Source organism: Euleptes europaea, chromosome 4, assembly GCF_029931775.1.
Source record: "Euleptes europaea isolate rEulEur1 chromosome 4, rEulEur1.hap1, whole genome shotgun sequence".
NCBI classification, from domain to species: Eukaryota; Metazoa; Chordata; class Lepidosauria; order Squamata; family Sphaerodactylidae; genus Euleptes; species Euleptes europaea.
The window spans coordinates 43,328,187-44,481,619 of record NC_079315.1 but is presented as its reverse complement, the minus strand read 5'-3'; the positions used below and the strand labels follow the sequence as shown (position 1 = coordinate 44,481,619).

The 1,153,433-nt window shown below is 42.2% G+C and overlaps 1 protein-coding gene across 11 annotated transcripts; it reads right to left on the bottom strand.

The window, feature by feature from the left end:
* Positions 1–439,557: 439,557 nt before the first annotated feature.
* On the bottom strand, positions 439,558–1,058,725 carry LOC130477124 (receptor-type tyrosine-protein phosphatase delta). Of its 11 annotated transcripts, XM_056849115.1 has the most exons (36): positions 1,058,700–1,058,725; positions 927,644–927,809; positions 814,289–814,434; positions 805,158–805,299; positions 691,987–692,175; positions 690,033–690,050; positions 688,315–688,425; positions 684,411–684,680; positions 669,333–669,914; positions 662,612–662,745; positions 659,789–659,933; positions 657,798–658,103; positions 656,800–656,993; positions 652,451–652,477; positions 649,951–650,068; positions 645,740–646,327; positions 645,273–645,373; positions 638,304–638,563; positions 608,067–608,157; positions 594,587–594,796; positions 591,957–592,117; positions 590,386–590,400; positions 588,818–588,930; positions 580,686–580,805; positions 578,586–578,683; positions 551,008–551,131; positions 527,870–528,045; positions 498,943–499,062; positions 497,347–497,501; positions 477,530–477,815; positions 476,756–476,934; positions 475,543–475,669; positions 464,687–464,812; positions 451,343–451,497; positions 447,838–447,973; positions 439,558–440,342 (listed from the first exon to the last, which is right to left on the bottom strand). In XM_056849115.1, exons 2-36 carry the CDS (start codon positions 927,726–927,728, stop codon positions 440,274–440,276), a joined length of 5,877 nt encoding a protein of 1,958 aa, XP_056705093.1. In that variant the 5' UTR covers positions 927,729–927,809; positions 1,058,700–1,058,725; the 3' UTR covers positions 439,558–440,273. The 11 variants fall into 11 exon arrangements, with proteins under 11 accessions (XP_056705093.1, XP_056705094.1, XP_056705095.1 ...); XM_056849116.1 differs by lacking the exon at positions 580,686–580,805 and having other exon boundaries at positions 1,058,700–1,058,724; XM_056849117.1 differs by lacking the exon at positions 580,686–580,805 and having other exon boundaries at positions 645,273–645,370; positions 1,058,700–1,058,723.
* Between the last annotated feature and the right edge of the window lie 94,708 nt (positions 1,058,726–1,153,433).

The window sequence follows — 1,153,433 nt, the reverse complement described above, 5'->3', positions numbered from 1 at the left end:
GGGAAGATACTCCGCAAGGCCAGGCTCGTGGCTAAGGGTTATTCCCAAGTTGACGGGCAAGACTTTGATGAATTATTTGCTCCCACTGTGAAGGCTGATACTATAAGAGCTGCACTGTGTAAAGCTGTCAGAGATAACATGTTAGTGCACCATTTTGACTTCACCACTGCATATTTGAATGCGACAATAAGTGAAGAAATATATATGGAGCAGATCCCTGGGTTTGAATGCAAGGGTAAACAGGGAGTACTAAAATTGCACAAGGCTCTGTGTGGATTAAAGCAGAGTGCACTTGCATGGTCCCAATGCATTAGTGAAGCATTGGCAAATCTTGGGTTTAAGCAAGGTGTTGCTGATCCTTGTATGTTTACCAAATGTGTAAAGGGCTCTGACTGTGTTTTATTTTTGTATGTCGATGACCTATGTTTGTTGTGTCATACAAAGGAACAACTAAACTGGTTTAAGGAGGCTACTGGAAAACTGTTTAAGATGAAGCATCTTGGTGACATTCAAAATTATCTGGGGGTAGAAATTACCAGGAACCCAGAAGGATATTTTGAGTTGTGCCAGGAGAAAAAGATTGAGCAGCTCCTAGAAAAATTTAAAATGACAGAGGCCAAAAGCACTGAGACACCCATGACAACAGGGTATGTGAAAGAGGTGGATGACAAGGTATTCCATGACAAAAATCAATACCAATCGTTGGTGGGTTCATTGTTATATCTGTCATGTTGGACAAGACCAGACATTTGTATGGCAGTACATTTACTTTGCCAGAAATGTGCATGCCCATACATGAAAGACTGGAATGCAGCAAAAAGGGTGCTGCGTTACTTAAAAGAATCAGCTTCAGCCAGGTTGTGTTTAAAGGCTGATGCAGAGGAAACAATCACGGTATATAGTGACTCCAGTTGGGGAGAAAGAAAGTCTACCACTGGATATGTGCTATTTCTACATGGGGCACTGGTTATGTGGAAGTCTTTGAAACAGACTCATGTAGCTGGTAGCACATGTGAGGCAGAATATTCTGCATTAAGTGACAGTGAGATTCAGCTGGAATGGCTGAGTCAGCTGGCTAAAGACCTAAATCTTGGTTGTGAAATGCCTGTAAGTGTTTACTGTGATAATACTGCAGCACAGCAATTGGCTGGGTATCAAGGCATAAAAACAAGAAGTAAACACATCACAATAAGATACCAGAATGTCAGGGAAGCGGTCAACAATGGTTTGATGGTTCTGAAACATTGTGCTTCAAATGTAAATATTGCTGAGGTTTTTACCAAGTGTTTGCCTACAGAAAAGTTTGAACTGTTCAGAAGCAAATTGGGGCTTGCAATGTCAGTCTAGGAGGAGTGTTGGAACATAAGACTGCACATGGCAAGCAGATGTAAAAGATCTAAGTGACAGCCAGGTGATTGGTGGTGTCACATGACAGCTCAATGACTGAGCAGAAAAACTGGCTTGTACTGGACTGAGCTAGATAGTCCTGGAGACAAGGCAGCCAACAGTTGATTGGCTGGGAGACTATGCCAGATATGTATATAGGTGTGTTATATATGTATTGGGTTGTGGGTTGTGGAGAATTGGTGACCAAGCGGAGCATTCTGTCACTGTGAATAAAAGAGCACTTTTATACTACGTGCTGAGTCTTCTGTACTTACTCGTCTGTTGAGCTGCAACGCTTTCTAACATACGCCAACAAAATACAGAAAATACAAACTAAAAACCACAATACACCCAAAAGGATACAGAATAATAACATACAAGTATCAAATATTAATAACCTGAGTTTGCTACAGAATATACTTTTAACCTAAAATATTATAGTTAATTTCATGCATTCATTTACTCTAGACCCATGGTTCTCAACCTGGGGCCATATGGCTCCCCAGGCTCCCCCAGGATATTCCAAGGGGGCCACAGGTGAAAACTGCATAAATGGGGGGCCATGGTACAAGACTAGGGGGCCACAGAGGGCTGATTCCTAGGAAAGGAGTGACAAGCAAAAGTTTTATTGAAGCTGTGACCATGTGCTGACTCTGTATCTAAACACAGGTTTCGTTTTGGAATACAATTTGTCCCTTCAGTGGACTGAAAACCTAACACATGACTTTCTTCATTGCACTTCTATGCATCGTTTGCAACTGGATTTTTGTATGGCTGTAATCTTGTGCAACGGTGGTAGAGGCTTTGTTCTCCCTTGTATGTGAACATTGTTCTTTATTAGCATGTTGTATTCCCTTTATGTGGAGTATTTTTTGTACATTTCAGTTTCCCAATAAGAACTGCATGTGTGCATTTTGTGTGGCTGTTTATTCTTCTTTGTTTCTTGGCTATTTACAAACAAAACATTTAAATAGCTACCTTTCTACCAGTAGGATGGGGGAGGGGGGCACAGGAAGGAAACAAGGTCGGAAGGGGGCCACAGTCAGAAAAAGGTTGAGAACCACTGCTCTAGACTACCTTTGCATAATTTAACATCGCCCCCTGTATGTTTTAAGGTAGTGTGTGTGTGTATATATATATATATATATATATATATATATATATATATATATATATATTTAAATTATACCTTACATATTGTCTTTCTATGTTTAACTGTAATCCTTCATATTAATAAATTCTAAATATTTTAACTAATTTATGGAATCTTATTCTAAACATTCTATAAAACATATAGATTTAATTAGCCATAATATTATAACTGATTCAATTAATTTAATCATCTCTTAATTATACTGGTTAATGTTGTGTCCCAGAGGCAGGGAAGAGAGTGGTCCAAAGTCAAAGCCAGTTTATCTGTAGAGTTCTGTTCTAAGTAGTACAAACACAGTCCAAGAGAATAGTCAGTCCAGTCATAGGCAAACAGCGTTCCAAGGTAAAATCACAAAATGGTTCCACACATTGTTTCCACACCCATCTGGATGCAAGCCTCTGCTTAAATAAGCCTAGGAGGAACCAGCTGTTGCTAGTTCCTCTGACTCAGCACTCCTTGCCAGAGGAGGCTCATTATCCTCACTGTTGTCAGCTGGCAATGCTCTTAGTTGTGCTTGCAACCTAGCACTTCTCCTACACTCAAGTAGGACTGATCTACTTTTCCTGCGTCGCTGCTCCAGAGGCTGTGGAGGGCTGCTGTCAGACACAGGTGAGTCCCCTGCCCTGAATGGTTGTAGACATGGGGAACATTCATCTCTTTGTGCCTGCTCTGCCTGCTGTGGTTCTTCCCTTTCACTGTCTGCTGCTTCCAGGTCCTCTTCCTCAGAGGAAGCCTCAGCAGGCTGACTCATGACAGTTAACATCTAACATCTGCATACAATATAACATTATTCTTGATGAGGTTTATTCTTATTAACTGTTATTTTGACACAGAAAATCATGTACTCACAATATGCATGCACCCTCACACCATATTATAAGAAATATAATCTCCGTTGTTGTTTTTTAATTCTTTGCTTGGCCTTCTGTTCACATAGTTTGTCAGTTTTGCCATTATCACATATTCTGCTATTTTATCCTTCCAGTCCTTTATTCTTGGACATTCTTCAGATTTTCATTTAGCACCAATGTAATCCTTGCAGCTGTTATCATGTAACAGAACAGTTCTTCTGATGATCTTCCAACATTTGTAGGTATAGTTCCTAATAGCACATCCTTTGGATTAATTGTAAGTGTGTCTTTTAAAATTATTTGTATTTTTGCATGAACTTCTTTCCAGAATTTCTTGTCTATTTTACAAGACCACCGGATATGGAAAAAAAATTCCTTCATTCTCCTTATATTTCCAACACAGTCCTCTGTATTCTTTGTTCATTTTCTGAATGTCTTTCAGTGTGATACACCAACAAAAAAACATACAATTTTCTCTCAGTTTGGCTAGCCATGAATTTTATCACTTCAGACCATAACATCTCCCATTGTTGTATTGGTGTCTCTTCTCCTAGATTCTGCATCCATTTCACCTTGCATGGTTTAACTTGTTCAGATTCGGTGTTATATTTAAGTAACAATTGTTATTGCATGTTATTGCATGTCCTAGGAGCTGAACAATTGACAGGCTCTTCAGCCCACATCCAAACAGCTTGAAGATGTCAATAGAAATATTGCATCTGCATATGCACAGTAATCTTTTTTGTCCTACTCCGCATCCAACATAAATATCACATTTAATAACACCCATATACTTATTGCATCACACTAAAATCATCATATTTTTTAAATGTGCATGTTTACCTGTTTAGAATCCATCTCTGTGTGCTTTCCTGATCCCTGACAGCTTTTGCAGTAATGGCTACTGTCCGTATTCAGAGCACGTTTTGCATGTGGAGTCTCACACAGCCTCATGGGAGTTGTAGTTTGTTCCCTCCTTCATCCATCAGTGAAAAATAATAATTTATTACAACCAGTAAACTGGAAAGGGGTGCCTTGCTCACCGGCAACCTAGGACGAGATTTCCATACTATACAGAAGTGTTCCCAACACTGCCTTGGCAAATGCTGAGAGTTTTGGGGGGAGGTGCCTGGAAAGGATGTATTTTGGGGAGGATGTGATGTTTCTTCCAGGTGATGCTCATGGCTGCATCACCTTGTCTCTATGGTCTTTATCATAGAGGCTAGGGGGAATTTCTAGGTTGCCACTGTATGAAAGCCATTTTTCTTTCCTCTCCTCAGGGGTGGGAAATTGGGGCTGAGGGCTGATAATTCCCTAGGTGGGTAAATGAGAGGTCAAAGGTGCAGAAGCAGTGAAATGAAACTGTGCAATTTTGTCTTCTAGTCAGAAGGTGAACAGGAAAACCAATCTGAGGCTCTACTTGTGTATAGGACACAATCGTCAAACACTGAGCCGGGACAAACACTTGTCAGGGATGCTCTAGGTTGATCCTGCATTGAGCAGCATATTGGACTAGATGGCCTGTATGACCCATTCCAACTCTTTGATTCTACAATGTTTTCACCTGGTGATTGTGTTCACTGTAAAGTTCCCAGGATGACTATCATTGGCAAAGAGATACCTGCATTTTCGAAGGACACTTCCATGTTCTTAATGTAGTGCTACACTGATTGAACTGGGCTGTAGAGATGTGTAAGTAAAGATGTTTACATAGTGTTTCCAATGCATCATTTTATCAATTTCTATTTATTAGCAGGCTAGTCAGAAGCAGCTGGATTCCAGGCACCTGTTTTCAACTAAGTGGATTACTATTTGGTCAGCTGCTCCTATTTTATATTGTATACTTTCATTGTCTGTGTTCCCTTCTTTGTTTTGATATAGTCTTACGTATGGTTATTTCCAGATGTTATCTCTGCAGTCAGATGAGTTTAAAACAGACTATCCATCATTAAACAGCTGGAACAGATTAAACTTCAGTTTGTCTCCTTATCTGTAACACAAAGAAAGGCTTGTATACAGATAAGGCCACATGGCAGGATCCCTGTGAAAACCAGATTTTTTCTTTTGATCCAATTTTCAATTTATCCAAGAGAAAGGCAATGGCAAACCACCTCTGTTAAGTCTCTTGCCTTGAAAACTCTACTGGGCTGCCATAAGTCAGCTGTGGCTTGACTGCACTTTACATACACAATGTATGATAGGCCCCAGCAGCATAATGTGTTGAATCTAAGTGAAAGCTGTTTGCCTTCCCTCCCCTCAGGGGTGGCAAATTGGGACTGAGGGCTGGTAATTCCCTGGGTAAGTAAATGAGAGGTCACAGATGCAAAAAGATACCACTGCAATATCAGAGTTATAAGAACATAAGAAGAGCCAGTGGTTCATGTAGTCCAGCATCTCATTTCACACAGCAGCCAAACCAGTTGTCTTGGAGGGCCTAAGAAGCAGAGGGCCTAACAAGCCTGCCTCTATCGCTGCCTCCTAGCACTGGTATTCAGAGATCTAGTGCCTCTGTGTATGCCTTTACTCACCATGGCTAGTAGCCATGAATCTTCTCCATGAATCTAATTCTCTCTTCAAACCATCTATGCTTGTGGCCATCACTACTTCTGCTGGCAATGAATCCCACAACTTAATTATTCATTGAGTAAAGAAGTATTTCCTTTCATCTGTCCTGAACCTATTGCCCATCAACTTCATTTGGTGCTCCTGAATTCTAGTATTATGAGAGAGGGAGAAAAAGCTCTCTGTATTCACTTTCTCATGCATAATGTTAGAAAACATCTATCATGGGCCCCCTTAGCCACTTTTTTTCTAAACTGAAAAGTCCCAAACTCTTCAGTCTTTCCTCATAAGAAAGATGCTCCAACCTCGTAATCATTTTGGTTACCCCCTTCTGCACTTTTTCATGCTATGAAATATTCTTTTTGTGATATGGTACCCAGAACAGTACACAACATTTGAAATGAGGGTGTACCATAGCTTTTTACAAGGGCATTACAATATTGGTTGTTTATTTTCAATTGCTTTCCTGATAATGCCCAGCATGGAGATTGCCTTTTTCACTGCTGCTGTACACTGAGTCAGCATTGTCGCAAAAGTATCTGCTACAACCGCAAGATCTCTTTCCGTCACAGTCTGCCTGTTTAGATCCCTCAGTATACATGTAAAGTTATGATCTTTTGTTCCATTGTTCATCAACGTGCACACTGAACTTCATTTGGGGACCCTTATGCCTTGGTGGCATTTATGAGGGTGGAAAGGAAGAGTAAATTTTTTCATAAAAATAAATAAAGTTGCCATGTTGTTGCCCACTCATCCAATTTAGAGAGATCCTCCTGTACTTTTTCACAACCTGCCTTGATTTTCACCATACTGAATAATTTGGTATCACCCACAGATTTGGCCACTACACTGCTTACCCCCCAATTCCAATACATTAGATGAGCAAATTAAGTTGTGTCTGTACCAGTACCAATCCTTGTGAGACCCCACTTCTTACTTCTTTCCAGTATATATTGGACATCTCTAGAGACACTGGTTCCAGATGTCATTGTAACCGCGAAGTCCCCATGTAAAGGGGGGGGCACTGTGATTTTCTGAATATACATAAAAAGTTCACTCAAATCAGAGGAGAATGCCATTGATTCTGATAAGTTTGGTCTGAGTTACATCCATATGCAGAGGCTGATTTTATGTTTTTAAAAGTTTTAGACAAAGCAGCTTAAATTCTGGTATGTCTGTAGTGAAATTGTCAGGTGGATTCTCTGTAATGAGTATAACTCAAACTCAGTTCCATGGCACTCAATCTAACTGAATTAGTCTCATGACCATATCATTCAGATAACCTTTTTGCATGGAGAGTACTAAGTGAAGCCTAATTTAAAAGCATCCCAGTAGAATAAAAGTAGCCATCTGTTTGTCCACAGGGAGTGTGAGTCACTGCACAGTATCTCTGGAAAATATTCTGTTATAGAGCACACAAATGTCTTTGGGAAGATGGAACAATAAAATGTTACAAGTCACAAAGTTGTCCACTAGGACTTTCATGCAGGCTACAAAGCACTCTGTATTAACCTTGAGTTTTACTGATCTGAATTTGAACTCACTTCACAGCCCTTTAATACCATCCATTTCTTTCAAGTATACATGGTTATTGGCCAGACTTGAAATAAATAATTTCTATTTACTTAAAAATGTCCACAGAAGGCAATCAGAGACCTCTATAGTAACAAGTTTTATTTTACTGCAGACTTTGTGAAACTAATAAGGCCAAAATATATCTAAATTTAGAACAGGTGACTTCCTGTCTTAGTCTTTGTTATCATGAATAGACTTCGTTGCAAGCTTACATTGGACTTTCTTGTACATTACTCTTTACCCTTGGGAACTTGCTGGAAAAGTCACTCCTGTAAACTGATCCGCTGGGCTGCTGTACCAGAAAATGAGTTTTTGGGGGCCAGAGTGCAATGATTGCTTCAGCAGTCAGACATCTTGCCCTAGGGCACTGTGAGTTGATCCAGAACACTAAGAAATGTCTAACGACATAGTTAAGTGCTGCTACCCCACCACCACTTACCACTAAGTGGCCAAATGGCATTGTGCTAAGCCACCGTATGACAAAGGCTGGGGGCGGAAAGGACAGGACTGGAAATGATTCACCCAAGTTGCAGTCTTAGATGCATATTGCAGCTATCATGAGGCCCAGTATGATAAAATAGACAGAATGTGGACTGGGAAAATGTGAGTTCAATTTCTCCCTCAGCTATGAAGCTGACTGGGCAACTAATCATTATCTCTCTTCATTAATCTACTTCACAGAGCTTTAGGGGGGTTGGCTTTGGCCATTGCTTTAGTCCCAGTGGCTTGGCCATGACTTTAGGGGGCGGGTCCATGGTTTAGAGCATCTGCTTTGCATGCAGAAAGTCCCAGGTTAAATCTCTGGCATCTGCAGTTAAATTGATCAGGTAATAGGAGATGTGAAAGACCTCCTCCTTGAACTGTTGCCAGTCAGAGAAGACAATAGTGACCTTTATAGTAGTGGTATTAGAAGAAGAGGAGGAGGAGGAGGTGTTTATACCCCGATTTTCTCTACTTTTAAGGAGATTCAAACCAGCTTGCTATCAACTTCCCTTCCTCTTCCCACAAAAGAAACCTTGTGAGGTAGGTGGGGCTGAGAGAGTTCAGAGAGAACTATTACTAGTAGGGGTATGAAAAAAATTTGGTAAATTTTGGGTTTGGGTTTATTGGGCTCGATTTTTTCAGTAAACCCAAAATGAGCCAAACACCCATACCGGTAAAGGTGTATTCAGCTTTATTTCTGGGCTTCCTGAAAATATTTGGGTCCATTATAGTCTATGGAATTTATTTTCAAGGCTCCAGGGGCAGGCATTTTTTGAGGTAAAGTCAAGAGACTGCAAGGGACTCTCTTAGATCAGTGGTTCCCAACCTTTTTTTGACCAGGGACCACTAGGACTTTTTTGTTCGGTGCAGGGACCCCAAGGTTCAAAATAAAAATTCAGAGAATTTGAAAATAAACTTTAATCATAACTGTTAGTTAAACATTAAACTTAGAATAAAATTTGAATATATATATTTTATAATAGAGAACTTTTAATTGAAAATATTAATGTATTATGGGTTTATAACTTTGTTTCGTGGACCTTAATTTAGTTCTCGCGGACCCCTGGGGGTCCATGGACCCCTGGTTGGGAACCAGTGCCTTAGATAGACACCAAAGTTTGGAGAAGTTTTTTTTGGGGGGGGGGAATGGGGGTCCACTATAATGGGCCTGCAAAGGGGTCGCCCCCATCCTCCAAGCATTTGTGAGCCAACTGTCAATCAATTTTCAGATTGCCGAGGACTGGTGGAAAGAGCTGACTGACAGGCTGGTGCCTCAAAGTCTGGGGGCTCCATTCATATCTGGGGCACATAGCATGATCATGCAAATTAGCTTCCAAACTGAGGAAAATGGCTTAAATGCAACAACAACAAGGCACAGAAAATATTTATTTTGGTGGCAAATGACATCCTGTGGACAGTCCTTTATTATAGTCATCAAAAAAATGATTTTGAGCGATGGTCACAGTGTGGGGAAACAAAGCCACTACTTGGGGGACCTTCAGTTTGGGAGTAGGCTTTCATGGGGGAGGGCATGAAATATCAGAGCCAGATGAAGTCACAACCAAGGCGGCTTTTCCGAAGAAGACTGCTCATCCATGCGAGTGAGAAGTCTTCTTCAGAAGCTGGATCAGCAGCTGTTGAAGCTGGTGCTTTTAGTTGGAGGGTATATCCCTCTGGACGGGACTGGGTGAGCCTCATCTTTTAAATGCCCCTTCTGCTATCCAGATTAATTCACTGAATGGTGATGGATAGTTTGGTCTGACCAAGTTGGCTCTGATTACACAACCCCTACCTCAAAAGGGCCCCAACTATGGGATCCTAACAAAACTAGTAAAAGATATCAAAACGGGAGAAGGCAGCCTTCTGAGCAAAGGCAAATAGCCAAAACCTGAAAAGCTGAATATCTATTTGACATTTCGGAAATTGCCTATTCAGCTTTGGACAGATTTCCATGTTTTGGTATTCGGCTGAAACTAAACCCGAATATTGCTGAAACTGCTAATTTTGGGTTTATTTTTGGTTTGAGTTTATCAATATACACAGCCCTAGTGACCAGCCCAAGGTCTCTCAGCAGGTTTCATGTGTAGGAGTGAGGAAACCAACCCACTTTAACAGATTAGAGTCCACCTCTCTTAACTGCTACACCATGCTGGCTCTCTTGTACTCTGAATGAGCACAAGGCATCTTCAGGTACTCAAGTTCCATTTATGCTGTCTTGAACTTTCTAGAAGACTAAGCAGGACATAAATAATGCAGTGAAATAAACCATATATTCATAAGCTGTAAGCATTTTATTTATTGCTCCTCATAGGCAGTGTTGCAGCACAGACAACCACACCCACCCCATGCTAGTTATGGTGTGCTCATGCTGCACAAATTAAAACCATGGGTTCTACAATGGGGGACAAAGGATCTTGGACAAAATAATTCTGCCTATTTGTATTGGAGGGGCAAAAAGGGGGTCCTTTTAAGTTTTTTGAGGGACAGGCATGTGAAGCACATCAGTAAAATATGGTATTACAGAAAAAGGAATAGGATGCATGTGTGCTCAGCCACCTCCTGTCTGACGTACAGTGAGGCAAGTTATTCACCTATCCCCATGACAATTTTTGTCATCAGAATGACATGCAGAACACTATGACAGAAAATTATAAAATGGGATGCTACTTGTGATTTATGTGTTTTTCTGGACATCCCATTGTGTTTTTACAGTGAATTAACATTGCTACTGTCAAGAACCCATGATTTTCCATAACTCATAATGTTTTTTCCGGTACCATCTGCTCCTGTTTATTTACATCAGTGGATGTAATCCTGAAATGGGAAATATTTGGTGCTTAAATATAAACTAAGCCTCACTTTGACAAAGCTTCAGTACCATAACATTTGCAATAAGAACAACCAGTTTTTGGACGTAGCTTCCAAATAGTCTTGCATTGTGGTTTAGCCTCTCTTTTTAAAAATTTACCCCAAGTCATATTTTGTACAAAAATCCAATACTGGAATCATCTCTAGTTTTGCCACTTCCCTGTACACAGCAAAAACTGAATACCTGCTTGGGTTTATTTTAAATTTTGTTGCTTCAAGGTGGCTAACTAAATACCTTGAAACAGGAATTCGCTACACTTGACCATTTTCACATATGAAAAAGAACCAATCCCTAACTGCAGAACATGGGGGGAGGAGAGGGGCATTACCCAGGTTAAGGCCTCCAGCTCATAAATCTAACAACCTCAGGAAATGATTCATGGTTTCACTTTAGAAAACCTCTCAGGAAAGAACAGAAATCAAATGCATATTCTGTTTCTCAAACTAAAGTCATATATCATGTTTCACTACTAGTCTATCTCCCCCAAGGGCTCCAAAAAGCATGTAGGGTGACCACTGAGTTAAGAACAGTTTTGTTATATTGACAGAATATTTCATTTAAGAAAGAAAAGAGACACACAGTGCTGCTGAATATAGCAAATTCACACACTTTTAAAAATATGCCAGTGCTTTTATTCTCTTTTTATGTAGTTAACTTATCACATTTGTATCCCAACTTTCCTCCTAGGAACCTTTCCTCCAACCTGGCAGCTAGCAGGAGACCATATGTGTGTGTGTGAGAGAGAGAGAGACAGGGACATGGGAGGGCAGCCATCAGCAATGGTGTTATGTTATTTCTAGGTTTTCCCAGAAAATGACATCACTCCCCTCTAGAAATTTCCAGAAATTCTTTGGTAAAACCATAGAGGTTTTGGTGATTCCTATAGAGGACTTGTGCATACAAGTAGTAAAAGGGTACACTATGAATACTAATGAGGGGGCATGGCCACACTCATGAATATTAATGAGGCATGACCACGTCCTCTCCACATCACAGGAAGTGGCGTTAGATGGCCACACCCACCACCGGAAGTGGGCACACATTGAATACTAATGAACTACTTTGCATAAATCATGAATATTTATGAGGTCACCGGAAGTGATGTGAAATAGCCACTCCCACACTACCACGTCACCGGATGTGATGTCCACACATTCATATGCGGCCCCACCCCACACAGCAGCGGAAGTGAGGTTGCTAGGCAATACCCCCACCCACAACACCAGAAGTGAACTTACCAGGCCGCTCTCTTCAACGTAAATGGATGGTCTTTCTCTAGCACCACCCACCTCTGCAGCATGGAACTTCCTCCAGTGCTTCCCCGCCCCGGAAAGGGGCTATCCACCAGTGGGAAGGGTTGAAGGCCACCATGTGACCACATCTAGCAAAATGCCCCACCCCTTGACCAATAGTAAAGGGGCAGGGACCCACTCTGCCCCTGCTCCACCTCCACCCCCCCCACCCAGGGGTGGTTTTAAGGAAAGAAGCCATTTCTGTTAGCAGACACATGCTCACACTCTTGGGGAGAACATGGAAATGCCAGGCCAGCATCTGGAATTGTTCAGCCCTCAACCCATGGTGAGACCAAGTTTTAAAAGACCTTATCTCAGGGGGTCTGATGCAGAAGATTTTGTGCCTAAGAAACTCCAGTTTTCCTCGACGGAACTTGATGATGAGACGCGAACTAGTTTCACCAATGTGGCAGGAGAAGACGCCGTTCCACAGCCTGAAATGGAAGATTCTCAGATATTGGCTGCTGTAGAAGAATTGTGTCCAGATTCCCAGCCTTTGTTTCCATCATGGATTTCCCAAGCACAGGTAATTTAAGAGAGAGATGGAGGGTGTGGGGTGGTGGTGGCAGGAGGCAGAGATTTCAATCAAGAGAGCTTTTGAGTGAAAAATATGCTATTTATTTTGTAGGAACCCATAGTAATTAGTTCCAGTATTGAATCACTGCCTGAAATTGAAGATTTCCAATTGCCTGAAGTCCTACCAGAATTGTGCCCAGATGCCCAGCCTTTATTTTCATCACCAAGGCTCTCCCAAACACAGGTAATTTAAGAGAGAGAGAGAGAGAGAGAGAGAGAGAGATGGTAAGGGTGTGGGGTGGTGGCCCAGAGCTTTGGGGTAAAATATGCTATTTATTTTGTAGGAACCGAGTAATGCAGCAGCAGACATGGTTCCACTGCCTGAAATTGAAGATTATTTGATGCATCAAGCTCTAGCAGAAGTGTGCCCAGAGCCCCAGGACCTGATTTCAACAGAGAGCTGCCAGACACAGGTAATTTAAAAGAGAGAAAGAGAGACTGGCTTTCTCACTCTTTATCAAAACAATTGGTTGCAGAGTGGCACATAGCAATGATAGGTCTGTGGTGTGGCAAACAGGGATGACTATCAGCTATATGAGAATGTGCATACATGCACATTGCACTATACTGTACTATCTAAATTTGGAGAAAGTAACCCACTGAGGAGGGTCACAGAAAAATGAGTTCCCTGCTGACAGCCAGTGAACAGAACATCAGTCAAATTGGTGACTGCTTGAGCATCCTTCATACACAAGAAGGCCAGAGAGAGTACTATAACAGAAACCATTGTCAGATCCAGCAAGGTTCTCCTTACGTTCTTAACAATCTATAATTGAATACTTCTTAAATTTAATCTAGCTATTCACAGAAACTGCTTAGTACTTCTCGGGTTACTGTATAATATGTTACAGAACAAAGGTGTATTCCCATATGTTTTATTTTTCAGTTATTAATTTTGCTCAAGTAGGATTAATATCTAATCCTAAAAGAAGATATGTTTTTGATTTTCTGCATTAGTTTATTCTCCCCCCTCCCCAATCTTCCAGAAACGACTATACAGTTCAGTAATCTCATCATTGGTCCTGCCTGCGGAATTTCAGCAGAGAATAACTGGTCATGTAATTTCACCTTCATTTACATAGTACCTTCTGGCTGGAAGAACTCCAAAGCACTTTAGAGAGGTGGTGTACATCAATATAGGTTCCATTCTTCACTTTTATTTCCCTTGCATAATATTATCACATTTCTGCATCCAAACAAGAAAGCTGCCTTTCCTACAGGAGGCAAACTTTTTCCATTCTAAGCCTGGCAGGTCTTTTGCTTTACTGGAGGTTTGTACACTCTGTGATTCATTGCAAGAAAGGATTTGCTGACAGATGGCTCTTGGTAGGCTAGGAAGTGAAGACCTCTGGGAAGACTCTTGTAGTTTCAGCCAAACTGCCTAATCTGCAGTGTAATAGATTAGCCATCCCTAAAGATGTTGTAACAATAGCAAAGTTCTTAACAGACTTCTCTGGTATGCTATGTTGCTTTTGTGGTTTTTAGAAGACTTCAACAAAATATTCCCAAACAGTATGCCTCTAGTGCTAAAAATCCAAGTCTTTTTTTGTCTTTCATTTATATTTATAATGTTTATGTTCTTTGGAGAACTGGCATATTAGGATGTATACAGAAAATCAAGAAATAATATTGCAACCGTATTTAGTCTTTATTCAGATATAACACAAAACCATGGTTTATTTCTGCTATGGTTGGTTTCCGAAACCCAAATTCAGCTTTCAGATTATCATTTAAATCCAGTTTGCTGAAACATGTGCTGGTTTCATTACTCCCCCCCCCCCCGTTGCCAGGGATGATAGTGCCAGGGAACAAACCAGGATTAAACCAGGACACCATGCAAAACTATAGTTAAGATTAATTGTGGATAATAAAATGAACTTCAAACCATGGTTTCACATTCTGATTTGATAGACCCTAAGGCTGAAATCCTAAGAACACTTTACTTGAAATAAACTGCATTGAATAAAATAGGTCTTTCTTCTGAGCAGACATGTTTGGTATCGCTCCCAAATTAACCATAGTTAGTGGAGTGGCTTGCATTCAGATAATTACACTAAAATGTTACCACTGAAATGACTGTCAAGGGATACTCCAGTGATTCTTAGATGGAGAAAGGACATGTAAAAGGATACCTGTGAAACTGGGTAGGTTTATGGAAAGTACAAATGAAAAAGACAGTCTTCAAAATAAACCAGACCTTAACATCCATCCCCTAGCTATGTTGAGGCATAGATATACGAGGTATCCAAATTTTTCCAAAGGTATAATTTGGAAAAAAGTATATACCAGAAAAATACTTTGTAGTATAATACTACTTGGGGATCTGTCCACTCAGGCAAAGGCAATTTGAATTGAGTAATTGTCAAGGAATTGTGCTCCCTACAATTCCTTGCTGCTGTTTTCTTGGTTCAGACTTTCTGGCTTGCATATTTGTGATATCAAACTCTGGGCATTCTGGAATGTAAGCTCTCAGCTTACAACTGTGGGAACGGATTTACTTCTAAAGAGATAACACCCAGCTGTGGGGCATTTATGACCTTCTTCCTGAGTCCTCCTGAAATGGTCTCTGAAACAGTTACCTGAGGGCTATCTCTATAGGAGGTATGCTTGATTGACAAGTATGGGACGTTAGTAGAGAAGTCTCATAAGGTAGAGAAGCAACTTCTTGAAATAAAATTCTTTTTATTGCTATTTCAATTCGTACTGAAATCCATTTTATTACTTATGGCCCAGCTCTCCAGTCTACCAAGGTCATTCTGAACTCTGACCCTATCCTCCTGGGTATTAACTACCCCTCCCAACTTGGTGTCATCTGCAAATTTGATTAGCGTGCTCTCTATCCCATCATCCAAGTCATTTATAAAAAGATTAAATAGTACCGGTCCCAGGAAAGACCCCTGTGGCACCCCACTGGTCACTCCTCTCCAGGATGAAGTTGTGCCATTAATGGAGCACCCTTTGGGTTCGGTTGGTCAACCAATTACCAATCCACCTAACAGTAGCAGTGTCCAGCCCACATTTTACTAGCTTTGTTTCAAGAAGATCATGGGGGACTTTATCAAAGGCTTTACTGAAATCAAGGTACACTACAACTACAGCATTCCCTTCATCTACCATACTTGTCACTCTTTCAAAAAAAGATATGAGATTAGTTTGGCATGACCTGTTTTTGAGAAACCCATGTTGACTGTCAGTGAGCACGGCATTTCTTTCTAAGTGCTTGCAGACCGTCTGTTTAATTATCTGCTTTAGTATTTTACCTGGTATTGATGTCAGGCTGACTGGGCGATAATTGTTTGGGATTTATTTATTCCCCTTTTTAAAGATGGGGACCACATTTGCCCTCCTCCAGTCTGCTGGAACTTCTCCTGCTCTCCATGAATTCTCAAAGATTATTGCCAGTGGTTCTGAAATCACTTCAGCCAGTTCTTTTAACACCCTTGGATGCAGTTCGTCCAGCCCTGGAAACTTGAATTCATTAAGAGTAGCCAGGTATTCCTGTACTATCTCAGTGTCTATACTATGCTGTAATTCCCCTATTGCATCCTCTGCTCCATTATTCCCAGGTTGAGCACTATTCCCCTTTTGGGAGAAGACTGATACAAAGAAGGAGTTAAGTAATTCTGCCTTTTCTGCCTCCCCTGTTAATAACTCACCATCCTCTCTACGCAATGACCCGATCGTTTCCTTGATCTTCCTTTTGTTATGGACATAACCAAAAAACCCTTTTTTGTTGTTTTTAACTTCCCTAGCTAGCCGGAGCTCATTCTGTGCTTTAGCCTTCCTGACTTTCTCCCTACATGTGCTGGCTACTTGTTTGAATTCTTCTTTGTTGATTTCTCCCTTTTCCCATTTCTTGTACATGCCCTTCTTAACTCCTATCTCAACCAAAAGTTCTTTAGACATCCACCCTGGTTTCTTCCAACCTCTACCTTTTTTTTCTCCTTGTGGGAATTGATTGAAATTGCGCCTTCAATATCTCCCTTTTGAGAATTTCCCATCCTTCACGTATTCCCTTCTCATTCAATATTCTCACCCATGGGATCACACCCAGTAGTTCCCTAAATTTATTGAAATCAGCTTTCTTAAAGTCTAGAGTACATGTTTAACTATTTCTTGCTTCTCCTTTCTGCTGTATAACAAACTCCAGGAGAACATGGTCACTCCCACCTAAAGATCCCACTCCTTCTACCCCATAAACCAAGTCATCATATTTGGTTAAGATCAGATCCAAAATGGCTGTTCCCCTTGTCGCTTCTTCCACTTTTTGGACTATGAAGTTGTCTGCAAGGGAAGTGAGGAATTTGTCGGACCTAGTTGTTTTGGCAGAGTTAGCCTTCCAACAGATGTCAGGATAATTTAAATTTCCCATTACTACTACATCTTTCTTTTTTGAATGTTTGGACATCTGTTCCAGGAAAGCATCATCTAACTCTTCAGTTTGGCTTGGGGGTCTATAATATACCCCCACAATGACATCACTATTTTTCTCTCCCTTAATTTTTACCCAGATGGTTTCAAGCTGGGTTCCAGCGTTTAAGTCCTGGATCTCCTCGCAGGTGTAATCATCCCTAATGTATAATGCTACCCCTCCCCCCTTCCAATTTGGTCTATTTCTCCTTATTTGTCCTTAATAGATGGTCATAGTCCCAAATTAGGTTCCGTACATATTCCTCTATTACTCTATGCCGATGATGCGGCCCTTTTATCTTCTTATGTGGGACTGAAATACCCATTACAATGTTGTTGTGATTACTGTGAGACCAATCACCTAGAGTTAAATTATAAAAAATCCAAAATAATTGTCTTTTCTAAGACTTGGAAGGTTTTTGACTGGAAAATCAGGGGTCATTCTTTAGAACAGGTGAAAGGTTTCAAATACCTCTGGGTCCACCTCCAGTACAATGCTGCTTGGACTCACCAACGGAATAAAGTTATTAACACCGCTAAAGTAAATTTAACAGCAATTTCCAAATTTTATTTTTCTGGAAGAGGAAATCAATACATCCCAGAGGCCATAAAGGTCTTTAATGCTAAAGTAGGGTCCCAATTACTTTATGATGCACCTATCTGGATTCAGGCAGCTGACAAGTCCATAGAACAACCTCATTCAGCTTTTTTGAGGAAAATTCTTGGTAGTCCAACATGTGTACCCTATCTGCTCTATGTTTAGAGTGGTCAAAACTTGACGATAACTAAGATGTGGTTTACTACCATTAAATACTGGCTACGTCTTTTGTTTCATTCAGAGCCCTCTAGTTACCTTTTTCAATTTCTTTCAGACTCCAATGATTCAGATAGGGTCTCCTTTATAGAAGCAAACATTAAATCTTTAGATGCTACCTTAGATGCTCTTTTACTGGCATCTGAATCTGAGGCCTTTTTAAGATCTAAACTACTTCAATCTGAGAGGCACTTATTATATGAGGCTGCCAATAAGACATGTTCACCTCTGTTTCATGGAATCTTTCCTAAATCTGGTGAAATTGCCCTATATAAATATCAACTGATTACTCCAGCTCTACGCAGGGCTTTCTCCTTAGCTAGATTTAAAGTATTACCGTCAGCCCTATTAACCGGACGTTATCAGGGTGTTACCTTCTCTGACAGACTCCGTCCCTGTTCCAATGAAGAGGTTGAAACTATTCAACATGTTTTCTTCCGATGCCCCTTTTATCAATTGCTACGTTTAAATTTTAAAATCCTATTTTAACCCAGATTGTGAGATTCCCTAATAACCAAAAGGTTCTCACTCTTAATAATCAGGATTATAATATTACAGAAGCTGTGGCTAATTTTCTTGTTGGTATGACTGTAATTCGTTTGGCCTAAAATAGTTCTCCAATGTGTTACTGTATTAGCTAAAAACAATTTATGCCAACAAAGGTACTTACAAAATAAATAAAATAAGCTGTGAAATGTTTGAGGTAAAGCCAACTGATTATGTCTCCAGATCATAACATCTGGATGATATTATAGTATCCTAAGGAAGCTGTTTGTAAATTAGAAATATAAAACAAGATCTTACGTAGAATGAATGGAAATGTACAGAATGTTTCTCTTTTGCTTCCTAACTAAAGAAATCTGAAAGGTAAGCACTAATCTGGAAACGATGAAGAACTTTGAGAGGAATTATTAATATGATCATTTAAGTAGAACAACCTAATTTTGGAGAGACACTCGCTAATGTGCATGATTTAACAAAGTCAATTTGGAAAGGAAATATTGGTGCATCTTTTCATATGTACATCTATTTAAATCAACATGAAATAAATTGGCCAGAGTCAATTCCAGTTTATCTCCTTAATTAATTGGCTCTGAAAACTTCTCAAATCAACGGCTGGTTTGAAAAACGTACTACTTCAAATGGATCAGACTCTAGATTCACTTAGACGTCTGGGTCCAGGGAACTGCGAAATTCTTCTGCACAGGCCCCTTTAAGTGAAGGGGAATTGTGCAAGCATGGTATTCATAGGAATAAATTATTATGTACATCTATTTAGTAATCTGAGTAATGGGAATGGTAGGGATTTATGGTTAGGAAAGGGACTCAGAAGAGAGAGACAAAGTGAAGATAATAAATAATTACCTTGAATCTTTCTTTGAATTTTAACAGGAATAATCACAAACCCCTTAAGGAACATAATGTCAATTATTCAGAATATTTTAGCTTTATTATACCATTGTTCTTCTGCACAAAAAGGCTCATGCCTCTAATTCAATCTTATGGAAAGACAAAATATGGAAAGTCACAGCCCTGGAAAATATGACATTCTGGAAAGGTAGCTGTCAAGAAACTGAGTCCCTTAGTGCAGTTTCTTGTTCTCTTACAAATTGGTTCAGGCTTCAGGCCTACAATAGAAAAGTTTAAGTTGGAAAATAACTGTGCTGTTGATTGAGTTCCAGCAAGCTGTGACCTTTTGCAACTGAGATAAGAGTCCAGGTGCTGGAAGGAGGCAGTTTCCATCTTGACTCTCCTCTAGTTTCCATAGCTGAGAACAGTGGAGCCACCTGTGAGAACTAGGAGGGCTTAGCTACAGATAAGCCCCCACACACCATTACACTCTGAACCCCCTGGGTCACATGGCTAGTAACAGGGTTATGTAGCTAATTGACACCACCAGCCACAGATCTGATTGGTCAAATGAGATCAGGCCAACTCAGACTCTTGGCCAGAAAGTTTAGCATCTTTAGTCTCCTTGATCTAACCTAGGACCTTTTGATTTTGTACCTGCTTTATGGGTCAGACAGGCCGTCTGTACTTGCTGACTCTTGGAAAGAGTGGATGCTGGAGGATTTAAGTAGGAAAGGGTAACATCTGGTAAAACTGAACCAGTTATATCACTGTGTAGTTAGTCCTTTTGATTTAGCCTTTGTTATTTAATCATCCCTGCTCACTGCTCTTAATAATATTCTAGCACAATTTCGGCCGGCCCTGGAGCTTGCATGTTGGTGGCACCGCTTGCAGTCGTTATTCATTGGGGACAGCGCAGGCCTTCGATGTGCCTGGGAGGCCTTAAGGTACCCTTTACACCGAGTCCTAGATTACCATCACTGGGACAATTGGGGCTGCTTCTGTGTAGGAGACTATATGCCCCATCCGAGCTCTATTCCTTTGAGAAGGCTGAAACCATCATTTCGGCTTGGACTGTGGCCGATGGTCGTGTTGCAGAGCTCTTGCCTGGAGCTTGCAACTTGGCCCACTACCCCTGGGGCATCTGAGATCTTGCTGCTGATGGTGTTGGGGGGTGGTCTGAAGCACTTAACATCTAATTGCTGGAAACTCTCTCTACATTGGTTGGTGCTTCTTGTTTTCGGTTCAGGGCATTTGTTTATATATTGACAACAATTGAGATTAGGCTTTGGGTTAAGCTTTAGCTTAATTAGATATGTAATTAGCCTGTACTCTCTTAGGCTTATTTGGGGGGACTTAATTGGGGTATAGAGTGGGATTGTTTTTTATTATTCTTATATTGTTGTTACTTTTATACTGTAATTGTGGGGACCTGACTGATTACTGCTGTGAATGAGCTTTTTAAAAAGTCCTAGATATTTGAAACTCTTGACCTGTTCTAAGGTGGTGCTGCCGACTTTCCAATTATAATGTCTCCAGGTTTTGGCAAAGACCATAATCTTTGATTTTTCTGCATTGATGGTGAGCCCATTTTGTTGACAATAGGCAGTGAAGGTCAGGAGGTATCTTTTAAGGCCAATTGGGGTCCTGGCCAAGATTATGGCGGCGTCGGTGTACAGTAGCAGGGGAGTTAGATGATTGTTCAGTTTAGGCGGATGGCCATCTACCTTGTCAAGAGCTGTAGCTAGGTCATTGATGAACAAATTAAAAAGATGAATGGCCAAGACACATCCTTGCCTCACGCCTTTTTTGACTGGAATTTTTGTTGTTAGGTCACCATTAGTGTTGAATTTAACCTGACAGGTTGTCTTGGTGTACAGGCGGCATATAAGTGCAAGGAGTCGCTGGTCTATTTTTAGTTTTTCCAATTTCTGCCATAGGAGGTCTTTGGGAATTGTGTCAAAGGCTCCTTTTAGGTCAATAAAGGCTACAAAAAATGGGCACAGACATTGGGTCATGATATCTCTTTATATAAATGGGAAAGACTTTGGTCAAAAGATATGAAACATATACTTTCGCAGTCACTGAGAGAGAATATTTATAAAATGATTTATAGATGGTATTTGACACCCAAGAAATTAGCTAAAATGTTTGGATTAATGTCACCAAAATGTTGGAAATGTCAAGAAGAAATTGGTTCCTTTCATCATATTTGGTGGCTTTGTGAAAAGGCAAAAAATTTTTGGGATATGATTTACAATGAATTAAGGTTGATAATACAACAGAATATACCTAAAACACTGGAAATGATGTTGTTAAGTATAATACCAGACTCTATAGTGACTCAGAGGTCATTTTTGATACATGCCACCACTGCTGCAAGATTGGTTTATGCAACGAAATGGAAAACCTCTGAGATACCAGATAAGACCGTTTGGATAGACAAAATGATGGAACTGGCTGAAATGGCAAAATTAACTGCATTAATAAATCAAAAAGAAAATACTGAATTTCTGCGAGAATGGGAGGCATGGACAACATATTGTGCAACTGAACTGAAATTGGGAAATATTAAGGGATATGAATTAATCTTGAATTAATCTTGAACTTGAACTTGAAGTTGAAAAACCTTTAATGGCATAAGTAATATTACAATTGTTACAAAGGTACATAAAATATGCAGTCATTAAGATAAAAACATAGGCCAGTAAATTCCAAAAGTAGAAATCTAATCCAAAATGTTAGGAGTAACTATATCAAAGTTAAAAAATGTAACATAAGATTGACTGTTTTGGTTTATTATAATGAATTAGAATTGAATACAAAGAGAGAACCATGGATATTAAATGGACTGAGGAGGGGAGAGGGGAAGTTAAATATATATATTTGCTTAGAGATAAGATAGAAATCTTTTATATTATGTACTTTATGAATTGAAAAATAACTAAGATTGTAAATCAATTTCAAAATAAAAAATATATATTAAAAAAAATAAAGTCCACAAAAAGCTTCCCCCTTTCTGCTATCATATATATTTTTGGCTAGTGGCATCAGAATGAGACAATGGTCCAGAGTAGTTTTTCCAGGTCTGAAACCAATTTGCTTACAGCCCAGGATGTCTTGGGAAGTTATCCAATGATTCAGTTTCTTCTCAAGGTGTTTGCCATATAGCTTCCCAATAACTGAGAGTAAACTGATCGGGCGAAAAATGCATAATCAGATATCCATGCAACATAGTGTTACTGTATAAATAGTATGGTAAAGGCAGAGATGGTGTGAGTCTCCCACATGCTTTCCCATCTGGCATAACAACTGAACAAGAGGCTGTCCCTCTAGCAGTGAGGCCTGGATTGCATGATCACAAGGAGCCTCTTTAAATCTTTCTGAAAAGAACACATTGTGGTTCGGACATTCTCACCATTATCAAGTTAATGTTAACCTTATCAACACTGCGAGGCTGGCTATGCTAAAAAGTAAAAAAAATGCTTGGAGAAACTGGTAGGAAATTCTGCGGCAACCCTATAGAAACGCCGTGCGAAAGAGGAATCATAATCAGTTAAGCAAAACCTCCTGTAACTTCTCACCACGAAACTACAAAAGAGCAATGCAGCATCCAGTGCAGCACAACAGAGTAGGATAACCTCACACCCCACTGTAGAACTATCTAACATTTTGCTCTAGGGGATACCTGTGGCAGTACAGGATGGAGTAGATGGTGGTGGTGCATCTCTATTTGTGTTGTTGCCCTGACCATCCACAGATGAAAGGTTAAAAAGATAAGTGTCAAGGGAAAAGAATACATAAGGTTACCTGACCTAGTGGCATGTATGTAATAAGCATAAGCATCCATGACAAGCCGGAGAAATTGCAATCCTTTGCTGCTGTGACCTTAGAAGATCATGCTTCTAAGACTGATGAGCCAAAGGGAAGGAAGTCCAGCCCCATACACACAGATTTGTGAGAGTTCAGCAATATGTCCCCATGGCCCACAAAAGGGAAGCAGAACAATTCATACCAATCCTTCCAATCGCCCCACATTTAGGACCAAGAGATTCTCTGGTCATGGCTCAAACAGAATTTCAAGGGTAAATTGGTGGAGGAGCTTGCATTTCAATTTGTGCCCCCTCCTTCTGCTAATAAAAAGATCTCATCTAGGTGAAGGGATGTCTTACCAGGAGCAGAAACAGTAGGGTCAGGGATCAATGGCAGCATCATCTCATCATGGTCTGAAATTATTTGGGGAAGTCACAGCATTTGCAGGCCAAAAATCAGCACAGGGAAAAGCCTGTGTAAGTAGAGGGAAAAGGGCAAATTTCTTACCAATGGCAAAAATCTCTTCCAAAACAGGAGAATGAGCACAGGGGATTTTTGCCCAAAAAATAAGGAGCAAAGGAAAACTCACCTGCAGTCACCAGGGTTGAGGTCCAGATGTTTTCAGGGTTTATTGTTGGTAAGTCATGGGTGAACAACTCCTCAGAACCTGGGGCCACTTCCAGGTTTGGACTGTATAGTTCAGTTACAACCACAAGGTCCATGCTACGTGCCACCTGAATATGTCTGATGGTGGTGTCCGTTTGGAAGATCCTGTGCAGCTGACTATTGAATTAGCAGCTTTGGGGGAAATTACTAGATGTATTGTTGTGGGCTACCACTCTCTTATAGTCTTGCCTTAGCACCTTGGATTTTTTCCTGCACTCTAAGGCCTATCGCTTTTGTCTCTTTAATGTCATTTACTCAGCTATTTTTTTAAAAAACAACCATATTACAGTGAGTGGATGCCTGCTCACCTTTTCCTCTCCCCAGATGGCAAGAAGATCTAGCATCTCCCACTGTCGCCAGGAAACCCCACAGACTCCAGTAGCCCTGTTGTTCTCTGCCATTGTATCAGCAACTTACATGCTGGGGAATCAGTTGATCATGGTGTTGGCACAGAGCCCCGAAGTTAGCTCGAGAAGCACATTCTGAAAATGACGTCTCATCAAAGTTCCCTCATGCCAGGAATGATTCCCAACATCCCCTCAAAGTTCCAGCCCACAGCTGGATCCTTGGAATACGATCACTGATTTGCCACAGCTAGTAATGCGAGGATTATCTGCTCTGTGATAGGCCCAAGTGGCCAGGACTGCCATTTCCCAACATGGTCTTGTTATCCATGAAATGGAGGTGTAAGGAAAAACTGAAAATGGTGGCAATAACACTAGCCATTTCCCAACAACATGCATACCAAAACATTGATGATTAAAAAATACTGCAATAAATCCACAATAATATCACCAAAAACACAAAAGGAGCCAGCATGGTGTAGTGTTTAGGAGTGGCGGTGGACTCTGATCTGGAGAACCGGGTTTGATTTCTCACTCTTCCACTTGAGCAGTGGAGGCTAATCTGGTGGACTGGTTTCCCCACTCCTACACATGAAGCCAGCTGGGTGACCCTGGGCTGGTCACTGGATTTGTTTCCCCACTCCTACACATGAAGCCAGCTGAGTGACCTTGGGCTCTCCCAGCCCCACCTACCTCACAGAGTGCTGTGGAGAGGGAAAGGGAAGGTGATTGTAAGCTGGTTTGATTCTCCCTTAAGTGGTGGAGAAAGTTGGCATATAAAAACCAACTCTTCCTCCTCTTCCTCTTCTTCTATATCAGTATGTCGATATATCAACAAAGTGGGAAATACACACACAAAAAGGAAGTGCTTATTTTGTGGAACAATTATGTACAATTTGAATCAATAGTGTTCCCTGCTACAACTAACAATGTCCCCATAATACACTGAAACACACTTGTAAGCCTCTACCACCAATAGGTAACTATGGTGTTAATAGATCGGGGAGCAGGAAAAACCAGGAATGATGCACTGAAATGCACTGTAGGGGAGCTCATACACAACCTACCCTTCCTAATAAAATGCCTAATATCTGTTAGTAGGCAAGGGGCGAGGAACAAGAAAGGGACCATGTTTGGTGGCTGGAACATAATTTCCCAGTGCCATTATTATCATTATGGGAAAAGGGGGGCATGCATGGGTCAAACTTGAAATGACAACATGAATGGGGAGGTGGCTTTTGGGGGGTTGAAGGAAGGCTGGCTGAAAGAGGAGTGGGAGATGAAACAAGAGGGGGTGGTTGACAGATGTGAGCAGAGAATCCCGACAAAACGGTTATTCACGATTTTAGACAGATTTAGCTTTGCGATGGGCCTGGGGCAAACAAAAAGATTGTGATAAAAGTGGTTCCTGGAAATGCAGACAAGTGTGCGACCGCTGTGGGGTGACCCCTGAAGGATGGGGAAAGCATAAATAACTCAAAAAAAGAGCCAGGGCAGTTCTGTAGGGATCACATGGCTAATAACCAAGCATAAATGGAATTTAACTCCTAAGTAAGTGTGTTTAGGAAAGGATCATGATATTACAGAATAGCATGTTTGGAAGTATTATAAGCATTGCAGGTGAGATGGGTGAAATGTAAAAACACCCTTGGAAGTGTCCAGTGAACACTAAGGGAACACATGCATTTTATAGTTTATTTAAGCATTTACACCCCACTTTCTTCCTGTAGCGAAACACATTACAAAATAATCATCCAAAAGATAACATCTTAATAGGCAGTATGGTAAGCAGAAAACTACATACAAAATATGATTGGCTCCTTCCTCTGCTACAGATAACATTGTCTCAAATTTGTACTGAAATGTCAGGTTTTTGCATTATAAAAGACTGTACCTGGAAAAAGTCTTCCCTCGCCAGCAATGCAGTGTTTCATTCTAGCTACTGCTATCCATCAAAATTCCAGTTTTGTTTCTTGCCAACTTATTTTAACTTCTGTGCAAAAAGAAAAGGAAAGGCCAACAATGTTATTTTCCAGTTGCCATAAATCCAATACATTTTCTTAATATTAATAAGAGCAGATTCCATCTGCAAGTGCCAAGATCTCCTTGCATGGCAGTGTTTAGAAGGAGATGGCCAGACAGACACATTAAATCTGTGGTTGTGTCACTCAAAGCCATAATGTTACAGATTTGGTGTCAGCCACAAACTCCTCTATGAAAATGAACAGAGTAATTAGTCTATAACTGGAAGTTAATCAAGAATCTATAAAAGAGGTTTCAGAATACTGACATTTTTTAAAGTGACATTGTTAATTAATTGCAGGTTTCAAATTTGGTCACAGGAAATTCATTCTTAAAGCCCTTTTTAATTTCCTCTTGCAGGTATTAATCTCTTTCCTTTCTTCATCTCAAATGACTAAATATAAATCGGTTCTATGATTTACCAGATCAATAAGACAAAATTGTATCGCAACTTAGCTTTAATTTATGGCTGTAATGCTTTGTAAAGTGATTGTGCTAAAACAGCAATTTCTACCCAAATGGATCAACCTAACTCCTATACACAATTTTTGTATATTGGCTTTAATGATAAAAGTAAGTTTTCCTTTGTAGCAAATCAAAATATGTAGAGAAAATGGACTCATTCCCCCTTGTGCATTATGCACTATTCTCCAATCTCATTTATTTTCATTCAAAAAGCGACTCAAGACTGGATTGGTGGATTTTTCTGCACCTTAGAAATATGTTGTATTTATGTAGATATTTGGTCAATGATTTGAGCTACATGGCAACATTTTCTCCAATATGGACCCATTCCAGTGTGTTTGATCACTTTTTTGTTCTATTTTCAGCTATTTATCACAAACATTTATCACAAACATGTTGTATTATATTAGGTGGTTATTTTAGAGAGCCAGTGTGGCATAGTGGTTAAAAGCAGCAGACTCTAATCCAATGAACCAGGTTTGTTTCCCAATTCTTCCACATGAAGTCTGCTGGGTGACCTTGGGCTATTCACAGTTCTCTCAGAACTCTCTCAGCCTCACCTAGCTCACAAGGTGTCTGTTGTGGGGAGGGGAAGGGAAGGTGATTGTTAGCTTCATTGAGACTCCTTAAAAGTAGAGAAAAGTGGGGTATAAAAACCAACTTAAAAAAAGATTGTAGCTCAGCTGATCATAAATTAGTTCAAATCTTACCCCATGCTGGAACAGGGACATATTTCTGAGAGTCACAGATTGCAATTAGAAGATCAAGAATGCTATCTTTCATTATGAATAGTTAGGAAACAGTTGTTCAAACTCTGTGTCCCTGAGCTTTTATACAGAGAATGGGTTTGATCTTACCAGCTTTTCCAGCTGTGGAAGAGGGAGATGAGGGGAACTTGCCTGATTCCCCTTCTCACTACAGCCCCACTACCATATGGCTTTTTGTTCACATAAATCCCATTATTTCCAGGAAAGCATTTTCAAGGCTCAAAATAGTCCTCCTCCCCTTTTATATGAACCCAAAACTGGTATGATCCAAGCCAATTTTAGTACATATGGAGAACATTTTGAATGAGAATTGCCAAAAAATAAAGAGTCTTCCTGCCATAAGAAGTGTCAAAGATGAAACAGAGTCAGAACCCATGTTTTTGTTTTTGCTCCTTTGCATTGGTTGTACTTTTTGTCAGGTGGTGTGTTAGTCTGCAGTCTTCTATGGCTTCTAGTGGTTACTTTCTTGACTCAAAGAGGTATTCAAAAAGAGAACAAAGAAGAGATATTAGTTGCTCAGTGTCCTGAAGTTTATGACACAAAGAAATCTTCTTTGGGAATTACAGGAAGGCACTGTTCCTGTTTAAATGCTGGGGGGGGGGGCATTCCTATTCATGCTCAAGACACATGGAAGCACACGATGCAGGATATTTCAAAGGTCGTGATCAGCAAGACAAATGGGAAATTCCTGTGGAATCGTGCACAGCATTATATTCATTAACAGCAAGAGAATTTGTCATGGTTAATGTTCTTAAAGTGATTGACCACTCAGACCAAAGTGCTAAACAATAGGTAAAGTCCATGATATATTTGTTGAAGGTGTCTTACAGAAAGCTGGTGTCACATAGGAAATGGAAGCTAAAAATTCTTTATATTCCAACCACTGAAGCAGAGCAAATGGTACTTAAATTCTCAAGGCAACTCTGACAAGTTTATCATCCATCCAGCTATTTTACAGATGCCGAGCCATTGTCAAAGGCAAAGTACACCTGACCTTGAAAAACTGTATTAGCAATAATGTATGCAAAGCCATTTACATTATGATATCCTCTGTGTTCCTCTTAATACATGCTCATTGAAACTTAGATTTGGGGCCCTGAACCTGGAACCTCCTTCATGCAAAGTGTTGGCTCTACCACTAAGCCACAGCCTCATGAGCTTTCTTTCTGTATGCATGAGGGAGTAGAGTAAAGCTCTGAGAAGCAGTACTGATTACTGAACACTGTCATTAGAATCAGGCCGAGGCTCTGAGAAAATATCCAAAGCCTCTCCATTGACCTTCTAGTCTCCGACTCATTCTAAGCTTCTCACCTAGTTCTCAACACCATGCTATGTACTTTTATTTCCAGTACTCATTTGACAGGAAAGAAAAACCAGAAAGCCAACAGAGGACCCTCTCTGATCTCTCTCTCTCTCTCTCTCTCTCTCTCTCTCTCTCTCTCTCTCTCTTCCCCCCCCCCACCGCCACCGCCTGCACACCAGGTAAGCCTGCTGGGGGGGAGGGGTTATAAGCTGACCCTCGGCTTATATGCGGGTGCCTAATTTTCCCCCATTTTTGGGGAGAAATTAGGCACCTCGGCTTATACGCGGGCCGGCTTATACATGGGTATATACGGTAATAGAAAAGAGATTCCACCTCAACATTAGGAAGGACTTTCTGACGGTGAGGGCTGTTCGACGGTGGAATGCGCTGCCTCGGGGTGGGGGTGGAATCCCCGTCTATATGATAGCCTTTGAACACAATTTAATATTTTCCAATAACGTTTTATAGATTGGATTAACACCAAGAATAATCATCTTACATTTACAAGACAGGTTCATGATAGTAATATTTCCTTTCTTGATTTGATGGTCTATATCAAAGAAGATGGTTCTTTAGCTGTACGCCCCTTTAAAAAGAATACAGACTGAGGAGCCTGCTACATTATGAATCATTCCATCCAAGACATCTAAAGGATAGTCTACCCTATGGCTAGTTTCTTCACCTAAAAAGGAAATCCTCTTTGCAGGAGGACTTTGCTGAAGCTGCATCTGTTTTAAGCACTACATTAAAGGCAAGGGGCTACCCAAAGTCTACACATATGGGCTAGGCTCCTAATATGAACTCTAAAGCTACAAACAGAATGTGAAATTTTCCTTTTATACCTTGAGAAATCTGATTTGATAAATATGGAAAAGCACTCTAGGTGGGGCTGGAGCTCCTAGAATTACAAATCAGTTTCCATGGAGAAAAATGGCTGCTTTGGAAGGTGCAGTCTATGGCATCACATCTCCTCTCTCCCTCCCCTCCCCCACACTTCTCAGGCTCCAACCCCCAAATCTCCAGGAATTTCTCATCCCAGAGTTGGCAACCCTAGATGATAATGCAAGGAGAACCTCACTGAGACATAGACCTTGCATCCACAAAAACAGCAAAAGTCGTTTATGCATGGGTACTTTCACTCACGTTCACCCCCAGACTGTCTTGGTTGTTCCTTGGAGTTATGCATGAGTGTTCTGTCCATTAGAGATGATCTCGCTGGCTGCCCTCACAAATCCTGGGACTGCCCATCCCTCTTTTAACCCAGTTCTTCCCTCTTCCCTGAGCTCAGCCTGCGTGAAATCCCTATGCATAAGGCAAAGCGTGGGACACAGAAGCTTGGGGGAGGGACGTTTCTCTCGCAGAAAAAAACTACAGCCAATCACAAAGCATGTCAAGAGACGGGGATTCAAATGCTTCCTGCTTCTTGTGAGTTCTTTCTGAGCAGAAGAAAGGCATTTAGAAACAAGGTTGGAGTTTCTCTCCCCCCCTCCCATACCTTTTAGGGAGCTCTGTTTTGTTTTTGTTTTTTAAATGCTTTTTGTACCGGCACTTGGGTTTCCAGGGGGGAGGGAAACACCAACTTCTAAGCACTACAGCTAATTACAAATTGGCATTTCAAGGGGTGGGAACTCAAAAACTTCTTGCTTTGAGCTTGGAGACTGCTGGTGCATAGCTTCACGAGAAGAAAGTGTGGGTCAAGCAAGCAACGAACCTCAGGTAAAACTCCCATGCATAAGCAACCAAAGACACAAACATTACTGGTTGCCAAGCATATGGTGATGTTTCCTTGCTACTTCCGGATTACCCAAGGAGCAGAGCATCAATGATGCAAGGGAACTTGCTTTAGTCATGTATGCCACGTTGGGCCAGTATTACTCCTTTACTTCTGGCCTCTCTCAAATGTGTTTGCCTTCTGTGGAAGGTAGTTACTCTTACTGCCAGGTCCAAAATGATGCGCTACCTAAAAGTACACAAGCCTATAGGGGCAACAGGGCATGGTAGTCTACAGGAACAGTCGTTCCACTGGACTGAATGTTCACAGTAAGCTTCAAGTTAGCCTTTAAGAGAGGATAAGCTGAGGATGAAAGCTTTCCAATGCAACTAAGAAATGAAGATATGTGGGAGATATGAGGAGGAGGAGGAGAAGGGGAACAGAGCATATGATGTACTTTCATTTATTTACATAATGTCCCAGGTATGCCCTTACTTTGATTGCTAATGTATTCCTGCAACAATACAACTCAGCCTCTTTGTTCCCTTCCTCAGTGCAGCAGCATGTACTGCTGAAGGCTCGGGGGACTTTGCTACCATTGCAGCAGGAAGGAATAAGGAAGGAAGGAAGGAAGGAAGGAAGGAAGACTTCCTGATCAGTATGTTGAAGGTCCTCTCCAGTTGTAAAATATGTTTTTATTCATTACCCTCAGAAACATGGCACTGTTTAAAAACATCTTCTGCATCTGTGCCAGGAATAGCTTTAGGATTTGAAGGCTTTACTCTAAGGGGACAAGAGATTTCTAAGGCTGCCATGTGCCTGATGCCAAGAAACCACAGCTGGGAAAGGCTGCACAAAGGAAGGAGAAGAGGGACAAGTCACCTGTCACAGCAATAGAGGACTGATGTCCATAAGTCAAGCAACGATAGTACTCAGATCACACTCATATTGGTTGCATTCTGGGATGCATTTTGACTGCCGCTTTATCCAGTGGAATTCCTCCTGCTTTTGGATCTGATGTCTGCAGCTGCCTGCCTTTCTCCTTTTCTTTAGTCTCTACTTCATTTTTTTGTTGCTTTTAACCTACTTAGCTCATGACTGATCTGCAAGCTGCCATAAAACTACAACTACAAAACCTCTGCTACAACATGCCCCAGGGTGATGCGTTTAACCTCTACTTGTTTAATGGATGTGGGAATTTGGATACAATTGTGGTTATTTAACAGCAGTGTAGCTGACCATCACATCTGTTGTGGTGTATCACTTGCCTCAGTCAGCTTTATGGGCAGCCCTGATCCAGTGGCCCATTCTTGGTACCATAGCATGTTTTAGAAATGAAGGCCTAAGTACCTTAGAAAGTCAAGCAAAAAACAACAACAACATCTAACAAGGCCAAAAATATAATTAAAAGCTAAACCATTAAAAAATTGCCTAAGTACATATAAGTTTACAACATGTTAAAACCAAATAATGCTGATGACTCCTATATGGCCTTGTGTGAGGCCCCGCCTCAGAGCCCCCTGCTGGCGGTGGGTCCAGGTCGGTGCTGCCACTCCAGTCGAGGTCTCTTCGTCGCCTTTTCCCCCTCCCCAGGTGGCACAGCGAAGCCTCATATAGGGAGTTTTGGGACTGCTCGTCCTCTCTTCACTCCCCTTTGGCTCGGGGACGCCAAGCAACTTCTCCTCACACCTCGCCAACACTTCCTCCTTGGCTGCTGTCCTCTCTACCCTTTATCCTCTTCCTCCCAATACCTGTCCGACCCACCAATTCCCTGTGCCCGCCTCCTTGCTCCAGGAGCGGAGGAATCCCATTCCCTCCCTCCAACCTGCTCCCTGTAGGGCCCTTCCCTCCACCTTAGCAGCTGACATCTCTGCCACTAATTGGTGTGGTGCCTCTTGCCTGCGCCTCCGTGGCGTGCCACACTCCACGGCTTTGGCCTTCCCAACCTCCCATCCCTGGAAAGCCTCTCCCATCCATCTCCCCACGTCCGCTGCTGGGCTCTCTGGCCGTGCCGGCCCTGAGCCCTCCTCCCTCTCCCAGCTGACTTGCGGCCGTGCTGCGGGGTGGTCCCTCAGCTGCACCCCTGCACTGAGGCCTGGAGCTGCTGGGGCACCTGAACTTTGCACAGCCTCCTCCTCCGTTGCTCGTCCAAGCACTGGCCACGTCGAGCCCTCGGTGTGCTCGGCGGGCCCCACTGCAGCCCTCTCCTCGCTCCCCCCTGAGGCCAACAGCTGAAGTGGGGAGGGTGCTCTGGACCGCTGCCTCCCTTCTTGGCTCGACCCCGATGAGCCCGGTAAGTTGTTGTGGGGGGGGGTGCAGAGTTTGCGCTGGGCCGGGAGGCCTCCGGCATGGGACACCTTGCAAGGAGCCTTCCAAACACATATTTTAAAATAACACAATTGGCATAATATACAATTAGACGTACAATCATACACAAACCATAGACATACAATCACATAAAGACCACATGAGTTTCGATGTATTTGGTCTTTATGTGATTGTATGTCTATGGTTTGTGTATGATTGTACGTCTAATTGTATATTATGCCAATTGTGTTATTTAAATATATGCATTTGGCCATATAGGAGTCATCAGCATTATTTAGTTTTAACTTGTGGTAAACTTATATGCCTTAGACAACTTTTTAATGGTTTAGCTTTTAATTATATTTTTGGCCTTGCTAGCTATTGTTTTGGTTTTTTTGCTTGACTTTCTAAGGTACTTAATTCTGTTTTTAGGGTTAAGTTTTGTTTCCCCCTCCCTTTTTTGAAAAGGAAGGCTACCTGAAAGTTGTTTTTCTTCCCCTTGATTGGGGACAGCTTAACAAGAATGATTCACATTTTTTAAAACCCTTGAAAAGGCACTTCATGGTCAATATTCATGTCAATGTTTAGCACAACAAACAGGCTTCCTGGGTTATGTGTAAGGAAGTTTAAGTGGTTAACATTACCATGTGAACGTAAGCATAAACATTATTCTGCTTTCCCCTCCACATATGGATCACAACTTTGCACATATGTAGATGCACACATACCTACATTCATAGGTTCTGGGCATATGATTATTACAGCATACATTCAGTATAACAGGATACAGACTATTAGAGACTATGGTCATTTATGCACGGTCGCTTTAACCTCCTTTATTCCTCATTTCAACCAGGATCAAAGTAACCCGAGTTGGGGAAAACTGTATGCATTGACTAGAATGATCAGGGACGAAACTGTGTGCTAATGGAGGCATGAATACAGAAAAGCAGTCTCCCAAGTTCAAATCAAGTCCCACCCCTTTAAATGCTGCTCTGTAATTGGCTGACTTCGCAGTACTCACCCTGAGAGAAGCTTTCCTTCCCCCCAGACCCAACTGCCACATAAAAAAGCATTTTAAGAACAAAAAACGGAGCAATCTGAAAGAAGGGGGGGGAGAAATCCAAGCATTGTTTTAAAAAAACGTTTCTTTTGCTCAGAAAGAGCTCCAGGGTAGCAGAAAGCACTTGAGTTCCTGCCTCTTTACACACTGCTTCATGATTGGCTGTGAGAGAAGCCAATCTTTTGTGCTTCCCCTGTTTGGCTATCTGCATGCTGCCTTGAAGAGGGGTTTAGAAAAGGGTGGGGCGAAGCTCAATCTGAGAACAGAGTATGCATGCTCTGTGACTCCGGAATGAGCCAGGATGAATGGTTTAATTTGGGCCAGAAGAGGAATGGGAAAAGCTGGGTTTGTTTTGTGTTGAAACAGCGTTGAGCTTCCAAGGAATGAGGTAACGTGCATACTGAAAAATTTGATCCTGGCTGAAACAGGGAATAAAGAAGGATAACGCGACCAGGCATAAATGACCTATGTGTGCTAGGGGGCAGGTCAGTTCCTATGTGCTAATTAGAAGGAAGACCAGCAGGTGTGGTTCTGATCCTCCCACTATGCTTAGGTTTCTACCTAGTTTTAGAGTTTGAGCCATGCACAGGAGTCATTTCTTGGTATGTTCAACTTGGTATTGTAAATGGTCTGTATTCACCCATTCCATTCATAGGTTGTGTGGGATAGATTTTTGATCCCTTGGTTAAAAACGGAAGACTTGTTTTCTGTTATATTAGAAGGTAAGTAGGATATCTATTGTATGAGTATTTTGGGTGACTTGGATTGCTGCTGTGATGCTTTAAGAAAGGGCCTCAGTGTCAAATTGAATGAACTCTGGCAAATATTTCTTTGCCCTGGGGCTGTCACGTGAAGAAAAAGCTACTAACAATAATTGATCTGTGAAAGAGCAGATACTCTGGCTTTGTGTGCCAGGCTTTCTGGTTCTCCTTTTCCTTTGTCCTTTTAATCAAGTGAATATTCTAACATGTCAATAGACCTGTCCTAATGATCAAAACCCTTGTCAGATAGAAAGTTGATTCAGATACTTTAAATGCTTCAAAAGCAACAGCATCCGGTGGAATTACCTCTAGGCAAAAAGAATATAACTCCCAAGAAGGATCTTTGATTTAATGAAGTTCAATTTGGTGAAACTGTAGGTCATACAATAGGAATGTCAGAAGGGCTATGTGACAATTCTGTGACTGCCATTCTGTTATCAAAGGTTAGGGATAATTAAACAGCCGTGTCATCCTGAATGAAAATGAAAGCAGCGCCTTAAGTGATAATGTCAGATCTGAAATGGGTTTCCAGGCAATGTCAGAGCTGTGCCAAAAAAAAAAACCCACGATGCTGTGGCGGCACTGTGCAAATGCTTGCCAGGGGTCTCTGCGGTTGTGATGCAATAGCCTCCACATTTAGCTATTTCTAATGAATTGCTGTAATTGAGGGTGATTATAGCTAATCTATACAGTTTTGTCTGAAGCCACCTTAGAAATGTCCTGGATGTTACAATCATTTTCAGGATGCATGGCAAGAGGTTTGCTTGGTTTTAAGTAGGACAATTTTTAAGGAGCAAAATTTGCAGGTGGCTCGGTTGATCCACAGGGAGACAACCCTCCAAACAACAGCAGTTTAATCCTTTATTTTTATTTAGGCCCAACAAAAACAAAAAAGCTGCTTCGGGGCATAATGGAGTAGCCCCTAGTCTGCAGTGTGTAAAGTCTTGAAATAAAGTATACAATGTGTTGCAGACTTCATTTATTTACTTCAGTTATTTATTTAATTTCTTCATATATACCCAGTCTTTGGGGACCAAAGTGGTCTCCTCACCTCCATTTTAGGTTAGGCTGAGAATGTGTGATTAGCCCAAGGTCACCCAGCAAGATTCCTTGGCAGATTGGGAATTCAATCTTGGGTCTCCCAGATCCTAACCCAACACTGTAACCTCTGCACCATACTGGCTTTCTAGGATGGTTGCACTGAGACAGAGAAGCAAAAAAACAAAAAAAGCACTCTACACTTGAGAATGTAAAAGTCTGCAGTTAACCACATGTCTCTTCAGCACTGAAGGGACAGCAACCCCCATTTGAAGCACTGATTAATGGTCATCTCTTTCCCCCCACCCGACTTTCCCAAAACAGTTTATAGGTATGCTAATTAAGTCAGCAAAGGATTCATAGTATAGTTATATGCAACTTTCTCCCCCCCCCCATAGATGGGGTGCCAAAAATATGGATATATGGCTTCTTCTAGAACTTTTAAGCATGTCTGCTGACAATGATTACTACATATTTATTTTTGTACAAAATTTATACCCAACCTTTCTGCCCTCATAAGGGTCATCAAGGCAGTTCAAATGGAGACAGGAGGCATTAATCTGCCATTAACAGCTCAACTGTGCATGTGTGAAGTGCCGTCAAGTCACAGCCGACTACAGTTAAATTTAAAAATTAACTCTTCAATAAATATATTAGTCTGCTAAATAACCCATCTTTTCAAAGCCATGTAATTGTGACTACATACAGATATGTAGTACACACCTAGTGTGGAATACTATTAATACATGTATTCACTGTGACAACACTAGGTACCACTCTGTGATATCATGTAATTCCACTCCTGACATTATCAGACCCCTCCCGATGAGTGCACGGGTTTAGGATGATGAGGATCTGGCAACTCTATGCCTCCTCAGAGTACTCATGCTTATTCACCAAAACATTTCTGACTATGGGCCTGGCTGCAGATTATTTTTGTTCATCTTGAACAGAGGTATACTCTTTAAATCCCACCAAAGACTTAGAAGGGCATAACTCTGTTTAGAATTTCACTGTGAGTAACAGAGATGGATTGAAACGACAAGAACCTAAACACATTCACTTTGCTAAATTTGAACAACCACTGCAGCAGAGTAGTTTTGTTTTAATTTCAGTGCAAGTTCCACAAATTCATTTTGAATTAGGCCGCAAAGCTGATATTTAAAACCTAAAATTATAATTTGTATAGTATGCTATTGTTACGGCAATTAGAGGGGTCTCTGTTTATTTGGAGGGATTAGCTGTGGAGACAGTATGAGCTTTGTGAGAGGTTGGCGCTCGGGACCTTTGAACCTATTTTTATGAGGATGAGCACACCAGTGGAAATACTTCCAATAAAGAAGTATTGTATAAACTTGAAGGGTTTTATTTAAAAAACTCAAATTGCATACACGCCCACAGCAAAACACACAGAACGTGATAAATTCAAGAACTAGGAAATCAAAGAAAGGGGGGGACATAAGGATGTGAGGTTCCATGGGGAAATATATTTACCAATCAGATGTGTGACGTCCAAAGACGGCAGCTGCTTGAAGTGAGGAACGACCAGCATTTCTCGGGAGAAAGCAAGAAAAACCACTTTGACAGCATGGAGTATGCATTTTGGATTCAGAGAAATGGACATATGTGATGGATAAGGGGTTAACCAGCAGCAAGAGCTGACAGGCGAAGAGTGGGCGGACCCAGAGAGCTGACACTCTGAGCTCTGAGAGACAGAAAGCATTCCAAGCTTGGGACCCAGCCTGGGTAGGAGGCTGTGAAAGGAGTCCTAAGACTGGAACCAGCCAGAGAAGGCTGTGTTAGATTCAGAGCTGGGTGAAAAGATGAAGAAGAAGCCAGACTGTACTCTGAGAACCTGAGGGGTTCTGTGAAAGCCAAAGCTATTGACACACACAACCTGTGGGAGTGACAGGGGTGAGAACTGGGTTAGAGAGGGCCCATTCTCAGGTCACAAAGGGGAATTAGTCTCTGAGGTAGAGCTATTCCAGTAGCAGCGAGGTGTGGAGGATTACAGCCACTGAGGTGGGGTAGTCAGAGAGAGAGCTAGGCTGGGGACAGAGTGAGAGTCTGAAGCTGAACGACAGACTGAGAGTCTGAACGTCTGAATAATAGTTCTGTGGGGTTGAACTAAGTTTGAGAACTGAGAACTGAAAGTAACTTGAGTAAAGGGAACATCTAAGCTATTTCTCAGAAGCAATCTTGTGTATAGAAATCTAACTCTGAGTTTTCCCTCCAAAATATTCTGCCTTTTCCTGAAAACTAATCTCTGTGAGTTCCCCTTGATAAACTTCCCTGTTTTCTCTGTTTAAGTTGAAAAGCCTCTTGCCTCCTATTTCTCACTGAGGTAAATACGGGAGTGGGACTGGAGGAGAAGAAGGAAAATAATTCTCACAAATATACTCAGGCCAACGCCTTTTCCCCTCAGCATATACGGCCGGGCTGAGTGAGTGGGATATTGAAGTGGTTGGAAGGGGGGTGCGTCATAACATACATTGCCATTGTGAGAGGGGAGATACCTATATCCGAAATGTATCCTGGTATTGTGACCCCATCGGCAACCAAACATTGCCAGGAACAAAGGCTTAATTATTCCTTTAACAGTTTGAGGAGAAAATGGTCACTTTGGCAATTGGACACTATGGCATTGAAGTCCCTCCCGCCCTCCTCAGGCTCCACCCCAAAAGCCTCCCAGTGGTGGCGAAAAGGGACTTGGCAACCCTAAGCTAGAGGGTAATTTAGATATGCAGAACAGGCTAGTTCGTATTAGAAGAATAGGTTCTGTTTGCTGATATGATTAAGTTGCTGGCTATCAGAGTGCTAAGTGTCTGCTCCAGGGCACTTCATCACCTATGTGAGGAAGGCTGAGCTCTTCTCATTGTCTTTTTAATCTGTTTTACCTTGAAGATCAGGGGAAATGTAAATTGCCCTTTCTGTCTGTCAGCAGGCAGCCAAAGCCTGTGCACACAGGTCCCAAAATGGTTTCCCAGAGTCCTGAAAACTTTGGTTCATTTTGAGAAAGCACTGACTTGCTCTTTCCTGTTATCTTTGGTCCCATATGCCCTCAGTGATGGCGAACCTTTTTAGAGACCGAGTGCCCAAACTGCAACCCCAAACCCACTTATTTATCGCAAAGTGCCAACACAGCAATTTAACCTGAATACTGAGGTTTCTTCCCAGCTGGGCGGCGGGGAGTCCAGGGAAGGGGGGGGGGGCTTTGATTCTAGCATTTTTAGTGTTATTGTGGGGATCATAATAAATACAAACTCCCGATACAACCTGGAGTAATCCCCTGCTTTTATCAGGACATCTCAAATTATGAACTCTAGAAAGTGGCATCACTGTTTTAAAGAAAACTATACAAATAGAACTCGTGATAGAGAAGTCAAAATAAACGGCTTTCCAAATAGGCTTATTACTTGAATGTGTGTACAATAGCAAATAAAATAATTACTCCCTTGAATAATGAACTTCACCGTATCAAAAAGGCAGTGGAATGGGGGCAATCTGTCAACCAGTTACAGATCCACCTAACAGTAGTAGGATCTAAACCACATTTTCCCAATTTGTCGACATGAATACTATGTGGAACCTTATCAAAAGCCTTACTGAAATCTAGATAAACTATGTCTACAGCATTTCCCTGATCCAGCAAGGTAGTAACTTTGTCAAAAAAGAGATAAGATTAGTCTAACATTATTTGTTCTTGAGAAACCTGTGCTGGCTCTTAGTGATCAGATCCATCCTTTCTAAATGCTCAAGGACTGACAGTTTGATGATTTGTTCAAAAACTTTTCCCAGTATAGAAGTCAAGCTGATGGGTCAGTAGTTACCCGGATCCTCCTTTTTCCCCTTCTTGAAGATGGGGACAACATTTGCCCATCTCCAATTTTCTGGCACCTCACCTGTTTGCCAAGACTTTTCAAAAATAATGGACAGAGGCTCAGAAATTACATCTGCAAGTTCTTTGATTATCCTTGGATGCAATTCATCTGGCCCTTAGGACTTTGTTTCCTTTAAAGAACCTAGGTGTTTGTGCACTACCCCAATGCCAATTCTAGGCTGCAAATCCCTTCCCTCATCACTTGTTCTGTTTAAGCCATGCTGAGCACCACTTCCTTCGCAAGAAGAGACTGAGGAAAAGTAGGATTTGAGGAGTTCTTCCCTCTCTTCATCTCCTGCTACAATTTCACTTTCCAGTCCCCACAATGGGCTTATCTTGTCCGTGTTCTTACTCTGTACATAGGAAAAGAACCCTTTTTTGTGTGTGTTTAGAATCTCTTGCTAGTCAAAGCTCATATTGAGCTTTAGCTTTCCTAACAATCTCCCTACAAGCACTAGTTATTTGTTTATATTTCTCTTTGATTATAAGGCCCTCTTTCCACTTCCTAAATGAGTCTTTTTAATTTCTCAAATCTTTAAAAAGCAGTTTATGGAGCCACCCTGGCTTCTTTAGGCTCCTCCCATTTTTCCTTCTCATAGGAATGTTTGTGATTGCTCCTTCAGTATTTCATTTTTTTCTTAATTTTTTTATTGTATTTCATATATAGGGGTACAGAAAGAAAAAAGGGAAGGGAAACAGTAAATATATATATATATATATATATATCTCGTTCTGATTCCTTTTTACTCCCTCTATCAGTTATGAAGTGTTAATTTTTTTATCTTAAGTAAGCTTGTGCTATTCCTAAAATAAAATATTTATTTACTTATATCTAAATCTATGTATATTTAATACTCTAACACCATATTCCAAGTTTTTCTATTTGTTTTGTATTTGTAACTATATTTATGTAACACAATCTGTCTTGTTATTTATCTTCTGTTAATAAACTTGTAGAAGGATTTCCATTTCTCTTGGTGGTATTCTAATGTTTTATCCTTCAGATATTCTGTTAGTTGGGCCATTGTTATATATTCCAAGGATTTTCCAATCCATATTTGGATATCTGGGATGTTTTTTGTTCTCCACATAGCTGCCAATGTCACCCTTGCTGCCGTTATCAGATACTTTATCATGTCTTGTTGATCTTTATTTACATTGTCCAGGACTTTATTTAGAAGAAATAGTTTAGGATCATAATCTATATGTTGCTCCAAGATTTGTTCGATGTTTTTATGGATTTTTTTCCAAAATGTTTGAACTTTTTCACATGACTACCAACAGTGGTAAAAGGTGCCTCTGGATTGCTGACATTTCCAACATAATCCTGATGATGATTTATTCATGTTTTGGATGTCACTAGGCGTTATATACCATCTGTGGAGCATTTTAAACCAGTTTTTGTGAATATCTTGACAAAGGGCGAATTTAAGGCCTTTCTGAAAAAGATGGTCCCATTCTTCTATAGATAAATTTTCATTGAAATTCTCCATCCACTTAATTTGACATGACTTGACCTGTTCAAGTTCTGTGTCATATTTCACTAGCAGCTTGTAAATTTTTCCTAAGAGGTGTTCTCTTGGCTTGCTTATCAATTTTTCAAAATCTGTTTCTTCCTTTATTTTTCCTTGTATCATACAGTCCTCTTTTAATCTCGATGTTAGCTGAAGAAATGTGAGCCAAGACAACTTGGGATATATTTCCTGCATATCTTGTAAGGTTTTAGGTTTTCCGTGCTTGTTTATTAAATCACAATACCTCAATACCTTATTTTTCCAAATTTTGATTTTTCCGCCTTGGTTCCGTAAGCATTGAATGGGGCCATCATTAGTGATGGAGTAGGGCTTAATCTTGATTTACGTTTCTGCCACTTCTTAATCAGGTTTGCACCCACCGGGTGCAGATAGATCTGTTTTAGGTATCGTGAAGAGTTAGTATTTCATTTTTAAGAAACTCCCACCCTTCTTGAATTCCCTTCTTCTTAAGTATTTCTGACCATGAGATTTTACCCAGCATAAGTTCAAGTTTGTTAAAATTTGCTCTTCTAAAGTCCAACCTATATGTCTACGTACAGTTTTTCCTTTCCCCAATATTGTAAATTCCAAGATTACATGGTCACTACTACCCAGAGTGCCTACTACTTTAACCTCATCAACCAATTCTTCCCTGTTGGTGAGAATCAAGTCTAAGATAGCATATCCTCTTGTTTCCCTGTCCACTTGCTGGAATAGGAAGTTGTCGGCAAGATAAGTCAGGAATTTATTGGATCTTGTATTTTTAGCAGAGTTGGACTTCCAACAGATATCCTGGTAATTAAAGTCTCCCATGACCACCATGTCCCGTCTCTTTGAGAACTTTGTAATTTGGTCTAGGAGTGTCTCATCCAAGTCCTCTGCCTGGTTTGGTGGTCGATAGCAGACCCCCACCATAATATGACTATTTCTTACTCCTTTTATTTTTACCCATAGACTCTTGACTGAACTACCATGCTCAGATTCATGTACTTCTTCACAAGTGTACACATCTTTGACATACAATGCTACTCCTCCCACCTTCCTTATCTGTCTATCTCTTCTAAACAAGTTGTACCCCTCAATCTTAATATTCCAGTCATGAGAAGAGTTGGTTTTTATATGCCAGCTTTCCCTACCAGTTAAGCCAGAATCAAACCATCTTCCAATCACTTTCCCTTCCCCTCCCCACAACAGACACCCTGTGAGGTAGGTGGAGCTGAGAGAGCTCTAAAAGAGCTGTGACTAGCCCAAGGTCACCCAGCTAGCTTTATGTGTAGGAGTGGGGAAACAAATCCACCAGATTAACCTCTTCTAGATTAGCCTCATGTGGAGGAGTGAGGTATCAAACTCAGTTATCCAGATCAGAGTCCACCATTCCAAACCACCGCTCTTAACCACTACACCATGCTGGCTCTCAACTGGGTACTCAATCCTTTCCCCACAGATTTAAACCACTCTGCCATGCTCCAGGCAATGCTACTGTTAAAACTGTGTGCTGTTTTGCTGAGGCAGACCCAAATTGACTGCTCTGTCCCTGAGGCAGATCTGAACTAAAACTGCTGCTGTGTTTCCCTCCAACATTTCATCTGCCCTCTGAAAGGTGATTGGATGTTGGAGCAGCATTCCTATAGGCTCCAGGATGAAACAGTTTAGTGGCAGCTTTCCCCTTGACTGAGCCTCCTGTCTGTCACAGACACCAATGCCAGAAGAACACAGCTGTCCTTTCCAGTGGAACTTGCTTAGGAGTGTCATTTGGTACAGAGCACACTTGGTCATTGTCATCTCCATGGGAAAATTTGTCAGTGTACAAGATATATGCTTAGGTGATATGGATGTACTTGAAATTTTCTTGTCATTAAAAAAAATACCTGCTTTCTTTATGGTGTGTATCATCCTATTCCTTTTTCCCATACTTCTTAAAAAAATATTATACTTGTCCATTTAAAGCAACACAGAGTGCATATGACAGGATTGCAATACTTTTCTATCCTGGGAAAAGTAGAGAAAATAGGTCAAGATGGAAAGTTAAAGTAGCTTATAAGAGTGCAATTGCAATGTGCAATCTGCGTAAGTGGTGACAACAGCATATCTTGGCAATTCTTTTGCTATTTGTTTTTATGATTGCCACAGATAGGCACTGAAATATCTTACAGTAGTTACTGAAATGGGATATATTTATGCCTTGAATAAAATAGCATACAATTTACATAAGAAAATAAATGATTTGGGGAAAGTGAACAAGCGGTCCTATACACAATCCCTAATTCATATGTCCTTTTTGCTTTCACCTAAATCTCCTTATTTTTCAGACCATAGGGGAGCATTACCTTCACTCTGCATTTTCATGAGAGGCAGTAAGCTGATGAATGGGAAAACAGGACCTACTGCTGGGATAGTTCTCATGATCAGCATCAAACAAAGCAGGATGCTGTACAGGCTTATATGCCTGAAAATCAGTGGTCAAATTGGGAAAGATCCAGGTCTTTCAACTTTTATAAACTGTGCATGTGTAAAGTACGATTTGAACACTGAAGTTTCTAAGGTTATATTTGCATTTTGGAAGATTTACAGACACTCAATATTATGCATGAACACTTTGACACATCTCCTCCTCCTAGGCAGCATGGGTGAGTTTCAACACCTTTGAACTGATCACTTTTTCTAAATGGAGATAGTATTTTCATATTGAAGAGTCTTCCACTTCCATCATTCATCCTCTGGTATTGACATGATGCTACCCAGTCTCCTAAATATGGTTCAGATATACAAAACACCTAGAGCACATGGATACATCTTCCTACGCATTTTTAGGGTTAACCATGGCTAGCATTACATGTGGCCTAAGGCTAATGCTAGAGAGCCAGCATGCTGTAGTGGTTAAAGTGTTGGCCTAGGACCTGAGAAACCCAGGTTCAAATCCCCACTCATGCCATGAAAGCTTGCTGGGTGACCTTGGACCAGTCACACACACTCTGCCCTGACTCTGGCTAGCATTTGGATGGGAGACTTCCAAGGAATACCAGGATCATGATGCAATGGCAAATCATCTCCGAACGTCTCTTGTCTTGAAAACTCTACAGGGTTACCATAAGTCAACTTGCCAGCAAAAAAAAAAAAAAAAAAAAAAAAGGCCTAATGCTAAGAATACTTAGCTGCCAACCAGAGTTAGCAACTATGGTTAGAAATCTCTAATTTGATCCAAACATGGTTAGTATTAAAATTGATGCAAACATAATGGTAACCATTTTTAACTCTGTAAAGGAAAAGGATTACCTTACAAGATGTTCCTGACATCTTAACTCTAGTTAGAGATCAGGAAATGCATGTTTCTGTGATTTTAAACCACAACAGGAAATAATTGCAAATGAGCCCTTTTAGTTTTATGGTTCAGATCAAAACAGTTTCAATTCATACTGCCCAAAAGAAACTGAAATGAGATTAGCATCTAAATTGAAGTCAAGGAAGCTGCTGGAAAATACGTATGTTGAGACAGGGAAACTCTGAAATGCACATTAGATTGTCTGCTTTACTCTGCATTTCAGTTCCACTCTCCCTTGAAAAGGATCTGGGGGACTCTGCAGTAATAACAATGACACAATCATCCATTCTACAGGTACAGGAGGGATTATGGAGGCAAAAAGAAAATGTTATCCTTTCTGTCTGATCAGATTTGGGGGAGAAATAAAACTCATATATGTCTCAGGAAATGAGAAAAACATTCTGTGAGAAATAATGTCAGAATTGTAACAACAATATATTATGGTAGGTATTGGTGATTCTATGACTACAGGATTTTAAATAAACTAGAATTGGAATACTTGAAAACAATATGGTGGGAACATTAATTTAGTGAAATCAAATAAAATTGAACCAGTTTACTGCTTAACTGACACTGACCATGGATGTTAAATGATGACAACTAAAACTGATCATTGCAAATCTACCCATTTGCATTTACTAGTATGAGTTTCAACAAATCTGCTCTTTAGTCTTGGGCCACTACTACATATCTGTCACTCTATAAATGTAATATTGTCATGACCTGGATGGTTTAGGCTAGCCCAATTTCATTAGATCCTGGAAGCTAAGCACTGTCGGCCATGATTAGTACTAGGATGGGAGACCACCAAGGAAGTCAAAAGTTGCTATGCAGAGGCAGGCAATGGCACCTTTGTTCTTCTCTTGCCTTGAAAACCCTATGGAGTTGCAATAAACTGACTGACACTTGATGGCACTTTCTGGCACCAATTGTTATATTTCACATCATTTAGTTGCAGAGGGGCTGTAGCTTAGTGTTACAGCATGTGATTGGCATGCAGAAGGTCACAGGATCAACCTCTAGCATCTCTAGTTAAAAGGACCATGTAGTAGTTGATGTGAAAGATCTCTGCCTGCGACCCTGGAGAGCTGCTGCCAGTCTGAGTAGACAATTCTGACCTTTATGGACAAATGGTTTGATTCAATATAAACCAGTTTCAATGTGTTCATGTGTATATCAGTAATATTAATTAAATCATTTTAATGTTTTTACCCCCACTGAAGACAGACTTCCACTGGTGGAAGGAAGACTTGGTAAAAGTGAATCACAGGATCAACACGTAAGGGTATAATTTGGAAGCTTCATAGGGGTAAGGAATCTGTTTAGGGCAGGAATTGGGCACCACTAGTGCTTGCTAATCCTAAATTTTTATAATACTTGTTGAACCATGTAATCCTCAAATTCTGCTAATGCAGAGTTGGTAAACTTTAGCAAAATGAAGGGCAACACTAGCATGACCAGCTTCAGTCTAATACAGATAAGATCTAGTTATACATCAGGCCCTTTAACAGGACAGTATAATTTGGCCCATTTCACATGAAAAGAAAGGCAGACTAAACCCAATACAAGCTCATGCAGCTCAGTGCTCCAGAATGGAGAATCATGAACTTTCCTACATCCCCTTGCTAACTGGGGAAAGGTAGCTAGAAGGAGCAGCATCATTACATCTTATGCTATTTTCTGCACTGGAGCTGGCTGGAGGGAACATCTCTCCACCTCCTAATTTGGCCTGACACTAATGGAATGTCTCTACCTGTAAATTAATGTATTATTTAGGAATATTGTACACAGATGAAAAACAATCTGGTGTTGAGGATGGCACAAATGTTCCTCAGCCGCATCATCCATTTCAAAGAGGAACCTTCGTAAACTCACAAAGAAGCCGTTATCAGCTACCCTGGGATCAGCAAGATGTTGTACAAATCATGGTAAAAATGAGCAGCACTCATAGCAATGGAATGGGGAGAAAAAACCATCTCCCTTGGATGTAAGAACTGTGTGATAGACACTTCTGTGCTTGACTATAAATATGTAATAACTGAAAGAAAAAACTATCCAAGCAGAATATCTAAGAAGAACAGTCACCTATATATGTCCTGAACTGGGGTCTCACTCCTCCTAACTCTGGCAGTGTGATCCTAAACAGATGTATACCTTTTTCTAGAAGCCATTGGGATTAGTAGGATATAACTGTTTAGGAATACATCGTTACTCCCACCCACCCACCCCATTAACGTTAGGAAAATGTAGAACAGGCTGTGTCTCCTGAGTTATGGTGCTGCCAAGCTGCCTCAAACACACAACGGTAACAACCATTCCAGTGGCAATAAGTATTTTTAAGTTCAAACACCACTGACTGTATTCCAAGCCATAGACTCTGGTATGAAAGTAAACAATATTGATTCCAATGACACCCAGGGTGGTTGAGAGTAATGGCAGTATCATAAAATCATAAAGTTGAAAGGGACCACCCGGGTCATTTAGTCCAACCCCTGCACAATGCAGGAAATTCCAAACTACCTCCCCCCCACACCCCCAGTGACACACACTCCATGCCCAGAAGATGGCCAAGGTGCCCTCCCTCTCATGATCTGCTTAAGGTAATAGTATCAGCATTGCTGACAGATGGCCATCTAGCCTCTTCTTTAAAACCTCCAGGGAAGGTGCTCTTACCACCTCCTGAAGAAGTCTGTTCCACTGAGGAACCACTCTGTTAGAAAATTCTTCCTAATGTCTAGACGTAAACTCTTTTGATATAATTTCAACCCGTGGGTTCTGGTCCGACCTTCTGGAGCAACAGAAAACAACTGGGTCCATCCTCTATATGACAGCCCTTCAAGTACTTGAAGATGGTTATCATATCACCTCTCAGTCTTCTCCTCTTCAGGAGAAGTTCCTTCAGCCTTTCCTCATAGGACCTGGTCTCCAGACCCCTCACCATCTTTGTTGCCCTCCTCTGGACACGTTCCAGCTTCTCTACATCTTTCTTAAATTGGTGGTGCCCAAAATTGAACACAATACTCTAGGTGAGGTCTAACCAGAGCAAAGTGATACCATAACTTTGCATGATCTGGACACTATACTTTTGTTGATACAGGCCAAGATCGCATTTCCCTTTTTAGCTACAGCATCACACTGCTGACTCATGTTCAGTGTTTGGTCTACTAAGACCCCAAGATCCTTTTTGCACACACTACTGCTTAGACAAGTCTCCCCCATTCTATAATTAGACGTTTGATTTTTCCTACCTAAATGCAGAACTTTACATTTATCTTTGTTGAAGTACATTTTATTAGTTTTAGCCCAATTCTCCAGCCTGTCAAGATCATCCTGTATCCTGGCTCTATCTTTTACCATATTTGGTACCCCTCCCAATTTAGTATCATCTGCAAATTTAATAAGCACCCCCTCTATTCTTTCATCCAAATCATTTATAAAGATGATGAACAACACAGGGCCCAGGACAGATCCCTGAGGCATTCCACTAGTCGCTTCTCTCCAAGTGGATGAGGAACCATTAACAAGCGCTCTTTGGGTGCGATCTGTCAACCAGTTACAGATCCACCTAACAGTAATAGGATCTAAACCACATTTTCCCAATTTGTCAACAAGAATATTATGGGGAACCTTATCAAAAGCCTGACTGAAATCAAGATAAACTATGTCCATGACATTCCTCTTATCCAGCAAGGTAGTAACTTTTTCAAAAAAGGAGATAAGATTAGTTTGACATGACTTGTTCTTGAGAAACCCATGCTGGCCCCCTAGTAATCAGATCCATCCTTTCTAAATGCTTAAGGACTGACTGCTTGATGATTTGTTCCAAAACTTTTCCCAGTATAGAAGTCAAGCTGATGGGTCGGTAGTTACCCGGGTCCTCCTTTTTCCCCTTCTTGAAGATGGGGACAACATTTGCCCACCTCCAATGTTCTGGGACCTCGCCTGTTCTCCAAGACTTCTCAAAAATAATGCTCAGAAATTACATCTGCAAGTTCTTTGAGTACCATTGGATGCAATTCATCTGGCCCTTAGGACTTTGTTTCATTTAAAGAAACTAGGTGTTTGTGCACTACCCCAATGCCAATGCTTGGCTGCAAATCCCTTCCCTCATCATGTGTTCTGTTTAAGCCATGTTGAGCACCGTTTCCCTCACAAGAAAAGACTGAGGAAAAGTAGGAATTGAGGAGTTCTACCCTCTCTTCATCTCCAGTTACAATTTCACTTCCCATTCCCCTCAATGGGCTTATCTTGTCCTTATTCTTACTCTGTACATTGTCATGGGGCAGCCTGCTGAGGCTTCCTCAGATGAGGAGGATCTTGAAACAGCAGGTAGTGGAGAGGAGGAACAGCAGCAAACTGAGCAGTCTCAGACAGATGAGTTCCCTCCATACCTACAACCACCTAGAGCAGGGGACTCACCTGTGTCAGAGGGCCAGCCACAGGCAGGGTTACCAGAGAGCCCAAAGCCCATGTGCTTACATGTATGCTATGTTATGTGTTCGTGTGCATGCAAAGTGTGTTCCTCTTCTTCGTGCCACCACCCCAAGTTGAAAATCCAGCCTCCCACATTACCAGTGACTTGGAGGTCACTAGTAAAGGCTTTCTCTGAGTATGAGCAAAGGGTAGCATTTCCCAGTTATTTGAGCCCTTTTCCTGTGTGTGAGTGTTTTAAGTGTGAGCAAGTGATTAAGGCATGTGAGGAGGACTTTGGATCACAGTATGCTCTCTTAAACAGGAAAACTTTATTGCTATAAATTAAGCTTGAGTACAAGACAAACAAAATACTATCAAACCTATTGGTTACCGATCTAAGGAAAAGAATAGTAAAAACCTAACACCAAGTTAAGCTGAACAATACAGAAAAGTTATTTCCAACATCTCTTCCTGGATATTCAGGGAGCAAATGCAAATCCTGACCCCTACCTGCTCGACGCAGGGGAATGTTACTTCCAGCATTTAAACAAAGACCGATAGATGTTACCAATTTTTTTAACCCTTCGTGCCTTTTCTGGCAGAAAGTCTCTTACCCAATCCAGTTTCAGGGAACTCCCCCCCCCCCAACGTGGGATGGTGAACCTCAATCTCCCAATCAACCCAGGGCACACACACATCTCAATACCCAGATCATATTTTACAACAGCTATCCATCTTGCCTTTCCTGGCAGGAAGAGCAAGTTATTATCTCTCTGTGGAAATGCATCTCTGCTCTCCCTGACCTCTGGGTATATTTTATAGCTGTCTTCCCTGGGAAAACAAGCAGCTGTAGAGTCCCAGGAACTCCCTGGTGTGTTTCAAAGCACCTTACATCTCTAGGCATGACAAGCTTGACCTAAAGCCTGATCATGTGAATTGCTAGGGTGGCCTATCAGCTGAACATTGAGTGGCTGCTAACTAATCTGAATATCAATTATGTGTAATGCAATTTACCTGCTTTAAACCATAGGTCAACACAAAATTATCAAAGAAAAAAAATGTCAGTCGATGGTTATTCACTGGGAAGCTTTCCCACTCATTGAAATGATTGGAAGAAGTGCAAAAGTGCACAGCAGTGCTTTCATTAGTGCACAGGAAATTCCATATGGAATTTCTAGTTATATCTAGTCAGGAATATCTAGTCAGGAAAAATAAAATGTCATCAATGGCCAGGTGTCTTTGTGACTTGGAAATTTTCTATCTAATCTAAAGTGCTTGATATACTTGAAACTTTGAAAAGAAAGTTTTAATGGTTTCCTCTACAACATAATATCCCTGTACAGGGGAAAAAAACCTAATAGTAGAGGCTTTCTTTTCTAGCTGATAAAGGCATAATAAGTTACTGGAAGTTTAAGCCATAACATTTCATACAGGAAATGAAGCTTTGATTTTTTAACTGTGAGAATGATTATCAATTGGAACAGCCTAATAGAGGATGTAGTAAGTTTTCCATCATTTGGAGTCTTTATGAGAATCTATGGTATTCTGAAGGATATGCTCTGTTTCAACCACAAATTACTAGATTCTGTGCTGATATAAATGGTTTGGATTCTATACTCTGCTTTATTCAAAAGGCCAGAATAAAATAATCAGAATGGTCCCTCCTGGATTTAACATCCATGAATCTGGGACCATAAAATCCTAGAAACAGAAGCCACAATCCAGGCACTCTGAAGTTCATGGTTTCCCCATTCTTTACTCTGAAGAGCAAATATCTGGTAAGGAATCCCTGCATGCAGACTAGCTTTGGTTCCTGCCCTTATGTGGTACGTGTTGTTTGCCTGCCCCTTCTGGAAGACACCAGAGCTTGAGGGAGGATTGGGGCTGGGGTCATTTGGGTATCCTGGCCAACAGGAAAAAGTGGGGACGCATGCAATCAGAAGTACTTTGCCTCTTCAGACCAAGCAGTCACTGTAGGAACTTCAAGTCATTTCTGATTTGTGGAAAAGCAATGTGGGATTAGCTGGTCACTTTGGGGCCAATCAGGAATTCTGGGGGCCTTTCTCAGCTTGGCTGGGAGATTAACCTTGCCTTGCCTTCTTCACATTGCTGGTTAAGAGATAGATCAATCAGATACTCCTGGTTGTTTTGGTAATGCTCTAGGTGGGTTTATAACAGGAATAGTGCAGCTGATTTACTTAAGATAAAGATGTTTGGTGAACATGCTGAAAGAAGAAGAAGACAAAGAAGAAGAAGATGAAGGTGATGAAGAAGACAAAGAGAACAGCAAGGTGGCCAGGTTTGCAGATGACACCAAAGTATTTAGGGTGGTAAAAACAAAATCAGACTGTGAAGAGCTCCAAAAGGATCTCTTCAAACTTGAGGAATGGGTGTTAAAATGGCAAATGAGATTCAATGTGAGCAAGTGTAAAGTGCATATTGGGGCATAATGGGGCAAAAAAAATCCAATTACACATATACACTGATGGCATCTGTGCTGGTAGTGACAGACCACTACCACCCCAAGATCTCTTTCTTCACATTGGCCTTCATCAATGAAGATGTCAACGCAATGTATGGCTGCTGTGAAAAAGGCAAATTCCATGCTGGTCCTAATTAGACAAGGGATAGAGAATGAAACTGCTGCTATCATACTGCTCTTGTACAAATCTCTGGTGAGACCACACTTGGAATACTGTGTACAGTTCTGGTCACCACACCTAAAAAAGCTTTGGCTATACTGAACCCTTAGGTTCACAGAGTTGTTCACAACTTCCTGACACACAGGTTCACAAGCTTAGAATCATTCACAGTTTCTTCTCAGTCTAGTCTAATATGGATTGGGGTTTGAACTGGACAGTAGTCCACATTCACAGAATCTTCTTGGCCATATATAGTAACACACAGGGACAGATGCCTGCCATCTGAGAAGACTGTTGGCTGCTTTGCTGTAAAAAGAGGCTTTTTAGAGAGCCAGTGTGGTGTAGTGGTTAAGAGCAGTGGTTTGGAGCGGTGGAGTCTGATGTGGAGAACCGGGTTTGATTCTCCACTCCTCCACATGAGCGGCAGAGGCTATTCTGGTGAACTGGATTTGTTTCCCCACTCCTACACATGAAGCTAGCTGGGTGACCTTGGGCAAGTCATACTCTCACAGCCTCACTTACCTCGCAAGGTGTCTGTTATGGGGAGGGTAAGGGAAGGTGATTGTAAGCCGGTTTGATTCTGCCTTAAGTGGTAGAGAAAATCGGCCTATAAAAACCAACTTCTTCTTCTTCTCCTTCTCCTCCTCCACATTACAATTAATTCAGACTCTGGGTAGAATCAATGTGGGGCTGAGGCCATTGGCTCTAGCCCACTGACTGTATTCATTGATTGGTTCTTTATGCAAAAGATGCATAGTTAAGCTGTATCACTGACTGTTAAACTGTATCCCTGACTGTATAGTTAAGCTGTGTCACATCTTAATCATCAGTCACAAGAAGGGAGCCGATCATTGCTCATTCTAAACAAATTCAGATGAGTCCAAATTGCATAATTGCATTGCTTTCTCACACTATTTGACTGCTTTCTCACAGCACCCCACACATGTCTAATGTTTAAAAACACATAATAAAAGGGGAAAAATCAGTTTGTGATGTTTGAGTTGACACTTACTACTTAGATGTTTTGCTGTTCACCCATAATGCAAGGTAATTTTGCAATCAGTTGTTACAATCACTTCTCAAACAGATGCTGCTGACTGCGCAGGTGCGAAAAGCAGGCAATAGAATCTTTCCAATGCCCTCTTTTATAGGCTCAAAGAAGAGAAAAACTGCAAGTGGTTCCATACCATACAATACAAGTCACTCAGTTTAATGCCCAACCATGTTCCTGGGGGATACTGTCTACTCTAGTAAATTAGCTGATTTAGTTCTCAGACTGGGCAAAAGCACCCACACACTGCAACAACCAGACCCGGTAGCACAAGTGGCTACTGCACAGGTACTAAGCTGATTTGCATGGTAATCTATCAGCGGTATCAAGAATTTTCTTTCTAGATTTAGTAAAGAAATCCTGGGCCCAACCACTAGGAAATTCTTATGCAATGTGTAGTAAAATGAATTGGTTGTGCAAGAGATAGTGGCTAATGTATAATCAAACAAAGGAGAAGAATTTGAGGTTCCAAATTTTTAATTTTTTTAAATAGCCAAGGCAATAGCTAAAAAACAGATTAACAGCACTATCTTAAGCAGAGTTAGACCTTTCTAACCCCATTGATGTTAAAGGAATAAGAAAGGTGTAATTCTGCTTAGCATCACACTGTTAGGCAGCAACCTTAAGCAGGTCTATACAGAATCCTACTCAGATCTATTTAGTGGAGCTTACTCCCAGGATGTCTTCTTTAGATTGCACTGTTGGAATGTCTGTGGGCTTTACCTCTTCTAATAGCATAGGGCTGCCAAGCCCCTGGTGGATGTGGGGAATTTTCCATGCCCTCACTTTTGTTTCTTGCCACCATGAAGAGCAGTTGAGGGGGGAAATAAAAACAAGTTTCAGTCCAATGCTGTGATGTCTCTTCTTGAAATCCCCAGAACTTATGTAAGTCCTCTCTATGAATCATTAAAAACTCTATGGTTCTACCATCGAGATACCAGTCATTCCTAGAGAGAAGTGATGTCACTTCTGGGTTTTCCCTGGAAGTAACAGTCACAACACAACAGACAGACACTTCATGTCTCACCCATCTCCTGCTGGTTGCCAGGCCATGCTTCACAACTTATAATAGCATGATCCTATGAGGAGCTGCAGCCCACAGCCAGTCAGTAAAAAAGGCCACACGACTCTCCAGGTACATAAATGAGTGAGAAGGTTTGAGCCTGAAAGTTCATGTTAATGGCTGATCCGTATTGGTAGGTATCATTAAAAAAGTAGTAGTTGATTAGCATAGCCTATTCGTGTAGTCCGAAGGCGTAACTTAGGAAAGTGCTTGATCTTGTGAGCTAGGAAACAGAAACTACATTCCTAAGGTTAGAGGCCCCCTTCTGGATGCACACCTTAACGTGGTGAGGGGATTTGTGAGTGTCAGGGAAGCTGAGAGCAATACCGTAAGGGGTTTAGACTCTATCAAGAGACTAAACTCCTAGCAGAGTCACTCAAGACGGAATGGTCACAGCTGAGACACCAGACGAAGATGCATCCACCCCCTTAAGGGATCAATGGCCACATCCGCAGAAGAGAACAGGCAGTTCCAATGGGGATGGGGGTAGAGGAATCCCTGAAGGTTAGCTACTGGGCAGCAGCAGTAGTGGAAGGTGACACTGGCGGAAGATCTTTCGTAGACAACGGCAGTGCCACTACGGCTAACTCTGGTTAGTACTGCGCAGAAGAAGGCACTGGTAAACCACTTCTGACCAACCTTTACCTTGAAAACCCTATGATGAGACAAACCAAAATGAAAAAAGATATAGTGCTGGAAGATGGGACCCCCAGGTCGGATGGCACTCAATCTGCTACTGGGGTAGAGCAGAGGACAAGTACGAGTAGCGCTGTTCTTAATGATGCGATTGGACTAAAGCCGAAAGGACGTTCAGTGGTTGACATGAATAGATGCAAAAGGAAAGTCCGAAGCTGTTCGACGCATAAAATAGGAACATGGAATGTGAGAAGCATGAATCAGGGTAAGCTTGAAATTGTTAAACAAGAAATGGAACGTATGGACATTTCAGTCCTGGGAATAAGTGAATTAAAGTGGACTGGATTAGGACATTTTCAATCAGAAAATTACAAAGTGTTTTATTCAGGGAATGACAAAAAGAGAAGAAACGGAGTTGCTTTAATAGTGAGGCAAGATGTAGCAAAGGCAGTCAGGAGCTATAATGCAAAGTCTGACCGAATAATATCAATCAGACTTCAGGGAAAGCCTATCGACATAAGCATCCTTCAAGTTTATGCCCCAACTACAGATGCTGATGAGGAAGAAATTGAAAGTTTTTATGCCAGTGTTCAGGAAGAAATTGATCACACACCTAAACAAGATATGCTGATAATCATAGGTGATTGGAACGCAAAAGTAGGAAACAAAGCAGAATCAAATGTTGTTGGCAGATTTGGGCTAGGAGCACGGAATGAAGCAGGAGAACGCCTCGTAGAATTCTGTGAAGACAACAATCTGTTCATTGCAAACACATGTTTCAGGCAACCAAATAGACGATTGTATACATGGACATCACCAGACGGCCAGTATAGAAATCAAATAGATTATATAATTGGAAGCAGAAGATGGAGAAGCTCTATTCTCTCGGCCAAAACAAGACCAGGAGCCGACTGCGGTACAGATCATGAATTGCTAATATCAAAAATAAAGATAAAGCTTAAGAAAAACACCAAAACATTCATAGCACCAAAATACAATCTAAGCAATATTCCGGAAGAGTTTAAAGACCATGTAAGGAACAGATTTGCATTACTAAGTTCAAGTGAATGTAAACCTGAAGAACTATGGGTGGAAACTAGAGATATTATCAAGGAAGAATGTGCAAAGACTATTCCTGTAGCCAAAAGAAAAGAAAAACCTCGATGGATGTCTGAGGAAACTCTTAAAATTGCCAGAGATAGACGAGAAGCAAAAGTAGAAGGTGACAGAAATAGAATCAAAAGTCTAAGCGCAACGTTCCAGCGACTAGCACGTAGAGACAAAGAGACCTATTATAATAGCCAGTGTAAAGAAATAGAAGAGAACAACAAAAAAGGAAGAACAAGAGATCTGTTCCACAAGATCCAAGAAATCAAAGGGAAATTTAAAGCACGGTTAGGCATGCTGAAAGATCAGCATGGAAATACATTAACTGAACAGGACAAAATAAAGAAAAGGTGGGAACAATACACTGAAGAACTATACAGAAGAGATGAAAGGATAAAAGATTCTTTCCAAGAAGAATCTTTTGAAGAAGAACCTACAGTTTTAGAAAGTGAAGTGAAAGCTGCATTGAGAGCAATCGGGAGAAACAAATCACCAGGAGCAGATGGGATATCAATAGAGCTATTCCAAGCCACAGAAACGGAGTCCATCAAAATCTTGACAAGAATATGCCAACAGATATGGAAAACAAAACAATGGCCCACAGACTGGAAACAATCCATTTACATTCCAATTCCCAAGAAAGGAGACATCAAAGATTGCAACAACTATCGGACCATTGCATTAATTTCTCATGCAAGTAAAGTGATGCTCAAAATCTTACAGCAAAGGCTGCTACCATATATGGAACGAGAAATGCCTGATGTTCAAGCTGGTTTCAGAAAAGGAAGAGGCACTAGAGATCATATTGCAAATATACGCTGGTTACTGGAGCGTACGAGAGAATTTCAGAAGAAAATCAGCTTGTGTTTCATAGATTACAGCAAAGCTTTTGACTGTGTGGATCATGAAAAGCTATGGCTGGTTTTAAAGGAAATGGGTGTGCCACAACATCTGATCGTTTTGATGCGCAACCTGTACTCTGGACAAGAGGCCTCAGTTAGAACAGAATATGGAGAAACGGAATGGTTTCCAATTGGCAAAGGTGTCAGACAAGGATGTATTTTATCTCCCTATCTCTTCAATCTATATGCAGAACATATAATTAGGAAAGCTGGATTAGATTTAGATGAAGGTGGAGTGAAAATTGGAGGGAGGAACATTAATAATTTGAGATATGCTGATGACACTACATTATTGGCAGAAAATAGTGAAGATTTGAAACAACTATTGCTGAAAGTTAAAAGAGAAAGTGCCAAAGCAGGACTACAGCTGAACATCAAGAAAACAAAAGTAATGACTACAGGAGAATTACACAACTTTAAGGTTGACAATGAGGAGATTGAAATTGTTCAAGACTTTCTATTCCTTGGCTCCACCATCAACCAAAAGGGAGACTGCAGCCAAGAAATTAGAAGGAGATTGAGACTGGGAAGGGCAGCCATGAAGGAGCTAGAAAATATTTTGAAGTGTAAGGATGTGACTCTGGCCACCAAGACTAGATTAATTCATTCCATCATATTCCCTATTACTATGTATGGGTGTGAAAGCTGGATAGTGAAGAAAGCTGATAGGAAGAAAATAGATTCCTTTGAAATGTGGTGTTGGAGGAGAGTGTTACGGATTCCGTGGACTGCCAAAAAAACAAATCAGTGGGTTATAGATCAAATCAAGCCTGAACTGACCCTAGAAGCGAAAATGACTAAACTGAGGCTGTCGTATTTTGGTCACGTCATGAGACGACAAGAGTCACTGGAAAAGACCGTCATGTTAGGAAAAGTAGAGGGCAGCAGGAAAAGAGGAAGACCCAACAAGAGATGGATTGACTCAATAAAGGAAGCCACAGCCTTCAATTTGCAAGATCTGAGCAAGGCTGTCAAAGATAGGACATTTTGGAGGACTTTCATTCATAGGGTCGCCATGAGTCGGAAGCGACTTGACGGCACTTAACACACACAAGGTTAGAGGTAATTCAAAGATAGCTTTTTCTCTACTGGTGAGAGGCAGTACCAGGCAGAGTATGATTTGTTGGCTCAAAGCCTTTGGATGCCAACTTCCCTAAAGTTTCTATGTATATGCATATAAGTACATAGTGCTTTATACCAGCCCTTATATCTGGGCACTACAACAGCCTGATGTCAACAGCACAGTTTGAGAATACAAATGAAACAGTATTCTGGAATTTAAAAAAAAGAACTCTGGTGCATTAGTGTCCAATAACTGATTGCAATAGAAGTAAGTGTAGCATAAATAATTTTGTTTTAAGTGCTCAGTGTCAGTTTAATTGACCCTCTAGGTTGGCCCTAGTCCAAGCAATTATTCACTAAACAGGATTTATGTTGTGTATTGTTAAAAAGCAGCCAAGGTGAGATGTTCCTAAACTATTTTATATCGTGTGGGATAAGAATACTGTATTGTTCTCTTGTAAAAGGCAACATTAACCATTCCATAAAAGAAAAATACTGACATGATCGCAAGGGTTGACATCATACTTTTCCAAATGTTTTTGAGGAATTTCATTTGCAGCTTTGCTGCATAAAATATGTTTAAATTAATGTTATTAAAAGCAATCAAGTCATGCAAGCAACATCCATTTTACATTTTAGTTTGAATGATCTGGCTGTTTAAATAGAATTCCAGGAGACATTCAAATAAGGTTTTGTTTTTCTCCCTTTCCCCCCGCCCCAATGGCCAAGCCCATGCTCATCCAAAGAAGCACATGTTAATATCATAGCCTGAAATAATGTGGGTAAATGCCAAACGGTGCATCTGGGTACAATGAACCTTCCATTGACAACGCAGCCTTTCAGTAGTTCCCCACAATCACATTTTATGTTTCCACACTATGCCTGACATTTCATATCAGAACTCCAGTTGGAATATAGAATGCAACAGGAAAAAAGCAAATTCTAATCACAGAAGCTCAAGAGCTGCTTTGCCTTTTTGAGCTGTTCATCAATATGGCAGCACATCTGAGATTTTGCTGTCTGTTTCCAGCATCTGGAGAAAACAGCCAACTCTCAGCTCCTTAGCCTTGTCCACTCACACTCCTAACCAAACTGGGGCCTGATTTTCAAGGCTGTAAAACTCAAGGAGGCTACAATTTTTGGTCCAAGAAACACATTATGTTTATTTAAAACCTGTCATCTTCTGTCCTGGGTAGAATTTCAGAAGACGTTTTGGCAGAGTGGTAGATTTCTTCAAGGACAATAACATATGAGTCAAGTAATGATTGTGGTGGAGGAAAAAAATTATTTCCACTTTAGATTTTGCTGAAAGCCAGTTGGTGGTGATGTATGATATTATAATAGTTCTTGCAAATTCATAGTTGGCTTTGAACAACAGTGAAAGAATTTCAAGGGCGCTGATGGACATTTAGTGTGAGAACCTGGACATAACTGTTAAATGTCCCAGAAACTTCATAGTAAGAGATCTGTCGACCTCTTTATCACATAAAATAATTTTCTTCATCCAGAGACATTCTCCTATGAAGTTCCAATTTATTTATGAAGACGGAGCATAAGTAAGATGATGGCCCTGCTTACCTCTCTGTCTTGGTCATTTTCACAGCTGTGCAATAAGGCATGCAGTGCAGGGGAGGAAGGATTGCTGAGGGGAGGTTAAGTTGTTGAGAAGGACAAGCACTCTGTGCTTGCTCACATACATTCTCTGCTTTCCTTGTAACCTTTAACTCTCTGAACTCAAATTAATTCATGATTGGAAAGTTTTATACATCTCTCTCTGAGAGCCAAATAGGCCATAGTTCGGGTACAGAGTACTCCTTCAGTGGTCAGATTTGACAGCAATTAAAATCAATAATGAGAAGCAAACACATACAATACAGTGTATGTCCATTTTACTCTCAAAACAACTCAGCAAGCCCTAATTATGTTCCACTGAAATTCCATATGCTGGTATTGCATCTCTATCACTGAATCAATGCCACTGTTCTACAAACATCAAGTGAAGGTGATCAGGCAGTAATTTATCCTGTTCTGGTGAGCCAGACAAAGGAGAATAATCTTCCACAGAAGCATTCAAGGCTAGAACACTAGGAAATGCTATGAAAAATGTTAGTTAAAGTCTAGCCAGGGAGCTAATCTTCTCATTTCTCTTTATAGCATATTCCGGTGTATTCCAAGGGCCATCTATCAGATACTGCTGCCATCTCTGTACTTTATCATTCCTGTTCCAAGTGTTGATGTTCAGTTATCCAGCTCTGCACCTTTAAATATGGTTGCCAATCGCCAGGTAGGGCCTGGAGATCTCCCAGAATTACAACTCATCTCCAGACTACAGCAATCAGTTTTGCTGGAGATAATGGCAGCTTTGGTGGGCAGACTCTATGACATCACATCCCTGTGGAGTTCCCTCCATTTCCCAAACTCTGCCCTGCTGTGCTTGCTACTTTCATTGCATGCCTGCCATGCTCCCAGAACGCTCAAGAAGGTGTGGTGTATGGACAGATAGCTATATATTTCTTCATCAGCCATTATAGACTTCAGTGTCCCCATGATCCTCACACAAGTGATTCTTTGGGTGACCCTTTGACTTTTTGGCCATCCCTTCCTTGGCCATCATCCCTTGTCAGTCAATTGATCAGCCATCTTCCCATGCTTCTTCCTTTCATCTGTAATGACAGAGGGACTCAGCTATCCTTGGAAAGTGCCACCCTGCCCATAGCCATCATAATGGGGCAGAGCTTTTCGAAGATAGCCAAACCCTTCTTTAATAATGGCTAAGGATGCCATGCATTTGGCATTGAACATATTTTACACCTGAACTTTCCTTATTTAACTGTGATGATCAAACACAAGCCAATCACCATGTTGGTTCAGCAACAAATGACTCGAATGCCTAAATACTAAAATACTGATGATCCAAAAAGATTGGCAGCCATTAACAATGCTAAAGATTACTTAGAAGAACACTGAAGAGTAAGATTTTTTAAAAAATGTTTATTTATGACTGATTCATAAGATTTGAATCTGTCTATAGCTGCATACACCCAGGAACAATTCTCCATGTAGCTCTATGCAGTGGTATTCAAAGTGGGAATACCACATCCACATGGCAGTTTCCCCTGCAATTTCCTTGCCTCAGCCCCCCATACTGTCATTCCCCTCACCACTGGAGGGCTTTCAGGGGCTTATTAAAAATCAGCAATTGCTACTGCATTAATGTACAGTATGCTAGCATTCCAACTATTTATTGCCAAGAACTACCAGTTTCTCCAAATTTACAGCTTTCTGTTAAAAAATAGTCTCTAGCCCTTATCCTTGCAGAGATTGAAGAGATCACCTCTCTCCTTATATCTGTGCAAGAAAAGGGGACTTTCAAAAAATGAAAACTGAGAATTCAGTGAAGCTGGTAGATGGTGGAAATAGATCATTAGAATGGTTGGGTGCATTAGAATAATAGCAACTGCTGTTTTTAAAAGCTTGGGAAAAGCCCTCTGATGATATGGGTGGGGTGAGAAGCAACCTATTTAAACAATTGCCTACTAAGCAGAGAAGTGGAATAGCAAAGGTGACTTGGAAGTCAGTTGGTCAGTGCGGAAAACAAATTATCATGTATTGCTCTATTGGGAAGGACTATGGTGAAGCAATTTGCCAAACAGTCACAAACGGGGTGATGAACAGTTGAGAAGACTGTGGCTATTTACGCAGCAAAGAGTTTGCCGTGTGGTGGAAGTGGCCTTTAATAAGCCGGACCAGAAAACCCTTATACATGGGCACGGAGTTAGCAGGGAAAGCCCGCTGCCGAGATTATACATCAACAACAAATGTTTGCAGTATTCCCCTCGGCTTGGGTTGGGCTTCCGTCATTGTAACCCTCCCCCTGCCATGACGGGGAAAGTATGGGGACAGGGTAAAAGCCGGAACGGCCCGGAACAGGCATTAAACAAATCATTTAAGTGTCTAGCTACCTTTGTTGCAAATATGTTTTCCACTTATATCTCTGCAATGAAACGGGCTAGAGACTTACTTGTTAAAAATGAAAGCTGGAAATTCAGAGTATCAGCCAAATACATTGTTATAACATAAGATTGGTATAATGATGTCCATGTGCTGATAAAAGGAGTCATGGTGCCAGAGGGAGGGAAGTACTGCTTCCGGGGACAGGGGAAGGTAAGATGGCTGTTGTGTGGGTTGGCCTGGCAAAATTCTACTCACATTACAGCCATCCAGGGTTTGCTGAGATCTTTCTCACAAATTTGCGGCCAAGCAGATTTGGGAAAAATTAGAGACAAGCAGGGGAAATCTCAGGAGATGCACAAATGCACCTCTCTGGGCTCCTGCTGTCCCTTTTGTCAAATCCCTCTTCAAATACCAAAGCTTCATGCAGCTTTCTAACCAACCCAAAAGACAGCAGTTGCATTACTGTTTTTATTTACTTCCATCCACTGTACACAAGGCACATCCTCCCCTCCTTCCCTTTATTATTGCACTCACGTTCATTCTCACCCACTGCCTGAATTAAGATAGTATATTCTAGGTGGCCCTACAGAAGGGGCTACAATTCCTCGATTCAAGATACTACAGAAGGTTCAACCTTTGGCATGTCCAGTTCAAGAAGAATTGCTGCAAGCCGGATTAAAGAATATCTGTGTTAGAAAACTTGGGACAACTACTGCCAGTCTAAGTAGAGGAAGGGCCGTACTCAGTGATAGAGCATCTGCTTGGCATGCAGAAGGTCCCAAGTTCAATCCCCGGCATCACCAGTTAAAGGGACTGGGCAAGTAGGTGATGTGAAAGACCTCTGCCTGAGACCCTGGAGAGCCATTGCCGGTCTGAGTAGACAATACTGACTTTGATGGACCAAGTGTCTGATTCAGTATAAGGCAGCTTCATGTGTTCATGTATTCATGACTGACTGTGGAGAGCAATGCTTAAAGTAGTTTGTTGTTCAGTTGTTTATATATGTTAATATGACATCTCTTTTTTATTGTTAGCTGGTTAAATACTGCACTTGGTCTTGTGGAACTTTAACAAATTGATTGATGTGCAAGTAGGGGACCTGCAGAAACTCTTGGGGAGGGGAAATTCCCATTCGCCCCTTCCACAGAACCCCTGGCTCTGCACTGTGTAGCCACCAGACAGTTGACCCTCATGAGGTTGAGGCCATGCCTTAAGCCCCAAGCTACCACTGGACAATTGCAGGGGGGGTTGGCACTGAAAGCATGCCCAGAGGCACTTTCAGCCCTGACCTACCACAGAAGACCCTGTTGCCTGCCACTTCCACCCAATCCTGTATTGTTCTCCCCTCCTGTAATCTGCCCAACCGTCCTTTCAATAGCCCTCTCTTAGGTCATCCCTACCTTTGCAAGGGGATCTTCAGGTACTAGGCAACCCAACATTTCAGACCATTTTCATGTGATTTTTGAGCAAGTGGAAATGTTGATGGCTAATTTGGATGGATTGTAACCCCCATTTTGGGGAGGGAAGATGACATTGGATCTCATCAAATTTCAGAAGTTAAGGAGGGTCGGTACTTGGATGACAGACCACCAAGAAAGACTTTGCAGAGGAAGGCAATGGCAAACCAACTCTGCTTCTCACTTGCTTTGAGCTCCTAACTAGGATTCCCATAAATTGGCTGTGACTTGACAGCACTTTACATGCACAACCCCCATTTTAAATCCCACTTTTCAGATTTTTCTGCAAACGGGTATTCCTAAAAATTGTAAAAACATATCTGCTGGGGATGTAATTTAACTCCATGTCATTAAGCTTTTCATGCTTATTTCCTTTATTAAAGGGACAAGACATTTTTCTCCAGACCTGTTGGCAACCCTTGTTCCAGGTCACTTTATCAGCGAACTTTAAGTGAACTTCCAGACAGCAGAATCACATGCACAGCATGTTTAAAGAATAGTTACCTGAGTAATCCTTTGCCTTTCAAATACATTTGCATGCTACCAAAAAGTCCACATATGTGGCATATTAATAGAAAGAAGTATGAACATACAATTTAACACACAAACCGCGCATTCCTGAGCTTTGGAGCCGAAAGTGCTTCCACTGAGAGCCCATGGCCACTTATTCCCCACCGCAGCCCATCCCCGCGTGGTCATGCAACCTATTGGCATAAGGGGGGCAGCGGACTCCCCATGGGGAGCGGAGTGGCCGAGGGTTCATGGGTCAGTGTTTTGCATCACTGGGAGAAGCGGGATGTTGGCCCTGAGGTCATGGTGGCTGACAGCCCTTATCGAACCGCCATGCACCCCTGTGGCTTCTTCCACTGTCTTGGCATGCCCCTCACTGTGCGAGCATCCGGTCCCCCAATGGCCCTTGTCCTCCCAATCCACAAGCTTTGCTGTCTGACCGCGTCTTCTTGGTGGTGCCTTGTTGGAAGGGGAGTGGTGGGAGGGCTGGGGCCACCACAGCACTCTGTCCATGCGGAACCGCACTTTAATGCTGGCTGCAGCCATGAACGGGGGTCCTCTGGTGGTGTCTGCACATTGGACAGCACCTGCTAAGGGCTCTCCGGGAAGGCTGAGGTTCAGTGCCTGGGCAGCTCCAACAGTGGCTGGCGAGCCCTAGAGAAGCTGCAGAGGGCATGGGTTGGCACTGCAGTGCTGGCAGCTCCCAGCAATCCTTGTGGACATTTGTATGGAGGTGGAGGCGTCCTTTGGTGCAGGGACGCTCGCGGCCGCGACCTCCCAGTGCAAGCAGCGTCCATCGGGGTGGTGGTGGCCTGTACTTCTCCCCTGCTCCCTGCACCCCAAAAAACCCCAGCAGTCGGGCCACTGTGACAACTTGGCCAGACGTCTCCACACAGGTGGCTACCTCACTGCTCAATCAGCCTCCACAGGTCTTGCTGCCTTCTGAGCTTGGACGTCCCATGACACAGCCACAGGGATGGCTGGGGCCTGCACACTCACGGGAACAGCCATCTGTACAGATGTGCAGTTCCCGTATCTCACCCCATTGGCTAGAGAGTCTCGAAGGCAGACCCAAGTAAAAAATGGGAACTACCTGTCAGCCCCTGCTCCACCGAGCAGAAGTGCGTTTGCTTATGTGTGGCACCTCCAAGCTTGGACACCGGCAGACCTACCTCCCTCTTTAGGGGGACCACCTTTCCCTTGGTTCAAAGGCAAGGATAGGGTTAAGAAATGCACGTTCTCTCTCCACTTTGATTTCTAAAATATTATTCTGGAGCCCCTGCAAGGTATGCCACTGTTTTTTTTACTGTGGTATGATTTGTTTAGTACCTGTTCCGGGCCGTTCCGGGCCATTTTGGGCCGTTCCGGAGGAATTTTGGCCTAGAAAGGGTTAATAAATACATGCTCTCTCTGCATTTTGATTTCTAAAATATTGTTCTGGAGGCCCTGAAAGGCATGCCACTGTTTTGTGCTGTGGTATGATTTGTTTAATGCCCGTTCCGGGCCGTTCCGGCCCATTTTGGGCTGTTCCGGAGGCATTTTGGCCTGGAAAGGGTTAATAAATGTGCACGCTCTCCCCGTTTTGATTTCTAAAATATTGTTCTGGAGCCCCTGCAAGGCATGCCACTGTTTTGTGCTGTGGTATGATTTGTTTAATGCCTGTTCCGGGCTGTTCCGGACTCTTTTGGGCCATTCCGGAGGCATTTTGGCCTGGAACGGGTTAATAAATGTGCGCGCTCTCCCCGTTTTGATTTCTAAAATATTGTTCCGGAGCCTCTGTAAGGCATGCCACTGTTTTTTCCTGTGGTATGATTTGTTTAATGCCCGTTCTGGGCCATTCCGGCTTTTACCCTGTCCCGAAAGGATACGTCCCTTTTTGGCTGGGGAAAACATTCCCTCTTGGTGGACAAAGATCACCACTGTGTGAGAAAGCATGGCATGATATCTGCCCAATAATAACATTCCCCCGTGATGCGTATGCCCCTGTCATGCTAACCTTAATTTTTTTAAAAAAAAAATTATGTGCAAAAACATCATTATATTGCTATGCCCTGTCATAACCATAACACTTGGGTGGGATGTAGTGAAACGAATGACAGGCTACCCCATTAGAAACAATGGGAGAGGCTGCACAGCCCATTGAAGATAATGGAGCCTGGATTGCCCATTGACTTGCATGGGCTCCATTGCAATACATTACAGCACAAAAAGAGTTGCAAAGAAAATGTGGAATGGATTTTCAAGTAAGGTCTTTAAGCCCAGATATACAACTCTAGGACTGGAATGATAGCCCCCAAAGTAGAATGACAGCCCCTGGGACTAGAGCAAGTGTTCTGGGACTGGAATGACAGCCCCCAGATTGGAATGACAGCCCCTGGGATGAGCAGAAGTGTTCTGGGACTGGATTGGCAGCCCCAGGGGTGGAATGACAGCCCCTGGGATTACCACAAGTGTTCTGGGACTGGAATGACAGCCACCAGAGTGGAATGACAGCCCCTGGGACAAGCAGAAGTGTTCTGGGATTGGATTGACAGCTCCAGGGGTGGAATGACGGCCCCTGGGACAAGCAGAAGTGTTCTGGGATTGGATTGACAGCTCCAGGGGTGGAATGATGGCCCCTGGGACAAGCAGTCCTTGAAAATAGCAACCTAGGAGAGGTCTCCTCGGGAAGGAGAGGGAGGGGAGACAGCCCTGGGTGGGAGAGGAAGCAAGAGTGGGCGGGATCGGTAAATGCCGCGGCTGAGTTTCTGCATGATTTCCAGTCTGAATGCTTCTCGGTGGGGCTGGAGCAAAGAGGAAAAGTCATTCTAAAAGGGGTCCCTCCAAATCCACAGCAAGGGCGCCCCAGCTTCAAAGTGACTGTGGAGGTGCGGGGAAATCATGAAAAATGCTGGAAAAGTGGTGGGCTAACTCAGACTTGAATGCATGGCTAATTACCATGCAAAAAAGACCTGTCAGAAAATTGGCTTTGTTCATGACATGAGCTGAACTGGAGGGTGTTTGACCCTTCTTAATGATGGCCAGACAAGGGAGGACAAGAGTGTCTGTTGGGAGCAGACACACTCAGAGACAGAGGGATTTTGAAATGCAAAGCTTTAGGGGTCAGCTACACATTATCTTTCTTCACTTGTTTACACTCATGTTTCCCACAGCTGTGGGGAACTGCTTGTATTTTTTTCGAAAGGAAAGCCCAAAGGGGCTCGGAAAGGAAAGCCCAAAGGGGCTCGGAACAGTGTGGCAGGCAAAGGGAGGGCTCCTGCCTTCCCCCAATCAGCCCTTCCTGCTGCCCAGATCATTTTCACCCAGTTGGATGATCAGGACATCTGGGGACCCCAGCTGCTGTACTTTGCGCCACACAAGCGAAGTGAGCGCGTCCCACCGCATACAGCGGATCCCAAACCAGGAAATCTCCACCCACTCCTCCAGCCCCAGATGACGTCCCCAACTGGAACTTGCTGCGTAAACCCCAGCCCAGTGCACAATGCTGTGCCCACATATCCAGGCTCGCCTCTGTTGAGCTGCAACTTAAATTGAGAGTTACCGAGGGGAAGGACCCAGTGGCCGGACATATGTCTTATAAGCTGCAGAGCATCATCATCATCTGGTGGCTTTGATTTTGGGCTCAGGCAGGCCAAGCATTGCGGCCGTAGTGGCTAAAGTCATTTGGGGGAAGACCTTGCTTTGACAGCCCCATTCATAATACTCTTGTGAATTGGTACCTAGTAAGGGGGATCCATCTGAGTGCATAAAAAACAGACCACTTCCCTTAGGCCACACAGCCAGAAATGCAGCTGCCGCTCTCACAGGGCATGGTTCTGATGGTGGGGTGATTCCCAGCCTCAGGATACACCCCCTCCTGGCCTGATCTGTCTTAGACCTAAAGATGGTGATGCACACTTACTCCCCCTGCAAGACCACATCCTGTACCCTCAGGAGCCACCCTGGCTGATTGGCTTCTGACCTGACCACCAACTCCCCCACCCATAGTGCCCTGAAAGTGGCCAAAGTAAAGGCCACCTTAAAAAGTGTTGCCTCAAATGCACTCTGACATACCCTGCACAGTGCTTGTATCAAACATGACAGAATAGGAAGGGTGATGGGATTCCTAGAGACTGGAACCCGTGGGGCAAGTCGTTTCCAGCTCATCATGGCCCTATGCACCCTGAATGAGGCACAAGGGTGCTGATGCCCATGGGCTTTGCTAAAGAAGGAAATAGCTGCCACATGAATGCCCATGGTCCTCAGGGCAACGCCATGCACCTGTAGTGCTGCTAGGTACTGTAGTACTATCTCCTTGGGTACCACCCACCCACTAGGACCCCCATTTTGCAAGAAAAGGAAGTTGGAGGCTGCCGTAGAATAAGCTGTGCACATAGCACGTAGCAGGTGTGTCCATTATGGTGCGCTTCCAAGGAACCATAGTTCTGTCAGAAACGGGTCCAGGTGCAGGTTCACTCTGGGGTCCAGACTGTGGACTCTCTCCTCCTGGAGGCAAGATAATGCATCTGCTAGGTTGTTGTCGACCTGGGCTACATGTTTGGCTGAGAAAGTGGTGATGGCAGATAGGCAGGTCATGATGAACCTATGGACCAGCTGCATCACTTGGTTGGATCAAGATGATTGTTTACTAATCACCTTGACCACTGCCTCATTGCACCAGAACTTGGCCCTTTTATTTCTAAACCGTTCTCCCCAAATGGTTACCACCACTAATATGGGAAAGAATTCTAAGAAACTCAAATCCAGGGTGATGCCCTGCCCAGCCCAAAGCTCAGGCCACCTTTGTGCACACCAGTGACCCTCAACATAAACCCCAAAGCCAAACGCCCCAGCGGCATCAGACTGGACCTGTAATGCCCCCTGCAAATCACAAGACTCTCGCCACAAGAAAACCCCACTGAAGTTCACAAGGAAGGACTGCCAACTCTGAGGTCCTCTTTAATGCCCTGGTCAGCCGAATCTTATGATGTAGGCGGGAGGCCTGTGCCGTAGCTTTGGCCAGCCAAGAGCAGAATTCCCAGTTACACAGCCCTGCATGCAAAGTTAAGGTGGCTCACCAAGGACTGTAGCTCTTCTGCTGTAGAGCACATGAACACATGAAGCTGCCTTATATTGAATCAGACCCTTGGTCCATCAAAGTCAGTATTGTCTACTCAGACCGGCAGCGGCTCTCCAGGGTCTCAGGCAGAAGTCTTTCACATCACCTACTTGCTCCCTTTTACTGGAGATGCCGGGGATTGAACCTGGGACCTTGCCAAGCAGATCCTCTACCACTGAGCCACAGCCCCTCCCCTAGAGCCGCATCTTCTTTTACTTTCTGGCCCCAGACGCCAATGCTCCCCGCAATCTCCTTGGCCCCACAGCCTGGCCCCTGGTACAGGGAGGGGAAGCACCCCACCCCCCAGCCTTTTAAGGTGCCTGTCTGGCCTTATTGGGTGGCATGACAGGTTAGCCTGAATCAACCTTTAGCTAGACAGGCTCAAAATGGCCTCTGAAAAGCAAGAAAAAGGAGGGCTGAAAGCTAGCCCACCACACTTACAATGAGACTTGGTCAGCCACCAAGGAGTAATACTCCTGTGTTGCTGCCCAGACTCAGCCTCCTCCTGCCCCCCCCCCAGGCCTTCTCAGCACTCATAAAGTGCTGCTGCCCAGCCAAAGCCCCATCCAAGGATTGAGCCTTAGCAAGTGATTTCAGCATGGGAACTAAACTCCCAAGTGATTTCAGCGTGGGAGCTGTTTCTCAAGTGATTTCAGCAATTCAGCAGCAGAGCCGGTGCTCCAGCCCTCTGCCAACAAAAGCAGCAAGAGAACAGAAGGAGGAAGTGAGCAGACTGGCAATATATACCAGCCGCCAGACCCAAGTAAACACTTCGGGTCCTTTGGGAGCCGGTGAGGAAGCCACTCCCCCTCCAGGCCCTGATTGGCCCATTTGAACAAGGAGGGAGGGTGGCTGGGACGCGGCTGATTCGAGTGGTGTGGAGCTGCCATTTTGCACTTATGCGTCCCAGCTGACGGGCTGTCAGCAGAGCCGCACAAAAACTCCACCCCAGGAGCCATGGTGAACCAGCCTCTGGCTCCTTGTGCGGGAGCCAATGTCGCCCTGCTCGCCCAGACCATGGGGCTGCCAGCAACGCACACACACCCCACCCGCCAGTGGCTGCAAAACGGGCCCAGGTAAGTCCAGGCCCATGCTTCTCCAATTTTGCTGCTCCACATGGAGCAATAAAATGAGCAAAACAACTCCCTCCCTGTGGTCCTTCCTTCCCCATGGAACTGATCTGAGCTCATTTGGGCTCTTCTTTTTTCAGAAGGAGTTCCCTGCAGCTGCTTGTGGCTGTAGGGAGCACGGGGAAATGAGTGTAAACAAGTGAAAAAAAGTAATGTGTAGTTGACCCCAGAATTTCCTAGCCTAGGAGCCTTCTGCTGTCCTTTCCACTGCCACTTAGGTCCAGGGCCTCTGACATGGATAAAGGGGAGCCTCCTGTTGTCCTTGCTGCTTGGATCCTGAGCAGGCTTCAGAGCACTGTGGCCTGAGTGGCAGCAATACAGACAGGAGGAACCTCCCTCCATTCTTGTTTTCCTTGTGAGATCCAGGCCTCTGGAGTCTACCCTGGAGCCTAGAGGCAGCATCAAAGATAATAAGAAGCTCTTCCCTCATCCTTGCCACCAACTACCACTGCCCTGTATCTAGGGTTGCCAACCTCCAGGTACTAGTTAGAGATCTCCTGCTATTACAACTGATCTCCAGCCAATAGAGATCAGTTCCCCTGAGAAAATGGCCACTTTGGCAATTGGACTCTATGACATTGAAGTCCCTCCCCTCCCCAAACCCCACCCTCCTCAGGCTCCGCCCCAAAAACCTCCCATCGGTGATGAAGAAGGATCTGGCAATCCTACCTGTATCTCACCAGGGCAACACAGCCAGCAACCAGCTTCGGGCAGCCAAATGACTTGAGTCAGCCCTGAAGTCAGGCTGGATAGAGATTGAGCCCACATTGTTACAAAAGAAATTCAATGGCCAGTAGAATAACTAGTGTTTCAGACAAGAAGTTAGCTTTCCATTCCATAATGCCATTTCCACATGCACACATGATACTGCAGGTAGAAACACCCCCCCACCCAAAGATAATTGTCTATATTTCATGTGCAAATGATGTTTTGAGTGGGAAACAGGACAGCAATAAGTATCATCCCTCTTTCAATTTACTGCCTACCTTTCTGTTTGTGTTGCAGACACATGGGCACATGGGGTCAGAGTTTATGAAAGTGGAACAAAAGTTCTTTGAGGATGAAAAGGAGGATGTTCTAGTTGCCTGCTGTGATTCTTTCCAAAACAGCTAGACAAAGAAGAGGAACATAAGATCTTCTTGCAGTAAATTGACTGACCTTCTCCTCATTGAAAGAAATAGCTTATGACTAAAATAGAGATGCTTAGTGTTAGGAAATAAGTACCAATCCACACCATTTTTTGAAGCAGGAACAGTGGTTGTTCTTGCATTCAAAGGGAGTTGTATTTGGACTCAATCCAAGACTGTAAAATAATAAGCATAAGAAGAACAAGTACTGTAAATTGTCCCTCCTCCTTCTCACTTATGTATAAATTTAAACCAAATAATAACAAAGCACATGGGCAGCTGGTCTTGGAGGCTGCCAGCTCTGATTATGCCTCCGCAAAATCAAACTTTTATCCCTCTCTTCTCTTCCTCTTCCCTGCTTTCTTCTCCCCTTGTTTTGTTTTGCTTCCTCCTAGTTTCATTTTCAAGTAAGTGAACCATTTAAAAATAAAACACTGCAATGATGAACTGAGTGGAGCAGAAAACAGCAACAAGCCTACAGCAAGGCAGAGCATTTTTCATCCCCACCCCCCCAGCTCCCATCTTTTACGTCTGCCTGTGATGGATGAGGTGGCCCAAAGAATCCTGAAGAAATGAGGGGAGGAAAGCATTTCTGAATGTGTAAGGAGCTTAGATTTTTGCAGAGCTCTGTGTATACTGCACTTCGAAAATGTCTAAAGGCCCTCACTGAATTCAGGCCTTCTGTTTTCTTTAGGTTGTTACCATTTTTAAATGAAGCTGCGACCAAAAGAAGAGCTGTAGTTGCCCATTCTAAAATGTGTGGACATGATCAACTGGAGTGGAAGACTTCTGTTTCTCCAATGAATGATGTCCCAGCTTCTCATACCTTTAGTTCAGTGATGATGTGGAAAGCATATCTAGGGGTTACCTTTTTGGTATTTGTATTGTATATCCTACAGGTCACTACACCATTCTTGTGCCATGGCCACTGCCTTGCATGATAGACTGGTGGGGACAAATAGAGGGCCAATGCTGGATAAAGTCACGATTGCATGTGTGCTTAAAATTATATGTAACATCACAATCATCCTCTATGTTAAATCTTAAATATTCTTAATATGAGGATTGATATTTACCCATGTCATCTTCTTCACCTCATTATGTAAGACCAACATTGATTAGATAAAATATCAGAAGGGTGGAGGGAGATGAGAAGTCTATGGATGAAGTACATGCTTTGTCTACCAAATCAGGGTTGCTTCTTCAGAATTCCATAAATTTTTGAATTAGATCTTCATAAAATATGTACTTTTAAAACTGATGTTTCTCCTATATGGGAACCAATGAAAAGAGAAGAAAAAGAAAAAACTCAACCTGAACTAAACAAAGAACCTAAAAGTTGAGCTGAAAGTTATAACAAAATAATAATATTTATTATATGGTGTACACAGAAAATAAAAATACTGGGCCTTATATACAGGCTAATCAATTAAAAGAATATATATAAATAATTACTAACTTTCCAACATCGTTGATGATAAAACCAATATAAATGACCAATAAATAACCAGATGCGTTTCAGCCTGTACGGCCTTCTTCAGTGGTCATATATACAATTACAATTATTATAGAGACACATCCAGAAATACATGTAAAAGGTGTGCTATAAAGCAATAACCTTATATATTGTGGGGCCCGTTGTAACTTATTGTTGTATATAATGGATATTTTACCATTTGAATTGGCTCACACCGAAGTCTTGTAATGTATTTCTAATGTTTTATGGTTGTGTATACCATCAACCAGTGATAAAGCATATTGGCCAAATAAATATTATTTTGTTATAACTTTCAGATCAGTTTTCAGGTTCTTTGTTCTCCTCTATAGGAAACACTAAGTTCTACCTTCTGCTGGCAGATGCATATGGAGACAAAAATGCTGTTGCAAATACTCTTTATTGGTAGGATTGTCAACCTCCAGGTGGTGGCTAGAGATCTCCCACTATTACAAGTGATCGCCAGACAACAGAGATAAGTTCACCTGAAGAAAATGGCCACTTTGGAAGGTAGCATTATACCCCACTGAAGTCCTTCCTTTCCACAAAACCCACCCTCTTCAGGGTGTACCCTGGAGTTGGCAACCCTATTTATTGGCATGGTTAGAATGGGGAAAAGATAGCAGAGGGTACATTTGAGAGCAGACTTTGGCTCTGATTCCAAAAGATGATATCTTGGAGTTGAGAACATAGTGGAAATTTGAATGCATTCCTTCCTTTTAGATTATTCAAATATAGAGTCACCTCTTATAACAAGCCACAAAAGTGAGGATGTTGTGGGAGTATGGTATATAAAAAATCTTCAAAGAATGGTCTGAAAGTACATAATGTTGTTTCTTTTTTTCTTTTTTCAAAGATATTTTATTGGTATTTTAACAAACAAAACAAAAGGAAAACGAGAAAAAAATACATGCATTTACAATCACACAGATTATACTCCTTCGGGGAGTAGATTTCACCTTACATCTTATAGGTTATTTCAGAGTTATACAATTTGCTTAATAAATTCAAATACTACATAATCTAAACATTATTTAAGTTATCTCTTAAATAGAGATAACTTACATAATGTTGTTTCATTGTTAAAACTAAGTAAGTTTCAGCTTAGTTGTGGCAGCAGAAAGGGTTTTAGTGCCACTGCCCCCCCCCACACCCATGCCACTCACATGTTGCTCCTCTTCCTACCCAGAAGCCAGATAACCAAACATCTTTACTGCCTTGTTCTCTTTAAAAAATAGTATGGCCAGGCAAACCGCACATGCCTTATAGAGATTCCTGTACTGCCAACTGTAAGGTTACCTTCTCTTGCAAGAGTTCAGTCACAACAGGCAACCAAAAATGGGGTGCAGCCTGGAGTTCTTATGAGAAAAGGGAATATTGCAATTGTGTTTGCAACCTGGAATTACAATTGATCTCCAGACTATAGAGATTAGTTCCTCTGGAGAAAATGGCAGCTTCCAAGGGTGGACTCTGTGGCATTATAGCTTGTTGAGGTTCCTCTCCTCCCCAAACTCCACCTTTTGCAGGCTTTGTCCCCAAATCTCCAGGAATTTACCAAGTTGGAGTTGGCAACTCTAAAAATAATTTTAGCAATTAGGCTTGGGATGCAGAAATTAACACACATGGCTTACTGCACAGCTTTTAGAGAGGTCTGTAAAGAGGAAGTAAGGAAGATTTTCTCCTCCAGTAGAAGTAACACGTGATTGGAAGATGGGTGGTGAAACAGGAAGTTACTGCGTCCTAAAATGCGCCACCTAAGGCAATCAGTTCAGATCACCTCATTATGAAGCTGGCCCTAAGTAGGCCCATTCTAGAAGCTTTCCTAAAGGAAGAGAAAAGTTTCATGCCTGTCATTGTAGAACAGATTTATCAAAACAGATTTTTTTTAGCTAGTGAAAGAATATTAAATGGCAGTGTCACCTGACATGCCAATTTTTGATGATGAATAGTGTTGCCAACATACAGGTTGTTAGTCTATTCTGAAATATCTTGTTTCAGCTTTTGGACTGATTTGCTCATGTATATATAAGGGTTCATTGTTTGTATGTTGTTTGCTCACTTATATTCACCATATGTATGTAGGGTGACACTTTGACACATTTATGTTGTAACTTATTTAATAGCATTTTTGATATATTGATCGTTGGCTGTGTACTGGTTTTTTGTAGTAACCTACAGGTGCAGCCTAGAGTTCTCCTGTAATTACAATTGCTCTCCAGACTACAGAGATCAGTTCCTCTGGAGAAAATGGCACTTTCCAAGGGTAAACTCTATGGCATTATAGCCTATTGAGGTTCCTCCCCTCCCCAAACTCCACTTTCCCCAGGCTTCATCCCTAAATCTTCAGGAATTTTCCAAGTTGGAATTGGCAACCTAAAAATAATTCTAGCAATTAGGTTTGGGGTTCAATTGGCTTCTTTTAGGGCCCCGGTCACTAATTATTCTGTCTCTCCCCCCTCCCAACCAAATGAGATGCAAGAGATCAGTTAAGAGAAAAGAGCAGATCTCTCTATGTGAGAATATTAAGTAAGTATCTTAGTCAAATCAAATCTTTCAATGCCTTTACTTCTTAATTTCATTTGAAAACAGCTGTCTGAGGGAGTGTACTTTGGGGGGAAAGATGGGCAACCTTTTAAACTTCAGACCTAATAGAGTGATCCTTAGATATTTATATACTATTTTGCCTATTCACATGTAAAGTGAGATGGAGTGGGATAGGTCTATTTGTTGCAAAACTAGAAAATATGAAGGCAAGGGGAGCTACATTCTGTATCCTTTGGCACCTTATTGACCGTGCTCTGCTGATTGAAATGTTACTCCTAATGCAGTTCCAGTGCTGGAAGGCCGGAAGAAAAATACATACATCAACCAAGTGCAATAGATTAAGGGATGTGTGTGTGTGGAGGGGGATGCCTTTCCTTGCTTGTGCTTTCCATTTTGTAAAAAAATAAAACCAACTTTCTCCACCCTTCCACCTACTTGAAGATGCCAGGAAAGGATGAAAATTTCAAATGACAATGGTTCTTTGTGTCCTCTCAGTAAAGGGAGAATTTTAATTGCCTATAACACCTTTGGTTCTTTGTGTTATTTTATTTTTATCTCAGAGTTGGAAGGTATCACCAGGGTCATCTAGTCCAACCCTCTGCCAGTACAGGAACTACAAGTATAATATCCCCGATAAATAGGTATCCAATCAATAAAGAGTCCAACCAGCTTTGCTACTGGTAAAAAAGGGAGGACTGGATCTGCTTTTACCAACAAAGTGCTTTGCTGGGGATCATGGGAGTGGGAATGTAATTGGCTAAGACTGAGTGAAAAGTCTGGCTGAATCCAACCAACTAGCCTGGAACACACTCAGGAAGCAGCTAGTAAAGCAAATAGTCAAAATTATGGATAAATATTTGAAAAGAATACTTTCCCAAGTAGGAAACTCCCTTATGACAAATCATACTGGAGTGCATCCTAAGTTCCATCATGGTTCCAGATAGTTCACAGCAGCAGTGGCGGACCTACATTTTTGGGGCCCTGAAGCTTGAACTGTTATGAAGCTTGAACTTCGCAACCAGCAGCAATAGGGCAACAGCCAACAAGGTCCAAAGGACCTTGCTGCTCTTGCAAGGATCTTGAGGCCCAAATGGTGGAGAACAGGTTGGTGGGGTGGAGTCCTTGAAAATGGGCCATACAGTGATGAAATAAAACTATAGAACTATTAAGCCGTGCACCAACGAAGGTTTCGAGGATCCAGCTGCCAAAACGTAGGCTACAAAAAGATTCTGGTGAGCTCAGAGATCCCTTACAGCTGGGGGTTTGAAATTTGACCAATTACAGGGACATTTTGAGGCCATATTAAATGGGCATTAGAGCATATTCTAAGGTCAATATTAAGTACTTCAACCCATTGGCTTTTGATTCTATCACTAAAAAACTCCATCGATTTTGGTTCTTGTAGTTTATCCGGGCTGTGTAACCGTGGTCTTGGTATTTTCTTTCCTGATGTTTCGCCAGCAGCCGTGGCAGGCATCTTCAGAGGAGTAACACTGAAGGACAGTGTCTCTCAGTGTCAAGTGTGTAGGAAGAGTAATATATAGTCAGAAGGGGGTTGGGTTTGAGCTGAGTCATTGTCCTGCAAGTATTAAAGGTAATGTGCAAATCTTTGTCCTGTAAGAATCAAGGTAATGTGCTAATGAGTGTGTGGTATGTTAATGTGGAACCATTGTATCCTGAAGTGATCTGTTAACATGTGGAATCCAAGGCTAATCCGCATGGCTATTGTGGACTGCAGATTAGCCTTGGATTCCACATGTTAACAGATCACTTCAGGATACAATGGTTCCACATTAACATACCACACACTCATTAGCACATTATCTTGATTCTTACAGGACAATGATTTGCACATTAACTTTAATACTTGCAGGTCAATGACTCAGCCCAAACCCAACCCCCTTCTGACTATGTATTACTCTTCCTACACACTTGACACTGAGAGACACTGTCCTCCTCTGAAGATGCCTGCCACAGCTGCTGGCAAAACATCAGGAAAGAAAATACCAAGACCACGGTTACACAGCCCGGATAACCTACAAGAACTCTGACCGTGAAAGCCTTCGACAATATTTCCATTGATTTTGTTGAGAAATTCACTCATTAAAAAAAAGTTGCTTCAGGGGGCCCCTCTGGGATTAGGGGCCCTGAAGCTTAAGCTTCATTAGTTTCACAGTAGATCCGCCTCTGCACAGCAGGGCAGGAGGGAGGGATGTGTGCCTGCACAGAAGACCACTCGATGAACAACAGTTACAGGTAAGCACAACCCTGAATTCCCTTCAGAATGCTACCCTGTATTCCCTTCAGTATGCTAAAGTCCTCCAGTGCCTCATTTCTTTCACTGTCCTATTCTCCTTTGACATGTTTTATTATATTGAACTTTTAAAAATAAAATCTCTGGATTAGAAACAATATTGAACAGTGACACATAAAGACATAGCCCTGCTATATTTACGGTCACCAGGCATGCTCCATTATAACGAGATCTTTTCAGTTGCGTATAGCTTTCCTAACACTTGAACTGTTCCACCTGAACATATCTATGCCTGAAGTGTGCCTGAGGCTGAGTTATATTTGAAACATTTCCACGGAAACAGTCCAGTCTCTTCAAAGAACAACATTAAAAAAAAATAAGTTGTTTTTACTCATGTTAATAAATTGTTACAACTGTTTTGTGGAGGAGTGCCACTACACTTTGAAGAGAAGATGTCTTTGAGGGAGACGACATTTGTATGTAAGGTACAAGTCCACTAGTGGCTAACATTCTTAAAACTTCTGTTCATAAAATGCAATGGCCACAAGTTTGTTGTATGATACACATAATGTCTGAATTAACATCACAGACGCAACTTTAATTTTTTGGAAGTGCACCACTCTTTACACAGCCTTCATATATTAACCTGAGACAGGGTAAAAGCCAGAACAGCACAGAACGGGCATTAAACAAATAATAGTACTGCAAAAAACAGTGGCATGCCTTAAGGACACTCCAAAACAATATTTTAAAAATCAAAATGTGGAAAGAGCGCATGATTATTAACCCTTTCCAGGCCAAAATGCCTCCAGAACACCACATAACGGCCCAGAATGGGCATTAAACAAATAATAGTTCTGCAAAAAAACTGTGGTGTGTTTTAGAATATTTTAGACTATGTTATAAATATTTTAGAAATCAGAACATGTAAAAAGCACACATTTATTAACCCTTTCCAGGCCAAAATGCCTCCAGAACCCCACAGAACAGCCCAGAACGGGCATTGAACAAATAATAGTACTACAAAAAACAGTGGTGTGCTTTAAACTCCAGAACAATATTTTAGAAAACCAAACATGGAAAAAGCATGTATTGATTAACCCTTTCCAGGCCAAAATGCCTCCAGAACATTACGGAATGGCTCAGAACAGCCATTAAATAAATAACAGGACACCAAAAATTGTGTGATGTGTTAAAAGCACCCCAGAACCATATTTGGAAACCAAAAATAGTATGCATTGATTAACCCTTTCCAGGCCAAAATGCATCTTTCATTTTAGAAAAGCAGTTGAATATATCATTATAACATAACAGTGTGTCTCTGTGGTTCTCCAAATTCCCAGCTTTCCTCCTTTAAAAAAAATAGGTGTGTACCTACCTTTGTTGCAAATATATTTCCCCCTTATATCTCTGCAATGAAATGGGCTAGATATTTGTTAAAAATGAAAGCTGGGTGATAAGCCAGTTCTCTGGCTATGCTTGCTGACACAATAAAATACTCTTACTTCTAGGGTTGCCAACTTTCAGGTGGGAATTGGAGATCTGCTATTACAGCTGACAGACATCAGTTCACCTGGAGCCAATGGCCACTCTGGAAGGTGGACTCTATGGCATTATACCCCATTGAAGTCCCTCCCCTCCCCAAACTCTGCCCTCCTCAGGCTCCACTCCCAAAATCTCCAGGTATTTCCCAACCCAGAGCTGGCAACCCTACTTCTGAGAGAGACAGGCAGTCTCTTGTTTCTCAAAAACACAGAGAGGCCTGGTTGCTTCTTAAAATGGCTGTGCTGTGGACAATAGACAGGCCTGGCCAAAGCCTAAAAAATGGCTCAGAATTATCGGACCTGCATGTACACAAGGTGTGTGGAACAAAGGACGTAGTATAGATGGGAATTGGATGAGGCTGAGTGAAAATGCTGGCTGGATCCAACCTGATGCTGTTTTTCCATAGTGATTGTGCAGCTGCTCCTCCAGTAGGATCTAGATCTTGAAGGCATGTTGCTTCTGCAAGGAAATAACATGCTATTGTCAATACTATCTTCTTCTGGCAATGATGCTATGGCAGCTATGGGGGTGGGGGAGAAAGAGAGAACGAGGTCTCTGAGACAATGTCTCACTGGACTGAAGGATGTTCAGGCCCACACTTTGCCCACTCCTTTTCTTTTTGTTAAAACCCCAACCTCCCACAATCACTTAAAAGGGGGGACACAAGCTTAGATTAAAGGGATGGTAGTGACTAAATTGTTTTCTCCCTAAAATTCTTTTATTTGGGATCCTGCTAGAATAATTATTTGTGAGATAAGTGGAAATCCTTTTTTTTTGGTAGATATTTGACTGTACATGCAAGAATAACAAATGTTTATTTAACAGAAAACAACATATTTAATGGCGTAAAGGTTTTGTGTGGAATGCTTCAGTATGTAAAGTAAAACTGGCTCTCAACTTCACCCCCATAGGTTACAAACCTTCCCCAATGAGAATACAACTATGAGCCTCCAGTCTCATGAATAAACTCAGAGGGGATATTTGGTTCCCCTTTCTTCAGACAGGTACAGCTTATAAGGTTTCATTGGAATCTATTACTATAACTGCATTGCGGTATTGATTTGACGGAGCTAGCGCTTCTGTCTGGGAAAGGATCCAGATTACTTCTGTACTGCCAAGTAAAGCCATAACAGGCAGGAGCCTCTCCAGGTGGCTCTTTAAACACACAGAGCACTTGTCCACAAAACCTGTACATGTAAGTTAGGAATGTCAGACCTTAACAGGATGCTTATTTGTCTCACTAAAACAAGCTTTCTTCCCCATGCCAACCCCAAACCCTAACTAAAAGCCAAATAAAAATCTGGCTAAGATGACATCTTATCCAGAGCCGCAAATACTCTGCTTTTGTGTGTGTGTGTGTGTGTGTGTGAGGGGGGGGGAATTTCCTCCCTCTTCTTAAACTCAAGCTGATTTATTCCCCTCCCATCCAGAAGTGTTCAGTGGGCTCTGATTGGCGGACAATCACTTGGATTTGAGAATCACTTGGATTTGCATGAAGCCATAATCACAAGGATTGGTTCAGAGCCCTGGAGGAAAGGCAGGAGTTTTGGAGTGTTGATTGCCACTGATGCCCTGCCTTTTATTAAACATTTCCTGTTTACAAAGATTAGATCTTTCAGTCCTGTGCTCCAGTGCTATGGATTTTTTTTTAAACATCCTTTCTCAAACTCAGTATGAGAGAAGCAAGTCTGATTGTGTGTTTGTGTTAAGTGCTATCAAGTCATTTCAGACTCATGGTGACCCTATGAATCAATGTCCTCCAAAATGTCTTATCATTAATAGCTTTGCTTAGGTCTTGCAAACTGAGGTCCATGGCTTCCTTTATAGAGACTTCCATCTAACGCTGGGTCTTCTTCTTTTCCTGCTTCTTTCAAGTTCCCCTAGCATTATTGTCTTTTCCAGTGACTCTTGCTTCTCATAATGTCACCAAAGTACTTGAGCCTCAGTTTAGTCATTTAGCTTCTAGGGACGGTTCAGGCTTGATTAGGTCTATGGGGAAAAATGATTAACTAATGCAGTGAGTTAAAGTTCTGGGGCTTAGCAGCCAAACACAATTATCAGAGCAGGTACAGGTGAGACACTTTGATGGGCTGAACCATTCTAGACTGCCACTATTGATGACATGTTTGAATCCTTTCTGAATAATCTTTTACATTCAAAACGTATCTGTCAGGGATGTACCCTAGGCCAGCATGCCATTCTTATCACATACACACATATATCAGTGTGTGGTGAGAGAATTGTGGGAAGATGGTTGCCAGCTGTTTAAGAAGCAGGATGCCTGCCTCCTGTTGCAGGTCCTTACAGCTTGGGCATGTTCAGAGGCACAAGGCTTTGGGAAAGAGATAAAAGGCTCTTTGTCCACACTCTTGGATTTGGTGGACTGCCCCAGGGTATTGCAGATCAGGATTTTTTGGGTGCCTTTTCCCTGTACGTTTATATTGTATTTTATTTCTTTCAGTTGTTAAGTTAAATTGTATTGGTATTTCATATAAGCTACTTTGGGTCTTTATTGGGAGCAGAATAAGAGTTGCCACAAATAATATATACCAGGAGTTTAAAAACAAAACAAAACATGGGTGTAATCCCCCACTGGCAATTTGAAATGGTGCCGCTCAGCAAAAGGTGTGCTAGGTGACTTCTCTGGTAATGTGTTTCTCCTCTTGACATGCATGTGAAGTATACAGCTATCATGTCTGTGTGACAAAGCTAAAGCTGTTGCAAGACTGATTGTGTTCAATTCCCTTACCATAGATCCGTTGCAATGGATCGTTCTTTCATTTCTGTGTCCCAGGCTGCTATCTCCTATCAGGGGATGAGCAGACATGATTTTGAAAAAAGGCTATCTGCAATAATAGATATATGGTCATTTCACAGTCATGTGATTGCTGTAGTTTTATCATGCAGAAGTGCTGAGGCCAACATGTTGATTGATTTTATGTGAATTGATGCTGTGTTTAAACGGAGAAAGAGCCCTAAATAGCAGTAATTGAAGCTAAAGTCAGGTACAGTCAGCAAGCCTGATTCCCTTATGTTTCCTATTGATTCATTGACTTACAGGTATTAACTTGCTCTTGCCAAGATGACTTGTGGAATGCTAATGTTCTATCTCCTGCTGCTCTCTCCATCTGTTGACTGGCCTGTATTGCCCCCCTGTTTCCCAAGCTTACCTTATTAAAGATTACCATCCTGAATCCCTCTATGATTGAATTGTGCCAAACCTATTCTCTTCCTTTCTGCAGCCTTCAGCAATGCAATCGAGATTTGGCGAATGAGTTTTTCTCTTGTGGACATTAAAGGCCTTTGGGGAGATGTGGGAGGAAAGTGACTCAGTATCATGGCTATTGCTGTGTGCCTACACATTTAGTTGGAAGCACTGCATTGGAAAGAATCTTCCATATCTGCTGCCTCCAGACATCAGAATCGGGTCTCAGCTTGGGATAGATTGGGCCGACCCCTATTGATTAGGAATTATATGCAAACACATTGAAATTCAAACATCAAAGGGCTGTCTCTACTTAAAGGAGCCATATATTATCTTTTGTAAAACCTATTTTGAGAGCAACCGTGTTTGACCCCAGAGTCAAAGAGATTTTAACAAACCCACAGAGGCCTGCTTAAAATGTGCTTAAAATCCAGCAGTCTATTTTTTAAAAACATATACCTTCCTAAAATAGCTGAGTTGTTTTATTTATTTAATATGAAATTGAAAGCAAATGAAACAAATGAACATTTAATTTTTTTGGATTAAAATACCAAATTTAAAATGCATGCAACTGCACCTCCTCTTCTGTATTTCCACCACAATGTTCACATTTCAGCCTGAGTTTTATTTTGCTGTTCATCAAGTTTTTAGATAAGAAACCTGAGTTTCTCCAGAAGAAAATTTAGTTGAAAATGTGATGATAGGACACTTCATCTGAGTATCTGTGTAAGGATTTTCCCCTCTGCTTTGTGAATGTTGGGTTTATACTCTGTGAATGCTCAGAGGTTATGCTCAAACTGCCTTTACAGATAGTCTGATCAAAAGAAAGAGCTAGTCCCCCCCTTCTCAATTATTTCTGAATTACAAACTGCAGAGCTTGGGACAATTTTAAAAAATGGCAGTGAAGGCAACCCAAGAATAAGGAAGAGTGGCCTTTGTGCATGTATGCCAAGGGGACCTTGCAGCCTCAACACAACCAAATGGTTCCCGTCTCTTCTCTTTATGTTGAATTTACTGTGGGAGAGGTTTTGAGGGTTTCTGGATAGGAGGAGCCATTTGGGAGCAGTCAGAAGGTGATATCCTACTGATTTTGTGGGACTCTGAAGGAAAAGCATACATAGGAACATGACCTGAAGATGGAAGAAGAAGGTAAAATTGAGATGAACAGAGCCTCAATAACAAACCTGGAACCATTACAATACTTCTGCCAATCTCTTTGACATCTCAGCGGTATGTTTTGTGTGTGTAAAGTGCCGTCAAGTCACAGCCACAAGTATGGCGACCCTTTATGGGGTTTTCAAGACTAACAGAGGTGGTTTGCCATTGTCTTCCTCTGCATAGCGACCCCGGTATTCCTTTGTGGTCTCCCATCCAAATCTTAACTAGGGCTGACCCTTCTTAGCTTCTGAGATCTGCTGAGATCAGGCTAGCCTGGGCCATCCAGGTCAGGACCAGTATGTTTTAGAGTTAGGGAAAGAGGATTGTGTTTATACTTATTTCATTTTCTCTGTGCTCAGATGCTGTAGTCTTTTGCTATTCAGCTGTAAGATTTTCTTAATTGTATCCACTGATTGCTTATAAACCTAAACTTTTTTTTTCTGAAATTTGAGATATTTGATTTTTGTAACCGTGGAAAAAGCCTTAAATGTTGGCTCACATTTATGTATAAGAGAGAAGCAGAGAGAGCTAAGAATATCTCTAAATGGGGATATTTTGAAATTTCCCCCTACCTGTCAAACTGCAATTATAGTTGTGGCATGCTATAGCAATGGAGAGTAAAAAGAAATGAGTAGGTTAAAACTGGAAAGGTTTTACCCTTATGGTGGTATACCAGTTTGAGACCTGGGCCAGCTGAGTAAATCCTTCCTTCCCTGTGGTAAATCAAGGGCCCCAGGGGTCCTTTTTACCACAGAAAACACCCAATGACTATGAAAAAAGATAGTTGATGAAACTATCTGTTTGGATGCTTCATGTTCAAATGTAGCAAATTCAAATAAGAGAAATCAATTTCCAAATTGTGTGTACTCTTCTTCCAGTCCTAATCAGTATTTGGGCTATATAAAATCTGAAGCTTCCAATTGCTAGAATGTAAAATAATAAACACCTGTTCACTCCTCCTGGGATCAGGTGATGTAAGGTATTCTTGACAAATCATAGCTCCTTAGAAAATGTATGTTGATTTACAAGTCACTTAGAAGTCCTAATCATGATAAACAGAATGGGTGAACTCCCTCCTTGATTTGGAATTGAGCTCAGTAAACCAAACTACCCCCCCACCCCCGCCGAAGTATCATTACTGAAGTGAGCCTATCTGGGACTGCCTTTGAAGATTTCATGAAAATTGTCATAGGTTCAAAATGCAGCTGCAAGATTACAGACCACATTTTATACCACTACTTTAAAAACTTCACTGGCTGCCTGTTCATTCCTGGGCTCAATTCTGAACGTTAGTTCTTTTGAAGCTCTAAACATTCTAGAACTGGGCTATATATAGGACCACCTATAGAGGCTCCCTAAATTCTAATACCATATTCCAGAATTTTGGTTTCAGTTTCAAAAGTGAAGTGAGTGTCCACCATGAACAGGGTACCCCAACTGGTTAACCATGGTGTGAGACAGGATGCTAGACTAGATGGACCACTGGTCTGATCCAGCAGTAGCCAGATCTGCAGTGTTGTTGTCAAGGATGGTATTTCTAATGGCTTGTAGCCCGTCGTCATGGGGGATGTTGGTGTATAGAGTCTCCTTCAGACAGAGATACACACTTGAGAGACCTACAGCAAACATTTTTGCAACTACAATATCCTGCTGATATGGTGAGAAAGATGATTGAGAAGGCCAGAATGATACCCAGGCACAACTTACTACAAGATAAGCCCAGAGAGAATGACAACAGAACACCTCTGGTTGTCACTTATAGCTCCCAACTAAAACCAGTCCAACGTATTATTAAGGACCTACAACCAATGCTGGATTGTGACACTTCCCTTGCTGAAGCACTGGGGGGCGGGCATCCCTTTCTTGCTTACAGACAGCCGGCTAACCTAAAACAACTTCTCACCCATGATGATAAACTACTTAACAGGAACATGGACTCTGGCACCAAGGCCTGCAACAAACCAAGGTTCCAACTTTGCCCTCATGTAGATTCTAGGAACATCATCTCTGGACCCACCAATGTCAGCCATGCTATCTCAGGTTCATACTCCTGCTCATCTTCAAATGTGATTTATGCCATCACATGCCAGCAATGCCCTTCCACAATCTACATTGGACAAACAGGTCAGTCTCTTAGACAAAGATTAAATGGACATAAGTCTGACAAAGATTAAATGGACATAAGTCTGACATCAGAAACCACAATATTCAAAACCAGTGGGAGAACATTTCAACCTTCCAGGACATTCTGTTGCAGATTTAAGAGTACCAGTTCTCTTACAAAGGAATTTCAAAGGGAGATTGGAAAGAGAAACTGCTGAATTACAGTTGATATTCAGACTAAAGTCAGTGCATTTACCTGGGCTGAATAAAGACCTTGCATTCATGGCTCATTACCAATGCTGACCAAGTGACATTTATGTCATATCTGGCCCGCATAACATATGAATTTGACACCCCTGGCCTAAAGGAAACATTTAATCTGGGTATCTTCACCAAGCTCAGCCCAGGATAGAGCAAACCTCACCAACCAATGAAGATTCTTTTGCATCAATAGGCCACAGCAAGTCGAGTGATCTTGTCTGATATTCAGAGTCTTTGGGTGAAAATTGAAGTGTTATTTCCCCAGTGATTATGCATTCAAGGTTGTTGGGGTTTTTTTTAAGGGAAACAAATGTGTATATTTATGCAGTTGAAATCATATTTTTTTGTATAAGAGGGTAGAGGAAACCAGTAGGAACATAACTGGGTTTCAGGATCGCTCTGACTGCGTTTAGTGCCAGCAGGAAAAGCAGAAAAATGAACTGAGCACCTCACTCCATTATTGATGCACAATCTGTGGATTATAATGCGATAGGACCTATTTGCTGGTCAGCAGGGTGAGTTAACAACAGACTTTCATTATATGAATTCATCCAGGGAAAACCCATCTGGTATATAAGTTAGTTTAGTCACTTACTCATTGAATTACAAAATAGCTTCTGCTGCATGCCAGACCTAAGAATCTAACCAAAACCACTAGAGAAGTGTCTGAGTAAATAACATGTATGGGTTTTATGTATCTGCTCCCTCTTGTGGGTGAGTGTCAAATGAATGGAGTGTGGTGTCTTATATCTGGAATGACCCTCTGCTTTTGTAATTGAGATGATATCAGACCTTCCTTCCAAGTGCTTTGAAGTTCCTAACAGGGGAAAAAAATGAACTTAAAGGCAACAGGGACTAAATCATATTTGAATGCTAGCAGTTATTTTTAAGTATTAAAAAAGGTTTGCAGCAGTTTTGCGCTTTGCTCCATAAGGGCACGCAAGCTGATGGATAAAATAGATCAATTCTGTACTAAACTCTATTATGTGAAAACCTGGAGGGAACTCAGGGAAGCCAATTAGGTATCCAAGATTCAAAACATGCTGCTTTGTTTCTAATGCTCCAATATTATGAAGGAAGGCTCGACTTTGCTGAGCAAAATATGGAAATCATCGAGCATGGGGCAGGGCTCTGTTGAGGAAATAGGAGGAGCCCACACTTTAATAATTAGTCTTTGCCTTGTCCAGGTGGGTGGGGAGTAATTTGGGCTGGTGGAAGCAGAAGAAAAGGGGAGGTGGCAAGAAAGAGCAAAGGCCTCGGCTGCCATCTGTGTCAGTCTCACAACAAAGGAAGTGAGCTCCATTGAGAACCTTCCAAGTTGCTCTGCCAGGCAAACAGACAAGCCTAAGGGAGGTAGACCCTGTCACAACCACAATTGCTTCTCTCATCATATTGTTCCTTTTCCTTTGCTCTCCCCCCTTGCAGTTATCTTAAGATTTGCAATCCATCCAGCCACAGGAACACAAAAGGCCCTTGCTACATGTATCCTCTGTTGCAAGCAAGAGCCAATTCCCCAAGAACAGGAGTTTTAGTGAAATGAGTCCCAGACACCCTGCAACCAACTGAGTGCAGTGCAAACAGCTTGGGAAGCTCCTTCCCCTGGCGCTACTGTTATGTATGCAGCAGGAAGCTGGGTTTGTGTTGAGCTTGTGTTCTCGCTAGGCTCCTGACTTGCATGTCCCCGATTGGACCCCAGGCAACAACCTCCCAATCACGGGTGGCCGAGTGGGGCATTTAAGCAGGGGTCTGGGCACAGTCTTGCAGTTCTGTTCTTGTTCACTCAATAAAGCAGTTGTTGTTGAAACTCTGATCTCGTGTATCGCCCCCGTGGACTTAACAGCTACCTCTTGGGCACAAGGCTGAGGCATGCTTACAGACAAGTTTTGACACAAGCCTTGCATGCAGCTGCACCTCTCAGACGTCCCACACTGATTTTCATGTGCATTAGCAGGAAGCAGAATGCTTAACAGGATGCACAGAATTCAGCCTATGTGGGCTTTTTGTACACTATTGCTGGTACCGCTTTTGAGGTAGCTCAAATGGCATACAGGAACCTAGTCATGCTTTTTGGCTATATGTCACTGGTAGGACTCCTTCTAAAGTCATTTTACCATAAATGTCATCAGTTAAGCAGGTCCTGTAAAGATTTCCTAAATAACACTTACCTGCACATTAGGCTTGCTTATTGGAGCCCCATCCTGGACAGCAAATTACAACATAGGTAAGATATGTAGGAACTACAGTGAAAGGTAGTAACATTGGACTGTCTAGTACATAATCTGTCTTTGCTTCCCAAGTATTCTTGATCCATTACTGAATATTTCTCTCTTGTCAAAACTCCATCATTTCATATTAAAATGATCTCTAGGGGAGGACTTGCCTTTCTGTTGTTCCTGAATATGGAAGTACATCATACCTCTCCTAAGGAATCACTGTCAGTGGAGGATGAGAAAAAGAAGAGGAGTTGGTTTTTATACCCCGCTTTTTATCTACCTTTAAGAAGTCTCCAAGTGGCTTACAATTGCCTTCCCTTCCTCTCCCCACAACAGACACCTTGTGAGGTAGGTGGGGCTAAGAGAATTCTGAGAGAACTGTAACTAGCCCTAGGTCACCCAGCAGGCTTCATATGGAGGAGTGGGGAATTAAACTTACTTTTCTGCCACTCTTAACCACTACACCGCACTGGCTCTCCAGTTTCAAGAGCTGATGGCAGGTTTTGACCTCACTCAGATGCTTTTAAGGAGCCCCGTGGTGCAGAGTGGTAAGCTGCAGTACTGCAGTCCAAGCTCTGCTCACGACCGGAGTTCGATCCCAACGGAAGTTGGTTTCAGGTAGCCAGCTCAAGGTTGACTCAGCCTTCCACCTTCCGAGGTTGGTAAAATAAGTACCCAGCTTGCTGGGGGTAAAGGGAAGGTGACTGGGGAAGGCAGTGGCAAACCACCCCATAAACAATGTCTGCCTAGTAAACGCTGGGATGTGGCATCACCCCATGGGTCAGGAATGACCCAGTGCTCGCAAAGGGGACCTTTACCTTTTTTAACCAGATGCTTTTCCTGTGCTTTTTTTATTCCCTGGTCTTAGTTTTTTTCATTAAACCAAACTATTAACTTATATGGGAGAAAGAAGTGCACTTGGTGAAGTTTTTGCAGTGGAGGAAAAAATAGGCTTCTTCTCCTAGTAACCCCATGTTGATAATCAGGGTTGTCCCTTCATCGCCTTACTCCTGTCTTCGGTTCAGTTTCTTTGTCAGAAATTCTGGCAGTTTTCATCCTACTAAAATGTGGTGGAATTTTTGAAAGCTTTGACAAAATGCTGGAAATTAGCAGTCAGTAAATTGAACAGACAAGCCCAACTCTCATGTTGTGGTTTCCTTTGGCATATTTTAAGATTAATTCAAATAACAACAACATGGTCTTATCAGAAGCCCCTAGATCCCTCATGCTTTTAGTCATCTCCAGTATCTTGCTTCTTAAAAGTATGATGTTGACATATCTGTACTACTGGGAACAACAGGTCCTCATGGACTTAATTTCTTCTTCTGCATTAGATGCCAGTCAATCTTACTAGTGATCAACCCAGCAGGAAAGAGAAACCTCCGAGTAGTTGTCTAGCTGGGAATGCTTCTTTCTCCTTCTGAAAGGCTTTGCACCCAGGAAGGATGCGGTATCTTGGGAAACATTTGAAGCCTTGACAGCCCTGTTCATAATGGTCATGAGTTTTCATTTCCAGATGTGAAAACACCTTAGAATCTCTAATAATAGGACTGAAAATTCTTTCTTTGACAAATTCCCTTTCTATGGGTTTTATATAGTACACAGCATAGTCTTGATGCTAAACAAAGCACTACTTTGCTATTAATAACACTTTTGTAAAAATGAAACACAAAACAAGTTTTGCTTTCCTGTTACCATTGTCCAGATAAGATGCCAATAATCTTTTGAAAAGCATCAATACACTGCAGTCTGGTACCCATATCAACAAATTTCAGGGTTTTGCTTTATCTTTCACATTTTGAACTGACAGGAGCCTTTGAGAATAAACAATTGGAAAAGACATTCCCTAAAGGTAACTATCAAATGCAATATGGCTCAAGTAAACGGGCCCTGCTATCACAGTAAAATACAGCATCTCTACTTCGCTCTTGTGAAAAGAACAGAAAACAAAAGGTAATGCTGACCTGTTTCTGGAGGCAGCCTTCCAAGACAGTGTCAATATTAAGGGCAAATTAACAAATAAACTAGGTATGCTGCAGTGCTGAAAACCCAGATTCAGGGCTCTGCCCTCAAATGCACTCAGGCAGAGCAGCCATCATGGGTTGCCTAAGAGAAACTCTGAGGTGAATTTGGAGTTTCCTAATCAGAAGCAGCATCTAAGGAATTGTAAGAGAAGCAACACCAATTTTTTTTAAATCAAGTAGAAATTCTCAGTGGCATTTGCTCACCTTCAGGTGCCACTTAGGTTTTACTTGAATCATAATTTTAGAGTGAATTTGGAGATTTTTAGTTAAACATTGAACTATACATAAATTACCATAGGTTATCTAGAGAAAAGAAAAGACAATTGACAAAACAATCAAAAAGAATTCGGAGATTTTTGCTCAACTTGAACATTCAAGGACATGCAAGGAAAGAAAAAGAAGGGTGAAACAAGGGAAATAGTGCAACCACTCAATTCATACAGTGTAACAGAATATGAGGGATTCTATCTCCTCACCGTGGAGAAATATTGAGTTAGAATTAAAAAAATTTGGTGCTTATACTTAGGGATGCATGAACATGTTGTGTTCTTTAGTGGTCAAAGATCTGTGCTTTGTCCCTCCAGAAATTCTTTCTCCAAAATTTCTCAGTTCAGATTTTTAAAATTCTGTTATGACATTTGTTTTACACTGGGTTGTTTTTTTGTTTTGGTTTGTTTTTTAAGTTGGTTTATTTTTCTCTCTGCTAGACCTTGTAAAGACAATACTGTCTCTAAATATTGTCGAAGGCTTTCACGGTCAGAGTTCATTGGTTCTTGTAGGTTATCCGGGCTGTGTAACCGTGGTCTTGGAATTTTCTTTCCTGACGTTTCGCCAGCAACTGTGGCAGGCATCTTCAGAGTAGTAACACTGAAGGACAGTGTCTCTCAGTGTCAAGGGTGTAGGAAGAGTAATATATAGTCAGAAAGGGGTTGGGTTTGAGCTGAGTATTGTCCTGCAAAAGTATTGTCCTGTAAGTATCAAGATAATGTGCTAATGAGGGTATGGTATGTTAATATATATAATATATATATAATATATAATATATATAATAATATCCATCCAAACATTCAGTTTACCATGGAAAAGGAAATTGAGGGTAAACTCCCATTTCGTGATACCCTTGTCATCCGTAAATCAAACCTTCAGTTAGGTCACAAGGTCTACCGGAAACCAACTCACACAGATCGCTACTTACACAAAAACTCCAACCACCACCCCCGACAGAAAAGAGGAATAATCAAAACATTAATGGACCGTGCAAGACGGATCTGTGAACCACAGTTTCTCAAGGAAGAAACTAATCATCTAAATCACGCACTGCTAGCAAACGGCTACTCCAAGAATGAAATCAGAAGGGCCATTAAACCAAACAAAAATCAGAAAACTCAAGAAAAACAGTCTCCCATAGGAAAGGTATTCTTGCCATTTATTAAAGGAGTCACTGATAGGATGGAGAAACTTTTGAAAAAACATAACCTACAAACAGTGTTTAAACCCACCAAGAAAATACAACAAATGCTACGATCAGCAAAAGACAAAAGAGACCCCCTCACCTCTGCAGGAGTATATCGTATACCTTGCAGCTGTGGAGAAGTTTACATCGGGACCACAAAACGCAGCATACAAACAAGGATAAAAGAACATGAAAGATACTGCAGACTTGGCCAACCTGAGAAATCAGCAGTGGCTGAACATGGACTGACACAAACAGGACACAGGGTCTTATTCCAAGACACTGAAAAACTGGACAATTCTACCAACTATTTTGTCAGATTGCACATTGAAATTCATAAACATCAGCACAACTTTAACAGAAAAGAGGAGAGTTTAAGAATGAATAAGGCTTGGCTTCCTGCCCTGAAAAACCTCCAGACAAAGACAACATTCAACAATAGACATACAGATTAGCTTTGGATTACACACATTAACAGATCACTTCAGGATACAATGGTTCCATATTAACATACCATACCCTCATTAGCACATTATCTTGATACTTACAGGACAATACTTTTGCAGGACAATACTCAGCTCAAACCCAACCCCTTTCTGACTATATATTACTCTTCCTACACCCTTGACACTGAGAGACACTGTCCTTCAGTGTTACTACTCTGAAGATGCCTGCCACAGTTGCTGACGAAACGTCAGGAAAGAAAATTCCAAGACCACGGTTACACAGCCCGGATAACCTACAAGAACCAATACTGTCTCTGTTCCATCACATTAGCCTTACCATAAGGGCACCTATCTGTAGACCAGGTTCAAACTTCTGCTTCTTCTGACTATTGTACTTGTTTGAGCCCAAGAGAAGTCCTCTGCATGAATCATGTGTTAGGTGAATGGTTGGCTTGGCTCAGTACAAGACAGTTCCTTGATAGTCTCCCCAAAAGACAGTGTCTGAATAAGTTGTTAACTGCTTTCAGATCTTTTTATTTATTGGCTTGCTGTTTTAAAGCTGGTTTTAGTTGTTATTGGAGCTGTGTGGTGACTGTTATTTTTAGGTTTTATAATGATTTAAATTGGTTACATTTTGTTTTAAAGTTGTATGTGTCCTCGAATGCTCATGAAAAAAAGCAGAATGATAGGATAGAAATAAGAAGTGCATATAAGAAGACCCCCTGCTGGATTAGACCAATGGTCTATCTAATTGTACATTCTATTTTATACAGTGGCCAATCAGTTGCTCTGGAGGGTCACCATAAGGTCATGGAGGCTAATGTCTTCCCTGGTGTTGCCTCAGCACTGGTGTTCAGAAATAAATTCTAGATAAATGAATTATCTATTAGGTAGCACTTTGTGCCCTGACCTGGATGGCCCAGGCTAGCCTGATCTCGTCAGATCTCAGAAGCTAAGCAGGGTCAGCCCTGGTTAGTATTTGGATGGGAGACCGCCAAGGAATACCAGGGTTGCTGTGCAGAGGAAGGCACTGGCAAACCACTTCTGTTAGTCTCTTGCCATGAAAACCCCAAAAGGGGTCGCCATGGGTCAGCTGTGACTTGATGGCACTTTACACACACACAATCCTCCCTAGAAACATTTAAAAATCTTAAATTTTTCGCCCTGACCTGGATGGCCCAGGCTAGCCTAATCTCATCGGCTCTCAGAAGCTAACCAGGGTCGGCCCTGGTTAGTATTAGGATGGGAGACCACCAAGGAATACTAGGGTTGCTGTGCAGAGGAAGGCACTGGCAAACCACCTCTGTTAGTCTCTTGCCATGAAACCCCAAAAGGGGTCGCCATAGGTCAGCTGCGACTTGACGGCACTTTAAACACACACACAGCACTTTGTAGATCTTTTTGCTAGGTAAAGACTTGCATCTTCGCCAGACCACCAGTGAAGTTTCTGTTGTGTTGTTTGCTGGAAATAAGTGTACCAAATAAGCATTTTCAAAAGAACTCCAAGGTAGTGTGTGGGGACAGATACTCTGTATGAATGGTGACCTTGCTATCATTACAACATGGCCCATTTAAGTGAAAGGATGTGCTCTGGGGAAGCACTGTGGACTCACTGTCTATTGGTACCCACTATTTAAAAGGCATTGACAAGTTCTTCAGATGGTCTTTACTGTACTATGTACTTTGCAGGAAGCTTACTCTAATTTTGTCAAGTGAGCAATTGTTCTAATTTACACAAATGGAAACCAATCTTGTAGAAAATCTGAGCAGGTGCTCATGTGACCAATATTGCAGTTCTGGACCTGGTGAAAAAAAAATGGCTGTAGTTACTGCAGAAATCCCTGAATAACATAGCTTTTAAAAGTATGCCTTCTGCTGGGTTGCCTTTTCTAGCTCTAGCAGGGAATCACGTATTAGGAAACCTCCATCACAATGATTTCATATCCATTGAGACTACTGTATGTGAGAATCTTAGATTCATCATATTTTCTGCTCACCAGTAGATCAGCAGAACAGGAGGAGATGATGAGTCCCAGATGTTGCTACTGCTGTTTGCAAATGAATGAGAAATTAACCCAGAGGATATTTTGCTGGAGTAGAAGCTTCTTTTAAATGGCTTTCAGAGAAAGATAAAAGCTCAATGAGTTCTCTACATTTCAAAGGCCCTCCCAAAGCTGTGCATCCACATTCCAAGGTAAGGTCATTAATGGAGCAAGGCCCTTACCACAATGACTTCCCCATTCTTTGCAACTGAGAGGATGCATAGGATGCCTTTCCCAAAAGGGTGAGGTATGGCCAACTCCACAATGAGGGTAGGCGAGGTGATGGTCTCAGGTGGTGGATTTGGGGTGGTAGTCTTTGCCACCATCACTACTGCCCTGCCTTCCCTCCATCCCCTCGCCCATGCGACAAACTAATGCTCCTTCCCTCTTCATTCCTATAGCATCTTTAAATTAGCAAAGCAAGCCATGCATGTTCCAAACTCTTGCAAGATGTGAGGGTCTGAAAAGCCCCACCTGCCATAGGGCAGTTCCTGGGGAATGGGTCCTCCTCAGAGGAGGAACTCTACCAGGAGAATTCAGCCCCACTGGAGCTGCCTCTAACCTCGCAGCCTGAAGTGGGGCCTGACTCAGCACAGCCTTGCAAGGAAGTTGACATAGTGCCCCGCTGGAAGCCTATCGGTGTTTTCTGGAACAACGGCAGAACAGCGAGTCCTTGCAGGATGAGGACTGATGTGGAATCAGTATGCCAGAAAAGCAGCAGCTGAACAGCCCAGAGCTGAGGAAGCAACGTAGTGCATACCTGAGCAACCTGCTGGCTCCCACACCTGAACTACTCTCCATGACTTTAGACCTTGGACCAGCTATCTGGACCATGAACTGTAACTCTGATTTGGCAAGTACTGGACTCTGATTTCTGGCTTTGACCAACAGACCTGTTCTCTAGACGTTCTTTACACTCCCTAGCCCCGCTGTTACCAGCCACTTGTAGCAGTATTTCAGAGATGCTGTAAGCTGACACCCGAGCATTGGCAGCTAGCCAGCGCATAGTTGCTTCCTCCCACACATGCTCACATCTCCTCCCAACCACCATGGAGGAGATAGCAGCTGCAATATCTGATTTGGCCAGGGAAAATGCTAATCTACAACAACAAGTACAGCTCTTAGCTAATACTGTCTCTGTGTTGCAACAGCAGCTAGCTGTGTCTGGGTCTGCAGCTCCTGCAAAATGTCCAGTCAGTCCGCCTGAAGATTTTGGAGGTAAGCAGGAGGACTTTCCTATGTTCTTGGAACAGTGCAAGCCGTACATGAAAGTGAGGGGGAGAGACTTTCCTAATGACCAGACCAAGGTCAGTTTTATTCTGAGTCTGCTTAAGGATAAGGCAGCCCACTGGGCTACTCCTCTGCTGGTGGGTGACACACACATCCGGGTAATTATGCCACATTTGTGCAATACCTCCAGGCCGCTATCACTGACCCTTTGAAGCTGGAGTGAGCTAATCACCAAATACGACGGCTGTGGCAAGGCCAGACCTCTGTGGCAGATTACACCACAGAGTTTTGCCTGCTGGCACAGGAGCTCGACTGGAATGAGGGGGCCCTGAGGGACCAGTACCTAGAAGGCGTGAATGACGAGGTGCTAGATGAAGTGGCGAGGGTGGAGCAACCTATCTCACTGGAAGAGCTCATTTAACTCTGCCTCTGGATTGATGGGCAATTTGAAGACTGCAGGCATACCTGGCTGGGAAGATGCAGCCGGCCTGGGGGCCATAATCCCATTCCAGTCCTCAGCTCCAACCTTGCTTGTGAAAGCACAGGGGCTGAGATGGGGGAACCCATGCAGGTGGGAGCTGCACGACCCCGGCTGACCAAGGAAGAACCACCAGCGGGCTGCAAACCGCTGCTTCTATTGTGGAGGGTCTGGGCATTATGCCAGTACCTGTCCCGAGAAATGCAAGCCCTGGTTAAACACCAACCCCCAGGGCAGTATGGGCCTAGCTACCTGGGGAGAACCACAGATGACCCAGGCCCACTCAGCTCCGGTCCCTGACACTTGTACATCCCAGTTAAACTACAACTTCCTGAAGGGCAGTGGATTCTGGCTCATGCCTTGGTGGACACCGGAGTCTCCTACTCCTATATGGGCATGTCGTTTGCTAAGCAACAGCGTGTCCCACTGCAGGAGAAGAATGCGCCGATCCGAGTGGAAGCCATTGATGGGAGACTTCTTCAGTCTGGCCTAGTTACTCAAGAAACGGTGCCCCTGGCCTTACACGTTATAATTTGATCTGCATCCGACAGGGGGATGAGTGGAAGACGTCGTTCAGGATCCGATATGGCCAATACGAGTATCTAGTCATGCCCTTTGGGCTCTGTAATACATCAGCCATCTTCCAGTGATTCTTTAACGATGTCTTCCATGACCTGCTGGATCGCTTTGTGGTGACATTCTCATATATTCCCGAGACCCGGCCAAGCATCCAGAACATGTCCGGGCTGTCCTACAATGGCTGCAAGAGCACCACTTATATGCTAAGCTGGAGAAGTGTGCATTCCATCAGACCACCACTGAGTTTCTTGGGTACCGCCTGTCCCCACAGGGGATTCAAATGGATCCTGCCAAAGTCGTGGCTGTGGTCAGTTGGTGGGAGCCTCAGAATCGCAAGGATGTCCAACGATTTCTCAGTTTTTCCAACTATTACCGCCAACCCATCACCAATTTTACTGAGCGGGTGGTCCCCCTGACCCAACTCCTTCGACCCCAACAACCATTTCAACGGCCGATGGTGGTGCAGCAGGCTTTCCAGGACCTGAAGGCTCAGTTCATCACCCAACCCATCCTCCAGCAACCTGATCCAGGACTCCCCTTTATCACAGAAACCGATGCATCCAGTTCTGCAGTGGGAGCCATCCTGTTGCAGCAGATAACTCCCAATGACCCGTTGCACCCTTGCCCATACTACTCACACCAGTTCACTCCTGCAGAAAAGAACTACACTATCTGGGAAAGGGAGCTATTAGCGATCAAATCTGCGTTTGAAGTCTGGAGGCACCACTTAAAGGGTGCTCAGTATCCAGTCCAAGTTCGAACCAACCACCGGAATCTGGAATACCTGCAGACAGCACTCCTGTTCAACCAGTGGCAAATCCACTGGGCACTTTTCTTTGCCCAATTCAATTTTACAATCCAGTATATCCCTAGTGCCCAGAACAAGCAAGCTGATGCTGTATCCCAGAAACCGGCGTACTACACCTCCCCTGCAGCTGAGACCCCACTAACCACCATCCTGCTGCCCAGCGTCTTTGCAGCAATGTCTCTGCAGCCCACACTCTGAGACTGCATACAGGCTCAGCAGGAACAGGATCCCTGGGTCCTGGAAAAACTCCGACTAATGAGGGAAGGTCCGTCAGCCACCAACCCTGACTATGCTCAACACCAGTGACTCCTGACCTTTCAGGATAGGCGTTACATTCCCGCCGGACCCTTATGGGGAGAGATTCTGAGGTTGTCTCATGATATGCCGCCTGCTGGTCATTTAGGCCACCACAGTACCTTGCACCTCCTGACATGGGAGTTCTGGTGGCCGATGTATCTCGATACGTCAACACCTGTGACACTTGCCATTGAGCCAAAGACCAACCAGATAAACCGGCAGGATTGCTTCATCTGCTACCCATGCCTCCTTGCACTTGGCATACAGTTTCCATGGACTTCATCACTGATATCCCGAAGTCCGGGCCCTATACCAGCATCTTGGTAGTTGTGGACTCCTTCACCAAGATGAGTCACTTTGTTCCCTGTACTGGTCTCCCCACTACACTTGAAACAGCCCAGTTGTACCTGCAGCACGTTTTCCATCTACACGGCTTGCCAGAACACATCATCTCAGACCGAGGGGTTCATAAGAACATAAGAAAGGCCCTGCTGGTTCAGACCAAGGCCCATCAAATCCAGCAGTCTGTTCACACAGTGGCCAACCTGGTGCCTCTAGGAAGCTACTAACAAGACGAGTGCAGCAGCACCATCCTGCCTGTGTTCCACTGCACCCAAAACAATAGGCATGCTCCTCTGATACTAGAGAGAATAGGTATGAAGCATGACTAGTATCCATTCTAACTAACAGCCATGAATACCCCTCTCCTCCATGAATATGTCCACTCCCCCCTTAAAGCCCTCCAAGCTGGCAGCCATCACCACATCCTGGGGCAGGGAGTTCCACAATTTTACTATGCGTTGTGTGAAAAAAATACTTCCTTTTATCTGTTTTGAATCTCTCGCCCTCCAGCTTTAGCAGATGACCCCGTGTTCTAGTATTATGGGAGAGGGAGAAAAACTTCTTCCTGTCCACTCTCATCAAACCATGCATAATTTTATAGACCTCTATCATGTCTCTCCTCAGCCGCCTTCTTTCCAAGCTAAACAGCCCTAAGCGTCTTAACCGCTCCCCATAGGACAGTTGCTCTAGTCCCCTAATCATTTTGGTTGCTCTTTTCTGCACCTTCTCAAGCTCTGTAATATCCTTTTTTAGGTGTGGTGACCAGAATTGTACACAGTATTCCAAGTGTGGACTCACCATAGATTTGTACAAGGGCAGTATATCAGCAGTTTTATTCTCTATTCCTCATCTAATTATGGGCAGCATGGAATTTGCCTTTTTTACAGCAGCCGCACTCTGGGTTGACATCTTCATTGAGCTATCCACTATCACCCCAAGATCCCTTTCTTGGTCTGTTGCTGCCAGCACAGATCCCATCAGTGTATACGTGAAGTTGGGAATTTTTTGTCCCAATATGCATCACGTTACACTTATTCACATTGAATCTCATTTGCCATTTTAATGCCCATTCTTCCAGTATGCAGAGATCCTTCTGGAGCTCTTCACAGTCTGATTTTGTTTTAACCACCCTAAATAATTTAGTGTCATCTGCAAACTTGGCTACTTTAACCCCAACTCCAGGTCATTGATGAACATGTTGAAAAGCTCAATTGAAAAGTTCAATTCACCTCCTGCTTTTGGTGTACCCTGCACGCCCTCTTGGACACTAAGACCCATCTGTCATCTGCTCATCATCCTCAGTCTGATGGGTAGACAGCAAGTGAATGGCGTACCTCCACTGCTATATTAACCATCAGCAGGACAACTGGTCAACCTTCCTTCCATTGGCTGAATTCACTTATAACAATCCAGTCCATACATCCACTGGCCAATTTTGGGTACCACCCTCGGTTCCTGCCAACCACCCTGCCAACCTCCTCTGTTCTGGCTGCAGATGCCTTGCTTCAGGAGCTGAAGGCCCAACATATACTTTTGCAAGAGCACCTCAACCAAGCCAAGCAGGCCTACAAGAGCAAAGCTGATTGACACCGGCAACCAGGAGCCACAATCAAGGTGGGAGATCAAGTATGGCTCTCCACACGTTATCTTCAGAGTACCCGGCCATCACGGAAATTGGACTCCTGCTTCATTGGGCCCTTTCCTGTTGTGGAGCAGATCAACCCAGTTGCTTACCTCCTGCAGCTACCAGCAGACCTTTGCATTCATCCGGTCTTCCACCTGGTGTTGGTCCCTGGAGCACCCCCAGATCCTCTTCAACTTGGGCCCACAGCACCCCCGCCAGTGCTGATGGATGGCTATGAAGAATATGAGGTTGCCCAAATTCTGGACTCCCAGTGGTGGTGAGGCCGTCTTCAGTACCTCATCAATTGGAAGAGACCGATTGCCAGGACACAAAGATCGGTCCTGGGAACCTGTGGACCAGGTCCACGCCCCCACTTTGATTTGGGAATTCCACAGGTCCTACCCCCAGAAGCCAGGGAGGAACCCCTTGCAGGCGGAGATGGTGCCATGAGGCAGGGAGATGGTGCCCTGGGGAATGGGTCCTCCTCAGAGGAGGAACTCTACCAGGAGAATTAAGCCCCACTGGAGTTGCCTCTGACCTCACAGCCTGAAGTGGGGCCTGACTCAGCACAGCCTTACAAGGAGGTTGATAGTCCTGAAGCTGGTGGCTCTCCAGAGCATGCACAGTTGTGGCAGAACCACCCCCACCCTGCTCAGAGCCTAGACCCAGTGGCCCAGCTGTGAGCCCTCAAGCTACTGAGGCAGAGTCAAGGGCTAACAGGTGGAGGCAATGACATGCTTGGGCTTGCCTTCCAGAGCTACCCCAAAATGGGTACCAGCAAACTTCCATGTTGTTTGTGGCAGCATAGCAGAGCCCTGTTATAGTTTCTTCACTCTGGTCCTGCTCACCTCACCAAGGTGTGCCAGGGAGCCTAGGGCTGGTGGGTGACCCTAACAATAGGGTCACAAGGCTCACTCAGCAACCCAGAGCCTGGTAAACATGCACTTGAACACCCATGGAGCTGCCTTCTACTGAACCATAGGTTCATCAAGGTGAGTATTGTCTCCTCAGACTCTCAGCAGCTCTCCAGGATTTCAGGAGATGCCTTTCACATCACCTACTACCTGATATTCAACTGGAAATACCAAGGATTGAACCTGAGACCTTCTCAATGCCAAGAAGATGTTCTACCACTGAACCATCTTTCAACGAGTGCTGCCTAATGCATGCCCCCCCCCCAGCCATTACCCCTGGTTGTCACTACCTCCTGCTAGGGCTGTTGATTCAATTTGGCCTGAACTGAAAATCAGCCGAATTTCCCTTGATTCGGTGGTTTTTAGTTCGGAACGAACCGAACTCAAAAATGGCCGGGGGCCCCGAATTCAGCGAGTTCGGGAGTTCACGAATAAATCCGGCAAATTCGGCCGTCAGTAAGCATCATAACCTTCAGTAAGCAGCATTCTCCTCCCCCGGCCAATCAGTGGCCAAGCTGGGTCTTCTTCTAGCCAATCAGTCAGGATTGAGTACTGGAGGAATCAGCTGATGTGCGGCCCCGCCAGTGAGAGAGAGAGAGAGAGGGAAATCTTCGTGTGTGTGTGCGGGGGTGCTTGTGCACATTCGCTCCTTTCCGTGGCTGCAGGGGGCGCATTTTTTGGGGTACAAACCCCAAACTTTCAGGGGATATTCAGACAAGCCTTCTTAAGAGACCACCCAAGTTTTGTAAACATTGGGTCAGGGGGTCCCGAGATATGGGCTCCCCCCTTTTTCTTTCCATGGCTGCAGGGGGCGCATTTTTGGGTGTGCCGACCCCAAACTTTCAGCGGAGCATCAGACAAGGCTTCTTAAGAGACCCTCCAAGTTTTGTAAACATTGGGTCAGGGGGTCTCGAGATATGGGCTCCACCCCTTTTTCCTCTCCCCCTTTTCCATTTCCGTGGCTGCAGGGGGCGCTTTTTTGGGGGTGCAGCCCCCAAACTTTTATCATAGCTTCAGACATCCTTCTTAAGAGACCACCCAAGTTTTGTAAAGATGGGTTCAGTGGGGGCAGAAATATCGGCTCCCCCCCTTTTCTCTTTCCGTGGCTGCAGGGGGCGCATTTTTGGGTGTGCTGATCCCAAACTTTCAGCGGAGCTTCAGACAAGGCTTCATAAGAGACCACCCAAGTTTTGTAAACATTGGGTCAGGGGCCCCAGAGATATGGGCTTTCCCCTTTTCCCTGTTGGGATGAATGGATCACCCTCGAGAGATGCATACATATGGATCTCATATTGGATACAAATGGAATCATATTGGATTACCCAGCCTCCCAGCCGCTCCTGAGGGAACAGAAGACAGCCACAGTAAGACCCCTTTGGGGGCTTTAATCTGTAATTTTTCTTTTCTCTGTGTGTGTGTGTGGGGGGGGAAGCAGAGTCTGTGTGTGGGGGGAGGGAGCAGTTTCTGTGGATGGGTGGGGAAAGCCAAAGGGGGCTTTTGCCGGTTCTGCCTGGGGTGTGTGTTCCCCCTCCAGTCTCTCTCTCCCTGGTTTGAGGGGGGGCTTCATTTTTATGTCTTCAGGTTTTCCCTCATTCATAAGATCAGTTAGGTTATTTTGATGCTTGCTCAAAACTGGTTATCAAATGGCGACTTAAAGAATGCATCTGCCTGGTCCCAAGTACAATGCAAAAGGAGAAATTCCACCCCCTCCTGCTCATTATGCATAGCTAGCTGCCTCTGTCCCTTTCCATGGTTTGCAAACTTCCAGGTGTCAGGTGTTGCTTTGCACTGTTGCAAAGGTGTTGCATTGCGTGCTTGTATTGCTTTGCAGTTGTATTGTTTTGCAAAATTCTTCACACCTGCCCCGCCCTTTGCATGTTTGCAAAGGTGTTGCTTTGCAGTTGTATTGCTTTGCAAAGTTCTTAGCACCTGCCCCGCCCTTGCTCTCATCAGCTGTTTGTCGGGGCTGGGAGCTTTGTGTGTGGGCGGCAAGCTCTGCCCAGAGATGCACATTAAGGGTGGGGGGGACCCCTTTCGGGGCCCATATCTCAGCCCCCCCTGACCCAATCTTTACAAAACTTGGGGGGTCTGGCAAGAAGGGTCCTTTGAAGCTCCTCTGAAAGTTTGGGACCTCTACCCCCAAAAATGCCCCCCCAGAGCCACGGAAAGGCGCGGTTGTGTTTTTAATGGCTTTATTCGGCCAAATTTTTTTCCCGAACTTTGAATTCCCGCCGAATTGCACGGACCCGAAGCGGGGGAGTTCGGACTTCGGTATATCCCGAATCTAAACGGGCCGAATTCAGCCGAATCCGAACTATACTGAATTTTTTTTAATTCAACAGCCCTACCTCCTGCCACCCTTACCTTGCTCCACAATCCTCTCAGCTCCCTTCACCACCCAGGAGCTGGACCATCTAATGCTCCTTCCCTCCCCACCCAATGCATCTTGAGAGATATTGAGAGATCATGTGCTGGCTAGCTGCCAAAGCTCCAAAGAACAATGGAAGGATCCTGAGTTCATCAGCATTTGTTAAAGCCATTTTTCCCTGCAGTTGATAAGCCCAGAAAACTCCCTTATCATAGCCAGATATCCAGCTAACCTCTTCATAGCTGTAAATTAGGGACAGCCAAACTCATCTGAGTCACCTCGCAGCTTCCTGGGAAAGATCTCTCAAGCCATTTCCCTTTATCTACTTTTCTATAAGTAACACTTAAGGGTATTTAGGCTCAAGTACCCAGCCATTCCCCCAAAGCTCCGCTTCTTTCTTGTGTGTGTGTAAAGTGCCTTCAAGTCGCAGCCGACTTATGGCGACCCCTTCTTGGGGTTTTCATGGCAAGAGACTACCAGAGGTGGTTTGCCAGTGCCTTCCTCTGCACAGCAACCCTGGGATTCCTTGGTGGTCTCCCATCCAAATACTAACCAGGGCTGACCCTGCTTAGCTTCTGAGATCTGACGGGATCAGGCTAGCCTGGGCCATCCAGGTCAGGGTCCACTTCTTTCTTATCCAAGTATTAATCCAATCAAAAAGCAATCAAACCCTTGTCCACCAGGCAATGGCTGCCATTGCCAGTGATGAGTCATCCCAGTCCAGGGCAGAAATCTGGGTATAAATGGGAAGTTGTGTCTCATTTCTGGATCTGAAATGTTGCATCCTGTGCACTCAGTATGGCTTCTTCTGTGAGAACACTGGTCATCCTAGCTGCTCCAGCAGCAGCTGCCATCCTGTTTTTCCTCTGACTGATAAATATAATCTCCCTCTATCCCTTCCTTCTCTTAGATCTTGCATGTATCTTGTTTGTGCATTGTGTGTGTATGTTATTGAAACCCTTTTAATAAAGCCGTTACATTTATAAAATGCTTCTTTATTCAGATTATTTCCACGGGTGTGCTCATCCTTCGTATAAATAAGCTCAAAGATCCCCTATGCCTCCTCTCACAAAGCTATATTTGTTGATGAGCTAATTCCAATAAAAGGAGACCCTTCTAATCTGCGTAACACTATGTTGCTTCTGCTCCAATTGGATCTATTAATTATTGTTTTTAATTTGTTTTACTTCTTTTTTATTGTTTTTCTTTTCTTTTTTTCTTTTTTGGAAGCCACCTCAAGCTTTGGAGAGGCCAGGTTATGAAGGTTTAAAATAAATAGTCAAACAGTTGAGGACTTGATGGGGCTAAAACCCAGACTATCTACTGAACAAAACAATGCCACCCTGACTGACTGGGACTTGGCAAGCAAACTGTTTAAGTTTCAGATTTTGTCTGGCATCTGAGGTCAAGGGTAACATGCTGTAGCCAAACCTGAGCAACTCAAATGATCAATTGTTTGAGAGGAAATAAAAGGATTGAAGTTTTCTCAGGCTGATGAGTGATTCTTTATTGTCGCTTTTTGTTTTAGTTCATGTAGTTGAGATGCACAATGCAAGAACAAAGATCACAAGAGCAAAATCATTATAAAATAACCCTGTTGTCACTGTGTCCTCTTTGATCCTACATCAGAAATACATCTGAGACTTTGCATCGATCAGTTCTAGTACCATGCTTTTTTTACTCTGAACTTCTTCATATGTTATTCCCAAACTGTGCTTTTTATATCAACAATAAATGAAATAGCTGAAACTACAACAGATTTGCTCATGCTTTTAAAAAGTGCTCATGCTTTAAATATCCAAAGTACAGAAACATTATTTCAGTGTGGCTGAAAACCATGTTTTTTAAAAAAAAAAAAATCATGAGAAAGAGCAATTAAAATACTAATGCCTTCATTCCAAATTCAGATTACTATGGATTGTTTCATTTAATTAGCACTCATTGGAAATCTGTTGCATGAAATCAATATGGGGTTCTTTTCTAGATAAGCCTATAAACTTCTGCCAGATTTGCTCCATGAGTTAAAAGCTGAGATTTGACTAGGTATGCAATGAGCTCTGTTGAATGATCCAGCTTTCTTCTTTCTAATTTTCAATTAAGTTGTACCAGTATACTCTGACCCTGATTTTTTTTTTTTTATGGTTCCATTCCTTAAGGGAGATTGTGTTAGGAGGTACACTGTATTGTTGTTTGTTTGTAGAATAACATATCCAGCGATGTGGATACTCTTTATTATTATTGCCGCAAGCCTTATGTTAACTTCGACCTTGCATGATCACCTCTTATATGACACAACATTTATTATTATTATTATTATTATTATTATTATTATTATTATTATTATTATTATTATTAATAACAATAACAATAACAGAATAATAATAATAATAATAATAATAATAATAATAATAATAATAATAATTTCCTTTATCCCTTAGAAGCTCCTTGATCCATTGATCTTGAGCAGCATATATCTAATGTTTGAGGGATATAAAGACTGAAATAAATCTTGCCACTGACAATGTAGCCTTGGGATCTTTGTCCCTTAATAAAAAGGGCCTTATGTCAGACACAGAGGCATTAGATTTATATGTTAAAAGGGGAGAGAGATGTGATCGAAGTTCCTCATAAAAGCGGCATTCCAAGAGGGCACGAGCTTATGAATCAATAGAGCCAGAAGAGCAAGGACAGGTCCTGTCTGAGTATGGTACATTCAAAATTCTGCCCTGCATAACCATAGAGGGGTTAGCATTCAGTCTAGCTAAACAGAAGGCTCTGGAAAGACGAGGAGTTGTCAAATAATAAGTATAAGCGGGCAAACAGCGTGGTGGTGGTATTCCAAAAAACTGAGATGAACAAATGCAGCGAGCACGAAAAGCAGTGCTGTTATAATCAAGCTCTTTAATGCACTTTTTAATTTTGGTGAAAGTTTCAGTTTTCCCAAGATCTAATAACACATCCTGTGAGAAGCCCAACAATGACAATTTTTCATCTAAGATTTTTTGCCATGAGGATTTAAAAGGGTCATGCTTCAGAGAAGCTAGGAGCCCCTCAGTGCTAAAACGCAGCTTAAGTTGTAACTTAAGGGTGGCCAACCATGCCCTAGCTTCAAGCGACATCTGGCCAAACTTGGAGTGAAGGGTAATGCCAGCAACACATTGAGGGGCATTTAAGAGTTTTTGTAAAAAACGAAGCAATGGATGATCTATAGATTCATTGACAGCAATTATCCAAATGGCAACACCAAAAAGAATAATTTGAATAATTTTTAAGTTGAAAACCTGAATAGCCCCTGGGATATATTTGCTGCCTTTGGTATGGAAAAAATTGACAATAGCTCCATCCCCAAGTTTAATTTTGTTGGACACTGCTTTTTGATGGGCATTCCAATTTAGGTTATGGGAAAAAAGAATGCCAAGATAAACGAACTCCTTGACTTGGTCAACCTCAAAGCCATCTAATACCCAGCGAAAAGGAGGCATTTTTCTCCTCTTAGAGAAGATCATAATCTTAGATTTGTGATGGTTTTTTTTTAAAGATCTTCCCTAGAGCAGTACTCAGAAAAGGTTTGTAAGGATCTTTTCAAACCAATTCTTGTGCAGGACAGGAGAACTGCATTGTCGGCATAGAGTAGCATTGGGTGGGATAACTTGCAAGCTTTGGGGGATGACAAGACTCTGAGAAATTGGTTGCCATATTGTTCAGATATAGATTAAACAAGCGAGGAGGAATAAGGCAACCTTGTCTAACTCCCTTGGCCAAATAATAATAATAATAATAACTTCAATTTATATCCTGCCCTCCTTCACAGCTGAGGGCGGCTAACATCTTAAAAATGATTCAATGCAGTAAAATAAGATAAAAATATACAATAAATATATTATAAAATCTTAAAACCAGTTTCCTATTGTAATCAGTAATCAAATGGTGCTCATCTCTATAGCATAGTGGGCCTGGAGACAACAGTCAGGGTCCCAATTAAGTTCAATAACACAAAAAGTAGTGGTAGGGAGGCCTTCCTTTCAAGTCCATACTGCTTCTGAGCCATAAGGGTTTTGAGATGGCACACAAAATAAAAATTGCATGATAATCACTAAGAATAATCAAGGGCAATCTAATTGGCATTAGAGGTAGTGGTGGAAAGTTCCGTCATGTCTCAGACAATTTATGGCAACACTGTAGGGTTTTCAAGGCAATAGACATTGAGAGGTGGTTTGCTGTTGCCTATCTTTGCCCAGGACCCTGGACTTCTGTGGTGGAATCCCATCCAAATACTAAACAGGGCTGACCCTGTAGCTTTCAAGATCTGCTAAGGTCAAGCTAGCCTGGGTCATCCATGTCAGGGCAATCAGTATAAGCGGAAGAATTTATATCAGAGCAATAATTAAAAGAATGCAGTTCAACTGGGGGGGGGGGACTTCTAAAAATTCAACAAGACATAAAATAAATCTTGTGAGATATCTAAAGGGCACTGCTTACTATAAGCTTAAGTTGCCAGCTGATGAAAGCCCTAAGCTTGTGGCATATGTAGATGCAGACTGGGGAGGAGATATGAAAGAAAGGGAATCCACCAGTGGTCACATATTTTTATATGGAGGAAGAGCCATAAGCTGGTCAAGTAAGAAACAGGACATAGTAGCATTGTCCAGCACAGACGCTGAATACATATCAGCTGCACAAGGTTGTCAAGAAATACAATGGCTATGCCAGCTACTGACAGACCTAGGGATACATGTATCACAGCCCATAGAAGAACATGAGGACAATCAGAGCTGTATATCCCTAGCTAAACAAGAAGATGTGAATATGTGCACCAAGCACATTGACATAAAGTATCACTTGGTAAGAAAACTGCATAGAGAAGAAGTTATGAAGCTGATGGGAGTCCAATGGGAGAAATGATTGCAGATGTTCTTACCAAGCCACTCCCTAGAATTTGATTTGAGGATCTAAGGAAGAAGATGAACTTGACAGACTGAGTCAAGAGACATCGAGACAGGGGTTTGGAAGTGAAAAACTTTGCACTGTCTCTTAACCTCAGACTTTAGAGTGGGACTTGACTAGTGAGTCAGAGAGATAGAGGGGTCAAGATGCTGGGCATTCTTTCTATACTGCTCTGATGCTATACTTTGTTGCGTATATTGCTACTCTCAAGGAAAAGCTTCCTTCCTTCCTGTTTCTTCCTACCTCCACTCACATGCACATACTTCTCTACCTTGCCACCATACTCCATCTTGCCACCATGATGGAAGGGCACAAGTCCTGGATCTCCCTCCATCCTAGTTAGTTAGAATAGATTAAGGAACAATATTAACTCTATCCTATCCAGAGATGGAGAGCAATTTCGTTCCTGGCACACACAGAGATTTGGATGGGCTTCTCTGTGCATAGTAACCTTTGTACACTCTGCTAAATTAACAAGGATTTGGGCATAGCTAAACCCAATAAAATCCTGCACTCCCTTTTGAGATTAGGTGGGTGGCAACCCAGGAGAAGGCCTTCTCAGTCATGGCACTGAAACTCTTCAACTTTCTCCCTAGGGAGATTCATCTGTCCCCTTCTGTTGCCATCTTCCACCACTGGGTGAAGACTATTTTGCTTTGTTTGGCATTCCCTCAGTGATTTCCTCCTTCCTGACCAATGTTTTAGTGGTTGTTCTTGCGGTTTTTAATGTATTTTAGCTCTGGTTTTATTTATGTGTTTTTGTTGGTTTTAATGGTTTCTAAGTTGTGATTTTGTTAAGGGTGTTTTAATTTGTTAGCCACCTTGATTGCTTTAAATGTTGTAAAATAAAGAAAATAAATATCTCCCACATTTCAGAACTACATGGCTTTTTTAGCTATTCTGTTGTTCTGCTTATCCAATTCCTCCTACATACAAACTGTTGCAAATTCCCACCCCCTTCTCCTTATCAGCCTCTGTTCTTCAATCCACTCATTTGGCTTAATTATGGATTTTTTGCACACAAGGTTCTAGCAAGCAGACCTTCAGAGAGAATCCTGTTGTTGGCTACCCTCCAGAATGGACCAATGAATATGGTTCATGGGTGGAATCTCAAGGAAGAGGGTACCTGATCTTCAGTCTTTCCTTGGTATTATTCTTCAATGGTGCTATTTGTGCAGGAGGCTGGCAGTGCAGTCCTAAGCAGAGTCACATTCTTCTAAATCCATTGAAGTTAATGAGCTTAGAAAGATGTAGCTTTGCTTAGGAGCACACTCTGAACCTCCTTTCCTTTCTTATGTTTTGTAGTATCCATCACAAGTGCTGGACAGCAGCATGCCAGACCATTTTGCTCAGCATGGAGGGCTGGTTCCCTGCCCAAGGAACCAGGACAAGTCCCTGAGGTGCTAGCAGCACTGCTGGGGGAGCAGCATGAGAGTTGCCAAGCATCGTTTATCCTCATCACCATCTGGGCAGCCACCAACTAGAAACATGGTGAGCCCTGGAGGCGCTGGCAGTGCTGCTGGAGCTTGGGTTGCTTCTGGTGTGTCTGGCCAAATATAAACATAATTCCCTCCCATTTGTTTGCAGGGCTATCAACATCTTACAAGTAGATGTTGTGGTGGCTTTTGATTCTTTTCGAGAACTATATTTTGGAAGAAACTGGACCAGTTGATCCCTGACAAGAGATTAATTTTCCTTATAAAGAGTTTATATTCAGACACATCGTGTCAAGTTAGATGCTCTTCCTCTGGAAGACTTACTCCTACGATTTTAACTAACAAAGGGATTAAACAGGGTTGTGTATTGGCACAGCTTCTTTTTAACCTTTTTCTAAATGATTTGGCCCCTTATTTGTCCTCAATAGTTGGTCATAGTCCCAAATTAGGTTCCGTACATATTCCTCTATTACTCTATGCCAATGATGCAGCCCTTTTATTTTCTTCTCGTGTGGGACTGAAACACCTAATACAACGTTGTTGTGATTACTGTGAGACCAATCACCTAGAGTTAAATTACAAAAAATCCAAAATAATGGTCTTTTCTAAGACTTGGAAGGTTTTTGACTGGAAAATCGGGAGTCATTCTTTAGAACAGGTGTAAGTTTTCAAATACCTGGGGTCCACCTGCAGTACAATGCTGCTTGGACTCACCAACAGAATAAAGTTATTAACACCACTAAATATAACAGCAATTTCCAAATTTTATTTTTCTGGAAGAGGAAATCAATACATCCCGGTGGCCATAAAGGTCTTTAATGCTAAAGTAGGGTCCCAATTACTTTATGGTGCACCTATCTGGATTCAGGCAGCTGACAAGTCTGTAGAAAATCCTTGGTAGTCCAGCTGCTCTATGTTTAGAGTGTGGTCAAAACTTGATGATAACTAAGATGTGGCTTACTACCATTAAATACTGGCTACGTCTTTTGTTTCATTCAGAGCCCTCTAGTTACCTTTTTCAATTTCTTTCAGACTCCAATGATTCAGATTCTTTATAGAAACAAAAATTAAATCCTTATTGTTACTTTAGACTCTCTTTTACTGGCATCTGAATCCGAGGCCTTTTTAACTATAAGATCTAAACTACTTCAATCTGAGAGGTACTTATTATATGAGGCTGCCAATGAGACATGTTTACCTCTGTTTCATGGAATCTTTCTTAAATCTGGTGAAATTGCCCTATGTTTATATTAACTGGTTACTCCAGCTCTACGCAGGGCTTTCTCCTTAGCTAGATTTAACGTATTACCATCAGCTCTATTAACCGGACGTTATCAGGGTGTTCCCTTCTCTGACAGACTCTGTCCCTGTTCCAATGAAGAGGTTGAAACTATTCAACATGCTTTCTTCCAATGCCCCTTTTATCAATCACTATGTTTAAATTTTTAAATCCTATTTTAACCCAGATTGTGAGATTCCCTAATTACCAAATGGTTCTCTCTTCTTAATAATCAGGATTATAATATTACGGGGGGGGGGGGGAAAGGTAAAGGTCCCCTGTGCAAGCATCGGGTCATTCCTGACCCATGGGGTGATGTCACATCCCGACATTTTCCAGGCAGACTTTGTTTACGAGGTGGTTTGCCAGTGCCTTCCCCAGTCATCTTCCCTTTACCCCCAGCAAGCTGGGTACTCATTTGACCGACCTCGGAAGGATGGAAGGCTGAGTGAACCTTGAGCCGGCTACCTGAAACCGACTTCCGTTGGGATCAAACTCAGGTCGTGAGCAGAGCTTTTGACTGCAGTACTGCAGTTCACCACTCTGCGCCACGGGGCTCCCAATATTACAGAAGCTGTGGCTAATTTCCTTGTTGGTATGACTGCAATTCATTTGGCCTAAAATAGCTCTTCGATGTGTTACTGTATTAGCTAAATGTTTTCTCTTTTTTATGCCAATAAAGCTACTTGATTGAGATGTTGTGGTGGGTTGGGGGCACCTGGACCAAAATAGTTGCCTATGCCTGCTGTGTGCCATTCCTGTGCAGCCACTGGTGACTTCTGTCACTTGTAATGGTTCTGCTCAAATCACATAGTTAATTGCCTGGAGTAACCAAAGGGGGGGGGAACCAGACAGAATACAAAGAGACTTGATGCAACTATTCTTCCTAGTCATGTTTAGTCCCTTACTTCCTCCTCTGGCATCAGATGTGAAATGAAGATGGTGGATGAAGGAACATCAGACAGTGACATATCGTCTATCTGGCAGATACTGCAGATTGCTGACGACCTGAATTAGGGTTGGTACTTCGCCACATATCAAAATGACAGCTTGACTGAAAGTGACGTATGACTTACAGCCCAGGAACTGTGAACAAGATTGCCTTTAGTGCACTGTTATATATGCAAAGCAAATGAGAATCCAGGAATAATCTGCAACAAGAATCCTCTGACTGTCTAATATAAGTATGTTTTACATTGAGTAATTCTGTTGAATTTAACATGTCTGCTTAAAAATTCATATCTCATATCATAAAGATGTGAATTATTGGAAGAGGGAATTTTATGTCATTTTAAAGAAATAAAAACTGGCAATATAGTAGCAAAGGTATGCTTTTTCTGGAAGATTGGGGCCTTTGGTATCAAGCTGTTCTATCCCTCAACAGAAAAAATAATTTTAGTGTCACATGAATATGGAATAGCTTTTCTGTTCAAGGCAATAGCTTCAATTTCCCTACCAAAAATTATAGAACCTCTACAGCTTTTTCAGTGCTTTGAATGTACATGATGTAGTTTATTATTAATCATAAATTATGTTTCTAATGCCCCTGCAGTTCCTGCCAGGATCTTATCTCTACAGCTCAGGGTATCAATGGTACCAGGACTGTTAAGATTCTTGGGGTAACTGACTGAAATTGCTTTGACGCTAGATTCTTGCTGATACTTCAGGTGCTTTCTTCTGATTTACTGGGAAAAGGTAAGCAAGATTTTAACAGGCTGCACGAAACAGGGAGAACAGGGGAACAATATCCTCCGCTGTCACCTTTTGCAGAACTTTTTAAATGTAATGAGTAATGGCTAAACAATTCCTTATTTGGACCAACCTTAGTACAACCTTAGACTCTGTTGTCAACAGCAAGACAAACTCCTGGAAACTGTGAAGTAGTCATGCAGAAAGTACCTCTAAGCATGCTGTCCCTCGGGGTGGGGAGAATGATTAACCCCACCAACTGCAAACCTTTCAGGATCATTAAGAGCATAGTGATGGAGAAAATTACTCAACTGTAGCAGAAAGTTCTCTAGGCAGAGAGAAAATAAGAATATAAGAGGTGTCCTACTGGATCAGATCAGTAGTCCACCTAGTCCAGCATCCTGTTTCACACAGTGGCCAACTCTTTTCCTTGGAAGGCCAATAGACGGGGCAAAGAGGCATGATGTGGCTTCCTAGCACTGGTATTACGGCCTCTGGATATAGAGATTTCTTTTAGTAAATATGGGGAAGCATCTGACAGCATTGGGAAGAGGGAAGAGCTTCTAGCAGTTGGTGGTGAAACACTCCTGTGATTTTGGAATGTTGACCATACCAATGCCAAAGGGAGATATGAAAACAGGAGATGCCAGTAGAAAAAAGCAAGAGTCCAGTAGCACCTTAAAGAGTAACACAATTTCTTGCAGGGTGTGAGCTTTCATGAGCCACAGCTCACTTCTTCAGATACAGCTAGAATGTGAGTCCATCTATCCTTAAGTAGAGAAGAGTGAATTAGACACACAATGGCAATGTAAATGTCAACAGCAAGTAAATGACAGTAAATGGAGATGCCAATGACTGAACCTGGGACTTTCTACCGGCAAAGCTTGTGCTCAGCAGCTGAATCACAACCCTTCAATAGGGTGCCAACAGGAGTTGCGGTTGCCTGCCAATGACCGCATTGTTTGCTGCTCTTCACAAAACTCCACATTTGGAAGTGCTCCCAGAGGCCTCAGATCCATTCATATTGAAACAAAGGGAAAAAGAAAGTGCTCTCCTTTTCTGCTTCTGCGATCATCAGGGCAAGGTGTACTCTGCATTAACAGGAATCCAAATTGCACACAAAAGAAGCTTAATTTCTATGCTGAGAGAAAATTATGTAAATTACCCTCATTTTGCATATGAGATTTAATTTGCATCATTTGTTGTTATTGTTAGATGGGGTGTTCACCAATCTTGAATATTTTGACAAGGGCAGTGTTAATAATGGAGGAGGAGGTGAGGCATGGGTCAGAGAGATGTTGAAGCTGGAAAAATATTAACTCTAAACCTCCAGAAGGGACAGGCAGCAATGCATGACATGCAAGCCCCCCTAGTAATGCCCTTTGATTCCTAAGACTTTGGCAGAAACTGATGCATAATTACAAACTTTTCCCTGCACCTTGCTGCTGGGATATGTATTTGGTTTCTATTTAAATACTGAACACCATGATAGCACCCTGCATTTTGTTCAGAAACATGAAACAGCATTCTGCCTAGTGCCCCAAGCCATTGATTTTGCTAGAGGTTTAGCAGTTCTGAAGCAATTTAAACCATCAGATTCTTCATTCATTCCAGTGGCTGGGGAAGCTCCATGTATTCAGGGGTCTGATTAGGGGAAGGAGAGGATAATACATAATTACACTCTGAAACTTCACTCTCTACAGCGTGTCTGCATCTATGTGTGTATATGTGTGCATGAGTAATATTATGCAAAAACTGCATACTTTCCAGCCTTATTTCGACTATTTGTTGGAGGGTAGAGGGAATGGCAGCAAGTCAACCCTGCTGTCACTTATCTCCTAATGCCAGCTTTTCCTGCTCCGTCAAATAATGGAGCTGCTTTTGCTGTGGCTGCACTGATACATGGCTTTTGTCAACCTTCAGCTAGTTAAGATAATCGCTATTACCAGCACAGGGTTTTAGCTCCCCAGCACATGTCATCTCCAAAAGAGACAGGCTAGCTGATCCCCATTTCCTATCACTCGCATCATAAATCCTGTCACAGTGGAACTATCTCTCCCCAAAACCTTAAGACGTGTACACCCCGTTTTCCACATCAGCCTCCTGAAACCCCATATTGCTTCTCCGCAGTGGCATCCAGAACTGCCTCCCGAGCAACCCATAATGGTGGGGGGGGAAGAACATTTCGAGGTCTCCAAGGTCCTAGACTCCCGTATTCACCATGGAATTTTACAATACCTAGTTCGCTGGAAACACTTCCCCCCTGCCTATGACGAGTGGGTTCGCGCACGAGATGTCTCCGCCCCCAAGCTCGTCAACGCTTTTCACGTTGCTTACCCAGACAGACCAGCCCCCTTGCAGGATGGGAGGGGGCCTTAAGGGGAGCAGGATGTCAGGCTGTTATCTCGGTTTCTCTGTTGCCTCTGTTCCTTTGCTGAACCATCCAGACCTCAAGGACAGCTTCACATACCAAAGCCTGGGAACGCTACTCCTGGGAAAGTGTGCTCTGTTTATGCTTTGTGTGTTCTGTAATCACCCGCCTTTTTCAAGCCTTATATTGCCAACTAACGAGCAAGACCCTCATAGCTGTCATCTTATTCTATATGCACTGTAATACCTATTTGACCAGTAAAAGCCATCTGCTTGGATCCTGACTGTCTCTGTGGTGATTTCTGGTTCATTGGGTCAAGGGTTGACACTAGGGAGGAGGAGGAGGAGAAGAGTTGGTTTTTATATGCCGACTTTCTCTACCACTTAAGGAATAATCAAACCGGCTTAAAATCACCTTCCCTTTCCCTCCCCACAACAGACTATCATATATTGTAAGTTTGCAGAAACATCTCCCCCAACCCTGGGTTGGCCCCACTGTGCAGATGTTTTGATCCGCATGGCAAGGCCACCCATGGGTATTAGAGGTATGATTTGTTTGGCTGCTTTTTACCACATTAGCCGTCAAAGGTGGCTTCTCTCCTGCACGTCAGCGGATAATGCAAACCAACTTTGTAAGCTCCTTGGGGCAGCGTTTTGGCCCAAGTTACTCTGCAATGCACAAAGTATGCCGTACGAAGGCATAGTGTATTGTTGCTATCGTTGTTAGACAAATTAAAAGCAACTTCTCCCAGCAAAAGGCAGTCTGTGCCCTTTGAACCTTCTCCATTTGCAGAATTCCCACCTGCCTGAGCTTTACTACTAAAATGCTCAGGCTGCAACCATCTTCCAAAAAATTCTTTAATGGCTTTGGAAAATGGATGGCGATCAAGAGATAGAGCTGTTCCCCACCCCAAACTTATTTATTTATTTATTGCACTTATAGCCTGCCCTCATTCCCAGCAAGCTGGGCTCAGAGCAGGTCACAACATTAAAATTCAGTAAACATCAATTAAAACATACTCTAAAACAAGGGTGGGGAACCTCCGGCCCGCGGGCCATTTAAGGCCCACAACATCATTTGCTGTGGCCTGCACTCTCCCGCAGAAGCCGCCGCCATTGCCACCACTGGAGGCGGGAAGGTATCAGCCCAGTTGTGCGGGGCTGCGTGCGTGGCTGGGGGTGTGTGTGGGAGGCGTGAAGGTTTCAGCCTGGTCGTGCGGGGCCATGTGCGCGGCAGTGTGTGTGTGTGTGTCTCAGTTGCCCAGGCCTGCTGCTGGCTGCCCTCCCGCCTGGGAGGAGGGGGAGGACTGGGGGGAGCAGAGGCACTCTCCAAGCCTTCTCTGCATAGCCTCTCCTAGGGTTGCCAACCTCCAGGTGGTGGGTGGAGATCTCCTGCTATTACAACTGATCTCCAGCCAATAGAGATTAGTTCCCCTAGAGAAAATTGCCGCTGTGGCCACTGGCCTCTATGGCTATGCAGTCTTCCTCCCCAAACCCCGCCCTCCTCAGGCTCCACCCCAAAAACCTCCCATCGGTGGTGAAGAGGACCTGGCAACCCTAGCCTCTCCCCATTCCCACACCAGTAGATCTACGCCTGGTAAGGCCCCCGAAACATGTTATAAATATGCAAATGGCCCTTGGCAGAAAAAAGGTTCCCCACCCCTGCTCTAAAACATACTTTAAACTCCAACCGACACGATAAATGCCATAAAACAAGATGGCACTAATACAGATACAGTCACAGGCAGTGGAGAAACCTGGCCAGGCAGTGGACCCCCCCAAACCAAGTTGGGAGGAGGATGATAGTAACGGAGAAGAACTTGTGGCTGCCCTCAGTTGTAGGCCTAGCGGAACAGTTCCATTTTGCAGACCCTACGGAACTCATTTAGGTCCCGCAGGGCCCTGATGTTACTTGGGAGACTATTCCACCATGCCGGGGCCAGGGCAGCCACACACTCTGCGGTGACCACCAGTAAGTTGTTGTTCATTGAGCATAAAGCTCTCGGGGGGATGTACAAGGAGAGGCAGTCCTGTAGGTACGATGGTCCCAGACCATATGAGGCTTTAAAGGTCAAAACCAGCGCCTTGAACCTGATCTGATGCTCCAGCTGGAGCCAGTGCAGTTGTTTCAGCACTGGGGTTACGCATATGCATCATACAGAGCCTCTTTGTTTGCTCTTGCAGCAAAGAAAATAAGGTCTAACATGGTAACGGAATAAGCAGCTATTTCTCTTTTAAACTGAAATGTTTTTGTATATCTCATTATCTATTTAGTATTTTACTTGCTAATCTATTGTATTTGTATTTTATTTATTTGTTTTAGCAAATTTTGATGGCCAATGGCAATATACAATAAAATTTTCATTCATTCATTCACTGGGGTTATGTGCAACTTATGCCTTCCTAAAATAAGTAAAACATAACGGTCCCCTGTGCAAGCACAGGGTCATTCCTGACCCATGGGGTGACGTCACATCCCTATGTTTACTAGGCAGACTTTGTTTACGGGGTGGTTTGCCAGTGCCTTCCCCAGTCGTCTTCCCTTTACCCCCAGCAAGCCGGGTACTCATTTGACCGACCTCGGAAGGATGGAAGGCTGAGTCAACCTTGAGCTGGCTACCTGAAACCGACTCCGTCGAGATCAAACTAAGGTCATGAGCAGAGCTTGGGCTGCAGTACTGCAGCTTACCACTCTGCGCCACAGGGCTCCTATATGCCTTCCTAAGAGTGCTCAAAAGAAACGGACGGTCTGAGTAAACCCGAGGAATGCTTCCTTACCTGTGTAGGGCCCGGCCCCATGTCCGAATGGCCCAGGCTGGTTGCCAACAGTGCTGAATTTAAAGCTAGGACAGCTGAAGGGGTCGAAAGTGCTGGGAAAAGCAGAGGCTGCAGCGTTTCAGGGAGGCTGGCAAACGGCTCCAGCAGGGGCTCTGCGGTTGCTTCCCTCTCCCCCTCACACGGCGCCCCCGGCAACGCCAGCAGCGATGCCAAAAGTCCACTCGGCTTGTTGCCTCTGATTTTCTCATAATAATTTCCCAGCTATCAAACTTTCATCTTCAAGGCTTATTAACCATTACGACAAAACAAGTCATTATTGGACTTGTTTATAATGCATCCATATTTGACTTGAAAGCAATCACAAAAATATGTTTTTCTCTACATCTGCTATCAGCAACCTTGACAGTCTTCTTTTGGCTACATTCCCAGACTTCAGATGATCATCCAATGCTTGAGAACATTATCTGACCTTGCTCTATGGTTTTTCAAATGCCATCCCATCTCACAAACAACTTATTCTTTCCCATGCAGGCCCAGATTTGAAGCCTAAAATCATCACTTGGAGTTTAAATCAATGCTGCAGGTTGTCAATTATCTATACTTTTAACCATAAATGTATTGAAAACCATAACAATGGGGTGTTTCATAATTAGCATAATTCATATGAAAACAAAACAAATTCCCCAACTAAACAGCCTAGAATGGGGAAAAATAACCCAGGATTTTAAGTTTGTTCCAGTTTCTTTCATTATTGAAATCTCTGCTTTCACTTTATTTATTTAATTCATTAATATCCCACTTTTCTCCCCAATGGTGACACAGAATGGCTTATATCATTCTTCTTTCCTCCATTTTATCCTCACAACCCTGTGAGGTAGGTTAGGCTGAGACAGTGTGATTGGCCCAAGGTTATTCAGCGAGCTTACATGGCACAAGTGAAGATTTGAACACAGGTCTCCCATAACCTTAACCACCGCACCACACTAGGTCTCAAGGCAAACAACATTTCCTTAATAAGAGCATTAGGAGAGCACAGTGTTCCTCAGGGGAGGGGGAGAGTTACCAACTCTGGGCTGGAAAATTCCTGGAGATTTGGGGGTGGATCCTGGGGAAGACAGACTTTGGGAAGGGGAAGGATCTCAGTGGTGTATAATGCCATACAGTCTACCCTCCAAAGCAGCCATTTTCTCCAGGGGAACTAATTCTGTACTCTGGAGATCAGTAGTGATTCCAAGAGACCTCTAGGCCCCCATGTGGAAGTTGGCAACCCTAGGGAGAGGCAGGCTCCAGGATTTCTTTATATATATATTTGCTCAATTTATGCCTTCATTAAACGCAGATATTAAAATTGACTCCCCCCCCCCGGCTTATTCTTACCCATTTCTTAATCTGATCACTCCTTTATTTTAAAAATTGTCTATTCCTAACGTATTAATGAGTATTTACTTATAATTTTCTATTTATTTCTATCATCTATATTATATACCCATTTTAATGTATTATCCAATCACATATATAATCAGTTAAAATTAATAAGAAATATTAAAAAAAATCATTAAACTGCCATGAAAAGGGATAGACCCATACATTTTTACATTAATATGTAATTTTAAAAAACTAATTATTTCCCCCCCACATTTCCCCCTTCTCCCATCATTTCAGTATTCTCCAACTCTTTAACCCTTCTTTTTGAACAGCTTTTTCTGTCTAGAATTTCTGTTGGTTTGTTCTTGCTTTCTTGGTTTCGTCTCTTGGTGACCATGATGTCCGTCCCCTGCACCCTGCACGCTTAGGTTTTCATTTTGTCGCTTTTCTTCTTCTCTTTCTCCTTGAGTAACGTTTAGGTTTTCATTTTGTCACTTTTCTTCTTCTCTTTCTCCTTGAGTAGAATCTATCAGCTCTCTGTTTCTTGACAAAAATATTTCAACCTCTGCCAAAGAATTAACAGCACGTCTGACCTGTTTGTAAGTGAAAGTATGACCTTGTGGTATTAGCCAACCATATTTTATTCCATTTTTCCTTAGTGTCATAGTGAAATCTTTATAAATATTCCTCTTGGCAATCAGGTGGTGAGGTAAATCTTTCAACAGTGTTAATGGTGTTCCATCTACTGAAAAAGGGTTGTCAAAGTGATTTTGCATGATAATGTTCTTCATTCTAGGATCATAAAAAACAATCACAATCTCTCTAGGCTTTGGTTGTAACATTTTTGGAGATAAGGGGACCCTGTGTATCTCGTCAATTGAATAATTTAATTTTTGTTCATTCATATTTAAAATGCCAGCAAGTGATTTTATCATGGTCTCTCTGGTGTCCCCATATTTTTCAGAAAAATTGCATATACGTAAATTAAGCTCTCTTGATTTCATATCCAAAAGTGCTATCTGATCCTTCAAAGCCTCTTCTTGTAATTGTATTTGTTCAGTTTGTTTCACACAACCCTTAATTTCATTTTGCATTTCTTTTTGCTCATTCACTACTTTTTTTACATTGGCTTCCATCTCATTCATATCTGTTTTCAGTTCCTTCACTTGGTCTTTAGTTGTCTTGATTTCATTTAACACATTGTCAAACTTCTTATCAAAAAGTTGAATCAGTTGCTTTGTGAGTTGGTCTTGTTGGTTAGAAACCTGTTGAATTTGCTTGTTGATTGTTTCAGTTTGCTTTGTCAGCATTTCCTCCAATTGTTTATAATCCATAGTTCTCTGCTGAGGTTGATAAATGTCCAGTCAGTAGTTGTTATAGCGTCGAGTGATATTTGTGTGGCACAACCATAGAGATTCAAATTAGGCTTGGATGAACATCTGGTGTTTCCAGCGGAGTCTCTTTCTCAAAGTAAAACGTGGCTGGAAGACTCCTTAAAATGAAAGAGCTCCAGTTCGGAAGTGAAAGTTCATCCCTCCCCCTCATAAATCCCAGTCTTTTAATTGGTAGTTGCAGTGTCACTCTACGTATCTGTTGTTATGTCTGGCCGTGAGTGAAGTTTATAGTTCATCAATCAAGTTATTAAGTATTCCTTTTAACCGGGTTATCTCAGATTCTTGGTTGGGGGGGTGCGGGTTCTGTAGTCGTTTTAAAAAGTTCCACCATCTTTCGAAATTGGAATGTAAACAAAGGGAGTTCTTGGCACTTACTCAGGTATCAGATGCCGGAGTTTCTATCTTTAAAATGGTTAAATAGATGGTAATTGGTAGAGGAGATCCGAGCCTGGATCCTTAGAGACACTCATGGCGATGGTTTCTTCCTTGGCTGGCTGGACAAACATCCAAATCCCCTTGGGTTTCTTTCCGGGGGGAGTTCAGGAGTCAAACAGCACTCTAAGGGCTGCAGGAATTTCCTGCTCCACGTTCCACCTTTTAGAAACGTGCTCAGGTCACTGGAGGTGTCCCAGTTCAGAGTGTCTCTAGGGTCTCTCTAGAGCTCTTGAGAGACAATGTGCTCGGGTCAGCCATTCTACCGGAAGTTGGCTCCAGGCTTTCTTGATTGACTGCAATCTATAGCCACTAGGATTACACATCAGTGTGAGGTATTCAAGTCCTGAAGGCTATGGGATAGGCTCTTGTCTCCTCTCCTCTCAGGGCTTACCATGCTGTGCCAAATTTTCCATTGCAAATGTACTTCAAGGTCCTCCTGATGCTGGCTGCGCGCCCAGATGCCTTACCCTCCTTGTATCACCAAATTCCTCACTGTGTTAGTCTGCCTCTTTTTTGTGTTACTGGTCTTCAAACTAAGAGGCTGTACTGCCATTTATGGTATTGTTTGGAATCTTTCTTATCAATTCTCCCAGAGACCTTACTGTTAACCATGGGTGCCTTTCATTGCCTCCAATGGGGTGGGGGTGGCATTTTATCTTTCTGAAATTTGGTAGTGTGTTTTGTCCAGTTTGGATGGGAATCCATAAAGGTACAGACCTGAGAAAAAGAGGGGGTCTTTCATTGAAACTAATGGGAAATAATAATGAAAAATAATTTAAAAATAAAACAAAAATAACAAAAGAAACAATAACAAAAAAAAAACCCAATATGAAACAACCCAATAACAAAACAATCCTTTTTGGAATTAATAAAAAAATGAAAGAAACAAAACAAACTCTCATGCACAAGTCTACATTTTATTATGTTGTATGTATTTTATAAGGACCCATTATGAGTATGATGATATTTTTTTATGGATATGCTTTAACGTATTGTCATTTGGGACACTACCATTATTCTCTGTTTCCTGCTGACTCCATATATTAAATGATACTAACCATATTTAATAAAAGAAAAGCAACTCTGTTGACATCTTAAGTGCATCAGAGATCAATGCAGCCCAAAGCACCAGGCATGTTTAGATAAGTTAGGAACAGCTAAAATGTTATATAGATGAAATAGCAATAAAACATGATAAAACACTTCATGCACTAACATAAGAGAAATAAGATAAGCAGTATTGTAACTTCTACATCAGATGCTACAGTAGGCACTAATGTTATACACATTAAGAGGCAGATATACTTCATTCAACCTGAAGTTGGAAGCTATACAAAAATTGTGAAATATAACATGTAACCTGTAAAATATAACATATCCAAGATGATTTCCTTGTGTTTCTTTTAAAACATGCAAAAGCCTTCCCTTCCAAAACTTCAGCATTTGCTTTACTAATAAAAGACTGACCAGTAATCAAAAGCCACATTGGTGCTATGGGGAGTTTATACAAGTGAAATTTTCCCTTGGTTTTCGATGTCTCTGTGCTTATAAATGGGTTTACCTAGAAAGTTCCCACAGTTCACAAAATCACACAAGGTTGGAAGAGACCACAAGGGCCATCCAGTCCAACCCCCTTCCATGCAGGATCCCACAATCAAAGCGCTCCCTACAGATGGCCATCCAACCTCTGCTTAAAGACCTCCAAAGACAGGGACTCCACCACCCCTCAAGGCAGCGCATTCCACTGTCGAACCACCCTCACCATCAGAAAGTTCTTCCTAATGTTTAGGTGGAATCACTCTTCTATTAGCTGAAATCCATTACTCAGTGTCCTAGTCTCTGAAGCAACAGAGAACAAGCTAGTTCCCTCATTAACATGGCATCCCTTCAAATATTTAAACATGGCTATCATGTCACCCCTTAACCTTCTCTTCTCCAGACTAAACAAACCCAGCTCCTTAAGTCTCTCCTCATAGGGCATAGATTCCAGACCTTTGACCATTCTGGTCGCTCTTCTCTGGACACGCTCCAACTTGTCAACATCCTTCTTAAATTGTGGAGCCCAAAACTGGACACAGTATTCCAAGTGAGGTCTGACCAATGCAGAATACAGTGGTAGTATTACTTCCCTTGATCTAGACACAATACTCCTGTTGATGCAGCCCAGAATTGCATTGGCCTTCTTAGCCACCATATCACACTGTTGACTCATATTCAGTTTGTGGTCCACTAAGACTCCCAGATCTCTTTCACATGTACTGTTGTCAAGCCAACTTTCTCCCATCCTGTACCTGTGCCTTATGTTGTTTCTGCCTAGGTGAAGTACCTTACACTTCTCCGTATTGAAATCCATTTTATTGCTTATGGGCCAGCTCTCTAGTCCATCAAGGTCATTCTGAACTCTGACCCTGTCCTCTGGGGTATTAACTACCCCTCCCAACTTGGTGTCATCTGCAAATTTGATTATCGTGTCCTCTATTCCATCATCCAAGTCATTTATAAAAATATTAAATAGTACTGGTCCCAGGACCCCTGTGGCACCCCACTGGTCACTCCTCTCCAGGATGAAGTTGTGCCTTTAATGAGCACCCTTCAGTTGATCAACCAATTACCAATCCACCTAACAGTAGCAAAGTCCAGCCCACATTTTACTAGCTTTGTTTCAAGAAGATCATGAGGGACTTTATCAAAGGCTTTACTGAAATCAAGGTACACTACATTCCCTTCATCTACCATCCTTGTCACTCTATCAAAAAAAGATACGAGATTAGTTTAGCATGACCTGTTTTTAAGAAACCCATGCTGACTGTCAGTGATCATGGCATTTCTTTCTAAGTGCTTACAGACCGTCTGTTTAACTATCTGCTCTAGTATCTTACCCGGTATTGATGTCAAATTGACTGGGCGATAATTGTTTGGGATTTCTCCCCCTCCCCCTTTTAAAGATGGGGACCACATTTGCCCTCCTCCAGTCTGCTGGAACTTCTCCTGTTCTCCATGAATTCTCAAAGATTATTGCCAGTGGTTCTGAGATCACTTCGGCCAGTTCTTTTAACACCCCCAAATCTGGGGGTACTTAAATCCGGTGACTGGAGCTCTGAACAGGCACACAGATCTTTCTACAAACCTGAAAAAGGCCCCAGTGTTAACAGAAAAACATTATACACACATACACATTGCAGGGCTTAAAAAAAACTCAAAATGATAAAAGGAGCTCCTGTCATTTTTTTAAGCAATGGATTCCCTCAGTGGCTGTTGCTAAGCAACCATGGCATTCCAAGCTTGGTTCTGTCACTAAAAGGCAGAGGGAGGGGGCAGAACCCTTTCCAGGCCTATTATCGCCTTTGAGGAAGGGCACCTTGGGCCCAGGCCTGGATAAAGGTTGCCAACTCCAGGTTGGGAAATTTCTAGAGGTTTTGTGGTGGAGTCTGAGGAGGGCAGGGTTTGAGGAGGGAAGAGGTCTCAGCTGGATATAATGTACAAAGCAGCCATTTTCTTTGTCATCTGGAGTTCAGTTGTAATTCTGGGAGATCCCCATGTCCCACCTGGAGGCTGGCAACCCTAGGCCTGGAAGCAACTTCTGGGTGACTTGATATCACCCGGCTTTCATGAATCAACTAGGCATGGCTGCTTGCTACTGTTAAACAACAGCAATCCTGTGGAAACTAGTGTGGTGTAATGGTTAGAATTTCAGAGTAGGGTCTGGAAGACCCAGGTTTGAATCCCAATCTTGCTGTGGAAGCTCACTGGGTGATTATGGACCAGTCTACATTCATCTTAATCTACCTCACAGGGTGGTTGTGCAGAGAAAAAGGAGGAGGGAGACTAATGTAAGCTGCTTTGGCCCCCACTGTGGAGAAAGATGGGGTACAAATAAATAATAAACACAAAGTAAATAAATAATAAACACAGCTGAAGATGGGAGGTAAATAAAAGGTAGGTTGGTGAATGGCTAAGAAGGAGAGAATGAGGCAGGTAAAGGGGAGAGGATATGGGGGTTGCCAGGGGGAGGGAAAGATGAAATAGTGTGGGGAGAGAGGATTCAAGTGAACGTGAGGCACAGCCCCATGAGTCCTTGAGAATTCCCTACTATGCCACTGGGCCATAGTTTTCCTAGGTGGAAGCTGCTGGGGGTGGGGTTCCGAGCACCCCAGTATGTCATAATGTCATATGGGACCAGAGCAAACAGGTAATAGCAGGGCACTGCTCCTCCAAGGTGAACCAAACTTTCAGGGCTCTGAAAGCCATCCTGGGATCTGTGCAAAGGTTTTGGTTACTGGAAGGCAGATATGGGTGTTGTTTGCATTCCTCTAGCCTCCAGGAGAGATAGCTGCAAGACAATAGAAGGTATCCAGTCTCCCTCACATGAGTAATGAAGAACTCCAAGTAGGCACTTAGCACACTGATAACTAGTAACTTAATCTTGTCAGCAATCTGGACCTATTCTTCTAACCAGCCTGTTCTCCATATGTAAATCACCCTCTAGCTACATCATACTTACGAATTACCTAACTGTCCTCTCCTGTCCTTCCTGGGAGAATTCCTAAAATCCTTTTCTCACATCTAAAACTCTATATCTAGAAGCAATTAGACTTTTGTCCCTGCCAATGTTTGGTTGCCACTGAGGTCATAAATGCCTCAGGATACATTTCTGGGTATAAATATACCCCCAAATGTCATCCATTTTGTGTGTGTGTGTGTGTGCTGAACTCTGCAAACTCCCCCCATTTGCTTGTGGGTCCTTTTCTCTCTCTCTTCTACAGCTGCTATCATTAGAATGTCACCATTCTACAGGACAGATGAATATTGCCTGTCAATGAACTTTTATCCTGGTGTCCACTCCCTCCTCTCTTTTATTTCTTAGGCTCTTGAATAGTTCAGGTGTATGATTCAGGTTTTGTAAGTGTGTGTACTTAAAAATATTTTTTTAAAATAAAACTCCTTAAAAACTGTGTCTGTGTGTAAAGTGCAGTCAAGTCGCAGCCAACTTAGGGCGACCCCTTTTGGGGTTTTCATGGCAAGAGACTAACAGAGGTGGTTTGCCAGTGCCTTCCTCTGCACAGCAACCCTGGTATTCCTTGGTAGTCTCCCATCCAAATGCTAACCAGGGCTGACCCTGCTTAGCTTCTGAGATCTGACGAGATCAGGCTAGCCTGGGCCATCCAGGTCAGGACCCTTAAAAACTACAAATCACTTATTTAAAAGGGCATTTTTGCTAGTAAGCTCATCCACCGTAACAATAAGAACAAAGATCCCATACCCTTCTCCTCTTGCTCAAGTGTGGTCTCAATGTTAATTCCCCCATCTAAAATTGAGACTAGCTGTAAGGGGTAACAGGGGGAGAGGGAAAGCTTAACACTGAGGGCAGATAAAGTTAAGTTGGTTGTTGGGTGGGAAGGAGATGGGATTGCCAACTCCAGGTTAAAAAATTCCTGGAATTTGGGGAGTAGATCCTGGGGAGGGTGATGTTTGAGGAGGGAAACAACCTCAGAAGGGTATAATGCCATAGACTCCACTCTCCAAAGCAGCCATTTCCTCCAGGGGAATTCAGGTTTCCAACCTCCAGGTGGGAGCTGGAGATCACCCAGAATTACAACTACTCTCCAGATGACAGAGATCAGTTTCCTTGGAGAAAATGGCTGTTTTGGAGGATAGACTTTATGGCATTATATATTGCTGAGGTCACTTCCCTCCCCAAATCTCACTCTCCTTAGGCTCAACCCCCAAATCTCCAGGTATTTCCCAACTTGGAGCTGACAACCCTAAGGGGAACTGATCTCTGTAGTTGGGTGATCCATTGTGATACCAAGAGATCTCCAGGGTGGCAACCCAAGAAAGAGAGAAGGAAGCAGGAAAAGCAGAGAGGCTAAGGGGGCGTCCAGGAAAAGCAAAGAAGAAATAGTGGGGAAGGAAGAAATGAGGTGCCTTCCACAAGTACTTGTGGGTTCCCACTTGTGTGTGTGTGTGTGTGTGTGTGTAAGCATCAACTTTGGGGACTCTAGGTTGGGCAGAAAAGTGTCATTAAATGTTCAAAACAAAATAAATAAAACTACATAGTAGCTAGTTGGGTTGTGTATATTAATAAACACGAACCAAAAATAAACTCAAAATTAGCCATTTCGGCAATATTCAGGTTTTGGTTTTACCAAATGCCCAAACCTGGGGAACTTCCTGAAGCCGAATAAGTGATTCCTGAAAAAGCTGAATAAATATTTGGAGCCAGTGTGGTATAGTGGTTAAGAGTGGTGGTTTGGAGAGGTGGACTCTTATCTGGAGAACCGGATTTGATTCCCCACTCCTCAACATGAGTGGCGGAGGCTAATCTGGGGAACTAGATTTGTTTCCCCACTCTTACACATGAAGTCAGCTGGGTGACCTTGGACAAGTTACAGCTCTGTTACAAGTTACAGCTCTGTTCTCTCAGTCCCACCTACTTTAAGTGGTAGAGAAAGTCGGCATATAAAAACCAACCTTATTTTTTTCAGGTTCAGCTATTCACCTTTGCTCAGATGCACAGCTCTGTGCTTTCTCCCATTTTTCTATCTTTTTTTTCTGTTTTTTTGTTAGGGACCCATAGTTGGAGCTCTTTTGAGATTGGGATTGTGTAATCAGAGCCAACGTGATCTGACCAACTGACAGTGACCTGATCTGCACTTTAAAAGACGGGGCTCACCCAATCCCATCTGGAGGGAAATAACCTCCAACTAAAAAACGACCAGTTCTACACCTACTTATTGGGCTTTTGAAGAAAACTCCTCACCTGCATGGATGAGCAATCTCCTTCACAAGAGCTGCCTTGGTCATGACTTCAGCTGGCTCTGATATCATCCCACCCCCAGAAACCTGCTCTGAAACTAAAGGTCGCCCCAAGTAGAGGCTACATTTCCCTGCACTGTGACCATCTCTTGTAACCAAAGTTCTGATGACTATAATAAAGGATTGTTCACAGGATATCATTTGCCACCAAAAGAAATGTTTTCCGAGCCTTATTTTTGTTGAATTTAAGCCTTTTCCCTTAGTTTGGAAGCTAATTTGCATGAACATCATGCTATGCACCCCAGACATGAAGGGAGCCCTAGACTTTGAGGTGACAGCCTACCAATCGGCTCTTTCCACCAGTCCTCGGCAGTGCTGAACTTTTGAACCTGAAAACCAATGGACAGCTTGGCTCACAAATGCCTGGAGGATGGGGGCTTTACTGGTCCATAAAATTGGACCCCCTGTCCCAAAGTTCATCAAACTTCTGTGACCATCTAAAGAGAGTCCCTGGAGCCACACTACAAATTTGGTGATTCTACCTCCAAAAATGCCCCCACAGGAGCTTTGAAAAAATCACCATAGACTACAATAGACCTGAATTTTTTCAGTAAACCTGGAAATCACACCGAAATACCCCTTTACCGATATGGATATTTGGCTTATTCCGGGTTTACCCCAAAAAATCAGGCCGAATAAACCCGTACCTGAAATCTACCGTTGTTGTTTTTTGTTTGTTTGTTTTTGCGCAACCCTAGTAGCTAGCAGCAAAAAAGAAAATCTGAAAATTCTCGTTGCTTGGAATTTCTGTAGTTTGGTGAGAATGAAATTAAACTATAAAAATGTCAGACATAGCTGCGATAAATTTCCAAAAGGATCATTCACAATTTCAGGTTTACCAACCCAGATCATTACTGTGTCTGATAAGTTTAGGTCATTACAAAGATTGTGTTCTATCATGCATTTGATAAGGGGGGCACTTTATGGCTGCCATATAACTGAAATATTAACAGTGCAATCCTAAGCACGGTAATATCCTTTAAATCCATTGAAGTCAGAGGTGAGAGATAGTGGATAAGAAAATATCAAAGAGAAGGTTGTACTTTCTCTGAGTTTTGGTGGCCTCTATCATATGGAAGCAGCAAATCCTGACTATGGTCCCAAATCCCTCTGGGATTTTTTACTTTTTTCTTTGAACAACAGACTTTTTGGCCATAAAGCAAACTGCTTTAGAAAATCTTCCAAAGAGAAGCAAAAGAGAGATACTGTATGTGGAAAAGGGGGAGCTGCTGTGTGAGAAACACAATCTCAGTGACCCCTCAGGCACACAAAATCTAGCTGTGTGGTTTTCTGGATCCGGGCCCATCTCTTGTTTTTAATGGGTTCTTTTTTATCTGGTCCAGCAATTGCTTGAAAGTAATTAGCATATACTTTTGAGGAAGCATTGGATGATTGATTGACAGGTCTGTTCTTCACAGGAAGATGTCATTGAGACCTCCAGCCTTTGAATTCATTTATTTTCATAATTAAATTTTATAAGCTGTAATTCATTATAAAACAAATGTTTTAAAAAATATAATTTATTGCTAGCCCTAGGAAAAATCCAGTTAATTTCCCATACATAAATTCACATCAGCAAAAGAAGCACAATCCCAAGACACTGAAAACAACATCGGTGCCAGATGTTGGAACCTTTCTAATATTGACAGACTTCGCAGCAGAGCATTGATAGAGACACCTGACTAACTTTATCAATAAACAATTAACTGTAAGGAACAGTCTGTGAGGGTTCAAGAGAGTTTGCTCTGCTTTGCTAGCCAGCATCTTATAAAACAAAGTGAAAGAAGATATAAAATGTTGTTAATTAGAAAAACCAAGGAAACATATTGTGTGTTGGGGCAGGCATTTCTCCTCCCCTCCCCTTTTTTGGAGCCTTCATGGAGGAAGCATAAGATTTTTTTTTATTTTGGTTTTTGAACAGTGGCTGTAACAGATTGACATAAGTAAGCTGAGAAAGCACTTGGCTCAATTCCACTATGGTGATTTGAGGAGGGGTATTTCTAAGAGTATGAGGAATGGGAAGTTCACAGTTCAATTTAAGGATATATGGTGAAAGTGTCCAAAGGAAATGCTTTCAGCTGCCAAGAAGCAGGAGCAGTTTATTTTGCTATATGGCAAAGCTAGATAAGGCTCCTTTTTCAGTTATGTTGGTGAATGTTTGCAATACTTTACTCAGCTGGATTTACAATAGGGCGGGAGGTAAGGAGTCCTGGAAAAATGGTTTGGATAGCTCCTGCTCTACAGCCTTTTTTCACAATCTGGAATTTTCCCAGGCTGAAGTAATGTTAGCTGATGTTTCAATGGATTTGCACATACATTTTGCAATGTATATTGTATCATGATGGGTCATGCTGAGAAATGTTGAGAATATGAATGATTCAATAGGTGAACATTCACTGAAAGTGTCATTGTGTTCATTTCAGTCCTTACCCAAAATCAACCTGGATGTAAGGTGATGTTTCCTAGATTCTAGAAAGTGAACAGGGAGGTTAGAATTAGGATGGATGGAGTTTATGAACTCTGCTGTTTGATGCTAGCCCATGTGTGATATGTTGCTTGCCATCGCCTGGAACGTATTCCCATTTACTCAGGTTTAATGATACCTAGCAGCAGACACCATTAAAATGTCCAGTTGCCTCCCCTCTCAATGGTAGCAATTTTCTGTTTTACAATCTTCCTAAATTTTCACTTTCAGTTTTAAGTGGGTTCAGAATACTGTCTTAATACTGCTGAAAATGCAGCCACATCTGTTTGCTTAAGTGGCTTTCTTATTAATTGTCAAGTCAAAACAGCTTGCCATTGTCCAACAGATACCATGGACAGAATTTGTTCTGTTTCCTTATGTAGTTGTCCAGTACTGGACAACGATTGAACTGATAAGCCATGATTTCTTTTCTACCAAAGCTTGCACAAGAACAGGACTTGCCTTTTTAAGCTTTCTCTCTCTTCTTCCATCCCAGATTGGAGATACCCAATATGCTCCCCCCTTTATGATGACAGACACTTAAGAAAAAGAGGCCACACAGAGTATACATAAGCAAGTAGTAACTTTATTATAACCACAAAAGGAAGAAATATTGAACCAAAATAGTTGATAGCAACAGCCAAACTGAACTGGAAGTGGAAAGTGAAATTGCTCTTGCTTAGAGACTGAATTCCACCACTTCATTTCCAGTCTTCGGTGCAGCCCCACATTTGAGACTGCGCCTGCAGGCAGGCCTGCCACCAGAAACCTTTGCTAGCCTCAGGCCTATAGTGGGGATGCCCCTCCCCTTGGGCAGGCAGGTCGGCTTCCCACCAAAACCACCATGTGCTCCTGGGCGGGGCATCCCCTCTCTCCTCAGTTCCTTCTTTGCTGCCGCCAAGAGTGGAACTTATCCAACCTCAGTGCCGATTTCTTCAAACTCATCCATTGTTCTTACATGAGTTCTTCGGGCTGCGGTTCAAGGCTCCCTGACTAGCCCCATCTTACCCGCCCTGCGAGAGCAATAATTTGACAACCTGGTCTCCTCGGTCATGTGCTGAGGGCTGCTATGGCCTCCAAATCTCTCTTCAAATGCTGCCCCAAATGGTCCATTAAGATCCCGCACACAGATGAACATGAGCTGTGCCTGATCTGCTTGGGGGAGAGACACAACGTCTCCACATGCAAAATCTGCCAGAAATTCTCGACTCGAGCGCACAATGCGTGAGCTACCCGACTGAACGCAGAACTGTGGAGAAGAGCCTTATCACCCCATCTCCTTCCGTCAGTTCCGAGACGCCTCAGAGAGCCCATTCAAAGTAAAAAACCTTTAATGGCATAAAAAGAGCATAGAAAGAGCATGTTAAAATGGTACAATACTTATCAAGTTCAATATAATACAATAGTAGAGTTCCACTACAGGCAAGCAATTGGCAAAGCTATTACTTGTCAGTATTAAAAACAGTAGCTAAAAATTTTGCCAAATATTCGGCAACTGCTTCTGTAGAGTTGGGGGACTTATCTGCTAGTAATAGTTGGGTAGTCCTATTCGCTGGGCCAGGGAGATTCATGATGATTGGATCTATGAAACAATTTCTTAAACCGGTGAAAAAAGGGCAAATCAATAAGATGTGACTTTTGGAATCGGGTTTGAGGTGGCAAAATTTACATAATCTGTCTCTAAACGGGATATTGTGGAATCTCCCGGAGAGAACTGCTGAGGGAAAGATGTTAAATCTGGCGAGCATAAAAGCCTGCCGATGAAGGGGGTTAGTGAGGTTTTGTATGTAGGGGGCACCTCTGGGCATATAAGTTGTCAGTCCGTGGAAACAGGGGGAACATGTCATAGTGGGGCCTGCATTTATGATCTGTTTTTCCATGTCCCTAATTCTTTGCCGGATGATGAAGAAAATTTGAGACTCACCACAATTATTTAGTGAGTCTAAATTAATTCCTAAGGAATTAATTTTTTGCCGAATGAATTGGTACCATGAGGAAACGTAGGAATCCCTTAGCATGTCATGCAGTAATGTGGAAAGATCAAAATGGAAGTGAATATGGAGCCACAGCTTAACGGTGGCGGTCCAGGCTCTTGTAGACAGAAGGTGGAGGCCAAGCTCTTTACAAAGAGTGTAGAGATTAATCATGTTGGGCAACCCCAATGTTCGTCGTAGGAAAGAAGCCAAACTACGGTCGATATCCAAGGTAAGAGCCTGGATCCAAATGGGGATACCGTATAATAATTGATTAGAAATTTTTGATGAGTAGATCTGAATAGCTGCAGGGATAAACTGATGTCCTTCTTGGTAGTGGAATTGTGTCACCACTTGGGATTGGCTTCTTGCTGCAATAATAGCTGCTTTCCAGTGGTGCGACCAATTGAGATTGTGGTGAAAAAGAAGGACCAAGTATCTAAAGGACTTAACTTGTTCAAAAGCCCATTCTGTTCAGTCGGTTCCGACCACTCCAACACCTGGATCCAGCTCAGATCCTAAACGGCCAGTTCTGCAACACACCTCGGATCCAGGCCACTCCTCTAAGCACCACAGTCGAGAGTGAATGAGTTCGGAGGGTCCATCAACCAAGAAACACAAGAACAAATCTAAACATCGCGATAAATCAAGCGACCCAAGCCACTCAAAATCCACCCCGGCTCCATCTATGCAACCAGTGTCGGATCCGAGGCCATCGGATCTGGATCCTATCTTGGTTCCACCAAGGACCCAGTCACTGGGGTCAGAGTCCCCCCTCCACCCTCTCTCGGACATCGAGTTCAAATTACCAGTGGTTCACCATCCATCGAATCCAACCACCGAGACCCAATATCTCATCGGGCTTGGATCCACCTCAACCCAACATTCCTCCAGGCCTTTTACAGGAATGGATCAACTTCTGTAGGCTAAAACAGCTCACCCTGCAGGGTAAGACTATTGCACAGGGCCCTGTCCACCAACTGGCCTTCCCATCGACCTCCTAGTCCCAGTCCGCATCGATGTTGAACTCAGATCCAGAGGCATTTGAAGCCTTAGCTTCTGTAGCCAGCTCAGAGGGCATATCTGAACCATCCCCTGATGAACAGGTGGGAGATACAGAAGCCATCAGAGGACCTATGCCTTCGGAGTGAACAGATGCTCCGCATGGCAGAAGCCTTGGAAATAAACATCACCACTTCAGACAACAGGCCCAACGACAGAATCCTGAGCCGGCTGTATCCTGACGCTCCTGGCATCGTGGCCTTCCCTGTGCTGGAAGGCCTGACAGATATTAGCAAGACGGTGTGGAAGAAACCAGCCTCCACCCCAGCCTCCACCAAAAAAATTGAAAATCTCTACAGGGTTAAACCCGATTCGGCTAAATTCTTGATTATCCCCCCCTTCCTCCTCCTCCATTGTGATGCGGGAGATGCAAGCTCAACTGAGACAAGGCCAACACTCCACTCCTGCTGACAAGGAGAGCAGGGGGCTGGACAATTTGGGCAGAAAATAGTACACATCCTCAGCCCTTAGCTTCAGAATTGCCGATTATCAAACCATAAAGGGGGGTTACCAACTCTTTCTCTGGGAGAAAGCTATCCCTCATCTGGAGCTCTTACCTGAGGAGTCCAAATCTGCAATTGGACTGATACAAGCTGAAGCCCTTCGTCTGTCTTAACAGGAAATAAGCGCAGGCAAACATGCAGCAGAAATTGCAGCCTGCTCCATGGCTACAGCAGTCACTTTATGCTGCCATTCCTGGCTGCGCAACATCACCCTACCTTTAGACACCAAGTCTCAAATGGAGGATCTTCCATTCCAAGGTGACACTCTTTTTGCGTCAAACACTGCAGAGTTTCTCACCAATATCAAAAAAGATCGCCAGACAGCCAGAGCCTTGGGCGGGCTTTCCACTAACCCCCCTCAGAGGGAAAGATTTCAGCCCCACCAACAGGGATTCACCATGCCTTTCTACAGAGGGCAGAGGCAACAGAGATACCAGCCGTATCCTCAACAGAGGCAGTTCCATCAGCAGTACCATCAGCAGTACCACCAGAGTCATGCTGGAAAGCGTAGACCGAACAACAGACAGAGGCCCACCAATAGTCCTCAACCTAAAGACCAACAACAACAGCCCCCTCAGAGATTGTGACTATCACAGCAGGCCGTCCAAGAGAATTTACCATTTCTTGAGAGACTGGCCAAATTTGCTGATACATGGCGCTCTATTTGTTCTGATTCCTGGGTCTACAAGGTCATCTCCGAGGGCTATCGTTTAGAGTTTAAAGTTCCTCCTGTTTCCCCTCTAGTTTGGCGAGGGACAACCCCTTCCCAGAGATTGGCACACAGCTGCAGGAGCTCCTGCAAAAGGGCGCTGTTCAACTAGTTTCCCCCAATTGTTTTGGGTTTTTCTCCAGAATTTTTATGGTGAAGAAAAAGATGGAGGCCCTAGGCCCATAATAGACCTTAGAGACTTTAATAAATGTTTGAGAGTTTTGAAATTCCGTATGGTTTCCTTACCATCTGTGATGGAACTCTTCTCCCCTAACACTTTGTTTGTTGTCTTAGACCTAAAAGACGCATGCTTCCATGTGTCTATCCACCCATCACACAGAAAATACCTTATGTTCCGCTATGGTGAGGGAGTGTTCCACTACACCATCCTCCCCTTTGGCTTAGCTACAGCCCCACGAGTGTTTACAAAGTGTATGGCTGTGGTCATATCCCATCTCAGCAGTAAGGGGTGCAGCATCTTCCTGTACCTCGATGATTGGCTCATAACAGCCCACAATCCTGACACTTTGTCTTCCCATTTGGAGTTAGTCCTGTCCACTTGTACCAACCTGGGCCTTATGGTCAATTGGAAGAAATCCAAATTAAGACCTTCTCAGAGAGCCCAATTTGTGGGTGCCCTACTAGATTCCACCAGAGGAAGGGCCTTCCTCCCTCGAGAGAGGGTACTGGCCATTAAACGTCTGATCGAACACTTCCTGCACTATAGACACCAACCTGTAATATCCATCCAAAGACTGATGGGTCTCATGGCCTCCACAACCGCAGTAACCCCCTTTGCTAGGTTATGGATGTGGGTCCTACCAAATTGGTTCCTCAGGACCTTAGATCAATTTCGTCACTCCCAACTGCACAGACTGCCCATCCCCAGGGTGGTCCTGAGATCCTTGAGTTGGTGGTTATCTGAGTCTAACCTCCTCTCGGGTGTACCATTTGGTTACTGGAACCCCGACTTTACCCTAACTACTGATGCCTCCCTAGAGGGATGGGGGGTCATTGTGAGGGTTTCTGTATACAGGGCAGATGGGATGCTGCAGAGTCATCACTGCACATTAACATACTTGAGCTACGTGCCATTCGTTATTCACTTACCTCCTTCACAGAAGGAGGGTCCAGAATGCTGCTGCAGTCTGACAACACCTCCGCAGTGTATTATGTCCACAAGCAGGAGGGCATGGGCTCCATCCCATTGTGCAGAGAAGCGCAGAGGGTCTGGCAGGTGGCTCTATAAAACGACATCTACTTGAGAGCCATCCATATAGCCGGCACACACAACATGTGGGCAGACACTCTCAGCAGGGAGTTCCATACAAACCACTAGTGAGAACTCCAGGTTACATTCCTGACCCCAGATACTGTCATGAGTCAGCCTGAACTCTCCTCGGAAGAAGAGGAGGAAGAAGTGGCAGAGCAGGGTGATGCACCGGTGGTAGTCTTACCAGGGCGACCGGACCATAGATCTGAACCAGCAAAGACGACAGATGCAGAAGAAGGTGGTACTTATTGGGAAGGAGCAGAGGAACAGAGAAGGTAATCACCTCCAGACCCTCCCAGCCCAGTTAGCCATCGAAGATCAAAGGTTCGGCTCAGTTTGCAGGAGAGGCGTCGCAGCGCGAGATTGCAGGCAATTGGTCGTAGGTGTTTGCAGGAGTCAACACCAGCGAGTGATGCAGAACAGCTGGCCCGGGAAGGGAGTGAGGAGGAACAGCCATAAATCTTAGGCTGGCCAGTCAGTCAGTGTGGGAACAACTTTGTAATTACTGCAAGCTCTGCTGCTCGTGCTGAGATCTCTGCGCTCAGTATTATCTCGCTTAGGTGCCAGCTACCAGCTCCTGCCCTGCTGGTATCCCTGCAGGACCTGGGAGGACCGAGCCTAGACCTTGATGCAAAGGAGCTCGTTCTGGTGAGTAGACCTGCTCCTTGTTTAGAGTGCTGCCTTGGTTACACACTCAGGCCACCCGCACTACTAGGAAGAGTAAACCGCGACAGGCTCTGCTCCCCCCAGTACTCTCCATTGCTGGGAGTGGAGTCAGAGGCCAAGCACCTCTGCCTGGTCCCTGCCTGTTCGCAACAGATACATTCCGTACAAACCACGAGTGAGAACTCCAGGATACATTCCTGACCCCCATCTTTCAACTATGGGGATTCCCTCAGATCGATCTGTTTGCCTCCAGGGAGAACAGGAAAGCCAAAATGTTTTGCTCCATAGCAAGTCACGACTCAGAATCCCTAGGAGATGTGTTCCAGATACGCTGGTCAGGCTCACTCTTCTACACTTTTCTACACTCTTCTACTCCTATCCAGGGTCCTGGGAAAGAGCAAAGCGGATCATAGTACCTGCATCTTGATTGCCCCTCTATGGCCTCTCCAGATCTGGTATACAGAACTGTTGCAGTTAGCAGAGGGGAACTACAGAATATTCTCGAAAGCCCCGGACTTATTCAAGTGGGGTACTCTCATGCACCATGATATAGACAGACTTCACCTGACAGCGTGGAGGATAGTGCCCAAGGAGTAGGCCTTTCTACACCAGTTAGAGTGATCATTTTGCAAGCCAGAAAGCCCTCTACACATTACTCGTACGGCCGGAAGTGGGAAAGGTTTGAGCGTTGGGCTAATGGCAAGAGTTTGTCCTCCTTCAATTGCCTTTTACCTTATATCCTAGATTACCTGTTAGAACTGACTAGGACAAGTCTGTTTCCTCCATAAAGGTGCACTTAGCCACTATCTCAGCATTTCACAATAGGATAGAGGGTCACACCGTGTTCTCACACCCTCTATCTAAGTGCTTCATGAAGGGGCTCAACAACTTGTTCCCACCTACTCCCAGAATCACTCCACAGTGGTCCCTGTCTCTGGTGCTAGCAAAGCCTAGCCGCCATTTGAACCCTTGATCTCAACACAACTCTGCCTACTTACAGCCAAGGTGACTTCTTGGTAGCTGTCACTTCCACCAGAAGGATGGGGGAGCTAGCAGCCCTTAGGGTTGACAAGCCCTTCCTGAAGGTATTCAACGAGAAAGTGGTCTTACATCCCAGATTGCAGTTTAAACCCAAGGTGATTTCCAAGTTCCAAGATATGACTCAAGAACTGGTACTTCCAGTTTTCTTCCTGAACACTTCCTCTCCAGCCGAGGAAACCCTCCATACCCTAGACGTCAGGAGAGCTATCTATCTATTACATAGATAGAACAAGTCATTTTAGGAGGTCCAAGAGTCTCTTTATTTGTTACCAAGGCCCAAAGAAAGGGAAGCCTGTTTCAGCCCAGTCCATTGCGAAATGGGTGGTATCAGCAATTAGATCCACTTACAGGGAAGCGGACAAGCCACGTCCCTTAGACATTAGGGATCACTCCACCAGGGCCCAGGGTTCTTCCACTGCTCTTCACAGGAAGGTACCACTCCTCGACATCTGCAAGGTGGTGATGTGGTCAAGTGAGGACACTTTTAATTTATGTTTTGGATGGCATGCATACTTGTGGTATGAAAAAGATAAGGTAAATAAAGATTTTAATCTTCATATTATTAGATTTTGTTTATTTCAAACATGGAAAAAATATAAAAGGCTTTTGGAAAATAAAACACCGGGATGGATTAATCCAGTAGAAGCATTTATGAAGAGAGGGATACAATTAAATTTAGATATGGATACCTATAGAGAAATTACAGACTGTAAGGAAGTAGATTGGGTTTTAAGAAGTAGAGAAGAACTTAAAATTAAAGACTGGTTTATGTATTATAAATTAAAATATATATTTAATAAAGATAAGGTAGTTGGATTTAATAAAAATAAAAATAAATCTAAATTAGAAAATATATTAACTAGGGGAAACAAAGGACTGATATGTAGGATATATAGATTATTAATATATAGATTATTAATTGAAGTAAATTTAGAGCAAGAAATAAAACCAGTAATGGTGAAATGGATGAAAGAGTTAGGATATAATATTGATCTGGAAATATGGAAAACTTATGGAAGAAAGAATTTAAATTTACAATCACTAACAAAATTAGAGAGAACCTGTATAAAATGTTTTATAGATGGTATATAACTCCCGTGATGATAAGTAAAATGAAAAAAAGGAGATATGGATCTATGCTGGAAATGGGGTAAGGAAAGAGGAACTTTTATGCATGCATGGTGGATATGTAAAAAAATTAAAAGTTTTTGGAAAAAAATAATAAGAGAAACTAATAATTTGATTAATATTAGAGTAAAAAGGAATCCCGCATTTTTTGGTTCTTGTAGGTTATCCGGGCTGTGTAACCGTGGTCTTGGAATTTTCTTTCCTGACGTTTCGCCAGCAACTGTGGCAGGCATCTTCAGAGTAGTAACACTGAAGGACAGAGACCACGGTTACACAGCCCGGATAACCTACAAGAACCAATGAACTCTGACCGTGAAAGCCTTCGACAATAATCCCGCATTTTGTTTGCTGGGGATTCCACAAGATAAAATGGACAGAAATGATAGGGTCATATGTCAATACAGTTTTGCTGCTGCAAGAATTGTAATAGCTAAAGTTTGGAAGCAAGTAAATAAACCTTCAATTAGTGACTGGAGAGAGAAATTATGGATGTATATGAGGATGGCCAAACTAACAGAATTCCTACATGGAAAAGATATGGAAGAATTTAAAAAAAACATGGATGAAGGCCATCACATATTGGGATAAATTGGCGAAAATGGATTTTACTATTTTAGTTAATGAGTTATAGAAATAAGATTTATACTTTTATGTTATTGTCAATATCATAATTTCTAAACTGTTCAGACACTTCTCCGGAAGTCTGGTGATGGGTCACTTTTTATGGTGGGTGGTGGGTTGAAAGGGTATTTTTGAATTTGAAATGTATTAAGTAGTTTAAATAACTGATACTCTTGTATTTTTTGGTTTTTTTATTATTGTATGTATTGTATGTATTTGTCTTGTTTTATGTTTTATATTTTATGTTATAAAAACAATTATATATAAAAAAGAAAAGCCAAAGGGACTAATACAGCACCACAAAAAGGGCACCACTGTACTCAAATAAATGATCTGAAAGTTCCAAGATAATATTTAGAAAGTGCAGAGAAGGTGCAAGACACTTATGTTTCCAGATACCTCTCTTAGCCTAGATCCTCCTGTATCTAGATGAAACAGCAATAGCAAGTGACAGAAAAGCAGTATGATTTCTGTTTAATCACACTGTTACGAAGCTTCTGTAAAGTTTCCATAAAGCATACTGCTGGAAAATGAAATAAGAGACAACAGATACCATTGAAGGGTTTGGAGGGAGAGAGAACCAGATATCTCTGCCATGTTTGCCAACTACTGTGCTATGCATCCCTTGTGACATTATAAGACATTAATTGCACTGCTGCAGCCAAAGTCAACATATTCCTTTAGGGTGGCAAAAGAAAAGGAGGCAGGCCACTATTGACTTGGGGTTATATTTGTGCAATATGGGGATATGAGCTATCACATATTAAAACCTGTTCATTCAATGGGAAGAAATTTAAACATGTGCTGAAGATCCCTTTGGAATCAATAGGACTCTGGCTAATTTATATTTGGACTTCCTTGAGTGATACAGTTGCTTGAGGCTAACCATTACATTACTGATGCTGTATCTAGGAAACAATATTACTTTTTTTTTTTTAAGCCTTGTACACAGGAGAAATTATCCAGTCCTTTTGTATCAGGTTTTCAGTGGTTTTTAGTGGAATGTCTTTTGGCAATCCAAATGCCTTCTTTAACAATAAAAATAATTCTTAGTTCTAGACACTGGATAAACTGACCAAACAGGACAAATGAACAATTTAATTTGCATTTAAAAGGTAGTTATTGTAATTACAATCTAATTAAATATTGATTATCACAAGAGCACCATTGTGATTTAGGATGCATGAGCTATATAGGATACAGCCGATTACTTTGTAACCAAAATTACATCAGTAATAAATATGCAATTATATGTCATTGTTATTAAATATGATTTGTTTCTTCAGTCATTTCCAGGAAGTATTAAACAAATTAGACATAATTTTTGTATTTTAAATATTTGCAGTGTGTTTCTAGAGTCATCTGACTGTGAATGTTGAAAAAAATACCTTTTTAAAAATGTCCGTTGTTTTTTTTTTAGATTTTTCATTGACGAGCTGTGATTTGCATTTAAAAAACCCCTGACATTTTAACATTTCCAGAAATCGGGATAATTTCTTGTATATTCCTTTCCTAAATCAACCAGTCCATAACAATGATACTGCAAAAGTGCTAATACTGTGAAAAATACTCAATACCGTTATACTATCATATGATCTTGGGACAAGCCTCTATGGGCTGTTTATCATGTAGAGCAACTCCTTATCTATGGGGGGGGGGGGATGTAGGACACAATTCCATATTTCATGTCAGAACTTTTAGTTTAATGCTCAGCTTGTATTGTTCTTCTGTCCACACAGGTGACCAGAATGATGGCAAGACCTGTGTGGACTTTTCCGTCATTGGATACACTTCCAGCAGTCAGTGTAGGATGTGTGTGTGTGTGTGTTAAGTGCCGTCAATCGCTTCCGACTCATGGTGACCCTATGAATGGAAGCCCTCCAAACTGTGCTATCTTTGACAGCCTTGCTCAGATCTTGCAAATTGAAGGCTGTGGCTTAAGGGAAAAGCTCCACACAACTATTGTAAACCAACAGTACAGTCAGCTGCATATGGGAGGACATATGGGAGAGATTAAAGTTAAATTTCAGGAGCCTGATCTGAAGACCCTCAGTGTATCACCAAGCTAGAGCACAGTGTCACGCACGCAAACATTCTGAAAACCTGACCTCCATGTGGATTGAAACTCTACCTCTCAAACTCGTGATTTTGCTCCTGCACCTCAGAATGAATTAATGGGACTCAAATAATGGGCTCCACTAAGACTTTATTAAAGGCTGCTCTGTTACAACAGCTATCAATCACCACCCTCCCCCAAGATTTTAGTGTAGGTTACCCTAACAGGCAGCTTTTAGAGGCTACCAGCAAATTCATTCTGGCATAAACCTCAGTACAACAGTGGTAGCCTGATCTTGCCAGATGTCAGAAGCTAAGCAGAGTCACCCCTGCTTAGTAATTGGATGGGAGACCACCAAGGACTATCAGAATTGTTGTGCAAAGGAAGGCAATGGCAAACCACCTCTGTTAGATTCTTGCCTTAAAAACCCTATGTCTGTGTTGTCAAACCTATGGCCCGCGTGCCGAACTTGGCACGCCGAGCCCTCTCTGTGGCACGCGCGGGTAAGTTGAGCAGCTGTTGCGTCTGCCTTCCCTGGACTCCCTGCCGCCCAGCTGGGCGGTGGGGGCTTTGAACTGCTCAGCGCTGTGGAGCAGTTCAAAGCCCCCCCCCTTCCCTGGACTGCCCGCCACCCAGCGTAGGGGCTTTGAACAAACATTAATTGTTCAAAAGCATGCCAAATGCAAACTTTTACCTTTCAATAAAAAGTTGTTTGTATCATTGAAAGCTCTGTTATTGTGTTTTTCTTTTAAGGCAAAAGATGTTAATGTATGTGTTGTTTTTTGTAAACTAAAACCTCAGTAGTCAGGTTAAATTGCCATGTTGGCACTTTGCGATAAATAAGTGGGTTTTGGGTTGCAGTTTGGGCACTCGGACTCTAAAAGGTTCGCCATCACTGCCCTATGTGGTTGCCATAAGTTGACTGAGACTTGACAGCATTTTATACACACCCCACAGTGTTACTATTCCTCATTTCTCATGGTCTAAATACCAAAATATGTTTGGGAGGGACTTGTGTACTTCACCAACTTCCTAAGCTGGTCAGTAGTTCGGGTTCAGTAATCCTACCCAGCCCAAGGGAGTCTCCTCACCAATTTCTTCAAGCCTGTCAGCCATCGTGATGGGATGCTTCATGATGCTCACAAGTTCCTTATATTGTTGCTGCAAAACACACCCTAGTCCTGCAGATAAATCACTAATTGGAGACTAACCGGCCAATTACTTGATTTGACCAAGTCTAAATTTGACTGTTGTCTTCACAACAAAGTTGGAGACAGGGATGTGGAGGCAGAGGATGGCTAAACCAAACTACACATTGGTACCACAATACACAGGTCCTTTCCTTTTGTCATTTTAAGCACATAATTTCTATATGCATGAACAAACCCCTTGCTGTCTGTGTTCCAAATACAGTTTGCATCCACAAAGGTTGCTACAATCGGTTACTTGACGAATTGCAAACAACAGCCTATAATTTCTAAAGGCTGTTCTCAGACTGGTTCTCTCTATGGAGTTCTCAGTGTGTGCTCTTCTCCAAGGCAGCCTGTCCTCTCTGCTTTATTCCTGGTAGCCATTTGCTTTCAACTAAGGGTCAACGAGACACACCCACTACAACAAATTCCTTGCTAATTGAGTTTTCCAAGCAAACACTGCCAAACTGAGATGTTTTCTCTTCTTTCTTTCACTCCTTGTGAATGCTAGAGTAGTAGCCAATGAACATATTTGTATATTGTTGATACACAAGTGCTTTTCACATCTTCTAGCTGGCTGGCAGCCGTTACAGCACTTTCTTTCACCTTTGGAGTGTATAGACTGGAAATAATTTAAAAAGAAGAGAGTGAAATTCATATCGGATTTGCATTTGTCAACTGGTGTTTCTACCAGTACACAAGTGTGGGCAAGAAGGTACAGGTTATAATCTATTGTAATATGACCCTTTAGTGTCCCTAGTTCTAGGAAAAGTTGTGTATATATGTAAAGAGGAAAGGTTATAACTAGCTAGCTATTTAGAATGGCTTCTATATTTTAGACAGTACCCCTCCGGAATGTTTAATATATGGTATCTTGGCACTTAAAATACTCATTTTCAAAGTGTATTAACCTCTTTAAGCTTTCTCCATCTTAATATGCAGTATGGTTGGAAGTATTGTTTTCCCCCCACAGAGTCTCATTACTAAGAAGGGCACTTGCCCTTGTCTAATCACATCTGCAAATAAGCAAATATTGGCAAGAACTCATAAAACCTTATTATCCCCTCAGGCAAATTATGTCCAATTCAGTGACCACTGTTGCCATTTATAAATATGAATCACGTGTACACTGCTTCTGGACATCAATAATAAACTTTCTCTTAAAACATGTCAAATACTTTGCTTATGTTCTTGCACAGAGTTAGCATTCATATATGGACTTGGGGATTTTAAGAAGGCTTTCCCAGAAAAGATTAGGGAGAGAGTGAGAAAGATTCCCTTTGCCCACCAGTTTCTTCACAATAATCTACATTTTCATGAACTGTGGAACAAGAAGGGTGAGAGATGATTATCCAAGGTGCCATGCTGCATGGGAAATTTAATAAAGTCCCCTTTGCAGATAGGGTTTGTCCATGTGGGGAAGGTAAAACTGAATCAGTCTCCCACGTTTTATTCAATTGTCTCTGTATGCTATAGGTCATTTTCAATTACTAGACCCAATATTTGCGGACAGAGAATGGTTACCTGTAAGCATCAAGGCCTCCCTCCTTATGAACGCACACGATCCACTAATAATTGATGTGGTGGCAAGATTTTTACTGAGGGCAATTAAAGTGCATGAAAGCTTGTGTAATTCATGAGGCAATTTTAGGGCTGTGAAGCGAATAACTTCCACTGCAGTTAAAACTGTTTTAGTGTTAATTCTATGGAGGTGATTCTAAACTGTTTTTTATGTTTATGTTGATGCTATTGTTTGTATAATGTTTGTATTCATTTGATTATCCAAGGGTTTTAAGCCACTATGAAACGTTGGATGCTATGCTGCAAAGAAGACTCAAAAGCGACGGCAATGAGTCAAATTATTCCAAATTAGCTGGAGAAGTTGTGCCATTAGGAAGAAACTTGTCTTCTTAGCTCCCAATTACTATGTGAATACATAACAGGACATAAGGGATTTATGTTGTTTCGCCAAACAAAAGTGGTTGTGTGAATGTTTGTAAATAATGCATTTTTCCAGGATAAAAGGGACTGTCCTGCTGGTTGACAGCATTATGGGTAAAATTACACTGGTTGACAGCATTATGGGTAAAATGCAAATCTGATGCCAAATGCAGATGGTTGATATTTTTGTAAGGCATGGCTGTGACCCTATCCTCCCATATCAGGACTTTTCCTATTCATGCACACCTGGACTATGTAGAGCTGAGGGACTATGCAGGAAGCCTACACCACAGCCTGACCAAGAATGGAAGCTACCCAAACACTACCCCGGACCAAGCTGTATGGAGCCAGCAGGACTTTGCATACATGTGTGTGTGTTAAGTGCCGTCAAGTCGCTTCCGACCCTTGCATACATGGCAAGCAGCAATATGGATTCTGACAAGGAAGTGATCTAGAATCCATCTTGGATGTGGTTGCACAGCAAGAGGACAACACTGACCTCTGGACTTGCCTGCTACCCCACCCTGAGCTCACCCTCAGAAGAATTGCTCATCTAGACAATGGACAGCACATTGGGAAGTTTTGTGTAACCATCAATGTAGCTGTCCTATCAAGATCTACTTGACAACCCAAGCAAGAGTACAATGGTGCTCCTCTGTCACTCCCTGCATCCCTTGTCTGGGATCAAGCTAATCCCATCACCCAAATCCCCCTCATCCTCCCTCGCACCCTCCAGTTCCTGATAGCTGCTCAATATCACCCGATACTTGACAGCTATCAATAATCCCATCAACTCAGCACCCTGCCTTTCTCCCTGGAACTCCCCTCCATTTGAGGAGCAATTTAACCTTTGTGCCCCAAGACCACCTGCCTAGTGAGTCAGCCTGCCTCAGGGTAGATTTTTACTATAAGTATTGGCACCCCTGCGGCAGCCATTTACCTTTCGTTCACTCAGATCCAGACAATTGCCCCGTGTCTCTGCACGGCTTCCCGATCGCAAAGCACTGGTTCGCTGAGCGGTCTTTCTCTCTTCTGCTGAGGCCTCTCTCATTGGAAACCTTGCCAGAAGGTAGCTATAGATTCCCATTCTGCTATCCCTTTTAGGACTCTCTTGGTGTGCTTGATTTGTTTTATTGATTTTGTGTGTGCGTTTTGTACCCCCTTGATTTCCCCTAATAAATCCAACCTGTTTGTATGTTAATTGGCTTCCTGAATGTTTATTCCTTTGGCTTGCTCATCCTTGGTATACATCAGTAAAAGAACCCATTATCAAAGGCCTCTCGTTAGTGCTCAAAATTGTCTCTAGTAAGCTAATTTCCCCACTTAATTATTGGAGACCCCAGCATTCCCCGTAACATGGCATCCTCTGTGTGGATCTTAAAGTAAAATGGAATGATGGACCAAACAAGCCCAAATGGGGATCTCAAGAATCAGTAACATGCAGATGTTGCAGGCAAGGAGTGAGGGCTGGAAGCTGGAAGCGTAGTCTGGGAAGCAGTCCAAGGTCATTCACAGTTCAGATAGAGTCCAAGATATCACTACAGGCAAGGGCAGTTTAAGGCTTTAGTCAGGGTCAGTCCAAGAAGTCAGGATACCAGGAATCCAAAGTCTAGCAGGAAGACAAGGAGGTTGGTGACAAGTTGCTTGCACAACAGCCAAGCCTAACTGATGGCTTAAATCCCTTCTCCTGCTGCTGTAGCAGAGCCAGCTGTTGCCAATTAGGCTGATCTCACAGGTGGTGCTTCAGCCCTGCTGTTCCTCGTCACTGCTTCGAAGGAGGCCTCTACATTGGGCCTTTAATCTCACACTTTGCCATCGCTGCTGCATTGTCAGATGAACCCGTCTCCTTCTCTGATCCAGTGGCCTTTGCAAGGCCTCTGGAGACAGTGCATGTTGCGAGGTGTCAGGTCCAGCTGGAGTCCTTGAGCCAGCAGGCTGCAGGCATAGTGTGTCATCTGATTTTGGCTGTTCCTCTGTTCTGGCAGGCTGTAGTGTGTGTGTGTGTTAAGTTCCGTCAAGTCGCTTCTGACTCAGGGCGACCCTATGAATGAAAGTTCTCCAAAATGTCCTATCTTTGACATCCTTGCTCAGATCTTGCAAATTGAAGGCTGTGGCTTCCTTTATTGAGTCAATCCATCTCTTGTTGGGTCTTCCTCTTTTCCTGCTGCCCTCAACTTTTCCTAGCATGGCTGTATTTTCCAGTGACTCTTGTCGTCTCATGACGTGACCAAAATACGACAGCCTCAGTTTAGTCATTTTAGCTTCTAGGGTCAGTTCAGGCTTCATTTGATCTATAACCCACTGATTTGTTTTTGTTTTTTGGCAGTCCACGGAATCCGTAACACTCTCCTCCAACACCACATTCCAAAGGAATCTATTTTCTTCCTATCAGCTTTCTTCACTGTCCAGCTTTCACACCCATAAATTGTAATAGGGAATACGATGGCATAAATTAATCTAGTCTTGGTGGCCAGTGACACATCCTTACACTTAATATTTTCTGGCTCCTTCATGGCTGCCCTTCCCAGTCTCAATCTCCTTCTGATTTCTTGGCTGCAGTCTCCCCTTTGGTTGATGGTGGAGCCAAGGAATAGAAAGTCTTGAACAATTTCAATTTCCTCATTGTCAACCTTAAAGTTGTGTAATTCTCCTGTAGTCAATACTTTTGTTTTATTGATGTTCAGCTGTAGTCCTGCTTTGGCACTTTCTCTTTTAACTTTCAGCAGTAGTCATTTCAAATCTTCACTATTTTCTGCCAATAATGTAGTGTCATCAGCATATCTCAAATTGTTAATGTTCCTCCCTCCAATTTTCACTCCACCTTCATCTAAATCTAATCTAGCTTTCCTAATTATATGTTCTGCATATAGATTGAAGAGATAGGGAGATAAAATACATCCTTGTCTGACACCTTTTATAATTGGAAACCATTCCGTTTCTCCATAGTATGTTCTAACTGTGGCCTCTTGTCCAGAGTACAGGTTGAGCATCAAAACGATCAGATGTAGTGGCACACCCATTTCCTTTAAAACCAGCCATAGCTTTTCATGATCCACACAGTCAAAAGCTTTGCTGTAATCTATGAAACACATGCTGATTTTCTTCTGAAATTCTCTTGTATGCTCCAGTAACCAGCATATATTTGCAACATGATCTCTAGTGCCTCTTCCTTTTCTGAAACCAGCTTGAACATCAGGCATTTCTCGTTCCATATATGGTAACAGCCTTTGCTGTAAGATTTTGAGCATCACTTTACTTGCATGAGAAATTAATGCGATGGTCCTATAGTTGCTGCAATCTTTGATGTCTCCTTTCTTGGGAATTGGAATGTAAATGGATCGTTTCCAGTCTGTGGGCCATTGTTTTGTTTTCCATATCTATTGGCATATTCTTGTCAAGATCTTGATGGATTCCATTTCTGTGGCTTGGAATAGCTCTATTGATATCCCATCTGCTCTTGGTGATTTGTTACTCCCGATTGCTCTCAATGCAGCTTTCACTTCACTTTCTAAAACTGTAGGTTCTTCTTCAAGAGATTCTTCTTGGAAAGAATCTTTTATCCTTTCATCTCTTCTGTATAGTTCTTCAGCGTATTGTTCCCACCTTTTCTTTATTTTGTCCTGTTCAGTTAATGTATTTCCATGCTGATCTTTCAGCATGCCTAACCGTGCTTTAAATTTCCCTTTGATTTCATGGATCTTGTGGAACAGATCTTTTGTTCTGTAGACACTGCAGGCTGTAGACACTGTGGTTTTTCCTGTGTGACTTCTGCCTGCAGATGTCTCTCTGTTCTGGCTTCTGTTTCCTCTTCGTCAGAGGAGGTCTCCGCAGGCTGACTCATGGTAGATGTCTTCCCCAATACTCTGCTCACAAGAGGTCAGATTTGGATGTTAGCCCTGGAGCAAGCTGAGCCAAGTGGCCCCTGTAGCACCACAGGCTATGCTTGTTGCCATTGCTGCTGCAGCCCAGGTTCAAGTTGAGTGGCCCATGCAGCATTGCCAGCTCCTAGCCACTAGTGGACCTCCAAGGGAGTGGTCCGCCTGCAACCTTTCCTGGTAAGTTAAAGGACCAGTCCATCGCTGGTTTGCAGTCTAGCAGAGCACTCAGCAATGGAATGTGCTTTTGTTCAAGCTTCAGGGGTACAATCATGCCTTTGACTTGATAAAGTGCTTCTCTGGCTCATGATCATTATATCCAGCTATTTACATGAAATGCAGACTAATGGAGGCTGCTCTGTAGCTACTGCTTTTGCAGTCAGACATGCTGAAGGAGAGGAAGCCCAGCTCTGCACAGGTTTTGGAGGCTCTGTAAAGCAGACCTCTTTCAATAGCCCATGAGTGACAATTGTGGCTTGCTTCTTCTATCTGTACTTTCTGCCAGTGTGGTATTGGATTTGTTTTATGGAAGCTGGGTTCAGTCCCATTGTTCAGGAGAAAAGCAGGATATAAATATTTTACATAAATATGCAAATAAAGATAGAGACAAGGAGGCATTCTTATCGGGCAAAACACACTGTATTGATCCCTGCATCCAAAAGGTGATTTATATGACTCACAGCAGTCTCTACCTGCCTCTCTCTCAGTCTCTTCCCAACTTTCCCCACCTTTTTTGACATATACCTATATACCAGCCCAATCTCGTAAAATCACCTTTTCTAAGCTCTGGTGAGTACATAAGAGAGTCATCAGGGAACTATCTCTTAACCATTATTACCTGCTGAGGGAACATCAACCAGCCATTCTGAGCTATTAATCTAGGGGCTAAACTACACAATACTTTTGTTTACAAGTTGTCTCTGAGTTCACCACTTTGATCAGCTTCAAGAACAATGCTTTATAAGCCTCAGAGCTGATTTAGTTCATGATGGGTGGCATGGGTGGAGGAAGGGGCTCCTACTTCCTCCATCCATTTTCCTGAGCCTAAAGACCCCCCCCCCAATAAAAAGGTACATAACTTTGGCACTGAGATTCTGAAACAAACATATCAATTAGTTTAGCACTAACAAAAAAACAGTAAGCTAGTATCCACAACAGCATTTTTTCACTCACTCTTGAGAGTTTGTTTTGAAAATATCTTGTATAAGTTCAACCAGAACATTTGCAAACAGTAAGGGAGACTTCATTGGCTCCAAATCTCTGATTAACTATCAATCTATTCTTTACTATTTTCCTCAATGATTTTAAAGTTCTTTCCAAGGTTTCCTAGGCACCTCATCCCAATTTCTTCTGTTACTCCAGATTTCATCTCTAGAACCATTTTATCTTAGACTTCCTATTGACCAGACAAGCTGTCTCCTAGAAAACGTCCCTGGACGCTAGCAAGAGCACTACTTGCATTATATCCCCATTTCACTTCAATGAAGGGCATGAAATGCTGTGAACAGAATGTGACTCGATTTCCATGAATTCCATTTAAAACAGAGCAAACCAGTTTTCCAGTAATAAGCAGAAAGCATCCAGCAAGGAACTTTCTAGTTTTTTTGCTTATTACTTACAACCTGGCCAATTTTTCTTTTTGTCCAGTTTCAGTGTTGGCGAAGTAGGCTTTCTGATAACCTTAGTGCAATTCTGCAGTTGAAGAGTCTATAAGCTTCTCAAGAGTCAAGTAAGACAAGAAGAGACTGGAGTTAAAAGGCCTGTGTATCTTTCGATTTGAACTTACTCAAATACTTCATTACTAGATTGCAAAGTCAAGCCCAGCACTCAAAAAATCTGCAACCTTCAGACAAACTTTATTAGCAGCATAGTCACCAGTAGCTACAAATAAATGCTTGGGAAGAGAATTCAGACATCCCCATATACTGCTGACAGCAATTTTACAGAATGACCCATTACTCCCATGACAGTATCTTATTTCATTAATTCATTAATTTATTTAAAATATTTATATTGTGCCTTTGAAGAGTCCTCCAGGCAGCTTACAATCTTTTTTTTTAAATCAGAGGAAGATAAAAAAAACCACAACAATCAAATAAAATATTCCTACCCTGTGCATCGGCAACTTCTGAAGTCAAGTCAGTAGATACCACTCAGGGTGGATCCTTGACTTCATTATTTATATAGCAGCTATGTGCTATGTGCCTCTGTGCCCTTGATATCTGGATTGTGTTATTGAATGCTGCTGTATTTTTATCATAAAATCATACAGTTGGAAGGGGCCACACAGGCCATCTAGTCCAACCCCCTGCTCAATGCAGGATCAGACTAGAGCATCCCTGACAAATGTTTGTCCTGCCTCTGAAAAAAGACTGCCAGTGAGGGGGAGCTCACCATCCCCCTAGGTAGCTGTTACCATTGTTGAACAACTCTTACTGTAAATTTTTTTTCCTAATATCAAGCCAGTACCTTTCCGTCCACAATTTAAACCCATTATTGTGAGTCTTATCCTCTGCTGCCTACAGGAACAGCTCCTTGCCCTCCTCTAAGTGACAGCCCTTCAAATACTTAAAGAGAGTAATCATGTCCCCCCTCAACCTCCTTTTCTGCAGTCTAAACATTCCCAACTCCCTCAGCCTTTCTTCACAGGACTTGGTCTCCAGGACCCTGATCATCCTCGATGCTCTCCTCTGCACCCGCTGAATTCTGTCCACATCCTTTTTGAAGTGAGGCCTCCAGAAGTGCACACCATACTCCAGGTGCCGCCTGACCACCCAATGCAGTGTACAGTGGAACTATGACATCTTGCGATTTGGATGTTATGCCTCTATTGATGCACCCCAAGTTTGTATTAGCTTTTTTGTCACTGCATCACACTGGCTGCTCATATTTAACTTATGGTCCACCCGTACTCCAAGATCTTGTTCACACACACTGTTACCCAGTGCCTGCCTCCCATTTTTGATACCCAGATGGAGCACTTGGCACTTATCCTTGTTGAATTGTATCTTGTTCACATTCACCCACTTTTCCAGTGTGTTCAGATCTCGTTGAATTCTATCTCTGTCTTCTGGTATGTTCGCTGCTCCTCCTATTTTGGTGTCATCTACAAATTTATTGAGTACTCCCTCTACACCCTCATCCAGATCATTTATAAAAATATTGAAAAGTACTGAGCTCAGAACAGAACCCTGTGGCACCTCACTGGACACCTCTCTCCATTCAGATGAAATTCCATGACAACTACTCTTTGAGTCCGGTTCTCTAACTAGTTCCTATCCATATCCACAACAAACCATCCACACCATCCATCCACCTAACTAACCTAGGGTCCAGTCCACAGTCCTCTAGTTTACCCATCAGAACATCATGGGAAACCCTGAAAAAGCCTTACTGAAATCCAGGTAAACAACATAAACCACATTCCCTTGATCCAGTAAGCTCATCACTCAATCAAAGAAGGAAACGAGGTTGGTCTGGCAGGACCTGTTGGGGACAAATCCATGCTGACTTCCCAAATCACCAAGTTGTCCTTCAGATGCTCGCAGATTGATCTCTTTAATATCTGCTCCAGTATCTTCCCTGAGATAGAGGTCAAACTGACTGGCCTATAGTTTCCTGGGTCATCCTTCCTCCCTTTTTTGAAAATTGGGATAATGTTCGCCCTCCTCCAATCTTGTGGCACATCTCCCATCCTCTAAGAGGTCTAGAAGTTGATGGACAAAGGCTCTGCAAGCTCTCTAGAAAGTTCTTTGAGCACTCTTAGGTGCATACCATCTGGCCCAGGGGATTTGTACTCATCCAATGCAGCCAGGTGCTTCTCAACTCCCTATCTGTTCATGTCAACCAGCAGCCCGGATGCTGTGGCTTGCCTACTACCATCTCTAGATGAGCCCATTCTCTTTTTCAGGGGAAAAAAAGAGGCAAAATAGACATTAAGGCTTTCTGCTTTCTCTCTTGTCTTCTTTCAGAGTTTCTCTATTTTCACCCAACAGTGGGCCTATGGCCTATTTTCCCTTGCATTTGGTCCTCACATATCCGAAGAAGCTTTTTTTGTTGTAGCGAGCACCCCGGCCAGCATCAGCATACTGTGAGCTTTGGCCTCTCTGATGACTGACTTACAGTGCCTAGCAATCCACAGATACTCTACTTTCAAGGTATGTCCCTGCCTCCATTTCTTGAACATTTTTTTTCATGGAGTTCTTTGTTCATCCACATTGGTGTCTTGGATCCTCTACCATGTTTCCTTCTTGTTGGAATAGTGAAGGCTTGAGCTTGCAAGAGCTCTTGTTTTAGGAGAGCCCACCCTTCACTTGCACCTTTCCCTTCCAGCAGTCTTGTCCATGGAATTATTTTCATCATGCTTCTGAGTTTAATAAAATCTACCCTACCAAAATCTAACAGACACATGTGGCTATGAACTTCCTTGGTCCCCCACAGCAAAAGGAATTCTAGGAGGACATGGTCACTTCCCCCTAAGGTCCCCACCACCTTCACCTCATCTACCATCTCTTGCCTTTTGGTCAATATTAAGTCCAATATGGCTGAGCTCCGCGTAGCTACCTCCACCATTTGATGAAGGAAGTTGTCAGCCAGGCAGGTGAGGAACTTGCGTGATTGTGGTCACTTTGCAGACTTTGTCTCTCAGCACACATCAGGGAAGTTGAAATCACCCATAACTACCAGCTCTTGTTGTTTGGATACCCTGTGAAACTGCTCAAGGAGGGTAGCATCCACCTCCTCACCCTGGTCAGGAAGAGAAGAAGGGTTGGTTTTTTATATGCCGACTTTCTCTACCACTTATGGGAGAATCAAACCGGCTTACAATCTCCTTCCCTTCCCCTTCCCACAACAGACACCCTGTGAGGTAGGCTGAGAGAGCCCTAAAGAGCTGTGACTAGCCCAAGATCACCCATTTGGCTTCATGTGTAGGAGTGGGGAAACCAACCCAGTTCACCAGATTAGCCTCCGCCACTCATGGAAGGAGTGAGGAATCACGCCCGGTTCTCCAGACCAGAGTCCACCATTCCAAACCACTGCTCTTAACCACTAAGACTCCAACCACAGTATTGTTTGTCCTTCCTTCCCTTATCCTCACCCTGATAATTTCCACTGGGCTGTCACCCTCCTCCTCCAGTATTTTTTGAAAAGCAAACCCTCTGCTCACATATAGTGCCACTCTGCCATCTTTTCAATTTCTCTCCCCCATTACTACATTCCATTCATAAGAATCATCCCACCAAGTCTCTGTAATGCCTACTAAATCATATCCCTCTGACTGCATTAGAAGCTCAAGCTCTTCCTTCTTATTACCCAAGCTTTGGGCATTGGTACATAGACACCTGAAGCCCTGCACCTTCAGCTCCTTCAGACCTGGCCCAGGTGGGCCTCTGCTGGTTGATCTCCTTCATTTAAATCCCCTCATTGGTCATCTCCTTCCCCTTGTGGTACTAGTGTAAAGCCCTCCTGATGAACCTCCCCAGGTTTCTTCCAAAAACATTCTTCCCAGACCTTGAAAGGTGAATTTAATCATGTGCTGGTAGGTCATCATCCAGAAAACCTAGCCCGTGGTCCCAGAATCCAAATCGCTCCTGCCAGCACCATCAACACAGCCCGTGGTTGACCTCCATTACCTTATGTTTCTGTCGCATTCCCCTTCCTCTGACAAGAAGGATCAAAGAGAACACCACCCATGCCCTCATTCCCTTCAGCTTCCTCCCGAGAGCTTCATAGTCAGCCTTAATGTTTTTGATGTGTTCACTGTCGTGTCATTGGTTGCCACATGGACCATCACAAATGGGTAATGATCTTGAGGTCTGACCAGTTTTGGTATCTGGTATCTTTAATTTTTGCCCCTGGTAAGCAACACACCTCTTGGGCCATGGGGTCAGGCTTGGACACGTGACATTCCATACCCCTCAGCAGGGAGACACAACCAATATTTTCCTTTTCCTTCCAGTGCCATCTCATCATGTCCCCTGTCCTCCTCCCTCTGTCTTCTTTGTGTTTGTGTTTCTTCTGCTGGTAGTGTTTCTGGCTACCACCACCGTAAGGGCCTGGAATCAATCCCTGAGTTCTTTTTTTTTAAATAATAATTTTTATTATTTTTTTAAAATATATAGACAAACAGTTCAACAATTGATGAAAGTCATCAAAGAAAAATAAAAAACAATGAATTATTGTTGAAAACACATGTATTAAAATAAAATATAAAGACTTCCCCTTTGTCTCCCTCTATCTCATTATAAATTTATGTACTCTTTTGTAGAAAATTCTAATCCTGATGTTGTTGCATATATATAAATGTAATTCTTTATCAATAATCAAATAAAATATATATTCACATTTCAGATCATACATGATTATTACCTTTCTTCAAATCAACCTTGTTATAATGACTATATATTTTAATTGTAAAAGCATCCCTAATAATAGTAAAAAATGGATTAGATAAATGAATAATCCTTAAGTTCCCCCATTTGAAGTTCATTTTCACAGTAGATTCTCCATGCCTCCCATTCACCCATAAATTGCGCATTGTCTTTTTGGTTTACCAATGCCGTACGTTTTGCCATTTCCACCAGTTCCAACATTTTTTGTATCCAATCTCTTTTGTCTGGAATGTCCGATGATTTCTATTTAGCTGCATAAATCAGTCTTGCAGCAGTGGTGGCACAAATTAAAAATGATCTCTGAGTTAAAATAGAGTCTGGTGTCATACTAAGTAACATCATTTCAGGCGTTTTAGGTATATTGTTCTGTATGATCAATCTTATTTCATTGTAAATCATGTCCTAAATTTTTTTTGCTTTGTCACAAGTCCACCACACATGATAAAATGAGCCTATTTCTATATTGCACTTCCAACACTTTGGGGACAATGATTTGTAGATCTTTGCCAACTTTTTAGGTGTTAAATACCACCTATACATCATTTTACAAATATTTTCTCTTAATGATTGAGCAAGAATAAGTTTTATGTCTCGTGACCAAAGTCTTTCCCATTTCTCCAATAATATATCATGGCCCACCGTCTGTGCCCAGGTAATCATGATAGGTTTTATCCGTTCTTGCTCACAGTAAATTTCTAATAGTAGTTTATACATCTTGGATAATAGATGATCATCTGTATCCAGTAAAAAATTTTGAAAAAATTATTTATTTTTAGAGAACCCTGTTTTCAAATCCTGAGTATAAACAGAGTTTATCTGATGATATTGAAACCAGATCAGGAGATCTTTTACTTCATCATAGTCTTTCAGTGAGCATTTATTACCTTCCCACTTTAAAAGATCTTGGTACGTGATGAACTGTGCGGGCCTGAGTGGTCGTAATGCCAATAATCAATCCCTGAATTCTAATGGCACTGAGAGTCATCTCATTCGATGCCTTTGGGGATGTTCTGAGTTGTCTGAGGAGTCTCGTTAGGGCAGGCAACCACACTGTTGTCTCTTTGAATAGCCTCCCCTTCCCTACGCAGGGCCTTGAGGCTCCTGTTAATAAAATCCTCCCCTTCCTTGATGTCATGAAGAGTAGCAATCCTTTTCTCTAGGCTCCAAACCTTGTCCTCTAAGAGTCCTATCAACCTATGCTTGTGACAGGTGAAGTCCATCTTGAACACATGAATACATGAAGCTTCCTTATACTGAATCAGACCCTTGGCCCATCAAAGTCAGTATTGTCTACTCAGACCAGCAGTGGCTCTCCAGGGTCTCAGGCACGGGTCTTTTACATTACCTACCTGCCTAGTCCCTTTAACTGGACTTGCCGGGGATTGAACCTGGGACCTTCTGCATGCCAAGCAGATGCTCTACCACTGAACCACAGCCCCTCCCCTCCTCTTCAGGGAGGAAAACTAACATGGCACACTCCCTGGAAGTGATGGTTCAGGAGAATCCATCATCACCCTTGTAGTGAATTCTTTCACTCTAGAAATACCTTGGTGTGTTGATCTAACCTAAAACCCACAGACCTACACACTGTCTACTGAAGGCAAAAGGGATAACAAGAACACCAAAATAAAAGCTTCTTAACTACTTATATGGTCTCCAGGCCCAATCCCCAGGCTAAGAACCCCAGGGCAAAAACCCTTTAGCTCTCGTCTTTCGGCTCATGCCTCTAGTGAGAATAGCCTTGTAAATCAAAGACTCACAGCCCCACCTCTCAACAGCCAGCAGCAGAGAGCGGGCCAGCAATCAAACTCAGGCACACAAGCCCTCTTCACTAAGCAACAACTCTCTAGCAGCTCTGCCTCCTTCTCTGACTCTCAGCACAGCTGCCTCAGCTCTGACCCAACTCTGCCTCTGGCGAGAGGAGCCTTGTAAATCAAAAGCTCTCAGCCTCACCTCCCAACAGCCAACAGCAGAGGGTGGGGCCAGCAATCAACTCCAGGCACACAAGCCCTCTTCACTCAACAGCAACTAGTCAAAAGAACAATTGGAACCAATCAGAAACCCCTCTCCAGCAGGCTCTAAGCACCCACTCACTCTCACACAGCAACCTGAATGTTTGTTTTTAAAATGTTGCTAAATAGTTTTAATTTGATGTATTTATTCAATCTACTGTTGGCTTAAGTGGCTTTTAATATGGTTTGATACAGCTGGTAGATTTGTTAGTAGGTTTAGTGGTAATTTATTTTGAATGTTTATGGTATTGAATGGTGTTTCAGACATCTTTTTGGAGAGGCAGATAATAAATAACATAAATGAAATAATTAAATAAATGACTGGCTGGAGAGGAATGTAGGACTTACTATGACAATTACCTAGGCCATTTCCCATTCCAAACATAAAAGCTTATAAGACAACCATCCATGTGAACAGAAAAATCCTGCATACTTAGTAGGAAACCAGTTGTTTTCAATAATGGACCAATGAGGTTGTTGAAAACGTTCTCTAGACTAACCTCCAGATCATTCTTCCTTGGCTGGGCAAAGAGCACCATGTCCTGTGATATGTGTAAGCACTGATACAATTCAGACATGTCTGTGGTTGTCATAGAGGTGAGGAACTCCTGAGTTGCATCAGATAATGGGATGAGATGGGGATGTTGGTGTCTCTCAGGAAAACAGTACTTAGGGCCCCAACACACATATCCACCATGAGATCACCTACTTCTGCTTAAGCAGGGTAGAGAAGCTAGGTACACTAACTGAATCCTTTGTGTGTTTTAGAACTCCCACACAATGCATTTACTGGAAATTAGATAACCATATGACCACTATGATCCACCCTTCCACCTCACACATTAAGTCTAGGCTGCTGCTTGAGTGCAAACTCAGATGGACATAAGTTAAAATTACAGACACACACACACTTTATTCAGGAGCTAAATCCGTATGATTTGCCGTTCACCAACCTGGCAGTAATTAACATAAAATTTACTGAGTTTTTAGTAATGGATTTAGATGGATGGAATAGGTAGGTAAAGTAATAAGCAGACCTATGCCTAGTAGGGTATACTTCACTGGGGAAAGTTTACACACTCTATTTAAAATTAATAATATGAGAAATTCCCATGACTTATACCTCCGGCTTTTGCTTACACACATGGTAAAGCCAGGGCTTCATTGGTTTTGTACGTTCCAGGCCTAGTGTTAGCCAGGAATTCCCAGCCTTTAACCAGAAGCCTTCATGCCTAAATCCAGACATGTGTAAGCCTATTGTGTTTACTTGAAGGAAAACAACTCATGTTCGAAACCCTGCTTTTATTAACATTCCAGAGCTCAGTCAGGGCATTCTGGGACTTAAATTAAGCACTTATTAAATCTTTTAAATAAAATGTCCCATTTAAAATGAGATACTGTGTAGCACTGAGGCCCAGGTTTTAAAAATGATTAATTGGGGGGTGGGGGAAAGATGAATCTGGTAAATTTGAAATCAGCTAGATGGTACGCTAACTAAGACTGGGGGGAATGAAAGGCAGTTCAGATTAATTGAAATCACTTTGGCCTGCTCTCATTTTCTGAGCTGCATTGAATGTGATCCAGTGCCTGGGGCAAATATTTGATTTGTTGTTAAATCAGGCTATTTATGCATGGGAAGTTCTGCCATGGATTTACCTCTCTATAGATGCACATTTTCCCCATCTGAATTCTCAAATTAAAGAATAAGCCCCCATGCAGTGTTTTGAGAATTCGGATGGGGGGAATGTGCATCTAGAGAACAGCAACTCCAAGGCAAAACCTCCCATGCATAAATGGCCTCAGCCTTGTGCATTTAAGAAAAGTATGCCTTATTATTAAGCCCAAGGGAATCAGTATGTTTACTTGAGTGCTGGATTTAGCCTTTTAGCATGGCTGTTCCTGCACTGCCTTGATCAGAGAAAGTTTTGGATGTAAGACATGCTGACCACAAGACACTTCCTGGGCTATTGTGGATTTATACTTGACCCATAATATTATTTGAATGCATTTAATTAAATACAGTAACAGTATATGGAATCTTTGATATTATCATTTTTATACTAGAACACCCCTCCCAGAGCCAATGGTCATTATTTCCCTAGATCATGGCAATTCATTTCTGGACTCCAGGTTAATCTCATGGAAAATCCAATCAGTAAATTGATTATTAAATTACATTCTTTGTTAATGTTCTCTGTTCCTTCCTTTACAGTTCAAAGAAGCTATTAACTTCCTCTTCTCCCCCGCTGTCTTCAACTAAGCTAGATTTCTATTGATATTGGAGGATTTTTGAACTCATAAATATGGCAGAGAGAGGAAATGGCAGAATATATTTTTACACAGCCTTCTCTCTTTTAAATGAGATGCGGTGATTTGATAGCATATTGGATGTCTTTAAAATGTGCTGCGTCTAAAGCTAGCTCAGTTCCTTAACTGTGACCGATTTTTCAGTGAGAAAATTCTAAATGTGCTTGAGATACCAATTTCTTTTAAACAACTTGCAAAGAGCAACCAACTGCTGTAGATGGTTATTATGACATGTTTTTTAAAAAAGTTTTAATCTTTCCAAGCTCTTATAGTTAATGTAAAGTATTATGTGTAAGAGAGGATTTTAAGTACATGAGAGCATTGCCATGCTGAATGATGCTCCAGGCTGAATTTTCAGTGTGAATCTGTTCGATGCTAGGCTGGCTCATCCTTCAAGCAGGCCAGTACAAGTCATCCTCTACAAGTTTTTCATTAATGTTCTGGGGGGGTTGGTTTAGTGAGGATTTACTGATCACTGAAATGGGTTTGCAGAGGGCAGGCAAGGGCAACCTATATCCTATCATTAACAGCCTTTGCTTTCTTTCCTACATTCTCCCAAGTCAGGAATGCCTACAGGAGGCAGCACATCCCCCCTTTACAAATCTCATTGGTTTATTATCAGAGTGCTTGTGTCTCTAGCCAATTCACTAGTTTTACACAATGAGTGACTATAATTAGAAACAATTTAATTGATGTAAGTACAAAGCCCTTTTCCTAAAAGGGTGGTCAGGGAACTTTGCATGAACTTGAAATAATTATTATGTGGTATAAAAAGGAATGTCAGAAAATTCTGTTGAAATCTTTAACCCATAAATATTATCTTAACCTGTAAATATATCTAAGAGGCAGCCTTCAAACTTGTATCCCACCAAAACCTTTCCCCATACTACCACACTAAATCTAAATCTAGGATACTGCCCTGGTTGTAAGACCGCTGTATTGGTTTCGCTCCTAAACCTACATCAGTAGATATGGTGCAGTGCACCTGTTCCTCTTCCACCCTCACCCCCACCCCAATCGCCTATATTTGTCCAAATTCATGCAAGGAATAAAGCATCAGATCTAGATAAATGTTCTCATGGAACACTGGGACAGGCCTTTTTTACCAACTGAGGGGACCCATATAGCCTCTTATGATTTTGGGGAACCAGGTTTGTTTTAAGCTGTAAACTGGAAATGTGCATTCAGATATATCCAATCTGAATATATATCCAAAAAATACCTTATCAGTATTTTCTGGATATATTCAGGTCTCTGGATGGTATCCGGGATTTTCCAGGATACCAAAAAATCCTGGAAATATTCAGAATTAACCAGGAATATCGGGAGCCAAAGTTTTAAGGCTCCCAGGATTGTTTTTTCTTTATTTTTCTGGTGTGTCGTGTCTTTCCAGGGCTTGGTGTCGGCTTGCTGTGTTGATTTCATTTTGATTCTATCCTTTTTAATTGGTTGTATTGGTTTTGCAACATTGTATTCTTTGCACGAGTTGCTTTGTGTCATGTTTACTTTTTGCAGTGGATTCTTGGGTTTGGCATTACCTTCGATTCTCAGGTTGTTTATTAGAATTTGCATGTTTTAACTACTATGCCAATAAATAATGCTATGAATGAATATTAGAATTTGCAAGCTGGGAAAACAGGAAATACCAGTATTTTTTAGCTCCCTGTTATCCAGAACTGAAGAATATTGATTTTTTTTGAGCTGCACATCCCTACTGTAAACCCTCCCCTCAGTCACAAGATGTTCTTAGGGTAGCAAATGTAGAGGCTTTGGATTCTCTGCAATGTGGTAATTTTTGTGGCAAGCGAGTAGAACACAGAGATCACTGAGGCAGGAGTTTCATGCAAATAACAAAGAAGATGTATTTATTTGCAGATTGGTTTTAAAGAACAGATCAACAACCAGGTTTCCAGATAGTCAGAGGAGAAACCTGGCAGAGACACATAAGTTTAACCTAGTTATGCCTTATAAGTGTGGCTTGAATTCTCTTACAGGTACAAACAGGCTTTCATTAACTAGCCACCAGGTTGGATCCTTTCACACACATGGGATTCCACCCGCACCAGCCTGCCCTTTCCCAAGAGTCAGACTAAATGGTACAAGGTCTGCTCTACATCAGAGACAGACCTCACAATTGGGTACTTTGCCTCACAACCGAGAGAGATAGTGGTGGGAGAAGAATAGGCATTTGCATGCTGTTGCCCCTTCTGGTTCTTCTTCTGGCCAGGTTGATGTTGGTGACTATCTCAACATCCTGCTCGGCTTTAATATCTTGCTTTTAAATGCCAGGACAATTACAGGTACAGTGGCAGCCATCTACAGTTTAATTCTGAATTAAAGGGCTGACCTGGCATATATCACTGAGACCTGGTTGGGAGAGAGGGGAGGTGTTAATCTTTCTCAATTATGCCCCCCAGGGTACTCAGTGATACATCAGCATAGGCCTGGGGGGTATTGCTGTAGTTTATCAGGATTCTATCCCCCTGGCTTGATGCTGTGTCTGGGACTCTGAGAGTGTGTATCTAGTGGTTGGAGTGTGGGACAGCATTGGGATTCTGTTGGTTTACTGCCCACCCCACTGCCCAACTGTCTTCCTGCATGAGCTTGTGGAAGTGATCTGAGATGTAGTATTGAGGAATCCTAGGCTGATTGTCTTGGGGGACATCATGCTGAGGCTACCTAGTTGGGAGTGGCTCAGGATTTCATGGTCTCCATGACAACCATGGGCCTGTCTTAGGTAATAACAGGCCCCACACATTGTGCAGGTCACAATCTTGATCTGGTGTTTTGTTCTGGGCAGGAAGAAGGCAATTTGAAGTTGGGTGGATTGAAGATGGTCTCCTTGTCATAGACAGAGCACTACTTGCTGGGGTGTAGACTTACAGGGGTACCAAGCCTCCATGGGAGTGGGGGAATAGATTGAAATGATCTGCCCCATAGCCTGATGGATCGGATAGGTTTTCAGATGGCACTGGGGGATTTTCCTGCTGATATTGTCAGTGCTCCTGTAGATGCCCTGGTTGACCTCTGGAATGGGAAAATGACCAGGACAATTGACACGATTGCATCGAGGCACCCTTTTCAGGTCAAAGAGCTTGGACAGGCCTTGGTTTACTGAGTGGCTGTGGAGGATGAAAAACCAGGAGGGACAGCTAGAGCAATGGTGGAGAAAGATTTGGGATTAAGGTTGTGCAAAAAAAAAAAAAAAAGCTTAATATTGGGTTCAGGTTTATTGGGCCTGATTTTTTTTGTAAACCCAAATACCCATACTGGTAAATTTTGTTAATCGACTTATTTCTGGGTTTACCGAAAAATTCAGGCCCATTATAGTCTATGGGGATTTTTTGAAGCTCCTGGGGTTAATTTTTGGAGGTAGAGTCCCCATGTTTGCAGTGGGGATGCAAGGGACTCTCCTTGGATGGTCACCAAAGTTTGGTGAACGTTGGGACAGGGGGTGCAATTTTATGGGCCAGCAAAGGGGTTGCCCCCATCCTCAGAAATTTGCAAGCCAAGCTGTCCATCAGTTTTTAGGTTCAGAAATTCAGCGTTGCCGAGGACTGGTGGAAAAAGCTAATTGACAGGCTGGCACCTCAAAGTCTGGGGGCTCCCTTTGTATCTGGGGTTCATAGCATGATGCCCATGCAAATTACCTTCCTAACTGAGGAAATGGCTTAAATGCAAGAAAAATAAGGCACGGAAAGCATTTCTTTTGGTGGCAAATGACATCCTGTGAACATTCCTTTATTATGGTCACCAAAAATCTGATTTCAAGATATGGTCACAGTGCAAGGAAACGAAGCCTCTACTCGGGGTGACCTTCAGTTTCAGAGCAGGTTTTCAGGTGGGGGTGATATCAGAGCCAGCTGAAGTCTTGACCACTGGGCCTGTCTGAAGGAGACTGCTCATCCATGTGGGTGAGGGAGTCTCCTTCGGAAGCCTGGTGGTCAGCAGCTGTTGAAGCCAGTTCTTTTAAATTGGAGGGTATATCCCTCTGGACGGGATTTAGTGAGCCCCATCTTTTAAAAAACCCTTATGCTTGATCCAGATCAACCCACTGAAAGGTTGATCAGACCAAGTTGGCTCCCATTACACGATCCCAACCTCAAAAGGGCCCCATAGCAAAACCATCAAAGAAAGAAAGAAAAAGGGAATAGTCTATTTGGCTTTTTTGGGAATCGTCTATTCGGCTTTGGGCAGACCCCCAGGTTTTGGTGTTCGGTAAACCCAAACCCTGAAAATTATCGAAATGGCTAATTTGAGGTTTATTTTTGCACAACCCTATTTGTGATTAATCTGACAAGGCCCAGGTGAAAGCCTACTCCATGGCGGTGATGGTGGCAAAGAAGCAATACTGCGCCTGTACAGTGTAGACCTGCAGAATTCTTCTGGGTGGTTAGGATCCTATTGGGTTCTAGCAGGCAAGAGGAGGTGCACTGCTGTGCAGTCCACTGCAATCATTTTGCTAAGCACTTTGTGGATAAAATCTTTCACATTCATCAGCACCAACAGGAATGCATGGTCCCAGGGTGTCGATTTGTTAAATTGTGTGGGATACCTTTCAGCTTGTGCAGTCTGAAGACAGGATTCTGGGAAGTTTGAGACCTATCACCTGCTTGTTTGAACCCTTGGCCTTCCTGGCTGTTTAGATCTGTGGGGGGGGTGCTGCTGGAAGACTGGGTCCAGGAGATAGTAAATGCCTCCCTGAGAGAGGGGGTGGTCACCCATGCCTTGAAACAGTCAGCAGTACATCCAATCCTACAGAAACCTACTGCGTACCCAGGAGAGCAGAATGACTACTGTCCAGTCTCAATTCTTGAGCAAGGTGGTTAAGCAAGTGGTGGCTGGGCAACATCACAGATTTCTGGATAAAGTGGATTGTTTGGACCCATTCCAGTCTGGTTTCAGGCCTGCAAGGTTCCATCTTATCCCCCATGTTTTTAAACATCTATATAAAGCTTCCAGAGATTTGGACTGAAGTGCCACCAATATGTAGATGACACTCAGTTCTACTTCGTACTTCCAGCAGATTACAGGGAGGCTGTGGAAACCATGAATAGGTGTTTGGAGGCCATTCTGGATGGATGAGGGCCAACAAACAATACTAATACCAACAAAATGGAGGTGCTACAGGCGGAGGGGTGATGCAGAAATTGGAGTATCTCTTGTTCTGGATGGGGTTACACTCCCCCTAAATGAACAGTTTTTTAGCATGGGGGAGCTGCTGGACCCAGGCAGCAGCAGTGGTCAGGAAAGCCTTTCACCAGCTTTGGCTGATGATCCAACTGCAGCCCTTCCTGAACAGAAAAAAATCTCACAACTGTGGTACATGCCCTGCTAACATTTAGATTAGATTACATGGGGCTGCCCTTGAAGATTCTCTTGAAGCTACCATTGGTACAGAATGCTGCCGCCAGAGTGTTGACTGGAGTGGGTTATGACTCCAGGCTTGTTCCACCTACATTGACTACCAGATTGCTGGTATTGACCCTTAAAGCCCTGTACAGCCTGGGACCTCAATACTTTAAGGACTGTCTTTTCCCATACAAACTTACCCACTCACTACAGTCATCCTTGGAGGCCCTGCTTCGGTTGCCCCCACCATCTGAGGCTAAATGGGTGGTGACCCAGGAAAGGACCTTCTCCGTTGTGGCACCAAAACGTTGGAACTCCCTCCCCAGGAGATTCATCTGTCTCCCACTATCGGTGTCTTTTGCCAGCAGGTGAAGGTTTTTTTGTTGCCTCTGGAATACATCTGATAACAGTTTTTGGCCCTTTTTCTAGTGTTTATGTATTTTAATTGAATTTTATATTTTAACTGCATTTTAATTTTTTTAATTTTTTAAAGGTTTTAATTTTTTTGCCTTGTGGACCCTGATTAGGTGGAAAGGCAGTATAAACATGTTTTAAATAAATATTCTGTCCTCTACCAGAGGTAGAGCTTAACCTCTCTGGCAAGGTTTCAGGCAGAGCTACACTTCAAACTCTGGTCTCTTGTTAAGGCAGACCTGAATTATCACTGCTCTGTCCCTCAGGTGGACCAGAACTAACATCCCTGCTGTGCTTCACTCTAACATTCCATCCCCCCCCAAAGGTTGGGGGATGCTGAAGCAGCACTCCCATAGGCTCAGTTGACACAACTGAGTGGCTGTTTTTCCCTTCCTGTCTGTCACAAATTCCCATATGGATCTGAGATGAGAGGAAGTACTGGGGGCAGATAAAGGCAACCCTCTCATCTGCTTTGCAGTGCCTGTATGTCTACCAGCATATCTGCCACATGTTCCTGTCTGGCATAGCTGACTGGGGTTCATAGTAGGAGACAAACACAGGCATATGAATATCAACAGAGGCTGCTGTCCTGGTATTGAATTCAGACAAGGTACCTGAGATTGAGGGCTATCTCCAAAATCTTCTGAAAACAATAATCAAAATAATGAGAGGTAGTAAATATTTGTATTAGCTATGGTGCCAAAAGCAGGCACCATGGAATAGGTCCCTGTGAATGGGCATGTTCCGAAATCCCATGGAAATCATTGAGATCTACGGTCACATATTGTTTGGGTAGACTTGCATCCTCTTTAATTACTTCTTGGAAATGGGAGCAACTTCAGCAACATGCTTCAGCAACATTTATTTAGATGCCTACCTCTCAGCCCTAATATTGATCATTGTCACCAGAACGCATAAACAGAGTAAGTAAAGGAGAGAGTTAGCAGCGTATTGATTGGGTGCAACCTGGATGCCACTGATAACAGGCAAGCTGATAGTGTAGTTGTTTCCTCTAGGCTTCTCAGCTAATGCAGATTTGAAAATGTACTAAATAATTATTTCATGCAAAAAGCAACATAATGTCAGAAGAAAAAAACAACTCTCGGTATTCACTGATGATGAATAAATGATGATGATGGCCCCTGTGGGCTTCGGTCTAATGCTAGGATTAATGTTAGAGTGGACAACATGAATAATTCAAAATTAACAGCTGCTAATTCATGGCAGATTTTAATGTGACCTTGGTTGTCATAAATTGCATTATTCCATGACTCAACTTTTGTTTTGGATTATACAGAGCTACACAGAAAAACGGATTTCCATACTTCAAAAGAGATGTTGCTGTTTTTGTTGTAATACCCCTACCTCCTCTCTTTCTCTCTCTTGAAACACATATGTGGGGGGGGGGGAGGCACACTTTCCACTGCCATATTATTTGCAGTTTCTGAATGAAAGGCTTTGAAACAAAACCCATCGAGGACATTAGAATGTTTCTGTGCTGTATCTCCTAACAATGCCTTAGGTTCCACATTTAATATGCCTCTCAGCTATGCACAGAGTATTGTCACTGGGCAATTCATGATTGGGTATTGTAGTGGCAGCCTGAAATGGCCTACCAACCAAATGCAGATTTGCACATTGTGATTTTGTGCTTGTTTGTAATTCCATCCTGTCGGCTTCGCACCAAAAAAAGAAGAAAATCACCCATTCTCCTTCTTACTCAGTAACACAAATCCTGACATAATAAAGTGTTAATATACTGCAAAGCTGGTGCCTGGCTTCAGATCCAAACCATTGCCTTCACTGTTCTTGGAGGATGGATTTAAGTATAGCAGCCCCAAACTAGATTTATATTTTCTCATAATTCCTCAGGTTCATGCATTTCTCAGAGGCTTCCTGTCTGTCCTGACTGTTTGCAAAGATTTTTGAATCTTTACTGACATGCTGTCATAGCAGGATCTGTGTACCAAGTGGATTATTAAGGCTATCAGAGAAAGGAAATTTTAAATCCAGTCCCTTTTGCTCTGAATGGAGTAAAATTAATTTTTCTCAGAGAACTCTTGGCTGAATGGGACAATCAATTCTACCTTCATTTATCTCCCACATGGGATGATACATGTGTACCTATGTTTAACGTCCGTACCACCAGCCCTCACACTTGCGTTTGCCACAGCGAGCACATTTCTACCAAGTAGGCATCAAAATGCAAAATTAGTAATTAATACAACAAAGCCATCAAAAAAGCACTGTCAGTGACGGCAAGTGATGGGCATGATATATGAATATCATTAACTCTTCTTCAAAGAAAGAGGATGCTGTTCTATGGCTGCCACAAGGCAAGGCAGCGTTGCAGGCTTTTGCTAGTTATTGGAACGCTCTGAAGCAGATGGACTGTGTGACTGATGATTCAATAATTGCTCTCATTAAAAATGTTCACGCTTTTAATCCCCCCCCCCACATTCTGTGAAGAGCCAAGGAATGAAATGCTTCTGTCATTGTCAGCAGATAGATAATTGAGTTTGCTTTGATTTCCTGGAGTGCCCCATCTCCACCCCCATGCTGTGGGTTGACAACTACTGACATGCAGAGGAACATTTCAGTGGGCTCAGCTTCTCTGAGAGAGGAAGAATGTTGCACAATGATTCCTGTCGTTTTCATGTCCTCACTTGCCTGTACGCTCTGCCAGCTTTTTGCCTTGCCAGGAGACGGGAGACATTCACTTTTTCTGGGGAAGAGAGAACATGGGTTATTTTTTGCAACAGCTTCTGGTTACCTGGTTCTGTGGTTTATTGTTGCAACAGCATCTTTTGGAAGGGGAGAGTCTTGAATTGTATGGACCTTTCTAGGAAGGCTGCAGGAGTTTAAAAAAATGTCACAAATACAAAGGCAAATAATCAGTAAAGAATCCCAGCATTCAAAGAAAGCATATTGAGCATAGGGAACCCAAGGCTCTGGCAAAGGGATGCTGGTTCTGGCTTTTTTTTTTTTTTTTTGGAAACATCTGTGATTTGAACCCACAAGCACCAAGCTAAGTCGGCCTTGGTTTTGATGTAGGAAATATATTTTCACTAGGCTATGTGAATTAATTCTTACAGATGCAAATCCCTGTGTAACATTTTAAGCATAAATGATGTTTTTGATACTATTCATCCCATCTTCATGTCCCCAGAGAATAATTAGAATGAGCTTGCAAATCTAACCAGTCTCCATCATTGTAGTTAGCACCACATTCATTAGCTGCCCACTCAAGCCTGGCTTAAAATACCAACATGGCATAGAAGCACTTTCCTGAGCAGGTTTTCAGTGACTGCCACCACATTTAAAAGGTAATTATCACATGTGCTGGGCCATATTCAAGCAGCATTAGCATGCCAATGATATGTGGCCCAAGACGATGTGCCACTGGTGTCCTGACACAGCATGCCCAGTGTTTGTACTTTGTATTTGACTGGCTGCAGATAATGGTAGTGAGTTCAGCTCCCTGATAGGCTGCAAATTCACACTGAGCTGCATTTGTCCGTTGGCTGTATATTGTGCTGGCTGGTTTTATGAGAAAACAGAAATTACAACTCCCAGAGGCAAGGAATGGTGGGGAGCAGGGCAGGAAAAGGGCCTGCTGCATTTCAAATGTCGCCAAAAGATGATGAGGCAGAAGATAGTACAGGGCAGAGTTATAAATGGGTTGAATTAAGGAACAGATTGAGCCCCATAATTTTTTTTTAATGGTGGCTGTGGAGTCAGGAGAGCAGAGAGATGAGGTGGCAGGGAATGCAGACAAGAATATCAGTTAATAGCAAGGCACTGATAATATCCAGTAACCATAAATATACCCACAATGTACATAATTATTTGTCTTTCTATTTCCCTCTGATAAGCAGTTTGTCACGGTCTCTGACATAATTATGGTATTTTGTGAACATATGCAGAATTAATTCCATGTAAAGCTTGAACATATCATGCAAACTGAACTATAAAACTATAGAGGTTTGTGTAATGAAAAGCCTGTGAAAAGCAAATATCCTTAGAACAGGCTGATAGAATTCTCTCAAGGTCAGCTCTTTCAAGAGCTAACTAACTTTCACTATCTGCTAAATGTTAATTGTCAGCTGCCAGCTGAATCTTGAAGGCAAAACAGCTTTGCCCTCCTCAAAGTTTACTGAATGTACTAAGAGTGTATTAATAGCTTAAACTTTGCTTTTTATAACTAAAGGTATTAAAGATTCCAGCAGTCCTATCAAGGATATGAATAATATGCTTCCTTGTCTTCTGTAACCTTGCTCAAGGCTATGTGTTACTAACAGATGGTCACAAAGTGACAATGTAAGCAATAATTGTGTTTTATGAGTTATATAGTTAAATATTGTGCTACAGATTTCTGAGTAGTCTCATTTAATGCGTATTGTCCTAATGAAGATAATGGTATAAAAATTAAGTATATAATGTGATCATGAAACTCAGAAATGAGTGTGTATACTTTAAGCAAAATAGACTGAAAGGAAAGGAAGCCCATATATGGTCATAGGGAGCTGAGCAGCTGCTATTAAAACATTACTGCACTGCTCATGATATCTGATAGAGGGAATAAAAGGTATAACAAGTATTCCTCCTGTTGGATGAAAAAGCTGTCTTAAGGTGGGGGAAAAAGAACCTCTCTTTTCTCCCAATGAGTCTAGAAACAGTATAAATACATCTACAGTTAGCCCAAAGATTTAGAACCTTCCAAAAGGCTCTCAGAAAAGGCTGAATGGTATGTATGGCTTAAATACTTTACTCTAGACTTTGTGAATTAGATACTTTGAACTGAATCAGAATAATTTGTGATATTTTAGAAGTTGGATTTTGAAACTGAATATTATGTAAGACTTGCTTGCTTTTACTGCATACATTGTACATACATACATTGTATTTTTACAAGAGTTTTTATAGAAGTGTTAAAGACTTGATAATCTGCATTTATACATATTTTACTAGAAGTATTTCAATAAAAAGACTTGCTTTTTAAAAGTAAGTAAAGTTGTTGAGTCCTGCTTACTCGATGATTGGCTGAATAAGATCACTTCTCAGTAAGTGAAACATTCTAAGAGCCTGTCATCTGAACAGCACAACCCGCTTCAAGTTCAGTCTTATGCATGGTTAAGTAACTTCTACTGAGTTCAATGGAATGTACTTCCATGGGCATAAGGTAACAGTTTTTAGCCTGAGAGACATTCACAAACATCAGAGAAGTTAAAGTTTTATGAAAACCTTTCTGTGTAATGCCTTGGCATGTTGCTCATATATTATATTTCCATCTTGTCCTTTTTCCCAGGAGAGCAGGGCTGCATACTGTGGTTGCCCTCTTCCCCATTTTATGTTCCCAAGGATCCTGTGAAGTAAATATTGACTAACCCATGGCACTTCTAGTGAGCTTCACAGCTGCGTGGGATTTGAACCCTGCCTAAGGCCAACACTCTAGTTACTGTATTACTCCAGGCCTGTTCATACATTACAAAGAACACATGGTGGGTGCATGGACTGATGACAGATGTTGTCTGGGAATTCTGTGCTGGGAACTTAATTTCCACTCATGCACAGGCTCTACCACAAACTGAATATGTCAACAGTGTGATATGATGACTAAGAAGGCCAATGCAATTCTGGGCTGCATTAATAGGAGTATTGTGTCTAGATCAAGGGAAGTAATACTACCACTGTATTCTGCATTGGTCAGACCTCACTTGGAATACTGTGTCCAGTTTTGGGCTCCACAATTTAAGAAGGATGTTGACAAGTTGGAGCGTGTCCAGAGGAGAGCGACCAGAATGGTCAAAGGTCTGGAATCTATGCCCTATGAGGAGAGACTTAAGGAACTGGATTTGTTTAGTCTGGAGAAGAGAAGGTTAAGGGGTGTCATGATAGCCATGTTTAAATATTTGAAAGGATGCCATGTTAATGAGGGAACTAGCTTGTTCTCTGTTGCTTCAGAGACTAGGACACGGAGTAATGGATTCAAACTAAGAGAAAAGTGATTCCACCTAAACATTAGGAAGAGCTTTCTGACAGTGAGGGCGGTTCAACGGTGGAATGCTCTGCCTCGTGGGGGGGGGGGAATGGAGTCCCCGTCTTTGGAGGTCTTTAAGCAGAGGTTGGATGGCCATCTGTCGGGAGTGCTTTGATTGAGGGATCCTGCATGTTCTCCTGGGTTGAACTTTCCCACCATTTAAAGCCTGGCTTCTCCATTGAGATACATTGCAAATATCATACTAAAGAATATGAATACAGCCACTTTGCCAATTCTTTTCAATGGAGGAGGATGGGGTGACCCCTTCCAGACCCCAAAACTCTGAACCCCCTGGCCCAATCTTTACCACACTTGGGGGTTATTGCAAGAAGAGTCCCTTCTAGCTACCCTGAAAATTTGGGGCCTCTACCTTGAAAAATGCCCCCCAGGAGCCATGGAAAGATGTTCATGAAAAAGCCAGATTCTTATCAGGCTTTTTCAGGAATGGCAAATTTGACTTTGCCAACCTACTGGATTTTGCAGACTCAGTAAACCCAAACCTGCATTTTACTGAATTTGTATATTTTCAGTATTTTTTAGGTTCAGTTTTTACCAAATCCACAGCCCTACATAGTACACAGGGAAACGTACATGTTATGATGGCAACACCTAATTTTCCCCAGATGGACAAATTAAAACTTTCTGGCTCCATTTCAGCTTAGGACAACAGTAAAGACTTAGCCTCCCCCTCTCCCCACACAACACAGTCCTGATCTAAATCAGTCCCATATGTATGCCTGGGAATTATGTTTCCAGCATGCTGCTGCCAGCACATGTCTAGTCAACATTCCACGTGCACTTTGTAACATGCAAATCTTCCCCAATAAGGCTTAGTACCCAACATGAACTTCAGGTTTTAAAGAAGGGAAGGAGGGAGTCAAAGAATATTGGGTTGGCTTTTGCTGCAGTGGCATATGCATTGAACTGAGAGAAAGAAAAGGACTAAGTGCCAATGTTTGGAGGCCAGAGCAGAGACAACCTCTGTTTGTGCTATAGCAGCTAGATTCACAGGATCAGGCTGTCAGACCACTCAGGATAACTGGGGGATTAAAATAATGTCTTGGTGCCTGCAGCAGCCATCTCTGTGCCTCAGAGATGTTATGAAAACATGCTTTATTCTCTTCAGAGTGTCTCTTCCCTTTGTGATACAGCAAATGTCTCCCTGTATCCTTTTCTGCAGTGTTGATTGGTGGACTTTCAATGTTACCTGCTGTTTCTTTTGGATGGTTATTCAGTTGTGCTATAACCTTGCCTAAGGATATGTCAGTGCCTTAAAAAGAAAAAAGGGAGAGAAAGAGAAAGTTCTATATCTGCAGCTGACACTGAGAAGAAGACAGTTTCTTCAGGGCTTGTCGGTGATGCAGATAGGTTTTAAAAACCACTTTGACTGAATGGGAAATTTCTGTTGTAACTGATAACAAATACAGAATGCCTCATTTGCATATAGATGTTGCAGTGTGCAACTCCCCAGTCCCTTGAGATAATTCACATTGTTTATATGCATACATAGTCTGGTGCTGTGCTGCCCAGCTTGTAATAAAAACTAAATTGAAACTTTGGGGAAACTCCGCTTTGGAGGTAACAAGTGTCCTTAAAATATTAATTTGCATGTGGGAAAGAAGTGACATGACAGAAGCAAGCTCATCAACCTCATTTAATGGGTGCAAGGAAAGATAAAGGATCAAACACTGAGCTAAAGGTATATGTTCTTCCTTGTGTATACCAAGGAAGTGGAATGCTATTGAAATGGTGGGATGGATCCAAAACGGGGGGGGGGGGTAGTATGATTGGATATTACTGTGTAGATATGCTTCAAATATCACAAGGAAGACCATTTGAATTGGTTGATAGAAGATTATGGATGTCATAAAGGATACACTGAGGGAGAGTAGAGAGAACTAGAACTGGCATGAAGAAAAAAATAAAATTACAGGAAAAACTCAAGAAAAAGAAAACACGATAAACTAAATCCCATGGGGAAGCGAGACAACACCTTAAAGCCTAGTATGCTGACAATAACTACAGATGAGAACAATAAAGATTTGCAGGGAGTGACATGTATGCCAGGAAACATAACCTCATGGGTAAGTACAGAAACGAAAACCTCAGGGCACATAAATCACGGATTCTGATGGTTTTACACTAATGTGCAGAGTATGGGAAACAAGCAGAAGGAACTCGAAGCCCTAATACAGGAAGGGGATTTTGACCTAATAGGCATTACTGAAACTTGGTGGGATGTCACTCATGATTGGAATATTAAGATTGAGGGGTACAACTTTTTTAAAAGGGATAGACAGACAAGGAAGGGGGAGGAGTAGCATTATATGTCAAAGATGTGTACACTTGTGAAGAAATACATGAATCTGAAAACAAGTCCATTTTAAAAGCATATTGTGATAAACACGTCTAAATAAGTTGCTAAAGAGCAAATGTAGGAGGGACATGTTTTGTTATCAATGAAATTACAAAGGCCTACAATGTTTTTAGGGGTTATTAATTTCAATGAATTTATCTTTTATTTTGTGGGCCACCTCAAGTAGGTCTCTGAAGAGGCAACATGTAAATGTTTTCAATAAATAATATCAGTTGTGCCTTTGTTGAGCCATGGCACTCCATAAGCAGAAGAACTGAAACTTCTGATGGAGGTAAGAATAATAAAATCATAGAATCAGAGTTGGAAAGGACCACCAGGGTCATCTAGTCCAATCCCCTGCACAATGCAGGAAATTCACAACTACCTCCCCAACACACACCCAGTGATACCTGCTCCATGCCCAGATGATGGCGAAGATGCCCACCCTCTCATGATCTGCCTAAGGTCATAGAATCAGCATTGCTGACAGATGGCCATCTAGCCTCTGCTTAAAAACCTCCAGGGAAGGAGAGCTTACCACCTCCTGAGAAAGTCTGTTTCACCGAGGAACCATTCTAACAGTTAGAAAATTATTCCTAATGTCTAGACGGAAACTCTTTTGATTTAATTTCAACCCGTTGGTCCTGGTCTGACCTTCTGGGGCAACAGAAAACAACTCAGCACCATCGTCTATATGACAGCCTTTCAAGTACTTGAAGATGGTTATCATATCACCTCTCAGTCCTCTCCTCTTTAAATTTTGCTTTCATATTGTGGAGAATCCACGGTGAAGTGAGTGCCACCTCAGTTTCTCTTGACACAATATAGGGCATGTTAGCTTCTTCTTGGGCACTGGATGTTAACTCAACCAGCTTTGAAACAACCTTTCCTGAATCCATTTCCATTATTTGGGGTTTGTGAGTGTTTTAAATGGTGCTAGATAGAGGGAGGATAAAAAGGAAGGAAACCAAATAAAATTAAAATAAAATTGTGCGGAATAGGGATCCTTAAATACACATCAGCCACCAAACAGGGGACTTGAACTTATCAAGTGTTCACATGACTTCTGCATGTTTTTTTTTTTTACACATGGTAGAACTCACTATTTCAATTTGACTTAAGGTTCTTACCATTTTATCTGCTATTGCTCTTACCATGATTCACTCTTTCCTACTGAACAAACCTGAACTTTTGTATAATACAAATTATATCTTTATCAATGACATTTTATGCCCAGCATGTACACAATGCTCAAATGTCTGTTAAATTACCAATAACTCTAAACTGCCATTAATATTTTGGCAGTTTGGGCCTCGGGCGGGAGGGGGTTGGTGAAAAGTGGTCTTCTACTTAAATTCTTCTGTTGCTATTTCTATTAGTTTTAATGTGATATAAACCATTATGGTTAATCTTACCTCCAGCCAACCTATTACAAACACATAAACATACACACACACAGATTAAAACTTCATCCAAGGAGATCAGTGAATAGTTGCAAATAAGCCAATAAATGATCAATTACCACTCATTTATACAATCAATTCCACTTAGTAATGAACTGCTCTAAATTACATATATATCATGTAAGCCTCTTTCAGCACATTCCTGAGGTGCACCAGCTGCCAGGACCACCGGCACAAGGGCCCACAGTGCTAGTGTCTGAGCAGCGCACGCCGGTGTTTGTGGCCCCAGCGCCGGTGGAGCCTGACGCCGGCGTCCCAGGAGGCATTCCTGGGGTGCCCAAGCATCTTGGGAGGCATTCCCAGGGGCGGGGCTGTCGTTAGATGGCCTCCTGAGCCGTTATGGCTCGGGAACGCCCCCTTTTTTGGGCCGAGATACACCACCTTTTAGGTGGCATATCTCCCGTGCAACCCTATGAGGCTTGCATGGAATTTTTGCGCGGGCAGAAGAATTTTTGTGCCGTTGTGTTGCCTCCTAAGCCCGGCACAGGCATTCTGGTCAGGAATGCATGGTTAGTCTTTAACTTTACCAATCATCTGATTAATCAAGTCTCTGAGTTCTAACATTACAAACCATATCTAGTACTGCTACAACAGTAACCTTCTCATTTTATCAGTCATGTGCAGGATGAAAGAAATTAACATTTGTGATGAAAACTATAAAGGAGGATCAGCTTTCAGCTTACATGTGGGATTTGTAGGATAACAGAATTGCTTTACAAGTGTAGCAGTTTGTGACCCTGTTCACAAGTGACAGTGACTGCATGTACATCCTGCATGTACAGGCATACATTTATTTGTAAGAAATAGCCAAAACTCTTTCATTTTACAAATGAACCAGGGACTCATACCTTGATAAATGTGGGGTTTAAATCACACATTCAGCTGTACATGCTTTGAATGTAACATGAGAATTATCCAGCAAATGTAAGAAGATAAATCAAGTTTACCATGTATACAGATCATATGTGTATTCATTGTAACTAGTGAACAGAGCTTAGATCACTATATGGGAAAGGGACTGGTATTTCATGCACTCCTGTTCTTTCCTACTGAATTCACATGTGGCACATTATAGCAGACAGTCAGCATTGCTAGTCTATGCTCTGATTGCCTAGTAAATACAGTCCTGGCACCAGAGTACCATACAATGCTTGGATGCTTGTAAATGGCCTAGGGATTTTTATAAACATGATAAAGGGTTTGTTTTATTTTGTAAAATATTGATTTTTAAAACTTTATTATACAGAGAATCAAAGTTTTTTCCCCTTAAATATATCAACTGCAATTCTTTGCATCATTACATGCACTAAAATCCTATTGATTTTAGTGGGATTTAAGTCTTATAGAAGGTGACCCTGATAGTTTTTGAAAGCTGCCATTTTGGATTTTGCTAGCAAAACAAGTTATTTAAGCAATGAGGTTATTTTGTTCACCCTGGAAAGAAAACAAGAAGATATCTCTTAATAGTGAAGACATTTAACCAATGCTCAATGTACATTCTACTATAAACTACCAGAGATAACTATATGAGTGGGATTCCTCACTGATTTCAAGTCAAAGGAGTAGCAATAGGTGGATATGGCTTTTGAAGATGTAGAAATTCTTCATGCCAGATTAAGGCTTTGGCATAAACTGTGGTACTTGCATCTAGGCCTGGATGATAGAGTCTCCATATCATGGAGCAGTACCATACCTCTGAAGTGCCACTTAAGTTGGAAGAAGGTTCCTTCAGTTGGAGGAAGGCTTCAGACTTTGTTTAGTGGAGTGGTAGGTTACAAGATTGTGCTGCAGAAGCTATAACCTGAAGTGCTGCAAGCAGAAGATACTGTTTTGATGACCAAAGTATTTATACTCAGTCTCAGTGGCGGATCTACATTTTTGGGACCCTGAAGCTTGAACTGTTATGGGGGCCCCTTCGCAACCAGCAACAATAGGGCAACATCCAACATCCAGCCCTGGCCCCAGCCTGATGGAATGTTCTTCCAAGTAACATCAGGGCCCTATGGGACCTTCAGAAGTTCTGCAGGGCCTGTAAAACAGAGCTATTCCACCAGGCCTACAATTGAGGGCAACCACAGGTTGCCAGCGTTACTGGCCTCCCTCTCCTCTCCCTCGGGGCTTCTGATATGAGGATTTGGCTGCTTGACTAGGCCTCCAATGGCCCTGTAATTATATGAGTACCATCTTGTTAACTGTATTGAATAGTTTTATGAATTTTATTGATTACTTATTAATTTTAGATATATATGATTTTATTATGATTGTTGTTACCTGCTGTCAGGTAAGAGAGAGGAATGGGGATCTTCAGTAGCTGCCACCACTCTGGTGTTAGCCTAACTCAAGAGCACCCTGCCTGCCCCTGGCTGCTTCTTCTCCCAACAGGGTATACTTTCTAGGTGACCAAATGAGGCATGAGGACCCAGGGCATAGTAACAAACAGTTTATTAAAAAGGTCTAATAATAATGATAACTCAAGCCACAATAGGATGACAAAACCAGTAAAGGCAGGCACTCAAACAAATAAAAACCCTAACACATCTATCTTTACTGTCCCTAGCCATCTCCTGGCACTAGGCCTCAGGCTAACTCACCCCTTCCTGGAGAAGGGCTCACTCCATCTGCAGCAGCCTCTCTCCAGCTCTGCTCCCTAGGAGTGAACCCCCTCCATTTTCAGGCAAGGCCTTTTATTCCTTCTCCCCAGGCACCACTCTCTTACCCTTGATTGGCGCTAGCCTTCCCTCCAAATCCTCTTCCACCAGTCACAAGGCCCAGAGGGTACCTGGGAGATGTAAGCCTGGTAACTACTTTAATATAGGCCTCCCTAGGGCCTGTAGGCTGCACTTGAGGACTAGGATCATGACACCCACCCCGAGCCTGTCTCTGACCAGGAATGAGGGTGGGCTACAAATTTAACTAATAAATAATAATAATAATAATAATAATAATAGGGAGGGGTCATCAGAGGAATAAAGAGGTGAAAATCTAATCTTTTGGTGTTAAAATGTACAAGCGAGACGAATGCAGCCTGAATTGAGAATTCAGATGTCTTTTTATGGATCTGATTGGCTCTAGCCTATCAAGAAAATTTTGAAATTTGACCAATTACAGGGACATTTTGAGGCCATGTGAAATGGGTATTAGATAGGCTGACCATATTTCCTTGAGGCCAAAATGGGACATTGGGATGGCAAAAATGGGATAGGGGTTATGTAATATTCTGTAATCATGAAAAAGCAAGACGATAAAAAAAAAGTTTTATTACCCAAACATATTGAGCTTCTTCAGTGACAGAACCCATACAAAAATTTAGGTAGATGTAGAGGGGGACTGGCTAAAATCAAATTGAGAAATTTAAAAATAATACTGTTATTTTATACTACATACAACATTTCACTATATTTTAGTTGTTTTAGCTAATCACTATATTTCTCAAACCAAGAGCTTAAAAGAAAATATTGTTTATGCTCCTGGGGCCATGTTTTCTCAATATGTCCCAACTATACATCAATAGGAACACGAGTACATGGATGCCATATACAGAAAAATAATGTGCAATAGGAAAATATAGGAAATATCCACTCTAGTAAATAAAAGTATTTAATTTTAATAATTTTATATAATTTTACAGCAACATGATAAATATTAATGCACTGCTGATATCATACTGCCCTTGTACAAATCTATGGCGAGACTACACTTGGACTCCTGTGTACAGTTCTGGTCACCACACCTAAGAAAGGATATTGCAGAGCTTGAGAAAGTGCAGAAAAGACTGACCGAAATGATCACGTGACTAGAGCAACTGCCCTATGAGAAGCAGTTAAAACGCTTAGGGCTATTTGGCTTGGAAAGAAGGCAGTTAAGGGGGAGACAGGACAGAGGTCTGTAAAGGACATGAAGTACAGGGAGAGTGGATAGGGAGAAGCTTTTCTCCCTCTCTCATAATACTAGGACATGGGGTTATCTGCTGAAGCTGGAGGGTGAGAGATTCAAAACTGATAAAAGGAAGTATTTCTTCACACAATGCACAGTTAAATTGTGGAACTCCCTGCCCCAGGATGGGGTGATGGCTGCCAACTTGGAAGGCTTTAAGAGGGGAGTGGACGTGTTCATGGAGGAGAGGGGTATTCATGGCTATTAGTTAAAATGGATACTGGTCATGATGTATACCTATTCTATCCAGGACCAGATGAGCATGCCTATTATATTAGGTGCATTGGAACACAGGCAGGAGAATGCTGTTGCATCATCTTGTTTGTGGGTTTCCTAGAGGCACCCAGTTGGCCATTGTGTGAACAGACTGATGGACTGGCCTTGGTCTGATCCAGCATGACTTTTCTAATGTTCTTCTTATGTGCAAAAAGGAATTTGAAGCAGAACATGGAACATGATCAACTGTGTTCTGAATGTTCAAGTAACAGCAGAATTAGGCACCTCAACGTGGAAAAACACAACTAAAACTGCTGGTGTAGCCAAGGCATTTTGTGCCCCACATATTCCACCAGTCCCAGAACACTTCTGCTAGTCCCAGGGGCTGTCATTCCACTCGGGGGGGGGCTGTCATTCCAGTCCCAGAACACTTCTGTTTGTCCCAGGGGCTGTCATTCCACCCCTGGGGCTGTCAATCCAGTTCCAGAACACTTCTGCTCATCCCAGGGGCTGTCATTCCACTCTGGGGGCTGTCATTCTGGTCCCAGAACACTTGTGCTAGTCCCATGGGCTGTCATTCCAGTCCCAGAGTAGTGTATCTGGGTTTAAGGACCTTACTGGAAAATCCATTCCACATTTTCTTTGCAACTCTTTTTGTGCTGTAATGTATTTCAATGGGGCTCATGCAAGCCAATTGGCAATCCAGGCTCCCATTATCTTCAGTGGGCTGTGGAGCCTCTCCCATGGTTTCTAATCAGCTAGCCCGTCATTCATTTTACTGCATCCTGGCTTCACCTCCTTGCTTTCACCCACTCTCAGAAACTAGCGGTGATGATCCCGAGGTGGCCAGAGGGCAGGGGAAGGCAAGCCTTGTGCATTTTTTGGCCTGTGGCTTCAGAGGCTCGCAACAGCACAGCGGGTGGGAACGTGTTGATTGACGGGCCACGTTTTGCTTCCACCCATAACTGGAAAGCTGTGCCTTTTCCTTCCAAGTGTAAAATAAAGCTGCATGGTGAGGGCGAGGCAACAAAACTGGCTCGGTTTATTCAAAATTCGGTAGGGCCCGAATTAAAAAGGGCCGAATTTTGCCGAAGCCGAACTTTACCGAATTTTTTTTCAACAGCCCTAGTTGACCATGTGTTTGATTTTTTTATCTTGGGATAGAAAAGTGTGAGACATGAGAGGGACAAACCAATGACATCCTAGCCATGTGTTAATGGCCTTTGACCCTTTCATCACAAATAAAAAGAAGAAAGTAACTTTTATATTTTTTTGCTATTTCAAAAAATGACTTGAGTAAATTTTCCCCCAGTTTTATGCAAGAGATGGGAGAAGAAAATAAATGTGTTTTTTTCCCATTGTAAAAATTATGACCACGTCTTTCTAACAGAGCTGGAACAAACATGAGGCTTGAATATCAAGCCTGAAATTTGGCACAGATATACATAGGCCTGATGAAAAGGCTTTGTTAAATTTGGAGGGGAAATTATAAGCAATACATTATAAGCTATTGAGAAAACCCACTTTTGAGTATTTATTTAAATTAATTTAGATTCTATGCCAAAAAAAATCTATCCCACAAATGCAGATATACTTGGGCATCTGCTTAGAATTAAAAGGGTTTAATGATGCCCAGCCTCATCTCCACAACTGTGCTCATTCCCAGGCAAACCTCCTATTCAGAGGATAGGAACACTTTTTTATTCCCCTTGTGTGCCCTAGGCAAAGCCTACTGTTAGGACCACTTACAGAAAGGTTACAAACGTCTTGATGAAAGACAAGTTTTCAAAACACTAAAAAACTAAAACCTGCCATGACATTTTAAAATGGAATACTTTGCATTTGAAGAAACTTGCATCTCTTCCATCCCCTTTCCTCTTGCACCCAGCTGCATTCTGGAAAGTTCTGCAGTAAATTAATCATTGGTCTAACTCTTTTATATTATAGCTCTAGGTCCAAAAAAAGTCTGCAACCCCATTGGTGCATTCTACACTGACAAAAAGTTGCTTGCTTTAAAGAGGGAAATTGACCTTCACTGCATTTATTTTAATGAAGTGTGAATGTCCAAATCTAGCTGATACTATTTAAATACCAACATAAAAAGTCAGCAAAAAAAGTTCAGTTTCCCACAGCAACATTAACCTGACCAATTTGCATTGAACTACTACTTTCATTTTCTGTTTCTATGGTATGTTTCCAAAGTAGGGTTGCCAGCCTCCAGGTACTAGCTGGAGATCTGCTATTACAACTGATCTCCAGCTGATAGAGATCAGTTCACCTGGAGAAAATGGCTGCTTTGGCAATTGGACTCTATGGCATTGAAGTCCCTCCCCTCCCCAAACCCCACCCTCCTCAGGCTCCTCCCCAAAAATCTCCAGGTATTACCCAACCTGGAGCTGGCAACCCTACACCTACAGCCAGAGTCCATTAGATGCTGGCACTGCATTTTTTTAAAAAGGAAGATGCCAGTGATTGGAAGCCCTGATGCTATGATATGCTGCTGTTACCTGACTAATCAGAGAAAGGCAATGAAAAGCTTTAAATAGCCCTCCCACTCATCATAGCTAGCTTCTCAGTGGCTAATAAAGACAATGGTGTAGTCCTGCTGTTGAAGAAATGTGATACACTAATTTTGCTTTTAATTTTAAATAATTTCTTTATTACTGTATCGAGTAAAGACACTATATTTAGTTATACAAGACAATATTAGGATTAGAATTTTCAATACAAAAGAGCAAATAGGTTTATAACAAGATGGAGGAAGATGAAGGGGAAGTTTTCTATATCTATTTAATAACAAAGATATATTTTCAACAATAATGTCAATTTTTCTTTTTTCACTGATAAATTGTATACATTGTTGAAATATTTTGTTTAAAATGTTATGAAAAATAATAAAAACTGTTTATAAAAAATAATTTCTAAGGGCCCTGTTTGTGTGTGTTAAGTGCCGCCAAGTTGCTTCCGACTCATGGCGCCCCTATGAATCAATGTCCTCCAAAATGTCCTATCTTTGACAGCCTTGCTCAGATCTTGCAAATTGAGGGCTGTGGCTTCCTTTATAGAGTCAATCCATCTCTTGTTGGGTCTTCCTCTTTTCCTGCTGCCCTCAACTTTTCCTAGCATGATTGTCTTTTCCAGTGACTCTTGTCTTCTCATAATGTGACCAAAATACGATAGCCTCAGTTCAGTCATTTTAGCTTCTAGGGTCAGTTCAGGCTTGATTTGATCTATAACCCACTGATTTGATTTTTGGCAGTCCACGGTATCTGTAACACTCTCCTCCAACACCACATTTCAAAGGAAACTTTTTTCTTCCTATCAGCTTTCTTCAATGTCCAGATTTCACACCCATACATAGTAATAGGGAATACAATACTTAGTAATAGGGAATACGATGGCATGAATTAACTTTGGAAGTTCTGAAATTTTTATGGCACTAGTTCTACCTATTGTCAAATATGTCTTAGTCCATCTTTTAACATCTTTCTTTATTTGTCAACTCACAGGATAGAAGTTTACTTGTAATTTATTTAATTTTTTGTTATAATTACTCCCAGATATTTGAATGATTTGGGAGATATTGGAATACCTGTTTCATTTTGGATTCCATATTGTATTTCAGGTTTGACATGTATGTACATTACCCCAGATTTCTTATAATTAATCTGTAGTTCTGCTACTGCTCCATATTTATGAATTTATCTCATTAGTTCTGGTATAGCTTCCTTACAGGGTTACTGTAAGTATTGCTACGTCATCTGCAAACATATTGATTTTATGTGTTTGATTATTCACTTCTAATCCCTTAATTCTGTTAACTATAGGCCATTTTGGAGGTCATTAGTTCACATACACACAACAGCCCACTAAGCCTCTGTTAAAGGACAGGACATTTTTCTCCAGGCCAGTTGGCAATCCTATGTGTAGGGGATCTTAATAGGTTACATAGGTGTGGTTTGGCTTGATAAGGGCCTAGCCAAGGGATAAGCAAAATTAGTGCAGTTTAGAAACATTACTAGATCAAAGTGACCCTGAGTAATCCATGCATAGGGAAACTAATCAAACCAGACACTGTGGGCTGACCAGTCCATATGCCTGGGGAGGGAATTCTCTCAGGGCAAACTAGGCACAGTGGTATCCATGGGTCTGACCCATGGACACTGGCACCATTTTAAAGCTGCAAGGGCCTGAGCCCGGAAGGCTGTTTTAGCTTTTGAAAATGCACTGGGGGGAGTGCAGGGGATGATGACAAGATCACCTGGTCTTACTGTACTACACCATTGAGGCATTTTTAAACATCAGTGTTGAGCTCTAAAATGGTGTCTGCATTCATGAGTTGGACCTGCGGACAACAACAACAACAAAAGAGGGGGGGGGGAACCAAATTAAACTCAACCAAAATGCTGAATCTAAAATGAAGAGGTTGAGCTAGGACAAATTTGACCTAACACACTGTTTGATGTATACACATCCTTACAAGCCCGGCATGAAACACGAGGTGGGACATGGGAGCCATGTTCTAGTATAAAAGTAATAAATAATTTTGCAAGAAGCCTTTTATATATTTTCTATCTTGCATTATGATAATATTATATTGTTAGGATGTGTACTAGACTACAATTCTATTTCTGACCACTGAGGAAGGCCTTTTTGAGGACAAAACGCACTTGGGTCCTACTTTGGTCATTGTAAGATTTTACATCAAATGTGGATGAGTTTCATGTATTTATTGACTGTGAATGACTTGCCTATGTTATAGGCTTTATGTTTTTTACCTTTACTGTGCACCATAGATAAATGCCTACTATTTCTGCTACAGGAACTACACACCAACATCTATGCGAAAATTAGGGTAGGTACCTCAGGTTCTTTAACAGAGGAAATCCCAATCATCAGAGGAGTAAAGCAGAGGTGTGTCTTGGCCCCCCTGCTGTTTAATTTATATCTAAATGACATCATCCCAAAGCTATCTGGCTCTGAGTTCATTTCTCCCTCTTTAAAAAGGTAAAGACCCCCTGTGCAGGCACCAGGTCATTCCTGACCCATGGGGTGACGTCACATCCCGACATTTACTAGGCAGACTTTGTTTACGGGGTGGTTTGACAGCGCCTTCCCCAGTCATCTTCCCTTTACCCCAGCAAGCCCTCAGAAAATATCAGTCCTCTTATACGCTGATGATATGGTTCTGGTCTCCCTTACACATGTAGGCCTACGAAGGTTGTTGCACAAACTAGGTGACTACTGTAAAGAAGAGGCCTTAAGAATCAACCAAGCCAAGACCAAAGTGATGGTCTTTAGGAAAAAGCCTCGCAGGTTTAAGTGGTCAATAGACTGAACCCCTATAGAGCAATCCAGCACCTTCAAATATCTAGGGATAATATTCAATGAAACATTAACCTGGAGGGCTCATTTGGCAATTACCAGAGCCACAGTCTTAAGATCCATAGGGGCTATTCTGAAATTTTACTATACAAAAGGAGGATTCTTGATTAACCCAGCTCTGAAACTTTATCAAAGTAAGGCGATTCCCCAACTTTTGTATGGTGTAGAGGTTTGGGGTTGGAAGGATAGTCTGGTTACAAAGCTGGAAACTATCCAAAATCACTTCTTGAGGAGAATTCTAGCCTTACCCAGAGGCACCCCAGCAGCCCTGATGTGAGCAGAACTTGGTTTGCCATCAATCAGGGCCCTTGTTCACTTAGCCCTGTTAAGATCTTGGAGAAAGCAAAGCAGTGACACCACCAACTTACATCGCAGGCAGTGTTTTAAACTGATGATGATGAGAGAGAGAGAGAGAGAGAGAGAGAGAGAGAGAGAGAGAGAGAGCCTGGTGTAAGGGAATTAAAAGAAAGCGCGCGCTCCTTCTAGGAATCAAACAGTGCATTTCTCTCTCTCTCTCTCTCTCTCTCTCTCTCTCTCTCTCTCTCTCTCTCTCTCTCTCTCTCTCTCTCTCTCTCTCTCTCTCCCCCCCCCCACCCCCCCCCTGGCCCTCCTCGACTAAGTCAGGCTTTCCTCCCAAAAAAAAGATCTACCCCCTATTTCTTTCCGTTTGTCAAAACTAAACTACTTGTGCAAGAATTCCCATGCAAGAATATATGTACAAAACATACACTTTCTCATGTGATCGAGTTAAGACCCACGAGAATTGTTCTTTCCCACCAAAAAGGATCCCCTCCCTCCCTATTTCTTTCTGTTTGTCAAAATGAAACTAACCCTTTTACTATTTTTGTCTCTTACCTATACTTTTCAGAGCAAGGCTTTGAGCAAACCCTCCAATATAAGAAGCATGTGGCATTTCACAGGTATAATGATTGCTCTAACTTTTCTTTTAGTAATGCCATGCATCAAAAATTGTATGTCCTAGAAACTTCAAGTTTGTTTAGTGTAATTGGCTTCGGATAGTGCTGGTTCTTTAAATGTATTTTAAGGCCATTAAATTATTTTTAAAGTTATTCAGTATTGATTGTGAATTTAACATCATTCCATCTGTTCTGATGCAGCTTGTTGGGTGCAGAGCAGAATGTGTTAGAGTCATTTTTTCTAAATATTCAAAGCCCCTAACATACATTATCTCAGTAACCAAGATAATTATATAAGGTATGCCACTACTGTTATCCCTGTATTAGAGATTAGGAGGGATGTTGAGACCTATATGGAGGCTGAATAAGATTATTCAGCAATGCTCAATTGAGCCTTTAACCACAATGTCCATCTCATAATTCACAGTTCTTAATGGTTCCTGCAATGAAGGATAGGGGGAAATAACTCTTGTATTCTATTCCTGACTTTCATTATTCAGATCAAATGAAAGAATCCTGCTGCAAGGTTGGCAAGGGGGGGGGAGCTGGTTACGTCTTTTAAAAAAATACACCACAGCCAATTCCAAAGCAACATTTTCAGGGGGGGGACTCATGTGTGGTTCAGAAGCTCCACATTTTTTCTGGGGATGCATAATTGATCAGAAAGTACTCCTGGGCTTTCTTTGGGGCAAAAAGAAAGCCCAGGAGTACTTTGCAAATATTGTGCAGTTAGAGAGCAGCAGATCCAGAAGGAAACAAACCTTGCATAAAAGGCATCTGTCTTAGCCATTGCTGCAGTCAGTGAGTCTATTGCTAGGGTTTTGTTCAAAGGTCTCAGGGCCTTTGAGGAAAGAATGTTAATATACTTAAACAGCTGTTGATGTTTCTTCAGAAGGAGCTAATTGTCAGGCACTGGGCATCTGACAGATCCCTGTTCTTGACTAAGATATTTATCAGAGCAGGGGGATAAGGTGTCCTTTTTTTAGTTGAGGGGACAGATCGGGTGTGTGAGAAGAAACAGCTCTTTGCAGTTTGGAAGAGACAAAGAGGCAACATCCAAAAACATAAGCCCTTTGCTATCTTTCAGTAAGAACAACCAAAATGAAACAAAACTTAGCAAGCTTGTAAGTTCTCTAGAATTCTTTATCAGGGTTGGTTGTTTTTTTTTAAAGGCATTTCAGCCCATGACCTTAAGACCATTTGTAAGTACCCTATGTATCATGCCAAGCAGGTTTTCATAGACAAAATGGTACTTGGCATACCAGTGCCAGGTTACATCTTGAAAGGAAGGAGCCAAAATGCAAGCATCCAACTGAAACTAGTTTTGTTTTTTAAAAGCAGTTGTTCAAATGCCTCCCTAACTCCATACAGAATACACAGGTCCCTTAAAGGCCTGAGGGATACAACAATGGCAATAAATTTTAGTTGCTGAATGTAAATCAGATTGGGTAATATAATCTAGTCATAGTGGTGGCCTCAGAAGCAAAATTTCTTCCCAGGTTCTTTGTCCTCCACTTGTCACAAACAATGAGAGCTAACAGCAGGTTGAAGAACACTTAAGATCCAGGATCTCTCACTTTCTCTCTCTCTTACTCCCTAGAGATTTGATGTGGAACAGCTGAGTTACTTCCCTGTCAGAGTACCTTTTGGCTTTCACCTGTACACTATATATGTATGTATGTATGTATGTATGTATGTATGTATGTATATAGGTAGGTAGGTAGGTAGGTAGGTAGGTAGGTAGGTAGGGCTGTCAAAAAAAAATTCGGTACAGTTCGGATTCGGCCGAATTTGGCCCTTGTGGGTTCGGTACGTGCCGAAGTCCGAACTCCCCCACTTCGGATCCGTTCAATTCGGCGGGAATTCAAAGTTCGGAAAAAAAATTCGGCCGAATAAAGCCATTAAAAACACAATCACGCCTTTCTGCAGCTCTGGGGGGGCATTTTTGGGCTTAGAGGTCCCAAACTTTCAGCACAGCTTCAAAGACTCCCCAAGTTTTGAAAGACTCCCCAAGTTTTGTAAAGATTGGGTCAGGGGGGGCTGAGATATGGGCCCCGAAAGGGGTCCCCCCACCCTTAATGTGCATCTCTCAGCAGAGCTTGCCGCCCACGCACAAAGCTCCCAGCCCCGACAACAGTTTGCAAAGCAACTCAACTTGTAAAACAACACCTTTGCAACAGGGAAAAACCAGAAGACACACAACTGAAACCTCCCCCCTCAAACCAGGGAGCGAGAGACTCGAGGGGGAACACGACGAAAGCCCCCTTTGGCTTCCCCCCCACCCACAGAAACTGCTCCCTCCCCACACACACACAGACTCTGCTTTCCCCCACACACACACACATACACAGGAGAAAAATTATAGATTAAAGCCCCCAAAGGGGTCTTACTGTGGCTGTCTTCTGTTCCATCAAGAGGGGCTGAAGAGGACTTGTAATCCAAGATGATTCCAATTAGGCACGGAAGGTTTTCTCTGGAGAAGATGCACAGGATCGGCTGATCCATTCATCCCAAAAGGGGAAAGGGGAAAGGGGAAAGGGGAAAGCCCATATCTCGGGACCCCCTGACCCAATGTTCACAAAACTTGGGGGGTATCTTAACAACACTGGTCTGAAACTCCGCTCAAAGTTTGGGATCTGCACCCCCAAAAATGCGCCCCCTGCAGCCATGGAAAGAGAAAAGGGGGGAGGCGATATTTCTGCCCCCACTGAACCCATCTTTACAAAACTTGGGTAGTATCTTAAGAATAATTGACTGAAGCTATGCTAAAAGTTTGGGGGCTATATCCCCAAAAAAGCGCCCCCTGCAGCCACATAAATGGAAAAAGGGGGGAGGGAAAAGGGGGAGAGCCCATATCTCGAGACCCCCTGACCCAATGTTTACAAAACTTGGTGGGTATCTTAAGAACACTGGTCTGAAACTCCGCTCAAAGTTTGGGATCTGTACCCCCAAAAATGCGCCCCCTGCAGCCATGGAAAGAAAAAGGGGGGAGCCCATATCTCAGGACCCCCTGACCCAATGTTTACAAAACTTGGGGTATCTTAAGAAGCTTCATCTGAAGCTCCAGTGAAAGTTTTGTGTCTGTACCCAAAAAAATACGCCCCCTGCAGCCACAGAAAGGAGCGAATGTGCACAAGCACCCCCCCCACACACACGAGCATTTCGCTCTCTCTCTCTCTCTCTCTCCCTGGCCAGGCCGCACATCAGCTGATTCCTCCAGTACTCAATCCTGACTGATTGGCCAGAAGAAGACCCAGCTTGGCCACCGATTGGCCGGGGGAGGAGAATGCTGCTTACTGACGGTTATGCTGCTTACTGACGGCCGAATTTACCGAATTTATTCGCGAACTCCCGAACTCGCTGAATTCGGCCCCCCCGGTTGCCCGCCAGTTTTGAGTTCGGTTCCTCCCGAACTAAAAACCACCGAATCAGGGGAAATTCGGCTGATTTTCAGTTCGGGCCGAACCGAATTGACAGCCCTATAGGTAGGTATAGCTAGATATAGATACAGATATGGATTGGATTTCTCATCTGAAGGAAATAATTTTAATCCTGCAACTTCTCATGGCTTAGATAAATGCTGGGCACATAACATGCCCATCTCATGCTTAAAATAAAAGTGAAGCCTACCATCAGTATCATGGTACATTCCCAACACATAGGATGCTGAAACTTGGGCAAACACATAGCTCAAGACACTGTCATTGCTTGAAATGCCTGCCAAGGATATAAATGTGGTTAGTCCTCTAGCCCAAAGCAAACCAAGGCACACATAAGATAAAATCTTGACTGTAGGTAGGGAATGACCAAATCAGCCTTGTATTGGTCCTGAGGTTTGCAGTCAGAATGGAATCTGAAAAAAGCATAAGAGGTGTGGGATTTCCACTTCACATCCTTGGAACTGTGCTTGTGTTGTGGCAGAAAACATTTTAGTAATAGCCAGAAATGCATCTATGTTTGAAGAATGCATATATGTGCAAGAAAGTCCCCCCTCCCACTAATCTACAAAGAAGATAGTATAATTCCAATTAACATGAATGATACCTGGAAGGGTACCAGCTACAAGGACACAAAACTCTAGCAGTGGGTTGCTCGTTGTTCAAAACTCCTATTATCTGATATCCTTCTTTGCCCCTTGTTGATTTCTAATTCAAGCAGTATCAATGATCTAAATGGTTCATGCTTCTATTTCCATATGAAGTTATGCTATGATGTGTTTGTTTCCCTTCTGAGACAACTGACTTCAAAGTGCAAAAGTGAAAATCTCCTACCAATATTCAGAAGCTCCAGATAGCAAGAAAAAGTGTGCATGTACTGAGGGGAACCCCCTGGAAGTTATAATCAGGCACTGCCTTGCATTTTTCAGTACAGCATTCAGCTAATAATACTTCTGATATGATCAGATGATGTTACACAATCTACAAGTCCTAGTCTTTGGATAATTAGAGGAACATTTTGGAAATGCAGCCTGGATACTAGTGAGGGATTATGTAAGGATTTCTTTTAATCTTCAAAAGATCAGATAGGAAAAAAAAATAATCTTTAGGCTGCTTGCAGTTAACCTTACATAATATATTAAACTGACTTTTATTTCCCTGGTTTTAGCTAAAAATAGAAAAGGATCTTAATAAAGGAAGTGTTTCAAAACACACTGTGGCCCACAATCCTGCAACAATCAAAAGGAAGCTTGTAAAAGAAAATGTTCTGCTCCTGAGCTGAATCGGCAGCTTTCAAACAGTATGGTTAGATTCTTCTCTGCAGGAACAGTATCCAATACAGATTAAAATGTCATTGATTTCCCTGCAGGATCTCACAGAATCCACAACGATTCTTCCTACAGGGAATTTCACTCATTAGTGGTCACCATGCTGCATCAGAATGAAGCTCTCATTCTGTGCTCTTTAATTAAACTTAATTTTACAAGTTAAGAAACATACTTTAATGGTTCTTTTTTTTTTTAATCAGCCCTTCGCTGTACCTTTTAACCATTATTAGACTCACTTAATGGGGTGCTCGTAGAAGAGCAAAAGATAGCACTGAAATGTCAGCAAAAGGAAATGGAAAGTAAACAAATGTTATTATATACTGCAAATGAAATGATCAGGTCTGGGTGAAAGATTTTCAGAAGGTGCTGCTTAAGATACCACCCTCCCTTAAGTGTATGAAGATTAAACAAATGAAAACCTGCTGCAGCTCCCTCCATCCCATTCTGCTAGAACATTTTCTTATTTAACTGCACACTTGGAAGCCTGCCAAGAAAAGCTTGACACTCTCAGGGAGTGATGTAATCTTGGAAGCCACCACATAGACACACAGATATTATATTCTCATAGCAACATCTCTCTGCAGCCCTGATGCTTATTATTACACTTCCTATTTAGCTTTTCCAGCTAGAAACGAACAGAGAGATGAAGGGAGAGGAACTTCCACTGGAGATCTTGGCAACATTCTTGGCCAATGAAAACTTGAAACGTTGCTATAAACTCTCAACCTTTCCTTCCTTGGGCTGCCTGCGTCCCTCTTCTGCTCTCCCTTCAGAGGTAGGTAGGTGAGCCACTCTTGCCAGTGAAGGAAGCAAGCAAGAGGAATGAAATGCAAACTGTATGTATGTGTGAATGCAGGCTTAACCAGCACCAGCCATCTTCTTTTCCACATTGTCAGGAGACGCAGACCAAGTAGATTATCTGCACACATCCCTAATTAGTTTACCTGGGAGTCTTCTGCTTCCCCAGCATCCCTTCCCTTCCTTTGATCAGCACAGGATTCTCATTCATTCCTTTGCCAGTAAGATGTTATCTAATTTTAGCAGTGGCACTCCATGGACCCCCCCCCCCACAAACACACATAATACTCACAAGCATACCTAACTGTCCAATGAAAAATATCAGTGAAATCTTTGGCTGTAGTCTGCTAGATTATAATGGTTTGAATAAAATTAAGGCATTTTGTATATTTAAATTTCAGAAATTATACTGTTGTGAGCTCGCTGATTGCTGTGAATGGGTTTATCACTATGATTTTGCCTCAAAGTGATGTCTGAATAGAGTCCAGGATTTGACAAAAGAATGTTAATGGTTTTTAATGGCTGTGGATGCCCTGAATGGGCAATCTACCTGTAGGGCTGGGGTCTGAAATGAATGATTGGCAGATGGTTAGAAGCAGCCATTCCCTCCAGTTGGATTGGGCAGAAAGAGTGTGAAAGGTACCAAAAACCCTGAAAGTTTGTAGTTGAAGTTAGTGCCAACTGAGAATGCACAGAGGCTGCACAAATTGCTCTCTGGAGGATCATCTGCCTGTAATGAGAAAAGCCTATTTGACTCCACTTATGCACTGTACATCTAGCAGGTGGCATCAGAGGTGCCTTTTCATATAAAGAAAAGGAAACCTGGTAGTGCTGCCCCTGGAATTTCTCAGGTATCATGGAAATGGGGAGGATGTCGTAACACTAAGCAGCATGAGCTTGTGCTAACCAAGAGAGAAATTGTAAGCAAGTCTACTCAGAATCCTACTTGGATCCATTCAGTGGGGCTTACTCCTAGCAATATTTTGCTAGGACTTGCACTATAAATTATATATAATACAAATTAGGTTCTTAAAGTGGCAAAGTAAGTTTAGGTGTCAAAGAAATGAAACAATTGCAGATTTCATTTTTTTCCAATTTTTCATCACTTCCTACACATGCTTAGGAGAAAAGGCATATTTCCCTATGTCTTCCAAGTGTCCTGAAATTATACATCACTGGCGCAGAGTGTTAAGCTGCAGTACTGCAGTCAAAAGCTCTGCTCACGACCTGAGTTCGATCCCAACAGAGGTTGGTTTCAGGTAGCCGGCTCAAGGTTGACTCAGCCTTCCATCCTTCTGAGGTCGGTGAAATGAGTACCCAGCTTGCTGGGGGTAAAGGGAAGATGACTGGGGAAGGCACTGGCAAACCACCCTGCAAACAAAGTCTGCCTTGGAAACGTCAGGATGTGACGTCACCCCATGGGTCAGGAATGACCCAGTGCTTGCACACAGGGGACCTTTACCTTACCTATGTGATGTAAATGGAGCAATATGATACATACTTATTGGAGGTTCTCCATGATCCTTTAATACAAACACTGCTTTCCAAGGAGGATGGAATGAAGGGTTAGGGAGATCCATCTTGGAAATTAACATCTTCAGGAATGTCATTCTATGTGCAGTGAAAGCAGTGGTAGAAGGTGCAAATGAGCCTAATTTCCCTACACAGTGGAAATTAGGCCGCAAGAGGGCTGCGGCGGCCGAGTGAGGCGCAGCAATGGTGCAGCCAGGAGGCCTCCTGAGGAGCTTCGCTGCGGCGTGCACTGCCAAGAAAAAGGGAACAGTTTAAAAAGAAGTGAGAGGCCGAGGAGTGGCACGTTGGCACAGGACCGCCATGGTGCAGCCTGAACCCAGCCAGGGCCAGCAGAGTCAGCAGGGCAACTTCCGGGGGAGGGATCTCAGTGGGGGGAGGTGGGCCACAGAATGGGGATGGGAGGTGCAGGCCGTGAGAGGGGATGGCTCCCTCAGGGGCAGGAATGCAGGGGGGAAAGCAGGGGATACGAGGGAGAGCAGGGTGGGAGAAGGAGGATGGGAGATCTCCTGGAGTGGCTGGGAGAATGTCAAGGAAACGGCCGGGTGGACTCAGAGAAATGCAGCCAAGTGTCAGAAGTGTGCTCTTCACAAGTACCCGCCACCGTCCAAGTTGCACTCAAGCAGCACTCTCTAGCATGACATGAGCTCCAGGGTGGGCAGGGGGGAGGAAGTGACCCCCCCAAATGCAAGCAGGCATTGGAAGCCTCTTGGCAGCCATGACATCTGGGGGCTTAGCCCTGTCAGCGGTGGTGGGAGGAGGGGGGATCTGCAAGAAGGGGGCCACTGCAACTCGAACAGTGGCCATGTGCTCTGTCTTTACACCACATAAAAGATTGTCCCCCTGAAAAGGGGGGGAAGGCCAGGGGGTGGCTGGGGCTTGGGAGCCACGGGATAGAGAGTAGGGAAGTGGGAACGTACAGGGAGAGGGGGGCTGAAAGCTCTATCTTTGAACCAAGGGAAAGAAGGACCCCCTGAAGAAGGGCGAGGGTCTGCCACCATCTGAGCTTGGAGGTGCCACGCAAGAGCGAGTGCACCTCTGCTGGGTGGGGCCATTATTTTACGTGGGTCGGCATGTAAAAGTCTCCCGCCAATGGGGCGAGACACAGGCATGATGCATCTGTACAGATAGCTGTTACCATGGTCGTGCAAGGCCCCATGCAGCCCAAATTGCTTTGCCGTGGGACATCCAAGCTCGGAAGACAGCCAGACCTTAGGAGGCTGATTAATCAGTGAGGCCGCCACCTGTGTGGAGACAGCAGCCCGACAGGTTGGGGAATGTGGGAGTGCAGGGCGAGGGTGGTGGCACAATCCCTCCTTTGGATGCCACTTGCACTGGGAGGCAGTGGCTGCCAGCTGTGTCCCACCACAGGACAGCAGCGGCTCCATGCAAATTGCTGCAGGGATGACTGGGAGCTGCCAGCACCACGACGCCAGACCAGGTCCTCTCCACCTGTCCTCATGCAATGGGGCCACCGTCGGAGCTGGCCAGCAGCTGAAGCACACTCCTCCAAGCAATACGTCGCCAGGCACTGTCCAGCATCTTAACGGCGGCAAAATAGGGGATAGCACGGCCAGTTCCAGCATGGGCCCAGTAGTGAGTGGAGAGTGGGGCAGGGTGACCCCCACCCCGCCGCAGTTCCACTGCCACAAAGGAATGACGCATGGCATGCTGTCTGTCAGCAGAGCCCCTGTATGGGGAGGGAGCAGCCCCCTGGGGGAGTGGAGCCCATACAGGGAGGGGATAAGGAGGATGGGGGAACATCCAATTGGGCTCATGAGGGTCCGGCCACAGATGCCAGCCTCCACGTCCTCAGGGGCAGCAGCCTGCTCTGGCCGCCGACGGCTGACACCCACCCAGAGAGTCACTGGAGGTCTGTGCCTCATTGGGAGGCTGTCAGCTATGCCTTTCCTCACTGGTCCCTTGGCCTAGGTTGCAGATGGGGGAAATAGCAGCCAGTGCTTGTCTGTGGAAGGATGGGGAAGGCTGTGGGCAGAGCACATGACGACGGATAGGAGAAGTTGTTCATTGGCTCCCGTCTTGGCTCCCAGGTGGCTGGGTGACTGTGCTGGGGGCGACCACCCTGCCATTAGTGATGCCTCAGGGACCCCCACTCTGCCTCTCCCTCCATCCCCCACCATGCAGTCAGCCCAGTGACGGTCAGCGCTCTCAGTCTCCTAAGGGCAGGTGTGGAACATGAGGGAGGGGGCATGAATGATAGGTCACCCACATACCAGCAGACAGTAATGCCTTGGCCCTAGAGCATCTTCCCTGAGCATGGACAGGTGAGTATGCGCTGGCTGCGTGTGAAGAGCCTCAGTGGAAGTGGTCCTGATGGAGACAGGAGAAAGGCTGTGGAGAGTGTGGTGGCGTGGCCCCACCCCCTGTACAGGTGACAGGTGCCTGTCTGTTGTTTACCATGCAGGGGGTTCCCTCCCCATTAGGAGGGCTGATTGGAGGGGTGGGGGTGCGAGTGGGGGTGGGGGTGCAACGGTGGGTTGGTGACATCATGGGATTAATGATGAGTTTGCGAACATGGCTGTGGAGCATGGGCATGCCACGTCAGTTGACAGCAAATATTCGGTTTCCAGGGTTGGCTCTACGCCATAATTTTGCAATTAGTGGCTGGGGACAGGGCCTCCCCGCCAAGGTCAAACCTGACCTGAACAGATGCATAGTTCCACGGCTGTGCAATGGTCGAGTAGGCCGGCCGCAGATATAATGTGAGCGGCTGCAGCAAAAGAGATGCAGCTGACTGCCTTCTATTGGGTGGAGGTGTGAGGATGGCAAGCATGGGAGAGCCACCGAACATAGGGTGGGCCCAGGTGAGGGGGCGATAGGGGTGCTCAGGTGTGCATGAGGTCATTGACGGTAGCCTGGTGTTTGCTTAGCATGCCCCTGATGCGTGGGTGGGCGTGTATGGCCGGTCAGAGGCTGCTATTGTTGGACATGCAAATGAGGTGGCCACAAAGGCTCATGGCAGCTGCAATCTCTCAGCAGTAGTGACCCACGCCACCGAGGCTCATTGAAATGATGATCGGCCCTCCCACTTCCACCCATCACCCTCTTGACAGGGCTCCCACTCACCACATGTGCTCCCTCGCCTCCCCTCAGTTTATGGGGACAGCATTCCGAGAGTGAGGAGCCCATCCCCATGGTGATGCTGGATCCCTTCGCTGGGCCACATGTACCAGGGCAGCCAGTTTATCCCATCCCCTTCCCCAAGCACTATGCAGGTTGCCGTAGTAACAACCACAACTTTATTTTAAGACGAGTTGGAGAGTGGCAGGTGAGAGGGCAGGGGTAGAGTAGCAGCATCGGGCTTGGCTGCAGTTCCAGATGTTAGACTGTGTGTCGGGGGAGGCAGGGGATCGGAGATCCGCAATGGCGCTTGGCAGTGATGGCTGTGCTCCCTCGCCGAACTGCTTCTGTCCTTGTGACAGCGTATTTGTGGGAGGGTAAAGGTGGCCAGGTGGCTGTTGAAGAGACCTGCAACAAGAAACATGGGTCTGAGGGGAGACGAGGAGCCAACCTCTGGGCAGCATGGCGGCCGCCCAGGAGTCTAACTCCATCAGCATGGTGGTGGTCCTGGCCTGTGGCTATGGCACACATCAGCAGCATCGTCGGAAAACAGTCTGTGGAGGCCGAAGGATGGCTGAGGGTGAGGGCGGCGTGATTGGCAGGTGGCCAGGGTGCGGGCATCAGCGGTGAGGGACAGGCAGAACGGCATAGACTTGGTGCCGAGCCCCCAGGCTGGCCATAACTGTGGCAGCATCTAAAAAAAATACAGAGAGGGATGAGAGCCGACCTCATCCCTGCCTTCCACGAAGGCTCTCTCTTGAGTGAGGCCAAGTGTGAGCCTTGACAAAGGTAACGGTTAGAGTGGAGGGGGAAAGTATGGCCCTAGGTTTCAGAGGTGGTCCCCCCCCACCTGAACCCCCCCCCCCAGAGAGGGCAGCTGGAGGAGCCATAGCACCAAGCCCCCCCCCAGGGGAGTTGGAGCGAGAGAAATCAAAGTTCCCATGGAGAGGGGAGTTGGAGCGAGAGAAACACAATGTTCCGATCCCCCCTTCCCCGGCACAGACCAGCAACATGCCGGTACATGCAAGGCTTACCTATCAAGTGAGTGCAGGCTGTGAAGTGCTGCTTATGAGGGAGATTTCCTCCTGCGAGGCTCCTCCTCCGAGAGGCACTTCTACTTCCTGGCTTAGCCCAATTGCCCTGGCTCCTAGCCAGCTTCCAGAGGTGCCAGGCTGAGATGGGCGGTGCTCGGGTAAGGCAAAGAGACGAGGGTCCGGAGTGTTAATATGGCGGTCAATGGGCTGCGCCAGGTCAAGGCCCGGTGTAACTTTTCGGTGGCAAAAGTGGGCGTTCCTGGGATGAAAGGGCCTTAGGAGGCCTCCTAGCCAGTGGAACGCCCCTGGCAACACCCCCATAGTCGCCCGCAGCAGCTTCTGCGCCACTTGGGTGCTGGTGCGGCCCTTGCCCTGGCATGGCCATGCCGTCCCCCTCTGCCGCCTAGCGCAGCCGGAGTAACTCAGCTGACGGCAGTGCTCAGGCTGTTTGTGCCGGTGTAAGTGTCTTTTACGCCGGCGCAAGCCCCCTCGAGCCTCCTAAACACTTTTGCCACCGAAGCTCAGGAATGGGCTGTTAGGGAGCAAAAACGAATGAGCAAAACAAATGAGGAAAGGTGTTTTTTTTATAAGTTAAGTGTAAGAAATATCTCACAAAAGGATAGACTAAACTGATAAAAAAATATATACAAACTGGTAAAAAAGTTATACAAAATAATCATAAGAAAAGGGAAAACTGACAAAGAGTGGTTGAATTCCATCATATTGTTTTTGGGAATCTGCAGGTATAGAATTTGCAAGTCCCCCAAATCTGTCAGTAAAGACTGCTCATCAGCATCTGTGCCTCCAATTTGCATAAGTAATTGGCAAGTGATTAGGAACACACACTGACAAAAACAAGCCCAGCATGTAACAGAAGAGGGATAATTTTCATGGTTCAAATGATTTTGAAACTGAAAAAAAAATATGCAAGAAAACAAGAATACACATTTAAAGATAACAAAGAATCCTGTGGCTACTTAGAAACTAATGATTTATTTGTGGCAAAGTTTCGATGAGAACCCAGTTCATGAGAGTCATGATGCATTATTCTGAGCTGGCTCATAACTAAATATATGTATGCACAGACATACCTACTAACTTTACTCTTGTATGTATATTTGTTCTCTGCATAAGACCAGGTTTTGTCCTTGTAATTCCGATGTAATTGAGACAATTACCCATATTTTATTGTATTGTGAATTTTATCGGGATGTCAGAAATAGGCTGATTTTGCCCTAGTTGACTAGAGTTTTTAGACAGTCGGATGATTTTATTGTTAATTATTTTCTCAAGGATAAAGATGACATTATTTCCTACACAGTGGCAAAGTTTTGTTATATAGCCACTAGAGTGTGGACATCTCTGGTTGGTATAACAAAATTGTAAGCTTGGTTTTGTATAGATTAATTTTAGGGCTTGGTATCTGCTGGTCTAATGACTGTAAATAAATGAATCTGAATCTGATCTCTGCATACAAATGCAATATCTACCCCCTTTCAGTCTCATGGTTTACAAACATTCCCCTTTATTTATTTATTTTGATTTTTATCCCACCCTTAATCCCCAGCCAAAGGCCAGGCTCAGGGCAGCTAACAATATGTTATTGAGACAATAAAACACAATAAAATTATAATATAAGATAAGGCAATTAAATAATTAAACACCCCCATAAAATAATCAAACAACATAAAAACAAAGGCACTCATTATTAAAGCATGGAAACCAGTACAGGCCCTGAAGGGCAGTCACCCCCCCAAAAAAATTTAGATGGTAATAGTATACAACAGAACAAGGGGTGTGGGGGGAGTAGGGAGGCCAACACTGATGGAAAATCGTAGCTGCCCTCAACTATAGGCCTAGTGGAATAACTCCATTTTAAAGGCCCTGCGGAATTCTTTAAGATCCCTCAGGGACGAGGTTGATACCAGGCGATAGTTGGCAAGATCCCTTGGATCTAAAGATATTTTTTTTCAAGAGTGGGTGCACCACTGCTTTCAAACTCCCTGGGAAACTCCCCCATACTAAAGGACGGGTTGATAATCTCTCCCAGGGGAACCCACACTGCATCTTGTCTGGCTTTAACATACAAGAATGGGCATGGGTCCAAAAGACATGTGGTGGGCCTCACAGCCATCAGGATACTGTCCACATCAACTAAAGAGAGATGGCTTAAGTGGTCTAATATTGGACCTGAAGATGGGCAAGGGGCCTCCAGTTCATTTACTGTATCAAAGTCCTGGTGGGGTGACAAGACTTCATCTGCAAAAAAAAAAAAAAAAAAAAAAAACCTCGAAAAAGCCTCACAGCTATGGGTCAAATTCACGGTTAAATTTTACTGTCCCTCAGATAGGGACATGTGATCTAATTATTCTAAACAATTGAGCTGGGCGAGAGCTAGCTGTCGCAATGGAGGCTGCATAGTATGAATGAATGAATAAGTTTTATTTGCATGTAGTCATAGGCCATTACAAATGTGTCAGCAATTATCTATAATAGTTATAAATATACATAATAAAAAGGAAAGTATTCTAAAATAGTAAAATGCAAAACAATGTTAGCTAAAAACTGCAGCAATAACCCAGTAACCCAGTAAGACCTAAAATCAGCTCACAGGATTGGCTGTCTTGGAGCGGTGGACTCTGATCTGGAGAACTGGTTTGATTCCCCACTCCTCCACTTGAGTGGCAGAGGCTAATCTAGTGAACTGGATTTGTTTCCCCACTCCTCCACATGAAGCCAGCTGGGTGACATTGGGCTAGTCACACTCTCTCAGCTCCACCTGCCTCATAGGGTGTCTGTTGTGGGGAGGGGAAGGGAAGGTGATTGTAAGCCGGTTTGATTCTTCCTTAAGTGGTAGAGAAAGTTGGTCTATAAAAACCAACTCCTCCTCCTCCTCCTCCTCCTCCTCCTCTTCTTCTTCTTCTTCTTCTTCTTCTTCTTCTTCTTCTTCTTCTTCTTCTTCTTCGCTATGTTGGACCTTATTTTCTTTGCTGCCAAGGCAAACAGGGAGGTCTTATAGGAAACAAACCCATCAGAGTCTGTTAACAAAAACATTAATTTCTCAACATTAGAGCAAGTATTTAGACCAGAAACCAACCCGGCAAGAAATTTAGCTCTAGGTTCTGCATACCGAGGACAATCGAGTATATAGTTATGTAAATCCTCCAGAGCAAGTGATCCGCAAATGCAAAAGTGTTGATCTTTTGGTATTCGACAGTAGTGCCTGACCAATACAGCTGTTGGCATTGATTGAAAGTGTAGGGACGTAAAGGCTGCTCAAAGCTTTAAATATGAAATATTGACAAAGGAGCTCGAAGATGGTCAATTTAAAAAAAATTAGACCAGGGGGCAGTCACCAATTTCAATATCAGTGATCTATCCATCAGGGCATCAGATCTATAGACCCAGTCTTTAAGTTGGTAAATGTCTTCTGATGACCCTAAGTGATAATCTGGGGTTGAGTATTGGATAATATCTTATTGATGAAGTCAAGATAGTTCTTTCAGTAGCATAAAATTCAATGATTGACTGCTAAATGAATTTGTTCTAGCTATTCTGGTTTTCCCCCATAATTTTAATACAGCTAGATGTTCACACGCCCTGAGCGAGGGAAGGCCAGTTTAAGCGCTCATCAGGGTGGCTGAGGTTCCCTTAGGGAGAACTAAAATATACCTTAGAAAATAGTTTTGAATAGTTTCTAAACTAGATAGTCTTCTTTCCATCCCTACACTTCCACCCCAATAAACGAGTGTGGAACAACCTTACTTTTGTATAATTTTAAGACAAGGTTCATAAGGAAGCCTCCCTTTGTATAGAAAATACACAAAATGGACCCCACTATCCCTAGCGCAGAGGACCTAACTAACTATATACACATTCGACATTAGGGTCTCCTTGAATGTAACTCCAAGGTATTTAAACGAGCTGCACTGCTTGATTGGATTACCTAAAATACTCCAGGGAGATGTATTGGGCCTTTTCCTGAAGACCATTACTTTTATCTTCTCATAATTAATGTTTAAAGCCTCTTCCTTGCAACATGATCCCAGTTGTTGCAGCAACCTTCTCAAACCAACTTTGGTAAGGGAGATTATAGCCATGTCATCCGCACATAACAGGACGGGAATGAGGCTGCATAGTAATCCTTTTTTGCAGCCTTCACTGCCACCTCATAGGCTTTCGTAAGCATCCTGTAAGATGTTCTTACAGCTTTGTCACGTGATCAGATCAAAGCTATCTAGATGATACATAATTCAAACAATAATCATTCTCCACAATAGCTGTCTATCTTCTTGATGTGTTCAGAGTCAAGTGACAAGTGCTGTTCACTTGGTTTGAAAAAGCTACTTTTTTGTGTCATCTACGTAATCAAAATTAACAACACTTTAATATCTCTAACCTACTGCAAGTAATTATCAGTTACTAGAACTGTACAAGAGGAAGAGATTTCATTTAATCATTTCATATAAAGGAAGGAGATGAGTGAATTAACCCTTTATTTTGTGCTGATCTCATATACCAGGAAATTTGAATGAATGGATAGTGTGACTCAGAAATAATAAAGAATAACTTGTTTTTATTCCAAATATATACTGAATTTCTATTGAATATGAGATATAATTTGAACACAGAAGTTGCAATACCTTCCAGGAACTTGCTAGCAGCAGCTGAATAAGAACCAGGTGGAGTTTGTTTCTTTTGTGCTTAAAGGTGCAAAGCCTGAGTGGAACCAGAAGCACAAGGTTTTTGCACAAACCAAAGGGCAACACTCAAAGGGCTCTTTACCCTTGGCTCTTAACCTGTGGCTAATTTTAAGGAAATGTGTGATGGATACAGGTTAAACTCTGAGACTTAGGAACAGTCAGCCAATGCCAGCAAGCAGTGGGCGGAGTCTGGATTGTTGGCAGGGTTCTTTTTGGAGGGAGAGTTCTTGAGCTTTTAGCTTTTAGCTGCTGAACTGTGCAGGTGTGTGGAGAGACTCTGAGAACCTGTGTGTTTACATACCTCCTAGCGTGTTTAAGCCAAACCTGAGTGGTGACAAGGGGAAGATTGTGGTAGAGATATAATCCTTTGTTCAGTCACTAGGTGGGATATGGCTCCTGAAATAGGGAGACTCCTGTCTCAGTGTTTTGGGGGAGAAAGATTTGTTTCCACTGGAGGTGGGCAAATTTAAGGAGTGGGAAAGGTTGTGGATGAACCTCCACTCTCTGGTATTCTGTATGCTAGGGTAGTCTGAGTCCACACTGTGTATATTGAGTGCATTAATGTACTGAACAACATCTGAATTTATTAGTCACCTGAAGAAACTGAACTGCCTGTAACCATCTAATATTTTGAACTGTTTATAACCATCTAAGCTTTGTGCCTCTCTTGAAGAAAAACCAACAACCTAACTACTTTTCTGTAAATAATAAAGTTCAATTTAAATTTCTACTTTTAAAATCAACTTCAGCCTCTAAGCCTCTCTATTTCACCTGGGGGAAGGAAAGGGAAGATTTCTCCTCACACAAACAAGGGTGACAGACTGTGGGGTTTAAAGAATATTAAATCCTCCTCTCAGCTACTGGTAACAGGAAAATTTGTGAGGCTTTCAAAAAGGGGAACTAGAAGCACCCCACCTCACAACATGAAATAAGATGGGCGAGTGTCCAGGACCCACACAAGTTTTCTAATTAATTTGTTAGATTCCATTTGCTTCTTTAAATTGCACTTTGTGAGCTGGAGAACAATATGAATAAGAAGACTTCTAGGGCTGGTGTTTCCGAGAACGGCTGCACAGATGGAATGTGCACCGGCAAGGGGGACTGAAGTGGGGTATAAACAATGATTCCCCACTTCAAAACACCATTCCCGGTGAATGGGGTGAGTGGGACAAGGTGTAACGATGAATCTCGGAGTGAAGCGGAGGCGGCGTGTAAGCCGAGAAAAGCAAAGACATGGTTCAGCCGATGCCATTACAGGCATTCCCCCCTCTGAATGGATAGATTCTCAGAGAGTGACACCAACCAGATCCTGCAAGTACTTTTCCCCCCTAGCAACTAGTATAAAATTGAAAAATCTCTTGGAACTTTGAACCAAAACCCTATACATTACAAAGAAGGTTTACTCCCTAACATCTGCTCCCTAAGCAATGGGAAGAAGGGGAGGAACCAACCTTTGTAGATTATAGACTGTGAACAAAGAAAAAGACTTTTACGAGAATATACACATAGAAAAGGAGAGAGAAACTGTAAGGAGTGGGGAGGAAAGAGAAGGAAAAAAGAAAAAGAAAAGAAAGCAGAGCTTATGCTTATGCTAGAAAGCTAAAATTCTTACCTTCCCCCCTCCCAGAACCCAAGTAAATACAAAAGTAAACTGCATGCAAGTTGCTATACGGAAAGGAAGGAGAGAAAAGGCTTGGCAAATCAAAACTTAACAACTCAAACTGCAAGGAGGAGTTCTAGCCCTCAAATCTTACCCTTGGTCGCCATGGCTTCTTCACAGCAAATAAAAGGAAATAAAATATCCAAAAATAAATCAACTACAGATGAAATGCTTGAAAACATTTATCAAATGGTTGCTAAAAATCAAGAGCTGTTGGATCAAAACGTAGTTACTTTAGTACAACACTCAGAAATATTATCTCAGCATACAGAGCTTTTAAAGCAACACAATGAATTATTGCAACAACATACCAAAACAATAGACTCATTAGAAGAAAGCCAAAAAACTTTTAAAGAAAAACAAGAAAATTTTGAATGTAAACTAAAGAAAGAAACACAAGAGAGTAAAGACATAAAAAAGACTGGAGAAGGTTGAAAACAAATTAGAAAAAAGGACTCTGAGCTGCAAGATCAAATGGCTATGATGGAGTTAAAACTAAAACAGTCAACTTTAAGATTGAGAGGCCTTAAAGAGGGGGCAGAGGGAAAAGATTTGCGCAGCTACCTAACTAAATGAATTTCAGAATTCTTACAAGAAGAAGACACAATTCAGGGGGTGATGGTGACATCTTATAGAGTCAAATCCTTCTATGCAAGAAAGCATAATGTATCAAGAGACTGTATAATTCATCTATTGACTAAAGTATACAGAGATCTGATATCACAACAACACTATAGTAAACCACTTATTTTAGAAGGAGAGAAGATGAGGCTCATGAAGGAAATACCAGCAAGAATTCTAAAAAAAAGAAAAGACTTCAGATTTTTAATTGATAGGCTAAATTTTAACCAAATCCAGTTTCGATGGGAAACACCTCAAGGAATCTCCTTTATGTATAACAGCAAAAAAACATACAATCCTCGACACTCTCTTTTTTTTTCATAATTTTTTAATTATTTTTAAAATATTTTACTGTCTGGTACTTTTCAACAACACATTCATTTCATAAATCATACAATAAAAAACGTTAACAGCGTCATCGAAAAGCATATTCATCTATTAATGAAAAGATATTCAAATAAGAGACTTCCCCCTCACCTTCCTTCATCTTGCTATAAATTTATCTATTCTTTTGCAAAGAAATTCTAATCCAGAAAAATACATCAAGCTTGATTACTAAGTTAATTCTAAATTATTCATTTACAATTAGTACATGTTTATTATTGATTTCATATATAGTAACAGATTTTATTTCAAAACCGTTCTTAAGGTAAAAGGATTAGATCAGTAAATACAAAATTCCCTAGTCATCATTTAAATCCCTGTTTAGCCCTCTGTTTCTCTCTATCACCCATAAACTGCATGTTTCCTTTTAGTTTTGTTCTTGCTGTGAATTTTTGTTTTTCCAACACTTCTGTTATTTTTGATGTCCTGTCTTTTTTGTCCAGATGTCGAGGCCAACTCCTTTTTCTCCTCTTCTTGTTGATGTTGTGGCTCCTGGTTAAGGCCAGCTAGCTAGATCTTTTTCATAATTCTTCAAAAAGTTTTTTACCTCCTCCTGTGAAGAGATAGTAAATCTGACCTCTTTGTAGGTAAAAGTGAGTCCCTGTGGGAAGATCCAGGAGAATCTTATTCCATTCTTCTTCAATGTCCCAGTAAATTCTTTGTACATATTTCTCTTCATCATCAAATGTCGTGGGATATCCTTAAAAATAAGAGGATTTCCATTCACTGACAAAGGATTATCATAGAGGGTTTGCATAATATAATCTTTCATCCTTATATCATAAAAGGAAATCATAATATCTGTTTCCTTTGTCTTCTCCAAACTGGTGGGTAAAGGAATTCTATATACTTTGTTTATTGCATAATCCAGATCTTGTTCACTTATATGAATCAGGTCAGCCAATGATTTTATGATAGTTATTCTGGTACATCCCATTGCTTCTGGAAAATTGCGAAGACGTACATTCGATTGTCTTAATTTTAACTCCATAATAGCCAGTAGGTCCATAACATTTCTTGTTGGAAATGTATAGCTTGAATTTGATTACCTTGAAGTATCTGTTTATTTTTAATATCTTTCTGTTCTTCAATTGCCTTTTTAATTGAATTATCCATTTTTCCCATATCAGTTTTCATTGCAGATATTTGAGATTTCATATTTGTAATTTCACTTGCCAAAATGTCCAATTTCTGACTAGTCTGGTTGGTAGTTTGAGTTAGACTAGTCAATATGTTGGTTAACTGAGCCAGACGTTGAGATTGTTGCTCATATTGTTTAGTAAAGGAATCCATGTGTTTTGTTAACATTTCCTGTATTTTCTCGTCGGCCTTTCCCATGTTTATTTCTGAAAATAGTTCTGACAATTCACCAATACCAAGAAATGCTGTTTTAAATATGTTGAGGAGAAAATAGACACCACTGTACTAGTATCGAAGGATAAGAAATTCAGTACAGGAGCGAAGAATACTTATAAGTGCAAACAATTATTTATATGCTACAGTGTCTAAAACAATACACACTTCACAAATATACAAAAAGAACCATTCAAGCTTTAAACTATTGTGCAGTATGCCTTTAAGAAGGGTCGGCTTTGTGGCTAAGACGGCACAGATGTATATAGTTAACTTCGAAGCCTCTCGCAGCAGATAGGTATTTAGATAGTTAGTTTCATGTCGCATACATGGCTACACTTGTGAATGTTATCCTTCGTGGGAATTGAACTATATCCAGCACTTCGTAATTTATTATCAAGATGTGCAATATAAGAGGAAAATGCTTGTATTTTTGTATATATTTTATTATAGAACTTATTTTTGTATTGTAATAACATAGTATTATGATCAACTTGAATTTTAAATTATTATAAATTGTACTAGGAAGGACTGATGAAGAATTCAAATTGTCAAGAATTTGAAACGGCCGTATCCTCCATGAAGTTATTCCTCCTGAATTAATATTTATTACCTCTACTTACCTGCTTACCTGCATGGAATGAAGAAGACTGTTGAGCATATCTTGAGAGAAACTGCACCTTTTATTGAACTTTTTCCATTCACCACCATCCTAGAGATGATTTTGTGTATGTGTTTTAAATATGTTGGCAGGGTCCAAAACCTTGTAGTGGTTCTATTCATCAATTATACAGGTCCCGGGATTAAATGGCTGCAAATTCTTCTCTCCGCTGTAAAACAATTAGTGCTGTTGTAAAGGGCCATCAAGTTTTATTGACACTCTGCTCGATTGTAAAAGAAGGGGGTGGGCTCGACATTATTTAAATCGCGGACCTTCGGCCGTCTTGTTTTCCAGTAGTAGGAATATGTTGCATGTTGCACAATAAAGACGCACTTCAAGCCCTGCAATTTAGTTTCCTGTATGATCTTTCCCTTTCAATCTCGATGGTTTTCTATGATGAATCGGAAAGACGTCATCTCCAGAGGAATTTAGCCCATTCGCTCCCACCCCTTTTAACACCTCAGCTTCTAACTGGTAGCTAGAGTGTCTGTCAACCGTCCCGTTTGTTATGCCAAAGTGGAGATCGAGTAGATAAGGCTCCTGCCATTCAACTGTACTCTTTTTAAACAAACAAAGTCACATATTCTGGACAGAGAGATGCAGATTGCATTGATGATTATTACGATCTTCCAGAGCTTCAATTTCAAGGTAAAGACAAAAGAATTCTTGCAACTTACTCAGATGTTGGATGATAAGGTTACGGTGATGATAATTTTCTTAGATGGTGATTGAAGGGGGAGGACTGAACCTTGATTACCCATGAAATGTTCCGCGATGACTTTCCCTCTTGCCCTCGGGACCGGCATCAAAACTTCCGAGGGGCTTGAAAGCCTTCCTCAGAGAGTTCTGGAGGTCAAACCGCATAAGTGGCTGCAGGGAATTCCTGCTTCCCAAGTCCACTGTTTAGGACCGTGTTGAGGTGCTGTTTAGCACCCCAATTTGAACATTTCTTGGATTTTTCCCGGAGAGTCCAGGAAACATGGTGCTCAGCCCAGCTGCCCCAGCAGGAAGTCAGCCGACACTCTCAAAGCGGAAGAATTTCTGCGAAGATATGACAAAGATCTTCAAAGATATGACAAAGATCTTCAAAGAAGGAAGCCACGAGACTTTGACCATAAACAAGACCTTCAGGAGGGCCAGATGGAGGAAGGAGCAAATGGAGGAGAAATAGAGGAAGACGATACAGATTTTTAGAAAATGCAAACTTTATTTTTTGGGTTTTTTTCTCTTCTTTTCCTCTGGCTTTTTTTTTTTACCTTTTCATATTATTAAAGAAGAGAGGAGGGAGGGGTTAAGGGGGATTGTACTGATTGAATAAAGATTAGATGTCAATTAAGATGTTATCATAGAATGTTAATGGATGCAACTCACCTAACAAGAGAAAAAAGATTTTCCAATACATAAAAAAATAAAAAAATGATATTTTGTGTTTGCAAGAGATGCACATGTTAGAAAAAGATAGTAAGCTGCAACAGTATGAAAGATTGGGACAATTATTCACAGCATGTAATAGTAAAAAAAACAAATGGGATGGCCTTCTATGTTGCAAAATATTTGGAACCAAATTTAATTTATAAAGATGAGCAGGGAAGAATACTGATTATTACCATAAAAACACAGGGAAAATACATTTTATTAGTAGGAGTATATGCTCCAAATGAAAATAAAAAATTTTTTCCCTGGAATTAGAACGGATAATTGCAGAATATGGTTCTGATAAAATGATATGGTTGGGGGATTTCAATGGAGTGATAGACCCAAAACTAGATAGGAATACTAAAAAAAGAGGGACAAAAAGGAAGGGAAACTTCCAGGTATATTTTGCATCTTGGTATATCACTGGGATATGTTTGATACTTGGAGAGTGAAAAACTTAGAACAGAAGGGATATACCTTTTTTCTGCAAGACATCTCTCTTCATCAAGAATAGATATGATTTGGACCACCAAAGAATTAATAACTAAGTTAGAAGATGCAGATATATTACCCAAAGTTTTAACTGATCACAACCCTACTAAAATAAAGTTAAAAATCGGCCCTGCGAGAAAGAGAACTTGGAGGATTAATGAAAATCTATTAAAAAGGCAAGATAGCAGAGCAACTATACAAACAGCAATAAAAGATTATTTAATTAATAATATGAATAAGGAAACTTCTGATACTATGGTTTGGGAAGCAGGAAAGGCAGTTATTAGAGGGGTTTTGATTCAACAAAACACTTTTTGGTATAGAAAAAAAAGAAAAAGCTAAAAAAATAATATTAGAGGTGGTAAGACAGAAAGAATGCCGATTAAATAGAAGTAAAAATAAAAATGAAAAGCGATTTTACAGAAGGAATTAAAAACTGTACAGCAACAGTATGCTGTATTAGTAATCACAGAAATAGAAAATGCAATATTATTTAATAGACAGAGGTTTTTTGAAAAATGCAAATAAACCAGGAAAATTGTTAGCATGACAACTAAAAGGAAAAAGCAGAACAGTGCCAACCTGAAAAATAAAAAGAGGAGGAATAATAAAAACAAACCCAAAACAAATTAAAAAAACCTTTATGGAATTTTATTCCAACCCGTATATAAAAAAAGAAATTAATCAATTGAAAATAGAGAAATATTGAAGTGAAAATAAGATCAAGAGGATTAACCAGACCATAAGGAAAAATTTAGAAACAGAAATTACATTAGAAGAGGTAACTTGTGCAATAAATAAAAGTAAATTAAATAAAGCACCTGGACCAGCCAGTTTCACTGCATTGTATTATAAATGATTTAAAGATGATCTAGGTCCCTTATTATTGAAAGTAATGAACCCTTATTATTGAAAGTAATGAACACAATAATGGAAAAGGGCATAATTCCAGAAACATGGAAACAAGCTAATATTATATTAACACCAAAGCTGTTCAATGCATCTTAGCCTGTGTTACAATTTTCAGCATATCCTAAAAATGGACAATATGGTGCACCAGAACTATAGCTTCTACTGTTACTGGTTTATAGATCCAAGGAACCATTCTTTCAGTGGAATCATATGTTCACTTCTTTCTATAAATCCTTATAGTTAGGGATGACTTAAGTATATTCAGTAAGTTTGCAAAATGTAATGTAGGTTTTAGATTAAATGCAGAACAGCTATTGTATGTGTGAGAACAGTCATATTCAATGACTGGGAAAATACCAATTTACATCCCTTTTTACACTATCTGTAAGGGCATATAATGAATGACCATGGGAGGAGAGTGGGAACATGGCAACAGATTCCATCTATACTAACATATTCTACTGAAGATTGAAACAGAACCCATGTATGTTCTACTGTATGTGAATAGGACTCTGGTCAGTCAGGAGCTCTGAAAACCAGAGTTCACAGTGAGCTGGAGAAGGAATCCTAGGAGCACATATAATCATGCAATTTAGTTCTGACCTCCAAAAGTATGTGCAGAGGTCAAAGGTGAAGCATGCTACTGTGATCCTGCTCCTCATCCTGCTATGCACTCTCCATAAACAGGCTGTAAAGGTTCTCCAAAGAACTTGCATCTAAAGTTCTACAAAGAACTTGCATCTTTTCCCATTGGGATGGGGAGCCTACATCGGTGGTGTCAGTATGCCAGTATTTGATTGGTCCAACCAGTAAAGTCAACTTCTGTTCCGTAACAAGTACTAGGGTATGAAAAGCTAGTAAATTCAACAAGTCTCTGACCAAAATCCACATTAGTGTGCCCATGAGCCAACACGTTCCTCCAAGGTTTTCTGCTGAATCTATCCTTCCAACTCCACTTCTGAGTGTTATTTTCTGTACAGACTCTGTCATTTGTGCCTGATAAGGGTGGGTGGGAGGGAGGGATAATCTTTTTAAATAATTTAAAAAACATATGGTAATCATATGAATGTGATTAGACTGATATTTTTTGCAAAAGACATGAATGCATTGTTTGTCATGCCCACTCACTCTCCTTGCTCATCTCTCTCCTTTCTCCTTCTATGCAGAACACAAAGCTTCCAGGTTTGATAAGCCTCAGGAGTTTGCTTGCTCTACAGAAACTAGGATTTTAAACATGAGATTAAACCAAGGTTGAGAATCCTGGTTTGTGAGAGGCAAACAAACTCCAGTTCATACAGGTGCCTGTAGATGGATGTCACATGGAACTGGAGTTTGTTTCTAGGGCTCTCAAATCTAGAAGCCTCATGTTCTGAATGTGAGGAAGGAAAGGAAGGAAGGAGGACAGAATATGGATACATTAAATTGTGTTCTTCCTCTCAATTTAACAGCAGCTTGTTGTGATATCTGAATGTATCCTGTATCATATTGGGCTCCCTAAGAATTCACAAATCCAGGGTTAGATCAATGTTTTATTTACTTTATTTTATTAAATTTATGTCCTGCCCTCCCCAGCAAATGCTGGGCTCAGGGCAGCACCCAACATAGCTCAAACATTTTATAATTAAAAACATTCTTAAATATAAATTCTTATATTTGCCCCATAAAAACTCATTTTGGTGCACTTTGCGGTGCAGACTACAGCAGAATAATCAGCTAACACCTCCACAACAGTGATCTACAGAAGGAAAGGGGTGTGGGGGCAGGTTCAGGAGGCCAGCAATTGATGAAGAACCATAGCTGACCTCAACCATAGGCCTGGCAGAATATCTGAGTCTTGGAAGCACTGCAGAATACCCTAAGGTCCCGCAAGGCCCTGGTCTCATTAGAAAGGCCATTCCACCATGCAGGGGCCAGGGCTGAAAAGGTCCTGGACGAAGCCAGCCAGACACTCTTTGGGCCAGGGACCACCAGGAGATTGTTATTTGTAGAACGGAGCATTCTCTGGGGCACATACCAGGAGAGGCAGTCCCGCAGATTGCCATTCAGACCCATGAGTCACCACGGGCGAGCATAAATTAGCTCATAGCCCAAACAGGGTGGAAGTGGGAAATTGATCCGGGCCTTCTGGACAAGACGGTCTGACCATGGAACCTCCTCTTTAGGCATCAGATCCACCCCTACTCCTGACCCACAGATCAAATCCAGCATGTGTCCTGCTTGATGTGTGGGACCCGAAACAAATTGGGAGAGCCTCAATGTCACCATGGATGACACCAGGTCCAGAGCCTGCGATGAAGGGGTAGCATCAGCATGAAAGTTGAAAATCCCCCAGTACTATCAGTCTGGGGAACTCCAAGGCCCAGCCTGCCACCATTTCTAACAAGTTTGGCAGGGTATCTGCCGGTGTATAGTGCAGCTGGTACACCAACCAGATAGCCAAGCTCTTCAGGGGTATCTTTGGAGCAGATAGGGGTACACCAACCAGATAGCCAAGCTCTTCAGGGGTATCTTTGGAGCAGATAGGGGTATACCTCACCAGGGGTATCTTTGGAGCAGATAGGGCCCTGAAGGAGAAAGCCTGAAGGACCAATAATGCCACCCCCCGGCCCATTGTCTGAGACTAATGGAGGACCGAGAAGCCTAGGGGAGCAAGTTCTTTTAGGGGGACTGTCTCGCCCTTTCACATCCAGGTCTGAATCATGCATCCCAGGTCCACACCCTGTGCAGTAAAATAACTTTGCAGGGTGGTGGTATTATTGCTAATGGACCTGGCATTACACATCAGCAGTGTTGGAGAAGGGTAGTTCCTAGCCCTCCTACCGTTGTTTCTCAGGATGGGACACAGGTTGGAAGGAGTCCAATGTTCTCTTCAGGATGGCATTTTGACTGTAGACAGTGGTCAGCCTGATCTCATAGACAGGTTTGCCATCAGCATTAATCAGCTGTTCACTTTGAGAAAGGAGACATGGATATTTTCTTCAATTTACCTGTTTATCTAATAGCCTTGGACCCTCCCCAAATAAAACAGAAGGAACTAAGTTTGGGCAAGAAGCAGGAGTGGGGGAGAGGATAAGGGCAAGATGGTCAATGAGTGGAAGAAAAGAGAACAAGGGGGTGAAGCAAGCATCTAAGGGAAGAAAGACAGGCAGTTGGACAAGGAAAAAAATATCAGGCCTGAGGTTTGCCAGAGGAGGGTAAGGAAAGAGCAAGTGAATTGGTGAGTGTGGGAGGGTGGAGACATGGAGGGAGGGAAGGATGGCAGGCAAACAGAAACAGAGCAAGAGGCACAAGGCAGGGGCTTGCAAGCAGGATGGGGTTTACTCATCCCCATGAGTTGGATTTCCAGGCAGTGCTTGCCAACCCGCAGGAGGGTTGTGACCAAGACACTAGCTGCAGCACTACATCAAAAGCCCAGAAATGACATAGGATAGCTCTAGGAGGTAGCTACCATATGTCACTTTGGAGTTTTACCAGAAGTGATGTTCCATCATACACTTGGCAGCCCTACCCTAATCTTCCCTTTGCCAAATTCTAGAGAAGGGGTGGGGAACCTTTTTCCTGCCAAGGGCCATTCACACATTTATAACATCTTTCAGGGGCCATACCAGGTGTAGATCTCCTGTGGGGGGGGGGAGGCTAGGGTTGCCAGGTCTCCAGCCACCACCTGGAGGTTGGCAACCCCAGGGGAGGCCACCCAGAGAAGGACTGGAGGGCGCCCCCACTCCCCCCTCCCAGGTGGGAGGGCAGCCAGCGGTGGGCCCCAGAAAATGAGGCGCCAGGGGGGCGCAGCCCACAGTCGATTGGCAAGGGAGGAAGGGAGGAAGGAAAACAGAGAAAGAGGAAAAGGGAGGGAGGGAGAAAGAGAGAGAAAGGGAGAAAGAAATGGAGAGAGGGGGAGAAAGAAAGAAAAGGACGGAGGGAGACAAAGAAAGAGACAGAAAAAGAGGGAGGAAGAGAGGGAGAGAAAGGAGAAAGAGTGACAGAAAAAGAGGAAGAGAGAAAAGCCTCCCCCACACACACACACACACCCGCGCATGCCGGCCTGCGCAACCGGGCCCCAGCCACCCCACCTCCCCCGCCCACACACACACACCCGGCAGCGCATGGAGCACCAAGCAACCGGGCCCCAGTCTCCGTGCACTCCCCCACCGAGCTCCGTGGCAGGGTTCCAGTGGCAGGGTTCCCGGAGCTCCCGAGGGCCACAAAAAATGTCCTCGGGGGCCGCATACGGCCCCCGGGCCTGAGGTTCCCCACCCCTGTTCTAGAGCACCAGCCCCAAAGAACTGGGAATAGATTAGTACACTTCAATGGATGTGACAAACAGGTTAGGCTCTACCTCTCTCTGGGAGTGACCAATGGGAGCTGACAGAATGTTGGTGGGTGGACAGCTAGAAAACTGCATGTGGGTGTTGGAAGCTAGAGAGTTGAGAGGGAAAAGAAGATGTCTGACTGAGTGAAGCTGAGGCTAAAGCTAGCTGATTGAAAAGAGTCAATTTGTAACACAAGATCCTAGATGCTAGAATAGGGAAACAGTTCAAAAATTCAATTGGAAACTAAATGTAAAGTCTATGTAAATCATAGTTAAATTGTGGAACTCCCTGCCCCAGGCTGCCAACTTGGAAGGCTTTAAGAGGGGAGTGGACATGTTCATGGAGGAGAGGGGTATTCGTGGCTACTAGTTAAAATGGATACTAGTCATGATGCATACCTATTCTCTCCAGGATCAGAGGAGCATGCTGAATATATTAAGTGATGTGGAACACAGACAGAATGCTGCTGCAGTTGTCTTGTTTGCGGACTTCCTAGAGGCACCTGGTTGGGCACTGTGTGAACAGACTACTGGACTTGATGGGCCTTGGTCTGATCCAGCATGGCTTTTCTTATGTTCTTATGTTCTTACCTTACTTTCTTCAATGTTATGTTCATACTGTTGCACCCCAATTATCCGTAGAGTCCAATGGCAGACAATTGGGAGGAGGTTGAATGAAATTAACAGCTCTTTATTTGATCAAAGATAGAACCGGGTGTGCAACGCCACACCCAAATGGCAGGCAGGAGACGACACCCCCCCAAGAGGCAAGCAGTATGATTTATAACTTTTCAGGCAACTACGTTTACAATAAAGATACATTTTTGATCATGCGATGCTTCGTTGTGCGTTGTTCTCTACTTGTGATACATCAGTAATTCTCTAAGCGTAGGCGCGTCTTAGCTTGTCAGTTTCACTTAGCCGGGGAATACAGTGTACCTTATGTCAGATAAGAGAGTTCTGCGCGACCCAGAGTGGGAGGGGAGGAAGAGGGTCTTGTAGAGAGGGGTCTGAGCGGGCTATGTGTGTGTGTGTACTGCTTTCAGGCACTTCAAGTGAAAGGAAGGGGGGAAGGGGTTTTGCTTGGTGCTTGCATGTCTGCTCATTCCCGTGTCCATGTGAATGCTGGGAACTTATTCATACACACTTCATACCCCCCCTTTTCTTGTTGCTTTGGATGCTTCCAAAGCACGGGAGAGTGAGGGGGTTAGGGGTCCAGGAGGCGCACAAACTCCTTTGGGACAGTGCACAGGACCATGACTTTACCTGGGGGTCCATTAGAGGGGTTTCCGACGGGCATCACTATGAAATGGGAACTCTCTATAGCAAAACGAATAAGGCACATAAAACAAGGAACACTGGAAGGAAAGAGTATAACACCAGCTAATTCACATCCTGCGAAAAACATTTTCTTCCACCAATATCCTCCTAATAGGGTGTCCCACCAATCAGCATCCCATACACTTTTCCAGGTTTCAACTGGCACATGCGCAATCTTTCTGATATTAGAGGCTATGTTCAGAACAGCCTCTCCATTGTCATCAATCTTAAGGCAACAATTAGAAAAATTGAACTTTCCACAACCACCTCCTTCTTCAGCAAGCAAATAATTTAAGGCAAGTCTGTTTTGAGAAATGGCTGCACGCATTTGAGTCTGTTGCTTTGCAAGCATTTCAAGAGCAGAAGCAGTTTGATTAGTAATGATTTCTAAAACAGCCTGGTCTCATAATGCAGTTAAGCATGTAGATTGGGGTTTGGTAACCATAGCTGCCATCATGAGCCCATGTGGCAGGACCATAGTAATCAATGATATGTTGAGGTGGCCACTTGTACCCCCATTGAGAGCCCCCAATTTGAATAGATCTGTGGGTGCCCCACAGGTCATCATAAGGAGGAACTCCCAGAGAATCTCCAGAGGATATTGGCAATAAAAAGAAACCAGGTTGAATGGTGCCTAGGGCACAGGTACCTGACCAGTTATAGGGTAGCCTGGAAAGGGCGGAGCTACCATATAACCAAAAAATCCATCGGGGGCAATCCAGTCGAGAGAGGGGTTGGTAGGGTCTTTCCAGAGGAGTTGCAAAGATGGGAACCCCTGGAAAGGGTTGCCGCTTGAACAATTGAACACCAGAGAATCACTCGCAAGGGAACTTTTGCAACCAGGCTTTTCTGCTGGAGAGGAAAAGATCAGTTTCTGTGGCCACCAAGTGTAGTGTGAGTCATTGGCTATCAGGACAGAGGTGCATGGAGTATCTCCCACTGGTTGTGTAAACTTGGCAGATGGATGCTGGGAGATACAGAGTGCCAATGACAGGGGCTCTAAGTCCCCAGAGACAGGGTCTGGCTTCGAGGCTGAAAGTGAAAGTGTGATTCTATTCAGCTGTTAGAGCTGGAGGAGTTTCAAGAGCTTCCCAAGGCCACTGCTCACTCATAAGAGCATCTCCACAAACCCAGTAGTTAGATACATTGAGAGTGGAGGCAATTCTTTCTCCCAGATCCACAAAACGGTTTCAAGCTGGATCTGGGAGTTTGGCTGTGGCTTGGAGCTCTTGATAAAGGGAGGGGAGGACTGATGACCCTTTTTGGACAGGGGTAATCTCGGGTTTGAGGTGAAGCCTCACTATTTTGTCCCCAGCTACTGCAGCCTTAGCTTGGGGCTGCCTGTTTACTGCAGCTATACCCCTGTTTAGTGGAGCTGGGCGGAGGAAGCAAACCCAAGATCTGAGTCGGGGGCAGGAAACTCCATTGTGGCTCCCAGTGGGTGAGCCTAGATTTTGGGCCATAATAAAGTATTTTTCCTTTTCTGAACATGTTTGGAAAGTGGTTTGGAGGCAACCAGGATTCACCTGGGCAAAACAATAAAATGCAGGGGCTGTGTCTGCATGAAACCATTTAGAGTTAGGCGCACTCAGCATACGGTAATATCATCTGGCACTGACAGGATCATGGCAATGATGACACGGAACAGGTGCTGTCAGCAGGCTGCAAAGGACGAAAAGGAATGAAAGTCGCAGAACACCGAGGGCACTTGAGTCCTGCATGGTAGTCCTGTGAATACTGAGGGCACTGAAGTTTAGAATGGTGGGTACCACAAAAGAGTTCTCTTTTGAAGCAGCAAAGGGTGGCAAGAAGACAGCAACCAAGCAGGAATGTCATTAGTTCATAGATCCAGTTCATTTAAGGGGCTCCTTGGACTTTTAGTTGAACCTTTAAACGCAAAGGACTAAGCTGCTCGGTCTGCCAGCTGCTGACTGGTTCAGGAACAGACCTTATTTGGGAGCAATGGACCCAGGACTTGATGCCTTCAACTTTGACCATGGTAGGAGTGGACAGCAAGACTTGCTTCGGCAGGGACCAGTGAGGTTGCTCAGGATTTGGCATGAGCTCCTTGACTAGGACCCAGGAACCGACAGCAACGTATGGAGGGTGGTCTGGTTGTAGAGGGAGGGCATCAGAGACCTATTGATTAACAGAAGACAAGACCTGGGCCAGATTTTGCAAATACAAGGCAAGATTATTCCCCCACCATGTACTTTTCTTGACACACAGAAGGGACGAACAGTCGCCCATAGAGAATCTTGAATGGGGAGAGACCCAGCTGAGACCCCGGGGCATTTCTGATGCGAGTGAGGGCCAACAGAAGGAGTTTGGGCCATGGAAGGGAAGTCTCCTTGTGGAGACGGGAGATGTGAGTCTTGAGGGTTCAGTTCATCTGCTCTACCTTGCCCGAAGCCTGCAGGCGGTAGGCAGAATTGAGAGACCATTTTATGCCCAAGAAGCTATTGACAGCCTGCATGACCTCTGAAATGAAATGGCACCCGTTATCACTTTCCAGACCCTTGGGAATGGAAAATCTCAGTATAATAACCTCCACTAGGGCAGTGACAACTTCCTTTGCCTGTTGGGTTGAAGTTGCAATCGCCTCGGGCCATCCAGAGAACAAATCAACGAAAACCAAAATATGTTTCTTTCATCCACGGCGGGGGGGGGGGGAGGTATCTCTGCAAAGTCCACTTGCCAAGCCTCCCTGGGATATTTGGTCATGCGGAGCCTGGTTGGGGGTCCCTGTGGCAGTGGAGATCTGGGGTTCATTCATAGGCATTCAGGGCAAGAGGCAACCACTCGCTCGACTAGAGCTCAGAAGCCCTTGTTACAGTAGCAACTTTAAAGCCAAGCAGTAAGAGTTCTGACTCCCATGTGACTAACTTGGTGTGCTTTCTGGACGATTGTGAAAAGTCCTTCAGAGGGCAGTTGGATCTTGTTCCTGACCACCCACCATCCATTGATCAATTTCCCCCCCTTTTCTAGTGCATCCTGGTTGCTGTACAGGATCGGCAAATCATCAGAGGGTTTGACCAAGATCAGGGGGCAGAGCGAGTCTGGGGAAGGAGAGAAGAATGCTGCTTTGCATGCCCAGAAATCCGCAGAGCGATTGCCCTGGGAAACGTCTGAACTATCGAACTGGTGACCAGGGCAATGCACTATAGCGAGGGAAGAGGGCAACCAAATGACATCCATCAGTTTCTCAAGCAAGGGTTTCAAAGAGAAAACCTCTTTCACAACAGAGAGCTGCGTGGGAATGGGCTGCAAGGAAGGCATAGCGGCTGTCAAAATAAATGGTGGCTTTGTGTCCCTGTGCATATTGGCAGGCTCTGATGAGGGCGAGGAGCTCTGCAGCTTGGGCAGAACAGAGAGATCAAAGGGCTGAGAGGAGAACTGGGTGAAAAGAGTCATCCACCACCGCAAAGCCGGTATGGCGCTTCCCATCAGACATGAAGGAGGAACCATCAGTCCAGAGATTCAAGTAACTATCAAGAAGGGGATCGTAATGGAGATCCTGACGGCCACCCCATGTAGTTTGCAAAACCTCCATAAAGTTATGAGGGGGGGCAGCGGGTGGAGCTGGCAGACCCAAGGGCATTGGAAAGAGGGTGGCTGGGTTCAGGCAATCAGAGTGGGTGATGGAGATCCCTTCCTGATCTAATAAGAGGGCTACATATTTGGTGAGACAATTTGTGGTTGCCCAGACTGGAACCTTTTGTCCCAAAAGAGTGCGAACCGAGTGGGGGCACTGGACTTCAAGGGGCTCACCGAGGGTGATTTTCTGGGCTTCCTCAACCAGGAGAGGTCTCCTCCAGGCTGGCCATGTGAAAGGCTGAAGGGTTGCCTGGAAAGTTAGATGTGCCCTGAGAAGCGCAGGAACAGGGAGTGAGACCAGTTGCTGGTAGCGCTGCGGGGTAGGAAGGGGTTATTTTGTTGGGGTTGAAAGGCTGGAGAGAACTGCTGTCTGGTCTGGCAGGGCTCGAAGGCTGGGGGAAGTTGCTGCTGCCATCCTGTCACTGACTCATACTGAGACTGCTGCCAGTTCGACACGGGCTCAGCTCTGGGTTGCCAGCCTGTCTCCTGCTCATTCCGGGGGCAGTCCCTTCTCCAGTGCCCATGCTGGCCGCAGAGGGCACATTGGTGACGCTCCAGGCTCTGGTTTCTCCCCTTCCTCCCCGGCTTCTGCCTTTTCTCCGAGGTGAGGGCGGGAGATCCGCAAGGTCTCCCTGAAAAGCTGCTGCAAGAAGGGTGGCTTGGTGCTTCATTTTCTTTTCCTCCTTTCTCTCCCCGTTTGCCTCCCTTTGAGCGTAGGCTTCATAAGCTGTTTGCACTAAAATTTCAAAGGTCTTGGAGCTAGGGGCTTTCAAGCGCTGCAGCTTTTTGCGGATGTCAGGGGCACTTTGGCCAATGAAGACCGTCTTTAAGGTCGGTTCAGTGGCTGTGGAGTCAGGGTCCTGATTCGTGAAGCGACGAAAAGCATCTTTCAAGCGTGCAAGGAAGTCTGTGGGGGACTCTGTTGGCTCCTGGAAGGTCAGATAGACCTGATGGAAATTGATGGCTTTCGGCACACCGCTCTTTAAGCCATGCAAGAAGCACTCTTAGGCTGAGGCAAGGAGACCGGGGGGCTCATTGGTGTCAATCTCTCCCGGGGGGTTGGCAAAGGGATCTGGCCAGGTTGAGACATCCCGCCCCCCGCTGTCGTTTTCCGGGTACCCCATTCCTCAGCAGCCTGTTTTAAGACCTGTCGTTTTGACTCAGCATCTAGGAGAGCCGAAAAGAGAGTGTAAAGATTGGAGACATTTGGTCTATGGGTGGCAATGATCCTTTCGACAAGCTCCACATAGGCTTGGGGAGACTCTCTGAACGGAGGTAGAGAAGACTTCCAGTTGAACAGGTCACTGGTTGTGAATAGAGTGTGGACAAAAACCAGCTGATCCCTTAGAGGGAACTGTTGGAGGGGAGTCACAAAGCTGTATTCAGTCCCCCCCTCCTTGTGTGAGCTGGGCTCTCAGAAGTGGAGTCAAGTTGATTAAGCTTCCTTTGGAGCACTCAAGCCGTGGGGGAGAGAGAGCATGAGCGCTGGGGCTGCAGCTCCCCCGACTGCTCTGGGAGGGTCCTCTTCCTCACGGGAGGAGGAATCCAGTGCAAGTGATATCGGGGCTTCCTCCTGTGGAGGCTCGGAATCGGGGCTCGGGGGCAACAACCATGGATCGGATGTGGGGTGGTCATCTGTCGGTGCAGGAGGTGTGCTGGGTAGGTGGGCGTTGTAGGGCATCTTGGCCATCTTCTGGTCACTAGGTGTGGGGGGGAGGTAGTTGTGAATTTCCTGCATTGTGCAGGGGGTTGGACTTGATGATCCTGGTGGTCCCTTCCAACTCCATGATTCTATGATTCTATGTTTCTAGGGCAGCGGATATTAATCTTCTTCCAGGTCCGAAGACATCATCTTTGGGGACTGGCACAAAGTGACAGTGTGGTTTTTTCCGCTGTGCTTCCCTTTCTTAGTAATAGAATGGTTAATGATCAATAGGAGATGGTACTCCAGCGACTCCTCTGGGGGCCACCGGTTACCCTCGCCTAGTTCGTATTGAGGCCAGGCGATCTGACAGAAGAGAAGGAGCTGGTCCTTGGACAGTTTCTTGGTGCCCTCAAACCGCTTCCAGTTCTTCATGACACCTCCCACGGGACCCGGGAGCTTGCTCTGACTCCGGCCCATGTTTTCATCCCAGCTAAAGGGTTTGGTTGCTCATCAGCGTGAGTTGTCTTACGGATCCTGGGAGCTTCTCTCCCCTAGGAAACCTGCAATCCCCCCTTATCTTGGTTTGGAGCCCTGCTCATTCCCGTGTCCATGTGAATGCTGGGAACTTTTTCATAGACACTTCAATACCATATATAAAAGTTAATTTCTTTTGTTTAACCCTGTGGGCTGTGTCTCAGGAAAAGAAACACAAACACACACACACAAGTTCAGTTCTCTCTCTCTCTCTGTAGATAGATAGATAGATAGATAGATAGATAGATAGATAGATAGATAGATAGATAGATAGATAGATAGATAGATAGATGATAGATAGATGATAGATAGATAGATGATAGATAGATAGATAGATAGATAGATAGATAGATAGATAGATAGATAGATAGATAGATAGATAGATAGATAGATAGATAGATAGATAGATAGGAGAGAGAGAGAGAGAGAGAGAGAGAGAGAGAGAGATGTTTTAGAGGTTGGTAAGCACTCTGCCTGAGTGGAGAAGGGGTGTCACAATAACCTTAAAAGGGTTTAGTCCTTGCTTAGGATTGTAGTGTAAATGGTGTAATGAAACTTGGTACATAAAGGCCTGTTACTCATCATTTCTACCTTCTGTGGTTAGAATGAATTATTTCGTTAAGGACCAAAACTGTTCCCATGAAAACTATAAGGCACAGAGGGTGCCAGCACTTCTCTTAGGCACTAAAGAAAAAAAAATCTGGTCCTTTCCTTGTTTCTTCTGTGGCAAAAGAATTATATTCTGGCCACTGGTTGTGCTGCCTGAGATGAAAAAGCCCATCATGTTGGTGTTATGGCTTCCTGTCAAAGTAGCCCAAGCAGGCAGTTTGACAAGGACCATTGGGGTCCAATTTCTTGACCTCCTCAGTGTAACTGTACACCATTTTCCTGTGTTCAGCATACAACCATTCCCATATATTAGGTATTTGGAAAGAGAGAGAAGACATATAAGTCAGCTGGAAATGGCTTCAGTGAACATCTGCTGTAAACTGTCTGTAGAACACTAGATTAATGTGAACTCTTGAAATTAATCAACGAGGCCATGACCTTACTGAAACATTTATGGAAAAGCAGTTACAAACCATGGCAACATAACTTCTCTGACTTGCTCTGTCAGGCTGGCCTCGGCACCCACACTCTTCTCAGGCAGAAAAGGGGTAAGAAGCACAATGGTGACAATTAATAGCATGAACTCTGAGAAAGGTTAAATTCTGTGAAAGTATGGGGCTTTTTATCAATTATCTTCAAGAAGTGTTGTATTCTGCAGGCTTTTCTCACTGAAGAGGTATGGTACAACTGTACTTTCTCCCAGACTCCTTTTCATGCATGACTGTTCTCCTATGTACAGACAATCTCCAAGTAGAAGGAAGTATATATACTGTCATGTCTGATGACAGTCAGTGTGATGTAGTGGTTTGTATGCTGGACTAGAGCTAGGAAGATCCAGGTGCTAATCCGTATTCAGCTATAAATATCTGAGTCAAGCACTCTTGCAGTGTAATGTAACTCATGGGATTACTGTGAGAATAAAAAATTGGGGAGGGACAATATGGGCTGCTCTGAGCTCCTTGGAAGAAATCCAGGGGAAAATGTGACCAATAGATGGGTGAAGTGTGGTGCAAATGTTTTTTTATAGGTGCATTGGCTTCTCAACACAGATAGTCATGGCCAAAGGAAGTGCACCATGCCTCACATACTATGGCCCTTTAAGCTAAACACTGCTCATCAGAGATGTATGTTGACCTAGCTGGTGCTTAATGAACTTCCTGGAACTGCAAAAACGGGGATTGTCAAGGTCATGGAGTTGCCAGTTCAGAGCTGGGAAATTCCTGCAGATTTGGGAGCAGAGCCAGGGGAGGGGAGAGAGCTCAGGAGAGATATGATGCCACAGAGCCCACCTTCCAAATCTGCCATTTTCTCCTACTGATCTCTGTAGTATGGATATCAGGTGTAATCCCAGGAGAACTCCAGCCCCATCTGCAGTGGACAACCCTGGGACTAAAGTACTTGGTGGGACACAATACATGGATGGTGGCTCTGTTCAGTATGGTGCAGACAAGTTATGCAGGTGTGTCCTTCACTGAAGTTATTCTGCATCATTTCCTGAACTTTCAAAAGGTTTTTATGTGGTGGATCCAATCATCTTCCAAGCAGCCTTCCTCCAGTGTAAGAAGCCTTCCTCCAACTTTAGTAGCTCTTGCTCCAATGGAAGATAATTTCCAGAAAGGCTTCAAACTTGAGCCAAAAGGAAAGGTAGGGTACAAATGTTTAAACAAACAAACTTTGCTTAGTGTTGTGGTAGGATAGGGGCAGGATCAGCACTACTATGATTATCATTTAAATATATGATACCTTTCCATCTAGTTTTTTTTTTTAATGAAAAACAATGCTCCCTAGACCAACATCTCCCAATATCAGGAACCTTTGACTTGGTTTTTAAAAAAATGAAGTTATTTGACAGCTGTGAGTGTTCCCTTTCCAATATCATAGTCCTAAATGAGAATAGGATATAATGTAACTGATTGTGGAAGGAGGCTAGAATGACCATTGCACAAACAAAGAAAAAAATCCAGGATAACATTTGTCGGAATTAGGTGTTTGATACCTCAAATAATTTCCTGGTAAAAGCAAATGGTCTAGCTGAGGTAGAGGAATGTTGGTATGATTTTTAAACAGAAAGATTGTTAAGAATGTATAGTAAGAATGTTGTCCAGCCAGAATGATGTAGCTACAAGGTTTCAGCCTAACCTACCTTACAGGGTTGTTGCTGTAGTGATAAAACAAAACGGGGGAGAAGGATATTGTAAGTCACTTTGGCTCCCTGTTGGAGAGAAAATTACAGTATAAATATGTATACCACATTGAGCAGAAGGGCACCTATGTTGTTAGTGGCATTCAGCCTGGCTATTGCTAGTTTTGTATGGTACAGAGTCATAGGCAGTAAGTCATGCCCTGGTAAATAAGCTATGCTGGTAATTTATGTATTGCAGTTCATGCTAGCTTTTAGCCTGCATAGTTAACAGACCAAATTTTCTGTGTCATCAATGGCAGCACCTGTTTCCCAAAACAGATCATGTAGTTTGCCCCTCTTTGTGCTAGCACAGTCAAGATAACTCGTTTAAATGATCCACAGAGTACCTGCTGCTTTGGGAGTTGACAGGGAGGAGTGGGAAGCGGGAACTACAATTCCCATAAGGCTGTACTGAAAACATGCATGCATGACTTGTCCCATAGCTGGACTGTTCATCTGCTTTTTCCATTAATGAAGAGTGCATCTGGCAGCTTAAGAGACTAAGGGACACTTTACATCACTAACCATGAAACTGAAATATTTAATGTCCTGGAAGGTTGTGGTTAACAGCAGAGGAAGAAGCAGCAGTGGCAGACAGGGAGAGGGGGAAGCTATGGGAAAGAAGTAGAAGAAAGCCATGGGAAAGCAGTGGCACATGCACCACTGACATTTTTGCACATTCAAACATATGCTACAAATAAAAACAAAAAGCTTTCCCAGCATTTGACTGTATAAATCACAATTGACAACGAAATTATAAACTGAACCAGCAGGTTATCACGCATCATGAACTATGATAACTTGTCAACAGTACAAAACATACCTCAGCAACTGTGAAATGGCAGGCTCTGCTCTCTCTGTGTGTGTGCAGTGCCATCAAGTTGCAGCTTAGTTATGGTGATCCCATTGGGTTTTCAAGGCAACAGACTAACACAGATCACTTGCCACTGCTTTCCTCTGCCTTCCTCTGCATAGCTGCCCTGGAATTCCTTGGCGGTCTTCCATCCAAATACTAATCAGGGCTGGCCCTTCTTAGCTTCCTAGACCTGATGAGATCGGGCTAGCCTCAGTCATCCAGATCTAACATGCCTTAACATTCATCACTGATGCACATATGCACTTTAGAGAGAAGATGCACCTCCCACACCCAGAGATTTAAATTTTGGAGGTCTGGTGGGAGGAGAGACACTGAAGAATGACAACCCCAGCAAATCACCTTAACAGGACACTACCAAGGCATCCCCAAAAGACAAATATACAGACAAAAGGGAGACAATGTAATCACATCATTGTGATACTTGGCTCAGCCAAGTATTTGAGCATGCTATATCAAAAAGTCCTCTCATTTCGATAAAAGGCTTCTCATATGCTGGTGAGGATAAAAGAATAGAGGGAAATAAATTTGTTTCCCTCCTATGCTGCCCATTTTGTTTCTCCCAACTAGCATGAAACCAAGCAACTGGCTTGGGTTGTCTTCCACAGCTGTCTCAGCAGTGGCACTTTCACAGCTGTGCCTGGTTGCCACTTGGCTGTTTCAGCTGTTTCTTTCCTCAGTATGTTTATAAAGACACTTTTGAAACAGAACAAGAAGCTTGAAAAGACAACAGAGATGTTACAAGCTATGGTAAATATGTCAAGCTTTCCGCCTTCATTCCTGTAGTTTCCTCTTTGTCTCTTTTTACAAGCAAAACCCCCTGAATTCTATTTATAAATTTGTGTTGCTGCACTTCCCTAAATTAAAAAAAAATGGGTAAAATCCCTATCACACCTTTCTTTTTCAGATACCACTTCTTGTTGAATGGGAGCTTGGGAGCTGGAAGAATGTGGAACTCATACACAGGGTTGAGACAATTGTAGTTATTTTCTGAACAGGAACTTTCTGCAATGAATATTTTCTGTTTGAGATGTATCACTGGTCATGTGGTAGAAGTCCAGAAGGTAGCTAGTTCTGCCTCTTGGGCAATAGACCTTTTACTGCCTTTCAGGTCTATGATATGAATTGGGTAGAATGACAAACCATAGCTTTGAATTTGTTGACTCTCCTTATTCCTTGTCTACATGTAATGATAGTTTATCAATTATGAGAAGCACAGACTCTGGTCTGCCCTTTCCCCTCCAAACCAGGTTTCCAAGCAGTCTTAGATCATGAATTGCAATCCTGGTTTAGAGGGAGGAGTTTGCATTTGGACAAAGGCTGCATCTAATTCTGTTGACTTCACAGAGAACAGGTTCAGCAGGTAAAGATATCATGTTGACAGCCCAAATAATTTGTGATCTGAGTCTTGGATCCATTTGGCTTGTCATTGTCCAAGCCCAACATTTATCTAACAGCTTTGTAGTTGTCCAGCAGCTGTGGCAGTGTTTTGTTTCCTTGTGGTGGAGATCCATTTCTTAGGCCATTAATGCATGTCTCCGTTGTTCCTGTTTAATTGCACAATTTTTTGTTCCCGGAACCAAAAAAGTAAACACATGGAGGAGCGAAAAAGAGCCTGGTGGGAACTGCCGCAACTCTGCGCTCCTCCACCCCGCCTCCTGAGTGAAGGTAAGTGGGAGCCCAGTGGTGAGAGGAGGCTGCGGTGGCCAGTGAAAGGAGCCACTGCCACTCTGTGCTCTTCCACCCCACCCCCTGGTGAAGGGAGGGGAGGCTGGAAGGGAGTGGAGGTTGCAGCAGCTGGTGAAGGGAGCTGCTGCCACTCTGTGCTCCTCCTCCCCACCCCCCGAGTGAAGGCAAGGGGAGCCTGGCAGCAAGTGCAGGCTGCAGCAGCCAGTGAAAGGAGCAGCCACTCTGTGCTCCTCCACCCTGCCCCCTGGGTGAAGGTGAGGGAAGGCTGGCTGTGGGTGGAGGCTGTGGCGGCCGGCACTCTATGCTCCTCCACCCCACTGTCCCAGGATAGAGGTGAGAGGAGCCCAGCGATGGGAGAGGGTGCGGGGTCAGGGGGGAAAGTATTGTTGTTGCTGCTGCCGCTGAGGCTGGGCAGTCTCCTGGAAGGGAGTCGACCCGGGCACCAAAATGCACGTATGAACTCTTGGAACTGCTGTGAAACTGTTGTTTAAATCAGCACAATGCAGTAAACTCAAAACCCAGAAGAGTTGTGGAAGGAGGAGGGGTGATCATGCACTCGGGAGATGAGCATGCATGTCGACCCTACAGATTCGCAACATTCCCAGGAGAAGTGTTGGACAAAATGGCCATGTTTTCTGCCCTAGTTACATTGTGGAACTGCCTGCTCCGGGATGTGGTGATGTCTGCCAACTTGGAGAGCTTTGTGAAGGGAGTGGACATGTTCATGGAGGAGAGGGGTATGCATGGCCACTAGTCAAAATGAATATTAGCCATGATACCTACAGTATTCTCTCAAGTATCAGAGGAGCATGCCTATTATACTAGGTGCCGTGGAACACAGACAGGATGCTGCTCCAGTTGTCTTGTTTGTGGGATTCCTAGAGGCACCTGGTTGGCCACTGTGTGAACAGACTGCTGGACTTGATGGGCCTTGTTCTGATCGAGCATGGCTTTCCTTATGTTTGCCCTCAAGGGTGTTCTTGTATCTACACAGTAGGTAAAATTGATTCTCTCCCAGGGTCTTTAGTGGTTAGATCAGGCAATCAAATAGCATTGAAAGGGAGTTCCACCTTCTATAACTCTGTGTAAAAAAGTGCATGTATTAAATATCCTTGATAACTCATTGATGACGGGTCTGTGTGGGAAAGGGGAAACCAGAAAGCTTATCAGGCTGTGTGAGAAAATGCATGTGTGAAACACTGCAGATCATGCCCAGGCTGTCCTGTCCTGTTTGCAAGAAGTAACCTGACAAACAGCCTTGAACTCATCGGTTTTTGTAGGTTATCCGGGCTATGTGACCGTGGTCTTTGTATTTTCTTTCCTGACGTTTCGCCAGCAGCTGTGGCAGGCATCTTCAGAGGAGTAACACTGAAGGACAGCGTCTCTCAGTGTCAAGTGTGTAGGAAGAGTAATATATAGTCAGAAAGGGGGGGATTGAGCTGAATCATTGTCCTGCAAAAAGTATCAAAGGCAATGTGCTAATCATTGTCCTGTAAGTATCAAGATAATGTGCTAATGAGGGTGTGGTATATTAATGTGGAACCATTGTATCATGAAGTGATCCGTTAACATGTGGAATCCAAAGCTAATCTGAATGGCTATTGTGGACTGTAGTCTTTGTTAGTCTGGAGGATTTCAGGACAGGAAGCCAAGCCTTATTCATTCTTAAACTCTCTTCTTTTCTGTTAAAGTTGTGCTGATGTTTATGAATTTCAATGGCTTCTCTGTGCGATCTGACAAAATAGTTGGTAGAATTGTCCAGTATTTCCGTGTCCTGGAACAAGATCCTGTGTCCTGTTTGGGTCAGTCCATGTTCAGCCACTGCTGATTTCTCAGGTTGGCCAAGTCTGCAGTATCTTTAATGTTCTTTTATCCTTGTTTGTATGCTGCATTGTGTGGTCCCGATGTAAACCTGTCCACAACTGCAAGGTATACGATATACTCCTTCAGAGGTGAGGGGGTCTCTTTTGTCTTTTGCTGATTGTAGCATCTGTTGTATTTTCTTGGTGGGTTTAAACACTGTTTGTAGGTTATGTTTTTTCAAATGTTTCTCCATACTATCAGTGACTCCTTTAATAGGTCACACAGCCCGGATAACCTACAAGAACCGATGAACTCTGACCGTGAAAGCCTTCGACAATATTTTGAAAGCCTTGAACTGCTTGCAAATAGTCAACTGGTTGCCAAGCTGGCTGGTGTTCAAGCATTCAACAAAGCTGTGGTTTAGCATGAAAGTGTTTGATTTTTGACAAATCAAGGAGAGAACAAGGAACAAGGAAATGATGGAAGGAAAGGAAAGGAAGCATGCAAGCCTGAAAATTCTCTAGTCTCATGTAATAATGCACTATATCCATGATTCTGTTTATCTTGTTGCAAGAGAAAAGCAGATTCTTGAACTTGCCTGTAAAATTAAAAGTAGATTCATTTCTCTGTTGATGTTTAAAGGATAATACACTATCTCATTGTGACAGACTAAGGGTTAATGTCTGTCAGTGACTATATGTGAGAGGGACATACAAGGAGTGGGTGGAGCTTAAGAGAGAAGACTCTGATCTGCTTGAGAGGGTTTTATTTAACTCTGGGTTCTAGTGTGATGGGTTGTGCCTAGTGTGATTGGGGAAAAACCCAGTTTGATAAAAGAGAAGACGACTGAAGACTTCAAAAAAAAAAGGGAATGTTGTTTCAAATATGTTAAACAGAAAAGATAGATTGTTAGAGATAAAGATTAATCTATAAAACCTATTATATAGGATAGAAGGAAATTATTTTTTAAAACGTAGATTATAAGAACAATGTATAGGATATTTGAAATGAAGAGACAAACTCCCAGAAGGAGTACAAACTGTGTGAATGTGTGTATATGTAATTTGTGTGTCTTTTTTATTGAAAATGTTAATAAAATATCTTTAAAAAAAAGATTCCCTAGATATCAGAAGGGGGTGATGTTGAAGTGTTATTTTCCAACTCTGAGAGAACTTGTAGAGATGTTGGGGTTCCTGATGAGGACAAAATTAAGTATATGCACCCACAAAGTTGTGGCAGGCTCAATTAAGTATATGCTGAGGGATGGAGAAATCTCAGACTATTTTCTCTTCTGAGAAAGGGTGAGGTTTTGTCTCACTGTGGAACAGAGCAGAAAGGTGTTTCACGAAATAAAAAGGAAGCCTGGAGAAACTTACTCTCAACTTGGATGTAGATTAGACAGATGGGTGACCAGATGGGTGGAAGGGAGTAAAGTCAAAACTTTTGAGGAGTTAAAGAATCTAGTGGGATTGGAACAATTTCCCTCACAATGAAGATGGTACCTCAGAGACAAAAGGCTCAAGACAGTGGAGGAAGCAGTTACAGTGTTAGATGAAATAGAGGGGGACTTGGGAGGATCTCTTTTCAAACCTCTAGTAAACAAAACAAAAAAGGTTGGGGCACCTCAGAAAAATCAGAACCAGTGAAAAGCAACCCAGTAAGGCAGGACACACCTGACACAGAGCGTAAAAGGGGGATGGTGTGCTATAATTGCCAGGAAGAGGGTTGTATGAAATACCAGTGCCCAGAATTACAAAAAGCTGAACCACACACGCCAGCTAAAATAGTCCATCTCATTAAAAAGACTGAAGCAGATTCAAACCTTCCACAGAACCCTGTATCTGATGAAGTGCTACCAGAACACCCAACCAGGGTATTACAGGTTTGGAAAGCGCAAGAAGATCTAAACAGGGACTATATGGAAACTGTAGAGGTTAATGATGAAGAAGTGGTGGGCTGGAGAGACACAGGGGCAGATGTTAGCCTCATAAAGCCACACTTAGTACAGAAGAAGCAGTACCTACCAGCCAGGCAAGACATATACAATTAAGGGGATCAGTGGACCAGCATTTGAAGTACAGTTAGGCAAATCCCAGTTAAATATAAGGAATATCAAGGGAAATGGTTGGACAGTTTTGGACAGTTTAGACATTCCTATGATCTTAGGGAATGATTTAGCCTCTCAAGTAAAAGCTGTAAATGTGATCTCTAGAGGTATGACACAAAGTCAAGCATCAGAACAGCAAACTAGGCCTGAAGCTCCAGACATTGCTATGGATACCAATTGTAGCCATCTAGAGGAGCCTACTATGATTGACACAGGCAGCTTGTTTCAAGGAATCCGTATTACAGAATTCCTGAATGAGCAGAGGCGATGGGAAACTTTGCAAGAGTTATGGCAAAGGGCTGAAACTTCTCAGGAGGTAACAATTGAACAACTTTGTCTCTTCAAAGTACTGGAACAAAGACTCTATAGAATCTCCATGAGGCATAAATGTGCTGCTGTCAGGGAGAAGTGGAAACAGCGTTTGGTTCCTAGGAAATACAGAATGCAACTGTTACAGATGGCTCATGAAACCCCTATGGAAGGACATCTAGGCATAAACAAGACTCATGATAGATTGTGAGCCAGATTCTATTGGTCAAATATGGGGAAGGATATACGTGACATTTGCAAGACCTCCCCAGAGTGCCGGATAGTAGGCAAGCCGGGAGATAAAGTGAAGGGACCTTTGCAACCTGTTTCACTAGTGGCTGAAACATTTTCCAGAATCGGCAGTGACATTGTGGGTCCAGTTTTGAGAGCAACCAGGCAAAGAAACATGTACATCCTAACTATAGTGGATTTTGCCAAAAAGTTTCCTGAATCTTTATGGGATATAGAGGCCAAGTTGGTGGCAGAATCCTTGCTAAGCGTCTTTACAAGGCTAGGATTTCTACAGGAGATGATCACATACTTGGGCACAAGCTTCATGTCTCAAGTAATGAAAGAGTGTGGAGTAAAACATCTTACCACTACTGCATAGCAGAGGAGGGCAACAAAGATGGTGAGGGATCTGGAGTTTTTTTACTCTGGGTTCCGGTGTGATGGGTTGTGCCTGGTGTGACTGTGGGAAAACCCAGAAGGGTGACAAAAGAGAGAGGGTTTTTTGTGGGGGGGAGGTCCCTACTCTAGTCACAGGGGGGAGGAATAGCCTCTGAGGAAAGAGGTAATCCTGTCCCAAGTATTGTAAGAGAATTACTTTAAGTTATGTGAAGTAATTCCACAGAGAGAAAAAGGAAGGAAGAAGGAAGAATCTCCACACTTCCTAGTTTTAGGCAGCAGAGTATACCCATGAAAATCTGTGTGCAAGTTCTGGTACTAAGCTACCTTAAAGAGTTGGAAATCTGGGTTAAGTAAAATAACATCTGTTCTGTACTTCTTGAGTAACTCATTATTTATATAGAAAATGTGTACATTTCCTTAATATTATATTATATAGAAAATTTGTAATTTCCTTAATACTAGTTTTTCCTCCAATACCTTTCCCTGTCAAGTATAACAAAATTATGTTATTTTATTATTGAACTGAATAAAGCCTTTGGCGTCACAATTATCTGAGGTAAAACGAAATAGGAGACGAGGAAGAGATTTCCCCCCTCATCACACCCATGTAGTCTGCTAGTTCTGTATTCTTCCATTATGCAACATCTCTGAGGAAAAGCCATTTGGTCCTACTTTTCATTGTTTATGTTCAATGGACTCAGATTTTTGCTCATGAAACTCTGTGGTTCATATTTCCCACTTAATCACATATGTGCAGTATATATCTGTTTTCTTGAGGTCCTTTATAACATTTAAACTTTGTTTATAATACCACAACAGTTGAAGAGAGTTTATACACAGGATGTTGCAAAATACATAATTGAATAAGACACGGCTAGGCAAAAACAAAGAGCCCTGTGCGAAGAGTGGTAAGCTGCAGTACTGCAGTCCAAGCTCTGCTCACGACCTGAGTTCGATCCCGACGGAAGTCGGTTTCAGGGAGCCGGCTCAAGGTTGACTCACCCTTCCATTCTTCTGAGGTCGGTAAAATGAGGACCCAGCTTGCTGGGGGTAAAGGGAAGATGACTGGGGAAGGCACTGGCAAACCACCCCGCAAACAAAGTCTGCCTAGTAAAAGTCGGGATGTGACGTCACCCCATGGGTCAGGAATGACCCGGTGCTTGCACAGGGGACCTTTACCTTTAGGCAAAGACAAGCACTCTGCAAAGTACATGTTTGAAAACAATAAATGCAGCACCATCAACAAGGCAGAAGACAAACACACATTGCCTTCAGAAAATATGGAAACAGGTGAGAACACCCATAGATTCACCCCAGTGAAGAAACGCTCTTGAACTCACATTGGAACACATGATAATATTTTATTTAATGGTTTCTATCATGTGGCTTTCTCTAGCTTAGATGGACATGCTTTCTGTGATAACTCTCTTGCCGCAGGACTGATAACTCTGTGTCATTATAGCTTCCCAGATAATGGCAAAAAGGATTAAAGCGAGGAGAGCAAAGGTCATCAGAAGATAGGTTATATAAATCTTGGCTGTCACCTTTCCCCAAAATGTCTGAACAGCCATTCTAACAAAAGTAAGTAAATTTAGGGTACACCCAGATGGAATCTTGCTCTATTTTTTGTTTGTTCTTGAAAAATAAGAAATAAAGCAAGGGTGATTTGTTCAGAAAAAAACAGGTTATATCTCAGTACTTACTCAATTTGGGGGGGTTGCAGTAAAATTACAAGGTGGCTTACAATAAAAACAGAAAACAATGAAACTGAATACAGTGTAAGGACACGCAACAATAATAAAACAATGTAAAAATTTAAACAATTATTATAAGCAACATTAAAACCTCAAAGCCCATTAAAAATTCACATTAATTTATCCAAAAGTCTTCCCAGCCAGATATGTTTTCACACCTGATGGCCAGAAGTGACAGGGTCTGCTGGACCTCCCTAGGGATGGCAGGTCACATGATGGGTGTCACCACTAAAAAAGCCTTACTCCTTTTAGTTGTCAGTATTTCCCACAGGGACCCAGAAAATGACTGAAGCACATGGAGAGGCTCCTATGCAAGAAGACATTCTTTGATGAAACCGTTCTCGGACTATTTAGAGCTTTAAAATAAGAATCAGCATCTTGAATTGCTGGCAACTAGTAATATTATTTTAATACTGTGGTGATATGACCCTATATCTAGTTCCAGACAGAAGCTGGGCTGTCACATTTGAACCAATTGCAGCTTCCAAAAAGGTTTCTGGGGACACCTCTGCAAAGTACATTGCAATATGCAACAGTCCAGACATAAAGTTACCAGAGCATGTATAACAGCAGTCATATCACATGTCCCAGGAGAGGGTGTAGCTGGAACACCATCTGAATTAGAGATATTATTTAATTTTGTATACTTTCACAAAATTCTGCAATATCCCCACTGCAAACTGAACATGTGACTCATTCATTTTGCGCCATTTTCTCTTTGTGCATGCTAATTTTTTCCTGTAAAATATACATTTTTCAATGCTACTTCTGCTTCTGCATCACTAAAGCAGCATTATGCAATAAACATTTATATGATTTACATTATACACATCAATACCGTGGCTTGATTCCAAATCACCATGACTAAAGTTTGCAGAATGGGATTTTCCTGCCTTTTACTTCCTACCACTGAGGTGCCCCCTCCAATTCTGCTCCTAAGGGGGGGTCAAGGGACCTCAAGAACAGCACAAGGGAAAATATAGGAGTCCTGCTGTGGGAAAAGGGAATCAGTAAAAATTGTATTCCCTTTCACCAACGACACTGGTGTACCATTATGCTGGAGCAACAGCACCTTTGGATCCAATCCCATATTAATTTTATTGAAAGTAAGAACTGTGAACAAAAAACAAATGAATTATCACTGCTGGCAATGAAAATTAAACTATTCACAATGACAAGGTACAGATGACAAGGTACAGAATAAAGAAGGTGTTAGCCAAATTGCTCAGTTATGAATATTTATATAGGGGAATTAACAAATCAATAACCGGCACTGGGCATAACCGCAGGATCTAAACCTGTGTATACAGGAGTCCGTTCCGAGGTTCAAAGAATAAGGTGGAAGCAATGGAATTAAATTAAAAGAAGTTTACTTGATTGTATGTTCACACACAGAAAAAACAGATTCTTACAAAAACACACTCAGAGCCTAAGAAATAAAGGTATTACAGTAGAGACATTTGCCAATGTGGCAGTTTCCCTTTGAAGAGGGGTAATACTACACCTGATCCTGTAGAGGGTGTCCGGGGTTCCATATGGCTAGAAGGCAAGAAAAGCGGGGGCAAGGGTTTCTCAGGGCTTGGCCAGGAAGATGGAAGGGTATCGTGGCTGGGATGCGCAAAACCCACACCAACAGAGTGACAGCGAGTATGAGAAGGGAAAAGGAAGGTATTTTATGGCAGAGAGCGACCCCAGTTATACTCTTTTGGGGGGTATTTATCCCCTCGTGTTTCCCATGGTGAACAAAAGTTGAATGAGACCTTAATGGTCGGCTGCTAAGGTGTGACAGGGGGGCAATTGAGGCAGGCTAGCTAAAATCTATGGCTTGTGTAATTCCGGGAGGGTCAGGAGATGATCATTGATGGGTTTATTTGACAGGAGACAAAGGAGCAAATGGCCGCGTCCGGGGTGAGTCCTTTCGCAATGCCAGAGGGGCGATCTTTCGTTGTTGATATCAGGGAGGCTTCCAATGGTTCGTTAATCATGCAAACGACTGGGTGGGTGCTGGCTATGTGTCTGGTTGTTCCTTGAGAAATGGCTCCTACTGGACACTCGAACGGGGTCACAGGAAAATGGATTCCCTCTGGTTCACTTGGAGGGGCAGTCCTGCCCGTGGTTCCTTCATACCTGTTTCGCAGGGTAGTGTGTGATCCTTTGCTCTTGGGTGTTTGGTGCATGCCTGGAACGGTGGCGACACAGGTAAGGTGGGTGCCAGATAGCACAGTCCGGGAGATGGGAACCGTTTGGCTACAAAGAACATAGTAATCCCTGATCTTAAACTAATAAAAAGCAGCCTAAACCACAGATACCACCTGGGATCCAGATGTAATACTATGTAAAGATGAAATAACTGGCTTACAGGCTGTTGGTTCTAAAATGGCTACTACTCCCTGTGAAATAAAAGGAGGCGAGCAGCAGAGCAGTTGGGTTTGGGCTAAATCAGCCCACATATCTTGTTCCCCATTCAAGTCAGTCATAGGTTGTTTATGCACATCATTTTGCAGTTGTTTATGCATGGGAGTTTTACCTGAGGTTCGTTGCTTGCTGGACCCGCACTTTCCTGTTGGGAATCTATGCACTAGCAGTCTTCAAGCTCAAATCAAAAAGCATTTGAGTCCCTGCCCCTTGAAATGCTGTTTTGTAATTGGCTCTCTTACTGTAAGAAAAAAGTCCTCCCCCCAAAAAACCCATTTGATGCATTAAAAAGAATTTTAAAAAATGAAGGTCTCTAAAAGGAATGGGGCGGGGAAAAGAAACCCAAGCCTCATTTCTAAAATCCTTTCTTCTGCTCAGAAAGAAGTCCGAGAAAGCAGGAAGCAAGAAGCATTCTAATGCCCGCCCCTCAGCACACGTCTTTGTAATTGACTGTAGTGCTGTCTGTGAGAGAAACTCCCCCAAGCTTCCGTGTCCCTTGCTTTGCCTTATTCATGGGTATTTCACCCGGGCTGTGCTCAGAGGAGATGGAACAATTGAATTAATAGAGAAACAGGAAGTCCCAGGATTTATGAGGGCTGGCAGCGAGGTCATCTCTAATGGCCAGAAAAGTCATGCATAACTCCAAGGAACAACTAAGACAGACCGAGGGCTAGCTGAAACATACTTATGAGTCCTCTCTGTATGCATAGTGGAACAGCAAGAGTGTATGTGTATTTCCACTATGCAAACAGTGTAACGTGTGACATGTATGTTTGCATGTAACCGCTTTCACTGCCACCCTGCCATTCTTTGAAAGGAAATGTCCACACAGCATGTTGACATTGCTACAGCTTTATAGACAAAGTCACAACACGTGCTAGCCTGCCTACTGTTACATCTCAATGCTATCATTGTAGTATTTTTTTTTACATTTTCCTGCTTGGCCACTTGGAGACAATTCTATAGTTGCTACAGGTAATTGAGTAGCAACTTACAGCCCTGCATTACTATCACCATATGTTCTATTAAGTGGTAAGATTGTAAAAATAAGTTTATGCACTGATTATGGAATATATATTCCAGCGAGATAGCCATGTTATTCTGTTGCAGCAAGACCAACAAAAAAGTCCTTAAAGGCTAAAAAATTAATTGCAGCATAGGCTTTCCGGGGATCCCACAAAGCTTATGCTACAATAAATTTGTCAATCTTTAAGATATTACAGGACTCCACGCCCCCCATGCACAATAACCAGAGCCCCAAACCCCAGCCAAGGTCAACAAGGCCCTGGTCAGGATGGCTTCTTTGGAACAATAACAACTCTGAATGTTGGCAACAAATATTACAGCAAGCTTAAAACTCTACACATGTAAGAATGCATAATATAAAATAAAACAGCTGCATTTCCTAGATGTTATGATTTCACAAAACACAGCAATTATTATTACAAGAACAAAGTCTGTAAACAGAGCTACAACAAAAGAAATATTTTCATATTAAGAGAATTCCCACACGGCTTACTAAAATAGAGACAAAATATGCCATAAAAGAAACTGTATACGTGGCTGTATCACAGTCCTTTCCAGCATTCTCAATACATTTTCCCTTGCAGCCCTGAGACGCCTTGTGTCTTGTTGTACAAGAATGTCAGCTTTGCTTCGTTATAGGCTGCACTACTATCTACTGCGGTACAAGTGTGTGATTGCGCAAGAAGCTGTGACCCATGAGCTGCCAATCTATTTTCAAAATAGCTGTTTAATTATAATAAGCAGAAATTGTGTTTTTGAAGGATTGGGCTATCTGGTGCTAAACTGCCTGACTCCTAGATTTATCAATGTGCCTTCCCCTGCTATTCTAATGGGTGGTCCTGTTTTACTTGAATTTTTTCCAGTGTATCCTGGAAGGATGCAATCCTAAAAATGCTTTCTTGGGAATAAGTTCCATTGAATAAAAGGGGACTTACTCTCAAGTAGACTTGCTTAGACTCGTTCCCACAGTGGACTAGCCATTGAGACTCATAGTGCAATTCTGTGAATCTGGGGGCTCTACCTCCAAAAATGCCCCCCAGGAGAATTTTAAAATTACAACTTACATTTTGGACTTGTAAAAATAATGGCCAGCCATCTGCTTCCTTCTTCAATGACTGCACGTTACAGTCAATCATGGGAAATGAGTTTTCCCACAACTCTTAAGGGAGGAGGCAGGCGGCCATTAGAAACATGGGAAAACTCAATCTCCCATGGTTGACTGCAATTTGCTCCCCCCAGAAGCTCCAAAAAATCCCCATAGAATCTATGGGGCTGATTTTTTGGGGGGGGGACCCAAAAATAAGCCAAATTTCCATATTAACCAATTGGGTATTTGGCTTATTTCAGGCCCAATAAACCCAAACCTGAAATTTACTGAATTTTTTTTCTTTTGCACACCCCTAGTCTGAACCTCAGAGCTGTTTCTCAGTGGTGCTAATTAAGTCAGCAAACACATAGGGAGATGTTTTTGGGGGGCTCCTTTTGGAGTAACAGTGCTGCAGCAAGATTTATCTACTAAAGCAGTCATCCTGCATCCATGTGCATGTTGCGCGCTAGTCTGCACTGACTGTAGATGTGCCTCATCTGACATGCAGCACAGAAAATTCTAATCTCTAGATGTAATCAAAAAGTGACTGAAATTGATTGGGAAACATTGCTGCTATCCTGAAACCACATACGCAAAAACATTTTTAAAACCCTCAAAAACTGCAAGGGAATAACTTATTTAAATGTGTTGTTAATATTTCTCTGAAGCAGCACAGAGAGCTGATTATGAAGAATGGAAGTCAACCATCAACGGCAATCATGCTGTTTTCCTTGGAAAAGGGAGAGTCAGTGAATGGAGAATACAATGATTTTGCTGAGATATACAAAGCCGCCCCCCAATCAACAAATGCATCTTTCCTGTAGGCAAAACATGGTGAAATGAAAAATGAGCCACTCAGCAAAGAAAAAAATGTGCTTGTAGCAATGAATCTAAGCATGAAGTTGGGTTTTTGAGCCTGTAGCAAGAGGGAAGGAATGTCTGTTCACAAGGATCCCAATTATTTGTCTATGAGGTTGAACCCTTCTTTTCCCCCACAAACAATTCTTTATAGAGCGTATTAGTGTGCAGTGGGAAATGAGTTTTGTGAGATTCTTTTAATAAGGAAATAATTTCAACCATTATTTTTAACAATCCTTGCACTGTTCATCTTCAGTGTGCCTAACATTCTCAATTTGAAGACAAAACGTGGACTTTGAGAAAATAACTCAAGCTTATTGAGACTATGCCGTTCACACATGAATGTCCATTACTTGATTTCTCCTCAGCTGAGTGAATTTGTATATGTGAATGGACAGGAAAGCATTATGACTCCAAAAAAGTTCTGTCTTGGTCTTTGGTCTGTGATGATTCATTCAGGGAGTCACCAAGTGGAAACATATGTGAATAAACAAATCAATATTTAGGACCTACCCAATTACTACAATATCATGTTCCTAAAATAATGCTAAATACAATTTATGGAATGTGATCTACAGTCCTAAGATGATAATGGAAAGAGGGCTATGAGGTTCAACAGGCCTTGAATCAAACTTATAGAGAGTGATGCATGGTGAGATCCAATACCTCAAAATTAAAAAAAAAAATTCTTACAAACACTTTTTATTGTGGCAGAGAACATTGGTTATACTTGCAAAAAGTGAACTTGAATTATAGATCTCTTTTGAATTTTCCACCAGTGCCATAGATTCAGTGAGAGTCCTCAGGCAAGGTGATTTTTATCAACATTGGCTCCCCATTTGTAAAATAATTACTATGTCTAAAATAAGGTATGACACTAGAGATAAAAGCAGCAAAATATAAAAGCTACATAAATAATTAAAATAGATTATCTTCATTGAATTGCACATGAATACAAAGCTCTGTAAGTCATGGGGTGCCCTAGTACTTCGTATCCTGCAGAGGCATTGGAATATCTCAGCAGAAATCAAGCTCATCCTTATTTGCTAATGTTATGCACTTATATTTTTCTAGGCCAATTGCTAGATAAGTTTATCACATTTGACCATAGATTTCAGAATAATGATATGAATACTTACACATATGAAAACAACTATTAATGAACCACTATTTAACTCCAGAACTAAACTTTGCATGCAAGCACATGTAACAAAACAGCAATGTCCACTTCCATGATGGCAGGATTTGGAACCAAGAAGTGAGAGAAGTTGCTTAACTCTTTTCTATGTTGCCACTTTTAGGTAGCCCTTGTACTCCTCTACTGTTTTCTCCCTCTCCCTCATTTTCTTCCAAATGTGTGTTTATCCTCATAAACAAGTGTCAGAAACTCCATAAGAGAGAGCGAGAGAGAGCAGATGAGAAATGGGTAGAGGTGGAAGAAACTGCAGCAAAAAGAGGGAATGAGGAAAGGGTTAAACCTCTCTTCCTCTGCTGCTTCTCTGCCTCAGATTGCCGCCTCCTAAAGTTTATTTTATTTATTTATTATTTCCATTTGTTACCCCGCTCTTCCCGGCCAAAGCCAGACTCAGAGCAGCTTAAAGAATATAAAAGTCATATTAATCAATAAAAGCATTACAACATTTTAAACTAGCCCTATAAAATCATAATCATTATACTAATTTACCTAGGCACCTCTAACATACAAGTCACAATACAACAACCCAGCTAGGCGAGCAGATGGAAGGCACCAGATGGAATAAAAGGTGTTAACTGCAATGGGAAGGTTAGGGAGGCTAGTCTTTATATATAGGAACCGTAGCTGGCACATAAGCCTGGCGGAACAGCTCTGTTTTACAGGCCCTGTGGAACTCTTTGAGATCCCGCAGGGCCCTGGTCTTGCAAACATACTGGGTAGTTCACAGTGAATAGAATCCAAGTGTGATAACCGCAATGTCACCATGCTGGAAGTTGCTGGTGTTGCAAAGAGCTACAGAACTACATTGCTCTTGCTTTCCTCTCCTGTGTTGACTGAGCAAAGTGAAAACATTAATCTGTAAAGCTGCTGGATAACTAAACCACTTGCAGTGAGTTACACCTACAATCCCAGATCAATCAGCCTGCATCTTAGCTGAGGAAAAGGGCATCAACATTAGTTTAACTCTGACCTAGACCTAGAAGGAAAGAAAAGTGGATTGAGCAGTTGTGCCTGTTAGGAAGATAACCAGAGTGCCAGGATTAATCAGCAGCCTTCGACATGATCTTCTAGACCACCGTCTCGCCGACATTGGGATCCGTGGCTTAGCCCTTCAATGGCTGAGCTCTTTTCTCCATGGTCGGGGACAGAGAGTGACGCTAGGGGAAGAGGTGTCACAGCAGTGTCCTTTGGTGTGTGGGGTGCTGCAAGGTGCAATCCTCTCCCCATGTTATTTAACATCTACATGCGTCCTCTTGCCCAGCTTGTCTGGAGTTTTGGGTTGGGATGTCATCAGTACATTGATGACACCCAGCTTTATCTGTTGATTGATGGCCATCCAGACTCTGCCCCAGACACACTGGCCAGGTGCTTGGATGCCGTGACTGGGTGGTTGAGGCAAATCCGGCTGAAGTTAAATCCATTGAAGACAGAGGTCCTGTGGCTCAGCCAGGTCAGCCTTGCGGCAAGGTGCCGACTCCCGGCTCTTGACGGCATGCCGCTAACACCTGTGCCTGCTGTCAGGAGCCTGGGTGTGACCTTGGATGCCTCCTTATCTATGAAGGCCCAGGTCACAGCTGCAGCCCGGTCGTATTTTTTCCATCTCCGCCGGGCCCGGCAGTAGGCTAGACTACTGTAACTTGCTCTACGTAGGGCTGCCCTTGAGGCTGACTCGAAAACGCCAGCTGGTACAAAATGCCGCAGGGAGGCTGCTTACGGGGTCCTCGTCACGGGCTCATATCATGCCAGTGCTTAAACAGCTGCACTGGCTCCAGCTGGAATATCGGGTCAGATTCAAGGTGCTGGTTATTACCTTTAAAGCATTACACGGTCTGGGACCTTCATATCTGCGGGACCGCCTCTTTTGGTATGTTCCCCGGAGGACTCTTTGTTCAGCTAATAACAATCTTTTGGTGGTCCCCGGCCCTAGGAGTGTCCGGCTGGCCTCGACCAGGGCTAGGGCTTTCTCTGCCCTGGCCCCTGCCTGATGGAATAAACAGCTTTTGAAAGAGTTGAGAAATAAAAAAGACTCCTTTAGGAAGTGGAAGGAGGGCCTTATAACCAAAGAGGAATATAAACAAATAACTAGTGCTTGCAGGGAGAGTGTTAGGAAAGCTAAAGCTCAGTATGAGCTTAGGCTAGCGAGAGATGCTAAACACAACAAAAAAGAGTTCTTTTCCTATGTACAGAGTAAGAATAAGGACAAGATAAGCCCATTGTGGGGACCGGAAAGTGACATTGTGGGGACCGGAAAGTGAAATTGTAACAGGAGATGAAGAGAGAGCAGAACTCCTCAATTCCTACTTTTCCTCAGTCTTTTCTTGTGAGGGAAGTGGTGCTCAACATGGCATAAACAGAACCCATGATGAGGGAAGAGATTTGCAGCTAAGGATTGGCATTGGGGTAGTGCACAAACACCTAGTTTCTTTAAATGAAATGAAGTCCTCAGGGCCAGATGAATTGCATCCAAGGGCACTTGAAGAACTTGCAGATGTCATTTCTGAGCCTCTGTCCATTATTTTTGAGAATTCTTGGAGAACAGGTGAGGTGCCAGAAGACTGGAGGTGGGCAAATGTTGTCCCCATCTTCAAGAAGGGAAAAAAGGAGGATCCGGGTAACTACCGACCCATCAGCTTGACTTCTATACAGGGAAATGTTTTGGAACAAATCATCAGTCAGTCCTTGATCATTTAGAAAGGATGGATCTGATTACTAACAGCCAGCACAGGTTTCTCAAGAACAAGTCATGTCAGACTAATCTTATCTCCTTTTTTGAGAAAATTGCTACCTTGCTGGATCAGGGGAGTGCTGTAGACATAGTTCATCTAGATTTCAGTAAGGCTTTCGATAAGGTTCCCCACAATATTCTTGTTGAAAAATTGGGAAAATGTGATTTAGATCCTGTTACTTTAGTTGGATCTGTAATTGGTTAACAGATCGCACCCAAAGAGTTCTTGTTAATGGTTCCTCATCCACTTGGAGAGGAGTGACTGATGGAGTGCCTCAGGGATCTGTCCTGGGCTCTGTGTTGTTCAATATCTTTATAAATGATTGGGATAAAGGAATAGAGGGGATGCTTATTAAATGTGCAGATGATACTAAATTGGGAGGGGTAGCAAATACAGTAGAATACAGAGCCCAGATACAGGATGATCTTGACAGGCTGGAGAATTGGGCTAAAACCAATGAAATGCATTTCAATAGAGATAAATGTAAAAGTCTGCATTTAGGTAGGAAAAATCAAATGCATAATTATAGAATGGGGGAGACTTGTCTTAGCAGTAGTGTGTGCGAAAAGGATCTTGGGGTCTTAGTAGATCAAACACTGAACATGAAGCTAAAAAGGGAAATGCAATTTTGGGCTGCATTAACCCAAGTATAGTGTCCAGATCACGTGAAGTGATGGTATCACTTTACTTTGCTCTAGTTATACCTCAACTAGAGAATTGTGTTCAGTTTTGGGCACCACAATTTAAGAAAGATGTTGGTAAGCTGAAATGTGTCCAGAGGAGGGCAACAAAGATGGTGAGGGGTCTGGAGACCAAGTCCTATGAGGAAAGGTTGAAGGAGCTGGGTATGTTTAGCCTGAAAAGGAGAAGACTGAGAGGTGATATGATAACCATCTTCAAGTACTTGAAGGGCTGTCATATAGAGGATGGTGCCGAGTTGTTTTCTGTTGCCCCAGAAGGTTGGACCAGAACCAACGGGTTAAAATTAAATCAGAAGAATTTTCTAACAGTTACAGCCCATTCCTGAGACCGCAGGCAGGCCGCTGTAGTCGCCCAAGGTGCAGCAATGGCACTGCCGGTAGGCCTCCTAAGGGGCTTTGCGGCAGCATGTGTCACCAAGAAAAAGGAAAACGTTTCAAAAGAAGCGAGAGGCTGAGGAGCAGGGAGGCGAGGCAGGGAGGCCGCAGCGCAGCCTCAGGCCAGCCAGGGCCGGCCGAGTTCGCAGGGCCACTTCCGAGGGAGGGATCTCGCTGCGGGGAGGCAGGCTATGGAATGGGGGTGGGTGGGGTGGCTCACGGGAGAGGAGGGGCCACCTTAAGGAAGGCAGGGCAAAGGGCAGGGGCTGCGAGGGAGGCGGGCTGAGCGGAGAGGGAGCAGGATGACGAGAGACCTCCAGGAGCGGCCATGAGAAGGGCACAGCAGGCACTTGCTGACTTGGAAAGGACTGCCGTGCACTCGCCAACACCACCTTCATGGCCTCCCACACACAACCCGCGTGTGCCAGCATGAGTATACTGTTGGCCGGGACTGACACCCAGCCGAGTGGTGGGAGCCGGCAGCTGCTGCCCTCTGGGCGCCATAAGTCAGAGGTCTATGGGCGCCCTCAGTGTGCAGGGGCATGTGCCCTCGCACGGGTGTGGGTGGTGGGGGTGCTGGCCATGCGCAGGGCGGGGTGGCTCGGCCGGCCCGGGCAGCTGGCGGTAGGGGCATGGAGGCGCATTGAAGGGATTGAAGGAACCCAGCCTGCCGCTCAGACATGGAGCGAGTCAGCTCCAGCATCGTTGTCAGGAGGCCTCAGGTGGTGGTGACATTGCCAGCCAAGGTCTCCATCCAGAGATCAGCCCTTTTGCTAGTCTCTTGCCCATCCTGTCTGGTCTCCAGCCAATCCCTCTCAATGGCAGCCCACATGGAAGAAAAAGTAGGGGGATGGGATAGGATGGCCAGGGGCCGTGGGCACGTGGCCCAGGGCCAGAACGTCTGCCCCCTCATCCTCTGGGCAGATGGCAGCTCTCTCCCTGTGGGAGTCTGCAGGAGGGTCCTGGCGGGGTGGAGGGGGGTCCGCTGAATCCTCAGAATGCTCATCTGCAGAAGATGGTCCCAAGGCTTCAACTGCCACCTGGCGGCCTCTCCAGTAGCTAGACCTTGTCATGGCAACACCTCTTTGAGTGACGCAACCAGAGCAGCTGGGGGTGGCCAGATATGTCAATGGCCTCAGTGTCGGCAGGCGAAGTGTGTGCACCTGCAGAGAGAGGGGTGAACCCGTCACCTTCACACCATCCCACAAGGCTCCTCCACACCTCCATTCCCAGCCTTCGCCCCAGACCTTCACTCTCAGGAGCTGGCAGGAAGATGGCTGTTGGAAGGCTGACTTCTGGCAAACCTCCATGGGCTCCTCTGACCTAGCCTCCTGGATCTCCAGGGAGCTGCTGTCTGGGTCGAGACCCATCTCGACAGGGACATCGCGTGAACATCCCAGAACAGGGCCGGCTTTAGTAGCCACGTCAGCCTTGGTGCTGGGAGTCCCCCCGCCCAGCTGCCCTGCGAGTTGGAGCTGGGCTGGCTCCCAGGAGATGCTGGCATGCTGTCGCTCACCGTCTGAAAATCATGTCCTGCAAGGCAGAGGACCGCCATTCAGAGGCTGCCACCTTAATGCCCCCTTCCCTCCCAACACCCCCTGACACTCACCATGCAGCACCTCGACCCCTCTTCCCTCCACTGATGCGGCTGGTATGAGAGGCCGGAATATGGCCTCTGGCTCCTCCAGCCCCCTGCTCAGGTCATCTTCGATAGCCAATCCCTGCGCTACCAGCCGCCGCACCCGTTTCTTTGCCTGCCCAAAGGAGTCGTTCCAACGCTTCAGACAAGAGTAGCCCATCCTGCTCGCATGGCCCAGGGCTGACAGCATAGAATTTGCCTTTTTTACAACAGCAGCACACTGGGTTGACATCTTCATTGAGCTATCCACTACCACCCCAAGATCCCTTTCTTGGTCTGTCACTGCCAGCACAGATCCCATCAGTGTATATGTGAAGCTGGGTTTTTTTTGCCCCAATATGTATCACTTTACACTTACTCACATTGAATTTTATTTGCCATTTTAATGCCCATTCTTCCAGTATGTAGAGATCCTTTCGGAGCTCTTCACAGTCCGATTTTGTTTTAACCACCCTAAATAATTTGGTGTCATCTGCAAACTTGGCTACTACACTGTTTAACCCCAACTCCAGGTCATTGATGAACAGGTTGAAAAGCACTGGTCCCAACACAGATCCCTGAGGCACCCCACTGCTCACATCCCACCATTGGGAGAACTGACCATTGATTCCTACTCTCTGCTTCCTATTTTTCAGCCAGCTCTCAATCCATAAGAGGACTTGTCCTCTCATCCCATGACGATGAAGTTTGCTTAGCAGTCTTTGGTGGGTGACTTTGGTGGAGTTTGCCTGAACCGGATGCTTCTCAGCTCCTGTCGGCTTTTCCCCCAGGTTCAGTTTAAAGGCTGCTCTTCCACCTTTTTTTATATTACCCGCCAGCAGTCTGGTTCCATCCTGGTTCAAGTGGAGCCCATCCCTTTTGTATAGGCCCGGCTTGTCCCAAAATGTTGACCAGTTCCTTACAAATCTAAAGCCCTCTTCCCTGCACCACCGTCTCATCCATGCACTGAGACTCCCCAAATGTGCCTGCCTAGCTGGTCCTGCACATGGAACAGGTAGCATTTCTGAGAAAGCTACCTTGGAGGTCCTGGCTTTTAGTCTCCTGCCTAGCAACCTAAATTTGGATTCCAAGACCTCCGGACTACATTTCCCACATCGTTGGTGCCAACATGCACCACAACCACTGGCTCCTCCCCAGCACTATCTACCAGACTACATGTATGACGGGTAATGTCCACAACCTTCGCACCAGGCAGGCAAGTCACCATACGGTCCATGCACCCGCCAGAAATCCAGCTATCTACATTCCTAAGAATTGAATCCCCCACTACAAGAAGCCCCCTCCCCTCAGAGGCATATCCTCAGTACGAGAGGATATCTGTTCATCCACCAAGGAAGAGGCCCCTTCTAAGGTACCACATCCCTTAGTGAGATGTCCTCCTTCCCCAAGGGCTCCATCATCCGTGACTGGCAGGTTGCAGTCACCTTGGGACTGGGATGTGACTATTTCATCCCCAGAGTCCTTAGTCACCTCTCTCTCTGCCTGCCTCAGCTCATCTAGTTGAGCTACCTTGGCCTCAAGGAAGTGAACTCGCTTCCTGAGAGCCAAGAGCTCCCTGCACCGAGCACACACCCATGACTTCTGTCTAGCAGGCAGATAATCATACATGTGACACTCCATGCAGCACACTGGATAGCCCCCCGACCTCTGCTGGCTTTCTACCTTCATAACTGGTATTTTATTTATTTATTTATTTATTTATTTATTTATTATTCTTTGGTGTGGTAATCCTGCCCTTTACTCTCTTTCACTCTTCCTGTACCAAATAAGAACTGAGTGCCGAAGTTCCTTGCCCTGCAGCTATCTGCTGCTAATTCACATAGATATTCAAGTTGCTCGGTACTCCAACTGGATGGAGAGAATTACTCTGCCAAGATAACAAGATTTTATACTCACCCTACAGATCCCCAGTCACGATCCAAAGGCTCATGCCTCTGGCAAGCAGGAGCCTTGGAATTTAAATGCTCACAGCCCCCACCTCTCTCACACAAGCTCCAATCACAACAACGCCACTTAACAAGGTAACAATCAAGCTTTAAGGCAGCCATCAACCTTAATCACCCACTGGCACAACAATCACAACCCTCTCCCAGCAAGCCTCAATTAAATTATCAGTTTAGTTAGGCTTCCCAGTGTTTTAAGAAAGGCAAAATTTAAACTCACCCCTGCCTGTAGTCCCCAGCTCAGCTCAGCTGAATCAAAATGCACTATCTTGAAGATAAGATGCTTCTCAATGTCTGTCCAGTTGGGCTGGCGCGAGGGAGTGCGGGAATGCTCAGCACCCTCCACCATGTTTCCTGGGTGCCTGGGAAGATGGGAGGGGGGAGGGGGAGTCTTCAGCGACAAGGGCTGCTCTGCAGGCTGGATGACCTTGGCAGCGCGCAGATGTGGAGTGTGGGGGAGATGGGCCAGGGTGGCAGCCATTGTCTGGGAAGGCATTCCAACCCATCTAGTCTGCAGGCGGACAGGCGGCCGTGCCACTGCCAGACCCGAAAGCCTGCATGGCTGATGGGCAGGAGGCTCCAGGAGGTCACCACCTCACCCATCTGTGTCTCATTTACCAGGGGCCACTTCTGGGCCGCCTGTCAGTCCTCCACCTGATGCTGGCTCTGTACGTGTGGGTAGCTATATGGCGGTGGTGGCAGCGGCGCGCCCACAGGTTCAGAGAGAGCATCAGCACCCTGCTTCTATCTGACACAGAGTGCCTAGACAGATTCCGCCTAGACAGTGCCGTGATCAAGATTCTGTGTCAAGAGGTCGGGCCTGCCCTGCAGGGCACGTTGGCGGGTTCCCGGCACATTCCTGTCCTCCAGAAAGTGCTGCTGCCCCTGAGATTTCTGGCCAGCAACAGCTTCCAGGGGGTCATAGCCGACGTTCTCAAGGTCTCCCCCTACTCGGCATGCCGATGCCTACACGCCTTCCTGGACACCATACTCGCCAACATTGGCAATCAGGTCCACTTTCCCACCGAGGAGGCAGAGCTGGCCCTCATTCGAGCCGGCTTCCAGGCCATCGCGGGCTTCCTGAACATCACTGGTGCTGTGGACTGTACCCACCTCGCTCTGCTGGCCCCCCACCAAGACCAGCACCTCTACCATAACTGCCACCACTTCTACAACATCAACATTCAGGCCTCCTGTGACCACAGAGGCATCTTCACCAACCTGGTCGCCAAGTTCCCGGGGTCGGTGCACAACGCCCAGATTTTTGACGCTTCGGGTCTGCGTTTCCTTCTGGAGACCTAGCCGGAGGGGAAAGGCTGGCTGCTAGGTGAGTGGGTGGAGGGCGAGTCAATGATGAACAAGCTGGGTGGTGAGGGGAGGGCCATTCTCAGATGCTCATCTCCCCCCCTCCTACTGCAGGCGATTGTGGACACCCCCTGCAGCCCTATCTCTTGACACCCTACCCGGTGGACGACCCTGCAGATTGTGTGCTCTTCAACCGCTGTCACCGCAAGACTTGCATGATTATCGAGAGGGCCTTTGGCCAATTCGACATGCGTTTCCACTGTTTCCATCAACGGGAGGCCATCGGGCGATGCAGCTAGAGCGGGTGGCCAAGCTCTTTGGTGTGTGCGCCATGCTCCACAACATCGCCCTCCGCCAGGGCCTTCTCCTCCTCTCCCCAGCCCCCTCCGAGGGGCCCTGGGAGGGGATGGGCAAGGGCCTCGAGGAGAAGGTGGATGGTGGCAGCCATGACCTACCTGGCCACATCTCCAGAGAGCGGGTGCAAGCGGTTTTGTGGTGGAAGGAACAGGAGATGCGCCCTGTCCAGGGGCATGTCCCCACCAATGGGGGCCATGACTGAGAGGGGAGGGGTGGCCACGGAGTGGCAGGAAGGCGCCCTCTGTCCTAGGACAATGATGGGCTGTCAACCCTGGACAGCGGCAGCAGGGGCACTGGCTGGCTGATGGGGAGGAGAGTCATCAAGTATGCAGACAGGAAACCTAATAAAGGACGGCTTTGGTACCCACCGCCGTGGTACCTCTGTCATATCTCTGGGGCATGGAGCCCTCCTGCCTGCCGACACCTGCCACCACAGGGATGGGAGTCTGCTGAGAGGCGCTGTCAGGGGGGAGTAGGTGAAGCTGCCCCCCCAGGAGTTGAGCGAGGGGGCGGGAGGCATGACATCCCCTTCAGAGGCCCTGGTCAATTCACTAAGCACTCTCTGAGAACAGGAGGCCACAATGGCATGGGCCTCTCCTTGAGAGTGGCCAGAGTTCCAGGGCTGGGCAGACAGTGTATGGCATCGTGCATGAGACAGCCTCGGCCCACATGGACCCACGGCCTCTGGGAGGGGGATGAGGGGAAGCCACATGGGACCGGGTCCTGCTGAAACACTCCACACCCAGCGGTCGACCATGCCCCTGCAATTTTCCCACATCAAAGGACACCGACAGTGATGCGGATAGAGGGGGCCCCTGAGACCAGGGTGCACCACGCAGAAGGCTGCCCTTGAGAACCCTTCCTGGAGAGACCACCCCCACAGCCCATCCTTTCCACGGCCCCCATTCATTCGCCCATTCTGCTCCAACCTCCTCCCCAAAGAACCATTCTGCTCCAACCTCCTCTCCATCCCTCCTGCCCCAAGAACCACAATGACACCAGATTTTGGCCTTTCCTGGAGCATGCAGCTCCCTTTATTGGGCCCCTTTGAAGCAGAGCTCACAGAGGTGTCGCCAACACCAACGGGGACCCTCCCTCCCACACACTACTGGGAGCTCAGGACAGGGACCATCTCTCCAAGAGGGGTGGGGACCCAGGACCATGATCCTCACTCTGGCCAGAGTTTGTGGGAGAACTGAGAGGGGCCACACCTGAGGGGGACATGGCGGGGGGAGGCTCCTCTCCAGATGGGGCCAGCGGCAACTGGAGCTGGCAGGAAGGGGAGGCATGTGACAACGTTGCCAATAAGCAGCCACTGTTGCCACACCGCCCTCCCCTGAGAGGGCTGTTGGCCACAAACAGCAGCTGCCATGTGTTGGAGGGGGACTGAACTGCGATGATTGCCTCGCCAGGTCGCAGGGGTGAGGGGCTGCCAGTCCTGTAGACAAAAGAAAGACATGGCTAAGAAGCTTGCCCTGGGATGCCCATTCCACTCTGCTGCTTTCCCTGCTTCCTCTTCGCATGCCCTGCCCCCACCTTCCCTCACAGGACGCCTCTGTTTCCCAACTGATGTGGTGTTGTTGTCATCCTCTGGCCAATCGCCAGCGGAGCCTGGGTCAGTCAGGTCAACATCAGACAACACCGTGTAGGGCGAGCAGTCTGGCAACAGACACCACCAGCCTGACCTCTCCTGCCCCCCAGCATGTGCCTCCACACTGTCCCCTGCAGAGCTCGTGTCGGACGACCCACTGCCACAGCCTCCTCATCCTGTAATGGACAGTCAGTGGTCGTGATGCTCTGCCCGCCAAGATTCCCACCTCCCCAGGGGTGTGCTCCACACAGACCTTGCAGACCGCATGAGGTGTGGCTGAGAAATGGCTAGGAGACACACTCACCATGGTCGGCTGGATCTCAGCCACCACAGAGTCCTCTGAGACCCCCTCTGCAAGGGACCATGACAGGCCCTTATTCTGGGAGGGAGGGGGGCCATCCCCGCCATGAACCAGGGCCCATTTCCCCCACCGGCCATCCCCTCTTCTTCTTGAACCTCCTCCACCAGAGCTGCATGCTCATCCATCTGGCGCCTCATTGTGAGCCCCTGCTCGGCTCGACGTCCTGCGCTCCCAGTCTACAGGTGCATGTGAGGGAGAAATCTGTCTTTTGGGGACATGCCCAGGGTGTCGACATCCACACGAGCAGTTCATTAGCAGCCAGACGCTCTCACTCTTCCCATTCCCCTCTCAAAAAATTCCTGCATCCACACAGCCCGCTCACTAAGCCCCCCCCCAAAAAAGATGCAAGAGTGATGATTCTGAGGCAAACCACCACCTCAATGTGCCCTGCAGAGATAGCATGGCCAGACCCCTACCTTCCATCCTTCAATCCCCTCACGATCCCTTCCCCAAGCGGTCACAAGGAAGGGTGAGGTGCAAAAAATGCTTTTATTGAATCAGGGCATGTTAAGGGAGGGTGGGAGGGGCGGAATCAGCGGTGAGTGGCGATGGCAGACCAGGTTTCCAATGAGGTGTTGGTGGGGGCCAGGGGGATGCGGAGGTGGTAAGGTGGTGGGAGCCAACACCATCACTTCCTTGGGGGCCTCCTTCTCTCCTTGTGTCTGTGGGTGTGTGTTAGGGTGACGGCGGGTGGTAGGCTGCAGCGGAAACCTGCAATGAGAAAGAAGGGCCTGGAGGTTGACAGGCAGCCAACCCCTGGGAGCATGGCAGCCACCCAGGGGTCTCACTTTAATGGCATGGGGGTGGTCCTGGCCCATTGCTGTGGCACTTGTCACCACACTCATCTGAATGAGTCCCGGGGAGGACGGAGCTCAGCTGAGGGCGTCAGCAGCGCAAGTGGCGGCCAACCGGCCAGGTTGCTAACATCCGCGCTGAGGGAGAGGCAGAGTGGCATGGAGGCGGCGGCCTCTCATGAACAGTGCCAGCATTGTAAAAAAAACACAGAGAGGGGTGAGAGCCTCCCTCGGGCCAGCCCCCCCCTCACGAAGGCTCTCTCTTGAGTGAGGCCAGGTGTGCACCTCGACAAGAGCAACGCCTCGAGTGGAGGGGGAAAGGATGGCGGTAGACTTCAGAGGTGCTCCCCACCAGAACCCACCCCAGGGAGGGCAGCTGGAGGAGGCATAGTGCCAGCCCCCCCCCAGAGAGGGGAGTTTGAGCAAGAGCCATTCACGGACCCCGCAGAGAGCAGAGTTCGAGTGAGAGCCATGCATAGTCCCCCCAGAGAGGGGAGCGTGAAAACCGCAAAGTCCCGACCCCCCAGCCCAGACCGACAGCATGCTGACCCATGCGAGGCTTACCTGTCAAGTGAGCGCGGCCATAAAGTGCCGCTTTTGAGGGGAGTTCTCGGCTCTGAGACCCCTCCTCCAATGGGGTGCCGCCACTTCCTGTCCTGGCCCCATTGGCCGGCCTCTAATTGGTTTCCAGAGGCGCCAGTCAGAGAGGGGCGGGGCTTGGCCACGGCAGCGAGATGAGGGTCTGAAGCGTTTGCATGGCGGTCAATGGGCTGCGCCAGGTTGAGACCTGGCATAAATTTTCTGCGGCAAAAGGGGGCGTTTCCGGGCCAAATGGGCCTTAGGAGGCCTACTAGCCACTGGAATGCCCCCGGAAATGCCTCCGCAGCCGACGCCAGCCGCTTCTGCACCGCTCAGGTGCTGGGGCATGCCTTGCACAGGGGCAGCCACACCGCTCCCCTCCACTGACTACCGCCACTGCTGTAAATGGCCTTATGCCAGTGCCCAGGCTGTTTGCGCTGGCGTAAGTGCTGTTTACATCGGCGCGAGGCCCCTCGGGCCTCCTAAGCACTTTCGCCTCTCAATCTCAGGAATGGGCTGTTTGAGCGGTTGCTCAGTGGAACGGGCTTCCTCAGGAGGTGGTAAGCTCTCCTTCCCTGGAGGTTTTTAAGCAGAGGCTAGATGGCCATCTGTCAGCAATGCTGATTCTGTGAACTTAGTTCATGAGAGGGAGGACATTTTGGCCATCTTCTGGGCATGAAGTAGGGGTCACTGGGTATGTGTGGGGGAGGTATTTGTGAAATTTCGTACATTGTGCAGGGGGTTGGGCTAGAAGGCCTTGGTGGTCCCTTCCAACTCTATGATTCTATGATTCTATACAACACAGAGAAGATTGCATTTTTTAGCTATGAAATGTATGTTGCAATCAACATGACCTTTCCTCAATGGAAGGGTAAAATGCTGTCATAATATCAGAAAAGAGTCTTGTGGCACCTTAAAGGCCTATTAAAGCATAAGCTTTCATGGGCTAGAGTCCACTACATCAGATGCATGAAGCCAATGAATATACACATCTGCTGAAGTGGGCTTTAGCCCATGAAAGCTTATGCTTCGATCAACCTGTTAATTGTTAAGTTGCCACAACATTCCATTTTTAATTTTGCTGCAGTAGATAAACATGGTTACCACCGTGGAATTTGTTATTATAATATTGTTGATGTCAGAGTGACTGTTAGGTCAAGCTTAAGCAAAGAAGCTAGGAGTCAGCTGTGCTTTATATGTACTTTCCCCCTTCTGTTGCAGTTGGGAACCAAAATACATGTATTTAGGGTTGTGCCAAAAAAAATTTTTGGTAAATTTCAGGTTTGGGTTTATTGAGCCTGATTTTTTTTTTTTTTGTAAACCCTGAAATAAGCCGAATACCCATACCAGTAAATATGGGTATTTGGCTTTATTTCTGGGTTTCCTTTGGATCCATTATAGTCTACGGAATATTTTTGGAATCTCTTGGGGGAGCATTTTTGGAGGTGGAGTTTCTAAATATTCAGGGTAGCTTCAAGGGACTCTCCTTGCATGAACCCTGACATTTGGTGAATATTGGGTCAGGGGGTCCAATTTTATGGGGTCCCTAAGGGATCACCTCCCTCCATAGAGAAGCATTGTAAACTGCTTCTTTATGGTGGAGGGGGTTGACACCTTTGGGACCCCATACAATTGGACCCTCTGACCCAAACTTTACCAAGCTTTGGGGTTCATGCAAGGAGAGTCCCTTGCAGCTCTGCTGTGAATTTGGTGACTCTACCTCAAAAAATGCCTTCCAGGTAGAATTTTAAAATTACTTACTTTTCACAGTCTGAAATGGTCGCTTCCTCTCCAAAGAATCGTGAGAAAACTCAGTGTCCCATGAATGCTTGCAATGGGCCTGCACAAAATTTGGGAACTCTACCTCCAAAAATGCCTCCCCAAAGTTCATTTTAAAAATTCCCATAGGGCAAAGCCTGGGGAAAGCCAAAACCTGAAAAAAGCTGTTTGGCTGATTTAGCGATCAGCTATCTGGCTTCGGCTTTATTCCCAGTTTCAATATTTGGCTTTGATTAAACCCGAAAGAAGCCGAAAAGGCCTTTTCCAGGTTTATTTTTTGTTAGGGTTTATTGATATGCACAACCCTACATGTATTTATCACAGGATGGGTTGGCTTGAGGAGGGGTGCCGGTGGGGAGGCTGCTCTTGGTCCCACTCAAAGCAGTCAGGCTCCATTCTCCAAAACTAGAATTTGGCAAACTTCTCATAGGCAGTGTTTGCAATGACCATTTATAAGCTGGCATTCTTCTAAGCCTATGGTCTATGGATCTTTTTATAGTTGGAAGTGGAGTGAAGAAAAACAGTCATTCTGCAACATATAAATGAGGCTAGTGATTATGAACGTTTGTGGCATGATAACCTCATGGTAACCACAGTCAAACCCATCCCAATTGGGACCCAAGAAAAGAACTCCTGACCAAAAGGTATGATTTCCAGGAAGTCTCAAACACCAGCAATTAAGTTCTAGGTCTCAGAATAGAATGGGATTTTTCTCCCCTGCAGGCAAGTGAGGTAGGATGGAAAGGCAGGTATGGATTTGAAGAGGAGAAGCCATCCAGTACAGTTTTGGAGCATCTTGCTGTAAAAGTGAAATGTGCATGTGGTAGTTTAGGTAATTTGTGCCAACAAGGTTATTAAAGACTCCACACCTTGTTCTGTCTGAAGATCTGCAATCATTGTATGTAACTAAACAAAAGCATAAAGAGAAGTAGGTACTCATTAGGTGGCCTCCAAATACATGGAAAGAGGCATTTAAACCAGTCCTGCTGGGCTCTTTTCCTACATTAACTGGAAGATTTCCAAACCTGCTCAGTTCATCTTTAATTGAAATTAGCTATTTGGCTGTGGCAAAAAAACCTCTCTAACTCCAGTCTCCCTCATGAATTGGCACAACTGACCCTGCTCTACTCAGCAGCTTGCATGCTAACTGGGTTATCAATTTTAAAAAATGTGTCAGCCTGTGTTACTGTGAGAGTCCTATTGTTCTTCTTTCTTTAAGTAATTAGCAATCAAAATGGGAGTTGGTGTGTGTGTATGCGTTTTAAAGAACAACTTCCCAGCTCTCATTAATCATCAGAGATTGGCTGCAAAATCTCCAAGGATACCATCTTCCTACACAGATGTACTGTATCGGTTTTCTAATGACTATCTACTGGGAAATGGCTGGCTGTGCCAACAATGGGGCCTCTGCTGAAGCCACTTATTTGGCTTTAGTGCTCTGCAATTTCCTTCATAGAACAGACACAAACAAATCTGACTTTCATTTCTGGAATTTAAGATTTAAGGACCTGCTTAAAAACAGTGTTAGTATAAAAATAATTAGTACTTCCATAGCATTGTACGTGTTCACAGTGCAGCGTAAAGATTAACTAATTGATCTACACAGTGCCATGGTTAGATAGATGGTTTATTTATGGCCCTTGGCCAGATAAAACAAAATACATGGACTAAAATAGTCTTACAGACAAAGGTTTACAGTCCGAGTCTTAAATCACTTAAAAAAACAAAACATCCAAGTTACATCTGCCATTTGGACTAAGAGACTACTCTATGGCAACGAATTTTGTCTTCGGATGCCTTCCCTTGGCTCCATTCCTCATCGTTCATCAGGCCTGATGATGCCCAGCTCTTGGTTCTCATTCTCGCGACCGCAGCCAAAATTCGCCCCGCCCCTTACTTCTTCGAAGATGGGCTGGGGCGGTCTTCATTGCTGCCATACAAAATTTTGCTACCTGAGAGGTGATTGAAGGATTATTTCCTTGTAGGAGCTTTTTGATCTTTTCTCTTTCCCTGTCGGGTCCCATTCTCAATATGAGGGGCTCAATAAACTTAGGTATCACAGTGCCATGGAATGAGAGAGAGGAAATGAAGAATGGCACACATACACTATGTATAATGAACTAATTTGGGTATGCCTAAAGGTATCAATGTAAGTTTTATTCATTAAACCATTTTCCTAAATTAGTTTTTCTTTTCTTTTTTCAGTTTCAAGCATTTATTGTGGTTTTCTGTTAATATGTCAACATGGACAATCTCTTTGGTCATTGATTATTTCCCATATAAGGCTGACTTCAAAGTTTAATAACATCTTTAACTGTGTCATTCTTACATACCTCTCTAGAACTTAGCTGTTGTCACCATTACAGCATAAACACAGAACAGGTGATCAGATCAGATTTTTAATACTGCATACGCCAATAAAACAACAGTACATAGATTTAAAATAAAAGCAATGGACACTCAACTATATCAGAATTAAAACAGTTCCTATCTTAAAATCTTAAATTAAAACATTAAAATCTTAATTTAAAGTCTTAAAATAAAACATTAATTGTGACACTGTAAAATTTGGAATTCTTAATTGTATTCAGCCTTGCAAAGTGGACTTTGATCACTATGGAACAAAATTTGGCTACCTGCTTTAACCTCTGAGAGTTCACTTCCCATAAAATATTCTTAATTCTTCTTCAGATCTGCCTGCAGTTTTACTAAAGAGGGGGAAAATCAACTTAAGGTGATGTTCCTCATAAAAGCTACATCTAAACAAGACATGCCCTACAATCTCAGTTTCTCCTGATTTGCACGGGTACTCCCATTCTGTTCTTGGTAGCTTCTTATACCTTTCTTCCAAAATTGCTGAAGGCAAGGCGGAGCATCTCGCAAGTGTAAAAGCTTTCCTTTGCTTATTTATCTCTAAATATGACAGATATTCCTCCAGTGGTAAAATATATCTATTTTTGACGGGGGCCAGGTAGGCAGGGGAACTCATAAGCTTTAATTGTCATTCCATATCATAGATCCTTTGCCTAATTGTCTGCCTTGCCTGCTCTCTACTTAGCTCCCTCAAGGATTGAGGGGAAAAGCCAAGACTCCTAATTCTTTTTTCAGTCTGCATCCACCATCTAGATTTAAAATTATCATATTTAAGTAGTGGCAGGAGCCCTTCTGTTGCCCTGTGTACCTCTAGTCAAAGATAAATTGAGGTAAGGGTAATTCTGGCCTCTATCTTTAGCATACCTGTCTCTAATCATATCCAGGAATTTGACACGCAATGTGGCACTTGTAAAATTGCCCTAAGGAACTTGGATTGAACTCACTCTAATGGTACGTAACTAGATGGAGACGAACCCAGCATTGTCCCATACAGCATCTGACTAATTGACTTAGCCTGAAAAGGTTTTAGAGCTGCCAGAGTGTAAAAGTCTCCCTTTGTCTGAAAGAATTTTATAAGAATTTTATAAGGATGTTATAAGATGTTCTCTCTGCAAGAATTGCAACCTGTTTGTGGTGCTCCGCTCATAATCCATTCACCTGGAAGATCATTCCCAGATATCTAAATGTCTTGACCTGTTTGATTCTTTTCCCATCTAAAACCCAGGCTCCCCTTCTTCGATGGCTCCCAAATGCTACCACTTTGGTTTTCCTCTCATTTATTGTAAGTGACTCCTTGGTGCAATAGACAGCCAGGCTAGCCAGTGCTCTTTTCATACCAACAAGGGTTCTTGATAAAATCACTTCGTCATCTGCTGCATAAAGTAAAATTGGAATACTTTGTCTTGCTATTTTTGGAGGATGAAATTCCTCAGAGTTCAGGTGACTGGCTAGGTTATTGATGTAATAAGAAAACAGCAAGGGGGTAAGTAGACAGCCCTGTCTCACTCCCTTAGAGGTTTAAATTGGTTCCATGAGGCTCCCATTTCTATTATGCCTTACTCTAATTGCCGTCTGCAAATGTAATGCCCGTATTTTAAAAAAGAAGCCTCTTATCTATAGAAGATTCTTCTAGTTTTTCCTGTAACCAGGGCCTTGAAATTGAGTCAAAGGCGACCCTAAAGTCTACAAAAGTGGCGTAAAGAGAAGACAGTTTTTTAGAACTGTATTTTTCAGTTAGATGTTGAAGAATTATACATTGATCCATTGTTCCTCTGCCTTCCCTGAAACCTGCCTGGGATTGTACAATGATCTTCTCCTGATCAAGCCACATTGTGAACTTGTCCAAAAGATGTCTTGCATAAATCTTACCATAATGCTTAATAAACTAATTGGCCTATAATTGCTGGGATCGTCTCTCTTTCCTTTCTTAAAAAAAGGAACCACCACCGCTCTTCCCCAGTCTTTTGGAATATGTCCAGTAGCATCAATGTACATGAATAGAGCTGCCAAAAAAGGGACCCACCATTCTTCATGTTTTTTAAGAAATTTGGGGGGAATCCCATTCTCACCAGGTGCTTTTCCATTATTTAGCCGACTTATATGTGAGAGTATTTCTACTTGTGAAACAGGTGGCCACTCTGGCGTCCCATCAGGTATGACCATTGGAGACACCCTGGGATTGGTTTCATTAAACATAATCCAAAAATAGGAAACCCATTTACTAGCAAAAATAACTGAATCAAGTGGGGACCACCATACTCCGATTCGATGTCAAGTGCCAGAAAAGAGAGATGTTCTTATCTTTGGCTGCTCTGATCAATGTCCTCCATTGCTCCCTTACATAATCCTTCTTTTTCTGGACCACTATATTTTTAAACATCTTTTTATAGTGCTTCAAAGTACCTAACACTTCCTCTTTCAGGGGCACCGGGGCTGTCAAGAACTCCCTGTAAGCTTCTCCCAGTGATATTTTTGCTGAGAGACAGTCTCCATCAAACCACAGTTTGGAGATTGCAGTCATTTGTCTCTTACTTCCTAGTGGATTAAACAGAATGGGTCTTAGTTTGTGTACAAAATTTTCATATCAAGAAGTTGGTAATTGACTCTTTGAAGAATTAAGAAAGGCCATACATAAGGATTGGAGATCTTGGTTATCCAAGAAGTCCTTGAGACGAATGTGAAGCTGATTGGACCATCTTACTCTACATTCTACTTGATTGCCAGGTATTAAACTCATTAGATTTCCTTGGTTAAGATGAGTATGGTTTACTGGCAGGTACACCTGCAGAAATAGTGGGAGATGGTCTCCCTCTAAGTATGGAAGTGTTTTAAATTCCTTCACACACCCTAATAAGCAGAAACAGATTAAAATATAGATTGTCATACTGATTCTGGAGCCGGCCACAAATGTGAACTCTCCTGGATGATCTCCTATTGATGTACCATTAAGAATATAAAGACTACATTTTAGAGCCAATTTGGCAAATTGTCCTAAGTGGAAGTTCCCCCACTCCCACCCCAGTGTCGTCCTCTGCCAGTCATATGACTGGCTCTGAAACCTGAGCGCTTGTATAAACCTCCTCTCTATCATCTCCAGCTCCTCCAGCTATAGCTATTACAGCTGTTACATCTCCGTTGGCCAATGGCTGGTGAACTGATATAGAGGATACTTAAGGCCCCTCCCCTATAGGAATTGGTAACAAACCACCAGCGACATCCTCCTCTCCAATAGTAATACTATTGTCTTTTAAGCATTGACCGACAAAAGGCTCTTGATTCTCCTCCAGCAGTTCTTGTGCTCAAGATTTCAAAACTGGTGGCTCAAACAGATTTTTTTGTGTGTAGACGTTGAGAAGAATATTTGAATCCCGGTCACAGTCCTCACAAACGACAACCAGGGTGGGTGATGCAACCAGATTTCCTTCCGTAGTTCTCTCCTGAATGTTGACCATTGTTAAAGCTGTGCACACATCCTGGCCACTTCCCTTGTCCTCTTTACTTGCTCTGATCACTGTCAATGCTGCCATCCCGGAGATTTCATGCAACCACAACCCATGTGTAGACTCCAGGGCTGGCATAGGGTCATAAGAAGTACATTGACATTCCTGGGAATCCTTTACTAGATCCATCATGATTACTATGCTTTCACCATGCTTTTCCCTTTGCCCGTAATGGGTAGTCAGAATATGCTCCTAAATCACAAGGCCGTTCTTTTAACTCCTCCACAGAGGTGTGTGAGTCACAGGATAACCTCTGAGGATTTGAAGAGGATTTTACAAGGGATGTCAGTGTTAATTGCTTCAAATTTTCCTTTCCTTTTACTGTTTTTTTCCCCTTTTTGTGATGATTCCAAATGAGTTTCTCCCAAAACCTTCATGCAGACCGCAGTGGTGTTTAACTTTTTATATTAAGACTTTACGTTACATAAAGGAGGGCATGCACTATCTTCAAAGACTCTTGCAGGGAAGTTGTTACAGTATATCTCTAAATACTTCCTCCTATTCAGGAGCATTGATGAAACCCTGCACTGCCGAAAAGGTATGACTCATCTTTTGTAAAAGTTCTTATTTGGTAACCTAAACAAAGTTTCTACATCCACCTCAGAGTGCTTACATTGTAAGATTTGACTCAGGGAATTCACAACAGCTCTCTTGTTGTCCCATCTATAGTAATTAACTCTTAACTTTCCTATTAGCAGGGCCACCTTTTTTTTCTGCAGGGAACGAGTTTTTATTATCCAAGAACTGAGAGTTGTTTAATAGAAACCCATCCCTCTTGCCCCTTCTCTCCTCTTTAGTATCTGCAATTATTTTTTCCGTATTATTCCTGGGGTCGACTCCTCCAGCCACTGCCCTTATCCAGGCACTTGGTTGTTTCCCTGATAAAGATTCCTCTGCTGTCTTTAGATCACCCAGTTTAATGTTTATCTGGTCTAGCTTCACATATAAATTCATTACTGTTTCCCTGACAAGTAGAGTTTGTTTAGATAAAAGTTCCATTTCACTTGCCTTTCCTGCCAGCCTCTGAGTATCACGGAATGGGGAGGGGTCCCTCTCCACAGCGTCCCTCTCCACAGAAAATCTGTTGGATAATGGCATTGTATCGATAACAGACTCCAAGTCCGTGGCTTCCAGGAAACCATCTATCTTTAGCTGTTTCCCTGCTTTATTAGTATCCAACTCCTCCATTACTGACCTTCGACGTTTCTTTGTCCCCATGATAACAGTTGAACCCTCTGCAGTTTACCACATTATCAATTGGTAGACTAAGGAAAAATGCAAGCTTTGGCAGGAGAAAAGCGGGAGCTCTAGAGCGTAATTCCAACTATGATGCCATCTTCCCCACTCCCCCTGAACAGGTGATAATATGATAGTCTAAGCAGTCAACACTGTAGGAAGTGACCAGGTGGAAAGTTTTTACCTATTGATGCACTAATTCCCACCTTCTTATTCATTCTTCATTCTTCCCAATGTTTATGGAGAGAGCTTGGGAAGAGTTCTTTTTTCATGAGAATACACACCAGAGAGAAGTGTGCACATGAATACTGATGATGCTTTTCTCATGCACATTCTTGCTTAGCTCCTGAATAGTTTATTTGTTTTAGTACATCTTTGAGCATATATGGTATGGATACCATGGTCAGCCTATCATAAGGCAATGAAAGATGCTTGTACAGAAACAAGTGGAGATATGGACAAGAATGGGCAAGATTTTGCTGCAATATCTGGGGAAATGATATTTGGGCTAGATGAGGACTTTACCTCTGTTGGATCACTTCTTGCCCATTGTCATTTTCTTAAGGAGGCAAGAGAGCCATGGAGGGTATTGGCTCAATGGTCCAGCTGCTGGAGAAATGCATAGGTGAGTTTTCCCCCTGAACTCACACCAATCACCCATACTATATTTATAAATGGGTAAGATGAGGACAATTGTTTATATGCAGTTATGGGGCTACACAGATATTAGATCTTAGATTATAAAGATTATAATTAGATATTAGATTATAAAGATCTTTACTGGCCTTCTGGATGGCCTGCTGGTTGTACTTTTTTTTAAAAGCAGGGGAAGGAAACCAGAAAAAGACCTAACAATTCAGTTGTGAGGATACAATAAAACTTCAGGTGAATCAAAGGCCAGTAGGAAAATAGTGAGGATTGGGGTTGTGCACCGACTTTTTTGGGTATTTTTCGGGTACAAAGCTATGCCTGTAGAAATCATGGCGCAGCCCATAGAGCTGCCTAATAAGACTTTGAACCCCAACCCTGCATTTAGGCTTCAGAAGCTGACCAAGTTGCCGGCCACTGGACTGGGGCAGAAGGGAGCCAAGCCCCCACAATGGTGCCCAATAGTAGAGCCCCACCCTCTTCATAAGCACCAGTCCCCTCGCACACACCTTCCGGCAGGTATGGTGCACATGGCTCGGGATGCTGTTTGTCAGCTCCCAGCCATGAGGACTTAGAGTGAGCAGTGCAGCACTCATGGTGGTGGCAATAGCACAAGGAGAGCACTTTGCACAACAGGGCTGGCACTTTGTGCAAAGACCCACCCAGGAGAGCAAAGTCTGTGGCTGAGCTCTCCCACTCAAGCTCCATTTCAGATACAACAGCTGCGCAGCCAAGACCCTATGGGGCGTCCGTGCCATTACCGGTAGGCTGGGCAATACACTCCCAAACCACCTTTCTGCCCTCCCTTTCCCCCTAACGGGGTCAGCAGCCCTCACGGGCCAGGCAGCTCTTGTGCTCTCCAGTACCAGGCAGCGGCAACAGTTCTGGAGCCTACATGTTGCCATTGCCCCCTGTCCCCGCCAACAAGGGGGAGTGATGCCAGGGGCTAGGGCAGAAGGGAGGGATGATACATATGTGCAATTGTGCAATTGTTTCCCATCCTCTGCAGTAATAGGCCTTTCCCGATGGTCATGGAGCAAGGACTTTGGGGTGAACAACAGAGCCCCAACACTCACAGGTCTATGTCTCCAGAAAAACAACTTGCCCCTTTATATTTCATAGGAGCCCAACTCCCCCCTTGAGAGGATGGCACACAGGACCCACCAACAAGTATTGATGTTCGCAGCAGCATCAAGCAGGAGTTGGAGACCTAACATTGAAATGGACAAAGCCAGAAAAGGTGGGGCCAGTTTTGCTGATGCCACAGACCCCTCCCCCAAAGGCTCCCAACTGAACCGGTTGAACATCCTGAGCCCTCATGAGCCCACTAGGAAGCCTTTGGCATCCTTCTGCTGCCATGCATGCTGTTTTTTCTCAACAGACTGCTCCGGGAAGCCATCCAACATAGCTTTGCATGTGACTGGCAACATTTTGCTCCACCCACAGGCTTATCCACTAGACCAGCCACCTTTCATAATGGATCTGGCCCTGTCATATGACTTATCCTGTTGAAGAGCAGCCATCGTGGAGACCCGACGCAGGTGTGAATGGAATGTGAGCTCTCAGCAGACTCAGAGGTGGATACTGAGGCCAGACATTCTCATGTCAATTTCACCCCCCACCCCCCAATAAAGTTTTATTGGCTTTGACAACTATGTGTGTGCATCTCTGTTAGGCTGGATGGGTTGACAGGTGGGTGGAGTGGTAGGGAAGGGTACACTCAAAGGCCACCACCAACCTAAGGCATTGCAGGCTGTCTGCAGAGTTCCTCCCTGTCAAGCCTAAGCCCTCTCCATGGACCTCAGAGCTTGTTGTAACGGGACCGAGCATAGGCCAGAGAACTCAAAAGAAACCACAGCTTTAAGAAGCTGAAAAAGCTTTATTAAAAAGGTTCAAAATAAATGGTTAAAACACAGGTTACAGTTAAGACACACTGGCAAGAAAAAAAAGAATCTAACTTCATCAGAATATTTACTAGCTGGTACGTAGCAGGGTTCTTACTCACTGCTCTAAGCTGGTTCTGGACTCAGCCGTTCAGGCTGGGCAAAAGCCTTGCATTACGTGAGTTGCAGCATAACGGCATTCCAAGCAAAGTAAAGTGTATGGATAGCAAAAGAGAAGAGAAGTAACCACCATAATGCCTAATTGCAATTATGGAATTCTAACCCAGGGTCAGATGACCCCTCTTGCCCAATCAAGGCACTAGCCAGGGAGGACCTTCTAGTTGGATCTGACCGGTTCTGGCCGGCACTGTTCTCATGCACCGGAGAGTGATCTCATCCCCCCTCCCAATTTCTCACAGATGCACAGTACCATCCAATTAAGTTGGAATGGAAGCGTCTTTGAAGACTATCTCACTGGTCTTAACAAGCTACAGGTGCAGACTACTTGCTTTCTGTGAACGGAGCCTTGGAAAATAACTATAGCTAACACTGAGTATTTCAAAATGGAGAGTTAAACTTTGGTCAAGTCTGCAGAACAAACCTTTCTGTCTTGACAATCCCCCTCCCCCAATTGATGGTTCTGAGATAATACGGGCACTCCCTGGATCCCAAGCCCTCACCCTAGTGTTGCCAGCTCTGGGCCAGGAAATACCTGGAGATTCTGGGGGTGAAGCCTTAGGAGGATGGGTTATGGGGAGGGGAGGGACTTAAATGGAGAATCATACCATAGAGTACACCTTCTGATCCTGTTGCCTGGAGATCACTTGTAATAGTGGGAGAACTCCAGCCACCACCTGGGGCAACCCAGGCTCATCCGCCATACTGTGGGACACCATTCAGAGCACCATGAGGTGCCCGAAGCAACAGGACGGTGGAGTATTGCATCGGGGAAGCCCAAGTATTCAAAGATGGGGAGGGGCTGCACCGCTGGATGAGAAGTAGCCTCCAATCAAGGGGGGACAGACACCAAGAACCAAACAGGGGCACCAATTGTCACCCTAGGGGAATAGTTTCCCATGCTAGTGGGCTGCCCATTCCCAGCCACCTGTCTATCTCTTGGGTTCAGTGCCTTCTAAGGTAAGAGGCCCCATCTGGGGCCTGGAGAGCCACCGTGAGCGGCTCGAGTCACCCTCATGGGGCAATTGCTGGTTGGAGTCTCACTCGGCCACTGTGACAAAGGCATCTGGGCACATTGGGGCTTTGCTCAGAGTGGTGCGGGGTGTTGCCAAGGGGCAGATGTCTGCAGTGGAGATCTTGGGAAACCGCCAAATCAGGGGAAATTCAACTGTTTTTCGGTTCGGGCCGAACCGAATCGACAGCCCTACCCACTTTTTTGTAGTTTTCTTTAAATAATGCATCGTTTTGTCCTGTCAAAAATGCACTGTAAGTCTTCCTTGGGGGAAAATCTTTACTTTTTTTTTTTTAAGTTATCCTTGTTCCAAAAGAAGCAATTTTCTGGAACTGGGATGATGTTAGTTTATTTTGGGGGTAAGTGAAAGAGGAATTCTGAAATAAGAGGCAGGCATTCCCTACTAATGTTTTAGGACCCGTGTCATATTCAACAAAATATTTCTTTCACCAGTTGGAATACATAACACTTTCCATTTCTTGGATTTGCAGTGCTTCTCTTTTCTTTGTGGTATAGAGTCATCAACTCTTATTCGAACAAAATGAAATATTATGAGTAACCTTATAAGACTTCTATCATAAATACATAATTGAAAAACAGCATGGAGAAAACTGTGTTCGTTATTTTGTAAGCAGAAAAGTAGTTTTACTTTTTTAATGAGAAAGTTTAGCTTAAGGCTTTAGTTTTTTTTTAAAAAAAATTAAGCTTTGGGTATCAACCTGTTGTTTGAGGATTCCCAAAGGCATCCAAAACACACATAGAATGGTAGTTTCATCACAGGGTATAGCCTAGAGCTGTATACATTCAGGAAGGTTTAGAGGTGGTTCTGCACAGAAAACGAATGTAAAAATTTATAGCTTCCTTATCCACAGATTTGTTATGATTATGGAACCATCATAGCAAGCATTGTTCTCTCCAATTGCAAAAAGGACCCCCATCTGGGGACCCCATATGCACCTTTTCCCCCTCTAAAGGGCTAACCATGAGTTGTTAGAAGAAGAGCTGTCTGACATTTCCCACAGTTACCTCCAGCTACTCTTAGTAAGAAGTACACTGCCTCTGAACATGGCTAATAGCAATCATGACTAATAGCCATGGGTAGGGCTGCCCTCTAGCCAATTGTCTAATCCCCCCTTCAAGCCATCTAAACCCGAGGCCATCACATCTTAGAGTAGTAAATTCCACAAACTGATTATGAAGTAGTTCCTTTTGCCTATCCAGAACCTACTATCCATCAATGTCATTGGGGTACCCAAAGTTCTAGTACTTGAGACCAAGAAAAATTTCATTTCATTGTCTCCATATTATGCATTATTTTAAAGGCCTTCATAAAGGTATATGAGAAATTATTTCATCTGGTATAGCTTTCTTCACCTCTTATAAAGAATGTGTTATTGAGTAGCAACCAACTCATAGTGACTCGATCCACAGGGTATTCCAGGCATGAGATGAACAGAGGTGGTTTGCCATTGCCTTCCTCTGCATAGCACCCCCTGTTTTTCCTGATGGTCTCCCATCCAAGTACTGACCAGCGTCTATTCAGGCTAATAGCTTCATTTGTCCCAAGCTCATGAGAGCTTGAGAGCTAAGCAGGATCAGCTTCTATCAGTACTTGGATGAGAAGACCCTCAGGAAAGACTGGGGTTGCAACACAGAGGAAGGCAATGACAAACCACCTCTGATTATTAGTCGGGCATGATCATCTACCAAAAGTACATCTGCCCAAATGCCTTCCTTTTCTATCTGTCGCAGATTCATGAACCTCCACGTTTTTTTTTTAATTGCATGCAAGGATCCCACTACATTAATCTACCCTGTTTGCACCCTGTTTGTGCCTTTCAATATGTATCTCTAAAGTCATGTGCTTCGTTTTGTGATTTCACTGAGGATATACTACCTACATCTGATGAAGTGGGCTCTAGTCTATGAAAACATCAAGTAACATTCAATATGTCAATTATTAAAGGTACCACAAAATTACTTTCCAGTTGTGCTGAAACAGGTTAACAGTGTAATCCACACTTACCTGAAAGTAAACCTCAGTTAATATAGCATAACTTCCTTTCACATTACCCAGCATAGGATTCTGCTCTCTGGGATTTTTCTTTCAGCCCAATCCTGTGATGGGCAATAAGAAAGAAAGTAAGTAAATCCCATAAAATATAACATGGTTTTCCCTGCACTAAGCAATATGATTACTTTTCCTGTTAGCTGGGAGTTCACACCCTACATACTAATAAGGAATACTATGGCATGAATTAACTTGATCTTGGTTGCCAGTGACGCATCCTTACACTTAAGAATCTTTTCTAGATCCTCCATGGCTGCCTTTCCCACACTTAATCTCCTTCTGATTTCTTGGTTGCAGTCTCCCGTTTGGTTGATGATGGAGTCAAGGAATAGAAAGTCTTGAACAATTTCAGTTTCCTCCTTGCCCACCTTAAAGTTGAGTAATTCTCCAGTAATCATTACTTTTGTCTTCTTGATGTTTAGCTGTAGCTCTGCTCCTTTAACTTTCAGCATTTTCTACCAGTAATGTAGTACCATCAGCATATCTCACATTGTTAACGTTCCTCCACCCAATTTTCACTCTACCTGCATTTAAATCTAATCCAGCTTTCCTTATGATATGCTCTGCATATAAATTGAAGAGATAGGGAGATAAAATACATCCTTGTCTAACACCTTTGCCAATTGGAAACCATTCTGTCTCTCCATTCCTTCTAGGAACTTGTTAAGTTGTTACAAAGACAAACAGGACTGACTGAACTTGAGAACCTGACAACCTGACCAGCTTCATGATGCTACCTGGCAGCCCAGGGGAAGGGGGCTTGAACCCCATGCCTCCCTGTAGTTTACACCCCTGCCATCAAGTCAAAGCCAACCTATGGTGACTCCATAGGGTTTTCAAAGAAAGAGACTTTCAGAGGTGGTTTGCCGTTTGCCTGCTTCTGCGTAGAAACCCCAGACTTCCTTATTGGTCTCCCACCCAAGTACTAACTGGGACTGACCCTGCTTAGCTTTTGAGATCTGACAAAATTGGGCTAGCCTGGACTATCCAGATCAGGACAGTCACTGGTGCCTCTCCACAATTGTTAGAGGTAGCAATCATACTTGCTGAAGATATTGAATTCCCTTTCAATTGCAGGGAGAATGGGAACTGCCAAGCATCCTAGGGACAAAGGCTTGCTACTTTTAAAAGCCTTCATCCCCAGCCTACTGTGCTGTTCCCACCATCCTCAAGGAGTGATGAGAGACAGGGCAGGGGCATGAACAGTGCAGTAGACTCAGGAAAAAAAAGATCCTTCCTTCTCTTCCCCTGCCTCGCTGTGAGAAGGAACCCTCAGTAGTAGGAGCAAGGCAGCAGTTGCTGAAGAGATCAGAGTCATTTCTGATTAGGACCAAACAAGGAGGAAAGAAGTGCCACTCCATCAACACAGTACCCCAAGGGGCTGCTTGCTCTGTGCTAAGAATTGACCCTGCCAACACCATCCACTGTTCCTAACTGTGTGTATTAGGCAAAACTCTGAATTAGTGACCTCCAAAACATCCTGTTTTGTCAAACATGAGCCCGTGGTGCAGAGTGGTAAGCTGCAGTACTGCGGTTCCAGCTCTGCTCACCTGAGTTCGATCCCGACAGAAGTCAGTTTCAGGTAGCCGGCTCAAGGCTTACTCAGCCTTCCATCCTTCCGAGGTCAGTCAAATGAGTACCCAGCTTGCTGGGGGTAAAGGAAAGATGACTGGGGAAGGCACTGGCAAACCACCCCGTAAACAAAGTCTGGCTAGGAAACGTCGGGATGTGACGTCACCCCATGGGTCAGGAATGACCCGGTGCTTGCACAGGGGACCTTTACTTTTTATTTAAAACATCCTGTTGTTAACGTCTGTGCTTAGGTCTTGCAAACTAAAGTCTGTGGCTTCCTTTACTGAGTCAATCCACCTCATGTTGGTTCTTCCTCTTTTCCGAAATAAATACCAACTCCTTTTTAGAAATGGTATTTATCACCACTTTACACTGCTGCTTAGCTGGTGGGACATGACAAATACTGTGAACGCACATCTCAAAATAGTTGCTCACCCTTACGTATTTATAGCTGAATCAATTCATAAGCCAACCTATACTATGTGTGTAGTGCATGAATTAACAACATAGCATGGGAATCCAGTTCATCTTAGGGGTACTGACATGGAGCACATAACTTGCTGCATTAACTCTCTTCTGGGAGGCTTTAATTCCATCCCTTTCCTCTCCCTCCACTGCAAATGCTTTAACATTTTGATTTTTCCAGTTAACATCACAACACAAACAGATCCATTTTCAGCTTAGGAGAGAAACCACCCGGAATTGATGTTTTAGCTGTCTTTATAACAATGTTAAATGGTTGGAAATTGTCAAAGAGAAGATCTTTTACTGCATGTTGTTAGTGAATGGTGTAAACAGTATTGATCTTCTATGAAGTACAGAAACAGTCACCACATAATTTAAAGTGTAAATACCTATACTATTTCATTTGGGGCCTTTATCCAAACTCTCAAGAGGTGTGTGGTGGATGGGAGTGGAGGAGGATCCTGTTTCACAAGGATCCTTTTAAAATCCACATCATACCTTCACTTGTCATACAGGCAGAACCATTTCTGTTTCATCATTAAAGACTAGATTTCTCTGGAAGAATAAAAAGGGTAAGGATGGACCTCTTGTAAAAGCCAAAACAGAGAGGTGAGCAAGAAGCAGAAAAAGAGGCTTCAAAGTTACTGCCAAACGCTACTAGGAAAACCCAAAGACACCTGAAGGCAAAGCTTGATATCTTTAAAGCTTGTCACATTCTTGTCTTTGAAGTTCCTTTTAAAGGTATATGTTGAGATCACAAACCCAGCACAATGAGTGATGAGACAAAAACGTCCTGAGTCACTGAACAAACTACAAAAATGTTCACAGGGTTGTGGAAGGGGAAAAAAAATAACGTGTAAAGACCCAATAATGAGATATAAAGAAAATCCCTTCAGTCATGTTTTTTAAAACTCAGAACAGGCTGAGGATAATAAATGAATTGAGCCTTCTGCCTATTATCTAAGGATATATTTATCATTAAAATATCTATAGGTATGTCTAGGAAAGAACTGCTCTTAGCTATTGTGTTGACAACTTTGTGAGGAATGAAATCTTTGATTGTCTACATTTGGAACAAGTCCATTGCTCGACCAGGAAATTGATTCATTGGGGATAAAAGCAGTATTTTTGGAAATGGCAGCTTTTTGGAGTGCAAGGTTTAAAACATTTGAAAGTGCTACCAAACTATGAGGTGGGCAGCCCAATCCTGAGGGGGGGGTACTTGCCCCACAGCCATGGACAGTGCAGGAACAGTGCAGCTGAGCCGCCTCCTAAGAGGTTTGCCACACCACAGCCAGCTCTGCAAAGTCAACATTTTAAACAAAATAGCAGCGAGGCAGATGCTCCAGCCATCTCAGGAAAGGAAACCTAGAGACTGGAGGTCTGCTGACACGGCTGCCACCCTTCGCTCTGCTGCACCCAGCACTCGCAGGTGCTGGATGACTGGGTGCATCGGAGCAGAGGGGGTGGAGACGGGAATCGGGCTGCCGTGGAGACATGCAGCCACCAGGGGGCACAAGGAAGCTGAAGTAGGGAGGGGTGGGGAGGGGGTGAGAATAGGCAAAGCATCTTGCAGGGTTGGCATGCCCCCACACCCACCTGGGCCAGAGGGAGGGCACTGGCAACTGAGGGAGGGCGGAAGAGGGGCAGGACTAGGCACAGGAGGATAGAGGATGGCTCTGCCCCCACCTGGCCCCAAAGGAGTGCAGCAGAGGCTGGGAAAGGGGTGGGAGAGAGCTGGGGGCAGATGGGTTGTCCCGGCCATGCACCAGGGGACTGTGGCGGTGCAACACCAGGAGCCCCACATGCAGCAGCAGCCACTGGGGGGAAGGGCCTGTGACTGCACACCACTTGCTAGTCCTAATCCCCCATCCAGTGCTGAAATGTTTGTTGGCAAAGCAGGCTGGGTGGAGGCCGGTGGAAAAGAGGGAGGGCCGGAGCCACAGGAGTGCGGAAAGGAACAGCAGGATGTCAATGGTGACTTCAGTGGCTAGAGGGGTGGCCACCCAGGCAAGGGTGATTCCTCTGGATAGGTTGAGGTGGCAGCTGCAGTGGGGAGGCGGCCGCCGGTACAAGGGTTGCAGAGAGTGGAACAGGTCACCCAAGACCCACCCTTGCTCACATCAGCCTCTAGCAACACCTTGCGCCATTCTGAGCAAAGTCCCAAGGTGCCCAGAGGATGATGGTGGCTGGGAAAGGGACCAAGTTGCCCTCGCCCTATGAGATGGATCCAAGCCACTTATGGTGGCTCTCCAGGCCCCAACAACAGGGAGGTGGTTCCCCCTAGCTCAGAAGGTACTGAGTCCCAAAGAGAGAGATGGGTGGCTGGAAACAGGCAGCCCCCTGGCATGGGCAACCATTTCCCCATGGTGACACTTGATGCCCCCATTCTGGTCCAGGTGGCTGCCCCCCTTGATTGGAGGAAGCTTCCCATTCTGTGCTGCAGTCCCTCCCTGTCATTGAATGCTTGGCCTTACCGAATGCGAGACCCAACCCTCCTGGGACTGTGGGCACCTCAAGGCCTTTTGGGAGATATCCTGCAGCGCTGAGGATGAGGTCTGATAAGCAACCTCCAGGCAGTGGGTGGAGATCTCCTGGGATAACAACTGGTCTCCAGGAGACAGGGATCTGTTCTCCTAGAGACACTGGCCACCTCAGAAGGTCGACTCAATGGTGCAATGCCCCATTGAAGCCCCTCCCCTCCCCCACCCTCCTCAGGCTCTACCCCCACAATTTACAGGTATTCCCCAGCCTGGAGCTGGCCACTATCAGGGGAGGGCCGGGAAGCCAAGGGAATAGCCATGTCACCTCGGAACTTTCAGGGGGGGGAGCCTTGCAGACAGCCCACAGCACTTCATGTTGGCAGTGGCCTTTGAGAGTCCCATCCCCTTCCCAACACTCCCCTGCCCATTCACCCTGACAGAGATACGCACATGGTAGTCAAAGCCAATAAACCTTTATTGGAGGGAATGGACACGGGGGCGTTCAGCCACTGCATCCACCTCAGGGTCTGCTGAGAGCTCACATTCCACCCACACCTGTGCTGGCTTTCCATGTAGGTGGATCTCCATCAGGAGAAGCCGTCTGATGGGCCATATCCATTGTGAAGGGAAGCAGATTCTCTGGGTGCTTACTGTGGATGGAGCCAATGGTTGCCACTTACATACAAGGCTTCACTTGCTGGATGGCTTCCCGTAGCATTCTATAGAGGAAAAACCAGCATGCATGGCCACAGAAGGATGCCAAAGGCTTCCTGGTGGGCAGATGAGGGATCCCTTGGGATGCCCAACCGGTCCGGTTGGGGGCTTTTCAGGGTGGGGTCTGTGACATTAGCAGCACTGCCCCTGCCACCTCAGACCTCACCATTGTACTTGTAGACCCCTCAGGGTCAGCGTTGGCCAAGCAGCAGCCCTCCTAGACACTGCTGTGACCATGTTGTGGGTCGGGGCGTGGACAGGAGTGACAATAGCCTCCCTGAGCCTATGCCCCACAACAGGGGTGAGACCACAAGTCCCCTGTAGTCTTGAGGGCCATGGGGGATGCAGTGTGAGCCCTCATGGGGAGGACTTGGGAGGGGGGCAGGTGGGGCGATGTGGTGGATTAATAGCAGCCCTGCCAGATGGGGGGCATCCCCATGAATGTCTGCGCACCCTTGGAGGAGCCCCAGGAGGTGGAGGCCAGGGAGAAGTGGGTGTGGGCAACAGGGGACTCCACAGAGTCTGGAAGTAGTTATTGAATGACTCCTGGAGGTGCGCCTACCCCTCAGCAGGATCCCGTGTCAAGCCAAGCAGGATCTCCAGGTGGCCCAGGCCTGTGGTGACATTGGTGGACAGTGCTTCCATCCAGCACTCTCCCGCCACTCACAGTGGCTCTCCAGTCGCTCTCTCTCTATGGCAACCCACAAGGACAAGAGAGTTGGGCGATTGGCTGAGCAGGGCGGGCACCTTGTGCCTGTGGTCCTGGCATTGGGCCAGAAGCATCATCCACTGCAGGAGGGCCAGCCCGAGTGACATGGTGCTGGCTGTGGGGACCGTCCCAAGTGGGTCATTCCCAAGCCGCTGAGGCATGCTGGGCGACCTGCCTTTCTGGGGAAGTCGAGTTAGCTTGAGTTGAGTGTTCCCAGCTCCCAGCCATCTCAGGAGAGGAAACCTCGGGACTGGAGGACTGCTGACACAGCTGCTGCCCTCTGCTCTGCTGCTCCCAGCAATCGCAGGTGCTAGATGACTGGTGTCATGGCAATAAGAGCAGCACCTGAAAGACAGAAGGCTGACATCAGATGTCAGCCCCCTTCCAATCCCGTTGGAGGACCATATTCTCACCCTGTGGTCTACCAGCTTGGGATGCTGAGGCTGTGGAAGGGGCACTGTCTGGGATGACAACAAGCAAGACATCCATTGGAACCTCCTTGGACCCACTCCTGTGGTTCAGTTCCACAGCTGGGGTGGTGCTCTCATGAGAACAGCTGGGCTGTGCAGGTGATGAGGGCTCTCTCTGGCCACAGCTGCCACTTTTCAAGGCTTCCAAGAGACTTTGACCCAGCCATGCTCCCTAACATCACAGGGAGCATGGCTGGGTCAAAGTCCCTTGGACCTCCACCCAACATTACTATCAGCCAATTTAGGGAGAGAGGTTACTCATCTAAAATCCTAAAACAAGCCTTTCACAAAGCATCACATACTCCCAGATCCTCCTTGCTAAAGGCCAAAGCCAAGAGTAATAATAATGATAGAATGGTCATCACTGTAACCTACAACAGCATCTATAATAAAGAGCATTATACAAAAACATTGGCATATATTATCTAACATCCCTAGATGCAGCTCTTTCCCCCTCTTTTCATACAAAAGACCCAGAAACCTCCAGGGCATATTAGTGAGCAGCTCATTAAAAGATCAAACCAATAAGAAAAATACCATAGATGGGAAGGGGCTGCCACAAGGTAATTTTCCATGTGGACACTGTGCTGTATGCCCCTATTCTGTTAAAAGAAATACCTTTCACAATTCTAATGGAGACAGAACCTTTTACATCAAGGATTTTGTTAACTGTAATTCTAGTGGTATTATTTATGTTATACAATGTTCTTGTAAACTTATGTCTGTTGGCATGTCAACAAGACCAATCAAGATGCGCATATGCGAGCACAGGAGCTTCATCAGAACAAGGAAGTTGAAGCACAATTAGTGCAGCACTTTCTGACCTTCGCTCACACAGAAAAGGACCTCCGCTTCTGGATTGTTGAAAAAGTGCCAGCAATGTCTCATCTTCAGCAGATGCTTCTAAGGGAAAGAGAGACTTTCTGGATTTATACTTTGGGAACTCTGGCTCCAAAAGGCTTAAATGACGAAATTGACTGGCTTTGTCTTTAAGGGATTTTTTCAAACTTTACAACAATGGGATTTACCTGTAAAATCCCTTGGCTTGAGTGCACAGGATCAATTGTAACCATTCTTCTCATAGAGACACAGGGTGATTGCATCACCCAAGTATAGATGTGCCGAGTCATAGAACTTGCTGTAACTAGACTTCTCATAGAGATACAGGGTGATTGCATCACCTAATTACAGATATGCTGAGTCATAGAACTTGCATCACCCTCTCAACACTACTTAGAGTGGAATAGGATCACCAGTTTGACACTGCTTTACTAGGTTGATACCTGCACACATGGTATATGAGAGATATATACTAACCAGATATGTGTTTATACATGTATATTTAATATATATAGCAAAGTAATTATCCAAGTTAGATTAATAATGAACTGAGGATTCCAATCTGTATAATTATGTTTTACAGTATTACAACTAGAACCTATTATACCAGATGTTTGAGTAATTGGGAATAGATTTTGTAAGTAAACCTAAAAACAGAAGCTGGGTACCCAAGGTTGGATGAAAAGAAAATATATACACGTCTGTGTATAAATACTGAAAGTATAATTTATTGGAAGCACTATGTAAAAGTTAAAATTATTTAAAAGCATTAAAATAGCACAATGGCATTTCCTGAGGTTGATAACTAACCACATACCAAATGCATTTCGGCCTTTTCTTAGCCTGGCCGAAGGAGTCATTCCACTGCTTCAGGCAGGATGCACCCATTCGGGTGGCATGTCCCAGGGCAATGACCCTCTTGGCTGCCTCATCCCAGAACTCATGGTGCCAAGTCTGGGTTGGAATCAGCTGATGTAAGCCGAACAGCAGGACCTTCTCTGAGTGGGTCCAGCTCAGGAAGCAGGTGCTGACCTGGGACAGTTAGGATGGCATCACCATTGGATGCTGTCCCAGAGGAAAACAGGGGAAGGTCCAGTTGTCCGTGGGAAAATGCTCCAGGACACCCCCCAGCAGCCTTGGTACTATTCAGCTATGTAACAAAAAGAAGTGCTGCAAATATATGATAACTACAAATCAAACAACAACACGTAGGCTCTTATATACTTCAATATCTATTAACCAAAATATTATACAACTATATTCCTCTATGGATACACCTCTGGTGGCCCATTTTATTGAAACGGGACATACAGATAATGATCTCTTCTTTTTTGTGGTCTCCACGAGCTCATCAGGTACAGGACGGTAAAAAAAATGCTGCTTCAGCAGGAAATGAGATTCATCTTCTTGTTTAAAACTCTAGCCCCGAGTGGCCTCAACACAGATTTCAATCTCTCCTGTTTTCTTTAGAACTGCAGTCCAACATAGTGAGGTTGCTCTCCAGTTCCTATTACTTAAATGAGGTTTTTTTTTTTTGGGTACAGTTGGTCTTAGAGTAGTAGTAGTAGAGGCCAGGCAACATACTAGTAGGTGCTTATACTTTTAAAGGGTTCTTTTCGCCCTGTCAACTGGTAGCAACAGCTGCATTATTTCAGTAGGACTGATTAAACTTCAGCTTATCGCTCTCCCTATGTAAGAGTGATCTCGTGACAATTCGTCAAGTCTTCTCGGGAGGTAAGCATGGGTTTGGTTAATATAGTTTGGGTTAATAATATAATATAGTTTGGTTAATATTAATATTATGTTTTTTGGGGGGTTCACATCTTATGTGATTGAGTTGTTTGATTTATTTCATTGTATGTAAACATATTACATGGAAGAGGCTGTTGCCCTGAGCAATATTACTAGTGGATAAGCTCTCCCCGTGGATCACACCACGACTGGCTTACTGATGAAGCATCGAAATGCGTACCTACCCGGGGTCGCATCTAGTATTTGCCAGCGTTCTTGTTTGCTGTCCACCTTTACTTTTCTCTTTGACATTGGAATTTGATGCTCTGCCTTCACTGGAGTTCAATGCCCGCTTTCTGGTGCTCTGCACCAGGCGGAGACTTTCTGTTGGCTTTGAATGGTGTTAAGCCTGGGGAAAAGACTGTTCTATTTTCCACCTGGACTTTATATGGAATGTATATACTTGGGCATGCAAAAATGTTTTAAAAGGAGAGGATATTCATGGTTTTGTTTTTGTGATTGAATATAGTAATGTATAATAATATAGAGGAATATAGTTGTATAGTGTTTTGGTTAATAGATACTGAAGTATATAAGAGCCTACATGTTGTTGTTTGATTTGTAACGATCCAGCAATGGCCAGGGTCTTGCTCTTTCCCAAGGGCAGTGGCTGGGAGAACCTGGAGGCAGGGGAACATTGGGGACATTGGTGTAAGGGCTGGTGGGGCCAGTTGAGCTGGCCCCACATGGCGCCTTCCAGGGAGGGGCATGGTTTTCATGTGGCCAGGCCGCCATTCACCAAGCCCCCCCTCCTGCCACGGCCTCCCAGTGACCCCTGTTATCATCCCCCATGAGTGCAGCATTGCGCCTCTTGCACCTCCTGGCCCTATATGTCTGGGTGGCCATGCGGCAACCACCATCACATTTACAGCCTCATTGTCCAAGTGGAGTGAGACCATCATGGCATCTTCACCGACCTTGTGGCAAAGTTCCCAGGCAGCGTCCATGACACCCAGTTCTTTGCTGCCTCTGGACTCAGACAGCTGCTTGAGTGATAGGGGTGGCTCCTGGGTGAGTATGAGGGGTTGTGTGGGGGCCCAGACCCAAGGATTCAGTCTCACGCCAGTTCTTGTTCACCCTCAGGTGACCGTGGATACTCGCTCCAGCCATATCTTTACACCCCCTACTCCAGCGACAACCCAGAGGACCATGCCATGTACAACCAGGCCCATTGGAGGACCCATCTCATCATTGAGAGGGCTTTTGGGCAGCTGAAGATGAGGTTCCGCTGCCTCCACCACAAGGCATTGCACCGAGCAATGCAACCCAACCAGGTTAGCAAGCTGTTCACCATGTGTGCAATGCTTCACAACACAGGGGCATAGACTTTCCAATTTCCGGAGGAGGGGGGCTGGGGCTGCACCAGAGGCATTACTATGACATCATAGGAAGAAGCCAGTGACATCACAGGGAGGGGCCTCCATTGCCACTATCTATGGAGGCAGGGCCATGGGGGATTTAGGGAGGGGCTCCCTATCAATTTAGGGGGGCTTCAACAAATGATCTTCAGCCAGCTGGAACACAACTTTAACTTTTAATTAACAATGCAAACTGTTTATTTACAGTTTTAAAATTACAGTAAAATCAATTATTTCCCCATCCGAATTCTAAAAACTCAAAAATAAGCCCCTATGCAGAGTTTAGAGAATTCCGATGGGGAAAATGTGCATCTAGAGAGCAGCAAATCCTAGGCAAAACCTCCCATGCATAAATGGCCATCCTCTGCTGCCTTATATCCTGCCTATTCTTCCCAATTTCCCTTCACCTCCCCACCCCAATAATTGGCATGTGTAGGTATGATTAGTTGTAAACCTAAACAGATTGCTTCATCTAGTTAAAACCCACTTGTTAAGACATAACAATTCAAAATAAACTGTACTTAAACCTCTGTCTTTGGAGGTTTTTAAGAAGAGACTAGATGGCCATCTGTCAACAATGCTGTTTCTATGACCTTAGGGGAGGGCAGGAAGGTTTGTATCAATGTTTGGCTCTCATGGCCCTTTCTCGCATGCCCAGGGTAGTGCCAATTGCCATTTTGTGGTCAGGAAGCAAATTTCCTCCAGGCCAGATTGGCCACGGATACTGGAGGTTTTTTGTTGTTGTTGTTTTGCCATTTTCAGGGCGTGGAGTAGGGGTCACTGGGGGTTTTGGGGGGAGTATGTTGTGAATTTCCGGCATTGTGCAGGGGGTTGGACTCTTTTTTCTCATCTTGCATTACTTTAAAACTGATCCATGGTTTTTTACCTCCCCATACAAATTTATTGATTTGCCTTTGCCAGACTGCTATTGTTTTATCTTCTATGTAGATTGGTAGCATCTGGAATATGAAATTCATTCTTGGTAATACATTCATTTTAATAACAGCTATCCTCCCCAGCTATGACAGCCTTAGTTTGGACCAACTTATTACATTTTTCTGGATTGCTGACCACACCTTTTTATAATTATCGTTGAATAAGTTCTGATTTTGACCCATAATATTGATACCCAAATATCTTACACAATCTTCTGTTATCTTGTAGCCTGTTTTGGCCTGTATTTCTTTTCTTTCTGATTTGTCCATATTTTCTAGTATAATTTTGGTCTTAGTCTTGTTTATTTTATATCCAGAAAATTTCCCGTATTGGTCTATTTGTTCCAGCAAGTATTCAATAGAATCACTTGGATTTTTTCATAGTCAGGACCACGTCATCAGCATAATATTTGACTTTAAATTCTTACCCTTGAATTTTCAAGCCTGTGATTTTTTCATCACCTTTTATTCTGTTCACTAGAACTTCCAATGCAATATTGAACAATAATGGCAAAAGCAGACAGCCTTGTCTAGTGCCTTTGTTGATTGTGAACTTGTCCGTCAATTTCCCATTAATCAGGAGTCTTGCTGATTGTTTCAAATAGATGCTGTGAATCCATTTCTGAAATTTGTCCCCACAGTTCAGTCCTTGAATGGTTTTCAATAGAAAGTTCCAGAAAATATTGTCAAATGCTTTCTCTGCAGACTAATGAGGAGGCGTGTGAGCACTCATCTCTCCGAGCCTCTGGTGGATTGAATTATGCTGGTGCTCATCTTGCTTGCCACACTGTCATCAAGGTGGCAGACCGTTCTGACCCCTCCACCCCTAACCCAGGAAGTCGCCATGACCCCACTCCCCCCTTTCAGCAGCACAACCACCAGGGTGCAGCGTGGAGATCACTACCCCCTCCTCCTCGATTACTTTGACACACCTGGCCCCTAAGGACACAAGTGCTTGGCCTTTACAGAACGGAGCTGACTTCTGGGTGTGGCATCATCAAGCAGTCCATCCGTGACATGTGGGAGCAAAGTTGAGGTCGGGGGGCAGCCCAATGTGAAGGGGAGGGGGCTCGTGGGTGCGGCCGCCCCATACACACTCCCCTCCTTCTGACAAAAGGCCTCTGCCCAAAAGGGAGGCTCCTCCCTCACAAGCACCTCTACGAGTGGGAGCACAAGCTGTCGCGACGAACACAGGCCCACCATGAGTTGCCAGATGGGTGGAAGTGGAGCCCTGGTGGAGGAGGTCGGAGAGGAAGAGGAGGGCTTGACCAGTGGGGGAAACGGGCCCTGGCTGAGGAGGAGGGTGGCTCCTCATCCCTCCCCAGATAGGTGTCTGTCCCATCCCGTCAGGGAATGGCCCGCAGAGGACTCTGTGGCGGCTGAGGTCCAACCGCCCATGGTGAGTGCTTCTCCTTGCTATCTCAGCCACACCTCTTCTGCCCTGTGAGTTCTATGTAAGGCACACCGCTGGGGAGGGGGGGAACACATGCCACCCGGCCCCTCATGATGGCTGCTTCTCCATTGAAGGACGAGGAGGCTGCTGGCAGTGAGTCGGCCATGACAAGCCCAGCAGGGGACGCATGGTTGCGCATGCTGGGGGGAAGGAGAGGTCTGGCTGGCTGTGCCTCTCGCCAGACCACTCACCCTACATGGTGTCCTCAGATGGTGATCGGACCTCCCCTGGCTCCCCCAGTGCCTGGCCAGAGGACGACGATGCCACTGCCATCAGCGGGGATTTGGAGGAATCCCTCGAGGGAAGGTGTGGGCATGGCCTGAGGAGAGAGGGTTCAGAGCCCCCGTGCATGGTCTCACTGTCCCAGAGCCAGTCGTTCAGCTATGTGTTTCTTCTGTCTACAGGAGTGCCAGCCCCTCATCCCAGCGACCTGCCAAGGCTTACAGTGCAGACCGCTCCCCTCCCACTACAGGGCATCTTCCATCATTGGGTGACAGCCCTCTCAAGGGAGGGCAGCATGGCTACAGTGGCGGCTTGTTGGTGATGGGGCCGCAAGGGTCCCCTTCCTGCCAACTGAAGTCGCTGCTGGCTCTGTGTGGAGGCAACAACGCCCCCTCCCCTTGTCTCCCTCTGGCCTCGGACCCCTTCTCCCACCCATGCACCCTACCCAGAGAGGCCTGGCCCATGATGCTGGTGTCCCTCAGTCCCCACCACGGATGGATGGACTCTTCTGAGCTCCCTGTAGTCTATGGGTATCACGGTTCCCCTTTGCTGCACTCACTTCATCATTGAGCTCCTCCTCAACAGGACCCAATAAAGTGAGCAGCCCATTCCAGGAAAACCCCATATCTCGTGTCATGGTGTATTTTTGGAAAGAGGGATCGGGAGGAGTCATGGGTGGAGGGACAAGGATGGGGGAAGGAGGGGTTGGGGGTCACCTGGGGGCTGGGAACTCCGACAAGGGTTTGTGGTGACAGGTTCCTCCGAGGTCTGCCCTTGTGTCAATGCCCTCCCTCAACCCACATCACTATCTGTGTCGTGCACAGCGGGGAATAATCTGGGGGTTCTGGGCCCTCTGGGGTGGAGGAAGCCCATCCTTGCGAAGGAGGTGTCAGCTGGTGCCAGTCCCCTTTGCTCCTTACTCATCCACCTCCTGGTGAGCGCCTGCCGAAGCGCCCCGAGCCCTGGTCATAATCAAAGTGTTGCCGCATCTTGGTGACCCCTGGCCTCTCCCCACCCTAAAGGGGTGCCCCATGCCATTCTGGCCCACTCATCTCTGAGAGTGTCCTTTGAGCTGGTTAGGGGCACTTGAGGGGACGCCTTGGCCCCTTCACCTCCACTAACTGCCTCTCTGACTTCTCAGGGACAGGAGCACTTTCTGGAGGACAGGAATGGGCCAGAGCCCCGCCAACGTCCCCTGCAGGGCAGAACCAACCTCTTGGCACAGCCTCTCAATTGTGGCACTGTCGAGGCAGAATCTGTCTAAGCATTTGGTGTCTGAGAGATGCAGGGTGCTGATGCGCTCTCTGATGTGGCAACAGGAATGTTGCTGAGCATGGCATCCAGGAAGGCATGGAGGCAGTGGCATGCCGAGGGGGGCAAGACCTCAAGGATGTCAGCTATGACCCCCTGGAAGCTGCCGCTGGCCAGAAATCTCAGGGATAGCAGGCGAGAATGGGCCGGGGCCCCACCAACGTCCCCTGCAAAACGGGGCCGACCTCCTGGCACAGCATCTTGATAGTGACCCTGTCTGGGCGGAATCTGTCTAGGCAGTTGGTGTCCGAGAGATGCAGGGTGCTGATGTGCTCTCTGTACCTGCAGGCGCAGCACCGGCAGTACATAGCCACCCAGATGTACAGAACCAGCAGCAGGTGGAGGACTATCAGATGGCACAGAAGTGGCCCCTGCTATATGAGACACAGATGGGCGAGGTGGCGGCTGCCAGGAGCATTCTCTCTGCCTGCCATTGAGGCTCCCTGGGCCAACTGTGGGCCGGCTAACTGTCCGTCTGGAGACTAGAAGGCCTGGAATGCCTTCCCAGACAATGGCATCAGCCCTCGGCCATCTCCCCCACACTCCACAGCTACGAGCAACCAAGGTCATCTGGCCTGCCGAGCAGCCCTTATCTCCAAAGACTCCCCTCCCCCTCTCTTCTTCCAAGGCACCCAAGGAACATGGCAGAGGGTGCTGAGTGTTCCCGGACTCCCTCGTGCCAGCCCAACTGGGCAGACAATGAGAGGCGGCTTCTCTTCGAAATAGTGGCTGACAATCCGCCTGATAGACTCATGCAGGTGGCGCTGTCGACTACTCACCAATAGTCTCTGAGCTTTGGATGCGTGCTGTAGCCATTCTCCCGGCCCCTCCAGGAGCTCTCCCAACCTCCTGCTCCTGCCCTTCTCTCCCTGCCTCCCTTGCAGTCCCCGCCCTTCCCCCTGCACTCCTGCCCCTGAGGCAGCCCTCCCGTCTAGTGGCCTGCCCCTCCCATCCCCATTCCATGGCCTGCCACCCCCCAGCGAAATCCCTCCCCCGGAAGTTGCCCTGCGGACTAGGCTTGGCCTGGCTGGCCTCAGGCTGCACTGTGGAATTCCTGCGCTGCGGCATTCCTATGCTGCCGTTCCACACCTCAGCCTCTCACTTCTTTTTAAACTTTTGCCTTTTTCTTGGGGGTGCACGCCACTGCAAAGCCCCTTAGGAGGCTTCCCGGCTGCGCCATTGCTGTGCCGTGGCCAACTGCCGCAGCCCACCTGCAGCCTCAGGAATGGGCTGTAAGTCCACAACATGCACAGAACAATGAACATAAAGTGCTCTTGGCTCCTCAGCCTTTGCAAGAGCCTGTACTCCACTAAGATGTCCAGCAACATCGATGTTCCATCGTAGCATTAGCTACGACATCTGTCAAGAGAAAGATCAAAGCAACAGAGTGTGTGTGTGTGTTAAGTGCCGTCAAGTCGCTTCCGACTCATGGCGACCCTATGAATGAAAGTCCTCCGAAATGTCCTATCTTTGACAGCCTTGCTCAGATCTTGGAAATTGAAGGCTGTGGCTTCCTTTATTGAGTCATTCCATCTCTTGTTGGATCTTCCTCTTTTCCTGCTGCCCTCAACTTTTCCTAGCATGACTGTCTTTTCCAGTGACTCATGGCGTGACCAAAATACAATAGCCGCAGTTTAGTCATTTTAGCTTCCAGGGTCAGTTCAGGCTTGATTTGATCTATAACCCACTGATTTGTTTTTTTGGCAGTCCACATAATCCGTTACACTCTCCTCCAACACCACATTTCAAAGGAATCTATTTTCTTCCTATGAGCTTTCTTCACTGTCCAGCTTTCACACCCATACATAGTAATAGGGAATACGATGGCATGCATTAATCTAGTCTTGGTGGCCAGTGACACATCCTTACACTTCAAAATCTTTTCTAGCTCCTTCATGGCTTCCCTTCCCAGTTTCAATCTCCTTCTGATTTCTTGGCTGCAGTCTCCCTTTTGGTTGATGGTGGAGCCAAGGAATAGAAAGTCTTCAACAATTTTAATTTCCTCATTGTCAACCTTAAAGTTGTGTAATTCTCCTGTAGTCATTACTTTTGTTTTCTTGATGTTCAGCTGTAGTCCTGCTTTGGCACTTTCTCCTTTAACTTTTAGCAGTAGTCGTTTCAAATCTTCACTATTTTCTGCCAATAATGTAGTGTCATCAGCATATCTCAAATTGTTAATGTTCCTCCCTCCAATTTGCACTCCACCTTCATCTAAATCTAATCCTGCTTTCCTAATTATATGTTCTGCATATAGATGGAAGAGATAGGGAGATAAAATACATCCTTGTCTGACACCTTTGCCAATTGGAAACCATTCCGTTTCTCCATATTCTGTTTTAACTGTGGCCTCTTGTCCAGAGTACAGGTTGCACATTAAAACGATCAGATGTAGTGGCACACCCATTTCCTTTAAAACCAGTCATAGCTTTTCATGATCCACACAGTCAAAAGCTTTGCTATAATCTATGAAAAACAAGCTGATTTTCTTCTGAAATTCTCTTGTATGCTCCAGTAACCAGCGTATATGTGCAACATGATCTCTAGTGCCTCTTCCTTTTCTGAAACCAGCTTGAACATCAGGCATTTCTCATTCCATATATGGTAACAGCCTTTGCTGTAAGATTTTGAGCATCACTTTACTTGCGTGAGAAATTAATGTGATGGTCCAATAGTTGCTGCAATCTTTGATGTCTCCTTTCTTGGGAATTGGAATGTAAATGGTTTGTTTCCAGTCTGTGGGCCATTGTTTTGTTTTCCACATCTGTTGGCATATTCTTGTCAAGATTTTGATGGACTCCGTTTCTGTGGCTTGGAATAGCTCTATTGATATCCCATCTGCTCCTGGTGATTTGTTTCTCCCGATTGCTCTCAATGCAGCTTTCACTTCACTTTCTAAAACTGTAGGTTCTTCTTCAAGAGATTCTTCTTGGAAATAATCTTTTATCCTTTCATCTCTTCTGTATAGTTCTTCAGTGTATTGTTCCCACCTTTTCTTTATTTTGTCGTGTTCAGTTAATGTATTTCCATGTTGATCTTTCAGCATGCCTAACCGTGCTTTAAATTTCCCTTTGATTTCTTGGATCTTGTGGAACAGATCTCTTGTTCTTCCTTTTTTGTTGTTCTCTTCTATTTCTTTACACTGGTTATTATAATAGGTCTCTTTGTCTCTATGTGCGAGTCGCTGGAATGAGACTTTTGATTCTATTTCTGTCACCTTGTACTTTTGCTTCTTGTCTATCTCTGGCAATTTTTAAGAGTTTCCTCAGACATCCATCAAGTACATCTTTTGTCACGCCGCCCCTGGTCCGCTACTACCCCCGAGGTCTCTGTCCTGGAGGAGGGTGGGCCTGGAGGAGCCTTCTCGGCCTCAGACCAGTCCGAGGGAGAATCAGAACTTCCTTCCCCCTCGGACGCAGCCAGGATGTCGAGAGTCAGCTCGCCTCTCCCACCTCTTGCTGCAATCCTCTCCGGCCAAGGCATTTCTCTGGCCTTATATCTCCTCCAGGCCAGAGAGGCCCCGCCCCCGCCCGCCCCCTGTACCGCCCCCGGAAGTTTCAAATAGGGGCAGAGGGCCGCGCCCCATGGGAGAACGCCAAGCCGCCGGCCAGCGAGCCCTTCCCGGTCCCACCCGCGCCCTGCCGAAGCCCAGCTGATACGCTGGTCGGGGCTTGGCGGGGCGCATCACTCCGGCTGCGTCCGTCGCCAGGAATTGGCGGCCGCCCCCACTGCTCCTGGGCAGTCCTGTTTCCTCGCCATTCCGTCGGGGCCCTAGGGAGGGAGAACCAGGTGAGTCCCTGTTCTGGGGCTTTCCCTCAGGGAAGCTGGTACCCCTATCCCTGCTCACCCCCGCCCCCGTGAGGTTTGGAACCCCTGCCGGGGAACTTGGGGGGGCGGAGTTCGACCCGAACAGGCCTGGGAGCGGCCCGTTGCGGGACATCTTTTAAAATAGAAAAGAGAGTTTTAGCAGTGGTGGATTCAGTTTCATAAAATAAAAAAAAATCCTCCACAAGCATATCATCTGTAGCAATGTGGAAGCAAAATGAAACCTGTTCTTATGTGGTGATATCTGTTTTCTCATCAACAATTACATTGTAATAAACAGCTCCTTTAATTTCTGCCACTAAAGTACATAGAACATTGTGAACCATGATCTCAAGCATTTCATTCACAATGGTAGGTGAAATCTATTTGTCGTTTGTATGATTCAACCATGATTTCAGCTGTGGAACATCAACATCTGCAGCACGTAGCAGCAAGAGCTATTTCAGGTTTGACTCTTCCTCATCATGGCTGAATATTGCAATGCCCTGACAGGGAAAGTACCTGACTGATGCAAAAATTATCAGCAGTGCCTTTCTAGCATCTCGCATTTGCTTCTGCTGGCCTTCTGAGTACTTGCTTTGTACATTTACTCCTGCTTTAACAGAGGCTATAGCTTGGACAGCTGCACAGTGCAAGTTAGAATTCTGAAATCTAAACAGTGACTTCCAGTTTGAGAAACCATTTTGAACAAAAGTTTCATGTGCATCCTTGTCTCTTGATGTCACAATATGCTTTTTCCATTGCCACATCATAACAGAGCCATTCATAGGTTCTTTTCCAAGTATCTTGGTATTGTCGGCCTGGCTTTAGCTCCACATCAGAAGCTCTCTTCTCTGAAGAGGGAAGTGTCACAAATCATCATTGGTTGTAGGTCGTTAATAATATGTTGGACTGGTTTGAGTTGTGAGCTGTATGTGAAAACAAGAGGTATTCTATTGTCATTTTCTTTGGGTTTGTCTTGTAGCAAGGGTTGCCTGGGTATCATTCTGGCCTTTCCAATCATCTTTTTTACCCATATAAGCAGGATATTGTAGTTGCAAAAATGCTCACTGTAGCTCCTTCAAGTGGGTATCTCTGTCTGAGGGGTTGGAGCAGATGCTGCAACTATAGCTTAGGGCTTGGCTATAGACAATGGACTGTTTGATATGGTTGGGGTGGTACCTGGAGGCATGTAGTTATGTTTGCTGATCTGTTGGTTTCCAGTATAATATGATGCTTGTGGATCGTTCGTGTATTTGTACTGTGGTACAAGTTTATTTCTTGTTCAGAGAAATTCATAGTTTGATTGATGGTGGGGTGGAAGTTGTTGAAAGCCTGGGGAAATCTTTGAGGGTTTCTTTGTCATTAGTCCAGACAAAGAAAACATCATCAATGAATCTCAAGTAAGGAGAGGTGCCAATGGGTAGGAGTTCAGAAAACGCTGTTCTAGATCCGCCATGAAAATGTTGGCAAACTGTGGAGCCATGCAGGCGCCCATGGCTGTGTCTCGCCAAACCTGAAGTAGTTATGGGTAGGGCTGTCAAAAAAAAAAAAATTCGGTACAGTTCGGATTCGGCCGAATTTGGCCCTTGTGGGTTCGGTACGTGCCGAAGTCCGAACTCCCCCACTTCGGATCCGTTCAATTCGGCGGGAATTCAAAGTTCGGGAAAGAAATTCGGCCGAATAAAGCCATTAAAAACACAACCGCGCCTTTCCGCGGCTCTGGGGGGGGGCATTTTTGGGCTTAGAGGTCCCAAACGTTCAGCAGAGCTTCAAAGGACGTATATTGAAAGACTCCCCAAGTTTTGTAAAGATTGGGTCAGGGGGGGCTGAGATATGGGCCCTGAAAGGGGTCCCCCCCACCCTTAATGTGGATCTCTCCGCAGAGCTTGCCGCCCACGCACAAAGCTCCCGGCCCGACAAACAGCTGATGAGAGCAAGGGCGGGGCAGGTGCTAAGAACTTTGCAAAGCAACACAACTGCAGAGCAACCCCTTTGCAAATATGCAAAGGGCGGGGCAGGTGTGAAGAATTTTGCAAAACAATACAACTGCAAAGCAACACAAGCACGCAATGCAAAACCTTTGCAACAGTGCATAGCAACACCTGACACCTGGGAGTTTGCATACCATGGAAAGGGACAGAGGCAGCTAGCTATGCATAATGAGCAGGAGGGGGTGGAATGTCTCCTTTTGCATTGGACTTGGGACCAGGCAGATGCATTCTTTAAGTCACCATTTGAAAACCAGTTTTGAGCAAGCATCAATAACCTAACTGATCTTATGAATGAGGAAAAACCTGAAGAATAAAAATGAAGGGCCCCCCCCCCTCAAACCAGGGAGAGAGAGACTGGAGGGGGAACACACACCCCAGGCAGAACCGGCAAAAGCCCCCTTTGGCTTCCCCCCCCACCCACAGAAACTGCTCCCTCCCCACACACACACACAGACTCTGCTTTCCCCCACACACACACACAGAAAAGAAAAAATATAGATTAAAGCCCCCAAAGGGGTCTTACTGTGGCTGTCTTCTGTTCCAGCAGGAGGGGCTGGGAGGCTGGGTAATCCAATATGATTCCATTTGTATCCAATATAAGAGCCATATGTATGCATCTCTCGAGGGTGATCCATTCATCCCAATAGGGGAAAGGGGAAAGCCCATATCTCGGGGGGCCCTGACCCAATGTTTACAAAACTTGGGTGGTCTCTTAAAAAGCCTTGACTGAAGCTCCGCCGAAAGTCTGGGATCGGCACACCCAAAAATGCGCCCCCTGCAGCCATGGAAAGAGAAAAGGGGGGGAGCCAATATTTCAGCCCCCACTGAACCCATCTTTACAAAACTTGGGTGGTCTCTTAAGAGGGATTCTCTGAAGCTATGACAAAAGTTTGGGGGCTGAACCCCCCAAAAAGCGCCCCCTGCAGCCACGAAAATGGAAAAGGGGGGAGAGGAAAAAGGGGTGGAGCCCATATCTCGGGGGGCCCTGACCCAATGTTTACAAAACTTGGGGGGTATCTTAAGAAGCCTAGTCTGATGCTCCGCTGAAAGTTTGGGGTCAGCACACCCAAAAATGCGCCCTCTGCAGCCATGGAAAGAAAAAAGGGGGGGAGCCCATATCTCGGGACCCCCTGACCCAATGTTTACAAAACTTGGGTTGTCTCTTAAAAAAACCTGTCTGAATATCCCCTGAAAGTTTGGGGTCGGTACCCCAAAAAATGCGCCCCCTGCAGCCACGGAAAGGAGCGAATGTGCACAAGCACCCCCTCACACACACATGAGGATTTCCCTCTCTCTCTCTCTTTCCCCGGCCGGCCGCACATCAGCTGATTCCTCCAGCACTCAATCCTGACTGATTGGCCAGAAGAAGACCCAGCTTGGCCACCGATTGGCCGGGGGAGGAGAATGCTGCTTACTGACGGTTATGCTGCTTACTGACGGCCGAATTGGCCGAATTTATTCGCCGAACTCCCGAACTCACTGAATTCGGCCCCCCCGGTTGCCCGCCAGTTTTGAGTTCGGATCCGTCCGAACTAAAAACCGCCGAATCAAGGGAAATTCGGCTGATTTTCAGTTCGGGCCGAACCGAATTGACAGCCCTAGTTATGGGTAAGAACAAACCTGCAGAATTCAGTGACAAGATCCTTCGTCTGGGCCATAGGAACAGGTCTTTCAAGGCAGTGTGTAAATTCTTAATAAACACACAAATACATACCAGCTAACAGGAACAAAGCCCCAAAGAGTCATGGAAATTGTAATATGATACAACAGGAAGGTAGGGCAGGACTGTGCTTCAGCTACCATTGTAACTGAGACCCTCATGTGGGCACTGGTTGTCCGGGGAGGCTCGAACCCCTCAGCCCCCCTCCCATAGTTTACGCCTATGTCACAACATCGCAATCCACCAATGTCTGCCACCCCTTGTCCTGGACCCATGCAAGGGGCCATGGTGCAGGGGAACCCAGCAACACGATGTGAATGCCGGGGGGCGGGGGACAGGACCTGCTTGGCCACCTTGCCCGGGAGCAGTTGTGAGAGGCATTATGGCAACATTATCAGGAAGAGAGACTCCAACCAGGCACTTGGGCTGACCTCACAAGCCCTTGCTGAGGGGCCGGCCCACTGTCATGCATTTGCCCCTGTACCCATGGCCCCATCCTATAGCTTTACAGAGATCAGGTACCCTCCCCAAGGAGGGGAGGACTGTTCAGTAGTAGTTGAGCTGGAATGTGCCAGGTTCTCTCACGTGGGATGCGACAGATGGCTCACGTCCCCTTGGGAGTGCCAGGGAACATAGGCTACTCCCCAGGGGGTTGCTGGGATAGAAGCATGGCTTCATGGAGAAGGCAGGTTTGCCTTTGAAATGTGCCCACTTGATCACCTGGCTGGGTAGCCTCCTGGGTGTGTGTCTCCTCCTGGGGCCATGGACAGCATGGGAGCACATTCCACTGAGCCTCTTCTTCTCCAGAGCCCTGCTCTGGCTCCCCCCCCCACATCTCCTATTATTTCCTAGCTCGAAGCTGACCATCCTCAGGTGAGGGGTTGGAATCCAGGAGAGATCCAATGCTATCTTGGCACCATGCGGGGGTGGTGGACTCTGCATGCAGCCTGTAGCACCTGATGTTGGGGGTGGCCTTTGGCAATCCCATCCCAAACCACTCCTCCCACCCCAAAAGAGAAGTGTACACATGGTTATCAATGGTAGCTATGCTTTGAGGAAAGGGCATGGGAGCATTGGGACTCTTTCTCAAACTCTGGGTTGGCTGGGATTTCACATCCCACCCATTCCTGCAGTGGTTTTCTACCTCGGCTGGTCTCCAAGAGGAGACACTGGATGACAGGTATGGATTGTTTGTGACCAGAGGCAAGTTTAGTGGGTGAGCCTGCTGGTGCAATGAGAGGATGCCAGTTGCATGCAGAGTTTCACCTGTTGGATGTCTTCTCGCAGCAGTCTGTTGAGAAAAAACAAGATGCATGACCACGGAAGGAAGCCAAACCCTTCCTAGTGGATCCCCGGGATGTTAGGCCAGTCTGGTTGGGGGGCCTTTGGGGGTGGGGTCCATGTCATTGGCAGCACTGGCCCCACCCCCTCAGGTCTCACCGTTGCAACATTGAGTCCTCCACCACCTGCCTGGTGCTGCTGCAAATGCCTCCGCTTGTTGGTGGGTCCAACTTTCCATCCTCTCAAAGGAGGGGCGACTGGGCTCCACTGAAACATAAAGGGGAAAATTGTCTGTGGGGATACATAGTCCTGTGAGTGTTTGGGTGTTGTTGTTAACCCCCATAACCTCACCCCTTGACCATCGGGAGCTGCCCACTACTGCAGGGGACGGGGAACAGAATTTCGTCTATCTCTTCCCCCCTGCCCTCGCCCAGAACATTGCACCCCCTCATTGGTGGGGACAGGGGGCAAGGACAACAGGTGGGCCCCAGAGCTCTTTCCGCTGCTTGGCACTGATGAGCACAAGAGCTGTCTGGCCTGTGAGGGCTTCTGACCCCAGTAGAGGGAAAGAGGGGCTCGAAGATGGTTTTGGGGTGCCCTGCTTACCTGCAATGGCGTGGGTGCCCCATCAGATCCTGCCTGTGCATCTCTTGTATCTGAAATGGAACTTGAGTGGGAGAGCTCTGCCACAGAGTGTGTGGACTTTCCTTAGCTGCCTGGGTGCTGGGGGTGTGGCTGTGCCGAAGGGAGGGAACTGTCAAACTCCTATTATGGGGCTCTGTGGACTATGTGTCAGACTCTGAGTTCTGTCCCCAGTGTCCCTCAAGCAAAACTCGCTCAGGCAAGAGTCTGAAACAGGTTAGGCTTTATTTGAGAGCAAGATTGGACAGATTCAGAAGTCGACTGCCACTCCAGCAGAAGGAGGCTACTAATGGGGAATATGGTTAGAATACAGGGTTAAAATTCATTGCATAGAGTCAGGCAGGACAGTAGGATCTATGCTAAGCATTCTCAGGGTAGAAAGTCATAACAAAGCATAACAAGGCATAACAAGAGTGCAGCTGTGATAAATAGGATGGGCACACATACCACACCAGTAGGCAGAGAGAGATATACTGTACAAAGCATGAGAACCAAAAGGCACGTGACCGGGGCCTTGTCAGACAGGCCTGGAGCAAAGTCAGGCCAAGATGAAGAAATGGGCCTGACACTATGCCACAATTTTAGCTGGTGTAACTTTATGCTGGGAAAAGTGGGCATTCCCAGGCCGAAAGCCCTCAATAAGTTGACTAATGTCGACTGCGCCCTCAGGAACACCCCCTTTCATGCCGACGTGGGCCCCCGTGCTGGGAATACACTACAACAGGGGCTGGGCCAGCACTTGTGCTATGTGCAGCTCCATGGCTCCCGGACGCTCGCGTGTTTGCCCCCGCGCTGACATCAGTGCCGCTTTATTCTGTGATAGTGGCACCTACGCTGGAGCAGGGTCATGCCGGCTCCTAAGGAGATCCCCCCCCAGGATTGCACCCTTTTAAAAAGTAAAGGACACTGTTCATTTCTGAGAGAAAAGAGTGCCTTGATGCACCTTGTTCAGGGGACCAGTGCAAGATTCCAGTGTAAACTGACAACAAAAGAGATGAATTGAAATAACTGGCTGTTTAATTATGAAGATTAAATAGCCTTTTATTGCAGATGTTTGCCAATGCAAATGCTCCCCAACGGAAAACTCTAAGCAGTTAAGATAGATTTGATGAGGATTTTAATTGCTGTTATGCAACTGGTAATGGAAAATTCTTATTAAATATCATGCAGAAGCCAATCGATAGTTTGAACAAAGAAAGAGCTTTGTTGCCAAGACCTCAGGCAGTTTTGTAACAGGAAAAAAATTGTTTCTTCATCTCTCCCTTTTCATACTCCCCCCTCAATGTGGACTGCTTTATTTTTGTGAGGGCCAATTTTTTTTAACATGACCAAATAACTTTGTGCTTGGGTAAGGAGAAGAAGAGCAGTAAAGTCTCTCAAGATATCGAGAGAGCAGCATCCTGAGGAGGACTCATTCAATAAACTAACGGGGCCTTGCTTTCATCTCCGGGCTGAAAAATCCACCTGAATTTAAACAATATTATCACTGCATTTGTAAGAATTCCCCAACCAATTTGCCCCTTCAGGTGACTTAGTAGAGGTATTGTGACAACTCTGTGTGAGAAGATTAGCATACAGGAATCCTCCCAGTTATGATGGTTTCTTAAGAGAAGCCATGATCACTGGAAAGGTTTAGGAAGCACTATACTTGATGTTAAAGTATGACAATTATGGTAAGGCTTAGACCAATGAAACCATCTGGCTAGAATGGAATCAGGGAGCATATTGCTTTTCACCTGACATTTATATTCCTGGCCCCCTGAGGGCCGAGGAGGGAGGACTTTTAGAAAGGCTCCTTTCATGGCAAGAGCCCTTACTTCAGGCATTAATTATTTTTTCAGTCGTCCCGTCATTTGTCCAGTAATGGCTTCAATGATTTCTCCAAACCCTCTCATTTTTTCCTCACTTACTAGCTTTGCTTTACTGAGGTTTGAGCTACATTGTCTAGCTCTGATTCTCTGCTCAAACCATTCCTTCTGCCTCATAATGCACTTCTCAGTGCAAACTCTCAGGCAAGCCTGCTCCCTTGATGCACACCTATGACAAAGGCTAGCTTGGATTTTAGATGTTTTTCGATGTCACTGAACATGCCAACCTGCCTCCTGCCTTGAGGGAGGGAAAATTACAATTTTGAAAACAGGAAAACATGTGGGAATTGTAATAAACAACAGAGCGATGCTCCTTCGAAGGTGGACAGCTCCCTAGCAGGCAGTCCTAATTGTTGATTAGCTTTTAGGTGTACTAATGCACTCAAGTAAATTATGCATCACATTGCTTCTGAATGACAACAGCCATTTCTGACTCCATTAATATGGAAGATTTCAGCCAAATGCTTTTAAATGATAGCTTCTCTTTATTTGTAATTTCAGACTCTATTGATTTCCTTCTGTTCCCTTCATTATGATTTCAATTGATTACCTTGGCAACTGCAGTAACAATGATTGTACTTGACACTGTCTGAGACTCTTGAGATGGTATTTGAATAGAAATGGTATAATTTGGGGAGGGGAATGCCTACAAGAACCTGCCATTAAGGGTACACTTTACTTTTATTGACTACCTGCTCTTTTGAGGAAGCCCCTGTCAAGGACTCCACTGCTATGAGTGACTATTGCAGAAATTGGCTTAAATTTCTATGGTTCTTAAGGGAAAATGTTTCATAAAACCCAAAGGGGCAGGCATTTTAGTTTTCAATGGCTTCCCCCCTTCCTCCAAACACCTATGCCTATTATTGAAACAGATTTCTTATTGGAATAGTTTCCCTATTAGAAAGCACCCTCTACTACCTCCAAATTTGTGCTCCATCAAGCTGTTAATTTACTTCTATTTACTATATTTACAGTGCAATCTTAAGTAGAGTTACATCCTTCTAAGCTCACTGGCTTCAATAGACTGAAAAGGGCGTGATTCTGCTTAAGATTGTGCTGCAGTATTGTTGGGGGGGATTCCCATAAGTTTGCAAAAACTAAAAACAAGTGCTGTTACAGAGAATACAAATAGAATAAATTGGCAGCAATGATAAACAGATCAGAAAGCTTAATCAAGATACCATTCAATAAAAAAGCTTTAGCACAATTAGCGCCAGCTAACAACAGCAGATAACTGAATTTCAAATGCCCTCTGAAATAAAGTTTTGCTTACCAGTTGCATAAAGGCCTGATGGAAATGTGATGTGGAGAGGGGCAAGAAAAACTTACATGTGCAAGCTTGTGTGCACCCAGCATCTGATTTAAAACATGGGCAATCCCACTACAATTGCAACAATAGTGTGCAGGCATAATGTCCTCCCAACCAAGAATATCTGGCTTGTATGTAGTGGCTTAGGACCTTGTGTAAATGAGATGCTTGGGTGCATGCAATATCACATGGCTATGTTCTTCTGTCCTACTGGGCTATCACATTTAAATCAGGCCTATAGATAGAGGGGGTGAGACAGACCTCCTTGAGGTTGAATTCCACAATCTTAGTCCTAAATAAGGACCCCCCCCCAAAAAAAGTTAGATCACCCAAGATTTATGGGGGGACTTTTTTCTGCTGTTGCCCTTGAATAGTAAAATGCCTTTTATTAGAGCTCAAGCTGGCACTCTCCTGCCTTCTGAACTAGCCTAGAAATCTTTTTCTCCAGAGGACATTTAATTTGGATTGAAATGGAAGGCTCTGCTTCCTATTGATTTTAAGCTGCTTGGTTGCTGTCTCTGATTGTGGTTTTTATGGATTGTGGTTTTATGAATTTTAGATATAATGTTGTGGTTTATATGCCTTTTGAGGGGGGAAGGGTATAATTACCTGTATAATTATTTGAGCATCAGTTTGGTGGCAAAGCAGTTAACAAGCAAACTAAAAAAAACTAGGTTTGTGAAGTGGCCAAGGAGTTATAAGAACATGGATGCCGAGAAGAATGGTAGGAGCAAGTATAGGAACCAGCAAGTATAAACCTAAGGTAATGGGGAGGGGGGGTAGAAGGTATAGAAAATGAGTTCAGGATGAGATTGCCTAAGACATGAGAGAAATTAATATGACTGGCCCGTCCACTTATGAGAAAAAAAATTGTTACTGTAGTCCTTTATACTAAAGACAATGTAGCTTCAAATCTTTTTGCAACAGAAGAAAACAGGAATTCTCTCTGTGTGTTCTGTACTATACTGACAGCACAGTGATGCTGCCAACCTGCTACTAGATTCAGGTTATAAATTGTTCCTGTCCTGAATGCCCATTTGCTTTCTTTGGAAACTAGCTCTGCCAAGATTTCCCATTCATTGTCTGGACTGACCTTTGGTTCACTCTTTTCAGCTTTTTATAGGAATTTCTGTGTTCCTTTGGCTTTCTAAAAGGATTAAAATTGCTCTAAGTTCCCTCAAACCTGGCAAGAAAAAAAAGGTTGTTTTTTTTAAAAAATGTGTACTTTACAAATGTAATGTTCAACAGTACCAAGAGAAGCAGTACCATTCAGTGAACTCAGGTGGTTTCCAAGGATAACACACTGCAGGGGAACCATTTGGTGCAATATTGATGGATAAAAAGCCCATTGAGGCCAAAATGGATTGTGACCTGGGTCTTGCTGAGAGGCTAAGATGACTCCAGCAGATAAAAGAGGCCTCGTTGTTGAGTGACACTAAGAGAAATGATTCTATCTGTGGGAGATTTGGTTTACTTAAGTGGCATTTTCTAGGTTTTTTTTTTTTTAAGTGGTTTCGCATTATGATCTGAGTTTCTTCCTTTTTAGGTAATTCTTTACTAAAGAGAAACCCAGTTAAAATCTATATTTGGGAAACAGCTGTAGAGCACATAAGTCTTCTTGGAAAATAATGAGTTGCTGTTCATATCTTAAACTGATACAAACCTGAGCAAGAAGAAGCCTGTGTCTTTAAAAGTCTCATGGGATGAGAAGAGCCAACAAAAGAGTTAAAGAATAATCTTACAAAATTAATAAAGATGCTTAATAAAATGTCAATTGAAATTTAGTAGCAATTACTACATTGCAGTTTACACTGGAAAAATAATATTAATTATGGAGACACAATGTCTGCATAAGTAATATTATCAATTATAATTGGATTGTAATTTAACAATTGCAGCTCTAAAAACTCCATGGAATCTACAAATACAGACCACGGGTAAACATGAGCTCAATAGGTTGAAGTGCATAAAAAGCACAGTATTTTAAAATGATTAGAAAACTGTTTGGAAAAGATATACCGTCAATATGCATTCATGATGTGTCCATCATACCTTGGCTTCTTGCTATTCAAAGCTTTTCACCTCCTCTCAAAAGTACACGGCACTGAAAGAATATTGATGAAAAACCAAAAATGATTAGTAATGCAGAATGACTCCCATATAAGGAGTCATTTACAGTGCTACAGCTCTCCAGTTTGGGGAGCAATGAATCAGTAGGATGGCAGAACGGCCTGCAAGATCCTGAGTGATGGGGAATCACGATTTACTTTTTTTCTTACTCAGAAAACAGGGAAGGTCTCCAATGAGATGATTGATAGAGACAAATCTCGGTCCAAGAAACTCCATATTACTATCAGTCACAGTATGAAATTGTGCTGCTGCAGTCTCAATTCATTAGGTTATATTTTAACTGTTGTGTTTTTGTCCCAGAATTTTTTTGATATTTGGATCCCCTCCCTTGTGCATTTTCCAATCCCCAAACAAGCATACATGGATCAAACTAACAACTCATTTGTTTGATTGCAGACTCCAGGCCTTCCTCCCACGAGCTTCCTGGGACCTTGTTTTTTCTGCTGTTCTAAGTTTCCACCCACATTTTATGTCCTTCCTTGCCTCTTCCCTTCTGCCTTTCCTCCACAGTTCTCTGCATCCCACTGACCCGCATTAATACAAAGGTAGGCGGGGGAGGAGAAAGAGGGGGTTGGTGGATGGAGAGAGGAGTCTAGACAGGGAAGTGTGTCTGGAAAATATCAGCACCATAAATAGTACAACTTGAGGAAAACCAGCGGTCACCCCTTTGCCCTCCCATTCCAAAATGAAGTCACAATGGCTCATCTGCTTAAGCAATCAAGCATTTTCCTTTTTTTGCATGGATTGCCACTAATAAGCAATCTCTGCTAGTTGCCAGCATTTTGGACAATTCCATCCTGGCTCCATGCTGTTGGCATTGTTGATGTCGTTGTTTATTCAAGCTTACACAAAAAACTGTGTTGTGGGTTGCCAAGCCTTATGCCCTTCCCCCCGTATGTCAAAGAGCAGCTAAAGTATGGCTGATGCTGCCCTGTACCTCTTCAACTCCCCACACACACACCTGGCCACACAACTGGTGAATGGCTGGCTTTGGAACCCTTCTTCTCATCTTTAGATACCTCAGGGTGCTTGCCAATTATTAGCTCAATTTACTCACTAACAAGCCATACTATCCCTGCCATCACTAGCTAGGTCCAATCCAGTCCAGGCCTAATTCACTTAATACCTGACCCCACCAAAGAATACAGAGCTGTTGAAAAAGGCCTCCTTTCCAGTGAATCTGAAGGAAACCCCTCAAATTCCTGCTTGGCCCAAAAAGCATCTGGATAATCCCATGTTATTCTGTGCAGAATGGGCAGGTGAGTTGTACAGTCATAAACCCAGATGTACTGTCTCATAGCAGAATAGCCCCTTTTCCCAACAGAAACCCTGTGAGTAGGGTGTTGAAACTGGCTTCAATAGCTCCTGCCAACTTCCGTATGAATGGTTTTATTGCACAAACCTTTTGGGCCTAACCTCTTCCCAAAGGGTCTGCCATTAGCTGTCGAAAAGAGCAAGAGTTCAGTAGCACCTTAAAGACTAACCAAATTTCTAGCAGGGTATGAGCTTTTGTGAGCCACAGCTCACTTCTTTAGTTACAGCTAGAATGTGATTCCATCTATCCTTAAGTAGAGAAGGGTGAATTAGACACACAATGGCAATGTAAATTTCAAAAGCTGAATTACAACTAATAATGAAGCTCAAGACTATGCATTCTCCTGGACTTAATAGAGATCTGGGATTCCTGTCTCATTACCAATGCTAATTTCTCCATGCCTACTACCCCTCTGCATATCACAACTAATCCAATCACACCTGCTAATGTCATTTACTTGCGTTTGATGTTTACATTGCCATTTTGTGTAGAATTCACTCATCTCTACTTAAGGATAGATGGAATCACATTCTAGCTGTATCTGAAGAAGTGAGCTATAGCTCATGCCCTGCCAGAAATTTGGTTGGTCTTTAAGGTGCTACTGAACTCTTGCTCTCCACAAAGGAGTCTCATGCTCCATTCCCACGTAGGAACAAAGTCACAATATCCCTGCTTCTATGAGGGAGGGGACTAAATTGTGGTCTAGCCTTTTATCGGTCATCCAACAGTAGCCTGTGTGAGGGACACAACTGACCCATCACAGAAGCCATTATATAAGTACCCTTTAATCTTTCATGTAATAGGAAAATAAGTTTAAATTAAGTTTCTCTAGGGGGAAAAATCAGAGTACAATCTCTGTGATGTACTGGACAGTGTTGGAAGACCGATATAGAAAGCAGTACAAAGTAGTAGCAGCTTGTTGCTTGTTCAATAAACCTTGCATTCTGAGACATACTTAAGAAGCTAATGGAATTAGTTGAATTAGGGCTGATGGGGAGAGCAGAATGGAGTTGGCATGTTAAATACGCTTGTTCAATGAAGCAGGTTTCTTCTGTTTATCTCTCTGGTCAGTTGCTGACTAATCAGGTAACTATATGTGAGCTGTACACTGTGAGAAATGGAGGTCACAAATATTCTTACTGCATTTTTTCATTACAAATTAGTCTCAGCAGCTTGCCAAAGGGGGAAATCAAATATTTTAATCCTTGGATTAAAAATCAATTTAAAGGATCTTTTGAAAAGAAAAGTTTTTTCAAAAGGAAGTCATCCAGATAGGATCCAGACAACCTCAAAAATGTAATTTGGGAGTGAGAACAAACACATGCTTGGAAAGAAATGTAACACGCATGTACAATGATCACAGAACCTGAATTGGCTGCAACTTCCTATCAACTGTCCACTCAGGGCTGAACTATGCATTTTACAGAGACTACATTATTGGATTTCCCAGATTATTTTTTAATGTTAAACAACAGATGCAGGAAGGAGTGAAATCTGAATTGAACCCATGGCATGGGAGGAAGGGCGGGGTAGCCCTTCTGTTAGCATTAATAGAACTGAGGGACCTGACCTTTTGCTATTGAGGCTAAATGTAGCTTGCTTTTTTATGAGGAAAATGAAGAATGTGCTGAGGGGAGACTTAATGTCCTATTTCCTCTTGCTATGGCCCATCTTTACAGCTGTTTTTTACATTGAAAAGGTACATCAAAAGACCCAGCTACAGTTCTCTTTATATAATGTGTTGTGTAACCCTTTGTCATAAACTCTCAAAGCTGAAAGGCCCCATTTTGCAGCAAAGCTTGTAGACTAACTCCATTTGCTGGTCAGGACAATGCTACAACAAGCTCTTCAATGAGACATTTATTCTAAACTTTGAGACCCACTTTATTGAGGGTAGACCTTAATTTGCACAAGGCTGCTGAATGGTTGTATCTGTTACCACTACTCTCCTTTCAGCAGGATAAATGGGGTATTGTGATCAGCAATTTCTCTCCTTTGTAAAGTACCCAATTGGAGATCTTACAATGTTCAGTCCCAATGGAAATCCTCCATTCAGCTCTGCAGTAAGTCTGCTTTAAGCCAACAGCAATTTTTAGACTTTTAGCCACAGAAGTATCAGGCCCTCCACAACTGCCTAACGACAAACATTCAGAGGAGAAGGGACATCAAAGGTGTTATGTGGCGTGGGCGATACATGAAGAACGGAAACGGAGTTCCAACAGCAAATGCTATATTGAGAACCGGCAGAACAGAACTAACTACTGTGATAGGACCCCTGCTTATATCCCCGCTTGGCCACCCTTGGCCACTCCCCCCTCCAAGTCCGTGATAGGGGAGGGTAACCCTGGTAGCCAATAGGAACATACAGTTCAGGAGCCCGGGGAACTCCAAGCTCTACAAGTGCTTGTTTCCCCTTGATTCATATGCATACACTGGGTGCTTGTTTCCCCTTGCTCCATACGCATACACTGGGTGCTTGTTTCCCCTTGCTCCAACACTAGGTGCTTGTTTCCCCTTGATCCATATGCATACATACATACATACACACACAACAAAAGGCTCTTCTTTCCTGCAGCTATTTCCCACCCCCACCCCCAAGATAAAGCTAGAGTAATTTAAAAAATAATTAAAGGATTAAAAGCTGCCATATGAGTTGTGACAACAGATCAGCTTTTGTTTGCTCTACCTGCTTTTCATTTTTAGCAACATGACAGTTCACATGGCAGCTCCACTTATCTCACAAGGGCTTCGGCATTTTCAAATTGTGAGCTTTCTCTGAACAGAGAAATTGGCTGTGCTGTCAAGTTATAATCTGTGAGGGAGAATTTCACGAATGCATACAGCAGGTTGTCATTGGTGACCAGGAATGTCTTCCTGGTAATGGCATTTGTGGACAAGCAAAGTGTAAGAGACCTTCTCCCTGGCATACACTGGGAAAAAGAGGTTAACCTCTAAGCTGGGAGATACACATTAGATATGAGACTCCTTATATTGCTACTTCCAAGTGTCTCAAAATCACAACACCATGCCCATTTCAGATGTTATAATGTCATGTATCACAAACTTACCAACCATGGTACCTGTAATTCTCCTGATACATGCAGTTGCCATGTTGTGTGAACAGAGACAAAGTGTATTTATCATGCCAGTACAGCATGCTTGAACACATATCCTGACAAATCCAATGGTGAGTTTGCACATAATGAGGCATATATGCATGGCTGGTATGCTTTTGGCTCGAACAACTATAATATCTGACTGAAGTGAGTGCCTGAACCAACCTTACCTCAAGTTCAAGGCAAGGGTGAGGTTCTCATCTTACACTGGATTTTGATGGAGGTCAGAAGCACTGAGAATCCTTCTTGCTGCTTTTGACTGCCTCCAATACATAGTATGAAGTTAGAGTATGGCCTCTCTCCTAAACCCTCTGCTTAGCTGGAAGTAATAGATTAAGCAACAAGTAATAGTTGGCTATGAAAGCCAGCCAAAATTTGTTGACCTTTGGCACATGTTTGATGCCTTTGTCCTCTGAGATAAGTGACAACTCTGCTTCAATCAGCTTTCTAGACTTCAGGCACTTCTATTCTTTTTACCCCCACCAGAGCAATGCTATAGCACAGGAACAAATATTAAAACCATAGACTTGCTCCTGAAGTTTCTCATAAACATATGACTTTTGATTGACTGATTGTTACCTAAATCTCTGCATTAACTGGCCAAGACCAGTGAGTCATGGGAGCTAGGAAGGAAAAGGAAGGAATTGTTACCGAAATTAGATAGTCTCCCCTTTTGGTTGGGGAATTAGCTGTGGAGACTATATTTTGCAAGAGGCAGGGGTAACCAGAACCTTTTAACCCTTTGTATACAGAGGTCAAATCCCAGTGGAAAACTCTTAATAAAGAGGAGGTTTGTTTTAAGATTAATTGGCTTTTATTGTAAAAATAACTTTTAAACACACACAGCAAAACATACAAAACCCAATACAGTCAAGAACTAGGAAATAAAAGGTATGGGGTAGACACAAGGATAAGAGGTTCCCAGGGGAAGTATATTTGCCCATCAGAGGAGCAAGGTCCAAAATGGCAGCTGCAGGAAGAGCACAACAAGGGGCCCCACAAGCAAGCAAGCAGGAGTGCACACAGAGTTGAACATACACATTGCCATTGTGAGAGGGCAGATATTTATACCCAGGAGAGGAGCTGGAGGTATGGTCTCTCTACAGCTGGCAATGCCTAGTAATGGCTTGTCATTGCAAGTGGACAAGGATTGATTGCCCTTGATTGGATTAGGAGCAAGAAGGAGAATAGATAGGAGATGAGACATATCAGAAGCAATGTTTAGGTACTTTAGAGCTAAGTATCTGAGCCCTGGGCTATAGAACTGGAGATGAAGGCTAGCTCTGGAACCTGCCTGGGTGAGTCAGAGGGCTTGGCTAGCAATTTGATGAGATTATTTGTGTCCATCCTAATTCTCTGAAAGGATTTCTGTTCCTGAGGAGATTTAGCAAGGTGTGTCTTATCTGCTGCAGGAGAACTAAAGAAATGCTAAAGAGGTTGTGTCCCTTTGTCTGCAAGGAACAGATGTTCTCCCAAGGTGAAGCATGGAAACATGAAAAACAAGTCTGGACTTAGCCCAGTTTGCTTGTGCAGCATGGCACAACCAAGATGGATTCCAGGAGACCCATGTTTGTCTCTGGCTATACAGCAGTATTCCACCCTTGCACACTAGCTCCAGTCCTGAACACTTTGTAAAGTGTACCAGGGTAACCTAGGGCTATTAGCACACCACAACAACATGGCTCTCTCTCATTTGCAAGCATGTCTTCATGCATCACAATGGGAGGAGATATATGTGTATATGAATGTCAGCTGCTTCCACTGGAATGAACAGGGTAGGCTGTGAGCATGAAAGCTCTGGGTTGGCTCCTACAGTCTATTTTGGTAGGTGCAAGGGTGACTCTGCTGGTGTTAGAGGGGGTGAGTCAACATAGCCAAAATCATGTTGGAACATGCAGCTCAGTTTAGATAGATCCAGAGATACAGCTGTCTACATCTATCTTTATCTATATAGAGAGGGAAAGAAGATTTTGCACCATTATTTTGCAGGAGGAAAAAGAGCTTACATGAAAGATAAATGAAAAGGAAATGGTGTCCAACAAGATTTTTTTTTTAATCTTGTTTAAAAGAACATTTGACCTTGCCATGAGGGTGGTATGCTACAAAACTTGTCCTATAGGCATTATTGTATTAAAGCATAAGTAGTTCATTCTTGATTTAAGTAGCTTTTCTGTCCCAACTCAAGGGCCCCTGTCAATTAATGGCCTCTATTTAAGTCTTGCCTTCTGATGAATTTGTAACTAAATTCTTTTCATGCACCATAATACACACTTTAGAACAATAGTATTGTAGCCCCATTTTAGTGGGTCATTCTACCACACAACTAATGTTGGAGAGCTGTTCAAACTTAACTTTTAAAATGCTTTTGCACTTGCTGTTGCAAAGACATCGAAGGCTTTTTGTCCTATAGGTGCTACCACAGCAAAAAGCAACAAAGCTTGTTTCGATATTAGCTTACCAAGGCTATTAATAAATTCTACTTAGAGGAAGAAAACATTATGATGTGTTAATCATTTCTTGCATAATGAATGCATATCTCAGGTACAGTGAAACATTTATGGCTTTACTGGCACTATTATGATTAATAAAGCATAAGTGAAGTTGTACAGCAGCATATATTGGTATACAACATTTTACTGGATGATATATGGAACAGCACTTTTAATACATTCAAACATTTTGCTCTTCCAGATTGCCTTTGCAAGAGCCACAAAGAAACAGGCGGTTAGCACCTGGATATTGAGTGGAAAGAAATACAGCAGAGTGACTTCAGATGTTCTGGAAGGAAAAAAAAGTGCAGTGCAGCTTTCCTAGGATTACCACTTTGGAATGCAAGTAGGGTATTTTGTGATGGAATATTTCCCAGATTGATAATTCCTTGCATGAGAAAAGCTAGCATGTCAGGGAAGGGGTTTTATCCCAGCCATTCTTCCTAACATGCTTAAACACATGCATGGGAACACACATACAATTCCCCCTCCTGAAATGATATACTTCTTAGAACTGCAGTTTTTTCTGAACAGATAGTTCACTTTTCAAATAGGATTTTCATAATGTTCTTACATAATGTTTCTGTCCTTTTATTACCACAGCAACTGTCTGAGACGGTTACACTGACAATCAGTGTCTGACTCCTGCCCAAACCCAGCTTCTTGTGTGGTCAAGGAGTGTGAATGGGGTCTCCTATATTCACAACCAAAAGTATTCTAGAGTTAAACATGGTGAAAACTTCAACCTGAACACATTATCTAGGTGAACGTATTGTGGTTGTGCTCCCTCAGTTACACATTGACATGAGCTTCTGGTTAGATTGCCTTGATATACCCTCATGATTTTTTTCTTGAATATAATGCCATGCCACGTGGATTAGTACCTGCACAGTAGCTGCTTTGTGGTCATTGCAGCATCTGTCTGGTTTGTGCAGTCCAAGAAATAAATAATGCCATTTACTAGGAAATATGAAATATCCCTCTGGGTAACACTTGGATCCTTACACTGACCAACTTGTAAAGCATGGAGTTCCTTGCAGGTCATTCCATGTTTGTGCATTAGCAGTCTTATTCATTCTTTAAATTATTAACATTAGATAGATTACATTGCCCATTTTTAGCACCTATGCAATCAGTGGGCCTCTGAAAAGTAGTCACAGGAACTGTTTGCAAAATTAGGTGTGTTCATGGGCAGACACCAAAGACACACAGAAACACGTAAGTTCTGAGTCTCAACTCAAACACCTGAAAAAGGATCCTCCCCCCATTTTAGTATTGTGCCTTTTCAAAATTGGAATAGGTGGCAGCTGGAGTGGGGAGGGACAGTAGCTGCTGCAGGAAAGTCTAATTATGTAAGACAGAAGCATAGTTGTGCAAACTGCACACATCCAAGTCTGCCATCTTCAAACAAATCTGTAACAATATACTGTCACAGTACTTCAAGGGCAATTGATTTTGGCCATTTCAACAGCATTCGCTTACAGCATATTATCCTCATCTATGAGATCTATGAGAGTTAGGTGTGAATTCAGAATTTTGGTCCACGTTTCACCACTTTTTCCGTTTTTTGTTGTTTCCCTTCACTACTTTTGTGTGCTTCTTGTGTTTGTATGCCATTTGTAGAATCACTTTATTTGCCCGGCATGTAGAAAGACCCTAATCATGATGTCCATGCAGGCACATTCCCTCCTCCCCTATGCAAACAATCACAGAGCCACCGTCCTGTTGGGGTTATTGCAACATACCAACTTCCTTCACTAGTAAAAATTAAACTAATAAAAAAAAAATGAAGAGAACAGGGAATGGGAGGGAGAAGGGTATCCTGTCCATGTGATTGTGTGGTGTGGGAACCATTTCAGAGAATGCTGGGGGCGGGGGACAAAGCAAAGAAACAAAGCAAAGAAAATGATTGGCGGAAGGAGAGGGGAGAAGTTGCTGCCATGGGGAAAGTCTTCTTTATTTTGGCTGGAGAATTCAAACCATTTATGTTAATCAATGTTATCTTCAATCTTTCCATCTTGGCCAGTTGCCGCTGCTGTGTCTAACTTGAGTTCTTCGTCGTCTTGTGCTTGGGGACTCTCAATGGCCAGAAGCTGGACTTGTTGTATATCCTTTTCTTGCTTAATCTCCAACAGCGATTCCGGTGACAAAATAGTCTTAATTGCTCCAAGCAACTCATTTACTTGTTGCTGCTCTTGTCTAGGTGTCTGAGGTTCCAGTTGCGACAACTGTTGAATAGCTTCTTTCAATCCTTGTCTCCATCGGAGTCTTCTCAATCTAAGTTGTTCTGTGATCTGCTGCTCCTCTTCAGCTGAAGTCTGGTCATCTTTACTGCTGCTAGGAAATGAAGAGGGTTGATAAAGAAGTTCTTCTATTAACTGGCCAGCCTCGTCCTTATCTTTAACAATTCTTCTTCCTGAAGGCAGTGAAATATTTAGTGCATAAGGTGCAATCCAACGAAACCGAATATTTTTCTTGTGGAGTATGGTCCTTCAGTCATCAAATTGTTTTCTTTTTTGTATGACACTAGCCAGTAAAAGACTTGTATCTCCTTCCCATTATAGGTGAGTGGGTTGTCCCTTTGTGCCTGTAGAATTTCATCTCTCATTCTTTTTTTTTTTAATAAATATTTTTATTAATTTCTAGTATTGAATGGGAATACAGGAAAGGAAAAAGGGTAGGGGAAAACATAAACAAAAGAAACAGTCATATTTTTACCCCCTTAACAAGTTTAAAATTGTCATCAGTTTTTAACATGTTGTGTTACTTCATCAGCTTTAATTTCATTACAATTATCAAATTTATTGTTACTTTTTGGTTTTAATAAATTCATAGAAGGTGTGCCATTTGTCTGTTTTTGAGTTTTGAGTGTCTGTTTGTAATAGTTCTGTTAGGTGTGCCATTGATATGAATTCATATGCTTTATCAATCCAGAGTTCAATTTTAGGTATTTTTTCTGTTTTCCACAGTGAAGCTAGGACTATTCTTGCCGCTGTTATTAGATATTTTAGTATGATCTGTTGGTCTTTAGTACATGCGTCTGATATTTTACTCAGGAGAAAAAGTTTGGGGTCGTATGTGATGGGTTGACCGACTATAGTTCCTATGAATTTTCTTCCAGTATTTTTGGACAAGTGTACATGTCCACCAACAGTGATAGAAAGTGCCTCTGGCTTTACCACACTTCCAACACAAGCCAGATGTCGAACTGTTCATGTTCTGGATATCGCTTGGCGTAATGTACCACCTGTGCAACATTTTCAGCCAGTTTTCTTGAATTCCTTGACATAGAGTAAATTTGAGATTACCACGAAATAGCTGTTCCCATTCGTCCGTTGTTATGATTTCGTTGAGATTTTCCATCCATTTGATTTGGCATGATTTTATTTGTTCATCTTCCGTATCGTATATCAACAGCAGCTGATAAATTTTACCTAAAAGATGATCTGTTGGCTTGCTTATCAACTGTTCAAAATCTGTTCTACCTTTTAGAACTCCCCGAATCCAGCAGTCCTCTTTAAATCTTGAGATTAATTGATGATATATCAGCCACGACATCTGTGGATAGTCCGTTTGTAATTCTATTAGTGTCTTAATGGGACCATCTGTTTTTACCAGACTCTGATATTGTATTTTCCCATATGTTTTCCTATCAGCTACTAAGCCGTAGGCGTTAAAGGGCGCCATCAATAGTGATTTTTCAAAACTTAATCTGGGTTTCAATTTTCACCACACTGCCACCATATTTTCTACAATTGGGTGGCCTCCCATTGCTTCTAGGCTCTTCTTCCAGTTCTTTCCCCATAATAGATGATGTACTCCACCTTGCAAACTTGCCAACTCTAATTTGGTAGTCCTTTCGTTAGTTTGCATGATCCAATCTTTAATCCATACCAGGGTCGCCGCTTGATGGTACATTGTTAGATTTGGAAGAGACATGCCTCCTCTTTTCTTTTCGTCCGTCATAATTTTGAATTTTATTCGTGGACGTTTTTTGTCCCAGACAAATCTGTTAATTTTACGTTGCCAAAATTTTAAAACCTTGTCTTGAATTTTGATGGGGATCATTTGAAACAAAAAATTAAGTCTTGGAAGTATATTCATTTTAATTAAGGATATTCTGCCCAACCAGGAAACTTTTAGCTTAGACCAAATTTGGAGTTCACATTCGATTTTGTTCCAGACCGTTTGATAATTATGATTATATAAATCTTGGGATTTTTTTGGAAAAGTTATTCCCAGATATTTTATTGGTTTGGTTGATATTGTGAATCCTGAGATATTTGTTACTTCTAATTCCTCTTCTTTTGTTAGATGTTCTAGAAAGATTTTTGTTTTGGTTTTATTAAGTTTATAACCCGCCAGTTGTCCATAGACCTGAATGTCATTCATGAGTTCTTTAATACTAGACTTTGGTTGTGAAATTGTTAACAAAACATCATCGGCATATGCTCTGATTTTAAATTCTTCTCCTTGTACACTTAGGCCCGTTATTCTCTGGTTTGATCTAATTTTATTTGCCAATACTTCTAGAGTTAGGTTGAATAACAAAGGTGATAAAGGACAACCTTGTCTGGTTCCTTTTTCAATAATAATATCTTTAGTCAGGGTGCCATTTATTAAAAGTTTTGCTTGCTGATCCGTATATATACTAGATATCCAATGAAATAAATTACTGTCATTGCTTATACTGTAGACCACCTGTTTTATAAAATTCCATGAAATGTTGTCGAAGGCTTTTTCCGCATCCACAAAAATAAAGGCTATTTTTTCTTTTCTGTATTTTACAAGCTCTCGCGCATTGATCAGGAACCTAATATTGTCTGCCATTTGACGTTTGGGAATAAAGCCTGTCTGATCTGGATTAATCAGTGTTTCTACATGAGCTAACAATCTTTGTGCAATTATTGTTGTGAATATTTTATAATCTGTGTTGAGCAAGGATATTGGCCTATATGAGGAGGGTAGCGTTAGATCTGTTCCTTCTTTAGGAATAAGCGTTATATATGCTTCTTTCCAAGAATCTGGCACCTTCTTTTTCTTATATATTTCATTCATCACTTTAACTAACGTTGGGGCCACTTCTTCCATAAACGATTTATAATATATGGCTGTAAGACCATCTGGCCCTGGCGTCTTCCCACTCTTTAATTTCTTAATTGCTTGTTTTACTTCTTCAATAGTGATTTCTTGGTTTAAACAAGTTATATCTTCTTTGGAAAGATAGTTCAGATGATTCTGTTGAATATAGGTTTTTATCTCCTCCGTTGATTCATTTTGTTTTTTCTTTTTGTACAAATCATCGAAATATTCTAGGAAACACTGTGTTATTTCATCTTCTTTATATGTTATCTGTCCTTTTATTTTTGTTGCGAGTATTGTTCTTTTCTGTTTTTCTGTTTTGATCATCGATGCCAAATACTTGCCCGGCTTGTTTGCGTATGCAAAGTGTCTCTGTTTTATAAATTTTAGCTTTTTTGCCATTTCATCTGTATAGAATAGGTCGATTTCATGTCTAACCTTTTTGAGCTCTTTCAGGGCTTTTTTGCTATTTGTTCGTTGATGAGTTTTTTCTAACTGTGCCAGGTTGGTTTGAAGATCTGTCAAACGTTTTTCCCAATCTTTTTTGTTTTTTGAGTTTAGTGAAATAAAGATTCCTCTCATGTAGGCCTTCGAACAGTCCCAGATTGTTGCTTGACTCATTCCTTGTGTTTCATTTCTCAGTAAGAATTCCTTAAGTTCTTCACGGCCTGTGTTGAGATCTTTTTCCTTATTGAGTAACGCATCGTTTAGTCTCCATCTGAATATTTTCTTCTTCTGATTGTGCCATTTTATTATTAACGGATTGTGATCTGACAAAGTCCGAGGTAGTATTTTGATGTATTCTAGGTTTTTCACTAAGGTATTCGAGGTCCAACACATATCAATTCTTGAAAAGGTCCTAAGTCTATCCGAATAGAATGTATAATCTTTGGTATTAGGATTTTTGGTTCTCCAGATGTCCAACAGGTTGAGACGCTGCATGTCTAATTTTACCTTTTTTGGAAGTTTACCGCTTTTTTGATTTTTAGATCTGTCCAATTTGGCATCCAAAACTCCATTCATATCCCCGATGACGATGATCTCATATTCCAATTGTTCTTCAAGTGTTGTAAAGAGCTCTGTGAAGAATTTTTCCTTTGATGTCAGTGGTGCATATATAGATGTTAATATTTTTATTTCTCCTGTTGAAAGTTGTAACTTAAGCGTTAGTTTCCTGCCTTTGGCATCCTTTATACTTTCCAAAACTTTGATGGTAGGATCTCTAATATATATTGCTATGCCCCTCTTTTTTTCCAACGCTGAAGATGTGTATACTGTGCCAAGTCGTTTGTTATTTAGTAAATAATTGTATTTTCTTTTTATATGCGTTTCTTGTAGGCATATTATATTCGCTTTGTATTTGGAAAGCGCATGAAATATTTTATTTCTTTTTTGTGGTATATTCAAGCCATTTATATTGATAGATAATATTTCTAGGCCATCCGTCATGTTGTTTTTTACTTGAAGGCTGCCGCCTCATCCATTAGACCTTCTTTGTTTGTCGCCGAATTCTTATTTTTGTTTCGTGGTGAGCCTGATCCACCAGTTCTAGTGTCTTTTCCTTTGGTCTTTATTTTAATTTCTTCTTCTAAATCATAAGCTTCTTCTATTGTTCGTATTAAGATTCTGCCAGAGGAGAGTTGAACACTTAAGAAGTACGGTCCCACCCATCTATATCTTATCTCCCGCTCACGTAGTAACTTACGTAGGGAGTCAAATTCACGCCTTTTTTTTCCTTACTGAGAATGGTAGGTCCGGGAAGATCTGTATTTCTTTTCCTTTATATACTAGTGGGTCCTCTCTTTGTCTATTCAGTATGTCCTCTTTTATTCGTTTGTCCGCAAATTTTATTAAGATTTCTCTTGGGAGTTTTTTTGAAGTCGCGTATTTGGAGTTAACTCTATAAATTTCCCTGATATCAACAGCTTCTTCGTCAATATCAAGATAAGAAGCGAGCAGCTGTGTCATATTTTCTCCTAGGCTTTCTTGGGGCATATCTTCTGACACTTTTTGGAAACGCAAGTTATTCTCTCTTACTTGCATTTCTGTTGTGGCAAGTCTGTTTTCCGCTTCTTCTGTCCAAGCTTTGTGTTCAGATTGTATTCGCTCTGTCTTCATTTGTCTTGTTTTAAGTTTCTTAATATCTTCTCTATTATCCAATATGTCCTTAGCGTTTTCCTCTATTTTTTGTTTAATGTCCTGGAGTCCAGTCACCAATTCCTGTTTAACTGTCTTCACTTCCATCTGTACCGTTAGTACATCTGTTCTGACCGAGTTACATTCTTTGGTCAGCCTTTCTAGGTCTTTGTTTACCTTATCCATCTTACTGTTTATTTGATCTACTTTTGCTTCTAATCTTTGTTCTGTTCCTGTTAATTGGGTTGTTAGTGCCGTCAGTTGGGCAGCCAATTTCTCCAGTGCCTTCTCCATATTAGATTGTACTTTACTAGGTCTTTTTTGTTGAAATTGATGGCTTGTAGATTCTACTGCACTGTCTGCTTCTTCTTCTTCTTTCTCCTCTTCTTCCAGATTTTTATTTAAACTCAAAATACTAGCTTTATCTGTTTTTCTATTTTTTTTCATTAAATTATATCTATATATTTTCCTTCTTGTTTGTAACTCTGTATAAGTGCCAGACATGCACGGTTATAAAACGTAAGAGTAAGTAGTTTTTGTTTGTTTGTTTAAATATTGGTCAGTCTTAATTGGATATTTAAATCAGATCAGTCATATTAGGCACAACAATTAATTCAGTAAAGTCTTAATTAAATATTTAAATCAAATCCCTTATAGTAGATATAGTAATCAATTTAGTAGAGGCACATTAATTTCTTCACAAAAAAATAGCAGTTTTTTTAATTATTTAAATAAATTAAACTTACTTAAATTCAGTAAATTCAATAAATAATAAATTCAATACATATCCTTGTTGTCACAGGAGCACTTGATTATTTATCACACCCCCTCTATGACATTAATATATTTCCCACAAGTATCCTCAATTAATAATGGTTGAAGTTCTTCTTCCCCCCTGGCTTAGATTAGTTAGGGCTGATCGCAAAGTATCCTGGGACTTGTAGTCTTATGTAAAACAGGTTAACATCACCAGAACTGCCGGCAGCTAGTCCTGCCCGTCACTGCAAGGTGCTGCCTCCTCAGGAGTCGGCGCCGGCGCCTCTTACATTCCGCGGTCCTATACGCACTCCTCGCGAGTCAACGCCGTCCCGCTAGCACGCAGACAGCCCTCGGGACTCTTGTTCTTCTTCGGGGACCTGCTCCTACCCCACCAGTCTCGGGGGGGTTCTTTGTTAGTCGCTCCTCGCAGTTTGTTGGTCGCTCCTCGCGGTTCTGTGCCGGCCCGCCCGCCTTTCGCCGCCTGTCTTCGCTTATCGGTCAGTGTCGCCGCCGCCGCCACCGGTCTCGCCGCCGCTGCAGCTGGTCTCGCCGCCCAATTCTTGTGCCTCGCCCTCCCGGGGGCCCACGCCACCGCTCTTACTCGCACCGTCAGGGGGTAACCGGAAAAGAAAGAAAAGAAAAAAAAGTTAGTGAAGTTCTTATCGTTTTAATATCCTATTTATATTAATTTCTTATTACCTAAGGCAAAGGGGGTAATATTAGGAAAAGAAGGAGAGGAAGGGGGAGAGGTTGGGGGGGTAGTCGGTTGGAAGGTCGGAGCTTTATAGGACTTGCCTGAAATTCGCCTGCTGGTGCGTCCAGAACCCCTTTTTTTGGGTCGCGACATTCCTCCTCTCATTGAGAGTTGAGTTTTGGAAGAAATCTTCTCACTCAGGGCTAAAGAGTCCAGTTTTTAGCCACAGAACAGGCAATTTTCACTCCCGCTCCTGAAGGTGCGGTCACTCCGCCATCTTGCCCAACCGGAAGTCCATCTCTCATTCTTTGAAGTAAAAATTTAACCAAGATGTCTCTTGGGGTCTTATTTCTTCTTGCATATGCTGAATTAACTCTGTAGATCTTCTCTATTTGTAAAAAATCATCTAGAAACTCATACTTTTTTGTAACAATGACTGTAGATGTGCTTTGAGATCTGTTACACCGAATTTTCCTCCAGACCTCTAAATTTTAGATTGTTTTCCTGATTAATAATTTCTTGAAGATCAAAACCTTCATCCGCTTTGGGTTTACATTCATGGTACCTCAAAGTATCTTTCTGCTTGTTCAATTTATCCTCAAAAATCTTCTGTTTTTGTTGAAGTGCTTTTATGTCCTTTGTGTTCTCAGCGATCTTCTTCTCTATTCTTGATAAACTCTCTTGTATTCCCTTACAGTTGTCTTTTTTTTGTTCTGTCTTCAATCAGTTGTTTCATATACTCCTTCAATTGTTCCATTTGTGGCCCCAGATCCAAGCAGTGTTTTTTGGTAGTTGACTTTGACTTTGCTTTCTTAAAGGTTTTAGATTTTGTAGCCTGAGATGGAAGCGACTCTAATTCAGAGTCAGATAGTTCTGATTTTTTCCCCCAAAGTTGTTGATGGTTCTTCCGTTGGAGTTCCAGCTACTACTAAAATCCTGGGAGAATGACATCTTTTAGATAAATTTAAATACCTTTTCATGTTAACGATAACATCAGCAACCTCAATAAAATCAATTACATATGCTTCTTAACAATTATTTATACAAGAGCTGATTTTTAAAAATAATAATAAACCGATTAGATTTATTTAGTGCATTAATAATTTTAGTACTGTTAATAAATTGGTCTTGACAATTAATTTTGATTGTTAGTATTGTGTGTATAAATATTAATTGATTAAGCACTATGCAATGGGTCAGTTATAGATTTAGTATACAGAGAGTAAAGCAGGTCTTGAAGGTATTCATGCAATAGGAGGGAGATTTAGTTGCAAAAAGCTAATTGCAATCTATCTTTTGGCCGTTTGTCCATCAGGTGGCACTGTTGTACATCTGGCATTCAAAAGTCTCTTGTTTACTTTTGCATTGGGTGAAGCTTCCGTAGAGAAAAAGGAAGAAAGGGGGGTAGGAGTCTAATAGTCAAGGAGGGCAACAATGGAGGTATGGGGAGAGGGCCACTGGTTTAGAAGTTCCTGAAGCAACAGAACTAATCAAAGTCAAAGTTGAGCACGTGCGGGATCCCATGACACCTCAGACATTCAAAAATCAAATTCAACAAAAAGTGCGAGAGGCTCACCCCCCCCCCCCGGGTCATGCCTCTGCTCCTTTGAACATCCAAGCCACAGCTATATTGTGCTTGCCCGCTCTCCTCGAATCTCTCTAGACCATAGCTCCTGTACAGCTCTCCCTTCACCTGCATCCAAAGTCTCCGTCTCCCAGTCCTGATTGCATCCGACCTTCTTGCCGCTCCAACCCCACCGGTTACAAGGAATGCAGATACTTCCCTTCTTTGCTTACTAGTTTCATTCTTTGAAAAGATCTCAGTTCATAGCAGTCGGCAATTCCCTCACCCCCCAAAATAGTAATTTGATTGTAAATCCTCCACAGTCTTGCAACTTTCTACTTTCTCAACTTCGGGTGAAAGTAAAGTTCCTGAAAGGTTTTATTCAAAGCTCTCAAGATGTCTGGAAATAGTCCACCGAGTTTCTTGTGCAACATGCATGTCTCCAATTAAGTAGGAATAAATTAATTCTGAGACTCTGGGTCTTCACATGTAGCTGAAGACCCTCCAACTGAGGGAAGGCTGCGTGCAGCTAGTAAAAACTACATCACCTGTTGGCCAACTTCCCACCAGAAGTCTGAGAGGTCTCTTATCAAGGCACTGATCAGACCAAGACTTCTTAGTTTTAGCCATGATGTTACATCATGTACCAAACAGGTTCTGTTTATTTGTGTTTATAGTCAACATCTTCCCACTATTGGGAGTTTCTGCCATTTGGTTCAAGAGAGGCACCAGGGCTTAGAGGAGGATGGACCTTTAAGAGAATCCTATCAACTTGGAGTCTCAACAAGAAGCATTTTCTTGAATAGTTTAAACCCAGCTTGCTGAACAGTGAACTGGTTTGGACATATTCTGGTATGTCTACACACATTTGTTCCTTGATAAAAAGCAATTTATTTTTTGTTCTGGATGATATCTCTGGATAGTTGCTAGAACAAGAAAGTGTATTGACCACTGCCATGATGAGTGGAAGTATCCAGGGGAACTCATTTTAGGAGGTCCTACCATGAAAGCATGCATTCATAACATGTAGACTGTATTAGCCTCCGTACCCCAAAATAAAGACCACAGACATAACATATGGGTTATTAAAATTTCTGAATGGTGCCTAATAAACTCACCCCATTAATGCAGGATCCCTAAGAGGCTGCCTAAAAAGGTTTGCAACTGACCCTGGCAGTGTGGCCTACAGCCACACCTTGCATACTTTTCTTCCCCTTGAATGCACCAAAATTGTGTAGAGAGATGCCAAAGAGATGCCAAGAGGGGCTGGTTTGGGTGCCTCCCTCATCCTTATAGCAAAAAGCAACAACACACATTTAAACCTGCTGGCCTTCGTAAAGCCTATCCCCACACCCTACATGTCTGTCTTTAAAACATCTAAAGGGATGCTGACAAAGTCACTCTGCTCCTAATTAGGGCAGGAATCATGCTTTCATGTGCATCTAGTACATTTCATGCTTCCACTAGAACATTCACTTTTTCCTTTGTTTATCTTTGACAACTCAAGGAATCACTAAAAATCGAAGAGGCCCTTTCCTTAGAAAGAAGCTATTACAGGGCTGCCAGCCAATGAAACTTTGAAGGAAGAGGGGAATATCGACCACGGTAAGAACAGCAGCTAAGGACAGGTCCCTTTTTTTAGTTCAAAATGAACACAAGACACAAGAGGATATTTAGTTACCCATTTTGGAGTCTGGCTCAGGAACAATTCTGGGTTTGCCAATAGTAACAAGTATGAATGTAGTGTCAATATTGTAAAGTGAATGCTGACATGTTTACAGCACACCACCAGACTGTATTTGAAGGACTTGGGTTCTTTCCAGGAAAACAAACCACAAAAATGTACTCATGTGTTATATTAGTGGAGCTAAAATTGAGGAAAGGAATGGCAACATTACAAGGCACAATGAAAAAGATGCTAAAGTACACAAGAGGATTTTGAAAGATAGAAAACGTGCCAGAACTGATGTGTTGAGTAAACTCAATGTGAACTGCAGGAGGAAATAAATAAATAAATATATTTGTAGAACCTAGAGGCATGACCATCACTATCAGGCATGATGTTAGACAACATACTCCTTTTCCTGCTTCATTCTTATCTGAGCTCTATCCAATTTGCCCATCCCCATCACAGCCAGGCCTCTGTTAACCCAAACCAAGCACTGAACTCACTTTGTTCCAGCAATTTGCATGCTGGAGTTCAAGCTAGGTCCCGTGAGCATTGGTCAATGAAATGAAACAGCAGTGGACTCAGCAAGTCCTTCTTTCATCTCTAGTAAAGCAGCTTACAGTTTCCCCAAATAATATCATCAACTGAGGATGAAACAGTCTTCCACCCATGTACTGCAGGCACTTAGCTATCAATTCATAGTCCTTGGCAATATCTTCTTCCAGTAATTACCAAAGCTATAAATACTTTTGGACAAATGTACGCTGGAAGGCTCTCCTGTCCTTGGCATATATCATCATTGCCCCACTGCTGGCTTTTGGGCTCAGTATTCTTGTATTCTGTCTTTAATACTGGTTGCCATGTTAGTGTATGCAAAAAGATGTACAGTGAGGGAAAAAAGTATTTGATCCCCTGCTAAATTTGCTCGATTGCCCTCTGACGAAGAAATGACCAGTCCATAATTTTAATGGTAGGTTTATTGTAGCTGTGAGAGACAGAATAACAACAGGAAAAACCCCAGAAACCCAGAAGACAAGTCAGAGATTGATGTGCATTATAATGAGTGAAATAAGTATTTGATCCCCTATCAACCAGCCAGATTAGGGTTAGGGTTAGGGTTCTGCTGTCAACAGAAACAATCAATCCATCAGATTCCAAACTAGCAACCATGACCAAGATCAAAGAGCTGTCCAAGGATGTCAGGGACAAGATTGTAGACCTGCACAAGGCTGGACTGGGCTACAAGACTATTGCCAAGCAGCTTGGTGAGAAGGTGACAACCCTAACCCTAACTGTCAATCTCCCTTGGTCTGGGGCTCTGTGCAAGATCTCATCTCGTGGAGTTGCAATGATCATGAGAACGGTGATGAAGCAGCCCAGAACTACACGGGGGGAACTTGTCAATGATCTCAGGGCAGCTGGGACCATAGTCACCATGAAAACAGTTGGTAACACACTACGCCGTGAAGGACTGAGATCTTGCAGAGCCCGCAAGGTCCCCTTGCTCAAGACAGCACATGTAAAGGCCCGTCTGCAGTTTGCCAATGCACATCTGAATGACCCAGAGGACAACTGGGTGAAAGTGTTGTGGTCAGATGAGACCAAAATCGAGCTCTTTGGCATCAACTCAACTTGCCGTGTTTGGAGGAGGAGGAATGCTGCCTATGACCCCAAGAACACCATCCCCACCGTCAAACATGGAGGGGGACATATTATGCTTTGGGGGTGTTTTCCTGCTAAGGGGACAGGACACCTTCACTGCATCGAAGGGACGATGGACGGGACCATGTATTGTCAAATCTTGGGTGAGCACCTCCTTCCCTCAGCCAGGGCATTGAAAATGGGTCGAGGATGGGTATTCCAGCATGACAATGACCCAAAACACACAGCCAAGGCAACAAAGGAGTGGCTCAAGAAGAAGCACATTAAGGTCCTGGAGTGGCCTAGCCAGTCTCTGGACCTTAATCCCATCGAAAATCTGTGGAGGGAGCTGAAGGTTCGAGTAGCTACACATCAGCCTCGAAATCTTACTGACTTGGAGAGGATCTGCAAAAGAGGAGTGGGACAAAATACCTCCTGAGATGTGTGCAAACCTGGTGGCCACCTACAAGAAACATCTGACCTCTGTAATTGCCAACAAGGGTTTTGCCACCAAGTACTAAGTCATCTTTTGCAAAGGGATCAAATACTTATTTCACTCATTATAATGCACGTCAATCTCTGACTTTTGTCTTCTGGGTTTCTGGGGGTTTTCCTGTTGTTATTCTGTCTCTCACAGCTACAATAAACCTACCATTAAAATTATGGACTGGTCATTTCTTCGTCAGAGGGCAAACGGGCAAATTCAGCAGGGGATCAAATACTTTTTTCCCTCACTGTAAGCTTAAGGTCAGGGATGAAAAGGCAAACGTGATGGTGCTGACATGTCTGCTATCCTATTGGCCTGATTGCCAGAACTTCAATACATATCTGTGCAACTTTGACCCATTTACATAAATTGTTCCAGATGTAGGATTTGGGGGACCATAGTTCAATGGCATAGCACATGTACTGCACGCAAAAGATCCAAAGTTCCATCCCTAGAATGTACATTTACAAAAAAAAATATCGCTCTCTCCGATGACAGGGCTGGAAATGACTCCTGCTTGTGGCCATGGAATGCAACTCTCAGTCAGAATGAACAGTACTGGGCTTGATGGGCAATGCTCAGTATAAAACAATTGCAAATATTTGTAGGAATCGTGTGGTGCCAAATAAAAGGATGCTTCAGGGTGTAATTTCAGATCTATCAAAATGCTTAAAAGTTACAGGAAAATGGGTATCTGTCCACAGCTAAAACATGAGAGCATCCAACCCACTTTTAAGAGGATGATGGCTTGTCTTGATTATGTATCCAGGTAGTCCAGCAAAACTTTGTCTCTGTGGAAGCATACTATATATGCAAGCGAACAATAGTTTGCTGTACATCTGTGAAAAGAGTTGAGTGGAGAAACAAATTATAATTTGCTGAGGGCTATTTTTAAAAAAACCTCTGATAAGCAGAACTCTACTAAGAATTCCGAAGAGGAAGTTTATTATTAGCAATTCCAAAATACCAACTGGAAGTTGGACACAAGCCACTGTAGGATTTAAAAATTAGCAGATGGCTTTTCAAGTAGAAGATGTGGGGCATGGATGGGACTGGTGTTGTAATATGACCCATGGTGGTATATGTATCTTTCTGACCCCTTAACTTTCGCAGATCTTGCAGGAAAAAAGGAAGGGGAGATCTATTTCTGGGGACAAACTGTCTACTCTCTAAATTTGACTCTGCTTTGAGAACACTGAAAAAAGGAAACATGGCTACATACATTTTAAAACAAACTTTTTGTTAAAGTTAAAAATTCCCAGTACATAGATCTTCTCCCAAAAAAATATTTAATATTATTATTTTAACTAGTTTTCATTATTCTTAAAATTTTCTAAGCATGTTTATAAGGCATATTCCTGATTAAATACAATTCTTCTGAGTTGCAGCATTGACAGCACAAGAAACTCAATAGCTATTTCAAGTATATAGGAAAGCAGTTCTCTAAATTAGGTTTGGATGACTTTGACTGTTTTGCTTAATGTACCAAATAGTCATCAGGTGATACTTTTGAGTCTCTACCTGTCGTGCCTGGATTAAAAACAATATCCTGAATGTGAAAGCCATTGTATTCCATTTCCCATTGCCGGCTTGATTGTTTGTCATTAATAGCAAGAACCAATTTAACGCTTTGAGTTTATTTAGGCACTTTCCTTTGCGGTTGTCTCCTACATTTATTGAAAGCCCTTGAAGGCACTGAAGTACATGCAGAATTCCTTCTGCATTAGAACAGTCAGATGCGTGCTCCCTTGAGATCAAGTATTCTGGTGACTGAGCAGTTAAGACTCCTTTTTATGTGGCAGAGGGGCAGTGGAATATTTAGATTTTGATAGCAATCACCTGTGCAGATATGGAGACAACATATTGGTGCATGCATTACATTCACTATGCTATTCTCCATGCCCGAGTTGTTATTAGTGGGGCACAAGAGGCTGGTTGCGATCATTCCATCCAGAGTCCCCATGTGTTCAGCAGATGTTCCTGTCTGTCATACTCTTGACAACATGGCCACAATCTGTGTGGTAAAATGTTCTGAATGTTATAGCCTGAATGCAGAGTCCACTGGACAGCTGCTTTAGGCATCACCCACCACGCGACAGCAAAAGAGTTTTATTTATTACAGTTCAGTTTGCACAAGACATTGCTACTGTAAGATCAAGCACTGATTTTTCATTTCTGATCAGAGTTGCTGCATATGAAAATCTAAAGATAAAAGACAATTTGATGCAGTCATTATAGTCCAGTTTGGAGAGGTGATATGATTTGATCAAAGAAGATCATTATCAGAAGGGAAGTTGCTGAAATACATAGTACTGTATCTTAATCGAGGACACATTAGACAGGATACAGTCTAGTTAATTTAGTGCAAGGAATACTTGCAATGACTTTCTTGTCCAGCTCAGAACAGTTCTGGTCCAGCTCAGAACAGTTCTGCTCACTGGTTGCCAGCAGCGAGCTGTTCAGATTAGTTCAAATTAATGCAGATGTGTCTGTTTATTACAATTTTCATGCATGGTAAAGCAGTTTATTTCATCTTTTCAATCCCAACATATTCCATTATAAGCTTCATCAGGGAATCTTAAGCAGAAACTTCTCTGGCTCCCACCTTGGCTTGGACAAATGGATCAAAAAGGTCAAACAAACTGCTCTACCTTGCACCTTGCACGACCTGAGTTCGATCTCAACAAAAGTTGATTTCAGGTAGCCTTTTCTCCCTCCTGCCTACTAATGCCGCCTTATTTTCTTCCTGTTAAGAACATAAGAAAGGCCCTGCTGGATCAGACCAAGGCCCATCAAGTCCAGCAGTCTATTCACACAGTGACCAACCAGGTGCCTCTAGGAAGCCACTAACAAGACGAGTGCAGCAGCACCATCCTGCCTGTATTCCACCGCACCCAAATTAATAGGCATGCTCCTCTGATACTAGAGAGAATAGATATCCATTCTAACTAACAGCCATGAATACCCCTCTCCTCCATGAATATGTCCACTCCCCTCTTAAAGTTTTCATGCATAACATGACTTTTTTGACAGAGCCACTGCCCATTTACCACCCATCTGTTGCTGTCATTGATTTTTAGAAGCAAAGGCACGTAGTAAAATGGGAAAACATCAGTCTGATATGTTAGTTATTACTTAGTGACTCTGTGTGTCTGCAATATCTGCCCATGAATCTAAGCTAATCTTTCAATTAGCACTTGCATTGATTCTTTAATAAATACCACTGACTGCGTAGTATCAAAAAAGCAGGCAATGAGTTGTTTAAAAGATCCATCCAACAGCACATGATTTGTTCTTGAAGTGAGCAGAAGTGACTGGAAGCTGCAATGACCAAATGGCTACTGTACCAAGGTATTCACTCTGTACTTCCCATAGTTCCATTTCAGTTTAAAAAGGAACCGGTGGGAGAGCCAATCTCCCATGTAACACGGAAGTCTTTAAGCAGAGGTTGGATGGCCATCTGTCGGGAGGGCTTTGATTGTGGGATCCTGCATGGCGGGGGGTTGGACTGGATGGCCCTTGTGGTCTCTTCCAACCTTGTGTGATTTTGTGATTTGTGATATGTTGTTTGACCACAGAATCATAGTACATCAATGGCTGTAGAAACCAAGCACCCATAACCTGTCTCTTCCATAAAGTTGCTGAAGGCCAGTGGTTTCCAATTTGGGCCAGAAATGACTCAGGGATGCTGTCATTTAGTTCATAAAACAAATGAGCTTAGCAACCTGTTATTCAACATTTTTTATGACTAAAAACTTACATCTCAGGGTCCAGTTAACCACTTTTAACTTCCCATTGATTTCAACATGAGAGTTTCAAGCACACTCTTCACTTTGGCTGGATCATATAATGTATTCATCACAAAAGGACTGCTGCTCACATTTATACAAAGGTTCAATATGCAAATTGGAATATGCAAATTATTAGGATATATTTCCAATGTGCTAAAAAGGTTCCTAGCCATGCATTTAGAGAGTCCTTTCCCCCTTGTATTCCAAAGAAAGCAGAATTTTGCTAACCCTGTTGAAAGCTGTACACTCATTATATTCTCAGTTTCTTCCTTCAAGTGCCGAGAGCAAAGAATTTCAGAACAATAGCCAGAGCTTTATTTGGGACAGGAGAGGAGACTTCCTGAATCAGTTTTGATGGTTATTTAGTTCTAATATATACCTTCCCATCCAAGCTGATAAAGCAGTCTGCCGCCTGCTACTTACATCCTTTTTTTGTGGGCAAAATATCATGAGGAAAGAATAAAAGTGCTGAAATTACTATGAAGTAATTAGTGTTTTGAGTGTTTTAAAAAAAACAGCTGGCTGTTGTATCTTTTAAAAATCTTCCTGTCTTAAAAGGTTGAAAATGTCACGCTATAGACAGGGAGAGAGAGATCGCATCAATATGAATAAGCTTGGGGAAGTGGTACCAAGCTCAATTTTGACATGGCACAACCTGACTAATAAATCTAATTTAAAAAAAAAATAATTTACCCCCTGGAGTCATTTAAAGTGGATTTCCCTAATGACAACATAATGTGCATTTATCTTATTGTGTGGGTAAATCAAATAAGATTAAAAGAAGCCGTAGAAATGCACAGGCGGGTCCTCTCCAGTAAAAGAGGTGGTTTCCCCCATTTTCTCCGTCAGCTCTTATATCTCAGAGCAGTGGTCCCCAGCATAGTGCCTTTGGGCACCACAATGCCTGCCAACACCTATCCTAGTGCCCGTCAAGTGTTTTTAGAAAGTGGGTGGGGCCAGGTGGGGCTTTTGTGCACCAAGGCTTCTGATTGGCCAGTGGCGACTAAATTGGTTGTGCAGATTTTTTTTAAACATTGCTTTGCCAGCAGCTGCCACCCCAGCACAAAGACTGAAGGTCTTTGTGGTCCTCCATGGTTGTGCCAGAATTCCCAAGGTGCTCGCAGGCTTTAAAAAGTTGGGGACCCCTGTCCCAAAGTGTTTTTCCTACACACTGAAAATAGAAAGTCCATGATCTGAAGTCTGTTAAATCAAGATGTTTCCTACTGCTGTGCCTCTTCATTAAAAGTTAAAGAAACCTGCATCATCCATCGGTATTGCAAGAAATGACCCATTCACGCTGGGATGTTTCCTATTGTTGTGTGTCTCACATAGATGCATGACAGTATGACGTGATGTCTATAACATACAGTCACATCAGGGCACTTTACACTTTAAACTTTACAGAGCTTCAAAAGCAACTATGGGGAAAAAAGGAGGAAGATGCCTGCAGCAGAGAAATCTTACAATCCTTATCTGACAATAAGGCAGACAACATGGGCAGTGGAAAAGCTGTGAAGAAAAAAACAGGAAGATCAGAGCAGGCAAAGGGAAAACTCTGCCTATGGAGTACTGGAATGTACATGAGGCTTTCTTGGAGTTTTACATTTTTTTCATTCAAGAAGGAACAGGAAAGCAAAGTGTCTTCTGCAGCAATGACTGCATTTCTTTCCCACTAGAAATTAGCAGTGGTTCTGCTCTGAAGTGGAAGGGGATGGCCACATTTTTGTAAAGGTGTCCTTTTAAAATGTTCTGTGTAATCGGCAAGAACACAGAAAAAGACTGAGGTCAGTGGTCTGTGATTTTAGAGATGCTTTTTAAAAACTGGATGCAATGTGGTCATCCTCAAGAGTTGCCCACAGTTTACATTACTGCATTGTCTCTTTAAATCCCCAGCCACTACGCTACACTGGCTACCAGTTTAGCTCCTCTCTGTCTCTCAGAAAAAATCTTCCTTAAAACTCAAGAAAAACAAAATGATGGGGAAGCCTCTTGCCTAAACCCTGCCAAAGCTTCAGCAAGCCACAATAGTTCTGCTATTCTGATATCAACAGCAATGCTGTGAGAGATGATTTCCATAAGATAGAGTTCGCTGCTGTTCCTGGTCCAGATTTGACTGTGTTGTACATATAAGAACAAGGGTCAGACTCCTCTGCAAAAAGACATACAGGTGTCTGGACTGGGCACCACTGTATGTCTTCTTGCAGGGGACAGTCTCTGGATTATATGGATGTGTGATATAGGGTGGTCCAACGATTGTTTTGGGGTGCAGCTGGACCCAGTGTGTGTATGTACATTTGTCTTGGGGGCACCCCACTTTGGAGCAGCTGACACAAGAACTGGACTTTGGACCAGGAACCAGCATACATCCCCTTGGAGGGAAGAGTCCCCTGAATGTGGGGGTGTATGATATGTGCAGTCCAACTGTTACGCCAAACACAGGGGTCTCCTTTATTGGGAAATATTAGCTGGAGGCTAGATAGAGCTATGTGAGAGGCTGCTGTAGGGACATTTTAACCAATTCTGCCTCAGGTGAGCGAGCCAGATGGAGAGCAACTCAATAACAAGGAGGCTTTTATGAATTTTAAGGGGTTTATTAAAAGTAATCAAATAGGGTAAAACACACACACAAACAATTCCTAACGCACACAGAGCTAAGAAAGTAAAGGTTTGAGATTCCCAAGCGGGCTACAGTTACCTTCCTGCAGAATGAGGGTCCAGAATGGCAGATGCAAGAAGGGAAGGGGGGAAAGGACTGCATGCCAGGTTACATTTTGTGTAAATGACAACTGCTACTGTGGCAAATGAAGATTTTTTTTTACCCAAGGAAGGGAGGAGGAGGAGGTATGGTCTCCCTGCAGTTGGCAACGCCTGGGGATGGCTGAGAATGGCTGGGTGCTTGGGATAAAGTGTCAGAGCATTGAGTGATAGACTTGGAGATCAAGGTGGGATCCAGAAGGTGAGTCACTGAAGGGCTAGGCTGGAGACAGGATGGGATTAAGGGAACTTCTGAATGGATGGAGGGGATTTGGCTGGGTGTGAGCAGCCTTGCTTCAGGAAGGGTTTAGAGATGCAAACAGCTTATCTTGGTCTTTTTTGTCTTTGCTGAGTCTTTGCAAACATTTCTTTCCGGGGAGGGTATGGCTCACCTTTTGCTGTTCAGACCCTGTCATTTCACCCCAGCTTTGCATAACCAAGATGGATGCCAGGTGACCCATGTCATCTCTGGCTACACGGCACTGTGCCAGCCTTGCACACCAGCTGTGGCCCTGTACACCATGTGGGGGGTGTCCTGGGATTGCCAGGGTCTGGTCTGAGGCCATAACACAACCCTTATTTTGGGGTGCAGAGGCAGGGTTGCCAGGTTGCCAGGATTTACGAACTAGGAAATGCCCGCCAATCTTCTTGCAGTGAACAATCTCCAGAGTGTAGGGATGTGGGATGGTCCAAAGATTGTTTTGGGGTGCAGCTGTGTCCCAGTTTCTGTATGTGCAATTGTCTTGGGGGCACCCCACTTTGGAGCAGCTGGCACAAGAATTGGACTTTGGACCAGGAACCAGCCTATGTCCCTTTGGAGGGTAGAGTCCCCCGAATGTGTGGTGTATTATGTGTGTGGTGGTCCAAACCTTGTGGTGGGGTACAGAGCTTTTAAACTGTGCTCAGGATTTAGGAGCTAGGAAATGTAAATAAGGAACTGGGAACTGGGAACCAACTTCAGCCTCATCCTTTCAGGCCCTATGAGATTTTCACAGAATTATAAGTGGGCTGTGTTATGAATATGCTTCTTTTCTCATCCAGTTCTAATCCAGCTCCTTTTTTGGGGGGGGTACCCTATACTATACTTCCATGACTAATGGATACTGATTGTTTTGTAAGGTGTGTGCTCAATGGTTTGATTTCCCAAATGGAGTTTCATGTCTTCCCTCTACAAAGATTTTTGCCTTCCTCTTCCTATGCTAATATCTTCAGTGCTGCAGAACAAAAGTAAAGCATGTTCCACTGGGGTGTGTGTGTGTGTGACCAGCACTGCAGACCTGCGGCACAAACCGGATGTATTCTCCAACTTGTACACATGTATTAATGATGTCAAATACTCAAAAGGCAGAAGCAAGAAAATGTTTACATTTACACTGGTGTAGGAGCCTTCCTGGTTTAGCAATGGGTTTATCTAGTTCAAACACTTGTCTAGAGGTGGCTTGGCATGGGGTGCAGAGTCTGTAGAAGTGAACTATGCTTCTTAACATGCTTCTGAGGTGAAACGGGAAGTCGCGTGCTTCTTCCATAGAGAAATTTGTGAACTGTTTCTTCAAGAGAAGCACACACCTTTGGTCAACAGTGATGCATGAGAGGGGGCTTTTTAACCCCACCAAACCTTCAAAAAAGCCACAATAATTCTATGAAGATTCTCAAATGGACTAGGGGTATTTCCTCAGATGGTTGAGGAACAATCTGCCCCTCATCAATAACAGGAGCCTGGAGCATGTTCTCTTTGCTATCATCATCTGCTGTCATTTGGTCCACTGACTGCCATAATACTCCTGTATGGATGACTACCCCCAGTTCTTATTACAGTGAAGGTATGGTTGGTTAAAACAAGGTGGACCAGTTGAATTTGAACAACAGTGCATTGAAACGTGAGATGGGATGAAAGCAGGATTTGGGTCTCCACACCTATATACTCTGATTTTGTTTAAAAACAGAAACCATCCATTTGAGGGTCCCATGAAAGGAAACACATATACACACAATACCAATATTGCCATTTCTCCTTGTGCCTAGTCTGCAAAGCAAGGTTTTTCATTTCCTACAAAACAGGGACTCTTTCTCCGGTCTGGCTGATATTGGGCACAGAAGATTCTACAGATGTGAGAAAGTATCCCAGAGAACTGGACCTCAAATGGTTGTAAAACCAGAAAACAACAGTCAGAAAAGTGTTTCCTGATGAAACAAATGGAAATGAAAACCAAACATTACAGACTAAACGAATGCCTTTAATTCCAGTCATAAAGAAAACAAGTCAAGTTTTTGTAGAACCCAATATGAAAATGAAAATATACATTCCAACAGACATCTGTAACATATCATTCATACACAGTGCCAAAGTGTGGTTTTTCCACAGCATGAAAAAAGCAGTTGACTGTACTTTGCTTTAAAGGCAGAGAATCATACTGCAGTCACAAAGCACAACTTGCATGACAACTTATAGTATTTTAGCTATCTGTCTCTAGAGTCTAAGCTTTTCCAATTACTTTACATTTAAGCGTTCATGCTAAGGTTCAGAAAACAACACAGTACCATTTTAACTTTCTGTAAATTGCTCTTGATATGTTTAGTCCCACTACCCCGTCCACCCCAGTATACCTCAGTGGAAATTATCTCCACCAAATGTGCTTCATCCTGCATTTCTTCAAGCAGCAGGGGCTGAGGTTTGTGCATGCGGCACTCATAATTTTCATATGTTTCCAGGATTTCTGCTAGCCTGATCATTTTAGGAATTAATCACACATGATTGAGGAATGAGCTCAGACATGAAACTGACACCCCGATTGCTCAATTGAAATATTCATGAAATAAAAGGACTACACCTTTATAAATCACAGTGATGCTATTGATTTTTTTCTTACATTTTCAGAATGGACTCATAAATCTGTATGAATCAGACAGAAACAACATAAATGAAGGGACTGATTTGTTTTCTGTTTGCGTGGTTTTCAGATTTTGCTCCTGGCTTCAGTATATTCTTACCTGATGTGCTTTTAGGTTTCAGCATTGGAAGACTATTTGAAAGTAATATTTCAATATTGCTTGGATATTTCCTTCTCATAAACTTTAAAGATTTTGGATGTTTAAATGCTGTAAAAAAAACTATTGATTTGTCAGTTTTCTTCATTGTTAGAAGAAGAAAAAGAGATGGTTTTTATATGCCGACTTTCTCTACCACTTAAGGTAGACTCAAACCAGGGTCCTGATCTAATCCCCTACAAACTCTTTAAAGTGAATAGTAAATGGTGGGCCAACATTCTTGCCACTGACAATGTTGCCTTAGGATCCGTGTCACTTAGTAAAAAAAGCATTATGTCAGATGCAGAGGCATTAGATTTATATGTTAAAAGGGGAGAGATATAATGTGATTGAAGTTCCTCATAAAAGCGGCATTCCAAGAGGGCATGAGCTAATGAATCAATAGAGCCAGAAAAGCAAGGACAGGTCCTGTCTGGATATGGTATATTCAAAATTCTTCCCTGCATAACCATACAAGGGTTAGCATTCAGTCTAGCTAAAAAGAAGGCTCTAGAAAGACCAGAAGTTGTCAAATAATAAGTAGGCAAACCATGTGGTGGTGGTATTCCAAAGAACTGGCATAAACAAAAGCAGTGAACATGAAAAGTAGTGCTGTTATAGTCAAGCTCTTTAATGCACCTTTTAATTTTGGTGAAAGCTTCAGATTTCCCAAGACCTAATAACATATCCTGTGAGAAGCCCAACAATGACAATTTCTCATCTAGGATTTTTTGCCATGAGTATTTAAAAGGGTCATGCTTCAGAGAAGCTAGAAGCCCCTCAGTGCTAAAGCGCAGCTTAAGTTGTAGCTTAAAGGCAGCCAACCATGCCCTAGCTTCGAGCGACATTTGGCCAAACTCGGAGTGAAGGGTAACACCAGCAACACATCGAGGGGCATTTAAGAGTTTTCATAAAATTGAAGCAATGGACGATCTATAGATTCATTGACAACAGTTATCCAAATGGCAACACCAAAAAGAACAATTGGAATAATTTTTAGATTGAAAACCTGAATAGCCCCTGGAATATATTTGCCACCTTTGGTATGGAAAAAGTTGACAATAGCACCAACCCCAGGTTTAATTTTGTTGGACACTGCTTTTTGATGGGCATTCCAATTAGGTTATGGGGAAAAAGAATGCCAAGATAAACAAACTCCTTGACTTGGTCAGTCTCAAAGCCATCTAATACCCAGCGAAAAAGAGGCATTTTGTCTAACTCCCTTGGCCATTTCAAAGGGCTCAGTTAGTTCTCCTTGGTTGCTACAGTGAACCTGAGCTGTGAGGTCAGTATGAAATTGTTGAATGAGCCATAGTAACCTCCTATCCATACAAGAATTTATAGTTTCAACCGTAGCCTCTCCCTCGGGATGGCATCAAAGGCTCCCTTAAGATCCATAAAACCCACATAAAGGGTGCCATTTTGGGGGGAGGAATATTTCTCGGCTAAGTGAAAGAGCACTAAACAATGGTCCATAACAGATCAACCCCTTCTGAAGCCAATCTGTTCCCAGCCAAGGATGTCATTACTCTCAACCCAATCTAACAGCCTCCTTAATAAGTAGGAGGAATACAATTTGCCTAAGCAAGACAAAAGGCTAATTGGGCGATAACAGCTTGGGTCAGAGCGATGACCCTTTTTGAAGATTGGGACAATTATAGTATGTCTCCAAGATTTTGGAATGGCTCCTGATGCATTAATTTGTGTAAATACAGGAGCAACTCATATTCAAGAATAGATGTGTGTTGGATTTCAAAGACTCTGCTAAGTAATTTAGAAAGTGTCGAGATTTTACCAAGATTGCTGTCAGACCACAACCCAATAGAGCTGACTTGGACATACTTCAGATCAAGAATTAGAAGATGGAGACTTGATAATAACTTACTACTCAAGGAGGAAGTTATACTTCAATGTAAAAAAGAACTGAAATAATTTTTTGAATTAAATATCTCCTCAGAAGCTCCTATCTCAACAGTGTGGGATGTGAGCAAAGCTTTTAAGCGAGGAAGATTGATTGCAATCAACTCCAAATTTAAAAAACAGAAAAGAGAACAAATAGAGCAATTGTTGGAAGAAATTAAAAGATTGGAAGAACAACATATAAAAACAAGTTAAAAAAGCATTTTAAAAGAGATAAAAGGAAAAAATAGAAATTGACTTGATTGATACAGAAGGAATGCAAAAAAAATATTATTTGTGAAGCAAAAACTCTTTGAACATGTGAATAAACCAGGAAAATACCTAGCACAATGTCTTAGAAGACAAGCAGAGAAGAAGGTTATAACAGGTGTTAAGCTAATGGATAAAGTCAGCTTTAGAGAAAAAGACATACAGGAGCAATTTTTAAAATATTTCGAAAACTTATACCAGACAAAGACACAGAAGAACAAACAAGAGGAGATAGACAAATATTTTGCAGAATCCAACCTAAAAGTATTTGATGAAGATGATGATTGGTTGAACCAAAATATTACTATGCAAGAGCTTACCACGGCTATAGCATATCAGAAAGCAGACAAAACACCTGGTCCGGATGGTTTGACAGGAAGATACTACAAATGTTTTGAAGAGGAATTAGCCATACATTTACAAAAAATGCTGAATGATATTCCAGTAAGTGAGAAAAGTCCAGAATCTTGGCAAGAAGCATATATTGCATTGATCCATAAAGAAGGAAATTATCTTGAAATGCCTGCTTCATATAGACCAATATCTTTGTTAAATGTGGATTACAAAATTTTTGCCTTCAATCTTGGCGGAGAGACTGAAAAAGAAGATAGGACAAATCATTCATGTTGATCAAACTGGTTTTATCCCAAAAAGACTGATGCGGGACAATGTTCATTTCATCATTAATGCAATAGAGCATGTCAAGAAGAAAAAATGCAAAGCTGCCTTTATTTTCTTGGATGCAGAAAAAACATTTGACAACATTTATTGGGACTTTTTACTAAAGACTGTGCAAAGCTTAACTGTGGTGATAAATATATGAGATGGATAAAGAGTATATATCGGAAGCAATCAGCGAGACTGGTGATTAACGGAAAACTAACAGAGAAATTTACAATCAACAAAGGAGCGAGGCAAGGCTGTCCCTTATCGCCTCTGTTATTTAATGTAGCTTTAGAAGTATTGGTGAACAGAATAAGACATGATGAAAAAATCTTGGGACTGAAAATCTCTGGAGAGGAGTTCAAACTGAAATGCTATGCTGATGATGTGGTCCTGACCTTAGAAAATCCTACAAGCTCAATTGAGCATCTTATGGAGCAAATAGAACATTATGGACAACTTTCTGGATATAGAATAAATAAAAATAAGACTAAGATTATATTAGAAAATTGAGAAGACCCGGAAAAACAAGATATGTAGTCGAAAACAGGATGTAAGATAACAGAAGAGCCGGTAAGATATTTGGGGATTAGTGTTACCAGGAAGAATCAGACATTATTCAAGGACAATTACCACAAAACATGGTTGATGATACAGAAAGACTGGGAAAGATGGTCTAAACTGAAACTGTCATGGATGGGCTACCACCCCTCCCATCCACCAGTAACCAGAGGTAAATTGCCTCTGAACATGAAGGTTCCATTTACCCAGCATGGGTGATGGCCACTGATAGAGCAATCCTTTAATTCGACGTCGCAAAAAGCCATGGAAGATATGGATACTATTTTAATTATAATACACACCAAATAAATTGCCTGTTGCATTTCCATCATGATGTCCAAATGTTAAAGAAAGAAGAAAAAGGAACTTTCTCTTTGCAGTTTAAAAACCTTACTGCATCTTTAAAAGGGGGGGAGTTCAGCTTTTCCTACCTAGGGGGGAAGAAAAAGAAAGATGGGGCAGGGGAGTTCTAAGAAAGAAGGAGGAAGAGGAAAAAGAAACAAATTAAACAACTTGAATTTGTGTTTGACAAGGATTCTTTTAGGAGACTGGGTTTTGTTTAGGGTTTTTTTAAGACAGAAAATAATAATTTTTATCATGCAAAATGGATGTCTTAGGTAAAGCCAGGCCTGACTATACACTTTTAAAACAGCTATCAGAGGTGCTGCATATTTTAGGGTTTCGCCTCTTCTAATAAGTACTACTGTGATCTTTGGGATCAAAAGAAACCAATCACTTAAGTTTCTTTGGATCACCTTCAGACAGCAAAACTCCAGGAAAAAAAGCCAGCATGGTGTAGTGGTTAAGAGCGGTGGTTTGGAGTAATGGACTCTGATCTGGAGAACCGGGTTTGATTCCTCACTCCTCCACATGAGCAGCGGACACTAATATGGTGAAATGGATTTGTTTCCCCACTCCTAAACATGAAGCCAGCTGGGTGATATTGGTCTACTCACACTCTCTCAGCCTCACCTACCTCACAGGGTGTCTGTTGTGAGGAGGGGAAGGGGATTGTAAGCTGGTTTGATTCTTCCTTAAGTGGGAGAGAAAGTCAGCATATAAAAACCAATTCTTCTTCTCCTCCTCCTCCTCCTTCTTCTCCTTCTCCTCCTTCTTCTCCTCTTCCTCCGTGGCTACCCTATAGCTGGGGAATTGTCTTGGAGATGCCCAGTTCTTATGACTTTTTCATTTGATCTGACTTCTGGAAATCAAAGTAAACCTAAGATTTTAGCAACTATTATTTTTGCCTAATTTCATCTGGATATGTGATAATTTTAAGTTCTATCCCAAGTTCTGGAGATGTAGCAGGTGGATAGAAATGAAGGTACATAGAATTCTTTATTTAACTGGCTTCACATACTCCTTTTGTACTCACTGTAGGATTGTTATGTAAATGTGGTGGAAAGTGCCATCAAGTAACACATTCTTCAATAATCAGTCAAGTAAAGATTACTCAACAATATCCTCCACTCCATCATACCAAATATACACTGATGACCTTGTTTCAGACCTACTTTCTCATCTCACTTGGCTATTGCTCTCCATGACATTTAAATCACCCCATGCATATGGAATTTGTTCTTGTTTTTCCTTTCCGTTCATAAAACATGACAAATGACTTTCTCAAACACAAAAAGCTTCTTTTATCTGCTGCAACCTTTCCCCCCTAAATAAGTTATCAATATCCAAATAATATTGCTTAGGTTCCATTGGTCAAATAGAGGATTCTGAAGACATGAGGGGAGACAGCATTTGCTATCTCCAGGTTGCTTGAACCGAGGAGAAAAGACAAAGGCAGAATCAATAAAGCAGGTTCAAAGCTCAGAATCAGGTGAGCTGTCCAGAGGTTTAGAAGCAATGACACTATATCAGAAAAGCCCTTTTCTTTATCTGTGTCCACAACACAACAATAAAGACTCAATGCTGGCTCTCCAAAGAACTGAGAGATCAGACTCTTCCTCCCCTCCTATTTGTCAAGAAGAATCAATCATTTTTTTCTCCTGAGACTGATATTGGCAGGGCACTATATTGATTTAACTATCTTTGGTTTTCACTAAACATCTTTTTAGTGCAAGCTTTTAGAGATGAGTTCATTAGAGGTGTGCTCACCGCATTTTGAACATAGGCACTATCTTTTTATTTGGGTAAGCCTCAGAGGAAATAGCTTTGATTGGTTAGCCAGGGTGACAGTCATGAAGAAATTTCTCCCACTTCTTAGGGAATGTCTGTGCCTTTTGTCAATCATGAAATTACTCACCTCTCCGTTTTGCAGTACTTCTTAAATCAGGGGTGGGGAACCTCAGGCCCGGGGGCCGTATGCGGCCCCCAAGGACATTTTATGTGGCCCTCCGGAGCTCCGGGGCCCTGCTGCAGAGGTGGGGCACAGGGCGGCCCTCCCAGAGGGTGTTCCTGGCTTACAGCGGCGCTGCGGCGCCCTTTGGACCTCCTCTCGCCGACTGTTGGCTGTTGAGCAGCGAGAGGGAGGGGGAAAGAGGCTGGCGGCTCCCGGTGGCAGAGCATGCATGCAGGAGCCGATCGGGCTTCAGGGGGGGGGCCTTTTGTGGACCCTGGGGAGGAGAGGGCATGGAGACTGGGGCCCGGTCGCATGGGGCCAGCGTGCGTGGGTGTGGGTGTGTGCGGGGGGGAGGCTTTTCTCTCTTTTCTTCCTCTTTTTCTGTCACTCTTTCTCCTTTCTCTCCCTCTCCTTCTCCCTCTTTTTCTGTCTCTTTCTTTGTCTCCCTCCATCCTTTTCTTTGTCTCCCTCCATCCTTTTCTTTGTCTCCCTTCGTCCTTTTCTTTCTTTCTTTCTTTCTTTCTTTCTTTCTCCCTCTCTCTCCATTTTTTTCTCCCTTTCTCCCTCCCTCCCTTTTCCTCTTTCTCTGTTTTCCTTCCTCCCTTGCTGATCGACTGTGGGCTGCACCCCCCGGGCACCTCGTTTGCTCGGGCCCACTGCTGGCTGCCCTTCCGCCTGGGAGGGGGGAGTGGGGGCACCCTGCAGGCCTTCTCTGTGTGGCCTCCCCTGGGGTTGCCAACCTCCAGGTGGTGGCTGGAGGCCTGGCAACCCTAGCCTCTTCCCCCCCCCACCAGGAGATCTACACCTGGTATGGCCCCTGAATGATGTCATAAATGTGCAAACGGCCCTTGGCAGGAAAAAGGTTCCCTTTCTTAAATGATTAAAAATATTTTTAAATGAGAAATACAACACCTAACTGAAACAACCTCCCCCCCACCGAAGCTTGAAATAAATTTCTCAAGCTCCTGCACATGAGAGGACTCGATCTTCCACTCCCCAATTTAGGAAGAGGCCTATTCTGGTAATTGGGGATTCCCTACTGAGAGGGGTAGACTAGAGTCTAAAGTGTGCCGACCAGACTTGTCATCTCGAGAGGTCTGCTGCCTACCAGGTACACGCATTCAGGATGTGACAGAAAGGGTAGGAAGACTCATCAAGCACACATATTATTACCCTTTCTTGCTCATTCATGTGGGAGCAAATGATATTGCCCAACACAGCCCAGAACATATTTAAAAAGACTATGCGGCTCTGGGTAAGAAGGTGAAGGACCTTGGGGCGCAGGTTGTTTTTCTTCGCCAGTTCTTCCTGTCAAAGGTTGTGGCTCAGTAAGGGAAAGAAGAATACTAAAAATTAATGACTGGCAGCGTAGATGGTGTCATCAAGAAAGGTTTGGATTTTTGGACCTTGGTTTATGCTTTCAAAAAGAAGCTCTTCTATTGGCAGATGATTTGCACCTCACAAGGGTAGGAAAAATGTTTTTGGTGAGAGCCTTGCAAACCTGATAAAAAGGGCTTTAAACTAAATCTTATGGGGGAGTGAGACAAGAACTTAAAGCCTAACATGATGACAATACCAACATGAGAACAATAAAGATTTGTGGGGAGTGCCATGTATGCAAGGAAACAAACTTGTGGGTAAGTTCAGAAATGAAAACCTCGGGCACATAAACCATGGATTCTGATGTCTGTACACTAATGCGCAGAGTTTGGGAAACAAGCAGGAAGAACTTGAAGCCCTAATACAGGAAGGGGATTTTGACCTAATTGGCATTACTGAAACTTGGTGTGATATCACTCATGAGTGGAAAATTAATATTGTGGGGTACAACTTGTTTAGAAGGGATAGATAAGGGAGGAGGAGTAGCATTGTATGTCAAAGATGTGTACGCTTGTGAAGAAGTACATGAATCTGAGCATGGTAGTTCAGTCGACAGTCTAAGGGTAAAAATAAAAGGAGAAAGAAATAATCATGATATTATGGTGGGGGTCTGTTATCAACCACCAAACCAGGCAGAGGACTTGGATGACACACTCCTAGACCAGATTACAAAGTTCTCAAAGAAATGGGACAAGGTGGTCATGGGAGATTTTAATTACCCGGATATCTGTTGGAAGACCAACTTCTGCTAAAAGTGCAAGATCCAATAAATTCCTGACTTGTCCTGCTGACAACTTCCTATTCCAGAAAGTGGACAGGGAAACAAGGAGATCTGCTATCTTAGATTTGATTCTCACCAACAAGGAAGAACTGATTGATGAGGTTAAAGTAGTAGGCACTCTGGGTAGTAGTGACTATGAAATCTTGGAATTTACAGTATTGGGGAAAGGAAAAACTATAGGTAGTCAGACATATAGGTTGGACTTTAGGAGAGCAAATTTTTAACAAGCTTAAACTTATGTTGGGTAGAATCCCATGGTCAGGAATACTGAAGGAGAAGGCAGTTCAAGAAGGGTGGGAGTTTCTTAAAAATGAAATACTGAAGGCACAATAACAAACCATTCCTATGAGAAGGAAAAATGGGAGGAGCCTAAAGAGGCCAGGGTAGCTCCATAAACAGCTTTTTAAAGAGTTGAGAAATAAAAAAAAAAAGACTCCTTTAGGAAGTGGAAGGAGGGCCTTATAACCAGAGGATTATAAACAAATAACTAGTGCTTGTAGGGAGAGTGTTAGGAAAGCTAAAGCTCAGTATGAGCTTAGGCTGCGAGAGATGCTAAACACAACAAAAAAGAGTTCTTTTCCTATGTACAGAGTAAGAATAAGAACAAGGACAAGATAAGCCCAATGTGGGGACCTGAAAGTGAAATTGTATCAGATGAAGAGAGGGCAGAACTCCTCAATTCCTACTTTTCCTCAGTCTTTTCTTGTGAGGGAAGTGGTGCTCAACAGCATAAACAGAACACATGATAAGGGAAGGGATTTGCAGGCTAGGATTGGCATTGGGGTAATGCAAAAATGCCTAGTTTCTTTAAATGAAACAAAGTCCTCAGGGCCAGATGAATTGCATCCAAGGGTACTCAAAGAACTTGCAGATGTAATTTCTGAGCCTCTTACCATTATTTTTGAGGAGTCTTAGAGAACAGGTGAGGTGCCAGAAGATTGGAGGCGGGCAAATGTTGTCCCCATCTTCAAGAAGGGGGAAAAGGAGGATCCGGGTAACTTGACTTCTATACTGGGAAAAGTTTCTGAATAAATCATCAAACATCAGTCCTTGAGCATTTAGAAAGGATGGATCTGATCAGTAAGAGCCAGCATGTGTTTCTCAAGAACAAGTAATGTCAGACTAATCTTATCTCCTTTTTTGAGAAAGTTACTACCTTGCTGGATCAGGGGAACGCTGTAGACATAGTTTATCTAGATTTCAGTAAGGCTTTTGATGTTCCCCATAATATTCTTGTTGACAAATTAGGAATAGGTTATTTAGATCCTGTTACTGTTAGGTGGATCTGTAATTGGTTGACAGATTGCACCCAAAGAGTGCTTGTTAATGGTTCCTCATCCACTTGGAGAGGAGTGACTAGTGGAGTGCCTCAGGGATCTTTCCTGGGCCCTGTGTTGTTCAATATCTTTATAAATGATTTGGATGAAGGAATAGAGGGGATGCTTATTAAATGGGCAGATGATACTAAATTGGGAGGGATAGCAAATATGGTAGAAGACAGAGCCAGGATACAGGATGATCTTGATAGGCTGGAGAATTGGGCTAAAACTAATAAAATGCCCTTCAACAAAGATAAATGTAAAGTTCTGCATTTAGGTAGGAAAAATTAAATGCATAATTATAGGGTGGGGGAGACTTGACTTAGCAGTAATGTGTGCAAAAAGGATCTAGGGGTCTTAGTAGACCAAACACTGAATATGAGTCAGCAGTGTGATGCAGTAGCTAAAAAGGCAAATGCGATCTTGGGCTGTATCAACAGAAGTATAGTGTCCAGATCACACAAAGTGATGGTATCGCTTTACTCTGCTCTGGTTAGACCTCTCCTAGAGTACTGTGTTCAGTTTTGGGCACCGCAATTTAAGAAAGATGTAGACAAGCTGGAAGGTGTCCAGAGGAGGGCAACAAAGATAGTGAGTGGTCTGGAGACCAAGTAAGTTCTGTGAGGCAAGGTTGAAGGAGCTGGATATGTTTAGCCTGAAGAGGAGAAGACTTACAGGTGATATGACAACCATCTTCAAGTACTTGAAGGGCTGTCATATAGAGGAGGGTGCAGAGTTGTTTTCTGTTGCCCCAGAAGGTTGGACCAGAACCAACGGGTTGAAATTAAATCAAAAGAGTTTCCATCAAGACATTAGGAAGTATTTTTTAACAGTTAGAGCGGTTCCTCAGTGGAACAGGCTTCCTCGGGAGGTGGTGAGCTCTCCTTCCCTAGAGATTTTAAGAAGAGATTAGATGGCCATCTGTCAGCAATGCTGATTCTGTGACCTTAAGCAGATGATGAGAGGGAGGGAATTTTGGCCATCTTCTGGGCATGGAGTAGGGGTCACTGGGTGTGTGTGTGGGAGGTAGTTGTGAATTTCCTGCTTTGTGCAGGGGGTTGGACTAGATGACCCTGGTGGTCCATTCCAACTCTATGATTTTATGAACCATTCAGATCCTCACTTCCTGCACACCTAATAACAGTTTCAGATTTGACAGTGAACTCTTCAAAATTAACAGAGCACGGTACAATATTTCCCTGCTTTAACCACAGCATAACCTTACCTAAAAAGAATTTGCATAGAAGGCATACTGCACTCTGGATAATTTGTACTCCTATTTACTCTCAGATAAGGGTAGCCACAGATATAGAACCTGCTTGGGAGGGGGGTAGTTTATGCATAAAAATGGCCAGTAAGGGAAGAGTTAAATCCCTGTTGCTCAGAATTGACACCCGCTGAGGCTGCTTTTCATTTGTTGCAGACATTGCATGGGAGGTGTCATCTGCCCAGAGCACAGCATGTTCGTGCACTGTTGCCTGCCTGAGCCGTGAGCTATCTTCAATTTGTGGTTAGTGGCTGTCTACAGACCATGTCTAAAAGTTTGCTTTCATCTGCTCATAACCCTGCAGTGCCTTTATTTCCAGTCTCTCTCCAGTCTGAAACATATTTCCTAAGCAAGATAAATTCATCAAGACTGGCAGCCTGCTAAGCAAGCACACATGCCTAGATGTCATCCCACCATGTTTTTTTTAAGTCAAGGTGGAAAGACATTAGCTGCATCATCAACAGCTAATCTTTCCTGTCCACAATTTCAAATTTGAGAGTGTCATAGCTTTGCTGAAAGCCGACAATGGCTTGTCAGAGGCAAGGAAATTGCCATGCAACCCATAAATCTGCTTAGCAAAGCACTCAGCTTCTCTCTTTTTAAAATTCTGGCTATGGAAGCACCTTTGCTACTGATTTGCTTAAACGACCCAGGCAGGCAACTGCTGAAACCTCTTTAAAGGCAGTTGCTTTTAAAACCTTTTGGATTTTAGTATCTCTCACACATTTCAGGGAAACTTAAAAGTTCCTGATCTCTTCCAATCCGTAACAAAGTGTTTGCTGGCCAGTCTGCATTTACCTACATTTCTGCCAAGTTCTTTCAAATTATTTTTCTCCCCCTTCTCCAAAAAGTCACTCCACCCAAATTACACACACGCACTAAAGAAATTAGCTAGTGGTTAGAAAACAATTTTCTGATTAGGAAATGCATTTGAATGATATACCAATCAAAGAAGGTGACCTTTCCATGAGAAACAGTGTTGCCCCTGGCTAAAGGGAAGGGGCAGACCTGTGTGTGTAGAAATAACATTTTGCATACTAGAAGAAACAGCAAAAGCTGTGAATTGGCTGAAGATGCAACATACAGGACATCTGATGTGAAGCAATGGATTTTCTGCCTTGTAGGAGCATATTTTTACTGCCTCTTATACTCTATGTGTATGTTTGTAAAGAAAGCAAAAATCACAATGTAGAAGTCGGGGAGAATATTTCTGTCATGCCAAAACCACTATTTTTCATCCAAAAATTTAAAACAGGAAAATATTCGTTACAGTCATTATAAAGACACATTAAGCAATAGACAAAGCAATACTAAGAATCGGGGGGGGGGGGAGTCAGGAAAAAAACAAAAAAATGTCAGCCATTAAAAAGGCTTCTAGAATAAATACTGTCTTAACTAGCCTACTGAAGTACAAAAAAGGGGGGAGGCTTTCCTTGGAGTGATGTGTTTTGGAATGAGAACTGAGAAAACACAATATCTCACAGTTACAATTTGACATTGGATGGCTTTGACACATAGAAAGGGCTCTGTAAGATGTAAGTGCATGGGGTACAAGAAAAGGTATCCTGTGTCAGCTCATTTAAGGCTTCAAAGGTAAGGACCACTACCTAGAAGCTAATTTTTAACCAGAATTCTGGTATACACCAGCTGACGCTTCTTAATAACCTTCAGGGATGGCCCAGTGTAGATAAAATTACTGCGGTATAGACATGATGGGCACTTCCACACATCCTGAATAATGCACTTTCAATCCACTTTCAATGCATTTTAATGATCGTTTGCAAGTGCATTTTGCCGTTTCACACAGTAAAATCCATCTGCAAAGTGCATTGAAAGTGGATTGAAAGTCCATTATTCAGGATATGTGAAAGCGCCCAGTCTCTTTTTTCCAGGGAACAACTGGTAAAGCATCTCAAACTGGCAAAATGGTCTTGGCCACAGATGCCACCTGGGAATCCAGAAACATCTCTCAGTCAACTGTACTTCTTTAAAAAACTTTAGAAAACAAATATTACAAATATGAGACTTGGAGGAAAATATGGCAAGTTCTTTTCAAGAATGCCAGCTGCGGAACTCAATAAGACAATGGCTGAGAACCCAATTCCAAGTTTCTGCTATCTCTGCCAGGCTCCTGCCTTCAGAGTCTCAGTGGCTCCTTCTCCTATGTCTCCTGATGGGTTCCAGTCATCACACCGTAAGTGTTAAAGTACTTGAGCGTTCACATTTTGCCACCTTTAAAAGTCAAATAACTCTTTTGGGCAGGAATGCAGAAAGTCCAAGAAACTGGAGTTTTCCCAAGTTATTCTAGTTCTTCACAAGCCCTATCCTGCTCTTTATCCTAGTCCAACCATCACATTCCTTCATGGAAGGAAACAAAAAAAAATGAAGTACCAGCCCCCCTGGAAAACTCCAGATCATGTCAGTTTAAAAGAAACATAAAATGTACAAGGTTAAGGATGCAAGGTTAAGCATCAGACAATCTGGCTTGATTTGGAATAGCAATGTGTTTGCTTTTTTAAAATCTCAGAAAGGTACATATTTGAGAGAACGCCCTTGTATTCCTCTCCAGCTGTTTTGTTCCCATTGCATTCACAATAGTCAACATTTCAAAAGACTCATGCTGAGACCTATTCAACTTTTCATATTATGAAAGGAAGCTTTGGTTATAGTGCTGGATTTAACTGAGGGTATGATTTACCGAGCCCTGACCTGGATGGCCCAGGCTAGCCTGATCTCGTAAGAAGCTAAGCAGGGTCAGCCCTGGTTAGTATTGAGATGGGAGACCACCAAGGAATACCAGAGTTGCTGTGCAGAGAAAGGCACTGGCAAACCACCTCTGTTAGTCTCTTGCCATAAAAACCCCAGAAAGGGGTCGCCATAAGTCGGCTGCGACTTGATGGCACTTTACACACACACACACACACACACACATGATTTACTGAACTTGTTGAACTCTGAACAACCTTTTTGACTTAATAGTGGTCATGACAGGCTTTAAACAAATTTCAGAATAAGTGATAGTGCCTAAATAAAATTATTAGTTTGCTTTCTTTCCATTATTTTAAACTATCACATCCTATTGCACCAGGAATATGGGAAATGGTTGATCAATGAAGGTGCAGAAGAGAATATTTTGACAATAGAATTCCACTAAAAAAGGCACCAAAGGCATTGTGCTCTTCCCTGACCTGCTCCTAGAGGCATTAGTGTTTATTTCAACAGGACTTCCTTTCCTTTCTAGAATTGGGTGTTAGTTATACCATACATTTTTATGATGTTTTGAATAAAAACTGAAATAATTTATGAACTCATAATCCTTGCCAATGGGCAGAATGCGTTTTTTTTTTACATCAAATCACAGCTGACTTATGGCGATTCCACAGGGTTTTCAAAGCAAGAGATGTTTTGAGGTGCTTTGCTATTGCCTGCCTCCGTGTATTGACCCTGGTATTCCTTAGAGATCTCCCATACTAGCTAGTGTCTGGGCTGAGAATGTGTGACTGGCCCAAGGTTACCCAGCAAGCTTCCATGGTATGAGTGGGGATTTGAACCTGGGTTTCCCAGGTCCTAGTCCGACACCTTAACCACTACACCATGCTGGTTCTCTGGGCAGAATGCTAGTAGAGGGGAATTTTTTTCCTGTTGTATAAGTTATATTACAAGGTTCAAGCTTGTTTGCCTGCCCATTCTCTGAATAGGATGGCCCAGACCATAATCCCTTGTGGTTGCATATACCCTAAGTCACTTTATTCTTCTGTCTTTCCACAGTTGCAGAGAAAGGCAAGCTTTCTGAGATCAGTGATATATAAGGCTCAGATTTCAGACTGTGACCATGGTCTTTTCAAAACAGAATCTGGTATATAGGTTACGATGTAAGTGTAAGAGTGAAGTGGGACAGATCTGTAAAACCTTATCTATATTTTTGTGCATCTCAGTAGAAGAGGAACAAGAATGTTTGGGAAATACTGTATTGAATACTAGATTATCATATTTCTTTAGCAGGAGTTATCTACAAAGGAAATATATGAATGGTCTTCAGAGTCAGGAACTCAGCTCCAGCATTGAAAACCTGCCTGACCTGAAACCAAAAAGAGGGGAGAATGGGAAGACAATTTTATACTCAAAGTCACGAGCACTACTCCTTGAACGAATTTACCATTACTGGAAGGATATAGCAATCACCATGATTTCTACACAGGTTATCATCCACTGCCATCTGATTTTCCCTGAAAAAACAATATAGGCACTTGATAGCTTACCTTTTTCTGAACCTTACTATTCTATTGAAAGTGAATATATCTCTACTTTCGGTAGAGCTGCTGACCGAAGCACACGTCTCTCTGGGGAGCTCCCCGGAGAGAACCTAGAAACGTCCTTGATAGAGGTGCAAAACGCGCCTCTACCCGCTCCTAAAAAGTGGAACGGGAATTTCAGGAATTCTGCAGCCGAGAAGAGCGGTGTTGACTCCTGTGCTCTCCGAGAGTGCTTTTTTAAGACTCCCGGAGGCCCAGCTGTTGTCCTGCCGGCTTGAGGGGAATTAACTTCGCTGCGGACATCTCGTTGGAATTAGGCTTCGATCTCCTCTATCTACTACCATCTAATCAACTATATTATTGGAAGAAAACCCCACCCTCCGACATCTGAGTGAGTTTAAAGACCCCTTTTGTCTTACCGGGTAACGAGACAACTGAGAATCAAATAACAAAAATATACTAAATCCGTACCTCCCAGACAACTGCATGGTAGAACTAGAAGCTATAAAAACAATAAATTAAAACGGCAGAATACTTATCAAATTTTCCTGGAGATAGACAAAACAATAAGGACTTGAAATTGACATCCCAACCTCCAATTAATTGTTGAGATGAAAGAAGGGGACGATAGAAGTAGCAGAAGTCCCTCCTCTTACACCAGCGACTTCCAATGTAAAGGTCCTCCAGCTAAGTTGTTGGTCATAGCGGCAGATTGAAAACAACCGGAAGGTGGAGGGAAGGTGGAAAGAGAAGACCGGTAAGGGCAGAGAAGACTGGCATCAAGGCGACATCGTAAGACCGGAAGTGCGTTTCCCTGTGTAATGGGTAAATACGTCCTGCACCCTTTGACTACAGAGAGCAGATGGCAGAAGGTCTGCAATTACTTCCTACTTCCTGCCCAGTGCCGTGCTAGAGTGTCCTTCCACTCTATGATACTTCAATATTGAAAATCAGCTTTTTACATTAATTGGAGGGTGAAAAATACTTGCAACCATGGCGAATCAGTTGGGATGTTAAAGATAATGACATTGACTTAAGGAAAATATATTTTGAAGCTTTGTTTATAAGGGAGCAAATTGCTGGAATTTATGTCTGGACAACGTCAACGTTCTGGATCACTGCACAGTCCTGCATTAACTAAAGGTAAAGAATCTTCCATAGATACAGCAATGGAAAAGACAGAAAAGAAAATGCAAGAACTTTTAGCCAAACCAACAGAAGCCTTTACTAAGCAGATGGAACACATGTCTAAACAGCAAGAAAAGCAGATGATTCAGCTGACAGAGATGCTAACTGGATAATGTCAAAAAAGAAGTGAAGGAGGTAAAGGCACAAGTTACATCACTGCAATCAGATATGAAGACAATGGATGCATCTGTCAAGAAAATGACTGAAGAACAGAAGGAAGTGAAGAAAAAAGTAGAAAACCATGAAAAACAGCTAGAAACAATGCAAACACAAGAAGAAGCCACGAAAGACCAACTTGCTATGATGGATCTGAAAGTGAGGGAATCTAACTTACGCATACGAAATCTTCCTGAAGATTGTGGTGACATGAGAGAATCATTGGTGAAAGCACTAGCTTCCCTATTTCATATAGGGGAACAAGAGGTGGACCGAGCAATCAACAGAATTTACAGGATGCCTCTGCCCTCAATAATGAGAAGGGCAAAGGCAAGAGATGTTATGATTTCCTTTTATGATGTTAGAATGAAAGACACTATCATGCAATTGCATTATAAAGATCCAATAGTTTTGGAAGGTAACCCTATAATACTTCTCAAGGATATACCCAGACATCTGATGACAAAGAGAAGTATTTTTAAGGATTTTACAACGACACTGAGGAAGAATGGAATAAGATATAGATGGCTTTTACCTCAAGGACTTACATTCACTTATAAAGAAGTGAAATGTGTCATTACTACGAAGGAAGATGTTGGGAAGTTTCTGCGTAAATACAGGAAAGAACTGACTGACCTCTCATTAGACCAAGGAGAAGACCAACCTCAAGAAGAAGAAGAGGACTCGGCAAAAGGAGCAACAGGAGGAATATAAACTTATGTAAATTCAGTCAAAATGGTCAAAGTAATTTTGTGGAATGTAAATGGATTAAATGAAAAAGTGAAGAGAGGAAGGATTTTTAAATTTCTACAGAAACAAAAATATTCCTTAATATGTTTGCAAGAAACTCATATTTCAACGAGAGACAAGAAGTATTGAGAAAGAAATGCTTTGTGACATGCCTTTATTTCCTCATCTAAAACAAAGACCAAAGGAGTAGTTATCTATGTGCATGCCTCAATGGCTCCTGAACTTGTATATAAAGATGAGGAAGGCAGAATACTTATAATTAGAACTAAAATATTAGGTCAAAAGACATTGGTGGTAGGGATCTAGGCACCCAATGAAGGAAAAGCACAATTTTATAAACAACTTCATAATGTCCTATTACAACATGCTGAAGAACAGGTATTGTTAATGGGTGATTTCAATAGAGTTATAGACACTGTGATTGATAAAAAGACAACATCTAAAGATGACAAGGAAGGCAGCCTTCCTAAGACTTTTTTCAAATCACTGAGAAATTTAAAATTCAAGACATTTGGAGAACAATGAATATATTAGCAAGACATGAATCACACATGAATCACACTCCCGTATAGATATGGTATAGGCAAGTAAGTCTATCTCTACACAACTGCAAAAGGTACATATAACACCAAGAACTTTCTCAGATCATAATCCGGTCTCTTTTGAATGGAATGACAGACAAGCATTCAGATGGAGACTAAATGATAGACTTTTGAGAGATGTAAAAATAATTACGTACGTTAATTAAAGACTTCTTAGAGATAAACATGAATGTTGAAACTGATTTAAATATAATTTGGGATGCTTTTAAGGTGGTTTTAAGGGGCTTTATGATTCAGAAAAATACCACATGGAAGAAGAAACAACTACAGCAAACAAATGAGATACTCTGGGAGTTACAAAACTTGGAGCAACAACTGATTTTAGAAACCCGAGATTCCCAGAGGAAAGACATTTTGTTAAAGATTAAACTGGTTAAACACCAGCTTAATTTAGCGGTCACTGAGGAAATGAACAAGAACATGAAATATGTGAAGCAAAGATATTTTGAACATGCAAATCACCCAGGCAAACCTTTGGCTAGTCAATTAAGAGACTCTGTGCAGAGGAAGATCATTGGGAAAATACAGACAGCAAAAGGTCCGGTTTATACAACAACTGATATACAGAAAGAATTTATATCCCTTTATACAAAATTGTACCAAAGAGACAATATTTCAGAAAAAATTGATAAATATTTAAAATCAATAAATATTAATAAATTATCTTTTGACCAACAAAAAACTATGGATGCTCCAATAACAAAAGAAGAATTAGAAGGAGCAATAGCAAGACAAAAAACGGATAAGACACCTGGCCCAGATGGAATTACGGCTATGTTTTACAAGTTATTTAAAGATTTTTTAGTAAATCCTTTTCTGATGGTCTGCAATACTATACTAGATAAGGGATCCTCCCCAGAGACATGGACTTTTATATCGCTAATTCATAAAACAGGAAGAGACCCAGAAAAAGTAACCAATTACAGGCCCATTTCTCTATTGAATGTGGATTATAAAATTTATGCCTCTCTATTATCGAATAGACTTAAACAATTTATTAGAAATTTAATTCATGAAGACCAGGCGACTTTGTTCCTGGAAGACTGATAAAAGATAACCTTAGAGTTTTACTTGATGCAATGGAATATTACAAACATAATAATCAACATAAAGCTGGCTGCTTTTATTTTTTGAGATGCGGAGAAAGCTTTTGATATGGTTTCTTGGGAGTACATGAAAAAGTCTTGGAAAAAATGAACTTTGGAGATAGATTTTGAACTGGAATAAATGCTATATACATGACCCAGAAAGCCAAAATTTTAGTGAATGAGTCAATATCCAATAACTGTGAAATACGGAAAGGAACTAGACAAGGTTGCCCTCTTTCTCCTCTGCTCTTTATTTTAGTCCTAGAAACTTTATGTTGTAAAATACCGGACACAAATGCTATTCATGGTCTGAAGATAAACAAACATGAATTTAAAATTAGAGCATTTGCGGATGACTTATTGTTGATCTTAAACGACCCGAATCAATCTATCAGCTTCTTGTTAGATCTATTACAGCAATATGGTGATGTTTCGGGATTCAAGATCAATCAAGATAAAACCCAAGAATTGTTTAAAAACTTGTCAAGTAAGGAGCAAAAAAAAATTATATCTCTTTCAGGATGGGAGAAAACAACCAAAGTGAAATATTTGGGCACTTGGATTACAAATAAAAATAAAGACTTGATGATTAACAATTATGTTAAACTGTGGGAGGTGATAAAAAAGGAAATGATTACATGGTCTAATAAAAAAATTTCCTTTCTAGGACGTATATCGTTAACTCAAATGAATATATTGCCAAGATTGTTGTTCTTATTTCAAAATTTGCCAATAACAACACAACAGAAATATTTTGACATGTGGAGAAAGGATTTGATGAATTTTGTTTGGCAAGGGAAAAAATCTAGAATTGCCTATAAATATTTGGTGGACTCCAAAGAAAGAGGAGGTTTTGCTCTTCCTAATTTTCAATTGTATGCTGAAGCCTCGGCGTTTGTACGGCTAAAAGACTGGATTCAATTGAAAAATGTACGTCTATTGGATTTGGAAGGTTTTGATAATAGATTTGGGTGGCATGGTTATATGTGGTATGACAAACTGAAGATACATACAACATTTCAACACCATATTGTTAGATCATCTTTAATAAAAACTTGGTTGAATTATAAACATCTTTTAGAAAACAAAACACCTCTGTGGATTTCATCACAAGAAATGTTGACACTGAGACCACTGAGACCTTCCCAATTTCTTACATATCAAGACCTTTTAAAATGGGAATACAATACATGTACTTTAAAAGAATACGAAGAATTAAAAGAACATTTAACTTGGTTTCAATATCATCAAACTCAGTATACATCCAGGAATCAAAGACGGGTTTTACAAAAGATAAACCACTTTTACAACAACTTCTGTTAGACACTAATGATCATCTGATATCAAGGATGTATAAATTGTTGTTAACTATATATACTGAACAAGACCAAGTTAAACCTACAATGATTACATGGGCACAGACTCTGGGTCATGATATCCCACTGAATAGATGGGAAAGACTTTGGTCACGAGACATGAAGTCCATTCTTTCACAACAACTACGAGAAAATATTTATAAGATGATCTATAGATGGTACTTGACACCAAAAAAGCTGGCTACAATGTATAAAACAATGTCACCGAATTGCTGGAAATGTAAATATGAAATTGGTTCTTTCCACCATACCTGGGGCTATGTGAAAAGGCAAAAGACTTTTGGGATATGGTTTATAATGAATTGAGACTGATTTTGCAGCAAAATATCCCTAAAACACCAGAAATGATGTTGTTAGGTATGATACCGGAATCTATTTTAACTCAGAGATCTTTTTTGATATATGCCACCACAGCAGCATGATTGGTATACACAGCAAAATGGAAAATGGCAGAGGTTCCAGATAAAAATGACTGGATATTAAAAATGTTAGAACAGGCAGAAATGGCTAAACTTACCACGTTAATAAATCAAAAAGAGAATGAGGAGTTTGTGGGAGAATAGGAGGCATGGAAACTATATTGTGAAAATGAAATAAACAAGGGGGAATGTAAAGGATATACATTGATCTAATCCAGTGTACGAAGATAATAGTATTACCATGAATTTTTTATTTTTAAATCAGATGAATGTTTATTTGGATTACTATAACAATTAATATTGTACAAACAAAAGTAATGAAAGCAATGAAGGTCAATATATAGTAATCTAAAAATGTATGATGTTGGATTAGAAATTGAAATACAAAGGGGAGTAATGATATAATACTGGATGGAGGACGGTGGAGGGGGAGTCTAAAATGTTATTTACAAATTTAATAGAATGATGATTATTTTGTAACAAGTTGTAATTAGAAATATATATATATATATATATATATATATATATATATATATATATATATATATATATATATATATATATATATATATATATATATATATATTAAAAAAAGAAAGTGAATATATCTCACTGTCTCCATAGTGAACATTTTCATTTTCTGGCCTCACAATGCCAAAATCTTTATAACTAGCTTCCATTAATATATAGAGCATTGCATAGAGCCTTTCTGTGTAATCATTCTGAGTGTGTGGGAAATAAATGTCAGCAGATTCTCATCTATAATGCACTGTTCACAGGCATGGTGCTCAGGTTCCACTTCATATAGCATACACAAGATCAGTGAGACATCTTCTAAAATGCCTTCATAAATGTTCTTTGAATAGTAACACTACTCAAATATCATGGACACATTGGGCATAGCCTGTGAGAAACCCTGAAAGAAAATGATGCCGCTCTAATGCAACGGAGCACTTTGGATATTCAGAAGAGAGCTATTCAAATGCTAAGCAAAGCTCATTCCTTCCCTAACATTGTATTATCCATTCATCTTCTGCCAACAGGATAATCACATTGTGTGTTGGGCTTCCTTAGCTAGGGGTGACATTGGCTTACTTTGTGCTGTGTTCTACATCACCAGGCTATTTGCTGAAATATCACTTTTAGTAGTCAGGTCAGTAGGAAATTTCCTTTATTGATTAATTCTATAGATTCATTATGGCCTTTTAAATTTCCCCCCTTCTTTTCTGTCACAATAAAAGCCTTGTGGCACAGAGTGTTAAGCTGCTGAACTGCACTCCAAGCTCTGCTCACAACCTGAGTTCAGTCCCAATGGAAGTCAGTGTGAGGTAGCCAAGGTTGACTGAGCCTTCCATCCTTCTGAGGTGGTAAAGTGAGTACCGGGCTTGCTGAGGGTAAAGTGCAGATGACTGGGGAAGGCAATGGCAAACCACCCGTAAAAACAGTCTGCCTAGTAAACGTCATGATGTTAGTAATGACCTGGTGCTTGCACAGGGGACTATCTTTTCCTTTTTTTTCTTTCATAAAGGTAATTACTTCTACCATGGTTTCAAAATAGTGTTTTAATTGTCAGCATTCCTCTGAGGTATTTCCTTTAAAGTCATGCCATGCATGGTTCCTGGAAATAGACAATATAGAATCATAGAGTTGGAAGGGACCACCAGGGTCATTTAGTCCAGCCCCCTTCAGGAAATTCACAACTACCACACACACACAGTATCCCATACACACCCAGATGATGGCAAAAAAATCCTCCAGGATTTTTGGCCAATCTGGCCTGGAGGAAAATTGCTTCCTGACTCTAAAGTGGCAATCAGCGCTACCCTGGGCATGCAAGAAAGGGCATGAGAGCCAAACACTGATGCAAACCTCCCTGCCCTCCCTCTCATTATCTGCTTAAGGTCATAAAATCAGCATTGCTGACATATGGCCATCTAGCCTCTGCTTAAAAACCTCCAGGGAAGGAGAGCCCACCACCTCCCGAGGAAGCCTCTTCCACTGAGGAACTGCTCTAACTGTTAGAAAGTTCTTCCTAATGTTTAACAGGAAACTCTTTTGATTTAATTTCAACCTTTTGTTTCTGGTCCAACCTTCTGGGGCAATAGAAAACAACTCGGCACCATCCTCTATATGACAGCCCTTCAAATAATTGAAGATGGTCACCACCATAAATGGGGGTAGGGAATATGATATATATTTTAACATTATATTTAGATGGACGTAAGGTGCAAACTGAAGTGATGTTTTATGAAGGAACACAAGCTATAGTTTCTATTAAAGATGTCCCTTGGAGAAAAGACTCTAATGTTAATCTTACCACAAAATTGCCTATAGAAGAATTTCAAGCTAAGATAATTCAAGATTCTCAGCTATCTGAAAAAGGATGTTTGCAGTTAAAGAGACTTTTTCAAAAGTATGACAATGCATTTCAGAAATGGGAGAATCAAACAGGAAATGTAAAAGAGCTGCAATTTCATATTGCTAATGGCACAAAAATACCAAGGGCACAAAAACAATACCATGTGAATCACAGAGGGACATTCAAATAGTTATAAATGGCTTATTGACACATGGTGTGTTGATTCCAAGAAGCAGTCCAATGAATTCATCAATATATCCAGTTCCTAAGCCAGATGGCAGATGGAGAATGGTTGTGGACTATAGAGAAGTCAATAAAGTAACTCCAATTGTAGCAGCTCAAAACTGTCATTCTGCTGGAATATTGCATAACTTGGCGAGACACAAATTCAAGACCAAGCTGGACCTTTCGAATGGGTACTGGGCATGTCCTATCTCACCTGAAAGTTATTGGATAACAGCTTTTACCTGGGAAGGAAAGCAGTACCAATTCACAAGAATTCCACAGGGATTTGTCAATTCTGCAGCTCTATTTTCTGGTGATGTGATTAAAACCTTGCGTGGAATTCCTAATGTGTTTGTTTATGTGGATGACATGTATTTTTCAAACCCTACAGAAGAAGAACATCTGGAAACCTTGGAAGAAGTGATCAAAAGGCTCCACAAAAGCGGGTATGTTATTTCTTTGAAAAAATCTGAAACTGCTAAATCAACTGTTACTTTTCAAGGATTTGAAGTGACTGATACTGGCAGAGGTTTAACTCAAAGGTTTAAAGATAAAATTTTGTCATTGCAACCTCCAAAGACTTTGAAACAACTCCAGAGTATCCTGGGTCTATTAAATTTCACATGCAATTTTGTCCCAGATTTCGCTAAGTGCATGGCACCTTTATATGGGCTAATTTCCAACTTTGAGAAAAATTCAGTTCCATGGACTCAGGAGCATCAAAACATTCTTGATGCTCTGATAGTAAAAATCAATGATTCAAAATATCTTGAAGCCAGAGACTCTAGTAAAACTTTAGATGTGAAATTTCATATTTCTCGTACTGCTGGGTTCATGAGTTTTTATAATACAAGTTCAACTACTACAATATTGTTTGGAAACTTGGTTTTCTTACCTACAGAAAAGAAATTTTCTTCTACAGAAAAGCTTCTTAATACAATGCATAAGGCGCTTCTTCAAGCTCTAGATCTGGCACAAGGTCAACAAATACATAGAATCACAGAGCTGGAAGGGACCACCAGGATCATCTAGTTCAACCCCCTGCACAATGCAGGAAACTCACAACTACCTCCCACCCACCCCCAATGCCCAGAAGATGGCCAAGATGCCCTCCCTCCCATGAACTGCCCAAGTTCATAGAATCAGCATTGCTGACAGATGGCCATCTAACCTCTTCTTAAAAACCTTCATGGAAGGAGAGCTCACCACCTCCCGAGGAAGCCTGTTCCACTGAGGAACCGCTCTAACTGTTAGAAAATACTTCCTAATGTCTTGACGGAAACTCTTTTGATTTAATTTCAACCCGTTGGGTCTGGTCCGACCTTCTGGGGCAACAGAAAAAAGGAAGTAGAAAGGACCCGTCCAACTATAGGCCTATTAGTCTCCTAAGTGTTGTTAGCAAATAATACTCAAGACACCTGCTAGACAAATTTACCCTCTGGCTCACCCAAGAGGACATTTTGGCAATAGAACAGGCAGGCTTTAGGGAACAATAGAGCACTGCCTTGTCCTCCAACATCTAGCTGGGAAATACTCTAATAAGGGGGAATCCTCTTTATATGCAGCATTCATTGATTTCAGGGCAGCATTTGATTCGATCTCCAGACCTTTACTTTGGGACAAGCTTGAAGCCATAAACATTGACAAAAGGCTCCTGATGTTGCTGCAAGCCCTACACAAACATACAGCACTGAGAGTCAGGTGTAATAGAGGAGGACATCTTACTGCCCCCCTAAACACCTATAGAGGAGTTAGGCAGGGTTGCCTTCTCGCTCCCAAGCTTTTTGCCTACTATATAAACAATCTAGTTAGTTCGTTGAATGCACCGGATTTGCATCCCCCTAAACTGGAGGACAGGCATATTCATATACTGTTCTACGCCGATGACGTGGTAATTTTTTCAAGAACCCCAGTAGGTCTAAGGAGGGCGCTTATGAGAGTGGCAACGTTTTGCGAGAAGGAACGCTTGATGATTAACTACGATAAAACAAAAGTCATGGCCTTTGGTAGACGTTCTAAATATAGGAGGTGGAGCATTAATGGCCACATGCTGGAACAGGTAACCCAATATAAATATCTCGGAACGACAATCCAGGCATCTGGTTCCAAGTTGGCCCATAATACCCATGTAGGCAATGTGGGGGAAATGTGTTTTCAATGTGTTTTCCTTCCTAAACAAAAGATAAATTCCTTATCAATTCTTCAGTGGGGGGGGGCGCAATTTCCCAACAGAGCAGATGAGCACAGATAACTAAAAAGGGACAGTAGAAGATTAAGGAGACACATAGACTTATAAAATGGAGAAAGAACTGAAAAGCAGGGCTGAAAAACATAAAGGCCACATCTTCATATACTGGACATTGGGCAAGGCACCAGTTCCTGTGCCTCTCTGGCAACTCTACTAATCTGGTAATGCTGTTCAGTTTATTTACGATCATTTGATGAGCATTTAAATGTTGTTACAATCTGGTAATGCAACAAACAATATTGATAGGTTCATAATACAGAATTATAAAGTAATATTGCCTTTAATTGCACCTCTTATCTGGTGAACTTCCATCCATATATTAGTAGCAAAGTATATACTATATATAGTGTAAGAAACCCCTGCTGTTTTGATCAAAGGGAGACTAAATTTTATTGGAGCTTCTTCACTGCAATGCCCTATCCTTGTTGCTTCCCTCAAACTGGGCTTCATGTTTCCAGAGGTCAACAAGTATTTGGAATTTAGAAGGAAGAAAAAGCTGATCTGGCAGTGGGAAGCTGCAACTCCCATGCTAAAAATTCACCACTTCCAACATTGCTTTCAGCCAAAAAGTGAGCCACAAAACAGTAGCGTTTTATTACACAAACCTTTGTATAATATATAGTTTGTTCCTTAAACTTGCCTGAGTTCATTTATGCCTGATTGTTCACCCTCATTATCAAACTGGTTGATGGGGGGAAGGAAAGAGCAGCATAAACTCCAGAATGCTTAAGTACCTAGGATCACTCCATGGATGGTGTGTCATATAAATGGTTGAGGAATTATGTGACATTACATGACACTGATTAAAGCTGATTTTCCACGGAATTATTCTATTCCTATCAATAGCAAAGTAATGAGTCATGCCCGATGTCAGTCTTTCAATCTTTGGCAGTTTAAGTACACGTCCTTGGATGTGATCCAACTGTGCTAACATCTGGAATATAATGAACAATGCCACTCTAATTTGACAATGGAAGTGGAAGTAAAAGTAGGTTTAAAGAACCATATGGAACAAGCTATTATTCAGAATGCATTTTGGAACAGTGTATTGTTAAGCACTACTTTGAAGAACAAAATGAATACAGTAAAAGGACCAAAGACACAATAAAGAACATGATAGCAGAGAATGTAACATTACAAAAACTTTAAAAATAACCCAATTATAGACATTCATCACAACACGTATTTTAACCTGGAGCCCTCAGCTTGCTAGAATAAGGTGACAGTGCAATTAGTGTCATTTGCTGCACTAATAGAAAATATGGAACATACTTCACTGCCCACGGATGATGACTCGTAGCTCATTAATGTTTTGCCTCCTGCTCCAGATTCCTCTGCAAATATGACTTTAAATACAGACCTCTGTGTGCACTTTATAAGTAAGCATGAAGAAGGAGAGAACTATAATATGCATACACTCACCAGCAATAACACATGTGCAGGCAAATATACCAGTTCACACAATGAAACCTTTCTATGTATGTCTTAAGAGACAAAAAGAAAGTAAGAAACAATTGATGCTGTGTTATATGACCACGTATGCCCACTGAAACAGTTAGGGTTGGGAATTCCTGGACATCCAGGGATGGAGCTTGAGGAGACCAGCGTGACTTCATAGTCACGGGAGAAGAGGACAAGTCCTCTTATGGATTGAGAGCTGGCTGAAAAATAGGAAGCAGAGAGTAGGAAACAAATGGTCAGTTCTCACAATGGCGGGATGTGAGCAGTGGGGTGCCTCAGGGATCTGTGTTGGGACCGGAGCTTTTCAACTTGTTCATCAATGACCTGGAGTTGGGGTTAAACAGTGAAATAGCCAAGTTTGCAGATGACACCAAATTATTTAAGGTGGTTAAAACAAAATCGGACTGTGAAGAGCTCCAGAAGGATCTCTGCATACTGGAAGAATGGGCATTAAAATGGCAAATGAGATTCAATGTGAGTAAGTGTAAAGTGATGCATATTGGGACAAAAAATCCCAACTTCACATATACACTGATGGGGTCTGTGCTAGCAGCGACAGACCAAGAAAGGGATCTTGGGGTGGTAGTGGATAGCTCAATGAAGATGTCAACCCAGTGTGCGGCTGCTGTAAAAAAGGCAAATTCCATGCTGGCCATAATTAGACGAGGAATAGAGAATAAAACTGCTGATATCATACTGCCCTTGTACAAATCTATGGTGAGACCACACTTGGAATACTGTGTACAGTTCTGGTCACCACACCTAAAAAGGGATATTACAGAGCTTGAGAAGGTGCAGAAAAGAGCAACCAAAATGATTAGGGGACTAGAGCAACTGTCCTACAGGGAGCGGTTAAGACGCTTAGGGCTGTTTAGCTTGGAAAGAAGGTGGCTGAGGGGAAACATGATAGAGGTCTATAAAATTATGCATGGTTTGGAGAGAGTGGACAGGGAGAAGTTTTTCTCCCTCTCCCATAATACTAGAACACGGGGTCATCTGCTAAAGCTGGAGGGTGAGAGATTCAAAAAAGATCAAAGGAAGTATTTTTTCACACAACGCATAGTTAAATTGTGGAACTCCCTGCCCCAGGATGTGGTGATGGCTGCCAGCTTGGAGGGCTTTAAGAGGGGAGCGGACATATTCATGGAGGAGAGGGGTATTCATGGCTGTTAGTTAGAATGGATACTAGTCATGCTGCATACCTATTCTCTCTAGTATCAGGGGAGCATGCCTATTGTTTTGGGTGCGGTGGAACACAGGCAGGATGGTGCTGCTGCACTCGTCTTGTTAGTGGCTTCCTAGAGGCACCTGGTTGGCCACTGTGTGAACAGACTGCTGGACTTGATGGGCCTTGGTCTGATCCAGCAGGGCCTTTCTTATGTTCTTATGTTCTTATAATGTCTTAGAGCCCACTCTCCAAAACAGCTGTTTTCTTCAGGAGAACTGATCTCTGCAGTCTAGAGATAATCTGTAATTCCAGGATATCTCCAGGCACTACCTGGAGGTTGGCAACCATAGGGCAACTGAAATGGTAGCAAGGATGGGCCAGTGTTGTGTAGTTGTCAGACTAGAATCTAGGGAAACAGGTTCAAATGTCCATGATACCATGAAACGTGTTGAGTGACTTTGGGCCAGTCACTCGCTATGTTGCTATGGCATTGGGGAAATCTCATTTCCACAATGGAGGGATATTCAATAACCCAGCTCTCTTACACTCCTTTAGCACTGTTGGCATCAGCAGAGCTAAAAAGATCATGAAATTATTATGCTCTTTAGCTTTCCATGTCCTCCCCTTGTGAGATGATGTCACACAAGAATACACTAAAGCCTTCTTAGGCAAATAGGGTAGTATAATTTAATTCAAAACAAACCATATGTAACAAAGAAAAAAGAATGAGGCCTACCAGAGCCCTTCAAAGCATATCAATCTATACAGCTACTCCAGATTCTCATAAACTAGAATTATAATAAAATATGGAATAAACATCTGAATATTACACTCCCATCAAAAATAAATAAATAGGAGATTACCTCAAAGACCCTTGCAATGTCACAGAAGTCTGTGGAGCAATCTCCCATGTTGCAGTGGGACGGGTGCCTGACAGCAGTGCCACAACATGGCTCTCTCATGCTCTGTTTCCTCTAGCACTGACAGGTTTTTCCACCATTAGGAGATGAGCCAAATGTCAGCAGTGAAGCTTCTGCCAGGTTGTGGGCCTCAGCAGGTATCTGGCCCTGTCAATCCCTGATGCTAGCCTGAACTAAATTTTGAGTCTGCAAGTCCCATTAAAATTAATGGATTTAAACACAGGTAACTACATCATTGACTGAAGTCAAGCACCACGTGTATGTAGCAGCACAAATGTCTGCTTGTGCTACAACAGCTACAGCAGAATGCTATGTAAGTCAAGTGTTCCCCAGCACTCCAGCTCAGCACCCCTAGCTTCCAGAAACGATCTCTGACTCCCTTGATTTGTGCAGAGGCAAGGCAGAGACTTTGCCTATTAGGAGAAGATGCTAGGAGACATTTCTAGTCCAGGTCTCACCACCTCCTTCACAAATATCTACAAATAGTTTATTCTACAATGATCTGATGCTACAAAATGGCTTGTCTCCAGTGCAGATTCTGCCATGCCAATGATATCCCCACCAAGGTGCATACACAGAGGAACACAAGGTATTCCTTTATTCGGGAATTAAGTACTTTGACCGGACCTCTTTATCAAGGGTAAAATAATTTCTTGTATTCTGATGACTTCTCTTAATATTGTTCTTCTTTATTAGTATTCCTTTTTTATGCTACAAAATGGCCCTTCTGGCTTTTTACAGTGTGTACTTGTGTGCCCACCATGGTTTTTCTGCTAGATTTGATTTGACACATAAATGGATAGCAGTCGCCACAGGATTTAGATGGATTCTATATATGATATCATTTGCAAATTGACGTGTTGCCTCCTTGGTCATGGGAATATGGCACGCACCAAAAAAGCACGTATTGACTACTGTAGCTTTTTAAAAGTAAGCTTTGTAGAGCAAGCAGCAAATAGACAAGTATTTGAGATGCAAAATCTCATTTTATAAGGGAAGGACGACCAAAATAGTGATGCAAGATGAGAATTGCTGTACTAGGGTTGGAAGCCTCCAGATAGTAGCTGGCGATCTCCCACTATTACAACTGATCTCCAGCCAATAGAGATCAGTTCACCTGGAGAAAATGGCCACTTTGGCAATTGGACTATGGCATTGAAGTCCCTCCCCTCCCCAAACCCCACCCTCCTCAGGTTCCGCCCAAAAAACCTCCCGCCGGTGGTGAAGAGGAACCTGGCCGGTGGCGAAGAGTGAAAGTGATTCCTCCAGGAACTCTTTGATATGATGCTCTTTATAGATAATTATGCTTTCTAGGTGTATTTCCAAAAGAGCATTACAGATATATGAATACAATTATTACATCCATAGCAACATTAGGGTTTCGTTTTTTGCCACTAACTCTCTTGTTTGGACCAGTTCACAATTAATGAATTAAGAAAAGTCTGAAAGGAAATCAGTTTTTCCCGATTGCAGCAATGGATATCATGAAAACATTGCTGCAAAGTATGTAAGGAACCAGAATTTTATTTCCTATTAATGAAAGAAAGGAGAGAACAAATTTTAAAATGCACACATATATACAACAGATGTGCATCCATTGTAAGTAAAATTGCCAGCCTCCAGGTGGTGCCTTGAGCTCTCCTGGAATTACAACTGTTCTCTATAATAGAGAATAGTTCCCCAGCAGGAATTAAAGCTTCAGAGAGCCAACTTCCCCACTGAGCTCCCTCCCTTCACCAAAATGTGTCCTTTCCAAGCATCACCTCCAATTCTCCAGGTTTTTCCCCCAAGGTGGAGTTGGCAACCTAATTGTAATACATTGTGATCTCGATCTATTCTACCATGATTAACATGGTATCAACAATATCAACAATATATCAACAATATCTTAAAACATCTGTCCAATACCATGGGGCCCCTGCCCCAAAACCGGTATAATCAATTTACAAATGACACTAGTGAAAATCTGCGCAATGTGTTGCCCCAGTGATCTATTCTTCAACGAGTTTTGCACTCTGTTTTCTTTCACATTTTTAGCAATCACATCAGGCTTTCACCTTATTAATTCTGCAGCAGCATAACAAGTTAATCAGAGCTCAGTCTTGACCTGTGTGAGCATCCCATTTGAAGCAGCTTAAATTTATCTGAATTGAGGCCCACCTTCTTAGCAAACTCTATGTGATCAGTGATCATATTTCAAAGAGGCAAATACAAGTATTGCAAAAGCTAATCTCTTAATAACAGGAGGGAAATATCAGCTAGCCCACCAGTGAGAAACTCAAAGAACATTCCATGTTATCAGTAGATTTTTTGAGAACAGAATGGGGTTTTTAAAGCATTTGCATAAATTATACAAAACAGAGAGGCTTACAATGCCTCCCAGTGCTTCCCAACTGAAAGAAATGCACAAAAACACAGCCTGTCAGTTCAGTGTATTTGCATTTCAGATTAACAAGCTGGGTCTGTGCATTCCATTTTCAGTGGTCAAGTACTGACAGCTTAGGATATCAATGCACCATCAAGGGGTTTTTGTAGCTGTTATACCTGCGCTGCATCACACATTGATTTCTGTCCATCATCAGAGTTTATAGCTACAGGCACAAACGTGCAAACAATTGAGCTTCAAATTTACATCTGTGGGAAGTTTCTTTTCAAAATATCACAGTAACAGCCTTTGTTATAGTCAGCATCATAAAGGTATTTGTAAGAATGTTGTACCCAAAAGAAATGAAAAGCCTCGATGGATGACTGAAGAAACTCTTAAAATTACTAAAGGTAGATGTGAAGCAAAAGTAAAAGGTGGCAGAAATAGAATCAAAATCTAAATGCAGTGTTCCAGTGACTCACACATAGACAAAAACAGAAGTATTATAATAACCAGTGCAAAAAATAGAAGAGAACAACAACAAAAAAGGAAGAACAAGAGATCTGTTCCACAAGATCCACAAGATCCAAGAAGTCAAAGTGAAATTTAAAGCACGGTTTAAACATGGAAATACATTAACTGAACAAGACAAAATAAAGAAAAGGTGGGAGCAATACACTGAAGAACTATACATAAGAGATGAAAGTATGACATTCCTTCCAAGAAGAATCTTTTGAAGAAAAACCTATAGTTTTAGAAAGTGAAGTGAAAACTGCACTGAGAGCAATTGTGAGAAAGAAATCACCAAGAGTACATAGGATATCAACAGAGTACATAGGATATCCAAGCCCCTGAAACAGAGTCCATCAAAATCTTAACAAGAATATGCAAACAAATATGGAAAACAAAACAATGGCCCAAAGACTGGAAATGGTCAATTTACATTCCAGTTCCCAGAAAAGGTGATATCAAAGATTGCAGAACTATCGCACCATTACATTAATTTCTCGTGCAAATAAAGTGATGGTCAAAATATTGTCGAAGGCTTTCATGGTCAGAGTTCATTGGTTCTCATAGGTTATCCGGGCTATATAACCATGGTCTTGGTATTTCCTGATGTTTCGCCAGCAGCTGTGGCAGGCATCATCAGAGGAGTAACACTGAAGGACAGTGTCTCTCACAGTGTCTCTTACACACTTGACACTGAGAGACACTGTCCTTTAGTGTTACTGAGAGATTCAAAATAGACAAAAGGAAGTAATTCTTCACACAACACATAGTTAAATTGTGGAACTCCTTGCCCCAGGATGTAGTGATGGCTGCCAACTTGGAAGGCTTTAAGAGGGGAGTGGACATGTTCATGGAGGAGAGGGCAATTCATGTCTACTAGTAAAAATGGATACTAGTCATGATGCATACCTATTCTCTCCAGGATCAGATGAGCATGCCTATTATATTAGGTGCTTTGGAACACAGGCAGGACAATGCTGCTAAAGTTGTATTGTTTGTGGGCTTCCTAGAGGCACCTGGTTGGTCACTGTGTGAATAGCCTGCTGGACTTGATAGACCTTGGTCTGATCCAGCATGGCCTTTGTTATGTTCTTATGACTAGCTTCTGTAAAATCTCACAACAACATGCTCTGTGTCAGGCCTCAGTAATCCAATGCGTTCCTGGCAATAACTTTTCTCCAGATGGTACAGCAAGTTAAAAGTTTATTACAGAAAGTCAGTGGTTTCAGCAAGTAAAAGACTTAAGGCTAGAATACAGGCATGGGGGAATAGTGGTACATATATAGGGCAGATACAATAGGGAAGATTAGGTTTGAGAAACAAAGAAACAACACAGAATTTAACTACCGGCAAGTACTTAAGCAAACGCATACAGAAAATAAATGCTCGCGTTAACTGGCTGATCTTTCCTGGCTCCGTCATTGTTTTGCGGGACCCTGGTATCAGGTAGTCTGATGTGAAGCTTGACCAATGTGGAGTTATTGAAGTACCTGTGAGGGAATTTGCTACAGTCTACTTAATGTTGCTACCTGCCACAGTTAAGATGGTGTTAGAGTTCTTCTTCCCTCTAGTACTGCCTGGGTTATATTTTAGAAATCCTTTGCCCCCCAAGGATTTCACATGACACGTGAGGGAATCGGGAAAACACAGTAACATCCTGAGATAGAGAAGTAAGGATGTTCAGAAAAGAGGCTTGAAACAATTTGCAAGTGTAATGCACAGCTTTTGCTCAGCTCAATCATTTATAATGTTTCAGTCGACAAAGACTTGGTGGTGAGAGCAATTATCAGCCAAGCTTTTAAAACTCTTGTGAATCTTTGGCTTTCCCACAACTTCAGGAATCCCACAGTATAACTGTGAGCGCCACCTAGAAACTCTGGATCTTTAGCCAGTTTGCCCCCAAAACTAGGCTCTGAGACAGGTACGGTGTCCTCCTAAAGCATTCACTAAATTTGCCTGATTTCCCTAACACCCAGGTTATGAGACCTATACAGTCTCCTGAGAACAGATCCCCCTCCAGCCTAACCTTTGGGGGCACAAACCCTATCTCTTAAACTATTCACTATATTAAACTGCTTTCTACCAAAGCCAGGATCTGAAACATTGCAGTCACCTGAGTGGTGTATTTATTGTATACATTACAATGGAAAAGTCTATTCCCACCTCTGATATTCGTATGCGTAGGTTTGGCCACATGGGGTGGAGTCCCTGCTCTTTAGTTCTGTTTGTTAGTTAGACCTGTAGTCCGCACAAGCCCTCTTGTTCTGAAACCAGCTGCTCCCATCCCTGTATCTAATAAATGGATGTTGTTTTGAACACACCCATCTCTGCTATGTGAACCAAAGAGCAGGAACCTAAAAACCTTATTCCTGATTTGCGAGCAAAAGGGAACATCACACCCTGAGAAATTATTTCTTCAGTTTCACTCTCTGGAAGCTTAAACCCTACCTGTCTAGAACTGTTAGTTTAATTGATTTTTTCTCTCCCTCCCATCTCACTTCTCCAGCATTGTATTTGTCCTGATAGGCTCTTAGCTGCTCTGCACACACAACAAAGAGGCACAGAGAGTATTGGTGGTTGATAGGAAGAGGAAGGACATTTACCCATGCATCACAGTTCACCAGAGGTTCCCTGACCCTTGGGAGCCATAACCTCCTACCACCTTTCTGCAACATTCTAAAGGTAAATTCACATTGTTTTTACAGGACTTACAAATGTGAGGTTTTGGGATCCGATATAGTTTCCTGACTCAGCATTGATTAACACCAAATGGTCCAGATGTAGATGAATTTGTGCATGTGTTTTCTAGCAATGTCTCTTGAGAGTTGTAGTCTTCTACCTTGCAACTACCAAATTCTTTTTGTTACTAACAAGAGATCTTAGATGCATATAACTGAGCAGTTCGATCATAGTCAATTTGAAAGTATACATTTTGAAGTTCTCGGCATCCCTGGTAGAAGACAAAGCAAGAGCCCCTTATGTCTTGTGTAGCAAAGGCTCCCTTAAGTCAGAAATGTACCTGGCTGTTAAGCTGTCCTGAGACTGATATGTCAAAAATAGGAGACTGATTGGTAAGTATATTTAGTTCTTAGGCTTGATTTACAGTAGTCTTTTCTGCTGTTATTACTATGACAGCTAGTATTAATTGCTGTTTATATGGCGGAACAGCATGCTAGGCTTTCGTTGTCCATAAACAACTTTAAGCTACTTTGACTTCCTATTCAAATGATTCTTTCAAGGGATGGCTGTGTGGTCAATCTGTTTAGATCACATTTCGAGGCCACATGATAGTTTTGGCCAGCTAATAACCCTGTCTCTCTTTGCACCATGCACAGCGCCAGCATTTTTTATTTTTATTTTTGGCTCTGAAAGAAAATTTGTGAATTGTATTCTTTGTTTTCACAATAAAGCCAGCCCTGTCCATGCACCTTTATCCCTGCCTTTCTGATTTCCAATGCTGTGTGCCCAGGATCAAATTACTACCCAGACTTCAAGTGTCTAGAAGTCATCTTTTCCATACCGTGCAACTTACATGCTGGGGAATTTGGCTGTCTTTCTCCATTTTGGCATGTTTATTTCTTGTCTAATGCACCTTTCCTTTATAGGATAGGGGAAGGGGTGAAATTCTTGCAGGAGAATAGCCCTGGGAAAATTGCATTCAACATTCCCTTCTAGAAGTCCATGGTATATTCAGCCCCTGCAGCGAAATGAAAGAGCTTCTTTATTATGTAGGTAGTAACAGGTGTGGGGTGGAGGATCCTGTGAATGTATATTACAGGGGCCTTATTTTCAAAATACCAACGAAATAATTCATTGAGTTTGAATAAAGAAAATCACACAAGCCAAACTATATGACATCTTATTAAGGATTCCTGCTTGGGGATCTGGAATAATCAGACTCTTGAAAATCTTACAATTTTTCTTCCCATAGCTCTGCTTTAGCTTCAGAGGAGGGATGGTTTGCATCATTAAGGTTAAAGTAGCTTGTTGTCAGGCACATAATAGTCATCCAGCTTTGCCAACTTGCTTTTAAAACCTTTGAAAATCTCCTGGTGTCTATCAAGTGTCCCAGGATGTTTAACAACAATTAAAATACTTCATATGAAGAGACTGATGGCCATAACTTGTCTAGATCTGCATGAGGCTGGAGACAGGAAAACATTTTTAAGATAACTGATTTTGAGGGAGGGGTACACACCCTTGGCCACTTGGGTCCTCATACTTATCAAACCATTTCTCGCTGTTATACTCCATGCTCCTGCTAAACTCCTCAGACACCCTTCTCCTTCTGGTGACATATTTTAGGACCATCCATACAGTAACAGCTACGTCACAGGCTTTCTCTTTAGCAGAAATGGTCTACCAGAGTGGGTACAGAGAACACCTTCCCTGGCTACATCAAGGATGTAAGATATTTCAGAGAGAATTTGGAGGAGCGTGGACTGTCTCAGCACATTTAGCTCAGTGTTCTTAATTTGTGGATTCTTTTAATCTGTTAATGGACTTTTTATGTTTTGTGTCTGCAACTTTTAGTTGCAAGGTTAACCACCTTAAACCCAAGGGAATAAAGTGGGGTGTAAATATTTTAAATAAAATAAATATAAAATAATTTCAGAATTTACTGGCTTCCACGTAATCATGCCTCAGACAGTTTTTGTTGCCTTAGGTGGGGGGGGGGGTGGCATTGGTTTCCAGTTCTGTAATCCTAATCCTATTTCTACTGCATTGTTTGTTTGAGGTGTTTGCTGTCTGATTGAATTGTTTTTCATATTTTCTACTCTGTCTTGAGTTTCCATGGGAAAGGTGGGCTATATATGAAAATGATGATAGTTCTAATAATGTAAAACTGTGTTGCTTGCAGTACCACACTCTTGACTAACTTCTGATATTTTTCTTCTGATATTTTTCTTCTAACCCCATGAATTATCCAAGACTGATGTGCATTTCATCTTCTTAATTTAAATGCAATGTGTATTTAACCTTTAGGAATCACTTTACATGCCAATCATTTGGTTCAATAATATTAACCAACAAGATAGAACTACATATGGAGACAGTACCATTAGTGCAGTAGCAACCTTCTCCAGCTCTTTCTTAGCTTAAACCCAAGATCCTCTGGTTCCCCCAGCTATCCCCAGTAAATGCCTCCCTACTGGATGAAAGCTATTACAGTCCATGAAAGGCACATTCCAAAATAATAAAAAATAGTTATACCTGAATAGGGATTACACATTTCCACCAGACAACGAAAACTATCTATTTGCATGTACCCATCAGAGCAATAAAAGTTAACTGAAATGTAATGCATCAAAAGCACATCACTCAGCAACCCAGGAACTTAGCCACAAGCTATGATACTGCAGTGTGCCAGCTGCTTGTCAGTCTTTAGTAATTCTGATGATTTATTGACCAACAGATGGTTTTATTTCCACTGGGAAATATAGGCTATTTTCCTAGGGTGATGACAATTGAAGAGCTTTCTTAGAAGGTCTTCAATCAGCGTCTCAGTTGGTAAAAGTTGTTGACATCAGTGAAGCTAATGGGGAAAATTCAGACCTATTAGGTAAAGTGAAATAAGATTCTTGTCAAGTAGAGTCAATTGAATGATTTGAATGGTTATCTTTGCGTTCTGAGAGCCACTACATACCATAAAATAATTTGAAGATTACGTGCCCTGTGGGAGAAACCCTTCCCTATGATTATGTTGCCCCAAAGGGGCTTACATTGTTTGCTTCTCCTCCATTTTATCTTCACAACACTATGTAGTCTGAATGTGTGTCACTGGCCCAAGTTCACTCAGTAAGCTTCCATGGCATAGTGGGTTTATTCATACATACTGGGGACAACAACATTGCAGGGCATTTCTTTTAAGTAGGTAGACCAACAAATCTAAAATGGAAGGTCTGCCCATTGTAATGTTGGCAAAACTGGTCAGAACCAGTGCGGTATAGTGGCTAATGTCAGAGTCAGAAGAGAGAGCTGCATGTGGGGCAGCTGCCCTGAACCCTGTGCTGCCCTCCCATATACCTGGCAGCAGCAGTTTCACTCAGGCTGCCGCCAGTGGCAATCAGCTGCAATGTCAGTGATCAGCTGTAGGGGGGCCAACCACCCTAGCTGCCTAAGACTCATGTATAATTTTTGCGTTTCTTCTGTTTCTAACCTGTCCATTCGGTGCTTCAAATTGTAGATTTTTTGTCTCGTGATTTTTGGCGAATCTCTTCAAGCTGACACAGTTGATCATACAAGTTTCTAACAGCCCGTTCCTGAGGCCACAGGCATGGCGGCCACCCATTGAAATCCCTTAGCAGTAATTTGAACTGAGGTATTCTTAGAAGAGTGGTTCTATGCTATGGTTGTGAAATGTGTCAAAACATCCTGAAAAGATAACGTGAGAAGCTCATGGGCTCAAGATCATTCTCTAATTTAAAATCAGGAAAAATGTTAGGAAAAACTGTTCTTAAGAGTAAAATTCAAGGTGTCCATATCCAGTTTCTACAGAGCGCAGAGTATTGTTTAGCAATGCTGTTTTTCCTATTCACACAGCGTTAAAGCATCAGTAAAAGTTGGCTAGAAACCTAATGAGAATATATTCTATCATGGTGTCTCTGGCATTCTCTTCAAGGCCCCAGGTGGTGACCCGAGCAAGTGTAGCATTACTCTGTTGGTATTCTAATATCTCTGGTTCTTAATCCTGGCCAGAACCGGAAAATGATCACAACATTTTGAAGCCTTTGAAAAGTTCAATTTTATTTCATACTCAGTCACAATCAAGGGTCTGGAGGGAAAGGAACGGTATTTTTCTCAAATGAGAGTGGCCAGCTTGAATAGATCTTTAAAAAGAACAGTGGCTGGAGCTTCCAGATATTACACTGTGACTTTTGAATGCTCTGTTCACTCCTTTCAGTTTGTTAAGCATCACAGATTTCCTTTGTAACAGATACCACTGTCACCATCATGGCGGCAATCATTAAGTTAGCAAAGAGAAGGTTCTTCAGCCTTCTACATAAACCAGTCACTCACTTGGAAATAGCAACAACAGAGAAAGATGAAGTGAAGTTTCAAGGCTTCACACAGTGATAAGTTTTATTTTCAGAGGCTCTGTGATAGAAGCCTCATTGCTCGGGGACAGAGTAAATGCCAGAATGGCCTGGAACGGCCCGGAATGGCCTGGAATGGGCATTAAACAAATAATAGTTCCTCAAAAAAAGGTGGCATGCATTGCAGATACTCCAGAACAATATTTTAGAAATCAAAACGCGGAGAGAGAGAGAGAGAGAGAGAGAGAGAGAGAGAGAGAGAGAGAGAGAGAGAGAGAGAGAGAGAGAGAGAGAGAGAGAGAGAGAGAGCATTTATTAGCCCTTTCCAAGCCAAAATGCCTCCGGATTACCCCGGAACGGGCATTAAACAAATAATAGTTCTGCAAAAAACAGTAGCATACATTGCAGATACTCCAGAACAATATTTGAGAAATCACAACGTGGAGAGAGTGCACATTTATTAACCCTTTCCAGGCCAAAATGCCTCCGGAACTCCCTGGAATGGCCCGGAATGGGCATTAAATAAATAATAGTTCCACAAAAACAGTGGCATGCATTGCAGATACTCCAGAACAATATTTTAGAAATCAAATTGCAAAGAGAGTGAATGAAAACAGTAATGCAACTGCTGGCTTTGAGTTGGTTAGAAAGCTGCATGTACCTTTGGTATTTGAAGAGGGATTTGACAAAAGGGACAGCAGGTGAGAGGATCCAAGCATACATGAAGATAAGAAGAGTTGGTTTTTTATACCCACCTTTTCTCTTCCTGGAAGAGTCTCAAAGCAGCTGGCAATCACAATCCCTCCCCCTCCCCACAACAGACACCATGTGAGGTAGGTGGGCCTTAGAGAGTTCTGAGAGAACTGTGACTAGCCCAAGGTCACCCAGCAGGCTTCATGTGGAAGCGTGTGAAATTAAACCTGGCTCTCCAGATTACAGTCTGCCATTCTCAACCACTACACTATGCCGGATCAAGAACTTCAATGATGTTGCAGTACTTCAGTGATGCAGGAGGTCACGAGCCTGGGAACACATTCCTGGGAGTAAGCCTCATTGAATAAAATGGGACTTCTGAGTAGATCTGCTTAGAATTTCTTCCAGACATATTCACACACAGTATTTGGCCCATGCCTGGTGCTGTTGGGAAGTCTTTTATACCAATCTTTTGTTATAACAATGTATGTTGCAGATTCTCTGAATTTCCAGCTTTCACTTTTAACAAGTAAGTATCTAGCCCTTTTCATTGCAGAGATATAAGTGGAAAACATATTTGCAACAAAGGTAGCTAGACACTTTTTTAAAAGAAAGCTGGGAATTTGGAAAACCAGAGAGACACACTGTTAAGTCATAATGATATATTTAACTGCTATTTTAAAAATGAAAGAGGAACGTTCTGGGGGCATTTTGGGCCGGAAAGGGTTAATATATGTACACTATTTCTGCGTATTAGTTTCCAAATATTGCTCTGGAGGGCTTTTAACACATGAAGTAGAAGAAACACATCCTACAGTTGTTTGTGGCCCTGTTATTTGTTTAATGTCCATTTTGGGCCGTTCTGGAGGCATTTTGGCCTGGAAAGGGTTAATAAATGGGCACTCTCTCCGCATTTTGATTTCTAAAATATTGTTTTCGAGTACCTGCAATGCATGCTATCTTTTTTGTGAAGAACTATTATTTGTTTAATGCTCGTTCTGGGCTGTTCCGGCTTTTACCCTGTCGCCACTAATCGTCCTGTTACCTTAGGTGAATGGGAGACCATAGACTTTGTATAAACAACCATCTTCTTAAGCTTTGCCAGCAATTTGTAGTTCATAACAGTTAATACATTTTAAACATGATAAAAGGTATATATCGTCTATTGTGGTTAGACTATTTTTAGCTGAGGTGAGACAATGAATTATTTAAGAATTCTCATCCTAACACAGACTCCGGTTACCCTTTGATGAACATCTGATTTTGTGAAATCTAGTACAATATTTTAAACAATAAAACTCTAGCATGTGGTCCTTCCCACTACCAGGAAGGTAGCCTAAGCCTTCTTGCTACTCCTAAACCATTGAGGGCCAGTGCATCTCCTAGTTTTATGCAAAGAGTTCCAGTGGTGCTCTGTGATGGGCATTAATATGAAAGGTAGGGTAATTACTTCCAGAATTTGCTGAGAACCTAATGTGAGGTATAAAACAGGAAAAACATGAGTTGGTAGTGCCGTCACTCACGGCAGAGCAAAGGGTGGTCTCGGAATCCTGATTGCCACAGCATTAAAGGTTAAGGTCACAGAGCTTCCCCCTTTGACCACTTGGCTATGGCCGTGGTAATGGAATATGGACAAACTACTTGTCTGATTATAAATGTGTATTTGCCCCCATCAAAGACCAAAATTCAAATGGAAAAGAATTTGCTAGAATTAGAATCGTATATATGTCAGTTAATGTCAACTCACCCCTGGGCCTATGTCATTGTAGGTGGTGACTTTAACGCCAGGCTAGGATCAGATGATACTGGTTTGTTTGCCAACTACAAATTTTGCCCTGCAGACGATGGCAACATAGTCCTACCATATCCTAGACAATCAAAAGATTGTAAAGCCAATTATGCTGGGTTTCTTATGGCACAGATAGCCCGTCGTATTAACCTGGCTATACTAAATGGGTCTTACCCAAATAACCACCTGGCAGAATTCGCTTATTGGACAGGCCAGAAGATGAGTGTTATTGATTATATTATGTTTTCTGAAAATTCTGCCCAATATGTGGAGTCATTCAAGGTTTCATCTTATAATGATAGTGATCATCTACCTCTTAACGTGAATTTTGAGATTCCAACTTTTAATGCACGCATTGAAAAATGTTATAGAGAGGTATTGGAAATAGAGGCAAAAACCACTCGGGTCAGATGGAGCCCACGATTAGACAAGATCATGTCTGAATTTCTTGGTTCTGGTGCCCTAGATGAAATTATACAGAGCTTTTTATCAGCAGAAAACATAGATAGCTGCTTGGGGGAATATGAAGAAATGCTTAGGGCCATTCAATCAATTTTGAGGGGTATTCACACTAATCCTAAAAGAGCTACAACTGACCATTCCAAACATTGGTTTGACAATGAGTGCAGGAGTCTTAAAAGAGCCCTCAGTGAGACCTATGTTAGATACAGATGCAATTCTGAGGCAGTTTCGCTAGCAGATTTGAAAAAAATTAAAATCACAGTATAAGTTGCTCATTAAACACAAGAAGAGGGCAGCTACAGTTTTAGCCTGGGAGCAGATTAGGCAGGCGGCTAAGCTTAAAAATTCTACTTTATTCTGGTGCCTGGTCTCAGAAGGCCCAAGAAAGTCCACTCTGGCATCTGATTGCACTATCTTACCAGACACATGGGGAAATTATTTTAAGGCGCTATACAATAATAATGACCAGAATGACCATCACACCGAGGGTACCCAAAATCTGCCAAGCTGGCCAGCGGTAGAGACTACAGAGGTGAGAAAGCTCATTGAATCCCTAAAGCCGGAGAAGGCACCAGGTATTGACTAGATCCTTACAGATCTACTGGAAAAAAAATCTGGAATGGTGGGTCCCAGTACTGACAACCCTATTTACTGCAATCGATAGAACTGGCAGAATTCCAAATGATTGGGGGGTAGCAATTATCGTCCCCATTTATAAAAAGGGTAACAGGGACGATCCTTCTAATTTTACAGACCAATTAGCTTACTCAGTAGGATAAGTAAGCTTTATGCCAAACATCTTCAGTGGAAACTCAGAGACTGGCTGGAACAAGAGAACTATTTAGCACAAGAGCAGGTGGGTTTTAGAGAAGGCCGCTCTACTATAGATCATTGTATGTTGTTGGACCATCTTATTGCTAAGTATTTAGCTAAATCTGCTGTCTCACTGTATGCAGCCTTTATTGATTTAAAATTGGCATTTGACTCAATACCCAGATCCATTCTCCGGGAAAAATTAGACTCTTCTACGATAGATAGACGTCTTCTGTTCTTGATTCGAGCTTTACATGAAAAGGCCACAAAACGGATAAGATGTAACCCTCAAGGGCAACTTACCTATCCCATTGTGACACGAAAGGGGGCCAAACAGAGCTTTATATTGGCACCACTTTTGTTCAACTTTTATATCAACGACTTGGTATCATGTCTAAATAAGCAAGAGTTGCACCCCTTCAGATTGGTGGATAGACACAGCCCACTGTTATTATATGTGGATGATGCCGTTCTTCTTTCTAGAACACCTATTGGAATTAGGAGGGCCTTGTGCTTGCTTGCGAGTTATTGTGCTGACAACCAACTTGAGGTTAACTACTCAAAGACTAAGGTAATGGTTATTGCCAACAAGCCAAAACTTTATTCTTGGTGTCTGAATTGGGTTAAGATAGAGCAAGTGCATTGCTACAAATACCTAGGAGTGGTCTTTCCGGCATCAGGCTCAAAAATTACTCATATAGCCCATGCCACCGCAAATGCCCAAAAACCTACAGCTATAAAAAAAAATTCTGGACTAAGGGACGATGTTCAGTCATAGCTGCTGTCAAGCTATTTAAAGCTAAAACTCTTTCCCTAATTTTATATGGGGTGCCACTTATTACCACAGCAAATAAACTCCATGATGAAGAAGATTCAATCTAAATTTTTGAGAGCTGTCCTACAAGTCCCTCCCAATGTCTCCAACGCTGCAGTTCGAATGGAGACAGGGGAGGTTACGGTTGAAGCAAGGATATGGATTGCTTCGATCTCCTACTGGCTTAAAATAGCTTCACGCCCTAAAGGTCTTGTTAGCCTAATCTTGCATGATACTTTTGTTTCTCCCTGGCTGAGAAACTTGAAGTATAAACTAGGCTTCGACGGTCTCTCACAACAACTGCTCTTGTCTATGGATTACTTACAGGCCAGGGCCTTGATAAGGCAAAGAGTTTTAGATGTAGAAAGACAACATGAAATAAACAGCGTTAACAATGCGTGTTACAACCGAAGCACTCTTACCATCTTGGCCCCGATGTCATATCTTACCCACTTGGATAACCCTGACTACAGGAGGGCCTTTACTCTGATGCGCTGTAATGCTTTTCCTTCATCTATATCGGAAGGGAGATATAAAAACTTACCTTACAGTGAACGTCTGTGCCCTTGCTCTGATGGGAGTATAGAGACCCTTGATCATGTCATGTTTGACTGTAAAATCTGTAAAATAGCAAGATACGTGAAACCATCTCCTCTGTAATAGATGACTTCCCAGGGAGATCCAGAGCAATCCGCCTTTTTAACATGCTCTCAGATAAGAACATGGAGCTAACCTTTAAAGTGGGCAAATTTGGATGGCAAGCTATGAAGACTAGGCGAGCCTGGGTTGAATTTAAGGGATGAGTGACTTTTATTTATATTGACTGCAATTATGTATCATATTTTAAAATCATGTTCTTAATGGCTCCCCCATGAGTGAGTGACTATTTTTATCAAATATTTATTGGTGTATATAGTCATTATCCTGTTACTATGTATATATATTTTTATCTGCTGGTCTTGGACCGTATTAAAGTTATTGATTGAGTAGGTAGATTGAAGTAATTTCATTCGGTCATTGTTAATTAAGTAATTCTCCACAAAATAGTTACTGAGAAAAGACAGTAAGTAACAACTATGTATAGATGTTTATGAGAAAAATATTTGTGATATCTGGATGTATGACTATTAAAATCAATTGAAACCTGCTAGGCTGTGCCATCTGTGCACCAAATCTGCACTTCAAGGGTACACAGAGGGCAGTCTTGTGGCTGCTTCATACTTTCTTGAAGAGCTGTACAACTGTCTATATTGATTCAGCATTCAAAAAAAGGGTGGAGTAATTTATCATTTAATGAAGAAATACTTTCTTTAATTCTTGTCATTAACCCCTCCTGAGACTTGGGAAGCAGAATAGAAACTGACTCAAATAAATGATGGTAGAAGCACAGAAGACTGATTACTAAAACTGTATACCAGGTGAGATGTGATATAAAGTTTTAAATAGTTGGTTCTTGTAGGTTATCCGGGCTGTGTGACCGTGGTCTTGGTATTTTCTTTCCTGACGTTTCGCCAGCAGCTGTGGCGGGCATCTTCAGACGAGTAACACTGAAGGACAGTGTCTCTCAGTGTCAAGTGTGTAGGAAGAGTAATATATAGACTGCTGTTATCTCAGATGCTTCTGATGAGCCATTGAGTATGCAGATGGATGGGGGGGAAACTGTGTGCGTGTCTGGTCGTCTCTTGCGGAATGGCAGCTGCTGGAGACAAGATCTGGGCACAGGGAAAGAAAATGGATTCCCTCTGGTTCTTCCTTCTCACTAGTACGGGGGCCTCTGTCTATAACATCTGGGCTTGACTCCTGTCTAGAATGGCTGGAATTCACGTTTCTGCGGTTACCATGTAATACAGTCTGGGAGGTGGCAACTGCTGGCTTACATGGTCTCCAGGCCCCTGATCATCCTCATCGCTCTCCTCTGGACCCACTCCATTCTGTCCACATCCTTTTTGAAGTGAAGCCTCCAGAGCTACACACAATACTCCTGATGTGGCCTAAACAATGCTGTATACAGCAGAACTATGACATCTTGAGATTTGGATGTTATACCTCTGTTGATGCACCCCAAGATTACATTAGCTTTTTGTTGTTGCTGCATCACACTGGCTACTCATATTTAATTTACGGTCCACCCATACCCCAAGAACTTGTACACAAACACTGTTACCCAGAAGTGTATCCCCCATACATAGAATCATAGAGTTGGAAGGTACCACCTGGGTCATCTAGTCCAACCCCCTGCACAGTGCAGAAAATTAACAACTACCTCCCCCCTACACCCCCAGTGACCCCTACTCCATACTCAGAAGATGGCCAAAATGCTCTCCCTCTCATCATCTGCCTAAGGTAATGGAATCACCATTAGACACAGATGGACATCTAACCTCTTCTTAAGAACCTCCATGGAAGGAGAGCTTACCATCTCCCAAGGAAGCCTATTCCACTGAGGAACCACTCTAACTGTTATAAAATTCTTCCTAAGGTCTAGACAGAAACTCGTTTGATTTAATTTCAACCCATTGGTTCTGGTCTGATCTTCTGGGGCAACCAAAAGCAACTCAGCACCCTCCTCTATATGACAGCCCTTCAAGTACTTGAAGATGGTGATCATATCCCCTCTCAGTCTGCTCCTCTTCAGGCGAAACATACCCAGCTCCTTCAACCTTTCCTCATAGGACTTGGTCTCCAGACCCCTCACCATCTTTGTTGCCCTCCTCTGGACATGTTCTGGCTTGTCTACGTCTTTCTTAAATTGTGGTGCCCAAAACTGAACACAGTACTCTAGGTGAGGTCTAACAAGAGCAGAGTAAAGCGATACCATCACTTTGCGTGATCTGGACACTATACTTCTGTTGATGCAGCCCAAGACCGCATTTGCCTTTTTAGCTACCGCATCACACAGCTGACTCATATTCAGTGTTTGGTCTACTAAGACCCCTAGATCCTTTTTGCACACATTACTGCTAAGTCAAGTCTCCCCCATCCTATAATTATGCATTTGATTTTTCCTACCTAAATGCAGAACTTTACATTTATCTTTGTTGAAGGGCATTTTATTAGTTTTAGCCCAATTCTCCAGCCTGTCAAGATCATCCTGTATCCTGGCTCTGTCTTCTACCGTATTTGCTACCCCTCCCAATATAGTATCATCTGCAAATTTAATAAGCATCCACTCTATTCCTTCATCCAAATCATTTATAAAGGTGTTGAACAACACAGGGCCCAGGACAGATCCCTGAAGCACTCCACTAGTCACTTCTCTCCAAGTGGATGAGGAGCCATTAACAAGCACTCTTTGGGTGTGATCTGTCTACCAGTTACAGATCCACCTAACCTAACCATCCAGTATGCATGCCCCTCATTTCTATTACCCAGATGTAGAACTCGGCACTTATCCTTGTTTAATTGCATCTTATTCACATCTGCCCACTTTTCCAGTGTGTTCAGATCTCGTTGAATTAGATCTCTGTCTTCTGGTATGTTAGCTGCTCCTCCCAATTTGGTGTCATCTGCAAATTTAAAGAGTAGTCCCTCCACACTCTCATCCAGATCATTTATGAAACTACTGATAGTACCGGGCCCGGAATTGAACCCCGTGGCACCCCACTGGACACCTCCCTCCATTCAGATGAAATGCCAAGGCAATTCCCATGTTGCAGTGCAAAAACACACATAAGCAAATTGATACAGACCTGGAAAGATTGGCAACCATTGATTGAAACCAAATGGAGCTGCCTTAAGGTGCACAGAAATGCCTAAGCAGTAAGTGTCATCTCAAAATGAGAAACTCCCCCCCTTTTAACACTGCCTTTTAACAACAGGTGGTGGTAAGAGCAGATATATTTGCAGAAGGGAACAGGCAGCTGCAGCAAAGCAGTGTGTAATTATGCACAGAAAGATGTCTCTTTGCACAATCAAACATGTTTGAGTTGTTCAGATGCAGCCAAACAGTTTGTTGAACATTCAGGAATTATCAGTATCTGCAAGCAGACATGGACCAAACCTGTGTGGGTGCTGAAACTTCCCTCCTTCTGGGTAAACATGCATGAAATTGTGTTGTTGATGGGCTGAGCACACAAGTGATCAAACGATCCAGAATCAAAAACTCTTCTATGGAATTTCTTCCTATGCGAAAATAATAAAGCAAGGCATTAATTTTTAAAAGGTTTTCCTTCTTGAACTGTAGTAATGCTTTTCATATTCTTTGCGCTGATTTGTTTATTTTGTCCATTGCAAAAATATGACGTATTTCATTTGCTCCACAACCTTTGCAGCAAATAACATATAAGCTATATCTTTTATTTATGTGTTATTGTATTGCATTTTCCAAATTTTATTGCTGCCAATTCTAGTGTGGTATTGTTGGATTGTATTTTATTCAATTGAACAAATTGTAAATAAAGGAGGGAAATTAAAAAAAATTCAATTATTACTAAAGAAGCATTGGATGGGATTAAGAATACATATTGCTCACCTAGCAGATACATCGCCTGCTACCCATTCATTCCAATGGGCAGATGGGGGGAACTGCATATCTCGGGACCCCCTGACCCAATCTTTACAAAACTTAGGGGTTCTCGCAAGAAGGGTACGCTCAAGCTACACTGAACGTTTGGGACCTCTACCTCCAAAAATGCCCCCCCCGGAGCCATGGAAAGCACTGAATGGATTTTTAATGGCTTTATTCCAATGGGTGATTTTGGGGGGACCCCTTCTGGGGCCCATATCTAGGGACCCCCTGACCCAATCTTTACAAAACTTGGGAGTTCTTGCAAGAAGGGTCCCTTTAAGCTACACTGAAGGTTTGGGACCTCTACCTCCAAACATGCCCCCCTGGAGCCATGGAAAGGCACTAATGTTTTTAATGGCTTTAAATGGCCTAATTTATTCGCAAACTCCGAATTGCATGCCGAATTCCACGGATCCGAATCGGGGGAGTTCGGACTTTGGCATTTCCCAAATAAAAACAGGCCAAATTTTGCCAGATCCGAATTTTTCCCCCCAAAAAAATTTCAACAGCCCTAGTGGATATGAATTCTGAAGGCACATCTCAGTGGACATTCCCGTTCACATTCTGCTCCAACTGGTCTCTCGTAAGAGTGACTAGAGCTCAATAGGGCTGTTGAAAAAAAAAATTAGGTAAAATTCGGATTCGGCAAAATTTGGCCCATTTTTATTCAGGAAATGCCGAAGTCTGAACTCCCCTGCAATTTGGCATGAGATTCGGAGTTCGGGGGAAAATTCAGCCGAATAAACCCATTAAAAACATAATCGTGCCTTTCCGCGGCTCCAGGGGGCATTTTTGGGGGTAGAGGTCCCAAACTTTCAGCGTAGCTTGAGAGGACCCTTCTTGCAAGACCCCCCAAGTTTTGTGAAGATTGTGTCAGGGGGGCTGAGATATGGGCCCCGAAAGGGGTCCCCCCTCCTTAATGTGCATCTCTGACAATGGGGGTTTGCAATTAGCAGAGCTTGCCGCCCACTCCGGAAGCTCCCAGCCCCGACAAACAGCTGAGCTGGGGGGAGCAAGGGCAGGGCAGGTGCGAAGAAGTTTGCAAACCATGCAAAGCAACACGTTTGCAACCATGCAAACCATGGAAAGCAACACGTTTGCAAACATGCAAAGCAACACGTGACGCCTGGGAGTTTGCAAACCATGGAAAGGGACAGAGGCATGCTAGCTATGCATAAGGAGCAGGAGGGGGTGGAATTTCCCCTTTTGCATCGGACTCAGGACCAGGCAAATGCATTCTTTAAGTCACAATTTGAAAGCCAGTTTGGAGCAAGCATCAAAATAGACCTAACTGATCTTATGTATGAGGGAAAACCTGAGGACACACAACTAAAGCCCCCCCCCTCAAACCAGGGAGAGAGAGACTCGAGGGGGCACACACCCCCAGGCAGAACGGGCAAAAGCCCCCTTGGCTTCCCACCCACCCACAGAAACTGCTCCCCCCCACACACACACACAGACTCTGCTTCACACACACACACACACACACACACACACACACACACACACACACACACACAGGAGAAAAATTATAGAGAAAAGCCCCAAAATGGATCTTACTGTGGATGTCTTCTGTTCCATCTTCTTCGTATCTGCCCCGCCTTTGCTCCCCGCAGCACAGCTGTTTGTCGAGGCTGGGAACTTTTGGTGTGGGAGGCAAGCTCTGCTAATTTCAAACCCCCATTGTCAGAGATGCACATTAAGGGTGGGGGGACCCCTTCCCGGCCCCATATTTCGGGGAGCCCTTATCCAATCTTTACAAAACTTGGGGTTCTTGCAAGAAGGGTCCTCTGAAGCTATGCTGAAAGTTTGGTGGTTCTAGCCCCAAAAATGCACCCCCTGCAGCCACAGAATGGTGCGAATATGTGCTGTAAATGGAATAAAATGCATATTAAGGGGGGACCCCTTCCGGGGCCCATATTTCGGCCCCCCTGATCCAATCTTTACAAAACTTGGGGGTTCTTGCAAGAAGGGTCCTCTGAAGTTGTGCTGAAAGTTTGGGGATGCTACCCCCAAAAATGCGCCCCCTGCAGCCACGGAATGGCTCGAATGTGCACACGCACCCCCCCAAGGGGGATCTCTCTCACACACAAACAGATACTCTCTCTTTCTTTCCCCGGGCCGCCCAGCAGCTGGGCTCATGCACTCAATCGCGACTGATTGTCCAGAAGAAGACCCATCTTGGCCACCGATTGGCCGCAGGAGAATGCTGCTTACTAACTGACAATTATGCTGCTGCGCCGAACCCTGAATTTGCTGAATTTATTCGCCGAACACCCCGAACTCGCTGAATTCGGCTCCCCGTTTTCCCGCCTTTTTTGAGTTCGGTTCCATCCAAACTAAAAACTGCCGAATCAGGGGAAATTCGGCTGTTTTTCAGTTCAGGTTGAACCGAATTGACAGCCCTAGAGCTCAATATGGGCCAGGCAATGCCTGACAGGCAATATGGGTCTGTCAGGCAATGAGCAGCCAGCATGAGCTGAGCAGTGTGTGTGGGGGATAGGCACTCCAACCACCCAGAGAGGGTTCCCCACTACCCAATTCAATGCTGCTGCCACCTGTCGGTCAGGCAGTGGAAAACAGGTGGGAAATATATACTTTTAGTAAATGTGCATGTCCTTACACATTTGTGGGGTGGGTTCAAGAAAGTTTGGAGTGCAGGAGAGGTGCTTGCCCAGTTTCTCACAGCTCTCTATAGCTGGTCTATTCTATTGGGTCTCTTCCCAAGCAGTTGTGGTGGCCATGAGCTGGGCCGTGAAGAAAGCTTCCACAAGGCAGATCAGTGGGCAGGGTCTCACTTCTGATTCAAGACTTCTGATACACTAAAAACTGCAGAATGGATTTTATTCCAAGTTGCTACTTTGACTGTGGTCAAACTAGCATGGATGAAAATGGTGGTCTTTTCAGCAGTAGCATCCTCTGTTGAGAATTCCCTTTCCAGGGAAACCAACCAAGGTTACTCTTTTCTTTTTCTCTTGAAATTAGTGAAGATATTCTTAATTCAGCAGATATTCAGAAGATATTCTTAATTCCTACAGAGAGGCAAATTGCTATTTTAAGATTGTCCATTGCTATGTTTCTGCTATGTGGTGGCTACTACCTTCAATAGCATACTCATTGTTATGTAGCTTAGATAGCCGTCAATTTTCTTAATGCAGTTTTATTGGTTTGCAAGCTACCCTGAGGGACTTTTAAGAACATATGGCTAGATAAAAAGAAGAAATGGTTTTTTAAAGCTTCAGAATGATACTGAATTAATTATTCCCAAATGGCCAATGATAAAGAATGTACATGAAGGAAGACTCCAGATTTAAAGAGTTCGATAATTATTTACTTTACACTAGATTTTAAAAAGTTATTGTTTAATCCCTTGTAGCAGCAGCAATCAGATTTTCTTGGCAGAAAACTTAAGCAAATTGGGGGATCAATTCTGCCAATGTCAAAGTCATGCAAGTTGAAAATATGTTAATATTTTTCCAGTTGACAAACTACTCACCAGTGAAACACAGTACAATTGTGCCATGGACCCAATGCCAATATGTTGCTATTTGAGGAATATTCCCCCCATGTAGTACGAATGAATATCAGATGATTTTAAGGTCATGATCTAGTTTTGCAAATATATATAACCATTTTTGAATGAACTCCCAATATAGAAGAGGTCCAATCACAATTCCTTTACATGCCCAGTGTGCATGCTGCACTGCTAATTAGATCTGGGGATAACATACAGTTCCAATACCACACACAGCTTCTGATGAATGCTACTGATTGTTAGAAGCACAGTTGCCATTGTTGGACAAAGAAAGATTCTAACCCTGATTGGCCAATATATATGGTACATTTTATAAACTATAATTTCAGTTGTAAGAACTGTTATATCATTATGTTATACATATGGGAATTTGCTGGATTTGGTCTTCAAATGTTATTGCTTTACAAAGAAGAAATACTGTTTGTGGCAACAATAAATCAGCTGTCTTTTTTCTCCTTTTTCCCCACTGGAGTAAATCCAAAGAGACTTATGTATTGAATACAATAACCCTAAGTTTGATTGATTGTCCCTATTGATTGAGACTGAACTCACAGAGGTTTTCAGTAGAAGATATATCTGATCATAGTGAACTTATTGCCACTGCTGATATGAAGCCATGCATCCTTATAAGGACTGCAGTAATGATCAAGGAATTGTAAAGTCAAGTCCCCCCCTCAATTATACTTCATATTTCTCCCCAATGGAGACCCAAAGTGGCTTATGACATTGTTCTGCCTTCCTCCACCCTATCCTCTTTTTTTTTAATTTTTTTATTGAATTTTACAATACAAAAAAGAAAAAAAAAGAAAAAAGAAAAAAAAGAAAATATATATATATAGATATAAAAGGGTATTCACATAACATATTGAATACATTTCATTTTTTAATACATTCATCAAAAGAAAATACCCTTTCCCCCCACCCACCAAAAGTGACCCATCACCATGACTTCCATAGAAGTGTCCGGTAGCTTTATTTATTAATTATCTAAATTCTAATATTGCTTAAAAAATAATTTTCTATAGCTCACTAAATAACAAAGTAAAATCCATTTTTACCAACTTATCCCAATATGAGGTGGCCTTAAACCATGTTAACTTAAATTCTTCCAAATCATTTCCATGCAGAATTTCCGTTAATCTGGCCATCCTCATATATAACCACACTTTCTCTCTCCATTCTATAAGTGAGGGTTTACTTGTTTGTTTCCATACTCTAGCTATCACAATCCTTGCAGCAGCAAAACTATATTGGCAGATAATCCTATCCCGATCATGAATATCGTTTGTGGGTATTCCCAGTAAACAAAATAATGGTTTTCTTTTCACTTTACTATTAATCAGATTATTTGTTTCTTTTACTATTTTTCCCCAAAATTTTTTAATTTTTTTACAAGTCCACCAGACATGCATATAAGTTCCTCTTTCTTTTCCACATTTCCAACAGATTCCTTTATCTTGACTGTTCATTTTAGATATCATAATTGGCGTTATATGCCATCTATAAAACATTTTATAGAGATTTTCTCTATTTTCATTAGTTATTGTAAATTTAAACTCCCTCTTCCATAAATTTTCCCATTTATCCAGGTCTATATTGAATCCTAAATCCTGCATCCATTTGATCATGACTGGTTTAATTCTTTCTTGTTCTAAATTAATAGTCATCAATAATTTATACATCCTACCAATCAATCCTTTATTTCCTTTATCTAATATCTTTTCTAACTTGGATTTATTTTTACTGAATCCAAGTTGACTATCTTTATTAAAAATATCTTGTAGTTTATAATATAAAAACCAGTCTTTTATATTTAATTCTTCCCTGCTTTTTAAAACCCATTTACTCTCCTTCCATTCAATAATACCTCTATAAATCTCTATATCTAAATTTAACTGTTTTCCCCTCTTCATATAAGCTTCTATTGGGTTAATCCACCCCGGGGTTGTATTTTCTAAAATCTTCTTATATTTTGTCCAAATTTGAAATAACCCAGCTCTAATAATATGAATTTTAAAATCCCTATTTACCTTTTCCTTTTCATACCACAAATATGCATGCCAGCCATATCGAAGATTATACCCTTTAACTCTAATAATCGATAATTTTCTAATTTAATCCAGGTTTTTAACCAGAGAAAACAGGAAGCCTCATAATATTGTTGCAAGTCAGGTAAACCTAATCCTCCTGTTTCTCTTAATTGAATCAGATTTTTATACGCTATTCTGTTTTCCTTTTCCCCATAAAATTTTTTGAATATCCTTCTTCCAAATTTTAAAAACTTTGAACCCCTTAATAATCGGTAGATTTTGAAATAAAAAAAGCATCCTGGGTAATACCATCATTTTAATTACCGATACTCTACCCCACAACGATAAAGGTATTTTTTCCCAATTTGTCAGATCGGTATTTATTTGTTGCCATGTTTTTTTCATAATTATTTTTAAATAGGTTAAAATTATTAGAAGTTAACCATATTCCCAAATATTTTACTTTATGTTCTATACCAAAACCTGTTACTCTCGCTAATTCCTGCTGCTGCAAGAGTGTAACATTTTTGACCAATATTTTAGTTTTATTTTTGTTTATTTTAAAGCCTGCAAGTTTTCCGTAAACCTCAATCATTTTGCTCCATTCAACTATCTGAGTAATAGGATCAGTTAAAAAACACACTAAATCATCTGCATATGCCTTAACTTTATAATGATTTCTCCCTATTTTATAACCTACAATCTCTGCATTCAACCACCCTATCCTCTTAACAACAGCCTTGTGATGTAGGTTAAGCTGAGAGAGTGTGACGTGCCCAAGGTCACCTGGTGAGCTCCCATGACAGAGTAGAGATTCAAATCCAGCTCTTTCTGGTCCTATTCTGACCTTCTACCTTCTATGCCATGTCAATTTGCCACTATTCCACTGCTTAATCAGGATTCTTTGATCTGAACTCTCTTTTTACTGCCAGATATCACTGAGTATGACTGAGCCCATTTACTCCCAGCATAGCTTTCCAGAGATAGCAGCTGTTGAATAACATTATAAATGTTTTCTTTCTTGTCACTGCATTGAATACACCTGAGCTCTCCCAAGCAGTAAATACATCTTGCTCTCCAATGGACTTATGGAAATTATAATTTCCCAAGTCAAAAACAAGGATTCACAAAACTAAGCAATTTAGTTTTCTTAGCTATTTTATCAGTCATAACGGGCAGAAACAAAGGTCACAACAACTGTCTCTCCTTTCAGAGGAATTACCACCATCTGCTGAGGATGGGGATAATTTTCATCACTGTTAGTCATTACTTGCTAGATATAAGAGGTGGACCATTTTCTAAATAAAACCTCCCTTTTTCGTTGTCAGCCAAAGATGTCCTTCAAAAGCATTTTTCTGTTTGTTCAGATTCCTTTTGTACTAATTTTGTCTTCAACTCATCATTCAGTAATTGTAAATCACATCTGTTAAAACCTGCCCTGCAGGGTGAAACATTTACACACTTCACTTCTGTTTCCACAGGAAGTACAGGAAGATAAGCACCTATGAGAAACAAAGCACCCTGCTAAAAAATGGGAGCATATAGTAGACAAATGATAGTCAGTACTGAATAGTTCCAGAGGGCACAAAATAGATCAGGTACTCAAGTTGAAATACTTAGGAGTAGTCTTACAAGCCTCGGGTTCTAGAAAAGTTCACAGCGATTATGCAGCAGAGAAAGGGCAACCATCTGCTTTGAACATCATTAAATTTTCAAGAACTAAGGGAGGGCATTACTTTCAAGCCGCTCTTAAGTTTTACCAAGTGAAAACACTGGCACAACTGACATATGGGACTTTACTTGGGCCACCTTCATCTACTTTTGTCCCACTGGAGCGGGTTCAATCTAAATTCTTTTTTTAAAATTCTTTTTATTAATATTTAGAACAGAAAAAAGAATGGGGTAAACGTACACAATACATACAGTAGTTGATAACATAGGGGAAGGGAAGATCCAACCTGTCATTCAAATAGTCTTCGTATTTAAACAATGCAAATTCAAAATATTCAAGCCTAAATATGATGTTGTTTAATTCTATCCCTGATCTTTTGCTGGTTTGTAATTATTTTTATTTAGTCTTTTCCATAATTTCCTCTAATTCCAACAGTCTAAATTCTTGAGAGCCGTCCTCCATTTACCTTGTTGCATATCAAATGCTACTGCTAGACTGGAGGCAGGACTGGTGAGGGTGGAGGCAAGGGTTTGTACTGCTTCCATTGTTCTTTGGCTGAAATTAAATCTTGACCCTCAAGGACTGCTACCCCTGCTTCTACAGGATAAGTTCCAGTTAACATGGCTAAAGACGGTCCTTAATAAAATGGCCTGCCTGGGCCTTTCTCCACCTACCCTGTTAGCCATGGGCATAGACCGAGTGTCAAGTTTCCTGAAGCAAAGGGTGGAAGACATTGAATGCCAGTCAGACCTTAGAAAATCACCACTTTTCCTAGTACCTGATAGGTCTAGATACTTAGTCTCACCTGTGGCTTATTTTTCTCATCTTGAGCCTATTAATTATAGAAAGGCCTTTACCCTTGCTAGATACCAGGCCCTATCATCGGCGGTTTTAGAATGGAAATATAAGACGATCCCTTGATCAGAGAGGTTTTGTCCGTGTGGGACAGGGGACATTGAAACAATCGAACATGCACTGATATGTTGCCCATTCTACCACGAAGTTAGATCAAAGCTTATTTCCCCCCTGCTTGGTAATTTCCCTGAAGAGTCAGTTGAGCTTTTGGCAAAGAAGCTCCTATTAGGAGAAGATCCTCAGCTTATGCTGCAAACTGCCAAGTTCTGCACTGTTGCTATTAAAATATGCAGAACTTTATTAGAGAATGATCATTAGAATATTTTACAATTTTATCAGTTTTAACCAGGGGTTATTTTAATTGAACTTACACCTTTACTTGTATTGGCAGTCTGTGATTCTGCGGTGAAAAACTATTTAGTCTGGAAATTTTGATGTGTTGGAATGTGATTGGTAAGTTGACCATAGTAATAAATTTGATTTGATTTTATTTGAATAGTTCATGAGGGGTAGCCATGTTATTTTGTTATGGCAAAAACTAAAGAGGAGTCTTGTGAACCATTGAAGACAAAGATATTAAACCCTAATATAAGCTTTCGTGAGCTGATGTGTTCTAATTAGAGGTATGCAAAAAAAGGATTTCAGTAAAAATCGGGTTTGGGTTTATTGGGCCCGATTTTTTGTGTGAAGCCGAATTCCCATACCGGTAAATATGAGAATTTGGTTTATTTTTGGGTTTCCAAAAAAAGTGGCCCTGGGTGGCATTTTCTTTGAGGTAGAACCCCCAAACCTGCAGGGTAGCTTGTGGGGCTCTCCTTGAAAGAACCCCAAAGTTTGGTGAAGATTGGGTCAGGGGCTCCGGTGTTATGGGCTCTGGAGAGGTCGCCCCTCCCTCCTCCATAGATCAGCATTAGCCTATTAGCGAACAGAGAATCTCTTCCCTTCCAATGCTTGTGTATTGCAATGTGTTGCTTCCACAGCCTTCTACTGACTCAGCCCTCCTTAAATACTTGCAGCTGTCTGGGGGAGACAGCTCCTGTAATCACTTCAGTCGCTGTCTCCGATGTTGGCCAGGCTCCTTCTTTGTTGTTGCAGCCTTGCCAAACACCGGCATTGTTCCAGCAGGATCCGGCCCATTTTCCTCTGACGAGACACAGGAGACATCTGTTCCACACTGTCTCCCAGCTCCATTGGCACCTTTCTGGATATTCCATGGTCGGGCGGTGTCTGGTCTTCCTTAGGCTGCTGTTCAGCCGGTGCCTTTAAAGTCTGGCTTGGCAATGAATCACCATCAGCTGCTTTCTCTGTCAGTGCAGGTGGGGGAGGTGAAATCTGACACCGGCTCTGGTCTCTGAATCTGTTGCAGGGCAGTCCCTGACACTATTCCCCCCCCCATCAAGGGCCTCCTCCCCACCCGGGGTAGCCGGACCCAGCTTCCGGGGGTACTGGCGGTGGAACTGCCGTAGGAGGTCCGTGGCATGGACCTGGTCTGCTGGTTCCCAGGAATGGTCTTCTGCCCCGTATCCTTTCCAGTCTACCAGGTACTGCAAGGCTCCCCATTGGTGGCGGGAATCCAGAATCCATTCTACCTTAAACTCTTCCTGCCCTTCTACCAGTACAGGTGGCGGAGGTGGAGGTTGGGGCACTTGTTGCTAGTCTTGAGCGGGCACCAGGAGGGACCTATTGAAGACTGGGTGTACTCGGAATGCCCAGTGCAGGTCCAATTGATAGGCCACTGGGTTGATCTGACGGGCAATGCGATAGGGCCCAGCGTATCTATCATCCAGTTTGTGAGACGGCCGTAAGCTGGGAAGATGCTTGGTCAATAGCCAGACTCGAGCCAGACAGAGGAGCCCCAGGTTGCCAGTGGAGATCAGCTTGGGCTTTGTAGACGGCCTTGGCACCGTCAAGGTGCTCCTGTAGGAGAGCTTGCTGGGCCTGGAGCTCCTGGATGAACTCATCTGCCACGGGTATGGTTTTGGCCACTGGCGCCTCTTTCCAAAATCAGGGATGGTATCCATAGTTCATTAGGAATGGAGATTGTCCTCTCGACAAATGGTTGGTGTTGTTATACGCAAACTCGGCGAGTGGAAGGAGCTGCACCCAGTTGTTCTGCTGGTAGCTAGTGAAGCACCAGAGGTACTGCTCCAGGATGGCATTAACTCACTCCGTTTGCCCATCAGATTGTGGATGGTAGGCCGATTAAAAGTGTAGCAGGGTCCCCAAGTTTTTGTCCAGCGCTTTCCAGAAGTGGGAGGTGAACTGCACTCCCCTGTCAGAGACCAGGTGCTCAGGAACTCCATGCAAACGGAAGATGTGCTGGATGTACAAGGTTGCCGTCTCCCAGGCGGTGGGCAGGCCGATGCATGGAATGAAATGTCCCATCTTGATGAATGAGTCCACCACCACCAGGATGGTGGTGTATGCCTGATTTTCTGGGAGATCGATAATGAAGTCCAGGGAGATGGTATGCCATGGCCGGGGTTGTGTTGGGAGCAGTTGCAGCAACCCCGCCCTCTTTCCTGGAAGATACTTGGCTCGGTGGCACATGGAGCATTGTTGGAGGTACCAAAAGCCCTCATCCCGCAGCCGTGGCCAGTCGAGCACACGAGTAATCAGCTGGGTGGTCTTGAACCAGCCCAAGTATCCCGCCAGTGGAGTATCGGGGTGCAACTGAATGATTTCAGTCTGCAACGGGCCAGGGGGCACATACATTTGTCCCTGGAACTACAATTCCTTGCCATGGATGGTGTAGTCCATTACTCCGCGGGCCCTCCCTTCACGGATCTCCTGGAACCTAGCTCGGGTACCCCGACCCGTCCGTTGCTGCTCTCGAACCTGAGCGGCCAGTGTGTGTGCCTCAATGGCTGTGGTGAAGACCTCAGGGCTGTGGATGGGGGTTCCTTGGGGTTCCTGGGGTGCTAGGTCGGTGGCCTCAGGAATCCGGGAGAGGGCATCTGCTTGCTTGTTCTGGGACTTTGGGATATATTGGATTCAGAAGTCAAAGCGAGAGAAGAACAATGACCAACGAATCAGCCATTGGCTCAAACAGCGGGCTGTCTGTAGGTGCTCCAGGTTCTTGTGATGGCACCAGACTTCAAACGCCACCTTAATTGCCAGCAGCTCTTTCTCCCAGATGGTATAGTTCCTCTCGGTGGCCGAGAGTTGCCGGGAGTAAAAGGTGCAAGGTCTCAGGGCCTCGGTACCCGCTGCAGCTCAGTTAGAGGCATCTGTCTCCACCACGAAGGGGACCAAGGGGTCTGGGTGAGCCAAGATGGGTTCCTGCACAAAGGCTTGCTTCAGGGACTGGAAGGCTTAATCTACGGCAGGAGTCCACCGGTAAGGAGTCCTGGGTCAAAGCAACTGGGTGAGGGGTTGAGCCCAGTTGGTAAAGCAATGGATGAACTTTCTGTAGTAGTTCATGAATCCCAGGAATCGCTGCAGTTCTTTCCCATTTCTGGGGGCTTGCCATATTAGAATGGATCGAACTTTGTCAGAGTCCATCTGAACGCCCGCGGAAGAAAGCTGATGACCCAAGAAATCAACAGTGGAGACATAGAACATGCACTTCTCCAGTTTCACGTACAATTGATGCTCCCCCAGCTGATGGAGCACCTCCTGGACGTGTTGCCAATGTTGGTGAGGGTTCTGGGAATAGATTAAGAAGTCGTCGAGGTAAATGATCAGATACTGATCGAGCAAGTCCCTGAAGATCAAATGCATGAAACACTGGAACACGGTGGGGCGTTACAAAGCCCGAACGGCATGACCAGATATTCGTATTGGCCGTACCGCGTCCCAAACACAGTCTTCCATTCGTCTCCCTCTCGGATTTGGACCAGATTGTAGGCCCCACGCAAGTCCAGCTTGGTGAAGATGGTAGCTCCCTTGACCCATTCCAGTAGGTCGGAGAAGAGGGGAAATGGGTACCGGTCTCTGATGGTGATCTTATTTAAAGCCCGGTAGTCGTTGCAGAGCCGGAGTTCTCCACACTTCTTCTTGACGAAGAGGACTGGTGCAGACGTAGGTGAGGTGGATGATCGGATAAACCCCCAGCTCAGGTTCTTTGCCAGGAAGTCTTAGAGCGCCAGTCGTTCAGGTTCTGAGAGGGAATACAACCGGCCGACAGGGAGTGGTGCCTCTGGCTGCAAGGTGATCCCTCAATCAAAAGGGTGATGGGGTGGTAGCTGGTCTGCTCCCTTTTTCTGGAATGCCTGGTAGTCTGGAGGCAGGGACTTCCCCTGTGTTTGGGGTGCAGGAGCTCAACACACTGGGGTCTGCGGTAGGTGCCACCAAAGCAGGAAAAGGGATCTGCTGGCTACGCCAATCGATGGTAGGGTTAAGGACAAGGAAAACCTGCACAAAAGAACAATTGCAACACATCATGTGGAAGCTCCAAACAAAAAACCTCCAGTTTGGAAGCCAAGACAGAGAAAAACCTCCCTGTAGAAGAAGCCTTTGTTGCTCTTTCTAGTAAAAACCAACATGCTGTGTGACTTTGGGGATGACCTCATGTTTGCAAACAGTAATTCCACAGACTATACCTCAGTGGCCAGAAGTGCAGTTTAATCAACCCGATAGCACAGGGCAGAGTAACTGGCTGGGGCTTTGTACTGGAAGAGAGTATAGTAGCCTTAGTTGATGCAGTCTTGGCATGCTGTAAACTTCAACACAAACATGATCACCAGGCAAACACACCTTGTTCAGATTCCCTTAGTTACATGCAAAATGAGCTCCCGAATGTTTCACCTTGACATTCTCTAGCAAAGTACAGTGATTTGGACCTGTGCAGTAGCCCTTTGGTCTTTGCAGCTGCTTCCTCCCAGTGCAAGAATGAAATCATCTCAATTTATGGGATCTCCCAGGGCCATGGTTATTCCAAAAATTAAACTGACTGAATTGCAAAAAGGATGAAATCAGTTGTAGTTTGCCCCCTCTCCCAATTTATGCAGTTGGATGCATCATTTAAATTACTTAATTTAGCTAGATTCCATTGCCTGATTTTTTACCTGGGCAGTCACTGGTATTTGAGAGGTGATTGCAAGAAATTGATTATAAGATTAGCTAGATCCATAGGCAGACACTGAAGGCAAACAGAGATACTGGCTTGGACCCATTGGAAGATTTCCACAAATTGATGGGATTTCCATCCACAGCACATGGTTTTCTTATCCCCACTTTCTGTTTCAGTCCAAAATGCCCTCCCCAAAATACTGAGGAGAAGTTGTTCATCCATTGGGGGGATATGCAAAAATCACCCCCTTCCATCTGTGGAATTTCTCTGCTGAATCCAGAATATCCAGTATGCTCTCTACATAATAAATCTCAGCTCAAAAAAATCAAACTGATTTGTTTTCATTTTCATTGGACATATCCAAATTCATCTGGGTATATCCAAACACCCCACTGAATGAAAGGGGTCTCTGCTTGCAACTGGCAATTAGGACAATGAGCCAAAGCAGCAGGTTTGGAACATAACTAATGCAGTCCATGCAGTCCATTTGCCTTTAGAAAATGCTGAAAATCATTAAAGTTTTGTTTAGTTACCGTAAAGTTGATTAATTGATTGATTGATTGATTAAATGATGGTACCATTTCAGATTGTAGGTAGGGGATATTTTTCAATCCACCCCATAGGAAAAAGCATGCACAAAAGAAAGGATATTGTCTAGCTCACTCCCTGCTGCTCTTGTTTTATATTTGCCTGGAGTTTTTGTTTTGGCTGGCATTAAAAAATGGTATTCTTCTATACATGTAGACTGGACCCAAATTAGGTGAGAATGCATGAATGGCAAAGAGCATGACTAACCATGCAATCCTGTGGGGTGGTGGTTCCGTGGTGGTGGGAGGCGGAGAAGCTGCACCGTCTCCAGCCAGAAAAAGGTAAAAAATAGATATTTTGTAAAAAGCCCTGTGGAACTTTCCATAGAGAACCATGAGGCTGTGCCATGAATTTTGCAGGCCTGTCTTGACACCTGCAAAATGATGCATATTCAGTCCAAAAGGGGTTAGGAAGCTGCCTAAAAGCAGCTCCGCCCTGGGCACGCCCCCAGAATGCCCCCACGATGTTGGTGTGGGGAGATATGCCAAGGAAATGCCAGTGGGAGGTCATGCCAGCATTTAAGAACCATGCTGCCACGATGGTCCAGGGGGCCAGCATAAGTTGCCCTATGCTGGCATCCATGCCAGTTTGCAAGACACAAGTGGCATGGACACTGTCATAGAGGTCACGCTGGGTCCTATGAGCATTTGCCTCCCTTTAGGAATGGGCTGTAAACCTCTTTATAAATACACTTGCCTTGAGCTCTCTCTGTGATTCCCTGTTTCCTTTTACAGCAGTATACCAATTATAATCCGTTCCAGTGATGTAGGTATGGGTTTTGAAGGATGTAACTCTGTTGAGGATGGCCCTGTCAATAACCCTGAATAACTGGGGAACAATATTGTGTATTGTGTAAAAATGTCTCTTTACCAAGAAGCAGTTCATCACACAGTATTATTAGTTTGGTATTAATTGGCCAAATTAGATCTCAGCCAAATAGAATGCATATTTAAAATGGCCAGCTGAATATAATGATCATTTGTCAATGTCCTCTGCTGAATTGTTAGTCAGACGGGTCTGAACACATTATTTAAGACAGCAAATGAATAGTTCTAGTTGCTATGGATACAGCTCTGGTGTAGGGTAAATGTTCGCCTGCTACCATGCCTCTTGGCTCTCTACTCCACTTTTCTTTTTTCCTCTTTTTTGTGTGTGTTCAGTTTCAGAACATTGTAGTATGCTATGAGTAGACCTGAAATGAATCTTTGAAAAGTCATTTTGATACTTGACTGAAGGCATAAGTTTTCATCAAGAAATAGCTGACTTCAAGATATAGCAAGAAGATTTAAATTAGCCTGATGGGGCATGTTCTGCTTCCCTGTTTTTTTATGATGATGTCAGTTGGGATTAAACAAGCATTATGACTCAGCAGTACTGAGACTCTTAATACCTAAAGGCAACAAGGACCCCTGTGTAGAAACACAAAGAGAACCTCAAAGACCTTGTAAGAGAATCACAGTTGTTAACATAACAAATAATTATGTCATGTTTTCTTCTTCATTTGAATCCTTGGATGTGTTTTCAATATGATAAATGAAAAGCAGATATTAGGGTTGATCTCTTATACCAACAGTGCCAAAGTCCCTGAGAATAACCTTCAGTTTTCAAGTATTGCCCTGGATAAGGATACCACTTTATGACTGTTGTTTTTTCCCCTTTTAAAGGGGGTTTCTACTTTCTTCTGTAGCAGTAGAAAGGGAAGAAACCTCTTTTAAAAGGAAAAAAACCCGCTTTGGCACATTAAAGCCAAACTCAGTAGTACTTTAAAGTTTAAATCCCCCTCCCTTCTGCTCCATTATACCCTATAGAGAATGTTTCTGGGGCTCTGTAGGAGCTGTTTTTTAAGGTGGCGGTACCAATTTTTCAGCTTAGCAGCTAGTGATTCTCCTTACAAGATCCCCCTTGTTTGGTAAATATTGGGTCAGGGGGTCCAATTTTATGGGCCCCCAGTTTTCCTCTATTGTTTCCAATGGAGAATGGATGGAGCATCCTATTTGGAGGTCCATAAAATTGGACCCCCAACTCAATATTTACCAAACAAGGGGGATCTTGTAAGGAGAATCAGCAGCAACTATGCTGAAAATTTGGTGCATCAAACTTAAAAAAATACCCCCCCCCCCAGCCCTGGAAAGATTCTCCATAGGGTATAATAGAACTGCAATTTTTCTGATTCACAACCCCCCATTGCAAAGAATATCCCATATTGGTATGGAGATTTGGGAATATTTGGGAATCCAAACATTTGTGTGTGTGGGGGGGGGGTCCAATATACCCAAATCTGAATTTCCCCCCCCAAAAAATTGGACACCTCTAACCACTACACAACACTGGTTTTTATAGGATGGCGGCTGTTGAACAATAGCAAGCAGCCAGTCCTCGTAGAGTCATGCAAGTTAGGTGGTATCAAGTCAACCAGAGGTTTCTGCCTAGAGTTGCCAACCTTCAGGTGGGACCTGGAGATCCTCCAGAATCACAACTGAACTCCAGATGACAGAGATCTGTCCCTCTGGAGAAAATGCTGCTTTGGAGGGTGGATTCTATAGCATTATACCCTGCTGAGGCCTCTTCCCTCCCCAAACCCTGCCCTCTTTAGACTTCACCACAAAATCTCCAGGAATTTCCCATCCTGGAGCTGGCAACCCTAGGCCTGGCCCCAAAGTCCTCTCTCAAAGGCCAAAATAGGCCTGGAAAGAGCCCTGCCCCTCTTTACATACAGAAACTGAAGCTTGGAATGCCATGGCTGCTTAGCAGCAGCCACTGAGGAAATCTGTTGCTTAAAACTAAAGGTGCTCCTTTTATCATTTTCAGGTTTTTTAAACCTCCCAATGTATTTTTTTAGATTTCACATTTTTCTGCAAACTTGGGGCCCTTTTCAGGTTTTTAGAAAGGTTTGTATTGCCTGTTCACAGTTCCAGTCACTACATTTAAGTATCCAAAAATTTGGCCAACTTTGCTATTAGAATATATAGACATTTGGAATGGATTAGAGCAGAGTATAATTTTGGAGTTCATCATCCCCTCCCTCAAGCAACCTACCTACTAACAGAGAATCCAGGATAAGGAATAATGCCCCCCCTGCTTCTGCCAGTAGATATCCTCAGGTTGCCCTCATACAATGAATCCATACATGGCTGGATATTGTTCTATTATGTTGTAATACATTACAAGAACATCCAAGAGATAAATTATTACAACAGCACTGCATCATTTTGGTCCTCCCCCCAGCCTCTTTTTTATCAACCTCTCACTTCCAGTTATCCTATCTTGTCCCTTCCTTATTACTTTTTTATCAGGCTGTGTTATCTCATTTGACCTATTAGACTCCAAGCTTTCTGGGCAGGTTGACCACAAGACCAGACTCTAACCAACAGTCATTTTATCTCTTATAAGGGTCAGTACAAAGCACAATTAAGGAACAATCCACAATCTCCTGTTTTTCACTTCTATCTTCAGGCAAGATGTAGGTTTATGATGAGGCCATTTTAATTTAAAATACAGAACAGGATGTTTCCCTCCCCACCTGCCAGTACAATGGTTTTAATTTATTTCTTAGCAGGGATTATATCAGATATGAGATAAGATTAGACTCGACACATTTCTTCTTCTCACAGGTATAGCATGATATAACATGATTATATTTCATCCCCATCACTAGATCTTGAGATAAGTTCTCAGGGCAGGCATTTCTTTGTCCCTTATGACATGAATGGCTGAAGTGCTGTATCACTAGTAATTAACTCAGGCCCTTATCCCATCTGAGGATCTGTGACAGGCAGAAAATGAATCTTTGTCATACTGCATACACATAGTACTAAGACGAAGAATATAATGCGTTGTTCAGAGCCTCTCCTATATAATCATTTTAGACTTTTAAAAGAAGTTAATCTCCTGCATTGTAAGAACTGACATCAAGCATATGAGGCCTATAATTTTATGGTACAAGGATTTTTTTTAATACCGTGGTAGCCATTTTAATTGAATTAACATCCCATTCTTAAATACATCAAGATATTGGGCAATAGTCTACCATCTGTGTACAGAAGACACAGGGAGTTTTCCCACATTCCTGTCCATTGCTGTGGCTCCCTCCAACCTCAGGAAATATCATCTCTAAGGCTGTAGGATCCATGATGAGGAACAGCCATGAAGATGGTCTGGCTGAGATAAGGAGGGATGAAATTGTCCCTTCCCCTCAGCAGAGCTCCATGTGGTTGTTCCTACCTGTGGGTCCTGCAACCTTGGGACTGATCCCTCCAGGGGTCAGAAAGAGCTGCAGAAATGGAGATGAATGTTGGAGAGATACACCTGCTACACATGGAGTGGTAGGACACTGCCCGTTATTTGGAAGAAAATCCAGATGATTTCAGTGAAATTTAGGGGGAATTTAAAATTTTTAAAATGTACATCCCAAAAGGAGCATGCAGCAAAAAGTACATTTGCAGCAGCAACCAGTGGTGACTAGTGCCCAATGGGGCAGGTAGGGCAGAGGAAAGGGCAGCAAAAGGTGGGCAGAGCAAAAGCAAACTAACTCTGATTTTTGTACCCATCCTTGTCTCTTGCAACACTAAGAACACTCAAATATAGTAATCACATGCCACTAAATGAACTTTTAAAAAGTCTCTTACTTTTGTTCAGTAGGCTTGTGTGCTGTCATACTTTATTCTCTTAAAGAAAAGTGGTTTTGCCACCACCACCCCTTCCAACCTTCTTTATTCATATACATTCTGCGAAATGCTAGGTAACACCACCCAGTTTGGGCTTCTCTCCCAATTTTGTATTTAATTTCTTTTCTACACATGAAAGTAATAAGTTTTGTTAATAAAATATTGTTAATAAAATATTGCATGCTTACTTGACAACAAACCCTACTGGATTTAGTTTATTTCCAAGTAAAGCATATGATTGACTTGACAAGCCAAACTGAGGCTGGGGGAGGTCTGGCAGTGTAATCCTATATAGAGTCACTCCAGTATAAGCTCATTAAATTCAGTAGACTTATACTGCAACAACTCCACACAGGAATGCTCTGTGGGAATCCTACACCTTTTTCTGGAAGTGTCCCAACCAAAGAAATAAGCTTAATTTAAAAAACATATATAATTGCAGGTTGTGTATTTTTATGTATACTTTCCCCACTTTTATAGTTTAAAGACCTAGTCCTAGACAGAGGACAAACTATTATTACTACCACACCATAAATGCAAGTGGTGCTTTGCAGCATTAAAATAATGATAATAAAAATAAATCTAAATTTAGAAAGTGGGGGGACACAGAGCAGAGAAAGGGATAGAAAGAAAACGCTGTATTGAATAGAAATTGATGCCTGAAACAGTCCCAAAAATCTCAGCAACAGCATGAGCCTAAGATTATTTAGGATTTTAGATCAGGAATCCTGGGTTTGCTTGAAGCTTGGGCTCATTTACTGGGGCTGTTTGGACCGCAATGTTACTGTTGCCAAATATTATATTACAATAAAGGTCTTTGGACACATCTTCAGAAATTGGGGTCTTGAATTAAACAAAATGTGTGCATGGAAAAGAGTTTAGATTTCAGTGTAAGCATGAGAGAAATTCAAAATATTGAATTTTGAAAAACCATACAAAAACAAAACTCAAAGCCATACAATACCTTTTATTAACAGAAAGAAAAATAGGACTACACCAAGCAATGTGCCAGCAAACCAAAAAAAGGAAAGAAGGTGCCAGGTGCCAGGTGACAGCTTTATTGTTCTGGAAAACCCCTACACATTTTGCTGTATAAGCTTCATCGGGGGTTCAGAGTTCGTTTTTGCTGAACCTTTCCACGACAATTCCACAGTAGAACAATAGAACTCAATTGCTGTGCAAAGGAACTCTGCAAAAATGAACTCTGATCCCCCCCCATGAAGCTTATACAGTGAAATGAGTAGGGGCTTTCCATGACGATAATGCTGCCAGTCACAGATGATGGAGCCCTTGGGGAAGGAGGCCATCTCACTGAGGTAAGGGGATGTGGTACCTTAGAAGGGACCTCTTCCTTGGTGGATGAACAGATATTCTCTCGTACCGAGGATATGCCTCTGAGGGGAGGGGGGCTTCTTGTAGTGGGAGATTCAATCCTTAGGAATGTAGATAGCTGTGTTTCTGGTGCGTGTATGAACCGCATGGTGACTTGCCTGCCTGGTGCAAAGGTTGTGGACATTACCCGTCATATAGGTAGTCTGGTAGATAGTGCTGGGGAGGAGCCAGTGGTTGTAGTGCACATTGGCACCAACAATGTGGGGAAGTGTAGTCCGGAGATCTTGGAATCCAAATTTAGGTTGCTAGGCAGGAGACTAAAAGCCAGGACCTCCAAAGTAGCTTTCTCAGAAATGCTACCTGTTCCACATGCAGGACCAGCTAGGCAGGCACATTTTGGGAGTCTCAGTGCATGGATGAGGAGGGATTTAGATTTGTAAGGAACTGGGCAACATTTTGGGACAAGCCGGACCTATACAAAAGAGATGGGTTCCCCTTGACCCAGGATGGAACCAGACTGCTGGCGCATAATATAAAAAAGGTGGCAGAGCAGCTATTAAACTGAACCAGGGCGGAAAGCCAATAGGAGTTGAGAAGCATCTGGTTCAGGCAGACTTAATGCACACAGACAAAGGGGAAATGGCTTCAGACTGCCCACATGGGAATGGCATAGACATGAAAGGGGATGGTGAAAAAAAGTGGGATAGCCACTTTGAGGGGCATATTGCTAAACACATCAAAACAAACAATAAGAAATTTTTTAAGTACATTAAGAGTAGGAAACCAGCTAGGGAACTGGTTGGACCATTGTATGAAAATGGGAGTAAAGGAACACTAAGGGAGGATAAAGTGATTGCAGAAGCTTAAGCTAATGAAGTTTAAGCTTCAGGGCCCCTAATCCAGGAGGGGCCCTCTGAAGCAATTTTTTAAATGAGTGAATTGCTCAACAAAATTGATGGAGTTTTTTAGTGATCAAATGATAAGCCAGTGGATTGAAGTATTTAATATTGACTTTAGAATATGCTCTAATGCCCATTTCATGTGGCCTCAAAATGTCCCTGTAATTGGTCAAATTTCAAAATTTTCTCAGGGGCTTGCAGTGCACGAACCCCCAGCTATAAGGGCTCACTGAGCTTGCCAGAATCTATTCATAGCCTGCATGTTGGCAGCTGGATCCTCAAATCCTTTGTTGGTGCACGGCTTAATAGTTCTATAGCTCAGCCCTTACGCTTGTGCATTTTAACACCAAAAATCAAATTTTCACCTCTTTATCCTACGAGTCCCCTCTGATGACCTTCTACCTCCCTATTATTTATTTATTTATTTATTAGTTAAATTTGTAGCCTGCTCTCATTTCCTGTCAAAGCCGGGCTCAGGGCGGGTGTCATGATCCTAGGCCTCAAGTGCAGCCTACAGGCCCTAGGAAGGGCTATATTAAAAGTAGTTACCAGGCCCGTGAATGCACTAGCCACTTACCTCACAAGTTACACGCATCCAGTACGCAAGTATCCAAAACGCCTTTAAATTCCTGTTCCCACCGCTCCTCCTTTCTCCGCTGCATTTGATAATCCCCAGACCGGCACGCTCCCACGCATGCCCAGTCGGCACTCCAGGCAAGGACGGCGATTGGTCAGCGTTACTAAGGGAGGTGGGGGGAGTGCGGGGATTGGCTGGCAGCAGGAAGTGGGCTGGCAGCAGGAAGTGGATTTAATACTCATTGCATGTTCCCACTTTAAGGCTCCGGAAGTGGAAGACGTTTTATTTTTTTAATTCGACAAATAAGCGGATGCACTTAACGTGGAGGAATTGTGTTCTGGAGACATCCTCGGAATCCTTCAGGTGAGATGAAGTGGGAACATGCAAGGAAAGCCCGCAAAAATCGGAGCTGCAAATGGTAAGTGCGGACATGGCCCAGGTCTACATCTCCCAAGTACCCTCTGGGCCTTGTGGCTGGTGGAACCTCGGAAGGATGGCAGGCTGAGTCAACCTTGAGCTGGCGACCTGAAACCAACTTCCGCTGGGATCGAACTCAGGTCATGAGTACAGCATAAACTGCAATACTGCGCCACGGGGCTCCTATGTATATTATTACCATGTATATATATATTTTTACTGTATGTACAGTATGTTATTGTTTACTGCAATAGTAATTTTGGTAATGTCGTAGTTACGTTTGTAAAATCAAATGTGAGTTGTGTGCCAATATTGTACATTTTACTTTTGAAGGAAATACATTGTCCACATTCACACCAGTGATGGACAAGTGAGATAACTCAGTACACCAATTTTAATCAAAATCTGAGATGTAGTAGTTAATTCTTTTAAAAAACATAGTGGTGATCTGCCATAGAACAACCCCATTGAAGAAGATAACAGCGGTTACCCAGACCTCATTGCTGGTGGGAAGGAGCTCACCGTATGGCCCATTTTCAACGACTCCACCCCACCACCCTGTTCTCCACCATTTTGGCTTCAAGGTCCTTGCAAGGGCAGCAAGGTCCTTTGGACCTTGTTGGATGTTGCCCTATTGTTGCTGGTTGCAAAGGAGCCCCTATAACAGTTCAAGTTTCAGGGCCCCAAAAATGTAGGTCTGCCACTGAAGATGGATACTAGTCATGTTGCATACCTATCCTCTCCAGGATCAGAGGAGCATGCCAACTATATTGGGTGCTGTGGAACACAGACAGCATGGTGCTGCTGCAGTCGTCTTGTTTGTGGGCTTCCTAGAGGCACCTGGTTGGGCACTGTGTGAACAGACTGTTGGACTTGATGGGCCTTCTTTCTTATCCAGCATGGCTTTTCTTATGTTCTTATGTAGATCAGAGTCCACCACTCCAAACCACCACTCTTAACCAATACGCCATACAGTCTAATGGGGAGTATTGCATTGAAATGTATCTCCCTCCCCTCTTTTCCAATCACAGATGCATTTCCCTGATATGAAATGGTTCTGGGAAGCTATTATTTGCCCTGTTGGGGCAAATGTACCCATACTTGCACCAGTACCACATCAGAAATCTCCGCATTTTGTGTGGAATGTGTATGTACAGGTCCTATGCCTGAACATGTAAGTCTGCCACTAAAAATGCAGCTACAGGGTTTTTTTATGAGAGACCAGACTCTTTTGCGTAATCTTAAATCCATTAGGAAATGTAAATCCTGAGCTTACTCTTGAGAAAACTCATTATGCTTCCATCTAATTGCTATCTTGACCCACTTCTGATGGCCTCATCCATCACAAAAGCAAAGCTGAAACCCTGTGTCTCTGAACGTAACTCTTTCACACGTGACAACAATTCAGATCCAGTCATCTGTAGATGATGCATGAGCTTTACCCATTCATCTTCTTTCTATTCTGTACAGCATTAGTAGGCAAGTCACTTTTCAGTATTGTCAGACCCATGACAGCAGGTATGTGGTTGTCATTCATAACACCCGCCTCTATTATCCCATATTCCAGCAGCACAAGGAGGCCTGCATTATATATGTCACACTCAATATCACTATTCTTGAGCTTCCATACATCACAGTGTTTAAATTGGCTGGTTAGTTTGGCTCCCATTTATCACTCTACCTACAACTGAATGATTTTCCAAAGCTACCTCCTAGAAAACTAAACACTTGATGTCATTAAATCTTGTGGGGATGTTCTAATTCTCTTTATATTCCCGCACACAAACTTCCTTCTTTTTCTATGCTGAGAATGGCTTTCCTTTCTTTTTTCATCCATTCCCTGGTATCATGATCTGTGCGTACCAAGCAACAGAGAGACTGCTTTCCAAAATGTTTGATTGGAGTTTTAATTTTTCTCCTTAGTCCCTTTACTTATTTTACCTCAGTAGAAATGAGACACCAGAAGCTTTTTCAAGTTAACAACCAAGTAACAGAGATTTATTAAATACTGTACAAGGGATGGACTTGGAGGGAAAACGGTAGATAGTGAAGGCATAGAACCAGAGCTAGTTTATAAGTTTTACTAAAGAGAAGGCATAAATCTTAGATGGCTTCTTTAGTACAGAATTACAATTCTTAAATTAAGTTCCCAAATTCAGTTCACAGAACTTCCTATAGATGTTCCTATTCAGACCATCAGGCTATGATGATCAGAGACTGCCCCTGTCCTGTCCTGTCCTGTTCTGTTCTGTTCTGTTCTGTTCTGTTCTTTCTTTCTTTCTTTCTTTCTTTCTTTCTTTCTTTCTTTCTTTCTTTCTTTCTTTCTTTCTTTCTTTCTTTTTTCTTCCTTCCTTCCTTCCTTCCTTCCTTCTCCTTTTCCTTCTCCTTTTCCTTTTCCTTTTCCTTTTCCTTTTCCTTTCCTTTCCTTTCCTTTCCTTTCCTTTCCTTTCCTTGCTCAAAGTTCTGGAAGCCAAAAAACACATTCCATTTAACTTGCTTTTGGGTTTGTTTGTTTTTGCATACATCTGAAAAAAAAGTTTGCATTCTGTAGTTTTCAACTGTGTTGCACTCCTATCATAAATATAAAATGGAATTAATTTAGTAATTACATTTTCCAAATCAATGGCCCATAATATAGATTATTGCCCTTGGTTATTTGAAACAAATTTGGAAATTTATTTATTCCTAATAGATTGCAATTCCAGTAAGAGGAATGGGTGAGATTTAAACAAGGAAACCTGAAGTATCTTTGGGTGAGTCCAAGCTGACATGACTTTTTAGTTCTGAAGTAACTAGTTAATATCTAACCCAGGGGTGGGGAACGTCAGGCCCGGGGGCCGTATAAGGCCCGCAAAATTATTTGGTCTGGCCCTTCGTGGGTCCTGGCAGATCTCTAGCTCAGAAGAATCTAAGACTGGCAATCCGCCCCCTCCCGCGGACAGGAATAGCCTCTATTCAAGGTGGTTATGAGTTTGTTTTGCCGAAAAAAGGAACCTTCTTTCCCCCTTGCAGAAGAGTCATTAGCTATGGAGCTGCTAGGACCGCCCAAGAAACTGTGTTAACCCTTTCCCACCTGGGCTGTGGAGAAACATATTTCCTCTGTACTACAAGAGGGCTGGGGGTGGAAGTGGCAACAATAGAGGGGTTAAAGGGGGCAGGGCCAGAATGCACGTGGGGGGGAGTTCTTTCCTCATTTCATCCCTGCAGGCAGAGGTAGCAGGAGCCGGCTGTAGAATCCGGCCTCGACCATGGGAAGCAGGAGCAACTCCGGCATCTGGCTGGAAGGCTATGCCCGGCTGGTGCAACAGGCCAACCTGTGCCATCAGGTGGGCAAGTGCGCCACTGATTGGATGCCTGCCTGCTTGCCCGCGCGTGGAGGTCATCTGGGCAGCTGCCTGCTTGGGGCTTGGTCAGTACCTTCTCTCCCTTCTGGTTCTTTCCCCTTTAAGTCCTGCAAAAGACGTGTAGGGCAGGAAAGTGCCAGATCGGGGTGTTACTGGACCGGGCTTTTTCGCCTACAAGCCCCAAGCAGCTTGTTGTTCACTCCATCTTGTGTTTGCTGCCCTGCCTGAATCTACTGGGCCCAGCTGGGGATGGCAGAGCTCAAAAGCGAATCGCTCTATGTAGCAGACACTTGGAGCCGGCTCCAGTCGTGCCTCTTGGCAAAATGTTTGACCAAATATAACAGGCTAATTTTTAAGTTGATAATTTTGTACGGCCTGCGAATGATGTTATAAATATCCAAATCGTCCTTGGCAGAAAAAAGGTTCCCCACCCCTGATCTAACCAAACCCATTAGTTACTCAGAATGCTCAAAAGCTCTTTAGGCTGAGCCAGTAGGGTCTATGAACCTCACGGAACTGGGTTCAATTGTTGCCTTACCAGGTAGTTACTTTCCTATGTCAAAATATCTCAGCTCATAATGGGATCAATTTAGTCCATATCCAGATTTCATTAGTAGAGGTTAGCAAGTGTCATAGATCAGGGATCAAGAACGTAAGCAACAATGTGCCCTAGAATGGGTGGTGTGCTCTTATACAGGGCTGACAAAATTGTGCCTTACTTGAATGATCTTTATACATTATGATGATAGAAGTATAGCTCAGTCACGTTTGATGATCTGAATATACACAATATAACATGACAGAGAGAAAAATATTCCCATGCAGCTCAGGAGTTAATGGTAGTACCACAACTGATAACAGAGAAGTAAAAAATGCTACGTTTGCCATGATTGGGTTCTTTCATGCTTCCTGGTGAGGACTACAAGATGGAAGGAGAAATCAAAGGTGAATCTGTAAAAGTAGAAAGGAATTACAGAGGTCACTGGCTCTGCAGGACTTTTGCAAGATTGCAATAGTTTCACAATCACTGTAGCTGTCTGAAGAAACAATCTTATGGACTAGATTTTTTTTTTTAGGGTGAATCAGGAATCAAGACTGTAACCCCTCTGCTTCTTAGGATTGCTAATAAGACAGAACAGTGCTGTCTGTACTCTGTTCTTTCATCTGCCAAGAGCCTGCCCTTTCTCTGAGGTCCTGTTTTGACTGTCCATGTTTTCTGATAGCAGGTAATTATTGACTAGGGTTGCCAACTCCAGGTTGAGAAAATACTGAATATTTGAGGGTGGAACCTTGGGGGGCAGTGTTTGGGGAGCAGAAGGACCTCTGTGGGATTCAATGCCATAGTATCCGCCTTCCACAGCAAAAAAAAAAGAGAGAGAGAGAGACAATCGTAGCAGTGGGGAAATTAATTTTTATTCACTCTGAGCCCCCTACATGTTTTACATATGCTTCATCAGGGGGAACTGTAAAATATCATAGTCTGGACACTTCCCATAGCAACACTGTTTCAGCAGGATATTTAGACAGGGCCCAAACATCAATTTCTGAGCCCAGGACAAATGTGCAGCACAGGCACTCTTTCACATGCATTCTTCATGGGAATTCATGGGAGTTCTGGTGTCGTTTTGTTTGCCTCATTTTACTGGCATCAGCAATCTTATCAGGCAGCAAGGCATCCCAGAGCCTTGGCAAAGATGGAGGAATCTTTCTCCCACTATTTCTCAAGGATCAACCACTTGTCAAAAACAGGCCATCAGAGTCCCTACCTACACAGTATACACAAAATATAAATTTGTGAATTAAACAAAAGGAAAAATACAATCATTTAGAAATGGTCTGATGAGGACTGAGAGCGCTCCAGAAGAATAAGAATACTGGGAGCATTACAGAGTAAGTAAAAGCTCCAGCTGCCTGAGTCTTTCTCTGTGATCATGGATCTTGGTGCCTCATCCTGACATGCTGGAATCCAACCTGCTGCTTGGGTTGGATTCCTTCCTGCCTGCTGCCTGGAGGAGAAGACATCAAAGAGTTTGAGATAACATCGTTTTCCTTTTAAACAAGTTGTTGTATTTGGGGCTTATTTTCTATATTTTGCTAGAAGCCAGAAGGCCTTGGCCTGTTGGTTGTTGGTGGTGTGGGGGGGAGAGGTTGCTAGTTGGTGGTGATTTGATTATTTTGTGTGGGAGGCTCTGCTTCCAAATTTCCACTGCTTGCTGTTTCAAAGTTGCATTGTTTGAATTTTGGGGTTTTCTCTGCTTCAGAACTTGCTGGCTTTTACCTGAAAGGAGGGGGTGATTTGATTGTTTGGGGGGCACTGATTTGTTGTTGTCATAATTGTTCTCATTGTTGAATTTAGAGAAAGGTTTTTTTTGGCAATTTGGTGTCTTCTTGTGTGAACTTTGGAATGTTTTCCTATGGGCAATGGGGGCAACCCCTTCGGGATCCCATAAAATTGGACCCCCTGACCCAATCTTCTCCAAACTTCAGGGTTCATGCAAAGAGAGTTCTTTCAAGCTATCCTGAAAATTTGGGAACTCCCCTCCAAAACACCCCCACAGGAGCTTCAAATCCCCCCCCCAAATATAATGGGTCTGAATTTTTTGGGGAAACCTGGAAATAAGCAAATACCAATATTTACCGGCATGGGTATTCGGCTTATTTGGGGTTTACTCAAAAAAATCGGGCCCAATAAATCCAAACCCAAAATTTACCGATTTTCCCCCCCCACAACCCTACATAGGACAGGAATAAGATATAAGATCAACTTGTGTTATCCCAATTACTGTATCCACAAGTGAAAAACTGTAGTCCAAGGCATCCTATGCTGAATGTGATTACTAAAATAATCCAGTGGGCTCAAAAGGTAGAGAGTGGGTTCAGATGTTATAGGGAAGGCAAAGCAACAGCTGAGGAAACTGCTTGTTGGGTAAAACTCATTGTCTGTTATATTGGTGAGATATTCTGCAAAAGGAATTCCTCACCTTGTATTTAAGTGGGTAGAGGATTATGCTCAAACCTTTTTTATTGAATGACTGAAGTCCCACTTCATTCATCCATGATTTAAAAAATATGGTTAGGAACTGCTGTATTTTGTGTAATGCCTTTTTTGTACTCCTGGATCTGATAAAAGATCTGTGTAGATGAAATCCAGAAATTGCCCAGTACCCCTCTCCCCCATACTGGGCAGGTTTTTCTCTCTCTGCTTACATTGTTGGGGGTGGGATCTGTTAGTGTTTAAATAAATATGGGCAAATGAAGGGCAGGAGTTAATGGAAAGGCATTGGCTTAGCATGCCTTTTCTGAAAATCATTTCCAAGAAGCCATGTGCAACTGAGATAAGGAGTTTTTTAGGTTGCTGCTAGAACTAGGGAAATTAATAACAACAACAATACGACCTTTGTGTGGTTGGTTGGTTAATGAAATTAAAATTCTGAAGAGGACAAACTGCATTTAAAAGTTTTCATTGACTCCTACACACAGATTCCAGGTTTATTTCCCAACATATATTTTATAAGCAAGGATTTCTGTCGCACCATAATATATGAGAGCGATGAATGGCTGCTGTTGCTGATTACACACCAAAGCATTCAATCATTCACAAACGGCTGTTCATTTCCAATATACAATGAGGCAATGGAGAGAGCAGTTGTGTAGGCAATCCATCTTTGCTACCAGAATCTCTCTCTCTCTCTCTCTCTCTCTCTCTGTGTGTGTGTGTGTGTATGTTTGTGTGTGTGTGTTTATTATTTATGTATATATAACAAAGCATGGAGTCCAATTTGCTCTAATTGAAATAAAGGTGAGTTTTGACACAGTGATCTTCCAAATTCCCCAAAGTTATTAATGTAAGAATCATCAACATATAGGGATGCTCACACAAGGTCTTCTGGGACTAATGATCAAGCTAACATGTTTGATCATTTTAACATTGCATTATTATATTAATCATAACTAATGGAGCTCACATATGAATCCAGTTTGCATGCAGTGGAGTCAATAAGGCTAAGGACATTATTGTGGAATCTGAATTATTGATACAGGGGTGTGATCCACACCGCATATGGAATGTGCTTCTTGCCTCTCTGCAAAGCCTCTCATTATGTTTTCTGTAGGATTCAAGAGCTCAAAAATGAAAAAAGAATCCATATGCAACATATGTAGATATGGATCTATATGCAGGATATGGGCAGAATAAATAAAATCTAGCAAATCATATATTTCAATCAATCTTAGTGAAATAGCCAGTAATTGTATGGTGGAACAACTCTGTGCAATACTCTGAGGGACCATTGTAAAAAAAACTGAAACATTGATTTTTTAAATAACATTTTATTAGATTTTTGGGGGTACAGAAGAAAAAGTATGGGAAGGGGGGGAGAATATAAAAGGAAAAAATATACATTTTGCCATCCTCTAACGTGACCACAGCCCTCATCGCTTCTTTGGTTTTAGCCCTATTTTTTTCTTATATTAAACACTCACTCATTCCACTGAAACTACTACATTCATTCAGTTATTTCTCATTAACTGCTATTATGAATTATGGATACCATAATTAAACCTTTAGATTTCTGATTCTATTTCTACTACTTCAAAACATATTTTATACCATTTAGTTTTTAAGTAATCCTAGCTCTTTCATTATCTTTCACTATCTAGTTATTGCTATTACATATATTCAAAGAAAAAACATTAGTCACGAAAATCTGTCGTAGAAGGATTGCCATCTTTGTTTGTGCTCATCGATCATCTTGTATTGAAGTAAGGTTGAAAGTCTTGACATGGATGCATATTCATGCATTTTGTAATCCACATTGTTAGATCAGGTATCTCCCTGTCCTTCCATTTCATTGCAAACACCGTTCTTGCCGCAGTCATCACATATAAATATAGCTCCTTATCCTTCAATTGGATTTGAGTTGGGATTATTCCCAGTAGAAAGTACTTAGGTTCTCATTCAAAATTTGTTTGCACCAACTCTTGTATCACTTTGTGAATTAACTTCCAATACTTTTGGGTTTTCTTACACGACCACCATTGATGGAAGAAAATTCCTTCCATCTCTGAGCATTTCCAGCAATTGGCTTGATTGGATTTGTACATCTTCTGTAGGTCTTTCAGAGCATAATGCCATCTATAAAGCATTTTGTACTAGTTCGCCTTTACTGCTTGTGATCTCGTGAACTTGATTACTACCTTCCACATTCTTTCCCAAATCTGCATTGGAATCATCTCTCCGAAGTTCTGCATCCACTTCACCATACAGGTCTTCACTTGCTCCGGTGCAGTTTCTGAAGCCAACAACATTTTGTATATTTTTGATAAGAGATAGTCTTGTGTTTTAATAATCATGAGTTCAAATTCCGTGGACTTTCTCTGCTTCGATCTTTGTATATAGTCCGTTCTTAAAGCGTGTGTTATTTGATAAAACGTAAACTAGGTAATCTTAACATTCTCTTCCTGTAGTTCCTTTAATGATTTTATCTGCCCATCCTTCTTAATCAAATCATTGTAGGTGAGGTAATCATTTCTGTTTCTACTGGCATAATCTGTGTATGCCTCTGTTGGTGACATCAAACCAGGTGGTGAGGGACTAAGAAGTCTTTTCAGTGAATCCCAAACTTTCAACATCTGAATTGGTAAATTCTCAGTACATGTAATTTTTGTGATTTCAAAGTCTTCTTTGACCACAACAAATAATGGAATCCAAATTCTAAGCCTGCTTTTTCCAGTCTGATCTTCTGATCTTCTGGATGTAGAATCCAATCTGTCAGAGGCACCAGAGTTGCCGCTTGATGGTATAATTTGAGGTTTGGCAAACCAACTCCACCTCTACTTTTCTCATCTTGCAGAACTGCGAACCTTATTCTCTGTTTCTTGCCATTCCATATAAATTTGTTAATAATCCTTTGCCATTTGGTCATTGTCATTGCTGAAACATTAATTTTTGATGTTTCAGGTTTTCTTACAATGGTCCCTCGGCGTATTGCACAGAGTTGTTCCACCATAAAATTGCTGGCTATTTAATTAAGATTGACTGAAATATCTGATTTGCTAGATTCTATTTATTCTGCCCATATCCTGCATATAGATCCATATCTACATATGCTGCATATGAATCCTTTCTTCATTTTTGAGCTCTTGAATCCTACAGAAAACATAAGTATAGATCAGAGATGCTTATAATATATGACTAGCTACTCATTTTTCATCTTCTGCTTCACCCATCTCTATTCCCATATGATACTGAAACAATTCCTCACACACCCCAGCAAATAGTATCCCTCATGGTAAACATCTTGCTCACATATTCTGCCTATCTTGCTACTGTTAAGGGGAACAGAAACAAAAGAAGAGAGACAAGAGAGAAGTTTATGGAACAGATTCAGATAGGGACCAGCTCTGGAGCCTTCTTGAAGCTTCTCCACCCATCTGTCAAAAGACCATAAACAGCTTGCAATCATTCCCTTATGTATCCAGCAATAAATGTGATAATCGGTACTTGGTATCTGAAAGGGAAATACAAAAATAGAGCCTAAAAAGTTACCTGTAGGTTCTGGTCTTCACAGATGATAGGTATTTATTTAAAAAATATCTGTGCCACCTTTATTCCAATATAGTACCCTAAGCAGCTTATAACCATCAGTAAAATAAACTATTACAACAATGCATCCAAGTCACAAATATAGAATTGGAGACTCATGACCACAGTAGGCCCTCAAGGGTTACAAACAAGAAGGAAGAAAGAGGAGAAGAAAAGTCTGATGAAACAGTTGCTTTGTAACAGCCTGGAAGAGCAACATAAACTTTGCCTAGTATCCAAAAGACAATTGTGAAGGCACTTCAAAACACCTCCCTGGAAGGAAAGTCTATTAATGGCTGTCATTGCAGAAACACCTTCAGAAGTTGGGACATCTGGAGAGGGGGTACCAATAATTATGGGCATGTGGACAGCAGGTTCTTATGGGAGAATATAGTCCCTTATGCATCCTCATTGCAGAGTGTTTAAGATCAAATTGTACCCAGAAACAAAGTCAGAGCTAACAGAGATATTTTAAAAGCAGATGCCAAGTGCCCTACAGTGAACTCTGGCCAACCCACATATTCTGAACCAGCTGAAATTTGTCCTCTTCAACTGAAGTTTCATAAAGATGACCACTTTATGGTCATCTCATTTAGACATTTCTAAGGTTGGGCAACTGTGGAAAGATTAGTTAATTGCAAGTGTGGTGCCACCAATGGACCTGGAACAATGTGGGTCATGCCGGGGGTTATGAAGACTTGGCAGGAAATCTTTGATGGTGCTTACAAATGTTCTATTCCGTCTGGCAGTTTAAATGGGTGGTTTTTTACTGTGATCAGGGGCAGCGTAAGCCAATGAGAAACAGGGACAGCTGCCCTCGGTCCCACATTGTGAAGGGTATTAACCACTCATGACCCACCCCCCAAGTGAGGGAAAGAGAAGCTGTTTTAGTATTCTCAGATGCACAGTGTTGAAAAACAAGGCAGGTTACACTTATTAGATGGGAAAGTCAATTGGGGGGGAGTTCATAAGTTGAAAGTCAAGCTGGATAAATTTACAAGAGTTCCCAAAATGTGGCTAAAATGGATAAATTTACAAGAGTTCCCAAAATGTAGCTAAAATGGATAAATTTACAAGAGTTCCCAAAATGTGGCTAAAATGGATAAATGTGAATGGTAGACATGGATGTTGGGCATTAGTTCTGTTGCATGCAAAAGTTCACTTCCATTCATGGAAGCAGAACTCTCACAAGCAGAAGCATATTGTGAGAGGAAAGGCTGCTCTGGATCTAATCCTAGGGCTGGATCCAAACCTATATATTTAGAGAGTACTGGAATATGTTGCATTTCAACTCTCATGAGGGAGTAGGATTACCAATTCCAAGGTGGTGCCAGGAATTTTCCTAGAAAGACAACCAATCTCCAGACTAAGAAAGATCAGTTTCCCTGGAGTAAATGGCAGCTTCTTAGGGTGGGTTCTATGATATTACATCCCTGCAAAGCTCCCACTCCTCCCCAGCCTCTGCCTTCCCCAAGTACTGCCCCCAGATTTCCTGGAATTTCTCAAACCAAAGATGGCAACTCTATGAGGGAGGTACTCTTGAAAATTAACTCATCAAACTCATGCATGTTTTTAAATACAGTGAATGACCTGAATTCAACCAGTATTATTTCTGCCATTCATGAACAACTGAAAAATTTCTGATCTGACAGACTATGCAGTCTAGTTTAAGTTTCTGGGGCAGGTGGAAGGGCAGCAAGGAAAAAGATGGCTCAGAAAATATATGTGTGACAGGAAGGGTTACCAGGTCTGGGTTGGGAAATACCTGGAGATTTGGGGGTGGAGCCTGGGGAGGGCGGGGTTTGAGGAAGAGAGGGTCCTCAGTATGGTATTATGCCATAGAGTCCAAAGCCGCCAACCCTAGTGACAGGGACCCTAGTGACAGGGACCCTGACCAACCAGAATGTGCTTTTCTGTGCACATTATTTCCACTTTCTGCAATCATAGCTCCTGCTTTGGAGGAATAGGTTAGCCAATATATTCCTGCCCTGAAATAGATAGGAATGGTCTTGTGTCTTCAGGGGATAGAGGCAAATGTGTTTTATGCTTCTATAGTTTTGTGGAGTAGATTTTCTTGGGTGGGAGGAAGTACAATGCCTAAGATTCTCACAGGACCTTTATAATCAGTTTGAACAGCAGGTTGCTAATGCATTTTTTGTGTCAGTTCAGACACAACCGGTTTGGCTCCCAGCTGCTAACAGATTTTTTTTTACCTGTTTAGACAAAGCCACTTGTGTCCCATTCAAAGCTGAGCTGGTTTTTATGAAAACTGCTTTCAACTGTTTTCAGTTCTTCCTTACTCTTCTGAATCGCTCCAGTGTGCTGTTTGAACCACCTGGAGCTCTTCCGAAAAGTCTGAGATTGTTTTCCCACCTTTTTTGCCAGTGTGTTCTTCTCTCCACTTTACCACAGGAACTTAGACCTGTCCTCCCATTGCTTTGCATGGGACCATGGAAATCAATGATGAGAAAGTGGGCGTGGCATAGGGTTGCCAACCACCATGTAGTAGCTGGAGATCTCCTGCTATTACAACTGATCTCCAGCCAATAGAGAACAGTTCACCTGGAGAAAATGGCAGCTTTGGCAATTGGACTCTATGGCATTGAAGTCCCTCCCCTCCACAAACCATGCCCTCCTCAGGCTCTGCCCCAAAAACCTCCCGCCAGTTGGGAAGAGGGACCTGCCAACCCTAGCATGGCAATTCCAAGCACATGTGAAATAGAGCCACTGTAGTTTATGGAAAAATCTTTTCAAAGCTCCTGTGTGGGTGTTTTTGTTGGTAGAGTTCCCAAATTTTTAGGGTAGCTTGAAGGAACCCTGAGGTTTGGTGATGTTTGGATCAGGGGGTCCAATTTTATGGGGTCTGGAAGGGGTCGACCCCTCCTCCATAGAGAAGCATTGTAAACTTTACCATCTCAATACAGAGACCTGTGACTAGCAACCTGTGTGAGCCCAATCATTGTTGCGCCGATCTGCCACCACCCAATGAGTTGGTGCTGTTATAGAGCTATAACACAAACCTTAGAACATTAAAAAAAAGTTAGAAAAGAACGCACCAGCAAAAATGATGGGAAAACAATCTCGGTGCTGTTTGAACTGGCCAAAGCACTTTAGAGATGGCTCATAGACAGACTGGAATGAGCTGTATGATCTTCCTATCGCTTTATTCCAAAATGGGCCAACAACGGATGACATCCGGTTTAGAATGGTAATCTGAATAGGGCCACAGAATGGTTCTCATATGGGCAATTGAACTGGGTGGGTAGATGTGTGCTACATGGTTTTGAAGGTGTTATCCTTTTAGTGGTGTGGTTCTTGGGCTATGGTAATGCAAGAAGCTGTGTGAGGCCAAAATAAAGTGCACAAAATAAATAAAAATAGACTACATGACTGAAAAATGGCTAATCATTTCCCCCAGGGTAATAGGCTCCCCTTAGTGAACAAAATTGCAAATAACTATTAGTTCATATGGCAGAAAATTGCAAATTTTAAAGCAAAGAAATACAGTTGGCTGTTGCTGGAGTTTACAATTGACTATAAAGTAGGAGGGCAAAGTTCTAATTGGAGGCTATCAAAGTAAACATGCAAAGTAAATTATATAATCAATTAAACATTCTTGGTTGACAAAGAAATCTATTCACTTGGAGCCTCTATTTCTAAGCCTTCAATAACTTTTCATGCAAGCACTTAGAATTTTTCCTCTTGGAAAATAAATTAACGGCCATACATCTCTTTGCCTTACCATATTCTGTTCTCTTTCCTATGCCTTGTAAAAGAAAGGGGAAAATAGCTCAACAACAGGACAAGATTCATGTTGTACAAAATTTTTGTGCATCTCTCTGTTTTGACACAAAGGTCTTTTTATGAAAACTGGGGATAAAACATGCTTAGAATACTACCTATCTTGAGTGACCTGTTACATGTTCTCCCATCTTGTGCCTGCAGCTTCAATATTCTTCAGTGTTTGATCTCAGCCAATCATAGTAAACCTGATGCAATCACAATTTTACATAGCCAGTATGATTTAGTTGTGCAATGACTTTATTGTGAAAATGAAGCCTCTATTTACCTTAGTGACAACTTAATGCTTCCTGGTTTGCTATATTATGTCAGATATTTCATTACCTGCAAAGTATTCTCTCTGGATCTAGGTCAAGTTATGCATACACAGAACAGAATCAGATGCTGGATATGGACAATTACTTTCAATGGAATATATATTCAGATGGCTGTATTGGAAGTGTACAAACCCTTGGGCCAGATGGTATGCACCTGAGAGTGCTCGAAGAACTTTCTAGAGAGCTTGCAGAGCCTTTGTCCATCATCTTCAAGACCTCTTGGAGGACTGGAACTGTGCCACAAGACTGGAGGAACATGAATGTTATCCCAATCTATAAAAAAGGGAAACTACAGGCCAGTCAGTCTGACCTCAGTCTCAAGAAAGATATTGGAGCAGATTTTAAAATGGATCAATCGGCGAGCATCTGAAGGACAACTAGGTGATCCGTGGAAGCCAGCACAGATTTGTTTCTAACAGGTCCTGCCAGACCAACCTTGTTTCCTTCTTTGATTGAGTGACAAGCTTAACGGATCGTGGTAATGCTATTGAAGTTGTTCACCTTGATTTCAGTAAAGCTTTTGACAGGATCCCACATGATGTTCTGAGAGGCAAGCTGGAGCACTGCAGACTAGACTCTATGATAGTTAGGTGGATAGGGAACTGGTTGGAAAACCGCACCCAAAGGGTAGTTGTCAATGGCATTTCATCTGATTGGAGGGAGGTGTCCAGTGGGTTGTCCCAGGGCTCGGTTCTGGGCCCAGTATTTTTCAATATTTTTATGAACAATCTGGATGAGGGGGTGAAGGGACTACTCATTAAATTTGCAGATGACACCAAATTGGAGAAGTAGCGAACACCCCGGAGGATAAAAATAGAATTCAACAAGATCTGAATGCACTGGAAAAGTGGGCAGATGTGGACAAGATGCAATTCAACAAGCACAAGTGCAGAGTTCTACATCTGGGTAACAAAAATGAGAAGCACACATACTGGATGGGGTATACAGTTCTGGGTAACGCTGTGTGTGAACAAGATCTCAGGGTACAGGTGGACTATAAGCTGAATATGAGCAGTCAGTGTGATGCAGCAGCAAAAAAGTGTAATGTAGTCTTAGGGGTCAGAGGCATATCATCCAAATCGCAAGATGTCATATTCCTGCTGTACTCTGCATTGGTTAGGCCGCACTTGGAGTACTGTGTGTAGTTCTGGAGGCCTCACTTCAAAAAGGATGTAGACTGAATGGAGCGGGTGCAGAGGAGAGCAACAAGGATGTTCAGTAGGGTTGCCGACCTACAGGTGGTAGATGGAGATCTCCCGCTATTCCAACTGATCTCTAGGCAACAGAGATCAGTTCACCTAGAGAAAATGGCTGCCTTGGAAGGTGGACTCCATGGCATCATTAAAGCTGCCAAACTCCAGGTATTCGCTGGAGATCTCCTGCTATTACAACTGATCTCCAGCCGATTGAGATCAGTTCACCTGGAGAAAATGGTTGCTTTGGCAATTGAACTCTATGGCATTGAAGTCGCTCCCCTCCCCAAACCCCACCCTTTTCAGACTCCACCCCAAAATCCTCTCGCCGGTTGTGAAGAGGGAGCTGGCAACCCTAGGCATTATACCCTGATGGGGTTGTTTCCCTCCCCAAATCCTGTCCTCAGGCTCCACCCCCAAAATCTCCAAGTATTTCCCAATCTGGGGCTGGCAACCCTAATGATCAGGGGCCTGGAGACCAAACCTTATGAGGAAAGGCTGAAAGGTTTAGTCTGGAAAAGATGTTGAGGGGGGACATGATTGCTCTCTTTAAGTATTTGAAAGGCTGTCACTTAGAGGAGGGCAGGAGCTATTCCTGTTGGTAGTGTCGAGGTTCGGGCCGTTAAGTGCCTACACGCTTAGAAAGGACCCCTTCCTGAGAAGGAATATGTTATCTTATTCAGCGAGACACCACTAGACCGGAATCAACGGTTCCTAGAAACTTGTTACGGTTCCTAGGACATCTCTTGAACACGCCAATAAATTTATAATACTGGACAAGAGTATAAGAATAATAAAAACACATTTATTTACATTATATAATATATGCTCATGGTTGCAAAGTCTTAAAATATTATATAAGGCTAGACATCATTAGTCTTAAACATGTTAATGTAACAAGAAGTAGCAAGTAATCATTCACAATCTCTATGCCTCCATAAAGGAGTATCTAAGTCAGAATATACCGCATAAAGTATCAGTAGTGCAATACACCTTCATTCAGGATATAAAGTTACAGAAATCCTGTCAAAATATGGTTAATTCTTTGGATAAAGATTAGGTTAGAAACATCCTAACTTAAATCATTCAAAACATCATACAGAAGATAATATCTCTTGCTATGTCATCTGCAAACCTCTAAGTATCTAAGTTCTATAAGAACATATGAATTCATCCTAAAGTATCTGTATTTTCTAAGTCTTGAATCCCTAAAGACTTCTATCAGTATTCTTAGCCATAAAGAAGACCTCTGATCATCATTAAGATCAGGCATTGTCTATGTACATGCTATGCCTGTTCCTTTAGTATTAGACAGCAATGCTGAATATATAAATACTATGTGTTAGCTTAAAAGCTGTTTAAAGTCTCTCTGGCAGTGCCATTTGTAGAGAGTTTTGTATGTGAACATATGGTTCAAATCTGTGTATGTGCTGTATAATGTATCAGCATTGTGCATATCTCACAGAGTACAGAGAGTCTCCTTTTATGTCAGGAACATCTCTGGTCTCTACTCTGAGGAGGTTCAGAAGTCCCTCTGTTAAGTAGAGGACTTTCTGAAACTATCTCAGAGGTCTATCTATTAGTCCTGTTCAGGATGTTCTTTAGCATTGGTAAGCCAAATAGGTTTAATTTGTAAGAATCCATTAATCTAATGGACTCAGTGTTCCAATATATGGGAAGATCACTGCACTTATTCAAAGGATAAGAATTCTAAGGGTCTCCATCCTCTTCTAGGAATAGAGCAGTCTCACAAGAAGACAGTGAATATTATAAGATATGTTGAAATATCCAGATCTTGATACTCCAAGATACCTCAGAGAACGTCTGTTTACGCAAGGATCAGAGTCTCAGTGTTTTACATCTCAGGCCTCTGAGATGGAGAGATGCTGTGTCTGTGCAGCTGCAGTCTGCCCAGCAACAACACTCTGAGGTACTGGCTATCCTGCTCTGCCTTATATACACTTCAGATCTATGTTATCAACACATCTGCAGTATGTGTTTTTAAAAGTAGGTAAAGTCATTATCTACATCCGATAATCCGATTATTCTTCATGCATCAGCATTTCTAAGGTGTGCTGTGCACCCCTCACCCTCTGAGTCAGCATATTATTGGGGGAAATTGTATTCCACATTGAGGTGTGGTTGCCTCTTTATTAGAAAAGGTTTTCCAATACTACAATACTACTTTCCCCTTCTGGAGCAGGTGTTGTTTTATTTATTCCTCTGGCAATGTTCCCAGAGTACTGTGGAATACAATTCTATATTCTTCCAAGGCAAGTTTCTTCTCAACCTTCTAAGGCAGGTTTCTTCTCAACACATGTCATACTTAATCTTTTATAAGGTTTCTTATAGGGTTCTAAGGGTTTTTTATAGATTTTCAATGGCAAAACTATCAAAGGCCGTCACAGTAGCAGAAGATAGAACTCACAATAATGGGTATAAATTATGGGCAGAAAGGTACTGGCTAGACATTACAACATTTTTTTTTACAGTAAGAGTAGTTCAGCAGTGGAATCGGCTGCCTAGGGAGGTGGTGAACCCCCCATCTTTGGCAGTCTTCAAGCAGCAGTTGGACAAACACTTGTCAGGGATGCTGTTGGCCAAGGATGTTGAACTCATTTGTTACAAATGCCACTTGGTTGGGCTGGGCCATGCCTTGCCAACCAAGATCAGGTGTGGGGGAGGGGCTTCCTTCGCAGCGAGCCTGCAGTGAGCTTGACAGCCCAGATTGGGACTGGGAGGGAATGGTAGCAGTCTCACCAGCCTAGATCAAGAGTAGAGGGGTGGCTGCAGGCTCACCAGCCCAGATCAGGACTGTGGGAGGAGGTGGCTGCCTCAACTGGCTTGCAGGCCAGATAAGAGCTCTCAAGGGGCTGGATCTGGCCTGTGAGCTGTATGTTTGACACCCCTGCTCTAGGCTGATCCTGCATTGAGCAGGGGTTTGGACTAAATGACCTGTATGGCCCCTTCCAATCTATGATTCTATGCATCTATGATTCTATGTGCCTCCCTATCAACATTCTGCCAAAATTGTTAACTATGTACAACTGGACCAGAGGCAAGAGTTTGGTCTGGATCCCTCAGCATCAGGAAAGGGTTCCAGAATTCTCTTCCCAGGATCCCCTCTTGCAAACATCTGTGTGACTGATGTCCACAAAAAGTCACCAAAATAATGTGTGTGCTGTGGAGAGGAAATATTTGTGGAACCCTCCATAAATGTTTATGGGCCCTCCATGTCAATGTTGCAAAAATAACCTTCTGCATATAGAGAAGAAATGCTGCTGAATTGGTTGGGACACTAATAAAAAAGTTGCATCAGGAACGTGCAACTGGATGGAAACATGGATTTACTTGATTATGTGGGCCATCTTTTTGTTTCCCAAGGAGGCTAAAATGTGGATAAAACTATTATTTTAAAACATTTTTGCAAAATATAATAGTCACACTATGTTCCTATTTTTAAAACTAATCTGATAAATGAAATCTAAATGTAATAAAAGATGTTAAATAAAAGCCTTTAATTGCAGTACCTAAAAAAGGTAATCAAGCTTAAATAAGGGAATGGTTAAATGAGTATGGAATCCTAACTCTGTAATGTGTGTGTGTGTTAAGTGCCATCAAGTTGCTTCCGACTCATGGCGACCCTATGAATCAAAGTCCTCCAAAATGTCCTATCTTTGACAGCCTTGCTCAGATCTTGCAAATTGAAGGCTGTGGCTTCCTTTATTGAGTCAATCCATCTCTTGTTGGGTCTTCCTGTTTTCCTGCTGCCCTCAACTTTTCCTAGCATGACTGTCTTTTCCAGTGACTCTTGTTATCTCATGACGTGACCAAAATACGATAGCCTCATTTTAGTCATTTTAGCTTCTAGGGTCAGTTCAGGCTTGATTTGATCTATAACCCACTGATTTGTTTTTTTGGCAGTCCACGGAATCCGTAACACTCTCCTCCAACACCACATTTCAAAGGAATCTATTTTCTTCCTATCAGCTTTCTTCACTGTCCAGCTTTCACACCCATACATAGTAATAGGGAATATGATGGCATGCATTAATCTAGTCTTGGTGGCCAGTGACACATGCTTACACCTCAAAATATTTTCTAGCTCCTTCATGGCTGCCCTTCCCAGTCTCAATCTCCTTCTGGTTTCTTGGCTGCAGTCTCCCTTTTGTTTGATGGTGGAGCCAAGGAATAGAAAGTCTTGAACAATTTCAATTTCCTCATTGTCAACCTTAAAGTTGTGTAATTCTCCTGTAGTCATTACTTTTGTTTTCTTGATGTTCAGCTGTAGTGCTGCTTTGGCACTTTCTCTTTTTACTTTCAGCAGTAGTCATTTCAAATCTTCACTATTTTCTGCCAATAATGTAGTGTCATCAGCATATCTCAAATTATTAATGTTCCTCTCTCCAATTTTCACTCCACCTTCATCTAAATCTAATCCAGCTTTCCTAATTATATGTTCTGCGTATAGATTGAAGAGATAGGGAGATAAAATACATCCTTGTCTGACACCTTTGCCAATTGGAAACCATTCCGTTTCTCCATATTCTGTCTAACTGTGGCCTCTTGACCAGAGTACAGGTTGCGCATCAAAACGATCAGATGTATTGGCACACCCATTTCCTTTAAAACTCTGTACCTTTAAAACTCTGTACCATTTCCTAACTCTGTACCTAACCTTTTCCTTTACCTACATAATCCCCATTCCTAACTCTGATGGGATACCAAATCCTAACCCTCTCCCTAATTCTAAAAGTAATTTCAGTTTCCTCTTAAATCTGAGGAATGTTGGAAAGATTTGAAAACTGCTAAACAGAATGAATGCAGACATCATAAACATTAGCATCTGAAGCTCTAAACCAGGCTTGTCCAACCCGCAGTCCCCGGTCCACATGCGGCCCAGGACGGCTATGAATGCGGCCCAACACAAAATCGTAAACTTACTTAAAACATTATGAGATTTTTTTGCAAATTTTTTTGTAACTTGATTGTACGATTCTCAAGCACAAACTTTGTAGACGACAACAGAACAGAATGGAATAATCAGAGTATGTTATGTCCACAAATATCGAAGTAGTATCCGAAGTTTGCATTATAATTGCAAACAGTTCAGCCAGAAGAAATGAAAAATGTTTAAATTAACCAATAAAATAAAGAGCAAGAGGACTCTGTTGCAATGTCGTGTAAAATGAATTGTGAAAAAGAATTCAAGTGTGTATTCTGTACTAGGCATAGTGCCACCATACGCCATATGCTCTCGCTATTTGTACACATGCATGTCTTCAGTTTCACGGCGTTGTGCAGCTTCCAGTGTGTTATCTTCCAAGTGCAGACAGTTGAATTGACACCAGCTACGTGTGCTTGTGGTCAAAAGATTAGTTCATATGCTCTACGGAATGCACCTTGGCTCTACACCTTTTTGCTTTGCACCTCTTAGAGCTGCCCTTCAACTCTCGAGATGTGTGTCAAATTCCCTGATTTGATTGGAAACTGGTATGATGAGGGTAAACTCAAAGATCTGCTTATCCTCTCTCTCTGTATGGTTTAGGATGAATCTTTATCCTAGGGGTTTTTTGCCACTCCTTTAGGTCAACATGGATCATCGCTATAGTGACTCCTTTAGGTCAAGATGGATCATCACTATAGGGTATAATCTAAATAGTTTTGGACTTGCTCCATCTGCACTTTTGAAAATGGGTATGGACCAAGCTAGACTAACTATAAATGAAAGTCAATGATATTGAGCATCAAATTGATCTCTTGAGATCCCCTGCATTTATAGCACCTCAACATTCCAGGTATATTCTAGCACCAGCTGCATATTTATACTCCCTAGAAAGGAACACACATAGGAGGGCCTATACACTGGCCAGATGTGCAGCCCTACCATCTGCCATATTAGAAGGGAGATTTAAGAAGATCCTCAGGGTGGAGAGACTTTGCCCATGTAACACAGGGGAGCTGGAAACCATTGAGCATGTGTTTTTTAGATGCCTCCTCTATAAGTCAGCCCGCTTCAATATTATTGACCCTTTGATTAGGGAAATGGGCTCTGGTGATAATGGTGAATGGATCAAAAGGTTTTTGCTGGGAGATAGCTCACAATCACCACCCAGGTTGCAAAATACTGTGCAGTAGCAAGGAAGCTACGTTGCCTTAATGAACTTCCTTAATCTGTGGAAATGTAAAATTCAGTGATTCCTAATTTTGTTGGCCCTGATTGTAAACATCTACTCTGTATGGTCAGTTTGTTTTATCTGCCATACTAGCAGCAAATTAAAAAAAATGTGTGTGTGTGTGCTTGTGGTGACTTAGCAAGTAAAATGCATCGATTATCCATATTTCAACTTACCTTTGTAAACAATAGGCGTTTATTGTTATTTAGAAGACATGTAAGTATTCTTATTTGATTATTGAACCTTGCTTTCTATTTTCCTGATTAATAATTTTCATAATAAAAGTAAATATAGTTGCTTATCTATTTTTTTAAATTCCAGCATGGCTTCCACAGCATCTCAAAAGAAAACAGAACCCAAAAAAAGAAAAATTACGGATGAAGGATGATTGTTCAATGAAAAGTAGACAGATTACTACTTTTTTGTCAAGGCAAATAGTAAGGCACTCTGCTTAATTTGTAGGGTTAGGGTTGCCAAACAAAATCAGGGCGGACTTTAAAATTCAAGGAATAAAGTATGAAGATCAAGAATATAAAATTAGAAGTTGTTCAGATGATGTGGTATTAATGTGGTATTAATCTGCCAAAATCCAAAAACATCAGTGAAAGAGATTCTGCATCAAATTGACATTTCCCCCTACTATTCAGGATATAAGTTGAATAGGCAAAAAATGAATTTGTTAACTTTCAATATGCCAATAGAAGAGAAAACAGAAATCCAAAATATGTTGCAATGTTCAGCTTCCAAGAAAAGTATAAAATACTTAGGAATAAAAATTCCCACTGGACCCAGCACATTATTTGACCTTCACTATAAAGAATCATGGAATAAAATAGAAGAGGATATTGCAAGCTGGAATAGATTGCAATTATCTTGATTTGGCCAAATAGCACTGATCAAAATGAATGTGCTACCGAGACTTAACTTTCTATTCATAACGCTACCAATTAGAATTTCAACGACGACACTGGCCAAGTGGCAGCGTGCTGTTAACAAATTTGTATGGAATGGAAAGAAACCTAGAATAAGATTTGCTATACTACAAGATGAGAAAAAAAGAGAGGAGGACAAGCAGTACCAAACTTGAAGCTATATCACCAGGTGGCAGCGATAGTAGCAATAACAGAATGGATTTTAAAGCCGGAGGACCATAAGATTAGACTGGAGAAGGTTTGTTTGGGAAGAGGCTTTCACTGCTGGTTATGGCCTAATAAACCACAGGCGATTCCAAGAGAAAACAATCAGGAGAACTTAACATTTCAGCTGTTAAAAGTATGGAATGGACTTAAAGGAACTTTAAGCCCATCACCTTCTGTGCTGATGTCACTGACAGACGCATATCTGGACTGGGCCGGTAGATCTAAAAATGACTTCTTAATCTACTAAGGAGATCTACAAAGAAGGAGTCCTGTGGCGCAGAGTGATAAGCTGCAGTCCAGCAGTCCAAGCTCTGCTCACGACCTGAGTTCGATCCCAACAGAAGTCGGGTTCAGGTAGCCGGCTCAAGGTTGACTCAGCCTTCCATCGTTCTGAGGTGAGTAAAATGAGTACCCAGCTTGCTGGGGGTAAAGGGAAGATGACTGGGGAAGGCACTGGCAAACCACCCCGTAAACAAAGTCTGCCTAGTAAACATTGGGATGTGACATCACTCCATGGGTCAGGAATGACCCAGTGCTTGCACTGGAGACCTTTACCTTTTAATCCACAAAGACCTCATCAATAAGGATGGGAAAATAAAATAGCTGCAAGAGTTGATAGAAGCTAATACTAAGTTGTCGTGGTTCACATATCAACAGATTACACATGCTTTAAGAACTGATAACATACAAAAAGGAAAAGAAAAAAAACAGAGTTTGAACAAACAATTATTTTAACTCAAGATTATCTTCTGTCAAAGATTTACAAAATGTTACTGGCTACAGAAACAGCCCCTGAACAAGTGAAGACTTGTATGGTAAAGTGGATGCCGAATTTTGGTGAAATGATATCTATGCAAACATGGGGGAAAATGTGGCAAGAAGAAGTTACGTTTTCTAGTCCACAATCAATCAGAGAGAACTGGTATAAGATGTTCTATAGATGGCATTTTGTACCAAAGGACTTACAAAAAATGTACAAATCGAACCAAGCAAATTGTTGGAAGTGCTCCGAGACTGAAGGAACTTATTTTCATCAATGGTGGACTTGTAAGAAAGCACAGAGATAATGGAAGAAGATACAATCGGAACTACAGGCTGTAGTTCAAGTGAACTTTGATCTACAAGCTAAATATTTTTTATCAGGAATGGTCCCATCACAAATTAAATCTATAAACAAAGAACTATACCAATACGGGATGACAGCGGCGAGAATACTATACGCAAAATATTGGAAAGACAAAAAGACACCAACGCTAAACGAGTGGATTACAAAAATGTATGAATATGCAGATATGGCAAGACTAACTAACCTGTTGCAGAAGAAGATGTTAGAGGAACAAAGATGGCAACCATTTTATGATAGAAATGCTGTAAATTTATAGTATATATGTGACTAGAGAAGTAGTATATATGTGACTAGAGAAGTAATCTTCAAATCAGACAAAGTGAAAATGGTTTTAAAATGATAGAATAATTATCAAGATGGATTTTTGATAGAAAGGCAGAATCCGAGGGAAAACACAAAATCACATATATGTACACAAGATTCTTTCAGAGAGATAGCTTAGTTTTGGTGTTACTCAGGTTGTCTTTAGCTTAGATGTTTTTCAAGTTAGGTTTCTTCCATTCTTAGTTTTCAAGCTTAGTTCTGTTCTTCAGAACCCTCACAGATTAAGTTTCACAGATTCTGTTCCCAGCCTAGCTAACAGGAATGAAGAGACTTTGAATCTCTCACTCCTCAGAGAACTTCCAGAAGTATGGGGAAATATCCAAAATCCCTCTTCCAGTTCTCACTGACTCTGCCCCAGAGACTAATTCCCCTTTGTGACCCAAGAAAGGGCCCATTTCCACCCAATTCTCAATCCTGTCACTCCACAGGTTGTGTATTCTACTAACTTAGGCTATACAGAACCCTTAGGTTCACCGAGTTGTTCACTGCTGCCTGTCACACAGGTTCACCAGCTCAGAACCTTTCACCACAGACATGACTTTGAGGATGGAATAGAGCACATGATAATTAAATTTGTAGATGACACCAAGTTGGGAGGGGTAGTTAATACCCCAGAGGACAGGGTCAGATTTCAGAATGACCTTGATAGACTGGAGAGCTGGGCCATAAACAATAAAATGGATTTCAATACGGAGAAGTGTAAGGTACTTCGCCTAGGCAGAAACAACTTAAGGCACAGGTACAGGATGGGAGATAGTTGGCTTGACAACAGTACATGTGAAAGAGATCTGGAAGTCTTAGTGGATCACAAACTGAACATGAGTCAACAGTGTGATATGGTGACTAAGAAGGCCATTGCAATTCTGGGCTGTATCAAAAAAAGTATTGTGTCTAGATCAAGGGAAGTAATACTACCACTTTATTCTGCATTGGTCAGACCTCACTTGAAATACTGTGTCCAGTCTTGGGCTCCACAATTTAAGGATGTTGACAAATTGGAGCGGGTCCAGAGAAGAGCGACCAGAATGGTCAAAGGTCTGTAATCTATGCCCTATGAGGAGAGACTTAAAGAGTTGGGTTTGTTTAGTTTGGAGAAGAGAAGGTTAAGGGGTGACATGATAGCCATGTTTAAATATTTGAAAGGATGCCATGTTAATGAGGGAACTAGCTTGTTCTCTGTTGCTTCAGAGACTAGAACACAGAGTAATGGATTTAAACTAAGAGAAAAGCAATTCCACCTTTTTGACAGTGAGAGCGGTTTGATGGTGGAATGCCCTGCCTCGGGGGTGGGGGGTGGAGTCCCCTCTTTGGAGGTCTTTAAGCAAAGGTTGGATGGCCATCTGTTGGGAGCACTTTGATTGTGGGATCCTGCAAGGCAGGGGGTTGGACTGGATGGCCCTTGTGGTCTCTTCCAACCTTGTGTGATTTTGTGACCACTTCTTCTCAGTCTCGCTACCAAGCTCAGAATGCTCTCCCTCTCAGAGCTCAACTTTCTGGCTCTGCCCACTCTCGGTTTCTGTGAGCTATTTTTGCAGATTAACCCCTTGTCCGTCACACCCTCACTTCACAATCACTCCTTACTCATGTCATTGCTTTTTGGCAGCACCTAGATTTGTGAGCAACTATTTTCAAGGATGAAAAACAGGAAGAGTAAAATTAGAACCAAAATATCTGAGGAGCACTTGAGAACTCACTAAGAATTGCAACTACTTCCATCAAACCAGATGCTGATGCATTAGTTTTTCAAAAACAATGTCAAATATCCCACTAGTTTTATGTTGCCCTCTTTTCTTTTACTTTTATAATAAAATATTTTAAAAATTAATGAAGTTTTACCTCAATTCTTAGATATGTACATTTTCTATATCAGTGATTGCAAACTTGTGACCTGCTCAATGATTTTAAAAGACCCTCTGAAGGGTCTTAAAAGACAGGGCGGCGCATAATTAGGATTATTATACGAGGACTTTTTTTGCTTATCTGTGGTGGTGGATATCACAAAAAAACAACAACTATGCACGGACCTTTGTTTTGCTCATCAGCTATAGTTAGTGTTAGTGTATTTTATGTGCGGCCCAAGACAATTCTTCTTCTTCCAATGTGGCCCAGAGAAGCCAAAAGATTGGACACCCCTGCTTAAAACTAACTGTGGCCTAAGAATGCCACACCTACAAGATCTGCATATTACTTGATCTTTCTCTGGGAGCTTATTTGTCAGAAACATTCAGCAGTGAAACAGCACAGCGCAGATACTTTAATTAGCCAGTGTAAGCCTTCAGCTTGCATTAGGCTTGATTTTGGCCTCTGGACATGGCTTCATTTCCAGCAAATAGAAAAACCTATGGGACTTTAACAAAGCAACACACACTCACACCTCTAAGGAAATTGCAGTCAATTTTCCCTTTTAGCAATTCAGGCAGAAAGCCAGACCATGATCAAAGAGTTTCAGAGAAAGCTACAGATAAAATATCCATTTCCTTTCCATGCACCAAGAAGTAAAAAGATGTAAAGGAAAGAGAAGTAGGATTTATGAAATAGATGATACCTCTCCAGATTCTAAAAACAACTGGGCAATGGGTTTCCAGCCATTAACTGTTCTATTGACTAGAAATAGATTTCAGTATAACAAAATGAACAATTCTGACCAAATGAGAAGGTTGCAAATTAGAGAGACATCTTTGATCCTCCTTGTTATTTACTATTAAAATGCTCATAAATACACTGGTGAAAGACAAGAAGTGGAGAGGACTGTATGGACATTGATTTGTACTGAAAAGTAATCCAGATTACTCAAAATATTCTGTTTCTGGAATTTTGAAACACAGACACTTCACACATCACTGTGTATACACATTTGAGTCCCTTCCCCCACTGTGTGAAGTAATAGAGGTTAAAGTACATCAGGAGAGTAACCTGTCTGTGTCAAGTGACTGATCGTTTTGGTTCCAAACTGCAGCAGAGAATAGAAAACCACAAGTGTCCTTTTGAGCTAGGTGCCCACCCCTTCATTTTGTAGGAAAAGTTAACTTAAATAATTAGCACTGCTGTAAACACCACAAGTCAGAACAATGCAGTATATTTGCATTTCCAGGACATAGGTTCCCTTGCTTGAGAAAAAAGGTAGTAGTAGTTTCCTGTGAATTTTCTTCAACAGATATTCAGCATGAGATCCCTCAAAATGTAAACAGTATGTAATTCAGCGTGGGGGTCTTGGGTGTGCAGGCGCAGCCTTCCACAGGTAAAGAGGTGTGGGGATTTTTCAAGTCCAGCTTCTGGGGCTGCACACATATACCCCAGTGAAGAAACCAGCATTCTCACCAATCAGCAGGTGGGAATAGAATGCTGGATTGACTCCCCTTCCCACTGTGTGACCAGTGCAAAGGCTGGTTTCCCTACAGGTTTAAGTGCAAACAACTTTGGACTGAGGGCAATCTCTCCAACTGATGTTACCAACTCAGAAAGTTAAAGATGCAAAAGAAACTTATAAAAACATAGCAATTGGGCACCAACCCATTCATGTCAATCCCACTCCCTGGAGACCCTCCCCAGCTCCACCTTTCCTTCCCCAGACTTTCCCCATGATAGGAAGGGGTAGCAGCTGTAGAGTTCCACTCTCATTCTCTTCCTCTCCCTCCCACTCCCTCTATGTCTCAGACTCAAGAAGACCTGGGAACATTGCCCTTCAGAGCTTCTGAGTAGGTAATGCCTTAGGGCATTAGGTACTCAAAAATTAACCAACACAACCATTCACAATATCATTATAACCAATCCAAATTGAAAAATGAACAGTGATCCCATTCAGAAATATTCTGATTTGGCCACTATTCTGGTGCATTGCTCTCTAGCTTAGCATTCAGTGGAAGAAGGCGAGAATCAGCAAATGACTGGGTTGTTTAAAGAGGAACACATAGATGAGGGGTGTCGACTTCATTTGTTATGAGGGCCAGATATGACGTAAATGTTGCTTGGTCAGGCTGGGCTATTTGTACATAAAATTTAATGCCGGGTTCCGGAGATATAAACTTTATAGAAGACACAGGCAAAGCCAATTAATGATGTTATTGTTTACTTAAAATACAAACATGCTTAAAACAATAACACTGTTAACTGTGAGAGTGTTATGTCTTAAGCATGTTTGTATTTATGGCTGAGGCCAGCTACAGTTCCTATATATAAAGACTGGCCTCCCTAACCTTCCTATTGTGGTTGACACCTTTTATTCCATCTGGTGCCTTCCATCTGCTCGCCTAGCCAGGTTGTTGTATTGTGACTCATCTGTTAGAGGTGCCTAGGTAAATTAGTATAATGATTATGATTTTATACGGCTATTTTAAAATGTTTTAATGTTTTTATTGATTAATATGACTTTTATATTCTGTAAGCTGCTCTGAGCCTGGCTTTGGCCGGGAAGAGCGGGGTAACAAATGGAATGAATAAATAAATAAATAAATAAATAAATAAAATAAGCATGTTTGTATTTTAAGTAAAAAATAAAGTAAAAATTAATATCATTAATTGGCTTTGCTTGTATCTCTGGTCCCTGGGGTGGGGGTGGCTGCCTTGGCTGGCGAGCATGCAGTGGACTCACCAGGCCAGATCTGGACTAGGGGAGGGGTGGCTGCCTTTACTGGTGAGCCTGCAGCCCTCCCCCAGTCCAGAAAGACAGGGAGAAAGAGAGAGTGAGACAGAAAGAGTGAAACAAATAAGAGATAAAGAGGGACAAAGAGGGAGGGAAAGAGAGAGAGAAAGAGGGAGAGCGAGAAATAAAAAGAGGGAACAAAAGAAAGGGGGAGAAAGAGAAAGAGAGAGGAGAGAAAGAAAAAGAATGAAAGAGTGGGAGAGAGAGGCAGGGAGAGAAAGATGGGGGAGAGTTGCTGGCTGGGCGAGTGAGGATGGAGAGGCCTCGCTTAGCCCAGAAAGGGATGGGGGAGGCAGGGTAGGGTTGCCAGGTCTCTCTTCACCACTGGCTGGAGGTTTTTGGGGTGGAGCCTGAGGAGGGCGGGGTTTGGGGAGGGGAGGAACTTCAATGCTGTAGATTCCAATTGCCAAAGTGGCCATTTTCTCCAGGTGAACTGATCTCTATTGGCTGGAGATCACTTGTAATAGTGGAAGATCTCCAGCTACTACCTGGACATTGGCAACCCTAAGGCAGGGTGACTGGCTGGGCAAGCGATTGAGGCCACCATGGCCCTGGGAAGCCCAAAAAGGAATGGGGGAGGGTGGCTGGCTGGGCAAGTTAATGAGGCCACCGCGGCCCCGCTGTGCCCAGAACAGGGGAGGGGGCATGGGGGCTGGCTGCTTCAGCTCCGTGGGCCAGGGAAAAGGTCTCCATGGGCCACATGTTTGACACCCCTGACATAGACTTTACCGTCAAAGAGGTTGGCAGTGATAGTTGGTCTTTCCAGAGAATTCTTTACACTCATTGTGTTGCTGGTGGGGCTAATGGCTTTGATTTGATTTCTTAGGAGAGGTGGAGACTCCAGTTTCTTGCCGTGGTGCTGTTTTTGTGAGGCTCAGGAACAAACATTTTATTTACCATCACTGGCATACAGGCTGGCATGGCTACCAAGTTGTGTGGGGATGGATGTCGACGGCACAGTTGTCTCCCCTTGCGAATGCCAGGCAGTGTTCGCTGTGCCTGCATCATGTACAAGACAGGCAGACTAGGGCCAGACCAGAGTGGATGAGAGACATTAGTGATGAGATTGATCACAGATCTCTCCTGACACTAAAAGCATCCACAAAGAGTGGGACAATGTGGGGGTTGTTTGCGCTTTCCCATGTGCCTCTCACACAATATAAATTGCTCTCCCCAGCTGCTATTAGCTCCACTACAAAACAAGACAGACTGTCCCATATTCATGCATAAAGAAATAGTAAGATTGGAGATTGTGTGTAATTTAAATACAAGTGAAATAGATGGGGGGAGTGGTTAAACCCTCCCCTGACACTGTAACTCACTGCTCTTCATTTATTTCAGCAGTGTTTTTCCAGCTTTGTTCACAACAAGCAGCAAGATGTAGCTTCCCATGACCAGACAATCTACCTTTGTTCAAAAATAGATCCCCACCCAACTTTATAAAAAAGGGTTCCAGGGGGATTCAGGAAATTATCATATTTTTCAGTGTATAAAACGATGTTTTTTTCTTTAAAAATTTGCCCCCAAATTGGGGGTTGTCTTATACATGGAATGCCGACCGGTTTGAACACTGGACACAAGCCGGACAGGGCCACTGGCCTCTTTTGCTGCTCCCTCTCTTCCCCGCCCATCAGCTGACAGGCGGGGAAGAGAGCTAGCAGTGAAAGAGGCCCGTTGCCCTGGCCGTCCAGCAAAACCTGTAGCCGCCCACCCCACCTGACAGCTGACAGCTGACAGGAGTGGGCCGCAGCCGGTTGTAACGGTTGTAATGCCGGCAGGCCAGGGCGATGGGCCTTTTTTCCTGCTTGATGTTTTCCCGCTGGGAAGAGAGCAAGGGGGAAAAGAGGCCCGTTCACACCTCTTTCCCCACTTGCTCTCTTCCCACTGGGAAGAGAGCCAGTAGGGAAAGAGGCCTGTCGTCCTGGCAGCTGACGGGCGGGGCCTGCCAGCTGACAGGCAGGCCCTGCAGCAACCAGTTTTAATGCCAGACGCTGGCCAGCCAGGGTGACAGGACTCTTTGGCCTCTTGCTCTCTTCCCTGCCCATTCAGCCCTGCCCATCAGCTGTCGGGTGGGGTGGGCAGCCACAGGTTTGAACACCTGACTCCAACCGGAATACTGTGTATAGTTCTGGTTACCACACCTAAAAAAAGGATATTGCAGAGCTTGAGAAGGTGCCGAAAAGAGCAATCAAAATTATCAAGGGGCTAGAGCAACTTCCCTATGAGGAGTGTTAAGCTTAAAAGAAGGTGGTTAAGGGGAGACATGATAGAGGTCTATAAAATTATGCATGGTATGGAGAGAGTGGACAGGGAGAAGCTTTTCTCCCTCTCTCATAATACCAGAATGAGGGGTATCTGCTGAAGCTGAGGGGTGAGAGATTCAAAAGAGACAAAAGGAAGTATTTCTTCACACAATGCATAGTTAAATTGTGGAACTCCATGCCCCAGGATATGGTGACGGCTGCCAACTTGGAAGGCTTTAAGAGGGGAGTGGACATGTTCATGGAGGATAGGGCTGCACATGGCTACTAGTCAAAATGGCTACTAGTCATGATGCATACCTATTCTCTCCAGTATCAGAGGAGCATGCCTATTATATTAAGAGCTGTGGAACCCAGGCAAGATAATACTGCTGCAGTTGACTTGTTTGTTGCCTTCCTACAAGCATCTGGTCGGCCACTGTGTGACCAGACTGCTGGACTTGATGGGCCTTGGTCTGATCCAGCATGGCTTTTGTTATGATCTTATGTTAACATGTGGCCAGGTTCTCCCATAATGTTACATATAAATTGTGCCTACCTGTTTCTTGGGTTACCAAATGGCTCTGCAAGTGAGAATTTTAACAATGAAGAGTTGTTTCTCCCATCTGCACGCAATTTGGATGGGAGGACAATTCCTAATTAATTTTTTTTTGAGGGAGGGAGTAAAAGCCAGAAACATGTTCCCATTGAAATAATAGAAATGAATGAATATGATATAATCAGTATATGCAATAACAGAAAAGAATTAAAAGAGTATTTAGAAAGATGAAAAGAACCAAACCCAGGAGGGGAATATGTACATCCCTACACCAGAGGCTATTCCACTGGATTCACATTTTATATTGCTCCTTGTACCTGGGCTGCAGCTAATGCAGCATTTTTCTAACTACACCAGCAGAGACAGGCAGGCAGTTCATCATTTCTGATGCCCTACTGCCCAATTAGCTTAAAAGAATGGAAATGAAAGACAGCATGAAGAGTAGGGAAGGCTAGGGGGAGGTAAGTGAAAGCATATGTGAGCCAAGGTCCACATTTGAACCTGTCCTAGCTTTGCCTCCTACTGAAGTGAACAATTTCACATTGGGAGGCCTTACATTCTGAACCCCTCCCCCAATTAAAAATCACTGCCATCACAGGGAGGAGCCGGGCAGCGACTGACCCCAGCATTATAGGTGTATGATCAGTGTCACTGAACACTTATTAGCTAACACATTCAAATCCCATTTTATAACCCTGCACAAAAAGACATACTGTCTAGTATCAGAGGAGCATGCCTATTATTTTGGGTGCGGTGGAACACAGGCAGGATGGTGCTGCTGCACTCGTCTTGTTAGTGGCTTCCTAGAGGCACCTTGTTAGCCACTGTGTGAACAGACTCCTGGACTTGATCAGACTCCTTGGTCTGATCCAGCAGGGCCTTTCTTATGTTCTTATGAATAAGGAGGGATTTCCTCCCAGCACAACAGTGCACATTTGTGTGTAATCTACATCCCTTTAAGACTTTAAGCTACATCAGTGAATGTGAGTGTAGAACAACAGACCAAATCGCCAGCATCCACTACATAAATATTCCTAACAATCAGATAGCCATTCACAGTCTTAAGAGCTGCATGCTTTAGAAATCAAAAGCTAGTCATAGTTAATAGTCAGCAACTTTTTTTTGCTGTGAAAATATAAATACATATACAACATTTTCTACAGGACTAGTAATTGTAGCTTTTTGTACTGCATACTTTACACTCCTTAGAAAGCAGCCATTTCCCCATGTCAAGAAAATCTGGTGCATCCAAAATTCCTACCTGATGTTAGCATGGTGGAGGAAAGAAGGCAAGAGTAAAGAAGAAAATTATTTATGCGCCTCAGGAGGAATTGGGATGGGGTCTCCCACAATTACAACAGTATTATGAAGCATTTCATTTAAAAGCATTGATGGAGATTGAGGGAGCTGAAAATAAGAAATGGATAAGAGTAGAGAATGAATTAAGTCAAGGTATGGGGAAATATGGGATATTTACAGAAAATTTAAATAAAGCTTTACGATTAACCAAGGGCCCGAGACGGGCAGTAATGAGTGTTTGGAAGAAATGGAAAATGAAGTGGATGAACAAACAATCAAGATGGACCCCAATAGTCTGCGTGAAAGAAAGTGTCATAGATGGTAACTTAGGGTTAAAAATGAAAAATAAGGGTTATTATAGAGTGAAGGACATATTAGATCACCAAGGAAATTTGAAACCTTTTCAGAGAGTATTAGATGAAGTGGGCCAAAGACATTGGCTGGGACTGAGGGGACTATATGAAGCAGTAAAACAAGGAAGATGGGGAGAATGTATGAAAAAAGAGGACAATGAATTGGAAGAGTTAATAAAGAGTGAAGCATATATTAGAAAAGGATTAGCAGGGAAAATATACAGAATGATGATAAGAGATAAAGAATTTATTATTAGAATAATACAGGCAAAATGGGCAAAAGAAACCACAATATCAACACAAATGGTGAATAAAATGATGAAGGGTATTAAAATGTTGAAGATGGATAGATATAAAGAGTTGGAAAGGAAAATAATGCTGAAGTGGTACAGAACACCGGCCCAAATAGCACATATGATCAAAGGAATGAGACCGAATTGTTGGCATTGTAACACAAAAGAGGGGTGGTTCTCACATTTGTGGTGGGAGTGCCCAAGGGTAATTGAATTTTGGAACAAAATACTTAGTAAAATTAAAGAATTGTTTAAGATTAGACTTCAAGTAACTGTAGACCTGATGTTTATGGGAATAATGGGGTGTGAGAAGGTAGAAAAGAGTGAACAGGAGATGTTTAAAGCGATGATATTAGCGGCTCACGCAGTTATAGCTTTTGGATGGAAAGAAAAACAAAGTGGACTATGGACAGGTGGAATAATTATGTGTTCGAATATGTGCAAACAGATGTATTGGGATACTTAAAACAACAGACGATGGGAGAAACAGAAGAAATGGAACTGAAGACTAAGTGGAACCCATACATTAATTGGGTGAAAAGAGAAGCCAACGAAGAGACTTTAGTAAAACTAAAAAGGCTATGCTCATGGCTGAAAATATGAAAATATTATATTATGGATTGGTCCGTGGGGGGAGGGAAAGGGGGGGAAAGGGGGAAATTTGTATTGGAAGAAGGAAAGTGTAAAGTGTAATTATAAAGGTATGGAGATGTAAAATGACCTCCAATGCAATAAAAAATATATTAAAAAAAACAAACCTGATGTTAGCATAGCATTGACATGTTTTAAGCTACCACAAACAATTCAAGGCAAAGAATAACTTATCCATCCCAGACATGAATGTAGCAGGGCCAGTCTCTGTTGCCTTTGGGAAGAATTGTAGCAAGTTCAAGAACGTTTCAAAGCTCTTACTACACAATAAGCCAGCTTCATTTTTAAAAAGAAATAATTTCAAATAATTTATTACAATCAGTAGGTAACATCCACAGAAATATATAGCAGCTTAAATTTCAGTTCAGAACAGAAGGAGCCCTGCTGGATCAGATCAGTGGTCCATCTAATTCAGCATCCTGCCTCACACACTGGCCCACCAGCTCCTCTGGACATAGAGGTCGAGGCTTTCCCTTGATGTTGCCTCCTGGCGCTGGGATTCAGAGGCTAACTGCCTCTGAACATGTAAGTTCCCTTTAGTCACCATGGCTAGTAGCCACTGATTGTTCATGAATCTGTCTAATCCCCTTTTAAATATGTCAATGCCTTTGGCCATTATTACATCCTCTGACAGCAAATTCCATATTTCAATCTCTCTTTTTTAATTTTAATTTTTAATATATGGGTATATAAAAAAAGCAAAAAGACACATAAGGGAAAATAAAAATACAGGTTACAGTGCTCAAGCTCATCTGATTGGTCGAACCCCCATTAAAAACTACTTTTCTTGATCACTGATTTTATCACTGGCTATAAAAAGACTAAACTAATCTAAGCTGTTGTTTCTTATCCATGACAATAAATGTAGAGCATTAGTTACTATCGTAACTGAATGTTTAATGTGAGCCTTAATTCTCTACTATATTGGTGCATCATTAGCTGTAAATAATATCTCATAAAAACAATCGAATCTTATAAAAACAAGCAATTATCATTTTCCTAAAAACTTACAATTATTATTTGTTTTTGTCCTGTGGGTATCTATAGCATCTATCGTTCTACAATTTCAGCTGGGATGAAGTTACATATATTTATATTCGTCTATCGGCTTTCTACGAACTAGATTTGTTAGCCTTGACATTGTTGCAAAGTCAAATAGTTTAGCAATCCAATTGGCTAAAGCAGGAATTGTCTTTGCTTTCCAGTGGGATGCATACAAGATTCTCGCAGCCATGACTGCGTATTGAAACAGCTCTCTATGGGTGGAGTCTATCTGAGCAGCATATGTTTGGGATTCAAGTTGAAGTTTGTGTGTAGCATTTCTCGAACTTCTTTATGAATCATTTTCCAAAATTGTTGAGTCTTTTTGCATGTCCACCATTGAGGATAGAAGGTACCTTCTGATTGGGAACATTTCCAACAGTTTGCTTGACTGGCTTTATACATCGTTTGTAGGTCTTTCGGTGCCAGGTACCATCCGTAGAACATCTTGTACCAGTTTTCTCTAATAAATTGTGAAGAGGAAAATTTGATTTCAGTCATCCATAATCTTTCCCATAATTTTACCGTTAACATCGGTATCATCTCTCCAATGTTTTGCATCCATTTAATCATACATGTTTTAATTTGTTCCGGGGCAGTTTCATAAGTTAGTAGAAGTTGGTATATCTTGGTTAACAAGTGATCCCGTGATCTCGTAATGATCTGTTCAAACTCTGTTAGTTTCCTGTTGCCACCCTTCTCAAACTGTGAACGACCTGATAAGCAAACCAGATCTTAAAATTTTCCTCCTGGAGTTCTTGAAAATATTTTATTTTGCCATTCTTTTTATTAAGTCCCGGTAAGTTAAATAGTCATTTTTCTTCCTGTTCTCATAGTCCATATAGGCTTCCGTTGGTGACATTAAACTTGGTGGGGAGGAACTCAATATCATTTTTAAGGTGCCCCAAACCTTCAAAAGATGTCCTGCTAAGTTTTCTTCATGACCCCCTATCCCAGGTGGTTTGGATTTCTCTTTCCATAAATGATAATGAAAGCCTCATTTGAGTCCTGCTTCTTCAAGTCTTATCTTTCTGTTTTCTGGACACAATATCCAGTCTGTCAATGCCACTAGAGGCCGCTTGATGATAAAGTTTCCAATTCGGAAGTACCAGTCCGCCTCTCTTTTTTTCATCTTTTAAAACTGAATCTGACTCTGGGTTTTTTTCCCTTTCCAGACAAACTTGTTGATTTGTTGTTGCCATTTTTTCATAATTGGGGTACTTATGGAAATTGGCAGTGTCTGAAATAAAAAGTTCATTCTCGGTAAGACATTCATCTTTATGGTCGCATTCCGACCAAGCCATGATATTTGAAATCTATTCCATCTGTCCAAGTTTTTTTTCAATTTTAGACCACAGTGCATTATAGCTCAGGTCAAACAATGATTCACCTGCCGAAGAAATCTTTATTCCCAGATATTTTACACTCTTTTTAACTATAAAGCATTGCAGAATATTCTGTATTTCCTGTTTCTCTCCACTTGAAACATTGTATAAGATCATATTGGGGTTTTGTTTATTTAGTTTGTAACCAGAGAAATAAACGAACAAGTCTATCTGCTGTTTGATCTCTTGTATTGATGCCTTTGGATTTTAACAAATTAACACCACATCATCAGCCTAGCTCCTTATTTTATATTCTTGGTCTTCAAATTTCAAACCGTTAATATTAGGATTCATTCTTACCTTACTAGCCAACACTAAATTAAACAACAGGGGAGAAAGAGGATAACCTTGTCTGGTGCTTTTTTCAATTGGAAAATCATCAGTCAATGTTCCATTTACCAAAAGCCTCACTCTTTGTGTCATGTAAATTGCTTTTAATGCCTTCAAGAATTGCTTGCCACAGTCTATGTGCTGAAGAGTTTTAAACAAAAAATTCTAAGAGACATTATCAAATGCCTTGTAGTAATATTATTGCTGATTTAATCTTTTTGGACTTAATACGATAGTAGCCAGTACAACTCTGACATTGTCTTTCATTTGTCTCCTAGGAATAAACCCCGACTGATCAGAGTGAATTACTTTTGTAATACAACTCTTCAGCCTCTCTGTCAAAATCGATGCAAAGATCTTGTCGTCAACATTAAGTAGAGAAATGGGTCTGTAAGATTGCATCTTGCTCTTCTTTTGGAATTAACTATATGTGAGCTTCCTCCCATGATTCCGGGCATCAGCAATTGTTCGAACGCTTTATAATAACTGGCTGACAAACCATCCAGACCTGGGCTTTATCTATTTTTAATTTCTTAAAGGCATCATTCAATTCTTGCATGATAACTCTCTGAGATTCACTGTCTGTATATATTTATTAATATTGGTTTGATGGGAATTGTTTTTTTCGTAGAACTCAGCGTAAAAAGTTTTAAATACCTCTGGCATGTCCTTTTTGTTTGATAACTGTTTATCTTTGTAGGCCACCAGGATCCATCTCTTCACCGATTCTTTTTTAATGTATTTGCCAGCAGTCTTTCGGGTTTGTTGGCATGCTCAAAGAATTTGTTTGACAAATCTCATTCGTTTGTGCATCTCTTCCATTTCTATCGCTTCAATTTGATGTCTTATTTTGTAAATTTTCAATAAAACCTTCTTATCACCGGATTTCTGATGTTGTTCTTCTGTTTGGCGTAGGTCTTGATACAGGTTATTGAGCATGTTGTCTTTGTCCTTCGTGATCTTAGATGCAATGGCGATGAGTCTCCCTGTCATGTAGGCCTTACTAGTATCCCAAACAGTTCTAGCCGCCATTCCTGGTGTGCATTCTGTTCAAAGAAATTCTTAAGTTCACCTTGACATTGTTTAAGGATGTCTTGTTGAAGCAGCAGGTTGTTGTTCATGCACAACCTTCTTAATCCTTTTCTCCCACTGTGCAGTGTTACTTGGAGTGGATTATGACTGGCAAATGTTGCAGGTAAGATAATGACATCCTCCAGATTATTGGCCAGTGAGTTTAATATCCAGCCCAAATCAATTCTAGAGTAGGAATTGTGTCTATTTGAATAAAAAGTATAATCTTTTTGATTTGGGTGTTTAAATCTCCATGCATTGATTAGGCTTCAATCTTTCAGAAACGGAAAAACAATCACCGGGAGTTTGCCGCCTTTAGTCTTAACTGATTTGTCTTGTTTTATATCCATTACACCATTCATATCTCCAACTATAATTACTTCTCCTTGTTGAAAGTCCTGTAATTTTGTAAAGAAAACTGTTCTTTTGCGTGATTTGGTGACTACACATTGACAATCGTGCAGTTTTCCCTGTTGACCCCTTGGGTTAAGAGGATCAAATATCTCCCTTTCTTATCCTTCAGTGAGTCTATTACTCTCACTGAGTTTGATGCCTTTAATGTACGTTGACACCCCTCTCTTCTTTATTGTTGATGATGAGAAATATAGGGAGCCTAATTTGGTACATTGTAAAAATTTTCCATGACTGTCTTTAATGTGAGTTTCTTGAAGACAAACTATATCCGATGATAATTTCAGCAATTTATGGAAGATTTTTAATTTTAACTGGAGAATTTAGCCTATTAATGTTTATCAATGTAATCTTTAAATTATCCATCTTATTCTAAAGTTGTAGCCTCATCTAATTTGAAGTCCTTGTCTTCCTCTGGTAATAAGGTCTCTATGGCAGGCGTCTCAGTAGAAAGTGTCACTTGTGAAGATCTTTTATCCTGTTCAATTTCCAATATTGATTGCGGGGACAGAAAGGGTTTGAAAGCACCCACTAGTTCCTCCACTTGCTTGCTTTATCAGCTGGGCGTTTGAGGACCACCTGGGCTGGATGGTGTATTGCTTCCTTCAGCCCTTGTCTTTGAAGGCATCTTCTTAGTTGGAGTTCTTCAGCAGTCCTCTGTTCGTCTTTGCCGGCAGTTTGAGGCTCTCTTCTTCTCCTTAGGTAGTAGGGGTGCTGATATAGTCATTCTTCAATAAATTGGTCCGCCTCTTATTTTTGATGATCCTTCTGCCAGATGGTAAGGAGTGTAGGGGGCAGTCCACCAGAATTGGATATTTTTCTTGTGAAAAATTGTTCTCAAGTCATCAAATTGTCTTCTTTTTTGGATGACACTGTGCTGGCCCACTAGGGCGGGGTGCTCCTGTAGCAGCACGGTGCTCTGAAGAGGCCTGCAGCAGGCGGGGCAACAGGCTGGGGTTTCTGAAGCTGAGGCTTCTACAGCTGGCAGCTGTATTAATTGGGAATGGGAGTAATAATGCAGTCCAGTAACAGTCCAAGGTCAGTCAGGGTGAAAGGCAATCCGTCAGAGAGAAAGGCAGAGTCAAGGTCGGTCCGGTCCAAGGTCAGGCAGGGAGTCCAGAAGAATTCAGGGTCGAGAAAGCAGTCCGAGTCGATACAGTGTCAGCCAGAGTGGAGTGTCGCAGGTTCGCCACGCGTTGCTTCCACAGCTTCTGCTGGCTCAGCCTTCCTAAATACTTGCAGCTGTCTGGGGGAGGCAGCTTCTGTAAAGACTCACTCACTATCTTCATGGCTGTCTCGGTTCCTTCTTTGTTGTTCCAACCTGGCTGGATGCTGGCGTTGTTCTGCCAGGACCCGGCCCATTTTCCTTCGACGAGTCCCAGGAGACATCTGTTCCTCACGGTCTCCCGGCTCCCTGGGCAGTTTCCTTGATGTTCCTGGGTCGGCTGGCGTCTGGTCTTCTTTAGGCTGCTCTGTAGCCGGTGACTTTAAGGTATGTCTTGGCAATACATTGTCATCAGCTGTTTTCTCTGTCAGTGTGGGTGAGGAAGGAGGACTCTGTCCCTGGATCTGGTCTCCGTCAGAGTCTGAATCTGTGGTCAGGCAGCCTCTGACAGACACTAGCTGGTAAGCCAGAGAGCACTAGAACTTCCTTATCGTTGTATCTTAACGGTTTGTCTCTTTGGACACGCAGAATTTCATCTCTTGTTCTTCGATGGGAGAATTTAACCAAAATATCTCTGGGTGTCTTATTTTTCCTTGCAAAAGCAGAATTTACTCTTTAAAAAATTTCCTTTTGTAAAAATTCTCGGAACTTGTAGGTCTCTTGTACGAGTTGTTGGAGTTCGCTTTTAAGGTCCATCACCCCAAAACTTTCTTCCAGACCCGTAAATTTTAGGTTGTTCTCCCAATTAATGATCTATTGAAAATCAAAATGCTCCTCCATTTCTTTGTGTTTGGCATCGTGGTATTTCAGGGTTTCATTTTGTTGATCAAGTTTGTCTTCAAATCTCCTCTGTCTTTGTTGAAGTGCTTTGATGTCCTTGCCATTTTCGTCAATCTTCTTTTCTATTCTTGTTAGACTCTCCTGAAGATTCTCTTGCAGTTTCTTATTGCTATCTTCTTGGGGTTTTTTGCATTTTCCTCTGAAAGTTGTCTCATAAAGCTCTTGAGCTCATCCATTTGTAAACCCAAATCTTCAGAAGCCTTTTGTTTCCTTTTCTTAGAAGTTGTAAGTTTCACTACCTTTGCTATCAAAGATCCAAGTTCTGCTTCAGAAAGTTCAGAAATTCTCTCTAGGGTTGATACCGACTTTTCCGCTTGGAAAACTGATGATGCTTGTATTCTTGAGGAATGGTGCTTTTTAGACAAGCTCAAATATTTTTTCATATTAACCAACAGTACTTATCAAGACTAATACATTGTACCTCTAAACACCTATATGCAACCTCTCCTTTCCTTTTAAATATTTAATCAACAATTGACTAACATAACAATCACTTTGCACAATTCTTAAATCATATCACTTTCAAAAATTTAAGTCTTTTCAATTAACTTTTGGGTTAGTCTAGTATTTTTAGTATAGTTAACATATTTAGTAGTGTTTAATTATGTAAATCAAATTAAAATCAGTTAGTATAGAATTAATTAGGTGTAACGATCCAGACTCGCACAGGCCATGCAGACTCTACCTCGAAAAATGCCCCCCCCCGGAGAATTTTAAAATTACCTACAGTTGGTAATGACCACCTGCTTGAAAACTCAGTCTCCCATGAATCATTGCAATGGGCATGCACAATTGTGCAGGACCATTGCAATGATTCATGGGAGATTGAGTTTTCAAGCAGGCATCAATTACCAACTGTGAAAAGGTAAATAATTTTAAAATTCTCACAGGGGAGGGGCATTTTTCGAGGTAGAGTCACCAAATTTGCAGCGTAGCTGCAAGGGACTCTTCTTGCATGAACCCCAAAGTTTAGTAAAGTTTAGGGCAGGGGGGGGGGTCTGATTTTATGGGGTCCAGAAGGGGTAAACTCCATTCCCCATAGAAAAACATTGTAAACTTTACCATGCATGGAGGAGGGGGGTGACCCCTTTTGGACCCCATAACATCAGACCCCCTGACCCAATCTTCACCAAACTTCAGGATTCATCCTTGAAGCTACCCTGAAAATTTGGGAACTGCCTCCAAAAATGACCCCACTGGAGCTTTGGAAAAAATCCCCATAGACTATAATGGACCCAAATTTTTCTGTAAACCCAGAAAGAAACCCAGAAAACAAATTCACTGGTATGAGTATTTAGCTTATTCTGGGTTTACCAAAAAACATTGGGCCCAATAAAAGCAAACCTGAAATTTACCGATTTTTTTTTTATTTTTTTTTGCACAGCCCTAATTGGAGGACTGAGGACTGGACTCTAGGATAGTTAAATGGATAGGGAACTGGTTGGAGAATTGCACCCAAAGAGTAGTTGCCAGTGGCATTTCATCTGATTGAAGGGAGGTGTCACAGGTCTCGATTCTGGGCCCAGTACTTTTCAATATTTTTCTAAATGATCTGAATGAGAAGGTGTAGGGACAACTCATTAAATTTGCAGATGACATCAAATTGGGAGGAACAGTGAATACTCCGGATGACAGAGATAGAATTTAGTGAGATGAGAACAAACTCAAAATGTGGGTGGATGTGAACAAGATGCAATTCAACAAGGATAAGTGCAGATTTCTAAATCTGGGTAACAAAAATGAGAAGCGTGCATACTGGATGGAAGATACACTCCTGAGAAGCAGTGTGTGTGAACAAGATCTTGGGGTATGGGTGGACTGTAATCGAATTATGAGCAGTCAGAGTGTGCAGAGTCAAAAAAGGCTAATGTGGTCTTGGGGTGTATCAACAAAGGCATAACATCCAAATCACAAGATGTCATAGTCCTGATGCATGTTGCATTGGTCAGGCCAAACCTGTAGTACGGTGTGCAGTTCTTGAGGCCTCACTTTAAAAATGGTGTGAACAAAATGGAGTGGGTGCAGAAGAGAGCGATGAGAATGATCAAGAGCCTGGAGACCAAGCTCTATGAGAAAAGACTGAGGGACTTGGGAACATTCAGTCTGGAGAAAAGGAGGTTAATTGCTCTCCTTAAGCATTTGAAAGGCTGTCAGAGGGCAGGGAGCTGTTCCTGTTGGCAGCAGAGGATAGAAGCACAAAGCGGTCCACTACCAGGGACCATATTTAAAGGAATAGGTGCTGTTCTAGACAGCCAGTTTGAGATTGCTGACTGAGATATGCTGCTCCGTGACATTTAATACACGTTTCCATTCTAGCAGGCTTTCACTTTTGGAGTTATAATTCTGCAAACCACTGTAGAAATTATTGTGAATACTACATCAGGCCACAGATGTATTCTCTTGCAAACTGTCAAACATGTGTCATTTATTTTAAGGCTAAGGTGCAAAGATCTGTCTATATCTTAAACTACATAAATATGCCACATCATTTTCTTTGCCTATTTCCCAGAGCTGATAACCCCCTCCCTAGGTCTGCGTCTTTGGAGTGTTGCTGAATATACATCTTCTGCAAAATACTGAACTTCAACTTTATAAGATAACTTACTAGGGCATGTGATTTTTAGCTGCCAAATGCAGATTGCTTCAGTAGGCCAAGGGCTGGTTGATGCCAAGAGATATGGCAGAGTTCAGCATTCAGATGCTGCATCAATAAAAATACACATCATTCCTAAACAGCATTAACTCAGTAAATACAGTTGCAAATATTCTGGTTGCATGAGGTTGCATTCTGGTTGCACTGATCATACAGCTATGGCCCTAACCATTAAGGCTATTTTGATCAGTTCAACAAGTGATACGTAACAGCAGGAGCAGGAGGAGGATGGGATTGCCTGATTCAGTGGTAATTCTTATCTTTAGATGCATGAAATACTTTGAAAAACTAATGACCGGTGTACTGTGCCATTTTAGAGAAGCACCACACTGCGTCAGAAGATGCTTGGGCATGACTCTGAACTCACATATGTCTGTGTGCAATCTGAGAATATTGCTTTCACCAAACAACCAGTTGTGTTACCAGTGTAGCTGGTATCACCCTAGAACTAGAATCCTGAGCATTTTACAGAGACTTTTAAGCAAGCATGGCTTAAGAAAGAACAACCAGAGCTACATAACACTGACATTTTTATTAGAATTCATTTGTAACAAATGGAACTTGTGTCAGCAAAGAACTGATTTTCATACAGACTTTCTTTCGCCACCAATGTAACGAAGTAAGAAAATAAAAAGCACGCCTTTCATTCTGTAAAACATTTACGCGTACTACTAATTAGAGGTAATTGTATTTTTTAACAAGCCATTTTACAAGGTAATCTTTTTTTTTTTTCAGTCTAGGCATCCAAAATGAAAGCAGAGAACACAACTGGTATTATCTTTGTAAAGACACTCCAAGCTTGAATGGCAAAGCCACGTAACAGATGGATGGATGCAGCCTTCTGATATTCTGGTGGAGTATCAGGGCATTCAAAAGAAAGAGAATAAAACTGTAAAAGGGTGGGGGGAGAAGGGGAGGAAAACCTGCATTTTGTTGTTGCCCCTGAAAACTCCCCCCCACTTTAACATGTTTTGTGTTATTTACATACACACAACTGGATTTTCATAAGCAGTTTTCTTACAGATGGGTTCAAGTAATAATACTATTGGGTGTAGAATCAATAGGGCAGTGCATAGTAGAAAGGTATAGAAAGTGCAATTCTCCCTAGAGGACCCCTCCCCTTCCCCCAACCATCCTTGCCAATGTCTAACCATGCAAACCATTTTTTTAAAAAAAAGAGCTAAAATAAAAGTTCTGTACAAATAATTTTTATATATTTTGCGTATTTCTCCATTGTTAACTAATTACAAAATTATACATAACTACAAATACATAAGTAAATTATAGCACCATACTGGTTATGCTGATGAAACCAAATCACAAGCTTGGTAAATGGCAAATAATGAGACCTGTTAATTAAAAACATTGAGAAAGAAGAGAATCGCTACACAAAAAAGTTACAGAAAATGGAATGCACATCAATGATTCTGACAGTGTTTCCTTTAGAAGCAATTCCTGAATAGCAGTTTTGATGGGAACATGTGTGGATGTTATATTTCTTTTTTTCCTCCTATGAAGCACTCACTTTCAGTAGCAGTTTGCCTAATACTTTTCTTTTACAAACCAAAACACTGTTGCAGAAAGGAAGGCTCGATCTATGCACTCCTCTCATGAGCAACTGGCCTTCCTGGAGCATGTCCACACAGGGCTTTCTAGAGGGATCAGCCATGCATATATGATCTCCACAAGCCACATTGTTTCTGTGCACAGCCTGCACTGAACCCCTGATATCGCCTGCCCTACAGGTTTCCTCAGAGCAAAGCCTCACAAAAACCCTATGTGAAACAGCACCTCCCTCACAAAAACCCCATGTGAAACAGTGCCTCCCTTTGGGGGGTATTGCTTTTTGCACTTCCAGTTTTGCACTTAATTACCAAACTGAGAAGACAGAAAATTCCTGTGCAGGCATGCCTTTCATCTGTGCTTCTAAAGCGTAGCATTTTTTCAACCATGAGTGTCTGTTGGCTAAAAGCACAAGTTGCATTATCTGGCACTTCCTGTATTCTTTTGACAGAAATGAAAAGGAAACATATAGTGCACATTCTTCTCTGATTCTGATGTAAATTAGAGAATCTCATTCTGAGGTAGCCTTCTATAATACTTTATTATTATTATTATACATATATACTTATAATATTTTCCCATTTTTGCGCTTTTTACTTTTTTGTCTTTGTTTTTTTATAAAAGTTCTCAAATAGAATGATTTCTAGAGTTTGGTCGTTTAATATATCTATTTCTGGTAGTGACGAATAAAACATAGGGGGAAATCCTAAATCAAGATGAGGGTTCTTTCAATATTTGTATTTGACAAGGTAACAGGTTTAACCAAGACAACAGAAAAATTGTTTCCTTTAAAGTGTCTCAAATTATACCTTGTGTTGATCATCAGAAAAAGATATAATGTGATCTCTGTCCTGTGTCCATTTACCCAGCTTCACTGACCTAAGGAGGCCCCAAAGCTTAAGTAAGATGAGCATGCCTTGGCCTCAAATGAAAGACAGGTTTCAAATTAAGAACCATTTTAATGCCTGCTCCTCTTGGAAGTAGGAGAGCCATCCTCTTTCTCCACAACAGCAATGCTATATCCTAATCACCAACATAATGGTTACAAATGCCAGTATGGAAGGAGCCATGCACTGATAGTAGCTTGGCCCATTGCTGGGGGTTCTGGCTAGATAAAGGGCCTCTGACTATCCAACAGCTTTGTATGAATATTTAATCATGTTCATCCAAAACTGTTGGATATTTAACACTTCGGTAAACAGCAGGAATACATACTGTTAAAAGACCTCTTTAATATCTATGGAAAAAATAATGCTTTAATTGAAAGAGGAGGGGAGAGTGTAACGAGAAGTATGACTTAAGTAATGTAAATACAGACAGAACAAAACTTGAAGAAATGCTATCAAAATAGGCATCAAATATAAGGCACTCTAAATGCAAACAATTAAAATTAAAATAACTCAGCATTTCCAACAAATGCTGTATGCGACAAAACATTTCTGATTTAACAGAGCAACATGAGTTTGGCTTTGCCCCATTATACATCAACAATGCTAATTTCTTACTGTATACTATAGACAATTATACGAGTGAATACATTTTTAAAACATCTTGACAACTATTATATTACAACATTCTCCCCTCCTAAGGGGATATGCACTGACCTTTCCCCACATGCACACTTCCTATATTCAGTATGGTCTGTTATTGCACTAAGGTGTTACGAATACCAAACTTTACTGGAAGCTTTAACATTATAAATGTGTGTGTGTGTATGCAGGCACACACATTATTTCTGTCCTTTATTTTTGGGTAGGACTGAGATTCAAGTATCACTGATGTGCATTCCTCATTTTCCCTAGGAAAAGAAAAAAAGAAAATCTTGAAATACAAAAATGTTCAGAAATATTGTATGGACTCAGTGTAGCATTTTGGATTTTATCCCACAGCTCCAAAAAATCCAAGTCATGGAAGAACTGATATGTGTGTGTGTGTATATATACATACATTTATTTATAATTGTGTGCATTTCTGTCTATCTATCTACGTGTATTACTGTAAATAGATAGAGAGCCAATCATAGAGATATACATATATTTATAGATAGAAAGAGAAAGGTGTGTGGGTTTGTGAATTAGTAGCAGCTTTATACTTTGCGCTTCCCTGTTGATTCCAAAAGAAACTAAACAAAGCCTTCCATATGGGGATTAACTGATTTGATATTTCAGTTTAAAAAATCAAAATCAAAATGTAAAAATAATACCTACACAAGGATGTGGTCCTGGAGATAAATATAGGGCTGCACAAAAAATGTGCAAATGTTCAAATTATTTAACATTTTTATAGATAACAGTTCTACAGCATAAAAAAAACTACAATTCTGAAACAAAAAAATGAACAGCTTTGCAACTTTTTAAAATCACTTCATTGAATGATAAACTTTTGTTTAAAAAAAGAAAAAAGTTTACACAGTTAGAAATGAAGCACAGGTCAGCAGTATCTTTACAATACTAAAAAAACTAAATCAAGGACTTTCTTTTTCAACATTTTGCCCTTCTCCCTCCCACCCACCCCCAAGTGTTGTTTATGAGCAATATGGTGAGAAGGGGAGATGTTGAAGCAAAGGGTCCATTTTCTTTCTTCCAGAGGAGCCAGGTATTGGCTTTTTGATGAGCATCTTGCCCTGAATTGCAGTCCTTCCAAGGTTATCACTGTTAACAATCATGCAATCCTGAACAAGATCACGGTTCTTTGCAGGAATTTCCTCTTCCCTTTAATTTCAACCAAAGTGGAATCCTTGAGGTATCTGTAAAATGTAATCCTTCAGATGCCTCAACCAGTCATGATTCTTCTACTATTTTTCTGGTTAGGTTTATTGAACTGTGAATTGTTGGTCCACCTGGAATAGTTTTTTTCCTTTTAATATTTCCCACTAATTGGTTTTTAGTTAGGAGTAAAGAAGTACTTCTCAAGCACACTGTATGGCTCAGAAGAGGCTCTCTGGATCTTAAAGGGCCTGCAGTTAAAAATCCAGGATGGGTTAGGGTTTTTTGTTTGTTTGTTTACGTTGCATAGTGATCAAAGCTGCCCAGGTATTCTAGTGCGGCTCGATAGCAGAACTGGTATTGATCCTTGAAAAAAGAGAGAAAGAGAGGTTAAAATAAAACTGCCGTATATTCTGGCTATGGACTTTGTGCAGACGGAGCATAACCAGTCTTGTAACCCTGATTAAGAGAACAAGGAGTGGCCATGGGCTTCTGAGCTCTTTCATCATGCCCTCTGTCTTGAACTCCCTATTCTATTTCTTGTTGGGTTTACCCACAGACTACCATAACAACAGAATCTGATGTTCCCATCTTAACCAGGTTTTGCTATTGTATGTACCCAGAGTAGTGAGTTGTGACAAATCTTGTATTTTTACAGTAATATTTGCAAGTTTGGATGTATATGTATGAGTGAACTGTATACGTGACATGTTTACATGTACACATAAAACCAGTCTGTGAAGTAGCCCATTTTCTATTTGGAACTTATTTGTGTTTATAAGTAGGGTTGGAACCCGTGAAAGATTTCTGCAGTTTGCTGATTCCTCCTCCATTGCAGTCCTTTGACTCTCCACTGATGCTGTTACTGGTGGTTTCCTGTCTCCCAGGAGAAGCATTTTAGGAGGCTGTTGGGCTGTAACAGGAAGGGGGAGATGAGGAAGGTCTGTCCCACTGATGGAAATTTCTTCCGTCAGTAGAAATGTGCCTCAGGATCTAAGCCATAGTGAGAATATGTATGAGTGAAGATTAACAGGAAGTTATTCCAGCTGGGGTTGTTTCCAAAAGGTTCCAAAAAGTAAGAAGATTCATATAGACAAAGGTATAGATATACACACATACAAATAAATAAATATAATGCTAGATTTGTTTTTAGGAATTAATGGGACATAAAGCCATCCCCCCCACATTTTGCTTAGATGTACATCTCTACACAATGTGGATAATGAAAAATAAATTGAATTTACACTTCAGTTTTGCCACAATGAGTAATCAGGCTCTGTGGTAAGATACTTTTAATGATCTCTGTTTCATGGTGCTTATAGTAAAAAAAAAAAGTCCAAAGAATTAACATCTGTTAATTGAATTTTAGTGTGGAATCAGGACTTGCAGCCAAAGTTCTGACTGATAAGTTCTAATAATTTAAAAGTCTGTCTATTAAGGCTCCTCTGTGTGTTCCCTAAACCACAGCTCCCAACATTTGCTGTTTGCATCCACTCTGCACCTCTCCTCTTATCCCTTGTGCACACCAAGGGAAAGTGAGGGAGTCTTTTGTTCCCATTTCTCATTGGCTATGCTGTCTATTTTCCTCTTACCTTGTAGCTATATGCACCCCTAAGTTCCCCATTTCTCAGGAGCAAAGAAATTTTTCACAATGGAGCAAGGGTGGCCAAAATAAGGGAGCTCTTTATCAGTCATGGGGTAAACGGAAGATGATCCAGTGCAAGGAACTGGATGCTGTCCTGAGACCCAGACATGTATGTGGGAAGACTTGTCTGGCTGCTCCTACAGGCACAAATTTGCAGGGAAAGTCTGTGCCACACAGCATGCATGAAGATTATGGTTGGGCATACCGATATACCCAAACTGAACATGAACCCGAAATTAGCTGTTTACTGAAACTCCAGAAGCCAAATAGGCAATTCCTGAAAAAACCGAATAATTATTAATAATTTACTAAATAATAATATTATTAATTATTAATAATTATTCAGCTTTTTGGGGTTCGGCTATTCACCTTTGCTCAGATGCATGGCTCTGTGCTTTCTCCCATTTTTCTATCTTTTTTTGTACTGGTTTTGTTAGGGATAGGGGTCTGTAACGATACCCTTCTATACCCCCTGTAATATGGACACCCTTGGACTCTCATGTCTGTACATTGGGACTGTTGCTGAATGGCAGGGGAGGCATGGAGAGAGACAGCACCACACTCCAAGACACAGGAGCACCCCAGACACCCCACCGGACATCGCTGTATGGAGCCAGCAGGGACCTGCGAATGGCCCACAGCACCTAGACCCGGATAAGGGAAGGGGACATGAACTCCATCTTGGATCTGAACACAGAACAGAACAGAGAACTCCAAAATCTTTTCCTGAGCCTTTCTGCCAGAGACCCGCCCCTGGAACAGCTGCCTTCCTGGACAATCAAAGACACGGCCGGCATATCAAGATCTGCCTGACGACTTCAGACTCAGAACAATAGCGTTTTCCCCTTCCACACCTTACATTCCTTCTCAGGGCAGGCTAATCCCATCTTCTCCTTCCCCTCCCTGCTCCCAGTTCCTGCCAGCTGCCAATAACACAATCACTGAGGGATTGACAGTCATCAATAATCCCCTCATATTCCGATCACCCTGGCCCACACCTTTTCACCACTCAATCTTTCTCCAATTTTGAAGCAATCTTACCTTTGTGCCCCACTGCTCACATGCCCTGTGAGTCAGTCTGCCTCATGGGCAGAATTTTACTATAAAACAGAGAGACCTGGCACATGTCACTCTCCCCTTCTCATTTTTGGATCCAGAACACAAGATGTGAGTCCTACACCTGGTGTGTAGTCCTTTCTCCCCTTCCCTCGTGCAGCTGCTATTCTGGAACCTCGCTCTGCAGAAAAGGTGACTATGAACCACTTTACTGCTATCCCTTTTAGAACTAGTGTGTGTGTGTGTGTGAATATTGCGTGTAATTGCGCTTGTATGATTTGTGCCCCCTTTCCCCCTAAATAAAGTACATCCTGTTTTGACTGCATTCAGTCTCTTTAGCCATTTGTTCGTTATTGGTTTTGCTCACCTTGCATAGACACAGGAATAGACCCCGCTAAAGCCTCTCGTTTGTGCTCTAAATTTGTCTCTAAACTGACTAATTCCCCCATTAAAAGTTGGAGACCCCAGCATTCCCCGTAACACGTCATGTAATTGGAACCAACTTTGAGACAACTTGGTCTGATTAACCATTCAGTGGGTTAATCTGGCTAAAGCATAAAAGTTAAAAGACGGGGCTCATTAAGTCCAGTCCAGAGGGATATACCCTCCAACTAAAAAGAACCGGCTTCAACAGCTGCTCACACCACCAGGCATCCGAAGGAGACTCCCTAACCCGTGTAGAACAGTCTCCTTCACAACAGCCCCCGTGGTCGATACTTTGGCTGGCTCCAATATCACTTCCCCCCCCCCCGAAAACCTGCTCTGAAATGGAAGGTTGCCCCGAGTAGAGGCTTCATTTCCAAGCACCGTGACCATCTCTTGAAATCAGATTGTTGATGACTATAATAAAGGACTGTTCACAGGATGTCATTTGCTGCCAAAAAAACTGTTTTCCGTGCCTTATTTTGCTTACATTTAAGCTTTTTTCCTCAGTTTGGAAGCTAATTTGCATGGACATCATGCTGTGTACCCCAGATACGAAGGGAGCCCCAAGACTTTGAGGCACCAGCCTGCCAATCAGCTCTTTCCACCAGTTCTCAGCAATGCTGAACTTCTGAACCTGAAAACTGATGAACAGCTCAGCTTGCAAATGCCTGGAGGATGGGGGCAACCCCTTTGTTGGCCCATAAAATTGGACCCTCTGTCCCAAAGTTCACCAAACTCCAATGACCATCTAAAGAGAGTCCCTTGCAGCTCTGCTGTAAATTTGGTGACTCTTCCTCCACAAATGCCCTCACAGGAGCTCTGGAAAAAATCCCCATAGACTATAATGGACCCAATGTTTTTCAGTAAACCCGGAAATAAAGCCAAAATACCCTTTCTGGTAGAGTTATTCGACTTATTCTGGTTTACCAAAAAAATCGGGTTCAATAAAACCAAACCCAAAATTTGCTGATTTTTTGGCACAATTCTAATGAAAAAGGGCAAGAGTCCAGTAGCACCTTAAAGACTAACAAAAATATTTTCTGAAGAAGTGAGCTGTGACTCACGAAAGCTCATACCCTACCAGAAAATATTTTTGTTAGTCTTTAAGGTGCTACTGGACTCTTGCCCTTTTTGACTACTGCAAACAGACTAACACGGCTACCCACTGTGAATTCTAATGAAGATATATATGCATTCTCTGTGAGAATCTCCATGCAAGAAAAACGTGACATCCATTTTCTTATCATAAATGAAGGGGAACATAATCTGTTAAAGTTTGCATACAAATTAATAATGGTTGTATTAGTGTCACCCCCAAAAGACAAGTAATTCAAACTATTCAACATACATTAATGTTTTGTGTGTAAAAAAAAAATCTTGCTGAAAATGGTGTGCTGCAGAAAGTTCAAGCCTGTATCTAGGGCTGTCGATTCGGTTCGTCCCGAACCAAAAAACAGCCGAATTTCCCCTGATTCGGTGGTTTTTAGTTCGGATGGAACCGAACTCAAAAAAGGTGGGAAAACGGGGAGCTGAATTCAGCAAGTTCAGGGTGTTCAGTGAATAAATTTGGCAAATTCAGGGTTCGGCGCAGAAGCATAACCATCAGTTAGTAAGCAGCATTCTCCCCCTGCCAATCAGTGGCCAAGCTGGGTCTTCTTCTGGCCAATCAGTCACGATTGAGTGCATGAGCCCAGCTGCTGTGCGGCCCGGCCGGGGAGAGAAAGAGAGAATATCTGTTTGTGTGAGAGAGAAATCCCCGTGGGGGGGGGTGCTTGTGCACATTCGCTCCTTTCCGTGGCTGCAGGGGGCATATTTTTGGGGGTACAGCCCCCAAACTTTCAGCGTAGCTTCAGAGGAACCTTCTTGAAAGAATCCCCAAGTTTTGTAAAAATTGGATCAGCGGGGGCTGAGATATGGGCCGCCCTTTTCCCTATTGGGATGAATGGGATCAGCTGATCCTGTGTGCATCTCGGCAGCGGCAAATCCAAGGCAAAATCTCCCGTGCTTAAATGGAACCATATTGGATTACCCAGTCCTCCAAGTCCCTCCTGATGGAACAGAAGACATCCACAGTAAGACCCCTTGTGGGGCTTTAATCTATAATTTTTCTTCTGTGTGTGTGTGTGGGGGGAAGCAGAGTCTGTGTGTGTGGGGGGAGGGAGCAGTTTCTGTGGGTGGGGGGGAAGCCAAAGGGAGCTTTCACCCGTTCTGTCTGGGGGGGTGCTCCCTCGAGTCTCTCTCTCCCTGGTTTGAGAGGGGGGGCTTCAGTTGTGTGTCCTCAGGTTTTCTCTCATTCATAAGATCGGTTAGGTCTATTCTGATGCTTGCTTAAAAATTGTTTTCAAATTGTGACTTAAAGAATGCATTTGCCTGGTCCCGAGTCCAATGCAAAAGGGGAAATTCCACCCCCTCCTGCTCCTGATGCTTAGCTAGCATGCCTCTGTCCCTTTCCATGGTTTGCAAACTCCCAGGCGTCACGTGTTGCTTTGCATGGTTGCAAACGTGTTGCTTTGCATGTTTGTGTTGCTTTGCATGGTTTGCAAACTTCTTCTGTCCCTTTCCATGGTTTGCAAACTCCCAGGCGTCAGGTGTTGCTTTGCATGGTTGCAAACGTGATGGTTTGCATGGTTGTGTTGCTTTGCATGGTTTGCAAACTTCTTTGCACCTGCCTCGCCCTTGCTCCCCGCAGCTCAGCTGTTTGTCGGGGCTGGGAGCTTCGAGTGGGCAGCAAGCTCTGCTAATTGCAAATGTACATTAAGGAGGGGGGACCCCTTTCGGGGCCCATATCTCAGCCCCCGCTGATCCAATCTTTACAAAACTTGGGGGTTATTGCAAGAAGGGTCCTTTGAAGCTACGCTGAAAGTTTGGGACCTCTACCCCCCACAATGCCCCCCCGGAGCCGCGGAAAGGTGCGGTTGTGATTTTAATGGCTTTATTCAGCCGAATTTTTCCCTGAACTCCGGACCGCATGCCGAATTGCACGGACCCGAAGCAGAGGAGTTCGGAATTCGGCATTTCCTGAATAAAAACGGGCCGAATTTTGCCAAATCCGAATTTTACCAAAAAAAAAAAAAAATTCAACAGCCCTACCTGTATCCTGTTTTTTGATGCCTGGGTTGAAGTTTTAGAAAATTTGTACAATGTGCTTCTGAGCATATGTAGAAAACATTCATTCACCAAAAAACTGCTATTAATTATTCACTATTCCCCCATTATGGGTATTGTAAAATATGGCATGACTTCCATTATAGCATGAAAACCTCTTTTTATTGCCTCCACCTTTTTTGCCAGCATACTGCACTGTCAGGGAAAACGACCAAACTCTACAAAACTCTACTCCTCTTCCTAGCAATTCCTAGTAATTCTACTTACAATTACATTCTTTCTTCACAACTGCCCAACTCAAACCCACTGTCCTGGTAAGACCTTGTTCTTCTCAGAGCTACACTTACACCAGTGGTCAGTCAAGGATTGTTTCCAGTACCACAGGTGAACCCAGAGAACAAACAGTCTCATTTGTCAGTTCTTGTAGGTTATCTGGGCTGTGTGACCATGGTCTTGGTATTTTCTTTCCTGACGTTTCGCCAGCAGCTGTGGCAGGCATCTTCAAAGGAGTAACACTGAAGGACAGTGTCTCTCAGTGTCAAAGTGTGTTGGAAGAGTAATATATATAGTCAGAAGGGGGTTATGTTTGAGCTGAGCCATTGTCCTGCAAAAGAATCAAAGGTAATTGATTCATTGTAGGACAATGACTCAGCTCAAACCCAACCCCCTTCTGACTATATATATTACTCTTCCAATGCACTTTAACACTGAGAGACACTGTCAGTGTTACTCCTCTGAAGATGCCTGCCACAGCTGCTGGCGCAACGTCAGGAAAGAAAATACCAAGACCACGGTCACACAACCCGGATAACCTACAAGAACTGATGAACTCTGACCGTGAAAGCCTTCAACAATACTCTCATTTGTCTTCCACAAAAGAAACACAGCCTTTTATGAATGGTCTGTTTCAGCTGGATTCGCTGCTCTCTAACTGCATAGTATTTGCAGTCCAATTCTCAAAACGCTATGCACAGGGGCTTTTTGCCCCAAAGAAATTACAGGAGTACCTTATGATCAATTATGCATTCCCAGCAAAAATGCAAAGCTTCTGAACTATGTGTAGCCCCCCCACTGAAAATACTGCTTTGTAATTGGCTGTGGTGTCTTTTTTTAACATACATCGCCAACCTCCACCAGCCCTGCAGTGGGATTCTTTCATTTGCTTTGGCTGTAAAAATGGTCATTCAGTTCAGATCAGAGAAGGGTCTGGACACCCTCTCTGACCAATTTGTTTCTGCATAACTAAATCCTGGGATCATAAGAACATAAAAACACTTGCACAGTCATTGGTGACATTCATCGTTCCATCTGTAGTCTCGCACTAGCAAAAAAAAAAAAGGCTTTTATGCCTTTAAGAGGACATGTATAAGGGGAAGGTGGCAAATCAGCCTGGCTCTGTTCCATCCTGCTGAGAACCGAAACTGACCCACACTTGCAGAAACTGACCCACAATCATGGTATTCCAGCACTATTCTCTCACTAATGCACTAAATAATGGCTTCCAGGGGAGGGGTTGGATAAGGGGGCAGACACGTTTCCTTACAGTACAAAAGTACCAATTACAAAGAGGGACAGAAAATATAATTTTGATTATCTGTTGATATTCCATATTTTCTGTATTTTTCTCACCTCTGTCTGTACCATGGCTGGCCGTTGCGTCCTTAACATTTTGACAGTCTGGAAGATATCAACAACACCTTCATATCTCATTCTTTCCAACACAATGCTCAAGGTTATGAACACGCCAGTCCTTCCAACACCCGCACTGTTGCATTAAGGAAAAGGAAAAAGGAACATAAAGAATATGGCTATACACTGTGCTGTAGGCATACTGTGCTATACATGCCTTAGATGTTCTTTTTTTTTTTTAAATGAAAATGAAATGAAAAGGGATCATTATGTGGTAAACTCAGATGGATCTGAAAGTGAAATAAATCAGGAATTATTTGAAGGGAATACTATTTTTCACCAATTATAGAACAGTCAATATGTGATAATGAAACTGGGGCCCTCATGCCTGACTCAGAAGGTTTGTCCCTCATGCAGGGGTTGCTGTTTGAACTGATGATGCATACAGCTTACATAGCACACCATTTTTAAAAACTTAACTAATCTGATGAACATTTTTCTTTGTGTTGAGAAATGACTATTACAGGTTGCTGACCACAAATCGATCCACAGTTGTGAAAGAGCAGGAGTAGTCTGACCCACACTAGAAAATGCTAAGGCTGGCTAAGTTTGTTTGGGGCAACAACTTCCTGGAAAAAGCTGGAAACACTGTTCTTTCATGTTTTTTTAGCCCTCAGCACTTTTTTTGCTGCTAAGTATCTGGAGAAGAAGTAATGAAGAAACCAATAATGATACAGGGACTCTTCAAAGTGTCAGAGAGATAAAGACTGCAGAAAACTATAGATGTAACTATTTCACAGTAACTTGGAAAGCAAATTCAAGCAGTGTGCCATATTTTCAAATACAGAAGTTAATGCTTTCTAAGGAGATTTATTAAGTCTCAGACCAAAAGCTGAACTGAACTGTTTAATGATTGCACACTGTTTTGTACATTCTTATGTTAAACTGGTACAGAAGTTTTAAAAATAAATATTTTTATCAGACGGCTAACTCATTCCTGATGCAAACTGCTTGATACTCTAGATGAGGTCTACCCGCCCTGGCCTCATCCCTCCACAATATGTAAAATCACAGTCTATTCTTCCCCTTGCCCATAAGGGTGAGGGATGAGGACAATATTACATAATATACAATAAGTGAGTTAGCTCTTTCTGTTCACACACTCAACCAAACTGTTATTCTTGTATAAAACTGTGAAGGAGAGTAGTTTTGCATCAGGAGCATCAGGCAGTTGCTTTTTCGAAAGCCAAAGCCCTAGAAAGGTGTAACATATGGCTGATGGGTAAGCCATTGGCCTTGTGTTGACCATTGATTTTATATTTCTAAATGCTAAATAAGAAGCACCAAGTGTTGTGTAAAAGTTCATGCAGAGAGAACAGAACACAAACACATACATATATAAACACTAGGTGCCTAGACATGAACAGCTTTTACAGGATCAATGTTCAGCAATGACTGTTTACACAAACAGGTAAGATACAATGCCTTGGATCCTATTCAAGGCAAGTGGCATTGCATTTAATAAACAACTTTCCTGCTTCCCCCTTCTGCTTCAGTCTCCTATGCACTCTGAAATTTTGCCCCTGTGGGTCAGAACATCTTGGGGGTAGAAATGGGGGTCTGCAAGGTGGGAGGAATTTGTGAGAACTGATTTCCCCCTCTACCACATGCAGAGAAGGAAGTTAGTATCCAAACCAGTGACTATGACTGGTCCAAAGGCTGGACAAGCTGAAAGATGGGACTCTAGGATGAGTGCCACCCTTAGAATACTTGGGCTGTAACCTGCTATTGAAATAAATCCAAACTACTGCTTTACTTCTCAGATTTTAAAAACTGCAGACTCAATACAATGACTTTTTGGGGACTGTCACACCACCTAACACAGCAAAGGTAATAAATATAGTGACTTTAATGGTACAGTAACATCAGTGGTAGTTCACTGTGGCATCAGGAGCGTTGCAATACTTGATTAATGAACAGAATTTTAGGAGACCTACCCATTATCATCCTAACTGAGCCAAGGGTACTCTACATCATTTAAGATTTCTTTTAGCAAATTTATTTGTACAGTGGACAAAGCAGGAACACAGGAAGGAAGTTGCTGCTTATATTGTCACATCTACTCCCTGCCACAGAGGTCAGGCCCAGCTCTTGCAAACTTGCCCTAAAACTCTCACACCCATTCCCATCCTTGCAATTCTACACTGTTTCTGTTCTCCTGGATTTCCTCAATGCTGTAACCATGAAATTCTGGCTGTAATTTTTTAAAGGCACAGCCAGGGCAGATGAATGTGTGCCTTACCTTCTCTTATATATTGCTGAGTCCTGGTTTACCTACGGGTGGTAAAATGTAAAAATGTAAATGGTTTGGTTGCTAAAAGTGTTTCATTACTCCACTGAAATATCTGATCAGCTGTACAGCCATTCCTGGCTTGGTTTTTCATCTGGGCCTCCATGGCTTAGAACGCTCTTCTCCTTCCGCTTTGGTTTATGGATCTCCTCATAAGCCCTATTCTTAAAGACAAGGCCCTATTCTTAAAGACAAAAGGCCCTCACAGCTGCAAAACCTGGCAGAGGGTTTTCATTATGTGTTAAACTCACAATTTTAATCTATAACATAATTTAGAAAGCAATTTATTAAATAAGAGACCATAAAAATATTTTAGTTGACTGTGTAGAACTTTAATATGCTAAAACTGTACCATAAAAAATTCAATTAAAAATGAACAACACAGAAATATCTGCCTCTCTCACCCATATTTTAGCTCACAAACCTTAGAACAAGTTGATTCAGACACAAAACAAAACCACAGTTTTAACTCATGTGTCATTTATACAAAAGGTAAAAAATTATAGCAGTCCAACCAAAAACATTCCTAATTAAAATTTCCAAATAATTTATCATAGACTAAAATTGAAAAAAATATGATTTAAACTAATTGCAGTTGCCCAACACCAGCTAACCATTGCTAAACCTGGTTCGTGAAACCAGGAATTGCTCATAAATGATCACTGAATTCTGACTTCTTTCTCACACAGATCAGCATCTTAATTTATGTGCACAGTGTTTGTACACTAGAAAACTATGACCTGGAAGGAAACACATGATGTTGTGCAACACACATCATGAAGAGTGGCTGGAGCACAGGTTCAGAACTCTTTTAAAGAGACATTGGCCTGCATAAATACTCTTTAAATCGTCTATCAGTAATCTTACAATCATTATGAATACAGGTTAGTATTAGTATCATCCCTACATTGTTAATGGGAGGCTGAGATAATAATGTCTTGCCTAAGGCCACCACCCTCTGATGACTTTCTGGTTAAGAGCTACTCACACAGACTGTTATTTGCATTCTTCACTAACTTACCTTGTCAAACCATTCCATCTGTACCTCTACTTCATCATCCAGAAGTTATCACAAATGTCTGCTGTTGTTTCAAAAGGGGTTATAATAAGGATATGCAACACAACAACACCTGAATTTCTTTTGCTTTTACTTACCTACAGTGAACAGAGATTGGCCCATCTTGCCCAAATTGTTCTTTTGTTTTATGCACTTGGCCTATGAAGTCAATGAACCCTTCTCCTGACTTTGGTACTCCTTGTTCAGGCCAATCGGTGAACTGGAACTGCCTCACTGTTCGAGATTGGCCGTCCTTTAATGAAAGGCACACATAGAGGATATGAAAGTCAGTAGGGCAGAAAACAAGATTCAGGGTGGGGAGAGATAAACCAGCAAGTACTATAACCTGCAACAAGCAAAAATAGTAATGATAGCATTTGTTAAGACACTTCTAATTATAATGCTGGTGAGCCTATATTACCCTCCTTGTAAGAGTGCAATTTCATTAACCACAGTGATGTCTGATATTTAGATCTTGGCAAAACAGACTCTAAGGACAAGGAAATTGTGAGCCAGTTAAATGGTGGTGCGTTGTTGTTGTTTTGGCTCAAGGTTCATATTTGTGCAAGACATTGGCTTGGCAGCCAACACAATAAAAATCCTCTTTTAAAGCCACTAACACTTCCCACTTGGCCAGAGGTACTTTCAAGGTTCTTCATAATGCCCTTCAACTATGACCTGCTTCTTATTTGGCAAAGCTATCTCTAGGGGCATATCTTCTGTGAAGGGCACTGTCCATTATCTAGAATATGCTTTTTAGGGTTTCCAATCCCTTCGGGTAGTTGCTTCTCTGGCACATAGCAAATGTAGCACACTGATCGCTGGTGTGTGGCTGTGTGTGGGGAGAGAAACACAATCCCTGGGTTGTCACATCAATGAAGTGCTAGTGGAAGGCACTTACTGATTCCTATCTTTCCTTCTTCCCCCTTCCCAAGGAACCAAGTCCTCTGAAAAACTATGTGAAGGGGCAAACATGTGAGACTGTCTGCACCTTGCTCTTGTGCTAGAGGTGCCTCTTGTGCTAAAGGAGGCTTGGCTGGAAGGAAATAAAAGCCATTTGGCTTTTTATCCGCAGAGGTCCCATGACCTCTAGCATCCGCTTTTTATTGATCTTGGTGGGTTGCTGGCTGAAAGGGGAGAATAGGAAAGATCTGCATTTGGAAGCACCTTTGTACTTGGTGCTTCCAACACTCTGCTTTACTGCCCTGGAGGTGAAATTTACTTGCTGCAAGTAAGTAGGAGAGTGGCTCTTTACACATTTTTAATGAATGTGCTATTTCTGAAATGGACTCTGTAAGATTAAGAGTAACCTTGAGTTGTTAACTTTCTAATCATTCAAAGGATAGCAATCATGAGTAGTCACTATCAGATCAGTTCAATGATCCAGAGATAAAAGGTTTAGCTCCCATTATATATCAACATGAAGACATCGTTGGAAGATCTCTGCTCAATCAGACCAAAGTTCCATATTGTGAGGGTCTGCATGTCTCTGTCTGTCAGTCCCCTCCCTCCACAACTGTGCTTTGAACTCGTAAAAGCGGTTCACACCTTTTGGCATTTCCTGGGTTCAGGCGCCGTATCTGTCAGGCCCTGACTAGTATGCCTCCTCCCCAATAGATGCCTCCCCTGCTGTGCTTTGTATTCACTCCCTCTTGCCAGATTTGGCCTTGGAGACCAGATAGCCCTAACAAGCCCTCTGGGGCCGATTGATGTCTGTATTGTACCTATCTATCTTGTAGCTTCCCATAACATTGGTGTGAACTTTGATGCCCTGTAGGAGATATAACTCTGTAGCTTTGGAGTCTTGCTCACTTGCAACTTTAACTCGTGTTTGACCTACTGTCTGAAGCCTTCAATAAACTCCTTGTTTCTGTATCTAAGTCTGAGCAAGTGATTTTATGAAGTTTGCACAGTTCAGCTGGGAACTCTCACATTAAGTTGCAAGTCATTGCCTCTTCGTACTGCTCCTGTACCGTCTCGGGACAGCCATGCAAGACGATGGGGATACACCTGAACCACAAGAGGACCCGCAGGACAGCGGGGTACCTAAGCGGCCCGACCCCAAACCCTCGGAGGGTAAGTCGACGGGAAGGTGCCTAGCGGACCCGACTTGGGTCCGGGATTGGGTACGAAACCCAAAACCACCTTTAATTCCTGGCTGGACTCTCCCAGAGGGTGGTCACTCTCCCGGACCGAGTCGCGAGCGCGGAGGACAGCGGTTCCCAGTATGGGGTTCGAGGAGGACCCCGCTCGGAAGGAAGCCCTGTTACTTCACCAGATGGATGAGGAACGAAAGCGGTGGCAGGAGGAGCGCCAGGGGTTGATCGATCGGATGGACACTATGCAAACTATAATGCTTGAGATGGCCAGCGCACTGGACACACTGAAGGTACAAACCCCCGCCGGCGACCCTCCGGACGGAGCCCCGGCCGCACCACCCACCCGGCCCGCTGCACCGGCTCGTCGGGATTTGAAAATCACGTATGATGGGTCAGGGGACCAACTGACCTTTTTTATGGTACAAGTGGACATTTTTATGCGGGAGCAGGCCCGAACCTTCACCTCAGAAGAAGCCCAGGTTCAGTATGTGGCATCTCTTCTCCAGGGTGAAGCGGCCGCTTGGATGGTGTTACAGTATGAACTCCGCTCCCCAGTCCTGCGAAGCCTCGATGACTTTATGGTAGCACTCAGAAACCGTTTCGAGGACCCGAACTTAGGGGAGCGGGCCAAAGCCACCTTGATGCAGCTGCGCCAAGGGACTAAGTCGGTTGCGCAGTATGCGAGCGAATTTCAGTCGCTGTCAAGCAGGATTTTGGATTGGAGCGAAGCTATGCGAGTACAATGCTTCCGGGAGGGACTGAACCCGGAGTTGCAACACTGGGCCTTCATGCAAGGTAACCCCCCCGATGTCGAAGGTTGGGTCCGTCATGCTGCCGACATCGAGAATCGAAGGCAGCTATTGACCCTATCCAAACAACGCACCGGGCGTGATTCCAAACCCCGGGGAGACAGACCCGGCGGCATGAGGGACTCCCGTCCTCAAGGTGGAGGGGGCCCTTCTATGGCCAAACGCCGCAAACGCTTTGAGAGCGGGGTCTGTCTCGTTTGCGGGGGGAAGGGACACTTTGCCTCCCAATGCCCGTCCCGTTCAGGGCGTCCGGGACCGCCTCGCCCAGCCGTGGCCGAACCGGAGAAGACCCCAACCGAGGGACAACCTCGTCGCCGGAGCGGCGCAACCAGCCGTCGGAGCACACCTCCCGCCCTGCACGCACGCACCCAAGCCGGAACCTCGTCCTCAACTGGTCCATCGGGACCAAGGATTACAAATGAAGCCTTTGACTCATCGGAGTCACGGATTACAAATACCACATCTACTTCCTCCAGCGAAGAAGAGGATTGGGAAGTGTCGGCAAAAAACGCCGCCGGTCTGCTGTAAAGGGAGCTCCTCAGCAGACCGCTCCCAAAGTTGTGCAAGGAGCTCCATTGATGGTAAGCGCACAAGAGGACAATGTTTATATTAGGGTCCACCTTTCACTGCCCAAAGGGGGTCCCGTACTAGAATTCCCCGCTCTGGTTGACTCTGGCTGCGCTCGCACCTTGATTAGCGAAGAAGCGGCCAAGAAATTGCGCGTCAGACGTAAACGTCTCCCAGACCCCCTCCGCTTCTCTCAGATGGACGGTAGTGACTTTAAGAAGGGGCCCGTTACTCACCGCACAGCCGCGGTGGTCATGGCCGTGGGGGAACATTGAGAATGACTTTACTTTACCATTGCCCCCATAGTCGCACCCGTAGTACTTGGAATGAATTGGCTGCAGGGCCACAATCCCTCCATAGACTGGGTGAAGCGAATGCTCACCTTCCCCAGGGACCCCTGTGAATTGCACGATAAGGACCGAGTGCTCTGCACTCCGGCAGCCACCTTGGTGGGGTCCCCCGTATCCGCCACTCCACCACCCCAACTGCCCGACGAGTATTCCCAATTCGCCGATGTGTTTGATGTGCGGGAATGTGACGAACTACCCCCTCACCGAGAGACTGACTGTGCTATTGAAATTGTGGGGGATGGCAAACTGTCCAAAGGGAAAGTTTACCCCATGAGTCTAAATGAGAAGGCAATACTGCGGGAATATTTGGACACCAACCTGGCGAGGGGTTTTATCCGCCCGTCTAAGGCGCCATACTCGGCTGCCGCTTTCTTTGTCAAGAAAAAGACGGGAGACTTGAGACTGTGTATTGATTTTCGCAGACTGAATGCTGTCACTCAGTCTAACGCTTACCCCCTCCCTCTCATTCCAGACCTTCTAGCGCAGTTGAAGGAGGGCCGAATCTTCACCAAATTGGATTTGGTGGAGGCCTATCACCGCATCCGCATAAAAGAAGGGGACGAACCTAAGACTGCCTTCTCTTGTTGTTTTGGAATGTTTGAGTATTTAGTAATGCCGTTCGGACTTTCAGGGGCTCCAAGTGTGTTCATGCAATTGATCAATGAAGTGTTACATGACTTGTTATTTCGTGGGGGGGGTGGTCTTCCTGGACGATATCCTCATTTACTCGGAAACCATGGAAGAGCATGTAAAGCTAGTACGCGAAGTCCTCCAGCGGCTACGTGAGCATAAGTTGTTTGCTAAGGTTTCCAAATGTGATTTCCACCAACCCTCCATTACGTTCCTGGGCTATGTGATTTCCCATCAAGGCTTAGAAATGGACCCCAAGAAAGTGCGGGCGGTTATGGACTGGGAGCCCCCCACTACGCATAGGCAGTTACAACAATTTTTGGGCTTTGCCAATTTTTATCGAAATTTCATTCCCAACTTTGCGCAGGTGGCCCTTCCCCTAACCTCCCTTCTGCGCACCAAGGGGAAAGGGGCGGGCGCCACTCTACCCTCTGCCCGGTTGCAATGGTCTCCGGACTGCCAGCAAGCCTTTCAGACACTTAAGCTACTCTTCTCGTCCGAACCTGTGCTGGCTCACCCGGACTGTAATAAACCTTTTGTGGTTCAGGTTAATGCCTCAGACGTCGCCATGGGGGGGGCCCTCTTGCAGCGGGACGAAAACGGTGACTTAAAACCGTGCGCCTATTTCTCCAAAAAGTTTTCCCAGTCCGAGATTAACTGGGCCATTTGGGAGAAGGAAGCGGCTGCCGTTAAGCATGCCCTCACCATTTGGAGGCATTTTCTGGAAGGGGCGGAGACCCCTTTTGAAGTGTGTACCGACCACAAGAACCTTGAGGCTCTAAAGGGGGCTAGAAAGCTCAACGCAAAACAAATTCGTTGGGCCCAATTCTTTGCTAAGTTCCGGTTTGTCCTGAAACATGTGCCCGGGAAAGAGAATGCTTTGGCTGATGCCCTCTCCCGGCTCCCCCAGTACCGTAACGACTTCGACCGGCCAGTGGACTCCCTGTTCACCCCCGAGCAAAGAGGGGACGTTCCGGGACTCGCAGTAACCACCCGGTCCCAAGCCCACCGCCAGGAAGCCCTCCCACTCAGAGGTGTTTCAGAGGCTTTTCAGCAGCGGCTCAGGGACGCTTCTCTGAGGGAAGCAGAGCTACAGACTCTTCCCACGGGCATGGAACAACAAGACTCTTGGTGGGAGCAGGGGGGTAAACTTTACGTTCCTGAACTTCTTCACAAAGAAGGGTTGGGAATGGTTCACGGAGCCAAACTTGCGGGTCATTTTGGGTTTGTTAAGACTTTACATTTGGTGAGACGTCAGTTTTGGTGGCCCAGCATGAGAGCCGATATGGAACTGTACGTTCGCAGCTGTCCCATCTGCGCCACGGCCAAAAAGTGGATGGGAAAGCCCCCCGGACTGTTGAAGCCTCTGGAAACGCCAACCATGCCCTTGGAAGTGATCGCTATGGATTTTATCACTGACCTACCACCCAGTCGGGGCAAAACTGTACTATGGGTGATCACTGACCTATTTTCCAAACAGGTGCACTTTGTTCCTTGTGCAGGGCTACCTTCAGCCCAAAAGTTGGCTAAATTGTTTGTAAATCACGTCCTGAAACATCATTCGGTCCCCAGGAAGGTCCTCTCCGACAGAGGAGCCCAGTTTGTTGCCAAATTTTGGAGAGCCTTCTTGAAAATCATGGGGGTAGAAGAGCAAGGACTTTCTTCTGCCTATCACCCCCAAACCGATGGTCAAACGGAACGTGTCAATGCTGTAGTCGAATGTTATCTCCGATGTTATGTTAACTACCACCAGGACGACTGGGTGGACCTGTTACCTTTTGCTGAATATGCCTATAACAATGCCCCCCATTCCTCCACAGGTTTCAGCCCTTTCCATGTGGTGTATGGGAAGGACTTTGGACCTTTCGGTTCGGCCACCATCACCCCTGAGCTCGAGGGAGTTCAGGAGGTCCAGGATTGGGTGCAAGTGGTACGGTCCACTTGGCCCTGGTTACAGAAGAACCTTGAAAGGGCAAAGCGTAAATATAAAGATCAGGCAGATAAACATCGGTCCCCGGGATGGGAACTCAAGGAGGGGGGACTAGTTTACCTCTCCACTAAAAATCTGCATTTCCTTCGACCCTGTAAAAAGCTGAGCGACCGGTACGTGGGCCCTTTCCCCATATCCCGAGTGATCAACGATGTCACAGTGGAGTTAGAACTCCCCAAATCCCTCCGGGGGGTGCATTCTGTGTTTCACATCAGTCTGCTCAAACCCTTTGTGGCTGCACCTCATTTCCATCCCCCCCCCCAAGTCCGAGATTCCTACAGTTGTGGGGGGGGGAGACACATTTGGAAGTTTCCAAGGTATTGGACTCTAAGTTGAGAATGGGTAAAGTGTTCTATTTGGTTCGTTGGAAACATCTGGGTCCCGCTCATGATGAATGGGTGGCGGCTCCCCATGTGGCCGCTCCCCGCCTGGTTCGGGAGTTCCACTCCGCCTACCCCGATAAGCCTCGTCCGCCCGGGCTCGGGGGAGGGGGGCCTTAAGGGGGGCAGAATGTGAGGGTCTGCATGTCTCTGTCTGTCAGTCCCCTCCCTCCACAACTGTGCTTTGAACTCGTAAAAGCGGTTCACACCTTTTGGCATTTCCTGGGTTCAGGCGCCGTATCTGTCAGGCCCTGGCTAGTATGCCTCCTCCCCAATAGATGCCTCCCCTGCTGTGCTTTGTATTCACTCCCTCTTGCCAGATTCGGCCTTGGAGACCAGATAGCCCTAACAAGCCCTCTGGGGCCGATTGATGTCTGTATTGTACCTATCTATCTTGTAGCTTCCCATAACATTGGTGTGAACTTTGATGCCCTGTAGGAGATATAACTCTGTAGCTTTGGAGTCTTGCTCACTTGCAACTTTAACTCGTGTTTGACCTACTGTCTGAAGCCTTCAATAAACTCCTTGTTTCTGTATCTAAGTCTGAGCAAGTGATTTTATGAAGTTTGCACAGTTCAGCTGGGAACTCTCACACATATACTCCAGAATCACATTTTCCAGAATGGCCAACTATAAACAGAATTCCCCTGCTGTTGTTCTTCAGCAAGTAGTAATCAGATGAACATGGTGATTCCAGCCAGCCATCATAACTAAGAGCTCTTGATAGAACTTATCCTCTATGGATTTGTATACTTTCTTTTTAGAGCCACCTAAGCTAGTGTCCATCATTTTCTCTTTTGCTAGTAAACTCAGTCTCTTATGATTTGCAAAAGGGAGGTATTACAACTCCCCCCCCTCCAAAAAATACAAGCCTGTCTCGCACTGAACCACAAGTTCATTACCTAGCTTCCATCATATCTTGCTTTGCATGGACATTGTCAGCAGACACACACACACAAAACCAAACACAAACAAACAAACCAGGGATTTGAGCACAACTGCGGCACTTGCTCATTTTTCCACATTGTCAGTCTTTGTAAGCAGTGACATTTAATAGAAGTGACAGAAATTGAGCCATTGCTGTTAACCATCATGGCTTCTAGATACCTCACACTTCCTGAAGGCATCTAGTTTCCCGCCATGGTCGGAGAAACAGCAGATGCCACGTCACTGTGCCTGCAAGCAATAACTGAGGCATTGTTCAAGGAGAGGAGAAAAAAGCTATTGCCAGATGCCAATCTCTTAAAATGGCACTTTTTGCAGAATGAAACCAATGAATAACTGCAATGATTACGGGAATTCCGATAAAGCAGCTTGGAAGCTGGAGGCAAGAAAAAATAATTATTCCCCACCAAAGCAGTCAGTTGTGATTGCCTTGACATGGAGGTGAATATCGGTTGCTTAAAATAGCAAACACAAATGATAACTTGGTTCATGTAATTGCGCTAGCACATCTGCAGTATCTTTCACATTCCTCAGGTACATCATATAGCAATGGTAACTAGGGAGAAAGAAGGTTTCTATAATCTGTGCAATCAGTAAAGCCCAATGAAAAATTATAGGCTTGGTTTACTCCTATATAGGCTAATAACCTATCTTGCTCATTTTAAACGGCAATGACTTCTCTTTTGCCTAAATAAAGCCTTTGGTGGTTAAATGTTATGGTCATGCACGTAAGTGTGAAAACGCATATTCAGGAACCATTAAGCTATTGGTAATAGTGCTGAGATGATCTTGAACCAAGGAGCATTTTGTCTCATTAAAAGTGCCTTTTACTTAAAGAGGAAATTGCACTAATTTACTTGAGACTGACATGCCACGCAAATCATAAAACCTGATAACAAGTTATTGGCACTGTAATGACAAGCCGTGATTAGTGCCTACTGTCTTGTTGGGAAGTCCAGTAATACTCAGCACAGAAGACCGGAATGAGTCTACAAGGCACATTTCTGTTCTTCTTTAACAACTGTTCTCTAAGGCTGACAAAATAAAAGCTACGTGACAGCAGAAAGCTTGCACAAAATCTCTCTGGAAGTCAATCCTGTTCTCACATAGCTGAGTTTATGAACTGTCTGTCCTCTAATTTATTGAGATGCTAAGTTTTGTCAGTCGCCAAAGGAAAGCCAGGATTCTACTGACAAATTTGGATCAGATCCTCTCTTGCTGAAAGAGGTGTTAGCTCCACCTGACGTCTCTTGCTATAAAGCCATATCACCATTAGACAGCCCCTGCAAACATTATTTTACCAGGTACAGATATGCACACACACACCCCTTCTGCAGTTGTGCTTACTAAACAGTTAACTGATTCCAGTCTCTGTCTTGCCCTTTGAACTGGATAACCATCTGGATTGGTATCTTGCCTGTCACAGCAGATAAAATCAAAGGCCTCTGAAGAGATTACGCACACAACAGAAAGTGCTTCTCACAGACATCATTACTATGTAAGCCCTGTGTGCAACTGCCCCAGCTTGTTGACCCTGATAGTTTACAGGAGGATGTAAGTGTAAAGCAATAAGAAGCATGCCATTTTGTGGCACACCTGAACTCTGTGTTGCAATTCACCCTGCAACACAGGAATACTGTTGCACCTCCAAATTACATGGAACCACTGAATCCAATAAAGGTGCTTTATTATTCAGTTATTGTCCCTGGTAATAAAAAGCCCTGGCAACATAAGATTGCTTTTGCTGTTTTCAACAAACGTGAAGCAGCAAGAGGAAAAATAGCCACAACCAAATTATACTTTACTACTTTATATACACTGGAGGGTGAGAATCATGGTCACATTGATATGTACAAGGATTTGTGTGTTCCATGGCACACCACATATTCTGTAGAAAAAGCACCAACAGAAGCTAGCAATGCTCATCTTAATGAGTGAAGTGTGTATATAGCAAAGGATCCTGTGTGCTCTGTGTGTGTGTGTGTGGGGAGGGTAATACTTGCCTGTGCATTGAGCACATCCCTGTAGAATTCCTGTCACTGTGGTTTTGGCTACCTCATGCCAAGAGCAGAGAGCAGTTTTTTCTCATTGGTTTCTTTTTAATTATCTTTTATGAACACATCAGCACGATGGTATTAGGATTATTCTTCATGACCCTGCTTTTATCCTATGCTTGTTTAAAGCATTTCGTTTAGCATCAGACTAATGCTTCACACACCATCTGAACTTGTGCTGAAAGCCAGCAAAGGTGAATTTATGAACAGCTGAAGCCATTCTCAATGGTTGACTGATGCTTTGATGTCAATTATCACAGACAGTGTAGTAATAATAATTACTTTGCATTTGCCTTTAAAGCCTTCAAAATGCTTCACATGCATTCTCACAGTAATTGCAGACATCTGACGACTTGACAATGGAGTACAGAGGATGGCATTGCAACAACACAGTTCACTCTCCCTTAACAGCAGAGGTTATCAAAGTCCAACCAATTCTAACTGAATGGTGACAAACATCATTGTACTTGTCACTCTTAGACATTTAAACTCTCATTCCAAATGTATGCCCTTGGAGGCAAGTACCACTGGGTTCATTTAACCCAAACTGATTAGCACTGCAGGTTGAAAAACAAATATTTTATGAGACTCATGGTACTTTAAGTGGATTCTGGATCCAAACAATGGACATTTTCTTGTCCCAAATTAACTACTTCTAAGCTCCACTGGTTTCAGCAGAAATCTTAACCAGGTACTTAAACAGGACGGAAAATGCTTTATACTGTTAAGATCAACAACTATGTCTGCTATTAGATTTTGCAAAGGAAACATTGGTCTTAATTGGCTGTTTAGCCACTCCCCTGGATGACTGCCTTGTTCCTATGTTTTTTTTATTTGTAGCCAATTTTAGCAGCAGAACATTGAGGAGAGGACAGCCTAGAATCTTACAAAGCTGAGCTGAAGCGTTTAATGGGCATTCAATTTGTTCCATGTAAACACAACATTGTTAAGTTTCTCTAATCAATGTTATTGCCATAAGGCTTTCAAAAATGGAGCGGAGTTTATCCTGCCATTGAGTGCAAAGTGTTACAAATCACAGCTTGAAAATGGCTGTTAAAATGTTTATATACAGTTAATCTTATATCAGTGCTGAAACTCCAATTCAGCCATTCAGATAAGAAACACAAAATGAAAATTAGCCAGTCAGGGTCATGGCCATGTAGCTCTTCTCTGCAGACAGATTAAAATGCTGAGGAATATGCCATGCCAAGAAACAAATTATAATGCGTAAAACTTGTTAGGCTTCCCTTTAGAATGCTATTTGCTCTGCAGTTTTTGAATCATACCACATTAACCTTCAAGCTCACATGACCTAAAGGGCTGTTGTAGAACAACAATGTATTTACAGGCTTAAGTGATGAAAATTCCTGAAAAAGAACTCTGAGAAAGACACAGTGAGGGAACAAGCAAACAACATCACAGTCTTCTAATCAGTTAAGTCAGGGGTGGGGAACCTCCGGCCCGTGGGCTGGAAACGGCCCGTGACATCATTGGATGCGGCCCGCGGACTCTCCCACGTAAGCCGCCGCCATTGCTTCCGCAGGGCTGCCCGCCTGTGTGTGTGTGTGTCGGGGGAAGCTGGGAAGGCTTCACCCCGATCGCGCTTCTGAAGCCGGGTGTGTGCGTACCTGAGTACTTCCGTGGGGCGGGGGAGACTTTTCCCCAGATCGTGCCCAGCCGCCACAGTGGCCGGATGACAGCATGTGTGTGTATGGGGGTGGGGGAGAAGCCAGGGAGAAGCTGGAAGAGTTCTCCCCAGATTGCACCCGGCCGCCACAGCAGCCGGGTGCTTGCGTGTGCGTGCATGTGTGTGTGTGTGGGGGAAGAAGCCGGGGAGACTTCTCCCCGGATTGCACCAGGCCGCCCCAGCAGCCGGGTGCTTGCGTGTGTGTGTGTGGGGGGAGATGCTAGGGAGAAGCCGTGGAGACTTCTCCCCGGATCGTGTTCGGGTGCTTGTGTGTGTGTGTAGGGGGGGAGAAGCCAGGGAGACTTCTCCCTAGATTGCGCCCAGCCGCCCCAGCAGCCGGGTGCTTGCGTGTGTGTGTATGGGAGGGAGATGCCGGGGAGAAGCCGTGGAGACTTCTCCCTAGATCGTGCCCGGGGTGCTTGCGTGTGTGTGTATGGGGGGGGGGAGAAGCCGGGGAGACTTCTCCCCGGATTGCGCCCGGCCGCCCCAGCAGCCGGGTGCTTGCGTGTGCGTGCACGTGTGTGTGTGGGGGAGAAGCCGGGGAGATTTCTCCCTGGATCGTGCCCGGGGTGCTTGCGTGTGTGTGTATGGGGGGGGGGGAGAAGCTGGGGAGACTTCTCCCCGGATTGCGCCCGGCCGCCCCAGCAGCCGGGTGCTTGCGTATGTGTGTAGGGGGGGAGGAGCCATGGAGACTTCTCCCCGGATTGCGCCTGGCCGCCCCAGCAGCTGGGTGTTTGCATGTGTGTGTGTGTGGGGAGAAGCCATGGAGACTTCTCCCCAGATTGCGCCCGGCCGCCCCAGCAGCCAGGTGCTTGCGTGTGTGTTTATGGGAGGGAGATGCCGGGGAGAAGCCGGGGATTTTGTGATTTTGTGAAATTGTTGTATACCAAGAACTAAGCAGTTATTTTTGTAGTCCATGTCTGAATTGCACTTACCTTGTAGATAGGGATGTCACTACAGTCCTGGTGATCACAAAAGAAATAAGGGGGCCCATCTGGAATCATGAACAGGCCTCAAAAACAGACGCAGTTCAATTGCTTTCCTTGTTAAAAAGTCAGTTAAAAAGTATGCTAATAAAAAATTAGGGAAGATTATGAAATACATAAACCGGATTTTGAACTCAAAATGGGTCTGTTCCCTTGGCCTGCTCAAATCCCATTCCAAGGGACTTCTGATGAGCCATCTCACCAAGTCCAAGCAAAATACTTGATCGTAGTAGTTAAAGATGATTATGAATGTTCCTGCATTGCTTATCCAAGATCAAAAATGTACACTTCTGGCTTACAGAAGAAATTCAGACACTCACAGAATCATCAGTGAGTGCCAATATCAGGCCTCAGAGTCCATAGGATTTGAGCCTTGATAAAGGCACTTTGAGAACCAACTCTAAGTGATAGGTTTTAAAAAATTGGTTTCTAAGTTCTTGGATCAAGTTCTAAGCCCAGAAATATGCATTGGTGAAACACTGGAGGGAAAAATGGTTTAAAGGGAGGGAGGGGAAGCAAAGTTTGGGCTGTTCCTTATCCACTCCTGGTAGGATTGACAAACTCCAGGTACTAGCTGGAGATCTCCTGCTATTACAACTGATCTCCAGCCGACAGAGATCAGTTCACCTGGAGAAAATGGCCACTTTGGCAATTGGACTATATGGCTCTGAAGTCCCTTCCCCTCCACAAACCCCACCCTCCTCAGGTCCCACCCCAAAAACCTCCCACTGATGGCGAAGAGGGACCTGGCAACCCTAACTCCTGGGGTTCTATTCCACTAAAATATGTGAACTTTATCAGAAGAGCTTTAAACTGAATCCCCAGGAGTGGGGTGGGATCAAGCTCTAAATGTGATGAACTGTATGAAGCTTCTCATCCATAGTATAAAAGCAAAGTACCACCACTTTGAAACAAGGTGATTAGAACATGCTTTATTTGACTTACCCTGGCATCTGTGACCTTGAATTCTCTTAGGATGTACTGTGGCATGTTGTACTCTGCCATGGGATCCACCACAAAGTACTGATACCTTGCTGAGCGCTCTGCTGGCCAGTACTGGTGGCATTTTTCCTGGAGGGAGGAAAAATCCAATTTCTTATTTATTTTCATTCCATTCTATCTTCCATGGACTTGGGATCATAACAATATCATGCCAAAATATTTGAATGCTCGTCTGTTGCATTCACAAATAATACTTTACCAATTGCACCAATATTGGGAGCATGACACATGCCATTTCAATTAGACTGTATTATTAAATAACAGTGTAATGTGACACAATATTATATACTGTATTTGCAATTTTTAGCAGAGCATAAGTGTTCTCTGCAGTGATACAAGTATAGCTCAACCTTTGCTCCAGATCCACCCCTGCCTTATGTTGGGGGAAGCAGAAGCCTTTAGCTGTGAGAAAGCCCTTAAGCCCCACTGTGCCCACCCCAAAGGCCATCAGAGTATTCCTGTTCTCTGAAAGGTTAGGGAAATTTTAGTGGCAATGAAACCCAGTTGGGAAGCTCTGTCTTGCTTGTTAAGCAGCCTTTGTGGCAGCAATTTATAGTAGATGATATGATCAGACTGCCAGTTATAGTTACTAGAAGTGCCCCAAACTAGAGGGATGGTATATTTTTATATGTGTTGGAACAAACCTTTAAATAATGTGTATTTTCGAAGTCTTTCACAGTCAGAGTTCATTGGTTCCTGTAGGTTATCCAGGCTGTGTAACCATGGTCTTGGTATTTTCTTTCCTGACGTTTCGCCAGCAGCTGTGGCAGGCATCTTCAGAGGAGTAACACTGAAGGACAGTGTCTCTCAGTGTCAAGTGTGTAGGAAGAGTAATATATAGTCAGAAAGGGGTTGGGTTTGAGCTGAATCATTGTCCTGGTTAGCACATTACCTTTGTTACTTTTTGCAGGACAATGATTCAGCTCAAACCTTTCTGACTATATATTACTCCTCCTACACACTTGACACTGAGAGACACTGTCCTTCAGTGTTACTCCTCTGAAGATGCCTGCCACAGCTGCTGACGAAATGTCAGGAAAGAAAATACCAGGACCACGGTCACACAGCCCGGATAACCTACAAGAACCAATGTGTATTTTCCTTTCCCTAAGCTTTTTGATCCACCTCTTCATCCCCTCAGTAACTTAGAACTTCAAGGCTTACTGTATGTCAGCTTTACAAAAGGCACGAAACATTTTACTATCCCACAAAACAAACTCACTCACAGATAGCTGAATAAATGTGAACCATATTCAATGAAATATTTGTCCTTGTGTTTGACACCTCTGCCAGCTTTCTGATCCTTGCTACCTTCCCCCTTTCACTTTACCTCTTTCACATTACCTCCTTTCACTTTACCTTCAGTCTCTGGTCTGCCTCACATATTCCCAGTAACCTGAGGTGCACACAACACTTTTTCCCTCACACTCCTTTTCACATTGAATCTACCTGACTGTCCTTATGGACTTGTTAACACCCTCTACCTGTTGTCCCATTCATTTTCACCCCAAATACCTTTTTTCCCTTTTTCTTTTCCTTATCTCTTTTGACAGCTCCAGGATATTATTGACCTACTGTGTTGATCAACATCTCTCATCTGCTCCCCAAGCCTCTCTCTTGCTTTTGCAATATTTTGCACCTCGCACACTCTTTACATGTGAGATACCATAACTCAAAGAAGGAATATCCCTGACCGTCTCAAAGGCAGCACTGTAATTCTTATTACGGCAAGCCTTTTAGTACTTTTCAGTAATCTTGAGGGCTTAAAACTACACACTTTTGAAAATGCAGAGAAACACATGATTCCGACACACATCTCAGTGGCTTGGGTAAGACTATTAGTAGCTTTGGGACAAGGACATGGGGGTCCATTTTTTTTCAAACTAACCAAATAAAACCTTTATTAGTATATAATTCTGCTGTTATTGCAAACTGGTTCATTCCATTGTAAACAGTCTGAGAAAGGTTAATAAAGTTCAAGGCTATAAACACACTGCCAGAACTGCTATGTCTAGCAGAATGAGTACTGACTGATAAAATATGGAGAAATAAAAAATACATGACTTAAACTTTTAGCTGGTCTTGTGATAGTTTAAATTTTATTATCCACCTATGTTTAAAGCATAATACTGCATTGTCTTTATAGCTTTTCAAACAAACAAAATGTTATACCTAGTCAGGTGGCTTATAGCCCTATACTACGTATGTTCATTCAGACATAGCCCCCTCTGTAGTCAATGTGGTTTACTCTCAGGTGAGAGTCTACAGGATTGGATCCTTAACATGTTTATTTCATTCTTATGGTGAGTGAAAGCACCAAATTTTGTAGATGGCTAATAGTATGAAAAACTTACTAAGATCTGTTTTGGAAGCCTGTTTTTAATATACATTTTAAGTTCATCTAGGTATATAGCATTTTTTTTAATGTGAACATCGTACAGAATCCTTACATTTTCGCTACAAAAGTGGTTTGCATTCTACAATCGCTATCTTTGCAAAATTGTGTGATCAGCTTGCTACAAGTCTTAAAAGTGTGTAAAGTTGTCCCCCAAATTGTTACCCTTGATTCTGCTCCATCCAAAGTTCCCTGAAGGAGTTGGATACTATGCCATAATGCTTGTAACCTAAATTCCAGCTTGGTAGATAGCCTAGTAAGCAGGTGACAAACTGTCCAGAGCGTTGATTCTTCTGATAGAAGAGATCCGTTCTTGCCTCATTCACAGATCTAAGACATTTTGTCATACATGATTACAGTCTGTCTTTCTGGCTTTTGGAAGTGATGAAAATATTAAGTATAGGTGTTCAAAGTGGTGACAGATCAGCAGCACTCTGAAATATCTTTACTGGATTTCCTAGCCTGCCAGGTTGACTTTTGCCCTTGTTCATCAAGCAGGATCTTGTGAAGCAGACAGAAAATGTATAGCATATTTTCAAGGCTCATGATTCTCCCAGATTGGCACATATGCTTATGATGTTGTGAAAGCAGAAATTCCAAAAAGGCCACCCAGATGTCATTACAAAGGCCACCCAGGGTTGATCAGATAATGATGGTATTTGCTAAGAAGAATGACAACCATATCTGTGGCAATGTTGTGTGCCTGAATAGTTACTATCATGACCAAAAATGTGATGTACATATTCCCTAACCCTGATATCAGTTTCTCATGACTATTTTTAGACATTGGGACTGCAGAACTCATTCAGACATCTCTTCTTTGATGCATACCACTTTGCCTGAATCGTGACAGCGACTGCCTTGAACATTCTGCTTATTTAATTAGTCAAGAAGGAAATCCACCCACCTGATAGTTATTTTTATTTGATCTGGTTCATTTCTGCACATTTCTCTGCCCCTTTCCTTCTGAATGGTACAATTTCAATTTTTTCAAATATAAATATCCCACACAATATCCATTCTCTTGGCATACTGTAATTCATTGTCCATGGGTACAAAAACCTGATCTGCAGTTTAGTCATCAAGTATGCAGGTGTGGACAGTGAGAATAAACAAGAACAGCACCATCCAGCACTTCTGGAATAATTTTGTCTTTGACTGGGGCTCTAAGAGTTCTCTTTGATAGTAGTATGGATACTCTGTAAAAAATTTAAATGACATTTTCCTGGAAATCCTGGTACTGTTTTTTAAATTACATCCTTCTGATTTGCAAAGTGAATCAAATTATTCATCATCAGTGTTCTATCTGTCTTACATTACTAAGCCTAGCCAGGAATGGATTTCCCAGTATAGTATGAAATACGTTTTTGACTTGCTTCTTAACTATGCATTTGCACTAAATGAGTTAGAAAGTTGTGTGTGTGTGTGTGGGAGGTAGGTTCCACAGGTCATCATTAGGAAAACATTTTCCATCACACACTTTCAACTGGGTATTTCTGCACCACAGAACACCCAATGTGAGAAAATAATTGTTTGTTTGGTTTTTAATTAAACCAACTAGACCATCAAGCTTGATCTTTTGGGATTTGGAAGGTACTTGTGGTCTCCAGACTTAGTGATACTAATAATCAGACACCTTGCTGATTGCATAGGGTGATTTCATATGTGTGTTGACATCCATCTTGGCACATGATCCAAGGCAAAGAACAGAGACATCAGCTCCTTTAAGACTAACTTATAAACAGGAAGCCTTTGTGTGTGTGCACGCTCCAATGAACAACAGAAAGAGCATTTTATTGCATAGAGCAAGATCCCAAAACACTGAAGTGGGACTTGTTTGCTGCATATCATTCAGCCAGGATTCTAGGGTGGATTCATTCATTCATTCATTCATTCATTCATTCATTCATTCATTCATTCATTCATTCTTCATATTTTGCCTGTTTTTCCCCAAAAGAAATACTCAAGGCTGCAAACAAATACAAACAGCAAACAGAAATAGGCAAAAGCAGGCTATAGGAAGGAGTCTTGCTTTCTCTCTTTTCCTCTCCTGAAGAAGGGCTGGCCCCTGATGAAGTACATATGAAAGGTAAGGAAACGACTGGCAAGGCAGGTTGATATAAAGAGCCTTGTTCTTGCCTTCTGAAGGATGGCTGGATACTGATGGAGTCTGAGAAGGAGGGCCAGCTGATGTCCTGGAAATTATTCTGCTGGAGGTTGTGAAAGTTGAGAAGAATGCTTTGGTAGAAATGTCTAGACCTTGCATGATGAGCTGCCTTTGGGAACAAGCCTACAGTTTCAGAGATAGAATGCACTCAAAGCTGGAGACTCATCTATAGGAGTGTGATGATACAAATATTTTTGGTCTGAATATTTAAAGAGCTACTGGGTTGAAGATTTTCCATTAGCATCAGCTATATTGTATTTAAACAGCATGTTGGGGTGCTAGAAAAAAAATTAAGCCTCCCTAAGCCTAAATCAGAATATTAGAACATGAAAGGCCCACACTCAAACTATGGTGCTTTTATCTGTCTGGTAATGGAAATTATACTTTGGCAGCCAACCTGACATTATTTTAAACAACTTTTGTTAAACTGAAAACAGAATACAGAATTTAGCTTATGTCACAATAATAAATCCAATCTCTGGCTAGCTAATCTTTATCTATTATTATTAACAATAACAATAATTATTGTTCTGTCTCAGTGGTTTTTCAGATTTTCTACCTTTGAAAGCCCTTTCAATATACACACCTGCCATGGAAGCTCAGTGTGGTATACCAGAATCTGGGATGAATTTGAACTCACACACTCAAAGTCAAGCCAGGACTGAACAGGCCTGTTAAGATTTGAAGGCATAAACCTCATTAACAACAAATGAGTTGGTTATCCTGGGTCTTGAGTGTACTGCTTCAGGCTTCATAACCAAACATTCTTTCATACACAATTTTCCCTACGCACAGTAAACAGGGGAGAGAGGGTTAGTTGTATTTTGTATCTTTTAAAATAGAATTTCTAAACCACCTTCAGCTATGGAAAAAGGCAGCAGTATAAATAAAGATGATAGAAAACAGAATTCTAAGCCCAACCTTCTCCCTGACATGCTACTTTCCTAGGTCTTTTGTGGGGGAGTGTTCTGCTACATAGCTGGGAGGGAAAGCAGCATGGCATAGCCAGATCTCGACAGAACTCGGAAGCTAAGCAGGGTCAGCCCTGGTTAATATTTGGATAGGAGACCACCAAGGAATACCAGGTTGCAATCCAGAGGAAGGAAATGGCAAACCACCTCACTTTTCCTCTCTGGCCCCCTCCTTAGAGAGGATAGAGGACCTGCCCGTATGGCCCCCTGTCTCCTTAAGGGAGGCTGAATCCTTGATTGACCAACTCAGAGCAGAAAAAGGCCCAGGTGCTGATTTTATTCCACCCCAACTTCTGAAGAATAACAAAGACTGGAGGATTTTTTTCCTGGCCTCATTTTTCACCTATATAGATAGGACTGGACATATGCCAAAGGACTGGGACAGGGCGATTGTGGTGCCATTTTTTAAGGAAGGAAAGAGGGACAACCCGACTTCCGGTGGTGCTGCTGGGGAGAGCACTCCATTTCCCCAGGCTGTCCTGGGAGAAATCCAAGTTTGCGTTATTTCTGGGGTACATAGATACCCCAATCCGACCCTTGCAAGTGGGTTGGAAAGCAGGAACTCCCTGCAGCCCGCAAACGCGGTTTGACCTCCTAGGTACTCTGAGGGGGCTTTTTAAGCCCCTCGGAGTCCTGGACGCCGGTCCTGCGAGGGCACTAGGGAAGGACATCGCCAAAACGCAACTTAGGCATCAAGCTCCACCCTCCACCACCTTAATACCAACATAAGGACTACATAAAGAAAAGAACCTCACCTCTTGACACCCAAGTGAGTACAAAAGAACTCTTCGTCTACTTACTGGAAACTTGAACAGACGGGGGGCTGATAAGAATATTTCTGGGACCCCCATTCCTCCTTAATCCGAACTGAAAAAGTTTGATCTGAGTTAGCCATCGGGATTAGCGACAGGAGCCTTATCAATCCGATCAGCCTAAACCATAATAAAGAGTCGGAAGGATACCTTTTGATTGACAAGAACTATCACCAATGGGTCCAAGGGAAGGGGAGGGTGATTTTTCTTCCTGATTTTCCGGCGAAGAATATCCTGCCACGTTTGCAGTAAGGGAGCGCCTGGAACGGAAGACCCTCTATAACAACCTATCTATCATCGGAACTAAAATAACAGGAAGTAGTTGTAGGACCGATTACGCGTCGCACTCGAGTTACTTGGAAATCATTCCTGAAGGAACAACCATCGAGAAGAGGCGGTAGAAGGTCCACGGCACTAGCAACTTCCTGTATACTTCCTGATCAGCCCGACCTAGAGCGACCGAAAAAAACTCACTGGTATTTCAAAACTTTAAAACGCAATTCTAGAGCCAATTTCGACTCTTTTCAACCCGAAAAAATTATAAGGCTGATGTTTGAATTATTATCTTTTAATTAGAACTTTAAAGGCCCTGTCTGTGGACATGTATTTTACCAGCTTCTTTTGGCTTAATACATAGCCCTGCTCCTATGAAATCAAAGGGAATTTTACAGAATTCAAACATGGAAAAAAAAATACAGGACATGCTTGCTAAACATTCTGAGGCGACAATTAAACAATTAAAACAGATTTCAACACAGATGGCTCAACTGATTTCAATGATGACGACTCTTGACCAATCATCACAGGTAGGCAATCAGAAGTTGGATCTGGTTATAGAAGACATAAAAGTCTTGAAAATTCAAACGATGACCACAAATACAGACATACAAGCAATGGACTCTTCTGCCCAAAAAGTCATGGAAGAATACAAGGATACAAAGAAGAAGACAGAAGTTCAAGAAAGCAACCAGCCGGCGATAAAGAGATCAGACATACAAGAAATAGACTTTTCATTTAAAAAAGTCATGGAACGACGTGTGGATATAAGGAAGAAGAGAGCAGGGCAAGGAATACAGATTGAAGCCACGATGGAGATGAAGCCCAGAAAGAGTTATTTTTGGATACGTATCCTGTCTGAGGAAATGAGAGAGAACAAAGAAATCCTGTTCCCATACCTGACTGGCCTATTTCAGTTACAGAAGGAAGTATTAGACCATGGTTAAAGGATTGATTTAAACATGATTGCTGGATCCAAAGGCTTTGATAGTGTGGACGGGTGGCATGGCTATTAATGATGTAGTGGAATTAAGATTAAGACATCATTTTGGGAATAAAGGGCTAGAAATTCTTGAGAAAAAAGACTGGATTGTTAAAATGTTTGAAGTGGCAGAAATGGCAAAACTCACAGCTATTCTAAATGAAGAAAATGACGTTCGGTTTCTGGGGGAATGGGAGGCGTGGATGCATTATTGTGAATATGAGTTAAAATTGGGAAGAATGGAAGAATATTTTCTAATCTGATCCAGAGGATTATTTTTGGGTTTTTTTATAATTAATAAGCATAATTATATTTACTAACAGATTATGGTTTTTTTTATACAGGATATTGATAGTTTATTAAGATTAGATTAACTACGACGAGATGAACTTTTTATTAAGAGGAAGATAGAGGTGAAGGGGAAGTCAAAATTTTCCATTTCTTTTTTTTCCTTTTTTTTCTTTATTATATGTTATGGAACTATAACAACTTTAGGTTAGAATTGAAATTTTATATTGTCATAGATGTTGTTTAATGCAATGGAAAATTTTTAGTATAAAATCCAATAAAATCTATATAAAAAAAAAAAAAGAAAGAGGGACAACCCGGCCAACTATAGGCCTATTAGTCTCCTCAGCATTATTAGTAAATTGTATGCCAAGCACCTTCATGACAAATTTACCAACTGGCTAGATCAGGAGGACATAATTGTCGATGAACAAGCAGGCTTTAGGGAGGGCAGGTCTACTTTAGACCACTGCCTGATTTTACAATATTTAATTGAAAAATATTCTTCCAAGGTTCCAACAGCTTTGTATGCAGCCTTTATAGACCTTAAAGCAGCATTTGACTCTATTTCTAGAAACAGACTCTGGGAAAAGTTAGAACGTTCTTCTATAGATCAAAGGCTTCTATACTGGATCCGTACTCTGTATATGTTAACACCACCCTTCAGGTCAGATGCAGCATACAAAGGCATCTTTCAAGAGTAGTAAACACCTACAAAGGAGTGAAGCAGCGTTGCATTCTGGCTCTTAAGCTATTTAATTACTACATCAACAATTTAGTTAGCAACTTAAAAGATCCTGCTTTAAGCCCTCCAAAGCTAACCCATCGCGATATCTCTGTCTGACTCTATGGTGATGACACAGTCCTGCTTTCCAGGACCCCAGTGGGCCTTAAGAGCCATACAGAGGCTATCACAATATTGTTCTGTTGAACAACTAGACATTAATTTCTCAAAGACAAAAGTTATGGCCTTTGGCAAGCACACTAAAATACGAACATGGAGCACTGATGGCCACAAAATAGACCAGGTACTCAAGTTGAAATACTTAGGAGTAGTCTTACAAGCCTCTGGTTCTAGAAAAGCTCACAGCGATTACCCAGCAGAGAAAGGGCAAAAATCTGACTTAAACAACATTAAATTTTTAAGAACTAAGGGAGGGCATTACTTCCCAGCTGCTCTTAAGCTTTACCAAGCGAAAACACTGGCACAACTGACATAAGGGGCCTTACTTGGGCCACCTTCATCTACTTTTGTCCCACTGGAGCAGATTCAATCTAAATTCTTGAGAGCAGCCCTCCATTTACCTCGTTGCATATCAAATGCTACAGCTAGACTGGAGGCAGGACTGGTGAGGGTGGAGGCAAGGGTTTGTGCTGCTTCCATTATTCTTTGGCTTAAATTAAATCTTATCTCTCAAGGACTGCTACCCCTGCTTTTACAGGATAAGTTCCAGTCAACATGGCTAAAGACCATTAATAAAATGGCCTGGTAGGCCTTTCTCCACCTACCTTGTTAGCCATGGGCGTAGACCAAGCATCAAGTTTCTTGAAGCAAAGGGTGGAAGATATTGAACACCATTCACACCTTGGAAAATCACAATTTTTCCTAGTACCTGATAAATCTAGATACTTTGCCTCACCTGCGGCTTATTTTTATCATCTTGAGTCTATTAATTATAGGAAGGCCTTTACCCTTGCCAGATGCCAGGTTCTACCATTGGCTGTTTTAGAAGGGAAATATGAGAAGATCCCTAGATCAGAGAGGTTATATCCATGTGGAACAGGGGACATTGAAACCATCGAACATGCCCATTCTACCACAAAGTTAGATCAAAGCTTATTTCCCCGCTACTTGGTAAATTCCCTGAAGAGTCAGTTGTGCTTTCGGCAAAGAAGCTCCTATTAGGAGAAGACCCTCAGCTTACGCTCCAAACTGCCAAGTTCTGTGCTGTTGCTATTCAAATACGCAGAACTTTATTAGAAAATGATTGTTAGAATATTTTACAATTTTATCAATTTCAAGATGATAATTTCCCCAGGGGTTGCTTTTATTGATCTTACACCTTTATATGTATGGGCAGTCTGCAATTCTGCGGTGCAAAACTATTGTGTCTGGAAATTTTGATGTATTGGCACGTGGTTGGTCAATCGACCGTATTAATAAATTTGAATTTGAAACCACCTCTCTTAGTCTCTTGCCTTGAAAACCCCATAAGTGGTTGCCATAAGTTGGCTGTGACTTGATGGCACTTTACACACACACACATACGTCCTCACATATGATCTGAAGTGGCATATTCAAGATAACAGGTTTACCACCTCTTTTGCTGTTTGTGAGGATCAGTTTAGACTAAAGAACTCACTAAAGAATGCAACTAACACTCTCTTATAACTGTATATCACAGAAGAAAGCTTGGTTAAAAATGAAAAGCTCTCTTTCAATAAATGTAGCCAACATTATCAATATTCTTCTTGAGGAATATGTGACAAGTTTAAAAAAAGACCCTCGGGGTTCTTTAGAATACAGTCTGAAACCCACTGCCCTAAACCATTGTTTGGTCAGTTTACACATATCATGTCAGCCAATGTATTTTATCTATGTTAAAGAACCACAGGTAATTGCAGATCCCTGGAACATGCATCCACACATATATAAGACATATTAGTTTCATCTGTGCAATTTTTTGTGCACACGTGTAAGTAGCTGAGTATTAACTTCCTTTTTTACTCTGCCTGGTGAAGATTTAAATGTCAACTGAAAATCCAGATATTGCCTGTGACAACAGAAATGGGTCCAGTAAAAATCAACAGACTTACTTTTCTTTAAATTTTGTATTCAGCAGGACAACAACTTTCTATAGTTAATGCATTTTTGACATTTACTCTCTGAAATAGGCCTTGTACTTACTCTGCCCATTTCTCGTAGCTTGGTAAGCATGACTACGATGGTTGAATTGTGTTCCCAAAGCATCCTCCAGAAATCTTCTGTTGTTTCTGCCAAAGGTCCCTGTGTAGCTATATAGGCTTTTTGTTGTCTATATTTAAAGTAAGAGGACAGACATTTACCAATCAAAGAATGACTAAGGCTTTCTTCTTGCATGGGAACATACTGCTGTGACATCATTCTAAGAAATGTACAGCTGTAAATTATTTATTGTAAGCACATTAAAACATATTAAATATGGTTTAATCAAGCCATAGCATTGTTTTATTTTTAGAAATTTGTGGGGGAAATGCCCCATTAAAATGTAATTTATGGCTTTATCTTATTTAAATTTTAATGCAACTCTAATAGCTCAATTTCGTGTGTCGTAAAAAACACTTAGGAAACACTTAGGAGTGCAGCTCCATTTTGCATCCAAGGCTGACTGTCATACAGTCTATTGAGTTTATGACTTATAGCTCCAAAGTACTTCTTTATTAACTCTTTCAGTAGCATAATGATGTCAGAAAAAGTGAGGAGATATGTAGAGTCATAACTCAAAAGGTAGGAATGGGCTGGTTTGGTTCATTTTCTGAAATCTGCCAAAAAAATGGCCATACTTTTTCTTCTATAAGTAGTGATTGCCAAATCTATTCATTGTACATGAAGCCCATGTCACACATTCAATAGATGCATAGTAACTTAAATAAGCAGTCACTGTTGGTAATTGTGGTACATTCACGGGCAATCTGCTTTCTAATGCGCTGCCAGAACTCCAGAACTAAAGCAATTTGTGAGTTTTTAATAGGATAATCAAGCTGTTGTAACTTCCCATTTTCAGGAGGAGATGCAATGATAATAATAAAAAAAATTTTCCATATAAATGCAGCTTTAGGTAAAGGCCCCTTTTGACATGTTTTTATCAGCACAGACACTCCTCCAGCATCTGGTCCTCCCACATCTATCTGGTAATGTTTGATGATCCATGCTAGGATTTCTGAAAACTGCAGCAACACAGATACAGCAAGGAGCTATGGTTTGGACTCCTTCCTCCATGGCTCTCTAACACTACAATGGCAACCACAATGTTAAAATGAGGGTCCTAAGCACATGCCTGTAAGAAGAAATATAAAGCGCAATGTGTACATTGGTCCGTAAATGCTTAACATTAACTTGTAAAGCACAAGCAATTGGATACCTGTATCCATCGATAAAACTGGCATTGACATAATCAGAACCTTCAACCCCTCGGATAGGCTGCAAACATATCCTTGTGGATTCATATGGCATAATATTAACAAGGCGATTTTTAAATTTATTACATGGAAGATTGGCACTGATGAATCTTGACGTGTGAGCTTTAGAGCTGGCTAGCCGCTGCAAAAAACAAAGAAAAGGTATTTAGGGAAGTTTGAAAACATCGTTTCATGGGCTGATGTGACTACTTATAAAGATGACTACCTGCCATTTGTAACTGCTAGCTACATGCTAAAATATAAGATTAGAACCTGTCTCTTATTGCAATGTTAACTGTTCCAACTGTAAATTAAAAGGAAATTTTAAATACAACATACATCGTCTGTTAGAACAGCTATTATTTAGAACCTAGATTTGAGTCCATTAGCACCTTAGAGACCAATAAGATTTTGGGGGTATGAGCTTTCGAGAGTCAAGTTCCCTTCATCAGATACAAAAAGCTTTGACTCTTGAAAGCTCATACCCTGAAAATCTTGTTGGTCTCTAGGTGCTACTGGACTCAGATCTACCTGTTCTACTGCACACCAACACAGCTACTCTCTGAAACCATTTAGAACCTGTCAATGATCTTCCACAGGGAAATTTACAAAAGCACAGGCCATCCTAGTTCAGCTGCACAACTATTTAAAATCCACCCCACACTTTTTCCTACATAGGAATGAAACAATGAAGGATTTATAGCCACCAGACTGAGAGGAATCCCCATATGAAGTACCTTAAATTCCAGTTCCATTCCTGTGACATTCTCTCCCACTTCAATCTGTGTCAACTTCTGAATATATGCATACAGGTTTCGGGCTGGCACTTCGGTATTTCCACATGTCACTGCTTCAAGCAGTGCATCATGAATGAAGATGTATTGGTCCTCTGTTTGAACCATGTAATTCCTCTGGGCTCTCATTAGAGTTACGTGGCCATAAATATCTACAGTCTTTTCATGCTTTATTCTCTCTAGCATGGCATCTATTACAATGAAACAGCCGGTCCTGCCAACTCCAGCACTAAAACAATAAAAAAGACCAATACAAGTTGAGTATAAAGGATAGGAATGTTTTAGATCATCGAGTCATTGTTTTTACATACAGCCATGACATTTAATTTGAACAAATTTTACAGCAATTAATAGTTGTCCTGCTCTTTTAAACACTCTGGTCATATTTATGGGACTGTTTTGCACACAGGACTACAACTTATGGTCTCTTTCTCATATTTCATCTGATGGGTAGGAACTGTTTCCCTGAGGTGAGATGATTAGATGGGAAAGACCCATGCAACTGGGCTCACCCACAGTTCTGTTATTGTGGTGGTATAAGATCAGAGTATAGGAAAACAGCTTTAAGTTCACTGATCTCTGCTATTCTGATGTTCTACATGGGGTCACACACTGGCTACCTTATGCTCAGGTTTCCTATTAAAATATCACATGGATATATTTTATGTGAATGATGGAAATTTTTGCAACATGTAGAAAGATCTGGGAAGGTGGTGTCACTCATGATCTACTCAATGTGACAGAAAAGTTTCTACTTAAGAAACTGGTATAGAATTATGAGATGTGAGAAGGAACTTTGGAAGTCCTGGGTTCAAATGAACATAAGAACATAAGAAAAGCCATACTGGATCAGACCAAGACTCATCAAGTCCAGCAGTCTGTTCACACAGTGGCCAAACAGGTGCCTCTAGGAAGTCCACGAACAAAACAGCTGCAGCAGCACCATCCTGCCTGTGTTCCACCACACCCAAAATAATAGGCATGCTCCTCTAATACTAGAGAGAATAGGCATGCATCATGACTAGTATCCATTTTTACTAGTAGCCATGAATACCCCTCTCCTCCATGAACATGTCTACTCCCCTCTTCAAGCCTTCCAAGTTGGCAGCCATCACTACATCCTGCGGCAAGGAGTTCCACAATTTAACTATGAAAACTGAAGATCAGAAGATTTGAAATTATACTCCAAGTAACAGGCTTTTTTAATGGACATTTCACAGAATTAAGTTTTAAATGCTGACTTTTGAGATCCCAAGTTTTTTTAAAAAAATTATTAAAAATTACAAATATACAATATTAATAAACTTTGTTTATTCAAAGAGATCCCAAGTTCTTATTTACTATCCAGATTCACCAGATTTTGTGCTGTAATGCTTTAAGCAGTCTGCAGAGGCAGTGTACAATTTTTCTTTAAAAAAATAGTCAATAAATAATAAACCACCCTGGCAAGCTCTAAGGCCATATGTTGGCTTCTGATAGAGCTCTTGTATACAGCAATTTCAGACCAAGAGGCCTTGCTGTGAACTGGCTCTGAATCCCACAAATATATATTGGTCATATCCACAGTCCTGATGATAAACCAAAAGCAGAAGGAAAATAACTGTTAATATTGTTCCTCAACACTTGCACAAGACTTTATTCAAGAATTAGCAATGCTTTCATCAGTAGCTTCTACAATAGTTCTTGTCTTTTGCTTGCTCAAGCAGCTGTACAAGTGGAAGAACATCTTTGAATATAGTTTCATTTCTCTTGCGTTTTCAAGGGCAAGGTGTAAAACAGTCCCTCCTTAACATGCCTTCTTTATTATGTGGTCTCATCACAATCTGCCAAGAATGGCATCACTTATAGCTCCTGGATTATTTTAAAAAATTAAGTCTTAACAGAGCAATCCTAAGAGGGGGAAAGGAGTTTGGAGTTGGCATGACCCCTGCGCTGGCATAAGTATCACTTGTGCTGTCCACATGGGCACATCCCAGCACAGGGCCACTTATGCTGGCACTGGGAAGCAGTGTGGCTGCACCACGCATGGGCACTGGCATAGCCATGGCACCAGTGTTCCTCCAGTGAATGGGCTTGTGCTGGCACCAAAGGCAGCATTCCCAGGGGCGGGGCTGACTTTAGTCAACTCCCTAAGCCCTTTTGCCCCAGGAACACTTCTTTTTGCTGGCGCAGACTTATCCCAGCATAAATGGTGTCATAGCCCCATGGAACTGCATAGAGCAGTTTCACGGGGCTTGGGGGAATTTCCCTGATCGGCTTGCTTGCTGCACAGCAGCAAACTAAAGAGGCAGCATGGTGGTGCCAGAACTACCCCCCTTAGGATTGCTCTGCCTGTTCTTGCTCAATTGTTAGACCTACATTTTTACCAGAATCACTGAGTTCTCCTTAGCCACCTTTTCCTCATTGAGTTCATTATGGAATGAATGACTTAAGTGGAAGAGTCAGAATTCTTAAAAAAAATGCAAATCTCTTTCATCTGGCAGAACAGAACATGGGGCATGGTGATAACGAATGAACTGTATTATGCTTCCTCCCATCATTTTTACACTATCAGCCAAAACCATGGCACGAGCAACACAGCTGATAAGCTATCTCCCGATTATGCAAACTTTCACTTGTCCTGTCTGCCAAGCACTAAGGAGGAGTGTCTGATGTCTGTGAAAGAAACAAACTCAGACTAGTGCAGTTTATTGCCTTTATATTCTGAAAATTCAGGAGTAAAGAAAAAAGATGGTTGCAATCCTAAAATAGAAAAAGAAATGGCTGATCTGATCTTCAGTACCCATCAACATTGCATTATGTATATGTGCAGTCAGATGAACCTAAAGTAAATTACAATCATTTACTTAACAATTTGGATTTTTAATTCTTGCTCTATTTATGAAGGCATAAAACAACATTTAGAACAAGTAAGCACACACACAAAAATCTCTCATCTCTCCCTCTGTCTCAGATTTGCAGCCTGCAAACCATGAGTGCCTTGTAGTTCAAAGAGGAACTGGGTGAAATCAGCCTCCCTCCTATTTCACCAGCAGAGCTTTAGCTGGCACAAGAGGCTCTGTTATCAGAGGGAGTTGACTACCCTTCCTTCTGGCAGCCCCCCTCCATGCCAGTTAACTTTTCATGCATGGGGGGCTCTCCTACCCACAACAGTGCCTTTTTAGGCATACAGGGGGACCACAGTGGGAAGGGGAAGATTCATTTAGGTGAACATTTTGTGCTCATGATACATAGGATTTAACCCATAACATATTTAATGATAGACAACAGATAACTCCGATTAGACAACCAACAGCTTCTTGCTCATCTCTGACTACAAAGAAATATCTATAAAATACTATTCCAAAACAACAATAACAAACAATAATTTGTTTGGGGAGTAGGCCCATATTGACCTAAAGAGTAGGAAGTATGACAAAAAAATCTCCCCCACCCTCTCTCTCTCTCTCTCTCTCGATGAAATTGAATGTGGAGTCTTCACAGTTCCATAACACCTTTCATTCTGTCTGGTGAAAAGTTCTGTGCACCTCAGAAGCTTGCATGCCTCTATGCCACCACTTGTACATTTTATATCACTTTTGGAAGCTAATAAGGATTAGGAATTGTCAGCTTTATGAAGGGCCTTGTCAACTTTACGGAGGGAGGTAATATCAAATTGGAGACAATGTGTGATACATCCCCTTGCTGTTTGGAGAGAAGATCTTAGTTCTCAGGGCGAAGCTGAAAGGTCATGAAGACTGAGCCAAAAATGTAGCTTGCATTTTGTATCAATTTCCATTAGCTCACAATACGGAAGCAAAATTGCTACTGAACTTTATCAGCTGAGGAGAAAAAAAAAACCCTCTTATTTCAGTTAGCAATAAAGATGGCAATGTTTACAAGCCAAAAGACTATGCAAGCCATTACACAAGCATGCCTAGTAGGAAATTGTTATTGCCTCAATGTTATCATTCATCCAGCTGAAACATTTGTTTTCAATATAAAAAAACACAACTGAGTCAGTCCTGTGAGCTGAAATATGCTTAATGTCCCATGATGTGATACAGCTATAGTATGCAGAAAAGGCACATTAAGAGGCATTCGGGAGCCATTTCATACTAAAGTCATTGTGTGGATGAGCTTGAAGGTTGGCTTTTCTGATTAATTTGTCGCTGTAATAATGCCGACCCTTAACTGATACTTCACTGATCTGGCAAGGGAAGTCGTTTGTAATTACTAGATTTCACAGGTCATTTATTTGGAACAGCAAAAATAGTAAAATGTGGGTCAAAAATCGTTTAGGATATTTCTGACATATATCAGGGGATAATTTGATTGAATATTGCAATTTTGGATATATTGAGACTTGCATTTATGTGGTGTAAGTACACAAAGCAACTGTGATAAAAGAAAACCAAAAAGGAGAGCAGGATTTCACAAAAAGGTTTATATGGCTAATTAGGTTTCATGCCTAGTGGACCTCATAACAATTTTGATACAGATAATATTGGCTAAATCCCTACAATATAGTTGGGCTTAAACTGTTACCTATGAAAATTTGAGGGTGAATGTTTCCTAATCGTTCTTAATGCAGCTGCTACTTTTCCTGATCTGCACCAATTTTTGAGGACAAAAAGAACGTTCCAAGCAACCAGAGATCACGTATGCAATGAAATTATATCACAAATCTGGTTGCATGACATCTTTAAGTCAGAACAGCTGAAGTTAGGAACTATTGTGCTTAAGCTTTCCAATTATATCATGTCACCTAACAGATTTGGCTATGTGGGTTTGTAAGAAATCAAGATCACAGTGAGGGCAATTCTTCCTGCCCATACTCTATATGGGTGGACATTTTCTCCACATTTTGCAGTGCTTCTCCAACAATCAATGAAACATGAGTGAAGTTTTTTCCTCTTTTTTATTTAATTTTATGGTATAATAATAGTGTTGCTATAAAATTGAGGGGTGATCTTGAAAACAGCAATGATATAAGCTTATAGTACACTGTTTATGATCTCCCCAAAGAGCACTCAGCAGCCCTTCATTGTTTTCACTCTATTTCTATCAAGCAGGTCTATTAAGAAACTGTTATTGCCTCAATGTTATAATTCATACACTTCCAACATTTGTTTCCAATGTTGAAACACAACTGAATCAGTCCTGCAAGCTTAATGCTTAATGTCCCATGATGTAATACAGTACAATATGCAGAAAAGGCAAATTAAGAGGGGTTCATGGGCCAATGTTTACTGAAGTCATTGTGTGGATGAGCTTGAAGGTTGTCTTTTCTGATTAATGTATACAGCCAGCCAGTGTGGTATTAATGAATAGAACACCAGTCTGGGAGACCTGGAGTCAAACTTATGTTCAGCCACAAAGCAATTCCCAGTTCTCAGCCTACTATATTGAACAAGATTGTTATGAAGATAAATAGGACAGCCTCCTGAGCTCCTAGAAGAGCTAAAGTGATAAATAAATGCTAAAGTGATAAATAAATAGTGGTGTCATTTGGATTAGGAGTTGGAGCTGGAGGGTACACTGCCATATTACCACTGATGGCTATGTTGTGCATTGGTTGCTGGCCCTGGCGATGGTAGTTTTTCAGGCACCTTATTACCTGATGCTGTGAAATCTTTTATCAGCTCAGTGCATCATGTAGGTTGATGGTTAAGGAAAGTTACCCTGGTGCTGGCTCAGTGGATTTCTTTTTCATTCACATAAATAAAATCAATGAGCTTAAATGCTTTAGCTTTCTGTTAATCTGTGTCTGTTGTATAACAGCAATGATTCAGATCTGTACTACACTACTCAGAAAGATGCTTGAGCTTTACCGAACGGGCAGTATGACATGAAAGTAAAGTAGCTGCAGATAATAAAATGCATTATCGTTTGTTGTAATTGGCAGAAGTGGATTGGATTTGTATTGTGAAACCTCCCATCCACTACTTTTGCAATAAGTATATCTTCAATGGAAAGCCAGCATTAGGGGATACCTGAAGAAACAAAAATTTCCAAGCATATATATATATACACATTCAGATAATATGGAAAAATCTGATAATGTATTTTGGATTGGGTTAACTTGACTTCAAACCTCTCTCAATAAAAAGTAAATGATCACAACTCCCAGCTGTTCTTTAGAATATAAATGAAACAGCACAAACATTTTTAATGGGATATAGCCAATTCCTAAGGAATTGATCTTTTTAATTGTAGAATGTGAGCAAATCCAATTTTCTATACAATTATCCTTTCAATAATCTATGCAGAGCACAACAGCATGAGGACTGGGTCCTAACTATTTTTCCACTGGCAAAAGAAAAAGAACACCCTTTCTAGAGAGAGTCCTTTTTTTTTTACCACTGAAAAGGCTATGCTGGAGAGCAAAGCCATTCAGAACAGGGTAGGATGGAAATCAGTTGTGATCCACTGGAAAAGTTATTAGGATCCAACTAGGAATGCCAACTCTTGGGAAATTCCTGGAGATTTGAAGACAGTGCCTAGGGATACCAGAATTTGGGGAGGGGAGGGAGTTCAGTGGGGATGTGATACCATGCAGCCCAGCCTTCAAAGTTGCCACTTTTCCCATGGGAATTGATCTATGTAATCTGGAGTTCAGTTGTAACTCTGGCAGAACTCCAGGCCCCACCTGGAAGATGGCAACCCTAGATCCAACCGCTATTCTGTTCTTTATACCAATAAAAAAAATAAAGGAATCAGAGGACAGCAACCAGTCAACAGAGGACAAAAAATTCAAATCACATGAAAGTTTGAGGGATCTGGAAAAAATACCAAAAACGTTGAGTTGCTGCAGAGGTCACATGCTACTTTGGAGATGGCAATTAATAAAATTTACTATTGTCAATAAGAATGAATAAACGAAGGCTGGGTGACCTTGGGCTAGTCACAGCTCTTAGAGCTCTCTCAGCCCTATCTACCTCACAGGGTGTCTGTTGTGGGGAGAGGAAGGGGATATTGTAAGCCGGTTTGATTCTTCCTTAAGTGATAAAGAAATTTGGCATATAAAAACCAACTCTTCTTCTTCTTAGTGTAATATTTCAGTGGTATTTTAATCTGAGTCTGTCATTCAGATTTCAAATCCTTGCTCAACCACTGGCCTTGCAGAAATTACTAGTGTCATGATGCAGCTGAAGTCAAACACTTCTTTAAAAAGGAGAGATTTAATCAACTTACCATTTAATCAACTTCCCCCACCATTTTAATCAACTTCCCCCATCATTTATGGGATAGCTACAACTTTAGAGGATGGTGATGGGAAACATATCTAAACCAATAACAATAGAAGGAGTAAGTGAAAAGTAAAACACTCCCTCATTAGGAATTATTGTGGTTTTTCACTAAGAGATAATTAGATAGTTGAAAACCAAGGGATAAATTATTTTTTAGCTGTAAAACTTGGTGTCCTTCAACCTGTCTCCAATTTCAATCTAATATACTCAAGAGAGCTGTGGATAAAGGGGTACGGACTATGTATGCTGCCCTTAGCTCCTTGGGGGAAAGATAAAAATGTAATAAATGATTTTTTTTCTTACTTCTTGAGGATTACCACAACCTTTTTACTCCCAAAAGCAGTGGGACTTATATAAGAAACCAAGCCAAACCATTGGTCTATCTAACTCAACATGTATTTCTTCATTTTATATTCCAGTTTGCAAATATATAAACTGATGACTGGAGCAGATACACACTACTGTCTACTCTCTGAATTGCTCCTAGTGCTGCTATCTTGTGCGTTAGCATGTGGCTTTTATGTTTCATGAGGGACATGTCCTATATTGAGTCAGATCATTGGTCCATCTAGCTCAGTAATTATTGCACAGTACACATTTAAACCTATAAACTGGTTGACAGGCACCAGTCAGCAGAGGTCTTTTTCCTGTTTTGCTACTGACATCTTTTAATTTAAAAACCATAGAGTTTTTGCCTAAATACCAGAGTGTCTCCCATGTTGTCGGTGACATGATGATGCCACTTTAGGAAGTGACGTCAACACGCTGACGACATCAAGGCCTAGGCCTTGATCTGTGCCTGGTAAGATCTCTCAAACACCCCGCCCCCCGCCGGTTCCCAGGGGTAACTGGCAACCCTACTGAGAACTTATGCTGAACATATTGTTCTATTTCTGATATATGGTCTCCACCAACATGCAATTTTGTCCTTGCAGAAACATAAGACACCAGGTGCTAAAATGACCAAATTACATGTGAAAGATAGTTTCAGCAGCATTGGGAGTGCTGCTACAATGAATTACATCAGTTGCAGCTGTAATATAATCAGATTCTAAATGTCAAGAAATACCACAATTCAAGATTTGGTTGGAAAGAACAACTGGGGAGGAAAAAATCAAGTTAATGATTATTATTCTTTTTTAAAAAGGAGAAAATATTCCAGAAATTGAACACTGATTGGATAGCCTCCATACAAAGGAACAGGACTATTTTTATAACTAAATATTCATTTTGGAGGGCATGTAAAAAGGAAGGCTTTCATGGTGATTACTTTAGATCAAAATCCAGGCTGGTTCAAGTGCAGACAAAGAGGTTAAGCAGCCAAAATTGATGAAATGCATTCTGGTGCTCTCCGTGTCTCTGGCTATTTGAGAATTCACTCTAGGTACAGCTGGGAAATCTCATAGATACCCTTGTCCAGATCTCAGCTATTAGAATTATAAAAATATTTTCACATTCCCTGCAGATGGTTAGATTCTTTTCTTTGCTCATAATTTTAATTCAGAATTCATTACAGACAGCTGTTGGCTCTGATAGAGACTAATTGCTCTTTTACTAGATTCAGCTGTGAGCAGCCAGGCTTCCTTTCCCTTACAGAGTATATATAAACACTGGCAGGAAAAAATTAACTAAATACATGTGGATAAAATGAGTCATTGAGAATGCTGATCAAATAATATATCAAACTACAACGAAAGTCAAAGAAAATGATAGGACTTGCAGGGCATGATAAATATCTGAATATACAGATCAGTGCTAACTTACACTGATGGTAAGTTAAAGAGCAGTATTCCTATTTCATTAAAATACACACAGGACTGCATTGTAGTAAGTGGTCATTTCAGCCAAGTGAATGATTATCAATTCACCAGGAAAATATTCAGCAGAAAGTATATATAGCAAGGCAGGTTTCCATGTGAGAATGAAGAGAATCAGCAAAAATAATGTTGGCAAATCATTTAAACATTTTTTTCTGATTATTGCAGGATATTTCTCTAAGGAAAAGCAGTCTGTAAGAGTTTTCAAAATTTTGAGTGTGTGGGCAAAAATAATACAATTTGCAGAGATGTGGAAAGTGTCAGAGTAACAAGCTGCCCATAATAATCTGACAGTTTCTAAAAATTAGAATTAGAGCTATTTCTTTTAAAGAAGAGACAGATTAGAAGGAGAAAGTTGTTTATGGTGCTAGTAACCTATTCAGTGTTCATCCTTTCATTTGTATTTAAAGTCATGGCTTTCGTTCATTCAAATTGGTTCTTCTACATATTTGTTTAAAATTATGTTTTAAAGTATATGCCGAAGATATTTGATACATGTAAAAATACAACATGCTAAAGAAGCCAATGCATATCTCCAAGCCTTGCTGGCTGGTCTGTTTGCCTTTTATTTCCCTCCTTTTCTACCCTTGCCAGACCAGCTCCTTCTGTGTCCCTTTCTCTTGACCTGTTAGGGTCCTCCATCTCCTCCTCAGCCAGGCCCCCCCAGGGAGCCTCTAGACTGAGCTTGCCAGGTTTTAGTAAGTTAGCTTATGAAAAGCATTTGTAATACTATTAATGAGCAAGACAAATTACTTTTCTGAAATAGGTTTCATCTGCACAGATCTCACAATCAAGGAAACTTGAATGACCTTTGAGAATAGTAATTAGGCAAATTAAATCTTTGTTGAATAGCTTACAACTATTCGTATAACATATACTCAGCAATTCACACCGTCTAATGAGGAACAAATGGCTAGTGTTATGCTATGAACAGACTGAAACCCTCTGAATTGATATATCCAGTCCATCAGTAATGAATTATCCCAGAAGTATTGGTACGTAGCAAATTTCTTCACTTCGTACTTGTATTAGTTGTGGTAGTGAAGGTGACATTTTCAAACTGATTCTAAACAGGTTGATGTTAGAAGGGTGCCAGTGATTTTAATGGGACTTGTAAGTTAGTAAAGATGTTTAGAATCATATCCTGTCCTGTACACTGCGATTTAATGTTAGGACCTTTAAAGATAATTCCACATGTTCATATCAGCATCATGTCCAGCACTTGCTAATAGGTTACAGTATAATAAAATAAAAGGAAGACAAAAGCTCTGGAACTAAGGGAACCCTGGAAAGGAAGACAATGTGTAATAGAAGATGAATAGGTTATTTCACTTTTCCAGATTAAAACAAAAACAAAACACAAATTTTGAAACATTTGAAAGTGCCAAACTTGAATCTGACAATTATCTGCTCATTTATGCAACCCATCCAGTTAGGCAATTTCTAACACAAGCACACAGGGTGCTACCTAAAGGCTTAATGTCTAAAGGGCATTCCACATGTCAAGAGAAAGAATGGGAGAAATAGAGAGTAGAAAAGCATATCAAAACAAGCATATCAAAATGAAGTCTGCAATTCAAAAAGAAAAAAGTGTGAGGAAGGCTGCAAAAAAAGTCTTTAAAAATGCCACTTCAACAAAGATGTAGCAGAATTACTACTGGAAGAGAACTGTAACAATAAGGAATGATAAGAGAGAGAATGTGAGAGTGAGGTGTGGATTAACTGGGAGACACAAAGAAGGAGAAAACAGCCAAAAAAGAAAAAAAAAGATAAGGAGGAAATGAATGAAGCGATTTTATATGAGACGGAAATTTACATTTAATATTGAGGATGAGTAGAAACAAATGGAACACAGAAAACAAAACACTGAAATGGTCAAAGCAATCACAGCAAAAAAATATGATGCCTAGCAGTATTTATACAGAAACAACAGAGTGGAGATGAGATAAAGACAGGCCCTCAGAAAGACCATTATAGTAATCAAAACAACAAAAAAGATAAGAGAATGAACAAGTATTACAGGAGCCCCATGAGAAAGGAAGAAGCATATCTCAGAAACATTAAGATGAAAACAGCAAGTTTAGCATGAGTGGGGCTATGAGAAGAGAAGGATAACATCGAATTAGCTGATGAGGAGTCTGAGAATAACAGTGAACAAGAGCATCACTAATATTAAAAGAAAAGAAGGAAGAGACAGAAGGAAGGGGCCGGGGAAGAAGATTAAGAATTCAGTTTTACTGAGGCAATACTAGCAATCCAAAATCCAACAGCAGAGGTGAACAGAAGCAATAGGTTGCAGAAGCAAACAGATAAAGTACAAAATAGTTGGCATGAGTTAAGATCACATGGCAGGGGACAGTTTGGATCACTTACTGTAGCCACTCAAATCATTCCCTCCCAGATTTTATTAGCTATCATGCCAGTTCCTTCCCACCCTTTCTCTTAACTCGGTTGGTTCAAGATTCCGGGCTCCCAGGAGCATATTCAGTCCTAATCAGACATAATTTGAGTTCTCTTCTTTCTTTTATTTAATTTACATTTTCTATATACCTGGTGAGTCCCCCCCGCAAGTATGAAGAAGTCATTATCTTTTACTGTGGGTGAGCTTGTTGTGATGGTTTCACAATGATAAAAGAGCCAGACTCTTTGCTATTAAAAAGAACAAGATAGGGGGCTGAGAAGAATAATGGGAGGGGGAACAATTTAGAACTCCCATTGAAAATACCATTCTGTATTCTGTAAGATCTTAGGGGCTTCAGATAGCCTCCCTTTCCCCCCTTGGAATCTCAACTTCTCTCAGTATTCTATTTATTAAAACATTTGTACCCAGTCTTTTCTCCCTAAACATCACCTCAATGAAGCTTACAAAGTCAGCAACATTTCCATGACTCCCTCCTACAGCCAATCCTCATTAGGCCATTTTTGTTTTTATGTTTTTACTTTTCTTCTGAGTTAATTTACAAAGGTATACCCTATTTACTAGTTTTTTTTCCATGTGGGCTGTCCTAAATTCTCATACAAGCTACAGTTATGTGTGTAAAGGTATAACCTTTTAAAAGAACAATTGTTTTTCATTAAGGGTCACTCTTTTGAGTAAATATTGTGTTTTCTTTTTTGCATTCACATGGAGTCTCAAAAATGTTGAAACTTCTACTTTGTCTGTTGGTGACCTAGCTTCTCTGTTTCCATTATCATAACAGGGTCCAGCAACTATTGCAAATAGTTACATATCTGATGAGCATGTATATGTTGTTGAATAAGAGCATATAGAGGAAGACTGTAATGAGTGAAAGTAGAAACCTCCAATACAGAACCAGAGAAAGAGCTGGATTTGAATAGTCTGGAATCAAGCGAATACAGATTTTTGAAAGCAAAAGGCAGATTTCATGCCCAAAAAAAGAAAAAAGAAAGAAAGCTAGTTAAAAACAAAAAAAGAGAAAAAGATCCAAAAGTTGTGTTTATTTGTTTAAAACATTTTATGCCACCTTTCCATCAGATCAGGTCCCCAAGGTGGTGAACATAAAAACATTACCACATTTGAATAATTAAAAACAACTTTTCAAGTTATAAAATAATTCAGTAAAAACTAGGGTTGCCAACCTCCAAGTACTAGATGGAGATCTCCTGCTATTACAACTGATATCCAGCGGATAGAGATCAGTTCACATGAAGAAAATGGCCACTTTGGCAATTGGACTCTATGGCATTGAAATCCCTCCCCTCCCCAAACCACACCCTCCTCTGGCTCCACCCCAAAAACCTCCCACCGGTGGTGAAGAGGGACCTGGCAACCCTAGTAAAAACAGATGAACACCACCAGAACCAGGGAGGCAGGCCAAGAACCATTATTGGGGTATGCCAAACAAAACAAAAAAGCCTTCACCCTTATTTCCTTTCCTTTTATCCCTTAGAAGCTCCTTGATCAATTGATCTTGAGCAGCATATATCTAGTGTTGGAGGGATATAAGGACTGAAACAAATCTTGCCACTGACAATGTAGCCTTGGGGTCCCTATCACTTAGTAAAAAAGGCATTATGTCAGTCACAGAGGCATTGGATTTGTATATTAAAAGGGGGGAAATATAGTGCGATCGAAGTTCCTCGTAAAAGCGGCAATCCAAAAGGGCATGGGCTAATGAGTCAATAGAGCCAGAAGAGCAAGGACAGATCCTGTCTGAGTATGGTATATTCAGAATTCTGCCCTGCATTACCATAGAAGGGTTAGCATTCAATCTAACCAAGCAAAAAGCTCTACAGAGACGAGAAGTTGTTAGATAATATGTATAGGCAGGCAGACCACGTGGAGGGGGTATTCCGAAGAACTGGGATGAACAGATACGACGAGCACGAAACTCCTAAAAAGCCAACATCTTAACATTCACATTTTACAACTAAGTGGACTCACCTAGAGTGTACAGTTTACAAATTTTTGAGATGTGAGTAGTAAGCTTTAGTTCATGTCTGTCCTCCTCAATGTGCATAGACTCTAATATCGTCATGAGGCCAGATTTGTAGGCCCTGTTTATACTGGGGTTCTGTTACAAAGACAGATCATGTGTGTGTGCGTGTATGTGTGTATACATACACACAAACATGTATAAGCTCTACATCTAGGGTTGCCAGGTCCCTCTTCACCACTGGCGGGACGTTTTTATGGCAGAGCCTGAGGAAGGTGGGGTTTGGGGAGGGGAGGGTCTTCTATGCCATAGAGTCCAATTGCCAAAGCGGCCCTTTTCTCCAGGTAAACTGATCTCTATCCACTGGAGATCAGTTGTAATAGCAGGAGATCTTCAGCTAGTATCTGGAGGCTGGCAACCCTATCTACATCACAGCTATGCTTCTTGCTTACATTTCAAATATTGACTCCAAACAGCCTTTCTCTGGCTGCTTGGCCGACAGCATGAACAAACTACTTCTGTACTATGTAAAAGGGAAGCATGGAATTGAAGTTTAAGAAGATGCCTTCCTGGGGCGGGGAATTTTTAGTCAAATCAACTCTTCTTCAGTTGGAGCTGGCCTTACACTTATAGCTCCTTGACAGTAAGGAGAATGGACAAGTGATGCTGTTGTTAAGAGTTTCCAAATGAGGAAAGGAATATGCAGAATAAAAAACAGAGGGCCACTAAGACAGCAGATCTTGGAGGAGGTAAATCAGTTTTCAAATGCAATTACGGCATGCTACCAACACACTTGTCAGGAGTCTTCAGCTGAGACAAGATGGATGGAGATTTCCAGAGCAGAGCCAAGAAATGCCAGTTGTGTCTCATCTGAGCATGGGACATTTGGCCACTACCTTCTCATTCTCCTTTTCCATAGAAGCTCCACTGATAGGGAATAAACTCCCCCTGGAGATCCGTAGGGCTTATAAGTAGGGTTGCCAAACTCCAAGTGCGGCTTGCAGATCTCCCAATATTCCCAATGCTCTCCAGAATACAGAGATCAGTTCCCAAGGAGAAAATGGCTGCGTGGGAGGGTAGACTCTATGGCATTATATTCTCCTAAGGTCCCTCCCCTCCCCAGGCATCACCCCTCAAATCTCCAGGTTTTCCTACCCAGAGCTGACAACCTTACTCATAAGATCTTTCTGTTTCAGAAGGCATTTCTTGTGAAACGTTTATGTAGCTCTATGTGCTTGTGTCTTTGAGCTGATGCCTGTTTGTATCTGTTGATCTGACAGAGTTTACATAATGCTTTTTAAAGGATACATTAATTGCCTTGGGCTCTAAATGTTTTTAAACAAATACATATAAGAAATATACTTCAGTAAAATAGCAGAATATGTACTTTAATTCTGTTAATTGTGAAGTATATAATTACTGTTAAATGACAGATAGGAAAATGATATTGACATAAGATAAAATGATGCTTTGGGAAACAGGTATGTACAGAGCTAATCTGGATTCCACCTTCCCTCCCCAGTAAGCCTATGATTATGGGTTTATAATACACTTCAGCATGAGAATGAGGCATTCCAGCATATCGTGAGGGAGGTTCTTTAAATTTACAAAATGAATTTTTCAAAATTATCTACTTCTCTTCTTTTGTTGTTCCTCTGTTGAGTATTAGCAATGTATATGAAAACTTCATTAAGTTAAATTACTCCTAAAGGCTTACCCAATGGCACTCAGGTATGGAAAACATGGGATAAGGGACTACGTTTTCTCATTAAGATTCTGGGTAATATTACTGAAGCAACTGCTAAGAGTTCTGTGAAGCTTGGAAACAAAGCAAAAAAATGCTTGTTGATGCCTGCTGGTGCTATTTTGCTGTGATCTGATTAGCACCTGTTTGCCAGAACTAATCCTACTTCAAAGCAACCATGCACTTTCCCTACTATCATTAGACCACGTCATATGCTGTCTATTGCAGATCCCTCGAATTTAAGCCTGTGTTTGAAACAATCAGTACTCATTAAAAGGATATTTAATTTTGCAAATTAAACCACATCAGCATGGAAACAGAAGTTTGACAGTGATACTGCTAAACAGCTCTGTAATAGGCAGTGTATTATACAGAGGAAGAAATGTGCATCTACACTATTCATTTATGTTGTTTAACAGAACCAACTCTGTTGTTTGGCAAAACAGGTAATTGTCCATAGCACCATATCGGTAGGAGGTGTAAGAGATAGCCGCGATGTCTGATGTTATTTTCATTTTTATTTATAGCGTGCCCTCTATGAAGATAACACAAAGTACAAACAAAATAGATCTATGAGTCAAGAAGCTGACAGAGACTGTTTTAAATATTTAACTAGAGTTGCAATTCCCAGGACAATACCTCAGTGTGTATGTATTATCAACAGGGAATAGTGCTAGGTGTCATGGGTAAGGAAAATACTGCTTTAGAGGGTATTCATAGTCAGAATCAGAACATCTGAACAGCAAGAGGAGATCCATGGAGTAGGGGCTGTGACAGGCAGTGCAACTGAAGAGTGCAACTCTGAAGTCAAAGGCCAAAAACGCATGGTCCCTTAACCCACTTTATTCCTCGTTTCAGCCAGGATCAAGTTGCCCCGGGCTGGGGGGAAAATGTATGCATTGCCTTGAAATGCAAGGACGAAACTGTGTCAATCGATCCATGTAAACAGAAAGTGTGGGAGACATGAAGTTCCTGTTTAGTTTGGCACACACCCCACGCCCCCGGTGATTGGTCATTTCAAATTGACCTATGAGGGCCTTCCCTATCCTGGGAAATGACCAATCACAGGGGGTGGGGTTTTTGCAAGCTAAACAGGAACTGTGCACGTCTCCCACACTTTCTGTTTACATGGATGGATTTGCACACAGTTTCATTCCTGCTTTTCAAGGTAATGCTTACAGTTTCCCCCCAGCCCGGGTCAACTTGATCCTGGTTGAAACGGGGAATAAAGTGGGTTAAGGGACAATGCGTTTTTGGCCAATGTATGTCACTTTGCTTAGGACTGCATCAAGGAAGAATGATTAAGCTGTTAATAGGCAACTCTTTTAGGCCCTGCAAGGACCAATCATATATGCCCTAACTAGAAACTTAATTTGCTTAGATAGTCTGTGAATAAAACAATTCACCTACAGCTTTATTACTATTGCCTAACAGAACTGTTCATTTTAATTTTTTTAGCTGTACTGTGTTAAAAGCTTTTTTGGCACCCATGAAAATGACATTCACAGATTTTACGTCAATTCCTTCAGTCATGTCTTTCAAATTTATACATGAAAAGCTTATTTGAGAGATGGTTATGATTACTTTTTATAATCTAACATCAACACAGTTTGCTCTGTTCTGAAAAAAGGAAATATGGAGGAGGACTTCATAAAAAGAAATATATTCCAGTTACTAAAGACTTGGAATGAGGGAATGGGTTTTGGTAACAATGAGGCTTTGATGATCAAAGCATGACAACATATTGTCGAAGGCTTTCACCGTCAGAGTTCATCAGTTCTTGTAGGTTATCCGGGCTGTGTGACCGTGGTCTTGGCATTTTCTTTCCTGACATTTCGCTGTTACTCCTCTGAAGATGCCTGCCACAGCTGCTGGCGAAACGTCAGGAAAGAAAATACCAAGACCACGGTCACACAGCCCGGATAACCTACAAGAACTTATGACAACATAATTTTGAACATTTGTGGAGGAAAAGTAAGGGAAAAGGAAAAAGGAAAAAGGAAGAGAGAGAAAGAAAGCTAGATTTAAATCTAGAGCAAAGAGTGGCATAAAGTGAGAAGTTTCAGCTGCCTAGATGTCAAAGGGGATTGTGCACAGGGTTGCCAACTCTGGGTTGGGAAATTCCTGGAGATTTTGGAGGTAGGGCCTTAATAGGGGTATAATGCAACTGAGTCCACTCTCCCCAAAGAAACTGTTCTTTGTAATCTTGAGGGCTGTTGTAACTCTGGGAGGTCTCCAGGTTCTCCTAGAGGTTGGCAACCCTAACATACATTCAATAAAAGGTTGTTTCTGATACTTGTTAAGATGCCTCACTAAATAATCTCAAATTTCATATAACTAAAATTAGAATAAATGAAAATCACTTGAAGAGTAGAATATGTGAATGTGCAATTGGAAACAACTTGTATAAAGAAAACATGCATAAAACCAGCACTAGATCACACACAGACTATAGGTGAGATCCAACATACTGAACAGGTAATCTTCATGCACACACGGGAATACCTGAAATTCCCTGTGTGACGGATACAGGGTTAAACTGAGCGACTTGGTAACTGTCAGCCAATGCCAGCAAGCAGTGGATGGAGTCTGGAAAACTGACAGGCTTCTTTTTGGAGGGAGAAAAGATATCTTGAGTCTTTGGCTCTGAGCTCCTGAACTGTGTGGTGGTGTGGAGAGACTCTGAGAACACTTGTTCAAATACTACCTAGCTCAGGGGTGTCAAACATAAGGCCCGCAGGCTGGATGTGGCCCCTTGAGAGCTCTTATCTGGCCCGTGAACCAGCTGAGGCAGCCACCCCCCTACTCTCAATTTGGGCTGGTGATGCATGGCCCGGCCAGGCCTGACCAAGTGACATTTATGTCATATCCGGCCCTCGTAACAATTGATTTTGACACCCCTGACCTAGCTTGTTTAGAACCAAACCTGAGTAGTGACAAGGGGAACTTTGTGGCAGTGTGTGATAGCCCTTTCTTCAGTCACTTGGTGGGAGGTGGCTTCTGAAACAGGGAGACTCCTAACTCAGTGTTTTGGGGAAGAGTTGTTTGTTTCCACAGGAGGTGGGTGAATCTTAGGAGTGAGAAAGGTTGTGGATGAAACTCCACTCACTGATATTTTGTGTGTGCTAGGTTAGTTTGAGTCCACACTAAGTGTTTTGAGTATAAGAATATTTTGAACAACATCTAAGTATATTACTGAGTATTCTGAAGTAACTGAACTGAGAACTAAGAACTGTGCCTGAAACTATCTAAGATTTTGAACTGCCTGTAACCATTTAAGCTTTGTTCTTCTCTTGAAGAATAACCAATAATCTAAAAACCTTTCTGTAAATAATAAACATCTTTTTATTCATACTTTTACATTCAGCTTCAGCCTCTAAGCCTTTCTATTTCTACTGGGGGGAAGGAAAGGAAAACTCTCCTCACAAAAGCAAGGGTGACTGTCTGTGGGGTAGAAAGAGTATTAAATCCTCCTCTCAGCTACTGGTAACAGGGAGACGTTTCTGAGGGTCCATAAAGGTGGGGAAAGTAGAACAGAAACTCCTTCCGTGCTCCCTCACACCCTGAAACCCCAAAAGTTATTCCAGAAAGCTGTAAGACTGTGTATGCATACTACAAAAGAAGTGTAGAGAGAACCTGGGTACACACCTGGGTACTCCTCATGTGTGGATTCTGTACCTCATGGCCTCACGGTCAGGATCCAAGGAGCTACTTAAGCCTATACAAGGAGTTTGTACTATGACAGTAGAATTTTTTTTTTTAATGAACAGTTAACCACATCCTCCTTGTGACTTTATACAAATTGCTTTTGAAACTACTCTTGGTTTTAGAGGCAGGTCACCATAAAGCATTAAGGGGGGGGGGGGAACAATTCTAAAGTTCTCTTGTGCTCAATAACTACTTTCATAGTTGTCTGGATCTGGGTGCATGATTACAACCATTACATATTTTGATAACTAGAACTGTGAGACAACTAGATATAATGCCTTTCGGTGCAATTCTAAGGGGGGGGGGTAGTTAAGAAACACCTGGGGACGGCGCTGCCGTGCTGCCTCCTGAACAGCTTGCAGCAGTGCAGTAGGAATAATAAAATAATTCCCCCCCCTAAGCCCTGTAAAACTGCTCCACAGAGTTTCACAGGGCTGTACCATGATTTTTGCAGGTGTAAATTTGCACCTGCAAAAAGGGGTGTTCCCGGGGCGAAAGGGCTTAGGGAGCAGACTAAAGTCAGTCCTGTCCCTGGGAATTCCCCCTATGGTGCTACTGCGAGTCTTTGCAGCAGAGATATGTTGCCACCACAGCTGCTCGGGCGCTCAAGCATGGTGCTGCTGTGCTGCTTCCCGGCACTGGCATAAATAGCCCTGTGCCAGTGATAGTGCAAGTTTAGCTGGTGCAAGTGTCACTAACACCGGTGCAGAGGTCATTCGCCCACCCCCCTTTGTGAGGTGCACTGCCCATATTGTTATGCTGCAGTATTTGGAATCCTAATGCTGAACTGATTGAGTATAACATTTTCAAAATACTGATTATGGAGGGTTTCTTTTTTTTTTAAAGCAAAGCTTTCACTTACCTGCAGTGAACAACCATTGGTCCAGCATCAGGAGGATTACAGGTTTTGACTCGTCGTAAGAATGCTAGGAATGGTGTAGGGTGTTCTGGAACTCCATGGTCAGGCCAGGCAGTGAACTGGAACTGCCTTACTTCTCTTTTCTCACTTGACCCATTCTACAAGATAACAACCTTGGCTGAAATGACTGCTTAATGCCATGAGAGTGAAAAGACAACAGAAGGACACTTCATCATGAAACTTATGCAACATTCTATCTGACAGAAACAACACAAACAACTTTATGACAAGATGCTGCAATAAATTGTCTTGCCATGCAAGCCATATCTATCATTCATCTTGATTTTCTGTCCACTTTCAATAGATAGTTGTTTTTGATTAATTACAGCAATTACATTAGCAAAGATGGTGCTGGACAGCACACACTCAACACTGGCAGTTGGTATGCCTGCTAGCCACTACTGGGATCAGCAACTTGTGTATACCCAAAATGCTTTAAAAAAAAGTTGTAGTTTGCTTAGGCAAAGGAGAACAGAAGGAAAATGTTCAAATGTCTAAAAGGCTAATGTAAGAAAGAGGATTAGAATATTTTAGAAGAAAGAACATGAAACAATGTATAGAATATACAATAAGACTGATTTAGCTTACATGTCAGGAAATTAAAGATTGTTGAAAATAACAAAGATCCCTCTGAAAATTACTGCTGACAGAAGGAGTTCTGTCAGTGAACCCTGACTTCCTTGCTTCTCCCCTCCCACTGCAGCCCAAATACTCCTAGAAATGCTGCTCCTGACAGATGGGAGACCCCCTAAGAACAGCTTGAGGGGGAAGACGGAGGACTGAATCAGGAGGGGAGAATCAATGAAAAGTACCCCACCGCTTGCAGAAATGTTAGGCAGGATCCAACCCAAGGAATTTGGTGGAACTTTGAGAGGAAACAGGGTATCTGTCAAAAAATATTTAGTTTTAGGGAATGTTGCTATTGCCATCAGATAAACTATACGTCTGTAGAAAATCTTGTCAGTTGAATGCATCTATCAGTGCATTCCTGAGAGGAATGCCTGCACTGGACTTTGGAGGCAACTTGGCTATGCTGCCTCCTCCTGGCGTCAAAAATCCTAAAAGGTGGCGTAGCTTGCTAAAAATAAAAAGGGGTGTTCCCGGGCCAAAAGGGCTTTGGAGGCCGCCTAAAGGCGGGAATGCCATAACACCCCAGGAATGCCTTCCAGGATGCTGTCGCGGCCTTTGATGGCATTCAGAAGGCCCTGTCGGCATCCTGGGTCAGCGTCAGGGCCTTCCCGCTGGCATTCAGGCCACTAACATTGGCGTTAGTGGCCCGGACGCCAGTGCGGGGGCCCCAGACACCGTTGCGGTGCCTTCCTGACCTCCTAAGGGCTTTCACCCTTAGAACTCATAAATGTGCTATAAGTGATGGAACAATGAGAGCTCCTCCTTCCCTTTTAAACTGAGATAATATAATACATGTTTGTGATACAGCTAACATTTCATTCCAGAACTTCCTTAGAAATGTTGTGTTTCTATAAAACATCTCCCACAGTCTCATTAATCCCTCCCCCCTCAAATCCTGCAGGGGAGTACCTTATAAAGTGCAAATGTTCTAACGCAGTATGTTGCTAATTCCACGGTGTCCAGCAAAGTCACCTGGATCAGTCCATATGTTTCTGTTCCTCTGCTAGGCCAGTACTGATCACACTTGACCTGAAACAAACATCTGAAGTATTAATATGTTCACTTTAAAAGCCACAAGTCCCACAATTAAAAGTTGTGAATGAATGTAAACAGGCGGAAATGAATGCTACCAAGCTGAGATAGATATCACATCAGCATTCACTCTGGCTGCTATGAAAATGATCCAGGAAGCAGGGGATGGTATTCTAGGGAAACACCATATGTTCTCCTAAAAATGAACCTTGAGTTTATTTGGAGGTTCTAGCAGAGGAGCACAACTGTCATACGGACTTTGACTGAAATACAGTACATTCCTTCTATGTAGGATGGTTGTCCTCTTCCACTTAGTGCACAGATTAAGGGGGGGACACACATGGAATGGTGAGGAAGGAAGGGGACACTTGACTAGCCAGCCAGATCAGCTGGATTAACCCTAGCAATCAATGGGGTGACAGATGTCACAGCCAGATTGCAATACTTTTTACCAACCTATCTACGTACTTGTTAGGGAAACATGGTTTAAATAACTTCCTCAGTGCTCAGCATGCCTACTGAGACAATGAGCCAGGACACTGCAGGTTTTATTGGCTAAATCTTAAAGCACACCAAGACACTTAGTAAAGCTTTAGGATTATTCTTGGAATTCAGCAGACCAGATGGTATACATCAGCACACCTATGTGATATATGTAGCTAGAAAACAAGATTAATGAAACTATCTCTGCTTATAAAAGAGGCTTCTTCACTATCCTTCACTTTCCTTGCCTATGTATTGCAGTTTGGTATGTCCCAAATGAACACATTCAGGAATATTCAAGGGGCCAGAAAAAGAAGGTTTTCAAAGTAGGACAGAATTGATCTTCCACTTGTATTTAGTTCCAGATTTGAACAAAAGATGCATATGCCCCTCTTTTTTGCTGTTGAAAGGGAAAAGGAGCCAGCACAAAAGAGAGCAAGAGAAGAAAACAACCTCTAAAATAATAACCAAGATTGTTGTTAGGACAGCCAGTAGTGGTGGCTGTTGTCTCCTTGTAGGGTTGTAGACCAAGGAAGAGCCAGAAAACAGTGCTGCAAGAACTTGTGCTTGTAGTGGCTACCTGATCCAATTGCTTCTCTTTGTTCATAGAGGAATCAATTAATGCAATACCTCATTAATAATCTGCACTGGTTCTAAGAGTTGCAAAACACATTGGTCTGCTAGAACATTATAATGTTAGATTCAACTCTTGTGCTTTGCCCATTCACATTTATTCGGCAGTGCGGCAAAACATATTAGATTAAACTCTAATCCCCAAATCACTGGCTTCTGGGTTAAGCAATTTGAAAGCTACAGTTTTACTGCAAATAGAACAGGACTGCAAGGAGAGATTGGATTGCTTTGGCAGAGAATATTTTAAATGAACTATGTCACAACCTATGAAGAGTATTATAGAAAAATATAATTTTCTTCTTAGTACTCTGTTATGAAACATATGATGGTATTACATTAATGGGTCTTTAAAAAACATGACTTGATAGGAAGTGTTCATACATCAGATTTTAAAGGACATTTCATCTGGTGAAATTTCCATTTCAAAATATTACTTGCTTTAGCAAGCAAAATGAATCTGTACACAGACAGATAAATAATACAAGCATATGCTTATCATTTCCACAGCTAAAAAAAAATACATTTTGTTGAAAGTATCATCTAGTGTATAATGTGACAGGCTACACAATCCCTAAGAAGAGATAAAGTTTACAAACACCTTAAATCATTTTAATCTAAAACGGATGATATACTGAAATTTCTATGCTTCACAAAGAATTTACGTTCAAAGGGATCCAAAGATTACTTTACATACACCAAATGATGTCCTGTGGATTTTTGAACTCTCTGAATGGTAGCTACCCATGACGTGTTTGTTTACAAAAATTTATATCCTGCCTTTTTGCCCTGATCAGGATCACTAAGGCAGCTTTTAGATTAAATACATACATAATGAAACACATCTTAAAAGCCATTAAAACCAAACAAAAACACAGCATTAAAACACGTAAAACCAAGCTAAAATACACATGGTGGGAAAGTGCTGTCAAGTTGCAGCCGACCTGTGGTGACCCTATAAGGGTTTCAAAGCAAGATACATTTATCATTTCCTGACTCAAAGTAACAACCCTGGACTGGCTTAGTGGTCTCCAATCCAAAGTACGAACCAGTCCAACCCTGCTTAGCTTCTGAGATCTGATGAGATCAGTCTAGTCTGGGCTGTCCAGGTCAAGACAAAAAAATACACGTTTGTGTAAAGTGCCATCAAGTTGCAACTGACTTATGACAACCCAGTAGATGGGCATGTGGGTAGGTAGAGAGGCACAAGTGGCAGTCAGAGGAAAAGAGGGAGGCTCCTGGGCATTCCTTTACCAGGGTCGTCAAAACCTGGGACCATCCCTGCATTGAATGCAGGAAGTCCCAGGTTCAGTACTAGCATTTCCACAGTCTCAAGCAGCAGGTGTTGTTATCAGACATTTCTCTGCTTGCTAGAGCAGTCAATACTGAGCCAGAGAAACCAATGATCTTACATGGTATAAGGCAGCTTAATATGTTGAATACAAAGGCTAAAATACTATAGTACTATAGTACTCAAAGTAGATGTTTCAGTGATATAGCCCAAGGGTTGTCGGTTTTGTAGTAATAACAAGGAAACAACACTGTGAAATACACTGGAAGATACGAAGCCAGGGGTGGGTGGGTGAGGAAAGTATTTGTCAATCTTAGTAATCCAAACTTCTCAAGGTATCCAGGGAAGGGATAAGGCCATGGAGGACAGATGAAATTTCACTCATCCTCTGAGCACCCACTATAAATGTTGAATCAAGAGTAAAAAAAACCCCAAAAAACAACAACTCTCAGCACAGAAGGTAATGAAATGGTCAAGAATTGTATCAGGAGTGGTTAGAAAGGAAGACAGTGCACTAGGAGATCATCAGTTCAGAACGTATGGCACCTCTGATGAACTTGTAATAAGCACAAAATACAAAGAACCCAAGCAACACAAGGGGAAAGAAATGGGGATAGAAGACTTGACGCCAGCAAGAAAAACAAACATATACTAAAGTTACACCAGTCCACTGATAACTAGAAGTGTGAAGAACTCCACAAAAGTGACAACTTGACAGAAGGATGCTTGAAAGTGTGACTGTATTTTGTAATCATTAAAAAAATAGCTGATATAAGCAGTTATAGATTCAGTACCTCAGTATTTGAGAAATGACATGATTACCGCTATCTGAAAATTTTGGTACTAGTGATACTATTTCAGGAATCTGTTTCGGTTATTTTTTTTCAGATTACGGAATATTTGGGATCAGTGAATAGTAGATGTGGTGCTACCATCCCTTGAAAACAATAAAAGTTTAGAGGGTGTTTAAAGGGCTGTGGCAGCATTTATTTATTTATTTATTTATTAGACTTATAACCTGCCCTCCGCAGCAAGCCGGCTCAGGGCGGGTAACATCATTAAAACACATCAAAACACAATCCTCAATAAAATCAACAATAAAACTCTAAAATCCTAAACACAATGGCACACAAACTCTAAACAAACCGTAGGCACCATACGGTGGGAACTCTTCAAACTATGTTATTCCCACTCAAGGAAGGGAAGTGTGGGGAGGCCAGTAAAGATGGTGTAAGATGATATAAGCTGATATAGGTGGCTGTCCTCAGTTGTAGGCTTGGTGGGAAAGCTCTGTCTTACAGGCCCTGTGGAAAGTTTTCAGTTCCCGCAGGGCTCTGATGTTACTAGGCAGAGCATTCCACCAGGCCGGTGCCAGGACTGAAAAAGCCCTGGTTCTTGTCGAGGACAGCCGCATGCTCTTAGGGCCAGGGACCACCAGTAAATTCTCATCGGACGATCTTAATGTTCTTCAGGGGGTATACCAGGAGAGGCGGTCCCGAAGATATGAGGGTCCCAGACCATGTAAGGCTTTAAAGGTCAAAACCAGCACCTTGAACCTGATCCGATACTCCAGTTGGGGCCCATGCAGATGGTAAAGCACTGGCTTTATATGTTCCCTGGGCGAGGATCCCATCAGGAGTCTCGCCACCGCATTCTGAACCAGCTGGAGCTGTCGGGTCAGTCTCAAGGGCAGCCCTTTGTAGAGCGAGTTACAGTAACTTAGCCTAGAGGTGACCGCCGCATGGATCACCGTGGCTAGGTCAGGACGGGAGAAGTAAGGAACCAGCTGCTGGGCCCCGCGGAGATGGAAAAAAGCCGCATTGACCATAGCTGTGACCTGGGACTCCGTAGATAAGGAGGCATCCAGGATCACACCCTGACTCCTGACAGCAGGTGCAGATATTAGTTGCACACCGTCAAGAGCCGGAAGCCGGAACCCCAACCCCAAACCGCCCCGGCCGAGCCACAGGACCTCCGTCTTTGCTGGATTCAACTTCAGCTGACTTTGCTTCAACCATCCAGTCACGGCCTCCAAGCACCCAGCCAGTGTGTCTGGGGTGGAGTCCGGATGGCCGTCCATCAGTAGATAAATCTGGGTGTCATCAGCATACTGATGACACCCCAGCCCGAAACTCAAAACCAGCTGGGCAAGGGGACTCATGCAGATATTAAACAACATGGGGGAAAGAATCGCCCCTTGCAGAACCCCACACACCAAAGGGTGCCACTGCAAAACTTCCTCCCCAAGTGCCACCCTTTATCCCTGAACTTGTAGGAAGGAGCAGAACCATTGACAGATTATGTCCCGAATCTCAATGTCGGCGAGGTGGTGATCTAAAAGATCTGGACATTGAATTTCAAACCCTTGATAGCCTTGTCAAAAAAAATTGCTCCCCTTTGAATTTTGAAATCCCCCTAACTACCAGTCGACTGTCTCCTTATTTGTCTGCCCTACATACCCCACAAATGCGTAGAGCATTTGCACTTGCTAGGAGCAATGCTCTCCCTTCAGCTGTTACTTTTGGACAATATAACCAAACCAGTCATTTGGCGAGGCTATGTCCCTGCAACTCAAATTCAATTGAGTAGGTTTCCCATATCCTTCTTTATTGTCCTTAGTTTGATGTTATTCGTCACAATCTACTCGATCCTATTTTAACTAATATGTCAGGACACTCGGAGGCCCTGAAAGTTTATTGTCTTCTCAATGACTTGTCAATCGACATTACTGAACTTAAAAAAACAGCTACTTTTTCAGTTATCAAAAACAGACTGGATAAGGTTAATGATTGATGGTGTCCAATATTCCTTGTTTTCCTGTAGCTACTCATCATTTGTATGGATCACTTATTGTATGCCAATAAAGGTCTGAATTGAATTGAATTGATCTAAAAGATCATGATCGTCCGTGTCGAAGGCTGCTGATAAATCAAGAAGAATCAAGAGCCCCGACCCACCTTGAGCCAGCCTTCTACGGAGATTGTCTACAAGGGCGACCAGAGCCATCTCCGTCCCATGGCCAGGGCGGAAGCTGGACTGGAATGGGTCTAAGACTGATGCATCATCCAAGAACCGCTGTAGCTGCTTGGCAACTGCTCTCTCAACTACCTTACCCAGGTACGATAAATTAGACACTGGGCAGTAGTTGGTAAGTTCTTTCAGATCTAAATATTGTTTCTTTAAGAGCTGTCTTACTACTGCCTCCTTGAGTTCCCCTGGGAAGGTCCCTGAACTTAGGGTCCTATTGATGATTTCACCCAGGGATGCCTGTACCACATCAAGACTGGCCTTAACCAGCCACGATGGGCACAGGCCAAGGAGGCAAGTAGTAGGCCTTACAGCCAACAGGGTCCTGTCCACATCGGCTTCCGAAAGCAGGCTGAAGTGGTCCAAAAGACGGGCAAGGGGCCTCTAGTTCCCTTACTGAATCCAAATTGAAAGGAAGGTCATGGCTGAGCAAAAAGACTTTATCCACAAAGTAGCTCGCGAATGCCTCACAGCTATGGGCCGAATTTGTACCTACATTTGAATGTTCATCAAAAGGCGTTAAAGACCGAATCACTCTAAACAATTGTGCCGGGTGAGAGCTAGTGGACACGATTTCAGCTGCATAGAACTTTTTCTTAGCAGCCTTCGTCGCCATCTCATAGGCTTTCATAAATGTCCTATAAGATGCTCTTGCAGCTTCGTCGCGAATTCACCGCCATACTTGCTCTAGCCGTCTAAGCTCCCGCTTCATACTACTAAGCTCCTCTGTATACCAAGGGGCTCGGTTTCGGCGGGAGCGAAGAGGGCGTCGGGGTGCAATTTCATCGCTGGGGGTGGAAACCGGACATGCCAGTCCTCCATAAGTGCATCGAGGGAATCGCCAGAGGTGGTAGGATCATGCAGAGCCCTCTGGAATCCAATCGGATACATGAATCTCCGCGGATGAGCATAAATCTGCTCACCGCCCAAACAGGGTGGAAGCAGTAGGTCAATCTGAGCCTTCAGGACATAATGATCTGACCATGGAACCTCCTCACTGGGCATCAGATCCAAGCCTATCCCAGACCCGAAGATCAAGTCCAGTGTATGGCCTCCTTGATGTGTAGAACCCGAAACAAATTGGGAGAGCCCCAGTGCTGCCATGGATGAAACTAGGTCTGGGATATGCGAAAAAGAAAAGATGTGGCGTCAGCATGGATGTTGAAGTCACCCAGGACTAATAGCCTTGGGAACCTCAAGGCCCAGCCTGCCACTACCTCTAGCAAGCCCGACAGGGTATCCACTGATGTGTTGGGTAGCCGATACACCAGCCAGATAGCCAAGCTCTCCTCGGCCAACACATTCAATACTGGGAATTTCCGGATCGGGAAGGGTCCTGAAGGAGAAAGCCTCCAAGACCAACACAGCCACTCCTCCCCCCCGGCCCATCGTCCAAGACTGATGAAGGACCAAGAAACCTGGGCGACAACCACACCCTCCCGCACCCAGGTCTTGGTCACACAAGCCCAGGTTCATACCCTGCACAACAAAATAGTCACACAGGGTGGCTGTCTTATTATTAATGGACCTGGCATTGCACAACAACAGTGTCAGGGATGGGTATTTTCTACCACCTCTACCATTGTTTCTCGGGATGGGACACAGGTTGGAAGGAACCCGAGCATATCCATATCTCCGGTTCCTTCCCTTATAACAACTGCTCCCACCACCATACCTCCCAGCCCCCCCACTGCCGGATAACTGGGATCCCCAGCCCCAGCCTGGCCTCCCTAGATTGCATGCGATCCACCTGCATCAGGCACTGCCATTCAGTGGCCCGGCCTTGGAAAGCTTTCTCTTTCCCTCCTTCCTCACCACTCCTGCTGCCTCTACTGCTTGCAAGGGTGATCTGGAGCCTGCAGCTAAGCTAAGCTGTCTGTCACAGTGGGGCTCCTGCTGGTTCTCCTCCTTCCCCCGCCATCTGATAAGCTCCACAAAATTGAAACATTCCAAAAATTTTGGAAGATTTTTTTTTTTTTGCAATCTTGAATTTGGGTTATTTTGGGTATTTCTGAGCCAAAATGAAACAGCATATTTCAGGTGACACTTCAGGTTGGAAATATCCAAATGCACCTAAGGCTGCCTTGACAAAGAATATCCTCCTTCCACTCTTTGGCAATTTAGCAGCTTATAGGGTTGCTGAGATTTAGTGAAGCATTACTGTGCTAATTCACATCCGGTTCAATTTTAGTGGAGCCACCCCATTATTTGATGTGTTCTATAGTGGAGCACCACTAATTACGTTTGTTGGTTACCAGGTTCAGGAAGCACCTTATTGTTAGATACTGACTGGATGTTTTGGAGCATTACTGGACTAATTCAGGGGCTGTCTAGTTTTTCAGGAAGCACCATACTGTTTGCATGGTCCAGTTGCCAGCAAAACAACACAGCTGTTTTTAAAGTGTTTGTTTGTCAGTGCCAACCAGATTTAGTAAGGCATTGTAACTGCAGGATAGTGTCTGCATTTAGTGCTCAGCAAATATTCCTGAGGGAGGGGCATATTGCAACCCCTAAAGACGCCATCTGTAGAAACAGGACCATTTGAGAGTGGGGCCAGAACTTTTGTCTTCAAAGTCCTTCAACAGTTCTGCAGTTTCATAGCAGCTGCTTGGTTGTTGTTGTTGTTTTTGCTAATTGTAATTCTCTTTTAAAAGTTTGTATAGCTTCATAATATACCCTGGGTGTCAGTGTTGACAGAACAGTGATGTGTGTATGTACTTAAGTGGGAGAATGACTCCTAAACAGGAGTTTATCAGGAGAAAGTAAAGGGCCACCCTAGTCTAGTATCACTAGTATGCTTATGGTAGGAAGAGGTTGTAATTAATTATTTGGTTGGGAAGAATTTCAGTTTCTCACCTGCTTACTAGAAAGATAATAGCATGAATAATCCAGCAGCATGGCTTAGTAACAGCTTCAGAAGCTCAGCCATAAGCAATATTAATCAGTCTACTACTTTGGAATAAAAGTTTATCATGCTAACAAAAGAGCAGCAAGGTTGAGGTCCAAGATGATATTAGACAGTTTCCAAACACAAATGCAGGCAAGGCAGCTTCTCATAGCTCTTTTTGGAAAAGTCATAATTGAGGACTTCTGAGTGCTGATAAACACATAATAGACACTTCTTACACAGAGCCGCCAACAGTTTTTTGCACAGATATATGGTAGCCTACAATGAAAACTATAAGGATAGTGAACAATTAATGGATCCAGTTTCCAATAAGAATGCAGGCTGACACCATTTCAGACCTGAGGAGTTTAAAAATCTACATCTATTACTGAAGAATATTCATGAGCCTTCACACTCCAGCAACCCACAGATGCCAAAAGATGGCCCTGCCTTGCATCAATGGTGCTGAAGGAGGAAAGTTTCCATATGTAAAAATAAAAAAGAGATGAACACAATCCCTGACATTCAAGAGTAGAGAGACAATTTTCTGGTAGAAAGATCTAGTCTAAGTCTGGGAGGAAAAAACCCTCCAGGGGGAGGGCAAGTGAGACTTCTATTTGGCTTCTTTTCTTCAGCACCTTGGAGAAGGTCCTAGCAATACAGAGACTGAGCAATTCATCCCTCCCTTCAAGAATACCTTGAGACCATTTTGAATATCGGAACCGTTCTTACTAGGCTTGTGCATATCGGTAAACCTGAGCCGAAAATAAAGCTGAAAATCAGCGTTTTGGCTAATTTCGGCATTTGGGTTTACTGGCAAAACCCCCCCACAGGAAATAGCTGAGCTGAATAGGCGATTCTTGAATATATATTCAGCTTTTCGAGTTCGGTTATTACCCTCTCGATGCAAGGAGAGCTATCTCCTTGCTTCCTAGCTTGCTGGGACTGCCTACCTTTGTTTGAAAACAACCTAAACGGGGAGGGAAGAGGGCCATGAATTCCCAATGGGCAGTCAGTGGCCAGCTCTGGAAGAACAGTGTTCTTTGGCCAATCACAGAAGCTGGAATTCTTTGTGCTTAGAATTTTCTGTGCTTAGCCAAAGACTATAAAGGCAAATCTGGTTCCCAGACCAGGCCATTACTCACAGAGGTTTGAGAGAGTTTGGTGGCAAAGCTTGGCTTTAGCTCCTGCTGCCTGATTCTCCCTCTGCGTCCTGGTGCCTCATCCCGACCTGCTAGATTACAGCCTGCTGCTTGGATTGGATTGCTTCCTGCCTGCTGCCTGGAGGAGAAGACATTGAAGGGTTTGAGATTATATCATTGTTTTTATTTTCAACTAGTTGTTGTATTTGGAGCTTATTTTCTAAATTTGGCCACAAGCCAGCAGCAGGCCTTGCCCTGCTGGTTGGTGGTGTGGGTTTTTTTCCCCTAGTTTGAGGGGCTGGTTTTATTGTTTGGGTGGTGGGAAATCCATCCATTTAAACACTGTTTGCTTGCTGTGTCCCAGTTCAACCTTTGGGATTTGGGGCCTATTTTTCTGAATTTTGGTGGAGTTGTGTCCTTGCTGTGTCACAGTTCAACTGCTTGGATTCTGGGCCTTCTGTTCTGAATTTTGGTAGATGCCAGCAGGCCTTGGCCTGTTGGTTGGTGGGGGTTTCCTAGTTTGAAGGGCTGATTTGATGGTTTGGGGGGGGGCACCGCTTGGTTATTGTTGTCATTGGTCTCAGTTTGTTTAGAAAGAGGTTTTTTCAGGCAGTTTGGTGTCTTCTAGTGTTCTCTGGTCTGCGGATTATAGCACTGTCTTGGAGGTTTAGCTGTGTAACTTCACAAACACAACTAGCTTTAATAAAGACCTGTTAGGAACTTGTTGAGTTACATTTCCATCAAATGTAAACCATAGCTGTAGGTCTGTAGTTTCTTACCAGTTAGGTCTTTAAAAGAGCAAAGGCATTGATTTCCAAATAGTTAAATAGCTCAAAAATTTATTGATTGCCTATCCTGGCCTGCTTTGTGCCCTGCTGGCATTAAATTTACAGTTCCGTGGTTAGGTAAGCAGTTCCTTGCTGAGAAAACTCCTCCTGGTTCCTTGGGAATCTATTGGCAAAGCACAGATTTAGCTAGGGTTGAATATATCCGCACAGTGTAGGTACTTCCTCTTTTTTAAAAGGTTCCTAATTCCATCTCCAGGACAGTGTGAGAGGTTAAACTTAGACAGGTCACCAGGAACTCATCCCCAAGAGCTGCCCCACCCACACAGGTGACTACAGGTGCTGGCAATGGGCGGGAGTCTGCTGCTCAGGCTGCCCCTCCTCCTCCTGCTGTTGTCGAGCCTTCGCAGCAGAAGGAGGAGCAGCCTGAGGGGTCTTTGGGGCTGAGCTTCATGGACACGAGTCTTTCGGAACTCACCCCGAGGACCAGTAGGGTGGTGGAGGAGATTGCAGAGGTGCTGGGCCATCCTTCTCCTTTGCGTCCTTCACAACCCAGCAGTCTTTCCCAGGGGAGACAGGAGGAGAGGGTGGAGGAGAGCAAGAGAAAGATATGGAGGTGCACCCAGAGGTGTGGCCATCTCAACCCCTTTCCCCTCCACCATCTTCTCCTGCATCCCTTAGACACGGTATGTCTGCCCTGAGCTCCTTTAGGCAGGCTGCTCCGGTGGCGCCCACAGCGGCTCAGCTGCATGGGTGCCCCCTCACATTCTTGGTCTGGAAGTACTTCCTGATGGTGGAGGATCCACGTTTTGCAGAGTTCCAGCTGTGTAGGGCCCAGGTAAGTTGAGGGAGAGACCCTCATCATCTCTCGACCTCTGGACTCTGGAACCATCTGATGAAGCACCACCATGTGGTGCTTCTTCAGGGGGGGAGAGAGGCTGTTGCACCAGTGGCCAAGGAGCCAGGAGCCAGCCAAGGTGAGAGTCGATCACTCACCTCACCTTGTGCTCTCCCCGCTGCATGCAGTACAGCGACTCTGGTAGGGAAGGGACACCAAGCAACTATGTCTGAGATGCTTGGTGAGGGTGGCGCTAGTAGGGTGCCAAGAGTTGGGGTTAAGGCCGCAGTGAGAAGGCTCACTCGTCTAATCAGCGAGATGATCACCTTTGATGGGCTTCCCATCAGCATAACAGAGAAAGTTGGCTACCGAAGGGTGCTCCATGACCTGGCTCCCTGGTACACGGTCCCTACTTGCACCATGATGAGCAGGGCCGTGATACCCTCATTGTACAGGGCAGCCAGGGCATATGTGAAGGCAGATATTTCCTGCACCACAGGGAGAACCATGCACTTCACATCTGATCTCTGGAATAGCCTTCAGTCGCAGCATCGGTACCTCTCCCTAACTGCACACTGGTGGCAACCTGATGAGATTCTGGGTGGGGGTGTGGAGAGTGGCGCTAATCAGGGTGAGGGCAGGTGGGCTGCCAATCATCAGGCTATCCTCCACACCGAGGTTTTCGATGTGGTGCACATGTTGGCCAACATCGCTGACGCCATCAGGCACCAGTTAGCATTCTGGGTAGTGCATGCCTCTGGTTCAAGGAAAGCCCACAGCGACTATGCAGCAAAGCTAGGGCACAAATCCGCTTTTAATATAATTAAATTTTTAAGAACCAAGGGAGGGCATTTCTTTCCAGCTGCTCTCAAGCTATACCAAGCAAAAACGCTGGCCAAACTGTTGTATGGGACCATACTGGGACCACCATCATCCTGTTTTGGCCCACTTGAGCAGATCCAATCAAAATTTTTAACAGCTGCCCTCCCCTTACTCTGTTGCATATCCAGCGCAACTGTACTACTGGAGACCCTGGAGAGCCGTTGCCAGTCTGAGTAGACAATACTGACTTTGATGGACCAAAGGTCTGATTCAGTAGAAGGCAGCTTCATGTGTTCATGTGAGACAGGAACGGTGAAGGTGGAGGCAAAGGTTTGTCTTGCTTCCATTCCCCTGTGGCTCAAATTAAATCTTAACCCTTAAGGCTTGTCACCTTTGATCTTGCAGGACAACTTCCAGTCCTTATGGCTTAAGGCAGTTTACAACAAAATAGAAAGGCTGCTCTTCTCTCCACTTTCCTTGTTGGCGCAAGGTAAAGATCAGGCAATATGCCTTCTGAAGCAAAGGGTGAATGACATAGAACATCAGGCAGATCTCAGGAGATCACCGTTTTTCCTATCACTTGAAAAATTTAGGTACATAGTCTCCCCCGCAGCATATCTTTCCCAATTAGAACTTATCAATCATAGGAAAGCTTTCACCCTCGCTAGTTGCCAGGTCTTACCATTGGCAGTACTGGATGGAAGATATAAGAAGGTCCCTATAGCAGAAAGGCTTTGCCCTTGTGGGTCGGGGATATAGAAACTTCAGAACATGACTTGATCTACTGTTCATTCTATCAAGAAGTCCGCACTTTCTCCTATGTTTAACACTTTCCCTGACCAACCAGATGAGTTTCTGGCTAAGAAGCTCCTAACTGATGAAAAATCACAGTTTACACTCTTGACTGCTAAATTCTGCACTGCAGCTATTAAAATATGTCGTACCCTGACAGGATAAGAGTAACAGAAATATTAAGGGGATCACACCAAGTTATACAATGTTTATATACATTTTATTCATACATGTAATATGTAATTTTTAGGCTTAGATGATTTGTTGTGGTGGTTCTCTTATTATCTGCTGTGGCTGTTTTTTGTTTGTTTTTTGCTGGTCAGTGAACATATTAATAAATTATGTATGTAAACATATGTATGGACACAGTAAGATGGGGCAGCATTTTAAACATGGTAACACAGCAGAAACCAACAGAGTGGCTACCACAATAATGAAACTACTTTAAGTGTATCCCCTGTAACTTTCACCTTTGCAGGGGTGGGAGGTGGGAAGAGGAGAGCTGGTGATGATGAAAGGCAGCCGCAGCACCAGTTTTCACCTGGTGGACTGTGTGACAGTGTGCGAGAGTGCAGGTATAAGCTTTCAAGAGTCACAGCTCCCTTCATTAGAAGTTGTCATTTTGGATTTATTTTTTACTTATATTGTAACTTTACATCTAACCTACATTTGCCATCGCTTTGTACTAAATTCCCAGTAAGTGGATCTTTTGATCTCACAATCAGTAACTTTCTACAACAATGGGAAAACATGTGGGAAGCAAGAATTACATTTCCATTTACAAAAATAAAATGTTATGGTGAACGTATTGGGTTGGCTCCAAAGCTTTGATCTGCCAAATTTCATGACAGTTTATGTCCCCCTCAGAACATCATTTGGGGGAGTGCAGTGAACTGCAGCATGATGGTGAGGTGGGAAAGATCTGTTATGCAAGCAGAACATAATATGGAGACGGGGTTGACTTAGTGGTAGAACATCTGCTTGGCATGAAGAATGTCCCAGGTTCAATCTCTGGCATCCTCCATTTAAAAAAGAACATAAGAACATAAGAAAAGCCATGCTGGATCAGACCAAGGCTCATCAAGTCCAGCAGTCTGTTCACACAGTTGACAACCAGGTGCCTCTAGGAAAGCAACAAACAAGATGACTGGTGCAGCAGCATCCTGCCTGTGTTCCACAGCACCTAATATATCAGGCATGTTCCTCTGATCCTGGAGAGAATAGGTATGTATCATGACTAGATCAGGAAGGAAGGATCAGGAAGTAGGTGATGTAATAGACCTCTACTGGAAATCCTGGAGAGTTGTTGCCAGTACAACTAGACAACACTGACCTTGATGGACCAATGATCTGATTAACCATAAGGCAGTTTCGTGTGTTCATGCCAGCTCTGCTTGTGGGTCTTTGAATGAACCCCAGTGTGTAGACTCTTTGGATTATATTTAGTGTGTAAAATATTTATATCCTGCAATATTTATATCCTGCAATTGCTTGAGGTAGTTTCCAACAAATACTATAAATATGATAAAAACAAAGTTGTATGCATCATAAAAACAATCAGACAGCCAGTGAGGTATGAAAATCCAAAGATGACCTAGTTGCCCTTTAGTGCAATGATCTGCAATATGGTACTCAAGGGAAGATCTCCTGCTCTGTTTGCCACATCTAATTCCTGTCCAAGACCAAGAGGCCACAGGTACAGATGGATCGGGAGCTCCTGAACTCAAGGACCATTTCAGATCTTGGGTGCCTGTCTGAGACCCCATGCCTTCACCTCTGGCTGGCTAAGTACAGAATGGAGCATAAATGCTTCTAGTACTGTCTAGATGGATGTGGAATGGTATAGTATAGCTTGCTGGGCCCACAGAGGCTTCCTCCCCTCCCCATGGCTACAAGAGAGCCCAGTGCAGCTCCTGGCTTTTGTTGCAGTGCTGGAAATGAATGAGTGGGAGAAAAGAATCCTTCTTGCTCCCCCCGCCAGCACTGGTCCCCACAATCTGGTTGGTTAGAAGCTGGCAGGAAAGTTTTAAAAGGGTTGCTGAGCTGGCACATGTGGAGGCATGCAGGTGGGTGAAATGGCTCCTTCTCACCCCTACCTCTGTACCAGCTGGTTCACCTGCTTTTAAAACTTTCCTGCTGGCTTCTAATTATTCAGACTGCAGGGAGAAGAACTACTGGAGCAGTGTAGTGGGGAAGGAGGATTTTTCTCACATAACTGCATGTCTTCAGCACTGCTGTTCCCTGCCCTCTCCTCCTCCTCTGCAGTAACACTGCATTTGGATTTTTTTTTAACCCCCACACCTTTTTATTAGAGGTTTAAGATTCTTCTGCAAGCCCCCAAGTTTGAAGAAAAATCTCTCTTCTCTCCATGTGGACCCAATTTGTGGATATAAGTATCTGCAGATGAGCCCACATGTGAGTATTAGAATAATTTCTATAGCATAGCGTATCTACTTTAAAGAGATATAGATAGATATGTATATTTTAATAACACGGCTATGTTGCATTAACAAACACATTTCATTTTTTTTTAGGAAGATGGTCTTTAGTTCTTCGTGTATAAAGTGCCACTTAAAAAAGATTAGATACATAATATGGTGAATCTACAATCAATGTATCAATAATATTATACCAGTTATCCATATGTTTTAGTCCTAATACTGACTTTGATATATTGTATATTTAGATGGGAGGAGAGTTTTCAATCTGGTTGACAGAATTGCATTTTTCTGAAGACAGCTCCATCACTCAGTCATTTTTATCTTAGTTGTAACTCAGTGTATCAAGAACACTAAAGATGAAAGAAATAGTGATATCCCTTATTTGCCAATTTTTCCATTAATCATTCTAACATTCTCCCTTAAATGACAAAGAACTGTCATCTTAATTCACATAAAATAGAAGCTAATCCCAGCTGAAAAGGATAAAATTCTGCTTACAATGGCTTGGACTGAAATAAACCCTCATGTGGAACAGGAAACCATTTCCAGAAAACTGGGGGACATTCCAGAGGGATTTTTAAGTGAACCAATGTGGTATTGTGATGGACTACCCCTGGGGAGAGCTGAGCTCAATCCCCTATTCACCATTTAATCCGCTGGCTGACCCTGGACCAGTCATCCTCTCTCAGCCTAAGACACCATACAGGGTTGCTGTGAGGATAAAATGAAGGAAGGCAGAATAATAATGATGATGATGATGCTAATAAGAATAAGAATACCCCACCCTCCCCCAGTGAACGAGGCTTAGGGCGGTTAACAACATGTAAGTATACATAATATAAATAAAGGGCGAAAACGCACGGTCGCTTTAGTCTCCTTTATTCCTTTCAGTCAGGATTCACCCAGGATCGAACACAGTTCGGCAAAAACGCATGCGTTCGATCCTGGCTGAATCCTGGCTGAAACAGGGAATAAAGGAGGCTAAAGGGACCATGCGTTTTCGCCCACAAAGTTAAAACAATCTAAAACATAACTAACTGATAAATCCTGTGATGATGGCACCCAGACTACTCCACCTGAGGGAGAATGATATAGAAAGGTGCATCAGTGCACTCAGTCTAGGGAGGAAGAGGAAGGATGGAGTTGGGCAGACATGTGGGGAGGGAAAACACAACTAGGAAAAAGGGAAGAAGGGCCAAGGGGGGGGGATGAAGGAAAAGAGGGGGATAAGGGGATAAGGAGGCCAGGCTTGAGATGTAGTACCATTCGTTGTCCTCAACCATAAGCCTGGTGGGTCATCTCTGTTTTACAGGCTCTGTGGAATTGAGTTAGATTCCACAGGTCCTGGGTCTCATTGCATATCACCTTGGAGATCCTTGGAGGAGGGACAGGATAAAAATGTAATATATTTTCAGGGGCCACTGAGATTGCTGATAGGAGAAATCAGTGACCAAACCTACCACTGGAGAGTGCAGACCTACCTTTTGAGCAGGTTTTCAGAGGCCACATGATATTAAATTTGTGATTGGTATATAAATTGCACTTAAATTGTTTTGGGTCTCTACAGGAGCTTAAAACTAGTAACTGAAGCATGTGTTGCTATATTGACAACAAAGACTTTTGTGTAAAAGATTCTGGCCCCAGCCAAGTATGTGTCCAGCAGCCAGTGCTGCAATCCCATTGGTGAGTAAACACACACACACACACACACACACACACACACACACACACAAACCAGCAGCCTAGAATTCCATCAGTCAGTGAGGGGAGGACTGAATCCAGTCTTCTATTTCTTCTCCCTGACAGTTATCAGTGGGAATCTATTGCAGTCCTAAGGGTGAAAGCGGCTTCGCAAAGGAAATGGAAAGAATAAAATACAAATACAAGGAAATTGTGCCACAGCTTTATTGATTACAGTAGAATGGAGCGAGCATTGGCGAGGCATAGAGCACGAAGCCAGGCATCGGGTAACCACCCTGTTGGCTGATGAAACAATCTCCAATCCCAGTGTTGGGCGGCAAACTGGAGTGGCGAATCAGTGGTTCTATTTGGACATAAATCTCTAAGTGGTCCCTTCACCACCTGGGAGTGGAGCCACACAACAGCACCTGAGACGGGCATCCTTGATGGTACTCGTCCTGAAGACCCTTTATGGGGGTCCCCAAAAGGGGAAAGCAGGCACGCATGTGCATCTTCCCCAAACTAGATCTGACCCAATTCCAAAAACCGCCTAAGCTGTGACAAAAGCAGAACAAGAACAAACCATTAAACATAGGGAGAGCGGACGGGTCTGTTGTAGCCAGCAAACACGGCTGGGTGGCTGGGCGAGGATGCCTTAAATGGGCAAAGGAGGCAAGGCAACACAGCATGCCTGATTCATCCCCCCCATTCTCCAGCCCAATCTAAGCTCGCTCCCGCACCCCAGCAAAGGCTGTGTATGAGGGGCGGGCAGAAGAATGCCCTGCCATGCGGAAAACAGGGTGGAAGGGGACAAAGCAGCATGCCCAGCAGGAGCTCCATTTCTGGAGCAGAGCCGCTGCACACAGCCTGCAATGGGTGGAACCAGTGTGTGCCTTTGCCACGTGCTTTTTGGCTATTGGAGGGGCATAGAGAATTTTATGTATGATATCCTATCCAGCTGGAGATGCAAGCATAGAAGCTTACTTCTATGTGTGTACAGTGCATAGCTAGATCAGGGTGTCTGGCTTGGGACCTCTACCTGCAAAAATGCCCCTCCCAGGAGCCACAGAAAGCCACAAAATGGGTTTAAATGGCCGAATTTTTCAGGAATCCCAAATTTAAAGCCGAATTCCCACCTTTACTGGTATAGGGGAATTCGGCATTCGGGTTTTCCCGAGAAAAAAAAAAGGCCAATTAAACCCGAACCCAAATTTTCCCGATTTCCCCCCCGCCCAACAGCCTTACTCTAAGCACACTAATACTAAGGTAAGGAAAACATTGTTAATGGCGATGATACAGAATATCAATGAATCCTCCATATAAACTGTCCAATGTCCTAGTAAAGCTGTTGAAACACACTGTAGTGACTCACTACTGATGAATTAACAACATTTCTTCACCCAGTAATGTATTTTAGTGGATAGAAAGTAGGTAATAACAATATTATTTCTATATAGCATATTTTAGCTTTGTTCCAAACTCCCTCTACCCTCAGCTGTTTTCCCACAGCAATTTACATTGTTGATTGATTAAATAATGCTGCACAGAAACTACTTGGGACTGTAGTGGGTATACAAGTAGGAAGAAGAAAACAAATACATGAAATATTACAGGAAAGCACAGGTTCTGACTCATACACGAGCCTTGTTTGCTGGATTGCGCTGGGGAGAGGGCAGAGCCAGCAGGTTGTGTATGGACGGGGACTGAATGAAGGATTTTTGGCCCTCATTCCATCACCAGGGGGAGATCTGTGGAGTGTAGGGGGTACGCCAGGCCACGGGAGGGAATAATTTAAGTGGTTCTGCTTGAGTTGCAGCTCCTTGGAGGAAATGAGTTTGGATTTCCAGGCACAGTATTGTGCCCTGGAATGGGGAATGTGCAGCATTGGCCAGTTGACTGGACTTCTCATGTTTGTGTGTTCGTGGTGTGCACTGGGATGCCTTGGCACCTATGCTTTGGCATGGATCAAGGCTTCATGAACCCTCAGATGCTCTGGTCATACAGTGGTGAGAGAGCAATTTGGACCCAAGGGCCTAGGCAGAGGAGCTTTCTGACACGGGGGTCCAGTAGTATGGCCTACTGGTAAGGTGGCCATGGTCAGGATGGACTTTCAGCTTCATGACATCTGGCACAACCTGTGGTCGTGGTTACAGAGCTAGGTGTTGGTGGGAGTCGGTCAGGTCCCGGAGGGTCTCCAGCCATCTCTTGTGGCAGTTTGGCATGGGGGCTGGATCCAGTTTGGGGGAAATGCCGGCCTGCGTGTCCCCTTTTCCCCACCTGGAGGATCCCAATAAGGGATTTTGGGGGAGGCCTGGATTGGGACAAGCCCAGCTCAGGGGGCTGTCAAGGGACATGTCCAGCTCGAGGGGCTGTCAGGGGACATGCCCAGTTCAGGGGCTGGCAGAATGGCCTCCCGCCAAGTAGCAGGGGACCACTAAGCTGGCGTCCGTCTGTGTGGGTTCCACATACAGCCATCTCATAGGCTCCCAGCAAGTGGGCTGGGAGGAAAATGCATCAACCAGCAAGGTGGTTGGTCGATGACAAGGATCACACACCAATGCCATGCCAATGCCTGTCGCTGTAACCAATAAAGTTGTGGCCATTTCCATCCAATATCAGTCTTCAGTGTCTTCAGTTGCATGCCAGGGTCAGTAGTGTAATGGGCAGGGGGTTGGTGTTGAATGCCAGGGAAGGGCTGGAATCAGGGTCTGGTAGCCAGCTCTAGATATTCCGCAATTAAATGCTAAGCCAGCAAGAATCCTACCACAAGTCACAAATACAGGAATACTAATGCTTTAAATGGCTTTATGTATTCTTGCCTTAGAATTCTCAGGTTTCCATCCCTTAATATTTTCCTTTCATTTCATACAAACGAGACTCATGCATGTAATAAATATGTTATCAGCATTCTTCCATGCACCATGATGTGTATAATCCTTTCTGATATATAGTATGTGTGTGATAGCATGATAACGGGGCTGAATTTCTCTCTGAGGGTTGGTTAGGTCAGGTTAGACTCAGGAAATAAGATTTAAAGTGAGAACAATGCAGTGTGAAGGGTGATAAAAGAAAATGTTCCCCTTACCCTGCAGCTTCCCTATAGGCAAACAAATGAATAACTAATTCACTGTAACATCTTCATTCAATGTAGTCAGCTGTTGAATATGTAAGTTCTCAAAGCTGGGGTTAGTCAGACATCTAACACATGCTAATGAGGCGACTAAGTTTGTTTCTGCTGATGCTGTTCCCCTTCCAAAAAAATCCCTTTATCTATGCAGCACAGGTTAGAAATGCTGAAGCAAAGCTGCAGGACTGAGCACAGGAAGGCAAGTAAACAAAAATGTGATAGAAGATAGAAAGGAGATGAAGTCCCACAGCAGAATGCTCTTGACTTCAAGATAAAATAATTATCAAGGCTGCCTCGTCTCCCTTGCTCACTGTCCCCCAAGCATGATAAAATACAAACCAAAAGAATAACAACATTGCTAGAATACCAGTTACATTTTAATAGTTGTTTAGAGTTTGCTGATCTACTTTGAGCTATTTTGTTTGTTCATGATATCGAAAATTTTAAAAAAGCTATAAATTAGAACATCTTTCTGTTTTGAGGCTTAAACAAACTGCTACCTCTCACCAGTCATATACTGTTGTCATGTACTGTAAATAAATATTACTCCTATGACACCCAGCTCTGTATTTTCAATCTAAGATTCCAGAAGCTGATGAGATCAAATGTAGTTTACTCTTAACTGAGGGTACGTTAAATTCAGGTAAGACAGAAGTGATGCTGTGGAGAAAGATGATGTCCTGGTAGGGACTGACCTGCCAACTCTGGATTTGGTGAGTTTATCCCTGACAAATCATGTAAAAAGGCTAGAGGGTTATTTTGGACCAAACCTTGCTAATGGAAAAGAAGTTTGGTGCTGTTGCTAAGAACACCCTCTTTCAACTACACCTTACCCAAAATGTGGTCTCCTTATCTTGATTCATCTGACCTAGCTTCACTGATACATGCTACTGTAATATCTAGACTGGCATTTTGTTGAGTTTAAATGTGAAAAGATTGTGATCTTGTGGATTATGGTTCACACACACAAAGACTCTGAACATATACACCGTCATTCTTTCTTTCACTAAAGTAGGCCTCCAACGATATCTAGATGCTTTTAATAATTATTGCCATTTTAATTTACTTTCTATTAACTCCTCCAAATCAAAAGTAGTGGTATTTTCCAAAAGTCCTCATACAAATGGCACATTGGGAAGGATTCAATTGAACAAGTTAAAAGCTATAAGTATTTGGGAATTACTTATAACTATAATCTCAATTGGTCTATACATCGACAAAATACTATTAAAGCCACCAAGATTTCCTTAAATCAACTCAAGCAGTTTTTCTACGCGAAGGGGAATCAGTGTGTTCCTGCAGTGATAAAAATCCTGAATTTGAAAATATTTCCCCAACTTCTGTTTGGAGTTCCCTTATGGCTTGGAACTCTTAATCAAGAAGTGGAGAACATCCAAGCCATATTTCTTAGACAAATATTGGGGATACCTAAATGTGTCTCATATTTCACAATTTGTTATGAAACTGGGCAAAACTTGATTGCCACCAAAGCCTGGATTCAAACAATAAGATATTGGCTCAAATTATATTTTCAAACTGAGCCAGGTTCCCTTTTATATTTCTTGAAAAGTGAACTTCATTATTTCTCATGGGACATATTGATTAGATCTAGACTCTGTCAAATTGGAATTGATTTAGATAATCTTGCTCTGGCCAATGAATCTTACATCTTTAAAAGAATCAAGCAACGTCTCCTTGATGTAGAATTGCAGAATTTTAACCCAGCTCTTCCCCCCATCTGCTCTCCGGCGGCCCTAGGCCTTAATAATGGATCGGGTAAAATGGCTAGGTATCTAGATAACCTAGAGATACCTTCTCAACGCCGCGCTTTTCTATTAGCTAGGGTTAATGCATTCCCATCTAGGATGCTCTTAGGCCGATACCTCCAGATCCCTAGACATGAACGCCTATGCACATGCGGTTTAAACTTGTTAGATACAATTGACCACATCCTTTTAGATTGCCCTTTCTATGTGACTCAGCGGGATAAACTGCTATCTTCTTTGCTCCAATACAAGACATACAGGAGTAATGAAGTGAAATGCAAATTTCTTTTGAGTGACCATGATCCCAAAATTACTGCTACCATGGCTGAATTTCTTACAGGAGTTCTTAAAGAACAAGAAAAGTTTTATTAACCCGACTGTAACTTATATGTATTGCCCTTTGGAGGTATTTTGTTGTTGTTTTTTCTATCTCCGTCTTTGGTATGCCAATAAAGGTTAATTAAATGAAATGAAATGACTCTGAACATATAGCTTTCTTTTAACAAAACAAATGTTTACTATATTATAGGGAGGGTAAACCTGGGATACAAAATAACAACTGTCATGTCGCTCATAACTTGAGGAAGAAGTGTTCATACATAGCAAGTCTCTCTCTACTACAAAACGGCAGTTTAACTGCTGCTTCTTGGAATGCAACTGAACATCACATGACCAGTACCAGCTTAACTGACCAATCAACATTGGCTAAGTGGCCAGCACTGTTCCCTGTGACTATGCAAACAACTATAAACATATAACTATCTTTGTTGTCCCGGCATAGACAAAAACTCGCTGTCTAATTCCCAACACATAACCCTTAAAATGACCTGGAAGCTATCATTAGTGCAAAATGCAGCAGCCTGTCATTGGTCTGGGGGTGGCAGCTTTGAACATATAATACCTCTGAAACATCTCCACTGGAGAGCTAGTATGGGATAGTTGAGAGTGATGGACTAATATCTTAGAGAGCCGGGTTCACAGCTGCAAGGTATACGATATACTCCTGCAGTATATATACTCCCCTCACCTCCGCAGGAGTATATAGTATACCTTGCAGTTGTGGACAAGTTTACATCGGGACCACACAACGCAGCATACAAACAAGAATAAAAGAACACGAAAGAATCTGCAGACTTGGCCAACCTGAGAAATCAGCAGTGGCTGAACATGGACTGACCCAAACAGGACACAGAGTCTTATTCCAAGACACTGAAATACTGGACAATTCTACCAACTATTTTTCCAGATTGCACAGAGAAGCCACTGAAATTAATAAACATCAGCACAACTTTAACAGAAAAGAAGAGAGTTTAAGAATGAATAAGGCTTGGCTTCCTGTCCTGAAAAACTCCAGACTAGCAAAGACTACAGTCCACAATAGCCATGCAGATTAGCTTTGGATTCCACATGTTAACAGATCGCTTCAGGATACAATGGTTCCACATTAACATACCACACCCTAATTAGCACATTACCTTGATACTTACAGGACAATGATCAGCACATTACCTTTGATACTTTTGCAGGACAATGACTCAGCTCAAACCCAACCCCCTTCTGACTATATATATTACTCTTCCAACACACTTTGACACAGAGAGACACTGTCCTTCAGTGTTACTCCTCTGAAGATGCCTGCCACAGCTGCTGGCGAAACATCAGGAAAGAAAATACCAAGACCACGGTCACACAGCCCGGATAACCTACAAGAACTTATTTTGCTCTATTTGTGGAAGTGTTGAAAAGAAAGAGAAAAGGCCCACATTGCTCAACACCAGATCTTTCCCTTTTTCTGGAGGTGATAACTCTTTGGGAAGCTTGGCATCTGTTGGGATTTTCTCTCTCTTTTTTTTTTAATAAATTTTATTGGTTTTTTTAAACTATAAATTCTTCATAATATTAACAACAGTCTAAAAGTAATATCAATGTCATAAATACATAAGTTGCTGTCTTGATTAAAAATAAACATAAAAAATTGGCTCCCCCCACCTCCGTCTACCTCTTAATAAAATATAACAATCCATCGTTAATATATTCTGATCCTAATATTAATCTAATACCAAAATTTCATATCATATAAAATTTTACATTTTGGATCAGGACAAAAGGTAACCTTCCATTTCCCCCAAAAATTATATATTTACACAATAATTCTTCTAATCCTCCCACTATCCCAAGAGTTAATCTCCATCTCCTCCATAATTTTAATCCAATCCCTTTTTTGTTTTTTCTTTTCTGGAACATCCATCCCTTTCCATTTTCTGACATAAGTTTAATAATATCCTTTAAATCTAAATATCATTTAAAATCATATTCAATATATCATCTTATTCTAGAAATGTTTCTATATAATCCATTTTATTTTATAATGTCCAAGTCTCAATTTTTGTGCCATAAAAAGCCATGCCGCCCATTTATATTTGAGTCAATCTTTTAGCCATGGTCTAATATTGCCTTCTGCATTTGTAGTGGATCAGTCAGTTGCAAAAACCTCCCTTTATTTGGGATTTTCTCAATCTTTTTAGAGATCTCTGCAACTACACAAGGGTTCTCCGTAACTACACAAGGGTTGACCATTGGACACAAATCAATTAGCACCTTCTCCTCTCTACTCTCAGTAGAGGTTTCTGCTAGGAGTGTTTCTTTGGGTTTAGAATAACTAGTACTTTCATTAGCTGCTCCTTCATTCATATTAGCTGGTAACCTATTCGATGAAATCAGAGGTTTGACTTTCCCAGTTTTGAAATATCTAAAGAGAAAAATCCCAAAATTCTGAAGAAATTGATGTTTTTCCTGTATCAAAGAAGAAATCCATGAAGAATTAAAATGTAATAAAATACGGTCATGATGAATTGGGCCATGCATCCTTTCGACATAAGAGAGTCCTAGCAAGTAAGCAAACATAAGAGAGTCCTAGCAAGTAAGATAAGTGTCTCCTTGCCTTTGAGTATCAGTCTATCCTGAAATTTATAAATATCAAGGACTATGACTTTTGGAACTACAATCATTGAGATGGACAATTCAGGGGCACGTGATAATCTGGATTGGTCCTTTTTTAATAAATGAGGGGGCTGACTCCGTAAATTTTTTATAGAATGCAATTCTCCCTGTTCCCCCTGTTTTGATACAAAGTCTGAGGTACCAGGCTGTTTATAAAAAAAAAAAAATGGTGTAATGGGTCAAGCTTTTCATAAACTTTACTCACAGTCTGAGTGATTACAAGTGTTTGGAAAACCGAAAATTCAAAATCCTTGAAGCGAATCTTTAAATATTGCTCTTTGGTGAAATCTATTTCCGGTGGCTTAGGTGTTGAGACTAAAGTATCTCTTTCCTCATTAGTAAGACTCGTATCTGTTAACAGTGGAGCTTTATCATTGAGGAGCAAAGGTACATAATGATTTGAGCAGATAGTGGGAGAACCAATATCTAGGAAATCGTCCATTCTAGTTTGTTTCCTTTGGGGTGCTGAAAGTTCCTCGAAAGGGTGATTTCTTTTCCTCCTCACAATAATAACCAATTCTTTTCAATCACCTTAGTGCTTGAGTTAATAAAAGGTGACTGTCTATCAAATTCAGAGTTTAGTGCTCAATTTGTAACAAAAAATCATGTCTCCCTATGGAATTATAGAGCCACAAAAGGGAACACATCCAAACAAAGTAAAAACTCAGATACAGCCTTCACAGCCAAAAAGCTAGCTAAGCTCCACTTTCAAATAATAACAGTTAAACAAAATAAATGAATAAATAATTAGATAAAATACAATATACAGCCTGCAACTATAGTTCAGAGAGGAAGGCTGTTCCTTTCCCCAAACCCAAAGCTAATTAAAACATACTTGTAGTTTTACCAAACATCACAAAAAGGAGCTCAAGCCTGCCAAGGCAGCTATCCTAGTTCAGGACAAAACAGACCCAAATCAGCTAGTCAAAGTAAATAAATACAAGACAATGAAAATAAAAGAAGGTGCAGCTCTTTGGGGAGTGTAGCAAAAAGCCAAAGCCCAGATAACCAGAAAACCAGAGCTGAAATCAAAAGGAAACCAAACAAAAACAGAGCAGAGTGCTGAATAATGTCCTTCTGAGCCAGGCAGGGCAGCTAAGCTCCACTCAAAAGTAATAACTACTAAGTAAAATGAATGAATAAATAAATAAACAAACACAATATGCAGCTGTAGCTTCAGCCACTGACTTGAATTTAAAAAGTGCTGTGGAAAGTTTCCTCCCTACGAGGAGATAGAGTAGAGTCTAATTCACTGTAAGTTGCTGTTTTATGAACTCAGCTTGTTTGCGATTATGTGGGATTCATAGTTGCTGGTGTTATCGCTAAGCCTCTCGCCAAGGCCTCCTGTAATCAAGGGAAGATAACTTGATAGCTACATCCAGCTTCATCCAGTTGTCAGTGCCTGTGCACAGCAAAAAATTATATCTGCCATTGTCTTCTGAGCTGCTTTGATCGGTGGCCTCTCTCAGTATAAGACAGCCCAGTTGCTCAATAAAAATCAAGTTTACTCAGTAACCACAGACTGCCATTTATGACTGGTGAGTTGCATTTAGCTTTTTTATTTTTTGCTATCAAGTCACAGCTAACTTATGGCGACCCCATAGGATTTTCAAGGCAAAAAACATTCAGAGGTGCTTTGCCATTGCCTGTCAGGTATTCCTTGGAGATGTCCCATCCAAATACTAACCAAGGCCAATCCTGCTTAGCTTCTGAGATGTGATGAGATCAGGCTAGACTAGGGCTATCCAGGTCAGGGTCCATTCAGCTTAGCTGCTTATAAATTTACCAGGCTTACCCTATATAGGCTGAAGGGGAAGTGAGATAATAGGTATAACATTAGTTTTCATCACAAGAGACGGGTCCCAATGATAGCAATGACAATAAGTATATGGATTCTCATTGATCAGATAGCAAAAGAACATATACTTTCTATCTACCATAAACCCCTTTTAAACTGGTATATATGGAACAATCTTAAGCAAGTCTACTTGGAAGAAAATCCTATTTTATTCAGTGGGGCTTACTCCCAGGAAAGCATTCTTAGGGATGCAGTAACTGGCTCTAATATATAAAATATACAAGATAACTGACCTCACAACATGTGCTACCATTGAACAAATTAATACACTAAAAGCATTATGATTCTGACCAACACATTTGACAGAGCAGGCAGACAATAAAGTTAACTGGAAACTGAAAAAAGCAATTAGTAAGTAGAATGAGCAAAAATTCATTTGGATATACCAAAACATATTTCTGTGAATGGGCTAGCAGTGGACTGCAATGCCATGATAAACTCTGAACATTAAGTAATGAAGTCTTCTGCAAAGGAGTATTTGTTCCCATCACACTGAGCAATAGCACAGATACCATTTAGAAGTTGCCTTTATTATTAAAGCAGATAATGAGAAAGAGGCAAGGTTTCATTTGCTTAACTCAAACAACATTTCACATTAGGGCCACCCAAAGTCTGTTCTACCAAGATAAAATAGTATATACTAATGAAAATTAATCCTACAGTGATCATTACCAAGAGATATTAATAAAGCTTGAATATGCAGGCAAGCAAAAAGAAACTCAATTGGTTACAAAATACAGTCTCCTAAAAGTATCAAAAGCTGGAATAGTGTAATATTTCAGGATGTGTTTGCTTAATGTAAATGGTTTTGATAACAGCTTTTAGTGGTTTTTCAATTGGAAATGTCAAGTGATTGTTTTAAACCATCACCCCATATCCAGTGTCACAGATTGTCTTTTAAAATCACATCTCAGTCTGCCTCCCCTTGTTAAGTAATAAGCAATCATGATAAGACAGACTGATATGTACAGGACAAAACATGATAACACTGTTAAATAAGCAGTCTAGTTATCCATGTGGTTTATCACTAGGAAAACTGGGAAATGCTATCGCATAAGTGGGTTCTATTAACTAGCCTTAGGATTCTGAAGCAAAAACAGTGGGGTCAATATGTATTTCAAGATCAATGCAACTGTACTACTCAGTTTGATCATTATGTCAAAGACGGCATGAGTTTTTATAATATACTTAATTTGTTAATATAGGTGCAAAAATTTAAAAATTATGAGTAGGCTGGATTGTGCTGAAGGGTCTCTATCACGACCCTCCCCCCAGTGCATGCTGAGGGAGAGATTACTTGTTTTCCAGAATGTTTATTTGGAGCTTTAATTTTTCTCCTTAGTCCTCTTTACTTATTTTACCTCCGTAGAAATGAGACACCAGAGGCTTTTTCAAGTTAACAGCCAAGTAACAGAGATTTATTAAACACTGTACAAGGGATGGATTTGGAGGGAAAACAGTGGTTAGGAAAAGCATAGCACCGGAGCTATTTTATAAATTTCCCTTCAGATAAGGCATAGATCTCAGATGGCTTAGCTGGTACACAATTACAATTCTTAAACTTAAGTTCACAAATTCAGTTCAGTTCCCAGTTATAGATGTTTCTATTCAGACTCTGCTGCCTAGCTATCAGGGAAGTTAGAGATTAGACAATCTCTCTCCCCCAGAGAAACACCAATTTCTCCTCAAATCTTTACCCCACTCCTGTGGCAGTGATTCGTTAACAAAACCCTGTATCTGGAATATCTCTTTCTGAGAGCCTATTCCCTTTTAGTAACCTGAGAAAGGGTTCCCTTTCCTCCCGCTCTCTGCCTGTCACTCCATAGAATTTGTTTCACAATAGCTTAGGAAAAACTGAACCCTCAGGTTCCCAGAGTCAAACACAGCTACTGAACACGCAGGTTACCAAAATTGGAATCAATTCCTTCAGAACAGTGAGAGTGAGCTCCTTAGCTCTGCCCACTCCCTTTCTCCGAGCTTCTCTCAAAGACTAACTGTTTGTTCGTCACAGTCTCCCTATACCAAGTAGGAGAAGAGAACAAGAGAATTATGCATAAAAATAAATAATGAAAGTAGTTTTGGGGTTTTAAAGAAACTTTTTTTATAATAGCACAATGTAGCTTCAATGAAATTTGAAATACATGATGGCTTACTGTCTTCACATTTTAAAGTCAGCTTTATGGATAAACCATTTCCAAAGGGGCTACTAAATATAGAAATACGCAAGAATCTTACCCTGGATCTTTCTTCCAATTTGGTCATCATGACAACAGTTGCACCCCTTTGTTCCCACATCATTCTCCAGAAGTCTCCAAAGGTTTCAGGGAGGGCTCCTTGTGTTGCAACATAGGCATTCTGCTTTCTATAACCATCGATGTAGTTAGCATTGATATAATCACTGCCTGGTATGCCTAGAAAACAAAATAGGGCATACACCTGAAAGTTCACATAATATCACTTTAATTTTCTGCATAAATTCTTTTTCAATAGCTACTTAAAACAATTTATTCTTTGCACCTGGGTACTAAGATGTCTGGATATAATCTACACTTAAGACAAATAACAATGGTCACTCCACTCTTGAAATTTGTGGAGTTGTGAAATTTGCAAGTTGTTTGGTCCAGTTTACTGAATTAACACATGAGACTTGAACAATGAAATAGCTTTAAAAATCAAACAAGTAATCTAATAGTGTGGCTTCAATAACCTTTTCTACCAAAGTAAACTCTAATGTCACTAAATAAGTGTTTAATGATCATTTAGGAATATATTATACAACTCCCACCCCATAGCTCTGATCCCTGCTGCTTTCTTCCCTCCATCATGAAAATTGCCCATTTACTTTTCCTTTTATTGAATTAGTTACCAGATCATAAGAGAAGCTACCATCTTATCCCGTGACTAATAAGTTCTTTCAGGAACTTATGCTGAGGGACTGTCACAAGTTTTTGGATGTACAAGTATATAATGGCTAGGTTTAGACATAATGCAAAAACATGGTCGGTTTTAACTGGTTAGTTTGTGCAGCTCACTGACAGTCACTCAAATCCTAGTTGGCTCAGCAAAAACTGGCTTTACATTCTTCTCTCTGTGTCTGAGAGAGTGCTGACACAACACAAACATGATTAAGACTAGTTAGCAAACCAACTTCAAATCTTAGTTTATTAGTATAATAGCCTGTGTTAAGACAAGCACACATAGGTCATTTATGCATGGTTGCTTTAACCTCCTTTATTCTCTGCTTTAGCCAGGATCAAATTTTTCAGTATGCACGTTACCTCATTCCTTGGAAGCTCAACACTGTTTCAACACAAAACGAACCTGGCTTTTCTCATTCCTCTTCTGGCCCAAATGAAAGTTCATCCTGGCTCATTCCGGAGTCACAGAGCATGCATGCTCTGTTCTCGGGTTGAGCTTCGCCCCACCCTTTTCCAAACCCCTCTTCAAGGCAGCAGCAGATAGCCAAACAGGGGAAGCACAGAAGATTGGCTTCTCTCACAGCCAACCACAAAGCAATGTGTAAAGAGGCAGGGTTTCAAGTGCTTCCTGAGAGCTCTTTCTGAGCAGAAGGCTTTTTAAAACCGAGGCTTGGATTTCTTCCCGCCCCCTTCTTTCGGATTGCTCTGTTTTCTGTTCTTAAAATGCCTTTTTATGAGGCAGTTGGGTCTAGGGGGGAAGGAAATCTTCTCTCACAAGGTAAGCCAATCACAGAGCAGCATTTAAAGGGGTGGGACTCGATTTGAACTTGGGAGATTGTTTTTCTGTATTCATGCCTCTATTAGCACACAGTTTCGTCCGTGATCATTCAGGCCAATGCATAGTTTTCCCCAACCCGGGTTACTTTGATCCTGGCTGAAACGGGGAATAAAGGAGGTTAAAGCAACCATGCATAAATGACCTAAACATAATTAGTTCAATTAAATCATGGTTTTGTGTGCTGTCTGAACTGAGCCTATGGTCGGTTATGCATGGTCGGTTTAGCCTCCTTCATTCCCTGTTTCAGCAAGGATCAAGTTTTTGAAAATGCACATTACCTCATTCCTTTTTGGCTCAACCCCGTTTCAACCTTAAATGAACTCGGCTTTTCCCATTCCTCTTCTTGCCCAAGTCAAACGGTCTTTCCTAGCTCATACCAGATTCAGAGAGCGAGCATACACTTTCCTCACGTTGAGCTTCCTCCTCCCCTTTCCAAACCCCTCTTCTGCTCTGTTTGCTGATAGCCATATAGGGGAAGCAGCAAAGATTGGCTTCTCTCACAGCACAGTGTGTAAAGAGGCAGGGATTCAATTGCTTCCTGCTTCCTGGGAGCTCTTTCTGGGAGAAAGAAAGGCTTTTTAAAAACAAGGTTTGGATTTCACCCCCCCCTTTCTTTCAAATGGCTCCATTTTTTGTTTTTTGTTCTTAAAATGCTTTTTTATGTGGCAGTTGGGTCTGGGGGGAAGGAAATGTTTTTTCACGAGTTGAGCCAATCACAGACCGGCAATTAAAGGGGTGGGACTTGATTAGAACTTGGGAGACTGCACGGGTTTGTTATATATAATAATACTTATTATATAAGTATATATTATATAGGTATATGATAGTTTTAGTAGAATGTTGGAAATATATTCATTTTTATCGTGTTCTTTAGGAGATGAAGATGTTGGTAAAATTAAATATTATAGATGTATAACAAAGCTAAAAACTGACTGTTTAGTATATGACTGTGACCAGCAAATGACCCTGCTGGAAGAGGAACTCCTTATATGGTAGTAACCAGGGAGTATGCAGCTGAAGGAGCATGCAGCTGAAGTAGATGTGTAGTTGTGCGCATCTCAGAGAAACCAAGTCATATGTAGTTGATTTTAGACAGTATAAATATATGCAGGGAAAGGCTTGAAAGTTAGATCTCTCTCTTTGGAATAAGGGAATCTCAAAAGATATTGGCTTTGGTATGTATGAACTTACTTATATGCTATTCTAGATAGTGTGAATCAGACTCTTTTCATTAAATCAGACTTCTTTAACTGTTATATTTTAAGCATTGGATTTTAAAACTTAATAGTATGTAGAACTTGCTTGTATTCTTGTATACAAAGACTTACTTTTGTGAGTAAATTAAGTTGAGTCCTGCTTAGTAGGTGACTAACTGAATAGTATAACATACCACTTCTCAGGAAGGGGTCAATTCTAAGAGCATAGCCAACTGAAAGGCACTGACCGGCTTCACCAGAGTTCACAACCCTACCTCCTCATGCACCACAACATTCCAGGGTCCGTGTGTGTGTGTGTGTGTGTGTGTGTAGGTGTGACAGACAGGAGGCTGTCCTGCCCCTGAAGGGAGAAACAGCCACTCAGAGGAGGGCTGTTCCAACACCCAGTCACCTTTCAGGAGGGAGAGGGAATGTTGGAGGGAGGCACAGAAAGAGTGAGTTGGGTTCTGTCTCCGGTAGACAGCAGTGACAACTCAGGTCTGGCTCAGGAAAAAGAGCAGACAGTGTGAGGGGTAGCTTTTCCTGGCAGTGTGGCAGAGCTCCATCTCTGGGACAGAATAGAGTGCCCCATTTATTAGGTCTGTCTCTAGGAATCAGCAGACCTTGTACCATTGAGTCTGACTCTTGGTGAAGAGTGGGCTGGTGTGGGTGGAATCCTGAGTGTGTATGAGAGGATCCAACCTAGTGGCTAATCATTAATAGGCTGTTTGTGTCTGAAAGGTTAATGAAAATCCAAACTACTCTCTAAAGCTATTACTGATCTAATTTTAAGTGCCTCAGCCAGGTTGCTCCTTTGTCAGCCTGGAGACATGTGCTGCTGTTCTATTCCTTGAAACTATCTTGTAAATAAATAAATATTCGTTGTTGTTTCTGTTCTAATCCTGCCTCAATAATCTCTTTAAACTATTTGTGCAGTATATATACTTACCTCACAGCTGCAAACCCAAAGCCTATACACTCACTACCATTAGAACACCTGGTAACTGAGGGGACGGTATCTAGGTTAAAACAACCCTAGATTCCAAAGAAATCTTTGGAGGCTGTGTGCATACCCTCAGGGGAGAAAACTGGCTTGTCACAGTTGGGAAAGTACACTACCCTTACAATGAAGTTGAAGCAAAGCTACCTGATGAACAAAAACATGTAGTTGCAAGCACTTGGTAAACTATGCTACTTCAAACTACAGATCAGGATTTATATGCATAAGTGATATTATCATGATCAGCTGAACGCTGATGTTGGTAGCCAGTGTGATGTAGTGGTTAAGAGCGGTGGACTCAAATCTGAAGAACCAGATTTGATTCCCCACTCCTCCACAATATCAGGTATTTGAGGGGGGAGAAACTTCCTCTTATTACAACTATGCCCTCCAGTTTAGAGAAGAGTCCAAAGTGAAGGAATTATTTACTTACATAAGGAAAGTGGCAATACATGGCCTGGAATAGCCATGGCTGAGCAGCAAAGCACCTGCTTGCATGCAGAATGTCTTAGGTTCAATCCCTGGCACCTCCAGTTAAAAGGATCCAAGGGTAGGTAATAGGACAGACTTCTGCCTGAGACCCTGGAGAGCTGCTACTAGTCAGAGAAACTACTGATCTTGATATATCAGTTGTTTGATAGTAGGGTTACCAGGCAGTGCCTGGCAACCAGCAGGAGGGTTATGGGGGGCAGTGTCCTGAGAGAAAAATTAAAACAAAAAATAAGGCCTTGCCTACTTACAGGAAATTCTTACCATAGAGTTCATGGTGATTCCTAGAGCTACCCAGAAGTGACAAAGGGTAGCTCGAAGAATCACCTGAAACTCCATGGTAAAACCGGAAGTTTCTTTTAAATTTTTCTTCTGCTGCCACTTCCAGGCAATGGGATCCTGGCCCCACCAGGGCCTTGGCAGCCCTATATGACCGTATAAGGCAGATTTGTGTGATCATGTGAAGGAAGCCTAACTTGCCTCTGGTTTCCCCTGCCCATCAATATCTTTCTTCATTTACTTTAAGTTAAAATTTAGTGGGGGAAAATAAGCAGTCTGCAATTGGTGTCACTGATCTCCTTTGGATATAATTTCATTTCTTTTTTTGAGATTTCAAATGTTTGGATTTGCATTGTTTTTGTTGTTGCTTTTTGTTGCTTTTAGTTGATTTATATACAATTGTTGCAAAAATAATGTTGGAATATACATCCCAGTTAGTGACAAGAATTTGGTGTAAGGAAATAGAAATTAGTGTAAAAAACAAACCCTCATGGATTCATTTCTCAAAAGGAAGAAAACACATCCACATGGATATATTCCAGCTGAAGCAGACAGCATTCTTCCTGTCGTCCACTCCAGATACAGAGAATCCCAATGACAGAGGTATTATAATTTAGGAATAAACCAAAAGGGTGGTTTACTTGCTGGTCTGATGTGATCATGAATCACTAGAGAGATGCAAAGAGGTGGACAGTGTGGCTATTTCAGTCGTGTCAGCTGGCTCAATAAATGAGCCATTCAAAGTAAATTGAAAACCTGAAAGCATAATAGAATAATCTCATTAACAGAACTTTCCTTTTGCTAAAAAAATATTATTTTCCCATGTGCCTAATTTTTCATTCTACTGCTCAATTATCTTTGAAGGCAACTACCGACCTACTGTGACCCTATTTAAATTCCAATACAGTTTGGAAAGGATTTTTAAATTGTATGGATTATTTATGAAGTTTGCTTTGACCTGCAATATCATCCTTGGTGACCCTGAACAACCATGAAGACTTCTAAAATCTGTATAAGTAGCTCCAACTACATTTAGAATTTGGACAGCATTTAATGTGGTAGGGAAAGTAATTATTGTTTGTTCAAGAAAAGTGAATTCCGTCTAGTTTTCTAAAGTGACTTGTGCTTGAGTTCATGTCTGCCACATTCTTGTTGTGCATACCTGGTGTACAAAAATGTACAGGCTTAGATTCCCTGGAAGCCATGAGACTCTCTTTGATAGGCTGGATGCTGAGTACCAGTTCAGGGGGGAACCAAAACAATCATGATTTTGGTCTAACAATAGCCAGGCTCTGCTCCTAAACCTCCAGGAATTTCCCAAGCTGCAGTTGGCAACCCTAATTCCAAACAGGGTAAATGTTTGTAAGGAGTTTAGCTGAGGCCCACAGACCTGGGAAAAATTATTTTGGCTACAAACTGAAGATCTTATATGAAAGACATGGAAGGCCTTCTACCAAAGAGTAACCAGTCAGGGCTGCCAATAGCCACCATGGGCCCCCAGACAAATTCCCCCTGGGCTCCCATGTATGATCCAAACCATGTCTCTAATTTTGTAATTTTATATTTGTACACACATACATATGTGTCCCCCCTCTTGGACACATACCTTAATGTGGTGAGGGGGGATTGTGTCAGCGAAACTGAGAGCAATACCATAATTTAGACTCTGTCAAGAGGCTAAATTCCTAGCAGACTCACTCAAGGTGGAATGGTCACAGCTGACACACCAGACTACGATGCATCTTCCACCCTTTCAGAGATCAATGGCCACATCAGCAGAAGAGAAGGGACAGTTCCAGCGGTGATTGGGGTGGAAGAATCATTGAAGAGTAGCCACTGAGCAGCAGCAGTAGTGGAAGGTGACACTGGCAGAGGGTCTATCACAGATGATGGCAGTGGCACTTAAGCTAATCCTGGTTAGTACTGCGCAGAATAAGGAAACGGTAAACCACTTCTGATCATCTCTTACCTCAAAAATCCTATGATGAGACAATCCAAAATAAGGACATGGGATGGCCTAGGCTAGCACAATTGGCCCTGGTTAGTATTTGGATGGAAGACCACAAAGGAAGTCCAGACTTGATATACAGAGGCAAGCAATAGCAAACCACCTTTGAACATCTTTTGCCTTGAAACCCCTATAGAGTCTCCATAAATCAGCTGCGACTTGATGGCACTTTCCACCACCGAGTAAATCAGTAAGAAATCTATTTTAAGTTTACCCTTGTACGTTTACCTAGCACAAAAACAGGGGCAAATTGATTGTGTTGGGGTGCTGGCTGAGAAATACTGGGATCATTGGGACTGACATATTTTCTAAAAAGATTACGTCATTTGTCATATAACATGAAGCTTAATGTCTACAGTAGCAAAATAGCTTTTACAAAGGGCCATTACATACCCCACTAATACAACAACTGCCTGAACAATGTTTAAAATGTAGTTAAATCTAATTCACTGGGGAAGGGCGTAAGCACCCTTTTATTACTTTGATAGATCCTGGGGAAATATTATCTCCCCTGCCCTGCTTCTGATCATACTATTAACCAGCGATTTCCACTATATTACTATTAGGTATATTCTAAGTTGCCAACCAGGAATGAGAAGGAGTTGAAATCGAGACTGACAATTAAAGGAGGGAACAATTAGGGAGCGGAAGAGAAATGAAGGCATATGAAAAGAAAAGAGCAAAATGAAGGAGAAGAAAGGTGTGGAAAAGAGTAAGGCCATTAATGCTTGGTTACTTTCCCGTACATACTCCCCTGGACTGCCTCGGAGCTTCCTTGGAGTTATTCGTGTTTTTTCCAACCTTCAGAAATGAATTCGCTGCCACCGCACACTTGTCCTGCATTTTCAGGAACCTCTTATATCACAAATTTAAATTGTACTTCGATCCAAAAGCAAAACTAATTGAGGCAATTTCTATGCAAAGGTGTAGCTTCGGGTTTTTCTTCCCATGCCCCCATTCTCACTCCTTCCTCCCTCTCTCCTCCTCCTCTCTCCCACTGGTTTTTCCCAGCTGTCAACCAACCCCTTCCCTCCAGGTGAGACAAAGGAATTAGGCAGCCACGCCACCTCCAAGCGGATGGGTGAGCCACCCAGCGAGGACAAGTCCAGCTGCAAGCCTTATTCCAAAGAGGGACAGGGGGAAACAGCGACCTGCACAAATTAGTAAAGGGCCAAGCGTGCATCTCCTTCTCCCCTTTGTTTGCCTCTTCCCTTCCATTGCTGCATATTGACTTTTTTTCCTCACCCATCCAACCCCCCTTTGCTTTTGGAGGAGCAACAGCCTTGATCTATAAATGAAGACAAGAGCAGCCAAGGGAAAGATAAAGCAATGGAAATTAACCTACCAGTTTTCCTGTACTTATTCTCCCTGCATTGAGCTAGCCTAAAACAAACTGGTTGGGGGGGATATTTTTCTAGAACCATCTCTGCTTTGGCTGTAAAATGCATAAACAACCAAGGGAGATCTGAATGAGCAGAGGAAACTATGGAAATGGGTGGAAGGAAAGTAAAAGTTGCTGGGAACAGCCTTGTTAGGAAGCTGCAGTCTGGAAATAACTCTAATACCCATGAGCTGGGCTGGGTGTCATTGCCTTGCTCCAGTGTTGGCTTGGTTGATGGGTTTAGCAGGATACACAAATGTCTGTTTCCTTGTAGTAAATGTTGCAGAAAGGCCCGGCCAGCAGAGTCAGAGCATTTATTTACTATGCTCTGCCTTCCCTGATCCCCTAGTAGCTGCAGTGCAGAACTTCATTAGAAATAGCATAAATTAAGGTGCATTCTGAATGCAGCATGACTTGGACCCCAAGAATTTTGTCCCCACAGTTTCCCTCCTCTTGGCAGCCCTGAATCCAGTTTGCAAACACAGTGCTAAGAGTTTCTAAAGAACAGTTTATTATAAAGGAAACAACCTGGGGTTCACAAACTTTCTGGGTAAAAGGGTAGCTTTTTCTGAATTTCCTATATGTGGAAATAGGAGTTAGGGATTCATTTAAAAAAATCAGCCAGGCACAGTGCAACACATTCTCCCTTTATCAAAGGGATCTGAAAATAACACAAAGGGTAAAAAATGCAAAGAAAAATAATAATTTTTTTAATGTGTGTACACAATGTGGCAAACATTTTTTTTTTGGAAGACTGGCCTATAGCCATGAGAGCAGAAGTCCTAAGAAAATCAAAGAAAGGACACTTTGCCAATGGAATAACTAAAGTTGCTATGGTTGTTTATGCATGGGTACTTTCACTCACGTTTGCCCCAGTCTATCTCGGTTGTTCCTTGGAGTAATGCATGAGTTTTCCATCCATTAGAGATGACCTTGCTGCCAGCCCTCACAAATCCTGGGATTTCACGTTCCTCTGTTAACCCGATTCTTCCCTCTCCCCTGAGCTCAGCTGGGGTGAAATCCCTGTGCATAAAGCAAAGCGTGGGACACGGAACCTTGGTTTCTCTCACAGCCAATTACAAAGCAGCATGTAAAGAGGCAGGGATTCAAATGCTTCCTGCTTCCTCGGAGCTCTTTCTGAGCAGAAGAAAGGCTTTCTTAAACTGAGGCTTGGATTTCTCTCCCCCCCCCCTTCAGATTGCTTCATTTTTATTTTTATTTTTGGTTCTTAAAATGCTTTTTTATGCAGCAATTGGGTTTCAGGGGGATCTTCTCTCACAGTATACTCTACAAAGTAAGCCAATTATAAAGCAGCATTTAAAGGGGCGGGAACTTGATTTGAGCTTGGAGACTGCTGGTGCATAGATTCCCAACAGGAAAGCGTGGGTCCAGTGAGCAATGAACCTCAGGTAAAACTCCCATGCATAAATGACCTATGATGATCTTTTAATTCCTCCCCCCCATCCCTGGGCTATGCCTACTGGAATAAGAAACGTGTGTCTCCAGGGTGCTAATTTTTCTGTTTTAAATAGATCTGGAAAATGTGCAGGTTATAACCTTGCCTATAGTAATTCAAAGAAATCATTTGCTATAGTAATTCAAAAAACCCATAAAGAACAAACCGAAACTGAAACCTAAACACACTCTCACTGCAATGACAACAGATATTTTGTGCCAAACCCGATGACAAGGTCTCTAAGGGATTTAGCATCACATCATATCACATCTCAAACTAGCATCTTTGGGATTACACTTGAAATACTGGAAATGTGGATAGGCTTAATTGTGCTTCCAGATGGAGGTATTTGCAAGTCTTATCCAAAAGTAGGGTTGCCAGGTCCCTCTTTGCCACCAGAGGGAGGTTTTTGGGGTGGTGCCTCAGGAGGGCTGGGTTTGGGGAGGGGAGGGACTTCAATGCCATAGAGTTCAATTGCCAAAGCGGCCATTTTCTCCAGGGGAACTGATCTCTATCGGCTGGAGATCAGTTGTATTAGCAGGAGATCTCCAGTTAGTACCTGGAGGCTGGCAACCCTATCCAAAAGCTATGTATGGTTTGCTACTGATAAAGCCAGATTGCTGGAGTATTTAGGCTATCGGCCCAACCCAACAAGGCACTTATTATTATGCAGTCTACGCTGCTAGTCCAAGCTAACAGGATCACAGATGTGACATTAATGACTGGGTGTCCAGTAGGTTTGCCAACCTCCAGGAAGTGGCTGCAGATCTCTGGGAATTACAACCAATCTCTAGGCTGCATAAATCACTTATTTATTTAAGAACATAAGGAAGGCCATGCTGGATCAGACCAAGGTCCATCAAGTCCAACAGTCTGTTCACACAGTGGCCAACCAGGTGCCTCTAGGAAGCCTACAAACAAGACAACTGCAGCAGTATTATCGTGCCTGGGTTCCAATGCACCTAATATAATAGGCATGCTCCTCTGATCCTGGAGAGAATAGGTATGTGTCATGACTAGCATCCATTTTTACTCATAACCATGGATAGCCCTCTCCTCCATGAACATGTCCACTCCCCTTTTAAAGCCTTCCAAGTTTGTAGCCATCAACACATCCTGGGCAGGGAGTTCCACAATTTAACTATGAGTTGTGTGAAGATATACTTCCTTTTATCTGTTTTGAATCTCTCACCCTCCAACTTCAGCAGATGACCCCATGTTCTAGTATTATGAGAGAGGGAGAAACGCTTCTCCCTGTCCACTCTTTCCATACCATGCATAATTTTATAGACCTCTATCATGTCTCCCCTTAACTGCCTTCTTTCCAAGCTAAACAGCCCTCAGTGTTTTAACCGCTCCTCATAGGGCAGTTGCTCTAGCCCCCTGATCATTTTGGTTGCTCTTTTCTGCACCTTCTCAAACTCTGCAATATCCTTTTAGGTGTGGTGACCAGTACTGTACACAGTATCCCAAGTGTAGTCTCACCATAGATTTGTACAAGGGCAGTATGATAGCAGCAGTTTTATTCTTTATTCCTTGTCTAATTATGGACAGCATGGAATTTGCCTTTTTCACCTTAGCAGCACACCGGATTAATATCTTCATCAAGCTATCCACTACCACCCCAAGATCCCTTTCTTGGTCTGTCGCTGCCAGCATAGATCCGATCAGTGAAGTTGAGATTTTTTGCCCAGATATGCATTACTTTACACTTGCTCATCTTGAATCTCATTTGCCATTTTTATGCCCATTCCTACAGTTTGGAGAGATCCTTTAGGAGCTCTTCGCAGAGTTTCTTTCCCCACCTTATAGGGTCCCCAGTCTAAGAGCCACAGGGCAAGAGCCCTTGTGCCCTCGTCCTTCAGCTTGCCCCAACGGTTTGCGCCTCTGGCAAGGAGGAGCGTTTGCAATTTAAATGATTACAGTTCCCGCCTCTCGCACACAAGCTCCACTCAACACCAATCAAAAACCCCTCTTTAGAAGGCTACAATCAGGCTACAAGCACCCACTCTCCCTCAATCACAGCAATCACAGTTCTCTCCCAGCAACCTCAGCTAATTAATGCTCAGTGAATTAAGGCTCCCCAGCAGTTTTAGGAAAGGCAAAAACTCACCTCCCCTTGCCAGCACCTCTGTCTCCCAGCCCAGCTGATTTACTTAAAACATTTATTCAATCTTCTGGTTTCTCTTCAGATCGTACATTTATTCTCCTGGTGAAAATGGCTGTTTTGGAAGGTGGACTGCATGACATTATACCCTGCAGAGATCCCACCCCTCTCTAAACCCCACACTTCTAGGCTTCATCCTCAAATCGCCAGGTATTTCCAAACCCAAAGTTGGTAACCCTAGTATCCAGGCCACCATACTAATTCAAAGTACTGTTACTGGTTTATTCCATTTTTTGTCTCAACCTGCCCTCAAGGAGCTCTAGGTAGCATTCATAGTTCCATTTCTTCCTGTGAGGTAAGTTATATCTAACTGGAAGACAGTGATAGTGCAGGGCTGCCTAGTGGGCTTCAAGAGTCTTTTGTGCAAGTCTCTGCAGTCCAACTGCACACCAAACTGGCCTCCAAATGTGCTTATTTAATATTGAAGTGATTTGGCACAAGGTCTGCAGATAGGGAACAATCTCTGGGTCTTTAAGTGCTAGTCACTATTGCCATTCTCTCTCTCGCTTACTAAACTGGCTCTGAGAAGGTAGTTAGTGGGGAGTGCTGCTAATGGGCAAGTGTTTAAGAAAACTCCAGTAAATCACACAAATGTACTTCTGCCTTACTCCTAGAGATGCCCATGTTTATTATTCACCCTCTTGAGGAAGGGAAACCCCTTTTGTGTAGGTTATTTTAACTCCTTTTAACATAATTTGATGCTATATAAAACAATACAACTTCAGGAACCAGCCACTGATTGATTTTAAATACAGAAGTGATATCATTTTATAGGGTCACTTCTCTTACCTCTGCCCCCATGCTAAGCTGAGGGGGGTGGGAACCCTCTGGGCAACACTGTCACATCTCATAACACAAAAATAATCAGATGGTGCAGGCAGTTTGAGTAAATTCTGCAAACCTTTGTTAGCTCCCATATCTTGAAGGCATCTTTACCCACAAGTACAACAATTGCCATCATTACTTAAATTTGGGAATAACAGAGATGTCATTCTGGTATGTGTTTTTATTTGCAAAGATGTAGGTCAGGAGGGGACAATGAATGAAATTTCCTCTCAAGCTAACACTAATGAGTTTGACTGGTGGGATTCTACAGCACTGGTGAAACCAGCCATTGAATCTGGCTATCATCTACACACAGTGTATACACATGACCCAGATGGGACATGGCTGTGATCTACTTTAAAGAATAGACATCTAGTTACACAACAGTGATGTAGCTATTAACCATTCACACATCAACACTTTTCCTTCTTGATCATGGAAGGAAACCAAAACCTCCTCAGACATTCTGAACAGAGCCATTGAATGTGGAACTTTTTTTTAATGGAGCTAGGGACAGATGGGAATATTTCTCTACAAACCTGAATGAACCCCCAGGTTTGCAGAAATATCTGAAATCTTAAAAAAAAGGGGGGGGGGTTAAAACTTCACCAAATAACAGAAACTACAGTTGTAGCTTTAAGAAAAGAATGCCCAGTGAGACTCTCTGGGACATATTAGTGATTGCTAGGCAACTACAATAAAATTGCCCAGTCTTTCATGTCTTGATTTTCATAAAGTAAAGCTGTGGATGAGAGAGTAGGGGTGGACTTGGGGGCAAAACAACAGGAGAAAAGGTCCCATATTGCTCTCCTGTCATGTACACTGATGGAAAAAACCTTGCAAGGGACAGGCCTGGTGGCAACCATTGGTGACTTATCACCCACTTGACTTGGCTGGAGCCCACCAGCAGTGGCCACTGCACAACCTGGTCATACTTTCCTGGGGAGAGGCTGCCAGAAGGATGCAAGAAGGCTGTAGGATTGCCAGCTTCCATGTGGGATCTGGAGCTTTCTGGGAATTACAATAGATAACTAGGCCACATAGATCCATTCTGGAGGGTTGATACTATGGCCCACCAAGCTCCATGCTGTCCCCAAACCCCACCCTCCCTGGGTCTCCACCACCAAAATCTCCAGGAATTTCACAACCATTAGCTGGCAATAGTATATATCAGTACAACCGAACTGAAAATAAACCCAAAATTAGATGTTTTGCCAATATCCGGGTTTAGTTTTTGCCAAATACCAAAACTCAGGAATCTGCCTAAAGCAAAATAGGCGATTCCCAAAAGCCGAATAGATATTCCTCTTTTTCAGGTTTCAGCTATTTGCCTTTGCTCAGATGCATGGCTCTGTGCCTTCTTTCATTTTTCTATCTTTGACTGGTTTTGTTAGCAGCCCTTTTGAGGTAGGGGTTGTGTAATCAGAGCCAACTTGGTCAGACCAAACTATCCATCACCCTTCAGTGGATAAATCTGGATAGCAGAAGGGTCATTTAAAAGATGGGGCTCACCCAGTCCTGTCCAGAGGGATATACCCTCCAACTAAAAGCACCAGCTTCAATAGCTGCTGATCTGGCTTCTGAAGAAGACTCCTCACCCTTGCAGATGAACAATCTCCTTCAGAAGGGCCACCTTGGTTGTGACTTTGGTTGGCTCTGATATCACCCCCCCCTCCATGAAAACCTGCTCTCAAACTGAAGGTCGCCCCGAGTAGTGGCTTCATTTCCCCACACTGTGACCATCTCTTGAAATCAGATTTTTGATTAGTATAATAAAGGCCTGTTCACATTTGCCCCCAAAAGAAATGTTTTCCGTGCCTTGTTGTTCTTTCATTTAAGCTGTTTTCCTCAGTTTGGAAGTTAATTTGCATGGACATCACGCTATACGACCCAGATACGAAGAGAGCCCCCAGACTTTGAGGTGCCAGCCTGTCAGTCAGCTCTTTCCACCAGTTCTCAGCAACGCTGACCTTCTGAACCTGAAAACCAATTGACAGCTTGGCTCTAGACTCTCACAAATGCCTGGAGGATGGGGATGACCCCTTTGCATGCCCATAAAATGGGACCCCCTGTCCCAAACCTCACCAAACTTTGGTGACCATGTAAGAAGAGTCCCTTGCAGCTACACTGCAAATTTGGTGACACTGCCTCAAAAAAAGCCCCTCCAGAGCCTTGAAAAAAAATTCCATAGACTATAATGGACCCAATTTTTTGGCGAAACCCAGAAATAAAGCCATTTAATGGTATGGTATGACACCCCCCCTTTCAACCACTTCAATACCCCACTCTCTCAGCCCGGCCGTATATGCTGAGGGAAAAGCGTTAGCCTGAGTATATTTGTGAGGAGATTATTTTCCTTCTCCTCCAGTCCCACACCAGTATTTACCTCAGAGAGAAATATGACACGAGGCTTTTTAACTTAAAACAGACAAAACAGGGAAGTTTATTGAACAGAACTCACAAAGATTGATTTTCAACGAAAAGGCAGAATTGGAGGGAAAACTCAGAGTCAGATTTATATACACAAGATTACTTCAGAGAGATAGCTTAGATGTTTTCCTCAATCAAGTTCCTTCAGTTCTTAGTTTCAGGCTTAGTTCTGTCCCTCAGAACTGTTATTCAGATTCAGACTCTCAGACTCTGTCCCCAGCCTAGCTCACAGGAGCAAAGGAAGTCTGAGTTCCTTTCCCTCCTCAGAGAACTCACAGACGTTTGGGGAAATATCCAAAATCCCTCTCCCAGTTCTCTCTGATTACCCCACACCAGTGGCTGTAATCCTCCACTCCTCCCTGCTACCGGAATAGCTCTACCTCAGAGACTAATTCCCCTTGTGACCTGAGAATGGGCCAGCTCTAACCCAGTTCTCACTCCTGTCACTCCCACAGGTTGTGTGTTCTAATAGCTTTGGCTTTTACTATCAAATACTGGTTACGCTCTCATTTTTGATCCCCTCCAAGTAGTTTATTGGCAGCTTTACATACTGACTCAACTGTTTCTAGATGGTCTCGACTTATTTTAAATAGGATCGGATCACTCGGGATTGATCTTGATTCCTTGTCCAATTCCAGTGAATTATATATTTTTAGGACAATCCAAAAAAGGATATGGGATAGTGATTCCCAAATAATAAAAGCCGGTGCTGAAGGTATCTGCACCCCTCATTTTTTAGGCCTTTCTTATCAAATAAACTCTATGGCCCAGTATTTTTCTAACTTAACTATACCCTCTCACCGTAGAGCATTTTTGTTGGCCAGATTTAATATATTCCCTTCAGCTGTTGTTAGTGGTAGATACAAGGGAATACCACGCGAAGCAAGATGTTGTAGGTGTCAATGCAAAGAACCTGACACAATACAACATATTCTCTTGTACTGCCCACTTTTCACACAGCTTCGATGAGGCTTAATTAGCTCTCTTCCTCAGTTTACTACTGCAATGACTACTGGAAACAGAGGCCATTTATTGGATGACAAAAGCTTCGAAGTTGCCACTCAAGTAGCCGAGTTCCTGGCCAAGGTCCTAAAGGAGGGAGAAAGAAGGAGGGGAACCCTCATTTAATTGTCTATTATAAAATTTAACGATGAACTGTGTATTCATTCTTTTTTTAGATCCATATCTAGCTGCTTTACCTGTTTGTTTTGTGACTGTAAATGCCAATAAAGGTTTTGTATTCTGTAATAGCTTCGGCTTTCACAGAACCCCTCAGGTTCAGAGAGTCCAGTCTGGCTTCTTCTCCATCTCCTCACCCAGCTCTGAATGCCTTCTCTCTCTCAGAGCTCAGGGTGTCAGCTCTCTGGCTCTGCCCACTCTTGGTCTTTCAGCTCTTGCTGCAGATTAACCCCTTATTTGTCACATATGGCTATTTGGCTTATTCTGGGTTTACAAAAGAAAAAAATTCTCCCAATAAACCCAAACCCAAAATTTACCGATTTCATTGTTCCAGGGGTATCCCAACTACTTTTCCTGTAGGGACTTGCCGCATTTTATCTTCCAGCCTCTCTTACTCACATGTTCTCTTTTTTTAATAATATTTTTTTTATTTTTCTTCATTTAATATATCAACAAATACAATATAATAGTAATAGTAAAAAAAAGCAAGTAATATCTCTAATTTAACAATCAGATGACTTCCCCCTGTCCCTCTTCCATCTAAAAATAAATAGTATAAACTTTTGCTAACGGAACTAATCCCAATATTATTTTAATTAACCTGTTCTTGTCGTATCCAACATTATTAAATCATTATTACTCACATGTTCTCATGCACAACCTACACATACAAAATTCTTCATCACAATGTTGCTACAGCAAGAGACTGGGGCCCAGAAGAATCGCTGTTCTTGCGGCTGCTGATTCACTGCAAGGCTGCTTTAATGAGCTGTACTAAAAAGGCTCTACAAGCCAAACATTTTGTGTGTACAAAGGTAAATGAAACCAGAGTCACACAAAGAGGCTGGTAATGCAGACCTCAGCAGTCTTCTTTTGATTTACTGGGGGAAAGTTGTCATCTTAAATAGCTTTAATTAGATTTCACACTTTATTTGCAGACTGAAATCACATCACGAAATTGTTTCAAGTCTTGACAAAGGCTAAGTACTACACAATCTCCCTATTTAAGACAAATTAAACCATAAACCTTTGTTTCAGCAATGCTTTCCTAGGAAATGTGCAATTAAAATATATTTTAAAAGAGAGTTTGAAGTAATAGGATTAAACTCCATAGTGCTTGTAAACAATTACCTTCAGAAAATACGATGCACGGACAAAGAAAATGAAGATGTTATGCTAGTGGAAAACAATTTTTTTAACAACTAAGAGATGAAGAGTAATAATAAACAATGAGTCTGATGTACACAATTTTGTGGGAAATGTACAGTAGATAACCACAATTTAAAATTACTGAGTACACACAGAGAAAGGGAATAGAATTTCAATAAATATTTGCTAGGAAACCCAACTTCATTGTATGGAAAATACTAAGAGATGATTTGAATAAAACTCACAGGATTCCACACAATACATGGCTGCAAATACATATTATTTATATTTGTATCTCCCACCTCCTCCATGATGCTCAGGACAATGCCTATGAGGTTTACGGCCCCTTTTATCGCTGTAATAACCTCCTTGTAAGGTTAACCTCCTTGTAAGGTTAAGCTGGATGGCCCAGGCTAGCATGATCTTGTCAGATCTCAGAAGCTAAGCAGTGTCAGCCCTGGTTAGTATTTGGATGGGAGACCACCAAGGAAGTCCAGGGTTGCTATACAGAGGAAGGCACTGGCAAACCACCTCTGTTAGTCTCTTGCCTTGAAAACCCCATAAGGGGTTGCCATAAGTTGGCTGTGACTTGACGGCACTTTACACACACACAAGGTTACATCAGGCTGAGAGAGTGTGGCTTGCTCAAGCCCACCTAGTGAACTGTATGGCTGAGCACAGATTTGAACTCAGGCCTCTGTGAGTCTAGAACAGCATTCTATCTACTATACAACTATGGATTTTTGGCACTGTCATGTGAATGAAACTCCCATCCAGAACCAGTTCTGGCAGTTTGCTAAATCCCACCATGTTCTAATGACTTTAAAAAGCACCCAGATGCTAACCCTAAACCCATTTATTTCAGTGAAAAATCCCTAGGAGCACAAAATGAAAGTCCTGAAATACACATTCTGGGCTTGGCTAAACTTCTTATATATTTTTCTTTAACAACTTCAAAGACACATTTCCATTATAACCAAAAACAAATCCGTTGTGAAATGAAAGTAATGCTAGACAGTCTATATTTTTTCATATTTTGAATGTTTACTGTTTTTTCACAGGCTGACATTATAGTACAATAAAGTCTCCAAGCTTGGGGGGGGGGGGGTTCAGATTAAATCCAGCCATGTGTTTTAAAATTTAATATCTTAGAAATGTAAAGGGGAGTCTGACATATTTTGTACAAAATTCTTGAAAAAGCTCAAATCTAAATGGAACAGACATAAATGTCGCTGTTTTAAAGAGATTGCAATCCAGTGTGAAAAGCTTATTCGTGCTGGTATGACTAGATCAGTCCATGGCAGCCGAGCTCACTGTCAGCCCAGACAGAACGGAAAGCATGCCTGCCACAGGCTGATGTGGTTGCATCCATTAAGTGTCCCCAGTTATTCAGAACCTATTCAGTGCCTTGCAGGAAAATGAGTGAACTGCTTCCACCGAAAATGAATTGTTTTTCAGGTGATGTCATCTGATATGAAAACTTTCCTGGCAGTGTTTTGCTCTGAGATTATTTTTCATATAGGTATGACATCAGATAATATGCAATCACTGAGTGATGAACATGCATACATGTCCTCACTGTTGCTTGAAAAATTTTAATCTATTGGGGACAACATAAGCAACAATCTGAAGAATGTTGTGCTTTCCTATTAGAAGAAAAATAAAAAGTCAGCATTTCCTAACTTTGTAACTTACCTATCTGCATCCTGCCATCAAAACACTTAGGGTCATTTTATGTTGACATCAACCCTCTTACGTGGTTTAGGCTGAGAAATATGTGAGAGTTGTGGCTAAGCTGGGATCAGAATCTATGTCTACCTAGTCCCTACATTCATGAACAAACATCCCCAAATCCATATGCAAATGATACTTTGATGGAGACAGACATTTTTGTATCATGAGTCATCACTAGATTTTGTGAATGTTGCTTAATCAACATAAAAGCAGCCTACAGAACCAAGGAGAAAATACAGCTGCCTCCTCCTCTTCCTCCTCTTTAAAAATTCCCCTTTGCTTCCCCTTTCAGCACTAACTATGATTAGTATAGTATCTGCACCAAATTGAAATAGGAATCATAGTTAGCTTCAAACAAGTGTTTTGGGACACAGTTGGAAGAAAGTTTAAATGCTTGGTATTTGAACTGCTGGGTTTATGAAAGCTTTGGGTTCAATGAGTGATTTAGATCCTGTCAGCTACCCAGGTCCACTGCTTGTTTGCACTCTCTGGGGGAAACCCCCCCCCAAATAGTGGGGGCAATTGCATTGCAAAGAATTTTCTCTCAGACTTTCTGACCTATGGGAATACTTTCTTTCTTTTAACCTTGGCCATGAAATATTTTAATGTGGATAAACAGTGAACAATTCAAATAAATACTTTACCGTTGCAGCTGCTTTGTTATCGAGTTTGGTATATAAGGGCCAGCTCATCTAGTTATTACAATTATTGACTTTCCATATGAATAATTTTTTGGCTTGGGAACTGCTCTTATGAATGGCCAAACAAATCCATGACATGTGTCAAAATCTTGATTCATTACTTCCTGGCACATCATATTTGAAAGTTTTTCCAGGAGACAATCCACCGTACATCTCAGTGTGTGTCAAAATATTGACATAATTAGCTGCCACACACTGAAAGTCAAGAAATGATGGTATCACCAAATAACAATGGTTTAGCAGAAATCAGCATTGAGTTTGTAGTTTGTATTAAATACTCATGATGGACTGGGGCCATTTATGCAGGGGTATTTAGTTTACAGTCCCTGCTGGACTGCTTCAAGGTTTCCTTTGCATTATTCATGATTTTACCGACCTTCAGGCGTGACTTCGCTCTGGCCTCGTTCTTCCCCCGCAGTTCTAAAATCCTGTTTTAGAACAAATTTAAGTACTGCTTCGAGGCAAGAGCAACACAAATTCCCCCCCATTCCATGCATAGCTCTTAACTTTGAGTTTCTCTCCCCATACCTATTTTGGCTTCTCCCTCCCACGTGTCCGTCCTTCCCATCTAACCCCTTCTCTCAAAGCAAAGCACAAAAGAGGGTGTCAAACCTTCATGAAATGTACAGGAAGACACTGAAGAAGTCTGCAAAGGTTGGAAGGCAGCTCCCGGCAGGGAGCTGTTGAAGGAAGGTAGGGAGGAATACCCAGCAAAATCACATACAATCCCTTTAAGAGCTGACCCGTCTCCTCCAAGTAAAATACAACAAGGCTGCGTTTTCAGGGGGAGGGATTCAGAAGCTCCGTAATTCACTGGGAATGCCTAATTAATCACAAGGTATGTTTGGAATTTGGGGGGGGGGAACCCTCATGCATATGATGTATGAGAACTCGGAGCAGAAAACTGTGCAGTAAGCCAAACACAAATTTCCCCTGCATAAATGACCTAGGATTCTTTTTTTATAAGCAGCCTTATCTACTTGTATCATGAGTCCCCATATTCATTGAAAAACTACTCTTAATTCTGACATAAATAATTATCAATATAGCAGAAGTGCAATGAAATAAATCAGTGCAATTTCTTTGATAGATCGCTGATAACAAATGTATGAGTGCACTGAGGTTAACAGCAGCTTCTCCAGTGAAAGCTTGTTCACCCATACCATTGTTTATTGTTTGCTTTTAATGTAAAATATTCCTTCTAGTGATGTTACCTAATTTGTAATTTCTAGGTTCAGAGTATGAATTCTGGCGACTGTTTATACTTGCATCCAATCTGGCATGAACTTTAGGATCCAAGGGTTCTTCTCTGGCTGGGACTATAATTTGAGCCAATGAAGAAATCCTCCTCCTCATCATTCCTATCTTTTCCCCACCCACTCACTTACCTGGCTGCTACTGAAGAGGGGGCTACAAGGAGAGAGGTATGTGCAGCTTCTTTCATTCTCCCTTTAGAAATCTCTGTTAGGAAATCCTGGGAAATGGAGTTTCTGCAAAGATGGCTGATGTCTAGGAATGTCATGCACCTTGAGCACTACATTTCCAGGGCTCCTGATTCCTGCACACACACTCTCCTCTACTGTGTTGCCACCACTACAACAGCAGTTATAGTAGTGGCAGGAAGTGAGACAGTTTGGGGAAATTCACAGACTTGGAGATGGGTTTGGGACTCACAGTAGATTGGGGAACAGATTTGGAAACAACTTTACACTTACTGTGACATTGGGAGTATTACAGCATTTCCAAATTTCAGAACTGGACTTGAGGGGGAAAAAACCCTACATGTTTTCTGATTATGGGGGGAAATAACTTAGTTCAGCTGAACATAATGCTGAATTTAGCTGGGGAAAGTTTGGCCATGCTTAATTGCTTCTCCTTCAAGAATGTTTTTGGGTCACTCACATATACTGAATGAAGCTTTTTCAAACACACCTTTCTCTCTTACTCAGATCTTTCCCTGGGTAACTTGCAGGGGAAATTATTGTTTTCATCACATATTGCCTTTACAATGGAATACTTCCAAAATGATAAATAGTTTAGAAGACTAACATAAATCTATCAATATCCCTAATTTTTCCTAACAATTAATTTTCCTAACAATTCATTTTTTTTTGTGGATAACTGAAACACTAATGTGCACCTGGGCTAGCATTTGGGCTGGACAGTTTGATGCAAGGGAATATAAGTGACACTGCTAAAATACAATCAATATCGTTTCAATGAGCATTACAAGAGAACAAATGTAAGCAGAATATTACATGTAAATTTTTCAAGACGATCATTTACATTCTTTAATATTGAAAAATCTGTGTCTGTTATCAAAGCCTCTGATATGCAGCTGCAATAAATTAGAAAGAGGCTTAAGGCTTAACCAGTGGAGTAAGCATTTATTTAGCTCTGCTTAGTGCAAAGAACTGGTTATACCTATAAACAGTCAGTGTTGTAGCCCATGCCTGCTTGTTTTGGATAGTCCCAGATAAGGTGCTGTTTATATAACTGCAGATTAAATGCTGAACAATTTAACATGCAGTTTATGAGGGAGGGAGGAAGGAATGATGATCTTCTGCTAAAATAGCTAAGCCACTTCAAAGGATCTTCTTACACGGATCTATTCCAAAAGATCCCTCCTTATCTCAGTGAGCAGTTAATAGTCTGGTAGGTTTTCAAATAATTGTTTGACGGATAATTAAATGCTGCCCGGGGTTTTCTTTGGGAATGTTTTCTACATTGGAACCAATACTTCTCCATCTGGTAAATTTGGATAGGCGAATGATGAATGAGACAGAAATCACATCACATGTAACATACATTTTGAGCTTAATTTAGGTCCTGGTACAAAACTGTATGCTGTAATCTGTAATGATCTGACCAGTATATCTAGACCAGTGTTACCAACTATTTTTGAACCTATCCTCCTAAACTTGCACGCAGCGGCTTTCTATAGCTCTTTCCCACAAAATTTCTTAACTAGTGATCTTGGAAATTGGATCTCAAATTTCCTACTTGCAGGAATATAGACTAAGCTATGAACACCTCACAAAAGAAAGTCTCTGGATCCTTCATGGAAATTATGGAAGTCAAAGGTGCTTAACATGGAGGTGGATTAGTGCTCCAAATAATCAACCACAGATATTTGTTCTGATGCCTAGTCTTTCAGGGTCTCTCTCCCATCAGGTACCCATTAAATGGCAATGTACTGAATCCGTCTTCTAGCTCTTCATAATCAGGCAATTTTACAAAGCAAACAGACAGCAACTATCTCAAAATAATCTCATAATCTTTCATAACAAAAACAGCTACCAGTACCTTGCAAGGGACATTTACTCCATTTTTTTTGTAACATAATGCTTTTAGACAGATATAATATTTCCAACAAAGAGTGGAAAGGGAATCTAGTTTGCATATTATCAACAGTAAGAAAGTAGGATCTCAGTTTTGAATTGGCACTGCTAGATGAAAAACAAAACGAGACATGAACTTCCAGAGGCTCTTGTCTCTTTTGATCCTAGTTCAGTTAAAAAGTTACATGTATGCATCATGTAATTTTTTTATAACAACGAATTGGAAGACCAAATGACTTTTTGTTAACTTGTTTTAAATTTTGTCTGGTTTCATTGGCTTACCTTCTATAGCCGACAGGAGAACTCGAGAATGATCATAAGCAATAACATTCGCATATCTATTCTTTGGTTTATTTACTTCCAGGTTAGAGTGCTCCCATGTGAATTGTTGGCCTGGGTCAATTGACTTTAAAAAAAGAGAGGAAAAAATAGAAGGGAATAGTTGTTATTGGCTGCATTTTTGTTCTGGAGAGATTTATTTTTTGTAGAAAGTATATATGTAAACATTATTTATATGCCATAATACAGTTTAAAGCACTCAGCCATGGGACTTATTTCACTGCAGTTAGTCATGCTGACACTTATTGACTATCACATTTAGTCACCCACCTTGCTCAGATCTCTCTTTGTTCTAATATAATATGAGATAAAAATCAATGGAGGAGATACTTTATTTTTTCATGAAAGATAGGTGTATGTGCTTGTAGAAGGAAGGGAAATGCACAATAATATTGACAGATCCAAATGGATGGTCCAAGCTGATATATCCATGGGTGACCAGAATACCTTGGTTTGTAGCCCAAGTTTTATAGGTAGGTTAGGAAAATCAGAAGGATTGCAATAGCGAGCGAGCGAGAGAGAGAGAGAGATTTTGCAAAAGTTTAACACAAAGTATTTGTAAGAAAATTTGAGACATGTGAAAACAGATAAAATGAGTGAACTACCCTGTTTAAATGTTCAATCTGGTGAATTCTGGAACTGATTCAGGCCAAAATTGCAAAAATGTATAGCTATATAAGTACTGAAATATACAGAACTAAATATAGTTACTCAAAAGGAAAGTTACATTGATCGCAACAAATGTTAGTTCTATGTAAATGTGCATAATATTAATAATGTAGAATGCCTAAAGCCAAAGAATTATGATCATGGCATTACAGATTTCCACAAGAATTAGACGAAATGATGACTTTTTTGGTTGCACATTTTGGTTGAATTACAATGGTGCTGACAGAATTAGCAAACTATAGACTTAATGGCTGTTTATGCATGGTTCGTATACACCTGGTTCGCCCCTCTCTTGTCTCACACTTTTATATCTCGAGATCAGAAAACTTTATGCATGGTGTGGCTTGTTGTGAAGAAAGTCCTGGGAGTCTCAGGAGCACTTGCTAATCACAAGCAGAAATCAGGAAGTGTCTTAGTCTCCCCATTTGAAATGCTGCATTCTCATTGGCAGTAGTGCTTACTCTGACAAAAACATCATCCTGCCCCTCTCCCCCCAGTGGCCATTTCACAACCAGTCTCGCAAAACAGAGCACTGAATCGCATCCACAAAAGTAAAAGGGGGAGGGGTGATTTTTGGTTATTTGCACACACTTGCTGAAATGGACTAGAACAAATGGTATTTGGAGAGGGGGAAGTTCTCTGTTCATCCCTGAGTCTGTGAATCGCACAAAAGAAAAAGGGAGGGGAGATTCTTGGTTGCACACGCACACTTGCTGAAACTCACTTGAAAAGATGTTTCCTTCTCGGGGCTCCCTACGTGTTTTTAATTTTTTTTCCTGCTGCTCTGATGTAATATTGATATATTATCAAATCACCCAGAATACTATTGAAAATTGCAGAGAGAGCCAGAGAAGCCTAGGGTCATGCACTCGCTCCCCCCCCCCCCCCGTGGGTAACTCATCACCCAAATGCAGAGGGAGAGCAACCATACGATCCTATCCTCCGCTGCCTCTCTCTGCTATTTTGAATAGTATTCTGGGTGATTTGATGATATATTGATATTACATCTGAGCAGCAACTTTTTAAAGCAGAGGGAGCCCAGGGAAGGAGGCGACCATGGCTATCTCCAATATGGTTTCCTGAGGCATTGTGGAGGGGATAGCTGAAGGCTGGCTAAAGGAGGAGTTGGAGGAGGAGTTGAAGAATGAGGGTGTGTCAGGACGTGGGAAGATCAACTTGTGGCTGCACTATGCACCTATTCAGATCAAGATGGGCTTGGAACTAAAGTAAATGCTATGATTAAATAGGGATTGGGAAACCTGGGGAAATTGCAGAATGGAAGCGAGCTGAGCCCCGAGGGAGGGGAACATCATGCGTAACCCCTGCAGAGAACCGAGACAATCGCAGGAGAATTGTGGGATAAACCAACCAGGCATAAACGGCCATAAAAAAAACTTTAGTACCTTTCAAAGTAGGTATTCCAGTCCTAATTAAGCAATTTCTTTTTGGTTAAAATTCTACTAGAAATGTGTGCTAAGATGACAATATTAAACTAATCAGGCTACAGCTATCAGGTCAAGGGTCCTTTCATATTGCGGCAATCATCCTTAAATTCCCACCTCTCCTCCAGGGCTCTGAACTAATCATAATTTAGGCCTCATGCAAATCCAAGTGATTGTTAGCCAATCTGAGCCCATGGAACTCCACTGGCTAGCAGGGGGTCAACAAGCCTCATTTTAAGAAGGGGGAAGAAAAACTTCTTTCCTTCGGATAGGGTTTTTGTTGCTCTGGAAAAGAGCAACAGCTTAGCCAGGCTTTTGTTTGGCTTTTAGTTAAGGTTTGGGGGTCTGCTTATGGAAGAAACTTATTTTAGTGTGACTAATTCATCCTGCTAAGGGCCCATCATTCCCACTGGTGAGTGTAGCTTCTGTAGAAAGGTGCTCTGCGTGGGAAAAGAGAAGACTTGAACCTGCTGAGGTTCAAGAGAGGGGAAATTAAATTTCCTTCCAGGGTTTTAACTGCTTTACTTGAGAGCCAGTTTTACTATATGTATTGAAGGAACGGAGCAGCTGAAACTATAAAGACTTTGATTGTGACAAAACTAGATGTAGCTAAGCATTGTACAGAATTGGTCAGTTAATTTGGTGTCCCACCTCGTCATTCTTCATGGAATATGAATGGCCACTTAATTGAGCAGGTTAATAAATTTTGCTACCTGAGCATCCTTTTTTCCTATAATATGTCCTGGACAGGCCATATGACTGCTGCCATGAAGCTAGCATCTTTACACTCAGTAGCTCTCCTGAGATTTTTTCGAACCACAGGAGGCAATTATATACGAGCTGCTATTCAGTCATTTAAGGCTAAGGTAGCTCCGTTATTATTATGTTCTGTACCTTTGGCTATTGCCAAAGTTAATGAAAAATATGATTCCTGCTTAATTTCTTTTTTACGCTCCATGTCCAACTTGCCAACATGTATTTCTGGTCCAGCAATTTATTTGGAATTTGCTGAACCATCTTTGAAAGCCAAAGCTTGGATTGCAACATTTACCTTTACTTTAAAAATTCTTTAGTCCTCAGAGGGGTGCTATTTGCATTTACTGGCTTAAGATGGCTTTCAGAGTTCATGGCAAAAATTAGTTGAGGATAGATTGCAGAGTCAATTTGTCCCTTGAGGTTTTAAAGCAAATGGAATATCCCTCTGCATGTAAATTAGTTAGATCTAGAGCAGGGGTGTCAAACATAAGGCCCGAGGGCCGGATCTGGCCCCTTGAGAGCTTTTATCCGGCCTGCGAGCCATCCAAGGCAGCCACCTCCCCCAGTCCCAATCTGGGCTGGCGAGGCATGGTCTGGCCCAACCAAGTGACATTTATGTCATATCCGGCCCTCGTAACAATTGAGTTACGATCCGGCTCTGGCCCTCGTAACAATTGAGTTACGACACCCCTGATCTAGAGTGTTGCAACTTGACAAATGGAGCACTGGCTGCAGAGCGCGCAGGGTATGCTCCTTGTACCATCTGGGCTTCCCCATTCCAAAGATTCTACCTGCTTATTGTAAATTTTTAACTGTCCCCAAATACAGAATGCTTTTTTCCAAGGCTAGGTTAAATGCACTGCCATTGGGGGAGTTAGCGGGCAGATTTTTAGGGGTTCCCTTTTCTGAGCAACTTTGCAATTGTGGATCAGAGAGTTTGGACACTGTTTGGCATTTTTTTTGTAGATTGTAAAAAACATGATCTCACCAGAGACAAATGGATCACAATACACATTCAAAGGTGGGGACCTGCCCTAAAGCAAGAGATAGTTGCAAAGTTATTGGCTGATACTGATCCAAATGCAACCCTCGCTGTGGCAAAAATTTTATCTATGGTTTTTAATGATACCTCTTTTTAACTGTACTGTTTAGATATTATATTTTTGTATGTTTGGTTATGTATTATGGAATGTACTGAATTTGTTTTGCTTATAACCTATTGGTCTACAAGCCTAAAGAATGGAATAAAGGAAAGGAATTGGTCACAGTTGCTATTTCACCGTAGTTACTATGTTGCTGATTGATGGGAGGGAACTGATTAGTTTGAGCAGCTGCAAGAAGTGGGCAGCAGCAAGTGTCCCAGCAAAAGAATGAGATTAGGCAGCCTGGATGCAAAGCGCTATAGCATCTTAGTCACTGATACTTCCTCACTAGTCTCCCACTATGAACAGCAGTCCTATTATATGCACTCCTGAAAACCTAGTAAAGTTTATATTTATCCATAACTTGGTTTAAAAAAGGAAGAAAACAAATGATTTCCAAGTAATTAGTTTTTACTCTGATGCATGGAGACTTATTCACACATAGTTGAGTAAAAGATATCATAAAGGGAACATTTTTAACATCTTAGTCATGTGAGTATTATCGAAAGGTATCGTGCCATAATTTTCACTAAATTTGTGTTTTTTTTTAACTGAGTATTTGCCTCTTCTCTGTTGGAGCATGACAATATATTAAAGCAGAGCATGTTCACTGCAAACACAAAGGAAATAGGGTTTTCCCAAGAGGAGGAGTGTCATATATATTGTCGAAGGCTTTCACGGTCAGAGTTCATTGGTTCTTGTAGGTTATCCGGGCTGTGTAACCGTGGTCTTGGAATTTTCTTTCCTGACGTTTCGCCAGCAACTGTGGCAGGCATCTTCAGAGGAGTAACACTGAAGGACAGTGTCCTTCAGTGTTACTACTCTGAAGATGCCTGCCACAGTTGCTGGCGAAACGTCAGGAAAGAAAATTCCAAGACCACGGTTACACAGCCCGGATAACCTACAAGAACCAGTGTCATATATACTTCAAACTTGATTATGTGGACATCAAGGAGAAAACGAACAATAACAAATTGGGTTATTAGATGAGTGCTTTTTGAGGGAATGTTTACTGGCAGCACTGCCAGTGAGAATGAGGTGCTTCTGTGCAGAATAGGCCAGCACTGTTATCTGTTTTCTCAACTCAACCACTTATGTGAGACTGGTGTTATGAAGGGAAAGCTTAAAAGATTTATGTTTTCACCTGAGGTAAGATGAGGATGAGGCAAAAATACATTTCTTTTCTATTCTCTTAAGGTTTAGTAACTTACTCCGCCCTTAGATTTACAAGATTCTCTTTTTCCTGCAGAACAATGAATCTTATTTGTTGCTACATGAAGTTTTTATGAGCCACTTCTACAACTTATGATCTGCTGTCTTCAAGCCTGGTAATATAGAAATGACTTTATGTTCCATTTCCTGCATCCTAACATTTTTGAGTAACAAATTAAGCATTCCATTTCTTAGGACTGTTCTTGTGGAACACACTTGTTCTTTTTAATAAACATAGCAATTCCCAATACCCCACACACATACTGCAAATCTGGAATCGAGCACCCTTTCTTCACTTAGGAAAATGCATGCACCTTTTTTTAACCCCAGATATTCCAGGGTAAAACATCTGCCCACACTAGTTGCCATCTGTCTCCATGTTACACTGGAAAGAGGATGCATTTAAAACCTAGCAGATTTTACTTCTGATTAGCAGTAGGATAGCTTACAACTGCACCTTCATAACAGTTGCCTCTGGTCAAAGTACCTAAAATAAATAAAATAAAATAAACCACAACTGATGCAATTTAAAGTTTCTCAGGGCTGAATTGCGAAAGAAGAATTATCTTGAGGGCTTCCAACATAAATAAGTAGCTTCAGCTGTCACATACTACAAATAAGCTTGTGATATTTTTTTTTTTACTGTGCAAGGGAAAATCCTAGTTTCCTATAAGCTTTAATATCTACAATCCATGTATTTTGCAAGGTGAGAGATAGAGCAATTGCAAATCATCGGAAAATGACCTAGATGCTTACACGTGGTAGAGACAGAGGATACATCCACCCACCATTCTCCCTGGTACATCTTTCCTACCTTCAGACATCTGCATGGGCACTTAGACTGCAATTGTAAGAATGCTAACTAGGCAGTAAGTCCCAGTGAACTCAATGGGATTAACTTCTATGCATATTTAGGATAGTACTGTCCAACTCCAAACTAGGTGTGTATATGTACAGATCTTATGGGCTACTCTCAGCTTCTATAGTGTGCAGTTTCTATAGTATACATGCATAACTGATTTCAATATTACAGTTGCCATACAGGTGCACCTGATGGAAGTAATACTCAAGCACAGCCTCTCTACCCACCATTTAGCCATTTCAGTAATTTTTGAGCTTCAGGTTTACCGAATGCCAAAACCTGGGGGTCTCCCCAAAGCTGAATAGGTGATTCCCGAAAAAGCAGAATATTTGGCTTTTCGGGTTTGGCTATTCACCTTTGCTCAGAGGCTTTGCTCTGTGCTTTCCCCCCTTTTTCTATCTTTTTTTGACTGATTTTGAGATGGGGATCGTGTAATCAGAGCCAACCATTCAGTGGGTTGATCTGGATCAAGCATAAGCGTTTTTTAAAAGACGAGGCTCACCAAGTCCCATCTGGAGTGATACACCAACTAAAAAGAGCCAGCTTCAACAGCTACTGACCACCAGGCTTCCGAAGGAGATTTCTTCATCCACATGGATGAGCAATATCCTTCAGAAAGCCCCCATGGTCAAGACTTTGACTGGCTCCGATCTCACCCTCCCCTGAAAACCTGCTCTCAAACTGAAGGTCGCCCGAAGTAGAGGTTTCGTTTCCCCCCCCATGACCATCTTTTGAAATCAGATTTTTGATGACAACAATAAAGGGCCGTTCACAGGATGCCATTTGCCACCAAAAGAAATGTTTTCTGGGCATAATTTTTCTTACATTTAAGCTTTTTTCCTCAGTTTGGAAGCTGATTTGCATGGACATCATGCTATGTGCCCCATATAAATATGCAATATTTAATGTTGTATATGAATATTCTTACTGCAATTCTCTGCAATCTAGGAAACTATTTTTATAACTTTGAATTTACTAAAGACAGAAAAGACCTACATATAATGATCATAATAACTGTTTTCCCTTGTGTATTTTTTTCTCAGCCAACATTTCTATGTATCTATAAAACAGTTCCATTCCACTAAACTAGTCAAACGTTTCCTCTTCAGTTATATTCCTCATGTATTTAGAGCTACTGAGAGCTCTAAATAAACTTGCCCAAGTATTGTGAAATGGAACAGCTCACTATAAACTATCGAAAAACTAAGATCCTCTCCTTTGGGAAAAGGCCAAAGATTAGATGTTGGAAATTGCAGGGGAACAAGTTAGAACAAGTTTCTAATTTTAAAAACCTTGGGGTGGTGCTGCAGGCCTCAGGTGCAAAAACAGTGCACCATACCACAATGGCAGCCATTGGGGCAAGATCAGCAACTAGTATATTAAAGTTTTATAGAATCAAAGGGGTTTTTTTCATACCTGCAGCGCTCAAGCTATTCGAAGCCAAAACGTTATCCCAACTAGTCTATGGGTCATACTTAGGTTCGCCATCTTAATCTCTCAATCCCCTTGAGAGAGTCCAGGCAAAGTTTTTAAGGGCACACTTACAAGTCCCCAAATGTGTGCCCAATGCTTGGACCAGTCTGGAAACTGGAATGTTGAGGGTTGAAGCAAAAATACGCATTCTATCGATTTACAAGTGGCTGTCAGGTAACTTAAATCCCCAAGGTTTATTTCCCCCTAATTCTACAAGATAATTTTCAATCTATCTGGCAGAGGGCTGTCCTGAGCTCCCTACAAAAACTGGGCTTTACACCACAAACATTCCTGGCCCTAGGTCAGGAGCTGAAATTAAGCTGAAATTAAGCCGAGGGTGGTGAAATTAAGCCGAGGGTGGTTGATGTAGAGAGACAACTGGACATCACGGCTGCTCCCAGATTTATCTCTCCTGATAATGTCAGATATATAGCAACCTGGCGGCTTTTTTTTTTTTTTTTGGAATCTAATAAAGCTAGGAGGGTATTTATACTAGCTAGAAGTAATACCCTACCCTCTGCAGTATTGGAGGGAAGATTCAAGAAAATCCCTTTCGAACAGAGATTATGCGTCTGCCCACAAAAAAATTGAATCGATAGAGCACGTGTTTTTTGAATGCACCTTATATAACAAAGTTTGTTGCTAAACTATTGGACCATTGCTAGAAAGGTTTCCTGGAAGATCTAATAAAATTATGCTTGAATATCTTCTGTCAGATAAGAACCACCATACGACACGATTGGTTGCCCAGTTTTGCACCCTGGTCTGTAATCATAAAAAAAAGTGGGAAGGGCCTTCCTCACTGAAGAGTTGCAGTGATTTCAGTCACTGGAAATGACCTATTTTTTTTCTGTTTTATGTTTTTATGCCAATAAAGGAATGATAATGATGGCCTGATTTTTAGTATTTGCCCAGAAGAGTGTCCGTGCTAATTTGTTGTCAGACATGTGTAGTTTTAGCTGGTATCCATTAGGACTATCTTGTGTTGATTAATGAATTTTGTATATTACTTTTATTCCTTCTGTAATTAATGTTTTCTTTATTTATATACTGGTCGTAGACTGTAATAATAAAGAACATTTTGGCCATTGTGGCATATTCCATCATTTTATCTTTCCACGTCAGGTAAAGTTGATTGCTTCTATCTTCTTGCAAGAACAACTCTTACAGCCGTTGTAGCATACTTAAATAAATCTTTTAATTGTATAGACAGTTCAGGTGACATTATCCCAAGTAGCAGGGTTTTGGGAGTCAGTTCAAACTTTTGCTGAAACATTTTTTGTAACTCACTGTGAATCGTTTACCAATATTGTTGCATCTTCAAACAGGTCCACCATATGTGAAAATAAGAACCATCAGTTGCTTGGCACTTCCAACAGGCTCCCTGTTTTTCTTTAGTGTTACTCATTTTCTGTATCCTATTGGAAGTGAGATACCACCTACAGTGAGGGGGGAAAGTATTTGATCCCCTGCTGAATTTGCCCGTTTGCCCTCTGACGAAGAAATGACCAGTCCATAATTTTAATGGTAGGACTATTGTAGCTGTGAGAGACAGAATAACAACAGGAAAAGCCCCAGACACCCAGAAGACAAAAGTCAGAGATTGATGTGCATTATAATGAGTGAAATAAGTATTTGATCCCTTTGCAAAAGATGACTTAGTACTTGGTGGCAAAACCCTTGTTGGCAATTACAGAGGTCAGACGTTTCTTGTAGGTGGCCACAGGTTTGCACACATCTCAGGAGGTATTTTGTCCCACTCCTCTTTGCAGATCCTCTCCAAGTCAGTAAGATTTTGAGGCTGATGTGTAGCTACTCAAACCTTCGGCTCCCTCCACAGATTTTCGATGGGATTAAGGTCTGGAGACTGGCTAGGCCACTCCAGGACCTTAATGTGCTTCTTCTTGAGCCACTCCTTTGTTGCCTTGGCCGTGTGTTTTGGGTCATTGTCATGCTGGAATACCCATCCTCAACCCATTTTCAATGCCCTGGCTGAGGGAAGGAGGTGCTCCCCCAAGATTTGACGATACATGGTCCCGTCCATCGTCCCTTCGATGCGGTGAAGGTGTCCTGACCCCTTAGCTGAAAAACACCCCCAAAGCATAATATGTCCCCCTCCATGTTTGACGGTGGGGATGGTGTTCTTGGGGTCGTAGGCAGCATTCCTCCTCCTCCAAACACGGCAAGTTGAGTTGATGCCAAAGAGCTCGATTTTGGTTTCATTTGACCACAACACTTTCACCCAGTTCTCCTCTGGGTCATTCTGATGTGCATTGGCAAACTGCAGATGTGCATTGGCAAACTGTACATGGGCTGTCTTGAGCAAGGGGACCTTGCGGGCTCTGCAAGATCTCAGTCCTTCACGACGTAGTGTGTTACCGACTGTTTTCATGGTGACTATGGTCCCAGCTGCCCTGAGATCATTGACAAGTTCCCCCTGTGTAGTTCTGGGCTGCTTCATCACCGTTCTCATGATCATTGCTACTCCACGAGATGAGATCTTGCATGGAGCCCCAGACCAAGGGAGGTTGACAGTTAGGGTTAGGGTTGTCACCTTCTCACCAAGCTGCTTAGCAATAGTCTTGTAGCCCAGTCCAGCCTTGTGCAGGTCTACAATCTTGTCCCTGACATCCTTGGACAGCTCTTTGGTCTTGGTCATGGTGGCTAGTTTGGAATCTGATGGATTGATTGCTTCTGTCGACAGCAGAACCCTAACTCTAACCCTAACCCGGCTGGTTGATAGGGGATCAAATACTTATTTCACTCATTATAATGCACATCAATCTCTGACTTTTGTCTTCTGGGTTTCTGGGGTTTTTCCTGTTGTTATTCTGTCTCTCACAGCTACAATAAACCTACCATTAAAATTATGGACTGGTCATTTCTTCGTCAGAGGGCAAACGGGCAAATTTAGCAGGGGAGCAAATACTTTTTTCCCTCACTGTATAGAAAATCTTATACCAGTTTTCTCTGACTTCTTGACTGGCGGTGAACAAGTCCGTTGTGCATAGTTTCTCCCAAGTATCCATTGTGACAATTTCTCAAAAGTTCTGCATCCATTAAATCATGTTCATCTTTACCTGTTCCATTTCGGTATCGTATCTTAACAACAACTTGTAAATCTTTCCAAGCAAATGATCATCATTCTTAGTTATTATTGTCTCAAAGTCCATTAAGGTTCTCATCGTGCCAGTCTTCAAACAATCCTCTTTAAGTGTAGACTTTAATTGGAGATAAGTTAGTCTTTTCAAATCTTTGATTTCTTTTTTGAGCGTTTGCAGACTCTTGACTTTACCATCTTCATTAATCATATCCTGATATGTAATATAAGAACCACTCTTCCAGACAAGATCATAATATGCTTCAATTGGTGACATTATAGATGGCAGAGAGGGACTAATTCTCTTCTTGTAGCTATCCCATACTTTTAATAATGCTGGTTTAATATCACAGTCTTCCAGAATTTGTCTTGGAGTCTTCGGTGTTTTAGAATTTCATAAAACTTTGTGAAACCCAGACCAAAGATCAGCTCCTTCTGAAACAAGATTCCTATTTTTTGGAAATTTGATCCATTCTGAGATCCAACTCAAACAGGAAGCACGGTAATACAGCTTAAAGTTAGGCAGCCCTAAGCCACCTCTTTTCTTATTGTCTTGAAAGAGAAAACTAATCTACATTTCCTGGATCTGAATAGCCAATAACTGGAACAATGAACAGAAGGATATTGGCAGAAACATCGTGGAAGTGTGAAAGACCAATAACTCATGAATAACAAGTCTGTGCTACAGCTTTAATGAGTGCTCTAATGGTTTAATGGATGACATCTAAATCGGATTCCTAGTAGACTCATTCTGAAAGCTTGTATACAATAAAGCTGTCACTGGCAGAGAAACTGGATTTCTTTACTGTAAATTCATGAGCAGCACACTGAACCTATTGTAAACAATTTAAAATATATATATTTGCAATATATAGCAGTGTTTGCATGTTCTTACTAAGGTATTTGGGGTGCATTTTTAGACGCACAAAACAGTATCTGAAAGAAACAGGTATGGTTATAAAAACTGTAATAGGTGGTATTGCATTTGTATTACTGGCACCTCTGAATTGTAATGCACTTTAGCAAAGTTCCTGTCACATTTGTGCACTAAGCTAAGATTCTTTATTTTTCTATATAATAAATGGCTACAGACTATGTTAATCCAGGAGGGAATTAACCACAACAGACTGTAGAATACCAAATTTTTAAACTGCTTACTGAAGAAGATAAGCTCAGCTAGTTCAAGGAAATGAACCATGCTATGTATGCTTATTCAATACAAATCTATGGACAGAGGAAGAATTAAGAGCTATTAACCCTTGGAAACTGAATTCCAAACCATGCCATACAGATCCACAACAGATCCACAAAATTGAGCTACAGACAGAGGTGGGGATTTCTCCAAAAACTTGAAGGAGGTCCAAGGTTTGCCAAAAAATTTCAAACCTTAAAAAAAGGGGGGGGGGTAAAATTCCACAAAATAATAGAAACAATGCCTGTAGCTTTAAGAAAACAATGCCCACTGAGTTCTCAGTCACCATTTTGGAGTTTGCTAGGAAACTACAACAGCATTGCCAAGTCAAGCCTTCATTTCTCCAAAGCAAAGCCATCGAGGAGGGGGGAGCTGTGGGGGACTTGAATTAGGGTTGCCAGCTCTAGGTTGGGAAATATCTGGAGATTTTGAGGATGGTACTTGAGGAGGGCAGGGATTGGGAAGGATGGGGTAACTTCAATGGGGTATAATGCCATAGAGTCCACCTTTCAAATCAGCCATTTTTTCCATGTGAACTGATCTCTGTCACCTTCAAATCAGTTGTAAATAGTGGGAGATTTCCATCCACCACCTGGAGGTTGACAACCCTAACTTGAATGCCAAAACAGGCCTGGAAAGGGTTCTGTCCATCTTCCCTTATGGAGGACGACAGGGACAGGCCCAGTAGCAAATACCAAAACCTCACTAAATGCTACCATGCAACTCAGCACAACACAGCCACAGCTGTCAACATGAAACTGGGCCTGGTAAGATGGCCACTGAAGAACTGGGCCTGGCCCATCAGCGGCCACTCTGCAATTCAACCAGGTCCAGCATCAGTGGCCACCACAGAAGTTGGTCAGATTTTCCCTGGGGAAGAGTCTGCCAGGGAGAGGGAAGAAGAAAAAGCTGAGGAGAAGGTGTGTGGAGTTAAAGGTAGGTTGCCTGTGCAGTAGGAAGGAGAAAAGGAAGCAGGGAAAAGGGACAGGCTATGGGGCCTGCCAGGGAATCAAAAGAGGAAGTAGTGAGGAAAATGAGATGGCCCTTGAAAGTCCTTCTGGATTCCCTACTTGTAAACATTGTATTGTTTATGCATTCTCTTATGCCTTTTCCTTTCCACCAACGTACATAAGTTTCTTCTTCAGATTGTGTTATTTTTTTCAAATAATGTAATAAAATAATGTACTAATTGCATCAGAATGTATAAGAGAGGATTCAACTGGGCATAACTGGGCATCTGCTGCATCCCATGGTATAATACAAAAAATCACCTGTACTGTACAGGTGCCTAGTGGCTGTAGACAGAACAGAGCGTAAGGATGAGTGTTCTGTTGCCTCCTCTAGGAAAAGGTCCTTGGGATATTCCATAAACCTATGACAAACTCAATTTTGTGCTGTAAGACACACTGGAGAATACGGAGTCCTGACTCTTTTGTGCTACTTTTAAATCATCAGCACTGATAGGGCTTAAGAAGGCAAGCTCCTCTCCCTCCAGTATAAACCCAATAGGGGCGGGTGGGGGGAAGAAGAAGAACTGTGATGAAGGGGATAATGGGGAGGGCTCAGACAGATGGTACCCAAAGACCTATAAAGCTTGCACTTTGTATAAGGTCTACAGCAGAACCCTGCTATTGGAGGAATTCACTTTTTTCAAGCAGGGAATATTGTTCCCAGGAAAGCATTCCAAATTATAATTCTCTACCAGAATTCTCAAGTACCACTGCTAAGGAGTGTACCATGTAAGAACCCTAAAACACTACTATATAAGTATTTCAGTTCTCTCCCTGTAATAAGCAAGGGCAACATATATAAAAACTGCAGTATAGAAGGAACAATAGAACATTAACAAATTCATATGGAATGGGGAAAAGCCCAGAGTGAGACTTAAAGTTCTTCAAGATAATAAGAAAAGAGGAGGACTTGCACTACCTAATCTAAAGCTATATCACCACGCCTCTTGCTTGGTCTGGATAACAGATTGGATTAAATACCCCATCGATAGAAGATTGTTATTAGAAAAAGCAGACCTTTCAGTTGGATTTCATAGCTTACTCTGGCCCTCAAAAACACAATTTTTTTTATCAAGTCGAGCTCTCAAAAATGTGATCTGAAGCCTGCACTTTTAAAAATATGGAATAATTACCAAAAAAAGGATTAGTCCATCCCCATCTACCATGATGTCTTTGTTTGAAGCTTATTATGATCCAGCTATTTGGAAACATCATAAATACCTAACCTATCAAGATCTTACTGAGGAATCTGGAAAAATCAAACAATTACCAACTCTAAAAAAAGAGAGAATAAGGACCTGAATTGGTTAACATATCTACAATTAATATCAAGATTGAAAGAAGATTGTCTCAAAACAGGTGCTCTTAGAGCACCAACAGAATTCCAGATTATCATAATGAAACATCAAGATCATTTACTTGGGAGACTCTATAAGTTTCTTTTGAAATATGATACGGGATTGGAACAAGTTAAGATCAACATGATTAAGTGAATGCAGAATTTTGGAGAAATTATCCCAATGGAAAAATGGGAATCGTTATGCACCAAAGATTTAAGATTCACATCCAACCAGGACATGCGTGAAAATTGGTACAAGATGTTTTATAGATGGCACTTCACTCCAAAAATGTTACAAAAAATGCATAGTACGAACCAGGTGACATGTTGTAAGTGTAACGCATCAGATGGAACTTTCATGTTTGGTGGACATGCTCAAAGTTACAATTTTATTGGAAAATTATTCATCAGGAATTCCAAAAACTGTCCCAATAGAAATTCATCTTAGATCCAAAAAACATGTTGCTGGGTGTCATTCCATTAAAATTACCAGTGCGATCCAAAGATCTGTTTAAATATGCCACAACTGCTGCAAGAATTGTTTTAGCAAGGAAATGGAAGCAAGCTTTGCTTCCTGATATAGAAGAATGGAAAGAAAAGCTCTTTGAATATGAAGTCATGGCTAAGATAATCAATATGGCTAATAATAATCAAAATTATGAGTTATTTCATCAAAACTGGATATGTTAAGGTTTAAAAACAGTATTATGTAATAGAAAAGTAGATGGTAGTTGATTATATTGACCATAGCGTTATGAAAAAATTAATTAATTATATCTACAAGCCAGGAAGATTACTTTGATTTTATAACCATGCAAATTTGTATGACAATGCAATCAGTCTTTTCTATATACTTTTTAATTTACTTGTATCTGTATTGCTAATTTTTTTCTTTCTTTTTTCCCATTCCTTTCCTTTATACTTGTACCCTTTTTTCTCTTTTCCCTATAAATAATAAAAAAGAAAGAACAATAGCAGGACCTTGGTAGGTATCAAAACAAGTTGGTAGTATGGAAACTGAGTATAGTGAACTACCTATGAAAATGAACAATTTGACCATTTTCCATAAGTGTCAGCTTTTGCTATGAGAATTTCATTCTTCAGAGAAATCCATAATAATGATAATCCATAATAAGATGCTATTTTATTATGCAGGAAACTTGCCAAGAGAATGATATTTACATAGTGCATAAGCAAAACATGAATGCTAAATACATGAATGCTAATACATCATCATGGCATGTTGCCAGCAAATTATATTCTCCTACAGCATTAGGAACTTGAGTTCCAGAAAGTAAAAAATGCTTTATTTGTCAGAGGCTGACTCTTGTTTTTGTTTTTTTCCCTATGTTGTAAGTATGCTGCCCCGTGGAGCAGAGTGTTAAGCTGCAGTACTGCAGTCAAAAGCTCTGCTCACGACCTGAGTTCGATCCCGACAGAAGTCAGTTTCAGGTAGCCGGCTCAAGGTTGACTCAGCCTTCCATCCTTCTGAGGTCAGTGAAATGAGTACCCAGCTTGCTGGGGGTAAAGGGAAGATGACTGGGGAAGGCACTGTCAAACCACACCGCAAACAAAGTCTGCCTTGGAAACGTCGGGATGTGACGTCACTCCATGGGTGTGCTTGCACAGGGGACCTTTACCTTTAAGTTTTACAAAGGAAGTAATAAGGAAACAGTACCATTAGTTATTCATGTGTTCTTCAGTTGAAGGCCCATAAGGAGTTTTAAGGAATGTTCTCACCCCATCATACTTGATTGAAACTGGATATGCTTTAGTGAGAAGCATAATCCCCTCCCCCATTTCTGGCAGAGTCACAGAGAGGGAAGAAGGCTTGAAAGGAAAGGGAAACCAGCATTGGAGTCCATGGGGCAAATAGGGTCTTTGCCCAGCAAAGAAACCACACTATAATTTTTTGGAATAGAAAACTCACACTTATCTAAATTATTCCTGCATAAGCTTGAAGAGGTGTTATTTCCATACCTCCATATTGGTACCTCAAAAGGATATGAATGCAATACATTTCTACTTCGTAGCATACTAAAGAAAACACCCAAATAATGGCAGGCAGGCAGGAAGTTTTATCCTGCACTCTTGAGGTATAGGTATGTGGAAGGAGAATGACTCTTTCTGATTGGTCGAGAAACTGGGGTCCATAGGATTGTATTCTACCAATCAGCTCAGAAAAACATAATGCCTTTCTTCAGTCTTAGCTGACTTCTTCCTATGGAAGTAGCTCTTTGGAAGAAAAGGCTACTGAGCCTGGAGGAAGGTTCCAAGTTGAGCAGAATGGTAGAATGAATGCAAGCCATGACATTAGATGTGAGCTCTGCAGCAGTTTGCCCAGTAGAACTCTGTAAAAAATGTGAGAGGTGGAAGTGGAGGGTACCTGCACTAGGATCTCCAAATGTGCTAGATGATCAGTTCAGATTTCTGTTTCTGGTGATCTGAAGTGTATACTCCTTCCCACCTACCTGACATGCTATATTCCTCAAGGATCTGATGTCTAACCACTTCAAGATAAGACACATGCAAACAAATATAAACAGATATGGCATAACTATTCCAGTTAAAGAGACTTGGGCTTCATGAGTAGTGTAGACAAGACCTTTACTTATAGGTTGTCCACAATCTGCCCAATAATCTGTGAAATGAAAATGGATTTCCTGCTTCCAGCTTCGCAATTATTTCTTTCCATAAAAAACCACTGCTACTTTTATCGATACTGATGCATACTGACTATGGATGACCCTTGAACAAAGGTTATTGAGCTTCTGAGGAAAAAAATATGACTAACATTTCTGTTGGTACACAAGCATTTTAGGATCAATGACAGCTGCTTTCTTATCCTTATGCGTATAAGGTACACAGACCTTGGAAAACACAACTAGGGAATCAACGTTCCACATGACTCCAGTAACAACAAGTTTCCAACCTGACAGTATACATAAATAGTGCTAAGGGTTTTTTTTTTTTTTTTGGGGTAACTAACACTGAAACTAAAAGCTATTATTATCACTCTGTTTTTACAATGGGTCAGAAATTGCTTCCAGGCAGAAGGGACCCTACAAAACGTTCGTGTATTCCACAACATAATTAAAAAGGCAGACAGCGGCACACTGTTCACTGACTAAACTAATTGTTTCTTAATCACTGTAGCATATCCTCCAGTGCAGTATTATAGAATGAGAAGGCATTTTCTTTTTAGTCGAAGCGTTTTCTTTTTAAATTGTGCTGAATTTTGATATAAATATTGGTTTGGAGGCAAAGATTCCTGTGTGTGAATGGAAGGAACTGAGCCATTTGTGTTTTTTAAAAACATTACCTTGTTTTAGATCTATTACTGAAGGTGAGAATAGTCTTATCAATTACAAGCATACCTCGGAGATATTGTGGGTTTGGTTCCGGCGAATAGCGCAATAAAGCGAGTCACACAATTTTGTTTGTTTCCCAATGCATATACAAGTTATGTTTATACTATACTGTAGTCTATTAAGTGTGAAATAGCATTACTTCTAAAAAATGTACTGTAATAAAATGTACTGTACTCCTCACTTCTTGAGGAGAATTCTGGCCTTACCCAGAGGCACCCCTGCAGCCCTGATGCGAGCAGAACTCAGTTTGCCCTCAATCAGGGCCCGTGTTCACTTAGCCGTGTTAAGATCTTGGAGAAAGCAAAGCAGTGACACCACCAACTTACATCGCAGGCAGTGTTTTAAATAGATGATGCAAAAGGATGCTGACAAGCTAGCCTGCTATAACAACATCCTGCATTGCTACTGCATATCAGAGGACACCCAGGCTGTCCCCATAGTAGGTATCAACATTTGGGACTGGGTGTTCAAATGTGATGCTGCATCAGACAGGCAATCAATCTCCCAGTCCAAATTATCACCATGGTTTAAACAGTTTAAAAGGGATCATGTCAGAGCTTCATACCTGGTCAGTATCCCCTTCCATAACCTCAGAATAGCTTTTACCTCCCTCTGGTTTGAAACCATGCCAACGGCTTGGATAGCTGGACGTCACTCCCGAACACCAGGGGCCTCTTGCCTATGTATTTGTGGAGCCGCTCCACAGGACCTAACTAATTACACCTTATTTTGTCCTCTTTACACAGAGCCCAGACTTAAATTTCTCCGTTTCTAAAGGGCCTAAATCTTTCTCCAGATCCAGAGAAGTTGCTCTTTCTCCTGTCAAACACCAATCCTGTCAGACACCAAGGTCAGGGACAGAGGGTTGCTCTGTGGGAGATGGTGTCACTGTAGCATATCCTCCAGTGCAGTATTATAGAATGAGAAGGCATTTTCTTTTTAGTCTAAGTGTTTTCTTTTTAAATTGTGTTGAATTTTGATATAAATATTGGTTTGGAGGCAAAGATTCCTGTGTGTGAATGGAAGGAACTGAGCCATTTGTGTTTTTTTTTAAAACATTACCTTGTTTTAGATCTATCACTGCAGGTGAGAATAGTCTACCAATTACACACCCTTTGGTGTGTGGGGTGCCGCAAGGAGCGATCCTCTCCCCTATGTTGTTTACATGCGTCCCCTTGCCCAGCTAGTTTGGAGGTTCGGGCTGGGGTGTCATCAATATGCTGATGACACCCAGATTTACCTGCTCATGGACGGCCATTCGGACTCTGCCTCGGACACACTGACCGGGTGTTTGGACGCTGTGACTGGTTGGTTGAGAAAAGGCCAGCTGAAGTTGAATCCAGCAGATGGAGGTCCTGTGGCTAGGCCGGGATGGCTTGGGGTTGGGGTGCCGGCTCCCAGCTTTTGACGGTGTGAAACTGACATCTCCACCCGCCGTCAAGAGTCTGGGTGTGATTCTGGATGCCTCCTTGTCTATGGAGGCCAAGGTCACAGCTGTGGTCAAGGCGGCTTTCTTCCATCTACTCTGGGCCTGGAAGCTGGTGCCCTATCTCTCCTGCCCTGACCTAGCCACGGTGATCCATGCAATGGTCACCTCTAGGCTAGACTACTGTAACTCGCTCTACGTAGGGCTGCCCTCAAGACTCATCTGGCGGCTCCAGCTGGTACAGAATGTGGCTGCAAGACTCCTTACAGGGGTCTCGTCCAGAGAACATATAAAGCCAGTGCTCTGCCAACTACACTGGCTCCAGCTGGAGTATCGGATCAGGTTCACGGTGCTGGTTTTGACCTTTAAAGCCTTACATGGCCTGGGACCCTCGTATCTTCGGGACTGCCTCTCCTGGTATACCCCCCGAAGATCTTTACGGTCATCTGATAACAACTTACTGGTGGTCCCTGGCCCTAAGTGTGTGCGGCTGTCCTCCACGAGAGCCAGGGCCTTGGCGCCGGCCTGGTGGACTGCTCTGTCTGGTGACATCAGGGCCCTGCGGGACCTTAAAGCGTTCCGCAGGGCCTGCAAGACAGAGCTATTCCACCAGGCCTATGGCTGAAGATAGCTGCAAATATCATCTGCTGGCCTCCCTATTGCCCCACCTTCCTGTTATATTGTTGATGTCAATGGAGGGATAACCTGCTGCAAACACCCAGCAATGTGAGTGTGGTTAGGCGCCATTTAAAACTTTGTAATTTTGTGTTTTAATTGGGATTTTAATGTTTTAAATTTAGATTCTTATTGTTAGTGTAGTGATGTTTTTATATGATGTTACCTGCTCTGAGCCAGCTTCGGCTGGAGAGGGCAGGTTATAAAACAAAAAATAAATAAATAAATAAAATAAATCCTGATGTTTCCTTGAAAGTGTCACTCTTTGCTTTAGCAGCTAAGAAAATCCAACCTAAAGCTGTTTTTAATCAAGGAACTTAACATATTTAAATACTAGCTTCTTGGGGGTCAGACTGTTTTACAGTTATTTCAATGTTATTTTATGTTATTTTAATGTTATTGTAATGTTTTGTATGGTGGATTGTGATGGCCTTCGGCCGCAGACAATAAACTTTATCACTGTCACTAATAATGGAAAAGTTTGAAATATTGTGAGAATTACCAAAATGTGACACAAAGACATGAAGTGAGCACATGTTGTTTGAAAAATGGCACCGCTAGACTTCCTTGAAAACGCAATGTATGTGAGGCGCAATAAAGCAAAGCACAATAAAATGAGGTATGTTACCAGTATGATTTTTTAATTAACTTGCAAAACAATTTGATACTGTATGGATATGCTTTACAAAGATACTGCGCTTTAGCTTATGCGTCTTCTTTAGTTAACGCTTAAATAAAATTCTCAAGATTTAATTTACATTAGTAAATTATTTATGTCTTCCATCACAGATCTGCTTATTCGCTGACACTGGCAAAATCTATTAAAGTTACCAATGTTATAGTGGTTTGGCAAGGCACCAGAACATGACTTCACCTTCGCTAATATTAAATCTTAAAGCAAAAGACTGCTTTTAATGTACAATACAAAGCCTGATCTGAAGAACAATTAAAATTATGTACAGCTGGTTTGGCAGGCTAGGTTAATGTACATGTTCTTTCCTTATGTGTCTGCATTTGTCAGTTGTGTGAATTCACCTGGTCTACTCACGGCACAGGAATAGGCATTGGATGCCTTTGTGTGGGGAAAGGTTTGTGTGAATCAGCACTCATGCATATAGCTTTATATAGCTTTACATGTATCTGTCCCATGAAGGCCAGGTGAGCATACAAAACAAAATAATCCCCCCTTTCTGAACTGCATGCACACCTGCATCAAACTGCTTGGCTTGGAAGCAGGAGCACAGACACAGCCAAGACGCAAATATTGGGAGAAGAACAATCCAGGAAGATCCCCCAAGGGATCTGCCCTTTTACTACACGATGCCCTCATTTTCATAGCTAGTCATGCCAGCAAACTGACATTAAGTTGAACTGACATGGCAATGCTATTATTAGTATTTGTTATTAATGTGTGTTATGCAGCAGGTGCTCAACCTCAAAACAAAAACCTACACTTTCACAATATTTTCTGCCTGCATCAGATATCTTAAAGCATTGAGGCTGTTAACTGTCAAACAACTGATGATTAAAATTATGAGTCTAAAAGCCTCAGAGGAAAGTACTCAAGCAACAATTAAAAACCTAGCGGGTATTTGATATAATGCTGTGCTTTGCATGCTTCAAGGTGCTGGAAAAATCTGCTTCAGGTTATATTTGGCATTCTCCATTCACTGAACCGTGTGCACGGGCTCACTTCATATCATCATATCATTGCTTAATTCTAAAGAACACATTTCCAAATAAATAACCCTTAGAGTTTTAACCGCTGTCAAATCCATATATTTGCATTGTACACTGAACCTGTGAAAGAAATGCAGAACAGAAAAAGGAGAAAAATTCACCCTGGATGGTAACATTAGAAAATCAAAACAAGACTAATGCAAAGTATACCAGGGTCGTGTCATGGAGGCAGGCAATGGCAAACCACCTATGAATGTCTGTTGCCTTGAAAACCCCACCAGGGTTTGCCATAAGTCAAGTCAAGTCAAGTTTTATTTCGATACAATATCAGCTCTAGGTAAAAATCAAATGCCATAAGTCAGATGTGACTTGATGGCAAAAAAGGGGGGGGGGAGATGACAAAAAAGAGATTGTATATTTTTTGACAGTAATGAGATTATTTTTCAGATATGAGGCCTTCCACATCATTATATGATATGCTATTGCAATTCTGTACTGTAATGGTAAATGAGCACCTGCAGTTTAAGATATTTAAATATATTGGATATTTGTACTCTCCAGCCTTGACTATAACTTCTATGTACATAAAAGGTCATACAAATCTGACTTCTGAAATTAAAATTTATGACAGCTACTGACAACGTACTTTCCCTGCATATAAGTAATTCACTTTTCAGAGTAAAATGAAATGTGAAATGTATTAATTTACCTAAACTTGTCTAAATAATGTTACATTATAATGTAAAGCTCTTACCTGGAACTCTTAAACACTAAATAGAGTTACACCCTTATAAGAATGATGAACTCAATTGCACTGTCAATCTCTAGTTTCTCATATGTTACGATTATGTTAAAAATGTGAGAGTTTAGACTGGTATCTGAAAGGCTACCTGTATGTCATACTAAGTTAGTAATGCTGTGATTCCAGAATTCAGAGAATGTTGAATCACTAGGAAAGGTAATACGGCTTTAAACTGTCCAATGAGCTGAACTCACAACCAGACCTTCTACCTTATGGATGTTACACATTTTACACATTTTCTGACCACTAGTGCACTACTTTCAGTTGTCATGTTTCCTTAAGAGTGTCTTCACATAATATTCTCAAACAGCAGTCACTTTCTCCATTAATACAATACTTTACTTCTGTATATATGGTCAGCTCGATGGCCAAGAGGACAGTGCAGAAATGTTTTATTCCTTTAATTATTTACTGAAGTAACTACTGGTATTTGAGTATGATCTTGTAACATGGAATATGAAGCAGCAGACACTGGAAGCAATACAGAAAGATGTAGAAGAACAGGGCTGTATTGGCTTCTTCATAGTCATGGACTTCGACTATATCACTATACTGAACAAATATCGAAGCCATAGATATAACTGATCACTAATAGTGCACAATGTTATATAACTTGTTGAAGAGTCTTCAGTCACTGGCACAATAGCCACAATGACTGTGGTGGAATTTTTTTTTCTACCTATCATCTGCAGTGTTTTGCCTGTTTTGTTTGCATGATAAACCAGATTGGCCTTTTCAAGAAGCAGTAATAGTTTATGGTGTTTAAAATATGCGGTCCAAGTCACTTCATTCACAACCCATTGGCACTAGAGCCATTGTTGTCTACAGTGTCAATGTGTATCTGGAGAGTTATAATACATGGGCTATTAAAAGAGTTCCTGTTATGATACTATTATATTCCACAATGTATGAATTATTGACAGGATAGATAATAATGGATGGATGCTGCTGCTGCTGCAGTAGCTAACAAAAATCTCAAACAGAATCCTTAATCCATGAAAAATATACCCAATTGACCAACACATCTCCCAGAGCAGTACCAATATAAAGTAGTGGAAAGAGTATAGATTTCTGTTAGTCTCCAAACTGGACACCAAATTCAAGTTTCATAGAAGAGTAAATAAAATACTATATAAAAGTATATATTGTCTTTTAAATTTTTCTACCTAAAATTATTAATGGCATAGAATTAAATTGAGCTGAATTTACTACTGAGTCACAGAGTTAGTAACTGAGGACAGAAATATCAGTTTTTCTGATTTTATGTGGTTCTGTATTCTTATGCCTTATTGTGGTTGTTATTCAACTGTCCATATTTTAAAAAAGATCACAGACTCCATGGCAAAATATTTCTAAGTAACTCATGCTGTGTAACTATAAGTACAGTAAAAGCTTTATTATCGCCAGATATTGGGGAATAGGATTGCCAATCAAATGTGCTAGGTAATAGAGCTTAATACTGAAGACAGTCAAGGACCCAATGCTACAGTTGTGCATCAACTGGCTCTGGCCTTCTCCTCTTTCAAAGTGGAATTTCTAGGTTATTTTCAAGACTACACATTATCTTTTGTGTTCTTTGCTTGCTGATGGCATATTGAAAGTCATATTGTGTGAAGCTGCAGAGGGTGAAGAAGGAGAAGAAGAGTTGGTTTTTATATGCCTACTTTCTCTGCCACTTAAGGGAGAATCAAACCGGCTTACAATCACCTTCCCTTCCCCTCCCCACAACAGACACCTTGTGAGGTAGGTGAGGCTGAGAGAGAGTGACTTGCCCAAGGTCACCCAGCTGGCTTCGTGTGTAGGAGTGGAGAAACACATCCAATTCACCAGATTAGCCTCCGATGCTCATGTGGAGGAGTGGGGAATCAAGCCCGGTTCTCCAGATCAGATTCCACCGCTCCAAACCACCATTCTTAACTACTACACCACACTGGCTCTCCAGCACCCTAGGCCCTCCTCCTCTGTTTCCTCTTTAGACAGAAGACACCAGGGGAAGGCAGAGCTATCTTGCCCAGCATGCCACACTCGCAGCTTATCTCAGGCTAGGCTGCAGCCTCACTGGTCCCACTGTGCTGCATAGCATCCTAAATGGCGTCATGTTTGCAGGTGCTCTCATAGCAAGATATGGTGCTTGCAAAAGGCTCACTTCCTTTGCCAACTTTGCCAGGAGCTTCAGCACTGAAGGATCAGTAGCAGTGCCTGCAAAATGCACAGCTTCCTGCTTCCTCATCATGAGTTTCAGTGCTGAGCAAGAGAGTGAGCCAGAGAATAAGCAAGAGAAGGCAGTGGGTCTTCTTTCCTTCTTCCACAGCAACTGGTAAGTATGGTTATAGGACTTCTGTTCCCAGGCAAGTGAAGCCCCCCCCCAACAGGAACTCCTGTGGTTTAGACTCCAAAAAGAGCCTCTTACCTAGTTGCCACAAACCTGGATCAAATGCTACTGTATGATACCAAAACAGGCCTGGGAAGTTAATCTGGATGCTCTCACAAGGGAGTAGAATGCTCCAAAAAGCACATTGTTTAAAGGCCTATTGTCCTCAGCCTCCAGAAGCTCCCCCACAACCAAGACTGATTGACTCAAGTTTGCTTGTTAATAACCTAAGACTAAACTATTCTCCTCACCTAGCCTAACCTGGCAATTTAGTCTCAAACCTAGGGAAAGTTGCTACTCAGACTTTTATAACAGCTGGAGCTGTTCTGCAGTCCCACTATCTCACCCCACCCAAAAACTCTCCTACCACTCCGAGTTAAGTCCCCCTGCCTCTTGACCTAATCTCATTGTGGATCCCAATCACATCCTAGACCCTATAAAGCAATGGTTCCCAACCTTTTTTTGACCAGGGACCACTAGGACTTTTTTGTTCAGTGCAGGAACCCCAAGGTTCAAAATAAAAATTCAGAGAATTTGAAAATAAACTTTAAAAACTGTTAGTTAAACATTAAACTTAGAATAATATTTGAATATATTTTTTATAATAGAGAACTTTTAATTGTAAATCAATGTGATTTTTGAGCTTGCATCCTTTTTACAAGCTGGGCAATTCTGGGGCTAATACTGTTGCTCAGAGCTACACAAATATCATCACTTGGTTCCAATCGATTTCTGGTCTTGTTCTTAATTATAAGCAAAGCAGAAAACCCTTGTTCGCATAAATAAGTTGTGGAGAAGAGAATAAGATATCGCAAGGCGAATCCCCGAACTGTAGGATATGAAATTGCTTTTTTACACCAGAACTCTTCAAGAGAAACTGATTCAAACGCATCCTTACAGTGCCTACCATTTTGGAATTCAATGAGCTCTTCCTGGATTTCTTCTGGATTTCTTCTGCAACCTCTTCAACAGAAATACCAAAAGGATTGCGAATCAGCTTTTGGGTATCTTTTGATTCTGTCTGGTTATATTCCAGGAAGTAACGATGGAATTCGGTGGAATTCATCGACCAGCATTTGCAGATGACTTCTGATGTTGTCTTGTATATTTGCGGTGATCATGTCATCTTTACTATCATGTCATCTTTACTATCATCAACCAGTGCTTTTAATGTCACAAACGCAGAATGCCTACCCATAATTGAAGTTTGCAAATAAAGGCACACAGTTTATCTTCAAACATAATGTTTCCCACACCTGCTAAATTTATGTTTCCAGAACCTTGCAACTGTAAGTTTAGTTTATTCAAATGTGAGAAAATATCCACAAGGTAAGCCAAATGCATCTGACTTTTCGAATCAGAAAACAGCTCTAGTAAATCTTTAATTTTCTTCTTGGCTAGAAACAGCTCAACCTCTTTTCTTAGTTCAAATAACCTTCCCAGCATATTGCCTTTCGATAGCCAACAAACTTTGGTGTGGAAGAGTCTCATGATCGGAGTCCATTTCAGTGCACAGTTTTTTAAAAAGGCGTGTATTTAAGGCGCTGCTTTTAATAACATTGACCAATTTTATGGCCATTTCCATGGTATTAACAAGGCTTTTAGGAAGAGTCTTGGAAGCTAACGCCTGACGATGTGTGAGACAATGAGTTGTTATTGCTGAAGGATTCTTCTGTTTTATTAATGTTGCTAGACTGGAGCGTGATCCTAACATGGCTGGAGCGCCATCTGTACAGAAGCCGGCGAGCTTTTCCCACATAATGCTATGTTTCTCAAAATACTCCGCTATTATATTCATGACGTCGATACCTTTTGACGTTGTTTCCAGTTTCCGCGAAATCAATAATTCCTCTTTAATAGTGTTGTCGTTGTCTAAAAAGTGGACAAATATGAGCAACTGACTGCAATTAGAAATGTCTGTCGATTCATCACACAGCAAAGCGAAACATGGCGAATTTTTCATTTTCGAAACAAGCTGCTCCTCGATGTCATTTGACATAATTTCAATTCGAGCTTTTACCGTGTTGTTCGATTTCTTGTATTTTCTTGTATTTTCTTTTTGGCTTCCATCCCTAAAACCTCTTCGACAGCTATCATCAAACAAGGTTTGACGAGTGTTTCTCCTATTGTGTGTGGTTGTGTGAGGCTTGCTTGCACCCTCCCCCGGCCTCCCTGCCCCCACATGTTCCTTACTTGTCGCATGCCGCTCCGAGTCACCACCGCACGCCGCCGCGCTCAGCGCCCACGAGCTGCCACCATGCCGCCCGCGTAAATATTAATTTATTATGGGTTTATAACTTTGTTTTGCGGACCCCTGGTTTAGTTCTCGTGGACCCCTGGGGGTCCAAGGACCCCTGGTTGGGAACCAGTGATACTATAAAGGGAGCCCATTGACTCCTTTCAACTTTCTAGTTAGCTTTGCTCCCTGGACCTTCCTACACTGAAAATACTAGATTCCAGCCCCCTCTAACCCTGCAGCTGGTTTTGTACCCAAGCTTCCTTTCCCAACTTCATATTTGGTTTGCTTCTGGACTTTTGCCCTTCTGCTGAACCTCTGAACCTTTCTTATGATGTTTTTCTCAAAGTAGTTTTTTTTACTAAATCAATCTCAATGCCCTCACATCTCCAGAATTGGGCAGAGAAATTGTAATAAAGAAAAGAAACTCCATTTGTAGAGTTTCTATGCTTTTTACAGGAAACTTCCCCCCAAACAGCACTTATTCTCCCACTTACCCAAATGGTACTGATTCACAATTGTCCCTTGCTTTAATAAAACTTTGGCTCCTTAAGAGGTACATGTAAAAAGTATCTAAAATTCTGAATGTTCGGAATTCCACACAAACATGAATTCTTCAGTCCTAAACATGCTTGTATACTTGGAAGAAAGTTCTGTTGAACTCAGTGGGGCTTACTTTTCGGTAAAGTAGACTTGTTCATAAAACATTACTCTAAATAGTCAATGATTCAGCTTCTAAGTATTAGAAACTTGCACAAATTACCTCATATTCCTGGGAAAACTTCAAATTGTCATTAGCTTTCAGCCTTTCAATGTGATCTGCGAGTTCCAAAATAGGTATTGGTGGGTGGCTAGCCATACCTGTTAAAGAACAGAGAAACAAAAATAATTTAAAAATGATGACAGAGGAGACCTGAATCCCAGACTTAGAAAAGACAGCAGTTAGAATGGCTAGAAATGTGTAAATAGTAAAGATGTCATAAGGTGAAAGAAGCAGGCAGTTTAGTCACTCAAAGCAAGACATGCTCTGGAGAGATGAACTTTGAAGCCAAATTTCCAAAACATTAAAATTTAAAAAAAAAATCACCAAGCATATTCCCAAAGCTAACATTCCTATTGTAAAAGAAAAATTATTATGCCAAGACTTAATGAATTTAGCTAGGTGGGGAAAAATGAGACAGTTAGACCTGATGTTAACCTTTGCTTTGACTAATGATTCTTGTCATATCAAACCCCTTGTTCTGTGCTGTATGAAATGGAAACTGTGCTGGAATTAGGTGAACAAAAGGTGCTGGGGGAGAACCCATTTAAAGAAATCTAAAGAGTAAATAATAGTATTGACATAAAATAAAGTGACATGAGGGAAACTAACTTGAGGGATGAAGGTTACCAGAGATACTCGAACCTGTAAAAGGAAATGGTAAGCATGAATAAAAAAGGAAGAAAAGAAAAATAAACTATTATTTAAGCAAATTAAAACAAAAAATGAAACGTCCAGAAATAAGTGTGTTTTGAATGCTGGGGGGCTGGCTAATATGAGTTGTCTAAATAAGATGAGGGGGCAACCTAATGATTGTTTTAATATTTTACAAAGTTTAAGACATTCACATGCAATTATGGATTGCCAGAGTAACATGCACACTGCTTACAGATAACAGTCAATAAAGACAAGATTAGACATCAGACATTTTGAGCTTCAAAAATGTTTTCACTAGTAGCAGATTGTAGAGGCAGGGGTTGTACAGAGTCAGTTCATCTGAACAACAACATCTGGCTTATCCTAGTACGTCTGAAGAGATCTCAACCCCAGTCCCTTTATCAACCCCCAGAAATTACCTACAATCTACTTCAGGTGTAAACATCTTTGTCAACCAATGAAAAAATAGTGAATACAAACAAGGCTTAAAGAAGGGGTGGGAAAGAGATGGGGAAAGGATAGGGCAAGGGAGAAGGAGAGACAGAAGGAAAAAGAAAAGGAGAGTGAAGATGTGGGGTCAACCAGCATGACCTGCCAGCTGCAGGTTTTAGTAAGCCCACTCTTGATGGAGCTTTCTTGTAAACCAATCAATATGGATGGGTTTCTACCCACCAAAATGTTTTCCATTTATTATTTATGCTCATGCCTATAATATACACAGAAATGGCTAGAAATTTTTGAACTAGTGAACCCCATGATGTTTGAAATTCTAAAACAAAACCATGACTAAAAGGAAGGAGGGGAGCTCAAACTGGAAGCCACATTTTCCCACTGTGTAGTTTATTTTACCACCATGAATTTGAAGGGCATACTTTCAGAAAGCTAGCTTGCAATTTGCTGCAGCACAGCTTCATATGACCTGGAAATGACAATATGATTCATTCATCAAATGCTTTTGTTACATTTTTACCTAGCTTGAAAAACCCCATAAGGAAGGACCAGCAGGATATACTTAAAATCTTATTTATGGCACAAAAAATACTATTGTGTACTATCGTGTAGCCAAAGTATTTACATACACAATAGTCTTTTGATTGTGTGGTCTGCAAATTTATATTGTAAGATCCAGTGAACCAGAGAAAGCATAAAGGCATTGTAGAAACAATTTATTGCAAGGAAAAGTTATTCAAGCTAGTAATATTTGTTACGTGAAATAATTTTTGTCTCCCATTTGATCAAATGCAACATTTAAGTTGACAGAAGGTTTTTAAAAAAATTGTTAGTAGAAACCAAATTGATCTGATCCAGATCGAGCACCCCAGTGAAATCTATAAAGTAAATAAAGCACAAGAAAATGCTAGGCGTATTTAGACATGGAAGCTGAATGATGGAACATCTAAAACAGTGACTGAACAGAGAAAATAATAGAGACAAAGATGTTTAGACCTTTTCGAGCGAATCGTGGGAGAGAGTTATTATCATATAAGGACTGAGTGGTAGTTTGGCTAGAGAGGGAGGACACAGAGCCAATCAGGGAGGCGTAGGGGACTGAATTACTGCTCAAAGCTGTAAAAAGTAAAGCCAATTGGAAATGGGAAACAAATTAGTAAGCAATAGAAGACCATCATAATCAGTCAGTTATACAAAGACAAATGTATAATATTGCATGCACAATCTTTCTTTGCACTCAGTATGGGAAGAATAGGCTTAAATGAATCCCTCCCCCTCGTTTCATCTCTGGGGAGACATTTCATCCTAACAGACTAAAGTGACTCAAAGACTGTAGTTGAAATTTCCTTACTTCCATCAATTTGAAGCATTCTTGTGTGTTTAATATAGTTAGCGCAGTTAGTTTCAAATATGCTCAACATGTGAATGTTCCTTGCTTAGAATCCTCTCATAAATATATCAATGTCTACATTTTAGAACAAAATTAGTAAAAATAAAATTAAAAAGCCAGAGCATCAATTTTCATACAGAAGCTCATTAAGGTAAGCTTCACGCTAACACTCATGATCACTTAAAACAAGACACTTATCCTGTGGTTCTTATTTTTATGGCATAACTTAAGACAGCAATCAGTTTGAGCTAAAATGAGATACTAGTATTAGAAACTTATAACTCATTTCTGCCTGAAACTTGCAAAGAAACAGTATGAATAATGTGAACAAGATGGACACAGCAGATTATGTCCCCAAACATCATGTTCTTATGTGTGTGTGTTAAGTGCCGTCAAGTCGCTTCCGACTCATGGTGACCCTATGAATCAAAATGTCCTATCTTTGACAGCCTTGCTCAGATCTTGCAAATTGAAGGCTGTGGCTTCCTTTATTGAGTCAATCCATCTCTTGTTGGGTCTTCCTCTTTTCCTGCTGCCCTCAGCTTTTCCTAGCATGACTGTCTTTTCCAGTGACTCTTGTCATCTCATGACGTGACCAAAATACGATAGCCTCAGTTTAGTCATTTTAGCTTTTAGGGTCAGTTCAGGCTTGATTTGATCTATAACCCACTGATTTGTTTTTTTGGCAGTCCACGGTATCCGTAACTCTCCTCCAACACCACATTTCAAAGGAATCTATTTTCTTCCTATCAGCTTTCTTCACTGTCCAGCTTTCACACCCATACATAGTAATAGAGAATAGGATGGCCTGAATTAATCTAGTCTTGGTGGCCAGTGACCAAGGCCATGTTCTTATGCTACAGCAAAATTTGTAACTTCAGGAATATAGACTGATTAATTAAATTGTTGTGCACCTTGACCCTCTGTTAGAAGAGGAAGAGGCAACCAACCATTATGGTTTTCTGCTACTCTCTGCCTTTAGACTACATTCCCTTGCCAAACAGGGTATGTAAAAAAAAAAAAAAAAAAGGAAACTTAAGGTGTGCATTGGGGAACATAAACATAATATCTTACATAAAGAAATAGGTGCACTATTTGTACAACATTTTTTAGAACATAATCATCCCCCAACTGATTTCTTCTTTTGGGCTATATATAGATCTGATAGCTAGAATGATAAGATTCTTCTTAGAAGGGAAGCAGAGTGGATTCTTAAGTTTACAACCTTGGTACCACATAAATTAAATGAAAACATTTCCTGGCTGGCTTTAATTATATAAATGCAGAGTGAGAACATAACTTTTTTCTCAAAGTTCATTTAGTGGGAGCACTGCTGCTTTTATATTCCATAGGTCAGTATATATTTTTGGTTTAAAAAGGTTTATTTACTCTATTGTTTTTTCTTTGTCTCTTTGCTCCAATTGGTGCGGCCCTTCATTTTCCCCTCAGATAAAATTTGGCAAAAAAATTCTTTCTGGTATATGGATCCATCTAAGAAGTGTACATTGGTAGGAACGTACACATGGAAACAAAATCTGATTCTCAGCATCAAAACACATAATATTCAAGCTGCATCTTAAATTGGGTCTTTTGCAAATACTAGTAATTGTGCGGATAAGGTTGCACTTCCCTTTCATATTTCTTCACTTTCTTAGTGACAGACTGGTTGTATTTTTGTGGTATTTAAACTGAATTAATTTAGCTCTGGAATATTTTAGAGATTTTCTTATTTTATTTTGTTTGAAAACCCCAGTTTCTAACATGAGTTCCCATTATGGTATAAATAAATTTTAAAAAATTCCCATGGGATTTTCAGGCACTGTAGCTGAAAAAATTCTTTTTGAATGCTGCTGTTACCTATTTTTATTAGTGGTGTTTCTGATTATGTTGTTTGTTGCATCACTATTTAGACTCAACTGAGACAAAAGGAGTCAATTTTTATAGTAATATTCCTATCATGGTATTCATGTAAGTAACATCCTTACTGAAAAACAATGAAATGTCCAAGATGCATGACTCTATGGGCTTGTTCACATATGTGGAGTCTGCTCCCCTTCTCTAAGCAGCCTCTCCTATGCACAGAACAACACAAAGAAACCTTGGCATGATGTGGATTGTACACATTTACAATGATATTAAGTATATCTCTGACTGGGGAAATAGTTCTCTCAGCTGGTGCTATCACTGTTGGCTCTGCAAGTTGTACCTGTAAATAGCCTGGTCCACACTAGGGTTACTCCAAATGATCCCATTCACTGGAGAGGATCATGTAGAAAAAACAAAGCTGGATTATATGTGGTTGACAGTTCAGAAATAATCATATTTAATGTAGGTATGCTACTTTGGTATTAGTATAAAAGGGATTTTTCTTTTAAAAGAGCAGTAAATCTTGATTATGAATTTTCTCAGAGTTTTGTGTTTAGAACACCTTTGAGAACATTCTTTAATTATTAAGGCCTACACTTAACTGGAATTCTGCACATTTATTGCATTTGGTGTATAAAATGCTTCTTCTGAAGCACATGCAAGTTCCAGGGATGTTGTTGAACAGAAATTGAAATGCTTTATAATAGTACACTTAGAACATAAAAGTCTTTATTTATTGTGGTTACTAAGATTCAAGAACCAAATAAATTTTAAGTGTTTTTTTTAAACACTTATAGAATGAAAATATAACTGCAGTTATAGAATGAAAATATAACTGCAGAACTTGAAAACTAATCCTTTTTGGGATTGCGCAGATATTGCAATGTGTCCAGCTTTGTTCACAGCATTAAGAAAATCTTCATGAACACATTCGTCCAACTTGCTTGAGAAGCAATCTTACCTTTGTGCACCCTGGACCACCATTCTGGTTGAGTATCCTGCCTTAGGGCAGGATTTTAGTATAAATATAGCCTCAAGTGGCCACAGTAGAGGGCTGCCATTTACACAAAATGTAAGCTCTACACCTGGTGTGAAGTCCTTTCCCCCCTTCCCCTTTTGCAGCTGCCATTCCAGACCCTCATTCTGCAGGAAGGTAACTATAGCCCGCTTGGGAAACTCAAACCTTTACTTTCTTAGCTCTGTGTGTGTTGGGAATTGTTTTTGTCTGGGTGTTTTACCCTATTTTATGATTTTTAATAAAACCCTTAAAATTCATAAAAGCCTCGTTATTGGGTTGCTCTCCATCTGGCTCGCTAACCTGTGGTGGAAATGGTCAAAAGGTCTCCACGCCAGCCTCTTGCATAGCTCTATCTAATCTCCAGCTAATTTCCCCCAATAAAGGAGACCCCTGGATTGGCATTACAGTGGAAGCAGTCCAGCTAAGAGGGGGAGGGCCCCCACACGCACCATCGCCATTTCAGGCTTACCCCACAAGCACCAGCATTGCCATGGGGATGCTCTAGCACTCTTTCCAAAAAAAATTATCATTTCCATAGTTTTGGAGGAATGTGCTGGAGTGTCCCACATGATGCTGGTGCTTCTAGGATAAAACCGGAAGTGACATCATCATGCCATATGCGCGCAAGACCCCACCCCTCACCCTGCACCCACTAAGCTCCTGCTAAAGTTAAGGGGGGAAAGAAATATATTCCTCAATTCTTTAAATATACGCTGTGGTGGGAAATGGGCATTTTTGTCAGTATAAAGAACAAAGGATTGGTACTTATTCAAGGCGATTAATCTAGAAAATGGCAGTGTACTGCCTGTATACCGGGAAAAAAAAGGTTTGAGGGTTTTTTTGCAATCCATTTACTTTTTGGAATTCCTAGACACACCCCTCCAATATAATGGAGTCATTTCAAGTTTTTGCTCCAAATTATGCCAGCACTGCAGTCCCTGCCCCAAACTGCTCCCAGGCTGCAGCCTGGAAACCCTAGAACAAAGCTCGACCTGAAAACTTTGTACTCTGTTCCACCCCAGACTTGCTTCCATCATCATGCAACAATGGAAATCCAGCTCAAATCTGCAGGAACAGACAAGGTATGAATCACCTTTAACTCTCCCTCTTTTGGGGATACTTACCATGCCTTATCTACACGCACAAGGGAAGTTTAAAAAAAGTTCTATGTAGGGTTGCCAGGCAATGGAAGGGTTGTGGGGAAACACCACCAGAAAAATTAAAATGAAAAATAAAGCTTTGTGTACTTATGGAAAGGTTTTACCACAAAGTTCCCAGAGATTGGAAAGCTACTCAGAAGTGACAAAGCATAGCTCTAGGAATTGCTGGAAACTAGGTAAAACTGGAAATCCTTACCATGGAGTTTCTGATTATTTCTAAAGTTACCCTTTAGCTGTAGGAATTGCCCGGACCTCCATGGTAAGAACTTCCTGTAAGTAGACAAGGCCTTAGTCTTCTTTTTAATTTTTCATTCACTGCCACATCAAGCACCAGTGGACAACAGGATCTGGGCAGGGGAATCCCTGCCCCCACCAGGGGCTTGGCAGCCCTTTCTATGTAACTGCAAAGTATTATTATGGATTGGTCTTAAATGGATGATTTTGCTGCTGATAATAAGGTGTTTTATGCATGGTCGCTTTAACCTCCTTTATTCCACATTTCAGCCAGGATAAATTTTTCAGTATGCAAGATATCTCATTCCTTGGAAGTTCAACACTGTTTTGACCCAAAACGAACCTGGCTTTTCCCATTCCTCTTCTGGCCCAAATTAAACCGTTAATCCTGGCTCATTCCGGAGTCACAGAGCATACATACTCTGTTCTTGGGTTGAGCTTCCCCATGCCATCACGCCCCACCCTTTCCCAACCCCTCCTCAAAGTAGCATGCCTATGGTTAAACAGGGGAATTGGCAGCCAATTCACAGCCAATCACAAAGCACAGCCAATCACAGCCAATCAAGTGCTTCCTGCTACCTCGGAGCTCTTTCTGAGAAAAAGAAAGGCTTTTTAAAAACAAGGTTTGGATTTCTCCCCCCCCCTTCTTTTATGTAGCTCCATTTTTTGTTTTTTGTTCTTAAAATGCTTTTTTGTGTGGCAGTTGGGTTTGGGGGGAAGGAAATCTTCTCTCACGGGGAGCACTGCGAAGGAAGCCAATTACAGAGCAGCATTTAAAGGGGAGGGACTTGATTTGAGCTTGGGAGACTGTTTTTCTGTATTCATGGCTCGATTAGCACACAGTTTCATCCCTGATCATTCAAGCCAATGCATACAGTTTTCCCCAACCCGGGTTACTTTAATGTGCGATGAACCAAGTCAAAGCAGGGAGATCCAATCCATAAATAACAGACCTAAGTGCAATTATCATCTGAATCCGGTTGAATGCCTCCCTTACATTACCTATCCTCTGTAGTCAATAACAATTAAACTATTGATTTAGAATGGCCTCCCCTTCATTTCCCTCAATATCTCTTCCAAACACACAATTATATACACAGTCTTTAAAAATTCTGCAACCTGGGTCAGACTCTGCATGTTTTAAAGCCACACACACATATTCTCCCTTGTTTCCTGGGTAACACTAGTACATTTACAACAGATAGGGCTGTGAAAGTGAACATCTCTCTGTGGTTTCTTTAATGATGCTAGGTCAAAGGAGGGAAACTACTCATTATACAGAGATATGTGGAACTAAACTTACAAACAAATAACTTTTTCAGAAACAGCTGCTAAATCCTTAAATGGCTCAGTTGAAAGGTAACTTAAGGTTGCCACTTCCAAGTGGAGCCTGGAGATCTCTGGGCTTTACAACTGATTTCAAGATGACAGAGATCAGTTCCTCTGGAGAAAATGGCTGCTTTCGAGGGTGGGCCCTGAGGTCCTTCCTCTCCCCAAACCCCACCTCTCAAATCTGCAGGAACTTCCTAGCCCAGAGTTGCCATTATCACCATCACTTTTCTTACTTACTGTTCTTAGGGAGAATTCATAACATCTTATAAGTCTCAGGAGATCTTTTATTAATTAATTTATTTACATAATTGGTATCCTGTCTTTTCACCCAAACAGGGCCCTCCAGGGGGTGAACAAAAAGACATTAAAGTCCACTTTAAAAAAACAATACATAGATACACGCCTAGATACATATATAAAACAGCAATTAAAACAAACAGGAAGGAGGGTCGGTAAGGGAAAGCCAAGTGGCACAGCAAAATCTTCACCCACGGGTGGGAAGACAACGATAGAGGGTGACAGATGAATCTCCCTGGGTAGGGAATTCCACAGTTTTGGTGCTACCACTCAGAAGGCCTTTTCTTGGGTTGCCACCCTTCTAGCCTCAGATGATGGGGCACCCAAAAGACAGTGCCCCAAAACACCGAAATGTTCAGGTAAATTCATATGGGAGTAGATGGTCCTTAAAGTATGTGAAATAGGTGCTGTGACATAGGGGTTTCATCTGAAAAGCCAGTTTGTAAGATTTGATCTTTGATGTTTGTTTCATACATGTGAGTCATCATCAGGGCTCAAGCATGGCAAGATGGGAATTGGGTGTACATTACTATGATCTGGGTAATCCAGGGTTTTTTGCCCCAGGCTGTGTCTGTTACTGTGATATACTCTACTTACGTCTTTCAGAAATAAAACAGATTTTTTTTCTTTCATAGTTCATGAGACTATAGGAATGGAATGGGAGTCTCTGTGTGTGTGTCTGTGTGTGTGGTGGGGGCAAGCTGCTAATCTGAATTGCTTGGGCCTGGTCCACAATTGATGTTTCAACCATGAAATGATAAACACACACAAAAACATGTCATGTCTAAACACAAACAAGGGTTTCATCATAACCAGAGCTAAAGATGGAAGCCTGGTAAACATTAACCATGATTAACAGTGGTGCTGTTGCAGCCTTGACCCATGCTAAAGGCTGGTGCTGGAAGGCCAGGTTACACTTGACCAGGTTGGAGTTGGAAGGAGGAAGAGCATGATTACAAATTGTCCCAGTAATGGAACTATAATTAAAGGAAGTGATGCATTATCTCTGCATTTGTCTATATTAAATATTAGCATATATAAAATTAATTTGTTGCAGCTCCCTATAATGAACCCAGCTGGAATAATGTTAACCTTATAAGAGTTTTTTTCAGACTAAAGTCTCTCCAGTAAATCCAAATAAGAAACACATTAAGTTCAACTAAAGGTGGGGCTGTGACTCACTGGTAGAACATTTACTTTACATGCAGAAGGTCCCAGGTTTAATTACCACCATCTCCAGTTAAAAGGATCAGGTAACAGGTGATGTGCAAGACCTCTGCCTGAGATCCTAGATAGCTGCTGCCAGTCCAGGCCCAGCTAGACACGATGGCTTCCCCAAGTCCACCACAAGTCCACTGCTGTCATTTTAGGGATGAAATTCCCTGTGTGTACAAATGCTGCAGGGGCCCAATCCTGGTCAGGACCGTAGCATGGGGGGAAGAGGGGCTACTGTTTTCAAGAGCCCAACCCCCCAGCATTTGGGCTATTGAAAACAGCACACAAGCAGAAAGAACAGGAGCCCCTCCCCCCATACCATGGTGCCAACAAGGAACTTCATCCCCCAAAAGGTGTCATCCCTGTGGTGGACTCAAGAATGCCATCATGTCCAGCTGAGCCCTCAGAGTAGACAATACTGACCACGATAGACCTATGGTTTAAATCAGTATAAGGCAGCTTCGTGTGTTCTCGTGAATGAACTCAATTAAATTCAGCATTCTATGTTTGACTTCTGTCATAGCAAAACAGTTCTACTTAGGGCAGACACTGACAATATGCAGCTTACAGAACTATAAACAAGAATACTTGGCAACAAGGATATTTGGCATCTTACCTGGAGTCTGAAAATTAAGGCGCCGCAGTTCTACTGGGTCTGTGGGATGGTGGGAAGGAATTTCCTTGCTGTTGGGTATACTGCTCTTTCTAGAGTCTGTCTCTGCCCTTTTCCTACATGGACAAAACAAACATGCTCATTAAAAAGATTACGCAAGACGTTAATAATTAATGAATGGAGATATATTTAAGCACTTGTACTATTTTGCCATAAATTTCTACAGCTTTTTAAAATGTGAATGGAAGCCCCAAATTCTGTAAAATCCATGAAAAACAACAATGCAATTAAAAACAAACAGCATAATGTTTATATAGACATGTAGTGTTTGAAATTAATATAAAACAATACGAAAGAAGTTTATAATATCATTTATAATAATAGGCTTGTTTGAAAAAAAGCTGGCTCAGTTCAAAATAATTATGCATGGCTAAATCCTATTAAAATTAATTCAAGCCTACTGTTAAATGCTAAAGTTTTATTGTTTTCTATGGGATTTAGTCATGCCTAACGTTTTGGTGAATGAGGCCAGTGACTACAATTTCAAAGTATGTGAAACATCCTTACAGATCTGGAACTTTTCCGGGATTGTGGAGGGCAGACTCACAGCCCATTCTTGAGCCGAAAGGATGAAAGTCCTTAGGCCAGGAAGGGGCTGCGCTGGCGTCCAGGCCCCCTGCCCTGGCCCCCATGCCACTTACGCCACCCAGGGTGGCACAGACACCGTCAGGGGGACACACAAGCCATCCTCCCAGCGCTGCCGCAGCAGTGCTACCCAGGGACACAGGCACAGCCTCATGCCGGCGTCTGAACAGCGCACCTCTGTGAGCCATCCTCCCAGGGGCATTCCTGGGCTGGTCCAGGGGAGAAGCCGCGTTTAGGCCTCCCAAGCACTTTCGGTCCGGGAATGCCCCCCTTGCCCTTACTTGCACTTACGCCCCCTTTTGAAGTGGCAAAGCCCCATGGAACCCTATGGAGCGGTTCCATGGGGCTTGCAAGTAAGGGCAAGGTTTCAGCTACAGTGTGTGGGGTGGCCTCCAGCCACCAGTGCAGCCTTCCCCCTCAGGAATGGGCTGCAAAACACTTTTTCTTTAGCAGCATTTCTTAGTTGAATCTTGGATTCCAGGTGGTGAAAACCTAATGCATTAATCAATAATGGACCAATTCCTCATATGCTGCATTTTCTGATTTTAGCACCATTCCAAGTGAGATCCTGGTATTCTACTCTTGTAAATCAATTTTATGATCGCTTGGAAAATGTTACAGAAAACAAATCTGAAAGACTGAATATATTTTTCACCAGTAGCCCCGAAATAAAAACATTTTATATGGGTATCTGACTTCTAAAGATATAAATTTCATTGCTGTGTTAAGGCATTCTCATTGTCAGCTGGGTTCATCTGTAGTGCAATCATATGCTTATTTAATTAGAAATGCCACTGTGTTCAATAGGGATAATTCCCAGGTTAGTATGCATAGGATTGCAGGCTTAGACTGGTACATTTTTTGTACTCTATTTCCCATTTCCCCTTTCCTGAGAAAAGAAAGCATGACTGTTTTTCATTTCTCACCTGTCAGGTTTACTACTCCATTATTATGCAGCAAAGAAGGGGAGAAAGAGGTTAAATGTTAGTTGGCCAATGACAACAGAGTAACAATGACAGTAGGAAACAGTGTTTTAGAATCAAAAGGAATAAGATATTCACATTTGGAAGTAACAGACAATGAAAGCACCTGATATTTGATAATAATAGAAAAATGGAGAATGCCATTTATATCCAAAGAAAGTTATTTATGGCTGAAGATAGCATTTTGGCTGGAAGGGAAGTTATATTTAAAAAGTTTCTTTTTCTTTAGACTATCTTGTAAAAAAATAATGTCTAAATCTATGGCATATCCGAAATCTATGGCATATATATCTTTTATGGATTATATTGGCAGGAGAAAAGCTTTTTGTATATTTGGATATAATATTATCCAACAAACATACTCTTTTAAAAAGTTAACAGTAAAAGTGTGAGATGCAGCTATAAAACTCTTGCATTTTTCACTAAGTGAAGTGTATTTTTATTTCACCTTATCTCCAAGGAGCTTAAGGTAGAATACATGGTTCTCCTCTCATCCATTTTATCCTCATAATAATCTTGTGAGGTCAGTTAGAAGAAAGGGCCAAGGTCACCCAGTAATTTCCTTCACAAGGGTAGATATGAACTCTAGCTCAACATGCTAACCACTACACACCACTCCTCACTGGCTCTTCACTTTTGCATATTTAAGTAACAGAAAGCAAAAATCAATCACTTTTAGTTGCCACATTAAAAGAAACAGCTCAAATATGCTTGGACTATGAAGATGGGGTTCACTAAAGGGGAAAAAACTCCCCCTGCTCTTCACAGAAGAAGGTTGGGTAAATTGTTTCCACATTCTAAAAATACACCATGCATGATTTTTTTCTCTATTTTTCATGTTTATATAGAATGCTATAAGGATTTTACTGTTGTCAGGAATTACCATATTACTTAGGACCACAAACAAAAACTTTAGAGGTATTCATCATGTCTCATTTCCCTCTCCCCTTTTGTTTCTTAAAAAACCAACCCCGTTTCTCATTTTATCCCCTGCTAGGAATATGTAAGTTATTATAGTTCAAAACTGAAGTGCCAATTTCTAAAGGAGTTCTTTGTTCCTTCCTGGTGTTTCAGAGACATTTCTTTTCTGTTTTTGCCTAAATTTGGCAAAACAGGGGTGTTTGTCTGATTTCTCCAATTTATTTCCATGTGCTGTAGTCTGAATTAATTTTGATGCTATTACTTTCTTCATTATTAAATTATAGAGGGAAAAGTTGCTGTAAACTTTTAGGCATTCTAACCCCATAATATTCTGATCTGGATGGCTCAGGCTAGCCTGATCTCGCCAGACCTCAAAAGCTAAGAGGGGTCAGCCCTGCTTAATATTTGGATGGGATACCACCAAGGAATACCAGGGTTGCTATGCTGAGGAAGGCAATTGCAAACCACCTCTGTTAGTGTCTTGCCTTGAAAACCCTACTGGGTTGCCATAAGTCAGTTGCATATGTAATGGGATCATAACATTCAAAACGTCTAAAGGTTGCCTTTCTTTCAAAACTATTTTGTAAACTTACCTTTTATAAAGCAGTATAGCTATAACAATACAGATGATAAACACAACTGCTAGAACTGGTCCTACAACCCAAATCAAGCCCTCTTCTTCATCTGTAATTGGCTGGGGATTAAGATCCACTGACACAACAGTTTCCGAATATGGGCTAGTTGCATACATGGTCTACAGGGAAATAAGATTCTTATTTAATGATACAGTAGAAAAGATTTTTTTAAAATGCTTCAAAACAGCTTTCTTGTGAAAGTGTAGTTGGGGATATTGAACTTCTTTTTTGTCCATAGTTTTTATTCCTGTAATTATCTTTGCACCAATTTCAATATTTAAGTACAGAAGGAACAGCCCAGATGGTGATTGTAAAACACAGTGATAATTGTAAAAACAAGCTAAAGAAAGCTTCCCCTTTGCAATCAAACAGACAAAATTCTCACAAAAGAAGAGCCACCAAGCCTTTGACTTGGATTAACGAAACTCAACAGGCTTAGACCAGCACAAATATGTGGCAGGTTTAAGAGCCAATTAAGAATGTCTACTGCGCCTTTCCACAATTCTCATTCCATGACTGCTTAATTATTTCTTAAGCTGTATTACACGCAGTTAAAACAACTGAAACATAAAGGCTCATAAGAAAGTGATGAATTACATAAGAGGAAAAATATATACAACTCATTATTTAGATCACCTCAGGAATTCTACTTGTTACATTATTTTTAACTTTATTGCATTTCACTGATAAAATCAGTGACAAATTACTGTAGTTAAAGAAGCTAGCTAAGAATGTCCTTAATTAGTTCTCTTTTTCCAAAGATGTTTGGCAATGAGTACCACTGTCTGAGCAATATGTCTCTAGGCAAGAGAGGACCCTTCTAAAAAAAAGGCACAGTAAAAAGATATGACCATGAACTTCAGAACTCATTAATAGTGACCAGTGATTCATAGAATCATAGAGTTGGAAGGGACCACCTGGGTCATCAAGTCTAACCCCTTGCATAATGCAGGAAATTCACAACTGCCTCCCCCCCCCACACCCCCAGTGACCCCTACTCCATGCTCAGAAGATTCCAAGAAACAAAGTTTAGAACTTGAATGGGATACAAACAATGATGATTATGATGATGAAAACAATCTTAAAATGTACACATTCAGACATGAGGGTGAAGTCAATATGTAATGGGATCAGTAGGATGCCAGGCATGGCCTGGCAACCAGATAGAGATGGGGGGCATGGGGGAGCTGCTGTCAACAACATCATGATGTCACCTTCAGGGAAAACCCAGGAGTGATATCAGTCCTCTCTAGGAATCACCAGATTCCTAGTGAGGATTGACACCACTTCCGGGTACTTCTCAGAAATGACATCATGCCATTTGGCCAACACCCATTTTTTTGTTTAGGGTATATACACACTTAATACATAAGGTAAAGTATACACATATTCTGCAAATATACACTGCTTACTCTTCCAAAATTGGCAGAGAGAGCAATGATTATATATATCTGTGTACATATCACCTCTGAACCAGATAATAACACATGAAAGGAAAGTTGGAGTGTCCAGCCTGGGGGTAATCTCACTGTCCTATTGTAAATTAATTCAATAATGTATTGAAATGTATATTTTGGTATATTTATATTAACAATAAAAGAGCTATAAATAGTACCGGTAATTAAAAACTCCCTGAAATTCATGAGAGCGAATCCATTACCTGGGTGTACAAAATTATCTGCAAGTGATAGAACTCCTAAATTTAATCTGTTTTTTTGTTAGTGTAACGACCGTATATACTCACGTATAAGCCGAGTTTTTCAGCCCAAAAAAAAGGGCTGAAAAAAGCCAACTTGGCTTATACGGTAGGGGAGGGGGAGGGGGAGAGAGGGGGAACTTACCACCGCTGCCGGCCCGCGTGCCTTCCCTGCGGCCTGGGAGCGGCCAGCGGGGCCTTCCTGTGCACAGGCAGGCCCCACGGCTGCCGCCGGCCCGCGCGCCTTCCCTGCCGCCGCCTCCAGCTGATCAGTGGGTCTCGTCCTCCCAGTGAGTAAGGGGTTCAGGGGCTCTTCTCCCTCCCCCCTAGGGTGGTGCTGGGGTTGTGGTGGGTGTGGAGGGCCCGGGAGGCTGGGCGGGAGGGCGAACTGGGGCAGGGGCATTGTGTAAGCCGACCCTCGGCTTATACGCGGGTGCCTAATTTTGTCCCATTTTTGGGGTGAAATTAGGCACCTCGGCTTATACGCGGGTCGGCTTATACATGAGTATATATGGTATTTATCCCTGTGAATTCAGAGTCTGATTTTCATCCAGTTAAGTAACAATGAGTAAAAGTCACATGAGGAAAAAAGAGAGCAAAGGGGAAGAAAGAGGGAAGAAAAATATGGAAAGTGTTGTGTGTTGAATATACACATATTGGTATTTATCCTTATACAAGACTACTAAGGTATAAGAATTTACAAAAAGAACCTTTAACAAGAGAATTTGACCCCTAACCTGGTGAAGCCACTGAAAATAAGTACAGATTTTTGAAAAGAACCATTTTACACATTACATAACTCAACTTACAGAAGATAATAAAATACAACAGGAATGTCAAAGAAATACGTTCTAGGAACAAATCAACAACTTAAAACCTGCAGTCAACTTACAGATTCTGAATGTTCCATAACAGCTAAAATAAAGACAACATATTCTTGACCATTTTGGAGCTGCTTGTTCTCAAAGCCACCATACTGTTTCTTATCCCCCAGGGTGAACTCAGTAGGAAGTACTTCAAAGTGTGCTGCAATATATGGCTTTAAAACTGCTTCTCTCCCCAAACGAATGCTTCTGCGTTTCCGTGCTATCTCCTTAAGTAGCTTTAGGGCAGGTAGAAAAAAAGAGTAGAGAAAGAGAAAGGAACAACAGAAAGATTGCTGTAAACGACAAGACTTTAACTTATTGATGGGCTGATGGGAAAAAACAGTCGAAGAATGTACAAAAGTACAATTTATTTTAATTGTTTGACAAACCTACACTAAATCCTATCACTTGTTATGACAGTAAGCTACAATTAACACAATTCAGTGTTTAACTAATACTATCTTTATGCTAATTTTAAAAACTGCAACCAAATGTAGACCACCAATGTACAACTGGCTATGAAATTGCAGTCCCTATTTCTACACAAGAAGCTAAGTCATTATTTATTTGACGATAGCATTTGAGGCATCATATACCAATGACAGACAATGCAATTCTCTTTTTTTCATCAAATGAATGTTTTGTAGCCAGAAATGCTGGCAAAATAATTTTAAGTGTCAATATATGAAAAAATCTATGGATCTTAAATCATGTTAACTTGTCCAAGGACAGACAATTAACCCATAGTTAAAGCAAGACTGAAATCCAGTTCTCCCTGGTTGAAATATATCTCATTATATGTGTCTCACATATCAAATAACCAATGGAAATATTCATACTGCAGTTTTATGTTCTATAGTTCTTCCTTTCCCAGCTGAAATTATACCTTATATTTATTTGTGCTGGTCTACGACCGTAACAACAATAAACTGAACTAACTAACTTATATTTATCTTTTTATATTTTTCCTATGATCAATAAAATTCTCTGTACCATGAACACATGAACACATGAAACTGCCTTATACTGAATCAGACCCTTGGTCCATTAAAGTCAGTATTGTCTACTCAGACTGGCAGCGGCTCTTCAGGGTCTCAGGCAGAGGTCTTTCACTTCACCTACTTGCCTAGACCCTTTTTTAATTGAAGATGCTGGGGGTTGAACCTGGGACCTTCTGCATGCAAAGTAGATGCTCTACCACTGAGCCACGGCCCCTCCCCTGAGCCATGGCCCCTCCCCTACCAGAATATACTGATGACTGAAAAAGGGAAAATGACTGAAAAAAGAAAAATGTGTGATTTAATTTTATGGGTGATGGCAGTGAGGATATTATTCTTTCTATACCTGAACCATGATCAATAAATCAGGAACAACATGCAGGATTACATGTTCACAATTCCAGATTTCACTCCTACAATGGACTCCACCTTTCCTTCTAACTTGATGTAATACTTGCCCTGATATTAATCATGGTTAACCCTTAATCTCAAAACTGATTACCTATCCTGGTTTACAATTTAGCCTAGTTAGGGAGGAGAGAGATCGCCGTCCAGTCATAGCTGACTTATGGCGACTCCATAGGCTTTTCAAGGCGAGAAATGTTCAGAGGTGGTTTTCCATTGCCTGCCTCTGCATCATGACCCTGGTATTCCTTGGAGGTCTCCCATCCAAATACTAGCCAGGGCTGACCCTGCTTAGCTTCTGAGATCTGAGAGATCAGACCAGCTTGGGGCTATCCAGGTCAGGTAGGAATAGCCACTGTTAATGTCAGTCACATATCTAAGTCTAAACTTAGCCCCAGAGTGTGGATCAAAAATAGGCACAATGTGGCCAGGTATGGAAAGGGGAAGGAAAAATAGCCCAAATCTAAAGGGAAAGAAACACCCCAAGAGATTAACGGCTTTGAAATACCCATAGGTACATCACAACTTCAACAAAATGTTGACCAAGATCCAAGTGATTATTATAGGGTTTCCCAGTAATATCACACACAAGGCTTTCTAAATGTAGAAGTGGTGGAAGGAAGAGATAAAGGGGAGGCAGGGGAAACGGTGATTGGTAAAGGGAGAAGCAGCACTGAAAAGAAGGTGGGGAAGGGAGAAGTAGGCAGTGGGAGAAGGGAGATAGTGGAAGTGACAGGGTTGGCAGAAGAGGGAGAATGCAGCAGCAGAAATGGTAGGGATGAAGATAATGAGGGAGTTAGGGAGAAAGGGAGAAAACAGAGGTAGTGAGACAACTGGGGGGTTGAGCAAGAGGAAAAGAAGCAAGGACCAGCCAGGAGTGGGATACTATTTCGCTTCCCATGCATGTTCTTGTGTGTCCCTCTCTTGTACAAATGTAACAAGCAACCATAATGATGGGCAGTAGAAATTAGCAAAAAAGATGCAAAGACAGGAGAAGGGAAGAAAGAAATCCATCACTCCATATATGAACCCTTATTTATGGTTATAGTAATAGAAGCATGATGTCAGCAGAGTGACTTCTTGTGCTTAGTTCACTAGAACATATTCAGAATTGAACTGTTAATGCCAAGTAGCTTGGCATGACGCATCTTCTGCAGAATGTCATACTAGAAAGCATATTTAAGACGGTAAATTCTGATTCTGTTAACAAAGTGTTAAAATGCTAGGCCAACATTTCTGATTGAGTATGGTATATGGCCTTCCTCTGAAACTCATAGGACACAGAAAATATATATTCTAGAACATAAATAAATGTGAGTGCATGTGTGTAGACAAGTGTGTGAGAGACAGATGACAGAAATCTCGTCTACATCATGTAATCCGCATGAATGAATAGACCTTAAGTGCATCCCTTCCTTCATTCATATTTTAGATATAGATGATGCTGTTGTCATAGATAATCAACATCACGTTCACTCTTTGAGGTATTTTTCCCTGATCAAGGTTAGTTTGAATTAGCTTACCAAAGAAGCTATAAAAAAAATTGCTCACAAATACCACTTGAATTCAGATCATAATACAGTCTCCTTATTCATGCAGCTTTCATCATATTTAGAAACACATTTTATGTTACTCACAGCCAGATCTCAAATATTCTAAATGTTGTTAAGTCTCACCGAGTTCAATGGTATTTACTTTCCAGAAAATCTATTTAGAATATAACTTATTCTTTTTTTTGAATTTTAGTTTTTTATTATCCTATAATTTCTCTCACTTCATGAAATATTCTGTTTCCAAAATGGGAAGCAACATCACATAGGCACCACATTTGATAACGATAACCTAGATAATGACATACTGTCTAATATTTGACTGAAGAAATACTGTAACTGTGGCTGATTTTCAAAGTCATAATATGCCAGGCAATGAAAAACTTTCAGTGTTGCTTCCTACCGCTTTCTTCAATACACATATATACTTTTTTAAAAAAGAAAGAAGGAAGGAAGAAAAGAAAGAAGGAAGGAAGAAAAGAAAGAAAGAAGGAAGGAAAGAAAGAAAGAAGGAAGGAAAGAAAGAAAGAAGGAAAGAAAGAAGGAAGGAAGGAAGGAAAGAAGGAAGGAAGGAAAGAAAGGGAGGCTTCCCCTCCCCAACACACACACACCCCTCATGGGGATCTCTCTCTCTCCGCCCCCCCGGGCCACCCAGCAGCCCAGGATCATGCATACACACTCATGCACGTGACAGGGGGAAGCACCCCCTCCCCCGCACGGGGATCTCTCTCTCTCACACACACACACACACAAATGCAAGCATGCCGACCGGGAAGAACGGAGCACGGGGACGGCTGGGCGGGGACCCTCCGGATGTGGCACGACTAGTGCACAGGCCAGGGGGAATGTAGTACGGGGAAAGTTAGGTGGGGACCCTCTGGCGGCAGAGCGGCAAGTAGGAAGAACGGAGCACGGGGGGTTGGGTTGGGCGGGAACCTTCTGGCGGCAGCGCGGCAAGCACGGGGGGCGGGAAGAACAGAGCACGGGGAGGGCTCAGCGGGGACCTCCAGTGGTGGCACGACTAGCGTGCGGGCCAGCGGGAATGGAGCACGGGGAGGGTTGGGCGCGGCAAGCACACAGGGGGAGGGGAAAAGAATGGAGACGGGAGCTTTGGCCACCCGGGGAACTTTAAGCCGCGGCGTGGCAAGCTCACGGGGCGGGGGGGGGAGAAGGAGGCAGGAGCTTTGGCCGCCCCAGCAGCTTCAGGCCGTGGTATGGGGTTGCGGCTGGGGGAGCGCTCGGCCGCTCGGGTCACAAACAAACTAGGAGGGGTAGGAAGGTTCAACTCACCTGGAAAAAGCTGGCAGCTAAGGGGAGGGGTGCTGAGAGAGCCGGCCAGACGCACGTGTTCTCTTTCACGAGGAACCGAAAGCAAGGAAAAGGAAGCCGGGAGACTTGGGGGAAATGCCCCCACAATCATCCAATCCGCCTTCAGTTTTTTGTGCATGCGCTCCTGCTTCCCAGTGAAGCCTGAAATGCCGAGAGGAGGGCCTGGCTAGCGATAGCTAGCTCCGTGGAGCTCCTGGCCTTGGCAGGTGGGCTGTGGAGCTCCCAACCTCGGCAGGCGGGCCGGGGGCCGGACAAAATGATCTCGGGGGCCGGATCCGGCCTGCAGGCCGGAGGTTCCCCACCCCTGGTGTAGAGCATATATGCTTGCCAAGCTAAATGCACTACCCTCCACCTTGCTATATGGAAGATTTAATAAAATCCCATTTGTGGACAGAGTTTGCCCCTGCGGGAATGGTGAAATTGAATCCCTTGTGCATGTCCTTTTTAATTGTTGCTTTTATGCTTGTAGCCGATCTCAATTCATTGACCCACTGTTTGTAAACAGGGAATGGCTCTCTGGTGAAATAAGGACATCCTATTTTATGACCACACAAAACCTAAAAATAATTGAATTAGTGGCAAGGTTCCTACAGTTAGCAATCAGGTATCGTGAATGGTGTGTAGCGTTCCTTAATGGCTGATTTGGGATGGTTTTATCCAATTTTATTTATTTGTACTCGGTTTTATCCAAATATATGTTCTTCCTTTTTATATGCCAATAAAGGCTTGAGTTGTGGAAAAGAAAGAAAAAGGTATTTTCCTCTCAGAAACAAAATACAGCTGGGCGCGGCCAGTATCTCGACTCTCATCAATCTCAGACCCAACTATAAGGCCATTTAATACACATATATCTTGTCCTCCTTAACAAAACTCCAGAAATGGTTTTTAATCAGCAATGATTAGAATGATTTTTTTAAAAAATATCAAAATAACATGTCATCATAAAAATGATTCAAAGACAAGTAACAGCTGATTCCTCAAATGCGCTGGCAGCCGCGGCGAAAGGCCTTAGGAGGCCGACAAAGGCCTCCGCCGGTGCAGGGGCCCACACCACCAGTGCCCAGATGGCGCACGCCGGTGTGGGTGGCCCCAGCGCTGGCATGCAGGCCTGGACTCTGGTCCCTGGCTGCTGCTGCAGCAGCGCTGGGCCCAGTCGCCACTGCAGCCTCTCGGCGGCCTTTGGCCACCGGCACAGGCTGCAGCAGCGAACCAAGAGGCATTCCGGAGCCCCGGAAGGTGTTCCCAGGGCTTAACGGTACCCTGGGAGGCATTCCCGGGGAGTCATGGCGCCATGGGGGGTGTTCCCGGGGCGGTACGGTGCTGGCTGGGGGGAGGGGCCGACGTTAGTCGGCCTCCCAAGCCATTTCAGCTTGGGAACTCCCCTTTTTGTTTTTCATAAGATACGCCAGCTTTTTGCTTGCACCGTGTAGTTTTTGGCTCCGGGTAGAGGTTTCGGCAGTGCCTCCTAAGCCCAGTGCGGGCATTCCTTTCAGGAATGTGCTGTAAAAAGCCTTGAAACCAGCATAAAAACCAGGTGGATTTTTTTTTTAATAAACCAGGCTCATTTTCATCGTGAACAAAGTTTGCTTTGAATAAAACCTTAGTTTGCTATTGATAAACCCAAGAAAGTAGGAACCTTCTTCCTTTGCACTTTAATACTTCATATCAACTACTTCCTCAATTCGCTCATGGTTAGACAATGTAGCAGTTTAAATGTTTCACACTACATCACTGCACTATTTCAGGAGTGCCACTGTCCAACAAAAACAAACAGGACTTCTCCACAAACAGGACTTCTGCACATAGACTTTTGATTTCACAGTGAGTTCTGCACCCATTTATGCTCCTCTGTGAAATAGGTTTAATGTGCCTGTAGAAGGTCACAAAAGCTTTAAACCCATATGGTTTTGTTTTGCATGCAGAATTCCCATACAAAGAAAGCTTTCTAATGGTTTTAACATTTGAGTCATTTCCATGAATGGATCTCCACTACATACCTGGAACAGTTTCCAGGCATTCATAAGCAGACTATTAGAGTTTTTTGAAAGCGTCAATAAGCATGTGGACAGGAATGAGCCTGGGGATATTGTGTATTTGGATTTCCAAAAAGCTTTTGACAAAGTCCCCCACCAAAGACTGCTAAGCAAACTTCATAGTCATGGGATAAGAGGATAAGGCCTCTTATGGATTGAGAGCTGGCAGAAAAATAGGAAGCAGAGAGTAGGAATCAATGGTCAGTTATCCCAATGGTGGGATGTGAGCAGTGGGGTGCCTCAGGGATCTGTGTTGGGATCGGTGCTTTTCAACCTGTTCATCAATGACCTGAAGTTGGGGTTAAACAGTGAAGTAGCCAAGTTTGCAGATGACACCAAATTATTTAGGGTGGTTAAAACAAAATAGGACTGTGAAGAGCTCCAGAAGGATCTCTGCATACTGGAAGAATGGGCATTAAAATGGCAAATGAGATTCAATGTAAGTGTAAAGTGATGCATATTGGGACAAAAAACCCCAACTTCACATATACACTGATGGGATCTGTGCTGGCAGCAACAGACCAAGAAAGGGATCTTGGGGTGGTAGTGGATAGCTCAATGAAGATGTCAACCCAGTGTGTGGCTGCTGAAAAAAAGGCAAATTCCATGCTGGCCATAATTAGACGAGGAATAGAGAATAAAACTGCTGATATCATACTGCTCTTGTACAAATCTATGGTGAGACCACACTTGGAATACTGTGTACAGTTCTGGTCACCACACCTAAAAAAGGATATTGCAGAGCTTGAGACGGTGCAGAAAAGAACAACCAAAATGATTAGGGGACTGGAGCAACTGTCCTATGGGGAGCGGTTAAGACGCTTGGGGCTGTTTAGCTTGGAAAGAAGGCGGATGAGGGGAAACATGATAGAGGTCTATGAAATTATGCATGGTTTGGAGAGAGTGGACAGGGAGATGCTTTTCTCCCTCTCCCATAATACTAGAACACGGGGTCATCTGCTAAAGCTGGAGGGTGAGAGATTCAAAACAGATAAAAGGAAGTATATTTTCACACAACGCATAGTTAAATTGTGGAACTCCCTGCCCCAGGTTGTGGTGATCGCTGCCAGCTTGGAAGGCTTTTAGAGGGGAGTGGACATATTCATGGAGGAGAGGGGTATTCATGGCTGTTAGTTAGAATGGATACTAGTCATGCTGCTTACATATTCTCTCTAGTATCAGAGGAGCATGCCTATTATTTTGGGTGCAGTGGAACACAGGCAGGATGGTGCTTCTGCACTCGTCTTGTTAGTGGCTTCCTAGAGGCACCTGTTTGGCCACTGTGTGAACAGACTGCTGGACTTGATGGGCCTTGGTCTGATCCAGCAGGGCATTTCTTATGTTCTTATGACTCTTGTGCACATAGACACTCTGTGTGCAATGACTGCCTGCATATTTTTAAGTAGTCTTTGGCATGTAAATAAAAGAAACCTGGAGGTGTCAAAAATTACTGAGATGCTACATGAAGAGCAGCCTCAGCCCTCTTTTAATATTTTCCTGTCCTCTCTGTAGCTCAGTAGTTATTACTGAAGGAAATTGTGAAAGATATATCAAGGGCTTCAGCTCTCTATCAGAAACAATTTTCATTTTCCGGTCAATGGATATCTTATTTCTTCCACCATTAATTCTACAATGTAGTCTCAATTGTATCAGTAAAAGTGGGAAAGAGCCCATCCTGACCCAAACGTTTTTGAATTAATAAATGTTCTTTATCAAAGTATTATACAGATTAATGCACCACAACTTACACAATGATTATAATGACCCTTTGTTATGGGAACTAGCACCACAGACCCGAAGAATTTAATTGCAAGGAAGTTCAATGTCATCTAGCAGCGGCAAGACTGTAATCTATTAATGTTGCTGAATTTGACTGTGTAGTTCTACAGGTTAAAACCATTGGGGCATTCTCCGCTCTTCAACTGCTGTTTCTGTTGTTCAGCTGTATCAAATGTTAAAGCAAGACAGAAGTTAAGCATTGTTGTCTCTACATCTCCAAAACTTTTAAAAGGCAAAACTAAATTAAAGTAAATGGTAAAGGATTGATTAGAAAGGTAGAATTTGATCAGATGACCTGCTAAAGTCTTGGTTCATTGTTGCAACAGCAGAGGACCAAGAAGGATGATATGCCAACAGAGATGAATGGATTGTTTCCAAAATGCTCTAGTTGGTTTTCAGAATCTAGATGATGACTCTTCTTATGCCTTAGCAGGGCTTGAAATATAAGGGTTGTGGAGGCAACTGATAGTATCACTCTCTAACATCTTCTATGTTCTGAGAAAAGCCCAGATCCTTGGTTTAACAAGTTGCTGGAGAAAATGCTAGGGTTTCCAAGTGTCCAGTTTTGAATTGGACATTCCATTATTTTCCCTTTCTCCAGTAATCAAACTGAGAAAATACTGGACATATGTCCAGTATTTTCTAATTAAGTATTCCTGCAATGACCTTGGCCAAGCTCCATACATGTGTTCTTTCTTTCCCCTGCAACTTGATAAAGTGGCGACACCTCCATCTGTTTGCTCTCCATTGCAGCCAGCAAGGTTTGAAAAGAACCAAATCCACCACTCATTGGCCAGGCAGGACACTTCTGGAGAAATCCTATTGGCTGAACTGAGGAAAGCTGAAAAGCAAGGGACTTTTGCAGCTGATAAACTAGTTTTCCATGTTGGTTCCAACTGACCGTGGGAGTAGATGGTGGCATGATTTAATCTTCTAAAGAAAAGTGTAAAAGAGACCTTGGGGAGTCATGGCGGGGAAAGGCTGAAGAGTTCAGAGGCAGGCCCTTGGAGAGTGGAATGTAGATAAGGAGTCTGCTTTGCATTATCTTTTGCACAGCCCTTTTGACTGCCGGTACTTTATTGCTAAAAAGTACTTTAAGGGTGCAATATTCTCTGCACATTTTCTGCAGAAGGCTGCACAATACCTGCAAGTAAGCACCACTAAGTTAATTGAGAATTACTTTTGAGTAAATCTGGTTAGGATTCTGGGCTAATTATCTCAGTGATTTAAGTAGGGGAGTTAAGCATATGCTGTTTCCCTTAGCACTGGCGGATTTGTGATTGTAACAGATAAAGATGGATTGAAAATACATACCTTTGCACTATAAAATAGCACTATACAGAAAACGTTAACTAGTATTGGCTTTGTCTGTTGAATTTCTACCTACTGCACAACCATTTAAATCTCAGAAATCCCTGTATGTATTGGAATGTATTCAATGGATGGAAATTGTGGTATAGTAGTGATTAGGGTTGTGCATATCAATATACCCAAACCAAAAATAAACCCGAAATTAACTGTTTCCGCAATATCCGGGTTTCAGTTTTACCGAATGCCAAAACCTGGGGATCTGCCCGAAGCTGAATATGCAATTCCCCAAAAAGCCGAATAGATATTGGCTTTTTCAGGTTTGGGCTATTTGCCTTCTGTGGAGTCTCTGTCCCTTGTTGTGTTTAAAGGAGAGCTATCTCCTTCATAATCCTGCCCCTTGGCTGGTTTCCAGGGCAGCAGGAGAGACAGACCAGGCACCTTGGAGTGGTCAATAGGAAGGCTCATTGGAGCTTCCCATGTGGACAATGGCAACAATGCATTTTGCATTGCTGCAAAGCCAGCTGGTGCAGTCTACTTGGATTGCAACAGAGGACAACCTAGAGAGGTGGAGGGAGGGAGGCCCGGAATTCTCAGTGGCCAATAGGAACCCAGGTAAGGAAAAACAGTGTTCTTTTACCAATCACAGAAGGTGTTTTTTGGCTGGAATTATTTTCAAACTTTTCTGTGCTTGGCCAAAGACTATAAAAGCAGGTCTGGTTCCCAGACCAGGCCATTCCTCATAGAGGTTTGAGAAAGTTCGATGGCAAAGCTTGGCTTTAGCTCCTGCTGCCTGATTCTCCCTCTGCATTCCTGGATCCTGGTGCCTCATCCTGACCTGCTGGATTACAACTTGCTGCTTGAATTGGATTACTTTCTGCCTGCTGCCTGGAGGAGAAGACATTGAAGGGTTTGAGATATCATCGTTTTCCTTTTAAACGTTGTTGTGTTTGGGGCTTATTTTCTAGATTTTGCTAGAAGCCAGCAGGCCTTGGCCTGTTGGTTGGTTGAGGGGGGGTGTTGCTAGTTTGCGGGGGTTATTTCGTTATTTTTGGGGGAGGCCCTGCTTCCATTTCTCCACTGCTTGCTTGATGTTTCACAGTCCGACTGTTTGGAATTTGGGTTTTTTTCTGCCTCATTTCTGGCTTTTATCTGAAACAAGGGGGTGATTTGATTGATTATTTGGGGAGGGTACTTTGTTGTCATAATTCTCATTGTTGCCTTTAGAGAGGTTTTTTGTGGCAGTTTGGTTTTTTCTAGTGTTCTCTGCATAAAGCTTTGGTGGGGTTATTGAGTCTAGCATACCCTCTTGGAAGGTTTGTTGTTCACTGCCAGTTTAGAGACACTACTAGCTTTAATAAGGGCCTGTTAGGTACTTGTTAGGTTACATTTTCCTCAAATTTAAACCATAGCTGTAGAGCTACTGTTTCTTATCAATTAGGCTTCTGTTAGGCCTTAAAAATAGTAAAGGATATTGATTTCCAAATACTTAAATAAATAGCTTAAAAATGATTGGCAGGCTCTCCTGGGCTCTGCTGAGTCTAGCTGAGGTTAGAGTTACAGTTCCATGGTTAGGGAAGCAGTTCCTTCCTGAAGATTTGGGAACTCTACCTCCAAAAATGCCCCCACAGGAACTTTGAAAAAATCCCCATAGACTCTAATGGGCCTGAATTTTTTCGAAATTAATTCTTTTGAAATGTGTTGTTGGAGGAAACATTTACCATGAACCACCAAAAAGTCCAATAAATGGGTTCTACAAGAAGATAACATGACTTAACTGAGGCCATCATACTTTGGTCACATCATGAGAAGACAGGACTCTCTGGAAAAGACAATAATGCTAGGAAAAGTTGAAGGCAATAGGAAAACAAAACGATCCAACATGAAATGGACTGACTTAATAAAGGAAGCCAACGCTTTCAGTTTGTAAGATCTGTGAAAGGCAGTTAATGATAGGACATTTTGGAGGTCATTAATTCATAGGGTCGCCATAAGACCCCCCAGGTTTCCAAAAAAAACTGAAACTAAAAAAAGGAGGACTTTAAATACTGTTGTCTGCACTGGATCCATGAGTGATGGTGGTGGGGTGGCCGGGAGCTGCATTGGCCCGGTGAAGGCTACAGCAATGGGGAAAAACAGTGGGGGACCCAGCAGCAATCTATGAGGAAGGTCACAGCTGTGGCAGCCCTGGGGATAACAGCAGCAATGGGTGGGGGAGAAGCTGTGGTGGGCTCATCAGTAAGGCTGGGAGGCATCCTGGGCCTTTCGCCAGTGTCAGCAATAGTGGGGGGTTGCCAGGAGCTGCAGTGGCCACAGGGATGGCAGCGACAATGGGGGGAATAAGAAGTTGCAGTGGGCTCTGCGGCAGAGCCTGGCAGTTGTGTTGGACTCATAGGTGATGGTGGAGGGTGGCTAGGAGCTGTGTCAGCCCCAGCAGCAATGAGGGTGGTAAGTTAAGAGAGGGATAGGAATCCCCCTCTCGTGAGTATTGTGGGCCACCACTTGTATACTCAAACAGCCAAGTCAGCCAAATCTGAGGATACGTTAATCTGGTGACTGGGGCCATGAATGGACAACACATCAACATGAAAAATATTCCAGGTTTGCAGGAAAATCTGAAATCTTAAAAAATATATATTCGTGGGCTTAAAAAACTCCAAAACAATAAAAGGACTGTGTGCAGCTTTCGAAAATGGAAGCACCCAGTGGCTATTGCTAGGCAACTACAACATTCTAGGCTAACAGTCTAACAGTTAGTTAGAGGATATTGAAGACCCAGGTTCAAATCACCAGTCTGCCATGGAAGCTCACTAAGTGATACTGTGCCAGTCACATACTTTCAGCCTAACCTACCTCACGTGGTTGTTGGGAGGATAAAAGGGAGGAGAGGGGAATAATGTAACTTGCTTTCACCACGTTGGAGGAAGATGCAGTATAAAAGAAGTAAATAAATATAGCTGAAAATGGCAGATAAAAGGTAGGTTGGTGAATGGCTGAGAAGGAGATAATGAGGCACGGAGCGGAGAGAGGATATAGGAGTTGCCAGGAAGAGGGAAAAAGGAAATATTGCAGGGAGGGGAATATAGGGGAAAGTGATGTGCCCCCCATGAGTCCTTGAGGGTTCCCTACTGTGCCAGCGGCCAGCACCACACAACTGTGCCATATTTTTCCTAGGCAGAGGCTGTTGGGGGAGGGAAGCTGAAGATAGAAGGACAGATAATGGTGGGTTGGCTGTTGGATGGGAAGGAAAGAGGGACACAGAAAAAGGGGAGAAGCTACGCGTGCTTTCCAAGAAGGGAAAGAAAAAATAGTGGGGAGAATAAGATACCCCCCCACAAGTACTTGTGGGTTCCTGCTTGTCAAACTCTAAATGCCAAAATATTAAAATACGGAAACAATATAAAAGAAACAAAAAAATAAAATGACTGGCAGCACAATCCTAAACAGAGGTTCACCGTTCTATCTCCTTTGAAGTCAGTGGGCTTAGAATGGTGCTACTTTGCTTTGGATGGCACTGTAAATCATGGTAATTGCGCACTATCCCAGTATTTAGTGACTATGCAACGTTCCTCTTATCGAACTATTTTCAATTCTGGAATATAGAGAAAAAGAGCTTGAATGATAGAAGAAATATTTTCTAGTTAGAAATATTCCAGCACAGAAGAATGAAGTAAAGAGACTGTGAGGTAGGTCAAAAGTTAAACTGCAGAGCAAATTGCAATTTAGCATTTGATTCAGCTTTAGCAAATACCCCATTAATGAACCAGACCTTTATTGGAGTTCATATCAGTGATGATTATACTTTTGCTGACAACTCATTTCACCTTCTGCATAATGCCTTACAATTGGCAAGAAATAAAATATTAATGCCAACAAAGATCAGACACTTCGTGTGCCTCATTGCAACTTAATGCCTTTTAATTCAAGTAATTAGCTTCTGTTTCTGCCCCCAGAGTGTATCTTCAATAAGAAATAAGATACCAAAAAGCCAAACTTGCTGACATGGGTACATTAATTGGACAAAATCATTAAGACTACTTCCACCACCTAGGTTGTTGTTGTTTGTTTACAGGAAAAAAAAGAGCTTAAATAAGAATATGGTACCTCATCTAATTCCATTTCATCCGGGCTATCCCATGGGTTGATAAATTTCCCATGAGACTTCTTCAAAGGCACAATTACGATATAGTAACCTCTGCAAAACAAACAAAAGATAGCAGTGAGGTTCACATAAAGAGAATGGTGTGGTCCAGTTGCTTCAATGTAAAGGCTACTTGTATACAGGATAACGTCTAAGCAAAATTGTGCTATCCAGAAAAATCATCTCTGTGACAAGCTTGGGCATGAGAATTCTATTACTTGGTGTGTTAATTGTTAAGATTCTTAGATTCCTCACATCAAGTTAATTTACAGTTACAAACATTTCTATTATCCAAATGTTTGGATGCTCCCCATATCACAGCCACCCTCATCAATGTAGTAGCCCTATACAATAAATAAATAAATTACACAAATAAAGACACCCAGTTTGGATATTATGACTCTAGATTATATTGCCAAATGAATTACACATTTCTACGTACAGTGTAAATTTCTGCAATAGACTAGGCACTACTGACAATGGTCAAATATGAATTCACAAACCACATATTCATGAATATTAAAGTAATTTGATGTAAATATTTTTATAGTTAGGCAATTTTGTCATTTTCATGCAGCATATTAAAAACTGAAGACATCAATGTGTCCATTACACAGTTTCAGCAAATTATGAAATGTTTGTTGAGTCCCCTTCTAAAGCTTTCACTCAGTCCCTAAGGAAGATTTAATCACCGATAGTTTCCTTCAGGCAGTTAATAATCCCCTAAACCATTACACAAACATATCCCTGGATATGTTCTATTACACACACACCTGCTTTTTGAAAAGCTTTCAATGAGACATTCTAAGCATGTTACCTGAAATCAATGTTACATATGCATATGAACATATTATGAACATATTATTGAATATTACACACATCAAATGCACATATTACACACAGGTGAGTATAAATTTCTTCTGTTTTATTCTAAAAAAAAAGATAAGGCTACTATTTTGAACAGAGCACTTGCAGCACAGTCCTCCAAGGTTGTTATATTATGGCACTTACAACAGTCCTCATAAGCTTTTCTCCTTGTGCCAGAATAGGTCCTCTGAACTGTGAAGCCTCCTCCACTTCAGCTCTCCAAGGCATCTAGGCACCAGCATTTGTCCTGGGTCTCTGCCTGGTGACATGACACTCTCCCAGCTTGCCTGACTCATAGAAGAGTCCTATTGTGCTTTTCCTCTGGTACACTACCAGCTGGTCAGTTGTGGAATTACCTGCCAAGAAGGCTTCCCTTCCACATTGCTGATAAAAGGCTCTGCCTAAAGCCCGTGTCTCAGGCTACCCAGCAACTAGTTACCACAGGGACATATTACTGCACTTCCACACTACTGGGGAATTAGTGAGCAAACAACCAAATCCCTCCCTTTCCCTTGCACCCATTTTGAATAGTGTTCTAGAACAGTAAAGCTCTAAGTTGTATAGAACACAGCTACCAGCATTTAGAATAGTAAAGAATGTATTAAAAGGAAAAATACCACACCCATACTCTACACAGAAATGGACTGAACAAAAAGGTGCAAACATGCAATCCCCTGCCCCTTAACTCTGTACATGCCCTATATGCCGTTACTCAAAGACAAGGCTTTTTAAAGTTAGAAAGTACAGCAATCTCAAAGCTTCCCATTACCTTGGAATCTTTGTCTCGGCAGCAAGCACTTTGTCCACTGCATGTGGCGATGGTGGTCATCAAGATAAAGCCCAGTGTGAAAGCTCCTTCTTCTGGATGAAATCAGCCAAACTCCAGCCCTTTCCCTCTGTGCCAATGGATTTTATCTCTTCTGACCAGCTAACCATTCTGTGTGTCAAATCTCTCCTTCCTGGAACCACCAGGAAGATCCTATCTAGCCTCCTGAATTCCAAGTCTCTGTCAGCTTTTGGGTGTGAGATTCCAGACAAGGTGTGAGTTGGCACTATTTCATTCTCTCTGGCCAGGATGGCCATTTGTAAAGCTTTGGTGGCTTGGTACTTGCTAAAGCCAGTCAGTATGGGTGATACTTGGGAGCAATTGACTTTCCCCCTCCTGCCTGTCTACTGTTCACAGACAACAACTTTTAAAAACCAAGCCTGGGGTTTGGGCAGAGCTGAAGCCTCAAAACAAAATGCATTTCTCCACACTCCCACTGAAGAACACATACGGAGACTAGAAGCTTTTCTCCTGAGAGAGGAAAAGTAGCTGGGAGCAATATTGTACAGAAACTGACATTACATAGACCAAATCTAAACACTGATATCTCTGACTGTATTATGTACCACAGCTTTACAGAACACATTGCATAAAGAACAACATCAATGAAAGAACAAAGCACTTTTAACTAGTGTTCAACTATAGGAAGAAAGAGAGGAGCCCTTAATGAAATCCACAAGCCCCACAATTTTAGCTCTCACACTTGTTCTCATAAGCCACAACTTGAGTTCTGTCCCTAGAGGTGCTATACAAGTTATGCATATAATTCTGGTGTTCTAAGACAAGTTTATAAGCAAGACATTGGGATCTTATGCATTTTTCAATTCAGATGATTAACTTTACAAAAACGGACAGCATCCTACTTCTCAGTATTTTGGTTGCTGTTACCAACCCTCCCTAAACATGAAGGAATTACCTTCTTCCCCTTTGGTTGTGAGTCATGGGGTCCAGAAAGGGAAACACCTCCAGCGTCAGCTTACTCAACAGATAATTCCCCCAAGGAAAAGTTGTCAAGTAAGAGATATCACAGGATGGAAGCAATATACAGCAATGTTTCTTTCACTAATCAAACTGCCACTGACCAGCAAAATACCTGCACCGGTCTGACTATGCACTGTAACAAACAAACAAACAGCATATGTTATGAGTAGGAACTATATCGCTATCTCCTTCATTCCAGAAGGGAGTTTTCTGGAATTTTTTCTTTCCTTTTGATTCTGCCCTTATGGATCTTTACAAAGCACAGACAGAAAGAAGGCCAAAACATTTATTCTATCACAGAAGTTCTGCCCTTTCCTCAATAGGCTCTGTAGCCCAAACAGACAGAACCCAGTCTTTCTTTGGTGGTTGCGGAAAGTCATTTGAATCCCCTAATCCACTCAGCACTCCCTGCAGGAGTTCAAGAATGCTCATGACTCTCCTTGGGGCCAGGGTGCTTTTAGATTCTGACATTACCTACATGGAAGGAAGTTTTGAAGCCGTCAGTAAGCCATTTTCTATTTGGCTGGAAAGTTCCCTCACCTAAACTATATAGCAGCTGGAATATATCTTGGGAAAACTGAAGCTTTTGCCAAAATTAAAAAGCGCATTAAAGAGCTCGATTATAACAGCACTACTTTTCGTGCTCGTCGTGTCTGTTCATCCCAGTTCTTCGGAATACCCCCTCCACGTGGTCTGCCTGCCTATACATATTATCTAACAACTCCTCGTCTCTGTAGAGCTTTTTGCTTGGCTAGACTGAATGCTAACCCTTCTATGGTAATGCAGGGCAGAATTCTGAATATACCATACTCAGACAGGATCTGCCCTTGCTCTTCTGGCTCTATTGACTCATTAGCCCATGTCCTTTTGGAATGCCGCTTTTACGAGGAACTTAGATCGCACTATATTTCCCCCCTTTTAATATACAAATCCAATGCCTCTGTGACTGACATAATGCCTTTTTTACTAAGTGATAGGGACCCTAAGGCTACATTGTCAGTGGCAAGATTTGTTTCAGTCCTTATATCCCTCCAACACTAGACATATGCTGCTCAAGATCAATTGATCAAGGAGCTTCTAAGGGATAAAAGGAAAGGATATATGACAGCCTGCTGGCTAAAGAACAATCCTAAATGAGGTCATAGTTTGGGTGGATCCAGATTATGGTCATTTATGCATGGGAGTTTTACCTGAGGTTCATTGCTCGCTGGACCCACACCTCCTGTTGGGAGTCTATGCACCAGCAGTCTCCAAGCTAAAATCAAGTCCCACCCCTTTAAATGCTACTTTGTAACTGGCTTACTTGTAGTGCTTACTGTGAGAGAAAATCCCCCAAACCAAATTGCCACATAAAAAAGCATTTTAAGAACAACAACATAAAAAATGGAGCAATCTGAAAGGAAGGGGGGAGGGAGAAATCCAAGCCTCGGTTTTAAAAAGATTTTCTTCTGCTCAGAAAGTGCTCCAAGGAAGCAGGAAGCAGCTTTGTAATTGGCCTTGACTTTTGTGTAAACTATATCTTCAAAGCTACTTTGCAACATTTTTTTAGAACACCAGATTGATTCTTTCTACACTATCCATTACAGGAAACCTGTGGAAGTAAAGACTGCTCTGAAAAGGGAAACTTTAATTACAGAGAACTGACATCCCTCAAAATGTTGGACTACATTTTCTATCCTTGAACAATTTCCAGAACTCATCTGTATGGGAATCTTCAAAGGTTAGATCCACTGGGTATTAACTCATTTTGTCCAATATAAAAGAATATTGAGGTAGTCTGGTAGTGTTGGGGAGGAGCCAGTGATTGTGGTGCACATTGGCACCAACAATGTGAGGAAGTGTGGTCCAGAGGTCTTCGAATCCAAATTTAAGTTACTAGGCAGGAGACTAAAAAAGCCAGGACCTGCAAGGTAGCTTTCTCTTAAATGCTACCTGTTCCATGCACAGGACCAGCTAAGCAGGCACAGTTGGGGAGTCTCAATGCGTGAATGAGAGTGGTGTAGGGAGGAGGGCTTTAGATTTGTTAGGAACTGGGCAACATTTTGGGCCAAGCCGGGCCTATACAAAAGAGATGGGCTCCACTTGAACCAGGATGGAACCAGACTGCTGGCATGAAACATTAAAAAAATGGCAGAGCAGCTTTTAAATTGAGCCTGGGGTGGGGGAGGAAGCAGACAGGAGCTGAGAAGCATCCGGTTTGGGCAGACTCAATGCAAATGGACAAAGGGAAAATTGCTTCTGATAGCCCACACGGGAATGGGGTAGACATGAAAGGGGCTGGTACACTAAAGTGGGAAAGCAACTTAAAGATGCCCAAGGGCATATGCCAGGCAAGAAAGAGAAAGACAGTGTGAAGGTGTTTCTATGCTAATGCTGGAAGTCTCCAAGCAAAAAATGGCTAAGTTAGAGTGCATGGTTTTAAGGGAAAACATAAAGGCTTAACGCACTATCAATTTACCCCAAATTATTGGCGTGGTCGATCTGTGTGGTTTGGCTTCGCAGTCAACTTTCCCTTTCGCACCTAGGCTAAGTTCTTCACTGTATTTACAACTGCCTGTTTGCACTTTACCCCTGGGGAGAGTCACATAATTCATGACATCATGGATGTGCGACAAGCTCCCCCTCCCCCATTTTTAATTTTTTTTTAACTTCACGCCTGCAGCTGATCTTCTGGTGACTGCTCCTCTGCTCAGACCCCTGAGAAACAGAAACAAAGGAGACTTGGTGGAGAAAGGACAGGGATGTGCAGGACACGGATGGCCCTAAAATAGGGCCATGGACAGCGATGGCCACCACCTCACGGATCCTGTGGATAACTGCCCTGTGCAGGTGGAAGCAGTCCAGGCCCTCGCTGTGAAAGAGCCAGAGGGTGCTGACACGCTCACTGTAGCTGCTGCCCTGGCAATGGTTCTGCTGCCCGCGAGCCACCCACAAGTCCAGAGCTGCCAGCAGGTGGGCAACTTGCAAGTGGGCCAGGGTCGCCCCAGAGAAGAGGAGGCACAGGCAGGAGTGGAGGATTGCTCCTGGCACCTCCTTGGGAGGGACCTTGGCAGTAATGACAAGAGAAGGTGTGGTGCATGGGTGCGACTGGAGGTCGGGGCGATGACCAGCAAGGGGGGGGGGCAATTCTGCTTATACAGCGCCCCATCATTCTGCCGTAGTTGTCCTTCCTGGCGAAATAACTCCTGTTCCCCCCCACACATCTCCTGGCCTTCCTCTCCCGCCCTGGCCCACCGCCGCCGCCAAGCTGCACCTCTCCCTCTCCCTTCTATTTTCACTTTTATTTTCTGTGGCCATGCATGGTGCCACTAAGCCCCTTAGGAGGCCTCCTAGCTGTGGCATTGCTGTGCCTCTCTCCACCGCGGCGCAGTGCCTGTGGCCTTAGGAATGTGCTGTTAGGGAAGATAAAGGAATTTGTGAGAAGCTAAAGGAATTCTTCTCATCTGTCTTCACTGTTGAAGATTTAAGGCAGTTTTCTTCTCCTGAACAGAGGTTTTGGGGAGGGGAGAATGAGGAACTGGGGCAAATAGTGGTAACAAGGCAGGAAATCCTAGAATGTCTAGACAAACTGCAAACTAACAAGTCACAGGGACCAGATGGTATTCATCCTCGAGTTCTTGAAGAACTTAAATGGGAAATTGCTGGACTTTTAACAAAGATATGTAATATGTCCCTTTGATCAGCCTCTGTACCAGAGGACTGAAGAATGGCCAATGCAACACCCATTTATAAAAAAGGTTCCAGGGGGGTCTCAGGAAATTACAAGCCAGTTACAAGCCAGTTAGCTTAACATCTGTTCCAGGTAAATTGATGGAAAGCATTATTAACGATAGAATTGTCAAGCATATAGAAGGGCAAGCCCTGCTGAGCAAAACCCAACATAGCTTCTGTAAAGGTAGGTCCTGTCTCACTAACCTTTTGGAGTTTTTTGAAAGTGGCAATAAGCATGTGTACAGGCCTGTGTATTTGGATTTCCAAAAGGCTTTTGACAAGGTCCCCCACCAAAGACTGCTAAGCAAACTTCATAATCATGGGATAAAAGGGCAAGTCTTCTTATGGATTGAGAGCGAGGTAGCCAAGTTTGCAGATGACACCAAATTATTTAGTCTGGTTAAAACAAAATTGGACTGTGAAGAGCTTCGAAAGGATCTCTTCAAACTGGAGGAATGGGCATTAAAATGGCAAATGAGATTCAATGTCAGCAAGTGCAAAGTGATGCATATTGTGGCAAAAAATCCCAACTTCACCTATACACCAATGGGATCTGTGCTGGCAGCGACAGACCAAGAAAGGGATCTTGGGGTGGTAGTGGATCACTCGATGAAGATGTCAACCCAGTGTGTGGCTGCTGTAAAAAATTCCATGCTGGCCATAATTAGACAAGGAACAGAGAATAAAACTGCTGCTATCATACTGGCCTTGCGCAAATCTATGGTGCAACTACACTTGGAATACTGTGTACAGTTCTGGTCACCACACCTTAAAAAGGATATTGCAGAGCTTGAGAAGGTGCAGAAAAGAGCAACCAAAATGATCAGGGGGCTAGAGCAACTGCCCTATGAGGAGTGGTTAAAATGCTTAGGGCTGGAAAGAAGGTGGTTGGGGGAGACATGTTAGAGGTCTATAAAATTATGCATGGTATGGAGAGAGTGGACAGGGAGATGCTTTTATCCTTCTCTCATAATACTAGAACATGGGGTCATCTGCTGAAGCTGCAGGGTGAGAGATTCAAAACTGATTAAAGGAAGTATTTCTTCACACAACACGTAGTTCAACTGTGGAACTCCCTGCCCCAGGATGTGGTGATGGCTACCAACTTGGAAAGCTTTAAGAGGGGAGTGGACATGTTCATGGAGGAGAGGGCTATTCATCATTACTGGTCACAATGGATACTAGTCATGATTCATACCTAGTCTCTCCAGGATCAGATGAGCATGTCTTTTATAGTAGGTGCTTTGGAACACAGGCAGGATGGTGCTGCTGCAGTTGCCTTGTTTGTGGGCTTTCTAGAGGCACCTGGTTGGCCACTGTGTGAACAGACTGCTGGACTTGATGGATCTTGGTCTGATCCAGTATGGCCTTTCTTATGTTTTTAATACTAGTAGCGATATAACTAGTGACATTCTGTCAAAGCCACTCACTAGTACAGATGGTAATCAGGTTTTGACTTATACAGGCAACTATAAGCATTTATAATATAAGGAAGCACATACAAATGCATGTATGGGAGAAATTGGGGGGGACATGTCAGGGTAAAGTAACTTTTACTTCAGTGAAACATACACTGAAAAAGCAGTATCGAAGAGAAAAAAATCACTGTTGGAATGTACTGATGCACACTTTAATAGCTTTCCCCCTTTAAAATATATCTTATGCCCATTATCTCTCTCCTCCCCCTCCCCCCCCCCATAAAAGCAGTTAAAGATGGTGCATGAGAGGTTTCATTTCTTGGCAATGACTCCCCATAACCTGTTTTCAAACACACCAGCAATTCACCTAATGGAACCGAATCACTTGAAAAATCAATACGTACAGGTAGTCAGGTCAGATTACAAAATTATATCATTTCTCATCCTAGAAGCCATTAAGATTCCTCAAAACCTCTGCTCAAAGATTCCATACAGAGTAGGCACAGTTGTAAGTACTGGTTTAAATTGCACATAAAAAATCATGATGGCTTCTTAAAAGAAAGTACAGACATTTTGTGTGCATTCAGCTATTTACCTCTTTTACTCCAAACTCTGCTTCAATTAAAGTAGTTCTTTATGGATCAAGCACATATCTCCCATCCTAACATAGCCAATAAATTTTCTTAAGTGCTGTCATGATTGTTTAATGTTCTCAGTAATATTGTTTTTAATTAAATAAGAAAATAGAGTCTTGAAAATTAAAAAAGAAAAAAAAGTTGAAAATGAAGCTGTACATGCTGATTCAGCTCCAGCCAAAATACCAACAATGTAATAGGCCTGATAGTTACCATTGCTGTGCATCTCATATGAAAAACCAAAATTTAACTACAATCATTTCTTTAAAAGAAATAAATTTGGTAACTGCTCTTGAAATACAAGTAGTTACTTTTCAAGTAAGTATCTGTTTTTCAGTTTCCCATATACAAGAACAAAAAGATCATGTTTATGTTAGCCTACATTTGATATACAGTTCAAAAGCTGTTGTGCCCAAGAGTAAACAGTTGTCTAGATCCAGAAGACATAGTTTAAAATCTGACATCCATGGTTTCATAGGTCATTGGTTGCCAAGACATTAGTGCTCAACCTGTCAAAATAGAAGTATAATGTCTTGCCTAACAGTTTTACTACAACACAAATGAGAGAAAATTTGTAAACTATTTTATACCATTACAACAAAAAGACACTAATAGTGCCCTAGAGCATTATACAGGGAGTAAGCCCCATTCAATAGACCTGAATAGGATTCTCAGTAGACATGCTTAGGGCTGTTCCCTAAAAATCTATGTGTGATCTAGTTTAAAATCCAGAAGAGGATAACAGAATTAGAATTAAGGGCAAGAAGACATCAACATTAAAAGCTGTCTGGAATAGCACTCTTCTGTTGCCACTAATTGCCAGTTGCCGTTGTGGGAAACTAAGCAAATTTCCCTGAGGTAGCAAACATTTTTAGTGCCATTGCTGAAAAACACCCTGCCACCATGACAGTCTGTACTTAACTCTTCAGTAGGTCATAATAGAGAGGGTAGTTCCTGATATATCCTGCATGCAGACCATTTAGGTCTACAAAGATCTAAACCATTACTTTGAATTGGACACAGAACGCAACTGGAAGCCAGTGCAGATATTTCAACACTGATGCAATGTGATTTATATGGCCAACTTTTAGCAAGTACTAGCTTCAAATCCTCAGGAGACTGCTGTTTCTGATTCAGTTTTTTTCTAATATAAGAAATGTCTTTGGAAGATTCAGTCCCATACAAGATCAGTTTGATACTGTAATATCAGTATGTAGTGAATGAATCAAACAAATGTATGCACATTTGCTCTGTAACATGAGGTCTGCAATGTTAGACTTTTGAGATAGAGTCAGTGTTCACTCCCCCTTTGGAGTGATTTCCATGTTGGTCTTTTATCTTACAACTGAAAATAGCAGAATTTTATATGTTATAATTATTATGTTTTACTTACCATGCATTGCTGAGGTTGGGGGCCGATTCCTCTTAGGAGGCGGCGTGACCTCGCCGCCAGCGTAAGTATGTCTAATCATGGCACAAGACGCACTTACGCTGGCAGCAAGGGCAGTTCTGTCAGCAGTTGAGTGCCGCAAAGCTGCACAGCGCTCCTTCGCCAGTGCAGTCTCCTCATGGCGCAGACCACAGCGAAGACTTGTGGCGCAGGCTTGGGGGGGGGCGTTCTTGGGGTGGGGCGGGGGAGGAGCCACCAGTAGGCAGCTTCCTGTCCCCTTTTGCCCCATTACGCCAGCACCAAGAACAGCGTTGCTGCACCTGCTTTTTAGCAGGCGCAGCCTCACTGTTCTCTATGGGGTGAAAGGCCCCATTTAACAAAAAAAAAGCCACGAAAAGGCTTTTTTTTCCCAGCATACAGCGAACAGCTTTAGGAGGTGGCTCGCTTGAGCCTTCTCTCCGCCATTCCCGTACGCCGAATCTCGGGAATGCATGGTTATTGTCTATTTATTAAAATATAATTATTTTAGAATTTACTGAAATTACAATAATTTAGTTTTTGTATTTACACCACAACTTTTCTTGGTTTTTGAAAGTGTAGAAACTCACAATACGATCCAAGGTCTTTCCAGTTGAGATTTTTCGTACTACAAAAGGTTGACTTCACATTAAGGTTCTGAAGACATTTAATCATTTAGTGTTTTCCTGAAATTCTGCACTATTTGTGTTTTTGTCTTCCTGTATGTTGTTGAGGGCTTATGTTGGTATTTATTTATTTAATTTAGCAGATTTCCATATCATCTTTCATAATGAAACTGCTACATACCTATATCTGTACACCAGCCTTTCCACCTGCTGAATTTTCTACTCCTTTTAAATCCAGGAAGTTTTGCTAACATTCATGTTCAAACAACAACTCTGTAATTTGTGCAAAGCAAAGCAGAGGTTTAATTACAAACACCATTTACAATAAGACAGGAAATTAGACTGCTCCAACTAAAACGTATTCAGAAAGAATGCTTACACATTCAGACTGCTAATGAATGTGTCTGCAAACGTAAATGGTTATAAACATTACACTTAACGAAGATGAGCAAGAGATCTTTTAGAACAAGAAGGCAAAGCAGGGTGAAATACAAGTGACAGAAAAGGATGATCCATGTAGAAAAGAGAATCCGAATCAGATAACCTTTATTGGCATAATATTGATGGTCACAGGGTCAGAGATAAACAGATAATACATATCTATATTAAAATTAAGTTTGAATCTTAACCTTAACAACTTCTGCCAAAAACTCCGCCACCTTCACCATAACATCAGTTGTTATGTTGTTCAGCAAGAATTGGCAAGTGGATGTTCTATAAGGGGCCATCCATTTGCTGATTAAGGGTAATATAATTTTTTTATGGGGTTCTTCATGTAAACGACAATCTAAGATAATGTGATGTAGGGCGTCTGGCTGGCTCGTTCTGCATGGACATACCCTCTTGTTAAAGGGAGTCTTAGTAAATCTCCCATATAAAACCTTAGATGGAAAGGAATTGAGTCGAGCTAGCATAAATGCTCTCCATTGAAGAGGTTCCTCCAGTGTACTAAAGTATTGCTGCGTCTTTAAGGGTAATATTGACAAACCCATTTTAAGTGGGGATCATACTGGCGGAGTGAGAGGGCATATTTTCTGATATTTGTGATCTAAGAGTCGTTGTTTGAGTAAATAAAAAGCTGCTTTTTCCTCTAGCATTAATAACTCATCCAGGTTAATTCCAATTTGATTACGTTTGGCTAAAATTGCCGAGAACCAGCTGGCCCTGTATGGATCCTTCAGAAGACAGAACGTTAGATCTTTCAAGTTGGCTCTAAAGTGGATTTTAATCCAGTATTTAAAAGAAAACCCTACCTGAATAAACAGGTCGGGAATCGTGGACCTATCCGGGCGGCTCCGGGGAGAAGAGGGAGTGCCCTCAAGGCAGGGGGGGTGCCGCTTGTCCCGCGAGACCCCGCCGGCCCTGCAGTCTTCCTGGCCAGCGGGGGGCATGGGGGAGTGATGTCAGGCAGCTGCCTGACCTCGTGGGTCTCCCCGCACCTTTAAAAAGTGGTGCGCGGCCAGCTTCCGGCCTCTTTCCATGCAGGGGTGGCGGCGAGTGCAGGACGCCGCAGGAAGGATTGGAAGATTGAGTGGGGCCACAAAGCTTCGGGGCAACAGCAGTGTAGTTTCCCGGCTCCTGGCTCTTCTGCTTTACAGCAACTGGCTCTTTATGGGGTCGGGTTGCAGCGCGGGGCTGGTAACCCCGCACTTTTTTGTTGTGACTTCTCCGCGCTCTGGAAAAGTCACCAACTGTCCCTTGGGGGGCAGAGATCTTTCTTGCCTGCAGCTGCTTCTCTTTACAAGTATCTCCTCCGGCATGCAACTCCAATCCCACCCCTTCCACCTGGCCTGTCAGGTCCAGTGGAGGGATTTTACAATGCAACAGTAATTGTCCTTTGCCTCAGGCATTTCAAAATAATAATAATAATAAATACATAAAAAGGAAACCTTTAAGAAGGGGAGTAATTGTGAAACTCTTTCTGAGGGCTCTTTGCTTTTGCAAGTCTTGGGGAAACAGGAGCTTGAAACTCTTGGGTGGCGTTTTTAACCCACTTCCCTCCTCCCCGCTTTGTTTGATGGCGGGATTACTTTGGGATTGGTTCAGAATGCGTGGCCTTAGCCCAGATCTTACTGTCATCGCAGGGTACTTAGCTCCCTCTCCTTCCATTTTTTGCCTATATTAGTTTTGTTTGGCTCATTCTTTCTGGGGTTGGGGGGAGCTTAGCTTACCCAGGCAGGTTGTTAAAAACTGCCCCCCTTTTTTCCCTTGCCTTGCCTCTCATGTCCTGTAAGGGGCGGTTTCACGCAGTTGCGTTCCAAATACATAAGGATATGAGACATTAATTGATAAGATCGAGGACTTGCGGAGCTCTTTCAGGGCTCTTGGCTACTATCCTCTTACGAAGAGGGGGCTGGACATAAACACTCCCCCCTCCCCTCTATATTTGTATCTCAGTGCAGTGGGTTGGAGGTTTGCATCGGCAGTAGACTTCCATTGGACTTAACATTGCTACAGTGGGTTATCTCACTTGCCCTGAATTTTGGCTCAGATTTATACCAGAAGGGGCTGTGACTCAGTGGGAGAGCATCTGCTTGGCATGCAGAGGATCCCAGGTTCAATCCTCAGTCTTCTCCAGTAAGGATCAGGCAGTGAGTGACCTGCCTGCCCCCTCCCTGTTTAATTTATTAAGGTCACACATGCATCAAGTATTAATGTGGGCAACTCATCAGCTCTGCTAATACTGTGCAATTAATTGAGAGTTTACAATATAGATAATAAATAAAATAATATATATTTATTTGGGGCTCACATGCATCAAGTATTAATGTGGGCAACTCATCAGCTCTGCTAATACTGTGCAATTGATTGGGAGTTTAAAATATGAATGGATAAATAATGAAAAAGATAGATAGATAGATAGATAGATAGATAGATAGATAGATAGATAGATAGATAGATAGATAGATAGATAGATAGTTTATTTACGGCCCTTGGCCAGATAAAATAATGAAAATACTATATATATTTATTTGGGGCTCAGCCTGATGGCCAAGAGCGGCTGGTTTATGCCTTTGGATTCAGGAAATGATGCAGAGGCATGAGCCAGTTTTCTTTCTGGCTTATCCAGGAGGCCAGTCCTTAATTTGTTGCCCCAAATTTTGTATGGTGCCTGCACTTTCTTTGGTTACAGCTTGGCATGTCCTCTGGTACATTCAGCTTAATTTTGTTGGGCTGTCTTTCATACCTAAACAGCCCAATGTTTACGGAGCATTTATTGGCTCTGAGGTTTTGCCCACTAATGAGAACATATTAGGAGTCAATATCCAGACTCTCGTCTCTATCAAATTGTGGCCAATTTCCAGAGAGATGGTTGAATATGAGACACATTTTGGGATTCCTAGTATTTGTCTTATAAAATTCACCTGAAGGCTCTCCACATTGCTGTTAAAGGCCCTTATCCAAATTGGAATACCATAGAGTATTTGGCTATATGTTTTGAGGTCAAAAATTTTAATAGCCGCGGTAACGTTCTGATCGCCCTTTGAGAAAAAGAAGTGTTTTAATTGTGCTGTTGAATGTCTAGCCAAATTTATCACCCTTTTTATGTGCCCTGTCCAAGATAGATGATAATTGAATATGATGCCTAAATATTTGTAGTTTTTAACTTGTTCTATTGGGGTGCTATCAATACTCCATTTCACTGGATTCATGTAGAAAAGAGTACAACAAACTTTATCACCCTGAGCAACAAAGAGATTCTACTATCTTCCAACTATCACTCTGGAACAGTTTACTTTTTGAGCAGATTAGCAGTGCCATCCTAAATCCAGTTATACTCTTCTAAATCCATTAAAGTCAATGGGCTTGCTTAGGACTGAACTGTAAATTCAATGCACATATAGAAATTATTCAAGTGTGGCTGAGTTAGTTTTAATAGAAAACAATATTAAGAGAATACAGTTCTCCTTTTCATACTATTGTCTTATTCACAGAAGTACAGAAGTTTCCTTATTCACAGAAGTACAGAAGTTTCCTAAATAGGAACGTAGCCAGTGCCATCTTAACAAGGGCTTCAACCTGAGGCCAGTGCCCTGGCCACCCACCACCTGTGGTTTGTTGTTTGTTCCTCTCCCATGAGAAAGAGCAGCTAATGCTCTTCCCCCCTCTCTTCAGGACAGCAGCAAGTTGAACAATGCTAATGGAGGTTTCAAAATACCTCACATTGATGTGGTGGCTGCAGTCCTGTCAAGTCTGTCACCTGAGGCCATTGCCTCACTTCACCTCTTTGTAGACGCAGCCATGAAAACAACTTACACAGTGAAAGTCTATAATATAAACTGTTATCAAGTTTGGACATATGTCACTTGATCATATCCATTGATTTAATGTTTTGAGTGCTCTACTCTCTATCCTTCCCATTTCTGTACAAACAGTTTATTCATGTGAATTTGCACACAACGGACACTTCGATATGTATATGCATTTAATGTTTTATATGTGCTGCAATACATAGTATTTCAATAATGGTAATATGTATCTAAATGTGTATACAATACATGTACTTACCCCTAATCCAAGCCACAGTAACACAAAAGCATTCTAGTACTATCACATTTTCCATTATTCTAACATAGGTATTAGATAAAGGATGAATGGATACGTACAGCCATTCTCAGACATTACTCTTTGCTATCAAATTATTCACAGCCCTTATCTGTTCCACTATCCCAAGCTCACATTTTTCATATACTTACATGTGCTTAACCAGAAAAAAATTGTCCTATCATTCCCTATTCCTAATTGTACTAATTAATGTTTTTATTTTATTTATTATTTTCAATTTTAGAAATATAAACAATATGCAAAAAATCCAGATTCTTGAACAGAGCTACACTTACAGTAGAAACCTATGCAGTGTTACACCTTTCTAAGTCCATTGTTAGGTATCTTTCCTCTCCTTTCTCTTTGTTTGAAAGGGGAGACTTTATGATGACATCCCTATTACCCCCTTGAACCAATTTTCTCTTGGGCTGGGACAGCACAAATAACTGTGATATTCTCCTATTGCAGATTCTTGCCTTGAATAAATTACAGGCATAAAGACATGGCAGGAATTCTAATGGCACAAAAACCTGCTTTAAATCATGAAAACTTCAATCATGAAAAATGTAAGCATTATACCCTTCATGTCTGACTGAAAGAAAAATTGGCTTAGACATGAATTTTTATTTGAGTGATTATGCACAGTACATCTTTTACACTTACTAGACACTAGTAAGGTTAAAATAACCTACTTGGCATAGTGGGTAAAATGCTAGGCTTGAACCAAAAATGCCCGTAGTTTAAATGACTGTTCAGCCATGAAGCTCAATGGGTACGCTAACACTGATCTCTCCTTCAGTCTAATTCACTTCACAGGACTGAAGTGAAAATTAAAGGAGATACTACTACGAGCTCCTTGGAGGAAGGGCAAAAGAAGCAAACTCTGTCCTTTATAAATTGTTACATACAGTTTCATCCTATCCTATCTCCAAAAAGGTAAGTAAAGAGAACTTTGGTTTCTAATAATTTAGGAAACTGTATCCATCCATCCAGTGTATTTTTGATAAGCATCTTGACTGCTAGGAATCCCTGTAAATCAGAAGCTCCATCATCTCTCATTAACATTATATTTTTATAGTTTGAAGTTTTAGGTGATTATTTTTTCTTCTTCTAAAGACTGAAGTTACACTTGCCTCACAAATCAAAGCAATAGAAATGAAAACAAAGTATTGCAAAGATGGGTCACTTTTCCACATGAAATTCTCTTGTAATCTTGTATTTACAGACAAATAGCAAAGAAAAGTTTGCTGATGCTACAAAGTGAACAAAAGCTATATTGCAGCAGCTGTCCCAGAATCAGATGCCCTTAAGTGCTCTTCAGGACTGCATGTCTAATACTTAATATCTAAATAGAGAAGGACCATGGCAGAGAAGGACCAGCAGCTTGCTTGGAATCACACAAGACTACTGGCATGGTTTCCAGGGAATTTTGCTTCTTGATCCTGTGTTCAGGCAACCAGCCTATGGTGAGAGATCATAGAATCATAGAGTTGGAAGGGACCACCAGAGTCATCTAGTCCAACCCTTTGCACAATGCAGGAAATTCACAACTACCTCCCCCAACCCCCCCAGTGACCCCTACTCCACGCCCAGAAGATGGCAAAAAAAAAAAAAAAACCCCAAACCCTCCAGGATACCTAGCCAATCTGGCCTGCAGGAAAATTGCTTCCTGACCCCAAAGTGGTGATCGGCACTACCCTGGGCAGGTAAGAAAGGGCCACAAGAGCCAAGCACTGATGCAAACCTTCCTGCCCTCCCTCTCATGATCTGCCTAAGGTAATAGAATCGGCATTGCTGACAGATGGCCATCTAGCCTCTGCTTAAAAACTCCAGGGAAGGAGAGCCCACCACCTCTTAAGGAATCCTGTTCCACTGAGGAACCACTCTAACTGTTAGAAAGTTCTTCCTAATATTTAGACGGAAACTCTTTTAATTTAATTTCAACCCATTGGTTCTGGTCCGACCTTCTGGGGCAACAGAAAACAACTCCACACCATCCTCTATATGACACCCCTTCAAGTACTTGAAGATGGTTATCATATGAGACTAAACATATTCAGCTCCTTCAACCTTTCCTCATAGGACTTCGTCTCCAGATCCCTCACAATCTTCGTTACCTTCCTCTGGACACATTCCAGCTTGTCTACATCGTTCTTAAATTGTGGTGCCCAAAACTGAACACAAAACTCTAGGTGAGGTCTAACCAGAACAGAGTAAAGCAATACAATCACTTTGTGTGTGATCTGGACACTATACTTCTGTTGATGCAGCCCAAGATCACATTTGCCTTTTTAGCTACCACATCACACTGCTGACTCATGTTCAGTGTTTGGTCTACTAAGAACCCAAGATCCTTTTTACACACACTACTGGTAAGACAAGTCTCCCCCATCCTATAATTATGCATTTGATTTTTTCTACCTAAATGCAGAACTTTACATTTATCTCAGTTGAAATGCATTTTATTAGTTTTAGCCCAATTCTCCACCTTGTCAAGATCATCCTGTATCCTGGCTCTGCTTTCTGCCGTATTTGCCACCACTCCCAATTTAGTATTATCTGCAAATTGAATAAGCATCCCCTCTATTCCTTCATCATTCATAATGATATTGAACAACACAGGGCCCAAGACAGATCCCTGAGGCACTCCACTAGTCACTCCTCTCCAAGTGGATAAGGAACCATAAACAAGCACTCTTTGGGTGTGATCTGCCAACCAGTTACAGATCCACCTAACAGCAACAGAATCTGAATCACATTTTCCCAATTTGTCAACAAGAATATTATGCAGAACCTTATTGGTTCTTAGAAGCCTTACTGAAACCTAGATAAACTATGTCCATGCTGGCATACATCCTCTATAACGGCACACCATCAGGCAAACTTTATTAGGCTGTAAACACAGATTCTGAGCCGTGCTTTTGTTTGAGTACCTTGTGCACCTCATACTCTTGGCATTCGTGTCTGGGGGGGGGGGTCCAACAAGGAAAGCCCCCCATGCAATGTGACGAAAGTCTCAGCGGAGTCAAGTTCACCTGCTCCTTATTCATTAGGCTTAAGACCGCTGGGGCCAATTTCTCCAGGTGAATATTAATTTCTTTTAAAAGCTCAAAAATATACTGCACTGTTTGTGCTGTCAGCTCAGAAAGCTTATTCAGAACTGTACCAGCGTGTTCCTCACTGGCATCCTGATCAAAATTAATTAGCGTTTCTTCCTTATCTCCCGCCTCGCTAACGAAGTTGTTATCATCCAAGATGTTGTTACTATCCAAGATAGTAAAACGGTTGCTAACTGGAATGTTGAATATTGTGGGACTGCCAGAAGCAAAGTAATCAATTATTTTAGACTGCTTACTTGCAGGCGGCGGCGATACTTCCTCCACTTCACGTGGGTGTTTCCCAGCTCCCATGATGCAGCAGTCCCCTCAGTTGTTTTTTCTGTGCAATTAGCTCCTTGCATAGATGAAATTTTACAGAGTTTCTTAGCAGCAGAAAATATGGATAGTTGTTTGGGGCAATACAAACAAATGCTTAGAGCCATTCAATTAACTATGTGTGGTACTAACACCAATCCTAAGAGTTTCAACTGAATACTCCAAATCTTGGTTTGATAACGAGTGTAGGAGTCTTAAAAGAGCTCTCAGCACGACTTATGTTAGACATAGGTGTAACCCAGATGCAGTCTCGCCAGAAGATTTGAAAAACTTAAAATCACAGTATAAACTACTCATTTTAAATGAAAAGACCACAATTTGGGTAAGATGTAACCCCAAAGGGCATCACACTGATCCTATTGAAACAGGAAAGGGGGTCAAACAGGGTTGCATATTGGCACCACTCCTGGTTATTTTTTACATCAATGATCTGGTATCATGCTTAAATAAGTCAGAATTGCACCCCCCTAAAACTGGTGGGAAGACACATCCCACTGTTATTGTATGCGGATGATGCTGTTCTTCTTTCCAGAACACCTACTGGGCTTAGAAGGGCCTTGCGCTTGCTTGCACTTTATTGTGCTGGCAACCAACTTGAGGTTAAGTACTCCAAGACGAAAGTAATGGTTTTTGCAAACAAACCAAAACTCCATTCTTGGTGTTTAAACGGGGTCAAAATAGAGCAAGTGCACTGTTATAAATACCCGGGGGTGGTCATTCAGGCATCAGGTTCAAGAACTTCTCACATAGCCTATGCTTCCTAGAATGCCCAAAAAAGTGTGGCAGCTATACAAAAGATTTTCTGGACTAAGGGGGGATGCTCCGTTATGGCAGCTGTTAAATTATTTAAGGCTAAATCTCTTTCTCAAATGCTATATGGGGTACCACTTATGATCATGGCAAATTACTACAAGATGAAGAAGATTCAATCTAGTTTTTGAGAGCTGTTTTATAAGTCCCTTCCAGTGTCTCTAATGCTGCAGTTCGAATAGAGACTGGGGAGGTTACGATAGAAGCATGGATATGGATAGCTGCAATTTCCTATTGGCTTAAAATAGCACTTTGTCCTAAAGTGTTAATTTGATCTTGTATGATACTTTTGCCTTTCCATGGTTAAGGAGTTTGAAGAAAAAATTAGGCTTCTATGGTCTCTCCCAACAACTACTTTTATCTATGGATTATTTGCAGGCCAGGGACTTGATAAGGCAAAGAGCACTCGATGTGGAAGGACAGCATGATCTAAATAGACTTAAAAATGTGTGTTCCAATCGACACACCCTTACTAATGTGGCCCCGATGCCTTATCTCAGGGGTCGGCAAACTCATTAGTCAAAAGAGCCAAATATCAACAGTACAACGATTGAGATTTATTTTGAGAGCCAAATTTCTTAAACTTAAACTATATAGGTAGGTACACAGTTTATTAACTTAATAAACTTTAATTAAAGTTTTAAGTCTTAATTAAACTATAGGTACACTGAATAAAACTTGATATCATACTTAATAGTGATCTTATTTATTGATAAAAATTAAATTGTAAGTCCCTGCCATTTCCCTCTCCCCGTCCGGAGTCCTCGTCTGGAGGCGTGGTCTACCGCCATAAAAGCCTATTGGTAGACCTGGCCTCCGGCTGAGTCCCATTGGGAGGCCAGGTCTGCCCATTGGCTTTCTAGGCAGTAGACCTGGCCTCCAGAGGCCCATAGAAGCCAATTGGTAGATCTAGCCTCTGAAGGGGGACTTTTTCCCCTCCTCGGAGTCCAGGTCTACCACCAAGAAAGCCAGTGGGTTGACTTGGCCTCCCAATGGGACTCAGCCGGAGGCCAGGTCTACCAAAGGAAGCCCGCCCCGCCCAACAGCTGATAGGCGGGGGGGCAGGAACCGCCGAGCCCCCACCCAGCAATCGCGTGGCTAGAGGGGAGGCTTTAGCCTCCCAACCATTGAGGGCAAGGGAAAGGGGGACCCGGCCATTCTCCACGGGGGGCGGGGGGGAGAGACAGCGCGCCCACTTGCCTGCTCTCTCTCTTGCGCGCGCTCTCTCTCTCTCAGGTGCCCCGGCTCCGCAGCTGGCTGCCGGCGCGAGCGGGCACGAGAGCAAGGGCTCCGAACCAAGTTCGGAGAGCCGCACTCAACAGGCCAGAGCCGCATGCGGCTCAGGAGCCGCAGTTTGCAGACCCCTGCCTTATCTTATTCATTTGGATAACCCTGATTATAGGAGGGCCTTTACCTTCTTACGTTGTAATGCTCTCCCTTCAGCTATACTGGAAGGGAGATATAAAAAGATACCCTATGGTGAACGTTTATATCCTTTTTCTGATGGGAGCATAGAGACCCTTGAACATGTCATTTTTTACTGCAAAATTTATAATAAAATAAGAGAAGACATTTCCCTTGTAATAGCTGGCTACCCGGGGAGAACTAGAGTGACTCGTCTTTCTAACATGCTCTCAGATAAGGACACCGAGCTAACCTTTAAAATGGCCAAATTTGGATGGCGAGTTATGAAGACTAGGAGAGCATGGGTCAAACCTAATGGATGAGTGTTTTTATATATATATATGGACTGTAACTGTGTTTTATTTAAACTTAGTTTTTAATGGTTCTCTTATGAGTGTGTGATTATGTTTGACAAGTATTTATTGTTGTATATACTGTAGCTATAATTCTTTTATTATGTAAAAGTTTTTATTGTTGGTCTTGGACCGTATTAAACTGAATCTGAATCTGAATCAGATAAACTATGTCTACTGCATTCCCCTGATCCAGCAAGGTACTAACTTTCTCAGAAAACGAGATAAGATTAGTCTGACATGACTTGTTCTTGAGGAACCCATGCTGGCCCTTAGTAATCAGACCCATCCTTTCTAAATGCTCAAGGACTGCCTGATGATTTGTTTGAAAACTTTTCCCAGTATAGACATCAAGCTGATGGGATGGTAGTAACCTGGATCCATCTATTTCCCTTCTTGAAGATAGAGACAAAATTTGGTCACCTCCAATCTTCTGGCACCTCACCTGTTCTCCAAGAATTCTCAAAAACAATGGACAGAGGCTCAGAAATTACATCTGTAAGGTCTTTTAGTACCCTTGGATGCAATTCATCTGGCCCTGAGGACCTGGTTTCATTTAAAGAAACTAGGTGTTTATGTATTACCCCTATGCCAATCCTAGGCTGCAACTCCCTTCCCTCATGTGTTCTGTTTTTGCCATGTTGAGCACCATTTCCTTTGCAAGAGAAGACTGAGGAAAAGTAGGAATTGAGCAGTTCTGCCCTCTCTTCATCTTCTGTTACAATTTCACTTTCTGGTCCCTGCAATGGGCTTATCATGTCCTTGTTGTTATTCTTACTCTGTATATAGGAAAAGAGCCCTTTTTTGTTGTGTTTAGCATCTCGCTAGCCTAAATTCATACTGAGCTTTAGCTTTCCTAACACTCTCCCTACAAGCACTGGTTATTTTTTTATATTCACCCTTGGTTATAAGGCCCTCCTTTCACTTCCTAAATGAGTCTTTTTTATTTCTCAAATCTTTAAAAAGCTGCTTATGGAGCCACCCTGGCCTCTTTAGGCCCTTCCGGTTTTTCCTTTTCATAGGAATGGTTTGTGATTATGCGTTCAGTATTTAATTTTTAAGAAACTCCCACCCCTCTTGAATTCCCTTCTTTTTAAGTATTTCTGACCATGGAATTCTACCCAGCATAAGTTTAAGTTTGTTAAAATTTGCTTTCTTAAAGTCCAACCTATATGTCTGACTACATACAGTTTTTCCTTTCCCCAAGATTGTAAATTCCCAGATTACAAGGTCACTGCTACCCAGGGTGCCCACAACGTTAACCTCATCAACCAGTTCATCCCTGTTGGTGAGAATCAAGTCCAAGATAGCAGACCTCCTTGCTTCCTTCTCCACTTTCTGGAAAATGAAGTTTTCAGCACGACAAGTCAGGAATTTTTTGGATCTTGCATTTTTAGCAGAGTTGGACTTCCAACAGATATCCTGGTAATTGAAATCTCCTATGACCACTGTGTCCTGTCTCTTTGAGAATTTTGTAATCTGGTCTAGGAGTGTCTCATCCAAATCCTCTGCCTGGTTTGGTGGTTGGTAGCAGACCCCCACCATAATATCACTATTATTTCTTACGCCTTTTATTTTTACCGATAGACTCCCGACTGAACTTCCATGCTCAGATTCATATATTTCTTCACAAGTATACACATCTTTGACATACAATGCTACCTCTGCCCCCTTCCTTATCTGTCTATCCCTTTTAAACAAGTTGTACCCCTCAATCGTAGTATTCCAATTGTGAGTATCACCCCACCAAGTTTCAGTAATGCCTATTAGGTCAAAATCCCCTTCCTGTATTAGGACTTTGAGTTCCTCCTGATTGTTTCCCATACTCTGTGCATTTGTGTAGAGACATTAGAATCCATGGTTTATGTGCCCCGAGATTTTCGTTTCTGTACTTACCTGCAAGTTAATGTTTCCTCGCATATGTGCCACTAGCAGCAAATCTTTATTGTTCTCATCTCCAGTTATTGTCATCATACTATGCTTTAAGTTTTTGTCTTGCTCCCCCATAGGATTTAGTTTAAAGTCCTCCTTATCAGGTTTGCAAGGCTCCCACCAAACACATTTTTTCCTACCCTCATGAGGTGCAAACCATCTCCCAGTAGAAGAGCTTCATCTCAAAAGCATAAGCTTCATCTTGAAAGGTGGGAGATTCAATGTATTATTTCAGCCTGCTGTTTAGAAACTACATCTTAACTTAGTTTTATAACATCTATTTCATTTTTCATATTCTCATCTTGTTTGGTGCTCTTCAATAATTTTTTTAACGTCACTTCATTGTGAACTCTTTAATCAGCAATTGAAATGGGAGATTCTGTTTACAAAGCCTTTGATATAAAAACTCACCAGAGAAAAGTCAGGTTTCATCCCCAACAATATTTAACAACCTGCTCATTTTCCTCCCCATTTCCTTTGCCACACTCATGGGAGTCTTACAGGCAGCAAGAATCACTGCAACCAGAGTAATAATACTTATTGATTGTTCTGTGTTTCATGCTTTCCTGGCAACTCTTTATTGTCCATCGTTTTGAATCCCTACTGGTGCTTTGCTGTCAACTCTTTAGTACTATCTTTGTTGTTAATCTGCACAGAGCTATTTAAGAAGCCTTGTAAACCATGTTCCAGAACTGTGAGCTGAACACATAGCTGCCAAATCTATTTATTACTTTTTCAAGTTAAATCACAAGTTGCTGTTTTTTTAAAATAAAAATCTCTATTCCAGGCAATGTCTGTGATAAAGCCTTTGAAAGGTATGACATATTAAACTATTGTTCCTATATTAATTTGAAGATATGATGGTGGTGTATTGCGAAACATATTTGATCTTATTCCTACAGAGTTGGATATTTTATGTTGTTTTAGCCAAACATAGCTAGTAAGGCTTGTGACTTTAACAGGAGCTGCTTTGACTAGTACAAGAAACAGCATATAACAGGAACTGCAAAATGAGTCTCTCTACCACTTTTCACAATGTGCTGAACGAGGTAGTTGTACATCTCCTCTATCAATAGATGTGTGAGTTGCTCTCCTGCTGGAGAATACATCTACTCATGAGAGAAAGAACACAACTTCCCTTTGCATATCGCAGCAAAACTATGCAAAAGGTCAACATGAGGCACCTCTGCTTCATCTATGGGATTTTCTTTTTAACATCCCCCAAAGCTCTAAGTATCCAGGTTTTGCATTGTTCTTTTAACAGCTAGACAGTATAATTCTAAACCCAGCTGTGCTTTTCTAAGACCACCAACTTCAATGGATTTAGAAAGGTACAAGTGGGGGCCTAAGAGACTCACAGGGGGGTAGAATCCCATCCTCCACCCCACTTGCCCACTGAGCCCAGGCACAGCTCCCTACCCCAAACACCTGTGGCTGAACTGGGCCTGGCATGGCTCCCAGTCACCACTGCAGCCGCTTCTGGGCTGGTGTGGCTCCTGAAATACTTAACACTACACCACAGTGGCTTTTGTGGGTTGACTGCAGTTGAATAGCAAGCATCAAGCTGCGCAGTGGCTTCATTGCATATACTTCTCATAAGAAGAAGCTTGGAGAAATGAAAGAAGTAACTTTGAAAGACAGATTGAAATATTTCTGAGGCTAGTTTTGCTATAGCTCCCACACCAGATCTTTATCAGGGACTGCAAAAGGTTAAATATGAACTAAATAATATACTATCAGTGAAAGCAGAATATTGGGAAAGTTTTGAAAGAACAGGTAAAATTTTAGCATATTGTGAAGATAGCAAAAGAACAAGAACTATATTCCTTTGATTAAAGATGGGAATGTAATACATACTGACTCTAGTGAAATAAATGTACAGTTCTATAAGTATTATTCTGAATTATACAGTAAAGACAAAGAATTTACAGAAAAAAATATTTGTAAACATTTTTCTCTCATCATGAACTTCCATGTTTAGATATTATTCAGCAACAGATTCTTGTTGAATCTTTACACATGGATGAAATAAAGGCAGTGATAATGAATATAAATAGTGGCAAATCTCCAGGACCAGATCGGTTGCCTATTGAATGGTATAAAAAGTTTCTAGATTTCTTAATTGAGTCTGGCTCATTGCCATTGTTATTATATCACCGTGATCCCATAACCTGGGAATGTTTGACCTATTTCTTTGATGAATGTGAATGCTAAAATATTAACTGCTGTATTAACTGCTATTCTTGCTAACAGACTTCCAAAGGTTTTTACAACTTTGGTATGTGTAGACCATTTAGGATTTATATGAGGTAGGCAAGGCCCTGATAATCATAGGCTGGTCACTGATCTGATTGCTTTAAATCGTAGGGATCTGATCAAGTTGCCATTCTCTCACTTGATGCTGAAAAAGATTTTGACAAAATAGCCTGGAAATTTATTTTTGTAACATTGGGTAAATTAGGTTTTCCTTATGAATTTTGAAGTGGATTAGAATTTTTTTATTCATCTCCCAGATCCAGGGTACTGACTAATGACATATTTTCCATGCCATTCCATCTTGAGAGGGGTACTAAATGGGGTTGCCCTCTTTTTCCTCTTATTTTTTTATTTATGTCTGGAACCTCTGGCTTGTACTATTATACAAAATAATAATATTAATTTATACATAACCCCTTGGAATTTAAAATTATTCTTTATGCAGATGATCTTTTATTATTTATTTTGAAACCCCGATCTTCCATTCCTGCATTAATTAATATGATTAATACCTTTGAACACTTATCTGGATATTCTATTAATTAAGCAAAATCTGAGTTTATGTCGGAACTGGTCAATTGACCATAATAAAATACTGACTGACTGACTGAGTTTATGCCACTGGGAGGCAATATGTCACACAGTGTATTTGCCTATGGACATTTTTGGTGGTGCCCAGAAGTTACTACTTATCTTGCAATACTGATTCCTAGAGATATTATGCATAGGATTATGCTAAATTTTAACAAGCTAATTGCTGAATATCTTTAGATTTGGACAAATGGGCAGCTTTAAACTTGTCTCTGTGGGGCAAAGTAAATACACTCGCAGCACATTCCTGAGCTCTTGCAAAAGCCCTTAGGAGGCCAGGAAGGCGCGCTGGCGTCCGGGCCCCCGTGCTGGTGTCCGGGCCACTTATGCCAGCGTAAGTAGCCTGAACGACGGCATAAGTGGCCTGAACGCCGGCGGGAAGGACCGGACACCGGTTGCTGCAGTGGCAGTGCTGCCCTGGGACACCAATGGGGCCTTCCACCAGTGTCCCACCGCCGTCAAAGCCTGCACCGGCCTCCCAGGAGATGTTCCCGGGGTGTTCCGGCGCCAGGCTGGGGGAGGAGCTGCCTTTAGGCGGCCTCCAAAGCCCTTTTGGGTTGGGAACACCCCTTTTGGGTTGAGATACGCCACCTTTTAGGTGTATAATGCCTTTTAGGTGGTGTATCTCCCGTGCAACCCTATGAAGGTTTTTAGCAAGGAGGTTTTGGCAGGTTTTGATATATTGAAAGGAGGTTTTGATATATTGAAAAAGTGAAAATGTATTCGAAAATATTGCCTGTCCTGAACACATTCAAGAGCACCCGTGGCAATATTAATATTCAATGTTAATGTTTAGGAAGGTATCATTCTTCATGGGATGGGTGGATGTGACTCATCCAACCCCTGCCTGAGGTTAGCAAACCACCCAACCACTCTCTTGCGGGGTTACTCATGTCTCGGGAGCAGACTAAATTTTACTGAAAATGCTGCAGAGCTGAACCGAGCCACACAAGGATTCCTTTTCAAAGTCTTCATCTTGTTTCTACATTCCACAACAGTTCTGGTATGGCCCCTCTGCCTTATCTGCTCCACAATTTTTCCATACACATTGTAATTTCTATGCAAGGAACCCAAAGCCTCCTGCACTTTGGTTTCCCCCCAGAACGTTATCAAATCCAGGGTCTCTCTCTCTCTCCACAAGACACCACAAACACAAGTGGCACGTCTTGTCCCAGCCATTGTGCAAGATGGGGAATTGCCCAAAGGAAAGCTGGCCTACGAGACGAAGAAATGGCGCCCAGAACAGCCAAGGATAGTGGTGTGCTGAGAACATGAAATGGAGAGAGGAAGGAGATTTCTGGGCAGAGCTTAGATATTGCGATGCCCACCCTAACATACTGCCCACACCTCACTGGGATTAAAGTGTGACCATTGGACAAGCTGTGTCACGAGGAAATTACCTATTGTCTGCAACTCACGTAATGACCCAGTGCACCACATTGGTCAAGAGGTCAAATGGACAATGCAACAGGAAGAGAAGTGGAACGGCTCGTCCACCCCCCACCCGTCATTTTACAACAATGCGCGGAATGAGTGCCCAAGCCTCAAACCAGCAGTAGCCCACAAGTTGACATTCCGTATTTTGGCATAGTCTGGGAAAGTGTTACAATTGAAAAGAAAATTTAAAAAGAAGGAAATCAAAATAAGCATAAAGAAACAAGTTTATCATAAACGGAATCAATCGCTTCTTCAAATAATCAGTAACGCAAAAGTGCAAACAAAATAAGTAGAAAAGCAACAACACATAAGGAAGAAACTGAAAAGTGTACTATGTGCACAGCCCAAAGCAAAAGTTCCTAGTCATGTCAATACTTTCTAGTGGAGGAATTAGAGTGAATTGAAATGATGTGTTTTGCGGTTTCTGAATGTAATTTTTAGATATATCGGATTGTTGGAAATATTTTTTTTAAAACATTAAAAAGAAAAAAATGACGGCAAAGTCATGCCGACAACCCAGGGAGCCACTGATGGAGGAGGGGTTTGAGGATGAGTGGGGTGTGATGGCGCAGGGAAGGTCAACCCAAGAATAGAGTCTGCATGATCTGTGACTCTGGAATGAGCGAGGATAAATTTTTTGATTTGGGCTAAAAGAGGAACGGGAAAATCCAGGTTGGTCTTGTGTCGGAAAAGCACTGAGCTACCAAGGAATGGGATAGCGTGCATACCAAAAACGTTGATCCAGGCTGTTTGTGGGAATAAAGGGAGTTACAGTGACCATGCATATATGACCTACATCAGTGATTCATTTTCACATGCTAAACCAGATCTAAAAATTGTGAATAATCTTTTTTTATGAAAGACAGATAAGAGAATTTTTACATTGGGCCAATTGATAGACTATGATGATGAATTTTTGTAATTTCCTCAGCTGAGGTCTAGATATGATTTGTCAACTTCTGTTGAATAGCAATATTGACAGTTGCAACATCCACTGGCATCTAAATATGGCCCTGCAGCATTAAGTGTCTGAGTTCCCTTTGCTTCTGAAAATTCTAATTGAATTAAGGCAGAAAACGAAACCTACAATATTTGTTTATAAATGTGTGATGCTGATTAATAAATATGATATGCAGAATCTTGGGAATGAATAGAATAAGGAGCAATGGGAGATGGCCTTAAAATTGATACTTGCTCTCTCCATGGACCTTAAATTGCAACTTATTCAGCAAAAAAAAATGTGTTTAGGATATACTGGAGACAACAGTGACTCTTTAGCAAAGGATTGAGTAAAGTGTCTTAACTATTGGAGTTCTAACTCACAGGATGTTTCTCTTAAACATATGTTTTGGGAATGTCCAGTCATTAGGTTTTTCTGGGAAGAAAATATCAATTTTGTATTAGAATATTAATTGCTTTTTGATGATGCTTATGTACTTTTCAACAATCTATCCATCTTTTGGAGGCTAACTGTTGGTGTGTGCCCTTACTACAGCTAAAAGATTAATATTACAACATTGGAAAGAGAAAAGCCCATCTCCAGTAAATCAATGGATTGAGGGCCTTAGAACTATCAGTATTTGAACACATGGCATATAGATGGTAACTGCATATGGACGTATTTTTAGATTTTTGGAAACCCTTTATAGAAATGTATGTGTAGACTGCTACCACTGTTGTGATGGCCTTTTATGCAGCAACGTTTTCCCACGGTCACCCCTGCTGACTGCTTCAGGGCTTTCCTTTTCCGCCCATCAGAGGTTGCCTCACTCTCCCTGCAGGTTTTGCCCACATTTTCCAGATGCTGTTTTTGACAAAATCTGGAATAAACAGGCAAAACGCGAGGGAAGAGCAAGGCGACCTCTGACGGGAGGGAAAGGCACGCATAATCAAAAGGAAGCCCTGAAGCAGTCAGCGGGGATGACCACGGGGAAATGTCCCTGCATAAAAAACCGATATTTCTGTCTTTATTTATTTTTTCATTTTTTTTTAAATTAGTTACTGGATTTTAGGTTACCCCCCCCCCCCATGTTCTTTCCCCCATTTTTTTGAAAGAAAGAGAGAGAAAAGTTCTCCTGTGGTTGCTACCAGGCTGTCCCCAATGAGGTGAGGTAAATATCCTCACCTAATACATAACAGCCCATTAAACCTCTTTTAAAGGGATGGAATGTTTTTTTCTCAGGTACTTGACAAGTTTCTGCACAATCATAAGCTGTTTAGGTATAAACTCAAATTTTAAAGAAACAGTCAAACAGTGGGATATTCCTTTGCATTTAAAACTGCAATAAAAGTGTGCGGAAAAGAAAGAGATTAATGTTCTTTTGCCACACTCCTCTACCTTACAGATAAAGCTGCTGTGAATTTTCAGCAGAGGATTCCACTTCATGGGAAAGCCAAAGACCAAATAATAACATGGTTCCTTGAGTAAACCTTAACATATTTCTCTGTTATTTCCAATGGAGAATGCTGTGACTAATGATAAAGGGGCCTAGTATACATCATGGAAAATGAATATAGGTCATTGTCAGATGCCCATATTTGATTGACATAGCCCCCTGCTTTGAAACAACTTTTCATTGGCAAGAAGCCAGGACAAATGACGACCCCAAGACTGCAATATGTTGTCTAATTAAAACTAGAAAAAAATGTTACAAACTTGGTGAGTTGCAGCTAATCTGCTTAGCTTTACCATCACTCAGGTGATAACAGTCCTATCATAACTGCTGGTTCTGAGAATTAAGTATGTAATACATAAGACTATCCCTTACATGTGAGAAGCTGAAGGGCCTTAGCTGTAATCATTCTGATGACTGCCTTCAAATTGTTGTACATTAGTCACAGTTTGTGCATTTAATAAAGTTTACAAAAGCTAATGCCTTACACACAAAGCAGTTTGTCTCTAAGAATTTACAAGGCTCTGTTCTCAAAACACTGAAAGTATTCATGACTTACAACTTGCGACTCACTTTATAGTTTTATTAGCAGGTACGTCAGGCAGTTTCACTGTTACCATGCCATCAACATTGGTCTTGTCGATAAAGAGTGGTTGGGTTCGCAGTACATCTGGTGCTGTCTTTGCTGTCACTCTGTGTTGAAGACCTCCAGCGCTATTCCCTCTATTGGTTAGGACAAATGAATATGATGTCTCAGGCTTCAGATTGGTGATCAGTTTCTGAGTGGCTCGGCCATCCACTTCAACTGCCATTTTCCCATCATCATATAGCATCTAAGAAATGGATTTTAAAAATAAATTGTTAGTAAGAAAGAAAAAATAAAGAGAAAATAAAGAGAAAACTGTCCAATATCTAATCACTTGATGCATGTATGGATGCTATCCAGAGACAGTGTGGTATAGTGGTTAATAATGTTGGACTAGTGTTATGCTGGGTAGAATCCTATGGTCAGAAATATTTAAGAAGGGAGTTCAAGAGGGGTGGGAGTTTATTAAAAATGAAATACCGAAGGCACAATCACAAACCATTCCTATAAGAAGGAAAAATTGGAGGAGCCTAAAAAGGCTAGGGTGGCTCCATAAACAGCTTTTTAAAGGTTTGAGAAATAAAAAAAAATACTCATTTAGGAAGTGGAAGGAGGGCCTTTTAACCAAAGAGGAATATAAACAAATAACTATACTTGTAGGGAGAGTTTTAGGAAAGCTAAAGCTCAGTATGAGCTTAGGCTAGCGAGAGATGCTAAACACAACAAAAAAGGGTTCTTTTCCTGTGTACAGAGTAAGAATAAGGACAAGATAAGCCCATTGCAGGGACCAGAAAGTGAAATTGTAACAGGTGATGAAGAGAGGGCAGAACTCCTCAATTCCTACTTTTCCTCAGTCTTTTCTTGCGAGGGAACTCAAAGAACTTGCAGGTGTAATTTCTGAGCCTCTGTCCATTGTTTCTGAGAATTCTTGGAGAACAGGTGAGGTGCCAGAAGACTGGAGGCGACCAAATGTTGTCCCCATCTTCAAGAAGGGGAAAAAAGAGGACCCAGGTACTGGGAAAAGCTTTTGAATGAATCATCAGTCAGTCCTTGAGCTTTTAGAAAGGACGGATCTGATTACTAAGAGCCAGCACAGGTTTCTCAAGAACAAGTCACGTCAGACTAATCTTATCTCCTTTTTTGATAAAGTTAGTACCTTGCAGGATCAGGGGCATGCAGTAGACATAATTTATCTTGATTTCAGTAAGGCTTTTGATAAGGTTTCCCACAATATTCGTGTTGACAAATAGGGAAAATGTGATTTAGATCCTGTTACTGTTAGGTAGATCTGTAACTGGTTGACAGATCACACCCAAAGAGTGCTTGTTAATGGTTCCTTATCCACTTGGAGAGGAGTGACTAGTGGAGTGCCTCAGGGATCGGCCCTGGGCCCTGTGATGTTCAATATCTTTATAAATGATTTGGATGAAGGAATAGAGGGGATGCTTATTAAATTTGCAGATGATACTAAATTGGGAGGGGTAGCAAATTTGGTAGAAGACATAGCCAGGATACAGGATGAGCTTGACAGGGTGGAGAATTGGGCTAAAACCAATAAAATGCATTTCAACAGAGATAAATGTAAAGTTCTGCATTTAGGTAGGAAAAATCAAATGCATAATTATAGGATGGGGGAGACTTGTCTGAGCAGTAGTGTGCAAAAAGGATCTTGGGGTCTTAGTAGACCAAACACTGAACATGAGTCAGCAGTGTGATGTGGTAGCTAAAAAGGCAAATGGGATTCTGGGCTGTATCAACAGAAGTATAATGTCCAGACCACGCGAAGTAATGGTATCACTTTACTCTGCTCTGGTTAGACCTCACCTAGAGTATTGTGTTCAGTTTTGGGCACCACAATTTAAGAAAGGTGTAGACAAGCTGGAATGAATTCAGAGGAGGGCAACAAAGATGGTGAGGGGTCTGGAGACCAAGTCCTATGAGGAAAGGTTGAAGGAGCTGGGTATGTTTAGCTTGATATGATAACCATCTTCAAGTATTTGAGGGGTGTCATATAGAGGATGGTGCTGAGTTGTTTTTTGTTGCCCCAGGAGGTCGGACCAGAACCAACAGGTTGAAATTAAATCAAAAGTGTTTCCGCCTAGACATTAGGAAGAATTTTCTAACAAAGCGGTTCTTCAGTGGAACAGGCTTTCTCGGGAGGTGGTAAGCTCTCCTTCCCTGGAGGTTTTAAAGAAGAGGCTAGATGGCCATCTGTCAGCAATGCTGATTCTATGACCTTAGTCAGATGGTGACAGGGAGGGCATCTTGGCCATCTTTTGGGCATGGAATGGGTCACTGGGAGGGAGTAGTTATGAGTTTCTTGCATTGTGCAGGGGGTTGGGATAGATGACCCTGGTGACCCCTTCCAACTCTATGATTCTATACTCTGACATATCATAGTCTTCAAGGATAATAGTTTTTCTGACCAGTCAGGTTTTTTTTTTGGGTGGGGGGTGGGGTCATAGGTTGTTAAGAGCCTTGATGAGAACAAACATTAATTTTATTTTGAGACAGATAAGACTGTAGAAAAGGGATGGGGGGAGTAAACATTATGCAATATTTAAAAGTTAGCCACGAATCAGCCTGACAGAAGAAACAGCCACTGGAAAGTGGGGAAATTAACATCTTTCTTCTCTTCAAAGAGCCAATACTTTGAAAAGACAAGTCAGGCAGCCTAACCACAGCTTCATCTGAGTTAGGACTCAACTGCAGAATTCATTTGCAATGTCAGTCAAAGGTTAGTCCAGTCACATGAAACAGTAAGAACACTGTCTGTGAGAGGATGCAGAATTAGGGTCCTTCAGCGTAGAATAAATATAGCCTACTGTGATGGATGGGAGGTTATCCTGCTCCTGAGGGGGAAAACAGCTACTCAGTTGTTTCATCCCTGATCCTATATGAGTGCTGCTCCAGCATCCAGTCTCCATTCAGAGGGGGATGGAATGTTGGTGGGAAGAACAGAGGCAGTGTTACTTCCCATCTCTCTTGGATACCGTAGTCATAGGTTTGGATCTGGCTCAGCAAAAGAGCATGCAGGTTGAAGGGTAGCATTGCAGAGTGGTTTAGCTCTACCTCTGTGAGAGAACAGTGTGTGTGTGTGTGTGTAAGTGCCATCAAGTCGCTTCCGACTCATGGCGACCCTATGAATGAAAGTCCTCCAAAATGTCCTAACTTTGACAGCCTTGTTCAGATCTTGCAAATTGAAGGCTGTGGCTTCCTTTATTGAGTCAGAGTACCTCGTTGTTTTGGCCTGTCTCTGCTTATGAACAGACCTTGTACCATTTAGTCTGATTCTTGGGAAATAACAGGCTGGTGTGGGTAAAATCTGGGGTGTGTGAAAGGATCCAGCCTCATGGCTATCCAGTGAAAGTCTATTTGTACCTGAAAGCATTAAAGAGAATTCAGACCATATGCCATAACTAGCTTAATTTATTTGCCAAGTTTCCCCTGTGACTGTCTGGAGACCTGTGCTGCTGATTTGTTCTTCAAAACCAACTTGTAAATAAATAAATATTCTTTCTTATTTACGTATAACTCCTGCCTCATTGACCTCAGTGATTATGTTTCTCACCCCAAAAACTTACATCATGGCAGCGAACCCAAAACCTTTACACTTGTTACCCTAAGAACATCTTTTAACTGAAGGGAAGGTTTACAGTTTAAAACACACCTGGTTTCCTGTAAACATAACAGTCTGTATGAGTTCCCTCAATGGGAAGGAAAGGTGTCACATGCTTCCTAGACATGCTTCCTAGACATTCGGAGGATTGAAGCTTACAGATAGGAGAGAGTGATTCTTAAGCAAGTTTGTTATCCATCATATATGACCAGAGGAAAGCAAAACAGAGTCCTGTGGGTTTGGGCATGCAAACATGATGGAAAGGAAGGAGGAGCACAAGATGAGAGGTGAAGAAAAACGAGATAACTAGGCAGTAGCACAAAAAGCATGTGAGGAAAAATAGGGTGGAGTACCCAGGGAAGTGATGCTATCTGGAGGCTGGGGGACTATGTAGTGGGCAAGAAAAAGAAAGGTGAGTTGCTGAATGTAAAATAGGTAGGAACATAGAAGAAAGGGGCTAGACTAGTCAGAATTATGTTCTGCTGTACTCAAATTAAACCAGTTTATAGCATGCATAAGGTAACAATGAGATATAAAACCAGCTGGCAGGCTATTCTGGCGCAGACTTGCATTGAACAGTTATGTGTTGCAACATAAACACTGTCCTCATAATTTCCCCTTTAAAACAAATGAATTATACTGTGTTTTATATAATCAGGAAAATTAACATTAACTAGAAAACAAAGAATAACCACATATATACACACTAATGTTATTCACTTAAGTCTTATTCACAGTAGTAGAAGAAGAGTGGGTTTTTATACCCCACTTTTCTCTACCTTAAGGGGTCTCAAAATGGCTTATAATCACAATCCCTTCCCCTCCCCACAACAGGCACCTTGTGAGTTAGCCAAAGCTGAGTTCAGTTCCCCCACTCCTCCACATGAAGCCTGCTGGGTGTCCTTGGGCTAGTCACAGTTCTCTCAGAACTCTCTCAGCCCCACCTACCTCACAAGGTGTCTGTTGTGGGGAGGGGAAGGGAAGGTGATTGTAAGCTGCTTTGAGACTCCTCACTGCAGAGAAAAGTGGGGCATAAAAACCAACTTTTTTCTAGGTGGGGCTGAGAGAGGTCTGAGAGAACTGTGACTGGCCCAAGGTCACCCAGCAGGCTTCCTGTGAAGGAGTGGGGAAACAAACCTGTTTTTTTTTTTTCAAATTACTGCACCACGCTGATATGATTAATCTATGTCTCTATCCCTTGATATTGCAGTCACTTTTGCTTATTGATCTGTAGAGAAACCTGACAACTTTCTAGCATTATTTTGCTAATCTGTTTTTAATAATTCTTCTGAAATATGTTGAAGGTGTCTTCCATTATGTTTCAGAATATGTCTGTCATGCATTATCTGAATAATCATATAAAAGAATGACCTTTTATATGCTTGTGCCTTCCGATCACAGAAAGTATGTGCATTTTATTGTTAGGCTTCAGGGCTCCATGTCTTAAGACCCTCTGGAATAACAGAGCTGTTGCTTATTTGTGCCCTGTCTTTAATATGCATCCAAATCCTTCTCCTCTTTCTGAGATATATCCACCAACACAAGAAGCTGAGATCTCAGTCTCCTATGGAACATTATTTTAGCTGGTGACTTTTAGGTGGTGTATCTCCATCAAATTTGACTTAGATCCAGTGAATCCACTGCATGAACAGAAGGCACCTGCCTTTGTACATGGGCAGGTCACATACCTTGTGCCACAAACTATATTATTCACAGAGTCTAATGACCTATATTTCTATAAATATCACATTAACAAAATGCCAATATACAGTGACAGATCATTTGAATTTAGACACAGATATAGCAATCATCATTCTTCTCTAGTATCATTAACATATGTAATAATTCTATAGGTTTCTCGACCACATTTTTCTAAAGACTCTAAATAATTAAGTTTCTTTTTTAATTTAAAGTTAGTGGCATGAATGCTAAAAGATTGTTTTTATGCATATCTGGTAACATACACACATGTTGACACTTTCTGGGAATAAAGATAGTAATGGATATGGATTTTCTTTTCATCCAATGGTAATTATTTTTTGAGATTATTCAAAAATGCAGGGATGAAATTCATAAGAACTTCACCAAGGATTACTTACAGGTCATCCGCACCGACGTCCAGGGCAAAAGCCCAGCCACCGCCGCCCCGGGACTCCGACGGGGCCTTCCGGCGGCGTCCAAATGCCAGCAAAAGCTGCGCTGGCATTCCCGGGGAGTAATGGTGTCCCGGGAGGCGTTCCCGGGGTGTTCCGGCACGGCCTGGGGGCGGGGCCGCCTAAAGGATGGGAATGGCCCTTTTTATTTTTCCCAAGATACACCACCTTTTAAAAGGCTTTGGAGGCGCTGTGCTGATGCCTCGGCCATGTCATCCCCAGCTGCCGGAGGCTCAGGAATGGGCTGAAAGTCTAGCCTAATATCCAAACATGCAGGCAATCTTACATATTGTGACTCTATGAGAGCATTTCTGTCCAAATAATATACTTTCTTTTGTTTACTACATAATTAAATATACATGTGCTATGATAGCATAGGGTGCAGCGGTTTTTCTTATACCAAATGAAGGTGTTTATACTAAATTCCATAAAAATGCTGAATAGCACAATAATAAATGCTTACCAACCATGTTGTTCAATCAGGGAAATAAGTTTAGGTTTGATAGGAAACTAACAGCCCATTCCAGAGCTGGGAGGGCAAAAGTCCTCAGGAGGCGCACAAGGGCCTGCACTGGTGTCCGGGCCACTTGCGCTGTTGCCCGGGCTACTTGCACCACCAAGAGTGGCACGGATGCTGATGTTGGGGCACTCATGCCAGCCTCCCTGTGCACCATTGTCCTGGGGGGCATTCCTGGGGCATTCCAGTGGGTGGAGCTGCTGGTAAGCAACTTCCTGACTCCTTTCAGGCCGGGAATGCTCCCTCACACCTCAGCGGTGCTGCGCTAGATTTTTGCTGGCACAGCTTCGCCTTTTTCTAAGGGGCTCCCCCCCCCCATTTTCTATTTTATGTTTTTAAAAAAGGTTTTTTTAAGCCTTGCTGGTGGTCGTGGAACCTCTTTGGAGGCGCCACGACAGCGCTTCAGCTACGCCATCCCTGCCTGCCACAAGGCTCAGGAATGTGCTGCAAGTATTGCATATGTTTCTATTTTTCCTAACATTTGTTTTTTCCCAGAAAAAAAAACAACAGAAAAATGGGGAGGGGGAGAACTATCTTAACAGCGAGATTTGGCATTTCTAATAAGCTTTTAAAGGTACAGTTGGATTAAAAAAAAACTCTGTTCAGTAAACTATTTAACCATCATTATTTTTACTCTTTATGTCTTGTGAATTACAAAACAACTTACTTTGAAAGGCATGGCAGAGTTATAATTCTCTGGTATCTCCCAAGAGAGCAATACTGATGTCTTCATTACAGCCTTGACATGAAAATTTTTTGCAAACACTGCTGGAAAATGAAAAGCAATGTATTTAAAGTACATCTTGATCTTAGTATCCCTTCCCATTCCACTATCAACATACTCAACAATTCTCCTACCTGCCTTTAAAAACCGCATCCTATTATTGCAAATGACAATACAGAATATTATATTTTTCTTACCTGCAATTAGTGTGTAGATGTCAGCCAGACTTACCTGATATAGGATAACTGAATTCTACTGAATCTAAAACACATGGAGATTTATATACTTTACCTCTGATGTTAGTTGAAACTATTTTTATGGTGATTTGGTCAGTTTTAATTACAGCTTCAAAAAAATCGATATCCAAAGACCGAAATTCCTTAAAGAAAAACAAAGCAGACAAATCCTACCTTGATCCACAGGTAGTGTCCTGAACTGGACACTTGGACTATATGGACCAGGCCCTTTGCTTGTGTGTGCACGAATTTTTACATCATATGTGGTATCTGGTTTTAAGCCCGAAAGTGTCATAATAGTATCGGCAGGAACAACAAGGACCTCTGTTGGGTGAAGTGCCACATTGATGTCCCTGTACAGTAGGGTGTATTTAGTGATATTTCCATTTCTCTCTGATAAAATGGGTGGCTGCCAAGTTAGCAGGACCGATGATGAAGTGGCACTTTCCGAATGTAGGTTCTGAGGGAATCCACTTGGTAGGTCTTCCGGAATTGAAATTTCTTTAACCATTTCCTCCCCAAAGCCCACTTTATTTCTAGCTGCAAGCCTGAAGACGTAGGCAGTCCCTTTGTGGATATCTGTGGCTGTATAGTGGTCGTCCTTCTCAGTAAATTCACGCATCTTAAATGTATCAATGTCTTTTCGGCCAAACCTCAGGCGGTATCCCTGCAGGGGGCCATATGTGTCAGCAGGGGGATGCCACTGAATGAGAGCCGTACCCATTTGTGTATGGCTAATCACAAGGCGAGGTTTTCCTGGAACTACAATACAACGTTATTTTAGCAAGTAATGCATTAATCTTTTCTAACATTTTATTTTATTTCTGTATTTTAAAAATCTAGCAATATGAGATCCACTTTGGGTTGAATCCTGTAGATATGCAAGTGGAAGCTTGCACAAGATCTTCTTCTCTTTTCTTCTACCAGCAGTCCCCTCTGCATCTCCACAGAGTTCATGGAGAGCAGGGAAAAATAAAATTAGATCTTAGATCAAATTAGATTAGAAAAGTTTTCTGTTCAAGATTTTAAAATCCAATATTGGATAGTAAAACCCACCCAAATAGAATTTCATTATCATTCCAGTAGACCTTTACCTGGAGTAGATTACTTCATGCTGTGTGGAAGAATCAGATGCATTAAACCTTGCTATTTAACAAGCCCTGTTACATCTATACAATGAGTATATCTGTGTGAATGGTTCATCCTAGCCTTTTCCATCAAATGTTATTACTGCATGTGTGGTGAGATGGTGAGATGGTTTTTATTATTTATTTGCAATCACCCACCTGCACCCTGACCTGGATGGCCCAGGCTAGCCTGATCTCGTCAGATCTCAGAAGCTAAGCAGGGTCAGCCCTGGTTAGTATTGGGATGGGAGACCACCAAGGAATACCAGGGTTGCTGTGCAGAGGAAGGCACTGGCAAACCACCTCTGTTAGTCTCTTGCCATGAAAACCCCAAAAGGGGTCACCATGAGTCAGCTGCGACTTGACGGCACTTCACACACACACCTGCACGCAGTAGTAGTGCATTGCAGAAAAAGTTTTATCACTTGACTAAGCTAAGTGTATAAATAGCTGTGACTTAAAATAATGGTAAATCTTCTATCTGGGATGTAACACAAAATGGAAGTTTCAGTGACAGTTCTCATCAAACAGAAAACAGAGCTTTGAGAGTTTGAGCCCATTCCTAAAGAGGGGGTCGAAACTCCTCTGAAGCTGGCATGACCCTGCGCCAGTGTAGATGCCACCTTATCACAGAATAAGGTGGCACCTACGCCGGTGCAGGGGCAAACACTTTGGCATCTGGGCGCTGCTGGGTGCCACTGGTGCAATTGCGCCGGTCCCAGCTGCCGTGGAACTGCCCCCCTTCAGGATTGAGCTGCCCGTCATTAACAAATGCTTCTCAAAGCAAAAAAATGAGTGCTGCACTCTGATCGCACCAAGTCTTACATTAGAAGTCATCAGATCCATACAAAGATTATTTCTTTCACTGATGCATGATGGGTATATAATTACCAATGTAATCCCATGTAGATTTACTCCAATCTTCATCAATGGGCTTAGACTGGAGTAATTCTGTATAGCATTGCACTGCTAGATTTGCATGTTTGGCATCTTTTGGACAATATATTACTCATGCAGAGGGAACACAGAATAAGAACTAATAGAACAGGTTAAAGGAGTATGCATTCAGAACAATGGGTGTGAAAACAGAGAAATTAGAGATCAATAATGTACTTCAAATTACAAAGGTGATAAACAATATTGCAAACCTGAAGCCATTACCACCAAAAATATAAGAATTCTGGTGTCTAATAGCTATATCCCTCTTACTAGTCATTTTAGCAACTCATTATTGTGCAAATAGAACACTGTGAATGTTTCCATCATACTTTTCAATATATGAAAGTATATCTCATTGATTAATTCTGACTTTGCTCTCAGTGCTGCATAAGAAAAGCCAGCTGCAGAGCTGAGAAAAGACTACAGATGTTTATTTGAGGCCATATTTCTCATTGTATTATAACTATCACTGAAACCAATAGAGCATAACAAAGGCAGGAGAGTCCACAGAAATAGAATAATAACTCCTTCGGATTTCTAGAGGGGAGACTTCTGGAAGCTCTCGCTAAATTATTTATGCTATAAACTGCTTTTACTCCTGTGGTGGCCCTTATGTTTAAGGCTAGTTTTTAAAACTCTGATCAGTACTACCTATAAAAAGAGGTATTATTATTACTTTACTACTACTAATATTATTATTATTTCCCTATTGTAGAAGTAATCAATTGAAATCTTATACAAAGCCTAAAGTAAGAAGAGGTCAGGAGTTAAAACTATTTAGTCAAGTATTATGGCTGTGGTAATGTCTAGAATCCATCCACAGTTCACAACACACTGGGTAACTCTCCTGTGCAAGCTCCATTGAAATGAATGGGAGCTGTGTTTTAATTTCTGATTAAAGGCAATTTTGGAAAAGCAAAATAAAAAAAACATTAATTGAATAATTGCAGACAGTTGTAGCTAAAATCTCTTAATGACTGATTATGGATACAATCTGACTGGCTCAAGATGTAGTTGGTTTGCTTTATTTAGAATTATTTTTATTATATTTTAATTGTATTAATATCATTAAGCAGCTTTCGGCCTTTTGGTGAAAAAGATGCAAATAAATATACTAAGCAAGCAAGCAAGCCTAAAGCCACAAATAAATAACACTCTCTCTCACCTCATTCATTCAAATTGCTACATTCTCAGTCCTTTGTTGGTACCTATCTACAGCCAGACACATATGAGTTGAATTAATCAGACAAGTCTCAAGGTGATGGGTCAGTGAATGGGTATAGTAGGTGGATTTAATGTTGGTGTGAGCGACAGGTCATTTTACAGTACAATGCTATGCGGAGTTACCCCAATCTCAATCCATTCATTTCAGTAGGTGGGCAACCGATTCCTGAAGGGGGGCGAAGCTCCTTAGAAGCCGGCATGACCCCATGCCTGCGTAGTTGCCACCTCATCATGGAATAAGATGGCATCTACACCGGCATGGGGGCAAACACACCGGTGTCTTGGAGTCGCCGGCCCCCCTTCACCAGTGTAGCCAATCCAGCCGGGCTTTCTCAGAAGGGAAAGCCCGCACCAACATGGTGGAGAGGGGTGTTCTTGGGGCTTGGAGCTATCTCTGGACAGCTTTGTAACCCCATTCACCCCGGGAACACCCCTTAAACTGCAGCGGGGCTGTGCCACCTTTTTGGGTGGCGCGGCCTTGCTTTGCTTTGTGCTATGGAGCATTTTCCCCCTTTTAAAAAAATTTGAACTGCTTTTTTTGTCTCTGCCATGGCCAGGATGTTTCTGAGGAGGCGGTGCAGCTCCGCTGCTACCAGCCACCATGTATCCACCACCACCCCTTTAGGAATGGGCTCTTAGACTGGATTGCACTGTTAATCTGGTAGGCTTCTTGCCACTGTTATAGTTTCACCCATACTATCATTTGTCAAGGATTCAAAGATCTTCAGTATGACAGCCACAAATTCTGTATTGTCAAGCAGAGTTTGGGGCTTATTGTTCTTGAACCACAACCTGCTACTTGCCACATGGTGAAATGGTCTGTGAATTGAGGGGAATTTCAAAAGTAGTCTGTAATATGAAAGGGGGATTGCAGTTTTAAGAAAAGAGTAAAAAACCCACAGGACATGTCAAAGCTGTTAGGTACACATGACGTATCTCTGTAAATTCTGACCTACTTGGGTAACTCAGAAAATAATTTTGAAAATCAGCAGTACTTTGTTCTACTTTAATAAACCATAAAATAATTTTCAATTTCAATTCAGAAAAATTTCAAGCACAAACAGCGGGTTTAAACAAATAATATCAAAATATTACCTGCACCAGTGGTAGACACCAGTCTTGGCTTGCTGCGTGCACCGTCTCCTTTAGTTGTATAGGCTGTCACAGTTAGGGAATATGTTGTTTCAGGCTGTAGTCCAGATATAATCATTTCCTAAAATGAAATAATAAAAAAGAACATGTCTTAAAATACATGCACTACTTAATAATGAGAAAGTCATTTCACATTTAGTTGTGATGCATCCAGTGCAAATGTCTTTTGTGATACTAGCAGTGATAGCAAGCTTTTGGGAATACCCAAAGATGAGCCTTATGGGTGGGCTTTGCAATGTGTAGTACTGCACTTATTTAAGCAATATGCATAGCGACATCTCTGAGCATCATGCCCCTGATAGTATTATCAGACATAAAGCTAAAGGATGAGTGGTTAGGTATACTAATAATGTTTTTTAAAAAATCACTCTAAAATGTGTTTCCTGTTAAGACTTATTGCTATTGTGGACTGAGAAGAAATGGGGAAAAATTAGAAACACAGTTTCAACAGTTCATTATTGACAGAGCAACACTATCTACACTACTAAAAACTGTTTCGCATTCTAACTGCTAAAGCTGTTTCACATACAGAGCATTCCTAACCTTTAAGGGCAAAAGCCCTTAGGAGGTCAGGAAGGTGCTGCGCCTGCATTGGGGCCCTCCATGCCAGCGTCTAGGCTACTTACACCAGCGTTAGTGGCCCCAGCGCCGGCGTAGAGGTCCAGGTACTGGTCTCTGGACACTGCCTTGGCAGCACTGCCCCGGAACACCGGTGGGGCCTTCCGCTGGTGTCCCACTGGCGTAAAGGCCCACATTGACATTCCAGGGGCGTTCCGGTGTCCCAGGAGGCATTCCTGGGGAGTTCCGGGGGGGGGGTGGGTTACCTTTAGGCAACCTCCTGTCCCCTTTCAGCCCCGGACGCCGGCACAGCCGCGCTATTCTCTATGGGCCGAAAAACCCCATATAAAATTTAAAAAGCCACAAAAATGTTTTCAGTGTGTGGAGAACTGCTTAGGAGGCGCCGCAGCAGCGCCTCCTCCCCACCGTCCCCACACGCCGCCAGCTCAGAAATGTGCTGTAAGACTGCAGTCCTATGCATGCTTACTAGTTAAAAGTAAGACCCACTTTACTTAGCAGGTGCTTCAAAAGCTCCAAATAAGAAACCTCAAATATTTAATAATAATGAACACTAAAGGTAATCAACATTCTCTGCAGTTCTTTTTATTATTAACCATTTATTTAAACTAATTCTGATTTCTTCAAATAATTAGTCACTTTACAATCTGTTATTCAAAATCTAAAAGAATAATTCAATATGACTTAAAAAGTCAATATAAGACTAATGTCTGCTTGATAACACAATCTAATTAATAACAATTATTAATGAAAATAATAAGGTAAAATTAATAAAAGTGGGAAATAATTATATACAGAATTGATTATCCAGCAAAAGTGATTTCAATGAAGAATCAGGAATGCATTTGAAGTGTCCCTTTGAAATCAACTTTGGTGGGACTCTGTCCCAACTTTTAAACTTATACATCTCCTGAAAATTTGAATTTTAAGCTATCACAGCAGGATCTGCTCTCATTTGTGGAGCCAAATATATCTATACTAGTTTCAGCAAAATCAAAAATAAGAAGCTGCATTTGTTTTTACAGCTTTGTTCTATTCAAGCACAGCATCCACGAATGGAGAATTTCCATTTTCCCCTCTCCTATGTATGCTCATCTTTGTCAGCTCTATCAGCTGATAATAGGATTGGTAACAGCACACATGCCTCCCATATTCTTATTCAGCTACACATCTAACCAGTATAGGTACTGAAGCTTTGGAACATGTATAACTTGCATCAGGCAGAGAAGTACAGCTTGATGGTAACATGGAAGGCATGCACAAACCTCCCCAAACTCCCAGATGAAGGAGTACAACTTTAAATAATGATGGTGAATTTTAACTGATTATATTTTTATCCACAGAAACTCTTGTAAACACCATAGGCATTGTGCCAGTACCAATGTATATTTTCATAAATATACATTTAATATGTTACCTTGTTAATTGAAATGGAAATAATGTTAGCAATGACAAAAGATTCTCCCCCCCCCCCAGCAAATAATGAATGAATGTATTGGGGCCTGAAGGTTAGTTATGAGGCAAACTGGAATGAAAAATGTGTCTTCTTTTTAAAAAATAAAAAATACTTTTTGTTTGTATTGCATGATAAAGTTAGTGACAAGCACTGAACATACAAATATGCAGATATAACACATTTAAAAAATCAGAACTATGTCAATACAAGCCCCCAGAAGAAGTAGGAGGAGGAGGAGGAAGAGGAGGAGGGAGGGAGGGACGGAGGGGGGAAATCCAAATGCCAAAGACAATTAAATAAGATGATAAGCCATGCATATGTGCAAACAACCAAACATTTTTTGGGAAGGGGGAAGTTAAAGCAGAAAAAAAGCACAACACTTTGTTGTTTGGCCAGTCAACTGCTACTCACATGTTCAGTAGTATCATCATATTCCCACTGATTGAGAGTAAAGAATGTCGGAAAGAAAAAAAAGATAGGAAAAAAATGAGGAAATACTTGTAGCCTGGCTAATTCTTTTTATAATTAACAAAAAGGAAAAGGAAAAGGGGGGGGGGAAGAGTTGGATCTGAAGCTGCCTTTTTGGTCATAGAACAAAACGTTTTCCTTTCATGGAAAGGGTTTCACTGATCATGGCAAGAGCCCTTCCATAAATGGAAGACTTTCCTATGCATGGAAGATTCTGCTGTGTGCAGAAAGGAACTTTAGAATTCAACCCTGTGAAAACTAGTTATCAAAATCAGTATTGATTTGGAAAACCAGTTCCTGTAAACTGGATCATGAATTTCCAATGGCATACTTATTGCAAAAGTAGTTCATAAATAGCACATTGCAGAAAGCTATGAAAAAAACAGAGAATTCACTGCTGAGTGTTGTTATTGCTCAGCAATGTTTTTTGACTGCCTTAATATTTGCTGCTGAGATGTAATGAAAGGCTATATTTTGTTTAATCACATATTACCACACCATATTCATTTCTATTTTACCTTGTTTAAATTAATTCACTGCACTTGTTTAATTTAATACGGGTAGGCTGTGTTTACTTGAAAATTCATAGAAGTAATGACCAAATTCCATGTTCTCCACTGGGCAAAGCCACACAATATTTTCAAGACACTCTCCTCCAAATAAACCTTTAATGTAAAAAGGGGGCACATTAAATCTTGGGCAGGCAACAAGGGTTTGTTCTGATTGTGTGAGCATATGTCGGTAAGAGCATAGACATTAATCAAGAAAAGGGCCAGCCCAGTAGTAATTTTACACATAAAAAAAAGGCAAGGATTTAAACTTCTACAGAAAAAGCAGTTGGTATTCTTTACATCTTAACACTTTTTACATCTTTAAATTTTAACAATTGTATGTTTCTGTTCAGAACACCCTTATCTGATGGTTGTCTATTTTTCCATGCAGAATGAATGTTAAATGTAAGACTCCATGGGGTTCATGGCCCTCACAACATTATACAATATTAGTACAATGAACCCAGATTTCATAAAGCACAAATATATAATTAAACCCTCATTTGAAAATCTTTCCTTAAAATAAAGAAATATTTTCCCAGTACACAGATTCTCTATCATGTGTTACAATTTGTAAGAGTATAATTTCACACTGATAACACATTACATTAGGAGCATCCGTAATCTTTTAAAACCAGATATCACATTTTTGATCAGTTACTTATTAAACCATGGCTCCATATGTTTAAATTTCTCACTGACTTCTTAACATAATATAAAGCAGTAAACTAACTATGTATGTTAACCATGATTCATAGAATCCTAGAATAGAATCATAGAATAATAGAGTTGGAAGGGACCACCAGGGTCATCAAGTCGAACCCCCTGCACAATGCAGGAAATTCACAACTACCTCCCCACACACACCCCTAGTGACTAGAAGATTGCCAAGATGCCCTCCCTCTCATCATCTGCCTAAGGTCACAAAATCAGAATTGCTGACAGATGACCATCAAACCTCTTCTTAAAAACCTCCAGGGAAGGAGAGCTTGCCACCTCCCGAGGAAGCCTGTTCCACTGAGGAACCGCTCTAACTGTTAGAAAATTCTTCCTAATGTCTTAATTTCAACCCGTTGGTTCTGGTCCGACCTTCTTGGGCAACAGAAAACAACTTGGCACCCTCCTTTTTATGATAGCCCCTCAAGTACTTGAAGAGGGTTATCATATCAGGCTAAACATACCCAGCTCCTTCAACCTTTCCTCATAGGACTTGGTCTCCAGACCCCTCACCATCTTTGTTGCCCTCCTCTGGACACGTTCCAGCTTGTCTACATCTTTCTTAAATTGTGCCCAAAACTGAACACAGTACTCTAGTTGAGGTCTAACCAGAGAGACTAAAGCGATAACATCCCTTTGCGTGATCTGGACACTATACTTCTGTTGATGCAGCCCAAGACCGCATTTGCCTTTTTAGCTACTGCATCACACTGCTGACTCATGTTCAGTAAGACCCCAAGATCCTTTTCACACACACTACTGCTCAGACAAGTCTCTCCCATCCTATAATTATGCATTTGATTTTTCCTTCCTAAATGCAGAACTTTACATTTGTCTTTGTTGAAGTGCATTTTATTAGTTCTAGCCCACTTCTCCAAACAGATTTACCCAAACAGACAAATTTCAACGGACTTAATTTCAGCCAATATAGGGAAAAATCAGTGCAACAGTACCCAAAGGGTTCTAGAATCTGACAATTCCCATAAACAGAACTATCTTGTTAAAACTAGTAACATGGAACGCAAACTAATTATGTCATAGGAATATGTTGACATAGTTTACTTTCTTTCATATCTTATGAATGTACATCTTTCAAGCCATTGAAAACAGGTATAACGTAAGTTGTATATATATACTGGGTGTGTGGAGGGGAAGTAGTTGTGAATTTCCTGCATTGGACTAGATGACTCTGGTGGTTCCTTCCAACTGTATGATTCTATGATGTATAGCAGATATAATTGATCCAAGGCTAGCTCATTTTCACCTCCCCCACAGATTGTCTTCCAACCTTACCATCACCTCTTTCCTGGAACTCACAGGAAGGGCAGTTGACCCCAAAGGTGACAGCATGGATGGGAGGTGGTTCCCCTGTTCTTCTTGCCCCTGCAAGGGGAACCTGCTCCTTAATGGTGGCAGCACAGGCAGGAGGTTCCCTCCCCACAACCTTATCACTGCCTCCTCTTGGGTCCAGGGAAGGCTAGATACAAAGGCTTTACATTTTAAAAAAAACAAGCCTTCAGTTTATTAAGTATCAAGCATTAGTATTGTGCCGATTGATAGCCTGAAAAGTAGTGGAAACATGGATAAAAGATTTAGATAGATTATTGATTTAAAAAATGTCCAGTATGACATGAATGATTAATTCAAAATGAACTCCCTGAAAGATTGTTTACACTGTATGTATGTGAAAGATTGAGAATGCTATGTTTGTTCATTTTTTGTCAGTGCAGTTCAGCTCCTAACAATTAGTATAAGGCACAGTTTTCTGAAGATAGCAGAGTCCTTCTCCTGCTGGAGAGGAGAGGAGAACAGGATAAGAGGTATTGTGGGGAGCAGCCAGACTAAACAATGAAGAACTTTTTTAATCACAAAGATTTTGTCTCTTAGCCAAGAATCCAATCTTTGCATAGCAAGAGTATAGTAGATACAATTTATCCAGGGCTGGTTTCAGCAGTTACTCTTGCCCCCTCCTCATCCCCATCCCAGCTGTAATCAGAGAATCTGCAATCTTCTGAAACTGCCCCATCCTAATTGTTAGGGATGGGACAGCATTTTCTGACAATAGCAGAGTTGCTCTCTGATTACAGCCAGAACAGCCAGAAACAGAAGGGAAGGCTGAGAAGCCAAGAGGCCACAGAACAAAAGTGCTGCTTTCATCATCATGGTGACCCAAGTAGCATCTTATGCTGTTTGTACCATGAGGTGGCTCTGAACTGATTCATTTGTCATTGTTTAAACACAAACGATACAGTTCCTCATCCAGAAACTCTTGCACACAGGAGGCACTGCTGCCTTTGAGGATTTCACGTTCCACCCTCTGTCTGTTGCAACACTGAGTATCACCTAATGGGGAAGAACAGGAGAATCCCATCCAAAAGCTGATGGGGCCAGACAATGCAAACCATCAGTTCAGCAACATACATCCATTTTGGATGTAGGCTACTGAGTGCAAGATATGGGATTTTCACTCCACTGTTGCACCACTTAATTCAGGCAGATCCAGAAAAGTGATTTATTTATGAACAAGTTTGGTCTACAGAAAGAGGGTTTGGTCTGACAGCCAGGTACAGCAACACTGAGGGCATTCTATACACATGGTTTCTACCTGAATGGGGCCAACCAGGGGAACCTCTGAGGTTAGGAGAGACATTCTGATTTGTAGCTGGAAGTGACATCCTGATGCTCTATACATTTACTCATCTCTGGTTTTTTAAATTTATTATTGATGGAGATATGTGAATTCTTAGTGTTGTAATGTCATTTCTGGGTACATACTGGAAATGACATCACAACATCACATGTTGCTCCATGCTTCTTCTGCTGGATTGAAGAGGCCTAGGTGGTCTGGAGCCTGGGGGCAGGAGATTTCCCTCCACCCCCAGGAGGATGGCAATTCTATCTATTGGTGATAAACTATTGTAATAAGGAACATACTGCAGTTTTCTGTATAAACGAAAAGATAAAACAGGTGCTACAGTATACTATTTTCCTTGTTATTTATGTAGAGAGGATGTGGATAGTTACCTGTGCATCAGCCAACATGATATCCTTCAGCATGGGTTGGCCCCTAGGCTCTCCATTTTCCATCTTCACGTAATGCACCTGGTATCCTCGGATTTGACCATGCTGCTTATTGGGCACTGGGGAACGCCATGACACTTTAACAGATGTAGAGTTGACAGCCTCTACCTCGACTTTGCGAGGCGGACCACTAGGAACTGGAACACATCAGTGGATAAAAGAAGAATTACAGGCACTTGTTCCAACCAACCAGAGTCTTTTCTTTCTTTCTTTTCTTTTAAAGGGCAGACCCACTAAGCTTTCCTTGAAGAATACAAATGAAAACACTCAACAAATCTGCTCTACATTTCAGTGAAAAGATCAAAAACCATGACTGATGCAAAAATGGAAGAAAAAGAGTATTAGAGAAATAGAAAAACAAGTAAAAATGTACAAAAGCCAAGGAAGATGCTTTGAGACTCAAAGCATTAAAGAAGTATTTTAGTAATCAAAATAATAATAATTAAAAAAGACTCGTAAAATGCTGGTAGTTTTCTGACTTTTTTTAAGTGGAAAAAAAAGATGATAGGTTTTGGTCTGCCATCTTCTATGTTCAGACATGGAAGACATTCAACATCCAAAATACTTTTAAAACCAAGGAGCATCAGTTTTCCAAAAGAGAGAAACACAAATGATGAAGAAAGAGTTAAAATGGGAGAGTTTTTAAAAGTAAGAAAAAAAGGAGGGAAAAACTCCAAACATTTGTATTTTTTAAGAAGAAGAGAGGGAAAGGGCCATGCTTATGAGTAGCAGCACTTTTCAAATATTTTCCCCTCACAAAAAGATATTTTGATTTCAAAAGTAAAAAAAAAACAAAAAAAACACAAATGCAGACATATGCATTTGTGTTTAAAATATTTCAGAAAATTTGGGGTAAATTTTAAGGAACAGGGGAATTAGATCATACAAAGCAGATTGAGTGAGAGAGTCAGAGTCAAACGGATGGGTTGGAGGCAACATACCATCTTCATCTGTCCGAATCAATATAGATTCACTCTCTGGGCCAGGTCCGACATCAGTGTGGGCTGTCACAGAAATCCGATATTCAGTCCATTTTTCCAACTGTTCCAAAAGGTACTGTGTAGTGTCCGGAGCAATTCCCAAAATGTCATGGGCCTTGTCATCTTCCCCATCAATTCCAGTGAACTTGATGGAGTAGGAAGTGATAATTCCATTCTGTTTTTCCACTGGAGGAGGCTGCCAACTTACCAAAATGCTAGTGGAGCTGGGACTGTTGCAACTAATGTCTTGAGGAGGAGCTGATGGCTCTAATTTCAGTAGTGGGTTAAAGGAGGATTTAAGTGAAAGGACAGAAGTGGTTGAAGAAAAGAATGAACAGAAGGAAACAAATAAATAATAAAGGGCGACCCAAGAAAAAACAAAAATCACAAATTTAAAAGCAAAAACTTTAGATAATTTTATGAGCCTTGGCTTATTAAAGTGAACCAACTGAATATGAATTAACTAAAAGGTGAAAAGGGATGTGAGGGGAAATTCATGAAAATGAGCCTCAATATACTGTTACCTACCTGTTATTAACAATTCTTCTTGAAATAAAACCACAAATATTATACTGTGATGCATCTGTACACCTAAGCTCCTATCTTATGTGTTCACTAGTCTTTTTCCTTTTTTTAAAGACCCCCCCCAAACAAGCCACTATTTTAGCATGTCAGACACACTAGTGAGTGTGTACTGTTTCCTTCTCATTATAGAAAATATTACCTTACACAAACTGCTGGAAAAATTCATAGCTATTTTTAATGCCTACACGTTCAAAATCTCAGCCCACTTCCCCCAAAATAAATTCTTCAGCACACTTCTATCACTGCAGTCCTAAGCAGGTATACTCAGAATTAAGTCCCACTGAGGTCAATGGTACTTTCTCTCTAGTAAGAGTTCTTAGGATGGCAGCTTGTGTTTCTTTTTTTATAATGGAGCCTACCCAGATTATATGAAATATACTTAAGGTTTAGATCAAAAGATTTTATTTAAGCATTTAACATACTATAAGGCATGCAGAATCAATAAGGAGATGATGGTATTCTTAGGCAAAGATTTACCTACCATGAAAAAAGTGACAGGGCTGATGATTCTGACTGTAACTTGTACTTACCCTAAATCCAGTCTCTCTTTTATATTTTAGCTCGTCTTGGAGAACCTTGTCTAGCAAAGAATTAAAGTCTACCAGCGATTTTATAATGTCACATATAAACAGCTGCCCACCCCTCATACTACACAAAACAGCTATTTAAAAATAAAAGGATGCTTAGCAAAAAAAAGTAATGTGTTCTAACTAAATTTTATAATACACTTCACTTAACCATCCATTATTTACATCCAATGTTCACTTTGAAAAAAGAACTAAATTGCTTGCCCATTGTCATGTATGTCAACAGATAAGTACAAAATCTTAGAACATTTGGCTCTCTGGAGTTATAATCCATTAAGGTACAAACTTTAATACAACTTCAAATGGCCTTCAGTGAACTTACTTAAAGCTATTCATACATCTTGCATGCTTGGGAAATTGAATGTCCTAAAGCTACATACATTTATATGAAGCTTTATTGATTTTAGTGTAATGTTAGCCCTTTCTATCTTTTTCTTTAAGTGCCTACCTGGCGTGCATATATGTGCCCACAACCTATTTTCTTTTCTGTAAAACCTCTCTATGGGACCTTAAAACACACATTTGATTTTGATCCTTTGACCTCAGAGCAAAGGTTAAGAGATCCATTGCTGGAGGGGCCAAAATATTTTGTCTCATGACTGGGTATCATATAACTCTTCTAAGAAAATGTTAATATCACGCCTGCAGTCTTTTAAGTTTTCCTGTCTAAACATTTTATTCCGATTCTCAATGGATTGCAACTAGAAAACAAAAAGGCTTTCACTCGCTTGTCAACAAGTATAAGGAAGATAAATAAAGTAATCAAGGAGAGACACCTACTTGACTGCATTGTTCTGGCTGAAATTTCTGCAGTTGAAGCACCAAGGCCCTGTGGAGAGCGTGCAGAGAGACGGAAGTAATACAAACTATTTGGTTTCAGGCCTTGCAAATGGTAAGATGTTGCTGGTTCAATAGAAATTCTCTGCTAAATGGTAAAGAAGAAAAATGTAGGGGAGAAGTAATTAATAATCAGATATCAGGATGTTTTCTTGAAAAGAATACCTAAAACCAATCCTAAAACCTCTTCTCATAAAAAGTGCTAATTAAAACATAATAGTTGCCATATGGAGACAGTGGTCTCCACTGGAAACAGGTGGTAATAGCTCAATGCAACACCCATAGTGTATGAAAGCCACACACAATATGAATAAGGCTCACTGTGTGGAAACCTTGTGTTTGAAATGCTCATTCCTGGCATGGAGAATCACCAAAAAATTGTGGGGATGAGGGTTCATGCACTTTATAGCTACTTTGTGGAACTTCAACTTTATGTAAGGATTTCTAGAGGCCTCCACAAGGTAGTTATAATATTTGATTCAACCATCAACTTAAATGGAATTCAGATAGCTAAACGTGTTTCAATATTGCTTTGTTTAAAGTTCTGTAGATAGTTTCTTAGAGTTTTCTGAGTAGATCTAGAATGGTAAATAATTATTAGAAGCAAACAATATGTTTCGGAATTACCCAAACAATAAGCATATGATACTAACCACTATTAGTTTCAGGTAGGCAGTTTGACACTAGTCAGGAATACAACAACACTGGAATACAAACTTAGTTATCTGTATTGGTTACAGAAATCAAGATGACCACTGATAGTCATCTTGAATTCTGAAAGCAAACACATTGCAATCATGAGCCTTTCCATCTCTCAAGAAACTCAAATATACAACTTATACTGTGCATTCCTGACTTCTGAGGGCAAAAGACCTCAGGAGGCCAGGAAGTTGTCGTGCCGGCGTCCGAGCTACTTACGCCAGCAATAGTGGCCCCAACACCGGAGGGAAGGCCTGGTCGCTGGTCGCCGCCATGGCAGTGCTGCCCCAGGATGCAGATGGGGCCTTCTGCTGGCGTCCCACCAGCATAGAAGGCGGCACCGGCATCCCAGGTGTCCTGGGAGGCGTTCCCGGGGCGGGGCGGGGGAGGAGCAGCCATTAGGCAGCTTCCTCTCCCTGTTCGCCCCAGGTATGCCGGCGGCGAGAAGAGCACGGCTGTGGCTGCTTTTTAGTAGGCGCAGCCTCACTTTTCTCTATGGGGCAAAAAGGCCCCATTACACACACAAAAAAGCCTTGAAAAGGCTTTTTTTGGTGTGTTTCGGCGTGCTGGGAATGGCTACAGGAGGCGGCGGGGCAGCGCCTCCTCCCCACACACCGATTTTCAGGAATGCACTGATAATTGGTATGGGACTAACTTTATATTTACCAATTGTGATTTCCTTGTACAAACACTGACAGATTTAAACAAGTTCACACATGTTTAAGATGAAGAAAACAGCACATGTATTAGAAATAATGTCATTGAAAGCCATGTGCTGTGGGGAAAAATCCATCAAACCTAACCAAGTCTTCAAAAGGTAGAGGTGGAAGCACTGGATCATTACTCTCCCATGAAGTGAGGTTACATCACAACGTTTACTAGGCAGATTATGTTTACAGGGTGGTTTGCCATTGTCTTCCCAGTCATCTACACTTTACCCCCAACAAGCTGGGATCTACTTTTTCTGGCATTCAATAATCAATATCAATAATAAAACAATTTTGGCCGCTCCTTTAGAGTTGCTACTAAATGTCATTGTAATTAAAATTCCAAGTGGATTCAGGAGCACTGCTTGAACAAGTTATCTGAGGAACTGTGTGAGTGTGAGTGTGGAGATCTCACATCCTTCAGATAAAATATGACGCAGAGCACCTAAAGTGTAGCTAAGATTAATTTCATGAGCTACCTGTATAATATCTTAACTGGCAGCACAAAAAGAATATTACTTCACTGTTATCTTTAACATGAATTTGAAGCTTGGGCATAACTCAGATACAACATCAGGCCATGGTCTGGTACTACCTGAACAACCTCTGTGGTATATCTCTTCTCTTGCACATAGGGTTGCCAGGTCCCCCCTCTCCTCCTGCAGGAGGTTTTTAGGGCTGAGGTGAGGGGGAAATCGCATGCGCACAGCCACGCCAACGCAATCGCGTCACTTCTGATTTACACCCAGAAGTGCCGCATCGCAAGAGCCCTTTTGCCACTCAAACTGGGAGTTTGAGTGGTAAAAGGCCCGTTGCAATGCAGCACTTTCAGGTGTAAACAGGAATTGACGTGGCACGGCAGGCAAGCACGCATGCATGCGTTGCCCGCTGACCCTCAGCTGGTCGACAGGAAGCCAGGTGGATTGGCGGGAGTTTGCTCACCACCACCTGGCACTTGGCACACTACGTGCACAGTCAAAGTAATTTAATCACCTTTTATTTAGTGCAAATGGGCAAACTTGGGTTGTGCTTTCCTTTCATACCAAGAGTACAAACCAAAAATAAACTGCATTTTGTTGTCATGGTTTACAAGGCAAACACAAAACATAGTATGACCATTCACATAGCAGCAATTTGTGCTATATTGGTAGGCATCAACTCACTGACTATGCAAAAAGAGGGGGCATACACATACAGTATGGGAAAGGGAGCATACTAGTACAGCATTTATTTACATAGTGCAAAATTACGGTTCTGTGTAGTGTTTGAACCATTCACCAGTGTCAGAAATGCAAGTGCAATTTGGGAAATTTAACACAGATGCAACAGTGTGTTAAAGAAGAGAAAATAGTTGATTTACCTCTTCACCATGTTCTCCATCTTTGTAAACAAGATCATAATTGGAGATTGTGTCAGACCGTGGAGGGGTCCAAGAAAGTAATATGCTTGTTTCAGATTCGGGTTCTGCTTTGAAGTTCAATGGCTGTCCAGGTACTGAAGCATGGGGATACAGTATCAACAAATGTTTGTTCTTGCTATACATTTACTAAAAGCCACTTAAGAGTTATTTCTTATTATTATATACTCTATACCAGGAGTCCTCAACCTTTTTGAGCCTGTGGGCACCTTTGGAATTCTGACATTGTGTGGTTGGTGCAGCCACACAATGGCTGCCACAGGAGGTGGAGCAAGCCACCAAAATGCCTGCTGCAGCTTACCTTCTGCTGTGGTGGCACCTGCTGCCAAAGCAATATCTTTTTAAAAATCTGCAATGCTATCTCCAATGGCCAATCAGAAACCTTGTTGGGCAAACGCCCCACCCTGCTCTGCCCACTCGGCAGACACCAGGAAAGGTGTTGGCAGGCACCAAGGAGCCCATAGGTGTTGGCAGGCACCAAGGAACCACCAAGTTAGGGACTTCTGCTCTATATAGTCCATTGAGTTTTAAATTAAAGGTTTTCTTAAACACAAATGTACACCAAGATGGCCAAACAATACTACCTTCACATTTCTAATAATAAAAACAGACCACACATAATCAGAACATACTCATTAATGAGAACAATAACTAGTCCAAAATAATATAAGTGCAAGAGTATTGGCAATGACTCTCAGAAGTTGATATTTGTTAGATCACTGTTTAACAATCAACTTCATCAGACAGACAGAGAGGAACTCAAATACTGTTTGCAGTCATTCTTGTTTACTTGACCTTGACTCTCAGTTCTAGTGGCTAGCAAAAACAACAACAACAACAACCTCTTGTGGCCTCAAGAAATAAGTGTGCTTAGACAGGAGTAACTCTGCATAGGATTACACTATAAATACCGTATGGATTCTAGAACTGGATCTATATTGAAATGGAATCAAAAGTGAGTTGAATTCTCAACATCTCCAGGACAGGCCATCTAATTAAGCCCCCTCCCTTCCCCCAAAGAGTTGCTCTGCAGCCATACAATCTCATGTGAAAGAAATCGATTTTCCTTTGTCAACACATCCCAGCTCCTGTGTTATAAATTTTAGATATTTTCCAGGTTCTTAAATACCATTTGGTTTCCATTTCCAGTCAATAAAAGCTGATTGCAAAGAATAATCCTCTTTAAAATAAAAAGACCATTGCTTTTGAAGTATTTGACCATTTAAATGTATCTCCCTTTTTAAAAGCAAATTTCCTTTTGACTTCTTTTAATGTCTTAAGAGAGGTAACAGATAATTGAAAAAAATATTTCTTTTACCCTGTAATACAGCATTTAGCAAACTGGAGTTCAGGGATCAATGGGATTCTGCATGGGTACTGCAGAGAGCCTGTGAGTCCTTTGCAAGGATAGAGGGTGAGCCCCTCTCATGCCCAAATGGAGAACATGAAAAGAAAGCCCTCTCAGTTTTCTAGGAATGAAAGCAGATGGGGTAAGCATTGGCTTTGTTTACTTTTGAAGGGCAGGAGTTGCTACCCAGCGACTTAGCTTCCAGATCACCTCAAAGCAATAAAAAGAAAGCATGCTGCTTCATTGCAGGGGTCCAAATAGGAACACTGAGTGGCTATGTGACACTAAGAAGGCATATTCCTAATAAAGTTATCATAGTTACTTCAGGTATATAATTGAACTGGTTCATTCTATTTTCCAATTAAAGGATTTCGTCACAGAGAGAGATGCCATTCTGCATCCAATAATAATAATATATCCAATAATATAGATCCAATAATAGCCAATACTGAGTTCAATGGTATACCAGAAGTTCTGGCGATCCTCATTTGTTTCTATTTCTATGATCAGCTGCAAAAGGTTTTTCAAGCTCCTTCCCACACCTCTTCAGCTGGCCTTGGGTTAAAAGTTAACCAATAAGGAAATTTCTTGTTGGGTCTTTCAAAAAGTTCCTTCCAATAAAGAGGGAATCTTGATTAGATTAGAATTTGAGTCAGGCCTTTTGAACTTTGGATCTGTACAATCAGCTACCCTCTGAAACCTGACCTTGTAGGCCAGACAAATAACCATTTCACTAAAGTTTTGTTTAAAGTGCAAGAATGTGGTTTTTAGTCACTTAAGAACATAAGAAAGGCCCTGCTGGATCAGACCAAGGTCCATCTAGTCCAGCAGTCTGTTCACACAGTGGCCAACCAGGTGCAATTTAATACTTAAATTGTATTATTTAACAATTCTCATGAACACTAATGGGGAGTAAAAGACATAAAGAGAAAGGAGAAGAGGGGGAACAGGAAAAATAACCTATATCAAATTCCATAAAGATGCTTACAGCAATGCACTATTACACATCCACACAATATGCCATTCTACAGAGACCAACATCAAGTCACTGCACTATCTTAACAATATGCTTTTATACTAGGGTTGCCAGGTGCCCACTTGTGGCGGGCAACCCCCCGGCCATTTACCTCTCTGCCCGACAACCACCTGAGGGTTGGCGGGCAAGTACATGCGCGCACGCCAATGTGCATGCATCACTTCCGGTTTAGAACCGCAAGTTCCACCATGCGAGGGCCTTATACCTCTAAGTTTGAGTGGTAAAGGGCTGCTTTACCACTCAAACTAAGAGGTAAAGGCCCCTTGCGAAGCGGCACTTGCTGTTCTAAACCGGAAGTGATGTGCGTGCATTGGCGCACGCACTGACACTTTCAGAAAAAAGCCTCCCGCCTGAGGAGAGAAGGGACCTGGCAACCCTATTTTATACTTATGCCGGTAGTACACCATTACCCATATTCCAGTACACTAGTGCATACAACATATGTTCTCCAGAGAAGACTAAGATCGTCCAATGCTAATTTACTGGTGGTCCCCGGCCCAAGGAGTGTCTGGCTGACCTTACGGAATTCCACAGGGCCTGTAAAATGGAACTGTTCCACCAGGCATATGGTTGAGGCCAGCTATGGTTGTGCTATAAATGCTGGCCTCCCTATCCTTTCTGACACTGCGGAATAATAACTAGCTGCAGGTCATACTGTGGCTGTATACTGCAATTCTAAGCACCATTAAGAATTAGAATATGTGATTTTAATCCATTCAGGGCTGTTTTAATGTATTGTTTTATCTGATTGTATTATTGTGTTGAATATTTTATAGATTATGTGAATCACTCTGAGCCTGGCATGCTGGGGTAGAGCGGGTTATAAGTTTGACTAAATAAATAAAAACATAAGAGTTCGTAACTGCACATAACCCAATAATATATCATAGCTTTTCATAATCTACTATTAAACATATCCCAACAAAACATCTACATCCTACTCAGCACTTGAAAGCTCTGATTAAACCTCTCTATATCAAAAATAATTACCTAAAAGGGGAGCAATACTTCTCTCCTCTTATAACCCTCCTGTCATCTTCTTCTCTTGTCTGCTTTTCTTAATAATGATTGACTTCCGTCTTGTCAGTCTACCCATATATAAATGTAAGCCCTAATGCTTCATCATAAACTTGAAAACTTCTAGTTATGTGCTGCTGCAATCCTTCACTCAACTACAAGGACGGAAGGGGTGGTTTCAGCTGTGCTGGTCTGTAGGTGGCAAGCTTCTCCCTGTCCACTCTCTCCATATCATGCATAATTTTATAGACCTCTATCATATTTTCCCTTAACCACCTTTTTTTAAGCTAAATATCCCTAAGCATTTCAACCGCTCCTCATAGGGCAGTTGCTCTAGCCCCCTGATCATTTTGGTTCCTCTTTTCTGCACCTTCTCATGCTCTACAATATCCCTTTTTCCTTTTTTAGGTGTGGTGACCAGAATTTACACAGTATTCCAAGTGTATACAAGGACAGTATGAGAGCCTTGTCTAATTATGGCCAGCATGGAATTTGCCTTTTTCACAGCAGCCACACACAGGGTTGACATCTTCATCGAGCTATCCACTACCACAACATCCCTTTCTTGGTCTGTCGCTGCCAGCACAGATTCCATCAGTGTTTATGTGAAGCTGGGATTTTTTGCCCCCAATATGCATCACTTTACACTTGCTCACACAGAATCTCATTTGCCATGTTAATGCCCATTTAATGCCCAGTTTGAAGACATCCATTTGGAGCTCTTCACAATCTGATTTTGTGTTAACCACCCTAAACAATTTCATGTCATCTGCAAACTTGGCCACCTCACTGTTCATCCCCATCTCCAGGTGACTGATGAACGGGTTGAAAAGCACTGGTCCCAACACAGATCCCTGAGGGACTCCACTACACACATCCCTCCATTGTGAGAACTGACCATTGATTCCTACTCTCTGCTTCCTATTTTTCAGCCAGCCCTCAATAAGAGGACTTTTCCTCTGATCTCATGACTATGAAGTTTGCTTAGCAGTCTTTGGTGGAGGCTTTGTCAAATACACAATGTCCACAGGCTCATTCCTGTCCACATGCTTTCTGACACTTTCAAAAAACTTTAAAAGTTTAGTGAGACAGGACCTAACTTTACAGAAGCCATGTTGGGGTTTGCTCAGCAGGACTCGTCCTTCTATATGCTTGACAATTCTTTAATAATGCTTTCCATCAATTTAACTGGAACAGATGTTAAGCTAACTGGCCTGTAATTTCCTGGGTCCCCCCTGAAACCCCCTATTTTATAAATGGATGTTACATTGGCCAATCTCCAGGCATCTGGAGGCTGATCTAAGGGACATGTTACATATTATTGTTAGAAGTTCAGCAATTTCCCATTTGGTCCCTGTGACTTGTTAGTTTGCAGTTTGTCTAGATGTTCTAGGACTTCCTGCCTTGTTACCCCTTTTTGCCCCAGTTCCTCATTCTCCCCTTCCCCAAAACATCTGTTCAGGAGAAGGTATCTGCCCTATATCTTCAACAATGAAGATAGATGAGAAGAATTCGTTTAATTTCTCAGCAATTGCTCTATCTTCCTTTAGTGTTCCTTTATTCCCATTGTCATCCAATGGAGCAACCACTTCCCTAGCTGGTTTCCTGCTCCTAATGTACTTAAAGAATTTCTTATTGTTGGTCTTGATGTGTTTAGCAATATGTCCCTCAAAATATTTTTTTTGCATCTCTAATTGTTTGCCTGCATTTCCTTTGTGGAAGTTTGAGTTTGCTTTTGTTTGCCTCGTTTGGGCAATCCTGCCAGTTTCTGAAGGAAGCCTTTTTTCTGTAATAGCTTTCTTCACCTTACCTCTTAGCCATGGTGGTGATCTTTTGGACTTAATACCACCCTTCCTGACCTGCGTTATACAATTTAGCTGCGAATCTAGTATTGTGGACTTGAGTAACTCCAAGCCTTTTCCAGACATTTAACCCTCCTAACTGTTCTTTTCAACTTCCTTTTTACCAGGTTTCTCATTTTAGAGAAGTTCCCTCTTTTAAAAACAAAGGTAATTGTATGAGATTTCCCAGGCACTTTCCCACATACATATACATTAAATTTGATGCCACTGTGGTCACTATTGCCAATTGGCTCAATGACATTCACATCATGCACTAAGTCTTTGGCAGCACCACAAAGTATCAAGTCCAGGATGGCCTCCCATCTAGTTGGGTCCATGACCAACTGTTTGAGGGCACAGTCATTGAGGATGTCTAGAAATTTTGTCTCTTTGGCTTGACTCTATTGCTTTGTAACTCAGCTGTAAAAAGACAAGTGTTTTTTAAAGAATCTGTGCAATCTCTTTTCAGCCAGTTCAGTATATTACTATATCAACAATGCAAGAGTTTAACTGTGTTAATGTGAGTGTTTTTAATGGCTACACTGTAGGGCTTGGGACAGGAAAACATGACTGGGATGAAATCATGGGGAGGGGAGATCAGGATAGGTTACAAATCTCAGCTTGAACTGCCTTGCAGAATTGTTGAGAGGATAACATGGCCCCTCCTTGTAATAGCCCAAATGGGAATGTCATAAATAAAAGTATTGAAAATGTTTTTGCAGTACAGCAATGCACCAGTATAAAGTCAAAAGGCATTGTGCTAGTAGTTCTAATATATTACAGGGCTTAGTATATATTCAGAGTGTCAGGGCAGTTTACAAAACAAATTAAATACCTCACTAGTGTGTCATTTACTCATGCAAGGAAAGGGAAAAAGGAGCTTGTGAAGGTGATTCCAACAACACAGTACTACACATACAAGGCAGAAGATGAGCAAGAGGAAAATAATAAGAGCTTAAGGTCACTCTTCACATTTCATGTTCATGCACACCCATATTTGAAAATATGTGCGGATATTTTGTGAGCACAACAATACAGGAAACTTCTTCAGGGAACACTAGCAAACTGAAAGCACTTGATAGTAGTGTGATCTTTGTGAAAAGTAATTTTTGAGATTAAAATCTTCTTACAAACAAAAACCAGGAAAATAAATGCAAAAAGCTGATAAATGAAGATTTAGAAACAGTGTAAACCTGCTAAAGGTGTAAACAGGTAATATGCATTATTGAATAAACTGGACAAGTCAGAAAACAACAGAGCCCAACTCATCACACAGAAATTTCCAATATACTCTTTATTCTATTTTTCCCCATACATGGTCTGTCTATTCCACTGTCAGGTGAAGAGTTGGAGCTGGTCTGGGCAATTGGCTTCCCCCTGATAAATTGTCAGAACTATTACTCACCATGAATTCCATCTTACCTCCAGTCTGAGTGATGACTTGAATATCACTAGAAAGAGGTCCATCCCCAACTGAGGTAAAAGCAAGAACTTTTACAGAATAGGTTTTCTGTGGTATTAGATTCCCAATGGTTGTGATATGGCTGTCAGCCACATTGTGCTTCAACCAACTATTGACGTGTTGGGAAGGGTCCATGGTATAATAAACTCTATAACCTTGTATTTGACCATTTGGTTCTTCTGGTTCTTCCCATTGCACCAAAATGGTGGTTGAGCTCAACATACGAGCCTGTACATTACGTGGCGCACTAGATGGTGCCTGCTCCGAGGTCCGTGTTGACACAGGTTCGCTGGGTGGGCCGCGTCCAATGTTATTGACAGCAACTACTCTGAACTCATACTCAGAATATGGGCTTAAACCGGCAACGCTGTATCGTGTTGTGGCCACTCCATCAATTTCTTTATAAGGTTCCTCAGAGCTTTTAGGTTTATGCTGGATTATGTAGTAAGACACTGGCTCAGGGTTTCCAGAATCCCAAGTCAAAGTTATGCTTGTTGCTGTGCTTTCTGTCACAACAGGAGTTCCGGGAGGTTTAGGTAAGGCTAGAAAGAAAATCAATTTAATAGATGAAACATAAAGGCATGTACTCATAAGTAAGTAAACTAAGAAAAACAGTATGACAGAAAAAGCAAGTGAAAGGTCAAGTAGATTCAGTACTGAGGCAGATCTCTCTGAAAGACATCTGTCAGTAAAAATTCTAGATGAGGACCACTGCTTTATTCAATTTGCCAGAAAAGTACAAGAAAAAATGTTAATAAGCATTTTGATCACAAGTTACATTACATTTGACTAAAGTAAGAAAATTAATGAAAAAAGAGAGCATGATTAAGGCCTCACATACAGAAGTGTTTGGAATATATAATTTAAGTACCAAGAAAAGTGGGAGGCCATTCCAAAAATAAATGTTTAACTGATACTTGACCACTGGGATGCTTTATAAAATTTCTGTTCCTAGAGTGAACTAAGATGAAGAAAAAATAGAAAGTTATGCCAATGCAGCTATTTAAGGTGGACAACACAGGGCTTCAAACTGAATTAATTCCACCTGACTCATGTAATGTTAATTGTGATAATTCTTCCAGTTATTTTTTACAGACAATCTTGAAGTTTAACATATTTTCAAAACCAGATGCTCCTACATTTTGTCATCACAATTGCCAAGTTAACAAACAAATGTTTGGGGTTTCCCAGAGTGTAGTATGCAGAAAACAATATTTCTCAGTGCTTTGGAATAGGCATAGCAATGGGAAAGTGAAGAACGACTTTCTTTCAAGCTCCCTTAGAAAATTATTCCTGAAGCTAAAAAAATAAACAAATTGGCAAGCAATAGGCTTCTGTTCCACTTGTTTTCAGCAACCCTCAATTAACATAATAAGTAGGAAGTGACTCAGAAACTCATATAACAGTGATTAACCTACCTATTCATCCAATCAAGAGATTTAGGACCAATTATCAGCGCACTCATGGGAACATGTGACCGATGAATAGGGCTCCTCCTACCTGTGGAAGATCTGATGAGAATCAGCAGTGCACAAGGCCACTGCCTTGACTTTGTATATATGTAAAAAGGTAAAGGCAAAGGTCCCCTGTGCAAGCACCGGGTCATTCCTGACCCATGGGGTGACGTCATATCCTGACATTTCCAAGGCAGACTTTGTTTGCGGGGTGGTTTGCCAGTGCCTTCCCCAGTCACCTTCCCTTTACCCCCAGCAATCTGGGTACAAATTTCACTGACCTTGGAAGGATGGAAGGCTGAGTCAACCTTGAGCCGGCTACCTGAAACTGACTTCCGTTGGGATCGAACTCAGGTCGTGAGCAGAGCTTTTGACTGCAGTACTGCAGCTTAACACTCTGCACCACGGGCTCCTTGTATATATGTATGATTGGTCAAAGAATCAGCAAATATATATATACGAGCATATCTATGAGCTATATAAACAATTGCTGCTGGATGGAAGAGCCAGCCCTTAAAAATGGGTTTGGGAGGAGCTCACCATTCCCTTAAGTAATAAGAAGGTGGGAAGATAATGGATAGTTATAGTTTGCTTTATTCTTTTATTGTCTTTCATTGTCGATATTCTTAAATTAAAAAGATTAAAATTAAACTAAAAATATTAAAAAGATGAAAATAAAAAAGTTTGTTTAAGTAATTAATTTCAGTTTGTGGGATAACTCCACATATTTCGAAAGGACCTAGACAAATTACATTACACCCAACATCTCAGAAATACATTTGATTTAAAAGACATTCTTCACATATTAAGGTAAATGTAATTTCTGTTAGCATCGCAGAATATCAGCTTAGTGCAGATAACAGAAAAGAAATGCTTTCATATGGACTTCCTTGTGGCTTTGTAGTTCCCTTTGGCAAGCTGACTTCTATTATATCAAAATACTTAATTTTCTTAAGAGGTTCTATGATCCAAGGTTGCTTGAGGGTATCATTGGTTGATTCCAATGAAAAACTAGTGCCAAAAAAGATCACCCCCATATTTCTGGAAGCAAGAGGTTAAAGAAATCTAGTGTACGCTCATAGTTTCTCACTGAAGAAAAGTCTGGAATTACCTACAACATTTTTTTCAAACCTGTGTTCCCTCCAATGGAATCATTCCCAAAATATCCCTATGCAGGCAAAGATAGTCATAAATAAACAGCCTATAATATTACTGAATCATATGGTGAACAAACAGAAACCACAATAGAACAAATGTTACATTATATTTGTAGTTTCACGTACATGCATGTATATATTATTAGAAACTGCGATTCATTGAGGGAAGAAACAAATCTTGAATTAACACTAGCAGGTCAAAGAGTTTGTTAAAAAATTATATGAAATGATTAATTAGCGGATTGGATACTAATATTAAACAGAAAAATGAGAAAGGGATACATCCAAATGAAATCTGCAACATATACCCATATCAACAGTTACAAGATCTAGAGTTGTTTATACTTTGATCCAATAACATTTAAAAAATGCACATTAGGTCACAATAACTGCTAGAGGTGTAGTAGCGTGTATGTGTAAAATGCCATCAGGTCACAGCTAACTTATGGCGACCCATAGGGTTTTCAAGGCAAGAGACTTACAGAAGTGATTTGCCATAGCCCTCCTCTGTATAGCGACCCAGGAATTCCTTGGTGGTCTCCCATCCAAATACTTACCAGGGCTGACCCTATTTAGCTTCCGAGATCTGATGAGATCGGGCTAGCCTGGGCCAGGTGTAGTAGATCCAGTTCCAGTGCAAAAAGAGCACCTGAATGCAAACGAGCATTTAAGAGTAACTTGATTATAACTTTTGGCATACCTTCAAAGTGGCCATTCAATAATAAACTATGGATAGAGTAACAGCCTTATCTTTACCAGACAGCATATAGATTAAATAGTATTCGTGAGAGCATACAGGAAAGTGTGAAATCAATGGAGTAATAAAAGAGGATCTTATAGAAGAATATAAATCGCAACTGAATAAAAAATTGGTAAGTGTTTCTGTCTTTGGCTTTCCACATAAGCAGACTCTCTGTTCGATTGGGGTATTTAAGAATCTGAAAAAAACAACAAAAGGGGGGGATCCTGATGGAACTCAACCAAAATCCTGATTGCAAACCAAAGAGGTTGAGCTGAAAAATGCTAAAATTACAAATATATAAATTTTAATAAGGTGCACATGTAGATTAAAAGCATAAAACTCCTCGTAAAGGCAAAAACTTACACATTCAGTATATACAAACATAAACAACTGCGATGTACAATCTTTCTCTGACCAATATGAGATCCAAAAAGGACCAGACGCGTTTCGGCCTGGAAAGGCCTTCTTCAGTGGTCAGTATAAAATTATAAGTTATCACACATCCTAATATTATAATCATAATATAATGGGCAGTAAGAAATATCTAAAAGCCCTTCTAGTACATTGAAGCTCCCTGTGAATTTCTTTATTTCTTATACGCTAAAACCTGGCTTCACTGTCTCACCTGTTGTATGCCGGGCTCTTAAGGATGTGGATACATCAAGAATATGCCAAATAACTCATTGAGGGGTAAGAAGAAAAGTCATCAAAAGGTTGGAATGGCTAAGAATTTGAGATAATCTGGGAGCACTGGAAAAGATGGGGTGCTGTGTCCCGAGAAGGAAGGTGCACATTTTCTCTTGGCATCACCACAGAGTTTAAGATGGGGTAGTAGATCAAATGCTAATTTATTTCACGTTCATCTGGAGTACCCAGAGATCATAAAATACCAGCTTGTCAAATTTATGGCATATTGGAGGTGTTATATCAGGCCACTAGACCAGCTTTCTGCTTTTTTTTAATTTAAAGAATAGATTCTACTGAATTGGAAATGGCTGCCCATCAGACCTCCTCATAAATAGTAATGGGAAAACTATAATGGGTGATAATTAGAGTATGGTACATTGTTGTTGTGATCAAACACTGCATGGGTAACAGAAGGTAGACATGCATGTAATGTATGACCAGACACTTTGTTAAAGCAAACATGAATATGTGTTATGATTTGATGACTTTGATAAAAGTGCATCTGAAAAAAATATAGTGCATCATTATGTAGTAAGGACTGGGTCTGTGGAGCATGGCAGATGGCCTCAGCCAACATCAAAACAGAACTCTGTGCAAAGCAGCTATTTTACATATAGGTTTATACAATTTAATGCCAAAATATGCCAGGAGTAAGAATGCAAATATTCTGTACTTCTGTGCAAGGATACAGAATAGCCCTTATGATGAAAATAGAGCCTTGAAAATCTTTTGACTCAAGAAATTTTCTGTAGTCAAAGGACAACATTTCTGTTTCCCTCATAAATCCTTTCACTCCTGAATGAACTGGAAAATCAGAAGGGTAGCACAATCTACTGCACCAGATGGCTAGTGTATTAGCAAGACTGGTGTGGCACTGACATAACCAGCCATATCCTATACTCTCCGAGAGAGAGAGAGAGAGAGAGACACACACACACACAGAGAGAGAGAGAGACAGAGACAGAGAGAGAGAGATACGAAGGATCTCCAAGGATCTGAAAACATAGCAACGGCACTAGAGGTCACAGAAACCAGGTATCACAGGAGTCAATGATGTCCCCAGGTCAGCCATGTACAGAAGTAGCTCACCTACATATAGCCATTCTAGCATGCTATCCTGACCTTATCTGGCCTCTGCCCACATACTGAACAGAAAAAAAGACCTTCCTCAATAGGGAAAATCCTGGCATGCCCAGTAGGAGCAGTATAACAACTACATACTTGGGAACTCTGGAGAGGATGGTATCAATTCTATCCTGCAAAACAATCCCATTTGGGCAGGCAGAAACACAGAGGAAGACGAAAGGCCCTTCCAACCATATTTCTCAGACACCTCGACACCTCACATGACAAAAGCAATCCCCACAGAGACTGCTTTTTCCAGACAAGGGTTCCGAAGCAAAGAATGCCCAGGAGGCAGTCTTGTGCAAACTAAGGGGCACATACACAAGGATAGCAATAACATAACACACAGCACAACATTCACAGAAAACATTCCTGCCACTGCAGCAGTGTGGAAGCGCACTCATGTGAGAAACAGTAGAAGTCTTGATCAGCAGCAAGATCAGCTAGAACCCATACATCCTGTACTGCAGAGCATTCCTCTAACCACACATCCAAATGACCTCACAGGGGGAACACCCACACACATCACAGGGCATTTGGAATCCTTCATGGGCCCTTATGTTGAAACCAGATATATATACAAGGGCAGGAAAGACTGTAGAAAAAGGTATAACAAGGTGATTTACAGGAGGTCCCTGGTTCAAGCTCTGCATGTGGCAAACTGCAAGGCAGCTATGGAAAGTGTACAATGCACTGCTGTAATGTTGCACCATCAAACTCAGTCACTAGGAATGGACCACACAGACTAATAATTTGCCTTAGCGCCTTGCCATGAAGCCAAACTTTCCATGGCATTCATGGGGTTTAGTACTACTACCTGATGTTATCCATCAGAGCCACCCTTGTTTTCCATTTTCATTTCCCCTTCCTCGCCCCCCCTCCACATTGTGGGGATTCACTTGTTGGAAGCTTGTGTGGCTTATCACACACTAACAATGTTTAGGGAATTTGTGAAGCCAGATCAGCCTGCCCTTCCCTCTTTTAACTGTGTAAATTATCAAGAACCATCTAAGATGCATTCTTGCATTACTCCCATGCTGAAAACACCCGAGGTTACTTTAAAGCAAGGAATGTCAACAATCTCTTATCAACCAACACAGAAGTATAAAATTACAGATCATGTAACATGGACACAGGTATGGAACAATCCACATGTTTATTAAATAGAATCATGATTTTTCTGAATTAAAGTCATATGAATAAGTTCACTCTCTTGATCTAACAAGGCTTCTGTGACTTTGAAAGCTGCACTGACAAACCACAGAATCCCAGGTACACCTGTCCCTATCACTTCATGCTCATGATAGGCACAACTGTGCCCGTCAAACAACAGTTTGCAATGTTGCAGGAGCCAGGATGGAACAGGAGAGCTGTCAACAACACAGCAGAGCAGCTAGATGCACAATGGCCACTGTAGCTCTTGGTCATGTTGTGGGTTTAGCGGATAGTTCGCACTGCTCTGTAAACAGGATCCATGCTTGTCTCTACCTCTATTGGAAGGTTGCCTAGAAAGAGCCAACAGAGACACAAGGGTAGCAATGAATAATGTTCAGCAGTAGCAACAAATAACAAGTGGGCTCAATCACTCTGTACAGATCTGAGAGAATGGCACCACTTACATGCTCTTCCAGTACTATATTTCTCCCCCCTCCACACTGCAGGGAAGAAGAAGAGTTGTTTTTTATATGCCGACTTTCTCTACTGCTTAAGGAAGAATCAAACCGGCTTACAATCATCTTCCCTTCCCACAACAGACACCCTGTGAGGTAGGTGGGGCTTAGAGAGTGTGACTAGCACAAGGTCACCCAGCTGGCTTCATTTGGAGGAGTGGGGTAAAAAACCCAGTTCACCAGATTAGCATCCGCCGCTCCTGTGGAGGAGTGGGGAATCAAACCTGGTTCTCCAGATCAGAATCCATCGCTCCAAACAAGGGATTCACTTGTTGGGAGAAATAATGTAGTAACTGAGCCAATACTTAGCCATAGCTCACAGGACATTGCATTAAGCCCTGTCTGCAGTTTTGGCTGGGACTAGTCCATGGCAATTCTGCAAGTCAAAAGGCATCATGAGTATTTGGCCAGTGGAAGCAACAGTTGGACTGTGTATAGTCTCCAAGAAATGGGTCCATGTTTACTGTTTCCCACGTGTATATAGGGTCACACTCATGCGACATTGTGCCAGGATGACAGCAATGTTCTGCCAGCACAGCTCGAGGGGGGGGGAGTGCTTTCTTCATGTACATATTTTGCCTGACATGGTGATGGAGGAAGGACTGTTGAGCCAATACACAGCAGGTAAATGCTGCAAGTCAGGGGGATTTGCAGTAGTCAAAGTCTAAGACATGGGATTCCCTCCATTGCTTACCTGTGTGCGTGCACTATCGGTGTATCTTGAGTTATTGGAATTGAGGATCCAGTTCAGTGATTGTGTCCTAAGGTGGAGCGAGTACCTGTAAGAGTTCTGAGCGGAGCAGTGTTAGCAATGTTTGTTCTCCTCCTTGGCGGTTCACCCAAAGCAATCCCTTTTTGTGCAGTATCCTTGTTCTAGAGCAGGGGTGGGGAACCTTTTTCCTGCCAAGGGCCATTTTCACATTTATAACATCATTCGGGGGCCATACCAGGTGCAGATCTCCTGGCGCGGGGGTGGGGGAGGCTAGGGTTGCCAGGTCTCCAGCCACCACCTGGAGGTTGGCAACCCCAGGGGAGGCCACACAGAGAAGGCCTGCAGGGCGCCCCCACTCCCCCCTCCCAGGCGGGAGGGCAGCCAGCGGTGGGCCCGAGCAAAAGAGATGCCAGGGGGGTGCAGCCCGCAATCGATCGGCAAGGGAGGAAGGGAGGAAGGAAAACAGAGAAAGAGGAAAAGGGAGGGAGAAAGAGAGAGAAAGGGAGAAAGAAAGAAAAGGAAGGAGGGAGTCAAAGAAAGAGACAGAAAAAGAGGGAGAGAAAGGAGAGTGACGGAAAAAGAGGAAGAGAGAAAAGCCTTCCCCCCACACACACACCCGTGCACGCTGGCCCCGCACGACCGGGCCCCAGCCTCCCCGCCTCCCCCGCCCATGCACACCCGGTGGCGCACGGAGCCCCGCTCAACCAGGCCCTAGTCTCCATGCCCTCCCCTCCAGAGTCCACAAAAGCCCCCCCCCCAGAAGCCCAATCGGCACGCATGCTCTGCCGCTGGGAGCCTCCGGCCTCTCCCCCCTCCCGCTCACCGCTCAACAGCTGACAGGCAGCGAGAGGGGCTTACAATGTGCCACAGCGTTCCTGCATGCCGCTGCTGTAGGGGGCAGCCTTGGGGGAAGTGTCCCTCCCCCTCCCCTCTCGCCAACCAACAGCCAACAGTCGGCAAGAGGAGGTCCAAAGGGCGCTGCAGCGCCCCTGTAAGCTGCGGCTCTAGGAACACCCTCGGGGAGGGCCGCCTTGTGCCCCGCCTCCACGGCAGGGCCCCGGAGCTCCCGAGGGCCACAAAAAGTGTCCTCGGAGGCCGCATACGGCCCCCGGGCCGGAGGTTCCCCATCCCTGTTCTAGAGTTTCCATCACCAAAGTACCCTCATGTGTATTCTAAAAGTGCATGACATGACCAGATAAATGTAGCCCTTTGTCATGCAATCTGTCATCTATTATGAAGTGTATACTGTGCCAAGAAAGTTGTAATTGACAGTATTGGTATTTTAAGCAGCATTGTGATTAGGTGTGACAGGAGGCAGGCAGGGAAAATGTATACTTACATCACCATTTTCAACAGTGCTCAAGTGGGATGTGGTCTGATGAGACTTAGTATACTGACTAAGCCCTATTCCTCTCTCCAGCATGGAGATGCAAATTTCTGGACCCTATGTGGCACAATTTCAGTGCTAGGTTTACACCAGCTCAGCATTGGCAGAGTGCTATACTGGCATATCTCCACACTATGCTGACATGAGACTGAACCACAAACTGGCATTAAGACTGCAGACCTCAATCAAGTAAAATAAGTGAATACATGCTAATTATCTTACTCTACAAATTATGAGTTGAATCTAGTGGAACATCTTGTGAAAGGAGATGGGTCTTTCCCCCCATTTTCCACTTCCCTAAGCTGCCCACCGTTAGTCTTGAAAATCCTTTTTGAGAATCAGGAGAGCTTTGTGTAAATGCATCATACGGCATTACAGCAATGAAGAGGAATCACCTAAAACTGCCTTCTCTTCCCTGTTCCACTGATGCTAGCTGCCACCAGAATGTGGAAGAAGAGGCTATTTTACCTGGTCGCCCATCACTGCAGAATTCAGAACCATTTTCTTCATGAGACTTTTCAATCCTCAGAAAGGATTTTCAGAACAAATCGCAGGCTGCTTGGGGAAGGTGAAGGTGGGGAAAGATCTGCCTCACCTACTTCTTCCAGATGTTCTTTTGATGAATGCAAACTAAAATCTTTTAAAAATTAAAACAAGGTTGCACTTACCTGTAACCTTTCCTTTCCTTTATCCCTTAGAACAGGGGTGGGAAACCTTTTTTCCGCCAAGGGCCATTTGGATATTTATAAAATCATTCGTGGGCCATACAAAATTATCAATTTAAAAATCAGCCGACCAAGAATAGTATATAGCTCTCAGTCCCAGTGCACTGATGTGGATTTTTTTTTTTTTTACTTGGGGAGACCACAGCCCACAATATGTGCCCCAACCTTCTAGAGAAGCATCTGTGGTAACTGGGACATTATGATCTTCACTTTACTTTACTGATACAGCTCTATTGACCTGAAGAACATGAGCTAAATCACAATAAAATCCCCTGAGATAAAACTAATCATTCATATTCTATCCATCATTACCCTGTTTTTTTTTTTTTTTTGCAACTAATAAGGTTACACTAGGATCTGACCCAGCGAACAAAAATTTCAATTTGTCACCTATCTGTACATCAGTAACTCTTTGCAGACTGGGAGAAATAAATTTCTTCCTTATATGGGTGAACAGGCTACTTTCTTAAAGACAGTGCTCCAGTATATCTATCTGCCCTGAATTACAAAGGCACATCCTATCAGAATAAGACTTATTACTGAATTGACCTTCTAATAGCTGGGATGGAACTGCATTTAGCCAGGATAATATAAAAGCTCTTCTATAGCACGGGCCAGTTAAAAAGTATATATTGGCAGGAGGGCCTTTCAGGTATACAAGACCAGATATTATGATCTAAGGCCCCAAACTGACATCCTCTGAACAACTTCTGATCCTGAACCCTCCAAGAAAGGGAGCAGCATAGCAAAGACACACACACAAAAAAACAGCATCTGTGAATTAACTCATGAGCTGAACACCCTAAGGAACCAAACCTGAAAGGGATGTATGCATAAGTGTGCACATGGACTACATATGTAGTAGAGACCACTATGCCTAATAGTTGTTGTTGTTTTGGTATCTCCAGTGGAGTCTGAAAACAACAGCAACAAAATCAGATCACTAAGAGGCTGGGCCCATCCTCTGGGAGGTATGTCAAACCCAAGGTGGAATAAAGAATTGCCCCCCCAAATTATAACCACTGGGAGGCAGTAAAAACTAATTTCTTCCAATTAACTAATAAGCATAAAACTTGTAATGTATTTATCATTACTTCAAGCTCCTTGGAAAATTGATTGGCTGAGGGAGCTATAGTCAGCCAGTCATCTAAGTAAAGGGAAAATAGTTTTCTATGATGGGCCAGAACTACTACTATCACTTTAGAAAATACTGTTGGAGCCATAAACAGGCTGAATGGCCGTACCACATATTGAATTGGTCATTCCCATAGTGGAAACAAAGGAGTTACATATAAGCAGTGTGTATACAGATATGAGCCCTGACCTGGATGGCCCAGGCTAGCCTGATCTCATCAGATCTTAGAAGCCAAGTAGGGTTGACCCTGATTAGTACTTGGATGGGAGACCAACAAGGAATACCAGGGTCACCATGCAGAGGAAGGCAATGGCAAATCACCTCTGTTAGTCTTTTGCCTTGAAAATCCTTTTGGGTTGCCATAAGTCAGCTGCAATTTGCCAGCACTTTATACACATCTACAGATATGAAAGTAGGCATCTTGAAATTCAATGTCAGCCAACCAAACATTTATTTCTAACAACTGGATAACATTTAACAAGGTAACCATGTGAAATAGTTTAAAATTCTTGAATTTACTTAATGTCCTAAGATTCAGAATAGGCCTATGGCCTCTACCTTTCTTGTTGATCAAGAAACCTCTGGAATAAAAGCATGAAATGACCTGTTGAATAACTCCTTATGGAATAGGGTGTTCACCTCCCTCTATTACCATGGAAGGAGGAGATGGAAAAACCATACATGGAAGCCTGGGTTGAGCAGTGGAGATAAACTCCAAATAATAACCATTTGCAACAAAGCATAAGGCACAACCATTAGAGATAATAGTCTCCAGGCCTCATGGACACTAGATAACCTGTCAAGAAATTAGCCAGAAGTGTAGCAGAGGATTCTCGTCAGAATAATAATTCCTGACCCAATTGACTATCTCTAGGAGAGTGGAGGTTTTGCTTATTGTTTGATTTTGAACACCCCCTTTCACCCTATTGTTGATGTAGAGGGGCACACAAAGGTTTGAAAATTTTAATAAGTTGTTATGTAGCAGGATAAAGGTAAGGTTAGTAAGTGGTATATAGATAAGGAGAGTTGCTTGTATTTGTGAAGGACCTGACAAAATACTGCCCCCTAACAAGATTTCACTGTTAATTTGTTTTTAATTGATACCATCAAATGCTTCATTCAACTAGGCCCTGAATAAGTCAGTCCCTTCAAACAGAACCACCTTTCGTTTTGTCTCATCAGGGAGACAGTGAAGCATGTTTGTGGAGCACCACAGCTGTGGATAAGACTGAACTGCTACAATCAGATACATGCTTTGCTGAGTTTATTTGCATCAGACTTTGAGCCCTCAGATCACTGGCCTTCTTGTCCTCTGGGAGAAGGTCAATATAATGTCATATCCTGTCCCAAAGAAACACCTGGTACCTTCCCATTATAGCTTGATGGTTAGATACCCTGTAAGTCAATGATGAGGAAGAATATCCTTTACAACCTATGCTGCCTAATCTATAGCCCTCGGAGTAGGTGCTGGATCTCTGTATAGCCTCCACTATGATAAGAGCTGGGGGGTGGATGTGTAAACAGGAATTTCCAAATGAACAGAAAAGGTTGTCAGAGTTGGAAGGATGATCTGAAGGATGACACATCAGATAATGTTCTGAGTGATGCAATACCGGGTCTACTGATGTTGTCTGTAATTGTGATAAGGAAGCATTGTAGGATGGTCAAAACCTTCAGTTCATGGCGTACAGCATGCTGTTGAAGGGTACAGTTGCCAAAGACATAGGTGCTTTGGAACCCAAAAACGACATGGGTGATATGATGAATTTGAAGGAACCACGGTATGGTCGATGGAAGTAAAGATAACAGAGGTTTTGATCTAGTCAAGGGATCTTCTGCTTCAAGATCTCCCTCTGATAACACTACTGCCTCCACATATTTGAAATGAGATGATCGACTTCATGGTAGTGGTACAGTCAGTTCTGAGATATATGAAATGGTGTGGGAAGCTTGCCCAGGAACTGGAGCAAAAGCAATTTTTTTCCCTGAGTGTGGAATTTTTCTGGCCTTTTTAGCTGGCTGTTCCAAATGGAGATCCGAATAACTCCTAAGAGCCTTGGGGGTGGAGGGCCAGGATGACTGACGACTACAGGTGCACATCAAGTATCCGGGTTTGTTTTTTTTTTTTTTTTTACTGTGATTGCTTTTTTCTAGGTACGGCATTATCGTTTCGGGATTAAAATCTGTGCGGTTTTGGAGTTCGGGACCATTATTTTCAATGGGGAATGTTCAATGGGGGTAGCTGTTTATAAAGATAGTGGCACCACATTTGCACAGAAGATACTCTGCCCCCTAATCTAAAAACCCTCCGTTTCAAGTAAATTGAACCAAATGGTTAAATTTTACAGACCACGAAAGTAGATGCCTCTTGACACAGACTCATTTTTCTCCATTGATTTCTAAAATGGTGGCCAAGTCAAGCAGGAGAGCTCCGGCTGGTCCCAGCATTTAAAAAACAAAACAAAACCCCTGTCTGCATTTTCCTACTTTTACACAGCCCGGCTGTGTAAATTTCTTACCTTTCCACAGAAAACTCTGTATTTGCCATTCTTCCATGTTGTGGCCTGTTTGTTTGCTTTCATAAAGTAAAAGTGGCTTCCTTTGTGAACCCCCCCCCCCATCCCTTTCTGTCAGTCTCCCATTTTGGGGATATAATACAATGATGACAGGAATGCCTACTGGAAATAATTGGAGAGGGTCGAAGGCCCATTGGATATAAAGAGAGCCAGGAATGCCAACTAATTTGCATAGGCTCTACTGAAATAAGCTAAAGCACACAAAAATTGCAATGAAAATGTGGAATGGATTACAAGAAACCTGTCATGAGCCTGAAATGACAGCCTCCAGAGGGGAATGCCAATCCGTGGGAGTAGAATGACGGTCCCTGGGCCCAGATAAAATGTTTTTGGGATTGGAATGACAGCCCCCAGAGTGGAATGACAGCTCCTGGACTTAGTGCTCCGGGGGCTATCATTTCAATTCCAGACTACTGATTCCAGTCCCGGGGCCATAATTCTACTCTGGGGGCTGATATTCCGGGGCCAGGGCAGGTTTCTCTAAACCCATTCCACATTCTTAATGCAACTTCTGTTTGCTGTAATGTATTTCAATGGAGCCCATGCAAGTCACTTGGCATTCCAGGCTTCCATTATATTCCATGGTTCTATCATTCCCAATGACATTCTTGTCATTCATTTTAGTACATTCTGTGCAGCTCTCTATTTATCCATCAATAGAAGAACAAAAGGGCTTCACCTCCTCCAAAGGAGGGAGGGAAAGAGAACTGTGTCTCCAAAGGTGATTGGCTGGAAGCTCTCTGCACCCCTCCCTTGCAAGGATCTGATTGGAAAGGAGAGATGCCATCGCTTGAGACATCAGTAGAATCAGTAGAAGGAAGAACATGAGCACATGCTGCAGCCCTCTAGCAGCACCTGAAGTCGAAAACAACACGGACTTTTGGGTGAAGGGTAATTTCGTTTAAGAATCCTGGGTTCCTAATACCATTCTGGAACATCATGTAAAGACTTGCAACAGCAATTTCCATGTATATCTTCTCTTCGGATATTTCGTTATGTACAGCCCTAGTGATGACCCCCAGCAGGTTCTGATTTTGGAATCGACAGAACCGAGGCCACGGATTGAGCCAGAGACAGAAATTCAGCTGAAATGGAGAACTTAGGAGCAGATGGCTCTGGGGCCTAGAGAGACTTTTCTCAAAGTGAGGCTTTCACCTGGAAAGCCCCATCACAGTGGGCATTCAGTGTAACCTGCTGACATATTGTTCAAGCATATAAGGTATAAAGAATACTCATCGGTATGTGTCCTCTTTGTGCCACAGTATTTACATTTCTTTAATGATGCCTTCTGAACCATGACAGAAAAAATGGGACAAAAACTCATTTGGCATTGTTTGGTATGAATTTTACCTCAGAGAGGAGGTAATGAATTGACAGGACTGTCAGTGGAGCAAGATACAAGAGATTAACCTCTTTCTATGGTGGTGGAAGGAGAACTGAGAGGAGAAGCTCTCCCACCTGTGTCACCTAATGGTGTTGGAGGGAACCAATGCCTAGAACTTCTAGTCCCCTAGGAAGCTTTAGAATCTTTTTCCCATGGATGGCCTGCGCCTGCGCAGTCCCAATGTGGAACTGCACAGAGGACTCAAAGGTGAAAATTTCAGTTATTTTGATATGGAACTTAATTTTTTTAAATGAGCAAAACAGATAGCCTTGATTATAACATACCTTTGACAGTTATCTGTGCTATTGCTTCTATGACACCAAGAGTGGACATGGCCACACAGGTGTAGTTGGCAGACTGCCTGACATCATTTAGCTCCAAGACATTCCTTCCTATTGGCATATCATCTTCCGGGGTCAGATCTTCAGCCCCCAGCATCCATTTTACATAAGGCATTGGTGACCCCACAGCAACACAAGTGATATTAACACTCCCTCCTGGCATGATCTCGTGGTTGGTGGGTGGGATTGAGAACCTTGGTGGGACCCGACGAACTGAAATGAAACACACAAAAACTCTAGTAAGTAATACAAATTGGAAAATATCATTCTTGTACACAAGACTATGCATTTCAGTTTAAATCTTTCATTATTGCTCATATTTGCCAAAATCTTTTTACAGGCTAAACAGGTTTATTACCCACACATTAATCATTTTACATTTACTTATCAGTGTCTTTTAACCAAATTCATACAAAAGTTGGTTCAGATCTAGCAGGGCCCCACAATTGACTAACTGCATACTAACAATACACAAACACCATGCAAAAGATATACACACACATATGCATGTATATTCTGTGTGTGTGTGTATATATATATATACATATATATATATATATATGCACAACAGAAAACTGGAGGGTCAACAGCATACTTCAGTTGAATCTCAAAAACAACTTCAATGCTGCAAACTTCCAGTGGATGTGAAAAAATGTGGCGCAACACATTGTCACATCACAGCCCTCAAACACATCACCTACATACACTGAAAATGCAATTCTGATTTGCTTTCAGACTCAAAAGTGGATGCAGCCTCAAGACCTCACACTAACACTGTAACAAACATAGGACTAACATAGGACTATATATATATAGATATATATATAGTCTATATATATATAGGATTATATATATATATATAGTCACAGGAGAAGAAGAAACAAAGCAAAGCCAGTATGAGAACTGGGTTTTGTCATGCAGGCAAGCAAATAACACAGTCTATAAAGAATCATGCTTAGGAAAGAACTGTGAAAGAGGAAAATTTGTGGCAACTGAAAACACTTTTAAAGAGGGAAATAATGGGATAGAGAAGATTTTTTTAAAATGTAGGGGTCAGACAGTTCAAAAGAAATAGGAAAAGAATTGGAAGTAAGGATAGAATTGGAAGTAGGAAGATACTTAATTAAGCTTAGGATTGTTATGAAGCAAGTATAAGGTGGTAGGGAAGGAGGAAAACATTAAACATTCCAGGTTCCATGGTGTTCACATTGAAGGGAAGCAAAATAAACTGCTAAGATTAATAATACTATTAAATGCAGTTCTGTGTGTACAAAATGAGGAACAGTATATCTAACACACATAACAGCAGGGCATTGCATTAACAGAGTAGTTAATATTTAAGCAAACACAACACTGAGAAAATTACCAGGCAATAACAGATCAGTGTTCCTGCTTCAAGTAATCTCTGTGTGTGTGCATGTATGATGACAATTACAGAGGTTGCAGGGGCAGGTAGATGTTGACTTGAGCATTTCAATGGACTAAGAATAATGTGTTTTAATTGTGTGGACCTTCTGAACAAGATAATTGTGTATTCTCTGATTTAGCAAAATAAATACATAGCTATGCGGTTTATAGAAAGGCAGTGAGACTTAAACAGGATTGAAATCAATGGGAATTTAGTTTCACCAGAGCTTAAGTGGGATGAACTCTCTCTGGAGAACACAAAGCAAACATGTTATTAGTTTGAACCTTCCCACTGGATTGATGTGAATGCCTGAGAATGTCTATGGATTCTAGAGGGGCTTACCGTGATGGCCTCATGAGTGAATGGGTCAGGCATAGGGACAACAAAGAGCAAAACATGCCTTTTGCAGCCAATTGACAGAGGTCAGACAAAGCAAGTGACAGGCAGTGCATAATTTGTAGTACCGAACATAGTAATGTTATAAGTAAGTAACTAAGTAAGACATAGGAAAGTTTTAGTCTTCATGCTTGGGCTGCTTGAAGGAACAATTGTAGGAAGTCATTCCTGAACCAGCAGGCATCAGTATAAACACAAAATTAAAGGGAAATAAAATCAGAAAAAGCAGGAACACTGACCAAATTGACAAGACCTCAAAGTTACAGGTTTGTCATGCATACAGGCTATCTCCCTCTCTCATCATGCACAAAAATTAGATACCAGCACACACTAAAAGCCATGACCAGAGCATTCCCAGCTTAAACATAACATTAACTTAAAAATTAAAAAGGCCACAATGCAGCTACATTCATTTCATTTGTATTCTTTGTTATTGGTTTAATTAATAGTTTTGTAAGGTGGGTAAAAAAGTAAAAAACACACCAACCTTCTCGCAGCTCTGAGGGATGTAGGGGGTTTGATGCAGAACACAATGAAATGAGGAAAGGAGAAAAACAAGGGAAACACAGAGAGAGTAAAAAGGCCATATCAAGGCTTTCAACTGCTACTTTAATATCTTCTACTTGCTCTAATCAAACCTTCCTACCTCAGCCCTGACCGTTAAGAAATTTATTGTAGCTATCATGATGTTAGAAACTAGCATCACATTGAAAAGGAATCCCCTGCAGATAATAATGGTACACATGCCTCATGCAGTACACTATTTTGAAAGGAAAAGGATCAAATAGCTAAGGAGGCCTTAATAACCTTTGAGCCCTGTCTAACCAGAAAATAATTAAACCAGATTTTTTACCAAGTTGTTTAAAATATCCCCACACTAAAGTAATGAGGTGAAAGCTGTATGAGTTTAAAATATTTTTTTGGCTGCCTTTCCAACCTACTCTTATACTTTGTAGGCAGCTAGGGTTATTCGGGTATATATTAGACACTATGTTCTTGTACAGAATGCAGTTAAGAGCTAGGCACTGAAAACTGTGACAAAGAGAAAGCACTGTATAGACAGGGTTGCCAAGTCCCTTTTCGCCACCAGCAGGAGGTTTCTGGGGCGGAGCCTGAGGAGGGCAGGGTTTAGGGAGGGGAGGGACTTAAGTGCCATAGAGTTCAATTGCCAAAGCAGCCATTTTCTCCAAGTGAACTGATCTCTATTGGCTGGAGATCAGTTGTAATAGTAAGAGAGTACCTGGAGGTTGGCAACCCTATGTATAGAAGAGATAAAACCAAAAGGAACACTTCCCAAATTTTTTTTTTTTTTTTAATCAATCATGCCTGTTACTTTTCAAGAATATGTTTACTGGAATTTATCCTCCTAATTCATAACTAACAGTAAAACAAGTAATTCTCCTTCTACTCTCTTTTGAATAAAAGAACAGCTAATTCATTACAGCAGTGCCAGGGACTACATTTTACTGATAAGGCATCAATTTAGAGGAAATATAAGCCTGTATAAAACTACACTTAAAGAAACAGAAATAAGAAGGCTACACCATTGTTTTCTTCCCAAAGAATTATAAGCTCAGAACTTTTCCTTTGCAACTCAGCAGCAGAGGTCATGTGGCTATGCTCCTCAACACCCTGAGTTTTAATTAGAGCTAAATTAGTTGCACAGCAAGCAATCACATTGTAAATATAAACAAAACAAAACAAATAAAGGAAAACTGAAACCTCCCCAAATCAATGCAACATTCAGCTCAATAAACAATGCAGGAAAAGTAGAAGTTAGGAAATAAAAATGTTGGTATACTTACAAACCTTAAGTCACAGGGGCAAGTTTGGACTGAAAAGTACCTTTATTCATATAATTTCTCCCAATCATTCCTCTAAGCTTTTAAAACATTTTCCCCTTATTGTTTTTTTTTTTTGCCTTTTCACTTTTTTGCCTTCTCACTTCTCTCTTCTACTGTAGTTATGGCATAGACCCCATGAGTATCTTTACACCCCTTGAGCCTGAATGAAGAGTGGATACCAGGGTTATGTCATTCCTACCTCTAACATACAGATTGGCAGGGGCAGAATAGCGGGTACCCGCACTGTTGGTTGCAACACACTCATATTTGCCTTGGTCAGACTCTTCACTCAATTCAATTTGGAGGGCACCTGTATGGATATAAAATATATTGCCAAAGAGATGGTCAAAGAACGGTTTCAATCTCTTAGCTACACACCACTTAATAATAATGAAAAGCCCTGTATGCGAAGGTCCACTCAACGCCGGGTCATTTTCTTGCTAAGGTGGCACAGACAAAAAAATGATGTAATGAAAAAAACAAAGATTATTTTTTTTCACATCATCAATCTTTTACAAGCAAACAACCTGCATTTGGCAAACAATTCTCTAGCACAGTACTATTTCTCCTACTGTTAAAATGAAGATGGGTGAGACTGCTTCAAGGGATTGTGGCTTTAAAATAAAACAAAGAAGATTAGGTCATTGGGATGTCACCATTTAGTTGACTAAATTAATTTGATTTCTTTGAGCAGCAAAGAGAATACAAAAGGAGGTGGCGCTCAGCAAAAAAAAAAAAAAAGTGAGAAGATGGGTTCAAGAAAGTCTTCCGCTGAAGAAGGCCAAAAATGTGCAGCAAGTACAAAAAAAGCTGCTTGAAGTGAAAAAAAGAAATTGAATTAGTCATTTATAGTCATCAAAATATTTTTAAAGAAACAAAGCTCCCTTAAAGACATGCAGATTGGTAAGAAAAAGAAAGACATTTTGTCACGATTTATAATCTTTTAGTGCGTATGCTGAAAAACAAGAGCAGTTGAATTAGAAGGCAAAAAAAAAAGTTAAAAAGCATGGCCAAGCCAACAAGGAAGAAGCAACCAACCACTGCTGAGGACCTCAGGAAGGGCCCCCTAAGACACCCATCAAAATCCACAAGTGGGATTAGCAGTGTGGTGTCACAAAACCCAAGAAAAATACAAAACAAGAATTACAAAATACATGAACCATTTTAATAAAATTATTAAAAGCCAGCAATACCACATACCACCAAGAATAGACATCAACCTTTCCATTTTCAAAGCCTGAAGATCAGAAGGATCCAAAAATCCAGAGAAGGGTGAATCCAAGAAAAAATATAGTGTTGCTGTACTTTGTTAGGGGGAAGAATGTGTTTGTTTTTTGTTTGTTTACTTTATAAAGTTAAAAGAAAAAATATAATTGAACAAAAAGAAAAAAAGAAACCTTTTTGAAAGACAAAGTTAAAAAGAAGATATTCCAAGTTGTCTTCTGCATGTCTGCAACTGTTCTCCAGACCATCTTGACTTGGTCCAAAACAAGAACAGCTAAGGAAGAAAAAAATGATCTTTTTTTTTTGCTCCATTTGGACCAAAAAAAAGAAAGAAAAAAAAGAAAAAAGGTAGAAAAAGAAGAAGAAAAAAGAAAAAGAGGGACAAATGGTACGCTGTGACTGGGTTGTGGCCTGGAGACCTGGATATGCTTTCTTTAAAGCATATCACAAAGTAACATTTTTGGGAGGAAAATAAAGGAATGAACAAACACAATTTTTAAATGGAAATTAAAAAGGATGGTAGAAAAATCACAAAATGACAGTCACTGATAATAACTTAATAGGACAAAGGGAAGAACTAAAGATGATAGACATGTCTGTAATGATTTTACTTTTTTAAAAGGACAATAATGAGAGGGATGAAAGGACAGAAAGAATAAGATCATTCTGCGAACGTTAGTTCAGCACTCTTACCTCTTATTGGTGTACCACCTGGGTGGATAATATGAATGCAAATAAGATTAGAAAGAAGAAGCATTAGTACGAGAAGGAGGAGGCTAGGGCTTTGGAAGAAGAATCAAATTAGAATTACAGAATTAAATAAGATCTTAAAAGAAACTTGAATTTCTATACTGTTAAAAACAGGAATATATATTTAGGTACAATTATTATATTATAAATACATAATAACAATATACCAAAATGGGCAAAGGCCATCACGTTTTGGGGGGCAGGGCAGAACTGTCACCCATACGATTTTCAGTTAGAGAGGGTTAAAAATATATTGTATAGGATTAAAATCTTTAAAGAAAACCTTTACAGCACTACATTTAATACATAGTTTAGGAAGAGATATCGGATACTCTATTTAAGTGAGAGCCATATATATATATATATATATATGGAGAGCAAGAGACAGAGAAAAAAGGATATACTGAAGGCTATCTGGTAATAAACACTTCTTGAAATATTGTCATTTTTGTGCTACGACTATGTGTATGGTTCCTTCTAACCAACTGTTTCTAAGACTGATACGACAACATTTCTGTGGAGCAGTGTGTGTGCCACTACAGAGGTCCAGTGCCTACACTGACTGTTAGTAAAATGCATGCCATGCATTTTAAGAGTAATAATCATCATTATAATACCATAATCATTGTATTCTGCATATGAAAATTAGTGGGGGTGAAGTGCGCTTCAGAACTAAGCACTTACCAATAGATTCTGGAGATTTAAATACGGAGAGAAGAAAGACAGCATAAAAATATTATTATATTCCTTATAATTTGGCACAAACGTTTTCAAGTTAAAGCTTTATATACTAAGTAATCTATGTCACATGTGAAAATTACTTCTAATTTTACATTAACAGAAGTTTAATCTACACAATTCTGCTGACAACAAGCAAAGAAGTCAGTTAACAAGACGGCTTAACATCACAGGACAGGTCAAAAAGCTTAGAAGTTTGGGAAGACAGGTGGATTATACAACTGATGTCTATAGTAAACTGCTACCATTTCTAAAGTAAACGGCTTATTATACCCCCCTTCGATTATCTTTTATATGGGTATAAGCTTTCAACTTAGTAAATTTAAAGTTATCTTATTATGAAGCTATAGAGAGCATAAAGGAGGTAGGGTGACAGGATTCCTCAGGGAAGTGAAACGGGCAAAGAGAAAGAGCGGCAAAAGCTGGACTCTACATGAATGGCAGGCTTCTGTAGATCCAGACACTATGATATTCAGGAAGCTTTAGCGTAGCTGCAGACTACTGTGGCTAATTGTATCAGAAAATCTCAGCCAGTAAAAATTTCATAGGCTACTTGGAGGACTTTTTTATTTTTGTTTTGGTTAGACAGTACACATAAGGGAGAAAAATGCTGTGTTTCATTTACTAGTAAGCAGAAAGCAAATGTGTCCAAACAGGCTAATCTTTGGTGGGTTCAAAATATTGAAAAGGTGGCACAAAGCACAATTTTTATAAGAATATTTTGAGCATCAGATAATGAAAGTTTGGGATTGGATGGATACAACCATTGGTACTCCTTGCATGTTCTGAATGAAGTCCAATGTTGAAATAAATTTGTTTTTAAATAATAATAATAAAAATAAATGTAGATAGGGATAGAAGAGGAAATGATTCTGTCAAATACTGCTGAAAAGCAGTAAAGAAAAGAAAAATATCAAAACTACAGTCACAGCAGTGAGCAATGTGGAATAAACAGAAGCTGCAAGAGGCACACAAAAAAAACAGACTTTGGAAACAGGCTATGACAACAACACAGGCATGGACAACACACTCAGTAAAATAAAATAAAAATATAAGAGGAGGAAGAATCATTACCTAAAAAATAATATAAATTTTAAAAGAACAGGGGAAAAAGAAAGAACAATTCTGAGCATTAGTGCAAACAGTAACAAGACCTTACCTGATCGCAACTGTTTGATGCGCCCATTGTTGTTGCTTGTGTCCACAGGTAAAAAATCTTTGAACCAAGTTATTTCAGGATCAGGATTGCCGCTGGCTGCACATAACATAGTGGCCGTTCGGGTGCGTTCAACCACCTTTAACTGTGGGCCCATATCAATGGTGGGGAAGCCACGAGGAATTTGATCCTCTGAAAAGGAAAAACAGTTACCAGATTTACAAAACAGTTGCTATTATGGCTTTGTACCTTCTCTACCAGATGCATTTCAAACCCATTTAATCTAAGGGTGTTTTCACAAGTGAGTCTAAAATCAATATCTGAATACTGTAAACCAAATGAATTAACCTTTTGGACAAAGACTGATCTCTTCTTCAGCCCGTACAGCACTATGATAGAAACATGTGAATTCCAATGTCACATATTACCACTTAATGAAAACTATGTCAGGACCAAAGGCTGAACCTTCCAGAACCTGCTCACTGCCATTCCTTGTATATATTTAAACAAATTATCATCTCTTATTTGCATTTCCATTTGAACTATAGTAGCAATCCTATAATGTCGTGCTATGTTAACAGGATATGCAACATGATGTCAACTAAGGATAGCAACTAAGTCTCTTGTGCTGGTATTATCTTTTTTTAATTTAATGGACAATCAACAATAGATATATACACAAACGAAAAAAGATAGTCACATAATCACATAAAATCATGTAAAATACTTTACAGCTCTACATCAGTAACTCCTTCTCACTTAACCAAAATTATAACTTATTACAAAATGGACATTTCCATTCTTTGAATCATTCTTGCCCATAAGAGGACTACACTATTAATATCATTATTTTTTGGTAAGCGGAATAGATCTCCTTTATTTTTGATATCTAATCATGTATCTTAGGGGAAGCTTTCTGATTCCACTGCCTAGCAAAGACCATTCTGGCTGCATTTATCATATGTAAAGCAACTATCTGTTGATCTCTCGGAATATCACGAAGATAATTCAACAACAAGGTTTCTGGAATTTGCTTCCCCAATCCAAATTTTTACAACCTGTTTCCAAAAGACTGATGCCTGTATATATACCCACCACATATGAAAAAAAAATCTACATTGTCTTTATTTCAAAACCAGCATCTGCTGGTACCTCTCTTATAAATTTTTGCCATCCTTGAAGGTGGTAGATGCCATCTATAAACCATTTTCATCAAATTTTCTTTAAATAAGAGGCTAACTATAAAGTTTGTACCATGACTAAAAATGAATTCCCATTTTGAATCATCTGGCTTAATACCTACATTTTTACACCAGCTATTATGAAAATTTAGGTCAGGTTTAAACATCACTTTCAACAAAATCAGGTATACACTGGAAAATGAGATTTTACCATCTGATATCAACAGTTTTTCAAATTCTGTTAAAGTTCTTATAATAGATTTACCATATCTTAGCAATTCACCTAAGTATACTCTTACCTGAAGGTACTCAAAAATTGTAACGTTACATTTCCAACAGTCTTTAATCTCACTATATGGTATTACTTGCTTATCTGTAATCCAATTTCTATACTCACTGAATCCAGCAAATTCTAATTTTCTCAGAGGGGGAAATTCCCGATTTCCCTTGTCACCGTCAGAAGCTAACGGTGATACAAATGGTGACAATTTAATTGTAACTTGGTCCCATAACTGAAGTATTGCATTAATAAAAGTATTATCATTTCTATAATATTTCTTCTTATTTTCTTTCTTAACCCAGGCCCAGTTTCTTAATGGCAGTTTTACAAAGAATTGTTCTATACTAGGTATTATATTTTCATCGGAGTTTAAAAACCAATCTTTCATCCATTTTAGTCTAGTGGCTTGGTAATAGAATTTGAGATTAGGAATTTCTTGAAGATACAGGTATCCTAATTGCCAGAGGCCTAGTGAATAAATGTCTACACCAGGGGTCCCCAAACTTTCTGAGCCTGTGGGCACCTTTGGAATTCTGACACAGAGCGGTGAGCTCCACTACAAAATGGTCCCTGTGGGAGATGGGCTAAAAATGGTCACCATGAGAGCTGGAGCCAACCACACACAGAGGGAGTCCAGGGGACAAGAGGAGTAAATTTTAAAAATACACTGGGAAAGAAGAGTCAGCGAGAGAATAAAACTGATACTGCAGTGGCAGCTGCTGCTAAAATGTCATTTTAATCTGCACTGCCTATCAGAAGCAAGAACCCACCTGGCCCCAACCACTTTCTAAAAGAACACTTGGCGGGTGCCAGGAAAAGTGTTGGTGGGCACCATGGCACCTCCAGACCCCTGGTCTGCACAGTCATCCCATAAAAGCTCAAATATTCCTGTTCCAGTGAACCAGAGAAGCAAATTGTTCCACAGACCAGGAGCCACCACTGTGAATGCCTATTTGGTTGTGGCTACTACTTTAGGTGGAGCTATAAAAAAAAAAATTGTGGCAAAAGTTATGAGTCTCAACACAAGACCACAAGAGACTTTAAAGGTTCTTACCTTTAAGTCCTCTGACTTGGCAGGACTAATCAGCATTTTTTTAAAAAAAGTATAGATAGTCAAGATTTTTTAAAATGCATTATTTCAAGAATCACATTAATGTATCCTTCACTGGTAGAAAGGCCTCCATGATTTCCTTTTTAAAACAAAACTGCAATTAAGCTCTTATTTTCCTTCAAATATGAGAAAAAGAATTACTAACTACTATAGATGTTTGCTACTAAACATCTGACTTGTCTAGTCTTGACATGCAATCATTTTATGGATAAAATATTTGACTACAAATTGTCCGGTGTCAAACACATTACTTGCTTTGCTCAAAAATAGTATGAACTATTAACATAGTTGCTTTCAGAAAACACTGGAAAAACTTACATGGGATATCCTTGAATACCTGACAAATCTTTGCTTTACCTAGTGACTTCCATCTCCCCAAGGCTACTTTGTCCCCGAGTGTAAGTGCATATAAATAGTTCCTCACCCACTGCTGTAATAATAATCTGCAGTTGTTAATAGTATTTGTTTTATCTCTGCCAGTGAGCAGAAGTGTCAAAAGTTGACTGCCATCACTAAAGAAACCTACTTTTGCCATGCTTAAGAAGTGTTCTTAATGCAATTGCATGATCTTTTCCTTCCTTCTTGGCTCGAAAACACCATGAAACCCCCTTTTTCTTATAAACAAACATACAACAAAGATAATTTATCTTGCATTTAATAGGATGGAACATGTATGCAGATTCCCTTCCTTATTTTTAATAAGGGTAATTAAATCCCATGCATCCCTCTTATGCACTGAATCACTCTGAATACACATTCGTCATTAAATTTTCTTGAGAAACATCACACTGTAACAGATTCAAATAGCTGGAGCTGTTATACTTTGACAGTTGTGGCTTGTTTCCAATCTGGCTGTCAGGTATCTGGCAATAAAACACAGTATTCAACATAAAAGTGGCTGGAGGAAATAATGAAATTTGTAATTGGAATGCTTATCTCAATGGATGTAGTGTATAAGACATTAATTGCTTTCTGTTCTACTTTAAATTTATTAGTGATTTCTATAAAATTTCTTTTAATGTTTGACAGATCATCAAACAAAATGAACAATCACATCAGTGAGCAATTATCTTGAAACCACATATACTTTTAGTGAGGAAATGTTGATATTAATCAATATATTGCTAGCTTTAAATATCTGCAACAATTGAAAAAACACACATTTTGATTAGTTCATTAGTGTGTACCTGAATGTCATCATTAGGAAGTTAGCTGCAATGTCTACCACTTTTCATTTTAATATTCAGTCATGCTGAATTAGCTAGCAGTTCATCAACAATTTAAATCTGACTGATCTTCCCAGAATTGTTCTAGCAGGCCATTAAAGGACAGATTACTATTTTGTACTTGTGATTACCAAAACGTATACATAATATTTTATTTAGGATGCCTGCTACTGGAGCTCTAGCACCATGACACATTCTTAGCATTTGTGACATGTCTTGTGAGTATTATGTTCCCCTATTCAATCCCTTACTGTAGGCAGGCATTTACTTCTGAAAAATTCTCAGAATGAATTTTATATGCAGAACTTAAATGAACCTTTATGAAAAATGTTTTATATCTAATGTTATTTGTGACATAAAAATAAGATAATAGTACTTGTATTATATATTCAGAAGGGACATTTCTTTGTTTACAGATAATCCCTTTAGCATTTCTTCATCTGTCTGAGATGTAAAAGTAGTACCAATACCATGGAGTAATAATTTATCTCCTTACAATACTATATCTGCTTTCACAAACTAATTTACAACTTTATCCTTTAGATGCTTAAACATATCAAGCAAGGACTAAAGTTCTGACAGTTTACAGTAAATAAAAATACCTAAGGAGAGTGAAATATTTCCTCTATGTTATTAATAGAAAATTAATCTGACTACAGGTTGAACACAATTAAAGACCTGCTCAGATTATCCAGGAAGTAATAGGTTGCAGATATGTATCAAGCACATAGGCTTCTCCTCGACCACTTTCCATCTTTTATCTGTAAATATTTTTGATGGAGTAAAGTCGATCGTACAGAGTGGCTTCAGATGTCAAATGTATGTGTTAGTCTTCTACTTTTCTCTGTCTAAAAGGAAAAAAATCACACATGTAACCTACATCAACACTGGGAGTCTAAACATCTCACTACATGACTTTCTCTTTGGATGTTACATGAAAATGCAAAATAATGGCTGCACCAGTCACATGCGTATCTCCTTTTTAGCACTGTATGTAAATGATTGAAATTGTTGAATTATAGTGGTGATCTGATAAAGTCAAATTTAATCTGCCTGTTCTGTCTTCCAAAATGCAATTCTACCTACTTCAGAAGCTGTCCACATAATGTAATTGCTCAGGCAGCACAATCCTGACACACACCATTGTGGAAGCAGCCAGCCACCAATGCAACTGCATCTCTACTGGACGGTTCCCTAACAGGAAACTTCACAGGCCAGAGATCAAGCAAATGGCCCTGCAGCAGGGCCACACAGGCTGCTCCCATACCAACATTAAGGGGGCACGAGGGTACAGTCATGATGGACATGGGGAACCAATGAGTCACTGAGTGGCAGCCATGGGGCGGAGGGGGGCTGGTCTCAGAGACATGTGGGATGGGAAGGAAGGAGGCCAATGCAGCACCAGACCAGACACATGACCCCCACCCTACAGCCCTAAAGGCACAGGCCCTTACCAAATAGAAGATGCAGCAACCCAGGGAGGAAACAGGGGCCCCATCCCCCCAGCACTGTCTCTCTAAGCATGCCTGCATAGGTGGGCCCAGTCCACAATGTGCCATCCAGGAACATGGGGCCAGCCATGGGTGCCCAATGATCAGCAGCTGTGATGCCTCCTAGTTGGTTATCTCCATAAATGTTGTTGTTACCCCACTGGACCACCCTAGATTACCTGGTACAGCCCTGAGAGATGTACAGGACTGGAGTGAATGCACAAAAAAACAGGGCACTGCTGTGTAGCCACACACAAAATGGAAGTTTTTGGGCAGCCATCCTTGTGACAACTCTAGGGCTGACACAGCAAGTACAGGCTTGTCTGCCAACCTCCCCCAGGCCTATGCCAGGTGAAACTGCAAGAACAATGAGAAGGAAACAGCCTCTTTAGCATATGTGTTAACACTCGCCTTGCAGGCCACCTGGTAGCTGATAGCAAAACCTCAGTAATTAGAACTCCATTCAGGGAACTTGGAATCATTCCTTTACATACCCAGATGTCCAGCTAATACCATTAAGTTGCAAAATAGGTAACGCCAAACCCCTCTGAGTCATCTCCCTCTTCTTGGGAAAACTCTCCCAAAACATCTGCACTCATCTGGAAATCTATAAGAAATACTTAACAATACTTAATCGGAAGAACCTAGGTATTGTTCCTATCTGCTTCCACCTCCTTTCTTACTCAAACTGTTAAACTAATCAAAAGGCAATCACGCCTTTGTCCCTGGCAATGTTTGGTGGCCAGTGAAGTCATAACGCCTCAGGATACATTTCTGGGTATAAATATACCCCCAAGTGGCATCCATTTTGTGTGTGTCCTGAACTCTGCATGCACCCCCACTCATACTGGTTCAATTTCTCACTCTCTTCTGCAGCTGCCATCTTTGAACATCGCTTATCTGATTGGAAAATATATTTCCCCCTGGGAAACCTCACATCCTTATGTCCACCCCCTATTCCTTTTATTTCCTACTTCTTGGGTATATTGGGTTCTGTGTGTTTTGCTGTGTGTGTGTTTGAAGTTATTTTTACAATAAAAAAATCAATTACTAATAGAATCATAGAGTAGGAAGAGACCATACAGGCCATCTAGTCCAACCCCCAGTTTAATGCAGGATCAGCCTAGAGCATCCCTGAGAAGTATTTGTCCAGCCTCTGTTTAAAGAGTGCTAATGACGGGAAGCTCACCACCTTCCTAGGTAGCTGATTCCACTGTCGAACAACTCTTACTGTCAAAAATATTTTCTTAATATCCAGTCAGTACCTTTCTGCCCACAATTTAAACCCATTATTGCGAGTCAATCAATCATTTATTTTACGGTCATTTGACCAAAAAAAGAACAGATCTAATCAGAAGTAACAGAAATTTACAATAAAAATAATATCAATCAGTCAAAGAAGGCACAAAGTAAAATATATCAATAAAATCCCATAACTAAAAAGACAAATACGCTAGTTTCTAAAATGTTTATCAATCAGATTTTATCTATTTATAAATTGCATCCTTTGGGGCCTTATATATAGCAACACAAAAATTAGCCACACATCTCGAAGTTTGTGGGTTACTATCCTCCAGTAGTCGTTGGATACAAATTTTATCAGGTACCGTATATACCCGTGTATAAGCTGACCCGCGTATAAGCCGAGGTGCCTAATTTCTCCCCGTGTATAAAATTAGGCACCCGTGTATAAGCCAAGGGTCGGCTTATAACTCCTCCCCCCCCCCGCAGGCTTACCTGACTGGCTCCTGGCGGCGAAAAGAGGCACGGGCCCGGTGGGGGCGGCTTTCCTGCAGCCGCAGGAGGCCGCCCCCAGGCCGCTCCGGGTGGCGGAAAGCGGCATGGGCCCGTGGCAGGGGGGCGGGCCAGTGGCAGGGGGGCGGCGGGGGCGGCGGGGGGGGGCGGCGAGGCCTGCCTGCTCCCAGGCAGGCCCCGCTGGCCGCTCCTAGGCCGCTCCCAGGCGAGCGAGCCGGCGGCGGGGGCGGCAGCGAGGCCTGCCTGGGAGCAGGCAGGCCCTGCTGGCCGCTCCCAGGCCGCGGGAAGAGGTGCGAGCCGGCGGCGGGGGGGGGTGGCGGGGGAGGCGGCGAGGCCTGTCTGCTCCCAGGCAGGCTCCACTGGCCACTCCTAGGCCGCTCCCAGGCGAGCGGGCCGGCGGCGGGGGGGGGGGCCGGCGGCGAGGCCTGCCTGCTCCCAGGCAGGCCCCGCTGGCCGCTCCCAGGCCGCTCCCAGGCGAGCGGGCCGGCAGCGGGGTGGGTGGGGGGGCGGCCGCGAGGCCTGCCTGCTCCCAGGCAGGCCCCGCTGGCCGCTCCCAGGCCGCGGGAAGGCGAACGGGCCGGCGGCGAAGGATGGCGGCAGTGGTAAGTTTCCCTCCTCCCTCCTCCCCTCGCCTACCGTATTGACCCGCGTATAAGCCGAGTTGGCTTTTTTCAGCCCTTTTTTTGGGCTGAAAAACTCGGCTTATACGCGAGTATATACGGTAGTCCTATATTATTTTTTAAATTTCTTGAATAGTCTTAGCTCTTGACTCATGATGGAGAGGGCAGTATAAGAAGAGATGTTCGCGGGTCTCAATTTCTTCACCATTTCATGGACAGACTCTCTCAGAAAGAGGAATTTTTGTATATATCTGCCCTCTAAGACGGCCAATGGCAAAGCTCCACATCTGGCTAACATGAAAGCCCTTCTAAATTTGTTCACTTCCAGTGTCATCTGATATGGGGCTGCTGTCATCAGGTGTCTGAACTTCTGTGAGGCTATGAAACCAGGCGACCTTGCAAGGCCAAGCTGTCTCGCAGTGTCTTCCACTCTCTGCCTTACTACTTTTTTGAACTGATCTCCGCTCAGTGTATTGCGAGTCCTATTATCTGCTGCCAACAGGAACAGCTCCTTGCCCTCTCTAAGTGACAGCCCTTCAAATACTTAACAGTGACAGCCCTCAACCTCTTCTCCACACTGAACATTCCCAATTCCCTCAGCCTTTCCTCATAGGGCTTGGGCTCCAGGCCCCTGATCATCCTTGTCACTCTCCTCTGCACCGTTCCATTCTGTCCAAATCCTTTTTGAAGTGAGGCCTCCAAAACTGCACACAATACTCAAGGTGCAACCTAACCAATGCAGTGTACAGCAGAACTATGATATCTTGCAGTTTGGATGTTAGGCCTCTGATGCACCCTAAGATTGCATTAGCTTTTTTTGTCGCTGCATCGCATTGACTGCTCATATTTAACTTATGGTCCACCTGGATCCCAACATCTTGTTCACATCCACTGCTACCCAGAAGTGCATCCCACATCCAGTATGCATGCCCCTCATTTCTGTTACCCAGCTGTAGAACTGTCCAATGTTTTCAAATCTCATTGAATTCTATCTCTATCTCCTGGTGTGTTCGCTGCTCCTCTCAATTTGGTGTCATCTGCAAATTTATTGAGTAGTCCCTGCACACCCTCATCTAGATCATTTATAAAAGTATTGAAACATACCGGGTCCAGAACCGAACCCTGTGGCACTCCACTGGACACCTCCCTCCATTCAGATGAAATGCCATTGAGTGATGCACTCTTTGAGTGCAGTTTGCCAACCAGTTTCCTATCCACCTATAATAGGGTCCAGTCCACACTCATCTAGTTTACCCATCAGAACATCATGTCAAAAGCTTTACTGAAATCCAGGTAAACAACATCAACTGCATTCCCTTGATCCAGTAAGCTTGTCACTTGATCAAAGAAGGAAATGAGGTTGTCTGGTAGGACTTGCTGGGGACAGATCCATGCTGTCTTCCCTGGATCACCAAGGTGTCCTTCAGATGCTTGCAGATTGTTAGAACCCTGTCAAAAGTCTTACTGAAATCCAGTTAAACAACACCAACCACATTCCCTCAAACCAGTAAGGTCATCACTTGATCAAAGAAGGAAACAAGGTTGGTCTGACAGGACCTGTTGGGGACAAATCCATGCTGACTTCCCCAGATTACCAAATTGTCCTTCATATGCTTGCAGATTGATCTCTTTAATATCTGTTCCAATATCTTCCCTGGGACAGAGATCAAACTGACTGGCCTGTAGTGTTCTGGGTCATCCCTCCTCTTTTTTTTGAAAATTGGGATAACATTCACCCTCCTTCAGTCTTGTGGCACATCTCCTGTCCTCCAAGAGGTCTGGAAGATTATGGATAAAAGCTCTGCAAACTTGCTAGAAAGTTCTTTGAGTACTCTTGGGTGCATACTGTCTGGCCGGGGGGATTTCTACTCATCCAATGCAGTCAGGTGCTTCTTAGCTACCTCTCTGTTCATGTCAACCAGCAGCCTGGATGCTGTGCATTGCCTACTGTCATCTGTAGATGAGTCCGTTCTCTTCTTCAGCAAAAAAACCCAGAGGCAAAATAGACATTGGAGCCTTTCTGCTTTCTTTCTATCTTCTTTCAGAGTTTCTCAATTTTCACCCAACAGTGGGCTATGGCCTCTTTTCCCTTGTGTCTGCTCCTCACATAAATGAAAAAGCTTTTCTTGTTGTAGCGAGCCTCCCTGGCCAGCATCAACTCACTGTGAACTTTGGCCTCTCTGATGGCTGACCTACAGTGCCTAGCAACCCGAGATACTCTTCTTTAGAGGTATGTTTTTGCCTCCATTTCTTGAACATTTTCCTTTCCCCCCTTAGCTCATCATGGAGTTCTCTGTTCATCCACATTGGTTTCTTGGATGCTACCACGTGTTCTTCTTGTTGCAATACTGAGGGCTAGAGCTTGCAAGAGCTCTTGTTTTAGGAGAGCCCACCCTTCACTTGCTCCTTTCCCTTCCAGCAGTCTTGCCCATGGAATGATTCCCATTATGCCTCTGAGTTTATTAAAATCTACCCTACCAAAATCTAACAGACACGCGTGGCTACAAACTTCCTTAGTCCCCCACAGCAAAAGGAATTCTAGGAGGACATGGTCACTTCCCCGTAAGGTCCCCACCACCTTCACCTCATCTACCATCTCTTGCCTGTTGGTCTATATTAAGTTAAGTATGGCTGAGCCCCTTGTAGCTACCTCCACCATTTGATGAAGGAAGTTGTTAGCCGGGTAGATGAGGCTCTTGTGTGACTGGGGTCGCTTTGCAGAGTTTGTCTCCCAGCACACATCAGGGAAGTTGAAATCACCCATAACTACCAGCTCTTGTTGTTTGGATATCCTGTCAAGCTACTCAAAGAGGGCAATATCCACCTCCTCACCCTGGTCAGAAGATCTGTAGCAGACTCCAACCACAATACTGTTTGTCCTTTCTTCCGCTATCGGATCCTCACCCAGATGCTTTCCACTGGGCTGTCACCCACCTCCTCCAGTATTTCTTGACAAGCAAACCCTCTCCTCATATACAAGCACCAGTCTGCCACCGCTTCGACTCATATCCATCCACTACTACATTCCATTCATGGGAATCATCCCACCAAGTCTCTGTAATACCTACTAAGTCATATCCCTCTGACTGCATTAGAAGCTCAAGCTCTTCCTTCTTTTTGCCCGAGCTTTGAGTATTGGTACAGACGCCTGAAAACCCTGAACCTTTGTCTCCTTTAGACCCAACCCTCCCAGGTGGACTCTACAGTTTGCTCTCCTTCATTTAAATCCCTGCTTTGGTCATCTCCTTCCCCTTGTGGTATTAGTTTAAAGTCCTCCTGATGAATCTCTCCAGGTTTCTTACAAAACCATTGTTCCCTGACCTTGAAAGATTAATTCCATCATATGCTAGTAGGTAGTCATCCAGAAAACTTAGCCCGTGGTCCCAGAATCCAAATTGCTCCTACCGGCACCATTAATGCAGCCAGTGGTTCACCTCCATTATCTTATGTTCCCATTGCATTCCCCTTCCTTTGACAGGAAGGACTGAAGAGAAGGCCACCTGTGCCCCCATTCCCTTCAGCTTCCCCCCAAGAGCTTCATAGTCAGCCTTAATGTTTTTGATGGTGTTCACAGCTGTGTCGTTGGTTCGCTCATGGACCATCACAAATCTTTAAGTTTCACCAGTTTTGGTATCTAGTCTACAGTATCTTTACTTTTCACCCCTGGCAAGCAACACACCTCTTGGGCCATGGGGTCAGGCTTGGACACATGACTTTCCATACCCCTCAGCAGGTGCCGTTTCTTCGTGTCCCCCTGTCCTCCTCCCTCTGTCTTCCTTGTATTTGTGATTCTTCTGCTGGCAGTGTTTCCAGCTCTGCTGCCACTGCTAGGGCCTGGAATCGATTCCTGAGTTCTAATGGCACTGAGTGCAATCTTGCTCAACACCTTTGGGGATGTGCTGCAGCACTCTGAGGAGTCTCGCTAGGGCAGGCAATCACACTGTCATTTCTTTGAATCGTTTCCCCTTCCCTATGTAGGGCCTCCAGGTTTCAGTTAATAAAACCAAACCAAATCAAATTAAATCAAACCAAAATTAAACCAAACCTCCTCTTTATTAAGAGTTTTCCACAGGGATTAGATCTCTGTACGCATAGGGGAAAGATCCTGGTTACCCCTGCCTCTTGCAAAATATAGTCTCCCCAGCTAATTCCCCTCAACCAAAAGGGGAGACCATCTAATTTGGGTAACAACATCATCATGCTTGCAACACTGGAGAAGGGTTTTTTTTTTAAATTTCCCTCCACTTCCTGAAGCACTAGTGGCCACAGGAGTTTGGGGAGAGGGATTCCCTGCCCCAACCAGGGATTGCAGCCTGGTCCCATGTAGAGCACCTTCCAATAAATTACAGTAGTGTGGATCATTGTGATTAGTTCAGCAGAGTTTAAATAAGAGGCCAGATGGTACAGTTGACATATTTGAAAGTAGTGACCCCTGGCAACAGCACCACCCTCTTAATCCATCAACAGGAATTGTGCCAAGAATACCCCCAAGCTATTTGATCTACTAATGAAAGCTAAAATCCTTGTAAGCCTGGTAGATCAGCAGAACATTGTCTTCCCAGTCAATATTACTTCTGTGATGTCTAGATTTAGCTTCAGTTTGTTTCCCTTGGCTACTTGATGACTGCCTCAGGACAATGGCCCAGTGGCTTAGATCAGAGCTTCTTAAACTTTTTCCACTCGCAACCCCTTTTTGCCCGGGAAACTTTTATGGGACCCTGGGTATATAGGTATATAAAATAGGTATACATATCAAACATTTACTGATAATAAATCATAAAGAAAGCCCCCAGGGTGGAATGACAGCCCCCTGGACTAGCAGAAGTGATCTGGGACTGGAATGACAGCCTCCAGAGTGTAATGATGGCCCCTGGGACAAGTACAAGTGTTCTGGGACTGGAATGACAGCCCCCAGATTGGAATGACAGCCACTGGGACGAGCAGAAGTGTTCTGGGATTGGGTTGGCAGCTAGTGGGATGGATAAGAGTTCTCAAGGGGCTGGATCTGGACTTACATGGCACAGCCTTCAGTCCTGCCTATACTGCATGATGAGAGCTTGTGCAAAGCTCCAATTGAGATGGGAACCTGCACGCCGCTCCTCTCAGCCATAGAGCCAATAGGAAGGTGCCCTTGTTTCTCCCGATCAATCTGGGCACATTTTATCCATGAGCGGGCAAAGCAGCTCGTTGTGCATGCTATGAAGGAGTTGGGCCCTGGGCAGGTTGTTCCTCCCCTCTCCCACCCATCCTTTTCTTTTCTCCAATCCCCTTCTCCTCCTCTTTGTTGGCGCTTCCATCTTCGCTGTCTCCTGGGAGGGCTTTTTTGCGATCCCAAAATTCAATCATGCTACCTCAAATGGGGTCGCGACCCACAGTTTGAGAAGCTCTGGCTTAGATAATGAGATGTAAATCTGGGTGTCATCTGCACATTGGCAATAACCAACTATGAAGCTTCAGATCATCTTAACAAAGATTAACATCAAGGTTACAGAGCACTGGGTGTATGACCCTTGTAGCATTCCACAATCAGGTCCCAACTATCTGACTCTGACTCTCCTATGGAAGCCTCTCTTTCCTGTGAACAAGAAAACAATGAAACCTATGGAGAGCTGTCCCTTTTATCCCAAACAAGGGTTATGTTTATTTAAAACATTGTTATGCTGCCTTTCCCTCAATCAAGGTCCACAAGGAGGCAAACATAAAACATTTAAACAATTAAAATGCAGTTAAAATAGAAAATTCAATTAAAAGCACATAAATAATCAACATTAAAAGAAGAGCCAAAAACTGTTATTGGGGGTCTTATCCTGCTGGCGAAAGTCTTATCCTGCTGGCGAAAGACAATGATAGAGGGAGACAGATTAATCTCCCTGGGGAGAGAGTTCTAAAGTCTTGGTGCTAAAATGGACAAGGCCCTTTCTTGGGTCACCACTTATCTCGCCTCAGATGGTGGTGGCAACCAAAGCAGAGTCTCAGAGAGTGAGCTGGGAGAAGTGGTCCTTAAGTTATGTTGGTCCCAGGCCATACAGAGCTTTAAATGTCAATACTAGTACCTTTAATTGAGCCTGGAAGCCAATTTAGGTGGAACAAGACTGGAGTGATATGGTCCCTATGACCCACTCCAGTCCACACTCTGGCAGCACCATCTGTACCAACTGTAGCTTCTGGACAGTCTTCAAGGGCAGCCCCATTTACAGCACATTGCAGTAATCTAATCTAGGGCAAATACCATAATGACAAGATCTTTTCTGTCCAGGAAGGACCAAAGCTGGCTCACCAGCCAAAGCTGCTAAAAGGCACCCCTGGCCACTGCTGCCACACGTTTATCCAACAGGAGGCCCAGGTTCAGGAGCACTCCTTAGCTATGAACCTGCTTCTTTAAGGGGAATGCAACCCATCCAGAACAGGGATAACCCATTTTCCAGGTCAGACCTTCCCTCCACCTGTTTTGTTGGGATTATGGTTCAGCTTGTTAGTGCTCATCCTTTCCAAAACTGCCCCCTGGCACCTGTTCATGATTTCCACAGCCTTCCTGAGATCTGCTGGTAGTGCGAGATAGAGCTGAGAGTCATCTGCATATTGGTGTCTTTACTTAGTTGTTGAAAAGCATGGGGGACAAGATGGAAATTTGGGGAACCCCTTGGCAGAGCAGCAGTCCCCCAGCATGACACTGAAATTTACCCCTGAGGTAAGACTGGAACCCCCACAGAACAGTGCCTCCCAGTGCCAGTCCCGAAAGGCAATCCAGAACAGTGGCATGATCAATGGTGTTGAAAGCCACCAAGGGGTCCAGGAAAATTAACAGGTTTGCACTCCCCTTTCCATCTCCCAGCACATGAAATCCACCAGGGTGACCAAGGCTGTTTCAGTCTCATAGTCAGGCTTGAAAACAGATTGGAATGGATCTGTCAAAATATCACACTTTACTGTATGAAATGCTGCTGACAGTGATGGATTACCCCTACATAATTGTAGCAGGAGATGACCAACTAAAGTCAATAGTGCTGTTTCAGTCTCATATCCAGACCTGAATAGAGACTGACATGGATCAGTGTCAGATGTTTCATACAGAAATGCCTGCAGTTACACTGCCACAGCCCATTCAATCACCTTGGCCAAAACAAAGGGACTGGAAACAGGTCAACAATTGCCCATGTTCCTTGTATCCAAAGGTGACTTCTTAAAAAGTGGTCTAATCACAGCTTCGAGTGGTGAAGGAAACATTCCTTTTAAGAGGGACATATTACTAATCTTCCCCAGAGGAGTCTCTACTTTCTCCTGATATGTTTTTAATAGCCAGGACAGACAGAGATCGACTTTGCAAGAAGCCTTCAAAACACAAAGCACTGTGTGGATATTGACCAACCTGAAACTTTCCACAGAACTCTGACAAGAAGTTGTTCCCATAGGATCTACGTTTTCTATAGAGTGTTCTGTCTGACTTGAGCATGAGTTTTCCTCCACTGACAATGTAGCTGTCTCCCCAAACTTTTCTTACCCTCCAGATCCCTAGCAAACATTTTTTTTTCATATTTGTGTCACCCCTGGAAGTTCCATAAATACAGCACCTGGTCTTTGTAAAATACAGTTTCTGACCAGGTGGTATGTCTGGATTATGTTGGCTTCACTATTGCCCAGAAGACAATGATGCTAAGTTACCAAGCACCAGCCATAGCCTCCTCTACACATGCAAAGGACTACATTGCTTAGGTCTACTTACTGAACAATCATCATAGACAATTTAATCAGCTCAAGAGCTTGTGCAGCCCTGTGATATTTTGACCACCCCTTAATTGACTTCAAGGCCATATCATAATATGCTTCAAATCTCTGAAGTCTGGAGATTAGCTGTAATTTCGGGAGATCCCCAGATCCCATCTGGAGGCCGGTATCCTTATTTGTATAACTGCAGCAATACCTATACTGCAACTTTTTTCCTGCTCTGAGATTACCAGGACATGATCCAAGGAGCCAATCACAAGTCCCTATAAAGTCTGGTCTTGCCTGTGAGTTCCTGTCTTTTCTAGCATAACCCAGTTTGATTTTCAGAAAATTGACCTGAATTAGGCTTGTTGCTTCTGGCCCATATTTATACTTTTGATTCTTAAAGTGCATTCCTGAGGCTCGCTGGTGTCCAGGACGAAAGCCGTTTAGGAGGCTGGGAAGGGGCCTCACCGGCATAGGGACCCCTGCTCTAGCGACCGGTTAACTTACACTGGTGTTAATTGCCCCAGCACTGGTGGGAAAGCCCGACCGCCAGTTGCTGGCTGCTGCCGCGGCAGAGCCACCCCAGGACGCCAATGGGGCCTTCTGGCAGAGTCCGAACTCAGGCAAAGGCCGTACCAGCATTCCAGGAGGTGTTCCTGGGGCATTCTGGCATCCCGGGAGGCATTTTTGGGGTGTTCTGGCACCAGCCTGGGGGTGGGGCCACCTTTAGGCAGCCATTCCCTTTCGGGCCGGGAATGCCCCTTTTTGTTTTTGCAGAGATCTCCCGTGGTGTATCTCCCGTGCAACCCTAATTTTTTGTGTTGGCAGGAGGTTTTGGCAGGGCCTGGAGAAAATGGCCACTTTGGCAATTGGACTCTATGGCATTGAATCCCTCCCCTCCCCAAGCCACACCCTCCTCAGGCTCCACCCCCAAAATCTCCCACCAATGGCGAAGAGGGACCTGGCAGCCCCACCAATGAAATATCGGTAGCTGGTTTTTAAATTTGTATTTGTAAAACTGCTAGCCAAACACAAAAGAACAGGTACTAGGAGTGGACCAGGGAATTTCCTTATGGGCTACTGCCCTGGAGGGAGGTGGCAGCCATGACCATGGTGAGCCAGGTGGCCCCTGTGGCATGGACAGTGCTGCAGGGTCCATTGAGTTCAGGCCTGGGTGTTTGTGACGATGATGTCAGTGCATGCCCATGGCAAGTCTAGCTCTGTTGTTCTCCTTGCCAAGGCCCATGTCTGAACCCAGCAGACCTGGTACCTCAGGGGACACTTACCTCAGCCTGCTCCATTGTGGTTTTAATATCCCAATTTGCCTCTTACTGTGGGTACAAATCAACCAAGGACTTGAATGTATTCAGACTTTTATTAAGGATCTACATACTGAAATGAGAATTATGGGCTCTCTGCTTAAAGCCTTTGCTATTTACTACGTAGTTAAATCACTGAGCTATGTGGCAGTATTTTGTGACATAAATGGGTTGTCCTGTTTAGCAGGCGTTGTTTGGGTGATGTACCTGTGATATGAAGCTGAAATAGATTTAACATTCCCTCATCACAGCTCTATCCAGACTGAAATTATAAATTCTGGTGGCAACATTTTTTTCTCAGGCACAGTAAGATAATTAATAGTTCCTCATCCACTTGGAGGGAAGTGACTAGTGGAGTGCCTCAGGGATCTGTCCTGGGTCCTGTGTTGTTCAACATCTTTATAAATTATTTGGATGAAGGGATAGAGGGGATGCCTATTAAATTTGCAGATCATACTAATTGGGAGGGGTAGCAAATACAGCAGAAGATAGAGCGAGGGTACAGGATGATCTTGGCAGGCTGGAGAATTGGGCTAAAAGCAACAAAATGCACTTTAACAAAGACAAATGTAAAGTTCTGCATTTAGGTAGGAAAAATCAAATGCATAATTATAGGATGGTGGAGACTTGTCTGAGCAGTAGTGTGTGCGAAAAGGATCTTGGGGTCTTAGTACACCAAATACTGAACATGAGTCAGCAGTGTGATGCGGTAGCTAAAAAGGCAAATGCGGTCTTAGGCTGCATCAACAGAAGTATAGTGTCCAGATCACGTGAAGTGATGGTATCGCTTTACTCTGCTCTGGTTAGATCTCTACTAGAGTACTGTGTTCAGTTTTGGGCACTGCAATTCAAGAAAGATTCAGAAAAGCTGGAGCATGTCCAGAGGAAGGCAACAAAGATGGTGAGGGGTCTGGAGACCAAGTCCTATGAGGAAAGGTTGAAGGAGCTAGGTATGTTTAGCCTGAAGAGGAGAAGACTGAGAGGGGATATGATAACCATCTTCAAGTACTTGAAGGGCTGTCATATAGCGGATGGTGCCGAGTTGTTTTCTCTTGCCCCAGAGGGTCGGACCAGAACCAACGGGTTGAAATTAAATCAAAAGAGTTTCCATCTAGACATCAGGAAGAATATTCTAACAGAGTGATTCCTCAGTGGAACAGGCTTCCTCGGGAGGTGGTAAGCTCTCCTTCTCTGGAGGTTTTTAAGCAGAGGCTAGATGGCCATCTGTCAGCAATGCTGGTTCTATTACCTTAGGCAGATCATGAGAGGGAGGGCTTCTTGGCCATCTTCTGGGTATGGAGTAGGGGTCACTGGGGGTATGGGGGGGAGGTAGTTGTGAATTTCATGCATTGTGCAGAGGGTTGGACTAGATGACCCTGGTGGTCCCTTCCAACTGTGTGATTCTATGAAATATTGGCAAAAAATACAGATACTTTGTGTGTTGGGGTGAGGCTAGATACTGTAACACAGCCATCAATTCACATTATAGAATAAAAGGAACATTATGTGCACACTCACTATTAGGGTTAAGAATTCCCAGTCTTCTGAATTTCATTATTTAAAAGGAGTCATTAATTAATAATAACTCACTGATACACTGTTTAAAGTTATATAAATTATTCACGACTAATTTCATGGTGAAATTGTAATCATACTGTAATTTTCATAGTTTGTTATGGATTAACCAGAAAAAGCAAATGTGTAATGTTTTATGGATTCCTTTCCGGAGAATAGTATGACATTATGAAAACCCCAAAGAGGCTGAAGTATCTATTTTTAAGAAAAGTATGTTAGTCATTCCGAGCAGTAAAACCTCTCCCCTTTAAATCTAGCAGCTGTTTCTCAACTACTTCTGACAGAGACCAAAATAAACCTGACAGGATCGCATTTTAATATATTTTACATTAAAAATGCATTAAAAATACACTGGTCAGATACCACATTGCCTTATTTTTGTAGTGCCTTCTGAGAAGAAACAGGTTCAAATTTTGGTCATGGTTTCCATAATCCTAGTGGCACCAGATACCAGTTCTGTTGAGGCAGCAATCTCACTCTCTGGGGAATGACCAGAGTGTTCTGCATTCCACAGCACTCCTCTAGCATGCCCATTAAAGAATAGCTCTTTTTCCTAAGGGAGTTATTTATTTCTTAGTAGTAGGAATGCTGACTGCAAAGGCTGTTTTTTCCTCCTAAAAAAATAAAAGCAGCTATCAAGCATCAAAAAACAAACAAACAAAAACTACACTCCAATAGTGATCCAGAAACCGATAAAGAATCTATTTGTCTACACAGAGAGAAGGTCAGTTAAGAATGACTAAAAAATACCAAGTTAAATTTCCCATGAAAGCATAAAAATAAAAATAAATTCAGACATTTAAGATTAACTCACAAAGGGATGCAGTCTTTGCAGACAGAAACACACAATTCGACCTATCTCTTTTATATGGTATATTTTCCTTCATCACAAAGCATCACATGTGAGTGTGCTTGGAATATTTGGCCCTTAAATGCAGATATTCTAATGAAGGGTACTGTCAGTGTAAACTTTATATTATTGAGATTGCATGGGTCTGTTGTCCAGGCTGTTAGTATTATTTCCCTCAATAAACTTTGTTTCTGAATTCCCTCTGTCTATTCTCAGCATTCCTTCCAACCTTCTACAGAAAGTTTGCCCTGTGTTAGCAAATCCCTTTTGCTATTTACCTAGACCAATGCTTGGATGCACCCCATAAAGTTGGTGTAAAATCTAAACCAGCAGCTTCTGTAGCACAGAATTGAGATGAGGCAAACAGAAGATCAGTTCCTTATGCACAGGCTTATTTACAGTGCATTCCTGAGAGGAATGCCTGTGCCGGTCATAGGAGGTGTCGGCCCCGCCGAAACCTCCTTGCGGCATTAAAAATCTGTGCAACCCTTCATAGGGTTGCACGGGAGATATGCCACCTAAAAAGGTGGCATATCTCGCCAAAATGAAAAAGGGGCATTCCCAACCTGAAAGGGCTTTGGAGGCCGCCTAAATGCGGCTCCTCCCCCAGCGCGGCGCCGGAACACCCCAGGAACGCCTCCCAGGATGCTGGCGCGGGCTTTGATGGCGTTGGGACACTGGCAGAAGGTTCTGTCGGCGTCCCGGGGTGGTGCTGCCGTGGCAGCGCCCCGCGACCAGCACCTGGGCCTTCCCGCCAGCGTTCAGGCCACTAATGCTGGTGTAAGTTGCCTGGATGCCAGTGCAGGGGGGCTGAATGCCATCGCAGCACCTTCCTGACCTCCTAAGGGCTTTTGCCCTTAGAGCTCAGGAATGCGCTGTTAGTGTGACTCTGGCAGAACTGGGAAATGGGCCACATTCATTCTAATACCTGTACAGGGTACATGTGTTTCCTAACAACACATGGTAACACAGTGGTTCATTCCTGATTCTCTGTACAACTGCACAAACATTGTACAGTACGAAACATTCTGGTTTGATGATTCCAACAATGTTGCTGGGGTTACCAAGGAGGCCACTGCTGATCTATGCCAAAATTGGAATACGGAGGGACTGTGAAGATACCTGAGTTGTCCTCAACTCAGATATACCCAGTTATAAGCAATGGTAACTGAAAAAGCACTTTTTCTTTCACTTTTTGGGCCTGAGGAGACAATCTCTACACTGGAACCAAATGGTTAGCTTAGCATGGTAAGATGATAGAGAAAAAGACATCTCCATGACTTCCCGGAATTTCTCCAAGACCAGTTTTTTACTTCTAGAGTGCTTGGGTTTCATTTCAACCTTTTTGAAAAGCTCTGTTGTGGACCATTCTTCACTACTGGCTTTCTTCCTATACTTAGTATCTTGTCTGGATATCAGAGCTGAGTAAACTGTGTCTGAGTTCCAGACCACTTGTAGCTGCACACACAAGCTTGTGTCAAGAATTGTACATCCAAAAGATCCAACCATGAAGTGCTGCCATGGTTTTGTTGGCTTTACCAAAATTTTAGGGACTGAGCCCAGGCAGAAAGACTTTTGTATCTCTCTTGTGGGCTTTCCAGAATCTGATGGCTCTAATTCTAGAGCTGAAGTGTCAGGTACCCTTTAATAATGTTGACATTCTATGATGCAGTCAACCGGGAAGGGTTCTCTGTATGGGGAGATTTCAGAAAATCTAGTTATTTCCATGGCAGATTGCTCCTTCTCCCAGAGAGCAACTGTTGAATGTATTTATTTAAAGTATCTTATATTCTAATAGCGAAATTGGCCAAATTTGAGGATAATTAACTCCACTGGCTGGAGCGATGACCAGGCAAGACAGATATTTCTAAAAACCTGGAAAGGGCCCCAGGTTTGCAGAAAAATGACAGATCTAAAAAAAAAATAATACATTGAGGGGTTAAAAAAACTGACAGTGATAGATGGCGTACTTGTAGCTTTAAGCAACCGATTTTTCTCAGTGGCTGTTGCTAGGGAACCACAGCATTTCAAACTTACGTTTCTGTGAGTAAAATGCAAGGGGAAGAGGCAGAGTCCTTTCCAGGCCTATTTTTAGGGTTCCCAGATCCCTCTTCGCCACTGGCAGGAGGGTTTGGGGTGGAGTCTGAGGAGGGCGGGGTTTGGGGAGAGGAGGGACTTCAATGCCATAGAGTCCAATAGCCAAAGCGGCCATTTTCTCCAGGTGAACTGATCTCTATCAGCAGGAGATCTCCAGCTAGTACCTGGAGGTTGGCAATCCTACCTATTTTGGCCTTTGAGAGAGGACACATTGGGGCCAAGCCTAGGGTTGCCAACTCCAGGTTGGGAAATTCCTGGAGATTTTGTGGTGAGGTCTAAGGAAGACAGAATTTGGTGAGGGAAGAGGCCTCAACAGGTTATAATACCATAGAGTCCATCTTCCAAAGCAGCCATTTTATCCAGGGGTGTCTGGAGTTCAGTTTTAATTCCAGGGGATCTCCAGGTCCCACCTGGAGGTTGGCAACCCTAGCCCTGTCAGCAACCTCTGGGTGACTTGATACTGCCTGACTTGCATGACTCAACTAGGTGTGGCTGTTTGCTACTGTGCAACAGCAACCACCCTAGGAAAGCCAGCGTGGTGTAGCAGTTAGAGCTTCAGAGTAGGGTCTGGGAGACCCACGTTCAAATCCCCATCTTGCTGTTGAAGCTCACTGGGTGAATTTGGACCAATCACATACTTTCAGACTAATCTACCTGACAGGTTTGTTGCGTGGATAAAAAGAGGAGAGGAGAATGATATAAGCTGCTTTGGTCCCCACTGTGGAGAAAGACTGCCATTTTCCAAGGTAGAAGCTGTGGGAGGGGGAGGGGAGACAGAAAACATGACAGAGGAACAAATAAAAGTAAGTTGGATGTTGGGTGGGAAGGAGATAGGGTTAACAACTCTAGGTTGGGATATTCCTGGAGATTTTAGGGGTGGAGCCTGAGGGGGGTGGGGTTTGAGGAGGAGAGGGACCTCAGAAGGGTATAATGCCATAGACTCCACCTCCCAAAGCAGCCATTTCCTCCAGTGTAACTAGGGTGGCCAACCTCCAGGTGAAGGCTGGCAATCATGCTTAGAAGCAGGCTTTGTTATCTGTACCTCCATCTAGACAGCAGAGATGTTCAAACAAGACTTCCCAGATTGGTAGAACAATTTAAGATCAAAACACTTCAAAATGGAGAAAACAACTCACTGGTGGTACAAAAGGAACAAGGTTGATTGCAGCAACTGGCATAAAAATATTAATCAAGAGGACATACTTCCAAAGTGGCACAAGATTTAGCTTGCACCTACACAGAGAATGAACAGAAGCCCCAAAGCATTCTATAGAGTGTACTGTATGCACTGGCTCTGAGTCTGTCCCCATTCTCATATATTTCCTTTCACTCTTTCAGCTTCAACTCAGTGTGCTGAATCTGAGATTTAAACAATGTGGATTGAGGATCTCTCTGAATTTTAGACTTAACTCACTGACTGAAGCAGTGAAAGAAAGATGAACAGAGAAGATAAAGAGGAGGTTGACAGTGTTGCAGTAAGCAACCACAAAGTGGTTTTGCCTGAGCCTGCCAATAAATGCCAGGTCAAGGCTGATGCTATAATCAAGGCTTGATACGATACATCTATAAAACCTGTTACTACTCTGTCTTTAGCACAGTTGAAAAGCACCTTCATTAACAACAAAGAGATGAAAACAAGCAAATACCAAAGAATTTTAAGCTATATATAATAAAGTGGGTACCAACAATAATCATGTTTAATTGACATTTTTTTTCTTGGGAATGCTAGGAGGATGCCCTCCCCCCTTTACTTATCAGTAATTTACTGTTTGGAATATGAAGATAAGTTGCACATTTTCTGGTTGCAGTTGTCACATTTTTGCTTCTTTTAAAAGCAGTTTGTCTGGACCACTTACCATGATGAATTAGCACTCTTTCAGAAGAAGTACTTCAAACCTTTTGACTTCCCACGTCAAAGCTTTAGTATTACCTCAAGATCTCTGCAGGTACAAACCCTTAAACACTGTTATTAGCTTGCACCCCATTCATACCAGTTTCTCAGATTCCTACCATTTTACCCATGTGAAATTCACCAGCAAGTTACCCTCAAACAGCATGAGTGAGATTATTGTATTTATTTCTGATTGGCCTAGAAAATAATAGCCTAGTTTCAAGTCTTTACCTTTGAGTACAGCAGCAGGAAGCCCTAGCCTTGATACATGAAAGTTTAAAAACCAGTTTGCAGGGGGGAGGATATAAATTCAGGTTTCTAGATTGATATTATGGCTCTGATACAAATTAACAATTTACATTTTGGGAAATCCCTATTTAGCCCATAGCTTTGTTATCAGGGCTGTGCATTCGGTAAAACCCGAACCGGATTAAAGCCGAATAAATGCCAATTCGGCATTCCCAGGTTTGGGTTTTACCAGAGTAAAAAAAAAAAAAAGGCGGGGAAAAGCCAAGCCAAATTTGGGCAATTCTCTGATAAGCCGAAAAAATTCAGCTTATCCGGCTTCGGCCTTTTCCCGCCTTTGCGAGGAGAAAGCTCTCCTTGGGGCAACCTACCTTGGCTTCAGAAACACCCAAACTGAGTTGGGGCGGGGGGTCAAGTCCCAGTGGTGAATAGGTGGCCAGACCTGGGAGAAGAGTGTTCTTCGGCCAATCAGAGAAGTTGGATTCTCCCATTCAAACTTTTCTGAGTTGCCCAAAGGCTATAATACTCTCTGGTCTCTACTGGCGGTTGCTCAGTAAGACAGATAGAGTTCCAGTGCAAAAACCTTGGATTTTGCTCCTGCTTCCTATCCTAAGCTTATCTGGTGGGTTAGAGCCTGCTGCATCCATTGGATTATTTCCTGCCTGCTACCTGGAGGAGAAGAAAAAATCCAACAGTTTGAGACCCTGTCATTTTATTTTAATTGGGGCTTTTCTTCTAAACTGATTCCTGTTAGGTTTCTGCCTGTGTGTGTGTGTGGGGGGGGGGGCAGTTCACTTGCCTCCTGGTGGTGATTTGCTGGTGTGAATATCCGTCTACTGAACTGGGGGGGGGGGCTTCTACTGTTGTTGGCTGGCTCTAAGCAAAAGTGACTGAGTTAAGATCACAAACTCACAACTGCTTTGGTTTACTGTTTACTTTGCAAGTGGTTAACTTTGGTGGGGGGAACAATTTGGCTTTGGTCGCAGACTTCCTGGTATGAGTGGCTGGTTTGATCGTTTCTCTCTGGTAGTCTAGCGGGGTGAGGTGACTTCAGACACATAACCAGCATTAATAAGATCTGTTAGGAAGTCGCAGGGCTACATTGGCCCCTCACATTTAAATCCTAGCTGTAGGGCCTCAGCTTCTTACCAACTAGGCTGTTAGGTCTTTAAAAGAGCATGGGATATTTATTTCTAAATAGAGAAATAGGACAAACAGTTATCGAAAGCCTCCTGGACTGTATTGTGCCTAGTTGGCATTAGATTTATAGTTCAACAGTGAGGGAAGCGTGTCCTTGCAGAGAAAACTCCTCCTGGTTCCTTGGGGATCCACTGTTGGAGCACAGAGTTAGATAGGGTTTAATAGATCCTCAGTACTAGGCATTACTTCCCCCCTTTTTAAAAAGTTTCCAAAGTCCATCTCCAGGGCAGTGTGAGAGCTTAAACTTAGACAGGTCTCTAGATCAGGTTCACCAGGTAGTTCTTTTAAAAACCAAACAAACAAACCAAAAATTATTAAGTGGAAGTTAGGTTAGGGCCTCTTTTTGTTTGCAATTTTTTTTTAGTTTTCTTGGGGGGGTTCATAAAAAGTTCTCAGGGCAGGGACTGATCATAGTCCAAGATAGCTAGCTAGGCCCTTAAACTTCCCCGCATTACAGATAGCCAAAGTTTGGCCCAGGGGAACAATGAGTGGCAGGGGTGCAGGTAAGAGGGGCCCCGGGGGCAAAGTGAAGGAGAAGACTAGAGGAGTGGATTAGAGGGGGAGGGCTGTGGCTCGCCCCCGACCTGTGCAGGGAGCAGCTCCAGAGCTGCCATCCAAGATTCCACGGAGGAGTCTCTTTGGCAAGGGGGACTCTGGAGCTGCTCCACCCGCACAGGTGACGGCAGGTGCTGGCACTGGGTGGGGGTCTGCTGCTTAGGCTGTCCCTCCTCCTGCTGCTGCTGTTGAGTCTTTCCACCAGCAGCAGCAGGGGGAGGAGGAGCAGCCTGAGGAGGACTTGGGGCTGAGCTTTTTGGACGGGAGTCTTTCGTTGCTCACCCCCACTTCCAAGACGGTGGTGGAGGAGCTTGCACGGTCACTGGACACACCATCTACTTTGCCTCCTCCTTCACACCCCAGCAGTTCTTCCAAGGGGAGACAGGAGGAGAGGGTGGAGGAGGCGCAAGAGGAAGAGATGGAGGTGCACCCATCTCAACCCCTTCCCCCGCCGCCATCTTTCCCTGCATTCCCTAGACATGGCGTCTCTGCCCCGAGCACCTCTAGGCAGGCTGCTCCCATAGCACCTGCAGCGGCCCATCCACGTGGGTACCCCTTCACATCCTCAGTCTGGAAGCACTTCCAAGTGGTGGAGGATACAAGTTACGCAGAGTGCCAGCTCTGTAGTGCGCAGGTCAGTCGAGGGAGAGACCTTAAACATCTCTCAACCTCCGCACTCTGGAACCATGTGAGGAAGCACCACCACATGGTGCTTCTTCAGTGGGAGAGAGAGGCTGGTGCACTGGTGTCCACGGGGCCAGGAGCCAGCCAAGGGGGGAGGCGATCACAGCCCTCCCCTTGTGCTTTCCTCGCTGCACACAGTGCAGCGGCTCTGGTAGGGAAGGGACACCAAGCAACTCCAACTGAGGTGCTTGGTGAGGGTGGCACCAGTAGGGCACCAAGAGGTGGGGTTAAGGCAGTGGCGAGAAGGCTCACTCGTCTAATCGGCGAGATCTGATCACCCTTGACAATCAGCCCTATCACATTGTAGAGAAAGTTGCTTCCAAAGGGTGATCCACGACCTTGCTCCCTGGTACAAGTTCCCAGTTCGCTCCACAATGGCAGTGTCCGTGATACCCTCATTGTACAGAGCCGCCAGGGCATATGTGTAGACAGAGTTTTCCTGTGCTGCTGGGAGAACTGTGCACTTCACATCCGACTTGTGGACAAGCCCGCAGTTGCAGCATGGGTACCTCTCCCTAACTGTGCACTGGTGGTAACCCGACGACCTTCTGAGGGGGTGTGGGGAGCAGTGGTAGGCAGGGTGAGTGCCGACAGGCCGGTTATCGCCAGGCTATGCTCCGTGTCCAGTTGTTCGACAAGGCACACATGTCAGCCTACATTGCCGCTGCCATGAGGACACAGTTAGCTTCCTGGGTAGGCAAGGATGTCACCATGGGCTTCATGGTGACAGACGGCGGCACAAACATCAGGGTGGCAGCAGCGGCATTGGGACTGGAGGCATGTATTTACTGTGCGGTCCACATTCTCCACCTTGTGGTGAGGGATGCCCTGGGCCTGGGCTCCCAACAGGAATCCAGGCTGGATGCCACGACTCGTGATTTCTGGCATCTCATCATGAAATGCCAGCAGCTCATGAGTCACTTCTCACGCAGTTTGAAGGACAACTACATGCTGCGTGATATGCAGGCCCGGGAAAGCGTGCCAGAGCACTGCCTGAAGGGTGACATCCACACTCACTGGAACTCCACCCACGCCATGCTTGAGCATTTGGTGGAGCAGAAGAGAGCCCTCAGGGCATTGTTCCATGAGACTGATGCCACAGGGCGAGAGAGGAAGCTCAAGCATGATGAATGGCTGACTATCTCTCAAACTGTGGAGGTCCTTCAGCCCTTTAAGGACTACATTCAGTTGCTCACCTCTGACACAGCAACGCTGGCTCTGTTCGTCCCCATGACGCATATGCATCATGAGAGGATGGCTGAGTTTCTGGAGCCAGCTGAAGGACGTGCAGAGTTAGTTCCAGCAGTGCGTGCCCTGGTGCAGAGGCTGCAAGATGGTGTGACAACTCGTCTTGAGCCTGTCGGTCAGGAGCTGGTCTACATATTGGCGGCCATGTGTGACCCGCACATCAAGGGCAGCATCGCCGAGTGGGCCGACCAGTTGCTGCACTGGAGAGATGAACTCTCCTGGCATGTGCAGCTAATGCAGGCCAAAAGGGGGACTTTGCCAGAGGAGGCTGCTTGTCCCCCACCTCCCCCAATCTGCAGCGGCAAAACCTCATTGGAAGCATTCCCGCAGCACGCCGTCCCCAGCCGCAGCAGCTCTCAGGAATTACATTTATTCTGGCATACGCCAAGCATTTGTGGGAAATGGGTGGGATCTGGAGTGGATTGTGCCCAGCAGTGCTTTGGGTTGGCCAGGAGAGTGTTGATTGGCTCTGCAGTTGGAAAACAAACATAGTTTCAGCAGCCATGACAGCCTTAGCACATGGATCTTCACTTCTGAATGTAAGCTGCCCCAGGCCTTGGCCATTATCCTCTCTTCCCACCCCTTTGGCTTGGGTCGGGGGGGAGGTAAGAGACAGAAAAGCCAACTGCCACACAAGCCGGCAGGCTTGCTCTGCTTGTGGGCACTGTAGAACCCAGCACCAGAAAAAGCCAGCTGGGCTGAACGGGAGAAGGAAAATAAAGCCCGCAAAAACCTGCTAGCTGGCTCTTGCCCCCAGCATTGCTGATGAAGCCCAGAACAAAAGTAAGTTGGCTAGCCCAAAAAGAGAAAAGCCACTCTTCCCACCCCAAGTCGGCCCTCCCCCAAGTGGTATTGCTGTAACTGGGGAGAACAAGATGGCCAGCACATGCAGAAAAAGAGAAGCCATTCCCGCTCAAACCTGTTAGCATTGTCTTGCTCTGGTGTTGCTGTTCCAGCCACCTGGGGAGCAAAGCTAGCTAGCTGGTTTGAATGTGAAGCAAAACCCCATCCCCCAGCCAGCTACTTTCCATCCCAAGCAGCAATACCCAGGACAAAAGCAGACTGACTGGCTTGAGTTGGGGAAGGGAGCGTCCTCCCCCACCCCCAAGCCACCCAGCTACTTTCTGTCTCAAGCAGCAGCGCCTGGGATGAAAGCACACTGGCCAACTTGAAGGTGGGATAAAACCCTTCTCTCCTGCGCCTGGGAAGAAAGGTGGCTGGCTATCCTGAATGTGGTGCGTGTATGTAAAGTTTTTCTCTTCCCTTGTCCTGAGCACCACAACGGGGCTAAAGGTTTTGTGGCTGCTTATGTGTGAGGGGTGTTTGTGTGTGTGTGTGGGGGGGGGAATCTCACATTGTTGACATAGGATTATAATGGAGAGAGAAAAAGGGGGAGTCTAAAAAAAGGAGGTCTACTTGCAGTCCTCCTTAGATTTAAATGCAAATTAAGACTATTATTTCATCCATCTTTGCTTATTTATGGGTTTTCTATTGTTAAAGAGTATGTAGGTCTTTATTGTGGTACCTTAATATTTTGTTCATGTTTATTTTAGGCAGTATATTTGAGTGTTGGTAATACATTGTAATATATATTTTGGCAACTCTTCAGAACTATTTATGTTTCTATCAAAATCTGATCAGAATCTTTGAGTATCCATTCAGCACCAATAGTCATTGTTAAAAGAAATAGTGCAGGCTGAAAATGTTTTCGTGAGAGAAGGCCTCAGCTAAAGCTAAGAAGAAGCCAGGAGAAGCATTTCCCCCCTTATGCGTAAGTGTGCTAGATGCCTGCAAAACAAAAACAGGTACAGCCAGATGAGGGTTTCTTAGCTAGCTCGGGTACTATGATTTTGTTTGCATGACAGAAAATGTTTTTAAACAATGTGTTACATTTATAGAGGCATCCAGTTAAACAGAGCTTCTGTCTAAAATGATGAAAAGCTACTTTCTGAGTTATGCAAAATCTCACTCCCTGACATTCTGTAGTTGGCTCCACCACCCAAGGCAGCTATTTTGTGGTTGTGCCCACCACCCTCTGTCAGCATTCCAAATGTGTCTGCAGGCTGAAAAAAGGTAAGGGATCCCTGCTATAAATAATATAAATAAGTAATTAAGCAAATAAATAAATAAATATTCCCCAAACAAGAGATGCATACAGCCAATGCCATTTCTGCTGGCACCATACTTCCAAGCACAATAAACAGGCTGGGTGGTTTTTTTTGCTTCATGATGGTGTGTTAGATTATTTTTGCTTCAACTTTTAAACCAGACATTCCCACCCTTCTGACACAGCATGGTGGGCGCAGCCAAAAGTGGCTGCCACATGATGGCAACCACAGGAGGTGGAGCCAGTTACTGCAGTGACTACCACGGTTCACCTTCACTCACACAGTGAAAATACTTGAGCTGTAGTGGCAGCTGCTGCCAAACCAACGCTTTTTAAATCAGCATAATCGAAACTTCAATGGTCAATCAGAAGCTATGGTTGCCAAAAGCCCCACCAAGCCCCACCCATTCCCTAAAAATACTTGGTGGGCACCATGTTGGGTATCCCAGTTTCAAACAATAATTTAGCTACAGCATTCTACCATATTTTCAGTGGGGAAAGCAACACAAAGAGACTGGCTTGTTCCTAAGATTGAAAAAAAAAAGCTATTGTTTATGAATCCTCTCTATTGCAGAAGTAATTCAGAATACTGCAGTTAACTGATTAATGTGAGTGGAGTCAACTTGGCGTCAGGCTAGGTATAGTGTGTACCGTGGATGTTAATCTCTCTAGATTCTGATTTCAAATGTTTCACTGACTATAAAACATTAATCTGTATGGGTTCAATTTTTTTGACATTAGCCTCCAGCCTCTGTGAATCTAAGTGCAAGACCCTGTAATGGGAACTAGGGGTGTAGATTTCATAAAACATTACGCTATGACCTAACACAATTTAACAGAGAAGTTGTATAATAAATGTAAAGCACATTGGAAAGTTTCTCTACAGCATGTCTCTGTGTGTGCGTAGAACTCAGGATCTCAGTATGACAATTACTAGGTATGTATTGAAATACTCACCAATTTTTTTAACAAGAAAAACATTTAAATTGAGTACAAGTAAGATTACTTTTCCACCCTTGCTTCAACCTAAAACGTTGCTGTACATGAATAAATAACCTACAATAAGGCTTCAGTGTTTCACTGGGTACAGATAAACGTTGCCAGCTATTTCATTGTGACTATCGAGGAAAGCAAGCTCAGTATTGTAGTGGAAATATGAAAATGTCAACAACATGCAGTGGCAATGAAAAAGGCAGATTCAGTATTTGGAATTTAAGAGACTGAAAAGGAAAAAAATGGCAAGGATCAAAACAGCATTGCGTACATCTGTGGTGAGTACATTAGAAGATTGCAGTTCGAATTGCCACATCTCCAAAATACTATCTTAGACAAAAAGAAAAAAGGAAAAACGATTACGAGATCTTCCCTGAAGGCTAAACTGTGTGGTTTTTTTTTTTTAGTTTAGAAAAACTAGATTAATCTTTCAGGATAATTCCCCCTCCCTTAGGCTTGCAGACCCTATCTAATTCCTTCTCCTGCCTTTTCCAGCTGGAAACCTCACATATCTTGCAGAATGCCGCTTAGAACTGAGAGAAACCAAATGATGTCTGCAAGAGTTTTCAGATCCATTTTCTGCCTATACCTATATAGATAGATGGTAAAATAGTAAAGACCATCTATCACTATCATCAAACAGCCAAAAGCCAAACAAAGGGTCGTTACAAATATGTGCCCTGGGGTCAGATCACTGATGTCATCTTTCTTATCTCCTTTTTTATTACTTGCTTTGTAATCCACATTTCAGAGAGCCATGTAACAATTTAATTACTGTGACTACAATCAGCATGTCTCAGGTAAATGTGAACATCTCCCTGGACTTCAAGTGATTGACAGCCTAGAAATAGCCTTTTAAATAGTGTCAGATTCTCATCTCTTTCTGAAAAGTAAAGCACTAAACAATTTCCAAGGCAGTTTGGATGAAGCCTCAAAGAGAGACAATCATCATTTTTGAGCCATTGTGCCAACCTTTGGTCTAAGAAATATGTACCGTATTTTTTGCTCCATAAGACACACTTTTTTCCTTCTCAAAAGTGAGGGGAAATGTCTGTGCGTCTTATGGAGTGAATGCCGGCTCGCACCGTCCAGTCGCGCACGCGCCCAGCCCCGCCCGTCTCCCAGCTGGCTGTCGGGGCGGGGAATGCCGGTTGGGCACGTGCGTGTCCGGACGGCGCGAGCCGGTGTTCCCCGCCCCGACAGCCAGCTGGGAAGCAGGCGGGGCGCACAGAGCCGGCTGGGCGCGTGCACGTCCGGACGGTGCAAGCCGGCGTTCCCCGCCCCAACGGCCAGCTGGGAAGCGGGTGGGGCGCACAGAGCCGGCTGGGTGTGTGCACGTCCGGACGGCGCGAGCCGGCGTTCCCCGCCCCAACGGCCAGCTGGGAGGCGGGTGGGGCGCACAGAGCCGCCGCCCCGATGCACATGCACCAAGCTGGCTCTGTGCAGCCCCGCCCGCCTCCCAGCTGGCCGTCGGGGCAGGGAACACCGGCTCGCACCGTCCCATTGCGCACGCGCCCAGCAGACATTCGCTCTATAAGACAAGTTTTTAGAGGAGGAAAACAAGATTTTTTCTTTTTTTCCTCCTCTAAAAACTAGGTGCGTCTTATGGTCAGGTGCGTCCTATGGAGCGAAAAATACGGTACATAATTTTATCTTTGAACACTAATGGCTTACCAATAAATGTTGCATCTGTCCATTTACTTTAGAGGCTGTGAAAACTCAAAGTAATTTATTTACATAAATACAACTATTTTCATTGACTGTACCTTCTTCTCTTAGTCATTAGTTTACACTGGTTTCAGTAGGAAAGGAATGAAAATGTTCCATGATCACAAATGGCACTCAGGTTCAATAATAATAACAGGCAAGTAGCTCTGCCATCTTCTAAAATTATAATGTGATCTCACCAGTTGCAATACACTAATCTGCAGTTTCCATCAACAAATATCAGCATTTATTTTTGTATTACAATAGGTTATAAAGCTGCTTATCCACTATTGCTAGGCATGGCACATGGTTTTAGAATACTATTCTTTCCATAAAAATGACAAAGTAACAACAAAAACTTTACACCGTAACATATCAAAATGAGCCACAACACTTTATTAAGGTCGCTACTTCCTAATATGAGCCAGAGCATTTATCACTTTGTCAGCTGTATGAGAAAGGAAGACTAGCTCCTTTTCTTCAATGGTGAATGATCTACAGGATTTCAAACATTTCACCAAAGGTTTTTCTACACCATCAGTCAAACTATGTTTCAAGTGCATATTTGTATTCCTGTTATACTCCCATTAGCCTCTTTTCATTGACAGATATCTTGGATGTATTTAATGGCAATGGAGAAATCGTTCTGCAGCTAGGACTAGGACTTGTGCTAGATGTCATGCCATTAATAAAAAGAAGGGGAAAAACAAAATCTGTGATCACCACCACAGGACAGAAAGTTTTAAGAGTTGTGTCATCATTCAAAAAAGTCAATAGTCTGTGGCACTTGAAACCATTTAAAATATTTTCCTTCATCTCTTATTGTAGCATAGACACTATACATTAATAACACATGGCTTCCACTTATTCTACAATTTTACTGTCTTCCTCTCTGTATGTCTCCCCCAATACACACATACTGTTTAAAAACATCTCACTTCTTTTCTCTTGCAGGAATGTTCAAAATGGGTATATTTACAACTTGTACATGCTCATTTGAAAAAGCCAGAGCAAACACAGCAGATACTTGTTTCAGCTGAGAACACTAGGCCTTCTGCAGACTACTTTGATCAAGACTGAGAATGAGAAACTGAACTGGTGACAACTGTAAGCACCTTATCAAGATGTTCAGAAAAACCTGAGATCAGTATAAGTTCATAAATATGGGCAGCACAATCCTAAGGGGTGGTGGTGGCTGCACTGCAGCAGGGGACACCATAGCAATGGCACAGCTGCACTGCCTCTTGAGAGGTTTGCTGCACTCCAGCCAGCAAGCCAAACAGGAACACTCTCCCAACGCCCATGAAACTGCTGTATGAAGTTCCATGGGCTGCATGAACATTTTTGCTGGCATAAGTTTGTGCCGGCAAAGGGGGGATTTTACTCAACCCAGACTTATCTTGTGTTGGACTTTTAAAGACCTTTTGTTTTGCCCCATTCATCTGCTTCTGAATAACAGGCCGGTTCAGCAGTTTGGAAACAGCCCTTTCAAGATGTTCTAGTCTGTCTTCCATTTTCCTTGGCTCTATGGATACAGCACTGGTAGGGCTTCCTGATTCCATAATATGACATGAGCTGCTAGATTTATAAAGTGGTCTCCCTAACTGCTTACACCACCTTTACTCTTTCAACGCATCCATTGGAAGACAAACTAGAACATCTTGAAAGGGCTGTTTCCAAACTGATGAACTGGCCTGTCATTCGGCTCGTCGTTTTCCCGTCTTTTTTCACTTCGGCTTTACCTGAACTGAAAACCGCCAAATCGGGGAAAATTCGGCTGTTTTTCATGTCGGATGGAACTGAATCGACAGCCCTATAGGGATGAAAAGGCAGATTTTACGTTTCTTTGGAATATTGTAAAATGAATAAACTGACCTTAAATTTTGATGAATCTAAAATTATTGTATTTGGGAAGAAGTGGAAACTGGCTAAATGGTATTTCAAGGGGGAGGAAATAGAGCAGGTAAAAAAAAGTAAATATCTAGGAGTATATTGGTTCTTATAGGTTATCCGGGCTGTGTGACCGTGGTCTTGGTATTTTCTTTCCTGACGTTTTGCCAGCAGCTGTGGCAGGCATCTGTTGAAATGCAAGAACTCAGAAGTTTAGCTTCTGGAAGATGCTTGCTACTGCGATGGGGAATATCAAATTCCCTGCCAGGGTACTTGTCCTGTCTTACTGTCCCTCATCTCTGGAGGGCATATATGTTAGCTCATTTTAATGTTCTCCCTTCTGCGATTTTGTATGGGAGATAAAAGAAAATTCCATAATCTGCCAGGGTGTGTAAATGTGCCCTGGGGGAGATAGAAAGTATTGACCATATTCTCTTGTATTGTCCATTTTATTGTGCAATTCGTGCTGTCCTCTTAGATCCCTTTCTTTTAAATCATGTAGATCAAGCTGATGATAATAAAATCAATTTGTTGTTATCCTCCTGAGATCCTGAGACTACTGAATCTGTGGCTAAATTTTTTGATGAAATTGTTAAGAGGCGGAGGTAAAATGATGTTAGGGGTTAGATTTTACTTGATTGATTACTTGATGGTATGCCAATAAAGGTATTGAAATTGAAATTGAACTGGAATATAAACAAATAACTAGTGCTTGTAAGGAGAGTGTTAGGAAAGCTGAAGCTCAGTATGAGCTTAGGCTAGCGAGAGATGCTAAGCACAACAAAAAAAGGTTCTTTTCCTATGTACAGAGTAAGAACACGGAGAAGATAAGCCCATTGTGAGGACCGGAAAGTGAAATTGTAATAGGAGATGAAGAGAGGGCAGAACTCCTCAATTCCTACTTTTCCTCAGTCTTTTCTTGTGAAGGAAGCGGCGCTCAACATAGCTTAAACAGAACAAGTGATGAGGGAAGGAATTTGCAGCCTAGAACTGGCATTGGGGTAGTGCACAAACACCTAGTTTCTTTAAATGAAGCAAAATCCTCTGGGCCAAATTAATTGTATCCAAGGATACTCAAAGATCTTGCAGATGTAATTTCTGAGCCTCTGTTCATTATTTTTGAAAAGTCTTGGCAAACAGGTGAGGTGCCAGAAGATTGGAGACGGGCAAATGTTGGCCCCATCTTCAAGAAGGGGAAAAAGGAAGATCTGGGTAACTACCGACCCATCAGCTTGACTTCTATACAGGGAAAGGTTTTTGACCAAATCATCACAGTCATTTCTTGAGCATTTAGAAAGGATGGATCTGATCACTAAGAGCCAGCACAGGTTTCTCAAGAATAAGTCATGTCAGACTAATCTTATCCCCTTTTTTGACAAAATTACTACCTCGTTGAATCAGGGAAATGCTGTAGACATAGTTTATCTAGATTTCAGTAAGGCTTTTGATAAGGTTCCACATAGTATTCTAGTTGACAAATTGGGGAAATGTGGTTTAGATCCTATTACTGTTAGGTGGATCTGTAACTGGTTCACAGATCACACCCAGAGAGTGCTAGTTAATGGTTCCTCATCCACTTGGAGAGAAGTGACTAGTGGAGTGCCTCAGGGATCTATCCTGGGCCCTGTGTTGTTCAACATCTTTATAAATGATTTGGATGAAGGAATAGAGGGGATGCTTATTAAATTTGCAGATGATACTAAATTGGGAGGGGTAGCAAATACGGTAGAAGACAGCCAAGATACAGGATGATCTTGACAGGCTGGAGAATTGGGCTAAAACCAACAAAAATGCACTTTAACAAAGACAAATGTAAAGTTCTGCATTTAGGTAGGAAAAATCAAATGCATAATTATAGGATGGGGGAGACTTGTCTGAGCAGTAGTGTGTGCGAAAAGGATCTTGGGGTCTTAGTAGACCAAACACTGAACATGAGTCAGCAGTGTGATGCGGTAGCTAAAAAGGCAAATGAGGTCTTGGGCTGCATCAACAGAAGTATAGTTTCCATATCATGCAAAGTGATGGTATCGCTTTACGCTGCTCTGGTTAGACCTCACCTAGAGTACCGTGTTCAATTTTGGGCACTGAAATTTAAGAAAGATGTAGACAAGCTGGAACATGTCCAGAGGAGGGCAACAAAGATGATGAGGGGTCTGGAGACCAAGTCCTATGAGGAAAGGTTGAAGGAGCTGGGTATGTTTAGCCTGAAGAGGAGAAGACTGAGAGGGGATATGATAACCATCTTCAAGTACTTGAAGGGCTGTCATATAGCGGATGGTGCCGAGTTGTTTTCTCTTGCCCCAGAGGGTCGGACCAGAACCAATGGGTTGAAATTAAATCAAAAGAGTTCCCGTCTAGACATTAGGAAGAATTTTCTAACAGTTCGAGCATTTCCTCAGTGGAACAGGCTTCCTCGGGAGGTGGTAAGCTCTCCTTCCCTAGAGGTTTTTAAGAGGAGGTTAGATGGCTATCTGTCAGCAATGCTGATTCTGTGACCTTAGGCAGATGATGAGAGCGAGGGCATCTTGGCAATCTTGTGGTCACTGGGGGCGTGGGGGGGAGGTAATTGTGAGTTTCCTGCATTGTGCAGGGGGTTGGACTAGATTACCCTGGTGGTCCCTTTCAACTCTATGATTCTATAGTTTTATTCTATTAAAGGATCAAACAGCCAAGACTGTTGCCATTACCTTGTGGGAAAATTTTATTTGACACTATGGTTTTCTAAAGAAGATCCACGGTGATCAAGGTACAAACTTTGAATCTGAATTAATATCTGAACTTTGTAACATTGTTGGTGTGAAATCAAAAACTACCCCTTACCATCCACAAGGAAACCCTGTGGAAAGATTGAATCGGACTCTAATAAGTATGTTGGTAACTTTAGAAGATTTTGAAAAGGTTAAGTGGAGGAAATAAGTTAAACCACTGGTTCATGCATAGAACTGTACCCGAAATGATAGAACTGGGGAGTCTCCTTATTTTTTAATGTTTGTGGAGCAGAGTGGTAAGCTGCAGTACTGCAGTCTAAGCTCTGCTCATGACCTGAGTTTGAACCCAACGGAAATTGGTTTCAGGTAGCCAGCTCAATGTTGACTCAGCCTTCCATCCTTCTGAGGTTGGTAAAATGAGTACCCAGCTTGCTGGGGGTAAAGGGAAGATGACTGGGGAAGGCAATGGCAAACCACCCCATAACGAAGTCTGTCTAGTAAATGTCGGGATGTGATGTCACCCCATGGGTCAGGAATGACCTGGTGCTTGCACAGGGGACGTTTACCTTTTTTAGACAGCCCTTGTTACCAATTGATTTATGCTTTGGTATTAGGCTGCAAGGAAAATCTAAAGTAAGTCACCAACAATTTGTGAAGGACTTTAAAAAAAGGCTGAAACATGCTTATGAGTTGGCTAGAAGAGAATCTGAAAAGAACTGGGAAGCTAATAAGAGGAGGTGGGATGAAAAAGTCAAAATTTCGCATACCTCAGAAGGTGATAGAGTGCTGGTTCACAATCTTAATTTTAGAGGAAAACATAAATTAGCTGACAGATGGGAAAAGCAAATATATGTCGTCATTCAACAGCTACAAGACCTCCCAGTTTACGTAGTTAGACCTGAAGATGGTGATGGACCTCAAAGAACATTGCATCGTGATCTCTTGCGGCCATGTGGATTCATTTCATCAATGGAGGAGGAAGAAGTTCAACAAGTCGTTCGCTCTAATCATGACCTGCCAGCTGTTGAACTGAATCCTGAAGCAACAGAGTTTGAACCAAAAGATTGTTGCCTTTCACAAGATACTTGGCAGCCAGAAGCTGAAAGTACAGTGTTGTTGGACTCCAATGATACAGTATCATATACTCAAGGGGATGATCTGGCTGATGTCTCTGTTGAGTTCCCAGGGATTGAAATGGAGGACAGACATGTTAATACACCAGGTACAGGAACATCAGTTCTGGAAGTTGAAACTGAAAACTTGCCTTGCAGACCACAAAGGCAAAGACATATTCCTACAAGATTACATGATTATGTATGTGGTGCACACAAATTAGTCCCATCACGCAGGAGGATGTCGGGGATGTCATCGGTTTAGTAGGGGAGAATGTAACCCATGCCAATATTGTGGATTTTAGGACCTAGGGAGCTCACTGAGCATGAGCAATTCGGTATGTTACTAACTGCAAGGGCCCCACCCCTCAGTCAGTTGGACCTGCAAGGAAGAGGGAAGCCCAGAGTTTAACTGAGGGGATTAATAATTTTCCTTTGCAGGTCAGACTGGAGAGAGAAGGTCTACAGCAGCCTCAGCAGCAGCAGGATTCATCAAGAACATAAAGAGAAGAAACAGCCCTGCATTTTGAATTAAAGTTGTGGACTTTTCTTTCTTCCCTTTTTTATTATTGGGAATTGTGTGTTGTTCACCAATGTTCTGAGTGCCCTTCCTGAAGATTTTGCTCTCCCTGAGTGCCCTTCCTGAAGATTTTGTATACTTTAGTGTGGCTATGTTTATAGTCATCATGATTTAGTTACTTCAAGTTGCATAAGTTGTACCGTTTATATTAAATGTTTGCTACCTTATAATTTTGAAGCAATTTCACATTTGTTCAGTGATTCACAAGGGGGGCTGTCATTTTATTGATTTTTTTTTGGGGGGGAAACACCTTATACTCTAATAGGGATTTGTGTAACTAGGATTGTGTTGGGTTACACTACATCAACAGCACTGGATCCTGGTGGAGCATTGGATTAGGTTCAAGGTGCTAGTTTTAACCTTTAAAGCCTTACATGGTTGGGGACCTTTGTACCTGGCCTCTCCTGGTATGCCCCCAAGACAACTGCCTCTCCTGGTATGCCCCCAAGACAACATTACACTCTGGTAATAGCAATTTACTGGTGGTCCCCAGCCCAAAGAGTGTCCAGATGTCTTCAGCTAGGGCCAGGACCTTCTCAGGCCTAGTGGAATTCTCTTTCAAATGAGACCAGGGCCCTGTGGGATCTTAAGGAATTCTGCAGGGCCTGTCAAACAGAGATATTCCACCAGGCCTATAGTTGAGGACAGCAATGGTTCCATCAAATCTGGCCTCCCTGCCCCCATCCCCTCGTTTAGGTATCATCCAGCTGAATGAAAGGGCCCTGGTTGTGTTGCTGGGCATGTGGCGGCCCTGAGCTCTAATCTTGTGCAATTAGTTTTTATGAAATTGATTTATTTTGAGATTATTTTAATGACTTTAGGTCGTACATTTTATGCCTTTATTGCAGGGGTGGGGAACTTTTTTTCTGCCAAGGGCCATTTGGATATTTATAATATCATTCGCCGGCCATACACGATTATCAACTTAAAAATTAGCCTGCTATATTGTTGGGTGGTCCTAGCAGCTCCATAGCTAGCGACTCTTCTTCAAGGGGGGGAGGTTCCTTTTCTTGGCAACAAACTCACATCCATCTTGAATAGAGACTATTCCTGTCTGTGGGAGGGGGCGGATAACGAGTCTTAGATCCTTCTGAGCTAGAGATCTGCCAGGACCCACAAAGGGCCAGACCAAATGATTTCGCGGGCCTTATATGGCCCCCGGGCCTGACATTCCCCACCCCTGCTTTATTGTGTTAATATTTGACTATATATAATGTTGTGAGCTGCCCAGAGCCCAGCCTGGCATAGGATAGAGGGCGGGGTAGAAATCAAAGAATAAATAAATAAAATAAATAAAACATGCTATCCTTCTCACTAGGAAGTAGTATCACAAATGTAATGCTAATCCATAATTCTTTGCAGTGGGACTGGCACTTTAGAGTGTTATGTTATAAAGAGAAGTGGGAGCTACATCCAGCAGAGGGATAGCAGACATAAACACAGAAAGTGGATAAATCTATTGCATTTCAAAGAAAAGCTTTTATTGATTACATGGAACATCACATTTTGATTTACACTCTAATCTTAAATTCACAAGTGCTCTGACAAGCCTTTATAAAAGATTCTCAATTTCCCCATCATATATTTCCAGTGTAAATATACCACTACACAAATAATTCCTGTCTACAAAGAGCAATTAGCATTAATTTGGAGAACAATCTTTATTGACTTTTTTTTTTGCATCTGCTACAATGGAATGGTATATTGATTTGTTTTCTGTTATTTTTGTGTCACTATCAATAGAAGCTACTGGAAAATAGATCCACTGATACCAAAGCTGTCCAAGCATGTAGGCACTCTACTCTTGTTGCTTTTAGCTAAGGGGGGGGGGGAAGGATTTACCATTTCAAGATGTATCAGTGTACAAATCATCATCTATATACTAATAGCAAAGTTGGCCAAATCTGAGACTTTAATCCAGTGACTGGAGCTGTGAATGGGCAAAGCAGATCTTTCTACAAACCAAAAAAAGAGGCCCAGGTTTCTAAATCTTAAAAAAAAAAAAAAAAAACTAAAAAAAATATAACATATATGTTGGGGTTTTCTTTAAATCCTGAAAATGATATTTGGTATTCTGGAATTCCTAAAAAAAACAACCCAGAAATATTTGGGAATATCCAGGAACATACAAGGCCACAATTTTAAAGATCCAAATGACTGTTTATCTTCTATTTCTCAGGGTTTCCTGGCAACAGGAGGGAGGGGAGAGGCAGGCCGTTCTTTCAGGTACTATGATCAGACATTAGAGGGAGCACTTGAACCTGCTGTTCTATTTGGAGTGGAGGTTTCTGGGCAGTGGTTGCGCTTGAGTGTTTGGCTAGTGGCCTCTGAGTCTTTCCCTTCATAGAAAACAATGGAGACATGTAGGATGGCTGGTGCACCTTGTTAAGCGGGGCATAGAATTGTATCTGTTGGGCAAATACACTTGAAACTCAGGGAGTCTTTAGTGGACAAGCTGTGCTAAGTCCTATGAACATTTGGTATCATTTGGTAGAAAGACAGCCATTCCAGCTCCCCCAGCCCCCCCAGGGAATAATGACAACAGAATAATTCTGGAATCCTAATGGGGGGAAAACAAACATGAATACTGAGATGGTATTGGGGGAACTAAACACCCACAAATAGCAGATTTGGTGCCCTTTCTGAAATCCAAAAAAATACCATTTGTGTGTGTGTGTGTGGGGGGGGGTTATATCACATCCCTAGTCAGTTGTAATCCCAAGAGCTCTGCAGGCCCCACCTGGCGGTTGGCAATCCTAAATTCACAGGATGGGGAGAGGGCAAAGCAGGTAGTATCAGCTCTACCTTTGATAGAAGCAGTCTCTTGCTGGGCAGGTATTTCCTTCCTTCCTTTCTCCCTTCTAGGAAGCAGTTTCCTTTTATGATACCAAGGGCTGAAGGGGAGGGGCAGAGCAGGTGGGAAGAACTTTGCCCTTGATGTAAACAATTTTCTGCAAGCATTCCCTCCCTCCCTTCCTCCCAGGAGGCAGTTTCCATTTATCCTTCTTGGGCTGGAGGAGCAAAGCAGGTGGCAATAGTTCTGCCACTGATGGAACATAGGGCGCTGGATGATACAGGGTGGCCACATAAAAATAATGAGTAAAAATTTAGACTTTCTGTGTTTCAGTTCCAAATACAAAATTGCAATAGGAGTCAATGGGGCAATCCTAAACAATTCTACTCCGAAGTAAGTCCCATTTTATTCAATGATGCTTACTCCCAGGAAAAGTGTTGTATGGATTGCAGCCAAAGGATAAAAAATCTGTAGCCATTTCACACAAACCAAAGGTTCATGCAGGCTGCTGAGTGAGCAAGGCTTTCTTTCCAACCATTGAATCTTAATTCCCAGCCCCAAAGTGCTCAATCTCTGGTTAAAGCCAGAAGGGAAAATTAACAGCCCTTTCCATGCAAATACAAAGGGCTCTCTGAATACTCTGACTTAACAGTCAGTGGTAATAATTTTGTGGATTTTATTATCCTGAAGCCAATTATTAAGTGCACAGCCTTATTCACCAATCAAATAATTTCTTCTTAAAGTATTCTCTCTCAATCAAAGGAAATAGAGCAAATGGGAGCAACCTCTCCCCAACAGGATCTTGCTGATGCTTGGAGAGAAAAACCACACAACTAGCAATTGACACAATAGAAAGGGGAAATGGACATCGTAACATGATGGTTGGGAATAGTTGTCTATGAGCTTATTACTCGGAAATAGCTTAAATTCATTGCTTCACAGGAAGGGAAATCATTCTAAAAAGAAAGCTTCTCTCTATGTGTTGTTTGGACTTGAAGGAGAAACAATACACTCCGATCAAAGACACAAACATTGTTGGGGAGGTGGGTATAAAAACCTGCTGACCCAAGTGTCTATGCTTCAAATTATAATAATTGTTCTGCAAATATTTGCCTATAAACCCCAACTAGATGCCCTGAGCCTCCTGTGACATTGAGAGTGCAATACTAAGGGGGGGGTACTTACAGCAGACTTGGGGATGGTGCAGCCACGCTGCCTCCTGAGCAGCTTGGTGGCCCAGCACAGAAGGAAGAAATGTATTTTTCTCCGAAACCCCATGTAACTGTCCCATTGAGTTACATGGGATTGCACCATGGTTTTTGCAGGTGCAAGTTCGTACTTGCAAAAGGAGCATTCCCAGGGTGAAAGGGCTTTGGGAGCTGACTAAAGTCAGCCCTGTCCCCTGGAAATGCCTCCTTTGGCGCCGGTGCGAGCACTTGTACTGGTGAAATGCTGTGGTGGCTGCTCTGGCACCTGAGCACAGTGCTGCTGAACTGCTCACCACTGCCAGCATAAGTGGTCCACCACCAGTGCAGAGGTGGTTTTCATGCCACAAGTGGCATCTACACCACTGCTGGGGTCACACCGCCTCCAGAAGCCTTCCCCCCTTCAGAATTGCTCTATAATTTTGCTGAATGGAACAAGAAATCTCTTATGGAACCATGACTGATAACCATGACTTGTGGGTCTGGGTTACCAAGTGGAGCACACGGTTTCCTCTGCTGTATATAAAACATTTTAGTAGCTATTTCCTTTTAATTTTTCAGCCATTTTTTCTGGCTTACATTGCTTACATTATCACATTATTTTTGGATGTTTTTTTTCTTTATTTTTCTCTGTCATAATTAAAGTGATTATTGTTTAAAATTATGTCACAGAAGTGCATTTTTCATGTGTTGGAAACAAACTAATGGCATCACCTCTCTGAGATCTCTTGCAAAATCAATGGAATCAAACCCATTAATACAGGTTAGAGACTACAATACTTCAGAACCCATATAAAATTACATTACATTTCTGCACATCATCAGAGGTTGCAAATTTAATAAAGCTCTTTGCCTCTACAAGGAAGGTTAAACTATTTTGGATACATTTAGATTAAGGAAAATAACCTGGCTATGATGTGTTTAACAAAAAAGCTTTCAACAAGCAACAGCAATCAACGCTGGTAGCTGTATCTGAGTGGATCCTACATCCAGAAGATAGGAAGATCAGACCAGAAAAAGCCAGCTTGGGCCACGGTTTTCACTATTGGCTATGGTCTAAACTTCCCAAGACAGTCCCCAAAATGAACCATACTGAAAATATAACGACTCATTTATTAAAAGTGTGGAATCTTTTAAAAGGGACAATACTCCCTCCCCTCCCGATCTAATGTCACCAACAGAAGTGTATATGGAATATTCAAGTAGAATCAACAACTTTTTAACTTATAAAGATTTGATTAAACAAGACGGCCATATTAAGACTTTGCAAGAACTGCATGATGAGAACTATAAGATTTCTTGGTATGCTTACCATCAAGTTATACATGGATTAAAAAGAGACTACCAACAGACAGGAAGAGCCAGAAAACCAACCGATTTCGAACAGACAATAACTAAATCTCAGGACCATCTACTATCGACTCTTGAGACAGCCACGGAACACGTTAAGATATGTATGATAAAATGGATACAGAATTTCAGAGAAATGATTCCCACGAAAATTTGGGAAAGAATGTGGATGACTGAGGTAAAATTTTCCATGTCGCAAGCTGCAAGGGAAAATTGGTATAAGATGTTTTACAGATGGTATTTTGCAGCAAAAAAATTGCAAAAGTTGTATAAATCTAATCAAGCAAACTGCTGGAAATGTTCAGAAGCAGAAGGAACTTTCTTTCATCAATGGTGGACGTGCAAAAAAGCCCAAAAATTCTGGAAGTCAATACATAAAGAAATCCAGGCCATGCTGCATACAAATATTGATTTAAATGCCAAGCACATGCTGCTTGGGATAATTCCAACCCAGATTAACCCAATTCATAAAGAACTTTTCAATATGCAACAACGGATGCAAGAATTTTGTTTGTGAGGAATTGGAAAGATAAGAAAACACCAGAGATATCAGAGTGGATCACAAACATGCATGAGTTCGCAACAATGTCAAATTTAACAAACTTGCTTCGAAGAAAGCCGATTGATGATTACAAGATGAGATGGCAATTGTTTTTTGAAAGATTTGCATGACAAAATATATTTATAAAATGAATGATTATGTTAGATGTAAATAAGAGCTGAAAAGTTATATAACTCAGAACTGACGACTATACGTCCAGTACTGGGGTTGACTTTAGGATATATATTTCAGTTAAAGTTCATATATACCAAACATATAATTGTTTTCAAGCATATATTAGTCCTTATGTAAAGTAGGCTGATCTGTGACATGTATGGAATAGTAATGAAGTCATGTGAGTTAAGTCTTCTCCCCTTTTACTTATGCTTTGTAGTTCCGAGGGTGATTATAGTTGGGGGTAATAATGCGAAAGTGGGCTATTATGGGCTCGGACACGGAATGTTATTTTTCCCCATATGCTTTTCCTTCCTTTTCTTTTCTGTACCCTTCTAAAAAGAATAAAAACAAACAAACAAGTAACAACAATAAAACATAGGAAAATAAAGCAGAGCGAGAAAGGAGAGGAATCACTTTACTGTTGTTCATTATAGGATGAAGAGTGTATAGTAGTAAATACATTTAGGGAGGGCAGATTTTAATAACAGTAACAAATTCTGCATTCTTAGCAGTAATAACCTTTAAGCAAGGCTCCGAAGTTTACTTGCATGGCTACAGTTATCTGTCAAATCTCTCTTCATCATTTACAGGCTGATTCCACACACAAACACCCTGGCTTTTAGCTCCATGTTGTGATGGAATCAATACAAATCTGCTCTTAAAATATCTATCTCTGACCTGTGTTTGTTTTAAGCAGCATCATTCACAAGGGTGATGGATTGGTAATAGTATTCCTCTTTGTCCACCCAAAGCACAAAAAGTACATATATTTTATGCCCAAGGTCAGGAGAAAATTAATGGATAAAAAGTTAGATAAAATGGAATTCAAGTTGAAGGGGCTGAGTGCTTTCTAAAGGAAACAACCAAGTGAGACAGTACAAAGCCTATTATACTCAAATGTGCTTGAAACATTTCAGAAGTGAAATTGTTTCCACAGGCTAACACACAGAAAGTACCAAGTTTTTACATTTCGAATGTAGGAATAGCCTGCAGTAACTGGGCTAGTGTTCCTATTCAGGAATTTATTTAGCATATTCAATTTATCAGTTTTTACCTTAAGACATAAACCCATTTGCTCTTTATGACTGAAGTTGTACATGTTGTGCTTGTCACTGTGAGCTCTGTTTTATTCCCTTTCTTATATTCTTATTCTTTTCAAGATCCTAAAAATTACTGTTATTTAGTCATTGTTATATATTGACCAAAATAATATTTTATGTTTATATTGGATTTCCCATTAAACCATCAGAAATGTTTCAAAACCATATTTAAACAGATCAAAAAAGTGTCTGTTACATTAGGCAGGCAGAAAACACAGACTCCAATCGCCACTCCAAAGTTTCTGGGGTGACCTTGGATCAATCACTCACTCTCAGCACAACCTATATCACAGGGTTATTGTGATAATAAAATGGGAAGGGGAATAACTAGATATACTACTATGATTTCCTTAGATGGGGAAGATGTGACAGGACAGATATTCAAAAGTGTGCTATCATGAATTATGCTGTTAGGCTTTGATTAGAAGTCATATAAGCCCATATGAACTAAGCTTCTTCTTTTTTAATTGATGGGAACAATTCATAAGGGGACTCTCAGGAACAGTGCAGGGTGTGATGTGTAGGGGGGCTGGAATCAGAGGGAGAATTGGCAAAAGAAGGACTGACAATTTGAATATTTAAGCTTAGTTTCTGGAATCTCCTTCAACTCAGTGGAAGGACCAGGAACAAATATCAAAGGGGCAAAGAAGGGATGAAATTGATTCTGAAGGAGTAATTTGTGTCTCAGTTCCCTATATTTCCTATTCATCCCTATATTTCATATTCACGCCCTGACCCTAAACATATATATATAGCTGGAAGCAACATTGATGTTTCATAAGATTTGAATTTAAGTACATTTACAACTGCAATCGAACACTAGTTTAGCATTAAAAAAAAACAGTGTCCAGAGGTACTGCCAAAATACACTGCCTCCCCCAATAAAGAAGAAGAGTTGATTTTTATATTCCGACTTTCTCTACCACTTAAGGGAGACTCAAACCAGCTTACAATCACCTTCCCTTCCCCTCCCCACAACAGACACCCTGTGAGGTAGGTGAGGCTGAGAGAGCTCTAACAGAGCTGTAACTTGCCAAAGGTCACCCAGCTGGCTTTGTGTGTAGGAGTGGGGAAAGAAATCCAGTTCACCAGATCAGCCTCCGCCACTCATGTGGAGCAGTGGGGAATCAAAGTGGAGTTCTCCACTTTGACTCCACCGCTCCAAACCACCGCTCTAAACCACTACACCACGCTGGTTCTCTACTGGGAATAATACTGGGGAGTTTTCTTAAAATATTTCACAGAAATATATCTTGTGCAAGTGGAAACTTTGGAGTTAACAACTGCATGATAGAAATTGAACAAGACAAAACATTTCTAGCTTGGAGATACACGATAATGCACAATTCCCATGTGCATGTGAATGTATGTGTTCTCACCATAAGTGCCCTAAGAAGTGGTCAGTAAAGCAATCCATATGGCCCAAGTAACTGAGCAAATTATTTCACTGCAAGGAAGTTTTTATTCATTTAAAAAAGTTCTATATCACCTTTCCCTGCAAATAGGTCTGCAAAGTGACAGACATCAATACATCACAATATTTCAACAATAAAACAGCATTTAAATAAAGTGTGTGTGCATATAATTATTCAACAATTCAACAAAACATATAAACACAAACATATAACACAACCAATAGAGAGCCAATAACAGTTAATGGAAGAACACCAAATCAAACAAAAAAGTTTCCACCCATTGGCGGAAGCCAACAATAGAGGGAGACAGATGAATCTCCCTGGGGAGGGACTTCCCAGATTTGATGGCATGACAGAGAAGGCCCTTTCTCAAGTTAAGAAAATAAGAACATAAGAAAAGTCATGCTGGATCAGACCAAAGCCCCATAAAGTCCTGCAGTCTGTTCACACCGTGACCAATCAGTTGCCTCTAGGAAGCCCATAAACAAGACAACTGCAGCAGCATCCTGCCTGTGTTCCACAGCACCTAATATAAAAGGCATGCTCCTCTGATACTAGAGAGAATAGTTGCAACCTCTCTAGCCTCAGATGGGGGGGCACCTGAAGCAGGGCCTCTAAAGATGACCAGAGTGGATAGGTAGGTTCATGTGGTACTGTACTGCCTGGAGGAACTGCCTGTACCTCCAGGCTGTACAGACAGCGAGGATATAAGGAATTCTTGGCCATAAAATATCCAGATCAAAAAGGAAGACAGGCAGGGTTGCAATGAAAAAGTACAGGGAGGAAATTAGATAAGATGAAAAGTTCTAAATCTATCAGAATTCCCCATTAGGTGTCATACAGAGCAAGCTGCTTTTGCCCATTCCTTCTCTGCCTCTTTTGATGCTATCTATATGTTGCATCAAAAAAAGGGGGAAGCACAGCTAGAGAAACGCTGATAAATACAGCGAGGGTGGATCTGTGATAAGACAAAACAGCGTTGTTTACCTGTAACTGTTGTTCATTGAGTGGTCCTCTGTGCAGGCATGATTCCCCTCCCCCTCTGCCCATTTCCCACCTCAGTCAACGGCTCTTCCTGCAGAAATATTCACATGAAGGAGGGGAGGGGGAGCAGCCAGCCCTCAGTTCTCCCATCGCCGCCATGGAGACACTCCAGAACATAGCTGAAGCAGGTCACAGAGGGATCAGGAGGGAGCAATGTGTGCCTGCACAGAGGACCACTCAATGAACAACAGTTACAGGTAAACAACACTGGTTTTCATTGTTGTGACCTCTGTGCAGTCCCACATGGGAAAGTAGCAAGCTCAACACTCAGGAGGCGGGAGTGAGACTGCAAAAACAACTTCATTTAAGTACTGAATGTAAAATTGCTCTCCCTATAGATGCATTTGAACCTGAATCAACATAATTGGCATAATGATGGATAAATGCCACAAGACATGCCCATGTGGCCACCGTGCATATGTCCAGAATGTCAACTGTAAAGTGGCTGAGGAGGCCTGCGCTCATGTGGAATGAGCATGGACGTCCAAGGGGCAGTCACGTTTGGCTTCCTCATATCCCATCTTGATCGCCTTCACAATCTAATGTGAAATTGTTTGAGCAGATGCAGCTCGTCCTTTGTTGTGGCCCTGAAAACAAATAAAAAGGTTCAGAAGGAAGGGTTCTGTGCAGGTAAAATTATAAAGACCTTTTTACATCCCAAGAGTATAGCATCCTATCTTTATCAGAACCTGGGTTTGGAAAAATGTGGGCAGGACTATATCCTGTGACATATGGAATCTTGACACCATCTTAGGTAGGTGTTGAAGGCTGGTGCGAAGGACCACCTTATCAGGATGAAATTTAACAAATGGGGGATCATAACGCAAGGCTCTGAGGCCACTAACCCTCATGGCAGAAGTGATCGCTAGCAGAAAGTCAACCTTGTAGGACAAGTGAGCTAAATTGCATGTCGCCAGGGGTTCGAAAGGCTTATCCATCATGCAACTCAACACTAAAGAGAGACTTCATTGAGGTACTGGTAATTTAACTGGAGGGAACAAATTATTGAGCCCCTTTAGGAATATTTTACAGAGGGGATTGGAAAAGAGTGAGGAGGAATCTATGCCATCATGGAAGGCTGATAAGGCAGCCAGATGGGACTTAATGGACTATTTAGCAAGGCCATTATCCTCTAAATGTAACACATATTCAAAGATATCTGCTTGCAGGCAGGAAGAGGGGTTGATACTCTTGGATTCAGACCAGATCACAAACCTTTTCAACTTAAGGGGACACACTTTTCTGGTTGACGCTTTCCTGGCTGCTACCAGCACACCAGCTACTCTGTCAGAAAAAGTGCTTATTATAGGACCAGCCATACCGTGAGGTGCAATGAGGCTAGATTGTGGTGTAGGACAGGGCCCACTAAAAACACACCTGGAACTAACGGGAGCGAGTATGTCCCGAGTATGTCCCTTGGGACAGTCCGCAGAGTATGGGTACCCATGCTTGTTTTGGCAAAAATTGGGCTATTAAAATGGCCATGGTGTGGTCTTAGGCTATTTTCCTCACTGTCCTTAGTAATAGTGAGATGGAAGGAAATGAATATGCGCACCCCCCCCCCCGAGTATCTGGAAAGCATCTCTGACAGATTGAGGGTCTGCTGTCCCTCTTGAGCAGAAGACGACACATTTTTTGTTGTCTCGAGTGATAAACAAATCTATTACTGGTGTTCCCTACCGATCAATTACTGGCTGTAGACATCACCAGTTTAGAGACCACTCATGTTGGATGGCCGTGTCACTACTGACAGTGTCTGCTGTTGTGTTTGAAACTTCTGCCATGTGGATAGCCAATAGGTGGACTTGATAGCGGATGGCCCACTCCTAAATCAAGGTGGCCTCTTTGCACAGGGTGATGGAACCTGTGCCGCCATGCTTGGCGACATGTACTTCGCTACTGTGTTGTCTTTGGCAATCAGTACGCTTTTGCCTCGTACGACACCTGAAAAAGGGAGAAGCCTGTGCCTTATAGCGCGACGCTCTAATAAGTTTGTATGCAGCTTGGATTCCACTGCCAACCAGCGTCCCTTAGTCAAAAATTGCTCCCCAGCCCTCTAGGGAAGCATATGTAAAGATTTGGCAATTGTGTGTGAGAATGCCAAATGGAATCTCCTGCAACAGATTATGCTCTTAGTGTAAGGAATGTACAACCGAATGGGGAATTTATAACCTTTTCTACTGGGGGTCCACATTAATTTTAAAGACAGATAGGAACCACATCCAAAGTGGCCGCATTCTTAATATAGCATGTGGAACCACAGCTGCGGTAGAGGCCATAAGGCCTAGCAATTTTTGTATTTTAATGGCTTTTTGAAACCTTACATGGGTGAAGGCCTCCACTAATGCCTGAATGGCTCTGATCCTCTGGAGTGGGGGAAAGAGCATGCCCATTCATTAATCTAATTTGGTCCCAATGAATTCAATTTCCTGGACAGGTTGAAGTTTTGATTTCTCAAGGTTCATGATGAAACCCAGGGCAGAGAGTAAGCGGATCGTGGTGGCCACACTCTCCTTAAGGACTGTCTGGTGAAGAATCCACCAACAGCCAATCATCTAGGCATGGGAATATCTTCATACCCTGAATGGTAAGTTACCCAACAACAACTCCAACGCATCCCTTGGGGCTGTTGAAAGACCAAAGGGTAAAACATTGTATTGCTAGAGTGTGTCCTCGCATGTAAACCTGTGAAATTTTCTACATGTGGGATGAATAGAGATATGGAAGTAAGTACTCTTGAGGTCAAGGACCGCAAAATACATCCCTGGAACCAAGAGAGAGGCTATCTGTGAGATAGATACCACTCTGAATGACTGTACATGTACAAACTTGTTCAGAGCGCAAAGATCTAGGATGGGTCTTTTTTCACTGCCTTTCTTGTCTACTAAGAAATATCTGGAGTAAAATCCATCATTGGTCATTTCCTCTGGAACTTGTGAAATTGTCCCTTTAAGGAATAATCGGGAGACCTCCTGAACAAGTTCTGGGGGGCTCGTGATGGTGGACCACAAGGAGGGAGATGACACAATTCCAAATAGTAATCTTGTTTTATTATAGAAAGAACCCAACCATCAGCAGCAATAAAATTCCAAGTGTCAACAAAGACAACCTGTATAAGAACATAGGTTGAGTCACAGGAACAACGTCGGATAGTCATGCCGACAGTTTTTTACCAGGGCCCCTAGGTCTGCCTTCTTGTTCCTACCCTTTGGATTAAACCTCTTTTGGCCCTGAGAAGGGTAGTACAGCTTGTGAGGCTGGTAGAAATATTGCCGATTGGTAACTATATCCTTTTTGATAATAAGAAGGGCTTGGCCTGGGTCTAAATTTTTGTTGTCCATCTGTAGTGGTGTGTTAGGGGGTTACCCACCAGGGATTTTGCCATCACCCTGTCCTTTTTGAATGTGTGTAGAAATTCTTCTGTGGTCTTGTGAAAGAGTGCCTTGCCATTGAAAGCCATATCCTCTAGCTGGTATTTGGCTTATTGTGTTAAGATTCTAGGCCCTAAGCCATGAATGTCTGCAGAGGATGATGGAAGCCATAGCCTTACTGGCAATCCCAGCAGTGTGGCATGCCACATAGAGCTGGTGGGAACCCAAACAATACCCTTCGGATTGCATCACCCGGCCAACCAGCCTTTTATCTTCGGGAAGATGTCTATCTTTGGGAAGATGTGGAATTGTTCCCACATTAACATTTGAAATCTCACCATAAGGGCACTATGGCTGGCAATGCAGACTCCAAGACACCCCACAGAGTAGTTTTTATGTCCCAGGATATCCAGTTTCCCCCCCTTATTCAAGGGGGCAGAGTATGGGCCCGGTTTACCCTTGTTAGGGAGAGTTTCAGCCATCACCGAGTTCTTCTGTGGATGTTGGTACAGAAAATCTGTGTCCTGATTTTGTACCTTGTACAAGTTGTCTCTTTTGCATGGAACCTGTGGATAGGCTGAAGGCTTAGCCCAATTAGCCGAAGCAATTTTTCTAATACCCTTCACCTTCAGGATATAAATGAGTGCAACTTCTGCCGAGCGCAGAACATCCATCACAGAGTCCTCCTCTTCTGGCTCACTCAGGAACCCCACCATACCTATGGCGGTGGCCATACGAACCAGTTGTTCATTATAGGCCCTTATGTCCTCAGTAGGGGACACTGGCGAAGGGCCCCCACTATATCATATGGAGACAGGATGGAGGTAGTGTCAGAGTCTTTATCCGACCTTCGCAGAGAGTCTGATTCATACTTGGGTTCAAGATCAGGAACCTGCCTTGTTCCAGGTGATGTCCTGTGGTGCAGCTCCAGTGTTGACCTTGGATCCGTATGGTTTGGGCATCAATCCCAATGTCAATCTCCATGCATTAATTCTTGATGGAGTGGATGGTAGTCACGGCATCAATCTGATGGAGTATCTCGGCACCGAGAATCCCAGCTACAGTCAGACAAAGGTGACCGCTGACAACAGTGGTGTGAATGACGCCGATCTAACAGTGAAGAACACATTCTTGACATTGGTCGTCAAGTTGCAAGGGTGGGCATCAGTCTGAAGAAGGCGACCTGTCTCAGCGTCAGGGCGATCAGCTCCGAGGAGGCAAAATGGATTCCTTGTCTAAGTCTCATTGATGATCCTTGACGACTCTCGTCAAGGTCTACGATGCTGTATTGAAGCACCCAACTCCAAGCTCAATGGGACATCAAGAACATTAATAAGTCTCATGTTCGAGCAAAGAAAAACAAATTGCCGACCCCGTAGGAGGAGGAGTATATGATTTCCTCTCCCTCCAGTCTCTAGTAGAACAAGACATTTGCGGAGAGTAGGATTGGCTCCACGAAGCTGAGCAGTCTCTGGAAAAAGCATGGCATTTAGGTGACTTATGCTTCCTCATAGACTCCGATGGAGACGGCTTGGAAGTAGAGGGACCTGCTTTAGTAGTATGAGATCTGGACCGCCTCTGCAGACCGCCTCTTTCTCATGTGGAACTGCACAGAGGCCACAACAATGAACAAATTGGTATGACACTATCACTTATACTTGAATCCTTAAGTCTGAACTTGTAACTCTGGTAACAAAATGTTGGAACATAGGGTTAGGTGTAAAGTGAAATTAGAACATGGCATTATAAGTTTAATGTATATGCATTATTGTTTTTACTATTAAACAACTCTGAAAGAAACCTAGACCTATTAACTGCACAGATGTTCTGTTGCCATACTCATATTTCTGCTGAACTGAGCAAAACTTAATTCAGGATATCATAAAAAAGGTGTTCATTGTCAGTGTACAAATAATATATATTAATATTCATTACAGCATTGCTGACCTACACTGATTGCAAAAAAAGCAGGCCTGCTATGATCAAAATATGGCTAGAAGTCAGTGGAGATCACAGCTTTACATTATTCAGAAGTGTTATTTTAAAAAATATTGTGCTCTTCAGGGTTCAAACAGATCAGTGGATGTGGGACCTCAACTCAAGAAACATGCTGCTTCAATAGTGTATATTTATATTAGGTACTTGTCACATGTGCCAGATATAAGACACATTTTCCTTGGAGCTTTTCCAGTGCTGACCTACAGAATATTTGTCAAAAGACTGCTGCCTGTAATTGACTCCTAATATATCTTTCAAGAAGGCAGTCCATTTATGAGAGAGACTGAATTCTACTTTCAACACCAAAACCATCTAATTTTTAAATACCTAAGATTACATCCCTTCCTCCACACAGACAAGTCAGGCTGATAGCAAAATAGCAGCATAAAAGGAAATCCATACCAGGTTGCAGAATCAATTAAATGGACTTTCTTCCCAAGAAGATGTTATGAGCATAGTAGGCAGGGTGGCCATGTCTCTCCTGGCAACTGATGGGAGCTTTAGGGAGGCGAGCTCAGGGGCAGCGATCTGTGTCCACTGAATGATGGTGTCATTTCTGGCTTGATGCAGAAGCGCTGGCATTGCACTGGGGGGATGTTCTAGCACTTGCTTCCGCATCAAGCCAGAAGTAACATCATCATGCAGGGGGTGCAGATCACGCCCCCCCTTCTGCCAGCCTGCATTACCTGCTAACCAGCTGAGTGTCAGCAGGCAGTGGCACAAATCTGCAGGCAATTGCCTGCCATTAGCAGGCATCTTCCACACCTTGTTTTTGTTTTTTACTGCTGGGATATTAGAAATGAAAGATGTTTTTGATTTTAACTGATGTTTATATATATTGGCTTTATTGCTTTGATTTTAACTGTAAAACTGCATAATAATGTTGTAAGCAGCTCTGAGCCCAGCTCACTGGGATAGAGCGGCCTATAAATATAAATTAGTAGTAGTAGTCGTCGTCGTCGTCATCATCATTCCACATATTCCAGAAAAAGAATCTTGGACTACTCAACATGAAGGTTCTTTCTGCTGTGAGGTGATGAGAGCATCTTCAAAGTGGGTTATTCCTTCCACTTGCTCGGGAGGCAGGAACAAAACTTTGACTTCCTGTCTCTCTGGAGGAATAGCCCCTCCTTCTCCGTTCTAAACTTATAGAGCCAAAATGGGTAGACAGGAAGAATCCAGCAAAAACATATATAACTTGCCAACTGTAACTGTAGAAAATACATGAAAAAACACATGAACAACAGGAACACCAAGAGTTGTGTTGAGGGGTTAGTAGAAGGACTGGGGCTCATTAGAGCACTAGGAAGTCTGAGGATTGTTGGGCAAATCTCTGTTCTTTTTGTTTGTTTGTAGAATCCGGGCAGGCAAGATGCCCTCATCACCTCAGAGCAGAAGGAACCTTCATGGTGTGTAGTCCAAGGTTCATTTTTGCTCTGAGGGAGAGGGCATTGTCAAAGTGGGACCTACAAGAGCTAAGTCCCCTAGTTGGGTGGGACTGATTTGTCTTCCAGGATACTCTGCAAGCCAGGCGTCCGAAGACTGCCTCTGCTGAGTAGACATTCAACTTGTAATGGCGCACAAATGTGGAGACAGAGGACCAAGTTGCAGCCATACAGATTTCCTCAATCACAGCTCATTGGTCAAAGGCTGTGGAGGTGGCTGCGCTCCTGGTTGAATAAGCCATAATGCCCTGGGACACCGAGAGTTTGCTTGCCTTGTAGGCTTGTTCGATACAGAGGTGGATTGTGTAGGGGATGGCCACTCTGGACATGGTCTTGCCCTAATTGGGTGATGTGAGTGAAATGAACAGCACATCAGATTTCTGGACAGGCTCAGTTCACTGCAAGTAAATGCAGATTCCTCTCCTGACGTCAAACATATGCCATTCCTTTCCCTTTGGGCGAGAAGGCTGAGAACAAAAGGAGGCAAGATGTAGCTCCTGCTCTCTGTGGAAGCGGTCATTGACTTTCGGGATAAAGGTCGGGTCGGAGTACGACCTTGTCTCTGTGAAACACATATAGACTCTTTCTGGAGGATAGGGCACCCATTTCTGAGACTCTACAGAGGTGATGGCTGTCAGGAACAGAACCTTCATTCTGAGCCATTTGAAGCCTACTGAACACAGGGGCTCAAAAGGTGGTTTGGTTAGAGCTGCGAGGACTGTGTGCAACCTCCAGGTAGGGAACCGATGGACTGGAGGCTGTGAGGTCAGGGAGACTCCTTGACAGAAGGCCTTGATATGTGCGTGTTTGGTGATCCAGAACCCTCCCACCTTGGGAACCAAGGTAGTGATGGCAGCCAGCTGACAACGAAGGGTGGAAGCTTTCAGACCTTGAGTTCTGCCCTCCTGGAGGAAGGAAAGGAGGGAAGGAAGGCTGGGGTTGAGAGGGTCAAAATGTTTCATGCGGCACCAGTGGACAAACGTTTTCCAAAAGGTGTTATAGATTCTGCATGTGGGTGGCCTGTGAGATGCGATGATGGTATTGGCAATGTTGAGATTGTAGCCTGTGGCTAAGAGCCATTCCCTTTCAAGAACCAGGCAGTCAGCTTGCACCACCTGGGATCGGGATGAAGGACTGGACCTATGGAACCCTAGCATCATTGCTTGGACTGGCACTGGGTCTTGTCAGAATGGTCCAATTGGAAGCTGGAGAAGTGAGAGGATCTTGAGAAGCAGCTGCCCCTGCAGATGGAACCTCTACCAGAGAACCATTGAGTCCTCCTTTGGTCAGATCTGAACCTAGGTAAGGCATGTAAGGAATGAAAGGACTGTTGGGAATGAACCCTATTGTCCCTGCAGAGATGCCAGGGCATGGCCTTTTTCTTATCTTTAGTTTCAACTAACAGGGGCTCTAATTTATCCCCAATGAGCTTACCACCCTGGTAGGCGTAACTCATGAGGACCGTCTTGGAGCGGGCATCTGCCTGCCAGGCCGTCAACCAAAAGGCACGTCTAATGGCCGAGGAAGCTGAAATGGCCCTAGAGGAGAAGGACAATGTGTCCAGGGTAGAGTCAGCCAGGAAAGTAGCTGCTTTTAATAGGTGACTGACTCCCTCTTATTCTTGGGGGGAAGGAGCTGACTCACGTTGCGGGCCCACAAAATTGCTGCTCTGGAAATGAGCGCCGAGGTGGTGGAAGCGCTGACTGGTGGAAGCTAAAATGACTAAACTGAGGCTATCGTATTTTGGCCACATTATGAGAAGACAAGAGTCACTGGAAAAGACAGTTATGCTAGGAAAAGCTGAGGGCAGCAGGAAAAGAGGAAGACCCAACAAGAGATGGATTGACTCCGTAAAGGAAGCCACAGCCCTCAATTTGCAAGATCTGAGCAGGCTGTCAAAGATAGGACATTTTGGAGGACACTGATTCATAGGGTCGCCATGAGTTGGAAGCTACTTGACACCACTTAACACACAGGTGGTCCTTAAGGTATGTTGGACCCAAACCACATTGTATTGATTGTATTGATTTTAACTGTATAACTGCATAATAATCTTGTAAACTGCTCTGAGCCTGGCTCACTGGGACAGAGTGGCCTAAAAGTCTAATAAATTATTATTACTACTGTTGTTGTTATTATTATTATTATTATTAGTAGTAGTAGTAGTAGTAGTAGTAGTAGGCATTCCACACATTCTAGAAAGAAAACCTGGGTATTTGTCATAGAGAAAGTTGTCAGCAGTGAAGGGTTTTTTCATGGCAGTCACATCACTAGAGACCAATCAATAACAAAAATAAAGGTCAGAAACAAACTGAAAGCCAGTGCAGATGTAACAAAACTGGAGCGATATGGTTCCCTATGATCCAGTCCAGTCAGCATTCTTGCTGCAGCATTCTGTACTAATTGCAGCTTCTGTATACCTTTCAAGAGCAGCTTCATTTTTTATCCAGTCTAATGAAGAGCCCATTACCGTAATCTAATCTAGGGTGTGCACCTCAGTGGAAAGATATTTTTTGCACAGGGAAGGCCACAGCTGGTTCACCATCATTTAAGACCATCTCCAAAAAGAACTGTAGGAAAAGGAAACATACATTCTTTAACATGAGTACAAGAAAGGTATGCTAATTCAAGCCAGTGTGCTGCTGCTGTAAAAAAGGTAAATTCCATGCTGGCCATAATTAGACAAGGAATAGAGAATAAAACTGCTGCTATCATACTGCCCTTGCACAAATCTGTGGTGAGACCACACTTGGAATACTGTGTACACTTCTGGTCACCACACCCAAAAAAGGATATTGCAGAGCTTGAGAAGGTGCAGAAAAGAGCAACCAAAATGATCAGGGGTCTAGAACAACGGCCCTATGAGGAGCGGATAAAATGCTTAGGGCTGTTTAGTTTGGAAAGAAGGTGGTTAAGGGGAGACATGATAGAGGTCGATAAAATTATGCATGGTATGGAGAGAGTGGACAGGCTTCTCCCTGTCTCATAATACTAGAACATGGGTCCATCTGCTGAAGCTGGAGAGTGAGAGATTCAAAATAGATAAAAGGAAGTATTTCTTCACACAACACCCAGTTAAATTAAAACTCCCTGCCCCAGGATGTGGTGATGGCTGCCAACTTGGAAAGCTTTAAAAGGGGAGTGGACATGTTCATGGAGGCGGCGGCTATGCATGGCTACTAGTAAAAATGGATACTAATCATGATGCATACCTATTTTCTCCAGGATCAGAGATCCATGCGTATTGTACTGGGTGCTTTGAAACAAAGGCAGGATAATGCTGCTGCAGTTGTCTTATTTTTGGACTTCCTAAAGGCACCTGGTTGGCCACTGTGTGAACAGACTGCTTGACTTGATGGGCCTTGGTCTGATCCAGCATGGCTTTTCTTATGTTCTTATATGCTATATTTAAGCATGCACAGGTTTGACATCCCACCCTGAACTACTGGAGATAGCAATCTCTTGTGGGAGGCTGGGTAGTCTTTCATTGACAGCTTCTGCTACTGTGTAGTCCTTGCTTTGTCCCTGTACCTGATCCTCTTTCCTCAGATGGCCTGGCTGGTCAGGATTGGCTAAAGCTACTTTCAGTGGCCCCTTAAAGGAGTCATTCATCAGCAATGTGAAGGCACTGAGCCACATCTAGCTAGGCAGGGGAGCCCTCATGGAGCTGTGGCAGCTGTCAAGGCACTCTTCAGCTGGACGATCAGGGCTGTGCTCACTGTTGTGGCCAGGGTAACTCTGGAAGAAGGTCTGATCTCGGACAGTGCCCACAGGCAACACATTGGGGATGCCAGGACTAAAACACGTTTAGGAGGCGATGAAATGTTCCAGCCTTTTATATTAATTTAAGAACACTGAATATTGACCTTGTAGTCTAGCTTGTGGAAATGAACATTTGTAGTCATTTATTTACTTCATTTATACCCAACCTTTCTCCCCAAAGGAGATTCAGCATAGCTTACATCATTCTCATCCACCCTATCCTCACAACAACCCTGTGACACAAGCTAGGTTGAGAATATGTGGCTGGCCTTAGATCACCCAGCAAGCTTTTATGGCAGAATGGGGATTCATACTGGTCTACTGATTCCTAGACCAGCATTCTAACCACTACATCACACTGGCCATTTATGAATGGGTAGTTTGCATCGCAATCACCACTGGACGACCTTGCGTTTTCATGAGAATTATGCATGATTTTTCCAACCAACAGAAGTCACTTTGCCCCCCCCCATTTCCCCCAGGTTTTCAGGATGCTGTTTTGCCACGAGTTTAAAGCCTGCCGCAATCCCAAATCGAAAACCGGTCCTGTGCACACTTCTGATTTCGGATTTTTCTTCCCACACCCATTCTCATTTCTCCCTCCCATGTCTCTGTCCCCCTTTATCCAACCCCTCCCCTGAAAGTCATTTTTGAGTGAGGCTGCTTAGTTAGTTTCACAGTGAGTGTGTGTCAGTTTCAGCTGGATGGAAAAGAGCTGGGCTGATTTGCCACCCTAGAGTGAAACGTGAAGGGGAAAAAAGGCACAATATTAATCTGCATGAAGGGAGAATGGAATGGAGGCAGCTTTCTGCCAGATGTGTTTTGGCAACCTCACTCCATTTTAATACCCTCTGCAGCTCTGGAAACCCCCCTCCTCCTTGTTGATATTTTAGACTAGAGACAGTAAGCAGATTGTGGTGATCCAGGTGACAGCTAGGTGACAGCTGGGATCACATGACTAATGATGACTAATGCTGACTCATCATGACTGTGCAAGAAAACTGGATTAAGCAGGTTTTACTTGGAAGCTAGGCAGCTATCAGTGGATTGGCTGGTAGACTGAGCCAGAACTGTATATAAATGTATGATACCTGTATAAAGGTGTGGGTTGTATGAAGGAGATTTCTGGCAAAGCACTTTGTGTCACTGTATAAAATAATTAGCACTATTTTAAACCGTGCTAGGCTCTGCTGTGTCCACTTGCAAAGGGTGGCAAACAAAACTAACAATGCCAACACTCCTTGCCTCTCAATGAGGAGGCGGCTGCTGATTCTGCTGCTTTCACCCCCCCTCCCGCCCTGCTCTGTCCCATCCAAAGTTGAAGCACTGAGAGAAATCAATAGCATGGGGTTGGCTCTTCCAAGCCAAGATTCCTGACTGCCATGGGCTATATAACTCAGAGCAAGCTGCCTGATCCTCTCTCTTCAGCAGCAGCACCAGGCACAGGCGAGGAGAGAAAGTACCCTGCAGCAGCGGCGCCTCTTCACTTCCATCTAGCCCCCAAGAGCAGGCAGTTACAACAGAGTGCCTCCTTTCTCTGGCTCAAGGAGACAAATGCAGCAGTCAAGGCAGAGGCCAGGCTTTGGGTATCCCAGGGCTTGAGAGGGCTCCTAGCTAGGAGACTGGCAGTGAGTGTTGGTCAGTTCAGACCTCGACTGGATTGAACAGGGGTTTTTGTGTCTGTGTTTTTTGGTTTGATAGTGCAGGATTACCGAGAGAACGCTAATGGGGGCTACTCGGCTCAGTTACAATGAAAACACAAGAACATGCAGGGGGGATCTTGCAATTTATCGCTACTGCACATGTGTGAACCAAAAAGAAATCAAAAGAAGGGGGTGGCAAGCCATGTAGTACAGTCACATTTTAGAAGGGGAAATTATGCATCACAGATTTTTTTCTCAGATTAGTCCTGAAATTTCTTCATGGAAAACAGCCCCTGTGCAGTTTGTTGAGAATTCAAATGACAGCAACAAATCAAGAGACAGCAACAGCATCAAGACAGCAACAAATCCAAGGCAAACTACTCAGGCATAAAAGGCCACTGGCTCTCAGCTACTGACAAACAGAAATAACTACCCAGCAAATTTCTTGATTAAAACTTTAAAAAGTGGTTTAGCTATACCTGTCATTTCAACCATCCATCAAAAAACCCACAAACACGCCTCACTTTAGTTTTATTCAGAACTAGATTAACAAGTTGTGTGTTGTGTTGTGTTGTTTAACAAATCCTCATGTAGGCTTCAAATTATGAAAGCAAAAAATGACAAAAAATACCTCAAGGTTAAGAAACAAAAAATAAATATGGGCCATTTTAAAATTCAGTGACACAAAGCATTTTAAGTCTTGGCAATGGTGAAGGTAAACAGTTGTCTATGCATTAAGGAAAAAGGAACTCATTAGGAAGTGCACATACACATACTTTCTTAATTTTGGCTGGATAAATAATCAACTGTTTCTAGATTTCAAGTAAAACCTTCTCTGTTCTGAAGAATCTCAATGGAATATCACATATGCTTGCTACAAAACACAAGCTATTTTTGTTTCCAACCCTATCTCATCATTCTGGACAATGCAATATACAAAAGAGAAGCTAATAATACTGTTCTGTCTATGAAAGAACTACAGTAATTCTTTCTAGGACTGACAGAGTGACAGAAAAGAGCAAGAGACTAGTAGCACCTTAAAAACTAACAAAATTTCTGGCAGGGTATGGGCTTTCGTGAGCCACAGCTCACTTCTTCAGATACAGCTAGAATGTGATTCGATCTACCCTTATGTAGAGAAGAGTGAATTAGACACACAATGGCAATGTAAATGTCAAAAGCAAGTTAAAGCAAGTAAATGGCATTAGCAGGCGTGATTGGATTAGGTGTGATATGCAGAGGGGTAGTAGGCGTAGAGAAATTAGCATTGGTAATGAGACAGGAATCTAGACAGAAAGTCTAGCTAACTCATAGTCTCTGTCACATTCTAATCAGGCAACATATTAAACATCTCCATCAGACACAGAGAAACCCAAATCATATTTCCCCACTCCTAGACAGGAAGCCTGCTGGGTGACCTTGGGCTAGTCACAGTTCTCTTCGAGCTCTCTCAGCCCCACCTACCTCACAAGATGTCTGCTGTGGGGAAAGGAAGGGAAGGAGGCTGTAAGCCGGTTTTATTCTCCTTTAAAGGTAGAGAAAGTCAGCATATAAAAACCAACTCTTCTTCTTCTTAAAACTCTTCAGCTTTCCTCAACATCAGTCAGATGTTTCTCCCAAATAAGAAGAGCCACATTTGCCTCAAAATTCCACTTTAGGCAAAAAACAACAACCCTCATCTCCTCTTCCTCTCCCAACTTCATAATTCTCATTTCATCATTCTTGCCCTCACCTCTGTTAGGACTTTTATACTTGCTCAAGAGATACGCTCAAGAGAATACAAACTACAGGTTGAAAATTTAAATGAACCACAGAGCAACCATAGGAGTGCTGCTTGTTGGCACTGTTTTCCAGTGACAAAGAAGGAGAAGAAGGCCTAATTCACACAGTACACAGTACCTAACACTCTGAGTACGTTCAGACATTTGTCAAATGTCTATGCATATACAGTTACACAACTGTAACTTGTATGTGAATGTAAGATGACACCCTCCTTTTTTTTGGCATATTTGGAAAAATAACCTAGTCTTGCATCAGTGTAAATGCTGGACATGATATATTTTCCTGCACAAGCCAAGACATATAACATTGAAACACAAAAATTCTAATTTTAAAGGGAAGTATTTTGTACTTCCAATTTTCCATATCAAACCACTGCCAGTAATTCTTAAAGAAATAAATAGTTTTGCTCAGGGACGGATTAAGACCTTTAGAGGCCCTAAACACTTAAAATATTTTGGTGCCCCCATATATATGTAAAGAAAAAAACACCAATTAATAATAAATTATTTAATAATTAAAAAATAACACATTGAGCCTTGTGTGACTAGTATGATTATTCTCCTTTCCCACTTTTTCTGCATTCTTATGTTTTAAGGGATAAGAGTAAAAATTGTGATGTTCAGTGGGAGGGTTTTAGTCACTGTATGTATGTGATTTTTCCATTTATTGTGGGGGCTCCTTTTTGTGGACCCATATGCAGTTTTGCACCATATGGTCCATGGTAAATCCGGCAAAACAAAATTTCTGTGGTGTCCCCCTTCCCTTGATGCCCTAAGCAGGTGCTTATTTTGCTTAATGGTTAAACCAGCCCTAGTTTTGCTCCATTTGAATGCCACTTTGACATCAAGAAGCTCATAGATATGTCCATGGATTTCATTTTTATATCTGTACAAGGTTAGGTTGAGAGAACGGGACTTGTTCAAAGCTGAGCTTCACTGCAGAATGGCCAAGTGGCAATTTGAATTTGGGTTGATCCCATCCATACACAATGCTCTAACCACTATAGCAAAAGGGGAAAAAAAGAAGACTTGATTGTTTACAAAATGTACACAAAACTCCTGTTGGAGAAGGTAGAAATAATCAACAACAGCTGTTTTCAGAACTTTAAACGCTACAGACCACAATCTTCAAACAGATTATTGAGGAGTAGTCCCATTAAAGACCAGTCATAATCCACAACCAGTGAGGCCACAACAATCCTTCCAAAGGAAGGGCACAATGTAAACAAACAGCCAATAGATTCCCTCAAAAAAATAAGAAACTGCACAAAGTAGAATGCATTGCCTTTAAATTCCAAATGAGTGGTGTAAAATATAATAAAACCAGTAATTGACAAGTAGTTTTTAAAAAAAGATTGTTTTAAATCATCGTATCAGAATGTCTGGACAGCAGTGACACCAATCTCCAGCTCAGACTTCTCAATGAGAAAGGAGGATTGAACCAAAAGCAGCCAAATCTAAAAGGGGGATTATAGTCATTAATGCTTTGTAAAAGACAGGAAACCCCATGCTTGGGAGATTAACCTAATCTCTATCAATTAGAGGCTAGGATAAAACTTCCACTGTGGGGAGGGAAGAGCAGATTACACCATATTTTATCCCATGCCATGATGCATCTGTTCTTTTCTAATGTCAGAATCTTAGATACTGTAAGGTTCCCTTTTATGTAGCTAAACGAACAACAGGAAAAGTCCACTTTGTCAACAACTTCACTGAAATGAAACCTACTGCATACCACCAGCACAAAGGTTGAAATCTGGATTGCCTTAAACTCAGATCAATTGCAGAAAGCTAGTTAGGAATTCAAGAAAAAAGAATACATATCTGTATAATCTATATTACAAATCTGACTACTGAATCACCATCATGTAGATTAATGATTTTTCTGTAATATAGCAAGATTGTCATTGTTAGAATCTCTTAATTATCTGGGTGTACGACTCAATTCTCCAAGTCTAAATCTAAACACATAATCAACACCATTTTAGGGGCTCTTGCAAAGGAAAGAATGAAGGTTAAATTTTAATAGCCTCCAAAAGGAATTAAGTGGTTAGCACCAAACAAATGCTTATGGCATAGAAACTAAAGAGCTGTGAATGTAGCCTAAACAGCCCAATGAGGCTTTAGATTTCTTTTCTCACTCAGCATATTTCATGCTACACATGGTGTTCTGCTGCTGAAATTCAGCTCCTTATGGTACAAGGTGGACTGATGTTAAAATGCAGTTACAATTTATACACGGTTATACAAATGTAAAAACAATTTGAGGGTCAACCATTAAAACAAAAAAAATTAAAATGTCATTGAGTTAGCACAATGTTGGAAAGACATGATGCATCAGTCTTGCTGAAGCTAAATTAAACTAAGCTGGTCTGGGCCTATACAGTGCCTGACTGGAAGACCTCCTAAGAACCCTTTGCGTGTCACCTTTAGTTCCATGATGGAAGGACAGTGGACAAATGGATAAATAAAACCTTTTCAAGTGTTTAAGGATTGTGCTAGAGGTTTGTTTTAAACATCAAAACAGTTTCTTAGGGGAGCGAAGGCAGGCTGAATAAGATTGAAGAAGTGGTACTGGTGATATGGGGTGTTTAATCGTCTTCACACTCTACAACTCCCCTTCTCCTCTAACTACTGTTTGCCAAATACAGGAAAAATACATTGACCAGTCTGATTTTTTTCTAGAGGGCAAGCAGCTTCAGAGCAGGCAACTGAGAGAACAAAAACAGTACAGGGGACAGGATTAAACAATCCTCAACCATTACCTTCAGAGCCCCTTGCACTCATGGAGGGCAATTTATTCCTTTTGCTCAGGAGGTCTATAAGGCAACAGTCAGATCTTTTCTGATTTATGGAGCTTCAATTTGATTTCCTGCTCTTTCCTCTAAAATTGAAGTTCTACAATAAAATTTTTACATTCCATCTTTCAAGTGCCTAAATAGCAACAGAAGGGCTCCTGACGCTACTTATTTATGATAATTTTAAATCTAGATGGTGGATGCAGACCAAAAAAAGAATTAGGAGTCTTGGCTTTCCCCCTCAATCCTTGATGGAGCTAAATAGAGAGAAGGCAAGGCAGACAATTAGGCAAAGGATCTACGATATGGAACAACAACTAGAGCTTATCAGTTCACTGGCCTACTTGGCCCCAGTCAGAAATAGATATATTTTAGCACCGGCGGAATATCTGTCCTATTTAGAGATAAATAAGCAAAGGAAAGCTTTAACACTTGCAAGATGCTCCACCTTGTCTTCAGCAATTTTGGAAGGAAGGTATAAGAAGCTACCAAGAACTGAATGGGGGTGCCCGTGCAAATCAGGAGAAACTGAGATTGTAGGACATGTCCTGTTTAGGTATAGCTTTTATGAGGAGGATGGCCTTAAGTTGATTTTCCCCCTCCTTAGTAAAACTGTAGGCAGATCCAAAGAAGAAAGAATTCAGAACCTTTTATGGGAAGTGAACTCTCAGAGGTTAAAGCAGGTAGCCAAATTTTGCTCAATAGCGATCAAAATCCGCTCTGCAAGGTTGAATATAATTAAGAATTCCAAATTTTAAAGTGTCACAATTAATGTTTTATTTTAAGATTTTAAATTAAGATTTTAATGTTATATTTTATGATAGGAACTCTTTTAATTTTGATATAGTTAAGTGTCTATTGCTTTTATCTTAAATCTATGTACTGTTGTTTTATTGGCGTATTTATGAACTACTGTATCTGTGGCAAAGGTTCTGCATTCTGCAATGAGATAACATCAAGTGCATAATTTACTCAGATTCTAACCTTGAACCTTTTAGATGTATTAGTATAAGTAATGTATACAGAGATTTTATGTAGATAATTATTTTATATGAGTGTTCTTATTTATCTGTTTTACTCTGCTTCTGAATGGCCCGTGGGCTGTAATAAAGACTGACTGACTATCTTAGTGCCTAAATATTTCAAATTCCAATTTATATTTAGAGGCTGGTGTTGGTCCCATCTCCTTGTCAGCATGGAAATCTGTGGTGAATTTCAGATTTTTCCTAGTAGACCAGAATTTTCTTCCGGATCTTTTAAAATAGACTGAGCTTGACCCTTTTGTGCCTTCTTGAACAAAGACAGTAGATGAAAGACTTTCAAGTTTACAGATTATCTATCCAAGTTTTCCTTCAGAGCTCCCTTTAGTTATGAGTAAAATACTTACAGATTTAGAATGAAAGGACCACCTCAAATTATGTAGTGATGCCAAAAGAAAATGTACACCCTCTGTCTGGGGACTGAGTACCCCATCTTTTCCAGTGCTTCCAGATTATTTAAACTATTTCAGCCTTTCAAAGACTCTTCTTCATGTCCAAACATAATATCTTACCCCTCAATTGATTATTTGGCAGATTCTCAGTCCAATTGAACAGAGAGTCTGCCCATGTGGAAAGGCAAAGACGGAAACTCTTATCCATTTTTTATTTAGCTGTGAGTTATAATCTTCTATACGTTTTTTAATTATTATTACCACTCCACTGATCTCACACTTTCCAGCATGTTCACATGACTATCATCTAATATATTTGCTCTCTGGTAGAGGTAAGGCTGTTACCTTATCTGTAGCTCATTATTTAATGGCTGCTTTGAAGACGCATCCAAAGTCATAATTGACTTACACCTACATGCTTATTTATATAAAGGTAATCATATTGCACTGGAACTGGATATCTGAATACAAATACACTATTTTCATTATATATTCAACATGGTGCACCATGGATAGGAATTCAGAAGTATGTGCAATGACATTTCCACATACCTGGGAGCAATCTTGCATACGAAATTCCAGAAGTTGTTGACAATCTGCTGTACACTGCATTATCTAGCTAACAACCATTTCTAGGATACAGCACTCATTAAAATGTTTTATATCCAACTCAACTGAATGAAATTAATATTTATGATGAATTTGCAACATGCAGCTCAAATTATTTGATGTGTTTGAGAGGAAATGAGGTACTCTCTAGGGAAGCCTATCATGTGCATATTCTAGACCCTTGACAAACAGAGAAATAGACTTAATTTATTTTTACATGGGTGTAATTTGGAATAAGGAACTGGGGATTCTTCTGCAGATGATTTTATGCTACTTTGTGCTACAGGTTGAAAGGGCAAGAAAGAGGTAACCCATGACATTTTCAAAGTAGACTACTTGTAGACTACATAAACAACTGCCAATTTTAGATTTCAATTTTCAGTTTTCTCATTCCTTTTTGACACAATAAAGTCACAATGACACAATTCTAGCATGACAACTTGGAATGGCTAACATTTTGTCTGACTGTGATGAACAGCAGGACTTAATTGATTGGGACAAACTCCATACACTAGATGACATCACATGAGCATGCATTCAAGACTACATATTCATCATGAAAAACTGGATCAGCTTTATGAAGTCAAAAAGTAAAATGAGAATCAGGCTTCCGTCTCCTAAACATCATGCATACAGTAATGATATATTTGGAACACTCCCATCACCAGCTTCCAGGAATCATGCCAGCTGTCTAGAAATGAGACCTGGGAATGCTAATGTTCTACAACAGTTAAGGATCACAGCCTGATTTCTAGTCATCTAGACTAATTAGAAGAATTATTTGTGTTTTGACTGATCTGCATGTTTCCTAAAGTCTCTGGTTTTTGAAAAAAAACTTTTTTTCAGTCCAGATCTCAGTTTTTTTTTCAATTGAGATGAATACATTGTAAAATCTCAGTTAATGTCAGTTGGTCTAAATCAGGTATAAATATATTTGGACACAACATGTATACCTGGTGTTATGTTCCTGGTCATATTTTTTGAACTTAAAAGTTGACAGACAACCTTTATTACCAATAATATGTAATGTATTTTACAATGTTCCTGACATATATTTCAGCTTCCTGGTTTTTTTTTCCATCTGGCCTTCAGATATGAAAGGCAGAGTGATTTAACACCTGTTTAGATTTGTCATCCATGTGACAAAATGAAAAGTATGCCATTTGCAATAAACTTTGCATAAAATAGTTAATTTGCATTTAATTTTAATGGTTCAAAGAATGTCAGGCAAAATGGTCGGCCCTCACGCATGTTCACTTCATCAAATCTGGCCCTCTTTGAAAAACATTTGGACACCCCTGCTCTATACTCTGTAACACAGAATGAAGAATGGAGGAATGATAGCTGGCTGTAATTAATCATTGAGTGTGTGCGCACATGTGTGTAAGAAACAAACAGATGGGGGGGACTGCAAAAAGATTCTAGATGTGAGTGAACAACCTTAATTGTTTTTCATCAAAATAATCAGAAAACAGAAAATCAAAATATGGTTTGATCTCTCATCAGATTAGACTAAACAAATATGTGAAAGTCTGCAGCAAAACAATTGCCTTTTATGCTCCTGAGAACAGAAATGTACATGCTGATGAACATTCTTTAGATTTAGTAGTTTGATTTGGAAGCTTTGAGAGGGTTACAAGAAGCCGATCTGTTGGCTGATAAAAAAGATGTGTGCGATTGTAAACAGTGAAAAATGTCAAGGAAATAATACTTAAATAGACAGCTGAGTACCATGCAATCGGAAGAAACTCAGAGTGCAGTAGCAAGAAGAAAGGTGGAATTTATAAAAAGGCATGATAAGATTCAATAAGCGTTTATTTGGTTACTTTATATTAATACTCTGAAGAATGTAAGTGGGGGACATGAACATCTGGCTAGAAAAAGGGAAAATTCAAGGAGAAACAGGTGGGTGATATGGAGAACAGCTGTAGAGATTTTGCACTGTCATTTTTCTTTACCACTGTAGTCTCTCTGAGTGAACTTTTGCAACTGGAGTGACTATGATTCAGAATTTTGGAAAGGCTCTACTGAGCTAAAAGGTGATTTCTATTACACATTCATTAAGTGAAATTTATTTTAGAGACCACCATTGATTTACCATGATAGCTGAAAATATGAAAATTGTATTGTCACTTAAATTGTTTTAAGTTATTTAAGTGGTATTTCTAGTGTCTTCAATCCTAAAACAGCAGATTCTGAGAGGTACCTGAGAGGTATCCTATTTTTGCAAACCCAGATAGACAGAAAAACCAGGAGATTATTAGTGCTCCTGGAAGACTTTCATATATGACCAAAACTAGATCGCTTCTCAGAAGAAGAGGCATTAATGCTTAATTTGAACAGCTGAGAGATTCTGCTTGGGAAACATGGATTTCTGAAGCTGTACAGAGACTGAATGTTACAACCATATCCTCCTTCTTCCCTCCCTATCATAGTCACTTTATGATTGAGCTTTTGTTTGTTGTAGATATAATCACATCTGTAAGACCAGGATGTTTAAATGTCTAGATAATTTTACTGATCTCCTTTCTCAAAATCTTAAGAGGAAAGCAGAGACTAATAAATAAATAACCTAGACATTTTGAGTGTATTTACCCAATTTTCATTATTATGTTGATGTATAACTTTAAATGGTCTTTGTGCTTTTAACATCACAAGAGGAGCTCTACCAGAAACATTTTCTGCCTCGAATACAAAATTTAAGAATTCTGAACAAATTCCAGTTTGGCCTGATGACAACATGCTCTCAAGAGATCCAGAAACAAACAAACAAAAAATCACATCATGAGGACTTCCAGAGCCTTGAAAGTAAGTGTGTGTGTGGGGTTGCCAGCTCCAGGTAGGGAAATACCTGGAGATTTTCGGGGTGGAGTGTGAGAAGGGCAGGGTTTGGGGAGGGGAGGGACTTCAGTGCCATAGAGTCCAATTGCCAAAGTGGTCTTTTTCTCTATCATCCAGAGATCAGTTGTACCAGTGGGACATCTCCAACTACTACCTGGATGTTGGCAACCCTACCTATCAACCAACTCATAAAGTTATAGTCACAGTTCCATTTACACATTTTATGGACAATACTTTCAAGTCCATTGTGAAGAAACTGGGAACAGAGAACGGACACTTGCAAGCAAAGTGGCCTTGCGACAAAAACTAACATGTTTAAATAGGAACCAGGTGTAGGATTAAGCCTCTATAAGAGACCAACAATTTAGTAGCAGACTAGAGAACATTATGGTGAACACTTAACATTGGTGGAAAAGTTCAGAGCATAACTGAACAAATGTGCCAGAAATGTATGCAGATTTATTTTTATTATTGTTTTAACAGAGTGGATTGTAAGTAATCCTTACGAGGGCAAGCAAGAGGCTGAAGGATGTCAGATATATTAGAAAACAATAAGTTACACAGTATTCAAAAGTAACACAAGGAACCTTCTATTGATGTTTCTCCAATGACAGGTAAATCAACGGTATAAATCAAAATGATGATCACCCATGCAAGGGTTATTTATGGAAGCTCCCCAACATACAACATTTGCAAATAAACTGATTTTCTGCCTCTATCTCTTAATTTCCCACAAGAATACAGGATTAATCCTTGTATGGGTAAAGTCTATGCAGTCACACTGAGATTTAAAACAACTGAATCAGTGTATTTTTCCATTCTGGTTCTTTTTATGACTGAATCATAAAAGTGCTACAATTTACACTATAATGGAAATCTTTTAAGGAAGCAGGCATATGATAGTTGATTACAGCTCTCTGACAATATAGAGGACACTAAAGGCTGTTTCCTCTTACAGTACTGGATGGGATGTATGCTTGACCATCCAAGTATACCAACCAGCATAAAGCATTACAGTAACCAATAGGGTTGCCAGGTCCCTCCTGGCAACAGGTGGCAAGGGAATTATCAGCAGAGGAGGAAGGCCTAGGCCGATGATGCAGTGACATTGTTGGCAATGTGGCAACATTAGTTCTAGTGCACACCAGATCTGACGTTATCACGTCACTGGCAGCATGGAAAGCTATGGTATTTCAGCAAAAAACTCTATGGTAGAAGGCATTTTTACCATTGAGTTTTTGCCCAAATACCAGAGCACCCCCTATCGCCATCAATGTGATGATGTCACTGTAAGTGCACACCAGAAATGATGTTGCTGGCAACATTGTTGCAATGCTAGCCTAGGCCCTCCTGCTGCTGCTAAGTCCTCCCACCAGCCAGCTGATCAATGGTGGGGGGCAGGGGAATCCCCGCCCCTATTGGGGGCCTGGCAGCCCTAGTAATAGCTATAAATTATATGCCTTAAAAACTTTTACTCTGAAGGATCAATGGTTTACAAAGAAAGGTGTCAATCTGCCTTCATGCAGAGAACACACGAACACATGAAGCTGCCTTATACTGAATCGGACCCTCGGTCCATCAAAGTCAGTATTGTCTACTCAGACCGGCAGCGGCTCTCCGGGGGTCTCAGGCAGAGGCCCTTCACATCGCCTACTTAAGCAATGAATTGTTAATAATATTTTCCCCAATTTAGGGGAATTTCCCCAATAATTTCCCCAATAAGAACAAATGCCTGAATCAAATCTTATACTAAATTTAAAAAAAAAAAATTTTTTTGTTAGCATGAGGCAAGCCTTTCTAGCACTGCAAGTGAAGATGTATGGACTCCACTTTCATCAATCATGGTGTTTCTCCAAGATGTTCAAAACGTCATATTTTATAATGGACTAAATGACCATTTACCAGCTTGCATCCTTTGCTTAGGCTGCAGCTTATACCTGTTATGACAGATGAATGCATTCTAACTTGATGAACACACAAGAAGCACTGGACCCCAGATAGGTTACCTTTTATAGGAATGAGGCCATAAATGTCTTGAATTTCAGGCTGAGATGAGTTGTGTATGTGCGTGTGTTTTCTTTAATGGAGACAAATGGGCAGAATGGAGATGAGCATTTGCTCACCTGCCAGGAAGGAGCAAGATAGATTGCTGTTTGGATATCCTGAGTTAGGATCTCCATAGGACCATAACTTAGGAGCGCACCATGCTATGATTGGGAAATGGTGTAGGGCACCTTGAGGATGTGCACCTTGCTACAATCAGGGAATGGTGTAGAACTCATAGGAACTCAAATGCAATTCCAGGATAGTTCAGGGAGAAACCCCTCCCAGCCGAGAGGGAAAGAGTTATAAAGCTTAGCACTTTCTGAGGAAGTACACAAGCCAAGGACCAGGGAACTGGAAGAAATTGAATAAAGTTTGCCTCGACCAGCCTCTATTTCAAAGTTCCTCAGAAAGAAATGCCAAAGTAAAACCAGTGACTTGTACAACTCAGTAGTAGAAAAGGGCAAGAGTCCAGTAGCACCTTAAAGACTAACAAAAATATTTTCTGGTAGGGTATGAGCTTTGTGTATCTGAAGAAGTGAGCTGTGGCTCACAAAAGCTCATACCCTACCAGAAAATATTTTTGTTAGTCTTTAAGGTGCTACTGGACTCTTGCCCTTTTCTACTACTGCAGACAGACTAACACGGCTACCCACTGTGAATTGTACAACTCAGTTAGCCTCACATTAGGTTTTTTTTTTAATAGTTCTGTTAACACCTCTGTGGGAAGAGCCCCATGGCGCAGAGTGGTAAGCTGCAGTACTGCAGTCAAAGCTCTACTTGCAACCTGAGTTCGATCCCGATGGAAGTCGGTTTCAGGAAGCCGGCTCAAGGTTCACTCAGTCTTCCATCCTTCCAAGGTCAGTAAAATGAGAACCCGGCTTGCTGGGGGTAAAGTGTAGATGACTGGGGAAGGCAGTGGCAAACCACCCCATAAACAAAGTCTGCCTAGTAAACGTTGGGATGTGACATCACCCCATGGGTCAGTAATGACCCGGTGCTTGCACAGAGGACTACCTTTACCTTTAACACCTCTGTAATGTTTTGATATAGTTTTCCAGCATTCCTGTGCTCTAGTGAACAGAGATGTATTTCAGTAAGTATTTTTCATTCTTAAGATCTCTTGTCAATGTATAGACCAAAATTTTCTGACTAAGCTCAGGTCAGTTAACGGGCAAGGGAGAAAGATGGAGCATGTAGCAGCTCACAAGCACACACACAGCTTCTATCCTCACGTCAAACTGATAAAGAAAGAACAGTCTGAGTGGTGGTGGCTACCTGAACACAAGAGAAGGAGGGGCAAAGGGGCAATCCAAGCCCTCTCTCTCACACACATGCAGATTCCCCACTGCCTCTAGGCTACTCTAGGGCAAGAAGAGCGAGAAGGAGGGCAAGAAGAGCGAGAAGGAGGGTGAAGGATAATCACAAAACCTACTCACAGGGAGTAATTCTAAGCAGGTCTCCTTGGAAATAAGTCCCATGTTATTCAGCAGGGTTTAGTCCCAGAAAAGTGTTCTTAGGATTGCAGCCTAAGTCTAGCAGAATGTTGTTGGGTTTTTGTCTGTAACTATATCATCTTGTGGATCATTTTTGCTTCAATAAGCTTTCACTGCTGCGCTGTAGTAAAAAACCCCAACAATTTCATACAAGTTTCTTAGTGTTCGGTAATTGCTGTAATTGTCTTTAAATTCGACTTTTATTTACTATTTTAATTACTAGTGTTGCCAGGTCCCTCTTTGTCACTGGGGGGAGGTTTTTGCGGCAGAGCCTGAGGAGGGTGGGGTTTGGGGAGGGGAGAGACTTCAGATGGTCCTAGCCCTTGGCTGGCAGCCCTATTCAGACCTAGGTACCATTTCATTCCTGCCTTTCTATGGGCTATGCATGCAGATTCTATATTGTCCCCTGTATAGAAAGATTCAAAATTTGGATCATGGCTCCAGTGTTTTATATTTATTAATTTTAAATAAAAAGACAGTGGCCAAATGAAAAAAATTCACGCAATATGTTACAAATTTGAATTAAATTTAAACACTCATTTGTTTGATAAAGCCACCTGAAATAACTTTGTATTCTGGCTTGCAGATACATTACACAGGCCACATTAAATTTACACTGATGCTCTGTGTTTGCTACACCAGCATGAAGACAATTTCATTCTTATCCAATTTTTTGAAAAAAAACAATCACTTTGTCTGTTTCTTCTCACCAGGATGGTGACTTTTGTGATGTTATTAGTCTACTTTTTCTATGAACATAAACGTGGGGCTTCTCCATTCTCTTACTACATTTCCTTTTTACTTCTCCACATTATAATGGATAAAGCAACAGATCTGACACAAAAAAGGAATATCCTCAAAAGATATGAAAAACAGTCACTAGCACATTGCTGGTGCTAAATAAATGCTATGACAAGGAGCAGCAGTAGTGTCTAAACAATTACCATAATAGGTGACATATAATTGAATTCAAAGGGGTGATTCATCATTGCTGTGTCACAATGTAAGTGTGGTATCAACATGAAAAGCAGCACAAGCTTATTTCCTCTATTAAATGCAATGTCTCTACCATAGCATTTTGAAGAGATTAATATGAACATCACCCACAAATTTAAATTCCTCTGTATCTAGGGAAATACCTTGGCTTGATACAAAGCTCATTTATTTTGTATTAATGACCTTGCTTTGTGCAAAGTTCCCATATAAGAGCTTAAATATAATTAATGAATTGGTGTCTTATGGAGCACTTTCCCTCTAAGATATTATTTCAAAAATTATTGGGTCAACCTGTTCTACAAGAAAGCCCTTTACTAGAATTGATGTGCTGCAGCAGACACTAGGACAATGATAGTGGAACTTACGAGCAGAACTGTTCATATTTCATTATCTGACAGTTTAATATTTATGGAACCACTGAATGCTATAAATTCAGGGATTTAACTACTGGCATTAGTTTTAATAGGATTATCAACTTAGGTTTGTGTCTCTCTCCACTCCAGTCATGATGCTAGATATTTAGCTTTCTCAGTTCGAAGACTCCACAATACTGTTGGTGTGTAGGTACATTGGTTGGGTCTCAGGTAGGATTCCCAGGCCCCTGCTGCAGGCAGGGATTCCCCAACCACAGTGGGTACTCCCCACTACTGCTCAGCTGATGTCACTTCCAGTGTGCACAAGAAATGACATCAGCACATTGCTGTTGCCCCTTGCTGGTTGCCGGGGGGACCTGGCTCTCGGGTTCAGTAAGAACACTTACTCCAAAGAAAAGGGCTCTTCAGTGTGTTGCTCAAGGGTGCCATGGAGCCTGCTAGTACTTCACTTGGTGTTCAACGAGCTTTTTCAGAAAGTAGGAAGGGCCTTTGTAAGGTGAGGCTTGTTTTCTGCCCTCATTCAAACAAAAGGGTTTTTCACTGGAGGACCAGGAAGACTCATCAGCTTTCTTTAGTTAGTGTGTAGTTCCATTCCCTTTTCAAGCTTTCCTTCTTTCCAGGAGGGAGCAATTTTTGTTTGGCTCCACCTCCTGTGGAAGCCATTTTGGGTTTGGCTCCTTCTCCTGTGGCAGCCATTTTGAGGTGGCACTCACCACTACCTTAATATTTCAAAGGTGCCCGCAGGGTCAAAAATGTTGGGGATCCTTGCTTTAGAAGCTACAGGACTTTCATGGAAGGCATGAGCTGTGGGAAACCCATCTATCTATCCTGATGATAGTCACAAGGAATTGTGCCTTGTGCTCCTCCTGCTTATTTGACAAAGTTTTATTATCTTGTATTACCTTTATTGAAGTATTACTTCCTGTACTCCCAATTATAGGACAGTGTCCAGAACAGGAAGCCCAAGAAGTTCATTTGTGGATACGGGCTCAGTGACAACAATTATAATCAAGTTACTGACAACTCCTTTCCAACAATTATGTGCTATGCATCTGCTCAAGAAATTTAATGGATATTATTTTCAATATTTTTGGGGCTCGAGTTTATTAAACCTGAAAATTTTCAAAAAATCCAGAAAACCTGGATTTTTCTAAAGTTTTTGGGATTAATAATACCAAACCCCCAAAATACTGGAAAATTCAGAAAGCAGGGAGTTGAAGCGCACAGGCAGCAGGGCTCGTAGGAACGCCTCCCCATCCGCTCCAAACTGTATGCCGGATAGGGCTCCTCCGGACTCTGGAGAAGGCCGGTAGCATGGATCTGAGTCAGAAAACAGGTAAGTAAGGGGGGAAGGAGTGGGGGAAAATGAATTTGGCATTATTCGGGTCTGCTTCTTGGTCCCCATTTATTGGCCACCATTTTTTGCTGGTAAAACCCCCTGAAAAATACCCAAAAGGTATTTTTTGGTTTTTTTAAAAAATTTAGCATATTGATATTCAGACCCTTAAAATTTACGATATTTTCCTAGCTATTTAATACAATATCCAGATAGCAATGTTCATTGTGTTGCATGCAGCACAGAAGATGTTGTCAGTATCCATATTACTTCTGCCACAGTACAAACTGCCAATTCATATGAAACATGAATGTTTTTGTAAAGAAAAAAAAAAACATTTACAGACTTGTTCCACTGAAAGCATAGTTGGTGTGTGACAAACTAATATATATGGGCTGGGCTGTTATTTTTAAAAAGTACCAAAATAAGAAGCAATAAAATAAATGGAAGGGAAAAAAATAAAATTATGTATTTTCAAAAACTATTTGCAAGGGATGAAGATCCACTTCCCCTTTTGCTTTACGGATGCTTGCTTAGATTGCCAAATTTTATGGCAGAGAGAAACACACTCATTTAAAACACATCAAATAAGCATTCATTTTATTACAGAGAAATGCAAATATCAAGCCTTAGCAAGTAAATCAAGAGTACGTAATTGTAAAACAGCAATAAAAATAACCTTAGGGTTTGCTTTCATTATCTGGTTTATATGAGAAGCAACTGATATTTTCCCCTGTGTGACTCTTCTATGAGTCAGAGGCCTGCTCATTCAAGTTACAATGCAGTCACCCTCAGGGCCGTAATTGGGGGAGGGGAGGGCAGCCTCTACCCCTGTGGCATGCAGAGAGGGTGGCAGAACTGCCCCTCCTACCCAGCCTGCTCCTCCTGTAGGAGAGGCAGTTCTGCCTTCATCTCTGCACCCCAAAGGGGTGGAGGCTGCCCTCCTTGCCCCCCCCATCTTTAGCCCTGGTCACCCTACGCAGCACTTAGGAGCAGATTACAGGTACACAGGCCAATGCAAATAGCAACCACAAATCATTTTTAGGATCTTATTAACATGTTTGATGCAGTTTTAAGGCAGCACACAAACTCTAGCTTTAGAGCATTCTGTATGTGTCAATACAATACAGGATGATAACTTTTTCTGCACTTCCCCCAATTCATAATTCTGTTTTCATGGAAGGCTCAAGTCAGTTGCACACAGCTGCAGCTAAGCAGATTGCCCCTAAAGACTGCCTAGATGAGAGACTGGCTGGGACCCATATGTATGGCATTTTGAGTCCTCTGGCAGAAAACCAGTGTTTACATGTAATAAAATTAAAAATACATCTACAAAAATAATTGAGACTATACAAAATCCAGTTACCGTATTTTTCGCTCCATAAGACACACTTTTTTCCTCCTCAAAAGTGAGGGCAAATGTCTGTGCGTCTTATAGAGTGAATGTGCGCACAGAGCTGGCTGGGCGCGCTGGGAGGCGGCCGGGGAAAGCCGCCTCGCACCGTTCCAGCATGCCCAGCCAGCTCTGTGCACCCGCCCAGCCCACTCTGTATGCCTGCCCGCCTCCCAGCTGGGAAGCGGGGGAGGGGAGCACAGAGCCGGCTTGGCACGCTGGAACGACGCGAGCTGGCTCTGTGTGCCCGCCCGCCTCCCAGCCCGCTCTGTGCGCCCACCCGCCTCCCAGCTGGGAAGCGGTGGAGGAGCACAGAGCCGGCTTGGCGCGCTGGAACGACGCGAGCTGGCTCACTGCACCTGCCCACCTCCCAGCTGGGAAGCAGGGAGGAGCACAGAGCCGGCTTGGCACGCTGGAACGACGCGAATCGGCTCTGTGCGCCCGCCCGCCTCCCAGCTGGGAAGTGGGGGGGGGAGCACAGAGCCGGCTTGGCGGGGCAGGCGGGCGCACAGAGCCGGCTTGGCGTGCTGGAACGACGCAAGCCAGCTCTGTGCGCCCGCCCGCCTTCCAGCCAGCTCTGTGCGCCCACCCGCCTCCCAGCTGGGAAGCGGGAGAGCACAGAGCCGGCTTGGAGCGCTGAAGCGACGTGAGCCGGCTCTGTGCACCCGCCTGCCTCCCAGCCCGCTCTGTGAGCCCGCCCGCCTCCCAGCTGGGAAGCGGTGGGGGAGCACAGAGCCGGCTTGGCGCGCTGGAATGACACGAGCCGGCTCTGTGCGCCTGCCCGCCTCCCAGCCCGCTCTGTGCGCCCGCCCACCTTCCAGCCGGCTCTGTGCACCCGCCTGCCTCCCAGCCCGCTCTGTGCGCCCACCCACCTCCCAGCTGGGAAGCGGGGGGGGAGCACAGAGCCAGCTTGGCGCGCTGGAACGATGCGAGCCGGCTCTGTGCGCCCGCCCGCCTCCCAGCTGGGAGGCAGGGGGGCGCACAGAGCCGGCTGGGCACGTGAGCCGGCCCTGCCCACCTCCCAGGGCATTCACTCCATAGGACAAGTTTTTAGAGGAGGAAAACAAGATTTTTTCTTGTTTTCCTCCTCTAAAAACTAGGTGCGTCTTATGGAAAGGTGCGTCCTATGGAGCGAAAAATACGGTACTTACAAAGTGCGCCTGAATCTTGTATGATGGAAACTGGTATATATGTGGTTGCAAACATTTGAGTAATTCTTCAGGTCATTTTATAACAACAATTTACTTTCTGTTCTTCAAACTTTTCCCGTCTTTTCCAAACATTTTCCCACTGTAACATTTAAGAAAATCTGTTTATCATGTCTGCTTCTGCTCATTTTATGATGCTATATTTGATTCAATGTTCTTTTAAAAGTTTTTTTCGCCCTAGGTTGAACAGATTTTACCATGGTAATTCTTTGCTGGACAAAATATTAGTTCCATTGTGATGACATCTTTGACTTATTTTATAAAACCATAATATCATCAAATGAATGACATTCATTAATTAATGTCAAGAAAACGTATATGTTTTAGTTGCCACAGCATGATTTAATGGGCTACCCTTGGATCCGTTGGATGTTGGTTATTGCCTATACAGTCGCTCATGGTCTGGGACCTGTGTATCTGCAAGATCACCCAATGTGCTCTTCTCAGACAGTTTCCAATATGACCAATGTCTTCTGAATATGCTTCCTGAAGATAGTTTAGATAGATAGATTAGACCTGTACCCAAGGACTCTCTGTTGTGGCCTCCACCTGATGGAATGACATTCCTGACAATGTCAGGAAGGCTTTTCCACTACTGTTAGTCTGCTGAATGTACAAAATGAAATTGTTCAGAAGAACATTTTAGAAAAGGAATATTGTTGTTTTAATCTGTGCGTGGACATATTCTAGATAGTTTTATTCATCTTATTATTATTATATTGTTTATTTTGTTTATTTTTAAAATTCACCTCGAGTACCTGTTAGAAAGGCAACGTAAGCGAAGTAAATAAATATTACCATTCTTTTTTACCAGTACCTATGAGAGCCATGTGTGGCAAGAGTGGTAATCATTTTGCTTTCCAGTAAGTATTCTATCTGCAATTTGGCAGCATAAGTCCTTGGGAGAAAAGCCGACAGGACCTGAGAAGCATCTGATTCGGGCAGACTCACTGCAAATGGACAAAGGGAAAATTGCTTCTGATTGCCCACATGGGGATGGAGTAGACATGAAAAGGGATGGTAAAGTAAAGCGGGTTAGCCACTTAAGGATGCCCAAGGGCACATGTCAGGAAATTTAAAGAGAGAGTCAGTATGGAGGTGTTTCTATGCTAATGCTAGAAGCCTCCATGAGAAAATGGGGGAGTTAAAGTGCATGGTTTTAAGGGAAAGCATAGATATAATGAACCTTACAGAAACCTGGTGGAAGGCAGAGACCCAGTGGGATACAGTCATCCCTGGATACAAACTCTATAGAAATGACAGGGAAGGGCGTATTGGAGGGGGTGTTGCTATGTACATCAAGGAAGGCATAGTGTCTAATAAACTAGAAACCATAAAGAAGGCAGACTCATCCACAGAATCCTTGTGGGTAACAATTCCGGGCCCCAAAGATAATTTATTCCTGGGTACTATCGGACCCCTGACCAAAAAGGCTCAAGGTGTTCTAGAGATGGAGAATGAAACCAGGGAAGCATCCAAAGCTAATGAAGCAGTAATAAAGGAAGGCTTTAACTACCCTCGTATTGACTGGATAAATGTATGCTCCAGTCAAGCCAAAGAGATAAAATTTCTAGGCATCCTCAATGACTGTGCCCTCGAACTCTTGGTCATGGACTCAACTAGAGGGGAGGCGATCTTGGACTTAATACTCTGTGGTGCTCAAAGTGACTTGCAGTGCATTCCTGAGCCTCAAGGGCGGAAGCTCTTAGCAGGTTAGGAAGGCACAAGGCCGGTGGTAAGGCCCCATGTGCCGGTGCCTGGGCTACTTACATTGGCGTTAGTGGCCCCAGCACTGGCCTGGATGCCAGTCACTGGGTGCTGCCATGGCAGCGTCACCCCGAAACGCCGGTGGGGATGTCTGCCGGTGTCCCGCCAGCGTAGAAAGCCATGCCGGTGTCCCAGGAGGCGTTCCCCAGGTAAGACAGGGGGAGGAGCTGCTGTTAGGCAGCTTCCTGTCCCCTTTCACCCCTGTTGAAGATATAGGGCAGATACCTTCTCCAGAACAGATGTTTTGGGGAGGGGAGAATGAGGAATGGGGGCAAATACTGGTAATAAGGCAGGACTTCCTAGAACATCTAGACAAACTGCAAACTAACAAGTCACAGGGACAAGACAATATTCATCCTACAGTTAAGAACTCAAATGGGAAATTGCAGAACTTCTAATGATGATATGTAACATGTCCCTTAGATCAGCTTCTGTACAAGATGACTAGAGAATGGCCAATGTAACATCCATTTATTAAAAATTACAGGCCAGTTAGCTTAATGTCTGTTCCAGGTAAATTGATGGAAAGATAGAATTGTCAAGCATATAGAAGGGCAATCCCTGCTGAGCAAAACCCAACATGGTTTCTGTAAATGTAGGTTCTGTCTCACTAACCTTTTAGGGTTTTTTTGAAAGTGTCACTAAGCATGTGGACAGGAATGAGCCTGCGGACACTGTGTATTTGGATTTCCAAAAGGATTTTGACAAAGTCCCCTACAAAAGAATGCTAAGCAAACGTCATAGTCATGGGATCAGAGGACAAGTTCTCTTATGGATTGAGAGCTGACTGAAAAATAGGAAACAGAGAGTAGGACTCAATGGTCAGTTCTCACATTGGAGGGTTGTGAGCAGTGGGGTCCCTCAGGGATCTGTGTTGGGACGGGTGCTTTTCAACCTGTTCATCAATGACCTGGAGTTGGGGTTGAACAGCAAGGTGGCCAGGTTTGCAGATGACACCAAATTATTTAAGGTGGTTAAAACAAAACCATACTGTGAAGAGCTCCAAAAAGATCTCTTCTAACTGGGCATTTAATGGGCATTAAAATTGCAAATGAGATTCAATGTGTGCAAGTGTAAAGTGATGCCTATTGGGACAAAAAATCCCAACTTCACATATACACTGATGGGATATGTGCTGACAGCGACAGACCAAGAAAGGGATCTTGGGGTGGTAGCTGATAGCTCGATGAAGATGTCAACCCAGTGAGAGGCTGCTGTGAAAAAGGCAAATTCCTTTCTGGCCATAATTAGACAATGAATAGAGAATAAAACTGCTACTATCATACTGTCCTTGTACAAATCTATGGTGAGACCACACTTAGAATACTGTGTGCAGTTCTGGTCACCACACCTAAAAAAGGGATATTACAGAGCTTGAGAAGGTGCAGAAAAGAGCAAGCAAAATGATTAGGAGGCTAGAGCAACTGCCCTATGAGGAGCAGTTAAAACGCTTAGGGCTGTTTAGCTTAGAAAGAATGTGGTTAAGGGGAGATATGTTAGAAGTCTATAACATTATGCATGGTATGGAGAGAGTGGACAGGGAGAAGCTTTCTCCCTGTCTCATAATACTAGAACGTGGGGTCATCTGCTGAAACTGGAGGGTGAGAGATTCAAAACAGATAAAAGAAAGCATTTCTTCACACAACTCATAGTTAGATTGTGGAACTCCCTGCTCTAGGATGTGGTGATGGCTGCCAACTTGGAAGGCTTTAAGAGGGGAGTGGACATGTTCATGGAGGATAGGGCTATCCATGGCTACTAGTCAATACTAGTCATGATGCATACCTATTCTGTACAGTATCAGAGTAGCATGCCTATTATATTAGGTGTTGTGGAACATAGGCGGGATGCTGTTGCAGTCATCTTATTTGTGGGCTTCTTAGAGGCACCTGGTTGGCCACTGTGTGAACAGATTGCTGGACTGGATGGGCCTTGGTCTGATCCAGCATGGCTTTTCTTATGTTCTTGAACAACTGAGTTTAAAACAACAACAACAACAACAGCCCAATTGTTGATATATGTAAGAGGACAATTCACCACTTCTCTCATTCACATAGCAACCTAACTCCAAATACCATTGGCACTACTGCACTAGAGTTCTTCCAGTTCTCCTGCATGACATACCAGTACCATGAAACAACCTTACCCATGGAGTGAAAGAAATGTAAATGTCTTCTCACTCCTTACTCCAAATTAGGAAAAACAGGAAAGAATTTAGGACAGGATCATCTAAAATTTTATTTTATGACATAAACTATTCTGTACACTGCAGAAACTCAGGCCAATTCATATTTCTAGCAGAGATATATTAATTGAAGCAAATTAAATTGCCATTGAACATAAACTGCAATACAGTGCAGACTGATATGTATCCCTCACACCTTGGTGGTATTTTTACAACTTGATTTAATCTAACTTGATCTGATGAAGGGCACACGAACAAGTGCTGTCACAATGGGTTCAGAAGAGGATGAGGAAAGGCTGGGAAATATTTGTTGGTAGTACAAAGTCTCAGAGAGATTTTAAAAAAGAGTACAAAAAGTAGAGGCACTGATTTCAGGTTGTGGGAAAGGACAGAAACAGAAGTTTATAATAAAGTTTTTGTAATTGCAGACTTGTAAACCCAACTTCCTCCCCCTCCCCAAATATTTTATGCTTACTTTTTATTCTTCTTGGTAGCCATAGATATATGTTCAGAAAAAGAATCACATAATCATATTTGGGTGAGATTGATCCTCACTGTATTTAAATGGTGCATCTGAACAGCAGATGCTCAGAAGTGATTAGGATGTATAAGAAGGTTATTTGAATGGGGAATTAAGGGCTGGAAATCAGAAAGTTTTGGGGTTTTTTTGTCCTTCACTGAAATTGCACCAGAATATGAGCAACAGCTCTTTCATATAATTCTACAGAAACTGAGAAGTTTTATTACATTCTTTTTGACTCCAGGTAATTACTTTTCAAGTTCTTGTGCAGATAGCCAGGAGTCTGTAATTGCATGGCAAGAGGATTTTCTTGTCTTAAACTGAAATCTTTTAAATAAGATTTTCCTACTAAATTCATAGTTTGCGTTCCTGCACAAATACAGAAGATATGTAATATGATTAAAAGAGTTATACATTTGCAGAATCACATTTCCTCATATGAAACCCTGGAGACCCTGGAGAGCTGCTGCCAGTCTGCGTAGACAATACTGACTTTGATGGACCAAGGGTCTGATAAGGTAGCTTCATGTGTTCAACATTAGAAGGTATCTACTCTTCACCCCCAATATGAGAACAATTAAAATCGTTTAATTGAGTAGAAAGCAGTTTTTGGTAATGTGAAGCAGAGATTATTATTCAAAATCATTATGGATTCAGGGAGCCAGTACCAATATTGATGCTTCTTTTTTAAAAAAGTATAATTCTATCTTTTTGTCATTTTTACAAAGAAATTATTTACTGGAAATTCAAGAAATTATTGACTGGTTCTCACTGTTTCCTCTCCTTTGGGGGAAGATCCTTTCTCTAGGTTTAGGGTGGACTTGGGCTGAGGCCTGATAACCTTTTCAGCTCATTTACACTAGGCCTGGGCTCATTTTGTGCCCGACACACAACCATCAGGAAAGCCTGTCCAGTCTTGTTCTAATGAAGAACAGGATACTGACAATCTGCATAGTGTTCATCATACTATAGCACCTCAGACAGGAAAGTCAAATTAACTGTAAACAGGAGGCAAGATGAAAAGCAAATGGGGGGGGAGGGCAAATAGGCTAACATTTTTCTTCTGTTCTTCTCAACTGGAAAACTGTGAAAAACACCACAAACGTATTAAAATCAGTTTGATACAAAGGGTCTAACAATGTAAACAAGAAAAGAGGAAACACATAAAATGTACAGTGATGGGTAGGGTTGCCAAGTCCTCCTTCGGCACCTTCAGAAAGAGCTTTTTAGGGTGGTGCTAGGGGTTTACCCCAGAAGTGCCGCATTGCATGGGATACTCTAGCATTCTCATCCCCAAAACTCTATGGAAACCATAGAGCTTTGGGGGCATGGCATGCTAGAACGTCCCTGTCATGATGCGGCACTTCTGGGGAAAAGCCGAAAGTGACGTACTCATGCCGTATACCAGAACCAGGCAAGTCTAGTGGGCTATTTTGTTTTTAAGTAGTTGCATAAAAGGAGGAAGATGGTTTGTGTGGTTTGTTATTTTATGGCGCTGTAACAGTAAGAAAAGCTGTAACTGTGCAGAAGTAGAAATCTCAGCAGTAAGAAAAGCTGTAACTGTGCAGAAGTAGAGATCTCAGCAAATACCAAATAAAGGAGGCCTGCTTTATTTTATATCTAATCAATCTGCACAGAAAACCTTTAATGTTCCATATATGAGCACAAGATGAAAAAATGCATTGCACATGCTCCATATTATCTGTCACAGTCCTTCCCAAAGCCACTGCTGCCTAAGGAAATGCTTTTCTTTGCCTTCTATACCTCCCCTTAGTTAATTACAACTGCTTCAAGAGAGTCACCAATTCAGGGATTCTAGGATTTCAAAGTGGGGGTAGAAGGTTACTCTCAGTTCTGTGTAGCCTTTAATATCTCCTGCAATGCTTCACTGGCATAACTCTATTTGTGGATCAGCAAGAGAATTATACATTTTGGCAATTTTATTTCATTTATAGATTCTATGCTGGGTAGAAATCATATTGAATTTCATATAATATACTGTACATATCTATTCATTATACACTGTATATATCTACATTAAAACTAATTTCAGCTGCATTTTAGAGCTGCTAAAATCCCATATGTCAACAAAAAAAGGAAACCCAAATGGCTAGCTTACCATGCTAAAAAGGTACTGGTGGGCATACTCTGAAAATGCTGCTAAATATTAACTGCTCATTTAAAGGATAAAGGAACATTCTCTGCTCTCCTTTAAATGAGTGTGAGTTAGATGTGGACACTAGGAGTAGGGAAAAAAGCATTTGAACCCTTTCATAGAGGCCCCTTTCAGATTACCGGATGTCATCCTTTGTTGGCCCATTTCCGAATAAAGCAATACAGGGATGGGTGTTTCACACAGCTCATTTCAATCCATCTATGAGCTGTCTCTAATGCATTCTGGAGAGCTCTGGCCATTTCAAACAGTGCTGCGCACATCCTGCAGCATTTGTTACTCTCATTCTTTCTTTTTCCAAGACTGAATTTTTTACTGAAGAAAGTATAAAGTCAGTGATCCCAATCAGGAGGAAGTTTGTTGTGCCCATATCCTGTTAAAATCAGTGGACTTGTCACTAACACAGTTTAAACAAGTATTAAGCACAACTTGCTCTAGATTGGCTTCAGAACTTTAAAAGCATCTCTCTTCATCTCCCAGCTGCTACTGAGAGGAAGGCACATAGTTAATACCTTTAGTTAATACAGGGAGAGGTCTTCTGTCATAACAGTGGGAGAAACATAAGGGTAAGGTACCTGAAAATATTGTTATAAATATTATTATAAAATATTATATAAAAAATTATGTCTGACAAAGTGAGCTTTGACTCCCAAAAGCTTAAGGATCTGCAGTGCAAAGCTGGCAAAATTTTCCCCACCGCAATGATGGTAGAGTACAAGCACACATTTCCAGTTTCTATTGTGTACAAAGATTCACACAGACTTGGTTAAGGCAAGATCATTAATGAATTATAATTGCACTTCTTTAGGAGTAGAGGATGTAAAGAATGATGTAAAGAAATTATGTGCAGAAAATAATGATGTAAAGAAAATTATGTAAAGATGTACAGACATAAGGCATTTAGAAGAACAAGTTATTAATGCAGATACAAAAAATTAAAACCCTAACTGGAGCCAAAAATAAGGAAAATGTTTAACCTTGCTTTTGGTTAACAGATAGATAGATAATTTATTTACGGCCCTTAGCCAGATAAAAGAAGATAAAACAGAAAACATGGGCTAATAAATTCTTACAAACAAAGAATTACAGTCCGAGTCTTATAACACTTAAAAAGAAAATTACAGTTGGGACACATCTGTCAATTGCGCTAAGAGGCTGTTCTATGGCGTCGAATTTTCATTGCTGCCATGCAAAAATTCCCAACCTGAAGAGTGATTGAAGGATTATCCCCTTGTAGGAGCATCTCAATCCTTTCCCCTGCCCTGTCAGGTCCCGTTTTCGATAAGAGGGGCTCAATAAACTTCAAACTGCTTTACAGAATTGCTTCTAAAAATGGTTTAGTATATGATCTCCTTGAATCAACTTCAAGAAGAGTAACATCAATACTTACATGGAAAGCCACAATCAAATGCATCAGTGGGAAGCTGAGTTCCCACATTCCCCCCATAAACTAGCTCTAAGTGAAAATTTGCGTTGTTATACTGATGAGATGTCAAGCTGCAGTCAGCTTTTCCATTAAAAAAATTATGAATAGAAAAAAAGGAGAAATGGACAATTATTTATGGTCAAGCCGTGCAATGGGAAGATCCTGTCATGGAAAACATTCCACTAGTTATTACTAATGTACTTGTTAGAAGAGCTCAAAGGTGGCCTCTCCACCTCTAAGCAAAGGGATTCTGCCAATTCCTAGGCTAAAGCTGTAGCTAAAGTTAATTCTGTGTAGGCACAGATCCCAGAGGCAGCCTGCTCACTAGGAAGACCTAGGCCATTGCTTAGGAGGCCAGTCTCCCCCAGATATGAAGGAACACCAAGACAGCTGCCCCCACTCCGTGCCCTGAAGCAGTGGGTGCGATACCACGGCAAGCAGCGTGGTATCACTGGCACCACTGGCACCACACCAAAGAAACTGGGCCTTGGGTAGCGAGAGCCTTCTGCCTGGGCCATGGACCAATGGCTACCACTCCACAGTACACAGCAGCCCCAGATGGGCACCCAGGGCCTTTCCCCCATAACCAGGAGAACTTACATGCACACCATGTCACACCACTGCTGCACTTGGGGTCACCTGCCCTATCTTCCCATGTCCCCAGTGGAGGGAGAGAGGGAGGAAGAGAAGGCCCCTACCAGCTCTGCACATGCCCAGCTTTGCTTGCAGTGGCTCTGTGTGCAACTGGCTTGCAGTGAGGGGGGAGCACCTATCTTGCTTCTCATCAATGATGTCAAACATCCTTGGGCTGGCTATGACAGATCCCATTAGTGTGATAACATAGTAGAAAAATGTGATATTCTGATCAACAGAGTTACTTTGAGTTTTCTCTGGCATTCTAGGCAACTACCAGTGCCCCTCTAAGCAGAGTTATACCTTTCTAAGCCCATTTATCTCAGTGGACTTAGAAGAGAAAAATTCTGCTTAGGATGAAAAACTGTAAGTCTTCTGAGAATTCCCATGTAAGTCTTCTCTTTATCTATTCTTGGACCCTACTGAATTATGCAATACTCTCTTGGTCTTGCATATACTGAGTGTTGGCTTAACTCTGTTTGATTACTTAGTGAATGCTTAACATGAAAGGTAGATTATTCATAAGAACATAAGAAGAGCAATACTAGATCAAACGATTTCGTCCTGCAGCCTGTTTGCCAAAGTGGTTCAGTGCTCCTGGTGTGTTTTGGTCCCTCTATAATTAATATGGGCTGGAAAAACACACTATATCGAAATGTCAATTTAGCATGGTAAAGATAAAAATAGAAATATATATATAGGATCTCTATTATACTTTGCCTAGGATTGATATGGTAGTTTCCTGGATTTAATTAAAAGAATCCAGATGCAGTGTCTGTCCTATACTTTACTGCACAGCAAATCAAATAACCGCTGTTTTGTTATGGCCAGAGAAGTGATAGAATGCCTTTGGCCTCCTATGGAAAGAAGACAGGATATAGGATGATTATTGCTACTTTTAGTTTTGAGCCACAGTTTAAATGTCTTCACTGTTTATGATTTAGATGTTTCATGATAGGAAATGTGTCACAAAACAAATTATAGTTGTGAGAAACATGTCCCTAAGCAGAAGGACCAATGACAACTTTTTATGTTCTCAAGTCACTTTACTTGAAAATCATTATTGTTGCCTCTATGATGAGGATTCCCTAGACTGCCTTCTGTGAGAGTCCCCAACCTAGCTGGGCAAACTTCGCCAAATCAATTGCTCAGACTTGGATGCAGAAACAAAAGATTTATTGAAGGCTTCAGATAGAGAAGACAGGCTCATGGATTCAAAGTTGCGAGTGGCTAGCTTATCGGGGTTACAGTATTTATCTACTACAGGGCACGAAGGTTCACACGCTTGCAAGGCATGGGAGGTTACAAGGCAAATCGGTGCAGCACAAAACATCAAACAGTCCTAGAGAGACAGTGAGGGCTATCTGCATTTCAAGGCCGGATTCGGCCCGAGGGAGTGAAGGCAGAAAGCACAGCAGGGGAGGAGAGGTGGCACCTGGGCAAGATGGACGAGGCGGGGGACTCAGGAAGACACATAGAGGTGCGAACTGCTTGTACGAGTTCAAAGGGGTAGAGATAGCAACAGATAAGGGCTAAAACCAGATGGCCCTCACATTCTGCCCCCCTTAAGGCCCCCCTCCCGCGAGTTCGAGGTCGAGGCTTCTCGGGATAAGCGCAATGGAATTCGTGTACGAGCCGGGGGGCCGCCATATGGGGGGCTGCTACCCATTCATCGTGCGCGGCGCCCAGATGTTTCCACCGTACAAAGTAAAACAGCTTTCCCTTCTTCCACTTGGAGTCCAAGACCTTGGATACTTCCATGTGGGTATCCCCGCCCACAACAGTGGGCGCTTCTGGCTTTGAAGGGGGGTGAAACTGGGGAGCGGAGACGAACAATTGAGCAGGCTAATGTGAAAAACGGGGTGTACTCCCCGAAGAGTTTTGGGTAGGTCCAGCTCCGCAGTTACCTCGTTTATCACCCGGGTAATGGGGAAAGGGCCCACATAACGGTCATTGAGTTTTTTACAGGGTCGGAGGGACCGCAGATTTTTCGTGGAAAGATAAACCTGTTCTCCCACCCGAAGCTCCCACCCCTGCGACCGGTGTTTGTCAGCCTGTTCCTTATATTTCCGCTTGGCCCGTTCAAGGTTCTTTTGTAGCCAGGGCCAAGTGGAACTGACTGCCTGTACCCATTCCTGCATCTCGGGCACTGCCTCGAGTTCGGGGGTGACGGGGGCAGCACCAAAAGGGCCGAAATCCGCTCCGTATACCACTCGGAAAGGACTAAACCCCGTGGAGGAGTGGGGGGCATTGTTGTATGCGTATTCGGCGAAAGGTAACAGGTCTACCCAGTCATCCTGATGGTAATTGACATAGCATCGGAGGTAGCACTCGATTACGGCATTCACCCGTTCGGTTTGACCATCGGTTTGAGGGTGGTAGGCAGACGAGAGACCCTGTTCCCCCACCCCCATAAGTTTCAGGAAGGCCCGCCAGAATTTGGCAACGAACTGAGCCCCTCTGTCGGAGAGGACCTTCCTAGGGATCGAGTGAAGCCTGAGGACATGGGTGACAAACATTTTGGCCAACCCCTGCGCTGACGGGAGTCCAGTGCAGGGGACAAAGTGAACCTGCTTGGAGAAGAGATCTGTGACAACCCATAGTACAGTTTTGCCCCTGCTGGGGGGTAGATCGGTGATGAAATCCATGGCTATCACCTCCCATGGCCGGGTGGGGATCTCCAGAGGTTTCAGAAGCCCTGGGGTTTTGCCCCCCCTGTTTTTGGCAGTGGCGCATATGGGACAACTGCGAACGTACAATTCTACATCCCCTCTCATGCCCGGCCACCAGAACTGCCGTCGTACCAAATGCAACGTTTTGACAAACCCAAAGTGACCGGCCAGCTTGGCTCCGTGGACCAGTCCCAAAACCTCCTTGCGAAGGGAGGCTGGGACATAGAGTTTCCCTCCCTGCACCCACCAGGATTCTAGTTGTTCCATACCGGATGGGAGCGTCTGCTGCTCCGCCTCCTGTAGGGACGCTTCCCGGAGGCATTGCTGAAAAGCCTCCGGGATTCCCCTGAGCGAGGGACCACTGGGGTGGCGGGTTTGGGACCGGGTAGAGACCGCCAAGCCAGGGATCTCTCCCCTTTGCTCAGGAGTGAAGAGAGAGTCCACAGGACGGTCGAAATCGTTGCGGTACTGGGGCAGTCTGGATAGAGCGTCCGCTAGGGCGTTTTCCTTGCCGGGTACGTGTTTGAGGGTGAACCAAAATTTGGCAAAGAACTGAGCCCAACGTATTTGCTTGGCGTTGAGCTTTCTAGCCCCTTTTAGGGCCTCTAGATTTTTGTGATCGGTACACACCTCAAACGGGGATTCTGCCCCCTCTAGAAAATGCCTCCACACGGTGAGGGCGTGCTTAACTGCCGTGGCTTCTTTCTCCCAGATGGCCCAGTTGATTTCGGACTGGGTAAACTTCTTGGAGAAATAGGCGCATGGCCTTAAAGCGCCGCTTTCGTCCCGCTGCAGGAGGGCCCCTCCCATAGCCACATCGGAGGCGTCTACCTGGACCACAAACGGTTTGGTGCAGTCCGGGTGGGCCAGAACCGGTTCGGACGAGAAGAGGAGCTTCAAGTCCTCAAAAGCCTGTTGGCAGGGGGGGGACCACTGCAACCGGGCCGAAGGCAAAGCGGCACTGGCACCCTTTCCCTTAGTGCGCAAAAGGGAAGTAAGAGGGAGAGCCACTTGTGCAAAGTTAGGAATGAAATTGCGGTAGAAGTTGGCGAACCCCAGGAACTGCTGCAGTTGTTTGCGCGTAGTAGGGGGTTCCCAATCCCGCACTGCCTGAACCTTTCCGGGGTCCATCTCCAACCCCTGGTGGGAGATTACGTAACCTAAAAAGGTAATGGAAGGCTGGTGGAACTCACACTTAGATACTTTGGCATATAACTTGTGGTCCCGTAACCGCTGAAGGACCTCCCGCACTAGCCGGACATGCTCTTCCATGGTTTCAGAATAAATGAGTATGTCGTCCAAAAATACCACCACCCCCCGAAACAGTAAATCATGTAACACATCATTGATTAACTGCATGAACACACTCGGAGCCCCAGAAAGTCCGAACGGCATTACTAAATACTCAAACATGCCAAAACAGCTCGAAAAAGCCGTTTTTGGTTCGTCCCCCTCTTTTATGCGGATGCGGTGATAGGCTTCCACTAAATCCAGTTTGGTGAAAATCCGGCCCTCCTTCAATTGTGCTAGCAGGTCTGGAATGAGAGGGCGGGGGTAAGCGTTAGACTGCGTGACAGCGTTGAGTCTCCGAAAGTCAATACACAGTCTTAAGTCACCCGTTTTCTTTTTGACAAAAAAGGCGGGGGCGGAGTACGGAGCTTTGGAGGGGCGGATGAAGCCCCTCGCCAAGTTGGTGTCCAAATAGTCCCGCAACACTGCTTTTTCACTGGGGCTCATGGGGTACACCTTTCCCTTGGATAACTTGCCGTCCCCAACAATTTCAATCGCACAGTCGGTCTCCCGGTGCGGTGGCAGTTCGTCACACTCCCGCACATCAAATACGTCCGAATATTGGGAGTATTCCGAGGGCAGATTGGGGGTATTGGAAACGGGTTCTGGGGAGCCCACTAAGGCGGCCGCCGGGGTGCTGGTCATGCGGTCCCTGTCATGCATGGCGCAGGGATCCTCTGGGAAGGTAAGGGTCCGCTTGACCCAATCAATGGAAGGGTTGTGCCCCCGCAGCCAGTTCATTCCCAGAACTACAGGGGCAACTATGGGGGCAATGGTAAAGTACAGCTGTTCCCAATGCTCCCCTACAGTCATGACTACCGCGGTAGTTCGGTGAGTGACAGGCCCCTTTTTAAAGTCACTCCCGTCCATCTGGGAGAAGCGGAGGGGACCCGGGAGGCGCTTGCGGCGGACTTGCAGTCTCCGGGCCGCCTCCTCACTAATTAACGTGCGGGCGCACCCCGAGTCCACGAGTGCGGGGAGCTCTAAAACTGGACCCCCTTTGGGTAGGGATAGGTGAACCCGGATATAAACATTATCTTCCTGAGCGCTTACCATCGGTGGAGCTCCTTGCACAACGGACGGCGCGGTCTGCTGAGGAGCCCCCCTTACAGCAGACCGACGGCGTTTTTTGCCGGCACATCCCACTCTTCCTCCTGGCTGGACGAGGGGGACGAGATATTTGTAATCCGTGACTCGGCAGAGTCAGAGATCGCGCTGGTAATCCGGGGTCCCGATGGACGGGTCGAGTTGGCGGTCCCATCCAGGGCGTGCGCGTGTAGTGCCGAGGGAGTGCTCCGTCGTCCTGGAGCGTTGCTTCGGCGTCGCGGTTGGCCCTCTGCGGGGGCTTTCTCCGGTTCGCTCGGAACGAGACGAACGAAAGCCGGGCGTCCGGAGCGGGATGGGCATTGGGAGGCGAAGTGACCCTTTCCTCCACAGACCAGGCACACCCCTGCCTCGAAGCGCTTGCGGCGCTCCGCTGACGTGGGGCCGGCACCGCCTGGGGTGCGAGGGTCACGGATCCCACTTGACTTGTCTCCTCTTGGTTTAAAGTCGCGGCCGGAACGTTGCTTGGACAGGTTCAGGAGCTGCTTCCTATTTTCGATATCGGCGGCGTGGCGCACCCAACCCTCAACGTCAGGGGGGTTACCTTGCATAAAGGCCCAATGCTGCAGGTCCGGGTTTAGGCCCTCCCTGAACAACTGCACCCGGGTAGCCTCACTCCAGTCCAGAATCCGACTCGACAAGGACTGGAACTCGCTCGCATACTGCGCCACTGACTTGGTCCCTTGGCGCAGTTGCATCAGAGCGGCTTTGGCCCGCTCCCCCAGATTCGGGTCCTCGAACCGGTTACGGAGTGCGATCATAAAGTCATCCAAACTCCGTAGCACAGGGGAGCGGAGCTCGTACTGTAACACCATCCACGCGGCCGCTTCGCCTTGCAGGAGGGAGGCCACATACTGGACCTGGGACACCTCGGAGGTAAAGGTCCTGCCCTGTTCCCGCATAAAAATGTCCACTTGGACCATGAAAAAGGTCAACTGGTCCCCCGACCCATCATACGTGATTTTCAAGTCCCGGCGGGCCGGGGTGCTGGGAGGAGGCGCGGGGGGAGCCGCCGGTGTCCCACCCGGAGGGTTACCCGGCGGGGGCTGTACCTTCAACGCGTCCATGGCAGCGGCCATCTCCTCCATCACAAGCTGCATGGCATCTATGCGCTCCACCATCGCTTGGCGTTCCTCCTGCCACTGTCTCCGCTCCTCATCCATCAGAGCGTCCCGACGAGCGGGGTCGTCCTCGAACCCCGTACCAGTTAAGGCCAAGCGGCGGTGCTTCGCCTCAGTCCGGGAAAGCGACCAACCTTTCGGCGAATCCAGCCAAGTGTTAAAGGTGGTCTTGGGACGTGTGCCCGGACCCGGTCCCGGGTGGGGCACGCCTGGCACCTTCTGGTCCGGTTTGTCCTTCGGGGCCGGCTTGTCCGGTGCACCGCTTCCATCCGGCGAGGCCGGAGGGGTAGTTTTTTCCTCATCGCCTGACATGGCTGTCCCGTAGGGTACAGGTGCAGAACGAAGAGGCAAAGACTCGCAACTTAATGTGAGAGTCCCCAACCTAGCTGGGCAAACTTCGCCAAATCAATTGCTCAGACTTGGATGCAGAAACAAAAGATTTATTGAAGGCTTCAGATAGAGAAGACAGGCTCATGGATTCAAAGTTGCAAGTGGCTAGCTTATCGGGGTTACAGTATTTATCTACTACAGGGCACGAAGGTTCACACGCTTGCAAGGCATGGGAGGTTACAAGGCAAATCGGTGCAGCACAAAACATCAAACAGTCCTAGAGAGACAGTGAGGGCTATCTGCATTTCAAGGCCGGATTCGGCCCGAGGGAGTGAAGGCAGAAAGCACAGCAGGGGAGGAGAGGTGGCACCTGGGCAAGATGGACGAGGCGGGGGACTCAGGAAGACACATAGAGGTGCGAGCTGCTTGTACGAGTTCAAAGGGGTAGAGATAGCAACAGATAAGGGCTAAAACCAGATGGCCCTCACACCTTCTTATCTTCAGAGCCAAAAGTAAATGCATCTCCACATAAACACTAAGTATTTGTATACAGATTTTTCTATCCTTAAAGTAGAGAGGATAATGTGATTTTAAATAAATTGAAGGGCAAACACAAGAAAATGAGTGAGAGAATAAAGCAAGTTGCCTCTATGATGAAGGCAACCCAAGAATCATGTATAGCAGCCCAGCACAGCCTCAATTTTGTTTCTCTCTTTGCAATTATGTTTCTCTAACTAGGACAAGCCTAGTAGGGTCTGTTCAACTTGCTAAACTTGTTCACACCTGCAATAATGAAGAGAAGGCTGTTTTCTGAGTTTGATCACCATCTGGCATACATATCAATTTCTGGTGATGAAACATCACCACAGAGCTCCAAAATTATTTTGATGGATTAGTCCAATGGACTAAGAATGGCTATATGTGGAAAAAATATTTCCTATTTGTGCCAACTAGAGCACCCCAGTAATGGAACATAACCACAACAATTGCAGAAAGTGCTAATAATTGAGAGTTGAGTCCTGGGAAGGAAGCTAAATGGAATGAGTGAGTCCTGGGAAAGAAGTTACTATTTACCTAATCATTTAAAATTCTCTCCTATTGAAAAGATAACACATTTAGGCAGGCAGGACGAAGTCTAAGTTTTAGAAAATTAACTTTAGATTGAATTCCCCATAGGCAAACTATAAATTTAAAGTGATAGGATTTGTTCCTTCAAAACCAGGTATTAATTAAATTTCAAAACTTGTTTAATAGGGCCTAAAGCTTAATTAAATACACATTGTGAAACAGAGTGTAAAGAGAGTTCTAAGTTATTGTTTGATACTAATTAATTCAAGCATTTGTACCTGCTCACCACTGTATATGACTACATTACAGAATAAAATTTAATACTACAATAATAAATACAGGAGCATGGTAACAAAATAAAACAACCCTATTAGAAAAGAATAAAAGAACAAAATGTTCAAGAAGGAATGTGTACAAACTTAATGAAAGAGGCTGATAAAATTATGAATGATGTAGGAGTAAATTGAGAGAGAAAAATTTCCTTCCACAACACTAGAACTCAGAATCATCCAATTAAATTTACTGGCAGTAAATTCAAAATAGACAAAGAGAAATATAATTTCATACAACACATAGTTTAATTTACAGAATTAATTTTCAGGAACATGGCAGTGGCCACTAACTTTGATAGCTTTTAAAAAGAGCTTGAGATAAATTCAAGGAGCCTAGCTCTATCAACAGCTGTTAACAATAACTACTAAAGGGAACCACCCTGTTCAGAATCCCATATACCTGAGGACATAGGGAGAGGGCAATTGCCTTCAAGGTCTCCTTCTGGGCTTCTTAGAAGCATCTGTCAGGCCATTGTTAGAAACAGGAAGATGGTCTAGGTAGCTTTCAGTCTGACCCAGAAAGGGTCTTCATATATTCCAAGCCAAGAGAGATCAATGAGTATTGTATGATTAGCTCACTATCATAATTTATTGCCAAAAGTGGTAAAAATACATTCTTTTAAGCAAAATTCAAAATGCTTCATTCTAATATGTTTAAGGGAAAAGATCATGAAGGCTAGCTTAGAGGTACCTCCAGTACAGAGCATCCAGTTTCCCTTTGTGTGTGTGTGTGTGTGTTAAGTGTGTTCAAGTCGCTTCCAACTCATTTGGACCCTATGAATCAATGTCCTCCAAAATGTCGTATCTTTAACAGCCTTGTTCTTGCAAATTGAGGGCCATGGCTTCTTTTATAGAGTCCATCCATCTCTTGTTGGGTCTTCCTGTTTTCCTGCTGCCTTCAGCAGGAACACACACACACACACACACACAAACAGTGAAACATGTTGACTTGAAAGCACTCTTCATTATTCTATCCATCTCTACTTCATGTTCTCACTAATACTACATTTCACAAGAAGCTTTAGAAATAAAAATGTGACGACACGATACCATTACCTGCCAAGATTTCATATTCTAGCAGAGCCAGTATACTCATTTGATAGTAAATCATTTTAATGGAATAATTTAAGTCACTGTGAAACCTTTGCACAAGATGATTTATCTGTTTGCAAGCGAAGGAAATTCCATTTGTGATTGAACTGGTGAATGGTGACTTTATTAATGCATTTTTTGCAACAAAGATTAATGCAAGAGCAGTAAGTCGGCTGCAGCATTTGATGTCAGTTTAGAACAGGCACTGCATTACCTGAAAAAAAATCTATCATAATAAGATCTAATGCCATACTATCCATTTAAAATATTTTCGAGCAGGCTGCTTTAATCTTGGCTGTTTGATTCTCTTACCATGGCAGAGGAAATAAATCTCTTCTTTTGGCATATGCACTAATGCATATCATTTGAGTCTTTCAAATTCTATATTAGTTGTTTACATTTAATTATTTAAAACATCAGTTAATACATACTAAATGTGATTTGCTAAAATATACTTATTCTCTTGACTCTAAAATTATACTGAATTCCTTTGTCAAGCTTCTAGTAGTACAGAAGCCTCTGCCTAATGGCTGCTGGACATTTTACCAGACTGTAACAAAACACAAGAAGGGAATTTATTTAATCCAAGCGGTCAGAGTATGGATGTCTGAGCTGCACAGTCTCAGAGTTTTTCATGCCCACTTTTTTTGGGAGGCCTATGACTTTGTTATTCGGTGCCTTCGGGTGGTTCGGGCATTGGGAGGGCTTCGGGGAGCTTCAGCTCCCTGTCCAGTTGCTCCTGGGGTGCTGCAAGGGCCTTCAGAGTACTTTGGCCCCATTCAGGTGTTTATGGGTGCAGTGGAGGCCTTCAGAGAATTTTGTGCTATCCAGCCACTCCTCAGGCATCGGGGGGGGGGGACCCCAGTGGACTTCAATGCCTGAAGTCCCTTAGGTGCTATGGAAGTTGTTGGGTCACCAAAGGGAAGATCAATCGGGGAGTACCTCATGGTCTGCTCAGGTGCCTAGAGGACTTCTGAGGAGCTTCGGAGGTTTCATAGCCTCCCCCTTTCCCCAAAAGATTAAACATCATAGCTGGACGAGGGAATCTGGTATGTCTACTACATCAAGTGGAATTAAGGCTGATTTCGACCCATGGTGTGTCTAGCACTGAAGGCTGGAAGAGCTTAAACCCAGACAGCTATGGACTGGGTAAATTATCCACATTTTGGAGCCCTACAATGCTTGTTTTGGACAGCCCTGCAATGTCTATGTTGGATGGCACAGCAGGCAGTGACTTCTCTCTGTGGGAAGACTAGAGGGACACTCTGATCTTCCCCGTGGTGAATGGAAGATCAGAAAGTTTTTCTCTCACCTCCTTTAGTATTTTAGTAGGCCATGTCGGTCAGCGATTAGATAGAAAAACAGTTTCACTTACCTGTAATTGTTGTTCATCTGGTGGATCTTCTATGCAGTAACACATTGGGGACTGAGCAGGCGCAGGCCAGCCACGGATAAGATTTGTCAGCTTCTAGCAAAAAAAAGAGAGTGCTCCCCCTCCCCTCGGGGCATGCAGCCTTCCCACCCAGCGGTCACATGACCCAGGGGGAGGGAGCACTCTTCACTCCAGTTCTCCAACCTGCCGCCACGGAACCAACAACCACATGAAAGCAGAGAGGTCCCACAGCGGGGAAGGAGGGAGGGATGTGTTACTGCATAGAAGATCCACCAGATGAACAACAGTTACAGGTAAGTGAAACTCTGTTTTTCATCTGCGTGGCTTCTATGCAGTCCCACACTGGGAGAATAGCGAGCTCGCTTACCAGGAGGTGGGTGTGGGACAATCACCGAAACAGCGATTGCAAAACGGCACATCCCACGGCTGCTTCCCTAGTGGAATCCACATCCACGGCATAGTGTTTCATGAACGTGGATGGCGTGGACCAAGTAGCAGCTTTACAGATGTCGTGAAGATCAACCTTAGAAGAAAATGTGATGGATGTCGCACACGCTCTGGTCGAATGCGCCCTAATCATGTCAGGGCAGTCTTGACCTGCACGTTCGTAAGCCAACTTGATGGCTGATGTGATCCATCTGGAGAGGGTCTGTGGGGAGGCTCGACAACCTTTATGATGATGACCAAAGCAGATGAATAAATTATCGTACTTTCTGAAACTGCGTGTTCGCTTTATATAGGAAAAGAGAGCTGTGAACATCTAGGGAGTGTAGGGCTCTGTCTGCACTTGAGGATGGGTTAGGGAAAAATACCGGTAGGACTATGTCTTGGCCAAGGTGAAAGGCTGAGACAACTTTGGGTAAAAAGGAAAGTTTTGGCTTTAACACAACCCTGTTGGAATGAAACTTAGTATACGGAGGGGAATGTGACAGTGCTGAAAGGTCACTAACCCTCCTTGCCGAGGTAATGGAGACTAGGAAGGCCGATTTAAAGGACAGTATTGAAAACTCGCATGTAGCCAGTGGCTCAAATGGTGGCTTCCTGAGTTGTGAGAATACCAACAACAGGCTCCATTGCGGAACGGGAGGTGAAACCGGAGGGTATAAGTTGGTGAGGCCTTTAAGGAATTTTTTGGATAGCGGGTGAGAAAAAACTGAAAAAGAGTCAATATTGCAGTGAAAAGCCAAAATAGCGGCTAAATGAACTTTAATGGAGGAATTTGATAAACCACCATCTTTGAGGGACATCAAATAATCCAAAATAGAGGACAACAGGCATGTAACAGGAGAAAGGGATTTGGCTGTCGCATAACTAGAAAACCGCTTCCATTTTGCATTGTACGAACTGCGGGTAGAAGACTTTAGGGAGTGTAATAGAACTCTGGCTACTCTATCAGACCACTGCCCTAGGGTCGAATCCTCCAGGCTGCCAACTAGATGTCTGGGGGGGTAGTGGGTATGGTCCTTGGGTAGGTGGATGAATTCCCCGTGGGCAAGGGACATTAGCACCACAAACCACGACCTCCTGGGCCAGAAGGGCGTGATCACTATGGCATTGGTGTGGTCGTGACTGAGCTTGGCCACTACTCTCTGTAGTAGAGGGAAAGGCGGAAACAAATAAAACAGAGCCCCATACCATGTCGACTGAAAGGCATCGCCCAGAGAGCCTGGGCTCGCCCCCACCCTTGAGTAGAACTGTGGACACAGTGTTGAGATGTGTGGCGAACAGATCTATCTGTGGGCGACCCCATAGATGGAATAGGTGTTGGAGGCCATGTGTGCTCAGAGGGATCTCGTGTGCTTGATTGGGATGACGACTCAGGGCGTCTGCTAGAGTGTCACTTGATGTGCTATGGCCCATTCCCAGATGCTGGTGGATTCCCTGCAGAGCAAAACAGACCGTACGCCTCCTTGTTTGTTCAGATAATGCTGAGCGATGGAACTGTCTGTAGCAATCTGAACGTGATGCCCTTCCAGATATCCTGTAAAGGAAGACACAGCAAGGTGTATAGCATGAAGCTCAAGCAGGTTTATGTGTAGTCTGGATTCTGATGCAGACCAAATGCCCTGAGCCCTGAGGTGATCACAGTGAGCTCCCCATCCCGATAGGGATGCATCAGTGAAAAGATGCAACTCTGGGGAGGGAAGGTGGAAGGGAAGGCCTGCAAGGAGGTTGGAATTGCTAGACTATATTGGGATGGAAAGACGTTTGTGATGTGAGTCGATGTTAAGTCTAAACGTCCAGAGGAACCAACCCTGAAGTGGGCGCATAAGTAGACGCGCAAACTCTACCACAGCTGTGGTGGAGGCCATAAGGCCCAGAAATTTCTGTACCTTGAGGGCGGTCTGGAACCTATTCCTGGTGAACCGAAGGACCATAGACTGAATTGCACGGGCCCTTTGTGTAGGGAGAAAAGCTCTGGTTGTCGTGGCATCCAAATGGGCCTCAATGAATTCTTGTATCTGGGAGGGGACGAGCCTAGATTTAGAGAAGTTGACTAGGAGGCCTAAATTGTTGAAGGTCTCTAGGTTTATATCAAGCTGAGCAAGCAGCCCTGATTGTGAAGTTCCTACCACCAGCCAGTCATCGAGGTAGGGGAAGATTACACAACCTTCGAGTGCAAGGTGAGCTACAACCACCGCAAGGCATTTAGTGAACGTCCTAGGGACTTTAGACAACCCGAAGGGTAAGACATTGTACTGATAACATCTGCCATTGCATTCAAACCTTAAATACTGCCTGCAGTCAGCATGGATCGCGATGTGAAAATAAGCATCGCGGAGATCTAACACCACGAACCACATATGCTTGTCAAGAAGGAGAAGCACTTCCGGTGTCCTGAAGGTCCAGTATAGGACGCTTCCCCCCCTTCTTGTCTACAAGAAAGAAACGAGAGTAAAACCCACAAGCTTGGTCAGCGGGAAGGACTTCAGATATGGCCCCTTTGGAAAGGAGGGTGTCGACCTCCTGCAAAAGTGGCTCAGGGACCTGAGATGTAGAGCGGCCTGGGGCTTGATAAGGGGGTAGAGCATTGAATTTGATGAAATATCCAACCTTTATTATTTTCAGCACCCAAACATCATTTGTAACAGCAACCCAGGCAGACAACCGGTCTAAGAAATATACTGGAACCTCTAGTCATGCCTGTTTAGGCTTATTAAAACCACCAGGGGACACCCTGGGCCCTTTGCGGCCTCTAGGTTTAGTCTGGAATTTCCTGTCCAGTTGTAGACGTGGGAATGAGGGGCAGAAGTTAGATTGGTGAAAGGCCCCCTGGAATCCATAGGGGCAGGAAGATTGAGGGGTCTGTCAGCCAAAATACCGTTGTTTTGGGTCAGATGCCTGAGGGGCAATTCCCAGCGACCGTGCATTAGCCTTATTTTTCTTTAGACGGTCGAGGAATGTATCCGTTTGGACACTGAACAGGGATGTGCCTTCAAAAGGAAGGTCTTCTATGTGTGCTCGAGTGTCATGGGGAAGTGCGGATTGGCGGAGCCATGCATGTCGGCGAATGACAATGGTGGAGGCTATAGCCTTACTAGATTAATCCGCCACATGGCGTGCCGCTGTGAGCTGTTGTCTTGCGAGAGACATGCCCTCATTCTGGATGGCCCTAGCCAAGGGCCTCTGGTCATCAGGAAGGATGGAGATCTGTGGGGAAACTCTATCCCACAGGAATACTGGTACCTAGCCATAACCGCTAGGAAATTAGAGATGCGGAACCCCACCGCGCTAGAAGAGTAAATCTTTCTAGTGAGGGTATCTAATTTTCTTTCTTCTCTATCCTGCGGTGAGGAATGTGCTCCCGATCTATATTTACCAGGGAGTGCCTCCACTGAATTACGCGGAGGGTGTTGGTACAAAAACTCCCTGCCTTCCCTGCGGATCTTGTATAAATTTTCCACTCTCTTGGAGAAAGAGGGAACGGAGCAAGGTTTGGCCCAATTGGCATGAACCACTTCAAGAATGCTCTTTATCATAGGAAGTGCCACTGGACCCGCATTCGGGCAGTGGAGTATATCCATAATGGAATCTAAGGGGCCAGCATCATCAGGCCTAAAATCAATATTAAGGGCTTTCGCCATGCGGATCAGTTGTTCCGCGTACATGCAGATGTCTCCCGCAGGGGATATAGGTTTAGAGTCCCCCAGTGTCCTCCGGGGAGGGTTGTGACAGGCGGGACTCTTCATCCGAGTCCAGAGACACTTCGGTGTCATATTCTGAATGTGCAATGTCTTTCGACATAGAAGGAGATCTGGACACGGAAAGTCCACGACGAGACGCTTGCCTTGGGCGGTCCGGGATGCTGACATCAGGATGGCGAGACGGGAGGTGACGAGGATCATCAGGATGGTAAGATGGGAGGAGTCGTGAACTGTGTCTGGAAGAGCCATGATCGTCTACAGAGACGTCGACGTCGATGGGAGTCCCTCGACCTTGAGCGGGTGCCCGATCGACGACTGCGGTGACCAGCCGAAACTTCCGAATACACGGAAGGAGTAAGCGAACGTCAGAGTCGAGAAGGTCGGCATCGACGGCTGTCTCGATGTTGAGAGGAAGACCGGCTCCGAGGAGAATCTCGGTGTCGGTGGGCTCGACGTCGAGAGGAAGAGCGGCTCCGAGGAGAATCTTGGTGTTCATGGGAGGCTGGAGAGCGACTTCGATGGGCCGATAGGCTCCGATGTGAAGCAGATCAGCTCTGACATGAGGATCGACTCTGACGAGAGGCAGACCGGCGTCGACGAATGGACTGGCTCAGGCGGGAGTCAGATTGGCGTCGACGGGAATCAGATTTAGTCCGACAAGCAGATGAGCTTTGAGGATCAGCCACTCAAGGTCGTTGAGATACAGATCGACTCCGATGGGTTGAGCAGCTCTGATGAGAAGTGGATCGACTCTGATGGGCTGATCGGCTCCGACGAGGAGATCGACTCCGACGAGGAGCCGAATGATGCCAACGAGACTGGGATGGTGTCGGAGTACGGGATCGGTGCCGAGATGCTTGGCCGGGCTCGATGTGCAGCGATCCCTGAGGCGAAACTGCGGGGCTCTTTTCAGCGACCGAGTTTCCGTAGTGATAGTGGATTGTGGCTGAGCAACTCCCGACACATAGCCGGTGTCGGTATTGGGCCGCGCCACTGATTCGTTGGCCACCAAAGGCACGTCCTTGTAGAGCTTGATGAGGTGTTGCTCCATAAAGACTTTAACCTCCTGGGCCCTGCTCGGAGTCGGAGCCGAAGGGGGTAGTCAGGGAATGAGGAGGTGAGTCCTCAATGGTAATGGGCTGGAGCCCAGCGACGGCGGCGGCAAGAGAAGCCAGTGGATGCGGAGACTTGGTCTGAGTTCGGCGGCGAGGTGAGGTGGATTGGGAGCGACGTCGAATCGACCTCGGGGACCGTGAAGGCGACTTGCGGTGTGGAGATCTAGAGCGAGAAGAGCGGCGAGAGAAGCCCCGACCGCGGCCATCTTGTGCCACTGGCGCGATAAATTTAGCGGGTTGGATGACCACCGAGGGAGGTTTGTCCCGCTTGGAAGTCCCTCCCGCCGACCGTTTGGAGATTTTCGACGTTTTGGACAAGGGCCTGGGTTCAACCGACTGACCTTGCGATGAGGTTGAAGGGCCTACCACCGGATCCGGACGGAGAGACTCCTTGTAGAGGTGGGAGAGAAGGCGAGTCGAACAGCCCCTCAGGGCCTTCACGGTGAGTTTGGCACAACTCTTGCAGGACGCAGAAATATGGCCTTCTCCCAAACACAACAGGCACTCTTTATGAGTGTTTGTTTTAGCCATTTTTGTACCACAGGTGGCACATTTCTTGAATAAAGGAGCCTTTTTGGACTCCATTGCTCCAAAAGAAGCTAACACGTTCTCTCTCCATGGTGGCAGAAAGAGAACTGGAGGGAAGAGTGCTCCCTCCCCCTGGGTCATGTAACCGCTGGGCGGGAAGGCTGCATGCCCCAAGGGGGAGCACTCTCTTTTTAGATTTTGCTAGAAGCTGACAAATCTTATCTGTGGCTGCCCTGCGCCTGCGCAGTCCCCAATGTGGGACTGCATAGAAGCCACGCAGATGAATCATAGAGTTGGAAAGGACCACCAAGGTCATCTAGTCCAACCCCTGGCACAATGCAGGAACCTCACAACCATGCCCCCCACACACCCAGTAACCCCTACTCCATGCCCAGAAGATGTCCAAGATGCCCTCCCTCTCATGAACTGCCCAAGGTCACAGAATCAGCATCATTGACAAATGACCATCAAGTCTCTGCTTAAAAACCTCCAGGGAAGGAGCACTTACCACCTCCTGAGAAAGCCTGTTCCACTGAGGAACCGCTCTGTTAGAAAATTCTTCCTAATGTCTAGATGGAAACTCTTTTGAATTAATTTTAACCCGTTGGTTCTGGTCCGACCTTCTGGGGCAACAGAAAACAACTTGGCACCATCCTCTATATGACATGGTATGTGGCTCTTAGTTTACTCAAACTGTACAAGCTTGCCACTTTAGTTTTTTGGATAGCTGGTGGGGGAGGGAGGGGGAAACTTACCGCCGTCACCGCCGCCATCACCACCGGGCCCGCACACCTTTCCCTGGCTGGCGGTGGCCTGCAGGGGCCTCCTGCAGGCCCAGGAAGGCCGCTCCGCTGCCGCCGCCGGGCCCGCACCGCTTCCTCTGGCCAGCAGCGGCCGGCAGGGGCCTCTGCAGGGGCAGGAAGGCCACGCCACCGCCGCTGCCGGGCCCGCGCACCTTTCCCCGGCCGGCAGCGGCCTGCAGGGGCCTCCTGCAGGCGCAGGAAGGCTGCACCGCTGCAGCCGATTCGCCGCCTCTCCCGGTGAGTAGGGGGTTCTTCCCCCTCCCCCCCTTGGATGGCACTGGGGTCGGGGTGGGTAGGGAGGGCCCGGGAAGCCGGTGGGAGGGCGACCCGGGGCAGAGGTGAGATTGTCCCTGCGCTCTAAAATGGCGGCTGCCATTTTAGAGCGCAGCATTACCGGCAAAGGGAATTTCTTATTGACCCTCGGCTTATATGCGGGTCAATAAGAAATTCCCTTTTCTGGCCTCAAATTTGGGGGGTCAGCTTATACTCGGGTCGGCTTATACCCGAGTATATACGGTATATGTGTATACTCCTTCTAATCTCCATCCCATCCCGAGGTGGTAAGGTTGGATTATTCACCCTGCTCAAACACTGATGTTGTGTAATGCCAGGTCCATTAATAGTAAGAGCAACATGTTGCAAGATTAACATAAGAACATAAGAAAGGCCATGCTGGATCAGACCAAGATCCATCAAGTCCAGCAGTCTGTTCTCACAATGGCCAACCAGGTGCCTCTAGGAAGCCGACAAACAAGATGACTGCAGCAGCATCCTGCCTGTGTTCCAAAGCACCTAATATAATAGGCATGCTCATCTGATCCTGGAGAGAATAGGTATGCATCATGACTACTATCCATTTTTACTAGTAGCCATGAATTGCTTCGGCAGCCGTCACCACATCCTGGGGAAGGGAGTTATAATTTAACTGGGTGTTGTGTGAAGAAAAAAAATGTTTTGAATCTACTGACCTCCAGCTTCAGCAGATGACCCCACATTCTAATATTATGAGATGCGGAGAAAAGATTCTCCCTGTCCACTCTCTCCATACCATACATAATTTTATAGACCTCTATCATATCTCCCCTTAACCACATTCTTTCCAAGCTGAACAGCCCTTACAATAAAAGAAAAATGAAAAACAACAACATAGCAATATCATTTCTAAAAAACACAAATACTAATGATACAAATTATTTTTAAAAAACCTACAACAGTGCTACTAATATAACTAAAATACCGTAGCACTTAATCAAGTAATACTCTTATTTATCTAAAATCCACATGATTATTATATCACTACCTCTGTACAATTTACACATTGGAGTGCTTTTTCCATCCTTGAAACTGTTGAATTCCAGCGAGCGCCCAATTCTTCCATATTTTCACTACGTAGAATCTTTACACTAGCTGTTGTATTGGAAGGTAGATATAATAAGATTCCGCTTGTGAGAAGGATCTGCCCATGTGAACTTGGAGAAGTCGAGACTAGGGAGCATATTTTCTTTAAATGCCCTATTTATAATCAGCTCCAAGTCACCATATTATCCCCACTATTGGAAAACCTATCCGGCTATTCGAACAAATATAACCTTGAAAAAATTACTGGACCCTTGACCACAAGACAGGTTGCTAAATTTTGTGTTGCGGAGATTAAAGTACACAGTAAATTAAAAAGCTCAGCACTTGTGGTGTGCAAAAGCTTGCAATGGCGGCTCATCCTGATCTGATGGTCATGTTAATTCTAATGTTAAAGTGTTGGTGAAAATAATGTCTTTTGTCTTTTAATCAGGTACCCACAGTATTCCTTCAATGCGGATGTAAAACAAAGTGTGGTGTATTTTGGAGTTGGGAATTAAGGTGCCTAAATATTTCACAGATGGCATCATGAATCCAGCATTTTGTAAGACAGTAATATCTTGGCTTTTTTTGTAAGTTTATCAGACTTTTATGTATGTCTTTTTAAAGGTTTTGAATTGTAGGTTGTCCTGGATGCTGCTATGCACTTATTTTAAAGTATGTTAAAAGCCTGCTCCACAGCCCCCATATGGGAGCTGACAAGGAAAATGTCCTGACTTCAAAAACAAAATCACACAGAGCAAGGCTGGGTGCATTTTGCATTCTGAAAGGAGGTGAGGCCTCAATAATGGCCACGTTGAGATGGCACTTCCTTACCTTGTCCACATGGTCCATTTTAACAGGCATGTGGCCAAAGGGTGGAAAGTTATTAATCCAATTCAAACCTATTTCTTGATTCACTCATATATGGTGCAGCAATTGTGTGTCTTTTGTTCAGTCTGTATTTGTAAAAATGGAAAGGAGTACAAGATGGCCCCTTGTGTTATATATATATATAATTGTTTTATAAGTGGTTTTCAAGAAATGTAATATAAAGGTTGTTTAATCATGATGTGTTTGTTTCCTGTATAAATTACTGCATACCATAATTGAACTTGCAGTTCCCCCAAAGATAACAGAATTGAGAAAAAATCTATCTGCCTTATACACAGAGTGAGCTACAAGTCTGAGGTATTCCATTTTGTGATGTGAAAGCTCTAACAGAATTGTTTTAGATTTTTATTCATAGGTGGAAGAGTGGATCCTGGACAGAAGACATCAAGGGAGAGCTTTGTTTCTGTCCTCTTCATTACTCATATGACTATTTGTGTGTTTTGGTGCAAGAAAGTTGTCACACTGAATGGATCTACTAAAGGTTATCCCAAAAAGTAGACCAAACAATGCAGGGTTCGAACAGGCAACCCAGCCCTTAATACCAGAAGTGTAGAGTACAGGTATTATTAATGTTGTAGTTCATTTCAGGGTCTTCATCAGAGACAATGACCACATTGCAGAGATATTTTTGCTGAAGGTCGGGGAGTGTGGTTTCCCGTGCCTGGAACTCTTCCAGCTTCTTCATTACTCTAGCACTTATAGAGCACTCAGAAGGACTGACTCCATTTGAAATAGGGCTTGGACATTCCTTACTGCTGGAATGCAGCATACAACTAGTGATAGGTTGTACATCTGCTGCAAATAATTACTGTTCTGATTGTGCTTTTCACTACAGGTGTTTAAAGCCTTACTACTTCTAATGGCCTGTGATAGCTATCATATTGTTCCAGGCGAATAGGTGCTGATCCAGGAGGTCTGCGAAAAGGATTGCTTGCAGCCAAGGTAGAGTGGACTCCTCCAGGTTTTACTCACAACCTTTAAAGAGGTCAAAGTCAGGGAGAGGACAGCGTGGGTGCACACCAACCACATGGAAAAGGCAGCCCTACCACCTGATGTTAAATCAACAATGGGAATCTCAGGCCCTAACTCTGAAACTTGCTCTGGAGAGGGGAAGCAAGGAGCTTACCAACCCAGACATCCCTCTTGGACAATGGGTGTCCTTCCCGAGTGTTTGGAAAGTGATCTCTGGAAAAGGTTGACACTGACATTGACACTAACAGAAGGACCAAGTCTTGTTGTTTGTGGAGAGACTAGGATTGTGTCTCATTTTAGAGTGAACTCTGGCTACACATCCACATTTTTCAGGCTACAAATAAAGAGACTAACTGAATAGACCATGCCCACATGTACAAGGTCAAGTTCCTGTCAGCCCTGTGTTATCAAACTCTTAGTTAAGGCATGGGTGTCATAAAAGTGACCAACGGAAAAGCCAGAGTCAAGTAACTATTGAACTGAAACCATCAACACTGATGGGATAAAGAAATTGTGGGGATATCAAGAAAAATGGTTTTCTAATCATTGTAAACAGGACATATTTGAATGGACTTTTAATGTTGTCCATCCCACATGTTTAGTTGTAAGATGGACCACTTAAGGACATTTTGCCCATGACATTCAGTTTGATATTCTAAATGGACAATGGACAATATTAAAGGTGCAAGTGTTTCATGATGCATGCCAAGTACAAACTTGGGATTTATGGGGGCTTCTTAATAAGTCTACATGAAAAGTTGTTTATTGCCTAATAGTTGTTTTTGTTTTAGGCGTGTGCTTTTATTGCATAATGAACTGTTCTTCTCTGTGTGTTTTGCTGTGTGCTACAAAGGGGGGATTGTGGAACTGGAAACATTGAAAGAGCCTCTTAGGTTAGAGGAAACTATTAATGCTACAGGAGCTGTTGTAAACAAAATACAATTAAAAATTTTAGAAGTTAATCAACAGATCATACAACATCACCTGGCATTGAATTATTTATTTACTGGCTAAGGAAGGAGGTTTTTGTAAAATAGTTGGACAACAACAATGCCAGGTCAAGTTTCATGATCTAAAAAACCCCATAGAGGATCAATTAGATTAAATGCTATGAGTCATACAGGACAACCAGAGTGGAGTCAAAAACCCTTGGGAATGGCTTGTATCAGAGCTCCCTGATCTGGGATGAGCAAAACTGCTTTTTATGGGAATAATGCTACTAACTGTAATAGAAGTAATGGTCTGTTGTTGTTTGCAGTGTATGCCTTTGTGCCCTTCTTTATGTAAAAATGCTGAAGCCAAAGTGAAGGTTACTTCCCTAAATGTTATTAAACAGGTAAATACACCACAAAAGCCTAAGGGAAATGCAGAAATAATGCTTCAAAAATTTGAGAATTATTATAGCACAGTGCCCTAAGTTATTATAAAGAAGAGAAATGGGGGAATTGTGGGAAACAAATCAGTAACTTAGGTCAAACAGACACAAGCCTATAGTTGGGAAGAATTTCTTTGAAGGATTAGATAACATAGCAACAATGAGGAGGCAAGGAGCACAAATAACTCACAGTTCCTTTCCTCCCCAGATAAGCTGAAGCCATAAAACGTATTGTAGCTAGTTGCTAGAGAAGGACAAATTTACGTAGCCGAGAACTACAGTCTGCGCAATAAGCTCATGAGTATTATTTTTACCGCCCAGGGGCGGCATAAAGAGCCGTTAATTAGACATGCAATGTATGTAGAAGGCGAGGGGGGGACTCTTATCAGAAATGTATGTGCTAGGCGGCCAGGAAGTTGTAACTCCCAAGTACCTCAGCCAATGGGGAATGGGAGAGGGCAGTGCTATTCGGGTTTGAGGGATTTAAAATGCCTGTGTAAACACTGTTGCTTCAAGTTGGCTAATTGGATTAATGCTGCTCCGCTTATTGCAATAAAGCTCTTTTTAAGGCTTTTATCCCTGGTCTTCTTGGCTCTACTTCTTGCCCCTTGGGGTACTGGGGTAAGAGTGTTTCTGACACCTTCAAACTGGAGTGAAATAGGGGATGTTTATTTTATTTATTTAAATTCTGTATCCCACCCTTCTGCCAGTTAGAGCCCTCAAGATGGTGAAGAGTTTAAAAGTTGCTCTATATCCCTAATTTTGTATGCTGTTTATATTTTAATTCATTTGTTAGTAAACTTAAGCAGCTATTGAGCAGAAATGCAGCTTATAAATATTACAAAATAAATAAAATGAATGTTAAAACTCAGTATTTAAGATGCCCCAACATCTGATAATTAATTAAAGGTGTTAAATTAAAAGCTGGCCAGCCAGGAAAGAACTAATTACAGTTAACATACCAGAACTCCAAATAAGCAGTACCTCAACAAAAAAGCTGATTTTGAGATACACACAGTTTCTTGGTCTTAAGCCATGAGAAAAGGTAGTGTATACATATTTAAATAAATAAATAAAATTTATTAATGGATTCTGAAAAACAGGTAAAATACACCTGTAAAAATTGAAATACATTACAAAATCTTTTTTTTTTAAATCAACAAGGCAGGAAACCAGAGGAGCCTTGACCAAACGTGGTTATCTATTGGCTAGTTTACTTGTCTTTAGTCCATGGGTCAGGGCCCTCAGGTGGGTCATAAAGCCACCTACAGAACTTCCACATTTTTTCTGCCACTTTGGGGAAGGAGCTGTTGCAGGTACACATGCACAGACAGCACAGGCTTCTTACTTCCTGTCTCTGTTTGCATGCAAGCTGAGAGGAGCAGCATAACAGAGAGGCCACTCTATGGTGCAAACGATTCTTTCATGGCACTAATGCAGGGGTGGGGAACGTCAGGCTTGGTGGCCATTTAAGGCCCGCAAAATCCTTTGGTCTGGCCCTTCGTGGGTCCTGGCAGATCTCTAGCTCAGAAGGATCTAAGACTGGCAATCCACCACCTCCTGTGAACAGGAATAGCCTCTATTCAAGGTGGATGTGAGTTTGCTTTGCTGAGAAAAGGAACCTTTCCCCCCCCCCCCCTTGCAGAAGAATCGTTAGCTATGGAGCTGCTAGGACCGCCCAAGAAACTGTGTTAACCCTTTCCCACCCAGGCCATGGAGAAACTTATTCCCTCTGTACTACAAGAGGGCTGGGGGCTGAAGTGGTGACAATGGAGGGGTTAAAGGGGGCAAGGCCAGAATGCGTGGGGGAGGGCAAGTTCTTAGCCAGTGTGTCCTCATTTCACCCCTGCAGGCGGGGGTAGCAGGAGCCGGCTGTAGAATCCGGCCCCGACCATGCAGAGCAGGAGCAACTCTGTCGTGTGGCTGGTCGGCTGTGCCTCACTGGTGCAACAGACCATCCTGTGCCACCAGGTGGGTGAGTACGCCATCGGTTGGATGCCATCTGCTTGCCCGCACAGAGGGTGTCATCTGGGGCAGCTGCCTGCTTGGGGCTTGGTCGGCTAATTTTTAAGTTGATAATTTTGTATGGACCGCAAATGATGTTCTAAATATCCAAATGGACCTTGGCGGGAAAAAAGGTTCCCCACCCCAGCTCTAATTCAGAATAAAACATGTGTCCAGTGATGCCTTAAAGACTAACAACATTTACTCCAGTATGAGCTTTTGTGTGTCACAGCTCACTTCTTGATATATTATGGAAAGGAAATTGAGATATTTAAAAAAATCTGAAGGGGAGGAAAGAAAATCACAAAGAGGCTTTGTATGACTCCAACCATAAATAATGGCTCTGACCTCACTACTGTAAACTTCTTGGTGCTTGATTTATGCCCATTTTTCTTTCTAATCTGCTGTTCACTGTCCTTAACTGGACCCATCTTAGATCATAATTCTGGTATGAGAACATAACACTCTCTTCTTGTCACATGACTGTGAGTTACATGCTTGAAGATTAGTGGGTCCCATGCTCCCTATAGGCTATAATATGTGCCCTGGGTAGGGATGCCACCCTCCAGGTGGGGCCTGGGGATCTCCTGGAATTGTAGCTCATCTCCAGACTAGAGATCAGTTCCGTGAATGAAATGGCTGCTTTGGAGGGTGGACTGTATGGCATCTTACCCCGCTGAGATCCCTGTCCTTCCCAGGCTCCACCCTCACATTTTCAGGAGTTTCCCACCTGGATTTGGCAACTCTCCCAACTCCCACCAGTGATCAGGGAGGGCCTGGCAACCCTAGTCCCAGGTCCGGAAAGGTTGAAGACCGTTGGCCTAGATGTACATAACTCTCAGCTGTGCAATCTCATTGTAATCTCTTCTGCTCGAACTCTTTTTGTCACTTCCCATCCTGTACTGGGCTTGGAGAATATATGACATTCTACATACATCATTCCTTTGCCCATAATCTTTTGTCACATTAGCATGTCCGTTACAAGGTGGAAGCTTACTAAAGAAGTAAGGAAGTGGTTTATACACAGATATGTACAAAAGATAGAGTATAATGAGATCTTACCAGTAATGTGAGTTTTCTGGGGAAACTCTATTTAGAAATTTTCCACAAAAATCTAATTCAAATTTAAATAATTTAAATGCTTAAATAATGTTAACAAAATTTAAATAATGTTAGTGAAAGAAGGCAAATGCACCATGTACAAGCCTGAACCATGTAAAAAAACTGGGGTATATCCACGCTTCGTTTTCCACATTTAGCCCAAATAAAACAAGATTGATTTGTAGCACAACAGCCCTGACAATTATAGATAAACAGATTATATTTACATATGTGGGTGGAAATTTTTCTGCGGAAACATCTAATATCAGAAAAATTTCCGCCCCACATCATTGGATCTTATAGCTAGGGAAAGCATTCACATGGTAAGCAATGTGTTTTAATTCCACCAGTGAACTGAAACACAGAAAAAATCTTCATATTGACAAACTTGTGTCTAAAAGAGGAAGAGAGAGAAATCACATAACTTTAAAACCAACTTTTAAATTCTGTAGTATGGAGAAAGGAATATGACATGCACATAAATTTATTTGGGGAACAGCTGGGTATATTCTTTAGTGCTGAAAAACAATGTAAGATGTTAGAAGGACATACCAGCAATGGAGAAATAAATCTCCTTATCTGTAAAAGGTTGGAAACCAGATACAAAGGGCATCTGATTTCTGGAGTTTATTTGAAGTAAATTCTCACTGGTGGGATCACAGAAGTGACACTAGTGAGGGATGAAGTAGATCTCATATATGGTTACAGAACTGATTTTGACTTTAAAATCAGCCTTAGCAGATATTCTTGCTCAAGAAATGCCAAAAAGGAGAAAGAAATATAATAAATCAGAACCATATGACAAGCATTCCTACTGCTGAGGAGAAGACACTATGTGCTTATTAAAGTGTTAAACTGAAGCTTACTGTACAAGTAAATGCTAATTCCATATTTTGGTAAGGTCAATGTCAACTTGTTCAGGCTATCTTTGATGTAAATGTGTATCACACGGTATAAAATTCCAATAGTGCTAACTTGCACATCCACTACATCAACACAATTGCTGGGTGTTTTTTGGTATGATCTTGTTTTTGGCTTCTATTATTCTGCTTTTGAGTTTCAACAACCTTTCTGATATTTAAGGAGAACCTGACCTATTTTAAATGATTGTTGCTTTTTATACAACTAATATTTGCCAACAGTTGTATGAAGACAGCAATTATAGTTCTTTAGTCAGAGGCCTACACATACAAAATAAAGATTACTACCTAATGTATCCATCACATGACACATATAACAGAACCAGCAACTATAGACAGAATAAACTCCATGTACAAGGAAAAATGTCTCAAATTGTACCACAAACACACATCCACACATGGTATAGCTGATTATGTCAACAGCAATTAGAAGTGAACTAGTTCATGTTGAAAACCCAAGCTCAACACATTAGATTTTCTGCCACACACAGTGTTAATAGTATGACTCTCAAACAGTCTGATCTTGGAAGTACTTCTTTTGTTCTTTTGCCAGTTTTAAAAACACAAATTATATTTAATGGCAGAGACTTACCACGCAACACAGTGAGTCTTGTAGACACACTTATTTCTCCAACACTGTTGGAAGCAACACATTCATAAATAGCTTCATCTCGTGGAGTCCGTAGCGGTTGTATTCTGAGAACTGATCCAGATCCATCATCAAACTCTATTACCTATTGAAGGAAACAACAGCTGTCACAGGTGTTGTAACAAATGCCTACCTCTTAGCTAAACCTGGATATATCTGACAAAGTAGATCTAGTCTAAACTCTTCTAATGTGCCACACTTCACATGTATACAGGGAATGGGGTGAACTGAAGAGCAGCTGATCAGAGTAGTCCTAAAAGTAAACATAACTATTTAAACACAATTTAGAGAGCCAGCGTGGTGTGGTGGTTAAGAGTGGTGAACTCTAATCTAGAGAACTGGGTTCAATTCTCCACTCCCCCACATGAAGCCTGCTGGGTGACCTTGGGCCAGTCACAGTTCTCTCAGAACTCTCTCAGCCCACACAGAGGAAGGCAATGGCAAACCACCTCTGAAGTCTCTGGCTTTGAAAACCCCACGGGGTCACTATATGTCAGCTGTGACTTGATGGCACTTTCCACCACCACCCACAAACACACTTCAGTAGTCAAACTGAGTTTTAAAATCAGTCTGACTCTGTGAGTCTCTAAACAGTGGACCAATCTAACTGTTAAATTACATTGTAAAATTAATTAATGTAAAATCCTTATGCCTAGGGTTGCCAATTCCAGGTTGGGAAAGTCCTGGAGATTTGGGGGTGGAGTCTCAGCAATAAAATGCCCTAAAGCTCACCCTCCAAAGAAGGGGAACTGATTTCTGTAGTCTGGAGACCAGTGGTCATTCTGGGAGATCTATAGGCCAGACTTGGAGGCTGGCAGCTCTACCTACGTCCCACCTTTCAACCTAACAGCTTTTGAGACAAGTAAAGTCCAGAATTAAATAAATGAATATCAACATTTAAAATGTATAATTAAAGGTGCTACAGCTGCAGTGGAGGTTTGAGCTTCTATATGTGAGCACAGAAGCAATAGCACCACAAGCTGTGATCTCAGGGGAGTGTAAACCCATTTAGCTGAATTCTTAATTGGCAGTATTATCAACAAGAATCATCTTAGTTTTTCCTGGACATTGGCACTCAAACAATTCATTACTGCTTCCAAACACAGATTCTTTGCTTTATTGATTCTGTTGAAACGAGAAGCTGAGCTCAATGACATCAGCAGTGAACTCTCCAGTGGCTTCATACACATGTTAAATAGAATGAAGAATAAGAAGGACCACTATGAGATCCCACAGACAAGTGCCAGATGTCTAATCATCTATTCCCCGAGCATGGCATTCTTCTGCTACTAGATATCCAGCTAGGAACAGAACCACTGGAACTCAGCATTGGGAATCCCCACCAACCAACTCAGAATGAGTTATCTCTCTCTCAAAGAAGAATTTCAAGGCAATTTCAATCCAAAAACCAGGAATTACTGTGAATTTTTTATTAGGGTGGGTTTTGTAACTGAATCTTGATCATTCATCCCTTCCATATCAATACTCTAAAAGATCAAAAGGCTTCCAGCAAAAGAGGCGAGACAACGGATGGTGAGGTCGGGCAGGCGATCGGGGCTTCGATCTCTAGAGGATACATTTTGCTTCACATTGGGCTTTTTATTGTGGTTTATTTTTTAACTGTTTTGGGTAGTCGGTGCTTCCCCCCCCCCCACTTCCGGATTCTCTAAGGAACTTGGTATGTTGGCAAGAAGAGAGAAAGACGGAAGGTCATTTTTCAAAGATGGACACCAGCACCATCTGGTGGCTGGATAATTAAATAGTCCTTGGCAACTAATTTCTTCCCATTGCAGCTAACCTTAATGAGTCCTGCCTAAAATTGTTTTCCCCCTTACTAAAGAAGTGCCTAGTGATTAACTGTAGTCTAACAAATTCTAATAGACTAATATCAGGAAAATGTATACTAACTATAGTTAACCTATTGAATTTAACCTATTTATCAAATTAACCAATTAGATGAATTCAAAATAAAATAAAATAGGCAAGTGTATCAATTGATTGAATCAGGGTATCATTATAATAATTAATTGGAATTGAGTGACCTTATAATTAATTTAAAATTTTATTATCTTTGATTATTGATAATATTCAGATAACAATAATTGCTATATCAATGTAAAAATTGATATGAGAAAATATTTGACTTCTAAGAAGAAACAATTTTCATCAAAGACCCATTTGACTCATAAGGACCCTGAAGAAATAATTACACCAAAGAGACTTTCTATCCAGTCCAGTGGAATGGAGGTACAACAATCCCAGCCACAAGTAAAAATGCCCAGAAGTAAAAAAGGCATGGCCAAAAACGTGGATGAAGAAGACATACAAATGGAAGATCTTAAAAACCTGATGTTGAAATTGAGTGAAGAAAATATGAATAAATTAGAAGAGACGAAGAAAAGCTTACAAGAGATTCAACAAGAAAGCATTAAGAAAGTACAAGAGTTCCTACAAGAGTCCCTAACAAGGATTGGAAAAAAAAATTGATGACAGTTCTAAAGACATCAAAGCCCTCTAACAAAGACAACAGAAAATTGAAGAGAAACTAGAGCAACAAGCCACTACTTTGACCTATCACGAGGACAAGCACAAGCAAGTAGATGAACGCTTTGATCTCCAAGAGATTATTAATCGAGAGAACCTGAAATTTAGAGGTTTTGAGGAACGTTTAGGGTTAACAGATCTTGAGGCTGAGCTTCAACAATTACTGCAAGAGACTTATGAGCTCAGGGAAGACTTTCTTCAGATTGAAAAAATTTTTAGGATCAATTCGGCATACTCAATAAAGCATCAATCACCCAGAGATATCTTAGTAAAATTTACTCATCAAAAAACAAGGGATGAAATTCTTCAGCTTCAAAGGTAAAAACAGTTAACTCATGGAGGGAAGCCCATCCTGGTCTTCTCCGATCTGCCACCAGCAGTGATTCAGAGAAGGAAACAATTTGAGGTGATAAATTTTCTGTAGAGGACTGTATGAAAGACAAGAAGGTCAATATGTGATTTTAATGATGCAGGGAGCTAATGGGAAAAAATACATGATTGCCAATATTTATGCTCCAAACCAAGCTAAAGAAAAGTTCTTTAAGTCCTTTTCTGAAGATTTAATTAACTTTCATCAAGGTGAAATATTAATAGTTAGATAAATCAGCTGATTTCAAAGGGAATAAATTGCCGAAGATAGTGTTTCAGTATCTAAAGTATTGGAATTTAACAGATGTGTGGCGATTTAAACATCTGAATAAAAGAGACTATACTTTCTTTTCAAATAGACACAACTCTTACTCAAGAATTGACCTTGGGTGGATCTCAAATTCCTTACTTAATAATCTGGTTGCAATTATACCAGCGACTTATGTGGATCATAACCCACTGCAAATGTAGTTCCATGGAGACAGAAGAGGTATGAGGAGATGGCGCATGAATTACAATCTGCTTCTTAGAAAAGATATTCTAAAACAATGCCAAGAAGAAATCAAAAGTTTCTTTGAAATAAACTGTACCCCAGAAGTAGAACCTAAAATAGTCTGGGACACCAGTAAGGCCTACATGAGAGGTAGACTTATCACCATTCAAGTCAAGTTTATTAATATGGTCAACTGATCAATCACGTGACAACACATCAAAATTTCCAGACACAATAGTTTTGCACCGTAGAATCACAGACTGCCCGTACATATAAAGGTATAAGGTCAATAAAAGCAACCCCTGGTTAAAATTATATTAAAATTGATAAAATTGTAAAATATTCTAACAATCATTCTCTAATAAAGCTTTGCGTATTTTAATAGCAACAGCGCAGAACTTGGCAGTTTGGAGCGTAAGCTGAGGGTCTTCTCCTAATAGGAGCTTTTTTGCCAAAAGCTCAACTGACTCGTCAGGGAATATACCAAGTAGGAGGGAAATAAGCTTTGCTCTAACTTCATGGTAGAATGGGCAATATATCAGTGCATGTTCGATGGTTCCAATGTCCCCTGTTCCACATGGATATAACCTCTCTGATCTAGGGATCTTCTTATATTTCCCTTCTAAAACAGCCGATGGTTGGGCATGGCATCTGGCAAGGGTAAAGACCTTCCTATAATTAATGGACTCAAGATGATAATAATAAGCTGCAGGTGAGACTAAGTATGCCTTCCTTGGTATACATAGCAACACCCCTTCCAAAATGCCCTTCCCTGTCATTTCTATAGAGTTTGTAACCAGGGATGACCGTATCCCACTGGTTCTCTCCTCTCTACCAGTTTTCTGTAATGCTCGTTATTTCTATGTTTTCCCTTAAAACCATGCACTCTAACTCCCCCGTTTTCACTTGCAGGCTTCTAGCATTAGCATAGAAACACCACCACACTGTCTCTCTCTTTCTTGCCTGGCATGTGCCCTTGGGCATCCTTAAGTGGCTATTCCGCATTAGTTTACCATCCCCTTTCATGTCTACCCCTTCCTCATGTGGGCAATCAGAAGCAATTTTCCCTTTGTCCATTTGCATTGAGTCTGTCCGAACCAGGTGCTTCTTGGCTCCTGTCGGCTTTCCCCCCAGGCTCAGTTTAAAAGCTGTCTGCCATCTTTTTAATATTATGCACCTGCAGTCTGGCTCTATCCTGGTTCAAGTGGAGCCCATCTCTTTTGTATAGGCCTGACTTGCCCCAAAATGTTGCCCTGTTCCTAACAAATCTAAAGCCCTCCTCCCTACACCACCATCTAATCCACGCATTGAGACTCTTCAACTGTGCCTGCCTAGCTGATCCTGTGCTTGGAACAGGTAGCATTTCAGAGAAAGCTACCTTGGAGGTCCTGGCTTTTAGTCTCCTGCCTAGCAACCTAAATTTGGCTTCCAGGATTTCCGGACTACACTTCTCCACATCGTTGGTGCCAACGTGCACCACGACCACTGGCTCCTCCCAAGCACTATCTACCAGGCTACATAAATGACAGATAATGTCCACAACCTTTGCATCAGGCAGGCAAGTCACCATGCGGTCCATGTGCCTGCCAGAAACCCAGCTGTTACATTTCTAAGGATTGAATCTCCCACTACAAGAAGCCCCCTTCCCTCAGAGGCATATCTTTGGTATGAGAGGATATCTGTTCATCCATCAAGGAAGGGGTCCCTTCTAAGGTACCGCATCCCCTTACCTCAGAGAGGTGACTTTCTTCACCAAGGGCTCCATCGTCCGTGACTGGAAGGGAGCCATCACCCAAACATGAAAAGGCGACAAAAGTGGCCAGGGAAAACCCCAACTAGCTTACCACCTCCTCCTCTTACCCCTATCAAACAAATCCCACTTTCACGTTCAAAAGAATGATGATAGGAAAAGAGGCCATTCTAGAGTATCCACAAAATACATTGATAACAACAGTGATGAAACTATCATTATTTCCTCACTGAAGTAATATAGCATTAAGCAAGTAACATTTAGCAAATGAAAGGCTTTAAATTAAAAATATGTATGCAACATTTGGGTAAAAAAAAACAAATCACACAATAGAAAAAACTGCAATGAAATTGCCTAAGCCATATATATGCAGGGCTTCAATAAGCATGTGCATCTCCTGAATGAAAAGTGGTTCTTAATGACCAAAGGAGCTCAAATTTGAAATCAGAACAGTGTGTATAGAATCTCTGATACTGAAGTGAATTGTACTGCCTATTTGTGTAGCATATGGGGAACATATCCAGGGCCCCTTAGAAGTTCTCTGGAATTCAGCTGTGAATTGGGGGTCTCCTCCTTACTCAGGTCACCTCCTGCTTTAAATTGTGTATTTATGATTATCCATGCCCAGTTATCTCCTAACACTTATGGGATTAGGCATATCCAATGGAGCGTTAATTCCCTGCTACATAATTTCCTGTGGTAGTGCAAGACTGCATCTGTGTTGCAACAGCAACAGGAAAAAGTCTCCACAATCCCACAATCATCGCTCCCCTACCACTTCACCTGTGGCTGCTGCCATGGCTAACTGGACCACTCCCCGATTCCTCTCAAAATCAGTCATACTCCACCAAGAGGTTACGTGAAAGATGAACGGAAGGATGATGAGTTTATATGAGAGAGTATAGTGTGGTGGTTAAAGTATTGGACAAGTATCTGGGAGACCTGTATTGAAATTCCCACTGGTTGTCCTTGGGCAAGTAACACTCTTTCATCCTAACCTACCTTACAGAGTTGTATGGATAAAATAGGGAAGGGAGAACTATATATGCTGCCCTGAGCTTCTTGAGGGAATGACAGGATAAAAACATTTCTAGAGACAGAGGCCCTCTACAGCTTTCTTGCATGGGGACATACAAAACCTGGACCTGTCCCTAAAAACAATTACAAACACAAATTAAACCAATATAGTAATGCCTTAGTAAAACTTGTAATTCAATGTGCTTACATAGTCAAAAAATTAAGAACAGTATAGCAAATATCAATGGACTCAAATTAAACTGTCTAAAGCCAAGTACTGGTTTTATTTTTATTTTTATTTTTTTTACAAATCAATGTTTTTGGATACTGGTGCATTTTAATTTCAGGAAGCCACTTAATAAAAGTACCCAAAGAAAAAGAAATGTAGCACAAGCACAGAACAACTTATATAGACCATTGTTTATCATATTAATACCTATAAAGGATTGAAAAAAAAACCTTCAAATTGATTTGCTTTAAAATGAGACACTAAAATCCCAATTCATGATTTACAGTTTCATGCAGTCCATATTTTTGTGGGTGGGGAGAGGGGTAGCATTAACACAAAATGCACTCAGAAATAAAAGAAATTTTTGCAACAAGAGCTTTTACTGGGAATGTGTCTTTTAAAGTCATGCAAGAAGGGAAAGGAAGGAGAAGTATATCAACATATGAAGTTGTATTATACAAATTTAGGCAACTCAGTATTGTGTATTCTGTTTGGTACTAGGTTTGCAGGGTCTCAGAGAGGACTTTTGCAACACCTGCTATTAGACATTCCGATTCCATGGAATTTCAACCCAACATTTATAAAGTTGTGATTGTGAAGGACAGTTCATCACAGTGCTCCAACTGATCAATATACCTAATTCTCCACATGGCTCCATTTTTGGATACTTAAACCTGGAGACTGAAGCCATGAACAGACAAGACAGATTTTATACAAACCTGAAATTAGGCCCTGGTTTGCAGAAAAAAATGAAATCTTAAAACAAATATATTGAGGAGATTAACAACTGCCCAATAATAAAGCAGTGTCTGCACCTTTAAGAATGGAGATCACAGTGGCCATTGTGGGAGCTACTAGGCAATTGCAACAATATCACTAGACTTCAAATCTTGGTTTTTGTCAATAAAAATGAGGGGGAAGGGCCTTTTCCAGGACTATTTTGGTCTCCCAGTCTATCCCTGCTCCCCTCCCTACTGCCCTGAGGTGAGGACTCATCAAGACCAGGTCCAGGTGTAACTTACAGGCAACTTGCTACCATGTAATTTGCACAACTCCCCCAGGTGGGGCAGTGCCTTCTAGATGGCTGGCCCATACAATTTGCCAGGGCCCAGTAGCAGCCTCCACACAACTTGGTCAGGCAGTAGTCACCATACAACTCACCTGAGCAACTTACTACCACATGACTTTTGCATCTTGGCCAGACCTTTGCCAGGGTGAGGCTGACAGGGGAGAGAAGGAGGGAAAGCTGAGAGCTAGTGTGGTGTAGTGGTTAGAGTGCCAGTTTCCAATCCCTATTTTGCTATGGAAGTTTGCTGGGTGACCTTGGGCCAGTCACACATTCTTAGCCCAACCTACCTCACAGGTATATTGTGAGGATAAAATAGAGGAGAGGAGAACAATGCAAGCTGCTTTGAATCCCCATTAGGGAGAAAGGTAGTTTATAGATGAAGTAAATAAATAAAGCTATAAACTGTGCAGGGAGATAAAGGTTGGCTGGTGAGTGGGAAGGAAAGGAGGAAGCGGGGAAAATGGACTGCCAGTAGGATATGGTGGCTGCCTGTAGGACAGAAAGAGGGAACCGTGTGGGCAGGGCTGTAATGGGGGGCGAGGAGGGCAGCTGCCACCCCTGTGGCATGCAGAGAAGGTGGGAGAATTGCCTCTCCCGTAGGTGCCTCAGTGCTGGGTAGGAGTGACAGTTCTGCCACCCTCTCCGCATGCCCTCTCCACATGCTCTCCTCCCCCCCCCCCAGTTATGGCCCTGCATGTGGGGCAGGGGATACAAGGAAAAATGAAGTGACCCTTCAAGTTTTCAACTATTTCCTGCTTTATGATTGGCAAAATTGTCCATTTATTCATTTTCCTCCATCAGAAAGAAGACAAAAAATATGGATTTCCTACATACAGGTACTAATAATATGAACATACAGAACCTGATTCCATTTATGCCTTATGACACTATTATGACACACAGTCCTCCCCATGTGTGCAATTCTGACAATGAGGGAACAAGGTCAGCAGTAAGCGATTTTTGTATGCAGAGCAGAATACACAAAAGGAAGAAACAAGAATGCAACAAGAGTCTGGATCAGCCTCATTTTATTCCACTAATACTAATATTAACAATATTGTGATTCTAGGATACTGATCCACTTCGCTACTCTTTGACAGGAGAAAACAAAAACCTATATTGTTCCTTGTGAGAAACTCACCCACCCCCTCTTCTGAGCAAGGCTACTTTTCAGCACTTCTGGTATCACCCATTACATTCAGTCTTCAAAACCACAGCACCAGTTCTTAGCTGGCTTCTTCACAGGATTCAATATAGATGGCAGCTCTGTATACATCTTTCTGCCTTCCCCCAACACACAACAAGTTTTTAATCACACCATCAGTCCAGGTTAGAAGAATGTAGGGAAATTTATATATCCATAATTCACCCTCAGTCCTACTTCTGGTCAGTGGTTATGTGGACAAGTCATATAAACAGCAGTGAAATTCCTCTTAGTGAGAAATCAAACTGAATGTACTTTTATTTGTTGTTTTGGTTTGATAAACCATTTTAAATACCAGTACTATTGTTTTTAAATTATCACTGTCAAGAACCAATGGGGAATAAACATGTAATATTAAAGTAAATGTTTTTCAGAGGAACAGAACAATGGACCTAATACCTCAAATCTCTGGTTGCTGACTTTCTTGCCCTTTTTATTCCAGACAATTTTAGGTCTTGGGTCTCCCAAAGCTTGACAGATGAATGATGCGACTCCTCCTGAGACCCCTGTCTGGTCAACGGGTGTTCTTGCAAACTTTGGTGGTGCTAAAAAAGAAAAATAGTAAAAGATATTGCTAAGCAAGAAATAACCAAAAGAATGTGTCAACTGTCAGGAGGAAATAAAAGGCAAATCTTTTTTGTTCTTCAGGACAAAATTTAGCCTTTAAAATGAAGTAGTAAAGGGGAATGCAAGCTGATTTACTTCATTTTATATAATTTATAACCTGCCTTTCTGCTCTCATCAGAGATTTAAAAATGCATAATAAAAGAACATCTTAAAAACCATCAAAACAAAAAAAAATATGTCCTTAGAACAATTAAAATCAAGTTAAAATACATATACAAAAAACAAAAAAACAACAATTAAAATACAAGAGCAGGAAGGAGGAAATACATTTGCTAGCAGAGGGGGACAAATGACTCTCTAGGGAGAGAATTCCAAATTTTTGGTACCATGACCAAGTAGGCTCCCTCCTGTGTTGCCACAAACCTAATCTCAGAAGGCAGGAGCCTCGAAGCAGGGTGTCAGAAGATAACCGTAGTCGGGTACGTTTGTAAGGGAGTAGGCAGTCATTCAGGTATGCTGGTCCCAAGCCATATAGGGCTTTAAATGTCAACATCAGTACCTTGAGTTGTGCCCAAATACAAACTGGGAGCCAGTGTAGATGAGCCAAGACTGGAGTGATTTGGTACCTGCAGCCTACTCCAGAGGATGACATTAGGACCAGCACTGCTTAGCCACCCAAGGTGAAATGTGTGTATATGTGTGTCTATCACATTACATTTCATTGCAATTATTTATTCAGAAATAAATTTATGCTGCCTCTTCAGGAACCTACCTGAGACAGCTTACAAAATTAAAATTAAAAAATGAATTAACGTTATTAATTAAAATCCAGAATTCAAAACCCGGCCCAGCATAAAAACATAGACAATAAAAACAGACAACTGACAACTTAAAAGAAATAGCCTCAGACTAAAATAGTGTTAATAGATCAACCTCTTATTTAAAAGCCTGGGTGAACAGAAACATTTTGGCCTGGCATCTACAAGAAAACAACACAAGCACCTGGCCAACTTCAAGGTCACTCTATAAGTCATGTGCCACTACTGAAAAGCCCTGTCTCTGGTTGTGTCGTGGGGCAGGCGAGGAGCGAGGGCTGTAAGTTGTAAGCGTAGTCTGGGGAACAGTCCAAGGTCATTCACAGTGAAGGCAGAGTCCGAGATATCAGTACAGGCAAGGGAAGTCCAAGGTGTTAGTCAGAGCCAGTCCAAGAAGTCAGGGTACCAGGAATCCAAAGGATAGCAGGGAAACAAGGCCGGTACACCAGGAGGTTGGTGACAAGTTGCTTGCACAACAGCCAAGCCTAACTGATGGCTTAAATCTCTTCCCCTGCTGCTGTAGCAGAGCCAGCTGATGCTGATGAGGCTGAGTTCACAGGTGGTGCTTCAGCCCTGCTCTTCCTCATCACTGCTACTGGGGAGGTTCCTCTGTAAAGCCTTCAGCCTAGCACTCTGCCGTCTCTGCTGCATTGCCAGACAGACCTGTTTTCTTCTCTGCTCCAGTGGCCCTGGCGAGGCCTCTGGAGACACTGCATGTTGCAAGGTGTCAGGTCCAACTGGAGTCCTTGAGCTGGCAGGCTGCAGGCATGGTGAGTCATCTCCTGACTTTTGGCTGATCCTCTATTCTGGCCTCTACTTCCTCTTCGTCAGAGGAGGTCTCGGCAGGCTGACTCTCTGCAGGCTGACTCATGACAGGTTGCCATTTAGTGAGCCAAAATGTTACAGTATCATCATCCGGGGGGGGGGGCATTCCTGGGCCATTCTGGGGGCAAAGCTGCCAGTAGGTAGCTTTCTAACCCCTTTCAGGGGTGCTGTGCCAGGTTTTTCCTGGCACAGCCTCGCTGTTTTCAATGGGAAAAAATGCCCCATTTTCAGCAAAAGCCTTTTGGTGGCCGGAGAACTGCTTTGGAGGTGCCACGCCGGTGCCTTGGCCACGCCGTCCCCGGCTGCCAAAAGGCTTAGGAATGAGCTGTAAATCAATAAGCTGAATTGGTCTGTGAGTTAAAAAGCTTCATCCCATACAGTAGATAAAGCCAGCACCCACTGCTAGGCATACCTTCCCATGTGCTGAAGAGTCCTTGAGGATAGTTCCTACAATATTTTCTCTTAAGAATTGGTGTCATGGCTCAGCCTAGGCTCAGTGACAGTGAGGACTCCCAGAAAGTCAAAAGACCCCATTTACAACTGCTTTGTGTTGGTTCTAGAAGGGCAGGAACACTTCCGCCTTTATAATATGGCAAGAGAAACAACAGCAATCCTTTCTTGCTCCCTCCTATCTATCACCCTATTTCCACCCAAAATTGGATGCCAAGCAGATGTTTCTCCAGACAATTGGCCTACAACAGCAATTACTGGTATATCAGGGTGGGGTTGAAGGGGTTGAAGGAAGAATACAAGGTGCTTTATTGCCTGGGCACTTTTGCAGTGAGATCACAGATAAAGTTTAAAGTTGGGGTGAAACAGTGAAGTAGCCAAGTTTGCAGATGACACCAAATTATTTAGGGTGGTTAAAACAAAATTGGACTGTGAAGAGCTCCAGAAGGATCTCTACATACTGGAAGAATGGCCATTAAAATGGCAAATGAGATTCAATGTGAGCAAGTTTAAAGCGATGCATATTGGGGCAAAAAATCCCAACTTCACATATACACTGATGGGATCTGTGCTGGCACCAACAGATCAAGAAAGGGATCTTGGGGTGGTAGTGGATAGCTCAATGAAGATGTCAACCCAGTGTGCGGCTGCTGTAAAAAAGGCAAATTCCATGCTGGCCATAATTAGACGAGGAACAGAGAATAAAGCTGCTGATATCATACTGCCCTTGTACAAATCTATGGTGAGACCACACTTGGAATATTGTGTACAGTTCTGGCCACCACACCTAAAAAAGGATATTACAGAGCTTGAGAAGGTGTAGAAAAGAGCAACCAAATGATTAGGGGACTAGAGCAACTGTCCTATGGGGAGCGGTTAAGATGCTTAGGGCTCTTAAGCTTGGAAAGAAGGTGGCTAAGGGGTGACATGATAGAGGTCTATAAAATTATGCATGGTTTGGAGAGAATGGACAGGGAGACATTTTTCTCCCTCTCCCATAATACTAAAACATTGAAGCTGGAGGGTGAGAGATTCATAACAGATAAAAGGAAGTATTTTTTCACACAACACATAGTTAAATTGTGGAATTCCCTGCCCTGGGATGTGGTGATGCTGTTTTATGCTGTCAGATCCCAAGTTCTACGATACACAGAGTAAAATCATATTCTGAATATTACAGTATAAAACAACTACTATTTCCGCAAATAGGATTGTCACACATTTATATGCAACTCTGAAATCTATGTACCACTACACCAAGTTAGGATTTTTCTGAATTTTTATTATATTTATATACCCATAGTGGAGAGTCTATTGGTAAAAATAAAAGGAATAAGAAATAATAGTGATATTATGGTATAGGTCTGCTATAGACCACCAAACCAGGCAGAGGACTTGGATGAGACACTCCTAGACCAGATTACAAAGTTCTCAAAGAAACAGGACATGGTGGTCATGGGAGATTTAATTACCCGGATATCTGTTGGAAGTCCAACTCTGCTAAAAATGCAAGATCCAATAAATTCCTGACTTGTCTTGCTGACAATTTCATATTCCAGAAAGTGGACAGGGAAACAAGGGTATCTGCTATCTCAGACTTGATTCTCACCAACATGGAAGAACTGGTTGATGAGGTTAAAGTAGTAGGCACCCTGGGTAGCAGTGACCATGTAATCTTGGAATTTACAATCTTGGGGAAAGGAAAAACTGTACGTAGTCAGACATATAGGTTGGATGTTAGGAAAGCAAATTTTAACAAGTTTAAATTTATGCTGGGTAGAATCCCATGGTCAGAAATACTTAAGGAGAAGGGAGTTCAAGAAGGGTGAGAGGTTTTAAAAAATGAAATACTCAAAGAGCAATCTCAAACCATTCCTATGAGAAGGAAAAATGGGAGGAGCCTAAAGAGGCCTGGGTGGCTCCATAAACAGCTTTTTAAAGATTTGAAAAATAAAAAAGACTCATTTCGGAAGTGTAAGGAGGGCCTTATAACCAAAGAGGAATATAAACAAATAACTAGTGTTTGTAGGGAGAGGAAAGCTAAAGCTCAGTATGAGCTTAGGCTAGTGACAGATGCTAAACACAACAAAAAAGGGTTCTTTTCCTATGTACAGAGTAAGAATAAGAACAAGGACATGACAAGCCCATTGCGGGGACCGGAAAGTGAAATTGTAACGGGAGATGAAGAGAGGGCAAAACTCCTCAATTCCTACTTTTCCTCAGTCTTTTCTTGTGAGGGAAATGGTGTTCAACATGGCATAAACAGGACACATGATGAGGGCAGGGAGTTGCAATTAAGCCAACCGAGTTAATATGCGAGGTTCTTGATTGTGTGGCCTAGTAGACCACCCCTAGGTATTTATACTGTAGGTCCTGCTCAGTTTCCTTTTGATTAATTTCCTACCTATGTTTCTTTGGTTTTCTTTCACAGACCATGACTTTTGTTTTACCCACATTGATTTCACGCTGATTTCCTCTGCAGTATAGGCTTAAAGCTCTCGGGGCCTTCCTCATGCCCACCGGTGTCCTAGAAAATAGGGCCAGGTCATCCGCATATAGGAGAAAGGAAATATGCCTATTACTAATCTTAGGGGAGTGAAACTGGGGATCCTTAAGGTGATTATCACTATCATTTATATAACAATTGAATAGCAGTGGGGCAAGTATGCATCCCTGTTTTACACCCTTTTTGATCTTGATCAAGTTTGTAAGGTGACCTTGTGGGCTACACCACACCCTAATACTGGCGTTTTGATATAGGGCTTTGACCAGAAAAAGGAGTCGTTTATCTATGTTTAACCCTTCCAGTTTGGCTCATAAGACTCCTCTAGAAATGGAGTCAAAGGCCGATTTAAAGTCCACAAAGGAGACATAAAATGGTGATTTCTTCCCTATTGTGTATTTAGCTATTAGATGGTCAAGCAGAACACAATGGTCCATTGTGGACCGGCCTTCTCTAAAACTGCCCTGTTCTTCTATTAGAATATTTGTTTTTTCCAACCAGAGACTTAACTTCCAAAAAAGATGCCTTGCATAGAGTTTAATGACAGTGCTAAGGAGGCTGATTGGCCTGTAATTTGGGGGGTCGTTGATTGGCCTTTTTTTGTGTATTGGCCATGCCTATGTAATGTTGGTTTAGTCAAAGCTGGCTGGTTAATATTGAGAGGTGGAGAACCAATGGGAAGTGATCACCATCATAAAAGGGAGATACCTCAAAAACTGGCAGATTTCGCAGTCAGTTTTTTAAGATCACTATGTAATCAATGGTGCTTCTTTTATCCCCTGCCCAGAAGGTAAACTCAGCAGGATAATCAGTTATAACCCTACCATTTAGGATAGCTAGGTCCAATTTAAGCACAGCCTGTGCTAGATGAAGTCTTGCAAGGTTGTGCTTAGTGTCTTCAAATAATCTATTAGGTAAGCCATCCAAACTCTCTATATTTGGGTCATATAAATGGTAGCTGGCATATAATGACTGATCATCACAACCCATTCTTGCATTAACATCCCCCTATTACAAGTGAGGCTACTGGGTGTTGCATCATTAAATTTTCTATAAACCTCTCTAGGCCTTCCCAAAGGTCCTTAATCATATCATTCTCCACCCTCCCAGGGGGAGATAAACATTAATGAATACAAATTTTCTTTGGTGAAGGGAAATTAATACAGCAATAGCAAAGTTTCCATAGCTTGCTGCCAGCTCACTCTGTGCAGCTAATTGTGTGGAGACGAGGATGGCTAGACCCCCTTTGGCCCTACCGTGTACAGCAGGCTGTGCTGGTAATTCAAAGCTACTTAGCCTGCCATATAAGGAGGGGATTGGAGCCAGGTTTCCTGGGCCATAATAATATCATATTTGGTGAGAAGTCTAAAAACGTCCGGATCAATAGTCCTATTAATCTATCCCCTTACATTCCAAGAGACAATACTAAGATCTAGGCCCTTTGATGAATCACAGACCTGTGCAAGTTCAGTTCAGTTTATTATTGCAGTACATAACCAGCATAAATCAAGTGAGACCATTATAGCCCCACACACAATATACCCGGCCATCGATACAAAACAATACTTAGGACTATATACCTAAAAAATAATCCCTGTAAACAGAATACATAAACACAGACACAGAAGACCTAAGACCCATTAATCTTCTTCCTTCTTAAGTTCTTTATGGATTCTAACAGCTGCAGCCAAAAATCTGGCACATGCAAGCGAGACTTGAGGATTAGAATCCACTATGAGCAGGTTTTCTAACTCACAATCTGGGAGACCTGCAAGTCTCTGTAGCAAGGGTTGTACGTGTTTGTCATGAATTTCTTTATAGAACCCACACCCCAACAGGATATATTCGATTGTTTCCAGTTTGTTGGTACCACATGAGCAGACACGCTCTGCCATTGGTACCTTTGTATAGCAGCCCTCCAGGGAAGAAACCACATCGGGCCATAGAAAACGCTCTTCTAAATGACAGAACTGTCAAATCCGATAAAGAACTAGTGAAGCCATGTATCTCCTCTGGGGGGGGGGGTGACCTGTGCAAGTTACTTAGTCAATCCCAGGTGATGAGGTCTAACTGACCCTCAAAATCCGTAAAAACACAGCTGTTTTTCAGAGGCAGTGTGTCCTTCATCTGCTCCCCTCTAATTGAATGCTTGTCAAGTGAAGGGTTTTTTTCAGTTTAAATCCTTTTGGAGGGTATCACGTTGGCACATTGGTTGTCTGGCATCAGATGGCATTCTGCCGGTGCAGCGATTGTATGCCTGTTCGCTTTGCCCTTCGAAAAAAGAGGCTTGTCATCAGACTGGGCTGGTGGCTCCTTAGGGTAAGCTATAGTAGCGGCAGAAGTGAAGCAGCAGAATCGAGTAGCTTGCACCTAAGATCTTGTAATCTGTCTGTTATGGCAACTTGGTCAGCTCTAGGTAGGTTCTTAAATGTATTCAAAAGGTCGGTTTCACCGAATTGTCCAGAGGAACTAGTGGGTGCCCAATTACTTCTGTTGCATTTTCTGCCTTAGAGGCTTCCGGGGCAGTCCTCAGTCATGATGTTGGCCTCCTCTTAGACACCACTTTCTGTTGAAGCTTTGAGGTGATTAAAGGTGCAATGAGGGTATTTTAAAAACCCCTGCGTGGAAAGTCTCCCACTTGTTTCATTATCTCTCTTTGCATCATTATCATTGATGGTATTAGCGCAGATCTGAAGGTGAGTAACACTTTGCACAGCCCTTTTGTGCTATTTAGAGTTTCCCTTGAAAGGAGATCTATGTCTTTAATGGGAGTTTTCAAAATTGCACTTAGGTGTCTCAGCACCTCCTCATTTCTTCTCCAATCTGGTAGGTGCCTCTTAAATGGATAAATCAATAAACAAACCTTGTCTTTCTGCAGGACTAAGTTCTGCACAGTTTTCGCAGCCTGTTTGGTTACTGCACTACTAGAGTTTGCCTGTAGAGGGTCCTGAGAAGGCCAAGGCTTGAGCTGTGAATGAGTGAAGGCTCCCATATGCTCCCGGTGTTTCACATTTGCTGATCGGTCTCTTAAAGTCAAAGTCAAAGATCTCAGTTCATCTCTTAATGTGGATAGAAGATCAAAGATCATAGCTACTATTTTGGCTGTAGTTGCCTAATTTGGCATAATTTGCCATTAATTTGCATAATTTGGCATAATTTGCCATTAACTCAAATCTTCTTTCTTCTGCATTGCTACCCTCAGCAGTCCGACCAAGCAACTCCTTCTTATTTAAGAAGTCATTAAGCGAGTTGTCTAAAAGGCACTTATCTTCTACTCCCTCAGTAGTGTCCCGGATGTCTGTTAAAGGTGCAAAACGAATATTCTTGCAGCTGCAAGGTTTCAACAGAACCCTTAGAAGGGAAGAAGTCACTAATCCTCGCTTGCTTGGTAAGAGGTTGTACTTCTTCTAGAAAATTACTATCACCGTTTCTCCTCCCCCACCCCATTATCAAGTCTGTATATCAAACAGGCTGTAAAACGCTCATGCTCCTTGGCATCCGACCCTTTATTTGTTCCTTGCTAACAGAGGAGGCAGAGAAGGGAGAGGCAGGAATTAAGGATAAACAACCTAAGTTCAAATAGCTACTCCAATGCTGATAATAAAGTGAACTCTACTTTGTGGAGGAGGGTTAAAAGTAATTAAAAATCTATTTCATCACTGAGACGAGCTTCACATATCGTGTGGTTACATCCCACCGGAACCGGAAGATGTCATCGGCAGACCTCCTCAAGGGACTGCCGGGAGTCATCCCGTACTTCGATGACGTCCTGGTCTCGGGCAGCTCGGAAGCAGAACTGCTCGGTCGGGTCCGTCAAGTCCTCGGCTGTTTCACAGAAGTCGGCCTCATGGTGAAGCGGGAGAAGCGGGCCTGCCAGAAATGGAGTTCCTGCGATACCTCATCAACGCCGCCAAAGTCAGGGCTATCAATAACGCCCCGCCGCCCAAAACGAAGCAGGAACTCCAGGCCTTCCTAGGCCTCCTGAACTTTTATCATGCGTTCCTGCCTAACAAAGCTTCCGTTGCTGAGCCCCTGCATCGGCTCCTTGACAAGTCAGTCCCATGGTCCTGGGGGTGGCCGCAATAATGTGTGTTCAAGGCCACAAAGGCCCCGCTGTCCTCATCCAGCCTTGTCCATTTTGATGAACGGAAGCCGGTCCTCCTGACCTGCGATGCCTTGCCCTATGGCATCGGCACGGTTTTGAGCCACCAGTTGCCAGATGGGCGGGAGGCCCCGATCGCATACTACTCCCAGACCCTATCTCTGGCTGAGCGCAACTACGCCCAAATCGACGAGGCGCTGGCGGTCGTTGCTGGGGTTAAGAAGTTCCATGACTTTGTCTACGGCCAGCCGTTCACCATCATCACCAACCACAAGCCACTCCTGGGCCTGTTTGTTCTGGATCACCAGACGCCGCAGATCCTGTCCTACATGCTCCGGTGGTCCATTTTCCTGAACTCCTACACGTTCAAGCTTCAAAACCGTCTCGGCCACTGGATCAGCCATGCCGACGCCCTCAGCCGCCTGCCTGTGGCTGACTCCTGGAGACCCTGCTTGAGCCGCCGCTGCATGCATCTGACATCGCACCCCACTCCGCCAAGTGGCTGGCAGACTTGTGGCTGGCAGACTTGCTCCTGGCACAGTGCCTGACTCACTGCACTGCCACCGGCAGGAGCCCAGTGGAATTACTGATGGGCGGCCACCTAAAGACTCTCCTCGACTGCACCTGGATCTAACCTCCAACTGTCCTCCCGGCCAGGAGACTCCTGCATCCCTCAGGTCCCTTGCCCAGGAGGAGCCGGTTTTGCCAGGAATTACGGCTCAGGACCAGCATGGGTGCCGGCAACAGTCTGCAAGGCAACAGGGCCAGTCTTGTATAAGGTTGACACCCTAGACACTGAATCCTTCGGCGCCACATCAACCAGTTGCAGCGCCGGCCAGCAGACATGCTGACTCGCAACGCAGCCACAGTAACAGCGGTGCCTACGGCGGCAGAACCCAACACTGAGGGGGAATCCCCTGAGGACTCAGAAGCCGCAGAAACTACAGACCCTCCCCATGGACTGCCAATAAACCCATAGGTCCTGTCTGGGACCCCAGATGAGGCCGCACCAGCAGCTGCTGAGTACACAGCGGTTACCGCCCCAGAGCCATGCCATTCGCAGTGCCTGAAGGACTATGCTGAGGTGGGTGAGCTCCAACTTAGGGGGGAGGGGTGTTATATATATGTTATATATGCAGCGGGAAGCTGGAACCATGTTAAGCTTGGAGCCTCTCCAGGCTTCTGCGCTTGTATGTCCTTATTGGCTCAGGGGTTTGCAGCTGCCCGATCAAAGACTTGGGGGGCATGGCTCGAGCAGCCAAGCGGGCATATAAGCAGGGGTTGTTGCACAGTACTCCAGTTCTGTTCTTGTTCACCTAATAAAGCGAAGGCACTGGCAAATTACCTCTGTTAGTCTCTTGCCATGAAAACCCCAAAAAAGGGGTCGCCATAAGTCAGCTGCGACTTGACGGCACTTTACACATACATACACACACACAATAAAGCAGCTGCTGTTGGAAATCCACCTCCAGTCAACCCAGTGTGTGGCTGCTGTGAAAAAGAAAAATTCCATTCTGGCCACAATTAGACAAGGACTAGAGAATAAAACTGCTGCTATCATGCTGCCATTGTACAAATCTATGGTGAGACCACTCTTGGAATACTATGTACAGTTCTGGTCACCACACCTAAAAAGGATATTGCAGAGCTTGAGAAGGTGCAGAAAAGAGCAACTAAAACAATCAGGGATTAGAGTAACTGCCCTATGAGAAGCGGTTAAAACGCTTAGGGCTGTTTAGCTTGGAAAGAAGGCTGTTAAGAGGAGACATGATAGAGGCCTATAAAATTATGCATGGTATGGAGAGAGTGGATAGGGAGGAGCTTTTCTCCCTCTCCCATAATACTAGAATGTGGGGTCATCTGCTGAAGCTGAGGGTGAGAGATTCAAAACAGATAAAAGGAAGTATTTCTTCACATAACACATAGTTAAATTATGGAACTCCTTGCCCCAGGATGTGGTGATGGCTGCCATCTTGGAAGGCTTTCAGAGTGGAGTGGACATGTTCATGGAGGAGAAGTGTATTCATGGCTACCATAAAAATGGATACTAGTCATGATGCAGACCTGTTCTCTCCATGATCAGATGACCATGTTGAATATATTAGGTGCTGTAAAACACAGGCAGGATGCTGCTGCAGTTGTCTTGTTTGTGGGCTTCCTAGAGGCACCTGGTGGGCCACTGTGTGAACAGACTGCTGGACTTGATGGACCTTGGTTTGATTCAGCATGGCCTTTCTTATGTGTCATTCAAGTACAGGGTATTTTGAATCTTAATGAGTGGGTTGTTCCTAGATGACACAATCTGCATAGGTTTACCAGTAATTATACCAACACATGACAACTATTGGGGTGAGCAAATGAATGGAAATTGGGAATGATAGGAGAAATATGGCAGGAGATTGTTTGTGGGAGCAACAGAAGGGTAATAGGGGATTATGAGAATATTTGATTGCACTGTAAGTTTAAAAATGTAAATAAAGAAATAGTTTGCATTATTAATTAAAAGTTAAAGTTGTAGTCCAGCTGTCTGAAGATCATTTATTGAAGCCTCCCTAAATTTCTGGGATGCCCCCCCTAAATTTCTGGGGAACCCCTCCCTAAATCCCCCATGGCCTTGCCTCCATAGATAGTAGCAAAGGAAGCCCCTCCCTGTGATGTCACTGCCCCCTCCCTATGATGTCATAGCAATGTCTCTGGCTTAGCCCCCCCCCCCCAGGAAATTGGAAAGTCTATGCCCCTGATATAGAGGATGGTGCCGAGTTGTTTTCTGTTGCGCCAGAAGGTCAGACCAGAACCAACGGGTTGAAATTAAATCAAAAGAGTTTCCGTCTAGACATTAGGAAGAATTTCTAACAGTTAGAGCGGCTCCTCAGTTGAACAGGCTTCCTCGGGAGGTGGTAAATGCTCCTTCCCTGGAGGTTTTTAAGCAGAGGCTAGATGGCCATCTGTCAGCAATGCTGATTCTATGACCCTAGGCAATTCATGAGCGGGAGTGCACCTTGCCCATCTTATTTTGAAAATTTTATTGGTTTTTATAATATAAATTTTCCATGTTGACAAACAACAATAAAAGTAATATAAAAAACTAAATCATAAGTAATGTTGTTATAGTTATTTAAATTTGTTGACTTCCCCATCACCTCCGTCCGCCTCTTAATAAAGTATTCTATCCCATCGTGATATGATCTGATCTTAATTATTCTTATATCTCAGTTAAGTTTCAATCACAATATTCTATTAATATAATTAATTACACTTCTTTATGTTAGCAATGTCATCTAGATCAGATTAAAAGGTACTCTTCCATTTTCCCCAGTCCTAGTTCATATTCACAATATTTCATCCAAGCCTCCCATTCCCCCATAAATTGAACATTGTCCTTTTGGTTTAAAGTAGCTGTAGGTTTTGCCATTTCCACCAGTTCAAACATTTTCATAATCCAGTCTTTTTTCCCAGGAGTGTCTGCCCCTTTCCATTTTGCTGCATAGAGCAATCTTGCAGCTGTTGTCGCATAGATCAAATAAGTCCTTTGTATTAACAAGTCATCAGGTATCATACTTAATAGCATAATTTCTGGTGTTTTGGGTATATTTTTTGTACTACTAGTCTTAATTCATTATAAATCATATCCCAAAAATCCTTAGCTTTGTCACAAGTCCACCACATATGATAAAAAGAGCCAACTTCTTTATTACATTTCCAACATTTAGGGGATGTCACTTTGTAAATCCTTGCAATCTTCTTAGGTGTTAAATGCCATCTATACATCATTTTGTAGATATTTTCTCGAATTGACTGTGCATTTATTCCTTTCAGGTCCTTCGACCATAGTCTTTCCCATTTATTTAAAGCGATGTCGTGTCCCACAGTTTGAGCCCAATTGATCATTGTTGGTGCACCTTGCCCATCTTCTGGGCATGGAGTAGGGGTCACTGGGAGTGTGTGGGGAAGGTAGTTGTGAATTTCCTGCATTGTGCAGGGGGTTGGACTAGATGACCCTGGTGGTCCCTTCCAACTCTGATTCTATTAATTGTGTCAGTTACAGCAGAAGAAAAGGCCAGAATATAACAGACAATAATATTATAAACAATGTGCATCTAAAAAAATAGCAGTTATGAGCAGTATTTAATACGATACAATGTCTTGATGAAAATAATGTTCTTACTATCAGGGTTAAAACTAAAAAAAAAGGAAATCATAAAATAGTAGCATGTGGTACCTATATTGAAACATAACTTTTGTGGGCCTTCATCAGATGCATAAAATGAATTATCAGTCTCCAGAATATTTTAAAACTGTGAAATACAGATTGTGATATTTCTTTACAAATATCACAAGATAACAAAACAATCCACTACTGGCTACAGTTGGTAATAGCAAATTAACCTAGCTATGTTAAGCAAGTTGACACCTATACTGGCTTAAGGGCAGGACTATTTATCCCTTTGACAGTCAGCTCTAGTGATGAATTTGTACGTTAATGTATGATGACATTCAGATAAGCAGAATCATACCCCATTACACTGAAATGTTAACTTTCATATTACAGTCCCCCTCCCCTCTGCCAAATATAGAGAGACAGATACTCTGCTGAAAATCTATGTATCTGATGAAGTAGCTCACTACAGCTTATGCTTATGTAAATCTGATAGTCCTTAAAATGCCAGAAGAGTCTTTTTTGTTGCTTACTACAACAGGCCATAGCATAGCTATCCCACTGGTACAGAGGTTTTTTTTTTTTAAGGTTACCATTTATTTACCAGAGTTGTTTGTTTTGTTTATCGCAAATCATTATTACGGTAAAGGCTGGTATCTTCTAGACTCTCCACTCAGCTAAATAGGCCATAGTGGCATGTAAATCCAATATGGCGTAGTGGATGGAGTGTTGGACTAGGACCTAGGAGACCCAGGTTCATATCCTTACTCAACATGAAACCACTGTGTGACCTTGGGGCAGCCACTCTCTCTCCGTTTAACTGAGGGTAAAGACGAAAAGGGAATATACCAATATATGCACTGGAAGAATAGTGGAATAAAAATGTACTAAATGAATTTTAAAAATGTATAACGCTAATCTGCTAATGCCAGTTTTGAGGGATCAGCTGCTCTCATTCTAACACTGATCTGCTGATTAGAATGAGAGCAGCAGACCCCTCAAAACTGGCATTAACTTTTAACCTCCTTTGGAAACTGGAGAGCAATGTCCAACAAAAACTATTTTTGGCACACTTCATTAAGCAAAATTCCATATCAACATGGGAAAATTCTGATACAATGTATACTGCCAAACAAAGAGAGAGAGAATTTGCTTCCAGTAAATTAGTCACACAGAGTTTGCCCCTGGGTTGGTCAGGTCAAATATCCAGCTGAGTGAAATAATGAATAAGCAAAGTTCAGTGGAAATGGCAAATATTGTCCTTAAGTGTCTAATTTAGTCCAGACTGGATGTCATCATAATATGCAATTCAGCTTCCAAATGTTTACCAATACATAGAATTTATATAGTATATTAGATGTAAGATCACAGTGAGATCACAGATGAAATTTGAATCAGGCTCCCAGTACACAAACTACATCAGTTTTTGTGGTGATGGGGGACAATTTACAAACCATTACAAGTAAGTGCAACTGATATGGATTAATGGTTTGCAGACTGAAGTCATGGGACAACAGAATCTTCTGTTCAACCCTTTAGAAACATATTTTAAGTTTAGGACATCATTGATAGACTGAATAATGTTATATTATTTAGTCATGTTACTTGCATCTATAAAATGACCTGCCAAGTTGTACAAACGTTTACTTTGTAGAGTCTTAAGAACATAAGAAAGGCCGTGCTGGATCAGACCAAGGCCCATTATGTCCAGCAGTCTGTTCACACAGTGGCCAACCAGGTGCCTCCAGGAAGCCACAAACAAAATATGGAAGTGTGTAAGACAGCATCAAGTGCCATATAAAACAGCTCACTCTATTTCTATCATTATGCACTACCTTTATAGTATAATACAAACCAGGAAAAGAAAAAGAAGAAGTCATGTTGCCATATTTACATTAATCTTTAAACACAGTAACCATTATCCAGAGCACCAAGAATGTACAAGCTCTACTCCAAATTCCACAAGCACATAGAGCTTTTCCTCCACTGCCAGCCACCAAGTGGGAAATGCCTTTTATCACAAGATATAGATTGACCGCATTTGAACCATTTACATGGAAATTTATTATTCTGGTTTCAATTTAACTTACAAGTGCTTACAGAACAATCCTTACTAGGCCTTTGAAATGGTCTTTCAGCAATACAGAAAACAGCATTTAACATTTAACAATAGGGCAAAGTTTAAATTGCAGGAGTATTAATTTGCTCAATAGACAATGTGAGGTCAAACACATACCTTTCCATAATTCAGCCTTGTTTCAAATTGCTTCATGTGGAGTTTTGCCCCTCTTCAAATTTGTTCCTTTCCCTGTTGTCTCTTACTGCTTCCCAAACATGCCTAGGACATGGTGGCAAGGTCTTCCCCTCTCTCTAGGCAATCGCTGTCAGATACTGACAATACTGAAATGGGACAAGCCCAAGAAGGCTATCACTTTCCCCACCACACCACTAGGTATGGGAAAGAGGACAGTAGATGGGGCATCTCAGGGGCTAAAGATGGCTCATGGAAAAGACTGATGGATTACAATTTATACCTGCTTTTTGTAATCCTTCTTTGTGAGTGCTTGAGTTGTCATTGAAGAAAAGATCGCACAAAGCAACTTTAAATTGAGGTGCACCATGGGAACTTTACAACTCACTATTTACAACTCTGAAACTTCAAGATCTTGTGAAATAAGTATGAGGGTGAAACAAGAGCTGGTATTGTTGAAGGCTTTCATGGTCAGAGTTCATCGGTTCTGCCACAGCTGCTGGCAAAACATCAGGAAAGAAAATCCCAAGACCACAGCCCGGATAACTTACAAGAACCGAAGAGCTGGTATGTTTACAAACTGCATACAGCTGACATGCAAGCAGAATGCTAAATCAATGCATCTGATGGAAAAGTAATACTGGAAATAGACAACGATGTGCAAAAACAGTGTCAGAGAAACACTGAACAAACATACTAGGAGCTGTTCTCATAAACATTCCCCTTTGACATTCAAGAATAGACTTGAATACATAGACACATAAAGCTGTCATGTGTTCTAAGGTAAATACACATCACAGTGATTTCACTCTGAAGTTTTGGAGTTAGTTGTATAGTATCTGACCATGACGTTAAGCCCATCATTACCATTTCTATTTCTACCTTCTTGGCTTTGCAAAAGCATCTGATGAATTATTTTCTACCAGCCCTAAACTAATTTATTCTTGTGAACCTGCCTTCTATTGTAGTGGAGTGCAACAGAGTGTTATGTTTTATTGGCATAAATGTCGTACTTACATTCTAAGCACTTGCTTCCTGGCAGGGTATAGAACTCAGTCATGGTTAATTTCTACATCATAAAAATTGCTTGGGAAAAAAGCCATTATCCTCATAACTCTCATCAAATTGGCCATAATTTGACAATAAATGGACAAACATTTTGATTTGTACAAAGGGAAGCCATATATAAAGGATGAAGATAAATGAAACATACAACAAACACACTAGTATCTGGGAGACCTGGGTCCAGATTCCCCACTCATGCCATAGAGGCTCACCAGGTATCAGTGGGCCAGTCACAATCTCTCAGCCTAACCTCCCCACAGGGTTGTTGTGAGGATAAAACGGAGGAGAGGAGAATGACATAAGTCACTTTGTGTCCCCATTGGGGATAATGGTGGGGTATAAATTAATTAGATACATAAATACATTAAATACACACAAAGAAATGGGTGCCTTATTTGACCATCCCCCAAATAATCAGGAACTTTAACCACATAGAATCATAGAGTCATCTAGTCTAACCCCCTGCACAATGCAGGAAATTCCGAACTACCTCCCCCACACTCACCCAGTGACCCCTACTCCATGCCCAGAAGATGGGCAAGGTGCCCTCCTTCTAATGATCTGCCTAAGGTCACAGAATCAGCATTGCTGACAGATGGCCATCTAGCCTCTTCTTAAAAACCTCCAGGGAAGGATAACTTACCACCTCCTGAGGAAGCCTGTTCCACTGAGGAACTGCTCTAACTGTTAGAAAATTCTTCCTAATGTCTAGACGGAATTTCTTTTGATTTAATTTCAACCCGTTGGTTCTGGTCCGACCTTCTAGAGCACTGGTTCCCAACCAGGGGTCCGTGGACCCCCAGGGGTCCGCAAGAACTAAATTAAGGTCCGCGAAACAAAGTTATAAACCCATAATAAATTAATATTTTCAATTAAAAGTTCTCTATTATAAAAATATATATTCAAATATTATTCTAAGTTTAATGTTTAACTAACAGTTATGATTAAAGTTTATTTTCAAATTCTCAGAATTTTTATTTTGAACCTTGGGGTCCCTGCACCGAACAAAAAAGTCCTAGTGGTCCCTGGTCAAAAAAAGGTTGGGAACCACTGTTCTAGAGCAACAGAAAACAACTTGGCACCATACTCTATATGACAGTCCTTCAAGTACTTGAAGATGGTTATCATACCCCCTCTCAGTCTTCTCCTCTTCACTTCCATCACCCACCCCACTCATTCACCATCCCCCATTCACTTGCTGGCTCGCTCACCTGTCCTCCCACTGCAAAGTGCTACATAACCTAATAATTCCCCCCAACCTTTGGTATTCAGCATTGCCTAGTGTAACTGCTGACATGCCACTGTCAAGGCCCCTCAGTTAGTGTAATAAATGTGGTATTTATTGGTTTGATTCCATTAATCCTCAAAGCATTTGTTGGAGAGAGATGGTTCCATATAGTTTCCCTGTTAATGAAGTGGAAAGTCAGAAGTGAATTTCCCCCCAAGGCTCATTCATTCTGCCCATTTACTTGGTGGGAGGGGGTGTCATTCTGGCCATTTACTGGTCGTTCAATACCATAATCTTTAAAAATGCTAAATAGATTTAGGCAAGATTCTCCCCCACCCCATAATTCCAAATCATTAAAATCTAAAGAGCAATCCTGCGAAATTTGAGATACCGAGCTTTTGCCTTGATGGATTGCTCTGGGTCAGAGTGGCTTATTTATTATGTAGGGCAGTGTTTTATCAGATTTTCTTATTTGGGGGGATTTTCCACAGCATTTTGAGTGTTGCAATCCCCCTGTGTATAGAGGATTTCAGGAATGGTCTAGACCCCCAATGGTTCTCAGCCTTTTTTGCGCCAATTCCCCCTTTCGCCATTGTTCGGAATATAATTCCCCCTTCTTAAGATAGTCTAACAGTTATTAAAAACAAACTACAATTTTACAGATTGTACATAATCTACAGGACGTCACACCTTGCTAAGTAGTGGTCCCAATTCCCCCCTGGAACCCTAAAATTCCCCCTCCAGAGGGGGAATTCCCCCTTGTTGAGAACCCATGGTCTAGAGTGTGTGCTCCCAGGACACTAGCCAGACCACCCTACAAGAATTGAGAAATAGGTTCTAGAACTTGTGCAATTTTCCTTGCATGTTGCAGAGGAAGATTATAGTGACCTGTTACAGGCTTTGTCATCTTAGAGCATATGAACTGTTGTATTATTGTTGTACATATGTAGAAATCTTCAATGTAAAACCATATTTTTCATATAGACCATTAGAGGCTTGTCTTTCATTTAAAATGAACATGCCTGGCTAAGAGACTCTTTTAGAAGACTCCTCTGGAATCCTACTCTTATGAAAAACTGGTTTCTGGAATCCTACTCTTTTGAAAAACTGGTTTCTGGAATCCTACGCTTTTTGGACAACTAAGTTTCTGGAATCCAATCTGTCACTAACAATGACTGCAGACATTATCAAATGGTGTTATATAATGTTACATTGGGTTTTAAAGTTTACATATGAAAGAATAATAACAGAATGTTGAAAATAGATTCATTTTGATAATGTTCTTTGGGAAATGAAGATGCTGATAATATTAATCATTATAGAGGTATATCAATGCTAAAAACTGACTGTCTAAGAAATAGCTATGATCAGCAATAACCAGCTGGAAGAGGAAATCCTTATATGGTAGTCTGCAGGAAAGCAGCTGTAGGAATCCGGCTAAGTTGGAATACTGTGACTTTGGACAGTATAAATATAGGCAATGAAAGGCTAGAAAGCTAGATCTCTAGAGAATCTCAGAATTTGAGATTCTGAGAATCTCAAATTAGATTGTCTTGGGGTATGTATTGATTTACTTATATACTATTCTAGATAGTGTGAATCAGATACTTTTAACTAAATCAGACTTCTTTAATTGTTACATTTTAAGTATTGGATTTTAAAACTAAATAGTATGTAGAACTTGCTTGCTTTATTGTATACATTGTTATTGCTTTTAAGACTTTGTAATACTTGCATATACACACATATATACACATTTATTACATTGAAGTTATCCAATAAAAAAGACTTACTTTTGTGAGTAAATAAGTTGAGTCCTGCTTAGTAGGTGACTAACTGAAGATAACATACCACTTCTTAGGAAGGGGTCAATTCTAAGAGCATAGTCAACTGAAATGCACTGACCCACTTCAGGCTGGCAAGGTGCCTTTCTGGAATGTTTATCCACTACTGCAGATCTTATTGATAAGCCCATAATAAGCTTCCAACCAACTGTATTCTCCAGAACACAACTTCGAACCACTGAGACTGACTGTCAGCCCACAACTTCGTCTGCATCATGCTGTGCTTTACTTGTTCCCTGATAATGTAAAATTATTGCCCGCCACCTTGGGCCTCTCCCCACCACCGCCCGAGGCGGTGGAGGAGCCACTTACTGGGAGGATAGAGCCAGGGAACCCGAGGGGCAGCCAGGACCATGGGTGACGGTGGGGCTGGGAGAAGGGAGCGAGGAAGCAGCAGCCAGCCATGGCACCGCAAAAGCCGCGTACACAAGCTGCAGGGCTGTCCGGGCAGTTGCAGCCACGGTGGACCTCCCGCCCCAGGAACGCTGGAGGGAGAGCCGGGGAGAGAAGCCGTGCTTGGCCCTGCAATTCCCGGCCTGGAACGGGGCTGGGAGGCCACAAGCCAAAGCAAACCCACGTGGGGAAGGGAGGAACAAGGGGGGGAGAAAGCCGGCCATGACAGGAATGGCCGCAGCTTTGTAACCTCGGGCGGGTGGAGCCTGGGGATGGGAGGGGGAGGGACTTCCCTAGATAAGGAAGGTGCGAGCCAAGGCTAGGGAGGAAGGCAGCGCTCGCTCAAGAAGGAGAGAGAGAGTGCGGAGGAGAGCGAGGACAGGCTGCAGAGAGGAGGGTGGAGTGATGTTAACTCCCCCATCCATCTCATTCTGAGGCCAGCTCTGAGCCCTAAGGGGGATGGGGTGTCAGGCAGAGGGACCCTGAGGAGAACGTCTAGGGTTGCTTTCACAGGACCAGCTGAAGGGGAGGCAGTACGGACCCGCAGCTGGACCCGCCACTACCACACGCCGCCGCTAGGGGGCAACCAGGAGCGCCACAATTATGTACATTGATTATATACATATACATAAAGAAAAAATGTATATAATATATGGGGGGGCGCCATTTTGTACTTCCCCCCCTTCAAAAAAAATGTAGATCCAGCCCTGCCAGTATGATAGCTTTCTTTTATAGTCTTTGTCCTATCTGGAAGACTGTAGGATAGCTTATGAGAACTGGCAAATTGAGGGTTAGAGTTCCACTGTTAATAAACTATTAAGCATATAGAGCACACTTGATAGATCTGGTTGCCCTTTGTTTCTTTTAAAAAGAGTTTTCATAGCAGCCTCATTTACAGCATTCACTGCTAATTTACTCATGAATCTTAATTTATCACATCAGTTATGCTGATCATCATTATAAGCAATTACTACTCCTTAATTCTAACCTGTACTTACAATGTATCTGCAAATTGGATTGTGCAAGAAGTTAATTAGCTTTTACTTCTAGAAGGGCAAGCAAGTGAGGTATAATTTCATAAAATCTTTTGAGCTAACTCACAAACAAAGATTTCTGCAGTATTTTTCTGAGGGTTAAAGAATGTCAGTTGTATCTTCCAGAAGTACAGAAATCATCACTCATGATGGTATAGTGAATGCAAGATGACACTAGTGATAGCTCTTAAACATGGCTACCCAACAAGCCTTCAGTCTGATCCTAAGAAATGATGGTAAGTAAATGACTTTTGAAGCAGATCTTTATAAAAAGTTGATGTTGTATTAATTTTGAAGGGATGTTTTGCCAGCAGGTGGCTACGTGCTTAAGCAGAATAGGTTGCTAAGTATATTGTTAGAATAGCTACTTCACTGGCAGAAAACTTCAATTTGTAATGTGTTTTTAAATGACAAAGAATTCTGCTTTGTCCAGCTATGATTCTATACCACATTGTGATCCATCAAGGCAAATTCAGGACACCAGATATATATTGTGCTCCATCAGAGCCAAGTAGCTATGAAGCAAGAGAATGAAGAGGCAACACAAATTCAGTGTATGCAGACTCAAGAGCCCTTCTCTGTAGATAGTAACAACAATTGAACAACTTCCTTCTAGAATTTTCTGTAGTCCTTCTGTTTCATTATAACCCCAAAAGTGGGTTAACAATACCAGGATATTGGTTCTTGTAGGTTATCTGGGCTGTGTAACCGTGGTCTTGGTATTTTCTTTCCTGACGTTTCGCCAGCAGCTGTGGCAGGCATCTTCAGAGGAGTAACACTGAAGGACAGTGTCTCTCAGTATCAAGTGTGTAGGAAGAGTAATATATAGTCAGAAGGGGGTTGGGTTTAAGCTGAGTCATTGTCCTGCAAAGTATTAAAGGTAATGTGCAAATCATTGTCCTGTAAGAATCAAGATAATGTGCTAATGAGGGTGTGGTATGTTAATGTGGAACCATTGTATCCTGAAGTGGTTTGTTAACATGTGGAATCCAAGGCCTAAAACACACGGTCACTTACCCCGGTTTCTGCCCAGTCTCCTCCCTGTCCCAGCCAGGATTAAATGAACCAGGACGGGGGGGGGGGAATCTGTGCGCATTACCTCTGTTGATCCGTGGCGAAACTGTGTGCTGATCCATCCGTCAAAACAGAAAATGCGGGAGACACATACTTCCTGGCCGTTCAGCAATGCCCTCTCCCCCTGGTGATAGGTCGACTCACTGAGGTTGGAGGAAAGGGGTTTGGAGGCAGGCGGGATGTCGTGACGCCAGAAGACTCAGCTTGTGTTAATCTAAGACGAGCCAGGGGTAACGGTTTGGGTCCTCAATTGCAAAACCGGGTTCGTTTTGGGTCGACACAGCGCTCAGCCAGCAGCAAGTGAGGTGCCGTTCGTTTGCGAGGATTTGATCCTGGGTGAAACAGGGAATAAACAGGGAGGAGACTGGGCAGAAACCGGAGTAAGTGACCATGCGTTTTAGACCCAAGGCTAATCCGCATGGCTATTGTGGACTGTAGTCTTTGTTAGTCTGGAGGTTTTCAAGACAGGAAGCCAAGCCTTATTCATTCTTAAACTCTCTTCTTTTCTGTTAAAGTTTTGCTGATGCTTATGAATTTCAATGGCTTCTCTGCGCAATCTGACAAAATAGTTGGTAGAATTGTCCAGTATTTCAGTGTCTTGGAATAGACCCTGTGTCCTGTTTGGATCAGTCCATGTTCAGCCACTGCTGATTTCTCAGGTTGGCCAAGTCTGCAGTATCTTTTATGTTCTTTTATCCTTGTTTGTATGCTGCGCTGTGTGGTCCCGATGTAAACTTGTCCACAACTGCAAGGTATACAATATACTCCTGCAGAGGTGAGGGGGTCTCTTTTGTCTTTTGCTGATTGTAGCATCTGTTGTATTTTCTTGGTGGGTTTAAACACTGTTTGTAGGTTATGTTTTTTCAAAGGTTTTTCCATCCTATCAGTGACTCCTTTAATAAATGGCAAGAATACCTTTCCTATGGGAGACTGTTTTTCCTGAGTTTTCTGATTTTTGTTTGGTTTAATGGTCCTTCTGATTTCTGGAATACCCGTTTGCTAGCAGTGCGTGATTTAGATGATTAATTTCTTCCTTGAGAAACTGTGGTTCCCAGATCTGTCTTGCATGGTCCATTAATGTTTTGATCATTCCTCTTTTCTGTCGGGGGTGGTGGTTGGAGTTTTTGTGTAAGTAGCGATCTGTGTGAGTTGGTTTCCGGTAGACCTTGTGACCTAACTGAAACTTTGTTTTATGGATGACAAGGGTATCAAGAAATGGGAGTTTACCCTCAATTTCTTTTTCCATGGTAAACTGAATGTTTGGATGGTTTATTGAGATGGTTTAGAAACATCAGCAGAACTATAACATAACATAAGAGAGTTTAAGAATGAATAAGGCTTGGCTTCCTGTCCTGAAAACCTCCAGACTAACAAAGACTACAGTCCACAATAGCCTTGCGGATTAGCCTTGAATTCCACATGTTAACAGACCACTTCAGGATACAATGGTTCCACATTAACATACCACACCCTCATTAGCACATTATCTTGATTCTTACAAGACAATGATTTGCACATTATCTTTAAAACTTTGCAGGACAATGACTCAGCTCAAACCCAACCCCCTTTTGACTATATATTACTCTTCCTACACACTTGACACTGAGAGACACTGTCCTTCAGTGTTACTCCTCTGAAGATGCCTGCCACAGCTGCTGGCGAAACGTCAGGAAAGAAAATACCAAGACCACGGTTACACAGTCCGGATAACCTACAAGAACCAATGAACTCTGACCGTAAAAGCCTTCAACAATACCAGGATATTCTGAAATACTGGTTTGGGTTAAGGAATGGAGTTGTCACATGTATACACTTGTACACCAATTCCTGCTCTAAATTACATACAAATCACCCAAGGTGGTTGTTCTATTCTTGTAAATAAAGCTTGTAATACTTAAAGAAGTCTATTGATTTCAGGAACATAATACTATACCATTCTGTAAACACACAGTAGGATTACAGTATCAGATCATAATGTTAAGCGTAAATCACCTTAACTGCACTAACTTCAAAGCTACTATATTTGTTTATGCCCGATAAAGATTCCATTAAATCTGAATTATAACACAAAATTTGCAGACTCACATGTACAGTAATGGCTCAGGTCTCTTTGAAAAATCACCCTAAAGGGTTTTTTCATAATATAAACCTTGGTAGATTGTCAGACCACCCAACAGTCTTAGATCAATGTCACTACTTCCCTGGGGGGGGGGGGGGGGATAACCTGAACAGAAAATCTTCTATATCTATTTCCCTTATCTTGTGCAAAGCAAAATATTCACTTACAATACATTTAGATTAACAGCCAGCTAAAATCATCAGCTTCCTGTAGTTTCAGTGAAGTGTGGCAAACTTTGTTTAGCCCTTCTGTTCTAATATTCAGAAACACAAAGTGATTGTATCAGTGACAATAATATAGATGGTTTGTCAACTCCAGATTGAGAAATTCCTAGACATTTGGGGTGGACCCTGGGGAGGGTGGGCTTTGGAGGGGGAAGGGACCTCAGCATAGCTTCAATACCCTAGAGTCCACTCTTCAAAGAAGCCATTTTTCCCCCAGAGGAATTGATCCTTGTCATCTGGACACATGAACTGTGAGATCAGTTGTAATTCTGGAACTGGAGATCAGCTATAATTCCAGGAGAATCTCCAGACCCCACCTGGAGGTTGGCAGCCCAAAATACAGCAAATTATGTCCTGGAAATTGTGATTCAGTGACAAGGATTTTGATAATAAGGGCCCACAAGTAAGACAGGCTGGTTATTTTCCAGCCATCTAAAACAAGTTCATATAACAAGTCAATAATATGTAACCCTAGGCTCTGTAGACAGGAGAACTAGTTCATTTGGCTGTAGATTGTGTATATCCTTTTAGAGATACACATTATATGAGTCTCAGGGATATGGGACGAAGTCCAAATAAACCCAGACACCCATGGATTTTTATTTGCCAATTATCATTCCTCCACCCACATACTAATTTACAGTTGATATTGCTTAATTGGGAAATAAAAAATATCTCTCACATACAATGAACCTTTGCGAAAACCCGTAAAGGAGCTTTTAATTAATGCTATTTACCAATATTTTCAAGTTGTATGGAACATTTAATGGAAAAAAATTCTCACTGTGTATTTTTTTGTTTGTTTGTTTTTTGTGAGAGGAGGGAAGGCAGTATGGTATAACCTGATCTCATCAGATCTCGGAAGCAGGGTCAGCCCTGGTTAGTATTTGGATGGGAGACCACCAAGGAATACCTGGGTTGCTATGCAGAGGAAGGCACTGGCAAACCACCTCAGTTAGTCCCTTGCCTTGAAAACCCCATAAGGGACCACCATAAGTCATCTGCCACTTGATGGCACTTTACACACACACACACATTTCTTTTATGTGCTATATAACTTTTTCCTGGCAACATCAGAGCAATTTAGGATGCTCAAGCTCTGATACAAAACTATTTTATTAAGCAAACTTAGATTTACTATTTCTTCCCCTGGCAAAATAAATAAATAAATGTAGACTCACTTTAATAATTGATTATTCATAATTTATCAAGAATCTGAGTGGAATGTGCAATGACATAATCTTTAGTGGGTCTACATTATGTTAATCATCCTCTGAATTTTTTTAACAGATTTAGAAACAACTGGAATGCCATTGATCAAACAGAGAGTAACAGCCCATTCCTGAGCTGTCGGTGGCCGCTGCGGCGCCTCATAGAGAAGAGCAAGGCTGCACCTGCTAAAAAGCAGGCACAGCACCGCCATTCTTGCCTCCGGTGTGCCGAGCTGAAAGGGGACAGGGAACTCCCTAATGGCAGCTCTTCCCCCTGGCATGCCCCAGGGATGCCAGAATGCCCCCTGGAATGCTGCCGAGGGACTTTATGCCGGTGGGACGCCGGTGGAAGGCCCCGTTGGCCTCCCAGGGTGGCACTGCCATGGCAGCACCACAAGACCAGCATCCAGGCATCCCCGCTGGCGTTGGGACACTTACGGCAGCATAAGTAGCCTGGATGCGCCGGTACAGCCCCTTTCTGGCCTCCTGAGGATTTCATCCTCAGAAGTCAGGAATGTGCTCTAACAGAACCAAATCCTGATGTTGCAGTCATCAGTTCGAGAAGGCTAGTATTATATTCTTGTTTTTTTATGTTATTAGTTCCAATTTGGGACCAGTTGCTGCCTTATATAATTCTTCTTTGAGAAAACCTCAATAGTACAACACATGTTCTGCCATTAGAAGATCCCAGTTTAAAAGACCTCAGTGTGCTGGCTGGCTTATCTGCAGCCAAAGTCAGATTACAGCATCTCTCAGGCACCAGGCTGGAAAGAAGCACAAATGAAGTCAAAACAGTCTGAGGTCACTTAGGAGCCAGAGGAGTTGCAAGAGCCGGTTATCAGTCCAAGGTCAGGTAAGTTCAGGAATAAATCACAACAGTGGCACTAGGTTCTGCATTTGGCCAACAAGTTGCAGTCTTCATCTGAGCTTCCTCCACGTAGCTTGTATCTGGCAGCCAATCTGACACTGCGATGGCATTCCTGTATCTTGGCACACAGTCTTCTTCAGCAGACATCCATGGGGACTGGTGACCCTGGAGAGCTGGGGGTAGTGGCTGGGGCTTCTGTCTCTGGTGGGGGACGTGCCTCTGGGCTGCCTAGTGGCTGCACCTTCGAGGGTGCCTGGGTCTGGTCTTCCTACTGGACCTCTGCTGACACCCAGGGTCCCTCCTCTGCCAAGGAGTCTTCACTATCATGGATCGCAGCTGGACCATGACACCATCCCCCCAGGGGGGCCCTCCTGAGGCGGGTCTGACCCTGGTTTCAGCAGGTATGCCCGATGGAATTGATGGACCAAGGTAGGGGCATAAACATAATCTGCAGGTTCCCAGGAGCGGTCATCCGGCCCGTAGCCTTTCCAGTCTATCAGGTATTGGAGACGGCCATGTTATCATCGGGAGTCCAAAATCTGTGCCACCTCATACTCCTGGTGGCCCTCCACCAAGATCGGGGGGGGGGGCTGGGCTGGAGGTTGGAGTGAAGCTCCAGAAGGGAGTGGTGAAACACAGAGTGAACTGGAATGGTGGATGGGAGGGCCAGGCGGTAGGCTACAGGGTTCACCCGTTCTGTGATCCGGAAGGGCCCTACAAATCAGGCATCTAGTTTTTGAGAGGGTCACTGGCTACGTAGATGTCATGTGGATAGCCATACCTGGTCCCCGACCTTGAGCTCCCCTCCAGCATGAGGTTTCCGATCTGCCCCTGCTTTGTAGGTGTGCTTGGCCTTCTGTAGTTGCTCTTGAAGCAGTATGTGGAGTGCTTGGAGTTCCTCTATGAAGGCGTTAGTGGAGGGGACTGCAGAAGTGGGGCAGGAAATGGGGGTGATATCCATAGTTTACCATAAAGGGAGCCTTTCTCCTATCAGACAGCAATCCTGATGTTTCCTACAAAGTGACCCTCTTTGCTTTAGCAACTAAGAAAATCTGAGCTAAAGCTGTTTTTAATCAGGGAACTTAACATATTTAAATACTAGCTTCTTGTGGGTCAGACTGTTTTAAAATTATTTTAATGTTATTTTATGATATTTTAATGTTATTTTAATGTTTTGTATGGTGGACTGTGATGGCCTTCGGCCACAGACAATAAACTTTATCACTATCATAAAGGGAGTCTGGCGCATGGAAGTGTGTACAGCATCATTATATGTGAATTTGGCGAAAGGCAACAAGGCCACCCAGTCGTCTTGCAAGTGGTTTACATAGCATTGTAAGTATTGTTCCATTGTGACATTGGTGCGTTCCGTCTACCCATCCAATTGGGTTCCTGGGTTCCAAGCAAGGAGTGTAACGCCCGCAAGAAGTGGGAGGTAAATTTTGCCCCTCAATTCTACACTAGGCATTCTGGGAGCCCATGGAGTTGAAAGACATTTTGGAGGTACAATTGGGCTGTTGGTAGGCTGCGGCATGGGACAAAATGGGCCATTTGGGTCAGGTGGTCGACAATTATGAAGATGCTGGTGTATACATTGGAGTTAGGTAAGTCTGTGATGAAGTCCATGGATGCCACCTGCCAGGGTCCTGCAGGGGTTGGCAGTGGCTATAGCAGGCCCAGGGGCTTCCTGGGTGGTTTTTTTTCATGCCGACAGACATCACAGGAGGCGACGTAGCAGCCTATGTCGGATTGGACTTGCGGCCACCAAAACTCCCGAGTGAGTAAGTGAAGGGTCTTATACCAACTGAAGTGTCCAGCGGGTTTGAGATCATGGGTGAGTTGCAGGACTTACAACCTCAAAAGTCCAGGGGTACATAGAGGCACCCCTGATAGGTAAGCAACCCTCCCTGCTTGGCATACTCTGTTAGGCTCTTCTGCTTGGAGTCCCATAGGGCCTGAAATTTCTTCTGTGCCCAGGGGTCTTGTTGTTGCTGGTCCTGTATCCATTGCTGGAGCGGGGGGGCTAGGGCCATGGTGGTGAAAACTTATGGCGGGAGAATGGTGGTCCAAGGCTGCTCTTGGGTTGCAGGGGTGGACTCTGGTTTTCTGGAGAGGGCATCTGCCCGTTTGTTTTGGGTGCTTGGGTTGTAGGTAATGGTGAAGTGGAGCCGGGAGAAGAATAATGACCACCGGATCTGTTGTTGGTTTAGCCGGTGGGTCGTTTGGAGATGTTCCAGGTTGCAGTGATCTTTTCGCACCTGCACGGGGTGTCGGGTGTCCTCAAGATGGTGCTGCCAGTTCTCAAAGGCTGCCTTAATCGCCAGGAGCTCCCTCTCCCACATTGTGTAATTCCATTCCACCAGAGTGAGTTGCCTCGAATAGTATGTGCAAGGATGTAGTGGCGCAGTGGGTGACTCCTGTTGAGAGAGCATGGCCCCAGTTGCGGTACTGGAGGCGTCCGTTTCCACCACAAATGGCAATCTGGGGTCCGGGTAGCAGTACGGCTAACTGTGGTATAGGTATGTGTATGTCTCTTTAAGATAATTGTACATAAGAATATGTAGAATATGGGAGAGAGAGCAGCAGTTTGGATGTGTTTTTAGGTTGCTTATCAGACTGAAATAAAGAGACTTGGAACTTAAGCGTGGAGGCATTATTCAACAGACATAACAAATTGGCAATGATGTTGGGATGGCTTTTTGCCTTTGAATCCACCAGCACCTTTTTCACAAAGCCCAGGTGAGCCTCCAATTGCTTTTACGTTTTTGATTCATATTTTTGATAATTACCTGCTTGCAATTAGTGACACAGAGGTGTCTGAAGAGAGAAAAATTGTGCTGCTTATTCACTCCTTGGGAGTAAAAGGACAACTTTTTTTTACACATTTCCTCTTGCTGATGAGAAATATGAGACTTCTCTTGCTGCACTGAAGAATTTTTTTGTGCCCAAAGTTAATGTGGTCGCCAATCACTTAAATTCCGTCAGCGTGAACAGAAGCCGGGGGAGTCAACTTTACAATATATAGCAGCCTTGAGAGACTTAATTGGCTCCTGTGGGTTTGGAGTGTTGGCTGATGAGATGATCAGAGACCAGCTGGTCGAAAAGACAAATATGCCTTGTATAAGGGAATGGCTACTTTTAGAACCAGAACTTATGTTGGAAAATGCTATAACAATAGCAAGTCAAACCAAGGCAGCTTTGAAGGAAATTAAGATGATGAGTTTGGGCACTGGAGGAGTACAAAAAGTGGATGTGTTGCAGAATGCTCCAATACAAACTCAAGATGTTACAAAGGAGCTGAAGGAACATACTGAAAAGTTAGGGAGTAAGCGAAGTATAACATCAACAAAAATGTTTTTGCGGTGGCTCTTTACAACATCTTGCAAGCTATTCTAAGTGTCCTGCAAAAGGAGTACAATGTAATTATTGCTGGAAGAGTGGACGTTTTGTTAAGGCGTGTCAAAGCCGACAGAGTAATCAGCAAGTGATTGCAATTCAAGTGCGTGATGTAAATGTTTTAAATGTGGATGAGAGTAGACCTGTGTCGGCAGCAAAAAGAATTATGTGTACTGTGAAGATATTTGTTACTCCTTTAGGGAAGGGACAGGATATTGAGCTGATGTTAGATACTGGTTCAGCAGTCTCGATACTATCTGAGGCACTTTACCTGCAATACTTTAAGAACATGCCATTGGTAGAACCAAAATGGCAATTGGTATGTTATTTATCCCATCTAGATTTTAACATTAGTATTACTTTTACTTTAGTTAATTGAATTAGATCAAAGCATATCCTTTAACATACTCCAAGTTATATTCATTAACACAGTATGTTGCCAATGCCTCCCATTCTCCCACAAATTCCGCATTTTCCTTTTGATTTATTAATGCAGTGAGTTTGGCCATTTCTGCTAGTTCCAACATTTTATTAATCCAGTCAGTCTTATCCGGTATCTCAGGTAGTTTCCATTTTGCTGCATAAACCAATCTTGCAGCAATGGTAGCATATATCAAAAAAGTTCTCTGAATTATAATAGAGTCTGGTATAATACTTAACAACATCATTTCTGATGTTTTAGGGATATTTTTTAGTAATACCAGTCGTAATTCATTATAAATCATATCCCAAAAGTTCTTGGCTTTTTCACAGAGCCACCAAGCATGATGAAAGGAACCAATCTCATTTTGACATTTCCAGCAGTTTGGTGACATTGTTTTATGCATCTTAGCTAATTTTTTAGGAATCAAATACCACCTGTAGATCATCTTGTAAATATTTCCTCTTAATGGTTGTGAAAGTATATTTTTCATGTCTCTTGACCAACGTCTTTCCCATCTATTCAAAGGAATATTGTATCCCAAAGTCTGTGCCCAAGTTGTCATCATAGGTTTTATTAGTTCTTGCTCTGTATATAATATCAGCAGCACCTTGTACATCTTTAAAATTAAATGTTCATTATTTTCCAATAACATTTGTTGTAAAGTTGATTTATCTTTGTTAAAACCTACTTTCATGTCCTGTAGATATATTGATTTTACTTGATGATATTGAAACCAAGTCAAATGTTCTTTTAAATCGTCATGTTCTTTCAGGGCACATTTATTGTCTTGTCATGTCAGAAGTTCTTGGTAAGTTACAAACTGAGATGGCCTCAATGGTCGTAACGTTAACATTTCTTGTGTAGAGATCCATAGAGGTGTTCTGGTTTCTAAAAGATGCTTATACCTTAACCAAGTTTTTATCAAAGCAGATTTAACAATATGATGTTGAAAAGCCGTATGGTTTTTGAGTTTATCATACCATAAATAACCATGCCACCCGAATCTATTATCAAAACCTTCTAAGTCCAATAAACGTGTGTTCTTTAGCTGTATCCAGTCCTTTAGCCATACCAAAGCTGATGCTTCCGCATACAGTTTAAAGTTAGGAAGAGCAAATCCTCCTTTCTTTGGAGTCCACCAGATATTTATAGGCTATTCTAGGTTTTTTCCCTTGCCATATAAAATTCAACAAGTCTTTCCTCCATACATCAAAATATTTTGTTTGTATAACAATTGGTAAATTCTGAAACAAAAACAACTATCTTGGTAAAATATTCATTTGTATTACTGAAATACGACCCAGAAAAGAAATACTTTTATTAGACCACAATATCAAATCTTTTTTAACTAGTTCCCATAACTTAACATAATTATTAACTAAGAGGTCTTTACTTTTATTTGTGATCCAAATACCTAGATATTTCACTTTATTTGTTTTCTCCCATCTTGAAATATTTATAAAGTCATTTTGTTCTTCTTTTAAGAGATTCTTAAACAATATCTGAGTCTTATCCTGATTGATCTTAAATCCTGAGACTTCACCATATTGCTTCAATACATCTAACAAGTCCTTTATAGATTGGTTCGCGTAATTCAAAATAAGTAATAAATCATCAGCAAAAGCTCTCACTTTGAATTCTTGTTTGTTTACTTTAAGACCGTGGATTGCATCTGTATCACATACCTTACAACATAAAGTTTCCAAAGTCAAAATAAAAAACAAAGGAGACAGTGGGCATCATTGTCTAGTTCCTTTTTGTATTTCACAATTATCTGACATGGATTCATTTACTAATATTTTGGCTTTTTGCTTGCTATAAATAGCATCGATACTTGTCCGAAATTTTAAGCCAAAATTCATTTTTTCCAAAACTTTTTTGCATATAATCCCAAGAAACCATGTCAAACGCTTTCTCAGCATCCAAAAAGATAAAAACCGCTTTATGTTGTTTATTTTGTTCATAATATTCTAATGCATCTAACAAACTCCTCATATTGTCTTTGATCTGTCTTCCAGGAACAAAGCCCACTTGGTCTTCATAAATCAGAGTTGTAATAAGTTGCTTTAAATGATTCAATAATATAGAAGAATATATTTTGTAATCCACGTTCAGCAAAAAGATTGGTCTATAATTAGTTACTTTTTCGGTGTCTTTCCCAGTTTTATGAATTAAAGATATGAATGCATGAGACCAAGTCTCAGGAGAGAGTCCTGTATCTAATATCATATTGCATACCTTCAAAAGAGGGTTCTTCAAATCATCTTTAAACAACCTATAAAACAAAGCTGTAGTTCCATCTGGGCCAGGTAATTTATCTGTCTTTTGTTTAGATATTGCTTCTTCCATTTCTGTTGTTGTAATTGCAGCATCCATAACTTTATATTGTGAGGAGGTTAACTTGTTGATATTTACCATTTGAAAATATTTATCCATTTTTTTCTGAAATGATATCTTTTTGATACAGTCTAGTATAAAATGATACAAATTCATTATTTATATCTGTTGTAGAATAAACTAGTCCTTTGTCAGTGTGTATTTTACTGATTATCTTCTTCTGCTTGGAGTCTCCCAATTGACTGGCCAAAAGTTTACCTGGACGGTTTGCATGTTCAAAACATCTACTTCACATATTTCATATTTTTATTCATTTCTTCCATTACCACCAGGTTAAGTTGATGTTTAACAATCTTGATTTTTGTCAAAATATATTTCCTTTGATCTTTTGTTGTTCTAAATTTTGTAATTCCCATAGTATATCATTTGTTTGTTGTAATTGTTTTTTCCTCCATGCAGTATTCTTCTGAATCATAAATCCTCTCAGCACAGCTTTAAAAGCATCCCAAATTATATTTAAGCTAGTTTCTCCATATATATTGATCTCAAAAAAGTCTTTAATAAGAGTATGAACTTCTTTTTTTATATTATCATCATGTAAAAGTTTATCATTTAATCTCCATCTGAATGCTTGTCTGTTGTTCCATTCAAAGAAAACCGGGTTATGATCTGAAAAAGTTCTAGGTATAACTTGCACCTTACGTAATTTCGTAAATATAGTTCTACTTGCCCATATCATATCAATACGGGAGTGTGAATCATGTCTTGCAGAATAGAAGGTGTATTCTTTCGATGACGTATTCATTGTTCTCCAAATGTCTTGTATTTTAAATTCCTCAATAAGTTGAAAAAAAGTCTTAGGAAGGCAGCCTTCCTTATCATCTTTGGCCTTTGATTTTTTGTCAATCGCACAATCTATAACTCCATTAAAGTCACCCATTAATAAAATTTGTTCTTCTGCATGTTGCAGTAAAATATCATGTAGCTGCTTATAAAATTGTGCTTTTCCCTCATTAGGTGCGTAGATCCCTACCACCAATGTTTTTTGGCCTAATATTTTAGCTCTAATTATAAGTATTCTGCCCTCTTCATCTTTATATGCAAGTTCTGTGGCAAATGAAGCATGTGCATAAATAGCTACTCCTTTAGTTTTTGTATTCAATGAAGAGATGAAGATTTGCCTCAAGGAGTTTCGTTCTAGGTATTTCTTGTCTTTCCTAGCAATGTGAGTTTCCTACAAACATATTAAAGAGTACCTTTGTTTTTATAAAAATTTAAAAACCCGTCCTCTTTTCACCTTTTCATTTAAACCATTCACATTCCACGAAATAACTTTAGCCATACTGTCAGAATATTAAAATGTAATTTATAGTCCACCTACTGCTCCTTTCTCTGAGTCATCCTCTTCTTCTTGACTTGAGTCTTGTTTTTGGTCTGGTGTAAGACCTGTAAGGTCTTTTCTATATTTCCTCAGAAATTTCCCAACATCTTCCATTGTAGTGATGGTATATTTCACTTCTTTGAAGGTGAATGTTAATCCTTGTGGTAGCAACCATCTGTATCTTATTCCACTTTTCCTCAGAGATGCTGTAAAGTCTTTAAACATATTCCTTTTAGTCATCAGGTGTCTTGGTATGTCCTTGAGTAGTATTAATGCATTACCTTCCAAAACAATTGGGTCTTTGTAGTGTTGTTGCATAATTGTGTCTTTCATCCTGGCATCATAAAAGGATATCATGACATCTCTTGCTTTTGCTCTCTTCAATTTGGGAGGCAAGGGCATCCTATAGATTTTATTAATTGCATGGTCTAATTCTTGTTCTTCAATGTGGAATAAGTCAGCTAATGTCTTCACCAGTGGTTCTCTCGTTGCACCACAATCTTCAGGCAAGTTTCTCAAGCGTAGGTTAGATTCTCTGACTTTCAAGTCCATCATTGCAAGTTGATCTTTCATGGTTTCCTCCTGTGTTTGCAGTTTTTCCAGTTGTTTTTCATGTCCTTCAACTTTTTTCCTCACTTCTTTATGTTCTTCAGTCATTTTCTTTACTGAGGCATCCATAGTCTTCATATCAGCTTGTAGTGAAATAACCTGTGTCTTCACCTCCATCACTTCTTTTGTAACAATGTCCAGTTTTCCAGCTAACATTTCTGTTAGCTGGTTCATTTGCTTTTCTTGTTGTTTAGACATTTGTTCCATTTGTTTAGTAAAAGTATCAGTTTGTTTGGCTAAGAGGTCTTGCATCTTTTTGTCTTGTTTCTCCATTATTGTATCTGAAGAGGGTTTTGGCAATGTGGGGCTATGGAATGATCCAAAGCGTTGCCATGGAGCAGACATAAAAAACTAGCAATAACCTCGGTATAAAGGCAGGTCTCCAATCTTTTTATCCTTCAATAGATTAATTCCAATATAGTCTTCCAGCTAATTTGCATTACTTTCTTGTTTTTTGGCCTTCTAATTTGTAGTAAAAAGCAAGTTTTTAATATTAAGGCACCATAGAGTATTAGGACGCTCTAGGTCGGCTCCCAGGACAGGAAATAGGAAGTACCGCAGACCTTCTGTCGTCTCCTTTCTATGATCAAGCAGGATGGTAATACCTGTTACACAGGGAAACGCACTTCCGGTCCTACGGTGTCACTTTGCAGCCGGTGCTCTCTGTCCACGCCAATTGCAGGATGCCTCTATCTTGCAACATAACCGAAAGTCTTAGCAATGGAGGCCATTTACTAGGGGTGGGACTTCTTGGACTTCCTCCTTCTCTCCCAATATCCCAGCGTTTTTATTGGAGATTAGTATGCCATTTCAAAAATTCATTTGTTTAGTCTATGTGTTGATAAGCCTCCTGCCTTCTTATTCAGTTGTTTTAACAAAGTCCAATATAATTATATTTTAGGGTGGGAGGCTAGAAATCCATAGCAGTTTGTTGCTCAAGTTCCATTTATTTTTTCAAAGAGTAACAAAGGGGTTTTTTGCACTCACTCAGATTTCGGAGGGTGAGGCTTTTGTTTCTTAGATGTTGTTTCTTAGATGGTATTGGGTAGGGGAGAGCAAAGCCTTATTCCAAAGAGATGTCTGCGGTGATTAAAATCCCCTCAAGCCGGCAGGACAAGCATCCGAATCTCCGGGAGTCTTAAAAAAGCACTCTCGGAGAATTCAGGAGTCAAACCGCTCTTCTTCGGCATCAGGAGCATTCCTTCCACTGTTTAGGAATCGGGGGGGTGGCACTGGGCCCCCCGATTTTTAGACATTTCTTGGTTCTCCGCCAGAAGCACCTGGGAAGGCACTGTGCTTTGGTCAGCAACCCTACTGGAAGTCTCGGCTCAGGCCAGTTTTGATACTGTAAAAGAGCTGATTGCTCATAGTCCAGCTTTGGCATTATTTGATCCATCATTGCCTATAATTGTAACAACGGATGCTTCTGAATATGGCTTGGGAGCTGTGTTGACTCAGCTCCATGAGGGTAAGGTGGAAAAGACAGTTGCATTTGCAACAAGAACATTGACCCAGGCTGAGAGGAAGTATTCTGTAGTTGAAAAGGAGGCACTTGCATGTGTTTGGGCCATGGAAAAGTGAAGGACTTATTTGTGGGGCCATGAATTTAAATTACGTACTGATCATTGTCCTCTGATAACACTGTTGACATCAAAAGGATTGGGAAAGGCAGGAAACCGAATTGCTAGATGGTCAGCACGGTTGCTTTCCTTTACTTATGAAATGGAATATAAGCCGGGAATAGAAAATGTAACAGCTGATTGTCTCGACTGCCCTTGCCATCCTCAGATACATTGTCAGAGGAGGATGTAGAAGTTGTGGCACTTCTTTCAAGTATTCCAGTTGCAGTCACACAGGAGAAATTCCAAGCTGCACGTTTAGCTGGCACAATCCAACAGAGATTAAGGGGATTCTTGATGACTAAATGGCCTAATAAGGAAAAGGGAATTGATTCAGAGCTGTTGCCTTACTTTAAAGTACGTGATGAGCTGTCACTTCAAAGTGATTGTATTTTATAAGGTACACATCGATTGCTTGTGCCAGAAGAGTTGTGGCCTATGTTTATACAGCTTGCCCATGATACACACCAAGAAATTGTACGAACTAAACAACAATTGCGGGACTTATATTGGTGGCCTAGGATGGATTCTGAAGTGGGAGCAGCCATTAAGGCTTGTGTCACTTGTCAGTCACATGATAAGACAGCAGTAACCCACCCAGCACCATTGAAGCCAGTTCCATTTCCACATTCTGCTTTGGAAAAGGTTGCAATTGATATTGTGGGGCCTTTTGATCATGCCCCTATTGAGTGTCGTTATGCTATTACCTTAATAGATTATTTTAGTAAGTGGCCAGAGATAGCATTTACATCACAAGCTACTTCTGCTGCTGTGATCAAGTTCTTGGCTGTAGTTTTCAGTAGGGAAGGGGATCCTAAAGAGTTAATCTTCGATAATGGTGCCCAATTTACTTCTTTGGAGTTTGAAACTTTTCTTGCGGAACAAAATATTAAACATAGGTCATCAGTGTATTATCTGCAAGCAAATTGAGAAATTGAATGGTTTAATAGAAGTTTGAAAGATAGTTTGCAAACAATTAAATTGGAAGGAAAGGCATGGATTGCTTTTACTACTGATTTCCTGCAAGCATATAGGGCAACAAGGCATGCTACAATGCAAAGATCACCAGCAGAATTATTGCAAGGCAGAGAGATGCGTACTAAATTAAATGTTACTGGATTCCCAAAGGCAAAGCCTGATGTATTGTTAGAAGCTGAGAAAAAGAGTGGGTCAGAAGCAAGAGAAGTATAAGACTTACATAGATCAACGTAGGAGTGCTAAGGATGTTAAATTTAAATGTGGTTCATTTGTTAGAGTAAGAAGACCTGGGATCTTGCTGAAAGGAGAACGTAAATTTACTTCACCTCTTAAGATTGTGGAGAAGAAAGGACCATATACTTATAGATTGTCAGATGGCCATGTATGGAATGCTTCCCATTTGGTGCCTGTGTACTCGATTGGGGGTGTAATGAGTTTTGAGCCAGATCACAAAATCACATAAGATTGGAAGAGACCACAAGGGCTATCTAGTCCAACCCCCTGCCATGGAGGATCCCACAATCAATGCTATTAGGCTAGGGGCTACCCAACAACCATTTTACCTAGTTTTGATCTACTTAAAAGTCAAGACCCCTTGCCCTTTTAAAGACCTAGATGAGCCTAGTTTTTGAGAAGTTGACCAGCCCTACAGCAAGGGTTTAAATGCGAGGGTCCTAGGCCAGACGCCGCCTAACCGATCTTATGAATGAAGGAAAACCTGAGGACACAAAACTGAAGCCCCCCCCTCAAACCAGGGAGAGAGAGACATGAGCGGGCACACACCCCCAGGCAGAACGGGCAAAACCCCCTCTCAATCCAGTACGTCTCAGCCCCAAACGGGGAAAAAAGCCAAGGGGGAGGAGGCGCGGGTGTGGAGCGGCACCGGGGAGAGACTCACGCAAGCCGCACAATCACACTCAACCCCAGGCTAGGGGCAAAAAACAAAAGCAGAGCACAGCGCACACTCCCGCAGAGGCAAGCGGGTACACACCCTCTGCAGAATGGGCGAAGCCCCCCCCAAACCAGTATAGCTCGGCTCAACCCCAAACAGGAAAAAAACCAAGGAGGAGGCATGGCCCGGATGCCGAGCGGAGACTCGCTAGCTGCCGCACAGACTCAACTTTAAACTTCAAAACTTTAAAAGCATAACACACTCCCACAGAGGCGAGTGGGCACACACCCTCTGCGGAACAGGTGAAGCCCCCCCTCAAACCAATACGGCTTGGCTCAACCCCAAACAAGAAAAAAAACAAAGAGGAGGAGGCGCGGCCCGGGTGCTGAGCGGAGAGAGACGTGCTAGCCGCCGCACAGACTCAACTTTGAACTTTAAAACTTTAAAAGCAGAACACACACTCCCCTCAGAGGTGAGCGGGCACACACCCCTCAGCAGAACGGGTGAAAGCCCCTTTTGGCTTCCCCCCCACCCACAGAAACTGCTCCACCCCCACACGCACACAGACTTTGCTTCCCCCACGACATACGCACTCAGGAGAAAAGATATAGAGAAAAAAACCCAAAATCAAACTGTGTGGATGTCTTTCACCAGGAGCACGGAGAAGAAAATCCAATCCTATTCCAGTAAGCACCAGCAGCTCAGCCCAGTCAGGAATCGGATCTCTCAGCAGCACCGCTACTAAATTGGAAGGCAATGAATACAGTCGGGATGGGAGGGGAGGGACGGGAGTTTTTAGACTCTTCTCCTGGCCATTTCAAAAGTGAGAATCCCTGCTCTGATTGGCCAGGAGATGATCCAGCTTGGCCACCATTGGCACCCCACTAGTTACCAGGACAGACCCCTGTGGCACCCCACTAGTTACTAGGGAGAAGACTGATTCCTTTTTGTTGCCAGTAATTCAGAATGAGGTTGGACCGGTTCAGGATGGGAACAATTTAGGCCTTCCATCGGGACCTTTAGAGATGCCTCAAGAGACACTACCACCATGGGCTGTAGAGGCTGAGAGAAGAGTAAGGACAAGATGATCACCTGTTTGGATGAAGGACTATGTTATGGTTTAAGAAAGGGGGAAGTGTGATATAGATATATGTATTTTTAAGAGAATTGTAAGGTAATTGTATATAAGAATATGTAGAATGTGGGAGAGAGAGCAGCAGTTTGGATATGTTTTTAGGTTGCTTATCAGACTGTAATAAAGAGACTTGGAACTTAAACGCGGAGGCGTTATTCAACAGACATTCATGTGGAGGCGTTATTCAACAGACAAGCGTGGAGGTGTTATTCAACAGACATTCAACAGGCATAACATAAGGCCATGGTGGTGAAAACTTTTGGCAGGAGAATGGTGGTCCAGGGCTGCTCCTGGGTTGCAGGTGCAGACTCTGGTTTTCTGGAGAGGGCATCTGTCCGTTTGTTTTGGGTGCTTGGGATGTAGGTAATGGTGAAATGGAACTGAGAGAAGAATAATGACCACCGGATCTGTCGTTGGTTTAGCCAGCAGGTCATTTGGAGATGTTCCAGGTTGCGGTGGTCTGTTCGCACCTGCACGGGGTGTCGAGTATCCTCAAGATGGTGCCAGTTCTCAAAGGCCGCCTTACTCGCCAGGAGCTCCCTCTCCCACATCGTGTAATTCCGTTCTGCCAGAGTGAGCTGCCTCGAATAGTGTGTGCAAGGATGTAGTGGCGCAGTGGGTGACTCCTGTTGAGAGAGCACAGCCCTGATCGCAGTACGGGAGGCATCCGTTTCCACCACAAATGTCAGCCTGCGGTCCAGGTAGCACAATACCGGCTTGGTGGCAAAAAGTCCTTTCAGTTCCTGGAATGCCTGCTGGGCCTCAGGGGTCCACTGGAAAGGCTCTCGTAGGCATAGCAGCCTGGTCAGTGGTATGGCTAACGTGGTGAAGTCCCTGATAAATTGCCGGTAGTAATTCACAAATCCCAGGAACTGCTGGACCTCCTTCCTGTGGCAGGGGGCCTGCCAGGACAACAATGCCTTTACCTTTGCCGGGTCCATCTTAATGCTGTGTGGGGAGATGGCCCAGGAACTTCACTGAGGAGAGGTCGAAGGCGCATTTCTCCAATTTTGTGTACATGCCATGTTGCCGGAGGCATTGCAATACGATGCTGACATGCTCGGGATGTTCGGCAGGGTCCTTGGAGTAGGTTAGGAGATTGGCTATGTAAATTATGATGAAGCGGTCCAACAGGTCTTGGAACATATCATTCATGAACCCCTGGAACACACTGGGAATATTGCACAGGCCGAACAGCATTACCAAGTATTCATACTGTCCATACCTGGTGCAAAAGGCAGTCTTCCACTAGTCCCTGGCGTGGATGTGGATCAGGTTGTAAGCCCTGTGGAGGTCCAGCTTGGTGTATATCTCTCTCACCCACTCCAGCCACTCCAGGATTAATTAATGGAAATGAACAGCAAGAGCTCAATGATAATTGAAAACATTACTATATTAAACAATGCAATAGAGATACAAACAAGTGATCAAGTGTGGACACCCTTAATTGTGAACTAAACAATTCTTCAACAAACAACACAAAAACAGACAATATATACATATACATGGTGTTCTTATAACAAGCAATGTCGCACAAGAGCTCATCAAAGTTCATAGACTGTAAGTTCATAGACTGTAAAGTTCATTTAGCCCGTAGAGGCTTGATGAATCAATAATGCCTCTACGGGCTAAATCGTTTTTCAGTTCAGGAATCATAATAGCGGAAGTAGAAGGTGGCACTAATAAATAGTTTCACATGTGAAAAATTCTCAAATCGAAACAGATCTGCACAGTCATGGTGTATTTAGTCTTAAAGGAAAAGCAATCCTGTTAGAAGCTCTAGTGATTTTAACTTACACAAAGCATGTTACATCCAATTTGGTATTAAGCCTGTTGGGGGCTAGTGTATTAAATAATTGGATGAGCATTGTTTCTCTCTGTAACAAGATTCTTTGAACATTGTTAGTGTTGTATTGGTGGCCACGATACACAGACAATACGAAAAACCTGAAATCATCTTCTTGGTGTCTTTTTTTCTAAGAAATGGCTCACAAGCGGGGCTTCAATGACGCGAGCGCAAATGCGGGAGCGATGTTCTATTCTTAATTTAACGGATCTAATGGTACTGCCTATATAAAGTTTAGAACAACTGCATGTGATTGCATAAATGACACGGCCGGTGGAACAATTGGAAAAATGTTCTAACTTAAAAAAAAAAAAATTGGAAGAAGTAGACCGGAATTCCTTAACAGGTAAACTTAAAGAACAAACGCTGCAGGAACCTTCTTTAACAGGTATTCCTTAACTCCAGGATTAATGGCAAAGGGCAGCGATCCCGAATTTTATTGAGGGCCCGGTAGTCTTTACATAGCCAAAGCTCCTCGCTCTTCTTTAGGAACAATACTGAGGCGGAGGTTGGGGAGGTGGATGGACGTATGAAACCTCGCTGCAAGTTTTTTGCCAAGAAATCTCGAAGGGCCTCTAATTCCGGTTCGGAGAGGGAGTATAACCGGCCCGTGGGCAAGGGTTCCCTGGTACTAGATTGGTGCAGTCATATGGGCGGTGCGGGGGTAGATGATCAGTTCCCTGTTTTTCAAAGACATCCTGGAAATCTCTATATGCCATTGGGAGGGTTGGAAGGGATGGACAAACAGCGGCCCCTATCGCCATTGACCGGGAGTGGTGGGGGCAAGGATCTTGGAAGAGTTCCTTCCAGGCCCATCTGATCACTGGATCATGTTGCTCTAGCCAAGACATTCTCAGGACTATGGGGAATCGAGGTATGCAGGCAATGTCAAAGCAGAGTTATTCTTGGTGGTGTTTAAAAAGGCGGAAAAAGAAATTCCAAACAATTATTGCCAGTCAGCTTGACATCAATACCAGGTAAGATACTAGAGCAGATTATTAAACAGATGGTCTGTAAGCACTTGGAAAGTAATGCCGTGATCACTGACAGTCAACATGGGTTTCTCAAAAACAGGTCATGCCAAACTAATCTCATATCTTTTTATGATAGAGTGACAAGTATGGTAGATGAAGGGAATGCTGTAGATGTAGTGTACCACGTGTATACCTTGATTTCAGTAAAGACTTTGATAAAGTCCCCCATGATCTTCTTGAAGCAAAGCTAGTAAAATGTGGGCTGGACACTGCTACTGTCAGGTGGATTGGTAATTGGTTGACCAGCCAAACCCAAAGGGTGCTCATTAATGGCACAACTTCATCCTGGAGAGGAGTAACTAGTGGGGTGCCACAGGGGTTTGTCCTGGGACCGGTACTATTTAATATTTTTATAAATGACTTGGATGATGGAATAGAGGACATGATAATTAAATTTGCAGATGACACCAAGTTAGGAGGGGTACTTAATACCTTAGAGGACAGGGTCAGAGTTCAGAATGACCTTGATAGACTGGAGAGCTGAGCCATAAACAATAGAATGGATTTCAATAGGGAGAAGTGTAAGGTACTTCACCTAGGCAGTAACAACATAAGGCACAGGTACAGGATGGGAGATAGTTGGTTTGACAACAGTACATGTGAAAGAGATCTGGGAGTCTTAGTAGACCACAAGCTGAATATGAGTCAACAGTGTGATATGGCGGCTAAGAAGGCCAATGCAATTCTGGGCTGCATCAAAAAAAGTATTGTTGTCTAGATCAAGGGAAGTAATACTACCACTGTATTCTGCATTGGTCAGACCACTTGGAATACTGTGTCCAATTTAAGAAGGATGTTGACAAGCTGGAGCGTGTCCAGAGGAGAGCGACCAGAATGATCAAAGGTCTGGAATCCATGCCCTATGAGGAAAGACTTAAGGAGCTGGGTTTGTTTAGTCTGGAGAAGAGAAGGTTAAGGGGTGACATGATAGCCATGTTTAAATATTTGAAGGGATGCCATGTTAGTGAGGTTACTAGCTTGTTCTCAGCTGCTTCAGAGACTAGGACACAGAGTAATGGATTTAAACTTAAAAGAAAAGCGATTCCACCTAAACATTAGGAAGAACTTTCTGACGGTGATGGAGGTTTAACGGTGGAATGCGCTACCTCGGGGGGGGGGGTGGAGTCCCTGTCCTTGGAGGTCTTCAAGCAGAGGTTGGATGGCCATCTGTCGGGAGTGCTTTGATTGTGGGTTCCTGCATAACAGGAGGTTGGACTGGATGGCCCTTGTGGTCTCTTCCAACCTTGTGTGATTTTGTGATTTTTTTATTTGTGTTGTATATGTAGGCCCACTGGAAAGGTCTCCTGTGTAACCAGACAGGACTGCAGTGGTTGTCTATCAATGGCCTCCACCTGCATTGGGGTTTCCCTGTCACGCAGAGGGCCTGGTGTTGATCGGAAAAACTGGCATCCATGTAGGAGCAGGATGCCCCGAATCCATGTGTGTCAATAGCTACCAATTGTCATGCAAGTGGAGACTTACCAGGAGGTGTCACGGCCCTGTACTGGGTGGGCTTCTGGATTCTGCAGTTCTCCCCAAGTAGCCAGGCCCACACTGACTCAGGGTATGGTGTTTAAACCAGGTGGCTGAGGTTTCCTCTTTTCTGGACATTGGTGGCCAGCCCCTCCGCGATACAGGCACAGGTTCATGGAGTGGCATCTGTCTTTTTCTTCTCGAGACAGCTGGTGTCGTGCAGCCCCCAGCTGCATGGGCTCCTCCCCTCTTTCCACGCCAGGGCCAGTGTATGGACTGGCAGAGGGGCTGAGGAGAGTCGTTGACTGCTCATTTGGGCCTGGCCGCCAGCGCATGCTTGCCTTAGGTTCTCTAGCCACCCATCAATACACAAGCTGAGTTGGGCCAGGGTGGCCAGAGTTGTAGGGTGTTCCACTCGGGCCAGTTCGTCCAACACCTCATCGAACAGGCCCTCCAGGTACTGGTCAATCAGTGCCGCCTCATTCTACCCCCAGGTCCTGGGCCAGTAGCTGGAATTCTGTGGTGTAGTCTGCCACTGAGACCCTGGCGCAGTAGCCTGATGAGGCGGTCAGCTTGCTCTGCCTTCTGAGGGTCTGTGAAGACTGTAGCCATATGAGCACAGAAGGCCTGGAAGTCTGTCAGTAAGGGAGAGCTGGACAGGAGCAAGGGGGTGGCCCACTTGGCTGCCTTCCCCTTTAAGAGGCTCAGCACAAATCACACTTTCCTTTTATCATTAGGAAAGTCTCTCTCCCTCAGCTCGATGTACAGTTTACACTGTGCCAGGAAGGCAGGTAACTCCTCCTGACTCCCCCCGAACCTCTCTGGAGGGCTTACTGGGCATTTTCCTGGTGGGGGAGGAGCAGGGGCTCCAGCAGCCACAGCAGGTTGTTGTTGCTGGAGCAAGGTCACAACATCCATCAGGTGCTGCGCCTGCATTTGTAAGGCCTGATTCTGGGCTGCTAAATCAGCCGACGAGGGAGTGCCACCATCCATTCTGCTGAAGAGAGAAACACGCTGTTTGTTGGTGGCTGCAATTTGTCCTGGCTGGCTTATCTGCTTCCTCCACGTAGCTTATATCTGGCTGCCAATCTCGCACTGCGATGGTGTTCCTCTATCCCAGCGCACAGTCTTCTGCGGCAGCCTTCCACGGGGACTGGTGACCCTGGAGAGCTGGGACTAGGGGCTGGGGCTTCTGCCTCTGGTGGGGGACGTGCCTCTGGGCTGGGGTCAGGGTCTGGGGCTGCTGCCTCTGGTGGTGGAGGTGCCTCTGGGCTGCTTAGTGGCTGCACCACTGAGGGTGCCTGGGTCTGGCCTTCCTGCTGGCCCTCTGCTGACACCCAGGGTCCCTCCTCCTCTGAGGTCTCCTCACTATCATGGATAGCAAACAAATGTCCTAGCTCAATTTTGTGTATGTAAAAACAGAACATGCAGGAATTAGAAAGGTAAGCTTTTCACAATATGAAAAGCTAAATGTCATCACATGGGGATTGCTGTAGAACAAATGGCTGTTAGAGATACAACTGGAGAGGTCAGGTTAAAATCAGACAACCTTATTTTGAAAAACTACATTTATTTCTTATAAGATGTTTTCAAATATTTAAATACACATTAATGGGGCAATGTAGTAAAATTATGATAAAGGAAGACTTAAACATGCTACAAAGCAATGGTATTCCTTAATTTTGCTTTTGTTACCAGGCCTCTTTTATATCCCTCTCTCCTCGTAAGAGTAGTAGCCATATTGTTTCTGTTTCAGTACAAGCAAAAAGGTGTTTTGGGACACTATAAACACACATACAAAGCTTATGACATAATTCATCTATTACTCTTTAAGGTACCACAACTGCCCTCTATTGCAGATGATGATTATTTTGAAAGATCAACACATTCATCAACACTGAGACGTGGCATCACACCTGCAGACACAACGAATTATGCCTGCAAATGCATGGCATGTATTTTTATATTGCATATGAAGATTATGTATAAAATCTGAGCAGGGTTTAATCTACCTGCATTTTTTTTAAAGGAACTTGCTAGTTAATCCAGTGTTAATGCTTCATCCAGCAGCAAGCAAAAAGCATAAAGCCTCTTGAATCTAAAAGGTTAGTGACGTGCACCACTTCATCCCTCTGGAACATTACATAACCTTGTCATATTCACTAATTTAATGAAAGAAAAATACTGCTTCAAAGCATTCTCTCTCTCTCTCTCTCTCTCTCTCTCTCTCTCTCTCTCTCTCTCTGCCTTTCAAATTTTCATGTCTGCTCTCTGCATATAAATTATTTGGTCACTGAGATCTGAAGCTGCTTTTCACTGTAACAGCTGATCTCTTTTCAGAGGAATACTTATCTAAGAGGAAAGGTAGACAAGGAGAGCCCACAGGGTTAATATTCAATTAGTTTTTCAATATTTCTAATATATTTATTTTAGAAAAAAAATCTTTATCAATGAATCCAGTATCTCTTTAAATATAAAATATCAAAACCAAACCCACAACACATTTAAAAGGTAACTGAAATTTGCTTAAGTACCAGATTCTAAATCCACTTATAGTTATTTAAATGCAGCATAATGCTGATCTGGTCATTAATTTTCTGGATGGATTTCTACTAGGAAAATATGAAAGAAATGTAATTTACAGGCTCAGAGAAAAGAAACCAATAAATTCTAAACATTTGATTGACTAGTGTTTTAGACAGATTAAAAAAACCAAACTCTATCAGATTACACTAAAGTTGCCAGTTTCCAGGAGGGGCCTGGAGATCTCCAGCAATTATAACTGATCTCCAGTTTACAGTTCCTCCGGAGAAAATAGCTGCTCTATGGAGGGTGGACTCTATGGGAATACACCCTGCTGAGGTCTCTCCCCTACTCAAACCGCGCCTCCCCAGCACCCCCCAATTATCAAGGTATTTCACATCTTGGAGTTGGCAATCTAGTTTATCTAATTCTTACTGAGAAAGGACGGGAAGCACTAAACATAACTTGCTATATATTGCAGTAAAATCAGACTCCTAAATTAATATTATTTGCTACTTCATGCTCAACTTCCAGATTTTTGGAGCAAACAGAAAGTATAGGGGGACCTTTAATCAGACCATAGCATTACTAACCCCAAATGGGAACAGACAGGATGATCCCTCGCTGTAGCCTACTGGTCTGGGTTACTGGTGTGAAAGCAAAAATTACAACCACATTTCCAATTTTTGAGGGACTATTTGTACCTTCATTATCACAGGAACTGAAATGTCACATAAAATGTCACTATGTACCTGGGTCTTTTGGAATTCAATGACAATGTAGCTTATGAGTTTTAAAGGTAAGTCTTCTTAAGTCTCAGTACCAGTCTAAAAATTAGGTTCTAAGTGCTCAGTGTCCCAATCTCTCTGGGTAAAGTGCCACCAAGTTTATGGTGACCCTGTAGGTTTTTCAAGGCAAGAGATTAACAGAGGTGGTTTGCCATTGTCTTCCTCTGCATAGCGACCCTGGAATTCCTTGGCGGTCTCCCATCCAACCCTGCTTAGCTTTGAGAACTGACTAGATCAGGTTAGCCTCAGTTATCCAGGTCAGGGCTGCCCCAAACTACAATTACATTAATAATAAAAAAAAACCTCAGAATTTTGCTAAGTATTGTTCTTGCTAATATGCTTTTACAGTAGAGCACCTCAATGTAGTCAGTCCCTATGTGCTCTCTTCATTTTTCTTCTGATGCTACTGATGACAACCCCCATGAATTAAAATTACAGCATGATGCTTTGTGAACTAACAATAAATTCCAACAATTTCAAGAGATTGATTTCATAGGTAGCATTCGTATCAAAGTCTTATTGGCAGAAAGATGGACATGCTATAGTTGGCTAAGATGGGCAGCCCATTCCTAAAGGGGGGGAGTACAAACGTGGCAGCCGGGAGCAATGCAGCTGAGCCATCTCCTCAGAGGCTTCCCGGCCACTGAAAGGAAATTTAAAACCATTAAAAGATTGGGGAAAGTGTTGTAATGAAACCTCTAGGGGGCGAGTTTCTGCTTTGCATGTTGGTTAGTTTTGGCCCTGCAGGGCTCCTGTATGCAGTTGATGTAGAAAGAGAGACAGCCAGAGAACTTAATAAAACTCTTCTTAAGTTAAGCAAAGCTGATGTGTCCTGCGTTCATGATACTACATATGGCGACGAGGATAAACTGAAGGCATTTTGGAAAAAAAGCAGCTGCTTTTCCTCCCTGAGTATTCCTGAACCTGAGAAGAAATGGCCGCCACCCTGGGGATTGTATCACAATTTGATCAGCAGCAACAAACTTGGGAGGAATACTCTGAAATTCTCACAGTTTTTCGCTGCAAATGATGTCACAGATGAAGGAAAGAAGAGAGCAATTTTGCTCAGCAGTGTGGGACCTTCCACTCAGAGTTTAATGAGAAATCTCCTACTTCCTGAAAAACCAGTGATAAAACATTTGGAGAATTAGAGAACCTGTTGCAGAGCCACTTTAACCCCAGTCCCAGTGAGATAGTGGAGCGTTTTAAATTTAACTCACGATCCTGAAAGTCCAGGGAGTCTGTAGGGAAGTTCGTAGCAGAACTGAGAAAGCTCTCTCAGAACTGCAATTATGGTACCACTGTGACACAGATGTTAAGGGATCGGTTAGTATGTGGAGTAAATGATGAAAAAATACAGAGGCGACTACTGTCTGAATCTGCCTTAACCTTTGATTCTGCATTAACGTTGGCCCTGGCTATGGAATCAGCAACTAAGAATTTACAGGATTTGCAAGTTAAAGAAATATATGTTTTAATTAAGCTAGCAACACTTCAGAAAAATAGAGATACAATAAGTTTAGATGAATTATGGTCACAAACTATAAATAAAATAGAGAATTTTATAAATAAGGGCGAGAAAGGGGAATGTGTTGTGCTCAGTCAGGACGGAATGATGAATATGAAGACAAAGAAATAAGCTGTAGCATAAGAATCCTGTTGTTATTTTATTGTGTATATAGATATATTGTATTTTAAATCATGAAGATTGTCTTTTCTGCTTCTTTTAGTTGCTGTAATTGTATATTGTTATTGTTGTTCTCCAATAAATTAAAAAAAAAGAATTTACAGGATTTGCAAGCATCAACTCTACAACAGGGGGAGAAGGATCTCATGCAGGTGACACCTGGACACATGTTCAAAGTTGTCAAAGAACCCAGAAGGGAAAGAAACTTAGGAAGAACTGTTACCATTCTGCTGGATTCCATGCCTCCTCAACCTGTAGATTTAAAAATGAAAAAATGTTTCAACTGTGGTCTGATTGGCCACATTAGAAGAGTCTGTAAGAATAAGGCACAGAGTGCTGCAAAACAAAGTAATGTGGAACATCAATCCACAACTCATAGGATGTATGCAATGGAAGAGGAAAGTCCTGTTAAGTGTAGATGAGGAGGTGGTATATACAAGAATATATCTTCCAAAGAAAATCTTCCCTCCTGGCTGAAAACCTGAAAATGTAAACCCAAATCAGCTAACCAGTACCAGCTTAGTAAGTTGGGGCCACTCCCTGAAACCACTACCAGTGGTAACAGTGTTACTTTATCTTTGTAGGACACAGTTACCAAAGCTACGCCTAGTAACTTAAGTGTTTCTCCTGTATATGTTCTTAATTGAATTGTACTAGGCTACAACAAAGATGTCCTCCCATCCTGCCCTAAAGCCTCAAATGAAGCTTGACTCACAAGAGGTAAACTGCAACCTGTGTCTAATTCAAAGGGCACATTCTTGTTGTTTACATCTAATGTAAAACAAATAGGATCCACCTTAGGAAATGTTTTTTTGCTGCATTAGCAGGAGGTCGGCTGTTTACAAAATTAGACATGAGTCATGCCTGCCAACAACTTGTGCTGGATGAAGACTCAAAGGACTATGTTACCATAAACACACACAAAGGTCTAGTTCAGGCATCATACCTTTTGGAGTCTCTTCTGTCCCGGCTATCTTCCAGAGGACTATGGAAGGATTACTTCAAGGGATCCCTCATGTAGTTGTTTACTTGGATGACATATTAATTACTGGAACCACAACACATGAACATTTACTAAATTTGGCTGAAGTTTTACACAGACTGAAGGAGGCAGGATTGTGCCTTAAGAAAAGTAAGTGTTGCTTAATTATTACAGTAAGTTTTTGCCTAACCTGTCAACACTCCTTTGGCCTCTTTACACCTTGCTCAAGAAATGAGTAAAATGGCATTGGAGAGCTTCTCAGGAACAGGCATTTGAGAACTCAAAGCAACTCCTGCAGTCTTCAGATGTGCTGGTTCATTATCCCCTCCATCCTTGGGAGTGGCTAGATCAACCTTGGAGGTGATTACATGTAGACTATGCAGGTCCTTTTCTGGGTAAGATGTTTCTTGTATTGGTAGATGCATATTCGAAATGGGTGGAGATTTATCCTATGTCTACAGCAAAAAGTGAAGCTACTATTGAAAAGTTAAGAATGCGTTTCAGTATGCATGGGATACCGGAAATGCTTGTGACAGATAACGGAAGTTCCTTTACTAGTCAACAGTTCAAACAGTTTATGGAACAAAATGGCATTCAGCATGTTACCTCTGAACCATACCACCCAGCATCAAATGGCCTAGCAGAACGTGCAGTGCAGTCTTTTAAAGAAGGCATTTCACGAATAAAAGGTGACAATCTAAATATAAAGCTTTCTCGGTATTTGTTCAATTACAGAATTTTGCCGCATTCTACCACAGGTTTATCTCCATCTGAAATGCTAATGGACAGGAAAATGAGGTCCAGGTTTGATTTGTTACACCCATGCCTGACAGGATGTATGCATCATAAACAACAGCAACAGAAACGGCAACATGACAGACAAGCAAAACAATGTTTTTTTAAAAATGATTGGAGATGCAGTCTATGTTAAAAACTTTGGCTCAGGTCCTTTGTGGATACCTGCTACTGTAAGAACCATTACAGGCCCTGTGTCTTATTCTGTCACCTTACAAGATGGAAGGATTGTGCGGAGACATGTGGACCAAATAAGAAGGTGTGTTGCCTTGTCTCCAACTGCACCTAGCATTGCATCCAAAGAGCAAGCCATCCGCCCTAACTGTTCGGGGTCTCTTTCAGACTTAGACAGACCAACTATATCTCTACCTGGGAGCAAGGTCACTAACAGTGAGAAGTTGGAAGAAACAGTGTCTCCTGTTGTTCAAAATGAGGGGGACTCTGATCATCCTGTGTCTCCCACTATTATAGACACACTGAAAACACCACCACCTGTGGAGTTGCCACTACGTTGTTCTACACGGCAGAGATTTACACCAACTCATTTGAAAGATTATGTTGTATAAAGTTCTTCATGTTCTTCACATTACTATTATTGTTATTATATTCTGGTTTGGGGAGTTTAGTTAAAACTTAATGGGGGGAGAATGTTGTAATGTATACAAGAAAGCTCTAGGGGGTGAGTTCACGATACTACAAAAAGTAAAATGCCCGTTGACAGTTTGAGGCTGCGCCACCTAAACAAACGGTGTAGCAACAGCACTGCATGAGGGGGTGTTCCCGGGGTGAAAGGATTAGGAAGCTGCCAAAAGGCAGCTCCGCCCCAGCAATGCCCCAGGAACACCTCCCAGAACACTGGCATGGAGAATTGCACAGTTGGAACACCACCAGGAGGTTGCGTCGGCATCTGAGTTCCTCGCTGCCTCAGTTCAATGTAAGTAGCTGGGGCAGTGGAAATACGTTTGATATGCAAAGCAAACTAAAATGGTATTTTATGCGAGAAAGGAAGTAGTAGGGGATCAATCCACAATATGTAATTAGCTTCTGGTATTCACAACCAAAATACAGTCTGTATCATTATCATTATCTTGGATGGCTCTAAAATACATAAGACAAACCCAAAGAATATATGTCTGTCAACTGTCATTAGCTATGATATTCAAATGGAAATTCTATCTTCAGAGACAATATCCCTCTATTAGATGCTGGGGATAAATGGAAGATAGGGCTGTTGTTACTTTTGCACCCTGCTTGTAAATTTCCCAGAAGCACTAACTGGTCATTGCTAACTAGTCATTTCCCAGAAGCACTAACTGGTCATTGCCGCATATCAAAAATCAAGAACTTCTTCCAATACAAAATTTATTTATTTGTACTGCTTTGAATTAATGTGCAGATGAAAAAGAAGATGGTTAGGAAAGGTAAAGAAGATCAGAGACTTCCCAGTTCTTCCCTATGTCCCAAAAACACCATAGCAAGAAGGACTGCACTTTCTAGGAAAGAGGGGCCTGACCTGCATGGGCTAGGCTATCCCGATCTCGTCAGATCCTGGAAGCTAAGCAGTATTTGGAAGGGAGACCATCAAGGAATACCAGTGTCATGATGCAGAAGCAGGCAATGGCAAACCACCTCTGATCGTCTCTTGCCTCGAAAACCCCATGGGGTTGCCATAAGTCAGCTGTGACTTGATGGCAAAAAGGGACGGGGAGAAGGACATGTATACCCTCAGCCCACCCAATGCCTATGGAGCTGCCTTTTGGGCCTAGTACTGAAGTGAGCTGCTGGGCTTTGGATGGAATGGAGAGAAAAGAATCAATCCAAACCAATTTTCTGTTTCAAGGCTCTGAGGCAAAGTATTCAGAGTAAACATCCATTTGAAGTAGTGGGATAGAATGTAGCTGTCTGCACATTCCCCAATAGCACAAGCCAATCGGCCACTCTCATCAACATTGAGGGGAGTAGCAGACGGGCTACTGAGACTGCACAGAGTGTGAATCTGTTCCATTAGCTCTTGGCATCTCAATACCATGTTCACTATGTGAGTTAATCTGATTTGTGAATCAGCGGATAAGATTGGGCTGATCAGAATATACCAGGACATGCACCCTCTCACCAGCCCATGTACTCAGGGTGGTCTTAGTGATTATGGGACCCTGATGCCCTCTCCCCCCATTCCTACCCAACCCACTGATTTTAACCTACCCCACAGGATTGTTGTTAGGATAAAACAGACAAGGGAAATTAACACCTTGTGGCCACCAAGCTAAATGAAGCCCACCAGCCATGTATGTGACAACCCCATTTTGTTATCTCAGACAGGCTGTACAAAAAATGAAGACTTATGGAATCCCTAACAAGCAATCATACAAGTCTGGGACTTGTATTCAGGTTGGTGGACACAAGACATATAAGCCTCTTACAGCCCTTATTATCTGAAAGTACAATTTAAAATTTGAGAGTAGAGGTGGCAAAGAAAAACAAGGACACTGTGCATCATATTTCTACAAAGCAACAAAACTACTTGTTTGAGAAATACTGAGCTTTGAAAAATATGAGACAAGATGGATGAAAATGACACTAAACATAAATAAGTCAGAACTGGCACAGAATGGCTTTCATCAAATTGGTTTGTGCGCACCCAAGATTTTGTTTCTCTTTGATGTATTAGGATATAGATTCTTATGTATGCAGAATCATTACCCACTCTTGCATTGAAATCGCCTGCTAGGACTATTTCAATAGAAGGAATTTTTTGTTCTAGACCCTCAATGTAGTCGCTTAGATGATTCCAGTGAAGAATTAGACTGGATCTGTCTGGGCAGGATGGCATGTAAATGTTAATTAAAATTAAGGTGCTCTTGTCGAAATCTATTTTGAGGTCTTGGACGGTAGAATTACAATCAGGGAGGATCGTTATTTACAGGTTTAAACGTAAGGAAATAAGAAAGGCTAACCCAGCCTGGAATCAGCCCCTCGAATTTAGTTTAAAAGCTGGTAAGGAGTAAACTTTAAAACCTTCAACTGCAATAGGAGAATGGGACCAGGTCTCCTGGAGTAAAACTATATCAAATTTCTTAAGATATTCTAAGAATTCATAATCCTTGGTCTTTCTTATGTATGCAGTAACTGCATAGGATTGTGCTATAAATTTAGTTTTTTTTCCTTCAGATGGACTTAGTTTTCAGCACTAAAATGACTGTTCTCTAAATGGCTCAGTTGAAGACATGAAGCTGTGTGATATTGAGTCAGTTTATATAAAAGTTAGTATTTTCTACTCAGACTGGCAGTGACTTTCCAGGGTCTCAAGTAGAGTTCTTACTCATCACTTACTACCTGATTCTTTTAACTGGAGATCCCAGAAGCAGAACCTGGAGCCTTCTGCATGCAAAAGTGGTGTTCTACACCTGAGCTACAGCTCTAACTCTTTATTGGGTCTCTTTATTATGTTACTTTTGCAGCATAGGAACTACTACAATGTGGTTCTTTTCCATGCTATAGAATGAGTGTGAGATAATCAAAGTAATGCAGATGGAGCTCACATAGTGGATTTTCACAACTCATAAACATGCTTATGATAGTAATATAATCAACTGCTTTGTATCTTGCTCCAATAAAATTATTTAGATAAACATAGAATGATGGCATCTTGTTCTCAAATACTCTTGTAACTTACTATAGAAAAAAATAAGATAAATAAGTGCAATCCCAATGCCAGATTCAACCATTCAGGAACATGGGGTCGCCATAAGTCGTCTGCAACTTGACAGCCAAACAACAACAACAACAAACACACCAGTCTAAGCTCATTGGAATCAGTGGAATTAGACTCGAGTAGCTCTGCATAAGGTTATACCATTACACACTATTATAAACAACTAGATATTAATACTGTCTTCTACTTCTGCTTAAAAATATGCACAAAGAAAGAAATGATGTAACTGTCATTATAGAATGTGTACTCAACATATTTAACTGCATTCAAGGCTTATATAAACCACATTTCAGGTTCAATAAAATTTTACTTGGTGTAAACACACACCTAATGGGATTAATCACTTTTGTAAATTATTACAGTATTCTTTGGTTGTGAATCAATAAATGCAGCAAGTAATAAAATATCTGGGGGGAAAATATCCTGACAAAATGAGACTTTGTTTAAAGACAATTACAGAACAATGTGAGGAAAACTGAAAAAGATCTGGTGAGATGGTCAAAATTAAAAATCTCATAGTTGGGAAGAATTTCCACACTCATAGAATCATAGAGTTGGAAGGGACCACCAAGGTCATCTAGTCCAACACCCTGCACAATGTAGGAAATTCAGAACTACCTCCTCCACACACACCCAGTGACACATACTCCATGCCCAGAAGATGGCCAAGATGCCCTCCCTCTCATGATCTGCTTAAGGTAATAGAATCAGCATTGCTGACAGATGGCAATCTAACTTCTTCTTAAAAAACTCCAGGGAAGGAGAGCTTACCACCTCCCAAAGAAGCCTGTTCCACTGAGGAACCACTCTAAATGTTAGAAAATTCTTCCTAATGTCTAGACAGAAACTCTTTTGATTTAATTTCAACCCGTTGGTTCTGGTCCAACCTTCTGGGGCAACAGAAAACAACTCGGCACCATCCTCTATATGACAGTCCTTCAAGTACTTGAAGATGGTTATCATATCACCTCTCAGTCTTCTCTTCTTCAGGCTAAACATACCCAGCTCCTTCAACCATAGGATTTGGTCTCCAGACCCCTCACCTCTGGACACGTTCCAGCTTCTCTACATCTTTCTTAAATTGCAGTGCCCAAAACTGAACACAGTACTCTAGGTGAGGTCTAACCAGAGCAGAGTAAAGCGATACCATCACTAAAAATGAGCGTTCTGCCTAAACTCAATTTCCTATTCCAAATGTTGCCAATCTATTTGGAAGAAAACCTTGAAAAATTAGTGACAATTTAATTTGTCTGGAACGGTAAAAAAAACCAAGAATCAGATTTAAAATATTGCAGGATGAAAAAGGAAGAGGTGGTCTGGCTTTACAGAATTTGAAATTGTATTATCAGGCAGCTGGATTAGTGTGGATATCAGATTGGATTAACAACCCAGAAGCAAGCTTAATGAATTTGGAGAAAGCAGACATGAAAGAGGGATTACATTATCACCTTTGTATGAAAAAAAAACACTCAGAGTTTTGGAAACTCAGGGTATTGAACATGTAATCAATGATAGTCTACTGAGTATATGGGCAACAAATAAAGAGACTCAGCACGACACCGTCACCACTAATGTCTCCAGTAGAGGCATACTATGACAGCTCAGAAAGAAAACTTAATAACTATATACCAGGACATGAGTAATGTAAATGGAGAAATTAAAACATGGCAGACAATTAAAGAGGGTAATAAAAATATAAAATGGTTAATGTATTGTCAATTGGTCACAAGATTAAGAAAAGATTGTCTGTCAACCGGCAAAATGAGAGAAATGACAGAATTTGAATTTGAAAACATGATTGTGAAACATAATCTCTTAAACAGAATCTACAAATTGCTACTTAAATATGATACTGAGTCCGAGCAAGTTAAACCATGCATGGTGAAATGGATGCAGAATTTTGGAGAGGAAATCTCAATGCAATCGTGGTAGTAGTTATGGACTGAAGCAATTAAATTCACACAGTGGCATCAAGACCTGTAAAAGATCCTGTTAAGCTTGCCTCTCAGTCAGCCAAAGATCCAGAATCCCCCAAAGTATCTGGATATAGATATCCCCCTTGCAACCTTTTTCAGGACTGCTCCTTGACCTTTATTCTGATGGAATCAATCCCAGATGTAGACAGGGTTACCAACACTGTCTTGGAAAATTCTTGGCATTTTGAAGGTCAGTGCCTGGGGAGGGAGCTCAGCAAGGATGTGATGCCATAGAAACGAGTCTGCCTTCCAAAGCTGTCATTTACCCCAGCCCTCGCTCCTTGCCTGCACCATGACAAGCTCTTGCCCTGTGGCCCTTAGCCTGGGGATCGAGCTTGGGGGCCCTATAGGGTGGGGAGAGAATCCTGTTATTGGGGCAGAGTAGGTCTCTGTGCCCTGCAGGAGTTCTGAACGAGTTAAGCATCTGTGCGAGTTTAGCAGCAGGGTGAGGAGGCCCAGGCACTAGGTCCTTATTCAGTACAAGAGGGATACAGGGCATAGAGGACAGGGCACATCCCTTTTCATCTCCAGGGTAAAAACACCAAATAAAAAATAAAATACCAGTTATGAAGATAGAAAAATAATGATACATTATGAGATGTAAAGAATATTGAAAATCAAGTTTGCCTTAGACCCAAAATGCATGTTCTTAAATATTTTACCAAGCAATATCTAAAAAAATAATAATGAATTATTTAGATATATGGTGACAGCAGCAAGAGTGGTGTATGCAAGAAAGTGAAAAGCAGAGGAGTGCCCAGATGTAACTGAATGGTTAAATTAAATTAACAGAGTATGTGAATATGGCTAAATTGACGTCCTTAGTACAAAACAGACCAATTTCTGAGTTCTATGAAAAATGGAATGTATTAACTAACTACACAGCCAATAATCAATGACAGAAATAGAAATTAAGAATTTTAGTAACAAAGATGTTATAAGATATGAAAATATAAGCAGAATATAAAAGAGTAATAGTTAAAGAAGGCAATACTTGAATTTTAACTATAAAGTTCCAATATAATGTAATAATTTGTTTGCTTGTGTTTGTATGTTTAGTTTGAAAAATAAAAAAACAAATAAAATAAAATAAGATTCTTATTTCTTGCAGTTTGGACATAGTGTCGTGGTGCAGGCGAGGAGCGAGGGCTGTAAGCTGTAAGGGTAGTCTGGAGAACAGTCCAAGGTCATTCACAGTGAAGGCAGAGTCCGAGATAGCAATACAGGCAAGGGAAGTCCAAGGCGTTAGTCAGAGCCAGTCCGAGAAGTCAGGATACCAGGAATCCAAAGGATAGCAGGGAAACAAGGCCGGTACACAAAGAGGTTGGTGACAAGTTGCTTGCACAACAGCCAAGCCTAACTGATGGCTTAAATCCCTTCCCCTGCTGCTGTAGCAGAGCCAGCTGATGCTGATGAGGCTGAGTTCACAGATGGTGCTTCAGCCCTGCTCTTCCTCATCACTGCTACTGGGGAGGTTCCTCCGTAAAGCCTTCAGTCTAGCACTCTGCCATCTCTGCTGCATTGCCAGACGAACCTGTTTTCTTCTCTGCTCCAGTGGCCTTGGCGAGGCCTCTGGAGGGACTGCATGTTGCAAGGTGTCAGGTCCAACTGGAGTCCTTGAGCAGGCAGGCTGCAGGCATGGTGAGTCATCTCCTGACTTTGGCTGATCCTCTACTCTGGCAGGCTGTAGGCCCTGTGGTTGTTCCTGTGGGACTTCTGCCTGAGAATGTCCCTCTGTTCTGGATTCTATTTCCTCTTCGTCAGAGGAGGTCTCTGCAGGCTGACTCATGATACACAGTAAGATTAGGAAAAACTAATAATAATTTGTCAATGCATTAAAATATTCTTTTTTGATTATGTGGGAGACTCAATCCTTAGAAATATAGAAAGCTGGGTTTCTGGCAGGCACATGGACCACATGGTGACTTGCCTGCCTGGTGCGAAGGTTGCCGACATAACCTGTCATTTAGATAAATTGGTAGATTGGGAGGAGCCAGTGGTCATGGTGCACACTGGCACCAACGATGTGGGGAAGTGTAGTCCGGAGGTCCTGGAAGCCTCCTGCAGTCTTCAGATGTGCTGGTTCATTATCAACTGGATAAAGCCTTGGTTTTGACTTGTGAGTACGGAATTGGGGCGGAATTAGGTCCTGTCTCACTAACCTATTAGAGTTTTTTGAAAGTGTCAATAAGCATGTGTAAAGTAATGAGCCTGTGGACATTGTGTATTTGGATTTCCAAAAGGCTTTTGACAAAGTCCCCCACCAAAGACTGCTAAGGAAACTTCACAGTTATGAGAAAAGAGGACAAATCCTCTTATGGATTGAGAGCTGGCTGAAAAATAGGAAGCAGAGAGTAGGAATAAATATCAGCTATAGTTTCTGGCAGATACAGGGGTATCCCCCGGAACAAAAGAATTTGCAGCTGTCAGTTGTTAGAACCAGAATCAGTTGAGCATATCCTTTTGTACTGTCCCCTGTATCATAAACAACGTCTAGAATTAATCAATCCTCACATTACACCCTTTGAAAATTAGCATATGATGGCATCAAATTTTTATTAGCGGACGAGACACCTGCTATCACCGAACATGTGGCAGAGTTTCTGACAATTGTCATCAAAAATAAAAGGGTAAAGAATAAATAAACAGTATAAAACCAGCTGAGGCAATTTGTAGGCACTGGGCAACATCAACTGGAAGGGTGCCAGTCTTAGCTGCAGTTCTTATCCACTGGCTGGATGAAGGCATTGTTATGGTATTTAAATTGAAATGTTTTAACTTGAGGGATGAGTTTTGGTCATCTTGTTGTATGTGAATCCTTGCGGGTGCGTGTATTTATGCTCCCTCGTTGCTATTTTACTATGCCAATAAAGGTGTCTGAATCTGAATCTGAGTAGGAATAAATGGTCACATCTCACGATGGAGGGATGTGAGCAGTGGGGTCCGTGAGGGATCTGTTTTGAGATCAGCACTTTTTCAAGCAGTTCATCAGTGACCTGGAGCTGGGAGTGAACAGCGAGATGGCCAAGTTTGCAGATGAACCTGGCTTTTCCCATTTCTCTTCTGGCCCAAATTAAACCATTCATCCTGGCTCATTCCAGAGTCATAGAGTGTGCATACTATGTTCTCCCTGCGCCATCACCACCACCCTTTTCCAACCCCCTCCTCAAAGCAGCATGTTGATGGTTAAACAGGGAAAAACAGAAGATTGGCTTCTCTCACAGCCAATCACAAAGCAGTGTGTAAAGAGGTGGGGATTCAAGTGCTTCCTGCTTCCTGCTACCTCGGAGCTCTTTCTGAGCAAAAGTAAGGCTTTTTTAAAACGAGGCTTGGATTTCTCCCCCCCTTCTTTCAGATTGCTCAGTTTTTTGTGTTTTGTTCTTAAAATGCTTTTTTACATGACAGTTGGGTCTGGAGGGAAGGAAATCTTCTCTCACGTGGAGCACTGTGAAGTAAGCCGATTACAGAGCAGCATTTAAAGGGGTGGGGCTTGATTTGAGCTTGGGAGACTGTTTTTCTGTATTCATGGTTTGATTAGCCCACAGTTTTGTCCCTGATCATTCAAGCCAATGCGTACAGTTTTCCCCAACCCAGGTTACTTTAATGTGCGATGAACCCAGGTCCAAGCAGGGAGATCTAACCCATGCATAAAAGACCCAAGAAAGGGATCTTGCGGTGGCAATGAATGGCTCGCTGAAGATGTCAACCCAGTGTACGGCTGCTGTGAAAAAGGCATTCTGGCCATTATTAAACAAGGAATAGAGAATAAAACTGCTGCTATCATACTGCCTTTGTACAAATCTATTGTGAGACTACACTTGGAATACTGTGTACAGTTCTGGTCACTAGGATATTGCAGAGCTTGAGAACGTGCAGAAAAGAGTAACCAAAATGATCAGGGGCTAGAGCAACTGCCCTATGAGGAACAGTTAAAATGCTTTAGGGCTGTTTAGCTTAGAAAAGAGGAGGAGGAGGAGGAGGAGAGTGGACAGGAAGAAGCTTTTCTCTCTCTCTCATAATACTAGAACGTGGAGTCATCTGGTGAAGCTGGAGGGTTAGAGATTAAAAACAGATAAAATGAAGTATTTCTTTACACAGCACATAGTTAAATTGTTGAACTCCCTGCCCCAGGGTGTGGTGATGGCTGCCAACTTGGAAGCTTTAATAGGGGAGTGGACATGTTCATGGAGGATAGGGCTATCCATGGCTACTAGTCAAAATGGATACAAGTCATGATGCGTACCTATTCTCTATAGCAGGGGTCGGCAAACTCATTAGTCAAAAGAGCCAAATATCAACAGTACAACAATTAAGATGTCTTTTGAGAGCCAAATTTCTTAAACTTAAACTATATAGGTAGGTACACTGTTTATTAACTTAATAAACTTTAATTAAAGTTTGAAGTCTTAATTAAACTATAGGTACACTGAATAAAACTTGATATCATACTTAACAGTGATCTTATTTATTGATAAAAATTAAATTGTAAGTCCCTGCCATTCCCCCCTCCCCGTCCGGAGTCCTCTTCTGGAGGCCTGGTCTACCGCCATAAAAGCCTATTGGTAGACCTGGCCTCCGGCTGAGTCCCATTGGGAGGCCAGGTCTACCCATTGGCTTTCTTGGCAGTAGACCTGGCCTCTGGAGGCCCATAGAAGCCAATTGGTAGACCTGGCCTCTGAAGGGGGACTTTTTCCCCTCCTCAGAGTCCAGGTCTACCAACAAGAAAGCCAGTGGGTAGACATGGCCTCTGAGGAGGGAAAAAAGTAAGTAAGGTATCCATAAAATTAAATCATGACAATGACTGACAAACACTGTACATTTTCCCCATCTGCATTCTCAAAACCTCTGCAGGGGGGCTTATTGTTGAGTTGTGCATCTGAGTGGCAAATCCAAGGCAAAACCTCCCATTCATAAATGGCCAATAACCCCCCATGCAGAGTTTTGAGAATCTGGATGGGGAAAATGTGCATCTGAGTGGCAAATCCAAGGCAAAACCTCCCATTCACAAATGGCCAATAACCCCCATGCAGAGTTTTGAGAATCTGGATGGGGAAAATGTGCATCTGAGTGGCAAATCCAAGGCAAAACCTCCCATTCACAAATGGCCAATAACCCCCATGAAGAGTTTTGAGAATCTGGATGGGGAAAATGTGCATCTGAGTGGCAAATCCAAGGCAAAACCTCCCATTCACTGGCAGGGCAAAGGTCTTGCCTGTCCGTGCCGACCCCCGAGCCACGGCCCTTCCCAAGAAGCCGGCTCCGCTATCTCTCCCCCCCCCAGTCAGCCAAACGTCCACCCATGCTCAGCCAGGCATGAGGATTTTGTCCCGAGTCAGCAGACTTACCGGCCGACGCGGGATGACAATCCGCCGACTCTTCCACCCCTCGCAGACTACGAGGGGAGCTGAGGGAGGGGGCGGGCTCCCAGCGGAACAGCCAGCCGGGAAAGAGGCGCGGGCAGCCGGGGAAGCAGGAGGCAGGGCAGGGAAACAGCCCGGCGCACCCCGCCTAACAGCTGGGCAGGCGGAGCCCTGCCAGCCTCAAGATGGCCCAGCGCAAGGCGGAGCCTGCCTCTCCCCCCCCCTTGCAGAAGCAGCCTGGGTGGCCGGCCGCTGCCTCTCCCCGCCGCCTCTGATCCCTCCCCACCGGAGGGAGAGAGAGAGAGAGGAGGGGAGGCTGGGGGAGGGGGCGCCGCCTCCCGCTCACCTGCTGGCTCCTCCCGCCTGGGGCGCACTGGAGCCCAGCGGGAGTGCGGCACCTCTGCCTGGCTGGGCGTGGGGATGCGGAGGAGCCGCGTCAGCCGACGGACGGGGGGGGAGGCGGGGAACCACACTCAATGGGCCAAAGAGCCACATGCGGCTCAGAAGCCGCGGTTTACCGACCACTGCTCTATAGTATCAGAGGAGCACGCCTATTATATTAGGTACTATGAAACACAGGCAAGATGCTGCTGCAATCGTCTTGATTGTGGGCTTCCAAGAGGCACCTGCTTGGCCACTGTGTAAACAGACTGCTGGACTTGATGTGTATTGGTCTGATCCAGCATGGCTTTTTTATATTTTTAAATGAACACAGCTACTGCCAGATGAGGGTTTCTTACCAAACGCAGTATGCAAATTTATATTGTATGTGCAAGAAAATATTTTAAACAATATGTTTATATTAAAAGGCATCCCACTAAAGAAAGTTTCTCCCTGAACTTCTGAGGACCTACTATCAAATTTATGTATAACCTCACTGCTTGACATTTTGTGGTTGACTCTTCCTGCTGTGGCAGCCATTTTGTTGTTGTGCCCACCATGCTGTGTCAAAATTCCAAAGATGTCCAGAGGCTGAAAAAGGTTGGGGATCCCTGGTTTAGGGTATGGATTGTACACATACAGGCTCCTTTCCTAACAACTGCCCATTCCACACATTCATGTTTAAGTTTAACAAATGGCTGAACAGTACTTTGAGATGACTGGGAGGGGGGGAACAATCCTCACTTATCACCACCAACAAACATCCAAACCTTTCTGTGTACTCTGTGTATGTGTGTGTGTGTAAAGTGCCTTCAAGTCGCAGCCAACTTATGGCGACCCCTTTTGGGGTTTTCATGGCAAGAGACTAACACAGGTCTTTTGCCAGTGCCTTCCTCTGCACAGCAATCCTGGTATTCCTTGGCGGTCTCCCATCCAAATACTAACCAGGGCTGACCCTGCTTAGCTTCTGAGATCTGACGAGATCAGGCTAGCCTGGGCCATCCAGGTCAGGCCTCTGTGTACTCTAGGACTAAGAAAACCCAAGTTTAAATCCTTACTCAGGTATCCAACTGTGCTATCCTGTCCCAGGGGGATTATGAGGATAAAATGGGAGAGGGGAAAGAAACAGGTGCTTCCCAGGGCTTCTTATGGGAAGGATGGGAATGAGAGGATGAAACCCATGATTTATTTAATTTTTAGGAATTTCCACACCCAATCTGACATGTCCCTATCTTGCACAGAATTTTGAAACCAAGCACCTTCACTAAGTAGCATCCCAATCATAAGAAACTGGCACAGATAATCTTTCTAAAGTATTTTAATCCATTTATACTGGAAGGACACTTTCATTAATTATTTTAGTAAGCCGCTTGGATATGGATTCTCAGCTGGTGCGAACTGCCTCAACTTCATAGATGCAACGAAGCAAAACCAATCTGCAGCCATTGAAGACTTGACCAATTATTTTTAGATTTCATTGTTAAGGCACAGTACTTGTAGGAGTACATATACAATATGACAATCAATGATTAATTGTAGAGCTACCAACAATAACAGAAGTTGTATGCATAATTCGTCATGCACCAGCCTGGAAAATTACCCCTGGCTGTACAATTTGATTGAATAGATATAATCTGACACACTTCTTACATTCCCCACCAGAGTTCTATAAGATACCAAGTAGCTGTAACTAAGTTTCATTAAATCTGCTAGCAATTATCAAAAAGTATGTTTAGAAGGACATTTGCTTCCTCTTCCCCCACCCCAGGAAGTGTAATAGATGGCTTGGTTGGCAAATCAGTCAAACAATATGGCATGAAAATGGTTGCCTCACTAAATGGATGTCTGTCTTTAAAATACCTGCGCTTAGCTTCATATCAGACAGCAACAAACCCACATTTCATACAAATTGACATGCTGTACTTATGCCTTGCAGTTAAATATAGAAATTCTTAAGTAGTACAAAGTTGTTCCCAGAAGTACTTTTATAATATTAAATGGACTATTTACTGCTCTACACTCTTCCATTAACAGGTATGCTATTTTCACTACGCGTTTCTATGAGAGACCTTCAATTCCACCAAGGCTATGCCTTTAAAAATATAGGGCACAATCCTTCCTTACAGAATGGAGGGATACTTATAAGACATATCAAAGTACTGCTTGCTGCTCTTTCCCCTGCCCCCCATATGTTTGCTTATTTAATTCATTTGTACCCCACCTTTCTCCCCAATGGGGACTCAGTGTGCTTTACGTAGTTCTCCACTCCTCCAGTTGATCTGTGTGGGAGGTTGGGAAGAGAGTATGGCTGGCCCATGATCACCCAGTGAGCTTCCATGGCACGAGTGGGGATTCAAACCCAGGTCTCCCAGATACTAGTCTGACACTCTTAACCACTACAGCACACAGATGTAGGTATGGCAGGTAATATCAGAAAGGAAAGAAGCTCTGTGGTGATCCCTCTTGATTAATCCAAACCATGGGGGGAAATTGGAGCTGGATATGGCACTTGTGGAATCAAGGCTGAAGACCCAGTCATGACGTTTGGCGCCATCTGGGGGACACCCTGCGAATTAGCGTGATTTATTTAGAAAGATGTCATAATACATGTATTGTATTAAAATATTTTAAAAATATAACTTATGAAGAGGTGTTTATAGTTACACTGTGCACTCAGAAATAATACACAATGGAGAATCCTTTAATTCTACATCTCTTATTAGGCTCAGATCTTGAAATTAAAGCATTCTGTTTTTCAGAAATTCTTGGCAGAGTCCCTTACAACATGTAGTACAAATCCCCAACACATTGCCAAGAGCATTCCACTTTCAGTACTCTGATGAAGTAATCCATAAACTAAACCTTAAGTAGATGACAACTTGAATAGGTAATACCAACCAACAATTGGGTAGAGCAATCCTGAGGGCCACCTCCACTGCATAACTATGGCGGCACTAGTCTGCTCCCTGTAGGGTTTAGTTATGTGGCTGGCAGGGAAATAGTGGGAATTGGCTTTCTTTGGGGACAACTATGTCAGCATACCCAGCAACTGTGCTGCAGCATTCTGTGGAGATGCTGTGGGGAGGTGGTGGGGTTCTGATGGACAGGGCAGCCAGAACCAATCGGGGACCGCCCAGCATGGGGGCCAAGCCAAGCGCCCGATTAAGCCCACAGGCAGAGAGAGATGTGTCTAGGGAGGCTAGCTGGCTGTCAGTGGCACCCCCACCCTTAAATGGACCAAGTCCCCCCAGAGGTACATGAGCACCTGCGTGTTGGCATGGGTCCCAGCATTCCCTCTAAGCTGCTCCCTGCACATTGAGCGTGAGTGAGTACAGGAGCACATCTGACACAGAAGGCACCATGGATGGTAGGGGTCTTGCACCCTCAGCAGCCCTTGTGGAGGAATCAACTGCCAGCCTCTGGAAGAGCAGTGGCCTGGGTCAGACACCCTCATGTGTTGAGGATCAGAACCACACCCCCCCACATAACACTTCCCTCCTTCCCATTGCCAGCCCTGCACTATACCTAGGACAATCAGTAGGGGGTCTCTATTTGCTAGGAGAGCTTCCTTTGTGCATGCACCCCCGTCAATGTCCCCTCCGTTTGGCATCCACACAGCGTGGGCACAGCTGCCTGGCCAAGGTTGTGTTGCGGGGGCGGGGAGAGAAGCTGTGAACCATGGCGCTCCCCCATGTAGCCGTTTGCTGTCACCCTGAGCCATGCAAGCTGGATGAACAGAGCGGATGGCCATTGGGACCCCAGGAGGCAGAGAGAAGAGCTTTTCAAGTCTCCTTCTAGACTGTTGTGTTCTGCCTTTAACTTTTGTTCCCTTGAAAAGGGGAAGGGTGACAGTGACTTCAGAGCTAGGAATCCCTACGTTCTGTGAGCAGCAAATATACTGTTTCACGAGGACATGGATTTGTTTCAGCTGGCTAAGGATACCTGCACAACCAGAATTTTTTTCTGAGTGTCCAGCCACGTCGGGACGTAGATGTACCAGCACATCCATACAGGTGGTTCATACCTCCACAGTGCAGTCCCATGCATCCACCTCACCAAGGGTGGGTGCTCCTAGTTCGGAGGGCATTGGACTCTGGGATGAAATAGAGGTGGCTAGATCCTGGCACACCATCTGCATCAACACCGTTTATTGTTATGGTTGTTATTTCCCTCAGTATGGTCAGCTAGAAGCACAATGGCCACAGCACTGATCCTTTTTGAAAATAGTTCTCCACAAAGACCAATCTCTATGTCTTTTTCTCACTCTGTCCCTTCATTTGCATCCAAATAGGGCTGAGGTTGCTGGTATCCATTTGGCCCTTCCAGGCCTCCTTCATGCCAGACCCCTCGAAATTGACCTGCATTGCTTCCCAGTGCTAAAAGACAGCCTTCTTATGCAAAAGCAGGCAGCAAGCTGTTTTTATCAAGCTATTGCACCTGCACTCAGCTACATATGACTGATATCTTCCAAGGGCAGGCTTGTTTTGCAGCCAGGGCTCAGGGTAGCACTGGGGGTCAGTGGTGGGAGCCAGGGCTCTCCCTGTTGGATCTCCACTTGCATAATAGAAAAACACAGACATATAGGGATGTAGGAAAGGAGTAAAGCACATTTTCTAACAGTTATAGTGGTTAGAGCAGTTCCTCAGTGAAACAGGCTTCCTCGGGAGATGGTACGCTCTCCTTCCCAGGAGGTTTTTAAGAAGTTAGATGGCCATCTGTCAGCAATGCTCATTCTATGACCTTAGGCAGATCATGAGAGGGAGGCCATCTTGGCCATCTTCTGGGCATGGAGTAGGGAGTCATTGGGTGGGGGAGGTAGTTGTGAATTTCCTGCATTGTGCAGGGGGTTGGACTATAAGACCCTGGTGGTCCCTTCCAAATCTATGATTCTATGACAAGAGCAGGCACTGCTGTGCTGCAAGGGACAAAATGGAAGTCGCTTGGCACCCATATTGGGAAAGCTCTAAACAGGCTGAGAGGAAAGCCAACACCCCATGACCACCTTCTGTCCATCCTGGGAACAGATCCCATAATATCTTTCTCCATCCAAAAATCTATGGCAGATACTTAACCATACTTAGTCATAACCGCTAGGGTATTATTTCACACCTTACTTCCTCTCCTATCTTTTCTTACTCAAATGACAAATCCAATCAAGAAGCACTCCCAATGACCACCATTACTGGCGAAGTCACCCTGCTCCAGGGCAGAATTTTGGTAAAAATACAGCTACCATTTGCTATGGCTCCTTGCACTTTGTTTTGGATTCAAGAGCTGTGTCCCATACTTTGCTGTAAAGCTTCTTCCTAGCGAGAGACGCTGGTTGTTGATAGCTTCAAGCAGCTGCTCCCCTGGACATTGTCCTTCTCCTCTAACAGGTAGCTATACAACTTCCCTCTACCTCTTTTACCTATAGAGCTTGTTTGTGTGTATGCTCTTATATTATGTTTTGTGTGTGCTTGTACCCCTTTTAAATCCCTTCAATAAAAACTTGCTCTTTTAATATAAACATTTCTTTGTTGAAAGCTTTTCCCACTGATTTGCTCATCTCCCATATACACTGGGGAAAAATTCGCCTTGAAGACCTCTCATAGTGCTCTAAGTGTCTCCACAGTTAAATTCCCCACTAAAACCAGGAGATCCCCTCTAATTCCCTTGACAACCTGTCTGGAGCTCATGTACACACCAACAGCACACGAGGGGTCCTCCTTGGCATCTGTTCCATGGGAATCTGCTCCTGCAAGGGAGTGTGTGGTTACCCAGTCCACTCAGCATGGTTAGACTCTGCCCCCCCTTCCACCTTGTCCGAGCGGAAGCGTGGCTACTGCATGAGCTCCCAGTTTAGTGCAGAGCCAACAGCTTCAGCCCCCTTCCTTGGCAGCTTTTCCAGTCCAGCCCCCATACACCGCACACCCCTGTGTGGGGGCAACAGTGGGGGATCTGGAGCACCTGCTGGACCCACTGGCTGTTGGGCTTGGGTGTGGGAGGTGGTGTTGCTAGGGCAGTTCCTGGCCATGAGTGCAGGGAAAGGGGGAAGAGGTTTCTGGAAAAATCCCTTGTTTACACGTCAGTGTGCGGCTGCCCCTTTGGGTCATGGCTGAGGATATGGGGTACCTGATAGTGCTCAGAACTGAAAGAGGTCAACCACGGAGTGTATACTTTGCTCTCCCAGTTGGGTGTTTGTGCAAAGTGCTCACCCAGTAGGGCTAAGTGCCTTCTCTGTGCTTTTCCCACCACCAAGGTGCCTCACCACTAGCTCTGAGTCTGCAAGGCAGCATCCCACGCCATAGACCCCATACCTATTGAGTTGTGGGGTGTCCTGGCTGGGGGGTTTTTTGGGCTGGGGGGGACTGCAATTGGGTGCTGGAGTGGGGACATGGCTGCCGCAGGGGAAAGAGGTGATTGGACACACCTTTGGTTGGTATCCTGAGATCCTTGGAGCCTTGTGGGTATAGCCGCAGCAGAGGGGGGCACTTGATTTTTCACTTTAATGGGTGCCTATATGGGCCTACGCTGTGTTTTTCTTGGCATAACTTTGTGTCTCTGTCAGAAGGCACCTTGGGCTGAAAATGCTAAGGGAACCAACTGACTCCAGCCACAGCCCTAGAACTGCCCACCACCCTGCCAGAGCAGAGCCCTGTGCCTGTGTTGCACCAGCATGCAGCCACTGCAGACCTGCACCAGCAGCCGAGAGCAGCACAGTGTTGCTTGGGGCCTGTGCCAGCATAACTGGCCCTTATACTGACATATCTCAGAGATATGCCAGTGTATGGGTCAGTTGGCTCCTTGAGCCCATTTGCTCCCCCCCCCTTAGGATTGTGCTGTATATGATCTAATTTATGTTTGTTAACCTTTTGTTTTTTACATTACACTTTCATGTTCACATTGTGCCAGAGCAGAATTGGCAGCAGTAATAAAGAACAAGGTCCAACTAGTGCTTTTATACTTTATCGGCTGATATCCTGCAAATGTTTAAATTTTGCTCTGAAATCAAGAGGATAAGAAACTTTCCCCAGCAGCCCCCACCCCACAAAGTCCAGAATGTGAAATTAGGGGATGCAATAAACAGAAAGAAACAGAAGAAATTACCCTGCCACTTTTCTGTGCAAACACAGCAACCCTCTAGCCAAAGGAACAGAATTAAGATTTTTTTTTTAAAAGGAAGAAAGTAAAAACTATCATGAAGAAAGTAAACACTATCACATTTCTACATTGAGTTGCAGTTTCTTTCAAAGGCAAGTTCCCAAAGAAACAAAATTGGTAATGGTCTATCTTCCAATTTTTCATTTAAAAATTTAAAACAATTCTATGCAGCTAATAAATTCAGCACCAAGGAAACCTACAAAATAACCTTTTTGTTATTAAGTAACTAGTAGATATTGTGACTTTACCTTTTTTCTAAATGAGCACTGAAAATAATTGTATAAGAATGTGAACTTCATAATTGAACTGCATGAGACTCATGTAGTTTATGTAATTGACTTTTCATCATCTGTCACCAAAGGCACAATTAAAGCAAAAATTAATCTGAATTGGACAATAATTCCCCCCAAAGGATTGAACGTTGCACATACTTGCAAATAATAGTTTTTAAATGAGTTCTTAAGAGTTCAAATTTCAGAGGTATTTATCTCAGAATGCAAACAAATGAACCTTTACATATACTGTAGAGCTACTTATTGCACAATGGTTTAAGTGTGTATAACCATGTATTCTTTTGGGGCCCTTCGTTTTTAACTCATTTTACTTAACCCCTGACTTCATAATGTTTTTATGGAAGACTACAAACCATTTTTGTTATGGGTAGTGGTTGGTTTTTTTTGGGGGGGGGATCTGGCTTGTTTATATTTTTAATATTACAAGGGAAGTATTTAGAATGTTGGGCCAACCTGAGATGGGCTGCACAAACGAATGGTTAGAAAAAAGTAGGGCTGCTTCTTGCTCTGTATTGGGTGTATAAATTTGGGTATGGCAGCATAAAAATGTAATACAATAATGATGGACAAATAGATAAGCTAGAAGCCAAGAAAGGAGTTGACTACTTGGAAATGTCTGTATTCAAAGAGCCAACCCTTTGGCATATGTACAAATGTATGATATATTACAAGGAGATCTTTAACAGGCTGGCAACTGACAGATAACAGTAGGATGGGTTTATCCCATCTGAATTTCACAAAGGTTGCAACGGCCATCAAGCTGCTACCAATTCTGGGCAACAAACATTCTGCTGTTGATATCATCAGAAGTAGTCAGTAGGAAACAAGATTGATGAAAATAATTCTCTTATATTCAGGAATACAAAGAACTTCATCACAAATGTACCTGCCAGTTGAACTTACCATGACTGAATTCCTTGATGAACAGCCCATTCCTGTGGGGTGGGTGGGTAGATCCGTGGTGACTGGGAGCAGCGCAGACACGCCGCCTCCCCAGAGGCTTCCCGGCCACCGCGGAGGGGGAAAAAAAAGCTTTTTTACAAATAAAAAATAGGAAAAAGGGGGAAATGCCCCATTGCAAACAGCGAGGCTGGGCCACCGAAAAAGGTGGTGCAGCCCTGCCGCAGCTCAAGGGGGCATTTCCAGGGTGAAAGAGGCTAGGAAGCTGACTAGCATCAGCTTCGCCCCTTGCAACACCCACTGGTCCCAGCGTGGCAGCGGAAGCGGTGGAGGACCACACCGCTCCGGGACACTCAGCCGCCAGCATGTGTGCCGGCTTAAGTGCCCGTTATAACAGGTTAAACAGGCACTTACACTGGCGTGGGGTCACGCCAACTTTTATGGAGCTCCCCCCCCCCCCACGAATGCACTGTACTGAAGTGTACTGAACCCATTCCATGTGAGTGGAGCCCTGTTGCTGGATATCACTAATGTTGTGTTTCAAAGTTCAGCTCGAATGCTCTGCTAAGCAGTTTTGCATTGGTATAGTAGCTACTTGTGGTACAGGGTAATGGTTGAGTCATGTCTTGGTAAATTTTAACTTTGTGGTGCAGCTCGTAGTCACTTATTTTTTTCAGCTCATTCATATGCAAAGACAAGCCTGTGTTTATAAAATTAATTTTATAAAATTTTAATTTTACCCAAGAATATATAATTTAAAATACTCAGTTCAACATACTGAAGGCCATTCTTGAACTGTTACAAGTTTGTTCTACTTTGTTACAACTTTGTTGCAACTCCTGTTCTAAATCTGTCAATTAAAAATAGGCACACTATGCCAGAATTTCTTTACACTAATGGAAGAAATAAAAGAAGATTCTTCCCCGATATGTAACTGTGTCCTGTAAGTTAATGAATATTTTTGAAACCTCATCCTTACATTTGTTTACATACGTATCAATGGTAACTACTTCAAAGAATGCTTAGAATATGTGGATATATTCCATCTTGGTGTGTTGTGCACACAGATATACACACTTTTTAATTATTTAAGCTGCCTTGAGCAATTCCTGAAAAGATGAGATAAAACATTTTAAATTCATAAATATGAACCAATGGTCCTTCTGGAGTCTAGAACACTTTAGTCTATTTCAAATCACTTGCTCTCTAGAGTGTTAAGTAGACATCTTCTCCTGCACCCACCCCCTGAGATCCCATTCACTGGCCATGTTGGGGACAGAATCTGAGACCTGAATGCAAAGCAGGCAGTTTTTGACTGAGTCAGCTGCACTCTGATTTTGTAAACATAACATAATTTGAAGCACATTTTTTAATAAGCTAAGGATACGGAAGTAATCTAATGTTTCATTTAAATGGTCAATTAATACTGGTTGATGCAACATTTATTTAAATAATCTTAATATGATCCAAGAAGCTAGTACAGGCACAGCCAAGCATTTATGCCCTATGGAATTTTATTTTACTCCCCGCCCCCCGGGGGAATACAAGTTTGGTGGTTGCTCTCCCTCAATGTTTTAATGTGCTCTCTTACATGTAATACACTAAACAAAATATATAATTCAGTGTCTTCTGTTGAGCTCAGCATTAGCGCTCAGATGTTATCAGTCATTTAAAAACAAATATCATGTTATACCAAGAGAGCTGGCAACCCCATTTACCTGCCTTCAGAACTCCATTTCTGATGCTGTTCAGTGCTCAGGGCCCATGTTGGGATGGAGCTGAGGGGGTCCTCCCCTATCCACATGGGTGTGTTCTAGAAAAAGGTGGGAATGGGACAGGCTACTCAAGGTTCACAAAACCTCCCTAGTACTGCTGGTTATGTGACAAACTACACAGAGTACATGACAGGGAGGTAGGGTTGCCAGCTCTGGGTTGGGAAATACTTGAAGATTTTGGGGGTGAAGCCTGAGGAGGGTGGGGTTTGGAGAGGGGAGGGACTTCAATGCCATAGAATCCAGTTTCCAAAACGGCCATTTTCTCCAGATGAACTGATCTCTGTCACCTGGAGATCAGGTGTTATAGCAGGAGATCTCCAGCCACCACCGGGAGGCTGGCAACCCCACAGGGAGGTGAGATGCTAAACAAGGGTTGCTGCAATGAATACTAGCAAGCAGTGTAAATAAACCATTTGAAGAACACACAATGTTCACAAGGGAGAATGTAGCCTATACGGACGCTACTGCTTGTGTGTTTAACACCGATACAGGCTGAGGGGGGAGGGATGGAAATAAATTTTCACTTTGCATCCGAGAAACCTATGTTTTGTTTTAAAGACAGGACAACTCACTTAACCCTGTGTGTGTTTAATGGACAATATGGATGACTGAAACACAGATACTCAGATATCATCATATTAACTTTTTGGTAATGAAACAAAGCTACCAAAAGTAAAAATGAAATAACCTTCTAACTTCTTTAACTAAATTGACCTAAATTGGGAAAAAAGATGAAAAATGTGCTTGGGAGGCGATAATTAGAAAAAATACCATGCTCCATGGGAGTGGGTAATATATATCACTGCATTGTTAGAATATTACTGAACATCCCTTTGTCCTTGGTATGTTCTCCTTTCATGCATGCTGTGATCGGCTCATTCATTGTCATCTGTGCTGGGTGTCATTCAGCTATTTTAGGCAATACAATACTTGTTATGAATTAAATATAGGATAATAGCATGACAAAATCTCTAACATGAACCTCTGAATACTTACTGCTAGAGTTCCTCACGGCACCATATGTGAATACCGAATGATTATTAAAGCCTATAGAGATTAAGTGTTTTCCATACTCTGTCCAAGTTTGAGTCTAGCATTTTCCTCCTCAGTTAGGCATGGAGTAAAGTGCAAACTCTAAAAAACTATACATAATAGATCCTTCTGTCTTACGTGACTCAGTGAGCCATACAAACTTGTGATACAATCTCCAATATGATCTCCTGAAGTAAAGGAATATAATAATGTGTTATTCCCTTAACTTTGATATGTCCTTTACTCTCTGACTTTATGTTTTTAAAAGCAGCTGCAACTTCGGTGCGTGCTTCATTCCTGAATGTTTTTAGACATACTGTTTCATAAACAACAACTAAAAAATATTTTCCCAAAATTCACACCTCACAACAGTGCAAATCAAAACATGGCTTAAACAAACAGAAATTCACAAAGGCTGCTTGCTTTACTGCAAAAGTCACTTATCCAGAAAAAAAAAGCTTGGAAGTAAGTTCAGGAATAGAAATTATTAATGCTAACGTGACTGGATTATTTGTCATTTAGCATAAGGAGGCTGTAAATCTATGCTGAATAAACCTGCTCAAAGGAATGCAACATGCAACGATATTTATTAGAGTATTACAGAAATAATGAATACAGCATTAAAATCAGAAAAATGTATTTAAATCATGTAGAGTTTATTTCATTATTAGGGCTCTTCAATGAAAAATCCAACTCCTGCAGTGTTACAAATTCCGTTCATGACAACACAAAACTAACAGGGGCCACCCCACAGAGAGTGAATGAACAAACCTTGGATTTAAATAATTAACATTATGTTCTTAAGCCACACACATAAGGAGTATGTGTTCCACAATAAAATGTGGAACACTTGAAAAAAGACAGCTTGTTCGTATGTCTGTGTTGTTAATAACAGATGCAAATAAAACAGTGGGACCAAATAAAATAAAATGAGAATAAAAACATTATCTCCAAGAACTGCTATTGTCTTTTTTTAAAAACCCATTTTTGTAGCTAGTCGGTGACTTGGAGGTCTTGTTTTGGAATGAGGTAGATCATAAAGATGTTATTCATAATCTGAATAATGGTGATAGTTATGAGGGTAAAGGTGAGGAAAGCCTCCATAATCACAGTCATACCCTGAATGGCAATGGGAACCATGAGACAAGTAATGTTTTTGATGATATTAGTGGTAGCCATTGGGGTCAGGGTGCACCAGGGTTTGAGGGACTTACTTCTGTAGTCTATGTTTTTTTTAAGGGGAGCAAAAGTACAAAATGACGCACACCATATATTATATACATTTTTTTCTTTACACATACACACACACACACACACACACACACACACACACACACATATAATCAACATATATAATATGCATATATAATTGACAACTCTTTGAAATGATAGAATAAATTGTGTTGATTACTATGAATTGTTAATGAATAATTACATGTTTACACTATCTTATAGAATCATAGAGTTGGAAGGGACCACCAGGGTCATCTAGTCCAACCCCCTGCCCAATGCAGGAAACTAACAACTACCTCCCCCCACATCTCCAGTGACCCCAACCCTCCCCCCACCATGCAGGATCCCACAATCAAAGCACTCCTGACAGATGGCTATCCAATCTCTGCTTAAAGACCTCCAAGGATGGGGACTCCACCACCCTCCGAGGCAGTGCATTCCACCATCGAACAGCCCTCACAGTCAGGAAGTTCTTCCTAATGTTTAGGTGGAAGTGCTTTTCTATTAGTTTAAATCCATTACTCCGTGTCCTAGTCTCTGGAGCAACAGAGAACAAGCTAGTTCCCTCATCAACATGACATCCCTTCAAATATTTAAACATGGCTATCATGTCTCCCTTCAACCTTCTCTTCTCCAAACTAAACAAACCCAACTCCCTAAGTCTCTCCTCATAGGGCATGGAATCCAGACCTTTGACCATTCTGGTCACCCTCCTCTGGTCACCCACGCTCTAACTTGTCGACATCATTCTTAAATTGTGGAGCCCAAAACTGGACACAGTATTCCAAGTGAGGTCTGACCAATGCAGAATACAGTGGTGGTATTACTTCCCTTGATCTAGACACAATACTCCTATTGATGCAGCCCAGAATTGCATTGGTCTTCTTAGCCGCCATGTCACACTGTTGACTCATGTTCAGTTTGTGGTCCACTAAGACTCCCAGATCTCTCACATGTACTGTTGTCAAGCCAACTCTCTCCCATCCTGTACCTGTGCCTTATGTTGTTTCTCCCTAGGTGAAGAACCTTACACTTCTCCCTATTGAAATCCATTTTATTACTTACGGCCCAGCTCTCCAGTCTATCAAGGTCATTCTGAACTCTGACCCTGCCCTCCAGGGTATTAACTACCCCTCCTAACTTGGTGTCATCTGCAAATTTGATTAGCATGCTCTCTATCCCATCATCCAAGTCATTTATAAAAATATTAAATAGTACCGGTCCCAGGACAGACCCCTGTGGCACCCCACTGGTCACTCCTCTCCAGGATGCTGTGCCATTAATGAGCACTCGTTGGGTTCAGTTGGTCAACCAATTACCAATCCACCTAACAGTAGCAGTGTCCAGCCCACATTTTACTAGCTTTGTTCCAAGAAGATCATGGGGGACTTTATTAAAGGCTTTACTGAAATCAAGGTACACTACATCTACAGCATTCCCTTCATCTACCATACTTGTCACTCTATCAAAAAAAGATGAGATTAGTTTGGCATGATCTGTCTCTATGACCCATAAATAATGACACCTTTGACACTTGCCAAAACAGAAAGCTGATAGGACCCATAGTGGAGAAGGTTTGGTGTCTGGAGGATTGGATTGCTACCCTTCATAAGATCAAGAATGGAGAGAATTTCATTAACAGCAGCCATGAGGCCTTGCATAGGGATGGGGAGACCAGTCAGAGAGACAACAGAGTGGATGACTTCTCTAACAAGAATGGGTGACATAACAATAAGCAACAGGCTAGAGTTAGTAGATGGGGTGAAGTTTTTGGGGACTTAGAATTTTTGATTTCTCCTGAAATCAAACCAAGGAGGCTCAGAGGATTACTTTAAAGCTTTTTTTTAAAAAAAAAAAAGAAATAGAAAAAGTTGACACTCCTGATCTCTTTTTAAGATGACATAAAAGCAACCCAATCTTCAACCAGGTGACTCTATCGTTTATTCCAAGAAACAAAGTCATTTTCTAACATTCAAGTCCTTTTATTTAGGGTCAGTTTAGAAGATGCCCCCTTTCTCAGTCCTGCCTCAGCAATGCTGGATTTTAGAAACACTTTTTAATGGAAGAAATTCTTCTTGGTCACACTAGCCATTAGAAGTGTGTGTGCGGGGGGTGGGGGGAGAGAGAACAAGAAGCAGCAGTTCTAGACACCCTTTTCTTATCATTCCCCCCAAAGGATCTATTTTTACCCTGACTAAAAACCTGAGACAAATGTAGGAGAGCAAGCATATTATGGCTTCTCTAAAGCTGTTCCATCCCAAAATTCCTTAGAAGTGATATGCAGTGCTTCTACTTCAATTATGGAGAAAATTGTGTTGTCCATTGAGTGGTCCTCTGTGCAGGCACACATGCGCAGGCCACCCTTTGTATGGAAAGCTTTTAGAAGAGATGATTCCCCTCCCCACTCCATCTGTTTCCTGCCTCAGCCAACAGCTCTTCCCACCGAAATGGACACATGACGGAGGGGAGTTCTCAGTCCTCCCATTACTGCCATGGAGAAAACTCTAGAGCATAGCTGAAGCAGTCCACAGAGGAGACAGGAGGGGGGGTATGTGTGCGTGCACAGAGCACCACTCAATGAACAACAGTTACAGGTAAGCAACATTTTTTTTTCATCGTCGTGGCCTCTGTGCAGTCCCACATGGGTGATTAGCAAGCTCAACACTCAGAAGGTGGGAGTGAGACTGCAAATAACTTTATTTAAACACTGAATGTAAAATTGCTCTCCCAACAGATGCATCCATGTTTGAATCAACATTGATGGCGTAGTGACAGATAAATGCCACTGGAGATGACCACGTGGCTGCTTTGCATATGTCCTGGATGTCAACTGCAGCAGTGAAAGCAGCCGAAGAGGCCTGTGCCTTTGTGGAATGGGCACAGATGTCTAATGGACAATCCCATTTGGCCACTCCATAAGCCATCTTGATCGCCTTAACAATCCAATGGGAAATTGTCTGGGCAGACGCCGCCTGACACTTACTGTGACCCTGGAAGCAAATAAAGAGACTTGGATCCTTCCTAACTGGAAGGGTTCTGTTTAAGTAAAACAGTAAAGCTCTCTTTATATCTAAGGAATGTAACCTCCTATCATTGTCTGAATCTGGGTTTGGAATTTTTTTGGGAAGGGTGATATCTTGTGATGTATGGAATTTTGATACTACCTTGGGTAAGTGTTGAAGGCTGGTGCGGAGAACCACCTTATCAGGATGAAATTTAATAAAAGGAGTGTCATATCATAAACCTTTTAGGTTGCTAACCCTCCTGGCTGAAGTGACGGCCACTAAAAAGGCAACTTTATAAGATAATTGTACCATCAACAGGAAGCAAACAGGAAGGGCCAAACGGCGACCCTTCCTTATAAGGAGTGGAGGCGGGCCAGAGTGGAAGCACCCCGATCCGACTTCGGGAGGGCCCGCCCCCGAAGGAGCCTCGAGCCCCATTGGCTCATTCAAAACTGGGGCTCCCGGCCCCCAGGTGGTCACGAGGCGGCCCCAGCTGGGAGGCGGGCGGAACGCCGCCATTTGCTGCCCCGCCACCATTCCGGGCGGACCTGGGAGCCCTCAGCCCGGCCGGCAGCCCTAGCTCCAGGCTCTGCTGCCCCTGCCGCCCCAAAAGAGGCTCCGGCGTGTCTGTGCTCGCCCTGCACAACCCGGCAACCTCGGGCTCAACGGTGAGTCGTGGCCGCGTTTAGTGAAGAGTGAAGTCGAATCAATGCCATAATGAAAGGCAGAAGGTTTCCAGTTCCGACTTGGAGAGCAGAGAAGAGAGTGTTGCAGCTGTGGTCGGTGTTATACTGATTTTTATTTTAGCGTAATTTATTTTAGTTTAACTTTTGGTTTTCTCTTTGCTTATTTAGCTTGTTTAGTTTTAGTTTTGTATACAGTAAAAGAGGCTTGAAGATTAATTGTTAGGCTGAGTTTGCCCAGTAGGGCGGTTATCTCTGAAGCTGGTGATTAAGGCTGACCTGACCTGAACTGCAATTAGTTCTTGGCTGTTTATCAAGTTTATCAAGTTGCTGGCCATTGGCGAAAGAGATTATGAGCAAAAAGAGGCAATATCCTCTTTTTGATGACCAAAAGGACTTCCCAGGGAAACAGAGAAAACAAGGTAAATTAGAGGAGTTTTTTTAATGCTTTCTCTACCTCAAATAGATTTGAGGTTACAGCATGAGGAGGAAACACCAAAGGGGATTTTGGACTTGAGCCACACTTCTCTTCCTGACCCAGCAAATCATGTTGATGCAAATTTAGACACCTGCTCCCTTGATTTAAGTAAACTGACAATGCATAATGACTTCCCTGGAAAATCCAGCTCTTCTCCAAACCCAAAGACTTGCTCCCCTGATTTACTTCCGATCCTTGCTTCACAAAAGTTTTTACTTGCTGAAACCTTGCAGAAGATATATAGTAAACTGGACCTGTTTATAATAAACTCTGTTTATATAACACTAACTGTGAAGGTACTTCTTCCCTTTCAAACCCTCACAAAATTTTCTTCTGTTGCCCATAACTGTGAGGGGGTTTTAATATTTCTTAAACCCCCACACCTTGTCACATGAACACATGAAGCTGCCTTAAACTGAATCAGGCCCTTAGTCTATCAAAGTCAGTATTGTCTACTCAGACCGACAGTGGCTCTCCAAGGTCTCAGGTAGAGGTCTTTCACATCACCTACTTGCCTAATCCCTTTAACTGGAGATCCGGGGATTGAACCTGGGACCTTCTGCATGCCAAGCAGATCACATGAAGTGTCTAGATCATGTGAAGGGATAGTATTGCTTTACTCTGCTTTACTCTGATGGTATGACTACTCTGCTCTGGTTAGACGTCACCTAGAGTATTGTGTTCAGTTTGGGGCACCACAATTTCAGAAAGATGTAGACAAGCTGGAACATGTCCAGAAGAGAGCAACAAAGATGGTGAGGGGTCTGGAGACCAAGTCCTATGAGGAAAGGTTGAAGGAGCTGGGTATGTTTAGCCTGAAGAGGAGAAGACTGAGAGGGGACATGATAACCATCTTCAAGTACTTGAAGGGCTGTCATATAGAGGAGGGTGCCGAGTTGTTTTCTGTTGCCCCAGAAGGTTGGGCAACGGGTTGAAATTAAATCAAAAGAGTTTCCGTCTAGACATTAGGAAGAAATCTCTAACCGTTAGAATGGTTCCTCAGTGGAACAGGCTTCCTCAGGAGGTAGTAAGTGCTCCATCCCTGGAAATTTTTAAGCAGAGACTAGATGGCCATCTGTCAGCAACACTGATTCTATGAACTCAGGCAGTTCATGAGAAGGAGGGCATCTTTGCCATCTTCTGGGCATGGAGTAGGGGTCACTGGGTGTGTGGGGGGAGGTAGTTGTGAAATTCCTACATTGGGCAGCGGGTTGGACTAGATGACCCTGGTGGTCCCTTCCAACTCTATGATTCTATGATCTACCACTGAGCCACAACCCCTCCTCCTTTGTTTGTGTGAGGAGAAAGCTTCCCTTTCCTCCCCCCTTTCCTCTACCGTATTTTCTACCCCTCCCAATTTAGTATTATCTGCAAATTTAATAAGCATCCCCTCTATACCTTCATCCAAATCATTTATAAAGATGTTGAGCAACACAGGGCCCAGGACAGATCCCTGAGGCACTCCACTAGTCACTCCTCTCCAAGTGGATGAGGAACCATTAACAAGCACTCTTTGGGTGCGATCTGTCAACCAGTTACAGATCCACCTAACAGTGATAGGATCTAGATTGTATTTTCCCAATGTGTCAACAAGAATATTATGGGGAACCTTATCAAAAGCCTTACTGAAATCAAGATAAACTATGTCTACTGCATTTCCCTGATCCAGCAAGGTAGTAACTTTCTCAAAAAAGGGGATAAGATTAGTCTGACATGACTTGTTCTTGAGAAACCTGTGCTGGCTCTTAGTAATCAGATCCATCCTTTCTAAATGCTCAAGGACTGACTGATGATTTGTTCGAAAACTTTTCCCGGTACAGAAGTCAAGCTGATGAGTCAGTAGTTACCGGGGTCCTCCTTTTTCCTTTTCTTGAAGATGGGGACAACATTTGCCCGCTTCCAGTCTTCTGGCACCTCACCTGTTCTCCAAGAATTCTCAAAAATAATGGACAGAGGCTCAGAAATCCCATCTGGAAGTTCTTTAGGACCCTTGGATGCAATTCATCTGGCCCTGAGGACTTTGTTTCATTTAAAGAAACTAGGTGTTTGTGCACTACCCCAATGCCAATCCTAGGCTGCTACTCCCTTTCCTCATCATGTGTTCTGTTTATGCCAACTTGAGCACCGTTTCCCTCACAAGAAAAGACTGAGGAAAAGTAGAAATTGAGGAATTATGCCCTCTCTTCATCTCCTGTTACAACGGTCCCCGTAGTGGGCTTATTATGTCTATGTTCTTATTCTTACTCTGTACATAGGAAAAGAACACTTTTTGTTGTATTGTGCATCTTTCGCTAGCCCAAGCTCATACTGAGCTTTAGCTTTCCTAACACTCTCCCTACAAGCACTACTTTTTTGTTTATATTCCTCTTTGGTTATAAGGCCCTCCTTCCACTTCCTAAAGGAGTCTTTTTTATTCTCAAATCTTTAAAAGGCCATTTATGGAGCCACCCTGGCCTTTTTACGCTCCTTCCATTTTTCCTTCTCATAGGAATGGTTTGAGATTGCACCTTCAATATTTCATTTTTAAGTGACTCCCACCCTTCTGGAACTCCCTTCTCCTAAGTATTATATATATAAATAAATTACTCACTTCTACATGTCATATTAAAAGGACTACTTTCCCAAGCACTATTCAACTTTATTTATCAGTCACTAGACCCAAGAATTTAAAGTGGAAGTTTGCAGTTAAAACTATAAATTATTCGGCAATAACATTTCTAAGAACTTGAGGGAAGGGGTTATTTTGCCCTACAGAAACCTAAGTAAGATAATGATAATTTGAAAAAAAAATTATAATGCAATCCTCTAATAAAACCATGAAAAAGAACTATGGTAATGAACATTAAGCCAGTATAAAGGTTATAAAAATCTCTATATGACTCAAATTAGCCAGCTCAAGGTTGACTCAGCCTTCCATTCTTCCAAGGTCAGTAAAATGAGTACCCAACTTGCTGGGTTTAAAGAGTAGATGACTGGGGAAGGCAATGGCAAACTAACCCATAAATATAGTCTGCCTAGTAAATGTGATGTGATATCTCACCATGGGTCAATAAAGAGCCAGGTGCTTGCACAGTGGACTACCTTTACCTTTAGAAAGAATACCCATAAATTCATCAGTTTTTCTATGTTAGACCCAAAGATGATGGTTATCTGAGAGTTTCCGATATGAAAAAGTAGATATGGAAGAAACCAAGGTAGGTGTAAGTTAAGAAAACTCTGAGAGGCTAGAATGACAATCAGATCTTCTCCTGCAAATGTTCCAATTGCTATGATATTGTCAAAATAATGTCACAAAACAGGACAATTGAAGGAGATAGGTATTCATTTTCCCAGGCAGAATTTAATAGGTGTAAAATTAATGCGTAAAATATGACAGTAGAAAACACATATTTCATATTCTCTTTAAGCACTTCTAAGTCATTCATGAATTCATAATCTACAAAACACTATTACAACCATGACGACAGTTTAATCTCTGCACCACTGCAACTGTTATGTGAACAGAGTGTTGCTTAATCAAATGTTCCCTTAAGACCCACTGATACATTTAGTTTAGGCCCTGGTTCTTAAACTGAGGGTAATTAGGCCTTGGGGAGGAAATAAGATATTTATGATTCTAATAAATTAAGTTGTTCATAAAACCCCATTCAAGAAGCTCTATTATTGTCTACTGTGCCTAGCAGTAACTCTCCAGGGTCTCAGGTAGCGGTCTCTTGCATCACCTTCTACCTTATTGTTTTAAATGGAGATGCCATGAATTGAACCCGAGACCTTCTGCCACTGGACCACTGCCCTAAATCCAAATAATTTTGTAAGGCCATAACTAGTAGAAGCAGTGTGGTTTATCCTTGGTGAGAAACAAGTAAGAAAGATGAAGGTGACCCTTTGAATGACACTGCAAGAAGCTGAATCTTTGAGATAATTGAAGACATTCTGGCTCATACAGTTACAGAAATGCACTTCAGTTAAATAAATCAACAGACATTGCCTCTCATGTATTCATAAATGCTTGTGTATGCTTAGAATCTGAAAGGTAACTCTGTGAATTAATATCTGCTCTCTAAATCACTGAGCACAACACCCCATGGAAAATATGGGTTCAGGACATTGGAGAATTTCATTGGCCACAAGGAGCTGTGAGTAGAGGTGTGCATTCGCATAAGCCAAACCGAAAAAACTGAAAAAAGGAGCAATCCAGAGGAAGCCAAAATATTTCTTCCATTGGAAACACTTGAAAAATCTCCATTGGATAGTTTGTAAGGAGCATCGCCTGCAGCTATGCTGCAAATTTGGTGTCTCTACCTTGAACAACAGAATGTCTCCCAGGATGCTGTTGGTCCTTCACCACCTTTTAAGGTGGTGCAAGCCCGCTTTCCCCTTTGGGGGAAAAAGCCTTTTTTCTTGTTTTTATTTTGGAAAAAAAGGCTTCTTTCCCCTTCCCGGCAGCTGGGAAGCCTCTGAGGAAGTTTTTCAACTGCGCCGTCCTGGCCACCACGGTTTGCCCCCCACCCTTTCAGGAATGGGCTCTCATTGTTATTTTCTTGTTTAGAGCAATTTTAAGTCCAGAATATCTACCAAGCTTTGTTTTGCTTTTTAAGGGAAAAAATCAAGCAGGTTTTAAGAGAACACAATCTTCTGTTCATTGGATGACTACCAAATTCCACCGAATGTCTCTGAGCTGTATAATTCACAGTGGTGCTACTGGACTCTTGCCCTTTTCTACTCTGAGCTGTATAGTAAGTGGCTTTCCTCCTTAATTCTTAAGATTTCAGACAGTATTAGTAGCAGTGGTTTGAATAAACAGTGCTGTCCTGTGTCTTACTATCAAATCTACTATTGGAGTGGACTAGTAAAAGAAAAAGGTACTCTGCTCAGGATTACACTGTAAAGCACAATTATTATTTCCATTTGTTGTAATGGAACTTCAATGTGTACAGGCCAACCTTTAATGGCAACAATGTATTTTTATGTGCTTTAAGTATTTCTAACTAACATGAGGGATACTAGACTGCATTATAGAGCTCCAGCTACCACCATTATTTTCATTCATTTGGGAAAACAAAAAATATCAAACATTTTTATGATTTTATCTCGAAGTCCTTCACTGCTATTTCATCAGTTTTTAAAACACAAACATTTCAAACATATTAACAGCCCTTTCCTTAGGAGGGGGGGGGCAAAGCTAGTTAGGAGCTGGCGTGACCTCACGCCAGTGCAAGTGCCCACTTTCCCCATGATAAAGGGCACTTATGCTGGCACACAATTGGCTGGCTTCCCCCGCCGGTGCCACCACTCCAGGAACTAAATCCAGGAAGAGGCAGCATATGCCAATGTGGCATTCCCAGGGGCGGAGCATCCCTTTCAGCTGGGAATGCCCCTCGGCATGGCGGTGTGGCTACGCTACCTTTTTTGGTAGCATAGCCCTGCTAAAGACAATGGGGCTTTTTTGCCCTTTTTCAATTTTTTAATTTTTAAAAAATTATGTCGGGAAGCCTCCACACAGCCCCCCTCCCCAGGAATGGGCTGCCCTGAATAAACATTTCCTAGACTAAATCAATAATAAAAAATAGTAAAACGAAAGCTGCTCTGAAATGTAATTGGGGAGCTAACTATTTTCATAACATGAATTCGTATAATTAAAACATAATGGATTGGAATCTATGTGGTCACAGCTTTAGAGGAGGGTGCAGGGAGGGAATTTGTTTTCCTCTAGAGTGATTCCACTCAGGATCAAACTAGATGCAACAATGTCTCTGGATTTGCCCCAGGGACACACCTCAATTTTGTAGAGTCCTGAAACACTGTTTAAGAATGCTCAGGGGCCCAATTCTGGACAGGGCCACTGCAGCTCAAGGGGAGGAAGAATTCCTGCCCCCCCCCCACTAATTTTCTACATGAAAAGGCACAAGGTTGTTTTGAGTCATAAAAAGAGCATGGGGGGAGGCAAGCGCTCCTCCTCCCCTTCTGCATTGTGCTCCCTGCTAGAATTAGGCCATCGCGGTGCTCTTAAAAGGCATTCCCGCTCTCTATGAAATGGAGGCATGTCCCTGGGGTGAACCCGAAGATGGCAACTTATCTAGTTCGGCCTTCACACTACTTAGGATCCTAGCCATACTTTTGCATAAAACCTGCGCTATATGTTCCTACAGCTATATTATCCCACTTTTCATTTTAACTCTCCACCTCTCCTGGTAAGTCCCCCAGAGAACATTGCATTCAGCAAATAATAATCTTCTGGTAGTCCCCGGCCCAAAGAGTTTCCTCCTGGGCTCGACCTTTTCTGGCCCCTGGCTGGTATAATAGTCTCTCTAATGCAGTGGTTCCCAACCTTGTTTTGACCAGGGACCGCTAAGACTTTTTTGTTCGGTGCAGGGACCCCAAGGTTCAAAATAAAAATTCAGAGAATTTGAAAATAAAATTTAATCATAACTGTTAGTTAAACATTAAACTTAGAATAATATTTGCATATATATTTTTATAATAGAGAATTTTTAATTGAAAATATTAATTTATTATGGATTTATAACTTTGTTTCACGGACCTTAATTTAGTTCACGCGGACCCCTGGGGGTCCGTGGACCCCCGGTTGGGAACCAGTGCTCTAATGAGACCAGGGCCCTGGGGGACCTGAAGGATTTCTGCAGGGCCTGCAAGACAGAGATATTCCACCAGGCACATGGTTGAGGTCAGCTACAGTCTTTCCCTCAATGCTGGCCTCCCTAGATCCACCCCCCCCCTCATACTTTTCTGTTGTCATCTGAATATAATTACTATTATTTGGGGGGAGTTCTGACTGCCTGCAGGCTTTGCTGCGGCCTTTATGCCGCAATAACTGCACTAGATGTTTTATTGTTTTGATATTTTCATGGTTTTTATGGGATCGGTTCATTTTTAAGTATTGTTTATGAGTATTGTTTAATATGATTTATTGTGATTTTATTGAAATTGTATTTTAAGAATGTGCGAGCTGCCCTGAGCCCAGCTTTGCTGGGGGGGGGGGGGCAAAATAAAATAAAATAAACTACTAACATATAAAACAGATATCTGAAAAAAATATTATTTAGACATTTCACTGGAAATACTTTTAGTACTTACAGAATAAAATTATCAAAACTAAAAATCCTTGCTGAAGAAAGCTAAAGTTTAATGGTCTTGCCACTATGGTGCATGCCTTGTGTGTATAAAGTGCCTTCAAGTCGCAGCCGACTTATGGCGACCCCTTTTGGGGTTTTCATGGCAAGAGACTACCAGAGGTGGTTTGCCAGTGCCTTCCTCTGCACAGCAACCCTGGACTTCCTTGGTGGTCTCCCATCCAAATACTAACCAGGGCTGACCCTGCTTAGCTTCTGAAATCTGACGAGATCAGGCTAGCCTGGGCCATCCAGGTCAGGGCATGCCTTGGTAACATCTAAATTCAGTTACTGCAATGTTCTCTAGTGATACTGCTCTTGAAGACTGTCTAGAAGCTTTGGTTGGTACAGAATACTGTGGCCAGAATGCTGACTGGGGTGGGTCATTAAAGTCCTATATGACATGGGGCCAGCATACCTTAAGGACCCCTACTCCCATATGAACTTACTTGACCACTCCAGTCAACTTTGAAGGCCCTGCTTCAGGTGCCCCAACCATCTGAACCTAGAAGTGTGGCAACCCAAGAAAAGTATTTCTCAGTTGTGCCACCAAAACTTAGGGAACTCATTCCCTAAGGAGATTTGTCTGTCTCCCTCTATCACCGTCATCCACCAGTGGATGAAGACTTTTTTTGTATAGTGTTCCCTCACTAACTTTTATTAGCCGTCCTCCCTATTTTTGTGTTTTTAAGTGTTTGTGTGTTTTGTTTAATTGTTTTAATTAATTTATATGTATTTGTATTCACCCCTGCGGGAATGGTGAAATTGAATCCCTTGTGCATGTCTTTTTCAATTGTTGCTTTTATGCTTGTAGCTGATCCCAGCTCATTTACCCACTGTTGGTAAACAGGGAATGGCTCTGTGGTGAAATAAGGACATCTTATCTTATGACCACACAAAACCCAAAAATAATTGAATCAGTTGCAAGGTTCTTATATCTAGCAATCAGGTATCGTGAATGGTGTGTGGCTTTCCTTAATGGCTGATTTGGGAGGTTTTTATCCAATTTTATTTATTTGTACTCATTTTTATGTATGTTCTTCCTTTTTATATGCCAATAAAGGCTTGTGTATTGTTGTATTTGTATTTAAATGATGTTTTTAATTGGTTCTTGTAGGTTAACTGGGCTGTGTAACCGTGGTCTTGGTATTTTCTTTCCTGACGTTTCGCCAGCAGCTGTGGCAGGCATCTTCAGAGGAGTAACACTGAAGGACAGTGTCTCTCAGGGTTACTCCTCTGAAGATGCCTGCCACAGCTGCTGGCGAAACGTCAGGAAAGAAAATACCAAGACCACGGTTACACAGCCCGGATAACCTACAAGAACCAATGAACTCTGACCGTGAAAGCCTTCGACGATGTTTTTAATGTTTGGCATATTTTAATGTTTGCCACCTTGGAGACCCTGAGTTGGGCAAAAGGCAGCAAAGAAATGTTTTAAATAAATAAAATAAATTTGAAAAAACTGTCAACCATCGTCCTTCATTATAGTGTGATGCCTACCCAGGGAGAGAGGGAGAGATCAAGAAAGAAGCCACTAATGTAGTGGTTAAGGCATAAACAGCACTGTACTTCCTTCTCCTCAAAGCTGAAACATCTTGTCAAACAAAGATATTCTTTCTAACTATGGTTGCAAGGGGCCCAAAGGAAAGGCACTTTATAAGAGAATGATAAAAGAAGCTTGTGGCAAAGCAACTTCTGCAGTGGCAAAAAAAGCTAATGCAGTCTTGGGCTGTATCAACAGGGGCATAACATCCAAATCACAAGATGTCATATCCCCACTGTACACCACATCTGAAGTACTGTGTGCAGTTCTGGAGGTCTCACTTCAAAAAGGATGTGGACAATCACTTGTCAGGGATGCTCTAGACTGATCCTGTATTGAGAAGGGGGATGGACTAGATGGCCTGTATGACCCCTTCCAACTCTATGATTCTATGCTTCTGTGGAAGAATATATGTTAAAATGTGACATTCATTGTTTATTCTACATCTCATCCTAGATAATTCCAATCAGAAATTTTTTTTCAATCTTAGTGTGATAGGGTGCAATTGAAGATGATAATTTTTATGAGCTCTATACTGTCATCCAAAATTTCCATTTGGGTCAGGGCTCGCTAGAATATTCATTGCCAAATGTAAATTGGCCTAAAATAAGATGCGCATTGCCCTGTTCTTGAAGGGCATCCTTTCAATTACATGGGCTATAGGAGTTTAAAACGGTGGCAAATTCTTTGGCACAGTTGAAGTAAATGGTATCAATGTGGCTAATGGTTTTTTTCCCAGTCAGACATTTACAGATCAACAATAAGACCATGGCGCAAAAAGATCTTAATGGATAGTCTTAGCAAAATATGAATCTTACTATACAAACTCTGAAGAATATTCACACGCACAAAAGAATTCCTAAGCAAAAAGAAAACCAACCAAAAACTCTAAATGCATATGTTCAAAAAAGTTAAGTGATGTTCCTATAGCAAATCCCGTTATATAGCAGTGTTAATTAGCCACCATCTAGTTACTATAGTTTCTACTTCACTGAAGCATGTCTCACATGCAGCAGATTCCATGAGAGTACATCCATAGGTTACCAAAATCCTTCTGCTGCTACTTCTGTAAATGCCAGAGAGTTACAGTGCTTAGCCATGAATTCATGCTTCTTGTAACACACATTTCACAACTGATAAATTGCACAAAGCAATGAAATGAAAGGTCATAGGAGACTAGGAAACACCACACTAAACTTTACTGTTCGTTAGCAAGGGACTAACTGCAGTCAATTAATGATTTAATTAGCTATACCAATTAAGATAATAAACAGCAGCAAACCTACAATCAATTATGTCAGCATTTTCTATTTTTAGAACCAGACCAAGAAAACTAATTGTTTTATAGTTTGTGTGTGAAGGGTGGAAGCCATAGTTGCACATGATCTTGTAGATGAAAGCCAGCCTGACAGCCCTGTAGAATTATGTAAGGTTAAGCACAGATAATCAAATCTACCCGTACTCAACTGCAATATAATTTCATGTATGGTATGATTAAACATGCAATCTTCTTTTTAAGAACTGTTACAGATTATGCCAACTGTTTTTGTTGGGGGGAGGTCTAGCAGCTAACATAATGGACTTTATTAACATGCACTTTATTAAGACTTTATAACAAGAAATTACTATGCATATGGATTATACATAAGGCCACCATATGAGCCAGTGTAGAAGTTAGGGTGTTGTTATTTGGAACAGGAAGACCTGACTTGAATTCTCCCTTCTGCCAAGAAGCTCACTGGCTGATCCTGGAACAGTCTTTCAGTCTAACCTACCTAACAGGATTTTGGGGAAGATCAGACAAGGGATAAGATAACCATATGAAGTAAAACTTCTTGGAGAAAGGATGGGATAAAAATACAACAGACAGACATTTATAGTAGAATGTACAAGAACAGGCTTTAAATGCAGTATCCTGTGAATGGGAATGCCTTGTGAAACTATGCTAATAGATCACTGAACAAAGGAACAAGATCTACCAATAACAGACTCCATATCTGAGAAAAACATACAAGTATCTTAGAAATTCTTATCACAGGACTACCACCAAGGTTTCTGTGCACATCTAAAAATTATTTTTTATATATCAAAGTTGTTCCCATAATTACAGTTAAGAATCTTTCACAACTTCCATTATGCAATTCTATTGTAGCACTCTAAAAATTACTATTAAGCTGATAATTATAACACAAATACTTAAGATGGTAGGAGATAATTTTGTAGGGGAAATGTGTAGGCATTATTTTGTTTAACTGTTTAGTTTAGCCTGCTCCAACTATCGAACCATTTGTTAGCCACCTTGGTGGCCCCTGTGAGTGCAGAAAGGTGAGATATAAATTTTGTAAATAAATAAAATAGTGTTAGCTGGGAGTAACTAGCCCTTGGGACAATTTTCTATTTATATATATTATGTATTAATATTGGCTCCTTTTTTCATTTTGAAGTTGCTGTTATCTACTGTGACTCTGAAAAGGAAGTTACCAAGCAAAAACAAAACAAAACCAAAAAGAAACGAATCGGTGATTCAGATCACATTATCCACTCACATCACAGGTTTGTTCTTCAGTTTAACTATTTTTTTAGCTATTACTTTTACATTTATTGTTCTCGCTTGTACATAGATAATAGTCCTGCATATACAACAGGAGTATGTTCAGTACAAGGTTGATGTGTGCAACAGGGTTGTGGTACCAACTGAGCTGCCCTCACTCCTGCCTATACTTGTTCACCTCATGTGGACCTTACCTTTCTACCAGTTTGTTGGTCCTTGCTGTCCCCTTAGAGTTACTAGATCACAGTGCTGGGGTCTGTCCTTGGTTTTTCTGGAAGGTGTTTCATAGAATAGGGCAAGCTATTGAAAAAGCCAATGAATGGGGAGCAGCTGATCACACCCTGGGGACAAAGGGTACTGCTGGCCAAGCAAAGTTGCAACGTAAGTTCATACTGAGAGTTTTCAAGTTGTATAGGACTAAACTTACATTTTTCTTCTGCTTCAGACTGTCCCCATGCTATAATACTGTATCTACATAGAGCTGCTAGGAGAGGCTGTCTGATGATTTGGAATATGATATTAACAGTATGCAGATGACACTGAGCTCTACTTCTCACTTTCATATGACTCAGGACAGGCAGGGAATGACCCAGATCAGTGACAGAGGATGGTAATGGACTGGATGTGAACTAACAAATTGATACTGAATCGAGACAAAACTGTTCAAAGATAAAACCAGTGCTCTGAACGCAGTCACGCTACTTTTGAAGGAGCAAGTTCATAGTATGTTTTTTTTTCATGCATTTACTTTCAAGCAGCTCAGGTTAGTGTTCTAGCTGTGGCTTTCTCATAGTAGGTATGATCTGGCCACAGTTAATTATTCTATGATCATATGAAGGTTGGAGTTCTTGCAATGCACTGTACATGATGCTGATCTTGAAAATGATTGGAGGCTTCATTTGGTACAAAATGCTGCAGTCAGATGATGTGCTGATCATGTTGATCCTGAAAGAACTTTGTTGGCTGCCTATTTGCTTCTTGGTCCAATTCAAGTTCGTGGTCACTGCCCTTTAGGCCCAAAACTGTCCTGGGCAAGGATGCTTAAATAATCACTTTCTCCCATATATCCTCTCTCAACAATTAAGAACTTCCAGACAGACCTTTATTCATAAGAATCTACCTATAGAAGTAAGGTGGGGCCCCACCAAGGAAAGGGTCTTTTCTATTGTAGCACCTCATTTATGGATCTTCTTCCCTAAAGAGGAGTCAATGGCACCTTGTCTTGCAATATGTAAGTATGAGGGCAAATTTCTTGTAAACCCAGACTTTTAAATTAAGCCTTTTAAATGGATAATTTTTATTCAAACAGTGCTAGATATTTTTAGTCTGTGTATTGTCTTGTTTATAATTTTTTTGGATATGATTGCAAGCTACCTTGTGACCCTGGAAGGGTTAATAGCAAGTCTGTTTCTGCTGTAAACTGCTGTATGGTGGCAGAAGACTCCGGGAGCTGCTTCCAGGCCCAGACACAGTGATGTTGGACTCCAGGAACCACTCTGGGCCCAGCCACAGCAGCAGTGAACATCGGGAACTGCTCTGGGGCCAGTTCTGGTGGCAGTGGATAGCAGGAGCTGCTCCAGGCCCAGAGAGGCTCCCAGATACCACCACTGCTGCCACCAGGCTCAAAGGTGGATTTTAGGCCTGGAGCCACTCCCAGCTCAGCTACTGGAGGGAGAGATGGGATCCCCCCGACGAGTCTTGTGGGGGCCCCACTTTTTTGTATATATGACTGTGAGCCACCATGAGAACACAAAGGGATTCAAAAAAATAAAATAAAAAGATTGTACAATGCCAACTCTTGATGCTAATTTTCTGCCCCAAACATTTCCGCTCTGCTCTAATCAAGCTAATTGCAGTAGAAAAGAGCAAGAGTCCAGAAGCACCTTAAAGACTAACAAAATTTCTGACTGTGACTCACAAAAGCTCATACCCTGCCAGAACTTTTGTTAGTTTTTAAGATACTACTGGACTCTTGCTCTTTTCTACTGCTGCAGACAGACTAACACGGCTACCCATCGGAAGCTAATTGCAATATGCATCTTTGCACCCTGAGTTCTTTCTTTACAGCACCCCTCCCACCTTCTGACTTGGATACAAAGACTCTGAGATCTCTATTCCTACATGTATCTGATGAAGGCAGCTTTGACTCTCTTCATCAGATACATCAGATACTCTGTGGCTGAGCCCTACCACTCAAGTCTCTAAAGTGCTACTAGATGTGAATCAAACCAGGATACTGTAGCTATGTACACTGTAGCTCCTATGTAAGCATTAAACATTAGTGATGGCAGTAAAATGTTTTGAGATATCAGAAATACTTTACATAGCATTTTATCTCTGGAGCAGTGGCACTCACTCTGTGGTTCACAGACAGCCATATTCACATTTATCATCACCAAAATAACCATACGACTATTGTATGTCATGGTTACTACCCCAAACACACAATGAGCATAAAATAATTATTAATACGAAAGTAAATAAATAAATAATAAATACCATCCTTCCCCCAATTTGCCTGGGGGCCCACTGCAGACTGAACCTGCCTAGCAGTTACAATTTAGAAAAGAGTGCCATCTTGTTTTACTATAAATATGAAGCATGTATTTTAATATATGTTTTACTGTTTTAATTGATGTTTTACTATTGTGCTGTGACCCACTCTGAGCCCGGCTTGCTGGAAATGAGGGTGGGATATAAATCCAATAAACAAACAAACAAATGCTGTAACTTTTTTAAATTACGGAAGTATAGGGTTGATATTTCCTAGGTGGAGGCAGGGGAACTCCCACCCCCACACTGCCTGCCCTCACTCTCGCAAGCAGCGAGGGGGGGGGGATGCAGGGGCTGGAACACTATCCTACAGTGTCATAATATCATTTCCAGCTGCATAACTGAAAGCAGTGTCTCCACATCACCAGACTCTCTAGGATTTGACTGAAGTTCCATAAAAGTGGCATGACGTAAATCCTAGAGTGTCTGACAATGTAGTGATGCCACTCACTACCATACCAAAGTACTTCTCTCCACCACTGCTGAAACCTTAGGCAGCCGTTATGCATCTGGAGTGAGTGGAAAGACGTTCTCTTCCCTCCACATGAGGCACAGCAGTGCGAGTGAAAGAATAAGATTTCCAAAGTGCCTGGAGGAGTGCTGTGAAGAAAGGGAGAATATCACCATCAGCCCACCATGGCCCCCATTGCTCTTTTCTTGGACAGCTGTCATGGTAGTGGTGGTGGTTTTACTTTGTGGCCAGCTTGCTCTTTTCACGACAGCCTCCTTGGTGCTGGGATGAGAGTCTGGAGGCTGCAGAGAAGGGTATGAAGTTGTTAGAGAAGATGGACCCTTTACCTCCATCACTGGCTCAAAGATCAGGAAGGCTTGTAACATCATCCAGTCCCTCTGGCAGCAGCTGTTGCCATCTGCCCACAACAAACTCTACAGGCCAATGGCCATCCCCACTGTCCCAGAACATGCGGGGGTGCCACATTAGGGAATGATGGTCAGAAGAGCCACAAATGACATGTCGAAGAGCCACGCATGGCTCCCGAGCCACTGAATATCACTCCTCTGCAATATTAATTGTCTTGTGGACTCTTGGAGCAACTGCATCAAAATGATTAAACTACATATTTTAAATTCACTTTGATAGTCAGGATAAAACACTATGCTTGAGTTACACAGATTTTCAGATTCACTGTCATTTCACTTCTAGAATGATAAGAATAACATTTTCACTGTGAATATCAACAGTGATTTTTCTGTTTCATTTTTTGCATGCATTTGTAGGCTTTCACTTTTTAAAGCAGCTAAAATGCAGTTGCAGTAGTGGTAGTTATTGTCTCCACCCTCTTGGGTCTGAGAATTTTTTTCTTTTAAATTGATCACGTAAGTGCATTGCTAGATACATTTTAATGTCAAATTTAGTAAGTGCATGTAAAAGTACTGTCACAATACTGCATAGCAATTGTCAGAAAATCAACTCAAAAAGAATTCCTAGAGCTGGATTGTAAAGAGTGACAAAAATATTTTTTTAAAGGGTGAAAGTAAATATAAAACTCATTTTTGTCAAAATGCACACATGGTCAAACCAGTGTGGTGTATTTAGTTAAGAGTGTTGGACTAGTATCTGGAAGATCCAGGTTCAAATCCCCACTTGTGCCATGGAAGGTCACTGGGTGATCTTGAGCCAGTCATACTTTCTCAGCCTAACCTAACTCACAGGGTTGTTGCGAGGATAAAATAGGGGAGAGGAGAATTATATAAACTGCCTTCAGTCCCCATTGGGAAGAAAGGTGGGGTATAAATTAATTAAATAAATAAAAAATAAATACACTTTTTTCCAAAAAAGTCTGCAATATTAAGTAAAGGGGGGGCTGTAAACAGAGCTCCCATTGGTTTTCAGTGTCAATGCCAAAAATGAAGACAGTCATGCAAATAGCATAATAGCAATAATCAGAAACATCTGAACATTTGTAAATTTTCTGTCTTGCCACTAGAGAAATATTGTTGTCTCTACTGCTATGTATAGCTTATTGTAAGTAGGCTGCTATTATGTAATTTTTGTACCACTTAATGTGTCATGTTAACACTTATGCTATGCTTTAGTTCTTTCTGGTGGTTCCAGACTTACAAAATCCTAATGCACTGGTTATTTATGTCTCATTTTGTTGATTGTACTGTCTTATTCTGTGAAATCTGCCTTGAGTCCCTATGAAAAAGGCAGACTATAAATAATGCAAATAAATAATTAAATAAATATGCATAGAAAGGCCTCCTCAATTTGCAGTAGTTTGAAAAAATGCACACATCTATTAATACAACTGCATGTAGGGAGGTAATTGAATTACAAACTGATCCAGATTTGAATTATAAACAGTGCAAACTGCACTGAAATTGATCTCCATTCCAATTAATTTTTAGGAAGCAGAATGGCAATTATCCTGCTGTTACCCCCAGAACTTCCTACACTGCTATGCATCCAAAAATACAGGGAGACTCCATCTTGTATTAAACTAGAGAATCTGGGTAGGAATTGCCAGTTCAATCCTAAATGAAGTTACACTATTAAAAGCCCAATGATTTCATTGGACTGGATTTAACTTTGTGCCCAATTGGTCTGTAGTTGCAATAAAATGCTTTTTCATAATGAGACAGCCAAATCTCCCTGAGAAACAGTTGCACTCCTTAATCAAGGGTTTGTCTTGTGAAGGAACAGTGGCTGAGAGACAATAAACCTCATTCTATTCCCCCTCAAGAGCATCCCTCACAATAGAGGCATGCCTGGTAATCTAATCAATTCTTTAATCAACAAGATAACTTTATCTCATTCCCCATTAGCATCCTCCCAGGAGTAGAGTACCAGGAAAACCTTGTTCTCAGCACTGGCAGACAAGTGTGCAACTTCTAAGGACATAAGGGATCCCCCTTTAGCCTGGATCACAGCTCACAATCAAGCAGCATACAAATTATAGATCTCTCCCATATTCTTTCTCCTCCCTGAAAGCAATGCATATTCCCATCCCTTTTCCCATTCACTCTTGGACATAATGTCACTTCTCTCCCCTTCCTTTCTTTTTCCTAGCCTTACTTGGCTAAGCATCAAAACCCAACTCGTTGCGATTCCTACTCTCACTCTCTCCCCCTAACCCACAACCTACTTTCTCTTTTCCTCCTCCTCATCTTTTCTTTTGAGGATGCCATGCATATACCTGTGGAAGGGACTCCACTTGGACTAACCATGGGTGGACATGCCTAGTTTAACATAACTGCATCATTAGGAACTGTTTAATTAATTTCCATTATTTTGATTTTGCCTTTATTATTATTTACATTAATTTTGCACATGCTATTGCATGGCATTTCTTTGTTCTTCCATCTTCCTTTCCTATGTCTTTCCTTCCCTCTCATATTTCCACAAATAGTGCCTCAAGTACACAGAATTAGGATCCCATACCAGGGCAGGAAGGTGCACAGGTAAATGCTATACATGTGTATTCCTGTAGGCACCCTAGGTGACACTGTCCAAACAAAACAGCTGGTTCTTCTCCACTAGAGAGAGGATGTTACTTTTACCAAAACAACCTACTTCTGCCAAAGATATCCAGGCAAGTAGGCAAAGCTCGGGATAAAATATATGGAGATGTTTTCATTTTAGGAAACCCTGTAAATTTCTGGTTATGCTGTGGTTAGTGGTTAAGAGTGTTGAACTCTAATCTGGAGAACCAGATTTTATTCCCCACTCTTCTACATGAAGCCTGCTGGGTAACAGTTCTCTCAGAATTCTCTCAGCCCACGCAGAGGCAGACAATGGCAAACCACTTACAAATGTCTCTTGACTTAAAAACCCTATGGGATAGCCATAAATCAGCTGTGACTTGACTGCACACACATACAAAGAAAGTAGTAAGGATATTTACCACCTCCTTTATAGGATGGAATTTGGATTTTTGTCAGTGACGTAAGCAGGAAATAGAAAAGATCAGTGCTGAAAAATATATTACCATGTCAGACAAAGCCAACAGCTAAAATATCTACCGTGCACATCCACAAGAGTCATATTATATTGCCCTTTTACCAGATTATTGCTTTGCACTTACATAAGAGCACATAGGGGAATGTTCAATTACAAGCAATTACTATCTACACTCATTATACTATTATTAGGGTTGTGTATATCGATATACCTGAACCAAAAATAAACCTGAAATTAGCCTTTTGGGCAGTTTTTGGGTCAACCGAATACCAAAACCTGGTAATCTGCTCGAAGCCGAATAGACAAATAATTATTTGGCTTTTTTGGGTTCGGCTATTTGCCTTTGCTCAGATGCATGACTCTGTGCTTTCTCCCATTTTTCTATCTTTGACTGGTTTTGTTAGGGCCCCATTCAGTGGGTTAATCACCATTCAGTAGGGTAATCGGTATCAAGCATAAGGGTTATTTAAAAGACAGGGCTCACCCAGTCCCATCTGGAGGGATATACCCTCCAACTAAAAAGAACCAGCTTCAATAGATGCTCACACCACCAGGCTTCCTAAGGAGACTTCCTCACCCACACGGATGAGCAGTCTCCTCAGAACAGCCCCTGTGGTCAAGACTTCGGCTGGCTTTAATATCACACCCCCCCCCCCATGAAAATCTGCTTTCAAAAAGAAGGTCGCCCTGAGTAGTGGCTTTGTTTCCCTGCACTGTGACCATCTCTTGAAATCAGATTTTTGATGACTATAATAAAGGACTGTTCACAGGATGTCATTTGCAACCAAAAGAAATGTTTTCTGTGCCTTATTTTTCTTGCATTTAAGCCTTTCCCCTCAGTTTAGAAGCTAATTTGCTTGGACATCATGGTATGCGCCCCAAATATGAAGAGAGCCCCTGACTTTGAGGTGCCAGCCTGTCAATCGGCTCTTTCCACCAGTCCTCCGCAACACTGAACTTCTGAACCTGAAAACTGATGGACAGCTCGGATCACAAATGCCTGGAGGATGGGGGAGACCGCTTTGCTGGCCCATAAAATTGGACTCCCAAAGTTCACCAAACTTTGGTGACCGTCAAAGGAGAGTCCCTTGCTGCCATGCTGCAAATTTGGTGACTCTACCTCCAAAATTGCCCCCACAGGAGCTTCGAAAAAATTCCCATAGACTATAATAGACCCAGATTTTTTTTTTTGGGTAAATCTGGAAATAAAGCCTAAATACCCCTTTACTTGTATGGGTATTTGGCTTATTCCAGGTTTACTGAAAAAATTGGGCCCAATAAACCCGAACCCGAAATTTACTGAATTTTTTTTGCACGAACATAACTATTATCTAATCAGCCTTCAGCTTCAATTCTCACAGCTCTCTGCTAGCAAACTTCATCCATGCCAAAAAATGATTTTATCAGTTCAGCCATTTGAGAAGCAGGTTCCATCCAATCCAGTGAACTTCCTTGAAAATCAGTTCCCCACATACTTTTTTTTCTAATGTGACAACCTGCAATTAATTGTATCAGTATAGATGTATTTAATATTGTAAGCCACTCAGTCATTATGCAACCAGACCCCTTAACGACACCAACACAGCAAGTATGCAGTGCCACTAGGCCTAATTTTAGCATTGTTAATTTATTTTACATGGCCAAATTCCCAAATGGAAAATATATTATTTTAATTCCGGAGATTTTTTTAAAAAAAATTTTTATTACATTTCTACCCTGCTCTCCCCAACCCGAAGGTCAGGCTCAGAGGGGCTTACTTAATCTAAAACATAATAAAACAATAACACATTAAAAATATAATTCAAAATACAATTTAAAATAGCCCAATAATGCCCCTCAATGGTGCTAAAACTCCAAAAATAGCAATCTGCAGGTGGCAGATGAATCTAACCACCCCCTTAGGTGGTATAGAAGGGGTGGTGCTAAGCAGCAAGGAAGGGGGGGGACTAGGGAGGCCGGTAATTATAATGAGAACCACTGCTGGCCTCAACCATCATCCCGGCGGAATAGCTCCATCTTGTAGGCCCTGCGGAATTCCTGAAGGTCCCACAGGGCCCTGATCTCACTAGGGAGGCTATTCCACCAGGCAGGGGCCAGGGCCGAAAACGCCCTGGCCCTGGTCGAGGCCAGCCAGATACTCAAATCACCAGCAAGTTGGTATTACATGAATGCGAGTTTCTCTGGGGAACATACCAGGAGAGGCGGTCCTGTAGATAAAACGGTCCCAAACTGTGTAAGGCTTTAAAGGTCATAACCAGCACCTTGAACCTGACCCGATATTCCAGCTGGAGCCAGTGCAGTTGACGGAGCATTAGTGTAATATCTGCCCGTGGCGAGGTACCAATAAGAAGCCTCGCTGTGGCATTCTGTATCAGCTGGAGCCTTCAAGTCAATCTCAGGGGCAGCTCTATGTAGAGCGAGTTGCAGTAGTCTAGCCTGGAGGCGACGGTCGCATGGATCACCGTGGCTAAGTCAGGGCAGGAGAGGAAAGGCACCAACTGCCGGACCCAGTAGAGGTGGTAAAATGCCATCTGGGCCACAGCTGTGACCTGTGCCTCCATTGATAAGAAGGCATCTAAGGTCACACCCAGGCTCCTGACCACACGCTTAGGTATTAACTGTACACCATCAAGAGGTGGAGTCGGCACCCCACCCCCAAATCGCCCTGGCTGAGCCACAGGGCCTCCGTCTTTGATGGATTTAATTTCAGCCGGCTTTGCTTCAACCACCCAGTCACAGCATCCAAGCACCTGGCCAGTGTGTCCGGGGCAGAGTCCGGATGGCCGTCCATCAGAAGACAAAGCTTGGTGTCATCGGCGTACTGATGAGGACACATATAGATGTTGAACAACATAGGGGAGAGAATCGCAACTTGTGGCACCCCACACACCAAAAGACACCGCTGTGAGTCTAATAGAATCAGCAGCCCCACCCCACCCCAATCCAGCTGTCGAAGGAGATCGTCTACAAGGGTGACCAGAGCCGTCTCTGTCCCATGGCCAGGGCAGAAGCCTGACTGGAATAGGTCTAGGATCGATGCTTCATCCAGAAAAGCCTGAAACTGCTTAGCCACCGGTATCTCAACTACCTTGTCCATGCTATGCAAACTGTTCTCATTTTGCTTTTGTATAATGGTTTTAATGTGACTAACCATGCAATCCTGAAGGGGGGGAAAGAAGCTCCATAGGAGCCGGTGTGACGCCGCGCCGGCATAAGTGCCCATTTAATCCAGGATAATGCCCCAGGCCCCAGAGGATGTCAACTAAGTGGCCAGAAATGGGCTGGGGGTGGAAGAGGGCCAATCTCCTTATAAGGACCAGTCCAGCTGGAGAGATCTTCCAGCAGGTAAGGTGTAGAGCTTGGAATGCTGCTCGACAGCTCCCAGCCAGAAAGACTTAGTGTGAGCAGCAAAGCACTCATGGTGGTGACAAGAGCATGGGGAGAGCACTGTGCACAACAGGACTGGTACTTTGCACAAAAACCCACCTGGGAGAGCAAAGCCCACACACTCTGTGGCTGAGCGCTGCCACTCAAGTTTCATTTCAGGCACGTTAGATGCACAGGCAGTACCTGACGGGGTGCCTTTTAGGTAACCTGGGCTGTGCACCCCCAAACCACCTTCTTGCCCGCCTTTCCCTCTACTGCGGTTGGCAGCCCTCATGGGCCAGGCAGCTCTTGTGCTCATCAGTGCCAGGCAGTGGCAAGGGCTCTGGAGCCCACCTGTTGCCTTTGCCCCCCAACCCCGCCAATGAGGGGCACAATATTCTGGGGCGAGGGCAGAAGGGGGGATGAGATGGATCTTCCACTCCTGAATGCAGAAAGAGGCGTGTTCTGGTGATTGGGGATTCTCTACTGACAGGGGTAGAGTCTAAAGTGTGCTGACAGGACTTGTCTTCTCAAGAGGTCTGCTGTCTACCAGGTGCACGCACACATGATGTGACAGAAAGGACAGTTTATTACCCCTTCTTGCTTATTCATGTGGGAACAAATGATATTGCCTGACAAAGCCCAGAATGTATTAAAAGAGACTATGTGGCTCTGGGTAAGAAAGTGAAGGACCTGGGTCACACGTTGTTTTTTCGTCAATTCTTCCTGTCGAAGATCGTGGCTTAGTAAGGGAAAGAACAATACTACAAATTAATGACTGGCTGTGTAGGTGGTGTCGTCAAGAAAGGTTTGGATTTTTGGACCATGGCTTACGCTTTCGAGATGAAGGTCTTCTATTGGGAGATGGTTGGCACCTCACAAGGGTAGAAAAAAATGTGTTTGGTGAGAGCCTTGCCAACCTGATAAGGAGGGCTTTAAATTAAATCCTATGGGGGAGCAAGACAAGAACTTAAACCCTAGCATGATGACAATAACTGGAGATGAGAGCAATAAAGATTTGCAGGGAGTGCCATGTATACGAGGAAACATAAACTCACAGGTAAGATCAGAAACAAAAACCTCGGGGCACATAAACCATGGATTCTGATAGCTGTACACTAATGAGCAGAATATGGGAAACAAGTACGAAGAACTTGAAGCCCTTACACAGGAAGACCTAATAGGCATTACTGAAACTTGGTGGGGTATCATTCATGATTGGAATAGAATCAGAGAATCATAGAGTTGGAAGGGACCTCCAGGGTCATCTAGTCCAACCCCCTGCACAAGTAATCTTGGAATATTGAGATTGAGGGGTACAACTTGTTTAAAATGGATAGACAGATAAGGAAGGAGGAGGAGTAGCGTTATATGTCAAAGATGTATACACTTGTGAAGGAGTGCATGAATCAGAGCAAGGAAGTTAAGTCAAGACTCTATGGGTAAAAATAAAAGGAGTGAGAAATAATCGTGATCTTATGGTGGGGGTCTCCTATTGACCACCAAACCCGGCAGAGGACTTGGATGAGGCACTCCTAGACCAGATTACAAAGTTCTGAATGAGACGGGACATGGTGGTCATGGGAGATTTTAACTACCTGGATATCTGTTGGAAGTCCAACTCTGCTAAAAATGCAAGATCTAATACATTCCTGACTTGTCTTGCTGACAACTTCATATTCCAGAAAGTGGACAGGGAAACAAGGGGATCTGCTATCTTAGATTTGATTCTCACCAACAGGGAAGTACTGGTTGATGAGGTCAAAGTAGTAGGCACCCTGGGTAGAGGTGACCAAATAATCTTGGAATTTATAATCTTGGGGAAAGGAAAAACTGTACATAGTCAGACTTATAGGTTGGACTATAGGAGAGCTAATTTTAACAAACTTAAACTTATGCTGGGTAGAATCCCATGGTCAGAAATGCTGAAGGAGAAGGGAGTTCACGAAGGGTGGGAGTTTCTTAAAAGTGAAATACTGAAGGCGCAATCACAAACCATTTCTATGAGAAAGAAAAATGGGAGGAGCCTAAAGAGGCCAGGGTGGCTCCATAAACAGCTTTTTAAAGATTTGAGAAATAAAAAAGACTCCTTTAGGAAGTGGACGGAGGGCCTTATAACCAAAGAAGAATATGAACAAATAACTAGTGCTTGTAGGGAGAGTGTTAGGAAAGATAAAGCTCAGTATAAACTTAGGCTAGTGAAAGATGCTAAACACAACAAAAAAGAGTAAGAATAAGAACAAGGACAAGCCCATTGCGGGGACTGGAACAAATAACTAGTGCTTGTAGGGAGAGTGTTAGGAAAGATAAAGCTCAGTATAAGCTTAGGCTAATGAAAGATGCTAAACACAACAAAAAAGAGTAAGAATAAGAACAAGGACAAGCCCATTCGGGGACTGGAAAGTGAAATTGTAACAGGAGATGAAGAGAGGGCAGAACTCCTCAATTGCTTAGAGGATAGTTCTGCCAGTGGCTACTAGCTACTAGGTGGCTAAAAGGAACCTCCATATTCAGAGGCATTGAACCTCTGAATACTAGTACCAGAAGGCAACATCAGGGGAAAGTCTTGGTCTTTATGCCCTGTTGTGGGTCCTCCATAGTAACTGGATAGCCACTGTGTCAGACAGGATGCTGGATTAGATAGACCGCTGGTCTGAGCTAGAAGGGGTCTTCTCACGTTGTTGTATGTGCATTACCTTCATTCTATAATATGAGAAGACAGCTGGACTAGTAGTAAAGAGCTGCTATTCTCTGTAACTGAAATAAAGATAGTACTGACATGTTCTTTCCTCTGTTTGATAGAAACTCATTGAAACCAATGACAAAGAATCAAGAAAGCAGCAGGAGGCAGCAAGATATTACAGACAAACTTGATGTGTAGGTAATGAAGAAAAATGTAGAGAATTCTAAATATAATGTAATACCCTCTTAGATATATAAAATGTAAAGTAGTAATCGGGATCTATTAAAGATTGTATAGATGGTAGTGGTTAGATAATGTGAGTTTAGTAGGTTAGTTTAACTGAATATATAGTAGTAATATTAATATACGAGATTAACTGTATTGTTGTAACCTCAGTTTGATCTCATTTATAGTTTTTTACAACTTTTATCTTCTTTCTTTTCTTTGTAAGTTTTGTATCTTATATGTTTGTATCTTTCTATATCTATCATAAAATAATAAAAAGATGGTAAAAAAAGCAGCAAGAGGAACAAATTATTTGATCTATTAACTAAAAAGGTACTTTAATGTTTACTGTTTGCCTCAGCTTTTCAGTTCGTACACAGCCATTGGTGATAATTGTTCATTACTAAATAAAGGAATAGAAAAAATAGTACTGGTTGATTAAGGTTTTCATGATCCTATTTAGAGTTTAAATACACACGAATAAATGAATGCCCACACATACTTTTATGAAAGCTGTTAAAAGGAACTAGAACAGTGGGAAGTGTTTACATTTCCAGTATTAAGAAATGTAAAAACTGTGTGCTTTTCATTTTTCTGTTCTGTCACAAATACAATGAAATTAAAACAAAAAGTTATATTTGAAATATTTTAACCTTTCCTGTTTCAGTAGTCAGATAGTACATGGCCACGCTGAATCAGCCATTCAGCAAACAGTCTGGTACAATTTTTTTATATATAATTATTTGAAGAAGTAGCAGCTGTTTTATGCTGTCAGATCCCAAGTTCTACGATACACAGAGTAAAATCATATTCTGAATATTACAGTATAAAACAACTACTATTTCCACAAATAGGATTGTCACACATTTATATGCAACTCTGAAATCTATGTACCACTACACCAAGTTAGGATGTTTCTGAATTTTTATTGTATTTATATACCCATAGTGGAAACTCTATTGGTAAAAATAAAAGGAATAAGAAATAATAGTGAAATTATGGTATAGGTCTGCTATAGACCACCAAACCAGGCAGAGGACTTGGATGAGACACTCCTAGACCAGATTACAAAGTTCCCAAAGGAACAGGACATGGTGGCCATGGGAGATTTTAATTACCCGGATATCTGTTGGAAGTCCAACTCTGCTAAAAATGCAAGATCCAATAAATTCCTGACTTGTCTTGCTGACAATTTCATATTCCAGAAAGTGGACAGGGAAACAAGGGGATCTGCTATCTCAGACTTGATTCTCACCAACATGGAAGAACTGGTTGATGAGGTTAAAGCAGTAGGCACCCTGGGTAGCATTGACCATGTAATCTTGGAATTTACAATCTTGGGGGAAAGAAAAACTGTACGTAGTCAGACATATAGGTTGGATGTTAGAAAACAAATTTTAACAAGCTTAAATTTATGCTGGGTAGAATCCCATGGTCAGAAATGCTGAAGGAGAAGGGAGTTCAAGAAGGGTGAGAGGTTTTAAAAAATGAAACACTCAAGGCGTAATCTCAAAACATTCCTATGAGAAGGAAAAATGGGAGGAGCCTAAAGAGGCCAGGGCGGCTCCATAAACCGCTTTTTAAAGAATTGAGAAATAAAAAAGACTCAATTCGGAAGTGGAAGGAGGGCCTTATAACCAAAGAAGAATATGAACAAATAACTAGTGCTTGTAGGGAGAGTGTTAGGAAAGATAAAGCACAGTATAAGCTTAGGCTAGTGAAAGATGCTAAACACAACAAAAAAGAGTAAGAATAAGAACAAGAACAAGCCCGTTGCGGGGACTGGAAAGTGAAATTGTAACAGGAGATGAAGAGAGGGCAGAACTCCTTAATTCCTACTTTTCCTCAGTCTTTTCTTGTGAGGGAAACGGTGCTCAACATGGCATAAACAGAACACATGATGAGGGAAGGGAGTTGCAGCCGAGGATTGGCATTGGGGTAGTGCACAAACACCTAGTTTCTTTAAATGAAACAAAAATCTCTGGGCCAGATGAATTGCATCCAAGGGTACTCAAAGAACTTGCAGGTGTAATTTCTGAGCCTCTGTCCATTATTTTTGAGAAGTCTTGGAAAACAGGTGAGGTGCCAGAAGACTGGAAGCGGGCAAATGGTGTCCCCATCTTCAAGAAAGGGAAAAAGGAGGATCCGGGTAACTACCGACCCATCAGCTTGACTTCTATACCAGGAAATGTTTTTGAACAAATGGTCAGTCAGTCAGTCCTTGAGCATTTAGAAATGATGGCTCTGATTACTAAGAGCCAGCATGGGTTTCTCAAGAACAAGTCATGTCAGACTAATCTTATCTCCTTTTTTGAGAAAGTTACTACCTTGCTGGATCAGGGGAATGCTATAGACAGAGTTTATCTTGATTTTAGTAAGGCTTTTGATAAGGTTCATCATAGTATTCTTGTTGACAAATTGGGAAAATGTGGTTTAGATCCTATTACTGTTAGGTGGATCTGTAACTGGTTGACAGATCGCACCCAAAGAGAGCTTGTTAATGGTTCCTCATCCACTTGGAGAGAAGTGACTAGTGGACTGTCTCAGGGATCAGTCCTTGGCCATGTGTTGTTCAATATCATTATAAATGATATGGATGAAGGAATAGAGGGGATGCTTATTAAATTTGCAGATGATACTAAATTGGGAGGGGTAGCAAATACGGTAGAAGACAGAGCCAGGATACGGGATGATCTTGACAGGCTGGAGAATTAGGCTAAAACTAATAAAATGCACTTCAACAAAGATAAATGTAAAGTTCTGCATTTAAGTAGGAAAAATCAAATGCATAATTATAGGATGGGGGAGACTTGTCTCAGCAGTAGTGTGTGCGAAAAGGAGCTTGGGGTCTTAGTAGACCAAACATTGAACATGAGTCAGCAGTGTGATGTGGTAGCTAAAAAGGCAATTGCGATCTTGGGCTGTATCAACAGACGTATAGTGTCCAGATCACGTGAAGTGATGGTATCACTTTACTCTGCTCTGGTTAGACCTCACCTAGAGTATTGTGTTCAGTTTTGGACACTGCAATTTAACAAAGATGTAGAAAAGCTGGAACAGGTCCAGAGGAGGGCAACAAAGATGGTGAGGGGTCTGGAGGGGGAGGTAGCTCAGAATTTCCTGCATTGTGCAGGGGGTTGGACTAGATGAATCTGGTGGTCCCTTCCAACTCTATGATTCCATGATTCTATGGATGAGCAACTGTTTCCTATCCCCTGCAGTTGCAGGCTACTCCCAATGGTCACAGAGTGAGGCCGCTGGGGTGAACAACAGCACCCCAACACTTACAGGTCTATGTATCCCCAAAGACAACTTGCACCCTTTACATTTCAGAGGAGCACAGCCCCCACCCCCCGAGAGGATGGCAAGCAGGACCCACCAATGAGCAGTGGCATTTGCAGCAGCACCAGGCAGAAACTGGAGAGCCCAACATTCCAACGGGCTGAGGGGGCGGGGCCAATGCTATAACCATAGACCTCACCCTCAAAGGCTCCCGACCAGACCAGTTGAACATCCCAAAGGATCCCTAATCAGCCCACCAGGAAGCCTTTGGCATCCTTTTGTGGCCCTGCATGCTGTTTTTTCTCAACAGACTGCTGCGGGAAGCCATCCAACAGGTGAAGCACTGCATGTGACTGGCAATCTTTTGCTTCACCTACAGGCTTACCCAGTGAATCAGCCTCCTTTCCCGATGGATATGGCCCTGTCAGATGGCTTCTCCTGTTGGAGATCAGCCTACGTGGAAAGCCGCAGCAGGTGTGGGTGGAATGTGAGTTCCCAAGATTTTGATGGACTCCATTTCTGTGGCTTGGAACAGCTCTATTGATATCCCATCTGCTCCTGGTGATTTGTTTCTCCCAATTGCTCTCAGTGCAGCTTTCACTTCACTTTCTAAAACTGTAGAATTCAACTATATACTTGCAGAAGTTCGGAAGAGACACAGGAGTTGTTTCAGAGGGTTACCCAGGATAAATTAGTGATTCAAACAGCCCACTGGTTCCCTCACTTCAAGGAAAGGAGTATTTGGATAGGCATGAGACAACTCCACTTGTTATTGAAATGGACTTATTCTCCTCCATGCCTCCCCTAGAGACTACATGCAGGTCGCAGCCAGCACCTTCATCGGCTTGTTCTCTTCCGCCAAGATCACCAAGGATTCCAGTAAATGACATAGGTAATGAGATCCTAGGTGGTGCCTTGGATGGTGATCTGGAGCCAAAGACATCCAATAGGTCCGAGAATAGTGATCCCAACCTTATAGAGTCAGCCATGGGGCAGGCTGCCTTGAGCATGGACTGCGATTATGACTCTAATATCTTATGCAACATCTATGCCAAGAAAGACCTGTATGAACCATCTGGCCAGAAATCCTGGGCGAATGAAATACAAGAGGAATCTCTTACTCCGGAACCAATCCTTTGCCACATTAGTCCACATTCAATGGCTCTAGGTAAAGTGTGCAAGGGCCTAGCAAATGGTTGTGTCCACTATGATGTTATTAATTCTCTAGAACATACCTGCAAATCTGATTGACTCAGCAAGAAGGCTGCTTATACAACTCTTAAATTATTGTCTTGGAACACAGCAGGGTGGAGAAATAAGGTGAAGGACTATGAATTCCTAGAATATCTCAAGAAATTTGATATATGCCTCCTACAGGAGACATGGTCTACAGCTCCGATAGTGGTAGAGGGGTACAAAGCTTATTCCCTACCAGCCCTTAAATCAAAACCGAGGGGCCATTGCTAAGCTGGCCTAGCCTTCCTTATTTCTTCAAACTTAAACCTGCAAATAATATCCTTACCAGACTGTAATGCTAATATTCAAGCCCTCAAGATTACTTTCAGTAAAAGTGCTTTAATTTTAATTAATGTTTATATGCCAGTGTGTTCTGATAGACATAAGTTATATCTCCAGTGGAAACTACTTAGTGATTATACTGGGGACTTAGAACACAAATTTCCCTCAACTGAAATAGTTTTAGCAGGTGATTTTAATGCCATATTGGGTAACGATGCCTCGGCTTTAATCAGAACATTGGGGCTGAATCATGGGGAGCTGCCACTGCCTTTTTTCTTATATAATAGGCAATCTAGGATAAGGTACTAAAACAGGCAGTTGTGTGTCTAGCTAAATTTTGCATTCGATATGGTAAAGCCACATAGTATTCTCATTGACAAATTGGGAAAATGTGGTTTAGATCCTATTACTGTTAGGTGGATCTGTAACTGGTTGACAGATCGCACCCAAAGAGTGCTAGTTAATGGTTTCTCATCCACTTAAAGAGAAGTTACTAGTGGAATTCCTCAGGGATCTGTCCTGCGCCCTGTGTTGTTCAACATCTTTATAAATTATTTAGATGAAGGAATAGAGGGGATGCTTATTAAATTTGCAGATGATACTAAATTGGGAGGGGTAGCAAATACGGTCGAAGACAGAGCCAAGATACAGGATGATCTTGACAGGCTGGAGAATTGGGCTAGAACTAATAAAATGCACTTCGACAAAGACAAATGTAAAGTTCTGTGTTTAGGTAGGAAAAATCAAATGCATAATTATAGAATGGGGGAGACTTGTCTCAGCAATAGTGTGTGCGAAAAGGATCTTGGGGTCTTAGTAGACCAAACACTGAACATGAGTCAGCAGTGTGATGTGGTAACTAAAAAGGCAAATGCGATCTTAGGCTGCATCAACAGAAGTATAGTGTCCAGATCACGTGAAGTGATGGTATCACTTTACTCTGCTCTGGTTAGACCACACCTATAGTACTGTGTTCAGTTTTGGGCACCACAATTTAAGAAAGATGTAGACAAGTTGGTACGTGTCCAGAGGAGGGCAACAAAGATGGTGAGGGGTCTGGAGACCAAGTCCTATGAGGAAAGGTTGAAGGATCTGGGTATGTTTAGCCTGAAGAGGAGAAGACTGAGAGGGGATATGATAACCATCTTCAAGTACTTGAAGGGCTGTCATATAGAGGAGGGTGCCGAGTTGTTTTCTGTTGTCCCAGAAGGTCGGACCGGAACCAATGGGTTGAAATTAAATCAAAAGAGTTTCCATCTGGACATTAGGAAGAATTTTCTTACAGTTAGAGCGGTTCCTCAGTGGAACAGGCTTCCTTGGAGGTGGTAAGCTATCCTTCCCTGGAGGTTTTTAAGAAGAGATTAGATGGCCATCTGTCAGCAATGCTGATTCTATGACCTTGGGCAGATGATGAAAGGGAAGGCATCTTGGCCATCTTCTGGTCATTGGGGGTGGGGCGGTAGTTGTGAGTTTCCTGTGTTTTGCAGGGGGTTGGACTGGATGGCCCTGGTGGTCCCTTCCAACTCTGATTCTATGATTCTAGCTGATACACCAGAATGGTTCCCTGTCTCTCCTGAAGAAATAAGTGAGTTAATTCTTCACCTAAAACTGATGAAAGCCCTAGGCCCAGATGTACTAGGCTCAGAAGTACTTAAAGCAGGTCCCAATTGGTGGGCACCCTTATTAGCTCAATTGTTCACTTGAGTGGATAGAACTGGCATGGATCAGAGGGATATTGGTTCCCAAAAGGGAGACCATACAATTCTATCAAACTTTAGACCAATTGGTTTCCTTTCAAGCATAGGGAAACTCTATGCTAAACATCTATGGAGCAAGCTTTTAGCTTGGATAGCAGAATATAAGCTACTAGGTCCTGGACAAGTAGGTTTCTGCAAAGGAAAAACCACATTAGACCACTGCATTGTTCTCACACATCTAGTAAATAAGTATTCCAAGAAAACCAACTCTAAGCTACATACAGCTTTCCTGGACCTGAAGGGGAAATTTGACTCCATTTCAAGGAACTTATTATGGAATAAGTTAAAAGTATGAACATTGACAAGAGATTATTAACTTTAATCAGAAGGCTGTACTCTTGCACAAGCTGCCAAATCAAGTGTACGCCCATGGGTAAACTAACCCCCAAAATTAACATCAACAAAGGAGTTAAGCAGGGCTGTATCCTAGCCCCATATCTATTCAACCTCTTCCTAAATGATTTAGCTGTTTCTCTAAGTGAGATTGATGGCCACTGCCCTAAACTCAGCTCTGTACACACTCCACTGCTGCTTTATGCCAACGACGCAGTTCTATTGTCATGCTCAAGGATTGGCCTAAAGAGGTTATTGAATCGATGCCATGAATACTGTACTGCTAATGGCCTGGTGTGGAACTACACGAAATCTAAAGTACTGGTGTTTTCGAAGTCCTGGAAACTACTTAAATGGGTAATTAATGGCAATCTACTTGAGCAGGTTAAATACTTTATTAGGTATTTACTTTCATTACAATGCATCTTGGAAAACTCACTATCAATTTGCAGTTAAATCAGCAAAAATTAGTTCATCAGCAATTACTCGCTTCTTTTTCAGTAGAGGCAATCAATATATCCCTGCTGCTCTTATAATGCCAAAGTTAATGCACAACTACTGTACAGTATACCCATCTGGATCAGAGCACTGGAATATCCCCTGGAATGCATTCAAGCTAAATTTCTCAGGAAAATAATGGACATGCCCCGCTGCGTACCATATGAGGCACTGTGTTTGGAAACAGGCCAAATGCTACTTGAAACCAAAGTGTGGCTTACTACCTTTAAATTCTGGCTACGCGTCCAGTTTAAGGCAGACTCCTCTTCTCTTATTCACCATATGCTCATGGAGTCGTACGCTTCCAATTGGCTCTCACACATGGAAAGCAAAATCAAATCTATTGGCCTGAATTTTGATTCCCTACTCATGCGCTCTGATGTAGAAGCTTTCCAGATGATACAATGCAGACTTTTAGACATAAGCCTTCAGGATCTATATAGGGCTGCTAATAAAACCTGTTCGCCACTAAACTTAGGGATACCTTTTGAGATCTACCAGCCTTCCCCATATCTACCTCACATGCATGATCCATCTTATCGCAGAGACATTTCCCTAGCTATGATTAATGTTATGCCATCTGCGTTACTCAATGGAAGATTTAGCGAAATCCCCCAATCAGACAGACTTTGTCCTTGTGGCAGTAATTGTGTTGAAACAGTTGTCCATGTTTTATTTTATTGTAGTTTCTATTCAGAAATTCTCCCTTTGCAGACATGTAGATTGAATGCTTCCGATTCCTGTAATGTTTCCTTTCTATTGAATAATTGTTCACCCTATGTTCTGGAGAAGGTAACAAAAAATTTTAAGATTGCAATAGAACACTGAAATTAGTTAATTAGATGGATGTATTAATTCACAATACTATCTGATGCAAGTGTCTTTTAACCATTTTGTAAGGTTATATCTCAAATATTTATATTTTTACATGCACCCGTATGTATAGTGATTTTATGCCAATAAAGGACGAGATGACTGACTGACTGAAGCATCAAAATCTTGCAGCATCCTTTGGTTAAACTAGATTAAATTAATTTATACTCATGTGTAAAGAAACAACCAACCTTTACCCCCTTCTTCATGAAGATGTCAAGAAAACTAGTATCCCATGTCAAAGAAAAAATGCAAGTAACCAGCAGCAAAACTTTCTGACATTTATATACTGGTGTCATGATGGTGTATTTCTGATAACAACTTAAAATTCCCTAGGTATCTTTAAATAATCCCTACAAGTACTGCATTGAGATGTTACAAGATCATTATAATATTTTCTAAGCAGAATGACAAACAGAAACCTATATTCTGATCTTATATTCCTATCAATATATTCTGCTGTGGAGAAGCTGCAGGGTCAAACAGCCTCCTACATAAATTCCCACATAGTATCGGGTTTAAAAGCTGCCCCATTAGTGCAAAACATTTTGTCAAAAATTAGCACCAAGAGTAGAAATATCAAGTGACCGCACCAGAATTTAGATAAACCTGTCTCTCAACAAGTTCATGTAACTGATCCTCCCACCTCCAGCTCATTAGAAAAAATGAAGAGAGCAGCTGGGAGAAAGATCATGTGTAAACAGGGCAGATCTAACGATTTTTTATTTAAACATTAACTTCTCATTAACCGGCAAAGTAATTAACCAACTACAGTACCATAATATGAGTACTGGATAGGCAGCCCAATCCTGAAAGTGGGGACAGATCCACAGCGGCCTTCTGAGAAGGAGGCTGAAGTTGGTTCCCAGTTCCCAGTTCATTCCCTATTCCCAGTTTCTTACTCGCATTTCCTAGTTCCTGAAGGATACTGAGGACAATTTAAAAGCTCTGCGCCCCAAAATAAGGATTGGACCACCACATATCATACACCCTCACATTCAGGGGACGTTTCTCTCCGAGAGGGCGCATGCTGGGTCCTGGTCCAAAGCCCGGTTCTTGTGCCAGCTGCTCCCAATTGGGGTGCCCCCAGGACAGATGCACATACAGACACTGGGGCTCAGCTGCACCCCAAAACAATTTTTGGACCACCCCACATTACACATCTCCACACTCCAGAAACTGTCCCCTGCAAGAAGACATACAGTGGTGCCCAGTCCAAACACTGGTTCTGGCACCACTGCCTTATTTTGGGGTTCCCACCATGAGGCCTGCATTTCAAGTAAGATTTGAATAAGGAACTGGAACAGTTGGGTGCCCTCTGCACCCCAAAATAAAGTTTGGACCACCCCACAGTATACATCCCCACACTCCAGAGACTGTCCCCTGCAAGAATACATACAGTGGTGCCTGGTCCAAACACTGGTTCTGGCACCACTGACTTATTTTTGGGTCCCCACCATGAGGCCTGCATTTTAAGGAAGATTTGAATAAGGAACTGGAACAGTTGTGTGCCCTCTCTTCTTCTCAGCTGCACCCCAAAACAATCTTTGGACCACCCCACATCATACATCCCCACACTCCAGAGACTGTCCTCTGCAAGAAGACACACAGTGGTGTCCTGTCCAATCACTGGTTCTGGCACCACTGGCTTATTTTTAAGTCTCCCCCGCCAGAAACCTGTATTGCAAAGAAGATTTGAATAAGGATCTGTGAGCCTTCTGCACTCCAAAAGAAAATGAGATGCCCCCAACACCAACATTCATGAATTGGTACCTTTGCTGAATACTGCTTCTGGCATCTAAAGCTCCTATTAGAATCACCTACATCCCGTACTTGTTCCAGTGTCTGTTATGTGCTTCTGTCCTGGGGGCACCCCACTTGGGCGCAGCTGGCACAAGAACCGGACTTTGGACCAGGACCCAGCATGTGCCTCCTTGGAAGGCACAGTCCCCTGAACGTGTGGCTGTATGGTATGTGGCGGTCCAATCCTTGTTTTGAGGTGCAGAGCTTTTAAATTGTCCTCAGTATCCTTCAGGAACTAGGAAATGTGAATAGGGAACTGGGAATAGGGAATGAACTGGGAACAAACTTAAGCCAACTCCACCACAGCATGAGGGAGCATTCCCAGGGTGAAAGGGTTGAGGAACAGCAGCTCCTCTCCCAGGAACACCCCCCCATGCCAGCAGCGGGGGCTAGCAGCAGCCAGACGTCAACATGTTTGCCCCTGCGCTGGTGTAGGTACCACCTTATTCTGTGATAAGGTGGCACCTACGCCAGCGTAGGGTCACGCTGACTCCTAAGGCGCTTCGGGGGGGCCCTTCAGGAATGGGCTCTTAGAACCTAGGTGCTTGTAGTACACAAAAGTCTCCACACTTTAAAGCCTAGCCTCAAAGGGGTCAGTTCTGCATGGCTTGTACAAATACTCCAAGACAGCTGTTGGAAATAATACATTAGAACAGCTGCTGTGACAGACACAAAAGACCCGGAATTTTAATTGGCCCCAACATTCCATTATTTATTTTCCAGAGCTTGAAAAGAAAATATTCAAGGAACTGAAAAATACCTAATAAGGTTAAGTGATGTTTGCCTTTTGGCAAGCAAAATTAGGTTTTGTTTTGGCTATACAATTTTACTAGCATTGTCTCTTTGAAAGGACTGAACACATGCTAATAAGGAGCAGTTGGAACTATCCAATGCATAAGAAAAAAGGTATTAACAGTGAGGAAAAAATAAAGTCAGAAACTCAGTAAATAATCCCTTCCAAACACTGGCTGAGAGCCAAGGAGGATCCCACAGTGTCTCAAAATTGAGTCAAAATGAAGCTTATTCAGAGGCCCTCAGAATGTGCCCACTGAAAACAAAACTTCATCATGGCTAAGATTGTCTTTAAAGGGAAAGGAAGTAGAGAGAAAAGAGCTTACTTTCAGCATCAGCACCTAGTAGGAAGCTCAGGAGCACTACTACTGGTCTGGCTATAAGCATCATCTGACAGCTTAGCACCAGCATGCTTTGGAGGCTTCAGTCACTGGCTTAGAAGCCACTGCCAGTCTCTCCAATCTGAAAATCCAGATGAAGAATTTTCAAAGCCTGGGAGAAGAAAGAGAGAGAAAAATGTTTAGATTGATTTTGCTACAAATACTTTTATATACATACATATTGCATTCCAGAATGCTGGGATTAACCTATTAATCCTAGGGGTGCACATTTTAATGGTAATTACCAAAAGGTCAAAATCAATGAGCATTCTTTTATCCTAAGACATTTTGTAACCCACATTGTGATCAACAGCTCCCATGTGCTGCAACGTGTTTTCCTTTTGTAGCATCACATCAGGAGAAGGAGCTGTCATTCCTAAAAAAGTCCTTTTCTAATACTTCAAGTGGAATAAACCATAAAAATACTCTTAGAAAGGGGTTAGAAGGATTCAATCTCCAAGACAAAACCCTGCTAACAGCATACTGGAAGCTACTTTCTTTGCATCAGTTAAGAGTAAGGGATAAATCAGCTTTCCTTCCTAATGCGAGATCAGCAAAGCTAGCATATTAATAAGTATGGACAAATCCAACAAAGTCTTACCTGGTTTGGCACACTAAAAGCTTCTCCACTAACCACCCATAGTTATTTTTTTTTTATTTAAACCAATACATGAACTACATAATTCAAAGAATAAAGTCACTTTAATTTTGTGTTGTGTGTAAGAACTAATGCATAATACATACAGTGTGAACATCTCTCCCTTAAACACCCAAATTTACTCTGCTATATCCACTCTATCCAAGCTGTGTTATAAATTATAAAATACAAAATACATCTCCTTCTATAAGAAATTCTAGCGGTATCTCAAAATAGACCAACTATGTCACTAAAATAAGACTGCATTTTAATTGCACTTTTTCTAACCAGTGGTAAAAGATACACTTTGGTAGGTATGTATATTATTTTAAAAAAATTATCATCATGCATAAGTGGCTTTGGTGCAGCTGAAAACAATAGAGTGAAAAAAAAGCATACTAATTACCATTCTACTAAAGAGATCTTTATAGATGTGTGGGTATTATAAAAAAAACTCACTTTACACCACAGAATACTACTAAAGATCTACTTGAGTGAAGAAGAAGAAGAAGAAGAAGAAGAAGAAGAAGAAGAAGAAGAAGAAGAAGAAGAAGAAAAAGAAGAAGTAGAAGAGTTGGTTTTTATATGCTGACTTTCTCTACCACATAAGGGAGACTCAAACTGGCTTACAATCACCTTCTCTCCCCCTCCCCACAACAGACACCCTGTGAGGTGGGTTGGACTGAGAGAATGTGACTTGCCCAAGGTCACCCAGATGGCTTCATGTGCAGGAGTGGGGAAACAAATCCAGTTCACCAGATTAGCCTCCTCCGCTCATGTGGAGGAGTGGGGAAACAAACCCAGTTCTCCAGATCAGACTCCACCACTCCAAACCACCGCTCTTAACCACTATACCACAGTAGTAGAACTATACTATTATAAATCTACAATTCTTGATTTGATTGCTGCTTCCAGAAACACAAACCTAAGAAGTTTTCACAGGCAACGTAATGAAAACACCAGCTTCTGCTTTCAGTGCTACCATCTTCATGCCAGCATTTCAAATGACAGCAAAGTCCATGAGACATCACTCCTGTCGGACTCAATTTATGTCTGGGCAAGCATATCACTGTCAACTGCTGCAATAATGACTCCAATACTAACACAGAAGATACAAAATGTATCAAACGCACTTTCAAAAACAAAGTGATTTTGTCTTTTGCATGTACTGGTCAGATAGAGTAATAACAAAAGCTAGAACCATCTCCAGATTCATGGCATTGGGGACAAAAAAATTATCTAGCTATCAGCAGTAAGCAAGTTTTCAAACTGTGCCTTTGTAAGATGTGCATATAAATTAATGAGCAAATAAATGTTTTATCTGAATAATGAAGAAGATTATTGTGCGTGGCATCAAAGACTTTTCTATCTAAGTTATTACTTGGGCAGCCCATTCTTGAAAGGGGGGTAGATAGGCAGCAGCGGGAAATGGTACAGCCGCGCTGCCTCCACAGAGTTTTCCCAGCCAAAAAAAATTAATGTTTAAAATGCATTTTAAAACAAAAACTTTGAAACTCCTCCATGGAGTTACATGGGGCTTCACCAAATATTTTGCTGGCATAGCAACACTGCAGCAGAGGAGCGTTCCCAGGCCAAAAGGGGTTTGGAAGCTGACTAACCCCTCAACACCAGTGTGGGCACCCACTTCCGGGGTTTTGCTGCCTAAAAAGGTAAAGGTAAAGGTCCCCTGTGCAAGCACCGGGTCATTCCTGACCCATGGGGTGACGTCACATCCCGACGTTTCCAAGGCAGACTTTGTTTGCGGGGTGGTTTGCCAGTGCCTTCCCCAGTCATCTTCCCTTTACCCCCAGCAAGCTGGGTACTCATTTGACCGACCTCGGAAGGATGGAAGGCTGAGTCAACCTTGAGCCGGCTACCTGAAACCGACTTCCGTCGGGATCGAACTCAGGTCGTGAGAGCAGAGCTTTTGACTGCAGTACTGCAGCTTAACACTCTGCGCCACTGCTGTATTTCTCCATGGCATTAGTATAAGTGTTCCTGCGCCAGCATCCGTGCCACTATATCATGGCGCAAAGTGGCACAGATGCCAGTGCGGGGTTTCACCAGCTCCTATGGCCCTTCCCCCCTTCAGGATTGCATGGTTAATGTAGTATACAGGAAAAATGCTTTCCCCTACCACCGTAGTTCAAATAAACAATGACGCTTTTAGTGGAAATCAAAATGAAAACATAACTAAAAAGGGATGTCTTAAATATAACTATCCAGAAGGCTTCAGTCTCTTGCCTCCCCTGCTGCATTTTCATCTACTTAGCTTAACCTTGACACTAGTCTACGGCTGAGTTGATATACTGAAATGAATTCCCATATGCAAATGTGTGAAAGCCATCTTCCTCAGACACGCTTTACCAAGAGCCACTGCAATTTCAGAAGCAAATCTTTCAGACTGACTGTGCTTGGAAGGAGTGTGCTCCTTCTTGGAACACCTCAAACGTATCTCCCTCTCAATACTTCCAGTAAGACAGTGAACAAAACGCCACATCACAAAATGTTATGCACAATAGAAGGTGTGATAATTCATTTTGCAGATATCTGACCACAACTGCTCTGTTTTCTCTACATGCCGTCATAAGCAATAGAGAGTGTAATCCTGAGTGGTTCTAATCAGAATTCAACTCAGGGGTATCAAATGGAGATTACTCCCAGGAAAGTGTTTTTAGGATTGCACCTAAAGTGTTGCAAAGTCTCTGATTTGTGTCCCAAGCAGCACTCATTACTGGTTACGTCATACAACCTGCAGCCTTTTTCTGTCCTTTCCTCTATTCACTTTCAGAGTGTGTCACAACTTTAACTAACCAGAAAAACATACTATATGCTCCCCTGGTGACCCTTGGCCTTAAAGAAAAATCTCTTTAGTTGCTTGTGTGTCTGTGAAAACACAGGCAACTGAGTAGGAAAGTGCTTTTTAAAATATTGTTAGTGAAGTCATGTGGATGACAGGGCTGGTAACTCTGGATATAAACAAGGTGAGATATAGGTAAGTGCTGTGAAGCTACTTTGCATAAACTCTGCTTTAGTTATAACCTACAACATACTTTAATCTCAGCTATGGACCTCACTCACTGAGGGGCAAAGAATGGCGCCAAAGAGGGTAGCAGGAATTTCTTTTCGATAGGTTTGTTTTTATGTTAAATCCAACAACCTTTTTCAGTGTTGCACTGTATCTCCAGGTCCATTGTGTACAGAGTTGCATTTTATTACAAACTTCCAGGAGCAAACAGCTAATCTATTGTAGCATTTTTTTAAAATCCTCTCAAGCCACAGCTTGGCAATTAAAATCTTGATGTACACTGCCTGTGTACCAATCCACTCCTGATATAAACAACATGTTATACAACTTATGGAACAAAGACTATTTGGATTTGTGAGGGAAAGGGAGCATTGCTGGAAAGTGAAAAGAGGATCTCATCACTTGCACCTTATTTATTTAATTGATGCTCCAATGCATGAATATCTGCTTCAGGATATCAATGATATTCAGTTTTCATGAAGCATTGCAACACAGCATTCAAAACCAATATTTAATTTAACCCAAATGCCCCATCACTTTCAATTTTGCCAGCATTAGCACGAGCAGGCCTTGGGCAAAATATGTATTAGGGTAGTTCCTGTAGCAGAAATAATAGGCGTTTATCTATGTTTGTACCAACCAACTTCGTCCAGAGGTGTTCTCTATCAATAGAGTCAAAGGCAGCTGTCAGATCTACAAAAGCTACATACAAGGATTATGTCAAGCCCTTGATACTTTGAAAGGCTAGTTAGAAAGGAATTTGACAGTGATTGGTAGTACATTGCCCTTTTCTAAAGCCTGCTTGCTCAGGATGGATGGAAGCCTCACGATCCTCCAACTTGCGTAGAAGCACAGGTTCTGAGTGACACAAGAATCTCTTTTGCTGGACTGCGCTGGGGAGAGGACAGAGCTAGCATGGGGGGGCTGCAGGGGACCGCTGGAGGCCTGGCAGAGGCCATTCCAGGGCTCGGGGGGCTCAGGGGCCAGCCAGCAGGCTGCAATAAAATGGCAGCTCTCAGGAAGGCAGGGAGCTGAGACACAGTGTCTTTTCCTTGGCAGGAGTCTTCCAGTGCTGCCACTTGCCACCCTGCCTCCCAGATTAAATGGGCCAATCAGGCCCCAGCACATTGCAAGGCGGGCCTTTCAACATATACACAGGCCTCGCACCCCCCGTCAACATTCGGCTTCACGCTGTCCTGCCCACCCTCCCTTTAATTATGGCATTGTTAAGGTTTTTTAATTCATCACAACTTTGGCGGTTTGGCATGGGGGCCAGATCCATTTTGGGAGGAAAGCCAGCCAGCGTGCCCCCTTTTCCCCACCCAAAGGAACCCAATAAGGGCTTCTGGGGGAGGACAGGATTGGGACAAGCCCAGCTCGGGGGCTGTCGGGATGGCCTCCCACCAAGTGGCAGGGGACCACACAGTTGGCCTCTGTCCAAGTGGGTTCCACATTCTGCCATCTCCTAATACTCCCAGCAGGTGGGCTGGGAGTGAATATGCATCGGCTGGCAGGCGGGTCAGTCAATGTCTGGGATCACGCCCCAATGCCATGCCAGTGCCTGTTGCTGTAACCAATACAGCTGTGGCCATTTCCATCCAGCACCTGTCTTCAGTCGCATGCCAGAGTCAATAGTGTAACAGGGGTTGGTGTTGCATGCCAGGGAATGGTAGGAATCGGGGTCTGGTAGCCGGCTCTAGATACTCCCCAATTAAGTGCTAAGCCAGCAAAGAATTTACTGTACACTTTAGTGTCTATGACAATAGTTCTGAGGGTCTGCTTTAAACACAATACTCAATTTCCACCTTGTGGAGATAACCCCAGTTGAACTTACCTGGGTGAAGAACTTAGCTAAAATTGCCCTGATTGAGGGCAAACTGAATTCTGCTCTCATCAAGGCTGCAGGGGTGCCTCTGGGTAAAGCTAGAATTCTATTAAAAAATGATTTTGGATAGATTCCAGTTTTGTGACCAGATGATCTTTCCATCCCCAAACATCTACACCATATAAAAGTTGGGCAACTGCCTTACTTTGATATACTTTCAGAGCTGGATCAATCAGGAAACCTCCTTTTGTATAATAAAATTCAGAGCAGCCCCTATAGATCTTATGACTGTGGCTCTGATAATTGCCAAATGAGCCCTCCAAGTTAACGTTTCCCTGAACATTATTACCCCAAGATATTTGAAAGTGCTGCATTGCTCTACAGGGGTCAATCTATAGACCGCTTAAACTTGCAAGGCCTTTCCCTAAAGACCATCACTTTGGTCTTGGCATAGGTGATATTTAAGGCCTCTTCCTTACAATAGTCACCCAATTTATGCAACAACCTTCTTAGGCCTACATGTGTAAGGGAGACCAGAGCCATATCATCAGTGTATAAAAGGACTGATATTTTCTGGGAGCCTAAAGACGGGGAAACAAACTCAGAGCCAGATAGCTTTGGGATGATATCATTTAGATATAAGTTAAACACCAGGAGGCTAAGACACACTTTTGGCTCAATTTGTGCACAGCCTTTATATTAAGAAAAAATATTTTCCTACTTTTGTAATTATATTGTTCTAGTGAAAAAACAGCACATAGCGGGGGGTGGGGGAAGCATCAATAATATACTAAGCATGCCAGTCCATGTCTAGTTCTGGGGCTGTTTTGTAAACAGATTTCATGCTCAACTGCTGACCAAGAAGGAACATCAATAACTACTGAGCCCCTGTCACAGAAGTAGAAAAAAATTGTATAGTCCAGTGATCACATATGACTTGGCCCACCCCTAGTGCAGGAACACCATTAGGCAAAAGAAATAGAAAGGCAATCAGGATAGAAAATGATAGAGCACATTAGCTGAGCAAGGAATTATTTTCTATTACAAGAAGAATATAGGATTTTGAATTGTTTCTTAACTGATAAATTTTAAGTGCTTCCAAAAAGAGAACTAATATACTCCTGGAACAACAACCACTACTGCCTGAAGTCTGGATTTGACACGTTTCTTTAACAAACTGACAGCATGAAGTACTTAAAGTCTTTCTGCTATAAAAGTTTCTGTTTTACTCATCTAACTTGTGCTTGCTTGCTATACCTGGACTTCAGAAAGCATTTGGCATAACCACATATCCTGTTATCCTTCCTTTGATCTGAAATACAGTTTATTAATCAAAATTATAATGGGTCACTAATGTCAACATATTGTATATTTATGGACACAGACTCTTTCAAGTTCCCAAAATGCACAAGATGAAATATACTAATGTACATTTAAATTAGGCAGAACAATGGGAAACTCTCTGTATATTTCCATCATTTTACTTAACCAATTACAGCCACAATTTGATTGTGGTAGCCTCTTGTTAATCAATATTGAATGCTACACCAGTGTTGAACATTATAGTAGTCTACAGCCACACAACAAAGATTCTCTATTTTGCATTCATTGATGCTAAGAATTTAGCAGAATTTACACTGGCAACAGAGCTTACATATGGAAGTTTTCTGCACTCCTTCCTCCAGTATTATTTCCCTGCATTTTTTTTTCCTGCAGGGCTTTTGATAGGCTTTTCTTTTCTTTTTCTTTTCTTTTTTTACATTGGCAATTGCTATTACCAACTTCTTCAAAGCCCTCTTGTGGCATGCCTCAAACAGCAGCCTCCATCATAAAAGGACATTTGGCATGGAGCCTCTGAACATTTTGTGATTTTCTTTCTGTGGAAACCATTTTGTAGTTGGTTCCACCACTGAAGGTAGCCATTTTGTGGGGGTGCACCCAAGCCCTTCTCAAAATTACAAAAGAGCACCCAGGATGAGCAGTGTTGGGGACTGTTGCTCTACCTCTTAAACCACACTTCTTCACAGTGCCACATCTTAAATACTTTACTTATCAAGGAGGAAAGAGATGCCCTACTGTTGAAACAAAGGAAAAAGAGGGCACCAGCTGAAATAAGATGGCACACTCCCAACTGCCCTTTCTAAAAGATATATTAAACAGTTCACCTAGTTAAAAGAAAAGGCTATGGTTCTTAAAGATTATTCTTATATGAGGTTAACTGAGTTTTCCAGTATCAAAATATTCTGTAACCACTACTGCAAAAGCAACCATGTTGTCAAATTATTGTGACTTACTAATAAGAATTGTGGTTTCTGTTATACTCCCCACCTTTCCTTTTGCAGTGTTGTCTAACATATGATTAGACACTTCAAAACATCTAAAAGCAAGAACAAATTTTCACTTCTGCTGGTCAAACGTTATGTTCCTGTATCTTCATCTACCACATTTAACAGTTCAGGGCATGGCTGTCCTCTCTTTCACTTTATTCTCACCTCAGCCCTGTGAAGTAGGTTACACTCTGTGAGTGATTGGCCCAAGGTCACCCAGTGAACATCTTGACTAACTAGAATATTTTGTTGCTCTAACATTTCATAACATCTTCATTTCATGCCTCCTTTTTTATTTTCAGCTTTAAAGATCTGTTTCTAAATTACCGTATCAATTCCTCTGACATGATAACTAGAGTCTTTATGGGTGGGAGAAAGCCCAGAAGTTCAACAAATGTCTCTTCACTTAACTACCCCAACCTTCTGCCACAACCAAATCTTCTTCTCCTTTTAATTTGCTCTATTGGGGCATTGCATCCGTCTTTCAACTTATCCCACCAATGTTACAATCAAAAAGGGAATGGAAACTCTCCCAACTCCAGTCATTATTATACAATACAGTTTGGAAGGCTTTCTTTATGCTGTCACAGAACCAACACTTGACAATTGCCTGGCCACCACATTTTGAACCAATTTAAACTTCTGGATCATTTCCAAAGGCAGCCCGATATAGGCTGTGTTACAGTAATCTAAACTGGATGTGATGAGAGCATGGATCACTGTGGCCAGATGGGAACGGCCATAGCTGGCATATCAGCTGGAGCTGATAAAAGGTGCTACATGCCACACAGGAGACCTGGGCCTCCAGTCATAAGCCATGATCCTGCAGCACTGCCAAGCTATAAACCAGCTCTTTTGAATGGAGGGGTCTAACTCCTCAGTCTCCAAGAAACGTCTCCACTGACCAGGGCCATAGCTGGGGGGGGGGGTGAGAAGGGGAGCCACTGCCCCTGTGGCATGCAGAGAGGGTGACAGAACTGCCTCTCCTACAGGAGGAGCAGGACATCTAGGAGAGACAGTTCTGCTTCCCTCTTTGCATGCCACAGGGGTGGCGGCTGCCCCCCAATTATGACCCCCCCAATTATGACTCTGCCACTGACTAACAGCACCTCAATCCTGTCTAGATCAAGTTTCAGTTTACTGCCCCTCATCCAGCACACTATCTTCTAAAGGCGCCTTTACTAAGGACTTCCAGAGATCTACCTGACTCAGCTGTTAAAAAGAAATAGATCTGGGTGTTATCTGCATATTGGTGAAACCACACTCCAAAGTGCTAGGCACTTAAGAATGTAGCAATATTGTGTGAATGTACAAAATAAATTATTACTGTGAGATATTTGTTTAGAATTTTCAACCTAGCCTAGTATTGAAAACTCAGAGATGAAACCATCTTTTAAAACAAAATAGCATTAATAATATAAACTGAGGTTGGATGTTTGAGATACCATGTGACAGCTCAATTCCAAGCATTTTTGTAGGGTTCCAAATATGTGCTGTTTCAGCCATCTGGACAGGGTGGTATCAAATCTAATGTGGCAAGGATGGCACTATCTGTGACAAGGTGTGGTAGTAGCTGTTTACTTAAATGGTTTTAAAAGCAGTGTAGATAAAATCAAAGCAGTTAGCTCTCTCAAGGACCATGGCATAAAAATTGAACTTCTAGATTAAGAGGCAGTCTACCTGTGTCTATCACTTAGTGTCTGTGTGGAGGTAATCATCATGAGAAGAGCAGCAGGCCTCTTATTAAAGTGTAGTAAAGCACGTGATTTACTGAAGGGCCAGACAAAATGTGGCCACATGTAGATATCTGATAAAACTCTTTCCTCACCATGCCTTGCTTCAGTATGGTTTGGCAGCTGGTGCCTACCTTGCTGTTGCCCAGTGGCATTCTCAAGCTCACCCAAGTGCCACTAACGAGACTATGCTGATAGAAAGCACCCCTTTGAGGTAGTATTACTAAGTTTAATTTTTGTAGCTGGCTATCCTCTTAAGGCAGAGGTCACCAGCCTCTTTAAGCCTGCAGGCACTTTTGAAATTTTGATACAAGGTGATGGGCTGCCACGGGAGGTGTAACCAATTCCAAAATTGTCAGTGAGTGAGGTTATGCACAGCTCTAATAGTAAGTCCTCAACATTTAAGGAAGAAGCTGTTTACCAGGATGCTTTTAGAAAGATACAAATTGTTTTAAAATATTTTCCTGCATACACACAATACCCCAGAAGATAGAGATAGAATTCAACAAGATCTGGACACACTGAAAAAATGGGAAGATGTGAACAAGGTGCAATTCAACAAGGATAAATGCAGAGTTGTACTATTGGTCAGGCCTCACTTGGAGTACTGGAGATCTCATTTCAAAAAGGATGTGAACAGAATGGAGGGGGTGCAGAAGAGAATGACAAGGATGATCTGGGGCCTGGAGACCAAGCCCTATGAGGAAAGCCTAAAGGACTTAGGAATGTTAAGTCTGGAAAAGAGAAAGTTGAGGGGGGACATGATTGTCCTCTTTCAGTATTTGAAAGGCTGTTACTTAGAGGAGAGCCCCGTGGCACAGAGTGGTAAGCTGCAGTACTGCACTCCAAGCAGGGGGTTGGACTACATGGCCTGTATGACCCCTTCCAACTCTATAATTCTATGATTCTATCAGTAGAGCAGTTAATAGTATTAAAGTATTTTCTGTAATTAAAAAAACAAAGATAAAAAATAACGAAGTAAAATGAAAGCCAGAAAAGGTTAACATTCAGAGATCTGTGGGTGTTCCTGTTGTATCAAATAGTACCTATTAGTAGAGATATATTGGAAGCTTATTCTGTGGTTATTCATATTTTAGTTTGTTTCTTGTGGAAAATATTTAACATGAAAAACAACTGTTATTCATGCATCAGATTCTAGCTTGTCTACATCCTTCTTAAATTCTGGTGCCCAAAACTGAACACAACACTTTAGGTGAGGTCTAACAAGAGCAGAACAAAGTGATACCATCACTTCGCATTATCTGGACACTATACTTTTGTTGATACAGCCCAAGATTACATTTGCCTTTTTAACTACCGCATCACACTGCTGACTCATGTGCAGTGTATGGTCTACTAAGACCCCAAGATCTTTTTCACACACACTACTGCTAAGACAAGTCTCCCCCGTACTATAATTATGCATTTGATTTTTCCTACCTAAATGCAGAACTTTACATTTATCTCTGTTGAAATGCATTTTATTAGTTTTAGCCCAATCCTCCAGCCTGTCAAGATCATCCTGTATCCTGGCTCTGTCTTCTACCATATTTGCTACCCCACGTTATAAGTATCATTGTCTACGAAATAGAGCTGTGCATATCGATAAACCCAAACCGAAAATAAACCCCAAATGAGCCATTTCGGCAATATTCAGGTTTCATTTCAGCCGAATACCAAAACCTGGGAATCTACCCGAAGCCAAATTGGCAATTTCCAAAAAGCCGAATAGTTATTCAGCTTTTCCGGGTTTCGGGTATTCGCCTTTGCTCAGATGCACGGCTCTGTGCTTTCTCCCATTTTTCTATCTTTGACTGGGTTTTTTAGGGCCCCATGTGCATGTGTGTTAAGTGCCGTCAAGTCGCTTCCGACTTATGGCGACCCTATGAATCAAAGTCCTCCAAAATGTCCTATCTTTGACAGCTTTGCTCAGATCTTGCAAATTGAAGGCTGTGGCTTCCTTTATTGAGTCAATCCATCTCTTGTTGGATCTTCCTCTTTTCCTACTGCCCTCAACTTTTCCTAGCATGACTGTCTTTTCCAGTGACTCTTGTCATCTCATGACGTGACCAAAATACGACAGCCTCAGTTTGGTCATTTTAGCTTCTAGGGTCAGTTCAGGCTTGATTTGATCTATAACCCACTGATTTGGTTTTTTTTTGGCAGTCCATGGAATCCGTAACAATCTCCTCCAACACCACATTTCAAAGGAATCTATTTTCTTCCTATCAGCTTTCTTCATTGTCCAGCTTTCACACCCATACATAGTAATAGGGAATATGATGGCATGAATTAATCTAGTCTTGGTGGCCAGTGACACATCCTTACACTTCAAAATATTTTCTTGGATCTTGTGGAATAGATCTCATGTTCTTCCTTTTTTGTTGTTCTCTTCTATTTCTTTACACTGGTTATTATAATAGGTCTCTTTGTCTCTACGTGCGAGTCGCTGGAACGTTGCACTTAAGACTTCTGATTCTATTTCTGTCACCTTCTACTTTTGCTTCTCGTCTATCTCTGGCAATCTGAAGAGTTTCCTCAGACATCCATCGAGGTTTTTCTTTTCTTTTGGCTTCAGGAATAGTCTTTGCACATTCTTCCTTGATAATATCTCTAGTTTCCACCCACAGTTCTTCAGGTTTACATTCACTTGAACTCAGTAATGCAAATCTGTTCCTTACATGGTCTTTAAATTCTTCCGGAATATTGCTTAGATTGTATTTTGGTGCTATGAATGTTTTGGTATTTCTCTTAAGCTTTATCTTGATTTTTGATATTAACAATTCATGATCTGTACCGCAGTCGGCTCCTGGTCTTGTTTTGGCCGAGAGAATAGAGCTTCTCCATCTTCTGCTTCCAATTATATAATCTATTTGATTTCTATACTGGCAGTCTGGTGATGTCCATGTATACAATCATCTATTTGGATGCCTGAAACATGTGTTTGCAATGAACAGATTGTTGTCTTCACAGACTTCTACGAGGCGTTCTCCTGCTTCATTCTGTGCTCCTAGCCCAAATCTGCCAACAACATTTGATTCTGCTTTGTTTCCTACTTTTGCGTTCCAATCACCTATGATTATCAGCATATCTTGTTTAGGTGTGTGATCAATTTCTTCCTCATCCGCATCTGTAGTTGGGGCATAAACTTGAATGATGCTTATGTTGATAGGCTTTCCCTGAAGTCTGATTGATATTATTCGGTCAGACTTTGCATTATAGATCCTGACTGCCTTTGCTACATCTTGTCTCACTATGAAAGCAACTCCGTTTCTTCTCTTTTTGTCATTCCCTGAATAAAACACTTTGCAATTTTCTGATTGAAAATGTCCTAATCCAGTCCACTTTAATTCACTTTCTCCCAGGACTGAAATGTCCATACATTCCATTTCTTGTTTAACAATTTCAATCTTACCCTGATTCATGCTTCTCAGATTCCATGTTCCTATTATATGTGTCGAACAGCTTCGGACTTTCCTTTTGCATCTATTCATGTCAACCACTGAACATCCTTTCGGCTTTAGTCCAATCGCATCATTAAGAACAGTGCTACTGGTACTTGTCCTCTGCTCTACCCCAGTAGCAGATTGAGTGCCATCCGACCTGGGGGTCCCATCTTCCAGCAATATATCTTTTTTCATTTTGGATTGTCTCATCATAGGGTTTTCAAGGTAAAGGTTGGTCAGAAGTGGTTTACCTGTGCCTTCTTCTGCGCAGTATTAACCAGGGTTAGCCGTAGTGGCACTGCCGTTGAATATGAAAGATCCTCCACCAGTGTCACCTTCCACTACTGCTGCTGCCCAGTAGCTAACCTTCAGGGATTCCTCTGCCCCCATCCCCATTGGAACTGTCTGTTCTCTTCTGCGGATGTGGCCATTGATCCCTTAAGGGGGTGGATGCATCTTCGTCTGGTGTCTCAGCTGTGACCATTCCGTCTTGAGTGACTCTGCTAGGAGTTTAGTCTCTTGATAGAGTCTAGGCCCCTTACGGTATTGCTCTCAGCTTCCCTGACACACACAAACCCCCTCACCATGTTAAGGTGTGCATCCAGTTGGTATTAAATTTAGGGCATTATATAATGATTCATCTGAAGGGCTAAGTCTACCATTAAAGTCCCCTGCAACTATCACAGATGCATTTAAATAAGATGTAAGAAGTTAATCCAAATATTGTTCAAATTTGGATCATATTTCCTGTGTCCGTTGTTTAGTACCAAAAGAAGGGAGGTATATGTTTATAATCAGGAGGATTTGTTTCCTGAACTGAAGTAGGGAAGCCTGTGCCCAGTGTTCACAAGGTGTCAGCAAGGTGACTGTCATATGTAATCTTGTAGCTGTAAGAATGGCCAAGCCTCCTTTTGCTCTTCCTGTTGTCTCTCTGGAGACGGTTTGAAGTTTGTTCAAACAAACAAATAACAACTAAAGGCCATTTCTTACATTATGGCTGGTCTGTATACTGAGCCACTGGGTCTTCAACCAATGGATTATGACCAACCTGGTGGAGACCAACCTGCCAGGCTAAAGGTTCCGACGCAGCCATCAATTTTTTTGCAGCTTTTTGGAAGACCTACAGATACTGTGCACACAAACACAGAGAACAAGAGTACTAAACCTCTTTCCTGACGTTTAATGCATGATGAAAGGAGAGGAGCACATCAAGATGAGGTCAGCCAGCCACAAGGGAGAACTCCTCCATGGAATCCTCTGATCCTTTGCTTGTTCTTTCCTACTATGGACCTCCTGGTGCTTGGCTTCTGTTTCCTGTGCCCAGCTCCCTTGACCTGTTGCTAATACTTCTCACCTTGAAATTATAACTCTAGCCCCACCTCTTCCTCCCATGTGACTGAGGTCACATGACTGCTGTCATATGACTACCTGTCAAATGTTTGCAGCTCGGTGGATCCCACACAGTCAATGTAAGTTAAAGATGGGTCCCAAGTCTGAAAAGGTTGAAAACCACTGCCCTATATAGTTACTATAAGACTATAATTGTGATTAAGGGCTAACAGTATTGCATTTCTGACAAAATAAAGTTGCACTTACCTGTAACTGTTTTCCATTGAGAGTCTTCAGTGCTTGGGGAAACTAGAAAGCTTTTAGAAGCTTCAGAGCGCCTGGAGCACCCCCCTCCCCTCCATCCCAGGCCAAGAGCGAGCCAGCTTCCCACCCAATGGTCATGTGACAGAGGGAGGAGCACTCCTCCATCAGTTCTCCCTTTGCCACCATGGAAGAGCACAATAGTCATTAAACAGTAGCCCACAGCAGGGAAAGGGAGGGATGTGTGCTTGCACTGAAGACACTTTATGAACAACAGTTACAGGTAAATGTAACTTTGTTTTCATCATTGTGTCTTCAGTGCAGTCTGCATGGGAGAGTAGCAAGCTCACCTACCACAGAGGTGGATGTGGGCTTGTTACCAAATTAAAAGACAACTGTCCCAACAGCTGCTTCCCCCCTGCAATGTTCATCTATGGGGCAATGCCAGAGGATTGTAGATGGAAGGAACAGGTTGCAGCTTTATAGAAATCTTGGGCACCTGTTGTGGCAAGGAAAGCAGCTAAAGAGGCATGAGCCCTGGTGTAAGGAGCCTCAACATGCAGTGGACAGTTTAGTTCAGCACATAGTCTCGCAGTGTCCACCCACCCAGAAACAGTTTACAAAGAAGCTACTGCTTCAGCATTCTGTGAACAGTAAACCAGACCAATAGGATGTTTATCTGCTGTACTTAACCTGAATGACATAATAAAGAGAAGTAGTCTTCTGGCATTGAGTGCATGAAGTTATTGCTCAGTTAGCGACTGAGGATTTGGAAGAAAAAAAAACAGGTTAGGCAATGTCCTGAAACATATGGAAATGGGATACTACCTTAGTCCCAAATTCCAAGCTAGGCAATACTACCTTAACCAGATGGAAAGTGATTACAGAGAAGCAAAATCATAAAACCATTAAGTCCCCCATCATTTTGGTTGAAATGATAACGACCAGAAACACCACCTTACAGGATAAAAGAAAACCAGGTTAGATGTTGCCATTGGACTGAAGGTTTCATGCATAACTGGCAACGATACTATATAGGCTCCAAACAAGAATAGGGGGCATTAGCATAGGAAAATAGGCCAGTCAAGCCCCTCGAAACCTTTAGCAAACCAGTGCTGCAAATATTGAGTAAGAATTAATCAGGACACGGAGGACTGAGAGGACTGCCAGATGTGCTTGACAGAAGTAATGGCCAGGCCAGTTTCATTTAATGAGTATGAGTAATGACACACCTCACATAATGGTGAAGTATGAGGTTGGAGGCTGTCTCTGACCCCATTCATTCAAAAACCAAGCTCATTCAGTAGTATAAGACAGTCATGTGGAAGGTATGTGTAATGTTATCAACAACTTTTGCAACACTAGCTAGGTCCCGTCCAATGGTTGAGATAACCACGTTATCAGATGTAGTGAAGGGACATTGTGGCAGATTAGAGGCCATACCATGATCAGATCCTCTTCTTGAGGAAGTACCCCAAATCCCCATCAGAACTAATCCACAGAGTGGGAAACTGAAAACATTGTGGCCTACAGGGAGCTATGAGCATCTCTGCTGTCCTGGTTCTATGGACCAAGGGAAACAAAAGGGCAGCATCAATAGAGAGTGACCACCAGAACTGGAAATCATCCCCAATGGCCCCATGCCATCCCCAATGGCCCCATGTCCTGGAGCAAACCAGAGACATTTTGCACCGTCACTTGTAACAATAGGAATCTACGAGGGAAACCCTAAAAAGGGGAAGCAGGAAACATAGGAACCACTTGAGGGTTGACGAAACCTGTTCGGGAAATCTGTAACACAGTAGACTTCTCCCACCACCTGGATGGCCAGGAAGGAAACATTGTGTTGTATGGCCCTTTTGCTACAACTGGAAGAACTTGGCACAGCAGGACAGGGAACACCCTTCCCCCGCATGCTATGGAAATTTATACTGCCGTACTGTGTGCACTTGTGACAGTAGCTGGAAAAGGTACACAATGATACCAGATAATCCTGATTTCCAACAGAGGAATGTGAGCTCATGAAGGGAAGTATTTAGGTAGACAACTTTAAATAAGTGCTGGAGAGATCACACCACAACTCTGGATATAGGAAGACTATGGCCTTGAGGTGTATCAGCATAATCTTTGCCCTGTCAGACAGAATTTGTCCCACTACTCTGGGAAGGAGTGGGAAATGAAGGGATATGAGATAATTCCAACCCCACTAGGGCACCAAGACTGCAAACATCCCATGTGCAGAACCAGCACACCATTCTTTTAAGAACTGATCTACACTTGGCAGATAAATTGTGCAGCTACCAGAGGCTGAAAAGCTGTGGATTGTTGAGCCGTTAAGGGCTTGAATGAAAAAGCATTCAAAGTAGCCGCCAAGAATGCTATCCTTTGAGTAGGTAGCAATTGGGATCACACAAGATCAACTAGCCACCCCAAAGTAAGTAGGGACCAGGAGGCTACAGGCAGGCAAACCTCCAGGTTCCCTAATTCCCTAATAGCCAATAATCCAATTATGGATCTACAGGACCACCTGCTAATGGCGAGAAAGCAAGTGCAAAACGTCTGTACCTGTAAACATACTAGGGCCAATTAAAATAGTACCATGTAGTACTAAAAGTAGTGAATCGCACATCCAAATATTAAAACAAGTTCCATACAACTTGTGGTTAAAACATTAACTTAATTGTCTCTAGATCCAGGACTACAAACCAAAAAGGTCCCCAGGCAATAGTGGAAGGATGTCTAAAAAGGAAATATCCTGAAATTTGGGTACCTGTAGATCCTTATTAAGGAGGCTGAAATCCAGGGTCTCTTACCAGAATTCTCCACACCCAGGAGAAAAATAAAATTGTCTGCCCCCAAATAGGAGGCTAGGATAAGGGGCTCATTTGTACCACAGCATAGAGACCTCAGCTGCAATGAACTCAATATGGAACCAGGTGCCTTGGATGGTTAAGACCACCAGTCAGCACGCAGCACTAACCTACCCAGGTGTCGGCATTCAGTATCCGGTAGTCATGCCACCCATTTGTCCCTGAATGAAAGGTCCATGGGAGGTCAAACACCTTGTGAGCTGAGGAAGTCTCCTCTGATACTGGGTAAACACCATGTGCACAAAGACTTATCAGAAAATGTAGATAATTTGTTTAGGATAATTGGGGAAGATTCTGTGCTCCTGCCCAATGTCAAAGGGGCAGTCCCTGCAACCCCAGGAAAAAATGGGAACCTCACCCATAATGAGATAGAAGTGTCCCAGCAACCATTGTCTAGGTGAGGGATGCTGTAGGAGGAATCCAGCATCCTCCTCTTAACTTTATATGGATTTTACATCTTCAAGGATGGCTCTGGGGACTTAAGGGGGGGAGCTGAACATAGCTGAGAAGTTTTCCCACTTGTTGGAGACATTTCAGCCAAGCCTGACACCTACTTACCCCACCACTGGTGGCGATGCATGACAGTGAGGGAAGCTGGGGGGGAGGGCTGCAACACAGAGTCTCTTCCCTGAGTCCGTAACAGATGCCACCTTGGCAGCAATACTGACAGTCGGTATGGAAGCGAACTCAAAAGAGCTAGTCTCAGCACCAAGGAGGAATCGGTGTACGCTGTCGAAGAGAGCCAAGTGGCTGTCATGTTGGTGCATCTATGGTGAACCGATGTGGAGGGGTTTCTTACCCAGAGGAGGGGTAGACATTCCCATCTCCTTGGAATCGCTCAACCTCAAAACCTCCTCCCTGAATGTCACGGGGGACTAGCAGGCTTTCCCAGGAGCCTGTTGACTTCAAGGTCTCATCCATGCACATTATGGCGGACAGAGCCCCTAGTGCAACAGTGAACCAGCTTTCTTCACCTTTCAACTTTGAGGTCTCACCAATGCACGACATGGAAGACAGAGCCCCTAGTGCAACAGTAAAATGGTTTTCTATGCAGCCTTTCAACTTTGAAGTCTTACCAATGCACATCATGGGGGATGGAGTCCCTACTACAACAGTAAAATGGCTTTCTTCACAGCCTGTTGACTGCAAGGTCTCATCCATGCGCATCATGGGGAACAGAGCCCCTAGTGCCACAGCATATCCAGTCTTTATTGCAGCCTTTCAGCTTTGAGATCTCTTCCGTGCATGTTTAGGGGAAACTGAGCCCCTAGTGCATTAGTAACACCAACTCCTTATGAAGAAACACTGACTGCTGTTAGCAATTTCTCTCACAACACAGCCTGAGTGACTTGTTAAGTATGAGAGGGTGAAAAGATGAAACACGTCTCTGAAACAGAACAAACCATTATTTTGTGGCATACTCATTCTGCATTTGGCACATTTGTTAAATAAAGCCATATTGGCAAAAAAAAAAAAAATCAAATCCTTAAGAGAAAACTTTTCTGAAGTAAAAGCTGCTCTGAAACAAAACTAGTTCTCCCTCCACAGCGGCGAAGAGAGAACCTCCATCATGTGACTGTTGGGTAGGAAGCAGGCTCGCTCTTGGCCTGGGATGGAGGGTAGGGTGTGTGCTCCAGGTGCTCTGAAGCTTCTGAAAGTTTTCTAGTCAGTCCTCCGTGGCTAGCCTGCACAAGCGCAGTTCCCATGTGGGACTGCACTGAAGACACAATGATGAACATTAAATTAAATATTACCTTTTAAAGTATTTGGAGTGATTTTTGAAAGATTCTCTTAATTCAATATTTTAATAATAAAAAACACGATTTTAAGTGCAATTAGCAACAAGGCAGCGGGTATCACCTTTGAGATACAGATACTGATAAATTAACATCTGATCAGTGAAAGTATCTGTATCTGTGAAAAGCTGGATTTAGTTGTATTCTAGTATGAAGTGGGGAGGTGGGGGCAAGGGTTGTCAAGCAGATTCTTCATAAACGTGTAACTGTCTAGTTGTAGTAATTTTTACTTGGAAGTGAGACCCACTGATTTCAAAGTACATTTAGAATTCAAGTATATCATCCCCCACCTTGGTGGCTTCAGAGAAAGAAAAATGACTGTTGGGAGTGATGCTTCAAAGTTGGTGTTAATTTTAATGACCTTTTAATATATTCTCATAATCAGAAAACAAAACTTTTTTTCACTTTGTAAGAGGATAGTAGAAAATTCTGTGCAGATGCTGCAGTGCACTTTGAGGGGGTTTCATCTTTCAAAGAAGACATGCTTGAGCAACTGATGCTAATCCAAGAAAGTTATGGCTGCACATTCTATTATAATGGATAAGTCTCTTGATGTGTGTGCTCTCCCTAGAGTATTGTTCCAGATTGATTACCATCTTTATAATGAAATGCTCAATTACTGCTTTAAAATAGGTAATTATAAAGAGTGTGTATATTTTCCAGTTAAGGATTTTGTTTTGATTCCTCCCCCCCTTTAATTATCAGTGCATGAAAGGCAACTGAAGAAGTTTCAACTGCAGTGTGATTCCTTTAAAAAAATTGAAAACTATTTATGGTGTTATTCATAAACTATTTTGAATTCACACTTGTGCTTTACAGCTGGAGTTTTATTTCCCACTGTCAAGTGTGCAACCAACTGCATCCAATTTTTTAGTATCAAAAAAAATCTCATAAAATGCAGCCACAATGTCTTGAGAACTTTTATCACTGAGCAAATGAGTCCATCTTTGGAATCAATTTCATGCAGTCTATGTAACAGGGTACACATGACAATTAACAGCATATGGTTTAAAACAGGGTGTTCAACATGCTGCTGCAAGACACATGAGAAGCTTAGGACAACTGGTTCACCAGGCCCTATAAACATAAGCATTTCCTATATTCTTGTGCTACCTGCTTTCATCTCTCTGCTGCTTCCTGCATCCTGCCCTTCCACATCTGCCTGGAATAAACCATCTACCCTGGAAGGTATAATCCCAGATATGTGGTAGATGGCTATTATTAGTTACCGGAATGGAAAGGCACTTCACACTTTCTCAGAAGTTCAGTCCTCCGTGCTTATGCACTAACATAGAGTTCTGAACCACAATAATATCCCTTAATAATATCTCTCAATGCACCAGTGTGGTGTAGTGGTTAAGAGTGGTAGATTCTAACCTGGAGAACCGAGTTTGATTCCCCACTCCTCCACAAGAGCGGCGGACTGTAATCTGGTGAACCAGGTTGGCTTTCCCACTCCTCCACATGAAGCCTGCTGGGTGTCCTTGGGCTAGTTACAGCTCTCTTAGAGCTCTCTCAGCCCCACCTACCTTACAAGGTATCTATTCTGGGGAGGAGAAGGGAAGGTGATTGTAACCTGCTTTGAGACTCCTTAAAGGTAGAGAAAAGCAAAGTATAAAAACCACTGCTTTTTCTTCTTCTACTACTTCTTACAGTCTTCAGGCAGCCATCTGTTAGCTATCCCACCAATTAGGGAGCATTGACCAGAGAACAGGTCTTCTTCATTGTGGCTCCTGCTCTCTGGAATGAACTCCCTGAAGATGTGAGAGGAGCCTAGGGTTGCCAGGTCCCTCTTCGCCACCGGCAGGATGTTTTTGGGACGGAGGGCAGGGTTTGGGAGGGGAGGGACTTTAATGCCATAGAGTCCAATTGCCAAAGCAGCCATTTTCTTCAGGTGAGCTGATTGGCTAGAGATCAGTTGTAATAGCAGGAGATCGCCAGCTGGTACCTGGAGGTTGGCAACCCTAGTCTGGAGCCAAAAGCCATACCAGGAATGAAAACCCAAAAGAACTGTTGTTACTCCAACAAAGTCATATCCTGATTGGGACAAATACATAGTCCTTCCTGAGTAGGTTGTCAGGCTGTGTAGGCAGAATCTCCAAGCCGAGAACCTTGAGTTTTCAATAAATGCTTTCAAAAAATTGATAGCCTGCATGGCTCACAGATAGAACAGTTATGAACAGATCTAGGGGTTCTTGCATTTAGCCCTAGCATCTTCTGACAGGACAAGTGGCTGAACCTGGAGCAGCCCTACATTTATTCTATTGCTAAATTTAGAGAGAGAGATGCCAACTCACCACCCACCCAAACAACTCCAGTTTACTTCCATTAACTCTCATTATATCTTAGTGTATATCTCCTATTTTCCAAGACTGGTTCACAAATGACTGTAAGAATTCTAAAATATTGTAAATACAGTTTGATATTTTTTCATGTTCATAAAAATGATGTTGACCTACAAAAAGATTGCAATATACATGCATGTGAACTGATGGTCCCATGTGTTCCTTGCTACTAGAATATTATAAACTACATGTCAGTAACAAATAATTCTAATTCCTTACAAAAAAAGAATATCATATATATTTCTATGGCAAAGTGATTCACACTGATGCAGTATGAACAATTTGAAAATTGCAGTTGAAATTGTGGCATCAAGGGTGCTATAATGTCATGCTTTATTATTAATAAAATTAAAATGATGAATCGAACATGCAAAATTCCTACTACACTGCAGTCCATATGCTGGATAATTAATCAATATATGGATTAAAATATGGTCCTCAAACACCTAAGGAGGAAAGACTGCATTACAAAGATGTTGACATCAGAAGTTAATATTCAATCCCATTCATTAGAATAAAGCTACATAGCCCTGTCTCTATCCAAGAACCATTTTTTCCCCAAAGGGCTAACAAAAACCTAGATTCAATAGGCTACAGACTAGATTGTGGTACTTTGCGACCTAACACCTGAAGACAGCTACACTGTCTCTGTGTCTTTCAAACTAGAACTGACATTTTTTCAGAGGGTTAAATGCATCTGAGGAGGTGGCAGAAAGTGTTTTTAACTTCAAGAGTCAGAAGTTAGAAGCAAAAACAATAAATATTTCCATTCCTAACCACTCTCTCCTTCCACAGCACGCCATTAATTTTAAAAGAGTTTTTTTTTTCTGCTAAAGGAATTCATTCAGCTGTTGATGTGACTGGTTAGTTTGTACTGCTTGACTTGCCTTAGATTCTGTGGCAGGGGTGGGGAACGTCAGGCCAGGGGGCCATTTAAGCTGGCGTAAGTGGCACTTAAACTGGAGCAGGAGTCACGCCAGCTCCTGAGCCAGTTCGCCCCTTCCCTTCAGGATTGCTCCACCCAAATGCTTGTCTATCTGATTTATGCAGTTTGCTGATTGTCCAGCAAAACAGAGATGAGAGGTTTTTATCACTGAGAGACAGGGAAAAATATAAATTCCAGGAATATAAGCCTGCATTATTACTTCACATGTACTCTATCACTCACTCCCTTGCTTATAAAGATTTGGCACAGTTCTAATGAATGCTAGAAGGTTTATACAAAGGTAAATTTATATATTTTGTTTACTGGAAGAAGATGCTTCCTAATGCAGTGTGTTTTGCCTTGGTACAATATTATCAAACTTTAATAAATGGAAAAAGCCTGCTTGTACAAGTTGTAATGGTTTGTTTACTGAGTCAACATTTAAGAACACCATGAAAGTTCTGTTATTTGCTTTACTGATACTATTAGTTATCCACAAGCATTCCCCTCCCAATACTACATGCACAAGTATCTCCTATTATCTTTACTGGATATCACCACAATTACTAGTCAACACATCATTCATATATTTTAGGATTTTAAAGAAAAATTTCTGCTTCCTGCCAAAAGCTCTATTTTTGACTGAAAATCTAGATGTGCAAACCTAATTATAATATCTCTCTGCTGTTTTCAGACACCAAGGTAGCCTGGCAATCCAACTATCCAGATGCAGAATGGGAGCACATTTAACATTCAACAATTCTTGGCTGACTAATCACATTTGGAAACAAAAGGCAGCCTTTGATATATTTATGTAAAATATTTTTCAAGGTGGTTCACAATCACAATTAAAACAATGTCAACTAGTAAAAGTAAACATTCAACTAAAACTATACAAGCCTGCAGCAGTATTAGCTATTTCAAACATTCTTAGCCTCACACCATACTTTCCACATTCATAAACTTGTCATTACCCGGAAGTCCTTTTAAAAAGGTAAACCTTGTAAGAGATGCATGTATGTACTTTCCAAAAGGCATTATTCTGTATTACTGTGATCAGCACTGAAAAAAGCCCACCTCCTTTCTACAGATTGCCTTATTCCCCATGCTGAAATCACCTGAGGAAAGTATTACAAGGTGTCCTGATAAATTAGAGGGGCTGCAGCTCCCACCCATGCTAAACTGTAGTTCAGACACTCAGCAGCAGCTTTCCAAGGAACACAGGTAGGATTAGTTCTTGTAGGTTATCCGGGCTGTGTGACCGTGGTCTTGGTATTTTCTTTCCTGACATTTCACCAGCAGCTGTGGCAGGCATCTTCAGAGGAGTAACACTGAAGGACAGTGTCTCTCAGTGTCAAGTGTGTAGGAAGAGTAATATATAGTCAGAAGGGGGTTGGGTTTGAGCTGAATCATTGTCCTGCAAAAAGTATCAAAGGTAATGTGGTAACCATTGTCCTGTAAGTATCAAGATAATGTGCTAATGAGGGTGTGGTATGTTAATATGGAACCATTGTATCCTGAAGTGATCTGTTAACGTGTGAAATCCAAAGCTAATCTGCATGGCTATTGTGGAATATTGTAGACTAACAAAGACTACAGTCCACAATAGCCATGCAGATTAGCTTTGGATTTCACACATTAACAGATCACTTCAGGATACAATGGTTCCATATTAACATACCACACCCTCATTAGCACATTATCTTGATACTTACAGGACAATGATTGGCACATTACCTTTGATACTTTTTGCAGGACAATGATTCAGCTCAAACCCAACCCCCTTCTGACTATATATTACTCTTCCTACGCACTTGACACTGAGAGACACTGTCCTTCAGTGTTACTCCTCTGAAGATGCCTGCCACAGCTGCTGGCGAAACATCAGGAAAGAAAATACCAAGACCACGGTCACACAGCCTGGATAACCTACAAGAACCAATGAACTCTGACCGTGAAAGCCTTCGACAGGTAGGATTGCCAGCTTCAGGGGTGGAGCCTGGGGAGGGCAGGGTTTGGGGAGGGGAGGGTCCTCAGCAGATGCAAAGCAATAGAGTCAACCCTCCAAAGCAGCCATTTTTTTTCAGGGGAACTGATCTCTGTCGTCTAGAGATCAATTGTAATATAGGGAGGTTGGCAACCCTAAACACAGGATAACTTCAGCATTAAGTGGAAAGTAATAAAAATCCTTTCTGCAAACTCTTTACTCCCCTGGATAGCAATGCTCAGGGCAGATCACAACAGTTCAATAAACATTCATTCAATAAACCATACAAAATCGTTAAAATACAAGATAGTAAAATATTCTGACATCAAAATAAAACAGCCTCAGTCGACACGCGGCAAACTACATCCCAGACTGCTGTCAAAACCAGGTGGCACTGCTGATAAGGTGAACAAATTGGCCTCAGCTGTCCTCAACAGAATGCCTGGTGGAACAACTCGGTCTTACAGGCCCTACAGAATTTAGAAATATCCCACAGGGCCCAGATGTCATCTGGTAGAGTTCCACCAGGCAGGAGCCACTAATGAAACACCTCTTACCCTCATTAAGGACAGCCAAGCCACCCGTGGGCTAGATACCACCAGCAGACCACGTGATGAAGAATGAAGCGTTCTTGGGGGGACATATAGGGAGAGGCAGTCCCGAAGGTATGAAGATCCCAGACCGTTTGCAGAAAGCTTGGATACAACCAAACATTTCCATAATAAGAGAGAAAGGAGAAGAAGAAGAAAAGGGAGAGCTAGAAAGTGCCTTAAATTATTGATCTCTTTTTATGCTGGCCATCAGCCGTAACAAATAAACAACAAATTAATCTCTTTCAGAAAATGTGAAAAATTTCATTCAGAGCCACAGAATTATGTGCCAGGAAAGGAAAGGAAACTCAGTGTCATTTTATTTAACACATTTGTATACATCATTTCATTCAAAGATAGTGGTATAAACTGGGCGATCTCATTTTATCCTTGGTGGTTTCCACTACAGCACATTAGCTTTCCTAACCCATAACTGAAGTGGTATCCACTGTCACCATTTCATTAAAAACAAAGCATATTCACTGCATGCATGTGCCTACTGAGGAAGCAATAAGTTAGGAGAGTTCATCTGATAAAGGTTAGACTTAATTAGAACAAAATAGATGCTGAAAGTGACCTCACAGGAACCACAAGAAGCACTTACACACCAGCACTTACACACACACGCCCTAATCTCCTAAACTATGATACTCATGATCTGGAGCATATCACAAAGTTAACACAATGAAATTATTAATTTTCATTTTATTTTGAGCCTACACTATTCTTTCCAGCTGTACTTCCAACCCCTGAGCCTTCTCTGCCATATGGCCAATTAACCCACATTTCATACAGACATGCTGTCTTTTGAGAACACATTCCAAAATGAGACACATTCCACTCTATTGATTTCCCAACTTCCTACAGGGATTTCTTCTAATGATGCTGCAGTTATGACTGTTTTACCTCAAAGTTCTTCAGTGTACATTGATCTTGGTTATTTTTAATTGGGTGTGTTGGGGAAAAGAAAAGAGTAATACCCTGTCACCTCCTGAGCACTTCCAACATCTTTTTTTCCATTTCCAGTCACTGAAGGCAAATAGAATGCAGCTCTTAGAATGAAAAGTGGGAAGAATAGAGGAAACCATACTGAAATACAAGTCTTCAATTGTCATCAGAAGAAGAAAAAACTAAAATGGTATAAAATAGAAATGCTTCCAGGGACATCAAAAGTTAAAGTAGGGATAGTATATTCAGTTTCAGTCACCTTTATTGGCATGATAATAATAACAAGAGTGCATACATATATGTGTATGTGTGTGTGCTGTCAAGCAGCAGCCAACGTATGGCAACCCCATAAGCTTTTCAAGGCAAGAGATGTTCAGAGGTGGCATTTGGCATTTATTTTCAAAACTACTATTTCTGTTTGTTGTTATGAATGTTACCACATAGGACTTCCTAACATGTGACCCTCTCAGTTTTACTGATTACATTTGATTTCATTTAATCTAAGACAAAATTTACTAGAGATTGCATATCTCTTATCCAAAATGCTTGAGACCAGAAGTGTTTCAGCTAAGAGTGTGTTCCACAACCAAAGCTTCTTTTTCAAATCCAGTTTGTGATGCTGTGTGATGAAAATAAAGTTCTGCTAAACACAGACATATCCATTCACAATTCTATATATCTGGGCAAATATAATCTCCTAATCCAATTCTGAAAGTACCAACAGCCAAAGGTGAGACTAATCCAATAATTTTTGGCAATCTACAATTCTTGGGAGTCATTTGGGGCACCTAATCTTCTAACCTTGCAGTGGATTCCGACAGCTAGTAGTTCAGCTCAAGGATTTTTGATGCCCTAGGCAAATAACTTCACCACCCTTCATGCAGTGGGGGAAGCCACCCCCCACTCACACGGCCCTCATTGGGACAGGGGCTGTGGCTTGCCACAGTACCATGCCTCCCTACGGGATTGGGAGGCAAAAACTGCCCTGGAAAAAGGCACTGTCTCCTAGCCTGCCCACAGCTCAGCCCCCTTTAATAGAGGTTTAATGGGAGGTTATTTATGTGAGGGTTTTATTTATCTCCATGCCATGAAAAGTTTTATCTGCACATTTCCACATTAAGCCTCCATTAAATAGATAATTCAAAAATATTGGATCAACCATCAAATAGTATATCCCAGTATCTTCCACATTCCTACTACATTCTTATGCTGCAAATCAACTATGTTACATGGGAAAAGCCACTGGTGGTCGGTCCAGTCCTTTGGAATGGCTTACCAGAGTGGATATGCATGATGCCCTTCACTTTCTGCATTTTGGAAGCTGTGTGAAACAGCTTTATGTTAGAGAGTGTTCAGTGGAAGGTAAAATGATATGGTGGATTTGGTTGTGTTTTTATCTTGTGTGTTGTTTTTTATTTTGTAAATATAGTGCTATACTGTTTTTATGTTTTTGCAACTTGTTGCTTGTTAGCTACCTTCAGACCAAAGAGAGAAAACTGGATATAAATGTTTTAAATGAATGAATGAATGAATGAATGAATGAATGAATGAATGAATGAATGAATGAATGAAGACATGGGATGAACTTGGTGGATTTTGATCTGAGACCAAACTCTGGAGGTTGCTCAAGAGTGACTAGAAGTCCTAGGTTCATATCTACTTAGTTACTTTTCACAACTGAACCAAGAAATAGAGAAAAAGCAGACATTGGGAGCCTTTAGTAACCAATAAGAAATTACCAAATCTATATTTCTATACCAAAACAATCTGATTAATTTGTTATGAAAAGATAAATGTGCCCTTAGAACAGTACAGGTTTATCTTCTGAGGGGGGGCAGTTGAGCTGGGAAAGGAAACTGAACCCCAGTTCCATTTGCACTATTTGGCCAAGCTGTCAAGGGCACGATGGATCATTACTGGTTCCTCCCTTTAGTGCCTTCATCTCCATTATCCAAACTTTTGATCGGGCTTGGAGGGAAACTTTAAACCCACACCCATACATTCTTATTACATTACAAAACAAGCTCCCAGGCTGCAGGAAAATCTATACAACTGTTAGCCTGGTTTGGAGTAGTGTGCCAAGACCCTGATATCATTGACAGGCTTATCAGGCTGCACCAAGAAGTTCCATCTGGGACCCATTCCCAACTAGAGGAATGTTAAGGCTCTATAGGATTGGTTACCAATATACATTTGCATATTTCTTTTCAGTATTGTGCCTAAGCTGTCTATCTGCTGATTGTCACAGTTATCTGTGCTTTCCATTATTTATGTTTGGTTATTAAAGATTTATTTTACTAATGATCTTAGGGTGTGAACAGACTGCCTAGAAATCCTGCCACATTATGTGTATGCTCACCAGAATTCAGCCAGAGCTGAAGGAACAGCACCAAGAGATACAGAGGGAGATAAAGCATGGGGAGAAACAGAAGAAGGGGGGAGAAAAATTCAGAACAGAATTCTGATTATGCCTTTTCATCCTCAACTAGATGTATTAACTCTCACAATCAGATACTTTTTTTTACAGGCTATTTGCCTTTGATTTACACACATTGTCATTCAGCATTGTGCTAAACACAACACAATTATTTTAAAAAATCTAAAAAGGGCACCAGTTAATTCATAAGTCACTGAAGAACAAGTAGAGAACAGCATGGTAAGACAGAATTTCTGACAACATAAACTAGTAGCACTACAACCTAAGTGTAATTGTTAACCTAAGCATGCATTTTCCAAACTCACTACAGGAAGGGTTTTAACAGTTGTAATGTGATCTCTCTGCTTAGGAGCATTAGAAGCATCTAAATGATCTTTGTAAACTCCAGAAATAAATCCAGCCTCTGGTGTAGAACTGGCCCCAATATCTTTCATTAAGATTACAAAAAACATGGACACAACCTCCAAACCAGAATGAATCAAAAATGAATCTCCGTGGAGATGGGACGCGACCCGGACAGAAGCTCCCTGGAGAGCCAGGAGGCTGGGGCGGAGGAGCCCATGGAGGTCTGCCCAGAAGTCAACCTTCCGACGGCCGCCTTACTGCCAGTGGCTGACAGCACAGGTGTGGGGCGGGGAATGGAGGTGCAGGGAAGCCTTGTGGGATGGCGTGGAGGTGACGGGATCCCCCTTCTCTCTGCAGGTGCACGCGCCTCAGCTTCCGACATTGGGGCCATTGACATGCCACCCCACCCCCTTCAGACGTCCGCAGAGGCCCCCAGCTGCTCCAGCCGCGTCACTCGAAGAGGTGTTGCAATGATGAGGTCTCATGACCAGGAGAGGGGGCGCCAGGTGGCAAGCACAGCCTCAGGAGCATCTTCAGCAGATGAGCCATCTTGGGACACTGTGGACCCCCCTCCACCCCGCCGGGACCCTCCTGGCAATGCCCTTGGGAAGGGAGCAGCCACCGGCCCAGCGGACGAGGGGGTGAATGTTCCTGCCCATGGCTGGTGCGCCCGCAGCCCAAGCCCATCCCCCCACTTTTTCTTCCATGTGGGCTGCCATTTAGAGGGATCGGCTGGAGACCAATAGGGATTGGCGAGAGACTCGCGAAAGGGCTGATGGCTGGATCGAGACCTTGGCTGCCAATGTGATCACCTCCCGAGGCCTCCTGGCGACAATGCTGGAGCTGACCCGCTCCATGTCTGAGCTGCAGGCAGGGTTCCTGCAAACCCTTCAGCGAGCTTCCGTATCCCCACCGCCACCTGCCTGGGCCGGCCATGCTACACCTGCCCTGCGCACAGCCCGCACCTCTGCCACCCACACCCAGGGCAGGGGACATGTTTCCGCATGCCGCGGCAGCCCATAGGCCTCTGAATTCTGGTGGTCGGAGGGCAGCTCCTGCCAGCTCCCCTCACTTGGCCGATGACTGTCCCAGCCACCAGTATACTCGTGGTCGCACACGTGAGGTGTGCGCGGCAGGCCATGAAGGTGGCATGGGTGGCTGCACGACGGTCCTCCCCAAGGCTGCCGGTGCCTCCTATCTCCCTTCTTCTGGCCTCTCCGGGAGGTCTTCCGTCCTCCTGCTCCCGCCCCGCTCGCCCCGCCTCCCTCACAGCCCCCGCCCTTCACCCAGCACTCCTTCCCTTGAGGCAGCCACCCCTCCCATCGCCTCCCCACTGCTAACTCCCTCCCCCGGAAGTTGCCCTGTGAACTCAGCCAGGCTTGGCTGGCCTGAGGCTGCGCTGCGGCATTCCTGCACAGTGGCGTGCCTGCCCCACCGCCCCGCTCCTCGGCCTCTCTCTTTTTTTGTAACTTTTGCTTTTTTCTTGCCGGCGCATGCCGCCACGAAGCCCTTTGGAGGCCTACCGGCGGCACCGTTGCTGCACCCTGGCCAGCCGCCGCAGCCTGCCTGCGGTCTCAGGAATGGGCTGTAAATCACTAAAAAGACAAAAGGTTAAAGATACTAAAAGAATACTAAAAGAAAATAAACCAATCAATATTTGGATCGCCAGTGTAGGTGTGGTGTTCTAACCACTGTGTAAACATATTACATATTGCATAAAAAGATATGAGTGCATTTTTTGTGAGAATGGAATGGCAAAATGCTACAAATTGGAGTTACATATACAGCAATTATTCCAATACTGTCTCAGAATGAGAAATATCAGATTACTGTGGAATAATGTAATGGATAACTACATTATAAAAAAAGATTATCATGAAAAATATATCAATCATGGGGTCAGACATTAGCTCAAAGAAAAAAAGAAAGAAATACATTAACAAAGTCATTTTCCATCCTTCAAACAATAAGCATACCTACAAAAAAAAGTACATTTTCCAACAGTATTCTAAACAAGGGGTTCTCCTACTTTTGTTTATGTGAAACCTACTTCTACATTTATCCTAACTTGTAAAGTTATTCCATACTACTTTCCTTCTCAATATAAAACTCAATATAAACTTTACATTAGCTGACACCAGGGTGGATTTGATTTAAACCACGATTTAAATCATGATTTAAATCACTAGTCAGTAAGACTTGATTTAAATCATGGTTTTTTTTACATAAAGACTCATTCTTGCTGGTATAATCTTAATATTTACAGCCAGATGAAGGTTTCATTTTTGGAATAATAAATTTTCAGAGTAGTTTTTACAGTTATATCAAAAAATACTGATTTGGTTATACTATCAGAAATACATAGACAGATAATTATGAAATTATTGCGAGGAAGAGGAACTTCATTAAAATATTCCCAAACTGGGTCTGTTTTATGGCCTGCTGCCATTATAGGTTTTCTCTGGGAGAGAATATTGTGATAAACCTCAGGGTATCCACACAAAGGTAATGGGATTTCAAAGGGGCTATATCTTTCAGCAGCCCTGACTCTGGAGAGGCTGGCCTTCCTTTTTCCAGAGGGGAGGAGGGAGGAGGAGAGATACAGTTGGTGGGCCTAGGCCAGTGATGGTGAACCTTTTAGAGACCGAGTGCCCAAACTGCAACCCAAAACCCACTTATTTATCACCAAGTGCCAATATGGCAATTTAACCTGAATACTGAGGTTTTAGTTTAGAAAAAACAACTCATACATTCACATATTTTGCGTTAAAAGAAAAACACAATAACAGAGCTTTCAATGATACAAACAACTTTTTATTGAAAGGTAAAAGTTTGCATTTGGCATGCATCTCTCCAGGACTCGTCCTCTGCTCAGCTACCAGACATTATTGTACATAAGTAAACAATTATACTGTGCCTGAACTTCCTCAAGAGCACGAGCCATGATGTAATTCACCATTTTTGTGACATCTTTGAGGACATTGTCAAATTTTTTGAACAATTAATGTGATTTTTGCTGTTGTGTGCATGCTGATAATTTGTCTACCCTTGGCTCATACTTTGTAAGTTTGAGAGCAACACATGCAGCACTCAGGTCATCTGTTAGCCTGTTTCTGGTGTCAGATTTGATATAATTCAAAGCTGAAAACAGCTGCTCACAAGCATAAGAGGATCCAAACAAAGTCAGGAAAGCAATCCCAAGTGCTTTCATTGACTTAAAATTATTTGGCAGAGAATTCCACACTTTAAGGATTTCATTTGCAGAACTAACTGTGCTGTCCTTTGGCATCCCTTCTATCTTCTCAAATGTTTCACGCAGGTCATAGAATTTATTTTTCCAGATAGAGCTTTCTTGAAATTCTATTAGCTCCATTTCCAGATTTTCTAAATCTAACCAGTGTAGGCAGGAAAGATCAAGTTCTTCAAATTTGGCTTTATCTGGAGAAGTAAGAAAACACAGGGTTGTCTCCATCTTACGGAACTGTAAAAATCTGTTACTAAAATTCACCTTTGCAGCTGCTACAATGCTAGAAAATTCCTTGTAGATTTCCTGATGGCTTGTAGGATTGTTTGCAAATATTGTAGAATTTTCTAAATGCTTTTTTAGATGAGCGGGGCCCCAGACAAACTGAAGACAGGCGCCCCCCCCCCCCCGAAAAATAGCTGAGCTGTCCCGCAGCTCAGCTGAGAGGGGGGGCGTGGCAAGGTGCTCAGCCACAGCCTCCCGGTCCAAACTGAAGATGGGTGGGGCCCCGACAAACAGCTGAGCTTCCCCGTAGCTCAGCTGAGAGGGGGGCATGGCGAGGTGCTCGGCCACAGCCTCCCCCGTCCAAACTGAAGACAGGCGGGGCGCCGCACAGCTCAGCTGAGAGGGGGGCATGGCAAGGTGCTCAGCCATAGCCTCCCCATCCAAACTGAAGAGGGGCGGGGCGCCTGACAAACAGCTGAGCTACCGCCACAGCTCAGCTGAGAGAGAGGGAGGGGCTTGGCCCGGGTGCAAGGAGAGGGAGGATGCCAGCGCAGGCTTGGGGAGCATGGGCTTGGGGAGAAGGAGCACCGCCCTCAGCGCCCTCACCACGGCAACACAGCATAGCCCTAGGCAGACGCAACGGGTCCGCGCGTGCCCACAGAGAGGGCTCGACGTGCTGGCTGCGGCACATGTGCCGTAGGTTCGCCAACACGGGCCTAGGCTGAAGCAGGCTGGCAGGAAGAACAGCCCAAGGAGGAGAAACAGGCTGGTGGAAAGCTGGAAATGGGGAACCAAGGACTGGAGCAGAGAACTTCAGGATTCCTGCTGCAAGGCTGAAGTTCCAGGTAGAGACGTTGTTGTTTGGACAGTGTCAGGTGAGCCCTGGGAAGAAGGGTCTGGAACCAGTGAACTCTTATTAGTTGACCGGCAAGCACCTCAAGGCCTCTCCAAGGACTTACAGATCCCAGTTACTATTTCCACCACCACCACCCCTTTGGATTTGCTTCTACATTAAAGTGCCTGTTCTGTCGTTGAGTGTTAGTGCAGTTGTTGGAACCCATTGGGGTTGGGAAGAGGTTGCCAGCCCTGAAGTGCCTTCAGCATTTGCCTCAAGTCTGAGTTGCGCAGGCACGCAACTGACGTGCACGATTATTACAGAAAGATCCCAAGACTTTTGGAATATTCTGCTCACAAGGTTGCACTTTCATTTTTACTGCTTGCCCTTCCTTCTTCAAACTTAGCTATTTGTGCAGATCTATTCCACTTCAAACAATGTATTCATTGAACCTCTTGGGACTCAACACTTAAGAGGTAAGAGGTTGATTCTGTGTATATAGATTTGCAAAGGAACAATGGGATTAAAGTTTTTAGCTCAATTCTGTACGTTTATTTTATAACGTTTTTTGTTGTGAAGAAGAGGCATGTTATCTCTGCAGACATAAATTTACACTTTTGAGAACTACAAAACAAGCATCTGTGATAATATCTTCTCATTAGAAACACTGCCCAAAATAATCTTACAGAAACCTCTGGAAGAGCATGACATTGTGACTGGATTAATGGAATTCATTTACCAAAAAAATATATACATTGCATAAATATACAGCCTCATGCTACATAATTAAAAACTAATCCTTATTTCCTGATGAATAGCCTTTTGACTATAATGTATCCTAAATAGAAAACTATTTTTAGGTAGATTTTTCTTCCAGAAGCATTTTTTAAATAAAAAAAATCCGATTTAAATAAAAACATTCCTATTTTTTTTAAATCATCAATTTTTATCCACCCTGGCTGACACTGAACAAATTTATATTTTATTTTCCTTTTTTAATGTTTAACTATGTATATTTGTACCCCAATCTGGACAGCCCAGGCTAGCCCAGTTTTATCAGATCTCAAAAGCTAAGCAGGTTGGCTCTAGTTAGTATTTGGTAAGTGTAGGGGTGGCTCCAAATTATTGTAAATATTGTACTTATGTATACATCTTTTCAGGGCTTTGGGGGAGATGATATTCCCTGGTACTGAGTAAGTAAAGGTCCCCTGTGCAAGCACCGGGTCATTCCTGACCCATAGGGTGAAGTCACATCTCGACGTTTACTAGGCAGACTTTGTTTATGGGGTGGTTTGCCAGTGACTTCCCCAGTCATCTTCCCTTTACCCCCAGCAAGATGGGTACTCATTTGACCGACCTCGGAAGAATGGAAGGCTGAGTCTACCTTGAGCCGGCTACCTGAAACCAACTGCTGTTGGGATTGAACTCAGGTTGTGAGCAGAGCTTTGACTACAGTACTGCAGCTTACCAATCTGCACCACGGGGCTCTCTGGTACTGAGTACTGGCACCTATTTGGAGGGCTGTCCCAAGTCCTGCGAAGGGAACTGGTAGAAATAAGTCACCTTTAAATGCGAGTACTGGCCCTTTCTTTCTTTACAAAAAAGCACTGCATCTTTTAGATAGTAAAAGGTGTTCAATTCAATTTCAGGGAAAATCCGCAAACCACCATGTAAAAGGACAGTTTCCTTAAGAAGCTTAGTCTCTGCTACCCAGTCTCACTAAGGATCCTCATAAAACAAACATATATGTCCCACATATGTAAATATAGTTACCTATAGTTGATAGGGCTGTTGTGCTGCTGGCAAGCCTTGACAGATGCAAATCAATCATGTTAGATGAGCTAAATATGGGATATGGAGCATAGGCGATCTAGCTGGTAGAACTCCTCGGGTTTCTTCTCCTGAAGTTCAAGAGTTTATTAATGCTCATATATTATTTTCCTTCAAGAAACCTGGTGTGAAGAACACATAAACATTTCTGGTTTTGTATCTTTTGTTAGTCCAGCTGTTCTCAGCTCCAAGGGTGGTAGATCCATGAGTGGTCTTGCTTGTTTTATTTCCTAATCTCTCAGATTTTATCTTTAAATTATTTTTTCATTATTAAAATTGACCTGTACGGGGCGGATGTTGATGGTCTAGATCTTGAGATTTCAGAGAAAACAACTAATGATTTTAAGGTAAATACTAGGGGGAAGATATTTTTAAAAAATCTTCCTCAAGCTAATATTCAATATTCTTAACAGTTATGGTGCTTTGAGGGATTTAGGAGAATTTACAAGAATTAGCGAAAGTGGAGCCAGATTTTTGTCTGGCTATTGCAAATCTCCTCTCCTATTGTTCCAGGTTTATGGTGGGTGAACCAATGGGTAGTGGTCACCACTTCATGTAGAACTGATATTGCCTTTTGGTGAGAAGCTGATCCATCAACCAAAGCCAGATTTAATTTATACAGGGAAAATCATGTGAGGGTCGAGTTGGAATGCTAATAAGTCTGAGGAGGCCTGTAACATATTTTACTTAAATAGGAGCCAGGCACTCATATCCCAGTTTATTAATGAACCCCTATTTGCCAGACAAGAGATGGATTGACTCAATGAAGGAAGCCATGGCCCTCAATTTGCAAGACCTGAGCAAGGCTGTCAAAGATAGTACATCTTGGAGGACATTGATTCATAGGGTCGCCATGAGTTGGAAGCGACTTGACGGCACTTAACACACACACATCTGCCAGACAATCTAAAATTTTGGAGTAAATTTTCCATCTCTTTAAACACCTGCTGGTCAAAATATCATCTAGATCAAGGGCTGGTCCTCAAACCAGCAATAAACCCTGGTTTGATAGGGAGGGTCAATATGTGCTTAAAGAAATCTGTAGAATCTACAGAGTTTATAGACATACATACTCTAGGAGATTATTAGCCTTTCTAATGACCCGGAAGAGACAATTTAAAAGCCTTATCTGGTACAAAAAAACAAAGTATCTTGAGAGAAGGTTGGAAAAGGTTGATTACAGTCTTACCGCGCATTCCTGATTAGAGGGTGAGTCCTTATAGGTGGCAGTATGACCTAATCGCCAGCGTAAGTACATCTAATCACGCATTAGGACACACTTATGCTGCCGGCGAGGGCAGTTCTGCCAGTGCCCGAGCGCCGTGGAGCCGCACCTCACCCCTCTGCCAGTGCGGCCTCTCCGTGGTGCAGGCCACGATGTAGAATTGCCGCGTTGGCATGGGGGGCATTCCCTGGCCGTTCCCTGGGCAGGCCGGGGGGAGGAGCCGCCGGTCGGCGGCTTCCTGTCCCCGTTCACCCCTTTACGCCGGTGCCAGGAACAGCGTTGCTGCACCTGCTTTTTAGCAGACGCAGCCTTGCTGTTTTCAGTGGGGCGAAAGGCCCCATTAAACAACAAAAAGCCACAAAACGGCTTTGTTTTGTTTAACAGCGAACGGCTTTAGGAGACGGCTCACCTGCACCTTCTCCCCGCTGTTCCCGTACGCCAATTCTCAGGAATGGATAGTCAGTCTGCATTTAAATTAGGTAACACCAGCAATCATCCTATATTTCCAAGCTTTTGTTCTGCTGTAACCTGCCAGGATTGTTACCTTGTGTTATGATAACATTTAAACATCCTAACACCTAAATCTGAGCATACACAAAGGTACTATCAAAGCCATGTTCTTTGCACTGCCCAATACAAAATAAAAAATGCTATTTTTCTTGCTTTTTAGCTTAGCTGCTTGGTGAGCTTTAACATTAGAACAACAAAGCTGCTATTGAGTTCTGTAAGCTGACAGCCTCTTTTCATCCTCTTAAAAAACAAGCCACTTTCTGAGTGAATAAATACAAAACTCATGTTATTTCCTTTTGAAGGGAACAAAACAATGTATCAGAACCTCATCCTCACATACACAAGCTCCTTGCAAGGGAGATCTTACCTACTGGGAGCCAAAGTTCATCTGGTGCTAATTATGAGTTGGTGGCTGATTATAAGAAGGTGGCTCTGAAATGATACACACAAGATGACAGTATCTTGTTAGATAGGAAAGTTTTGATGTGAAAAAAAGGGTGAAGAAATGAACTCCCCCCCTTCCCCAGTACACACTGAGGGCCAAATTACATATTCGAGTTTTTAAAGAGTTGGGGTTGAGTTCCCCAGACCAAGCACGGGTTCCCTGCAACCACACATCAACTGTAGGAAATAGCTTTCAAAAAATAAAGGAGAGCCCGAACAGGCTCAGAACACCACTGCTCCTACTCTCTTCCCTGGAGGAATTATTTCCCTGTTTTTGCTGCTTCACATGCTCAAAACAACCTATGTTGAGCAGCAAAAATGGGAAAAAACTCCTCCCCCAGCACTGTTTCCATGGGAGAAAACAGCTTGGAGGGGGAGGCAGGAGTCTTTCCTCCCCCCACAGCAGTGGTCTGAGCCTGTTCAGGCTCTCCCTTTTAAAAAAAAAAAAATCCCTCCAGCTGGGGGGAACCGAACTCTTTAAAAACCTGACTGTATAGTTTGGCCCAGATAAATGACGAGTTTCCTCAGCAGTCATTAGAGGATTTATGTAAATCAAGTGTTTGCAAGCTCTTCAATATATGTTTATTCAAAAGTAAGTATCTTGAAAGGGCTTATTCTCAGGTAAGGATCTCTGTCTTAGTTTATCACCATTACCTTCCGTTTATAGGGTTGCCAGCCTCCAGGTACTAGCTGGAAATCTTCTGCTATTACAACTGATTTCCAGCCGACAGAGACCAGTTCACATGGAGAAAATGGCTGCTTTGGCCATTGGACTCTATGGCATTGAAGTCCCTCCCCTCCCCAAACCTCACCCTCCTCAGGCTCCACCCCAAAAATCTCCCACTGGTGGAGAAGAGGGACCTGGCAACCCTATCAGTTTATGCCATCTCAGGAAAGAATGCTGCATAATTAACAACACACAAACCAAAAGATGAACAGCAGAACACTATCTAACGGCAACAAACTCTTCTGCTGTCTACAGGGCGAAAACACATGGTTGTTTAGTCTCCTTTATTCCCGGTTTCAGCCAGGATTCAGCCAGGATCGAACACATGCATTTTCGCCGAACGTGCGTTCGATCCTGGCTGAATCCTGGCTGAAACCGGGAATAAAGCAACCATGAGTTTTTGACCTAAATCTCCAATGGTTTGTGTTCTTCCTGGCTTAACACTGAGATTAGACTTGCTGACAGCCCAAAATGCCACTCATTGGCAAGAAAATTCAAAGAGCAGCCACCAGAACATGGCACTGTGCCCACACTGGAAGAAGTATTCATATGAAACAGCAAAGTGTGTCCAAGACATATTTTTGTGAACAATTCTTCACATAAAAACCCCATAGTACTATATCCAGTTCCCACACTCTGGAACTGAGATGAAAAAAGAATGTTTCATTGTGTTCCCGCTTCATGAAGAAAGATGCACATCTTTTGTTTCCTCTCATTAAAAGGCACTTTGCCAATTTCTCTTGTGCTAGAAAAAGGTTTGGAAAATGAAACCGTCAAGGCTCCCCCTCCCTTAACAATTAGAGATGAAGGTTTTCTATGGGGACTGTTATTATTATTATTTTGCTAGACATTAAATAATTGTTTTAGAAGTCAACAAGAAGTTGAAACATTGTGGTGTGATCAACAAGTAGCATTGCTCCTATTGTTTGTTTAGAGAGCAAAATAAGTATCTTCTCATTTGCACTGTACAGCAAGAACGTGATTAGACTCTAAAGATTAAAATTTTTAAAAGTAATGCACTAAATACTTTACATTTTTAAAAGTCTAAGACATCTGTAGCTTTTTAAAGAGTACATACAATAGCAAGGACATTTTGTTTATCAGTGGTTAGTTGAGTGTGGTGATATTTGCAAAATCAAAGTCTACAAAGTACTCTTGATTACAACAGATGCATTAGTTGGTATAACAACTGCATCTTCCCAATTAGAGAACATTTTAATTTCCCCAGAAACCCATAATCAACTTGGGGAAAAAACAACAAAAAATTCAGTTCTTGCACTGAGAGCCAGTGTGGTGCCGTGGTTAAGAGCCCCACTGAAAACAGCGATGCTGTGCCAAGAAAATCCTGGCACAGCAACACTGTTGCTGGAGGGGGCGTTCCTGGGCTGGAAGGGCTTAGGAAGCTGACTACAGTCAGATCCGCCCCTGGGAATGCCCCCCCCCCCAGGCCAGCACCACATTTCTCTTCCGGGATTTAGGTCCCAGAGAGGCTACAGCATCGGAGGAGCACCGTGCAGCTCAGCAGCGCCGAGGCACCGACGGAAATGCTCCCACTGCCAGAGTAAGTGCCTCTTATTCCATTATAAGAGGGCACTTATGCTGGCGGCGGGGTCACGCTGCCTCCACTACACTTTCAGCCCAATCCTCAAGAATGGGCTATATAAGTATGAATGCCAGGAAAGGCCAGTCATTATGTCTCTTCGCTGATCTAGGGTAGAAATTATAGGTAAGTATAAGCACACTGCAGTAGAATAAAATACAACTACTTGTATTTCCATTTCTGAGGAAGTGGAGATCAGTATCACTTTATTTCTTGTTTAATAAAGTCTAATTTTTTTCTGAATGTTTTCACTGAACTGACACAGTATAAAGTTTTATCTGGGATAGAAAATTATAATGATTTTATTTCATATCCTTAATAATTTATCTTTAAGGAACATGCAGAACTAAATAAAGAAATAGTTTATAAAATTAGAAACACATACAATCACTTAAAATGCTGTGTAATTTAACATTCTGAATTCACTGTGATACTAGACAAAGACTTTAACATAACACTGGAAGACTTCTCCAAGTGCGTACCAGATCACATTATTACAGTATTAGGTGAACACAATATTCCCTTGTTAACGACAGTTTCCTTCAATGACCCAGCATGATGTAGTAGTGGTTAAGAGCGGCAGACTATAATCTGGAGAACCAGGTTTGATTCCCCACTTCTCCACATGAGCGCCGAACTCTAATTTGGTGAACCGGGTTTGTTTCCCCACTCCTACACACGAAGCCTGCTGGGTGACCTTAGGCTAGTCACAGTTCTCTCAGAACTCTCTCAGCCCCACCTACTTCACAAGTTGTCTGTTGTGGGGAGGGGAAGGGAAGGCAATTGTAAGCCATTTTAGAGTTTTTTGAAAGTGTCAATAAGCACATGGACAGGAATGAGCCTGTGGACATTATGTATTTAGATTTTCAAAAGGCTTCTGTCAAAGTTCCCCACTAAAGACTGCTAAGCAAACTTCATAGTCATGGGATAAGAGGACAAGTCCTCTTATGGACTGAGAGCTGGCTGAAAAATAGGAAGCAGAGAGGAGGAAGAAATGGTCAGTTCACACAATGGAGGGATGTGAACAGTGGAGACTCTCAGGGATTTGTGTTGGGACTAGTGCTTTTCAGGCTGTTCATCAATGACCTGGAGATGGGGTGAACAGCGAGGTGGCCAAGTTTGCAGATGACACCAAATTATTTAGGATGGTTAAAACAAAAATGGACTGTGAAGAGCTCCAAAAGAATCTCTACAAATTGGAAGAATGGGCATTAAAATGGCAAATGAGATTCAAGTGTAAAGTGATGCATATTGGGGCAAAAAAATCCCAACTTCACATATACACTGATGGGATCTATGCTGGCAGCAACAGACCAAGAAAGGGATCTTCGGGTGGTAGTGGATTGCTTGATGAAGATGTCAAACCAGTGTGTGGCTGCTGTGAAAAAGGTAAATTCCATGCTGGTCATAATTAAACAAGGAATAGAGAATAAAACTGCTGCTATCATACTGCCCTTGTACAAATCTATGGTGAGACCACATTTGGAATACTGTGTACAGTTCTGGTCACCACACCTAAAAAAGGATATTGCAGAGCTTGAGAAGGTGCAGAAAAGAGCAACCAAAATGATTAGGGGACTAGAGCAACTGCCCTATGAGGAGTGGTTAAAATGCTTAGGGCTGTTTAGCTTGGAAAGAGGGCGGTTAAGAGGAGGTCTATAAAATTATGCATGGCATGGAGAGAGTGGACATAATACTAGATTATTAATCCCTGTCTCATAATACTAGAACATGGGGCCATCTGCTGAAGCTGGAAGGTGAGAGATTCAAAATAGATAAAAGGAAGTATTTCTTCACACAACACCCAGTTAAATTAAAACTCCCTGCCCCAGGATGTGGTGATGGCTGCCAACCTGGAAGGCTTTAAGAGGGGAGTGGACATGTTCATGGAGGAGAGGGGTATTCATGGTTGCTAGTAAAAATGGATAGTAGTCATGATGCATACCTATTCTCTCCAGGATCAGAGGAGCATGCCTATTATATTAGGTGCTTTGGAACACAGGCAGGACAGTGTTGCTGCAGTTGTCTTGTATGTGGGCTTCCTAGAGGCACCTGGTTGGCCACTGTGAACAAACTGCTGACGGACCTTGGTCCGATCCAGCATGGCCTTTCTTATTTTCTGATTGGACTCCTTAATGGTAGAGAAAAAGTAGGGCATAAAAACCAACTCTTCTTCTTCCTTTAAAGATGTTAATACCTGAGGTTGGAGGGATGAACCAATATACAGCATAACTTTTGGTGGTTCTTCATGGAATGACTAGAGGAGATTATTAGAGGAGAACAAAATCAGCAAAGGAACAGAAAATATTTGTGCTAAATTAATCAGATGTTAATTCATATTATTCCCTAAACACAAAATTAACCCTGTAAAAGCAGTTCCATATACATAGAACTTTTTTCATCCACAGCTTCTGAAACATGTAGTGAATGAAAACACACAAGAAATATAGTCTTCAGTTAAACTGTATGTCTTGAAGTACACACAGCCAATATAATTTTATCATTCTTCCATTCATTAATTTTTAAAGAGAAATACTTTTAGAAAGCTTCAACTGCAATGAAAATGTCATGTTTACAGTTCAACGTTTTAAAACGAAAATATAATACAGAGGCAGAGTACTGTGTGCACTATAATTTCATGGGAATGCCAAAACCTCCCCCCCCCAAATATCCTCCCCCCCATGCCAGCATGGGCTTTCCCTTCTGGGAAAGCCCTGCCGGTGTGGCTGTGCTGGCAGAGGGGTCTGGTGGCTCCTCGACGCCAGCATGCTTGCCCCCACACCTACCTTATTCTGTGATAAGGTGGTGCCTATGCCGGCACGGGGTCATGCCGGCTCCTAAGAAGCTTCACACACACACACACACACACACCGTTTTTCAGGAATGGGCTGTAAGTGAAAGTATTCCACATCATGGTGGCCCATCTACATCTACCTGGAAGTCTATTCTAAATGTTAAATCTGGGCAGTTGAGGATTTCCTCAGTTGGCAGCAGCCACATAGCACTCATTAGGACGGTCATGATCTTATTTGTATTTGCTACTATAGAAAACGAGCAATTTTTTTTAGTCCATCATAAATAATTTTTTTTCTACTGCAATTTCCCTCAGCACCAACAAAGATCATTTGGACAAAATATCAGAACTCCTTCAAGCACTTCCCTTGTCGTGTTTTATATTCTCTACCTTCACTACCTATAAAAAACCTTTTTGTATTGTTTGTGAATCTGTATAGATTTAATATTTTTTCTTATTTTATACATTTTTGTTTTACATTTTTTTACCGAACTTGTTCTCCTGGTTTTGAAAATTTGTTTGCCAAAAGATAAAGAGGTTGTTTGCAAACCTAACTTGTGATTAAAAAATACAGTAGAGATCATCAAAATGGGGGGTGGAGTAGTTATTACAAAGAGAACCTTCTTTTTCTTTATTTTCTATACCACAAATTTCTCAGTGGGTGCCTCAACAGTTTCCAGGGAAACAATAAACTGTACTCTTTCCTAAGATTTCAGCTTCAACATGCAGAGTTTATTTCAAAGAAGACCATTTACTTTCTGACAAAAAATAATGATCTATCTGAATGAATGCAACGTTCCTTATTACATTCTTCTGTTGAAGCACTGCTCGCTAGCATATATTGCTAAAAAGGCCTCACATATAGAAGGCTACAACAATGGACAAGCATGTACCAGCAGATACAAATTAAGTATTTGAAGTGATTTAATGTGTTCCTAATTCAGATTTATATGTTTCTACTGGGCTCTTTGAGTTAGTTTTATTAAATTATGGTCAGTTGACTTGTTGTTCATGTCCAATATTTATTCTTTCACCCCCAGGAATACAAAACCAGATGTTACTTGAGTTTAAGACCCAAGGCAATCATTCTCACTAGCACTCTCAATAGTTCCTTTTCCCACCTTCAAAATTTGGAAATAAGTTTTAGGAAGGAGATCAAGAACATTTGTGTACTGTACCTATTTCCTCAAATATGTGTGGACTACAGAGTCTCCCAATTTGTCTTGAGAGTATTAAGTTAGTGGTCCTGCTGGTACTATCTGTAAAAATTTCTCTGTAAAAGTTAGTTTACAGACAGAAAGGAAGCCAATGAAAGTTATCATAATATCTGCCTTTGTAGCTCTTATGAGAGAAAAAGTAGATTCAATTCTACATATAGGGGGGAAAATCTGAGCTCAGAGTATAAGTGATAGTGTACTACAAATAATTTACAACAGATGTTGCTTTGGCTAAATAAAACAGTACTTCCAACAGTGAAGGATGTTAATAAATTTGTGACATAAATCAAATAATTTATAAATCTTATCTAAATAGAGAAAGCACCATTTATAATTTGAAGCACACACTTAAATCATTCCTTAACATTTTCAAATGATTTATCATTCTTTCCTCCCTCCAAATTAATACTTCTGTAACTGTAGAAGAATGCATTTCACAGGAGTCATCGTATATTGTTTTCAGACAAAAAATTTTAAAAAGTGAATACGTGTCCATAAAGAAATGAATACATTGCATGAAGAATGGATGCTTTGCGGTTAGAGTAACTTGTATGAGAGTAATTACCTTCTCAGATGTTTTGCCACTAGCTTTATAAAGGCAGAATGAAAAAATAATTTTGTAACATACCCAGAAGTATAATTTTGGGGGATACTCATCAAACATTCCTTACTTTGGTGTTCTTTAAAAGTAGAGAAAGGAACGCTAGATTTTCAGAAGAAGCCTCTCAATATTCTCTTCTGATGATAATTCCTTATCAATTTACACTAGATCACCTTCAAGTGAAACATTTATGAAAGCCTCTCCCACCCAAGTATATTTTGGCTTCTCATGTTTCTCATTATTGGAGTGAACAAAAGAGAGGACGTAAACAATGTTAAACATTGATAAAGTGCACTGCAGACTTGCTTCCAGTATTAAGCATTTCTTAATTTGAACAGTGTAGTGAACAGAGCAAGAAACTAAGAAAATACAGCAAGGGATATGTAATGCAAATACTAAAATGCAAATGGCAGAAACATGCATTTATGTTTGTGTTACAGCTATTCAGTATGTCAAAACATTGATAATTAATCCACACGTTTTACTGCCACAATATGTTATAGTTGATGTATTTGTCTGACCTTTAATGATGACTCTTCTTATCAAGCAATATCTTCTTAGTGGAACAGTAAAACACTTCATCAGTGACAAATCCCCTACTCTGTCCCTTCAGCCCTTGGAGTTCAACTCCTCTCCCATTACAGTATTTATTGAATTTCCCAGCCAAAAGGTGTTCTGCTCCATAAAATTCTGACAAGTGGACTCTGCCAAGCTAATAATGACTTCATTCTGCTGAAATAAACTTATTTCACTGCAGCAAACAAAATGACATGACCTGGAAAGGTTATTTTTAACTGGGTAATGACTCAATTGTAGCCAAGCATTTTCTCAAAGTTCTTGGTTATAGATAAGTTACGTTTCGTAAATGCTAATAAAAAAGAGTAGCACTTACCTGTGACTGTTGTTCTGTGCAGGCACACATGGGACTGCATGCACAGGCCAGCCATGGAAAGATTTTTTAGCTTCTAGAACTCTCAGCTCTGCCAAACACTTCCCCCTCCCCTCTGTCACTTGCAGCATTTTCCCACCCAAACGGTCTCATTCTGCCACAGTTGAGCTCCCTCTACAGGCTAAGGATGCAGTCCTTTGTGGGGAAGGAGGGAGGAAAGTGTGCCTGCACAGAAGACCACTCGATGAACAACAGTCACAAGTAAACAAAACTCTGTTTTTCATCATCATGGCTTCTGTGCAGTCCCACATGGGAGAATAGCAGGTTCTCTTACTGAGGAGGCAGGTATGTGACTGCTAAGAAATAGTGACTGCAGTATCGTTCTCCCCACAGCTGTCTCTTGTGCCAAATCGACATCCATTGAGTAGTGCCTGATGAAAGTGGACAGTGTGGACCATGTGGTTGCCTTGCAGATATCTCGAAGGTCCAATCTAGAGGTGAAGGCAGCCAAAGCAGCATGGACCCTGGTAGAGTGGGCTCTCACTGGGATAGGACAGCCAACCTGTGCACCTTGGTAGGCCAGCTGAATGGCCGAGGTCACCCAACAGAATTTATGTGGAGAAACCCCATTCCCTTTATGTCCTTTAAAGCAAACAAATAAATTTCTATACTATTTAAGGTAGAAAACTCAAACTAGGTCTAAAGACCACTCTGTCCTTATGAAATTTAGTGAAGGGCAGATCATGGCAGAAGGCTGACAAATTGTTTACCCTCCTGGCTGATGTTATGGCCACTAAGAATGTATATGATAATACTGAGAGTTCACAGGATCCCACAAAAGGTGCGGACATTAGTTGGGCAAGAACCAAGGAGAGGCTCCATTGAGGGTTGGATAGGGACACTGGGGGGGTAAAGGTTGTCCAACCCTTTCAAAAACTTTTTTGAGTGAGGATTAGCAAATAGAGACTGAGTCAATTCCTGAATGAAAAGCAGATATTGTCCCCAAATGTACTTTAATTGAAGTACTGGTTAGACAAGAGTCCTTCAAAGATAACAAACAAACACCTCTGGCAATGTATAATGGTCAGGAATAATGCCTCTTCCACATGCCTAGGAGGGAAAACACTGCCACTTAGATGCATATGACTTCCTAGTGGATGGTTTATGACATGCCAATAGGACCTCCGCTACCCTATCTGACCATGTGTAGTCAGATCGATTCACCATGCTGCTAGATGCAGCGACTCTACATCGTGATGGTACAGGAAATCCCTTATGTAGTTCCCCTTGGCCAGGCTTGATAGCATAGTGAACCAGACCCTCCTGGCCAAATGAGGGGCCATCAGAATACAACTGGATCTATCCTCTCTGATTTTTGCCACGACTCTGCTCAACAGGGGGAACGGAAGGAACATATAGAGGAGCGCTCCTGCCCACTTTTATTGGAATACATCTCCTTACGAGTGACTCCCTACTGTAGCTCTGGAACAATATCTGAGGAACTTGGAGTTCTCTCGGGTCAAGAGTAGGTCAATCTCTGGAGTACCCCAGGCACTTAAACTGTATACCAGCAAAGTCATTCCCCATCTAATGTATGACATCTAAGTTTGGGGGTGGAAAGAGCAAATCTTATCCAACCTGGAAGCTCCTCAAAATATATTCCTGCAGTACACTTTGGCGCTGCAAAAAGGAACACCTGCGGTCTTGATGAGGGCAGGACTTGGTCTTCCCTTGATTAAAGCCTGGGCTCAGTTTCTGAAAAAGAATAATTTAACTAACATCTATTCACTCAGCAAACGTAGTTTTCAGTTATTGCAAAACAAGGTCACAGAGCATTCAGAGTTCCTTGAAAGTATCACTTCCCACCCTACCATTGCAGACTACATGCTTTGACCCACAGGGAATAACTCAGACCTTTGGGAATGGATTTACAAGAAAGATGCTCTAATTGATAGCCATCTAGCTGCCCAAATGAAATCAGCCCTGTGGTATAAAATGATTAAAAATATCATTTTAGAGCTGCTTATCTGGTAGATATAACAGCTTATAGTCTTAGAGCAACTGTTCCATCACTGCGATTTCAAACTATGCCCATGGTGCTTCTTGCCAGTCATTTTTGGAAAAACCCTGGGCTCAATGTATCTGTACCGGTGGTAGCTCAGTGGAAGATCTACCCCACTATATCCTGGCCCGCCCTCTTTACATCAAACCTCAGAATAAGTTCCTTGTAAAGTTCTACTTTATACTAATTGTCTTGCTTTTTGATATCGACCCTTTTGTTTCCCCAAAAATGGCACTTTATGGAAGCAAAGTATAGTTGGTCCAATCCACAAGATGGATAACAAACAGTATCTACACAGCTGTCACCCCATCAGTCTGTTAGATATTGCTGCCAAGTTGTACAGCAAATTGTTACTGAGAAAACTGGAAGATTGGGAGCTGGATAATCAGGTAATTGTTCCAGAACAACCTGGATTTAGGAAAGGCCAATGTACCAGCAACCAGTGTCTGATACTGCAGTGTCTTGTCACAGACTGCAAAATGGTCCTACTAAACACCTTTATGTGGCTTTTGTTGATCTTGCTGCAGCCTTTGACTCAGTTGATAGTGATAGGCTGTGGTATAAACTGGCAAGAACCAATATTGATAAATGACTTTTGCTTCTGATAAGGGAACTCCACAGTAATCTATCTTCTAAAATCAGAGTTGAAACTTCAGGTTCACTGTAGTTAGAGGCGTTAAACAAGCCTGTGTTTTGGCCCCTCTTCTTTTCAGTCTTTACATCAATGACATCACAAAGAGGCTCTCAGGTGCCGACCTTTTCCCTCCTTGTTTTGGTTTTGCTGTCTATAATCTGTACTGGGCTGAGAAGGATGTTGTCTAGGCTTAGAGCCTATTGTAAAGAAGAATTGCAAATAATCAATTACTCAAAGACCAAGGTGATGGTCTTTGGCAAATGGCAGTGTATTTCTAGATGGTCCATTTATTATTTTCCAATTGACCAGTGTCGAACCTTTAAATATCAGGGAACTACATTTAGGGTGCTATCTTAATGGGTTCCATCTTAAAATTTTATTGTATTAAAGGGGGCTTTTTCATTGATCTGGTTATAAAGCTATTTCAAAGCAAGGTGATTGCACAACTGTTATACGGCATTGAGGTTTGGGGTTGGAATGATGCCCTCATAGCTAACGTGGAGAGAATTCAAAATCTCTTTCTGAAAAATATTCTCACTCTACCTCTGAATATTCCAGCTGCCTTACTGACAGCAGAAAAAGGTCTTCCTCCTCTGGGGGGCACATACCGACAAAGTATAATTCATTATTGGCATAAACTGAAGAGAGCACCAGCAAGCCATCTTTCAAGCATCTACTTTGCAATAAGCCTAAAAGATCCCATACCGTCTGCCAACTATAATAAAACCCTCCAATTGTATAGTTTGCCAGATGTCGTTTGAGGGGCTTCCCAGGCTGACTTTAACTGCAGGGACCAGATCTTTAGGAAAGATACAATATTTGATAGGCAAGTATTATTTGGATCCAAATTCTCAGTCTGGTATAAACTAAGCAAAGTAGATCACTCCAGGGCATACTCCTTGTCTGAGATCACATTCTTTAAATTATGATCAGCCCTTACATCTATCCATTTTCAAACTATGCAAGCTGCTATGCTTAAAGGCCACTATACCCAATGACCAGTCGCACAGCGTATATGTATCTGTGGAAGCTCAGAACTGGAAGACCTGACCCATAATGTGTTGGTCTGCCCATTATATTTAGTTCCAAGGCAAAGATTTTAGGGACAATTCTGGCCAACTTAGATCAACATACTGTGATGGAGAAAGTTCTATTTCTTCTTGCAGACATGGAGCCAACTGTCTCTTATAAAGTTGCTGTAGCAGCAAAGAAAATTCGAGCCAGGTTGGCCCAATGTAGTAAACATTGAACTGCAAATCCCCTGGATAGGAGGCTGATACCACAAAATCTTAATTTCAAGTTCTGTTTGGTTTTGCTTATTATTATAAAGTCTGTCAGTCAAATTCTAGTTATTGGTTCTTGTAGGTTATCCGGGCTGTGTAACCGTGGTCTTGGAATTTTCTTTCCTGACGTTTCGCCAGCAACTGTGGCAGGCATCTTCAGAGTAGTAACACTGAAGGACAGTGTCTCTCAGTGTCAAGGGTGTAGGAAGAGTAATATATAGTCAGAAAGGGGTTGGGTTTGAGCTGAGTATTGTCCTGCAAAAGTATTGTCCTGTAAGTATCAAGATAATGTGCTAATGAGGGTATGGTATGTTAATATGGAACCATTGTATCCTGAAGTGATCTGTTAATGTGTGTAATCCAAAACTAATCTGTATGGCTATTGTTGAATGTTGTCTTTGTCTGGAGGTTTTTCAGGGCAGGAAGCCAAGCCTTATTCATTCTTAAACTCTCCTCTTTTCTGTTAAAGTTGTGCTGATGTTTATGAATTTCAATGGCTTCTCTGTGCAATCTGACAAAATAGTTGGTAGAATTGTCCAGTCTTTCAGTGTCTTGGAAAGAAAATTCCAAGACCACGGTTACACAGCCCGGATAACCTACAAGAACCAATGAACTCTGACCGTGAAAGCCTTCGACAATAAATTCTAGTTAGTTTGTCAGATTCTAGATAATGCCCGGGGATTGAAGGCGGGTTACAAATCAAATCAAAACAAAAAATAAATAAATAATATTTGCATAGTATTTTACAAGTTTTGGTGGTTCTGAGAAGCATGCTTTTTCCTGTTATTATTAATGCTTGTTACCTGGACTTATTGTGTTTTTAGATTAATGTTTGTAACAGTCTTTGGCCATACACTATACATTTGAACCTGAATAAGGGAATCACCTCTGATAAAGAAAGCATACGGAACTTCCAAACCCAGAGAAACTTGTTAAGGCCTCTAAGATCCATAATGGGCCTCTTACCCCCTCCTTTTTATCTACTAAGAAATAGAGGGAGTAACACCCCTTATTCATCTCTGCAGGAGGAACCTGACTAATGGCTCCCTTGACCAATAATTCTGCCACTGCCTCCTTTAGAAGGAGGGGAGTGTGTGCACTGCAGTAGATCTCGGAGGATGGTAAGGAGGCAATGACTGAAGTTCCAAAAAATAGCCATTCTTTATTATTTCAATAATAAATAAATCAACTGTCACTTTTTCCCATTCAGGGAAGTAATTGGACAATCCGTCCCCAAACATGACCTGACCTTCTAGTTATGCTATCTTCCCCTTGGGTGCATGCTCTGAAGGGGATTGGGCTCCCTTCCAGGCCCTTGACCTCGGATGGAATTTCTTATCCTGCTGGGGCGCAGGGAAGGAGTGGCCGTACTGCAACTGCTGATACTGACTATCATAACAATATGACAGTTGATATTGCAAGCTATGGTGAGGGAAGTACCTCTGCTTATAGATGCCTGATGTCTGGGGTGCAATTCCAAACGATATAGCTGAGGATTTAGTCTTCTGTAGCCTGTCTAAGGTGTCAGTCTGCTCACTGAATAGGGTTTGCCCTTCAAAGGGCATATCCTCCACCCTTGCTCACGTATTGTGTGGGAGGCCAGAAGCCTTTAACCAGGAATGCCTTTTAAGCAAATTTCCGGAAGCCATAACCTTGTTGCAACTATCAGCCATGTGCCTAGAGGCACTCAGTTGTTGTCTCCCCAGAGACATCCCCTCCACCTGTAAAAATTTGGCAATAGTCTTCTTATCATCTGCTAGGGTGTCGATGTATTGGGTCATCCTATCCCAGAGGAAATAGTGATATCTCCCCATGATAGCAAGAAAATTTGAGCTTATGGGACCTAGGGCTCCTGATGTGTAACCTTTATGCCCCAGCATGGCCAGCTGGCACCCCTCCTTATCCTAAGGAGATGAGTGAGAACCTTATTAAACCTTCCTGGAAGGGCTTCCACCACCATTGAATTAGCGGATGGGTGGGAAAAGAGGAATCCATAACCCTCTTTTATGATTCTATACAAGTTTTCCACTTTTTTTTAGTGGAGGAAACATTAGATGCTGGCCTGGCCCAATTAGAGCTAGCAAGATCAGCGATGCCCTTGATCATAGGTAGGGCCACAGGGCCCGGTTCGAGTATGTACAAGACATCTATGATTGGATCCAATGGACCTTGGTTCGGAGGTTGTAGTCAATATTAAGGGCCTTGGCCATCCTAATGAGCTAGTCAGAGTACTTTTTAATGTCCTCAGTGGGTGAAATGGGGGTGGCATTGCCAACCACATCGCCAGGGAAGGGCATGAAGGTCATCTCAGATTCCCCATCTGAGTCATGCTGCAGCCCGTCTTCTGACTCTGAGGGCAATGGGTCCAGTGCCACTGGAGAATAGCATGCCTTCGACATCGAAGAACCATGTCAGGGATCATTCCTACCCTTCAATCTTTGAGGTACAGTTGGAGCTGGATTGGACAGGTCACCCAAGCTCCAGGGTGAGGGGGAGGTGAAGTATTATCCACATGGCTGGTGCAGGTGCCAATGTTGACCATAATCTCTAGCCTGGGGCTCATAATAATGTTGTGGAGAGCCTAGTGTTGTCTCCTACAAAGGAGACAGCTGAAAATATATGAGGTCCTTAAAAGAAGTAATAAACACCTGTAAAATGTTGAAAATTGGACAAAAATTGGACATAAAAAAGGAATAGACCACCGCCTTGAAAAAAAAATAGAAAATATATTGATGACAAATGTCAGTAATTCTTTGCTTTAATCTAGGAAAAGATGATGAACAAAAATTTAAAAACCATAGCTGACAAACTTATAGGTTGCCACTATGCAGTTATTTGTGAGAACTGCTTTAGAAGTTCAAGGAAACAAGTTCTCAAATTCCAGTTGTGTCAAATTCGCTTGCAAAAAGTTAAATGTTTTAAAATCTATCTTTCCTTTTTGGATTGCTAATAGTCACCCACTAGTGGGAATGGTAATCTATTCAATGGTAATCTTTTCAATGTTGCCTGAATTAGTTAAAAATTAAATTTAGAGTGTGCTTCAGCCATTGGCAATAGCAAAACTTTAGTGGACTGATATGCCACATCTTTACCAACCACTCAACTGTGGTATGTTTATAGGTCTCAATATCTAGAAAAACCAAAAGGTTTTGTTGTTGTTGTTACATGTACCATAAAAGAGGACTTAATGATTCAGCTGTAACAGAAATAAGATAGAGTGTGGCAATATGAGGATGTGGCTGGAAGGATGCTTATATCTTGGATTATTTTTGTATTTATTTCATTCAATTGTTCTCCACTTTTCTCCCCAATGGGGACACAACATGCAAAGAGAAGGGAACCTCAGGAACTGCACTTTCCTGCTCGGTTCCTACTCATTCATTTGGTGTACATGGTGCCTGTGCTGCTCGTCAGGCAAAGACGCCAATGCTTATGTTGATATAAACTTATAGAATACTTTGATATTTTTTCTGTAATAAATGAAAAAGTATTAAAGTAAAGTGGGTTACATGCCACCTAGTTCTTCTTTCTCCCTGCCAGCATCTACTCTCTCTTGCAGCCTTAGCCTCCCATCACCTCCTTTGCTCCTGGCACCACGTTTCATTGGGTCTGTGTTGCCTTAGGAACTGGGGGAGCACTGGATGTCAATCCCAGCTCTCTTTAGCAGGGGGCACTGAACAGTCCTAGCCCCCTCAGTATTCTCTGGGAGCCATGTGACTTGGGCTGAGGCCTCTCAAACTCCCTCGGCTGAGTGCATCTGTCTTTGGGGCATAGCCCCATCTCTCTATGTCAATTGCAATAGTCTTAAGGTCAGCAGGACTGACCTGGGACAGTCGAATGTGAGGGGATTAGAGTTCCAGGAGCCACAGGTAACTTTTACGTCATTGTGGCAATGTGGTGCCTGAATTTGTTCAGCCTTTCTCTATGTGAATGTTCCCACTTTCCAGTTTGGTCATGACTTCACACTACGGTTCCCTCAGCATAAGGACAAAGCCTTCCTTCCATTGTCTGTTGGTTCTTCTTCAAAATCCTAATAGCTAATGGCTTTGTTTTTTGTTGGCAAAGTGACAAGACTCTTCAGAAGAAGTACTGAAGGTGAAAGCTGGGTTGTTGTACGATCCTAGAAATATTCCCAAATTAGGAAAGTTTCTTGGTAGGGAGACAGACCTAATTACCCAAGAACGTGGATTTGAGGAGGGGGAACTTCATCTTCCAAATTAGATCACTCTGGATCTAGAAACTTTTAGTGGGAAATGATAATCAGTTCTTGTAGGTTATCCGAGCTGTGTGACCGTGGTTTTGGTATTTTCTTTCCTGATAATGTTTCAGTTCTAAGGATTGAGTCCTAAGATAGCCAGATCCCTTGTTCTGTTAATTAATTATGGAGAGGTCCTAATTAGGGTTAGGTATGAGGCAATGCTTATTTCTTTCCAAGGCTGTTCCTAGCAAGTGTGATGTGATTATGTGGAATTATGTCTAGTCCTGCTTCCTTTTCTGCTGGCGGTAAGCCTCTGTGTCATAGATGCCTAAAAACTAATATATTGGACCTCATGTGACTGTCAGAGAAGAGGTGGTCTCAGTGCCAAGAATGAGAAATCTCAACAAAATGGAGTCTTGATAGAAACAATATTTATATGAAATAAAGAGGATCAACACATTAGTGACATAACACAATGCTATTGCAACCAATTCAACAAAGCTCTTGCCAATGTAAATAAGAAAAGGTAAACTATGCTCATATGTAAATAAGAAATGTAAATAAGAAAAGGTAAACTATGCTCATAAGCCAAAATGAAATAAATGCTATGGTTGAACTTGAGTGGAATTTTGGTTTTTATAGAGAAATTTAAAAAATTAAAAACTTTACAAAGACTAGATCAAGAAGTGATCTAATCCCTCCTCTCTCTATATATAGGTGTCTAACAATATACATTAGCATACATGAACGACATCACAATATGCCATAAGCCAAGAATAGGAAAAACAAATATGCAGTACATGTCAGAGGGGCTCAGAAATAAAGGAATCAGGTCAATAGTTAGAGGTGTTTTTTATAACACTGACCAAAGACAATTTGTAATTGTGCAGGTAGTGCTAAAGATATTCATAAAACAATACCAAAAAGACAACCATTTCAAAAATGTGGAGTTTTCTCTCTCTCTCTCTTTTGTGCTACAGGACTCTTTCTAGGCAAACCCTGGGATATTTTCTTTTTTAAGAAGAGGAAGATATCCCTATACACACTCAACCTGTCAAGAATAGAAGATGCATTGAGAAATAAAACATTGATGGCAAGCATTTAGTACATTTATGAGAAGCAGACATTTTTTATAATTTCAGCAGATGGGCTTGTTATTTAAAAGTGATGCATTTTCACTTGACTAAGTATATGCAATTTAGGAAATCCTTATTCAGGACTAGAAGAAAAGAACTTGCAGCTGGCATAAGTACATTAAAAATTGTTTCTTTTGCTTACTTTTCTTTGATCTGCATTTTGAAAAGGCATGCAGACAAGTGGCCAAGAAATGGCTGCAGATAATATGCATTTTTCTAATATCAGAATAATATATAATCGGTTAACATCACAATATGCCATAAGCCAAAAGTAGGAGAAACAAATATGCACTACATGTCAGAGGGGCTCAGAAATAAAGGAATCAGATCAATAGAACTACACCATTCATTAATAGGGAAGCTATGATCAAAAGAAACAATTTTGTATTTAATTCTCCCCCTATAACGTTTTGGTCAACTTATCTGCATCCTGGTGTCTTGGCACTGTACATTTCCCCAGTGACAATTATGTATATTCCAAAGCAGGAATGCACACAAAACAAAGCAACAATAAAAATATTATTATGACACAGATCCCCAATGATACAGAAGAGGGGCAAAGAATTAAATGTGATGTAAGGCATTTTCACCTGCAGTTGTGCATTTATATAAAGTGTAGCTCCAGTATCAGAAGCAGACCTCTATTAAAAACAAGACAAAACACATAATTCTTTGTCAACCAGTCACATATCTCAGATTTGCACATGACCATTTCCACATTTGCTGTGTAGCAAGAATGGGAGTGGAAAGTGTATGTGAATTTGCCAGACATCAGCATGTGACACAAATTGTTTAGCACTGGCTCCAGGAGCCCCATGGCATAGAGTGGTAAGCTGCGGTACTGCAGTCTAAGCTCTGCTTATAACCTGAGTTTGATCCCAACGGAAATTGGTTTCAGGTAGCTGGCTCAAGGTTGACTCAGCCTTCCATCCTTCCAAGGTCGGTAAAATGAGTACCCAGCTTGCTGGGGGTAAAGTGTAGCTGACTGGGGAAGGCACTGGCAAACCACCCCATAAACAAAGTCTGCCAAGTAAATGTCGGGATGTGACATCACCCTATGGGTCAGAATGACCCAGTGCTTGCACAGGGGACCTTTACCTTTATATGAGCCAGAGGTATTAAGATCAATAAATATTTATAACGTCTAACTTTTGTTTACCTTTGTAAAGAGTTATATAGTCAGCAGTGTGGACTGCCTTTGCTCATATGTCTACTATACATATCATATTTAACAATCAGCAAATAGAATGTAAAAATGCCTTGAACAGCAGCAATGACTTTCCGTGCAATCCTGAGAGGGGACTGAAGTGCCATAGGAGCCGGTGCAACCCCACACCAGCATCTGTGCCACTTTGAGCCATGATAAAGTGGAACGGACACTGGCACAGGGGAACTTACACTGGCAAGCTGCAGAGCACCACAGCAGCATGGGAGTTGACTGCCAGTGCTGCTGCAAGGGCAGCAAAAACCTGGAAGCGGGTGCCTGCACTGGCATCGGTAGGGCATTCCTGGGGCATTCCACGGGGTGGAGCTAACATTAGTCAGATCCCAACACTTTTGGGCCTGAGAATGCTCCTCTATGCTGAAGAGTTGCTATGCCAGCAAAATAACTGGCATAACCCTGTGAAACTCCATGGAGGAGTTTCATGTGTTTCTATTTTAACAAACTTAATTTTGTGTATTTTCTGGCCAGGAAACCACTAAGGAGGTAGTGCAGCTGCGCCACTCCTGGCCGTCGACTAACTACCCACCCTCCAGTCAGGAATGGGCTGCCCGTCATCCATAATGAATTTAGTTTATACATTGGGACTACAATGGCGCACAAGTGTGATTTACTTTAAGGGCCCAAACACCTTTGCATCAACTGCAGTACTAGGCTTGTTTTCTGATTGTTTTAAAGAGGATGTAATACTTCTTTGCTTACACAAAGCATAGATTATATTTTTAAGTCTTTCTTAATTCTTAATTCAATAAAATATAGTAAATCAGATGTTGTTCCCAATTGTCTGTTGTTTGAGGTACTCAGTGTGGTTCCTTATAATTAGGGAACAAAAGAGGAAAGACAACCATTTTTTAGAAAAAGAACCCTAAAATTTTCCAAGTGAAAACACATGACCCAATATTGAGGACAATGTCCCACACCAATATACGGAAATTAGAGCCAGGCTTCTGTGCTTAAAATGACATACCATTTAGAAGTTGCTGCCTGACAGACCATGTAAACTAGCCTGAACCAGCTTATACCTATTGCAAATATATTTTATTTATGCCAAAATGTAGTGGCTTTTTCAAAAGAGAAGGCTACACAAATCCAAGTGCATCTGTTTCTTTTCATTCAGTCTAAATTTACAATTTATTTAAGAAAAATATATTAATTGAAAAGATCCGTTTCTGGTCGGGTAGCCAAAAATCTGTAAGTGAAAGACATTCAATAGATAAACAGCAAAGGGCATAACATTGACCAGAAGACTAGGGTTGCCAGGTCCCATATGTAATATCTACATATTTATTAATAGAGTCACTTGAGCCGGGTGCTGTATTTCTCCTCAACCAGAGTTTGTTCAGTACATGTAGCAATTTTTTGAGAACCTCCAGGTACTAGCTGGAGATCTCCTGCTATGTGCGTTTTTGCTCAGCAGGGCTTGCCCTTATATATGCTTGACAATTCTATCTTTAATAATGTTTTCCATCCATTTACCTGGAACAGACGTTAAGCTAACTGGCCAATAATTTCCTGGGTCCCCCCTGGAACCCTTTTTATAAATGAATGTTACATTGGCCATTCTCCTGTCCTCTGGTACAGAGGCTGATCTAAGGAATATGTTACATATCATCATTAGAAGTTCAGCAATTTCCCATTTGAGTTCTTAAAGAACTCTAGCATAAATATCATCACATTTGTTAGTTTCCAGTTTGTCTCAGTGGTTCCCAAAGTAGACAGTACCACCCCTTGGGGTGGTGGGATTACCTAGGGGGCACTAAGAAGCAAGGGGGCAGCAGGGGGGTACCAGAGATGGGCCCCTTCAACTGTGTTGTTGGATAGGATAGGGTGTGCTGGGGTTGAGTTTGTGGAACCAAGGGGTTGGTGGCCCGAAAGGTTTGGGAACCACTGGTCTAGACGTTCTAGAACTTCCCACCTTGTTACCACTATTTGCCCCAGCTCCCCAGTCTTCCCTCCCCAAAACATCTCTTCAGGAAAAGGTATCTGCCCTATATCTTCAACAGTGAAGACAGATGAGAATTCATTTAGTTGCTCAGCAATTGCTCTACCCTCCCTTAGTGTTCCTTTACTGCCATTGTCATCCAGTGGCCCCACTGCTTTCCTAGCTGGTTTCCTGCTCCTAATGTTCATAAAGATTTTCTTATTGTTGGTCTTGATGTGTTTAGTGATATGTCTCTCAAAATCTTTTTTTGCATCTCTAATTGTTGGCTTGCATTTCCTTTGTGCAAGTTTGTGTTTGCTTTTGTTTGCCTCATTTGGGCAAGCCTTCCAGTTTCTGAAGGAAGCCTTTTTTCTCTAATAGCTTCCTTCACCATACCCGTTAGCCATGGTGGTGACCTCTTGGACTTCATATTACCTTTCCTGACCTGTGGTATACAATCTAGCTGAGCCTCTAGTATTGAGGACTTGAGTAACCCCCAAGTCTTTTCCAGTGATTTAATCCAGTGATTTAACTATTCCTTTCAAATTTCTTATTACCAGGTTCCTCATTTTAGAGAAGTTCCCTCTTTTAAAGTCAAATGTAATTGTGTGAGATTTCTTAGGCACTTTCCCACATACATATAAATTAAATTTGATGCCATTGTGGTCAGTGTTGCCAACTGGCTCAACTACATCCGCATCTCACACTAAGTCACTTGAAGCACCACTGAGTATTAAATCCAGGATCGCCTCCCCTCTGGTTGGGTCCATGACCAAGTGTTCGATGGCACAGTCATTGAGGATGTCTACAAATTTTATCTCTTTGGCTTGATTGGAGCATGCATTTATCCAGTCAATATGAGGATAGTTAAAGTCTCCCATTATTACTACTTCATCACCTTTGGATGCTTCCCTGATTTCATACTCCATCTCTAGATCACCCTGAGCCTTTTGGTCAGTGCTGATAGAATGTTCCCAGCACTAAATTACCTTTGGGGCCAGGTATAGTCATCTATAAGGATTCTGTGGACCAGCCTGCCATTTTTATGGTTTCTAGTTTATTAGACACTATGCTCTCCTTGATGTACATAGCAAGACACCCCAATATGCCCTTCTGTAATGCTCACTATAGCTATGCTTTCCCTTAAAACCAAGCACTCTCCCTCATTTTCGCTTGGAGGCTTCTAGCATTAGCATAGAAACACCTCCACAATGTCTCTCTCTTTCACCTTGTCTGGCATGTGCCCTTGGGCATCCTTAATTGGCTATCCTGCTTTATTTTATCATCCCCTTTCATATCTCATCCTCATGTGGGCAATCAGAAGCATTTTTCCCTTTGTCTATTTGCAATGAGTCTGCCCTAACAGGATGCTTCTCAGCTCCTGTCGGCTTTCCTCCCAAACTACTGTGGGCATTGATGAATTCAGTTATCACTAAGGCTCCATTAGGTCCTTTGGTACTAGGGTTGTGCACCTTTTTCCAGTATTTTTAGGGTCTGGGTTTAATAAGCTCGGAAATTTTCAGAAATTTTTTGGTTTAACCCAAACCCCAAAAATATGTGGCACAAAACTGAACGCTGGGCTGCATGGAACCCAGTGTTCAGTTCTGCACCACCTGCCACCTCCAAAGTCTATGTGGACTTTGGAGGCGGCCCAGCATTCAGATTGCTGCAGCCTGCCACCTCCACATGGACTTCAGAGGTGCCAGGCAGTGGTGAGGATTCAGCCAGCCGGTAAGTAAGGGGGGAGGGAGAAGGGGAAGGAGGAAAAAATGGTGGTGGGGACAAAGCTGCCCTGAATAATTCTGAAAAAATCAGCATTATTCAGGATCTGCTTTTTTGGCTCCCTTTAATTATTGCCATTTTTTTACTGGTCAAAAAACCCTGAAAAATACCAAAAAGGTATTTTTGTGTGGTTTTCCGGTTTCGCTTTAGCAGAATGCACAACCCTATTTGAAACAGGATATCAGGTTTGTCCCATCATTTTGACATGTGCAGAAGCAATAAATAATAGTTTGGCTAAAAAAATTACCTATTTCATCATCAACCCTTTGGCTTAAAGTAATTGTTCAATTATTTGTTCAAAGATCAACAGTATGTCTATGTTCTTCTTACATGTTTGATCATTACTACCTTTAATTACTACTCTATGAACTTGACAATACAAAATGAGATTTAGTTGGTATTGATCTCACTTTGAAACTACATATTTAATTACATTCCATGTCTTAAAACAATTTGCACAGGAAACTCTAAATAAGAAAGAACCTTGTTCTAATCCATTTAATTTGGCTTACCGTATTTTTCACTCCATAACACGCACTTTTTTCCCTCGCATTTGAGGAGGAAAATGTCTGTGCGTGTTATGGAGCGAATGTGCACAGAGCCAGCTGGGCCCGCTGGAACGGCGCGCCCAGCCGGCTCTGTGAACATTAGCTCTAGGCGCGCTGGAACGACGCGAGCCTTGCGCCCTGCCCGCCTCCCAGCTGGGAGGTGGGCGGGGCGCACAGAGCCTGCACCAGCCTGCAGCCTTCCCTCCTCCCTCCCAGGGCACACACGGGCCGGATCCGGCCTGGCACGCCAGCCTGCAGCCTTCCCTCCTCCCTCCCCGGGCACACACGGGCCGGATCCGGGCTCACCTGGGCCAGGGGCGGGTGGGAGCGGAGGCGCCAGGGACTGAACCTGGGACCTCCTGCATGCCCAGCAGAGGCTCTGCCACTGAGCTCACAGCCCCCTCCCCTCGCTTTCCCCGCCACCCCCTCTCATGTGCGATCCTGGCCCCGGAGAGGGCCAGGCTCGCTTTCCCCGCCGCCCCCCCTCTCCTGGGCACAGTCAGGCTGCCCATTGGTTTGCATGGCAGTAGACCTGGCCTCCTGATTGAGACAGGAGGCCAGGTCTACTGCCATGCAAACCAATGGGTAGACCTGGTCTCCGTGAGGGGGGGGGTCTCCCACTGGTTTGCATGGCAGTAGACCTGGCCTCCTGACTGAGACAGGAGGCCAGGTCTACTGCCATGCAAACCAATGGGTCGACCTGGTCTCCGTGGGGGGGGGTGTCTCCCATTGGTTTGCATGGCAGTAGACCTGGCCTCCTGACTGAGACAGGAGGCCAGGTCTACTGCCATGCAAACCAACGGGTGGACCTGGCCTTCCTGGTGAATTCACTCCCTAAGACAAGTTTTTAGAGGAGGAAAACAAGATTTTTTCTTGTTTTCCTCCTCTAAAAACTAGGTGCGTGTTATGGTCAGGTGCGTGTTATGGAGCGAAAAATACGGTAATTTATGTTCACTGTGTTGCACTGTTTGAGCTACTAACACATCATGTTTTCCTGCACAGATGTAGTGCTAATGAAATCAGCAACTACATATAGAAATGCTTTCACATCTGAAGGATCAAGATCTAACTTGTATTACAAAATGTGGACCCTGGAGAGTGGTATAACCTTTGCAGTATAATGTTCAAGAATGATGGAGACAAATGAATTTGAAAACATTAGATTGAATATATTGCTGAAAAAAGATACGGAGGAGCTACATTCCTGGGGGGCAGGACCTCCATCTTTCTGAAGTCCAGGGTAGGACTACAACTTACAAAAACATGAGGCCACTGAAAATGGCAGTTCCATAGTTTTCTATTGCTCTATAACATCAACTTAGCACACATTACAATGACATAATTACAATGTGGGTTTTTCCTGCCATATTCTACATCATTAACAGCCCCGGCACCAGTAACGGTACACCATAATTATTTCAGGACATGTAAAATGAAAAGAGAGACTGGCTATACAGGAACACCACTTTCACAATTAACCCTTTGTAACATGTAGCTCCTCCTTCAGATTCTTTATGATCCTGGCTAGGCAAAGTATATTAATATACACAATGTAGTCCCATTAAATAAATAATAAACTAATCAAAATTATGCTCACATTTAAATGAACTCTAAAAATCTTCACATTTTCACATCACATTAGAAAATGTTGATTTAGTTGTGGAATATATGCATGCCTTTTATCATCTCAAGTAAACATTACTGAAAGAATATGGAACTCTACATTTCCACTTAGCCTGACACCATCCTTTGCCAGACCATTCATATTTGACATTTCATTTCAGAGGAGTACAGTAACCATAATCCTAGGGTTCATGTTGCTGACAACTTTTAATTAGATCTACAATCCAAATTCTAGAGGACACTTGCTTCAGGAAAAGCCCAGAATTGGCAAGTGGCATCTTCACTAATAGCCCAACTCTTGGAAAACAGAACAGTGAAATACATTTTAAAAGATCAAAAGCAATGTAATTTGTTGAATACATAAGATTTAAAAAAACAGAGGAACAAGATGGCAAGTCTGAATGAAAACAACTTTTCAATAATGGTAGCACTGAATCTTAACTACAATAACAAGGAGAGAAAAAACACCATGTCAAGGACATTTAATTACCTCACAAATTATCCATTTTCTTGTAATAACATCCAAGTCAGAGATGCCAGAAATTTTATCTGTAAAGAACAAATATATTACACCAAGACACCACCTTAGCTGTATTATCACCATGAAGGTTCTGATAAAGAATTCTCTTCCAAATTTGGAAAAGTTTCAATTGATGGATTTCTTTGCCACCCAATGGTGGCCGAGAAGTGAACACACGTTCAGTTATTATTCCAAATTTTTCTCCACTTTTACTCAAGTCAACTTCAAATCCACTTCATTGGCCCTTGCTTTTCAGTAACTGTAGAGCAGAACAGGATCTACAGGATGAAGAACAATGCCTAGGAACAATAATGTTAACTGCTCGAGCAATTTTGAAGTTATAAAGATGTAGGAGAACAAGCTCTGTCAGCAGGTAACTCCTCGAGAAAACCAGGAATCAATATGCTAGGTGGGGGAGAAGTACCATCATTACCAGTTCGGGCTATGCATATCGATAAGCCTGAACCAAAAATAAACCCAAAATTAGCAGTTTCGGCAATATTCAGGTTTCCTTTTGGCCAAATACCAAAACCTGGAAATGTACCCGAAGCCTAGTAGGCAATTCCTGAAAAGCTGAATAGATATTTGGCTTTTTTGGGTTTCGGGAATTCGCCTTTGCTCAGATGCATGGCTCTGTGCTTTCTCCCATTTTCTATGTTTGACTGGTTTTGTTAGGGCCCCATAGTTGGGGCCCTTTTGAGACAGGGGTTGTGTCATTGGAGCCAACTTGGTCTGACCAAACTATCCCTCTAGTCTGGAGGCAGAAGGGTCATGAAAAGATGGGACTCACCCAGTCCCATCCAGAAGGATAAACCTTTCAACTAAAAAGAACCAGCTTCAACAGCTGCTGAACAGACTTTGTTCTAAAGAAGACTGCTCACCCACGCAGATGAGCAATTGTCTTCACAAGAGTTGCCTTGGTCATGACTTCTGCCGGCTTCGATATCACCCCACCCCCTTGAAAACATGTTCAAACTGAAGGTCACCCCAAATAATGGCTTTGTTTTTCCACACCAGGACCATCTCTTGAAATCAGATTTTTTTAAAATATATTTTATTAAGTTTTAACATAACACAACATAACCCATTCACATACAGATTGGGCTTCTTCCAGGGTTGATGTTTAACAGCTCTTTGAATCCAAAAACATAATTATCTTAATCATTTTAATCTTTATGTAATCCATCTGTTCTATTTGCACTATGATATTATATAATATTTCTAAATTTTGCATTTAAAATTATAATGCCTATCTGGAATTTCTGTTATAATCTTGTTTAATTTAACACAATTTCACTCAGCTTTTAATATCTATTTTTCAAAAATCCGTTCATCTACTCTCTACACCAACATATATCACTGCTAGTATCTTGCTTTATAGCTTCAGATTTGCATATTCAAAATAGCACATCCAATTTTTTTGAAATTCATTCATCGTTCTTCCTCTCAGCATACTGGTTAGTTTGGCCATCACCGAGTATTCTGACATTTTTTGTTGCCATTTCTCTAATTCTGGAATATCCTCTTGTTTCCACATTATTGCAAGAACCACTCTTGCCACTGCTGTCATGTAGCTGAAAATGTCCCTAAGATTTTTTTCTTGATTTTCTGGTTCTATTCCCAGCAACATAGTTTCCAGGTGTAAGGGAAATTTGATTTTTAATTTTTTTTTGCATTTCTTGGTGTACCTGGATTCAAAATTTCTTTGTTTTATTACATGTCCACCATGAGTGAAAATAAGTTTCATTTTGTCCTTGCATTTCCAGCAACATCTGTCATAGGATTCATTCATTTTATTTATGTCTAATGGGGTTATGTACCATCTAAAGAATTGTTTATACCAGTTCTCTCAATTATTACCCGATGTAAATTTGATTGACTTGGTCCATGTTTCCCATTGTTGCATTGTAATTTATTTCGTCAAGTTCTGCATCCATTTTATCATACATGTTTTAATTTGTTCTTGTTCTGTTTCATATTTGAGCAGCAGTTTATACAATCTTCCCATTATATGATCTGTTTCTTTGTTTATTAATGTTTCAAATTCTGTGCTTTCTTTTAATTTGCCTGGTTGATAACAGCCTTGTCTGCGTTTCTCAACCATTCTATTATATGTTAATCAATCTATTTTCTTTGGTTCTTGTAGGTTATCCGGGCTGTGTGACCGTGGTCTTGGTATTTTCTTTCCTGACGTTTCGCCAGCAGCTGTGGCAGGCATCTTCAGAGATCTCTGTCCTTCAGTGTTACTCCTCTGAAGACGCCTGCCACAGCTGCTGGCGAAACGTCAGGAAAGAAAATACAAGACCACGGTCACACAGCCTGGATAACCTATAAGAACCAATGAACTCTGACCGTGAAAGCCTTCGACAAAATCTATTTTCTTATTTTCTCTATTAATTTCTTCCCAGGTTTTTATTTTCTTTTGCTCATTGAGCATATCCTGATATGTTATAAAGTCTATGCGCTTTTTCTCTCCCTTGTTTAGATACGCATCTGCTGGAGACATCATAAAAGGTGGTGCTGAGCTAAGTCTATTCCTGTTTCTCATCCAGATCTTCATTAGGCCTTCTAAAATTACATGTTTTTGTCCAAAGATCTCTGACTTCTTTGCCATCCATAAATAATAATGTAGTCTGCGGTCCCATGATCCTTTTTCCATCTTCAGTTATTTCTGTTCAGGATCTTTAATCCAGCCGACAATCCAAGTTAATCCCGCCGCTTGATAATAAAGCTTCAAATTCGGTAATGCCAAACCTCCCCTTCTTTTTTTATCTTCCATAACTTTAAAGTTGATTCTTGTTTTTTTTCTGCCCTAAACAAATTTACTGATTTGTCTTTGCCACGCAGCAATTATTTTTTCCTCTCTATATATATAGGTCACATTTGAAATAGAAAATTTAATCTTGGGAGTATATTCATTTTTATCACAGCTATTCTTCCCATCCACGGCAATTTCAGTTTTTCCCAGTTCATCAAGTATTTTTGTATTGTCAGCCATATCTTTTCATAATTATCCTTAAGTAATGTCTGATTCTTCCCAGAAACATTGATCCCTAAATATATTACAGGATCTTCTGTTATCTTACATCCCATTTTCAATTGTACATCTTGTGTTTCTGTGTTGTCTAGATTCTCTAATATTATCTTCGTTTTCTTTTTATTTATTTTGTATCCAGAAAATTGCCAATACTGTTATATTTGTTTCATAAGATATTCTATTGAACTTGCAGGATTCTCCAAGGTCAACACTACGTCATCTGCACAGCACTTCAACTTGAACTCCTCTCCATGGGTTTTAAGACCGGCATTTTTTTCATCATTTCTTATTCTGGTCGCTAACACTTCCAACTCAAGGTTGAACAGTAACGGAGATAATGGACAGCCTTGTCTAGTACCTTTATGGATTATGAATTTTTCTGTTAGCTTTCCATTGATCATCAATCTTGCTTGTTGTTTCAAATATATGCTCTTTATCCATCTTAAATATTTATCACCACAATTTGCGCTTTGTAACATTTGTAATAAAAAGTCCCAATGATTATTATCAAATGCTTTTTCTGGATCCAAGAAAACAAAGGCAGCTTTACATTTTTTCTTCTTGACATGTTCTGTTGCGTTCATGATAAATCGTACATTTTCTCTCATCAGTCTCTTTGGGATGCTCTCCAGGATCAGAGGAGCATGCCTATTATCTTAGGTGCTGTGGAACAAAGGCAGTATGGTGCTGCTGCAGTCGTCTTGTTTGGGGGCTTCCTAGAGGCACCTGGTTGGCCACTGTGTGAACAGACTGCTGGACATGATGGGTCTTGGGCCTTGGTCTGATCCAGCAGGGCTTTTCTTATGTTCTTATGATAAAGCCTGTTTGGTCTGCATGGATGATTTGTCCTATTTTCTTTTTTAATCTTTCAACCAAAATTGAGGCAAAAATTTTATAATCCACATTTAATAGAGATACTGGTCTATATGAAGCTGGTAACTCAGAATCATTTCCTTCTTTATGAATCAACGTGATATGTGCTTCTTGCCAGGATTCTAGGCTTTTCCCGCTGATTGGTATTTTATTCATCACTTGTTGCAGATGTTGCAGATTTTTGATTACTATAATAAAGGACAGCTCACAGGATGTCATTTGCCACTAAAATAAATGCTTTCCGTGCCTTATTTCTCTTTCATTTAAGTTGTTTTCCTCCGTTTGGAAGCTAATTTGCATGGACATCATGCTATGTGCCCCAAATATGAATAGGGGCCTCAAGCTCTGAGCTTGCCAATCAGCTCTGTCCGCCAGTCCTCAGCAATGCTGAACGTCTGATCCTGAAAACAGATTGACAGCGACCCCTTTGCGGGCCCATAAAATTGGGCCCCCTGTCCCAAACTTCCCCAAACTTTGGTGTCCATCTAGGGAGAGTGCATTGCAGCTATGCTGCAAATTTGGTGACTCTGCCTCCTAAAATGCCCCCAAAGGAGCTTTGGAGAAAAATCCTCATAGACTATAGTAGACCTGAATTTTTTCAGGAAATCTGGAAATAAAGCTGAAATACCCATTTACCGGTATGGTATTCTGTTTATTTTGGGTTTACTGAAAAAATTTGCGCCCAATAAACCCAAACCCCCCATTTTTTTTTTTTTTGCACAACCTTATTACTGGGTCTTTATTCCTGCAGATGTACCAGTTAAGGGTAAATGTCACCAGGCAGAATCTGCCCTTTACAAGGGAGTAGTTGAATTTTTCTCCAGTAGACCATCTAACATTCAGTGAGAAAACGAACACAATTAAGCAAAGGACCAGCTACACTACAGGAGCTAAACTGGTTGCCATGAAGTCTTGAATCACACAAGACAAAGAAGCTCTGTCATAGATGGTGAAATCTCCAGGGTCTAAAAACCTTGGGCCCCCAATTATCAAATCAGTTCCAGCTGCACAGTCAATATAACTGCTAGGGTTTTCTGCCTGAAACTCTTAGCAAAGGATCAAAACCATTTGGTTCCCCACAAGTACTGTGACACATGGGGGAGGAAGAGAATTTGTTCTGGGTTTTTGCAAAAGTACAAGCACTTATTGTTGACTTTTGCAGAAGTTTCATGAGGGAAGAAAATACAAATCATCTATATTTTTCTCTCACAAGTTCTCTATGGATAAAAGGAGGGTAGTTTCTACTGTATGTTAGCTGCTCAGGTCATCACTGTGGTTTCTGTTCCACGCCCTGGGCTTTTGTAGCAAGTCTCAGTGTTCTTTGATTGTTGACACTTCAATGGGAAGAGACTCCTAATTTTCCCCCCACAGATAATTTGGGACAGGAAAGGAGTTCTTTACCTCCTGGAAGCATAGCTTCATAAGAACCACCATAAATTATAGAATCATAGAGTTGTAAGGGGCCATACAGGCCATCTAGTCCAAGCCCCAGCTTAATGCAGGATCAGCCTAAAGAAGGTCTGACAAGTGTTTGTCGAGCCGCTACTTGAAGACTGCCAGTGAGGGGGAGCTCAGCACCTCCCTAGGCACCTGATTCCATTGCTGAACTACTCTTACTGTAAAAAAATAATCCCTAATATCCAGTCGGTACCTTTCCACCCGCAATTTAAACCCATTATTGTGAGTCCTATCTTCTGCTGCCAACAGGAACAGCTCCCTGCCTCCTCTAGGTGACAGCCCTTCATATACTTAGAGAACAATTATGTCCCCCCTCAATTTCCTCTTCTCCAGACTAAACATTCCCAACTTCCACAACCTTTCTTCATAGGGCTTGGGCTCCAGGCCTCTGATCATCGTTGTTGCTCTCCTCTGTACCCACTTGTTTCTGTCCACATCCATTTTGAAGTGAGGATTCCAGAACTGCACACAATACTCCAGGTGTGGCCTGACAAATGCAGTGTACAGTGGAACTATGACATTTTGTGATTTGGATGTTATGCCTCTGGTGAAGCACCCCAAGATCGCATTAGCTTTTTTGGTCACTGAATTACACTGGCTGCTCATATCTAATTTACGATCCACCCATACCCCAAGATCTTGTTAACACACTGCTACCCAGAAGTATATCCCCCATCCAGTATGCATGTCCCTCATTTCTGTTACCCAGGTGTAGAACTCGGCACTTAGCTTGTTGAATTGTATCTTGTTCACATCCACCCACTTTTCCAGTATGTTCGGATCTCGTTGAATTCTATATCTTCTGGTGTGTTCTCTGATCCTCCCAATTTGGTGTCATGCAAATTTATTGAGTAGTCACACCCTCATCCAAATAATTTATAAAAATATTGAAAAGTACCAGGCCCAGAACCGAACCCTGTGGCACCCCACTGGACGCCTCTCTCCATTCAGATGAAATCCCATTGACAACTACTCTTTGAGTGCGGTTCTCTAACTTGTTCCCTATCCACCTAACTATCCTAGGGTACAGTCCACATTCCTCTAGTTTACCCATCAGAACATCATGGGGAACCCTGTCAAAAGCCTTACTGAAATCCAAGTAAACAATATCAACCACATTCCCTCGAACCAGTAAGCTCGTCACTCAGTCAAAGAAGGAAACAAGTTTTGTTGGGGACAAATCCATGCTGACTTCCCCGGATCACCAGGTTGTCCTTCAGATGCTCACAGATTGAGCTCTTTAATATTTGCTCCAGTATCTTCCCTGGGACAGAGGTCAAACTGACTGGTCTGCTGTTTCTTGAATCAACCCTCTTCCCTTTTTAAATAATTGGGATAATGTTCGCTCTCCTCCAATCTTTGGCACATCTACCGTCCTCCAAAAGGTCTGGAAGATGATGGACAAAGGCTCTGCAAGCTCTCTAGAAAGTTCTTTGACCACTCTTGGGTGCATACCATCTGGCCTGGGGAATTTGTACTCATCCAATGCAGTCAGGTGCTTCTCAACTAACTCTGTGTTCATGTCAACCAGCAGCCCAGACACCATGTCTTGCCTACTATCATCTCTAGATGAGCCTGTTCTCTTTTTCAGGGAAAAAGCTTTCCTGCTTTCTTTCTGTCCTCTGTCAGAGTTTCTACATTTTCACCCAACAGTGGGCTATGGCCTCTTTTCCCTTGAGTCTGCTGCTCACATATCTGAAAAAGCTTTTCTTGTAGAAGCGAGCCTCCCTGGCCAGCATCAGCTCACTCTGAGCTTTGGCCTTTCTGATAGCTGACCTACAGTGCCTATTTAAAGCAAACACCTCGTGCTTAAGTAGGAAGTTAAACAAACCTTGGACGTGGCTTCCCTCTATACGAGTGTACCCTTAGATGCTGTACGTACAATTATATCAGAGCTTCTTAACACGCGCAGCACATTAATACCTCCATCCCATTTTCTCCTTGACCTATTGGATTTGGTCTTGGAGAACAATTTTTTTCATTTCAGAGATGATATTTTTTTGCAGAAAAAAGGCGTTGCTATGGGGTGCGCATGCGCCCCGTCAATCGCTAATATCTTTATGATAGCTTTTGAGCGCCAACATATTTATAATAATAATCCATACTCTGAGCATATTCTGATGTATAAAAGATTTATTGATGATGCCTTCATGGTCCTTGATGATGCAACTGTTTTTCAAGAATTTATTTCGTGGTTAAATACCAGAGATCCTAATATTATTTTTACAGGAGCTTGCCATTCAACTCAGATGAATTTTTTGGATCTTACTGTGGTCATAGATGACTCTAGAAAACTCATAGTCACTCCATATAGAAAAGCCACCGACAAAGGGGCACTTTTACATTTTCATTCCTTTCACCCATTACACTTACGTAAGAACTTACCTTATGGACAATTCTTAAGATTAAAAAGGAATTCCTCTTTGTATTCCCATTATGACTCTGCTGCAACAAAGTTGTCACAAACACTCAGGACCAGGGGATATCCACAGCAAATCATACATAATGCTAGAATTAAAGCTGATGAGCGGGACCGCTCTCAATTACTTACAACCAAACACAAGACCACGTATTCTGGTATAACGTCCTCATTAGAATACAACCAATACACAAGAGATATACAAACTATAGTAGCCAAACACTGGCATCTAGTACGCGATTTACCAGGTTGCCAGATGATTCCTCGTTTTGGTTATCGCAAAACCAGATCTCTTAGGGACTATCTTACCCATACAGACGTTTTACTACCACCCACTTCTAATTTACCTTCAGGTCATTTTCGATGTGGGGAATGCAATATGTGCCAATATTCTATGCCAGTAAAAGAATTTAGAAACACCAATACTAATTTCGTTTTCAAACTTAAGCAGTTTTCTAATTGTGCCAGTAAAAACGTGATCTATCTCGTCGAAGGCTTTCACGGTCAGAGTTCATTGGTTCTTGTAGGTTATCCGGGCTGTGTAACCGTGGTCTTGGAATTTTCTTTCCTGACGTTTCGCCAGCAACTGTGGCAGGCATCTTCAGAGTAGTAACACTGAAGGACAGTGTCTCTCAGTGTCAAGGGTGTAGGAAGAGTAATATATAGTCAGAAAGGGGTTGGGTTTGAGCTGAGTATTGTCCTGCAAAAGTATTGTCCTGTAAGTATCAAGATAATGTGCTAATGAGGGTATGGTGTGTTAATATGGAACCATTGTATCCTGAAGTGATCTGTTAATGTGTGTAATCCAAAACTAATCTGTATGGCTATCTTATCTGGGTTCCACTCCGACCCATCGTGAGTGCCATTGGTTCCCCAACATATGAATTAGCTAAATATTTGACCACCCTCCTACAGGACCACATTGGAAAAACCACTTCTTACATCAAAGATTCAACTCACTTCATCAACAAAATCAGTCCGTTAAGACTCAATCCAAAGGATATATTAATCAGTTTTGATGTTGTATCCCTCTTTACCAAGGTTCCAGTTAAAGACACAATCTCATTGATTAACCAGATTTTTCCAGAAGATATAACAGCCTTATTTCACCATTGTTTGACAACAAGTTATCTCCTATGGGATCAAGAATTTTATGAACAGATTGATGGAGTAGCTATGGGAAGTCCACTCAGTCCAGTAATAGCAAACTTTTACATGGAATATTTTGAAAAGACAGCATTAGAATCAGCACCTTACAAACCTACAGTCTGGTTCAGGTTCGTAGATGATACATTTACCATTTGGAGCCATGGTGAAGAAAAATTAATGGACTTTCTAAACCATCTTAATAATATCCATCCAAACATTCAGTTTACCATGGAAAAGGAAATTGAGGGTAAACTCCCATTTCTTGATACCCTTGTCATCCGTAAATCAAACCTTCAGTTAGGTCACAAGGTCTACCGGAAACCAACTCACACAGATCGCTACTTACACAAAAACTCCAACCACCACCCCCGACAGAAAAGAGGAATAATCAAAACATTAATGGACCGTGCAAGACGGATCTGTGAACCACAGTTTCTCAAGGAAGAAACTAACCATCTAAATCACGCACTGCTAGCAAACGGCTACTCCAAGAATGAAATCAGAAGGGCCATTGAACCAAACAAAAATCAGAAAACTCAAGAAAAACAGTCTCCCATAGGAAAGGTATTCTTGCCATTTATTAAAGGAGTCACTGATAGGATGGAGAAACTTTTGAAAAAACATAACCTACAAACAGTGTTTAAACCCACCAAGAAAATACAACAAATGCTACGATCAGCAAAAGACAAAAGAGACCCCCTCACCTCTGCAGGAGTATATCGTATACCTTGCAGCTGTGGAGAAGTTTACATCGGGACCACAAAACGCAGCATACAAACAAGGATAAAAGAACATGAAAGATACTGCAGACTTGGCCAACCTGAGAAATCAGCAGTGGCTGAACATGGACTGACACAAACAGGACACAGGGTCTTATTCCAAGACACTGAAAGACTGGACAATTCTACCAACTATTTTGTCAGATTGCACAGAGAAGCCATTGAAATTCATAAACATCAGCACAACTTTAACAGAAAAGAGGAGAGTTTAAGAATGAATAAGGCTTGGCTTCCTGCCCTGAAAAACCTCCAGACAAAGACAACATTCAACAATAGCCATACAGATTAGTTTTGGATTACACACATTAACAGATCACTTCAGGATACAATGGTTCCATATTAACACACCATACCCTCATTAGCACATTATCTTGATACTTACAGGACAATACTTTTGCAGGACAATACTCAGCTCAAACCCAACCCCTTTCTGACTATATATTACTCTTCCTACACCCTTGACACTGAGAGACACTGTCCTTCAGTGTTACTACTCTGAAGATGCCTGCCACAGTTGCTGGCGAAACGTCAGGAAAGAAAATTCCAAGACCACGGTTACACAGCCCGGATAACCTACAAGAACCAGTGATCTATCTCGTCCGGTGCCCCTGTGGATTTTTATACGTGGGCAAAACAAGACGACCCATTCGACTTAGAGTAGGTGAGCATAAATCACGAATTAAAAATCACGTGGCAGAGGCTCCACTTGTTTCCCATTATCAAGAACTACACCATTCTGAAAATGACATACAATTTTTTGTCATTTGGCAGTATAAACCCAAACCTTTCTCTAGGCAAAATATTGATAGAATTCTTTCTCAAGCTGAATCACGCTTCATTTTTCTTTTTAATACAATTATTCCAAATGGATTAAATTCTGCTTCAGATTTAAGTTGTTTTTTGTAATTTTTATATTTTTTGTAATATCACAGCTATAACTGTAATTGCTAGCTGGCTTGTGTAGTGCTAACAGTTATGCAATTCCTTGCTAAGAGTTAACTGTCTGCCCCCTTAAGACTGTTCTCTGCGATAAGCACCTGTTGCCAATTATTGTGCATAAAATACGGGTAGTTCTATGCTTTTGTAAGATTGCTAGAAGCCATCCTACAATCTGTATGCTACAAACATTTCAGCAATCGTATGTAATATTTATTTTCCTTGTTTAATTTTGGAATATTTGTATATATTGTCAACCTTTGTAATTATATTGTATTACATTATAGAGATAGGCGCCATCTCATGCTCTACTTTCCCGATGGACAAAGCCACGGCGAAATGGGTCTTACCGGTCTCCCATCTCGGGATAAAGTAATTCCTATCATCTTATGCGGCTTATGTGAATGAACTATATATCTTGGCACAACGTACTTCAATCCTGAAGAAGTTCATTCATTTTGAAATCCACTCCGGATTTTCATGTTTGCTCTGGAGAGCTGCCTGCCTCCACACTACAGCCGCCTTGCTAATTGCATATGTTCTGTAAACGTTACAGAGAGTCGGGTTGAATTGCAAGTTATCATTATTATTACATAGATAAAAGGATTTTCTGTACATACACAGTGTGCTTTCAGTGCTTTACTTTGTTTGTTTAGTGACCTACAGTGCCTAGCAATCCGCAGATACTCTTCTTTTGAGGTATGTCCTTGCCTTCATTTCTTGAACATTTCCTATTTCTCTCTTAGCTCATAGAGTTCTCTGTTCATCCACATTGGCTTCTTGGATCCTCTACCAAGTTTCCTTCTTGTTGGAATAGTGAGAGATTGAGCTTGCAAGAGCTCTTGTTTTAGGAGAGCCCACCTTTCTCTTGCTCCTTTTCCTCCCAGGAGTCTTGCCCATGGAATAATTCTCATCATGCCTCTGAGTTTATTAAAATCCGCCCTACCGAAGTATAACAGGCATGTGTGGCTATGAACTTCCTTGATCCCTCACAGCAAAAGGAATTCTAGGAGGACATGGTCACTTCCCTTTAAGGCCCCTACTACTTTCACCTCATCTACCATCTCTTGCCTCTTGGTCAATATTAAATCGAGTATGGCTGAGCCCCTTGTAGCTACCTCCTCCCTTTGATGAAGGAAGATGTCGGCTAAGCAGGTGAAGAACTTGTGTGACTGTGGTCGCTTTGCAGAGTTTCTCTCCCAGCACACATCAGGGATGCTGAAATCACCCATAACTACCAACTATTCCATCCTCTCCTTTTCTCCGGGGAAGAGTTAAAAAAAGCGTGTTTTTATTCCTCTTCTTTTCTTAGAAGAACTCAGCATGACAGAACCATATATCATTCTTCTCAAGTTGTCTGTGAAAGAAAAGAAGTGTGATTTGACCATAAGCAGAGCTTCTGAAAAAAAACAAAGAGAATCTCCAGAGACACTCTGCCACTAGTAAGCAGACAAGCACTTGTGCTTTACACCACATTTGTGCTTTACACCACACCAGACAGAAAATGGTTAAAACCCAATTGATAATATTTAGTTTCTTAATTTAAAATTAACACAAAAATGTAAAAAAATCTATACATTTGTTATATGAATGATTGTGTATTATTATTCCTTTGCTATTGGGCAACTGCTATTTTATCTTCTGTCCAAATAAAATGTATCTACTTCGTAGAATTGATGTACTTAAATTTCTGAAGCAAGGAACTCTCTCTCACACACAAACCCTAGACCAGGGGTGTCAAACATAAGGCCCGCAGGCTGGATCCAGCCCCTTGAGAGCTCTTATCTGGCCCATGAGCCAGCCGAGACAACCCCCCCACTCTAAATCTGAGATGGCAAGGCATGGCCCGGCCCAACCAAGTGGCCTATTTGTCATATCCAGCACTCGTAACAATTGAGTCCAACACCCTGCCCTAGATATTTAAAAACCCTCCCTTTATCTTGTCACTGAAGAGCTGCACAAATGGTCAACTCATATGTGTGTGAGTTATGTGTGTAATGGCTAGGCTGTTAGACTAGGATCCAGGAGACCCAGGTTTGAATCCCTGCTCCACCATAGAAGCTGACTGGGTGACCTTGGGCCAATCACATACTCTCAGTCTGGCCTTCCTCACAAGGTGGCCTTCCTCACAAGAAAAAATAGAGAGGAGAACGATGTAAGTCACTGTGGGTCCCCATCGCAAAAAAAGAGCGGTATAAGTAAAATAAAAAGTAAAATAAATAAATTATGTCAGAGGATGGGTTTAGAAACTCTGCTGATCAATTTTTATGAAAAAGCATTGTGCCAAATCTAAACTACCCACTTCTCCAAGCTGAGATGTAGAGTTCTGTTAGATCAGCGGTGGGGAATGTCAGGCCCGGGGGCCATTTAAGGACCGCGAAATCATTTGGTCTGGCCCTTTGTGGGTCCTGACAGATCTCTAGCTCAAAGGGATCTAACACTGGTGATCCGCCCCATCCCGTGGATAGGAATAGCCTCTATTCAAAGCAGATGTGAGTTTGTTTTGCTGAGAAAAGGAACCTTTTCCCGCATTGCAGAAGAGTTGTTAGCTATGGAGCTGCTAGGACCGCCCAAGAAACTGTGTTAACCCTTTCCCACCCGGGCCATGGAGAAACGTATTCCCTCTGTACTATAAGAGGGCTGGGGGCAGAAGTGATGACAATGGAGGGGTTAAAGGAGGCAGGGCCAGAATGCACAGGGGGCGAGTTCTTAGCCAGTGTGTCCTCATTTCATCCCTGCAGGCAGAGGTAGCAGGAGCCAACTGTAGAATCCGGCACCGACCATGTGGAGCAGGAGCAACTCTGGCGTGTGGCTGGATGGCTACACCCAGCTGGTGCAACAGACCATCCTGTGCCACCAGGTGGGCAAGTGCGTCACTGGTTGGATGCCTGCCCACGTGGGGAGGGTCATCTGGGGAAGCTGCCTGCTTGGGGCTTGGTCGGCTAATTTTTAAGTTGATAATTTTGTACGGCCCACAAATGATGTTATAAATATCCAAATTGCTCTTGGCGGAAAAAAGTTTCCCCACCCCTGTGTTAGATAAAGGACTCACATTTAATGTCTCATGCAAGTTGATCAGTAGATAAAGTAGCACACTGCTGTAAGTATCAAAGTATCAATATGTTTTTGGCTTCTGAGCAACAAATAGGTGATCAGAGCTTAATAAGAGATGTCAGATGGTTCTAATTTCTTTTTTGGAAAGACACAACTATCCAAGTTTGGGATATTGACAGAAATGTACTTAGAAGAATCTGCACAAAGAGAACGCTGTGGGTTTTTCACATGAGTTGACTGAAGCATCCTTGAGCGCAAATGTGTGGGGGGAGGATTTCACATAGGGTTAACAGTTGTGCTGCCTACTGTAGAAGTCTGTGCACTTCCAACTATGTTCTGTTTGTATATTTATACATAGCAGCCATTACAAAGATACTAAAAATATCCTCATCTCTTGTTCTGGCTGCAACAAAGGAATCTAAACCAAGTACTACTTCAACTAGACTTCTCATCACTTGGGAAGATGGGGAGAGGTTAACACCACAATCCAGCTCTTTCTTGACAACCCCAATGTACAATAAGTGGCAGCTTTTACATGTTCCATCTAGGGCTGTGCCTATAGATAAACCTGAGCCAAAAATAACCCAAAAAATTGCCATTTCGGCTTATTTCAGGCTTCAGGTTTACCAGTAGCAAAAGGCAGGAGAATAAGCCGAGCTGAACTGGTGATTCCTGGTAAAGCTGAATAGAGACTCAGCCTTTCGGGAATTGGCTTTTCCCCTGGCTTTTGTTGCAAAGAAAGCTATCTCCTTGCTTCCTGCTGCAGCCTACCTTGATTTTTTGCTAGGGAGGACAATCTAATGTGGGACAGGGAGGATGGCCATGAATTGTCATTGGCCAGGTCAGGAACAACAGTGCTCTTTGGCCAATCACAGAAGCTGGAGTTATATTAATTCATTCATTAACCTTTAATAGGCATAGTTCAAAAGATATCTCATACAAATTCTCACGATCAAAATAAAATCACACCAACCGAAGATGAACAAACCAGGGCCCCTATCAGGCTCAGAAATATACAGAATATATAAAATACAAATAAATATTAAATATATAAACTATACCTCATTATTGAAATTAAGCAAAAGGTTAAAATAATCTGCCCATCCAGCCGGACTGTGATACAATACAATAAACAATAATAGTCATAATCATTGACCATTCACTAGATAAACCACAATCACAACAGCAACTTAAAATATTAGACGGGCTTCATGGATCCCCGTCTCAATAACATTACCAAAATTTTTGCAACCAAAGCAATTGTTTCAGGCTTAGCATCAGAAAATAGAGCAAATAACATTCGACTTTTATTACTGACTATTTCGGTAACAAGCAGATCTAATAGACAGTTATTACAAGAGCCCTCACCCAGGCAACATTTAAATAAAATATGCATAAGCAAATCTGGAGATCCTGAACCGCAGGGGCAGAGTCTCTCCTGATACGGAATGTGACTAAATCTACCTAGTAGGGCCTTCGATGGAAAGGCATTCATACGAGCAAAGAAAAAAGCTCTTCTTTGGTCTGGATCAACTAAATTATGAAAATAGCCATAGAGCTTAGCTGACTAGAAATGCCAAAAAAAGCAAGTGAACATATATACGCCTTAGTAGGGAAAAAGGTTTGCAGTTCATGATCCAGAAGCCTTTGCTTGATTACTCGAAAAGTAGATCTTTCATCAGAAAGTAATAAAGAGTCAAAATCAATTCCAATACAAGCCAACTTCTGAAGAATAGCTTGGAACCATTGCGGGCTATAAGGATCACTTTTCAAATAGGTTAGAAGACTGTCAGGTACAGATCTAAAATGGATTTTAATCCAATATTTAAAAGTGGCAATCCAAGCCTTGGTATTATTACAGATTTGGCCTAACTCTGCACAAGTAGCTAGGTAGGAAATGCACTTAGGGGCTCCTAGAATTCATCTTAGAAAAGAGGCTTGAATGCTCTCAATAGTTTGATTGAGAGCTGTGATCCAAATGGGACAACCGTATAAGAGTTGCGGCAGCACCTTGGCATTAAAATTTTTAATTGCCACCGGAACATATTGATTACCTTTAGCAAACAAAAACTGTGATATCTGAACAGCTGAATGTTTGGCCAAATTAATTGTACAAGATTAAGAGTTCCAACTTAGATTATGCTGAAACGTAATACCTAGATACTTGGAAGTTTTAACCTTTTCAATTTCTGTACCTCCAATAGACCATTTCTGTGTGCGCCAACTTCTAGAGAAAACCATTACTTTAGTTTTGGCATAATTAATTGCCAGCTTATTATCTTTACAGTATTGATAAAATGATGTAAGATATCTTTGCAGGCCGACCCTGGTTATCGAAAGCAATGCAGTATCATCGCCGTACAATAATAAAGGAGATGGGCGACAAGCAAGCTTTGGGGGGTAGAGTTATATTCAAACTTTTCTGTACTTGGCCAAAGAAAGACTCGGCCATTCGTCTGAGAGACCTCTGGTTCTCCCTCTGCGTTCCTGGGTCTTGGTGCCTCATCCTGACCTGCTGGATTACTTACCTGCTGCATGGATTGCTTTGGATTCCTTCCTACCTGTCTGCTGCCTGGAGGAGAAGATATTGAAGGGTTTGAGAATACCATTGTTTGAGAATACCACTGTCGTGATCCGAATTAAACCCACAAAAATTAATCCCACAGCTGCCACCAATTATATGACGCACCCCCCTTTCAACCACTTCAATATCCCACTCTCTCAGCCCAGAATGTATATGCTGAGGGGAAAGTGTTGGCCTGAGTATATTTGTGAGGAGATTATTTCCCTTCTCCTCCAGTCCCACACCAGTATTTACCTCAGAGAGAAATAAGATACAAGAGGCTTTTTAACTTAAACAGACAAAACAGGGAAGTTTATTGAACAGAGCTCACAGAGGTTGTTATTCAGAAAAGGCAGAATTGGAGGGAAAACTCCAAATCAGATTTATCTACCCAAGATTACTTCAGAGAGATAGCTTAGATGTTTTCTTCAATCAAGCTCCTTTCGTTCTTAGTTTCAGGCTTAGTTCTGTCCCTCAGAACTGTTTCTTAGATTCAGATTCACAGACTCTGTTCTTAGCCTAGCTCACAGGAGCGAAGGAAGTCTGAGTTCCTTTCCCTCCTCAGAGAACTCACAGAAGTTTGGGGAAATATCCAAAATCCCTCTTCCAGTTATCTCTCTGACTACCCCACCTCAGTGGCTGTAATCCTCCACACTTCCCTGCTACCGGAATAGCTCTACCTCAGAGACTAATTCCCCTTTGTGGCCTGAGAATGGGCCCTCTCTAACCCAGTTCTCACTCCTGTCACTCCCACAGGTTGTGTGTGTCAATAGCTTCGGCTTTCACAGAACCCCTCAGGTTCACAGAGTCCAGTCTGGCTTCTTCTCCGTCTCCTCACCCAGCTCTGAATGCTTTCTCTCTCTCAGAGCTCAGGGTGTCAGCTCTCTGGCTCTGCCCACTCTTGGTCTGTCAGCTCTTGCTGCAGATTAACCCCTTATCCGTCACAGTCAGCAAAGGAGCTTTGATTCCCCACTTCCTTTTTCACTTAACCAAGTGGCTCTTTTTTCTTCTTTATTTCTCTGTCTGCCTTCCACCACCACCACCACCACCCCGAGATGTTGAAATGTATATAGATATATTTTGACCCAGCCAAGGAAGCTGAAAAACTGAAAAACCATTTGTTGCTATATGTCTGAACATGGCACACAAGAGGCTGATATTAATTCACAACTCATAAACTATTTCACTATTATGGGGAAACGGTCAAGTCAGACTATTCAAGTGGTTTCAGTTTTAAACATGGCAGGTGAAAAGGCAACAGGAATGAGGGAAACTTCCCATAACTATATACATTAGATAGTTTGTCACAAAAATGTAGCTGTTTTGTTCTCCCGACAAGTGTTTATAACTGTTGAGAGAGATCACTTGGCTGTCACTCCTCAGTTAAATAGGCATAAGCTTATTTGACACAGATTTGTAAAGTATGTAGAGATAGGAACATACACACAGGTTCCAATTTTCCTTTGTTAACACTTGATAGGGATCATCCCCCTTTCCTAGGAGCTAATTCCCTCAGGGAAGGACTGTTGGTTTCACTTTCCTATTGCAGGATCCTCCTCGATCCTTCACTCATCTCCTTCTCTACTCCCCCCACCCTTACTCCCTAACTGCCACTCTCAACTGCCACTCTATCAGGTCAACAGTAGAATTTTTTAACCCCCTGTTAATCAGGGTTCTCAGACCAGTATAAGGCATCTGGAGTTACCTGTCTACTCAGAAAGTGCTAAGTAAACATACTCAGGGCTAATGCCCTATATACGATGCATAAGGCTTTATAACACAAATGCCTAATTCTTTCACAAAAGCAGATCACATAAGAGAAAGTGCTGCTAAAGGAGCATCTGCTGAGAATGCTGAAAAGATTAAAAGACACTCCATGCACATTTTCAGATGATGGTTTGTTTGATGTTATGAACCACAGTACCTAGCCAGTCAGTACTAATGAACATTCTAATCACTATAATCAAACAAACAAAGCAACTGCATATTAGGCGTGAATTACACTACTATTTCAAAGATATCACCATGTTTCTAAATGGGCAATTATATTTGGAAATGGCAAATGAACTCAGAATTGCTCTAAGGTACATTTTATTATCATCATTATGGATCTCATAACTTAATTGTCTGATTTTATCTGTGGTAGTAAAATAGTGTTCTATTTGGTACACCTGTAATACATTTTCTGTTTCTATTATGTACAATTTCTATATGCTATTTTCAAATCTCAAAAATTCTTCCTAAAACCTGTCTTTTCTGTTTATATTTTCCATTGGCCCTTTTCTCACAAGATTATCAAGACCCTCAGGAGCTTGTAATGAAATTATTCTTTTCTTTTATCCCGTCTCTCCTTGTGCTGCATTCCCTTTGTCTGTTTTTTCTTTTATCTTTCTTATATTAACAGCTCTTTAAGGCAGAGTCCTGTTTTAAATTCTATGCTTGTAATGGGCCAGGAATACTACACAATTCATATTAACAACAAATAACAGCAACAAGGGCCTTTCATCCTGCTCAATGTATTAAAGCCCATGAACTTTATATGTGTAGATACCTCTCTTTATTTATGAATGAGGCTTTCAGCAAAGCTTCATGCTGCTTTGGATCTGAAACATTCTAGCATGTTAGCAATATTATAAACTATTTAAATGTACACCAACACCAGATATTTATTGAGAAAGTTCTGTCTGAGCTTGAAGACTTTAGCTTGGAAAGAAGGCGGCTAAGGGGAGACATGATAGAGGTCTATAAAATTATGCATGGTTTGGAGACAGTGGACAGGGAGAAGCTTTTCTCCCTCTCTCATAATACTAGAACGCGGGGTCATCTGCTGAAGCTGGAGGGTGAGAGATTCAAAACAGATAAAAGGATGTATTTTTTCACACAATGCATAGTTAAACTGTGGAACTCCCTGCCCCAAAATGTGGTGATGGCTGCCAACTTGGAAGGCTTTCAGAGGGGAGTGGACATGTTCATGGAGGAGAGGGGTATTCATGGCTACTAGTTAAAATGGATACTAGTCATGATGCATACCTATTCTCTCCAGGATCAGAGGGGAATGCCGAATATATTAGGTGCTGTGGAACACAGGCAGGATGGTGCTGCTGCGGTCATCTTGTTTGTGGGCTTCCTAGAGGCACCTAGTTGGCCACTGTGTGAACAGACTGCTGGACTTGATGGACCTTGGTCTGATCCAGCAAGGCTTTTCTTATGTTCTTATGATGACAATTTTATATTTTGCCCTATGACACAGCTGACACAGCAAAACCATCTCTCAGTAGTTAGCTGTTATACTGCCGTATAAAATTCCCAATCAGTTGAGCCATCTGGATCATATGGGCACTTGCTATAAAAGTGTGGTGCAATCTTGAGAAGTGCCCACAATCATTATTTTTATGTAGGGGTGTGCATCAATTTTTTGAAATATTTTTGGATTCAAGTATTTTGGCACCAAAAAAATTCTGCATTCCTGAATATTCCTGAATTCCAATAACAGTATTGGTTTTTTTCCAAGGGGGGGGGGGGTCCAGTATCTGGAAATATTTCGCTTCATTCTACTCTATGGGAAGTCTTTCTGGGGATATAGGGGGTCCCTGTTTTTAAGGTAGAGGCATCAAAGAAGAACCCCCAAATTTGGGAATGATTGGGTATGGGGGTCCTATTTATGGGCCCCTGAAGAAGGTGTCCCCATCCATCCTCCATTGTTTCCAATGGGGAGAAACAGCCTTTTTTCCTCCATGGAAAAAGCAAAGAGGCATGCCTGTGAGCAACCACAGGTCAATGCCTTCCACCCCAAGAACCAACACAAGCCCAACAGTACCAAACCAGAACCCAGGAATCCAGCAGAACCATCAGCTAATATGGCATAGCCTAACACAACCAATATCAAACCAGTGAATCACCGCACAAAAAAATCAAGCAGAGGAGGAACTTTGCAAATCCAAGAGAACCCAGTGCAATGTGCAGATGCCTGGCAGAACCCAAGCCCACTCTGGCAGTGCAAGCCCAAAAGAACCATTGTCAAACCACAGAATGCCAGCAATTTTTTTTTGGGGGGGGGGTGTCTTTTTCCCAACCAAGGGCAAGCCATAGAAGCCCAGCACAGCAATCTTAAGAATATCAATATTAAGACAGCAGATATTTTGTGTATATGAAATAGTTAAGTTTATAGCAGCAGAAGAATAAAAGTAAAGTATAGAATGGGAAATAAGAATTGTATTAAGTATCAAGTATTAAGGATTGCTTCAATAGACAGCTTGGAAAGTAGTGGAAATATGGATAAAGGATTTAGATAGATTACTGATTAAACAAATATCCAGTACATCACGAGTGATCAATTCAAAACAAACTCCCTGAAAGATTGCTTACACTGTATGTGTGTGAATGATTGAGATTGTTATGTTGGTTTGTTCTTTCTGAAAATTTCAAATAAAAATTATATTTTTAAAAAGCACAGGGGGAGGGCACTTTTGCAAGCTCAGCAGAACCCATAGCAATGTGTGGAAGCCCAGAAGCCCACTTAGGCAGGGCGAGCCTAGCAGAATCTATGTCACAACACAGAATCTATGCAGAATAAACTGAGGGGGGATTTTGCAAGCCTGGCAGAACCCAGAATAAAGCCCAGCAGAACCTATGACAAACCAGAGAATCTATGCAGAACAAACTGAAGGGGGGATTTTGCAAGTCCTGCGGAACACATTGTGATATGCATTAGTCCTGCAGAGCCTAGGCACACTCTGGCAATGAAAGCCCAGCTGAAGGAGGGTGTGTGTTTTTTCTTTTGCAGGTTGTAGCTGGCAATCCCAATCTTGAAAAAGAAGCTGTTTTTTTTTTTCTGGATCAGGGCTACCATCAGATTTTCAATCAAAAAATAGCCAGAAAAATACCAGTTAGGTATTTTTTTTTGCTATTTTGGGGGGTTGGTTTTACCAAATGCACATCCCTACCTTATGCAGTATACATTCAACATGGTAGACAACCATGTGGAAGTAGCTTCACAGCAGCAACCACATCATGCCCCTCCAAGCAATATATAAACTGAGGTTAATTGATTTTCATAGGAATGAAATTAGATTTGTAATCATAAATTTGAAAAATGTTGTACACTACGCTAAGCTGGGATGCACAAGTAAGATAACCATTGCTTTTGAACTGTATGACCATTCTAGGGTTTAGAATTAGCCACAGAATAGGAGTCAGGTTTATGCAAATCAGCCAACTCTGGCCAAATAATGGAATTCCAGCAAGAGCAGCCACATCACCAAGGGAGTATCTTTATACCTACAGGTCGAAGCCTGGCATGTAGTATTCTCAGACCAAGATTAAAGGTTTTCAAATCAGACTTTCCCACTCCTGAGCAACCAGGAATCTCTGTTCCTCCTATATACAGAATTGCTTTGCCTTGTATTGCCCTCTGCTCAACAGAATCAAAAGTCTGACATCCAGAGACTTCAAGACAATCAATACAACTTTCTATTACAGAAGATAGGCTATTTTGATCTGTATTTCTATTCTGCCTGCATTACGGTATAGTATTTGTGGTTCACCAAGTTCAAACAAATGAAGGCCAAAAAACACACACGATATAGTACTGGTTCTTTTCACTGCTGGACATACCGAATACATTTTCCAGCATGTTCAAATGAAATATCAGAAACAGAGGGCCACTTTACACATTTAATATGTATGTCATACATAGTGAGCATTTTATGTGTAAACATGAAAATGTACTTCCCTTGTTCACGCAAGCATGAGGTTTCCACTAGTATGGTGTATATTCCTTGGTTTTATGATAGTAGCTTTTTTTGGATTTGCCATAATCTCGTCTCTTCCTCTGCAAAAAACTTCCAATTTTTGAAAGCAAGATTTTGTTATTCTTTTCTTACCTTTGATTCTGCTATTTAATCATGATGGCATCTTTTTGTTTTTTTTGTTTTTTGCAGATTGGTTTTTTATATTATTTTTTTTACATGAATTTGTTCTCCTGAACAAACAGCAGTTTCTCGTACAAAATTAAGATAACTTATAATAATTGATTATATTATCTGAATGGATTTTATTTGCAGAGCACAGCTTCAAAAGACAAAGGATCAGGAGGCTTAAAGTTGACAAGAGGATCAGTAAAATGTGCCAGAGTTAGCTGTATTACCAGTTGATGCCTGATAATTCAATATGACAGATGCAGTTCACTAGCTATGACTCTCCCTTTTAAAACTATTGTGTCTTCTGACTGTTCATAAGGAATATCAGAATCATTGTATGGATCAAACAGAAAAAGAGAGCTTCCATCAACAGATGTCAAAATAGACAAGATCAGATTTGACACACACTTGGAAAACTATCACCTGCTATCAGTGTTAAAGTGACATCTATGCATTAATACAATGTTGACCAATTAATCTGTGCTCCAAGTATGCCCCAAATGAATGTGATAAACATATGCCTATTTGTTTCATACAATATATGGAACTTTGTCAATATTTTTTTTATTAACTACTCATAGCCTTTTTATCTAAGAAAGGATCTGTGAGACCCAGGTTCAAATACCACTCTGTCATGGGGGGGGGGGGGAGGCAGTTCAGAATTTCCTGCATTGTGCAGGGGGTTAGACTAGATGACCCTGGTGGTCCCTTCCAACTCTATGATTCTACCTCATAGGGTGGTTGTTAAGATAAAATGAGAGAAATGAGAATGATGTGATCTGCTTTGGGTTCCCATTGAGGAAAAAATGAGGCATAAATGAAGTAAAATAAATTTTTAAAAAATAAAATGAAATAAGATAAAATACTAATCAGGATGGATAAATTGCATATTATGCTGGGGATTAATGATCAGCTTCTCTTGTAGGGAAAAGAAGTTGTTACCTTCTCTTTGGATGTAATTTTTATCTTTGAGGTCTAAACATAGCTGGGGTGGGAGAGTGGCTGATGAAAAGAAAAGAACCATCTGGGGGGAAAGCTCCTCTTTCTGAACAGAGAACATATGAGGCTGCATTATACAGAATCAGGCCATTGGTCTTATGAAATATTTTCTCCTTTGGAATGAATGGAATGATTTTTAAGAAAATATTTCACTCACTCAAAACATATGATTATGCAAGAGTCTATAATATTAGATGGGAATTCCTATGGGCTGATATATATATAGCATTTTCAGGAACACAATTATTCTTAAAATTTGACAATTTTGTCCACAATTAATATACTGTAATGTGTATGATGTATATAGTACTGAAGAGAGTTCATTGTATTCAATGCTGTAAAGTTGAAGAAGAAGAATTTTTGGTTTTTATACCCTGCTTTTCTCTACCTTAAAGGAGTCTCAAAACAGTTTACAATCACCCTCCCTTTCCCTCCCCACAACAGACACCTTGTGAGATAGGTGGGGCTGAGAGAGTTCTGAGAGAACTGTGACTAGCCCAAGGTCACCCAGCAGGCTGCATGGCGAGGAGTGGGGAATTGAACCCGGTTCTCCAGATTAGAGTCTGCGGCTCTTAACCACTACACAATGCTGGCTTCCAGTATCAACTTTTATCCTGGTCAAAGAGTATTAAGAATACACTAATATCCTGTGTTAGGAAGACACTGCTGTCTTGACAAGAGTGCTGTATAAATGTTAAGTTAGGAAAGGGATTAAGAGGGGAGCACAATGTATATACAACAAGCTGGGACCTGCAAGGAACTTGTGGAGCAGCTATCCCATTCCCCCTACCTGTGATTCCTCCCCTCTCCCCCATTTTCTCTGCAGTGTCTCTTTCTCCTCCCTTTCTTAGTCTTTCTCTCTTCCCCCATGTCTACTGTCACTCTTTCTGCCTCCCTCACCCCACCACTCTCCCTCTCTACTTCTCACACTGAAGGCCATGGCTTCCTTGATTGAGTCAATCCATCTCATGTTGGGTCTTCCTCTTTTCCTGCAGCCTTCAACTTTTCATACCATTATTGCCTTTGCCAGTGACTCTTGCCTTCTCATAATGTGACCAAAGTACAATAGCCTCAGTTTAGCAATTTTAGCTTCTAGGGGTACAAGTGCAGGCTTGATATGATCTAGAACTCACTTATTAGTCTTTTTGGTGGTCCATGGTATCCATAAAACTCTCCTCCAACACCATATTTCAAATGAACCAACTTTCTTCCTGTCAGTTTTCTTTATTGTACAACTTTTACACCCATACAGAGAAATGGGGCATGCTATGGTATGAATTATCTTGATCTTGGTCACCAGCAACACATCCTTACATGAAATGATATTTTCTATCTCCTTCATGGCTGCCCTTCCCAGTCTAAGTCTCTTTTTGATTTCTTGGTTGCAGTCTCCCTTTTTGTTGAGGGGGCTCACTTAAAAGCATACACACATATATACATCAACATTAAAAGGTACAAAATACTAAATATCCCCAACTTTTAAACAAAGCATGGAACTGTTATAGTTCTTAGGTTGACTCTTCATGTTTTCTCAGGATCTTACAACAAAGAATAACTTTATTTACAAATGCAGAAATAAATAAAAGATAAATATGGAAATCAAAAATCTACTTACCAACTTTAGCTTTAGGAGGTAAATTTATTTAAGAACAATGGAATATTTAACAAAGGCATATTTATAATCTCTGTGAGTACCAAAAAGACAGAAAAAGATTGTACATCATTTCTTATTAAAAATATATACCAAAGAATAGAACTGACTCAGCTCTGCAAAGAAAAAGAAGAGCACTGTGGTCTTTGGACTGCTGGGGATAATCTATAAACACAAGGAACAAAGTTGACCTTTGATGCTATATCTGTTCACCTCTCACAAGGGACAGCAATCTAGAGATATTGTTATAGGATACAAAACAGCTTGCTGGAAGAGTTCCAAAAGGAAATCATTCTTTCATTCAACCATGTTGCTATGACAACAGAACCAATCAAGCTTCCTCACAAAGGCTTTTATGTCACATTCTGTTAGCAAACTCACACACAAAAATGTAACTCAAAACTAAATTAACACTACAGTCATTAAACTATTAAGGTAGGTAAAAGCCATGGAAGCTTTACAAATGAAAGATTCCTCTTACACCTTGTATGCACCAAAGCATTTTCAAGGGGCAGAGCACTGAGAAGTTTCCCATCAGTGTTTTCTAATATTAAGACTAGCAGTACATCCGTATATATTGCTGAAAAGTTATTCCTTACACAAGCATAGCTGCTCTGAGCCCAAATTTTTTGGGGAAAAGTGGGATAAAAGTCAAACAAACTTGTAATCTTCTTCCTTTTTAATAACAGATACATTTCATGTTTATCTTGCTGTCTTGTCTGCCCATGGCCCCAGTCTCCAAAATTCAGTATCCACAGATGGGGCCATGATGAGAATTAGATATACTTATATATGTATACTTTTATATATATATATATATATATATATATATATATACACACACTTATATATATATATATATACACACTTATATATATATATATACACACTTATATATATATATATATATACACACTTATATATATATATATATACACACTTATATATATATGTGTGTGTGTGTGTGTGTGTGTGTGTGTGTGTATATATAAAACTCAGCAAAAAGTGTTACAAAATTCAGCCAAAAGTATCCCAACCTGAATCTGGCAGAAATCCAGACACAAAGGTTGCAGTCTTTCAGACACCCAGGAAGTTTAAACCCCATAGCCCTGTGGAGAATTTTTAAGTAGCCTGTGCAAGTACAAATTTCAACCTATATAACAGAAATTTATATAGTCAGAATGAACATTTGCTGTTGACATTTTTGTTGTGACAATGAAATTCAAAACATCCAGCTTGCATCATTAAATATTTGTAAGATGAAGGTATACTTCCTTTTCTAAATCCCACATCTGCATGCTTTATCACACGTGGGTGAAATAACCACTGAATAATTTTAGAAATCTTAACTTTTCTATTAATTATAGAATGACAATTCTGAATAGACTCAAAGATTACTAGGTTCCACATAATATAATTTTCAGACTGTCAATATCTATTGTCTGATAGAAACCACTGGGTATCTAGACAAGTAGCTAAATTCTGTCCAGGGATATGTAAGACACGGGGAAACGATATTAAAGCTGATGCAGAGTTTTAAACCCAGTTGACTAGCTCAAATGTTCATGCAGCTATTTTTTGTTGTATTGAACTATTGATGTTTTAATGATGTTTTAACTTTGTAATACTGGTCAAGGACCGCAATAAATTATATATTATAATATTATAAATTTAGGGTATACTAATGTCATAACACCAGAGGGGGGATTCTATTAATCTAACAGATACATTTAAAATATATCTATTTCATAAAGTACAGATTTAGAACTCACTGATGATTGATATACAATGGAGATGGCACTAAATTTCTAATGAGAGGAAGGACCAGAAAAACATTCTTCAAATCTTGAATTTCTGATCCAGTTATGAGTTAAGCAGAAAGCTTCCCCAAGAGTTTGACACTGGTTCTTGATGGGCTCTGTGCCCCCACTGGCACATGTTCTCCCCATTTCTGCATCTGTCCCTTCCCTGTACACCTAAACTTACCAAGCAGTGACTAAATGGCCTCCATTGTGTCTGAAAATACTGCTGCTACAGCACTGTAGACACCATGGCCCTTAACTGGCAACACCCGGGGCGGGGGGAACTCCATAGAAAGCCCCTTCATTGCTACTGCCATGGTTGTCCAGTACATTTGGGGGAGGAGGGCAGAGAGGAAGTAACCTAAGTTAAGGCAAGTGCTTAAGCCCCATCATTCTCCTAAATGGGAGTAAAATAAGTCCCAAATTTCAAAATGGAAATGGAAAAAACTTATATTACTGATCTAAATCAATATGGTATGTGGGGCAGGGGGTCCTCCCAATGTTAATATACAGTGTTTAAAAGGTACTCTGTCCATCAACTAGTATTTCATTTTATAGAAAGTCATGAATGAAATAACAGAATATAACAGAATTCCGCAATCCTGGGAAGAAGCATATATCATATTGATACACAAAGAAAATAATGATCCAACGTTACTGCAGTTTTACAGACCAATCTAATTGATATATGTGGATCATAAATTATTTGCATCAATAATAGCTGAAAGGCTTAAGAAAAAAATTACTAAAATTATCCATCAAGATCAAACAGGTTTATTCCCAAAAGACAGATGAGAAATAATGTTCCCTTTGTGATGAGTGCAATAGAGCATATCAAAATCAGAAAATAAAAAGTGTTTTCTTGGAGGCTGAGAAGGCATTTGACAACGTTTCTTGGACAATCCTTTTAGAAACCTTGAAGATTTTAAATATAGGCCCAAGATGTTAAAAATGGATTTGCAGTATGTATAAGAACCAACAAGCCAAATTATTTGTGAGCGGGAAATTAGCAAATGGATTCCAAATTAAGAAAGGAACTAGGCAACACTGCCCATTATCTCCATTTTTGTTTGATATGGCATTGGAGGTACTTGCTAATAGGATAAGAAAAGATCCAAACATTCAAAGATTACAAGTGGAAGATGAAGTATATAAACTGAAAGCTTATGCAGATGATATAGTTTTAACAATAAAGAGCCCTCAAAACTCAATAGGTCATCTATTGGAACAAATACGTGAATATGGAAATTATTCTGGATGTACAATTAACAGAATTAAGACAAAGATTTTACTGGAAAATATGACAGCTATAGAAAAGAAAGAAATTGAGTCTATCTCAGGATGTGTGGTTTCAAAGGATCTGATAAAATTCCTGGGTGTGAAAATTACAGGGGGAAATAAGACTATATACCAAGACAATTATAAATCAGTCTGGCAAAAAATAGAAGTCAATATGGAGAGACAGAAAAAAACTGAAGCTGTCATGGCTGGGAAGAATTTCTACGGTCAAAATGAATGTATTACCTAGATTTAATTTTTTGTTTGGAGTTGAAGAAAATTTTTTGGAGGCATGGCAGAGCCAACATAATAAGTTCATTTGGAATGGGAAAAACCCAAAGTGAGATTTAAAACCCTACAAGATTAAAAAAGTAGAGGCAGTTTGGCACTTCCGAACTTGAAGATATACTATCAAGCAACTGGATTGGTCTGGATTGCCGATTGGATTGAGAATCCCAACTCCAAAATAAAGAAATTAGAAAAAGATGGATTGAGAGAAGGATCACATTATTATCTGTGGGCGGCGACAAAGCCTCAAAAATCTGCTGACCAGCATGTAGTGAGAGACAACTTGTTAAGATTTTGGTTCAAAATCAAAAGAAAATTAAGCCTATCACCATCTTTGTTAATGTCTCCAACAGAGGCTTATTACTCTATCACATAAAGGAGAATGATGGATCATATAACCTATCAAGACATGGCTTCCTCCGACGGTCAAATTAAATTATGGGGCGATATATCAAGATACAAAAGACTAAATTAGGTTTGCTTATGTACTGTCAACTGGTGTCGAGGTTAAGAAAAGATTGTATGCTGGAACGTAAACTTAGGGAGTCGACAGAGTTAGTGAGGGAGCTGAGGCAGTAACGTGCAAGGTTTGTGGCATGTTTGTATTCTTACCTCAGGGTAACAATAATTACACTTGCAGCAAATGTAAGTTGGTAGCCCTGCTAGAGGAGAAGATACAGGGACTTGAGGCACGCTTGTCCACACTCCATTTTATAAAGGAAGGTGAAGAGTTCATGGACAGAACACATGAAGCACTCTTTAGGGGGCAACAGGAGGAGGAGGAGAGTAAGGAATCTCAACAAATGGAGGCACAACCAACACAGGAGGAAGAACCAACACATGGAAGAATGTGACCTACCGGAGCAGGAACATCAGGACTCATTCTGATCCTCTGTTGCTCAGCAATCAGTTCCAGGATTTCCCCATAGGTTCTGATTCTGGACCACAGGAACAAGGACTACCCCCGCCCAAAGCTTGAAAGAAATTTCTCAGGCTCCTGTGAATGAAAGGACTCGAGCTTCCACTCCACAATTTAGAAAGAGGTGTGTTCTGGTAATTGGGGAATCCTTACTGAAAGGGGTAAAGTCTAAAGTGTGCCGACAGGATTTGTCGTCTTGAGAGGTATGCTGTCTACCAGGTGCAGACATCCAGGATGTGACAGAAAGGGTAGGAAGACCACAGATTATTGGGCTTTCTTGCTCATTCATGTGGGAAAAAATGATATTGCCCGACACAGCCCAGAACGTATTAAAAGAGACTATGTGGCTCTGGGTAAGAAGGTGAAGGACCTGGGGGCGCAGGTTGTGTTTTCATCAGTTCTACCTGTCAAAGGTTGTAGCTTCATAAGGGAAAGAAGAACACTACAAAGTAATGACTGGCAGCATAGATGGTGTCGTCAAGAAAGGTTTGGATTTCTGGACCATGGCTTACGCTTTCAAGAAGAAGCTCTTCTATTGGGATATGGTTTGCACCTCACAAGGGTAGGAAAAAATGTGTTTGGTGAGAGCCTCACAAACCTGATCAGGAGGACTCTAAACTAAATCCTATGGGGGAGCGAGACAAAAACTTAAAGTCTAGTATGATGACAAAAACTGAAGATGAGAACAATAAAGATTTGCAGGGAGTGCCATGTATGTGAGGAAACATAAACTCGTGGGTAAATACAGAAACGAAAATCTCGGGACGCATAAACCATGGATTCGGATGTCTGTACACTAATGCGCAGAGTATAAGAAACAAGCAGGAAGAACTCGAAGCCCTTATACAGAAAGGGGATTTTGACCTAATAGACATTACTGAAACTTGGTGTGATATCACTCATGATTGGAATATTGAGATTGAGGGGTACAACTTGTTTAAAATGGATAGACAGATAAGGAAGGGGGAGAAGTAGCATTATATGTCAAAGATGTGTACACTTGTGAAGGAGTGCATGAATCTGAGCATGGAAGTCCAATTGAGAGTCTATGAGTAAAAATAAAAGGAGTAAGAACTAATAGTGATATTAAAAGGAGTAAGAAATAATAGTGATATCATGGTGGGGGTCTGCTATTGACCACTGAACCAGGCAGAGGACCTGGATGAGACACTCCTAGACCAGATTAGCAAATTCTCAAAGAGACAGGACACGGTGGTCATGGGAGATTTTAATTACCCGGATATCTGCTGGAAGTCCAACTCTGCTAAAAATGCAAGGTCCAATAAATTCCTGACTTGCCTTGCTGACAACTTCATATTCCAGAAAGTGGACAGGAAAACAAGGGGATCTGCTTTCTTAGACTTGATTCTCACCAACAGAGAAGAACTGGTTGATGAGGTTAAAGTAGTAGGTACCCTGGGTAGTGGTGACCATGGAATCTTGGAAGTTACAATCTTGGGGAAAGGAAAAACTGTATGTAGTCAGACATATAGGTTAGACTTTAGGAAAGCAAATTTTAACAAACTTAAACTTATGCTGGGTAGAATTCTATGGTCAGAAATACTGAAGGAGAAGGGAGTTAAAAAAGGGTGGGAGTTTCTTAAAAATTAAATACTGAAGGTGCAATCACAAACCATTCCTATGAGAAGGAAAAACGGGAGGAGCCTAGAGGCCAGGGTGGCTCCATAAACAGCTTTTTAAAGATTTGAGAAATAAAAAAGACTCATTCAGGAAGTGGAAGGAGGGACTTATAACCAACGAGGAATATAAACAAATAACTAGTGCTTGTAGGGAGAGTTTTAGGAAAGCTAAAGCTCAGTATGAGCTTAGGCTAGCAAGAGATGCCAAACATAACAAAAAAAAGGTTATTTTCCTATGTACAGAGTAAGAATAAGAACAAGGACAAGATAAGCCCATTGTGGAGACCAGAAAGTGAAATTGCAACAGGAGATGAGGAGAGGACAGAACTGCTCAATTCCTACTTTTCCTCAGTCTTTTCTTATGAGTGAATAGGTGCTCAACATGGCATAAACAGAACACATGATGAGGGAAGCGAGTTGCAGCTGAGGATTAACATTGGGGAGTGCACAAACACCTAGTTGCTTTAAATGAAACAAAGTCCTCAGGGCCAGATTAATTGCATCCAAGGGTACTCAAAGAACTTGCAGATATAATTTCTGAGCCCCTGTCCATTATTTTTGAGAGGTTTTGGAGAACAGGTGAGGTGCCAGTAGATTGGAGGTGGGCAAATGCTGTCCCTATTTTCAATAAGGGGAAAAAGGAGGACCCGGGTAACTACTGACCCATCAGCTTGACGTCTATACCGGGGAAAATTTTCAAACAAATCATCAGTCAGTCCCTGAGCATTTAGAAAGGATGGATCTGATTACTAAAAGCCAGCACGGGTTTCTCAAGAACAAGCCATGTCACACTAATCTTATCTCCTTTTTTGACAAAGTTACTATCTTGCTGGATCAGGGGAATGCAGTAGATACAGTTTATCTTGATTTCAGTAAGTCTTTTGATAAGGTTCCCCATAATATTCTTGTTGACAAATGGAAAAAATGTGATCTAGATCCTGTTACTGTTAGGTGGTTCTGTAATTGGTTGACAGATCGCACCCAAAGAGTTAATGGTTCCTCATCCACTTGGAGAGGAGTGACTAGTAGAGTGCCTCAGGGATCTGTCCTTGGCCCTGTGTTGTTCAATATCTTTATAAATGATTTGGATGAAGGATTGGGAGGGGTAGCAATTACAGTAGAAGTTTTAAAAATGAAATGGGGGACATAATATTATAGAGGGGGAAGATACTATTATAGAATACAGTATTTTTGTTTATAGGGATGTAAAGGAAGATCTTGCTTTAGTACAGTTAAAGTGCCACACATATGATCATGAAGTGTGTAGTATAATGTTGTGTGTGTTGTTATGTAAGAAATAATAAAAATTGTATTAAAAAAAACTACTATTTCATAATCCTGAATATAAGTACCTGAGTGAAGCAAGGAGCAGAATCAGGTGGAGAAATTGTGTGGCCTAGCAGAAAATGGCAAGAGATCCCATAGGCCAAGGAACATACACACAAATGTTAACTATCCCATTTTAACTGATCTCTGCACAGCCAGTGTAACACTATTTAGTGATGTGATAAAAATTTCTAATTACCTGGTTCATAATAAAAATATGTCCAGATCAGATATATTATTAAACAAGTGTCATTTTCTTGAGGCACTTTTTTCTTGAAATATAAAACAAGATATTGCACACACAAATATTACATTAGGCTGATCAGGCTGCTTAGCATGAACTAATTAATCCCTTATTCTCAATGAAACCCAACTATGGCTGTGAAATACTACATTACTTAAAACTCCTACTTTTTATGTTTTATATTTTTGGTGCTGAGGCCTGCTACCCCTATCCAACTGAGATGCACTGAGCTAGTCAAGGAATTGCAAGGAATTCCTAGAAGACAAGGGAAGAGAACTAGGTGCTCTGCGTTGAGCCTGAAATGGGGGTGGGCTGAAACAATGTCTCACCCCAAAATCAGCATGCAAAAGGGATTAAAGCACACTTGAGAACTTCTAGTAATCTCTTATGTTGGTGCCTTGCTGGTTCTGTAACTGGAGACAAAATCCTTCCCCTAAAACATGATTTTCTGCCAGCTTAAAAATCATCAGTCTTTGGCACATGAAATGCAGCTCACCTTTCTCACACTGGATTTACTAGCTGGCCAGTCATATGGACCTCTTCGTTGGTGTTGGATTCTCTGCTGGTCTCCAGGATTGGTAACTCTCCTACTTTCTGCCACTTGTCTTCCCTCACTCCTTCCTCCTTACTGTTCTATCTGAGTAGGGTAACTTATTCATATTCTTGGTACCTGGAATCACTGTCCATCATCTCTATTTCTTAAACTCCCCTACATGGACATAGGTTATTCTCCCTTTAAGAAACTATATTTCTTATCATATCATTGTCTCTATATCTAATAGTGAAGGGCAAGGTGATCTGCAGAAACCTACAACCACAAATCAGGCCCATTTACACAGAAGAAAGGTTTTTCTGCAAACTTGGGGCACCCTCCAAATGTAAAGAAAAATCTGAGAACGGGGGGGAAAACTAAAGGGGGGTGTAAATTTCCCCAAAGAGGAGACAACGCTCCTGCTGGGAGGGGAAAACACTGTAGGCACAGTACCTCCCTTCAAGGATGATGATGTCTCCAGCCTGGCTGCTCTTGCCGTTGTGGCCCCCAGGCGCAGTGCTGCTTGTGGCATCACCACCACAGTCCCTGGGCCAGCACAGCTCCTAGCACTGCTGCTGTAGCAAGCATGGCTCTTGGTGATGCCACTGTCATCCTCAAGCCCGATGCAGCTTTCTTCCATGCCACCAGCCCTGCCAAAGCCAGGACAAGCCCAGCCATGTCCGGAGGCAAAGATGCTGGCCTGCTCTCCCCTGGGAAGAGGGGGGAGGTGGTCAGGCAGAGCACATAAGATTGGAGGGGTAGATGGGCATAGTACTGACAATAGGTTGGGGAGGTAAGAGTAGTGAAGGGGGATAAGAGTAGCAAGGGTGGCAGTAGGGTGAGGTAGGGGAGGAAGAAAAGGCATAGGGAGGCAACATCAAAGATGAGGGGGTCACAAAAGGGAGTCAAGTTAGGAAAAGGGGGAGAAAGAGAGATGAGGAAGATTGTTAGAAAAGGGGAGGGGGAGAAAGAGGGAGAAAAATGGACAGAGAAGGGATGGGGAAAAAGAGAGAGGGAGAAGATTGTTAGAAAAAGGAAGGTGGATAAAGAGGGAGGTTGACAGGAAAAGGTGGGGAGAAAGAGGGAAGTAAAAACAGTGGGAATGGGATGCCTCCTCTCTACAAGTTCTTTGAAGGTCCCTGCTTGTGTATTATAATGTTCAACCCAGCCAAATCTGAGGATACTTAAATCCAGTGACTGGAGGGGTGAACAGACAGGACTTCCTATAGACCTGGAAAAAAAACACCAGGTTTGCAGAAAAATCTGAAACCTTTTTTTAAAAAAAAGACATTGGGGGATAAAAATCCCCAAAATGTTAAAAGAGCACCGGTAGCTTTAAAAAAAATGGATGCTCTTAGTGCCCAGCAGCAGGCAACCACAACAACATTCCAGGTGTGGTTTCTGTCAGTAAAAGGCAGCAGGAGGGAGCAGGGCCATTTCCATGGCTGTTTTAGCCTTTGAGGGAGGACTCACAAGGGCAAGGGCCAGAAGCAACCACCAGGCAACTTGCTAGCACCTGATTTGCATGACTCAGATAGGTCTGGCTGCTTGCTACAGTGGCCACCCTACAAAAGCCAGTGTGGTGCAGCGGTTACAGCTAAAAATCAAGATCTGGGAGACCCAGTTGCAAATCACCAGTCTGCCATGGAAGCTCACTGGGTAACCTTGGGCCAATCACATACTTTCAGCCTAATCCACACACTGTCCCTCTATGAAATCTGTCATATGTTTGTTAGTTCACAGATTATCCATCCCAAAGCATAAGTCTTTATTCTGTTAGCAGAGGTTAAAATATGTTTGATAATTTCATGCAGCCAAAAGTAATAGCGCATACACCCCGACCACTTAATCTGGTGGGCAATCACTGAAGCCAAAGGAATTGGTCCAGAATAAGTGGCATGCGGTTTGCAGCTATTTATTACAGATAACATTTGACAACATTTCAGTGTAAAACGAAAACAGAGGCATCCCGCCAGCTTCTTACATGAATTACACATATATTTCCATTATAATATCTCCAACTACTTGCAACTCTTTCAGCCCTATGAAGCAGCCCCTCCCCACCCCCTTCTCTTCCCCCTGTGCTGGGCAGTGGAAAGAGCGCAGAAGGTGGGCAGGGATGTTGGTTTGTGGGGCTGTGACAGGTGGCGAAAGGGAGGTGATGGGGTTCTGATGGCCCCTGGGCTTTGTGGAAGTTCTGTGACTAGACAGAGAGGGTGTGTGAGATGGTTGGGAATAGGGTTGGTTTGAGGCAGAGGCTCAATAATTATTAGTGCGAGTTTTTTTTATCCCACCCTTCTTTCAGAGGTTTTCTAGTTCATTCTCTCTTCCTTGTTTTATCATCACAACAACCCTGCGAGGTAGGGTAGGCTGTACAAGAGTGTGGTTGGTCCAAGATCACCCACAGAAAACTGTCTATGGAAAGGGTGAGATAGGTACACACATGTTCATGTACACATAACTAATAGCATTAATTGGCTTTGCCTGTGTCTTCTGTAAAGTTTGTATCTCCAGTACCTGGCATTACATCTTATGGTACACATGGCCCAGCCCAGCCCGACTAACTGACATTTATATCACCTCTGGCCCTCCTAACAAATGAGTTTGACACCCCTGCCCTGATTTATTTAGGATCTCTGTGAGTTCCTTTAGCCTTCCACAGTTGCAGTAGAACTTTATCACATGGTCAAGAATCATTACTTGGTATGTGAACCCCCATTATATCAATAGCCGTAAACAAGGATGTCAAAGTAGGACCCACCAGTCTAAATGTCTTTTCATTAAATTAAATGGAATTAAATCGATATCTGGTTGAATTATTCCTTTATAAACATTTAGCAATGGCGGTGGTGCTTCATTATCAACAAACTTCCTGTTTAATTATTGTTTATCTCCCTCCAGTTAAAACAAAAACTCAGATTGAAATAGCTTGGATGGAATTGGAATCATATATAGGGCATCTAATAAAGACTAATTGCTCTGCATATGTCATCATAGGAGGGGATTTTAATGTCAGGCTTGGTAAGGATGATAATAGCTTATATGCCACATATAAGGCATGTCCACCAGAAGAAGGAAATCTACTTCTCCCATACACAAGATTATCAAAAGATTTTAAATCCAATTATGCTGGATATATTTTGGCACAGATAGTTGTACCAATCTCTGTAATCTAAATGGCTCTTATCCTAATGATCAGGAGAAGGAATGAGCCTACTGGATTATATTTTGGTTTCTGAAAATATGGTTCAGTTTGTTGAATCATTTGAGGTGGCAACCAACCATGATAGTGAGCATGTACCCCTCAGTATGAAGTTTGTGACATCACATTTTAATTCATGCAAGGAAGAGCTGCATAAGGGGATGTTAGAATATGGAAAAAATTACTGGATAAGATTGAATGATAGGATGGGTAGGATTATGAAGCCACCCCATAACATTCCACGATAATAAAGATAGGCCCGAGAATAATTTTCACAACTCCTTATTGTTGGCTTTGATAGTCAATCAGTAGTTATCAAGTCTAATTGTCCCAATGAATCCAGAAAAATGCTCCCATTGCTAGAAGTAGGTCTATTCTTTATGATGAATTTATCAAATATTTCCGTCTGGTATGTGAATCATCTATTTTTTAATGCTATTGAATTGGGGGAGTATACTGGGGGAGTATATTGGGAGTTCAATGGGATATTTTTGCTTCAGCTAATGTTAAAATCAGAGGCAGCAGTTCTGTGATCAAAGATAGAATAAGAAACTACAAAGATCCAGTAGTTTCTCCTGTGTGTGTGTATGTGTGTGTGTTGCACTCCACAAGTAGGATCACATTCACATTTACATTCACAAACATCCAACCAAACAGTCAAAATTCTCGTGCCAGAATTATATCAATAACATTGGTGCTTCGTTCCAAGTTCCCAGAGTTCTTGCCAACAGAAGTGAAATCTGATCATGCACCACTACTACTAATTTAGTTGTATACAAATTAAATGTTCCATTTCAGGATTTTATTTTATTGCTAATGCTGTTAACTTTTTAAAATACCTTGATATTTTTACTAACCATCTATGAACAATGCATAGTGTTCAGTCTTCCTCTCTGGGTTTAATCACATATTCCTTAATCCCTTCTAATAAAATCATCCACAGAAACAGGGACCAGAGTCTATCCTTATTTGACCTATCTTTCAACAGTGTGTAAAAATAGGGTACTAATATATTTTATTCTTCCAGTGAACACATGCTCATAAAATGCATATGTATAATTCATCATTTCCATTTCCCATTACATGATAAGTACAAAAATAGGTAAGACCTCCAAGCATTCCCGCTCCATTTCAGAGGACACCCTAGTGTCTAGCATGTACTCTGCTGGGTCTCCAGCCTCTGACCCATGGGGATCTTGCAACTTAGCTTATCACCGACAGTGTCCCATCTCTGACACTGGCCCCTTCCCAAAAGGCATCTGATATTTATTCTGTGTTCCATCCAACCAGGGTGTGTTCCCCAAAGGGTTCTCCAGAAACACCCAGGAATGTTGCTGTAGTCCCAGTTAACCTTCAAGCACAGGCAGTCCAACGGGACCTTGGAAGAAGCAGCTCTCTGAGTTAGTTTGTCCTTGGTTCTCTCCACAGTGTTCCTGGTCTTCACTTGTCTTCCCTGCCAAAAACCGATTTCTCCTGGACTCTAGAGAGGACTTATTGTTGTCTTGTTAGAACACTGGTTGACAGATATCACTTCCTATTTTTACAGAACCACTTTTGGTGGAGCTGCTGAGTCTGGGACAGGTCACTAGGAGTGGATGCTGAGCTCCCATCACAACAGGTTTGCTAACAGTGTAACTTCCATTACAACATCAGCATTTTAAAGCAATTTTAACAGATTAAAATGCTAATAGTGTAGTGTAGTGAAGCATTTTTCTTTTTAAAGCAGAAACTAATGTGCAGGAAGGGAGAGCAAGAAGATCATACTGGCTAATAACTGCAAGAATAAAACATTTGCTGATGATAAATATATTGATGAAAAACAAAAACTGATCAAACATAGAACACTGCCTCTCAGGAAGGCAACAAATGTCACCCAATGGTGTTTTGGAGGTTTTTTGCAAGCAATAGCGTAAGAGCAGAAAAATATTCAGCATCAGTTGCTATCACCAATACTTATCAAGGCATGTGTGTTGACTGCGGTCTCCATTATCTGCATTATCTCTTGTGCTTAAGAAAGATCTAGTCAGATCTTGAAACATAAGCAGGGTTGGCCCTGGTTAGTATTTGGATGCGAGCCCACTAAGGAATACCTGAGTTGCTATACAGAGGCAGGCAATGACAAACCGCCTTTGAATGTTATCTTGCCTTGAAAACCCTATGGAATTGCCATGAATCAACCAACTTGATGGCAAAAAAACAAACAGCAAAATAAAAAAGATGCTCCCTAGCCCAAAAGATTGATAGGTCATGAGGTCTGGGCATGTGTTCTTCACATTAAATTCTGCCAATTCGATGGGTATGAGAGCTTGATTCAGTTTCTCTCCACTTCCAGGAGGTGTATCCACCTGTGATATCTATCTGAAAATGTTTTCCTTCCTTCCTCCCCAAGTTGGAAGAACAAAGAATTTCAATCAGTAATAGAGAACACTTAGAGCTGTCCTCTAAGATGTGTATGTAGGGTTCCCACAAGGCAATTTACTAATATTATGTATTAGTGATTAATTGGTATTTATTATGGGCAATACGTGAAATAATTATTGTTGTAATGATTCTTGAAATATTTTAATTCTATTTTTTCTTATATGTAACATTTAAATAAGAAAGTTATTATTGTATGTCAAATGCCCAATTGACTGTTTTTGAAGAAATTATGATGAAAATGCTATCTAAACTTTTAAGTGTTGCATAACAGATGAATTAGGGTTTTGCTATTAGCACCAGTATTGCTATTATTGTGGCTGCATACTTCCCCTGCTCCAGGGTGCAATACTAAACATTATGAAAATATATAAATTTGAGGCTGCGACTCTATGTAATTTCAGGCCTATTATTATAAATGAATCCCTTTCAAGTTCATTTCAGCATGGTTTAATTGGGTTAGCTATGTGTTCAGTACTTCATTCCTAGTAAGCTACAGTAAATGTGTATTCTCAAAATGAAGCTGTTCATAATACATAACTGATATAACCGTCTAATAGCAATTCTTAATTTGCATATAAACACACTGTCTTCTGTTTGTAGTTCAGTATTCCAAACTTTCATTACTACTCTCCGTCTTCTGGAAGGACACTTTAAAATCTGAGAAAGCATTTGGTGTAGGACCTTATTGGAAGGGCCAGAGAATCACAATTAATCTATATAGTTAGTAATGCAAAAGTTGTTTCAACATAGTCAGCAACATATTTTTGCAAGGTTAAGAGCAATTGACCACAAAAGAGAAGGTCAAATATAGAACTATCAGTAAATGACATAACAGGGCATGCGCCAGGAAAAGGAAGAAGTCAGCAACAATGTAACCATATATGGAATAAGGAAAGTGGGTGGCTGGGACTGCATGACCATGTATGGATATTTAGGGCGGCTGAGTGGGTGTGACTCTGCTTCCCTCAGCCTATAGGGAAGAGAGAGGGCCGGTGGAATCGGTCTGAGAGGGAATAAAAAGGCCAGACTGCCTGGCTATGACTCTGAGCACCTAATCCCCACTTTGGTGACACCCGTGAATTGCAATAAACGTATGAACGGAACTCTCTGTGTCTAGTCTTCTCTATTCTCAGGTAATTATAACTTTTTGGGAATAAGAGCATTGAGTTTCTGACACCTGAGTTTTAATGACTTTCTTCACTATGACCATGACCATGTTTGCTGCGCACTTACAGAAAGATAATACTGGGGCTAAAAACTAAGGGAAATGGGACTTCCAGTAACGAGCTGGTCCCAAGCTATCGTTCCTAGGGAGAGCTCCCTAGGGAATCCAAGAAACGCTTTGAATTGGTGTGCTTTTAGCACACCAACCCGGTCTTAAATAGTGGACTGGGACGCAGGAATTCCTCTAAAGCCCGAAGAAAGCGGTGTGACTCCCATATTCTCCAAGGGAGCTTTTTTAAGTCCCCCGGAGATGTGGATGTTTGTCCCCGCTGGCATCGAGAGGAGATTGCATCGCCACAAGCGTTTTCTTTGGCATTAGGCTTGGACCTCCGCTACCTATAACGATCTTATGAACTGTTTTAATGAAGAAAAACCTCACCCTCCAAAATCTATGTGAGTAACAAGAATTCTTTTGATCTTACCAGGAATAGACGGTTGAACTGATTGGCAGAATTAATTGGGAAATCCGCACCTCTCCCCCACACTGTATAAAAACTTTTCTGCTAAGATAAGACATCAGATAAAATGGCAAGGACTCTATCAAGTTGATCTGGGGGTAGACTAAACAAGTAAACTTTATGACCGACGTGGCAAGTACCAGATCCTGTGACGTTTGAGGGGAAGGAAGAAATAAAACCCTCCCTCCCCTTGGTCACGCTACCTTTTTTGGGCTGGGAAGGTCCTCCAACTACGTACTTAAGATCCATTTTGAAGTACCGGAAGACCTCTAGGAAACAGTACCATAGTATTGCAGGATGTCTGCCGGCAATGGGGAGAAGAGAAGCACAGAAGCATGCAGGATCGGAAGTGAATTCACTTGGTGCACCAACCAAAAAGTTTGCTATTTAAAACTACAAAAAGGGGACGGTGGAAGGTCCGCAGCTACATAGTTTCCTGCCAACTTCCCACTTCCTGTTTCTGTCGACCTAGAGCGTCTAAAACAACTCTATGGTATTTCAAATTTTAGAAACTTGTTTGGGGGCTGTTTTTTGAGGATTTTCAGCGGAACATCTAAGCGATTAGGTTCAGCATGTACTACTATTCTACCCTACTTTGGAAAGATACCTTCTAAGACTTGCCAAATTTGCTGAAATAAAACATCAAAATCTCCAACTCGCTGAACCCTTGCAAGTAATTATGGGAAAAATAATTCAAGGTATGTTTGCTCAGCAACATGAGACATCTGCAAAACAGCATCAACAGCTGTTAAAACAACAGGAGCAGATGCTAAAACAGATGGAATGGATGATGAATATGATGAATACCTTTACCCAGTCAATTCTCAAATAATGAACGAGGAAGACCTTAAGGACCTGGTGCCCCCAGATGACAAGATACATGAAGAACAGAAGATCTCAGTAGAGGAACTGGGAAACTTCAATAAGTAATGTGTAACAATCCAGCTGTCAACAAGAGATTTGAATATGGATGGCTTTGAACTCTGTTTCTTTAACCTGCATGATGAACTTTTCAATGTTTGCTTGGAGGACTTAAAGAGCAGGAAAACTGGATTTGACAGGATTCTCTTTTTTGAATTTGGGATGGAACAGACCACAACGTGGATTTACTATGAAGACCATCTATTTGCAGAAGGGACTTTACTAACAACTTCCAAGGATGATTTTCGATGTTTACTTGTAATGGAGAAAAAGAAGGAGATGCTGTAAATTCCGGGCAAAGGGACTAATTTAAAAGAGTTTGGTCTTTCTTGTTGATATGATTAAAATGAACTGGTTAAAAGGATTGGCATAAACGGAAACATTTGATATAGATTTACCAGAATTATAAGATGTTTGAATTTAGAAGAGTTTGGTTCCTTTTGTGGATATGATTAAAATGAACTGGTTAAAAGGATTGATCTTAATGGAAATAGCATTATATATTATTATGATTTATTGAAATTAATATGTTTGAAATGAAAGTTAGGGTGAAATGGAAAATACAAACCAATTAATTTTTAATGGAAGAAGGGAGGTGTAGGGGAAGTTAATACTTTCTTTTTTATCTTAACTATATATAAATACTTTATTGGTTCCTATTTGTTTTTATCTTTTATTGAGTACCTTAATTGTTATCAATAGGACCATTTTAAGAATGATTTAATCCCTTGCTAATACCTTTTATTAGGTTTATGTTAAGCATTGATTTAAAGATGTTAGATAGGATAAGAGTATGTTAATTAAAATAGTAAAGGGATTAGCCCCATTAGCAAAAGTTTATACAATTTATTTTTAGATGGAAGAGGGTGAGGGGGAAGTCAATTTATTGTTAATTTAGGAATTTTAAGTATGTCTTTTTTAGTATTACTTGTATTGGATATTGTTTTATATGTTAACATGTCAATTTAAGAAAATAAAAAATTATATTTAAAAAAAAAAACTAAGGGAAATGTAGAACCTTGTATGAAGGTTTGGGGCTAGAGGATGAAACTATACTTCAAATGTAGTGTTGTAATTATTTTTCCAGATTTTTTTAAAAATGCGAATATGAAAGCCTTTATTGGCATTAAAAGGGAAAACATACCAAAAAATGCATCATAGCAGTAGGAATTGTGATTTATGAGGAGAAACTGGTGCTGTACTTGAGAAACTTCACCCCAGCAGGGTAAAGAAGCTGGAGGGTTTGATTTCAGTGAGAAAACAGCATAAGGGGAAAGAGCCCCCCAATATTGATCTGTTGCTTTAACTGTGAGCAAGCCCAATTTTTCAGACTATAGAATGTCTTTACTGTTACACTTTTCTGTACAATCTAAGGTGAGATATTTAACATTTAAATTGCTGTGCTTTTTAGTGCATGAATAAATTTGTTACAGTCTAACAGCTCATTCCTGAGAGCTGCAGCAGCGCCTCAAAAGAGGTTTGGCCATTGCAGCAGGAGGAAAAAAGAGCATTTTGAAAAAGAAAAAGAAAAGGAGGGGGAAGCTCCATTGAAAACAGCAATGCTGCACCAACAAAAAACTGGCACAGCACCGCTGTTGCAAAAGGGGGTGTTCCCAGACTGAAAGGGGTTAGGAACCTGCCTACCAGCAGCTCCACCTAGGGCTGTCGATTCGGTTTGGCCCGAACCGAAAAACAGCCGAATTTCCCCTGATTCGGCGGTTTTTAGTTCGAAACTAACCGAACTCAAAAATGGCGGGAAACTGGGGGAGCCGAATTCAGCGAGTTCGGGAGTTCACGAATAAATCTGGCAAATTCGGGGCAGTCAGTAAGCAGCATAACCGCCAGTAAGCAGCATTCTCCTCCCCCGGCCAATCGGTGGCCAAGCTGGGTCTTCTTCTGGCCAGTCAGGATTGAGTACTGGAGGAATCAGCTGCTGCGCAGCCGGGGAGAGAGACAGCGTAAGAGAAATCCTCGTGTGTGGGGGGGGTGCTTGTGCACATTCGCTCCTTTCCGTGGCTGCAGGGGGCGCATTTTGGGGGGTAAAAACCCCAAAGTTAAAGTGGAGCTTCAGACAAGCCTTCTTAAGAGACCCCCGAAGTTTTGTAAAGGCGCGGTTGTGTTTTTAATGGCTTTATTCGGCCGAATTTTTTCCCCGAACTTTGAATTCCTGCTGAATTGCACGAGCCCGAAGTGGGGGGGTTCAGACTTCGGCATATCCCGAATCTAAACGGGCCGAATTCAGCTGAATCCGAATTATACCGAATTTTTTTTAATTCAACAGCCCTCGCTCCACCCCCCCCCCCAGAACACCCCGGGAATGCCTCCAGTGACACCGACAAAAGGACTTGAGCTGGCAGGACAGCGGCAGGAGGTTGAGCCAGTGTCCAAGGGCTGCTCTGCCGCAGCAGTCCTGGGGGGCTGGCGCAAGTGGCACTACACCGGCGTCCATGCCAGTTTGCACGGCACAAGTGGCACAGACGCCGGCATAGGGGCCACAGCGCCTCCTAAACCCTTTCAGCCCCCAAGCTCAGGAATGGGCTGTTAATGTATCTTAAATAGAGCATGTTTTTGGTTCCAGAAGAGATAAGAGTGCGATCCTATACAGAGTTGCATCCTCTAAATCCATTGAAATCAGTGGATTCAGGATTGCACAAATAAGAATAGACATTCTAAAACTTCTTATTCAGTTAATATATTAAAAGCACCTTCTCTTATATTGTTAGGTCTTATTTAAACATAATGATTCCCCCTGCTTCTTTTCCGTATGCCAGCATCAGTTCACATCACTCATTTTTATAACTAGATATTATTTTAAAGTGCTGCATAAATATATGACAATGTGATGAGTTTATTATTTGGGATGCTTTATTTGTGTAATTAAGGTGCAAGACATTTTGAATATCAAACTGTGTATGCTCAGCTTCAACACTGTTTGTGGGAACTCTTTTCCTAGCAATAAAAGCAATAGGTGGAACTAGAGATGTAAAATTTTTGCAAATTTTGAAGCCATAGAAAAACAACAAAAACGTCCCCCCTCCCCAGCTATTTTGAAAAAAAAACACATAATTTTTTTGAAAAGTTGAAACATATGGATTACTTATTGTACTACCAAACCTCAGTTTTATTGCTTTAACAACATAAAATGCATCATTTACAATTTACAAAGCATATAAAATTGCAACATTTCATATATTTAAAAGTTATAAATGTTTTAGTTTTCTATAAGCAAAATTGCAAATATACTTAATTCTTGAGCGAAAACTGCAATCTGATACACCCTATGCTACTTTAGCATATGTTCCTTAATTGTTGCTATCTGGTTAATGAGCGCTCAGTTCTTAGTGGAACTTTCAGAGTTTTCCTCTGAGGCTTTGGTACAGTTTTTACCACACCTCCTTCTGATCTTTTTTGTTATCTCTTCTAGTAGGTCAATAAGCTACTTGTTACCCAACCAGCGAGTATATGAATCACATTGGTTTGAGGGAAAGTTGAAAAGATCAACAACTAAGGTCAACCATGTTAGGTCAAAAGGACATCAGAAGGTATGCAACAGTTGAAAAGCAATGAAAGCCCTGCGTGATGCCCTCATAAGATTTGGTATCCTTCTAGGTGCAGAAATGCATCTTGGATTTAAGAGTTGTATATGTCTACAGCATGCCAACCACGGGCATTTAACCATTACTGAAAGAGGAGTTTTCTTAAGAGATTTTTTCCCCCGCAGTACTCCCCCAAATTTCCAATGTTTCCATTTGGAATTTTTTTAAATAGGCCTTTGGGAGGGGGAATGGGGGGAACTATTTTTTCTCTATTTTTTCTGTTGTTGTTTTTTCTTCTGGACCTTTACATCTCTAGGTGGAACACATAGTCTGCACTGTCAGTTGATAAGGTTAAAGAACCTTATCCAAACCCATCACAGACCAGACCTAGGCCATGTTGTGACAGGGTTGTCATCTGAAATTAAATGCAGGGCAGACACCCAATCCATATACAGATGCCCCAGTATACAATTTACTGGTGTGTTTAACCTGGTGAGCTTTTAGCATTAGTTTTTATTGCTTTCATACAAACTGAGTGTCAATCCTATAATGTCTTATTCAGTTTATTGTCAAGGTATGCTTTCATAGCATTTTTACTTTTAAGTGCTAATTTTAAGAAGCACACATTGACAATTTCAGAATCAACACATGCTGCATTGTGGGGAAGATAGCATATTGGAGACCACAATAGTAGAACTGTTGCTTTTGTGAAAGAGCCTGAGCACTCTGAAATAAGGACACTCTTATATTCAATGGGACTTCCTATTGTGCTTGTTCTTCTCAATGGCAGAAATCAATACAGAATTCAGTATATTCTTACTAAACAGAATTGGGAAACAGAAAGTAAATACATAATTCTTAAGTTTTAAAAAAATCACAATCAACAATATTGCAAAAAGGGTAGCTATTTCACCTCCATCTTAAATCTACTAACTGCTGCAACAAAATACAGACTGAAGAAGCTTTTTAATTAATTTTATGAACTAAAGAAAATTGTGAGTCTTCTTGTTTGAAATATCATCTTTAATAGGACCTGTCTCCCACAAAAAATTCTGATATGAAACGCAGTAGGAGATTGTCTATGCAGAGGTTCCCAAACTGTGCTCCAAGGAGCACTTGGTGCTCCGCGAAACATCTCCTAGTACTCCATGAAGAGACTGGAAAGAAAATACTATTGTCGTTCAGTTTAGTATATAGGTGCTAGATGAAAATCAGTGCTCCATGATGAATTTCTCTCCTGAAAAGTATTCCATGACTCAAAAGGTTTGGGAAACTCTGGTCTATGGAGACTGAAATGAACACCCAATCAAATTCTTTGTTAAAATAATAATTCTTGGATGGTATATCTGAAGTTAACCAATATGCTTAAAGCCTTCCTGTGCCTAAAATGTATAAAAATAAAGCCTTTAAATCAAAAGAAATTTATAGATGGTTTAAGTATAAATATCTGGTAGACTAACATAAGATACATTTGTTTTACAACTAAATAAAAATGTAAGATGATTTACAATTTGAAATGATGGAAAAACTCAAACAAAAATTGCTAAACCTTGTGGCTGAAAATAATCCATATATAAAATAGGACAGCAGCATTACAAAAATATTGCTAACAAATGAATTTGCAAGATTTATGAGCACACATTTCATGGGTGATGTAATTCACCCAGGGGAAAGCCTTTCCTCAAAAAGTTTGAAATGCCAGGAAATATTGTGTGAATTTTTGGTGCAAACTATCATGGAGTACTGGGCAGTGCTTCATGTCATTTCAATCAGGCTTACATTACAAGTGTTACTTTCAGAGGCAAAAAGGAATACTACATTTTTTCAAACTCTCAAAAGCATGTGAAATATGGATATAAATAATCTGAATATTTATCTATTTTCTCCTTCTCTGCTACCAGAGATCTTTTAAAATACACAAGTGTAAAAGGATATAATGCAATGATCAAAATGCAACTGAAATTCTGCCCCATCCCTGATCCATTCAGACCCAGACATAACATTTTCTATTTACAGATCAAATTATTTATTTATATGCATGTGACGTCACCCCATGGGTCAGGAATGACCCGGTGCTTGCACAGGGGACCTTTACCTTTATCTCTGTTTCTAGCTATACATTTAGACTCCTCATATTTAACATATACAATCTGCAACATGTAAAATAAATTGTTCTTTTTCTCAGCTTGCAAGAGTTTAGTTAACAGTACACAACAGAAAGCCAGACCCAAATGCCAACAAGATCTGGGTCTGTTCCAATTAAATACAGATCAAAAAGATCACAATACTAATGTTAAAAGTTCGAATCCCTTTTTCTCAAGAACAAGCCCATCACTAGCTGCATTAATTCTTTATAACGCATTTAAGATACTCCAAAGCCCTCAGAGTGGAGCATTCCCATGGAAGCAGTCATACAACTTAAATCATATGTGACCTGGAGCAATAATACTGACTTGATATCACTTCCCAAGCTCAATGTGCTTGAATGTGGTACCCTATTTTTTAACCAGATCCCTTGTAAATTTCTGCAAACAGGCAGAATGTATCAAGATGGCTGTACTTGGCATTTTAATTCCTGCATATGTCTATATCCACTGAGGTATCTCATCTGCATTTTAGAGCATCAGTCCCCAGGCTACAGTCCTCTGGCCAATGGGCTAGAAAAAAAGCCTAGCAAGGTGGATGTGGTCAAGTGCAGTCAAGTCAAAGCTGACTTATGGCGACCCCGTTGGAGTTTCAAGGCAAGAAACATTCAGAGGTGGTTTGCCATTGCCTGCCTCTGCATAGCGACACTGGATTTCATTGGTGGTTTCCCATCTAAGTACTAACCAGGACCAACCCAGCTTAGGTTCCAAGATTTGTTGAAATCTGGCTGGCCTGGGTCATCCAGGTCAGGGCTGACAAGGTGTATTTCTGTAATTGTCAATGAAAAGGTTTGGAAATTTTTATGTCTTTAGAAGACATTTGTAGTAGCTCTGGAACACTGTAGAAGGCTTTTGCCAGCTCTGTAACTGGCTGCAATCAGGAAGCCTTTGTCTAAATGCAAATATACCTCAAGCAGATCTTCTGATAAGCAATTACCGAAATTGAGGGGGAAGAAAGAAGAAGTTGCCTCTTTCTTAGAATACCAAGCTAAACACAACAAGGTTTTAAAAATATGTTGTCTTTCAAAGCCTTTTATTCCTATTTTTAAAACTTTCCCCTCATTTAATTTACTTTTATGAAATGAGCACTTGAGAAAAACATTTTTTGCATGACACCAAGGAGACTTCAGTGTTTTGATAAAACCATGCTGACGCTGTACAACTCTGAGCTTTTGTGACAGCCTTATCAGACCATGGCATTAAGCATTATCTTGTCAAAATAATTCTTCCTGAAACTTTGTGCCTTAGGTGTTATACTTATGCTGTTAACGAACCAATGATAGAACTTATGCTTATGCTGTCAACGAACCAATGATAGCACATTTTAGATAAAGTAGTCCTAACATTGTTTTACGCCTTTTTACTAAGTATTTCCCTTTACAATCAAAATACATCTTATTTGCCATCTAGATCTTTTTACAATAATATAATTATATTATGTATTCTTTGTTCTTATTTAATTATAATTTTAAACTTGTACCTTTCATTTTCTAAAGTCATTTTACTAGACTTTAGAATTTAGGTAACATTTCAAAAGTTCAAAGCATTTCTCAGTAATCCCTCCCAAGTAATCCTTGAAACATCCCTGTATAGGTAGTCCAGTAACAAAGGGGGCCTTGGCTGGATCATGTCCTTTGCAATTTGCAAATAAAATATCTAGCCAAAAACCAATATTAATTTCTGGTTAAAGTCTCTTTATCTTTTTGTTCAACATTATTTTGGGAGTTACTATTAATAATTTGCAGACACTTGGGAAATGCTTGGACTCAAAGTTAGATTTATAAATATGTCTAAAACAGTGCAATAAATAGAGTACCATATATAAACATACATATACAATTATAAGAGAATAGTAAGATACATAGAAAAAGTTCTGAAGAACAGTCAGTGGTCTCCAGCCTAACAACAAAACATCATATTCAGATACCAAAACTAATAATCATTAATTTCTATTCTCTTTGAAAACAGCAGAGATTTCAATGGTTATGTTGTAAGGTTTTTTAAAATTAAGTATGGGACAGTGATTGACATCCCTGTATTAACCTAGCAGCTTCAATGATGATCTAACATCATATTTTGCAACACTAAATTCATACAGCAGTACAAACCCACCCCAACTTAAGTATCTGCTGGCACAGCAAGCTATATATTGGACCAACAGCAGCTCCAGCACACCCCCATTTAGCATTTTACTGGCACAATCAAGTTTTATATTGGACCAACAGTTGATAAATGTAATTCAAATGGGATTTCTAGTGTTTGATGCCTTACTCCATCATCTGTCACTTACAAAATATTTTGTTTCCCTAAGTTATTTTTGTTTTTGTTGTCGTTAAAACAAACAGCAGAATTCGCCAGAGAATCCAATCTATTTCTTACCTGAACCTTCGCCTGCTTGCTTCAGCACAGTCAGCTTCTAGCGTATATGTTGTTTTTTACTTTTTGGGGGATGTAGTAAGGGAAAGGAGGAATCATAGATAAATAGATTTAGAGGAATTTCACTTTCTCTTCCTCCGGTCTGGATTCCATTGTGTTAACGAGAGGAAGAATTAACTTCTGACAAATTCCTTCATAATAAATACAACTGAATAAGACATGACTTATATTTTCAATTTCTCCTGACCTGCAAGGGCATCCCCTCTCAGATCTGGATAACTTCCTATACTTTCCCTCCAAAATTGCTGAAGGTAAGGCTGATCCTCTCACCAGGGTTAGGGTTCTCCTTTGCTTGAAAGGAGGAATCAGAAAGTGTAGGCATTTGGTAAACACAAATCACAATTTCATGAACATTGTTTAACTTAAAATAATCAATTTTATTAACCTGACAAAAACTAAAATGAAATGTGTAAATGTTATATGAATTATATGCTTTAACCTCTGTATTTTTACCTATTTATTGGTTGTTGTGTTAGCTGATTTTTGTAAGCCACTCTGAGTCCAGTTTTGCTTGGAAAGGGCAGGGTATATGAAATGAAATAAAACTAAATAAATGCTTTCCACACATCCATTTTTGAGTGTTCGCAAAGAACCTTTATTGGCATTTTAAACTAAAGTTGTACAAGGGAGAATTAATGCTGCCATTATACGAATGGAAATATTGAGAATGAGAGCCGATTATCCCTTCATAGGGATAATCATAGGGATACTTTTAAACAGTAGCAATTGCTCTCACACTGTCTTATTCTTGTTTATGATTTACTAGGGAGGAATGGCTTCAACATCATAGCAGTGGGGGCCAAATTCACAGGAATATTTCTGGAATTCAGGATAGCGGGAAAGATTAGATTTGTCCTGAGAGCTATATTTACTCAAGAGCACAGTGAGCAATGGCTTCAGAGTAAGGAGCTTTTGGAGATCTACTTTTTAAAGTTATGACTTTGAAGGTGTAACTCTGTTTAGGGCTGCACTGCACATCTATTAGCAAACTGTTTGGTCCCTGAATGAACATGAAAGCAGCACAATAGGTTCCTTCAGAGACATGGTGGGGGCCTTTCACCACCAAGCTACTGGACAGGTATGTAGAAAAAATATGTAAATCAATCAAAATTAAAAGGGGAAAAGGAATAGAATGTTGAGCCAAGTTAAGAATAAAAAAGAAGCAGGAAAAAGGTCATTTTTGAGATTCCCGGTTCACCGCGATAATCAAAAGTGTTCTTAAACTTCAGAGATCGATAAAGCATGGTGACGATATAAAGTATTTTAATATTTGAGAAGGGAAGTAATATAAACCTGTTACTGGTGCTTCCTAAGAAAGTACCTAAATGTATTTGAGTATCTATGAATGAAAATGTTATGTACAACTGTGTGCATTGAAACAGAAATTCCCAGACCTCTTACCTTCTTTAATTTACCTAGGCAAAGAGATGAGTTTTGAGGGGGCAAAATTCAAATTTTTTTGCAGACCATGTAAAAAGTGTGATTGCAAAAAGAAGCGTGTTTTTACAGTCATACAAGCAGAATACATCAAATGTAATGCTAGGAGCAGCAGACTCTATCATAAGCTCTATGCAAATAATGATGAAAAATGTGAAAATAACTAGTAAAATGAACAAGGAGTTACAAGTAAAACTAGGAAACAGATTCTATGCAAACATCTGTACCATTTTAGAAAAACAATCAGCCTCTTCTAAGGAAATCCACTGGTTGTTAGTCATTAGACCTAACGTAATAATGTTATAATATCTTGTCACTGATCATTTATTTAGAAAGTACATATGATGCCTCTTCCTCCCTCCCCTGCTATGCTGTCTTATACCAAATCAGACTGTTGGTATATCTAGATCAGTATGGTCTACTCTGGAAGAGACTTCACCATCAGAACAAGACCTTCCTCAACACCTTCCAATTGAGATTTTTAAGACTCCAGAGAATGAACTTTCAATGTGAGCAAGTGTGTGATCCTTGATGTCTCCCTATCAATGGAGGCTCAGGTCACAGCAGCTCTCCCGCCCCGACCTAGCCACAGTGATCCACGTGATGGTCACCTCTACGCTGGACTACTGTAACTCACTCTACATAGGGCTGCCCTCGAGACTGATCCAGAGGCTCCAGTTGGTACAAAATGCTGCAGCGAGGCTTTTCGCGGGGACCTTGCTGCGAGAACATATAACACCATTGCTGAAACAACTGCACTGGCTCCACTGGAGTATCGGTTCAAGGTGCTGGTTTTGACCTTCAGAGCCTTACATAAGCTGTTACCGCACTAGGTATTCCCAGAGATGTATTAAGAGTTTGAAACTGTTATAAAAAATACTGTTCACACTTTGTTTGGCCCCTTTAGCTGTGAAGACGTCTTCCAACCATTTTTTAGCCATGGCATCCAAAAACCCTTTTAAAGCGGTGTTTTTTATAACATTTTCAAACTCTTAATACATTGCTGGGAATACCTAGTGCGGTAACAGCCATAGTCTGGGATCCTCATACCTGCGGGACCGCCTCTCCTGATATGCTCCTCAGAGAACATTGTGCTCCATGAACAACAATTTGCTCATGGTTCCTGGCCCGAAGAATGTGCGGCTGTCCTCAACTAGGGCCAGGGTTTTTATGGCCTTGGCCCCAGCCTGGTGGAATAGTCTTCCCAGTGATATCAGGGCCCTGCGGGACCTTATGGAGTTCCGCAGGGCCTGTAAAATAGAACTATTCCACCAGGCCTACAACTGAGGACAGCCACGAGTTATCCATCATTGCTGGCCTCCCCATCCTCCCACCACCTCTGTCATCGGTGAGGGATGATTTGCTGTATTCTTGTCCCTTAGTGGCTATTGGTTTATTTTATGCCATCTTGCTGTTGTTTTAATTAGTGTGATGTTGTTTTTAACTTGATGTTTTATGGTTTTATGTGATTTTCCGTCCTGAGCCTGGTTTGTCTGGGAATTTAGAGCGAACTATAAATTTTATTACATAAATAAATAAATAAATAAGTGCAAAGTGAGGCATATTGGGGCAAATACCCTAACTACACATATACACTGATGGGATCAATGCAGGCAGTGGCAGACCAAGAGAGGGATCTTCGGGTGGTAGTGGATGGCTCAATGAAGATGTCAACCCAGTATGCGGCTGCTGTAAAAAAGGCAAATTCCATGCTGGCCATAATTAGACAAGGAATAGAGAATAAAACTCCTGCTATCATACTACCCTTGTACAAATCTATGGTGAGACCACACTTGGAATACTGTGTAGAGTTCTGGTCACCACACCTAAAAAAGGATATTGCAGAGCTTAAGAAGGTGCAGAAAAGAGCAACCAAAACTATCAGATGACTAGAGCAACTGCCCTATGAGGAGCGGTTAAAACACTTAGGGCTGTTTATCTTGGAAAGAAAATAGTTAAGGGGAGACATGATAGAGGTCTATAAAATTATGCATGGTATAACACTGGAATGATGAGTCATCTGCTGAAGCTGGAGGGTGAGAGATTCAAAACAGGTAAAAGGAAGTATTTCTTCACAAAACACATAGTTAAATTAAAACTCCCTGCCCAGGATGTGGTGATGGCTACCAACTTGAAAGGCTTTAAGAGGGGAGTGGACATGTTCATGGAGGAGAGGGGTATTCATGGCTACTAGTAAAAATGGATACTAGTCATGATGCATACCTATTCTCTCCAGGATCAGAGGAGCATGCCTATTAAATTAGGTGCTTTGGAGGCTTGCACTTTTACCTTTAACAAAGGACCTCCACATTTTTAAAAATCCCTGCCTCTGAAAAGGTAGTAGAAGAACAGATTGTCAAATTTGAATGAATTTGACTATGTTCAAGGGACATGAAGGGATTGCCTATGGGGGTGCCTTTGAGATGGAACAGTGGCTCTCAAATTTCAGCCAATGTGCACTGGCTTAGTAGAATAGTAGTGTTCAAGTTTTCAAAATAGGCTTTAAAGATCATATCATAACAGTTTACACATACTAGTTCCAGATCTTTGAAGGGTTTTTATATGCGTAGAATATGCTTGATTTTACGGGGTTTTTCAAGAGAAACATTTTTATGTCCTAACCATTACAAGTTTCATTAACATCATTTTCAGAAATGAATTCAAAGCAGTAACAGGTGTGAATTTTTTTCCAATATAATTAAGCACTTTTATGGAAACTGCAAATGTGACCTGGTTATAAGCACCCAATTGAAAACAAAATTTCTAAAAATCTGATCCAGCATTTTCAGCAAATCTATGCAATATATCACACTAAACCTGTAATTCTCAAGAGTCAATGCAAAAACTCTTGAGAAGGAAGATTGCCTTGATGAAAATAAGTTAAAATTTTATAAGGTTCTTACGATCATTACAATACCTAAGTTCCCAGCTTCTTTATTCTAATGCATAGAAACATGTTTCATGTCAGATACATGTTATAACTTTGATTTTTGGAATAAAAAACCCAGGCAAAAAAAAGGAGCTCTTGAATGCATGATTTTCAAAATATGTTCAGGGAATCCTGGGAATCCTATTAAGCTGAGCAAGTGTTCTTCAATAAGATCAAAATGATGGACAAGATTTTTAGATCACAGCATATCCTTTGTTACAGGTTTTCTCCTGCAATGCATGGCTGTATGGAAATGCAACATATTTACTAGAGTAGTTTTCCTAGAACAAGCTAGCACCCTCCATGAGCTCAGTGCATGACCTGGAACATGCCTCAGTACAGTCTGCCATGTGCTAGGATTCTGTGGCAGATGTTCAGAGCTTCCTCAGAACATTTCCTGAAGGAACAACATTTTAAAACAACTAATGAACAACTGATGCAGTGCATGATGTGTATGAGTTGAGTGTCAAATCACTACTGCTGCCATTACACCACTTGGTATGGGTCATAGTATGCAGAAAATCTTAGAATTCAGTCACTGGCATCTCCAGTTAAAAGGGTAAGCAGGGCTGGAGAGGTATTTGCCTGGGACCTTGGACAGCTGCAGTCAGTGTGTAGGGCAGAGCATCTCAAACTGTGGGTCGTGACCCCATTTGGGGTCAAGAGACTGAATTTTGGGGTCGTGAAAAAGACCTTCAAGAAGACAGCGAAGACGGAAGCGCAAACAAAGAGGAGAAGGGGGTTGGAGAAAAAAAGAGGATGGGTGGGAGAGGGGAGGAACAACCTGCCCACTGCCCAACTCCTTCACAGCGTGCACAATGAGCTGCTTTGCCAGCTCATGGATAAAATGTACCCAGATTGGTGAAGGGAAACAAGGGTGCCTTCCTATTGGCTCTATGGTTGAGAGAAGCGGCAAGCAGGTTCCCATATCAATTGGAGCTTTGCACGAGCTCTGATCGTGCAGTTTAGGCAGGAGTGAAGGCTGTGCCATGTAAGTCCAGATCCAGCCCCTTCAGAGCTCCTATCCAGCCCACGAGCCAGCCAAGTGCCTCTCCTCAGCGTGGCAAAGCGTTGCACTGCCAGCGTAGCTCCTGGACTTGGTCACGTCTCGCCTGGGCCCTTCCAGGAATGTCTCCCCCCCATGTCTGGTAAAGAGTGTGATGTCACTCACCCACCTTGGCTGAATGGGAGAAGTTTGGACATGTCTCACCTTCCCCCAAAGCAGAGCCCCGACAGAGAGCCCCGGTCCGCGTGCAGGCGCCATGGGCCTTTCCAATTGCTCCCTCCTCCTCCCCCCCCCCCGCGAGGCAGACTTTGGCATCACGTGTGCTGTGCAAACCAGCCTTCCCGCAACTCTTTCTGGGATCTCATCTTGCCTTGCATCTGTGCAAGCCAGTGGTCAGTGCTGATTGCATAAGCCCATGCAATGCCTTGCAAAAAAGAACATGGACGGGGGCTGAGGGAGATGGTTGTTCCTTGGCCACAGGGGAAGTTTGCAAGCCCCGGTTCGTTGTGTGCTTGGGTGGGTAAGACCCCTGCCCTCAATGCGTCCTGGACTGAAGCGTAAAATTGTCAGCAGTTGCATGAATGCTTGAATCGTTAGGGAAAGTGTGCTCAGTTGTACATTCTCTTAAACAAAATCAAAATAGTAATACTTGAAAGTTCTAAAAGAGATGTCAAGAAAAAAAATATGACCGCTTTTGAGCAGGATCAACCTGTCAATTTTTGTATTTTCAGCAGCAGCAATGCCCTGCAGAGGAGATCTCCTGGGATTGCAACTTATCTCCAGGCGACTGAGATCAGTTCCCCTGGAAAAAATGGCCGCTTTGGAAGGGGATGTACTAAAACAGGCTAGCCCATTAGAAACAATAGGAGGCTGCACAGCCCATTGAAGATAATGGGATCCTGGACTGCCAATTGACTTGCATGAGCTCCATTGAAATATATTGCAGCACAAAAAGAGTTCCAAGGAAAATGTGAAATGGTTTTTCAGTAAGGTCTCCAGATACACTTCTCTGGGACTGGAATGGGGCTGTCATTAGCCTTCTGACACCTTGGGGGCTGTCGTTCCAGTCCCAGAACCCTTCTGGTAGTCTCAGGGGCTGTAATTCCACCCCTGGGGCTGTCAATCTAATCCCAGAACACTTCTACTTGTCCCAGGGGCCATCATTCCACTCTGGGGGCTGTCATTCCCATCCTACATCTCTTCTGCTAGTCCAGGAGGCTGTCATTCCACCCTCTGGGCTTTCTTTATGATTTATTATCAGTAAATATTTGATTTGTATTCCTATTTTATATACCTATATACTCGGGGTCCCATATAAATTTCTCGGGCAAAAAAGGGTCACGAGTGGAAAAGGTTTAAGAAGCTCTGGTGTAGGCAATACTGAATTGGACTGATTAAAGGCATTACTCAGTATAACACAGCTTCATATATTCATGCTTCCCACCATTATTTGAAACAACAAAAACTTAATTCAAAGACTGCCTACATGAATAGTAAGTGTGTGTGTGTGTGTCTGCGTGTGTGCATGAGTGTGAAATCACTATCAGCAAACTATAAAAATATAGATTTTTCACAGCAAACACAAGCTATTTACATTGTTGCCTTATAGCAGGGGTGGGGAACCTTTTTTCCGCCAAGGGCCATTTGGATATTTATAATATCATTCGCGGGATATTTATAACATCATTATCAACTTAAAAATTAGCCAACCAAGCCCCAAGCAGGCAGCTGCCCCAGATGACCCACCCCCGCGCAGGCAAGCAGGCAGGCATCCAACTGGTGGCGCACTCGCCCACCTGGTGGCACAGGATGGTTTGTTGCACCATAGCTGTCCAGCCACACGCCATTGCTCCTGCTCCGCATGGTCGGGGCTGGATTCAACAGCCGGCTCCTGCCACCTCCGCCTGCAGGGATGAAATGAGGACACACTGGCTAAGAACTCGCCCCCCCGCACCTGCACGAATTCTGGCCCTGCCTCCTTTAATTCCTCCATTGTCGCCACTTCCACTCCAGCCCTCTTGTAGTATAGAGGGAATTCGTTTCTCCATGGCCCGGGTAGGAAAGGGTTAACACAGTTTCTTGGGCGGTCCTAGCAGCTCCATAGCTAACGACACTTTTGCAAGGGGGAAAAAAGGTTCCTTTTGGTGGGAGAGGGCAGATCACCAGTCTTAGATCCTTCTGAGCTAGAGATCTGCCAGGACCCACAAAGGGCCAGACCAAATGATTTCGTGAGCCTTAAACGGCCCCTGGGCCTGACTTTCCCCACCCCTGCCTTATAACAAGGAATACTCATTTCCGACAGCCTAGCACAAAAAGTGTTCATAGTTTTTTCCCCAATGTTGACTCTTTTAAAATTTTCAGACCATCATTGTACCGCAAATGACTGACATACGCAAGCAGTGAGGGACGTTTGTAAAATGATGTATTTAAGTGGAAAGAATAAAATCTGCCAGTTTAGTATAAGTAAAACATTACAGAGAAGAAATATCTGCCTTAACTGTGCTGCACCAGAGACAGAAAGGAGCAAACTCCTCAACCAATCTACTAATTCAGTCATAAACCAGAGATTCTCACTACATGCAACAGCAGCCAGCATAGCCTTGCCTTCATATCTATGCAATTATACTGAAAGCAGAGCCTTCTGAATGTCAACTTAGTATAAACAGCACTTTAAAAATGCTTTCTAAAGAATTAACACATCACATGCTCTCAAATACAAAATACACAAGGCTAATGTGACATTCCATGATCATCATAACTTAAAATTCTTTGACCCTTCCATTGAATGGGTAGGTGCCAGTAGTAAATTCATTCCATCTCTCTTTTCTTGAATCACTGGATCCACAACAGCATAACAATACAATCAAGATTCTGAATACATTTGGTGAAGTACAAATATTTTATTATCTGCCCAGATAAGTATCTTTAAAGAAACATTTCTTATAGTCAGCATATTTTAAACAAATAAATGTAATTTTTTTGAAGTTGCTGGAAAACTTGATGAATGATGTGATAAAACAATTCTCTCAAGTAAACAAACAAGATTTATGCTAAATAAATAGCTACGCCTGTGGAAATGATTTATTACTTTTTAAAGAACAGTTTACATTATCTTTCAGTATACATCATGTTTGGCTCCACATCACAAGACAGCCCTATCAGATAACCTAGTATATTCTCTCTTTCTCTCTTTCTCTCTTTCTTTCTTTCTTTACTTTCAGTCCCTGTACTGGTGTCCTGGGAGGTATTCTTGGGGGCAGAGATGCCTTTAGGCAGCTTCCTAATCTCTTTCGCTCCAAGAATGCCCCCTCCTGCAGCAGTGTAGCTAAAGGTGTCTTAGTCTCACTGTTTTCAGAGGGGGCATTTGTCTTCCTTTATATTTTACATTTATTTTATTTTTGGCGGCCGGGAAGCCTTTTTGGAGGTAGAAGGGCAGCACTGCTTTTGGCCACTGCCTAAACTGCCCCCCCTCAGGAATGGGCTGTTAGCATTCACATCACTCTCCCTCTTGCAGTCCTTTTAGTAGGTTAAGCTCTACCTGATAATCACAGAAAAACCAGAGAAAAGTGGTGTGTGTGTGTGTGTGTGTGTGTGTGTGTGTGTGTGTATAAAATGGCTGATTGGTGATACAGCACTTACGCCAATCACTAATTAAACATTTTGAAGATGAGGAGAGCCTTTGTTAGAGATTCAGCAACCTTGTCCTTTCAATTAAAGGTGTTAGAGATCACTGTGTAAGTCTCTGACACCTGGCAAATTACCTCCACCAAATTAGGAAATAAAGAGCAGACGTGACATTCCTGATAAAGGTAAAACAAAATATAGCTTAGAAGAAATTTAAAAAATATTATTCCTAATTATATTTTTAAAAGACGATCAGAAAGCTTTTTAAATCAAAATACCTAGATGTTGGCTTTATAAAATAGCAGTAATAGATCCATTCAATCTGTTCTATTGCTTTTATTATCTGGTAAAATTCAAAATAATAAGCAGATGTAGTTCAATAGAAAAAAGGACTGAACATTTATAGTCTGGAATTTGTCTGTCACCTGTATCAATGAAAGGAAAGCAAGGCTAACAACACATAAATATATTCCCTCTGTGATAATAATTTTTCTTCCTTTTATCCCTCACCCCCCAAAAAACACTGAAGGAGGGCACATATTACATAAGAGGAAATGCTTTCAAAATGAACATACCCCATTTCAGTTCAGCCTAAAATAATACACATATGCAAAAAGGTCATGGCTCATTCGCATGCCTTCTTCAAAACTTCAGAATATGGACTGAAATCAATGCTAGCTGACTTTGTGCATGGCAAAAGCGATTCGTTACATGTACAAACTGCCAACCAGCAAATATTTACTATGTTTGGTCATAGGTGCCCTTGTAAACTACCCAAATAACTATAAAAGGTAAACTTGGCCAGTGACCTGTATTCTACCACATGGAAATGGCTAAGTGGGAAAGAGGGAGGGAAAATAACCACACTATTACCACACACAAGAAATAACAGTACCTACTTGGTGTCTAACTTCAAAGGTTCCCATTTATCATGTCAAGAGAGACAGATGCAAATAAAAGGATAAAATGCAGTTGAGACTCCTAATCATTTTTTATTCTACAGCTCACTGGTAATGGAAATATATCAGCATTTTGTGACAACTCTTCATACATACAGTAATCTAAATCTGATAGGATCAGAGCATAGATCACCATGGCCAAATCATACTTTTCAAGGAACAGTTGCACCTTTTACATCAGCAAAAAACAAACAAACAGCTATTGCTGTTTTTTGAAAAGTATAATTTGGCCATGTGATCAATAACCAAATTATCATGTGTTTTGCATTGGGATGCCTTTGAACCTTTCACAAACTTCAAAAGGTTCAAAATAGTTATTTTACTGCATTTCTGTTTCATAGTTTGTATTTATATCTGGATTGTGTTTCTCAATCTTGTGCACTCTCTCATGTGTTTTCAAGCACAAAATAGAATATAGAAAGATGAATGTAACAATGTCACTAATGGCACAGGAACCAAGAAGAAATTTACCATCTCCAAATGTTTACTAAATCTCATCCTCCCTTCCACCACTGTTACTAAAATAATTTTCCATGTTTCCAGAAATCCGTGTTCAAAGATTTTTACATAATTTAAAATAATATTTAAATGAACTAGATGAAATTATGTAATAAAACAAACCACACAAGTCAAATCCCTACCAACAAGATATAGCTGTAGCAGGCCAGAAATCACTCTCTCTTCAAACACAGCAATATTATTGTAGATGATATCACACAAATATTTTGTAGCAATTATTTGTGGGGAGATGAACGGAAGGAGATTGTAAGCCAGTTTGATTCTCCTTAAAAGGTAGAGAAATAAAAACCAGCATATAAAAACCAACTCTTCTTCTATTATGTGATAGCATAATTTGATATTCAGCATCCTATGTACCTCAGGATACTTCATATCATTCTTTGTAAGAAATGTAAGAAATCAAACCTGGTTCTCCTGATAATACACAGCATATTACAGAACATACAGCATTTCTTTGTAAGAAATGTTTAGCTCTTACGGCTGCAAAGACAAGTTTTAAAATGAATAGCCAATGTTTGGCCAAATCTCAAAAATCTATGGAGGGATTTCCAGTGATCACACGGCAAGTCTTTGATTCTTTGCATAAGAGAGGGGCAATGGCTTAGTGACACAGCACAGGGATCTCCAGTTACAGAACATCAGGTAGCAGGAGCCACTGCCGGAACAATGCTGAGACAGATGGCCTGATGGTCTGAAGGCATCCAGGGCCTCTGAGAGGGTGGGGGACTCAGAGGAAAAAATTCAGAGGGGTAGAGGGCCCCTGAAGCCAGTGTAATGCTGCATCTACCAAATGCCTTTCCAATGAGTTTCCTTTTGATGCAGCTCTGGCTGCAGCCACTAGGGGCCTAGGCCTAGCAGCAACCACTGGGTGACTTGATACTACCCAGCTTGCATGACTCACCTAGGCCTGGCTGCTTGCCACTGTTAAACAGCAGAACCCTATTAAAGCCAGTGGGGTACAGCGGTAGGATCTGGGAGACCCAGGTTTAAATCTCCAGTCTGCCATGGAAGCTCACTAGGTGACATTGTGCCTGTCACATGCTTTCGGCCTAACCTACCTCACAAGTTTGTTGTGAGGATAATAACGAGGAAAGGGAAATGATGTAAGCTGCTTTTGTCCCCACTGTGGAGAAAGGTGGGGTATAAATGAAGTAAATTAATAAATATAGCTGAAGATGGGAGGCGGATAAGAGACAAGACGGTGTATGGCTGAGAAGGAAAGAATGAGACAGGGAAAGGGGAGAGGATACGGGGTTGCCAGAAGCAGGGAAAAGGGAAATAACATGGAATAACATGAAATAACAACTCCTTGAGGGTTCCCTACCATGCAAGCAGACCTGGCCCAGCAGCCAACACCATAAAACTGTGCCCTAGTTTTCCTAGGTAGAGGCTGCTAGGGGGAGGGAAATCTGGAGACAGAGGGACAGGTAAAGGTAGGTTTGCTGTTAGGCAGGAAGGAGAGAAGGAAGCAGGAAAGACTATGGGGGGTTCAGGGAAGGGAAAGAGTAAATAATGGGGGAGGGAAAATGAGATCCCTCCCACAAGTCCTTGCAGGTTCTCACTTATTTTATTATAGTTCTAAAATACAAGGCTGGTGTGTACCATGTTGATACAGAAAGGCAGGATTCCACTTTGCATAAACAAAATATAGACTAATTCATAAAGGCTGAGAAAAGCACTAGAAAATAGGACAAAAAGGTCTTCTTGGGTTTTACAGTGTTAAAAATTAGAAGCATGGTAACATGCAGCAGATTTAACAATGGAGAATCATGGGTCATCAAATCACTTCCCAGAGCTACTATAAAGATTAGAAAAGCATGTTGAAATGTGCCAGTAGAGTGAAACTAGTGTAATTCACCTATATACAATGCCAGTTTCCAATTCATGAAAGCTCAATTGCGTGAAGCAGCTAAAAACTTTTTTAATCAGTTTTGTTAACACACAATACCATCCTAAGCAGTCACACCCTTCTAAATTAGTGGGCTTAGAAGCTCTGTTTATGATTGCACTGACATTTTCCTTTCAACCAACAGGAAATTCTGAAAAATTCTAAAAAATGGGTAAACATGAGGAAACTCTCAGGTCATGCTAACTGGAAGAGCAAGAATGCTAATTGGACCTATGTGGATACCCAGTCAAAATGTATCCCATAAGAATTGAATGCCTTGCATTTAATGCCTTGCATTTAAGTGTTCCCATTCACTCAGAACAACCTTATCAATCTGAACTATTGCCGAAGTCTTCTAGGATTTCTAAATTCGGCCTGAATCCTTTTAATATTAACATGTTGATTTTTGAAGTTCATCACTTGAATACCTTCAGGCCTCCCAGTGACATGATTTATTCCAAAAGGATGAAGAATTTATATTTCTGGATTAACGTATAAACATTTTGTGGGAATATTTACAAGACTGTATGTGGGGAAATCTAATAGAAAATGGTGTTCTTATAAATATTTGCCCCTGAGAACAGTCTCTAGCCCTTGAGTGCATTAATAGATTGTAAAGCTTACTCAAGATGAATACACCTCTCAACCAACATTAATGTTTATACACACACACAGCTACACTCCCTTCCCATTCTTGCTTATAATAAAAATACAGGTATTTGCTCAATGAGAAAAATACAAAACCAAGCCATCAAAACAGAGCAGCACATTTGCTATCTGTAAACATTTGCTAGGCAAAAGCAAATCACTGATGCATTTAATGAGAAATATTATTCTTTCTCAAAAGGGTTAGAGATGAACATTTTGAGAACTCTCTAATCAAGTAACCCATCTGTTATTTATAGTAAAATTAATTAGTAAACAGAGAATGTTTAATGTTTTAAATGCCTCATTTTAATTGATAGCAGTCTTTCACACTTTAAAAAATCCTCTTTGGAAAGCTGCCAGTGATGTAGCACACACAGCTACTTGGCAGAATTCCATATACTTGATGGACCAGGAGTCTGAAGATGTTGGCTTTATGAGAATGTTTCTGATCCCTTACCTTATGGGACATTAACAAACAAGTTGTCAGGTAGGTTACTGAGACTTCTTCTTAACATAGAGATGTTTGCATTTAAAAAGCTCCAACTAGGTGCTAAAAAGAAAATCTCTCAATTTTCAAGGATAGATACAAACTCAAACTTAAAAATGTGTTCAGTTATCATTCATTCCACATTAACTTCCCAGGACAAACAAACAAATTAGTTTTAACACATGTCATACACAGACATACAAAGTTATAAAGTGCAAATCTATTCTACATTTGGATGACCTTTTTAACCTAATTACCAGACTTATTTTCAGGTAATTATAAATATGTGTTACATTGCTTTGTGAAGTGCCATTTTTACTACAGAATAAATACTTCATCAATTCAGATTTATTTCATAATCACCACATGATCCAAGTAGTGAAACAAGTCTAAAATTAAGTCAAACAAAAATACCATTAAAATTGAATCCTTGCACTGTACATGCAGCTTAACATGGTTTATTTTATCTGCAAAGAAAATATTTAAGAATTCCAAGGACTAATACTAGACTTAATAACCACAACTGTTCTCTGTTTTTACTTTTGAAATGAATGGCTTTCTGGAACAGACTGGAATATTAGTTCAGCACTGTATGTGTCTGCTCTATTTTTTTTTTCTTCTGAAAAATGCTACTGGTTTAGCTGGCATTGAGACAGAAGGCTGTAAATTCCTATCTTCCGTCAGTACCATTGTCCTCAGAGCAAACCCCACAACTGGCTACAGGCATTCAACATCCATCATTGCTTCTGAAACTTAATCTTTCAGGGAAGGGCAGCTGCACTGGACAACAGTTAAGCAGCTTCCTAAGATACACCACCATTAACACATACTGGGTAGGGGAACTGAGAATCCTCTATTTTAATTTCTGCTCCAAATGCTGACCTTTATGGATTTTTGTTTAAAATAATGGTATTTATATTTATCTTTTGAATCTAGTAAGACAACAATTCTAGTCTGTTTCCAGTCAAAAATTATAATTTCCAATGAGATGTTTTAGAACAACCATAAGTAGACTGTAAATTGCACAGCTAACTATTGTTAAGTCTGTGGGACAATGCATGGTGCATTCCAAATGCTGCAATCCCCTTGACACCATCACCACATTAAGATAAAGGATTACGTATATACTCCAGATCCAGTCATTTATGAGAAATCTAAACCAACAATGGAACCACCTTTAACTGATAACAACAAAGGATGGATGGGGCAAGGGGAATGCAAAAATCATTCAGCGATTATAGGAACCAATTCTCCTGCTTATCTCTAAAATCTTGTGATCACCGATTCACAACACACTGTCATTAGATGGTCTGAGGTTAGTATTTTGCTATCTATAAAACAATTTAAGCACATTACTTACTGAACTTTCAAACATGCTTCCAAGAGCATGAAAGGATACAGCTTGAGGGACTGTAACACTTTTTGCTCTATTTCATACAATATATTTAATATATTATTTATGGGAAAACGTGTACCAAACAACTTAAGCTATGTGAGATAAGTGTATGCTAGACTGCTTTTTAAAGGAACAACATTTGGATTGTCTGCAAAGCAACAAGATACGCTATATCAAAAAAATAAATAAAGGAAAAACCACAACCCCAAGAATTTAAAAGTAGCTAACACTCTAGCTAGGTTAACCTTTGAAAAATGCAAAACAAGAATAAAGCTGACCGCTTCTAAATAAAAGGAGTGATTATTTTAATGAAAAAACAAAATGTCTCATAATTATAGTTAATTGACAAGGAAAAATCATTCAGAGTACTATCAGATTTTGGAAGTGTCTAAATAGACACATCACAGCATGCTACAGGGATTAATATACCATTAATGTTATTATATCGTTCTCATTTTAATTGACTACCACATCTATTTGAGTATTCTTATTTATTTCTATGAGTCTCAAATTAATTTACATATTAATATGCATGGATGTTATGGCATATATATAATGACATGTACATCTCAAATAACTTTGTCTAAATATCTTATGAAACGTTTACATATACATGCAATTTTACAAGCTGTCTAGGGAGTTTAATCTTTTTTTGTCTTTTTTTTTTTGAGGTTTTTAAGGAAAAGCTGAGCAGGCATCTGTTAGGGATATATTAGATAGAATATGTCCTGCCTCAGGGCACAGGATTAGACCAGATGGCCCAAGGAGGACTTCTCTAATACTATCATTCTGGATATACCCAATGTCAATTTACATGTGTGACTTTTTAAACATACCACACAATTAGCAAACAGGAAAAAGTAGCTATTTTTTAATGAGCATTCATACATGGATGTGGCATTTAGAATATTATTCTGAACAGAATTTATAGCATTTTGCTTTTAGCCAAAATTATTTGTGACATACATGTTTGGTTATTTAATAAGAGATGCCAACGATCACAAAAAGCCAAGTGACATTATTAGGGAGATACTATGGTTCTGACAGCTATATCTTCCACTGAATTCGGGCTGTAGACAGACACAGAAACGCAATAAACACATTGCACCTTAACAAGAAAAGATTGTTGGGATGGAATTTACAGGCAAAGCATTCTCAAGCAGTCTCCGACATCACCAGATTTCCTCAGTAGATGTGTTGTACAGGAACACTCAGTGTAGTAGATCAAGGGAAGAAATAACTGAGAGCATGTGAAGGAATATTTTAAGCACTGATTGTGTATATAGGTTGCTAGTTGGATTACCATTCGTAAGTAGCTTCCTCTGAGCATCTACCTAAAATAAAGAACCAATTTTTTTTTAAGAAATCACAACCTATGGAGAATATAGAGTTTGTTTCCAACTGTAATGAACATTAAGTCTTACCAACTGCAGAATCAAAGAAAAAGAAAGGAAACTACATAAAATAGCACAATAGAGTAAGCTGGTATTTTGGTTATTAAAATACATCAACAAACCTATTTCCTTCCCCCCTTTTTTAAAAAGATAAAGTCTCTTTTTATGGGTGCAGCCTAATTATACCACAATTTTCTGCAGAATTAGTCCTCATGCATCTAGTTACAGATATATTACTGTTTTCTTGTATTTGGAAAGGCTCACTCTAAAACAGGTGTTTACATGCGATACAACAGGACTCAAGGACATGTATTTAGAAGGGCTGCTGTCAAAACAGTGAAGTTAGAACCACACACACTAAGCTATCATTTTTAGCCATTTTTTAAACAATATCTATTTCTAGTAATTATCACTGGGCACAAAACTAAAATTTTCAAGGTTATTCTCCCATTTCACACCAGTTTGAAAGTGTTTTCCCAAAATAGCCCATTTATGCGTACACACACAAATAGTCACACTGAAGTAGTACTTTTATTGTGTCTTCTGATTTATCTTTATCATCTTTTCAAAAACAGAGTTGCCTGTTAGCTTGATAAATCATGTTCACTTTGAAGGAAATTCAATATGCAAATACTTCAGCTGTTCCTGGTACAAATGGTCTGACTTGTCAGTTTGAAAAACTGAAAATCAACAAAGGAACACTTGACCTTATTGCCTAATGTCTATCAGGAATGCCATGGTTGATCAATTTTAAATCTGTGAAAATGACATTAAAATGTATGTTTTTTCAGACCAGACCCTGTATTTACTGACTAGAACCAGGCGTAACTTTGATTTAATATGTAATCTACCTTTCTAAGTGTAGAGAATCCAGTCTATGCCTATTGCTTTTTCTAATCTAATGGATGATACATCCTAGCTCCCTTACATATCTTTTAAAAAGTCCCATATAAAGTTAGACATGAGACTAAAAAAAAAATCGCACTTTTATCTTGATGATCACCTTGCACGCAGCATCCTTCCTCAACCATAAAGATAGCAAGGTCAACTAAAGAGCCCCATATAGGTCTATAAAGGAGGAAACAACAATTTGTATTATTATTTCCAGCAATACTATCACAACATATTCACAATAAGTCATAGGTAAGCATTTATGGTACTAGTACAGTAACGTCCTTCCAGCAAAAGCTTAAGAGAATTCTGTACAGTGGTATTTGCTGTGTAAGAGCAGTTTATACAGGCCTCTAGTGGTTCAGAACTCACAGCAGCAGACAAAGGGGTGATCTCTACTTTTTCAGCTTGCGAACTTCTGATACCACCGTTCTTTTAGTGTGGAAATAGGAGGTGGTTTATAAACCATAATGACAATTGGAGCAGAGTGCTGCAATTCTGGATCCAAATCCAAGCTTTGGTCAAAAGTCTACACTGGAAGTGAAATACTGTATGACCGCCTCTCCTTATCCCGTTATGGCTGGGATGTAAGTAGTATCTGGGTTGTATAACAATGAAATGCTTGAATACAAATAGTGGCATGAATTATTAAACAACATTTTGGTCAAAAGCAAAGTAAATTTTAAAACATAAATTCCTGAAATCTAGAAGCTCTAAGATGTATTTTCCTTTTTAAACACCACTCCTGCTTGGCATATCACATACAAACCACAATGAATTCATTCATCTAAAAACAGAAGTCTTAGCTAGCAGTGCAATTCTATGAAGAGTTATTCCAGTCCAAGGCCACTGATTTCCATGGGCTTAGACTGAAGTAACTCAGCACAGGATTGCACTTTAGAACTCTCAAAGGAAGTGAACAAGCCATATATTATTCTGCATGCAAAGTATCTATAAATATATATACCTCCCAAGTGACAGCATTACTATTAGAAAGCATATCCAATTAAATGTGTCTCCCTTCTCTTTGTAAAAGGCAGCTACAAGATCTAGTTCCTGAAAAATACAATATAAGGAAAGATAACTGATGCTTATAGCAATTTACTTGGAAAGAATCTGACAAATGAACGTATAACTTTGATCAGTATCAATTTCACATTTGAAAAATACAGCAGTAGCATAGTACATCTCATGCGAATGAATTTATGGGAATTGCGATGAAATTGTCATTTTCTTTACGAAATAGCTACATTTTCCAGTCCAAAACAGATTATTTTCAGAGGAGACAACCTTTTAAGGGATTGTTGTTTTATGTAAACCTGATGTAACAATATGCCTTATTCCTTCCAAACCCACTAAAAAGTCTGAAAGCTATGTCTTAAACCCCATTTAGACCAAAAAAGATGTCAAAAGAAATGAACCCTTTCTCTTCATCTTTGCGCTGGAATTCTATATTTAAAAGAAAATCCGTTCACATTTAAACACAAAACATTAAAAAACTTAGTTATGTCTACACAGAAAATGGGGTAAAAGCAATTGACAAAAGGATCATATCTCAACTTTATATGCTATTTCCAAAGTATAGAATCTCAAGCAAAAACAAAAATCACTCATACAACATAAAACTAAAAAAATTCAAAGCAAAATCACTTTCTTTCCAGGAACTCATCCTAAGTGTTGCACTGCCTCACACAGATACTGAAAGAGCACAGGATCTTTAAGCAGCACTCTGCTGGGATGAACATCTCGATCCATGTCAAAAGCATACATTTCAGTTTTGTATATTTATAGAGGAAAATTGTTAATAAATGCAGTCCTGAAAAGACTGTAAAAAGTCCAAACTCCTGAAATAATGCCTGTTGGTTCCCCTGCACTCTTCAGAAACACAGAAATAGCAGTAGCACCAGCAGAACAGAAAAGTGGAGGACAGGTTTTGCAGCGATTATGACAGCTAGTCATTGTGGTTGGGGCGCAAGGACAAAACCAAAACTGTAACAAGTGGGAGAAGGCAACTTGGAGATCGATGAAAGCTGAGCGGAAGGAGGAACAGTAACTCCTCACAAGGTTACAACCTGTATCCAATAAGTTTACAACCCGCAAGAGCACTCTGATCAGCCTGACAAGCGGTTAGGCAAAAGTACTTTCCTCGGCTTCTTTTTCAACATAACTCCTTGAAAACCAACCGGTTCCCTTCCCCCAAACCGTACAAAAAAAGAGAGGGGGGGGGCTTATTTTGTTCTCAGCGCTTGATCCAAGAATCCCCCCTCTCCCAACATACACCAGACAGCAGCGAGCGCCTTTAGAGAACTGTTCCCTTCTGCCACTACAAGAAGCATCACTCAGGGCACATCCTAACGCAGCCTTTCAAAGCGGGGGCCCCTCTCCCTTTCCTTTTGCACTGCAACAATCACGACCACGGTCCATCTCCCCCCCCCCCTACACCAACTATACATACAGCAGCCCCGTGCACCCCACAGCGCAGCCTTCTCCTTCCCAGCTGCCCAAACATCCCTTACCACCAGCCGCGTCGGGAGACTCGAGCCCCCCTCCCCTCGCCTACCAGGCAGGGCCCCGACATGTCTACAAGAGGAGAGGGCGCGATTGAGAAATGCACCCGGCTGGCCCTCGGATGCATGCACGCACGCACGCGGGGAGACGCCAGCAGAGGCAACAAAGAAAACAAGGGACGGGGGGGGGGGTCAGCTGCAAGAGCCTTACCTGGTCATGCTGGCTCCCCCTCGGTGGCAGCAGCGCCGCCGCCACAGGCAACGCCAACCAAGTCGCCTTTCCCGCCCGCCGCTACCACAGGCGCCGCCGCCTCTCCTTGCTGCCGCGGCCGCCTTTTGCTCCCGCTCGGCTTAATCCGAATCCGCGCAGCGGCTCCAAGCCGAGAGCCTCGAGGTCGCCGCCGGCTGTGGCTGCCGGGGAGGGGAGGAGGGGGAGGAGGGGGGGGAGGGGGTCGCTCTTCTCGCGGCCGGTCCGAAGTGGCAGGTGGCTTCCGAGGAGACAGTCCCAGGGATCGGCAGCGGTCAAGGGCGGTTGCGTAGCCGGCTCAACTCCCCTGGCAGCCGGGGTTCCCCTTCCTTCCTCCCTTCCCTCCTTCCCCTCCCGCTGCTGTTTCTCCTCCTCCTCTCTGCTCCTCTCCGCTCTCTTCTTCTTGCCGCCGCTGCTCCCGGGCACTCTCTCTGCTCCCCCCCCCTCCTCCTCCTCCTCCTCCTCCTCCTCCTCCTCCTCCTCCTCCTCCTCCTCCTCCTGTGACTCCCGCCTCCCTTTTCTCTCTCTCTCTCTCTCTTCTTCTTCTTCTTCTCCTCCCCCCCTTTCGCCCCTCTTATTTTAGTCCATCCTTTAGCTACCAATAGAAAGCGGATCCTCCGAAAGTAAAACAGAGGTAGCGGGGACAAAGATCGGAAAGTGCGGCGCGCCGCCTCTCCCTCCCAATCCAAGGGCGACCCGGGGGGGGGGGTCGCCTGAACTGCCGAAGAAGCGGCGGAGGACGGAAAGGCCCAGCGGAAGACCCCGGCCCCAAATCCCTTTGGGCTCCCCGTGGGAGAAAAGGCGACTAAGTGCGCTGGCTGGCGGGGGGGGGGGAGAGAGAGAGAGAGAAAGTAAAAGCGAGGCTGCTGCTCCCGCGCGCGCGTTCCCTGGCTCTCGGCAGGGTTTTGATCTTTTTAATCGGTGTGAAAAAAAATTTTTTTTATTATGGTTGTTGGTCCATCTTCTTACGCGACGCGGATGGCAAGGTGGGCTGGCCCCCCGAGAAGTGTTAAGAGAAGCTTGTTGCAGAGCCGGGCGTTTGGGAGAGTGCTTGGGAAAGGGTCGCGGGTGGGGGAGGAGAACCAGCGAGCCGCCCGGCGTCCCCCCCTCGGCCTGAGCCGCTGTCTGACGGAAGACATAAGAAGCGAGGAAAGAGCGCGCGCGCGCCCATGCGGGGGGGGGGGGAGGGGAGGGGAGGGGAGGGGGCCGGGGCGGTGACGTCATTCCCCGCCATCCCTCGGTACCAATCCGGAAAGGACCTCCCCCGTTCAGCTGGGCCTCGGTCTTGCTGCCTCTCTTTCACGCGCCCGTTCCACGTTTGCAAGGCGGCGAGAGGACCGGCGCCCGTTCCTCCGTCGGAGAAACTCACGCTTGCCAGGACGAGCCAGTGAAGGGACTGGGTGGATGCATTTGCATCCCATGCGTTTGCAAAATGTCTCATTTTTGCAGCTGGTCTCATTTTATCAGGGAACCGTCTCCGGTAAGGGACGGGGTTCCAGTTCAAGGTGTTTTTTTGTTTGTTTGTTTGTTTTGCTTGCTTGCTTGTTCCCCGTTTCATCAAAATGAGATGTGGGGAAAATGGTTATACGTGATTTGCAGTCTCTGGAGGGGCTTGGGCTCACAGATCCCACCACCCCCCTCCAAAGAAACCTTGTCTTGCTTTGTGAACCTCAAGATATTTGCACCATAAATCCTTGCTCTCGGTTTAAAATCCCAGCTAGCGGATCCAATGAAACATCAAAGTTACTTATGTGAAGGAGACCGTTTCAAAGGGCATCCGCCTTGGTCTGCAGTAGAAGAGACCAACAAGATTTTGGGGGTATAGGCTTTGGAGGGTCAAAGCTCCCTCTGTCAGGTAAGTGAAGGAGATAGGGCTCTTTGGCGTCACTATTCACATCTGTTTATTTGAATATACGACCATTACTAATTAATTACAGGCCATGCTCTTTATCTCAACAGTAGCATTTGTTATTGCTAAAACACATTAAATAATGTCTTAAGATTAATAACGACCTTCAGATTTCTTATAAAGGCTTCTGGATACATTTATTCCTAAATTACAGAAGAAAAATAGCATAATCACAAATGCAGAACAGTTCAAGCGAGCACACACACATCCCTACAGCCTTTGGGAATCAGAATAAGATTCTGTATTCTAAAGAGATGGACACTGTTTCCTCAGGGTCAAAGTCCAAACGTTAACGGAAAGCCTTCTCCAAAAAGTAACACTTGAAGAGTTTCAGTGCAACCATATTTTGCTTCACTGATGACCTAGTTCTACAGCTAGTTTGTCCACAGGATGAGCCAGCGGCTGCTGCCAGCGTTCCACTCATTTTCCTGTGTGAATATGTGAAGCCTACATAGCAGAACCTGCTGACTCTTGCCCTCTATCTGCTGCCTTGAAATATGCCGGCATGAGCCAACAATGTCTAAATGTCTTTAAAAGGAGGTCAGGATTAAATAGCACAGACAGGGCTAACTGCCTTCACTGCAAACAATGTGCACCCCAGTGTTTTAAGTGGCAGAAACAGTAAAGGAGTTAGCCATCTACATAATGGGAGCACATGGAACTGCCTATCACTCTTTCCCATTCCTCATATGCTGTAACCCTGTAAATTATATTATGCTGAGAGAGACTGACTGGCCCAAGGTCACCCAGCAAGCTTTTGGGCCATGTGGGGTCCCCCAGATCCTACTATAGAATTCAAATCATTTATTACACCAAACTGCCTCATTCTACATGTTTAAGTTTGTGCATCTGAGTGTATTTGTAAAATATCCAGTCTACAATCACTTTTAATTGCTCAGAAACAAAAGAGGAAAGAATGTTAACATCCACACATTTGAAACGTGTTTGTGCTGCGAAGGTGACATATGATTCTGGAATGCAGCTACACAACTGTATACGTACATTCACATGTACAGATGTGTCAGACAGCTCACACATACACACAAAATGGAACACGATTGCTGGATAAGATGGGTAGAAAGTGCATTGTTTTAATTTATTTTGTGGTTAGTCTTGTTCCTTTCCGCCCCCAGAAAATGTTTGGCAATTCTTTGCCCCCTGCAGATTCTAAAATTAAGAACACAATTTGAATTAGAGTTTTAAAACAAACATAACTTTTCACACAATAAAGAAACAGCCAGCTTTTCCCTATGTTTTTGGGATATTGTCATGTTCTCCATTTAAAAGTCTTTGTATCTAAGAAAAGGAAAATATTACAGCTGGATCTGATTTATACATTCCAGCTCTTAATTTCACATTTTCTATTGCTAATCAGTGGTTATTATCCATGATGGTTGAATGGCACCTCCATGTTTGGAGTCATTATTCCTCTAAATCCCAGTTGCTGGAAGGCAGCAAGAGAGGCTTTGGCCTAACTGCTATCATCACTACACATGCCACTCATTCCCCACTCAGGAGCCATATTCCTTCCTTCTCTGTTCCCTAGGCCTTTAAAGAGAAGCTTAAGCTGAGCATGTACAGCAGGGGTTCCCAAATTCTCACATCTCACCAAATTAGTGGTTGGGCTTGAAGCAGAGACCAGCCAGGAGGGAAGGGAGAAGCCAACATAGATAAGCTGGGGGAAATCAGGACAAAACTTTGTTGACTACAGTAGGGGTGTCAAAGATATGGTCTGTGGGCCACATTCAGCCCGTGGGCCCTCTTATCTGGCCCACCAAGCCACCCCACACACTTCAGGTTGCAGAGTTTGTTTGCCTCTACAGCTGAAGAAACCTCCTAGTGACCTAGTCCTTTTCTGGGGTTGAGGGTGTGTTTTGGTGGAAGGGAAGGGACAATGATTAAATGTGGTTCCTATTGGGGCAGAGTCACTGCAGGGGAATGAGTCAGAGAAGCAGGAGTGAACTTCTGTAGTAGTGTGAGAAATCAGTATGACAGAAAAAAGGTAAGTGGGTCGGCTGCCTGGTGGGTATCGGCCCCAGGAGGGAGCGCCGGACTTGGGAGCATGCAAGCCTCCTCTAATCTGCATTCAGTGAAACACCCCCCCCTTTTAGGGTTATGCAGGGAGCCCTATAAACATGTTCCACAGCTGAATGTCCAACCACCCCCTAGCCAGTTGTGACAACAGATATGCACATAATAGTACCAGCAAACACATATGCATTTTGGAAAGCAAAAATCCCAGGGTCCTTCAGCTAATCAAGCCTTGGATAATATCCCATCACACCCTGACAACCAGCACCTACCCCATGGAGATCAAAAAATCAAATTCATTAATACGGTCAACTGACCAATCACATTCCAACACATCAAAATTTCCAGACTAAATAGTTTTGCACCGCAGAATCACAGACTGCCCATTCAAATAAAGATGTAAGATCAATAAAAATAACCCCTGATTAAAATTATCATCTTAAAATTGATAAAATTTTAAAATATTCTAACGATCATTCCCTAATAAAATTCTGCGTATTTTAATAGCAACAGTGCAAAACTTGACAGTTTGGAGCATAAGCCTTCTCCTAATAGGAGCTTCTTTGCCAAAAGCTCAACTGACTCTTCAGAGAATTTACCAAGCAGGGGGGAAATAAGCTTTGATCTAACTTGGTGGTAGAATGGGCAACATATCAGTGCTTGTTCAATGGTTTCGATGTCCCCTGTCCCACACGGACAAAACCTCTCTGATCTAGGGATCTTCTGATATTTCCCTTCTAAAACAGCTGGAAAGCAGGACCATGTCATCGCATAGAGTAAGACAGAGATATCGCGATGGGCAAGCATTGGAGGGTGTAAAGCGGGGTCTTAAGCTAACTAAGTTGTTGATATAGTAATTAAGCACCTTAGGAGCCAGAATGCAGCCCTGCTTCACTCCTTTGTAAGTGTTTACAACTCTTGAAAGATGCCTTTGTCTTCTGCATCTGACCTGAAGGGTGGTGTTATCATACAGAGTACGGATCAAGTATAGAAGCCTTCGATCTATAGAAGAGCATTCTTACTTTTCCCAGAATCTGTTTCTAGAAATAGAGTCAAATGCTGCTTTAAGGTCTATAAAGGCTATATACAAAGCTGTTAGACCCTTGGATGAGTATTTTTTCAATTAAATGTTGTAAAATCAGGCAGTGGTCTAAAGTAGATCTGCTCTCTCTAAAGCCTGCTTGTTCGTCAACAATAATGTCCTCTTGATCTAGCCAGTTGGTAAATTTGTCATGAAGGTGCTTGGCATACAATTTACTAATAATTCTGAGGAGACTAATAGGCCTATAGTTGGCTGGATTGTCCCTCTTTCCTTTCTTAAAAAATGGCACCACAATCGCCTTGCCCCAGTCCTTTGGCGTATGTCCAGTCCTATCTATATAGGTTAAAAATGAGGCCAGGAAAGGAACCCACCAGTCTTTATTGTTCTTCATAGTTCAGGTGGAATAAAATCAGAACCTGGGGACCCCATGGAGATCAGAATATGTAAACCCTAGGTAGGAAAACAGGTTTGCTGGCAAAGGACACCAAATGCCTGGCACCTCTTCAGGACTCTCCTTTCAAGGTCCAGCATTGACCAGAGTTTTTCCATCAGTTTACCTAGCCAGCCCAACCCCCTTAGCCTGTCCTAACACCAAGCAGCCAGCCAAAGAATGCAAGGCCATGGGTTGCAGTGTGGACTCCGTAAGCAGGAGCCTACACAGGGTGCCATTACAGCATGTCCTGCTCCCTCCGCCTCTCCAGCCGGGCTGCAACTGGTACGCCTACTTGTTGCAGGGAGCTGGATTTGTTAGAAAAGAACAGTCCTGTCTCTTTTCTGCAATGAAGCTTGTCTTGGAATGCTGTGTCACATGAACTGCAAAAAATCAGTTAATCACAAACTACACACATCATTCTAAGTGACACAAGCTGTTTGGTAGTGTAATTCTCTGTAAAATATGCTCTATTTCTATGAGGAAGAACAGTTCAAATTTCAAATTTCAATACCTTTACTGGCATACCATCAAGCAGTCGATCAAACAAAACCAACCCTGTAAACATCATTTAGCCTCCGCCTCTTAACAATTTCATTAAAAAAATTAGCCACAGATTCAGTAGTCTCAGACTCTCGGGAGGATAACAACAATTTGATCTTACTATCATCAGCTTGATCTACATGATTTGAAAGAAAGGTATCTAAAAGGACCGCATGAATTTCACAATAAAATGGACAATACAAGAGCATATGGTCAATACTTTCAATCTCCCCCAGGGCACATTTACACACCCTGGCAGAGTATGGAATTTTCTTATATCTAAGGAAGAACAGTTACCTATTTAAGCAAAAGAGGGCACCTGTGTTTTGAAAAACATATGCTTTGATACATGCAATTTAAAGTAATGGTTCTCTGCCCAGGTATAAATTTGGATGATTTGCAACTGTTATCTTTACATCTTAACCTGTTGAGAATATCAAATCTGTGATAAACTCTCTGGCCATTATGGACTATGCACCTATATTTGCAGACTTCTTGTCTTTGCTTGTTTCTGCCTTGGTATGCCTATTTTCAATGAATTCTGAAGCCAGAGGTGTTTTGGTCAGAGCCTCTATCCCTAAGGAAACCAGCATCTACTCTTCCACACTCTCTCTACCTACAATTCTCACTTTTGAAACCTGTTGGGATAGAACCTCCATTGTCCTCAGGTAAATATTTGCATGAATTAACCATTCTTGAGTGGGCCTTTCATTTGATCAATGAATGAAAACCAATCTGAATAAAAGCCATAATGGTGGAATCCTACTGTTGCATGACAGATGGCAGAATTGCATCTGTGACTTGTCCATAAAAAGGAAAATACACCTATCAAAATGTCAAGAGATTTTGAATTTATCTTGTTTATTCAGCATCAAACAGTATTATGTAGTCTGCATTTGATAATATATCATGCACTGTAGTATATGTTTCTTGGCTGGATAAATGGTACATTTGAAATGTACTTTGTTTTGCTAAGACGTCTGGTGCCAATGTTCATTTGTCTTTAAATTTGGAAAGAATTAGTTCAAGAATTAGTCCAAGAGGTAAAGTTGTAGTGAATGTTGCAGAAAGAAATGTGATTATACTGAAAGTTATAATCTCATATTATAGGGCAAGCCATCTGTGACAGATAAGGGGTTAACCAGCAGCGGAGTGGGCGGAGCCAGAGAGCTGAGACTCTTGAGCCCCGAGAGACAGAGAGCATTCGAAGTTTGGGACCCAGCCTGACAGGAGGGCTGTGATAGGATTCGAAGCGTGGAACCAGCCTGAGAGGAGGCTGAGAAAGTAGTGGAAGCTTGAGACCAGCCAGAGAAGGCTGTGTGAGATTCAGAGCTTGGTAGCAAGACCGAGCGGAAGCCAGACTATACTCTGAGAACCTGAGGGGTTCTGTGAAAGCCAAAGCTATTGACACACACAACCTGTGGGAGTGACAGGAGTGAGAATTGGGTTAGAGAGGGCCCATTCTCAAGTCACAAGGGGGATTAGTCTCTGAGGTAGAGCTATTCCAGTGGCAGGAAGGTGTGGAGGATTACAACCACTTAGGTGGGGTAGTCAGAGAGAGAACTAGGCTGGGGACAGAGTTTTGAGAGTCTGAAGCTATATGGCAGTTTTGAAAGCTGAATCTGAATATTAGTTCTAAGGGATAGAACTAAATGTGTATAATAGTTCTGAGAGGTAGAACTAAGCTTGAGAACTGAGAACTGAAAGTAACTTGAGTAAAGGGAACATCTAAGCTATTTCTCGGAAGTAATCTTGCTTGTCTCAATCTAACTCTGAGTTTTCCCTCCAAAATATTCTGCCTTTTCTTAAAAACCAATCTCTGTAAGTTCTCTTTAATAAACTTCCCTGTTTTCTCTGTTTAAGTTGAAAAGCCTCTTGTCTTCTATTTTTCACTGAGGTAAATACGAGTGTGGGACTCGAGGAGAAGAAATAAATAATTCTCCTCACAAATATACTCAGGCCAATGCCTTTTCCCCTCAGCATATATGGCCGGGCTGAGTGAGTGGGATATTGAAGTGGTTGGAAGGGGGGTGCGTCATACCATCACATAGTGTTATCCTTGAGGGTTGTTGGAGTTTTTTTCTTCATTAATTATATATAACATATAGAGGTTTTGTTTATAGGTAAGTTCTTAGGAATTATAAACTTTTAAGAAGTTACCACACTATCTGGTATATGGTATGTACTCATGAGATTTCTTGGTAAAGACACTGGACATCAGCGCTTGGCATCTGAGTCTTGTCCAGAGCCATGTCATTTTACAATGACTTCAGTTGCTTGAAACAACATGCTACAGCCCCTAAATCTCCCCTCTGCCATGAAGCTCACAGTTATCTTTGGCTAATCAATGTATTTCAGGCTGACTTACCACATAATGTTTTAGTGAGGAGAAAACAGAGGATGAGAGAATCATGCATACCACCTTAAGCTCTTTGGAGGAATGTAAATAAAAAGGACTCTCTGATTTGCAAAATTCTTGTTCCTTCCCAAGGGTTACCAGTGCTGGCCTGAGAAATTCCTGAAGATTTGGAGGAATGCCTGTGCAGGGGGGATTTGGGGAGGGATTTTACCTAGAATCTATGGAATACCATTGAGTTTACACTCTGAAGCTGACATTTTCTCCAGAGCAACTGATCTCTGTAGTCTTCTGATCACTTGTAATTCCAGGAGACCTCCAGACTCCACCCAAAGGATGGCAATCTGAGCACCAATATGGCTACATTGTGTGGCTGTCCTAATGACTGTCAGTGTGGGAGTACTGTTCCATAGCAGGACTTTCCTTTGTACTCTGGAACTTGTATGTTCTGTATGTTTGGCCTGTCAGGAATTAAATGAACACCTCAATATCAATCTGTAATAAATATATGCATGCTCATTCGCACAAATAGCTACATGTTCAGTTACACAAATTTCTACATAATTTAATCAAAATATGCACTTCCCATTCCATTTTTAACTAGTCCATCAATATTCTCAATATTCCATTATACATGATGAAATACCTTGTTTAAAGGGAAAAATTGTATTTACAGCTTTGAGTGTACATGATTTTCTTTATTTCTCATCCATAGCAAATCTATAGCAAATCACAAAATCACACAAGGTTGGAAGAGACCACAAGCAAATCACAAAATCACACAAGGTTGGAAGAGACCACAAGGGACATACAGTTCAACCCCCTGCCATACAGTATCCCACAATCAAAGCGCCCCCGACAAATGGCCATCCAACCTCTGCTTAAAGACCTCCAAAGACGGGGACTCCACCCCCCACCCCCAAGGCAGGGCATTCCACTGTCGAACCACCCTCACCGTCAGAAAGTTCTTCCTAATGTTTAGGTGGAATCGCTTTTCTCTTAGTTTAAATCCATTACTCCGTGTCCTAGTCTCTGAAGCAACAGAGAACAAGCTAGTTCCCTCATTAACATGGCATCCATTCAAATATTTAAACATGGCTATCATGTCACCCCTTAACCTTCTCTTCTCCAGACTAAACAAACCCAACTCCTTTAGTCTTTCCTCATATGGCATAGATTCCAGACCTTTGACCATTCTGGTCGCTCTCCTCTGGACACGCTCCAGCTTGTCAACATCCTTCTTAAATTGTGGAGCCCGAAGCTGGACACAGTATTCCAAGTGAGGTCTGACCAATGCAGAATACAGTGGTAGTATTACTTCCCTTGATCTAGACACAATACTTTTTTTGATGCAGCCCAGAATTGCATCGGTCTTCTTAGTCACCATATCACATTGTTGACTCATATTAAGTTTGTGGTCCACTAAGACTCCCAGGCCCTGACCTAGATGGCCCAGGCTAGCCTGATCTCATCAGATCTGAGAAGCTAAGCAGGGTCAGCCCTGGTTAGTATTTGGATGGGAGACCACCAAGGAAGTCCAGGGTTACTGTGCAGAGGAAGGCACTGGCAAACCACCAGATCTCTTTCACATGTACTTTTGTCAAGCCAACTATCTCCCACCCTGTACCTGTGCCTTGAGTTGTTTCTGCCTAGGTGAAGAACCTTACACTTTTCCCTATTGAAATCCATTTTATTGTTTATGGCCCAGCTCTCCAGTCTATCAAGGTCATTCTGAACTCTGACCCTGTCCTCTGGGGTTTTAACTATCCCTCCCAACTTGGTGTCATCTGCAAATTTAATTATCATGTCCTCTATTCCATCCTCCAAGTCATTTACAAAAATGTTAAATAGCACCGGTCCTAAGACAGACCCCTGTGGCAACCCACTGGTCACTCCTCTCCAGGATGAAGTTATGCCGTTAATGAGCATCCTTTGGGTTCAGTTGGTCAACCAATTACAAATCCACCCACATTTTACTAGCTTTGCTTCAAGAAGATCATGGGGGACTTTATCAAAGGCTTTACTGAAATCAAGGTACACTACATCTACAGCATTCTCTTCATCTACCATACTTGTTACTCTATCAAAAAAAGATATGATTAGTTTGGCATGACCTGTTTTTGAGAAACCCATGTTGACTGTCAGTGATCACGGCATTGCTCTCTTAAGTGCTTTCAGACCGTCTGTTTAATTATCTGCTCTAGTATCTTACCTGGTATTGATGTCAAGCTGACTGGGCGATAATTATTTGGGATTTCTCCCCCCCCCCTTAACAATGGGGACCACATTTGCCCTCCTCCAGTCTGCTGGAACTTCTCCTGTTCTCCAGGAATTCTCAAAGATTATTGCCAGTGGTTCTGAGATCACTTTGGCCAGTTCTTTTAACGCCCTTGGATGCAGTTCATCCGGCCCTGGAGACTTGAATTCATTTAGAGTAGCCAGGTATTCCTGTGCCACTCCAGTTTCTATACTATGCTGTAATTCCCCTACTGCCTCCTCTGCTCCATTATTCCCAGGTTGAGCACTATTTCCCTTTTAGAAGACTGAGACAAAGACAGTGTTAAGTAATTCTGCCTTTTCTGCCTCCCATGTTAATAATTCACCGTCCTCTCCACGCAGTGACCCCATCATTACCTTCATCTTCTTTTTGCTATGGACATAACCAGAAAACCCCTTTTTTTGTTTTTAACTTCCCTGGCAAGCCGGAGCTCATTCTGCACTGTAGCCTTTCTGACTTTCTCCCTGCATATGTTGGCTACTTGTTTGAATCCCTCTTTGTTGATTTCCCCCTTTTTTCATTTCTTGTACATGCCCTTTTTAAATCCTATCTCAACCAAAAGTTCTTTAGACATCCACCCTGGTTTCTTCCAACCTCTACCATTTTTTCTCCTCATTGGAACTGATAGAAATTGTGCCTTCAATATCTCACTATTAAGAAATTCCCATCCTTCATGCACTCCCTTCTCTTTCTGTATTATTATCCATGGGATCACCCCCAGTAGTTCCCTAAATTTATTGAAATCAGATTTTTAAAAATCTAGAATATATGTCTTGCTACTCCTTGCTTCTCCTTTCTGCTGTATAACAAACTCCAGGAGAATATGGTCACTCCCACCTAAGGATCCCACTCCTTCCACCCCAGAAACCAGGTCATCATTATTGGTTAAGATGAGATCCAAAATAGCTGTTTCCCTTGTTGCTTCTTCCACTTTTTGGACAATGAAGTTGTCTTCAAGGGAAGTGATGAATTTATTGGACCTTATTGTCCTGGCAGAGTTTGTCTTCCAACAGATGTCAGGATAATTGAAATCTCCCATCACTATCACATCTCTCTTTTTTGAATGTTTAGACATCTGTTTAGACATAGCAGTCTAATAAACCTTGATCTGACTTCATCAGCCTCAAATCTCTGTGGATTTTTTATTGTGTGATTAATTACTAGGTTCCTGAAGTCTTTTTTACTCTCTTCAATTCCTTTAATACAAAAAGTAAAGATAAAAATAGCAAGCATGGCAAAAATAATTTTAAAAAACAAACAGCACTTAGAATCATTTTCTTCTTCAGACATCTTTTCCTTTAATTACCAAAGATTTATCACTTGAAAGATTTATAAGAATCATGAAAATTTAAAAGACAAAAATAAACCTGTGAGTGAGTCCTTAGAGATACCAAATTAGCACTTAAAACATAAGCATATCCAAGGAATATTTGCAGAGATTATTATTTTTGTTTACTGGCAATGCTCACAAACTCTTTAGTCTAGTACTATATAAGTTTTAGTATTCACCAGGAGCCACTAGAAAGTCTTATGTGTTTTGAAACAGCAAATGCATGGCGGTCTATTTCTCTTAATTTAGAAATTCAGGGCTTAAAAGAAGTGTTAATAGAGGTTTATGACTAATCACCTGTTAGATTCAGCAGATGGCTTATTATATCTTGACTATAAATAATTGCAATGCATGGGTATCACCATTTATGCAGCAACAACAACTAAAAGGAAAAGACCCATAGTGCCCTGGAATGTCACTTTAATTTGGGATAGTTCCAGTAGTTAATACTGGAGGTACCTACACTACACATTGCTATCAACAAGTGGAAGTTCATGAAAATATGTGGCAAACTTTCTTCTAATTGCTGAATTCTAAATCTAGCTCTCTTCACAACCTTCCCCACCAACAGCACATGCTGAAATAGTTTGCTAGTGATACTCAGTATTATTTTCAGAGGGTGCTTTAAAAGTTGTTCCCTTCTCAACAATGGCAAATTGTTGCTCTTTCTGTCACTAGGCCACATGTGGCTTGTTTTCCTTGTCCCTCTGGAATCCTGTGATATTCAGCTAATAGAAAGCAGATTTCTAGCCACTTCATCCACCTCACCCTTTAACCTTCCCTTAGCCTTTCCTTGATTTTATTTTTATTTATTTACAAAATTGGGTCTTTCTGCCCAATCAGGCCCACCATTTGAACCCATTTAATACTTGAATCCACCCCCAGATTGCTTTCAGTCCCCTTTCCTCCCCATTGTCTTGGCACTCAGCTTCCAATCCACACTTCAGACATTTGTAACTTTGGACAGCCAACAGCCTGGCAGCTCTAACAGTTTGACATACCAATTCTCTGATTTTTTGTTTGTTTGTTTTGTTTCATTCTATATGTTGCAAGTGAGTTGCTGGCTAAATATGCTTTAGTGAGCTAAAGCTTCAATTACACTCAAAGCTTTCCAACACACAAAGTTGTTGAGATGTACTATTGTGAATTTGGATTTCTTTTTGGCAGAATATGTTGATCTGCAAATGTCAACTGAAAAAAATAGCAGTCCTGCTATATATTGTAATATTTTTGGACACTACTTGCCAAGAGAAGTGCAACTATCTCATGAGTTTAACATTTCCTAAGATATTTCTCCTACATAGGTGAGTCTGCTCGGTTTCTATTTCCAAGACTGGTTGGGGAAACTTCAGCCCCAACCCTCCATTCCCCACCATCGCTCAGCAAGATGGTGGAAAACTGGGCAGGCAATATGATGTCATGCCAGCACCACAATGTCACTTCCAGCACAAACCTGAAGTGACATCATTGTGTCGGCATGATAACCTAGGACTCAGCCTAAATTTTGTAGTTAAAGTGGTTCATTCTGGAAGTGATGTTACACTGACGCAATGTCACCAGTCCAGTAGATCCCTGCCCCCTGCAATCTCATGCTGGGTGCCAGCGTTGAGCTGGCAACCCTAGAGCTTGCATTTTTCAACCAAATGGTGAACCAAAATTATTTCAGACTGCTGCTCATTTACTATATCACCATGGTTTCTGATCTACACAGCACTGTCATGTTTAAGGCTGCCAGGCCATTCCTGGCAACTGGAAGGAGGGTTAGAGGCAGGAACATGGGGGAGTGATGTCATCTTCATTGCTATGTCACTTTCTGGGGAAAACCTGGAAAAGCATAGAGTTTCCACCAATTCCTACAGCTACTCTATGTCACTTCTGAGTTTTCCCCAGGAGTAACATAGCAGTGTACACAATGCCACCATTGTTTTCATTTTGTTGTATTTTCCCCGCTTTTCTCCTGCTGCTGTTCAGACAACTAGGGCTGCCAGTTGAATCAGGAGGCCTAGCAGCCCTATTTCTGTCTTTTTACATTACATTCTGCACTGGGCACTGGACAACAGAAGCACCGTATACCGTATATACTCGCGTATAAGCCGACCTGCATATAAGCCGAGGTGCCTAATTTCACCCCAAAAATGGGGAAAAATTAGGCACCCGCGTATAAGTCGAGGGTCGGCTTATACAACCCCCGGGTCACCCTCCTGCCCGGCCTCCCGGGCCCTCCAGACCCACCCCGACCCCAGCGCCACCCTGGGGGGGAGGGGGAAGAGCCCCTGAACCCCCTACTTACCGGGAGAGGTGGCGATCAGCTGGCGGCGGCGGCGGCCCCCATCCCGGCGTGCAGGAGGCTGCGCAGGCCGCTCCTGGCCCGGGGGAAGGCGTGCTGGAGGCAGTGCCCCCCCTGGCACGCAGGAGGCCCAGCAGGCCGCTCCTGGCCCAGGGGAAGGCGCGCTGGAGACGGCGGCGGAGGAGGTAAGTTCCCCCCTCCCTCCACCTGCGTATAGGCCGAGTTGGGATTTTTCAGCCCTTTTTTTGGGCTGAAAAACTCAGCCTATATGCGAGTTTATACGGTATATAATATACTGGCTCTCCTGGCTTTCCATACTAGGAAATGCAGGAGTTCTTAGCAACAACAGTTTCACTTTCCAATTCAATTTGGTTCTTGCTAGCAGCTAGTTCAGGACAAGGTTTCCTCCTGATGTGAGTTCCTGTTGGTTATGTACCTTTGTGGCTTCCATGATATATAACAGAATTAAACCTACATTATCCAAACAAAACTGTTGTATCACTTTCCTAATTCACATAGTGTTAAAATTAGAATGACTAAGACCCATCTACAGTTGAATTGAGAAAAACTTGCAAGAAAATATAATGGAAAAATTAAATCTACCTTGTTGCATGCTAATTATTAATAGGACTTTGTTTTTTGGGGGGAGGGGTTTCCACTTCCATATTAAACTAGCTCTATGAGTGAAATTATGCATTTTTTTCTCAATTGGAGAGTTTATTCCTCAAGAATGAACATTTTTAGCTTCACTAATACACAAACATTCTGTGTAAATCACAGCTAATATCTTTTCAGGTCAGAGCTAAAGTTCAACCGAGTCCTATATGTGGATTTCATATACTTGACTGCCATGGCAAACTGTTCAAGCTGCTGGCAAACAAACCACTCAGTGCTTGAGCCTGTGAACTAAAACTGTATTTTCTGAGCTGGTTCAGTCTTCATGGTATCAATTAGGTGCAACAGGTTTAGAAAGTGTCATGATTTTGATCGTTTTAAAAAAATGTCGGATCCAAAACAGATACATGCCTTGAGCATACCTTATGTCCCAGAACTGGCAACAGAAATATTCTTCCTTCTTATTGCATTTAAATATTTTTTTTAGAAAAAAATTATTCTGCCTTACCTGTCATAATCTTGTGAGTAATTCTAACAATATATCAAATTCTCAACATAGCCAAATCTGTGGATTTGAGCCATGAACAAACCAGACCGATCTTTCTGCAAACTTGAAAAACAGAAAAAATGTGAAATCTTAAAAATAAATAAATAGGGGAGTTAAAAATGCCCAATGTAATAGAAGCCTATAGCTTTAAGAAATATATGCCCTCAGTGGCTATTGCTGGGCAATCACAATTGTATTGCCAGCTTTCTAGCCTTGATTTCTGTCAGTAAAAGGCAGGGGGAGAGGACGGGGCTCTATTTCAGGGCTATTTTGGCCTTTGAGGAAGGACAAATCAGGGTCAGGCTTGGCAGCAACTGCCAAAAGACTTGCTACCACATGACTTTCATGATTCATCCAGGACTGGCTATTTGCTACTATTCAACAGCAGCCATCTGATAAAAGCCAGTGTGGAGTAGTGGCTAGATTTTCAGATTAGACCTTGGTTTGAATTCCCATTCTGCCTTGGATGCTCAATGGGTGGCCTTGGGCTAGTTAGTCACTCAGGTGCCCTTACCTCGCAGGTTGTTGTGAGGATAAAATGGAGGAGAGAAGGATGTAAGCTGCTTTGGCTCCCCATTGTGGAGAAAGGTAGAGAATAAATGACATAAATGAATAATAAATATAGCTGAAGATGGAGGGGCACATAAAAGGTTTGTTGTGGGTGGGTGGATGAGTAGGAAGAAGAGGAAACACTGAAAAATTGAGGTCTGCCAGGGAGGAAATAGTGTAGGGATGGTGATACATGGGAAAGTAAGGTGCCCCACACCCACAGGTGCTAGCAGGTTCCTCACTGCACAACTGGGCCATAGTTTTCCTGGGGAGAGGCTGCAAGAGGGAGGGAAGGAGAGAAAGCCAAAGACAGTCGTGGAGAAAAGGTAGGTTGACAAGGTGCAAAAGAGAGAAGAAAGCAGAAAAGAGGGAGAGGCTATGGGGCTGCCATGGAAGGGAAAGAAGAAATAGTGGGTGAGAATTAAATGAGATACTCCCCTCAATTCCTTGTGGGTTCTCCATTTGTGGTGTTATAATGGCATACTGAATTCTCCTGATATATAATATCATGTTCAGTATTTCTCCTCTTGTTGAACTTCTTTACCTAAATTTACCCAATTCATTATACACTCCAGTTCAACTTAGTTTTTCTGTTTCTAAACCCTTTCATCTATTATATTCCATTGTCCTCAATGTTGCATCTTGGTTATTAGGAGATGTATAATCTCATAACAAGGAGGGCATATTAGAATAGAACAATACAAGCTCAGGCACCAGTCCCAGCTGTGCAGAAACTGAGACTACAGACTCATCCCATCGAGAGTTTATATTGTGAAGGATGGCTACACAGTTATGGCGCACAATTGACCCTCAGTTGAGTGTAAATCACTCTGCTTGACTTAACAGCCCATCATGTTATGAACCTATAGATTTGTGCTAGCCTTTCCACAGCCTATTTTTCCTAAAATTAATGAGTGTTTCTTCCCAAGGTCTCTTTAATTGTGATATTAGGCACTCATAACTGCATACAAGTGGGAAATATTAGGTATAAATTGGTTATCCATTAATCTTTTCCAGAACATACTCTGAGCAGGATTGTGGAATCCACCATGTAGATTCAGTATAGAAAAGGCTAAAACGGAAGAGAAAATTCCAGGGTTAAGCAAGTCTTGGTTCTTTATATGTAAACCTGACCTAATCAAACTGTAAAGTCAGGTAGAAGATAACATAAGCAAGGAAAAAGTTGAGTAACTTTTTCAGGAGGGGCAGGTTGTGATAATGACAGAAGGCTGCAATAGTTTCCACCACCATCACCACCACCACCCCTGATCGTTGCAAGCCAGCCACTGACCAATGTGGGCAAAAGAAAGAGAAAGCAACACAAACATTTCTCTACAAAACATGTTCAGGCTCTCATTTCTGCATCTTCTAACACTGTCTAACCTCTGTAGTCAGCCAATGTGTGTGTGTGTGTTTAAAAGAGGCCTATTTTGCCCTTTCGGAGGGAGGGAAGCATGGTGTAGCCCAATCTTGTCAGATATTGAAAGCTAACCAGGGTCTGTGCTTGGAAGGGAGACCACCAAGGAAGACTCTGCAGTGGAAGACTTCCAAACCTCCTCTGCTTCTCACTTGACTTGAAAGCCCCTTGCTGGGGTCACCATAGGTCAGCTGTGACTTGATGGCACTTTACGCGCGCGCGCGCACACACACACACACACACACACACACACATTGCCCTTTTTCTGAAAGAGAGAGGTGGAAATATAGTTAAGGAAAATTATTTTTATTTTATTTTTCTACTGTGAGGTCAAGAAAACATAGTCGACAATAAGGGATAGACAGCTTTTTAAAGATTTGAGAAATAAAAAAGACTCATTTAGGAAGTGGAAGGAGGGCCTTATAACCAAAGAGGAATATAAACAAATAACAAGTGCTTGTAGGGAAAGCGTTGGGAAAGTTAAAGCTCAGTATGAGCTTAGGCTAGCGAGAGATGCTAAACAGAACCAAAAAGGTTTCTTGTCTTATGTACAGAGTAAGAACAAGGACAAGATAAGCCATTGCGTGGACTGCAAAGTGAAATTGTAACAGGAGATGAAGAGAGGGCAGAACTGCTCAATTCCTACTTTTCCTCAGTTTTTTCTCATGAGGGAAGTGGTGCTCAACATGGCGTAAACAGAACATGTGATGAGGGAGGGGATTTGCAACCTAGAATTGGCATTGGGATAGTGCACAAACAGCTGGTTTCTTTAAATGAAACAAAATCCTCTGGGCCAGATGAATTGCATCCAATGATATTTAAAGAACTTGCAGATGTAATTTCTGAGCTTCTGTCCATTATTTTTGAAAAGTCTTGGCAAAGAGGTGAGGTGCCAGAAGATTGGAGGCAGGCAAATGTTGTCCCCATCTTCAAGAAGGGGAAAAAAGAAGATCCGGGTAACTACTGACCCATCAGCTTGAGTTCTATACCGGGAAAGGTTTTTGAACAAATCATCAGTCAGTCTTTGAGCATTTAGAAAGGATAGATCTGATCACTAAGAGCCGGCACGGGTTTCTCAAGAATAAGTCATGTCAGACTAATCTTATCTCCTTTTTTGAGAAAGTTACTACCTTACTGGATCAGGGGAATGCTGTAGACATAGTTTATCTAGATTTCAGTAAGGCTTTTGATAAGGTTCCCCATATTATTCTTGTTGACAAATTGGGAAAATGTGGTTTAGATCCTATTATTGTTAGGTGGATCTGCAACTGGTTGACAGATCACACCCAAAGAGTGCTAGTTAATGGTTCCTCATCCACTTGGAGAGAAGTGACTAGTGGAGTTCCTCAGGGATCTGTGCTGGGCCCTGTGTTGTTCAACATCTTTATAAATGATTTGGATGAAGGAATAGAGGGGATGTTTATTAAATTTGCAAATGATACTAAATTGGGAGGGGTAGCAAATATGGTCAAGGACAGAGCTAAGATACAGGATGATGTTGACAGGCTGGAGAATTGGGCTAGAGCTAATAAAATGCACTTCAACAAAGACAAATGTAACGTTCTACATTTAGGTAGGAAAAATCAAATGCATAATTATATGATGGGGGACTTGTCTGAGCAGTAGTGTGTGTGGAAAGGATCTTGGGGTCTTAGTAAAGACATGAGTCAGCAGTGTGATGCGGCAGTGAAAAAGATCACGTGAAGTGATAATATCGCTTTACTCTGCTCTGGTTAGACCTCACCTAGAGTACTGTGTTCAGTTTTGGGCACCACAGTTTAAGAAAGATGTAGACAAGCTGGAAGTGTCCAGAGGAGGGCTACAAAGATGGTGAGGGGTCTGGAGACCAAGTCCTATGAGGAAAGGTTGAAGGAGCTGGGTATGTTTAGCCTGAAGAGGAGAAGACTGAGAGGGGATATGATAACCATCTTCAAGTACTTGAAGGGCTGTCATATAGAGGATGGTGCCGAGTTGTTTTCTGTTGCCCAAGAAGTTCGGACCAGAACCAATGGGTTGAAATTAAATCAAAAGAGTTTCCGTCTATACATTAGGAAGAATTTTCTAACAGTTAGAGCTGTTCCTCAATGGAACAGGCTTCCTCGGGAGGTAGTAAGCACTCCTTCCCTGGAGGTTTTTAAGAAGAGGTTAGAAGGCCATCTGTCAGCAATGCTGATTCTGTGACCTTAGGCAGATGATGAAAGGGAGGGCATCTTGGTCATCTTCTGGTCACTGGGGGTGTGGGGGGAAGGTAGTTGTGAATTTCCTGCATTGTGCAGGGGGTTGGACTGGATGGCCCTGGTGGTCCCTTCCAATTCTATGATTCTATGATTCTAGGTTGTTGTAAATATCCTGTATTGTGCAGGGGGTTGGACTTGATGACCCTGGTGGTGCCTTCCAACTCTATCATTCTATTCTGATTCTATGATTTATTTAAAAAATAATATGCCTCTGAGTGCATATGGTTTGTTAATTTTTCTTTTGTGTGTGTAATAAATCTGCCTCTCATTATTGCTACATATTTTTTCACTGAACTGGTTGGGTATAATCCTCAGTTGTACTACATGTACAGCAAAATATCCCTCACATGGCTGCCAACCAGCCTTTTATTTTCTTTGTGTTCACTCTTTAGGTAATAATTTCTTATTACAACAGAATCAGCTTGTTTTGGATAGCAGCCATGTCTTCTATACTGACATAATCAAACGTGATTCATTCACTGATCCACTTGCTAGAGTAATTGATAGATGGTGAATATGATATGTACTCCCACTCTGGCAGTGAATACATTCTGCTCCTCATGCCTCAGGCATTGTAGCAATAGTGATTCAACTGTAGGAGGAAGTACCACTCAAAACCATGTCCTGCAAAACTCTAAAGCACTGACCCAGAAAGGGATGTTTTATTTGAGTTTTTGCTGCCAACAACATTGTGTGCTCTCAGACTTCAATAGGAAACCCTTAGGTTTGTAGGCTCTCTGGCACTAGAGTAATGTAGCCTGAAAGAGAACATATAATTTGCACAGTACATGATATTTTTTATCAAGATCCAGAATGTTCTGCTAAAATTGTAAAGGCTCAAAGGATGCAAACATAGGAAAAAGGCAGTTGGAGGAAGTGCTTCAGTCCCATTCTGAAATGGGGGCCCATGTGCCTTCTATTTGTGGATTTTTTTAAAAAAAAATTGCTTGGTAGCCCTGGACATGTAATTCCTGGATCATCTAATCAGACCCTAGGATATTATCTATGCCATCCTAGGAACACTTTCCTGGAAGTAAGGCCCATTGAATTATTATTCTGAGAAGACCAATTTAGCATTTGTGCCTAGTGTACCATTCTAAACAGAATTAGCAATATATCTAATTTTCAGTGCGGCCCCATCTGCATATATTTAAATCCAGAGACTGGGGCCATGGACGGACAAGACAGATCTTTATACAAACCTAAGAAAAGCCCCAGGTTTTCTGAAAATCAGAAATAAAAAAGAGGGAGTTTAAAGGTCCCCCCAATGATCAAAGAAGTGCCTGTAGCTTTAAGAAACAGCTGCCCTCAGTAGTTGTTGCTTGGCAACAACATCCGCATTGCCAGTCTTCAAACCTTCATTTGTGTTAGGAAAAGCTGGGTGGGGGGGGGGGAGGAGGATCCTTTGCAGGGCTGTTTCTGCCTTTGAGGGAAGACTCAGTCAGGCAGCAACCCTGGGCAACTTGCTACCTCACAACTTGCATGACTCACCCAGACCTGGCTGCTTGCTCCGCACCAAAGCCAATATGGTGTAGTGGTTATAGTTTCAAACCAGGATTTGGGAGACTCGGGTCCAAATCCCCACTCGGCAGTGGCTCAGTAGATTAATTGATGAGTGGGAAGGAAAGAAGAAAACAAGGAACACTGAGGATATGGAAGCTGCCACAAGGAGGGAAAAATCAATATTGTGCATTTAATTAAAGCAGTTCTAAATTGTGATTTTAAGTTTTGGTTTTATGTATTTGTATATTCTATTTTATGTATTTTAATTATATGGTAAGCTGGCTTGAGTTCCATAAGGAAGAAAAATGGCCAATGTTCATTATTATTGTTGTTATTGTTATTATTAGTGACACACAGGAAAGCTAGGTACTAGGGCTGTGCACCATTTTTAAAAAAATATTTTTTATTTATATAACAAAAGGAGAAATACAAAGCACACACTAACCCTACAATACAAAAAAATGCACCACACATACAGTATGTCAAACCTTTCAAAATGTGCCATATAAGTAACTACTCTGTATAATGACAATTAGGTTATTGAAAATATCTGTATTAAGCGACCTTATTGTAATTGAGTCTGATATCCCTTAGTAAAAATAAACTATACCGCATAATGCTATTTGATTCAGGTACACCCTACTTAGGAGCCCCATGGCGCAGAGTGGTAAGCTGCTGTACTGCAGTCAAAAGCTCTGCTCTCGACTTGAGTTCGATCCCGACAGAAGTCGGTTTCAGGTAGCCGGCTCAAGGTTGACTCAGCCTTCCATCCTTCCGAGGTCGGTGAAATGAGTACCCAGCTTGCTGGGGGTAAAGGGAAGATGACTGGGGAAGGCACTGGCAAACCACCCAGGAAAACAAAGTCTGCCTAGTAAACGTCAGGATGTGATGTCACCCCGTAGGTCAGCAATGACCCGGTGCTTGCACAGGGGACCTTTACCTTTACACCCTACTTATTATTTTCCTCCTTAAAACCTGATCTACAGTTTTATTTAAATGACCACCTATTAATATAAATGATATATTTAATGTGACTACAAAAAAAATGATTAAACTTAGACTAAATAACAATGTTAGAAATATAGACACAATTATCTAAATTTACTATTTCTGGGAGACCACCAAGGATGTCCAGGGTTGCTGTGCAGAGGAAGGCACTGGCAAACCACCTCTGTTAGTCTTTTTCCATGAAAACCCCCCAAAAGAGGTCGCCATAAGTCAGCTGCGACTTGACGGCACTTTACACACACACACATAAAATGGGGGACAGGATTGTGCCTTCTGGGACCCCACAGAATAGGTCCTACACTGATGATAATAGTCATCAAAGACAATTCTTTGGGTCTGGTCCATGCGGAATAATTTGAACCAGTCCAACATATAATCCCTAAGGCCTACTTCTGCCAGTAGATGTCTCAACAAAATGGCATGGTCCACTGTGTCAATGGCACCAGATAAATCCAGTAGGAGTAATAAGGTGTCAGATAGGGCTTCTGACAGCTCCGTGCTCAAACAAGATGGTTTCCCCGCAAACAAAATGGAGCTCTCCGTGCACTCCTTCCCCCCCCCCCGTTTTGCACACCAGCTCCGGCCAGGGATTTATAATTGTATTGGAACCCGCCCGTGTAAATCTCCGATCTGATATCGGGTTCCGCGCACAAAGCCGAGAGCTCGGCCATCTCCTCCACTGATTGCTCTTGATTGTTTCTGGTTCTGTTTTACTTAAGTCGTTACCGGCAGGAAACGACTACGTTGTCTCTTTGTTCCTGTAACCCTATTGTATCAGCCCTATAAATGTATCCACTCCCCCCCAGTCATGTATTCCAGCCTTGCACGTCTCTTACTGAAATCACTGCCTTACTGAAATAAATATTTGAATCACTGCTCTGCCTGGATTGAAGGTCTATTGCCTGAAAAGCTGTGTTTTGCTGAAGCCTGACATAAGGAGGCCTAACCTACATTTATACAAACGTCATCAGCTAAAGCTACCAGAGCCGTCTCTGTCCAATAGCCCAGTCTGAAACCAGAATCAAAAGTGTCTAGGGCAGATGTGTTATCCAAGAAGATCTGGAGTTGGTCTGCTTCTGCTTTCTCAACCACTTTGCCTAGGAAGGGCAGATTAGAGAGAGGGCAATAATTTGCTACATTGTTTTTCTGTAGGGATTTTCTTTTAGTAGTGGATGGATAACTGCCTCTTTGAGTGGCTGAGGGAATGTATCCTTAGTGGTTGTTTTATAATCAATACTAAAAATTCATTGATGTAGTCCTTACATGATTTTAGAAGCCAGGATGGTCAAAGATCCAGGGCACCAATCCCAGGAGTTTTTCAAAATCCATCATGGAAACTGAGTCAAAGTAATCCATAAATAGAACAGATGGTGTATTAGGCAATTCTACCAGTGGACCTATGTTACAGTTAGCATCTAGAGCAGAGTGTATTCTTGATATTATATCAGCAAAAAACTTTGTAAAAGAATCACAGCTAATTGTTTGGTTCTGATACAATGAAGGCTCAGTTTTAGGAGTCAGCATATGCTGTGTCACTTTAAAGAATTGGGATGGTCGTGAACTGTATGACCTGCATTAAAAATGGCAGCTGAATAAGCAGCTCCATTTATGATGATAAATCCTTAAATTGACAGGATGAAGGTTTATAAAAAGCAGAAAAAATAAAACAATGTTGTATACTCTTGCATCCAGATACTGTTATTTTTCTGTGTAAATACTGAGACCTACGTACTGGAGCAAGGGAGAAAGGATAGAGAAAGAGAGAACACACAGCTTAAATGAGACAGAAAACACAACCCGGGAGGCGGGGGGAAGTAGGATGGATTTTTCTAACACTTTTGTATTCTCAAAATTCTAAAGGTTCCTCTGGGTCACTGGGCCAGCCTAAGTTACTGAAGCATGTAAACACAGCTACTATGCATCCTCCATAGTTAATAGGTTACATTCCATCAGACGAACACCGCCCAATGAATATTTTGACCTCAGCACTGCATGCTAAGCAGAAAAAAATCACTGGTGTACTACCAAATAACTTAAATAGCATACAAGTTTCTTATCTGATATTTTTAGTAACTCCAAAATGGCACCATATATAATGAACAACAAAAAGAAACATTTCCTATTTTTTCCTGACCCTCATTCCTGTAATCAACATTGTAGATTGTTCTAAAATTAAAGCTTGGGGGAGAAGCAAACAAAAAAAGGATTATGCTATTTGATGTGAGTTTGTATCTCAGTTTTAACCAGTAGACCTCCAAAGGGATTACAAGTAGGCAAAACAACAACATTATAGCATAATTACAACAATTTTAAAATTTAATAATAAAACTTTGCAGCTGTATTTAAAACATCACATAACACCATAATTCAAAAACAGTACCTATAGTTCAAAGCCTGGCAAAACAAGAAGTTCTTAACTGTCTTTCTAAAAGTTCTTAGTGGCACAGATTTATTGAACCTACTTTGGGAGGGAATTCCACAGACTAGGAACCACTACCCCAAAGGCCATAACATCCTTGTCTTGAAGGGTAAAGTTCAGTAAATTTCATTAAAATTTCATTAAAATGCCTTGATATTACACCCCCCATCAGAACCCTAGCATTCAATTATTAATTCAAATGATGTCCCTTATACTTATTAGTGCTATTAATGTACTTTTCCAATGTTCACATTTCTTCTTAAAATGTAAACACAGCTGAACGCATAAATAAGTAAAAAGAACAAGGATTAGTAACCTCTCTTTAATCAGGGAAGCCCTTTTGAGCTTACTACAGTTATACAGGAAGGGAAAAGGAAATTTAAAAAAACCTTTGCATTAATTAATTTGTAATAGATGCATCTATTCTACTAATGGTCTATTGTCATATGATAATCTATCAGTACTTAAACCCAAATTATCAACTTGGAGTACACTAGGCAACCCAGTCAAGCAGTGTAGTTCCTTTAAGAACCTCGGAGTCACATTCAAGGAGACCCTAAATTGGAATGTGCACCTAGCAACAGCTAGGGCCTCTGCATTAAGGATAGTGGGGTCTATTTTATGTTTTTTCTACACTAAGGGAAGTTTCCTTATAGAAGCTGTCCTAAAACTGTACAAAAGTAAGGTCATACCACACCTCCTTTTTGTAGTGGAGGTTTGGGGCTGGAAAGATAATATTCTTATCAGTTTAGAATCTATTCAAAACTACTTTCTGAGGTGTATTTTAGTTCTCCCCAGGGGGACTCCCGCTGCCCTAATGAGGGCCAAAACAGATCCTCCCTTGCTCAGGGCGTGTGCATACCTAGCAGTATTAAAACTATGGAAGAAAAACAGAACAGCCAGAGCAAAATCGTTTAGCAGCCAATAATTTAATATCATGCTAACAAAAGATCCATTACACCTAGAATTCTTAAATAAGATATTATCTCTGTACTCAATTCCAGACAACTTTTTAGGGCTAACAGCAGATTATTCCCAATTTAAAGACTGGGTCTACAAATTCGATGGCCTGATGGACAGAAAACAGATTCTGAAATAGGGGACTACTCCTTGGTTTAAACTTTTCAAAATGGACCATCTTATTTAGCTTCTTATTTAGCCAACATACAAAATCCAAAGTTTAGAGCAGCTTTTACATCCCTACAGTTTCAAACAATGCCAATGACTATATTATTGCAGGACTAAATTTCTTACTGGTTTGGTTTCTGGCCTAAACACTTGTCCTAGTGCTAAGAAATTAGTATTTTTGTTAAAAGACTCTGATGGATTTGTTTCTCACAGGACCTCCCTGTATACTCTGGTGGCAAAGAAAATAAGGTCCAATATGGTTGCTAAGAAAGCTGATAGTTCGCGTTGATTTTAATGGTTGCAAGGTCTCACTGGCCAATTGGGACACCGCTGCAATTTTTAGCTATTATTGTTGTGTATGTATCAATTTACCGTAGTTTTATTATGTATATTTATTTTCAATCTAGCAATTTTTAACCTAGTATTTTCCTTTTATTATGCATTTGTGATATTGTTGACATGTTTGTAATGGCCTAAGGCTATATTCAAATAAAACCATTCATTCATTCATTCATTCATCTATCAGTACTTCAAAAGTATAAACATTAACTCATATAGGGGGCTTTCAAGGGAAGAGTATGTTGAGCAACAATGTGATATCACTTCTACACAGAAGTGACATCATGACACTCTAGGAATTCCCCAAATCTCTATGGTATAACATTAATTGCTGTTGCTTCCCCCCCCCCCATTCCTCCCCTTCTGCTCTATTGAGTAAGCATGGGGGATATGGTAGCATAGGTGGAAAGACTCTCACCACAAGCAGGTAAGTGGCAATTCTAGGTGAGATCCACAGAAGCTTGGTATTGTGTTGGCATAACTCTCCACCTTGTGACAGTCCAGGTAATGGGCAGGTAATCCTAAGGAAGTAAGCCTTGTTGAATTGACCAGAGTAGAATTCTGAGTAGACCTGCTCAGGACCTGGTCAACTCAGAATCCTACTCAGGTCCAATCAGGCTTACTCCCTGGGAAGTGTTCTTAGGATTGCACTGAAAGTCCCTGAAAACCTGCTCCCCTGAGTTTTTAGGAAATAGTTCAGAAGTAAAATGCATGCTATGTTATGCAGAAGGGTCTAACTACAAGGTTTAGTTCTCAGTATCTTTGATTTGGAAGATCTGCCCTAGAGCTGAAAATACACATCTGTGAAGATGGGCAATAAAATCCTGAAGTTACATACCAGGAAAAAGAGAGAGTGTTATATAGAGGTTAATTCTCTCTAGTTGGCCAAAGCTGTCAAAGAAGTCATGATGGATCAGTTTCCATTTCCCTCTTTAACACCTTAATCTACATTAACCAATTTATTTTGAAGTAGTTTGTGATCATATTGAAAAACAGCAAAATAAGGTGAGTTTCAAGAAGAAGAAAAAGTAGGCACACAACTTTGGGGGGAGGGAGTGATGCCTTAACCTGGTAATGTTGTTTTCAGGCCGTATCTTAGAATCTTCTCCTTAAAAACAGAGCTCAAAAATAAGTGTTCCTATTCCTAGTTAATGAACAAAAAAAGAAAATTTTCTTTTATACATTCTAATATTATCCGTTTGTAATGGCTGACTTGAAACAAACAGAACTAGCACTTTAAATACTGTACAAAAAGTGATGAGGGAAGGCATAGAAAATTTAGAGATAAATCTCTACAATATTGAGGTATGCAGCTATAACTCTAAAGGGTATAAGTTTAAGTCAATATTGTTTTCCAAATGAAGGATCACCTCCACAGCACTTTGCTGCTAACAGGGTATTGTTTTAATCCATACGTGAGTCAAAGGTGACCAGATGTGATCTGGTCGCATGGTCATGAGTGCCACAGCACCAACCTAATGAACCATCTATCTGTTCACCTTAGCATTCAAGGTAAAAAAGAAGTCCTGAAAATGTTTAAGGAAGATACTTTCTATATGACGGTTATGTGACAATTCCTATATTACTGGATTTTTTTGGCCATCGTCTTTTTGGCCATCCGCAGTATCCATAAAACTATCCTCCTAAAGCACATTTCAAATTAATCAACTTTTTCCCAATATTTCAACTTTCACACTCATACATAGTAAGGGGGATCACTATGGTATGAATTATTTTGATCTTGTTCACCAGTGACACATCCTTACACTTAAGAATATTTTCTGGCTCTGTACATTTTTTTTTACTGAACCAAAAGTTCAATGATGCATTTAGAGTTCTCATTTCTTCTGGTCAGCTATTTTTGAGAGAATGGGACATATCAGGTGGAAAGTGATGGCATAAACATAGTTTTAAATGTGGAAAACAAAAAATGTCTAGTTGTTATTACTGTGTGGAGGCTAGAAGGAGGGTAGAAATGGTAACTAGCCGGGAAGTAATAGTACATTAATTTCAATGGATTTAGAAGGGTGTAACTGTGCTTCTGACAGCACAGGTAACAGGGAAAAGAGGGTTCTGTGTAACCAGCTTTTCAAGGCATTTCAAATTCAGGCCAGATTTCTCTCTACTGTGCCTTGAACCTGCTAGGTTCTGAAACCAAAAGCTGGCAATCCCAAATGAAGGCAGCATTTGTTTTCTCAGCCATAATCCTGTGCCATGTCTTCAAAGAGGTCAGGGCCAGATTTAAAAGAAATTAGGTCATTGTTTCACAAATGATACTGAATACTGAAATGAGTTTTTGCATCTCTATATATAATTTTGCATCTCTGTATATAATTGTAATTCTTCCTTGGATAGAAAAGCGTCCTTTAGAAAAGCTCTATTCTGCCTTCTATTCCACATTAACAAAACTAAAAAAATATATATCCTGGATTAAAAGGTGTTCTCAAGTGAAAGCACCCTAAATACAGTGAATTGTGGTTGGGGTTTGTCTACTTCTACATTGCTGTTTCTAAATGAAAAAGAAACTGAAGAAAAAAATACAGTTTGGAAGGAATCGCTGAGCACAGCACTGTAGAGGTTTATTCTGAAAATATATTAAAATTGAAAATAATATTAACAAAAAATCATTACTGCTAAATGCAAACATTGCTTAGCTAAAATGCAGTAAAACCGCTTCTAAGACAGTATGTACAGACTGTACAATAATTGTGATCTGGTACATTAAGGGCACTTTCATACATGCCGAATAATGCACTTTCAATCCACTTTCAATGTGCTTTGCAGCTGGATTTTACTGTGGCCATTTATGCAGGGTCAATTTTGATGCTTGCTCAAAGCTGCTTTTAAAAATCCGCCCTTTAAAATGACTATTCATGGTCCCGATGCAAGAGGAGAAAGTCAAACAAATTCCACCCCCACTCGCCTGCTCCTTTGTTCCTTCGTTTGCATAGCCATTAGCAATGGTCATTTGCATAGCTAAGCCACGGCTGTGATTTTTCATGGTTCCTTCAGTAAATGCTTCGATGTGGGGGCGGAGCAAATACAAAATGTCACGTTAAAGAGGCTCTTAAGAAATGCGAAGCAGGTATGCACTGGCTTAGCAGTGACGGCTGGAATGACGATTCAGCATGAAGAAATAAAAAAAAAATGCAAGGTGCTTCAGCCTGGAACACGCTGCTAATTACCAAGCATAAACGGCCAGAGTGAAGCAGCAAAATCCATTTGCAAACAATCATAAACTGCATTGAAAGTGGATTGAAAGTGCATTATTCAGTATGTGTGAAAGTGCACTAAGTTATATTGTGGCACTGGTTTGTTGTCATAAACCTGTCATGCATTTAAAAGTATGTGCTAGAGGTTGTAAAAGAACTAGGGCAAGCTTGAAACTGGAGTTTTGAAAGTATTTTTTAAAATATCCATGGCACTCAGAAACCTTCACCACATTAAGATCTCTTTCTTTTTTTAATTACAGCATTTCCTATTGATTTGCTTTTTAAAAGAATCCTGTAGATGGTGATTCAGATTTTCTGTGCAGCTTCAGTTTAACAGGCAAAATGAAATGAATACCACAATCCAGAAATCTTTTCTTCACAAGCAGTGCCACTGAAATTATGTGGTCTGGCTTTTGTTGCTACACGGGTTGTATCACTGCCTTACTTTTAAATTTTTAACTAAGAAAGATGGACTAAAAGAAATATGTACACCAGGGATGGGGAACCTCAGGCCTGGGGGCCGTATGCGGCCCCCGAGGACATTTTTTGTGGCCCTCGGGAGCTCTGGGGCCCTGCTGCGGAGGCGGGGCGCAGGGCGGCCCTCTCCATGGGTGTTCTGGGGCTGCGGCTTATAGGGGTGCTGCGGCGCCCTTTGGACCTCCTCTCGCCGACGGTTGGCTGTTGGTCGGCGGGAGGGGGAGGGACGCTTCCCCCAAGGCTGCCTCCTACAGCCGCTGTCGGCTGTTGAGCAGCGAGAGGGAGGGGGGAAGAGGCCGGCGGCTCCTGGCGGCAGAGCATGCATGTGGGAGCCGATTGGGCTTCGGGGGGGGGGCTTTTGTGGACTCTGGGAGGGAGGGCATGGAGACTGGGGCCCAGTCATGTGGGGCTCTGTGCACCGCCATGTGTGTGTGTGGACGGGGGAGGCGGAGAGGCTGGGGCCTGGTTGCGCGGGGCCAGTGTGCGCGGGTGTGTGTGTGGGGGGGAGGAAGGCTTTTCTCTCTTTTCTTCCTCTTTTTCTGTCACTCTTTCTCCTTTCTCTCTCTTTCTCCCTCTTTTTCTGTCTCTTTCTTTGTCTCCCTCCGTCCTTTTCTTTCTTTTCCTCTGTCCTTTTTTTTCTTTCTCCCCCTCTCTCCATTTCTTTCTCCCTTTCTCTCTCTTTCTCCCTCCCTCCCTTTTCCTCTTTCTCGGTTTTCCTTCCTCCCTTGCTGATCAACTGTGGGCTGTGCCCCCCTGGCACCTCGTTTGCTCTGGCCCACCGCTGGCTGCCCTCCTGCCTGGGAGGGGGGGAGCGGGGGCACCCTGCAGGTCTTCTCTCTGTGGCCTCCCCTGGGGTTGCCAACCTCCAGGTGGTAACTGTAATAAATGGCAGCACGTGGCTTTAAAGATAATAATATGAAATATACCAACTGGAAAAGAAAACAATATTATAGAATATAATAATTCTATTTTTTGAAAAATCCAAAACACAACATATATTCATAAACACTGTGTTGAAAGCCACACAGAAACCTCACAGGGTCTAAAATAACAAAAAATGTATAATACAGATTGCTTTAAACAACATGAACAACATAAATTCAAGAATTATTTCTATGGCCTTAGCAAGGGCTCATGTATACTCAAGAATTATAGTCCATGAAAAATCACGAAGAGACGAAGAAAGGTCCAAGGTGGGTCTATCACAAGTACGCGTTTCGGAATCCAATCCTTCCTCAGCTTGGCGACCACAATGATGTTTAAAGAGACCAAAAAATGGCTTCTAGGAATAATGATAATCATAATAATAAGGCTACAGTGACAACTTAAGAGTGTTGAGAATACATTTGTAACAACATGAATGCAATTTCAAAAATAAGACTGCTTACCACTGCTTTTCAAAAAGTCCAAGGAATCTTCAAAAGGAAATTCATGGGAACAATTTTTTCCTATGGTACAATGAAGCTAATCAATAAGGCTAATATTAAAAAAAGAGAATCAAAGATTGAACAACTCTCCATACCAAAAATGAAGTCTTACCCCATATGAAAGGGATCAAGAAAGAGTAATCAACCCATTCAGAAATCAGTATTCTTCGAAGTGAGAACAGGGATGCAGGGACAAACTCAAATACACACAGCTGTGAGAAAAATTTCTCAAAAGGATCCAACTGATTAAAGTGACCACGTTACAAAAAACAAGAGAGGTCAAATTCTGTATTTAAGCCACTAGGGGCTAATGTTTTAAAAAGAATGATGAAGCGTCTCTCCTGGCAATTGAGAATCTTCTTAACATCTTGTGCCTGATATGCTTTAGGCTGGTATTGCCAAAGAACAAAGAATTTGAGATCGTGGTCACTATGACCATGAGAGACAAAATGGCTGACAATTGGCGCGTCCTGAGTTCGAGCTCTTACTCTTGCACGATGTTCACCAATGCGTAAACGTACTTGGCGCAAGGTACAGCCAATGTACATTTTTGGAACTGGGCAAGAACACAGAAGGGCATAAACGACACAGGCTGATGCACAGTTAGAAAACTGTTTAAGAGTGTACACAAATTTACCACCATCAGCAGTGACTTGCTTCACAGGTAGGCTGTACGGGCAGGCGGAACACCCATTGCATTTAAAATGACCATGTGCAGTGATCTTAGATTTCCTGGGCAACACATCTGTTTTAATAAGATGATCCCTCAGAGCAGAGGTTTTTCTTAAGCCTAAAATAGGAGGAGAATCACAGCCCGTTATTAGCCTTATTATTATGATTATCATTATCATTATTCCTAGAAGCCATTTTTTGGTCTCTTTAAACATCATTGTGGTCGCCAAGCTGAGGAAGGATTGGATTCCGAAACGCGTACTTGTGATAGACCCACCTTGGACCTTTCTTCGTCTCTTCGTGATTTTTCATGGACTATAATTCTTGAGTATACATGAGCCCTTGCTAAAGCCATAGAAATAATTCTTGAATTTATGTTGTTCATGTTGTTTAAAGCAATCTGTATTATACATTTTTTGTTATTTTAGACCCTGTGAGGTTTCTGTGTGGCTTTCAACACAGTGTTTATGAATATATGTTGTGTTTTGGATTTTTCAAAAAATAGAATTATTATATTCTATAATATTGTTTTCTTTTCCAGTTGGTATATTTCATATTATTATCTTTAAAGCCACGTGCTGCCATTTATTACAGTTTCTACTATTTCCAGCATAGGTATTTTCTTCAACCTCCAGGTGGTGGCTGGAGACCTGACAACCCTAGCCTCTCCCCCCCCCATCAGGAGATCTACACCTGGTATGGCCCCTGAATGATGTCATAAATGTGCAAATGGCCCTTGGCAGGAAAAAGGTTCCCCACCCCTGATGTACACAATGCTGTCACTAGTGGAGAAACTGAAAATGTATTCAACTGGGTGACTTAGACTCTGAAATCCTGGTGACCACATAAAAAGAAACTCTAGTTGTATTTCTGTGGACAGTTTGTGATAATTTGATTCCTTCATTCCTGTTGTGGTCAAGAGTTCTACTCTAGTTGCTATTTCTCTTTGTGTATTAACTTCCAATACTTTTGGGTTTTCTTACATGTCCACCAATGGTAAAAGAAGGTTCCTTCCGTCTCTGAACATTTCCAGCAATTGGCTTGGTTAGATTTGTACATCTTTTGTAAGTCTTTCGGAGCATAATGCCATCTGAAGAACATTTTGTACCAATTCTCCTTTACTGCTTGTGATCTTGAGAATTTAATTTCTACCTTCCACATTCTTTCCCATGTCTGCATTGGGATCATCTCTCCAAAATTTTGCATCCACTTCACCATACAGGTCTTCACTTGCTCTGGTGCAGTTTCTGAGGCTAGCAACATTTTGTATATTTTGGACAAAAGGTGGTCTTGTGTTTTAGTAATCATATGTTCAAATTCTATGGGTTTTCTCTGTATCGATCCCTGTAAATAGTCCGTTCTTAAAGCATGTATTATTTGAGGAAACAAAAAACAAAATCTTAACATTTTCTTCCTGTAAACCCTGTAATGATTTTATCTGCCCGTCTTTTTTCATCATTTTAAGTGAGATAATCATTTCTGTTTCTGCTAGTGTAGTCCATATATGCCTCTGTTGGTGACATCAAACCGGGTGGAGAAGTACTAAGAGATCTTTTCAACAAATTCCAGACTTTCAACATCTGAATTGTTAAATTCTCAGTGTTAGTAGTCTGTTGCGTTTTTGTAGGTTTCTTTGACCACAGCAAGTAGTGAAATCCGAAATCAAGACCATCTTTTTCTAATCTAATAATTCGATCTTCTGGACATAAAATCCAATCTGTCAATGCCATCAAAGTTGACGTTTGGTGATATAATTTAAGGTTTGGCAGGCCTACTCCGCCTCTACTTTTCTCATCTTGCGAAACAGTGAATCTTATTCTTGGTTTCTTGCCATTCCAAATGAATTTGTTGATAGTTCGTTGACATTTGGACATTATCGTTGAGTTTATATAGATTGGTAACGTCTGAAACAGAAAATTAATTCTTGGCATAACATTAATCTTTACCACTGCTACTCAACCCATCCAGGAAATTTGAAGTCTATTCCATCTGTAGAGATCTTCTATCTTTTCCGATACTACTTTGTAGTTTAAATTAAAAAGTGTATCTGTACCGGTGGGTATTTTGACGCCCAAATATTTGACACATCTCTTCGGTGTTGTACATTGGAATATATTTTGAATGTCTATTCGCTCTTCAATGGCAATGTTATATAGAATCAGATTTGTTTTGTTTGATTAAGTTTGTATCCGGAGTAATAACTGAACAAGTCTATCTGTTGTTTAATTTCCTTCGTTGAACTTTGGTTCACAGCATTTTAACACCACATCATCTGCATAGCTTCTTATTTTATATTCTTGATCTTCATATTTTAGACCTTCTATTTTGGGATCCGATCTAATCTTGTTTGCAAGTCTCTCCATGGCAAGGAACAGTAATGGTGACAGTGGGCAGCCCTGTCTTGTTCCTTTTTGTATCTTTAATTGATTAGTTAGCATCCCATTTATCAACAGTCTTGCGCTTTCAGTTGTGTAAATAGCCTTCACCGCTTTCAAAAATTGGCATCCAAAATTTATCTGCTGTCGTGTTTTTCAAAGAAAGTTCCAAGAAATGTTGTCAAAAGCTTTCTCTGCATCTAAGAATATAATTGCTGCTTTTTCTCTCCTTTTCTTAATGTAATTGATTGCTGCCAGTACCACTCTAACATTGTGTTTTAATTGTGTTTTTGGAATAAACCTGGTCTTGTCCGAATGTATTTTCCTCTGAATGCATCTCTTCAAGCTTCAATTCAATCTCTGGAGTGCAATTCGTGTCAAAAAAACTTTTGATTTCTTGACACTGCTTTAAAATGTCTTGTCTAAGAAGCAAATTATCATTCATATGCCACCTCCTCAGGCCTTTTCTTTTACCATTGAATTTCATTTGTAACGGGTTATAGTCAGCAAATGTCGCTGGTAAAATCTCAACTTCTTCCAAATTGTTAAGTAAAGTACTCGAGATCCATCCAAGATCAATTCTTGAATAAGAGTTATGCCTATTTGAAAAGAAAGTATAATCACTTCTATTTGGGTGTTTGTATCTCCATGCGTCTATCAGATTCCAATCCTGTAGGTACTGGAACACAGTCTTCGGTAATTTGTTGCCTTTGAACCTGACTGATTTATCCAACTTCAGCTCCATAACACCATCCATGTCACCAATAATCAATATTTCACCTTGATGGAAATCAATTAGATCCTCAAAAAAAGACCCAAAGAACTCTTCTTTAGCTTGGTTCGAAGCATAAACATTAGCAGTTGTGTATTTTTCCCATTCGCCCCTTGTATCAGCAGAATCACATATCTGCCTTCTTTAGCCTTCCTAGAGTCTTCTACTGACAGTTTGCCTTCCCTTACATATACTGCCACCCGTTTTTTCTTATTCGGTAATAGAGATGAAAATAAAGAACCGATTTTTTTACATTTTAAAAATATCTCATGTGATTGTTTTATATGAGTTTCTTGAATACAGATCAAGTCTGCAGCTAATTTCGATAACTTGTGAAATATCTTCTTTCTTTAAGCTGGTGAGTTTAGTCCATTTACATTAACTGAAACAATGTTTGGTTCTCCATTTTATTTAGGTGCGCTGGCTTCGTCTGCCTTCAATTCTTCCTCTTCTTCTACTGATAGACCCTCCAAAGCTAGTATTTCTGCTTGTCTTTCTTCTTGATATACTTCCAACAGTGACTCCAGGGATATGTGAGGTTTTGCTGCTCTAATTCATATACTTGCTGTTGTTCTCGACGAGGTGTTTGTGGATTTACTTTTACTAGACCCAAAACTGCTTCCTTGAGTTCTTGCTTGTTCTGTCTTCTTCTTCTCAGTATTTCCTCCTGTCTTGTCTCTTTTTCTGAAGATTCTTGGTCCTCTCTTGATCTATATTGATGATAATGATGTGAGTAGAATAGCTCTTCTACTAATTGGTCTGCCTCTGCTTTATTTCTAGCCATTCTTCTCCCATCTGACAGAGAAATGTCTAGTGCATATGGTGCAATCCAACGAAATCTTATGCTGTTCTTATGCAAAATAACCCTCAGCTCGTCAAATTGTTTCCTTCTCTTGATCACTGCTGGCGGCAAATCAGAGAAAACCAAAATTGGCTTTCTTCTGTGAGCCAAACGTTTCTCTCTTTGGAGTCTAAGAATCTCATATTTTGCACTCTGATGAGTGAATTTTACTAAAATGTCTCTAGGAGCTTGATATTTTCTTGAGAAAGCCGAATTAATCCTAAAGATTTTTTCAATTTGAAGAGAATCTTTCTTGAGCTCATAAGTCTCTTGCAGCAGTTGTTGTAAATCAGTTTCTGCAAGACACTTATGAGCTCAAGGAAGATTTTCCGTTAGTCCAAAACTTTCCGCAAAGCCTCTAAATTTCAGGTTATTCTCTTGATTAATAATGTCTTGGAGATAAAGACATTCATCTACTTGTTCATGCTTATCCTCATGGACAATCAAAGTAGTGGCATGCTGCTCTAGTTTCTGTTAAATTTCCTGTTGTCTATGTTGGAGGATTTTAATGTCTTTGGAATTATCATCATTTTTTTTCTCGATCCTTGTTAGTGTTTCCTGCAAGGACTCCTGTAGTTTCTTGTTGACTTTCCAATAGACTTTTCTTTGTTTCTTCTAGTTTCTTCGTGTGTTCCTCACTCAATTTTAAAATGAGATTTTTAAGATCTTCCATTTGTATGCCGTCTTAATTCGACTTGCCTTTTTTGCCTCTTGGCATTTCTTGTAGGTCAGTTCCACTGGATTGGATAGAAAGTCTTTTATGTGTTATTATTTGCTCTTCTTCTGAATTTTTTGAAGGTGGTTGAGTCTTTGATGAAAGTTGTTTTGTCTTGAAATTCAAATATTTTCTCATATTACTTTATACATTTGATATTATCAACCATCAAATATAATCAAATTTAAATTTAATTATAAAATCACTTGACTTCAGTTAATTATTGCTATAATATATCAACTTATTTAATTTCTCACTTTTCTATTTTATTTTATTTAATACTTGCCTAATTAATTAATCTGGTTAATAAATTAAATCCAATTGGTTAGTCACAATTAATTTATATAATCCCAATATCAGTCAATTAGTATTTGTAAGTTACTGTTAGTCAGTGTGCACTTTAGTGAGGGAAAGGTCACTTTTAAGTGGGCCTCGAAAAGGTTAGTTGCTATGGAAAGGAATTAAACGCCAGGGATTGTTTACTTGTTAAGTCACCAGATAGTGCCATTGTTCTTTTTTAAGGAATGCCCTTCTTGCAGTCTCTGTCTCTGTCATCAAGCCAACTTCCTTAGAGAAGGTGGAAGTGGGGGGGACCGCTGATAGCTTGCCTTGCTCTGATCCTATCTCTCATAGTGGGTCAACCCCACTACTCCATCTCAGTTTCTTTAAAAACACCACTTGCCGCCTGCCTTCCAAAAACGCAGCTGCTCAGTGAAGCTTGTCACCCCCAATTTGCTTTTTTAGCCCCCTCCTCGACCCTCACGCCATTGACCTCTGGCTCTGTCACAGCTCCTGACTGGCAATCAATTCCCCACCAGCGGTCCTCTCCAGTGCTCGCTTTATGCAACCGTTTAAATCAACCTGTATTCTGGCGTCCCAGCACCCTCCACCTGGGTCCTTTCCGCCCTTCAGGCTGCTAATGTTGCTCTGGGGACATCTTTGCCGGGTAAGCCTCTTTCTGAGGGCACTCCGCACAGCCACACACTTTATTTCCCCCTCTCTGTTGTCAGGTCCCCCCCAACATTGGGACTTATGTCAGTCAAAGTAAGTTTATTAATTTTCTCTGTCCCTTCAATGCAGTTTTGGTAACAGTTTGTTTCTGTTTAATGCGCCTGCCATTTTGGGTGAAGTTTTGCTTCCCTCTTTATCTTATTTTCCACAGCCTTGTTCTCCCAAAGTTAAGCTGTTAATAGGGCTTCAACTCATCTATGTCAGTTTAGGCGAGGGTTGTGTGTACATGGTTCCCTGTCTTTTCAGAGAGGGTAGAGAGAAACCAAAAAGAGAGAGAGAGAAAAGCAAAAAGGGGGAGAGGGGGGGTTGTGGGTGAAAGCAGCCAGCTTGGGAAAACCCAGCGCTACGCCAGCTTCTACTGGACCTGCTTTAATGGCGGGAGCCCAGTTCGGACTGACCCCAATCTAATGGGGTGTGTGTGTGTGTGTCAAAACTTATGATTCGGCACTCCAGAGCTTCCAGCTGCGCTGAAAGTTCCTCCTTGCTAGCTATGTTGTGAGCAGCTGGCCGGGGCACAGCTACTTGACGGCCATCTTCACCCGAAATAACAATGTGGATTACGAAAATGCAAGAATATGCAACTGTCAAGACTCTCATCACTGCTCCAATATAAGATGATTGATGAACACAAACAGAGATGGCAACCTTTTTATGATAGATATCTGTGACTTAATGTGACTTACTGTTTCCTATCAAACTATAAGTAGTAGTGTCTTACTGTTTTTTATCAGGCTATAAGTAGCAGTGTCAAATCTGAGACTACTTAGAAATAGTTTAGAAGTGTATTGGTTAGGTTAAATGGTATACAGAAAGTTTCACAATGTTAGAAAAAAGTTAATAGTTAAGGTCGAAGTTAAGGTGTATATAACCGTTAACAGTAGTAATTGAGTAATGAGGCATAATTGAATAAACATAGTGGTATTTTTGAAGTATAGGAGGAAGGTCGTGTTCAAGAAAAGAAATTTGGGCTTCAATTAAGAAGGGGATGAGGGTTGCGGTTGTGCCAGAGGTGGGAAGAAGTGATGTATATTCCTTTTTTTCCTGTACTTCTATTTCCCCCCCTATTTTCCCCTCTCCATATTTTTTATCTTCTGTACCCTAAAATGTCAAATAAAAACTTTATTTAAAAAAGAGCTACTCTAGTTGCTTTCTGGCAAGAAATAAAATTTTGAGAAGTTTGTAATACAATTGGCACAAGCACCCTAACATTTTGCTGACTGTACATTTATTGGTGTGTGTGTGTGTGTAGAGAGGGACAGACAGACCGATCAATACATAAGATAGTTTAGTCTGCTGGACACTGATACATGGAGGAGAAAGGCAAAATTCAAACCAAACCAAACACACCCAGAGCAACAGGCAAGCAACACCACAAACAACATTGACAGCAGATGTTCTATGGTTTATGGCAATAAAAGTCCCTTCCATTTGTGCAAGCATACATTTTTATAAACACATTTGAAAAACCAACTCCATATGCTGAGCCTAAACAAATCAAGGGGTCGGGATGCTTTATTAAATCTTTTCAACTCAACATATACTTCCCTTTAAAAGAAGTGATCCCCCCTTAGTGTAAATTGCATGCATCCCAGTCTCTTAGCAAAGTGTTGGCGAATAGAAGAGGAAAGGTTGCTTGCCTTTTAGCAAGAGCTTTCTCTCTTTCATCATGCTGGAAATCAAAGCCTCCGGAATTCATTTCAACAGTTGTTTCAAAGCTCAATGCTGTATTTATTTCTTTTGTGACTAGAAGAAGAGTTTGTTTTTATACCCTGATTTTCTCTACCTCTCAAACCAGTTTACAATCTCCTTCCCTTCCTCTTCCCACAATAGTCACTTCCCACAATAGTCCCACTTACATCTCAAGTAAGTCATACCTATGTTTAATACACTGCAGTGGAAAAGTGGTCATAGTTGCTCTATAACTTCATCTGTGGATATGATCCAGCCAAAGTTAGAAATGTTTACATTCCATTGATTTAGATTATAGATAGATAGGTAATGTTCCTACTGAAATTAGCTGGTCTTAAAACTGCTTTTGTTTGGCTTACACCTTGTGGTAGCAGCCCAAGATAATTAATGTGCTCCCAAATATTAATCTATTATCAGAAATGAAAACTTACAATATAGAATGCTATTCCAATCATTAATATGAGTGCTTGAACATGAATATGTTAAGTCCTTCACCCTACTCTTAGTAAATTGCTTATTAATTAAAAGGATAATCCTATCAAATCTCACCAACTTGTAAAATTTACTTTTTTTTTCTCCCCCCCACCCTCTTAACGGTTGGAAAATCACTTTAGTTGCCAAGAAATTTATTAGGGCCAATAGGCTGCCACTGTGAGTGCTATCCTTCCTTAAGAAAATCAACACATTTTAATTAAACATAATGTTATGCCAATTTAGACATTTTCTATTATGCACTGAAGAAGCACTAGCTGTTCCTTAATACATTAATATATCAATGTACTCAAAGAAACATTTATTAAGTGTGTAAGACATTCATTGAACTTTTGTTTAAAACTAATTTGAGAGGAGGCATTTGAATTGGTCTATTAGTAAAAAAAGAGCTGAGAGCTAAAGAATAGTGTTAAATACTTCTGTAGGCTTTGGGTTTGTGTTTATCAGACAATAGCCCCTGTGTTATGCTACACCAATCTGCTCTTGAAATGTCCAGAAACTGTGATTTTACCAATTCCCAGAGAGGTGTGATACCCCATCCAGCAACCATGGCAAAGCCTGGCAACCCTATTGCAAACTCACCCATACTAATTTTACCATTCTAGTTCTGTACTTAAAAATGGAATATGTGAAGCAGCCCATATTGTTCCATGTATTTAGTTAATTGAGTGCCTTCGAAGTAAATCATTGTGTGAGGCACATATTTATTGACAAGCAGAGAGGAAAATCCTTGGAATGCTTTTTTAGTACAAGTCTTATGGGAGTGTTTGAGCAGAGAATTAGTGGAATGTATTGATGCTCACATTGAGGTTTGCACATGAAGTTCAAGAATGGTCTTTTTCGTTGGTCTATGTAATTTTTGTTGATGTTGTTGTTGTTGTTGTCTTGGTCTATGTAATCTATGTATTGGTTTTTTCATTCTTAATTTCTGATGTTCCTGGGTTTTTTTACACTTTCTTAAAAAAAAAAAGTCTTATGGGAGTGAATAGTATATGTGCTTCCAGAACACTGTTGATAAAGAGTGATCACATATATTTCTACAGTGCCTCCTGTGTAGGGAAGCGCGGCTCCGACTCACCCCAAAGAGCCCCAGTTTGCCTGCCTGGGCTGGAGGGGGCACGAGCGAGCTGGAGGGCGGGCGAGGCAGCCAGCCGTTGGAACTCCGGGGAGCTCAAGCCAACCAGCCAGAGCAAAGGCTCCAAGTGTCTGGTGAGGCGGCTGGCGGCAAGGCAAAGTCAGTGTCTTCCCCGACGCCGGGTGCCTCACTGCGTGGTTTGCTTCCTGCAGGGAGCCTCAGGTTGAAGGGCCAATCAGGCCCAAGGCTCCCAAAGGGGCAGGCCTCCTGGAAGTCAGACTTGGGTGTTTCCACTCAGGTCCGACTTCCCTGCTTAAAAAGAGGCCTCAGCTCTCAGTTGGCTTCCGTTTGTCCCACCCGCCCACTTCTGTAAACACTGTTTTGGTTGTTAAGGATTATGTTTGTCTGTAAACATTGTTTGGCTATTTTTGTCTGTCAAACCTTTGGTGGTTTGGCATAGGGGCCGGATCCAGTTTGGGGGGAAAAGCCGGCCAGCGTGCCCCCTTTTCCCCACATGGAGGATCCCATTAAGGGATTTTGGTGGAGGCCAGAGGGGGACATGCCAAGCCAGGGGGCTGTCAGGGGCCATGCCTTGCCATGGACTGTCAGGATGGCCTCCCACCAAGTGGCAGGGGACCACACAGCTGGCCACCATTTTTGTGTGTCCCAGGCGCTGCCATCTCAAACAAGTCCCAGCAATCGGGCTACGAATGTGCATCGGCCTGCAGACGGGCAGGTCGATGGGAAGGATAATACCACCATGACATGCCAATGCCTTGCTGCTTCAATCAATAAAGTTGTGGTCATTTCACCCAACCTGGGCTGCTGTGTGTTTTCTATACGCGTGCTCATCATGGGAACCTTAGGGGTTGCCAGGCAATGGGTTTGGGTCTCGGCTCAGGAGTGCCCTTCACAATTAGGTACTAGGCTGGCAAACATGTACAGAAATCGAAATGCAATCCAGACCATGCACTGAAACTGACTGCATCTTCAGCATTGCAGGAATATTTTTAACAGCTACGGATATCAGAGATACGGCTGTGGGATGTTTCCATGTACAGTCCAGTTCACTCTTGGGATTCTCTATGCAATCTTCTACACAGGAAGGATCCTATGGAAAACAATTGCATGGATGATCTCCACGTTTACCAGGTAAAGGTAAAATGGCTGATTGTTATTTGGGTTACTTAACACTGTGGAGAATGAATAAGATATTATTTAAAAATTAGAAGAAATCTTATAGAAGTAAACATGAATGCTTTAAAAGGTTTGCCATGCTAGATATTTTCTTCTTGTCATGTTCTTAAATGAATCACAAATATCCATTGTTATAAACAGAGTCATCAATTTTTTATTATATTATCCGATTCAAAGAGCTATGGACTGTAAAACGGTCCTTAATTCTGTATATCAGTGTTTGTGAATATACTTAATATTTTGTTACTCCCGAACACCAACAGGCTTCCTCAGGAGGTGGTAAGCTCTTTCCCTGGAGGTTTTTAAGCAGAGACTAGATGGCCAACTGTCTGCAATGCTGATTCTTTGACCTTAGGCAGATCATGAGAGGGAGGGCATCTTGGCCATCTTCTGGGCATGGAGTAGGGGTCACTGGGGGTGTGGGGGGGAGGTAGTTGTGAATTTCCTGCATTCTGCAGGGGTTGGATTGGATGACCCTGGTGGTCCCTTCCAACTATATGATTCTATGGTTTATTCTCTGATTCTATTCTGTGTGTGTCTGTGTGTGTGTTAAGTGCCATCAAGTTGCTTCTAACTCATGGCGACTCTGTGAATCAATGTCCTTAAAATGTCCTATCTTTGACAGCCTTGCTCAGGTCTTGCAAACTGAGGGCTGTGGCTTCTTTTATTGAGTCAATCCATCTCTGGTTGGGTCTTCCTCTTTTCCTGCTTCCCTTAACTTTTACTAGCATGACTGTCTTTTCCAGTGACTCTTGCCTTCTCATACGATGGCATGAATTAATCTAGTCTTGGTGGCCAGTGACACATCCTTACATTTCAAAATCTTTCTTAGCTCCTTCATGGCTGCCCTTCCCAGTCTCAGTCTCCTTCTGATTTCTTGGCTGCAGTCTCCCTTTTGGTTGATGGTAGAGCCAAGGAATAGAAAGTCTTGAACAATTTCAATTTCCTCATTGTCAACCTTAAAGTTGTGTAATTCTCCTGTAGTCATTACTTTTGTTTTCTTGATGTTCAGCTGTAGTCCTGCCTTGGCACTTTATCTTTTAACTTTCAGCAGTAGTTGTTTCAAATCTTCGCTATTTTCTGCCATTAATGTATCATCAGCATATCTCAAATTATTAATGTTCCTCCCTCCAATTTTCACTCCACCTTCATCTAAATCTAATCCAGCTTTCTTAATTATATGGTCTGCATATAGATCGAAGAGATAGGGAAATAAAATACATCCTTGTCTAACACCTTTGCCAATTGGAAACCATTCTGTTTCTCCATATTCTGTTCTAACTGTGCCCTCTTGTCGAGAGTACAGGTTGCACAGCAAAATGATCAGATGTAGTGGCACACCCATTTCCTTTAAAACTAGCCATAGCATTTCGTGATCTACACAGTCAAAAGCTTTGCTGTAAAGAGGACTTCCAGTAGAGATCTGATCCTAGTGCCACGCACCTCGGGAACCTCCCGGGGGAATCCAAAAAACGTTTCAATTTGGGGTGCAATAAAGCACTCCACCTCGGTTCCTAAATAGTGGACTGGGGCACAGGAATAACCCTACAGCTGAGAAGAGCAAGAACCTAATGAGGCCTGGGTGGCTCCATAAACAACTTTTTAAAGAGTTGAGAAATAAAAAAGACTCATTTAGGAACTGGAAGGAGGGCCTTATAACCAAAGAGGAATATAAACAAATAACTAGTGCTTGTAGGGAGAGTGTCAGTATGAGCTTAGGCTAGCAAGATATGCTAAACAAATCTTCCTGCTTGTTTCCCATACTATGCACATTAGTGTACAGACTTGTAGAGCAGTCGTTCCAAAAGTGGGCAGTACCACGCTGTGGAGGGTGGTGGGATTACCTAGGGGGCACTAACAGGCAAGAGGGCAGCAGGGGGGTGCTAGAGGTGGGCCCCTTCAACTGTGTTGTTCACTAATTTACAATAGATCAAGCTATGGCACCATGCTGGCAAAATTGGTGGAAACTATCAGCATTTTTTTCCAGACTTTGAAGAGCTGATACCATTGAATCAAGGTCATCAGTTTTGTTGAATAAATTTCAACTAAAAAGATTTAATTTGATTTTGAATAGATGTGCAATCATATTAATTGTTATTGTTTTGAAATTTTATTTTTATTATCTTCTTTAGTGAGACATACAAACCCCTATTTTGAATAATGCTTTTTATAGGGTAGGGGGCACTGGGGTTGAGTTTGTGGAACTAAGGGGGTGATGGCCTGAAATGTTTGAGAACCACTGTTGTAGAGGCTCAAAAAAACTTAATCTGAATTTCAGCACATTTTATGCTAATTGTATTTATACCATCATTGTTATTCTGGAGATTTTCTTTCCAATATGGTAAGCATCGAATTAATCTACCTATTAGAACACACTCTTGATCTTGTTTCCTTGCTTAATTTAATTCGCAGCAGCCATTTTCCAAAGCAGCATTCCAAAAAGACAAAAAATGGAATTCAGAACTTCCACTCAAATCAAACAAGACCAGCAACCATTTTCCAGGACTTAACAGCTGTTAGGGATACAGAACGGAAACAGACTCCATAAGGAGGGCAGCTATGTACAAATTAGTTTTAGGAAATACAAGTTGACTATGATCTTCCAACTCATAGGTGACATCCAGTTAGGTCTGAGCATGTTGCTTGCATGTATTCCAGTACAATTACTGTTAGTATGCACAAGCGCTCTGGAGTGAACACAGTTCTCCCTCTTGTACAAGTAATCCCATGTACATTTCAGATACTTTCAGGAGGGTAGCCATGCTGGTCTGCAGTAGAAGAGCTAGATTCGAGTCCAGTAGCACCTAGGAGACCAACAAGATTTTCAGGGTAATAAGCTTCCAAGAGTCAAAGCTCTCTTTGTCAGATACCTAACAAAGAGAGCTTTGACTCCTGAAAGCTTATACCCTGAAAACGTTGTTGGTCTCTAAGATGCTGCTGGACTCGAATCTAGCTCGTATACATATCAGTATCAGGTCAGGACATGCCTGTACTACTGCATTTATGAGCCAAAGCCTAGCATCACAACTACAAAACTCTGTAATGCCTGCTATTAATTAAAGAAAACAGAATAATCCTGGCATTCCAAAATTGTAATGGTATATTTAAGCAGTATAAATAAGTTAAACTGGATTGTCTGCTATTTTTTTGCTTCATTTGCAACTACACCCAAGGGGATAATTCAACCCTTTTGATGATATATACTTATACACAATAGGTTAACTCAGTATTCTTAGGTGGAACACTGTCTAGACAGGATGATCCAGGAGGTGAATGATGACAGTAGTGCATAGCCAATGAGGTGTGGATTTATCCTACATAATAAAGTACACTTCTCACATAGATAAGTAACACCTGTTGTTAGCTTGTCACTTTTTATTACAAAGCTCCCAAAACTACTCAGCTGATTCAAAGCCATGAGGCATCATTTGAAAGTCTACAGAAAAATATTTATGTGATTTACAGACTAATACTATTTGAGATCCTATTGAAATCAATATAGTTAGACTGTAGTAATTAGACCTGAGTCTAATTCTGCATAGAATTACACTGTCAGGGTGTCAAAATTGGTAAAATAAAACTGGTAAGATAAAATTCTAGTACTCTAGTATGATTAGTACTTATCAATACATATGCAAAGCAAATGCAGCCCTACCCCTTGAGCCACAGCTTAGCTCCAGAGTGTTCAGCTCTTCTGTGGCACCAGGGCAGCTAAGGCAATAGTAGTCTGATGGTTATGATCCCTCACACTCAATGATATCAGAACACAGGTTTGCAATATTATAGTATTTGCAATTTATTATAAAAGATGTTTGGGATATAAATAATTTATTGTTGACTTAGATGTAAGGGTTGAACTCCCAGATAATATGGCAGTGTACAAAACGTGATACTCCTGACATATTTCTGACATGGCATCAGCTTTGATTTAACCGAATCCCAAGCTTCTGCATCTTTTTTCTGGATATTTGTATATGTTCAGTTGCTTTTGAGTTCCAGCTACGATCTCTGTGGATCACACTGGATCTGATTTTGTACTCTCTGTGCCTTTGGGGACTGTGGTTGGAGGAGGGTTCTAGAAGCAATTGAAGCTATTAGCATTAGACTAGAATCTTCATGGTCCCTGGAATCAGGTGATTCCAGAAAGCCTATTCTTGTGCAACTGCCTGTTATAAGCAGTGGTCTGCTGCATTTGCTTAGGCTGGAAAACGTCTGCCACAGAAAGGCCACCAGGCCTATATCTGCCAGCAGCCAGTTGGCACCCTTGACTAAACAAGATGCTTGCCAGCAATAAAGCCAACCATCTGAGAATTCCAGTTATTTAAGAATGGAGACTGGACTTCCTCATTGTGCACACGCATTTTCATATGGCAGCCCATGACCCAGTTACCTCAGCTGTGCCCTTGCAAATGCTACAAGGAATGATGTCTGCCAGTATAATTACTTCGTTAATGATCAGACTGTAATAAGGCAATGCTCAATTGTCTTTCTTATGCTGTTATGAGGATGTTTTAATTTTGCTGAGCATGACACAAAGGATGATGCTGTGGTCAGGATGCATTTAGACAAAAATCATTTCAGATAGAATCATAGAGTTGGAAGGGACCACCAGGGTCATCTAGTCCAACCCCCTACACAATGCAGGAAACTCACAACTACCTCCCCCCGAAAACCCCTAGTGACCCCCTACTCCATGCCCAGAAGATGGCCAAGATGCCGTCCCTCTCACGATCTGCCTAAGGTCATAAAATCAGCATTGCTGACAGATGGTCATCTAACCTCTTCTTAAAAACCTCCAGGGAAGGAGAGCTTACCCCCTACCGAGGAGGCTTGTTCCACTGAGGAACTGCTCTAACTGTTAGAAAATTGGTTCTTTTAGGTTATCCGGGCTGTGTAACCGTGGTCTTGGAAAGAAAATTCCAAGACCACGGTTACACAGCCCGGATAACCTACAAGAACCAATGAACTCTGACCGTGAAAGCCTTTGACAATATTTTGTTAGAAAATTCTTCCTAATGTCTAGACAGAAACTCTTTTGATTGAATTTCACCCTGTTGGTTCTGGTCTGACCTTCTGGGGCAAGAGAAAACAACTGGGCACTCTACTCTATATGACAGCCCTTCAAGTACTTGATGGTTATCATATCACCTGTCAGTCTCCTCCTCTTCAGGCTAAACATACCCAGCTCCTTCAATCTTTCCTCATGGGACTTGGTCTCCAGACCCCTCACCATCTTTGTTGCCCTCCTCTGTACACATTCCAGCTTGTCTACATCTTTCTTAAATTGCGGTGCCCAAATCTGAACACAGTACTCTAGGTGAGATCTAACCAGAGCAGAGTAAAGCGATACCATCACTTCACATGATCTGGACACTATACTTCTGTTGATACAGCCCAAGATCGCATTTGCCTTTTTAGCTACTGTATCACACTGCTAACTCATGTTCAGTGTTTGGTCTACTAAGACCCCAAGATCCTTTTCACACACACTACTGCTCAGACAAGTCTCCCCCATCCTATAATTATGCATTTGTTTTTTCCTGCCTGAATGCAGAACTTTACATTTTATCTTTGTTGAAGTGCACATTTTATTAGTTTTAGCCTATGTTCTGGCTGGGTAGGCAGGCTGGGCTGTGGTTGCAGCACGGAGCAGCTAGAGCAGAGGATGGGCGTGGCAGGACACTGAGGGGAAAAAACACTGAAGCTGAGCTTCTGCAGCCAGCAGGCTGCACCGAGCAGAAGAGATAGCGAGAAAGCACAGGTCAAGTCCAGTCCTAAAGTCAAGCCAGGGAAGTCATTTATCTGGGTCTAGGCTATCACGTCGTCAGGTAAGCAGTCTGTGGTCAAGGTCACTGGCGAAGGAATCCGTGGGTCCGAAGGCAGTCCAAATTAAAAGACAGGTGAGGCAATTCTGGAGTGGAGCGTTGCTGAAGCCCAAGGTCAGAAAGTTGCTTCCACAATCAGTGTACTTCCTTCTGCTCTTTAAATCAGGCTGGCTCTCAGAACGAGGCTGGTCTGACTGTCAATCACTGTCCTCTTCGACAGCTGTGATATCTCCCCTCGCCCATAGTCTCACTGATTTACGTCTTTCATTAGCTGCCTAATCTTTCTCCGTCTGTGTTCTTCCGCAGCACATTCCTCTGTTTCTGTTAGCCTGTCTTCTGAGGGGGCCTGGAATTCCTTTGCCTGCTTTGTTGTATCCATCGGCTCTTTCATTTCACCCGATGTTTCAGGAGGTTCGGCTGCTGCAGTCTCTGGAGAGGCTGCTAATTCCTCCGGCTCTTCCTCAGACCATGTTGGAGGCTGGCGGGACCATGACACTATCCCCCTCTCAAAGGCCCCCTCCCCCAGTGGGAGGACTGGGCCGGGCTTTCTAGGATACCGGTGATGGAATTGTCGCACAAGGTCTGAGGCGTGGACCTGGGCGGCGGGTTCCCAAGATTGTTCTTCATGACTGTATCCCCTCCAATCTACTAAATATTGCAGGGTGCCACGTTGGTGTCATGAATCTTGGATCTGTTTTACCTCAAATTCTTCCTGCCCATCCACTACCACTGGGGGTGGTGGCAGCAGCACCTCTTAAGTCTCATGCACTGGCACCAGGAGGGACTGGTGGAAAACAGGGTGTACCTTGAGTGATCGGGTCAGGTCTAGTTGGTAGGCTACTGGATTGATCTGCTGAAGGATCTGATAGGGACTGGTGTAGCGATCGTCCAGCTTGCGTGATGGCCTGAGTGTTGGGAGGTGTTGACAGCCACACTTGATCTCCAGGGGACAGGGTTTCTCCAGGTTGCTGGTGCTGGTTGGCCTGGGTTTTGTATGTGGTTTTAGCCCGGTCGAGATGCTCTCGCAACAGCGTGTGCTGAGCCTGAAGTTCTTGAATGAATTCATCAGCAGCAGGTACGGTGGATGCCATGGGGGCCGCCTGCCAGAAGCAGGGATGGTAGCAAAAATTGGCAAGGAATGGAGATTGGACTGTGGAGATATGGTCTGCATTGTTATATGCGAATTCTGCGAGGGGAAGGAACTGTACCCAGTTATCCTGCTGATAACTAGTGAAGCATCGGAGGTATTGCTCTAAGATGGCATTCACATGCTCAGTCTGCCCATCGGTTTGCAGATGATGTGCGGAGGAGAAATGCAGTTGGGTACCCAGGTTTTGGTTTAAGGCCTTCCAGAAGCGGGAGGTGAACTGCACTCCCCTGTCTGAGATCAGGTGTTCAGGAATCCCATGTAGCCAGAATACATGCTGGAGATACAGTCGGGCGGTTTCCTGAGCGGTTGGGAGGCCCGCACATGGGATGAAGTTCCCCATTTTGGTGAATGAGTCTACCACTAACAGGACGGTGGAAAAACCTCTGCGATTCTGGGAGGTCCGTTATGAAGTCTAGAGAGACGGTATGCCATGGACGGGGTGAAGTGGAAAGTGGCTGCGATAGCCCCGTTGGTTTTCCTGGTAGGTACTTGGCACGACGACATGTGGAGCATTGTTGGAGGTACCGGAAAACCTCATCCCTCAGTTGTGGTCAATTAAATGCATGGGTGATCAGGTAAGTGGTTTTGAAGCAACCAAAATACCCTGCAGGGGATGTGTCATGGTGGAGTTGAATTATCTCAGACCGCAATGGTCCTGGGGGTACATACAACTGGCCTCGGAAACATAGCTCATCTCCCTGCAACGTATAATCTGATGATCCTTGGCCCCCCTCCTCCCGGAGAGACTGCTAATTGCTCCGGCTCTTCCTCAGATGTGTCGGAGGCTGGTGGAATTCTCCAGCCTGTCAAGATCATCCTATATCCTGGCTCTGTCTTCTACCGTATTTACTACCCCACCCAATTTAGTATCATCTGCAAATTTAATAAGCATCCCCTCTATTCCTTCATCCAAATCATTTTTAAAGATGTTGAATAACACAAGGCCCAGGACAGATCCCTGAGGCTCTCCACTAGTCACTTCTCTCCAAGTGGATGAGGAACCATTAACAAGCACTCTTTAGGTGCAATCTGTCAACCAGTTACAGATCCACCTAAAAGTAATAGGATCTAAACCACATTTTCCCAATTTGTCAACAAGAATACTATGTGGAACCTTATCAAAAGCCTTACTGAAATCAAGATAAACAATGTCTACAGCATTCCCCTGATCCAGCAAGGTAGTATCTTTCTCAAAAAAAAAAGAGATAAGATTAGTCTGACATGACTTGTTCTTGAGAAACCCGTGCTGGCTCTTAGTGATCAGATTCATCCTTTCTAAATGCTCAAGGACTGACTGTTTGATGATTTGTTCAAAAACGTTTCCCCAGTATAGACGTCAAGCTGATGGGTCAGTAGTTACCTGGATCCTCCTTTTCCCCTTTTTTGAAGATGGGGACAACATTTTCCCGCTTCCAGTCTTCTGGCACCTCACCTGTTCTCCAAAACCTTTCAAAAATAATGGACAGAGGCTCAGAAATTATATCTGCAAGTTCTTTGAGTACCCTTGGATGCAATTCATCTGGCTGTGAAGACTTTGTTTCATTGAAAGAAACTAGGTATTTTTGCACTACCCCAATGCCAATCCTAGGCTGCAACTCCCTTCCCTCAACATGCGTTCTGTTTATGCCATGTTGAGCACCGCTTCCCTTGCAAGAAAAGACTTAAGAAAAGTAGGAATTGAGGAGTTCTGCCCTCTCTTCATCTCCTGTTACAATTTCACTTTCTGGTCCCCGCAATGGGCTTATCTTGTTCTTATTCTTACTCTGTACATAGGAAAAGAACCCTTTTTTGTTGTGTTTAGCCTAAGCTCATACTGACACTCTCCCTACAAGCACTAGTTATTTGTTTATATTCCTCTTTGGTTATAAGGCCCTCCTTCCAGTTCCTAAATGAGTCTTTTTTATTTCTCAACTCTTTAAAAAGTTGTTTATGGAGCCACCCAGGCCTCATTAGGTTCCTCCCATTTTTCCTTCTCATAGGAATGGTTTGTGATTGCGCCTTCAGTATTTTGTTTTTAAGAATCTCCTACCCTTCTTGAACTCCCTTCTCCTTCAGTATTTCTGACCATGGGATTCTACCCAGCATAAGTTCAAGTTTGTTAAAATTAGCTCTCCTAAAGTCCAACCTATATGTCTGACTACGTACAGTTTTTCCTTTCCCCAAGATTGTAAATTTCAAGATCACTTGATCACAACTATCCAGAGTGTCTACTACTTTAACCTCATCAACCATGTCTTCCCTGTTGGTGATAATCAAATCTGAGATGTCTGAAACAAGTTTGCTCTCTGCATATGTTCCAGATAGGTGATAGTAACACTATACATTTCTGCATGATATTTGAATTCTTAAGGGGAAACATGTGATTTTTGAACACAGAAACTGGAAACAGCTGGCTGCAATCAACTTTGTAGTGCTTCTACACAAGAAACAACATTTTCCTCTTGTGGACTGCAGAATGGGAAAGAGTCGCTTATGCTTATGATCTTTCCTTCTCACAGGCAGCAATTAGAACACTGTGAGCTCATAAAGTCTTCTGGACTGCACAACATGCACAGCAGGGTGGTGAAGTCACATGCAGGTCCTGGATGGGTCAACAAAGGGAGCAGAGCAGAAATAAAATTAAAGAAGCTGACTCCTGTTTGCATATGTCTGAAGTTAGCAACAGAATAGTGGGCCCTGACTCACCGGAAGGCCCAATTTGGTGGCCTGGGCTGCGATAGGACCATTAAGCAGGGAGAGGAATGGGCTTCCTTCCCATCATGACTTTTCTTGGGCATTAACCTGTTGTTTGTTCTTGTAGCTGTTGGGAAGAAGTGTGCTGGCTTGTTGGGGGGCCTTTGGTGGGGCACTGGCAGACTTGACACCACCTGTTAGGCATTCTGTATGAGGGGAATCTGGACTTCCTTCCCACAAGGAACTTCTCAGACATTAACTTGTTGTCTTGTTGCAGATGAAAGAGTCGAGTAGGCTTGCGGGTCCTTTCAGAGCCGGGTAATGACTGGTTGTGACACCGCCTGTTGGCTCTCTACCTGTGGAAGTTTGGTTTGGCCATTAACCAGATGTTTGTTCTTGCAGCTGCGGGAAGGAGAGTGCTTGGGTCGACCCCCCGTTTGGTGGGGCACTGGCTGATTGTGACACCGCTTGTTGGCTTACACCATGAAGAGGACCTGAACTTCCTCCCTGTCAAGGAATGTTGGGGATACTAACTGGTTTGCTTGTAGCAGATATCAGAGAGTTGAGCAGATTTGAGGGGCCTTTCGGTGCCAGGCGCTGGCTGATTCTCCGGTTGGCTCTCTTCCAGCTAAGTTTTGGTTTCCTATCTCAATACGGGATGGTGTGGAGTGAACAGGGCATGCAACCTTTTATTGGGCTCATCCTAGTGCACTCTCCAAATGGGGGCCGGGAGGGCAGCAACCTTTCTTTGGGCAACCCAAACAGGGCGGGGAATGTCAGCACTCCTCCCAGTGCTGCATTCTGAGGCTGAGCCAGCTTCAGCTCACCAACAGAAGTGGGGGCCTGGACTTACAGGCACAGATCGGGTGCTGGTCAGGAATGAGAGCAGCTTCTACCTGCTGGGCAAGCTCCTGGTCCCATAGAGGTCACCCTGGGGTTCGTGCCTACATTCCCAGGGTAATGTCGAATGTTACTTTGGGATCAGGAAGGAATTTACCTCTGGGGCCATATTGGCCTGGGGTCCTGGAGGTTTTTCGCATACGGCAGGTGTTACCGGATGGTCGGAAATTCCCTGCGCGCAAAGGGGTGGACAGGATGGCCCTCGGGTCCCTTATGCTATTTTTTACCACCTCATCATCAGCAGTTGGTGGTCAGTACATAGTGGTGGATCCAAGTGAGGGGAGGTGGGGCCATCAGAACCACCTTCCCAGGCCTCTCCTCTCCACGGTTCCCCCCTCCAGTGGGTGGGCTGGGGGGGATGGTGTTGTACCAGGTGGCGGCCGGCGGTGGCATGAAGTGGGGTCCATTCTCATGCTGTGTTGATGTTCCTTCCAAGAAGGAGCGGCTTGCCTGGAAGTTGGGCTGGCCTGGCGGAGCACAGTATATGCGCTTGGCTGCGTGACGTGGTGCTTTTGGCCTTTGCAATTCGCCACCTGGCCCGGTGCGTAGCTGCACCAAACTTTGGCCGGGGTTGTCACCTGGAACTTGAGTGATGGCTAGAGATATCATGATGGGTGTTCACAGAATGAGATGGGGCTCTTTGACACTTTGGTTAAGGCACAAAGCAAATAGGGGGGGATGCACAGGTGATACAGCAGGGGAGCCTGATTGGGCCTCCAGAAACGGCACTGACCTACTTCAACTGGTGGAGAGGCACCTGTGGGCCTAGAACGGTGGAGTTCCTGGCACCATCATCCTATGGTCCCACCTGTTGGTGAGGCGGTCCCTGAGAGGAGCTGTGCAGCCAAGGAAGGTTGGGCGGCCCAGGCAGAAGGTCGTGTTGGCTATCAGGGCAGTTGGGATAGCCCTGTGGGAGCTGTGCTTTGGTACTCTGATCTCTTGTCACACATAGAGGCATTTCGTCACCCAGATGGAGTCACTGGTCATCTTGGAGGACAGATGTATGGCGTCATGATGTGCGGCATGGTCTAGTGGAGTAGTTGCAGCATTAGGCGTTGGTGGGAGTCGGTCGGGCCCTGGGGTGGGGCCCGGCCATTTCTCCTGGTGGTTTGGCATGGGGCCGGATCCAGTTTGGGGAAAGCCAGCCTGCATGCCCCCTTTTCCCCCACTATGAGGATCCCAATAAGGGATTTTGGGGGAGGCCTAGATATGGATTGGAGCAAGCCCAACTCTGGGGGCTGCCAGGGACTTGCCCAGCTTGGGGGCTGTCAAGGGACTTGCCCAGCTCGGGGGCAAGTGGGTAGGGCCTCCTTCCAAGTGGCAGTGAAACACAGATTGTGTCTGTCCACGTGGGTTCAGATACTGCAATCTTGGTTGCTCCCAACAAGGCGGGCTGGGAGGTCTGTCACATCGGCCTGCACTGGGTGGGCCCATGTTAAGGATCACGTCCCAGTGCCATGCCAATGCCTATTGCTGTAACAATAAAGTAATGGCCATTTCATCCAGCTACTGTCTCTGTGTCTTATTGCAAATCAAGGTCCTGGGGACATTGGGAGAGGCTCTGCCACTGGGGGGGGATCTAGTGTATGGGACGGAGGGGGCTCGGCCCTGCTCCCCATAAGCATTAGGCCAGCAAACATGCTGTTTCCTCTCCCAATCTCACAATAGAAGGAAAAGGAAGAGATGTTGGCAGCGGAGCAATCTGCATGTACCATGTATACATTCTCAGGACAGCACACATCTGATCTGGAGAAAAGGGAGTTATCCTGATGAGGAGGATGGAGAGGAACAGAGAACAAAAAAGAAAACCATTGATCCCCAGATAAGAGAGAAACAGTGGTGAGGAGGGACAAACAACTATCTATTGTGGTTTATGAAAGCTTTAATATGTATAGCTGTTAGACTCAGGATCATTGGCAAGCACAAATTACATTGTTTATAGGACACTTTAGGCCAGTTTGTACAGCAAATTTCCTCTTCATGTATCTGCTGTGGCTGTTGCTCAGCCACTTGTATGCCTGAGATCACATGAGGAAACATTTGTGTGATGGATACAGTGCTTCTTATCTCAGTGATGGGAAATGCTGGAAATTGCTACAGATATTTTGGCATGCAACCCAGTTTGTATATTTAAAAATCCCAAGAAATTGGGGTGTTACAGCTGACTGAACAAGAGGGAATCCTACTGTAGAGGTCAGCCCCTAGATTAAGCCCCTTTTCTCTCAACAGGTGTACCAACTGTATACACCTGTATTGCCCAGACTAGCCCAGTCTCAGAAGCTAAGACCCTGGTTAGTACTTGGATGAGAGATCACCAAGGAAGCCCAAGGTTGCTACACAGAGGCAGGCAATGGCAAACCACCTATGAATATCTCTTGCCTTGAAAACCCTATGGTGTTGCCATAAGTTGGCTGTGACTTGATGGCACTTTCCACCACTAGTGAAGTATGGATGACCCAGTTTCAAGAGGAATGTTTGAGATGTTTTGCCTGCTATTGACAGCTTCCACAAGGAATACAATTTATGAGGATATTTTAGGTTCGGTAACATTAATAATGAGAAAATCAATCAATTCAAAGGTAATTCTGCTGTATTCTAACTTCACTAAAATATCAAGGGAAGGAGTGAGTGAGAGACAGATAATCTCTGTGGATATGTCATAAGAAACAAAACACCATGAGAGTTTGAGGCAGAATGCTTCAAGAGAAGCATATTTCATTTTCCATCTGTAGGCAAAATTTCCAGTTTCTTAATAACTATGCTTGCTTTCAAGAGAAAAAAAGGCATGATATATAAAATAAATATTTGATTAATTGGTGGGTCCCTCAAAGCACCTGAGCAGTTGATACATTTTCTATGAAAACACTGAGCTAATAAATAATCAATGAAACCAATTTTCTTAACACAAAGAAATTAAAAAGTACTAAGCGGTTTGCAAGAAGCTGTGCTAATATTATCAAGTTTTCCACGCGATTGCTGACCCTATTAACTCAGGCTACCTTCGGATGACAGGCCAGTACTTCTGATTAGGCAGCCTTTGCTGCTGGCTACTAGAGCTCTTCCTCCCTCTTGGGAGGGAAAGATAATGCTCATTTTCTTTCTTGCTCCATCTCTCAATAAATTGGAAATTCCCAAACAATTATTGCATCTGATTGTTTCTTTATACACCGCAACTTCCATGGGAGTAAGATGTCCAATAACTGGTCATTTCTCAAATCTGGTCCTGGTTACAAAAGGAGTTGGACAGGAATTATCCTGGCCCTTGATCGATTCAATTTCTATCAGCTTGATTTGATAGACTTCCGGTTCCAGTTGAGCTGAGAACAGCATTGTGGTGGTGTCTGCTTCGCAAAGTGTTTTATTTTGCTTTATTTTTAACGTTATTATCTTTTAGTGTTATTATGTTTATTTATTAGCATTTAGCTGGCTGGTGGCCACACTATTGAGTTAATAATAGGCATTTTCTGCTCTGCCTCCCTAAAATTCTTTTACAGCAAGCTTGTGCAAACTTGAAGCAGAGGCGAATGCCGAAGGTTTCTGCTTTTGGTTAACGGCTGTACAGCCAGTGGGGGGATGCTGCCATGTGTTCCTCACCTATAAGCTAAGTGTTTAACTTATAATTCATTGGAGAAATCTCTCTCCTCTCTCTCTTAATAGGGTGTGGCAGAGCGATGAGAGGGTTGAGTGGAGGAAAGCTAGAGAGAATTCTGCAGTCTGTTCTGCCTGAGAAGGCGGGATTTTGCTCTGCTCTGTTTTTGTTTTGCTTCATTTGCTTAGTCTTGTTCTTATTTGCCTCTTTCAAGGTCTGCAAGGCTATTAACTTTTAAGTCTTTTAACTCTTATAATCCCTTCAAGGTTTTTAACTGTTAAGTCCTTGAACTCTTATAATGCCTTCAAGGTTTTTAACTCTTAACTCTTTTAACTCTTATAACCTTTTAAGGCTTTTCTGGTTGAGGCTTTTTAAGACTTTCAAGGCTTTCTTCTTAAGATTTTAAAGTGACTAAAGACTAAGGTAAAAAGGAGTTTTTAAAATACCTATCTGTTTTTATTACATAAATTCTGTTTTATGATAACCTTAGCCATTTTAGCTATTTGCAAATTGATTCATGTTTTAAAACTACAGAACTACAGGTGGCGCCTAAACACTACTCATGTCACTGGACATATGAAGCAGGTTACTTGTCTAAGATCACATTCTTTAAACTATGCTCAACCTTCACATCCATCTGCTTTCAAACCATGCAAACGACTATACTTGAAGGACACTATACCCAATGACCAGTTGCTCAGCGTCTATGTATCTGTGGATATTCAGTTCCAGAGGATCTGTGCCATTATATGATGGATTGCCCATTATATCTTGCTCCAAGGGAAAAAAATGAGAGACAATTTTGGCCAATTTAGGGCAATAAACTGTTATGGAGAAAGTTTTATTTCTCCTTGCAGGTATGGAGCCAGCTGTTTCTCTTAAAGTTGCCCTCTTTGCTTTAGCAGCTAAGAAGATATGTGCCAGGTTAGCCCAACCCATTAATTCCGAAAAGCATTGTGTTAATCAATCAGCTGATGCAAAGCGGGCATTCCTAATTACAACTGTGAATTCTGTCTAGCAGTCTCTTATCACCCAGGACTAAAACCATATTGGGTCTGAGATATCACTTTTTGGATTTCCCTCATCAAAAAAGTTGATTTCTGGCTTTAATAGTTGTGTTGTTTATTTCATGTTAGATAAGCCCAAGATAACTCTGCAGGTTAACGGAGTACTCACATAGAAGCAGCACTGTAAAAATGATGTCAAGAAATAAAGAAAAAGAACATAAAGGTATTTAGAAGTGAGATCTCAGAATGAAACCTATAATTTCAGATGGTATCCCTCAAATAACACATACATTATATCTCAATGGTAGAGAATTTGCTTTGCCTGCAGAACGTGCTAGGTTCAGTCCCCAGTTAAAAGGATCAGGTCCTGTGAAATACCGCTACCTAAGACCTGGAGAGCCACTGTCAGTCAGAGCAGGCAATAGTGACCAGTGGTGTGACTCAGTATAAGGCAGCATCATGCATTCATGTGACCTTCAAGTCCAGCATCCTGTTTTACACAGTGGCTAACCAGATGGACCCAGAATTCCTACATACTCTATCTTCTATGAGTGTGTCTAATCCTCTTTTAAAGTAATATGAGCTTGTAGCCTTTAGTGCATGTTGTGGCAGAAAATTAAAGTAATTTATGCATTGTGTATTGAGCCAAGATGAAAGATGGGATATAAATATTTTAATTACAAACTTTCTCTAAAACATACATCATTTTATTTGTGTATTTTATTTATACCCCAATGTCATCTCACTGGAGATCCAAATAAGTGATGCATGTTTATGCAACCAGCAACCCCTTTGAGGTAAGTTAGGCATAAACGTCTAGTCTCCCTCCCTTAGCTGTCTTTTCCCCCTAAACTGAAATGCCCCAAGCTCTAGCCATTTCTTATACAAAAAATGATCCAGTCCCCTGATGATTTTGGTTATCCATTTTTGCACTTTCTCCAGCTCTGTAATCAGAGCTGTATACAGTATGCCACATTCAGGGGCACCACACACTGGGAACAAAAAACAAAGGAAGACTATGTCTATGTCTACCAATCCCTAGAGTGCTTTGGAATATCCAAATATGGCAAATGTTACTGTCTTGAAAATCACAGAAGTCACTGCAGCAATATGTCACGCTGGGCCATGTGAATTGAGATGCCAATGGAATTCTGGGAGTACAAAAGCTACCAACATTATTGCTAGAAGTTAGAACAAAAAGCCTCTCTCTCCAACTTTTGTTTTTTGCTTTTGAGTTAGACACTGACTTTGCAGAATCACTGCAGTGAGTTGCAAATGATGTATGAAATGAAAAATCCCTGCCCATGGCACAGGAAAGATCTACAGCTAGTATCCTGCAGTCCTTGTGTGTTGCAAGATTAAGCTTGGCCTAAGACATTCTGTATGACAATCAAATATTGGAAGTTAGCTTTTCCCCCCAGCTTTGTTTTAATGCTTTTTAATGCTTATCTCTTATTTTATATTTTAATAATTATATTTCATTGATTATTTTAGTAATGGTGATGAATATCTAACTCTCATCACTGAAGGACCACAGTGAAATTGTTTCCTTTGTATAGTTCACACAATTGTTTCAGCATGGTAAGGTGTATGTCTGCTGGCTGAGTAGCAAAGGTTGAATTCATGGTACTGCAATTTTCTGATGGTTTCAACACATGACTAGGTTGTGGCTCAGCACCCACTTCTCCAGGCTATAAGGGTGTGGTCAGCTACAGTAACAATAAGTGAATTTCAATCATAGAATCAGCCCTCAACACTTGCACTTGCACAGTAACCAAGTTGTCCCTATAGCCAACAGCATCAAGTGTTAATAGTTGATACCATTTTTGTATGAGTGCAATAAGAAAACTCAAATGTAGATATCAGTTCTCTGTCTTAATTCAAATCTGAAAAAGAAGGATAGGATAACAGCCTGATCAGGCCCTGGGCTATAAAAGCCAGAGGTGGAGGCCAGGGAGGAGGCTGGCCAGCAGGACTCTCATGGACTTAGAGGGAGAGTCAGCAACCTGGCAACCTCAGGGGAGGAGAGCTCTGACTCCCCCTCTGAATGGTCTGAGGTCAAGGAGATTTGTTTGGCTCAGCCCCTAACAAAAGGGAGGTGTCCCTGAAGGAGGGGATTTCATGAGGACTGGCGGTAGGCGGGCTCGCGGCGCGACAGCAATAATCAGAGTATGTGGGACATCAGAGAACATGGAACTGCCCTTTGATGGTTGATCTCATTTATCTAGGGTCAGAGACAGAGGGTGGCATTGGGGGAGGGGATCTCTAAGTGATATGCTTTGCATGTGGAATCCCAAAGGGAGCAATCCTCTCTAGGGCTGTCAAAAAAAAAAAAATTCGGTACAGTTCGGATTCGGCCGAATTTGGCCCTTGTGGGTTCGGTACGTGCCGAAGTCCGAACTCCCCCACTTCGGATCCGTTCAATTCGGCGGGAATTCAAAGTTCGGAAAAAAAAATTCGGCCGAATAAAGCCATTAAAAACACAACCGCGCCTTTTCGCGGCTCTGGGGGGGGCATTTTTGGGCTTAGAGGTCCCAAACTTTCAGCAGAGCTTCAAAGGACGTATATTGAAAGACTCCCCAAGTTTTCTAAAGATTGGGTCAGGGGGGGCTGAGATATGGGCCCTGAAAGGGGTCTCCCCACCCTTAATGTGCATCTCTCAGCAGAGCTTTCCGCCCAGGCACAAAGCTCCCAGCCCCGACAAACAGCTGATGAGAGCAAGGGCGGGGCAGGTGCTAAGAACTTTGCAAAGCAACACAACTGAAAAGCAACACCTTTGCAAACATGCAAAGGGCGGGGCAGGTGTGAAGAATTTTGCACAACAATACAACTGCAAAGCAACACAAGCACGCAATGCAACACCTTTGCAACAGTGCAAAGCAACACCTGACACCTGGGAGTTTGCATACCATGGAAAGGGACAGAGGCAGCTAGCTATGCATAATGAGCAGGAGGGGGTGGAATTTCTCCTTTTGCATTGGATTTGGGACCAGGCAGATGCATTCTTTAAGTCACCATTTGAAAACCAGTTTTGAGCAAGCATCAAAATAACCTAACTGATCTTATGAATGAGGAAAAACCTGAAGAATAAAAATGAAGCCCCCCCTCAAACCAGGGAGAGAGAGACTGGAGGGGGAACACACACCCCAGGCAGAACCGGCAAAAGCCCCCTTTGGCTTCCCCCCCACCCACAGAAACTGCTCCCTCCCCCCACACACACACAGACTCTGCTTTCCCCCCCACACACACACAGAAAAGAAAAATTATAGATTAAAGCCCCCAAAGGGGTCTTACTGTGGCTGTCTTCTGTTCCAGCAGGAGGGGCTGGGAGGCTGGGTAATCCAATATGATTCCATTTGTATCCAATATAAGATCCATATGTATGCATCTCTCGAGGGTGATCCATTCATCCCAATAGGGAAAAGGGGAAAGCCCATATCTCGGGGGGCCCTGACCCAATGTTTACAAAACTTGGGTGGTCTCTTAAAAAGCCTTGTCTGAAGCTCCGCTGAAAGTTTGGGGTCGGCACACCCAAAAATGCGCCCCCTGCAGCCACGGAAAGAGAAAAGGGGGGGAGCCGATATTTCAGCCCCCACTGAACCCATCTTTACAAAACTTGGGTGGTCTCTTAAGAGGGATTGTCTGAAGCTATGATAAAAGTTTGGGGGCTGCACCCCCAAAAAAGCGCCCCCTGCAGCCACAAAAATGGAAAAGGGGTAGAGGAAAAAGGGGTGGAGCCCATATCTCTGGACCCCCTGACCCAATGTTTACAAAACTTGGGGGGTATCTTAAGAAGCCTTGTCTGATGCTCGGCTGAAAGTTTGGGGTTGGCACACCCAAAAATGCGCCCTCTGCAGCCATGGAAATAAAAGGGGGGGAGCCCATATCTCGGGACCCCCTGACCCAATGTTTACAAAACTTGGGTGGTCTCTTAAGAAAACTTGTCTGAATATCCCCTGAAAGTTTGGGGTCTGTACTCCAAAAAATGCACCCCCTGCAGCCACGGAAAGGAGCGAATGTGCACAAGCACCCCCTCACACACACATGAGGATTTCCCTCTCTCTATCTCTTTCCCCGGCCGGCCGCACATCAGCTGATTCCTCCAGTACTCAATCCTGACTGATTGGCCAGAAGAAGACCCAGCTTGGCCACCGATTGGCCGGGGGAGGAGAATGCTGCTTACTGAAGGTTATGCTGCTTACTGACGGCCCCGAATTGGCTGAATTTATTCACGAACTCACGAACTCGCTGAATTAGGCCCCCCCGGGAAATTCAGCTGATTTTCAGTTCGGGCCGAACCAAATTGACAGCCCTAATCTTCTCCCCAATGCTTTTTAACATCTAAATGCGCCCCCTCTCCCAGCTAGTCAGGAGTTTCGCCCAGCTAGTCAGGAGTTGCCATCAGTATGCAGATGACACCCAGCTGTATCTGGACACCATCCTGGAACAGCTGGCCAGGTCGGCATTCCCCCTCCTCCACCAAGTCAGTTAGCTGATTCCCTATCTGTCCCATTCTGACCTACCCACAGTGATCCATGCAACAGTCACCTCTAGATTGGACTATTGCAATTTGCTCTATGAAGGGCTGCCCTTGAGACTGCTCCTGAACCTTCAACATGTCCAGAATGCAGCGGTGCGGGTCCTTACGGGGACTCTGTTAAGGGCACACATACAACCTGTGCTCCGCCAGCTGCACTAGCTCCACATTGAGTATTGGATCAGATTCAAAGTTTTGGTACTGACCTTCAGAGCCCTAAATGATCCGGGACCATCATATCTGCAGGACTGCCTCTCCTGATATACCCCCCAGAGAGCATTACTCTAAACTAATAAGAACTTGTTGGTATTCCCTGGCCCTAAAACCATCCAGCTGTCCTGGACCAGGACCAGGGCATTTTCAGTTGAGTGAGACCCATGCCCTGCGGGACTTTGCTCAGTTCCACAGGGCATGTAAGACAGAGATGTTCTGCCAGGCATATGGTTAAGAACAGCAATGGCTTGTAGATCAGCTGGCTTTCCTGCCCCTTCCCTGCCCTGTCCTTCCCTTTCTTTTCCCTTTTCCCCATATTCCCTATCCTACCTTTCCTGACCCTTTCATTGCTGTGCCTTCTCCATCCCTGACACTGTTGCCCTCCTGGCTTTGGCCAGTGTGCCCCTTGGAGGGATTTGGCATCATAGAGTTCTATCTTTGCCAACCTCCTTAGAGTATATTTTTTAGGGGTTATTGAATTTAGGCACCTTTTATGTTTCAAATTGAGTCTAGACTTGTAATTTTAATATGGCATATTTTAAATCGATGTATTTATAGTTGTATGTTTTTGAGCGCAGCATTGGCCAGGGAGGGCAGGGTATAGACTCAATTAATAATAATAATAATAATAATAGTAATAGTAATAATAGTGATGATGATGATGATGATGATGATACACAATACTCAGTAATGTGAGGATGCAGGCTACAGAAATCACGCTGTCTACCTACTAAACAAAAAGAAATCCAGTGGTAGAAAACATCTGCTATCTACTGTGAAAGGAAATTTGATTTAATGCATGATACTATAGAAAACTAGAGCTGCAACTTAATTATGGACAGCAGGAAGGAGCAGACCACATGAGCCCAGCACTGGTGGGAGAAAGGGGGAGAGAAGAAGGGAGTAACCAGGAAAGGTGTTCTCCTAAAAGTATTTATTTTAGCAGTTAGTGTGCCCCATGATATAACTTCTTAATAGTTCTGCATTTACTTAGTCCCCATTAAACCATTAGTGGATTCAATAGCTCATTCTATGTTTCATTTACAGTGTGTTTATTAATTGAAGTTTATTAACTCCCCTTTGCCGGGGAGAGAGGGATATAATAAATAAATAAATAAATAAAATACCAGATTAGATATAGAAACAAAGATAAATACAAGTATTGGAAGAGCTACACTGATTTACATGGATACCTTATATACAGTAACTGACCCAAAAGCAGGTGTAAAGCTGGCTTATGCTGTTAGATTAATAACTATTTTAAATTTAATATAAGCCAATTGGAATCATGCTCTCCAATTGCTCAAGCTTTCCATCTATGCTCTAAAGATCACCAGCTCCTGCTAATTAATGTTTATATGCCTCCATCCCTCGCTGAGACTATTTCTAAACCCTTATGGGAACAACTAAATGGTTATTTGGTCACAATAATAGATAAATTCCCGGGGGCAACCCTTCTTATGGTCAGTGATTTTAATGCAAGGCTGTGTGTGTGTGTAAAGTGCCTTCAAGTCGCAGCCTACTTATGGCGACCCCTTTTTTTGGGTTTTCATGGCAAGAGACTATCAGAGGTGGTTTGCCAGTGCCTTCCTCTGCACAGCAACCGTGATAATCCTTGGTGGTCTCCCATCCAAATACTAACCAGGGCTGACCCTGCTTAGCTTCTGAGATCTGACAAGATCAGGCTAGCCTGAGCCATCCAGGTCAGGGCAATGCAAGGCTAGGTACAAATAATAATGAGCTGGGGAAGGCTATGAACCGGTATGATGAAGACTCTATCAAGAGAATCAAAAAATCCCCTTTTTAATATCAAGAGAATCAAAAAATCAGGTCATAAATCAGGCAGGACATCAACTAGCAGGTCTTTGTTCTAATTTTAATCTTTGTATTTTAAATGGTTCTCCCCAATTTGATCCTTACGGCAAATATACCTATGTATCTCCTCGCAGCTGTAGTGTGGTGGACTATGCAGTTACCTCAGTGGATTTGAGGGACCTTATTGTTGATTTTGAGATAGGAGACCAATCGGAAAGTGACCATCTGCCAATTCTATTGTCTTATAAGTTTAGTAGTGTCCTAGAAGCGTCCCTTCTACTCGACTCAGATAGTGAGGGCCTCCCTCATTTTAAGAGGATAAAGTGGTCAATTGGTTTGTCAGGAACAGGTTCAACAGTGGATGCTTAGTAATAGGGGAGCTCAATTGAACGAGATGCTGTCCAACATTGAGTCCTTGGCGACGGCACTTTCAATTTACAACTCAATTATTAGTGGGTTTGACAACTTTGCTCAACCATTTTATTCTAACTTCAGGAAGAGTGGGGACTGCCCCTGGTTTGACACAGAATGTTATCTAGCTAAAAGAGAAGTATGTCACTTATTCCGGCAGACCTGCTGTGGTAGGTGTCCTTGGTCCCCCTCCTCCTATTATGAAATGAGGATTTGTCAACAAAAGATAGCTCTAACGAAACATATGTTTTCCTTGAAGAAATGGTCCCAACTATATTTGGCTATGAAAAGCAAAAATAACAAAGATTTCTGGTCACTGGTAGCTGGTATAACCCACCGGCTGGGGGGAGTGTTTTCTCCTTCCTAAATATCTGCCCAGGAATGGGCTTTCCATTACAATAACCTTTCTGTTAAAATGGACACAAAAATCTTATAGTCTACATTCAATAATGAAATCAGTCTGTGAGATTGAGGATAATTACCATCTTGGTTCTCTTTTGGATTTAAAGTTATATGGGCCTCTTCCCATAAATTAGGGATTTTACCATTGGCTAGAAGATCATTGAAGATTTTTTGCAGTTGGGGCATCAACAGTTGCTCAAAAGATCTGTAATAACTTGCCATTAGTCCATCAGGTCCTGGAGCTTTATCCAATTTCAGCCTTCTGAACGCATCTGTTATTTCTTGTATAGAAACTCTCCGGTTAAGTATTTGACTGTCTTCTTCTGTAAACCCTTTTAAGTTAGCTGAGTCTATATATGAATCAATGTCAATTTGCGGGGAATCATTTTTTTTATATAGTTCTGAGTAGAAGGATTTAAATATTTCTTGTATGTCTTCTTCTTTATTAGATAGGTAATTGTTTTTATATACAGCCAAAATCCTTCTCAGATTCTTTTTTGAGTATATTTGCAAGGAGTTTGCATGTTCAAAATATGGTTTTCTTGTTTGCATGTTCAAAATATTTCTGCTTAACAAATCTGTTTTTTTTCTGCATCTCTTCTGTTTTGATTGTATTGATTTGGTGTTTCAAATCTCTTATCTTCAACAGATGTTCCTTATGTCTGGTTTTTTGATGCTGTTCCTCTAGGTGGTGTAATTCTTCATGTAGGTTATTAATCAATAAAGTTTTATCTTTTCTAATTCTTGATGATATTGTAATGAGTCTGCCTCTCATGTAGGCTTTACTTGCATCCCAAATTATTTTTACTGACAATCCTGGTGTACTATTTAATTCAAAAAAGTTTTTTATTTCTCCTTGGCATTGCATGAGAATGTCTTTACGACGTAAAATATCATTTAGGCGCCATCTTCTTTAACCTCTCTTATCTGCAAACAATGTTAACTGTACCGGGCTGTGATCTGCGAAGGTTCCCGGTAGAATGCTGGCATCTTCAAAACTGTTGACCAAAGACTGTCCAACACAGTCAATGTATTGCCTTTTATATATGTTGCAATTCCTCTCTTTTTTGTGGGAGACGATGAAGAAAATAAAGAGCCTAATTTATCACATTGTAAAAGTTTTTCGTGTTTGTCTTTGATATGAGTTTCTTGGAGGCAGATTACATCAGAAGATAATTTCAGAAGTTTATGAAAATTATTCTTCCTTTTAGCTGGTGAATTCAAACCATTTATGCTAATTGATGTTATCGCCAGTCTCTCCATCTTAGCTATTTGCCGCTGCTTTGTCTAACTTCAGTTCTTCATCTCCTAGAGTTTGGGGGTTCTCTATTGCCAGAAGTTGGGCTTGTTGTATATCTGTATCTTGCTCAATCTACAACAGCGATTCTGGTGACAAAATAGTTTTAATCGCTTCAAGTAGCTCTTTTACTTGTCGTTGCTCTTGTCTAGGTGTCTGAGGTTCCAATTGTGACAACTGTTGAATAGCTTTTTTAAATCCTTGTCTCTGTCAAAGTCTTCTCAATCAAAGTTCTTCTATGATCTGTTGGTCGTCTTCAGTTGGAGTCTGGTCTTCTTTGCTGCTACTAGGAAATCATGAGGGCTGGTAGAGAAGTTCTTTAATTAACTGGTCAGCCTCTTCCTTATTTTTACCAACTCTTCTTCCTGATGGTAGTGAAATATTTAGTGCATAGTGTGCAATCCAACAAAACCAAATATTTATCTTGTGGAATGTAGACCTTAATTTGTCGAATTGATTTCTTTTTTGTATTACGCTGCCCAGTAGATCTGAAAAGACTTGTATTTCCTTCCCGTTATGGCTGAGTGGGTTATCCCTTTGTGCCCATAGGATTTTATCTCTTGTTCTTTGATGTAAAAATTTAACCAAGATGTCTCTTGGGGTCTTGTTCCTCTTTTATATGTGGAGTTAATTCTATAGATCTTCTCTAATTGTAAAAAATCATCCCGACACTCATAAGTTTTTGTAACAATAACTGTAGCTCCTTCAAGGTCTGATACACTGAAATCTTCATCCAGACCTCTAAATTTCAGATTATTTTCCTGGTTGATGATTTCTTGAAGATCAAAACATTTGTCCACTTCTTTATGTTTACATTCATGGTACCTCAGAGTGTCCTTCTGTTCATTCAATTTGTCCTCAAAAATCTTCTGATTTTGTTGAAATGCTTTTATGTCCTTTGAGTTCTCATCAATCTTCTTTATTCTTAATAGGCTCTCTTGTAGTCCCTTACAGTTGTCTTCTTGTTTTTTGTACTATCTTCAATCAATTGTTTCATATACTCCTTCAGATGTTCCATTTGTGGCCCAAAATCCAGGGAGTGTTTTTCAATAGTTCACTTTGACTTCGCATTCTTTACAGTTTTAGATTTTGTAGTATGAAGTAGAAGCGATTCTAATTCAGAGTCAGATAGTTCTGAAATTTTTTCCAATGATGTTGATGGCTCTTCCATTGGGATTCCAGTTACAACTAGAATTCTGGGAGAATTGCATCTTTTAGATAAATTCAAATACCTTTTCATATTATCAATGACATCGACAATCTCAATCAACTCAATAGCATTTATTTCTTAGCATTTATTTATACAGTGACAAATGATTTTGAAGTAGATTTTAAAAGTTTAATTTCTTCAGACTTTTTATGGTAATTAAAAATTGGAATTAATTTAGTACATTAATGATTTTAATATGATTAATAAATTAATCTCAACAATTCATTTAGGTTATTAATGTTAAATTTGTGAGTAATTATTGGTTATTTAAATGCTATGTAATGGGTCAGTTATATATTGAAGATACAAAAAGCAAGTGAGCCTTGAGAGGGTTAATGCAATAGAGAGGAGATTTAGTTGCAAAAAACTGACTTTGATCTGTCTTCTGGCCAGATATTCAGCAGGTGGCACTGTAACACAGTTAATGTTCAAAGGTCTCTTATTTACTCGATCAGTGGTTCAGCTTCCGTAAAGAAGAAGGAAGGGGCCGGGTAAGCACCCAGTGCTCAGAAACAGCAAAAATAAAGTGCTCCCAAAATTGTAATCCCCGAGGGAGGGCCCCTCATCCAAAGGCTCTGAGGGCAAGAGTCCTGCCAAAGTTAGTTGGGCATGTAATCCCAAATACTGCAGATGTGCAAAGAACAAAATCAAGAAAAAAGGTGAAAAACTCACCCCTATCCTCCAGATTGAGCCGCTGCTTCTCTCACACCACAGCAATCCAACGCACACATGCTCCTCACAGATCTCCCAGGTCAAGTCTTTTCACCTCTGCACAGCTCTCCCTCACCGATATTCAAACTCTCTGTTGCACAGTTGCTTGAGTCTCACCCGACCCTCATTTCGCTCCAGTCTTGCTGGGTAAAGAAAAGCACGGAGATCTTGCTTCTACAATTATTTCCCCTCTTTGCTTGCTGTTTTCTAAAAATTAAGAGGTCTCAGTTCTTAACAGTCAGCAACACTCTCGCCTCCCCAAATTACAGTTTAGTTTGCTCCCCCACGGCCTTTAAAATGTTACTTTAGTTTTTGCCACCATTTCTCTTCGGATAGAGATGAAGTTTCTGAGAGATGTTACTCACGGCTTCCAAAGCATCCAGAAATTGTCAGCTAAATTTATTCTGCAACATACAAAGCTCTGGTTTAGCCAGGGTTGATTTCCAAAGTTTCTTAGAAGCTCGGACATGGGTAAGAAAAAAGTAAAAAGAGAAAGCAGGGGGGAGGGGATGGCAAGTTTCAGACCAGTTCAGGAGATCCCGACCTGCTATCAGCTTCACCTGAAACCTGTGATAAGAGCACAGGAGCTCAGGACTCTTGGACCCCCTCTCTGCTGGGGGGGGGGCTCAGAGATGAATCCTGAGCCTTTGGATCCTCAGACTTAGCTGAAGACCCTCCAATTGAAAGGAGGTTGTAGGCGGCTAGTACCAACTGCATCGCCCGTCAGCCATCTTCCCACCCAGAATGCATAATTCTATATCTTCTCTCATTCCAACAAAGTGTTCAACTGGAATTTTAACTCCAAAAGACATTCTCCAATTGGCAGCTGTTTGAGATTCTCATTTTGACTTTCTGCCACAGTTTTTTTATTTATCCAGACCAAAAAAAAAAACTAGTTCCATGACAATTCCATGTTTTTAAAAATGCCATAAAGCATGCTATCTTTAGTATTTCTATTTCTGGCAGTCTAGTGTGAATGTAAAACAAGGAAAAAAGGAACGAAAAAGGGGGGTGTTATATATAAATATAGCTGTTTTCCAGTCAGGGAAAGTGGCTACTAAAACCTCTGAGAAAAATGCTAGGATCTATCAGTCAACTTTCCCACCCCCTACACCCATTTATATTTGTGATTTCCCCTGTCTATATCTGTGACAGAACCTAGTTACAGAGTGTTTATGTTGTCATCTATCTAAATGACCTCTTCCATGGAAAAAATAACAAACCAAAGCTTTTGTAATCAAACCTCTTTAACTGTTTTGTTCCCTCCCCTTTGGAAAAATAAGCAACTGCAGTAAGGCTTCATTGAAAAGAAAATGCTGTTCTAAACTTGAGAACCAACTGTGAACTTATTGCAGCACATCCAGTTACACATATCTAATTATCTGTACTCACACATACAGGCAGACACACACATACGAACACACCTATATTCATATTCTATTGTAATCATAATATGTATTGTAGAGTAGATGCATTTTGCATACTAATCCAAACTTAGAAATTAGTATTTTTTCTCACAGATCAGTACACATGTATATGCCTGCAGGTACAGATTTTGGCTGAAATTTTGCCAGAAATCTGGCTGGGGTGCCATTAGTTATGTAAACATAAACTACTTTTTAGTCTGTGTCAATGCTGTGCTTAGAATTCCAGATATGTATATTGAGCTTACTTCTTCAAGTCTGTACCAACTGCAACCTTTCTCAACAATCCAGGTTGCTATTTGTAACTAGTAACTGAGTTAATAACTGGGAATTGTCAATTGCAGTGGTCTCCAGCCATTGACTTTGGACTCACTGCTGTGCAGCTTATTTGTTCCTAGAGTGTTGGAGCTCCTTCTTTGGGGAGACTAGGAGCGTGGGCTTTAAGCAATGAGAAAAACAGCAAGGAGATAGGAGGAAAGAGAGGAGGGGCAAAGAACAGGACATAAGATCCATAGATGGGGGTCAGTAGACCAAATCCAATGAGGAAAGGTTGAAGGAGCTGGGTATGTTTAGCCTGAAGAGGAGAAGACTGAGAGGTATATGATAACCATCTTCAAGTACTTGAAGGGCTGTCATGCAGAGGATGATGCTGAGTTGTTTTCTGTTGCCCCAGAAAGTTGAACCAGAACCAACAGGTCGAAATTTAATCAAAAGAGTTTCCGTCTTGACATTAGGAAGAATTTTCTAACAGTTAGAGCGGTTCCTCAGTGGAACAGACTTCCTTGAGAGGTGGTAAGTGCTCCTTCCCTGGAGGTTTTTAAGCAGTGGCTGGACGGCCATCTGTCAGCAATGCTGATTCTTTGACCTTAGGCAGATCGTGGGAGGGAGGACCTCTTGGCCATCTTCTGGGCATGGAGTAGGGGTCACTGGGGTGTGTGGGGGAGGTAGTTGTGAGTTTCCTGTATTGTGCAGGGGGTTGGACTAGATGACCCTGGTGGTCCCTTCCAACTCTATGATTCTATTATTCTATCCCTTCTCCCCTGGAATGTTGAGCAGTTGGTCTTCCTCAGGATCAACTTTCATCTATTCAGCTACCTACTCTGAGGGTGACTGAGGTGAGCACATGCTTTTGCCCACAACTGCACTTCCCAAAATAAACAAGTCATAATAAGAAAGAAGTGGCAGGTCAGTTTCCCAATTTGATTGGCAGTCCCCTCCCCAACCCCTGATGCCATTTTGAGTCCACCTGCATGCACACAAAAGCCTCCACCAAACCCTGGTGTCTGTATGGCTGTAAGCACTTGGCCTATTGAGAACCACTAACCACAGCAGGAGACGAAGTTGTCCAAAGAAGCTGGTTTTAATGGTAACATAGGTAAGCAGAGCACAGAGAACCCAAGACAGCAATGGAGGAAACTGGCTTGCACTTGATAATATAAAAGCATTGAAAAAAGCACTCAACAGTACAGTGTCAGGAGATTACAGAGTACAAACGGTACAGAGGCGCCGCAGTTCCCACGGACTTCTGTCGGCTTCAAAGGGGCCAGGAATGCAAAACAATCCTTGCAGGCAAGTTGGTGAGAAAACGAATCTAACTGAGACACAGGCACAGGGGGGTGTTGAAGGTGTTGAAGGTGATGCTCAGCTCACTCAGTCCCTGGCCAGCCACCCCAAACCAGTTCCAGTGCAAAATGAGCACCTGTATGCAAATGAGCATTTTGGGGTAACTTGATTATACCTTTTGGCATATCTTCAAAGTGGCCATTAAATAATAAACAAGGGATAGAGTAACAGCCTTATGTTTACCAAACAGCAGATAGATTAAATGATAGTCATGAGAACATATAGGAAAGTGTGAAATCAATGGAGTAATAAGAGAAGACCTTACAGAAGAATATAAATCACAACTGAATACAAAATGGTTAAGTATTTCAGTCTTTGGAAATGTCGGGATGTGATGTCACCACATGGGTCAGGAATGACCCAGTGCTTGCACAGGGGACCTTTACCTTTTTTATTTCAGTCTTTGCCTTTCCACATGGGCGGGTTCTCTGTTCAATTGGACTATCTAAGAATCTGCTAAATACTTTGTTGAGGGATAAGACATTAAGTCTGTCCAAGACAAAAAGTTTTCAAAAGGTTGGAACGGTTAAGAATTCTAGATAATCTGGACGCACTGAAAAAGATGGCGTGCTCTGTCCCCAGAAAGAGGGTGTACATTTTCTTTTGCCATCACCATATAGTTCAAATTGGTCCCTTTATTCTAAATCTGTGAGTATCTTATTCGATACTGAAGGGAGGCCTGAGGGAAAACTTGGATAGGAAATTTGTAAACTTGAAAATCTTTCTTCTGCTATCGTTGTCCAAGAAGACAAGCTCATTTTAAAAGATCCATTTTAAAAGATCAGAAAGAAAAGCTTGATCTTATAGAAAAAAATCTGAATTTCACCACAGCTTTCCATGCTAAGAAGGAGATGGAGCCAAGACTAGCCTCTAAATTATAAGTTAGAGTTTGAAATACAATTAGGCGTTTGAAAGACGGCACGTAAGAATTTTGATTGCAAAGATTCAATTTTAGAGGAAAGTACAGGAAACCAAATTGGGGCTCCATAAAGCAGAAAAGATGTAATTTTTGCCTTATAGATTTCCAGAGCTAAAGGAATAGATTGCCCTCCTGAATGATTAAAGAATCTCATAATTGCAGCTAAATGTACATTAGTAGAATCAAGCAGGTGAAAATAATGAGATTTCCACTTATTGAAAGAGGCAAAATAAAAGCCTAAGTAGTTGAAGTTTGACTCTTCCTCAATGCGATGCCTATCTAGAACCCAGTGATTTCCATTCCATCATAATGGATATGTCTAAAAACACATGATTTTTGATTTGGCAAAATTAATAGTAAGCAGATTGTTGTGACAGTACGAGGCAAAAGCTTAGAGAAGACATCTTAATCCCCCCCTCGAGCACGAAAGAAGGGCTACATCATTTGTATAAAATAAAATTGGTAAGGAATGAGCAGCCAAACTGGGAATGTGGAAATGATTGACTTGCAATTTATTAGGTAAATCATATAGATAGAGATTAAATAGATCAAGGCCTAGGATACATCCCTATCTAACTCCTTTTGTAACCAGGACCAGATTTGAGAAATGACCAGTCATGGGACATCTTACTCTCATGGAAGCTGAGGTGTGTAAAGACACAAAAAATTTGCACAACCCTACTTACTGGTGTGCTTAGCTTGCTTTTTGCTTGCTTAGTTGGGAGTTGGAGGAAGAATTACTCATGATGAGTGAGATACTATCATAGATGGGAGTTAGTGGAGAATAAACATTTAAAGTATCAGTAATTAAGGTTAAAAAGGCTCCCAAGATGGATTAAAGCACAGCACTTTATGTAGCATTGTAAAAAAAATCAGAACAGTGACCCTAACAGTTTATTCCTGAGAGTCACAGAGGCCGAGGATGGCATGGCTATGGCACCTCCGCAGCAGCGCCTCAAATGAGGTTTTGCGGCTGTTGTGCTGGAAAAAAGGGGAGTTTATTTTTAAAAAACTGAAAATGGGGGGAAAGGCCCATTGCAAGCAGCAGTTGCATACGCCGTTTTGTTAGGAGGTGATCCCAGTGCGAAAGGGGTTAGGAAGCTGCCCAATGGCAGCTCTACCCCAGAATGCCCCAGGAACGCCTCCTAGGACTCTCATGTGGAGACTTGCACCAGGATACCACAGGTGCGAGGGCATGCCGGTGTCTGAGGGCCATGCTGCCGCCGGAGTCCAAAAGGGCCAGCGTAAATGCCCCATGCCAGTTTGCATAGCACAAGTAGCACAGACACCGGCATAGGGGCCACGCTACCTCTAAAGGAGTCCCCCCCCCCGCAGGAATGCACTGTTAGTGGTGTAACAGTATTATAAGGCATATGAACACTGTGCGATACTAAAAAGAAAGTTCTGCTGGAGGCCTGTGGTTATATGTGTGCATGGCAAAAATATAGAATACTGTTGAGAAAAAACAAGGTGCTATTTATAGGAGACAGTTTTGGCTATATATTTAGGATTTAAAAATATATTTCAAGAAGTTATTACCCAGATTATGCTTACTGGATAGAGTCAAATAAAATTTGAAAAAGAAAATATACATTTAAATTAATATATCAATATGCACAAGCAATAATTAAGAATAACTGTTAATCACTATGTCAAATGGCCAAGAGCTGGGCCCTCACAAGTATAGTCAAATCTGTATAACAGACTGGCATTTAGTGTTCTGCCAATTCAGGAGAACCTCTAGGTTTGCAGAAAACTCTTAATTAAAAACAATCAATTTGCGAATGATATCCAAAAGTCAACAATGGTACAGTTTGGATGACTAGTCAGCAAGAGAAGGAGGAGGAGAAAGGAGTGATGGTGGTGGTGGTGGGCATCAGGAGAAGGTGAATTAGAGGCAGGGAGTGAGTCAGAACTGGTGAAGGAGAGATTTAGAACACAGCTGCTGCTGCTGAGTCAAGGCATGTTGAGGGAGAGACAAACTGAAACTGGGAGGGACCAAGTTGGGGAAGGTCAAACCCAGCAACATCAGGTGGAGGTGGGAAAATGGGATTTCTGCTTTCTGTAAATCCTCATGTGTCCTCCTCTTATCACTTACAAATAGCTACTCTAAAGTATCCAGAAGGCAATGGCAAACCTCCTCTGCTTCTCACTTGTCTTGAAAGCCCCTTGCTAGGGTTGCCGTAAGTTGGTTGCAACTTGACGGCACTTTACATGCACACATAAAGCATCCAGAGACTGGAGAGAATAAGTCATAGCCACCACCCTCCCAGATGATGTAAATGGGAACTGGAATGGACCCTTGAAATATTCTTCTTTAATTACAGAACAAGAACACCAAATAGCATCCAAATATCTCAGTTAATAATCTGCAAAATTGGAGGTACCTTATTCAAAAATCTGACTTGATCCATCTAGGTCAGAAGTGGCAGCACACTCCAGGGTCTCGGGCAGAGAAAGGAAAACACCTGCTACTTGGGATTCTTTTAACTGAATATTCTCAAATTGGACCTGGGACTTTCTAAATGCAAAATAAGTGCACACAGAAGCTTACGTGTAGATCTGCTACCATTGTTGTTGCATTTCTATCTCTATGCTATGCTTGTATGCTGATTTTTAAAAAAAAAAATTAAAAAAATGTATGTATGTGTCTGCCACTGAGTTATAACCTGTTACCAGTAAGAACATGACTCTGGTCAGCTTCATACACCACAATTTCCATTTCCAAAAGAGCTCCTGTAAATTAATCCCATAATGGAAATTGTAAAGTGAGAAGAAATCAGTATTAGATATGTTATATCTGTCCAGGATTCATGACTGCAAACATTACTGACTCATGAGAAGACAGATCTACAGGATATCTTTGTAGGCTATGATTTTTTGCCACGGGAAGAAGAAAAGATGTACTCAGTAATTTATAAGTAACAGCCAATCCTCAAAATCCTCTACCTAATCTACCTAATCCTCTACCTCTGTCAGTTTTCTATATAAAACAAACAGCTTTTAAGCATTTTAACAACAGTCAAGGAAACAAATAATTGTTTTAGCATGAGAAATCTGAGGTGACGTTGGTTATCAAAGGCTGCATTTGCCCCCAAAAGCAATAAACAAGTCAAGTAAAATGACATCATGGACTACACAGAGTTTAAAATGGACTCTTCTCCATTCTAGAAGTTCAAGATGGAAAAACAAATCACAAACACAATTATGTCAGACTGCAGTCCCTCAGATTACCCATCTCATTTGCTAACAGCTGACCCCTTATCTTCAAAGTAAACCAGCACTACAAGCCCCATTCATTTTGGTGGTGCTTGATAGTGATTGTGTTCTTTGAGAAACAGCCTTGCTTGTCAATAGTGCCAAGGCAAAGATGATGTTTCTATTTTGAAGAATGTGTAGATTTTGTTTTAGAGCCAATTGGGAAAAAACAGCTTGACTCAGAGGAGCAGATGGATAATCTGAAATATTTTGCCAATTCATCTGTTAAAAAAACAAGATGCTCCACTTATAAGCAGAATACAGCAAAAGTTTTTGTCTCTGATAATGACAGCCGCCCTAAAGACACCCTTGGAGGATATCTTGGCTGGTGGACTACTGAATGAAAGAATAACTATTTTGGCAGAAGTCTGTGCCAGCAACACTGTTCCTCATACATCAAAGGATTTTTTTCTAGCCCAACACACCTGGAGGTATTTCATCACAGAGGAAAAAAACCTACTAACAATAAACCAGACTGAATTTGCCCAGACAGAACTAACAGTGAAGTGACATGAAGAAGGTTTTGAGGTAGCCATATGCTTCACTGTTTCCCAGAAATAGAACAAATATATCACCAGGTGGTTACTGCTTCTGCTGGTCGAGTTAATGTCAACATGTCTGTTCCCTGCTTCATCAGTCAGGCTAGAGCAACCTGTGCCCTGCCTCCCTGCCTGGCTGTACTGCTCTCATGCACAGGAGGATGCCATAGTCACACCCCTTGCAGTATTTGCAGGCTACAAGAAAACCATGAGATCTTTAAAAAAAACATGGAAATGATAGCTGCCAGCCTGGCAGATCCTATCTATGTTTATGTTATGGCTGTATTGCTGCTGTATTTTTGTGTTTTGGGTTGTGCAAAAAAAAAAAAAAAAAAACAGAAAATTTTAGGGTTGGGTTTATTGGGACTGATTTTTTTCCCTGGTAAATGTGGAATAAGCCAAATACCCATATGGGTAAATATCAATATTTGGCTTATTTTCAGGTTTACCAAAAAATTCAGGCCATTATAGTTTATGGGGATTTTTTTAAGCTCCAGTGGGGGTGTTTTTGGAGTTAGAGCCCCCAAATTTGCAGCATAACTTGGGACTGTCCTTGCAAGAACCTGAAGACTGGGCCAGGGGGTCCAAATTTATGGCAGCAGGCAGGAAGGAATCCAATCCAAGCAGCAGGTAGTAATCTAGCAGGTCAGGATGAGGCACCAGGATCCAAGAATGCAGAGGAAGAATCAGGCAGCAGGAGCTCAAGCCACGCTTTGCCATCAAACTCTCTCAAACCTCTGAGGAATGGCCTGGTCTGGGAACCAGACCTGCTTTTATAATCTTTGGCCAAGCACAGAAAAGACTGAAAATACTTCCAGCAAAAAAACACCTTCTGTGATGAGCCAGAGTACACTGTTCTTCCTTACCTGGGTACCTATTGGCCACTGAGAATTCCTGGCCCTCTTCCCTCCCCCTTTCTAGGTTGTCCTCTGTTGCAAAAATCAAGGTAGACTGCACCAGCTGGCTTTGAAGCCACGCAAAATGCATGGCTGCCATTGGCCACATGGGAAGCTCCAGTGATCCTTCCTATTGGCCACTCCAAGATGCCTGCTCCCTCCCTCTTGCTGCCCTGGAAACCAGCCAGGGGGCAGGAATATGAAGAAAGGAGATAGCTCTCCTTTAAATATAATAAGGGCCACAAAAAACTCTGTAGAAAGTGACTAGCCAAAACCTGAAAAGCCGAATATCTATTTGGCTTTTTTCAGGAAGCGCCTATTCGGCTTCGGGCTGCATCCCAGGTTTTGGCGTTTGGTAAACCTGAAACCCAAACGAAGCCAAAACAGCTAATTTCGGATTTATTTCCAGTTCGGCTTTATCAATATAGTTTTTGTTGTATTCTTATTTAAATGCTTATATGGTAAGTTGTTTAAAACAAAGGGGGGAAACAAGGTATTCATACTTCAATAAAAGAAATAGAGCTGCTTCCTTGAATGGGCCAAAGTGCCCATGGTCCACAGTCATCACAGGGCCAGAGTAATGGCCCCTCTGGCATCAGCAATGCTGCTATTGTTTCCCCTTATAGTTTTGCAGAAAGCTTGCTTCCCAATTGCATCCCAGCCCAGCTTGATGGTCAGCATATTACAGACTGAAACATGCACCATGACCCTGATTAAGCAGAGAGCCACAAAGCAAGAAAGGCATGGGCAAGCTGTGCCCATACTGAGGCCGGTCCTTGAGCCAGAGATGTGCTGGGTGTGGAATAGAAACCCGGAAGTGACATCATGTTGTTACGCTGATGGCATCTCCCATGTCCCTGCTCCTCCGTGTCCCCAGCTGGGTGCCAGACATCATTTGGCAACCTTAACTGGCTCACTCATAGCCTCCACACATGATGCCACCAACTAGCGGCAATGTAAGAGGAGATACCTGTTGAGCTGACACTGATCAATGTTGCCGCTGAATGGTCCAAGGCAGATGGTCCCTGGTACCAGCAGAGTTACTGGGGCATCACTCTGTAGCTCCTGGCCACCAGTGGCCCTTTAGAATAGCAACTCACTTTGAATTTCCTCTGTAAATGCAGTTCAGTTTATTTCAGTTCCAGTCTAATTACCATAGTCACCCCATTGATTGCCAAGGTTGATCCAGCTGAGACTCCTCCCTCCCTCATTGTTCCATATGCATTCCTCCCATATGCATGCATGCTCAGTTGAAGAGGATAACAATCCCAAATAGATGGAGCGTACTGTCCCCTGTGACTAATCTGCCCCTGTGTAAGTGCAGTTGTGATATCATGACCAGAATGCTGGAGTCTTGTGGCTCACAAATTCTGCTCTGTCATAAAGCTCTCTCACCCTCTCTCATACCCTACCTCACAGGGTTGTTGTGAAGATAAAATAGGAAAAGAACTCTATGCACGCTGTATGAGTTCCTTACAGAAAAGTAAAATAGAAATTATAAAGAAATAAATATAGGATTTTATATAGTGCATTTCTAAAAGCCCATTCCTATCAGGAAATGATGAAATCATTGCTTAAAGCATAGTTTTAAAGGGTAGTATAGCCAAATATAGCTTGGAACTCAGGAGGGAGGAACTGGGATTTCTGCTAAGTACTTTATACTTCATTTAGATTTTGTCTTTTGAAAGGCCACTCGATCTGTTCACTGTGGATTCTCCACAGGGTTTTGTCTTACTTATGTTACAATTTCAGTAATTTCAGTTGCTATGTCTCTCAGTTGGGTTCTGCGATTTCTGGCCACGAAGCTATTTAGGAAGTCCTGAGTTTTTACAGGTCAGCACCACAGCTATCTGCTAAACACTATTAAATGTGTCCGTAGCTGCTCTTGTGAACACAGATCAATGCTTCTTAATGCTAATGCTTCCTAACATATAGTCAAGGCCCATAGGCTTAGGGGAAATGGGCAATCAAACTGACACAGGAATGTACACAGCAATCTCTGTCCATAACAGTGGTGATTAAACCAAGTGTGGCAAACAGGACAAAGGGCTTTGTGATTTAATGTCTCTTTAAGTAGAGGCCGTCTCTCAGCACAACTGTACAGTATTTATTATCTCAATGATTTCTCAACACTCATCTGTTGTCGTTGTTTGCTGGCTGATTCCGTTTGGTAGCCTTCTGTGTTGAGGCTTTCAGAGATGCCAATAAATTAAGTTCTTTTCTTTATGGGACACCTGACTATTTTTTAAAAAATATCTTCGAGGCCTTTATTTGAGGTCAGGACATTACATGGTGTCAGAAGTGGGATTTGAACCCATGCCTCCTTACAGTGGGAGTTGGGACAGCCAGCCAGAATGTTGTTCAAAATGCCTGTATTATGTATTTCCCATTAAATGAGTGAACACTGCCATGGTTATCAACCACTGATACTTCCAAGAGGTCACAAATACTATTCCCCACCCCTTTAGAGGTTCTGGTATAATACTTAGAATACTTCCTGTCTTAAAACTATTGCTATGTTCCAAAGTTTCACTATCTGTGAAAGATAACTTCTTCCTGATAAAATCCCTCTCCATACACATTGGCTGTTGGATGTGATGTTAGTTATTCATGCCATTTGTCATAAAATCACAAGGCTGGAAAGTATTGGAAGGACATCAACCCATTACTATGACAGGATCCTCCAACAAGCAGCATTAAGCCATATTAACTGCAATTAAACCCATTTAATCCAGATGACAGCATGCCAAAAGTGAAGTGCTTGGCATGAGAAATCTGCTGTACACCAAAATATTTACAAAGCTTGAATGCCAAGGTGTTTTAAACAGCTGACCCATCCATCACACAGGGAAAGAAACACAAAAATATAATCTAAACACAAAGACACACAATCTGAATGCCATTAATGGTTATTTCATAAGGTGTACTAGTACCCCGTAAACAAAGTCTGCCTAGAAAATGTCGGGATGTGACATCACCCCATGGGTCAAGAATGATCCGGTGCTTGCACAGGGGACCTTTACCTTTTACTAGTATACACATGTCAACTTGAATAAATGTTACACATTCCAGATGGAATATAAAATTAAATGTATGGCACTCTGAGTTATTAAAAAACCAACCATAAAAAAATCAATGGTATATATAACAAAATGAAATTTTAAGAGAAGCAATTCTGTAGAAACCTTGACAGGAAAGGCAGTTGTGGATTAAGGAACAGACTATATTAGTAAGATATATTTCCCTGAGGTCCTGTTGCTTGGGATGCTATGGCAGCAGCTTTTGGGGGCATAATGGAGGTCTCATACCTGCAATTCTGCCCTCCACAGCTACCACTGCTGATGAATTTGAGGGTCAAAGAGAAAGGTAGGGATGCCAGCCTCCAGGTGGGATCTGGGGATCCTGCAGAAGTACAGCTCATCTCCTGACCACAGAGATCAGTTCCCCTGGAGAAAATGGATGCTTTGGAGGGTGGACTCTACAGAATTATATCCCACTAAGGTCTCTGTCCTCCCCAGGCTGCATCCCCAAGAGTTTCCCAAGCTGGATTTGGCAACCCAACCCCACATCCCTCCCAGTGGCCAAGGAGGACCTGGAAACCCTAGAGAAAGGGCAGGTGTAGTACAGAGATCCTATATACTATTCTCAGATGAGACATAAAAATCCCATTTTACAGAAACAAAAAATGTCCAACATATGAAATATGGTGCCAAGAAATACAAACTTAAATTGAAGTACCATCCAGTCTTAAAACTATTAATTTCTATAGACCTCTGCAAACTGCCTCAATATTGTTCACCATTATTCATGGTCAATATTTTTGGGACCCATGGATAGTTAAAAGTCATCTCTGAAATATTAGAAGTAGCAGGTGAGAATGTTAACTGAGTAAACTTGGTACATTAACTGAGTAACTAAATACATTGATTTACAAACTATTGTAAATGTGGGGGTTGTGTGATAATAAAATAGATTCCCCTCTTACTTTGTCTGGGGGCCTGGATGTGATTGGGCTACTTAATAAATATATGTGAGGTGTGTTATCAGCAGTTGCTTAAATACATTGCAATGTCACCATGCTGAGAGTGGTCAGGTGGGATGGGGTATCTCTGTAAAATGCCTGACACATAGGCACTATGTCTGCAGGAAGGAAGGAATTGGGGCTTCAACTGCTGAATTACAGTTGATATTCAAACTAAAGTCAATGCATTTACCTGGGCTGAATAAAGACCTTGCATTCATGGCTTATTACCAATGCTGATTTCTCCACACCCATCTCTCCCCTGGACATCACAGACTCTTCTGCATACCACACCTAATCCCATCATGCCTGCTATTCACATTTACATACTGTTAACATTTACATATTAATGCTTGTCTGAATTCACTCTCCTCTACTTAAAGACAGATGGATTCACATTCTAGCTGTATCTGAAGAAGTGAGCTGTGGGTCACGAAAGCTCATACCCTACCAGAAAATATTTTTGTTAGTCTTTAAGGTGCTACTGGACTCTTGCCCTTTTTTTAATATTTATTCACAGAACAATTTCTCTTAAATTGAATGTGATTAACAAAACACACATGGAAGGCAGTGGTCTATGGGTTTTTTGTTAAACTGTTGAAAACTGTTTTTTGTCCACAATCCAACTTTTACATCTGAAGCATGTGGAATTCTGTGACAATTTCACTTTTGCTGTTAGCAGAGAATGATATAAGAAAGTCGAACTATTTCTCTGCCTAAACTGAAGATAACTCATCAAAGAGCTGTGCACAGTCTCGCTTCCATGGCTCTTCCGCTTGCATTCCCACTCTGTACCAGAACCACTATGCCATATTTGGTGCATAAGCACTGCTGCATTATCAGAACCTCCCATGCTCATACAGCAGCAACACCATGACATGTTGCTATGCTCTCCCTTGTGATCATTGCTGCCTATGCTAAATGCTTGCCTGTTCAGTTGCTTGTAAGATTAATCAGTAAACCGGAGTTATGAACTTTCTGTCACCTTCCTTTAGGAGAATTTATATACTGAACTCATCATGTTAAGGTGATAAAAATTAAGGTTCATAAATCAAACATTGTAGGCTGCATTCAAGTCATTAGCATTCCTAAGTGAAGTATTAGTTTTTGTGTGGACTAAAACTAAAAAATTTCAAACTAATGAAATTATTCAGCAATATATCAAGATTCGCCTCAGTAATCCTGAAGGACTTCAGAAACATTATATTATTACTAATTAAATTACATTTAGCGCATATCTGGAGGTAATTTGGAGCCTTTAGAATTTTCAGTCACAGAATATTAAAAGTTTGTTTTATTATACTTTCTCTCTGAAGAATTCTCTAAGGATAATTTGAGTTATATTTTTTAGTAAACCATTATTATTTTTTTAGAAAAATCAATTTCAGCATACTTTTAAGTGGCACAAACAATGACTTAAATATATGTAGCAAAGCTTAAACTCTATTATGCAACCGAAACAGCAGTGTAAATACTATGCTTATTATTTCTGGAAAGCAGAAACTCAGGAAGAATTTCCATGTTGGCTGAGAAACTTCAGCAGAATACATCCTCTTTTATATGGACAACCAATGAAATTAGAATATTTTAAAACAAGAAACTGGAAATATCCCATGTTCTTTTCCTGAATTTTTAGCTTTTGTTATCTATATCTATCTCTTTGACTTACAAAGATATAAGGAATGTGTTTGCAAATATTTGCCAATCATTCTGTACATTTAATTATTTAAATCAAATAATTCAAGCATAGTCAAGGTTTTTTAGGTTTCGGTCTTTTCATATTGACTTTACACCTTGCCCCACCCCACTGCAAGAAATGTCTCATGTGAGTCGCATCTAGACCCAAGAATCTGTACCCTCTTGGACTCCAAAATAAATAAATAAACCTCTTACCTTTCTTTGCCTCACCCACTTGTTCTAACACTGGGAGAATTATTTCCCGCAGTGTATGCTTGTGTTTGCTCTTTCTCAAAGGCTGCATGTCCCTTGCTCAAGCCCCCCCCCCAAATCTGGCACACAGTTGGCTGCCCCACTGTTCCCCACTCTTAGATTTTTATTTGCTTCCCATCTGCCTGATTGTTCTTATCTGATCCTTACATCTTTGCTGGAACCCAAGGACAATACATATCCTTCTCCCTGGTCTCCTCACATTGGATTCCAGAAAGGGGGCTTCCTCCAATCTTTATTCCTGTCTGTCATCAAAATATCAATGGCGGGGTATTTTTGACTTCAAATGCAAAATTATCTAAGTTTATATTATCTGAGAACTTCATCACAAACATGATCACCAACTGAATTTACCTTTATCCACATTTATACATATGTTGAGTCCTTTTGCTTGATTGCTGCTATGGTGCTCTTCAATGATCTACATGCATGCCAGTCTGATCAGCTTTGTAGTTGTGCAGGAGCCTCTTCTGTGGTATGCAAAGGCAGCCAATCACAGAAGCTCTTAGAATCATAGAATGTGTTCCATTCTTCTCCCTCCTGTGAGACTGGGGATTTGACTGAATAAAGGCCACCAAAATATCTGTTCTCCCTCTAAGGATTTATATTGGTGGCATCGATGTGCTGAGTCAGTGCATTGTAATGTTTTTAATTGTATTTTATTGTATTGGTATGTATATTATTATGTTGTTAGCCACCCTGACCCCGGTGCTGCCAGGGGAGGGCGGGATATAAATAAAAGTTGTTGTTGAGTTGGAAGGGGCCATAGAGACCATCTAGTCCACTGCTCAATGCCTAGAGCATCCCTGACATGGCTCATAAGGTTGCCTAGGGAACAGTAGATCTTCCCCAGGACCTTGGAAAATCACCATTTTTCCTAGTTCCTGATAAATCTAGATAAATCTAGATACTTGGTCTCACTTGCAGCTTATTTTTTATCATCTTGAGTCTATTAATTATAGAAAGGCCTTTACCCTTGCCAGATGCCAGGCCCTACCATCGGCTGTTTTAGAAGGGAAATATAAGAAGATTCCTAGATCAGAGAGGTTATGTCCATGTGGAACAGGGGACATTGAAACCATCGAACATGCACTGATATGTTGCCCATTCTACCACAAAGTTAGATCAAAGCTTATTTCCCCCCCTACTTGGTAAATTCCCTGATGAGTCAGTTGAGCTTTTGGCAAAGAAGCTCCTATTAGGAGAAGACCCTCAGCTTACGCTCCAAACTGCCAAGTTCGGCGCTGTTGCTATTAAAATATACAGAGCTTTATTAGAGTATGATTGTTAGAATATTTTACAATTTTATCAATTGTAAGATGATAATTTTAACCAGGGGTTGCTTTTATTGACCTTACACCTATATATATATATGGGCAGTCTGCAATTCTGCGTTGCCAAACTATTGTGACTGGAAATTTTGATGTGTTGGTACGTGATTGGTCAGTCGACCGTATTTAAACTTGACTACCACCTTCAGATCACATTCCTCCTGCCCAGAACAAAACACCAGATAAAGAGTGTGACCTGCAAAACATGTAGGGCCAGATATTCCCTGAGACAGGCACATGATTTTCATGGAGGCCATGAAATCTTGAGCTGCCTCTGATTGTTGAAGTCTCCCAGGACCACTAGCAGCACCCAAGACCAGCTCTGTCAGCTCAGGTAGGGAGAGTGTTAGGCAGCAGGGTGGGTGTACGCTAACAGAATCCCAGTCCTGTATCTCAATCCCAACATTAGGTACACAGCATCAAAACTGGTAGCACCCTGGATTGGGCACCCTCCCTGGTCGAAATAGAAAAGGGCCCAATGACTCAGCAAAGATGGTTAAAGAGCAGCAGGTGTCTTCACTTTTGCTAACAAGCTCAGAGGCTGCCCTCTTCTTCCAGCCTGTCCTTCTCCCTGTGGTGCTGCTATTTAAATGGGGGGCGTCCTGCATTTGACAAGGGCAAAAATACTCCCAAGCCTTGGTCTTGTAGGGGAATATATTTTCTTTGTGAAGACCCATTATGTGCATTTGATGAAGTGGGCTCTAGTCCATGAAAGCTTACGCCTGAACAAAAACATGTTAGTTTTTAAGGTGTCACAAGACTCCTGTTTATTTCTGCTGTAACAGACTAACATGGCTGCCCTTATGCAGGAATATAACATAGGTTGTACAGCTAGGTATGCGCTTAGTATTACTGAATTACAGCAAGCATACTGTATTAGTGTATTTTGAAATGAGATCCGAATCTGTAACAAGGAGAAACTTTCCTTAGCCAAGCTGGCTGACATGATGTGTGAAAAGTTGCTCCTAAAGAGACAGCTCCTCCAGGAATTACAAGCTGTTTACAGGTCCTACAATATAAATTATCTATGCACTATATTACTTGGACCTATTTTTCTCTTATAGTACCCAATTCATATGCAGCCTCATCCTATGCATATATAATAGGACATATTCCCACAAAGGTGTGCATTGAATTGCAGCCCTGAAAAGAGAAGAGATGGGTGTTCGGCGGTAAAGGGCCCATTTGTGCATGAGGTTAGGCATTGCTAATTTTGCAAACAAGAATTGTTTTTCTACTTCAGCTCTTCTGAACTACTTGTAGTGGAGCTTCCTGAAATACAGGTTACAGGAATTTCTACCTGCCTCCCATCTGATCATATTTGCCCACTTAGCTGTCCACCTCGCTATCCCCATTTTCGTGTCTGTAGTTTATTAATCTCCTTGACTCATAAGCATACATAACTGTTCAGGTGCTTAGCATAATGTCAGTTTTCTCGCTCCTTTTTTTGACATTCTCTACAATGTTTAGGACTTTTGTCTGTGATCAGATTCACATCAGCATGGTCCTCTGACTAGTTCAATTTACATATAAATTGCAGTCTGTGGACATGATGGGGTTGGGAGGAGCTCACAATAGGATGATAATTAAAGAGTTCTTGACAATAGCCACCTGGATGAGCTTTTAGATAAGACACACTGCTGTACTGATATTTTTCATTTAAGAAGCAGATTATCAATTAACCTTGTCTGCACTTAATCAAATCACATAATGTTAGACTGTCTTCAGTGTGTCAAAGTGAAAATGTATGTGATGTAATACAACTGCTAACTATATAAACTAGTGGTTGCTTCTCCACAGTCATTTAGCATTATTCTAGAAAATTCCTTAATGCAACTGAATATATTTTAATATATGCATTCTGGGATTTTGTTTGTTTTCGTGGAGCAGTTTTCAGAAAGATATTAATTGAGATCATCAGAAGAGGAAATTATTTTCTCAGGATTATTAGGAAAGGTTACTTAGGTTGCAATATTACAATGGTGGCTATTTTAAACAGGAAGAGCAGGAAAACAAAAAGGAAGGAAAGTAGCATGAAAACAGCAGAAAGACGACAAAATTAAAAGTTAGCTTCTCTCTCCAAGTTTGGCTAGCAGATATTCTAGGGGTGCCAACCTCCAGGTTGTTACTCCAAATCTAACACAGATCAACCATACAAAGTATAGCTAAACAACAGACTGTATTATACAATAACATTGACAAGCACATACAACAAGTCCTATTTCTTAAGCATAAAGACACAAAGTCACAATATTCCAAGGTTTCCAAAATTCACTATCCTAAAGACAGACCAAAAGTCCAACAGGTACCAATTCAAGTTTTTCTTCTTCTTTCAGGTGTGGATTCCAGGTAAGTATTGTGTGTGTGTGTAAGTGCCGTCAAGTCGCTTCCGACTCATGGCGACCCTATGAATGATAGTCCTCCAAAATGTCCTATCTTTGACAGCCTTGCTCAGACCTTGCAAATTGAAGGCTGTGGCTTCCTTTATTGTCGTCTCATGATGTGACCAAAATATGATAGCCTCAGTTTAGTCATTTTAGCTTCTAGGATCTGATCATTTTGATGCACAACCTGTACTCTGGACAAGAGGCCACAGTTAGAACAGGTAAGTATTACTCAGTCCCAAAGCAGGGGATCAAAAGTGAAGAGGAAGACAGCCATTTCAGTTCTTCATCAGTTCCACTTCACCAACCTTCCATGTACAACAGTCATCATTATATGCCAATTTCATTAATATATGCCAATTTCAATAAAACAATATATAAATACATAAAGTTTTTATACTACCTTATATATGCCATCTCTTATTTCATATTAAAGAATCCATATCCAAGAATCCTTCATAAGGTTCCTTCCCAGGATACCAACAATTTTATTTCTTAATAGTCTTCAAACAGGTTCCTTCTCAGGATACCATTAAAATTTGCTGACTCAGAATCTCCTATTTTACTACAGAAATCCAAATGTGCTACAGGTGTGGAAGTCAGGTATTTCATTAGTGTTTAAAGGTGTATTACTTGTTTCCTCCTAGATGAAACAAGAGAAGTCATTCTCCAGGTTAAGTCCCTTGGGTGTCACTGTATCAAACAAGTGTATAGAATAAGTAAAGAGAATATGCTTCCTTTTTCTTGGAGCCTTGGAGATTGGCAACCAGGGTAATTTCACCCAGGTGTGCCCTGGAAATTGGGAACCCACTTATTTTTCACCAGGCAAGACCTAGATACTGGTCACCATAGCATTTTCCTTCAGGGAATTCCAAGAGGTTGGCAACAGGAGAATTGGCAACAGGAGAATTCCCCAGGTGAGCCCTAGAGGTTGGCGAACAGGGTATTTTACACCAGGTGGGCCCTGGAGATTGGCAACCCATTTATTTTTCAACAGGCAAGACCTAGAAACCTGTAACCATAGCATTTTCAGAATCTCCTATTTTACTATAGAATTCTAAATGTGCTATAGGTGTGGAAGTCAGGTATTTAGTATTTAAAGGTATATTACTTGTTTCCTCCTAGATGAAACGAGAGATCATTCTCCAGGTTAAGACCCTTGGGTGTCACTGTATCAAATGGCATTGAATTCCCTCCCCTCTCCAAACCCCTCCCTTTTCAGGCTCCACCCCCAAAATCTCCAGGCAATTCCCAACCTGGAACTGGAACCCTAAGATACTGACCAAGCATAAGAAATTTTACAGTATCTCAGTTTTCAGTGCACCTATTGGCCTTATTTTAGAGGGAGACATTATATATTTAGTCCTGAGTGACATTTACATTTTATCCATAATAGAAAGTTAAAGCTTATCTCCAACTTCTGCACCAAAATGGCAGATGTTATCAGCAGAAGTGCTACATAGCATGCTTCCAGGAGATGGGGGGAGGGGAGGCGGTAACAGTAGCACTCAAATTGCAACTGGCCTATTCAGATTATTCTACAAATCATAATGCTGGGCCACATCTACAGCATTTACAGTGCAACCTTACACAGAGTTAATCTAGTGGGCTTAGACTGGAATAGCTCAGCAGAGGATTGCACATAAAGTATAGAGATGCCATTGGTCCACTTACTCCTGAGCTGTCTGCTGCAGCAGCAGATTTAATAATTTAAAAATATATATCCCACCCCTGTCCAACACATACTCAAGGTGGCTTCCAAGTGCAGGTATAAGCCACATTACTCAAACATATTAAAACACTGTTAATAGAAATTGAGAGCCGGCATGCTGTAGTGGTTAGAGTGTTGAACTAGGTTCTGAGACACCTAGGTTCGAATCTTTGCAATGGAAGCTTGATAGGTGACCTTGGGCCAGTCAGCCTAAATTACATCACAGGGTTCTTATGAGGGTTAAATTGATGAGAGGACCACAGTAAAAGAAGCTTTAAGGAGAAATGTGTGGTATATATATGAAGTAAATGAATAAAGAAAACAAAAACATTAAAGGCACAACACATTATAGCTTCCAGGTCATCTTGAAAGGCAGTTGTCATAGACGGAGTTATAGTACTCCAGTCTTGAAGTTATAGAGGCATAGATTGTCTTGGCTCACTTGGCAGATCCAAGATCACATTCTTCAATAAATGCTGCTGGGAAAACACTCTTCTCATACATGCATTAACCTGATCTTGCAACAACAAAGTAGAATATGTTAAGACTGCAGAGTGATCAACTGAATTTATGATCTTTGGCAGGCAAAGCAATTCCTTCCAAAACCTCTGCTTTACTAGCCAGCATTTTGTCTGGATTTATCTTCTGTCTGATATCCCTCAGTCACATGACCACAGTGGCCAGGCACTGTGGCTTCTGGTGCCTTGTTTAAAGACATTCAGAGCAGAGTGTCATCCAGCATACTGATGACACCCAACTCCAAAGATTGGGATGATTTCATTCAAAGGTGTAATGTACAAAGTAAACAATATTGGAAGATTCCTGTAGATCTCCACAAGATGGATCTCACACAAACTCAGTTATTTGCAGCAGCTCTCTGAGTTAACTCAGATTTTAAAAAAACCACTGGCAATCTCCAAGGTTTCGGGCAGATATCATCTGTGCTCACTCCCTGATATATTGTTAACTGGAGTTGCAAGGATTTGAACTACAGATTGTAATAGCAGTGGACTGCCCATCTTAAGGTGTTTATGTAAGCCCTTTATTCAGTAGTTTTATGCTTTAAATCATGTTTATGAAATATTTCCTTTATCCCTTGGGTTTTAAAAAGATTAAAACAAATCATATTCAGAGACAGATCACATTTGTGACCTAGTTTCTCATCTGTTTCCCTGCAGTGCTACATTTCCTAGTCCTCTGCACTTCCCAGAAATGCAAGAAGGGAAATTTCTAAATAGCTTAAGAAATGGCAATCAATAAAAATGCAATGTTACTGTTTAGTTTTAACAACAATTTGCATAAAAGTGCTATTAAAATAGAGGGCAAACTGAATCTTGAATAGGACTGTCATGAAGCAACACACACTCACAACGTTTTTACTGTATGGCAGTTATAGATACCAAAGTTTGATGGAAAAGCCAAATTGTGTTTATCATAATGACTCAGCCCTCAGTCAACAATGGAGATGATGAGAACTCACCAACCAATGATTATCTCCAGATTAGAACTCCAGAACCCCCTCCCTCAGATTCTTCAAGAGCCAGCATTCTCAAGGTTAAAAGAAGGTCTGCTGTCTCTTGGAAGGAATATACAGGAATTTAATTATTCCTTTGGAGATTTCCAACTTGAATTGAAGGATAGCCACAGAAGGGAAAAAAAGAAAAGGAGTTTACAAAATTCAGCACTTGGAATTCTGCCTCCAATACACACACACCCCAATTTACAAAGGGGCTACCCAGTAAAGAAGTGCAGTTGCATGCCTCCTAATGAGATATATAGTTCTTTTGGTAGATATCTGGTTTTGCTGCTCAAGCCACTGGTTATAGAAATCTGGAACTACATAATTTCATCTGAACAGTTTCTCTTTACTTTGCCAGTTTTGGATTATTGGTCCAGTATGTTGCACACCATGGTATCCTTTTATGTTTGATGTCACCTGTGTCAGTTCAACAAGCACCTTTATCAACCTTTGCTATTCTCAAGATATATTTCCACTCTGGAGTGACTTCTCAGGTTCCCACTGTGAAATTCTGAACATGATGGGTTCCATATCATTATTACTGCCCTCAAAATGTCCATCCCTGTTTTTAGGCATTATTTCATTTTTATGAGAATTCTTGTTAAAAGGACACTTCCCTGAGACCTGGCTGAACAACAGAGCTTACCACATTCCAAGTCTGGTGACATGATCCCTGGTGTGAGTGTTTCTCATGAGGGCTGATTATGCAAACATTAATATGTATTGTCTAGGGCAAAGGATTAAAAAAAAAATTCCCATTGCAATGTATTTCTACTTTTCCCCCTTCTACATCTCCAGAGTCTTTTATCCTATAAATCACTGCTAGCTTTATAAAGGAAGTAGTAGAAGGCAGTACTTCAATGGAAAACCACAGATGCACAAATGACTAGTTAGTCTCCATTCTTTCAGATGGTTTGGAATCAGACCTCTATGGCCACTAGCTATTGGAAGCCTCATTCCCAAGGAATATAATGAAAACATTCCGAATGCCATGGGGCAAAAAGATCACTTGAAATCATCATAGAATCCTTCAGGTGGATTCCTGGGGTAGCAAGCTACCAACTCACTATGCCAAATGCATGTGGTAACTGTTGTATACAAACAAATGTCATATAAGAACAGAAATCTCCATCTGATTATTATCAGAGTGAGTACTATCTACACTAGACTTGAGTTAACATATACTTTTTTATACTTCATATGAATCAATGGAAGTTATTTCCTTAATGCTGTCCAATATAAAATGCTGATTATTAACTTTTCTTTCTACATGGTATTCAAAATATATACAAAGAGAAATGGGAAAATGGGATCTATAGATAGTCCACAAATAAAAAGTGTTTGAAAACTTTAATTGATGCAGAATGCTGCAACCAGGATGTTGACTGGAGAGGGTCACAGGGACCATATTACTCCAGTACACTGGAGCAATATGGCTCTCACTGGCTCTCAACTTGTTTCCAAGGACAATTAAAAGTCCTGGTGTTGACCATTAACACCCTATGGCTTGAGACCAGAATACCCGAGAGACTGCCTACTCCATTATGAACCTACCTGACCACTTCTGATGCCCTATTTCCAGTGCCCCTGCCTTCTGAGATTAGGCAGGTGGCAACCCGGGAGAGGGCTTTCTCAGTTGTGGCACCAAAACTGGAACTCTCTTGCCAAAGAAACATGCCTGTCTTTTTCACTTCCCATCTTTCTTTGTTTCATCTGGCATTCCCTCAGTGATCCCTCCTTCCTGCCCAATGTTTTATTTTGTTGTTTTTATGTTTTTGTTACCATATATGGAACGAGAAATGCCTGATGTTCAAGCTGGATTCTGAAAAGGAAGAGGCACTACAGATCATATTGCAAATTTACATTGGAGCATATCAGAGAATTTCCAAAGAAAACCAGCTTGTGTTTCATAAATTATAGCAAAGCTTTTGACTGTGTGGATCATGAAAAGCTATGGCTGGTTTTAAAGGAAATGGATGTGCCACAGCATCTGATTGTTTTGATGTGCAACCTCTACTCTGGACAAGAGGCTACTGTTAGGACAGAATATGGAGAAACAGAATAGTTTCCAGTTGGCAAAGGTGTTATACAAGGATGGATTTTATCTCCCTATCTCTTCAATCTGTATGCAGAACATATCAAAAGGAAAACTGGATTAGATTTAGATGAAGGTGGAGTGAAAACTGGGGGGAGGAACATTAACAATTTGAGATATTCTGATGATAATACATTACTGGCAGAAAATAGTGAAGACTTGAAATGACTACTACTGAAAGTTAAAAGGAGAAAGCATCAAAGCAGAATTACAGCTGAACATCAAGAAGACAAAAGTAATGACTACTGGAGAATTACTCAACTTTAAGGTGGACAATGAGGAAATTGAAACTGTTCAAGACTTTCTATTCCTGGAAAATATGGACAAACCAGAAAAGGACAAGATACAAGCAAAAACAGGCTGCAAGATTGCGGAAGACCTGGCAAAATATCTTGGATTTTATATAACGGGACAAAATATGACCTTATTTAAAGACAATTACCGAAAGGTATGGACTCTTATTCAAAAAGATCTGTCAAGATGATTTAAATTAAAACTATCATGGTTGGGGAGAATTGCTGTAATCAAAATCACTGTGCTCCCAAGACTGAACTTTTTGTTCCAGATGCTGCCAATTTATATAGAAGACAAGACATTAGAAAGTTGGCAGAGGCAAATTAATAAATTTGTCTGGGATGGAAAAAACCTGAGAATTAGCTTTAAGGTGATGCAAGATGAGAAAAGAGGAGACTTTGCATTACCTAATTTGAAATTGTATCATCTGGCGGCTGAACTAATTTGGATAGCAGATTGGATCAGAGATCTGGAACAAAGTATTCTGAAAGTGGAGAAAGGAGAATCGAATCAAGGACTACATTACTATCTTTGGAAAGCTAAGAAGCAAGAATTATCTAAGCATCAACATGTGCTTAAGGATGGCCTAATTAAGATATGGTTAAGAAACAAAATCAGGTTGAGCCCAACACCTGCTCTTTTGATGTCACCAACTGAGGCTTATTACAATACTGCGGAGAAGATGTCTATGGACTTCATAAGATATCAGGACATGATTACTAAACAAGGTGAAATTAAATCTTGGGATGAAATTAAGAAAGATAATAAAAAAGTAGGCTGGTTAATTTACAACCAGTTAATTGCTAAAATCAGACAAGACTGTTTTGAACAAGGGAAAATCAGAACAAGCAGTAACTTTGAGATTCTGTTAAATAAATAAAATTATCATCTCCTGTGCAAAATATATAAACTTTTACTCAAGTATGAAACTGAATCTGAACAAGTTAAAGCATGTATGGTTAAATGGATGTAGAACTTTAGGAAAGAAATCATGATACAACAATGGGAGTATCTATGGACTAGAACTATAAAATTCATGGCCAATAACAACTTAAGAGAAAACTGGTACAGACAGTTTTACAGATGGTATCTGACACCAGTGGACATTAAAAGGATGAATAAAAATGCATTGTTGGAAATACAAAACAATTAATGGTACGTATTTTCATATCTGGTGGTTGTGTAAAAAAGTCAATAAATTTTGGATTGAAATTCAAGAAATGCAGAAGGTGTTAAAAGCCAGCTTTCCTCTAGACCCAGAGTCAATGTTATTGGGAATAGTACCAACAGAATTGGAAAATAACAACAGAGAACTTCTCAGTTCTATGATAATGGCAGCCAGAGTTTTTTTGGCATCAATGTGGAAGCAAGAAAAAATCCCAGAGTTAGAAAAGTGGAGAGACAAAATGGCAGAGTATGCAGTGATGGCCAAATTGACTCATCTGTTTAATAAAAGACCTTTAGGAGAGTTCCAAAGAAAATGGAAATCCTATTATGATTATGTAAATCTATAACTCTGTATTAGAATGATTAGAGTAAATCAGTAACAATTTTTGATTGACTAGTGAAGAACAGTAGAATATAAATTTTAAAGGTGTTTTATATAAAGTAGAAATAGTAAATTTACAGCCCATTCCTGAGCTGTCGGCGACCAGGGATGGCAGGGAGAAGGCACCGCTGCGGAGCCTCCTAGCCCGTTTCCTGGGTGCTGAAAACTCGAAAAAAGCCTTTTAAAAATTTTAATGGGGCTTTTTGCCTCATAGAATACAGTGAGGCTGCACCTGTTAAAAAGCAGGCACAGCACTGCCATTCTCGCCACCGACGTGCCGGGCTGAAAGGGGACAGGGAGCTGCCTAAAGGGGATGCCCTGGGGATGCTGGAACACCCCGGGAACACAGGCGTGGGGCTTTATGCTGGTGGGATGCCAGCAGAAGGCCCCATCGGTGTCCTGGAATGGCACTGCCACATCAGCACCAGGAGACCAGCATCCAGGCCTCACCACCAGCACTGGGGCCACTTACAGCAGCATAAGTAGCCCAGATACCAGACTGAGGGGGCCTGTCAGGGCTTTGGCCTGTTCTCGCTTCCCAGTGATTCTTTAGTGTTTGGGCTTTTGGTTTAGGCCGCTGTGTTGAGTCTTCAGTTGTGGGAATGCTTATCTTCGGGTTGCCTGGGCAACGCCCGGGACCCCAGAAAAAGTGCTTATAGTCTAATAAACTTTCCTAGGAAAGTATTGCCTGCTTTGCTACGCCTGCGAGCGGTCAAGTCTTTAGTCTAGCCTGCTTGTCTTTGAATAAAGCATTTTTACTTCAGACCACACCTGTCTGAGTGAGTCCTTTGCATAGGTCAAGAGGCAGACACCTGAGCTTGACAGGGCCCCAATGCCAGCGTAGCCCCTTCCTGGCCTCCTGAGGACTTTTGTCCTCAGAAGTCAGGAATGTACTGTAAGGTAATCTTACCTATATTTCTAACATTGTTATTTAGTTTAAGTATAATTATTTGTTTTATAGATACATTAAATATATCATTTATATTAATAGATGGTCGTTTAAAGAAAACCGTAGATCAGGTTTTAAGGAGTAGAATAATAAGTAGGCTGTACATGAATCTAAAATCATTACGCAGTGTAGTTTATTTTTACTAAGGGATATCAGACTCAATTACAATAAGGTTGCTTAATACAGATATTTTCAATAACCTAGTCATTGTAGAGAGTGGCTAGTAATATGGCACATTTTGGAAGGTTTGATACACTGTATGTGTGGTATAGTGTTTTGTATTGTAGGGTTAGTATGTGTTTGTATTCATAATGCCTAGGGGGCATTATGAAGTATTATAACTAGCAACAAGCAGTCTTAGCCAAAGTATCCAAACAAGGAAGAGCTGTATTTTCCAGATACAGTCAGGTAATTATCAGAAATTAACACACATGAAGCTGTCTTATACCAAATCAGACCATTGATCCATCAAGATCAGACTGGCTCTCCAATGCTGGGGATTGAATGTGGAACCTTCCATATGCCAATCAGATGCTTGTCCACTGAGCCACAGCCTCTCATCACTATATTAAATGC

What these genes read in the sequence shown, in the direction of transcription:
- LOC130477124 (XM_056849115.1), bottom strand. Translation starts at nt 927,728, where the DNA reads ATGCTGGTGCTAAGCTGTCAGATGATGCTTATAGCCAGACCAGTAGTA. An exon ending in GGTGTCTACCACTGGTGCAG is followed by an intron (nt 646,328 to 649,950) that starts GTAATATTTTGA and finishes GTTGTATTGTAG; the next exon opens with TTCCAGGAAAACCTCGCCTT. An exon ending in ACTCTGCCATGCCTTTCAAA is followed by an intron (nt 638,564 to 645,272) that starts GTAAGTTGTTTT and finishes TCCATTTCTTAG; the next exon opens with ATGCTATATGATGATGGGAA.